Source organism: Lepisosteus platostomus, chromosome 7 (genome assembly GCF_059453375.1).
Source record: "Lepisosteus platostomus isolate fLepPlt1 chromosome 7, fLepPlt1.hap1, whole genome shotgun sequence".
Lineage (NCBI taxonomy): Eukaryota > Metazoa > Chordata > Actinopteri > Semionotiformes > Lepisosteidae > Lepisosteus > Lepisosteus platostomus.
Genome location: NC_142617.1, coordinates 53376830 through 54479667, shown reverse-complemented (window position 1 = coordinate 54479667; position 1102838 = coordinate 53376830). Strand labels below are relative to the sequence as shown.

Sequence of the window (1102838 nt, the reverse complement as noted above, 5' to 3'; positions counted from 1 at the left end):
CTGTGGGATATGCAGTCATTTGCTTAATTGTGGTAGACAGCAAATTTCTTTATTGAAAAAATAAATAAATCAGCGGTCACAAACATTTGGAAGATATGGTCACCTCAAAACTCCCTTTAGAACCATATAAAGTCCTGTCTCCAAGATCATTTCCTTAGTTCATTCAGTCTCACTGGGAGAAAAGGGTAAGTAAAATGTGAAACACAGGAGGCTAATTCTCAAACCTCTGAAAAGGGGTTAACGCATTGGTGCTGACAAACAATACTCACCGTACACTTGCTGCAGAACAGCCATCCTTTTATGTTCTAGAGATGAAGGTCATTTCAAAATAGTAATTCCTCCTAAATCAATTTTTAATTTACTTTGCACGATCCTGCAGAAATCTGACGCCCATAATAAAACTGAAAGCTCCCATGAAGTAATCACAAACAATATTGAGGAAGTATGCATGACATTTGACTTGCATACACTAGATACTGTATGGCCTGTCCCAGCCTTTATTCATGGTTCACATTAACAATATGAGCATCACCCTCAAAGAAACCCAGATTGATCAGTTTTCAGTCTGGAACATTCTAGGAGACCTTCTGCTTGGCACACCACCAAAATAACCCACAGTATGACAATACATTTGTACAGTAAGAGGATGTCAGAATTAACACTAAATTCTGATGCTGTGGTTTATACTTCTGATAATGCCTTTGAACTAGTTGTAATCCTACGGCTTTTATTGCCTGTTTTCTTTAACACTGAAAAACTGAAAAGTGTAGGCAGTCGCCAAATGCTTCACAGGGAAACTTCACAGTAGAAAGATTTCATTTTCATGAGCATGTAAACCCAGTGAGGAGACAAATGAAAAGACACAACAAAAGAAAAACTGTGAAATGGTACACAGGACTGAAGAAGGTCATTGAATCTTTCAGAACACATTTTTCCTTTCTTGAAGAAGACTCAGGATTGGTAGACTTGAAGCGAACACTTTCCACTGCTCAATATCTCAGAATGAGTTTGGTGCATTGCTGTTGCAATACCATTCAGTTGCCATGGCAGATAATTTGATGAGGGTGGTTAAATGCTGATTTAATTAACTGCAAGGGCAGCACAGCTATAAATTAACACCACAATTAAAACTCAGTTCTTTTTTCCATTGAATCCCTAAGCAGTAGACCAACAAAGTGTCATACCAAGGAAAGGCAGTCAATTGGTAATTTTACAGACTTTATTGCAGCCAAAGGGTCCCTAAGTGGAAGTTAATACAGTTACAATTTCTCCTGGAACAATATCAGTTTTATTTTCTTGACCGTAAGATGATAATGCAAAAGATGAATTACCATTCAAACACTCCAAATGTAGGGAGAGCAGCATGTTGTTTTGAAGAAGGTTACCTGAAGCATAAATGTACTGCAAATTGTACATTGCAATAAAAGGTGTCTACAGTATCAATAGAATTATTTAAATAATGCTATTAACGATGTGATAGAATAGAAAAAAACGTTTTTATCAATAAGAGGGTAAACAATGAAAAAGAAACATGGAATTTTTGTTACCTGGATTTCAATCATGTACCCTTCAGATTCAATGCATATGCTACTAACTATTATTAATCTGGTCAAATCCTTCAAGCAAAGAAATAATATGATTGCATTATGAAACTTAAATATATATAGGAAATAACAGAAGCATAATGCAATAAGTTACACAGTAATGCACAAATACAGGGAAAGTTAAAAGGGCTCCTATGGTAAAAACGTGAAATTTGTTTAATGATCAAGTATGCCGAGTAACTATTTGTTCAATAAAAGATGCTTATGAATTGATATTTGATAAAGTAATTTATCCCAATAATGCAATGTTGGTAACAACTGTACTACATGTAAGACACAGAAATAAATCCCCTGTCTTGATGACATATAAGCCCATCTATTATTGGGCAGTCTGTAGATAAAAAATAGTGATTGAACTAAATTACTAATTTTGCCCATCAAACACATGTCCTATTTTGAAATTGCTGGATTGATTCATGGTAGGAAAACCGTACCCAGTGACTACCACAGTACTGTACTTTTAAGGAACCAGTACAAAAACTGAGGAAAGTAACTATAATGAAATGAATAATTAACCTGATTTGTTACTAAGGAACAATAAATACAGAATAAATCAAATGGACATAAGGGAATGACTAAAACAAATGGCATTACACAGTCTAGCATTTGTTACAGTAATTCAGGATAAAAGAAATGGATATTTTTTGTGAAATTAATCTGTGTAACATATCAGAAGTAATTCTGCATTCATTATTACTATGGAAACATTGTGAAAACATAAATTCCTTGTGGCAGCTTCATCGTTCCTTTACCAAGCCAACCCATGTGAAACATGACTGCTGCTTTCTGCTTAGAAACTCTCATTTTTACTGATCAAACAAATTTCTTTGGCTTCACACATTTCATACTTATAGTTTCAGTTTATTGCATAAATGAACAGTGAATGAAAATGACAATTTAGACTAGTAAACCAGTCCATAATTAGTCATTGTAATTAAACAAAGTGTGGATATGAAATATGTCCAATGTATTTTTTGAATTTTATTTATTAAATACACAGTACTGTACACTATAGGAAAGCAAAACAATCACAAAAACTGAAATGGAAGGTTGAACTCTTACAAATGTGGATACATTTAATTTGTTTTAGCATATATTTTTTTCAAAATCCCTATATTTATTCCAGACATGCTATGCACCTACTGTGAAACCAAAACCATAGGTATGTCAAGAAAACATCCCATGCTGAAATCCACCCAAAAGAGCACAATGGCAGGGCGATGTATGCACAGTAGGTTGGGAGGAAAAATGTACAGTATGTGGTGAAGTCTCACCAAAAGCAGACAAGCACAGTTTACAAAAGTTAAAAACAAAATTGAAAAGTAAGAAGAAACTCAGATTTGTAAAAGGAAGTTAAAGGAAATTAATTATTACAGACTCAATTATTTCTTTATTTTGTAACAGCAAAAGATTTATTACCAACAGCTCTGTTCTTTTATTGGAATTAAAGCTTGTAATTAGGACATGTCTCCCCCCTGAAATTAAGTATTTTATCTGCACCTCAAGATACAGAGCAATGCATTCAGACCATGGAAGTACATTCAGCCAACACAACTCATATACATCTCCTAAGGCTATCCTGCCATAAAGCAAACTGGTGCTTCTTTTGCCTTATGAGAGGCATATATTGGCCAATGTGGGAATCAGCAGGCACTCCGCGCAATGAACAGAAGAAGGAAGAGAGTGGATACCTGGGGAGGAAGCAGCAAATTCAAAAGCACAGAGAACACAGATTGGAAAGACAGCTCTCCATACATCCCATCCTTCACATTCATTGGACATGTGGTCTTTTTAACTAACTCATGCTCAGATTAAGAATGAATGCATTGGAAGAGTGAGAATTAACTAGCTGGTACATGTTTCCTGCCTGAAACATTGCTTTGCTTTATTCTTGCCTGAGAGCACAAAGCAACTGAAAAGCTCATTTATCCATCTCCAAAACTAACCTGTCTGCTTCCGTGCCCTCTCAGCTCTTTATGTCTAATGACCAGGAAGAGCAGTCCCTAAGCTGCAATCAGCAGACTTTACTGTCTCTCAGTCCTCTCTTACCCACGAGGCCACACTGCCTAGTCCCAAAAATGGGCAAGAGAGAAGAAAAACAATTTCATCTCAGTGCCTCTCATCTTGGTAAAAGAGCTTCAGGGGTGGCAACATGAAAGTGAATGCATCACATATAAGTCATAATACATTTCAGAAACTGAGATACTTGAGGAGGGAGAAAGTAAATGGCAAAAAACAGAACCACTGCTCACAGTACAGTGTAACGAAAACAGCAAAGAGCAGCTGAAAAGATCAAATGATCTAAAAACAGATCCACTCAAATTCTTTAGAAGAAAACTGCAACTGTGAGCTGCCCAGAACTGGAGAAAGGTCTAATGTGTGCTGTGCAAAACCTGACACAATTTCGCCTACTGGTATAGATTACACTAATCAATACTCTGATGGAAAGAAAGCCTCTGAATTCCCAAAAATTAAATAAACCTTTGAGAAATTAAGTTTCTGTAAACACATCTGCCTAAATAGTCAGAAGAATAATCCTTAAAATCTAGAAATAATTTGAAAATGCACACAAATGAACCAAAACTCACAGTCACATTTACTGGATTTCCTTTGACATCACAATGTTAATTTTCACTTTGGGTACTGTATTTAATGTCTTTCATTCACAAGAAAGATTATAAATGAGAAGGGGTCATTTGGCCCATCTGCTCGTTTCATTGTATTGGTTTTTATTGAAGTGTAGTAAAGCTGTGAGTCTGGAGGGAGATATTATCACTGTGAAGTATCAACAGTTTATGTTGACCTGAGAAAGGGTTAGATTTGTTCAGCTAAGCAAATAATTGGTTAACTTAAAACACATGTGAAATGAAACATGATGGTTCTCAAAGAGAGGGGTTGTGCTACTGGTTATTCATTGCTGACAAAGGAAAACTAAATCACATTTTGTAGTTAGATGGTTTTGATAGATATAAGTGACACTGCGACATTTAACAAAATTATGCAAAATGTAATAAATGAGCACTTCTGTCACTTCCAAGATATCTTAAACAAAAATCTGGGTGAAATTAACATTGAAAACATACCGAAAATATTCATAATTGTTGATGAGTGTTATAACATACTGGAACAGTATATCAATTGGCTTCTGGGAAAACTGGCCTGGTGTGAGTGAACTAGTGTCTCCAGGGCATATCCAGTCTTGCACCCATTCCTTGCTGGGAGAGGCTCTAGCTCCCCCATGAGCCTTTATTGGATAAAGTGGTTAGAAAATGAATAGATGGAGTATTATAACACATCTCTAAGTTTTTTATATTTGAAAAGGAGTTAATGGAAATGGATGCGAGCCCCATTTTAAAGGTGTTATGTCAAGAAAACAAAATAATTACTCTGATTCAAATACAGATTTGCTGTAGTTTGTTTTCAAAAGTACAGAGAATACTAAGAAAAAAACAATAATCTTACTAGTCTCCTTGTAATTGAACAATTTCACAGCAGAAGCAATTTCGATAGAGTAATAAAACCAGTTATATCTTGATTTGCTTAGTTTTTTTTCCTCCAGTAAGGTACAGAAAGAAATTTACATTTCTGTCAGAAGAATATTTTTCTTTCATTCCCAATATAAACTGATAGATTTTCAATTGAATTAAGAATAGATAGGATGTCATATTTAAATGAAGAGCGATGCAAGATGGATTAGGAGTGAATCTGAATAAATTGAGGGCACTTGAAAATTTATCAGAAAAGAACAAAATAATTTGTCTGAGATAGGATTGCCTGGTACTTAGTATATATTTTAATTACATGTAAGGTAAGACATACATATGCTGTTTTAGTGGTGGCCCCTGACTGATTATCCAAGCCTTTTCATACTGAGAAGTTGGTTCTAAATTATTAAAAAGATGTACTACTACCAGGCTTATTGAAAGTACAACTGAAGTTGTATTAAAACAAAAAAGTAAAGTAAAAAAAAATAAAGTAATCAAAACATTTAGAAAAATGTATTGTAAAAGCCTGTTAAATTGGAACAATATAACAATGAGTAGAAAAAAGGAAGCATGCACGCTACCCAGTGTGTCTTTTATTAAAATAAACTTAAAGGAACGGAGAGACTCTAACAGGGCCTTTCTAACAATGACATGAAGATCCCTAAAGCAAAGGCATAATGCAGTATCTCCCAATGCCTGGTTTATCTTGTTTAAAGTCCATATGCACATACAGAAGAAATACATTCAGTATAATGTTTCCAGTTACCTTTAAGGCCATGCGAAAGTCTAATTCTTTTGTAATGAAAATCACTTAAATAATACGCATGACACTCATCTGTGAAACAATTTTAGATGCTGTGCCTGCTGTTTCACAATAGGGGTCACAATTTTAACAGTTGACAAGAAAGATTAATTCAGTTTGCCCAGTGGCAATGCTTCAATTCAGCTTAATGGGCCACTCTGCCCTGATGACAGTGAAGAATGTCATGAGAATCCTCTTACTTGGGGCTTGCATAATGAAACTCTATTGGTATTACACCCACAAAAGGTTGGAAAAATAGGGGTGGTCTTTGTAAGGACCAAGTTACAGAAACAGCAAGAAGCAAGACAAAATGCAATTCAGCTTTAAAGACTTTCCTGTGTAAATAATATATCTATGATAGAAAAAGTTCATCTGATTGCTCATTTTCATATTCTTTAAAGCTGATTGTGCAGTGCGGCTGAAATAATCAGGGTAATTATTTAAAAAATAAAACAACTGAGTGAAAGTAAAGTACAAACAACATACAAATTTAATACTAGCAATTAAGATGCTGTTTATGAACTTTCTTAAAATCAGACAAAAATCAGTATAAATGTATACATTTAAATAATCCTTAGGGCTCATCTTAAATGATTGCATAACTGCACAATGAATGGAGCACAAAAGAACTAATTATCATTCTTTCATTCCAGCAATCTCTTTAACATTCCACTGTGCCTCAACATTATTGCTCAAGCATTACTCACAACACTTTCCTCACAGCATTAGAAAAATCAGGTCATTTCAATTGTATGATTTGCCATGTAGGTCTCAGAATAAACCAAGGAGAAATATAAACATTTCAAGCATGGACAATATATAAGACAGTTCTCATAATATCAGTTTTCAATTTCAAGATTTATGAAACAAAGATTCATTTACAATACCTGCTTGATTCTTTGTTTTTTCTTCTAAATGACATCAGCCTTGATATTCTGGGTATCAAGCTCAAAGGGAACTTCAACTAAGAATGCTGATTCACAGCCCTCCAATTTAGCAAAGTATTTTCTAGCTTTGTTGGAATACTTTAGTCTCACACATTTTGCACTCAGCAAAACTCACAACAGAGGTCACACCTTGGACTTAGTAATTGCAAATGACTACTTTGTTATCTTATCTTAAACTAGGCCTTTCTGATCACCTAGCTGTTCTCTTTGATTTAGAATTTCCTGTGTCACACTCTATACCATCACAGTCTGTAAGTTTTGACAACTGGAGATCAGTTGACGAAACTAGGCTTGTGAATTCTGCTCTGTTCTCATTGTCTTGCTTTTCTAACTCTGTAACTCTGAAATACAAGACACAAGTGTTTAATAGCTTTCTTTTAACTACTCTTGACAACCTAGCTCCTCTTAAAACTAGAACCATCTCCTTTATTTGCTCTGCCCCATGGCATACTGACAAGTTGTGCTCAATGACAGAAAGTCTAAGGCAAACTAAAATGTTGGTAGTGTATTTCTGGCTTGAATATACATCAACAGTCATCATCAGGAAGGAGCAGTTGCTTGAAAACAAGGATGCAATTGAGTCTGCTAGATCCATCTACTTCTCCCTTAGCATTGAGAACAAACATAACAATCTAGATCCTAATCTACTGACTGATTAAGTCAAACTGCCCTACTACATTACCTGCTTCCTCCCAGTTTTGCAACACTTTTTTCCTTAGTCAGAGTTCTTGATTTCTAACAACGTTGACAACATCAGGCACAACACCCTTTCTGAGTTATATTTACTACAACTACAACAACGTTGTGTTTCTTTTCTTCTCTTTTCAGCATGGAATAAAGCTTTACTTGCTCATTTGCAGCCTACTACAGCTCCTATCTGCCTTGTTTTGATGGTTCCCTAAATTTGTATTGCGCATGAAATCCACCTTAATCATTAGGTTGGCTTTGACATCAAGTAGTCTTCACTGTCTTGAAATATTATTGTGAGGCAATCTAAGAATCTAATATTCAACATTCATATTTTATTTCATTTATTTTATAGCTAAAAATAAATATGATTCATGAACACTTTGTGACATGAATATACAAATAATGTGTGACAGTGTTTGATATGGTTTTCCTATTGCCTAGCATGAAATCATTAATGAATTCTCACTAATCAAGCTCATGTTAGAAAAACATTTGGCTTCTGTTCAGTTTTTTTCAGTGCTGGGGTATCAGCTTCACCAACATAGCTGGGTAACCTGTTCTAGATTCCCCCCATGTTTTGAATAAAAAAAGTGCCTCTGGTTCTCCATGTAGATTCTGAAGAACACTTTGTCAGTGTCTGGGAATTTTAAATACTTTAATCAGGTATAATAAAAATGTTATGCGTGTTTTCTTTACATACATGCACCACTCTGTATTTGTCTACATTAAATGCCATTATAATAATAATAATAATAATAAGGTTGCCCTGATATGAATTTTGTCTAAGTCACTAAGATGCTGTCACGGACGTCCAAAGGGACTAACCGTGGAGAGGCAGGAGAGCGGAAAAAGACCCATATGCGTAGCAGCGATACGGGAAAAAGGCTCGGGCTCGTTAGTGCAAAGAGTTCAGGAGTGCCGTATAGAAACCTATGCCCTCAGGTAGCGGACGTGGGGCGACCTGGTGCTAGGTGGGTCTCAGGACATCCGAACATCAATGCTGAGCGCGGGCAGAGTGCAAGACCCGGAAATATATAGCCCAAGGGAAAGAGAGGGACCGGAAGGACAGCAGACAGGAAACTAGGGACCGGACCGGGAAGGAGCGCCCTCTGGCTGCAGAGGGCGTGACAGATGCTTTAGCTACTAATTTTTTTGTTTTCTTTCTTTATTTAAAATCTGTATTTAAAAAGAAAAGGAAAAAAGTAGATAAAAATTGAAATTTTTAAACAGATAATTTTTACTATATTAAACTTTCCTTGTACTCAAGAGTTGTTATGTTGCATTTAAATGTCAAATTTAAAATGGCTATTTTAGGGAAAAAATGAACACTCTAAAAATAAAGCTTTAACTGTTTTGACTGTAAAATGTCTTAAGATTTATTGGTTATCATTATAAGTAAATGATTTGGAAAAGGATAACTGGTCAGTCAGTGATGACTGATTTGACTAAAAAAATCAAATAATAAGGATTATAAAACAAAAAGGATAATAAAAAAACAATTCCCTTTATACCATGGTGTCAGAGTTAAACACTTAATCTGGCTCATAAAACTAAACTGGAGATACACCTCCCTAAGATACACACCTCACACATCAATGGCTCCCATATCCATGGCTATAAATTTGTGAGAAAAAAAATGAAACAAGTTGAGTGTTGAAATAGGTTAGCATTGCTAACTCTAAAATTGTATAATTCTAAGTGTTATTTTTATTGCCATTTTACATCCTTTAAGGCACTCAGCTGTCAGAAAACACCTATTTTAATGTGTTGTTAAAGTATAATAGGCAATAACCAGTTCAATACCTTTTTCTCCACTATAGTTTGAGGAAGTCTTCTGAAAAGTTGTATTTGCTTTCTAGAATATAATGTCAGCAATAGTGACACATTAAAATTAATTAAAATGAACAAACTTATAACAAAAATGACACAAATATGATATTTCATTGCAATACAAAGAACACTAATTTCTGACCACCTGCAAAATGATAGGCTGCCGCAACCTACACTTCACTGTCTAAGTCACAGAACGTTTTATAACCTTATTACTAAAAAGTAGCACACCATGAAGTAAGGTTTTTGGCTTGTGGCATGGAATGGAGTGGGACTGAAGATCTAAGAAGTTAAAAAGTCAGAGGAGTGAAAGCAATCTGCTGTAGAGTGTGAAAATTGGTGTGTTTGGCTGACTAACTGGAGCTTTGGGCTGGAGTGTGATGTGGAATGGATTCAAGATGCTTGTTAGCAATAAGAATGTCAGCAGGACAGTAACAAAGGGTCTAGAATTATAAAACCTTCATGGTAACACTGACAAATTCTGCATGGTGGCAGATGTGTTGAAGTATCTAAAATCTAACAGGCATACATAATTCTTCTGACCAGAGGCAGTGTGGAAAATGGTTGTTTTGGTAGGTATTTCTACATGATCTTGCTACTGCTTTAGTTCCATACCCCATGCTGTTTTCCACTACATGTAGCAGGTTTACGTCAATTTGTTGTCCTACATCGACACACACTTTCAATGTTAGTTCTCCCCCCTTCTGCTCTTTTCCTGTAGCATCATAGTGGGCTACATACATAGATGTGTGTTGATTTAAGCTTCACTTCTCTACCTAGGTTCATATGAATAGCTTTGTGCCACATCTCTAATTAATTAAGAATTTTTAATCACAAAGACATTTTTCACAAACCTTAATATTATAACATTATTTTATTGACAGGATTATGAACAGAATTGAGGATATATTCATTTTGTCAATGTCTTGCTAATGTTGGATGTAATACTTGACGTGGTTTTGAAATACATTTCTGAAAGTTTTATCTGAGCTTTGTAAAATGTGTAAATTATTATCATAAAAAGCTTAATAAAAGATCACTTATGCATTTTATAGTCACATGTTCCCCTAGAGCTGAGCCAGTGATGGGTTGCTGATTCCTGGCAAACAACCTTAAAATCATTCTGAATTACAGTGTGCAATTTAGTAAAGCACACTTGAGGAATTACTTATCAACTATGTAATGCATAAAAGTAATAATATCCAATGTTGCATTGTATGGGTATTAACATTATAATCACATTCATAGTCATTGGAATTACTTTGGGTAAGCAAAAACTGCTATAATTTAGTTAAGGGTACACCTTTTATTTTACTATCCCCGTCTGATCGAGAACACATAAAAAAAAGAAAATAATAAAAAATCAATTAGAAAAAAGTTTATTGCACTTTGTAGCACTAATATATAGAGTTTGTGAGGATGTATGCAAGACAAAACTGATATTTGACATTTTTGTTCATGACCCTTGATAAAGTCAGAACCTTGATAAATTCATATTAACCTATAACCACAATGAATTCAAATTAACCTATAACCATGATGAATTCATATGAACTTATAACTCTGTAAGAAAAGCTTTTGATCATCGCTTTTTAGTCTTTTTCAGGTGTCACCTTGTATTGAATCACTTTCCTTCTACCTCTATTGTGGGTGCAATGTAGTTTGTGATTTACAGTTTATTTTTTATTCAATATTTAAAAAAGACAAATGAGTACAGAAATGAGAGTGCTCTTTAAAATTTGTAACACACTAATGTTATTTTAACATGTGCTAAAATGGATATTCACATGCACTTACCAAGTCAGTTTTCTGCACCTCAGTTTCTATTGTGCACAAAGAAAATATTCCAGACAAAGTCCACAGAATACACCTAAGATGACATCTATAGTAACCTGCTAACATGGTGGATCTTAAAACTACTGCAAGCAGGCCTCAGGTGAATATGGCAGTGTTGTTTAAACTCTAAATGGGGGTTAACTAGAAATACTTCTGAAGGACCACAGAGACAGAAGCTGCAAGAGAGTCAAGAGAGATAAAGGACTTGAAGAAAAATAACTAGGTCACTGCAATAACATTTACATTTTCTGTATTGCTTTTATAGTTCTCAAAAAGAGCAAGACAAAGAACAACTAAATTGACTAACTGTGAAAAAACCCAACCTGTACAGACATATTTATCAAAGTATCCAGTGTCTGCCTCTTTCATATCTCAAATGACACATCACGTAATTGATTAAATAATACACTGTTAAATTAGTCATGGTTTTATTATGTGAACAATGCTACGACAAGATGTTATTACTTCTTTATTATTCACAGTTTGCAGCCAGATTCTTCACTTTAAATGCAACGCAGACGTCTCTGTCTTATGCAGACATTAAAGACACACATACACATCTACTCATGCATTGTTGGAATGCATCCTTTCACAGAGATATTACATACAGATGTACGCAGCTCCTCTCAACACCCATATGGTTCAATTCTCAAGCACATATGGACCAAAGCCGGCACAGAAATGTGCACAAGCAAGGAGCTGTACACCAGAGACTAAGAGCCCAAAGATAATGCATAATTAGTGCAACAGATGTGATCATAATGTCTAATAATATATGCACATTTCTCCTTCATCCTGGCTCCCATGCTCACTGATAATGAAAGAAGACCAGTTCCAACTGAAAGCACTTAAGGAAGACAAGACAGCCCCATCATTTATGGACTATGAATTAATAGTTCAGAGATGGAAAACAAAATTCTTTAAAAATACAGTAATTAACCCCTTCCATCTCACCTCTGGATATGCTGTATTAAGTACAAAATTGCCTACTTCAATGTTTAAATAAATACAAAAGAACTGATACTGCTAATTCCATACAAAAGTGATTAAAGCACATACTGTTTTGAATGTTCATTAATGTACATATTGCAACTCTAGACAAATAATTTAATAGAAGTGAATTTAAGCCTGTGTTATTTTGATAAGAATGGATGCAATAAGACATTAGACAAATTATGAACTAAGACATCATAGACATCCATTTGTATGATTATGGATTCCTCTGCCTAATCCGGTATTCACTGAACAGTCATAGGACAGCCCTCTGAACACTCTTTTATGAATGCGTGATACTTTTGTCCAAGGTACTGAAAAAAAGGATTGGCATTTGTAATGACTATGGCTGTAGAAATGTATACACCAAACTATAATAATTAACTATAAGCACTCAAAAATAGAAGTCAACAATAGTGTACATCACAGGGGGATTTATCATTAATATTAACTGAACTCTGATCACCTCAATGTGCTATTTTTAACTAAAGGAATTAAAGTATTACATTTTCACATTTAATTTCCATAATATGTCTACCACCATGAAAGCACTTTTTTTCATATTATATAGAGAATTTTTTTGAGCCTTTGAGGTTTTTTTTATTTTCAAGATCAAGATGTATTATTTTAACTAAATACAATTTCTATGGATACATATTTGAGATCAAATATTTATTAGATATGGGTGTTAGTGACATGTTACCACAAAATACAAAAAGACAACTTAAATATACAGATCCAGCCATTCAGAACGTGCAGGGGATACTGTAGTAGTTCGCAGTTCAGGGGCTGCTGGGTACCGCAGGTTTTTAGAAATACTCAGTTGTGGGACTGCACCACTTTGTAAAACCGCTGGGTGGAGGAGTAAAAGCTTATCGTGACGTATGGAGCATTTGGACTGTTGCCTAAAACGCCTGTTTCGAATCCTGGTCAATGCTGAGGTACAATCTTTTTCCAATTATAGAATTTAAGTTGTATACTGTTTAGGCTTTTATTTAATAAATTACAGCATGATAAACATTAAACTAATTAAAAAGTAGGTATATTTTATAAAACAAGCTTGCTCAATTGGATATATAAAAAGAGTCTATTATTATACTGTAGCTTGTGAAAGTGATGTGCCTCTTTCAGGTTTACATCCATATACAGAAAATCTAAAGGTAAATTTTGGTAGCTGAAAATAAAAACAGTAGTATAACGTAATACATAACTAATGTACACACAGTAGATGGCAGTGGTAGCTTAATATAAAAAAACACACAACAGTATTCCACCTTCTTCATAAATATTTTCTGCATCAAAGCCTTCAACTTAAAGTGACTTACAGTGGATTAAGGTTTTAACATGCTTGTTCAAACATTAGAAAGTTTATGTACTGTACTTCATAATAAGTTATAACGTTTTATCTGTTTCTAAGAATACGTATTAAGAACACCACTTGCTATTACTGTAAAAAAAAGTTGTACTGATTTAATACCACCTGTATTAGTACTATTACTATGGAATTGTGTAACTAAGCACCTAAAATATCACAAGTGGATGTTTTTGAAACATTTTGACATTTGTTTTATTTTTAACTTTTTTTGTCCTTATAGTGGTAATGGGCAATGGAACGCTCATAGACTGTAATGTAGAGCGCTGCACCCAGGTGGTTTAAAGCCCAATCAGAGAATTACTTTTGGTTTGTTAAATAGTCAACTATCATAGCTTGTTGTGAACGCGACATGGCTCTTTCAGGTTTACATCTAAATTCAAAATATCTATATTTTGTCTTAATCCAAATTTCAGCAGCCAGTAATCAGCCAACAATTTAACTTTAAATTTAAAACTTTAAACCATAAATTGTACTGTACAGTACTGTACAGTCCAAAGACTTACTGTGAGGTTGTTTCTGGCAAAATTGGCTCCAACGTGAGTGTGTGTATCTGGATGAAATATTATAAGTGATGGTTTCGTGATTAAGGATTTCTTCATCGAATTCTTTAAGTTAAACAAAGGAGGGAAGAATTGTTATTTTTAGAATCCCCAGTAACCGGAGAACAGCTTATCAATATGTTGAATCCATACCATAGCAGTGAAGACGTGTTACACATTTACGTGAGCCAGCGACTGTTGTTTACTATGTTGTGACAACTGAAAAGTTATAGAGGAGACAAGTTGTTTTTTGCCTCTTTTTATATATGTAAAAACATTCCAATTTAAATCTAATACGGAATAATATGAATAATAAATGACAATGGACGAGCTGTAAATTGAAGAGTTACAGAGAAGACATGTTGAGTCTTGTCTTTTCAGCTTGGAATTAACCTTTAGAGAGATCCTTTTATATTTTTTACATAACCAGATGTGTAAAAATAGTTTGTTATTATAGCTTGTTGCGAATGCGATGTGCCTTTTTCGGGTTTACATCTACATTAAGAAAATCTATATTTTGTCTTAATACAAATTTCAGCAACGAGAAATGTAACTTTAAATTTCAATTAAGAAAAATATTTGGACTGATAGTATACCATGGACTATGGTAATACTATCAGCTATATAAATATATTATATTTAGATCCTTAAATTAATATTTCACAAGTACTGTACTGTAGTGACTTTGAAACCATACAGTATCATACTGTATATACAGTACACTTAAACAGTATACGAACTCACTGCCGTTCATCACTGTGTGCGCTACTGTTTCAGTATACAGTATCTGTGGATCTGACTTTATGGGATTCATGTGTGTGGAACAGAGGGAGGCAAGACCCGGAGGTGGGGTTATTTTGATTACAATATGAATGAGTCCCTGAGGCATATCTGTTAGAGTTTGTGTTAACACACTACACCCTTTTGAATGGATTTTTATCAACTTTATCACCTTTGTCTGTCTGGGGCATGCTGGTTGTATCCCTTGCTCAGTTTAACATCTGATACAGTACTGTACGTCCCCAGTAAACCCAGAGACTAAAACCTGCTATCGATAAAACATCTGCCTTGCGAAATTTCTCAGACTGCTCCAAAGTCGGGTGCAGAGTATAATCCTCTTAACTGAAAGCCACAATGGACACCACAATTACCCTTAATACAACCTGTAGTACCAGAATACCTGTAATACAAAGGACCACTACAAACTAAAACAACCCCAAGTGCAGCACGCGTGAGCCAGGGAAAAAATATTGGCTCCACAAAACAGATCAAAGATACACAAAAAAATCACATTCTTCTGTTAAAACCAGGAGTTTAAACCAGGAATTACTTGGCTAAAGCTGCATCAGTGACTATTGGGAACGTGTATTGATGGAGAGTGAAATTACAGCTCACCTCCCTTCCCATGCTGCGAGGTGATAATGTACTTGCTGGCTAGCATGAAGCAATCTCACTTTTCCGAGTATCCTGGAGATGGTCTGGAGATTCATTCATAATCTTATTACTGAAAGACCTTTGATCTGCTTCACATCGCAGGGTGATGGGAGAATGTGATTTTTTTGTGTACGAAAAGCGTGCTGCGTTTAGAAAATTAAAGTGTTTTAAATGTTTAATTAAAAAGTAACCAAAAAACGTACAAAAAACATGTTTACAAAGAAAGTGGACTACGGTAATACCACCAGCTATATACATATATTATATTTAGATCCTTAAGTTAATATTGTTATTAATTTCTTTAGTCATGCAATTGTGACCATTGTGGTTCTGTGCGGGCTCGTGCCCTTGCTGCTCTACCCAACTGGTTTGTCACGCAATACCTGGGCGCGTACCTGGATCTCCTCCGTAACGCAACAGGGAACCAGCCGAGTGAGCTAAAGGAGACCTCTCTCATCCCAGCCGGCTGAGGTTCCTGTTACGTGATCATAGGGAGATGATGTCACAATGCCCAAACTAGCTCCACTACACAATTCCATATTATAATGTTATTGATAATAATCTAATATTGTTAATAAAGATCAAATGCATTAATATAGTTGGGTTTCAGTGGTGTTTTTTAATAACGCTTTGTTATTCTCTATTATAATTGTAGTATACAGTATTTCATTTTAAGACTTGTCTTGAATTACCCCATTGGGAGGTAGTATTTTGAATTGAATTAAATTTAATTGGTTGAACTGTTTTTTACTCCCACTGTTGACAGTATTCACATTTGCTCATACATATTTTCAATGTATTTATTGAACACGTTGTGATGTATAAAAATAAAATGTCAAAACCATATACATAATATTTACTATTTTTTTAATGAGTCTTTATTTGTTATATTTATATCCCTAAATTAATATAGTTTATGAGGATATGACATTCAGAGATCTTATGCTCCTGTTATTTTTATGCTCATCTACCAAAATTTCCCTTTAGTTGTAAAATTCCATTTTAGTATTCCATATTTAGCGGATTTAAACATGCACAGTCGAGAGATTAAATGAAACAATCATTTCATTAATAACCAACCTGTCTGTCATTTTGGCCAGCCGATCACGTACTGCGGCCGCCTGTAGCTTAAATCCTGCGGTACGGGGTTTTACCGTGCATTTTGAATGGCTACATCTGTAATTCAGTAGATCAAGAGCATAATATGAAATGAAAACCATCACCCTACTATAAACATATATGATTTCATGTTGTAGCTACTTTTTACTTAAGTCTTCAAATATAACAAGGAATTGCATTTCCCAGGCTTCTTAATGCATGACTTCCACGGGTCTGCATTAATGATACAGAAGCAAGACTGAAGTGGGGAAATTGCTTCAGTAAGATTGCCCTGTCCTTTCATCATGTAAAAGCCTGAGTGCCACCTTGCCTCCACTCTTCATTCAAGTCCACAATAACAAAGAACTAATTCTGATGCACACTATGACACTACGCATTGATAAATTATTTTCCCAATTCAATAAAATATATAGTAAAAGGGCATTAAGCATTCATATGAAATGTGTGATCATTCAGAACAGACAAAGTAATTAATAAATAAGTATTGATTAAAGGCATCAAAGAAAGGTGAACATGATACACGTGGTTTAAGTGAAATATCAAAGCAAGCAGGTACAGGATATGGCTCCATTGCAACAGCATAGCTTTTTCTAATGAATACTTTGGTACATAAATATGAAATGCTAATTCAGTCAACATCTTTTAGCAAAAAAGGAAATTATTGTCTTTTTTGTAAATATATGATTAAGAAGAAAGGTTATACATTATATACAGTAATACAGACACAATGCTATGTCAACTTATTAGTGATAGAAACAGGCAATTTGAATGTGCATCAGTTTAAGAAGCATTTACATCAATCAAGAATGTCATGATGTTCTCAACTGATCTGATACATTTCTAAAATTTGTGCAATGGAAGTATGTCCTACCTTTTGATTGAAAAAAAAAAACTCTCCCACAACTTCTGATCTTTAATGAATTAGTTTATATTCTCTGTTTACTACTACACTATACTTTCTGAATACTTACTCTACTTACTGCTGTTGAAAAAAATCATACCTACTGCTAAATATGGTTTTGTATAATAGGTATCGAACAAATGATGGAATTAACTTTGGAAAGAAAGTGAAACAATGAAAAACAGAGAAAAAAGGTGTTAATGCAAATATGGTACATTCTTATGTGAGAAAGTGGTTATTTTTAAGGGTTATGCTATATTTTTAAGGGTTATGCTATATTTTTCTTTTCTTTCACATAAGATCAAAACAATTTTAAATTGTATCATTTTAAAGAATTAATGATATATGGAGCAAGCAAGAAATGAAAAAGAATATTCAGATTAAATTGAAGTATATGAATCCAGTTATTTTAGTTTCCTTATTAAGCTGTAAGGAAGTACTGTATGCTGCACATAGAAATGCAGTCTTGAAATCAACAGATACAGTAAGTACAATTACAAATCAAGTATTGACTATCATAAGAAACAGGTAATGGCATTTTCTATAATTAGAACATTTTTATAAACATTTTGCTTGACTCACATCATCTCGCATTCTGGGCAAACTGTAGGCGTTTGTAAACACAGAGTCTAATTGAATTTCACATATAATATCAGTTTTCCTGATTTTCAAAAAAAAATAATTTGACATTGTCACTGAATAATCTATTACTATAATCACCGTTTTCACTGAAATGATTGGGAATGTGGTGAATCTTGTTTTGCAATTAACGTGTTGTTTCTTATGTATGTGTTTTAATGATTTTTTTATAGGGTTGATATGTGGCAATCTTTTGGGACCTGAATTGGCAACTCTATGCCACTGATGCATATACCTTGTTTTTATATTTGATAATTCTCTTTGCAACAACCTTCACATTCTATTCAGCATTAATACATTATTTCTATTTGTGTTATCATTTAGCAAGTATCACAAAACTCAAACACAAAAAATGCTTAGCCCAAAGGGGCATTTATAATTTTAGAAGGAGGGAGTGTTAAAGTTCTTTTGATATTCTTGCTCAGAAGATGCTCATAAACTAGACCACATTTGCACAATGAAGAACCTAGTAACGTCCAAATAAAAAGCAAAATATCTAGAACAGTCTCGAGAAAATACAGTTGTTTTCAATACCCCTGTATTCCAGTGTATTCACAGTACTCTGCTATGTAGACAAATTTAGAACATTTTATGCAATCTCATGATTTTTGCTTCATTCCCTGAAGATAAGAAGGCAATGAGGGAGCAAGGCAGGCAGAATGAAAGAGTGAGAATGAGTCTGTAGCTGTGATAAAATTAACTTTCCATAAAATATACTGTACATTCAATCTGAAACTACTATCAGGGATTTGAAGGACAATATGTCTCTATTTTTTGTATTCAGTTTTAAGCCCTTGAGTCACCCAAACTTCTTTTAAAAATATTCATCCATAAATCTACTTATTTTCATTCAATTCCTTATATCTATTTTCCCCTTTTGCTGCTCTTTGTAAGTGGATTGGGGAGAAATATCAACTATTTCTGCAAAACGAAACTTCAGCAGAATATTGAAATCTCATTAACCTGCTTGTTTTGCTTAACTGGTGCACTTTTTATTACTTTCATCTGCTTTAAAGGAGCTGAAATGGCAGCATTTTAGAATATTCATGTTTTTTCCTTCAACAGATTTGAAATACATAACAATATTTTATATATATATATTCAACTTATTGTGAGCACATAAACAACATACAAAACACAAAAAAGTAAAAACAAGAATTTTGTTGTTTTAGGTTTACAAGATAAGGACTGTAAGTATCCCTCCCCTTCTGTATACTGTATGCTTATAAGAAGAAATACTTTTTTCATACTGGTATTCCATTTTGACTAGGTCTCACAGTTTAATGTGACTGTGTAGGAAAACAAAAGCTACAAAGTATACCATTTAAAAAGCACAAATAAAAAAAAAATTCTAGCCTGAATTAAGTACACAAAACAATGACTATACAGTGTAACAAAGGTGCAATCAACATTTTTAGATTGTCATAAAAAGGACCACACCTTGAATTAATGCCCAAACTAAAATATTAAGCATGCTATCTATCCCTTTTCATTTTGTCATCTTATATTGTTGTATTGAGAATTAGACCCAGCTACTGAACTATTTGTTTTGTAATCCAAATTTGTAATCCAGAATCTTGAGAAAAAGTTCAAGTTCCCCCTTTATTCCGAGAATACACGATAAAACCAAAAGTTTCTAATGATGTTCTGATGATTTCTGTAAGGATGTTTCAGAGAAATGCACAAGATGCAGCCACAGTGGTGTTCAGGTTGGAATCCATGTGCTAGGGATTGGAGAGTTTTGGAGGCTTCCAGCGATGTTCAAAAACAGAAGAGTTGAAGGTGATGAGGAAAAGTAGCAATAAGCAGTGGAGACTGGCAGAGATCTGGATGGTAACAGCCACAACAGATCAAGCTGCCAACTAGCAATAGACCAGTATTGCTGTATTAGTAGAAGGCTGATGTGGTGATCAGCTGCCAACTTGTAGAGGACCAGTGAGGCTGTAGAAGTCGCAGCAGGCTGATGAAGCTGAAGGACCACAGCAGGGTGGTTCGGAGAAAGGCCGCCAACTTGTAGCGTACAGTAGCGTACAGAAGAAGATGTCATAGTCGCATGGTGCAAGTAGAAGCCGCAGCGGAGAGCAGGTGCCCGAGCAGTCGCAGGAGAGGTAGGTTGCCGATGGAGAAGTGGCTGTTATGGTCGCAGTAGAGGCTGACTTCCGACTGGGCGGTCTAATCGATTGCAGTAAAGGCTGGCTGCCAACAGGGGGAACAGCAGTTGCAGTTGCAGCAGAGGTTGGCTGTTGAGGGAGGTAAAGGCTAGTGCTTTCACAGTGGAGGCTGGCTTTTGGCTGGGGAAGTGCCTGGCACAGCCACTGTCGTAGCTCGCTTCTGACTGGGGGTGACGACACTGGGCAAGCGATCGATGTCCGAGGCTTAGACTGGTTCTGAGATCCACTACTCAAAAAGGGGTGTTCTAACATGTCTGAGTAGGAGTGTTGTCAGAGAAGAACTGCAGTTGAAAGATCAGTGACAGAGTGTCCCTTCAGCGGTGCTCTTGGAATAAACAGAAGAGTGTAATAGAATAGTGGGGGAAAAGGATGGACAGAAAGGCGACTCTACTGAGTTTTTGAGCCACGGGACAACTGTGTCCTTGTGGGAATGTTCTCGGTCTCCCAGAGCAACAGTGCACTGTTAGCCTCCACTGGCCCGTAGAAAGTTTTATGGAAGAAACAATTATGCAAGTTTGCAATATGCAAAATATTTAATGAAACAAGTTTATTTTTTATAAAATAAAGAAATCATAAAATTAATTAAACACATATATACACATGTACAGTACCCTACTACAACATTAGAGAAAGTTATTTTCATAGGAGTTACACATGACACAAAATTGTTAGAACTACCCTTAGGAATTTCAGATTTCTTTTCCTCTTTTTTTTAAATTGATATAAAAGACAGCAAGAGGCATTATTGTTGGTGTATGTGCCCTGATGCATTGCTGAAGTCAACAGCAGACCTGGCTAATGTGCCAATTTAGACAAAAGTTAATAAGAAAAAGTTGATGGATAAAAACAAAACATCAAGAGAAATTCAAGCTCTTGTTGCATTGAAGACGGTGATTGCAGTCATGACAGCAACTCAAATTAAAAACAAAGTAACACTGTTGCTCACCAACACATCGTCCACAGTTTAAAGATTATGTGCATTTACAAGCTGTAAGTAACGTATTGTAAAAAGCTGGCAAACACTTAAATCATTGCAATGTTAGCTTTTGCTTATGTGTTTTCTTGTTTTCCTCAGTTTAATTAGATTCAAGGTAATGTGGGCCAAGTAAAACTATAGTGAAAATCCTACAGAGTTCATGATGTCATGTTGCAAAATCTTTATTTCTTTGTTAATTGTTATTGCTGTAATTTATTACACAGGCAAAGTTTTTCTTATATATAACATAATATGTACAAGGCTTAAATAATGTACACCCATCTCATTGGGAGAACAAAATAAGCCTGGTAATAATGTGGGTTGTGGTCAGTTCTAATTTAGACCAAATCATTTATATATTTTGTAATGCAGACTGAAGGATCCATGAACCAGTAGCCAAAGGAAGATACAATATGATTTTTTAATGTTACATGAAGACTACAAAATAGAAAGAAATAGCATTCACAAGCCCCTCTTCAATGCTCCAGGCTCTGTGGCTGAGAGCTTTTGCATTATTTTGAGAGAGTAATATCAGATTTTGATTTCTGGAGACTGTTTATAAGATGTCAGAGGAGAGTTTTTTTTTAACTTTGAGGTGGCAGTGCCTATTGAGTTGCATCCCTTGTAAAGAAGATTTGGTTTTAAATTAATGAACAATAAAATCAATTAACTAGATCAGAACATCAAATCAATGGCCTAATTACAGGTAATTTAACGCCTCAGCTGGAATTGATTCTATTTATTATGCAGCTGAAAATTAATCAAATCCAAACAGGGGGAAGCAGAATCATTCTGGGATGTGTTCTGAGTGAGAATAACAAAACTGCCTGCAAAATATTTAAACCATTAATTTGAAAGATGATTTTTACATTCTTGAATGAAAGATGAAAAATAATGAACAGCGTTTTTTTGGTAGTGGTGGGGTGGTCTATTGGCAGTTGCAGCATCTAAGAAGATAAGTTTTCAAAACTGCTCCTTCTTCTGCTAAGTGGTTTTTAACATTCAGATGTGCACACTAAGTCCACACAGTAAAATACTGAAAGTACATTTGAAATTAAGAATTTAAAGCTAAATCACACAAATGATTGTTGTTCTTAGAACACTTCTGACACATTAAGTGCTGCAGGAATTAAGAGAATGGACTAAAATGTTAAATGAAAGAAGCTTAGTTAATAATTTATCTTTATTTCATGTACCTCCTTAAATGTTAGGGGCAATACACTGTGCCTTTTCTAGAAAATTACCTAAAACCACAACTTGACTCTGGTTGCTTCAGAAACTTGCTTCAGAAACTTGCAAGAAAATTGAATAAGAAAATGCAAACAGAAAAGGCAAATCAACACAAAACAGACATATACTGTATAACAACCTTACATTACAGGCTACACATTGTAGAGGGAAGCTGTTAGTCTTTGAAAATAAAAGACAAGACTCTCCAATTAAATGCAAATACCCATCTGTGACAGAACTGCTCTTGTGCATAATACAGTGTAAGAGATTTTTGGTCGGGTCAGCTAATCACTGTCTAAACACTTCTCTCAACCCAATATTTCTCTCTGTGATAATTAATATTCTGTATTCTGTTCTGGACTACGCTTCCGAAATGTTTTCAAACTGCTTCTTTCCAATGTATTGTAAACCTACTTTTAAACATTTACAGTTTCACTTTTTGAAAACAAAAAAGTAAAGGAAAAGTCTGCAAAGAAAAAGCTCACATAACCATTTTAATCAGAAGTATGGTTGCAAAATTCTGTTCCTGGTTTCAAAGTATTCTCGTAATCTTGTGAAGTCAGTTTCCTTACTGCAGTGAACTTCAATGACAGGCCATACCTACTACTGTTATATGATTTGTGTGATTCAAACCCTGTTGGTATCAGTACGATGCCTGCAGGGCATCATTAGCTCTGATGATATGAGGAATGAGTGTTTTCAATGTTTTTTTAGATACCTTCAAATAAATCTTATACCACATCAGAATTTCATAAAGAATAAACTGAACATGATGTCACTCATTACGTCACTAGGCTAGGATGCTCAAAGCATGACTTTCTACAGCGTCTATGTGACTTCAGGATTTAATTGACTTAAGCAAAAGAAAATGTAGTACCAAATGTAGGCCAATTTGAGATAATCAATACCTAATGCATTCTCCAGGTGGCAGCAGTGGGTTATTCTGGAAAGCTGTGCAATGCCAGGTGAGTCTGAGTAGTCGATTACCCTTCATTACTCAGCAGTCTCTGAGACTCATGCCATGGCAAACCTAATGAAGACGTATAGGTTTAAGAAAGAATTAAAATGACAGTTCTGACAAAATTAGGACAACGTGAGAAATAAAAAAATGGTCTTCTCTCTGTGAGGGTCTGCAAACAATAATGAATCTGAAGCCTAGATTTGGATAGACAGACATCCCAAATGTGCTGTGCTTGAGCAATGTAAGAAGGATTCGTGAAGGACACAATTTGTGTGAGCGGGCTCTAGCAGATGGAACAGATGGCTTATTTTGTTAAAATACACACACTCAAGTTGAGGGCAAAAGATTTGATCCTGACAGCGAGAGAAATCACAATGCTGTGAGAAAAGTAAATATTTGTGGGTTATATCTAAATATCTTTACCTTGTTTAAACATAAATTAGACTGACTGAATGTGTTATTCTAATATCTGCATTAAGCAGACTAACACAATGTTACTATTCCTCTTAATAAAAATTCAAACACGTATAATATTTTTTGCTACCACTTGATGCCAGGTTATGCAAATCACACTTTCTTCAATAGAAAAGGAATCAGTTTTTGTGACTCAGAATTATCAACTGCTTTGTGATAATATCATAAAAAATTTACCTTGCTCTGAGTTTCAAACTATATGACTCTTAAAGTCTGTGAATAAAATAAAGAACAATAATATAGAACCACCAAACTGCTATTGTGAATCTTCTTATAATAGGATATTTTATTAATTATCAGAAATTCACTTATTCTAGATAAAGGCATGGCAATCCTACACCAGGAGTCAGACGCACATGGCACAATGTGTGACCAGGAACAGATGACTGCTTTCCCCCTGGGCAGGGCTCCAGTCCATCACAGTACTAGAGTAAATCAATTATTCACTTTTCCAAAGTGAGCATAGTAAATTAATGTGCCAAGACTTACTTCATTATGAAATATTAACAAGCCGTTTTTGGATTAAAACTGATATGAACTACAACCAGCTCAGGAGACAATTTTTGCTCTTTTAAATGAAATGTAGATTACAGTTGGCTTGGATTGGACACTGAGGTTATTATTGGCTGAAGTATATCATCTTAATAATCTCATCAGATCTCAAAACTCAGATCTCAGAACTGAAGCTTGACCTGGTCAGTACCTGGGTGGGTGACCTCTAAGGAAAAAACAGATAGCTGCTGCAAGAGATATTAGTGAACAATTAAGTGGTACTCTTTCCTTTTTCCAAACTAAAGCCCTAGTATGGTGACTGTTCTGTATGAGGTGCCATTGTTCGTATGAGATGTTGAACCTAGGTTAGGACTACGTGGTCATTCAAGATCCCATGGCACTGTTTGCAAGAGTAGGGGAGTTAACGGCTGTATCATGGTTGGATTCTACTTTAAATTTTATACAATATGGCCTCTCTCAAGTTCATTCTTAATTGGATTTGTGAAGTAATGTCTCAGTTCTCCCAATCTGCAGTACACTGGGGCTGATGCAGCATAGTGGTTGTCATGTGTCACCCAGGTAGGTTGCTGCATTTCAGTGATGATTGAAGTCATTCCTTTTTGAAAAGTGCTATGTAAATGCAAATAATTATATTTGTTTATCATTAAATTAACAATTTTAGTCCTTGAACAGACTATGTTCTCTACAGTTCACCAGTTCTCTACAGATTTTCTGAGGCTTTCCAAAACAACAAGAATGGTAAATGGTAGTATTTTAAACTTAAGCATTACAAAACTCAAATAAAATATGTGATTACAGCTAAAAGTCAATCAAAATTCCACAAAATTGAAATAATTTGAGCCTTTCTTAAAAGTTGAAACTTTATTGGTGATGTCATGTTTATTGGATACTTTAAAACCAATGAGTGGTGACCCAAGTTTGTATTTTAAAACAATTTAAAAAATAACCTGAAGAAGTACTGGTGGTTTTCTTAATGAAGAAACTCAATATTTATTGCATAGAAACACACAAATACTGTCTTTGAAATATGCACTTTAATTTTGGGGAATCATGTTACTGATTTTTTGGAATGTGTTCATGTTTAAGATGCCAAGTGTTTCCCCATGACCAGAATGTCATTCTGTTCCAGTTCGGCAATAATACAATAAGCACGTACAATAATCATTATATATCACATTGTGTGCATGTCAAACAGTACCAACTCAATAAGCAAACAAAGTGAACTCCTTTGGGAATGCTCCAAACTGGCTATGATATAAGCAAATAAGGCCAGAACCATATATAAGGTGTTGGTTATATACAGATACAGCATAGATACAGTATAGAGGCAGTTGTGTTAATTACACTTATATAGCGCTTTTCTGGACACTCCACTATAAGCGCTTTACAGGTAATCCAGAAGCCATATCACCCTGCAACTCACAACTGGCAACCCACTGAAGCTAAGCAGGTGTGAGCCTGGTCAGTACCTGGATGGGAGACCTCCTGGGAAAAACTAAGGTTGCTGCTGGAAGAGGTGTTAGTGGGGCCAGCAGGGGGCGCTCACCCTGCGGTCCATGTGGGTCCTTATGCCCCAGTATAGTGACGGGGACACTATACTGTAAAACGGGCGCCGTCCTTCGGATGAGATGTAAAACCGAGGTCCTGACGCTCTGTGGTCATTAAAAATACCAGGGCGCTTCTCGAAAAGAGAAGGGGTGTAACCCCGGTGTCCTGCCCTTACCAATCATGGCCTCCTAATAATCCCCCTCTATGAATTACTCTGCTCTCCTCCCCACTGATAGCTGATGTGTGGTGAGCGTTCTGGCGCACTATGGCTGCTGTCGCATCATCCAGGTGGGGCTGCACATTGGTGGTGGAGGGGAGTCCCCATTACCTGTAAAGCGCTTTGAGTGGAGTGTCCAGAAAAGTGCTATATAAGTGTAAGCAATTATTATTATTATTATAATTAATTGGTATCTGAGCATTTAGAGTGAAAAAGAAGTACAGTATTTCTAGACAGTTAGTATGGGAATTAGGGGTATCGCATGTTCTTCCCAAAGTTCTTTTTGGCAGTGTTGTGGAGGCATTTCTTATAAACAGCTAAGCTTCTTGGTTTCATTACATTATATAAATTACTTACTCTATATGTGAGGGGTGGCACAGTGGTTAACATTGCTGCCTGGAAGTGCTAAACTGGGTTCAAGTCCTGGGGTGCTAGTGCATCTTCCTTGGCCTTGTGATATTGGCCTTGGCGTGAGAGTGTGTGTTTGTGTCTATGTGCTCCCTGTGATGGACTGGTGCCTTGTCCAGGGTGTATCATGCCTTGCACTCAAAGCTTCCTGTGATAGGCTCTGGGCCACTGTGACCCTCAATTAGATAAGCGGTTAGTGAAACTGATGTAACCTAAAGCATGACCTAAAGCAGTGGTTCTCAAACTTTTTGGACCAAGTACCACCCCTGATCAAACTAAAGCATCCAAGTACCACCTAAAAGTCATCCCCTCATAGGAACCCCAGAAAATCTCAATGATTAACATGAGTGTACATGCACGCACACTCTCACATCCACATATAATAAATATTATAATAATAAACTTTATTTGATATAGCGCCTTTAAAGGTGGCTTCTCAAAGTGCTTTACAGAAAGAAAACGGGAACAACAACAATTAAAAATAAACAATAAAAAAGCACCAATTCAGTGAGAGGGGTGAGCCTGTTTAATCAAGCAAAGCAGATGTGAATTCATTTTTCGAGCCTTTATACAATTCACAACAGAGTCTAACAGATTTAAAATCGTCAGGCATTTTCTTGACAGCAAAGGTCTCACGGTGGATGTTGCAATGCGTCCATTCATTTCTGGAGCAACCTCTCTAATTCATGTAAAGACAACATTGTCGGCTTGTGATTGCTCTAGCACCGTCTTTACAAACTCCAACGCATTTTTTCCAGTCAATGCCATTCTCTTCAATAAATTCATCCAGAAGCTGAAATATGTGTTCTACTGTAGTTCTTGTTGGTAGCGGCTTACAGAACAGAAAGTCCTCATGGGACGTACCCTCAAACTCGTAACTAATATAAACGAGCAAATTGGCCAAATCAACGGCATCTACAGACTCGTCTAATTGCAGTGAAAAAGCATCTGCTCATCTTAATGCGCTCTATCAGCATACTTTTGATACCATCCGCCATATCAATAATTCTGTGAGTGGCTGTGTCTTTCAGAGGGGGCAGCTGGTTGAGCTGTTTATGAGGCTTTTTCTCCACACATAATACGTGTCAGCTCTTTTCCCAGCGGTAAATAAGGTTCTTCAAACATAGTGTGGGGCTTACCTGCTTTAGCAATCTGCAAGCTTGCGTTTTTCCCTGTTTCCGTTTCAGGAGTCCGTCTCAGAAGTTGCGCATGGGAGCGAAACACAAAGACGCTCGTATTTTTCTCAAATTAACCTAGAACAGTTCTTGAATATTTTTCTGTTATCTATCAAGCTTTCCTGTGCTCACAAGATTGGCGGTGTTCCAAAATCACATTCTCCTACTTCCCTATTTGCTGGAGATAACATTTTTGAAATACAATTGGTCACAAGTAGTAGTGCATGTTGTATCGTAGTACGTAGGCTGCATATTCGACACGTATTAAAATAGAAAATATGAAAACCCGTCCCAATTTCTCAGTGCACACAACAAAGTTCCAGGGTCATATGGCGTACCAGCTGGCGGTGTACCATAGTTTGAGAACCACTGACCTAAAGTATACTGTACGTGAGGGGCAAGCTTTGAGGCTGTTTCAGATGATCAGTGTATTGTTGTTGCTTATCAGGTGTTGCATATTTTTTTAAGAACCCAAGAGAAAAACACCAAATTGAAAGTACATCAGTCTTAAACTGTAGAGTAGTAAAAGCTTTACGAAATGTGTTTGAATTGAACAGCTCTGTGGCCTTCACCACAATTTCTGTGTTGCCTTACTGTTGATTTTCCTAATGAACAGTTTTTTTAAATGAAATTCTGAAGCAGGGCGACACTTGTGGGACTTATGTGGTGTATGATGAGTTGGACTGCGATGTCAGGATTCTCAAGGCTGTAACAAATTATTATTTTTCCCATTAGCATAGCGTGATTATCTGTTATCACTGTTTTGTTTTGTGTTTAAGTACCAGTCCCTGATCTCCTTTACTTATTCATGTGGGAGTCTCTTAGTTTTGGAAATGTGGCACCTCACTAAAAGTATGGCAGATGTTACAATGAGTAGTTCACGCTTTTAATGGATGGAAGATGGTGATGGCGCTCTGATGCAGTGACAAAACTCTCTAGTTTCATAACTATAAAGGGTGTCAGTGTGTAGCTAAGCATGTATTAATCAGGGAATAGTATAGTTTTATTATGAAAATAACTAAGATTGAGATGTACTATTTCATAACAGGCCAAATTATATTAAATGTTGTGAAATATTAAGATCACTTTATTGGCCATATACATTTTCTTGTATTAGGGATTTGTCTTTTCGCATACCCCAGCTTGCTCTCCATGAAACATACAGACAGGGAAAGAAGCTTGGGATCAGAGTGCAGGGTCAGCCATTTTTACGGCACCCCTGGAGCAGTTGGGGTTAAGGGCCTTGCTCAGGGGCCCAACAAAGTAGGATTCCTTTGCAGGGCGTGGGATACGAACTGGCAACCTTCTAGGCACAGATCCTTAGCTACAGAGCCACCACACCACCCCTAAATATGACATATACTGTATGATATAATTTACATTTAAAAACCATATCTAGACATATATGTGCTAATCAACAATAATATTATGTCTCACACAAAAAGAACACTTTACATATTTTTGTAAAGAATAATTCTTTTATTATTCTTAAAAATAATACAAACTGTAACTCTAGGAAAATAATTAATATATCAGTCCATTAATTACAAAATCTGATTTTAGAACATTACCTGCTCATTCAATAATCCATCTCAGACTGTTTAATTTCAATAAAGATATTTTCTGACAGACTCATTTTAGTGACATAAAGGGATTTCTATAGTGCATGGCAACTACTTTTATCCAAAGAGAAGTAAGAATTCAAACATGATGAGCTCAACATGTTCTGTGCTTTTTTTATCTATGATGTGGAAGTACTCTGCTGCCCCTACAAAAAAACTAAAACATTATACTGTATATACTGGTACATGAGCTGTGTAATGGAAGTACAACACAAAACAAAGTTGAAGTAGCATTCAACATCAAAGGTGAGATATGAATAAATGCAATTCACTATGTGTTTTTAAAGGCGTGCTTCTGTAATCCACATGAAACAAAATGAAAAAAGTTTAAAAACTTGTAATTTATGTTAAATGTTCTTTTTCAATACTAAATATTCTTTAACTACAGCGCTTCATTTATGGCTAAAGAGTTTAGCAATGGATCACATTGTCAATGAGTCTTTACTCTTCTGAGAATATGGTGAACCTGGTTTTGAATATTGTCATTATGGTAATCACATCTAGTAGCCAGCTAAAGAGCGGATTAACTAATTAGCAGTTCTATTGTACTGGATTGACTGTTTTCATGGTATTATGAAAAAACCATAATGCATAACACTTATAGAGTATATAGCATTTACTGTAAATATAGCAGTGAAATGGGTAGTTTTAGTGAGCACTCAGGAGGATTTAGGCAGACTGTGTCTAGGAGTGTTCCTTAGCTTTCATGCTGAGAATACCTCAGAGAAAATAAAGAATTTAACAAAGCAACAGGTGATTGAACAGAGATGAACAGTGACAAAGGTCATATTAACAATATTTCTGCTCTAACAATGAACCCGTGCAGGAGGTGCCATTTTTCTAGACCTCCTTGGGGGGTAATGAAAGATCACCAGAAACACATTATTACTTGTACAAATAGCCCAGCCACAGCATCTCTGTGTCCCAGGTTTTCAGGTCTGTGCATGCAACATCTACAATTTATTTACTACTTTCAGCAGCACAAGTATTTTATGTACTATTCAAATTACACAATTGAAAGAAGTAGTGATATTATTTTTGTATAAGAGGCCTAATACCTGGGGTCTTTGCATACCAGGTGTTGTTTTGATGTGAATGCTTAATGATCCGGATGTAAATTTGAACTTTTGGCGCCATCAATGTGTTGCCTTGCTGGACTACGTACAGATGCAGCCATTCAAAGTGCGCGGTACAGACACCGCAGTACAGATACCGCAGGTATGATGACACGCGATACCGCGGTGCGTGATTGGTTGACCGACAGGGGCACTCGTGGTCCGTTGGTCTGTCGTAGAAAGACTTACTGTACTGTAAACGTCTTTACTGTGCCCGTTGTAGATATTGAATTTTACCACTGAAGGGAAATCTTAGTAGCTGAGCATAAAAAGAATAGGAGCATACTGTAACGCGTGTGAAGGCCATAAACGATATTAATTTTGGAACGTAAACATACAGTATATGGCTGGTCTTGGTACTTTAAAGAAAAAAATACACACCAGTATTCCATTTCTCCCTAAACATTGTAAGCTTCGAAGTCTTTAACTAATGTGATACCGGAGTCAACAAGCATACTTTTAGAATTTGATTAAAAGGGAATATAATATGGAATCGCGTATCTAAAGAATTTAATAACGATATAATTATATTCATGTTGCAAAAGAACTGCAACGGACATAAAAACTCCCTTGCATGGTTTCATTACGACCAGAATCGGTCTTGAGATATTTTTAACTTGATTTACAGTATTTGAGAGGTATGTCTTAACACCGATACTACAGTGCTTAAGTACTGCTCACGTATATGTTTCTAGGTTTATATTATGCATTTCATACGGTCAAATTACTTTTGAGCAATAAGAAGCGAGAAACGGTATGCGTTTTACTTTCGTTTTGTGCTGGGACCCGTGGATTGATTAGAGATATCAAGTACATACAAGTCATTTTTTAAATGTTGTAGTTCGTCTTGAAAAAATGTTACGAGTACATCATCTATCAACAATTACACAGGTTCTGTTTCCATATTGCGGATTTTGGTTACGTAATATTATTTTCTAGATTTCACGTTGTGAATATGATGGGATGTCTGATGGGATGTTTCTAAAAATCCACCCTCTGTAAAACGTCTTCTCTAGTTGTCCTGCATATGTATTCGCTAATGAAGCTGTGTGTTCTGAGCCTAGATCTCTACATTTCTGTATGAACCAGCTTAGAGGGCTAAAGACAGCTTGTGTTTAAATTGAGTGTAAGGCAATTTATGCTTCTAAAGTCATGGTCAGCATTTATCTTTGTACTGTGTTGTAAACTTGTTCTGTGCCAAGTCACATTATTTTATAGCGTTTTTAAAGCGTTATCAAATACGGTGTTACTGTAGTTTACTGAGTCCCATGTCACATGGTCTGTGATTGAAACCTGTAAAACCGGTTTAATTCGTCACAGCCAGCACTCTTCAGGTGTGAGGGTCTTCTGCTCAGAATGAAACGCTAAAATGTTTGTGTATATTCTAATGGTAGTGGGGGCGGGGTGTGTGGGAACAAGTTTGGTTGAAACATTTTCTCTGAAAGCATTTTCTTCTTGTAACCGATCTTGTTACAGCATGTTACAGTTTACTATTATTAACCATATTAATTTTAAGTGCTTAATGTAAAATCTTGTAAAAATATATTTTCATTGTTCAAATATACATTAAGTCTGACTATCATATAATAAGTTAAATACAAAACTAAAGAAAAAATAGGGTTAAATATAATTCAAAATATTTTGCTAACAATGTTAACTGTTTATGAATAATAAAATGTATTAACTAAGGAGTAGGATGGCACAGTTGTTAGTATGTTTTTTGTTTTTTTTTAACCCAATCTCCGGGAAACCATTAGTACGATGGTGAATCGGAGATTCTCAACCCTTGCTGCGTACGACTGGAAAAGAATTCGTGATCGGATCAACGAAATGCTTCGTAGGAGGAGGCAGTCTTTTCCTCTTGTCTAACAGTCTGTCCACAAACAAAACATTCCTGTTAGACAAGAGGAATTGAAAAAAAAACAATGTTGTCAATGAAAACCGGTGTGTGTGTCTCTCCCTGCTGGATGTCCCTCTCACAAACTGCTGAATGAATAAAATAATTTTATTGAAAACGAGTTTGCGATTGTCTGGTCTTTAAATTCTGTAGATACGCGATTCCATATTATATTCCCTTTTAATCAAATTCTAAAAGTATGCTTGTTGACTCCGGTATCGCGTTAGTTAAAGACTTCGATGCTTAAAATGTTTAGGGAGAAATGGAATACTGGTGTGTATGTTTTCTTTAAAGTACCGAGACCAGCCATATACTGTATGTTTAAGTTCCAAAATTAATATCGTTTATGGGCTTCACACGCGTTGCAGTATGCTCAGGCACTAAGTAAAAGGTGATGCTTCGTATTGCTTGACTAATTTTAAAAACTAAGTTATAAATATAAAAATTGCAGGCGCTGCTCTGGTGCGTCGGCTCCTACACAGTGCCTGTCTGCCGTAAGCGTTACAATATACATACAGTACCCAACACTGCTTGTACCCATCTGTCATGTAAATAAAACACCTTGAATTGAATTGAATTGAGGGGAGAAGGGGGGGATACTAAAGCCAATACTGGCTCAATGGGCTTTGACGTGCTAATGCGTTAACGGTCCGGGTGTGGCAGGCTTCCAATGTCAACTCGACTCGATTAGAAGACAATGAACGTATTTTAGCCCTAAATGAATTAATAGCAAACATGGTTTACATAAAATACATTTTTCCAAGAAAGTTTATAATAATACGATCTATAGTTGAAATCTGAGCCTACTTTAAAAATAAAGGAAAAGCATTTTCAGAGAGCAATCACGCTGTGTTTATGTAGAAAAAGTGATTAGGTTTATGAGCAATCTAATTACCTATTCGCTTAAAATGCTATATAAAATAAAGTTTATTTAGAGATGAATGATCAGTGTCGCAGTTTAAATAATGTGAGTCAGGAAACTAACACAGCGCCACCGGATTTAATAACGCAATAAAAACGCTATAAAATAATGTGACACAGTACAGCACAGTACAACAATACTGACCATGACTTTAGAAGCATAAATTACCTTACACTCAATTTAAACACAAGCTGTCTTTCTGTATGAACCTCTAAGCTGGTTCATACAGAAAATGTAGAAATGCATTAGCCTGATCATGATTAAAAAACACATAATTAAACACGCGTTTGCGATTTAAATCAGAACACGATTTAAATCAATGTAAATGTTTATATTGTAACGCATACTGTCCCGCCTCCATTTCTCTATAAAAATTTACTGTTGCACACACACACACAATAGAAGCAGGAACCACTGTCAGAAGGGAAGATATATTCAAAATATCGCAAATATCGATCATGTTGCGATATTTTGAAATATAAAAGCCAATTGATTGTCCATAATATCGCTTACCTATTTTTTCGAAGAAATGTTTGTTATAATAAAAGTCCAGCACCAGCTGGATTCGAACACACAACCTACCAGTTGGAAGTCACGCACCTAGACCAGTAGGCTACAAGACAGCTCGCATGTTCAGGTAGGCGAAACAGCCTTACACAGTCCTGCCGCAGTACACGGATATAATCATACCGTTATTAAATTCTTTAGATACGCGATTCCATATTATATTCCCTTTTAATCAAATTCTAAAAGTATGCTTGTTGACTCCGGTATCACGTTAGTTAAAGACTTCGAAGCTTACAATGTTTAGGGAGAAATGGAATACCGGTGTGTATTTTTCCTTGTGATATTTTAAGCTCTAGTTGAATGATAGGTGTCGCATTTTAAATCATTTTCGTAGCTAGAAATTATGAAACGCCCTGTTAAAAGCAAGGAAGTTTTTATGCCCCGTTGAAGTAAAACAAAATGCCTGACAAAGTATGGCTTGGACAGATTCCAAGTGCTTGTACAAATGTGCTAAAGAAATTATACTTTGAGTATACAGCTTGTCCAAAGTCATCCATTATTAATACTATTAGTAATATCTTCAGTAAAGGCTTTGATGCATAAATATTTCTGATAAAGGTAGGTTGTGTACTTCTGTCCAACTGAGCAATCTTGCTTTCATAATATATACCAACATTTTAATGACTGATGATTAACATGCTGTAATACACAGTTCAAAATTAAAGGCTCAAATGCTGTACATGAGAGGTTTAGCTCCCCCTGGCGGTTTTACAAGGCGACGCCGGATAGTTAGTCACGTGACACACGTGAAATGCGTGATACCGCGTGATACTGTGACACGCCCACCGGGGTATGCCGCGAAATACCTCACCCATTTTGAATGGCTGCATCTGTATGACGGGTATAGAAGCTGGTATACAAGATGGGCTGCATGGAAATATGTCTTTATTATTTCAGTGACAGAATATAAGAAATACATGTGTATTTAAATATGATTTTTAGAATAATTAATACCGAGCCTGGTTAAGTGTATCAGTTAGCTTTCAAATGTGGTTGTTTAACTGTGGATGTGAACATTTACAGTTTTAGAATCAAAAGATTTTCTTCTCAATATTGAATGGAATTATAATTATGTTTTACTATAATTCTGAAGCGTTCTTTAGGAAATTAAAGATTACATTTGACCCTTTCATTCGGTTTTGTAATACTTGGTTCCTTAAGAACAGAATTTACTAGGACTGTATATTTCTACACTTGAATCAGGAAGACATAGCGAAATATATGGTGCATGGATCCTAGTATGTGTAATCTGCAAGATTATACTGTATATTCCATTTACAGGATGAATTCTGGTGATCTGCTGGACTCAAACCAGTCTCAGGACCAATTAACCATCTTGTCTCTTACTTGATATATGTCAGAGCCTCATATAGTTTCTTTTATTGATACCTTTACAGGATTAGCCACACAGGAATCTGTGGAATTATACAAATTCTAGCTCTTACCTTTTACACTGCTGTCCATGTGATTCTATTCATGTGATGGTTTTAGTAACATGCAATAATTTCTTACATCAGATCATGTTCATATAGACTTAACACAAACATCTCAAGAAAAGTAGTCCACATATATTTATAGAATGTATTTTGGAAAAATATATTATATTTTATTTCAATTTAATATGTTGGACTGATTTAATTTCATATAAGATATGCAGTATGTTCAACTTAAATCATGTATATTTTTACAGAAAATGGAGTGGTAATATTAATATTTTGTGGTAAATGTTACATTTGACAAAAGATTTTCTCTTTCTTTGAACCTGATAATGGTTCAAATTGGCAGCCAGTCTGCATAAGCTATTTAAAAGCAGCTGCTCATGCAGGGCATCCTATTGCTCATGAAATGATTTGTCTGATATCTCCAGGAGGACAATTTACCTTCTCTTTGGTATTTCTTCAATACCCCACTGTTCCACGCCTTGTAGTTAATTCCAGTGCTAATTAACTGTAATCAAATAGAAAAATCTATAAGCAATTAAGAGTAATCTCAGTATTGAATGTGTTAATTAATTAAAGAAAAAGGAAAGTATTCTGAAACTAAAATGACTAAATATCACAAATGATATCACATAGATTACATTCCTTATCTTGTTGTTAGAAAGTGCTTTCCTGAAAAGGATCATAGAAATCTTAAGGCAGCTGTGGAAACAAAGAGTGCATGGTGGGACTACACTCTGAATTAGATCCTAGTCCATCTCAGGACACACACAATTACGGAGGGGAAATTTAGAGATGCCAATGAACCTATTGGGTAGGTCTTTGGAAGATGGGAAGAAACCAGAGCACCACGAGAAAACCCACATGAGTATAAAGGTCCTCTTGTAAACTCCACACAGACAATGACCTAATACCAAATACAATCCAGGACCCAAGGTGTGCTAGGTAGCCGTCCTAACTGCTTTGTTACTTTTCTGCCTATATCTGTTCAGCATTTCATAATAATTAATTTATTGTTTATAATAGCATTTTGTTTCACTTTGCAGTGAATTTGTCTACACTGCGATAATATCCAAAATTCATCCTAAATGCTTTCAAGACATTAGTTCCTTTTTAGTAGAAGCTGGAGGTAAATGAGCTTCTACAGGCAACAATAAGGTGATGTGAAAATCCAATCTCTTTGATGAAAATTGAATATGGATACTTGCATAAGCAGCGTTAATATTGTCAGGGATATTATGTCTTATTGCACTTTTGGGATATTATGTGATATTATGAGAACAGTTTGGTGTCTTCCTAGAGTTAAGATAATTGATAAATTAGACAGGCTCCAAATTATGGCAGGTGATGACCCAGTTGTTGTCCAAGTGGGCACAAATGACATTGGAATAAATAGCACATTTTCCATCCAGAACAAATTCTAAGAAACCTAAGAATGGGACTAAATCAGTTGTGTTCTCAGGAATTCTACCAACACTGGGCTAAAGTGAACAACTACAAATGTTAATGCATCACCAGAACACATGGATGAGGACTGGATGTGACACATTACTCCTAAGTAAGATTGACACTATTTATCATGGCACAAATCCAGAAACATTTAAACTAGAAAAGAAGGGGGGACAAACCAAAAACAATAAAAAAGAGCAAAGAACAAAAGACAACCAAATGTAAAAACAAGACAAAATGATCAGGTAATTAAGTGCTTATGCCTAAATGCTAGACATATTAGAAATAAATTACAGTAGACAAGTGTTACGCAGGGAGCCATAGCTTAGTTTAAAGAATGGACCCTATGCGGGAACTTGAGAGGCGAGAAACAGTAAACAAGTGTACCAAGAGATACACAGAGTCTGTAACAGTGAGGTATCCAAAGGAAGTTCCAAGCAAAAAGCCAGAGACGAATTCTAGCAATTGCGGTCAGAAGGGATAGCCTTGTTCAGAAACCAGGAACAAACGTAGGAAGAAACTCCAAGAAAACAGAAACTGTAGCTCACCAGGTAAAACCCAACACTAAGCAAAGAAGCTACGGTGAACGGGACTAAAGTATGCCAGGGAGGGGAGGTGTGGTGACCAATGAGTACCATGATTGGCTAGCTGGGTCTAGATGATCTACGCCTTCCCCTCTTGACTCTTGATTGCTGTTTAGGTGCCCTCTGGTGGCAGGAGGTTGGTACTGTAACATTAAGAATTAAACTTATCTATTAAAAAGGTGAACAAAATTTTAGGATATACAGTATAGTTAGATATGTGAAATTAGAAATGAGAAATTTAAATCAAGGTATATATGTTACAATTATGAAACACACTAGTGTAGGGGTTTTGTGCATTTACTGGGACAATTATTAATTGTATCAGTAAGTCACAAAATGACTATTTGATGGCTATTAGAAAACCGACCTTGCAGAATAAATCAGCAACGCACACACACGGATACTAATACACGACAATAAGTTTATTAATACATAAAATGTACATATAAACATAACATATCTTATAGTGAGGGTTAGCAGAATACATAAGGTATATATTCAATCACGAAGAGTTACAAACCAATAGAGACATACATTCAGTTTACCATTCATTTATACCGTTTCGTTAATGAGCTTTGATTACAACTTCTACACTAGATACTCAAAAGCAAGTACGTCACTCATAGGAATTAAATTGATATCAGCTGGGGTTGAGGTAACAATTGAATTCTCGAGCTGTAATGCAGAATGTTGAACACTCATCCAATCTATGTGGATTCAGATCTCCCGCGGACACAAAGGAACAGCAACAAGCTGTTGCTGCGTCCAATGGGTGTCCTCTGGCCCAGTGCCAGGCAGTCCTGGTGAGGCTGGAGTTGAAGGAGAGATTCCTGCTTTGGCACGCTGGCAGTGGCTCTCTGAAGACTGGCTAGTGTCCTGGCTGTACTAGCAGCTTGTGCACATGAAAAGTGACTGCAGGTCCAAGCAAGTCACACACTTTAGACGGGAAGAAGACCGGTTCTTTCCCGATGTAGCGCTATTCCTGAATACTGAGTTTCAGCTGTCGACAGTTCCACTTATCCCTGCAAAGCACAACATGGTCTCAATGGGAGTGTAGCTGCACAGACACCTTTTCTGAGGATAGGTATAACAACAAACAAGATATCGTAAATATTTTCTAGTAGCTACAGTGAGACAGTTTTTCATTAATATGCAACTTTCTGTTGTTGAAGAAACATTTACACCTGTTAACCAGGTCACCACAATATTGTGGAGAAGGTGAATGTACAATGTCATATATTTGACAATAATCTTAAATACAAATTGTTCATGCATTCCTAATTATTGGTTGATAAGATTTAGGTACTCTTTTTTATTGAATTTCTTGTATCCTTAAATATCGTCTATAGAGAAAACAGAATTGTAATAAAAAGTGTTTTTAAATATTCCTCTTGATGCAAACTTATTTTTTTTCTTATTGTAATTAATGTTGTTTTTCTTTCTTGAACTTTCAGACCTGAGAATAATTTCTTTTCATAAATAAATCAGATAAAAGTGATAGTGAAAGATACAAAACATGTTTTGCCATGCAAATATCACATTTGTTTGTGCATAGTGCAAAACATTCAGAGGTGCAAATGGTATTGAGGGACTGCCAGTGATTAAAATAATTCATTTAAATATCATTATCACTTCACAGAATGAAATATAAGAGAAAAGAGACGTGTTTAAAGTGTCATTTTTTACCAACCAGTAGTATTTAATGATACAAATATAAACTGCTGTAAATCAGCTCAGAATGTATATTGTGCGGCCAATACATGTAGTGGTTGTTGCACTGTATAGTATACGTGGTTTAAAATAAGTTAAAACTGGTGTTTTAGTTGGTTCTTTGAAATCTGTGTAATTCTTGTTCTATCACTGCAATTAGTTCCATATTTTAGAACTAATTGAGGATCAAAGATTTCTCCAGGCCCGTAGTTTCTCATTTGACCTCTAATGGCCATGATCACACTGACTTCTCCATCTGCATTCTCAAAGAAGGGTTTCTTAACTCCTATTCTAGAAAGACATTCGAAACCGAAATTATCCTGAAACTAGGATCACACCTTCCCCCAAACTTGTTTCCTTCTAATCCTCTCTATTCATTTGCAGGTTTTGACTTCACACATTTCTTCACCTCTCTCAACTTCACACCACCTGAGTGCCTACTCTGCCTCTCTCCTGCTCCTGCCACTCCCTTTTGTTTTCCTCCCATGCTTTATCAACTGCTTACTTTCCTCTCTTTCTCACACCCGAAGAAGGCTCCACAGCCGAAATGTTGTGTTTCTTTTCTTCTCTTTTCATTATGGAATAAACCTTTACTTGTTCCTTTGCAGCCTGCGCATGCTGACGCAGCTACCCACATGAACTACTTTAATCTAAAATAATATCACAAGGAGCAAAACTATCAAAGCCTGTTTAAAGTTTCCTTTTACTGTATGATCCCTTTGACCAGATGTAATTATAAGTCACTTTGGCATCAAAATTTATAAATGTAAAAAAAAAAACAGACATCCCAAACAATTAACTTAACTATAACAGAGACTAAGTTATACTGGCACACTTTTCATCCAGTTTTTCAGTTTTGATCCAGAAATTTTTCTTGTAGTTATTCTAAAGCATTTATTCTAGGTCCAAAGGTATAACGCACATTTGCATAGTTATATTCCTTAGTTACTTTCCTCTCCTTCAAAGTACAGTTGGGCAAGGATAAGTATTTGAAGGAGAGTTAAAACTTAGGCATGTGTAATGAATGGAAAATAATTAACAACACTGACAGAAACAAAACAGGGCTACTTTGTTTCAAAACAAGTAAGTGAAGGAGCAGTTTGCTATACAGTAGGTTTTAATTAATTTTAGAATGAATAATTCATCTCATATCCATTAGGGTTTAGAATTAAGCTTCAGCTTTATTAATTAATTATCCACATGGCAATGATGTTATGATTAGATGTAGAAAGCTGTTAATGTGAATGAAATAAGAGTGTCATCAATTATTTTTATTTGTATAAAATAATAATACTGTATAATGCAACATTCAAAACTGAATCATGCCGAATCACCAAAACATTGTCCCAAATGTTAACATGAGTACTTGTCATGAAGTTGTAATTTGTTTTGATCAAAGGTCAACTGGTTGCCCACCCCCTTTGGGCATGCTAACATTATACAATTCAGAAAAAGGAAATTATGAGGGTATCAATCCATCCATCCATCATGTCTTCTGTGTGTTAGTACTCCATGCAGATCTCTGTAGACCAGTAAATTCCTCCTAAACGATAGCAATAAATAAAGAATGCAAAGCTTTAAAATAACAATCTGAGGCTTTATATTGCACTACTTTGTTTAGGCACAGGACTTCCAAATTCTTGATGCTATTATATTAAAATGCTTTAACTTATTTTACTTTCAAGGGAGCTGTTCCACTTTAAAATGTGGTGCACACACTAATAAAAGAACAATGCGATGTGCTATGCAATTAGTGCCTTGGTATCATTCATATCCCGATAGATTTGGAGGCAATATCCTGACTATTGTTTGCAGGAGACATGTCATCTCATGACACGCAGTCCTCGGTGATGACATTTGGCGTTTGCACTGCTCAACTGCATCCCTGTGAAACCTTTAAAGTCAAATAAAAGCTTTTTAATCATATGCCCCTTTTTAAATATCATATGCTTTTGGTTCCCTGCAAAATCCCCCTTTGCTAATCTTCAAGCATGTTGTTTTATTTCCCCAGATAAAAGTAAAGCGAACTGGAGGTCCTCTTTCTGCTCTCCCCACTGAAATAGTCTGATAACAAGCTGCTCTTTATCTGTTTGCTAATAAAGACTGGAGTTGTTCTTGTTAACTGTAAAAACCAAAGCGAAAGAGTGATAGACTTACTGTACATGCTTCAAGTGTTGTTTATACCTTTGTTTGAAATACATGAAAAGAAAGTTAGAGATAAAACTGTCTTAAGCATGAATCATTATTTTTTTCTAACTGGATGCTGTGTACAGTATATATATATTTTTCACAAACCAATTTCTGTGTTCATCACAATTAAGCTGGCTTGCTGGCAGCCTTCATTAGCTGCTTTTTGACAGTTAGGGCATGTTCGCCTCTGAAGTAAACAATCGAAAGGATGATTCATAAATTCTGTTATGTTGTTTCAACAAAAACCAGAGCATTATAAACTGTAGATGATGTCCCGGTTACACCAGATATATATTACACCCTTTGGACACTAGAAAAGTATAGATTCTAGTTAGATTTAAAGAAAATTCAGAAGAAGACAGTGCTGAAAAGATGATAGAAATTCAAAAAGACTCCATTATAACATCTATATATATAAATTTATGTTTTAGAATGTTCATAATAATCTAATTTACAAATGATTACCCAAGAACAGGTATACATTAATAAATCAATGGCCTCTCTAGAGTGTGGGAGTTTATAAATATGAATTTGCCTGAAATTGTTTACACATTGCTTTAAGGATTATGCATACTGAGATTACCAATGCTTAAACCCTCAGAAATTATATAAAGTCAGAAACTTGTTGTTGTCAGAAACAGCATGTAGCCAATTAGGAATTACCTTTACTCTTTTCATCTTAGAAATATGTGTTGAAATGTTCTAGGCTCTACCTGTATGCGACACCTGGTTATTTGAGATGAACCACACTAGACTGACACATTTCATAACCAAGGTATTTGCATTAAGAAAGTAACAAAGCCTATTTCCTTTATTATCTTTCACAAAGGTATTTTTAGAAGCACCCAGAAAGAGAAACAACTGGTGCTACATTAGTTTGTTGTGAGAGTAAGCTTCTTTAAAATATTTTAGCATACTGTACAGTACAGAACACATTTGAAGAGACCTGAGGTTAAGAGATGATTTAATAAGACCTGTACTTTTCAGTATCATGAAAAAAAAATTAAAATAGACATTGACTGAAGTTTTTTTGTTTTTGCCTTATGACTAACTAATTGATAGTTACTAATCGATATTTCACTTGCCTTACCAGTAGCAAACCCTTGATGGGAGACAGATGGCTACTGCAAGTGTCATAACTTGAAGGCAAAAATGGTGGCAGGAAAGAGGAAGAGAGGGCAAAGGCAAAAGACACAATCAGTAGTGTCTCTTCTTTGCTTCTCATTTACAGTATATAGTTTTTTGTTAATTATCATACTGTATATTAGGCACTACACAGATAATGTGATCATGCAACAATGTGTCATGAATATGCTTCTTGTAAATGTTCTTGTATTGAAAGTGATGGGTTTTAAGTGAATTATTTCTAAAATCTTTGATTTCTTTTCAAATATAGTAATGTGTGTGGCGTATGTCTGTATGTGTGTATGGCTAGAGTGGAGCAGTTGTCTGGATACTGTATACCTGTCTTTCAAAATCTTCTATTAAATGTAAAATAAAGTAATGAGGATATAAATTGCTTAGTAAATTGCTTAGATTTCCTCCTATCTGATAAGTAATCATGTATGAATGACTGGATGAAGCGTACACCAGTGCACATCAGAGTCTAACTTTCTCACATTTTATTTCTACAGATTTTTTTTATTTTTAGATGATATCTTATGAATCAAAATATCAGTTCTAGTTTTTTTTAATTGATAAAACAATCAATAATTTGTAGTTATTAATACTCTCCATTCCCAATGTGTGCAATAGAATCAATGTGAAATTCATGTTGAAAAGTTCCATGCAATCAGACAATAGCAGTGAAGTACAATTGTTATTTTTAAGATTCCAATATTCAGATTTGCTGCAGTTTTGTTAAGGTGGATATACAGTACTGAAATCAGATTTTAATGAGACAATGGTTGATGTAGGAACCAGTGCTGAATTACTGAGTCAATTGTTAAAGCTTCGATGTGGTTTATACAGCTGTGCTCTTCAAGGTTTGTGGCACTGTAGGGTATTTGGAAAATAGGAGGCACTTTTCTTCTTATTAAAGATGATGATCGATCTGCAATGATATATTGTATATAGATTTGACAAAGTATTCTCAATATATGTTAAAAACATTTTGTGAAGTAAGCCATAAAAATATCAACCAAGTTTTTAGCCAAATTGGTTAATATGAGTTTTTGTTTTTCGCATGAGTGGGTATACTGTATATTAAAAAGTCAAAGTATTGAGAAATAGCTTTTTAACTTTAAGGAATTTAATTCACCCAATTTTATTATGACACCAGAATATATTTTGACAACTTTATAAATAAAATTAAAACATATTAATTGCATTCTATTTCTGTTTCATGAAAGTCCTATGGCCTGGAGGCTACCCATTAACCAAGCAGGGTAAGCCAAATGTGTTTTCATCAAGTATTTCAAACATTCACAAAGCCTTCATTTCTTGGATGTTGTTGTTATTTCTGGGCTGGCATCAGCTTGTAGCCCTCAGTTGCCCTGGGAGACCATGACATTCCCATGAAGGATCGCAGTCCACTCCTGGGCCCGAAGATCCATCCCTCATCTACCAATCAGGCACCCAATCTTACACTTCATCAGTCCATTTCAGATCCTTTATTTTTTTCCAAGACGCAACCAAAGAAGCACTCCATCATCGAGCTACCTATGGGAGCACAGCTCACTGCACAGCTCCACAATGTCTGTACTCAAACCTGACTCTTGCCTGTAAGTTTCTACTCTCCTTTAAACCTAATAGGAATCTGCTCCCAAATCTACTTCAATTCCAGAGTGCTTTTTATGATTCCAGTCTCATCCTGGCCAGACTGCATCCGCCTTCCAGTAGTCTTATGTGACAGTTCCCTAGTCAGCCAGCGCTATCCTCGCTGCGCCTTTGGCTGCTCTTGGTTGGCCTTAGTTTACCAGTCTCTGATCCACACCAGAATCCTATGAAAACCCTTGTGTCCAAACACCTCGGTTCCAGCATGTAATCCTCTGCAGCTGCCTGCAGTGCACAGCTGCATCACCACTTCATCACCTGGGCTTCAGCTTGGTATTCTTCCCCCATTGCCTGCAGTGTCCCGCTGCATAGTAACAGTTTTCTCTAGTGAATTTTATTTTAAGTTTGTGTTTTTGTGTACAGTACTTTTCATTTACTTTTCACTGGCTTTGGATGATGTATACACATACATACCTATGTGTCTCTAAAGATAAAGGCCTAGTCTGTGTCTGATACTCATCTCAGCAAGAGCTCTTAAAATGGCTAAGGTAAATAGTAAATAACTGTAAGAAAAAAGGGCCAAGAAGAAAAGATGTTTTAAGTTTTCAGGTTTGGGATAAACAACTTACTTTTACCTGAACGCTATTGAAAACATAACCTCAAAGAATCCAAAATAAGAGAAGCATACTGAGGGGACATTGTATTGAGATCCATTTCTATTGGATAAAAATGTCTAGGTAGCTAATTTTACGTAGCTGCTCATAATCTAACAATACCAGAGCACAATCAGTTATTGTTACTTTGTGAGTTGTCACCACATACAATATTAGTCATAGTATTCATTTCAATTCAAAGTGAATAAAACAGTTTTATTTTTCAGACTTCAGCTGTCTAGAACAGAACCATAGCACACAATCTGGTTCTTCCACAAGACAAGCTTTCAGAAATAATTGCTTATTTTTGGTTGCCTTGTGTGTGGGCTGTTAACCCGATTACTAACCATAATGCTCGATTCCCAAAGTATTTGAATAGAAAATGTTCAAAATAATAACAAGGTATGTCAGTCATAAAAAATCCCAAGCATGGATATAAATAAAAACAAGTGTCAGCACTGTGGCATCGCAGGTCACAATGTCATACACTGGAAAACACAAACAAATCTTATTGATTGAATCCTCATACAGATCTAATCAACTCAGAAAACTTCAATGCCACATCCTCTATTATATTGGTAAGTACATTTTGAACAATGTGAAAACTAAGGCTTGCTATATACATTTATTAATTCAGTTTGATATCAAAATACATTTGTAATCTGGTGATTATCTTTTTGAGAGACATTACTATACTTCACACCTTAACAGGATCTTGAAAACATCATTTCTCAAATCCAGCTGTGTCATCTTCTAAACCATGAATATACTGTATATCCATCTACTTGACAGCATGGGTCAAGGTTCCTGCTTACTTTTCTGCTTTCAGTCCAAGGTTTAACCACTGGATCAGGTGACTCGTAGGGAGGGAGACCCATAGCCTGACAATGTACTGGTGGCCAATCTGGTCCTGCAGCACCTGACAGAGGTTGCAGAAGAAGATAGAGCTGAGTTTCAGAGCAAAATGCAGCACGTCCCTGCCCACTAATCTGACCACCTAGCACATCTAGTTTCTTGTGACATTCCCCTACCTGCCCCTCCAGATGAACTTGAAGACTATTCCTTGCAGAACTAGTCTGAGTCTGGCTGGTAGTGGGTATACTGTTGCCGGGTAAACTAAATCTGACAGGATGTCTGCTTTCAACACCATAATTTTTCCCGAGAGGGTTAGAGACCACGTTATCCATAGACCCAGCTTCACATTCACCTTGGTAATCCTTGCAGTCCTGATTATGGTCTAATTGTCCTGGCTCTGGAATGAAACACCTAGTATCTTGACATCCACACAGAGCAAGATCTTGACAAGATCTTGACATCCACACAGAGCATTTTTACAATCCTCCAGTTTCTGAGGTCGGCCACATCCCCCTCACAAGAAGAACATTGAGATGACGCCTCTCCTCTTCATGCATCTGGGTTTTCCGTAGTGGAAGATTTCTTGTGCTATCTCCACCAGGTCTGCCACTGAGGTGTCCCAGAAACAAGTATAAAATTCCTTAGGAATTCTGTCCTGCCCCGGAATTCTTCATCGACCAAAGTGCTGCCACTCTTAACTCCTCCACCATTACGAGTCCTAAAACATTGTGATCCTCTCTGAGGGACATTAACAATTTGACTGGTATTATGGCTTTTTAAACACCACTTCTTAACCAAAAACAAGAAGCAGCAGTAAACAGATCTAATACTATAAGAAAATAAATGCTCAGATTCTGTTTAATTTTGCTGCATAACTTGTCCTTGAGAACCACTTTTTGTATTGCTAATATCTCTACTTTGTAAGTCAACAAATGAGGGAATATGGTGGCTTGTTAAGTTTTAGATTTGCCTGCACTGGCCACAAAATGTTTTCAATTTAACATGGAACCAATGTGTGAAATAAATGTGGTGAATTTTGGGCTGTTCAGGTTGCAAAAAGGTATTGATTCTGAATGCAGTCTTGCTATTCTGTCGCGATATCTTGGCTCCTAGATTAATATTTCCTCTGTGTTCCTTTATTTAGACAAAGTTTGAGATATAAGCATCAGTTTGGGAATATATATATGTCTTATTAGATACCATTTTTAAACTGATGTCTTCCATTTCTAGAAAACATTATCTGCTTGCAAGAAAGCTAGCTAGATTTCATTAATTTAAATGTATTACATCCTTAATTTTTCAACGAATTACCATAAAATAAAATGCAGTATTCCAGAAATATCATTAATATTTTTATGACAAAAAAGTTAAAAAAAATATGTTTCTGTTGAAATATAATTAAAGAGCTGCTTTTAATTAAACTAGGAATGTGTAGCCAGTCCCATTGGGGTGACCTTCAATTGATCTTATTCTGTTTATTTTTAATTAAAATGGGTTATATTTCATTTCAATGCATTGCTAGACTGTGTGTTTGTGTTAAATTACGTGTATTTTAAGGCAATTTGGGCAACTTATTATCATTGCTATGTTTTACGTACACTGTAGCAAGGCAGTACAAAGAAATCTAGAGAATCCTCAGATATATGTATCCTGTATATCAATTTTATCTTGGAGTTTCATATTTATGGATAGTGTGATTTCTCATTTGTCTCATTGTGACATGATTTGTGAAGAATGTTGTTGATGATACCATGCATTCAGTTTTGATAAGAAGCAATCCCTTGAATGAATCCCATACTGTAGATATTCTATTTTAGTTCTGCCTTATATTAGCAACAAATTTTACAAGACATCATAAAGAAGAGCTGCCTAGTCCTGAATTCTAGGCATTATAAGAAATCTCAATACTAATGAAAACCACAAATAACTAATCAAAATTATTTTACATAATAATTGCTTTTACTTAATCTTTGCAAAAACAGCCCACATAGACAATGGCACATCTTGGTCTTACAGTGTATTACATACTGTAGTGTGATGCCACCTAGGGATGTGCCTCTCTTTCTTTTTTGATGCTTTCCCTTACCCAAGATGCAGATCACATGCTGTTTGACAGGATACCAACAATCACTGGAGCTGCTGAGTATCCTGCTTCAGGCAGGATAAATGGAGTGCCAGGCAGGGAAAAAGACTGTGCCGACCAGGAGGAGAGTTTAGACAAACTCTGCTGGATCACCCCAGCCTCTGCTCCAGACAGGCTGAATCCATCATCTGGCTGAAGCTGGAAAACCACTTTATTGTGCTACAGCAACGGCAGTTTATTTCCTGCATAGGCAGCTGGAAGAACCTTATACCTTCATAGTAAAAGGCTACTATTTTCCCCAGCTCAGTTTGTTTGATTCCCTGCTAGAAGCTAGAAAGGTCTTTTCTGCAACAGTTCAGGGCTATTTATGTTCTCCACAGTTGCAGATGGAAGAGACCCTATTCTGCCATAGTGCAGGGTTGTTTTTATCGCCAACATCCTGATGGTAGAGCTCCATTTTTCTGAATTCTGAATTCTGAAAATTCTAAGAAATCTCAATACATTTGAAAACCACAAACAAACTGATATAAAATTGGCTACTGTAAACTAACATTTAATAAAAAAACTGATTTTTGCACATTTTTGCTTGTTTTAAAAAATATTACTCTTACATTTTTCTTGTTAGAAAAAAAATGTTTAAATTATTCTTTAAATTATTTTTGATGCCCAATTTGACATAACTTCTAATTAAGACCATCAAAAGATCAACAATCTGTTTAGAAAGTGGCGAATAATCATTTAAAATCTAAAGAGATGTGATGATATAGAACCCATTCCAGTAATGTCATGGAGACAAATAATAACTTCTCCATAAAGACCCTGTTACGAGTCTGATACATTTAGCTGAGAGCTTAAATTTTAGGTGGAGAGCAAATAAAGTTTGAACTAGTACAGAGCCACAAGCAGTGGACACTGTATCTTTGAATATCAATGACTCTTAGCCAACTATACCCGTTTGAATTCCATAATCTCTTAGAGAATTTAGTCATGGTCTCCAGGACTTCCCACCATTATATTAAAATAACATTTACTGGATTCAGATCTGGAATTTCTAGGCACTAGCACTCACCCTGCAATTTGGATCAGAGTTTACTTCTTCAAGAAGAGGAGTCTTACAGAAACATCATAAAATGAAGGACACATTGTGCATAAATTCATTTACTTGACTTTCTGTAGTTCTGGATTCTGTTCTTTATATCTAAGTATAAGAGAAAAAGGCATGTGATAAAACAAACACATACAGGAACATTTATGCTCAACTAATCAAAATGTGCCAAATTGAACATAAAAAGTAACATTCTTTCAGGTGGGCAGAAGAAATGATTTCGAAAACATCTTGAAATGAGAAAATAGAGAATAGCATAATTAAAGTATAAGGAAGGATATAGGAAGATCTTATGTAGAACCGTTTTGAACTCAGAATGTATTCTTTACTATCCTGTTTCCGGGCTTTTTTCACCTTTGACATGTATTGTAAACTCATGTTTCCACTTGAATGACACAATTGAGAGATTTTTACCAAATAGAATAGGTTTTCTTAAAACTTTTAATTTGACTCAGTTTTGGAATACCATTCTTGAGACATGTAGTGCAGTACAAGCAGCCAAATATTACTGAACAAAAAACCTAAAGATGGGAGAATTGTATCACTCTACCTAAAGTTCACTTAGGCCCCAAAACACAACAATGACGCTAAATAGCATCAAAGTACTATTGGAATTCTAACCCTGTCCCTAGCTGGGGTTTCAACTGAGCAATTCTCTAAAATGGATCCTCTTTTTGCCAGCATTTTTCACTTGAGAGAAGATAGACTATTGCAAATAACACATTTCCAGGTGCTTTTATTAGTGGTTTTGATTATTTCAGATTCATAGTTGTTGGTTAGGGGAACATTTCAAAATTTTATGACTGGAGGGTTTAAGAGACCGATTCCTGCTATTCCACGGTTCGTCCTTTCCGACATCTGTGACAATAGGTCAGTGGAAAAATGCAACTCATGTCTTAAATGCAGTAAAAGGGCAGTCGAATGTACTGTTCTGCGAATGTAAGCAATACCAAAAATCCTGATAAGGAGTTGTTTTTCTCTACCTTAGCTTGCATGAGAACTGATAGTTCGTTTTAAGGATTTGGTAATCTGTGTCAAAGGTAAGAAACATGTTTGTCACTGTGTATAAAAAGCACTGAGCAACATCTTTCGGCGAGACTAGCTTCTGCAAGCTGTTCTCCCGTATGCATGTGAAATAAACAACTCCTAATAAGCATCCATTGTAATTGAAGTAAGAGGTACAGTACATATTCAAAACAGCAATTTGAAGATTGTAAACACATGCAGGTTTTCCCTAATTAATTCTAGAAATGTAAATTTTGGAATGCTAGTAAACTGAACTTAATTTCTATAACTTAATAGTCTATAAATAGACTAAATATTAAAAATATATTTGATCTTGAAGCACAGTTCTCAATAATCTTCAATAGTAACATGTCTACATAGTGAGGTGCTGCTATATTTTGTTTTTGCAATTTGCAATAATTGTAAGAACAACAAAGGCAAAACCAATGTGGATGTTTTAAAAATGGATTTCAGGAGCATTGCATTTTAGAACATTTATATTCATTATTTTCTTACTGGATGAGACCAGACAAGATAAAATGGAAGAGAAAAACTGCCAAAATCTGATTAAAAAAGAGCATCTCCCTACACTGACATACATAAGCATTTTACAAGCAGAGTCTGTGCTTTGGATTCAAAGACATCTGCTCTATAAGTACACATATCTGGTTTAATAAGTAATTGTACTTTGGAGCCACTGTGCTAGGTAGAAAAATGAAAAGGCACAGATTTGACTTGGGGAAAAATTCTTAATTTTCTATTTTCATGATAAATTCTGGACCGAAGAATTCATTTCTCCTCGGTTTATCAACAGAAAGACATTCAGTTTGGTCTCCGGCAAAAAAGCCAGCAGCACACCCATCAGCGGACATCACAATTTATTCTCCCAATTCTGTATTTGCATAAAAGGATGCCATCTGCTCTGATCTATAACAATTGATACTTGATAAAGAAGGACAGGCAGTATCAAATTTAAAGTGACTATGGTATGCATTACAATTCCCTTATGTATATTCACTGTGAATAGTCATGTCATTTTATTGCATGCTTGGTGGTGAGAGCACGGAACGCCCCTGTGGACTCAAGGGGGATTCAATAGGTTAGCAAAGATAGGGCCCGGCCACAGTTAGAAGCAAATAAGCTTCAGAATCTAGAGCGTTGGCTGGCTGTTTGGAAGGCAGTCTAATGATTAACATCCAAAGATAAAATGCCAAACCATAATTTTAATGAAATCAGGATTTAGTATCTCAATATATATCGATGGAAAAATTAAAAGCAACATTTTCAAATGAATGAGAATACTATAGTTATAGCTTATGTACTTTCACAAAAAGTTGTGAATAGTCACAATGCCGGATCATGTCACCTTTATAAAGGCCTTAATTCAAAGCTTAGGTCACTGCAAGAAAAAGGCCAGACTTAGTCAGTTTTCTGTGCATTCCATAATGCCTTGAATGTCACCAGAAACAAGGGAGAGGGCCATTGGCATGCTGCAGGAAGGCATTTCATGTGCCAGCGTTGCCAGACACTATGGAATAAGCCCCTCCACTGTGGCCCAACTGCAGAGAAGGTTTCAGCAAACCAGCAGGACAGATGACTGTCCAAGATCCAGTTGCCCTTGAGTGACCACACCAGAACAGGACTGACACATCAGACTGATCCATCTGAGAGATCGTTTCAGACCTGCCACCTGTACTGCTGCTGAAACTGCCGGCAGACACAATGTCCACATCAGTGACAGGACAGGCTCGATGCCGCTGGGCTTAGAGCAGAGTGATCTGTCAGAGGCCCTCTGTTCACACCTCCTAGACGTCACACCCAACTGGCTTGGGCCACACAGAGGCTGCGATGGACTCGTCAGCAGTGGCATCAGGTCCTCTTCACGTATGGGTCACTCTTCAGGCTGTTCCACCCAGACAGGAGGGCCAGAGTGTGGAGGAGGAGGTGTTGCATTTTTTTTCCATCAGTATATAAAGTCTAAATGCATAAAGACTGAAGTGTCTAAAATCAGTGGTATGTATTATTTACTCAATGTGCAAGAGATAATATGTATTAACTGGAAATGTTAATAATATATATATATATAATTTTAGAAAGTCATTTCAACTCTTTGCTTTTTAGATAGATGGCTGGTTAAGCTTTAGCAAGGAAAGGTTTAGACTGCTGTGCAGGAAGTTATAGAAGGCATGAGTGAATGTAGTAGTTCAAGTAGGTAGCTGCGTCAGCATGTGTAGGTTGCAAAGGAACAAGTAAAGGTTTATTCCATGCTGGAAAATGAAGAAAAGAAACACAACGCTTCAGCTGTTGGGTATTCTCCTGGTGTCAATATTTGTCAATGTACAGTATATTGTACATTGTCAATGAACAGTCAATAAGTGACTGTACATTGGTATAGCATGAATGGATTGTGAATGGATATAGGTTTAGCAGCTGAGTTTCCAGTTTTTTGTGCACATGTTCCTACAGAAGGTGATGTCTTGGGTCAAACATTTCGAGTTTAATCTAACTACCAACCTGCAGGGAACACTGTTCATGAGATTCCAAAGGGAACACTTTACATTAAGTTATACAATATATATGTAGTGTAGCATATATGAAACAGGGAAAAAAATGTAGGTATTCAATCACAAAAATAAATTTCCCTTGAACATTCATGAAGAGATGAATAAGAGCAACATTTATCTTTGTATGCAGATATATTTTAAAAGCTATATACCGTATTTAGACATTGCTTTATATAAAACAATATTAAGGGTGGTATTCATTTTTTTTCTCCAGAAAATAATCTTCTCCCAATTGGCTCATATCAATACAGAGATGCTAATCCAAGTGAAGAAATTATAGTCTTAATAATAAAGTGTTTTTCACTTAAGAATAGTTTTGGGACTTTGAATTTGGCTCTTTTGGGGGGAAAAAAGTTGAGTGAATTTGCACTAAAGAAAAACTTTGAAATTGCTGTAAATATTTAGTAAGGATGTGTAATGCCACGTTAAATTTGACATGCTCTCCGACTAGAAGTCATGTCGAGTCATGTAGTGTGACACCGGCTTAAACTGAACAAGGAGCAAGATAATCTTGATGAGATTGGTACTGTTTCATTTTTGCAATGATTTACAATTTACATAATCAGGTTTTAGCACATAAAAAGAGTTTTAGTTGACCACAACAGTTGAAATGATTCAATAAAAACTACCCTGGACAAATTGTAAAATCATTTGCCATTGACCTAAACATTGCTTTGCTAACATTGCTAACTGAGAGTATTTAGTAGAGTTATTCGCAGTAACTGAACCTAGTGGTCCAGAAACACAAAGCAAAATAACAAACGAGTTCTCAGGCATAGAGAGTTGTATACATTGAAGTGAAAACTATCTAGGTTTTATTGTGGGAAAAATTAACAAAATAGCTTGAGGAATAGTGAATGCAGCCTACTCCCAATCAGAGCTGAACTGGTGTCAAAATCCAGCATTTTAAATGTTTCATAGTCAATTTAAAGACAGAGTACTTGATATATTTTTCAACAACCTATAAATGAAGCAATTAGAAAATAATTTAAAAAATCTGTCAGACACTGGTAAAACAAATTCAAAATCAAGAAGCTAAAATTAATTAATTTTTAGATATTTGATCTAATTAATAAACATATAAACAGTAAGAAGATACAGATTTTAATCCTTTAAGAGGAATACAAACTGTATTTCACAAGTACACAATTCAAGGAGAATTTACATATTTCAAATAATTTTCTTTTTTATTGAGCTGAATATTAATTCAAATGGATCATACTATATATTGTGGAGTTTGTTAAAACCACATATAAAACAGGAATTCAGTCTTGTTTTATTGATGTGAGGGAATCTACATTATCGACTGGAGGGTTCAGACGATGTGTCACTGGGAGGCTTCTGTAGGGAGAAGCCATTCCAGTGCTTGAATAGAATCAGGTGTAGTCACTCAGTGAAATTGAGATTGAGAGGCCTCAATTAAGCACACCTGTTGGCAAAGCTGATGAGAGGCAGCTGTGATAAACCAGGAGGGACAGAGGAGGTAAGAAGCTCTTTGAGAGTCTGAGACTAGAGAAAAAAAAGTTTGAGAGAGAGAGAGAGAGAGAGAGAGAGAGAGAGAGCGGTGATTAACAGAATACTATTCTTGTTCTTTAGAGGTTCAGAATTGGATCAGTCTCTAGGACAATAGTTAGGAAAAAATCTCCTATAGTTCAGGGCAAATGCTTCTATAATAGTACTGTTAGGACTTAGGTTTTTGCTTTGGCTTAGATAATTGAATTACTGAGAAATTAAACCTTCTAAAGAAACTTGAATAAAAAAAGCTGTTTATGCATTAACCATTTGACACTTGATATTTTTAAAAGAAAAATTCATCACTTTAAACTTTGGGGGGAAAAACATTCACACCCACATTTCCATATTGTATAGCTATATTCAAGAGTACATAAAATCCTTGCTTTTAATGTACAGTTCTAAGATATTTACAATATGTGTGGTCATATGGAAGCTGTAATCTTTTACATCCTAGGATCCTTGGTACCAATAAGAGACATTTGGTGATAGATTTCATAGCTAGCGTAGTGTAAATCAGTAAGGTTGTTTTATATACTGTGATAGAAAGGTATTGGCAAAAAAAAGTGTTAGTTGTACCAACTTGCCTGACATGGTTGCACCGATTTCTCGTTATGAGAATATATAGTCAGTGCAGGGATAAAAACTAAAAATGAATGTGCCTCTTGACCTCACAACAAAGTACCATCTTGAAATTAGAATTATAAAGTAACATCATGAACACAAAATCTTAATTCCTTCTGCAAAAAAATCTACTTTCACACCTACAACAAAGACTGCTCATTTTAGTAGGGACAAATAAAGGAAAATATCTACCTAGTCCACTGGATTTAATTTAGTATGTTTTCACCTTAAACATATTAATATAAGACAGTCAAAGTTGTCAAGGTACACGCAGAAATTGGATTAAAAACACTGAGAAGGGTATTGAAGATGGTCTTGTCTGTTTCTAAGGAAGAGATAATACATTCATCATCAGTCTGCAGTGCATAGCTTTGGGAAGAGTGGACTTTTATTGCCTTCATGCATGAAACTTCAACCTAATGCTGGACATGATGCAAAATTAGTTCTTTATTTTTTTGGTAATTGCAGTGGCCTCTAGGTAGGCAGGTAGATATTTCTTGGATCATGTTACTTTTCTCTAACTCATGGTTTTCAATTATAGACATATAATATAGACAATATGAACTAGGGAGCAAGGAAACTATTGTAAGGGATTTTAAATATAAGTACTACTGTATGTAAAGTAGTACCTGTGATTTGATAATATTTTAAGGATTTAGAACAGGTTATCAATTGCTTCTTTTTCTGGATTCTTATCAAATAGATGTCTACACTCAAAGCTACTTTTCAGTAAAATGAGTCTGAGTTAGCAGTGTCAGATATTTAGCTAAAGGCTGGAGTACAAAAAATAAAATGCTTCAGAAGGCACTGTACATTTTGGTGAAAAAAGGTATAACACGAAGAAACCCATCTATCCATTTTCTGTCTACTTGTGGATTGTGGTGCTTAAAATGGTTTAATTTTTAAATTCAAATGCTTGAAAGTTAAAAATAAATTCCTTAAAAAAAATAGAAATCAATGGACAATATACTCTCAATGACTAGAAGTGACATTACAAGAAATGGATGAATTGGTAATTAAAGAAACGTTATACTGTATAGTTAATCCCGTACATTTTAGAGGTAATCTGTTACACATAGAGATTTTTGCATAAGGGGTCACTATTTTAAAAGCCACAACATGACTGGAATAAGTAGTCTGCTGCAGTTCTACATACAGAATGAGTACAGACAATATCAATATCACTCTCTCTATATAGAATTTTATATTTGTAAATGATTACATTTTCCTCAACATTGATTACTAATTGTTGTTACGACCCCAGTGTTACGGTGTAACATTTAGAATGATTTGAATGCAGGTGCGTTTCTCGTGAGGGACTTGGGAAGCGTGACAATAAGTTTGATGCAAAAGTGATTTATTGTAAAGTGAATAAGTGACTGGTATGTATACAGGGCAAAATAACACACAGGAAAAGGGAACTAGAGAGGTGCCACAGAAAAGAAAATAACAAACAAAATGGAGTTGGCTAATAAAGTGAGGGAAAGCTACCAAAACAAAACCTGAAACACTCAGTCTTCGGCGTCTTCTAACACCCTAGCTTATCTTCACTAACTATCCGAAACCACACAAGACAAAAGGCACTCACCCATCCTAAACTAGTGTTACTAACTCACCCTTTACACAAAAGTTCACACAAATACACAAGTGAACTATGAATACAAATAAGGGAAAACGAGTGTAGACAAGGAATAGGACACAAAAGAGCACAGAGGTTGATATAACACGTTAGGGCAAGGTAATGGCGAAATAAAGGATAAACACAAACAAACGAAAATGCGAGGAGACGAACACAAGCCAACAAAGCTGACGCTATACTGAAACGCACATGAAGAGAAACGAACAAAAACGGAGAGAAACAAAGCCGTAGCGAAGCGAAACAAAGCTCAGCCGAGCAGCACCGAAGTCAAGCAAAAGGCCCTTCATTCTGATAACCTCCAAGTTATATACTGAATAAGCTGAGTTCTGTTTGGCTTGTTAAGAGTTAATTGAAGGGAACATAATACGGAAACAATGGAGGGAGGACAATCAAAGTCCGGAAGTGTGGAACGTAACAATTGAGTATATAATGATCTGCGTTTGACATCCACCCATTTTTCTAACCCCTTTATTCAACACGGGATCATGGGGGAACACGAGCCTATCCCAGCAAACAACAGGCACGAGGAGGGTAACACCACGGATGGACGTCAGTCCATCACAGGGGATATGCAGACGCATGCATACATTTGCACCAGGGTCAATTTTCCTAAAAACTGGAATCCAGTGTGTCAGTGGATTGGGGGAGGAAGCCAAAGCACCTGGTGAAAGCCCATGTGAACTCAGGAGAACATGCAAGTTCCATGCCAATAACACCCCAGGAATTGAGCACAGGACACATTGTAAGGCAGCAATGCTTACCCCTGCACCCCTGTTCTGCCCTACTTTTGAAATATCGAAATCAAATTCAATAAGGGACAAGAATAACAAGGACTAAGTTTATCTTTGGTAGGACATTCCACCTAATTCATAGTGTACATTTTTATATGCTTATTCTAGTCGGAATGAGGATAATATGTGGGAGTAATTTATTTATAATACATGTATTTAAATAATGCAAAGATAGCAGGAAATAAGTGAGCATAAATGCCTAAGCAATCAAAAAGAAAAAAAAATACCAAGGTTTAAAGTATTGATTGAAAGGAGATATTATGTTCTTGATGCTGTGGCTCAATTTGGGTTATTGGCTGGAAAAGTCAATAATGTTATTGCTCTGTGAAGCAGAGAGCATCTATGAGTGCTGGCTGAGAGATCAGCCTTAATTTCAGAGTAAATCAACTGGTTTCTTTTTCTCTTACAGATTGAAAGGATTAATGCTTTGGAAGAGTAAAACAGCTAAACATAAAATAAGGATGGAATAAGAAGAAATGATCTTAACTTAATGCTCTGCACCTATTGATTTATTAGAAGGGGATGCTTGCTGCAGGAACTGTTTTCTTTCTTAAATCCTCTCATGCAATGTAAAGGTTTGTAGTTGGCAAAAAGTAGACTTTAAAGTAGGTGGTTAATAGCAGGCATTAAATACTGTTTTCAAGAAGGAGTTAAGAAATTGGAGCAGTTAACAGAAAGAAACAAAAAGTTTTACCTTGGAAGAACCTGTATTTTGTTAATTATTCTACTCTGTCCTGGCAACACAACATTTTTGTGACTAACTAATTAATACTATTAATACTCTCAATACTATTAATTAATTAATTAATTAATTAATTAATTAATTAATCCTAGCCTAAAATTGCTTTAGGTCTAGTGTCCTCTGGCAGCCGTGTCTGGAATCCTTATATTTTTCAGCCCAATATTCACTACTACTGCTATTTCGTATATTGTTTACAGCTTCCCCATTTCCTTTCCCCCAGAGAAAGAGGAAAACAAATCACTTTGTTTTGGTCTGTGTTAATAATATACAGCAACACAAGGCAATTTCACATATACCAGATCTCCGATATGACTTTTTAATTTCCATATGCAGCAGCATTCCGAATTATTACAACTCTTGGTAAGTTTATACCATTGTTATTTATACCAATAATTTTAAATAGTTCTGTAAATGTCTTTTGACACAAGATTCATTGATGAATTATTGCCTCAATTAGACTCAATGAGAGAGACATTACACTCCCATTGAAATGAACGACAGACAATACCTGCTGGGGTAGAGCTGAGCATTATTTAAAAGGCCCACTCACTCCATCCATAAAAGAGGACATTAGAAAACAACAGGCATTTGTCAAAATTATTTAAGATTTCTGAGAACATATCTTTATAACAGCTACTCTTGTCAAAACAACTCAAATTATGAAATTGATTTGGTATATGGAAGATTAAAAAATGTTATATTGTACATTCTGGCCAGACGTCCTATTTGCTCTTCAGCGTCACTCGACAAATACGTTGCCTTTCATTAAGTTATCAATTAAAATTTCCTGAAGCAAATTATTCAGCAAATCAAAACAAAAGGTACTGATTCTACTGCCTTGGTTTCCATGAACTAAGAAAAGGAGATACATTTCACAATTCTATTTGTGTATCTCCTGATGTGATTTGAAACATGCTATTGAATGTAATTGTGGAAAAACAGTGTACAAGCATCGAAAAATATAATTTTTGTCAATGCAGATTTAAAAATTTTTAAGAACCTTTTTTCAAAAAGTGCTTTCCCTCTTCAGAGGTACAAAAATAGCCCTGTATCTTTAAAAGAAGCCCTATTTTTTCCCCCAAGTTAGCAGAAAAAGTAAAAGGCAAAAAAGTAAAGAATGAAACAAAAAATCTCAATTTTTTAATGACAACAGGCATTTAACATTTAACAAAACCCTAGCATAATTATTATAATAACTGCTTGATAAAAACATTTGAGCTTAGTGTTAAATTGGCATATACCACATAAAGTCGCATAATAGTGTGATTTTTTTAAGGGGATCTCTGTAAAGTACAGTAAATATGTAGTGTTTTTTTTCTCTTTGTTGAATGTCTTAAATTACTTGTACTTCAGTTTTCTCACACAGTATTACATTTGAAACAGTTTCTGGCAGTTTCATTTTTTTATACAGCTGGTGTCAAGAATGTTGGAAACTTTTTAAGGTATGCTTTTACCAACTTCAAACTAACAATCAAATTAATCAAAAATCAAATCAATCAGACTACAGTATATGAACAAACTTGGCATCCATAGTTTTACATGCTGTCTTCATTGAGTTTAGCGATCTTGGCTTACTTTGGCATTCTAAATCAAATTATCTTGATGCTGAACAAAAATACAAATCTATTTAAAATCTCAATTTTAGTATTCTTATGCTTACATTCTTAAATTTCATTAATAATAGTACAATTCTTCTCAGAAATATCACATAATTCCATACATTACCATTTGCATCTGAAAAAAAAATCTATGTGTATTGTATGCCCCTTTGTGACCCATAAATGACCTTATGGACAAAATTACAGGTTTATAGTTTAGTGAATTATCTCTAGAACAAGGGTCTTTGTTTTGGTCTGAGTTGGTTACATAAATTTTGCAGCATTGATTCACTATGGTCTTTTTATTGCTCTACCGTAAATGAATGTCCCACTTCCCTGTACAACGTCTTCAGAATTCAGCTTCCATGCATCATCCACAGGAACATTTTCATGTCAATCACATGAATGAGTTCACACGTGAGATTCTAAGGAAGATGTCAAAGCCAAGTAATGTTCTGGGTGCTTTTCTCATCTCCCCACAAATGATGCTCATTTCAAAGGCATTACAAAAGATCATTATATACATGAACAGTCAACTCAACAATGCATGGCCACCACATAATTCAGGAAACATTTCAATGAACTGCTGGCTGTTGTCAAAGTCATTCAACAGTGGATTCTGTCTACAAAAATGTTGACATTCTCTTCCACGTATGACCATGACATGGGCTACAACAGATACATACTGTATTTGTAACATCATATAAGTGTAGAAAGCAGAAAAAAGTGTTACTTGTCTTTTGATAAAGACAGAGCTTGACGTTACTTCATTAAACCAATTATACTACATTACAAGCCCCTATTTTAAAGGACGTTAATATGGTGTTGCTAAAGAATATGGGACGATGAATGCTGTTTTTCCATTGCAAATACATTTTTGCAATTATGAGATCAAGCAATGATTAAGATACATCTTCGTTTTCAACTAATTTTGCATTACATCTAGTTTTTGAGCCTTTTATACTTACACATTGATCTTTTTGAAACGTACTAAGTTAAAAATTTTGAAAGATACTAAGTTACGATTGGGAAAATTGCAAGAAAAGAAGCAATGCTGAATAATTGCATTAAAAATGGTTTGATTATTTTAAAAACATTTTTAGAACATCAGTTCCTGGCTCATTTGTCTCCTATGAGAAATGTTAAATGAAAGCATTATATCCAACACATGATATGACAAAGTCTCAAATATCTAGTTATAAAGTGTAAAAATATACAAATTATGAACACAGTTTTCCTAAAAGAGTTACATACAAAAGCTATACAACACTGACAAAAATCTTGAATTAACAGAAAATGTGTTAACAACTTGAAATTACGTCTTTCAGTTTCTTAGTAATGCTTTGCCACTAGGTTAGTATATCAATTGGTATATCCAGGATAAATACAGTTTGCAAACCAAATACTAGGATGATTTTAAGATATTTTCAATAGAAATTGCATTTCTTTCAAGAAAACAGAGAAATGTTTTTTCCAAACAAATTGCAATGGAAAAGCTAAAATATTCTTGTATACTGGTTAAGACTGGGGTAATACAAAGATCAGTGACAGTCAATCAAATCTGTACACATCTGTAATCAATACTCCCCTTACTCACAAAGGAAAAATGCAAGAGAACACCATGAACAATAACATTTAACAATATAAATAATGCATAGATAGTGACACACCTGAAGAAGGCTCCATGGCCAAAATGTTGTGTTTTCTTTCTTTTCTTTTGAGCATGGAATAAACCTATTACTTGTTCCTATTAACATAATGTTGTACTAGTTTCAAGGGATGTCCTATTTGTTCTGTAATTACTCTATGTTGTTGCTATACTCTGCGAAGGTCACATAAGAAAGAACTGAACAAATCTAGAATGCGTATCTCGGCAATCTGAAAGAAGAATCACCAAAGAGTTTAAAGAACTGATTATCACACTAATTCCACAGAAACACTCACAGTTGCCTCAGCAGATACAACATATGGTGTAAGAGTGATTCACTTCTAAGAGTAAACCAAGTGGAAAGATAAATCACCTCACAACTGCTTACATTTATAAAAGAAATTCCCATCATTAAAAGAGTAAAACATTACATAGTTTTACAGTACAGCATTCACATATCTTGATAGGAACAAATTGCCACGATAAAGAAGTGTAGGGCTTAGTCCATTGATTTATCTTTTGTACTGAATGATATTTTATATAAAAAAGACATTTTGTTTATCCATTATGAGAAAGCCACTAATTCCTGGTTAGGGTTCTGATAACCTGAAGTTTGTCCTGGAGGCAGAGTTCTCAGGGCAGAGCTACATCACATCTCCAAGGGGATCCTAGTACATCACAGGTCATAGACAAATAACCACAGGAACAGTTTAAAGACATCAATTAATCTTGCCTTGCCTGCTTGTCTTTGGAAGATGGGAGAAAACTAGAACACCTGGAGAAATCCCTGTTTGGAACTGATGCCAGGATCACAGAGGACCATCATGCTGCCCCATTTATTTCAACTGCTAGAATTGTTTTTTCCAAATATCACTCTGGTGGCATTCATGTTACAGTATGTGTTTTGGCAGTATAGTTTATCATATTATACACTTACATTTAAGCCATATTGTTTCCTGCTTCAAATATTTTCCCTTACTATTGATGAAGCAAAACAGACAATACAATATGTCCATATTTTCCGTCAGGTGTAGGATATACAGTAGGTGTCTTTGTCATGTATGGTCTCAGGGGTACCTTCATTAAAAAGTATCAGTTTTGCCAGTTTTAGAATTAAATTAAAACTAAACAAATATCACTCTCTTTGGTTGACAACTTCAGAAAATACCAACATCAATTTTAGTAGCACTTCTTCAAAAGATGGGACAGAAAAGTCCAAGGGGATTCATTTATTTTTTCATTTGAGTCTACATACTGCTTACTGAGATAATGATTTACACAGAAAAGTGCTTGGAGCTGAATGCTAAGGAGTAAAATACCATAGTGTATTCCCCTTTACTATTCTGGGTAAAGTGTTTTTTTGTTGTTGACATTTTGGAGATACCTCACAAACAGGAGAGGCAATCTGTTAAACACTCAACAGACCTACAATAATAATGTTATAAATGGGGGTTACAAAAATTGATGAAAATCAGGGAAAAACCGAGCAGATTAGTCAATAAGTACCAATGTATTCTGTAATATATTCTGCCAAGAATATATCTGAGCAGTTGGTTAGTTAGAGGTACGTGAATTCTTAGTACTCAGGTACAGCTTTGATGAAAAGAGTAATAATTCAGACATACTGGTTAAACAAATATTAACAATGATAGTGACACACACTAGCCTACATACAACATAAACATACAACACACAAATCAATGTATTTACAGGTTTACAGACAAGGTGTTTCAAAGACGTATGTCAGAGACCAGAAACACCAGGCTTCTACCAAATCTTCCACTCTTAAATAATGCCTACAGAGGCCAAAGAAGAGACAAGCTGCCTTCTAAACTAAATAGAATACAACACACAATTAAACTCCTGTCTCTAACCCCAATGGCACAAAATAAATGGGAGCCTATCTCCTCATTCTATAATGCACATAATGCACATGTCTTTTTTAGTGTTTTACAAAAAGCAGAGGTAAGTTTAAACTGAGGGATTCTTCATTCAGGAGCTACACGTTCCCTGAAAGCTACAGAATAGCAAGCCAGGTTGAAATAATTACCTCCAATGGGGTTTTTCAAATGATCATGAAGAAGGGACTTTCATCTGGTACCAGCTTCAAGTTTTTTCTGTCTTGTGTGGTCTCACCTTCTTCTTTTTCCTATTCACAACCTATTCACAACCACCACTATAAAATAAAATATTTTTATTAAATGCATTACTATTGAAATGTTTGTTTTATAATACTTAGAAAATATACAATACTCATTTAAGTGATGTTTATTTTTGCTGCATGTTAACAGAAGATTGTCATAAAAACAAAACTAAAGTTAGATTTTCAGCACCCTTTTTTAGCTGGATTTGAGAAAAATGTTTTTTTACGTGCTTTTTGCACTTATTCAATTATTTTTTTGTACAATAGAATATATACAACAATGAATGCTTACATTTCTGATCTGTATTCTGTTTTAGTAATAACTGTTTTATTTTGCATTGTATTGCCTTAGTGTACCTGCATAATTTGTCTTAGTCTTTTAATTTAATATATAATTTCTAACATACATTGTAATATACATTTACTATGCCCTCTACAAGGACATAAGCTAAATAAAAAACCAAGAAAAATATATATATTTAAAATGTATAGATTTCATAATCCATACATTATTAAACCATGAGGCATGACACCAAAGGCTTTTTTGAAAAGCTTATCTAAATCGTAATTTACAGTATGTCCAAAACTACCTCTTAATCTCACATGACTTGTATTAAACCATAAATATAATTTACACTTCAATACTTTAAGCAACGACTTGAGAATCATAAACTTTTGATATAGAACATAGATCAAACAAACATCAACACTATTTAAAATACATTATGATTTTCAAAGGGCAGCATGGTGGCACATTATTCATCATTGCTGGAGACCTGGGTTCAATTCCTGCAGTACAATCTGTGTGGAGTTTGTGTGTTTGTGTGGTTTTCCATTCCAGTCCAATGACATATTGGTGGGTTAGTTAGCTTGTATAAAAGTGGACCTGGTGCCCTGGGATGGTCCGGCATCCTGTCCAGGGTATATCCTGACTTGCACTTAATGCTTCCCAGGATAGGCTCTAGCTCAAAGTGATCCTGAATAGGATAAGTGGTTATTAAAAAAGAGGTGATGTGATGATATTCAAGGATTTTGAATTGATTTCTTTCTACCTCCAAAACTATTTTCCTTCAAAAAGCAGCCTGGTTCTTATTGTTGGATCAATAAGCTTTAAGCAAAGATTGGATAGATGCTCTTCTCAGATTTGTTAGCTGTTTTATCTTGAGATGAAGTATTGGGACAATCGTGAAAATAATTTTAGCCTCCAGACAAAAAACAAAATGTATTGCACTCCTATCTATGGAACCTATTAGCAGCTAAATTAAGTGAGCAGAAAAGGAGGGCTACATCTAATTACAAAAACAATCGCACAGTGTTTTCTGTAGAAGAAAAAGCACGTTCATAAGGGACACAAAGATTTCTCCCAAATAGATTATTCTTCTAAAAATAAAACATTCTAAATTTTGGATGGATTCTTTGAGTGGGTTATAAAACAAATTTCTGTGTTAAGTAAATAACTTTTGAAGGAAATAAACATCCGAGGCTTTTTGTTATCCACAGCAACTGACCTAGAGTGAAATATATTACTTGAGGTTTGTATTGGCAATGTGACTGTAAAACATACAGAAAGCCAGAAGAAGCCCAAAATGTTTGCTAGTGGCTTCACTAAAAGATGCCACTTACTGGCATGTACTGTATGTGTGATACATTTTCTTCAGGGACAAAGAATTACAAGCAGATGAGAGACACCCTTCCATCTTCACAAGTAACCACACTGATTGCAAATTCCTGTAAGACATCAAAAAAACATTGCACTAACCAAAGGAATGGCCAAAAAGCATTCAGTGTAGAAACCAGCACCATTAGTTCTTCAATAGGTGGTGAGATATTGGTGTAGCAGAGTGGAAATGGGCAAAATGGTCACCTTTCCAAACATCTATTTAAAAATACCTTTTACAGAAATATAGTTGTATTACACTTATATATAGAATATAATATTTAAATCTGAGATTGTCTATTAATATAGCAAGGTTATGTATTTGTTCCTTTTTTTTCTTTTGAAGACAACTTCTACTTATCAGCATATCTCAGTTTTTAAGACTAGATAACATTGTTGAATTCACAATGGTCTCAAGTCCCTTTTCATTATTGTGGGTGTATAAACACTGGTTCTTATTTATTCACCATAAACACCATACATACAGTGCCTTTAGAAAGTCTACACACCCTTTCCAAGTAACTGTTTGTGGCCTAACAGCCTGATATCAAGACACATTAGTTCATAATTTATTTTACCTTTATTTATAAATTGTATTTAACAACTTCTGAAAAAACAAATGCTCAAGTATTCTGGAAAAGTATAAATGAAATATACAGTGTAAGTTTATAAACTGTAATTCAAAATGTATTTAATGCCAGTAGAATTAGTTGAAATAAGTGTAGAAATCTGTGTTTGAGATACATACAGTACATTTTCTGATAAAAGCAAATGATTTCATAAAAGCAGAAATAAAAGAATTCACTGCATGTTGGGATTTCATAGTCTAAATGAAGATTTTTTTCTGGATGACTGAAACATTAGAAATAAACAGGACAATGAATTTTTGATACTTTTGAGAAACTTTTGGGGAAAAGAAAAAAAAACAAATGAATGCAAAGTGTCTGATAAGAAGAGGTAAGCAAGGAGATGTCATAGTGCTTAGTTGAAGAGGCACCATTCAGCTGCAATGTGCTGACAGTATGAGAGAAGTGGGGTGAATATGAATAGTGTGCTATGATTCAAAAAGCCTTTAATGCATCTCTAATCCCTTTTCACTCAGAAGTACTGTGAATGGAATACTTAGAGTGAACTAAACACACCTAGCAGCTGCGTAAATAGCAAACATCACATTATTATGTACACAGTGTAATTTTATTGCATAATGTGTTCTTGAAGGAATTTAACTGTTTTTTTTTCTTTTTCCTGCTTGGAGCATTAGAAGAAAGCATGCTCAGAATACTATAATTTCAAGACGCATAAAAACAGCATCTTATATTTTCCGACTGCTTTTGTGTGTTATTTTTGTTACATGACATTTTGAATAGCAAAAATGTCTTACACTCATAGGTTTGTAACTCAATAGTTTTTAGTTAATCCACTTAACTAGAAGGAAATTGTAAAAATTCCAATGTGGCTCATAAGAAGCATCATGTAATGGGCAGGAAACACCAAGAATGGGGCATTGTTAATTCTTGAAATTATGTTTAATGTGTGGAATAATAGATGAATCTTAAAAGTGTATGTACTTTACATAAATACTTAACACATATTAAATATTAAAAGTAACCATAGTGTATTAATAGTGTCTATTGACATAAAATTAGGATGTTACTGTACATTCACATGCAATTGCAAAACATTGCTCTCCAAATAGAAGTCAGTTGCAATTTACTTTTTAGTTAATGGGAATCTAGTACATGTTAATTAAAATGAAGTGATTGTAGTATGAAGCACCGTCAGATCTAGGGGGACAATCTTTAATAACAATTGAACTTCATATAGTATTTGAGTATTTGGATTCAACCTTAAACTAGGTCCAATGTGGATCCAGTATTAAACTGTGCCAATGTCTTTTTACGCTGTACAGTACGTCATGTATGTACTAATTTGGATTACTTCTGTTTCATATACAACATCATTTTTAATGATGAAATCAATCTTTCATCAAAAATATATGTAGCAATTCAAGGGGCACCCTAACAGTACCTGAAAGTGTTATTGAATTCTAAACATCAAATATCAAAAGATATTTATTATTTACTGTATAATGTGAATGGTATCCATACTTTATTAATAGTCTATTAACCTTTCATTAAAAGGTAAATGCAATTAAAGAGATGTGACCACACTTGTATATTCCCATGATATTAAATGATTTATAGCATCTCAACAGAAGATTAATAGCACTGCATCTACCACTCAAAATAAAGTGAGCACTATTCATGTTTATTAATAATTTATTAACCTTTGTTGAAAAGAAAAAAAGATTTGAGAGAAACTGACACTATAACAGTACACCTGTGTGCTAATTAAAGGATGCATATAATCTCAACAGACCTTTAGACTTTTAACTGCACCGTATTTGTCACTTTAAGTTAATTCTAGTCATACTTTATTATTAATCTTTTAACCTTTCAAAACTGGGGGAACTAGCACTTCACTACTAGATCTTTGTGCTATTAAAGAGTAAATAGACTTTAGAAAACTAACCACTATGACTATCTTTGGGTTTCCTTTAAAAGGTAAATGTAGTTATTAACATTTAATACACAGAAAGTAAATAAAAGTATATCAGCTATAATTCTTTAGGCACACATGTACTTTCAGCCTTTTGTCTCTTACTGCAAACATGATTTTATAACATATTATATGGTTTGGTGGCCCTTCTGGAAATACATCAAGAAGGCACAGCTGCAGGTATTACTGTAATACTGTATGTAGCTGCAGCTGACATACAGTATTTTAGGAAACATCACACACAACAGTGCACAAGTGTTATCTTGCTCCATGTGGCATAGTATGATACTTAATACAAATATTTTACATATATATTTGAAAATATACTGATGGAAAAAAGAAACGTAACATTTTCTGAAATGAAAATACTAGTTATAGCTTATGTGTCACAGACGTCCCAAGGGGACTAACCATTGAGAGCAGGAGAGCAGAAAAAGACCCATATGTGTAGCAGCGAGACGGCAAAAAGGCCCGGGCTCGTTAGTGCAAAGAGTTCAGGAATGCCGTATAGAAACCTATGCCCTCAGGTAGCGGACGTGGGGCGACCTGGTGCTAGGCGGGTCTCAGGACATCCGAACGTCAATGCTGAGCGAGGGCAGAGTGCAAGACCCGGAAATATATAGCCCAAGGGAAAGAGAGGGACCGGAAGGACAGCAGGCAGGAAACTAGGGACAGGACAGAGTAGGAGCACCCTCTGGCTGCAGCACACGAAAGCTTGTTAGGTGCACTTTTAACCAACAAGGTCCAGGTGGAACAATGCCTGATCAGGTCACCTTTAAAAAGGCCTTAATTCAAAGCTTAGGTCACTGCAAGAAAAAGGCCACACTTTTCTGTGCATTCCATAATGCCTTGAATGTCACCAGAAACAAGGGAGAGGGCCATTGGCATGCTGCAGGCAGGTATTTCATGTGCCAGCTTTGCCAGACACTATGGAGTAAGCCGCTCCACTGTGTCCCAACTGCAGAGAAGGTTTCAGCAGACTGGCAGGACAGATGACCGTCCAAGATCCAGACACCCTCAAGTGACCACACCAGAGCAGGACCGACACGTCAGACTGGTCCATCTGAGAGATTGTATCAGATCTGCCACCCGTACTGCTGCTGAAACTGCCGGCAGACACAATGCCCACATCAGTGACAGGACAGTGAGGCTCCAAGCTGCTGGCCTTGGAGCAAGGCGACATGACAGAGGCCCTCTGCTCACACCTCCCAGATGTCGCACCTGACTGACTTGGGCCAGACAGAGGCTGCGATGGACTCGTCAGTAGTGGTATCAGGTCTTCTTCACGGATAAGTCACTCTTCAGCCTACTCCACACAGATGGTAGGGACAGACAGTGGAGGAGGAGGTGTTGCGTTTCTTTTTTCCATCAGTATATACTGTATATATAATATATTTTACCCATATATTGAATTATATTTGAATATATAATTATATAGTATATTTGAACTATATCTTACAAATTCTGTAACAAAAATAAAAATACAGTTATTCATCATTTATAATCTAGTGTTATAGTTGTAAAATTAAAACTAATGGAATTTACAATTATTGGAGAACTCATGTACAGTGTCATGTATACTGTCACCAGGCTAAAAATGTGTTTGGACTAAATTGCATTTCTAGTGAAATGTACATTGAGTGATAATTTCTGTATAAATGCTAAAATAGAAATGGAAGTAATTTAATACTGATCTCCACCTATCCTGTACTATAGAGCAAGATAGGCCCAATCCCCCAAGCATACCAACATGCATGCTGTAGCAGACATCACACACACTCAGAAAGACACCACACAAGCACAGTATTTTAATGATTTTCCCATTAGTTCTGCTAGAGAGAGGCATATTTTTCATCCATAAACTCAGATTGATTTACTTAAGGGAGACAAACCAATTAAATTAATGGATTAATTAAGAGCCAGAAGGTACTCCGGGCTTTAGTTTTCTGGTTTATTAACAATGATAAGTGCAGTAGATCAAGAGCAGTGAATGACACCCACGCTGCCATTGACTCATTGGTTTATATAAGCACAGATAACAACATGGGACTTTTTTTCTTTAATTCATAAAATATATCTTTGATTGAAATGCTTATGATGGCTTCCTGCTTAGTAGTTTATTTTTTATTTTTTTATTTTGATTGCCTTGAAAGAAACTACATCTTCCTACTCAGGAAACATGGTAATACTGGCCCAGTATTCATCTGATATCAGTCTTTACATTGGCCCAACAGCATTCACCAGCATTACTTACTTGTCAACCTAAGGTTGGTCCAACTTAATACACCCACCATCATATTATAGGCAAATGTACTAATACCTAATGTGCTTGAGAATATATTGTAAAGTTTGAAAGTCATAGATCCCCCAATCAATTTGAAAGCATTTGAAAACTCAGCACCTACTGTATGCATACAGTACATACATAGGCCTTAAGTGTTAAATATTAAATATTAGAATGTCAAGTAGGTAGCTGTGTCAGCTTACATAGGCTGTAATGGAACAGGAAAACAGATACAATGAGCGTTTCAGCTGTAGAGTCTTCTTCAGGTGTCAAAGAGCCAAAACGTTCATTTTGTCTCTTAAATTTTCCTTTCAGCATGTTCCTAAATATTAGAATACTAAGTAGATATTAAAATAGTGGAATAAATGCATCAAACTGAATTTTAATCAAGTAAGAGGGAACATTTGTTTATAGATATGAACAAATAGGTAAAGAGACTTGTGATACAGAATTATTATGTTTTTAATTATATCCTACTTAGAAACATATCATGCCATGCTCTGTATGGTCTCCTCAATGAAATATACTAATGTCTGTAATCTTTATTATTTGTAGCATGACATATTCTACTGTATGTTGTTTTCTAAAGAGACACATTATAATTATATTTCTTAAAAACATTTGCGTAGCTTTTTTAATAGAAAATTTAGAATCAGCAGTTATTTTTATTATATACTAACTCCATTCGGAACTGATTGGAGGTTTTAAAAGAAAGTCTAAATTACAGAACTGCATTTTAAATATACACTTTTACAGGTTTAGATACTTGAGAATACTAGGATTGTTTTCTGCTTCAAGGAAAAATAAATCTTTAGAAGAAGATCATTGAAGATTGAAAAGGCAGTTCATTAGTCAATAGTACAGTGCTGATCACTCCCAACTGTACATCAACAGCTCCCCTGTGGAGACAGTTAGAAGCACCAAGTTTCATGGAGTGCACATTACAGATGACCTCACGGTCCCTCAATAACACCTCCCTAGCCAAGAAAGCACAGCAGAGTCTCTATTTCCTGCGGCGACTGAGGAGGGCAAACCTTCCCTTGCCCATTCTTACCACTCTCTACAGAAACACCATTGAGAGCACCTTGACCAGCTGGATCACTGTTTGGTTTGGGAATTGCAACGCTTCAGACCGCAAGACCCTGCAATGAATTGTGGAAACAGCTGACAAGATCATTGGAGCCTCCCTCCCCTCCATTTCTGTCACCTATCACAAACGCTGCATACACAGGGCCTCCAGTATAGTAGATGACCCCTCCCACCCCTCCCATAAACTCTTAGCCCTCCTACCATCTAGGAAAAGATATTGCAGTGTACGGGCCAGCTCCACCAGACTCCGTACCAGCTTTTTCCCACAGGCTGTCAGGCTCCTCAACACCCTGGAATCCACTTGCACCCACTCCGATTCCAGAAACAAGGTTTAAATCCCCCCAGTGTGTTGTGTACATTGTACTATGTATTGTACTATGTATCTGCACTTTGCAATATATGCATCCTGTCTACAATGTCTACGTCAGTGTCCTGTCTGTATTTGCGCCGTGGACCAGGAGGAACGATATTTTGTTCCACTGTAAACTTGTACTGTATACAGAAGAGAAGAGAAGAAGAGCCTCCAGAGTTGTACATATAAATTGGTAGCTCATAATTTTAATATGACTTTTTTATTTTACAAAGATGACTGTTTAAAACAGTATTCTCTTGCTCTCTGGAGCTACATGTCTGCAACATCTGCTTCCTCTTCTGAAATTGCTTTTTACTTCCTAGTCTATAATCAGTTCTTAATATTGCAAATATTGTCACCCAATGTCACAGACTCCTATATAACCACTTATTTCAGAATCAAATGCTGCCTTTCCTATGATGTTCAATACATTTTTCTCATGTCCACTTTCACATATTATGCTATTTTATCTTTTTGATCAGATTCTATTATTTCTAACTCAATGTATTCACGTGTGTAATAGATTATCATCCTTTTGAAAAATTAATTTACATGACATAATATTTTCAACCTGCTCTTTTATCTATTTTAAAATTCCTTTAATGCTCCCTTGAGCTTACCCAAAGTCTCCCTGACCTTACGGTTTCAGGTCAAGATAAGACAACTATTCCTGACAACACAACTCAAGCTTAAACCTAGATATTCTATACCTTACCTCTTGACATGCCCTCTGTATCTCCCATGACAGCCTTTCTTCCTTTTTCCCAAAAATCGACCCGTTCTTGTTGAAAAGTTCAGTGCTTCTCCAATAAAAAGGACAAAAGCGTTGTAGGCATCAATCTTTCTTCTTGTCTGCCTTGACAATTCCATTGCAAAAGGGGATTTAGAAGCAGAAGGCAAATGTGAGAAATTTACATCTTTACATTGAATATAATGTGAGTTTATTTACATTGTTTGACTTTCCTGGGACACTGATTTGATACTAAGTTGAAACCATTCATTCACTCATTTGACTAATGTTTTATTTAACATAATTCTGCACAAAGAGAATTTGTAATAGCAGTATTTGTCATCCAAGCTCACCTCAAACATTTTATTTAGATTCTAAAACTGCTCTAAGTGACTCTAGTATAAAGGCATCTAGTGAATGTTGTAAGACCTTTGCTTTTTCTAACATATTTTAAAAACTTAAAGATTCCGAATGGGAACAAGCCATTCAGTCCATTTAGCTAATTTTGTTGTTAGTAACTAATTGTTCTAAGGATCTCATCTAACTATCTCTTGAAACATGCCAAGGTATCAAAAACTTCAAAAACATGTTTGTATATAGACAGAAAGTGAGATATAGACAGAGTGCTATACAGTATAGCTGTATAAACGCCTACAACCCTTTGCATACAAAAGTGCCTCTTCTCAGTTTTTATGCACTTTCTCTGTTTGCCAATCATGATTCTTTTTCACTGTGGATTCTAAAGAAGTCAATTATGTTGACTTTTTTGCCACTTTTGTCACAGTTTGTGTACACAGATTTCAAAGGTGGATAACAGTCTTCAGCATTTTAGCAAGCCAGTTATCTCTATATTCAGATCTACAAAAAAAGAAAATTAGAATACAACATAACTGTAGATTAAAAGACATTTTCCCATCATAAAAATAAAAAAACATTGATGCAGTCACTAATCCCTTAAGTCTCCTAAAAAAGATCTAATTAAATACCTGGTTGTACAATATTAAGCAGATTCATAAGTAAGGCATCAATGTGACTGGTGTATTAGAGTTCCATGAATACACTGTGTGCCAATGTTTTATGAAGAATTATGAGAACACTTAAAGTGGTCTTTTCATTGTGTTGCCACACTTTGTACATAGTGTAATGACAGGAAGTAAATATTTCCACATTTACGCACTTATATACACTTAAGGTATCCATTCTTGCACACATTAACATTCTTATATGTAGATTTGTGCTGTGCCTACATGTCCTTCACTCCTGGTCTATAGTCTGTAATTGGAAAGACAATTACTTTTTGCTTTGAGCATTGCCTGAAATGTTTTTCTATTGATATGTTTTTAAAATGCATATTCATTAACAATATTCCAAGTCATCATATAATATCACTGGATTTTACAAGTAGTATCCATTCAGATTTGCCTCCTCTATTCATATTTTAATGCATTACAGAATTTGTGTGTGATTTCAATCACAATTGAGCTGACATTTTCAAATACAAACCTCAAATTCATTTTTTTTTATTGTACTTCACTACAATGTATATAGTCAGAACTGGAAATATTTTTTACTGTATTTAGTTTTGTACCACATATTGCAAGTTTATACCACATTTTCATCTTGAGCAGTTACATCATTCATCAAGTTTTTTTTAACCTTATTGTCACGGACGTCCAAAAGGACTAACCGTGGGGAGTAGGAAAGCGGAAAAAGACCCATATGCGTAGCGGCGAGACGGGAAAAAGGTCTGGGCTCATTAGTGCAAAGAGTTCAGGAATGCCGTATAGAAACCTTTGCCCTCAGGGAGCGGACGTGGGGCGCCCTGGTGCTAGGCAGGTCTCAGGACATCTGAACGTCAATGCTGAGCGAGGACAGAGTGCAAGACCCGGAAATATATAGCCCAAGGGAAAGAGAGGGACAGGAAGGACAGCAGATCGGAAACTAGGGGCAGGACAGAGAAGGAGCGCCCTCTGGCTGCAGAGGGCGTGACACTTATCAGTAAACTGCACTGTTTGGTATAAAAGGGCAGTTCCCTGTTTTGAGGCCCTTCCTTCCATCACGTGGCAAACAGTTTGGCTATTGTTTATTCTCTGTTGGATTGCTGTGGGCAAGAAGCACATATGCTGTCAGAGAACAAAATAAATACCTACTCTGTATATAAAAATACCCTTGATAAATCTCCATTTAGTACTGCTACCTCTAAATGCTTTGGCCCTGGGTTCAATTCCCAGAGTGCTATCTACAATGTATAATTGTATATTATGTTCATGTGGGTTTCCTCCCATTGTCCCATTCAGACTTGTATATATAGCGCTTTTCTGGACACTCCACTCAAAGTGCTTTACAGGTAATGGGGCCTCCCCTCCACCACCACCAATGTGCAGCCCCCACCTGGATGATGCGACTGCAGCCATAGTGCGCCAGAACGCTCACCACACATCAGCTATCAGTGGAGAGGAGAGGAGCAGAGTAATGAAGCCAATTCATGGGTTACACACCTACTCTTTTCGAGAAACACCCTGGGATTTCTAATGAGCACAGAGAGTCAGGTTTTACATCTCATCCGCCTGTTTACAGTATAGAGTCCCTGTCGCTATACTGGGGCATTAGGACCCACGTGGACCGCAGGGTGAGCACCCCCTGCTGGCCCCACTAATACCTCTTCCAGCAGCAACCTTAGTTTTCCTAGAAGGTCTCCCATCCAGGTACTGACCAGGCTCACACCTGCTTAGCTTCAGTGGGTTGCCAGTTGTGAGTTGCAGGGTGATATGGCTTCTGGCCATACTGGTTAGAAAATGGATAGCTAAAAAACCACTCCTTTTAAAATGTTTCTTTGTTTTTATTTGTTCTTCAGGAAAACTATTACTTTCTTATAATACTGTATCATTAAAATAGCACTAAACTTTTGTTGTGAGCAGGATTGTATGATAATTGTAAATGACTCCCCCAAGTCCCTCTCCCCTCTGTTTTCAGCACCAGTGCCTTATTTCCCAATTATCTGAAGGTTATGCTCGTTGTTACAGCTGAACAATTTAAAGTAACCCTCCAGCAACCTAGAAGATTCAATGTTGAGAAAATATGGTTTTGACAATATCTCGCTTCACAAAAATTAATAGAATAATTTCACAGAGAATTTATCTTAAAACAAAGACTGAAATAAATGTCGTATATACTGTATATGCATCGTAACTCTAAGCTTAAGTCCAAAACAACACGTGACTTTTGTTATTTTTCATATATTTTACATTTTGTAAATTTCGATGTAAATTTTCAGCCCCTGAAGTATTATCAAGTGATGTTTGATCATTATACAATACTTGTGATGCTGGTTCAAAGTTTACATTCTGCAACCCATTTGTTCTGCAGCTTCCATCTCCATACTAATGCAGTATCTCCCAAACTTCACTTCTGAGACAAAATAATGTTTTAAAGTCAGATAGTGCTAGAGCTCAACTTCAGTGGTAACACTGAGGCCAGCTTTAATGAGCAATCTTGGGAGTAACCGTTCTTTAATGTAGAATAAATAAGCTCTATTTGTGGCACATATGAATGTTACAGAAAGTAAGGGTAGACAGTAAAAGTGATTACTGTTGACATTTCTGGACTTCATTAGTAAACCACCTCAAGGACAGTCCCTTGAGAAATAATGTAATCTATAAGAAATTCAATGACATGTTCCTTATACTTCTCCAATACTTTATATTCACTGTTCTATTGACAAAGTCTGTAATTAAACAATAAACTCGTTAAAGAAAGCTTGATTGCTTTAGATTGCAAAGCAGAGGTAATTAAATCCAGAAATTGGTCCTCCGCCACTCTTCTCAGAGTTCTGGTGAAAAAAAAGTCAAGGGGTCATCCATGTCTCCTTGAGAAAAACACAAAACAGTATTTCTCCCTCAGTATTATAGTAAGAACTTTATGCAAACTTCAAACTTAAATATTATGAAATACTTTACGATTTCCAAACTAATGAAGCTTTCCTAGCACAAGTAAGAAAAATAAATTAAAATAGGCAAAAATCTAACACAAAGTGACTTTTTGAACAGTAGGGGCTCTCGGCACCACACAATTGCACCCCATCTTAATGATCTATTCACCTGATAATAAAGTTTAAAAAAGTGAAGATTTATTGAAATTTAAATAAAACATATAAATGGGTTATACAGTATGACACAAAAATTCAAAGTCAAGACTCTTTCCCATAACTATATTTAGATATTTTAATTTATTTTTTTATAGTTTATTTTTTGTGGTGCCTATTAACCCACAGAAGAAATGATAAGGAATTATTTGATCTTTTTATAATTGAATTCAATTTATTTTTATAAAGCGCCTTTCACAACAAGGTTGCCCTGAGGCGCACAACAAAGCAAGTGACCATACATGTTGTGAATACAGAACAGAAAAGACCAGAAGACAATGGAAGAGAGGAACCAAAAAACTCCTTAGTAAGGAGAAAAAAAATCCATCCATTATGTCTTCTGTATATCAGTACTCCATGCAGATCTCTGTAGACCAGGAAAATCCTCCTAAACAATAGCTATATCCCCAATGTCCCTCTTGGATCCATTGCAGTGATGCAGCATCCAATTCAGATGGTGCCCAGCCCAGGCATCGTCCGGACATGTGGGGAGGAGAATAGGATTGTTTGGTCAGAACAGATGTATCTACCTGGTGGGACAACACAGAGACACACCATGGCATTTACAGCAGCACCAGCAACCATGTTTGCAGCAGGCTATGATGTTAGGTGTGAGTAGCCTAGGCTGAAGTAATAGGTCTTCAGTCTGGATTTGAATACTGAGATTGACTCGGCATCCTGAACATGGAGTGGGAGACTGTTCCATAAGCTAAGGGCCCTGTAACTAAAGTCTTTATTGCCAACTGTTTTCTAATGAATGTGTGGAATATGATGAAGACCTGTATTCTGTGATCTAAGCAGGCGACTTGGGAAGGTAAACATTAATAAGTTCCATTAGATAGACAGATGCCTGACCTCTGAGAGCCTTATAAGTAAGTAGGAGGATTTTGAAGTCCACCCTATAACTGACAGGTAGCCAATGAAGAGAGCTAGGTATATGTGTTATATGGTCATACATTCTTCTCCTAGTAACAATTCTAGCTTCTGTATTCTGAATTTTCTGTAAGATGTTGAAAGAGTGATGGGTGCTCCCTGTTAGTAGGGCATTGCAATAGTCTAACCTCCTGTATACAAGAGCAGGATTCATTTTCTCTGTGTCTTGAGTGGAGAGAAACTGCCTTAGTTTTGCAATATTTCTTAACTGTAGGAAGCATGTTTTCGATACTGTTTTAAAATGAGAGTAGTAAATGAGAGCTTTGTGTCTTATATAACACCTAGGTTACATGCTGAGTCTTTGAGGCAAATATTTAAATCCTCTGAGTTAAGGGCTGAAATTATAGTACTCCTATCTGTATTGCTGCCTCCAAACAACAGAACCTCAGTTTTATCAGAGTTCAGTAACAAAACGTTTTCAGACATCCAAGTCTTTACTTCATTAATGCAATTAACTAATGTTAATTAGACTAGTTTTCATTAGGTGTAAACGAAATGTATATTTGAGTGTTATCAACATATGGATGAAAGTTAATATTATGCTTTCGTATTATCCTACCTAGTGGCACCACGTACAGAAAGAACTATAGTGGTCCCAGCACCAATCCCTGTGGTACCCCAACTTGAACTGGTGACATTTGACAAAGCAGTACAATTATTAGATATTTGAACATAATTAAAATGATCAGTTAAATATGAAGTAAACCACTTAAGGATGGTTCCACAAGAGCCAACCTCAAACTCAAGCCTATGTAACAAAACAGAGTGGTCAACCATGTCAAAGGCAGCACTAAGATCTAGAAGCACAAGCAGTGTTGCATTTCCCTTGTCAGTAGCTAAGAGAATATCATTTACGACTCTTGTTAATGCAGTTTCAGTGCTGTGGCCTGGGCAGAAACCAGACTGGAATTTCTCAAGCATATTATTTGAGTCTAGATATGATTAAACTGGGTCACAACTATTCTCTCATGAATTTTAGATAGAAATAGGACGTTTGAGACAGGCCTGTAGTTGTTACGAACTTGTGGATCCAAATTTGTCTTCTAAGGAGTGGTCTAACAACCGCTACCTTAAATCGATCAGGTACAATGCCTAGTATTGTTAGTAATACAATACTACAAACTACAATACAATAGTAGTTAGTAATTATACTAACCTTTGTCATGAAGTACGTAGTCCTGTCTGTACAGTTTTTCTTTCTAAAATATTTTTCAGTTAATCATGCTTATTATATATTTTTAGTGCTTTTCTGCTTCTAATAAGCTGGAATTTTACACTATATTTATCAAAATTCATATGTAGGTAGTAAATGTATTAGTATAACACAGTTTAATTAAGGACTTATTTAAATAACTGTGAAATGAGTGAGAATGTAAGTCAGCACCCATAGTGGTTTCAGTACTCAAGCAGAAAAATATAAAATAATTTATTTCTCTGACAAATCACTTCATTTAAGAAAGTGTCACATAGCCCAAATCTTTTAACATTTGTTTAAAATGTAACATTTTAAAATACTTTGTAAATGATATAAATGCGAAACAATATTACATGTATTTTCATCTAGTAGAATAAAATAATTTATAATATAATATAAAAAGGTTTGTTTGCTGCACACTCTTTGAATTTTAGTACTGAAGAGCCATTATATAAAAGACTTTGCTTTGGACTTTCTAAAGGAAAAACAATCTCTGGTAAGGAGCTTCTTATGTAACAGAAGTAATCTGTTTGATCAAGAGGACAATACCGCATATACTTTTGTTTTTCATTATTATTTGATGCTGGTAACAGTCTTTTTCAGTAGTCTTTTAATGGAGTATCTGTACAGTCACTTTAGAAAAAATGCTTAAGACTGATGTAAGTGTAGACGTGAAAAAAACTATATTTTTGTAGACTGGACATGAAGTCTAATTGTTGTCTGACAGCACATCAATTTGTTCAAATAAATTTCAAAGTAGAGATCTTCTCTTCTTGAAGATATATTGAATGATATATTAATATAAAACCATGTTAAAAACACTAAACAGAATCACCTGCTATTTAACTTTATTTATTCCCCTACTGTTTTAATTATCTCTGGTTGGGTGTTAAACATAATGACATGAATAAGATAAGTCCTCTTTCAAGTTCCGAGAAAGAGGACATAGCTATGGTGTGTCTGTAAGATTTATAGGGCATCAAATATAAAAGGTTAGTAGATATTGGTGAAATATGTTAATGCAATGTCAGCAATTACATGTGAAAATGTTACCTCCATTGTTCTTTATGCCAACCTGATAACTACATTTTATTGTCTTAGAGAAACAAACCATGGTTTCAGATTCCTGGCTCAAAAATTAAATAACACCGATGACAAAATACATAGTCAAGGAACTGGACAGAAATAAAAAGCAAAATACTCAGCCCCTTAGATCTTAAAATAACTAGTTTGTCGGAGGCAGGGGTATTCTCTTTTGTTTAACCTTAACTTGTCACCTAGGTAAAGCTATACTTACTTTTTATAAAAGTTTCAAGCAAGTTTACAGTATTTCCTAACACCAAAGTAAGAATTATTTTCCTGAATTATTTCTGTCACTGTAATTTGGAAACCCTTTATACAGGTGTGCACTTCTCTTCTGAATATATACGTTAACACACAAAAGTAAATTTTCTGTATGACAAGAATAATTATGGCAAGAATTTTGATTGAAAAAAATAATCAATACTTTATGATCATCTCTGGGAACGTGGCTGCTCTCTAGGATTTAAGTTTTTCTATATGCTGTATGAATATACTTAAAAAATGAAGAACATATTATAAATAATAACAATAATAATAAATAACATAATAAATTAATATAATAAAACAATAATATACAAACTGTGCAAATCAGAGCGTGTAATCTCAGGTTACTGAGCTAAGAATGAAAACATGCAAGTAGTTGACCCTTTACAGGCAGAAGACATTTTCAAAAGCATGGTTTGTTCTGTATGATTATTAATAAATGCTGATTTAATTACCACTTCACTTATTCTGTCCTGAGGATTTCCCTAAAGCTAACTGAATTCACAATTGTAAAATGAAGATTGGGGGCTTAATGCTCCAGTTATTCTATTGCTATTGCCCTATTCCCCTTTGGTTTCTGACTATTACTAAGCTGAAGTTGTAGCTTGTGGGGTGTATCAGAGAGTATGACTCATCCTTTAAAACCAGGCCATTAAGAAGCTCTTATATAACACTGGAAATATTCCAGAGCTGTCTGTTAAAGTTTGTGCATCTTGTTGAAATTTTACAGTCTAGCCATTATGCCACTTTACCTCTGAATGAAGCAAAGAGATAATTAATAATTTTGCCTAGGGAATCTCAGGGTCCTAGACTCAATTGGTTGCTGGATGGAATTTGCAACCATGCTAGGCAATAAAACCTGCTTGTAGCTCACCACCTGTGACTATAAATGAAGCTGTTGGAGCTATTGTTCCTGAGGAGCATTAAGAGACAGTGGCTCTATAATTTTTAGGTATTGAATCTCATTCACTAAAGATCTTGGCAATCTTATCAAAGACTAAGACACACTATTAAACCACAAATTAATAATATAACTAATACAGATTAATATTAATGCCTTAAAATAAGACAATGTGCTCATTAGCAGATTCTTAATGCAAAAAGATAATGCTCTTTCACTTTCATAACATGTTTCTAACATTCAATATGTTAATCATAAGGCACACCTTAAGTTGTGTGGAAAAAATGATGAGAAAATGGTGTTATAAGCTGGGATCCTTTGTACAAAGACCTACATTTCAACATGTTTTTTACTCATTATAGGGGCACTCATTGTTAAAAGAGAAAGGTAAAATTATCCAAAGAGAGAGGAAGTTTCAGAGCCTGAAGGATAGCAATATAAAGATAATTCTGTGGACAGCAAACCTTAGATAGATTGTCATAGGGAAAAAATGCTTACTAGTTGGGGATTAAGTACAAATACAAACTCCTGAATATTTCATTTTCAAGCTTCTTTGTGTGTTTCAAGAATGTGAAGATTTAATGGTACATATTCTGACAATTCAACTAATGACTACTTACACCTAAGGTACAGTTTGACATCTTTAAAGTATAGTATAAATATATACATTATATTTCACAACACATTTGTTTTCTAGGTTTTTAGCAAACTCAAAATCACAAAAAGTTATTGCTTATAAAATCTTGTTTTACAGTATTGTTTTTTATTCTCCAAAAAATAGTTGCCTTGTAATTGACTTTCCTTGTGCACCACCTTTCAATAAATTCATTTGTCCCAAAGCATAGCAGGACGTTCCTAAGAAAGCCTTATTTTCAAATATATCTTATGATTAAACACACCTTATCATACGAACTGTGTTTATTTTTGACTCGTTCCTAAGATGAGGCATTTCTTGCTGTGTTAATTGTAATCTAATGATCTTTAGATTTTTGTATCTGGATAAGAGGCATTCATCTTAGTGAATATTACCATACTTACCTATAGGACATGTTACAGGATAATGTTAGGTGTCTTATGACTACTTTTCAATAAGAACATAAGAACAAGTGAAAACCGAGAGGAGACTGTTTGATCCGTCTGACCTGTTTGGTAGTTAGTAGCCAATTGATCTAATAATCTTTGTTACATCCCAGTGTGTGGTCTATGTGTGTTAGTGTTGTTATGTTCCACACTGCTGACCTTGATTGTTCTCCCTCCCTCATTGGTCCATCATTACACTATTGTTTCAGTATGATGTCATCATCAATCAGTGTCTCAGCCAATCAGAGTGCATTTTATTCAGTATATAACATGGAGGTTTTCAGAAGAAAGAGGCCTTTTGTTTGACTTTTGTCCTGCTCGGCTTTGCTTCTGGTTTTCGCTTTGCTTCTGGTTTTCGCTTCGCTTCGCTTCGCTTCGCTTCTGGTTTTCGCTTCGCTTCTGGTTTTCGCTTCGCTTCGCTTCTGGTTTTCGCTTCGCTTCGCTTCGCTTCGCTTCTGGTTTTCGCTTCGCTTCGCTTCTGGTTTTCGCTTCGCTTCGCTTCTGGTTTTCGCTTCGCTTCAGCTTAGCTGGTTTGTTGTTTTGCTTTGTGTGTGTGTTTTCGTATAGCTTTGGCTTTGTTGTTTTGTTGGTTTCTGTTCGTCTCTTTGTACTTTCATTTCTGTGTGTGTTATCCTTATTTTGCCATAACCTTGCCCAAACTTGTTATTGTATCAACCGGTGTGTTCTTTTGTACCCTGTTACTTGTCTACTCTCGTTTGTATTCGTACTTCACTTGTGTATTTGTGTGAACTTTTGTGTATAGAGTTAGTTCAGGTTGTTGGGTACATTTTGCACACACGCAGTTGATTCTTGTATTAGTCACACTAGTTTAGTACGGGTGAGTGCCGTTTGTCTTGTATGGTTTTGGGTAGTCAGTGGAAATAAGCTAGGGTGTTGAAGACGCTGAAGACCGTGTTTTTCAGGTTTTCTTTTGTAGTCAGGTCAGCTTCCCTCTCTTTCTTAGCCAGTCCTATTTTGTTTGTTTTTTTCTTTTCTTTGGCACTGCTCTAGTTTCCTACCCTGTGTGTTATTGTGTCTTATTACGTACCAGTCTCTCATTCACCTTAAAATCATCACTTTTTGCACCGACCCTTGTTATCACGCTTCCTAAGTCCCTCACCAGAACCCACCTGCATCCAAAAATTATCCTAAATGTTACACCCCTTTACCCCTAGACAATTGGGGTCGTAACAATCTTATCCAGGTGTTTCTTGAAAGATGCCAGGATATGAGCTTCAACAACATGTCTGGGTTCCGTCCCCCTAAAGCTTTTGCATCGAGAACACTTGACCTCTTATCCTACCTCGCATATTGTACTCAGTAGGATTGAATGCAAAAATTGATTGATCTCCAGTTGTTTGCACAGCTCCTTATGGCCTAACCAGCTGCTCTTTATTTCAAAAGGCCACAATCTTTGTTTTATAGCTTTAAGTAGCTATTGCATGTTGAGAAGTGATTTGCTACTTTGATAGTAGAGTAGATTTCCAACTACATTTCTCTTTTGTTCCTCCATGTTTAAATACTGCATTTCATTTCCCCAATACTTCCCTTTCAGCTACTTTGCTCCTACATGTGATAGCTTCACTGTGTCCCCTCTCTGATTATACTAAAAACAATATATTATATCACTATAAGTTTCAAATCTAAGATAATTTGACCTTACTAGTTAAGTACTAGGCTAGAAACTGAAGAGTTCTGCAATATTCTTAAATTGTCTGCCAGTGACAGCCAGTGGCATAATTAATGCATTACATTTGCAACTAATAAGCATTTTAGAGCTGCACATATTTTTTTCCCTCTTAAGAAAAATATTATTTTCACAGACTCATCATATACTGTATTGTCATAACTTTCAGTTTTCCTTAGATCTAGAATGCATGCCTGCATGCGTATACAGTATGTACAGATCTATATAAGACAGCAATAAAATGGCACAGCATCATTGTATGTGGCATAAATGATTGCCCTCTGTATTGCATACTATTGAAATCATCAATGTCTTACAATTTTACATTGATAACAGTGTTAAAGAACCTGAATGAAATATGCTTCTATATCCACTACAAAGTGTAATCCTTTGACAAATAAATAAAATTCTCACACCAAAATTTTAAATCTGCATTGGTAAAGATACATTTTATCTGCCACTTACATACATCACACCCCACTCCAAAACTACATCATAAATAAATCATATCATGTAGCCTCCAATGTTAGCTGACTATCAAACACTGAATAACTTATCATGTAAAATGATCTAATTACTTATTTCAATGCCTGTGTTGTTTAGGAGGGGACATTACTTTTGCTTCCCAACTCTCTTTTCTTTTTTCTAATTTATCAGAAAATATGAATAATTTATAATTCCTTACACTTATATAGCACTTTTCTGAACACTTCACTGAAAGCGCTTTACAGGTAATTGGGACTTCCCTCCACCACCACCAATGTACAGTCCCACCTGGATGATGCAACAGCAGCCATAGTGTGTGCAATACACTCACCACACACCAGCTATTAGTGAAGGGGAGAACAGAGTGATGAAGCCAATTCATAGATGGGGATTATTAGGAGGCCATGACTGGTAAAGGCCAATGTGAAATTTGACAAGGACACTGAGGTAACACCCCTACTCTTTTCAATAAGTGCCCTGGTTTTTTTATTTGGCCACAGAGAGTCAGGACCTCTATTTTACGTCTCATCCAAAGGATGGCGCCTTTTTACAGTATAGTGTCCAAGTCACTATACTGGGGCATTAGAACCCACACAGATCACAGGGTGAGTGCTCCCTGCTGGCCCCACTAACACCTCTTCCAGCAACAAACTCCTCTTCCAGGAGGTCTCCCTTACAGTTTCTGATCAGGCTCACACCTGCTTAGCAAATTAGAAAAACATTTTATAAAGAAAGCTCTAGTTAAGCAAAAAGACAAAATTCAGGTGAAGCCTTCCAAAAAGCATTCGAGTAGCTTCATTTATTGTAATACTATCACTTTACAATATTGTAATTTCAGTACCACCCAAGGCAATTTTATGAAGTGTTTAAAGGAAGTGATAAAACTATTATAGAAATGCTAGAAAAAATCACAAGTTACCTGAACTTCATCATAATATAGAATTTTTAGAATTTCCTTAAACATTTCTGTGAATGCTTTATCCCCATTTCACATTTCAGAACCCATAGTTCACCTATGTTAACTATCCCCATCTTCTGATGTAGTAGAAGACGATGAGAAGAAAGGTTTGCATTATTGGAGCACATGTAGAAAGGAATTTGCTATTTAATATTCTGTATTGAAAGAGAAAACTCTCCAACCTCTATAACAAATTAATTAATCAAAACAACAAATTAATTGATTTCCAGCCATGTCATAAAACCATCTAGATTTGGTTCAATCAATAATTTTTACATTGTTTTCATTCATTTAGAGCCATGTAGATTTGAAAGTTATTAAAAGAGTTGTCTAAAATATTTATTATACAAACATATAGAAAATATGGAATATCAGATTGGTAGCGGTTGGTAAAATCTTTAATAAAGTAAAATGCAAAATTAAACAATATTGACATTTAGTTTAACATATGCTTGTGCGCACAATTTTTGTCATCTGCTAGAACCTCTTAAAGAATAGCGGAGGCCATGCTGTTAGATTTTCCCCTGACTGACAATCAAGCATAAATAAATCTAAGCCTGCAGATTATTTCCGTGAGCAGAATCAAATAACACAAAAGTCCATGCAGAAGCAAAGTGCGTTCGTGACAATAAAATTACTTGACACCCTAGAGTTTAAAACCATGTAAAAAGAGAAGGAAAATAGTTTGGATATATATGAAATTCTAACGAAAAGCAATCTAAATTTTAATCAAGACAAAATTAGTAGAGCAGGAAAAATAATTGGAGTTCGCACTTTGAAAGGATTCGTGGTTTAGCACATCAAACTCCTTTGCACTTGCAAAAAAAACTCATGCTTGCTTCCTGAGGAAAGATGTAAACATATTTGTCATTTGACTGCAAACAGATTTGCAATCCATATTAAAAAAAATAGTTTCTTAAGGTGCACATAACGAAGGTAAAAATTTTAATAAATGTTTCCACACAGAAAGTAGAAGCATTAAAATAAAAAAGTTGAAATATGAATCTGCTTTTTGCTATATATACATGTTAAATATAGATGCAGCCATTCAAAATGCCAATCAAAACTCAGTGCCATGCACTGTACCACATTTTGATTCAGCATGCCAAATTACACTGTCCAAAGAGTCTTAACTGCCCAAAGAATATCAATAGGCAGTGGTGCATTAGATGCATTAGGTGCATTAGTGGTGCATTAGTGAAACAGTAGCTTCATTTAATCTGTTTCACTACTTCTTTAATACACTTAAAATGGAATATTAATATGGAATCACGTAATTAAAGGTAAACTTTGGTAGCTAAAAATAAATGTAACAGAAGTATAATAAAATTTGGTTACTATGTTAAGGTACACAACACTATTTTACCTTTTTCATTTTCTGCTTTAAATTCTTTAACTCTTCACTTTCTCTGGCTATTTTGGGAAAGATTTAACAAGCTTATTTTAGCTATGTTTCCTATGAACATTTGCTGTCGTAATTGTTGTAAAGGAAAATGAAAAACTAATAATAATAATTGTAATAAAATATAAAGAGTAGCTTTAAAAATAGTATTTAAAAGCAAGTATACCTGTGATCCTTTGATTTCTGTTAAAGGGCATCTTTAAATTCTTACTTTCTCCAAGCATCCTGGAGATTGTTGGTCAGGTGGTCAAAATGAACTGGAGAACTATTTTTCTTAACACCCCTTCTGGCAATACCTTCTATCTACACTATGTAGGTTCATCCTTTATTTGCTGGTTTTATTATTAATATTAAATTTATATTTAGAATGTTGTAATATATAAAAAATGAATATAAAATGTTTATATAGTATACATATTATTTATTGTATTTCATTATTAGAGAAAGAGTCTTTATTATCCCCAAGGGGCAATTTGTTTATAGTACAATGGCTGGGAACTAGCCTTTTGGGGTGTGCCAATGCATTAAGTTAATTATAAATTACAAGCATTTCATTTTCCATTACACTGCAAAGAAGCATTACATTTAATATATACTGTATAAAAACAAGAAATATTTTAAATCCCTAATGTTTCAATTGCTTGTAGAGCAAAGTGAAACCAAACAGACCTAAAGTGTTTTGAAATGAAACAATATGGATAAAAAATGCAGAACGAAAACTAAATGAAAAACAACATTAAACAAAAACATGTTGTCAAAATTATCAGAGCATTGTTGTGGAAAAAGTGTGGTTTTCTTAAAGAAAAACCCTTTATATAATGCATAGTTATATAGTATGGACTTTTATCAGTTCCAATGCAACTTACAGTCCCAGACCTTCAAAGTCATTCTTTGAAAGTCATTCAAGTCATCTGTTTTCTGATTAGTGTGACAGCCACATGCAGCTGCTGTACATTAAGGATTCTGTGCACTACCTAATCCTTAATGAATCCTTTTACAAACTACTGCAGTCCTGTATCAGATTATTTTAAAAAAAACACATCATTATAGTACAGTAGTGTTGCAGTATACTGCTTGACACCTCATACAGTATACAACTGTATTTAACCTGAAATGTGTGCATTAATATTAATCCTATATATCAATTTGTCTCTAAATACACCCTTTTGCATTTGACTGACATGATTGCTATGTAGAATGTTTTCATAGAAGTATATTAGATAATTCACTAGGTTTCTTAGTTATTTCTTGCCAACTCATTGTACAATGATGTCACACAATGGCCTGAGCAAGGCCAAAGTAGGTCCATTTAATCTCAGACTGGCTCCGCCGCAAAAGCACCCAAGCAAAACAAGTGCAGTCTATTTACAGTGCTCCCAGTCCTCCACTCCAGAAAACAATCCCCCCGCCCCAGAAAGAGAAACAAAACTAATTATTCAAATAAGGAGGTAAATTCTCCTTATCTACCTGTTCTCTCTTTCTCTCTCTCTCTCAATTCAATTTCAATTCAAGGTGCTTTATTAGCATGACCGATGGGTACAATCAGTGTTGCCAAAGCAAATAAAAAAAATAAAATTAACATGGAACAAAACATAAAATAAAAGTAAAATAAAATCTACAGACATATTACAGACATTTAAAACAGAGACATGTCATAAAATATTTACATATACTGTAAACATATTGAGCATTATTGGGAGACAGGCTCACTGTTCCTCAGGCTGTGACAGGAGATCACATACTGGGCTGCCAGTTCAACTGAGTTCCCTCCTCCCTCTCCCAGTAGGATTGGGACCCGTTGTGATTCTGGCAGGTGTGGGAACTCTGGGACTAGATTTCTGAATTTAGGGAAGAATGTTTCTCTAATCCCAGAGTATCTGTCACAGTGTAGTAGGAAGTGCGCCTCTGTCTCTATTTCTCCCCGCTGGCAGTGGGAGCACAGCCTGTCCTCTCTTGGCAGCCAGGTCTGCCTGTGTCACCCAGTTTCTATGGCCAGGCTGTGGTCACTCTCTCTGTCTCGAGGTATGACACTACCTAACCACCAACAACCACCTCTTAGGCTGAGGAGCCATCTTAAAAATCTTGTAAGCCCCTCCCCCTCTGGAACAAACTATTTCTCTAATTCAAAGTGGTTATTCCCATTTCCTTAAATATCCCTTGAGAAATGGGGCTAGGTTTGGCCTTCTTAGGCCACCATAGGCTGACTCACCCTGGAAGTACCGACAACAAACAAACAGTGAGTAACATCCATTTTGAGATCGCTTTCCATTCACACCACAGTACTCACTCATACCTGTGTTTAAGAATATGAATGTATATGAAATTAAGTATGTGTTTATGTACATGAATGGATATAAAATTAAGTAATAGCAGTTACTAGTCAAGCCCTGAGTGTGCACCTTCAGGAACTTATCTAGCAACCGGTCAACAGAAGGTGTATGAATGTTGTATTTTCCGTGTTATCTGTACCTCGTGACAGGCTCCTCTGTCACAAATGACAATAGAAAATATATCTATATATCTTTGAAGCCTCTAGACAACTAACTGACACTTCTGCCTACCTCCCTCTCCAACAGGACCCTACCACTGACTACCAAAAGGAAGTGGTATCCACCATTTCCATTCTTATCAGCAGTAACGAGCTCCCCCAGGAGGCGAACCGGCTCATCATGGAACACCCACAGGTATCTCAATTTTACCTCCTCCCCAAAATCCACAAACCGGACACCCCTGGACGCCCCATCGTATCAGCATGTAACTGTCCAACTACTTACATCTCAGCCTTTCTCGACAGCCTCGACATACCGCTGGTTGAAGATCTTCCCTCATACATCAAAGACACCAACCACACGCTCCAACTTTTTAATGATTTCCAATTTCAGGGTACCGAATGCCACATTTTTACCATGGACATCACATCTCTGTACACCGTCATTCCCCATAATGACGGCCTTACAGCCCTCAAGCACACGCTGGACAAACGCACAGTGCTTGATCCACCCACCCACACCCTGGTACGCCTTGCAGAATTGGTCCTCACACTGAACGCATTCTCTTTCAATAATCTTTTTTACCAACAGGTCAGTGGAGTTGCCATGGGCACCAAAATGGGACCCAGCTATGCCAACATTTTTGTCGGCTGGGTAGAAGAACGCTTCTTCGCTTCCTACACTGGCTATGTCCCTGACCTCTACAAACGATATATTGATGACTGCGTCGGTGCCGCCACATGCTCCAACGATCAGCTTGAATTCTTCCTGCACCATTTCACCAACTTCCACCCGTCCCTCAAATATACGGTTAACATATCTTCCACCACTCTTCCGTTTCTAGACATCCACTTGTCTATCAACTACCCCCGACTGTCCACTTCAGTTTATTACAAACCCACGGATTCACACAGCTACCTCCTGTACAGCTCATTTCACCCCAACCACACTAAAAACTCTCTTCCTTTTTCACAGTTCCTTAGGTTACGACGATTATGCAGCGACGACATCGACTTCGAAAACCAAGCCCTCGAAATGTACTCATTTTTCATCAACAGAGGATACCCCAGCAGTGTGATTGACAGGGCCCTTGCCCGAGCCAAAAACACCCCCCGGACCATCAACCCGATCAGGAACTCCCGCCATAACAACTGCATTCCTTTGGTGCTTCCTTACCACCCTAACACACTTACTATCCCCAGGACCATTAACCAGAACTTTTCCATCCTACAGGATGATCCCTCCATTGGGGCCCTCTTTTCTGATCGCCCTATCATCTCATATCGCCGACCACCTAATCTGCGTAACCTCCTTGTTCACAGCTCCCTTGACCGCCCTCAGCAACCATCCACACCAGGCACTTTCCCTTGCAACAGAGCTCGCTGTATCACCTGCAAGTACACAGCCACCACCACACTCATTCAAGGCCCCTCAGGACAATTCCGGATCACCCAGACAGCATCTTGTACCTCCAGCAACCTTATTTACTTTATCTCTTGCAGTAAATGCCCAGCCATCTACATTGGGGAAACAGGAAGGAGACTCGGAGACCGCTTCAGAGAACACGTCAGGGCTGTGAAGATTAAAGATCTCTCCAAGCCCATTGTTTCTCATTTCACCTCTGACGGCCACGACCACTCTAATCTCTCCGTCTGTGTTCTCAAAGACGGTTTTCCGAACTCATACATCAGAAAGACCACCGAAACTAAAATTATTCTGCAGCTAGGATCACACATTCTCCCTTCCCTTAACGACAGATTACTGTTCTTTTAAATTTTCTCCATTCATTGGAAGTTTCATTTCACACCTCTCTGCACCCATTCTGACGTCACACCTCTTGATTGGCCTCTCTTTCTGTCCCCTGCTCCCGCTTCTCACTCCTCCTCCCTCTCAACCTTTGTTCTCCCGCTACTTTACCTTTGCCTACTGCCCTGTCTCTCTCACACCTGAAGAAGGCTCCACGGCCGAAACGTTGTGTTCTCTTTCTTCTTTTTTTTTCAGCATGGAATAAACCTATTACTTGTTCCTTTGCAGCCTACGCATGCTGACGCAGCTACCCACCTGAACTACTATAGAAAATATATGATTGTCCATGAAGTAAGTTAGTTTAAAAAACAATACTCATTACACTAAACAAAATAGCAGCAAACCATGTTGTAGATGCAGTATGCTAGGATTTATGTTTGCATATCTAAACTACTGCACTACTGTAACTTCTGTTACAGTGCGACATTTGTCCTTTGGGTTACATTTAGTATTTCCAGACCACCAAAAAGAACAAAAGCCTCTCCTCACAAAGCATTATTATTTAAAAAGGTCCTTCACTAACATCATAAAAGTAGAAAATTATACATAACTGACTAATACAGCACATTTCAAATAAGTTTTCTTTCAGTATATCCACTTCTAGTCTAGTACAGACTAGAATGCTGAAATTGTTTCCTGTGTTAGGTCAGTTAAGATTAATTGTTTAAATGAAAATCTAAATAGAAGGTAATCCACATACGTAATGTACATTGAGAACTGGTTAACTAACAGGAAACAAAATGGCATCAATTGTTCTCTAGTGTTGTTTTGTGTGGGAAGTTTATTTCCTTCCATGCACTATGTATGTGAAGTGTGGAGAGGGGTATTAAGGAAAATTAGAAGTGGTCAAAACATTTCAAATGGGATTTTAAGTGGTTATTGTCATGTTTGAAATGCCCAGTCATACCTTTTCCAGTTGAAAATAATAGGAGAATCTGAAGGATTGATTGCAATAGTGCAATACAGCCTTATTTAACAAAACTAAATAAAATAGCAAATCAAACAAAAAAGTTCTATAAAATAATTAACACATTTATAATATAAATATGGTCCAGTTTTATGCTTGTATGAATCTTCTATTTTGTATCTGAAATACCTAGGAAAACCTTGTAATAAAGTTACTGTTCTAGAAAACTAAACAAAGTAGAAAATAAATTATAATAAAAGAAACAACATTTCTAAATAGTTCATGAATAAATGATGGAATTGCCTGTGGGTGGTCAATAGCTGCTACTAAATCGCACCTCTGCAATCTAACTTACATAAACAAACATACAATTACAGGGTTGATAAATTCCCTACCTGCAGCCCCCTGGTATTCCAAAGTTGCATTTCTTCTAGTTAGATTAAAATCAGTCTGATTAACCTTTTCTGAAAAATAAAAACTTTATCATGAATAATTTTAGGCAACAAAAGAAACATGCATGATGGAGACCCGCTGTTAAAGATAAGTAATATGACCAACATACAGTATGCAAAAAACAGATGTTACAGTGACAAACTGGATTCTCTATTGCATTAGTATGATTAAGATTCTCATGTGTGGAGGAATGTAAGATTCTCGGTGTAGAACAATTTGAAATTTTAATGTTTGTATCGTCAACCTTTATTCAAATTTGCTTCAGACCTAAAACTATCACTGGAATTCAATTTTAAGCAGGAAAATTATGCAAAGCACAAAGCCGAAGCTGCAATGAATTGACTTAAAAATAAGAAAGTTAATGTCTCTGAGTCAACCAGTCAAATTCCTGACTCGATTCGTATTCAAAATCTAAGGAAATACTTGAAAGCTGCTTTCCAGAAGTGACCCTCATACAACTTGAGAGAATTTGAGCAAATCTGTGAAGAATAATGGGCAAAAATGTGTGCAGTATTGTTACAGACTCAATGAAAGACAATAACTGCTTCCAAACTCATTTAAGTTTTTCTCTTTATTTTTGATGATATTTATGGTATAAGGCTTTGAATAAAATATTAAATGTTAAAAATTTGTATACATTTTTTTGTAATTTTATAGTCAAAGGGTGTGATAGGAATATTTTTAGGAATAGTTATGTGAATAGTTTAGCTCGGTACTATATATAACCATCGCTAAATCCATTTTGTGTACCACTCTAAAGTAAACAGTAACATTAAAATATAAATCAAATAAACTGACTATTAAAATGTGCCAGGGAAACAATACTGCAATTGCAGGTAGGTCGACTTTATAATATTGTATTTCTGAAAAGCTGTTCCCACAGGTGGAGAAATGAAAAAAAAAAACCTTGTGAATCTGTCATTCAGGCACTGAAAAGAATCTACCTGTAAGTTTTATATGAACTCAAAATTTTCACGAGGATATTCTTAATCTAAATGGTACATGGATTTGTTAAAAAGAGATCTATTTCAGTGCCCCAGGAGATTGCTTACATCACAAAGAAGAATCAGCTGATCCTGTCCTTGCTGAACTGTGGTATTAGCTTGAAACATCTCAAAAGATATTCTTAACTTGAGCTAAAGGTGATAATTCCTGTAATAGTAATATGAAATATTTTTGGAGAGTTATTAAAAATATAAACACATATAGGTTACATATCAATACAAGGTATATTGTGTATCGTAAGACATTAATCACTTCTAAATGTTAATATCACTATAAGTTTATGTTATTAGATACTTCAACATTCTGAATTAAATTTCTGTTTAGTTTTAGAAAGAGTTCAGCATTAGATAGATAGATACTTTATTGATCCCGTGAGGGAAATTGCAGTGCAACAGCAGCTTAACACACACAACACAGCCACAGTGTAACAAATTATATAATAATAGTACAATACATACAATACAATACAAGAGTTACTCACAGTCCGGACACACAAGAACAAACTAGAACAGAACAGTACACAGAAAAATCGTATCACACATATGAATATAAATATAGATGTAACTATAGATAGAAATATAAATGTATTGCACAGGTCCCTGGCATATATTGCACAAAAAATGTTTGTAAACGGGAAAAAGAAAGAGAACAGATGTAGCAGTAGATGTGTAGATACGTTTAGTCCAGAAACAGGTCACTGTCGATGTTGCCTCTGCCAAGACGCAAGGTGGATGCGTTGTACAGTCTTATGGCTGATGGTAAATTAGTAAAGATTTACTATGGAATAAAGAATTGTTTCTTAACTATACATTGATTCTTCCATTAGGTGTTTGTAGAGCACACTAGAAAGAAGATATTAAATTGGGAACCTGAAAAGAAACTCCAATGCAACATAAATATGAGACCAACTACCATTGAAAATGATGCACTTTGACTGCAGTGGAAGACCCTCAGTGATTTTTTGTGACCAAAGTATTTGCATGTTCTAGATATGCATTCAGGTTGAATCATTTTCTAGAAAGATGTGACAGTTTTTCTTGCTTCTTAACTTTTTCAAAGACAATGGTTCTGAAAAGCAATAATTAATGTGAGAAGCATTTGGTCAGTTGTAAACAATTGTCTTTTCAGCAATCTCCTCATTGACACTGCTGTACAGTGTTGCTATTGTTTTTGTCACACTTGTTTGCTTATATTCCGAATAGTTTTTTGTGACTTCAATAGCTCCTTTACATCCATTATAAATGTGCCTTGAGCCTTAAAGAAAATATATGAGGGTCATTGAAGTAATTCAATGTGCCCTACAACTACATGTGAAAGTCTTCATAAATAAACTGTTCCCAACAGGCATGAATAATAATTCAAGTATTCATACATGACACATTGAAGACTTATTTGAGTATATTATACTAATGCAAACAGAATAAAGGGTAAGTTCCTTGGGGTCTAGTCAATCGATCACAGCAGTGACAGATCTGATTGCAACATCTACACATATTAATAAAACTGCTAGCATTACAACCCGGTTACAGGAATCATTTCAATGAACTACTGTATATGTACAAATGGAACCCCCCCACACACATAATATAACATAGTATAATGAACTAAGCAGTACAGTAGATTAATTCATCAGCCTATTAAGGGATTCTGCCTTAGATGGGCTTGGTCCTTTCTGCCTATGTTCTCAAAATTGAAGTAACTTCAGTGTTCCTAATTTCATGATTGATTTGAACAGATACTGTATTTCACCTTTTACTTAATAACAACTGAGGAACAGAAAGGGAAGATACTGAAAACCTGTGTATTGAATTGAGATGTTCTTAGATGTTGTTTGATTGGGTTATCAAACCCGGAATTTAACAAATTCTTAAAGTATTTTATAAGTTAGTATAATCATACATATCTTATTTGGTACTTTATATTAGTCTTTGCTCAGCTAGAGTGGGTCATTTGGAACTTCAAAACATAGTCTGAATCCTTAAGGTGGCTGGGCTTTCAGTTGCATAATAGACATAAAGGTACTTCACAGCAAATAATTTTCGGTGCTCTAAGTGCAACATTTACATAAAAATAATTAGTAAAACAAGTTTAAGTATTGTTCATATGAGTATTTGATAGCATGTATCCCAGAAATAATTATTATAATTAAATCAGAAACTGGTGCTCAACAATGTCGTTGAGGTGCTGCAGGGATGAATTTTACCTCTCAAAATGATAATAATGAAGATGTGTGCCATTCTTTTCAGTTATCATCTGTACTAATTTTGCAGATATTATTTTAATTGACAGGAAATGGTACAGTATATGTTCTAGATGACTCTCATTTATGGACCTTACCAGATATTTCAATTTGATAAAACCTACAGTTAGAATTAGACTACTTTGGGAAACTTTTTAATGAAATCTTCTTTATTAATCACCATGTTATTGTATTCCATCGCACATATTGCTTCATTCTGACATTCTTTTTTCCAAAGAACCAACACACTTAATCTGTAAAGGTATGAGGCTTGTAAAATAACACAGGACTGGCATTTGATGATATGCTTTTTAGAGATAATAAAAACCAGTTTAAAATACAATTGTGCAAGCTTTGGCTGTCAATACATGTTTCTTTGTCCTTTGACATTTAAAAGCCATTTCATTTCCAGTTTACAACAGGCATGCTGTCCGAGCTGGCCGCAGAACTATAAAACTGACAGGACACTGAAATTAGTGGCTGAACCGTCCAGGATCCAACAGCCTGTGAAATTAACATGATGGGGACCGTCAATATTTATTTACTCTATATATAATTATGTGCATATATTTGTGTGTTATAGACGAAAGAATGTCTTTTCTTCATTCAAAAGCAAACATTTGCAATATTCAAATTAGATATTTTGAGTGCCTGTGGTGTCAGATTTATTAGTTTTGAAACAGGCTTTATGGTGAAGTTTTAATCTATAAATGCTTAACCGACATTTTGGATAATAACATACGGTAACATAAAACTATTAATAGATCTTCTATATTATCATTAAAATGCCTTTTTGAACATCCGGCATGCTAGATGGCAGTGCTTAATAGAACATAAGAATGATTGCAAATGAGAGGAGGCTGATTGGCCCATTCAACTTATTTGGATCATTTAAATAGCAGCAAATTCGTGTGTTGGTGAATGGAATTTCTTTCTAGTCAAAACTTATTCAAGTTAAACGTTTTATACAGTTTTGACTTAGAATTCATAGAAAACATCTATACAGAGCAGTATAATAAGCAGAAAATCTTTTGGCAATATTGACGATTTATTGATTTACACTGAGACTGTCAATAAAATGTGGTGAACTGTGTCTTATTGATATATAAAGAAAAAAAAGAGCAGCACTTACAACGCAGTCTTAGATATAATTAGATTTGGTGTTTTTTTCTGATCTAACATGCAGTTCTTGATGGAGTTTGATCTATGGTGCTGGACCTCAATTAAAAGAATTCAGAAAAAATAATGGATGACTGACGGTTTGCAAATGCTGAATGCAAACTTCAGGCTCCTCACTGAAGTGGCTTTTAGCTATAGTAACAAGACACTTACATTTTTGGAAGATAACCATAAACTCTTTGCCCTCCTACTATCTGGGAAAAGATATCACAGTGTACGGGCTAGCTCCACCAGCTTCTTCCCACAGGCTGTCAGGCTCCTCAACACCCTGGAATCTACTTGCACCCAGTCCGATTCCAGAAACAGGGTTTAAATCCCCCCAGTGTCTTTTGTATATTGTACTACATATTGCCATGTAATTTGAACTATCTGCACTACACTATGTGTATCCTGTCTGCAATATCTATGTCAGTGTACTGTCTATCCTGTCTGTATTTTGCACCTTGGACCAGGAGGATTGATATTTCGCTCCACTGTATACTTGTACAGTAAATGGCTGGAATGACAAATAAACGTGAACTTGAACTTGAACGTTATTGTGTCCTATCAAGGCAGCTATATTCCATTCTATTCAATCTCCTGCACAGTTTTATGTTGGTGTCTTAATGAGGTACTTATTCACTGCATTTCAGGTGGTTAATACGATCAGACAGTTATTAAGTTAGCAGTTGTCACAAAACAGTGCTGCACTGTGAATGTGTTTAACAGCTGTGAACAGAATGTTCCTATGTGAGAATCGCTTCTTCTACCTGCTCAGCTGGAGAGCTATGTATTTCTGGAAAAACAATCATTTTCTAATATACACTTCTCAATGTTCCCTGAGGAACAGAAGCTTGCCAGGTAGGTATACAGTAAGTGAGGGTTTTACACTGTTTAAGATTGTTGCATTTATGTTGCAATCCTCTGGTACTGATCCATCAAGGAAAAATATATACAGTACACAATATAAAATATATACAAAATATAACAATATAGTGTTAAGATTCTTAAGGCCCAAAATACAAGTAATTGCATTTCTGAAATCTCTAGATGAATGTCGAAAGTACAATTATGTAGATTTTAAACTGTGATTAAATTAGGACGTCTTCATGCACAAACCACACCTATTTGTGACCATGCATCTATCCATGTGAAAGACAATTGAGTGTATTTGCTTAGTCTTGGGGTGGCACGGCAGCACAATGATTAGCCGTGCTGCCTCGCAGCCCCAGGTTCAGTTCTAGACCTGGGAAGAAGTTCGTGTGGAGGTTGTTGTCTCTCTGTGTTCACATGGTTTCTCATGCTACATTTCCCCTGCGTTGTCCAAAGTTGTCCTTACTTGCTTGGATAAGCTCCGGCTCCCCCGTGACCCTGTATTAGATGAAGAAGAAATGTGTGGATGCTTAGTTTTGAACAGTTCCTCTATAGCGTCATGACCCCCCATTTCTTTCCTTCATACCTTTAAAAATACATACAGATGCAGCCATTCAAAATGCACGGTACAAACACGTACCGCGGGTAATTGACTACGTCCTTGCGCATCGTGACGCACGATGACGCAAAATACTGCGGTACGTGATTGGTTGACACTTGTTGGTCGGTCGTAGAAAGATTTAAATGTCTTTACTGTGCCCGTTTTAGTATTGAATATTTATATGGAATTTTACCACTGAAGGGAAATCTTAGTAGCTGAGCATAAAAAGATTAGGAGCATACTGTAACGTATGTGAAGGTCATAAACGATATTAATTTTGGAACATAAACATACGGTATATGGCTGGTCTCGGTACTTTAAAGAAAAAATACACACCAGTATTCCATTTCTCCCTAAACATTTTAAGCATCGAAGTCTTTAACTAACATGCGAAATAGCATGTAAAAAAGCGGTAGTTTTTTCTGCTAATATAATATGGAATATGGAAGTACCGATTCCTGGAATCTGACTTGCTGACACCCTTCTGAAGTGGTACCATAATATCTGGTATATGGAAAAGAAAGCGTAGATAAAAAAGCTTGGATTCTCATGTATCTGATACAAGTATCTTTTAATACAGTCTTTGCTGTGCTCTTGAGGATCCTTTAGATTTTTTAGCTCTGGTTGAATGATAAGTGTCGCAGTTTAAATAATTTTTGTAGTTAGAAATAATTAAACTCTCTGTTAAAAGCAAGGGAGTTTTTATGTCCGTTACAGTAAAAGAAAATGCCTGACAAAGTAGGGCTTGGACAGATTCCAAGTGCTTGTACAAATGTGCTAAAGAAATGAGCAAAAAAAGTAATTCCTTTATCGTATTGGCTAGCTAATGTCCTGTCCTCGTTAGTTAGATCAACGAAATGCTGTGGTGTTTGTCAAAGAAAAAAATTAAAGTATTTTCGTTTAAAATGACGGTTAGAAAGAATGTTGACCAGCGTAATACTTTGAGTTTACAGGTTGTCCAAAGTCATTCATTATTAATACTATTAGTAATATCTTCGGTAAAGGCTTTGATGCATAAAATATTTCTGCATAATTAAAATATTTATGATAAAGGTTGTGTACTTTTGTCCAACTGAGCAATCTTGCTTTCATAAAATATACCAACTTTTTAATGACTGATGATTAACATGCTGTAATGCACAGTTTAAATTTAAAAGCTAAAATGATGTACATGAGAGGTTAAGCTTTATTGCAGGTGATTACAAGGTGATTCCGGATACTTTCTGGCATGACGTCTAATGACGGGATACATCGTGTGATACTGCATTTTTATGCGACACGCCCACCTCGGTATACTGCGAAATACCCCACCCGTTTTGAATGGCTGCATCTGTAAAGATTAAGGGACATTATCTGCATGATCAATTGGCATGAAACAAGTTTCAAAGCACTATGCATTTAGTTACCTAAGAGACAACTGTCATTTCCAGACGTTTTCACATTAGATCCATTTGTTCAAGTACTTGAGAAGTTTTTTTATTCTTTACAGAAAGTCATGGAGAGCCATAGAGAGAGAAACATTGTAATTTAAACATTAAAGCAGCAGGAGAAGAGTGGAAAAAAAGTGCAATTGATATAATTACAAACTAAGGATAGTTCTGAAATCTTTTTTTCACATTTTGGCAACATAGCCAACATATGCTGCTTTAAATATAATAAGTAGAACTTATTAGCCCTATGAAGCTTTTTTTGGTCTAAAAATTGAATAAGCTTATAAAAATGAAAAACAAATGTGGTACAAAATCTGGAATGTTATTTTATTGGAACCAGAGCAATTGTTTTTTGGAATAAGTACTGTCTTACTCTTTCTTCTAGGTGTTTCTTTTACAAAGACCTCTTAAATTAAATGTGAGCTAGAATTTCAGAGGAAATAACTTTTTGCATATCGTCTCCCATAATGAAAGTAACTGAACAATAAGAATTAAAGATAAAGTTGGATTTTTACATTTTATAATAAGAGTACCACACCTTTTCATATCAGTCACTTTGTAAATAGATGTCTTTTTTAGTGTTTTACAAAAAGCTGCTCACTTTTTGACTTCCAGACTCTATATGTTGCCTGTATTTTATATACCTAATTACATTATACACTGTTCTCTGCATCATTAAATAATATTGTGCTCTTTCAGTTGATAACCTCATTAAACTGGGGTTAGTGCTCATGACATTACATACACAAGGGTTAGATAGAAGGCACCTGCCACACAATGTTAAAGAGAAACATTATATAATATGTCGTTTGAGCCATATCTTCTCCATTACAAGTTTTAGTCGTGGCTGGCCTGATGTCTGCAGAGACCTCAGATACATACAAAATAAATTTGTGTTCCATGAGTTAGGAATAGTAAGATCTGGAAGGGATTATATCCTCTGCCACTATAAAACCCTGATCTGAGCTGCAAATAACTATTGATAGTGGAGTGATATTTGAATGGTGTATCCTAAAATTGCAGCCATTACTAAATTAAAATGAAGCAATTTATTATCACATTGTGGGAGACGTGCTTCTGTTCTACTTTCCAGTTAATACCGCCATGCTGTCTCCCAGATGCTATAGCCCCTGGCCAAAGTCCAATCAGGTGTCAGCCTAATTTCCAATGTCCCAGTTTTTATTAAGGATAGCTAGTGAATCCCAGGGCTTTCACAATATTTCCAATGTGGTTCCACCTCACTGCTTAAGTAGCGCAGATTCGGAAAAGGCTAGTTAATCCCAGAGTCGCTGTGTGAACTGGTATGTTTGTTGAACATATTTAGAGGTGCTTCAGTCTGTGAATCCACACAATTAATTTGCAGAAGATACCCTACAGGCAAACTGAAAACGGAGCATGAAAGCAGTGATTATATCAATGGAAAAATTAGGCAGTGTGGTGTGAAACAGGTGATGCATATTACTTATAGGAAAAGAAGAAAAATATTAGTTAGGGATGTTTGGATTCATTTACCTTTGGACAGTTTTTGAATTTTACCTCAGGTTGTCTTGAAAAACAAATACAGTATAAGGAAGATATAAATGGGTGCTTCAAAAATATTCATAAATAGTTTAAAGGTTATCTTTTGAAAAACATTTGTACTGAGTAACAGTTTTAAATGTGGACAGAACCATAATCTTTTAGCCAAAAGCCATATCACCCTGCAACTCACAATTGGCAACCCACTGAAGCTATGTGGGTGTGAGCCTGGTCAGTACCTGGATGGGAGACCTCCTGGTAAAAACCAAGGTTGCTGCTGGAAGATGTGTTAGTGGGGCCAGCAGTGGGTGCTCACCCTACAGTCTATGGGGGTCCTAATGCCCCAGTATAGTGACGGGGACACTATACTGTAAAAGGTGCTGTCCTTTTGATGAGATGTAAAACTGAGGTCCTGACTCTCTGTGGTCACTAAAAATTCCAGGATGCTTCTCGAAAAGAGTAGGGGTGTAACCCCAGTGTCCTGGCCAAATTTCCCATTGGCCTTTACCAGTCATGGCCTTCTAATAATCCCCATCTATGAATTGGCTTCATTACTTTGTTCTCCTCCCCACTAATAGCTTAATATTAAGTCTGGTTTGGTGAATGTTATGACATCATGCATTTCAATCATCTTAAGATTCTCAGAATAAGTCTGAGGGAAATGTTAAAACAAACAAAACAAACAAAATTTACAATTAACATTAACAACAGATTACAAGGACAGGTGTTTGCAAACACTGTTACAATGAATATCTTGTAGACAAAAAGAGATAAAAAGTGTCATATATGTGAAGATTTTGTTCATATTTTTAAGAAGTAATTATATCGAAGAACTAAATCACTTTAAAGGATACCATTGTCTTTGCATTCCTTGCAAAGAAATTGTCCTTACTACCCCAAAGGTCGGATGTCTAAAGCTTTTGTTTTTCAAAACTAACCTGAACAGGAAGTACTGTACATTGTATTCATTGGTATATGGTGTACATTGTTTCCTCAGAAGTGATGTAGAGATTTTCGTCCATCTTTGAGCTGCACTTCAGGGTTGAAGAAAATGAAACCCCCAGCTAGACATTCTGAATGAACAGCAGGGTTGACCTACCTGACAGACAGACACTGCTGTCAAGTCACTGTCACAGGCACATCTCTGTCTGCCCACATCTAGCCAAGTCTGATTTCTGGGTACAATGAAAGTGAGCACTCTTGACCAACTCTAAAATTGACAACATTTGAACAGTTTCACCATTGCACTATTAGAGTTTCATATTGTATCCACTTTCTAAATGAAAAATCTTTTAAAGAGAATGTCATAGTTTTTCTGTTTAATTATTGCACAGATTGTCTATTACTAATAATAACTGGATGCCAATTTCCCATAAGCATCAGGATTATATATTAATAATAATAATAATTACTTACACTTATATTGCACTTTTCTGGATACTCCACTCAAAGCACTTTACAGGTAATGGGGACTCCCCTTCACCACCACCAATATGCAGCATCCACCTGGATGATGCGCCGAAGCAATAGTGCGCCAGAAAGCTCACCACACATCAACTGTCAGTGAGGAGGAGAGCAGAGAAGATATTAGGAAAACGTGGCAAGATTAGAGTGTTTAGGATGTCCCTGTAAACTGAAATCCCCCTGTGCCCTGAACAAAAAAATCAAATGGGCATTGGGAATGCTTTAAAGACTATTTTCCCTTTCTGACAGCTTATGAAACCAATACATATAGTACACAGATGGACTGTGAGACATGATCTAACGTCTTATTATTATCTGTGACCACCATAAGAACCATACATATTTCTCACATTCCCTCACATGGTAAGACTTAATGTATTTATATTCTATCTTTTCTCTTTCAAGGCTCTCTTTCCTTGACAGCCCCTCTCTCCTCACAGAGTTGAAGGAGTCCCCTTTCTGTCTTACAGGACTCCTTCCTTCTGTGAACCATGCTTGCTGAATGGTGTTACCTCATGCTGCAGTTATTTATTTGTACAGAGTGTTATTCATGATTTAAGATATGACACCTACACTCGATTCACTTTCTCTGTGTCTGTACTGTAAATTACCCTCTCTTTGAGCTGTCCAGTAGCTAGAGGACCATAATTGGAGTATCTTTTACTTGCTTTATTCTTCCATGGCCACCAGGTCTCTCAGAGATTCCACTGCTCTTCTTATTTTTCTTAGTTTGTGTGGTTTTCTGGCCCAGTCACAGAACGTCCTTTCATCTGTCTGTCAACCAATTGATGCCTCTCTTTACAGGATCCTTTGACATTTCTATTCGAACTACTATGCAGCCCAGAACTACTCAGATCTGATAACCAGCCTTAGCTAGTTATTCAGCTGGGGAGCTGTGTAGGCTGCAAAGGAACAAGTGATAGGTTTATTCCAACCTACCCTTACACCCTTACACCAAAAGAAGGCTCCACAGGCGAAATGTTGTGTTTTCTTTCTTTCTTTTCAGCATGGAACAAACCTATCACTTGTTCCTAAACTAGTTATGTTTTTCAAGGGAAATCCAATTGAATCAGCATCCACAATGTAAGGGATTTAGTGTGTTTCAAGGTATTTGTAATCGTTTTAAAAATGGTGTGGCATTTTCCTATTTCTTGATTCTTACAATAGCATTAAATAACAGTACCAAGAATGAGGAAACAGGCTGCATTTGTGGGATGTATTGTTTAGAATATTTCCCATGCTTGACATTTCATTTCTAATAAATACATTTCTTTACTATGTCCTGCAGTAATACTTTTCGTAGGAGAATCCTTTCAAGAGCTTTTCCTAACTATGAAAAGATTGATTCTCATTACCATGATTTTCAAATGCCCTTGATGTGTAACCAAGGTGTTCAAGGGCACTGGAAGGAAAGGAGCTTTCACCTTGATTGAAAAACAAGCAATTCACCTTTCCTTACATGTTATACAAGCTCTGAATCCAGCCAAAAAGAAGTGCTACACAACAGGTGCTACACAACAAGTGATAAGATAAGAGAACAAATGATGATTTACTCCACCTGGCTAAAACTCAGTTTTACAGTCTAATTAAGGGATGACCTGAGAAATGGGGTTTGCAAAGGGATTAAACAAAATAAAGTTAACAATACAATAATTTTCTTCTCTGTCCTCAAGAAACTAGTCCAAAGTACTAATATGCAGATTAATTTGTCTGTTCTCATCCTAGCATCTGATCTTTACTCTGAAAAAACATTCTGTGTTTTTAGGCCAAGTTGCTATTGTCAAAATGTTAGTTTTGCAAAGTCCTTATTTCCCTTAGTTATGAAGATCTGTGTACACACTTTAAATTACTTTTTGTTGTTCAAAGACTAATTCTTGTCAGTAGGATTTCTGAGCCTAAACAAGTTACTACAGATAAATGCAAAATATAAAAGAAGCAATCCCAGCAATACAAAGTACAAAATAAATTTCAGTAAATATCAGTTGAATCAATAGAGCAAGGGTATTTGCTTAAAATGTATGAAGAACTACAACAGTAAAACCTCATTAAGGGAGGAAAGCTCAAATAAACCGTACAATCCTATTAGAAAATTAGACTTCATTACACTGAGTTCTGTCAGGAAGAAAAGGTCACAAATAAGATTCTCAGCCTTGACTCAGCCATTTATATTGGGCTTTTTGCTCAATAAGAGATGACCTAATAATCACAAAATTGTTCATTTACAGATATGAAATGTTAGAAGTATTTGACATACTTCATACATTCATGTCATACAGACAAGAGAAACAATATTTGTATTACCATACTTAAGTAACAACAGAAACTGCAAGAAAGAAATTGAATGAAGCAAAGAAAAATAAATATATAAATTAACTGAACTTCATTCAATCAGTCAGTCAATCAATTTAAAGACATGCACTACAGTATATCTTAAAAATTGGTAAGATTTTAAATATTTCTGAGAAGCAGATGACAGTTGTCTGTTACATTGAGTTTTGATAGTTTGTGACAAACTGACACATGTATTCAATAGATTTTAACTTATACTTACAGGTATAGTGAGACTTGACTTACCTACTGTACTTGGCTTAGGGCCATTGGACAAGGCTAGGATGCCAATTTGGAGTGAGCAGGTAACCAAAGGGTAGCTACAAAAGTAGAGATGGGGTGGTAGGATGGGAATTCATAAGACAAAGCTATGGGAAAACACTTCTAGCTGCAAATGTGAGATGTGGGGGTCCACTGATGATCAAAAACAATTGTAAAGTTTAACCTTGGTATACATACTGTAGATAATTAAGTTGTGGGTTAATAAATTACAATATAATGTAAAAAAAGCATGAGATAAAACTTTGAGCACATACAATATCTGAATAAATTAAATGAAAGGATTCCTCAACTGCAGTACCTATCACAGTAGAACACTCTATAACTGACAAGCATAGTCATGCTTGATGTTGCCATGTTATTAACTTTGTAGATAACACTTACTATTCATATTTATTTTCCCTGAAAGTAGTATTTTTGCATCAGTTGCCATATTTTGAACTCAAACTTATTTAAAAAATAGTTTGAGCATATTTGGGATAAGGCATTTTTGAACCACTGTGGAAAAGAGAATTCAACGATAGCACTTTGGAGAACTCAACAGCATAGCATTTCCAGTAACTACCATTTTTTTGCTCTTTTTTAAAGAGAACCCTTTTTCTTTCAGTCTTAGACAAAATATGAGAATTTAAAAATATACATATAAACTAGCTCTTTCATTGAATCTCTAACTTCCTTTGACTTAAACATTCCCTTATTAGGAAGGTGCCAATCTGACTCAAATATGCTCCATTTGAAAAGAGAAATCTAACATATACAGTATATAATTTGCACTCACGTACTGTTACTCCTGTTATAGAGGGATTGTATTGTTGGAAATAGAGTGAGTTCTGAACTGCACCGCTGTAACATGTAATAAAAACAGTACTCAGTGAAGCAATGTTCCTAGTGGCATTTTCTGTTTTGATTGACAATCATAGGAGCAGAACTTGTGATTTAAAAAAAAATAGAGCAAGCCTGTTGATACTGAATGAACTTGTCTTTCCTGCTGGCAGATCCTTTCTTAAAAAGGTTTGGACAGCTGTATGATACATACAAAGGTCTGCATAAATACCCCGTTTTCTACATTTCTGTGAAATGACATGTCTTTTATTTGAGTTGAGGTATTGAGAGATATAAATCTTAATGAGACTTGACAACACGTGGAGCAAGCAAACTTTTGTTACAGTTAAACAGAATACAAATATATAAAAAAATATACAGATACACAATGATATCACCTACAGTTATTCTTTATATAATTTACATTTGACATCAATAGCACATTGGGCATTTATACAATTTTTATTATTTGAGCATTATAGTTAAAAAATCCCAAAATCTGAGTTCACGTCATGTGACTCCATAATCCAAAATATTGATTTGGATTAGTGATTTCAAATACAAAATAATGGTATTTGAGTTAAAATAAAACAGTTGATTATTAATCTATATAACCAGCCATTCAAAAGGCAAATGATACAAGCATGCACTGCTTGAGAAAGGTGGGATAACTGTGAGGAAAGATGTCTGGTGAATGAGCTGTTCTGTCCAGTAGAAATGGCCAGAGAAACCAGATCAGTATAAATCCTTGAAGACAGAGAATCAGACTTAGTCGTCACATTTCTTTCTGATCAAGCTGCATATTTGTCGTCATACTAGAGCGACTGCAGCATGAAACATTTTAAGATAAAGTAACCCACATATCTGCATAATGATGATCTACGAGAAAATACCAACTAGATGAAAATGATCTGTATTGTCAGAAGTTATTCAGGTGTAACAAATTAACATCTGAGAGATTAAATCTTCATCTTCTCTGGGGCCAGAAAATATCCGAGTTGGAAATGGTGTGGCTGAGAGTTTTATTCAGGAATGAATGCTGTTTCGTCCTTGACAAATATGATGGAAAACAATGTGTATGCAGACTTAGTTGTAAGTGCTGTATTGTCTGTTACCTTGTTTAAGTTAACCCCAAATAAGGTGGTGGAAGTGTGAAGATGTGGGCAATAATCTTCTTTAGCTCAAAAACGCAATTTGAGCCATTGAAGATTGAGGGCAACCTAACTGTTCAGTGATACATTGACAAAATCCTTGAGCCAGCAGTTTTTCTGTTCTTCCAAAGCCAGTCTGGAAATATTGATTTTAAAGAAGGATTACAATAGCACAACCTTAATAAAGCAATGTCCAGGTCTTGCAGTAGCCAGCATTTATTTCTTGTTATCAGAGTCCCAGAGAACATCTCTGAGACAAACTCACCCGTGCCATTAGCAAAAAACAGCTTTGACCAGCCCTCCTTTCTCAGTTGGCTGCAGAAAATGGCAGAATGTTCAATGGTCTTTCCAGAGGCTGATCAAATGTGTGTGTCAATGCTGCTGAGATTGTGTTGATGTTCACAGAGGTCATGAATGATCCTAACTGTGTAATGTTTGAACTGTGACAGAGTGTCAGATTTCATTCTGAAAATTGAAGATTGCTCAATATTTTTCTTAGCATTTTTTGTGATTTTCTTGTCAACTATGTTTAGATTTTGATTAAATCCGTTAGACCTGAGCAATGTGCTTGTTTTCTCCATCAGTAAATCAATTCCTCTAGTGAAATCAGCATGGTAGATAATCAATCATTATGAGTAAGATTTCATAAATCTTAGTACTTGTTTTATTGAAAAAGAAAAGCAAAAGTGTTTATTCAATATTTATTTTTATCTTACACAATTTGTTTCTCTCTGCTTCTATATTTTAGATCCCACATTAAATTACAAGGTCTTTTAAAATCCAAGACCATTTTTTAAATCATGTTATGTGTTGAAATAATTAAATTTTTAAGTGCAAGTGCAAGAGGTAAAATCCTTTTACAGGTTAATTCATACAAATAAACCATTTTTTGATGACAGTAAATTGCACTATTTAATATGACCTGAACTTCATTGCTACAGTGCATCATCAATATGTTTGAAGTTCTACTGACACAAAATAACTGTACTCATGAAACACCAACATGTGGTCTGTGGATTTAATTACAGCTGAGGGAACGGATTCCTCATTTTTGTGTAATTGCAAAGAGCCCACACTGTACGTGGCTATTAGTGGGACAATTATGCAAATTAATATGGTTTCACAGTGATTGTGGGTTGCAAAAGAGACAACTTAACTAATCTTGTGGGATGAAAAACTGGTGAGATGTAGTTATAGATCCCATGAATTGTGATCAAATGACTTCATTCTGTGACAATCACAACAACAGTATTGGTGGTAGTAATTGGTGGTAGAAATGGTGGTAATAAACAAGAACAACAGCAAACAACGACAACAACAATAATAACAACAAACAAACAAACAAACAAACAAACAAACAAACAAACATTAACACTAACATTTAAAAAAGCGGTGAGAACACAAAGCAAGTAGGCTTGTTAGAATATCAAAGATTGAATTATTAACATTTACACAGTAAAAAGGGGGTGGACAACAAAAACAAAAAATCTTAAAGACCTTTTGCTTCTTATTTTTGTACTTTTACCAGGAAAGACTCATATATTATTGCTATGTTCCTGTGCCAGACCAGAGGTAAGCATGTAATGGCTGGTCCACTTCAAGTTAGTATAAAGCTATTAACTTCCAACAGACTGAGAGACAATGAAGTAGTGTGCAGTCAATCAAAATCATACATTTTATATCCTGGAGTCTGTCATTAAATATATGACATGAGGAAAAAGCTATTTTAAATTGAAAACATTAAAGATGTGCAATTGAATAACTATAATAAAAATTCTTCTCTGTGGTCTTTCAGATGAAAATTACATTTTTAACAAAAAGAATACCTTTTTCAATTTTGTATTACGTGAATGCAATAGTAATGGCCTAATTTGCAAAGCTTAGTCATATGTTCTGAATACATCTCTCAACAATAAGCACTTCTACTAAATTCTTGGTGTAAAAATAATTTATTTCTGTATGGTTAGAACATCAGTACAGTTGGAAGAGAAAAGTGAATTTTGTACAGTAATTGCTTTACTATATAGTACATACTTTTCATATTCTAAATAAGGACTGTGGTTTCTGAGCTGCTGGGAACTTATACCAATGCTAGGTAATCCTCAAGGAAATAAATACAGCTCAAAGACTTGAAAGAATGAGGTTGTGTTTAAATAGGTGAAAAAGCTGTCACTCCTTACAGAATTGATGCACACTTCCCATACTCAACACTCCAGAAAAGCCCTTGTGAAAGACTGAGGTGTGGCTTTTTTAGAAAGTCACCTGTTAAATGCAAAAACTTGCAGAATGAGGCACAGTTTATCTGATTTGGAAATAAGACCTCAGAAGGAGTAAAAGTCCATGTGCATACTGAGTTTAAAATAGTATCAGATTAGGCTGGCTTTCAGGCCTGTGGCACTCAGTGAGCTAGGGATTCTTGAGAAAATGCATTTGATATACTAAATACAATTTAGCTTAGGCTGTACTGAGGAGCATTGCAGGTTCTGAACATAAAGACTGTGTTGGAGTTTCTTTGGCAGGCTCAATGCGGTTGAAATGTGAACCACCCAGCTGAACCAGGGCTGACAAGAGGTGTTAGTACCTGGAGGAGTAGAGCAAGGTAGCAGTGTGCCTTCTTCCCATAGCTGTGAGAAGAGTCTGAATGGCACAGCAAACTGGCTGCTAGTGTGTCAGGAATACAGGTTACAGAAAGGCATCATTGGCCAACAGAAGCAACTAGGACAGTGCTGAGAGAAGTTATGCGTTATTAGTTATGATATGCTGCTTAGTGAAGAGTTGAAGTGATTTTAGTCAACCTGCTATCGGACAACAGTATTGGAGTGAGTATAGATAGATGATAGATAGATACTTTATTGATCCCGTGAGGGAAATTGCAGTGGAACAGCAGCTTAACACAGACAACACAGACACAGTGTAACAAATGATACAATAATAATAATACAATACATACAATACAATCAGTACAGTGAGAAGTGCACTAAGAAGAGTTACTCACAGTCCAGAACACACAAAGAACAAACCAGAACAGAATAGTACACAAAAAAGTCGTATTGCACAATATGACTTTAAATGTATTGCATTATTATTGTATTGCATTTTTTTATAATGAAACACCCCAGTCCCTGTTGATGAAAGAAGGGTTAGTGAGACGTTCTAGTGACTTGTGGGAGCTGAACCAAGTGAAGAGCAATCAGGGAGGAAGAGAACAGTACAGTCGTCCTTGAAAGAACTATGATCCTGGAGGTTGTCCAAAAGAAGACAGCTATAAACATGAAACATTAAGGTGGTGCATGTGTGCCATTGATTGATTGCCTTCTAGTGCCACATATACTGTCAACTACATTTCAATATAAAGCATTTGTAAGATGCTATTGAGGTAATAGGAAGGAAATTAAGAACACTGTTCTTTATTATAAGCATTATATCAGTGGTTCTTAACCTTTTTGTAACGTGACCCCCTTTGGGTCTTTGATAAACTGTGTCACCCCTCACAAAAAAAAACATATTGCCAGATCAAATGAAACATAAAACCATATTGTAAAAAAAAACTACTCACTGAATGAGATGGTGGAGCCCATGGGCTCTGTGTTTGTTCTTTGTGTAAGCTAGCAATGAATAACCCAACTCACAAAGATAGGTTGATACAAATGGAAGAATTTTTTTCAAGGCCATACTACCCAGGCCTTGTTATTCACTTTGCAGAGATCCAAAAGTCAGCCAATGGGCTCTCTGCAAACATCTGCTTCAGAGCCAAGTCAGATGTGAGATCAATCAATGATTCTTCAAATTCAAAGATAATCCTGTATTAGTAGATTTCGGATCCATCCATCTGCTGTAGAGACACCACATTTTCAGGAAAATACTCACAAAGCTGGTTTTTGAGTGCATCCAGATGAGCACCAATAACTGACTTTAAATCAGCTTTTGGCTCTCTGTCCTGACATAAAAACTCCTCCAGTAACATGAAAGCCTCAAAGTTGTCATTGACGATGTGTGTTTGCCATAACATTAGTTTTTTGATCCGCCCCAGAATGTTGTTGGAAAGATTGAAGAACATAGTGTTTTTCCCCTGAAGTGCTGGTCAATCAGCTAGCCAAAAACGTATATTGAGTAGGCTAAAAAGACAAGCCATTTTGAATGCGAAAGGTTATTAGCCAGCTGAGAATTTTTCTTTGACAAAATAAATCCTCACCTCATCTCTGAGCTCCTAAATTGGACTCAGCAACCTATCTCTGGACAGCCAAGCACTTTGGTATGATACAACAGTTGGTCCATCTCTTGAAACAAATTTGTGAAGAGCTGAGTGCCTATTGTATATTGGTACACATATCCATACATTTCTGCCATTCTTCTGTATATCATACAAATGAGTTCAGCACAATGAAAAGCTTTTTACCAGTCGCATGTTTGGAAAGAGGATGGCAAAACAAAAAATGTTCATTAATTTGTTCTTCATTTGCAAATTTTACATGAGCCAGTATTTTTGCCTCTCCAGTCATATCAGTGTTATCATCCAGTTGAAGAGAAAAAAATTGATTTAACTTTGACTTTTGTGAAACCATACATTCAATGTGTTTTGCCACAGTATTGTTTGACAATGGTATCAAAGCAAGTTGGTCTGCTGTGCTCTTTCACACATAATGAAAACAAATTATTTCACACTTATATGAAGTTTTACCTATTGTGTGTACTTTCTCAGTTCTGGCAATCCAATGTGAGATAATGAATGAGGCCTGAAGTGCCTTCTCATTTACTGTGGCAGCTTTACAGTATGTACAGTATGTACAGTATGGTAGACTTCTAACCTCATAGGTCCCATAGCTTTCTCACAAACAATTCCAGTAGGTTTATAGAGATCCGTGCCCGGTCTGCAAATGTTGTAGGATTTTTTATGGCATGGGACTCTTCTTTTCCAAAACTTAATCATGTACTATAAGTCCCATGAATAAAAAAGTCTAAACAAGGTACATTATTGAAGAGGATAAACTTGCAAAAGGTTTTGTGATTGTATTTGAATGTTTAAGGCTCATATTTGTGGTTTGAGGGATATTTTCAAACCTCATAAAAGGAGGACTTTCAGACATAGATTACAGAATTGCTTAGTTTGAAACCAGGCTGGGGTTAGGGTTAGGACTTCCACATTTCTTAATCTCATGTTATATTTGAAGCACAAGTGATACGTTTCCCATCTTTTAAATCATTGTTTAAACTCTCTCAATTTTGTTATATCAAATGGAACCAGGAGCATGAATGGAGCCAAAATTTAATGGTTCATGTACTAACCCTAGACTATCCTGAAAATCATGATCATGTAAATACCATTTTAACAGTGTTTTTCAAGTGAGTGAAAATCTGTCTAGAGAAGATACAATATTGAAGAAGATAAATTAATAGCACTCTTTATGAATGGATTTGATTGTTTTATGCTCATATTTTCAAATTACGTAAATGGAGATTTTCAGAGACAGATAACAGAATGGTTTAAACCCCAGCTATTTCATATGTTTTCCTTTTTTTCTTTTGTCTGTCTCTTCAGCTGTGTTTAGGTTTTATCCTTTCTCCATTTAGAAACCACTCCATGTGTTTTTTTAGCTCTTTATGCGGTAACGGTTAATTTACTGCAATATTTGGGTGACTTTTGAAAATATAAATGTCTATTGCAATAAAATAGCCATTGCGTGGTGTGATGTGACCCCCAGGAATCGCTAAGACCAATAAAAACTGCTGCATCATATGATATACTGGAAGTCTTTAAAATTAAGCATCCATGCTGGTAATCATCACTTAAATAATGGATGCAAAGCTTAGTTTACTGAGGAATTGTTAATTTGCATTTCTGTTGCCAAACTTTCAGTCTGGGATACTGCTATTGATAAGGTAGCACTGTTATGTAATATTTTGTAAAGCTTTGATATAGTGTCCTTCAGTGCACTTAATTGTCAGTACTGTATTGATTCTTAATGTTTTTTTTGCTCTTTGTCTTGTAACATGTTTTGAATGAATTATAAACTATTATTTGTTTCTCCTCTCTTTTGTTTTATAAAATAAAAAACACTAGTTCACAAAAAATGTGCATTTCAGTTAGTAAAAAAAATCAATGCATACATTTTTCAAACTGTCATTGTCACTGAATATTAAATATTCTTTCAATTACAATAACTATCATAACACACACAATAAAGTCTTAATTAGAAATTACACTGTTTTGAAACTAATGATTCTGAATATTTAAATTTTAAGTAATCTCACAGTTGTTTCATACGGTGCTAATAAAGGTTTCTATTTGTGAACTGGATAATTTTGAAAATTGATGCAGGGATTCAGATCATTACAATTGTTTCGTTTATAAGCTGAATACAAATTTATAGACATGAATTCAAATGGTTAGGATTTGCAATGAGTATGAATATTTCTAATGATATACTGTATGACATTTTATTTGAGATATTTATTTCAGGTAAGAGGGAGGTGTGCTGTCCATACTGTAGTTGTACCCAGAAATCATTTAGAATGGTATTGCGACAGTGAATGTTTTTCTGTTTGAAGAACATGGACAAGGCATAGATGCTTTTCAGACGAAATCAAAGTTTGCTTTCCAAAGGGAAAAGTTCTCATGTAAGCAGGAAGAAGACTAGAGTGGTGTTAAAAAGTGATTTAAAATGATCTTGCCTTGATTATGCAGTTGCGTGCGAATTCACCAGCAGCCATATCACCCTGCAGCTCACATCTGGAAGCCCACTGAAGCTAAGCAGGTATGAGCCTGGTCAGTACCTGGATGTGAGATCTCCTGGGAAAAACTAAGGTTGCTGCTGGAAGTAGTGTTGGTAGGGCAAGCATGGGGTGCTCACTCTGCAGTCTATGTGGGTCCTAATGCCCCAGTTTAGTGACGGGGATACTATACTGTAAAATAGACACCGTCCTTCAGATGAGAGTTAAAACCGAGTTCCCGACTCTCTGTGGTCATTAAAAATCTCCAGCTGTTTCTTGAAAAGAGTAGGGGTGTTACCCCGGTGTTCTGGCAAAAATCCCCATTGGCCTTTACCAGTCATAGCCTCCTAATAACCCTCATCTATGAATTGGCTTCAGCGGTCTGTTCTCCTCCCCAGCGATAGCTGATATGTGGTGGGTGTACTGCGTGCTTTATGGCTGCCTTCGCATCATCCGTGTTGGGGCTGCACATTGGTGGTGGTGGACAGCAGTCCCCATTACCTGTAAAGCGCTTTGAGTGGAATATCCAGAAAAGCACTATGTAAGTGTAAGCAATTTATAATTATTAAATATCTGCTAGTCTCAGAGTATTTTCCTTTATTTTTTTAGACTGTATTTAAAAATAATAGTGGCCTGGTGTTTTTGTTTTACATTGTCTTTAATGTAACTTAAATACCTTTTTGCTTCAAGAGCATCACAAATACATTTGCCCTTTTCACATTTCCTAAAACACATTTTAAAGAGATTCACCATTATTCTGCTACTGTTTTATATGTAAGGAACATCACTGTTTATGTGTTGTATAATTTTACTGTTAGGTGGTTTTTAATTAAAGGATGACTTTAATTCATATGGCTCCAGCGGTGCTTTTAATGGTTTTGTCATTCTAGTAAATCTTTTCTTCTATGCATTGATTTTGAGTAAATTTAAAAGGGAATGCATCATCCAACAAGCTTAATGTAAGAGAAAAGCATTTTGAATATGAGATCAAAAGAAATGGAACCTTTTAAGAACAATTATCTTGGATTCTTTATAGACCCACCAGGACAATACAAAAGTTTACTTTTAGGTAAAAAATTTTAAAGCACATTACAATTTTCTAAACTTCATTAATAACATTGCTTGCCAAAATAAAGCAATAGCAATAACAATAAGAAATGCATTGTGGTAAAAAATCTGCTAAGTGCCCAAGAGTATGGTAAAAGCTTAACTGGAAACAATTTGATAGTTTCAAAACACCTGTAAACAAGTTCCATGTTGCTCAAAGTACCGTTCATGAAAGCAATGTTGACTTGTTCAGTCACATATCCCGCAGTCCAGTCCTGGTACTGAATGATTACTATCCATTTCATAATACAAAGGTTAACCTTTGTGAAGTCTGAGACTTGCAGATGAAGTCCTGAAGGCATCCTCAGAGGCCTGGCCAGAGGGGGAAATGAAAGAGTTTGCATTGCACAAAATGACTGATACAAGAGAAGTATACTGTACATGTATTGAAGTCAATTGGAACTATATTTAAAATTGATGTAGAAACCATATTATTACATTCAGTTTAAATACTCTTTTCTATGGTTGATCATTGCTAAAATTTCCACAAATCTTTTGCATAATGAGCTTTAAAAGTACATTGCAAGCAAATATGACCAATTGCTGAAGAAGTAAGTAAATTAATTGTTCCATAGACATAACGTGCTCATAAGAGGAAGACTGAAGGATTTTCAGCAAACTGAAGGCTTATCACAATCACAGTGTCAGAATTGGAGAAACTGGAGTCATTGATTTTTCAATTTAACATCAGTTCCCACAGGGCAAGGATCTGCTCTTTATTGACCAGCTACTAGAAACAGAGCTGAATACTTCACAGTGTCACTGCAATATGTCAATATGGTGCTTAATCTATATTGTCAGAGCTTTGGCCCAGGGGTCTTCCTACAGGTCCTCAAATCGAAGAGTTCAGTGCTGATGGCAGAGCACTCTCAAGTGTGGTCAAGCACAGAAAGAAGTTGTTAGAGAAACCAAGCCAAAGGGAACACACAAAAATAAATTGATATTTATCAAATTTTAGCGTCCAAAATTGCACACTCTTTCACTGCCAAACACATTCCATTTTTGAATTCACATTATTATCAAACAACAGTCTAGGCTTCTTTTATATGACTGACTTCATTGACAGTGTTTCCCTTTTTAGTATTCATAGACCAACTTGAGAGGCCAGACATGTACTGAATAAACAAATGGAACATCTGTTACTAGTACAATACACCTGTAAAGTACCCAAAGAAATATATCATAGTAGTAACTTGGAACAGAGCAACTATCCACATGTGGCTACCTCTGAAAAAATCCAGCACCGATAGTTTATAAATATGCCTTACCATGAAAATAAAATTTCTAAAATTTTGAAGGACAAAATAGTGATAAATCAAATACGTGAATAAACAACAATGTAATTTACTATAAGAACTCTTTTATATTTTCTTTTAAATGGAAGGAATAAAATAAAGCACTGTAGGTTCCTATTGCTTATGTTTTTTTCATCCTGAACTGAATTCTCAGCCCTTTCCAAAGGACAGGGTATAAACAAGATATTGCAGTGTCTCTAGAGTTTAACAACAACAATATATTTTGATGTGTACTTGTAGATAAATCCTACTGTTAAGTAATAATGGTAAAGTGACAACCAGTGGAAAACACGTCATCTCCAAGAGATACAAAGCAAAGAAGTCAGTTTAGTAAAAAAATAAGAAAAAGCTGAAGCACCCTGAATGCAAAATAATACCACTGGGAACAATCGCACTGTAAAAAATCCAAGGGAATAACACATTGTTTACATCTTTGAACACTGAAAGTGTTATATTTATTATATTTGCAAAGAGGTCTTCTTTTTGCCTTATACAGTATATATGACTTTTTGTCAAAGTTAGTTCCTACAATAAAAACCCTAATTATAGCAAGGTTGGGCAGTGCTTACATTACAGGAATCTGGTTGTGTGAGGGTTGTGTACACTGAGACCATACGTGTTGCTGTAGCAGGCTGGGGAAACAGAGCAAACACATTCCATGATTAAAATCTGAAACAAGCAAAATCTGAGGAGGCACTGTGGCAAAGCACAAGGGTGAACCCAGGAGTCGTGATCACGTTTCAGTCCAAATTCAAAACAAGAGAGACACTAAGTTAACAAAGCAGAGGGGGTGATCCAGGAACACAGTCAGGAACAAAGGAGTTAGAGTGCAAGAGAAGTCAAACATGGAAACAAACACAGATATGACACTCAAGGGGCTCAGTGTCCAAACTCAATGACAGAGTTCCAAACTCTATCAGGTCCAAGTATTTATTCTGTGAATGGGTGTTGTCGTAAACTGACTCCAGGTACTCCAAGTCTCCAGGTAATTAGTTTTCTGCAGCAGCCAGAGTAGGGAAACAGGTTGATGATAACATCACCAACTGCCACGCCACAGCTAGCTTGACTCGTAGTTCAACAGCCAGGGTGAGCATGACACAGACATTATTATTTATTTTCCAGATTTTCGCTCTTCTTTTGTCCTTCAATTTGTGTTATGTTGGAAGAATTATAAAGCACAATGGTGAAAATACATGAGTTTTAAGTGGTGATGACAAGTGGTTAGAGTAGGAGTAGGATTACTTACATAAAAAAGCTCTGGCTAGAGGATTCTTGTTTAGAAGCATGGATTTAGATAAAATAAATAACAAAAATTTTATCATTCCATTTTCCCCTCAACTAGTGTCATGTACGAGAAACTGATCAGCTGCAGGGAGGACATCTGAACAGAAATGCTTCAGCGCAACAAATGTTTTCCAAAAGCACGGCTGGTGGTAGCAATGGGATCATTTATAACTGTACAGTTTACTGCTAGGAAAGCAGAAGCTATGAGAATTTTCCATCTATCCATCCATTTTCTAACCGTTTAATCCGATAGAGGGTCACAGGGGAGCTGGAGCCTATACCAGTAAGCAATGGGTGTGTGGCAGGATACATCCTGCACAGGATGCCAGCCCATCACAGGGAACACATACAGACATTAACACCCACACCACACTCACAGTAAGGCCATATTTTCCAGAAGCCAATTAACCTAACATAATTTCTTTGGACTATATGAGGAAACTGGAGAACCCAGCAGAAACCCACGTGAACACAGGGAGAACAGAAAACCTCCATGCTGATAGCACCCCATGTCTGGAGTTGGATCCAGGGCCCTGTACGGTAGAATACAGGGTTCATCATTGACTTTCTGGCCTTATTAAATTATTCATCACAAAGACTTGCTTGGCTTCAGAAAAGAAGAATAAAGTGGAATATTTCCTAGTTTGTCAGAGAACACTTGTTACACACTATTATACAGTCATGCACAATAGATTTTGAACCAGTATGTGTCTTGCACATCAGTTATAGTATTTTGTGATATAGATTTTGACATTTTGCAGTAAATTTGATATACTCTTTAAATGTAAGCCTTAAAGCTCTAGACAAAATACAGTATGATCAATGATCATACTATGGTGAAACATTCTTAATTTGAGAAAATCATCAAATGTAACATTTAAGTGATTGTTTTCAGTTCATCACAATTTGAAGGCAAACACACCCTTAAGAACATTGGTGACATTGATAGCTTAGCGGGAGAAAATAACTGAATAACTAAATTTATGAGATGAAGAAAGCACAAAACAACCATAGCCCAAATAGCCTGTGTGTTCATTACAAAAGAGGGATTTGGGACTACTTGGGAATTCAGTGCACAAAGGGAAATAACCCCTTTGTCCTTTTGGCTGTTTCCCCAGTATCTTGATCAGCTCCGGCACTGATAGAGACTCCTGTTTGTGTTCAAATATCCTTAGGCCCAGAGGTTAAGTCCAGTCACCTTCAGCTGTTGTTTAGCATGCTTGGTTCAAAGCTGATTTCTGGGACAGGGTCAGAGTTTTCCCTTGTGCTTTGATTTTGAATTAGCATGACAAAATATGAGAAAATTAAAATGGATTTCAGGCAGTGATTTGTTATTATTGATTAAAACGTATTTAAATAGGAGAACATGCAGAGATGTTCAATGAACAGTGCCAGATGGAAGTAGTGTTAATTCCCGGACCAGCTATAAAGCATCCTAGAAACTCCTTTTTACCAACATCAGTTAGGTTTTTTGACAGCCATATTTTCAAATTAGATGCTATGAAAAACTTAAAGTATACAAAAATTGTACTTTAAAGATTTTGCTTCTATCAATCTTCTCACCAGCATTATTTTTTAATATTTCAAAGGAAACCCTTTTTATTTGCAGTTCATTTTAGCTTATGGACTACAATCCCTTAATCGTACCATCTATTAACTAATCTGGTAAATTGTTCATAAGTGCAGTACAAATTATACATGACAGGTAGCATTTATCCATCATTCACGCTACAGAAAGATTTTGTATTTGAGAAGAGAAATACTTTGCACTCTATTGCATTTTTCCTAGACTTTTTTACCTACGGTATATTCTCAGACTAACTAAAAAAATAATATAGCTCTGTCGTTCACAGAAATATAATTTCAGATAGTTTTCTTGCTCTCAGCTAATGGCACCCATGAAACCTCAATTAAGAACCAGTGTTGACTCAAGGAAAATAAAAATTCACTACTTTAAAATAAAATTGATTTATTGTGGTTCAAAAATTTTCAGATGAAAGTACTATAAATGATTGATGACTTTGCCTAGATATTTCTTAAAATGAAAATGAGTAAAAATTACATTCTCTTCTACTTAAGAAGTGACTAAAATAACCTTGACTTACAGTCACATGGTATGATATGGGAATAACCCTATTTATATATTTAATGCACTAATAAAGATTTTAATTTGCTTTGATAAAGGTTCTGCTTCTATCTTAAACACACTGTCCATTGTTTTCCATTATGTTTATGATAAGTATTGTTACAAATGGAGGGTTACAAAAATGGAGAATAAGCAGGAACTGACCAAGCAGGTTACTCAACAATAAAATAGATTATCATACCCTTAACTGGTAAGTGATTTCTGTCAAAATATAGCTGAGTGGTTGGTACAGTTAGAGGCACACAATTTTCTTTCTTGCACAGCTTTTGTGAAAAGAGTAATAATCCAGGCACACTTCTTTACACAAATATGTATTAAAAATGGCAATACAAACACCACACACAACATAAACATTCAACATACAGGTTTTTGTTATTACAAGTTTATAGACAAGACTTTCCAGAGGTCTAACGCCCTAATCAGTTTAAAAACCCCAGACTGCTATGAAGCTTTTGACTCTTAAATAAAGCCTACACAGGTAAAAAAAGTGATAAACTGCTTTCTAAAATAAATGCAATACAACGTACAGTACAGTTACTTTAAATCTCCTTCTCTGTAGACCCAGATGCCACAAAAGAAATTGGAGCCTATCTCTCTATTCTAAAAATGCACCCCCAAGCAGTAAAGTCCATTTTAACTGAGGTATTCTTTACTCAGGAAATCCTAGTTCCTAACAAACACAGAATAGCAAGGTTCAATTAGCTCAGGTTCTTCAGATGATCATGAAGAGGGGACTATCGCCTGGCACAAGCTTCAAGCCCCGTCTCCTCTTCTCCTCTCTTGTGGTCTCCCCTTGTTTTCCACTGTCTGTCTCTTCTCCTGATCTGATATCATGGGGTGTGTTTCTGGGCTGTTGATTGACACTTAATCATTACAACTTAATTGACTAAGATAAACCAAGGCAAACTTGGTTCACAGACTCTGGACCCCCTTACATCTCAGCATCCCCTCTGCTTTGAAGCTGGAAATGATTATACTGCCAGGTGTTACACACTTTACCTATTGTTTTAGACACCTGCATTGTCACCTACCTCAGCCAGTAACAGTATAAACCCCAACAAACAAGACAATTTTACTGTTATTAATTATAATAATTTGAACATACAGAGGACAAGAAAATCTAATTTTCTTACAGAATTTTCTCATATTGAGGAGCAGGTGAGAGCAGAAAGGTTTGTCTATGAGTTGCTAATATCTGTTGAAATAGTCTTCACATTGTGCCTTGGTCAGGTGTGGAGCATTTCTGCCTTCTCCCCTATCTGGGAATTTGCAAATAAATTGGAATTAAAAATAATAGCAACAGGACAGAGTGTACAAATAGCCCATTAAGCAAATGATGCAGTTGCTCTATAATTGATCTGTCTGATTTAATTTACTGCTCACAGTGCAGTTTCAGATATATACATAAAAATAACAGATGTGACTGTACTTAAATAATATAATTTGATATGTTTACACGTCTTTTCTCTTTTCAGTTTCCCATTAAGCGTGCAAGCTGATTTGCTATGCAATGAAAATTGCAATACACCTCCACAAGAAATTCTGGGGATGTGAAGTAAAATACATTTACAATAGATAAAAGCATAAGAAAGGTAACAAATGAAAGAAGACTAGTCATGCACATTCTTCATTGGTAGCAGATTTAATCTAAAATGTTGTTCTATTGTCCCAGAGACACTTTACATTAGCCCTTACAATATTGTTTGATGTATTATTGCAGAAAAAATACCTTCATTGTTGATTTAAGCATCAATCAAAGTATTCCTTTTTAGCACTCCCTTGGTCTTTCTAATATCCCTTTTTAGCTGTGCTTGCTAAAAAAAAAAAAGTCTGGTAAAAGAAAAAAGGAAAAGAAGTATCTTTAGACATTTCCATAACTTTACCATCCTCACAAATGTGATGTGTGAAATTTGATAAATTAACTCAACAAAATCCAGTCCCTTGTAAACCTGAAACAAATTTACATCTGAAACTCATTCCATTCTCACCATTTAATTATATGAAAGTACATCTATTTTGTTTAATATTTGTGTAATTTGAAATTTCATATGAATTAAAAGAATAATTCAGTTTTATCTACATCTCACCATACTATACAGACTTGATCATCAAAAAAGGACAACAGCGTCTTTTTTTCTTAAGTAAACTTAAGTATTTTAAGGTTGACGATTCATTGTTGATTTTGTTCTATCGGTCCTTGAATCTGTTGTAACTTTAACCCTGATCTGCTGGTTTGGAAACCTGAATCTGAGAGGCAAGAACAAGCTGGGCTGTCTTGTGAAAATATGTCAGGTCATTGATATTCCTACACATCCTTCACACCCCTCGTTTAATAATTTCCAGTTACTCCCATCAGAACGCAGATATCGACTCCCTATCTTCAAAACCAAGAGATTTAAGTTCTCATTCATACTTGTAGCCATATCATTACTTAACACTTGCCGTCTATGCAAATATGTATTTTGTTGTTTCTGTCATTTTCTTTCTTCTGTCCGCCTGTGCACTGACACTGCTGCTTTAAAACAACTTGCACCCCTGGGGATAATGAAGACTCTCTATCTCTCTAGTAGATTGATGCCTGAAAGTAGTCTTTGTTAGTAGGCCAAGGGTTGCAGGGAAATAAATTCATAAAAAGCTTCTAAAAAGTATTACATATTGGTCCTGCAGAACTCCTGTACCTTATGGCTTTCATTCTAGCTAAGATTAATGAAGTGCAGGAGGAAGGTTATGCCGGCATCATACTACATGACTCAACATGACTTCTAGTTGGAGAGCATGTCAAATTTAACTACTGCAGTTGCTGAATCTCACTGCCTTTTCTGTCCTAGAGGGTGTCAAATTATACTGTACGACTAGAAATCGCAGGATGTGACTAATTACATGATTCCGTCACGACTTTTCATCACGGTCCCAAATCTCGTATTGCGCCATGAAAGTATCGCGAAGTCACCTCATTTTGGCAGCCAATCAATAATAAAAAATCAATAATATTACTTAAAAAAACTAACATTCAATTATTTTAAGTTCTAGAATAGTAAGACTGCGTCAGAATGCAGCATTGATCCTGTACCAGAAGCTGAGTTTCAGAAAGTCTCCCGATTAGGTTTATTGTTTTCATGTAGAATTTAACTTTTGGGTTGAAACAACATTGCAAAAGGTGGTAATTGGAGTATTTGACAATGTCACTCTTTCCTTTGTCTGTCATAATGTACAATTCACTGATAACAAATCAGGAGTTGCTTAAAAACCTATGGGAAAGTGACTGTTTAAAACAAATAATTTAAATATTAAAGCGTTTTTTTTTTCTGAAACTGAGTCCAGAGAAGAGTTACAAATTAAAGTTCAATGAAAGGTTTGATAAACCTAGTCAATCAGGAGCTCGTTTGAAATACAAGACAGAAGACATGAGAGTACCTCAGAAAAATGATTGAGAAACAATGGAATAGGCAAGCAATCCCTATACTAATGAAGAGAGATCCGTGGACATAATTGCTTTTGGCCTAAATCATTATCTCTTGTTGAAAGTGGGGATCTATGAACCCCCGAGGCTTCCTATTAAATGGTAGCAGAAGTAAAATGTTTGCAAATCATCTGGCAGCCCAGAAATAAAAACAGACAGCATGCATCAGTTATTGCTGTCAAAGAATCTGTTAACAGCATGAAATATTTCTTCAGAGGAATCAAACAGGAAAAAGCTGATAATGACTGTACTGGGGTATGGTTGCAGATCACTATTTCTTGACTGTTATGAAAGTGCCAAACATTGTAGCACACGGCAAACTATAGGGATACAAGCTTAGAACATGGATGAATATCTCTTGTGCTACTTTTATGTGCAAAAGGGTATCACTATGTCAACAACTAACTCTAAAGTGGCATATTTTGATAATGTTTCTTTTATATTTGGACACTTTTTTATTTTTTAAAACTGACTTCATTTTTTCAAATTGAAGTATGAGATGAACTACCCAGGGTGAGGAAAAACATATTAACAGAATTGCTAATCTCCCACATGAACAGTTCACCACCTTTTTAAGAAGAAAACAAAGTAGCCTCAAACCATTCTGCTCATATCACTAATTGGTTCCTAGTTGCCATTCATAAGAGTGCCCTTGACAGCAAACAGCCTGACTGTTTTGTCACTTTTATGGTGACTGGTTGAGCTTAAGGGTCTGAAAAGCAAAGTGTTGCAAAAAACTGCCAACTGTGAGTGTTGATCTACAGGCGTCGCTGACAGCATGGTAATTCATGTCATCTTAATTCTTCTCAATTTCCTTAAAAGCTCTCCTTCTGGTGTCAATTCTAGGTTATGTTCCAAACTGAATGTCAAAATAAAATAAGAGAAGGACAAAAAGCATAATGCACACCACTTGGTACTTTGATCTAGAAGGACATTGTGTGACCTTAATAATTTCTAGGAGTGAAAACACTTTTACTTAGGAATGAATATGTAGAATCCAGGTTTACATCAATATTACTTTCTGTAAAAGGTATGGTTGACAAATACTTCAGTGCAACCAGGGAAACATTAAAAAATATGATACATAAGATATGTATAAAAGATATTAAGATATTTTAGATCCTGAATTGCTATATTGATGTATTTGTTCAACATCTCTGGCATATTTGAAATGAAATGTATTACAAAAATGATGACATTGTATTGTATTAAAGTGTCTCTCAAAATCTGCTGCAATGCTATACAGTATTTTTGCTTCAAGTTCAGAATTTTGACAGTTCTTCTGCTCAACATTTCTTTCCTCCTCTGGTCTATAATAAATTGAATCCCGTTTTGAGAAAATCTTTTTTTTTTTAGGAAACAAAGAACTGTTAAAACTTAAACAATTTGTTTCCAGGCATAGAAACTAAATTATATCTCCAAAGAAAGAAACAAAACTCCATGATTATTGCTTTTAGTTTCTCTGAGACAGAAGATTAAGGTAATAATTAGTGGCAGATTTTCATGACAATATGCCATGACTGGATTATTGTAAATTGATTTACTGCATTACACTGTACATTTAAGCAAATTTTCATTCTCAGAAAAAGAAAATGTTACTTTTTCTGAAGCTATAAGGAAAAAAAACTATTTCTGAGCACAGAGAGACCTTTTCAAATGACAGTTCCTTTAGCAACTTATAATATGTATCCAGTTTTGCAAATATGGCATCTGTAGAAAGACATAATTTTACACTTTTACATAAATGTTGTGAAGTATCCCTGGCACAGGAGGTTTTTAGTCTGGATTCCAACGAAGGACAATTAAGAATCAAGCAGTTACAAAAATCACTTGGCAAACAACCTGCATCAAACGTCTGTGTGTATTTTACATTGAATTTAATATGGGAAACTTGAGTAACTGAATGTTATTAATGCCATTATACAGATTTTCTAGTTAAGGTACAGATTAATAGTGTGGCATCCCACACACTGAATTATTACACAGATTCACATATAAACTCAGCAGTAGACTGGCTGTAAAAAAGGTATTAAAATGCCTTTTGGCATTAAGACACTGAAGAGAAAAGGACATGTGTCTCACCTGTCATAGTGGGTAAAACCTGTAAAGAAGAGTGAAGATTGATTATAACAAGTTTTTATAATTTGCTAGTCTCTTAGGTGCTATCACAGCACTAGGGTATAATGTACATTTATATTCTGATGCAGTGTAGACTAGAGCTTTTAGAACTTGTAAGACAAAACACGTTGCAAATATTTCAAGTAAAATTTCATGTAAGATCCAATGCTTTTTTGGTGAGTTAAACAAAATGCTTTGTTTCCTAAATACTTATAACTTATGAGAAAAGAAAACCATTATATACAATAGGTGGAAAAAACTATGAACAAATCTGAAGTTCAGATGGTACTGCTATGATATACAGTACAGTATGTAAGTTATATGGCAATAATGCTGTATAAAGACATTAAATGGAGGAAGAAAGTTATCTATGTTCTAATTCTTACACAGAAGAGGTCAAAAGCTAAATAACCAGTAGCAAGTAGCTAACAAAATAATAGGACTGGTAAACTGCAAAATAACTTAAACAAACAAGGCATTAAGACAACCCAAAATCGCCTTAATAATTACATTGTTTTTCTTTTATATATTGTAAAATGTTATGTATAAACACAAAGGCAGAAAGAGACACAGTAAAGAAACTAAAAAATGCAGACATGTTCATCACTTGCTGTTGGGAATGACTTAGCCCCTTCTTGTATCTGAGTGTCTAGAGCAGTTTAATTGCATTTGTTTAAACTTTAATTACAGTGATGAAACGTGTATATAGAATTGCTCTTCTTTTGGTGATGTGTTAACAAATTGTGCTGTATATTTCAGAAATGCATAATGTACTGTAATAAACTATTAAAAGTAATACATTAATGGAAGTCCAATTTCAACTACTTATTAATTATGGCCATGTATTTAATTGTTTGTGTATTTAAACTGTTTCAGCATTAGAAAAGGTGTAATACGGTCTCGGGGGATACATCTTTTAAAAATCATTGTTGAAAGCTGTTGATGAACTGGATTTGGAGAAAAAGCAGCAGTATACAGGTTTAATTGGTTCTCATTCTTTCTCTTGGAAATCCGAAGGAGAGCTAATTAGGATAAATTAATGAACAGCTTCTTCTCCATACAGGACTGCATTATTAGGAATGTTTGATCTAGAAATAAAACAAAAGGGTAAAAGGTAACAGTGTCCTTTAATTGATTATCCTTGATTGTGCAATCCATTGGTCTAAAAGAAAAATTAGGCTTAGTAACAAAGAAAACAGGATCAAGCAAGTCACGTCCATTGAATAAAAAAAAGGTTTTGAACAAGACATATATTTTTAATAGAACTTTTTATTATAGTTTTCTATTGTCAGAAATACATTACAAAATAATAATTTTCTAGTTATTGAGATTTTTTAGCTTGTGTATTTTAATTATGGATTATCGGGATAAGATAAGATTTCTTTATTGGCCATATACAACTTCTTGTATTGGGAATTTGTCTTTTCACATACCCCATCTTGCTCTCCATGAGACACACAGACAGGGAGAGAAGCTTGGGGTCAGAGCAGAGGGTCAGCCATTTATATGGTACCTCTGAGCAGTTGGGGTTAAGAGCCTCGCTCAGGGGCCCAACAGAGTAGATTCCTTTGCCAGCCAGGGGATACGAAACAGCAACCTTCCAGCCACAGGTGCCAATCTGTAGCCACAGAGCCTCCCTTGCTGGCATATACCCCAGGGCACATACCTGGTTTTCAATGTAGTTAACTGCATCAGCGTGCACAGGCTGCAACGGAACAAGTAAGGTTTATTACATGCTGAAAAGAGAAGAAAAGAAACACAACATTTCGGGTGTGGAGCCTTCTTCAGGTGTAACATGAAGCATGGAATAAACCTTAACTTGTTCCATTTTTTAATGTTTCTTTCTTTACCCTGAAGGAATATGGAACACAAAACAACTAGATGAGATCCTTTGATCCATTAGGTTCTAAATACCAATACTAAATAAATAGGCTAGATGGGCTACATGGCTTTCTTTCATTTGTAATCATTTTTTATGTTTGTCATTTAATGATCCCGCCATTTTTTACTAGGTATTTCAGATTATTAAATAATGCTATTTGAACTGGAGCTGTTACTATGTACTGTACAGTACAACTTACATTACATAACCGTTTTACAGAAACTGGCTTTACAAATTGTAAGGGCCCAAACTCAAGCAAAGAGGGAATTATACTTGCCTTAAAGCAAAATGTGCGATGTTATAGAGAGTGCTACCAGATATGGGATTTTTTGGAAATCATATTGTAAGGAGAAATAATACCAAGTAACTCTTTATTATTATCAATGAGCCCCTTGATCTAGTTATCAACAACACTGAAGAAGAATCTAAGGTTCAATTCATTTAAGAGAAAATGTTCGTGTAAATGTGTTACTTGTTACTGCGCAGTGTACTAACATGTGTCTCATAAATTACATGGTGTGTAATTTAGCTTGTGTGTGTAGCTTCTGTTATATGAATTTGCCTGCCTTTACTTTTCACTATGAGTAGCAGGACAGATAAAGGTACTGTGGGTTAGATATTAGGATTTTTTTAATGGAAAGATAGAGTAAAAGTGGTTACTTCTAGGATGACTACAGCCAGTAAAATTGAAAACATTTCCATTATTTGCTTTATACTGGTAAAAAAAAAACTCCTGCTGAGATAAAACTGTTATTTTCTTGTATTTAAGTGGGATTTGAACCTGTGACCTGGTTGTCTTAGCAAAAACATAGAGGCTATCCACAAGGCCGTTTCAAAACCATGTGTGTTAAAAAATAAATAAGCAGGAAAAAGAAATCACTTGCCTCCAGCTAATTTGCAACACACAAAATGTGTTATAAATAGCTGTTTCTACCCTTGAACATCCCCTGAAGCAGCTCATAATGAGATCTACCCTTTATTACACATCTGAATGAATAACACTGCCCAATTATTAGCTGCTCTGGCTGAGGGATATCAGGTAATGAGTACTAGGTTACTAATATACATATGATTTTGGAAAGAAATCTGTTTGAAAACAACAGAAAATTCCACAGAGATGTTAGCACACAGACCAGGCGATAGAGACCCTATTTCTTGTGTGGCTGTGTGGCGCAGTGCTGTACTGTTTCCATGGAAACAGTTCAGGAGCAGAGTAGGAAATTTTATTAACAATTATTATATATACATATGAATGTACAATATACAGAGTGCTTAATAATTGGCCAGAAATGTGTATGTGTCCTGTATGGTGTTAATTTTAAAGGTCTAGTAGGCAGTTACAGAAACAGAAGCTCTCCAAAAGGACTTTAAAGCTAAACACATTTATTCTTACTATCCTAGCTGCACATGAATCCCTAACTGAAATGATTGTGTTTTATACAACTCATATACAGTACATGCACCTTTATAGCTTTTATAGAAACTACCACAGGCATTCAATTTTTATTTGTTACTTTGAAAATGAATCTATAGTTACACATAGACCTTTATACATGCACAACAGTTAAGTTGTTTTTAATAAACTATATATGCCAACAATATTGTTATATCTTGTATATATATTATTATGTACAATATTTGTTAGTAAGCATGTAAGTTATCATTAGTAGGGATTCATTTCTCCCTGGTTAACAAGTTCTAAAAAATATAAATATGATCAGATCCTAAACTGAAGTGTTACTATGGCAGACTTGTAAAGGAAGGGACTGCAGTAGCGGCCAACCTGACACTAGAGGCCTCCAAAAGACATTGACAATTATTATAGTGACCCCTATAGTCCCCAGAGGTGCAGGAGGAGTTGCAGCCTGTAACCCACATGTCCCCAGAGGTGAGGGAGGAGGGTGACAATATGTCTTGGTCCACTGCTCCAGAGGAGGAGAGACAAGACAGGTTGCCATTGCCTCTAACTATTGCAGATAGCTTTACTAGCTGTTAACTAGATTATTGGTTAAATACTACAGGAAATTGTGGATCAGTGGTTAGCATAGCTGCCTTGCAGTGCTAGGGCCCTGGGTTCAGTTTCTGGGGTGGTATCTGCATGGAGTTTGTATATTCTCCCTGTGTTCACTGGGTTCTGCAGGTTCTTTGCACAGTCCAAAGACATACAGTACTGGCAGATTAATTGGATTCTGGAAATATTGGCCCTTGTTTTTTGTTTGTGGGTGCGCTGTGATGGTTGGGTGTCCCATCCAGGGTATATTCTGCCTTGTGCCTGTTGCTTGCCGGGATATGCTTTGGCCCCCCCATGACCCTATTTTGGATAAAGTGGTTAGAAAATGGATGGATGGATAGTGCAGAGTATATTCTCAAATGGAGTTAATTAAAGGAACTGCTTTTAGTTTCTTGTGTGCTTTATAGTGCCTCCCTCTGAATAAGTTTTATATTGATTAAAACTTTGAATATAAACTATTGCAAATTTACAGGTAGTTCTCAATTTCTGAACGTCCAACGGCCAACGTCTTTCTGAATGTCCTGACCTATTTAACTCTAAACTCAAGTAGTTCTGTATTTAAGCAATACATAAAATCTTTTCCTTTAATCAAGCTCCACACACTTCATACTCTTCCCTTCATTCTTCCCAAGGTGATGAAAGGTCATCTTAATGAAGAGAGAAAGGAGGGGCAAAGGAGCTACATTGTTTTCTTTTGCTTGTGCCTTCTGCTACTGACTCCCTCTTTATTAAATCAAGGAACGCATGAACGCTTTATTAAATATAAAATATTGAAATCCCTAAATTTCTGTTTGCACTCAACTCCACCACTGCTAAATTGATTTTACGCTCCACAGCTATTTGCATGTGAAATAATGCACTGAATTATTAACAGGGGGTGAGAGGTGGGGGGTGATAGAACTCTACTGTTGAATGCTTTCTGTCTATCAGGCAAAACTAAAGTGGTAATAACATTAGAGTATTATTTTACATCATAAAGGATGGTGCTTTTTAAAGCTAAATGTATCTAAAGGACCTAAGACAGGCTTAAAATATTTTTTGAAGCCAATACTTAAATATTAACTATTATAGTATTAAATTAATAATATGATAGTGAATATACAATATGATAGTCTATTAATATTAAGAGATAATTCTGCATATATAGACTATAGACTTTTTACAGGGCATGAACAAGTTTGAGAACCTTGATTTTGTCAAAAGCAAAATTAAGATAAAATGTTTTTATACAATTTCAAATGAGTTATGTACCTTTAGTCTTAAAGGTGAAAGTATCATGCTTGAAAGTAAAAGCAAAACTTTCATTGTTAGATATCTGTATTTCTTACTTCTCACATTGACAGAGTATTGTCAGTAACATTCATAAATGAAAGGTTTTGTTAAAAATGCAATAAAAAGACATTTCAATGTTAAGAAACCTAAAACCACACATGAAAGATATGCTATTCTCAGCTTCACAACATTGCACTTTTTGAAATCAGTGCAAGTGTACTGTAGGTGTTATTTTTTGCTAAGTGAGATCACAGTATGGGAGTCAAACACACCCATGCTCTCACACTGTGAACCTAGAAGTTAGATTTATTCAAAGTATACAATATATATTTAATGCTATAAACACAAATATTCCTGTACCCACTTGAATGTTAAATAATGACATTATCAATGTGTTTCAATACTTAATACACAAATTAATTAAGAGACTAAGACCCCAGAGTGAGGAAATGAGCAAGAAATTTACTGAAAGCCTGCAACAGGTGGAAACAGGCACTTAATACCACATAATAACTTACCAAAGTGATTATTCTGGATAAGAAGCATAATTGAAGATATATAGTTGTTCCTCTTGTTTACATAATCAGTCAAATAAATCTTTCTTGTAGACAGGGTTGCTTCATCTCAGCTCCAGTGCAATTTTCTACACCATAAATAACCAAAAAGACTGGAAAAAGTAATTAGCCAAAATTAATTCAATGGACATATGGGATAGTGTTTTCATGGTAAGGTTAGGTTAATACCTTGTCAGTCTTAACATTGAAGTGGCTATGGGTAATTTAATGTAAGTAGCTGTGTCGACTACTTAAAGGTCTTTAAAACTAAGATCTATAGGTTTCGTCTTCTGATGATGTCTCTTCATTTTTATAATATATTTGCTTGATTTATAAATGTCTTGATTTATAAATGGCTTTCTTTATTCAGACATATACAATTATATATAAAATATATTTAACATTAAGTAAACATTTGACTATATTTATTTAATTTTTTTTTGATATATCAAAGCATTATTCAAAAGTCTTTACATATGTATTGAGAATCCAGGTATCGGGTAATCTACCATAGCTTTTCCCACATATATAAAATCATTGATAAAACTTTGTTACGATGTTAAAAATACTGTATATTGCTGTAAAAATGATGCAAGGTTCATTGCAACTCCTTATATTTGTATTCCAACATGTATGTTGCATGGATATGAAATCATTAGAAGTACAATGTATAAAAACAATAAATTTTTAATGCATGTTTTTAACTTTGTGTTTGTTCATATCCATAACACAAATTCCAAAAAAGATATAACTTTTAATTTATGCTCAAACCCAAGCTGCAACACCTGTTTCTTCCCTCTTTATTTGCTAAAAATCAAATTTGATATGAATATATTTGACAGCTACTTCAAGCTGGCTTAACATTAAAACTACAGAAAATAACTGTAATAACTCCATAATGTACATTCCATGTTTGTGCTGTTAGTCTAGACCAGATAATCTTGTAGTATATGTTAATTTCATCCTGTGAAATGTTTCATTATTGGGTTATTTGACTTTGAGAGAGACTGCACGTACACTGGCATTAACTCCATAATATTTGAAGATATTTAATGCCCTTTTACAATTTTACGGTTCATCTATGAAAATACAGGATAACATTTTAAAACCAGATGAAACAATACACCTTCAAAGGCAATGTGCTGTCTTTATCACTACCGGTGGTGATGGAACACCGTAATAATCATTGTCATCATTTTGTTATGTGATATGTAAATGTAGGTAAATGGTGAGGGAATCAGTCTTTCTGACATATTAACAAATGAATGGCAGTGATCAAAATGAAACAGCATGAGGCAGCTTCCAGGCACAGATGTGATATAGAAGAGAGTGTGAAAATGATGTTGTTAGAGAAGTGAGAAAAATGAGGATAAATGACCAAAGAGGTTAAGAAACTCTTAAAAAGAAATGCGAATGGTTAGTGAAGGTGATCTTTAAAAAGCATAAACAAAATTCTTGAACAGTACAGCACAGTGCTGCTGCCTCCTAACTCTTGGTCCTGTGATCAATTCATAGCTAGGATGCCTTCTTTGTGGAGTCTGTATGTTCTTCTTGTATCCATGTGGGTTATTTGGTTTGCTTCCATCTTCCAAAGACATAAGGGACAGGTTAAAGAGTGTCTCTAAATTGCTCCTGTACAGTATGCGTGCTTACAGTATATGTGCCCTGCAATGGAATGACATCCCATCTGGTGTGAATTCTCACCTTGCACCTTATGTTTACCAGGAAAAGCTCTGATTCACTGTAATTGACTCAGATTTCACAACACATTCTTAGATTTCTTAAGTTCTAAGATTGACAACATCCGGCATCACATTCTCTCCACTACGCATATCATTTCCATACCTCCTCCCGCCTCATCCAACGTCTCTGGTTCCCTTCTCTCCAGCTTCTCTCTTCATGACTCAGCATCCCTCAATAAACTAGTTACACGCATGAAACCCACCACATCTATTTTGGATCCCATTCCACCCACTTTATTTCAGTCCTGTTTCTCTTCTCTCTGTCCTATTGTCGACAATATTATAAATGAATCCATGAGCACTGGCATTGTACCAATGGTCCTCAAAACTGCTGCCATTACCCCAGTGCCAAAAAAGCTTAACATGCCTCTCGACAATCTTAACAATTTTCGCCCCATCTCCAACTTACCCTTTCTTGCAAAAATTCTAGAATGCGCTGTCACACTTCAGTTACATAACCACCTCATAACAAACAACCTTTTCTAACCCCTCCAATCTGGCTTCCGTCCACTTCACAGCACAGAAACTGCCCTGGTCAAAGTCACTAACGATCTTCTAATAATTTCTGTATCTGGTTCTCTTTCTATACTCATCCTTCTTGATCTCAGTGCTGCTTTTGACACTGTTAACCATAACATTCTACTTTCTCGTCTTGAGACTGTGTTTGGAGTTTCTGACACTGCTCTCAAATGGCTCAAATCTTATCTCACTGATCACTGTCACTTTGTCTCTCTTAATAGGTACAGGTCTAAAATTGGTCTTATTAAGTCTGGTGTTCCTCAGGGCCCAATACTGGGCCCCTTGCTCTTCAGCATTTACATGTTTCCACTTGGTCAGCTTTGAAGATCACATGGCCTCAGCTTTCATTTTTATGCTGATGATATTCAAATATACATCCATACCAAACCTGACACTGATGTGGCGGTCTCTATTCTATCTAATTGCATCTCTGACATAAAAATTTGGATGACTCAAAACTTCCTTCATCTTAACTGCGACAAAACTGAAGTCATGCTTATTGGCACCCCCTATCAACTTCGTAAAGCCAGTCCTATAACCCTATTTGTAGATGGTTCTGTACTTGAGCTTCAATCAAAATTGAAAAACCTTGGGGTTATATTCAATTCTGGCTTAACATTCGACCCACATGTGCAGCATACTGTCAAAACATATTTTTTTCACCTCAGAAATATTGCTAGACTACACCCTATGCTATCACTAACTGTGGCTGAAAAGCTGATCAACACATTTGTGTTCTCTTGAATTGACTACTGTAATGCTCTACTCGCTGGGGTATCTAAATCTACTTGAACAAACTGCAGTATGTCCAAAATTCAGCAGCCCGAATCCTGACCAGGTCTAGTGCAAGTGTTCACATTACTCCTGTCTTGGAGTCCTTGCACTGGCTTCCGGTCAAATTCCATGTGGACTTTAAAATCCTCATGCTCACCTATAAGGCTCTGCATGGCTTGGCACCTCAGTACCTGTCTGAACTATTATCGCCCTACTCCCCACCTCACAACCTTCACTCTTCTAATTCTGCTCTCCTTACTGTCCCCCAAGTCCGTCTACATTGTATGGGTGACAGGGCCTTCTCCTGTTATGCCCCCAACCTCTGGAACTCTCTCCCCAAGGATATCATAGAGTCACCTTCTCTAAACTCCTTCTAATCCAGACTCAAAACCCTCTTCTTTAGAAAAGCCTTTCCTTAACTGGTTCCATTCTTCACCCCTCTGCTTTTCTTAGTACCACCATCCACGACCTCCTCTATATATTGTAATTGTGTTTTATCTTGTGTATTCTTTTTATTTATTGTTGTTGTCATTCTGTAAAGCGCTTTGAGAAGCCACCTTTAAAGGCACTATATAAAATAAAGTTTATTATTATTATTATTATTATTATATTCTATAAGACGAAATGCTATGGATAACACATGGATAGATCTGGTATTTTCAAGGGTCTCTATGATTCAGGTCAGGACTTTGACCATGTTGCTCAAGAACATTAACTCTTTTACACTTCGGTATTTAGACCAAATAAAGTTATTTTTAAGAAACTTTTGCTGTATGTTCATATCTCAGATGAGATGTAAGATTCACAAGTAATGGTTTGCCACTTGTCTATGTATTTCAGTCTATTTTATATGGACTGGGGTATTTTTTATATTTGATCAGGGACTCCCATTTCACACTTGCCGATCTGTCAAAGTCACTGTTGGGTTCACACTGGTATCTCTAACCTGTTTACTGCTTGTCCTGCTGCTCTCTTTGAAAGAGCAGATCAGTGTAGAGAGTGTCTGGGTTGCATTACATGATTTCCATTTTTAATAATTTACATCACCACACTTTCTCTTGATTCTCTTGGGTTAAATAGCCTTCTCCTGATCTGTGACTCTCTAGCACTTTATCCCTGACTTGTTTTTAAAGCTTTGTGGTCATCATAGTGAATTTGTCATTTTGTTATGAGATACAGTATATGGCTTAAAGAAATATTTGTGTTACATAATTCTGTAATTTCCTTTTGATGGGGAAACAGGTACAATTTCTCTAAGACAGTTAAGACAACAAAACTACTTTTAATCCACACAGACTATTACACAAAGTTTGTTTGACAGGATCCCTTTCTTTATATTTCTATAAAGAAATTGTGATTTTTTATAGAAAGGTTTTTCCTGTTGCTATCCTATAAGTTTGTGTGTACTGGATATACAGTATATGAGGCTTGAGTATAGACTGCTTTCACCTTTCTTCTGCAGATCACTGCAGTGTTCCTTTATTCGTTAAATTTTGGATTGTGTTGGAGCCTATTGTTTGGGCTCCAAGCGTAAGACCAGTTGGGGATATCAAAGATGGCTGCCAATAACTCTTCAGAGTTTTAAAGGGGAACTCCAGTCCCAATTTCTCAGATTGGTTATTTAATCTCGGTAACAAAATAAACAAATTGATGGTATTGCAAAATTGTACACATTCTGGATTAAACTCAAAATCATAAACTTTGTGAACTTACTGTATGATTGCCATGTTGTCAACAGTTGTGTTGTGAAGTGGCCCTTCCTGTTCACTAGTCACTGTAATGATAAGCGTTATGTGGTTTATTAGGGAATAAGTAAAGGTTTTGCAGCAGACGTTTCACTGTAGAAATGTTCCAACTTCATCTGCATGCAGAGTTAACAAGTAAGTAGTATTTGTCAGCAAAACCATATCAAAGTTGAGAGCAATATTTCTATTGGATTGAAAGACATATATTTTCACAAGCCTGCTTGTTTACACTGTACTAGGTCCAGTTCACCTCACTGAAATGTCATTGCCTCATTCTGAATCGCAGAATATGGCACTGTGTTTACAAGCAAATTGTATTTATTTTGTGATGTCAATTGGGAGACTTGCATGGTACTGTGTACATTTTACTTTCAATGTGATTTGAAATGCATTCATCAAATATATAAATAGCATTGTAATTATCCTTTAAATATGACTGAAATTGCCACATTAGGAACAAAATTATTGCTGATCTTAAGGGGAAAGGTTCCTGGAAGTACCTGCATGAAATATATAAATTAGAACATAATCTTTGTATCTGCATTTATGTTTTATATGTAGTTTCAGTAATGATGCTGGAAATTTAAATGGGTTCTAATGTTATCTGTATTAATATTTTGACCATGTTTATTGTTATGGTATAATGGAAGTTGTTTCTTTAAGGGAGAACAAACTACTGGAAGAGGGTTGTGCTGTTTAAGAGGCTAGAGAAGCTCACTATGTTTTTATATCTCTAGGAGGAAGGATGCATAGTGGAAGTGCTCCTGTGAATTAGTTTCAAACTATATTAGTTTTTAATAATACGGTTTCAGACTAATAACAATTATTATTCTTTGTGCATTTCAATATGTGATTTAGAGTACAGAACTTCTATGGATTAAGCCAGAGCTCAGTCACCTAGTTGGTGACATTCAGAGAACTTACAAATTATTCTTTTGCACCTGAACTGATTAAGGGATGAATATTTATGTAATTGAGTACTTTATTATATTTTTATATATAATATATTATTATATTTTTTCATTAAATATCTTATATACTTACATACTTTCAGCATGTAAGAAAATTAATTCCGACTGAAGTCATTTCTTATGATTCTAAAGATAAAGTTCCATTTGTAAATCATAAATCATGATGCAATCAGCATCGCCCTGCACTCCAGCCTTAGCTTCTACCCTGCTCTCCTTACACATCTATCTCTTGTTCTATTCCATCCTTTTCACTGCTCACCGCGTCGACCCTCGAATTTGCCGACCTCCACCCTGGCCACTTCTGAGGGCTGCCCTTCCAAGCCCGTCTGTTCGTTCAGAGGTCTCGTTGTTCAGGTTCCTTCTGTACCCTAGACTCCCTTTTCTGCCAGGCTGTGTTTGGCTTTCTTTCCGCCAGGGATGCAGTTGGTCCGGCTTCTCCTGGGAGCATTGTTCCTCCCTATTACTGTCCAGCCTGGGCTGATTAAGCCCTGCTGGACAGTAATTCATTATCTCATTTTCACCTTTCACTTTTCACTCTCCAGTTTCTTGCTGTTTGTTTTTTGTCTATTCACCACGCATGCGGCTATATCCAGCCATGGCATAACAAAAAGGAAATAAAATATGGACCTTTTCTGGAGGTTTTCAAGTTTGTACATATTTTACATATAGATATTGAATACTGTATGTTTCCGTATACTGTATGTTTGTTGGATTGATGGGGATACCCTTCATGCTGTATTGACAGAGTCCTCAACAGAGCCAAAAACAGCCAAGAAGATCAACTACATTATGTAATCCCAGAACTGTATTCCACCAGTACTTACCTCTCACCCCAACACCCCGTCTATTCCCAGGATCATTAAAAAAAAACTTCTCGATTTTACCTTTCAACTGAAACCTTTTTCCTAGACCCACCTATTATCTCACACCACCAAAAACCTTACCTGCACTACTGTTTTGTCCATAGTTCCGTTTACTGCCCACAGCTACCTTCTAAACTAGGTACCTTTCGCTGTAACAGAAGATGCTGCATCTCCAGTATTGTACTGTATGTGTCGAGTGCCACACATATGCATGGTCCCAAGGGTCATTTCAAAATCACCTAGAGAACATCATGTGTATTAAATAATCTTATTTCCTGCACCAATAAGACTGGCGGACTTTGTCAGGAAACATCTTAGAGCAGTGAGGATCAAAGATTTCTGCAGGTCAGCAATTTCCCATTTCACCTTTCTCGGTCATGATTTCACTGACCTTTCTGTCTTCATCATTTTACAAGGTTTTCAGGACTCATGCTCTTGGATAACATGAAACAAGATTATGCTTAAATGTGGCTCATATCTTCCCACTTCTCTCAATGATAATTTCATTTCTTAGAACCTCTGCTTTCATTTACAGGTTTCAGCTTTTAACACCACTCCCCCAGACCTCTCTTCATTCAGACTCTCTAAATTGCTCTGTGTCAATTCTCACCTGTTCTACCTTTTGATTTCCTACGCTTTATACCCCTATCTCCCTCTCTCACACACACATTTGAAGAAGATTCAGCATATGAAATGTTGTTTCTTCTTTCTACTTTTCTGCATGGAATTAACTTTTACTTGTTCCTTTGCAGCCAAAGCATACTAACTCAGCTACTCACTCAAAGTTGTTTCTTGCTGTTGTAGTTTAAATGAAAAAAAAGAAAATGATTAAATGTAATCCCCCAAATGATTAATTAAATGTTGCTTCTTAAATTAAAGCTTAAATTAAAGCTATGGACACTGATACTGTCTGATTCCAGTATGGTAACCAGACAAACAGAAGAAGGTAATAATAATAATAATTGCTTACACTTATATAGCGCTTTTCTGGACACTCCACTCAAAGCGCTTTACAGGTAATGGGGACTCCCCTCCACCACCACCAATGTGTAGCATCCACCTGGATGATGCGACGGCAGCCATAGTGCGCCAGAACGCTCACCACACATCAGCTATTAGTGGGGAGGAGAGCAGAGAGTAATGAAGCCAATTCATAGATGGGGATTATTAGGAGGCCATGATTGGTTAAGGCCAATGGGAAATTTGGCCAGGACGCCGGGGTTACACCCCTACTCTTTTCGAGAAACGCCCTGGGATTTTTAATGACCACAGAGAGTCAGGACCTCGGTTTTACGTCTCATCCGAAGGACGGCGCCTGTTTACAGTATAGTGTCCCCATCACTATACTGGGGCATTAGGACCCACATGGACCACAGGGTGAGCGCCCCCTGCTGGCCCCACTAACACCTCTTCCAGCAGCAACCTTAGTTTTTCCCAGGAGGTCTCCCATCCAGGTACTGACCAGGCTCACACCTGCTTAGCTTCAGTGGGTTGCCAGTTGTGAGTTGCAGGGTGATATGGCTGCTGGCCATATGGCCATAGGTGTATGCAATTTAACCATGTTCTTCTTCAGATGCCCCTAGGGGTGTAGAAGGACACATTCACAGAGGGTCATGAAATTGTTTGATATTTTGTGACCACACTATGATGGCTGTAAACAGAAACTATGATATAAGATGGCGGTGTGACATGTCTGGAACTAGGTACAGGTGCGTGTCTAGTTCCACACAGTATTAAACAACAGCAGAGCTGATGAACAAGAGTGAACGGGACAAATATGTTGCATACCAAAATAGAAAGCTGAACAAACACCACACCAGTTCACGAGTAAAAAAAATATATTTTGTTTCAACCCACAAATATACTTTATTGTCCACTGCTGTGGAAATTTGTCTTTGGCTTATCCCACAGAAGTACAAAATGCACAAGCAAAACATAAGACACATAAAATCACATGAAATCACAACAATAGTTTGTGATACAGTACATAAATAAATGGATAAATAATCCTTCAGTAAGTACTTTTATTGCAAAGGGGACAAAAGACTTCTTATAAATGTTTTTGTTTCAATTTGGTACCCTATACCATCTTCCTAATGGGAAAATTATGATTTGAGAATGGAGTGGGTGTGTGGAGTCAGCTGTAATGTTCCTTGCCATTCTGAGAACTGCATTATGATATAAATCGCAGTCCTGGGGCTGCTGTTTCCCATTTATTTTCCTGACATTTTCACAATTCTGGACAGTTTGGTTTTGTTTTTCAACCCCAGGTTCCCATACCAAACTGTCATGTTAAATGCCAGGATGCTCTCAACACGGCTTTTATATGCTGTCTCTAGGACATTTTGACTATCATTTAAGTTCTTGAGTCATTGAATTAAAAATAGCCTCTGATTTGCTTTCTTAAAAATGTTTTCATGTATTTTCAGTGTAACTAAGCTTCTGCTCAATATGTGTTCCCAGATATTTTAAACTCTCCACAATCTCTACAGAGTGAACATTGAGTACAATTGTCTGCAATTGTCCCTCCATAGGTTTTTGGCATTGAAAAGAAGCTATTTTGTCTTGGTCACATTTATTTTCAATGCACCGGTTACTTATATTTCTAAAGTAAGTTTGCTCACCCAGAGATTGGTTCTTTAAACCATGAGAACCATAACGTCTGTGTATTTAAGCAGACTGGCTGTGCTTCTCATTGGTATATATTGAGAACAGAAGAGGTGACAATATACAATCCTGGGGAGCACCTGTTTTTAAAACCACTTTGTCTGAGAATACACCGTTCATGTGGACTCTCAGAGGTTGATCTGTAAGGAAATGATGAACTGAATGATAATCACTGGAAGCTCATGAGCTGAAAAGTTCTGCAAGTTATCTATAATACAGAAAGGATACACCAATCGCTTATGTTTAGTCTGTAGTCTGTGCTGCTGTAGAGAGAGAAGAACAGGGAAAACGAAAGAAGTGGAACACTATATTTAAACAAAATCCTGGAGAGTGAGAAGGAATAGAAAATGAAGAAAACAAAACTGGGGCAGATGAAAAAGAGCACAGAGAAAAATTAAAGATAACATACCGAAGGAAAGCAGATGCAGAAGGAAATAAAAGGAAAACCAGGCATAAATAAAAGTCGAAGTATGATGAAGATTTTTTTTCAACAATGTGCTGCAATATTTTATTTTTGCATATTGAGGGCAGAATAGCTACCCCTAATATTTAGTTAGTGAGGCAGAAACTCCATCCTTGAGCTAGGTTTTCATTTTCTTATATAGCTTTGTTGCATTTCTCTAATTTAATTGTGTACTTAAATAAAAGCACCATTAATTTTAAACCTTGCTTTAGGGAGTGTTCTGTTTTAAGACCCACATACTAAATGTCCCAAATGATGACCATACCGCCGAGAGGCATCACACTTTATACATGCCATTAATTTTCATTTAGCCTTCATCTTTGAATTCTTTCTGTTCCTATTCTAATGTTAACAGTGCCTAGATTGTTTCTGCAGTGGTCGGGAATCTCACTAGCCAACATTGTTAATCCTTTTGCCAAACTGTGCCTTCCAGGGAATGAGATTCTACATAAAAGATTAATGAAAGACCTTTCAAGATCTTCTAAATATCTGTGAATTCTTTCTTCTCTGATTCCAGTCTTAACTGCTTTTGTGAAGAATCTTAATACACTCATAAGCATGTATTTAAGAAAATGTCATGTTTCTTTTTGTAGAACTATATATTGTGAAAATAAAATTCCTTCACCATAAAATCAGTACTTGTTAAGTCAGTCCTGAAACTAGTGAAGTTGTTTAACAACCCCCTGCAGCTCTGGGCATTACACTAATCTATTAAAGTAGCAGTGGGTTATCTAGTCTGAGAATAGCAGGTTTTGATATTTTTTATCTGATTCTAACTATACTGTATGTGTTTAGAATGGTACATCAATTGTCTTGGTTATGTTAATTATGAGGAGAATGAAAAAGAAAATCAGAATAGGGAAACAAAGGAATAAATCTGTCACCACAATATCCTCTACTGATCTGTTGGTTGATGAGACCCGAAGTCACCACTAACCCTCATTCCTTCGCATCACTCTCAAAACATTGATTCTGATAATCTTAGCAGGCCATAGAAGTCACTTGCTGTCCATGTTGTTTCTCAGAAACCTTTGAAGTATGACATGGTCATATACAGAACATTATTGCTTTCAACTACAGAAAAAAGACTTGATGATAGTCATTATAATGTTGACTGTTATTTCAGCTGACTATTATTTCTGATGTTACTTATAATACCACGGGGATCAGAAGAAAGTCTGTAATACCCTTGAGGAAGGCCCATGCTTACAGAACCCACATGCAAACTAACCTTCAACTTTTAGTATTTGAAGGATATTTTGTTCTTGCATACAGTAAACAAGATAAAAATCTCATCATCCATCTTCAGGGCTACACAGATATTTGAATTTCTGCTAATTAGAGGAAGCATTTTTTTGCTTAATACAGTATACTATACCCTTATAGTTTTGTCTAAGTGGTTTAGAATTACCTTAATGTGTGAAGCCCTAGTGTTGTTCTTTTTTTTCTAAAAGATATCTGGTAAGGTATGTTATTCTTTACACTTTTGTATGTTTTTTTAACTTTATTTAAAAGAACAGTGCAGGACTGAATTAACTATGTTTTCTAGCAGTCACAAAATTTAGAACCACTATGTGTGTGAGTTCTAGTGTCAATAATCATATGTTGGTCTTCATGTTAAATGGAAGAAACTGCAAAGATGAAAAAGTGCTTGTAACCTTGGGTTTAATTTCACATCTCACTGTGACTATAGAGCACACTGCTATTTCTAGAATTTACTTCAGATTTGACCTCTTGTATTGGTCGCAGGAAATATTGTAGAAAGCTATTGTAGAGAACTGCCTCTGACTTCTGGAGATGAGTAACAGAGAAGGCCACAAAAAAGTCAATGCTTTCACAGAATGTTGTCCTTGGAATCTTTTGATAATAATCTTTTGATAATTAGAAACATCCTCATTTCTGTTTTCTTTAAGATACACTTTGAAGACAGAAACACTCTATTCTAAACAGGGTATAGCTGTGTGCCCTTAACCCTCTGTTCTAAACAAACCTTAAAGTTCTGTGTAAAGGTAAAAGTATCCACTCAGATTTGCCTCAATTCTTTGCAAAAAATAGTTGACATCAGAACGAGGCTGTCACTTATTATCTTGGTATGTATAGAAGCTGAAAGCCATTCATATACTTTTTCTGTGTAGTGTTAATAATGTTTACCAAACGGTTAAAACTTTCAGCCTCTTTAATTTAACTTCTCATGTAATTTAATGGGATGACAAACGGACCATTTCTACAGTATTTCTTCACACTCACCATCTTCAAATTTCAAATCGAGGAGTCTTATGATTGCCAGAGGCTTGTTGCATCCACCAAGTGTAAAGTTTCCATTGAGTACTAGGTTTGATATTCATGACCGGTGAATAACGACTTGGAGTCTAACCAAAGACTAAATTAATACCACTCAAATGAAAATTTTGAAAGTTATTAATTATTAATACTAATTAACTAAATGAATTTTGCAGTGTGAAGAAAGGTTGAGTAAACCATGACAGACAATATGAACATTGATAATGTGTTGCTAACCATATACTGTATAAACTGGGACCCTTAACTTTCTGATCTTTTGGATCAGAATCTTTTTGGATCTTATGGAAACTTCCACCTTCTGTACAGAAAATACAACAACTTTATAAGATTTTTAAAGAGAATAAAAAAGGGATTGCACAATACCTTGCAAATGTCTGAATTTTGCTTAATTAAAATGAATGCATTTATATTTTTTAAGTGAACATATTAATTTAAAACATGAATGTTCAATTTAACATTTTCATTAGTGAAAGAAGTTGTCAGCAAAACCTGCAAAAACAAGTATTCATGTCCCTTGAATCATTACACATCATTTAAAATTGGAAATGCGACAGTGAATGTTTTTCTGTTTTAAGAACAGGGACAAGGCATAGGTGCTTGTCAGACTGAATCAATGTTCCCTTTTCAAAGGGAAACATTGTTATGTAAGCAGGAAGAAGACCAGAATGGTGTAAGGAAATGAGTGATTTAAAATGATCGGCTTGCCTTGATTATGCAGTTGCATAAGAAATCGCCAGCAGCCATAACACCCTGCAGCTTACAACTGGCAGCCCACTGAAGCTGAGGAGGTGTGAGCCTGATCAGTACCTGGAAGGGAGACCTCCCAGGAAAAACTAAGGTTGCTGCTGGAAATGGTGTTAGTAGGGCCAGTAGGAAGAACTCACCCCACAGTATGTGTGGGTCCTAATGCCCCAATGTAGTGATGGGGACACTATACTGTAAAAAGGCACCATCCTTTGGATGGAAAGGAACAAGTAAAGGTTTATTCCATGCTGAAAAGAGAAGAAAAAAAACACAACGTTTCAGCTGTGGAGCCTTCTTTGGGTGTGAAGAAGAAAAGAAGGCTCCCAAAGACCACCAATGAGGTGAAAGGCCTTGAAGGCCTCCTGTCTCCTATCTGAATGCCTAAATTATAAAGTGAAATAGCCTGGTGGTCATAGCACACAATGAACAGAATTTGCCTGTTTTAAGTTATAAAATGCAACATTAAGTCCTTTACTTCTTATCTGACACCTAAAGTACATCTAGTAGAACACTTGTGACATCCAAAGAAGGCTCCACATCTGAAACATTGTGTTTTCTTTCTTCTCTTTTCAGCATGGAATAAACCCTTTCTTGTTCATAGGGCGTTTCTCGAAAAGAGTAGGGGTGTAACCCCAGCGTCCTGGCCAAATTTCCCATTGGTCTTTACCAGTCACGGCCTCCTAATAATCCCCTTCTTTTAATTGGCTTCATCACCCTGTTCGCCCCCCCAGTGATAGCAGATGTGTGATGAGCATTCTGCTGCACTACGGCTGGCTGCCGTCACATCATCCACGTGGATGCTGTTGGTGGTGGAGGACAGTCCCAATTACCTGTAAAGCGCTTTGAGTGGCATATCCAGAACAGCACAATATAAGTATAAGGAATCATTATTATTATTATTATTATTATTATTATTATTATTATTATTATTATTATTATTATTATTAAACAAAGTTGTTGGTATCTGATACACTGGCTTTGTGTATATTAAGGGGACTATCAGTCATAAAACCTATGGCTTTGCAGATTCAGTAGTATACTGGTATCCTGTATTTTAAAGTACATAAGTGACTTGAGTTATGTCAATTTAAATATTGTCAGATAACAAGTATAGGACTTAATTATACACTTAAAACAGGCAAATTCTGTTCAGCTTGTGTTATTACCACCAGGCTATTTCACTTTATAATCTAGGCATTCAGATAGGAGACTGGAGGACTTCAAGGCCTTTCACCTCATTGGTGGTCTGTAGATTCAGTGCATACTGCCCAAAGAACTCTAGAGCAATATATCATGTCTAACTCAGACCATGAATCTGTCAGAAATGTTTATTGTCCACAAACTGGATAGTCAATCTGTTTGAAAAATGGGTTTTCGTTTTCAATTTAAAAATTCATTATAAAATATAGCATTTGTCTGCTGTCTCGTTGTGTATTGAAAACCGCAGTAAAGCTCAGTATGTAAAAAATATATAATGGTTTGGCTAAACAATGTTGGATATGAGACTAACAGAGCGTATTAATTAGAAATTCCTCATGGAAACTGAAGGGTGCAATAAATGAAGTACTATGAAAAGAAACTGATTAGCAGTTTGTGTTACATCATTTTGTTCATCATAATTAAAAGACCCATGTAAAAGGTTTATATACAGTATCATTACACAAATAAATTAGGAATATACTACAATTTTTGTATGATTCTATTTACATTCAGCTGTAATTTGTTTTAAGTGAAACTAGATCTGTAGCAGTAAATAAGATGAATTGAATGAAGTACTCTATATTTTTATCCAGTTTTCTTATTGGAGGACATAATGAAATTACAGAAATAGGATGAAGCCAAGTCTCTTCCAATCACAATACTGGGATTTGTCTGCTTTTTTTGTGCCCACATGATATTTGCTTTTTGCAGAGCGAGGTGTTAAAGAGATGTTTTTATTTTTCATTATGTTGATGCTGAACAGCTTTTCTATGTTGCTTTGAAGGAATTTCACAAAATTTATTACAGAGGAAAGTTCACTCAAACAACTCTAAGCTGAAAAAAAAACTAATAGCACATTTACAGAATTTTTAAAAAATATCATCAGTGTAATACATTTAGTTTACAATTTAATTCAAACTATTCTTACTCTAGTGGAAAACCCCCCAAAAACGTTAGATTTATTTACTGTGCAGTAATGCACGTTCATCAAATATTTCCAAACTCAATATGAAGATATAAGGCCTGTGAACATTTGCTTCATTATTTTTAAAGATTTGCTTTATTAAAAATGGGGCAAACCGAAGTATATAAATCTTGTGAAACAGGGCATACTGCTGGGCGGGACAAAATTACTGTGAAAAATGAGCCTATGGAACCTGTGTTGGCTGTGACAGAGATTACATAATCAGTTAAGAATTCTGTCAGTAATGTTCACATATTTCCGTTGACACTAATTGCCTTCTGTCTTTGAAAAATATCACTAATTGCCATCTGCAGTTCTTCCAGCGTCCTGTACAGTATAATGATGAGGTAGGTGTTTTAAAATTGCTATGCCATAACATTTGGTTTTATCACATGTTTAAAAAAAAAACATGAATGCTTTATAATGTGCCCATATTTGAATGTAATATGGACATCTAAAGTAATACATCATGTCTTATGGAGTTAATTTTAAATACATTAATGATTCTTTACACAATGTCCCATGTTCCTCAAGAATTATCATGTACAACCACTTATTGTAAAGTGGTACCAAAAATAAATCTCAACTTATCACCTCACATCTAGAATGAAAATGATATGAATACAGAATTACAACAAGCAAGGAAGAATCTTCAGTAGGATTTTAGCAGGAATGTCAAAATACAGATGTTCAATTATATAAGGATGCAAAGAAAAGAAATACCAAAAAATGATACTTTGCTGAAAATCCTGATAACTTGTGAAGCAAATGGTCGGTCTAATGACTTTACATGTTTTTTTTTGCCTCTGAAATCAAAACTAGTATTTTCCTGAATGTCATTCAGCAAGAAAAATGATACCTGATTCTAGGGAAAACAAAAATTAAGGATATTGGACAGGCTTACAAAGCAAATTGTACTTTTTGGTTTACATGTGAAAAAATGCTCTAAATGTGATATTGTAGTTGTTACATTTCTGTTAACCAATCAGTCCTCCATTGCGTCTTCTCTCTTAAGAGGGGTAATCAATTAATATTTTCTTAATGGTTGGCTCCTCATTTTTTTAATTTCCTGCAACCTCAACTTTTATGCAAAGATACACTACATAACTGCCTTGACATTTACAAATCTAACCTCATTAGAGAGAGTGTATAAATCCCTTCTCAGAAATCTGCTTATCCTGTTTGGGATTGTAGGACATCCCAAAGACTATCCCAAATGCACCAGGTGGGGCTGAGAAGGGACCTGTGCTGAGCACCTGGATGGGACACCAGTTCCTGACAAGATCACGCAGAAAAGGACAATATAGAATAAACAATCAATTTGAGCCAATTGGGAGGTGACAGGAAATTAGAGCAACCTGAGGAAATCCTCAAAAACACAGAAAATACACTGCAAACAGACAGATCCAGAAGTAAGGATTCAAAAGGAATTTGGGATATTGATGCAAAACACCCAGGCCCTCCCCACCTGCTTTGAGAATGAAGTGCTCCTTGTATATTTGTACAGCAAAGTCACCGTGATGTTTGGTTTAAACTTAGTTCTTTTCATGTTAAAGGGGACAAACACATGTTGAATGGAATCTTTCTTTTTTTAATTTAAGTCTTTGCATCTTACATTTTGTTTGAGCAATTAAAAAATGTTCATGCCATGTACAGTATGTTGTTTCATCTGTGTATCAATATAAGTTCATATGCTTAATGAGTCATTTTCCTAATGCAACAGTTATGGTGTTATGGTGTTTGGTTTATAAAATACACTTGGAAGCTTCTGAGTAGAGTAGGAGAAGATACGCTGATATCTCTCCACTCAGCTCTCTGGGGAATTTTTTTAATGAACATATTTCAAACCTGCACTGAACTTCACTGTGACTTCTTGAAGATCCTACATAAGCTGAGCAAAAACAATTAAATACACATTTTCCTTACATTTTTTATAGCTTCAGGAAGAATTGGTATGGAACAAGTTGAGGCTGTATTTTCTCAACATGAATTAATTATGAATTTCAATGTGTGTTCATAAGCATTTTTGAATTATTGACACTTGCAGGAACATTATAACAATCGTGTGTAAACCTCAAACTGTAGGCAGTTGCCCGATAAAGAATGTTAAAAGAATTTGGCCAGAGAAGTCTAAACCATGCATGCTTGTGAAGACTCTATCTACAAACCTTTAATTGCAGAAATGTAGCATAATACCTAACAAATAAGGATGTTGTGAGATAAATTCTGCAATCTTCATATTGAACCAATGTGAATCTTTAAAATTGTATTGGACCATTTTCATTAAATCCAAAAGTAATTACTTGCTGTTTGAATTCTTTAAATTCTAAATTCTACTTTCTCCACCAGCTTAAATAAACAATTCATAAATCAATTCAATACACTCAGTTAAATAAACAAGTAAGAACAAATATTAGAGTTGAACAACACAATTGTGTTACATTGCATGAAAATTAAGATAACCATTTAAGAATTTACATTTTTATTTTTGCTGAATAAGAACACGGACAGGGTCATGTGCATTTAATGCTGTAAAGTACATGCTATTTTATAAATAATGACCTTGGCTCCACTGCAATAAAGTCCTATATGCCCACACACCAACCTGGAGTCACATTATCACTTGTATAAATTATTTTCTCAGTCAATGTTGAATATGCTTTCCTGCCTGTAGTAAAAGCAGCCTATTTTTCCTGATAGCATAGTCCTAATAAATTTAATTTTTAGATTATGATTGACTTCTCTTGTAGTGCAATCTCTTAAAAGGAAAATACCAGGGAGGTTATTTTTCAAGTTAAATTATGATTATAATGGGGTCTGTCAGTGGCCAGCTGTTTGAAGTTTCACAAGTTGAATTCAAAGCTGTAATTATGCTGCTATTGAAAACAGCTAGGGTGTTAAAATAATTTCAAACCAGAGAATAAAAAGCAAAATTGGTTTTATGTGTAAAATCGTATCCAAATAGTTTCGGGGAAAAACATGGCTGACTGGAGAACCTCTTTTCAAGTGTAAACTGTGGATTACTGAAATGTGTTATGAATAGTGTGACAGGGCTAATAGAACTCTTTTTCAGGCTCTTATTCTAGCAGATATAAAAACATGCTTCACGTCTTGCCTCATGCTACAGTCTATCTCAAGACTGTAGCATGAGGCAAGGCTCAAGGCTCATATCTCAAGGCTTTTTGAAATGGGATTTAGTTAGATGTGTACAATTTTCACAAACATTGAAACACAAGGTAATAATTCCAAAAACAGTGATGCAGCACCCCACTTTACCATAGCGTTAAGGTTCTGACCAACTAATATGGAACACTTAGGACTCTGAGGGGCTCGGAAATTATTTAGATCAAACAAAATGTGGACGCTGCAGTGACTTTTGTATCAGGTTAAACTGATTCAGAAATCAAAATATGTAATTACTACTTTATAGGGAAATAACTGCAGTTAAATATATAAAACAGCAATAATTTCTGACTTTATTTATAGAAGACAGCATATGGTGAAAGAGAAAATAAATATACCTTATAAAAATGATCTCCAGTTAAGGTGCCTAACAAACACATTTTTGGTAAATATGTAATGTAAAGGTGTCATACAATGATAACCAATTTACCCAGTTGCAACGGAGCTTACAGCCCAGTACAAACAGAGCATCAGATGGAATTTTTTGGTTTATCTTGTTAATCAACCTCTTGGTAAATGATTAAGAGTCTTCATCAGAACACAGTATAAAAAAAGACAAAGGAGGGAATGAATAGAAAGAAGACAGAGAGAGAAAGACTGATGAAAAGCTATAGGCAGTCTCTTGTCCTAAGTTCCTGAGAGAGTCAGACTGATCAATCTGGGAGATCAGTCAGTTGAACCTTTTTTAAGAGAGCTTGCCATCCTTTAAATTAAGAAATTCTGATTACCTTTATTGTGGTATTAGCTAATTTGCTGATGCATCTTTAGAATGGGGAGACAGTTTCTGCCACACACTGGCAAGGATGGATGTCGATGGCACCAGGCATTAAGGGCTGTATGTATGTTAATTGCATTAATGGGACAGCCAGTAACACACTAGTGTTGAAGCAGTTTCATGCCCTTTCGTCTCCGTTTCCTGCCCTGATCAAAGGCCCTTTTAACTCCGATGCTGGTCAATTACCACACCACTCAGGGGTAATGTATTGTGTTGCAAAACAGCTTTGACTGTGATGGAGAGGGGACTTCTAAGAAAGGACAGGGTGCAATTGAACAATGCATCATTACCCTTGGCCATCTATCTACAGCCATTTCCTGAACAAGCCCTGGGCAGTTAGTCCTGGCCACACCCCAGTCATCACAAGGACACTTTCGCTCCCCTGGGGTAGTCAGGAGCCCTAGTCAAAAAGACTGGCAAAAAAACCCCAAGTGAATAGAGACAGGTGGACTTTTTTAGAAGCAATTGCTGCAGGTGGACCAAGGAGAGTACTTACTTGGAAACCAGGGACAGAAAACAGCAGAGGAAAGGCTCAGCATCGTCTTTCTACTCCGTTTACCCAAACTGGGCTCAAAAGACAAATGGGGTAGAAGTGGGAACCCCGGGGACACATTGTTCAGGAAGCCTGAACAGAGGAGAATGCCTGGAATTTCACTGTCTCTTCTCTGTGGTGTAAGGAGGCACACCAGGCAATACCAGACTTTTTGTGTGGGAAATGTGATTCTGGTTACTATGGTTCTTGAACTGCTCTGGAAGTAAATCAGTACTTTTATGTGACGGGAAGACTGATTACTGTAAATAAGTGGGATATTACATATAATAAATGTCCTGTTTGGTCTGTGGGTGCATTGGTGATGCTGGGAGATAAATAGAGCCTGTGGCAAGGAAGAAGGGGCTTAGCACCCTTTATAATTGTTAGGTGGCCTAGTAATGCACAAAGCAAGATGTATTCTTGTTTGAAGGGTCACTTTACCATGACAATTCTCATTCACTTTGGGGCATCCAGGTTACACGAAGGGAGAATTAGATGTGGGTCGTATTTTTTTTATTTAGGACACAGAAGGTTTAATCTCTGTTGTTGGCCTGTCAAGTTGTTGTATAGTCTTTCAGGTTCCAGGGTTAGCAGTCTGGGTTTTCTGTAACTGGCATATGTGCTCTTTAGTATTATAATACTAAATAACGTGTTTAACATTTTGTATGTTGTTTAGGTTAATATTTGTTTGTCCTAGCTGGACTCTGATTCATTGTAATGTACTTGTGCTAGAGAATAAAGACCTCAAGTGCTTTATATTAAACCTACCTCTCAGGCTGTTTTTAAATATTTATTATGATTATTCTATAACCGGAAGGTTGCCAGTTCTGGTCCCAAAGCCGGCAGAGGAATCCTACTCCGTTGGCCCCTGAGCGAGGCCCTTAACCCCAGTTGCTCTAGGGGCACTGTATAAATGGTTGACCCTGCTCTGACCCCAAGCTTCTCTCTCCCTGCCTGTGTGCCTGTGTGTCTCATGGAGAGCAAGCTGGGGTATGCGAAAAGAAAAATTCCTAATGCAAGAAATTGTATTGGGCTAATGATGTAGAAAAGGTTCATTAAATAATTCATTGAGGTCATTTTTAACTTTTACTTTAGCTTTAACCTGCCTGGCTAGTGGGGAATACGGATTAAGTGCTTGTGACCCCCCCAAGCTGTATGAACCAAAAGAGAGCTGCAAGGGCGGCAGAGATGGGGCAGATAAAGAGGACAACTCAGAAGAGGATGTCTGGAAGGATAATCAGAGCTGACTTTTTTACAGTCCATGGAGGCTGGCATGGGTCATTGGTTGAATTGTAGGCTTGTCCAGTGATTAGTTTCTTCTCTTGTGCTACATCTGCCTACATGATTCAAGGGTTTATTATTATTATCCGTGACACTATATGACGTTTCACATGACTGTAGGGGGAATTCTTTAAACAAATAGGTTTTCACCTACAGAGAATAGAAGCTGTAAACTCCTGGTTAATTGTAATAAAGAGTATAATTCCAAATCCTGCAGCTGTTTCTGCGTGTGAATCCATTACCCTAGCAACAGGATTATTACTGTTACAACAATAAATAATATAGTAAACATTTTTTCAAGTGGCACAAGCAATGAACTTTGAACCAACTACAGCGTTAATGAAATTTCCATGAATACACACAATATTTATAATGTAATATGTTTAAGTTCAAAAGGAAATAAACAATGACCATTCTTAAATGTGGAAACTCTCTCTCCTCTCTTCCTTTCTTTTATTAAAGCCTAATGTGCTAGGAATACAAATTGTATGCTACTACTTAAGATGAACATTTTTCCATCCATTAGCAGTGGGTAGATACCTAACTAAGGCTGACAGAATGTTCCAAAAAGGCATTTGTCACTTCTGAGAATGAATACCGAACATTTCTTTCATGCTTTTGGCTGTGTATTGAGTGATGACATTGGTGTCTATTTAAATTACTGAAACAGCCACAAATCTAATTGCCACTGCCTTTCAGTTGCAAATTGATCCTCAGAAAAATATATTAACCCTTTATTTACTACTTTCATTTATTATAATTTTGAAAAGAAATGCCATTTCCAAAAACAAACCACTTGCAAAAGCTTTGCCTTATTTATCAGTGCATTTTGTGGGAGTATGACAGAGGATACCTAGCCATGTTGTTAAAGCCAAAACCCTGGCTTCTTTTAAAAACCAGCTGAAGAAGGTCCTTGGTTAAATTAGGTACTACTGTAGGTACCAAATGAGTTAGATGGGCCTTATACTGTCCTGTTATTTTTAAAACTATTTTTTATTTCCATATGTACAATCAAATGTAGTCAGTCTATGATAAATCTCTATGAAGTGTGTATTAGCTCACTGCTAAGTATCTCTCAATCAAAAGCACTAATTTCATCAGATGTTTTGAAAGATGTTTAGTAAGAAAGACAGGATGACAGAAAAACTTTTTTGTAATAATGTAGAGATTTCTTACATAATTTTATCTAAATTATTTGTAGTCCAAATTGACAGCAGGTATCTATATAAATATAAGTAGGTATAAATATAAATTAATTAAAATATTGGATATTGACAGTGGGGTTATCAAATTGGAACTATGTTGTGACTACTACATGAAATTACTGACTGACACGCAGGTCTCTTCATGTGTTCAAGTTGTCACATCATTACATTACGAGCCACATCATGACATCACACATCATCTCAATAATATTCTAAAAAAGGTTTACTGGGAAACTGCTTCAATCCCTCCCCCACCCTGAGCTTTCTCTATTGCCATATTTTATGTTTTTTTGTGTGCAAAAGATGTAAAGCTTTACAGAAGAAGAAAAATGTCATATAGCAAATGGAATTTTCTTCCACACCAGCTGCATATCCTGAAAATGCAATAGAATTTCTGCAGCTGAATGCATATTGTGTTATGAAATATTGTAAAATTACAAAGGGTTCCATTGTGAATGTCTTCTGTGGAGAAAACAGATCACTGTGTACCACACTTCTGCTCATTCACCAGTGAGATGCATGCTCTGAAAAGCATCATTAGCTCCAGTGAATAAATGCAGCATTCATTCTTTTTTGATGTGGAGTAACTTTCATTTAAAGGGTAATAGAAAAAAATGTAGCATAGATGAAAGGCAGGGAAACAAAAATACATTATGAACAAATCTAACTCAGAAATCAAGATGGTCTAAAAATTGTCTGAATATCAAAGACTATCATGTAATCTGTCAAATACCAAATACCTTTGACTTAACAGCATAAGATACGAAAAATGTACCTCTGAAAATATGCTTGACAAAATTAAACCTTAGATTCAAGACCATTTTCTCCGAACATATAAGGGTACTTTTTCAAATTTATCTGTAATATCCAGCCTACGTGGGTTGTTCATAATATCTGCCATTATTCCATCATGGCAATAAGAGCTGTTACTGTCACATTGTGCCTTTTTCTGATTCTTAAATAGGATTTACTAGCACAGTACTTGAATTACTGTGATGGAAGGCTATGCTGTCAAATCTCTGATTTGCATTTTGTTTTCCTAATTTGCATGTTAATCATGAAAAACACCACCAACGACAAACATGGAAAACAGCACATGCTCTCCTGCTGGGTAGTACTGGCTCATCTAGGGGAAAAGTTTTAAACTATTTTATAGTATTTTTCCATTTGCTTTCCAGTGTATGTCATGATAATATTTTTATTACTGCTAATTTACATTTGCCCGTTTCATATTTTTGATCACTCCGACAGTAATGTTTCCTATAATCGTAACAGTAAGAATAGCAGCCCTATATATTGAAGCTTAATGCAGATAAACTAAGAAGCAAACATATTTTTTCTGCGAGTAAAGAAATTATTTTTTTCAAGCCTTGGAATTCTGCTGTCTGAGTCTTCTACCATACTAATGTGAAGAATAATTATTTGAGTAAAAGTACACAAACAAGAATAACAGTGACTTTAAAAATTCAAAAGAGTAATACTTGCTCATTGTCATGAGAAGTGTACACTTTATACTGATTTGATTTAAGAAAGATTACAATAGTACCCCCGTGGTTAAAAAAAATGACTGTTCAGTACGATTTCAGTCTCATGGACATATTTAAAGAACACATTAAATATCACTATTAAACACAAATTAAATTAAATTATTCAATCCAAGTGGATGATTTATCAGATAAGTAATGCAAGATCTTATTACATTTTTTAGATTGTTGTCAGGTAACTCCTAATTACTTACCACATTGCACATTCTTACCTTTTTATGAGGAAGCAGATATCAGTCTGTAGCTTTAGACACATTTGTGTTTTGGGATCCTGTCATGCTGAATGAGTAAGGATTTCTGTGTCTTTCTCATCTTCAGAACTTATTTCTAGCAGTCAGATGGCAGCATGTTGATAGCTCATTTTTGTCACAGAAGAACACTAGTCTTATACCTAGAGCCTTATATCTTAAATAATGTATGACCAACTGCTTTCAGTGCTCTTGACTTCCTATATTTGAGAAAAGAGAAAGTGTGATGAAGTGAAATACTCCAGACCTCGCCTGCTGGATTATAGTATAAAATCCAAATGTGAAAAATATAATGGATACCTTACTAAATTTTCTTACTGCATTTTACCACCACATTCTCACAGCTATTATTCAAAGGTAGTCAACTAACCCCGGATAACACCTGATTTATCAAGCAACACTCTAGCTCATAATATTAAACTAATCCAACATCTGCATTTATTGCTGTCTTTTCCATTATGTTGCCTTGTACATCAAATTAGATCATTAATAATTAATAATAATTCCATATACTTATATAGCATTTTTCTGGACACTCCAGTCAAAGCACTTTACAGGTAAACTCCCCTCTACCACCACTATCAATGTGCAACACCTACCTGGATGATGTGACAGCAGCCATAGTGCACACAGTACGCTCACCACACATCAGCTCTCAGTGGGGAGGAGTGGAGAGTAATGAAGCCAGTTCATTAAGGGGAATTAGTAGGAAGCCACTTGATATTTGTGGCCACAAGATACTTGTTTAATTAAAATGTTTATTGATTCATTGATCAAGTGATTGATTGTCTGCATCAATTAAGTAACCTACTGATTTATTTGGTATTTAATTGATTGTTTAATTTAATTGGCTCTGGACATTTGCAGTGGTAATTGATGGTTTTATTTTTAGTGGATCAAGCAGACTTAAAATTGACATTGACAGTGACATTGAAAAGAAAAAAATTCAAAGGGCTTTTTTAATTTGATCCATTTCATCCATCCATCATCCTGGTAGTGGATGGTTAATTTGTGGTAGTGATTACAGCAATCCAGTGCATATTTTGAAAGCTCAGAGATGGACTTGTTGCTGGTCCTTGTCAGTCCATTGCAAAACTCTCAGGCTGCTAAACTGATTGACAGGTCACTTTGTCAACCTCTTTAATCATATTTTTATTTTATTATTTTTTGCTTGGACACTGAGTGATATCATGCCTGGCCAAATGACCTGCTCTCATTTGTAACCTTTCTTACTATGCTATTTGAAGAATATTAATTAAAATTAATATTAACAATTGAAATGTATTTTTTAAAGCTAAAATCTTATGCAAATAGAATTATATGATGAAGGATGAACTAGTATCCTAAATTTAATTCTAGTTCAAGAAAATAAAAAAAATGCAAAAACACATGTAAGCTGGGCTTTAGAAAAAGTGAAAGAGCAGGTTGCAGGATTTTGTTATTAACAGACCATGAATAGGTAGGCTAAATAAATTACCAGGAATTATGTTATATATAATGTATGCTGCTTGAGTGTTTCCCATTAATTGGTTACCCCTTAACCAGTTACCCCTTAACCAGAGAAGAGTAATGTTTAAGATATTTAGCAAACAAAGCTCTACTATGTCTGCCTACAACTTATTAAGCTGTTTCTCTCCCATACCTATCTAAACCATCCTTGTTTCCGACTGTTGCCAACTATGGCACAGACACAAATGGTAGCATTATGTCAAACAGGCCTCTTCAATTCTGTATGGGTTCAATTACTTAAATTCCTGACCAGATTCCTGGTCATTGACACAGTTTACATAAGTAAGAGTTGGTCTGAAACCCATATAAACCCAACTATACTGATCTATAATTTGGTCTACAAGGCCAAACAGTGAAAATCTTTTGCACATACACCTTCTACACCAGATACTACTACAAGGGACCACACAAGTCAATTTGTGTAGCACCTTATTTGCTTATTTGACACATCTCAGTAATCCCTGCACCAGTAAAACCACAATCAATTGGAAGACTGCTTAGATAGGACAGGTAGACTTTTAAGGCCTCAGAAAAACCTTAAATGTATGTTATGTAATCAGTGGGAAAATGATCTTATCAGTTTATTAATCTAAATTAATATAAAATTCAATGAGAAAAATATTTTGTATGAACATACCAGGTTATGGCTCATGCTATGTGAAATATTCCATTATTAAAGGGAAAAAAGTTAATCTTATAGTTCTTCTAACATAATTTTAATTGTAATTGTATCCAAATTATCATTTTAAGGAAAAATATAGTTGACATTTTACAATGTGTACCTAGGGGAAGGAGACAGCAACATCTGTGGGATTTTCAGCACAGGGTTCTTACTTCCAAACTCACCTTTTCATTAGGAGCTTAAATTTCTTGCAGTTATGGCTGATCTAGTTACTTACAGTATGTTTATGAAAATCATGTGTATTGTTTTTTGCTATTTACCAGTAAATGTTCAAAATCAAGGCTCACTATGTTTCAGTTTCACAATCTTCACGTGATGACAAAACTAAAACTAAGAATCCTGTCACATAAAAGTCTGAATGAGGCAATAGATCATCACAAGCAAGGAAAAATTAAGACTCACTCCTTGCTATATTCATGCAAATCACAGTCAACTGATTATAGTCTTATATTGCATATAGTGTAAGTTAGAGTAGTATATTTAAATTCAGCATTAATTATTTGTAGAAAAAAAGTATTTAGAATATTATTAACTAAAAATAGAAGTAGGTTACTACTTCACACCTGCATTTGAATTTATGTGGGTTTGAGGTCCAGGGGTTAATAATTACCACTGTTGAAGAAGTGAATGTGTCAGCACAGATTTATAATTCTGCCATCTTGGTCTTACCTAATGGTTTGTGAGAAATAATATAAGTCAAAAAGTGTTTAGTAATAAGGGAAAATATGTTTAATTTCTGCACTTACCTTAAGCACGGTTTTTTCGAGTGGATTTTCTAGCCTGGCTTTCAGTTCTTCAAAGAATATCTCCCTTCATATGGTTTTACTTTTCACTATGTAAAATCTGTATGCTCAAATTGGTGATTTTAATTTAACTTGGAATAAATATTAAAAAGAACATGCTACAGATATGATGCTATGAATTTCATTCTGAACTAAACCTAAAGTATTATAAACCATAGAGGTGCCACTCAGACAGTCCTGCAAGTGACAGAACTAATCTCAATGATGTATTTGTTTCTAGCAAAAATGAAAATGAAATTAATTTGTTAACAACTAATAAACTACGTGTTGTTTATTTCCCTTTATGTTTTCTTATGAAAATTTATAATAATAATAATAATAATAATTGCTTACACTTATATAGCGCTTTTCTGGACACTCCACTCAAAGCGCTTTACAGGTAATGGGGACTCCCCTCCACCACCACCAATGTGCAGCATCCACCTGGATGATGCGACGGCAGCCATAGTGCAACAGAACGCTCACCACACATCAGCTATTAGTGGGGAGGAGAGCAGAGTAATGAAGCCAATTCATAGATGGGGATTATTAGGAGGCCATGATTGGTAAGGGTCAATGGGAAATTTGGCCAGGACGCCGGGGTTACACTCCTACTCTTTTCGAGAAACACCCTGGGATTTTTAATGACCACAAAGAGTCAGGACCTCAGTTTTACGTCTCATCCGAAGGATGGCGCCTGTTTACAGTATACTATACCGTCACTATACTGGGGCATTAGGACCCACATGGACCACAGGGTGAGCACCCCCTGCTGGCCCCACTAACACCTCTTCCAGCAGCAACCTTAGTTTTTCCCAGGAGGTCTCCTATCCAGGTACTGACCAGGCTCACACCTGCTTAGCTGCAGTGGGTTGCCAGTTGTGAGTTGCAGCGTGATATGGCTGCTGGATTATTATTATGATGAATAATTATTATTATGAATAATAATAAATGAATTTCTCCTTCCGACAAGTCCGGGTGGTGCCCAGGCTGGTGACAGTGATGCTGCATCACTGCCATGGATCCAAGAGGGACATCGTGGATATAGCTATTGTTTAGGAGGATTTTCCTGGTCTACAGAGATCTGCATGGAGTACTGATATACAGAAGACATGATGGATGGATTAATACCTTTATTCATTTTTTCCTTTTCTTTAATGTTAGCATGCCCAAAGGGGTTGGGCAGCCAGTTGATCTTGGACCCTTATAGGTTTTTTTTTCTCCTTACTAAGGAGTTTTTTGGTTCCTCTCCTCCATTGTCTTCTGGTCTTTTCTGTTCTGTATTCACAACATGTATGGTCACTTGCTTTGTTAAGCGCCTTGGGGCAACCATGTCGTGAAAGGCACTTGAATTGAAAATTGAAAATAAATTGAATTGAATAATTGTAAAATCACAGTATAAACCAAAGACACAAATAGAAGAAACGACTGCTTTCTGGAAGAAGCAAGATTTATCCCCAGCCACCTCCAGTAGTAGAACTAATGAGTCAAACTCAAATAAATCACAAATTATGTGTTGCCTTATTTACTGTTCTTGAACCCTGGTTATACTGAGGTTATTTTTAATGTTTGCTAGTGGCTTAATACCATAGATGCTTCAAGATTCAATTCTCTTCCCTATTTATTCCTCATGAGCCAGAACAAAGTAGCGTAATGATACTATACGTGCTTGCTCCTTTGTTCCATAATAGGATATGACTGTATTTATACTCATGAAAGCTAAATTCGAATAAATATAAAGATAAGCAAATTGAACACAGACTGTGATTTGAATAATAGGTTGGAACTTATGCATGCTTGTGCTGGAGTGGAGATATTAGGGTGAAATGAAATATAAGTATTTTCAATTACTACCAATGCCAGGTAAGATAAAGGTCTCCAATGTTGCACAGCATTTCACAGCTATTTCCCACAAGGGCACAGTGCACTCTTAAAAGCTATTTTATTGTTTCATTTAAGCATAAAAGCTGATATGAGTTCATGTGTTTTATTGTAACAAGATTAAAATCTGCATGTATTTCCACACAGAAAATTAAGACTGAAATATCCTAGCTAATCTCCTGAGATTCACATCATGATATTGTATTGTCCATTAAAAAAATTCCCCCCAAAACAGTCTATGAATATTATATTCCCATACAGACCTTCGAAAGGTGTTTAAATATCATAAAGAGTGATGATGATAATATAGCGTTTTCGTCAAATAATCTATATTATGAACACTGTGTACAACTGTGCAATGACATGTAATATACAAATGGGACCATAGAGAACAATAACAGCAAATGGCAGACTGTCCTGCAACAGCTTAATGGTATTATAATATAACAATAATGCAATATCCACTTGTAGGCATTGGTGTGTTCTCCATGGTTATAATGGCATAATTGATATAATTGTTTGCATTGGGCAATTAAATTTACAAGCACTCTATAATATTGAACCAGTCTTTGGTAAGTTATGAAACACAATAGATGTTAACCTAAATGTTTTTACTCTGTGGGGCATTACAACACAAATAAAATCAATGTATGATTCACTAACTATAATTATCATTACAGTATTTTGTAATGGTATTAGGACTGTGGTTGGGCTGCTTATGTTCTTACAATGATAACCATCCCCTGAGGCTTGAATTAATGATTGGACCATTTATGTAAAAAAACTCCATAGATTGTTTAATACAACATACCATAATTTCATCAAACAATTTAACATCAATAAAATTGTGTCAATTAAAAAAAAATCTGCATATTACCTTTATTGCACAGAACAAGTTGAACGTTTTTGTCAATTATTTTGTTTTGTTTTTTAATAAAAAGTTCTTTGTTTATGACTACATATTCAATGCAGTCCTGGAGATAAGAAAAGAAAATACAAAGACCATTTCAATGTACCTGTTAATAAGTGGAGCTGGAAGGCTGAGTAAAGTATACACATCTTTAACAAACTGAGTCTTATTCACCAAATTCGACCTTAGACCAGCACAGTACAAGCCTTTTTCAGATTTTGTCAGCTGTTTGTAAATTGCATTTGAATGAATACTTTCAACCTCTTAACTTCTTAACTACTTAAATATTTTATTATATATAACCCCACCCTTCATCCAGCTGTTGGCCCAGCTGTCTATAGTGTGCACTTTATAGGATTAGGGCTTGGTACATATAACCAAGTAGATCAAATGAAACACGTTGTGTAGTTCTTTCAAAATCAGAATGAAGAACCTTACAATTGACTGATGATATATTTGACAAAATGACATTTTTTTTTTTTAGAATAAGGATTTAAAATAATAAATCTTTTGAACTTTTTTTTCCTTTAAAAACATTTCCGGCTTGCAAAATGTGAAACTGAAAGCTAGTGTTTTAACGGCTTGGTGGGTTGCTGAACACATGAACTTCAGATTAGCACAGAATTTGAAGGTTTTAGTTAGTGGATGAGCATCCAACTCTAGACATACAGTTCAACCATGCTCTCTAGTAAGACTTTGATTCTTCAAGAAATGGCTGGGTGAAAACCGGGAATCAATAAGTAGCCAAATTACCTAATTTGCAGCCTTTTAAATTTTTTATTTAATGACTTTGTTTCCTAGTATACAACATATGTTGCAAAGGAACAAATAAAGGTTTATTCCATGCTGAAAAGAAACAGAACATTTCGGCTGTGGAGCCTTCTTCGGGTGTTCAGGAGTCAAGGCTCCACAGCCAAAAAGTTGTGTTTCTTTTCTTCTCTTTTCAGCATGGAATAAACCTGTAACTTGTTCCTTTGCAGCCTACGCATGCTGATGCTGCTACCTACTTGAACTGCTACAACATGTGTTGTTAACCTGCAAATGCAAAGTTGAAAGTATTATTTATTTTGATTGATGAGAAGATTTGTGTTATTGTTGGTACCTAACATTTCAATATATTGACAATGTATAGATATGAATCTTCAGTCAAGAACCATATTACTTTCTATAATTATCATAAAATGCCTATTAAAAACCTACACACCCTTTCCAAAGCAACACATTTTGTGGCCTGAGAGTCTTAAATCAAGATATATTAAATCAGTACTTATTTTACCATTATTTAAACATTGTAAAACACAACCTTTATGTATAAAACAAATGCTCAGTTACAAGTGATTACAAATGAAAGCCTAGAAAATGGGTTTGATAAGTATACACACCTCTCAGTAAGTGCAACTGTAAATTAGCTCTGGTGTAACCAATTGTCTTCCAAATCAAACAACAATCTAATTATTTCCCAGTTGTGTTCAACTTCAGTGATTCTGATGATTAAAATCAGCTGCTCCAATAGGCAGTGCATCTCAAAGTAAAGAGTCAAATATGTGCAACAGGAAGCTACCAAAAGACTTCCAAGATTAAATTGTTGAAAGTCACAGAACAGGAGATAAATAGAAAAACATTTAAAAGCCCATAATATCCCTTGGAAAATAGTCAAGACCATCATTAAGCAGTGAAAGGCATATGGCACCCCCAAGACCATGCCAATATCAGGTCACCCCTCTAAAATGGATAACCAAGCGAAAAGGAGACTGATCAGAGAGACCACCATGAAACCAATGAGAATTTTGAAGGACTTGCAAAGACTGGTCAGTGTGTACATGTCACAATAATATCCCAAGCTGTCCATGTCACAGTAGACATTCCACCTCCAGGGGGCACTCCGACTCCCGATCTATCTCAGTTTCCTCATTTAAGGCGTAAATCAGGCTGACACAGCTCATCTGGGTGTGTCTATTTGGATTAACCCCTTGTGTCACATTGTCACGCCTGCACGGAAAATCACTTGTCACCTGGTTTGTGTTAATAAACCCTTGCGTGTCTTTCCTGACATCTGCCTCCAGCGTCTGTAATTCTTTCCTGCCGTCACGCATAGGGTCCGAAAATGGTCAGTCAAAGACCACTATATGAAATAGTCCACATGACTGGGTTGTATGGGAGGAGGCAAGAATAAAATCACTTCTTAAAACAGCTCATACTGAGTCGCGTTTAAGATATGGAAAACAACACTGATTACGAAGCCATCTGGAAAAAATGATGATGATGAAATCAGGATAGAACCTTTTTGCCTGAATGCAAACAATACAGCACACCAAAAACAAAACATGATCCTTACTTTGAAGTACGGTGGAGGCAACATTCTGTTATGGGTGTGATTCTCTGCAACAGGGACTGGGGCACCGGTCAGGATCAAAGCGAAAAAGGATTAAGCAAAATACAGATTCTTAAAGAAAAACTTCTGAAACTGAAATTGGGAAGGAAGCCCATAGCCAAGGCAACAACGGACTGGCCAAAGAACAAAAAGGTAAATGTCCTTTAGTGTCCCACTCAGGGCCCCGACATCAAACTAAATAAAATTGTTTTCAATTTGACTGAGCTTGAACGGTTCTGTAAGAACAAATGGGTCAACCTTTTCAAATCTGGGTGTGCTACATTGATATAGACCTATTTAATCAGAATTATGTCTGTAATTTAAGTAAAAGGTGCCATTTTATGTTTTCATTTGTGCTTTTCAGAAAGGTTGAACATTTGTTTTTCACTTGGAGGCTGTGTGTTACATTGTGTAAATAAAGTTAAAATAAATTTGGATTTAATGTGTCTTGATTTCAGGCTGTTAGGCCACAATATGTGTTACTTTGCAAAGGCTGTGTTGACTTTCTGTAGATACTGTATGTAAAATAGGAAAATAGGCCTTTGGTTATTAAATAATTATTTTATTATGTTAAATCTTATATTTAGTCACTGACTGATCTCAGCTGTATGATTTCTGCTTCAGTTTTATAAGCCGAACGTACTGTATATTACATTAGTGATTTTAATTTTTACAGTTGGAAGACAGGACAGTATAGAGTTAAAATTCTCTGTAGCTCCCATATAGTAATATGCACATTAAGCCTAATTCTTTTCTTCTACACAAAAAAAGTCATTAAAATACAAGTCCAAAGGCTGCTTTCATTTTAAACACAATGCTTTGAATTACTATGTCTCTTTTTCCTCATGAAACTCCTCAAAATTTCAAGACTTGGTCAAGACTGGAGAGGTGGGAGTATTTGAATCACATTTACTGGCATTTACTTGAAATTGTAGCTGGGATGTGAGGTTTGATAGGTTGAGGTTTGTGAGGCTGTCCTGTCAAAAGAGTAGACAATAGTCCCCAATACAATTCATTTTTATACAGCGTTCCTTTAAAGTTAATGAAAGGGCGTACACAGACAATGTTTCACTTGGAAGGTATAGGAAATGCTTTTCTGATTAGTTTTATTTTAGGAACTAAAACATCACAAGTAAATACAAATTACCCAATGAATATAAATATGAGAGGGAGCATTTAAATGTCCATATATTATATTAAGAACAGCTGTTTATAATGTGAGACGTGCTTCATGTTTTAGTATCATGACCACTTAGTAGTTTGCTTACATTCCTAATTAGCACTCATTTTCTTTTTACACAATCATCTTGTTGTGTAACATGCTGTATACTGTATAGCCAAATAAAAAAAAATTAAGATTATTGAATGAGTGTGTTCCCCTAACTCTTGTGAAGAATAATAAGGGTTCATATTAGATTAAATGGGATCTGAAGTGCAGAAATCTTTCTCTCCATTTTAGATGACAGACAATAGGAATGCATAAGATGCATGTGTACCATGTCACAAAGTTACTGTGGAGGTGATTTTGAAGTTTGTGTAAACCCCAGGAGTGATTATTTGGAATTAATTTGGACTGCTTTTTAACATGCAAGACTAATTACCACAATAGAGGGTGACACTCCTACCATTCCCATACCTGTTTCTATCACAAAGGTTGTAGCTCTACCTCACTGGCTTCTTACTATAAAACATACACAGTATAATGACACAACATTTCCTGAGCAAGACTGACCCTTTAGCTGAGTGTTCTCACAGTTATTCTGATCCCTTTCCTAATGTACTTAATTTTAGCAAAAAAATTCAGTACCAATAAACATATTATTTACATTTTTCACTTTGGCTTGAAAAGCAGATCAAATACATTTAATGCTAAAACTGTATAAGGGCCACACTAGAAAAAAATTATAAGGATTTTGTTGTTTGTTAAGGGTGTAGTACAGGGTATGAGCAAAGACTTTTTTGGACGGTAGTGAAATAACTTTTTTATTGTATTATTTAAAGAATATTTTAATATTGCCATGAGTGAGGACATAATTTTCCCTCTGGTAATTTGCACATCTGATTTGTTTCCCATAAAGTGAGTAGTTTGTCCACAAATTGCCCATGGAAAATATACAGGAGGCCTAAAGCTCTAAAAGGAAATACGTTTTTTTTACATCTAGTGAAATTTATTATGGCTGAAAAGCTGTGAAAAAATGGAATCCTCTCTTTTTGTATGGCTGAAGGTCAATGTGTTCACCAACCCGTTTTTCAGTGCTCTGCCTAGTTGTATCCTTCCATAAAATCTGTTAATATTTTCATAAAAAAGAAGCAAAAATGAAAGGCAAAGGACTGCATGGAGAAAACTGATCTGCCTTTTGCATTCTGGTGGATGATAAGAAATTTTAAAAGGATTAATTTATTTTATTTTAATCAACTTTTTTCCCATAAAAATCCACAAGAATCCCGTACAATGAAGTTCGGTTTCAAAGAAGTGGTCCCTGAAGGCCCTTCAGAATTCAGTCTTGATCAAACATCCAGGAAGGACATGAGCTATGTTAGTTTCTTTCATAATTTCAGCAAAAAATGAAAGCAAAGAACATCCCCTTCTGGTGTTTAAAGTCAGGAAAATTCTGTAAATCTAGAATAAAATCCCAGGATCCTGGGACTGTTAGGGAGAACTTTTTTTAAAATTGATTTATCTTTATGTTGGTTCTCTGGGCCATCAAACTATCAGATCATTTTCATGTTGAATTTGCGGGGTGCTTCTGCAGCACTGCTGCTCATGCCAGCGTCTGACTTGCGGGGCACATATTCAATTTCTATGTTGTGCTTGGTGTTACCTTTACCTCTGCTCCAGAGGAAGAGAAGCACCAAACAAAATAGAACAACACCAAGAAAAGAGATGAATCCCATTGTTGTAGCAATGATCAATGTCTTGATGTCAAAGGGGAAGGGAACAGTAGCACGGGTTCCATTGGCACCGTTGTCAGTAGGCTGGTTTGAAATGAAGGCCAGAGTCTTATTTGGCTGATGGGGCCAGTCTGGTGAATAGCTACGGACATGCAAATGGGCCAAAACAGTATCATTTCCACCTGCGTTGCTGGCAATGCACATATATGTGCCATTGTCCTGGATTTGTGCATATCGCACTTCTAAGGTGCCATCTGGAAACACCGTCAGTCTGCCGATGGTCTTCGTTGTAATGAGGTGCTTACGAGGCGACAACCACATTATTACAGGGGCTGGATCTCCATCTGCCTGGCACACAAAGTGAATTGTAGTCCCCTCATCCACAAACTTTTGCTGAGGCTTGCGGTCCTGAATTCGTGATTTACGGCAGGTGAAATAGTTAGGCTGAAGAACATCTGGAAAGTCCTTAAACTCTTTTCCTTGGACAAACTCAGGCATACTGCATGTGGGCTGCTGACGGTTGAAATTGAGTCTCCAGCGGCGGCGAAAGATCCAAAGCAGACGACAGTCACAAGCCAGAGGGTTATCGTGAAGATTTAGAGTTTCCAGGTTTCCCACTGAGTGAAAGGCAGATTCCTCTAGGGTGGTTAAAGAATTGCTTGAGACATTGAGGATCTTCAGGTAGTTCAATCCTCTGAAGGAATATGGCTCTATTGTTACCAGTCGGCCCCCAACAAGATGAAATTCCTGGAGTCGAAGCAAATCGTGAAGCTTGCCTCCTTCTATGGTATGTATAGGGTTAAATGACAAGTTCAGGAAGCGCAGGTAGACAAGGTGGCGGATAGCCACATATGGAATAGTGGTCAGGTTGCAGTGAGTAATGGTCAAAGAGGTCAGGTTGAGTCCATAGAGGCAGTTGGAGGTCATAGTATCCAGAAAGGGCCAGTGTGAGATCTCCAGAACCTTTAGCCGGTGTAGCCGTTTGAAAGAATAATCCCTAATAATGTTAATGTTAAGGTGCCGCAGCCGGAGCACAATTAGACTGTGGAGGTGAGTGAAAGCCTCAGTGGGGATGGACGTCAGATTGCACTTCTCCAAGGTGAGCTGCTCCAAGCTGTTGAGTCCATGAAATGCACGGTGTGAGATGAAAACCAGATCATTGTCTCCCACTTCCAGAGCTTTGAGGTTATAAAGGTCCTGAAACATGTAGTCCAGAAGGATAACTATCTTGTTCTCACTTATGTCCAGGTGGGTGAGGTTACTCAGTCCTGTGAAGACCCCTATCTGAATGAGTTTCAGCTTGTTGCTCCGCAGCCCCAGTGTCCTCAAGCCATAGAGGTTGTTGAAGGCGCCTGGCTCAATTGTGGAGATCACATTCTCATTCAGTTCCAGCTCCTCAAGATGGGGGTAGGGGGCAAATTCATCTGGGTTGATGGTCTTGATCTTGTTCTTACTAAGGTCCAGGAGCCGTGTCTCTGTGGGAATGCCCTCTGGTACAGCTGGTAGCCTCTTGCGGTGGCAGAGTACTGAGCGCTCCTGGGCATTGCACTCACAGCGAGCGGGACAACCTGTGGCTGAACCTGACAGGACAGTACCCAACATCAATAGCAGGATGGGCTGCCAGCAAGCCACCAGGGAGCTGTGAACGCTAGCCTCCCCGGCCACCATCCTACCTGTTACCTGCAGAGACACAAGGAGGAGAAAGGAATGTTTAGAAAAGGGAAAAAAATCTCAAGTGGCACTGTAATTACTAGTAAATAGTAAAATATAACTTTTTTACCATAAACAAATTTCTAACTTAAAACTTTGGATGAGGTAACCTATTAAACAACACCAGAAAGTCAGCATAGTAAAGGAGATACAGCATTTCAGAATACAAACATTATAAAATGATATTTACTCACTTCCTGAATGTAATTCAGTGTTACCTTCAATGTCATCTATAATTCATGTTTCTGCATTGTTAGTGGGTAAAGAAAACACTGTTTTAAAAATGTCAGTGCAGAAAGCGAACACTGATACACTGTTATGCTACATCAACATTGTAGCATAGCTCAACATTTCTCACAGATTTCAATTTGGAATCAAGCATACATAATAAGCTGCCATCCAGTTTAGCTTTCCAGGGCACTTTTTTTTTCAGTTCAGCAACTGACAGTGGTTTATAGTATTTTTTTCAATGACTACTGTGGACAGAAGCATTCTTCATATCTTTTGTCAAAAAGATGAGGTGATTAAAATAATTAGTATTTCAGTCAGCAGTGCATAAAGCATATGAAGAATCCACAGTTTCTACAATGGCAAAAAACATATGTAAAGGCCATTACCATACATACATACAGTTATTCACTATATATATATATTAACAACAGGGGTTCCTGAGCTGGTCGGAATGAAAAAAACATGTTTTAACAACAGATTAAAACAACAAAACATTTGCTTCTGTAATGGACCCGTCTGAAATTTTGTAAATCTCCTCTCTTTTCCTCTATTAAGCAGGTTGCAGAGCACTCCCTGTTCACACAGTGGGTATAGCTTAGCGAAGACAGTAGCAGTGTTATATCTGCTAGGTTTCATTTTATTGGTTTTTGTTTTATAAGCTTTAAGCATGCAGACCAGGACCAATTCTAACCACCAGAGTATTTCTATGGACAATGTTCCCCCCTCTCCTCCAACTGACTAAATAAGTTTATATAAAGAAACAATGCACACTGGGTGGCAAATAAAATTGCCATATGCTGATAAAAGAAACTGTGAACCTATGTAAATTATTTAAATACTTGACTATAAGATAATATACCAGTGGGCCTGTTATCTCCAAAACAACAATTATCTTAATTGCATTGCTCTGTTGTGTTATGAACTATGAATGACACAATTTCCTAAAACTATGAATGTTATGACTAAATTAATCCATACCTTCACATGGCATGACACTTAAATAGCAAAAAATACATAATGAATGTATTCGCTTTTTTATTTCAATGAGTGGCTTTTGGATGTCTTTTCACTCTGGAAAGTTTGTTAAAAAATAGCTTGATTTAAATTAAAAATAGGAATTTGTATAAAAATATTAGTTTTTATGCATTTTTATTTTTTAAGCATTTATTTAATCTCTTGTCACAATATTTGTTTACTTGTACAAAATAAAAGGAAAGTGCATTACAGTATGTTATTTGTATTTCAGATAATGAAACCCACTTGCAAGTAAATGACTAGAGCTTGCTGGATCACCAAAACTATGTAGTTATTAAAATTGCCCAATAATTATCAATGCTAAATGAACAGAACACAAACACCTTGTCATACAAAAAACATCAAGTTTTTTTTTTTTACTTTTGAGGAATACTTATGTCCTGGGGAGAACTGATTGGTAAAATGCTTGGAATACACAATCATTATTTTATTTATTTGATCTCCATCAGATTAATGAAAAATAATAAAACAAAGTTTGTTAATCAGAATCTAGCAATTAAATCGCACAGTCTGTTTTTGTTATGGGCATGCTTTAAGAATTTTAGTTCCACCTCCTTTAACTGTGTGAATTAAAAAAAAAGAGAAATTCTTCTTTATAATTCAACAGTTCAATGGAAAAGGATAATTGGTAATCAAGCATAAAAACATTCTGAATTTGCTTATCACAAGGACAGAGGAAAAAGGAAAAAGTGCATCATCATACGTAGCACTAAAATGTCTTGTCAGTGACAAAAATAAATCTCTGCCGTTTCAAAAAGTGCTTCCAAAAATTTCATTAAGCACTGAGAACACAGTACTGATGGTAAATAAAACTGATGATGTGAAGAAACCAAACAGGCGTTAATTATCAAAACACTATAGCCTAAAGCAACCTGGGGACAAAACATAGTGTTGAACAAAAATCTATTTTGACAGCACAAAGTCTTGTCTATACTCAACCTTTGCTTTTGCATTTATAGTGAATGCAGAAAACACTATTGAGCAAATACTTTGGCAGACAAATAAGAAATAAAACATCAGCATCATATTTACAATTTCTGAATCAAAAGAAAGAATTCTGAATTTTCCCATTTCCTGCCTAATGAGAATGAAACAGTTAATGGAAAAAATATTCCAGAATTAAAATAGTACCATTGTGTTCTCTGGGAGCTTAAGTGCTCTACTGTACTAAATGGAGACTAAGACTATTGTACACCAACTGATGATATGATCATTTATACCACTTAACAAATGCTCTTGCTTTATTTTTGAATTAATATAAGTGTTTTTGTTTAATGTGTTTTCAAAAATAAACTATACTAAAATTTCTACACTGATAACTATAATTCTGATGCAAGAAAATAACCATCTAAAGCTAATAATGCACTGAGTTGGTTTTACTCGTACAAAGGAAACGTTTTATGTTTTCTTTTATATGTACATATTAACTATGATATACATAAGTATTTTATACCGAGAAACATTAAAAACAAATGATTATTACAATTAAGAGCATCTGTTGTATTTGAATGATTCTAGGTATATTTAATTATGTGCACTTTGTGGACACTCACAGAAGTAAGGGTCAATACCTCCTATTGAGGATTGTAGCCATTAGCCGTACCTTGTCTCTTAAACATGTTAACAATGTGCACAAAATTAACATTTTAATCCATATATGCTTATTTTTCGATGCAGACTATTCCTTACCCAGGGATGTTCATCTATTGTAAAGTTAAATTATGGTGTTTTATAAAGGGCCAAGTGCTGTTAGATTCAGCGATAGTTCAAAATGTAATCAACTACATGGTTTGTCATAAAACCTCATATATTCCCACTATTTTAGCAGCCTCACCTTGGGGGATGGTTATCTAGCAAGATAGCAGTCACAGAAAAATAATTTCATTTGTGACATTTATCTCCAAAGATATTATTTATCACTTGCTATCTTTGTAATACAATATGGTCTAAGCAGAGAAATGGTTTTATTACTATACTACACAAAGATGCTACATTTACATGGCATGGTTAAGTATGGAAAATAAAATATTATTGTTGGTTGAATAATATATTCTTTACAAAACAGGTAATAATATTTATTTGTTATTATTACTTATTTTTCAATTTATTTTTGCCTTGAGTGGTCCTTAGCACAACTGAAGTATAAGGATGAGGTTTCTTTTAACACCATTAATTACTAAATGTTCAATCCAATGATGGTAAAACATATTCAATCATTTTACTTATTGCTATAGGTGCAATACGATTAGTAAACTGTGATAAAGGGGTGTCTTAAAATTCAATACAGATATTATAGCTCACATGCACTTCAAATGAACTTTACAGGTTGCAATTAGAGCAGTTGACAGCTGTAATCATTTTTGTTATCTGTATGATAAAAACTCTCAAAATAAAAAAGCAGAACTTTAATCCCTGTACTTTTGTTTTAGACTGTCTGGTGGTGCAATCTTAGGATTCTTCTGTTTCTCAGTTTTTATTGTTGTTTTTTAGAGATCAGTGTCTAAAGGGGCAGTCATTTTTTTTTTCTTGAAAGATATCCTTATAAAACTGGCTGGTTAAATTGAATTCAGTCTTAAACATTTTAAAGTCAGTTATCATTTTTGAAAAAAAACAGCAGCTTCAGGTATATTTTCAATTGTTGATTTGCTATGCTTTGATTGGTTAAGCTGTAAGCAGTCCAATGAACAATTAACGTTAATTTGATTGGGGGTTTGGTGATTAGTTCATTAATACAACTCAGCAGTGTAACAGTAATTTAATAAAAGAAAAGGTTTTGATTAAAACTACCAGAAATCTTGTAGAAAATAGTTGCAGATGTTTTTCTTTTTGAAGTACCTGTTGAAAGAGCTTAAGACATTAATAAGTATGTACTTGTAATTGATTTAACTCTAATTGACTGTATTTCAGTTACATTTAACAATGCTTTGAATGTAGTTTTGTTTTACATGGTATTGCAAAAAGAACCTGTTTTTTTTTTGTTCTAAATTTTGTATTCTTAAAATTGCATTTTTAAATGTGGTCTATTGGGACAAATAGGAAGAGATCACTGATTACATGTATTCTTTTAAATTTAAATTAGGGCAACACCTTGAGGAATTTGCAGGCTTAAATTTGCTTCTGTCTTTTATATCTGCATAGGAAAACCCTCCTTTTGCAAAATCCAAACTCTCCAGGAGTAAATCAAAATATTCTCCAAAAGCAACAGCAAAGAGTAAAAGGGATTTCAACTCCTGAAACTCCAGTGTGTTTTATCCTTTACTACTGTATGTACTGTATATAACTTTAAGATGATATATATATTTTTAAAAACAATGTTAAATATAATTTTAAAGCAAGGAAGATCAAATTTTCCACATAGTGCTATACCTCAGTTCTGTCTGTTCCATAAGTGTAGAGAATTTAGGAAAATAAATACACAAGCAGTGAATCCTTTATATCGCCTACATGATTGACAAACCCTCTCAACTGTGTTTATTTATGAAGTTTTCCCATAAATACACTACCAACTACAAAGCCATGTTGTTGAAGTTGATACCCTGGTTTCTTTCAAGAAACAACTGGAAGAAATCCTTGGATAAATCAACTACCAACTACTGCACCAAATGGACAGAATCTTCTTCTGTTGTTTTTACCACTGCATTTTTCCACTATACCAGTTTAAAACCTTTAAATATGGTGTGGTAATTAAATAACCGTACTGTTCTAAAATAATTCTATTTCATCAGTATTATAATTAAGTGTGTACTGCATCTGAGCACTGCTGGCCTTGGAATTCCTTTACATCAATTCTCACATTTCAGGATATTCCCCAAGGACCCCAAGAGGCAATCTATGATTGCTGCAGCCTACTTAAATAAAACCTCTCAAGTCTTCAGCATATCACAGTCTTCTCTTCAAACTTTCTCTTAGAATACAAGAAAATATATGTAAAAACAAACATTTATCAGAATTAAAAAACATGACAAAGATGTAAGAAAAGAAAGCAAACACAAAATAATACAATCTCAAAATGTGATTAGAAATGATAATTCTGACCATTTTAGTATGGGACCAAGAAGAAATATACAAATTCTAAACAGGAAAGAACCTGGTGGAAGTTGCCAAGTTTAATCAATGAAATCTCAGAACAAAACCCACCAAAAAATAAAATGTTCAGGACCTCAGCAAGGTAAGATTTAAAGAATTTAAGGGCAGTTCCAGTGATGCCAAACAAACTCTGTAAGCAAATGGAAGGTTATGATTTACAAGTGCAACACAAATATGTAACAGAATTATAATATGTGTACCCAAATCAGCTTCCTAGATTTCTAGCAATGTTACGAAAAGCATTGCCAGCGCTACACCACAGTTAAAAGGTTCAAGCTGTAATTTTACTTACAGTTAGATACAGTTAGGTGGTTCAACAGCACTTTTTTGTTTTCAAGGCACTGGCATAACTGTGACAGTTTGAAGAGCTGTCCTTACCTTGCCTGAGTACTGGGTCATACATTATATGAAATACCAAGTAGCAAAGGAAGAAAAACAGGAATGAAATAAAGCAAAAGAAATGGGGTCAACAAACAGGGATTTCTAAAATGTAATGCTGTATAAATTAAGAAAGAAGAGAAACAGCAAAGGCTTACAACCAGGCAGCTGGAGCATTAGAAGAGGTGCAAATGTGATGCTGAATATTATCAACCTTAGTTGTGAAAAAATTCTAGAAAGATATTGAATAAATTATATGGAGTGAGTAATGCGACAGTCTTTAACAACCGATTAATGGTGTAAAATGGGTATCTAGAATTATATAGTACCCAGCAGCTATCGAACAGCTTCACCTTATCCTCTTAAGTATTAAGACAGAAAATCAAGAGAGTGAAGAAAGAACAGAATCAGAAAATCTACCATGGCTGACTGATCAACAGTCAATATAGGGTCTATACGGGCACAAACTTAGAAAGGAAAATCCACATCAAAATGAACAGCCATGTGATCAGAACAAAAATAAAACAAAATCAAGATTAGTTAGAGAACGTGTAATGATTTGTAAAGAGATCAAACATAGAAAACAATCTAAAGTAAGAAATTCCATTGTTGGTGGGTTTGTTAGGAGGATATTAAAATCTTGTTACATTTAAAACTTACTACAGACATCAAATTAGCAAATGTACCTAATAAGGCAACACTGGGTTTAGGATATCTATGAATTGTCATAATAACCATTGTTTGGGTTACAAAAACAGTAGAGGATGAATATCAAAGATGATCATCAATCTATTTAAAAACTTCATGACCCCCAAGCAAAAAAGTCAAAATATACACCTACAGATTGATTTTAAAATATGAAAACTGATTCTCCTAGTTTAAACTCCCTAGTTTTAATCCCTTAGAACACATGAAGGAGAAAGAAGAAAGCTGCCCAAGAGTATATGAATTTGGATGTGACAATTACAGTAACAGCACAATAGAATAAAATTTACTGAACTACTACGCAAAATTTTGGTCATTGTAGGCACTAGCAAATCAACTGACAAGATCCCTTTTTTAGTTTCAAATCAAAATGCTTTCAAAAGGCCTAAAACATATTTAAAACTTTAAATAAAAGGGAACTTAAAGACTTCGTGAAGACAACTCTTCAAGAATGTAATAGATTATTGTTTATAATGTTTATCATTATAAAATGCCTTTACAGTAAGTGCTAGTGTATTCTAGTATTCGATATAAATTGGAATTTGATTACTGTTATGTGCATGTTCAATGAGTTTGTATTTGTTTTAAAGAGCATGATGGATCTTGTTATGTATTACAGATTTAAATTATCTGTTTGTATAATCAATTATTTTCCTAATACTCTGTAGCATCATCGTACTTTACTTTTAAACTTATCACTTATATAGAAGACATCATTAATTGGCACACCATGATATATAAAGACACAGACAAGTGAAATCAGAAATTAAGGGATATGTTACTCTGGAGATAAAGAGACATCACCTTATACTGACAATATATTAAAACATATGCATGTAAAAACTCAAGCAACCCATCTTACTTAGCATATAAAACATAATCATTTTTTAACAACTTGGGAAAAACCCTGATTTTCATTTCCAGAGTTCCATATTAAATGATTGTCATGATAAAAAGGTCAAATAAATATTTTTTCTTTGTCCGGTAGGTATCCATTCTTAACAATAATGAAACTTTTTTTAATTTACAGATCCAGCCATTCAAAATGAGCACTGTAAACGAGCGCTTTAAAACACGCTGGACATTGTGCAACATAGCGCCTCATACCACAACATATCACATATTTTTTTAAATAGGATAATAGTACCTTGGAAAACCACCAGGTGGAGCTAATAAATGTTTTATGTACAGCATTTGAACTGTTGCCAGAAAACGCCTGGCTTCGAATCCTGGTCACTGCTGAGGGACACTTTTTTGCCAATTAAGAATTTAAATTGTATACTGTTTAGACTTTTAATAATTTTAAACTGTGTATTACAGCATGTTAAACATTAAACTTTAAAAAGTCGGTATATTTTATAAAAGCAAGATTGTTCAGTTGGACAAAAGTACACAACCTTCCAACTTCATCATAAATAATTGTATTATGCATAAATATTTTATGCATCAGTCTTTAACTTGGTAACTTACAGTGGGATCTGGTTTTAACATGCTTGTTCTAACATTATTAAGCTTATATTCTGTATTTCATAAAAAGTTATAATGTTTTATCCTTTTGTAAGAATACGTAGTAAGAACAACATTTGTTTCTTTTTAAAAATGAGCACCGTAATGTAGCGACCTGCACCCAGGCAGTTCAAAGCGTGATCGGAGCATTACTTTCGGTTTGTTTCTCACATAGCCGAATGCAAAAAAATAGTCCACTATTATAGTTTATTGTGAACATGACATGTCTCTTTCAGGTTTACATCCAAATTGAGAAAATCTATATTTCGTCGTAATCCAAATGTCAGCAGCCAGTAATGAGCCAACAATTTAACTTGGAATTAAAAAAAAATTAAACTGTACTATATAGTACATCGTTTGGGATTGAACCCAGTCAGTCAGCGTCATTCAACAAGGAACCAGCTGGCTGAGCTAAAGGAGATCTCAGCTTGGGCTCCTGATTTGCTCTGGGAGGTTGTTTCTGGCAAAATTGGCTCCAGTTTGTGTATATATGGATGAATTATTACACGTGATGGTTTTGTGTTTAAAGATTTCTTCACGGAAATCTTAAACAAGGGAGGGGGGAATGGTTATTTTTTTACAATTCCCAGTAATCGGAGAGCAGCCTATCAACATGATGGACAAATGTTTTTTTTTTTATTTTTAAAAACTAAATAAAAAATAAGATACAATGACATGTCCCTGCCTAACATCGCATGGCTTTAAAAGCTGTAAAAACTAGTTTAGATAGTTAAAAACATTTTTTATTCGTGAAAAATGGGTGATTTTTCTTCCCCATGAAATACTGGTGTGTTTTTTTATTTAAACTACCATTACCAGCCATATACAGCTTACATAATATGTTTATATTCCTAAATGAATATCATTTACGATGTTTAGAGACGTTATGCTCCTGTTAATTTTGTGCTCAGCTACCAAAATGTCCCTTTAGTTGTAAAATTCCATATTAATATTCAATAATAAGGGGATTTAAACATGCAAAGTAAAGAGATTAAATTAAGCAATCATTTCACTAACAACCAATGCACCACCAGTGCCGCCTGTCAGTCATTTTGGCCAGCCAATCATGTAGTGCAGTATAACGCGCTAATCTAAAGACAATTTAGCACAGTACGGGGTTTTACCGCGCATTTTGAATGGCTGCATCTGTACAAGTATGTGCTTAGAGAAATACATTAACTGAAGCAAGCTTCTAAAATAAAATGACCTTGATTTATGTATGCAAATACAAGAGAAGGAGCAAATATTAGTTATTAATGCTGTGCAAATGAACCAAAGAATGTTTGACGTAAGAAAAAGTGTTGTGCAGTAGAACACTCTAGTTGCAGAACCTGTGTTATTTTAGGTAAGCAAATGACTTGTGACATGTTCACCTCCTTAAATAATATGGGAATATATTTTAGTACACCACAAATAACATTAACTACATGTATAAAGTCAGAAAATACTTGATTGAGATTTAGAATCATTAAGATGGTTTAAAAGTGGTCTCTTATTTACTCAGGGTCTTTCTGTCCAAAAGTCAATTTATGTGCTAAACATTTTGCTACTCTGTGCTCATAAGACGTGTATTATTTAGTAAATTCTATTTCTAGTGTTCAGTGATATCAGCAGAATTTAAAGTGTGAAAAAGCTGAACTCAAACCAAAGCTAAAACTCTGTGTTTTCCATGGTTTTCAATCTGCATGCATGTAAAACTCTGCTGATAAAACTGTGTTTATCATAATTTAGTGAAATAGTTTACTAAATATGTATTCATCATATTATTTTAAATCTACTAACCTCTTCTATAAACCAGTGTTTAAAATGTTTTCTAAACTGTTTTAAGCTTTCCAAGTTTAATAGATTTCCTTTTATATGTCTGCATAAATAAAACAGCTGAAAGGTTAAAGAATAAAGCAACATGTTATGTTTATAACAAGGTGTGTCTATATACTGTATGTATTATTAGGGTGCTCATCCTCGAGCAAATTCTTTAATCTTCCACTGAATAGTTACAACAAGGAAAAATTACATTTCTAGAGTACTACCCTTCCTTTGTTTGCTTTATTCTATTACAGTATTCTTGTTGGTTAGCAGGCCTTGCTGCCTGTCTGGTGCAGGAATATTACGATATCCATTTTACAGTTTTTCATTTGCCGGCTGAATTACCAAGAAAGGTGACCCTCGTGTCATTGTGATTGAAATCTGGATCAGCGGTGTGGGCTGGCTTAGGCCATGCATGATATGGCAAGGCTTAAATCTGACTTGACACAGGACAGATGGGTTCCAAAGCTCTAATCCTAGAGAGGAGGATGGCTGGTACAAGGTACAGAATTCAGATATGAAGCAGCTGTTAGAATACTCCTCTGCTTCAGTGCTAGACCACCATACCCAAGCTTCTGTGCTGCAATTATGGGCAATAATCTGAAGAGAATCCCTGAAATAGATTTCAAATTAGATTTAAAAGGGATTTTACATAGCTAAGTTTAAGATTATAGGTATTTTGTAATCTTACTGTCTAACAGTGCTGTACTGTATATAACTATACCTTCGAGGGCATGTGTTTGTAGTATCCATTCTTTATACAGAAAGGCAAAAAATATGAAAATCATTTCAAGTAAATCACTGTGAATAAGCCAAGTCTATCACTTCTATTGTGATGAGCTCACTTATACAAAGATTAGAAAATAAATCTGCTTGTGTTTATACATACATGTATAATTAAATTCAGAAAGAACAGCATTTGAAACATAATTTGAATGGCAAGTCTTACAGAAAGCCTGATGTGAATTTCAAATGTCATTAAAAACTCATTACACATGTTTTAGAATTATTTGAAATGATCCAAATGAGTCACAGAAAAAGAAATTGACTTACTTTCATTATGTATTTACACTTTAGATTTAAAACAAAGATTACCTGATGATTCACAAGGGAGACAGACAAACATACATACAGTGTATATACTGTATATGAGCAGCTCTGCACATGTATTAAGAACAGAATAATAAATAAAGGGATATTTCTTAATAAATGACTGCAGATATAATTCATTCAGAAGTGTAGGAATTCAGGAAGAACAATCTGATACCCAAATTAAGAGGATTAAAAAAAGAATCACCATGTAACCGGAAATACTGAAAATATAAGAACCACAATGGTTAAAATGCAAGACTTGCTAAAGGCTAGCTAGTGTATGATAACATAATTGTCCTTAAACACCTGCTAGTTAAAGAGGATGGTTCTTTTTCCCTCTTGTCTAGTTTGAAATATTCAGGCTGCATTTCCTATGCTGTGATCTACCTATTGAAATCATTTTTGTCTCTATCCCCCTAACTCTCCAGAGGCTAGTGACCTTCATCCCTCTTCAGCATGAAGTACTGTTGCTAAAACTGCAAAAATGAAAACTGCATGCCGATGCAATAACTGGGAATAATTGATTTAAAGGTCACCTCACTTAATATTTCAAACAGACTTAATCCACAGGTCGTGATGTTTACATGTTTTTTTTTATTTGTTTTTATTAATGTGAGATTCTAAACTTAGTGCTCAATGGTGAAAAGTGCCAATTGTGTTGTAATCTGCACTGAACTAAAGCACCAGGGGGGTTATATCCTTAACATACTGCGTAATATATCAAGAACAAATTATAAAAATGAACACTATTAATAATCTTTTCAAACTTTACTTAACAGTTAACATTTAACCTTTTAGGTAAAAAAGCCTATTTTAATACATTGTTATTCAGATATAGAATCATTATAAATAGGTCCTTAGGCACAAAAGACTAACAATAAGGCGATAGAGGTTGTGGTACCCATTATCCCCAAAAGACAATTTCATTTTCAGTTAAATTATCTCTAAAAAACAGAAGGCAATCCTCTCTTGATTTTAACTGCAGGATACTGTGCTATAATAAGTGACTTTAGCATCTCAGCCTTTCATTCAATACCAATTCTTAAATTCTAGCAAACCTTATTTTTTCTCTGCCAGAATTTCTCTTTTAAATTAGCATCTTCCTCCTGAGAAAAAAAACAATCTTACGAACCAGATTTCAATGACAGGCATTTCCGTATCATATTTCAAAGGCTTCTCAGAGTGATATTCTCATAAAATAAACATACATTGATTTCAGTTTTTCTTTGAAGTAAATATGATTCATATCAAGCTATTACGCACAGCTGACCCTATCCTTTTTTAAATAAGAATACTTTTCACACTTGCAAGTCCCTTTTTTGAATGACATTAAGATAAAGGCTCAACTAGCAGAATCACAGTTACAAGGTTATAAATTCCGACTAGACAAATGAAACATATTGTCTATGTAACGAAACAACACCTTCGACTGTACTGTATATAACCTTTTCAAAGCCAAAACAAATAGATTTTTTTTGTAAATACTAGGATGGTAAACATCTGAAATATGTACAATATTTAATATTATTTTGGAAAAAAGTAAGTCTCTTAAGCTCTAACTATCCCGTAATAAAGAAACTGAATGTAATTTCATATTGTTTTAATACTAAAAGTGTTTATCTTATTATGTAATGGAAATTTTTAGAGATACTGTTTAAAGAGAAGAAAAAAAGAATTAATGCTTGATATAAATATTTACTTTATGGAATTTAAACATATTTCCAAACACATTTTAGAAAGTTTTGACTTAGAAAGTCCTCTATCCTCATCAATCTTCTAATACGTTTGAAACTGACTGAGCTTTCTTATTACAAATACATTCTGTTCTTTGCCTAATGTATACACTGCATGTTCTGATTTTCAGTTTGCCTATGTTTTAAGAATAATTGATCAGACCAGAAAATTCAAGCATAATCCCACCATTTAAATCAGAAACAGTGATAACTGACAGTTGCTGTACATTCTATTAGCTCAGTTCATTGCAAGGTCATTTATTGGTAATCTTTAGCTTGGATGATGCATTAGTCTAGCCATGATAATGTAAAAAGATTCACTCTATAAAGGAATTTAGCAATAACATGCTTATTAGGACAGACTTATTTCAGGTCAACATTGGAAAGCTGTCACCTATGTAGTTTGTGTAGATCTATGCAATTGGTATTGCATTACACTTGTTATCTTTCTCAAAAGATAAGATAAGATAAGATTTTTATTGTCCCCTGAGGGAATTTTTTTATGGACACCCAGCACTCCTGTACATTTAAATAGAATGCAAAAAACAGAAGAGAAGAAAAAAAAACATTGCACATCATTTATATTATGTATAAAAATAATATTTTCAAATATTTACAAATACAAAACAAAAAAATATTTACATAAAATAAGAAAAACATTGCACATCATTATATTGCACATGTACAGTATCACACATAACAACATGTAACATTTATAACATTTGTTTTATAACATTAATAGAGCATGGCTTTTCTACCACAAAATTTCACTTATATACAGTACATCAGCAGTACTAGTGCAGAGTATTGGAAAATGAAAAGTCCTAAACATGTAGTGCAATTGCATACTCCTTCAAATGGGAGTAATAATTGGACGGACTCATGCTACTTGTAACGAGAAAAATCTAACACATATACAGTACATGTAAGAGAAATTTTAAAATGACTTCAACGGTGACAGGGGCTTTGAATTGCCCCATATTTTAATCAGTTATAAACCTTCATGCTTTTAATCTTTGACACACAGTGTAATTGCCAACATGGTCACACAAATGTTCTATCGACAGAAGGCAGGACTGAAAATAAGATTAATATAAGGAAAGATGACAATAAAACCACTGAGAAATAAAAAGGAGAATAAAGAGGCAGTTTTTAATTGTTCTCTAAATGTGCAAAGATGTGAAGCTTTGTCTTAACATTCATTCAATTATGTCTCTTACTTTATGATGATGAAAACAATTATTTCTATTACTGGAAGCCAAGATGAATGAGTGTAAATGAGTCTGTCCTGTATTCGTAAAACTGTTACTGGATTCATAGTTTCCAGCCAGCTTGCATTTTACAAAACATATCATCTTGTTCAAAAATGATTAATTTAATCATTATGTTGAATTTATAGTAGTAAAGACACATCTCTAATCACAGTTGGCATTTTAGTTTATTCCATTAAAAAATGGATGGGAATTTAAAGAAATGAAACTGTAATTAGTATGTGCTGTAATGTGTAAGTGACCCATTAAAAACAATAAACTGCACTTATTTCAATGCCTGACTCTAGTTCAAAGTGAAAGCCTTAGAACAAGACAGTCCAGAAGTTAGTACAATATTATTGAAGAAAGCATGTCAGACATCATTTGACTTTTTTGAGGCTTGACTGTTAAATGTTGAATACCTTTTTATTGTTCTTTAGAGGGCAATTTCTACAGATTGAAGCAGCTTCATTAAACATCACACTACAATCATTATCACGCTTATAATATGGTTGAAGTAGTTCAAATAGATAACTTTGGGTGTGATGCTTGAAGAAGGCTCCACAGCTGAAACTTTGTTTCTTTTCTTCTCTTTTCTGCATGGAATAAACCTTAACTTGTTCCTTTGCACACTTATAATATGGTAAGGAACTCACAGAAGTTCAATTAGTTGATCTCAGCATCCACACACCCTATGTTATTTAGCACAACCCTTTATAAGAATAATACATTTAATTTTTAATCTAATGCTATCCATGAATTCCATGTCCATCGAGTTATAGCTGCAGTAATAAAACATATGCCGATAGCTTGACTATTTTTCCCCATTTTCTAATATTTCTATGGTCCTACCTGTCTCCCTGGAGTTGAAAAACTATACCTGACTACAGATGCAATTTCATCTGGAGTCATAACAGAAGGAATTGCAAAATGTTGCTTATTTTCTAAAATGGATAAATTTATGGTCATGGATTCATAAGCCGTTAAATGAAATAAAACTGCCCATGTACGCCCAAGCAAAGTCACTTCTGTTTACTCATTTAAATTTATTTTCTCAGGGCAGTGCCTTGAGAGGCAATTTCTCATAAGAGCTTGCAGAAAAGAAGACAGCCGCATTAAAATAACTGCACATAAAACAACACATGCTGCTAGGAACACTGGCAGAGACGGAATCAAAATCAGGTTTAATCCCTGCAAGATGCCTGAGGTAACAAGCCTAGCTGAGACCACCTGGTATTAGTGCATGTCTGTGTGCATTTGTGTAATAGCTGTGATAAGACAAATCCAGCCACCGAATCTACCTGCATTTGAATGCAATGATAGCACTTTAAACAGGCGTCAACTAAATGACTCTTACCTGATATCTGAGGCAACATCTGCTCCTAAATCAATTTGGGATAACAGCATATAAGCCCATTTAAAATTCAATAAGATGCCCCTGTTTCAGTCTGCCCTGAAATTTTAATTTGCCTGTTGAATACTGCATCTCACTGTCCTTTTGGTTTGCTGTAATACCTCATGAAGGTGGAATGTGTGCAAAAAAACAATATTGATCTTTTAAGGATATAACCGCCCAAATTATATCCATTAATTTCCCAAATGAATGCTATATTGTTGTTGTAAATAGTCCATCTGGGGCTTAAAACGTGATAAGGAACAATGTCAGTTGACTCTTATACATACATATATATAACAATGTTTAAGCACTAGAGACCTTGACAATTTCTACATAAGGGTGTTCTCTGTATACTACAGAAAATATGCAGTCAAAATACAAAGTTTGGTTCTCTCATACAGAGCGGCTGTTAGATAATGGCCAGCAGAGAAGATTTAATGAACCGAGTGATGGGTCCGAGTTCAAACAATTAAAGGCATTGTTTAAAGATTTTTTTTTAAACAAAAAGGATTGTGAAAGTGCAATGCAATGCAATTCGAATATCTTTAAGGTCCTTCGACACACTTCATAAATAACAATGAGAAGTGGATCAATTCTATTTCATCACTCCTTGAGTTTTAATTTACAGCGCTTTAACTGGCTGCAGATGTTCTGCGGCTGTCTGTTAATAGTCCAGGCCAGGGAGACTCCATCTCAGAGATAGTGAACTAATCCTAATCCTCAGAGAGATATCCTGGGAAAAGGAGGTCTTAATTAGTCAAATAAGACTGCTCAATGAGGTTATTGATACGAACAATAAACTGAGTACTAAGCAAAATGAAAACAAAGGAGTGGAAAAGGAAGAGGTGTGAACAAGCAGGTCATTATCCATTCTAGTTTTTATCTATCAAAATCCACACCTGCTTTAATATTTAGGTTTAATATTAGATGATTAAGTAATAAAGGGGTTGCTTCCTTAATCACAAACTTCACTTTGTGAAAAAAGTCAGCTCATCACTATGTAAAGTCATTACACTGAGGGAAGTACCAGTAATTAAAGACTTGTTTGTTGCAACCTTTAGTAGGACAAGTACTGTATATTGGAAATGAATAAATAAGGATGTGGTCTTTGACAGAAATTATTTGCTCTTGAAAATAGTCCCAACTGTTATGATAATTCTCAGTGTAACAGACTAATGATATAAATATATATCTGTAAAGATATCAAAACTTAATAATGTAATTCATTTTTAAAACATATTGCATTTTAATATTTGGAGTCTTAGAAAAAGAAAACTTTTACTTCAACAATTTAACACAGACAACACAGACACACAATTCAACACAGACAAGCTGACTACATTTTATTTCATTGTGAAACATTGAACTTTATGCACAAAAGACAGTATGCTACATCACAGTTTAATAAAACTATAAACAGTAGGGGATAAAGGTAATAGAGAACCCAGCTCTTAGGGGAAAATTTATATTTGATCTTCACATTTATAAAAAACAAGACTTCATTATCCCCCACAATGCTTGCTTTACAACCCTAGTCTTCAAATCTTTTTGTTTTGATATTTAATTTAAAAAAAACGTGTAAGGTGTAGTGTGTATATATATTCCAATATGTTTAAAAAAACAATTTGATTGCTCTTTTCAGTCAAGGCTATTATTAGGCCCTAATATCACGCAGCTGAATAACACAGCAGTCTGTTCCACCAAGCAGTGGTATTGCTCCTTTAAAAGCTGTACAGGTCTGCTCTGAGCAAGACTCAGCCTCACCTATCTCCCGAGTCATACAGTGCCCCCTAAGCCCCTGAACTGGAAGCACGCTGTGCAGCCAAGGTGACTGGCATTGACTTCCCTTGCTGTTATCACTGCTTGCTCATTATTAATGGTGTATCTGGAGACAGCTTGGTAAATGTGAAAGTGGAATTATTTATATGATATTTGCATATCTGCCAAGGCTCAGGCTGAAGAAAATTGTATTAGGGAGATTAATTCTGTAGCTTCTGTACACGTAACACAGGCCTTGCCAATTTACAGTGCCCATTACTTGTCGTCTTAAGTAAAATTGTAATGGAAAAAGGAATATGTATTACAGATACACTAGAAATGCACTGAAAAAGTCATTTCTACACCTGAAATGCACTATTGATGTGCCTCCACAACGTTTCCCCTGATCTGATACACCCACAGAGTGAGTAATAGAATTTCTGTGATCTCTAGAGTTTTGTGCTAGAACCCCCCTCCCACACACATGGAAAAAAATCCCATAGGAATCTGATGAAAAATTACAATTTTACTGACATGGGTTTTCCAGCAAGGAGCTTTTTGATTGCTAAATTACCACTCTTGTGGTAATGGACACAACCATGTCTACTGTATGTAAGATGTATTACTTTTAATTTAAATTATTGTAAGTTGTACTGATTTATACATTGCCACTTAAACATTGTTAAACAATAACTAATGTTTTTTAACAATATCTTTTCTTAAACACATCATAAATAGATATCATCAAAGGGCATTAATAAAGTCTTAAGTATGTTAGATATGAATTTAGCATCTGATAAGGGTCAAGAAGCTATAAGTGAAAAACTAAATAAAAACATGACAGCACAAAATATATGTATTGATAGTTATCAAGTTACACAGGAGTTACCTTCCTGAACCTGCTACATGACCCAAATTCTAAGGATGTTTAATTTTCATATTTTTGTAATACTTAATACATAAAGCATTTCTGTATATATATATAGCGCGAACATTGTAAATCCATGTGTTAGTGATACAATTCGGATTATTATATTATCTGTTAGATAAAATACTTCAAATAAAAAGATTCAATTGTTGCATTTTATAGGTGATTGTTACAGTGTGTTTGGTTCGACTCGGGATCTGTTACTGTTGAGCGGGAATAATGATGTGTTTTTCTGATCTCTATCTGTTGTCCATTAGTTGTACAGAAGACTCAGTTCAAGTAAAGAAAAGTTAATTACTGTATATTAAGTGAGTTAGTCATTATTATAGAAATATCACAGCTTGAAACACTGTATGTAACGACCCCATGACCAATCTAAGCATTACAAACATGACTTTATGTGTTCATACTATTGTACATTATACTGTATATAAAAAATTTTAACTAAAGAAAAAACTAGACACAATCAAAATATATGTAATTTTTTTATAACACATAACTCAATTGATGAGAGGCATGTGTCTTTGTTTTTGATCTTCTGTCCACAAAATTAAAAGTTTTTTCCATTACTTCAATTGCTTTTCCTCTCTACTTGGTTATAAAAGTTGATTTCATGGGGGCAGTTCTATAAGAATTTTCTAGTATTTGTTCTTTGTCTTTTGCAATGATTTTCACCGTAGATAACACCAGTACGAGTTCACATACAATTTTTGATAATGAATCACCTTTCTCATACCTATTTTATATACACATTTTATTTCTAGTGTAATCGTTTTGAGCTGCTTCTTCACTGCACCAGTATCACTTTTCGCATCAGATTTGCTGGCCACGGTTAGAGTAAGTTCAGTGCAAAAAATTAAATGTGAGCTTCAAAGAATACACCACAGTACAGGTTTCTTCCACCCCTGCAACTCAAAAGTACGTTTGAGTTCTGAATGCTACATACAGTAAACGAATATATACACATCTGAATTTTTATTTTAAAGGGGTTGCTATGTAAGCATGAGTATACATAAGTTGCATACTACATGACTCGGTGACCACCAGTATTTTGTAATAAATTACATTTGAAGTTTGAGCATATAAAAAGAACTAACCACTTTTCACATACATGTGAACAAATTACATCAAAACTTCCCTAAACCTGGAATAACATTTGAAATATTGATAAGAATGAGGCACATACAGTAGTCCAAGATACACACTTTCCCACTTCCCACTTCCACTTTGATTACTGTTTCAGCATATGTTGCAGGTATATAGAATATACTACTAAAACACACTGTGATTTGGTAGGATCCAGTGAGAAATATAATTATGAGAATAGGTGAACAATCTAAAGACAATTAGATGGCAAAAGTTGATGAGTGGAAACCTTCAGAAGCTTTTCCTACATTCCTTCTCTCTAGTTTAATAAACTGCATAAGAGGAACCTTTTTGAAAAGTATCTTTTTTGAGTTGAAAGAAAAAGTGAAATAAATCATCTATAATTTCCTACCCTCTATCTGGCTTTACAAATAATGCAGGTATACAGGTAGACAATAAACAGATAAAGATAAATAAATGTTATGTGTTAGTTCTTATAATAACATAAGTTATCACGTTAATCAAGTAAAACCCATTATACAATAATACATTCTGTGATTAATTTTCGTTGCGTTTCAACTCAAGTGACTAGTCTGAGTGGAAAGTACTCTATTAGTTATTCATATTCAGCATTTTGGACAACATAGCTAGTGTGCTTTGTGTTATTTTTAAAGGGATGCTGAACGCTATCATAAAACTTTAATGTTAACAACTCAAATGTTAAATGTTCTTATTAGAACTTAGTTTTGCTATTAGAATTCATAGTTGTTTTATTTCACTCTGCTGTATGACTAATACTAATAAAAACAAAAATATTGGAAGCCTAAAGAAGACATATTTCAGTTTTTCCTTCTGATCATTTTTGAAAATATTTTGAATAATTTAGTGTCCAGGTGACAGGGGAGGTCTCCAGGTGAAAGGTAGCAAAGCCTCGGATATATTGCTGTGTGTACAGTGCTCTAAGGATGCCACTTGTATCCCTTGCCATGGGAAAACTAAATATGCCTTCACCAAACCTCCAAAGCTTTCATTCTTGAATAATCAAAATTTGTAAAATAAGGGGAAAAAAATGTCACTGGATGTTACTTCTAATAAGAACATGGAGTAATTAGTGTTACTACTAAAAATTATGTGATGTACAGTATACTGTGTTCCAACTACATTCCATTTTGTACTTATTTTAATTTTAGCAAGCTTATATACTTTAATCTGCGTGTAAGTTTTGTTTTCTAAGGAGGGTGAGAAGGGGAAAATTGCCACACTTCTGTTCTTCATTCAGATGCACTTGAAGCTAATTCTGGAATTTAATGACATTAAAATCTGTTTCCTTCCATTCCCTCTGTGGGGGGGGGGTACTTGATCTTCTGTATTAAACATAACCAGGTTAGTTACTAACAGCAGCTTCCAAACACGGCCTCTGTGATACGAAACACACATCTAACTTTTACGTTTAAGTTTAAGTTTGAAGATGTTTGTTTTGCACTATATAACATGCCAAAAGAGATAGTATTAACTATTACAAAACAGACAGCCTTATCCTATAAACATACACATAAGCACTCTTATGGGCCATATATTAGGATATGCAGCACAAAAAACACAAGCTAAGTTTCCACACAGCCAATTGTTATATATTGCAATTTGTGTATATTTTGTAATATTTTGCATCTTTTTTAACTAACATTGGATTTTGACAGCCAAATCCAACAAACAATAATAAATTGTACAGTATGTTTAAAATTTTATTAATTTTTTTTAGCTAATTTATATTTATTTTCATAACATTTTAGATACATAACAAAAAATGAAGGTCTGTATTGGTTAATTTTTCATTAATGCAAGGAGAAACGTACCCATATTTGATAGTGCTACAACTTAAATTTTAATTCCAGTGTTTATTTTGGACAATTGGCTGAAGTTTACTTTATCTCGATGGTACCTGAAGATTTAATTAATGATATTCATTAGTTTAATCTATGTAAAATCTTTTTATTATACACAAATACACATAATATTAAATATATAATACTTTAAATGCCAAAGGAAGACATTTTTTTTGCACAACAATAAACAATGGTTTACTCTAAATTGTTGTGGGGCTATTTTAACTTCTAGTTCAGTCACAAAGTAAAATAGAAATGTAGCTAGAAGAACCATAACACTAAACATAATAAAATATACACTTTTTGCCAGTAACAGAAAGGTACACTTTGGTTAAAGGCTTAACATCATCATAATATGAAGAAGAAGAGTATAAAAACAAAGACTGATTTTGTGATTCAACTTGAATGTACAGAATACCTGCAAAATAATTCTTTAAAATAAATTCTATAGTGATCTTAAAAGCTCCATATTTTATTTTGTGCATTAAAAGTGATATAATGTCAAAACACGAACAACTTCAGTAGTCTGTAAAGTAGTTTCAAATAATTAAAAATATAAAAGATCCACTAAATTCAGAAGAACTAGAGGCTTGAGGCTCATTCTAAATAATATAGTAATCGGAATAGCAGCAATTCAAACATTGGACCCCATTATCCAGGAGTAGCAGCAGTAGATTTAAACAGTCCACGCCTTTAATGTATTCTAATGTGATAATGGACATTAACACTGGTTGCTTTTTAACACAAGCTAAAACAGTACAAATAGTTTTCCTGGATTAAATGAGTTGTTAAATGTTTCAATGTAGCACTGGGAGTTAAAAATTGAATTTTGTTCTGTGCAAGAGACTGCCTATTATTTTTCATATTGTTTCCTCCATTACTGTTTCTAAGGCTGATAGATGCAGTATGAATCATCTAAAATGTCCACATTCTATTAATCACTCTCCTTTTCACCACGAACAGAACATTTTATTGTTTTACCTTTCAACTGATTATTTTACATGCAGCATTCTGCAATTCTATGTGATTTAATTTCCCTGATACAAATCATGTTTGTTTTGTTTCTTCTTAAGTTGCCCTTTAACACACTGAATACATTTTCAACAATAATTGGCATCTGCAAAGACTGAAACAGAAGCAAAGTTTGTAGTGAACGATGTCAATGTTACATTGTAATTTTCAAGTGTTTCCCAATCCTTTGTTTGAAACTTTTCACCAAATCTAGAAATCCAGATTTGTACAGTGGTGCAAAGCATTCCTGTACTAGTACAATGTTCCTCTTTCCTGTTCAGACAGCATTAAAGAATAGAGGTTATAAGTCTGGAATGCATGTTTTTCAGAGGAGACATGCATAGTTTAGATGTACAGTACTAAAAACCAATTAATGATTCCAAATTTAGGTAAAATACTAAACTCATTCTGACAAGTGAAAAAAAATAAAAATGGGTTATTAGAAATTAGAACCAGAAAAATATGTTTTTTTATTTCTTAAATAGCAGTAGGTACTTTAATTTAAAAGTATAATTAGTGCAAAGCACATGCTTTACAGATATTTCCTTAAAAATAAATTTAAGCTTCCAAAAAGAGCATTGATTATGAATCTTTAATTAATAGGCATGAATGAATGTTTTGTGAAGACTACACTGGGGCTTTAATTTAATCTTTTTTAAAGTTCAGGTAATCTCATGAGCTCTATTTTATGAATAAAATCAAGTTAATAAAGAATGCTATGATGAGCTTTGTTTAAAGAGACATAACAGCTATATACCCAGGATTCTGCTGTCATTTCGTCCTCTTGTAAAGCTGTACAACTGCTATCCCATTATATGCATTCTGAATAGTTTTATTTTTTAAGTAAAAAAATCTTCATTTCAGGAGATTAAATAATAAAAACACTACCTGACCTCTTTGTTTCCTTCAGTGAAATCTATTTTAAAATACTCTAAAACAAGTGCTCATACAGTATAAAGGCTCTTGTTTGTTTTTAGATTGTCTGCACACAAAACAGATTTAACAGAAAAAATCCAATAAATAACCAACCACTGATTTTAACTAAAAGTATGGGAGAAAATGCTGACAGCCTCTAATCAGTAACAGCAACCACATTCACAATTGCAGAATAGTGAAAGCTAAACAAAAGGAGGGACACAGAGTATCCCTTTGTGGGATATCAATAAAATACTTCCTGGAACCTAATTCATGGGTCTTCAACGCTGCTGTGATATACTTGTCAATCATCACTGCTTGCAATGAGGTGTGCTGCCTTTCAGCTCAGCACAGAAAGAGCATTCAAGTTGCAATCTGTCATCCTTAAGGGAGCTGTAGTCAGGAATACAGTTATCAGAAATAGAAGGCCATGGGGTGATTACTCAGCATAACCAAAACTTGCCAACCCTTGAACTCTGACCACAGCAAAACCACAACTCAATTCAGAAAACATTTTCTCTGCCACAGCCTGTATATTGTAGTCAAAGGTCTTAAATCATAAAAGGTCTCAAAGTTTAGTCATCTTTATTTTCTGTAGGTTTCACATAGGAAAATGGGTATTTTCCAAGACCACATTGGTTAGCAGAAATGGGGACACTAAAATCATTGAATGGATGGCACAATACTAAATCCTTTATCATAAATCATGAGCTTAGGAGCAGATGCATATGCTGAAACATATGCACTGAAATTCAACTCTCCAATGGACATAGAACTTCATTGATAAAATAAGTAGGGGTATGGAAGGGGTAAGTAGGGGTACCCTGCGCTCTGACCCCAAGCTTCTCTCCCTGTCTGTGTGTCTGTGTCTCATGGAGAGCCAGCTGGGGTTTGCGAAAAGACGAATTCCTAATGGAAGAAATTGTATAGGGCTAATAAAGTGATGTTATGTTATGATGTTAGTAGTAAAACAAAAGAGATCAAGTTTTTTTACAGTATTACAACCAAAGAACAGGAAAGGATGAAATAGTCTAATGGATAACAATGGTGACGTTTTTAATGACAAATGAAAAATGGCTGATGTATTCAATATTTCATTCAGCAATATGCTTAAGGAAGAATAACACAGTTCTCTATTAAACTATATTAGAATTGAAGAAAGAAGTGTAATAGATACCAGAAGCACTTTAAATAAAAATGTCATGTTAAGTTTTAGATGCAGTTAGCAAAAGTATGAACTATCACTCTAAGATGAGAAACAATGAGTTTGAATACACTGCTTAAGAAATATATGGGCACAATTTACAACTAGAAAATGTGAGGAGGAAATAAAAAGACAAACATTATGTTAGAATTTACAATACAGTTGGAGGCACTTAATGTGAATCAAGGGATTATAATAATAATAATAATAATAATTGCTTACACTTATATAGTGCTTTTCTGGACACTCCACTCAAAGCGCTTTACAGGTAATGGGGACTCCCCTCCACCACCACCAATGTGCAGCATCCACGCCAGAACGCTCACCACACATCAGCTGTCAGTGGGGAGGAGAGCAGAGTAATGAAGCCTATTCATAGAGGAGGATTATTAGGAGGCCATGATTGGTAAGGGCCAATGGGAAATTTGGGTAGGACGCCGGGGTTACACCCCTACTCTTTTCGAGAAACGCCCTGGGATTTTTTTTAATGACCACAGAGAGTCAGGACCTCTGTTTTACTTCTCATCCGAAGGACGGCGCCTGTTTACAGTACAGTGTCCCTGTCACTATACTGGGGCATTAGGACCCACATGGACCGCAGGGTGAGCGCCCCCTGGTGGCCCCACTAACACCTCTTCCAGCAGCAACCTTAGTTTTTCCCAGGAGGTCTACCATCCAGGTACTGACCAGGCTCACACCTGCTTAGCTTCAATGGGTTGCCAGTTGTGAGTTGCAGGGTGATATGGCTGCTGGGATGTTATGTTAAATTTGTACAATGCACGTAGTAAGATCTCTTTTGGAAGATATTGGCTAGAGAAGAACTAAAGTACCAGACATATTCCCAGGATGCATAAAGGAATGTACACTGACAGTCTAGAACAAAGAAGACTACTAAGGGATCCAACTCAAGTATTCAACACTCTACAGGGCTTTAAAACAGTCAATGCACTGGACATCAACAAACTTTGAAACATGAACCGCAATGTTCAAGTGGACACTAAGGAGAAGTGCATTTTGAAATAAGAAAAATGTGTTTTTTTTGCACATAAATTTATGTGAAGCCGGAACAAGCTACCTGGCAATTTTCTCAAAGCTAGTACCCTGGGTTCTTTTAAGAAAAGACTGGATGAGATTTTCAAATCACTTAGCTCCTAGCAACCTAATGAGCTAAATGGACCAAATAGCCTTCTCTTGTATTTAAACATTTTAATGGTATTATGTAGAAGAATATAACTGGTACCATCATCATTTACTTAAGTGATTCTCACTCATTTCATTCTTCCTGTTTCCAGAGTGTCTGGATTCAAACCCTCAAATTCTTGCTTTAAAAAGAACCTCATTATTCACACAAAAAAACACAAAAATATGTATGCACCAATTACTATTGTTACACATCTTTGAACTTTATGTAGGCAAAACACATTTTTTTAATGTTCCAGAAAATCCATATTACAGTTCTGAATTCCAGATCAAACCACGTGACTCTCGTGATATTCTGTGAACTGATAGATAAAACCATTAATATACTGAGTTCAAAGTATCTTTATATTATATTAGGTTATTCGTACTGATCAGAACTATAAGAACCAATCAGAACTGGTCAAGGGAGTTCTGAGAGCTAGAGCAATTCATTCGCTGCCAATTTGAAAAGAAAACTGTGAAAACAAAATGGTTATGGAGAAGATGGGGCTGAGAAGTGTTGGCTTAACCACTGAGTTGAGGGTCAGCCTGGTTGTAGGATGAGAAAATTAATCCCTCCATACAGAGTGAGGAGTAAAGAAAGGGGTACTGTAGTTGCAAATTAGGGATGGGGTAAAGGAAGGATGCATAAAGATGAATGCTGGGAAGAGAGAGGAGATTACTGTGGTATTTATAGCTTTCCTGGAAATGGCATCTTGGAGAATTCTAATTCAGACTAGCAGAGATGAGGGAGACTTGGCTCCTTAAATCCCTCCCTCACTTTCATTAAAAACTCCATTTAGCATTAAGTGATTAAGATGAAGATACTGAATGAATGCTTTAAACAACTGGCTAACTACGAATAGCATAGTTTTATCAATGAGCTACACAGGAGACTTTCAAATCTTTGAGTTGAAAGCACCAGTAACAGCAAAAACTATTTACAGCTAATATTCCAAAAGATATGTACAGTATTACAAATTTGGAAATACAGATACAGCATATGTGGATACTGCTGTATCCATTAGAAATTGAGTTCCGTTGAGAGAAAAACAATATTCCAACACCTGACGATCACCAGCTCATTAGGGTATTGTAATTACAAGATTTCAAGTTTTTCTTACCTGCATTTTGTGTTTCAACAAAACCACCCACATCCAATGCAGGAGCCATTTGGTTCTTATCATATTCATTTTTAAACATTATGTGGTGGACTATTGTCTATATCTCATCAATACAACACAGGAATTAGACTTTCTCTATATATTAAGAACAACAAAAAATAGAACAACTTCCACTGGAGGAAGATAAAGTCTTAACAACAATCACATTCAAAAGCTTTGCATCATATAAAGCAAATATTCTATACATTTTAATTATTTTTATCTCTTTCCACCGATGGTCCTGTGCTGCTCAGAATAGCTCGGTTGGTAATTCAATTGATTGCAAAAGGAAAAAAACTACTGAGTATGGGAAGACTATAGATCCGTTGAAACTCTTGGCAAGCTGAAAGGGTGCTCTTCTCACACACACTTGAGCTTGGAGTCTCCACATGCTCCAGAATGTAAAAATAGATACTGCAGAAAAAAGATGTGCAAATAACTGTACATGAAAAACAGGACTGCTTTACAATTTGGCTGAAAATGATTTTCTCTCTTGACAGATTGCCATTCTTATTTAAGCACCTAAGCAAAACTAATGGAGGGAAATAATAGTTATTCTCTAAGCCCTTACCTCTGGAGCCTGGCAATGCATTTCAATTAAAGATTAATATGGTAAGCTGTTCTATTTTTCTCAAACATGGTGTGACAATATATAACCGATTCGGAATTGGAGTGACATAATCCGTAATAGCTAAATCAATAAATAATTCTAATGTAACCATTTTTGAGAATAAGACCTACATCTTGGTGGACATCTTTTGTTGTAAGCTGGAACACACAGCAGTGAACACAATGTTCCACACTAAAATGTAAACACTTTTTCTTAAATTGCTCTTATACAACAGGAATTCTCTTTCCTTAGGCCTAGGTCACTCATCAGTTGCTGAACAGCTTTCTTTCAAGGTTAGGTAAAGAAATATCTTTGTAGAAGTTCCACTTACAGGCCAACCTCTAGTATATAAGAATTAGCTGAAATTAGAAGCCAGTAGAACTACATTGACTAAGACTATATAAAAAAGCACTCCACATGGAGACATACATAATCCAGCCAACAGAAAAACATAAAACATACAAACCCACTGCTATTTCTGCTTCAAATGAACAAACAATTTAGGACTTAGTAGTTCATGTACATAAGAACCTATTATTGGCAAGCCAAGTGCACTGTTGGATAAAATTTTTACAGACAATAAAATGGTTCTCTAAACAGAAGTAAGAATGTCAGCTTTTTTTGTAAAGGACCAAATCAGGATCATAAAACTGAACTACAAGAACGTCTCAGTTTTTACTGGTCACATCAACACTGCAAAAATTACAAAGGCATCTTCACTTTAGCTCATTATACTGTGCGTATCTCCATGTGTGATGAACTCTAACATATTAAAATTAAGAATTCTTGCTTTTTATATACGTGGATAGGTAACTGCTGGCCATAATAAACAGTATGTCATTGTACCTGTAAAATATTGTCAATCTGAGTGCACTTCTAGTAACTGCTCACCTTGAGCATTTAGTAAGCTTCGGTGCTTTTGAATTTGCATGAAATACCAAAGTACTACACAGCAAAGAAATGTAATTGTAAAGCAAAGAATAATTATTTTTACAACGGCATCACAGTCTACCTTGAAAGACTGCGACTTTTGATTAATGGTCAAAAATAGGCGTGGCTCACTGTCTGCATTACAAAGGAAGCTTTTATAGTGGATTTGTTGTTTGTCGAGAATGTAAGTTGAATACAATCTCATAGGGCCCTATGGAAACATCTAAGACTTCATGAAAAATGTGACAGCGATGCACTTCTTTCACTGGAATGTACCCATAAAAAATAATATCCCTCTTTTTATTACAATGGACTGGGTAGTTACAATGTGACATTCTGCTGTGTTCCACTGTATGATGGAATGTTATCCAGATACAGGGGATATACCTAATTGCATGCACTACTTTCTTCAAAATAATCTTCAGACTTTAAGAAAAATACAATATGCGATATAATAGGTGGGGAGAGACATATACATGTCTCAACTAAAAAACAATCCACCAAAAGATTTGTTTTAATAATAGCGGTACTATTGTTAGATGGATGCATTTAGAGTATATCTCTGCTGTTCTAGCTGCACCCAGCAGAGTATTTTTAGGTTAAGAAAAGGGGCTCAATTAATTTTGTGGAATGGAAAAGGGAATATAATTTTTAGATAAATACAAATTTAAAGACATAATAAAACACAGTAAAAACAATGAGAGTTTAAATTAAACATTGGAAAAAATAGGTCTAGCCTAACATTGTCAATGACAGATGTAATGAGGAGCTTTGAATTCTGATTGGAACAGACAGGAAAAAAGAAACAACAACGTACTGTATAATGTGGTTTTTCTCTATACACATTTCTCATATTATATTTTTACAAAAATGAACATCCAATCACGAATTCTACTTAATAAATCTACACAATCAGTATCAGAATTTATAACTATAGGCTTCAGCTAATAAATAATCACTACCCATCTAGACTAGAGAAAAAAGCAAGATATAAACATTTGTTGAAATACTATAAGTACTGTATATTACTTAATATATTGTAGAGTGGGTTTTTTCTAAAGGATTAATAAAAATCAGTATATTAGCTCAAGGCTACAATTAAGACTACAATAAGAATGGCCCTTGTAGCTGCTGGACAAACAGGTCGGAGGTGTTCAATGATAATTGAATAGATGTTGAATATACATCTGTTGTCACACACTTTATTTCAGTCTACGGCTTACACATGAGCAGTTAAAAGGGAAAAAAAAAACTTCCAGGGCTGTTCTATTTGCTTATCTTATTTTTGCTGCAATGTCAAACTCTTCTTGCAAAATCCCCACCAAATAATTACCTCCAAAGAGGATTTTGTCCCATTTTTATGTCTCCTTTCTTTGACGTTTATCATTTGTGGGTAGTGGCAGGTCTTTTGGGAAAACTGAAAGGATATAAAAATAGACTGGGAATATGATACAATGGTAATTATTGTTGGACTGATGGTATACTGTAATAAGAGGAAAGGAAAAAAAAGATAAAAGAAAAATTGTTTATTAATATAGATTAGTATGGTAAGCTATGATACTGGCTCCAATACATGAAAAACATTGTCCCCATAAAAATAATTAAATCTTATAGACAATATAAAATATTACAAAAGGGCATGCAGCGTAATGTCCAATTATTAATATTTTGAACTAAGATGTACAGATATACAGGGAGACAATAGATCCTGAATACCTATATTTAATTTGGAAGAAAAATAACATGTAATTACCATTTCAGTATTTTTACCTGAAGATGGCGCGCGGATACACGGAAATGCAAACGCATCTACTTGAGCCTGTGTTGTCTATGACTTTCTTTCCAGCACTGTAATAACACGGTCTTCAAATCCATTGCAGCATACGGAATTTCACACGCTTGCCAAACGAACATAATATCGTATCGTTCATACAATATATACAGTGAAAATAAACTTCATTACGACACTCGGCTGGAGTGCAACCGGGTTTCATTTGTTAGTTCTCTGTACAGAAATACTACCGCAGACGTCCAGAAGACGAATCTGAATAGATCCCTTTTCTAGCGTGCTCTACTTCAAAACGCACTCTGCGGCTGTCCTTTTGAAAAGGAAACAATTCCATCATCTTACACAGTTTCATTCCGTGGTTATCCAGTTTGTTTAAGGGAACATTTGAACACACCAGCTGACATAGATGCATTAGGTAAAATGCGCTCTTAAAATCATACTGCTACTGTAATTGAAGCCGCTGGCTTGCCATTAGCACTTACTCACCTACAGCTGCTTCCAATCATCCTCACGCAACTCGCCCAACGGCTACTCCCAGTGCAGAAAGACGAATTGAGACCCACTACTTCAAGTCCATAGCTTTATAGCACAGATTGCTGTTTAGGTGTTCTTCTGTTCTCAAATTCCAGCTGAATACGGTGCCTAAAGCAGCTTACAGCAGACAGCAGGCACCGCCAGTCTGTCCTATCATTCTTCCGTTAGGTAAAGACAGAGCTGCTTGCCAGGTGCCCTGTCAAGACGGACTTCGCTGTACTGGCTGTTGCCTTGGCTTTATTCGGGAGAGAGGGCAGACGCACTCCTACACATTCGCACACATCCACGCAGATCCCTTAGTCTGCCCCAGTCTGTGTTGCACAGAGCCACTCGCAAGGTTATTCTGTCTGCCTGCTCCGGCGGCTTGTTCAACTGAGAGGGTGGAGGGAGGGAGGAGGCAGGAGGAATTGGAAAAAGGGATGTACTTCATGAATTATTATCAACGCCATCATCATTATTATTTCACTTGTGTTCGAGTTTTTACGAGTGTTAAAGATACATAGTATTGAATCAATTGGATTCAAGAAACGCAACAACTCCAATGCGACGGGAACAATTATTCATGTCATGTTCAGCCAAGTGGAAAATGATTTCTCAATTTTTTTTCAATTTAAATACTTTTTTTTTTACATTGAAAGGAACAAAACAGTCTGCAAATCAGAAGAGCAATTGAATATTGTATTATATGTACCTTACATAACTACAGCTGTGATAAAGCATTTTTTAAAAATACATCCCTTAATTACACATGCATTTATTCAATACATACTGTACATTTTCGTTACAAAAGAATATTATTTCTGTCCTTCCCATGTTATACAATTTATCTTCGACCAGATTAAATGTTGAAATGATTATTTATGGGTTTCTTATTTCAACAGTGAGGCGATTCTCAGAACATCTTCTCTTGTGTACCAGTTTCCCTGTCTGAAATTATACCCAAATGAGATATGTAGGACACCATTTGGCTTGTTCAGCCTACTACTTAAAGATTGCACAAAATGATAAGGATTCAAAATGAAATACAAAAGTAATAATCTGTAATCCAGACTACACACTCTAAAAGATCTCAGAAGACAATTCCATTCAGGATTAATTTTAGGGTTTATAAATCCAAAAGCACCCCGTGAAAACACAAATGCCTTTTAATTATTTAGACATATATAATAAGTGTTAGGGATGATTGAAAGGGAAGCAATAGTTCATTTTAAGGGTTTACTGTAAGGATTCAGACGATGTATTCTATCATTTCCTAATGAAAGGGATCACTCAGACCAAGTGGGATAAACACAACACTGAGGTACTGTATATATAGTAGTAGCATGGTGTGTAAAGACAGCCCATATTTAGATGAAGATGAAAGCGCATATTAAAAACCTATGCGTGTATAAAGGGTATTATCATAAATTCAAACAATGTTCTTATGTTTTTTTCTTTCCAGAAAAAAACAAACTAATTTTTGCAATTGAAGAAAATAATAAAAAAAAAAGTGTTTGTGTGTGATGTGAGCCAAATAGGTTAAGTCTACCTTTTTTCTTGCTTACAGTTAAAGTTGCCTGAAGCATTTGCTTATCCCTTGAAGATGATCGCAGTACCTTTCCCTGAAGACCTGGTGGCACTGTGGGATTCAGTATACTATACAAAATGTAACCACTTATGTTAACCCTATTTTTTTTCCTTATTGTTGCCACCACATTTTTTTTCTTTTGTCAATACAAAAAAATTGAAAACATGTAGCTTCTTACAGAAAAGAAGCAACATTTGAATCAGTGCTACAGAATCCCACAATACTTTGCATGCAACCCAATAAATATATAGTGGTTTCTATAATTGTTGTATGATTAATATACAGAGTATATATATATATTATTACAGAAGTCTATCTAGGTGTCTCATTTAGAGCAGTTGATGATTTTTGGAGGATTGCAATGCTTTGAAATGTTAGGTTCAAATTCATTTTTGTTTTCGGCTATTCAGTAACAGCATTATGTAATGCAGTAAGCGTATAGCCTATAACATTTAAGAATATCTTTTAAACCTTTTTCAGGTGGTAAGCACCAGCAGTTTTTTTAATAATAGCTTTAGACCTTCTTGATGTAATAAAATTATATTTGAATTTTCTAAATGTAATATTTGATGCCTAATTAGATACAATGTCCTCTTTTTGCAAGGTAATGGGAATACTAAAGAGTCTCATACAAACCTTGACTATTGTAAAGACAATTTCAATACCTTCTGTCTGTACGTGTACTGCATCTGTTCCACTTAATATATGCACAGGAGGTTCTGGCTCTGAAGTAAGAAATATTAATAGTGATTTGCTAAGTGACTAGAAGTAATCACTAGGGTGTTAAACTACTGTGAATAAATGTCTTGGCTTCCAGTGTACTGTGTTGTATAAACTTAATTGTGCAGTCAAGCCAATAGCTCCCACAGCTACACAGAACCCCAGAAGAGAAAAAGGGACAGAGAGCAACCAATTTACAGATTGAAGACCTCTGGGATGCCAGTGGTCATCATGTACAAGTGTGTTTTACTTTCAAAGCCATTTCTAAACTGTTTAGCCTGTCTCCAATTGTCTTTTTTCTCAGTGACCAATAGCAGTCAAACTACAGGTGTAATTGAATGCCCTCTGATTAGAATGAATAGAGTGGTGATGGGAATGTAATGAAAAAAGCTACAGCTGTAGCAAGAAAAAAAATGTTCCTGTCTCTGTGTTTGATAACAGAAGAGGTCACAGGACTTTAATGAAAGTGGTGGCCGAAGTACTTGGTAAACAAGGTTTATATCTGTCCTTTCAATAGGTACATTTTTTGCATGTGTTTCTATATACTGTATATGCCCGAGAGAGAGAGATTTGAGACCTGTTACAAAACAAGTGTTTTTCAGTAGTATGCAGAATTTAAGTTTTGTCTGAGTGTACTCAGAAAGAAAAAAAAGTCTGTGATTAGCTATTCATATTGTTTTGGATTTCACTGAACATCAAATATGAAACTTAGTATTCTTAGTATTTTCTAAAGCATGACTTACATGTGCCTACTGTATCCTTAGAAAAACAATCATGTAAAAGTTATTTTTGTTGCTGTAATTTTCTTGACATTTGTTAAGTGCGTATAAACCTGCGAACATTACTCCTACGAGGAGTAACCACTAACATAATTAATCTAATCATTTGTTACAATTTTTAATCAGATAAATAATGAACACCCTTATAAAAGAAAATGCACATTTGTACAGAATCATATAAAAAGCAGAGGTTTGTCATGTAAATAATAAGTGATTTTTAAAAGTTTGTAACATCCTTCTATCCAGAAACAAAACATTTGTTAGAACTTGATACAATAAGCAGAATTAATTTACTGTACATTCACTTTTGATACCGTGCATGCAGAAATCCCTATGTAGGCATTTATACAGTACAGTTTACTATATAGAAATATGAAGATTACAGTTTGCAAGGTTTACACTATCTATTCTCCTATATATCAGCTGACCAGGATCACTTTGGGGATAACCTTTTACTGCTAGTGACCTTTAATATCTTTGATACCTCAATCAAATGTCTTTTTTGTCTACCTTTTTTGAACTTCAAAACAAAATCCTTTCTTCAGGAAAGTGGTAAACACAGCAGAGGCAAAAGGCACATAGATTACTAAATGGAAAATTCAGGATGAATAGGTTTTCTTGTGGGAAATTTCCCAGTAGATAATCTTGGAAGGAATGTACGTGTGCGTATCAGATGTATACATACATTTTTGGAAGAGTTTTATCTACCAGCATTCAATTTTCAATCACCTTTCCAGTCCCTGGTTGTGTATTTTTATTGCTGTGTTTAGCTGGCACTGCTTGTTGTCCAAACTGATGCTGCTATTTCATTTTCACTTAAATCTCAACCAACCTGACAACAGCCTCCCAGAACAGGGACTATTAGGAGCACTGCACCAAATGAGACACAAAAATACTTCACTGAAACAATGGCTTTTTGTGCAGCTTTGTGCAGTGAAATTCAATCCTTGATGTAGTCTCCTGAATTATTGTAGAACAAAATAGGTTTGTGACACTAGGTCCCTGTTAAAGATGTTGCTTGCCTGTGTTTTCTGCAGTACAGATCTAATCAAGCCTGAATCAGATCTCATCACTTTTTAGCAGGAAGCTATGCGTACTTGTTCTGAACACTGAAAGAATAACAACTATCCAGAAGGCTTTGGGGGTATCATAAACAGCACAATTGAAGGTCATGGGGATTAAAGTCCTTTGACAGCTGATGATTTTTTGCTGAACTTGCTGATAATAACACTAAGTTACAGTCTTGCAGATAAGTATAAAGGTTGACCTTAAAAACACAAACACAACAATGATAAATACATGTAAAAGAAAAGCAATGACTTTTGTCTCCCTTATTAAACCAATTGTAACACCATCATTTTGGAAACAACTGATGAGACAAAGAATACTTTTAGTTTGCTTTCTTGGTAAATACTGTATGCACTTCTATGACTGCAGAATTCACATGACCAAATTACACTAGTATTAAATGTATGTTTTGGTGCTTTTCTCTTATCACAATTGTATTTTGGCTGCAGTGTATTACAAGAAAGAATTTCACAAAATGGCCAGTGTCATATAATGGACTAGAATCCTAACATGAAACATTTACAGCCTGTTCAGAAGCCTTTTTTTCGAATATATTCCAATGTATAAGGTGTTCATCAACGGCACTCTTCACAACTAAATTTATCATTCAGGGATCATTTACCACTCTCTCTGAAATGCTAGACTAAACTGTATTACCTTTGAGTAATATTGTAGAACATAAATAAAATAAAGAAGGAGATTGTTTCCAGATTTTGTCGTCTAAAAGGCCTTTTTTCTAATTTATTAAATTATTTAATATTACAATAAGATCTACGTTACTCCTACTCTACCATATAGGTATTTATGTTCCATAACTGAATTAAGATCATCACGTAACTAAAATCTATGTTATTCATAGCCTATATTAAAGATCTTAGTAATATAAGAAAGCCCAGAGCAAAGACTTCACATCCAAATCACTCTTGCCTCACTAGTCTGTGGCCATACCACTCCATTTGTCTGCTAAGAACACACCTCGTTGGCTTTTAGAGCTCTTGCTTGACTGATTTATCTAATTAACTGAGTGATTGCTATTTTAACCCCCTATGTAACATGTGTAGGATAATTAAAGTTTCTGAGCAGTGAAGTCCCCTTTTCCTACATAGCTGCATTTATTTGTACTTTCTGGATGCGTACAATTACCTCCCTACCCTGCATGCGTATTCAGACTTTCTCTTGCGCTCAACTTAGTTCATTAGCTATTCCTGCTCAGTGCTATTACTTTACAAAGCACTTACAATACACTGTTTGAGTAAGGTTTATTTTAACATCTCATTACTCTCTTCAAAGACGTAAAGGTTTGGTGTTTATTTTCCTTGGCTTGTTAACGTTGACAATGAATTACATATGATAAATTGAAGATACTGCCATATCTTTTCTACTTCTTAATTGGCAATTTAATTTGAATCATTATTAAATACCAGCATTAATAAAACATACATTCACACTGTCTTGCCCATTTAATTTTTTTTTCACAATGTATTTCTTAAATTGATAATGCTTATATGCCAAGGTCAGGCTAGACAGAGCTCATTTTAATACTCACAGTCATATTGGCTCACAAACAATGATAATCATTTTTTAATCAAATCTTGGATTTTCAACCTAGGGTAAATGCATGCCAGTGGGTAAGCTTCTGGACTTGTAACTGATTCAAGTCCCTATTGAAGATACTGCTATTGTTCCCTGGAGTGAGCTACTGTAGTTGACCAAAGTCATTCCAGTACCCCCAGCTGTATACCTGGGGACAAGCATTGCTCAATCCCTTTGGGGTGGAATGGTATCCAATCTGTGTTGGGGGGTGAGGTCATGGGCTCTTTAATGCATTTACTGGTCATTAAACTAGCACGAGCTCTGGCCCAGTCAGCCATTATATGCATGGTTATGGACTTTATCCTTGGCCTTTTCTACTAACAACTGCAGGCTTTTAATTACTTAATGGGCAAGTGAAATTTATCAAAACATTACTTTTGCTTTTGCTATCATTTTCAAACACTGATCAAGGCAGTTATGAGGTTAGAAGTGTGTAGTGAGTTATTCGAACCCTGAAGAAAAAAGAGCACGGAGGAGGAATATGAGGCTAGCTGGAAGGTGTAATTGCTAACACAACAGTTGCATGGTTTTGAAACTAGAGTGCTACTAAGTACCACAGTACTCTGTAGAATGAATAAGAACATGCTATAATGAACATGGATTTCTGTGGCACTTAAATTTGCCTCTGCACTTCTTTAAAATATGTCCAGAGGCACAAGCAAGGTGAGTTATGTGGTCTGGAAGACACTAGTTAATGTACTGTTTGTGCTGTGTTGCTTATCTTGGGACTCACAGTAAATGCTGTATTGAATCTGCCCTCCAGCTGTCTGGGTGATAGTTTCAATGTGAGTGAGAACCCTGTAACTCTCATATAGCCAGAATAGGACACGGGAGGCTGATGTGCAATAAGGAGATTCTGAGTTTTCCTGAGTTCAATAAACTTCTGTTTCGGATCTGATTAATTAAATTATTCTGGGTCTGATAAATCAAAACTGAGCCATCCCAAAATAGCATATGAAGACAAATCCTGTGAAACCAGCACTTGAAAACAGCATTGCAAAGCCATAAACAAAAAACACTAAAACACACTAAAAATAAAGAAATTATTTGGTTAGCCAGAGAATTAGTTACTTTTATTCATAAAAGCATATTTATCTCAGTTAAAGGAATTTTGGCAGTGCTTTGAAATATGGTTCTATCTTAAAATTCTGTTACGATAAGGAATATAGGGTATTTTGAGATGGAGAAAAAAGAAACAAGTCATCATGCAGATTTTCCTATCCTAGTTTTGAGGACATGCACACTTGCTGGATTATGCTCTTGCCAAGCTCTATACTTAACTGAAAACTTAATTTAATTAACAAATTGCTTGATAAGAAGCTTTGCAAGAAATTGGACGTTTCGCATTCTATATACAGCTATACTTATTGTTAAATGTCAATCTCCAACATGTTTAGAAACTGAAAATAATGAAAGAGTTCAAAGTAAGACTACTGAGTGACTCAACTGGTGAAAGCAATTGCCTATGTTCAAGCTGGGATCTGTGGTCATGGGTTTGAGTCGAGGCTGTTTCCTCTCTCAGCAACACAGAGACTGTAACATATGGTAAGGGATGCACCTCCCCTTCAGTCAGAGCTGAGCCTTGAGCATGGTGCTGAGAGTCCAGTACAGTGCTGTGCATTTCACCATGGAGCTTGTGCCTTGTTAAAAGATGAGTGGCTCAAAGGTGAATGGGTCAGAGAAGTCTACCTACACTTGTCTGCAGTCGTGAAATATGTAAGTTTAAGCCGTGACACCTAATCCAAAATTGAGTGGGTATAAGAAAAATTGGCATTTTGTAAATTAAAAAAGAGCTACATTTAACACTACTATTAGCTCATGAGGGTTTAATTATATAACTGGGAGCATATTCAAAAAAAACAAAACAACAACAGATGTGTTGGTCCCCAAGACTAGGGTTGGGAGTGCCTGCCTAAAGGAACAGCCTGAACAAGACCACTTTCACTGTTTATTAAGTCTGTTTCCCTTTTTTTTTAGATAAAATTGTTCACCAAAAGTCTTTGATAGTAAAAATAAATTACTGCCAGATGTTTGGCAAATACAAATGAGATTATTTAGTTGCATGAAATTGAATGCTTTTGCCTGCACAGTTAACGTTATGTGTGATTCTCTTATGAAGAACATTAAAATATGCTTATTTGAATGTTTTCAATAAAGCTAACAGATGTGGTCTGTCTAATGGTGCACAAGAATGGGCCCAAATAGATAGTGACAATGATATTTTACTGTTGCGTGTCTTCCTGTAGTCTGAACATAGCGCAATGTTAATTGCCTTACAGCCATGCATCTCATTTTAGTACCCCCCCACAAAAAGCCAGGCATTTTACATACCATTAAAGAGTCTTTTGGAAGTTATCTGTCAGCAAAAATGAAAATGAACATGTGTAATAAAAGGAAAATTGATTAGCGGATGAAGTGTTTTAAGAAACACAATATTTCCTATTACAAAATAAAATTTGGGTGGAGGGGGGTGAAATATGTGCTTGGTTTTAAGGATTTTATGAAGAGGAAAATTAAGGTTTCTTACTCCAATTCATCCATTCATGCATTCATTTTTAATAACCTTTTAGTGTAATACAGTGTCACACTGAGTCAGCGCCTGACCTGGATGACACTGGATGTAATGCAGGATACTGTACATCCTGAAATGGACTTCAGTCCACCGCAGAATGCACACACAGAGGAGAACAGACATTCCATCTAATCTGAATACCATGTCTTTGGACTGTGGGAGGAAACTGGAACATCCAATGAAAACCGATGCATCCACAGACAGGCCATGCATTCTCCACATAAAATGATCTGAAGTTATATTGAAGTGTGTGAGCTTTAGGTATACAGATATGTACTGATCTCTTTTGTTTAGTGCATGAAGAAACTGCTGAGTAATGTGTTTCCATGAAACTCCAAGAATTATACTCTAACTGAGGTTGATCTGGGGCCCTTGACATTATACTTACTGATGGTAATAACTTCTCTGCTTCTGTGAAAGATTAATCATGTCTCGTTAAGCAGACTGAGATGTAGTATGTATGACTAGGCAAGTCTAGATGGCAGCTTTGACATTAATGACCAGAGCCATGGCTAGGAGCTGCATAATTAGGCTTTGAAGAGTCCCAGGGACAGTTTCTGATGCTTTTAGGCTGAGGTCTGAGGAGGGCAATTCATTCTGGAATCATTCTTCTCAAAGAAGGCAGAAAGGCCCTTTTGAGTTATGGGGTCAAGTTAGAATTACTGGGCCCTCTTGGATATTGAGAACCTAAAACAATGGCTTCTGAGTTCCTAAAAAAATGCTGAATACACTTCACACTGGAGGTTATGATACACATGAATTATTTCATGTCTTTTCTTTCTTTTCATGGGAATACATCCATAGAAATACTAATTTGGTCACCTAGAACTAGTAAAATAGTCAGCATCATTGATCTTAAAATGTCTTGTTTTATTTGGCCCAGCAATGTCAAGAATTCAGACTTTGTTACATAGAAATCTCCCAAACCAAGAATATACTGTAAGAACATAAGTATAGAGAGGAGCGAGGAAGCCATTCGGCTCATCTTGCATGTTTGATAGTAATTCATTCAAGGATCTCGTCCATTTTCTTCTTGAAAGAATGCTTGCACTGGCTTCATCAACATGTCTGAGTAGCTTGTCCCATACTTCCACAAGCCTCTGGGTAGAGATGTATTGTACCTCTTGTTCTTGGTTTTAAATGCAATTCCACAGTTTCCATTTGTGCCCTCTGTCTTCCAAATATTCAAAATAGAAAGTTTATATAACACGCTTTAGTACTGAAATACATTCATTCATTTTCTAACTACATCTAATTCAGGGTCATGGGGAATCCAGAACCTATCCCAGCAAGCATTGGGTGCATGGCTACAACCTGGACAGGATGCCAGTCTATTGCAGTGTTCATACAGACAAAAACATGCAGACACTCATAACATGGTAAATTAAGCCAATTAACCTCCTAGTATGTTTTTGGAAATGGGAGCACCCGTAGGAAACCCATGTGAACATGGAGAGAACATACAAGGTCCACGCAAATAGCACTCCATGTCCAGAATTGACCACAGAGCCCCAGCACTGCAAGGTAGCAATGCTTACAATTGCACCACTGTAGACCACTGAAATACTTTTAGAGCAGATATAAAAGTGTACTCAATGGCAATGAAATACTGAAATGGCTGTAGTTACTGTGACAGTTGTAGCTTTGAAAAGAAGTAACTTTTTTCAAAGGTGATTTTTACTAGACACTAGAAGTGTCACAGAAATCACGTACATAGATTAAGTATTTCATATATTTTTTAATGTTTGGAAAGGACAATTTGTAAAGTGGGTGCACTTTCTATAGGTTTTATGTTTAGTATAGATAGACAGGGGTTGTGTTTTTGCTTTTTATAGCTACTGTACATCAGTTCTGTGTATATTACTTTTACCATCCAAAAAACATTGAGTAAGGGGCCAAATTAAACGTCTTATAACAGTATCTCATGAAACAGTCAATTGGTTAAGGATAACCAAACACCAGCTCTAACTAAACACTTTACAACTGCTTAACTTATTGATACCTCAATTCCTTACTATACTGAGGCAGGGAGCATATACAGTACAGTATAGCAAGCATATCTGATTATATTTTGATCATTCTTTATTTATTGCATTTGATAGTTGTGAGTGGGGGGGGGGGGTTAAGCGTATGAATTAAAAATTTAAGTGTGTAGATAATGAACAAGTATGGTAATTATTTCTTACAAATAATTATGCATAATCTATTCTATTATTGTTGAATTTCAAATTAATTGAATACTTGTTAATTAACTTCAGTATCTCAATTCTGCATGTACCTCATCCGGATGAAAACAGATGTGTGTGCTGAAACCAGCAGATTCGCTGTTAAAAGAGCTTTTGGGATTGTTTCCCTGAATTTGGATGGTGTACAACATAAAACATTTTTCTTTAAATATGGTAGACCTTGTACAGTATGTATGTATTAAAATGTTTTACTTTAGTTATATTAACATCATGTACATATTTTTCAGTTCATTATCAAGATAAAAAAAACAATTAATCAAGTTTTTTTACTTATTGTTTTTAAGAGAAAAAAAAACTAAAACAAAGAATGTTAAACCTCAGAAGGTTGAATATAGACATTAGGCTTTTATTATTAGTTTTAGAAAGCTATTTATCCCTCAACAGTCCTTTTTATTTCTTTTCTTTCATTTGATATCACCAGTTAACAGTGCTTTGTGAATTGCTTCTTGTTGTACTTTCAGCCTGAAAGGTAAAGATTGCACTTGTTTAAACCCCATTTCATGACATTCATGCATCCACCCGTCCATCTATTTTCTAACCGTTTTGCTTAGTACAGAGTCATAGAGGAGCCAGAGTCAATCCCAGAAAGCAATGGGCACAGGGCAGGAAACATCCTGGATGGGATGCTAGTCCATGTCACATGACACAAACATGTCTGTTCACACGCACACCAATAATGATAATAATAATAATAATAATAATAATAATAATAATAATAATAATAATAATAATTAAATAAAGTTGTATTATTATTATTATTATTATGTTGTGCCTTTAAAGGTGGCTTCTCAAAGCGCTTTACAGAATGACAAGAACAATAAATAAAAAGAATACAGAATTACAATATACAGAGGAGACCGTGGATAGTGGTACTAAGAAAAGCTGAGGGGTGAAGAATGGAACCAGTTAAGTAAAGGGTCTTCTAAAAAAGAAGTTTTTCAGTCTGGATTTGAAGGACTTTAGACAAGACTCTCTGATATCCTTGTGCAGAGAGTTCCAGAACTTGGGAGCATAACAGGAGAAGGCCCTGTCACCCATACAATGTAGACCCACCAGGGTCAATGCAGTGCAGTGCAGTGCCCACCAGAAAAGTGTGCTGCTTCTCCAATAATAAACCCTGGGTCACCAGTGATCTGAAGGCCATCCTAAATAGGAGAAAGAGGGCTTTCCAGGCAGGTGACAAGGAGGAGCTGAAGCGAGCACAGAAAGAGCTGAAGGTGAGAGTTAGGGAGAGCAAGGTGGCTTATGGGAGGAAAATGGAGGACAGGCTGAGGGAGAGCAATGTGAGAGAAGTGTGGAATGGCATGAGGAAGATCTCCGGATACAAGTTGTCTGGCGGCCAACAGAGTGATGGAGGTCTGGAGAGGGCCAATGAGATGAATCTTTTCTTCAACAGATTCGATACAGGGTCCACTGTCCATTCACCTCACAGGCCTTCACCCCAGACACCCTCTTCATGTCCTCAGTCACCCCATCATGTGATCCCTCCTACTCCTACTCCATCTTCCCCTGCCCTCCTTGGCCTATCCATCACAGCTGACCAGGTCAGAAGGGAGTTGAGGAGACTCCATGCAGGGAAGGCAGCGGGTCCTGACGGTGTCAGCTCCAGGGTGCTAAAGATCTGTGTGGACCAACTGGGTTCAGTGCTGCAGTACATCTTCAACCTCACCCTGAGATTAGAAAAATTTCCAATGCTCTGGAAGACATCTTGCCTGGTGCCAGTACCCAAAAAGGGGCACCCTAAAGTCTTGAATGACTACAGACCAGTGGCACTTACATCACACCTAATGAAAACTCTGGAAAGGCTTGTACTGGACAACCTCAGAACCCTGGTGAGTACAGCACTGGACCCCCTGCAGTTTGCCTACCGGTCACACCTGGGAGTGGAGGATGCAGTCATTTATCTGCTACACAGAGCTAACTCTCACCTGGAGAAGACGCGGAGCATTGTGAGAGTTATGTTCTTTGACTTCTCCAGTGCCTTTTACACCATCCATCCACCTTTACTGAGAGATAAGCTAAGGGTGCGCAGGTGGACACTCCCCTGCTGTCCTGGATTATAGACTATCTGACCTGCAGGCCACAGTATGTACGGCTACAGAGCTGTGTGTCTGAACAGATTGTTAGCAGTACTGGGGCTCCACAGGGGACTGTCCTTGCTCCATTCCTGTTCACCTTTTACACCTCTGACTTCAGGTACAACTCTGAGACATGTCATCTGCAGAAGTTTTCGGATGACTCTGCAATTGTGGGGTGTATTAGAGAGGGGAGGGAGGAGGAATATAGGAGCTTAATTACCAATTTTGTGGAGTGGTGTCATCTTAACCATCTCCAGCTTAACACCAGCAAGACCAAAGAAATTATCTTTGACTTTCGAAGGAATAAGTCTCCGCTGAACCCTGTTTCCATCAAGGGTGAGGACATAGAGGGCGTACATTCCTACCTGTACTTAGGGGTACACCTGGATGATAAGCTGGAGTGGTCTGGTAACACTGATGCCCTGTACAAGAAAGGTCAGAGCCAACTCCATTTTCTTAGGAGACTCAGGTCCTTTGGTGTGTGTGGAACACTGCTACACATTTTTTATGAATCAGTGGTGGCGGCGGCCATCTTCTACGCTGTGGTGTGCTGGGGCAGCAGCATCATGACAAAAGATGCAAATAGGCTCAATAAACTCATCAAGAAGGCTGGCACTGTGTTGGGGATGAGCCTTGACCCCATGGAGGTGGTGGCTGAGAGGAGAATGCTGACCAAGATCACAGCCATCATGAAAAATACCTCTCATCCACTTCATGGGACTGTTACTGGGCAGCGGAGCACATTTAGCAACATACTGCTCCAGCTACAGTGTTCAAGGGAACGTTTCCGCAGGTCTTTCCTCCCAGCGGCTGTCAGGGTGTATAATGCTGCCCTAGGCTAGGACTGTTAGCCCTTCATTTGCTCCTCTATGGACAGCATGTTTACTCCATTGTACTTTTTGGACAATCAGTCTGTATAAACCCATGCACATTTTGCACATATTTTATTGTTTTTACAGTGACTATGATCAGCACATTTTGCACACACCTATGTTTTTATTTATTTTTATTTATTTTGTTTGTCTTTTGTTTTAAAACTATTCTAATGTCTGTTTTGCTTGTCTTGGGATGGACTGCTGTAGCACATCAATTTCCCTACGGGATTAATAAAGTATTATCTATCTATCTAGACGGGCTTGGGGGACAGTTAGGAGACCAAAATTAGAAGAGCGAAGGTTGCGATAATAGTGGCTATAATAGTTCAGACAGGTACTGAGGTGCCAAGCCATGCAGAGCCTTATAGGTGAGCATGAGGATCTTAAAGTCCACATGGAATTTGACAGGAAGCCAGTGCAAGGACTCCAGGATAGGAGTAATGTGCTCAATTGCACTAGACCTGGTCAGGATTCGGGCTGCTGAATTTTGGACATACTGCAGTTTGTTCAAAGTAGATTTTGATACCCCAGTGAGTACAGCATTACAGTAGTCAATTCAAGAGAACACAAATGTGTTGATCAGATTTCGGCCACAGTTAGTGATAGAATAGGGCGTAGTCTAGCGATATTTCTGAGGTGAAAAAAAGTTTTTTGACAATGTGCTGCACATGTGGGCCGAATGTTAAGCCAGAATCGAATATAACCCCGAGGTTTTTTTTGTCAGTCTTGTCGCACTTAAGATGAAGGAAATTTTAAGTCATCCAAGTTTTTATGTCAGAAATGCAATTAGATAGAATAGAGACAGCCACATCAGTGTCAGGTTTGGTATGGATGTATTATATATATTTGAGTATCATCAGAGTACAAATGATAGCTGAAGCCATGTGATCTTAAAAGTTGACCAAGTGGAAACATGTAAATGCTGAAGAGCAAGGGGCCCAGTATTGAGGCCTGAGGAACACCAGACTTATCAAGACCAGTTTCAGACCTATACCCATTAAGAGAGACAAAGTGACAGCGATCAGTAAGGTAAGACTTGAACCATTTGAGAGCAGTGTCAGAAACTCCAAACACAGTCTCAAGACGAGAAAGTAGGATGTTATGGTCAACAGTGTCAAAAGCAGCACTGAGATCAAGAAGGATGAATATAGAGAGAGAACCAGAATCAGAAGCTATTAGAAGATCGTTAGTGACTTTGATATGTGCTTTGATGCTGACGGAAGCCAGATTGGAGGGGTTTGAAAAGGTTGTTTGTCATGAGGTGGTTATGTAACTGAAGTGTGACAGCAAGTTCTAGAATTTTTGCAAGAAAGGGTAAGCTGGAGATGGGGCAAAAATTGTTAAGATTGTTGAGAGCCATGTTAGGTTTTTTTGGCGCTGGGGTAATGGCAGCAGTTTTGAGGACCATTGGTACAATGCCAGTGCTCATGGATTCATTTATAATATTGAGGACAACGGGACAGAGAGAAGAGAAACAGGACTGAAATAAAGTGGTGGGAATGGGATCTAAAATAGATGTGGTGGGTTTCATGTGTGTAACTAGTTTATTGAGGGATGCTGAGTCAAGAAGAGAGAGGTTGGAGAGAAGGGGACCAGAAAAGTTGGATAAGGAGGGAGGAGGTGTGGGAATGATATGCGTAGTAGAAAGAATGTGATGCCGGATGTTGTTGATCTTGGAGCTAAAGAAATCTAAGAATGTGTTGCAAAGTTGCGATGAGGCAGGTAATGTGGTGGGGCAGTTGGGCTTTAGCAAGTTGTTGATGGTGGAGAAAAGATCCATCAACAGGGCCAACTTTCCCAGAAGCCAATTAACCAACCTATTAACCACGGCTTTTGTACTGTGGGAGGATACTCCATGTGGTTAGCATCCCAGACACTGAACCCAAGACCCCAGTGTTGCAGGGAACAGTGCTACCTGCACAACCGTACCACTCAGACATTCACATACATTTCAGATTTTTTTTTAATTTATAAAGGATACCTGTGTATACCAGTTATAATCAGTTCAAACAACACATTAAATAATGACCAATTTCAGTGTAATAGTTAAACATATGTAAACAATAACAAAACAGAGATTCATTGCCTGGTCTTCTTGCAAAGGTCTGCCCTCAACTGCTACTATTTGCTCTAAATCTGAGGCATCAGAGGTCTACCATATAGAGTTACTGGAATGTCAATACGGGATCAAAGGGTTTTTGTAAACCTGAAACCATAAAGCTTGTGCTGCATGCTCACATTTCTAAACCCTTACTTGATACGGCAGGGGAAACACAGATTATTGCATCTTAAAAAATCTGTTATTGTGAACTAGATGACCTTTAGCTGTTGGACAGTTTTCCAAGGTTACTATTACAAGGTTATTTCAGAAGCCCTGTGAATTAAATTAGATCCTACCTAAAAATAGATGATTTAATATGAAATATATGCTCAACACAAGTCTCTGTTTTCCTCTATTTTGAATTTTCACTTTTGTACTAATGCTTTTACAAAGCCTTTCGGAAGCATGTAAAATAATTCATTTTCGGAACAGAAAAAAGTACATTATGCTGAAAAACTAGAAATGAAGTATTTATGACCTGGTATGAGAGGTTCTGTTGAAATTTTCTTCATTATATCTATAATTTTTCAATTCTTATTCAATAAAAATGTACTTATGAATAGTTTTATGAACTTCAAAGTACTATTTTAATTATTCATAGAAAACTAATTGCATTGAATTATTTATTGAAATTAATATGTTTTTATTCACTTATTACTTATAATTATGGGGAATATTGTATGGAATTTAACATTGAACGGTAGCCTGTAAAATCCTTCATCACCCCCAATTCAGAGTATCATGCAGAGCAAAAAAGTTTTCAGAGCAAAAAACATTTCTCAATATTCTTCACATTTCTGTAATTACAGACATATAGAACAATCAAAGACTTCACCTCGGTTGATTTCTGTTCCATTTCATTTTTTTCTAGACCAATATCTGTAAATTATGTATCCCATGAAAGGCAGCGTGTCTCCAATTTAATTACAGGACTTAAGGCTGTATTGATAAAGCATTTATGTTCTGCATCTACGTTGCTAGGACTGTATAAATCTATGCCAAATAAAGTCAAACTGTCACATTTTAATATATGCAGTTCCAAAAGGAAACTTTGTCAATGTTGCAGATAGGTGACCCCCCCAAATGAGAATTATTTCTGCCTTGTACACGACTACACCACCTAGCAATTAAAAAGGGTGATAGGCTCCTTCCTTGTTGCAGGTTCTATTTTTCTCCCAGAATCACCAGTGTATCCATAGACCAGAAAAGACAGTTATTATATGTGATATCCCATTTATTTATAGCAATCTATCATTCTAACCATCAGATTAAGGTATCCTCATAAGACAAATTTCTGACTACCCAAATTTAATGACTACCCAGAACACAAAACACATAATACAGTTCATCCACCAGAAGCACTTACTGTAGGAACAGTACAAAGAAACCCCATGGAACCCAGTTACTAGCATTTTCCTCTGAAGCCAGCTCCAGTCAGTGACCTGGTGTGACTCCTTCCCTCCCACTAAGGAAAAACAATGACACTCCGTGTGGTCAACCAGTGGCTTTTAGGCAACTTCTCTGGTCCTGACCGTCCCAAACAACATGCCTCCATCATGCTCCCCCCACCATCTTGATTTCTCTGAGTCCCCTGTCAGGCAGGGGGGGAGGAAGATGATCCTGGAGACCTTCCTCAGCTGCTCACTGTAGAACCCCTGGCACCCTCTCTTTTGTCCCATGCTGTAGCCTGTTTCTCCAACCTTGCTTCCTCCTAAGGGTTGTTTTTGCTCTGTCCTGATTGGGGCTTTGTATGGGCAGAGTCAGCCACCGAGGGCTCCTTTATGAAGTGGCTGTCCAAATATCGCCCTGTGTACGCCACCCTATCAATCACCGGTCCAGTCAAAACTGTTTACAACCCCACGCATTACCCTTGAGTGGAGGGGTAATTGTCTGGTGCTTGTGTTAAGAGGGTCCTTGATCAGGGCAGGAAACTGCATCAACACTGGGGTGTTACTGGTGCATTAATGCAATTAACATGTATATACCCCTTGACACTTGGTGACCCTCCTTTCCACTCTGTTACACTTACACCAAAAGTGAAAAATTCACATGTAGCATTTAATGTTCTAGTTATTTGTATTTTAAATATGACATAATATTTAGCTTCATTTTCATAAATAATGGAGCATACACCTAATTGTAATCAACAACAGACTTTAAAGAAACTTTAAGGAAAAATGACAGCAAGATATGGAGAAACAAATGCAAAGAACGTTTGGCTCAGATAATTTATTCCTATCATTTTCCACTTAGAGGAGAAGAGTGTTGTTGAAAATGAAGTGTTCTAACAGAATAAAATACCCCGATACACTGACAGTATGGATAGACAGCAAGACTTCACACTTACTCAATCAAATCAATGGGAAATGAGTAGTCAGTGAAGTGTACTTCTCTGACATTTCAGATTTAGCTTGTTGGATATGGCTATGATGCCATCTGTAATGTATGGGCTGCAATTGGTGATTGGAGTTACATTTCCATTTGCCACGCTACAAATACATTTTTTAACAATGATTACTTGGTAGTGTAGCACACTGGCAATGCACCATATTTGAAAGGCCAACAAAAATAAGTTTCATTTTTGCACTTTTCAATATTCAAAATAACAGCAAAGAAAGAGAACCAGAGTACAGATGCAGCCATTCAAAATGCGCGGGCGATACCGCATTATTTTCCGGTACGCTGTACGCAGTCTACCGCAAGTTACCGGTAAATACCGCGAGTTACCGGTAAATACCGCTAGTTACCGTAAATTCTCCTATAATACGACAAGCAAAATAATAGTATCCGGAATTTCCGCAAGGTGGAGCTAATAAAGCTCAACCTCTCATGTTTGAGCTGTCGCCATCAAAGTCTTTAACGAAGATTTTACTAATAGTATTAATAATGAATGACCATGGACAAGCTGTAAGTGTAAACTCAAAGTATTGCCCTGGTCAACATTCTTTTTTTCATTGACCGTCTTTGTAAAAGTAACACCACAGCATTTCGCAATCACGCATTTGTTTCCAATCATGCAAAGTACAGTAATTTTTGAGAATCGATTCACCATGCCTTTCACATGCTCATAAAAGAGATTGATTTAGGAACATAAACATATTACCGTATGAAAACTGTACTGTATACAGTATGTATATGTATATTTAATGTCTTAACTGTGCCCGTTTAGGTATTGAATATTCATATGGAATTTTACCACTGAAGGGAAATCTTAGTAGCTGAGCATAAAAAGAATAGGAGCATACTGCAACGCGTGTGAAGGCCATAAACGATATTAAGTTTGGAACATAAACATACAGTATATGGCTGGTCTTGGTACTTTAAAGAAAACATACACGAAACATGGTTTCATTATGACCAGAATCGGTCTTGAGATATTTTTAACTTGATTTACAGTTAATGAGAGGTATGTCTTAACACCGATACTATGTAAATACTGCTCACGTATATGTTTCTAGGTTTATATTATGCATTTCATACGGTCAAATTACTTTTGAGCAACTAATAAGAAGTGCGAAACGGTATGCCCAGGGCGTTTTAGTTTCGTTTTGTGCTGGGACTCTGCTTTAACAATGTCGCCGTGGATTGATTAGAGATATCAAGTACATACAAGTCATTTTTTAAATGTTGTAGTTCATCTTGTAAAAATGTTACGAGTACATCATCTATCAACAATTACAAAGGTTCTGTTTCCATATTGCGGATTTTGGTTACGTAATGTTATTTTCTAAATTTCACGTTGTGAATATATGATTTGGGCAAACAGAGCCGCAAAGAAGTACATTATGGGTTGTTGTTTTTTTTTTTGCAGTTTTATCTAGAACAAGCGATGCTTAAACCTTTGTCTGATTCTTGTGAAACTATCCACACGACAGTTACAGTACCTAGGAGTTGACTTCAGTGATGTCACTGATGGGATGTTTCTAAAAATCCATCCTCTGTAAAACGTCTTCTCTAGTTGTCCTGCATATGTATTCGCTAATGAAGCTGTGTGTTCTGAGCCTGGATCTCTACATTTCTGTATGAACCAGCTTAGAGGGCTAAAGACAGCTTGTGTTTAAATTGAGTGTAAGGTAGGTCATGGTCAGCATTTATTATTGTACTGTGCTGTAAACTTGTTCTGTGCCTAGTCACATTATTTTATAGCGTTTTTATAGCGTTATCAAATCTGGTGGCGCTGTGTGTTAGTTTCCTGACTCCCATGTCACATGGTCTGTGATTGAATCCCATGGAACTATGACTTTATTTTTTAACAAACATTTCTTTGAAAAAATGAAACGTTTCCCTTGGTCAGAGATTAAATAAAACCTCACTCGCACCAAACAAATTTATATTTCTAAATATCACAACATGATCGAATTTAAGTCTTTTTAATAACAATGAATAGTCACCTATGTGTTACAAAATAAACATTTATATTGATTTGAATCGCGTTTTGATTTAAATCGTAAACGCGTGTTTAAATATATGTGTTTAAAGGCGATATACTGTATAAAAGCGCTGATTCTTATGGAGTGTGTTCCGCCGGGGATTCAAAAAATGTATTTTTTTTAATCGCGTATCTAAGGAAAATTGCAGTATAACTTTGTTCATGCACAAACAGTGGCATGTTACATTATAATTTGGGTGTCTCCTCTTGCCAGAAAGCTCTAAATTGCATTTTGAGTGCGGTTTTTGACTTTTTCTCAATTGCAACCCATAAATAAAGCTGATAAAGCTTAGACTAACTGTATTCTTAACTGTATTACAACAGCACATTGGACAATGCAACATAAATTGCAAAAATGCACTTGGAATCTGTCCAAGCCCTCCTACGAAAATTATTTAAACTGCGACACTGATCATTCATCTCTAAATAAACTTTATTTTATATAGCGTTTTAAGCGAATAGGTAATTAGATTGCTCATAAACCTAATCGCTTTTTCTACATAAACACAGCGTGATTGCTCTCTGAAAATGCTTTTCCTTTATATTTAGGCTCAGATTTCAACTATAGATCGTATTATTATAAACTTTCTTGGAAAAATGTATTTTATATAAACCATGTTTGCTATTAATTCATTTAGGGCTAAAATACGTTCATTGTCTTCCAATCGAGTCGAGTTGACATTGGAAGCTTGCCATTCCCGGACTGTTACACCAATGCATTAGCATGTTAAAGCAATTTCATTGAGGAGCCCAGCTACCAGTTAACACTGTACTTCCTACTTTGAAAATACCTGTGAAACCGGTTTAATTCGTCACAGCCAGCACTCTGGCAGAGAGGGGGTTGTACTCGTAAAGTAGAAGCAGGCGAGATTTCCAGCGAAAGACACCTCCCCCCTCCCCCTCAAAAACCCAGTAAGTACAGTACTAGTTAAGAAAGGCGAGGCTCCTCAATGAAATTGCTTTAACATGCTAATACGTTGGTGTAACAGTCCGGGTGTGGCAAGCTTCTAAGTTCAACCCGACCACGGCGAAAGGAACCCTTCTTTCATTTGAAGACAATGAACATACTTGAGCCCTGAATGAATTAATAGCAAACATGGTTTACATAAAAGCCCTTTTAGCCTTTGTCACTAATGAAACAAAGGTCACTAGCCTTTGTCACTAATGAAACCACTAAATAAAGACATAAATATAAAAATCTTAAGATTTTTAAAATACATGACTTTGCTAAAATTTATTTGAAAATAAAAACGATTACAAACGCCAGGGGAGAGAGAGAACAGGGGAAGGATGTTGGTTTTGCATAAGGGGCGGGGCTATGGAAATGAGGTCTGTTTGGGAATTCGGAGTTACATGTTCTGGCTGTTTGAGAATTATCGTTGTTGAGTATGGAGTGTTGAGGTATTGATTTTGTGTAATGCTTTATGTTGAAAATTGAGGTGGATTTTGTTTATGATAAAGAGGATAAACTGGGATGGGAGGAGAGTTTGGTTTTGCATAAGGGGCGGGATTATGATAATTGGAGGAATTTGTGAGAGTATAATGGTTTGATATATTTGATTTTGTATTGTGGTCGTTATCTATGTTTTTGGTTGGTATTATGTTTATATGGTTGTTTTTGTTGGTTGGTTGTTATTATGGTTATTAATAATATGATCTATAGTTGAAATCTGAGCCTAAATAAAAAGAAAAAGCAAGTGATTAGGTTTATGAGCAATCTAATTACTTATTCGTTTAAAACGCTATATAAAATAAAGTTTATTATTAATTTGCTGGACAGAGCGGTGAACATTAGTATGCATAAGACAAAGATAACGATCCTGATCAGTTTAGAAATCTGTGTACGCTGTAAAGTTTTTACTTCTTAAACTTTTAAAATACACGTTTCGAATAGAAAGAAATCCTCTTCCTGGTACAGTCGCATGAAGAGAGAGGCGAAACAGCCCTACACAGCCCTGTCGCAGTACACGAGTATAATCATATCGTTATTAAATTCTTTAGATACGCGATTCCATATTATATTAGCAGAAAAGCTTAAAACTACCACTTTTTCACACGCTATTTCACGTTAGTTAAATTTAATTTATTTATATATTATATATTTATATCTCTGACCAAGGGAAACGTCTCATTTTTTCAAAGAAATGTTTGTTTGATGATTGTTATCAAAAATGACTTAGAATCGATCATGTTGTGATATTTTGAAATATAAAAGTCAATTGATTGTCCATAATATCGCTATTCTATTTTTTCGAAGAAATGTTTGTTAAAAGAAAAGCCCAGCACCAGCTGGATTTGAACACACAACCCGTGAGTTGGTAGTCGGGCACGTAGACCAGTAGGCTACAAGGGAAGTCACATGAAGAGGGAGGCGAAACAGCCCTACACAGCCCTGTAGCAGTACACGAATATAATCATATCATTATTAAATTCTTTAGATATGCGATTCCATATAATATTCCCTATTAATCAAATTCTAAAAGTATTCTTGTTGACTCCAGTATCTCTTTAGTTAAAGACTTCGATGCTTAAAATGTTTAGGGAGAAATGGAATACTGGTGTGTATTTTTTACTTTAAAGTACCAAGACCAGCCATATACTGTATGTTTAAGTTCCAAAATTAATATCGTTTATGGCCTTCACACGCGTTGCAGTATGCTCCTATTCTTTTTATGCTCAGGCACTAAGATTTCCCTTCAGTGGTAAAATTCCATATAAATATTAAATACTACAACGGGCACAGTAAAGACGTTTACTGTAAATCTTTCTACGACAGACCAACGGACCACGAGTGCCCCTGTCGGTCAACCAATCACGTACCGCGGTACCCCGCGTCATCTTGCGTCGTGATGCGCAATGCCATAGCCAATTACCTCCGGTACGTGCCTGTACCGCGCACTTTGAATGGCTGCATCTGTACACATAAAGAATAAAGTAAAGATAAAGTCAGCTGACATAAAACGAGCCTTTTAATATAGCCAACAAATTAATGAAGTGCCATTTCTGTGTTTGATATACTTAACTTATAGAACCCACTCAGTGAGGAACAGTCAATGTTGGGTGGCATAAAAATAATTATTGATCCTCCACCTATGGGTATGCAGACACATAAATCAGAACCACAATAAATAAATGGCTTCAGAGAAAAAAATGTAACCAGGATCCACTGTTACATTTCAGCAAAAAACAAAAACAATCCCTCAGGAATACCTGAAGTCTGAAAAATCACTGATGCAACAGTGATGAAGTGTCCCAATGGGAATAAACCTCTTTCTAAATCCCTGCCACTGTAAAAACCTATGAATAACACATACTGTACAGCCACACTCCTGAAGATAACTTGACTGCAACTGTAGTTGTGTGGTTTTACCTTAGTTTTGGTCTCCAGAGACCCTAAAGGGAATTCATTAAGACTTATGTTAATCCCATCAGTGTTTTCGACTCACCTATTGGGATAACAGCTATATAATGGATAGTAGAAAGTAGAAGATTATTACTCTCTTACAGAATCTGATCAGAATAATATATAAGACCTCCTACCTACTTGACAGTGAGATGCTCCTGTGTGGCTTCTTTGTTTTCCCTTCTCTTCCAGTTTCCCTTTTCCCTGACTTTATGCCACAGTTACCATGAAAGAGGATCAATATCTGAACAGTGGTGTAGATTGCTTGCTGAATCCAGCCACGTCACATTAGTACACAAAGCACGTAGCCAATCTGGGTATGTAATTTGGACTGAATGCAAAATAATTATCAATATCTTAGAATGTTGGTGGAGTCTTGAATTGCTTAGGCCTGCTTTTCCAATGCTGGCTAATTGTCCGCATCATATACTTACATTTTTATGGAACAATTTGCATGCAATTATCCCACAGTGGAAAGCATAGCACAACATATTGTGAATACAGCAAAAAATCTGGTTTTCTTTTGTATTTACCAGCCAGCATGAGTTATTTGTTCTGTAATTTCTTAAAGCATGCCAGCATGTTAACATGTGCTGTGGTATATTACTCAATGCATGCTTTATACTGTAGATGTCTGTAATTGATCACAGTACAAGCATTCACAGTCCTGTTAACACCTCAAGTTTTTTTTTTTGTATTATCATGTATTAAATTCTCAGCTGTTGTCTCAGATTGCTCAGTGTCCTACTTTTGCAGAAAGATTTCCTTTTCTCTAACCGTGTCATTTTTTCTAATATAATTTTAAATTTTCATTCTACCTATTCCCTTTTCCCCCAGAATAGATTTTGATATAGGATGACTGTCCAATAGTTTTCCAGCATTCATACAACTTATCCACTTGTGATTTTATAAATACATTATAAAGAACTAAGTGTTGAACTAAATAGATATGTGATCTTTTGTATTGTAAGGAATGGCAAAGAGAAACTCCAGTGTTTTGTCTGGAGCAAAACAACATGTGACTTAATTTTCTCCAAAAAGCGAAAACAATACTTCTTATTCTAGGGGTTGATTATAGAACAGAAAATATTTTAGACAAACTTTTAAAATCTAAATTACCCTAATGCAAATTTTGTATCATACTCACACCTGTTGTACCTATACACATTACAAAGCTATTCTCACTACCCCTCTTGTTCTGCATTCTTCAAAGCACAGAGGAATTGCTATTTGGGTGAGAGGGTAATTCATTGCCCATAATGTATATAAAAAAACATTCAACTCAGCCTAAGATTTCCTTCACAAAAGATTAATGGCCTTCTCACACCAGCCATCAACATATAAATCAATGACGAAGCCATTAGCAGTGACTCCACACAAGAATGAAGGCTAACAGTTGTTACACATTTGTGTCTCTGTATAATAAATTTCTAATATTCAAAATATTTTAGTAAACATTCACTAACAGTTTCTTACTTTTCCTAGTTACTGAATGCTTATAGCTTTCTTGCACATTCTTTGCAAAACAAAATAACAATGGTTTACAATTACCAGTTTATTTTGGCTTACAATGGCTTTTACTATTTAATATACAGTAACTATAAGTTTAACTATTTAGTCTGACCTTATTAAGACAGATGCCACCAAGTATAAAACAGGGGTCAGCACTTTATGTTCAGAGATGTCATAGTGGATACCTTTAATAGCATTTTTCATCATATTTTTAAATCTGTAGTTTTTAAAATGCAACAGCATATGAGATCCTGGATTTGATACCTAATTAATTGAATTTTGGGTTATATAATTAACCCAGATCCCCAAAAATGTTTACCTCGATAGTACATACAGAAACATCATGCTTTCTGCCTGCAAAAATGGAGCAAAAAGCTGCAACTAAAAATATTCACATGATTGTAATGTGGATCCTCTGGCATGCTATGGCCTGCTTCCCATTTATAAAAATACGCATTTCACAAGCATCCATTTCCAGACTTGAGACCATCCAAGATCAGCTAATGGCTATTGTTTGCCTTCAGGGTACTAAAATTTCTTCATCCTCCTATAGGGGACTTACTGATGTATTAATTTACTTAGTTCATCCCGACATTCCAATTTTCTGATATAAAAACAATAATCAAACAATTCTGAGTTTCTTTTTTCTTTCAGGTCACTGGAATCTATGTGTGTGGAATCTATCATTCAATTTGATCCCTGAAAGCGTTTTTTTTACTAGTTTAATTTTCAGAACAGAAAGCAAATACACAATACAAATCATACTTTCTCCGTCGAGTATCCCCAACCAGGAGTAACCTTCCAAGTGTCCCACCAAATTGTGCTGGCTGTGGAATCACACACCAGACGTTGACCATGTCAGCAACAGTACTCCATGCATCCACTCCAGTATTCAATCCTGAGTTGTGGAAACTCCATTTAAGTAATATGTACAAAAGCCAGGAAGGGAATGAGGAGGCTCCAAATGAAATACCACCATCTTTTAAACAAAGCGAGGAAAGCCAACCAGATTCTGCTTCTGTAACAGATTATAATGGTGGACAAAGAAGAACCTGGCCTTCCAAGCGTAGCTGACGCTAGACACTCCCCAAGCATTTACAAAAAGGTACCTTTGGCACACCATGGACACAGCACACACAAGGGAAAAGGATATGCTTCAAACAGTAGGATAGAGTCTACAATGTGAAGACAACTACAAATAAAAAGAGCACTTGAATTTCCTTAATGGGCTCTTCTGGAAAAGTTTGGAACCTTTGGCTGTGCCAAACATCTAAATATGTTCTTTTGGTTACTGGCAAACTGAATTTATTCTTAAGCACTCAGTTAGCCTAAAGGGATCTGTTATTCTGTAGACATGGGTTGTGTACAATCTCCTTAGCTACAGAGGAAATATACTTTAATCCCACTTGTGTGGGTGTGCTAAAGTGCACTGCATTCTACCTTAATCAATGGATGCCATGTGCCTTGAAAATAACTTTCAAAACAGTCACCCAGGACTATTTCACCTATTTTAATGGGTAAATTGAATCAAGGCATTGAAGTACATGATCTATTGACTTTGCCCCTTGATAGTTAAGGCATTCTTTCATTCTCTCATTTGTCATATTCACATTCTTTTCACGGAAGTCACATGGATTCTTCCTTAACCAGCCTGTAAACCAAAGGAAAATCATGTCAATGCATCTCCTTCATGATTTATTAATTCCACAAACCCTGTCTTACCTTCATTTTACTAGATCTTTTATTCTTTCCTCTCCAGCTGTGACATACTAGGGCTTAGCAGAGACCATTAAAATATTTCTTATACTCTGTTAGGGAGGAACTCTGTATTCATTTATTTTTCTCACCATTGCATAATTTTTGAATTCACAGGTGTTCTGTTAAGAAAGGTTTTGTGTACTCTCCCTCAGATGTTGTAGATTGATAATGTATTTATACTGATTTGGAATGCATGCAAAATCTCACATTTGCTATTACACATTTTCATGCACTATTGTTAGTCTGTTTGCAGTAAATAACATTCTGTTGTTGATAATGCAAAGTGAATTATTAAAAGCATAAGTTACAAATAATGTAAAATATAACAAAGTACCGTGATAGAGATAGCTATTAACAAAAAAATATAGACATATCTTTTAATGGAACTAACAAGAGAAAGCTAGGAGTGCATATACTTGAGCACTGTAGATTTGAATAGATAAATATGTCCCCCTACATTCAATGGACTGTGATCTTAACTTTAGAAACCATTAAAGACATCAGGCATATCCCCCTCACCTTGTTCACCGTAACACATTATGCTTTACAGATACACCATTTTTGTAATTGGATGCATGTGTTTACTGTCACACTGCAGAGCTAATCAGTTAGTGTGCCATTTCCTTCTTGTCTTAAAATGATGAAAGATACTACCTAGATCTAAGCAATCACACAATCTTGTCAGGGTTGGCACTGGAAATGGATTATGTACAGTATTGATTAATATAAAGCAGTGTAGTTGAGAGAAAAAATAAAAACTACTTTAGCAATAATGATAACAGTAATGAGTACATACTGAATTTGTTAGCAAATACACAGTATTCAGTATTTCACAGTAACTTCTGTGTATTCAAATCCCTTCCTAACTGGCATGGTATAGTGCAAAGATTAAACTTCTTTTCATGTGTATGGGAGGGGATTGTCTTTCTGGTACTCTAACCCCACCCCTCCAAAAATAAAAAAGTCAAAACCCAGCAGATTTCTAGATTTTGCTTTCATGTGAAGTTCCAATGCATTCCATGACGTAACGCAATTTTAGTAGTATGGTACTGTATATAAAAATATGGAGACTATATGGAAGTACATTTAAAACCAAAAACAACTGAGTACTTCTTCGGGTATGAAACAAACTACCCAGCCATGTTATTGAAGTCGACCCTGACTTAATTATTTTAATATTTTAATATTTTAATGAATTAGCTACTAAGAAACCAATGGTACAGATGGGCTAATGGCATCCTCTCTTTTGAAACCTTTATGTTCTTATGACTTAAATGGTTTTGTGAAGGCCTAAAGGAAATAGCATAAATGTCATTTAAAATGACCCATGTATGATAAGAGGTTTCAGGTACCATTAGGTACCTTTTAATTAAAACCTCCCCATATAATTTAAGCAAGTCAATATTTGAATATATTCTATTAGGAAGGAATATACATCAGTTCATTTTCATTTGATTTATTATTATTGCTAAAGGAAATAAAAGCAGTACGAAAATGTACTTTTCAAACTCATAAAAACAAATATGCTCCATTATCTGCAATTATTTATTTTGCACTTCCATTATGTGATTTACAAATTCAGTAAAATACAAAATGGTCACAGTTTTCTTTCCATAATATCAGCCTCTGCCCAATCAGCAAGGTAGAACTTTCATTTCTCAAAGTGAGTCAGTAACAATGACAGAAATAGATGTATCTTTTGACGGTTGTACTTCCTAGCATTGTGAAACGGTGAGTTCTAATTAATATTAATATAAGGACACCATGAATGTGATCCTTTCTAGGCCACATGGATAAATGTGAAAATAAATAATTAATGTTAAAAACACAAATTAAAGTTCACAAAATAGAAATCTAAAATACAAATACATGTTATATCACTACTATTATATTTCTATTAAAATACCACAACAACAAAGCATTACTTGAAATCTATAAGTAGAAACAGTAATATTATATTAGGAATAATGAATTTAGTGGAGTATTCAGTGTCCTCAGAGCTAATGAGCCTAAAGCCTGAAATACACAGTATTCACAAATGAATGTAGAAAGGGATACCAGAATGATTAGTGTTTGATATGTTTTTATTCTTTGTTCCTCTGTAAAAGCTCCAGATAGGGTTTCCCAAGGAGAAGATGCAGCTCAGTGAAAGCAGCTGCAATATGATCTAAGGGGTCTTTACCCTTTTGTGAGCAATGACCTTGAGAGGCACAGCACTATACGTCTCACAGCTTCCCCAGTCTTCCCTGCTGTCAGTCACTGTTCCTATGATCCTGCCTGCCAGTAAACTGGTGAAGGTACAGTAAAAATATAGCAGGTACCTGCACGAGCTCTGTCTTATTGCACCTGCAGTGCTTTAGAGACTGAAAATATTTGTATAAAAATGAAATACCATAGCACCACAGCATGATAAAAAAGCATACGTCTGTAGTGATTCATCCAGAAAAGAAGAGTTGTTCATCTGTCTCAGATTTTCAAAGAAAACCTCATCTGGCAAAATATTTTGCTATAATGTATAAAAAAATTAGCATTTCGGGACTCAGAAGGCCCAAAATGCCCTAGAGGGCTTATTCTAGCAAAATCAGAGAAAATTGTGCAACAGCTCTGGCTACGTTAGTATGAAATAGCTCAAAAGTATAATAATGATAGCACAGGAGAGTCATGTTTTGTACGTACTGTATATTAACTAATTCACAGAGATTTTTGTAATGACATTTTTGGCTGAACCTACATCCAATGTGGTGACTGACCAGTCCTAAATCCTATGACAATTCCTACATAATCCTAAATATTAGTATTTAATAATATTCTCCATATATTATTGTACAGGTCAAACATTTTAATCCAGTCAAACTTTCTATAAATAATGTGCATATTGTGCAGGCGTAATGCATTATTTTTCGCCTTCCACAGATAATTTAACAGATTGCATCAGTGATTGAAAAATTGAACAGTGTTGTAATGCTTTATTTAAAATATAAAATTCAGAATTGATTTCTACTTCCAGATCTCTATTTGGAGAGTAGTGGTTAATATTCAATCCCACTTTCCACTGAAATTTGTCTGTAACTTCAATGATTTGAGACATTCATCTTACAAGAAATAACATTACAGACAAGAAACATTCATTCCTCACATCTTGTCTTTTTGGTTGCTAGTTAATTAACTGAACTGGAAACCTCATATGGCTAATTATGCTTAATATCCACATTAATTGTATATATTTGGCTTAAATAGTGGACTTCAGTGTTGGAACCACTTTCTGAGGGACTGACAGAGAAATAATGAGGACTTATATTGAAAGTAAATGAGGAAGCTCCACATTTCAGCTGGAATTCAGGAGGCAGACACCCTTTTCTCTACTCCAGAGGATATTCAACTGTGTGAGAGACAAAATGTGTGAGAGACAATGCTGATGTTTTATAAATGTTTTATAAAAGTAGACATAATGACATACAGCAGATCTGAATACATTTCATCTTCAATCTTGCAGTGGTCATGACCAGATTATTATGCAGTCCAAAATATACAGAAAGGTTTCCTAGGGCCTCATTATAACTTTCACAATAACAACCTTGTGCTCATCTAATTAAAAAAAAAAAACAATGCAAAAATTCAACATGTAGTTCCCTTGTGTGTATTTGCATTTTATGATAATTTAACCATTTTATTTTGAATATAGGATAATAACATTTAATGCTATAAAGTGTGAAAGAAATACCCAAGGTGAGAAAGCTGGGATCTATCCAGCAAGTGGATTTGTGTTGCCCTAATTTTAAAACAGCTACATGCGTAACATTTCAGAAGTAAAATGATTTAAGCATTTCTATCTATAATTAAAACCACACCTGCTACATTTCTTAAAGAATTCCTTAAATGCAGTCCCTTTTAAAAAATGAAATTCACTGTAACAATACAGTATGTTTAAGTAAAAATGGTAATATGATACTGCAGTTTAGCCGAGTACAGTTTTTATTTACTACTTGACGTGAATGAAAATGTAATATATTTCTCACTATTTTCTCATTCACTAAACTATTTTCTTTATCAACTCTAATGTTTCTAATGCTTTAGCTCTCATTTCATGCACATATATGAGCTGTCTCTCATGTCTTAGAGATATGTTAGAGGGGATATTGAGGTTTGTTAGTCAAAAGACAATTAAAACGAGTAATTCTACTTTTATTCTTAAGTTATACATTATATCACTATATAATATTTTCTAAGAAAGCTTACACATAGTGTGTTCCACTGTTTGAGTTATCATTTTTTTCTTGAGATATCTTTAGTCTACTGTTATTCCCTCAGGGGTAGACCATCTACAGTATGTTTAAGTTATTTCAATTCGCTGTCGATAAATAAATTGACAGTTTTGCCAGGGAAAAAAAAGAATGCTTTTGTAAAAAGTCATTGTCTCAGTTACCACATGAAGTGTCCAGCCAACCTTCAAACTACACTGAGAACACAGGGACAATTCTAGTCTGAGCAGAATCTTTGTAAACAGTTTCCATCTCAGAGACCAACAGCAGTGTTAAACTCAGCTGCCTCTGCATGTCTTCTTGCCAAATGACACTCTCAAGGTGAAAAGCGTGCTGCCATAGTTTGTACTACAACAGTGCCTGCTTTGTTAAGGACACCCCAAGGCTTTCCTCAAAATGAGTGATGTGTTTCTGCGTGGGCTTATCTAGTGCTCCTACAGAAATCCTTCACATTCTCCTTCATATGAGGAAGTACTGTATGCAAACACCTACAGACCAATAAGAGAAAGTTCTACGTTTTTGCTGCATTCCTTGTGCTTGGAGCTGAGATTACATTTAATCTTTTTATGCACACATTTTTCTCAGAAAGGATGCAGATCCTTTTTTTGTTTAATCTATATAATTTAAAATATGGCACTACAACTTTTTAACAGCAAACTCCATACAATAAGACCTTGAAGAGGAAAACATGACCAAAACTACTTTTATGGTTTGGCAAATGTAGGTATAACATGCAAATGTTACCTATAGTATGAGCTGTACAGCATGTGTTGAAGTGTGAAATTAACCAGAAATTAATATAGTTTATACAGTATATCAACTGAGAATGTACATGGCTGTGGCAAACTTCATGAACCTAGGTAACCTACTGCAAAAAACAGGGATTTTAACTAATATGTGATTCAAATCTCTTCTGAACACACCAATCATTTTTTTAAAAAGTTCACAATTAAACCAAAATAAGAGGAATCACAAAATGAAACAGAAAAATACATCTCTATATTTATTTAAAAAATACATGAATTTCCCTCCTAGACATGTTTGGAAGGTCAAGTAACCTCAGTCCTCTTTGGGAAATGTGAGCTCTGTTGATCATTTTTTCAAGGGAAAAATGAATATGAAATGTTTCGTAAGGAAAAAAAAAAGTTGAATGGTACCGAGATGAAAAAAAAGTTTGTAACAAAAGTACAAGTGTATGAAAATCTAATATTTTAATTACAGTAACTAAAAGACAAAAAATTTTTCATACAGTAAACTTACTATTTAATTATTTTGACCATTTTTAACCCCATTTTGTTAATCAAAAAATCATTCTGAATCCATAGAAGGCATGACAAAACAAGCTTTGCATTTTTCATAGTGGTTGTCGGCAATGAGACTGAAGAGGATTTATGAATACCTTAAAGGATGCCCTCGTGGCTGCAAATTTTTTTGTGTTTTTTAAACAGAACAATGGTGATCTTTATTCATTGAATCATGGCATCAGCCTCAGTACCTCTGTGTGGTATAAATACATAAATAATGTAGCTAGCTAGTTTGCAATTTATCTAAGCAGGCATGTAATAAGTCTAGATTAAAGACAAATGGATTGCACTGACGCTGCTCTCCCTTCAGTTCAGTGCTGCCTATGAGATGGGGAGCATGCAGTAGTGGAGTCATGATGTCAACACTATAAGGAGCTAGCAAGGAAGACTTGCGACACTTAAGTGTTCTACTAAATGTACTCCATGTAGTAAAGCATGACCAATAAAGAGCTGTAATGAAATAATGAATCAAGTCGTGTAGTTGCACACTTTGACAGCTGGCCTCATGGGTTGAGCTGGAAGCAGTTACTGTAGCTGGCTAGCCTTTGGCATCCCCTTGAAAAGCCTAATGAGGAAAATGTAGGTGAGATTTTCTCCTGTCATAGTCTATTTTCTGAATCTATTTAAAGGCAGAATGATTATCTGATGACCTTCATTAACACTCTGATATTGTGGCTCATTCTTTGCTGATGAACACTGTGACTTAGACTATGTTATCATCACTTAGTCCTGCCAGAACTATCGCAATTAAAGAGCCCTTAAACCACACTGTCCTTAACTTTAAATAACTTGTTTTAGTTTGGTGTAAAATGAATACTAGAAAAATCCATCTGCAGTATGTGCAAACTGGAAGACAAGAGGACATAGGTTACTATTAAGATTAAGCATTTCAGATGATTTCATTTGCTATGACCATCATTTGAAAATGTGTCTGAAATGATTTAATGTTCTTTTTATTAAAGCGTACAATTGTGTCACAACAAACTAGTCTACCACAATGGTAATTACATTTCATGCAATATCCTACAATAATAAAGTGGACAATATTTATGTAGAGTGCCATTGCAGGTACCAATAACATTTTATTTAAGAAATCAACAAGGGCATGACATACTATTTAAAGAACATTCATCATATTTATTAAAATAAAATTCATAGGTATTGATAAGAAAAAAAGAATCTGTAATCTGGAATTCTACATCTATATTTATAACTGAAATTATAAGAGCTTTGAAATTAGAAACTGCCACTGAGCTTTATTTAATTTGAAAGTGTAAATTATGCACCATTTAAAATCATATAGTACTTTGTTTTTATTATCCACCTCACATTTTCTAATACAGTAATTTGGTTTCAGTGCAGCTATTTAGTTAGTCTATTTAAATTAAAATATGCCATCCTCATTTCAGTTCATGCAAAGCAATGCTCCAGAAATGAAATTGCTATTCTGTATTTAAATCCACAATATCAATTTATACATAATTGGGAATATTCTTATCCCAACAGTTATAAGACCACTCTCTCAGTCTATTACTTCTCTGAAAATCAACAACACTTTGATTTCTTGCTTTTGGAAGCTGGAACAATCTTCCCCACACTGATCAGTCTAAGTATACTTGTCCATACGTGCTGAATGATATACTTGTGGTACTACTGCTTATGACAGATTTATGGTCTTCCTGTATCACAAGTATGTACTCTGAAACATTATAAAGAGGACCGCAAGTACGTAATAAGCATGGGCTTCTGTGTCTATTTTGCTTTAAGCACCTAATGCCAGTGATTTATTAACAATTTTTGATGAATGTCAATGCAAGATGTTAAAATTGTTTCATGCTCTTGCACACAGAGGTACTTGTTAGATGTGAAAAGTGGCTTATAGTTGGACACCACAAGCTCAGTGAAAATTCAGCTTCTCTTGCTGAGATAGATTGCCAAATGAAGGAAAAACCTTAATTTGTGTCTGCATATTCCAGTCTAGTCCAATCAGCTATTAAATGTGACCTCCTTTCAGTTCTGATGCTCAGCATCTTCTGACAGGATCAAACTTCATTGAAGCTAATAAAATTGTCATGACTGCTTCATTTTCTGTTTTCTAATTATGCTTTCTTAATCTGATGTTGGACAGAGACATTAAATCTTCATAGTGCTATCCCCAACCTCTCCACAAAGCTCTTGACTGCACATAAACTCCTGATAAACACAAAAATACTATTTAGTTCAAACCTAAAATAGCCTTGCTTTCATAATTGAACATTACATTTTGATTAGCATACAAAGTATTAATTTTTTACACTTTTTTATTGGCACTTGGATATAACCTCCATTTCTGATTCCTTAATGCTTATTCCATGTTCAAAGAAAAAATGTTGATCCAGTCCCTTCAAATTGTCAATTAACATCATGATAACACAGTGATATACATTTCAGTGCATCTGCCTTAAGTACTGCAAAATCAAACTAGGATAGATCAAATAAAAACCATGAAGCACCATGCAATTGTATAAAAACCATGCACAATTTCCAAAATGAATATGAATACTAGATTGCTAGGCTTAGTCATTTTACATAAGAATGTGTCCAAAATCCAAAATTCAAAAATAAAAAAGAATGCTTTAAATAAATGGTTTGTTTACTATTTTCATTTCTATTACCTTACTGTATATTACAATAGCTATAATAACTTCAAATTCATAAACTAAAAACACAATAATAAATGTGTTTTTGTTTTATAAATGACTTTATGACTTTAATCTCTTCCTGCATCTCTTTTCTACCAATACTGTCACTGAATTCTTTTCAAGAATGAAAGCCTGTCTAAGGTACACATATACCTTATTGTTGTATGGTTTCCTCTTGACTAAATATGACCTTCCTTATGACTACAACATTGGCTTTGTACCAGATTACTGCCATTCACTCACAAATATTTTTTGCTAACTTTTGTCAGTAGCTCTCAGATATGTTTTGTAAAATCAACAAACCAGACCTAATCAATCCAACTTGCAAATTTGTAACACAACAGCAGTCCCTCAATATTTGTGTTTGATTTAATATCAGTTACAAGAAACATACTGTAAATATGGTTTGTGAGAGAGAATGCAGGGTAACAGGCAATTCTATGTGACCGTATCAGAGTCCGTTTTAAATGTAACTATGAAATTTAAGTGAAATTAAGTGCAAACACTTGCAAACACTAGAATCATAATTCAAAAGGGCAATTTCTCGAATGGTAAATTCTGATATATATTATATACTCTGAGCACTCAATACGTGTAAAATGTGTTAATAAAAATAATGTAATGTACTATAGCAAAACTGATTTTTAAAAAGGAGAACAATTTACTGTACAGCACTAAGGATTTTGCAAACAGGGTATTGTTCAGTGATTAATGTTTGGATGTTCTGAAGCCTAAAAGTGTCTTAGGCAAGTCTTGACAAGTTCATCCATAAATTACTGCAATGATAACTAGAGAAGAAGATTCAAATTCAAAGTGATCCCAATACGTATCATATCAAATAAGCCTCTTAACTGATATACCTAAGTCTGAACACTCTTGATCCATTACCCACTTAAACATCTGGAAGACTGACCTATTTTAGTTTCTGTTGCTTATATATAGGGTAGATTAATCTTGTGTTTCTTTTATAGCTTAAACAGAGACTGAAGCCAAGCAATTGACTGAGGGAACAATGTGAGCACTGTACTTACATACAATGAAAGCGAACCTGTCAATTTGGAAGCCTTTTACCGCGTGTGTTGCAGATGGTGGGTAACTGGAGGGCCTCCCTTTCCTTAGTCCACATTCCCTCCCTGCTCTGTGCGACCCATGTGCTGTCTGCCTGCAGAATAATTTAAAATGCATTATGAGACTTTGCCATGCTAACATTTTCACAATTAATTCTGGTCAATACTTAGTGGAGAAGGGTTTTCACAACAAGATCAAGTTCAATAACATTGAAGGTCTTCAGTCCATGTTGATAGACTTCCAGGCAGTTCTATGTATACATTCTATGTATAGTATAGACAATTTATTCTACAACAGTACAGTGGTGCAAGCTGCTTAAATTCACAGAGGTGGCATCAGCCAAAAACCTTCTACAGTTGTATATGAAAATCTATTAAAAATATTGTATAGTCAGCACTTTTGGCAATGAATACCAGGTTACAGTGGCAACCAATTATGTGAGTGGAGTCAATGCATGTTTACGTTTTCAAAAGAATATTAATGCACTGCCTGGTGTCTTATGCTGCTATTATAGTTCCAGCTTGCCATGACCCTCACACCAGTACATGCAGCTTCCTTATAATGGGCAAACAGATGTGAATCAAAGGACATCAGACCCCTACAGCTGTACTACCTTGCATGAAAATATAAACTACTGGTAACTGGTAATTAAACTAGTAATTTAAAAGAAGGTTATAAAGAAATATAATCTGTCATGCTATGTGCTTTGTTCACAGAAGAATAAACAATTGTAGAAAATGGTTTGTAAAAATAAAACAACTCCTTTAGAATCAGGGATTGATTTTAAGTGTAAATGCATCATATGATAAAAAGGGATAAACATAAGAAGAGCATAAGAAGAAGAAAAGCATAAAAACAATCAACATTATCCAATGAATACTGTATATACATTATTCCTCGACTAAATATGAATTGAAACCAAAAATATGAAGCGGACAAAGAGTATATATTAAAATTAAATTTGTTTTAGTACCATAGTTGAGATAGCATACAATATATATTATTCAACAACATTCACATACCATACTCATACTATTCATCAAACGTCTTTCCTAACATATCTATTTAACATAACATGTATGTTATCTCAAGGTTACATTATGTTCATGCAGTCCATGAAGTATTTATGTGGGTTTAACAACGCTGTAAGTCAATTCTAGGTGACTACAGTTCGGAGTTGGGAAGTTGCATCCCAACTCTTTATACAATTTAGGTCAGTTATTTGTACTATGGACGTTTTTATAATTTCATAATTTTTGTTCCAACTAAGTGAAGGGACCATGTAATTGTGTTTGGCAATTTGACATAAAAATAAGTCATACAAATACATTCAATACATTCTGCTATTCACACTAAATCATTGTTCTTTTAACTTTTTACTTAATTGTAAACATTAAAATGTCTCTGAACATAGTAATTGTCATACCAATAATTTTCAGGAATGTTCACATATTGTTGTCAGTGCTGTTATTTTACCATGAAACTGCAAGACATATTTGAGGATAACAAATAGACTGGGTTAGAAAATCTGGGTTCTAAAAGATTGTAGACATTAGAAGATGGTGCAGCACTCAAGATTCTTTGATCAATCTTTCAATTTTAACTGTTTTTTCCACAAAGGGTAATTTAAAAACTGACATTAAATTTAAATTCTACATGAGTAATGTATCTGAGGCCTTTTACATTGCCCTCTAAATTTATGCATACCCATGATGAAATAGGAATAAGAAAGATCAAATGACAGAGAAATTTATAGATTGGATAATGTTTCTTGCTCATAAAAGTCTAAACACATTAAACAGTAAAACTAATAACATTGCTATTGAGAAAAGTCAAATTTGTTCTAAATAATTCAAATCCAGAAAACACAAGAGTCACATCAATTCACACCTCTGTAGTTAATATTTGATAAATCCTCCTCTGGCAGGGATTACACTTACTAAATGCCTCTTGAAGGGTGCTATGAGGTTCTGACACATCAGAGGGAAAATGTCTGAACATGCCTCCCTATAGAATTGCCCCAAGTCCTTTAGACCCATCAGTTTCCATTAATTAACTGTCATAGTGAGATAGATTTACAAATGTTCAATTGGATTGAAGTATGCAGATTGAGATAGCCAGTCGAGAACACTTATTTGGATTTAATTTTATTGAAAGAAAAACTTAGAGGTGTGAAAAAATGTGACATTTATAATATCTTTGTAAATGAGGCATTATCCAAACTGTAACTGCTACAGTATACAAAGTCTTTTCATATTTCATTAGTGGTATGAATAAGACTGGAGGGCATTGTATATTGTAAATGGTCAAACATACAGGGAATTTATGCTGCTTACTCTTAGCCTCCCTAATTACCAAAGATAACAAGAAATAGCATTAAACTAGTAACATTATAGCAACAGCCACTGCACCTAATTTCTTACCAATGGGTCTTGCTTTGATCATTCCAGCTGAATCCTGTCATATATAATTATGCCTTATTATAATGAGACACCACAATGTCCACAACAAAAACCTTAACAACAGAGCCTGCGTGCCTAAAACTTTTCAATTGAAAAATGTTCCTTCTTACTAGAATAAAACTCTAGGCAGGGCAGTGTAATGAATACTATAACTAAATAATTGGTAAATAAGAGATTGGCAGTGTCTATCTATATCAAATTGACAACATTTAAAACTTTGATTTCGTACCCTCTAATTTCTAACTAAAGCTGCATATCATGGCTTCCCTGGTGCAGAAAAGACATAACTAATGGGAATTCTAGACTACATAAACAGTGTCTCCTAGCTATTATTACTGTATATCAACATGTATTTCCAGAAGGTAATCATTTCAAAGAACACAAAAGACAAGTACTGTACAAAAAAAATAGATTTTTAACCACATCATAACTAGATAATCACTGATTAAAATTAACTTCAGTGCTAAAAAGCTTTATTTTTTAATTAATAAGTTAATTCTGGCACTGTAGTACAAACTAAGGGATAACAAAGGGAACAAATAAAACAGAAAAACAAGGCTTATGATTACAGTATATTACAGTACACTACAGTATATTACCACCCAGTGATGTCTGATGAAGCTGATGTTTTTTAATTACATCTTCACCTGTCAGTTAAATTGGGTTTTAAAGGCACTTCAAAAAAGCCATATTTTCTCTTGAAGATTTCACTTATTTTGCTTTGGGACAGCCATCAGGACAGCAATGCATTCAGAAATCTTTGAACAGCTACTTCAATTATATTTAATAGTATGAAGCAAAGAGTATTTTGGAGTACAACTTTCTAGTGAACAATTGGTGAAATTGAAAATTCACCCTTGATAAATTGTCCTGAATTTATTTTTTTACTTAGTTTTATCAACCAAGGCTCATCCTATATATCTTTTTTTCTGCCAAGTCAAAATCTTTAAAGATTTAATTGGCAACGTGATTGTTCCGTACAGTGTGACAGATTCTCAAAGATTGACATCTCAGCTCAAGCTCACTGTTATTTTCAGTCGCCTAATTGCATATATCTAACAGTTTGTCAAAAGTAAATATTATCTTAATAGTTATTTATCTTTGATTCCAATTCATCAAAGCCCTCATGATATTTTAAAAGATGATAGGAAAAAAGCTGCTGGGATAGGCTCTGGCTCCTCCACCACTGGATAAAGCAGTTAGAAAATGGATGGACAGGTAGGATAGAAACCACATCTGCACTTTTCCTTTGCATTCCTTAAGTGTTCCATTCTAACATAAACAACTTGAGTCACTGACAAGACATGTATTGGGCATTTTTTTATCATTTATGAACACTGAACACAGCATGTTTCAGTAATAAAGTAGTAATCGATGGATCATACTGTACATATGTCATCCCTAAAAAAACATTTGCCCCTGTACCCTAGGCAATGTTTCCCAAACTGTGATCCCAGTGATATCTAAAACGAAGTCTGGAAATAATTTTACCCAACATTTGAAATCAGCATCAAGCACTCATAGTCATTTTCCCAGATTGCTGAACTTTTTTTTCTGAGGATCCTCTTTCAGTATATGATCTTATTAATTAATTGCTGAAATAATTAAATGTTATAATTTTATATTGCTAGAGGAGATATCATTGTTAGTCATTATTTTGGTGTTTTCTAAGATTACTTGTTGGTGTAGTTGCATATCCATTCCACTGCTATTTTAGTCTCTTTAATTTAATAATGATTGTTTGTGTTCTATATATTATATATGGTATATACTGTACATATAGTTCAGCTGCCAAAAGTGTGAGACAAGGCTAGATTGCTCATGGGCTAGGTTATTCATAAACTCATCTTCACCTAAGATTTTAAAAAAATCTCTGTATAATTAAAAAATATCTTGCTGAGAATCAGCTTGCTCAGCATTCCCTGACACAAAGAGAGGTTTTAATAATAAACCACTTTTGTCTTCAACTTGAGAGCTATGGTAGCTCTCAAAAGTACCTTATGCTACTTATGAGGTACCTTTTCTCTTTCAAATTGTACAAGAATATTTTGAAAAAAATCCAAATACTAGATCTCATTAAACATAGCTATTTTTAAAAGTAATTGACATACTTTCATGTACAGTACTTTATCACCTTAATCTCCTTTTCCACATACAGTACAAGCATTGCTTTCCTTTATTAACAGTAACTTCCACTAACTAACAATGTTATGCAAGTTTTTGCCTTCTTTTAAGAGACAGCTGGACAAGATCCTTGGATCAATTATATACTAGCAACTAACCAAACCAGATGGACTGAATGACCTGCTCTCATCTGCAACCTATCTTGTGTTCTTATTTTCTACAAATAAAAATACAATGTGAAAGTCATTTGGATAATTTTTATAACCTTGCATTAATTATACTCAAAGAAAAACATAATAGCACTAAAAGTTAATTGTTGACTACAAAATCTAAATCTATAGGAATGAGAATACACCACAAATAATACCTTGTATTTTTTACTGCTTGGCTGTTTACCAATGTTTTAGTTCCTTGGCCATTAGAGTTAATTCTCCAGCAGGAGGAAAGTAATAAGCAACCATGCATATATTAAACAATGACTTTATTTTCACCATTTACTGACGAGCTAAAATCTACATAGTAAAATAACAATTAGCAGCATTATATTTGCAGATTTTTGGGAGGTATTTCAATGACATGCTCCAGGTTCTACTAATATATTTTGGTTCACAGAAGTTATTGTATAATTAGTAAGTTTTTGATGTTCTGATTATTTAATAATTCTTAAAATCATTCAAATCTACTTCCCTCCAATATTTAATGCAAAAATATCCGAAAAAAATAAATTACAGTAAATATAATATACCCTGTATACATGAGAAAGAATGTTCCTGTTAGTGTTATACAGTATATATAATATATATGAGATGAATTTGACTGACAATAGATGTCTTTTTGATTGCTTCCCTCATAGTTCTAAACCTTCTCTTTGTTTTTATCTTGGGATATTTCTCCTTTCTTTTCTGAAATACAAAAAATGAAAGTGAGAAGAATCACAACAACAGTTAGAATACACTGTTGTACAGTGGACAAATACCTTGAAATAATAACCAATAATATCTTTGGAACCATCTTTGTTTGAGTTTAAATTCTCAAACTTAGAATTTCTATCTTAGAATAATCTGTGATGGAGCTATGATGGCAATCATACATATATTAAACAATGACTTTATTTTCACTATTTACTGACAAGCTAAAATCTACATAGTAAAATACCAATTGGCAGCATTATATTTGTAGATTTTTGGGAGGTATTTCAATGACATGCTCCAGGTTCTACCAATATATTTTGGTTGAACACTAAACAACAAAAAACTGCAAAAATGTAGTCATATGGAATCTTACTTAAAAAGGAGGGAAAGGAACAACTTGGTTCCTTTTAGACAACATTATAGCATAGTGACTGTGGATCTGGACTCCTAACTGGAAAATTACTGGTTTTAAATAGTCAGCTGTATAAATGAGTAGAATTGTAGGTCACACTTGACTAAACTATTACCCAAATAAACAAATTATTAATGAATTAGTTAAGATCTGAAGTGGGAAATCATTTAATCTGTCAGTCACAGTTTGTTTGCATGAGCAATGAAATCTAATGATATTGTTTTCCATAAGAACAGTTTATGTAAATGGGTGCATGTCATTTAGATTGTCTGATCACATAGTGCTCCTGTACACGAAAGTGATTCTATTACAGTGCAGAGCAATGTATTCATCTCCACAACATAGGTTGGTCATTTATCCGATAAAATGTGCTTCTATTACATTTGTAAAGTATACATCTCAGTTACAATTGACAAACTAATTTAACTGTGTTTCAGGGGGTTGGCTCTGAATTACATATATGTATATTTAGAATTGGTTAATTTATTTTAGCCACTTATATAGAACAGCAACTGTACTGTACATTGCTGCTTTCTCTTGCCCCTTGGACGTGCTAATAGGAATATTTTGCCTATGAAAAGTACAAGTAATACAAGTTTTTCTGTATCAGCATCAAGACTTACTGTATAGTGTTTTCAACACAAATTAGATTGATACATATTAATCATTTTGAAGAACAAAGCATTCTGACATCACGAATGCTTAACACTAGTTTGAAAAACTGGATTCAAAGCTCAATGTAAAAGTAACTATTGTTTGCTTCGAAAAAGATGCCTGTGTTTTGTGTTGGATTTCTTCTTATGCATGTTTGAAACTGGGCCATTAAGAAACCCTTTGGACTTGAGTTCGGAGCAGAAGTACTTATACAAGTTTGCAAAAGCAAATAGCAAGTTTATAAAAGCAGAAGTGAAAAAGAGTTAGTGAAAAAAAATCTTTGTTCTTTTTTTTCATTCGTGAGATCTCAAATGAAAACCTAGCTACGGGTGAAGGGGGAGAACGAACCGTATACACTTTGATTTCTGGGTTATTTCACTCCCAGAAAAAGCAGCAGCAAATGCTGATTTTTCATGGACTGTGATATTGAAAATGAAAGGCATTACAATGGAAATCACTTTCACTGGATGCCGAAAAATGGTAAAGGTTGCAGCTTTATTCACTTACAAAACGGTTACTGTCATTTATTTTTTTTCAGATATTTTTGCATTAAATATTGGAAGGAAGTAGATTTGAATGATTTTAAGAATTATTAAATAATCAGAACATCAAAAACGTACTAATTATACAATAACTTCTGTGAACCAAAATATATTAGTAGAACCTGGAGCATGTCATTGAAATACCTCCCAAAAATCTGCAAATATAATGCTGCTAATTGCTATTTTACTATGTAGATTTTAGCTCGTCAGTAAATGGTGAAAATAAAGTCATTGTTTAATATATGCATGGTTGCTGATTACTTTCCTCCTGCTGGAGAATTAACTCTAATGGCCGAGTAACTAAAACATTGGTAAACAGCCAAGCAGTAAAAAAATACAAGGTATTATTTGTGGTGTATTCTCATTCCTATAGATTTAGATTTTGTAGTCAACAATTAAATTTAGTGCTATTATGTTTTTCTTTGAGTACTTGTTTTGTAAGAAAGTATGGCTCATTACCTTACACATATTGCACCAACAAACTAAAGATAGTGTTATGTTGAATTTGAAAGTCTTCTGAATGTTTATTTTTATACAAGGAGCTAAGCAAGACATCCACCGGAGACATGAAATTGAATATCGATTTCAGGGCCTTTTGAACTGAGAACTTAATGGTGGAAAGTTGTGTATCCCATCACAAATGCCACCCCACCCCTGGCTAAATCCTCTTCGATTTCCTTGCACTCCCTGATTTGAGATGCACCAACTGTCCTGCTGTTATTGATCAAATAATCAGAGATAAAAGTGATTAATTAAATATTGACAGTTCCTTTTGATTCCTTGATGTGAATGTACAAGTCAGCCAAGCAAATAATTCTATGATGTGGGCAGCCATTGAAGTTTGAGAATCTGGTGTGCTGTGATGATAACAGTCTTTCAGTCTATTCAACTTACCAGTTATTAAAAAATATTTACTATATTAAATATTACTATTTTTCTTCTGCTTGATTTTTATGTTTTCTTTGTTTCATTTTCAGCACGGGAAACAAAGGTGGTGGCAATAACTACTTTTTGAAACAATACTTCAATACAGAGATTCAAATCAAGATTCAATGTTCAGACACCTACGATAAGAATTTGTGAAGTATTAATCAAGCTCTGCTGGTGTAGAACTCTGTGATTATTTCTCAAAGTTTTGTTTGAAAAAATGTACCATGGCAGAAAGATGAGCTTGGAATGGTGTCAAGAAACACTGGAGGATGTGGGAAAATTGAGGAAATGATGGAACTCTACTATGGCAAAAGTATTTAAACTATTTACTCACTATTTTAGCTTGTGTGAAATGTATTTTAAAAAAATACTTGTTAATGAATGTATTATTAATTTTAGGAGACTTTTGGATTTTCTTTTCATGTTTGAAGCACCTCTTATTGCATTCCCTACCGTGCATACTATCCAGCCATCAATGTATGATGATAGATATTTGTGTTGGAATCATTAGTGAAAATGAAAAACAATCTGAATTGAACCGAAAAAACAAAAAAACAAATATGACTTCCTTTCAAACATATTTCCTTCTAAAAAAGAGTGTATGATTTTCACTTCTTTCAGATTGTTTGAAAAGTATCAAGAACACTCACACCATTAAAAAGTAAGGAGAACACTTCATGAACATTAATACCTTCAGCATTTTGTTTATCCATCTCAGTTGCTCTGTTGACCTACTTAAGTAATCAATACATGTTTAACAATTCTCTCCAAAAATATCTAAAAAAATAAAAGATTCTTTTTATTTAGTTCGTCTTTTCAATTATCATGTTAGTTTTTTAAATCAATCATTTGCAATATACTGTATATAACTGTTAAATTAATTTGAAGCTTATGTTAGAAAAATAGACATAAAATACATTTATGCAGGAATACTATTCTCTCAAAAACATATGGGCACTAGAGAACAAGTGAAGGATTATTCCTGAAGCACCAATTCAAAACAATAAAATGGTGTAAAAAATTGCCCTTGAACTAAGTGACAAGTAATCTAAATGCAATTTCAGTTTTATTTGCGAATATTTTATTGTCTTTGTCTTGGCATACAAATCTACTTAAATGCCAATGACCAGACCTGCACTGCAACATTTTCTTGTAAGGTATGATCAAACCCAGTGGAATAACCTTTTACCAAAAGCAAGCTATGTTAATAAGTAAGCTATATGAATAACTCTCCATGAGTTTGTGCAATGAAAAGATGCAACTTATTTGCTCCATCGTTCTGCCTGTGGCCATCTATAACTATGGTAAATTTAATCCTAAGGCAGTTTCAGTGCCTCTGTATTTATTATTCCAAACTAATTGCTTCAATAAGATAACTACTCCTTGTATAGTCCCACAGTTTTACTACTGCAACGTGGTAACATTTAAGGGTGTGCTATGATGAAGAAGTAAATGACATGGTGTGCTCCTAGGCAGTTTTCAAAATATTCAAGAATGCTTTGAAGAGATATCTCATACTTCTTACACACTGAGCAAGATGGTATTACAAGATGGAAGTACAAAAACATTGATAAATTCTATTGATGGAAGGGGAAAATACTGTATGTATTTATAAATAAAATGTAAACTTCGTAGTAAGGCCAGAACTCTTCACAGTGATAGATGAAAAAATAATAAAAATAAAAACTTGTGTAGTTCAAACCAGCTGAGGGTAGTTTCAAGGTTAAGGACAGGAAATTGAAAGAACAAAAGCATCTTGTTTGAAAGTGTTTTCTTTGAGCTCCCTGAGCGGCAGATTTGACTGTTTGCTCAGCCCTTGTGGGCAATGTCTTTGCCAGTGCACAGATTATACTATCTTCATGTACACACAGTTGGCTAAATCCTTGGGAGGGTGGAATTTCTCCTGTTGCGCCTGCTTTCAGTCCTGGGGCCTTCTCGGAGTGGAAATATTCCCACTCTCAGCAGCATCAGCTCCAAGCCATCTAGAATGAACACTTTGGCTTCACCATTCTCCACACTCCACAATCCCTAGGGCACTTCACAGTGGAGAATTTCCATTTGCTCAACACAAGCACTGTCAAAGCATTCTATCACTCCCACAAACTCTGAAAACCTAGGTAAGGTTAGAACAGAAACAGTTTTCTTTTCTTTTATCCAGCATACACTCTCTCTCTCCCAGATTCCCCGTAATTAATGTAATTATATTCTTCCAGACTTATTTTGATGTCCTCTCAAAACCCAAATATTTCCACCATTTGTCACATATTTTATCTACCCTAGAATTCAGAGATAACACAGGCAGTCAAGCTGTGACTTGGAAGCCTCACCTGGTTTGTAGTCGGGCAGGTCTGGTTTGTAGTCTGGTTAAGAGATGGCTTATCAATCCATTTACTGAATCTGAATTCATGTCCTGTACGCACCACTGTTAGCATATAATCTAATCTTATCCTGTCACCAAATTTCATATCACAGAAGCCATTCTGCAAATGTAATAAACATTTCCTTTTAAATTGCTCACATTCTGAAAAACATTGATGTAGCATTAACATCGTTTAAGCAGAGCTCAAATATTTATACAGAACAGGTTATACGAACTTTATAAATGCAAAAAGAACATTTCTCAGAGTGCTGCAATGGGGAGAAATAAACTGAAAGCTCAAATTACATCTGTCCAACTCAGCTGCCATAACCCACAACTAATCCTAACATAATTTTTCCAGATTCCCATATATACCACAAGTCACTCTCTTCTCTTCCTCATTCGTTTTGCGTCTCTCCTCCACCCCATCTCCAGCTTTGCAGCCAGCCTTTGGTCTTCTTTTCATGGAGCATGGGGGTACTAATCTTTGCATCAAATGGCCAGGTGATTGGCCATCATCCAGGTGGGTTAAGCCACGTTTTCACAAACTCTATAAATTATTCTACTTTCCACACAATCTTTGACTGTCCTCATTTCTTATGAAATATTATTATTATTAGTTTTGTGGTTTTAAGTCTGGGTTGTCCAAAAATCACTTTTTTCTATTTTAAGAGAGGTTAAAATCTTCTTTGAAACTATACAGCCTAGCTGTTTTAAGTCAGGACAATTCCAATGCACTATAGTCTTCAATAAGAACTTACATTACTTCTGGGTGCTTTTTGAAATAAAAAAATGTCTTTTATTTAAACCAAAATACTGTATGTATCACTAATTTAAAGAGAGAAAAGTAGCACACAGACATCTGAGTTACAGTCAACAAAGTATTTTTACAGTTTAGTTTGTTTTTCAATCACAGACATAAGTGGATATTTTATATTCTCAAGTGAAAACTTTAGGTGTCAAATTGGAATGTTTTGTGTGATAAATAAGAAATCTGCCTGACTCAATAACATTGAATCAAAACCGTGGGGAAGCAGCGTAAGGCACGATGTGAGAATTTGTTTTTTTTAATAGACTAATACAACTTCAATATTTTTCTCTTGGAATAAGCATAAGATTTCTTTGGCATCAGACACTACCAGAAACACTTGATGTGCTCTTCAGCACAGTTCTCTAAGAAAATCAATCAGCAAAACACTTTTCTTTGAACAAGAGACAGCATTTTGAAAATCCAGTTGAACTAATTATGTACAAAATGTTTTAGTAGTTATTTGTTCTCTAACACTACTTAATTTACACTTTTCAATTACCGGGCATTCATAAGGTCATTTTCAATGCCTTCAGTTTGTTTTCAGATGAGGAAAAGGTAGTTATTACTGCAGGATGCTGTTCAATACAAGAAGCAACCAACAAGCAATATCAATAGATCTTTGAAGTTTTGCACAGAATTAATGAAGCATTACATCTGAGTGCTGATTTGTTTTTAAATGGCATGATAAATACTAATGCAAAGGGATATACTTCAATGACCAAAAGTAACTCAGCAATGTGAGAGAATTTTAGATCTTAGATGAGTTTCCATAAATGCATTTCTTGTATAAAAAAACAGCAGTAATTGTCTTATCATATTCATATTCAATATTTTAAAGGATATTCATGAGGTGCATTTAAATTGTAGAATATCTCTAAAACCAGCAACAGAACTATTGTATTGTATCATTTTCAACTACTTAATGTATATTTACCAATTTTAAACTGTATTACAGTTATTGGTATGCGTTATGTGGCTTTTTTATCATTTCTAATTAATGATGTAAAGATACTGTAAATTAATTTATTTGACAGACATGGGTGCCCTCAAAAATATTAAAGATATTATTTTAACCTTGTTGGAAGGTGTACTCCAAGATGGTTTTTAAAATCTGCCACTATGGAGATCTACTGAATTAGAAAATGATGCTGATAAATTTGATTCCAGTCTTCAGAAGCTTGTAAAGTCACCCTTCAGCTCAAGCATTAAGGATGCCATGAGCTCATTAAGAAAGGACTCTGTAAGCTTCCCAGAGTATACTCTGTAATCTTTAATTCCACGCTCCCCGGCCACCACGTGATGTAATTAAGTATCCAAAGCCAGTTTTCATGGTATGAGAGTCTTTTTTCCAAAATAAGGCGGCTTAGAGTTCCTGATAATTACTTCATTTAAGAAAAAAAAAATCCCTGTAATTAAGGGTGCTTCATCAGGCCTAGGAGACTGACAGGCCTAAGTCTCTGGCCTAGTGGCAGCTCAAAGCCTGCCTCTAAATTAGTTACATCTCTAATCAGGAACGAGCACTTTTAATGGAGCTAGAGTAGCACAGCTGGGGACCCGGCAGATCCTCTTTAATTAAGGGAGCAACAATTAATCAATTACTCATTTATAGCTGGTGGGGTAATTAATCAAAATTTGTGGAATTTAATCTCTTTTTTGTTATTCAGTTTATACATGAATGTTGATATGTTTTTTTCTTCCTTAAACCTTATCATATTGTAGGAGTTACCACTTGAGGTTCATTTGACTGCTTAAACAAAAAACTGTAAGCTACCAAAAAAACATGGCAAGTTTATTTAAGCCTTACAGGCTTAATTGATATAACATAAATTTTCAATGATTCTGGAGAACTGCAGTATTGAAGTGTGTCACCTTCATGATTTCGAATAACCGCAATGTCAGAGTGTGGCACTTTAGTGATTCCGTACACTTGCTGTGTTGGACTATGTTACTTTGTTGATTTTAGATAATTATAGTGTTGGAGTCCACAGTGTCCGCAGGACTCCACAGTGCTGGAGTGTGTCATTTTAGGGATTTCTTTTAAGTGCAGTGTTGGGGAGTATTTCACTTTTTAGGACTGCCCCGCACATTATTGTACTAGCAGCATCCAAAGTAGTTGTACTGGAACTAACAGTAGCACTAGTAGCAATAGAACTCCAAGTAACACTCAATTCTATGGTTACATCTACATCTCTCTGCTTACTCAGTGTTTGCAGTTAATTCAATTCAGAGAAAAAATAATATTTCAAATGATTAGAATTAGAAACTACAACTGTTCTGCTTTGGGTCAGCTACCTAACATTTACAAATACTTCTGAATCAGGGGAAGAATCACAAGCAAGCTTAATTAAAGTAGCTTACATAGCAACAAACATAAATCAAGCACATAGCACTCAAATGAATTCAATCAATATCTGTAGTAAATAAAAAATCTAGCTCATGACTTCCTAAATTCATCCAACAAGAATAAACTCCGTAATGTCTTTTTTAAAATATATAAAATATTTCTGAAAAATAGTAAATATATCACTTTAAATGAAAAACTTCAATTCTGCAAGTAATTTTGTGTGATACAACCAATATTGACAGCTAGTCAAGAATATTTTTTCATAACAACAACAGCTCTAAAACAGAAAATATAATTGCGTTTCATTTTTCTATTTTTGTGGACCACACAGTATGACAAACAGATAAAAGAGAAAGGATGTACCATTTAGTTCCAAAATGGCAATTACTTGCAATAACTTACAATTATTAAACTTCGAAAATAACTTTCTACTATTGATTCACAATCCTCTATTGCTGCTTAGGATGCACACACTTCCCTTACATGTCAAAGGGAGTATTTTGCAATACTAGTTTGCAATACATTCATATTGTTCCCTCAGCATAATTTGCACTTACATGGAGATCTTTATTTTCTTTATTAAAATATAAACCATACAGTGCAGTAATAAAGTAAGACATCCCTTGAAAAAATATAAACTGTGAATTCTAAACATGCAACATAGTACAAATAAAAAGGTTATAGCATAGACACCTCTCATGCCATATGCCACTGTTGCTGGTCTCAAAAGCTGGCTGCCAGAGAGATGGACTGGCAGCTGTCTCCTTCCCTAAGGTAAAGGGACACTCGGAGAGGTGAGAAGGGGATGTGATCTGTGTGAGGAAGCAGGCAGCGAGACATGCTTAATTGTGGTAGCACCTCGTTAAGATTCAGGGAGGTGCCTTCTGCACACAGCCGGGTGTTTGTGTCTCATCTAAAGAATGTTAGTGCAGGCTGCTACATCCTCATCAGCTTTGATTTGTCATTGTAATGCTGTTTCCTTGCCCTTGTCTCGTCATCTGTTGAAGGAATTTGTTTTTCTTTTAATTATCTGGGAGGATTATATCCCACATAGAAAAAGGAGTATGAGCAGAATATAACGAAGGGGCCCTCGCTCACTTGCTCAGCCTGCCTCACAATCTTCAGCTGTAACCTTGAGGTCTCAAATGCAGGATCAGTGACAGGAGCTCCAGAGTGGGGTGTCAAAAATGCTCACTAAGAACATTCTTATCAATCTGAATCATGAAAACCCCTTTCAAACAATCCACTTGTTATTGATCCTGTTGTGCTCACTGGGAGCCCTAACACAAAGCATCTCTTGACTGAAATTTTGACAGAGACAAAACAAATCTTTAAGATAGGTGATAAACCTCTAAAACACAAAAAATACAATTATTTTGCTTCAATTAAAAATAAACATATTAAAACACAGTTTTGGACCCCTCTTTTATTACATTTTTTACTATTGATTTTTAATTATGACAACTATTAACTAGGAACATACAGTATTTAACAGGATTATATTATTTGACAAGCAGATATAAAAATATGCCATGCTGTGCCATTTTTAGGTCTGAATGTTTGTGGTTTATGCAAAAAGCATATAGTATGAGCTGTTTGGGCTGCTATGAAGATGTTATATGTCCAAAATACTGAAGAACACAACACTTAAAAAAATAAAGATTTATGTAGAGAAGTTTAAGAAGAATCTCAGTTCTCCTCCTTAATCCCTTTCTTGGTATATACTGTAAAACAGAAAATATGTTTGAAACTGTGCAATACAGTACTGCTGAAATATACTGTAGTTTACTAATGGATTAGTTTTTAAAAGCTAATTTCCAACTGAACACATCTCAAACCACACCTGGTGATTTGTATTAAACAGTTTAAACTGCAAAAAAAACTAATAATAATAAGCCAATGGAAGAGCCCTATTGATATTTGATTGAAATTAAAAATAACTTGATTAAATTGCTTTTAATGTTTGGCAATTCAGAACCAATTTGACAATGCTACCGTTTTGAGCTGTAGGGAGCTAACCACATCAAAGCAAGTAAAAATAACCCTCTACTCATCTTCAGGTTATAATCTTGTTTATTTTAATAAAACCTCTTAAAGTAACATCGCAGGGAGTCTGAATGTTTTACAGAGCAAAAATACTATTCCCAATAAATTGTCTGCTACAGTTACAGTATGAATGTCCCCTTGTTCTCAGTTTGCTAGTGGCTGAAGAAAACATTTCTGAAATGTTAGGCCCTACTCTCTACAAACATACAGATACAACTAAAAGGAATCTCCACTAGTGCTTCCATTCTCAAAAGTATGAAAAGAGCTTAGTATTCTGTGCAAGTATTATTCTCTGTTTTGACGTTGTTACCACCTGTTCTTTTGCTATGATTACTGAGAAAGCTCTCCAGAATCCAGGCTCTTTCAAACTAAACAACACCCTGGTGGCTAAAATGTAGAATGCAGTTTCCCAAGCATATTTCCTTTTTATACTGTATCTCCCAAATGTGTTATGCTCTAGCAATGTCATGTGATGTACTGCATGAACTCATATACTGAAATTACTTATACTACATATACATATATGCATATACATATACTGCAAAAACAAGTCTGAAAATAAGAGTACACCTTTAACAGTTCCCTAATTCTGAGATGGGGCACTGGCTGTTCGCACACACCAGAGCAGATTTGGCTGATGCACGGGTGGCCGTGCCCCCCAGCAGGTGCCAGTCTGCAGCCCAAACCCTAAGGCTTGGCTGGGCATGCCCATCATCCGAGGTTCTGGCAGCCTGACTGTGGCTGCAGTCCCCGGCTACTTCAGGGCCACGGGGATGGCTCGGTCACCCTGTGGATTTCTCCACGCGGAGGCTGTAGAGCCGCCTGTCTGCCTTTGCACAGCTGGTCATGTGCCTTGACTTTAACCAGGGGAAGCTGAGAGGTGTTGTGGGCTCTGCGGAGACCACCATCTGGGCCTGGTCACCTGATGGAGAGCAAACACTCCAGCTGCAGGTCTAAATAGAGATTTCCTATCTGTCTATCCAGGAGGACCAGAGGAACTTGGCTTCAGCATGACCACCAGAGGCCGATGGCCATAGATTCAAAGACCAGGGCATTAGCATGTGGTCGATATATACCAAGAACTACACCCGCTATAGAGCAGTGGTAATGCCTGACAGGGCTGGGCACCGCTGCAGAGCTCAGACACGTAGATCACTGTCTTTGCTCATAGAGAGGACTGGGGACTAGGGCTTGGAGTGTTATTGGTACTGGATTCTGAAACTTCATTGCATAGCAAGATGGCAAAGGAAATCCAGCAATGCCTTGTAAGCAACTTAGTTCTTTCCTTGGATTTGAGGCTGGTAGAACACAGGTAGAACGCAGTCTACGTTATCTTTCAGAAACACACTGTCCTGTCCCAGGTCCTGACAACAATCAAGTGGGACTGAGTAAAAATGTTATTTCTGTTAAAGGAGTGATGTTATTTTAAACAAGAGAGATTTTTGTGTATATGATTATCTGTGCTTATGTGGAAAAAAATGAAGAATCTTTGTTGCTTTGTTTTTTATTGCCATTTAATAAAAATAAACAGTTCCCTAATTCTTAGTTTTTCTTCATACTTGCATTATGAATGCCCAACAATATTTTCATAATTTTGATTTCCAAATTCAAGCACTATGTCTTACTTTTAGTGTTCACTGTCTGTTAACAGATGTTGTGCCTCTACATTTCTTTTTTTATTTAAACCTGGGAGAAAGCAGATAATAATAAGTTAACCAATTTAACCAATTGCACAAGTTTTACCGGCACAAAGATCTTCTTAGTAAATATGAGACCTCTCAGTCAGAATTGCCTTGAGCCATGGCTTATCGGCAATATGTAAGTGACTGATAAACTACTAGTGGCTTCTAGAATTTGCTCTGAGACAGATAAATTGTTTGGAAGGGACTGTAGTCCATTTGTAAATAAAAGCGATTAGGGTTGTCAATTGACCTGACTGGCATACCTTACAAAGAGCAGTGTTTCACTAAGCGTATCAGTCATTAGCCTATACTGGCTAGCTGTTTTTAATTATCCTAACTGGTCTTCTCAAAAAGAAAAAACAACTATGCAAATATATCCCCAGTTAAGTGTTTCTGAGAAACCACTAAAGAAAGGGAATTGAAGAGTAAAAATGTATCCCTAAATTCTTATTCCTCTTTTAACTACAGGTATGTTCCAGTCTTCATTGCATATTGTGTACCACATAATATACTGTATGAAAGTGTCAAAGGAAGGTAACTCCAATTAATTGCTCTGGTGTGACTCTGTACTGTACTATTTCATGTTCCAGTAAATAAAATAGAAAGAAAAAAGTATCGTTGCCCTTATTTCTGCATAGAGTTTAAAGGAGGCTGTGAAAAGAAACTAAAGATATTTGGTGTGGGATGTGGACATGTTAAAGTTTTGAGTGAAGAAGGCGTTTGTCTAGTACATAAAGCCACAACAGCCACTGGCCTAATCAAACATCTTTCCCAGAAAGCAATACATTTTTAGTTGTCACAGCACTTAAAAGACAGACTTCTAAATCATTTTCATGTGCTTTAAGATCATGTGATTATTTGTTCAGGAACAGCTCGAAACTTAAGCAGGGTTTTTCCGAGGGTAATAACTGCAACCTTCAGCTCTGGGTTGAGCAGTAAATCTTCTCAGACTTGGAATTCATTACATCTTTTATACCTACAGTGTATAGCTGATATGTAGCCATAACCAAGGAATTTAGAGAACTGCTGTGAAAGCTTGGGTCTCTAATATGGTACAAAGCATATACAAGAAAGTGCATTAAGAACAAAATCTGATCATTTGAAACATCACCAAGATAAAATCATCTGAGACACCACCTAGATAACTGAACTTTGCACACACCAACTTTTCCTAACTAGTTTTTGCTAATAATTGCTGAATAGTATATCCTGAAACCGAAAAGGAAAGTTGCAGTTAGAAACTTTTTGGATGTTTAAACTCTTAATCACACATTAAATAAATCAAAATAAAATCAAAATACACTGTATGACAAAAATATTTCTAAAACTATTTCATAAACTTCTAATACTAATCATCAAAAGAATGACCTTTAATCACAGTGTTGAATTTAGAAAGTTGTTAGGGAACTTTTTTAAGAGACGCGCTGACATGTTAAACAGGAAAAATAATATAGGTAAAATTATTACGCTGATTTCCATTTGTCATCAACTGGGTTGATTAGTTAAGTGTCTAAGTCATAGGTGGAGTAGTTATTGAAAGCCATACAAACTGTAAACAGGTCATGCATGCTTCTCATCAGGTTGCAAGTGTCTTGTGGGACAGTGAAGTCTACACTATTTTGGAAAGGTGGTGTACAGTACCTCATTGTCCAAATAGTGGCCAATCATTAACAGTTTTTGGTTGTAGCATCTTACCAGGTTAGGAATTGCTGGCTGTGAACACCCTATGACTAAGTCTAGCCTCCAACATACTGATGGCACAAAGACATTGTTCTTTTGTTAAGTGCAGCATTATGGTTACTTTCTATGTCTCTTTCCCTTGCTTTCCACAAGGTTTGATATTCAGCAGGTTATAATGGCTTCATCACCTTTGCCGAATCAACTCTCTCACTAATGATACTAATCATATGATTTAATGCTTATTAAGCATTAATTATAAATTGATGTTTCTTTTGATGCTTGGTTTGCTATTTAATAAGTATATTTAAAACTGATAGTAATTTACAGGAGGAAATAACATTCGAAAGACATTCAAGTAGGTAGCTGCATCAGCCTGCATAGGCTGCAAAGGAATGGGTATAGATTTATTCAGGTGTGACACCTGAAGAAGGCCCCACAGCTGAAACGTTGTTTCTCTTTTCTTTCCCTTTCAGCATCAAATACACCTTTACCTATTCAAAGGCCATTTATTCTGTGGTCAGTCAAATTGTAATAATTGAAAAACAAATAAGCTAATGAACATAAAGAGGTAGTGTGCTTAATACTTTGCATTTAAATCTCACTGAAATAACAGTGCTGGTCGGAGATTAGCATTGTCACATTCCCCTCAAAGAAATTCCCTTAACACAGCTTTGAATACTGAACACTGGAACTAAGCAGGATGTCCATATAGCATGGGATGAATAAAAAGCATGTTTGATGAGGCTTGAGCTTGTTTAAACGAGTTGATCCAAATATGCAGTGGTTGGAAGCAAGTATGATGTGGGTGACAGAATACAATTCAGAAAACAGGTAAAAGCACTAGAGGCTGGCAGCAGAAATGGCTAGCTTCTATCGAAACTTTGTGGTGAAGTGGAAGATGCTGAGGTAACCCAGAAGTGTAGATGGATGTGAAAGCAGAAAGAGAGCTACTGCTTTGCTGCTAGCAGCCAACCAGACCCAACTATTTTGGGATTAAAACACTGTGTTGGCCAGCAGAAAATGTTGCTGTGATTCAGAAGATGTGGAAACATGAAAGAGCTATTGCTTGGTAAGAAGATGAGAATGGATGAGAATGTAGAACCCCAAAGAAGAGGGACTATGAGGCTGGAAGATTTGGGCAGTGGAAGACTAGAAGGCCAGACCGCACCAGCTAGACACCAACCATGGGGTGTGGTAAATGCTGAGGGAGCAGGGAAAATTAAAGCATTATAGCAACCTAGGAATGAGAGTTAGGAAACGTGAGCATTACATCCGATGCAGACTGACAACGTGCGTTTGCGCCAGCTTGGCTGAGTGGGAATCAGCAACTGAGTTCTCCTGCGTGAACAAATAAAAGAAAGACGGGAAAATGGAAAGAGATGAAACAACAGATAAAGGCTCAGGCCATAGGCGTGGGTTGGACCTGCAACCAGAAAAGGGGTGAAGGGAGAGAAAAGGGGTGAAGTGGGAGAACAAAGCAGATTAGATTTGAAATATAAAGAGAGAAGGGGAAGCGGGGGTTAACCTACCACAGTTGTTTGATTTCTGGAAGGCTTATTAACAACAGGAGACCTGAAACAAAAATGCAGAACCACTTGTTTTTGGTGGAGGGTTGAGTTTGAAGAGGCGATAAACCAACTCCGGTCCCGGATGAACACGGTGAAGGTAAGGTAAGAGAAAAAGCCAAATGAGAAACATTTCCATTTGTGATGAAGCAAAAAGCCAAGTTCAGGAAAGATGCATGCAGCATCATGTACATATAGAACACAATCACAAACACATGGAAGCGGAAGTGGGAGATTAGAATCTGACCCCCAGCTGAATGCCTATTCAATAACACCATTTATAATTAAGAAAAATCTTAGTTAATAAATAGAAAAATTCAAACTATGCATAAATATACACCATGGCTTCAATGGTTGCTTTAAATAAGGGCGGTTTTCATCTCGGCTAAACATCGAAGGGAGGATCATCTCTGAAATCCCATCTTGACTCCCTCCTCCCATCACTGGCAGCCTGTTACAGTTTAGAGAATACAAATAACTGAAGATAGTGGGGTCTGAAGCCTAAGATGCTTTGGCCTATTCCCATAATCAAAACCAATTTCTGAGGCGAAGAGCAGTGTAATGCCTGAGCAAGTGAGAGAGGACTTTGGCAGCTGTGCTGTTTATATTTGTTTGATTGATTTTCCCCAATGGTGAATATAGTTTGTTATTAAATTGGAAAGGATGGGCAAATCTTTGAAAAAATTGAATATAAAAACACAAGGAAGGTCAGAACATGGGCCAAGGGTTTTATTTCTAATTTTCTTTCTTTCTCATCTCATTTTTTTCTAATTCATTATGAATTTTGGGCTTCAGAAATACGAGAGATTGAGAGCTCTGAAAATCTTTTTTATAAGACAGGTGCACAGACAGACATGTCTTGCCTATGAATAGTGAAGCTGAATAGAACTCTAGAGCCTGTGGATTTCACTTTTATTGCCTGCTGGCATATCTTTCCGTACAATTTTCTGTGAGATAAAAAAGGCATAACAAAAACCATTCACTGTATACACAATATATATATATACAGTATGTTTAAAATACTTAGTAAGGTGTAAGGTGCACTCATGGAATGTCATATTATGTGTTTCTTCACATTTAAGTGAATTGGTTAATAATGGTAAAAACGAAATTTCTTTAAATATTATGTGTTGATCTGAATTTGCCCCTTTCTAAAAGTATTTATCAGCATCTCTAATCTCGATAAAAAATGTTACAGTAAGCATGTGCTTTGGACAATATTGAGTAAAAAATAAGCTTAAAAAAGGTTCTGTTAACTAAAATTGCTTTCTGACAAAGAAGAATGCTTCCAATTCCTTGTGCGAAGAAATAAAGTGCTCAAATTAATCCCAACAGCCCCTGGATTTGGAGAAATGAGTTTCATTTGAAAAAAGCAATGCCTTAACAGCCTGGATATGGGACAGTGACACAAAAAAATGAGAGCACACAAAAAGAAAGAGTCCAATAAAATTCTGAAAATCCGTCTTCCTTCACAGGAACTACAAAGAGTCTACAAAGCAGAGAGTAACAGTAATAGTGATCCTTCTGTAGGTATGTGGCTAGGTCCAGTCACCCACCATGGATTTCTTTCATATATAAAGTCCTGCTTTGAATACTCTATGTTACCAAGGAAAGATCTGTTCAAGATGTAGTACTGAATGTTGGTGAACTCCGGCTTACGATTCAGCTGAATGGTTTCAGCCCTATGGGCAGACAAGAAGTGTGATCTGAGTAAATTTACAGTATATCATTTGGAAAAAACAAACATGCGCTTTGTTTTTGTAACAGTGGTTCATTTTGGGTCACACAGACCAAATGTCCACTGACAAAACCAATGAGGCATATAAGAAGGACAAGATTGTTTCAGGAAGAAAGCAAATAACAAAAAAATGACTTAATTCAACACAGCAATGTACTTCTATAAGTATTTCATTTTTAAACAATTCTACACACTTACATTTTTCTTGCTGTATCACATTTATTTTATTGTAGGTACTGTAGATGCTACAATTTGAAGAAATGAGGGAGCTCTGAAAAACCGTAAACTTATCCAGTGATTAGGTTTGGAAGTTGTAGAGAAGAAATTAGGCACATTTACTCAAAAAGTTAAAAAAATATTTATTATGTTTACGATTATTATTAAGAAGAAGGGGACAGATTCACAGAAATGCCTACAACAATTCAAAAGAGGACTGTTTGCAAGAAAATGCCAATTTGAGAAAAGGTTAGATGAGTGGGATGTGAGGTTTTATTCAATACTTCGGTGTCTCAGACATGACATGCTCTAATCATCCAGGTGAGACAAGGTTAGACTATACACTGTAAGTTAAGATAGGACTGATCAAAGAGATAAGCCATTTTCTGCTTTGGGAATAGAGATTGAACAGTAAAATAAAAAGTTACAAAATAGGAATACTTCTAACTATAAAATAGGAAGATAAAAGATAAAAGCTGAGTAATAAATAATTAAAGTCTATGCACTGCAACATACCCGCTAAATTTAAATAACAGTTAGATGGATCTTGAGGACAAAAATTTAAACACATTGGTTTATGGATCCTAAAAGCTTACTTGACATGATTTACAGATTGATAATGTAACTGATTTAAGGGCTCTTGACTTCAATGCCTTTAGAATTTATTGTTTCTGGGTAGCACATTGTTTCTGGGTGTTCCAGGGTGTCACATTATTAACATTATGTTATTAAAATTGTAATCTCACAAGGTTCAAATGTGCATGCTTTGTGAGTTTTGAGATATTGATAAATTTGATCACTATTTAACTATTAAAAAAATAAGTTATCATCAAATAGTAAATGTTTCAGAAAGATCTTTTAGATTCCTTTGGTTTGTTCTGAAATATTAAAATAATAAATCACAAAAAAGAATAAGTTCATCTTGCCAACAACAGTTTATTCTTTGTCTGCAGGTAAGTTGATAATTATACTAATTGTTCAGGAACTATTTTGATGCTGCTGCCACAGTCAGAAATATATTAGGATTAAAGAGAGTGATTCCTTTAAAAAAGAACAGAGATGTAATTATAAAGTGATAGAAGGTTACAAGGTCTACAAAGGTTTTTGCAGAAAATAATTCGAAGGATCAACATTTGTTTTATAGATAAAATGTCACATCCGTCTTTTTCATCTACAAAATACAAAGGGCCACAGTTTGGAAAATGTGAAGAATGTCTTTATTTTCACTTGATTGCCATTATTATGGAACAAACATAAAAGTGAATTTTTAATGGAGTCTTTTTTGTTAATTACCTTCATTACCATATAGGGTAAATATGACTGTAAAGCACACAATGTACTATTAGTGCTCTAGCTCCTATTCCAACCAAATGTTTAAAGAAAGTTAATAATTGCCTTCAGAATAATAATAATAATAATAATAATAATAATAATAATTGCTTACACTTTCTGGACACTCCACTCAAAGCGCTTTACAGTTAATGTTAAAGTTAATGTAACACTGCTAACCACAAGCAGTTTTGACAAAGAAAATTGTCACAAAAGATAACAAGGTGTATTGATCCAAATGGATCTTCATCGGGTAGAAAATTGTGTAGAACAAAGGAGAAAGCATAGTTTATGTAATCTTGGATCGAACACTAACCAATCATGCTATCAATCAGCATATTATTGCTGAAGTGTGTAAATGGTTGCCCACACATACAGTAAATTAAAACACTCTGAAAAAGCCAAACAAAATTGCCTATGCTGGATAGCTTTAGCATTATCATTACATATAAATAGACTAGAAGCATGCCTAAGTCTAGTGGAGGTTACCACAATTTTAGGGTCAGTATTCTATAATTTACTTGGTAGTTAACATTATCCTCAAAAAATTATAATCAGGGTTTCAAATCGAAGATACTGCAGAATGTGCCATTTAACAGTAACAAATGACTTACTGATTACAGATTCAAATGCTTTTTCCATTCTTAAAAAATAGTAAATCATAGCATTTAAAAGAAATGCTGATGTGGATTAATCATATCTTGTACTGTAAATAGTTCTTTTTTTTCTTTGGTGTGAATAAGGGTCGGCAAATGTTACTTGTGGTGTTCCACTAGGCTCTATCTTTGGCATGCTTACTGATTAAGTTATAAGTTAAGAGTATATATAATAAAAAAATAAAAGTTGAAATACATCATATACTAATATGTCTTAAAAGCAATAATTCAAATAAATGAAAGCTCATTGTTAGTTTTCTGCAATCCTATGGATATGTTATTTCAGGATAATTTCTGCCTCATGAGCATAACATGTACCTTAACCAACAGGCCTTTCACCTGAATTACCGTTCTGAATTGCTGTAGTAATGTATGTAACTGCAAACATGTCAAGTAAATCAAACAAGAGGTTCAATACAATTTCCAGCTATGACTCCTGTCTGATGTGTCAACTGCAAGGTCTTGAATAGAAGAAAATCTACACAAGAAGAAATCTACACAAATGTGTAACCACATTTAACATTATTCAAACCTCACACTGAATTACCATCATGTGATTAATTTAATTCCAGTTCACTCTGCTCCAGAGATGTCAACTCTAGTTATTATAGGAAATTAAGAAAATGTGTCAAAGACCACATTAAACAAATAGAAAAAAAAACAGAATGAAGGCTGCTTACTACAGGTACTCCTTTTACCACCTGACGAGGTGATTCTTAAAAGATTCGTACATCATTGAAGGTTTTTCTGATTTGTGGGTGAGGTGATGAACATAGATTTATATCAGAAGTAGGGTGAGGCCAGACACAGGGCGCTATGGCTGCCATCAGCAATTACTCAGAACACTTCTTAAACCACTCTTCCAACTGCTTGTCATTTAGAATTCACTGTCCTGCTCGTCCAAAAGCTCTTCCAATCAATGTCATGTTTCTTTTGCCTTGCCAGAGGCCAGCTTGGCAGACTAAATTATACATCATACGTTTAATTTTATATTTAATATTGTCATCAGGGGTTAGCCAGAGCATGCTGAATACTTCTTCTCTGACCAAACCATGGCTTGTTCCTTTTTGTGCAAGTAGGTTCACTTTGCAGAATATCTTACATCATAGAGAAGCAAGGACCGCTAACAATATTATTTAAGACTGATTTATCAAGTTGTCTGGAGCCACTTACATTACAAACCCAAATTGCCAGAAATAGATGTAGATTTTAATACACATAAATGGGTTATTTTGCATTAATGCACTGTATATTTATATAACTGAGAGGTACAAATAAGCAAGGAGTCTATTTTAATCTGCTTAAGGACTGATCAAGATTAAGTTTATATGAAGTCCAGATTTTTATATATGTTTGTGTGTGTGTTTGTGTGTTTTATTTTGAAAGTGTGTGAACTTGCTTGCAATGAGTAGATAGCTGGATTTTAAGAATTTAGGTAGGCCAGATTGTACAATTTCAAAGTAGAATTTAGCCAAATACAGAGTGAGTAATGGGTAATATGAAAGAACAGCCCCAGTAGGGACTGCATTCCCCAGAATCCCATGGGAGAATGAGCTGCTGCTCTATCACCCAACTAGCTGCAGAAAGCCTATTGGACAGATTACTTTAAAAAAGCAGGAGAGGAAGCTTCCAAGGTCAGTCAATGAGTGGAAAGATGTCTGTCTTTAGTGGATAGAAGGACTGACTAGAGATGGATGGAAACTGTGAGTGTTATTATTATTTTGTGAAAGGGTAAAGCCTCTCAAAGCATTTGTTTATTTAAATAAATTGTGTTTATTAGGAAGAGTTTTAGAGAAGAGTTCCAGGAGCTGTTTTTGTCCACTGTTTTGTTTGGAGAGTAGTAGCAGTTTAGTTGCTTAGATACTTTAGTTAGGGACTTGAGGTTTAGGCAGAAGCTCAACAAAGAGCTTAGGTTTTTGTTTTGGTTTTTGGGTGTAGTTTTCTTCATTATCCCAACACTATAAATACAGGCACTATGGTGTTTTTCAAATTTCACAGTTGTGTATTTTGTGTCTTAACCTGGGCCCATTAGTTTAAATATCCCATTGAAAAATGCCCAGGGGTATTGTTACAATAATTAGACTTTTCATTTAATGTCCCTGATCACCATACTGAGGTATTGGTTTGGAAATTCTGCTCCAGAGGAAAAGTGTCACCCACTAGTCTAACAAACCACAGGTATCTATTCCCAGTACTGACCAGGCCCAGCCTTGCTTAGCCTGAGAACAGGCTATGAAGGTAGTAACAGTGCAAACAATATGAAACAATATGAAATAAAATGCATCAATAAAATGAATCTGTTCTTAACCGGAGCAATTCTTAATAAAAAACATTACAAATCAGTGCTATTTCTCTATACAGTACATTATTACTTGATTTATTTTTCCTACAGGTCATTTTAATGATGCACATCACATTTATTTGCTCTTTAAAGTTTTTGTTCACCAAAGATTTATAATGTTATGTCTGAACTTATACAGTAGTTCTAATTTTTTACACAAAGAGAGTAAAATCTATTTTCCTTGTAGCTGTAACTTGTTTATTAATAAAATGTACTGTATTTTGCTATTCTTAAACTTATTTTCCCCAAAAGATCAAATGAATTATAAAATAGGAGCACAGCATTTGAAATATTTTTTATATATTTTTATCTTCCCTTTAACAGTTTTTTTTTCTTCACTACTCTGTCCAACAAACAACACTAAGGAATTTTGCAAAGAACGATGTCCCTGCAATCAGAAGAACTCTCTAAAAGAAAATCTGATGATTTAATGATACGATAATTATTCCTGAAAGTACTGTGGTGATGGGAGGGTTTTTAAATTACTGTAAAATTAGAAATTGGAACAGTAAACTGCAAGAGTGCTTTGACAACTGTAAGGAATCAATCCAGCATAATAATTCACATATTTACAATTAGATTCTAAATACTGTATACAATTTATTGATACAACACCAAAACATTCATAACAAACCAAGAAGAATAATAGAATATATTTGTGAATTGATCTGCTGTGATATGACAGGTTGATCATTCACTCAGTGATTAAGAGAATAAAAGTTTATAACATCATGTCATGCCCTCTGGGTGCTCCCGCTCTGTCTTGTCCCTAGTTTCCTGTGCTTTGCTGTCCTTCCAGTGTCTCTCTTTGGGGCTATATATTTCCGGGTCACTCATTCTCCTTGGCTCAGCATTGACGTTTGGATGTCCTGAGGCCCACCTAGCACCAGGTTGCCCCACGTCCGCTATGCACCTATGAGGGCATAGGTTTCTATATGACTCCTGAACTGCTGAGCCCGGGCTAGCCCCTGTCCCACCGCTACGCATAGGGTCTTTTTCCGCTCTCCTGCCATTCCACAGTTCTTCTCTTCCGACATCCGTGACACATCAGAATTAAAATATGTCGGCAATAATGTATTATGGACTAAGAAGTAGGTTTAATCAATCTTATTTACAGTAGATAAATCAGTTTCATATTCTTAGACACAAGTAAATATGTATCTACTTCATGAACAAAATTTGAATAAGAAAAATGTGAATAAGAAAGCTTTATACTCCAAGATCTGTTGGCCAATGTTGGCCATCTGATGAGTTTTCTACTCAACTTATACTTCTTGCTAAAGATTCAACTGGCCTGGATTGTCCCTGATCCATATTCAGCTATTTGCTTTGGGTGGGAGTGTCCAGGTGCAGAGAGAGATAGGGGAGAGCTTTAGCTAGCAAAGGAAGTCCAAAAAAGTCAGCATCATGCTGAGCTTTGGTCTTTAAAACAGTCTGTGCACAGTTGTCTGCTTGGGTCAGGAAGCAGGAGAAACAGGTGGTGAAACATGGTTCATACTAGCTATAGCTTTTTACTGAATATGTTGCGTATTGTGAAACATTACAAGAAAGATCAAACTTTCTTAATTTTGTTGATCTGGTGAAAACAACAAATGGTTAGCAAAACACAAGATTTCTTCTATTGTTGAATATATTGGGCAGAATTCTTTACTAACTCACAAAAGTTAATTCCTGACATGGACTGCTTGCAGTTCCATTGTTGGGAAATTCATATTTCAAGCTAAGTTGGAGAGAGAATAGGAGCCAGTGAGCTAACCAATGAAATGAGTTAGCTGCTGAATTTTAAATTGAAAATTGACAGTTGATGACTGGTAAGGATATTATCAGGTACAATACTGGTTTCCACCCTGCAGGTCTCTCACTGGCAGATTATCCTTTGTTTGATGGATAGTGACCTCTGACCTATTGTCCTGGCAGAAGGAAAATAACAGACTGACTGGACCCAGGCTGTACCATATATCATTAGGGTGTTTCAGAATGGACACAATGTTCTGTTGTGTGTTTCTGATGAGGAATGGGAAATTTGGCCAGGATGCTAAGGTAACACCCCTACTCTTTTCGAGAAACACCCTGGGACCTCGGACCATCTGGAGGACAGCACCTTTTTACAGCATAGTGTCCCCATCACTATACTGGGGCATTAGGACCCACATAGAGCACAGGGTGAGTGCCCCCTGCTGGCCCAACTAACATCTCTTCTAGCAGCAACCTTCCAGGTTTTCCCAGGAGGTCTCCCATCCAGGTACTGACCAGGGTCACACCTGCTTAGCTTCAGTGGGTTGCCAGTTGTGAGTTGCAAGGTGATATGGCTGCTGCAGATACCCAAGCTCTTCAGTCAAGGCAAGAGAAAGATTAACAGAAATCTTTCATAATACTTAATTCTAAGTGTAATAAAATAATACTTGCCATGGCAGTATCTTAAGGAAAACTATATTTTGTGTCATGTCCTATTAGCTCAGAGGTGACGCAGTCTTGAGATTAGACTTCAGGACATTTAGGCATAATACAACAATCATAGTCATATCTTGCAATTGTATTATTGTTATTGGTCTAGTAAAAGGGAATTCAAAAACAAGGGCAGCTTTGTTTCCAAAGGCCTTGCTGTGCTAACATTTCAATGACCAGGAAGTGTATAGAAGTCATTTTCAATTTGAATACAGTACCTAGGCCTGCTGAGAGAAGAAAACTTAGCATACTACAGCAAGTCTATTTTTTTAATGCGAATTGTTTAATTTTAATAGAGTAGTGCATGAATTATGTATCCAAGTGTATCCGGTATTATAAGGCACAGTGAAGAACTGTTCCCCTTCTTGACTTCATACAGGGAGTTTTGGCACAGATGAAAACAAACTTGCCAACAGCAAGCATGCTTCTGATTGGGCTGTTGACTATTCATAATGTTATACTGTTCTATTCAAATTATAGGTACTGTACATGTGCAAGTGACTATTGTTTAGTGCAGTCCAATAGTAGTAGTGTCACGAATCGCTCTCACGCAGGCAAGCGCTCCCGCATTCCCAGGAGCTCTCCCCGTACCAAACGTGCACGCATCAATCTGTCCTCTATTTAAACCCTCACCAGACCCCCTGTCAGTGCTCACGATTGAGAGCTCCCTGAGCTTAGTTTCGACCAACTCCTTTGCGATTCTACTGTTTCTCTCCTGGACCTTTACCCTGCAGTTCTTCGACTACGCCTTTGCCTTCCGATTTCGTACCTACGCCTCTACAACGCTCTCTTGGATCCTGACCCCAGCCTGTTTCCTCGATTACACCTTCACCTTCTGATTCAAAGCCGATGCCTCTTCTACGCCTTCCCGGATTCTGACCCCTGCCTGTTACCTTGACTACGCCTACGCCTTCTGATTCTACACCGACGCTTCTACACGCCTACCCCTACCCGCCTACCGCTATTGCTCCGACTATGCCTTCGTCTAGCGGTTAGAGCACCGCATAGGATCCCAATCCTCCGCAGTCAGCCCCACCGTGACAAGTAGGTTATGAAGCGCTCAGTGGCTGCAATGAGAGATCTGGATCTGTTGAGCATGATACAGTATGTACTTCAGTGTGATGGTCTTCTGGCCAAGGAGAAATGACTTGCAGTCCCAAGAACACATGCATTTCTTCTTTTTTTTGATAAATTATCTTCCTGTAATTAATTATCTTCCTATGTTGTTCTTCTACTTGCTCTTTTTTCCCCACAAGATAGCAGATACAATATAAATTGTTTTTGGTTCAGAGTATTTTTGTATCATACACCACTATAATAAAACAAAAAAAAATAATGAAAACAGCCTAAGATCAGCTTCTCAATAATGAGAAGGGGTTGGAATACAGCATTATACAGTACTTCTGAGATGAATGTGGCCCATATTACTCTTACTACTATCATTAAAATTCAGATTTTGATTCATTAATGAAGATTTTGTGATGATAATTTGAAAGCTTTTTACTTAACATACAGTGAAATGTTCTAGAAAACTCCAAGTGCCATATAAAGCAATATTTCAAAACGTAGCATGTCAACCTCTCCAAAACTTTCACTAAAACAGTCCCCATAGAGGTCATACTTTAAACGTGTGTATCTATGACTCTTCAGAAAGGTGTCAACAATCCCTGAGGAGAGATATGAAAGATTAATGCCAACCATCTGAGCATACCATAAACTCCTGAAATATTAAATCTGAGTCATAAAAAACAAAGTGTTCTTCAGCATTGAATGAAGATTGTATCATCAGAATCAAGCTCATGTTAATTAATAAAAATGTATTGTTTTTATTTTATTCCTAAGTGATCCACTCTGCTTCTGAGCACTGCAAATCTGGTTCGTTGTAGAACATAAACTGGAAGCACTTAATAGAAAAACGCAAAGCAATAAAAATAGCTGGGTCTTTTAATTCACAGTCTTAGATAACATCATTAAGAATTACTACAGCTTACTATCATACATGTTGATGGTAAATAAGACTTCTTTCTTTAAATGTAAGGTGCACTTATTCACACTTAGAATTAATGTGATACTATAGAGAATTGCTCTGATTATTTTTAATTAATCAAACAGTCAATCCAAAAATTATATATATACTCAATAAATTACAAAAGCAAATACTACACAATCAATGGTAATTGATGTTTCCTTTTTATTATCATTGCGAAGGAAAGCAATTGTTTTAAAGGGGAACTGAGACTCTATTTTTATATTTCAGGGTTAGAAAGAATTGACATTGATGAGTGCATTTCAAAATTCATTGAAAATAAAATGTACATAGTAATGTGTACAACTTCCAATTAACATTACAAACTAGCTTATTTCCAGGTACGGTATGCACAGTGCCATCATTGTCTGTAATTCAGAGCTATGCAACAAAACGTCCGGTGATGTGAATCAGCCCTATTACTCATTATATTGTAACATGTGGTGAAATGCCTGCTGCAAAAACTGTACTTATTCGAGCAGGAAGGGCCGTTTTAAGTCACAATTCTCCCGAAATCTCGCTCTTACAGTACTTTCACAAGGTTCACAATTTTGTGCTTAATTTGGGATTTGTAAAATTTTGCAATACCGTCAGTTAATTATTTTTGTTACTAAGATTTAATAACATGTCTGAGAAATTGAGACTGGAGTTCCCCTTTAAGATTCCAATTAGGTAAGTGTCACGCCCCACACTCTCCCTCGCAAACGACGTTACATTCCCGGAACCTCTGCTTCCCAATCTCATCCCTGATTGAACCCAGCACATTCTCACATGCATCAGATTCCTCAAATTCTCACTCCCTACCCAATCATCCAATCACACCCCTTTCCTTTCAGTATTTAAACCCCCTTCGCACACCTTCCCACGCTCACTATTGAGAAGCCTATCTTAGTATTCTCCAGTGTGTGTTTCCTAACCTTTTGACTGATCTCCTGTTATGAATCTTCTGCTTCCGCCTCTTGACCTCGCCTTCTGGATTTTGCCTTTGAATTGTTTTGACTATCTCTCGTTACCGGACCCTTTGCCTCCCTTATTGACCCTGCCTTTGGATTTTGTCTTTTGGATTGTCCCTTTGCTACTCTGTGTCCTGTGGGATTCCGGTCACGCATAAGGATCCTCCTATTCCACGTATTGGTTCCCTGACAGAATAGTGAGCCAATATTAAAATGGATCCAGCGGACCAGAGTCAACTTTCTATTCTCCTTGAACACTCCCGGAACCTGGACCTGCTAACTACTGCAGTCCAGCAACTAGCTGACCACTTTGCACTTCCACCGTCTCCCCCACCTGCAGCTCCTGCCCCTGCACCCCCGCTTCAAACACAAACTAATCTTCTACCCCCTCCCCTCCCGGAAAAATTTGATGGCGACTCCTCCAGTTGTCAGGGCTTTCTGACTCAATGTCAGATGGCTTTCCACATCCGCCCAGACTGCTTCCCCACCGATGGAGAAAGAATTGCTTTTATGGTATCTTGCCTCTCTGGACGAGCTCTGGAATGGGCTGGACATCTCCTCTCTCGAAACGCTCCTGAGACTGCTAACTTCCACCTTTTTCAGACAGCTCTACAATCTGCCTTTGGGCAGTTGCACTCTCGCCACCTCATTGTTGCACGCCTCACTTCCCTTACTCAAGGATCTCGCTCTTTTCAGGACTACTCTTCTGAATTCCGTTTTCTGGCTGCTCAACTCGCTTGGGATCACAATGCCCTGATTCACTACTTCCGCCTTGGATTATCTGATGAACTCAAGGATCACGTTGTGCACCTGCCCCTGGACTTCCCATCACTTGACTCCTTCATTTCTCGAGTTTTTGAACTAGAGCTCAGGCTGCAACAGCGAAGGTCGGACAATCGGACCCCTCCCACACCCTCCCAACTGCCTTCCTTCCATAGACTGACCTCTGAGGAAAGAGATTGCCGACTTCGTGAGGGGCGTTGCCTTTGCTGCGGTTCCCCTGATCACCTCCGAGCCGCCTGCCCCAGTCGCCCTCCTCACTCCTATCCACCTGCTGTTATGGCCAGTGTCACTTCTTCCTCTCCCAGATCTGGACTCTTTCTCCCAGCCACCCTGTCATGGACTACTGGACAGACCTCTCTCTCTGCTTTTGTTGATTCGGGCTCCGAAGAGAACTTCCTAGACTCTGGACTCGCTTCGTCCTGGAATATTCCCCGGTTGCCAGTCACCCAGCCCATTCGGCTCCTCACTCTTGATGGCTCCCCCCTCTCCCCTGGTCTGGTGAAGTGGCAGACCCCTCCCCTCACTCTTCGCATCGGCGCCACCCACCAGGAAGTCATTCGGTTCTTTCTCATTCAATCCCCTTCTCACCCATTGGTTCTTGGTTTCCCTTGGTTACAGATTCACAACCCACACATCTCCTGGTCACAAAGGGAACTCACAGCCTGGGGTTCCCATTGCCTTTCGCATTGTTGTCAGCTTCCTCAGAAAGTTTCCGTCTCCTGCATATCTCAAGATAATCTCCCCAATATCCCTTCCCAGTACTCGGATCTACACCTAGCCTTCAGTAAACAGAAGGCCCTATCCCTCCCGCCTCATCGCCCATCTGACTGTCCTATAGATCTAATTCCAGGGGTTCTACCCCCTAAGGGCCATGTCTATTCACTCTCCAACGAAGAGACTCAGGCTATGGAAGATTATATCCAGGAGTCCTTGGAATCTGGTTTCATCCGCCCCTCTTCCTCAACTGCCTGCGCCGGTTTCTTCTTTGTTAAAAAGAAAGACGGCTCTCTCAGACCCTGCATTGATTATCGCGGTCTGAATAACATAACTATCAAGAACAGTTATCCCCTTCCTCTGATTTCATCGGCTTTGGAATCACTCCGGGGCGCCACTATTTTTTCTAAACTGGATCTCCGCGGTGCGTATAATTTGATCCGCATTCGGGAGGGTGACGAATGGAAGACGGCATTCATTACTACCCACGGTCATTATGAATACCAAGTAATGCCGTTTGGACTGATTAATGCTCCTGCTGTCTTTCAGGGGTTCATGAATGACATCTTTAGGGATATCTTGCACAAATATGTCCTGGTATACCTGGATGATATTCTAATCTTTTCCCGAAGTCCCCAGGAGCATGTCTCTCATGTGCGTGAGGTTCTTCATCGTTTGATTCAGAACAAACTCTACGCCAAATTGGAAAAGTGTACTTTCCATGTTACCAGAATCCACTTCCTTGGCTACATCCTCTCACCCCTGGGCATTGAAATTGACCCTGCCAAGACTGAATCCATACAAAACTGGCCATACCCCCAGAATTTAAAACAAATTCAACGCTTCCTGGGATTTTCCAATTTTTACCGCTGTTTTATTAGGAATTTCAGCTCTGTCGTCTCCCCCATTACAGCCCTGACCCGAAAAGGTCCTGATCAAGGGAAATGGACTCCTGAGGCAGACCAAGCTTTCCTTCATCTCAAGAGACTGTTCACCACAGCCCCCCTCCTCCGTCACCCAGACCCCAACCTTCCATTCATTCTCGAGGTGGATGCCTCAGCCAACGGAGTCGGTGCCATATTATCTCAACTTCATGGAGAGAAGGGTATCCTCCACCCCTGCGCCTTTTTCTCCAAAAAATTGTCCCGGGCCGAGACTAATTATGATGTTGGAGACCGAGAACTACTGGCTATCAAGCTCGCCCTGGAGGAATGGAGACACTGGTTGGAGGGGGCCCTACACCCTTTTACTATTCTTACGGATCATAAGAATCTCTCTTACCTACAAACTGCCAAACGTTTGAATCCACGCCAGGCCCGCTGGTCACTTTTCTTTTCTAGGTTCCATTTTTTTATTACTTATACACCGGGATCCAAGAACATAAAGGCTGACGCCCTGTCTCGCCTCCATGATCCTCCTGGCTTTTTGGACCCTCCTGAACCTATTATACCCCCTGAGAGAATTGTGGCTGCTATTAGATGGGACCTGGAGAACCAAATCAAACGTGCACTTCACAACCAAACCGTTCCCCCCCAGTGTCCTCCAGACAGACTCTTTGTTCCTGATACCATACGCTCCACTGTTCTTCGCTGGGGTCATGACTCACTATTTGCAGGTCACCCCGGTGTCAAACGTTCCTTGGAATTCATCTCTAGACATTTCTGGTGGCCTTCTATGAGGACTGATGTTACTGGGTTCGTGCAGGCCTGTCCCATCTGTGCCATGTCCAAATCCTCCCGTCTCAAGAAGCCCGGTTTACTCCAACCACTCCCAACCCCTAGAAGACCTTGGTCCCACATCTCAGTGGATTTTCTTACAGATCTTCCTGAGAGTCAAGGCAAAACTACCATTATGGTCGTGGTAGATAGATTCTCGAAGTCGGCTCATTTCATTCCTCTTCCTGCCCTTCCATCTGCTCAAGACATGGCTGACCTCTTCATTCTTCATGTCTTCAGACTTCACGGCATTCCTGAGGATATCGTATCAGATCGAGGACCTCAATTCATTTCAAGATTCTGGAGAACTTTTTGCAAATCTCTCGGGACTTCCACATCTCTCACTTCTGGCTATCATCCTGAATCCAATGGACTGACGGAAAGAACCAACCAGGACCTTCTTACTTACCTTCGATCTTACGTCTCTGCTTCTCAAGATGACTGGGTCTCTCTCCTCCCCTGGGCTGAGTATGCCCATAACTCTCTCTCTTCCTCCACCACTGGGATGTCTCCCTTCTATTGCTCTCTGGGATACCAACCCTCTCTTCTCCCGGACTCTATCCCTGATTCGGATATTCCCTGCCTCCAGACGCGCCTCACTTTCCTCAAGAGGATTTGGAGACAAGCCAGATCCGCCCTCCTGAAGACCTCCTTGCGGCAGAAGACCACCGCTGACCGTCATCGACGACCTGTGCCCAGACTACGACGAGGACAGTTTGTCTGGCTGTCTACTAAAAACTTACCCCTTAGACAGCCTTCACATAAGTTGGGACCCCGTTTTATTGGACCTTTTCGCATCCTCTCCCAGCTCACCCCTGTAACCTATCGTCTTGCTCTTCCTCCAACTCTCAGGGTGCACCCCTCCTTCCACGTCTCTCTCCTGAAACCCTACCACAGATCCCCCCTCTCCCGGCCTCGGCCACCTCCACCGCCACCACGACTCATTGACGGTCTGCCTTCCTACACGGTCAATAAGATCTTGGATGCCCGCTGGCTCCGAGGTCGCCAACAATTTCTAGTCGACTGGGAGGGCTATGGTCCTGAGGAACGTTCCTGGGTCTGGGAGAAAGATATTTTGGATCGCAGCCTCATTGATGACTTTGTTCGTACTCGCTCTCTGAGGTCGTCAGGAGCCGACCCTAAAGGGGGGGGGTACTGTCACGCCCCACACTCTCCCTCGCAAACGACGTTACATTCCCGGAACCTCTGCTTCCCAATCTCATCCCTGATTGAACCCAGCACATTCTCACATGCATCAGATTCCTCAAATTCTCACTCCCTAACCAATCATCCAATCACACCCCTTTCCTTTCAGTATTTAAACCCCCTTCGCACACCTTCCCACGCTCACTATTGAGAAGCCTATCTTAGTATTCTCCAGTGTGTGTTTCCTAACCTTTTGACTGATCTCCTGTTACGAATCTTCTGCTTCCGCCTCTTGACCTGGCCTTCTGGATTTTGCCTTTGAATTGTTTTGACTATCTCTCGTTACCGGACCCTTTGCCTCCCTTATTGACCCTGCCTTTGGATTTGTCTTTTGGATTGTCCCTTTGCTACTCTGTGTCCTGTGGGATTCCGGTCACGCATAAGGATCCTCCTATTCCACGTATTGGTTCCCTGACAGTAAGGAAGACTAGAACATACTCAAACCATATCCAGAAAATAGGTATCCATCGTTCTTACCATAGTCTTATTCATAACAAAGCTCAGAAATGGGACTAACCAACAAGACATCATGACACTGCATCTTGGTCAACTGGGCTGTTCATCTGAACTGACAAGAATTAGGTTATTAACAGAAAGGATTATGATATTGAACCATGAATTAGGCTGAGACTGAGACAGTATATGTATACACACAATACATTGCATTAAAATTCAAGAAAAACAAAATAGAGTTTATTTAATCTTGGATGTAGCACTCACACCTATTGTTATCTAGTGTTCTTTGTTGACTAACCAAAATTTTAAAACCTTTGATTGTGAAAGGATTCAAAAATGGCATACATAAACACCATATCAGTCTTTCTCATAAATTGTCCCCTCTTATATTCAATATTATGTTTTTTTGTTTATATGCTTTTGTTGTACTTGTATTTTTTCCTTAACCTCTTATCTCTATCAATTCCCTGAAACTCACCAGAGCCTAGTGTATTTTGGTATCAATAAATGGAAAAGAAATAGAAAAAACATTAGGATTTATTCTAAATACTCTTAAATAATAAGAAGAAAGGTGAATATTTTACAATTACAAAAATGATAATCTCATGCAAAAAGCATTTTTGTATATTTCCTGCTGTGTGGAACAGGGATGAGGACTCCTGACTGAAGTGTTGTAGATACAGATCATAAGACAAGATATTGCTTCTGTAAGGACCTTTAGCAAGATTGCGACAGCTGTATAAATGAGTACCAAATTTTTTATGGAATAATAGAACTGTATTTTTTTTAGGTTGTTCCGGATAAACATGTCACACAAACAAATCAGTAATAACAAAATACTTTTTTTTATTCTGTATTGTCATTTATGAATTGTTTTACATATGAGTGTAACAACAGTTACAACCAAAAGGGTACCATTTAGCCTAGCTCATTTGTTTTTTCAAACAAATGAATGAAAGACTTTTTTGAAAAAATGCAGAGTATTAACTTTACTGAAAACACAGTGTTTTGTTCAATAAACCTACAAACCTTTGGTGAAAGTGTCTTGGCTTTAAACTTCATCATAGTTTTCACTTGTGTCCTCTGATATGTGTTTCACTGTTGATTGTGAAGATGTCCACAGAATTGACTTTGTCACACAAATCAGTAATAACAAATGTATCTGTTTTTCATGCTGCATTGTTGTTCATGACTTGTTTTAACTAAGAGTGTAGCAACAGTTACAACCAAGAGGGGGCAACTTTGTCAATATCTTTGAGGATTTCAAATACTTAACTTGGATCTCCTTGTAGTCTTCTCTGTTCAATGCTAAAAAGGTTAAATTATTTAGCTCATCTTTGTAGGACATCCATTTGATTCTGGGAATGTATGTAGTTCCTAATCTCTGTACAGACTCCAAAGTAACTACTCTATATATTTCTTGCATCTTGGTGACCAGAACTGTACACAGTATCCTACTGTAGATTAGGTCTTATTAGTGCATTTTACAATTTTACATCCCTTGAGTTTAATTTTCTGTTTTAATTATAAATCCTAGCATTCTGTTTCCCTTTTATACTGTATTGCTTCCCTCATATATTGCTTCAGCCACTGTGTTACGACCCCAAGTGTCTAGGGGTAAAGGAGTGTAACATTTAGGATAATTCTTTTGGAAGCAGGTGGGTTTTGGTGAGGGACTAGGAAGCGTGATAAGGGTAAGGAACTAGAGTGGAGCTGGCTAGGACAGTAAGGGAAAGCTAATCTGACTACAAAAGAAAACCCGAAACACACGGTCTTCGGCGTCTTCAACACCCTAGCTAACCTGCACTGACTACCCAAAACCATACAAGACAAATGGCACTCACCCATACTAAACTAGTGTACTAATACAAAATCAACTACGTGTGTTAGTGTACCCAACAACCTAAACTAACCTCATATACAAAAGTTCACACAAAAACACAAGTGAACCAGGAATACAATAAGGGAAAATAAGAGTAATCAACAGGAGCAGGGTACAAAAGAAAGTTGAACATGTAACACTGGGGCAAGGTAATGACAAAACAAGGATGAACACACAAACAAACGAAAGTACAAAGAAACTAACAGAAAACCAACAACACAACAAAGCCGAAGCTATACAAAAACACACACACACAAAGCAAAACAAACCAACAAACGAAGCCGAAGCAATAACCAGAAGCGAAGCGAAGCGAAGTGATAACCAAAACCAAATGGGACCAAAGTCAAACGAAAGACCTCTTCTTTTTGAAAGCCTCTATGTTAAATAGTGAATAAAATGAGTTCTGATTGGCTGAGAGTTAATTGATGATGATGTCATACTGAAAGTGTGGTGTGATGGTGGGCCAATGGGGAAGGGAGAACAATCAAGGGTCAGCAGTGTGGACATAACAGAAAAAACACACAGAACACACACTGGGACGTAACACACTGTCTAGAAGTGTGGAAAGATGCAAAAATGGTGTAAATAAACACCATAAGAAACACAAGTTATTCTAATAAATTGCCCTTTCAATTTTTGTTTTTAATTTTATATTTTTAGTTTATGTTTCATTGTGCTTGTATTTTAATTATTTTTCGAAGCATAGAATAATCAGTTTGGTATTATTTGTGCATTGAACTATTTTATTCTTACTTATAAAAAAAAACAAACACTGATAATACAATACTCTTGAGAAAAACAGACTGCTAAAATTGGACTTAAAACGTATATGTCTCATGACCATTGAAGAATGAATGATGGAATTATTAAACATACACTGACTAAGTCAACTAACTGGGGATTTGCTTTTTGAAGATGTCTAGACTTCATAAATGGTTAATAAGTTATTAATTAGTTAAGCACTGGTTCATATAAAGGATATGCTCATATTTTATTTCAGTCTCAAAGCTGCGTCTATACCCCAAATCATTTCTGAATAGCACACACAAAGAGCTTCTGACCCGTCTGCTTATTTTGTCCAGATGTTACTCCTTCAGGTCTCTTGTCATAGCTAATTCACCTCTTGAGTAAATACAAATTCCAGATGTCCCTGTGGTAGAAGAGCTATTCTTTTTGCTTTCATTTCTAGCCATGAACAGAATGAATTTTAAACTTTCATGTTCAAGATTACAAACAGATAACATAATGACCAGCTGTCCTTATTAGCTCCCCAGCAGTGAATGTCTCCCCAACTGGAACACAAGATCTACAGATTTGCTACATCTTCTTTCTAGAAGTTAAGTATTTTGCTGGCTTTGTCAGATAATATCTAATAGTCATTTTCATTCTTGTAGCTCCATAATTGTATTCATTACCACTCATTGCTTAAGTATTCATTGCTTAATTTTGAAAAGATTGTTGTTTTGGAGTATGCATTTTAGTAATGTTTCAGTAAGCAAAAACATTGATTGTGTGTCCTTGTTCAAAACAAATACCTCCTTCTTGGTAAAGTATACATTTCCAGAGAAGGTTTAATTACCTTATGTATCATATAATAAATTAGAACAAGTAATAGGTTTATTCCATGCTGAAAAAAAGGAAGAAAGAAAACACAACGTTTCGGCCATGGAGCCTTCTTCAGGTGTGAGAGAGACAAGGCAGTAGGCAAAGGTAATGAAGCGGGAGAACAATGGCTGGGAGGGAGGAGGAGCGACAGGCGGGAGCAGGGGACAGAAAGAGAGGCCAGTCAAGAGGTGTGAAGTCAGAATAGGTGTAGAGAGGTGTGAAATGAAACTTCCAATGAATGGAGAAAATTTAGAAGAAGAGTAGTCTATCGTTAAGAGAAGGGGTAAGGTGTGATCCTAGCTGCAGGATAATTTTGGTTTCGGTAGTCTTTCTGATGTATCTTTCTGAGATCTTTTATCTTCACAGCCCTGACGTTTTCTCTGAAGCGGTCTCCGAGTCTCCTTCCTGTTTCTCCAATGTAGATGGCTGGGCATTAACTGCAAGAGATACAGTAAATAAGGTTGCTTGTGGTAAAGATCTCTCCAAGCCCATTGTTTCTCATTTCACCTCTGACGGTCACGACCACTCTAATCTCTCCATCTGTGTTCTCAAAGACGGTTTTCCGAGCTCATACATCAGAAAGACTACCGAAACCAAAATTATCCTGCAGCTAGGATCATACCTTACCCCTTCTCTTAACGACAGACTACTCTTCTTCTAAATTTTCTCCATTCATTTGAAGTTTCACTTCACACCTCTCTACACCTATTCTGACTTCACACCATTTGATTGGCCTCTCTTTCTGTCCACTGCTCCCGCCTCTCACTCCTCCTCTCTCCCAGCCTTTGTTCTCCTGTTACGTTACCTTTGCATACTGCCTTGTCTCTCTCACACCTGAAGAAGGCTCCACGGCCGAAACGTTGTGTTTTCTTTCTTCCTTTTTTTTCATCATGGAATAAACCTATTACATGTTCCTTTTCAGCCTACATTTGCTGACGCAGCTACCCACCGAACATATAATGAAATATAAAATCAACTAAAACAACAGTAATGCTAATATTATGGTAGACTTTTTATTTATAGAATTTAGGAAAAACAATTCAAATAAATAAGAAAAAAACATTTGCTATCATCAGTGATTTCCCAGCTATCAATTAAAAGCAGCAACCAATTTACAAAAATAAGGTTCTGATGATGAGAATAAAACAAGACTCAATAACTAACAAAAGGTTAGTGATGTAGTTAGTTGTTACAGTATACTGAAGCCATACCTGAAGGAAGTAGAAGTACTTGTTTTCAAAACAAAGTGGTGAGTGCGGTAATGATAATCTTACAGACTTGTATCTTTTCAGCATTGAAACCATCACTATCACACTGAAGAGGCCTTTTTTTACCATTTTTGTTAATTGTCAATATACCAGACTTCAGAAGAAAATGTTTAAAACTAAAGGATGATGTGCATGCCAGCAAAAAAATGAAAGCCATGTGCAGACTTGTGAATAAAATCCAAAGATATGGCAGTACATTTTAGGACATCCACACTCCTCCACTTTTCACTTCCTACACATTTTTCTTCCAAATCATCTTCAACCAATCTGTTTACCTTCATTTGGCTGGCAGAAAATGTTAAAATGGACTAATTTCTGCTTTTAATGCTTTTGCTGTCAGTTTTGTTTCAATATACAATCCTTTTTTTGTTTATTTCTCTCAAAAGCTTTCCTATAGTCTTCAAATGTTCTTCCTTGCCTCAGAGTAGGCAACTATATGCTAGCATTGGGTATTGCTAATTTCTGCTGACAATGAAGTGGGATATATCTGTTCTACTGAAACATACAATATTTCACAGGCAAGTCAGAACTGCATGTGGAATGAGTAATATATGTGTGCTCCTTCCTGTTGTTTATCTGCAATATGTTTAGTGTCATTAATTGAAGTAATTAAAATCCTTGGAGTCCGTTAAGTGTGTTTTGTACTTACTAGTGTAGAACAGCAGCAATAATACTTCTGAGAATGTAAGATAAACAGCAGCACATTTAGTATACTACCCACAAACATTGCATGAAATATATCAGATGTGCTTAAGCATGGCAGATGGAATAGATACTTCATATCATCTGCTTTTTCCTGTTAATGTGCTTCTTATTTGGTTGATATCCTACTTAGTATGATTTAATGATTCTCTTTTTCAATTTTTGGCTGCCATGCTATCCAACTTTACCAGCAAAGTTGCCATTGAGGACCTTCCATAAGAATGAATGTTAGAAAAATAAGATGGCAAAGTAAAGCAGTGTGCTGCTTACTTCCAGAATTAACACTTTAGAATTCAGTTTCAGAGCATTGTGGGAAGCTAATGTGAATCACCACCACACAGCACAGCAACTTGAGATGTCTTGTCAGATGCTATTTTCATTTGAATCATAGTCTGGCATGAAAAATAATCTTCACAGAAACATTAGAGAATGTTGCAATACCAGGGAACTCAATATTCAATACATTGAAGTGAACAGGAAGCGATCATATTACAGGAAAAGAACAGCTGGTTATAATATTTTAATTGCTTTTAGAATCTGGGACTAGGCATGCTTAGGTTCTGAAAACTGAATCCCATTAAGTACATTGCTGTTTTTGTGCATTCTTCATCATGTATAAATTTTCCCATTTTTATTAGTTAAACTCAAAGGCAGATTAAAGGTGAAATTGTATCCAAAAGGCAAAATGCAGATTGCACAAAACTGCAGTCTCAAACACATTATCCAATATATAATAATAGCAACAACAACAACAATAATAATAAAAATAATAATAATAAAAATAATAATAATAATAATAATAATAATAATAATAATAATTATTATTATTATTATTATTATTATTCCTTTGACTTTTCTGGACACTCCACTCATAGAACTTTACAGGTGGTGGGAGCTCCCCTCTTTCATCACTAATGTGTTGTACAGTACCAACCTGAATGAAGTGAACCTCAATGAACCCCATTACCTGTCAAGAAGACTAACATCTCTTCCAGCACACACCTTAGGCTTTCCAAGATGTCTCCCATCCTCTGGCCAGACTCACACCTGCCTAGCTTCAGTGGGTTGCCAGTTGTGAGTTGCAGGTGAATAATAATCATATGCTTTAAAACAACTCTGTAATACCACACTACCAATTTAAAAAATCGGTTATTGATCCAGAAAGGAGGCCCTCTAAAGGTCTGTTACTACAAAAAGGAGATATATATATATATTTTTATTTTCTGATGCATCATATCTATTGGTAGTATGAACAACAAACATCGGTGGGGAAAACAACTAAGGCCTTTCAACACGACAGGCAAAAAGTGGTTTTGTGCGATGTAGAAGCCATGTGTGTCTACCTTCAAGTGTAAAAGTGTGGCTTTATGTGCCCTTGATATCTCAGGGCCTTTAGCTGGTGGTAACATGTACTGTGCAGAATGGTTATAGATGAGTAAATACCAAGTTGCTTAATGGGTGATAATACTGCATTGAGCTGCTTTTATACTTCTTAACAATAAGATGAATAATTATTCCATTAACTGTCATCCTCTGAAAAATAATTAAGCCTGCTCCTGCTTGGGATTCACTGCTAGCACCTGACCTAAGCTGATAATTACACAGACCTTTCTTTTACACTGAACATTCCAGATGCTTTTTTTCCAAGTTGTAAAAAAAAAAGAAAAAGAAGACAACACTCTTGCGAGCAATTCTCCAGAGTGTTGTAATATTTACCATCTCCTCTTAAAATTATGTCTCTTTAACGTCTTTACATTTCACAGTTTTTGAAAAGACCGACAAACACAGATTACAGTCCCAGTCATTTCTTTAATTCTGATGAATATAGAGTATGTTCCCCTATAAATAATGTGTAAAAAGTAGTCTAAAAATCTTCAAAACTATTAGATGTTTTTAGCAAATATGTATTTATAAGTCTTGTGAATTTGGTACTCTACTGTATGTTTGCCATGCCAAAATTCCAAAAGTTGTGACATTCTTTGAGAAGGTGCTGTACACTGATGTCAAAGAAACACCCGTTTTTATTAAATAATTAAGAATGGATTTTTTTATGGTAAACCCAAATTTGTAATCTTCATTTTTTATGAATAGTTTCTCTGGCAATGGCTGCAGAATCAGCTCAGGAGAGAATAAGTTGTATCAACATTATTACAGACATTCACCATTTGATACCTTGCAAGCTCCAAAGTGACTGACAGGAGATTTAATGCTTCTTGGAAGTGGTTTGCATCTTTCACTGATGCAAGGTTCTTCAAGCCATGGGAGTTTGTTTTCTGGAAACTCACTCAAACCCTAGTGTTACTTTAGTAATCCCTTCTCTTAAGGGCGCTCCGGCTCTTTCACATTTTAGTTGATCATGTGAACCTGCCGCTGATCCTGCCCCTCCTTATTTAAGGCAGGCGCTCTTGCTACTCCCGGCTCTGCATTGGAAGACTGACGACCGGAGGTCTGCCTACCACCAAGTCGTCCTACGTCTGAGGCTTGAGGGCATAGGCCTCCTACTGGCGTCCTGACCCAGCTGAGTCCAGGGCTCAGAGAGCCTGGGCTCGTTATCCCATTTTTATTTCCTCTCCCTGCACTGGATCCCATTCCGGTTTTTATCCTTGTCTAGTTTTTGTTTCGTATGGATCTCCTGGCTATGGACTTTTGGACTGCTTCTTGGTTTCCCCTTCTAGATAGTTTTGGACTTGTTTGCCTGTGCCCCGCCATCCGAGCACTAGAACACTGCCGTTACGCCCCCCTGTCAGTCATCCAATCCTGATCCTGTTGTGTTTACCTGTTGTCTTTCTCCAGTCTGTTCCGGATTTAACCGTCTGCATAGGGTCCAAAATATGCACTACACCTTGTTCACTCCTCCTAACTTCACGTCAGCGGTACTTATATTAAGGCTAAAATGGACTTGGCATTTGCTTGAGCTGTATGTACATAAGTAACTCTTGTCCTACGGAAATCATGCTGTTTCTAAAATTTAGAATGGGTTTTATATACATGCAAGGTGACATGTTTTTTAGATAACTTTAAGTATAGCAAAAAAAGACAGCCAACTAAAATACACTCAAAATAACTAATATTGTTAGGCAACTATGTTTCTCATATGCTTACAGCAACTAATGAGCACCCATTCTTACAATGTTTTATGGTAATGTATTTTTCTAATAGAATTGCCTCATCTAAGCTAAGGTAAACACTTCATAGAAAAAAGGAACTCTGAAATACCTTCAGTCTTTAAGGTATAATAATACACTGCCAACTCAACATTCCATGTTCTAATCTGATGGGTGGTTTGATCTGTGATCTCCTGCCCCCATATTTTGTCTTTACAGACAGGCAAATGGTTCCATTTGAGTGCAGAGAAATATTCATTTTTCTCACCTATGGACGATCAATAGCTCAGGTCTGTTTCTGCTTGTGCTTGCCGGCATATTTCATATTTCATTAGTCCATAGTCCCATTAAAACCTTTGAATGTTGTCATCTGTTTATTGAAAGGCTGAATGTTCATATTTTGAGACTGGTCTGTCTAAGTTTGTTGTTTACCTGGAAGTATGCCCAATCTGTGTTAAAAAGAATCATATGGGTATCTATATACTGTATAATTTTGTGTTACAATGCATATTATTGATTTTTTTTGTTTCTGTCATATTATCAAGATTCACTAGAATAACAACCGCCACATTGACACCTTCTGTACTCACTTTTGTGCACAGATAATTATGTAGACTGTCTTCTTAGCAAATTCTTTAGTTAGTAAGAATGAATGGAACAGGTGATAGTTGGCAGGATTCTTTCTGTGGAGTACAAAGTCTGTACAGTATCAGAGAATATTTTCATTTAACAACATTATGCATATTAACATTTCTGCATATCAGAGATCAGTATAACACAGAATTGAATATATACTAGCTAATAAAATAAAATTATGACTAAAATTAATTAATACACTCTGTGCAAGTCATTTCGTGTGTCTTTTGACTGGTGGAATTAGATTTCATTTGACTCTCCCTAAAAATGCATATTCCTTTCCATTAAGAAAGCTGAATTCATTGGCCGTCACATTTCACATTTTTTTTTCCTTACTGTAAGTTATTATTAGGGAATTTATTGGTTTCATACATGAAACTGGCTTCTTGGCTATAAACTGAACATTCTACAGTTGCTAACACCACTGTAAGGTTCTCCAAGAAATAAAAGAAAAAAGAACATCTAAATAACTAGAATTATAAAGCAATTATCTAAAAATGAATAAAATAATTATTTGTATTTAAATAGCTTGGAAGTATTAACTTAAGACATGAGTACAAGACTGCTAATGTTTCTTTCTCAATAATTATAAGTATACATACACATTTGAACATGATTACACTACTATGTTGTATCATCATTAATCTTTCAAAAGTTCAGATTAATTATATACATTTATATACATGTAGTCAGTGAACAGAGTAAAAAAGGAACCTTACATAAGTATATATACTTGTATATATAGAAGAAATAGGTTAAGATGTGTATTTTACTATATATAACATAAATATACATAATATCTTTATCTGAATTTTTTATTAAAATTGGGGACTATCCATATGTCTATAGTATTGCTGGGTTTTCTTTCTATTTCTTCCTGAGGGATTTTACTCTTGGGAAGTGTGGTTCAAGCCTTCAGAGCCCTTAGTCTGTCCTTCATGTCTGCCATGTCACCATGGAAACAAGGTTGGAGCACAAGGAAACAGGAAAAGTCAATTTATATTTTGCAGCAGCTCAAAGAGTTTGGGTATTCAAGGGGGAGGTCTGGGAAAGATCATTCGCCGTACACTGAGTACTCAAAAAAGTCAATGTTCACAGATAATAGGCTGAAAGATAGACTAGATTCTAGGACAGTTACATCTCTAAAAACACCATAGAGACAGAATACATGCTGACTATTTTATGGAATTTACAAACCTCTTAAGTGCACAGAGAATGTTATATCTGCAACCTTTTTGCAATACTGAAACAAAACAAAAAGTTGGGGCAATACAAAAAATCTAGATATTTACGCATTGTATTTTCTTTCATTTTGTGACTTCCAGTATGGAAAAATAAAATTGTGTTATTTCAGGTAACACTAATCTAACTACTGTATGACTGATGTTAGGATCAAATTAAAAAAGTCATTAAAAAATACTTTATATTTAGTCTAATGTGTAATGCTGAATTGCTTTTTTGCTTTCAAATGAACTTGAACTCAATACACAGACTAGCTTCTTAAGCCTCTTCTTAAAACATGTTGACCAAAAAGTGTGCAGGGGGCACACTTGCATTTTTATGCATACCAATAAAGCAAAAATAAAGTAAAATATGATCATGGGACACCACTGATAAACATGAAGGCCCTACAAAGTACATTAGAATGAATGTCGAGTTTATAAGCCTTTGTAGTGTCTAGCCAGTTGTGTGGTACCACGTTTTCTTACTAATACCTACTTACTAGCTTATTTGGAGGAGCGAATTTTAATTAAATAAAAAGTTTTTTTTTTATTTGGATGAAATTACTTTTATTGAAGGCCACTTCCATCCATCTATACAGCAAGTGTACAACCGGAATTGGAACCCACATTCTTCCAGTTATCAAGACCCCCAACCACTGTTCCACTTACTCCCTAGTCTACTGTCAATGCAAATCCACCCCTCAAGAAAATTGCTGCTATGCACTGTCACTATTATTTTAGATCCTTCATGCAGGTCAAAGAATCACAGTGGGATTGTGTTGGAAATGTCTGTCTTCATTCCAGAAGAAAGTGGAAGAGATCTTGTTCCTGTTTTTTTATTGAGTTTTTTTTTTTTATTTAGCTCAGTTAATAGTTTTTGCTGCTGTGCTTTCCATTATTTTGGCAAAAAGTAAACTTCTGAAAGTACCTTCTGGTGTTTCTCAGAAAGCGCACCAGGTAAGCACCCTGGTGATGATAAAATACTGTATGAGAACATATCTGAAAGGCTTGTTTAAAAGTTTTAATTTTTCCTGGTAGCGGGAGTACAGTACATTAATCAAAATTTCAGTAAGTGAAATAGTGGTTCATGTTATGCAATATAGCAATACAGCACTTTTTAATAAATTATTTTTATTGTAATTTCCACATTCATTGTACATTTTTTATAATAAGAAATATTTTTGTCTAGTATAACATACATAATGTTTAAATTGTTGCTGAGTTTAAATCTGCAAACTGTTTAATGTATACTACAACTATCTACCATCAGTTGTGACGAGTCAGCCAGCAAAGACAGGGAATTCCAACTGGGAAGTAACATTGCTACACTAGAGACAATACAAATAAAAAACTGCATGACACCAGGTTACATCTTCACTTACAGCAACACCCACTGCCGTCTTTAACAGAGCACACCAGGATAACATTGAATTATTCACTAGCTCATCATCAGCAAATAAAGAAGCGGGCTAAAGATAGATCAGAAAAAAAGCAATCACTTCTACACAGCTGTTACAAAACACAAAACATTTCACATTAAAAGATATAGAAATATAAATATTGAATCACTTCATCCTCCACAATTTCCTTTTTTATTTAAAGATTCTTGAATTCTGGGTCCTGACCATAACAGAAAATGTACGTAAACACAGCCTTTATTCTGCATCTAACTCTCATGGAAAAAGGCTCACTCTTGTCTGTATTACTATATGAGAGAGAAAAGTTATGGAAAAAGAAACATTTTAACCTTCAACCAATTGATAGTGACATTCTTCTAGGGAATGCAGCCACATCTGGTTTACACTGCTGGACAAGCTGAGAATTCGTATCCTTGCCCATTGTGTCTCAGAGGACAACTGTGGAAGGCTAATCCAGCAATGTGTTTGCCAGAACACAGATGTCACCACACCTGACCTTCCCTTCTCATCCAGATTGGCATTAAAAAAGCTTGGCCAAGTGTGTGGATGGGGTGAGGGCAGGTTAAGGACTACAAAAAGCAATGGTATAGCTTCCAAAGACAGAAAATAAAGCAAATAAACACATATTACTTCAAAGGAACAAAGGAAGCAAGAACTAGTATTAAGCAAGTACCTTTGGAAGCGGGTTTCCAACGAGTCAGCTATTCTAGCAAAGGGTGAAAGGCACTGTCTATTCTCTATGTAGTTATGTCTTTTTGAGGATTTTTAAAAGGTTTCCTAATTTTGCATTGAATTTTCATGTAAGCTTTTGGTAAAGTGTAAAAGCCCTCTTAACCAGAGAAGGATGATTTTAAAAAGTCTGAATATTTTCCTTTTTATCTTTGTAGAGTTTAATTTATAATTAAGTAAAGGCATGTACAATACTGTAAATTGCTGGGTTTTGGTCTTCAACATTTAGGAAAATGTGTCCTTTTTCATAGTTTGGGAATGTACAGGTAAATCTTGCTCCAGGCACGTCTCAAACAATCATAGGACATTCGATTTTTTTTAAATAATGTGAATCTTAACGAATAACATCTAAGTATTACATTACTTTGCACCACTGCTTACATCTGATAACCTCTGTCTCCCACACTAAGCTGAACACTAATATTGTCGAATCTACAACATTGGTTGAATTCTGTCTGAACCAAATATATAATTGATGGCCTGCTCAGCCTCATGCGTGGCTCAGAGTTCCCCTTTGTCTTTAATTAGAAGTCACCAGACCTTCTAATCTTCTTTGTGTGGCCAAGTGAAAGTAGAACATAAAAAGGGGATTTGGAATTGAGCAAGAGAGGATGAAGGAAGACACATATCTAAAAATCCTTTGTTTGCATGATGAAATGGCTCAGGACAGAAACAGCAGAGCGAAGAAAGAAGAAAAAGGAGTATCTGAATGTTGATTGAAATCAATAAGGTAGATGAAAGGGAAAAACATAATTACACGAACTGTCCAGGCATAAGCATAATTATATTGGCGTAGGGAATGCAATATGTTAACCTGTGAAGAGAATGGGATAGACAGTAGGACACATAAGGTACGTCAATGTCAACAATCAATGTCTTGTTTTCAGATTTTCATTTTCTTACTTTTTGGAGCTATTGAGCTGAAAAGTTCTCTAATGGCATTGGTTCAAAATTGTAGTGTAATGAGCTCATTGTGCTTTTTTAGCAGTCACTGCCTTAAAAGTCTTGGTCTGATTTTAAATGAATCTCTCACACTTTCTTTTTCTCATTGATCTTATAGTTCTACCATCTCCAAATACTAGGACCTTTTTAAAAGGTTTGAAATATTTCACATGCTTTCAATTTGCAAACATCCTGTTACACAGTTCCATTCATTTAAAAAATAAGGAAACTAAGTATTGGCAAGAGGAGAATGTAATCTTTAAATTTTGAAGATCACCTCACCTGGGCCAGAAACAGCCCTTGAATCATCAACTCGATCAGGAACTCTTACAACTGCATTACTTTGGTGCTTCCCTACCACCGTAACACACTTTCTACCCCCAGGACCATTATTAACAACTACTCCATTTTACAGGACGATCCCTCCATCGGTACCCTTTTTTCTTACCACCAATCTAACCACCGACTACCCAATCTACGTAAATTTCTTGTTCACAGCTCCCTTGACCACACTCAAAAATCATCCCCACCAGGCATCTTCTCCTGCAACAGAACTCGCTGCATCACCTGCAAATACATATCTATCAACAGGCTCATTTAGGCCCCTGAGGTCAATTCCGGATCACCCAGACAACATCCTGTACCTCCAGCAGCCTCATTTACTCTTTCCCTTGCAAAAAATGCCCAGCTATCTAGGTTGTCATGTCTATGGTTTACCTTTTTCTGACTGCATTGATTTGCATCTTGTAGATACAGAACTATTTGTAAATGAACAGCATCAGGGATTCCATTTGTCCTTGACATTAATTTTAAGGTCATCTATAGTGGTGGGTAAAATACAAATCAATTATTTTGAAATTACTTCAGGTGCACTCTTCTACAAACAAATTAATTTAAGAGAGAAAACTTCCTGTAAAAAGGTTGTCAAACAGTTATAAAAAGATTGAAAGCAGTAGCAGTACTGGAAGCTTCTAAATGTCTTTCACATAAAAGCACTCCAAATGGAATCCAAAAAGTCACCAGACCCATGACATCATGTGCCAGCTACACATCTGAAAGACACAAACTCTATAAGTCAATTTGCAGACATGCTCATGTTTATTTATTACATTTATACAGTAGCTAACTAAAAGAATCTTTGTCTTTACACAGAAACGTGACTTTTCTGTCACTAATCTTGATAGAAGAAGTTCTCAACATCGGGCAGCAACACAATTTGCTGACCACTTCCAAAGAGAGATGACACAGAATTCTTTTTCACAATCTGTCACACTTGTAATAGTCTAACATTCACAGAACATGATAAAGTATAGACAGCTCTTAATGAGCTGGGTTCAGGATTCCTGCCAACAGGCATAAGGAGTTGCAAGAGTACTCTGCATCCTTGACAGTGTCTGCTTTTTATTGGGTAACAAGTCTTGCTCTACTACAAGGAAGAAACCTAAAATATATACAGTAGCAATGTTCTTGCCTATTGGATTAATATTAATGTAGATATGCAGCAACTTTCTCATTTTCTATTGAATTGTGTTACTTTACAAATCATATGATTTTCCTGACAAAAAAGAGAACTTGTTGGCTTTTTTTGTACCTAACTAAAATAATATATTTGGTAGGAAGAGACAGAAAATCACCAACTCTACATTTTTAGAGTAATACTTCTTTCTTCATTACTTGTACAAAATGGTAGTAACCACAGTAGATAATATTGGTAAGTAGAAAACAACACCTTATTGAATACTGAAAATAATCAATTTAGGTTTCGTATTAGCATAATTACCCATACCTGAACTTAATTAGTCATATAACCTTGACTCCTCAGGCAGGCTGTAGTGTGACTAATTTATTCATAACAACCTGAAATAGTGTGTTCTGTGATTTAATAAGACTATTTGCTGGACTGAAAATATGCTAAAGACAAGGAGGCAAGGAGCAGCCAGGCCTATTGGTGACTATAAATTATCACCAAAACTGCACTAATCCACAATGCCAACTGTATTAATAGTAGATCATCTTGGAAAAAGGCATCTACTCAAAGAACAGCCATTTCTTAATCAATATTAACCACTATCGATGGTACTACTATATGTATTATTTATTATTATCATTCCATCAAGCAATAACAAATTTTGGAGGAGACATTGTTACTTGTTACCAAACATAAGACGTTGGCAACAATGTAACACTACTTTTTTCCATGTTTCATGAAACACAATCATTTTGTTTCTCACATCTACTTACAAAACAATGTTTGGCTTTATTCTTATCTGTATGTAGATTTTATAGGGAGGACTAAGGTTTTTTACCTTTATGGAACAAAGTTTTTAAATGTAAGGGAAGAACAAAAATACAGAAACAGTAAATGAAGAGTTACTGTATATTACTCATGTAATATGCACTGAAATAAATGTTTTTACTCATTCTCCAGTTTGATTAATCAGAAATAATGACAATTATAGAAATAATTTCATAGCCAACGCTTTAAAAAAAATAAACTAACAGTATGCAGACTGGCATTTTAAGGTTAAGTTAGGAATCTTAAAATGATTTGTTCTTTTGACACAATCCATGCCTCAGGCGCTAGGATACTGATGAGTAATAATAATAACAATAATAATAATAACAATAATAATAATAATAATAATACATAATAATTTACTTGAACTCATGAAGCATCAAAGAACAAAGGAAAACAAGTTATGATACAATGTATTCTGTACAGTATGCTATTGTTAGTTATTTTAATATCTCAAATATATCAATGTTCTATTTTAATAGTTTATTTCATCTTTCACACTGGAGTTAAGATAATTGGTGTCAAGTATTCTGATTTCAAACACTAACGTAAAATATTTAAGGACATTTCTGCCACATTTCTTTCCACCTCCAGAAAAGACAGTGTGGTTCATACTTGCTGAAGTGTCTTATTCATATTTCTTTTTTTTTCCCAATATTCACTCTGGGTCATTAATATTTAACAAACACCAGGCAAATTAAGAAATGGCTTTAGATTAAGTGGGAGTTTGCTCAGTGATTGATGACTTGAGGTCCAGCTATCATTTAAATGAGGTTAGGATATATAGGGCAAATGTCAAATGATTTTTGTAGCTTGAATATTTGTGTAATTCGTAAATACAAAAAATGCCCCTTTTTCATTACACCATTGAAACACTCATTGAATTCATTAGGAATAATATGTAGCAGTACAAGCTTAATAAATTAAAACTCAATATAATAATCAACACATACTGTAAGTCAAAGAAAAAACAGTAATGTTACCAATCAGATATTACATAAAATCAAATTATACGGTAAAAATTAATTTGTACCATTTTTAAATACCTTGCTACAATAATTCAGTAATCTTTGACACTTAAGTATTTTTGTTTTAATACAAATAAAACAATTGAAAAATTGTTTTATACCTTGTAGTACAATAATAACAGGCATTTCGAATATTATTAATTTCATTTAAAACAAGTTTCCTGATTGCTTAAAAAGTAAATAATGAATTATGTTTTGGGGTGAAACACTGCTCTACATTCACTAAATCAGGTACTGTAGCTTACCTCATTACCTTCTTACCTTCTTAATCTCCATGCCTTAAAGTTTAAATGTTATTTAAAGTTTAATGTTATTTACAGAAAAGTACAATGCAGAACTTAATCATTGCCAAGAGTTTAGCCCTTAAGAAACACATCAGTTTCAAATTCAGTGAATACCATCCATCCATCTTCTAACTGCTTCAAGCAGTGGATGCAAGGCAGGGTGTAGCCTGGACAGACCGCCTGTTCATAGCAGATCACACAGAAACACAGGCAAACACATACTGACACCAGGGTCAAATTTCCCAGAAGTCAATTAAATTACAACCATTTAATCGAACTGTGGGAGGAAATCAGAGCATCTGGAGAAAACCCACTGAACACAGGGAGAACATATAAACTCCACACAAACAGCACCACAGGTTTGGAGTTGAACCCGGGGCCCCTGATCTGCAAGGCAGCAATGCTAACCTCTGTGCCACCATGCTGCCCAGTGAATATAATGAAAAATAGAACTAGTTTCTCAAAATCTGTTCTACAAGTTGAACAGATTCTAAATAAAGTAATTTTCATGTGGACTGTGCAAATACTAGTTCCTGTATGTGACAATTTGCAATTGCACAACAAACCTCCTACAACAAGTGCTGTAGTACTTGCAGTAACCCTGTTTCCAATATCTATGAAAACAGCATTCAACATTTTGCGGCTATTGTAATATCAGGAATGTTATGTCCTTCTCTGTGTCAAGGCTGATTGTAATAGAAAAAATTGTCAAATTATATGCAACAGAGTTTAGCTCACATAAATTGTTTTTAAGACCTAGCAAATAAAATTGAATCATAAGTGTGTGCACTGTGTACTAATTTAGATAAGCCTATAGTCTTGAAATTGCATACTATAAAGGCTGATGTCAGGGTTTAAATACTATGATATAATATAGCTTTGTAAATACCCAAGCAACAGTAATGAATGAAATGAGTTGTACTTTTTAAGCAATTTATGTTCAGTAACATAATATGCTAGCATGTGAGCCTTAGTGTTTTGAAGACTGAATCCAGCTGGGAAGGAAGTTAGCTTGAATAGCTTAATATTTGAAGTACAGCATTTGAGTGCAGAAAATGAAGAAATGTATGGCAGTTTAGAAGTGACAAATCACCCTGCTCTGCTCTTATTTTTATGTATGGTATAAAAGATATAAATTGTGCATGACAGTATTGCAGCTTAGCACGGAAGAAAGCTACAAAAGCAAGTAACATATTTGAGCTGGAATGAGCGGAGCAAAATTTAACAGAAATGTTCACAGGAGCTGGTAGTACAGTTTACTGAAATTCACCTGTTTTCAACTCTTTTTCCTGTAGTAATTACATTAAAGAAATAATTTACACCTGAGAGATGCAATCTGAGTTTTCATATTTCTGCAGTAGGTACAGTAGGTTCCTATTTCAGTCTAGCAGTTGGGCCTATCTTTTTCCTCACTAATGATCTGATCAGGCAAATAAATAAATAAATAAATAAATAAATAAGAAGCTAAAAATCACACTGTCTCATTCTGAGGTATTGTGTATATATTACCTGCTGAAATACAATTGAGAGTTAACCTAATTGCTTAATCTCAGGAGATGAAGGAACCTGACAATACTTTTGTCAACAAAAAAAGAGATTAATTATTCAAAAGTCCAATTCTTCTTTTATTTATGCTGATTGTTTCCCCAAGGAATTGAATCACTGATGTTGTATTTCTAGCTTACGACAGTATTCAGTGCTTACAATAAGACAGGAGGGGAGATGCGCAGTTCATCGTGAAATCCTCATTGGTAGCTCTGCTAGCGGGCCATTTCTTGGGCTTCTAGCCTGCTGTGTTCTTCTCAAAGTCCCATGAGTTCGTGCAGTCCAAGTGAAATGCATATCACAAAAATATGGTGTGTACCCCATCTCTTCAATTTGCTTTGTATGTATACAGTATTTTGAAATTAAAATAGATTCTGAATATTACACTTGGGCATACAGTATGACTGAACAAAAATATAATTAGGTAGTGTGTATCTTATCTTTTAGAGATACAGAGAAGGGATATATGTTTTGTATACTATAGTTCAATATAGTTCTATGTATTCAATGTATAATTTAGTAAATTACTTTTTTTCCATTAAGCAATAGCCTGAAAATGTAAAACATGCAACTTGATTAAATCGGTTAAGAAAAACTCCTCGGTCCTTCCTCTCATTTTGCAGCATGATCTGCTACTTCACAAAAAACTATGAAACTTGATTTGTTGAACAAATGTTAACCGTCCTAAAAGTTTCACAACTGTTATTTTATTCTCCCTTAATCTGAAAATTACTGTACAAAAACAAGATGACAAAAACACATTAAAGTAAATCAATGAGGATGTACTGAACACTTACAATTTTAGTAAGTACCACAGATTCTGCATATGGAAGCATGTATATGGATCATAATTTGCATTTCTGATCTTTAAAGCTGTCCAGATATAAAAAAAATCTAGAATGTTTCATACTGTCACCCAAATCTTTCATCAGGAGGAGAGGAATCTGAAATATGTCAAGAATAATATTTGAGAAGTATTTCATTATTTCAAATATTACAAATCAAACGCCAATAGTAAAAGTCAATTATATTTATATTTATAAACTATCCTGTTAGTATTTCAGATGCATGGCATTCCATCTGATTAAAAAAACCTTTAGGTGACAGTCTGAACTAAAGATTAAAAATGTCTTCTCATAAACTCAAGAAACTCAAGGTACCCAGTAGCTTTCTGTTCAACCAACACAAAGTGGTTTGAAACGAAGAATATATAAACAAGAGAAATGGACAATGTAGACCAGAAACAACAGTTTATGTTTAAAAGACCAAGCAGAATTGATCATCACTAGTACAAGAAAATGCTGATCTGAATATCAAGTGATAAAAAGACTAAGCAGAAAATCTCCTGCAGGGTAACAAAATTAAATAACACAGACAGTAAGAAGCTGGACACCAACAGCCCATGTCAAAATGTGAAACAAACTCAGTGAAGATTGAATTCTGTATTTTATTAAGAAACACTAAAATTGATGATTCTATATATACTCTACAGTATGTACTATATACACCAGAGATCCCCTCCTGGTTAAAATTGGCTATAGCATGTGCACGTTATTTGAAAGATCAAGGATAGGTTAATTTTTATTGAAGAGTAAAAATAAAGATGACAATATTAACATTTCAATTCAGTACTACTAATTATTTATTTACAGCCTGCACACTAAAAAGCTCCATCTATGATCTTACTGTTTCACTATGTACTAAGTAGCCTAACAACAGAGAAACATTCTTTTTACTGGAAGTGTAGCATATCTGACTAACAGGCAACAGCAAAATGGAACCCACAGGCCAGGGAGGAAATCTTACCATTAGCTGCCCCCTTGGGGCTTAACTAAGATTTCGACTTAAGTTTGACCTGCTTTTATATGTACAGCAGTACAATATGACTCCTGACAACACAGAGTCAATGGGATCAGTTTACATCTCCTTGATGAGCTTTTGAAATGGTGGTAACAGAGACCTTAGAGATCCTTACCAGCCAAAAAGACTGCAGCATGTGTTTCAGTATTTAAAGACACTACTAAGCTCCTTACATCCTCTTGTTTATACAAACTCTGTATATGTGCATAATATACCTAAATATACTTCCGAATTTGGTGAATTATTTTGATGGATAAAACTGTATATTTCTGCATGTACAGCCAAAGACAATTGTTTTGTATCCCAGTATTTGAATTTGGGAAATGTATCAAATGAATAAGAATACATACCTTAAACAACTCATGAAAGCATGATTTCATGGCCAGTTAAAGGAGTAGGCTAAAAGTAAAATGTATTCCAGCAGGCAAATATATTAAAGGTATTCTTTGTTCTCTTAACAAAACTAGCCTTTATACTGTATGTAGGGCTCATTTCAACACATCTGCCAATGCTTTATCTAGTACATGTATCACACTATTTTCAAAGCTTTTCCTACTGTATATATCACATGACACTGAGGTCCATCATGAGATATATTTGAGACTTAAAATCCATTTTGCAATGAGCTTTGAATGGAACTTATTATGTATTGATCTGCCAAAGCGGAGACGATAATGTTGAACTACTGTAAATGAATGCAACAGTAGGGCCCTGATTTTATGTTCAGTTATTTCTGTTTAGATTAATTCTCCATAAAATCTTAATCCATCTCACCTCTGGGAGGTCATTTTAAATTCACCCTCCCAACAGGAGAGATCACAGATAAACCGTCACACTATGTGGGCAGGTCTCTAGATATATTACACTGCTTACTTTCTAATTAAATTGTTCAACTGCTCAGAACAGTCACTGACATCCTTGCTGTGCTTCTTTTGTAGTTTGGTATTAATCTTTTAAAATTTTGAATTAACATAACCTATATACAGACACCTTAATCTAAAATAATATATACATAGTGAGAAGAAAACAAAGCAAATGTATATTTGATCAATAATGTAAATTGTGAATGATCATATTTTAATTGCCCCCTCCTAATTCAGAATGGTCTGACAGAGGACTGTAATACACTGTAATTACTCTGTATTATCTGACTTTCATTCATATCATATAGATATGAATCATATCATGGATGTTCATATAGAACACACATGTTGAAGTTTTATTGTAACAGAATACTTAGAAGAAAAACAAACAAAGGTCACTATTTTAAATATAACCAGAAAGAATATAGTCACAAATAAAGGTGCTTCAAACTAAAAATTGTTCTATCAAATTTAATATTTTTGAAATGTAACTCCAGGAAAGATGTCGAAATATAAAAAGTATGCAAATATAAAAAAGCTGCAAAGAAACAAGTAAAGGTTTATTCAATGCAGAAAAGAGAAGAAAGGAAACACAACATTTTGGCTGTGGAGCCTTCTTCAGGTGTCACAAGTGTACTACTAGATGTACTTCCACAATTTCCACTTGTACCCTCTTGTGTATGTTTAAATGTGTTATAGCGGCAATGCTTATTAATAAGACAGAATTAAGTGTTGCTGTGCTTTCCCAGTGAGGCCTCTCTCTTATCTCTGTGGTCCAGCCACAGAGAAGCCATTCAGATCCTCACTGACTTAGGAATTTTGTGCTTCTGATAAGAACAGCACCCAGGATGAGGAGGCAACCAGGGAAGCGACCACCTATCATAATGGATGGCCTGTCTGGTCAGAGCTTCTCGGACCCTACAAACACCTACTTTATGGTCCTAGAGTCAGGGATCACGGTCAGTCATTCCTCAAGTTGACCAACCAATCAGGAACCTGTAGGGCACATGGATCTCAAATGCCCACCAATCACAGCCCGCATGTGTCGTAGTTAAAAGACAGTGTAGGACTCGCAGCTTTGCTCCTCTGTCCAACAATCACGTGACTGCCAGAACTGTTGTCTGAGAATGGGACTTGCAACTTTGTTCCAATCAGCGAGCCAGAGGAAGCCCGTATGTAAAGACAGAATTCTGCCCGTGGTCAAGCCTGCAGCACAGACCTTGTGAACGTTAGCAAACTGCTGTGGACACCCGCCTGATCAACGACATACGGTCAGACTGTGTTGACATCTGAATAATTTTATTCAGAAGTAGCCACTACGCCAGATACTCCGTATTGTATTGCATATTCTTTGTTTTGTATCGTAGTGTTATATGTTCTATATCTTGGTAACCATCACAATAAGATCTGCCATCTGTATCCAGGCAGACTGTTACTGTACATGTTTTCATATGCACAATTTAATGAATTAATAAATGTATTTCGTGTATTTGAACCTGTGTGTGTATTGCTCATTGTTCTGACGATTGATTCCCTAATTGCCATAAAGAACAACCTCGCAATTTACTGTTACAATTAATAATTTGTCCAAGTAAATTTATAGAACTCCTACAGTGTTTAAAAGTCAACAGAATTGACTTAAAATCAAATTTTGATGAAGCTGATAAAGGTTGTTATTCTCTTAAAATGAAAAAACATGACCATTGTCACAATTATGCAAAGTATTTTTCTTATTAAAGGATAATGTTGATTTAATCATCTATAAAGATCAGATTAACGTAATCCACATTACTGTTATTTATTCAACATAACTAAAACTATACAGTATGTCAAGAAATAAACGTTCAGGACTTAAAAAGAACATATTATTTTGTATATACATGTACTGTAGGTAATGAGAACAATTAAAATATGAATCTTCCTCTTTAAAATAATTAATTATGACTGCCTGGGTGTTTTTTTTATGTCTTTGAGCAATTGTTTTTTTTTTTACATTTTTATTTGACTTATGTCATGTACATACTCTTATGACTGCACGTATCCTTCTAACGGGCTCACTCAGGCTAGATGGTCCAAATGGCTTCCGTTTGCTTGTATTTCATTCCAGCTCCGATTTCAAGTCATTGATTTAAAATGTAAAGTAATAATTTGCTTAATTTTAAAACATGTATTCTATTTGCATGATAGTAGCAGCTGCAGTTTGTTCAGAAAAACAGAACAAGATGAAAGTTGTTTTATAATTCTGTTGCACTTTCTTACATTTGACATGTGTGCAGTATATGATATAACATACAGTACCACAATGATATATTATGATTTGATATGCTACTACAGATACTTGAGACCTTAAGCTGAAATTTGGATGACCTGACAAAAGTGACTTGAATACAACTCTGCTGTATGTAACAACATTCCCAAATGACAAGTACAGCAGTGACGAAGCATCAGATTTCCTGCTATGACATATGAGTTGATGTTATAACACAAATTGTTGAATACATCTATATATAACATCCATGTAACTTAAGAAAAGTTACAAATTACAGAGAGCCTTTTGACCTACCTCGCCCCGTATGAGAGTTAGTGAATTAATTGATAAAGAAGGATCTCATCCAGCCATTTCTTGACAGAAGCTAGGCTATTGGCTTAAACTAAGTGGCTGGGTAGATCCATTTGACCATACTCTTTTGCCTAAAGAAGCACCTTCTGTTCTTGGTTTTAAATGTCATTCCACAATTTCCGCTTGTGCTCTTCTGTGTATGTTCAAAAGTGTTTAAAAGGCAACAGAATTACCTTTGTCACTGTCTTTAAGGATTTTGAATATTTGTATTAGTCCCCTTGTAGTTTTTGCTGTTTTGTTAAAAACGTCCAGCTCCATTAGCCTGTGAGTATAAAACATTCCCTTAAGCCCTGGCATGTAACTGGATGCTCTTCTCCAGAGCAGCAATATCTGTTTTATTTTTAGGTATCCAAAATTGTACGCAATATTCTAAATGAGGTCTTACTAGTGCATTGTACGATTTGAATTTATAGCATTTAAAAAAAAAAAAGTATTCCTGAGGAATAGCTCCAAATATCTCCTTAAACTACCATATGTTTAGAACACTTGTTGGTTCAGGAACAATTTCTTATTTTTATCCAGAGTGACTAACATTATTATCTCTTTGAACAGTAGGCCATTGTACTGAAGCAATGGTAATTATTTTGCCAAGGTTACAACAGTAGCTCTCCACCTGGGATTGGTGCCTACTGTACAGTATAACCTTCCACTTACAGTATAAAAAAATGAGCATAATTGTTTCTTCTTAAGACAAATCTTAAAAAGTATCACTTAATTTCTACAAATATTAGATTTACAAATTAAATTTTAAAAGCATTAAGTACAACTACAGAGATTATCTTTTTTGCAGTTCATTCCTGCAACCTTTTAAGAAAGTCATCATTATTTTATTTATATAATTCTTTCTGCATTTTTTGTACTTTTTCCACTCATTCTTATTGTTAACTACTGTATGCCTCTAGTGAAAAACAGTGCATCTAAAGCATATATTTTACATTTCCAACCATTACCGGAATTGCTACAATACATTCACCATCAAAAATTAAGAGAGCTGCAGTTTAGCTGATTGGTTCATATCCTCTTGCAGCTCCCTTGGGGTACATAGCTTCTGTAATGGAATGAAATGGTAAGCACATTATGTAGGAAGCTATTTTTTAAAGCACAGATTATGATAACTGTTGCTCTTTTTGCATTTCATCTATTTGCATTGCCTTATCATACTCAAGCAGAGGTTTCATATAAAATTTGCTGTATATAAAATCATACTGTTCATAAGACCAGTATATAATAAAAGAATCTAGTAATCATGAGATACTGCTGCGCATGCAAAAGAGTGATCAAGCTGGTCAAGAATGCAAAATGAATTTTTGCAAATAAATTCAAACAAATTCAAATAGGTTTGACTGCAAATGAAATGCTGACACTCATTTACAAAGCAGCACAGGTCTGAAGCATCCACCTAATCTGAATTCAATATGAACTGAAGTTATCTCCTCTCTTTATATACTGTATCTGTGGTAAACCTAAAGTGCAAAGGGCTCACAGCAATCCATTTCTGCAAAGCCCAATGAAGAACAAACTTAAAACAAAAAACACATTTATACTGTAATTCATTTAACTTATTTCTAGAAACATAAGAAATACAGTACAATTACGTGAAGGCATTCCATTAACATGCAACCTTGACATTATGGGAATTACTAAAACCTGCGGTTAACACCCTGCATCTGTTTACTGCGATGTCATCTTCGAGCTGTTTTCACACTGCAGAATTTGGTATTGAATTTCTTCTGCAGCTTCTACAGTATTTGCTAATCATGGAAGGTTAGTATCATTTACAAGCCTGAGTAATTTGCTAACTCTACCAGAATCTAGACTGGAGGAGGAATGTTTAAAAATATATTTAGATTGTATCCTGACCTACCTTACCTACTGTAGCTGTCATTTCTAAGTCCATGTTGACTATCGAATACAAGTATTCAAATATTCTTTTTCCTGTTGGGTCAGTAATCCAGCCCAATCAGCACATACAAACTGCTCTTGAAGGATCTTCACCATTATACTAAGAGCTAGTATCTGCATCAGCTTATTCTGTACACTTTTGTATTGCTTTAACACTTTTGACCATTACTGTAGTCACACAGTCACAGATTGCACTGCTGCAACTGTTTTGTTTATGGTTAATAATATTGTTCGGTTAAGTTTTCACCTCCTTACTGTCAAGAATAAGTGGCTTCAACTTAAAATAAATACTTTTTTTTTTACCACTGAGTGATTGTTCCATTTAGGAAACCAAGCAGAAAAAAATTCCCACTTACCCTATATGAACAGCAATGAAGGGGTTTCTAAGGTCATTTTTTATTTTTTCTTCACAATTTAGAGACAGCCCTCAGGCATGCATGCAAATGTGCTACTGCCTTTTGCATCAACAACTTACTGCAAAGGCCCAGGGCCCTTAGACAATTACTCTTTCAAGTTTTGTTTTGCTTAAAGATATTGAGATTTATTAGAAGAGATTAAGTGCTTATAATCATAATATTTCTAGTCTAAATGTGCTTTAGGACAGTCTACGTTTTAATAATTAACATTCTAAACGTAATGGGAAATATATTGGTATGCTGTTTGATTTTAGCAGTACCATCATGTTGAGTCAAAAAAAATTCAAAAATGTTTGTTAGAATTGTTTACAAACTGTAACACTAAACTAGGCCAAAATTTGTTTGCTCTCTCGTGTTCTTCCTTGATGGCATTTTTATAAATACAATTTGAGTACAGATGTAAAATTAGAATTCCATCTGGATCTGACTTTTGGCTCCATAGTTGCTGAGATTTTGTTTTTTACACACAGAAGCACAGAGCTGTTTCTAAATGGAAAGATGCATAAATCAGATTGATTTCATTAAGAAATGGAAGTGTTAAGGCATGGGTAGAAATTTATTGATCTTGCCCAACCATTCAGGTACATTTAAAGCAAGTGATGGGTCAATTTTTTCAATGTATGAGGTACTGTACAGCTCTATTGTACCTTATGCAATGCTCAATGTGGCACACACTGCATTTTATACATCTTACCAATAGTACTTAATTGACAAAATAAAATAGTTGGGGTTGCAAACAATTTTGTAGAAAATCTTACAATGTCAAACTGGACATTTTTTTTATTTCTGAATTAATTTTAAAATACATACGGCTTACAACCCTGTCACTCAGGTTTTCACCTGGTGCTCCAGTTCCTTCACATCTCAAAGATATGCAGGGTAGGTTTAATTGGCTTCTTTAGCCATCCCTTTGGTTCAATCTCATGTGGGAAATGGTTTGTGTGCCTCTCTGGTAATAACTCTGGTAATGTGACTATAAGGATATAAGAACTATCAGTACTGTTTTCTTCATTATGTTTATTCAGCTCAATGTTGGCATGACTTTTGAGATGTAATTTCTTAATGCATTCTGACATCTGGAGTTACTGTGAATGTCCACATCTAATAAAACCAGTGCTTTTTGAATGAGTGGTTTTCTTTACTAAGTATAGGGTAACTAAAGTGAAAATAGCTTTTTAGTCTTTTAAACCCATCTAAAAATTAAAATGAAATGAAATGAAAATGTGTTTACAAGAAAGACAACTGTGAAATGACCTACATAGACCACTTTCATACGATGCTCACTGTGTAAAAGCAGCCTGTAATACATAGAGTATATGGATTGATCAACTTAAATGACAAATATGTTCCTCTAATGTTACACAAAAACACCATAATGTTAACTTGTCTACCATGGATTTGTCTAATGGACTGTATTTTTAAAATACTGTCATACTAAGGTTAGACTTTTTTCCAAACTGTCACATTAATTTACAAATATGTAAATAATGCATTATTGTCATTTGTTATTTTTGTGAAATATGAAAATAAAATTAACAAACCTACATTGTTTTAAATAATTGCTACTAAAACTGACATGACAGCAAATGCTCTATGCATATACTGTAGATACGTATCTGTTTGCACACACACACAAAAAAATAAAATGGCATTTTTACTTCCACAACATAAAAACATTATGTCAGGATGATTAACTATTATTATCATTTGCATGAAATTATGGCAAATTGCTTTCAATTTACTTTCATTTAGCATTCCTTCTTTGATTTAATTAATAAACAAGTATTACAAAGAGCAGATTGAAATCCACAACTATTTAAATTGTCATATATTTTAAAAAAGCAATGCAAAAAGTGTTGAAAACTTAAATCAAGTACACTGGATGGAAAACAAATTATAAAATAAAAATAACCAAGTGCTTCAGTTCTATCTTAAAGTCAAGTAGGAAAATCTGTTTTGCGTTTAGACAGAATTTCAAATTTGTGAACAATTATAAAGTCCATTATAAACTTTTGGGACAATTATTGTCTTCCTTCATTTCATTCAAGTCACTAAATCAACACAATAATTATTCGGTGATGAATGTTATCAAAATGGTAACATGGACTAGACTGAAAGAAATGTTGATTAGCCATGTTAAAGTGCATATTTGTATTTGCTTTCTATAGTATTGTGGCCTTTCTTTATATAATTTGTAATAATAAATAGAATATTATTTGAATGAAAGGCAATGTTTCTTGTTAGACTTTGAGAAAACACTTCCATGTTGCTTCCACTCCCAGATCTTTCAATACTGGGTTTTCAGAAACCTCTACAGTGATAGCACACACACATTTTTTAGAATTCCATGCACCTTTTTCTAACTTTTTTCTAATTTTGTCTAATACAGGGTCACAGAAGAGCCAGAGCCTATCCCTGCAAGCCACAGATGCAAGAAAGGATACATTTGTTTCCCCTTTGATTGGCACCCCATTGTGTGACCTTTCAGTTACATTAACATCACTCTTTCCCAGGCAGCGGACTCAAAACATGAGGTTCAGTTTTCTTATTTCAGTACATTTCATTTACATTCCAAATGACAACCTGGGTACAAATAGTAACGCAATCACATAATAATGTGACTGTTATGAGAGAGGAATTTCTGAGTAAGGAATTTCCGAAAAATAAATTACATTGTAAAACAAAAATGTTTCTAAATTGCAATTCATTGTGGAAGATTTGTCTTTATCTATGTAGAGTTAAATTCAGATCAGTATTATTAATCTTGATTTAATAAAGATTCTGATTCAAGCTATCCATTGACTGGCAGAAGGCCAGGAGGAAAACAATTATTCATGCAGGTCTTCTCATACTGCATAATGCAACAACATTGAAAGGAATCATCCAAAATGCTGGACAAAGTTGATATGCTTTTACCAAAGTCAATGAATGCTCCTTATTTGATATGAATGAAAAAAAAAAGTTATTTTTGCTATTACACATACAGGGATATACACTAATGTAAAAAGTATAAGAATAAAATGAAAATTCCTGGGTCAAAATAAAATTATCCCAAAGGGTAAGAAAGCTTGGCATATTAATAGTAACTGATTGGTCTACTGGACTATTATTCACTATTTTCTTACATGTACATTTACAGTATAGTTCTACTGATGTGTACTGTACATGGAAGTGAAAAAAGAAACCCCCTCTTAGTGCATGGAAGGTTAGATTATCTGCACCTTCAGTACTACATTTTGGAGGATTACATACAACATTAAGTGTCTAAATGTGTCAACTATAGATTTATTGAATTTGTTATGCCATTTAGAACTACTGTAAGAGAGATGGAAAAAACATGTTCCACAAGTTAAAGGTTTCCCCTAAAAAGAGAAGCTATATGCAAAACAACCTATCTATTGAGGAAATAAACATTACAGAAAAACAAGTACTGTATATAGTGAAATAACAACTTTTCTTGACCTTATCACAAGATCTTGAATGCTGAATGAATATTCACTTAACTGAGTTAAAAAGTAATTGTGGGAGGATGTGATGTTTTACTTTATTTGTGTGAAATGCAGTGGAACACAGACCCTTTGCTACCATTTTTAACTATGTTTATAGCAAGCAGAAAACAATACTTTGTACTTCATTTTGCTGGAGGCTAAAAAAAGAGGATATTTAGATTTATTGTCCAATAAATTATTGCTCATTGCTGTAGACAACACTAACATCTGTAGAAAGTGGTGTGAATGCACCAAAGCATATTTCAAATGAAAGCACCTCAATATGCTTTGATATCCCCAAGGTCGCGTTTCATGTGTTTAAGGAGTAATGAGTTTAGTTCATTCTGATGTTATGCATACTGACCTCAAACAGGAAATAGAAGGAATCTATCTAAAAAAGACTAGGTGTGAAAGCATTACTTCTTAACATTTTCACTGTTATTTATAATAATGTATAATACAATAATATATTTGTGAAAGTGATAACACTATTTTTTTAATTTCTGAATTAATTTTCATAATACTAAATACTGTATACAAAGTTGTGACTGATAGTAGAAGGTTATACTGTATATACTGTACTGTGTAATGCCAAGAAATTATCTTTGCATGCAAAAACAGTTAGAATTTTATGTTTTGGAGGTTGGTTTAAGTATTGGTCATATTACATGTCTGAACTGCAAAGTAGGTATACCAAGGCACCACAGGTTGAGCCCCATATTTCAAACTATTCAGATATTTCAGAGCATTCATTTGACCACGTGCTTACAGGACTGTGTCAAAGACTTTTAATATTGAAACAACTTGGTCAGCTTGGAAAGTTGTCCTTGAGATTCACATTTACCTAATTGATGAGAACACTGCGATAATCAGTTTGCGACCTGCAGTCTGTTTAAAGGGGAAATTTGCTTAGTCCTTATTATTGACATGTAGGTAGTGCCAGAGCAAACAAGGTTAGCAAATGGCAATTTTGAACTGAGGGTTGTAATAAATAATTGGTGATGGCAATTGGACATCAAGCCATTAATTAACTAGTAGATGCTTTTTCTTTAAAACTTTCACTGATGTTAAATTATTTATCTTGAAGTAAGCAAAATGATAGTGAAAGAGTCTAAAACTCTTCTGAGTTTTCAAGCCTAACCTTTCATTAGCACTAACAGTTTTTTCTTGTGCCATACCTACACTGTAGACAGATGAAGCACTTCTCTACCAGTATCAGTCTATCAGATTTTTTCACGCACTGATTCTTCCATTAAGAAAAGTTGCTTGTCTAAGTAAGCTCTGCATTGGTCCCTGGAGAATAATCACATGTATCAGATTTTGTGTGTATGTACTGTATGTAGGACTCCTGTACAGTACATGGTTATTTGCTCTCCCAATAGTCATTTTAATTTAATCTGGGTAATTTGCATTTTCATTGAATGTAACAGAATTCTTTCATCTTTATTTAAAAGGATCGCGCAACACAAAAAAATCGATTAGCTACTCAAACATTTTTCATGACAAATGCAAGAAAATAAATAATAAAAATATTATTATTTTTATATAATAATAAAAATACTACTCAGAAATCACATTAAATTTCACTATTAAAATTGTAATAGTTGGGATTATAATAGTTGTAGATTAGTTTTTGATGTAACATTTTAAATAAGAGACTTAATTAAAGCGTTGAGTGTTTGGTCACAGCACACATAGGTACAATAGGCTTCAATAAATGTGTCATTAAATATAAAGACAAAATCAAAAACAGCAACATGCTTAATGTAGCTGAAAACAGAAATATAAATATTGTCCACAGAGCTATGTTAGTGGTGTGTCTGAAGATATTTAGATGAAGAGCTGTGTATAAATTCACTTGTGTTTTTATGTTTCGTGTCCACATTATTTTTCTTGAATATCTCCACGGCTTAGGGCGGTTAGACTGATCAGCTTATTCTTCAGTTTTGAACTATCTAAGTATCTCTATTGTATTTTGTTATCCTATCCATGCCTTTAAGATTCAAACATGTTTATACAGTAAAGCTCTGTAATGATCAGTGCAAAATAAGAAGCGCCTGTAGGAGGGATGTAGGAGGTATGATAATTGGTTGAAGAGTTATAACTGTTCCCTTTCTAGAGAGAATGAGCATTCTTAACTGTTCAAGTCTGTTTCACGTTATTACTCTAACAATATATTACATTATAAGCCCCTCCTGCCACTCACTGAAACAACACAAAGGAGCATGCAGCTGGCTGGCAATATCATAACATTGAAATTATTACCTTATCTCCCTATTCAGGCACTACTCAAAGTGATGTGGAATGATATGGGCTCTGGCCTTGCTTCTTCTTTCATATAACAGAGACCATATTTGCAGTCAATAATATCTTTACGTTTGTGCAAAAGTTTATAAACAAGTTCTCTAACCATAACTCATTTTTGTATTCCAATAAATCCGAGGTTTGGAGCACTTTCACCAGTGGCAAAGAATCTTAACCAGGAGATTATGGAAATGTCCTTTTCATTTTGGTTCTTTGAGAAAACGTTATTTTTCACGGCATCCCCTGTTGCTATAAAGAATTTCTATGGTATAACAACATCTAACTACCTCTGAATAAATCTACTAATGCACAGTTTTCAGATCAAATGAAAAGGAATTGCTGGTCCTTATCTCTAGGAAGGCTCCACAGTGAATGTATGTTATGGTAAAGAACATGCAATATTTATAAATAGTATCATTTCAGCAATTGTAATTATTGCTCACTTTCTCAAACCCTTGATGTAAATTATATTATGTTGACTAGTTTTTTTTAATATGAGAGAATATTGCATGCCTGATCTGTCAGTTTTCTATTTTCACTCACTCCTTACTGCACCACATTCAGCCTTTCACTGTGTGTAAGCCATTTTTTGATACTCACTCCTTTTATGTGACATAAATGAGCTACTAAGCTGATGTGCTCTGATTTCTGCATCTGTTTGGAGAGCTACATGCATTACCAGCTGTCCATCTTTAATCAATGAGGCCAGTGCAATCTCCGCCTAGCCCTTTATCTACATTACTATTCAGAAATCAGTTTCTGTTGGATATTTCATGAAATAATATTTATATATATTAATTCAAAATGAAATATTAAAACTTAGCAGTCAAGTAATATTTTGACTAAGGTTATTGTATGCACATGATTCTCTATATGCTATGAATGCTGATGCATTATTTTGCATTAAATAAATCCTGTTCGATCATGGGTTATTGTAAAAGACAGATGGATGGAGGGATTTAGGAAATCACAACAACCCAAGAAAGATATCTACAGATAAAACTTGTAAACATTTATAAATGCATTAATACTGAAGTCTGTTTTGTCAAGCTGTGGTCAGCTTATTGAATTGAGATTTCTACAGGTCAAAGTTTGAGAATGATGGTTAATTAAATATATTCATATGAAAAATTCCTACCTAATGTGTTTTAAAGTGCAAGAAATCTACAAAATACTGTATACAGTACCTGACAGGGATTAATATTTCACTTCGCATTCTTCTTAATTGCTTTAGTATACATTTCTGTCAGATTTGATTGTCTATTCCCTTCTTGATGAAAAAAATCAGATCTAGATTAAATATAAAAACTTTTAGTACTACTGTATGTCTGCTCAAAGTTGAGGACCATTATGTGTTGCTTTCCAGCTCAATTAAATACTCAGATTAATTTTATGGTTTAAGAATTTGCATTCAAAAGAAAAACTGGTGACAGTTGTTAACTAAAACTGTACTTTGTTACAGCCAGGCTAGTGAAATGAAAGATGGATTAATTAAAGATTCACACGTTCTCTGTTGAACATTTGCTTGCAACCTGAGCTCCAAACATTTATTCCAGTAGTTTCTATCTGCATATGCACAAGTATTTGTGAATATTTGAGAATATTAACTGAGACATCCTTATAATGAAATCAGAATATTTTAAAAAAAGTTTGATAAGTAAAAAACGCTTTTATTGCAAAGCACAAATTAACATTAATTACAATTGTACATTAGCCACCACCTATGATAGAATTTATATATATAGTATATAGTATTTTGAGTTTCTTTAATTATTTTTCAGTGCTGCCCTATGAATCATGTAATTTGCAAGTAATAAGACACATTTTAATGAACATTTAATATAGAATTGTACATCAACTTAAAATTAATTAATGCAAGGCAAAATAAAAGTATTTTCAATTCAAACATTTCATATAGGAAAATTACAATAGTTAGAGAGTAGAACGAATAAAAGAATGCACCTTTTTAGTCCTCCTCCAGAGTTACAGCTCTGTGAATAGGTCGTAATGAAACAAACTATAGTGTGAGGCACAAACCGAAATCATAAATGCAATATATCTAGGTCTGATCACTTTTGGGTTCATTGTAAGTACCACTAACATCTTAAAGAGTGTGTCAAATGATATTTAAGAACTAGTTAAGATGTGTATTTTATTACAGCACCAAGGCTGATTTCAATCAGTTAAATAAGATAGAATCTGGTTACCGCCATCCTTAACTGTAAACCTACTATTGTACAATCATTACTACATTGTTCTTTGCATTGAAGTTAAATAGGGAGGCAATTAATTCCCTGTGGGGAGAAGCAACTAAGAAATTGATATTCACTTGAAGGGTTACTGTGTTCAATAATGTAAAATAAAGGGGCAATTAATTCCCCACTGTGATAAAGACCCAAGAGATTGACTGGCTGTGCACTTAGATACAATCTTCTTCTTACATCATTAAAATTGACCTCATCACAGCTTTACACGAACAATATGATTTGAAAAACTTGTACCCCAGCTAGAAAACTAATCTGAAATGTTCACATGTTGACTTCAAACATAAAAAGTGGGAGTCATGTGTCAAAAGCACACATATGTACTGTATAAAGAAAAAGCATACTTTGATTTGTTAATAATCCATATCAACTGAGATCCTCATATCAATTATCTCTGAACACCCATGCAAGTGTGACAGACGCAACAGCCTCCTCCTTGGAAGTTTAAACGAGGAAAAAAAAAGTTTGTTCAAATATTCTCCCAAAAATCCTTGCATTGAATCCATTCTAAAAACAGCACTTGAAAGGTTACAGATATTATGTTTCTATTTTGAATTATGTGAACAAAAGCAGCAAGGCTTAAAAATTCATTCATGGATTACTTACAGCTGCAAAAGGTTCTTAGCACTCTTAGAAACATGTGCACTCTTGTAATACCATTTCTAATTTAAAGATTAGGCACATTTGATTTTCTTGGAACAGAGCTCACCTTACACTGACATTGTCTTTAGCTGGGAAAGCAAATAGGAGAGGCATTTTCATAGCTCTTCTCCCGAAATAAACTATTACAGCATTGCTGCATTGCCAGAGATGATGAAAAATTATCAATCACAAATTACATCTCACTGAAATTGAACAAAAGGGTTTTTTTTAAGTCAGCATTATCCTCTTTTAAAACTGATACAAATCAGTAAAAGATGAAAGACTGAAATGGAAAAAAAACACATTTTAATGGCCCTATAAAATCTCATCAGAAGTGTCATCAGAGCTGCAAAAGATGAAAGTAATCACTCCTTGACTTTTTGCAGAGATACTCAACTTCCCGTCATCATCCCTAAAGAAGTGTTGTTGGGCAGACCTTGCAAATTTTGTCAGGTGCCAACCACTCTATAAACATAAATTTGGCTATGGAATCCGCTCCAGTAATTTTCAAACACTTTACTGGTGGATCAAACATTTTTGAAGCAGTCTGTTATCACAGTGCGCATTGACAAATCCTATGAGAGTTCATTTGTTTTTCCAATTTACCGCAACGATCAGCACTGATGATTTAAAATAAATTCCATTAAAAAGCATCTTTGAAAAAAGGACCTCAGAACATTTCCCACTGTGGTCTAAATTCAGTTAACCATAATGAAATGTATGTTAGGATAGGAGTCCTTAAAGAGAACTGTTTCATACAATACTGAGTAGCAAATTCTACACCAATACAGTATTACAATGCATTTTATATTTTAAGCAAGCACTTGAATTGTTCTCAAAGTTTGTTAAATGTTATTTTTTTCCTTGCATTGGTCAATATCACACATTAAGTTGCCTAAATGGGGCCTAGCTCTGAATCATGAAATACTGAGAATTTTTAATTAAATAATAACAATACAAACTTGGACATGTTAATTGTTAGAAGGCCTGTGCTAGTCCTTGACATTGGCTATTTGTAAATGCAGTTCTGCATCTAGATGGCTGTCCAGGTCGTTTTGCGTCAGTTTGCCATACAATAAGCCAAACACTGAAGACAAACCCATTCTAATTTCTCAGGGGTGCCACCATGGGCAGTGCAGCAGCACGTGCCATAGCAGCTGTGTGAATGCAGTACATACTATGGCAAAGACAAATATCAAAACAGATTCATCTTGCAAAACAGTTATTACATTCACACATTCATTTAAAAAGCTAGTGTTTTTTTTTTATTTTAAGCACTTTCTCTTGAAAATACACAGCTGAAAAACAGAATTAAGCTGCCTAGTATTGAGAACCTCATTATTCTTAAGATCTAAGAGATGGTAGCACTGCACCTACTACTGAAACCAATTGTCAACCACTTTGGAGCCAAAGGTAATACCATGAAATTCATACTTGCCACCTTCCAGACAACTAGCTCTCATCACTACTGAGCTTTAAAGACCAGTTGCAACCCACTTCTGAAGCCCAACCACTAAGAATCAAGAATTAGTACAAGATTGTAACTGTTGTTCAGTTCAGAACTCAGATCACTGCTTTTCACACCAAACCTTAGTCTGCACTGTGTGTGCTGAGTTGCTAAAGTGCAATATTTTCAATCCACTATACCTCTCTGATTTATTATTTAAATTCCATAGCTTAAAGCCTACAGAGACACAAATTGGGCATTTTAATCTCTCCTAATACCAATTTATTATAAACACTTGGCAGAAATGGGTTAATGCATGTATGGTTTAACTTCATTTGATATTACCCATATCTAGCCAGTAAATGTAAAAAATAAGACAGTAATTTGATTCTACCTTTATTATTTTTGTTCCATGTTATTGTAATTCTTCTTTGAAACAGAAAATGCAATAAATATTGATGTTTGGTGGAAGAAAGGCAGGATGGCAGTCTGCAGTATTTTCCCTAATCAATCTGCTTTGGCTTTTTCATTTTTTTCCCCCTCTGAAGATGTGAATGTGCCAACAGCCATTCAGGCAATTTCTCTGCCTGCTCTCTCTTCATTATGCCTCCAGCTACTGTGCTTCCCAGCTGGTGGTTAAAAAATGCTGCCTTCAGTGCATCCAGTACATCGTGATTGCTGACAAGTGATGGAAAAGTCAGGGCTTTAAATCCCAAAGTGCACTTTGTTAAGAAACCATGGATTCAGTTAAATAAAATAATTAAAATGCATGGAAATATTTTTTTAAAAAAAACATTCATCATAGAACAGCATTTCTTTCCATTCAATTCAGTGCTATCTGAAGATTTTTTTAACCTGAACTTTCTTTTAATGCAATGACACTGGGACTTTAAAAGAGTTGTTTGTGTACTCCCACCCCACCCCCCAACACACAGATACAAGACCGCAAGTAAACATTTCTAGAGCATTCTGGCAAAAGTCTCTATCACACCAGTGTGTGATACAGCATCCTCAGAACCTTTAGGGTGTTTATGTTAATTGGGACATTGAAAGCAAAAGCACACCATCACTCACCTGTCTCAAATGCAACTTGGATTGCATTAGATAGGTCAGAGTGAACATCAAATGTTAGAAGTTGTCTCTGGAAAACAGAGTAGCAATCCTTGTGGTCATCATGTTCCTGCTTTATCAGCAAGAGCAGGTAAAGCTTGAAAGGTTCAGAGTGTCTAATAACCTGAATGTCAATTATAGAAAATTACAATTACTGCATATACTGTACTCCCCACGCACCTCAATGGCGAAGCAGCACCAATACAGTTCACCTACAGCACCAGTGCCCTAAAAAGGGTTAAGTGAAGAATGAAAGAGGTGCTGTAATTAATTAGTGGATCAATATCAGGTAGCAACACAGGGAGTGCTTTCCTTCATGCCCTAACAATCTAGGTATTCACACTGAATACAAACACAGATACTGCATTCTGGCTCAGTAAGCTCTCTTTCTCTTTTCCCCACATCCCAGTATAACAAACATTGTCTCCTCTCTAAATTTCAGCTCTCATACCCTCCCTTTTCTGCCACCCCTCCTTACAAGGAATGTGTAAAAAAAAGAGACCTTACCAGCGTTACTTGGAGATTTCCAAATTTTAATTCATGCTGCCACACTAAACATTTAATCCAAATGCCTCTGAGTGGTGAAGAGAGACTGAAGATTCCATTGAAGAGAACAGATTTGGAGGGAAAAAAAGCTAGAAGATTTTAAAAAGGGGTGGGGGCTGAGCAAGGTATGTGACTAAGTCATCCAAACCCCCCGTTCTGATTTAGTGCTGAATACTCAGTAGTGCTGAGTGTTGCCCTCTACCTCCAAAAATGTGCTCACATGTCAATGCAAGCACACACACTGGCTATACCTATAGATCAGTGCGGATGAGACGAGAGAGAAGAGATGGGGGGTGAGGACAGTGCAAGGTGGAGGGAGGAGCTGCACTGCATTCAGAATAGAGATGGAAAGAGGGAGGGAGGAAGAGGGAGTGTGTGTGAGAGTGAGAGAGAGAGAGACTGGCTGTATATAGTGGATCTCATACAAAATGGGAGCCTGCACTAATGAAATTCAATTCCCACGTTCCATCATAGCTGCAATAGGGAATGGAAGGGGGGGGTGAGAGGGCCTGGAGGGAGATGACAAGCCTGTCACTGAAACCAAGAGGATTGAATCCATGGGGGGGGGGGGCAGGAGTTGAGCTTATTTTTGTTTTATTAACCCCCCCCCCCTCACTACCAGCAGCAGCATTACCATCTCCCCCCCCCTCTTCTGTCTTTCAGAGCACAGATGATTTATGCTCCCCTTGTGCAAAACCCGTTTATTGTCAAAGTAAAGCACGCACTTGCAATATGATGAATAGGTGGGGATGAAGGTAAATGGGCAGGAGGGAGGATAAACAGGCCAAGAGAGAAAGGTAAAGCCAAACAGAGGGGAGGTGTGGCGATGCCAGCGGAAAGCTCAACAGACAGACAACCTCTGCAAATGGGCCACTGACGTTCTCCTCATGCATTTAGCCAGTAAAGACAGTCTTAGATTCTGATGGAAAAAAGGATAATAAAAGGCAGGGAAGCATAAACATTCAGCGATTTAGACATTCAGAGAGTGATGCTCATGCTTACCAACCATAAAATGTCAAGACCAATAACTATACTGTGCATCACAGTAAAATAACATGGTTACAAAAAAAAGTGGACAGCACCTGTAGCCATGCAAGCAGGTAGATCAGCTGATAGTCAGGCAGAAATAAGCATTAAATAAACAGACAAGCAGTGAAAGACAAATAATACCTGAAAGTTACAGTAGTTTCAGATGCTTTGTTTTCATAACAAATTGGATTACAAAACACTGGGATTCATTTCAGTAAGGTCTCAAAAATGTACATTTACACATTAGTAACATAAATAATTGGAATGATTAATAGTATATCTTTACGAATAACATCCCTGTAAACATTTTCTTAAAATAATTATTTTGATGTGGTTTACATCTTTATGAAGTTAATGATAACAGCTGATTTGAAAAGCCTTTCTGCACACTAACGGTTTACATTACTATGTGCAGATGTCATATACTGTTTATCAGTGTAATCTAAGAATATTAACTCTAGTTTCCTTACAAAAACGTTGGGCATGCCTTTTAAACTGTCTGTGATATCGAGAGGGGCAGGTGGCCAGTATGACAGTTACACTCACAAATGAAATTTAAGTGGAGCTCGAATTATGTTAATCAGATTGGTGGTATACTTTAACGCATTCAAGGTAAAACTTATTTGAAACTTTAATTGATTTCCTGGGTTGCTTTTCATGGGGGATGGGGAGGTTGGATGTTAAACTACATCTAAACTAATACAGTTCCTAAATTGTGATAGACTTGCAGCAACATACAATGGAGAGGCTGACAAATCAAAGCACAGGGAACCAACACATAGAAACTAACTGGCGACTGGCCCAGTTTGTCAATGAAACAAAGACTGCCACATCCTTCCTGATACTGCCATCTACTATTATATTACAAATCCACTTCACTCCAGGTCCTGGAACTAGTCAAAATTTGGAAACTCTAGAAAAAATCATAGATACATAATCATAGCCAATCCAGTGCACTTCGTCAGAGTCAATAGTGAAAAACAAACCAGAGGACACACTTACAATAAGTAGAAAGTACAGTGTAGTACAGAAGTACAGAAAGTGCAATTAAAACTGAGTAGAGAGTGCATTTTTTTACACCAGGGTTGTGGAAGTCTAGAAAACGTTAGTCAATATCCTAAATTCTTTAAAAAAGACAACTAGATGAGAGCCTTGGATCGGTTACTTTCTAGCTTCCAATCTACCTGGATGAGCCAAACATCTGTTTCTCATTTGTAATCTTTTTTTACATTCTTGTAACAATTAGAAAAGCTCCCCACATCCAAAAGGACACCCCTTACCCTAACTCCTATGTTACCTTGTTATAATTTACAACTCAAGCACTGCAAAAGATTAAGACAAAAATAAAACTGAGGGTAAAAGCTCTGACTACAGGAAATTGGATTTAATTTGGCCAACACAGTGAATGGCTCATAATTTCTGTGGTTCATTTGTTGCTCAAATGTTGTTTAACAAAGAATTACTTGTGATTATATAGTCCAACTGACTTTTTGAATTTCCCTTTGGGGGGAATTCTGCAACTCAAAATAGTTATATTTAAACAAAAAAAGTGTATTAAACAATGTAGGTCTGACTTAAATACATGGATAAATTACCTCAGTCTCACTGTAAATGTTGGGAGAGATGGTCAGTTCTGGCACTAGTACCTCAGTTGTACCCAGTATCTGGTCCAGCCCATATTTCCCAAACTGATAAATGTTCACCATGGGGTTTTTATATTAGTTTTTTCTATAAATGTCTGAATTTCACCATCATGCCAATGTTGTATTCTTTTTTGACTGTAGACTGTAGGCAGCTAGACCACTTAAAAAAGCAGCTGGGGGAAGTGAACCAACCTAATTTCTATGGTCTTGTGACCATAATGGCTCTATAATGAGATGAATAAAGAAAGTATCTTCCAGGAAGCATGCTGCTAAATGCACCTGTCATTCAGCTACAAGATGCAATCACAACAGAGGCTCTCTTAGTCTAATACAGTTATACAGCCTTCTATCTGTCTCTTATTTCCGTGAATTAGTAAACAGCGTTTGAAGTAACCAGAACTTTTGTCTATGCTTCAGAAGTTAGTAAATAAAATTGCATAGGCATTGGAGTTTTGTGTGTTTGGCCAATTCTGGTTGTACTCGCTACGAGAATAAAGTGGCAAATGTAAATCATACTGGTCTTCAGCTATGTCTGTCATTAGCTAAAAGCACCATGACCCTCTGAGCAAACATTCATTTCCTTCTCCCCTTGCAGACATTATTATCCTAACAACATATGTGCTGCAGTTTGCTTAGAGTTGCTCTTTGGATCAGTGAGTTGACAAACCCAAAGCACTTCTGATACAAATTGCTACATATGGTGAAATTATGTAATTTTCACATTGGAAGTGGAATGACCTACTCATCATTCACCTTTGACTACCCTTGGAAAAGGTTTTGCTTGTATGAGATGGGTTGGTGATAAGCCTGCAATAATATCCTTTTGTACATTTGCTCTGAAGTGTATAAGGAGAAATTCAATGTGCTTTCTAGAAGTTGCATTCACCATGCACATCACCGCATAATCACAACATACTGTAACTGCTGCAATATTTTGTTAACACACCTTGAATTAAATATAATTTTGGGAATTGTTCTCTTCTTTTACTGATCTTTATTGGAATACAGAGCACATTACACTGCTCTTCAACCAAACAAACTGCAAAGGGACTGTAAGGAGGTTGCAAATAATGCATGTGAACAGCAAGTATATTTTTTCTAAATAGGAGTACATGCAAAATACAGTTCAGACATAGTTTGCTGATTTACAATGTATAACATCAATTGAATCAATTAACAAATCAGGGCCTTTTGAAAAGAACACACACCATATACTGTAGGAAATGTTTCAATTAAGTGTATATTTTGTAATGTTGTTTTGTACTTCTTAGCACACTGTTTTGTTTTATGGCTTCCATCTTTAGAAACGTATTTTACAAATGCGTAAACAGCCCACGGGCATAAATAAGCCCAGAGGGGTCACTCTCAGGAATGAAACTTACTTTAAAAAGTTCACATGAAATTGAAAATCCAGCACAGGCCAGTCTCAAAGCATTCAACCTCTGTGTGGCACTAAAGCTCTACAATTTCTGGTCTGTATCTACAATGTGAACAGAAGAAACTGGTGTGACAGTACATCTATTTTGATGTATAGACACTATGCATCTCCATCCCTTCACTTTCAGTGTGGAAGTGCTGTCAAGCTGAATAGCAGAATTCTAAATATGGGCACACAATTTTCAGACATCCATTTTATTTCAGTAGTAATTTGTGTCTCTCTGAAAAAAATAACTCTTGCTCTGATGTTATTGTGTAATCCTACCACCATAAAAAATGTTTTTATTTCAAAACCAATAGAAAATATTTAGGGTTTTAGTTTTTAGGAGTTAAAATGCCCATGGCTTTCAATAGTATATAGTAATGTTTTTAGAGTAATGTAGCAGATTAGCAGCAGAATGGATTAGAGGTACACTATGTACTGTATACCATAATAATGTAATGAATCATGCCTTTCGAGACTGTTTAGTTCTTTTTAACCTACAGAAAATCATTTGTCTGGGCCATTTAAGATCATGCATACTGTATGGTTCTAACAGTTTACAATCCAAGCAAAACTAAGTAGTCTCCCTCCTGCATAAAATATGCAAACTCTGAAGCTAGCTACAGTAATAAAGATCAGTAATGACAACTTTATACTCATAGAAAATAATGTTGCAGCAATTTGATTAATAAAACATTCTACAGCCAGTAGCGTCAAAATGCAAGAAAACATATTCATGTTTGGATTATGTAATAATTCATACAAATCAAGAAATTACTGATATAATATATTATACATAGAGGAGATCAAAACACAAAGAAGCCACAAAAGAGTTCAAGAATTATATGCTAGAATCATGCATTATGGAATGCCAAGTACACTCATCCCTTTCTATATGAACATAATTGTTTCCAAAATGTCTGCATGTAGGTGAAAACTTATAAAACTGACACTAAGTGATCATTAAAATACATGTTAAAAGTCTCAGATTCTTTCCCAGTGCTCATAACTAATGTATTCCTGTTTGGCTTAGGTACTTATCTGATGCATTTGAATAGTTTGGCAGTATACTGTACATTGCAAAGTACAATTTGTTACAAGAAGAAGAATTTACCAATACATCTTTCCTATGAAAGATGTTATGTTTAAATATATTATGAAGCAGTTATGTTAAAAATAAAATTTGCACAAAATTTTTACCACATGAACAAGAAATATGATGAACTTACAGTGTATTATATGAAAACTGTGCATTTATAGTGTACATAATCAAAGTAGAATATCTCATTGTATGAAGTTTTAACATTAGTGAAACAATTTTTTTAATAAATTATGTATCGAAAATATTGTTACAAATGGAGGATTACAAAAATGGTGAAAATCAGGATTTGACAGAGCGGTTTAGTCAATAAGTAAAATACATTTTCACTTCAAATCACTTCAAATTGTAAGTGATTTTCTACAATATACTCTATATATATACAATATATTCCCTACAGATATAGGGTCTGTTATGAAGCTGCATTATTTCAATAGGGTCTGAAAAACTTTACTCCAGGAAATACAGGACATTTATATTTAATTTAAAACTGATAAAATGCTTCTGCACAACTCAAATATTCAAAATCATCCTGCAGAAAATTACTGTACATCATGTTCAAAATGCTAAGTCTGCTACCACACAATACAGAAGTATCTGATCAAGGTAGTTGTAATAAGGAATCCCATTTCTTTGCAAAGACCCAGTCAGATATGTTTATCATTATTAATAATTAATTATAATTCCTTACACTTATATAGGGCTTTTCTGGACAGTCCACTCAAAGCACTTCACAGGTAATGGGGACTCCCCACCACCACCACCAATGTGCAGATCCAGCTGGATGCAACGGTAGCCATAGTGTACCAGTATGCTCAACAAACATCACCTATCAGTGTGGAGGAGAACAGTAAAAGCCAATTCATAGATGAGGATTATTAGGCAGCCATGATTGGTAAAAGGCAATGGGAATATTTTCATGAAATGCCCTGGGAGTAAGGAAGTTTTACATTTCATCCAAAGAACACTGCCTTTTTACAGTATAGTGCCCCCTTCAATTATACTGGGGCACTAGGACCCACACAGACCACAGAGTTGGCACCCCATACTGGCCCACTAATACCTTTTCCAGCAGCAACCTTACTTTTTCCCAGGTACTGACCAGGTTCACACCTGCTTAGCATCTGTGGACTGCCAGTGGTGAGTTGCAGGGTGATATGACTGCTGGCTTTAAATTATTCAAATAACTTCACTGTATACTCTGAATACATCACTATGAAATAAAAATATATAATGAAATATTTTTTCAATAACACACTGTTATGCAATGTGCCCAACATACTCAACATGAAAAAAAAACACTGCAGTATGTTAAAACATGTTTTTACTTTAATTTTACTTTATGTTTTTTATCCCTCATGTAATTCTCTTACAATGTGTAATTACTCAATAATTCTTAAATCAGTGATGATTTTCTTCTCATAAAATCCTCTCAAAGTGCAGTTTTCATGAATAGAACCATCAAAAATGAACTAAAACCAATGGGGTTGTATTTTAAAATTTTGGAAAACATTAAAAAATAGACATACAGAGATCTAAGTGGTTGTGTAGAAGATAAATAGAACTGAATTATAATCAATTCTGAGACTCTCCTAAATGACAAAACTAATTTATTCAAACTTTGCCACAAAATGTAGAATTTAATTTCACAGTTTGTTTTTAATTTAGCAGCTTTTATGCTACTCTACACCTTACAGTTCTAATTCAAAAACAAAACATACTTATGGGTAATTTGGACTTACATATAGTATATACTGTATACTTAAAAGACAAAAAAATAACAATTTTAATTGCTCATATTCAGACGGTACATGCTTTAAAAGGCTTTATTAAGCCATCTTTAATACAGTTTATTAAATTACTTGGGCTAGACTTTACCATATGCTCATAAAAAGTAAATTTTATTTGCAATAAACATGTTAGTGTGCATGTACTGTACATATACAATACAGTATATTTATGTTGACATGTAAAAGAAACTTAGTATACTGACAGAGAAATACTATCCTACATTATGGGAAGTGTTGTCAATTAACAGTTGTCTGTGTTTCCTAAATGCATTCAGAAAGGCAAGAAGCTGGTTTCCTGGAAATGGGATCTTGATTGCAACCTTAAGTCTGAACTCCACTATGCCTAATGTATTGAAAGTTATGATTTGAGATCTCTTAAAAACATTCCTGCACTTACATCTACATCATGTCATGCAATAAATTATTTCTTTTAATTGCTGCATATGAACCTATTGATATTTGTTGTTACACCCATTCATGCATATACTGTATATCTGGCACCCATATGCCAAATGCCAATCAATCCATATCGCAGAGCTGTAAAATACTGAATTAACTGAAACCAGAAAGTGTGTGGCAGGGAAACATGCATTTGTCCAGTGATAGCCTAAATATTATCTATATATCCATCCATTTTCTAATCACTTTTTCCAATTCAAGGCCACATGGGATCTACAGTAGGTAAGTAACGGGCTGTGGTGCAATGCAGGGAGTGTCGGGTGTGGGGGGCAGAGCCCCGGATTAAGGGAGACGTGTTGCCATGGAAACCACACCTGACATGAATAAGTGAATGAATGGCAGGTGTAGGAGAGGTTTAAAACTAGCCTGAATACTTCCTGGAAAAGGAAGAAAGATTTAGCAGGACTTCAGCCTTGCTGTGGCTGTAGTGGTGAGAGGACAAATGCACAGGCTCTACTGTGAGAGAGCTGGGCTGAAGCATGACAGTAGCGGGTGTGAGACGCTATTAGTCAGGGCGATGTTAGAAGAGCGTGCCGCTGTGTATGAGTGAACAAAGGCTTGATTAGTTGCTGCAGAAACCCAGTGAGGGAGTGGAGAAGAATGACAATTCCGGTGTGGCTGGGCACGATGTGAGCTGCGCTGGCAGACGTGAGTTTACAACTTAAGGGTGTGAGAGTGAGGCGCCAGAGAGGTTGTGAGTGTGTTAGAGAGGGACAGTGTGTTGGGTCTTGGCATGGTGTGTAGTGCGGAAGAGACTCGGTGATGTAGGTAGTGTGTGTTTGTGTAACCCAACCTGGTGGCGTTGGGAAGAGGATATCAAGGTTGGAGATGGACCTGGGAGGTACTGGTTGAGAGTGAAACGGTGACCTAATGGAGTAGGAGCAGGAGGCTCCGAGTTGGTGTCTGGGAGCAGGAGGTTCCTAGCAGTGAGGACAATGGGATGAATGCGATGAGCTTGAGACTCTTGAAGGCAAAGGGCCCATAAGTAATGGAATGTTGATAAGGGGGTCAGTGTGATCACCACTCTTGGAGGAGAGTGTGTGTAAGATAAAGAAAAGGAATCTAAAAGCACTTATAAAGGTGTGTGACAGGGGAGAATGGGAGCCTGACCATGCCCAATGTGGTGTCAACTACCCCAATGGCAGCACAGGGTGCAAAGCAAGGTAAGATAGATACTTTATTGATCCCGTAAGGGAAATTGCAGTATTCCCTGGATGGAACACCAGATCACAGCAGGGCACACTTAGACACAAACACAGACATGCACTCATGCCTAGGGCTGATTTTCCTGGAAACCAGTTAACCTACTATTGTGTTTATGGACTGTGGGAGGAAACCAAGGCACCTGGAGGAAACCCATGTGAACATGGAGAGAACATACACAATCCACACAGATGGCATGCTGGATTAGGAATTGAACACAGGCCCCAGTGCTGCGAGGTAGCAGAGATCACCGCTGTGCCAACATGCTGCCTTTGGTCTATTCATATATGTGTAATAACGAATTCATTTTATATCATAAAAGTAATATTTTTTACCCTTATCCATAAAATATGGGTAGAAATATCCTCTTATCTTAGAAGCACTAAAATGGAAGCCTGCTAAGGAAAAACCAGGCTGCTGCCATAATTGGTGTTAGCTGACAAGTAGGTGAAATTCTTTCTTCTGTACCAGAATTTCCGAACCAATGCCTCTGAATGGTGACAGTGGACACTGCGCTGTAGATGGTTCCATCCTTTGGATCAATTATTAAATTGAAATCCTCAGCACAAGGCCCTATATATAAATTTCATGTTCAGGTCCAGCCCTGGGCATAAGCCAACTAATTGACTGCCTAGGGCCCCGACATCACCAGGGCACCCCCTTAATGTGCAGCAAAATATATTTTTAATCAGATCATTTAATATGTGAGTGAAGAACTCCATATAGAGGCTCTTTCTGTTGCTGCTGTGGATGTTTCTAATGGAAGCCTAGTCAAAAACTAACCATTCATAATTGAGTAGGCACTGTAATATGTTTCTGAAGCGCATAAAAGAAGAGTGGAATAAGCTTTCTCAAAACAGAGGTACACCCAATGTACTCATTGCAATAATGCACTTGTACTGTATTTTATTTTGTTTTAAGTCTATAAGATCCATGGAACTAGTGAATGGTAGACACGCCACATTTTCAAGCTAAACATGTAGACTACTTGAGATGTTTTTACTAGAAGTTAACAGATCCGCATTTTCCCACTTGTACACAAGCTGCGTGGATCACCTGGCTAAATATTGTTGCTGCCTGCCTATAGCCCTTTGGATTGCAGTCACTCTCCCAGTGACAGTAGCAGGAGTGGAGAGTTTTTCAGAGTTCAAGTTGATTAAAACATACCTGAGGTCAGTGGACTGGCCATCATGAACATCAATCATGCAGTGGGTTGACTATTGTCACATGAAGCGCAACGAAATTGGTAATTTTGCCTTGAACAATGTAGGCAAATTGATTATATAGAATGTTTTTTATAAAACTTTCCCTTTTGCTCAGCCTTACTGATCTCACCTCCCTTGTGTTTGAACACACATTTCTTACTTAATTACGTATTTATTTCTATAGTTTATTTCTACAAAGGAATTATGATTCTATGCTTTGCTATAATTTTGAAGTAACGAAGATCCTTTTTATCTTCGTTATTAATGATCTTATTACTTTCAATTATATTATCCTTGTTAAATTTGTGCTGCTTTTTCTTGTTTATAAGTTTTTTTATTATGTAGTAACCAAAGCTGGTTAACAAGTTCTTTCACACACTTTGCTTTGGTCAACAATGTGCTGTTGAAGATCAAAACGCTTTATTCCTTAGTATAACTCTGAACATATTAACCTGTGCACACCCTATCCTGTGATGTTTAACTTGCATGCATCCCTTCCCTACACCTACCAGTCTATGTAGAGTATCATTTGGTCAGTGCCCTCAGCCAATATGGTTAGCTATATTCACTACTGTAAGTGGTCACATGTGAATATTAGTTATATAATTTATGTAATTGTTCTTAATAGTAAAATGAGGCTGTGATGGGAGATAATCATAGTAGTGTATACACCAATCAAGATCAGGTCATATTCTGTACTGTATCACTGTTCATAATATTGAGAGCTCAACTTAACCTGAACCTAAAAAAGTAACAGCAATGAAAATAAATTGCTTGTTACAGTACATCTCTACATATAAAAAAGAACATTAAGAATTTGACGGAGTGGTGGCTCTATGTCTAAGGATCTGCACCTGTGGCTGGAAGGTTGCCAGTTTAAATCCTGTGGCTGGCAGAGGAATCCTACTCCATTGGGCCCCTGAGCAAGGCCCTTAACCCCAGCTGCTCCAGGGGCGCTGTACAATGGCTGACTCTGTGCTCTGACTCCAAGCTTCTCTCCCTGTCTGTGTCTCATGGAGAGCAAGCTGGGGTATGTAAAAAGATGAATTCCTAATACAAATAATTGTATATGGCTAATAAAGTGATCTTATCTCCCTTACATACAATAATGCATATATACCTATACATGCATACACAGAAATACATGTTCACATTATTCACAAATCATTTTGCTGCTGGCTCTTCATTCATGATACTATTCTGCATTGGTCTTTGCATGTGCCACAGAGAAGGGGTTCCTAAATTCAGTTCTGGTAGATCATAATAAAAGCAAGTTTTTATTCCTGGACCACCCTTGATTATGTAATTTAATTAATTTTTAGCTTAACTGGAACAATTTAACAGACATTCCCAGCTCTTCACGTGCATCTGATTTAAAGAAAGATATAAAAAAAATGAATATTGCCGGGCTTGGAAACCTCTCCAGCAGAGAAATAATCATGAAAATCTGCAGATGACTGAATGAATGGCTGATTCTTGGTTGTGCAGAGCTCACAATATCAAAGCTGTGGCTTTTCTGATTTAAACATTTACAATACAATGCACTGTTGGAAAAACAGATTTCAAATAGAACAGTCCTTTCCTCCTGAATTTCCAAATTGCACAAATAAAACTGATTTTCCCAGGAACGTTGGGTTTCTAGTCTTATAACTCTCTGCACTTACCATTATTTGTCTAACATAATATTCCACAAATTATGTTGAAATTACCTGCCTTCCTTATTGTTGTTTTAATATAGAAATGATAACATTTATTGTTCATAGCAGGGAGAATACCTTCTGTTATGACAGCTGGGTTGAATGTAAAATGTTTATTTTACATATTATTGCTCCAAGAGTCGTTGTCATTAAATTGCAGTTAATCTGTCTTTTCCATCTTATCATGCATTCTTTGTTTAAAAAATCATTGACGCATGTACAATTTGGAGAAGTATCGAGTATGTGATATACTGAAAATTATTTCTCAACTTGGATAGTGGGTCCCTGGTTAGGTGTTTATACAATGGGGGAATAGATAATGTAGAACCTGATCTATCTGTATTCTGGAAAGGCAAGTCAAAAAAATCCTCTGAGACAGATCTGTTTGAATTTTAAGAACTTGGAATTCCTCCCCAGGCTGTGAAAAAGTTGAAGAGCTGATGAGGATCAGAAAACAAATGAGGAAACGGAGACACATGTAATTCTAATTATAAATGTAGTTATTCACACTCTCAGATAACATGATTAGTATTGTGTGAGGGGTTGTACAAAACGTAATTGTTCATTTCCAAAGATCTTTGTGTGTATTTACAGTATACACATACTGTACATATACAATACCTTTAAAAGTTATTGTAAGAAGGTGAACTCAGGGTTTTCATGAAATCCCTAAATATTTAACTGGGATATATTTATCTTGGATATATTAGGACTTTTTAGTAATTTCATGTAAACTCTGATGTGAACATTTGGTGATATAATGACTAATTTCTTAAATTAATATTTTCTTATCTAAACAAATTACTCAGAGCAGAAGTCTGCCATTGTTCAATTAAAATCTCCTGCTTAACTGTTTTCTTCTTAAATTCTGTATGTTGATCTCAAAGTTAGAAATGGCAAAAAACTTCATTTCTGACCAGTTGTACTTTATTCCACATATACCTCTAGCAAATGGCTTTTTAAAAGATATTTTCAAACAAATACACAGTTTAGAGTCAGGAAACATCACCACAGTCTTAATTGAGTGTAGTGTCAGATATAGGGGATCCATGTTGTAATCAAAAGATGTCAATATGGTTTCCTTCTCCACTCCTCAATACATACCAAAGCATTTCCTAATCAAGTAACATCTATTGGAAGTAGAATCTACAGTATGTTCCATCGTTTTTTCACTCTGATTGCATATGGTGATTTAGATCTACAGTGAAAAGGTTAAAAAGTGAAGATTAATCAGAAATGATAACAATAAACTGTAGAATGATATTAGTTCTGCCAACCAGAATCATTTAACATTTCTGTAGATTTTACAGATACTATCCAAAAGGAATTAATTATACTAGTACAAAAATACAGATGTAAAACAATATTTTTTTCTAGTAAGCAAGAAAAACATCAATTGAAGTTTGCAGATTTAATTTTGTTTACATGCGTAGTGCAATTTGTGTAAATAAATATTAGTGGAAAGATATTACTGAATATTTTAAATTATTTTAAATTATTTAAATTATTAATTATTTTAAAGTATTTTAAATTAAAAATGTTCTTAAAATAGAAAATTATGCCACATGGGCCTGTTTTGTAATAAATCAACAAGCTTCACTTGTACATAAGAGTCACAAAATGCAAAACTGATAAAACATGTTCCAGAGATGGGAAAATGTATCTGACCATGCTGGCATTAGGAAAGCATAATTTAGCTCTATTTTTTTCCATATGAACCTAATGAAAATCCACACAAACATGGGGAGAATGTAGCTATTCCACATAGAAGGCACCCCTGGTCAGAATGATGACATAAGACCTGTGAAACAGCAGCATTAATATCTACAGTATATCATTATGCTGCACTTTCTTTGTATTAGGCTAATCATTAGCAAAATAGCCTTTACAATTAGAAGATATAGTAGATATTTTTTTAACCACACTAGTACTGCAATTATAACATCAAATAAACAAACTAAAACATTGATAAAAATAAATGTCCCAATTTAGCTAATGGCTTTGTCTGAAATGACTATAATACTACAATGTATTTTGTATGTGGGTTTACTATTCTAACATTTAAGTTTGATTAACTTTTCATTAAGAAATCCCAGACTAGTGCATACAAAAGTTCTGAACCGCATTAGAATTGCTGTAATGACAATGTATTGAATAACATAAGTAATCATGTAAAGGGATGTAAAAATTCATCAGTGAATATCAAACTGCTTCATGGAAAATGACAACCAAAAAACATTGGCTTCCATGGTTTCAATCCAAGACTTTAGTTGGGCAACCCCACAGAAATCACTACATTAGAATGGTGTTTAAAAATACAATGCAAAAATGGCACCCCAGGAGTCACAGTAAAATATAACAGAACAACACTCTATTCACTCCAAAATGCTAGAATAAATCACAAAGCTTCAATTCACTGAATTAAATTATCTACTTGATGTACTTTATATAAAAATGCAATACACTTAAACAAAAGGATTATCTACAAAAGAAGGAAATTAGAGAATAAAAGATCCAATTCAGGATAAACTAGACATTGTTTTTCTGCAGCTGTAAGATGCTTCATGTGCCATGTGAGACAGACAGGACTGGCTGCAGTGGATGATCCTCATTGTGACTGGGTGAAACAGACACCTCTGCACTCCAAGCTGGTGATGGATCTCTGTTACAGGGCTAAACATTTTCGGCACTGGGGAGTGGATTAATCTGGGAAGAAAGGAGGCACATAATCTTTTGGCAGGCTAGAGGATGAGCTGTTGATGACATCAAACAACAGTAATATTCATTCCTGTTCTTGAAAGTTAGCAGTCCACTAGATGTATTTAAAGCCTGTAAAAGGTGGCAATATACTGTACAGTAGACCAATTAAATGTATAACTGAAGCTAATTCTCATTAAGAGTTCAAGGTGAAATGAATACCAAATGACATGGCAGCATTTCAGGACCAGGAGTGAATATTAGTGCTATAGAGAACGTTTAAGTTGAAGGCATGAGGCTTGTCTTTTTGTGCTTACGGCATAAGTTACTTAAATATGTTACTACAACTGGTTGGTGACCAGTAAGGCTAAGTGACTTGGTAGATTTTTTGGAAACAAGAGGATCATATTGCTTTCCTCACTCCAGCAGACTTAAAATTTAGAAGTAAGATTAAGGGCTAAATTAATTTCCAAATTGATTAGATCTACGGACTATGCAGTGATTGCATCTTCTCCTACTCTCTGATGCTGTCACAAGCTCTGTTCCAATACTGTTTTTAGACTATCCACCCACCACCTTTCTTCGTTGGCAGATGACAGAACAGTTGCAATCCTCTACTCCTTCTGTTGAAGGCTTGAGACTGTATAGCTCCTTGTGTAATGCAGATAGCTTTAACATTTGTAAAGAGATTGGTTTTCAGAGTGTACATGATGCAACTCAGAGTAAAATCCCTAAGTGAGTGGAACTATACATCAGAGAGTTTCTTCACTTAGTCATCACAGGAAACTACAGTGTCAGTTGCTGTGGCATACAAGGTAAAAAGATGCTTCCTGACTTTCTTAACCTTAGTTTTAGGGGAATAGGGAACCAAGTATCTGTGGGATCTGCCTAACAGGGTTTAGCTGCAAAAACTGCCCTAAGCTGAAAAAAGGGTTGAGATTTATTTAACCACTGTCTTGGCTGGGAGTAATTGAACATCTTAAAAAAGCCATTTGAGAATTACCAACAACACTGCATCAACTTTTGCTTCATATACTGTATAGAAAAATGTTAACTAGAAATAACTTATTTTTGTTTTAAAAAGTGACAGACTGGATGACTCTCTGTGTGTGAAATACATAAAATATAGAAAACAATGTATACCAGTTCTCAAAAGGAAAAACATATGCTCATCAAAACCAGTTAAAATCAAAACCAATCTTTAAATGGTCTTGTGATACAGTATATGTCTATGCCCCCTTGGGTACATAAAGGGAGTACTTAACGTTTCTTACTATTTGTTAGCATGACCTGAAATACAGTCTATGGAGCATTGCTGAGCTGGAGTTATAGAGCAGAAACTTAATCAATAAAAATACATGGAAAGCCTAGTTAAGCATTGGGGGACTGGATTAAAATAGACAAAGCCAATCATCTACTTAACAAGGAAACAAATCATAACTCGGAGCTGACTTAGTGCACAATAACAATGATTTCAGGTGACATGTGGCTAGACCTGATCTTGTATCCTGAACATCCTCTTCTGCATTTTTAACAGTATAGCACCCAGGGGAGGGTGTGGAGTGAGACAGATAAAAAAATAAGGAAGCCCTGGCTGACGTGCTGGACCCAGAGGTCATTTACTATCTGCATGGATGATATGGACATAAACAGCAGTTTAGTATTTCAAAACTGAGCCAAGGCATATTGGTAATCGCATAAGCCCATCCTCAAAATCCCACCACTCCCTCTTAATAAATATAAATACACCCCCTGGAAGTGTATTAAATATTCACAAACACCTCTCCCAAGATTCAAAAAGATGAAAAACTGTACCACTAAATAACATACAACATATATGCTTCAAAACAGCAGGAAAAGTAGGAAAATAAAAAGGCTTAACAACAAATTGCCCTTTCAAAAGAAAGAAGAATTTGTCTTAAATGACTATACAGGGAGTTTTTGTTTATTTAACCTTTACAAATGATCATTCAGAATTTCAAATGTCAGGCTTGCATTTGATAAATATGTCAGGCTATCTAGGGATAGTTACAGTACATTTGGCTTTTTCAGCTTTAATGTAAATGGAAATGTTTCATTGAAAAACAAACCAACCTAATTTTGATTCTTTGCTCCACAGCATCCATCCATCATCAGAAAGCCTCTTTTTCCTGATTCTGGATTCACGAAATGAGATGAAGGTAATTTCCAACAGGCCAAAAAGAACAGCCCCAACAAACTACAGAAAGAAATACTGATGATGTCTGTTTAGCAGCAAACTTTTCAGTGTGCCAAATTAAATGAAGTAGAAGATCTTCCCAATCAAGATGCAAGAATTAGGAATTAGTGTAAAATATTTGAAAATCATTATTATTGTTACAGTATACTGTATTGATTTTTTTCTGCAATGAATTTACAAAATTTAAGTCACTCCAAAATAAATCTAGGATATATCCAGTGAATGCATGCAAGAACAATGCTTAAACATTTAAATAAAATCTCTTACAAAAATAATTTTACCACATTCTTTCGCTTTTATGAACATTGTGCGTTTATGCACTGCATTCAAGAGCAAGGATCTCCACAAGGGGTCTAATCTCTTCCCCATAGGACTTTCTTCTCTAATCTAAAATCAGTCAACACTGAGATCCTTTTATATGAGATAGAAAACTGGACACGTTGGATGTTAGTGCTAATTGAAATAGTCTGGGACAATACTTTTTCTTCCTTGAAAAATCAAATGCACCAGACAATCCATTTTAAATTTGCAAACATAACTTCTGCAAAACTAGCATTACCAATAAATATTTCACTAAATACTCTGTCACAGAAGCATTCATGAAGAATCTGGTACAATACAATATTTCTTGTGTGTACAAATATGTGAATGATGTAATTTCAGAATTGACACATGTACATGTGACTATACTACTGAGCCATTGCCACTGAGTGTTCATGCTCAATGATGATTCCTAGTGTACTACCAACTGTAGACAAAAATCATATTTTATGAGTTTAAATAAAGACCCAGATATCCTTAAATCACAATTAATTGCATTCATTTGTAGACATTGTTCTTAGGAACAAGTAAGGTTTATTCAATGCTGAAAAAAGGGAGAAAGAAAACGCAACGTTTCGGCCGAGAATCCTTCTTCAGGTGTGTGGGTGAGATGTGCAAGAAACTTGGTTTGCTTCTAAAAAAAAGCATGGTAAGATGTTTTTCCACCATCTCCTGAATATATTTTATTTATCCTCCATTTTCCAATTATTTGTCTTTATTTGCCTGTGAGCTCACATTTATTAATATTTTTGTCAACTGTAATTTGTTCTTTAAATTCTGCTGCTTCATTTTAAAGCTTCATAAAATCTATGGAAAAAAGCAAGAGGTGGATGGATTGCACCAAAAGAAAAATCAAGGCTTTTTGACATTTTTTAGATTAATTAAAATTTGGCTAAAGCAACAGGTAGACATCATTATGTGCCCTATTGTCACATTTCAGCATTACTCCATCTAAGAGTGAAACAAAAACCATAAAACGTGAGTACCTAAGGAGCAGGATGAAAAATCACGAACTGATAAGGAGCTGACAGAGCTGGGAGAGAAAGTTGCTGCAAATGTAGTTGACCACTGCACTTAAAACTACAGATGAGCAAAAATCCATGAAATAACATAGCCCAGAAGGTGAAGGAGAACTCTATTTTCTCCAACTGCTGAGCTAAGGTCTCCTGTGTTAGTTCTTATCTGAGCTATTAAACATTTACCCACATTTGTATTCACTGGTCACTCTGAGACATCTGTTTTTAATTGTACTCTCACCTACAGAGATGAGACTGTGCTCCCAGCCATGTGGAACACTGAATCACAATGGATGATACCAGAAGGTGAGAATTGAAGCAGGTTAAAATGGCAGGAAAAACTTTATTTCAGGGATTTATTTAAAGTAATAAACAACCCATAAAAAAGTTTTTGATTAAGTATGCTACTGATAAAGAATATTAGAAATAACGCGCATTATATAACATTTTTTAACTATATTTTAAAAATACATCATAACTACTACTGTATATCAATTGTGTGATGCTCATTTACGGTAAATGTTACAGTGGTGTGAAAAAGTGTTTGCCCCCTTCCTGATTTCTTATTTTTTTGCATGTTTAGCCAACAGAGATATTTCAGATCATCAAACAAATTAAAATATTAGACAAAGATAAAACAAGTAAACAGAAAATGCAGTTTTTAAATGAAGGTTTTTATTATTAAGGGAAAAAAAATCCAAACCTACATGGCCCTGTGTGAAAAAGTGATTGCCTTTGGAAAGCTGAGTTCAATTTCTCTAGCCACACCCAGGCCTGATTACTGCCACACCTGTTCTCAATAAAGAAATCACTTAAATAGGACCTGCCTGACAAAGTGAAGAAGACCAAAAGATCCTCAAAAGCTAGACATCATGCTGCGATCCAAAGAAATTCAGGAACAAATGAGAAACAGAGTAAATGAGATTTATCAGTCTGAAAAAAGGTTATAAAGCCATTTCTAAAGCTTTGGGACCAGCGAACCACAGTGAGAGCCATTATCCACAAATGGCGAAAACATGGAACAGTGGTGAACCTTCCCAGGAGTGGCCGGCCGACCAAAATTACCCCAAGAGCGCAGCGACGACTGATCCAAGAGGTCAGAAAAAAACCCACAACAACATCCAAAGAACTGCAGGCTTCACTTGCCTCAGTTAAGGTCAGTGTTCATGACTCCACCATAAGAAAGAGACTGGGCAAAAATGGCCTGCATGGCAGAGTTCCAAGACGAAAACCACTGCTGAGCAAAAAGAACATAAAGGCTCATCTCAGTTTTGCCAGAAAACATCTTGATGATCCCCAAGACTTTTGGGAAAATACTCTGTGGACTGACGAGACAAAAGTTGAACATTTTGGAAGGTGTGTGTCCCATTACATCTGGCAAAAAGTAACACAGCATTTCAGAAAAGGAACATCATACCAACAGTAAAATATGGTGGTGGTAGTGTGATGGTCTGGGGCTGTTTTGCTGCTTCAGGACCTGGAAGACTTGCTGTGGTCAATGGAACCATGAATTCTGCTGTCTACCAAAAAATCCTGAAGGAGAATGTCCGACCATCTGTTTGTGACTTCAAGCTGAAGCGCACTTGGGTTCTGCAGCAGGACAATGATCCAAAACACACCAGCAAGTCCATCTATGAATGGCTTAAGAAAAACAAAATGAAGACTTTGGAGTGGCCTAGTCAAAGTCCTGACCTGAATCCGATTGAGGTGTTGTGGCATGACTTTAAAAAAGTGGTTAAGGCTCAAAAACCCTCCAATGTGGCTGAATTATAACAATTCTGCAAAGATAAGTGGGCCAAAATTCCTCCACAGCGCTGTAAAAGACTCATTGCCAGTTATCGCAAACGCTTGATTGCAGTTGTTGCTGCTAAGGGTGGCCCAACCAGTTATTAGGTTTAGGGGGCAATCACTTTTTCACACAGGGCCATATAGGTTTGGATTTTTTTTTCCCTTAATAATAAAAACCTACATTTAAAAACTGCATTTTGTGTTGACTTGTGTTATCTTTGTCTAATATTTCAATTTGTTTGATGATCTGAAACATTTCAGTGTGACAAACATGCAAAAAAATAAGAAATCAGGAAGGGGGCAGACACTTTTTCACACCACTGTAAGTGTTATTCTAGAGCTAAAAACGTTTTGAAGTTCATGTAACACATGCAAGACAAGAAATCAGGTATAAATGAAGTGATATATGTCATCAACCCAGACAATTCAGGATACCATGTAGGACATATTACAGCAGCTTGCAAGCAGCTATATCACCCAGCAACTCACAACAGGCAACCCCCTAAAACTAAGCAGGTATGAGCCTGGCCGGTACCTGGATGGGAGTCCTCCTGGGAAGGAGGTTGCCTCTGGAAAAAGTTTTAGTGGGGCCAGTAGGGGGTGCTCATCCTTTGGTCTTTGTGGGTCCTAATAACGAGGACACTATACTGTAAAAAGATGACATTCTTTGGATGAGACATAAAAATAAGGTCCCGACTCTCTGTGGTCATTAAAAATCCCAAGATATCTCTCAAAAAGAGTAGGGGTGTTACCCCAGCGTCCTGGTCTGCATTTTCCCCCTGTCGTTTACCAATCATGGTCTCCTAATAACCCCTATCTATGAATTGGCTTCATCACTGTTTTCCTCCCCACTGATAGCTGATGTGTGGTGATGTGCGAACTGGTACAGCTTGCAGCCCTCGCATCTTCCAGATGGGGCTGCACATTGATGGTGGTGGAGGGGTCCCTATAACCTCTAAAGCTCTTTGAGTGGACTGTCCAGAAAAGAACATATTTTACTAAGATTTTATAATGACAAATACAAAAGCATGCTTTTTGCAGGACATTGGAGAGCAAAAGTCTTAGACACAATCATGGGTTACAAATGACAAAACTGCATTATACTGTAAGTATCAACAGTTTACTGATTTACTCCACTTCTCTTTTCTACTATTATAACTATTATTAATGCAGCTTAGGGAAAAAAGAAACTCTAACCAACCTAATCACCTTAGGGTGATTAACACAGTCTTTAATTTACACTGATCAGGATCTTCAAAAGTATAATCCCAAGTGATGATAAACTATATCATGATTACATCACTTGCCAGCACCTGGCAGAAAACAGAAGATGTGCCAGTCCGTAATGGAACCAAAAATCTTAGAGCTGTGAGGCAGTAAAACGATAATTTATAATAATTTAAATAATTTCCTGAATGGCCTTTAAGTACGCAAATATTACATTTATCTTTTTTTTTAACTTCCCCTCTCCCAGTGGGACCCGATTGCCCTCTGGATCTTTAAAAAAAAAAGATTCTACAAATCTATGGTTGATATAAAGAGTTGCTTTGAACCTCCTCCTGGTGCTCTGCTGCTTAAGAAGATGAGGTATGACAAATGACAGAGAGGAGAACAAGACAGACCCAGATTTAGGCAGAGTTTTTGCAACACAGTGTGAAAATGGCTCTTAGGACCCAAGATAGAACTCATCATACATCTATGTTAAAGAGAATGCCTAGTGAAACTCCCCACAGTCTCTGCGTCAACCTCCAACTCTCTCTCATTAGCCTGACCTTTCACCCAGCGGTATAAATAATCCACATTATGGGTAGCCTTCCGACCTATGCATATTTATAAAGCATTCATTATGCCATCGCTCAAAGTAATCACCATCTAGGGGCCTATTATAGCTAAGATTTGGCACAGAGCACTGCTGGCCTGTTTTTACTTATACACAGCACAACTGCAAAATCCTGGCAGAGTTCCTTGCACAGTCGGAGACACATCTATATCTCTTTTTTTTTAAATCCATAAACGTTAATTCTGAAAAGCAGAGCATGCTGGCTGAATGGTCACAAGCAGCGTTGTAATGGTTTGTTGAAGGAGGGGCTGTCATTTAGTGGATTTGTTAGCAGCTGGTCTCGCATGGAGACACAGAAAATCCATTGTTTTAAAACAAGAGAGAGAGTTAGCCCAAATCCAGCAAAACTTCCTGAGTCTGGTCAATTTCACTTTCAAACACAATTGTTATCGGAAAAGCTGTATTTTCACAAATGGATACAATCATTAATGTTCTTAACAGTGACTGCACTATTTTGCTTTATGTTTGTTGATACATGATTTGTGGGATTCACTTTCAATTGTTCCTAGTCTTCACATCATACAGTGTGTCAGTGACTACTGTTAGGATTATGATACATTGAAAAGTTACATTCTCAGTACCTTTTAGCTTTCTTTTCTGAGAACCTACAGTACAGCATGTAGGTTCAACATATTATTCACACACATTAGTACATTGCCACATTACTACTATAGTACCTGTAACTTTGAAAGACGTAAAGTAAGATTTTCAAGTTTACTGCCCAGGTAGGGGCAAACTGACAGACTGTACTGTAGGTTCCATCCTTGCTGAACATATTGCTATTGTACCCTTGAGGGAGGTACTACATCCCTGTTGCTCTAGTCACCCAGTTTTATAAATGGGGACCAACATTGCTGAGCAGTAATCCCTGTAATGGACACGTGTCCCATCCAGGGGGGTGGTTGTGTGCTCCTTAGTCTGCTTTTTCCTAGGGGCTCTAGGATGAGCCCATGTGGCTCTGTCATGGACAAATCATTAGCATTGAATTTGTTATTTTCAGGTGACATTACGCACATTTCAGGAATGATAAATTGTGCTAATCTGATTTACAAATTAATGTTGTTTTATGAATTGTTCCGTTATATACTGTATGTATTATTGTCATTTACAAAAACATCATAATTACTTGAGCAATTTTTACCATATTACCAGATGATGATCTAAATATTTGAGCAGATACAACTTTCTTCAGTGGTGCTTGTTTTATCATCAGAAATGTAGTATTCAAAAAGGGGAAAAAGTTGTCTGTAATTATTTAGTTTTATTTTATTTTTTGGACTATAGAACATAAATACTGTTTGAAACTGCCAGCCAGTTCACATTAATGTTTTATATGGCTTAGTAAAGGAAAAAAGACTATTCCATCTCTTATAAAGACACAGGTATAATCCATCATAGCCATGCTTCAGCTGAAACAGTACATTATTTTATATTGATCGAATACCCCAGTATTAATATTCAATATTTGTAATCGGAATCAAAATTAGAATCAGAAACTTTTATTCAAAAAAACGATATTAGCGTACCCACATTTGATTTGAATATACAGATTTATCAGTCTGCTATACCAATGGAAGCTGTCTCTTCTGACCATTTACACAACAGTAGGTATTTACCTTTGATACCAATTAACGGTGGTTCAGTATCTGGTTTCCACAACAGAATGAGTGCTTACCTTTCCAGCACTTCAGCAAAATATACATTCATAATGTTTAAATGCATAAATATATATCCATATATACAAATATATGGATCCATATCCATATATCCATGCTACTTCAAATGGAATATAAACATCATATAAGGAAGTTCAGCTCTAAAACAATGTATGCATCGCAGATTTGTATGCCATACACATTTCAGTGACGTAATTATTATTTCATAGTTTTTTTTAATTTATTTATTGTTCCAGAAGGGTAAAGTTGAAATATTATTGAGTAAGAATATACATAGAGAGCTTAATGGCACACTTGAGCTATAATTTAAGCGGCAAAGTAAACTGGTAGACATACAAAAGTAGGCATTTTCTATTTACTTGACAACATAGTGCCATAACAACAGTCCTACACAAAATTAAAAACTGTAACATTTAATTTCAATGTAATTGAACCTCTGTTTTAAAAAGGAAGAAATCTCATTTTAGAAAGTTGGTATTGAAACGGGCCATTCCTTGGCATGTGGACGTTTTGTTGAAGACGCATACTTGCTCCCTTTTTGCGCCACTTAATGCTGAATATGCTACTTCAACAACAGATGTTGTGCTGTAAACAACTAACCCATATCCAGTTGGCAAGCAATTGCATTGCTTTTTTTAAACCAATAGAATGTTAGGTAGAAAAACTGTGACAAACAGCAGTGTCAGGTACATATTGTAAGTATTCCCAAAGGAATTTAAAAAATAAAATTAATAATTTTTGGAAATAAGATTGTTGTTTCATTTGACAAATATCAACTCAGAGTTCCCAAAAGAATTGGGCACATAGCTATGGCCTGGATAAGGTGCCGGTCCATTGCCGGGCACACACACACAGATGTCTGTAGAAAATGGGAAAAAGTATTAGTTTTAATTCAAGTCATATATCTTGAATTAAAAGAAATTAAATTAAAATTCTTAGATAATCCTTAGGATTGGTTTTGCCCTGCAAGGGATGCTGTGTGCATCTTGGTGGATCCTTCTGCCAAATATGTTCAGGAATGACCTGTTCTAGAAACATCACAAGCTCTAATGATAGGTCAGAGAAAGCTGTGGGGCAAAAGCTGCTGAAGCACACAAAATGTTTATTGTTGAGTGCACTGAAAAAAAAAGTAAATAAAGTTTTTTTTTTTAAAAAAAAGCTTCCACGATTGACAGGGGATCTGAGAAGGGATGAAAACTGCCAAAACTAGGCTTAGCAACAGCGTCCACAACCCCTAGGCAGCTCCTTAGATCTGAACTGTGCTGCAGGGCCAGTCATTGAGATAAGCAGGTACAGCCTTTGCAGGCAGTATCAAAGCATTTCAAGACTGTAGAGAAGCAGTGATAAAGCTTTAGCTATGCAGAAGGAAAAACAATCTGACCTCTTTTTCTAGTTGTGGATAGAGCATATTTCTGCAGTGTTAAACAAAAACCCTAGGATATATTTCCTGCTTTTGTTCTACGATTTCCTCTGCTAAACACTTGAACCATCCATAATGGTGTTGCAGTATGTAGACTTGCTGTAAAGAGAAACTGGTATTGTTGATTATACTGTAGATTAGTTATTTTGAAAACTTTTAAATCTTTTGCAATGTAAATGGCAAGAAGTGTGAGGAAATTCTTGTGTACGTGTAGCAGCAGTTTATAAATGTATTAATTTGTTTCTTGATCTGTTGTTTTATTAGCAATTAAAAATGTTCGTTTCAATCCAACATCTGTATTGATGTTCGCTGTCAAAACAAACATTATTTAGTTCACTTTTTGTGAAAATCCACTAATAGAACTAGTGTACAAAGAATAAGTAAACATAATTTTAAGGTATACGACTGCCTGATAAAATTAATATGTATATGAAGCTGTTACTTCCCAGTGTGGTCCGTGTGTTTGTTTTTGATGTTATGAACTTGAACTTGAACTTAATTGCCATATGTAACCGGTACTGGTACAATGGAATTCTTACTTACAGAAAGTCTCTCGATTGTAAAACAAGTGTAAAAAACAAAACAAAGTGCAAACAGTGCATCAAGACAATGTACAAACAAACAATAGACAATGTGCAAGTAAACATGTAGACAGTTTGAATGTAAACAATACAGACGTGTAAACAATGACTGGAGATGTGCAATAGATAAGAAATCATAAAGAGGTAGATGGTGATGGTGTAGGTGTGGTCCGAGGGGGATGGCTAAATGTGTTCGCCAGTCTCACTGCTTGTGGATAGAATGTTCCACACTTCCTGACTTTGGTTGTTCTCCCTCCCCATTGGTTCATTATTTCATCCATCTTTGTGTTACGATCCCCGCTTCCCGGCAACGGAGTTCGGTCAGCACAAGAAGACGTAGTCCACGATGAATTAGACAACCTATCAGATCACGTATTCATCACCACACCTCCTTCTCATTTTATACTTAAGTACAGTTTTTCCCCAACCTCCTCGCTCAGTATTGGTTTTCCGTGTGAGCTACCTTGTTGCGCTGCGCCTCATTCCCCTTTGCTACTTTTTTGGTTTGGAACTGCTTTTCTCTGTTTTGACTACGGTTTTCTGAATCCGGCTTGGCTTTAGAAAATACTCTCCCTGGTTAAGGACTCTTGGCTTTCTACTTTGAACTACAGCTTTCGGTTTACGGCTTGGCTTTGGAAAACTCTCTCCCTGGTTTCAGACTTCTGAAACCGTAGTTCTCTTGAACTACGTTTTTGGTATTGTGGCTTTGACTCCTCATTCGTGCTCTCTGGATTTAGGATTACTGGCTTCCCCTTTTGACTTGGGTTTTGGATAGAGGAAAAGATCTTTTGCAGGGTTATTTTTCAGCTCCCGCAAGCGGGTTCATTTCTTACTTTCGGTTTTACTGGCCGAATTCGTAATACTTTGCTGTTGTGACATTATCTTCAATCAACTCTAGGGTTGTTACGACCCCAAGTGCCTAGGTATAAAGGGGTGTAACATTTAGGATGGTTCTGGATGCAGGTGGGTTTCTGGTGAGGGACTTAGGAAGCGTGACAACATGTTTAGTGCAAAAGTGACTTATTTTAAATGTATACATGACAAAATAACATAGGGAAAGGGAACTAGAGCAGTGCGAAAGAAAAGAAACAAAATGGAGCTGGCTAATATAGTGAGGGAAACCTGACCTATCTACCAAAACACTCAGTCTTTGGCATCTATTAAAGCCCTGGCTAACCTTCACTAACTACCCAAAACCATACAAGACAAAAGGCACTCACCAGTCTTAAACTAGTACGCAACAACTTTAACTAACCCTATACACAAAAGTTCACACAAATACACAAGTGAGCTACGAATACAAATAAGGAAAAAAGAGAGCAGACACAAGGAACAGGCTACAAAAGAACACAGAGGTTGATATGACGCGTTTGGGCAAGGTAATGGTGAAATAAGGATAATACAAAGAAATGAAAGTACAAGGAGACAAACAAACCAACAAAGCCGAAGCTATACGAAGACACGCACAAGAAGCGAAACGAACGAAAACCAAGAGAAGCAGAAACAAAGCCAAAGCTGAGCTGAGCAGAACTGAAGTCAAGTGAAAGGCCCTTCGTTCTGAAAACCTCCAAGTTAAATACTGAATAAGCTGAGTTCTGATTGGTCGAGAGTTGATTGAAGATAATGTCACAACATCAAAGATGGATGAATTAATGAACCAATGGGGAGGGAGAACAAGCAAAGTCAGGAAGTGTGGAACATATTAAAAACAAACACATGGACCACACTGGGACTTAACAGCAGCCTATCATTAACAAAGAAAAAAAATTCTATATACAGTATTGTATGTTTATTTTTAAAGATCATAAGTCTCTGAAGTCATTAGAAGCAAGTGTTTGCTGTAAATTAATAATATTGTGTGACAGTGTTAACACTTATAGGGGCAGACTTACTACATTATATCAAATGTGTTACACCAAATAATAACTAGTTCAATAATTAATTATGTTATACCAATATTACAGTAAATGTTAACAAATGTTTTTTTTAACTATCCTTGAATACTACTAGTGGCTTGCCTTGTTGCAACCCATTTTCCCCCAAAATAATTATAAACATTAATACAAATTACTGAGGTTCATCACCTCAGTACTGTTTTTTTTTACTTTGTTCTGTTTTAAAAACATTTGCCTGGCAGCATGCAGACTGAGCATGCAAAAAAAAACAGAGTTTACACAGGCAGAACCTGGTTTTGGTGCTTATGGAATCAATGAAGGGCACAGAGTCCATTTTGGATTTGATTTCTGGCTGTACAGGGCAAGATTTTGATATAATCATGCCAGTGTTTTGTAGAAGACAACTTCAAGCTTCATTTCCCATGAGATGGGAATGACAACACCTGAGCTGACAATAACACTCTTCATTGATTCACTGGTGACTCATGAGAAAAGTACAACAAACAAACCCAATCTGCAAGAATAATGTTGTCCTAATCACTTTGTTCCTCTGATGATCAAAATGCAGTCACGTTTATCTATTTACAATTGTTTTAGCATCCGCAATTTAAGATAATTTGTGAAGAATTAAGTTATATATATAATATAAAAGAAGAATACAAGAGTGAATCTAAAACATTTAAATTAGTAAATTATATATGTATTTTCTGAAGGGAAAGAAAACAAGTTGTAATGAAGTACAGTGAAAGAAACATTCTAAGACTTTCATTTAGAATATTCTCTCTAAAGTTTAACGTTAAAGATTTTCGACATAAGTTTCTGTAGCTTTAATTGCCTATTTGCAAATAACGTGGAGCACTGAATGAGCAAAGGTTTTATAAAAATAGCTAGGACAATAGACTATTTTAGACACCTTATCACCTCTAAATAGGATCACAGCATGCTGAAGTCTGAGATAACTTTTAACTGACATCCCTACAAAAGTGAATTGGTAAATGTGTGTGGGACTGCATAAAAGGTGAATATGTAATATAAAAAGTGCCTGCTTCAGGGATTAATGTCATAACCAGTTTTTTTGGAACATGTGATGGAAGATGTGCCTATTGCTTAATAACCATGCCTTGAAGAGTTTTAGGTATTTCTAAGATTCTTATTTCCTGTGCTCAAATGTAAATTGAAATGAACTTTTCAATTTCTGAAAAAACAATGAATCAAAATCCTACAACCTGTAAATGATTTTTTTTCAATATTTTAAAGATGTTCTAATTATAAATATTTTAAAGATATCATACTAGTAATTGAATTAAATAAATCATGCTTCTACAATGAATGGAGTATTTTTGCAGCTTTAAAGTATAATTTTAGTATAATATAGTTTTGCATACAATAGTCACTCAATATTGGAGCAATATCTCATCTTTAAGTTCTTCCCAGATTTCTGAGCTCCTCACCCTGTCTCACCATGAGCACTACAGAAAATCAAAATTTGTGCATCTTGTACCAGCTATCTCATTTTTTCAGTAATTACCCAAAGCTCATGACCATATGTAAAGATGGGGACACCGATCAATAGCTTTGTCCAAAGACTCAGTTCCCACTTCACCACCACAGTTTGACACAATATCAAATAACAAATAAATATCTCTGCTCTGTCAATCAGAGAGACCATAAGCAGTGCATTTCTAGACTCAAAGGAATGTCCTACTATCAAACTAAACTAATAGGCAGATTAATGTTAACCCTATGAACATAGAGTTTACAGTGAAACATCAATCAGGGGACACAAATGGAAAATAAGGGAAAAATGAATTTATCAAGGAGTACAATAAATAGTTCTTTACATAAAGGTCTCTGGGGGGGCTGGAGCAAGCAAATAGCCATGTTGATCAAGCCAGTACCTTGGCTTCTTTCAAGAAGTGAAGTGAATTGAGAATCAAAAAGAAAGATGTTAGAACCCAAAAGAGATACAGTAGATGGGTCTACTTGTCTCCTTGTCTCGTTTCAAGTTATTTATGTTCTTAAATACCTTTAGTGGCACTCAGTTTAAAATATATTAGTTATGTCACGCCCCTGGAGAACTCACCGCCCTCAATCAGCTCGTTGACATTCCAGTGCAGTTTCCAATTAACTAATCAAACACACCTTTTCCCACCTGCCTACTTAAACCAGCCTGACACACCACTCCCTGCTAAGCATTGTGTTTTTACAGTACCTGCATTGTTTCAGGTTTCCTATCTGCAGGATTTCTAGGTTTTCAGTTCTGACCCTGGGCTTGTTTCTGACTTCATCTTCTGGCTCTCAACTTGGTTATTGTGGATCTCTCTGTTTAGACTCTGTTTTCTTTGTTTCTTTCTTTGGGGATTTACTGGTTTTTGACCCTGGCCTGAACTCCTGACTCGTGTTTCTGGATAAACTTCTATTTGTACTACCAAGTTCTGAGGATTCTGCATAGGGTCTTTCTTCCGGAATGTAACAGTATTGAGATTTCTTCTTGGATTCAGAAAGGGACAGTGTATCGGATATATATTCCCCACCAGAAGAACAGCCGAAATGTTTATTTTTTTCTCTTTTCACCGTGGAATAAACCTTTGCAGCCTACACGTGCTGATGCAGCTACCTTATTGAACTACTTCATAATGTGTATATACTGTATATATTCACCTACTCTAGTAGCATTGGTATCATAATATAGAAATACTGAACATCCAAAGAAATTAATCATTTATGCCTGCAGAAAATTTACAAAGCTACCATTATGAAATTAAAAAATATATATATATACAATAAGTAGGAGTGGCATTTGGCATCAACAGGGTTGATGTAATGAGCAGGGAGTCTACTGTGAAAGTCTCTGGTTAGTATAGTGTGTGGACACTCTTGCAAGCAATACAAGCGGCATCATACAGTATATGGTACATCTGTTGCAGATGCATTGCGTAAGATGCTACCATGTGAGACTGTATCTTGTGGCATAATTTTCTCATTGTCATCTCAAAAGAAAGCTATCATTGCGCAAACAGGATGAGGAAGTATGTTTGCTGGAATGTTATCACCTCAGGAGCACACAGGAAGGCATCAAGTGAGGTCCCAGGACATGATCAATGCACTGCTGTGAAATCATGTTTACATCAATCACTGCAAGTAGAGTTCTGTACTGACAAGAAACTCCTGCCCAGACCATCACACTTGAAATTCCTCATTAATCTTGACCAGGTGTCATTATCTCCCAGATCTTGGCCTATCACTGACAAACCGTGTTTGAATGTAATGTCTTGCCAGGATAGAAATTGCTGGCTCTGAACACACCAGATGGAAAGCAACATTCCAATGACTTAATCTACCCACCACCATACCAATGACACAAAATGATGTTTGCTCATTGAGGTGAGGAAGTTTGGTTCTTTTCTGAATTTGTCTTTCTTGATTTTCACCAGTCTTGACAGTCAATAGGTTAATCACCTTATCACATATGCCCAATCAGCTCTTTTACTAATAAGGTTGTTGAGTGCTTATACAACTTTAAAATTCACTTAAATGTATTTTAATTAGTCAGGAATGATCAATTAATCTAAATGGAATCAAAGTATTTAATATAAAAAATCAGAATAGTATTCATAGTGTTAAGCATGCATAGTGTTAAGCATCTGATGCTCAAATAATAGATATACTGTACATATTTTATAGACGTTTCTTCTGATGCTCAGCATTTCTTTATAGAACATTAAGTGGAATAACACTTTCCAACAACTGTATTTTATAAACATTTCCAGTTCTTTGTATAATCATCACAGGAGTACATCACAGTAACAGTTTTATGTGTGCTGTTAGAGAATGACAGGATTGCAAAGTATACAATATGACCAAATATCTACCAACACATCACCAGCCACACAGTACATGTCCTGGTCTTATCACTCACCTTAGGATTTGTGGAAGACAATTATCCAGGAATAACCAGTAAATGAGAACGTTCAACAGGGTTCAAGACTTCAAATTTCATCAGGGCTCTGTGCAACAATGCTGAACTGTATGGGATTTGTACTTACTAGAACAAATACTGTAGAAGAGAAATTTAATGTTTCTTTGTGGTAGTGTTTAAAATGTTCCAAATTAGAAATTCGATTTTTTTTAAAAATGATAATTACATTACATGAAGGAATGAAAAGTGGTATGTATTTACTGTAGACAGTATACAAAAGCTAATATGTGTACAATATGCATTTAGTACATAATCTGAGTTTATAAATTAAGACAAAATACAAACTGTAATAGCACACAACAAATTCAGGAAATATGATATATTAACAAGTTTAATTTCATACATAACGTAATGCATTATGAATGCACTTCTTAATGAGGTGTGTGAAATTTCAAAATGCAGACTGTCCTGGTTAAATGAACAAACATCATTATCCTGACATTCTGCTGTCTGTGATTTAATATGACTTTTGAAGCTTGTGTTATAAAAAGGCAATTTAATCCTGCATTTTGATTTTATTTGAAAATCAATAATCTTATTTCCCTACTTCACAAATATTTTATTTACTCTGTACTCAGAGTAACATTGTCAAAAAACTATCCTTTAAAAATACCACAGTTATTGCATGAGAATACAACTGATATTTATGTGTCAAATTTACTACCATCGGATCCTCCTGCAGCATGTCCTGTGAAGATGAAAGTATAAACTAAATTTGCTGCTTCTACCTCATTCTAAATTTGATTAGATCCCACAAGACTTAAGACTGAAAGAAATCTCCAAAAGGCATTTCTTACAAAGGACTGATTACATGAATTTTCCTTCATTCTTGGCTCAGCTTACTCCCTTCTGGTCTTGATCAAATGGAGCAGACATTTAGAAGTAGTCAATAAAGACAGTAAAATGGTGGAAATAACAGTTAATGTAGGGGCAGTGGGCTATAGTAAGGGCAGCAGCAATTGTCTTAATGGAAACCATTAGGTGGAGTTCTAGGGGAGAAGCTGGGGGTGCTCCACCCCTTCCCCTTTTATTTAATTTTCTCTTCTCTATTTAAACCCTAACCACACTAACGCACACGTCTAAAGTTTTGAATTCAAGTCTCTTGAGTTCAGAGCACTAGAACTGTAATGGATCGGATGCCTATTCTCTACCGTCCTCAGACCACCTTTCTTTCCTCCAGCACCTTGAAGATTCTCCAGTTGTTCGTTTTCTCATTAGTCTGTCGACCTCCTTGGATCCAAATTAATTCACCTCGCCGACAATTCTCCCATCCAGCCTCCCACATTATACCGCTCCACCACCACGGAATCGCCATCTCATCTTTTAAAGGACTGGCCTCTTTCAAAGCTCGTCAAGTTGCTCTTCAACAGATCTATTCCTATTTCACCCGAGTCCGACCATTTTTATATTTTTCCCTAGTCTTATACCATTCCATCTTGGATGAAACAGTTCTTCCTTCTCCATCCACTGTTGTTTCTTCAGATCTGCCTACTGCAAAATGGGCAGCTTCTCCTCCTTCTCTTGGCTCTCCAATTCCGCCTTCTCCTCCTGGACAGCCATTGGGCTCTCTAGTAGATATATTTCTCTTCAAATTTCCCAGCAGGTTTCTCAGATCCCCGAATACCCTTCTCGCTTTGTAGCTGGCATTAAGTTCTATCTGCTTAAATTTCAACTTCCCTCCTTTCAGCTCCGCCTCCTGCTTCAGCCCCGCCCATCTCTCCCTCTACACGACCCCATGTCAGATTTCACCCTCAGCACAGCTACCGCCTTAGATTTTAGGCTGCTCAGGCTATCCTTATTTTTCCTTCCTCTTTTCCGCCACCAAATCCTTGATGGTGAAGATCTCTAATAGGAGATAAATGAAATCGACAGCTCTGAATGCAATTACTCATTAGTGGAATCTGTAGATCTTGTAGATGCTCTAAATCCAGGGATCCACGTCTTCTCAAGTTTAACTCTGGGCGCATTTATTCTAAATTTCTCTATTTTCAGGAATGTCATCTGTTCTTTCCACCATCTCAAGTGCCAGGTACTGCTGATCTTTGTTTGTTAAGGTGGTTCTTTGTTTTATGCCCAATTGAATTTTCAGTCTGAATGAATTGAACCACTCTCTGTCCTAAGGCAAACCCCTGTTTGCATATTCATGTCTGGCCGACTCTAGAATTAGCTGTCCCACTGCTCCAAAATGATTCTAATCCCTCTTTTAAGTTCATACATCCATTTGTATTCCCACTCTTGAACGCGCCCTTCAGGATCTTCCCTCCCCTCTTGTTAACTACCTTCTAGATGGTCTTCGAAATGTTTCTACTGGCTTGTTTTTAATTCCATCTTATTCTTGTCCCAATCTTCCTCTACTACTAAGCCTAAGATGATTGCCATCTTGATTCCAGCTGAGCTTCAAAAGGTTTTCTCATTGGCTCCTTCCTAGAGCCTCCTCTTAGTCATACTGGATTACCCCCTTTTGGTATTGTTTCTCATAAGTTTTCCAGCAGAAAGCCTTATCACTTTAGATATGGTTAGATTTGCAGCTCATCTTCCTCCTGATGTTGTCTCTATTTGTTCCCTCCTCTCTCACTTTCAGATTTCGAAATAATTACTAAATGCGACTTCTATCCTAGTTGCAGCAATAAAATTTTCAATTAAATTATCAATTATTAAATAGTAATACATTACTATTTGCATTATACCTCAAGGAAAATCTTTCTCCCATCTTCTCGCTTTCTACAACTGTCTCAATGCCCAAGTTATTTTATCATCTGATGTCGGAAGGATATCAGAATGCAGGTCTTTTACTCTGCCACTGGAACGACCTCTCTGTTGGTGTTCTACTCTGCATGACCTGCCTCTTTTCTGCTGTCAGTCTTGCAGTAATATTAAGTGCTCAATAGTTTTTTGTAACTTTTGGCCCTCTCAGATTCAGGATCTCCCTCCCCTTGTGTGATTGTCAGCCCTTCTGGAACTGTACCCTATTCTTGCTGTAATCCATGTCTGGGGACACCAGAGGATGGGTAATCAATTTTATTTTTTATATCAAATCCACCACTTCCATTACCGATAAAGGAAGATCTTCTTGCCCCAATTTCATGCCTCCTTTGCCATCTCACATCTCACTCTGGCAAGGAACACCTCCCTGGATTTTCCAATGCTGCAGCCAACGCTCTTTACGGTTGGCAGTTACCCAAATCCCGCATCCTGATGCCCATCACAGCTTTTCCTCTTCAACTTCCGGAGTTCCAACTTCTTTAGTCTAGAATCAAATCTCCACCCAGCCTCAATGGGCACGTTACTACATGATTTAGCTCCATCTACCTTTGCAACTTACTCTTCTGCCAGGACTACATGCAGTACCTTCTACCCATCCACCCATTCCAATGGCCACCTTCATCACCATTTTAACCCCGCTATCCTCACTGTTTTCCAGGTGCTACAGGATTTTACCTCTGGGATTCAGTTCTGCCTCATGCTTCAGTCTCTTTAATTTCCCCACTGCTTTCTATTCCAGCACTTCATCTCACACTTCGAGGAATCCAGACTGCATCTTCAATAGTTTCTTCAAGGAAGCCTATCTCTTCCAACATCCTTTGCATTTTATCTTCCATTCTGAGACAAGGCCATTTTACCTTGCTCTTCTGCTCTTATGGATGCAATGTGTCTGGCTGCCACAGATTCTAAGAGCCGCAATTCACCAATTTCTCTGTATTCCATTTTCCAGAATTGAGTGTTTGACTCTCATATTCCAGCCTCTCAGTTTCTTTTCTATGCTTCTAACCCAATCCACTTCTTTGTGAATACTTCAGTAACCAGGCACATGTTTTCTCTTCAGCTGTGAGTTTCGATCTCCAGCACCTCAAAAGTGACTCAAAGAGAGTCAGGTGTCTTCTTTTGCTTCCTTCTCGAGCAGCTTTCTATTCATTCTCAACCCCTCGAGCAGTGTCTATCCAGTCAGGGGTTCTTTCTCTTTCCCCTTGAGGGATTCGTTCCTAGTTGTGAGGCAGCGCCTCTCATCCGACTCTCAGGGAGTCAAGAGGCTACATGCATTTTCTATCCTCTGAGGGCATAGCCTGCTTGTGAGGCAGCGCCTCTCAAACCAACTCTCAAGGAGTCAGGGGGGTCTTTCTCTTCCTTCCCTACCCCTGAGGGCCTAGATCCCAGTCATGAGGCAGCGCCTCTCAAGAGACTCTCCGCGAGTCAGGGGTGTTTATGTTTTCACACCCCAGAGGCTTCTGAGTCAGCCAACCCAATCACCACTTGGGCTCCATGTGCAGTCCCGGTGCTACTTTCTTCTACTTTACTAACCCCTGCTTTTCCCCTTGAAATAACAGAATATCCCAGCTGAAAATCACAAGTCAAGTGATTGTTCCATGATATTTTAAATGTACAAAATGATGCAGCTGTTAACTGCTAAATGTATTTCTTGCTTAAGCATTGAATGGATTAAAAATGTATCATAGTGACTTATTTTGCATGAACTAGGTTATACTTGTTATGTTGCTGAAATGATTCTCTAAAATGTAATGGCAAAAATGATTGAGCATCATTTTATAATAGATTGAGGGTCTAAAAATGAAACCTACTTTGTTATTTTTTTCTTTTTCCCCCAAGGAGAAATGATTATACAAGAGAGTGTTGGTAAAATAGAGAAAGTTAGAAGTCAAAAGGGCAATGGTGCATTTACTTGAGGCACAAAAATGTAAATGGTTGCTTCTGTTTTGGCTCTTTAAAAAGAGGTCACTGAACACAGTAAAGACTGTTCCTGAAGCCTGAACTCATTTTCCACTGTCTGAACTTGAGAGTTTACTTAAATCATATTTGTTTTCTACTATGGCAATAGCTCATTAATGTTTGAATATGCCAGAGAAATTTAACCTGTGAATGCAGTCTTTCATCCCTCTGAGTGTCTATGTCCATCAAACACTCCAGTGAATTGATTTAGTGAGTTGAGATGATGAAGTTGAGAATTCCTTCAGACTTGTAGCCCTTCACATCCATTATAAGTTGCTTTGGTGATCAGAGATGTAATCTCAACTTGTATTTACTTTTTTCTTGTTGACATCCTTTGGGATATAAGTAGGAAATATATGCTCACAGTGCAAACAGTAAGAAATGTTTTTTTGCATTAATGTAATTTAACTAGACAGATCAAAGAATTTTCTTTGGCCCATATTGAATCAAACATACAAATCACTTTATACTTTATAAAAGTAACACCACAGCATTTTGCAATCACGCATTTGTTTCCAATCATGCAAAGTACAGTAATTTTTGAGAATCTCCGATTCACCATGCCTTTCACATGATCATAAAAGATATTGATTTAGGAACATAAACATATTACTGTATGCAAACTGTACTGTATACAGTATGTATATGTAAATTTAACGTCTTTACTGTGCCCGTTTAAGTATTGAATATTTATATGGAATTTTACCACTGAAGGGAAATCTTAGTAGCTGAGCATAAAAAGAATAGGAGCATACTGTAACGCGTGTGAAGGCCATACACGATATTAAATTTGGAACATAAACATACAGTATATGGCTGGTCTCGGTACTTTAAAGAATAAATACACACCAGTATTACATTTCTCCCTAAACATTTTAAGCATTGAAGTCTTTAACTAACATGTGAAATAGTGTGTATAAAAAGTGGTAGTTTTAAGCTTTTCTGCTAATATAATATTGAATCGTGTATCTAAAGAAATTAATAATGATATAATTAGATTTGTGTACTGCGACACAGTAATACACGCTGTACAATGTCTGTTGATTCTGTATGTGTAGGGCTGTTTTACCTCTGCTCATGTGACTTTCTTGGTAGCCTGCTGGTCTACGTGCTGGACTAATAACTCACAGGTTGTGTTCAAATCCAGCTGGCACTGTGACTTTTCTTTTAACAAACATTTCTTTGAAAAAATAGAATAGCAATATTATGGACAATTAATTGACTTTTTATATTTCTAAATATCACAACATGATCAAATTTAAGTCATTTTTTCATTTTTAATAACAACGAATAGTCACCTTTTTTCCTTCTGAAAACTGTCCCTGCTTCTGCTTCCTGCTTCTATCGTGTGTGTGTGTGTGGGGGGGATCCCTTTAGATCTCCCTTCAGATTTAAAATGTTATTACTCATATCTTCCCAGTGTAGCTGATCTTTTGCTGCCTGGGTAAACTATCACAAAGCTTTAGAGAATTTAGAATAAATTAAGGGCAAACTTCAGATTGGAAGATTACACAAGCCCAGAGTGGATCTAGGACACTGAAGTTAACACCTGTACTCTGAACAGTACATTAAACATTTTAAATATTTTTAAGGAAAAGGTAGACAGATCCTAATCATTAAGTCATGGAAAAATATTTGCTATCCAACCTGACATCAAAGAATTGCTCCATTTCACATCCTCATCCTGTAAGAAAGCTTTTTTTGTGAGATGAAAAAATGACAATTTTGCTTTGAATGCCACTCACCAGCCCTTTTGAACAGCTCTGATGATGTTTGGCAGAAAAGTGAACAGGCATGTGGTTACTGAAGGAGGAATAGGATAAGAGGAAAGGGACAGAATCCCAAAAGATAACATTTGCAACCTCATGCTTCACTTCCATTTCATCCAGTGGTGGCCATGCATGGTATTAATTGTAGACCCATGTTTATTACATCTGCTGAAAACAACAAAATAATTTTATCTATGTCTCCTCTGTTTAACAAAATGTCAATGCACCTCCTCCAATATATTTGCCAATTCATAATGATAACTTTGTAAATTAGTTTCAGTTATAAATACTAAGTTTATTTTAATGTTTTGTATATCTATACTGATGGAAAAATGAGAATACTATAGTTATAGCTTATGTGCTTTTACAAAAAGTTGTCAATTTGTTTTAAGCCCTCTGGCCAGCAATTCAGCTTGTGCAGTGAGGCATTGCAACTTGCCAATCACACGAAAGCTCGTTAGGTGCACTTTTACCCAGCAAGGTCCAGGTGGAACAATGCCTGATCAGATCACCTTTAAAAAGGCATTAATTCAAAGCTTAGGTCACTACAAGAAAAAGGCCACACTTAGTCAGTTTTCTGCGCATTCCATAATGGCTCGAATATCACCAGAAGCAAGGGAGAGGGCCATTGGCATGCTGCAGGCAGGCATGTCATGTGCCAGCGTTGCCATACACTATGGAGCTAACCTCTCCACTGTGTCCCGACTGCAGAGAAGGTTTCAGCAGACCAGCAGAACATATGACAGTCCAAGATCTGGTCGCCCTCAAGTGAGCACATCAAAGCAAGACCGACGCATCATACTGGTCCATGTGAGAGATCGTTTCAGATCTGCCACCCATACTGCTGCTGAAACTGCTGGCAGACACAATGCCCGCATCAGTGACAGAACAGTGAGGCTCCATGCTGTTGGACACCCAACTGGCTTGGGCCAGACAGAGGCTAGGATGGACTCATCAGCAGTGGCATCAGGTCCTCTTCTTGATGAGTCACTCTTCAGCCTGTTCCACGCAGACTGGAGGGCTGGAGTGTGGAGGAAGAGGTGTTGCATTTCTTTTTTCCATCAGTATATATTGTGACACCTAGGCTACTAGAATTGGTTTTTCTGCTTGGCTGATTTTGAAAGTGTGGTTAAATATATTGGCCTGAGAGGATGTGAAGTAGTGTATCTATAGCTGTGGCTATTGCATTTTGCTTCTATCAGACAGTATGTTGAGTAAAATGTAGACAGTGGTATGAAATGTTAAAGAAATGTCAAAGGGCTCTATTTTAACCTGTCATTTCACAGGACTATGAAACTCCTATCGGAGTGGCTTTTAAAGCATAGTTAATGGAACACCGCTGTAAATTTTATACATACATACATATACAGTATATATATAGTATATATATAGTGTGTATACAAATTACACATGTGCATGTTTAAGCTGAAACTGACATTCCTTGTATAGGGTTATTACTAACTTTAACTTTTACTTTTTTGTAATTCACCATAATTTTCTGTCAGACAAATTTAGAAATATGATGATATTTCTATAAAATAGCAAAAACCTTAAGACAGTTGCTTCAACAATGTCCGGTTTATATTTACATACAAAAGTTTAATATTAGTAAAGTGTACATATAGTTTCATTTCTTATCACAATTCAAGTATTCCTAATGCTCTGGATGTTTTTTTAAAGAAAATGTACAGCCTAATTTGAATTTACTGAGGAAATGAAAATAACAAACTAAGGAAGACAGTTTTACACTCATTAATATGTGGCATAAATCATTCCTTGACACATTTCAAAATGTAAGGTGATGAGAAGGTACTTTTTATGTATTTATTGTGATATTGTGCAATAACAATAACATGCAGAGAGCTTCCATTAGCAACAAAGTCTAACAAAGATATTGGCTTCCCTTCTTTGTTTTAAATACTTCATCTGAACATTTAGCAGCTGCGATTGTTTGGAATATAAATTTGAATGTGAAGAAAGATGTGAAGACGGGGGTTTGAATTTAATCCTTTCTGTAGGGGGTTTAGACTTCTAAGTCACAAGCTGGGGTTTATGGCAGGAAAGGGGGTTAACTGATAAGGATTGCAGATGCAAGCCAGGAACCCCCCTGGGTGTAATGTTAAACTGACCATTTGTCCAGAACATCGTAAACTGGCCAAATACCATGAACCCCCCTCTTTACCATCAGACCGAGTGACGTCAGAAACGGAGAAGAAAACACTATATAACCCAAAAGTTTGTAACAGTTTTGTTGTTTCTTGCGGGAAACAAGACTTCGGCTTTATTGTTCCTTGCATGCAATAAACTCATCTGTTTTACTTCATCTCGGGATCAAGAACCTTATTTCTTCTGTTACAACAAATGTTACAGGTAAATATTATAAGCACCGAATTTGGGACTAAGTTTGGATTCCAAAAATACTGTTACAACTATTGTGACTATTGAAGCGTCTTTAAGAATATAAATACAATGGTTAACACTTGGCAAGGGTAAAGATTTGAAGTTCTTCAAATCTGAGCTTCACAACAAGGAAAGAACTATGGCATTAACTTAGTTGTGCTGGGTGTGAGACACTCTGATCAAAGCAATCTCTGCTTTACCTGCTTAATTAAGTTTGAGGTAAATCTTTAAGTGTTATCAACAGTCTAGGAACACTGCATAACAACAAGCAGGTACAGGAGAGAAAGACAGAAGGTGGAAGGTCCTTATCCAGATAATCCGTAAAGACCAACCAGAGTGGATTTACTGTAAATATTTGAACTTTGTTAAGGGAGCTTGCCATTCTTAACATGTTGTTTTTCAGAACTCTGATTTCCAGTTTAGAGAATGCCTCCTGTTAAGTGGATGTGTTTTTAAAATAGGGAGATGGGTTTTCCATTCATTTTGTTGCATCCATGTTTGCAGAGAGAGATTTAACTGTACATTGTGTTCTGTTTGCTTTAGAGGGCAGATTTATCTCTTCTTAAGGCATGTATGGATATTATAGTAGAGAATATGAATACTTACTGTGGTTTTCTGGGTGATGAGGACAGTGGGTCCTAGTCGGGGTGGTAGGCCTGTGGAACACCTTGTTTGTAAGTTTATAAATAGTGTAACTTGTATGTTTATGTCATGTGTTGTTTGATGTTTCATTGTTACTGTTAATAAATATTTGTTTAACCCAGTGTGCCTGAATTATTACTCTTTTCATCAAAGCTGTGCCAGTGAACAAAGGTGCCTCTAATTTTACCAAACACTCAGATATATTCTTGGCAAAATATTTATAAGTTGGGGGTCATGATCATTTATTTAATTTACTAACCCACTCAGCCTTTTTCTGATATTCACCATTTTTGTAACCCCTAATTTGTAACAGTATGAATAATCAAATTATTCATTTTTTTACATTTCTGTACATACATAACAACTCACATACTGTACATTATAATATTATCATATCAAGCTAGTCCCAAGCTCCTCGAGGGAGGACAAAATGTTTCTTCTTTGCACACTATGCTATACAATGATACAGTATGCCTGTTTTTTTTAACTAGCACTCTTGTTAAATAAATCTAATCCTGTCCTTGTCAGTTGAAACAGATCTGGGTGACTGGTCTCACTGCAACTAAAAAGATGTAGATGCTGCATTGGAAACCACTACATTCTCTCCTCTGGATCATTGGATTCTATCCTATCTTTCTTGACCTTATTTATATGGAGTTCTCTACTTCTCGTGACATTGTTGCTGAGTGGGGGAGTGGGGGAGGTGGCACCTGGCGTGCCGCTGCTGACATTGCTGTTATAGTGTACCCTGCAGTGAGGATTCGACAGTCTGACTTAATTTTAAAGGATATTTCATATCAAATATCTAACTTGGAAATACTGACAATGAGGAGCTAGGGGTAAGAGGAAAATGTCATTTTTGGTACTTATGTTTCAAAAACTTTCAAAAATGCAATCTTGACCAAATATGTCTTTCTACCAACCTACATCTTATATTGTGGAGTGAAACAATTCTGATGAACATTCACTCTGCAAGGGATTAAACAGGCTTATATTAAATGCTGCCTTATTTTATACAGATATAACTGGAGGTCGCCTACTTACAGGCATCTTCACAATAATTGACATTTAGAAATGAAATGCATCATGTGCAGTGTGTAAAACCTGGAGCTAATTGCTTGCTGCTCATAACCAGCAGCACCATCTACTTTGCTTTAAATGTCAGCTTTACATTGAAATTTTGAAAACAAAGCTTAAAGCCCTATGTTGTCACACACAGTTCTACTGTTCAAATGAAGTTAAGCCTTGGTAAACCTTGTGTTGCATACTAAAATAAAGTTTAAAAAAAGACTGGCATTAGACTGCCTTTAGTGCTGGAAGCGATATTAATTATGCATGGTAATATTTTTGTGATCAGTTATAATACACACTGTATAGTGCACTGTTCAATTAGCAGTAACTTCTTTTCACTAAAGGTAAGCAGCTCTTGTTCTTGTTGTCTTTTATTTCTATATTTGTATGTTATTAGCTCTAGTATTTAGACATTTTAGAAAATAAAGTAAATAAAGTCAAAAATTAAAATAACAGCAACAAATTCACAATGAATACCTCTCTTAAGTTGTACTGTACATCCAAAGCTGAATCTGATGTTGGAACCACCCCAGCATTGCTTTAAAGAACTTGCTCAGCTGCTGTATCAAGGTAGGTCAATTGTGTTCGATCTCAAAGTTGATCATAATTACTGATTAAAAATCGTCCATCCATTTTCTTAAAGCTACTTATTCCCATTTAAGTGTCATGGCAACCAGAACATATCTCGGATGAATGTTATAAGACAAGATAACATCCTGGAATGGATGCCGGTCCATTGTATAGCATGCATGTTTAAATTGTCCATGTGTGCCCGGAATGCCACTGCTGACACTGCTCAGACAGCATATCCTGCAATAAGGACTTGACTGGATTTGACAGTCTGACTTAATTTTAAGGGAATGTTTCATATTGAATATTAAACTTGGAGAGGTAAATCAGTAATGACAAGGAAGAGTTGGGGGTAAGAAGAAAATGCAATTTTTGCACACACATGGACAATTTAGAGACATCAATCAACATGGCCAGTGCATCTTTTAAAGGAGCATGGTGACTGAGGTAGCCAGAAAACACAAACAAGGACACAAGGAGAACAAAAAAAACCTCATGAACCCAACAGATAAGAACATAAAACATTGTGCCACCCTACTGGGCTAAATGACAAACCCATTAGCATCTATATGAATGCATGCAAGCTCCATCCTGCCAGCTTCTCTGGACTAAAAATAGGAAGTGTCTGATTATTTTCTGACTTCATGTCTATGGTTTCCAGTGATTTGAGTTACAAAGTAAGCTGTTACATGTTTTTTGCATGTGCATTCACAAAACATAACAGACAAGATCAACTGAGGAAGAGGGAAAAGAAAAAGGGCAAATGTGAGAAAGTGAGTGATGGGGAGATGTAATAGGCTGTGTAATAAGTGTGAAACAGCAAAGACAGAACCTGGTTTGAGCTGTACAGCACTTGGTTACGTGGTGACTGGTATTTTCTTGGATTCTTCAGATATGTGCCCATATGAAACTTGGACAATAATAACTATGCTCGACATGAAATTCAATTCCTTCATTTTAGCTCTACTACTAATAGCTTGAGAACTAGGAATGAAAAATTAATTTCCCTTTGTTAAAATAATGTTGATTTACAATTTTTTAAGCTAATATCCTATTGCAATTCCATCCATTGTGACATCAAAGTCAACTAAATATAACATAAATGTGTGCTTGTGCTGAACTTGTCAAAACATATTCCAAAGAGTGAAGTTCCTTTTAGATTTAAATGAGTGTTTTACATCAAGTCTTTAAGTCAAGTAACTTTTAATGAAACTACTGCTAGCCAAAACCTTTTCAGAATCAGCTGTATTTTGGGCTGAAATACTTGTTTACAAACGTTCATTACCATAGTTTTCGATTGATTCGATTGATGCAGGATGGAGCTTGCATGCATTCATATAGATACTAATGGGTTTGTCATTTAGCCCAGTAGGGTGGCACAATGTTTTATGTTCTTATCTGTTGGGTTCATGAGTTTTTTTTTTTTTGTTCAATTACAGACACACATGAAAGTAATTATTTATCTATGGTTATATAAATTAGATAAATAGTCAGATTCACTGTTTTTGCAATTGTTCTGAATTTTCACATGTAGCATGTTGTCACATGAATGATTCATAAAGATTATAGAATAAATTAAAGTTTATAGATGGTGTATTCTAATACATTTGAACAATACTGTATAGGATATAGGCATGGAATTGCATTAAATTGCTGAGCACTCTTCACTGATTTTATAGGATAAATATGAGGGTAATAGAATAATGAATCTTTGATTTCAAGAATGTAATGTAATGTTTTCTTTCACATTCACATTCATTTGACCCCTTTATCTCAAGAGAACATGAAATCAGATGACAACATTTTTTATACTACTTTCATCATTTTAGTGCTTCATAATTTTCTATTCCTGTACAATATACACTTAGCATGTATTTAAACCAACCATTTAAACCAACTTTAAATGTTTGTTCTTCTGAAGTAACAGACAAAGGTTAAATACTCTACTTGATCTTCTATTAAATCACCATTATGGAAAGGAAAACCTAAAATATCTTTCAAATAATGGCAAAAAGTGAAAAGGTTTGGAAATTCTATTGTTTTATCCAATGTGCTCCAACCAATTTAGCTTAAAGCCATGAGTGGAAAAAAAAAAAGAAATTGCAGCATGGCTTCATCAAAACTTCTTTTTTTCCAAATGAACCCCAGGAAATACAACAAAACAATAATCTCCACATATTTTGCAAGAAGCTGGAAAAAGACTGAAATAGGTCACAGCTAGAGGAAGGAAACTCCCCCAGAGCCAAATACTATCCTTATATTCTGATAGATCCAGCTAGCTCAGCAACATCAGTGGCAAGATGTACTGTATATACTGTATGCTTAATCAAGAAGCAGTGAAAAAGCCGGTGCTTGTTGTTAATGCATTTTGGTCAATGTACAGTAACCCAAGATCCACCTTTGGCAAGTAAAGTCCTGTTCCACATTTATGAACTTTGCTATGGCGAAACATTCTATTTTTACACAAGACACTTAAATTCAGCACAGAGACTCCATTTTGATAGTTGTATGGCTGGGTTCTACAAACACCATCATTTTCTTTGTATTTGCAATAAAACTACTGCATCTATCTAGCTATACTCTGCAAACATGTTTTTGTTTAGTCAGGGAGAAAAATGCCTTTGATATATTGTACTTCAGACTACTTGCTTTTCATAGAAACTGAATTCATCAGACTATCACATTTGAAAGTATCTTAAAATATCTCCTTCTTAAATTACACAGATTATTGATTAACAGGCAGATAAGATGGATAAGTCTTTGAACAGACCATTCCGTTTTCTATATCTTTTTCTACATATGCCATTGCACTGTATGAGTACTGTACATTATCCAAACAGTAGTTACAGAGTAGCAATATTGTAAAGCTTACTGTATATTGGATACAGCCATAACAAAATATAATGAGAGTAAGAAGAGGGAAATCAAACTGAAATATTATTACAATAAAGGGAGATTTCTTTATACTGCCTTATTTAATAGAAATATTTTGTCAATTCTCATTTTAATGTTAGTACATGAAAAATAGTTAATAAAAAGCCTTGAGTATGATTAAAGCATTCTTTAAAATAATTAATATATGCTGTTTATATTTAATAGAGATACTAATGTGCCAATAAATGACAATTTATGTAAGCTTGAGAAACAAACTATTCTATAATAACTGAAAATTTAACCTTTCTTTGCATGTTTAAAGAACATTTTACCTAGAATGGACTACAGCATGAGAGAGAGAGATTGAGGGATTAAACATGCATTTCTGTTTTTACATGCTTTTTACATACAGACTTGCCATATTTTTTCAATTCCCAGAACCTAGCACTGACTGAATAGTTTTTTTTAATTTCATATCTCGGGCACCTAAAATATGTTCTTTGGAATTTCAAAATCAAATACAAATGATTTCTGGAAGAAAACTGTTGTATAATATACGGTGCATCTATGAATTCTGAGCATTCTTTCTGAAAGTTAAACTAGGAATAATAATAAAAACATCTCCGCATCCGGTTTTGTTCATCTGCCTTTTTGTTTATACCAGAAAGCACATCTTCTTTTATGCCTGCCTTGCTGTATGTTTCAAAATGCCCTTACATTTCTCTCTCAAGGGTCACTTTGTGGCAGTTTAAGCAAGCAGTCAAGCATGCTATCTACTGTAGGAATTTGACAATAAAAAAATACATACTTATGGTAGCATCTGCCAAGCCAAAGATGGGCTTTTTAGCCAACAATTCAAAAGAATTTCAGACACTGACAATGGAATTTGGTCCTAGTTCTGATGGTTGTGAGTCTCTACACATGAAACAAATTAAAACAGAGTGAACAATTACATTTAAAACTTTCACTTTATGATGCCTATAAAGAATCTTAGGCTGGGAAACAAACTAATTTTTCTTATTTTAATCTTTCACCTCATGGTCTGCTGCTGGACAATGATAATTTATCCTTCCAGTGCTGAGTATTTTTCCCTTGGCCTTTTTCATTGTTAGTTATACTGTATCAATTCCTCCATCCTTCTATCGCAAACACAACATGCTGTACATTGATAAATGACAGTACATATGATGTTTTCTTCTTTATGGTACATGGTGATGGTTAGTAGCTTATGATCTGGTGAAACCTCCCTAACACTGTAAAAAGATTTACTATCATATGGAGCCTTGAACAAAAAAGCTACATGGACCAAAGTCTTCCACGGTACTGAGACTTCTTCATCAAGTGAGCATTGCATGAACTAAAATATAAAGATAATAAAGCAGTATACAAAAGAATATAATTTGATTAGGTTATCTCATTTCTGTTTAGTTTATAAGAGCTAGAATAATCTTTTCAGTGTTCAAAATTACTTAAAGTTGTGTTTTTCCTGCTATTATACTAGAAGTGAATACTGCAGTTCATAGTTAATATGTGACATTATATATTGATATATATATTTATATATACCACAAATAATTTGCATCTGATAATTGCAAGTGCTTTGTTATTTACATTTGAGGTAAGCTGAATTCTGGCATGTGTTTCTTCCATCTTTCTTTTAAGAAAGGAAAACAATACCAAATGCTTTGTTTTATTTAAAAAACTCTGCTCACCACATCTCCAGTTTGTCTTTTTCTGTGTTTTTTTTTCCAGAACTTCCAAGCGTGCAAAAGTACCACAAATACCACTCTCAATACAGGGATTATACATGAAAAGACACTTAGAAACCCAAGCGGCCATGAAAACAAGTACAGGTATATAAGGAGTTGCAGGAACCTTCATCGATAAAACAACTCAAAGAGCACACAGATCTTAAGTGAGATATGTCAATACAATGGAGGAGGAGGGGTGTTGCTTTCTGATTTTTTTTTTAACTAGAAAAGTTGTAACCACTTGCTTTGTATCATTGTACTTTAGGCATTGTTCGTTCTAACTTACTTCATTACAGTACATACAGTATAGTAATAACCTATTATAACCTTCTTTGGAAGTGTCAATTATAATTTGCTTTTAAAACCAAGTTTGTTTACTTCTTTTTTCTTTTGTATCAGGTGTGACATTTCAAAATAATGACCATACAAAGAAATCTGGAAGTTATTAAAAATTATGTAAAAAGCAAGGTTTTCTTCATCTGCTCATTGTTGAACTACAATTGATATAGTTTGTGGCTACTCTGAAACAAGGAATGTTTCCTCATGCTAACCATACTGTTTATTAATTTCAGATTCCTGGTCCCACTTTATAAAACATGTTTAGGCAGTCAACTCTTTAAGATAGCCTTTGCAATAAAGATGTAATGTAAAGTATACCATGACTGCATATTACACAGTATTGATGATTTTCACATACTGTATATAGCATTTTATTTCTATATGTATGCTCAGAAGATCTGTAAAAACCAAGAATATGAAGCTTAGTAATACACAGACATATGCCAATCAACTGCATTGATTCATATGACCTAATGACCTCCAGAATTTCTTGATGGGAACATACTTCACTTTCTCAAATCACCTGAAATATTCCTCCTAATTTTTAAGAAAACATAAAGTCATAAGAAAAAAGACATATTGTAGTGTACCTCTAGGATTCAGAGCAAGACTGGACATCAGTGAGAGAGAGAAAAAGTGACAACCTTTTCTTTTGAAACGGCTCATTTAGTCTGTTAATAGCACATTTACAAAGACCTGGAAAATGATTATTTCAAGGTCAATTACAGACACACATGAAACAATCTTGTTTCATTGTGCTCCACATAATGTGTTGCTTGGGGAAGCTTGTGATTTCCAACATTAAGCAGACAGTGCTAGATGAATAAAACAGACCCTCTCTCAAAAGCATATTGTTACAAGCATGGACTATAATTACATACACTGTAGCATCCAATATACTTTAAGTCTGCAGTTTCATAAAAGTGTTTATAAATAATTGTATTTCATACAAAACTGTTTTCAGAGAAGAGTGTGAAATGCCTGTAATTGTCAATGTCAGATACCTGTAGCAAGTCTCCTATAGAAATCTGAATACATTTTAATCAATAGTTCTCAGGGAAAACAAAAGAACAATTGATCTCCATAAGGAGAAAAAAGATGCCCAGAAATCTTTGGAATATTGTACCTAAAACATCATCTAACTATTTGAAACAAACATACATTTTTGTCATATCTATTATGCAAGATGCAAAATACTGTTACTGTTAAGTATTATAAATACCATACCATGCTATACTATTGACATTTTTAAATAACCTTTTAATATAGGAAACAGAAAATTATTCTACGCTTAAAGTCTCTTTGAGATCTTTGTCATTAAAAATTATGGATATTACTTCATTCTGCATCTCTCTGTAACATATTTTTTAACAAGGTGCCAGAGGAATGAGTCATGAACTGTGCAGCAATAAAAAAACTACAAAGCAGTTGTCTTAAGTATTAAGCTTATAAAAAAGAATGCCGCAATGTTCCTTAAGATGAAACATTTCTACCTTCATATCACACCTTGTCACTGCTTCAGATAATCTCATTATGTTCAGAGTGGGAGGTCAGTCTAATTTGCTTGAGCGAAGTTTAAAAAAAGAAGAACTTAAATGGGGAAAGGCATGTTTACAAGTCAATAAGAAACTATAGATGATTAAGAGAGAATGAAAGTTACAGAATTGGAAATCTCCCTCAAGTCAATGCAGATCAAACAACGGTAATGTTTAAAAAAATTGCTCATCATGCAAAATTATATTGAATCACACACCTGATCTGTTTATGATCACACCATAGAATGGGGGAGGGTGGTACCTAAGAACCAAATGTTGATGCACATTCAGTAATACTTTCACCCTGAAGGTTTTCTAGAAAATAATATTTGAAATGATCAGTGGCATACAATTATTTTTGGTATGTTTTCTTTTCTAAACAAAAATCTAATCAATCTGTCATTGATGAGTGCCTTGACTAACGGTGACGGAAATAATCCACAATTTAAGCAGTTTTGCTAAACAGAGCACAGCTCCCTGTAGGAATGTACAGTGTTTTCAATGTAATGTTGTTACTGCTTTCAAGATGAATGCATGAAAGAGTCTTCGTTTTGAAGCACATCCTTGGGATTTACAAGACAGCAATATCTCTTCCAATTTTATTTCTGAACCAGAAAAGGTCTGAACACAGAAGAGTATTAGTTAGAACTGAGGGCATAGAGCTTATGACTAGCAATGTAAAGTAGCCTGGCTTGCTTCCTGTACTGCAGATGCACATTAAAGACATAAATCCCCAAAATGTTCCTTAACACTAATATGTAAACAAATGCATTCACGCAGATCCAGAAACATTGAAAAGTCAGAATTGATTGGCTTTTCAAAATTTAATTTTGAAGAAATTATACATTTGCACAAGCATAATAATGTGGCACTGCAAATATTATTTTTGTATCTAGAATGATGTAAAATATTCTAAACAGAATGCATCCCAGTGCCACGCTATGACCCCTGCAGGCAATGAATGAAGATTGCAAGAAAACAAATTTCAAACAAATCAATGAAAAGTCTTCCTACCAGAATCAAATGGTGGATAAAAACAGAAGACCTGACAGGGTTCCTCCTATCACCGGATTTGGATATTATCCTTCTCTAGTCATGCACTGAAAAAAAAAAACATATTTTAATTCTACATAATTAACTTCCATATTGATCATGAGAAAAGGAAATAAAACAATTTGTTAACATTTATCCTAGATAGATGTTTCTATCTACTGTAATTGTATGATGTACAATTATTTGCATATACCCCCCCAAAAAAGAGACTGCAACAATAATTGACTGCAAGAATATTTGAACTTGGCGCAAATATTCTATCAACATATAAACACAATTCTGATAGTTTCACGCCAGAATAGTGACTGATTAGAAGAAAGAGTGATTTAGTCATTAACATACTAAAGGAATGAAACTTTTCCTTTCTAAAAATAAGATCTAAAATATTTTCTGAAATACCTACATGGTAATGAAATACCTACTGTATAATTTGCCTGCATGGTAACCAAAAAAATCTTAAGTGACTTTACCATCCATGTATTCTATTATTGTCTAGATATAGAGGTATCCTTCTTTGACCCATGGTATACAGTATAACCAGCAGAAATGCACTCCTTGACAATGTGATATCTGCAGACCAGGTAATTTTTACACAGAAAACTTATTTGCTTTACATAACACTCCTTTACTCTTTTATTAGATTTGAATAACATAACAATATGCAGTACTAAGTTATTTGCTTCGGTCCTAAATTGTAGTCACTGAAAAAAAGCAAACTGTTACATAAAAATCTTCTTTCTCTGTTATTAACAGCTGCTATGTACTGTAATTGAATTGTTTTTATATATATATAATTGAATCAGAGCAATGAAAACCAAAATGCTGTAACTCTGCTTTCACACAAACTGTCAGAGTTAAAATAATTAAGAATTAAAGAATAAATCTGTAGACACTTCAAACAACCACTGCTAGTGGCTAGGTTTAAAAGAAAGGATTCAAGGCTTACATTTCTGCCCCAGAGGGGCATATTTTAGCTTTGAGAAATCACCCAAAGGTATCACATCAATATCTTTGACCATTGCCATCCATAAAACAAACATTTTTTCTGTCTAAATACTGACAGAGAGGGAAAAAGAAAAAAAAAGGTTGCAATTCTGTAAAAGTATATACTGTACATAAAATACAACTGTTAAAAATAGTCAGGAAAATAAAAACACTGGCTCCAAACATAAGCAGTCTCTTTCTGTTCTGACTGCTAGAACTGTATATGCAATATCAGATTAATTATAGAAACATTCTGCTATCATAAAATATCATGATATTATTTAACTTATGTTTAAATTGAAAGTCTGAGTAAGCACCTTGCTCTTTTAGGACTGCCATTGAATGTATTTAAATATTGCTTTGTCAAGCAACTTTTTTAATGTTGTCTTCTTGCTTCAGTTTTAAATTAAGATATTTTAAATTCCCCAGAGGTGACAAAAAGCTTTTGTAGGACATTTGACAGATATCTGTCATTTCTAAAATATTCTCTATGTTGCAGTTTTCTCCTGACTACAATGTCCAGTGCAAGCTTAATTCCTCCTGCTACATGCAACATATACTGTATTATACAATATATGCTACATACAATATAAATGAAGAATACTAAAAAGCAAAAGGAGGGAGGATAAGGAAAAAATCAGTGAAAATCTACAGCAGGAAGAAAAATTAACCTTAAAAAATATCCAAAACATTAATATTTTTCCTAACACCATCTTCTGTACCATGTAACTGGCATATACAATAAGCAATAATCTGTACTACATATTTCCTCTTTTTTAATGCAATAATCATTCTCTCCCTTTCCGTTACTTAATGTAAAGGTCAGCAGTATTGTCACTCTGTAGTCTTATCTAGTCAGATCCCAGAAGCTAAACAACTGTGGGATGGGTCAATATTGAGATGGTAGACCTCTAAGGAAAACAAGGTTGCTAGTGGAGATGGTGATGGCTGGTGGAAGAGTACCTGGCCCTCTTCCTTCTGGATGAGAATTTTCAAGCTGAAGACCCGATATAGTGACCAGTATGTAATACTGTGCCATGCGAAGTGCAATCCTTTGGATGAGATGTTAATTTGTGGTCTCAACTACTTGATCATGTAAGATCCCAAGACAAGTTAAAAAGAGTACAGATGGTGTCCTGGCTAAGACTCATGTCAAAATATCTAAAAAACTTTGAGCATGTTTTAAAATGTTTCATTGTTCAGAAAACATTTGACATTTTACCTAGAACTTGAAACTGCGGACAATGCAGTTACCATGTCAGCCTAGATGAGAAGGCCTGCCAGAAAAAACACACCTTTTCCAAGCTTATCATCTAACCTCTCTGTAGTGTTTAAAGCATATTTCAGTACTAAAATTAAAATTAATCTAAAATGAACTGTCTCAAAGTGAAACCGTCACCAAAAACAGTTACCAAAGCACTGAAAATATTTAGCAAACAACTGTTTCAAATTGAGCGTCATAATATTTCTTAATTACAGAGCTACAAAAATCTTGTAAAAATAGAACTAAAATAGATTAATAATAGAAGGCTGGGTTTTAAGACCATACGAATAATTATTAATGAAAGAAAGCCATCCAGCTCATCTACATCATTTTGTGTTTCTGCAGCCAATTTAACCAAGCAGTCATTTCTCGAAGCCAGGATATCTGCTTCTGCAACTGGCTGGGCAGCTTGTTCCTTATTCCCAAAACCTTCCTGTAATCCTTCTGTTATCCATCTTTATTAGTCTAGGATCCCTTACTCATGCACTCTAGCTTTATCACTACCCAGGTTTACATACAGTATGCTCCTTCTAGTAAAGCAGAACTGTTATAAACACACTGTAAGAACAGATGGTGATATAAGCTTGCTTCATACTGCTAATGATCACACTAAAAAATACCATAATGACTCTCATCCTCCATCTCCTCCAAAAGACCACTTGTCCAGCAATCATACTATTGACCTTCTGGCATTTTTCCTCAATGATGGAGAGAGTGGACTGCCATTCTTTAGTGCGAAACTCATTAACTGTAGCAAGGTTCACTGCTGTTTAAAGCTTTGTGAAACAGGCCAGGGCTAACCAGAACAGCAGTGCAATCACTGTACAAGTGGCAAATGTCAACTTTCATTAAAGGAATGTTTGAAGGTATTGGTTATCACACCTCACTCACCTACCTAACACATATCCATGCAGGGCATCATTCTGCCTTATGTTCCCAAATAAGGAATTTCCATTAGATAAATTTATACAGTACATGTCTTGATTCTGAATGACCGTGATTGCATACTAAGACTCGTCTATATGTATTAGTTGAACTGTAACATTGTAAAGCTCTAACTCTCCCTAACTCTGTTATTTCATACAAAGGATAACTTGGGTAGAGATTACTTTCTATGTTTTATTACTATTTCCTCTGCTGGGAAATCAATACCCACAGAGTTTGTATATTTCTATATTATTTTGTTGGTTCCACGCAAATGTTGGAATAATATTAAAAGGATGCGGATGAATAAAAAGCCAATTTATTTTAACTTAAAATTTAAGACATTATCTTCTAAAACATATACCCTAACCTTAATGAATGAGACAATGAAACAGCCTTGAATGTAAACAACACACTCAACTACTTGTACAATATCCAGAGTTAAGCATTTGCCACTTGCTTTTCTGTGCCCTGCTCTGTCAAGCTCTGAGCATAAGCAAAACAAAAGAAAGGCCACCAAGGAACAAGTTACTATTAGAAACCTCTCTCGTTTTTAAAGAAATGATAATTTTACCGAAACCAGAATTTGGACAAAGGTCTTCAGCCAGCCAAAGAGTAATTGTATTGCATTGTAAAGCAGATTAGTTCATTGCACATACAGTACTGTATCATAATAAATATCTGGCTTGTGTACATAATGTTCTTCCAGTAATCTGCAAGTCACGTGCTTTCAGTGTGACTTGCTTTCCAGCCAAAAAAGCAAACAGATACCCTTCCATCCATTCATTTTCTAAGAATTTTATCTAATATAGGGTAGCAGGGGAGTCAGAGCCCATTCTGACAAGCAATGGGTGCAAGGCAGGATACAACCTAGATGGGACGTCAGTCAGTTGCAGAGTAGACGGACACAAACATGCACATACTCACACCAGGCTCAGTTGTCCGAGAAACAAATTAACCTTCCAGGTGACCTCCTTTGCAGCCTAAGCATGCTGACGCAGCTACTGTACCTTCTCAAACCTCTTTGACCTACCAGTATGTCTTTGGGCTATGAGAAAAAATCTGAAGCTACTGGAGGAAACCCATGCAAACACAGGGAGAACATCCATTCTTTTTCTAACAGCTTCTTTCAAATCAGGGACACGGAGGAGCTACAGCCTATCCTTGCAAGCAATGGGCAAAAGGCAGCATAGACCCAAATTGGACAATACCGAAAGGCCTTCAATCACTCAGCACCTCTATTATAATACTTACTATTATTAAAACCCTAAAAAATGTCTAAAGATTCTCATACAAAAGTGATTTTCTTATAACCTTTTTCATTCCTGACTGTGATGATACATTCTATTGAAAACTTCTCCTGAAAAAGAACAGCACTCTTGTACTCTTGTCATTGATTAACAAAAATAAATGAGTTAGACAGAAGGGTGTCAGAGCAATTTGAAATTAGTAATACTCAAGGCTGGGTAAGTGCTGTTTTCAACTCCCATACCACCACAGCTGGTTGTAAATCATCCAATTTGCCCCTTCCCATATCAACATGGTCAGGCAGGTTGTTAATACCACCGGCACATAATTAAAGCTTACCCTGTTCCCACCAGGATATTTATTCTAATAGTAACACAGTGTTCAGTCTTAGCTTCTGTGACCAGGCACTTGTGTCTCTCGCTGTTTCTCCCATGTTTTGAATGTTTCCCTGGCTTGAGTCCTTGCTTGTTCTCTTGACCATGCTTCCTGCATATCACTTTGTTTGTTGTTGATCTCCCATATTTGACCCAGATCATCTGATGTTGTGAACCCTCTCCTGTGCTTGAACCTCTTGCCTGCTTGACCATCACACTTAGATTTCCCCTTTGTGCTTCTGCCTTCTTCTATCTCAGCGGTTCGCCTACAGCTCTATGACCACTGCTTGGCAGCATGGCAGCCTGACTGCAATGCTGTGTCTATCCTGCCTGTCTGCCTGCCTGCTTGCCCTGTCTGGTTGATTGTGGCTTGCTCACACACCACTGTTGCCTGCCATTGGCTCTCCCTGGTTGTATGACTGTCTTTTCCTGCATCTAAATACTTCTCCTAAGCTGGACCTCTGCCTCCTGCAGGTTCATTAAGCAGTCAATTACAGTAATTAACATATGATGCCTAGTGAAGAGGAAAAAGAAAAGTGGGGTAAAAGATTCACGAGCAACACAGTATTCCTTTCATGTTACTCTGTGATGTCTGATCCTTCCTGCTACTGCTGTTTGTCAGCAACATGTTTCTTTATCTTTGGGCCTGGCAAATGAGCTAATATATAACCCACCTGTCCAGAACCTACAAGGTACTTTGGTACAGCATTCAGTACATCTTCTCAAGATGTCTCATACTTCAACAAGTCCATCAAGCCCGTTAGTTTTTCCATTCTCCTGCTGGGCTGATTCCATTTAGTAAGCGACAATCAGTGAAACAGTGGCATTCTTGCCACAGCAGCAGCGTGGATGTTTCATCAGGATGTTGCTTTCAGAACTCTTCAGAAAATTTCAGAAATGCTTTGATTGCTGGAGGCGTGGCTAATTCCGTTGAGAGCCTATGTCAACAGCTCTCTTCCTTTATGAGGAATTTGAATCATTCAGGGTGCTATACACTCACTGGGCCCAGGTGTGTTCAAGTTATGCAGCTCTTTCCCATTGCTCTATGATCAATCATAGTTCAAGGCCACCACTGGGCCAAATACAAGCTAAGGAGTTGGCTTCCCAAAGGAGCCACATCTCACTCCAACATATATGGATTTGGTCCATACACTTACTTCACATCATCACCATGCATTGCATAATATACAGTACCAACTGACTCTTGGTAAAAAAGCCATGCACATCTCTGTCAGTGTCTGTTGCTGTTATTGATAGCAAAAACAAGTATCTATCTTTTTTTGTATTTTTATACTATTTTTGTATTATTATGAATAACTGCGAGAAAATGATATTTTAATGGAGACATAGAGGAACATAGTATAAAAAACCATAAAACCTAAATTCCAAAAAATAATTCATACTTCTGTGACACAATATCACAAGACAACATTCTTTACCTGGACAGAAGAAGGCACAGGCAGAAGAACCTGTGACATGTATCAGCCTTCCTCCTGCCCCTCCCAATAATTTATGTGATGTAACATTTTGTAGGACCACTAAGGGCGCTTTAGCAATGCACACGCAAGTCGGGCTGAGAACAGCGCCTGGGGGCGGGACTGCGGGACTGTAAATAGTAGGGCGGAGGCTGGGAGACAGTCTCTTCCCTTCATTTGTGTGTGTTAGTGAAGGTCCAGCGCTGTAACCCCTGTCCCTGTGTGTGTACCTTTCCCCAGTTCGAGTTAATACGTGTGTTGTTCAACCCCATTCCTGAGTCCCATGCCTGCTCCATTCCGTACCGAAACCCGCGGTCATTACAATATGAACGGATAGGGTGTTTTCAGGATTATATGTTTGTCACTAATGAAATGTTTGCCTTTGCATGTTGTAAAATTTAGACAAGAAAAGTAATTGTGTTATAATTACAAACAACAAATACTATAAAAGTTCTTTGTGCCGTAGCCTTGCAAACAAAAAGCAGCGTAGCAAGTCTTTCATAGTCTCGGATGAGTGTACCTCTACACTGGATTTTTGGGGACTTTTTAGAAAATAAAAATTTGGAGAGCTGCTGTATTTATAGTATTTTTATTAACTTTTATTTTTTTATTATTTTATTAGCTAATTATTAACAGCAGCATTCTTTATATACTGTACAGTACCTTCTAAACTGCACATTTTTGATTGGTCCACTTCAGAATTCTACAAGAGCATGCACAGCAGTAGTATTTTCAATGAGGCACCTGATTCATCTATTAATCTAATCTATTTTGATTGTGTAATATCTTGGCATTTTTATACTTCTTGAAGTAGGTAAGGTGTTTAATAAAATAACCAGTCCTTAAAAATCTAAGAGCCACTTACAATTCTAAGTAGGTTTTAAAAATAGACTCCCTGCTTCTCAAACTCTCATTTTTAAAATATAGGAAACATATTTTAAATTATAGTATGTCGCTTCAGTTTTAGAATTTCAAATAATAGTTTTCTATCAAGGAGCCTCCAGGCAAAATTAATTTAAGTTTGAGTTAAACACAAATCCTAAAAATGAGTCTAGAGTAGATAATTGGTACCTCGATAGAGAACAGCAGAAACAAACACTTCATTATTCAAAACTCAAACAATTATTCAGAATTACTAAACAATGCTGATACGTTATTTGGACTGCACAATACATTTTTGTCCTTGAAAATACATCCCTTATAAAGAATAACATTAAACATTGACTTCTGTATGTTGTGCATATTGATTTGATCTCTTCTGTTTAAACATTTATTATACTTTGGAATGGAAACTTTTTGCACCAGAATGTTCTCATGATTTAATGTTTAGATCAGAATGCATACACAATCCACTAAATGCACTGCATGTCCCTTGTAAGCTTCTAAGTCAGAAAATGCATGTATCGTGTCTATCGAAGGTCAGGTTAGCCACAACAAGACTTGTGCATTTCATTTCATCATCTTAAGAGACTGCCTGTGCCTGTAAACAGACACATTGATCCACAGTTCTATGCCTCTCACATGGACTGTTCTAATTTGCTATTAGCTGAGTTCCCTGACCTAGCTTTCAATAAAGTGCTTGGTAGGCAGCTTGGCTGCATAGGAACTCCACAAGGGAAAAAAGAACACCAATTAGCCAACCATACCTTTCGCATACACAGCTTTACAAGCTCAGGTCCACACTACTTCCTTGGCACTCACACAGACTTTTAATCCACTGTGAGTTTTGCAGTGTGAAACAGAAGCAACCTGGAGTATGAAGTCTTTAAAACAAGAAGAATCAGAAAGAATCAAGAGCTAGTTTTCAAAAATCTGTTTGCAAGAATCAAAAGAGTGCTTATTACTTCCATTATCTTTCAAAAGTCTTCAAAAATGTGAAAAAAACCTGCTTGTTTGTAAAGTAGGAGGTGCTGTCAGAATTTTCCAAGCTTAATCACCATTGCGCCTTCCCTAGTATTATGAAACTGTGTGCCAACAGACAGAAGGTAGTATAACTTAATCTGCTATATCAGCAGATTTTGTTTCTGTCACAGCAAGAATGCATAAATGATAAACCTCAAACATTCTGCAGTAAATTTAAAGCATGTTGTTTATTTTCCTATCACTTGACCAAGGAATATTTTAATGAAGTGTTAAGGTTTGCAGGCCTGCTGATTTTATGAGCTCTCACAAGCAGCAAATTTAGGGTATTATTTTTCAGAGTGCTTTTTTTCTTTAAAGAGATTACATTGTCTATATATTTTTTTTTAATCTCTGTTTTATTTATTGCTGATTATGTACATACATACATTATTCAAAAAAATTAACTTACATCCTACATTGCACTTACCTACATGTTGAAACAATAACTCCCAAGCTACATAAAGTACATACAGTACAGAGAATTGGCACACATCATAAGACCACTATCTTATTGTTGTAAATTGTTATCCGGAGACAAGGTACAACTGATGAATCACAAATGAAGCTAATACATTATGTTTCAGCCATTATAATGTACAGTACATTGTGCAGACACAATGAGCCATCCAAAAACTGATTAATCTAACCCATTTCTAACATCGAATATGGGTATTCATTAAGATCCACACATTTTAAAAGGTATCCTCCCTTCTAGAGAATATAAGTGTATGGAGTAGAAGACCCAGTTCACAAAGACATTTTCTTATGATTTGTAGAGAATTAAATAAGTTTTGTGAAATGGCCATGTACTGTACAGTATATCTACATAACACTTTGAATGTGAAAAGTTGAACTAATCAGAGAAAAAACAATCTAATTATCCAAGAGAAAAGAGGGTGTGGAAACATTTGTGTTGTGTTGGGGGTGAGAAGTGGTATTCTCTTTGCTTTTCATTTTGATCAAACCTGTGATGGTTGCGGATTTCATCAAGTTCTACAATACTGGGGATGAAATCCAATTTCCACACTCAACATTAGACTACTAAAGCAAGTTTTATCTCTACTGAGTTCAGATGCCCAGGGCATAGATGAACTGTGGTGTCTTGTCTTCTTTCACACAGAAAATGTGTCATTTTAAAAGTCAGAAATCTTGTACCTTACAGATTACCCAACAATTCTTACAATTCTGCTTGGACTCATGCAAACAAATTCATTCATGTACGGTATACAGAAATGTATAGCATTGTAAAAAGAGATTATTCCTCTGAACTATTCTTACTAAAAATGAGAACCAATCACCATTTTCATGTGCTGTGAAAAAAACACAAATTGTAAAAATAATCAGGGCAGAAAATAATTATACAGTACTATCTTCATCACATGATTTGGTAAGATACATTCCTGTTTTAGTTGGTGTCTCTCTCTTATTTTGGTGCTACTGCAAACCTTTTCTTATTTTAATGTTCTTATTGTTTTTACTGCTCAAGTATAGATATTAGGGACAATGCCTTAAAGAATATATGAGATAATCCACCATAAAATAATTCTTTTTTTCTAAATCCCAGATTTTTTTTTTGTATTAATTCCATCCACCAAGCACATGTATTATAGTATATTTTTTAGCTAGAGATGTTGCAATAGTTTCCTCAGCCATTGAGCATATGCAGTATGTGTGGATCAGCTAGTTTCCAAGTTAACAGAACCAAGCAGCAAGCTATAGAGTATATAGGTCCAAAGAACGCGACTGAAGAAGAAATTTAAGAAATGGTTATATCAAAATATGCAATTTGAGAGTCAGGATTAATATGCTACTCTACAATTTGGGAGCTGGTCTTGATAATAGACAGAAGTCAGTAAGCTCAAGACATCTGTACCCAAACAGCTTTTTCAAGTAAGATGAGCAAAAAGGAGGGTGTGCCAATTTGCATTGCAATTCTACTGTAGCATCCTTAATTACCGATAACAGCCATGATCATTAAATTAAACTCCTCATTACTCTATTTATATCTGGTGCAAACAAAATTCAATTACCCTTTAAGAGTACCAATGTGAGGGCAAGTTAGTATTTATCAAAGGCGGATAGTAGCTGAAGCGAAAATTAATTTCAGTACGAAAGGACAGATGTAAAATGAGATTGGGCGGAGGGGGGGGGACAGAATTTTAAAAATGCTAACGACTTTTTAATTCCTTTGTGTAAATTGGAACATTTCAGTTTCTGCTTAGAAAAAGTAATGAAAGTATATTAAGGAACAAAAAAGTGTGTTAATGCTCCTTATCAGTGTACTAGGAGACAATATGAGAGATCTTATTTCAGCATTCTTGGATGTTCTTTTTAATCAAATACAATTTAATTTATAGAGGAAGAGATATTTCAGTGTTCATTATTATTCCATTTCAAAGATTGATTGTCATTGTTTTTCAGATTAGAATTGCAGCTACTGTAATTGTGTATCAATTAATAAACAGCATGTTTTTTCTGCAGTTTTGCATACACTAAAATATAATTTGGCATAGGAAGAAAATAAAGAAAGAACTATGCACCATTATTTCATTCAGGTATATGGATAATTAATTTGACTTTCAATAAAGGTAGTCAGTTTGAATAGAATTTCTTTAAATCTAAACGTTTGTGTGTTCTTGTTTTCAGCTCTAACTTTAAGCATAAACATTTTTAATTTACATTCAGTTACATGTATATTTGAGACCTTGAAAGCGGCAGGGATGAATACACCTAAAAACATCAATTTGAGAAAAAAATAATCTGAATACTGCACGATAATAATAAACATCCAAATCATTATTTCTTATTAAAAACACAGGAAAATCTGCAGTATACAAATTTAAAAGTTAAAATGAACTGTTTTATGTTTGGCTTAGGATAACTGACTGGCTTTTATGTAATAATAATAATAATAATAATAATAATAATAATAATAATAATAATTGACACTCCACTCAAAGCGCTTTACAGGTAATGGGGACTCCCTTCCACCACCACCAATGTAGTGAATGTAAAGAAAATACACAAAATAAAAGGTTTTTCACACAAGGCCTCTCTGACCTACATCTATAATCCAAATTTTGGTAAACCCTGCCAGTGTGAAACCATGGACCTGGATTGAAAGCTGACACTGGTAAACAATCCAACCTAGAATGTAGGTCAACCTACGATGTGGGTCAGACTGCTTTGACCTGAGTTGAGTCATACAAAAATAAAATCTGCAAAATATCATGCAAAAGAAATTGTGCATGTGTCACAGCCACGCCACAATGAAAATTTTAATGTCCGTAAAGGACAATGAAATAATTTTGAACATCAAAGTCTTTCAAAAATCTTTTTTCCAATAAGGTGGCTGAAGCAGCATATGAAAAGAACGCTCATTGATCATAGTGACTTTTTTTTTACGTGATATAACACAGGTTCCAATCAATGATATCTGGATCAAGCAGGTTAGCCTGCACTCCAAGTCAGCTCCATTGCTACTGTAGCTTAGCCAGGCAGGAGCCACAGATGCTTAATTTTAAGGAGAATTTCAGAAAATGTGTTAACACCACAGGGTAGGTGTATATTTTATATGAATTATAACTTCTGAGTATTTTATGACTGTAAGATAAGTTCACTTTATTAGCCATATACAATTTCTTGCATTAGGAATTCGTCTTTTCGCATATGAGACACAGACACACAGACGGGTAGAGAAGCTTGGGGTCAGAGAGCAGGGTCAGCCTGGAGCAGCTGGGGTTAAGGGCCTTGCTCAGGGGTCCAACAGAGTAGGATTCCTCTGCCGGTTGCGGGATTTGAACCGGCAACCTTCCAGCCACAGGCGCAGATCCTTAGCCACAGTGTACTTTGTGTACTTGTGTCCGTGCCCTGCTTGTAGCATGAATGGCTCATGTCGTAGATGTGACACCAATTCTGAAATTCTGTTACATTATCTATAGAAGTGGAGAAAAAAATAAGATGAATTCAATAAGCCAAATGGCTTCCTCTCATTCGACACAGGTATTTTATTAAATTGTGCATTTGCCATTACAGTATTAGGACTTCTATACCACTATAAAATACAGTATATTAATCTTTCTGCACACAAAAAAATCACTGTCTGGGCCAAACAGCCACTAACAACAGATTTTGTTTTAATTCTGCTGTTGAAATTAAAATGTTAAGAGTTCATTAATTTGGGACAGTTGTTTGAAAATTATTAGATATGTCATTTAAGATTATTATTTTGAAAATTATTAACAACAGTCAAGCTGCAAGCAAAAAGCTGTAAAAGTTAAGATAAATAGAATGGCACAGAAGTTAAGTTAGGGAAGAAGAAGGTTTTTGCGATGCAGAATAAAGCAACGTGTGTTGCAAGAATCTTTGTTGAGTGAAGTAAAAACATTTTGTTATTAAGACACCAAATATAATTCTTGTTCAACCAGTTGATATTAGTATTTTTATTAATTTGTTCTCCAAAGCCAATTACAGCACATTTGCACACATTCATACTGCTGGGATGCAATGGATAACTAATTGCTGATTTTTAAAGAAATATAGCAGATATATACCTCAAAAAGTTGCAGAAATAGGAAAAAGCAACAAAAAGTTGAGAAAAGGAATGTCTTGGCATAGATAAAAGAAATTGATTATTTTATTGCAAATATTTCCCTATAAAATTTCAAGATTCTCTCTCAGTTCGTTTTCAATATATTGTTTTTTTGTTTTATTTTACTTACGGTTGTTTATAAAATGCAAACAGCAAAACAAGAGTTTGAAAAAGAGCTCTGAAAGTTGCACGTCAACATTGCACACTGCTGGTGAAAAATTACATCTTAACTTATTTTTTCCTGACATTTGACTTCGGAGGATAGGGGGAAAAATACAACTATTCCTCCAATCTCAATTCCCTGTAATGCTCAACAAAACAAAGGTAATAATATATGCTTCTAAGAATAATATAAAAAACAGTCCTATTAATAAATCCTAAAAAGTATAAGATGGGAGGCCAATGAAAAAACAAGGGTAATGTTGGACAATTCTAAGAACATGAAGAACAGGGACAATATAAGAAAGCAGATGAAAAGAACATGGGGGGAGATAACCAAATACTGTTTTAATAAGACACAGCCAGCTATTCACAATAGACAACAATACAATTTGCAGGTTAATCAACAGAACCTTTGAAATGTTATTGGTTAATTATATAATTATGAATTAACGTTTAAGTATTCCTCAATTGTCCAAATATCTTATGTCAAACACTAGTGTTGGAATATTTTGGTTAACTTATTAAAAGTCTTTTGAAGACAACAAAATCAAAACTTTTCCTTGTGCATGTTTTATCATCTGTAAAGTAACCAAAAATCCCAAAGAATTATAGATCCATTCTTTTTCCAATATTAATAGAGCATCTCAAGCGGCTCGTACATTTTCAGCTAATCACATGTTTGCTAAAGCACAGTGTTTTAACTTCTTCCCTGTCAGGGTCTTGTTCACAACAGTCTATGAATGACAGCATGACTTAAGTTCATTAGGGCAGGTGGTGAATCATAACAATCTGCTCAAAACTATATTTGAGTATGTCATGCCTGGTTACCTGCTTTTTACAAAACTGCCACTGCCTCTTATACAGTGCCCACCTGTAAGACACCTGTAAATTAAGTGTTCCTGGCAAATCACAGTATATCTTCAAAATGCAAATAACACAAATATTGATGTATTTGACCTGTTATGTTTTTTTCTAGGCCTTTGAAGAGAGCCCTTAAAAAGAACCAGTTATTCCAGTTATGATCATGTTATACATACCACAGCAAAAAAAAAGATACTATTGTGCTGGTAAATGATGTACACAACAGTACATATATGTAAATACAAATGACTCAGCACAATCTGTTAAACAGCATTGATTTATGTGCATTTACAGTATCTGTGGATGGAGAGTAATATGAAAAGGAAAATAAAAAGCATGCATCTGGATTTGATTAACAATTTCTGCCAAACTTACTTCATTAACCGCAACAGTGACTCCTTGAACACCAGCAAGAATTTGGTGTTAACATTCTGAATTTGAAAATGTTATTGTTACTGTACAAACAGCTTGAGAACAAAATCACTTAATCAAACACAGAAAAAATCAGGATGGGGTAGTTCAGCAATATTTCAGTCATTTAACTCCTGTAGTTCTTTCCTGTAGTACCTTTTTCTCTGCAAACCTTCAATGTCACTTTGATCCCTTAAGAAAGGTGACATCAAGTTTTGCAGGTGACTACTTGGTCAATGAGATAAAATCTTAACTGCAAGTAAGGAGACGTTTGAACTAACCTGCACTGAGCAAGTTAGGAATAGAGAATGTGTCACTATTGTAATTAGATCTAGCTTCAAGAAAACAAAAAGCCAGGCTTTTGTTAACATATTTACTAAAGTTATCCTTCTAAGTGAGTTTGTGAAATACCCTCCAGGAATACTCTGCTCTGCTTCCTACTGACAAACAAGGTTAACAATAATTAGAAATCAAAGAAGATACAAGTGTGAGATAAATATTACCAACAGAAATTCACATCTACTGTAGGTCCACTAGTTATTCCATCCTTCCAGTTTTGATCTGAGGGGCCAAGAACACTGGAATAGGAATCATGTATGGTTGTATAACAAACAGTTCTCTCTTTTGGCATTACTCTACCATAATAAGTATATCATGATTTAATTTGCTCAGCCTCCTGTGTGGCCCTCAAGTAATGCAGTTTTATAGGTAATATGATAAAACAGTTCTGTTTCCCAAGGATGCTGTAAATCTATGACAGAAATGGAAATCATTCCATAGGAATCAGCTACTGAAGTAATTTACTGTTCTGTGTCATTGATGTACAAGATTGATTGTTTTATACAAGTCAGCCTGACAGATATATTTTCTTGTGAATATGCACACCTACTGTACTTGAGAACATGTAAAGGAACTTTTGTTAATAAACCCTCTTTGTCAATCACTCCAGCACCCTATTATAATAAAAAAGGGATTAATAGCAACAAAGCAAGAAGAAAAAAGTTTAAATTCCAAATTTGCATTGCAATGACTGCCCTTTCTATGACATTTGCAGTAGCTTGTGAATCCCTTATCAATATAGGACAAATGCTCAAGTGTGTATTAAATGCTCAAATGTATTGCAAGGTACAACACTTGATTGGGAGGTTTCAGTCCATTGCAAATGTATTCACCCCCTTCTAATTAGGTCCTATTTTGTTGAGTTACAATTTATGCATAAAGATTTTCAATTAAAATCCTGAATAGCTGAACTGAACACATTCATGGGCAAAAGAACTTAAATGTCATCATTAATTGAAATGACAAATCAAAAATGATAATAGGCTGAGATGGTGCACCATCCCAGTCTGCAAAGTTGGTGGAGACTAATTCAAAACATCTCCCAACTTTAATTGCTCCGACAGGTGCTTCAACCAAGTATGGACTCCTTATGCAATCAATATGTTTTTATTTTTTCCTGATATTTAACATCTTTTACCCATAAAAGTGTTCATTTTGAGCATTAATTATGCAAGGCACTATACAGTATGTTAACTAACACAAATTTCATCATGTGTAATTAAGACAAAATATGCTACCCCCGATTCATGTTCAAACGTAATTAAGCGTATTTTTTTTTACTTCAATTAGTCAAGGGCAAGTTCCGTAAAAGATCCAGAAGCTTCCGATCCAAGAGAGGGCTAGGCGAGAGACGTGGTCAAGGGCAAGCAACGTAGTTCTTATCCAAAAGGGCTTAGAAGACTTTGAAAGGACAGCGTGGTAGGGGCTCTGAAGGGGCAATCAAAACCAGGCAAAGAACAAAAGGGTTTACAGGGTTTAAATATTGTGAGAGGATGAAGGTGTGCTGACAGGTAGAGTGTCGTGGTTGGTAGATTGACAGGAACGGTATCATTTGGAAGAAGTGCTCAGGGCTGGAGTGTAATTAGCATGAGAGTGCTTCTATGTGGGAATCTGGTTGGAGGGCGTGAATATAATGCTTTCACGAACATGCTTGTCATTAAGGATGGTGGTGACCGAGTGAGGCATAATGGTTTTGAATCAGATGTAACACTTTTCCATCAAATTCAAACAAATTCCAATTTCGTCTTGTCTCACCACAAACCTTTTACCACATGTTTGCAATACTCTTAGGCACCTTGTTGCAAACCTTATACTGAGTTTGAATTTTTTCAGTCCCATACAAGCCATTATTGTGGATTGAGAGTGATATGGTCTTTTTTTCTCATCTCAGCCACTGAACTCTGTACATTCAGTCTTTCAAAGTCACCGCTGGCTTCCCTAACTAGTTTCCTCCTTGCCTAAAAGCACATTTGGAAAAAACAGCCTGATCTAGATAGTGCCTGAGTGTATTCCACTTCTAAATGAAGACTCTTCCATGCTCAAAAATATATTAAAGGTCTTTGAACAAAAATGTAGCCCTTTTTCTGATCTGTGCCTTCATTAAACCTTTTTTCTAAGTTGTTTTGAAAGGTCATTGATGTTCATTGTTTGAAATTCACTATCTTACAGAGATTGGTGTATTTATTCTTAGATCATGAATCACTTTTGCTGCACACAGACAGGGGCCAATCAACTAATTGTGTGGCTCATTTAGGTAATTTTGATCACCTAATTAATATACAGAAAAGGTTTTGAATACTTATACAATCATGTCTTTTCCATTTTTTTCATTTTATCTATCTATTGATTTCTTTTTTTGCTTTGAATGTGTTGGGTAGGTTGTGTACATTTCATCTATTAATTGCTATTTAAAAAAGTGTCATGACTTTACAAGGACAAAATGAGAAAACTACAAAGGTCTGAAATTTTGCAAGACTTTTAATATCTGGCTAATTCTCTAGTTTTCCTTTCTTTCCCAGTTGTATGTTGCAAAAGTACATTTCTTAACACCATGAGAATCAACACATGAAAATGAACACCATGACACTTATCATGGAGTACTGTATATCTACGTTGCTCAGTGACAAAAAGTGTTATTTTAATAACTTTATTGAATTTATTGAACATGTCATTTGTATGCAATGGTTCTAACCTATGATGTCATCTACTTCACAAATATTTGGGGAAAAAAACTTAGATTCCTTACATATTACATATGCTAATAATATGTGGAAAACAAAACAGATTTTTTTTCCATAATACTATTCCTCAGTGTTGTTTTTTACTTGTATTGAAAAATAACATTCACTCGCATTTGCAATCTATAGTTTCTGAATTTTTTTTTAAATCTTGTTTTTCCTAGTCTTCGAAGAACTCTGTGCTGTGAATTTTGTCGTCATTTTAAAATATATTAAAATCCAGCATGCTCAAAAATTAAGGGTGGTTTACTTGGAGACACTTACTCTTTCGAAAGAAGAGGCCTATGAGCATCACTTGCATTAGGCAAACTTACAAGGTACATACCTGTATTCCTTGTTTAATAGGGCAAGTAAATTGTAAAATACAGATGCAGCCATTCAAAATGCGCAGTAAAAACCCGCGGTACGGTAACCTACCCACAAGCCACCGCAGGGCACCGGAGGGTACCGCAGGGCAAGTGATTGGCTGGCCAAAATGACTGAAAGGGGCACTCGTGGTGCATTGGTTGGTAGTGCAAAGATTTAATCATTTAATGTCTTTACTGTGCACATTTTAATCCGTTTAGTTTTGAATATTTATATGGATTTTACCACTAAAGGGAAATTTTAGTAGCTGAGCATAAAAAGAAGAGGAGCATAACGCATCTGAAGGTCATAAACGATATTAATTTAAAACATTACTGTATGTATGTAAACTGTACTGTGTATGGCTGGTCTTGGTAGTTTAAAGAAAAAATACACACCAGTCTTCCATTTCTCCCTAAACATTTTAAGCATGAAAGTTTTATGAAACGGTACCCAAATATGCGATTGCTGTATAGAATGAATTTTAATTAAAAAAAAATATTTAACACGAACATTAAGCTGTTTACATCTTCCGCCTGAGAACAGTCACCCGTTGCTACCCAACGCAGAATGGTGATTGGCTGACACCATCTGACACCCCTCTGATTGGAGAAAAAAGACGTGCTGGTTTGCTATACCAGGAAGAGGATTTCTTTCAATTCTAAACGTGTATTTTAAAAGTTTAAGAAGTAAAAACCTTACAGCGTACACAGATTTCTAAACTGATCAGGATCGTTATCTTTGTCTTATGCATAATAATGTTCACCGCTCTGTCCAGCAAATTAATAATAAACTTTATTTTATATAGCTTTTTAAACGAATAAGTAATTAGATTGCTCATAAACCTAATCACTTGCTTTTTCTTTTTATTTAGGCTCAGATTTCAACTATAGATCGTATTATGAATAACCATAATAACAACCAACCAACAAAAACAACCATATAAACATAATACCAACCAAAAACATAGATAACAACCACAATACAAAATCAAATAATCAAACCATTTTACACTCGCAAAGTCCTCCAATTATCATAATCCCGCCCCTTATGCAAAACCAAACCTTCCTCCCATCCCAGTTTATCCTGTTTATCATAAACAAAATCCACCTCAATTTTCAACATAAAGCATTACACAAAATCAATACCTCAACACTCCATACTCAACAACGATAATTCACAAACAGCCAGAACATGTAACTACACATTCCCAAACATACCCAAACATATCCCCGCCCCTTATGCAAAACCAACATCCCTCCCCTGTTCTCTCTCTCCCCTGGCGGTTGTAATTGTTTTTATTTTCAAATAAATTTTAGCAAAGTCATGTATTTTAAAAATCTTAAGATTTTTCTATTTATGTCTTTATTTAGTGGTTTCATTAGTGACAAAGGCTAAACTTTCTTGGAAAAATGTCTTTTATGTAAACCATGTTTGCTATTAATTCATTCAGGGCTAAAATATGTTCATTGTCTTCTAATGAAAGAAGGGTTCCTTTCGCCGTAGTCGGGAGCCTAGCCTTTAACTAGTAAGTACTGTATTTACTGGGTTTTTGAGGGGGGGGGGGGGGTGTCTTTCGCTGGAAATCTCGCCTTCTTCTTTGAAAATACCCGTGAAACCGGTTCAATGCGTCACAGCCAGCACTCCTGCAGAGAGTTGGGTTGTACTTGCAGTGCATACAGTACACGCGTTATGCTCTTCGTTAATGTCTGTGAAGTTTTATTTAATCTCTGAGCCATACTGATTCTTCTGGAAGCCAGTTTCCGCCAGGGAGTAAAAAAAAAAACACACTATGGTATTCTCTCCAATGCAGTGCAGTTAAAAACATACCTCTGATGCTGCTCCTAAATGAATATCGTTTATGACCATCAGAAGCTTTATGCTCCTTTTCTTTTTTCCAGTGGATTGAACAGGGGGAGGCATTTCATGATGTACTTTTCACTGATGAAACAACAGTGGCTCTGGAACAGTTTTCAACCAAGTCGTTTTATAAAAAGGGGAGATATGTACACGTTACTGAAGCTAAAAGTTTAGCCTTTGTCACTAATGTAAACACTAAATAAAGACATATAGAAATCCCATTTTTAGGATCAGAGTCTTACATGTGGTTATTTCGAAAACGTTTGTACGTGCTCCTTCTTACCATGTTACTGTTTACCGTTACTGACCATATTAAGTTTAAGTGCCTGTGGGCACTTTTCCTGTCCGTGGGGGGTGGACCGTCTTTCATTAGAAGGTTAGTCTGTTCTACTCTGAGAATGTAGAGGCGGTGGGAAGTGCCCGCGGTCATTTAATTAGTATTAAAATCTTAGTTATCTTTCTAGTTCACAGGTTTGCATGCATAATTTAATTTCGAAAGCCACTGAGACATCAGGTACTACTGTTGTATTTATGAAAAAGAAACAAAACAAAAAACATACTAACAACTGTGCCATCCTACTCCTTAGTTAATACATTTTATTCATAAACAGTTAACATTGTTAGCAAAATATTTTGAATTATATTTAACCCTATTTTTTCTTTAGTTTTGTATTTAACTTATTATATGATAGTCAGACTTAATGTATATTAATGTATATTTGAACAATGAAAATATATTTTTACAAGATTTTACATTAAGCACTTAAAATTAATATGGTTAATAATAGTAAACTGTAACATGCTGTTACAAGATCGGTTAACTGCGAAGAAAATCCTTTCAGAGAAAATGTTTCAGGTGTGAAGAACAAACCTGTTCCCACACACCCTGCCCCCACTACCATTAGAATATACACAAACATTTTAGCGTTTCATTCTGAGCAGAAGACCCTCACACCTGAAGAGTGCTGGCTGTGACGAATTAAACCGGTTTTACAGGTTTCAATCACAGATTGGGACTCAGTAAAGTAACACACAGCGCCACTGGATTTGATAATACTGTACCTAACCAAAATCCGCAATATGGAAACAGAACCTAATTGTTGATAGATGATGTACTCGTAACATTTTTTCAAGACGAACTACAACATTTAAAAAATGACTTGTATGTACTTGATATCTCTAATCAATCCACGGGTTCCAGCACAAAACGAAACTAAAACGCATACCGTTTAGCGCTTCTTATTAGTTGCTCAAAAGTAATTTGACCGTATGAAATGCATAATATAAACCTAGAAACATATACGTGAGCAGTACTTAAGCACTGTTGTATCGGTGTTAAGACATACCTCTCAAATACTGTAAATCAAGTTAAAAATATCTCAAGACCGATTCTGGTCGTAATGAAACCATGTTTCGTGTATGTTTTCTTTTTCATCTTGAAATAACTCATTTCTAAATACCTTTTTCACTGTTAACATCTTGTAGCAACTTTGCGACAAAATATACACTCTGACAGTTCATCCTGCTACCAACATTAAATAAAACAAATCTTAAGATTTCTATATTTATGTCTTTATTTAGTGGTTTCATTCGAAGCTTACAATGTTTAGGGAGAAATGGAATACTGGTGTGTATTTTTTTCTTTAAAGTACCGAGACCAGCCATATACTGTATGTTTATGTTAAGATTTCCCTTCAGTGGTAAAATTAGATATGAATATTCAATACTTAAACGGGCACAGTTAAGACATTAAATATACATATACATATTGTATTCAGTACAGTTTGCATACGGTAATATGTTTATGTTACGCGATTAAAAAATAAATAAATAAAACTGAAAGGTCCAGCACCAGCTGGATTCGAACACACAACCTGCCAGTTGGTAGTCACCCACGTAGACCAGTAGGCTACAAGACAGCTCGCATAAGCAGGCAGGCGAAACAGCCCTGCCGCAGTACACGGATATAATCATACCGTTATTAAATTCTTGAGATACGCGATTCCATATTATATTCCCTTTTAATCAAATTCTAAAAGTATGCTTGTTGACTCCGGTATCACGTTAGTTAAAGACTTCAAAGCTTACAATGTTTAGGGAGAAATGGAATACCGGTGTGTATTTTTTTCTTTTCATGATAGGTGTCGCATTTTAAATCATTTTCGTAGTTAGAAATTATGAAACGCCCTGTTAAAAGCAAGGAAGTTTTTATGCCCGTTGAAGTAAATCAAAATGCCTGACAAAGTATGGCTTGGACAGATTCCAAGTGCTTGTACAAATGTGCTAAAGAAATTATACTTTGAGTATACAGCTTGTCCAAAGTCATCCATTATTAATACTATTAGTAATATCTTCAGTAAAGGCTTTGATGCATAAATATTTCTGATAAAGGTAGGTTGTGTACTTTTGTCCAACTGAGCAATCTTGCTTTCATAAAATATACCAACATTTGAATGACTGATGATTAACATGCTGTAATACACAGTTCAAAATTAAAGGCTCGAATGCTGTACATGAGAGGTTAAGCTCCCCCTGGCGGTTTTACAAGGCGACGCCGGATAGCTAGTCACGTGACACACGTGATACCGCGTGATACCCCGGTGGGCGTGTCGCGGTATGCCGGGAAATACCTCACCCATTTTGAATGGCTGCATCTGTAGGTTGTCACAATCAGCAGAAACTCCACAAAAAAGAACATATACATAAATTTAGAACATACATTTATACATTTTCTCTGCTCCTAGCAATGCCGATTTTTTAATTAACAAGGGAGTTTATTGTCATGAATTTGTGGTTTAAAATCAAGATGACACATCTTATGTGTCAAAATGCCCCTGGGTCAATGCAAGCTCTCAGATTTTTATTTTGAAATATTAGAAAGTCCCAGCATAGATACAATCACTTACACTTAAATGTGCCATTACATTATTTAAAGCAAAAGTGTCAAATGTACTTATACATTCCTAGAAAGATACTGTAGCTTATCAGTTGAATTTGTAGTCAACTGATGACTAAGAGGGGATTCAGATAGGCTTAGATGTGCAAAATTCACATTCTGTAGTGCTGCACTTGACAAAGCATATTAAGAAATGTAATTGTTAATGCTGTGAACTCTTGTTAATGTAACTATTACCGCTTTGAATGCACAAAAGGACTATGCATTATTGGTGGTAATATATTCTATAATGTAAAACCATAAGCAGAAGCCTTCTGCTTCAGTAACATGGCCCTTGAGGCTGGTGGAAAAGGAGATAATGTCTATTTTTATCCTTTATCCGATGGGTGACAGGCAGAAAACATGGCCAATTTTCCTTCTTGTGCAATGTAAAGGGTGCTAAGAAATGGAAGAGTTATGTGCATATCAAATATGTCCCCAGTAGAAGAATGTCCACACACATACATATTGAACATCATATATTTAGCCAAAATAATAAATAATCTTAGTTATACTATATTACCCAAATAAATATGACTTCCTAAATAATAGAATTATGACGATTTTCTTTTTTTATTTGTAGAATATGTCGTTTTCAGTAATTACAGTGCCTTGCAAAAGTATTCAGACCCTTCCTACAATGTCCCATTTTGAATTTTGTGATAATATGTATTTTCACATGCAATTTTCTCATTTTATTTAATTGAAATTATTAACTGAAGATACATGATCATCATCAATACACAATTAGATAAATATACTGAACTCAAATGCTTACCTTCGCGTGCATCTCAAGTATTCCTCCTCCGCCCTATCTCCTATTTTCCTATTTTCGTTTCCTAGTTTCATATTTTTCTTCCAGCTATGCTTTGGTACCCTTTGTCTGAATGGGATTCGAGCCTCTCCATCCTATGGACAGCTATTTATTTACCAAAGAGTTTTATAATAATTCCTTACACTTACTGTATATTGTAGTGCTTTTCTGGATACTCTACTCAAAGCACTTTACAGGTAATTAGGACTCCTCCACCAACACCAATGTGCAGCACCAACCTGAATGAGCAACAGCAGCTATAGTGCACCAGTACACTCACCACATATCAGCTATCAGTGGTGAGGACAACACACTGATTAAGCCAATTTAGAGATATAAATTATTAGGAGCCCATGATTTTTAAAGCCCAATGGGAAATTTGGCCATGACACCGGGGTAACATATATATTCTTTTTGAGAAACCCCCTGGGATTTTTAATGACCACAAAGATCAGGACCTCAGTATTACTTCTCATCAAAAGATTGTGGCTTTTAACAGTATAGTGTCCCCATCACATTAGGATCCACACAGACTGCAGGGTGAGTGCCCTCTACGGGCCCCACTAACACCTCTTCCAGCAGAAAGCTTTCTCAGGAAGTCTCCCATCCAGGTACCAACAAAACTCACGCTTGCTTAGCTTCAGTGGGTTGTCAGTTTTAAGTTGCAGGGTTATATACAGTAGCTGCAGACTAAGCCAAATGTATCTCACCAAGTATTCCAAACATTCACAAAATAAAGAATTATTGGATGTTGTTGTCATTAGTGAATTAATTTAAATAAAAATATAAAGGTGTCCTATCCATTTCTGAAAGGTAGTTATTCTGTACATTACAAATTGAAGCCACTGAAAGTATTGTAACAGCAACAATATAATATCAAAGGCATATGCATCATTCAAGTTCAAGAAACAGCACAGGTTCAAGAGAAAGGGTAATTCTATCTCAGCTATTTCATATTGGCTATCTCAAGTAGGTTCTTTCAAAAGGAAAAAAGAGAAATGGTGTTACTCCAAGAAAACAAATAATTTCAGACTAAATGCTTAGTCTGTCCATATTTGACTTTATTATCAAAACAGAAGTATCTAATGCTGTGGGAGTACAAAATGGGAATGCTTAAGTTGCTAACTGTAAAACAGTTTATGAACATTTTAATAAATTACTAATTTTATGAAAGTATACATTCTTTGTAGACATCAGCATTCTAGAGAGAAACTTGTGAGTAAAAACCAAACAACAAAAACAAACACAAAAAACTCTGAACATCCATTCCCACTTCCAGAGAAGGTCGCAGTGGACGAAGCTCCAAATTGAAAAAGTAATGATTTATGACACTCAGAGCTATGCGACTCTTATTGCTGTGAGTCACCTAAAATGAAAGCAATAGAAAAAAAGTCTAAAGCCAAGAGGAGTTCATTTTCCAGGAGACTGCTTTGGATGACTCATTGATTGTCAGTTTATGTACCAATCCTGGTACTAGTAAATCTTGTGCAATAACTGCTCTGGCTAAAGTGTTTTTCCTTAACTTATTTATATATACATTTAGTGGCTACTTCAGCCTCTCCCCAAACACAAACACAACTAGCATTTCGTAAAATCACATCACCAAATGGGCTACCTATGTGAAAGCTGTACAACTGTATAATTTTTCTCGAGATATGTATAGTCTAATTTAAATACTGTACAAATACATTATTTGTATTATTTTTTAGAATTTTAATTCTAATAATTTAATAAGAAAATGTGCTGCTGAGTCCCAGTGTTTTAAAGCTTTACTAACAAAATATTATTTTGACCTTGATTAAATTTCTAAAACAAGGTGGAATGTGTATATACTGTAAAATATATACTATATTATATAATATACAATATATTTTCTATGTATATAGAAATATATTCTTGAGAAATATATCTACCATGCTTATAGAATATACTCATTTTTATACAGTTTTTGAGTTATTTCTTTCCCTTTTTTACATATCAAAATTAGTGCACTTGATCCTATTTTTTTTCTGCAATACGTCATAGTCCTGCAAAATTCTTCATTTCAAATTGACTGTTAGCTGACATAATCATTCTCAGATATATTCTGTATTGCCATTTTAGATAAGCACAGTATTAAAAAGATACTGTACAATGTATCTGACTGATTGCTGTATAAAAACATTTACTGTATAACCGATTATGCAATGGAAAAATGTTTTTTTATGATTTTAGAAAGGAAATACTGTTCAGGCTCATGAAAAAACAGCTTAATCTGTTAATCTGTGCTGTTACACTGCCAAATAAAAGACTCCACTTGAGCTTTATTTGAATCCATTTAACATTTCTTCTAGGCGTAGAGCTCTTTTTAACTTAAAGAAGACAGAAAACATGTTGGATTCCTAAGTACATGGGCCTGGAGTTTGGAACCACTGCTTTAATTAAATACCACAGAATTGATCTTATGCAGACACATTTCACAAACTTCAGACCAAGACCTAGTTTCCACACGTTTTATGCTACATCTAACAGTTGATGATAAATACATCCTACATAAAAATGGAAATTTTTGACTATTTGGTAGTGACAATTTGTCTTAGGTTTCATGTCACATACAGTAATAATCATAACCTAATACTAGAGGTTTATCAGAACATCAACAGCTGAACAACAGTGGTGTTATATTAACTTAAATTTCTTTTCCAGTCTTCAAAAGATGCATCTGTGAAAAACATTAACTTACAACATATAAAATGCTATGGATTTAACCATGTGTCCAAAGTGTCCAAAACAATTCCAGTAGTGTTACTGAGTTATATAAGTGTGTTGTATATTTGGTCACAATATTTGAATTCAAGCAAGTACAACCTAGGACTCAGCAAATTTCACCCAATCCAAAAAATGTTCTTTTGTGCCAACTTTTGTGCCAACATTGCTGAGGGAGGCTGGCCACCAGCCTTTCCTGTTCCATACTGCATTTCTCAAAGACCTCCATGCTGGTGGGGAAATTCATTAGATCAAAAGGGCCTTCCACATCTGATTGAGAAGCATTACGTTGTTCTGGGATACTTGATGAGGCAGTACAGATGAAGCCATCTAGAATGCAAGTCAAAATGTGTTTCATTGGAAAGCAAACTGCTGTATACCACAGTCCTGTCCAGCATACCAAATACAGCCTTTTATTGCTCAAATATTGATAGATAACACTTGTTTTACATTAGATCTTATAAAAAATGGTAACCTCGTTTAATCTGTTTTTTCTAAGTCTAATAATCACATTGAAAGCTCTTGCATTAGACCCATAGTGATGTGACTATGCGATTAAAAAACAAAAATTTTAATAGAATATATATTTAAAACCATCTGCTGTGATACAAAAGGCTGTCGTTCATTTATATAATGTGCTATAGTCTTTGTTTATCTGTTTCATATAATTAATATAATTACATTACATTCATATTCTCAGATACAAGTAAATACATAATTAGTATCATGAACTAAACATCAAACATTGGTTGGAATAATAGTTAAACTCTCAAGAATTATATTGTGAATAAAGACGTTTAATACTCAAAGATCTGTTGACCAAATATCCTCGATGAGTTCAAACTTCCCGCTGATAAGATGAAGCTGTCTGGATTGGTCCATGGTCCAATTGGCAGCTGCTTGCTCTGTGCAGGAAGTGTCCCGGGTGCAGAGAGAAGAGAGGGTTGTTCCTAGCATTAAATCTCAGGCAGCTCTTCCAAAAGTTAGGATCTCTGAACTTCTGTCTTGAAGTAATAGTGTCTTCACAATTGTCTTCTTGGGTCTGACCACTAGGTACGCAGGTGGGAGAAGTTGGTTTGTCCTGGCTGTAACTTGATATTGAATATGTTTGGATATTCAGAATGTCGACAAAAAGAGTCCAACTGTCTTATTTCATTGATGAGGTGAAAATAAAAGTGAGTTCACAAGCACAATGTTTAATCTGTTTCAGAAAGAATATATTGGGCAGAATTTTGTACTTTACTGACTCACTCCTTCAGCACGGCATATTGGAGAAAAGCTTAAGTCCTGACTTGGACTAATTGTAGTAATATGGTTGGAAAAGTCTAATTGCAAGTCTAGTTGGAGAGAGAAAAGGAGATAGTAAGTTAATCAATAAAAATGAGTTGGGTTCTTCCTTTTAAGGTAAAGGATCACAAGCTGGTGATTTGCTGAGATTCTATCAGGTTTTGTCCTGGTTCCCACCCTGTAGATCCCTTAATAGTGGATCTTTCATTGGAAGATGAACAGTGACCTTGGACACATGGTCTTGGTTAAGAAACAGACTACAGACATTATGGAACCCATCTGTGCTACACATTCCTCTGCATTTTGAGAGAGGCACCAAGCTGCCTGGTCAAGGCAGCACAAAGATTATTAGAAATCTGTAATAAAACTTAATTCTAATTAAAAATAATAGGCCTTGCCACTACAGACAACTACATATGGTACCTTGAAATGCAGTACAGTCATATTCATGTACTGAAAGCCTGCTTCTTTATTAATCCACTTAATATGGAATTATGTAAAAAAAAGGAATTTTTCATTTAAAACTTTTAAAGGCTAAAAATAAAAATAACCAGTATATTATTAACAAAACTAACAATATAATGTATTAATATAATTTAATATTTATATTGTTATGACATGGCTGGTGATTATTCAGAACCCAAGTGCAAGAGACCTGAGAGTGGTGGAACACCCAAGGAGACCCTACTGACTGAGGGCTTGAGCACTACAGGACGGAGTGAAAGTAAAAGAAAACCGGAAACCGAGGAAGTTATAATATGATAAATTGATTACTGGTAGACAGAGCTAAATCAGTTCAGGTTGGTCAGTAATGGAAAAGAAAAACTCAAAACTAAGCCGAAGCAAGAATTGCCCCAGCTGGTGAGGTGTGACAGTCTGGGAGATGCCAGCTCTCTGCATCCCTGGTGACTAAAGAGACAGGCTGGCAAGGCAAAGCGCCATCCCCAAACTGCTCATCCCAGCCCACCGACCAGTATCTGGGACCCTCAGCTCCAGGATGGAACTGACCACCAAGGCCCCAGAAGAAAAGGGTCCGCATGGTTCTAGGAGACAGCTCTCCAAGCAGCCAGGGATGCAGGCAGGCCAGCCCACAGGCCAACAAACTGGGAAAAAAGGAGTCTCTTCAGAGCACAGCTGTCCTTTGCACCATAGGCTTCACTGAGAGGAAGGATTTCACAGAAACTGGCAAGGCAGGAAAACCGCACTCAGTAGTCCATTGATTGTCCAGTGACTCAAGCGACATGTCCTTATGGGGGTCTCCTCTGAGACCAGGCCAGGAGTGCACTTTCAGCTCGGTCTCCCAAGTTCAACTCTCTGATGGAAGCACCCGGGTGTGAACAGAATCGGATACACAAGCTCCCTTTGCACTAACTGGGGGAGACATATGCGATGGATGGGGGTACTGTAACAGGCCCACCCTCAGTTTCCTCTCAATGCTCAGAGCCCAAGGTCAGCACAGCTACAGGGAGCATTCCCTGTCATGCGTGCAAACTAGAAATTCTCAGGGAGCTCAGGCTAAAGGAGTGATGCTTTCCAGGCATCAGAGCAGAAACAGGATGCCTGGCTCTCTAAGAAGAAACAGAAGGGTTCGCTGGGATGTTGGAAGGAGACTGGGATAAAAGAAAGAAATGTAAAATTACCTGGACAAACAAACAGGAAAACAAAAGACCCCTGAGTCAGGAAAAGAAGCTGCCTCAAAGAGAAGCCAAAAAAGAAAGAGGACAATGAAAAACGAAATTACTAGTGCAGAACTCTACAGAACTAAAATGGGGCTGCTAGGCAGAGGTAAAAATGGCTGCACAGGGAGAATCCTGGGGTCCTGGATGACAGAAGCGGCCTACTGAATGTGGGACAGAACCACAGGAGAAGGAGGTCTGCGAAAAAGAGTCCAGGGTTCCAGGGTAGAGGCCAGGAGCCTCTGTGCAGACAGATAAAGAAGCTGGAACGGAGAGTTGCAGTGCAGAGTGACGTGACGTTCTGTACTGGAGTCAAGGCAGACTGGAACTGAGTGCTGCAGTGCAGAATGACATGAAATCCTGAACTGGAGTCAGAGCAGACTGCTTCAGCAGCAACAGGCGAAAGTGGTCTTCATAGAGCCCGAGGATCTCAACCCTGTTGAGTCTTTTGACAGCCTTTTGACAGGAATTGGGCAGCATCAGCTTGCCTCAGCATTAGAGTGGAATCCTGTTGCCGATCCCTGAGGGAGGACGGGTATTTGACATCGGGGCAGAATCCTGTTGTGAAGAACAAAGGAAAGGGGGGCAAATGGGCTTCGCATTACAGGGTGACATGACCACCCAGAAAAGCCACTGAGGCATCTGCAAGACGAACAGGTGATGAGGAAAACATAGTGCAACCGGATCAAAGTGGAAAAAAACCAACAACAAAGCACCATTGATTATCTGTTTATAAACATTTTAATTTTAATTGTGACTTTTGTGAGTAAAAGGTAGTGGCATAATGTTTTTGTGATATTATATTTTATATATGTTTAATCTTAGTTCCTTTTAAATAAAAAATAAAGTTAAAATAGAAATTGGTAAAGGGACTTAGGAAGTTTCGTATATCCACAAATTGGTATATGCTGTAATAATCCAAACACATTTCTAAATTATGTGCTGCGTAGTATGTCTGTAATGGAGGTGACAACAAATACTGTAATCAGTCATGATAATAGCAAATAATACAACTTGGTTTTCCTGTTAAGATGCACGAACTGGCTTTTTTCTGTACATTTGAAACCATGTTATGATAAGACAAAAAGCATTTTGAATAAATATTGTCAACTGTTACAAAATGTACTTCAATTGTAGAAACACCCAGCAGCCTGAAGAGAAAGTATTTGCATTAATTTCCCTGCTCCCACTCAAAATGATGCCAGCAATTGGCAGAAAGCTGTTTGGTGTTCAATTGCATAAAAGGTGTCTTTATCATGTAAATCAACCTAGAAACTGGTTATTCTAATGGTCCATTGTTATTTTTTATCAATGGGAAAACAGGAACAAATGTTATGGTACCACTTGTAAAAAAAGCTTCTTTAAGATACTCAAAACTATTCTAACACTTATTTAATTTATATAAACACTTATTTTAAAATACTTCCTTACGTGTCTGTTTGGCAAAATCAGTATCATTAATTGTAATAGGTTGGGAAAGTTAAATTAAGATAAGCAGAAAGATCATTAAGCAAAACAAATAAACCTAAAGGCCCTCTACAACAAGAGTTCTATATAAGGCCAAGAACATTACGGACACCCACTCCAGTGTGAATTTACACTACTCCCGTCTGGGAAACGCCTCTGTGACATTGTACATCCTTACAATTCTGATTCTGATTCAGGCAATCATTTTCTGAATTGTAAACATTGTTAACCTTTTTGAAATTAAAAAGTAAATGAAAACTGGTCAATTAGTCATGTTTGAAGATATTACAAAATTAGGAGGCTTAGCAAACACTCTAGAAACAGAAAATAAAATTCAGAAAGATTTAGATAAAATTTGTATCGGGGCAAACAGCTGGCAGGTGGTGTTTAATGTACTGTAGATAAAGAGCAGGGTTTTGCATACAAGTAGTAAAATTGTGAACTGTACAGTAAATACAAAATAGGAGATGCAGAGCCAGAAGAGGATACTTATGAAAAAGATTGATTTTTTTTATTGACTCATTATTTACATCTTCAACACAGTTTAGAGAATCGGATAAAAGGCAAACAAAATGCTAGGATATATATTTAATAGCACAAGATTTATGTCAAAGGCTGTTTTTTGATCACCAGGTTATAGACATTAAAGACATTGTTGTTCTGGAATCAGTCCAATGAAGGACAATCAGATACATTCCAGGATTTGGGGAATTTCCTGTCAGGTCAGGTCCTAATAGTGGTATAGATGGAAATATTTTAATCTTTTTGCCTATGAAAATACTGTATATTCTCCTTGGCTCACTCAGTCTGAATGGGGTTTGAGCCTCCTCGTCCTATGACCATTAACCAAGTAGGCTAAGCCAAACTTTTCCCGCTGAGTATTCCAAACATTTACAAAGCATTCAATCCTTGGATATTGTTGTTCCTAGTGAAATCAGAAAACAGTCAAATTATTTTGGGGCAGTGATTTTAAATGCTGGTGCAAAATTCTTGGAGTTGTTTTTAAGTAAACAATACTGAAATACAGTACATAAATGTATAAAACTACAGTATACCAGTTTAAAAGAATACTTAAGTATGTTTAGTCACAGTATGCATACTCACGTTCCACCAATCTATATTTTTTCCAGTTCCGTAAAGATTCAATGTGTAACAGAGATTCTCTTTAAGAAGCAGAGATTTCTTTTTTGAAATGTTTTTTGATTTATTATATGATTTTTGTGTGTTTTGTCTAAGTTTTTGGTCAGCATTATTATTCATATCATTTTTATTTTGAAACACTTCTGGTTCGTTTGGTTTCACTTCCTCTGCAAACTACTGTAACATGTAACTGTAATTATTTGTTGTTTATGTATAATGTTTATATCCTGTATATATTATAGTATATATACACTGTACACAGTGTATAGTGTTTCTTTGCATTGAATGGAAAATGAAACTTATAGTTTTTAATTTAGCTCGTGGCACTAAGTACATGAACTAAGAAACTACATATCCCACTGTCCTACACATTCAGTCATCCAAAGGCACACACCACTGTAATAATGTGTAATGTATGTGGGAAGAAAAGCTGTCATTGTAAAAACATTAAAACTGTACCTGTTTAGTAATACTTTAAACTCAACAACATTACTGATACAACACACATGTAGGACTCATACAATTAGGTGATAAACAGTACAATCACAATTATATTTGTCATTGCATTAACAAATAAGGTTTATTTCGCCACTGACATACAGATAATACAGTAATTAATTCATAAAACAAAATTGCGGGTTTTGTTAATTAATTTTGGGTTTATTATTGCACACTGTATATAAAACCAGTAATTTTAGAAATACTGTTACCAATACAATTGAATAACCCCATTCATGATGTGATCTTGACAAGTGAACATTCTAGAGACTATTTACTTAATTGAGTCATCTGGATTATAACAATAATTTTTGTGTGGCATTTCTTAGTTTTACATATTTAAAATAATTTATTATTATATATGTATAATAATAAATTAAATAATTATGTTTAAGTTTTTTTTTTACATGTATACTCAATCTCTTCTGACAGCACACCAGTTTGCAGCAGTGGTTTGGAAATTGAAGTCTTTACTGCATCACTGGGCAGTGTTACAGGGTAAAGCAGTCCTACATTTGACAATTGGGGATAAATAACAAGGTGCTGCACGTCACCTTTGTACACTGCCATATCTACCGCTGCATAACTACAGACACCTCATGCATTCCAGATGGCAGCATCTACACTTACAAGTGAAATTTCTTTTTGGGTGTGATAGACATTATTAACATACATCTAAACTGGAGGTACATGGAATGCAATTAACTCACCAGTCAAGGAACTTACTATTTCTATCTAGACATAAATGAGCTCTGCAATTGATTATACTTTTTGACTCCAAAGCTGTTTTTTTCCAGTGGTACACAATGCTGAGATAGTGATAGAAGTGATTAGATAGTGATTAGATCACCTTGGCAATTTTTAGAGTTTTGCACTAATTGATAAATCGTCACACACCCTTTACTTTTTTTATCACATTTTAAGAAAATTAGATGTAGTTTCAAGCTACATAACAACTGCTCTGATCAACGGCACGTGCATTCCTCAGGCACAGTTAAAGGCAGTTAAAGATTTTACTGCACTTACAGCCAAAACATCATAAATCTGAAATGGAAACCAACATACTGTAGCTGTCCAAGAACTTCAACAGTTCCCTCATTTTAATCTCCTTCCCATGATTATGCTGACCTTATTGTCCTTTTAGAGAACTTCCAGGGCTCTTAAACCCAGAAACACACAAGAAGCCAAGATTATCCTCAAACTAAGATCCCACATTCTAACAGCTTTCAAAGATAGTATAATGTCTTTTTAAAACCTCTCAATTCATTTACAGATTTAAACTTTTCAGGCTTTTTCTGGAAGCTATCCTGCACATTTCCATTTTTTTAAACATTCTTTGTCACCTGCTGTGCCAATTCTCACATTTCCTTTTTTCATTCTGTTCTGCTTCATATCCCACCAACTTTCTCTTTGCTTCAGCATGGTCCTTTACTTGTTCTTTTTCTAGGATATGCACAACAACTCACTTTTTTTCTGAGGCTTCTGCATAAGAAAATACACCTGGTAGTTGGCCACATTATAAAATGCAGATAAACTCTACATTTATACAGTGCAGGCTTTCAGTGTCGTCAGGGAAAATGTACTGTATGGTGTCTCTGTAATGACCTTCATTTACTTTGTCTTTGTCCTGAAGAGGTGTGAAATAAAAACAATGGTTCAGGATACGAACCTTTGGCACTGATGGCATCCCTTTCTGAATTGTATTGAGCTTTTTGGCCCCTGTTGCGCCCCCTACTGCTCAAAATGATACATACTTCAATAGAAAGATACATTAACATGTAATACCGTATATGAATATAATAGTTATATCAATTTTATTGTACAACATCAATCCTATACTTAGTTTCCACTATTATCCTATTTGTTTGCTTTGCTGTGATTCCAAGTTGAATACTAAGGTACTTAGTCTTGGCTGGAGGCCTGTATGACCAAATTAATTCACCACAATCATTAGGCTGAATTAAAAAGCATTATGTGCTTATTATATTATTTAGAATATTCACAGTCTCCTCATGCTGTGCTTTTTTGTTGTTGGAGACCAAGAAAGATTTTGACGAGCGTGAGGATATCTGTAGTCAGTTTTAGAATGTATGGGTTTTAGATCAGATGCCATTGATATTGTTACAAAGATTTAGTATATACCTACCCTTAACCACCATTCTTGTGTTAACATGTATGAGTATTATTATCATTTTGAAATTTCAAAGTTAGGGAACCCCACTTTTACTTCTTCTGGTTACCTGGTTTTTGGAACTACTAGCTCAAGCTAGTATCAGTTTTCTATTTCTAACCCTTTTTACATTACCAATAATCAATATTGCAATTCACCCTGGCAATGGTATTTTGCCATATGCAGATAATGTTGCCCAAACCTTACTTTATCTGCTAGCTATTTTTATAAATAGTAACTGTGTTCTATCAGGGCATTAAACCATTTTAATCAAATAAGCATTATTGTCTTTACATTTTGCAATAAAAAACAATGGCATACCTAAAATTGGGCGAATGGTCAAACATAAGATACCTTAGTATTGGCATTTACTGTTGGTACACACTATCACAAAAAACAGTTACATTTAAAAAAAAAGTAGATTTACAGGTTGCTGCATGCTCAAATCACAGCAGAAAAAATGTATATCCTTCCTTACTCATATTTTTTTCTAGGATTCCTCTTTTCTACTTTACTGTATTGGTATAGATTGCATACTAGAATTTCCTAATTCATCTGGAAAGAGAAGCAACCATGTATTAAATTCTGCAGCATGAAAGATCTGTTGGAAGCCTAGCTCTGCCAGACTTCAAATTTTATTTTTAAGCTGTTTTTTCATAATCATTGTCTGTTTGGTTCAGTCCTGAAATTCATGCATCTTGGTGTCTACTTCCAGAAAGTTCAATATTCAAAATTGAATGTATTCTGTCCTTTCTCTTACACAATATACTGTTGATAGAGTTTTCACTTCATAATTGAGCAATATATTATGACTTGGTATTTGACATTATTTGGTTGTTCTAGTTTTGCTCTGTTTTGAGAATTTATAAATAATAGTTCGCAAAAAACAATTACTTCATAAACAGTGTGTAACTGCTGAATTACTGGCACTTTCAACATACTGTAGCGGTTTGCAGGCCCAGGTCAGGACTCACAGGACACTGAGACTATGAGAGGAGGGGAATTGGATGATCTGTAATACTTGTATGTATGAGATTGCACAAAGGACACTTCTTTGAGGAAGTTAAGACACTGCTTCTGGGGGCAGGAATTGTGGCATTTGGCTTCTGCTAGAAAACACCCCTCATTATATCTTTTGCCAACTCCCACTGAAAGGGTCCATAAACACGAGGAACCACTCTTGGGGTCTTAGGAGAATTGTTAGGGTGACCTGGTCACTGATGTACATTCTGTTTCTGTGGTGTCAAGAGCAAGTAAAGCACTGCTAACTTTACTGTATGTTGCCTGAAACATTCTGAAAACTCATTGAAAAAAAAATAGTGTGTTTATTTAACTTGTCTTAAAATGAATTATTTCTAATGAAGGTAGCTTTTAAATGACATCATGTGTGATACTACTCCAGGGAGGCATAGTGACGCAGTGCTTATCTGGGTGTTGTTTGTATGTTCTCCCAGTGTTCTTGTGTGTATTCCTCTGGGTATTCTGGTTTCCTACCACAGTCCAAAGACATACTGGTAGGTTAATTGGCTTCTGGGAAAACTGGCCCTAGTGTGAGTATGTGTGTGTCACTACCCTGTGAAGGCCTGGTGTCCTCTCCCGGGTTTATCCTGCCTTGCACCCATTGCTTGCTGGGATGAGCTGGATGGATGATACTACTCCAAACACAAAATTCTGTTTCACATGCAAGTTACTGTAACAACATAAGGATGCAGCTAGATTAGCAAACATTGCTGCTCTTTTTAAGATATAAACTATAAAAAGAATGCCCAATGAATGGAAAGGGCTTCAGCTCCCAATGAGGAGGGAGAAAACAAAGTTAGCGAATAGATTAATATTCAACTTTTAATTCAAGACTGGTGCCTTGGGTGTTTTATTTTTCCTGTTCTGTTTGACTTATTCCCAGTGATCCACTGCTAAAGGAACTCTCTGTACTGTGAGGATTGCTTAACATAAACTGTACTGTTTTTTGTGGTATCATAGGTCTTTTAACTGTTCTGCTCAATAGTATATACAACATCTGATTCTGCTAAATAAAGATTACTTCAGAGGAACCCAGAATCTCTTAATTATTCTAATGCTAAAGTGCTCTGAAACATACTGTAATCCTTGTTTTAACATACAGTATATTACATGCTTTTAACAACAGCAATACCACCCTGCAGCTTGATCTACCCAGAAGTCAGTTAAGTTAAGAAATACTGGGTCTTGTTAGTACTGCGCCAAGGACCAGTAAGCATTGCTCTTCCCTTTAGACCTGAATTTCCAAATCAACACTCCAATCTGGTGATGAGGGCACTGTATTGGAGGGCGTACTGTCCTTTGGTTTTCTATAAAACAGAGTCCTAACCTGTTTGTCATTAAAGATTATGGCACTTGTAAGAGTAGGGAATGAGGTGAATCCTTCCCGTATATAATGTACATTGGGATTCTTTGCTGTACAGAAAAAACATTGTTTTATTGAATTTACTGTATGCATGTTTCTTTATTTTGTAACATTAAATATGGATCTAGATATTGCTATATAAACATTTTTGAAGGGTTTATTAGCCAATGGCTAGATGTAGAGACATTGATTTAAAAACTCTCTCATTAACAACTAAGGGGAGATTAATGAGTCAGCATAGCTCACTAATGAGATTCATATCAAGGAGTTTGAAAGGTGCAGCAAAATTTGCTTTCAAAAGATTTTTTCCTAAAGCAGCTTCTAATAATTTGATAAAGGAAAACGTTCTGGGAATTATATTTTGTTTTTGCTTGACCTAACTTTGTTTGGTATTCAAGGCAATGATTCACTAGACCCATTGAGCATTATCCGGTACAATTATACTCACAAATACTTTCAATAAGTCAATAATAACAAATTTTGTAGGGTGTTGTATCTAAGATTACACATTAGAATAAGCTTGCTGTATGGTTCTATTTGATCTTTAATTGACATGGCTTGGTCAGGTATTTTACTTACAAATAAACAGCAAATATTAAATTCTGCTGTTTCAGTAAGCTGAAATCTACTGTAATCACAGAATTTATCTTAATTTGACAGACCTTGATGAAGGACAGTCATACTCTATATGACTAAGCCAACACAAAGGCAAAAAGGTCTGCTTTGTGAACTGGAAATATATATATTTTTAATTAAATAATTTGCATTGTACAAGGTCCAAAGATTTCTATTTTGTAAATGTTTCAAGCAATTCCAAATAATATTTTGATTTTGTTTGTCAACAATATACAAAATATTCAATATTCTTGTACAGAACACACAAATATTGGTAGATGAAGTTTAGGAATCAATGCTTTACAAAAAACCAAAACAGAACAACAAAAAAGGCAAAAACTATCACAAAATAATTGCTTAAGATGCCTTCTATTTGTTCAGTTCCAGGAGTGGCAGATTTTTTTAATGTATGGCTTTTTGATTTTTGTCTGAAATGTTTTAAATGTTGTTTGAATGGAAAGATACGGAAAGCAATGCCATCTGAGGCTGACAGAATCTTTAGCTGTTAATTGATTAATTGAATTGATTGTACTGTAATAGTGAAATGTTGTGTTTTATTTCTTCTCTTTTCAGCATGGAATAAACCTATTACTTGTTCCTTTGCAGCCTATGCATGCAGCTACCCACCCGAACTATTATATTCTAAGAGTACAACTCTTCTGATTACCAATGTCAAAATATGTAAAACAACTATTTTTATTTTCCTGGCATTTAGTCAAATGGAAACATCTGACAAATTTCACAAAGGGTACATTATCACCTATACTGCCAAGTTACACATAGATAATGTGTCTTGGACAGAATTAAATTTTTGTGAATATCGTTCTTATCGCTTCTTACCTCTTTTGCAATGTATTCAGATGATCTTACTATTTTTGCTTCATGGGTCTCTGCAGATAAAGAAAAATAAAATTTACGGCTGAGCTACTGACCTCAATATCTCTTATCTAATAATATGTAATAATAACTAGAAGGTCAGATCTACTGTATGTACTTAAAGCTAAAAAGTCACATTACACAAACTCTTCTAAACTGAAAACGCTGTCGCGTTGAATTCTAAGCTATTGTAACATGTTAGTCACCATTGATAAAGCATGTGGAGACATACTGTGCTGTAATATCTGCTAAATGTAGCCTTGATTTGTTGCTGGGTTGGGGCAGTTGAAAACAATACAGTTTTTCTATCCAAGCTTTATAGGATATAACAAAGTACAGTAGCTTGTCTTAAAACGAACACAGAGACTGGACCTACATTAAATGTAGAATGTGGTTTTGATGACCTTGTGTACAAAAGAAAAAAAACTTCATAAAGTCAGTGAAAGTTTTTAATGTATGTTTTTTGTGAATTTGTCATAATTAAAATGCAATACAAGACAATTAATAAGAAAAAATAATTTACTGACTAGAAGATGCAACAATGAGATATTATTTCCATTTAGAAATGGTTAGAATTTCTCTGCCTGTGAAAGGACAGTGACTCAATATTGTTACTTCTGATTCAGACTAAAAATTGAATGTGATACAATAAATAAAGATATGTAAAAATTACATGAATTGTATCCCAATCCAAAAAGTTTTTTGTATCGCTTCTAAAGCTGTGCGTAATTGGGTTTCAGACCAGTAGACTTCATTGACACTTTATGATAGAAAAATGTGCACTCTGAAAAAAACAAAGAGGTTGTGAACATGTTAACTTCTGTTGAGAAAAAGGGTTAAGGTGCCTTAAAATTAAGGATGCATGAATCGTTCACTCTAGGCCCCTGAAGTTTATAAAGTAACACTATACTCTCTAACCTCTAACCACCTTTGACACAAGTGTCTACCTGAACCCTGACACTAATAATAACCGCTGTTTTATGTATCTGAAAAGCACCCTGGAGATACATACAGAGGTTATAAACCTTCACAAATGGTTTCATAAATGAAAACACTAGAAATCATAATTTTTCATGCTATTCAACAGCATTTACCCCATTGACCCACTGTATGTGTGTGATCCCTATATTCCTGTGCTTTCTCATTGATATGTACTGGCAAATTCATTAAGGGATAGTCAACTTGTTTCAAACAACAAGGGCAAAGAAAAATATAACAGTGAACCCATAAACATGTTCTTAAAATTGAATCACAAGTTATTTTTTAATAATGCTCAAACAATTTGGAATCATTGATTGTTCATGTTAATTTGTTATTCAGCTATGATTCCTGTACTTCATGGGAAGAATAAGAACCTGTGGACATGTTCCTCTATATACTAGCTCATGTTCTGAAAGCAGCAGATTTCTGCCGAATGCAGGAACAAGCCTGGAGACACCTACAGCAGGTCCCAGGAGTAGCTGTTGCACCAATAACGAAGAAAACCTAGGCTAACTAACACTCAATCTATTTACGTTAGAAGCTCCTTCAGTGGTACATTTTGAGAACAGACATACTGTACAAAGCAGCTGACAGTTTTGCAGACCTCAATGAACTGCAGTAAATCCTTAATAATACTTTAATTAGTATCACTATAGAGAGACTAGGTGTCACTCAATATGCACTGTCTGCATTTCATATAGACCATTTCTTAAAATAAAAATATAGTATATATTTTGTTAAATAATATAAAATAAGAACCATAGTAAATCCAAAATCACTTATAAGGAGATCTAAACAAAAATATACAAATGTTTATTATTTCTCCATACTCTAGGTTTAATAAATATGAAATAACAAAGATACAGTACATCTCTCTGCATTCATTTAATTGAACTTGATCACTATTTGCTGAAACTCATATAACTCACACATCATGTTCTTTCCTTGTGATATACCAGAGAATATACAGTAGCTGCTGATAAAATATTACAGTAGATATAATGACAACATATTGGAAATTATGGCTGAGGAATGAAAGTCACAAAAGGAAAAAAAAAACTGCAGTGCTTGTGCTATTATTTATTAAATGGTGCTGTGAAATATTGGCATCTGCATGCATTCAAAAGGACTTTTTGTCCTCAAACAAAATTTGCTATCCATTTTGTGGAAGCTGTTTGAATTTTTTTTTAATATTTCTAAGACACAGGTTATAATATAATGTATTGCTCTTATAAGTAACATATAAGTTCCTATTATAAAGAACTTTTATTTAGAATGAAGCAGACTAAAATTAACAGAGTAAAATTAGTAGAGTAAGAAAACATAGAGCAGATTTTTCACAAGACAACATTTGACTGTGTTTTCACTGGGATACTGTAATTATGTCGTAGTTCAAACACTCAGTCATAAAATCTATAGAATATTGTAAAAATGATTAATGGACTGTCTCTACAAGTTATTATGAAATCCTCCCAATATTTTATATTGTTCCAATATTTCAAAGTCAAGTCTTAAATTTACCTTCATAGCACTGTCCCATAGCAAAAGTAAATTGTTTAATTCTACAGCAATGATTTATATTTCTGTTCCATTTTAATTTGTGATTTTGATAGTTCTTTTCTTAGGGAAAAGCCTGCAGAAATAATAGAAGACATCCTGAAAACCGAGGATGCAAAAATGAATGGAACTAAATAAAACTTACCAAAAGGCCTAACATTTTACTGACTGTGACTCCAGTCTCAGCTGGTAATTTATTCTGAAGAGTTATTAATGTGTGGAAAACAGAATTCTACCTTCTGGACCAAACTTACATTAATTAATCGTCTTCTTTTTTTACTCTAACGTCCCTGTCTGCATTTTGAATGCAAAACAGAGACATGGGAGCAAGTGATAAAATGTTATTCTTTAAACTCTTCCTGTGGCTCATTCCATTGTGCCATGGGATTAGCCTTGTTGGCTTCTTTGTACTTTTTGAATAAGAAAATGGCTTTCTTTATTATTTTTATACAACCTAATTCCTAAAACAATAGGGAAAAAAGTTGCAAGGAATAGTATGATATCAAATTGTAAAGTAAGGAATCTAGAATGACTCACGATTGCTTTTGAAGAAACATTCTTATTACAAGAAAGGAGGTTTCATCTGTCATTTTGCATGTGGATTATGTAAACATTCTTTATGTTTATACAGTATATTCATTTAGAGTACTCATTGCCAGGATGGAGAGTGGTTTATTTTAAAATTTGTTGCAACATTTGTTGAAAACTGAATTTAAAGATGAAACATTATTCCCATGTACTGATTCACTTTGCCAGGTATGTAAGGCTTATCTCTGCACATCAGATCAGACACATTTAAACACCTTCATCAATACCAAACTAAAACAGTATTTTACCCAGCAGCTATATCACCCTGCAACTCACAACTGCAAATCTAGTGAAGATAAGCAGGTAGGAGTGTGGATAGTACCTGGATAAGAAACCTCCTGGGAAAAACTAAGGCTGCTGCTGAAAGGTGTTAGTGGCTATCAGCATGGAGTGCTCACTTTCTGGTCTGTATAAATCCTAATGGCCCAGTATAGTGATAAGGACACTATATTGTAAAAAGGCACCATCCTCTGGATGAGATGTAAAACCGAGGTCCTGACTCTCTATGGTGATTCAAAATCCCAGAGCATTTCTCAAAAAGAGTAGGGGTGTTACACCGGTGTTTTGGATAAATTTCCCCCTGGCCTTTACCAATCATGGCCCACCAAATAACCCCCATCTATGAAGTGGCTTCATTTCTCTGTTCTCCTCTGTGTGCTGCCGTCACATCATCCATGTGGGTGCTACACATTGCTTTCAGTGGAGCTTCCAGAAAAGAGCTATATGAGTTTTTTAAATTTATTATTTACTTGGTAATTACACAGATACAATTTCATGCAATTTTATTATTAATAAAATATGCTAACAATTTATTAAAGATGAATAGTACTACAGTATATACAGTATCTAACATTAAAAGCACACAGAAGAACTACAGTAAATATTCATTAAAAACTGAATTTAATGTGTTTTGGTTGCTATTATTTTTCATACACTTTTGTCTTATGTACTGTATGTAACTCAGGATCAGTTTCAGAGAATTTTATTTTAAAAAAAGGTTAAATTCCTATTGTAATTTCTGTATAAAGACACTTTACAGTTTGTGTAAGCCTATTGAACAGCCATCATATGGAAACTAATTTCCAACTTGGTATACAGTATGTGTCCTTGCTTTCTGAAACCTTCAAAAGTTTCATATGTGCATCGGTACTTTAGACTAAAAACATTTCCATAGGCAATACATCATCTCCTTTTTCAGGCAGAATTATGAAAACAAGAGTGTGTTGCTTAGGAGAGTGGAAGAGAAGAGTAATATTTTTGTGGGCATTGCACTGCTTTCTGTTTTATTGTGTTTTTCATTGCAGATACAGAAGCAGTTTCCTGAATAAAACCATAAACCCACTTTTAATAAAAAAAAAACAGAATAAGAAAACAATAAAAATTGGTTCAGAACATTTTACTGCAGAAATTCAGTTTTTTTTAAAAAGTAAACTCTGAAACTTGTTAATTACAGTATATATGTTTTGCATAAACAGAAGGAGACAATAATCTGAATGTTTATAAGCTGAGAAGTAAACTGTCCAGTTTTTGTTATTTGAACTCTAATGTTTAGTTAGAAATGCTACTGAGTTTTAATACTAGAAAGATGAATACAGTAACTCACCCATAGTCTGTAATATACTGCAATTTACTGCAAAGGGTGTAACATTATGCACCCTTTGCTTGACGGGATAGGCTCCGGCTCCACTGCAACCATGAATGGGATGAAGTGCTTAGAAAATGGATGGATGGATGGATTATTATACTGGTTGATGCAGCTCTTGTACTTTTTTATTATTCTGTTATCATGATCAGACTAGCTGAACCTTTTATGTGTCTGAAAGCTCCCAATGTAAAACAAATCGGTTTTTAACGCTACAATAAAGTTTATGGTTTCAACAACAAATTTCATGCTTGTCAAGATAAAATATCCTATATACTATTGTAATATATTACTGTTTATTAGGGTAAATATTGTAATGCTGCTAAAATCAATAAAATATAATTTATACTTATTAAAAATAATATATAATTATTGAAAATATTATATATATACACATTTATTTGATGCCCTATCCTCCAACACCCACCCCCCATCCAAGGGGATACATTAGGGAAATTATGACCCATTTATTCAGTGTAATACCTATGTAATACAGCAAGCATGCAAAAAATGAGATTTGCTTTTACCAGCACAATAACACAAAGCAAAAAAAAACTGTAAGCAGTTGCCAAGAAACCTCCATGAAAAGTTCCAAATGCGAAGCCTCCAGACAAAATCTATATATATATACAAAGAGATGTGAGGAAACCCAATGAAAAAAGATGTAGAAAATCTTGAGAAAAGTTCTCCTAACACATAGCACTACTGTATATTGTACAGTATACAGTACATTACCCTACTTGAAAATCAGATATCAAAATTATTGCATTATTCCAGATGTAATTTACTACATAAAACTATAAACTAAATTTTAAAATATACAATATAGAACAAAAAGTCACGGATATCAATTAAAATGGTTTGTAGTTCAACACCTTTTCAATTTTTAAGGTCTTAGTTCAGTAAGCCATCTGTTGGACACACTGTCCAATGCATCATGTGTTCTCCACTTATAGTAACAATGTAGACGGAATGATTACTTTAGGCTGTCTTTATGTAAAGTTGCCTAGCCTGTCATTTTGCAATGTCATCCAGAGACCCATGGAAAAGAATTTTAACAAAACCATTGGTACTAAAAACAAGTAATCTACTGACTTTAATTCTATTGAATTAAAAACTATAAATGACTTACACACATTTGAGGCAATACTTCTTAAAATAGAATCCAAATCATCCACATACAGATGCAGCCATTTAAAATGGGTGGGGTATTTCGCGGTATACCCCGGTGGGCGTGTCGCAGTGTCACACAGTATCATCGCGTCATTTGACGTCATGCCGGAAAGTATCCGGCATCACCTTGTAAAACCACCAGGAGGAGCCAATAAAGCTTAACCTCTCATGTACAGCATTTGAGCTTTTAAATTCAAACTGTGTATTACAGCATGTTAATCATCAGTCATTAAAAAGTTGGTATATTTTATGAAAGCAAGATTGCTCAGTTGGACAAAAGTACACAACCTACCTTTATCAGAAATATTTATGCATCAAAGCCTTTACCGAAGATATTACTAATAGTATTAATAATGACTTTGGACAAGCTGTAAACTCAAAGTATAATTTCTTTAGCACATTTGTACAAGCACTTGGAATCTGTCCAAGCCCTACTTTGTCAGGCATTTTCTTTTACTGCAACGGACATAAAAACTCCCTTGCTTTTAACAGAGCATTTCATAATTTCTAACTACGAAAATTATTTAAACTGCGACACTTATCATTCAACCAGAGCTTGAAATATCACAAGGATCCTTAAGAGCATAATAAGATATAATTATATTTGTGTACTGCGACAGGGCTGTGTAGGGCTGTTTCACCTCTCTCTTCATGTGACTCTATTCAAAAGCCATTTAGCAAAGAGGGGATGAGAAGAGTGACAAACTAGTATACTTTAGATCTTTTTTTCTGAACCGGGGAAAATCTGATCATGTTTCTCTATAACAATAATAAAAAACATTATTTTACATATCACCTTTATGTGATATCACCTTAAGGACAGCACATACAAGGGTTAATTGCACAATGGACTGCGCAAAGAAATTTAAAATAGTCAGAGCGTTTCATAATTTCTAACTACGAAAATTATTTAAACTGCGACACTTATCATTCAACCAGAGCTCAAAATATCACAAGGATCCTCAAGAGCACAGCAAAGACTGTATTAAAAGATACTTGTATCAGACACATGAGAATCCAGGCTTTTTTATCAACGCTTTCTTTTCCGTATACCAGATATTATGGAACCACTTCAGAAGGGTGTCAACCAGTCAGATTCCAGGAATCGGTACTTTAAAGAAAAAATACACACTGGTATTCCATTTCTCCCTAAACATTTTAAGCATCGAAGTCTTTAACTAACGTGAAATAGCGTGTAAAAAAGTGGTAGTTTTAAGCTTTTCTGCTAATACAATATGGAATCACGTATCTAAAGAAATTAATAACGGTATGATTATATTCGTGTACTGCGACATTTCTTTGAAAAAATAGAATAGCAATATTATGGACAATTAATTGACTTTTATATTTCTAAATATTTATATTTATATTTATATTTTCTAAATATCACAACATGATCGAATTTTAATAACAATGAATAGTCACCTATGCGTTACAATATAAACATTTAGATTGATGTAAATCATGTTTTGATTTAAATTGCAAACGCGTGTTTAAATATATGTGTTTTTTTATTCACAATCAGACAAATGCTACATAAATTGATATCTTTATCTTCTAAGTATCTTAATAAACTTTCAGCATAGCTTTCTCCCCGTTTAGATTTATTTTTCTTGGGATCTTGGGATCAAACGTGGAAAGATTAGATTGTAATTTTATTGTGTTTTTAGTGTTTTTATTTTTTAAATACATTTTAGAAAAGTGTAATCTATACTAAAAAGCTGTACACCACCTGCTATAAAGATACATATTGTAATACTTTTCGGGCTCGGATAGGACGGACACAAGAACTCAGACTTGTGGAGTTAAATCTCTCCGCTGGCGTTTGTGATCGTTTTTATTTTTAAATAAATTTTAGCAAAGTCATGTATTTTAAAAATCTTAAGATTTCTATATTTATGTCTTTATTTAGTGGTTTCATTAGTGAAAAAGGCTAAACTTTCTTGGAAAAATGGATTTTATGTAAACCATGTTTGCTATTAATTCATTTAGGGCTAGAATATGTTCATTGTCTTCCAATGAAAGAAGGGTTCCTTTCGCCGTAGTCGAGTTGACATTAGAAGCTTGCCACGCCCGGACTGTTACACCAATGCATTAGCATGTTAAAGCGATTTCATTGAGGAGCCTAGCTTTCTTAACTAGTAAGTACTGTACTTTTGGAGGGGGGAGGTGTCTTTCGCTGGAAATCTTGCCCCCTTCTACTTTGAAAATACCTGTGAAACTGGTTTAATTTGTCACAGCCAGCACTCCCGCAGAGAGGGGGGTTGTACTCGTCTTGTTGTATGTCTTAGCCAGAACACATCATTATATCTCATTATATACATTTTCTTTGTATAAAAAAATCGTTTGCCCAGCCTAACACTATTGTTGTTATTGTTTTTATCCTGTAAAGCGCTTTGAGGAGCACAGCTTTCTCACCACTTAGATTACTTTTTGATACCATCCTTACACAAAGCAGAAACTTCTTGTATTTTCCAATGACATACAAGTGGAAATATTACAGATTTTAATTGTCTTTTTTCTGAACCAGGGAAAATCTGATCATGTTTCTCTATAACAATAATAAAAAACTTTATTTTACATATCACCTTTAAAAGTGGCATCTCAAAGCAATACAGTAGATGTAAACCACAGATTACAAAGTAAATGCCCAGACAAACGCAAACACGTTTTTAATAAAATGCTTTTATTCATTCAGCAGAGAGAGAGCATAAAACCTGGACGTAACAGCTGTTCCTTTTTCTGATCACTCGCTCTCTGGATACACGTCTCACCTGTCCTGTTCTTTGTTTTCCTAATTTGCTGATTATGCCTTCTGCGATCCACTCCTGCCCTCACACCTAAAGAAGACTATTTTAAATTTCTTTGCGCAGTCCATTGTGCAATTAACCCGAGTATGTGCTCTCCTTAAGGTGATATGTAAAATAATGTTTTTTATTATTGTTATAGAGAAACATGATCAGATTTTCCCCGGTTCAGAAAAAAAGATCTAAAGTATACTAGTTTGTCACTAGTATACTTTTAATACAGTCTTTGCTGTGCTCTTGAGGATCCTTGTGATATTTTGAGCTCTGGTTGGATGATAAGTGTCGCAGTTTAAATAATTTTCGTAGTTGGGAATTATGAAATGCTCTACTGTATTGCTTTGAGATGCCACTTTTAAAGGTGATATGTAAAATAATGTTTTTTATTATTGTTATAGAGAAACATGATCAGATTTTCCCCGGTTCAGAAAAAAAGATCTAAAGTATACTAGTTTGTCACTCTTCTCATCCCCTCTTTGCTAAATGGCTTTTGAATAGAGTCACATGAAGAGAGAGGTGAAACAGCCCTACACAGCCCTGTCGCAGTACACAAATATAATTATATCTTATTAATTTCTTTAGATACGCGATTCTTTTAATACAGTCTTTGCTGTGCTCTTAAGGATCCTTGTGATATTTCGAGCTCTGGTTGAATGATAAGTGTCGCAGTTTAAATAATTTTCGTAGTTAGAAATTATGAAATGCTCTGTTAAAAGCAAGGGAGTTTTTATGTCCGTTGCAGTAAAAGAAAATGCCTGACAAAGTAGGGCTTGGACAGATTCCAAGTGCATTTTTGCAATTTACGTTGCCTTGTGCATTGTGCTGCTGTAATACAGTTTAAAATAATTAAAAGTCTAAACGGTATCAGCTTTATTTATGGGTTGCAATTTTAAAAAAGTCAAAAACTCAAAATGCAATTCAAAAGAGGAGACACCCAAATTAATAATATAACATGCCACTGTTTGTGCATGAACAAGGTTATACTGCTATTTCCTTAGATACGCGATTAAAAAAAAATTGAATCCCCGGCGGAACCGGGCATCCATAAGAATCAAGTAATAGGTTTATTCCATGCTGAAAAAAAGAAGAAAGAAAACACATTCCATAAGAATCAACGCTTTTATATATCGCCTTTAAAGGTGGCTTCTCAAAACGCTTTACAGGATAAAAACAACAATAACAACAACAACAACAATATTGTATTTCATTGCACTTTGACAGATTGTCCTTAAATCAATTGTTGACTTTTCTCTCTTTACTACTGTACTTGTTTGGATTGACTGAGCTCTGCTCTGTACCACACAATGATCCCCCCAGAGTCTCTGCCCCGGGTGATTTGTTTTTTTTTTGACAGAGGGTAAAAAACTCTCTCTCGCTTGCCCTCCCCCCTGTGTATTGTCTGTTTTTTTTTGTGCTGTCCTTGGACAAAACAAAGCTCGCCAGATAATATGAATCAAAACCTGTTTTTCTAGCTTTTAAAGTCGTGCGATGTGTAAGCGGGAACACATCATTATATCTTACATATGAAAAATACATAATATAGCTCCCAAACAAACGCAAACGTGTTTTTAATAAGATGCTTTTATTCACTCATAATCCGACAATTTCAGGAAGACTAAGGAAGGACTAAGGGAATTGTCATCTGTTGTTGAAGCTCTGTGAGCTCGGTGACTTTGAGACCACTTGTTATCCCAGGTTGTTTGAATCGCCACAATTCAAATAGAGAAAAAAGAGCTGACTGACAAGATTTAAGATGTGGCTGTCAATGTTGGATTAAAAAAAAACACATTGCCCGACGTTTGTTGCATTGCTTGAAAAATAACTTTATTTTGAGAGACTGGATAAGTAATTCAAGTGTTTTTTTTTAACTTCCTGAAAAACAGCTAATAATTTAACTATATTTGCAAACGTTTTATGATATGTCGCTGTTGTGAATGTCTGTGGAGTGTATCTTATTTGCCTGTCTGTCCTGGCTGTGCTCTCTCGCTCGCTCGCTCGCCCTCGCCCTCCCCCTCTCTCTCTCTCTCAATTCAATTCAAGGTGCTTTATTAGCATGACAGATGGGTACAATCAGTGTTGGGTATTTACTTTGCTTTGAGATGCCACTTTTAAAGGTGATATATAAAATCAAGGCTTTAACTTGCTTTAACTCCGCAAGTCTGAGTTCTTGTGTCTGTCCTATTCGAACCCGAAAGTATTACAATATGTATCTTTAAAGCAGGTGGTGTACAGCTTTTTAGTATAGATGAACAAGTAATAGGTTTATTCCATGCTGAAAAAAAGAAGAAAGAGAACACAACGTTTCGGCCGTGGAGCCTTCTTCAGTTGTGAGAGAGAAAGGGCAGTAGGCAAAGGTAAAGTAGCGGGAGAACAAAGGTTGGGAGGGAGGAGGAGTGAGAGGCGGGAGCAGGGGACAGAAAGAGAGGCCAATCAAGAGGTGTGAAGTCAGAATTGGTGCAGAGAGGTGTGAAATGAAACTTCCAATGAATGGAGAAAATTTAAAAGAACAGTAGTCTGTCTTTGAGAACACAGACGGAGAGATTAGAAATCTAATCTTCTAATCTCTCCGTCTGTGTTCTCAAAGACGGTTTTCTGAACTCATACATCAGAAAGACCACCGAAACTAAAATTATTCTGCAGCTAGGATCACACATTCTCCCTTCCCTTAACGACAGACTCCCCGCCTCTCACTCCTCCTCCCTACAGAAACATTATCAACAGACAACGTACAGCGTGTACTATTCTTGTGTTGCGGTACATGAATATAATTATATCGTTATTAATTTCTTTAGATACGCGATTCCATATTATATTCCCTTTTAATCAAATTCTAAAAGTATGCTTGTTGACTACAGTATCACATTACTTAAAGACTTCAAAGCTTAAAATGTTTAGGGAGAAATAGAATACTGGTGTGTATTTTTTTATTTAAAGTACCGAGACCAGCCATATACTGTATGTTTATGTTCCAAAATTAATATCATTTATGGCCTTCACACGCATTACAGTATGCTCCTATTCTTTTAATGCTCAGGTACTAAGATTTTTCTTCAGTGATAAAATTCAATATGAATATTCAATGCTAAAACGTCCGACCAACGGACCACGAGTGCCCCTGTTGGTCAACCAATCACGTACCGCGGTACCGCGCGTCACGATGCGCGACGCCGTAGCCAATTACCTCCGGTACGTGTCTGTACCGCGCACTTTGAATGGCTGCATCTGTATATTCTTTTAGTATACAGACCCCCAGGACTAATGCATCGTTTCTAGCTGAATTTGGTGAACTTATCTCTGAGTAAGTTATTAATTTAGACAAAGTTGAAATATTAGGCGACTTTAACATACATATGCTTTCAGTAAAAACTTCTTGTCCCTCCTTGACTCCGTAGGTTGTAGTCAGCATATAACAGGACCAACACATGTGTACAATCATACACTAGACTTAATTATCAATCATAGAGCTGATATTTGTCATATATTATTCCATCCCATGGATAACTCTTTTTCTGACCACTTTTTAATTACTTTTGAGATTCGACTACCCTCTGTAGTTACCAAGGAGAAGTTATTATGACACGACACATCAGTAGGGGTACTTCTTTAAAATTTATTAACATGACATTAACATATGCCAGCAGCCATATCACCCTGCAACTCACAACTGGCAACCCACTGAAGCTAAGCAGGTGTGAGCCTGGTCAGTATCTGGATGGGAGACCTCCTGGGAAAAACTAAGGTTGCTGCTGGAAGAGGTGTTAGTGGGGCCAGCAGAGCGCTCATCCTGTGGTCTGTGTGGGTCCTAATGCCCCAGTATAGTGACGGGGACACTATACTGTAAACAGGTGCCGTCCTTCGGATGAGACGTAAAACCGAGGTCCTGACTCTCTGTGGTCATTAAAAATCCCAGGCATTTCTCGTAAAGAGTAGGGGTGTAACCCCGGCGTCCTGGCCAAATTTCCCATTGGCCTTTACCTATCATGGCCTCCTAATAATCCCCATCTATGAATTGGCTTCATTACTCTGCTCTCCTCCCCACTAATAGCTGATGTGTGGTGAGCGTTCTGGCGCACTATGGCTGCCGTCGCATCATCCAGGTGGATGCTGCACATTGGTGGTGGTGAAGGGGAGTCCCCATTACCTGTAAAGCGCTTTAAGTGGAGTGCCCAGAAAAGCGCTATATAAATGTAAGCAATTATTATTATAATTATTATTATGATGATGATGATGAATAACTTCTTCTCCGGTACTAATGTTGATGAAATCACACACAACTATAATACCGTGGTCAGACAGGCCCTCAATTAAATAGCCCCATTGAAGACTAAGGTAGTCAAAACCACTAGACACACTCCATGGTTAAATGATCACACACGATCCCTTAAACAGGAGTGCCACAAACTAGAGCACAAATGGAGGTCCACTGGTTTGCGGCGGTTTTCCGGTAGGCATGGACTGATACCCTGCAACAATATAAGAAAGCACTACCTGTATATATAGGCTCGTTCAGCCTACTAACTTATAGAAAGCAATAAAAATATCCCTCGCTGCCTATTTAGGACAATAGCTAATCTAAAAATCAAGGCCGATTCAACAGTACCAGCTAACTTAAGTAGTTAACCTCCTATTTAACTAACCGTTTTCAGTATGATCAAACATCTAATATTTGTACTGCTTCGTCACTGCCACCACTCAAATTTGGGGTACCACAGGAATCAGTCCTCGGACCAGTATTGTTCTCTCTGTACATGTTGCCGCTAGGTAGGATAATACAAAAACATAATATTAACTTTCATTCCTATGCTGATGACACTCAGATATACAATTTATTTACACTTAACGACAACTTGTCAATTTTCACATTAGCTAATTGCATTAATGAAGTAAAGTCTGGGATGTGTGAAAACGTTTTGTCACTCAACTCTGATAAAACTGAGGTTCTGTTGTTTGGAGGCAACAGTGCGAATAGTACTGCTATAACCTCGGCACTCAACTCTAAGGGTTTAAAACTTTGCCTCAAAGATTCAGCACATAACAGGCATCACCTTAGACACAAGGCTCTCATTTAACTCTCATGTTAATGCAGTATCAAAGGCATGCTTCCTACAGTTGAGAAACATTGCAAAACTAAGGTATTTTCTTTCCACTCAAGACACAGAGAAACTAATACACGCTTTTGTATACAGCAGATTAAATTACTGTAATACCCTACTATCAGGGAGCACCTATCACACCTTCAACACTTTACAGAGAATTCAGAACATGGCAGCTAGAATTGTTACCAGGAGTAGAAAGTACAACCACATAACACCTATACTTAGCTCTCTCCATTGGCTTCCTGTTCACACAGCTTTGTTAAAACTATCAATTCAACTGCTATGTAAACTACAAGGTAAAAATAACATAAAAAGAATAGTTTTAATTAATGCATTGTATCACTATGTAAAATTGTCTCTTAAAACATTTTTAATATATACATCTCAGTTTACAGAATTATATTAAGTGAGGTCAATATACTGTAAATATCAAAGATCAGACTTGATCTTCTTGGTTCTCAATTTCCTTGCATTTTCCTTGCATTTTTCAATCCAATGCAGCTGAAGGGAAGCTGGGAAAGATTGTATTCAGAGGGTAATGGAAAGTGTGATTAGGGTTTCTGGTCTGACTATCTAGAGTAACTCTGGGTATTAAAGAGGTTTCAATGTGCCCATCAGCCTCCCTTGGAGTACAGCTAAGATTAAAGTGAGTACTGAAGTTGTTTCTGTTCAGCCAGAGTGGCAATAAATCAGACTGTGAGAGGAGCATATTATGAACTAACATCTTTGTAGTGTCATCAGTTTAAGCAGCATCCAAATAGGAATATTTGACTGATGAGCAGTAGCATGTCCCAAAGAGAGACTAGATGAATGTCATTGCCATACCAGATTCATTTGGTTTTTGTTTAATTGATTAATTGGTTTTATGTTAGGTATGATGCCTATCTTCGTCACCTAAGGTGATAAAAGTGAAAAACATGCCCATGTTGGGAAGTGGGACACCATACACTAATTAAATGAATAATAAAGTAATGTATTCTTCTATACATTTTCAGATTAACATTACATACAGATGCAGCCATTCAAAATGGGTGAGGTATTTCGCGGCATACCCCGGTGGGCGTGTCACAGTATCACGCGGTATCACGCATTTCACGTGTGTCACGTGACTAACTATCCGGCGTCGCCTTGTAAAACCGCCAGGGGGAGCTTAACCTCTCATGTACAGCATTTGAGCCTTTAATTTTGAACTGTGTATTACAGCATGTTAATCATCAGTCATTAAAATGTTGGTATATATTATGAAAGCAAGATTGCTCAGTTGGACAGAAGTACACAACCTACCTTTATCAGAAATATTTATGCATCAAAGCCTTTACTGAAGATATTACTAATAGTATTAATAATGGATGACTTTGGACAAGCTGTATACTCAAAGTATAATTTCTTTAGCACATTTGTACAAGCACTTGGAATCTGTCCAAGCCATACTTTGTCAGGCATTTTGTTTTACTTCAACGGGGCATAAAAACTTCCTTGCTTTTAACAGGGCGTTTCATAATTTCTAGCTACGAAAATGATTTAAAATGCGACACCTATCATTCAACTAGAGCTTAAAATATCACAAGGAAAAATACACACCGGTATTCCATTTCTCCCTAAACATTGTAAGCTTCGAAGTCTTTAACTAACGTGATACCGGAGTCAACAAGCATACTTTTAGAATTTGATTAAAAGGGAATATAATATGGAATCGCGTATCTAAAGAATTTAATAACGGTATGATTATATCCGTGTACTGCGGCAGGACTGTGTAAGGCTGTTTCGCCTACCTGAACATGCGAGCTGTCTTGTAGCCTACTGGTCTAGGTGCGTGACTTCCAACTGGCAGGTTGTGTGTTCGAATCCAGCTGGTGCTGGACTTTTATTTTAACAAACATTTCTTCGAAAAAATAGGTAAGTGATATTATGGACAATCAATTGACTTTTATATTTCAAAATATCGCAACATGATCGATATTTGCGATATTTTGAATATATCTTCCCTTCTGACAGTGGTTCCTGCTTCTATTGTGTGTGTGTGTGCAACAGTAAATTTTTATAGAGAAATGGAGGCGGGACAGTATGCGTTACAATATAAACATTTATATTGATTTAAATCGTGTTCTGATTTAAATCGCAAACACGTGTTTAATTATGTGTTTTTTAATCATGATCAGGCTAATGCATTTCTACATTTTCTGTATGAACCAGCTTAGAGGTTCATACAGAAAGACAGCTTGTGTTTAAATTGAGTGTAAGGTAATTTATGCTTCTAAAGTCATGGTCAGTATTGTTGTACTGTGCTGTACTGTGTCACATTATTTTATAGCGTTTTTATTGCGTTATTAAATCCGGTGGCGCTGTGTTAGTTTCCTGACTCACATTATTTAAACTGCGACACTGATCATTCATCTCTAAATAAACTTTATTTTATATAGCATTTTAAGCGAATAGGTAATTAGATTGCTCATAAACCTAATCACTTTTTCTACATAAACACAGCGTGATTGCTCTCTGAAAATGCTTTTCCTTTATTTTTAAAGTAGGCTCAGATTTCAACTATAGATCGTATTATTATAAACTTTCTTGGAAAAATGTATTTTATGTAAACCATGTTTGCTATTAATTCATTTAGGGCTAAAATATGTTCATTGTCTTCTAATCGAGTCGAGTTGACATTGGAAGCCTGCCACACCCGGACCGTTAAACCAACGCATTAGCACGTCAAAGCCCATTGAGCCAGTATTGGCTTTAGTATCCCCCCCTTCTCCCCTCAATTCAATTCAATTCAAGGTGTTTTATTTACATGACAGATGGGTACAAGCAGTGTTGGGTACTGTATGTATATTGTAACGCTTACGGCAGACAGGCACTGTGTAGGAGCCGACGCACCAGAGCAGCGCCTGCAATTTTTATATTTATAACTTAGTTTTTAAAATTAGTCAAGCAATACGAAGCATCTCCTTTTACTTAGTGCCTGAGCATACTGCAACGCGTGTGAAGCCCATAAACGATATTAATTTTGGAACTTAAACATACAGTATATGGCTGGTCTCGGTACTTTAAAGAAAACATACACACCAGTATTCCATTTCTCCCTAAACATTTTAAGCATCGAAGTCTTTAACTAACGCGATACCGGAGTCAACAAGCATACTTTTAGAATTTGATTAAAAGGGAATATAATATGGAATCGCGTATCTACAGAATTTAAAGACCAGACAATCGCAAACTCGTTTTCAATAAAATTATTTTATTCATTCAGCAGTTTGTGAGAGGGACATCCAGCAGGGAGAGACACACACACCGGTTTTCATTGACAACATTGTTTTTTTTTCAATTCCTCTTGTCTAACAGGAATGTTTTGTTTGTGGACAGACTGTTAGACAAGAGGAAAAGACTGCCTCCTCCTACGAAGCATTTCGTTGATCCGATCACGAATTCTTTTCCAGTCGTACGCAGCAAGGGTTGAGAATCTCCGATTCACCATCGTACTAATGGTTTCCCGGAGATTGGGTTAAAAAAAAACAAAAAACATACTAACAACTGTGCCATCCTACTCCTTAGTTAATACATTTTATTATTCATAAACAGTTAACATTGTTAGCAAAATATTTTGAATTATATTTAACCCTATTTTTTCTTTAGTTTTGTATTTAACTTATTATATGATAGTCAGACTTAATGTATATTTGAACAATGAAAATATATTTTTACAAGATTTTACATTAAGCACTTAAAATTAATATGGTTAATAATAGTAAACTGTAACATGCTGTAACAAGATCGGTTACAAGAAGAAAATGCTTTCAGAGAAAATGTTTCAACCAAACCTGTTCCCACACACCCCGCCCCCACTACCATTAGAATATACACAAACATTTTAGCGTTTCATTCTGAGCAGAAGACCCTCACACCTGAAGAGTGCTGGCTGTGACGAATTAAACCGGTTTTACAGGTTTCAATCACAGACCATGTGACATGGGACTCAGTAAACTACAGTAACACCGTATTTGATAACGCTTTAAAAACGCTATAAAATAATGTGACTTGGCACAGAACAAGTTTACAACACAGTACAAAGATAAATGCTGACCATGACTTTAGAAGCATAAATTGCCTTACACTCAATTTAAACACAAGCTGTCTTTAGCCCTCTAAGCTGGTTCATACAGAAATGTAGAGATCTAGGCTCAGAACACACAGCTTCATTAGCGAATACATATGCAGGACAACTAGAGAAGACGTTTTACAGAGGGTGGATTTTTAGAAACATCCCATCAGACATCCCATCATATTCACAACGTGAAATCTAGAAAATAATATTACGTAACCAAAATCCGCAATATGGAAACAGAACCTGTGTAATTGTTGATAGATGATGTACTCGTAACATTTTTTCAAGACGAACTACAACATTTAAAAAATGACTTGTATGTACTTGATATCTCTAATCAATCCACGGGTCCCAGCACAAAACGAAAGTAAAACGCATACCGTTTCTCGCTTCTTATTGCTCAAAAGTAATTTGACCGTATGAAATGCATAATATAAACCTAGAAACATATACGTGAGCAGTACTTAAGCACTGTAGTATTGGTGTTAAGACATACCTCTCAAATACTGTAAATCAAGTTAAAAATATCTCAAGACCGATTCTGGTCGTAATGAAACCATGCAAGGGAGTTTTTATGTCCGTTGCAGTTCTTTTGCAACATGAATATAATTATATTGTTATTAATTTCTTGAGATACGCGATTCCATATTATATTCCCTTTTAATCAAATTCTAAAAGTATGCTTGTTGACTCCGGTATCACGTTAGTTAAAGACTTCGAAGCTTACAATGTTTAGGGAGAAATGGAATACCGGTGTGTATTTTTTTCTTTAAAGTACCGAGACCAGCCATATACTGTATGTTTATGTTAAGATTTCCCTTCAGTGGTAAAATTAGATATGAATATTCAATACTTAAACGGGCACAGTTAAGACATTAAATATACATGTACATATTGTATACAGTACAGTTTGCATACGGTAATATGTTTATGTTACGCGATTAAAAAATAAATAAATAAAACTGGAAGGTCCAGCACCACCATTATGTTTATATGGTTGTTTTTGTTGGTTGGTTGTTATTATGGTTATTAATAATTCGATCTATAGTTGTAATCTGAGCCTAAATAAAAAGAAAAAGCAAGTGATTAGGTTTATGAGCAATCTAATTACTTATTCGTTTAAAACGCTATATAAAATAAAGTTTATTATTAATTTGCTGGACAGAGCGGTGAACATTATTATGCATAAGACAAAGATAACGATCCTGATCAGTTTAGAAATCTGTGTACGCTGTAAGGTTTTTACTTCTTAAACTTTTAAAATACACGTTTTGAATAGAAAGAAATCCTCTTCCTGGTAGTGTGTATAGCACGCCAGCACGTCTTTTTTCTCCAATCAGAGGGGTGTCAGATAGTGTCAGCCAATCACCATTCTGCGTTGGGTAGCAACGGGTGACTGTTCTCAGGCGGACGATGTAAACAGCTTAATGTTCGTGTTAAATAATTTTTTTTTAATTCAATTAAACGGGCACAGTTAAGACATCAAATATATATATACATACTGTATACAGTACAGTTTGCATACGGTAATATGTTTATGTTACGCGATTAAAAAATAAAGACGTTTACAGTACAGTAAGTCTTTCTACGACAGACCAACGGACCACGAGTGCCCCTGTCGGTCAACCAATCACGCACCGCGGTATCGCGTGTCATCATACCTGCGGTATCTGTACTGCGGTGTCTGTACCGCGCACTTTGAATGGCTGCATCTGTACATACCATAACCTTAAACATTCCTTGCTTGTATCAGGAATGTTTATGACCTTTATTTATATATAACAAATCATACACATATACTTTGTCACTGTACATTAGTATTCCTCTAACCATACATTTTATTTGAAATTTCAAATCAAACAGAGCCTCACCTCTTTAGATATAGTGTAATCTCCAAGAGAAATAAGTAAAGCAACTTTTTTGGCTTCAAACCAAGATGGAGTGGGGAATTCTTCCATTTTCGTTAATTTCTTTTTGTTTCTTTTGATTTTCATGTATTTTTTCCCAGTTACTTCTTTCATCATGGTTCCAAAACTTGGTTTCTGGTGTTTCAGACTTGTATTATAACTTGGAGGAAGAGTTTTCATTCTTAAAAAATATATAGGACTGAATTCTGGACAAATTATGAAGAAAACATTTTATTCTGTTTTTTAACAGTTATACAAACTGTTTTGTACTGTACAGTATATCCATTACATTATACAAACTGATTTGAAAAAGAACCAGATTCAACCATATTTTTATGCTTCCAAACAGTTTTTGTCCAAATTCCCACTTTCCAACTTGTTAAATTGTAGGCTGCTGCTTGCACAGGAAGATCTCAGTGCTGGGCTTATAATACTGATTCTGCTACTGTATATAATATAAATTATAATATTCTAAAGCAGTTTTTATTGTGAATGAACTTTCATGTCCCTTACCTGCAGGGACAAATGGTATCCCCACAGTGCCTCAAAAGGGTCTTTCTTAATTGTGATGTTATCACCAAGCAAGCCTTATCATAATGTTGAATTAGAGTGGAAGAAAACATAGATAATACCCAGTATCTTTGGGCTATCTTGCAAAGAGAAAATTATCAACAAATCATCATCTACAGTCACTTCAGGAGAAGCTTAATAGTGTCAGAGATTGTAGTAAATGATCCATCTTTACTCATTGAGACCATCTTTATTCAGCTGCTACATAGAGTACAGACCTTGGGTAATATAACGAATTCAAACTCATATAATACCTACAAAGGGCAAAATAAGAGAGAAAATTGCTTTCTAAACCAAACAAAATATAACCTATGGTTAAATCTTTCTTTCTGTAAACCTTGATTCTACAAAATGAATGGGAAACCTATCTCCCTATTCTAAAAATATGCCTACTAATCAGTAGAGGCCATAACTGAAAAATTCTCTATATAAGAAACACAAGTGTCTAAAAATAACAGAATAGCAATTTCTCTTAACAAAGTTCAACTACTGTACTTAGCTCGTATCTGAACTTTATGAATGATCAGGACAAATAGCTCTTACCTTTTGCCTTTCTGTCCCTTGTCATTCCTCCTGTCTCTTTCTCCTCCTTCTGTCTGCCTGTTTTACACTCTCCTGGATTGTTGATTGACACTTCATCATTTACCCAGAACTTAATTAACTAAGGTAAATGTTACGATTGTTTTGATAACTAAATCTAGGATGTCAACAAATACCTGCTTTGAAATCCCTGAGAATTGGAAATGTTGACAAAACCTGGGTTTTACCCTTTATATTTATAAATCATTTAAGATACTTATTAATGACAATAGTTATAACAATACTCCTAAAAGTGAATAGTATACTTCTACATATTTTGTGTGAATTTCTACCAGCAAGTTAGTGGAGTCGCCATGGGCACCAGAATGGGGACCAGCTATGCCAGTATTTTTGTCGCCTGGATAGAAACATGCTTCTTCGCTTCCTAACTGGCTTTGCCCCGGACCTCTAGAAGCGATACATTGATGACTGTGGGTGCCACCACATTCCCTAATGACCAGCTAGAGCACTTTCTGCATCACTTCTTCAACAACCACTCGTCCCTCAAATATACAGTTTACATATCCTCCGCTATTCTTCCGTTTCTAGACATATACTTATCCATCAATCTTCCCCGACTCTCTACTCCTGTCTATTATAAACCCAAAGATTCACACAGCTATCTTCTGTAAAGCTCATTTCACCCCAAACACACTAAAATCTCTCTCCCTTTTTCACAGTTTCTTCGGCTATAAGGACTCTGCCGCGACGACATTCATTTCCAGAATCAAACACTCAAAATGCACTCTTTTTTCATCAACAGAGGATACCCCACCCGTGTTATTGACAGAGCCCTCTCCTGAGCCAAAAACAGCCCTCTGACCATCAACTTGATCAGGAACCCCCGGCCTAACATCTGCATTCCTCTGTTGCTTCCCTACCATCCTAACACACTCTCTATCCCAAGGACCGTTAACGACAACTATCCTATCCTACAAGATGATCCCTCCATTGGGGCTGCCTCCGTTGTGGACTGCACTATCATCTCATATCGCCGACCACCTAATCTGCGTAACTTTCTTGTTCACAACTCCCTTGACTGCCCTCAACAACCATCCACACCGGGTACTTTCCCCTGCAACAGAGCTCAATGTATCTCCTGCAAGTACACATCTAAAACCACGCTCATTCAAGGCACCTCAGGATGATTCCTGATCACTCAGGTGACATCCTGTACCTCCAGCAACCTTATTTACTATTTCTCTTGCAGTAAATGCCCAGCCATCTACATTGAGGAAAGAGGAAGGAGACTCGGAGACCGCTTCAGAGAACATGTTAGGACTGTGAAGATTAAAGATTTCTTCAAACCCAGTTTCTCATTTCACCTCTAACGGCCATGATCACACTGATCTCTCCGTCTGTGTTCTCAAAGTAGGATTTTTAACTCTGATAGCAGAAAGACATCAGAAACTAAAATTGTCCTGAAACTTGGTTCACACCTTCCCCCTTCTCTCAACGACAGACTTATTTTCTTCTAGTTCTCTCTACTCATTTGTACAGTAGGTTTCGTTTAACTCCTCTCCTCATCTCTCTTGACCTCGCACCACTCTGGCCACTCTGTCTCTCACCTGCTGCTGCCTCCTCCTCTCTCCTGGCTTTTGTTGTCTCATGCTATATTATCTTTGCTGTCATGAACCCACTTACTGTACCACCCTATACCTATGTACCTGTACCCCAAATGACCCTAGAGTGTTGTATCCTACTTTCTTAGGTTTCTACTTCCTTTGTTGTTGTTGCTGTGCCGGACACACGTCCGACAAATAAAGCGCTGGGTTCCTAATTAAAAGTTCCTGTTTCCATCCTCACAGACCCTGTCGCGTTACAATATGTAATATAGTACATATGTCATTTTAACAAATGTGTTCATATGTTACCCTCACAGCTCTAAAGGCCACAATTCAGTTCCAATCCTCAGGGTCTGTCTGTGTGGAATTTGCATATTATCCCTTTGTATGTCTGGGTTTTTGTAGGGTGAACCGGTTCCTTCCTACCTCTCAAAGTCAGCTTTCATTACATTGCTTCTTAATTGACTGAGAAACATAAATCAATGAAAAAAGACAGTCTTTTAGTATTATTTTACTGGTATGTAGCTATCTGTAAAATGGCCTAAATATTCACAGTAGAACTGAAGTGTGTTCTTTTCAAGTGATTCAAGTTGTTGTCAGTTTTAAAAAAGAAATAAAAAAACACTGGGCTTCTTCCACTTTAACTCGTAACAAATGTTGTAACAATAAAATGCATAACAAGCTCATCTTATTATGCCTAGACAGCAGTAAAAAGTTGAATGGCATCAAAAATGGTAAACAGTCGACAGATGTTAACATATATTTTTTTCTCTTGGTAAAATAAAGAAAATAAAATGCCAAACAACTTATGATCAATAATAGAATGGCTTTTTCAAAAACCCAAAGATTCAGTTTAGCTGTGAAAGCTAAGCTAATTGAGACAACCACTTAAAACAGCAACTGAACCAGAGCAGAAATAGTACAATCCACCTTTCCACAGAGAAACAAAGCCCAAGGCTATGATAAACCCCCTAGTGACTATCTGTCATTGACAGAGAAACACTCAAATCATATTATACAGCAGACATTAAAGAAAACATTGTTTCACAACAGCTTTTGCGATGGTGATAGAATGGTTTTGATTTTTCTTAAGGCTTTGAATTATGCGGCAAGGTTTTCTTTTCTAGCCCCTCTTATCTTACTGGAAGAACTGAAACAGAACAACTGAATAAAGCAAGGCTGCTGCATAGATGCAACCAAAATGTCATTATTATACTGCTCCTTCACTGTAAACTTTGTGTAGACAGAAGAATAGTGAAAGGTGTGTGTGCTGCCTTTGAAAGGATAACAGGGAGCTTTGCTTTTTGAAAAGCAAACAGGCGGAAATGAAAGGCAGGTATTTTCAGATCACTGAGACTGCTGCTCTTGCTCTGGGCCCGTCTGCTTCGTCAGTAGAATAATGTACACCTACAGGATGTGCCAATTTAGAGCTCTCTTCCAATGCTGGCCTACATACAAAATACACCACTAACTCAGCACTGATTCGCATTTGTCTTTGCCTTGTCTGAATCTGTAACTGCAGTTTTTACTTAATTGATGAAGAAATCTTGAAGGCAAAAGCAAGTTATACAAAAGCACAGCTCACCACCCTGAAGTAAGAAACTACTGGTGGGTCTGGGGTGGGCATGAAAGAAACAAAGGATTATGTCTTGGGGGAGGGCAACCTGTCTCCCTGCCTGTTTCCTCTTTAAAGGGGATCCACCTTCCCATTATTATTGTTTTTCTAGAGTATGTATATGTGAGAATGGAGAGGGCTATAGAACCTATATAAGAATAGATATTTTATTGAATGCTTGACCCCAGCTAATGTACCAGAATTGCATGACAGCTCCCAGAAGGTAATGGTTAGTGTTTAAAGGTTGAATTAATAAACCTAAAAAAGAAATTAAACGTCTATTCAGACTGTTCTTTTTCTTCAGTTAGCACTCCAATGCAGTGAAATAGACATAGATAATTATCATTCATACTGTATACGGTATGCCACAATCAGTAGAAAATTCTGCTATCTTTGAAACACCCTGACCCAGAATAGTGTTTTTTAGAGTTACATTAAGAATAATATAGACTTATTTGTCACAGTTTATCATGAATATCACTGGAAAGCTTTCCCAGAACACAAACACAGTGACTAAAGGCTAAGCCTCCAGTTATGACACATCTAGTCAAAGGAAAGGGACCAGTAAAGCCCCTTTCAAACTGTCTGTTTCTTCTGGATCTCAGGTTCCTTTCCATAGTATAAAAAGAACAAACCTGGAGCTTGTAAGCAGCTTATGACTCACCTCAGCAAGCTTAGGCTTGGATAAAATGAGAAGAAATTTTTTGACAGTAATATACAGTATAAATTAAGTAGTTCAAGTAGGTAGCTGCGTCAGCATGCGTAGGCTGCAAAGGAACAGGTACAGTAGTGGGTTTATTCCAGGCTGAAAAGAAAAGAAAGGAAACAAAACGTTTCGGCTGTGGAGCCTTTGCCGAAACATTCTTTTTCTTTTCTTTGCTTTTCAGCATGGAATAAACTCGCTACCTGTTCCTTTCCATATACAGATGAAGTTTGCACTAAAGTTTTAATAAGCTTTTGCTTGTGTGAATCAGAAGCCACAATCTACAGAACAGACAGCAAGTGATCAGTGCAATTACAAGAAGCTATCATATACAGTACTGTACTTTGTGGTTACTACTTTATTAAATTATGTATTTTCTGGTGAAGAGCTTAATAGTTTGTTTTGAATATTTATTTAAAAGATTTTAAAAGTTGGCATGGAGTATTTTCCCGAGATTTTTATTTTTTTATTTGATTGTTTTTATTAGTTTGATTCTCTTTAATTTCAGTTTTTTTTACTAGTTTTTTTGTACACTTACTGTAGTTTAAATATTGTGTGAAGCATCACCATATGACACAATCAAGCTCAAGCTATCTTGATGTCCAGGTTTGAAGAGCTTTTTAGATATATAGTTGAAAACCTTTGTTACAGCCTTTTATAAAATGCTTTGCAGTTGTTGAGTTTAGAAGAAACAGGAAGAATTCTACAATTATAACAGTCTTTCTGTATATGCCAGGACTTTTCCTAAACGTTTGACAATGCTATTCTTATCAGCTGAACCAAATTGCATCTATTTTTTTCACTATTTCTCTGACATGTTTTGTTTTCCTTTTATCAATATAAAGTTAACCCAGTTGCAGGACAAACAAACAATCCTGGTTTTCTATAATGTTCTACAGCTTTTCCCTCAATAATCTCAATAATAGTCAACAGGACCCTCATTCTAACATAAAATCAAAATGTTCTACTTGGCCTCTTGGTCAATCTATGAATCAATAAATCAATGTGTCATTCACAACACATATCTCAAAGGCTTATGTACAAAGCTATGTGCAATTTACATAAGCAACAAAAATCAAATCTCAAACTACTAATACACATATGGTTAGAGTGTGTATACAAATATACACACTTTATGTGAATAGGTCAACTTGATTGAAAATATTTCAAATCTTAACAATTTATCAGTTCTTAAATATTACAATATCATTCTGTGTACTGACGTTTATTGTGCTCAAGAAGGACCTGAATTCAATGGCTTTAACTCAGAGAAAGTTAAAGCCTTTATAGAGAAACAGAGAAAGCCATTATACACTGAGCATAAAAATAATCTTATCACTGTTTACACACATTTTAAAACAGACTTTAGATATTAATTAATGATTTAGCCATAATACATCTATAATAGAGTTACATGACTCCAAAGGGTAACCTAACTGGATAACAGTAAAGACTTGGGACCTTATATATTCTGCTTACTGTGGCATCATCTTGATGTGACAACAGCCCACAATGACAACACATTTATTCATGTATTACATGTTTCCATGTAATAATGGGTTTGTTTTTAAAACATGAGACTGTGACAGTCATACTCTAGAGGCCCTATTTACTGGTTGAGCTGTGTGGTATCCTGGGCTCAAAGACCAGTGAACCTGCACAGGATTGGGAAAAAATCCCACAAGACAGTATTGGCATTGCAAAGCTTGCATGATGGATGTAGAGCTTATATTGCTTCCAACACTGACAATATATGCTGCAAGTCTGTGACTCTCACAATTTAACATCTGATGCATCACCCTTGTTGTTGACAATGTTAATCACCATAATGTATTCACATATGTCATGTCCGTTCAATAAAATGTTACAAAACCTGTAACAAAAAAATATTATTTTGCCTGATAACTTTTAGATTTTTTTTCAGTTTGAAATGATATGTTTCTGATGAGGCTCAGTGTATCAATTTAGATTAAAAAATGCATTTTAATAATGTAATACAGTATTTAGTCATCAATTAAAATTGTAAGTCAATTATGAATATGTGCAAGAAAGTGTATTTCCCAGCGGGGTCAAGGACTAAGGGCTGGGGATTAAACTGTTCTCATGATGAATATTGCCAGTAAATTCTTTTCTTAAAAAGAGACTTCTGTTGGAAATTAGCTCTTGCGGGCATCTTCCATTAAAAAATTATAGTATAGATTTTACCACATTAAAGATTTATAATATGGGATTTGCTTAAAAAATTACTATTTATGCCATATACTGTATAGAGTTATGTTGAACCACTCTAAAATATTTGTCAAAATCTATCGACTACTTTAAATTGAAAAGAACATTACACAGACACTGTATGACTGTCTATGCTATATTTTTGATAAAATACTATTCTCAAAAGTTATGTTTCTGGAACATTTGGGATATTTAAAACTGGTCAGGGCATCATCCTTTTTTGAAAAAAAATCTAACTACTATTGGGAGTTAATTCTGATGACACTTTAATAGGATATTTTATTCTCGACTGGTATTTAGGTCCATGTTTTCTATATATACTTGATATAGATGCATCATTGCTTTAAATTATATTATTACAGATGCAGTTCTGTTTAAGAAACCTACAGTTTCTAGCCTTTTGATGTCTAGTAGACTTTCCTGTCTAATCTCAATTGCTGCTTCTATTTTCCATAAAGGTTTGTGCTAGTGTAAGCAGTTTAGATTAGATGTAATGACACTTCAAGACAAGATACCTATCTGGACCACTTTTTTTGTATCCTCAGTTGTTCATTGTAAAAAAAATGGTGTATTTTTAAAGAAGTTGGCTTTAGTTTCATATTGTAATTTTTTTTTTAATTACAGCACATTTCTGCAGTACATACTGTACTTCTATAACAAAAGGTTGTCTTTTATAAAAACCTTTGGTATATTTAGAATTCTGCAGCTCTTGTACTGATTGAGGCTTAGTGTTTCTTCTGGTCACTCTATTGCATTGTCAACTGTCAAGTGGATCTTAAGATTTTGGTAATGAAATGCAATTAACGATCATTCCATTCCATAGGACTTAATATTATTCATATTCACACAATACGTGTAAGCTACCTTATTGGGACATCCTAAAACTAGACAGTAACTTGGGTAATATGTTCTCCCTTCTTTTGCTTCAGAGCTGCTAAATGCACTCTGAATCACTGTTTTTTTTTTTATTTTAAACACTTCATGTAGATCCAAAACAGTTGATTTTGTGATGCACATTTAAATGTTTCTTATCTTGTCACTACATGCAGATTATGTTTGAAATGTAAGGTTCCATGATAGATTATTTTTATTATTAATAATAATAGCTTATACTTATATAATACTTTTCTGGACACTCAAAACACTTTACATGTAATTGGGACTGTCCTCCACTACCATCATGTGCAGCCCCACCTGGATGATGCGATGGCAGCCATAGTACACCAGAACACTCCCCACACATCAGCTATCAGTGGGGAGGAGAACAGAGTGATGAAGCCAGTTCAGAGATGGGGGTTATTAAGAGGCCATGATTGGTAAGTGCCAATGGGAAATTTGGCCAGGATCCCCCCTCCTTTCAAATGCCCTGGGATTTTTAATGACCACAGAGAGTCAGGACTTCAGTTTTACACCTCTTCCAGCAGTAACCTTTTTTTCCAGGAGGTCTCCCATCCAGGTACTGACCTGGCTCACACCTGCTTAACTTCAGTGGGTTGCCAGTTGTGAGTTGCAGAGTGATATGGCTGCTGGCGATTTCAGAGAGATATCTTTGGAAAATCCTTCTAAAGGGTGAACGAGAGGAAAAGACAATATAGATACATACCATATATATTTCACATTTTCATTCTCCCCCCTTTGCACTTGTGACCTATTAGCTGTCATATACTGGATATTAAGTTAGTTTGTTTTTGTACCAACTTTGTCAATATACCCAAAAATATAACCAAGAACAGCTAGAGAATTAGAGGAAACATCAAAAATAACAATCTAACTATAAGTCAATTTGCCTAATACATATGTCTTTAAGAACAGAGAATATCTAGAACTAAATTAACAGAAGTAAAATATAATCAGGAAATCATGTATAAACTAAAATGTTTAAGAGAATGAAGGAATAGAGGCAACCACCCCAAAATATAACTAAACCCAAACAATGTATTTTCACACAGTAGACAGTTTTAAATTATGGAAGGCCAAAAGAGACAAAGCTATGATACATAAGAAAACCGTACAGCATCATGCAATTTTTAAATGCATTTAAAAAGAGAAATCTACTATATATGCTTGCAGAATTTGTCTTGCAAATGGTATATAATGATTATCTTCCAACATTTATAGCAAATACAGGCCTAACCACTTCCTGTTAGTGACAAACACAAACACCTTTGAAGCACTAATAGCTATCAACAGCTAATACAAGCTCCTGCAGCTTACTTCTGTCAGTCAGTCAGTGACTAATAAAAGGGCAACTCATAATGCTTCCAAATGCCAGCAGTAGGCTTATGCACAAGATCACAATGTCATTTGCTTCACAGTAGTGCAAGTTGGGAAGGTGAGCTAGAATATTACTCAATTAGACAAAACATCTTATTCACCAGGTTACTCCAAAATTGAAATTACATCTCTTGAAATACCTACTGTGAAATGAAAAGCACAATTCTAAAAGCAAATTTCTGCAAGTAGTACAATGATTTAAACAACTGCCAAGTTATAATCCTAATTGCAAAGTTTATGTTTTTCATTCTAGCTTTTTGCTGGAATATATTCAAAGAAGATTTCACAAATTCTATCTCGTAATACAGGGCAAGCAACAATGCAGCTCTCCATTTCTGATTGGACACTCTCCAAATTACACTGGTATCTTGCTAATCACACACTGCATGAAAGTTGTACAATTTCCAACTGTTGGACATGGTTGTCCTAGGTTAGAAACACAGGTCATCAGAGAGAATAAATTGCAAACATTGTCAACCTCCATGGTATTCATATCTTGACAATAAATTGACAGGATATTTCAGAATTGGCAAAGACCTTTCTTTAATTTATTTAATAATACATAAAATTAAAGTACAGGTACATTGAACCAGGAGGATATTAACCTTTTTAAGGCCTAAGAGGTCAGTGGTCATCAATAATTTTAAAAATCACAGAAAAATCCAATACAGAACACAACATTAACCAATCTGACCAAGCTCAGTGAAACTCATGTTCCTCTTTCAATGCATGGGCATTTATCTTGAGTGTGATTTCGTTCATTGATTAACATTGATGTCTTTGAAATGAATGACCCCTGACATTGAATGCCTCACAGGTTACAAGCTCATCTTTTAGTTTCCATTCCTGATCTAGAGATTTAAAGCAGGAGAAGTGTGACCGTATGGATCTTCCAAGTGTATTCCAAGTGTATGGGAGGATATGTAGAGTACTGTATGTTACAATCAGAAAGCTTAGACAAACCTAAAACCTAAAGTATTTTGGTTTATTGTTTCTTAGTATGCACAAAGTAAGTTGTAGTCAGTCTAGGACTACTTAGTTGCCCGAGTTTGTCTATGTCAGACGTGTTTGACCTTCTACTTTTTCGTTGGAACTTTTTCTAAATCCATTGATGACTTATAATTTTTATCAGAAACTATCATATAGTGATGTTACATCATACCAGGGTTGAGTAAGATTTGCCTTTGTGTTCTGGGTTCATGCAGGTTCCTAAGGCACCTTTCAATTAGAAACTTTGAAAACATTTAATCTGACTTCTTACCCACTTAACTATGTCATTAATATCTGAATTGGAATGAAACCCAGTAAGCAATACTGATGACTGAGGTTGGAGGTTGCCTACACCTTCATTATACCACATTGAAAGTAAGAGACATTGCTTTTCCTTTAATATACAGGTACATTGAAATCCTAACACTTCCCACAAACGTAGGTGCAGAGAAACCCAATATCATGACAATGATCATGATAGCTGCAAACTTTATTGCATTTGCTCAATAGCAAAGAATATCATTGAAAGACATTCCAGTTTTCCCAAACTATTTGTAAGATCAAGAACTTAAGTAAAGGAATAAATATGCATTAATATCTAATACAAAATGTGATACTAGACATAATATTGAGAAAAATGTATAGTGTACTCTTGTTTCCTTCAGTTCCTATGGTTATTAAAACCCATTCGTGGCTGATAACACATGAGCAAGAACCAGTGACAGTGTTATTCTATTACTAATTTAGCACTGTCCCTTATTAAACAAGTGTCCATCTGAAAAACATGTTAAACAGTAGCAATTCATTAATCGCCTAAGGAGTTCTGTAACTAACTTTAAGTGATGGTGCCATTAGAGGCAGTCTTTATGCAGAACATAGGACCTGGCAAATACAGTATAATTCAGGCAGCCTGACACATTTGCTTGTGTAGACACTAGCAGAGAACTGTTCGGAGCTGCAACTTTTTCTTTGCAACTGCAGTTGTAGATCTTCCTACTGTGTAGTAAATCTCCATTAACACAATCAATTTTTCTCAACTTCAAGAACAATGGCTGTCAAAGATCATTCTTGTAAAACTGCCTCTCACATTGCCTACTTCTTTTCTTTCTTTTAATATCTGGCAGATTTGTTTTATAAGATAAGATCACTTTATTGGCCATATACAATGTCTTGTGTTTGGAACTTGTCTTTTCACATACCCTAACGTGCTCCCCATGAGACACACAGACAGGGAGAGACGCTGGGGGTCAGAGAGCGCAGGGTCAGCCATTTCACGGCATCCCTGGAGCAGTTGGGGTTAAGGGCCTTGCTTAGGGTCCAAATGCAGTAGGATTTCTCTGCTGGCCGTGGGATATGAACTGGCACCCTTCCAGCCACAGGCACAGTGGAGCAAAGTGGTGGCTCTGTGGCTAAGGATCAGCACCTGTGGCTGAAAGGTTGCTGGTTCAAATCCCTCGGCTGGCAGTGGAATCCTACTCTGTGGGGCCCCTGAGCAAGGCCCTTAACCCCAACTGCTCCAGGGGTGCCGTAGAAATGGCTGACCCTACACTTTGACCCCAAGCTTCTCTCCCTGTCTGCGTGTCTCATGGAGAGCAAGCTGGGGTATGCAAAAACACAAATTCCTAATGCAAGAAATTGTATATAGCTAATAATGTGATCTTATCTTAGCCACAGAGCCACCACACCACAATATGGCAATTGGAATTATTGGCAATATGGAATTTGAAGGTGGAATAAAGACTTACAGCAACACAAAAGTGGACTGAAAATAGTGAAATAACATTGCAGTGGAATAAAAGATAAATGCTTAAATAAATTCTGTAAATTTCTTTTCATGTGTACATGTTTGTATCACTATGGTAATTTGCCTTTTTCATCTTTTTCTCTTGAACTTGCTCATAAGCTTCTTTCCTCAAAATTTAGGTTATGAAGAATGTTCTCAAATTAATAGTGCTAATCTTTTCTGGGAAGCTGTGAAGTACTATAAAATATTTAATTGCATGGTTCTGGAATAGGAACTTTTTATATTAGGTTAATTTGACATACTGTATAAAAGAAGATGCTGGCCCTCCCACTGTTTCTACAGTCAACATTTGTTTAACAATGTCTGGAAACAGAAATGTACTAAAGATTATTTATTTTTGGACTTGCTATAGAATTTTACCCAAGCACATTTTCTTGGCATTGGAGTATGTACTGACAAAGCAACTGAAAATATTAACTTTTAAACTTCAAATCCCCACATTATGAAAAACATAACAAAACAAAGAAAGATCTTTCAGTGTCTTACTTGAATAAGTTTATGATATTGCAAAAAAATCAGTAAAAAATATGTATTTGTACATTAAAAAGTGCAATAGAGAGTTAAATAATACAGTGCAATGCTTAAAGGTAAAAAAAATACATCTCTATAAAAAACATTTAGAGAGCATTTAGATTAGGATTTTGGTAACTTTAAACTGTTAAAAACATGGTACCTTTATGACAAAGGTGCTTCTTCATAACCTCAACAAAATGTATCATGTCAAACATACAGTACAATATTATGACTGCATATTTCCTTTCCCTATCTCTTCTCAGTGGAGCACTCTGCAGCAAAGGTCTAGCTGGTAGAACACCTTATAATGAAATGAAGTTTCTATGAATGAAGCTCCTTAATTGCATCTTGCACCACTTCAAAATGTTGAGAAAAGGTACAAATTACGTGAGAGAAGATGCTACACTCCCACAGCCATCAAGCTGCTTCAGCCAATTGTTCCCAGCCTCTCATTGGAAAAGGCAGCTAACAAGACTGCGCTTGACAGAGAATCTAAAACAGAGAGGCCTGCCAGAACCATGGAATCATTAAAAAAGAGAGGTGGATAAATCCTGAAAACTAAAGCCAATATGGTCGGGTCAAGTCAAGTCGGATGAAACAGAGAGAGCAAGTCACGTTTTACAATTTACAGTAGCTACTGCAGGGCAAAACTGAGGATGCACTCATTAAGAAAGAAAACAAATCACAAAAATAAATCTGTAACCCATTTAGTTTTAAGGAACCATTCTTGTTCCTTTGAGTAGAGAAAGCTTACAGCTTTCCTTTTTCATATCATTGGGCTTTAGATTTCAAAATAAGCCATATGCTTTTGTATTCATTTGAAATAACCCTTTTAATAATTGGTTGTAAAAAATATAAATAAGGAACAAGTAATAAGTTTATTCCATGCTGAAAAGAGAAGAAAGAAAACACAACGTTTACACCTGAAGGCTCCACAGCTGAAATGTTGTGTTTTCTTTCTTCTCTTTTCAGCATGGAATAAACCAATTACTTGTTCCTTTGCATGTATAAGCTTAATACTAGTTATGTCACATTTTTGTCTTTTTAATGCTACAGTATGTTGTTACAGTGTTGGTGATTTCAGATTCCATCATGATTAGAATGAGGGCATTAGAGAAGAGACAACATAACTCTTAAAATAAAAACTTTATAAATACAAAAGTATCTTAGCAGCTGAAAACAAAACTTTAATATTCTCTATAGGATCTAATTTCAGGTCACATGCAATTCTTTGCCAGAACAGAGATTGTGAGTTTGGCCTTGGCTTTTTTGCAAATGTTGCAAGAGCTACACCAATCACAAATTCTCTCAGCATTACATGCACAATATCCAGCATTTCTTCTATTTATAAGCCTGAGCTAGCTTCTGGACTACTCTATGATCTCCCTTCAGTTTGGTCTTATTTCTAAATAAGGTGGGTTCTACAGTGGTTCTTTCTACATGGAAGTCTATAGAAGGTACATAATCTTACATATATGGGGGCGGAGAGGTGGCTCTGTGACTAAGAATCTGCGCCTGTGGCTGGAAGACTGCCAGTTCAAATCCTGTGGCTGGCAGAGGAATGCTACTCTGTTGGGCCCCTGAGCAAGGCCCTTCACCCCAACTGCTCCAGGGGCGCTGTACAATGGCTGATCCTGCGCTCTGACCCCAAGCTTTTCTCTGTCTGTGTGTCTCATGGAGAGCAAGCTGGGGTACAGGTATGTGAAAAAGACAAATTCCTAATACAAAAAATTGTATAAGGCCAATAAAGTGATCTTATCTTATATTACTGGAATGCTGTCAATACAGAAATGAATATGTTGCAAAGTAGTGCTTGATCAAACAATGTACAAATCCTAAAGGTTTTACAAAAAGACACAAACTGTTTCCTATTAATCGATTATATACCCTGCAGTATGTTCCTAAATATAAGTTTCAGATCACTGTTTGCTAATATGCCATAATCTATACTATTATATTAACAGGTACAGTAACTTACTTTCTGTGCTGAATCAGAAGGATGGCAAACACTAGTACACGCCATCTCGTCTGCCATATCAGTGTTTTTACACCACACTTTTAAAACACAGTAGCACAAACTGTAAGTGTCATTTGAAGAAAAGACATACAGTATCTTCCACTTATCTAGTCAAAGTCTTTCAAGCTCCTGACCACTGGCAAGAAGTGCATAACAGACGGAGAATCCTCCAGCTGTACTAACCCCCATGTCTGCCAATTTTACATAGTCACAGATGATACGTCACTGCTGACAAGTGCTACAGCTTGGGTTAAAATATGCAGTCTTCTAACTATAAGACTCATCTACAGTAGCATTCACTAGACCCTTTTACACTAGTATATTTATTGATTAATTTATTTAATAGCTTAAAGGATGGGCAATTATTGTGACACGGTATGGAAAAAGGCTAAAAATAATAAGACCATCTTTTCTGCATACTGTTATGTTTAAACGATTTAGGACTTAATGAAACAATCAGAAATCAAATAATTTGAATGAAAACCTTTACAAATACAAACATAAAGATTGATATAATGTGAGAATTTCCTTAGTGGTATGTTTCCTTTGTGATCTTGTATTTCTATTATTAAAGCTCATCCCACCACTAAGGTATGCAGTGTATGAGACTAAATGTAATACAGGAGGAAACAACCTGGATATGATAAGAGCTTACAATTTCCTTTAGTCTAAATTAAGTGCTGTGTCTGTATAGACTTGCTGAGCTGGCTAAGTTACACTTCTAATTGGATTTTTATTTCTCTGGTGCCTGTTCAGCTCTCACAGTCAGAGAAGTACAGTACCTCCACGGCCTTGTGGAATAGGTGTTAGCAATTCTTTAAAAGTTTGAATTAACAATTGCATATGGTATAACAGGTTCTTCACAAAAGTAGGCTGTGCATACAGTCCAAAGGAGAGGTAAGGCTAAACTCTAGCATGGGCCAATAGTAACACTGGGCAAAGTTGAAAAGAAAGTGAATACAACAGAATTATAGTGCATGCAACCATACTATAATTAACTCTAAAACTGTTTCTGGGTAACTAAAAATTAAGACAAAGAAACTTACAGCTATCACTTATTATAATGAATTGCTTCACAATGGGTCCTTTATCTGTTCTTATAACAATAAGTATAGTTAGAACACTACATCTGTGTAAATGATTTGATAAAGTAAGCATTGTACAATACATAGGGCCCTATTGTCATATGTATAGTTATTTATATAAACCAACTTTTTAATTATTCCTCCAGTTGGGATAATAATAAAAATGTAACAGAAAATGATAGAAATAAAAATAACACAGTAAAGAAATAAAATAGAATTAATGCACTGGAATGAAATTCTACTTGGATACCCTAAATCATAGCACAATCTCCAAGTACTATAAGTCAGCCTGAAAAGAAATAAAAAATTGTTTCAGTTTAAGACCTGTTCCATTTGTATGGATGTTCATAGGAAATTCTCTCTCTGTGTTAAACCAGTGGTATCACATAAACAAAAATGCAGTGTATGAGCGGTGTTTGACTAACCTATGCATTTGTTAAAGCTGAAGGCTTCAACAGACTTTTCTGTACTGATGCCATCCTACTATGGATGCAAAAAGCATGGCTCATGTAAATGTTATTAAAAAATGAAGTGAATCAACAGGCAGAACTTTTTGTATGTACTGTATAAAATACACAAAGTAAGTAATTCCATCTATTACACATAGATGGAATGTAATTCCACTGATGATAAAAATGTTCTAAAGTCCTTAGTCACTGTAATAATTGCACAATTGTGCGGACAGAGAATTAGTGTTAAAATTAAAAATATGTTAACTTTAATTAAAATTAACTTTGATCTACATAAAAACAGCTTTGAAGAGAGAGTCAAATTAGGGGAAGGTTTCAAACAAAATAGCTTAGTGTCAGTGAGGATTAAAATTTAGCTCTTGGATGTCTTGAATTAAGTTTGTTTTTGGGAATTAATGTTGTTTTATTAATAAAGATCCTTACTACAGTATAACACTTTAACAATAATATTTTAATAACTATGATATATATGCAAGTTTTAATACACTTTCTTTTATAATAGGAAATCTTATTAAGCAAACAGAAGCACTAAGAGGTAAAAGGTAAAAAGCATAAAAGTAATCACTAAAGAAATATAAAATAACTTTTACTTATAAATCACTTTTCCAAACCAAGGAATGTGATACATAGTGAAGGAAAAGAGAAAATAAATACAGGAAAAAATAAATATAATGAAACAAAATTATACAAGATAAATGGTAAGACAATCAGACATAGGCCCTCGTAAAAAGGTGAGTTTTGAGTTTAGATTTGGATAGAGTATAAAAATTTTCCTCTCAAAGAGTCAGAGGAAGGGAATTACATAACAATGGAGCAGTGACAAAAAAAGCACAGTCACCAACACTGCAACATTTAGTCTTAGAGCTTAGAGCTTGAAAAGCTCTCTAAATGAATATACTACAGTATATTAACCATGTAGGAAGTCTCCAATTGTTCTTTAGAAAGAACTATTAAGATTCAGTACATTTATTGATGAGAAAATGATCATTTATAAATACGGTTTATACCAGCCTCATTCTTTTGAATAATCATCTCTGAGAAAGTGAATGGATGCAATACAGTTTTGACAGATTTACATTGACTTTAAGATTTCTATTTTTCATAAATTCAATTAATTGCATGACAAATATCTAACTTGATTTAAAATTACTACTAGATCCTACTCTGATGGATATAACTATTCCCACATTTGTAATATTTATTGCTCATTTCAACTCAGTGCTAAAACCTCTATGCCACCAACCAAGAGCACAAGAAGCAAGACCTTTACACTGAAGTGACATACAGTAGCCATTCACAGTAATGCTGAAACCCTTGAGGTATGACCAGCAACAGAGCAGATGCATGATAAGCCAAGGACTCTGGAGCTGACACCCACCCCGTCAATGCCCTGTCTGAACTCTGCTCCTCCTGGGATTTTCTGAACATGGCTGTCTTTTGTCTGGGGTTTTTGTGGCTTTTGATTATATCCTGCATTCAAAGGAAGATATCATCACTGTATGAACCTTCCAGAAATCACTTTGATGTTTACTAATCTCTGGACTAGATGTGTTAATCCCAATACAGCATGTTTACCACAAAAACCTTAAAGAATAAATTCCATTGTGAACACCATCATTGACTGATAAACGAATGTATTTACCTTCCGAGGCTATAAAAATATTCTTGTATTGTACAATTTAGTTATTTGGTAGCTTTTAGCAGTCCAAAAGTTATCCACCAGATGTTTACTGTCTCATTAGCAAATATTTATTTGGATTCTAAAGAGTTAAAAATGAAAAAGGAAAAAAATACATTTACAGTAGAAAGTAGGTAAGAATTTTGTCTTTGCAGTTATTTCTGAAGTACTGAAGCTCAATGTGTTGCTGTTTGACGTGATATAGTACATCAGGGTTCGGTTCTCATTCCTGGAGCACTCTCCTGAAAAGTATTAGTCACACAAATATGTAGATTAATATGGAACAGAGCCTTTTCACCCTAGGGCAGTGCCTATGGTTTAGAGCAAAGTCTTTGAAATATGAATGACTCTGTACTCTGCTTCAACACTGGAGATGCAGAGAAACAAAAACATGCAGCGGACTAGAAACACCCTCATGTCGCTGGAAAAACACATTAGTTATGTTCAATAATTCATTCATTTTTATTATTTATTGTTATGATAGGATTGAGGTTGTTTTAAATTAACATAGCCATAGATTTTTTTAATGTGGGAGAGGTAGAAACAGATTGTTGGCAGAAAGAAATGGGTAGATATTAATTGCCGACAAATGCACTTCCTGTTCTGCCATAGAAGTCCCAAAGTGAATGAGACAGACATTTTTTAGGGTGAATTTGTACATTTTTATTAGGTTTCAGAGGAGGTATTACATAATTTCCAAAGGTATTCATTGATATGTGTCACAATCTCGTATTCTCGTAATAGTTTAGACATGCAGATGGGACGGAGCAATAACGTGGCACAGTCTGAATTGCATAGGTGCAAGGTTAATACTGTGAGGAGATTTTTCCACACACAAAAAAACATTGAAAAATAGCAATTGACCAAAGTGAAAAAAAACAAAACTATTGCGACAAAAATATGTACTGTACATTAATTACTTTCAAAAAATAAATTGCTGTAGGCAGCTCCTACTCAGCACTACTCCACTTCCTACTTTTTCTCTTTTTTTTAATTTCCAGAGGAGCTCCTTTTCTAGCTAAAACTCCTTCTCCTAGGAGGTTCCACTATAAAGCAAAAAGCAATTATACAAACTAATGATCAGATTTCTGATATACCCCTTTCCCCATTAAATATACAATTAATAATTCACATTATTTACAAAAGTAAAATGCCATTAATCAAATTAGTACATGATTGTTTTTGAGAATACTAACCTCAAATAATGGTATCTTCTCATGTAGTGAACAACACATGCCCAGGCACAATTCAACTATGCTCTCTTTACATAGTTTGGGTCCTACAGGTTACGGAAGAAACTATTTTGCCGGTGAGAAACGAAACAAGGCTGTTATTAGAAGCACATGGGTTAACAAAATGTATGTGTCTAAATTGGTGTTTCATTTGATTTAATATTAATATTTAGTTTTGACTGTACTTGAATTACATTGCTTAGCTTGTTTGCTCCAGACTAGTTAAAGATTGGGTTTGAAACCAGTCTTATGGCCTTTGTTTAGACAGCATGGAGTTTGCATATGTGTGTGTACGTGAGGATACTTAACTAGTGTGGATACCTAACGCGCTGGATTTCGGGGTCCAAGTCAAGTCAGGTGATCACAAATACTGTATACAAATACTGTACCATATTCTTTTCTCTTATTATTCTCTTATTATTCTGCAGGATACTTTTGAGGTGAAGGGCTTAAAATTTAGAATTAAAATATTAAACAAAAGTCTCCTTGGAGAGCACAAAAGCAGTTGATATGGGTGGGTCAGGGAGATGTTTAAGATGTTTTGTTGTACTCGTACTTTGCTGGCCTACTGTCATGTCCAGGCTATGTCCTGCCATTGCTAGGGACAACCAATATATTTGCAATAGGATTCAGCCTTCTACCAGCCCCATGTGAACGTGATTGGGTCTCAATTAGAAGAATTACGTATCAATCAGGCTGTTAACAACTGGTCAATTATCCTATTAAGTGGGGTATTTTATTTATATCGTCGCTCGAACTTTTTAACTTTAGCTGCATTTAGGCAACTGCTTACACACCTCTTCAAACAGTGTCTTTTTCCTTTAACATTCAGCAAGCACCGGTCTAGAGAAAACTCTCCATACTCTTGAAATCCTTTTGTCAGCTTTTGAAATCTCAACCCTCTATTAGTCCTTGTTGCAAATTCTGCTGTCTGTATATTCCTAGCGGACTTTCCCCAGCAATCCTGCTGCCGACTTTCCAGACAGCTCCCTTCTCACTGGTTTCCCCATCTTCTTCTCCACATACAGTTCTCAATCTACAAACAGAAGCCTTCACTCACTCATAGACCCAGTCTGCCTGTTCATCTCTCTCTCCACTCCTTGTCTCTGCTTCTCCTCCATATTGCCTCTTCAGGATCTCCCAAAGATCCCTGAATCTTGCACTTGAGCCTCAACCTGTCAACTCACTGCAGTACTGCTCAACAGTAGCTGCAGCACAACACCCACAACACTTTTTGAATATCAGTCATTCTCAGACATCACTCTTTAATTTTTATTACTGAATTTCAATAACTGAGTCACACAATCAGACTCAATTTCCTGTTGAAACTTGACACTTTCTCTTTGCTAAAACATTTTGTTTTTTACTAAAGTTCCTCTATTATTTGTAAATTTTGAAGCTCCTAATCTGTTGGGCAGGCTTTCTAACAGCAATGGATTCAAGAGACATTCATTCCTCACTGTTAGAGAATTGTGAAACCGGCTCCATGCTCGTCTCCTATTAAATCCCACTCCATACTTCTAGAAGCTGTAAGAAGGTCAGAGTTGTGTACAATGCCACCATTTTAAATATTGATTTTCAAATCTAAAAATATAATTAAAGTAAAATTGCTAATCACTAATGAAATTATTTTAAGCAAATACTAAGGGCTTTGTAAAAATCAGCATTTATTCTTGCTGTTTATCTAAATGATTTAAAAACAAAAATAAGGTTGAAACCACTGCTGGAAGCCATGTAAAACCCATTTAAAAACACTTTATCAAAAACAACAATTGCTCATTATGCAATTCACACTAACAGGTCATTTATCAAATGGTTATTCAGCATGGTTTGGGGAACATGAGAAGTATGTCAATGACATAATGAAGATGTTTCATCTTAGCATGAATATTTTTTTTCAGAAATGACTTGAGACTAATTATGGTTAGGTGTTGGACCATTCTCAGTTTTGAGTATATCAAAATTAAAATTAAGTTCAGCGACCTCCATCTTAGAGTAAACTTCAAATTTTTCTCCATTCTGCAAAGTTGAGACTAGAAGAATACAAGTTAAATTTAAACTACAACAAATCTTTAATTCACAACTCAAAGTGTCTTATTGAACAAATAAAGCCTGAAAAAAGGTTGAAGGAAATTATATTTTGCATTCTTATTTATTTTCTTGCTGGTTATTTTCAGTACTATAAATTGCAAAATTATGAAATGACAGTAATTAAAGAAGAATCACACTTTTGTATGAAAAAGCACAACAGGATTAGTAATTACCAGATTCCTCCTGGAGAACTACATCTGTGTAATTATGTGTTTTCTTTTCTTTCCTCTTCCTCCATTCTTTCTTTTATGTAGAGTAGCACACACTACATAAAAGAAAACAACCCATTTATCCTATGTTAAAAGGTTTGTACTAGATCTTTTTTATTTCATCTTGTGACACACAGTTTCTTAAAATGGACTTAATTAATACCAGCACTTTATTTTTTTAAACATGCCTTAAACATGATTTATAGAACAGTCTCCCATTTCATTATACATGTATGATGCCCGCAAGTATTTTAACATTGTAATGCAGGCAAGTTGCCCCTGGTGAAATACAGTAGGTGTTAATAAATTACATATGAAAAATGAAACTTTTAATGGCTCTGAAAAAGTCAGATGCGCATTACAATAAATCAGATCCAATTCTTTTGCTGAATAAGATCCCTACGTGTCCATGTAATAAAAAAAAATATATTTTTAATTATGAAAATATATGGCAAGAGAAAAAATCTGAAATGGAGCACTTCCCTAGTATGTAAAAGTAGGAAGCTTGGGATACCTTATTGCAGCTAAGCTTGCCTATGCAAACAATATTGTTATACATTTGTTTTTTAAATTTTACTAATGTTTTTGTGGTTTCAAAGTTTTATTACACATTTCTTACACTGAAAATCTAAAAGATCACTGTGCAAAGACAAGTATTATTGTCTGTGTCAAGAGTGTTTCTTAATTTATTCCCACCTTTGAACAGCTTCAAGCTTTTTCAGTTTAACAATTTCAACTATTGTACAGACATCCTAAAATAAAACTGACATTTCTGTATTCTGTATTAAGTCAAAGTAACAGATTTTCAGTGAGATTGCTGTTTTTGATCACTGATGATGAATTCTAGTACAGTAACTGTAAAATAATGTCTTACACCTCTGTATTATTATAATGTTAATGTTTCCTACCAACAGTAAAAATTAAATCTTTTTAGACTAGATTTAGAACACATTTACCAAAAAAGACAAAATAACTCCAGAGTTAACATATAAAGTAAATCCCAGGATGTCTCTATGTTTACAAATGTCCCAAGACAACAAATGAAATCAGCATCTTTCTGTCAGTAAAGACCTAGCAAATATGCATTTCGTAACAATTTATCATAATCTACAGCATTGTTCCTAAGAGAGCTCCTAGTCAATTGCTAAGAACTGCAAGGAAATTAATAATTTAGTCCCCAGACTTTTCCTTGACTACATTTCTTTGCTGACCTGCCTACACAAGGTCACAAAGTAGTTGTGGAAGGAAGTATGGGGGGGGGGGGTTTGGTCTGTGGGGAGTCTAGGTGGTGACTGGACATGATTTAAGTCTGGCACAGACCTTGATAGTTGTTACAGAACAAGGTCACCAGGGCACAGACAGCTCTAGCAGTTGACACTGACTCAACACATGACTGCAGTGAAGAGCTAATGACCTGCCATTTGCATAGAAACTGGGAATAAATAATAAGCCTGCCTGGTCCTCTTCTCTCTTGCATTGCAGACTCAACTAACACAGCAGTCACCTGGAAAGGCATTTTAAAGGCAGAAATTTGAATAAGGTTGCTAAATATTGTAAAGTTTTCTCATACACACAATATTAGAAATCCAGATATGACCCTTTTGAAATGAAAGGTGCAAAGCACTTAGTAAATCATTTCGTTAAATATAAAAAAAAATGCTGTCCTTACATTATCTTCTGGGCTGAGCAAAACCTGAAATCACAAGTAGAAAGCATAGTTTTTATATCACTATGACATTAATAAACAATTTTCTTTTGCAAAAAAACATGACCCTGTATTGATCGCCAATAAAATTAGACCACAATGACTCTTGAGGTTAAATGTCTCTTGTCCCCCAACCTTATTAGAAAGAAATGAACTTGTCTGTGTGAGAACTTATATACTAGCTCAGTATCAGCTAGAAGAAAATGACCAAAGTACCTAGGCCTGAAGGAAAAAGCTTTACCTAATTTTGTTTGCAACAGGGGAAATATACAATGTACAGCTTTTGTAAGCACTACTAAACACCATCATTTAAGAGAGTAATAAGACACTGAAATTAAGGAAAATGACCTGAAGGGAAGGATCAGATGGAGCTTGGCTTCAGTGCTACTTAGTCCTCTGACTACAGCATTGTGAATTAATCAGTTTGTCTTCTTGGGAGCAAAACTCCCTACCACTGATGACAAGTCTCTTTCTCTTTATCCATAAGGATCAAAGTATACTTCAAAGAACCACCAGGGGTTTCAGAATCTCTGCCAGTGCCTTTCTAATCTTAATGCATGTAATCCCTACACCACAACCCACTCTGATCTTTTGACAAGCCAATAAAAATACACAAGTGCAATAATATGTAGCAAACAGCTACATACTGTGTATGCTGATGTCTTGTAGATGCCAATGCAACACAAAATTAAAATTTCTAAGTTACTGTACATATTCCAAACCCTTTGCATTATTTTTTAAGATACTGTTTGTATCATAACCTGAGAATTATGTCTTTGAAGGCCTTCAAACAGTTCTTAACCTCCCATTCTAACATTGCGTTGTAAACATTGGTTAAATTAGAACTGTACAAGAGGCAGAATATTTCCTTATAATGGACAAACTTAATTTTGCTTATCTTAAAGATAACTGCACAATACAGGACCCAGACAGAAGTTAAATGAACATTCATATACTCAGCAAAAAACAAAACAACATTTGCAGGGCTTTTTAAAAATAATTTGGAGCTGTAACACTGGGTCACATGTGCCTGGTGCTTTGGTGAATACGTACTGTATGGCCTGGTTGGTAGAAACTATTTTAAAACACTGGGATTGCAAAGTGCCTCCCTTCAGGTTTGAAAAGAATAAATAGATTTATTATTACAATTCAAAGAGTAACACATTGTGTGTAACCAGGAAGTTTTGGATGTTTTATCTTACTTGTGATAACTGATAACTTAGTGAATGTATATTCTTAGCAGAATCCTCTTATTTACTGTTGTAATTATCTTAGTAAAACAGACTAAATAAAATTTATTTTGCCGTAAAGTGTACAGAGTATTACACAATGCTGCAATATATAAACCAAGCTAAAAAACATGTTTTGAGCACCAAAAACAAGAGCACGTGAAGTGGAACAGCATGTTAGATCTTCATTTTCTGCAAGGGAGTTTGTGAGACTTGTGCAGCTTTAATTAGGTCCCCATTACATTTTCTACCTGTGAGTTCTTTTCGTGTATTTTAATTTAATAATTAAAATTAAAATGATATTCTTGGTAACAAGTAAAGAATCATACAAAAAATGCTAAAATAATATTTAATGGTATCTATTAAAATTGAAATGCAGTTACTCATTACTTTAAAATAATACACTCTATTAGAAAGAAGGCTGAATAGTACAAGATCTAAGCATTGGAATCAACTTATTATGATTTGTATTCTTATTTGTGATTAACTGTTTTAAGAGGTTACAAATTCAGATCATAATGTAATTTCTGCTGTACAGCAATATATTCAAATCATGGAATTAATAAGATCCAGCAAATAATTTCACATAGACTAAAAATATTTTAATAGCTAACCAAAGCTTATAATAAATGTATACAAAAAATCATCACATAGCCAGAATGATTACTGAAATCCTAATTGGATCCAAAAGACAATACTGTTAAAACACAAACAGATCAGGCTTACTGTATGCAATCTAATAATAATTTATCATCTTTTTATATGTGTCAATTATAAATACAAAATAAACATAAAATTGTATTTGCCCAAATTAATTAACTGGAACTGTTTTTATTTTTCCTGTTCCAGATCTTAGACTACAATTAATCTGACTGCTCTGAAGGTCTCATTGGTCATTGGGACCATATGCAGCTGATAAAACTTCACTAATTTAGTATCCTTTGACCATTTCAGCCAAAGACCACATTCTTCAATAATCAGTATCTGTGAGTGTGAAATCTGGAATCAAAGAATGAACGTCATTGCTTTTAATAAACTATGTGATGTACACATTTATGCCTAGAGGCTATGTAATAGACTGTGCTGCCTCATATTAGCAGAGTTTGTTATTTTCCACTCTGATCACATGGAGATTATATGTTGATCACTGTCTACAGAAAACATCTCCAGACAAGAAAAAAATATTTTTCTAATGCATTTAAAGGCACAAAGTACAGTACCTGCATGAATCTTCTTTTTTATTTTTTAATAAAAAGAGGGTTCAGAAATATTTAATCTCTTTTGAAGTATTTTGTTATACAATGTCAGATGACTCAACAAATATGAAGTCTTTGGAAATCCTTCAGTCTTTCTAAATACAGTTTTTCAAAAAATACAGAGACTGACCAAAGAAAAAAATATTCTGCAGATCAATTCTCTCCATCGGAAAGGGTTATGGGAATTCTTATTTTTCTATGCTAAGAGCAAGATGGGAAATCTTCAGATCTGATTTAAGATTCAGGACTGAGCAAAAATTAATTAAAAATTAATTATGAACTGTTTCAAGGTTTTACTCTACCAGTGTATTTGGGGAATACAACTGTATATAACATGATGATCTGTTACAAGATAGCACAAGTACCATTTTACTACTTCTAAGCAGCACAACAGATCATGCTGCTTAGCAAAAGGCACTATTTGGAATGTCTTTCTGATGCTAGATCTTACTCATGATCCACAGACAGACAACTGTACAGAAATATAACACCTCCAATAAATAGTCTTAAGTCCCTATCTAAACTCAGAATAAAAGCATATTTCCTACCCTAATTTCAACTGTTCCTGTTGTGTAAGTATGATTTGATTCAACAAATAGGCTCCATGTTCTATGCTAACTGTAGTTGCATATTATAGATTGTATGATTTTTTAACTCAGCTGGGACTTTACTGTGGAATATTTGTTAGAAAACGTACCATATAAATGTAAATTGCTTTAGTTGTTGAATTACTGAATGAGTACCTGTCTACTTCATTCAACTTCTGAAATGGATCAGAAAATAAATAATATACTTGCTCTTTTATAATATATAGACCTAGAGACATTACAATGCTCTCACTGCTGCAGTTCTATTAGACTGCCTAGCATTATACTGAAGAGTATTACTCAATCTCATTCCAATAAGATTAAAAAGAGCAATAAGCAAATATAAAGGAAAAATAAATTCAGTGTACAATCCTGAACTGTATATTAAACCACATAGTGTAATAAATTAATTCCTTTGCTTTTTGTTCTTAATTGATAGGGACTTACAATAAATTCACTTGGTCAGGTACTTTAAATCCTAAAAAGAAATGGAACATTTGACAGCCATACTGATTAAACCAAGCATCGAAAACTGAAGTAGATGAAGGGGCTGATGCATTTGAATCCATTTTCAGAACAAGATCAGCATCTGTCCCAGTCGGGCAAGCTCTTGGGGGGAGTAGAGGAATCTATATTTAGAGAAAGATGCATTATATATTCAAGAATGATTCATGAGCCAAACTCCTCTGGAAGATGTGGGACTCCAATAGTTCATGTTCTCTTCCATAAACAAAAAAATATCAGCCCATCAAAGTTATTCTTTGGATTAACACTATACACTGAAATAATAACGGTGCCCTGCCAAACATGCTTAAGGAGCAGTCCTATAAAAACTTAACTGTCATAGGGAAAATAAGCATACTTATATAGACAATAGATGTATTTTTCAGTCAATGTCCTAATGGATAATCAGAATAGCCCTGAAATTCTTTGTTTGACAGAAATGTAGTTGGGTCTTCATGGACCACATTCAAATGTACTAGACTCGCAAAATTGATAACTTAGAAGGTACAGGTTTAAAACTTTGTGTTATCAAGGAATTCCAAACCACTGATTCAAGGATTTTCCAGATGAGTTTAACCTGAAATGAGAGCATCAAAGTTTCTTTCAACTAATCCCTTACTCTAGGTAGGAATGCAACACTCAGACCTTATATATAATCTTGCTTTTCAATCTATATTGAATAGTACAAACAGCAAACCCTTTGATGATATAGATTAGCATAACATTTTAAAGTTATGACTGCTCCCTATAGTATTCAAAACCTACAATGAAGAGAAAAAAGTCTGGTGCTAAAGTGCATCTAAAAATGAACACTTGTAACACTGTTTAATTCTCATATGGAGGTAGAGAATATCAGAAAGGAGCATAAAATGAATAAATTGAGGGATTCGGTTTGATACACTTTCAATCTTTCAGCATAATGCATTGCTACATGCCATTGGCCCTAAAGTTATTTTCTTTTCATTTATTAAGAGTGCTGTACCTTTTTTAAATGTACAATATACATGTTGAAAATGAAATAATATTTTCCCAGTGATTAGATTGTCAAACAAAAAAAAAGCCATGATTTCCAAGTCAAACTTAATATGTGGTAGATGAACTCTTTGCTATACTATATAGCTGTGCTGACATGGAATTCACTGGACTATGAAATTAAAATGGATGCTGCTCTAGGATTCCAAAGGGGCACTAAATAAAAACAATCATAAATATGTCTGAGGGGATGAGAGAAAATGATTGTGTATCCAATGTATTATTTATTATCCAAGATAATCAATCGTTGCCATCATTATGACATTATAACATCTGATTCTGCCACCGGAAGATTTAGTGACAGGCGATCATTCCAGCTGATCATTTCTCCAATGCTGTTTTATTGATTGCTTGTTTCACTGGATTTTTGTAGTAGATGTTTAGTACCTTGTCGGTGTGCAAGATGAAAGTACTGCATCTTAAGAAAAAAAAACACCTGTTCCTGCATATATATATATCAAAGTAAGCCCATAACTCCACACACATGTAGCATTTCATTTAATTATTTTATTTGTTTGACAATTCTTAGAGACTGAAAATAATGCCTGAATCACTCAGGTAATATTGACATATCTGTATGTGGCAGATGTCACAGAGATTATCATTTCCTGCTATTAGTTTCAGTATTACATCCTACAAATTAGACATAAGCAGACATGCACACGTTGAGGACAGATCTAAACAAACTGAATTTCATTTCAAAACAAACATTTGCAGGAAACTATAACCTACAATAAAATTAAAAAAATAATAAAATATGAAAGTAAAGCTCTGAAATATTCAGTGATTGCTACAGTATAACCTCAATTTCATGTTTGGGAAAACAACCAATACAGATTTGCTATTCTTTCATAAAATATGTACAGTATATTACAAAGTTCATTGGTTTCAATATACAGATACTGGTTTGATGTTTATTTCCAAATGATAAACATTTCTATTTATTAAAGTCTGCCTATATTGGTGTATCTTATCTTATTAAAGGCTTGAGGGAAAATGTATTTGATTCCATGTAGGACTGTACAGAGCATTTTTAAAAGTAATGTATACATAAAGAACTTAGCTATATTTATTATTATTATTGCTTTGTCCCTTTCAAACCTTAAGACCACAACATTTACAAAAATAATGTGGTCATTTTCTCTTACTGCTCATCTCAATCCCATTATGTTAAAAGAAGCTCACCAAGCCATTTTAATGAAAGATCTCTAAATATTTGTTTCTTTTAACTGCGATGTGCATGTTGAAACTTGACAGTAGAGAGTTTTAAGAAGGAAATCCAGACTTCAAGTTTTGAGTATTCCAAGGGAAAAAAAAATATTTCTGTGCCACCGAATGCATTTATGTAACAATTTGAAAAATGCAAATAGCCCACAGCAAAGTGTGACTATATAGCCTGTGTTGCTTCCAGGATGCTTGCAGAGAAAGGCATGATTCATGGTATCTGGCTTTCTAAATGGTTGGTGCTAAGGGCATTTCCATAGTACTGTTCACAGAACAGGAAGTCTATCTATTCTTCTGTGCTCAATGGATAGGGATGATATTGTTTCCAATTCTCAGGCCTTGAGTAGAAAACAAAGGATACCTGAATTGTATCCACCAATGAACTGCCAATTATTGTGAATATAATTTAATACATTTTCCCAAATATTCAAAGTTTTTTTCAACTATCCATCTTCTAATACTAATGACTGACCACATAGAGAGATTCAGTACATACTTGTTATGTAGCACGTTTATCTTTTATAAGACATCTTCTGTAAAAAACATTACAGTTTCTTTATCAGAAACTCAGACAATGCCTGTATCTTGAAGTTTGCATGGGAAACAACCTTGAAAGCAATTGGAACTACTATGACTTCCTTTTTTCTTAGCCATAACACAAAACACTTCAGGCTTAATATGACAAAACATCTCCATTCTTCTACACACATACACAAGGGTCAGTCAATATGTAATCTGAGGCTGTGAATTATCACCCAATTAACAGTACTTCATAGTTGGGAATGGCCACTTTATTTTCATCAAGTTACACATTTAGGCACTTCTGTCACCTTTCCACATGTTTATGTACAGTATGGCCCCAGAAAAAAGCTCAACATTGAGCCTTTGTTGTCAAATGCACAACATTTTGATAAACATACAATGAAAACATTATATTAACTTGTATTCACTTTGAAGGAGATACTAATAAACATGCATTATCTGAATAGAGATGGCAAGCTCCTTTGAAGAAATGCATAGCTTCAATGACTGAGAAGTCGTATTGGTGAAAATCTCTGAGGTTTCCAATAAATCTTTACATGCATAAAGTTCTTAATATCTGTAGGAATAAAACCATAACTATCAGCATCACCAAGCCAGAGTTTTATGTAATTCTGCTTTCTGAAGGCTAATTTCTGACGAAGGTTATTTGATGAGTACAAACAAGATGAGGTTATTTCCATTTAGCCTTTGAAATTGTATTATTTTCCAAAGAGATAATGTGGCTAATTTTTTTCTCCCTTTCAGAAACAATTGCTTTGAAAAGATAATGCTTGTAGCACAACCATATGACCCATTTCTCCAATGACCCATGAGGCTACTGTAACACAAGGCATTTCATTTTCATATGTGGAACTTTGTGAATTTAAGCTATAGTCCTTAATAGGGTCACTGTAAAAAACAAACTTCTATAATGAAAAATCCAACAACTGCTCATTAAATGCATCATATAAAATCAAAAAGGACTTGTTTGACAGTCAGCACTTGTGCTAAAGGGCTTTCTTCAATGGATCCTGTATACAAATCAGTTAACAACCAAAGACATTTTCAAGATGTGTACCTTTCTGAGGTTTATTAATTCTTTCTCATTTAATGTACTGTATGACCATAATGACTAATGGTCTAAGTGAGAAGGCCTCCAAGGATTCAGAACAATTTGGGCTCAATTCTAGCCCAGACAGGTAAAAGTCCTATAATGAGTAATAACAAATAATGAAAAACTAGCAGCCTCCAAGTAAAGGCTTCCAAGATGATCATAATCTACCTTAGGGAATCATGTCCAAGACCACACAATAGGGGAATCAAAATATATTTTCAAAACCATTATTTTTGTTTCTGCTATTAGTGATATTTCCCATGTAATACAACAAACTATTTTACAGAAATAATGTAAAAATGATTTTGTTTAACATACAGTATAATCCAGGACTCTGGGTTTGAATGATCACATTTTCATATTAGATGCATAGCATACTTCTCATCTGTAGCCATGACAACCTCGGCAACTGGCAATATGGCTATTATTTTTTGTTGTTGTTCCTGAAAGGAGCAGGAGGAGAAGTGGGAGAATTAGAGACGACAACACTTTGACCAAATTCCAAGTATGCTTGTACTGTACGAATATCTTTACTCCTGCACTGCCAATGTGACAAATTATGATTTCATTGGTAAGATTAACAGACAGGCATGCATACCATCTGTTCTATTTCACAATTATTATAAAGGAAGTCCTGTGATGGTTAAATAAATCTTAAGATGCATCTTTTCCACTGAAATTGAATTTAACCTGTCTCTACTAAGGAAAACATACAACTACTGTATTCTGCCAGCCCAAATACCTGTTGGTGGCTTTCTGGATGTTGTCTCCAACAATGTGGTCACTGGATGAGTTCTCAAATATTTGTTGAGGAAATTCTGCCCATTTACAGAACTTTGTAATCAATTTGAGATGTCAGTAAGCTAATGTGTTACTCACCTGTATAACTATATTTTCATAAAGGCACCACTTGGGAAATAGCAGTTCTGTATGTAGAATCAACACAATCAACATATGAAATTAAATCATGACTAACAGCTTCATGTGTTTTGTGCCAGACAAAAATCACTTTGTAAAACTATATGTATTTTGGAAGAAATGTTCTATTATATATGGTATATGTTATATATATATATCTTGAGTTTGAAATATTGAAGTGTTGAGCGACATCTTCATTTGTTTCTTATTTTGTGTCATGGTGTTGGCATGAAATGGGAAACAAAGGAGTAGCTGCATTCAAGAGAATAGATTTGTTTCCCACATGAGAAGAATCTGCCAGAACAAAGTAAACACCACCACAACAGTAACTGATAGACAGCTCAATCCACAGGAGACGAGGACATTATTCTGCTAGCATGTCTCCTCAGGTGATATTGTTTTGGATTTTTTCTTCTGCTCCACCTGGTGTCAATGTAAAAGAAACGAAAGGAGTGTACTGCACAAATATTGACTGACGCAGAGGGTTGCATGACAAAACATTTCCCCATGGGCACAATTATCCACACTTGGATAGTCTTTCTGTCTTGGGCTTTAAACATTACCACAAAATCAGAGAGAAAAACAGCTTGGTCTGATTTGCATATTTAATATATACCATACTTTGTATTTTTATTAAATTAAAAAAAAACTTAAACTGGCTTCGAATTCAGTGAAAAATGTTTAAAATATGTTTAACAATTATCTTTACTTGAAAAGAAATTAGATTGAGTGAGAGATTCTTTCAAAACGTTTCCTGTTCGTTTAGACTCCTTTCATTTTAGGCTTTGTTTGTGTCTGCTGTTTAAAAAAGGTTTTAAAATGCATTTTATAATACATCCAGCACATTTTCAGTATTCTAAAATTCATTTTAAGATCTATAGATATCTGGAATGTGCTTTAATTTGCTGTGCAAGATGTAAATGATATTTTGGCTTGCTTACTGTTGCACAGTCTGCCCACTGATGCAGATTTGGTCTCAGGCTGCATCAGTCTTTATCATTCTGCAGATTTAGAAAAAAATATTGACATCTAAAAGAAACATCCTGTTTATTATACAGCACTGTTTATTCTACTTTTCATCTAATCAATTAAAAAAAAATAAGCAAAACTACCTGCTGATATATTTTTTAGTAACTTTTAAGTAAACCTCACAAATCAATTCAGGAAATATACAGTATAATATTCATTTCAGCTGTACTGTAGGCAATCTTGAGGACTATCCACTAGGGGTGAAATGTGGATCCACATTATTTTGTATGGTAGTTTTTAGTTACTGCATTATTATATTGCTGCTGATTAATAATCTGAAAAATACACTGTAATCTCATTCGCCAAGTAAGTTTCCTTTCATGTTAATTGCTGGATATGGAACATTATACAGTGTATCAATCAAGTATAGTTTCAACAGTTAAATGTGAATAATAAAGCACAGGCACAGCAAGTATTTTTAACAAACTTGTTATTATAATTGTTATTATAAAATGTGGTATAGTATAATAAAGTTACACTTTTCTATTTTTAAAATCAATATTTTCACAGACAAAACATAAATCCCAACTAAAACTAAGAACAATTTATCCTGATATGAAAGTTTAAACTAAATTCTCTGTGATGAAGAAATGTGATTTCAGATCAACTAATGTTGAAACATATATTTTGACAGTAAAAACATTAGGCATGAAACACAACTTTTAAATCCTCCTCTGAAAGTTTAGGTTATCAAGATCAACAAACATCTTGCCACTGAATTCGTTTGAGTTTCAGGAAGAAAATTGGGACAGAACTGCAGGATTCTCCATGGGGAAGAAGTCATTATTTTGGGAAATATGTTTAAAGTAAGGAATGAAATCTGGCACACTGATAAATGTAATTAAAAAGGATGATTTCTGATATTACATTTTAAAGAAAGTGTTAAGATAAGGGGATGCAGAGTTTAATCTTGGATGCCAGTAATTGCAGTTAGGTAACATGAACTATTATTAGAGTGTGAATGTGAAAAATATGAAATGTTGTGAATCTTGTGAAATGTAAAAATTTCACACAAAAAAAGTTCATACTCGTCTTCCATCCCCCTCCATCAGTTTTCATTTATATCAAGTATCATTTTGCGTTTTCACTCATTCATAATGTATTGTAGCATAAGGAGCTTCTTATAAGAAGCATTGGGTATCAGGAAACAGCACAGACACACATCAGTCAAGTACAAGTTACAATAAAATGCATTACTTGCATTCACCGAGCCAAAAGTCAATAAATGCAATGTTAAAATATTAACACTAAAGCTAAGATCTTTTGAACAATTCCATACATGTAATAAAAAGGAAAATGTACAACAAAAGCATTTTAGATGACAAGAATGCACAATCTGAGTATAAACTGCACACAAGGAGTTGACTGTGCAGAAAATAGTTTAAAAAGGAAATTAAAAAACTGAATAATATGTCTAGGTGAAAAATATCACTGGAGAAGTAGAAATGCTTTTATCAAAATATTACGTGAAAAATTTTTAAAACTAGTTGAATGACTCTCTGTCACGTCTGCCCCATGGCGAAGAGGCGGGTTGTGTTGCAGATGTACTGTAGTGTCCTTGGGCCACACCTCCACCCTCCTGCCTGCCCTGCGCCTCTTGCACAGGAGCCAGCAGGATACTCCGAGCACCTGAATGCATTAGTAAGCCGCACAGGTGGTCCAGGTTATTTAAGTTCTGCTTAGTTTCTCCAAGGCAATCCAGTATCTCATCACATAGAGTACAAAAACCACCACTCAGCATTTTCCAGTGGAGTCCTCCCTGCTTTCTTCTTGTTCCCTGCTTGCCTGAATTTGTCCTGTAGCTGGTCTGTTCCTGCCTGCGTTTTCTTCCCTGCTTCCTGACCTGCCTAATGCTGTGTTTCCCTGATCCTTCCTGCTGTGAGTGGCTGTGCTGCCAGATCTCTGATGGCAGCACCGCATTTCACTGTGGGTTCAGTGAGATGGCTGCCTGTTGTCTGCACACATACTTCTGTTCCCCTGCTGCTCATGTCAAGCTGGATTTTCCCCGCAGTGGGTATGGTACTTCTTTTGCCCTGGTGTACATGCTAATGGCAGTTTCTGCTGCTACGCCAGACTTACAACCCCGGTAGCTCAGCCCTTCATCCCTGCACCCTAGATTACAGCACAGCTTTCTGCCCTGATAGTTCTTCACTCCCTTACTTCAACACTTCTGCACTCTAGCCCTGTTACCTGCCTGTACTGCCAGCCAGCCTTTCCACTTGTCTTCTGTCCTGATCCGTCCCCAGGACCTTGACCCTGCTCCAAACCTGTTCTGAGGGACCCTGCACTGGATCCAGTTTTCAGTGTGCACACAGTTCAGCCTAGTCACTGGCATGTCCTCTGCAGATCTGCCCTGAAGTAGGCCACTCTAACAGCAGGCCCCCAGCCGGCCATACAAACAGTGCATTCCCAGTTCAGCCTGGTTCCTTCTGCTCTCCTTGAAGACTGCCCTGACAACACGTGCCCTGTCCTGACTGGCTCCAGATACTGTACAGACGGTCCAGCTCAGTCCTCTCCCCGAGTTTCCTCCCTACACTCCATCCAGTGACACAAAGTCCATACTGGAGCACACTGGCCACTTCCCCTGGATGATGCCCATGTTTTTTTAGACATTGTCCAACTTTACTTTTTCATGTAATTGTCTGCAAACCCAGAATTAAATTTTCTGTTGAGTACTTTTAATCCTCCAGTAAGAGCAGCAATTCCTTCACCTGAAGAGAACAACCCATTGAAAACCATGCCCTTAGATTTACAAATTCTGATTCTTATCCTAACTACTTCAAGCTTGGCAGCAAAACATTTGATTGCATTTTGGAGACCACTGTAAAATGCGCCAAGAAGGACAAAAATCTGCAAACAATTGAATACTACCTTTAAACCCCAAATAAATGTTCTCCATACCCCCTATCCATGAACATGGATTAAACACCCTTAGACAGAGTCTATCGCTCAGCTTGAATAAACTCTACATAATGCTACAACTACAGTAGAAACAGAGTTCTCACTCCAAGAACAGACGCATCAGATCGCACACAGAAGTGACAAGGGCACTTTATACTGCTGCAGCACCTACAGTACCACAAGACACCTCAATGAATGCAGTTAGATGCTTTCACCATGTCTAGTAAACAAAGGTACTATAGATTGGAATGGCATATCACAGACCCAACAACTATCTGAGAGAAAGCAAAAAACTAATAACTGACATGGAAAAGATACTGCCATATAAAGGTTTATCTGACCTTGTGTGATCCCCAGGAAGTTTGAATACGCCCTCTGGTCCCCTATCTTAAAGTGCCATCATCCCACTTTGTCAATCAAGAGATACTGTACCTACCTTCCACATTTAGGTGGAAGGATATAATTCTACAATTATACTTCAACTGTGCAATGTTGTATAATTATATCCTTTCACATGTGTTAGTAGTAGACTGTCAATAGTGAGCACAGTTTGATCACAAGTTTGCTTACTATGTGCAACTGGTACCAGAGCACCATGGGCTCAAAATTAATGAACATATTCATAATCATATTAGCATACTGAAGGTCATATGTTTTAGATATTCCAGTAAAGAGAGCTGGAAAGTGTTCACAATTTGGCAGTCTGGTGGATCAAAATCAAAGGAAACCAGCTAGATACTGTAGATGCAAGGCTCAGAAAGTCACTGTAGGTTGTCTGGGACTGTCTGGCAGAGGACTGTGTGTGAAAACAAATCAACTCCCACCTCAAGAAGAACTTCTCTTACAGCTGAAAGACATTTGACACCTGTCATGGTATCAGTTGGTTCCCTCTCTGCTGGTGAATTCTAGTGGAGAGAGAAGATATTAAGTAAAAGAAGGATTTTTTCCGAATAATGTTCCCAGATTGGTATAGCGTCTGTGGCTGGTGTGAACACTAAAGTAAAAACTCAAGTTTGGGAGACGTTTGGAAAGAGAATAGAGAATGACTATTAGTCTCAAAAGTGTTCTGGCAAACCATTCGACACCTTGGTACATATTCTTTAAAATAACACTTATTTAGAGTTTAAATAAAATGTAACTGTTTTCAGTCCTTCTATAAACAAACATCTTCATCTTTGCGCATATTGTAACTGCAGGGTGCTGTGGGGTGCAGGAGGTTAACCCAGCTGAGAAGCAGCCACGGAAGACCTTGGGATGTGGGAGAGGGGAGCAGGATCATGGCCCATGTGTTGTCACCTGGCTCACGGCTCATTCGGGGTGGAGCGGTGGCTCTGTGGCTAAGGATCTGCGCCTGTGGTTGGAAGGTTGCCGGTTCAAAGCCCGTAGCCGGCAGAAGAATCCTACTCTGTTGGGCCCCTGAGTAAGGCCCTTAAGCCCAGCTGCTCCAGGGGTGCTGTACAATGACTGACCCTGCGCTCTGACCCTTTGCTCTCTCCCTATCTGTGTATCTCATGGAGAGCAAGCTGGGGTATGCGAAAAGACAAATTCCTAATGCAAGAAATTGTAAAGGGTTAAGAAAGTGATATTCCAGGAGTGCAGGGTGAAACTGCTGCTGTGCCTCAGACTGTTAAGTCACTGTGATTAAGGGTGTTTGTAATAATTAATAATTGCTTACACTTATATAGTGTTTTTCTGGACACTCCACTCAAAGCGCTTTACAGGTAATGGGGACTCCCCTCCACCACCAGCGATGTGCACCATCCACCTGGATGATGAGACAGCAGCCATAGTGCGCTAGTACACTCGCCACACACCAGCTATCAGTGGGGAGGAGAACAGAGCGATGAAGCCAATTCAAGATGGGGATTATTAGGAGGCCATGATTAGCTTCAGTGGGTTGCAGAGTGATATGGCTGCTGGCAAGCAAACAAAAATTAAAATGTAGAACATGTAGCAACTTACATTTCCACAATGGTAATATTTGCTGACCTAATTTCTTGTGGTTAGTGCAAAACTTTGTAACACGACAATTTTATAATTTTGATGTGGCAGACTTCAACAACTGCCTCTGACCCAATCCTAAAAAAATATATTTCGATTTCCAAATGTTTTCCATTAATGATGAAAAGACGTGTATAATCAGCAATGATTTTTTTTCTCTGTCACTCACAGCTAATCATCAAGAAGCACTTTACAAATAGTAATGACTATGCAAAACAATCACTAGTAAACTAAAGAGTACCCTCACAGTGACTTTATGGTATACAATTATATTTTATATATAATAATAGTGAACAAGGGCATTGGTGTCATGTGGTGGAAATGCCTCAATGTTTGAAAATGGAAATGAAAGCAGGAACCATTGTAAACTAAATGACTGAGAGTGAAAATCCAGTTCCTTCAATTAGATCAACTGGTATAATTTCCGATTATCATTTCAAACTTTGAGACTTTGATAAAACAATAATTATGACTAGATTCTGATTCTTCAGAATATTATTACTGCAAACATAATTATTTTAATTGGTACTTCAACAAATAAACTTAGTATAAGAGGAATATTGTTAAAGCCTGATATTTGCAAGAATGTCCTGAATACTGTATATTGTACAGAACAGAGGAGGGCTTTGTAATTCTCTGGGGCTCACTGGCCTAGACCATCAATTTATATGTGACATTATGGATGTAGGAAACTACCACAGAAACTTAATCAAGCATTTCCACATTGAAAATTCATCTTATTAAATATCTTATTTTCAATATCTTATTTTCATAAAAACCTTTAAGTGGACACAGAGTTGAGTGAAAGAACCAAACAATTTGGCTGTGAAATACCACATTTAATTCACTGTTTAGGTAAAAGTATTTAGAAATCAAGGTAAGCCTGTAAGCCTTTGTAAGGCTGGATATCAGTCACATTATAACAAGACTACTCATTTACTTATCCTTGGTTATTATATTTTAGGGAATATTGAAACATTAAGTTATAACTGTCCTTATTATCAGCAGCTTATTTTCAAACAACTAATTTTAATGACTAAAATACACAGTAAAAATACAATGAATGTTCACCTCCCATGTGGCAATACATGAATTATAAAATTCAGGCGACATTTCCAGGTTGAAAATGCCATTCCTCAATCACTGTAGCATTCACCTGCCATAAAAATCTCATTATAAATCGATGCTTCTTCAGTAGACACTGGATGTAAAAGGGTATCTGTTGAATCATTAGCATTGCTGGAGAGGGTGTTTGTTAAACAGTGTATGAAGTGAATGTTTGTTAGATTAAATAAAATGCAGGGATTGTGAGAAAGCAAGTATTGAAAGATAGAGATCATATTCTTTTAGATCTAGTGATGATAAAGGTTCCTTACCATCAAAACACTGTTTTACAAATAATGTGAATACATAATACATAGCTATAATCATTGTTACAGCCTAGTTTATTTTATTTTCACAGAGTAAAATGCTAGACATTGCAGACAACAAAACACATGCTTGTATAAAAATGGTCCAATATGAAAAATACATACATGTATGAGCTATAAGCTATACTGCCATGAGGTAGGCATGTAATCAGTCACTGATAATAGAGGAAGTGAAATGTTTAAAGGTTGGAAAAATAAATGTCATCATGTTTTGTATGCAGTAAGAATGACTCCATCATAATCAGCAAAGCCTGAAGCCTTCTAAACACCAAGGCAGTAATGTGGATGAGGATGTCACAGAGCACTGCTCAAATCCATTTCCCAGAGAGAATACAGAGTCATGTTGTAGGTCTCATTGTCAAACAAGCATTTTAAAGTTTTTTAATGCTCCTCAATAGCTCACATTAGGAATTAGCTTCCCTTGTTAATTTTTCTTCAATTCAAAGCACTGGGGTGAAGCGAGTGATAGCTGCCCAATTGAAGTCAGGAGGCATCTTTTCACCAGGAAAATCGGCTTAACCTAATGAGGGAATTAGCCAGCTTTTCAAAAAAAACATCCAGTAAGCCAGGGAACAAAGGGATAGCCTCTGTTAGAAATGGCAAAAAGAATCCACACAGCACACACACACTCAAGAAACAAACTGGCTGCAACCTGAGAAACTTTTCCTTTAATCTTGTTACTTGTGATGTGTACCGTGTATATACTGTATACACCCACATGATGACATGTTGTATCTAAAACCAAGGAATCTTTTACATTACATTTAACTGCTAATGTTAATCCAGCAAAGCACAGGCCTGCATTATGAAGTATCAAAAATTAAACTCATCATATGTCATTGTATATTGTAAATAGTTGTCCTATGCATGACTGCACAACTGAAATTAAGGGAAGTCCTATACATGTATCAGACAAAAATGGCTTTCTAAATTGAACACAGACTAAGAAGTTAATCTTTTAACTATGGAGAATGGAAAGAATTAAGGATGTATTGTATTTTGTACTAAAGAATAATCAGTGGAAACAAGAAAACAATATTGTCAAATGTCAGGCTATCCATAAAATGGAATGCAGTTTTCACATAAATCAAGTATTTTGTATACATCCATTGATTTTCTAACCACTTTATTTAATACAGGGTTGCGGGAGAGCAGGAGCCTATTCTGGCAAACAATGGGCGCAAGTCAGGGTACACCCCAACTGGACACCATTCCATCACAGGACACACACAGACATAAACACATACATACCAGGGCCAGTTTTCTCACAAATCAATTAACCTACCAGTTTATCTTTGGACGGTGGGAGAAAATCAGAAAACCGGTCCAGAATTGAACCCAGAGCCCCAGCCCTGTGAGGCAGCAATACTAACCAATGCACCATCATGCTACCCTAAACATATTTTTAAAACAAGATAATTGTTTTGAATCCATACTACATGAGAACAGTGAAATCAAAGTAAATGGAGTGTTAGGTTGCTTGAAAGAACTGTATTGAACAAAACTATACTGTACATAAAATATGTACTGGAATACTGTATCAGCAGAACTGTTGCAAATAAAACAACACAGGATTTCCATACAAAATCTATTTTTTGTACTCGGAGATCTCAACAATGTTATTTTACAAAATAAGAATGACAAAGAAACTACAGTATATTTGTATTTATTCAAACTCCTAAAGTTTAGATGCTTATTAAAATGCAAGCACTGATTTGACACGTTCCTTCAAAACATGATGTGTATTGACGTATCTTTTTTGCTAGGATGTCAACTGTGCATTGTTTGAAAATGTCAAACATGAGCTTTCAGAGACTGACTGAGCTTTTCATAAATTATTCAGGTGAGATAGTGAAGAGAACACAGCTGAGGCTGGGTACAGGTACCCCTCATATGGAAATCTGAACAATGGACTTCAGCTAGCAATCAGCTGTAATTATAGGTATTCTATTGATATGTTAAAGATTTTTAAAGATCTGCTTACCGAACAAATGTGCTGATTGATCAAAGGATTTTCCCTATAAGGGAATGTTTTTGAATTCTACTGGGAGAAAATGAATACATTTTAAATTGTTGTTGGGCATCAATGGAAGTGAATGCATGTTAGTACTGAATTCAATGTTGGTACCGAGAGCTGTGTAATAACAGGACACTAGTTTCCAGGATGCAATTAAAAAAAAGTGAAGGAAGTTTTTTTTGTTTGTTGTCATTTTTCTTCCACGAAGAATGTGCACTTTTTCTTACAATACTGTAGTTAGTTCACAGAGAAAATGCAATTCTAAGCAGGGAAAATAAATGTATTCAGGTATGGTTAATACATACTGTAGCTCAGTGTTTGGGTTCAGAATTGAAGTATTGGCAATGTTTAGGTTTGCTTTCTCCTTCACAGGAAACAACACTTTCAAGCTTGTTATGTGTCCAGGTTAAACATACTGTATGCAATAGGTTACAACACATAATATTGTAATATGTACAATTTATATTTTCATACAAAATGCACAAATATTAGTTGCAAGAACTATAGGTCCGCTGTTTTTGTACAGCTTAGAGGCTCCCAAACCTAACTTTAATATCCAGTCTGCAAAAACATTTTAAAATCTTTGAGAATGCAAGCATTTAAAAAAACAAATAACAGTTAATTGCAAAAACCTAAAACACAAATTCCATTTTATATTTGTAGAAATCTATAATGTTGAAACTAACATTTTCTGTAAGTTATTGCATAGTTAGTACATGAGATCACCTCTGCTATAGTCGTCTTTTACAACTCTCGTTGAACTAGTTTATGTAGTGTGCTGTTGACTTGTTTTCTGTATAATCGGTTTCATTTTTTCATGTACTAGCGCATACAATCCCTTAGGACATTTGCCACATGAGAAATACTGTGGTCTACTGGGTTTTTTTCCAGTCTAATGGATGGAAATAAATATAGACTGAAATGAACTAAGTGGGTCAAGCCAATCCTAACTGCTAAACATCAGAAGGTAAGAGGGCAAAAGAAACAAATAGAAACCTAAAGAAAAACTAATTAAATGATAAAATTCACCCTTTATGCATTACTAGGAATTCTCACTGCAGTGATACCAACAATAGTTGTACAGTATCTATGTACTCTATATTGTTGTGTTGCTGTATGTGTATGTTTATACTGTATATTGTATATATAATTAAAAATGGAGAGTTTCCTGGCTGTCCTTCAAGTAAAAAAGTATGTACTGAAAATAATCAGCAACAAAAAGACTTGACTATTTGTGTTTTATGCAAATAAATTATACGCAGAAATATTAAACATTGTTTTGTTAGATACAGTGCCTTGCGAAAGTATTCGGCCCCCTTGAACTTTTCAACCTTTTGCCACATTTCAGGCTTCAAACATAAAGATATAAATTTTTTATTTTATGTGAAGAATCACCAACAAGTGGGACACAATTGTGAAGTGGAACGAAATCTATTGGATTTTTGAAACTTTTTTAACTAATAAAAAAATGAAAAGTGGGGCGTGCAAAATTATTCGGCCCCTTTACTTTCAGTGCAGCAAACTCACTCCAGAAGTTCAGCGAGGATCTCTGAATGATCCAATGTTGTCCTAAATGACTGATGGTGATAAATAGAATCCACCTGTGTGTAATCAAGTCTCTGTATAAATGCACCTGCTCTGTGATAGTCTCAAGGTTCTGTTGAAAGCGCAGAGAGCATCATGAAGACCAAGGAACACACCAGGCAGGTCCGTAATACTGTTGTGGAGAAGTTTAAAGCCGGATTTGGATACAAAAAGATTTCCCAAGCTTCAAACATCCCAAGGAGCACTGTGCAAGCGATCATCTTGAAATGGAAGGAGTATCAGACCACTGCAAATCTACCAAGACCTGGCCGTCCCTCTAAACTTTCAGCTCAGACAAGGAGAAGACTGATCAGAGATGCAGCCAAGAGGCCCATGATCACTCTGGATGAACTGCAGAGAACTACAGCTGAGGTGGGAGAGTCTGTCCATAGGACAACAATCAGTCTTACACTGCACAAATCTGGCCTTTATGGAAGAGTGGCAAGAAGAAAGCCATTTCTCAAAGATATCCATAAAAAGTCTCGTCTAAAGTTTGCCACAAGCCACCTGGGAGACACCCCAAACATGTGGAAGAAGGTGCTCTGGTCAGATGAAACCAAAATCGAACTTTTTGGCCACAATGCAAAACGATATGTTTGGCGTAAAAGCAACACAGCTCATCACCCTCAACACACCATCCCCACTGTCAAACATGGTGGTGGCAGCATCATGGTTTGGGCCTGCTTTTCTTCAGCAGGGACAGGGAAGATGGTTAAAATTGAGGGGAAGATGGATGCAGCCAAATACAGGACCATTCTGGATGAAAACCTGTTGGAGTCTGCAAAAGACCTGAAACTGGGACGGAGATTTATCTTCCAACAAGACAATGATCCCAAACATACAGCAAAATCTACAAAGGAATGGTTCACAAATAAACGTAAAGGTGTTTGAATGGCCAAGTCAAAGTCCAGACCTGAATCCAATCGAGAATCTGTGGAAAGAGCTGAAAACTGCTGTTCACAAACGCTCTCCATCCAACCTCACTGAGCTCGAGCTGTTTTGCAAGGAAGAATGGGCAAGAATTTCAGTCTCTCGATGTGCAAAACTGATAGAGACATACCCCAAGCGACTTGCAGCTGTAATCGCAGCAAAAGGTGGCTCTACAAAGTATTAATGCAAGGGGGCCGAATAATTTTGCACGCCCCACTTTTCATTTTTTTTATTAGTTAAAAAAGTTTCAAAAATCCAATAGATTTCGTTCCACTTCACAATTGTGTCCCACTTGTTGGTGATTCTTCACATAAAATAAAAAAATTATATCTTTATGTTTGAAGCCTGAAATGTGGCAAAAGGTTTAAAAGTTCAAGGGGGCCGAATACTTTCGCAAGGCACTGTAATACAGTACAAATTCTAGTGCCATCGGCATGCTGTCCAGCAAATATATAGTTTAATTCCAATGTACAGTATACAGTACTGTATATAAAGAACATACAGATAGTATAATGCAATTCACTTGCATGCATGCCTGCAACTCTACAGTAAAACTACAGTATATTGGGAATGTTTATATTAAGATTTTTCAGAATTTTTGTGTACATTTAGTTAATAAGGCTCAATCTTACACAAAATGACAACTGTCTTTTGAGTCCAAGACAAAGCCACAAATTTAGACAGAGACTTTCTCCTATGATAAAAGACAGGCTAGAGGCCAGCTTATATAAAAATTATGATAACTTGTTCAAACTGTCTTCGTATACAAAAACAAGCAAAAAGCAATCGTAAGCTCCTTTGGCTGCTTGACAGTTCCAATTTTCCTTATGGTTTTTAAGTGTGAGGAGATTTTTAAGATTTGAAGGAGAAAGTCTGGATTTCAAATAATGAAAAAAAAATCATTTTCTTTGAACAGACATTATTCAACATGTCCTTGGCAATGTTTGGTTTACAAATAAGTAATGTGGAAACTACTGGCAACTGATTCACCAGGAGTCTAGATGTATGGGAGAATGAGAGCCTATCCTTCAACAATGATAAGTGCCTGAGACACCTATTCAAATATATTATCTTTCCTTTGCCTTCAGATGAGAAAATTGAGTGTGGAGTCCCCTTCTGATTGCAATCAGCTTTTGGAAATTAAAAAGATTTACCTTTGGCCCCCTTTTTCATTTCTATAGCATTCAAAAACTGCTCTTTTACAGCCCCTTTAGGCCCATAGACTTTTACATCAAGATTTCTTTTCTCTTTTCCTCTGGGAAAGGTTTAAACTGCCAGCTCACTCAAAAACACCCATTAGCCTTTAATGCTACCTGACGGTTTTATCTGTGTTCGTTTCTAACATTTCATAAGTATCCTGCCTGCAGCCTTGTTTCCTGATGCCTTATGTCACGCAATTGCAGGACTTTTTTCATTCCTGAAAAAACCAAAGCCATTTGCCATTGTTTCACCCACAATTACAAAAAACTCAGAAAACCAGAGATATTTCAGTTTATTTTACAAGGCTGCTGTGGCTATAAAATAATGTATTGGTTGAAATCACAGATGTTTATTTTTTAAGCATATAATGGACAAACCTGCTTTAGACCACCTCTGTAATGCTTGCGATGCAGATCAAGAGAGGAAAAGCAATACTAGGCATTGCTTAATCGTGCCACTGGTGTTTAATGAACAGTTGAACATCAAGCTGTCTGTGAGTGGCAAGGCTGATGCCTGATTGGTTGAATCGGATGTCATGTAAAGTGTGGCATTGTTCCATTTTATTGCTGAACATTTAGATCATCCTGAAATACCCAGTGATAATAAACACTAAATACCCACTACAAAAGTAATTTATTTTGATATTCAAAACTATTGGAAAGTAAGCACTAATTAAAAGCTTCTTTTACAACAACAAACCTCAATATGCATCAAAACAAAATTGCCGCACTTAATTCCCTTTAGCAATGTTTAAATGCAGTATTCCTCTGAAGACATACAATTAACAAAGATAGACTAATTAAAGCACTAAATTAATTTCTGTAAACATTTGTCCATGCTCTGAAGAAATTACCCCTGGATAGGTTTTTACACATTTAACTTGGGTTTGCTTATAGAAGTCAGAACAGAGAAGTTTCTGGCCACATGTGAATTGTTAAAATATTCACACAGCTTTTAAGAACAAATAGTAAAGCAGTGAAAATGCCTTCATATTAAGATGTATTCACCCAGCTTAGCCAGGCACTGACATATTTGTGAAACCCATTTCCAGAAAAACAAGCGGAGGGTATAATAAATGTTTATAAAGGGCTTACAAGATTTATACAATCTGCACTATTGACCTTGTCTCTGATGGGGTGCAGTTCTCTTATAAAGGACATAAACTACAGTGGAGTGTTTATCATACAGTAAAACATAAGGCTAGCTGCAGAGATTTTTGCCCATATTTTTCATTAAAATAATGAGGCATACTGTGTGCTGCACTGGGGTTGAACAACCACACAAAAAATAGTAAGAGGAACATTAAATTTAATCACCTCTAAAAACAGGCAGGTTCAAAAATTGTTAATAAAAGAGCAGTGCAGTTTTCTAGTTACTAAAACTTGTCATGATTATCATTTCACACAATGAACCAGAAATTAAATTGAATAATATTTAAATTAAATCAAATTAAATATTTTGTAGCATTCTTTTAAGTACAAATGGGTATTAAGGGGTATTAATTCTGTATTATTTTGGATGATATATCTTAAACTTACAATTACTATTAAATTATATTTACTATATATCGGTAATATACAAATATTTCCAATTCATGAAATTGTGTAGATGTATATTGGCAAATTCTAGTGTGACATAATGAGGCAAAACTCCTAAAGCTTAATTGAAGAAACGCTGAAGAAAATACTGTTAGATACTGTACAATACAACACTTTGGCTGTTGTCAATTCAGACAAGCCTTCTCAATTTACAGGTTTTTATTGCTATATACTGTAACACTTCGGGGTTCACATGGGTGCCCTCGCTGCTGATGCATCAGGTTGGCCCCCCACCATCGGGGACTCAAACCCGGGCCTCCGGCATCACTCAACAGGGACCCAGCCTCTTGAGCCAAAGAGAAATCTCCCATCAGCCCAGCGGCTGCGGTCCCTGCTATTCACAGGGAAGGGCGGTGACGTCACCGCTCTGGTAAGCCAGCTCTCGCAAGCAATGGAGGCCATATGTGTTACAATACTGTAAGATAAACAGTAACAAGAAGGCAATTTCTTCAGTTTGTGAGTTTTCCTATAATGTTTGAAAGTACTTTTTTTAAAAACACGTTTAAAAACTTAGATCATTCTGTGGAATCACAAAACCAAAAAAGACAAAATATGAGTAGGTGTTCTATGACTAAAATCCAATAAATCTATTTATATTTTTCTAATACTTCCTCTTTAAATAGGCACAAAAAGAATATATATTTAAATCCTGTTACTTTCTTTAGCTTCCTCCCTATATGTGCAGTACCTGGTGCTGATGACTAAGGCCTAAAGTGGTTCTTAGCCTACTGAACAGTAAGATCTAAATCCAAAATCTCGAACTTGATCAACATCCTAGCAAGACTCTAGCATGCTTTCAGTGTGAGAGTATATACAGAATGTCAGATTTTGCTATGACTTTGTAATGAAAAGTACTCACATTCTGATTGTTTAGAGCATTTTTATACTGTAACTACTGTTAGAATCATCACCTGATAGTCAAGCCACCATAACTCAATTTCTCTGGACAGCAGTTTGTCCAGGGTGGCACAGTGGCATGGTGGCAACGGGGTTCAACTGCAGACCTGAGGTGATACCTACGCAGAGTTTGTATTTTCTTCTCATATTCACATGGGTTTCCTCTGGGTACTCTGGTTTCACATTCCAAAGCTGGTAGGTTAATTGGCTTCTGGAAAAATTGAACCTGGTATGAACACGTGTCTGTGTGTGCCCTGCAATGCACTGGCATCCAGTGTACAGTGTACAGTATCCCGCCTTGTGCCTGTTTCTTGCCAGGATAGGCTCTGGCCCTCCGTGATCCTATATTGGATAAAGTGGTTAGAAAATGGATAGATGCTGTTTGTCTTTTATGTTTGTTATATTATGATGAATTTGGCAGAGAGCCTACATTTTCAAAAGATACGAAAGATGAAGGGTGTTGCAAAAGTCGAAACAACCATGTTGTCATACAACTAAAATGCGTTAACAAAACTCAAGGAACTGTACATTATGCATGATGCTTAGGTTGTCTTACAAAATAATATTTTGTTCCAGACTCCTGCATATTTAAAATTCAACCAAGGGCAGAAAGTGATGTTTGTAAAAAAATATATGCACTGAGCAGAGGATGTTATTCTAACATTACTAAAAAAAAAAAATTATTCCTGTGGACTTTCGGAGACACAGGCCACACACTCACAGCCCACTCAGTATTGATGGAACGGAAGTGGAAACAGTAACCAGCTTTAGGTTTTTGGGAATTCACATCTCTAAAGATCTAACCTGGACTGTGAACACTGACTCTATCATGAAGAAGGCTCAACAGCGCCTTTATTTCTTGAGGTGCCTCAAGCGATGGGGGATGCCAATACATGTGTTGGTGAACTTCTACCACTGCACCATCGAGAGCATCCTCACCAACGGGATCACCGTGTGGTATGGCAACACCTCTTCAATATGGCCCAGAAGATCATCGGCTGCAGTCTCACCGAGATTAAACAGCTCTATGAGGACCGCTGCCATGGTAGAATTCTGGCCATCACAGAGGACAGCCACCACCCGGGGAATGAGCTCTTCACCCCACTGCCCTCAGGCAAGAGATATAAGAGCATATGGACACTTACCACTAGATTCTTCAATAGCTTCTATCCACAAGCAGTGAGATTGGTGAACACATTTAGCCATCCCCCTAGGACCACACCTACACCATCACCATCTACCTCTTTATGATTTCTTATCTATTGCACATATCCAGTCATTGTTTATACGTCTGTATTGTTTACATTCAAACTGTCTACATGTTTACTAGCACATTGTCTACTGTTTGTTTGTATATTGTCTTGATGCACTGTTTGCACTTTGTTTTGTTTTTTACACTTGTTTTACAATCGAGAGACTTTCTGTAAGTGAGAATTCCATTGTACCAGTACCGGTTACATATGGCAATAAAGTTCAAGTTCAAGTTCAGTGATTCCATTATGATTACTATAAATTCTTTGATTATTTCCCCATGCTTCTTTTCATACTTCATTCCAACCAGAACTTTGAAAGTTTCCAACTAATCTCTTTACAGTTTAATTTTATGTCTGACCGAAATGTTGTCAAAATTTCAAGTATATTAAAATATAGATTTTTAAAATGATTCCTAATCACGTTTCTGCTCTCATCTGGTACAGTATGTTCTTCATGGTAGGTCATACTTCAGCATTTGAAAACTGCCTTCAGTTTATTTACCTAGGACATTACTCTGATCAAAACAGGTTTCAAACACATTTTACTGCAAAATATTTATCTTTTATTATGTTCTAGTTTTATATTCTGTATTTCTGATTATTTTGTAAGAAAATGTGTTTGAAAATAAACTGTTCAAAATAAACTGACCTTTCTGACATTAATCTAAAAGGCATACACATAAAAAAGAACACCCCGAAAGCAATTTAGACAAGGAAAACTTGTCTCATTATGCCAACATCTAAATTGTGTTCCTACTTGACATTTAAGTGCTCTAAGTTTTCTGCCATTGTGCATTTTCTTGAATTAAAAACCACAGGGCATGAACATGACATATTAATGATTTTAGCCTTCAACAGTGCTCTGAACTTGATATCCAATGCTTAGTGTTTATTCTGATATTTCAATGCACTCACATACACAGACTTCCAATTGACCCTTATTCTATTTTAATTTACAGTTCTATACTTCACTACAAGTAAACCCCAAACAGGGTGATTGCAGACATTTAATAATTTTAGCTCTTTATATATAAAAGAAGATGTAATGTTGTTGATATACATTTTGGACATTTCCTTATATCACATTTGTCAGGAGTGAATGTTCTCAGATTTTGTCCTGACAATTATAAGTAATATAAAGTCCACCACCCCACCATATACAGTACACACATACAAATGTATGAATGGAAATATTCATGTACAGTATTAGAGGAAAGCTTTCAGTATGTAGGTTATATGCTGATATTTTATTATATTTTCAGGGGAATCCTAAAGTGACTTGTGTTACAAGAAAGAAAGTAAAGATTAGAAATGCATGCTTGCATTAAAAGTAATTAGATTAGTACAGTATATAAGACTGTTTATATGCATGGTTAAAATAATCACTTCAATTTATAATATCAATAACTGCACTTGCATTTATGTTCCAGCTAAACAAAATCAGTATTTTAAAATGGGTGAACTAAATTGTTTAAGAACAAAAACTTTAGTTAGGTCTTCTGAGTTTTAAGTTGCAATATGCTGTCACAGCTTAGAGATGAAGTCTGCCAGAACAATGTCAAACTGTATCTATCTACAGTCTTCTCAGTACTGGGTGTCAAAGATATGACCTGCAGGCAATGGATGCCCTCAATAGATTTTTCTTCAGTGAAGTTAAGCAATGCATGGAAATGCATACATATATGAGAAAGCATTTAAAAATACATCCACTGAAATACTCTAAGCAGTATTTCCAAACTCTAGCACTCATCTCGGGTTATTAAGGAAACCAAGTGTAGAACTTGTGTTAATTATGGTCTGTGAAACCTGAATTCCCAATTATATATAAACATAATAATTGGCTTGAGGTTAAAGAATATTCATAGAAGGCAGTTTTAGTAAATCAAATTAAAGCTCAGTGTCAAGGGTAACAATTTGTAATACAAGGAAATAATCCAATAGAGCTGCCATCAAAAGTTACCTTTAAGATGAGTAAAATTATATCCCTATACTGTCTTAAAAAAGCTCACAGCACAACAAAATTTGAACTGTATTAATTTTCTAATGTTCAGGTTTCCCAAATAAAGTTGCTCCATTAAAATGTGCCTATCTGTGTCAACATAGATAGCGCATATCTTTCGAGGGAACCCACTTTTCTTATGTGCTTGCAGTTGAATTTATTTTCCCCATCTCTAGAACAATTCTTTGAATTCCCAGTGCTCAAAGAGAATACATTTTGGTTGTCATAACTTTTTTTCATTTTTTGAGTTTTTCCCTAAAATATCAATAATAAAAATGGAAGATAATACAGCTCTTCCTTTTAACTTTAAATCACCTGAACTTTATCAAAGTTCATTTTCCTCAGCAGCACGGAGAAATTTCTGCCACTGAAAGTTTAATTAAAACCAGAGTTTGTTTGTGGAGTAGAAACAGGGCGGCCGTGGAATTCCTGTGAGTCTTCTAGCATTTTCTGATATAAGAGACTGTTCCGGTTTTCTCAGAAAATGCAGTGAATACCAATCAGTAGAAATGGGGAGACAATGTGCATTTCAGTCTTCTTCTTGTGCTTGCCTATAGCAAGAGCCAAGACCTAGAGATCAGACCTGCAAGTCCTCCATGAATAAATGATAATACCTTGGGGCATCTCAGTACATGCAGAATGACTATGCAGGAAAAGTGAATAAAAGCAGGAAAACAGTAAGCCACTCAATCCTTCAACGTTTTACACCCACTCACCAGCAAACAATATTATGGGTCTAATCATACAAAGACCACAATATCCAGCTCTTTTGTTTGCTCAGATCTTGAAGCATTCTAGAACTAAAAGAACAACTGCATAGTTGTTAGGTAAACTACAGTACACTGTTTCATATGTACTAGATGTTTCTCAATGATTTACAATGCTTTCAAAAGTATTCACCGCCTTCCAGTGATATCTCATTTTGATTACAAATCATCAATACATTCTTTCAAAGTGAGAATTTTATAGACAAAACCTGAATACTTAACTGAATGTGTTTATGTGTGAAAGAAGATAAATATCAGCAAAAACTACAAAGAAAAGTTCAAAATTAAAAATACTAATTGCACAAGAATTCACCACTCTTAATATTTGGTCAAAGCACCTTCAGAAGCAAAATGGCAGGTCTTGCCACATGTTTTCTATTGGATTCAGACCAGGACTTTCAATGGACCATTCAAGGACATTCAGTTCAATTTTAATCCACGTTTTACTGTAGGTCTCTAGCAGACTGAAGTAGATTTCTCTTTAAGATTTACCTGCGCTTTGCTCCAGACAACCTCTCATCAATCTTTAAAAGCTTCACAGATCCTGCTGATGAGAAGCAGACTTATGACATAATGCTGCCATCCAAAAGCTTGACAGTAAGAAGCTGGTGTTGCACTTTTTTGTGTTTTTCACTAGATGTGATATCTTGCTTTTAGTCCAAAACGTTCCAAATTGTCTTACTTGTCCATCTTTTGCCACATCAAATGCCACACGTCTGCACTATTATAAAATTTCTGGATTTAAAATGGATTTCCCACTTTACCATACAGGCAGGCTTTGTGGAATGATTGGGACAGTGGTTGTCCATTGTTGATTCATAGACATTTTCTCCCATCTTAGGCACTGAACTGTCTTTGAAAGTTGCCCTTGGTCTCATGGTGACATCCCTAACCACTTTCTTTCCTTAGGCAGTTGCTCAGTTTGGAGGGATAGCCTGATTTAGACAGATGATGTTGAATATGATCAACTTTCCAGATCATAACAATCAAATTCACCAAGCTCAAAAGGACATTCAGTGTCTTTATTTTTTTTATAACCTTCTCCTCATCTGTGCCTTTCTACAATGTTATCCATGAGTTGTTTTGAACTCTATTTGGTCCTTCAATGAGGTTGAATGAGGGTACAGATAAAGATATATTAGTTCAAATTATGGGAAGCACTTGTATCAAATACAGAAAGATATAAATCAACTGTGCAATGTGTCAAAGTAGTTTTGTGTCCCTGAACTAATTAAGGATTTCCATAGAGATAGGGGTGAATATTTAGTTTATTCATATGCAATCAACATATTTTAGACTGATATTTTTTGTAGTTGTTACTGAGCTGCCCTTTAAATTTTCACCCCCAAAGGTGTTCAGTTTGAGTATTCATGTTTACTTCAAAAAAGAGCATACCTCATTTGTGATTTCCCATTTTGTTGAAAGAAGAGAATCAAATAAACAATACAATGGAAAATAAAAATAGATAAGAACAGTGTGATGGCTATGATGGATGCAAATGAGTTAGTGTTGAGTATTATTTAACTTTGTTGTTGGTGGTGCTGTTTTTCTGTGTTTAAGTTTAGTGTTACCTTAATGTCTTTGTATTGGATCATATATGCAAATAAGTATTTCATTGCACTTGTGCATATTACAAATAAAACTGAGCAGCCAGTATTTCAGCTTTCTTAAAACATCTTTCTTTTAACAGTGTCGATTTCTCTATTAAAGACTTATCTTAATATCCTTGTAACGCAATGTTGAAATAACTCATACACTGAAATACATTTTCTAGTACAGTGATTAATATTTTTTACTTGGGATTGTAAAAAATGTGCTTCTGCCTACGTTTACAGCTTGAACTAGTGTATCTGGGCTATGTTCAGCTTTAAGCTCTAAAGCACTTCTGCATTTTTCAGGGAGTTTATTTTGTGGTTGCACCTTATCTGGTCCCATGTGAATGTATACCAGGGGAAATCAAGGAGAATGCTTACATATAATTGTAAAATCCCAGTTCTTTATAGTAGAGCACTTGATGTGCTAGAGATTTAATTAAAGATTTCATTACTTTTAATCATTTTGGGATTCTTATTATTTGAGATTGACTGTAGTATCACATCTGAGAGAAATTAAATGTCTTAGTTTTATTCAGTACTGCATCTTCGTTTTCTGGAAAACATAAGTGAAGACAACTTACTTGCTTTCAGTTATTTTGTTGTATTTCATTCAGCTGGCAAAAGCCTAATTCTTTTCCACAAATATTCATATGACTGGAATGGGGATGCATTTCTCATTCCCACAAATGAGTTTAAAGAAATGCAAAGTCTATAAGAAATAAGTCACTAATCATAATACAAAAATATCATGGGGTAAAAATGTGATGAGACAAAATGAATTTGTGCTGCTAGAGCAATAATTATATTTCTACCGGGATTTGAGTTCCAGTCACCTGTGCACCACATACTGTAAGGTGTAAATGTGAAATGTACTCTCAAAAAGACCTTTGAAATAATTGGATATCCTTGGAGAAGCACACTGGTGGTAACCAAAACCATACCAATATTATACTAAAAGGGGAATCTTAACATTAGCATTGGAATGAAGGTCATACAAGTGCTTATCATCCATCCAATATCAAAAGTGGTTTATTCTAGGTAAGGGAATTCTGTGAATACAGGGTGCAAGGCAGGACTACCCCTGGCTTTGATGCAATGCTGTAACAGGGTACACACACAGGAACAATTGACAGGGCCAAACATCCATGTGGACATATGGGACCACATGTACACTACACACAAGACACCTCACACAATTCAGTCTAACCCAGAACCCTAGAGCTGTGCAACAGCATTGCAAGCAAGTCACAGAGTGCTCTCATAATAAGAAGATGTAAAACAGCCATTTAAAAAATACAATTATTCTGTTGAGATAGGCAAGTGTTATAAAATTTTCTTTTCCTCTTTAATCCTAAGTAAATACTTTGTAAATGACAAAGTCATAATTAAAATGCTCTAGGATGTGCTCTAATTGTAACATGGCTTTAAAGTGTTATTGCTACTCTATCTGATAATCCTTTAACAAGGTCAGCTATTCTGTTTTGCTTTTTATTGAAGTGAAATTATTGACTTCACTAGAACAAAATCAAAATACACAGTATGATAATCATGAATCTAATTAAACTGTGCTTCAATTAAATTACATTTTCTGGTGTTGCCAAATGAAAAAAAAAAATGCAAAACACACATTCCATTTTATTTCAATATACAGTATTCATTATTATCTAAAGCAGAGGCCATCAGTGGTATTTATGTATTTAAAATACATTAAATTTATTTTTCACTCTGCCTTTTCAAATTATTTCAAATCAATGCCAGAATAATAACAGAAAAGCCAGAACAATAATCAAAATGTGATTGTACTCTAAAGAAACATTGAACATACTGTATTAATCAAATACTTGAACACAAACTGTAGCAAATCCAACTAGATTTTGAGCAACAACATCAGTTTACACTATTGGGTTTGGAGAATTACTTGAAATACAAGACTAAAGGCAAAAAGCACAAAAACCCATAAGACTTGAAAGAAAAGTCTGTAGAAATTAAAGTTGTTATCTTAAGTCATAACTGGCACATTTAACATGAACTTCTAGTCTCATTATTTGCCAAGCAATGGGTACAGTCTGTCCTGAAAGGAAAGTAAATGGAAAAATCTAAAAGAACAACACTCTAACATTGCTCTAAATAAAGAGGAAAGCCTCAGCGACAGCTGTGTACAGTAAGTGCATTTGCTAGAGGTACACCAGATATGCAGCCAAGCACACTAAATCAATCTGCTTCAGTGCACCAGCTCTCTGCACTGCAGTGAAGCCTATCTAAACCTTGGTGGGGGACTATCAATATGGAAGAAAGGATTAAACTGTCTTAGTGCACTAATACCAGGTAGTGCTATTTGGATGGGAATCTTAGCATAACAGATGTTCTATAGTTTAGCTTAAGCAAACACAGCAATTTGTCTGTCGTGTTAAACAGCGCCTGTGGTGCAATGTTTTTTTTTGCAGGGTAGCCTACTCCTTAATCTGAATCATTTGACTAATGAGGTTTCCTAAGTTTTTGAAACCCACATCATGAAAAGTATCCAAAGCTGGACATATTTTAGATCGGAAATTGAATCAGACTTGCTCAAGGAAATCACAGTTATTAGTAACTTTCTTTACAATTGAGTCCGTTCGATTCTGAATTCTTAATAGTACATTAGATGCATTGCTTCAGTGGTACCTAAAGCCCATGAAAGCGACATGTTAGTACTGATGCAATTTGCATTTGTTAAATTTTAAAATACATGGCATTTTCTTATTCTGATTTACAAATTCCAAGAACCCGATCATAAAAGAAGCAGATGAACTAACAGTCTTTCCCTGGACTTCAAAGTGGACAATGTCTAGTGACCAAGATAAATTTAAAGATAGAAAAAGGGCATAAAATACTAAGGAGCAGATTTATTCATCTTGAGACCTGCAGGTATTTGTTTTCTAGAGGGATTTTAAGCCAGCCAGTGTTACCTTTTTGTCAAAGTATCGTACATATACAGTATGCAAGAAGGTTCACTTAATATTTTAAGATGTTTGTATCAAGTTCTGGAAATTCAGCATGTTCAAATTTCCCCAGTGTAAAGCTTGTTAAACTGAGTCCTAAGGCCATTTTGACTCTATGTCTTCATTTCTCCACCTCGTATCAAATTTACACAAACCAATACTAAAGGCTGCAATTTATAATATTGTAGCGCCATGCGCACGCAAAGCAGGCTGGGAACAGCACCTGGGGGTGGGACTACTGCGCTGTATATAGTGGGACGGAGGCCGGGAGACAGCCTCTTCCCTTCCATGTCTGTGTTAGCATACAGTAGGTGCAGTGTTGTAATCCCTGTCCCTGTGTGTGTACCTTTCCCCGGTTCTGGTTAATAAATGTGTTGGTTAACCCCTTTTCCTGAGTCCTATGCCTTCTCCATTCTGTACTGTACCCCACAGTCGTTACAATATATTGAAATAACAAGTTACTTTAGCATACCTAGTCATTAAAGTATAGTACAATAAGCATTCACACTTTAGCAATAGTTAAATTAATATTACCTTTATTAATTTGGATGGAAATCCATCATCTACAATTAATGTCAGACTGACGTCCTCTTTCCAGCTCTAACCACTATCATCTTCATACAGTATAAACTCTACTTCAGTCACAGTTTCCATTTCCCTGTTACAAATAAGACAAGAAAGCAGCATTGTCCTTAACCCCAACACCTAGACCATACTAGCTTATGAATTACTAATGTATTTTTTCCTCTCAGTGGAGTTTGTTGATTATAGTCTTTAGATTTCCACATCAAAGTAATACTTTCTAGTTTCTCTGAACACTTATCTGTAATGTTTCAGTAAGATAAGATTTGCTAGTCTCATTTACACTCACTTTCTGTTGCATTGATATCCTGTTTGGCTGTCTCAAAGGGAGATCTCAGTGATGACCTGGACTTCCTTACTCAGAGGAGTTATGCTCGAGTGTCTCAGCTGTCAAAAACAAATAGCTCTCGGCTCATGTCTTTTGCACAGTTTTATGTTACTAGTATCCAGAGTATTCTTTTAATAAGATTACTTTTTAACTAGTTTTACTACTTTGGTTATTACTCTGCTAGATTATATTTTGTGAGAAAAGTATTGTAGTACCTCCAAGATGATCAATACTTCAAGATCAAGAATGACTGAAAGACAGTTTTTATACTGTAGTTTTCTGCAACATGACTATATGTCTGATGATATATTTCTTAGTAACCGAATTGTGTATTTGCCTCTCTTTTATACCAAGACTTTGAGACAGCAAAATATTTTTTTCTTATAGAACTAACCAATAATATTAGTCTGAATGCTATCCCATTCAGTTCTAGAACTTTATTAAAATGGTTACAGTATCTCATGTTAAACTGAGAGTGTACAGAAATCTGATTTTAAGAGATATCCTGTAACAAAATATATTATGGTGGTATCTGTGTTGTTCTTATATGTTGGCTTACAGGTTTTAACACTGTGCACACCATATGTTAAACAGAATATGTAATTTTCTCCTGAAATCATGCTTGTCACCACTAATTTATCTTGAAAGCACTATAATATTGTAGCCATCCTGTACCCTGTACAATGTTTGGGATACAGTGACATTGCTGATGAACTGGATAAATAAAGTCTTGATTGAGGGTTATATTAGTTTTGGCACCACTTACTTCTTTTGCACAGGCCTGAAAAGAAGGCAGCCCTGAGAGAGCTGGTTGTTGTAGCAGGAGTATTGCTGTGGGGCTCCTTACTGTACATCTTTTCTTCAGTTTCCATCTACTGTAATTATTTGCTGCATCTACTGTAGAGCGAAAGACCACTACGAGCCTTAGCTGCCTGAAAACTTCTTGAGAGCCCACTGAAACTATTAGTTTTATTACAAACATCTTCCAAAGACTTCACATTTTGTTACAATTTTCTGACATAAGGATAAAACTTCAGAAAGTGTAATTAAAGGTGGACAAAATCAGTCAGCCTTTTGGTTTTTGAAGAGATTAAACACAATCTGTGCATCATCCACATAGGATGATGTGCCCATTTAAATTTAAATTCTCAAACCTCTTATGAGAGCTCTAAAGTGTTTTCTGCTCGAGGACCAAAGAGTGAGGCAGACATGATACTGAAAACACAGTGCAGAAAACAAGATACTGCTAAGCATATTTCATTAATTCCAATCCCAGGCTTTTTAGATACACCCAGGGTCATAGATTCATTAACATTAAATCTGCTCAAACCAGGTCAGGGGGAAAAAGCTGAAATTTACTTCACTGAAACTGATATAAATCTTGGACTAAAGTAGTAATGACAATTGATTCCTCTGATTAATTTAGTTTAAGTTGATTTAAAACTACAAATAAAGCCAGGAAAAAAGTTTTATATAATGATTGAAAAAAATCTTTCAATGTATTTTTGATTCAAATTTCCAAGAATTCTTCTTTGCCAGTTAATATGTCAGTATCAATAGTCTAAACTATTCCTTTCTCAATGAATTTAGATTAGGGTCAAAAGACTGGGAATTTTCATGATTTGAAAACACCATCTCTATAAATTTAAATGAGCAATGCAAATAACCACGGAAAATGATCTGGTCTCTATCCCCCTCCCTCCATCCGCTCAACAGATGACCACACTTCATTAACCTCCGTACTTCTAACATCTTTGGTGTGTTACTGCTCATCTTTTATTGCTTTGAACTTCTGAAAATGTGCTGCTTCGTAAGAGAATACATAATTAATTAAAGTATTTTTCCATTCTCCCAGTGGCTCCAAAAGAGATGCAAGTTTCCTATTCACCTTCAAATGCCTGAATGGATTTTTTTTGCGTCAAAAGAATCATAAATATTCCTGGGTGTTATGCAGTAGAAAAGATGCCGTTTTGCAGCTCAAGCAGTGACTCAGCCTTTCACTGTCACTTAAGTGCTGCATCACACCACTGTGCTGTGGGCTTTGTTCCCACCCCTGGGTGTTAGAAGACAGGCATACATGCCAAATTGTCATAGCTTTCAAACCACTCATTTTATCAGAACTATAAATCCAAGTATGTCATAATCACTGCCATTATACTAAATTAATAGAAATTGTGTGTTTGGGAGTGTGCTCAGCGTTCTACAGTTATTCTACTGGTGTGGATGCTGAGACCCCAAATTTGAGTGTGAGTGAACAAACAGGATCCCATGCAGTGAAACCAACACAAACACTTGGCACAGTAAAAGCTTGATGCAGGAGATATGCCATTTAAGCATAATTAATACATACACTGCAGGCCAAAAAGCCGTGACCCTTAAGCCCTACAAGTTCCATCTCTTGAGATACCAGTTCATCTAGTCAAGTTCACTATTTGTTTTTTAACAAGAAAATGCAGAAAATGAAAATTGATCAAATAAAAAGCTGCATTGGGCTAGCAGGTGTTATAAGCTATTTTACAACAATATGAAGTATAGGTACAAGTTTAGGATCAAGACGTAGTAAGAAATGCAAAGATCTTAGATGGGTAAGTGATGAAACAGAAGAGAAATAACCTCTGATGATATGGAGCAAAAGGTGCTACTACAACTGATAACTTATACTCAGGAGAGCTATAGTAATAACATGAAAAGCCATAAATTAGATATATTGCTATTGCTACAGTATATTGCTTGAATCCTTCACCTTTTCAATGAAAAAAAGTACAAATCACAAGGTTGAAGGCAATAGCGCACAATTAAAAAAGCATGATTCCATTAAGCTTATTTGCAACTATTAAAACTGTAACTGAAAACCACAGTACAAACAATACACTTTCAAAGCCATGCCTTCTTGACTAATACACTATTTTAAACTTAAATCTAATACAAGAACATAGATATGTACCATCATGATCTCTGTTTATAGAAAACAGATTTTGTGGGATACAGTATACAGTATCTAAGATGAATTGGTCAACTCATTTAATCAAAGAAAATAAGTTGTAATTACTTTATAATTATAAAGGAAATATATAATGTAAATAGGATAAACAGCCTAAGTGCTGAATTTGCAAATTATTCTGTTTTTATCGTGAATATTTACAATTAATTAATTTAATCTGAAGGCGCTTGGTGGTGGCTTATTGGTTTTGTTAGCTTTTATATTTATATTTAATGTATACATTAACAAATCGAATACTGTTCATTCTGTATAGGAAATAAATATTAAAGTTTTCACAAGGCTCTTTGCTTCTGGCAATTTCTACTGTATAACAAAAATTTTACCTTATGAACGTTTGATCATGGAAGCTTTGAAGGATAATGGAACTGAAATTGCTACACTGCTTTAGACTACTGATTAAGATGCCCTTAGTCTTAAAATGTAGCTGTGACAATGCATTATATTATAAGTTCAAACTGAAATGAGTCAAGTTAGACTTATTCTTGTCAATATTTGCCAAGTTTTTCAAAGGTCCACTGTGTCACCCCTAAAAGCTTTCACAGAGAGCCTACTGGATAATATTACAAAACAAAAATTAATATGCCAAACACAGTTATGATCAGAACAAATACCAGGGTTAGATTGTAGAGTGAGAACTTCAGATACTTTCCCTATAACGTTCAACCGTTAAATAGTTTCATTTTGGTATAAGCTGACTTTCTAATGTTTGACATTAATTTGGGAAAAAGTAAGGTTAATGAAAACTAAAGCCATTTAGCTATATCTGTACAACTACAGTACAGTAGGAATTAATAGCTGATTATTCCAAACATATCGGTACATGTTTCTTTTAAAAGTCTAGAAAATATCCACCCTTAACATAGCCAAAGACTCAAATTAAAAGTAAAATAAAACTATTCAACTTTAAGGTTGGTCGGTTTTGTCAACTCAGCACAGATTAAATTGTTATTGTTTTCCTTTTTTTTTACTGTTATGGTCAAATGCAGCAGTAGTAGTCCATGCAAACAACTGATTTATGAACCGGTAAAAAAAAACAATAAATATCTATATTGAGAATTAAAATATATTGCAGGTCTCTGGATACTGCTAACTATCCCTAACACTGACCTATGTATTTTTTATTTATCTTTTAGCAAATGTTTAAAGAAATAACAAAATGTCCGAAAAGCACTGCTGACTAAAGATGATAAAATCAGCAGTAGAATGGATGGAATATGGTGAAAAATGTTAGGCCCCAGCTGTAATGTTTGGTAGATGTGCTATATATTAGTTAAGATTATGCACTTTATAACTTTTAGCACTCATAATAATGCAAAACATGGGAAACCACAGAGAATACAGGATGTTATGCAAAAAAACATGGATTTACACAGTTTGTTTAGGTACCGAGTCTGTCATGCTATGATGATTGTTGACATTTGTTCATTTTTGTATATGGTATCATGTAACATTCTTTCTTTTGTCATATAAAAACACGGAAATAAGCTCCATGAAAAAAAAAAAAACATTTTTCCCATAATTACCTGGTTGTGAACCACTAAATATAGGAGATCTATATGACCTTATTTCAATAAGAATAAAACTTACTGTATACAAGAAAGACAAGAGAATTGAGAAAATACAAAATAGCACTGGAAAATTTCAGATTTCAGCTTCTTTTAAACAATGGAAGTAAACAATTAAGTAAAATGTCATGAATAAAGATATAATTCAAAGAAAATGTATGTAATTTGCACATGGAATCTAGTTCTGTTTTATTATTAAACTTTTCTGAATCTAGTAGTTCCAATCAATGAGCTTTCTTTTTCCCCCAACTCATACATCCATTAACAGAACTGTACGATGTGTTATGATAACAGTGTAGAGAAGAGCACAAAAAAATCAATTAAGTTTCCCTAAAGATACTACTGTCCTTACACATTCAACCCCTCCCTCCCCGACAGACTTGACCGCATAACCTGTGTCCATATGCTTATTAAATCTGCGCATGTCCTTTCAAAAATATCACAAGGTTGTGGGATGCCAGGGAAAGGGTTATTAGGGGCTCATGAGGTATCCTGAGAAGAGAATGAGCCTTGTGAATGTAACCAGGCAAAGCCAGCACAAATGTGAGTTGAGGGTGAGGGAGATGGGCATAGCAATCTGTTAGGCAGAGCTCAGGCAGATGGAGCAGAAGCCCGAAGTAAGGAGCACTCTGCTGGAGATTGCTTATGCTGGTGTTGGCTGAGGGCAGACAGTCAGCCTTCCGTCTTCAATGGAAAATAAGGTGGTCCAACAGTCTGAACAAGAAGAACCTCTCCCAAGATCTAGTTAAAAGACCAGCGCAAGGCACACAGGTTGTGACCAGCCTTAGATTTTTTTCATTAAATATCTATACCACACATTCACATTTGTCAGCTGAACTAAATGGGAGGTAGATGGCTCAAGGGAAGCTGTATTATATATAGGAACAAGTAATACGTTTATTCCATGCTGAAAAGAAAAGAAAGAAAACACAATGTTTGGGCTGTGGAGCCTTCTTCAGGTGTACGCTTACACCCGAAGAAGGCTCCACAGCCGAAATGTTGCATTTTCTTTCGTCTTTCTTTCAGCATGGAATAAAATGCTTGTTCCTATTGCTTGTTCCTTTGCAGCCTACACACACTGATGCAGCTACCCACCCATATTATACGTATACTGTATATACATTTAAAAATGAATTTCACAGTTCAAATAAATAATCACTACTTTAAAAGTCTGTTTTGCTTTATTTAATTACAGTAAGAAGCAGCAAAGCCTTTATAGCACCGGTAATAGCAAACACTGCTTGAATATAATCAAAACAGACTAGCATATCCAATTCTGGTCGCTTTTACAGTATATAAGCAAAGATAACAAGACAGCTCTTAGCACGTATGCCAGTTATGTTGGATTTGTTTAAATAATTAAACATGAAAAACAATTGCTGTATATTAACAATTAATAATAATTGCTTACACTTATATATTAGTCAAACCCCAGTTTAAACTACTGTATTTTATAACTAATTTCACTTGTATCAGTTTCCATCAAGCAAATAACTGTACATCCACATGCATTAAAAAAAAATCATCATCACAGCTTATAGTGATTAGGAGACAAATAGGATTACTGTATATGTTTAAATTATTCAAAATATTACTGCATTTACTGGTAACCGGTACAGTTCTATAGAACAATTCAGTTAATGTACTTTACAATTGCTCCCTGCATTATTCCTAAAAAAGAATATAGATGTTCATGAAAGTATTAGATCTTTGAGATAACCTTTTTGTATATTTGTAAATTTAATCTGTGAAATTTATATCTCCATAGATCCCTCCATCCATTGGGTTGCACAGTTAGCATTGGTGCCTCCCAGCACCAGGGCCCTGGATTCAACTCCTGTAGTGCTATCTGCGTGGACTTTCTATGCTCTTCCCTTGTTCCTGTGGGTTTCCCACCACAGTCCAAAGAAATACTGGTCAGTGGATTGGCTGCTGTAAAAGTGACACTTATGTGAGTGTTTGCTGGCGTATCCTGCCTTCCTCCTGTTGCCTATGAGGTTAGGATCCGGCATCCTCCGTGATCCCATATTGAAAAAAAATGTTTGGAAAGTGTATGGATATATACCTGTAAAGAGAACATTTCTAAACTGATGGTTTTGTATTATAACTAGGGCCTGCTTGTTTTTAGCTTTTTAAAGGCAGCCACATTATGAACAAATATGGATACAGTAAATAGGACAGCAGAAGTGGGCAAGATCAGACATTGACTAAACTTACAATGATTTTTAACAAACGCAATCAACTGCAGTTCAGAACATCTTCCATATAACATAAATCAAAATGAATTATGAATGCAATATAATTATTCAGATCATTTTAAAATGTTTTTGTTGACTAACATTTTCAAAATAAGGGGTTCATTCTTTCACTCCATCCAGAAAACTGGATGACAATATGGCAATGTGACGCATTTAAAAACAGAGTGAAATAAAAGTGAGCTCATCACTTAATGTATCTTATGTTTTTTGGTGTATCTACAAAATTTAAATTTATTGCAGTACCAGTGTATGTATTAAGAAAACAGATTGAATGAGTACTCACTATGCAGTTTGAGGTTCAGGTTACCTAAATGGCCATTCAAACTAAAACAGCAAATAAAATTACAGATGGGTAACAAAAAGGTGATAAAAGGATTTAACCGTTTTAGGAATAGAGTCAAATTCTAGTTTGTAGTTGTAACTTCCCATTTTGAATTACTATGACATTGGAAGTAACACAGATGAAATGAATGATCTGTCCTGTGGATATTCAAGTCTATTAATACATACTCTTGAAAAAAAAAAGTATACTGAAGAAATTATAAGCAGACAAAGCAATGTTTTACCACCTAATTTGTCTTATGTAGTAAATAATCTGACTTGTTCTAAATGAGTTACGACCTTGTTATGAGCTATTTTCTATTATTTTTGCAGTGGTAGAAGAAAATACGTTTTAATAAGCCTCAAGACTCTTCAGTATTTTGTGGAAATCCAGGTGTGATTCTTACACAACTTGATGATTCTGAAGTGTAGAGGCGTCTGAAAGAAAATTGTCTTTTAAAAGATTGATCAATTCTAACTACAATCCGGAGGACTCAAAAACTTACAACATTTTTCTTTGCAGGCAAAAGCACTGTGCCAAAAGTACTTACAGTATATTCTGCATTCACAAAGTGCAGTTTATCAATGAAAAGATTTACTGTTGTGCTCCAATATCTGTGTAGTCCACCAAAATGAAAATATCTACACAAATACACTCACTGAATCTATCATTATTTAAAGCATATCTTTGAGGGAAAGGAAATACAAAAGGCAAATCCAGCCAGCCAGATATAAAGAAATACATCCAATTAGCACTTCAGGGCTGAAGAAACAGAGACAGATATTATTTTATGAGAAATAAAGAAAAAAATGTAATGAATCAACACAGCAGGAACCAATTTAGCATATATCGGGGTTAGAACTAAAAACGGCCTCAATCAAACCTCATGACAAAGGTCTCAGAACAGAGTAATTGCCTTGAAAAACTCTTACTGTAACCCTGGCAACCTGAGTGATGCTGCCTATAGTATTAATAAAACATAGAGCAAATGGGTAAAGAAGGACAAAACATGTTTTACTATTTGGCATGGGGAGATTGCAAAAGCTGATGCAACAACAAAAAGCTGGTGGGATAGATACAAACTGCTTTGAATTTAAATTAAGCCAGAATTAATAGAAAATCCTCTAACTTTGAAGATAAGCTAATGAATGCATAATAGCTGTGTTTCATTGAAATTAACACCTGGAAAATATTTTTAAGAAGTGCACAAGGATGTGTGTTTGTTGACTTAGGAAACAACAAATGGTTCCAACACTGCCTTTGAATTTAATAGGGTTGACCTAGAATGACCTACTTGTTAAACCTGTTAAAAGGTTTAAGACACTAATTACTCATAAATACTCTGACTGCCCACTCTGTTATAACCTACACTTCCACTGGCATATAGATATGAAGCTTGATTAAAGTATCTTGTATAAACACCACACAGGTCCAATTAAAAGCAATTATGGTTAACCTGAAATGTGTACTGCATATATAATTAGTTACTAAAAATATACTAGTCTAATAAAAGCAAAATCAAAAGCAAAATTCAAAAAGAATCAGAAATGCATCCAAATTGTTTTCCAAGGGTTTGTTTTAAGGTGCAACTCAAGTGAGAATGAGAAAAGGCCATTCAGTGTGAGTAAAACTGTAATGTTGTAAAGCTCATCTGTTTTTAAGTGGGATTTTCTCCTGAGCAATGTTTTTTTTTGCAACTTCAAAATGCAGTTTAAAGACTGCATTTTGCAATGACGGGAAAAGATCTTTACACTATATATTTGATAAAATACATTAAAATGATTTACATGTATGTTTTTTTACTACTCAAGTTATTAACAGAGAATGAAAGACATTGTTGACTTAAATACTTGGAGGTGCAACTAATGCTAATAATAACTTTCAGCTCCTTTTGATATATTGTTGATAACAGATTCATATGTATTACAATCAATCTGTTTCCAGGTAGCACAGTGAAAAGAAAATATAGTTTACAATGTTGCTGTCTTTTCCTGCATAATTTTCATACTGTATACAGTAAGTGCACATTTTACTACTGTAAAACAGTAAAATAATTTACCAACAGTAAATAATACACTTAATACGATTTTTAGGCCCTAAGTTACTTCACATTACACGGTATTACTGTCACGATCGTAAGCCCCTCCTCTTAAAGGCACTCCAGCTCTTTCTTGTTTGTCTCGATTTTTAGCACCTGCCTCCTGTTCCAGCCCCTCCCTACAAACGCCAGATGCTCCCACCATTCCAGGCTCAACTTTGGAAGATGGATGCTAGGAAGCCTGCCTACCAGCGAGTCCAGGAGTGGCTCGACGGCACAGGCTTCACAACAGCATCCTGACCATCTGGGTCCAGGGCTTAGAGCGCCTGGCCCCGTTACCCCTTTTTATTCCCCCGACCCTTCGCCAGAATCCGCTCAGGTTTTTGACTCCTGTCTTGGATGGATTACCCAAGGATGGATTACCTGGCTCTGGACTTTTGATCACCCATGGATTTTCCTACGGACTCCCTTCAGATGTCTTTGCCTTGGCCACGCCCCCCCCGAGCACCACTGCACCATCGACACACCCCCCTGTTCGTCTGCATAGGGTCCTGAAAAACGCTTTGTGACAACTATAAGACCATTATACAGTATGACTGTATAATACTGATAAAATTATGGGGTGGTGCGGTGGCTCTGTGGCTAAGGATCTGTGCCTGTGGCTGGAAGGTTGCCGGTTCGTATCCCATAGCCGGAAGAGGAATCCTACTCTGTTGGGCCCCTGAACAAGGCCCCAACTGCTCCAAGGTGCTGTATAAATGCTTGACCCTGCGCACTGACCCCAAGTTTTTCTCCCTGTCTGTGTGTCTCATGGAGAGCAAGTTGGGGTATGCGAAAAGACAAATTCCTGATACAAGAAACTGTATATGGCCAATAACGTGATCTTTTCTTATTAAAATATATCTACTAATGAACTTGATGATCTGCTTATTTGAATTAATGAATTCATCCATAGCATAGGTATAAATTGCAGAACTGCTAAAATTTAGTTAATTATCTGTCCATCCAAAGGGAGAACATCCATCCATTTTCTAACTGTTTTAACTAATACAGTGTATGCAGGTTAGCTGGAGCCTGTTCCAGCAAGCAACAGGTGCAAGGCAGGATACACACTGGAAAGAATGCTAGTACATCACGGGGCACACATACTGTATAGACACAAACATGCATGCTCACTCCAAGAGCATTTTTCTCCACATGCCAATTAACCTACCCATACGTCTGTGAACTGTAGGAGGAAATTAGAGCACCTAGAGGAAACACATGCAAACACAGCAAGAACACACAAACTCCACATAGATTATACCGCAGTCCAGAATTGAACCTATGGGTCTACTGCTACAAAGCAGCAATGCTAACCACTGTGCCACCATTAGGGAGAACCCAAGGGAGAACATTTTGCACTAATTTGAAGTGATTAAGGACTAACATTCTTAAAATCTGGAGTCTTCCCTTGAATGGGTGAGTCTGTACTTAGAGCACAAAAACTGTCTTCCTTCTAAAAACTGAAATGTGTGTGTCATGACATGGAAAACCAAGACCTGTTGAAAAGCAATTTTAAAAACATGTCAACTAAATAACTTTCTTACAAGAGGAGAAAACAAAATAGTATAACAGATGCATGTTCATTACAATAAATCTTGCCACGACATGACTCATTCAGAGACAGCTCCATTTTTCAGACAGTCCTCTATAAATCTTAAATTTACATAAAGCAGAACTTCTTTTCCCTCTATCCTCTTAAATCACCAATAACACATTTTGACAATGCACAACATTATAGTATGCAGAGTACATACAATTAACTGTGTCACATAGGTAAGAAGAAACAATAAATGTTAGCAAATATTTGTCTAGAAATGTAAGAACTGATTAGATGTATTGAGCATGGAGTGGGGGGAATGAGGCACATGAAGTTGTGAATGTCAAATGAACATAGAAGTTTTTGCAGAGTGACCCATTAATAAATATTCCTAGTGCTACAGAGCTGAAATGCTCAGCGGGGATTTTTACCCTGAGGTTAACAGTACGCATCAATGGCTTTAATGATCACTACTTTGTTCATTTACTTCAGGGTCCAAATTTCCCTGTGGCAGACTTTATTCCTACGGCAATTGTTCTGGATAAATGTATTGAAATAAATGTTCAGTTCTTATCCACCATTAAATAAAGCACAATATACTGAGAATACTTAATTCCAGATTAATTTTTCATCCATCCATTTTCAGTCATATTGAAATAGTTTCAATAGTGAGGACTGAGGCCAGACTAATTGTGATTATAAAAAGCTATTTAAAAGAAACTAGAAAATGTTTAAAAAAATAAGTGTCAAACATTGAGTGACCCCTAAATTCAGGAACTATTGCTTTGTGCACGACTACGCAATCTAGGAATTATCAGGGGTTTTACTCATTTCCCAGAATCATCAGTGCATGCACAGACCAGCAACAGACACTAGTATTATTCAAGTTATCTTTTAATTTTCTATTGGTTAACAACATTCAACACAGTCTACTCAACACCCAGAACACATTAGAAATAATCCAACTCCAAAGGACACACATTCCAAACAAGGACATACTGTAGTACTCAGTTACCAAACAAATGTCAGCAAATTAATGCTTCTATTCTCTGTACAGTTCCTTTGGTGGTGCTTAGGCATCTTCTCCAGTCCTGGCTGTTCCAAACAACATGATTCGCTTATGCTTTATACTGTATGAAATAATCTCCCTGAGTCCAATGTCAGGTCGGGGGGGAAGAAAGATTATGCTGGAGCCCTTCTCAGCTGCACCCTACAAAGTCCCTGGTGTCTGAGTCCTCTCTTGGGTTCAATGCTGTAATCTGTCATTCTTTCAAAAGTCCAGCAATCTCTCTTGACTGGGGCTTTCAAAATCTTCTCAGCAAGGGCTCTTGACTGATCCTTCAGAAGACAGAAGCACCCCGGCGAACCTGTGGGTGTGGCAGATCCACCTGCCCAGGGCTCGTTCAGGAAATGGCTCTATACAGATGGCCAGGTAAGGATTAATTGTTCATTCTTATCCTGTTTTTAGGGCCCATCCTCTTGATCACAGTCACAATTAAACTTCTTCAGCAACCCCAACATGTAACCTCTGAATGATGTAGTATTTGCCTGATGTCGGTGTTAAGAAGGCCTTTGATCAGGGCAGTAAATTCAGAAATTAAGGTGCAAAATCACATCAACACTAGGACGCCACTAGCTCACCAGTGCAACTTAACCTTAATACAGTCCTTCACACTTGGTGTTCCTCCACCTATTCTTTCACCCTGTGACACAAATTTTGCATGAACAAGTATAGATACAAAGGTTAGACAGATTGTTAGACTTCTCTACAAAACCTTCAAAATGAAGGTAAAAATATGGATGGACTGGACAATTTGCAAATAATAAAATCATAGTCAAATATACTGTAACTAGATTAATAATGTACATTGTTTTATATATTCTGTAAATTAGAATCTTGAAACCTAGAAGCAGATTCTAATTTTAGAAAGACTGTGAATTTTCTAGTATTCAACCATAACAATAAACGACTTCCTGATTCTGTCTTTCTTAATGTAAAAACAGCACCAAATATTTTGCAAGCTATTCAATTCATTGCTGCAAAATATATTAAAGAGGTCTGTACATCAATCCTCTCGATTACACTGCCACCACGAAGAGTCCCACAGTGCCTTTAAACTTTAGACAGTAATGAGGCCACTGTACAGACATTCACAGCTCAGGTTTAGAGGTCAATGAAAGTGAAATCTCTAATAATAAAACTGAATCTCCTCACTGGTTTTATCTAGGCTTGGAAATGACTTCTATAGTCTTGACATAGTAGAAGCTGGAGTTTGTGTTACTTTATTAAAATTATTTCTTAAATAAACATTTCTGTTTCAACTGAGCATAATATCAATTAAATGATTTCACCCCCAAATAATAAAAGACAGTATATTCAAAATGCATACAACACACATCAACTTCAGAAGCTATTAGTAGCATCACATATCAGAACATTTAAACAAGATTTTGAAAATTAAATATTGTTTTATCCTCTTTAATGGCACTGCTTCATTTATGTTTATATTTTAATCATCTAAACTTCTATTATTTTTTATATTATAAAATATTATATATCTATAAATTAAGGAGAGCTATTGCTTGCTCTCAAAACATACCATAATTCTAAAGGTGTTCCTTGTTATATAAGTGTATATCCTCATGTAAATGGTCAAAATTAAATATAATCTTCTGATGAACCCTAATTAGGTCTCAACACTTGGAGGCTGCTAACATTAAATATATATATTCAAATTATACTTGGAAATCTACTTAAACTGTCCAGATTTTCAGCATTCTGAAACAATTAGAGAGAGAGAGAGAAAAGGAGAGAACATGGTTGAGAAACATCACTGTAAAAAAGGGTAAATTATCCCCCCCCCAGGTCTGTTTCCAGGTTCATAATATCCACTATTACCAAAGCACAGTCCCTGACATTTAATTACTCACCTAGGGTAGTGGCACTACCATGAAAAACTGGTTACATACACAACCTAGCTGTGTATGATGTATAATGTAACGATCTGTGCTGAGATTGAAAAAAAGGTTCTATCACTATTGACAATCCCCCAGACAAGTCCCCAGATACTATCATCTAGTATCCCAACAGCATTAAAGACCAAGATTTAACATCTATTCCCAGGAGTGGTACCTACTGTAAAACAATCCAGTTTTATTATGATTCTAACTGTAGTTTGCAAACTCTGGTCCTCCAACACTGTTGACAGCAGCAATATGATTTTCCTTAGAGGTCTCCCATAACACTACTACAGTACATTACTGACTACTGAAGTTCCAGCCTTATAAACAGTATCTGACAATTATTAGGCTACAAGATAGTTATACTGCTGACAGTATTCTATTTGTAAACAAAACTGGAGTCAATGACCAGCACTAAAAAAGACAAGAAGGGAGTATTTGCTAATTTTTCTGATTCTATTACCTAGTATGATTTATGGTTACTTTTAAGCATTCAAGTCCCTGAAAACTGTCAGAACAATAAGTGGGAATTCAAGACTTAAAGCATCAATTATTGACAAAAACACAACATGATGTAAAGCTAATAGTCTCATGCTTCTTAGAACATGCACCAGGTATTTGAAGTATAGTATGCAATGTTAACAAGCCTCTGACTGCAAGAGAGGAAGACTGAAATAAGAGTTTTACCAGTATGAAATGAATTAATCAGTATGCTGAAGAGGATGTACATGGCCATCATATTTAAATCCCACTGTGGAAAAAAGAAAGATGAAGAGAAATATCTTGAAGGGTCTTAGCTTGTGTTCTGTATCTAGGTTTGTATTATATATGCCAATAATAAAGTACTAAGGTTTGTTTCAATGTACTAAAATTAATTTTTAAAGCTATAATATACAAAAAGAAATGTTTGACCTAATCCATAGTTACAAGTCAATATGACCAATTGTTCGTATCATAATTGATTTTGTTCTGTTGAAATAAAACCATTTCAAGTCTTGTGTCCAAAAACAAAATGTCCAATTTTAATGTACAGTACTATGTTCTCTATTAAGGTCCAACCCCCTTTTTTCAGTAGTCCTCTGTTGCAGTGCAGTTCACACTAAAGATGTCTTTGTTTTGTGATTTGTAAAGATTCAGAAGGCAAGATTGTAATGCTGGAGTGAGTCCAGCATGGTATTGCCCAGAGTTTAAAAGGGCTGAGACAGTGACAGATTAATGAGCTGAACCATCTCTTTCCAAGAGTGAAACTGCCACTGGGAAATCATGATCTACCGTCTCCTACTATGCATTTTTAAATAATGGTGAAGAATGCAAGCAATCTATCCATGTTTGTGGAATGATGAATGTGTGACAAAGGTAACACCTAGAAAAAAGACCAAAACCAATCAATATATTTATTTTCCATGATGTTGACAATCACTTTAAAATTTTCTGCATTCAATTCCTGTTAGATGATCATATTGGGAAGTACTGTAAGATTGTTCACTGCTTCAATATTAAAACATGTTTTTCTCTTTGAGGCCCATCACCTTGGTCTTAGTCTTCAGACAGAGCAGGGAAGGAAATTTACACTTAACCATCTCAATGCTACAATTCACCAGAACTTTGGAGCAATGACATCATGCAAAAATAAAACTGAAAATGTAATCAGTTACTTAAAAAAAAACCTCTATACTATAGAACTTTTAACTAAAAAGGTGCATGGTAAATATTTAGAAACATCCGCAGTGCCAAAGATGTGGTACATTAATTTAATTCAGGGGTTCACTGAGTTTCCTTTCGAAGTCGGCACTGATATTAATATTATAGTTGTCAAATTGGAGGCTCATAGACAAAAACATTAGCACAGTTCAATTATATTCATGGATGAGGAAGATACATGATTGTGCATGTGAAATGTTCTTGTGATTATAAATGCTAGCATGAGTGAATGAAGGGACATTTTTGAAGTTTGTCATGGATAATGCTCAATTAATCATCTGTTCACTCTGTGGCCTGCATGTGTTTAGACATTTAATATTACACTGCGATTTGTGATTTTCTGGAGTTCATGTAAAAATGCAAAAGTTAAAACATTTTGCATAAAACCAGATTAGGATATGGCACTATAACTTCATGGTTTGATAATGTTTATAAAGTTTAACTCTCATTAAAAGAAGCTAAGTGTTTTCTATAACATCGCAACAAGCTTCAATTTACTTTAGAAGGAAAACCTGTTTTCTAGACAGAGATGAGAGCCACAAATGGTTAATAAAAAGAAACTAAGGCATATTTTAAATATCTAACTTATCATAGTGTGATGTGATGTAGTAAGCTCTCTGCAATTCCTAGCAAATTTTAATGAATCAATAAGACCAGAAGCTTAATGTCCTTACTCAGAAACACTTCTGTCAATCAGACACACTGAGCAACATCTGTAATGGACTGACAGGTAATTACTTTTTTCTGTATTTTTTCCAATATTGCAGGAACTGGATTTTAATTTACTAGCTAATTTGAGCATTAGAAGGGGAAAGAAATTAAGAAAAATAGGAGACTCCAGCCATATGTTTCACTAACTATAAGATTGTCAATTGATAGCCTGGAGGGAGGACAGAGGAGTTATAGAACTTGCTGGCTCAGCAATGCTGAGTGCCTGCCTTACATTATCTCACACTGCAAGACGTCAGAGTGTTAGGCAATGAATTAAATTATATTGCAGGTGTAATTTCTATTTCTGCATTGTATCCCTTTGATTTAACAAGCATGCATACCAATTGTAATGAAGTTATTAGAAAAGATGCAAAAAAATTCTGTAACCAGTGAGGAGTTGCAACAAAGAATTTTCATAATGGTCACAATGTTAAAAATAGTTTTCAGAATTCTTTCAACTCCTATGACAGATCGGAGATGAGCTGGTACCATGTAAAACAATGAGCAAAGTAACTATGGACTATGTAAAACAGTGAGCTATGTACAAGTCTCAGAATGACAAGACAACACAGAAGAAATTGTCAAATTAATGAAGACTGGTATATGAGGCAGTTTGCTTTAGGGTATACTAAGTCACATTACTCATATAGGTAATAATAGCATAGCTATTATGTTGTGGGTTCAAGTCCCTGCTGCAAACACTACTGGAACAAGGTATTTTAGCCCAATTACTGCAGTCCATCCATCTGTATACAGTAAATGGGAAACAGCACTGCTTGGGACAGGCTTTGTGATGGACTGGCATCCCATCCAGGATGGAAATCAAAGTGCTCTTGTACAGAACCAGAATACACTATGACCTGATGAGCAATTGTGTGGCTTGAAAGGAAATATCTGCAGTACCTACTGACATAGTTAATCAATTTTGTATCTCCAATGATTGTGGTGAGCTACACAATGTTATTACTATAATAATCAATATATGCGACATGCTACCTTCATTTTACAACCATATTTACAGTATTTTCCAGATTCATTCATTCCCATGATCAAATAGGATCATCAAACATCAAATGACAGAAAAGAGTGGTACAGGCAGGATAATGTTTCTTGTTTTAAAATGATACAAATGTTGTACAGTAATCTTAATATAGCATTGCACAGAGCAAGAGAAAACAGAAGAGGAATGGAAGGAGGGGAGAATCAAAGAAAATGTAAAAGGAAGTTAGATGGGGAGCAGAGACCAAGGGAGAACCAAAGTGAAAAACATAATTAAGTGATTGTACCTACTGTACGTATTGTAAATGCTAGTATTATCACATTAGATTAACTAGAAGCTATCACATTAACAGGCAATCATGAGGGGAATCACAGAGGCGGCACGGTGGTGCAGTGGTTTGTAGAAGTCAGTGGTTAGCATTGCTGCCTCAGTTCAAATCCAGACCAGGGGTGCTATCTGCGTGGAGCTTGTATGTTTTTCCCAGGTTTGCGTGGGTTTCCTCTGGGTGCTCTGGTTTTCTCACACAGTCCAAAAACATACTGGTAGGTTTATTGACTTCTGGCAAAATTGATCCTATTGTGAGTATATGGGTGTTTGTGTCTGTTGGTGTCTGCCTGCACAGTGATAGACTGGCGTCCCATCCAGGGTGTACCCCACCTTGTGCCCGTTGTGTATTGAGATAGACTCCCACTCCCCCGCGACTATGAATCGGAAGAAATGGCTAAAATGAATCGAATCACAGAAACATCGCTAAGTGAAAAAGATTAAGATAAATATAACATTAACAGATACGCACTGTTCTGGACAGACAAAGATGGAAGAGGTGGAGGTGTCGGACAATATACTGTAGTATATCAAGAAGAATATTCTGGATCAGGAATGTGTCCTACGGGAATTTGCAAGTTTCTGGATCTACAGTATGTGGGTCAGAGTGTAGAGTTACCTATACATTGATTATAAATCAAATCAGTATTATGAAATTAAGGATTTAAGGAAAAAGAAGAATTATTTTTTTGAGACTTCAACTCTCCCAGCATATATTGGGAAAGACCTATAGAAATATCAAAAACAGAAAGTTAAATGGTGGACGTGGTTACTGACTGCTTTCTTACTCTGTTTGCCAGAGAACTTACGAGAAGAAATGCTAGTATAGATCCAGTCTTTTCCAACACTCAAGATAGAGCGAGACAAGCAGAAGTGAGAGAAGCATCAGAGTACAGTGTTAAAAGAGTACAAAGAATTGCAAGTACAGGTTAAAAAAGATATTAGAAAGGTCAAGTGTGAAATTGAAAGGAATATTGCATTGGAGGCTAAAATAAATAATACAATGTTTTTTTTCAGTGCATGCAACAATAAAAGAACGATCAATGTTGAAAAAATATAACTGCGACAAAAATGGGAAACTTACAGTCAATGAAAGAGAAATGGGTGATACACTACATGAGTCTTTCACTCAGGTGTCCACTAAGGTAGAAGTCAACAACATGCTCAGGCAGTGGAAGGTTGCAGATCTAAATCAAAAAGCGTTAGCATAGGAAAGGCAGACATTTTGGGGGGTATAGAAGTACACAGGATTATTAAATACCCAGGGCCTGATTATAACTTATTAATTGTACTCAAAGAAACGAGAGATTATTCAGGTGACTGACACCCTGTAATTCTTATACAATACAGGGGTTGGAGAGTCTCTAATGTTACAACCATCCATCAAATGGGTAGGAAAAGTGAATCAAGCCCAATCTTTTACTTGTAAGGTCATGGAAACAATTATTAGAACTATACTAGAGGATCATCTACTGTATAGGGAGCAACCAACATGGATGTAGAAAAAGTAGGTCTTGCCTAACCAAATTACTAGATTTCTTTTACAAGCAACATCAGTAATGGACAAGGCATTTGGTATGGTGTATTTACATTTTGAGAAGGCTTGTGATAAAGTTCCTCATAAACAATTCTCAAATTGCAGGCATTTCAGGGAAATACGTGTTTGGATTGAGAATTGGTATAGAAACCAGAAGGTACAGATAAGGGGAGAATACTCAATGTGGGATGATATAATTAGTGGAGTACTACAGGGACCAGTACTAGGACTACTGCTCTTTTTTAATTTGTATCAGTCCTCTAGATTGTGGTAGTTAAAAAAAATGCAGTCAAGTTTGATACCAAGTTAGAAGGACTGGAAAACACAGTGGAAGCAACAAATTAAATTAAAAAAGATTTAGATCAAATTTACGAAGCACAAACACCTGGCAAATGCAAATGCAGGACTCTCATATAGGTAGTAAAAACATTATCATAAATAAAAAATGGAAATGCTGGGATAGAGGATATTATTTACAAAAATGACTTATGTCGACATCATTTACATCTTACATGACAAGATATATAGTTAAAATAGTATAACACACTAGTAAGGCCTCATTTAGATTATGGTACACAATACTGGTCACGTTATAGAAAAGATATTGCTACTCTGGAATTAGTCCAGAGAAATATAACCCAATAGATTCCAGGGTTTAAGATAATGTCCAACATTGACCCGCTAAATGAACTGAACGTCTTTAGTCTACAATTATTCAAAATCCTTAAAGACATTTAAAAAGTCAATTCAACAGATTTCTTTAGAATAAACAGTGAAACACAAATCAGAAAGTGCAGTTGGGAACTACGTGGAGGTGCATTTAAAACTGAGAACAGAATTCACCTATTTACCCAAAAGCCATTACTCCTATAAAATCCAGACGCTAAATGAAAATAGTCCTGTGTGTTGCAAATATTTTCCATCAGTTTTTGTAATATACATTTAAAATGCATGTTGCTGTTACCTTACAATTTTTAAAATAAAAAAAAATATTTAAAGTCTACATTTATCAAATCATTGGGTAAAATAAAATAGTTTAGTTAATTGTCCTCATAAATACAACACCTTGCAGGTACTATTCAATAATATTGTACACATGATCATTATGATTACACTGGTATTACAATGGCCGTGTCCCAATTCTCGCACTGCGCCTTAAGCCTTTTCTTCAACTCCACACTTCTGTGACGCGCGCAAGTGTTTGAAGGCACACCGTTATAATGGGACACCCTCACGTGACATCACTTGCTCATGGTCAAAATGCTGTCTGTTGATGACGCTTCTTTTCCAGTGGCTAAGTGCATGTCGACAGATATTTAAAAATCCACTCACAGTTTGATGAATTTGAATGTCATCTTGTCTATCCCTGCACAAAACAAGTGATGCATCGTGTTCATTCATGTTGAACAGGCTCAACTCAAAACAAGCAAAGTAAACTATGGAAATCTTGGCAATATAACTTTGTTTATTCAAAGCTTTGCACTACTAAAGACATTTAATCTAGCCTGTCCCAGTGCAAAAATGGCAGTACGAGTAACGTAAAGTGTTCGTTCACGTTCCTTCAAAGTAAGCTAAATGAGATAAACTTGACAATACCTCAAAGTTTTGCACTATTTACCTCAGAAAGCCTCATTATTTTCAACAGTTCAAAAAGCCATTAACTGATTGTCCCTGGGGGCAGATTTAACTCATTCAGGATTTTCTCCTTATCCAGATAGAATTAACCCAATTACCGACTCCAGGATAACTCTGGTATCAAGAAGGCAAAATCTGGTTTAAATTATCTGGATTAAGAAATTTGGGTTTAAACAATCTAACTAATTGCACCACCCTTTAAAAGGGTTGAGCATGGAGTGCTTCATCCACGCCAGCAAAATTAATAGTAAAAGGACATGCATCATATTCCAGTAATCATGAACTATAGCTCCTAAAATATTATCTGGTGGAAAACTCTATTCTGATAGCATGCAAGTACAGTAGCTGCTGCAAAAAAAATAATCTTGTAGCAAAGAATTACAGATGCATTGAAAGCAATTATAATGCAAATAAACATCTATCAATATGTGAGCATTGAAGTGTACAGTAGTTGTACAATATTGTTTTAATGCTGCACTAATTTATGAATTTACAGTAGCAATACTTTAAAACAGTGTAGTGCAATTTAAATGTTTCTTAATTTAAGCCATCATAAAAGAATCATGAGCAGATTAAGACTGAAGGAGGAATCATCATCACAATAAAACACAATATAGAATGCAAAAGGAACAAGTAATAGGTTTATTCCATGCTGAAAAAAAGAAGAAAGAGAACAACGTTTCGACCGTGGAGCCTTCTTCAGGTGTGAGCTCCACGGCCGAAACATTGTGTTCTTCTTTTTTTCAGCATGGAATAAACCTATTACTTGTTCCTTTGCAGCCTACGCATGCTGACGCAGCTACCCACCTGAACTACAATATAGAATGTACTCCTTTATTGGGATATCTTTTTTCCCCCCCAACATTCTTGTGGTGCGATTTAAGTAGTATAGACGAGCCACTCCCCAAGTTGCAAAAGTGATAAAACAAGTTAAAATGTCTACATTTAAGTGTAGAATTTTAAACTGTACATTGATGCTATGAATTGATTTTCTGTTACAAAAAAAATCAGCCTTGCTTGGCCCTGTAATAACTTTTTAATACCTCTGGAAACCCTGTCATGTTTCCCCCCCCCCCCCCCAATACCTTAGGAAATACCAGTAAACCTGAAGTGATAACATTTTAAAATGTCTGTAGTTTTAGGTTTGGTAATTTGACTGTTTCATTAAGTGTTTTTATTTCTTTTAAGCATATAAAAAATGTATTTGGGGCAGCATTGGTGACAAATACTGCAAGCTAAATGTGTTAAACTAGGTTTCTTGAGAGTTAAGTGTACTGTAATTGTAAGGTTAGAATTTATATGATGTTGTTTAAATGAGTTGTAGTATAAATGTATGTAAATGTTTTTAATAACATTGTAGCATTCCTTGAACTTGAACTTTATTGCCATATGTAACCCATACATGTACTGCTACAATTGAATTCTTACAGGAAGTCTCTCAATTGTTAAAAAAAAGTGTAAAAACAAAGTGCAGACAATACACAAACAAACAACGTCAATGTAAACAATGCAGACATGCAATAAATAAAAAATATAATGAGGTAAATGGTGTAGGTGTGGTCTGAGGGGCATGGCCAAATGCGTTTACCAATCTAACTGCTTGTGGGTAGAAGCTATTGAGGAATCCTGGGGCTCCTGCCCCAGTTCGCCCCCCACCTCAGGATCAAACCCAGGTCTCCGGTGTCACTCCACAAGGACATTGCAGGCTAAGCTAAAGGCCTTCAGCAGCCCACAGAGCCAATCCGTAACAACCGGTCTGTCTGGGGTGTTACGTTAGACCCTGTGTGAAGCGATAAGGAAAAACACACATGGGTTTAATAGTGCAACAAAGTAACTGTGACAGATCGTGAAACAGTGAACAGGGAAACAAAGACTGGCGTCCAAATCCGAGCAGGTCTGAAGAAAGGTCAGGGCATAGCCCATGAGTCCAATACCATCAGATCCATCCTGAGACAAGGTTAAAATCCCCAGGAAGAGGAAAACAAGAACACAAGGAGATCCTGGGATCACGGGGCGAGGTCCTCCAGGCCCCCGGCTCAGAAGTCAGGCGATGTCGGGGATGAGGCCTATGCCCTCAGACATCCACCAGCCTAGTGATGGGCAGGCCTTGCAACATCCAAACCCTAATGCTGAGCCCTGGGCACTGGAGGCACTGTGAATAAATAGAGGGAGACAAAACAAGGAACACCTGGACAACATACCAGCAATCATGCAGAACTAATGATGGGAGTAGTGCAGCGCCCTCAGGGATGTTGACTGTGACACCGGGCAGCCAACATCCCTGTTATGCACATCACAGTGCTGCGACCGGCTAATACAACCTATACATCGGCCATTCACTACAATATGCAAGAGGTCGGGTGTTAAATCTTTGCTACCAGTTTGCAGGACTCCGGACTACCTCCATGTTTTTTTTTTTTTCAGTTTTTTTTAAATAAACTTTCAAAAAGGTATCCTATGCGTGTTAATTCTCTGCACACTGGTGACAGCAGACGACCAATAGAGAAGCGTCCAAGCAGGGCGGAACCTGTAAGACATCAGCACGGCCAGGCAGGTTAGGGACGGGCGAAGTGAATCGCTCCCTGGGTTTTATGGCAATTGCAGTTCTCAACCCAATATAGCATCTGTGCATGATTATAGCCAATTTTTATACCCGGTCCACCCTGTGATTGATGTTAATCTGTGCATCCTGGCAGGCAGCATAAAGTACTAGGTACTACCTGGCATCCAAAATAATTAAGATAGGGTTGCGCTCGCAAAAACTGTTTTAGTGCAAACACCACTTTTCTTATTGCACTATGCACTGTCGCTTTACTAAAGCATTCCGAGTCGCCAACACAGTGAAAAACTGCACCAGTCACAAGGAATCTCAGTTCTACAAACAGAGTTTAAGTCTGGGAGAAAATTGAAAATGGAGGGTATGCCTTTATAGTTTAACCAGAAGCAATTCAATTTTGCTTTGTTAAATAAAAAAAAACAGACTTTTGTCAACATGGTAAAAAAAAAAAAGTTATCTGGTCATCCGAGTAATCGCATTTCATGAAACACCACCCTGACCATTATTTCTTTAAACCTGGATGTTGACCACAAATAGTTACTTTAAATCAACCACCGTCTTTGTTAGGGAATACAAAACATAAAAGATACAAATTGCATTTTCTCCTGCTTCAAGGAGGCAAACAAAAAGACCTGATAATTTCAAATATGTCTAAAAACAAGATAATATGCATTATCTGTAATCTTCTACAGATAGATTAAAGGCTGACTGCACACCTTCCTCCATGAAAAAGCATTATCTTGAGGAACTGTAATTAAAGTAAAGATTTTTCCATCTTAAAAATAACCTTGTCAATCAAATTCAAATACACTGTTCATTAATTAATATTCCAATGCTAAATGCAATCACACCAAAAGACTGTAGAGTGTACAGAATTTCTACTAAATGGACATCTCTCTAATTGTCACACTTTTGTTTTAGTAGAATCCATGTATTGTAACTAGATTGATAAGGTATTGTACTATCTACGTCTACAGCTCCACAACTCTCATTTATTATTTTTAAATGTAAATAGTGGGAACTAATAATGCTGTTAAAGTATATTAAACGTTAAGTTTATAAGAGCAGTTTTCACTACTGCTGGTATGTTTTAAAATTATAAGACGACACAGAATGAGTATTACTGGTCAGACATTTACCATATGTATCCGTTTATCTAGTACTAGATATTTAAACATAACATCATATTGCAAAAACTGCAAAAGAATGCATAGTTCCCTAAATTTTAAAATGTACTAAAACTATGATATTTACAGATGAGATCAATTGCATTAATAAACGGAATGTTTATGTGGTACAGATTGTATTTCTGAAATGCTGCTGTTTTACATAATTTCATAGCAGTGTTGGCAGAAGTCCTCAAATGCAGAAGCCCATATTCAAGGAGGAATGGGGCACAACTTTCAATTACATCCCAGCATGGTTTTATGTAGCATTAGCAGTCTAATTTTTAATTTAATATTGATATGCTTTTTTCCTTAGTAATCTCATACAAGATGTTCAAACTTTTTTTCCGTTACAGGGGACAAATTGTGTTCCCAGAATGTTGACTCTGCAGGCCCTCTATTTTATCAAAACTGGCCACACATTTCATCTTGGCAACAGCAGGAATCATAGGGACAGCATGCCATAAACAATTAAATATGATTCATTATTCTGGTTATGTTTCTCCAGTAATTCAAAATAGTTTCCCTCTGTAATAAATTATTTTTAGTAAAAACTGGTTTAGACAACAATACATGTTTTCCTTTAAATTTAAAATGATAACCCTAAATTTGATCAATTCCACTGTATCTACTAGAATACAGTATACAGTACATATTTCATGCCTAGTATAATAAGTACCCACTTTGGATCTCAATAAACTAGAAATACCCATTGAGGGGAACAATTTGAAAACTTAATTTACCATAAATTCAGAGAATGTATAATTGAAAATAAATTTATTAAGTTTCTGTCTAAATGTATTGTTGCATATGTACAGTATATACAAATGTGTGAGGAAAGACTTACAGGCTGTGAATCAATATTAGTGCAGTTATAGCGATCTCGACTTTATAAAAATAAAAAAAGCAAGGATTTTCCTATTGCAAATGCAGGCAAGGTAAAATCCCTATACATTCCTCTCAATTCAATTGACTAAAGTTGGTCTTTTATTTTTATGCTTTTGGAACAAGATCGAAACAGCTGGTGTAGCAGAGTTCCAGTCTGTATTGTAAACAACCACTCAATTATTCAACGAATTGCTGCATTTTTTTTCCAGAAAGACACCTCACAGCATTTTTCTCGATGAAAATAAAGTGGCATTTATGAATACTAATAATGCCGCTCTTAAAGAGAAAAATGTGATTGAGATAAATTTTATAAAAAAATATATATTTTTCAATTAGTTTGTGATGTGGTTCTAATAGTCAAGCAGACGTTTAGACTTTTTTGACTTGTCCACTCTGCGCTGTGTAGAACACAATGAGATACAAACTCATGTTGTGACTTTTCTTTAGTCATACTCATCTTCTATATTCCAGATTATGGAGATTACTGGAAAACATTTGAATAATCCCTTTTAAAAGGCAATACATACATTGACAAAAGCCTACGAAGGTGTACCAACAATGGCATAATGGAAGAAGTATGGTAAAATATTTTGGCAAGTATGATAAGGCATGGTATCAATCCAAGGACTCTGTCATGACAAAGTCAAATACTTTAAGTACATGGTAGAAGAATGTCAAAACTGATTAAAATATTATGAAAATACACAATAGTATTAGTGTCATTGGCCATTGGTTATAATTAGTAATTAATTTGTTGACAAATATCCTGAAACACATTTCACGTTGTTATGCCTAGAGGTCATATTTTATAAGGCGACTGGTACAGTAGTACTATTTGGTGAGATGTAACAAAAGATGTTCTCAATGTTTTATTAGATATTTGTGGAAAACACTTTTGCAAACACTTCTGAAGTCACTTCACAATCTCAATAAGTTCAACTAATTTCAAAGTACAATTTTCTGCTGCAATTGGTCTCTCTGGTTTGGGGCCTGTGTAATTGCTGGTATCAGATGTTAAATTGTTCCCCCCCCCCCCCACTTAAAATCAAGTAATTTGCACCCAAAGCTTAAAATACTGGATACAATTTGTAGTACTAGCTACATTTTCGAAATCTAATTTGATGATATAGTTATTTTGATTGAAAATTCCTAATGCAAAGAGAGCCAAAAAAACTGTCTTTGAGTAGTGATTTACATTACAAAAAACTGCCTATTAACTCTCGTCTCAGCAAAAAAAGTGAAATATTCAATCACATACTTTCTTCAGTCTCATCAATCTTCCGAACTGAAGACAAGTTGAAATGTTTGTTACTGGCTAAGTATCCTGAAGTATCCAATGCATGACAATGTTTGGAGGCAGTATTTGCCTTTTGCCACTCCAAAAAGAAAAAAAAAAAAGAATCATCCCAACTTGTCTCTGCCTGACAGCTTTTTTTACTGCTTGTTTTTAAATAACAATCCTCAGAAACAACAAAGCACTGCCAAAATCCAGCACAGTCGGCTCCACCTGACAAGCATACTCAGTCTACCGTGTCAAGTGACTACAAACAAGACTTGGCACTCATGCCCAATTCCAGTGCATCATTTTGCCACGATGGCTGCTGCTGTGCTGTTGTTGTGTGGGAGGATGGCTTAGAGACTAAATGTGCCATTTCTTACAGAATTCCACTTAACAGCAAAGACAGAAGCTAAGTGTGACAGCCCATAGATAGAATCCAAATTTACAGAAAGCCACAGAGATCCATTGGAAGACAATTGGAGTAAAATATATGACAGCATACTGTATATTCATCTGCTACCTACTGTATTTTAACTTGTTCCTTTCTTTTTAATTTTGCACTAGGCATCCTATTTGTTGTAGTCCAAAAAGGAAATCACATGTAATTAAAGGCCAGGGTAATTTGTTCTGAAGTGATCCACTGACTGCCTTTAAATCAGGATTGAAATTGTGTTTTTCTGTCCTTGCATTTATAAAAGAGAGCAAAGATAACAGGTTTTAATATGCAAGCAGAAAAATGCCACTTCCTGTATATTGCTTAATTTTCCTTACGGGATCCTTAAGGAAAGCATACACTTAAAATGACATAACTTGACAAAATGGAATCAATAAATTAATTATATTTAGTAAGACAGGTTTGTTTGAGACATCACTGCTGTAAGTGTTTTAGTAAAAATACACAGCACCAATAAAATATTTTTTACATAAGTTTTTCTAATAAATAGCTTGTATGTAGTCGTCTGTGTTCAGTAGAAAATCAAATGATAATTCTATGCAAAATCATGTAACCTATGAGAGGGCTGATACTCTGAGATGCTGCTCTTTGCCTCATTCAAGACAGAAACATATCTACACATTGTGATCATCAGTCTTAGTATGTGGGAGCTGAGCCCAATACTGACTAAGAATCTTTATGAGGAAGACACAGGAAGAGCTTTTGCTCAGATTCTTGCAAGCATAGATCAGACAGCATTTGATCTGTGTCCAGGTTTCTGACAGTCTTCCCATCTTTTCACTACAAGGGTTCTCATGACCTGGGACTGCATTTCCCCACAAATCTTTAAGATATTATCATAGAATATTTCTTTTTCTAGAGTAGAGTTTTCCAAACAGCTCATGAACATCTAGTGGCCCAGATTACAATGCTGAGCAAAAACCTTGGGGTAACTTGGTTTTCCATTACTGTTAAAACCTTTCTGAATCTCAGGAGGCGTGTTTATTTAAATATAAAACTATGTCAGACCCTGAAGTGTAAATGTTTACGCACAAAAGTACAGTATAAGGAGAAAATTATGACTGAATTGTTTTTCATTGATTGTTAAATTAACTCACTCTGCAAAGCTTTGTTTTTTATTGAAATATAAAAATTCTCCTATGTTTTTGTGTGTAATAACACCTCCAACTATACAGTATTAACCTAGTTTTATTAACAACTTCCTTGAAATCAGAAAATGAAATGTTGATGTTTATTATTAATATAGTAGAGCTGTTGTTTTTCAACTTCTTTTTGTCAGTAGTATTTCAATTAACTAATGTGTATTTAGTTAGATTCAGCAGAATTTTCAAAATCATTCAAACTGCAACACAAACCGATATTTTATAAATATTGGGAACACTTTCACACACAGGGCAGTCATTTCAGACTCCAGATACTGGAGCCCAAATACATACTGTACAGTGTCCTCCAGATTTATTCATTGTTTTCACCCCAATTAAATGACAACAAAAAACATTATATAACAAAAAGATGTACAGGTTGGACAATGCATCTTGTTCTGCTGCAATCTTAGTATAGAATTGCACAGAGCAGTGTCATATTTGTCGTACAGTAAAGTCAGAAAAACACCAGCGTATATTTATATTAAGGACCCCTGTAGGTATTATCTTGTAAATTGTCCCATTGCATGGATTACATACTGACAAAATGTTTCCTGTTATGCACTAAGGGGCTCTGGAACGTCTGATCAGGTAACTTTCAACATTTAATCTGGGCAGGATTAATCTAGATCATTCTTGACACTTTGATTTCCTTTTCCGAGCAGCCTTCTTGAGTTTTTATTACAAATATTCAGCTGGATTTAGGTCTGGTGATTGAGATGGCCAGTCAAGAAATTTATTTTGTATGCAGTTAATTTCTTTGTTGATTTGGATGTGTGCTTTGGAAGATTGTCATGTTGATTCAAAAACTCTTAAGAGAAGCTTTAGGACCCATTGAAACTAAACAAGATCAGAACATAAGCTTTTTTTATAGTAAGCCTGAGTTCTTTCTCAACATAATCTTCACCTTCTTTCAACAAATCAAAAGCTGATGAGCATAGCCAAAAGTTTCACTGGACAATGAGACAGGTTCTAATTGTTATTCATATGTTGTTAGGGAAATTCAAATTGCCTCTTTTTGTGGTTTGACCTCAGAAGAGGCTCCTTCCTTGCAACCCTGTGATGAATGTCACATTTATCCAGGTAAATGTTAAAATTGTAGTTTTATACGTCATTGAATTGTATAAGCTTTAAGATTCCAGATTGCATTGGAGTTCTTCAATCTTAATAATGTATTCTTAATCTGGATTCTTATCCTTAATCTCTACGTCAGTACCCTGGATGTTAAATCCATTACACGTTCCTAAGGACAACTTAACATCTGTAAAACTTACTCCAAACCACAAAGTTGTGAGTCATCAGAAAAGTTTTGAAAGTGACAGAAAGGGCTGTTGTACTTGAAATCATTGATATATAAAGTTAGAAGGAAAGGAGCAAGGAGAGTACTCTGAGGTGACCCTGTACAACAATGAAGCACATCAGAGAAATCTCACTAATTGTGGTCTTGTCTGTGGGTAGTCCAATATCCATTTGATAAGAGCATGGTGAACCTGCAATTCTCTTAGTTTCCTTCCAACTAAATGGAGCTTTATATTATTGAATGAGCTTGAGAAGTCAAGACACATAATTCTCACTGAGCTCCTGGCCTTCTCCATAAAGAAGTATACCCTATGTAGCATAGCGAATATTGCATCTTCCAAACAAACACTAGCCCGGAATGTAAAAAGCAGAGGATCCAGATTCTGTCCGCTGTTATTTTAGAAGTACTCCGATAAACTGTTCGCAAAACCTCATGATGTGTAAGGCAAGGGCCACTGGTCTAAATTCATTCAGGGGCAAGATTTCTTAGGTAAATTGAAGAACAGCGGACTAGAACACAGTTGATTTGCATAACATCTCAATACTTGGGAACTAATTCTGTCAGGCCCACCTGTTTTATTCCTCACCTTTTCAGACCTGTTGTATGACAAATACAAGCATTTGTCAAGCGCAAAAGCAGACCATACAACTTCCTTAGCAGCTACAGTATAAAAGTCATGTGGGTAGAAACAACAGCATCCTGTGAATCAAATCTGGTAAAAAATAAGTATTTAGTTCATTTGTCGGCTCTGTTACCTTCCTTCCACTCACTGCCCCATAGCCAGTAATAAGATTCATTCCATTCCAGAATTCTTTAACATTGTTATTCCACAGCTTACTCTCATGTTCCTCCTATAATCATTTTTACCCTGCTTAATTTGTATTTTTAGCTCCTTCTGCACTCGTTTAATTTCTTCCTTGTTTTCCTCAGAAAACGTATTTTCTTTTTAATTGAGCATAACCTTCAAGGCCTTACTTACCCCGTGGCTCATTATTTGGATTACAGTGCACTTGTTTCAAAAGCATAGGCTTATCAACACAGAAGTGTATGTATTATATTATGTATAATGACATGTAATATCTTTACAGTAATATTAAATTGAAATTTATGTTGTATACATATAGTCTGTTATATGTTCAGGCAGTCGATCAATATTCAATTCCTGATCATTAATGGAAACATTTATTTAAAGCAGTCCTCCAATCTTTCACATGCTTCTGTGTCCACTCACAAACAGAGACTATAATGATGAAATGTCTACGCAATATCGACTCATATTTAGTAAGTAAGTGAATCATACGGAGATCAGAACAACCCAGAGGAGTCAAAGCTTTTGAGACATGTTCTCCTTTCGCATTGACATACATTGAACAACTGTCATGTTGTTTTAAAAGGTGGAATTATAATTGCCAGTGAACAGTGATTAAAGTCACCAGAAACTAACACTATGGTGTCTGGTGCTTGCATTTCTAAATTACTGTTTTGTTATGGTCTTACAGTCACCTTTAGCATCTACAGAGGGAGGGATGTACAGTATACAGCGACCATAATTACATTAGAAAATTCTCTGGGAAGATAGGGTCCCATGCCTACCACTAAAAGCTCAACCGTCCTCATACACAGGCCCTGCTTAAGCAAAATATGCTGTGGGTGACATCATTTCTGATTGACATACAGACATAGACCACTATTTCTAGTCTTCCCAGAATGGTGGACTCCCTGTCTGCACAAATGATTGAGAAACTGTCCAATAGAATCAGAGTATCTGGGGTGCCCTCATTCAACCAGGTTTCCATAAAACAGATTAGACTATTTAATCTTATTGTCCTTTAGCGATCATACCATTAAAGTCAGCTCATCCATTTTATTTAACACAGATCTCACATTTCCCATAACATTGGATCACAACCTCATCAGCCACTGTCTCTCCCCTACATTGCAACCCCATCTCCTCGATCTCATTTCTAAAGGTATGCAACCTTTGCAAACCAACTGCAGAAAACTGGTGCTCATAGAGTGAAACTTACAGTATACAGTTTTTTTAAACGCTGTATGCAATTATTTCCAGGTCTGCAAGTTTGTTCAGTTACCGAACAACAGACAACAGGCATACAGTAAAACACACTATAAGATACACAGCAAGCTTAACTTGCATGTCACTATAGGAGTAGTGCCATCTTGAAATAAGTATTTACAGTTGCTTCTCAAACTATTGGTCTCACAGTCCATGGTGACAATTATCCAACTGCTGGCGGGAGTGTCACTATACCGATATTGGTAAAAAATTAACACTGCAGTGGAGCCTACAGCTAACAATCTTTTTGTGGATTCTTTTATAGCTACCACTAAATGTCTTCTGCTTTTTGCGTTTTATTACCTAGGGAAACAAGAAAACAATTTGTGGAGACTTCCATAACACTTACAAAGAGGGGAATATACTGAATATGCAATTTGTTTTTAGAGATTTTATTTAGAGGGGTCTATAAATGTGACCCATATTTTTTTCTGGAATTTAATAAGGCACTTATTAAATTATAAGGTATAATCCCTATTCTGAGAAAATGGGAATGGCAGCTGAAAGTTGTTGAAGGCAACTTTTTGAGTAAAAGTGCTAAGAAGCTGGTTTCGTTACACGTTATGACAATCTGTTCTTTGCTATTTTACATGATTCAGAATTGTTTGACAGTTATTGGTTTTCTCTCTTTGTATCTGCTCATTTCTTACTATTGCCTTTAATCTGTTCAAAGGCAGTGCCCATTTCAGAAATCTGAGATCAGAAAAACCTGTAGCACATCTTAATCTGATAGAGTGTAAGAGAAAGGGAAGTGAACTAATTAAATTCTACAACAATATGCAGATCAGTAATCTCCCATGGGTCTGAAAGCAGTCAACAGCACAAGTAATTTATTTTAATTACTTGCCGTTTAATTACTCACACCTCAGTAACCTTAAAACAACAAGCTATGCAGTGACTTTATCTGCGTAAATTACTTTGTCACACACCTTTTTTCCTTATTTTACACAGAGGACCTTTATACTCCAGCAATTTAAAATGAACATTTTGGTTAGCCCCAGAAATTCTTAGAGGATCATTGATCAATATTAGGAGTCTCTAGGTCTCTCTAAATTAAATAATGTACTATAATAAAACACACTTCAGAATGAATTATTCAGAAGATATAATTTCCCCTGCATGAAAATTGATTTAAATAAGCATTAAGTAATGCATTTGTTGCTATTAAAGGAAATATAAAGTCTTCAAGTGACAAATTTCATGACAAAAAAAGGCAGTTCTGGGACAAAAGAAATTTGCCCACCATCTTCCCAACTTCATACTTATATATATTAAAATCCCCATTTTGATTGAAGAGTATTTGTATTAATATGTAGAGACAGCTACAGTCACAAAGCAATTAGCTCTATGGTTTAAGCAAGGCAAACAAAACGTACACGTAGAGATTATTTCCTTACTGATAAGTAGAAAGAATTTGGCTGTTGAGAATTCTTCAGGTGTGATGTATTTTTCCTTTCTGCTTTTCTATGTGGAATTGACCTTTACAGTACTTATTCCCTTGCAGCCCACACACTGACACAGTTCCCTAATCTCCCCTCCAAATGAAATATACTTTACATACCTATATTAAGATTTAATTAGGTAAAGCTCAAAGATCTTTCAAATCTTTGTAACTACAGTATAATGCACAGTATGTAAATCTTTGAAAGGTTTTAATAATGACAGACATCTGCCTGTTAGCACCCATGCACAGAAATGGAGACAATCAGACAATACCAAAGTGTGCATATTGCATCTAAGTGTTTGGTTTTGGCTCAGTGCACCTAGGATGGGTTTCTTTCACTGAGAAAAAAACTTGCAAAAACATGCTTTAAGAAAATGTATTTCTACATAAAGCAATGCTATGAAGGTGACATCACAGTCTCAAATTCTCTTCGACTGCAAAATGTGTCTTTTACTAATGGAACAAATAATTAAAGTGTATGGGAAAAGCCTTTCTCTGTCTTTATCGATTACAAAAACATCTTTGAGCCTACAATCATGTTGGTGCAACACATGCTATTTAGTTCCATGTAATGACTTGAAGAATATCAATAGATATAGAAAGAATGTACTGTATATGCACTTCTCCACTTTTCTCCAGTCTTTTGTTACTTCAACAAAATGGAAAAAACAATCCAGTACAGCATATAAACACCAAATGAAGGTATTTAGATTATTTCTGATTGCCGTCAAAACCAGCGACACTACATGATAAATCTAAAACCACTAAGAGGAAAGGGCTACTAACAGGATGGAGATTTAATAACATGAAGCACTGAACAAACATCTGTTTCCAAATGCAGTATGAAATCCTTCAATCTCCACATACTGTACCCACAATACTATTATGTTTTTGATCTTCGCAGTTTTTCCTGAAGTTCCCAGTTTAAATTTTCCTGTTCTCTCTTTGATCTAACATTATCCTTTATCATAAATGTTGAAAGAGTGAAGAAGATTTTTACTGTATGTTTGATACATTAATCCATTTATGTTTTATATTGTCCAGTACCTCTTTATTTTGTTTTTTAATTAACCTTAAAATTATCAAAGCCCTTCTAAATGAAAAGGGTCTTACTTTCAAGAACAAGTTTTGTTTTGACCATTAACTTTCTTGCTTTTCTTTTGCTTTATGAGGTACTGTAGTAGCAGTAGTTATAAAGGTTGGACCTTTTTACTTCACTGCTTTTTGTGTGAAGTTCCTGAAGGGCTATCCTGCTACAGTATGTGGATTTTCCACTGACATCTTTAATGATGGCAGGCAATGCAATGGCAGCAGGTGACATTACCACAGTGTAAGCCTGATCCCACCAGATTTAAGATGTTAAGCAAGGCTGGGCTTGATCAGTACTGGGTTGATAGACCTCCAGGGAAAACCAGGTTGCTACTGTAAGTGAGTGGCACTTTTTCCCACTGGACCACAATTTCTAATCCAATCTCCCCCCTATCAAAGTGCTTTGGTATCCTCCAGAATGCAAAACCCTATATACATTAAATAAATACAAATAACAGCATAATTATCCACCCCTCCATTTTCTTACCACTTCATCCAATGCAGAGCCACAGGCTATTCTGGCAAGCAACAGGTGCAAGTCTGGATACACCCTAGCGGCATACCTGTCCATCACAGAGCATTATTTTTACTACTATGTAGAAATTGTGGCACAAATGCATCTGTGATCACAGTTTAAGACCCACCATTGGGCATTGTGGGGGGTTACTGCATGCAATTGCCCTCATTTTTCCACTGGAACTGAGGGGGACTTCCAGTATTGGGGTCAGCCACTCTAGCCTCAGGGTGTCTCCTTGCCAAATGACTACTGTACCCATTATATTATTAAGATTAGCATCAACAGATGTCCTTTATTCTAAAAAATATAATTTTACCAACTTCTCAAACTTACTTTGAAGCCACTGGTAAGAAATTTTCCCATCTGGCTTCCTTGCTATATTTCCTTTTCTCCCAGAGGTCTTTTTTTTTTGACCGAGTAGAGCCATTTCTGCAGGAAACCTTCATACTGACAGGCATTACAAACCCAACATGTTACTGGTTTCAGCTTCTTTGTTGCATTTTTAATGCTTTCGTTTGTAATCCTGTATTATGTTTTGAACCAATGTAAATGTGGTAAAACACAAATCCCAACCCAAAATGGAAACAAAAATCCACTCCTGAACCTTTATATAAAACTGCCATACTTGTTTTGAAAGGACCCCGTAAAAGCTGGGCCTGAGAGAAACACATGAAAGAGGGTCATCACCTTGGTTTGACCCTATGATTTTTTTTACAATTAAACTTGTTTCAGTCCAACATTTGCACCCTGCTTCAAGCCTCAAAGGTTTTTTTCCCCCCGATTTCACAGACTCACTGTAATTAGTCTCACATGAGAAAGGCAGTGAGAAAAATCTGATTTAGATCTGGTTAATTCCTCTTTGTCATGAATAGTCCAATAATCTTATGAGCAGTGTGAGAGAGGAAGACACAGCAGGAAGGGTAGCGCAGAAGAGACCTTATTTGAGTACTTTCCCTTCAATCCATCTGTCCACCTCAGCTGCCAGGATATTGACAATGAGGGCTGAAGACCAATATCTACATATTCTTAGACATTTCATTTCTCAAGACAAAGCAGAACTCTGTCAGCTTTGCTACACACAGACATAAACCAATGCCAAGCAGATATTGCACTCTGAGCTTGAAAATACAGTGCCTCTGCGTTGCTTTGTGGGGAGTATATAAACAAATACTGATTTTACATCTGCTTGAGGATTAGCAGAGGGTTTCTATTAAATTGAGAGAAGCATTAATGAAGTCTATTTATCTCGTTATAAAGTGCTTAATCAGCTGTACTAGATTTAAGTGTATGTCTGGATAGTCTTTGAATTATAATGCTTTTTAGCTCTTTTTACAAAGCATGCATATACAAATATAATTAAGATTCACACAGCTGTAATCATAAAGCTATTAACGGATGCCTTTTAGAAAAGATTCTGTAAAAGTTTATTTTCCTTTAAAATATCTAGAGGTAAAAGAAATGTACAATACATACATTTAGAACATTGAAAATATAATTCTACTTATGCATTTGATTTTAGAATAAGGCATATTATTCAATAGTTGTTATTTATATTAGCAGTAAGTCACTTTATTAGCAAAAGTTCCGTGAAAAATCAAGAAACAAACACAGAAAAGAATTAATACAGTATGTATTACTAATCCACTGAACATTTAAGGGATGAGCTGGAATGACTTTAGACATCTACTGTAGGTCTCAGAGAATAGCAAATAGGCATATGCTTATCCATGTTCTCTGAGAAAAATGGGACAGAATCCCACAAGACAGTATCTGCAACCTGGTGCAAAGCATACATTGCAGATGTACAGCTTGTATTGCTTCCAATGGTGACAATAAACCGCTAGCCTGAGACTTTCACAGTAGATTCCCTGTTGATGACATATGTTAATTTGCATAATGAATTTACCTGTGTTATGTCTGTTCAATAAAATGAACACCTGCTACAAGAAAGATTTGGATGTTTTATGAATTTGTTGTAGTTAGAAGTTAAAAGTTTCTTTTTAGACCCTGCATGTACAGCATTATTTTACTGAAAAGTGACCAAGTCCATGAGGAGCTTTCCATTCCTTCTCCATATTTCCATGTTGTATATAATTCTTATTTCATATTAAACACCACCTATTTTACTGTATTTCTTCAGGGTTGCATAAAAACAGCAGTTTAACATAAAACAAGAAAACCAAGTATTTCTGCACCACACAAGTTGATATAGAAACACTATTACAACTGATAAATATTTACAATTATGAATATTAATAAAATTAAACAGGTTTTAATATGATCAATTCACTAAAGCATTCTAGAATTCCTTTAGACAATATTTGCTGACTGAAATTCAAGTTATTAGGTACTAAAAACTTTCTTTCTTTGGTGCCAATCATGTAGACACTTACTCACTGTACTGTAAGTAACATTCTCACTCAGTAAAGGTACTGTGGATACTGTAGGTAATTCAGCAGAATATCTATCTGGAGGAAATAAGATATTCTCATAAAAAAACAATGTCTTAAAGAAATATTTCCATAGTTGGTTCTCTAGAAGGAAATGTCAGGGAAGGAGTTAATGAAGAGAAGAAAAAAATCTGTTTTGCCTGGCTCAGCTCTTGCATTGCTCTTTCAACTGGTGCCGTCTTGTTTTCCTTTTGTTAGCTGATTGTATACGCCTTACCTTTATTGTATTATTATTGTTATGAATGTGCATTTTTTAAAATCTTGTCTTGCTTAAATAAGTCATTGATTTACCTTGTTCTGGTCCGCTGTACATGGTATTATAGCATTTGTCTTTGATTACCCATGCTTGATTCAATGTACTGAATTTATTTGTTTCCTTCTATCTGGGAACAAAGGTCGATGTAGGTATTATTTAAGATGCCTCTAAAACAAGGATGTTTTCCCAAGTTGTTGCTCATATTTTTTCATTGGTTTCTGGGCAGGTAATTATAATCCCAAAGCATCTGTTTCCATCTTTTTTTAATAAATGATACTTTGCAAAACTGTTATTTTTCCCACATGCTGTGTCCTGCAAGCCTAATAATTCCAGAATAGATAAGCATTCTATCCATCTGTTAGTCTAGCTTCAAATAAGAAATGTGGGCACCTGGCATCTCCATAAGAAGTTTCAGTATATTTTGTCCCATTTTTCCTTAATATGAGTTCCTGAAACAGTCTCTGCTGTATGCTGTGACATGAGACTGCCAGCAAGAAGAATTACAAAAAAAAACACTAATAAGCACTGAAGATGTTCTGCCAGAGATGGTAAAAAAGCTTTTCCATGGTAAACCAGGACTAATAAGGAAGTTATATATTAGCAACAGTGGAAAAACATGGCTAAATTGTCAAATTTGTCATACTATTATTGAACTGTAATTAAAATTAGGAATAAATAATAAGTGTATACAAGGTGATCACCATATGAATTTGTATTTTATCTGTGGGTGGATGAACTATGAATCTAGTAGTTAAATCAATTAGGGAACAACAAAACATTAAGTTTTGAAGTGTATGAAGTGGCATAAAATTACTAAAATGATAAATGTTTTATTGGAATAGTGCACTGCTTTACTCTGAATACAAAAAAAAATCACAATTATTTAGAAGTACTTTTAAGATAACACAATATGCAACTAAGCATTCATTACTTCTAAAGCTTGCATTTGCCAAAGCATCATAACAACCAATAATAAACTATGAATTGTTGTTAATAATGTTTCAGATTATTTTTGGGAAAAACAGCTGTAAAGAATTATGAATGCTGTTTTACTGGGTTATGTAAGCTTCCTAGATGTATTATTTAGGCTGTACAGTGCATCAAGGTGACCAAGTCGACTCATTGAACTCGAGAATCAACAAAGAAACACAAACCAGAGGAAACCAAGGGGAACTGCATATACAGTAAAAGTGAGAAAAGTAGGCACTGTTTTACACAGTTGATTGTGGAAGTCTGGAAAAAGATATACTTCTAAGTTTCAAAGCTTTTGATAACTTACTGTACCTATAGCAATCACATGAGCTAGACAGGCTGAATGAACTACTCTTGTTAATAACCTGTCTCATGCTTGTATGCTATACATATAGAATTTCCAATATTGTTTTATATCCTGACTAACTTTACAGAAACATTGGTAGCAAATACTGGAAGGCTGATAAGGTCTTCCAATTTTTGGTTTATTTCCAATTATTCTTAAAATGCAAAACAAACTGCAAATTACACATTTTACAAAAACATTCTTCAAACCTGGAAATGATCAATTATTATTGGGCTGTACTATGATTTACAGATTTACTATCAAGTAAGGCTGGACTAAATAGCTTCCTTGAAAAACATCTGGAATACACATGGTACATCAGCACAAACAATGCCATTGCCCAATTCAAACAAAGCAAAAACAACATTGGTTAGATGGTCAAAGACGAATAGCCTGTTTAAATAAGTAACCTTCTTATCAAGACAATGCAATTGACTGTTCAATGTTTCCCAACTCTGAATTCAAGATTAAGATTGCAGCCTCATGTGCTGGTTATCTGCATGTAGATAAAGGGTCACAAAGTTGAAATGAAGTAATTTTAATAAAGAAAATAAAGCACAATATCTAATAAATTATAAGTTCCTAATTATAACATGATGCTTCAGTATCTCTAAAAATCACAAGGTTAAAGACAGTTACATAAGTGCAAAGCATCTGTAGAATACTTGTGTTGGTGCTCAGCTGGGAGACTGGAGAAAGGAATGGGGGCAAACTACTTGTGGTTATTGTCTTATGTTAAAACTTTCCTTGGGATAAGATTATAATATCACACATATTGCCATTTGCTGTGATGAGACAATGAGGGTTTAATATGACAGCTTATGCATTTTAAAAACATGTTTTACTTGCTGTCACACAGGTGTCTTTTGTGAATTATGATCCAAGGAGGCACAATACATTTTTTTTTAATACTATTTGTTAACAAAAGAAAAGGTTTTGCAAATTGTTTTGGAAATTGAATAAAATGTTGAAACTTGTACTGCAGCCTACGTTGATGGTAGTGATTTTCCATTACATTGTGCTCATCTGTTAACCCTCCAAAACAATCTATAAAAGCATTGCTTTGATTTAGCTTACAGCTGTAGCTGGCAACATGTACTGTACATTCAATCATGCAAGATCAAAAAAACGAGACTTTGGTCAAAGCTTCATCTCGACTTCTTTCAAAAAAGAAGACAGGTGCCCATAAAGATCAAGGAGCATAGACATGATATTTTGATGCCAATTTCACAGCAGCTTTACCATTTTACATTTTCCAGTATCTATGTAGTGGAAATTCAAACATTTTTAAAACCTTTCTTTTGTATCAGCTGCCTCACAGTACTCTTTAAATTCATAGATTTTCTCACAGATCACAGATTTGCACCAGAAAAGGCTTAATCATTCTAAACAATTATGTTATGGATAAAGGAAAATAATACTACAGTGCAATAACATCACAATTTACAGGATAGGCAGCCCATCAAATTCATCTTCAGTTTCCAGGCTCAACAACCAAATTCTTTTACCAGACACAAATCCTTTCCTGAGTGAAATGAGTTGTGATGGCATTGCTTTCCACTGACTAGTGTATCAACAAACAATAAGAAATTCATCCCAAAAGAAATAATTGTCAAATCATTAAGATGAAATAACATCTTATCTGTTTCAGGTAAGTGATTTACTTTTTCCAACTAAGACCTGAGTGAAAGCACAAAGGTAACCTTTGCACTACTGCTACCTCTGAGAACCAGTCTTTATAACAACAACAACAACAACAACAACAACAACAACAACAACAACAACAACAACAACAACAACAACCTGACTCACCACTGTAACTGTAGTGATAGACTTACTTTCACTGAGGAAAAAAAGGTAGGTTTTTGCTGTTAGTTTTGGGCAAATAAAGGAAAATGCATAAAAAAGTCATCCTTGCAATATGTTGTATTCAGACATTAATGCATAAAAGTCAACAATGATTAAAGAAACTATCATGCAAGATATTTCATTTCTTAATGAACTCTGGAATAAAAAAAACAGCTAAAAGAAATTACATTGAACAATAAAAATGAGGTACAGTACTGCAAGGAATAACCATTATTCTGGAAAAGAAAGCAAAAGACAAAATGTAGTATGGAGAAAACATCACCAAAATCATCTTAAAATGGTCATCCTCATTAAATAAACCAAGGACCTTGTTAAAAACTATTTTTATAGTGACTTCTACAGAAACCGCAATGACTCCACTTTGGCAAGACGTACTCTTTTTTTTTTTTTACTTGAACAGTTCAGGAATCTTTCTTACCTTCATAACTATTGCATTGATAATGCACATAACACAGTTGTGTGACAAGTGAAGGGCTCTTAAATATACCCGAGACGCGCGAAAGAAAAAAAAATGACCGTGCTCTAAGAGCGGAAAATGAGAGAGAAGAAAACTATTTAAAAATGCTCTTTGGAGAACGCAGGAAGCCACCTGGACTATAAAGCGATTATAGTCCAGACTATTATAGACTATAGATTATAGACTATAAAGCGATTGGCGTAGCCCTGCTTAAACACCCGTGCAGCCGTGTAAGTAACTCTTACAGCCGACCCGAATAAATCAGATTCAGCTGCAGCCGCTAATGAAAGCGACGCATTAAAAGGATTAAAAAAATAACGGCGCCCGCACAGCGGCGTTTTTAGAGGAGGTGAGGGAAAGAGAAATATGTTTAACTGTATTATAGCTGTTTTTTCCCCCTAAAAACCATACGTCATTTTTCCATCACCAAAAAAAAAGGTTCTGTAGGGTGAGTTACAGAACCAAAAGGGATAGCATCTCAGCTCGTCACCAACTTTTGATGTCGTACTACGGTATAAAACTGTAACCCAAGTAGTTTTTCACCGGTTAACCACCGGCTTCTAGTCTCTCCAACTGAACTGGCAAATGGATGGATAGAGGCTAAGGTTCTGGAAGTCTATAATAGATTTCCTATATGAAATACTGCAATAAAGCAAACGGTGACGTGTTGCAAATTTAATTTTTCTACCAGGTCATTTCTCTACAGAACTCATCTAACAGTCGTTTCAGAAAATGCATAACATATTCAAGCAAATTTCTGTGAGAAATAAAGATGTCTTTGAGACATGGTTTGATCCTTGGATATAAAATGAGATGTTTTCTCCTTATTTACATGGAACAGAAGAACAGCAGGTATGAAGTCAAGCTTTTGATTCTAGCCTCCATGGCCCCAACTTACAAATGATCAACACAGACACACAAAATGCAATCTGTGTGAATAGCTTCTGGACTGGTTCATTGCACAAATGGATGCAAGGCATAAGATTATCCAGTAGGTAGCTCTGGGGTATTCCACAATAATTGTGTACACTAACGCCTTTTTCTACATAATTGAGCCCAGCATGCGCTATTTAACCCAATGTGGTAGAAGTCTTTGATTTCCCTCCAGGGGCTGTGAGTCTACACCTTCTAATGTGGCATCCTTTAGAAAGAGGAAAAGAAGAGTACTTAAAATTGGGCCTTTTTCTTTCTTTCACAAAATGTCAAAGGGAATATTTTACAACATTACTGTATGTATGGCTCTTTCCCTGTATTAGATGCACAGAACTTGTTAGCACAACATTTGGGCATAATATTTTATTAATCACAAATGAATCTTTTATTAGAAATAAAAGCAAGTGCACTTAATTGTTTAGAAAATATTATTAAACATGATCAAGTTAGGTTTAGGGATCCAGCTCAATTTTCAACAACATTGTCAACAACAAGCCCAAAGGAAATGTATCTGAAATAAACACGTCTTTCACATATTTTAAAGAAATCAAACAAAATCACAGAAAATGTGAACTAAAAGTAGAGATCAAAGAGCGACAATATAATTGCAATTTGCAGGATGGCTCACAGTTAAAATGGAAACATTACAAGTTGGTATCAGGTATGAGCTCCCTGAGCATGGATACAGTGCTGATGCAAAAGCCTGATAAGTCTTGGGAAAGACTGTTGTGGGATGTTACCTCTAACACCACTTCCTGTACACATGCCGCTGATGAAGATTGGCCGGTTGTGGCTGTCTCCAGTTAAGGGCATCAGTAAGTTAGCCCATCCTATCGGACATGGGTCAGGAGAAATAGGTAGCCATAACAAGCCTTAACAGATTTTCTTCAATCTGTGCAATTGCGGTTCCAGCACTGCGGTCTTGTATTGCTACAGTATACGAGAAAACCAACACTTTCAGACTGGCTTGCAGCAACAGAAAAAATATTTTCTAATCCTTACAATACATGTACTGTACAGATGGATTGTTATTGAACACAACCCATGAAAATGCAGCAAAATTAATTTTATGGAATCATCATAACTATGATTACTTGTGTAGCTACTACTAATACTTTAGAGGAAAAACAAGTACTAAAGGCCATGATCCTTAAACATTGCGAGTTTGTGTTATGAAGGAATTCTACAATCCAGCAGTAGATATAACAATCACAATTTTATAAACTGTTGAGAATATACAGCCTGTAATAGCTGCGTGTCTGCTCTTTTTCTTTAGGTATATCACTATATCTGAGAGACAATTCAATTAAGTCCTTGGCACTGACTCTTTTTGTATAATGAGCAATATAACTTGCCAAAAGAATGATCTAAAGCACAATAAATATTAAATGAGTTACTCTTGCTGTTGGTTACCAATTATTTATCAAGAACTAGAACAGGAGCCATCATTATTAAGAACACAAGAAATGTTCTAAATAATAGGAAGCCATGCTGCCCATCAAGCTCTTTTGGCTGCTGATAGATAATTGCCTAAGTGTCTCTTCCAGCCGTTTCTAGAAATCTGCCAAGTAGTTAGGGTTTTCTTTTAACATCTCATCTGAAGGATTGCACTTCCAGTCACCATACTGTAATGGGGGAAATTATTGTCCAGAAGGAAATGTCACAGTATACCTACTGGTCTGGCAACTCCACTTAAAGCAGCAGCCTGAGTTTCCTCAGTACTGCCAGCTGACAGCCTTGCTTTGCTTCTGAGGTCTGACAATATTAGGCTACAAGGTGGTCGTGCTCCTAACAATATTCTAACCATAAGTAAAGATAGGGTAAATTTTCGTTACTGAAAACAAAAGAAGAAAGAACTGTTCGCTAATTTACCTGATTGTTTTACCCCATATGATTTATGGTTATGTTTAACCAGGCATTATTGCATGGTTATGTATTCAGGTTTCCCTGGGGCTTGTCAGAAAAGGAAGTAGGAATGCAAGCTTTAAAGCATTAATAATTAATAAGCACACAACATGTTATTGAGCTAAAAAGTTCCAAGCTTGAAGGAAGAGTGCCACATACAGTACTCGTCCATTTATAGTGGTAAACGTTTTTCTACTGTAGATCTCCTACCTCAGCTCTTACTAGCCCCAATCTTACAGTACATAACGTTTAAGTTACATGAGATCAATTTAGAAGTGAGGCTACTGTTTCAGTGTTAATCCAGTGACAAATTCCATTTAATTGATTTTGTCAGTATCTTTGAGAATCCAATCATAGATCTCCTTATAGCCCTATGTATGAAAGACTAAAAATACTCACTTCCTTAATCCATTCAAAACAGGTTGTTCATACAGTATAAGCTAGGGAATACATCTGTTTTAACTCCTCTAGACCAGCAATTTATTTTTGGAACATGGTGACCACAATTTGTGCACACTATTTTAAATGGTGTGCATTGCGCAATATTAACTAACATGGCCATTACATTTTACACTTTTAATTCAGCAGCTTAATACTGCTTTCCTTTATCCTTATTTCCCCGTATGGTAAAATAGAAAAATAATATTTCCAAATAAACATTTGAGTTTTTTTCTGAAGATAAAACTTTGAAGATAATTTATTCTAATTCAGTGTTTCCCATTTAATATTTAGTCTAGTTTTGTCTGTAATGTTCTGCATTTGTCCGCTTCTCTACATCTACAATACCACTTTTGAATTTGGTCTAAATCTTTTTGAATTTGCCTTGTAGTTACAAAAATGTTTTATAATCTTAAAATCTGCCAAAATCTGTGATACTCCACTAATTACATGACCACAATTTGAGCACTTACTCCTTACCAGTCCTGTCCATTAATTAGTTATCAGTTCAAAATCACACATTACTTCAATATCTACTGTCCTTGCAACATAAATAATTTTTATAAATACATTTACCATAATGTATGAACCTTCAATGTGAGTTAGATGTTGACTCTAAAGCTAACCTAATAAAGGACTTGCTTTACCACAAAACTAACCAAAAGGACTGGTCTCCTGAGACTAGACTGGTCTAGACGAAGCTAGACACGTTCCCAACTTGTTTCTTTATAAAGAAAACCTAATGAAAACTCTTTCAATCATCTCTTACAACCTTGTGAATGTATGCACTTATTGTCTGTCTAGAGCATCCCTAAATCCTCTCTCTGGTGGCCTAAACGGCTGCTCTGTTATACATAAATTTAACATGAAGGACCCAAGTTATCAATTAGAAGATCATTTTTATTCCTTCTGCTCTCAGTGTGCCTGCTTATCTCAAAGATGTCTCTGGCAACCTGTTGAATGAACGCCAAATGGACAACATATTATAATCTGTGGGCTTGATTGATCTTTTCAAAATACACTATGGGAAATTATTATGTGCAATGTAGAGACCATGCAAAGCACTGAATAGAATCATTGTTATCTTGGGACAAGAAAGAAACTCTTATAAAAATAAGCCATAGAAAAAGTGATCTATTATTGACTATTCCAAAGGAAATGGTATCTTGTATATACAGTAGCATATTAAATGGCTTTGTCTAAGAAGTCAGAGCAATAAAAACTGACTGTTACAGTTAAATAAGTTATACTGTATATTGTGGCTTGACTGAGAGTTTTATCTGCTGCTCCCTACGATAAGATTGCCTTACTAATGATCCTTTAATTTTATTTGTTTATTTTGCCCCATGAGCAAAACTGAGCCTTGAAAAAAAAAAATGGGCCTCTTACATTTAGACTTCTGTACTACACTGGCAATGCAACCATGCTATAAAAAATCCCATTTGTCTTTCATTTATTTAAAGTGAGTATTGGTACAAGCTGTTAATATACCCACACATTTACTCATGTATGAAATTACATGATTTGATATTGTATTTAATGGACTTGAAAGGCAAGGAAACATCCTGATCCAACATGTGGTGCAGTCACTATTAGTTTACTAGAATTACTTACAAACTTAGTATTAGACTATTGCTATAGGCATTCTGAAAAAGAAGACCAACTGATCCATACCCTGAGAAGTGTTCAGATAGTGAAAAAAGGATTACACATTAAAGCAGAATGCAATGATGTGAATTAAACAACTATAGAAGGGGCTCTGAAAAATGTAACTTTGCTGCTCTCGCTAGTACAACTGTTTATGCAAAAGTCCTGTCATACATATTTTATGTTGTTCATATCTTCATACCATTAAATATACAGTAAGAATGAAATGCACACATTTCTCCAAGCCCATAGTTTCTCATTTCAACTCTAACGGCCATGATCACACTGACCTCTGCGTTCTCAAAGAAGGGTTTCTTAACTCCTATTGTAGAAAGACGTTCGAAACCAAAATCATCCAGAAACTATTGTAGGTTCACACCTTCCCCCTTCTTTCAATGACAGACTTGTTTCCTTCTAATCCTCTCTATTCTTTTGCAAGTTTTGACTTCACTCCTCTCTTCTCCTCTCTCGACTTTGCACCACCTGAGTGCCCACTCTGCCTCCCCCCCTGCCTCCTCTACACTCCCGGCTTTGGTTCTCCTATGCTATATAATCTCTACTGACTTCCCTGTCTTTCTCACACCTGAAGAAGGCTCCACAGCTGAAACATTGTGTTTCCTTTATTCACTTTTCAGCATGGAATAAACCTTTACTTGTTCTCTTGAATGAAATGTATACCTACAAATGAAAACATATTCCTATATTACAGTATAAAGATGAAAAATGTTTTTATTTTGTGACAACTATATCCTTATCTCTTCAACAATAAATTTGCTGTATTACAATCTGAAAATATAGTTTTACTAACATGAATAAAACACAAAATCATATATTTTGTATGGAAGTGAAGAACCTACCACTTATACAGAAGTACAATTTTGAATGTCAGTACATCTGTTTTTGTTGAAAACAAATTAGTTAAAAACAAATACTTAAACACAAATACACACAGGAGTTACAAAGTTGCAATGTTAATTTGTAAAAACAAACAAAACTCATTAATTAATTTACAAATCCAGAAACAAAATGTATATTATCATGGATTTATTATTCTTGTTTTCTCCCTTCCATAAAACACTTAACTCAATCAGATAGTCAATACACTGCTAATAAAAGATCTCTCTGCACCATTTCAAGAATGACTTGCAGACTACCTGGGGTTCATGATGAGTACAGCAGTAATAATAAGAGTCTCTGAAAGTCTTTTTTTCACATTTTCAAATTCAGTGCTAATCAATGGTCATTCTACTAAGTCAATTCTTTCCAATCTATTCAGTTGTAGAAATGGCCAATACTTTGACAGCAACAAAGTGCTGATGGTATTGTAAATCCAATCTACCTTTTCCAAGGTTTGGAAAGCAAATATGGAGTAAATTACAATTCTGCATTTTTCAAATCTAAAAGCAACAAAAAACAGCTTGATTTCTGCAGAGTGCACAATACAGAAACACGGTGACAATGACAATTTATAATTCCACCTGGTGTAGTTGACACATTTTCACAGACAAGAAGCCAAAAATATCTTAACATACTGTATTACAATGCCAATATTCATTTATCCATTTGCAACATTCTGCAATGTTTAATAAGTCTAAGATAACCAAAATGTATCCTTACAGTAACTTTTGTAAGAACTTTTCAAAAATATTTTATCTAATATTATTGAGCTGCTGCTCTTTTAAGTTTCTTTTGCTTTATCTAGTGGCATATCAAATTGTAGGATGCTAATATTAACTCTTTATCAACTTACTTCCTAAAGCAAGTGGAAACAAATGTTTAGAACTCAATGTACTGTAAGGGTACTACTTGAGGTCTCCCTGGCATTTCCTCATGATGGAAAATGTACATTTCCTCTCCATTCCCACCTGCTTGATGCTTATTAACAAAAACCTTTTAAAAACAACCATTTTCCCTTATAAAAGAAAAATGGAAGCTTCTTACAATTTGTTTCTCTTGTTAAATACCACAAATCAATGACAATGTAAATCTGCCAAAAATGTGAGAAGCTACAGTATATGAAAGACTTTACATGAGACTGCAAGAGGATCAGCTCATGGAGATTATTGTTGTTTTTCTCACAGCACAATTTACTGGAGTTGGCATTTATATCTGTGAATTACTGCACATTCAAAAGCAAACATTATTATTGTCTGGGAATCTTGTGGAAGGCACAGCACCCATTTGTTATTGACCTTCAGTACCGGGCATTAATGATTATGCATTCTAGCAAATAACCTAATGTAAGAGATCATATTTTAAATTCAAGTATCACTAAGTGAACAGGAGAATAAAACCTTTTAACTGAAAGCACATAGAAATATGTCGTATTCAATAAAATACTTTTACCCTTTAAATAATACCCCATTAGTCATAAATAATGTAAAATACGAAAATACTTATTTAATAAAATGTATCTTGATTAAACACAAATCAGTAGTTACAGATTTGAGAGATACTGTATAATAAGTAATAAACGTTTGCTAAAGAAAGTTAAATTTTGTTCAAGAACGGATGACAAGAGACACTTTAACCAAACAAGTGAACACATACTACTTTACTTTAAGAAAGAAGTTATATAATAACACAAGCAGAATTAAATTATTTAAAAATACACTACATGTTGAACCACAAGTAAATATCATCTTAATTAAAGGAGATGCTTTTTGTAAGTTGTGGGTAATCAATATCAGTGTTTATATTTTGCTGTGTATCAAGATTCATACTAGAGATTAACATGCATACAGTTCTCCTCTACTGTAGCTGTACCAAAACAGATATAGTATTACAAAATAAATCAGAGGGCTGATAATAAGCAACTAAAGATCTATGGTTTGATTCTGTTAGCAGAGATAAACAGGTAAGTCAAATCAAAATAGTAATTCACAACTGCCTAATATTTAGGCTTTGAAGCAGAAGTTTCAGTTATTTTAAGAATTTTTCCCTTCCACTTTTGAAACAGCTTGTGTGTATAAACTGAGCACCCTAGCACCTTTATTTTAAGTACATTTGCTGGGACAGATAAAAAATAAGTTTGTGACAAACATATGACTTCTGCACCAATCAAGATGGCTGACTAATATTCAGGACCTTTTTAAAAAAAACAAATCTTTTTTCAAATGTGTACCTGAAAATGTTAGAATAATATTTACACTTTCACCAGGTTATAAACCATATAAACCACACGTGTGATATATCGCTCAGACTGCTCCTGCTCATAAACTGTCTGACCAATTAGCTCCAAATTATCTAGCTACAAATCTATCTATTACAAGCAGAATAAATATTTGTGAAAAATGTATTCCTGTATAAACAAAGTATGCTGCTTGGTTGACATTTCGTTCTTCATTGTCAATAGGTGCCCTGTAACACAATCTCTTACTGTTTAAAAACAGTTGACCAATTAATTCCAAACATGTTATTTATCTTTCTAGTGAGTTTACCATTAACATATGAGACAGTGTCATTCTTAGATACTGTATATCAACCTAGCCACAGGACCACAATCTTATTTTGACAATTTAAATTGTCTGTTTTAAGAAACAGTTCATTGAAAATTTTCCCCACCAACATACTATAGAGAGTCTATGATTTGCTTGGTCAACTGCTTAGCAAAACATGAGCTCTTATACAAACTACAGATACTTTATCATTCAGTATAGCATACAGCTAAAAAAAGGGAAAGCCAGATTTCTGCATAACCCACAATGGTTGGCTAGCTACTATTTTATTCACAAAATTTCAACCATTATTATCTTGGTAATCTCAACATTGACTGATTTGAAATGTGGTAGGTGTCTTCATGCACGCTTCATCCATGGTGGATCATCAACAGCTTAGTGAAATGCACTCCTTAATGCTAGCTGCTCTTCTTCAACAACTGTTTGGCAAATTAATTTAAGCCTTGGTATGCAATATTCTAGAGACAATGCAATTAGAATGTGATGAAACATTATTCTTGTTTGACCCAGGAATGGGGTTCTGGACTAAACCAAGAAAGCTTATTAAAATGTGAATTGCCAAACATTCCATTCAGGACTGATATTATCAGCTTCAACCTGAACAAAGACACGTTTTTTAAAAGCTTTGCATCTGTGACAATTTCACAGGTCCAAATTACTTTTTAAAGAGAACTAGAAAGAAAATATATTGCTTTTAACAGCAAAGTATCCATATTTCTAGATATTCATTTATACATATTAACTGATGTCAACTATTAAATTAAGATGGTTATTTTAACTCTTCAATTGTTATTAATGCTGACGTCTTCTAATAATCTTGCGTATTCAAATTTGAATAGACAGCCATATAAAAATGCTCTGACTCCCTACAAATTATGCTATTACACTAATGAAGAATTATTCAAATTCTGATCTTAATCAATGATTCATAGTACTGGAACAATTATCATGTTTCCATTTAAACTAAAATCAACTAAAACCTGAATGGTACATATTATTTTCTAGAAAAAGAAACTTTGCCTATAAAATACAGATATTTTTTATTGTTTTGTTGGCTTGCCTCCTATTCTAAATTCTATATCATGGTGATTTCGTACAGATAGGAGATTAAGTGAGTAGGTTATTAAATATACAGGTTAAATGACTCAACAGCAAAGCCTATATTGTTTAACAGCACACTTAATATCATACTTCTAAGAGATACAGGGGTCAAGTTAGAAACGCCCTTATGCCTAGACTTTTATAAATACTGTACTCTGCTCACAGCTGGCATTATAACTAGGGGAGGGCAGCTTGTGTTTAAAAGAGGGGTTGGGGAAGGTTAAGGCAGAACTCTCTGGTGTTTGATGAATGAGCCAGTGTGACTATAGCTGTACTAAACTGCTTTCCTCCTCAGCTGTGGTGACAATGTGATTAATATTCGCCTGGCATTAAGCTAATTTATCATGGCCACGTGGTGGGCCCAGGGGAGAAATGGCTTTCACGTGGAGAATGAGTATGAGAAAAATCTGAGACCACAATTCAGAGCAGTCTGTACCTGTTGACATATACCCACATCTGCCCCTCAGCACACCCCCCCCCCACACAGACACACACTCACCTCCTGTCACATTTCTTCTTCTGTCTAGCTTTCTCTCATTGTTCAGGATATCCTTGTGTTTAGGAATAAGGCTACTAATTTCATTCAGAAAGGAATGGAAATCAGAGATCACAATAACCATCCAAAAGTAGCTCTTGAATGCACGGTTTTGTTGATTTTAACTTAATACAGTATAACAGGAGAATTGTATTCCATTCAAAGGATAATGTTTGGAAAGGGCATATTTCCAGGCCTAAGGGATTAGATGTTTAAACCAATTTATCTAAATATCATACAGCAACAGCCCCTAGGTCTTAATTAGCATATAAAATTTTTAATTTACAAAGAAAACATTAGAGTCCTATAATTTCATTTGAAGGAGGATAGTGTGCAAAAAAAATACTTAAAATTAATCTGCCTGTCAAAAAATCATCACACTGACAGAGTAGTCTATTAACCTGCATTGTTCAGCAGTAGAAATTGAAAGCAGTGTAGACTGTGAGTTAGAGATGACGACAATGAGAAAGATGTTTATAGCTGCTGCAGGTTGAAGTGCTGGAATGTTTTGAAATAAAACTGCATTGAGATACATTGATAGTTAATCTCTTGGTTTCCATGTTTCTCAAGAAATGCAATGCAAATAAAATACAGTAACATAAAAAATGTGTCCTTCCATGCTTTACAGACATACAACAACTACTGTATAAAAACACAATTCTTCCATTAGCAGTGCAACAGAATTGTAAACTGTGGCTCAAATGATATATTTGAATTTCTCAAACCAAATTCACAATAGTTATGTCTCTTTGGGAACAATAGAATCCCAATTATCCATCTATTTAACTATAAACAAAATGATACACACCTCTGAATTGAATTGCAAAAGTAACTTCTGTAAATGTAATCCCCACAAACTGTACCTATGAACAAGAGATTTCTGAACCTTCTCTCAGGGTGCTTTACACAGTATAACAAACTGTATTAAAGCAGCGAAGTCCATACTTGAGCCTAGAGGTTTATGAGGCCATAGATTCACCTAGCTTTTGAAGCATTATTTAAGTGAGATGTTAGTCCATTGCAAGGTTACTTCCAGTAATGTTCATGGCCCTTGTTCATGTAACATAAAGTGCCTTGGCTCATCTCCCCAGTACACATGTTGCTATTTTTCCCCTGACCAAGGTTCTTAACTCCAATTGCTCTAGTTTACTTTGTTGTTTAAAAGGGAACCAGCACTGAACTACTAAAACCTGAACACCCTTTTCATTTTTTTGGATTTTATGTAAATCACCCATCCTGGAAGAATCAGCTCTTTCTTAAGACCTACCTGGATATTTTACTCATAACTTATTACCGGCATTGATCCTAAATATATACTGTAGCACCACATCCTGATGCTACAAGAATCCACCCCAGCCTCTCTCTTTCCTGTTTTGCACGTTTCTATGACCTTTAAAAAATCTGGAATGTGATTGCAAGTTTGAAGGGGGAAGGGGGAGGGGTCAATTTGAATTTCAGCCATTAAGCTGTAAGCCCAGAAAAATGATCCTCTTGTGTAATCATTTTCTCAGCTCCTCTTCAAGTGGGTTTGCTTTGCTACAGTCACTGATTGGTGCTAGTGCAGAATTAATGCAGTGTGTGTGTGTCTTTTTCAATAGGACAATCCTTTTCTGTGGAAGGACCGTGAAGATTTTCCACACGTACCTACTGAGCCCCCTGTGTTCTGCTGATAAGAATGCCGAAAGAGTTTAGCAAATGAAGCCAGGATGCCATTTGTTTGGGGAGCTAAATTGCAGGATCATCATCATTAGGAATCGTGAGAAATATATGAAGAAAAAAACTGAACATAACAAAAACACACTAAGGATTATTTTACATGCAGGAAAAAGGGACAACACAATTCCATGCATATTTTATTCATGCCATGGTTTCAAATACTGTCCTGGCACTTTTTTTTCTAATTTTCGTGTTGAATAGTTGGAATAGGTACTGTAAATGTTCATGTTTCCCAATGGCAAAAAGAAACACGTTTTAAATAACTTTTAGCAGTATCATAATCCCTTCGAGATTTGCTTGAAAAACTTAATTTGTTCTTTACCCCAAGGTTATTCTTACTGTCCCTCAAATACTAAATATTACCCATATCTCTCTTTTGTAATCTGCATTTATTAGACATACAGTAAAGTATGATAGATAGACCTAATTCTGTTGTAGAGTCTTCTCCTGGTGGCTTAGCCCTCATCACAAAAACTAACTCTGTTAATGTGTTACATGCATGAAATTAATGTGGATGCAATTTCAGTGGAAACAGCAGATGGTGTTAGTTCTATTTTGTAAAAAAAAACGTATGTGGAAATTAACAAGGAAAATAAGATGTTTTAAATCTTATGTATGTAAGATGTATACAAGTAAAGCTAGTCTTGATCTGTAGCACCAAGGCTTTTATGCTTGCTTCATGTCCAAGTAAATATCATACAGTAAGTGTGTATTTACCTGTACATATAAACATGTATATATCAAAAAAGTTTTTATTTTCATAATACACTGTAGCTCATGTAATGAAGCTTAGAGGATCTCGGTGAGTGAACGTGTTTTGAAATATCTTTTATTGCTACACAAAATCTCCACCGCTGCTAGGAATGAGCTCAGGAGAAATGAGTTGACAAGAATCACACAAAGTCCATACATTTCATTACAGGTATGTTGCTTCTCTCCATTTTTTTGTAAACAGCCTGCAACTTCTATAACTTTATATACATGTAAAAATGTCCCTTAACTAAGTTATTTTCTGTCATTAAGAAAGAAATGTTTAAATTAATCTAAAAAAACTGAAATAACATTTGAGTACTTGTCTAAAAATATTTAAAGGCCACAAAAGGGAATAAATCAAGGGTCTCAAACTTAATTTCTGGAATATCTAGCTTCTTCTGGTTGTTGTTTCAACCTGATTTTTAACTAATTAATGTAATTATTTTCTTAGAAATACATATAGGATTTAAGTTACTGTTCTTTATACAAAACTTTTACTTTATCAAAGGTGCAGTTCTCTGCAAAACACCTTGGATACGATGTTAGAAGTTACTATTGTGCAGTCAGTTAAATAATTAGCTACACTATGTTCAAAGTAAGCTTTATATCTGGTCTAATTATTTTTGGATTGATGGATATCTCAAAGAAGTGAGATCAGTTAACTATGCAAATATGACAAACCACTTTAGTATAACTGGAGGTAGGTTGCTTTTTATGGTACTGTAAATAACAATTTGCTTTTAAAAAACAGACCAGATTAAATTAAATACAAATGTTTAGGATCTAACACTAAATGCTTTGACAGCAGCAATTGTTTTCTTTAAAAAATTGGTTGGAATATGTACAATTTATTGTAGTATAATGACTAATTATGTAATGTAATAATGTATTACATAAACCGTAAAATAAAGCCTATTCCATTAGCAAAAATGCAAGACCTTCAAGAGGAGATCAGATAAGAAACATTTTCTAAAGTAGCAAAAATGATTAAATCAAGCCTTGTGGGAATCAAAGTATGATGGAAATACTACAAAAATACACATAGTATTGCATATATTCTGCCAAAATCTATGAAGTAAACTTTTTAATATTTAATTTAGTGGCAGTAATATACAGAGGATACTTAATTTGAAGATTTCTTATTTGCAATCGTACAATAACTAATACTTGAATGAAACCCCATTTTAAGAGTTTTTGGACATAAAAAGTGAAATATTAAATATGCAATAATAAAGAAAAATAAATCTGATTGTTTTTATAAAAAATAAACCACTGAGATCCAGTTTAGCCTGAAGAGTTATATCCATAGATGAACTGACATACCTCTTCAATAACCATTACTGCTAAACGTTCTATTTAACAAATAAGATGTTAATTAGGCATTTGATAGAAACATGAAACTGGGTCTTCTTTTATGTACATCCAATTTTAAAAAGCTGCTAGATGCATTACATTTTTGCTACCATAATAATGCCCTTTATGTGTTTCTCCTTTTTAGGTTTCATAACTACCTCAGAAACTACTGTATATCTTTGGGGGAGGAATCAAAGAATGAAACAAGAAAGTGACAGTAATTGGTGTGTGTCTCTGAAGATATATTTTATATCAGTTTTTCTTATAGCTTATTTCCTTACATGCCAACAGTACTTTGCAATAGAGCTAACTAGGGAAAGACATTTCTTTAACATAAAAAGAATGTAATTAAACACACAATTAAAAAAATCAAGGTAGGGAGGGTACTGTAATGGTTCAATCTATAACATTCAATTTAAAATAGGGATACTGAACATTGAGTAACATAAGGGCTAGGAATAAATATTGTAAGTTCTATACAGAATAATCTATTAATAGATTTTTTTTTTCTTGCATGCAATTTCAAACAGATGGATCATAACCTACAATTCAAACTGAAGTATGTTGTAAACAGTATGTTGTATTAGACATGCAATGTTGAACAATGACATCAGGAATAGTGTTTCCTTCCATGGGCATCATACACCACATGATGAACATTAAAATGAAGACACCTTTTATAAACTTCTTAAAGCTTGTAGATTACATATTTGCATTTTCCTTTCTTCTATGCTCTTAGATATATGTCTGTGGAGGGATATTATTTACATAATCGCTCAGTTTGTAATTGTTTTATTCCCAAACAAATCCATCCATCTTCTAAATACTTTATCCAACTGAGGGTTGTGGGGAAGCTGGAGCCTATTCTAGCAAGTGATGGACAATGGGCGAGATACATCCTGTACAGGATGCCAATCCATTGCAGGCACACATTGACACAGAAACAGTCACGCACACGCTCAAATCAGAGCCACTTTCCCCTGATGCATGTCACGTTCCACATCCCTCCTCTAGAGGGCGCTCCTATTCTTTTCTGTTATCGATTAGGTTCTATTATTTCCCGGTGTGTCTCGCTTGTATTTTGGTTTTAAAGCTTAGCGTCATCACAGTTCCTGGCTCAGCTTTGGAAGACGGCCCGCCTACCACCAGGCTTGGAGGAAGCCTGAGGGCATAGGCCTTCATCCCTTTTCGTGGATTTTATTTGTCTTCGTCTTGGACGGATCTCCTGGCTCTTGGATAACGGACTGCGCCCTGACTACCACTTTTGGACTTCCCTGGATTTGGTTGCCTTGGCATTTTTCCCGTGCATCAGATCGCTACAGTCACTGTCCCCTGTCTGCCAACCCATCCTAACCCTGCTGTTTCTTCCCCTGATGTCCTTCTCCAGACAATTCCGGATTATACGGTCACGCATAGTGTCTTTATTATACCCTTCACGGGAGTCTGACCCGGCTCCCGCGACAATTCCAATTCCCATACCTACTTATGTACAGTATAGAATATCAGTGCTGAATGTCTTTGGACTATGAGAGGAAACAGGAGTGCTTGACAAAAACACACACAGACATGGGCAGAGTATACAAACTCAACGCAGATAGCACCCCAGGTCCAGTGCTGAGCCCAGAGCTCCAGCACTGCGAGGTAACAATGCTAACCACTGTACCAACGTGCCACCCCCTATCTGACCCAACAGGGCCAAAATTGTGATTTAATTTTGCTAAGTTTTTAATCCACAATAAAGACTACTTAAAGACTACTTTAAATATGCAGATGGTTTATTTGTGATTAGCTCCCTTAAGTAGTGTTCCTGAACTTTTCTCACCACACTTTTTTCTGTCTTTTTGCATTTGATCCCTTTTTTGTTTTCTATCCAAAACTATTTGAGAGCATAACATTTTTTAATTCTTTTATATAGGAAATACCTCAGGCCTGTTTGAGAAGACATTGTATTACACCAGCCATACAGATACATGTTCCACAAAGAAAGACAAAAATACAATCATCTAAAACCAAAGTTAATTTGATGCCTTGATTCAACAGAGTGTGCAATATCCGTTGAGTTTCATATGTTTCCTATAGAAATCAATATGAAAACATTTCAAACAACTGGCCTCGCTTCATATTTTTTTCTTCACCTCCAAGTCAAATAGCGATATTGCTTTTCTGACGAAGAACAAGAAGCTTCTTGAGTTTAGTTCATTCCACTGTATTTCACTCCCTAATGCTATTCAGAAGCTTTTGACCAAAATCAGCCTTTTTATAACTTCAAATACGCGTTTAACATGGCAACCACTACAATTATTTTATGTTTAGTTCAGTTTTCTTGAATTATTGTATACTGTATAACTATAAAACAATTTGTTTGAATATGTACAGTATAGCAGTTACAAATGATATATTTTACTTACTTTCTGCATTATGTCTTGCAAAGTTTATTTTGTTTACAGGTGTATACATAGATCTTTATAATGTAGAAACATAATTGTATTTAAAGAGATTTTTATTAAGTAAGCTGACATAGATAATGCCTTGGTAAAAAAAAACCAAATAAAATACAGTGCCTTCTTATTGTGTTTGTATTGCAAGTGTACATGTGCAGCCAAAGTGTGGCCATTCATTTTTTTATTTCGTGTTAATAACATTCACGCAAAAACTACAATAGAATGTTACTCTTCTAGGAAATCCGGGGCGCAGGACAAAATTTAAAAAACAGGGAATTCATCCAAGACAGAATGATTAAAAACAGGAACAGTAACATGGAACAAGGAGATTAAAAACGGAGTGACGAGGCCAGGCACTCAGAGCCCTGGACTCTGCTTAGTCAGGACGCCATTAGGAAGCCTACTGTATGCCTTCAAGCCGCGGACGTACAGTAGGGCAACTTGATGCTAGGCAGGCCTCTGGGCGTCCGTCTTCCAATGCAGAATGCAGGGATGACAATCGTGACAATATCATTTCCTTCTTAAAGCTTCACAGTTGTCTGTCACTCTCATGGGGACTTGACACTGGTTAATGTTATAAGCTGATAAATTGAACACTGATATAACGCCACACAAGTTTATGATTCCCACTTCACTTCTTTATACACACAACAGTAGTGTAACCTTGAAATGATATTATGCTATTGTCATTTGGCATAATATCTTTTCTGGCATTTTGCTTCTGATAGGAAATCTGATTTTGTATAAGCAGAGTTATCCCCCAGTGAAATATACTTGATTGGTGTTGTTTTCTAATTTATTCTATTTAAATCAAGACTTTTGTTAACTCACCAGGAAATTATTTTTGAAGGCAGAAAACAGTCATCTTCCAGTTGGGATCAGCTGTTACCTATTTAGAATTACTTCTGTAATTGCAATGGAAATGTGTTAACTTATTAGTTAAAACTAAATTGAAAATCATCTTCAGCACTGAAGACACCACCTGTCTTGTGACTCAAGGGACAATAAGAAAATGTAACAGCCAACTGAAATTCATTAAGAACGTCCAGAATGTTTCTCCTTGACTTAAATGATATACAGTACTGCCTATTGTTTAATGCCTGAGACTGACTTAATATCCATGAAACAACTGTATCAAAAGCATCACTATTTGAAGACCGCATAGAATGTAGTGATTTCTGGGGTGGAAAAGCAGGTGGGGAGGCTCTTATCAAAAAGCTGGACAGGAAAACAGATTCATAGCAGATAGTATGCTGCTTGGTCTATAAGGCAGTTATGCTTGCACAGAAATAATTATTAACGACAACGCAGAAAACAAAATCAAAATCCTTACTCTCAGATAGTTGACACTCTTTTTTATTTTTAGGTTTGCCAGCTGTCATGATTGCAATATGTACAGTAATTTATTGATTAGATTTGCACCCCGATGCCCCACATAACCAATATAATTTGTTTAAGAGATGTTAATACATAAAAACTAGATATTAAAATCTGACATATCATATCATGAATACATTACCTTATAATGTACCTGAATTAAATATTTTCTATGACTTCTTTAATGTTCTACACTGACAACACAAGCCATTTTGAACCAGCAATTTAATGAATATTCTAGCTTCTTTAATTTGAAAAACAGAATTTTAAAAAATGTTTCAGAAATGGTGACACAGGGTTAACTTATATCATGAGTGTCTGAGTCAGTACTGGTAATCAATGTTTGGTAATCAATGTTTGGTTAACTGTTCTGCTTTTTTGTAAAACAATATACTTAACCTACCTCTCTGAGTTCAGTGCCAGTGATAAAAAGAAACAGCAACAGTATCCAGGATATTAATTTTTTCTGTAGCTGTAAAGAAATCAGAAGACAAGCAATTACTTATCATTCGGTGATGAAAACTTCTTCAGGGGTTTATTTTACTTACATTACAGAGGAATTACATAGAGGTACATATTTTTATCAAAGCAGTCACTGGGTCAGCAATTATTAGAAAAAAGGGGATCATTAACCTTGCCTTAGTGCTACCTTGAACAAGCAAGGGAAAATATACAGCAAATCCATAGTGAACAGATGTTCTGTGGCTCTTAAAAGACTATTCAAGCTGTGTTTCAGCTTCTAGGGTAGGTCTACTTGTATTTTCCCCAATGTATAACATCCCAAGACATCTTCTTATATAGCAATCATCTACAGGTATAACAAAGTCTATACACTTAGTGTTTCAGGATTATTTTTGTTTTCGGCTGTAGAGTTTCCTTTAACTATGTGTCTTTTTTATTTTTCACAGCGGAATTAACCTCTATTTGTTCTTTTGCAGCTTGTACATTGATGCGGCTCCCCCATTCTATCCTCATAAAGATTAATAGACTCTTTTAAAAATCCTCCCACCTCCCACAATCACTGCTGCAAGAGGGTGATACTTCTGCCTTAGCTACATTTATGAAAAGCTTTGATTGAAAATACTATGATCAGGTTTAACACTTCTTTAGCTATTTCCATTAGGAAATGCCCCCTGTTACATGCAGAGCTGCATTCACTGCTGTTGTCTGAGTAATCCTGTATTGATTCTGCTAGATGTTCACAGATGCCCATGGTGATCATGGGCATCCGTGTACATCTAGAAGAATCAATGCTGGAACATTTTGCACCTGTATTTGCTGTAAGAGATGGACTGGACTCCTATAAGTGTATTGTGTAATATTTGTGAAAGGGTGGTATATACAGTAGCCATTCATTTCCAGTAACTCCTTAGTCCAATCACAGGCACATGGTGAGCCAGAGTCTAACATGGTGGACAATAGGCACAGGGCAACATACAGAATGGAAGGGAGACAGTCCATCAAATGCACATCCATCCATTTTCTAACCACTTCACGCAATTCACAGTCACAGGAGAGCACCCAAAAGAAACTCATGTGAACATGAGGGGAACATAAAATCCCCAAGCAGACAGCACCCTAGGTCCGGAAATGGACCCAGGACCCTTGTGCTGCAGCAATGCTACCCACTGTGCCACTATGCCACTCTCAAATACAGGTATGGGGAATAACTTAAGGGTGCTAATTAATTAAAATTGTCTTTGATCATTGCTACAGTAGGAATCCATATCATTTGGAGAAAAACACTAAGGCACAAGAAAAATATATAAGTGTTTCTTTGACTGTTAATATTGTCATATGTGCTTTTTGAGAACCTTTGATCAACAGACCTCTTTGTGTACAGATGTTTACATTTTGACCAACAAAACTTATTAGTATGAGATCTTTGTGCATGATATATAGATTAATGCAGTCTGGGGGGAAGAAAGGGAGGTACTGGCTGCATGAATGTAAGAATGGAAGTACAGTATATGCCTGCAAAATGTGCATACATTTGGGAGATGACTTGCCAGAGAGCTCCAATTCATTGCTATGTTTCACTATGTGTCAGTCTGCGCCTGTATCACTCTGAGTGAAGCTCTGGGATTAAAGGCAGATATTGTTGTTAAATAATGTGTTGTCCCCTCTGTGGAATACTGTTTTCTTACATCACACTTAATTGAAGTGCAAATTATTTTTGTAACAATGGTCTCCATAGGTTTTCTCATCATGTTAATAAAAAATGGGGCTAAAATGTTTTTGTCCTTGTTTCAGTAGCTCCACGTATTTTAAGGTGAGGAGAAATAAGCAGTAATGAGACATGAAATAAAAAAATAACGCAAGGAAAACGTTTGAGGTGTTCTGGAGATAGATGGCTGACGATTATAATGTCTTCCACAGGATTTTGTATTAAGTTGCTACTGTTCTACTGGCATGGGCCTTGAGTTTGAGTGCAGCAGCTCACTGCAGCAGAAAGTTATCCTTAGTTATTGTGGGGCTATAGAGAATAACCAGCCACTGTGTTAATCATTGCATGTATGATACTTCATTGAAAGAGACTGGCTTCTGGGGGGTGCTGTTACAAATAAACCACACTGCCTATGACTGAGACACTAGATCAAACATAGTGAAGCTTTAATGCTATTCTCAAATTATTAGGTTTGTAATCCTGCCAGGGGCCCAGTCATAACAAGGGATATCTCACCCAACAGAACATATATATTGTACCAACATTTGCAAGGAGCTACATTTGCAGCAACTCTCAAAGGAGCACTGTGAAGCCTACAATACTAGTGTCACTCCCAAACTGGCAGCGGTTTGCAGCCCACTGTTTTCCGGGAGACCGTGGTATTCTCACAAGTGATCTTGGTCACCATGTGGCTCTGGAGCCAGTCAGGATTCCTTTCAGTCTGCCCTTCCCCTGCCAATAAGGCACCTAATCATCCAATTAATACATATCTAATTCTCTATTTAATCCCAAAAGGCCACTGAGTAAGTGCTCTGTTATTGAGCTACCAGAGGAAGTACAGTACAGCTCTCTGCACATATCCCACTGGATGTATTAGCAACTAGACTAGGATTGTTAATCCCAGATCCTGCTGTCCTGAACTTCAGTCCACATCAGTCTGTTACCAGTCAGCCTCCCATCTTCTCATCATGCTCTCATTTGCCTCCAGCGAGCTCCCACCCCTCCTCCTTCGGGTTCTCCCAGAAACCCCTGAAGCTCCCCAAGCCCTAGCACTTGGGTTGTAACCTGCAACAACTGCTGCTCTCTCCTGTGCACAGCTTTGCCATAACAACTAGTTTTTACATGCTTTCAGTGACAAACCTACACTCACAAATACAGTAACTTCCATCTTTATGTCCCCAATACAAAATTCTGTAGCAATGGCACAGTTTATTTCAAGCAATCTAGTGTAAATCATGTGTTGTCAAAACATATAATTAGCAATGGTCATTATCTCAAGACTCTGGTGTGCCTGGAAAATGAAAGCTGAGCCCCATCCGGTAATCTTTAAAATGCAGGCATTGCTTCATCTGCACCAGGAGCAGGCAGATTGGCGCACACCTGCTAATGCAGAACTGCCATGTCCTACAACAGGAGCTTTTTCATTTCCTTCAAAACCCGGTAGCTCTTAACAAAGAAAATGTCACTACATTTGATTGCATTGTGACCTTCTTCACATAGACTGACCTTGTCTTTTCTCTTTCTCAAAGGTGAGGAATTAACAGTGCAATGGAATTGCAAAGCACCATATCTATACTTAAAGGTGAAGGACAGGGTGCTGAAAAAAGTTTTAAAAAAACCTTCAACGCCTTCAGCGTGCCAATCCGCAGGGCTAAGTGCACACAAGACACCAGAAGCTGATGAATTCATTTTCTTTTTTTCTGCCTCTCAGCATTTAGGAAATCTTTTCCTATTTTGCACAAATCCCAATTCTCACTACATGTTAATTAAAAAGGAAAAGAGAAAAAACATTTAAATCAAAGTCATAGGAGTAATATAATCATATTCTGAACACTTCTCCTTCAATCCTGATATATCAGATAAATCTACAACCTTTTGCTGATGATGCTGACCTTTTAAAAATGAAAAAGCCTTGTTTTATTAGTCATGTTATCACCATATCCCTGGATGGAAAAAGTGGGCTCTATGCAGAAGTGGAGTGCTGTAACTCCTTTTTACTAAACAGTATATTTGTCTTTTTCTTCGTCTGAATTTTCTTTTTTGAATTAGTTTATTATTGTACTCAGGTGGATAATGAGGGAAAGCCTCTCTCTATACAGTATATGTCATTGATGCTTTATCAAGTGCACACTTTCAAGACAGTGACAGATTCACTTCTCCTCATTCCTTTAGTCTTTAATTTCCCTGAACATATTAACTCCCTCTCCTATCTCATATGAAATTGTTAAAACAGATTTTCCCAAAGAACTGAATAAACAATGACAGATCTATAGAATGGCTAGACCAGTACTTTCATGCAAGTTAGATTAATGTGCTATACAATATGAATAATGTACAATACACATGTACAATAAAAATAAATACAATACAACTGTAATGTTCTCCTAACATAAAAAGCTTTTAATTTTTAAATTACATACATACAATAAAATAGACTGTATAAAAGTTAAAGAATTCAGGACCATTTTCAATACTTTTGCTTTATAATAATTTTATTATAAAGCAAAATAATTTTCCTTTATGTGATTATTGTGTACTTTATTTGTGATGTCCTCTCCTTAAGTATATCAGGTAGCTTGCTTTTGTAGGGAAAAAATCTAAATATTTTCTATTGTATTTTTTGCCTGGCAGTAGAGGCCACGTCAGATGATGAGAGTACACAGAACAAAGCTAAAATTTCAAGTTTACAAGTATACTTAAATAAATAATAATATATAATGGAATCTAGAGAAAATGTCCTAATTGCAAAATAAACGCTTCCTTCTTTTGGTTTATTTTCAAATTACTATTCTTTTAGGCATCATTAAACAGTAACTATCTTCACTCAAACATAACTAAGAACATTAGTTCAAATTTTGCATTACGTAATTTCCTTATCGATTTTAAAGTATTTGCTGGTTCTATAATAGAAGGTGAGACAAATAGATGGAATGAAAAACATTAAATATATTCACTGTATAATCATACAGATGTTTAAAATGACCAAACTAGTTAACCAAAGGTGCAGATGTAACAGTCTTTAATCTTTACTCTGAACCTTGTTTTTGTTCTTTAGTGTAAGCTTTACTCCTGTCAGAATGTACAAAGCAGTTGCAACATAGCAAAGAAACTCTCCCAAATAAAATGTGCAAAGGTGTTCCTTTTATCATAATCAATGTATATCAAAAATCATTGTAATTGTCAAGTAAAAATATGTAAAATATTGACTTAAAAATCTACACACCTTTACAACCATCACAAGATGCCATTTAGCATTTGGCTAACAATTTAAATTCCAAAACTGCAATTTAAAGAAGTATTCTAGGTATTTTCTTGTCTCCTATTTCAAAGAAAGCTTCTCAAAATAAAGTCATGGAAGGGATTTTTGCTTAGGCTGCTAAACTGAAGTTTACATTATAAATTAAATCTGAGGCATTAATTCTGGTCTTGTTTTGCATACAGTAAGCAAATAAAATTATTTCATCAGTCTTTATTTTTATTTTACCTGTATGAATACTGAAATTCATGGTGTTTGCATAAAAATTCATTTCAGAAAAGAGCTTAAGGTTATCACTGATAATTTTTCTAGCAAGCAACAGCCACTCTCTGAAGACAGTATTACTACAGTGACAGTTAAAAAAATCTATCCTTTTCATAGTGGTTCTTTTGAAGCACTTGGAGCACAGTCAAAGCAGGGTGCATATCAATTTCCAATGAGGCCACAAACAGTTGCAAATCCAACCTTTCCATGTATTCACAGTGCAAGTCCATCTTTCAGTCTTTGGACAGGCAACATAACAAAAATTGCAATACTTAGTCTAGAGGGTAAAAGAATGGTGTTTGCTGGAGACTATTTTCTTGAAACACTGCAAATGAAAGATGCCACCACAACACATTGTCATCATCAGTAAAAAAGAAAAGGACAAAAGCCCCTAGAATAAACAGTACACATTCCCTACAAGACTAATTTTAAGACCTTAGAAACAAAATGGAGAAAGCTCAATCATTTGTGTTTCCTGGAATCCTGTCTGCACCATGCAAAGGTGAACATCAGAACAGGTCTGTTGGACTGGCATACACGGTTCTTGTAAAGCAACTCCACATCCCGAATTAAATGGAAACTGTAACGTTGGCATTTCAGATCTATTGAATCTCCCAGCTTGTTCTCTTCCCTTTGTCTGTTGCAAGCCATCTAATGTAAACTGCACAATGATTAAGCCTGGCTTTCACTAGATATGGGCAGTCATTTGGGAGCAAAAGAACAATAGAGAAAGCTGAGGTCTTGAACAGTATATACGTATCTCTTTCCTTCAGCAGTTGACTAATGATTCAACTTACAAGTAAAACATCAGTTGGCACAAAAACAGATAGACAGGGTTGGGGAGTATTCGTTGGAGTTCTGTGTAAGGGTGGGGGCTGAAATCCCATGTGGTACACTTCTTTCACACTCTTGAGCAAGATGTACAAATTCTACAGTTATATTCTAAAATCCTTATATTGCTGCTGTTTTCTAAGGTTACCTAAACCATTTTCCTAACTGGCCTGGTTTGTATGCAGAGGACATTTAATCCTCTTGTAGCACCATGGGCTTTTTAATGTGTGTATCTCTAACTGCGTCAGTACAGTTGGTATAAAGGATCTGTCACACACTGACCTATTCATTCCAAAAACAAATGCACAGCTAAGCGCCCTTTTTTTCCCCCTGAAAACTGCCAACTTAGCAACACACATTAATCAATGTTGGGGGAAGTTTCTGGGTCTAAAATAACAAAAAAGCATTTTACTTGCCATCTTGCCCCTTTCAAAGACAGACTAAGGTACTGGCAATGCAAGCAATAAAATTTAATGGTGTGATGAGTCCAGACATAAGTTTATAATTATCTGTAGCGATGCACAGCAACAAAAGACTTTGTAGGGGATGTAGCAGTAACAGTAGCAATAGTACTATCTGCAGCAAAATCAGAAATAGTACTGTTAATTCAGTAACCACTGTCAAAACACTGCCTACATTTTCTGGGATTATTTAAAAAACTGGATTTGGTTGAATATTACGTTTTTGAGACTAAAAAAAACTGATCGCTTGAGAACATTTCTGGAATATAAAACAATAAAACAATGGACAAACTATTTTCTCCAGTCTGTGTGCATTCTGAAACAGATTGCATGTCTTTCTTTTGGAAGACTGGTAGTGCAGTTCAGTGTAGGGTTAGAGCATTAATTACAGTATGTTGACCGTGATTCAAATAAGAAAAGATAGCTGCTTTAGGTTATATGATCGCCCATTAGGGGACCTCTGCATGTAAATGTGCTCTGCAAAGATAATTGCCATCTGTATTCTGTAAGTGCACAACACAGCTGGCTTAGAAATGAAGGTCTGTATTTCTGTGTCAGGAGTGTCATTTTTATTTCATGCTCTGACAGAAAAAAAAAGAGTATGTTCATTTTCAAAGTAGAATGGTATCTAAAACAGGACAGCAGGAAGATGGAAAGGACAAAAATATGCCCTGCAGTTTATGAAACTCTGTAAATTAGTAGATCTCTATGACAGCACTGAAACTATACAGGAAATGTCTAACTCAAATATATGAAAATAAAACTTGAGAATTAAGAGTTCCTGCAAATTCAAGGATGTTATTATATTTCCATTTGATTCTTAAATCTAGAGCTACTGAAACATAAATATGTTGTTCACACACTACAGTACATAAACGACTCTTACTGACTCTTAAAGGTAAAATAACAAGCAATCCTAAACATACTGGACTTTAACAAGTACTGTATGTTACTGAATAGACTTTTTTCTATTTGTGCAATGTGTTGGAGACAACTTTGCAAATTATACACTATGTAGTGTCAGAAAACAGAATACTACTTTAGGTATAATCAATCTAGCTCTAGGTATAACAATGTTTGTATTTAAAATGGAATAATGCCTCTTAATCTTCAGCTATAATGGCAATAGTGTAAAACAATAGGTTTGCTACCAGGAGCATTGTTAGTTAAAATGAAGAATGCCACTTCTAATAATTTCTCTACAACTGAATGACACAACAGTGAACTAGCAGTTAAGTCCTTTCATACACATTTGAATTTGAAATTCGTTGGAAATTTTAAGGTTCAGAATTAACTGACAAAACACTGTACACAGTTGTGCCACAGTTTTAATCTGGATATGCTGTCCTATTATGTGGCAAAGATCAGAACATCAGGCTGGGAAAGAGTCTCAGGGCATTTTGGAACATGTGTCTATATGAATTTTCGTTAAATTGAAACTTACATTTACTGTGAATTAAACCAGATTTGTGAAACCGACTATTAAAAACACTTATTGAATTTATTTTATTCTTTTATCAAAAGTAACCTTTTTGAAAAAAATAATTGAAAAGCTTTTTCCTCTTTTCCACATAATAAAAACAGAAAGTTAGTGAATGTGTATAAAAATAGGTGATATTAGCTACAAGTATACCTTATTTTGTATACTATGTTTTGTTAACTCAGCTTAACTGTTAACTTGTTAAATTTATACTGTATATGCAATATTCTGCATTAATCAATTTAACTTTTAACATTTGATTCCTTGTTCTGAATGGTATTCTTAAAGGATAACAGTATCAGCAAAATAAATCAATAACCATAAAGATTATTTAAGCCTAACAAATTAGGTTTACTTCTCGTGAAATCAAAAACATCATACCCCTACAGTACATTGTAAAGAACCAGACCTTCTGCAGGTAACAAATAAAAATATACAGTATATTTTTTGCAGATTATATTATTATATTGCAGTCTTATATATATTGTAGTACATGTATGTTTGTTCTGTAGTAATTAGAAAATTGCTACTTTTCGACAATCACCTATGCATATATTTTTTTACTTTTACTTCCACTTTTTTTTTGGCTTACACCTGCAGTTTTTCTTGAATCAGGAACATTTATATTTCAGATAGAGTTAGACTTCAGGGTTCCTATATTTACTATAGATTTGCTTTTCTGAAGCTGCAAAGCCGGCATCACAAAGAATGTGGTCCCTCTAGGGCAGCTTGAGGCATATGTGCAGGAATTTTCCCCTTGCCATTGGCCTGCAATTAAATATTAAATTACGTTATCCAGCTACAGTTAAAGTACTTTTCATGTGCAACAATTCTCAATGGTACTCACCAAAAATAAAACACAACAAACAGCAAAAATTGAAAAGAGGTCAGTGTTGTATGTGCCTGTGCCTTCATGGGCTTATCCCAGAATGCTGTGCACAGCAGCTCTGGAGTAGCCTAGGCTGTCTGTGATTACTTCAGGAGAGGTTTCCATGGAAACAGCCTTGCCTGGCTCTAGTAGTTTTCTGGGATATCCTGTGGGAGGCAAGGCCATTTTTCTGTGTTCAACTTTTCTCACCTTAAAGCCCAGAAGAGAATATTTTGCTAATGTGCACACAACATCAGGCTCTTGCTGCTCAGTTCATCAATTCTGACTCAGACTTATAGCCTGCTTCATGTTCACCCTTCTCTCTATTTTAAGACAGACCTAATTTTATATACTTTTCACCAACCACCATTCATGTTTGTTGTCTACTACGTTGTCTGACGTTGAATGTCAGTCTTCCTGCATGTATTAATTTTCTCTACATTTCTTTCAGTTTCAATAAAGATTTTCTTTATAGAAACAATTACTATGCATGTGCATATGTGGTATATACGTACTTTTCATTGAATGAAGTAAAATGAAATGCAAGTACAGTATATTCAATGATGATAAAGACATCATCTAATTTAAACAAGAATATGAATTGAAATATACATTTTAAGATACAATGAAGTTACAGCCATCATTCATCAGTTATGGTGAGCTTTTTTAGGAGATTATGAGGAAAAGGTTATTTGTTAACAAGAAAGGTCAAGGCTTTTAACAGAAAAGAACCATAATAAACATGAAAAAATCCATAATACAAAAATAAAGCTATTTTCAGTGGAAAAAAGCACCACAAATAAACTAAAATATAATACTATTATAAAATACAATAAAATAATAATATATATAATACTATGAAATATAATTCTATTATATAATGTTCACTTTTATCCCTATGGATAGTAGGGTATCATGCACAAGCATTCTTTCATATCAAAAATGGTTCTGAATAGGTCTTCTAATCAAATTTCCAACAAAACCAATCAAGAAAACAAAGGTTTAATAGACGTGTCTATTTCCATCAGTGTCATATTCTTATTCACTTTACTCGGTCTGCTGTCTTCTAAAATATGCAACTGTTGTGTGCTGTGCTGTCCATTAATCGTTTCTCATTAAATTATAGGTTTAGACATTAGTGCTTAAAAGCTGACATTTGACAAACTTATAATACACAGTACCTGGTGAATGGAAAGACCAAGCTTCAGAACCATTAAACATCTTTAATTGTCTTTAAGAATTTGACATAATTCACTCCATCTTTATGTTACATCAAATGTATTATAATTGAAGAAGGCAGGAAATCAGTAGCTTACAAGCAAAATACCAGGTCAAATTTAGCCAACTGTAAAAAAAAAACAGGGTGATCAATTAAATAGATCATTTTTATTGAAGATTCAAGAGAATTAATCACTTAAGTGTCATTAAATTGCAAAGGCATTTAGTTCTTGACAATTAAAGATGGACTATGTATGTTGTACATTATACTATTGTAGAAACATATTATTTAATGAGAAACACTTAATGGACAGCATAGCAGACAAGAGTTGTATTATTCTGGAAAACAGGAGACTGAATAAAATCATACCTTACCATTTCCTGATCTGAATTCACATAATCAAAAATGTTCAATATAAAAGCGGAATTTGTCAAGTCATTAACGATGACACACAATCGCAAATCCCTTATCAAAACAAAAAGGCACATTCCTCATGTGTGAAAACAAAGGGCCATCTGCACTCCCCAAGAATACTACTCTGCATCTACTGTACATTACAGACCTGCACCTTGCTAGGTTTGTAAATGATTGAAAAAGTAAGACATTGTTTTGCAATATAACTATGTACAAACAAGTCCACCAGCAGTTTATCTATATTCAGGAGAATGTCGTGCTGTCCTTTGACAAGGAAATGGTCTCTGGGGTGACCTATTTCTTATCTTAATTGGCAAATACCCTGTCTGAGATCTCAGTTGTTCTTCTGTAAGCTAGGGGAGCTGTGGAAAAACCTGAGGGCATAATTACGTACCAGCCTATCTCAACAAAATGTGTTATCATGGAATAGGTATTTTTAAGACTGGTATTTTTTAACAACTCCACGCTGGAGTCTAATTAGCACCTTCCACCACTTAGCAAGGAAAATTTACATTTGCAAACAGTAGTTAAGTATACTAAACCAATCATGTGTTGTCATTTACATTTACCAAGGAATGAGTGAAAACACCTCCATCTTCACCTACTTTAAATTTGATAAGGTTATAAGTCATTAAAAATTGTTAGGCATTATAATTACTTAAGGATATCTATCATTCACTAGTACTAGTACTAGTCACTAGTACAGTCATGGTTTAACTGTATTCTTTGACAATGATGTGTGCCTGTTTTTGTTGTATTGTTGTGTAGGACTTAATAAAGCTTAAGCTGAGTTGAATCATTTGCATTTGAATCACTGTTTGCAATATTCTGAATTCTGGTATCGTTTTCCCTGTATGTTATAATTGACTTTACTACAGATAACTTTGCTAACAACTTAAAACATTTATTTTAGTTTTTTCTCTTGTGAGAAATCTTTTGAACTACTGAAAGAAACTCTTACACAGTAATAATACTAGTAAGAGTTAGGCCACTACTATCCACTACTTAAACACCAAAATTACAACATCAGAAACACAAACTTTAAAAATGCTGGACATCTTGAAGAGCAACCTCCCTAAAATTCATCTTAAAAAATCTCTAGATATTATAGCTTCAGTTTAATCATAATGTATTAATAAATGCACATAATTTTGCCGGTACAGTTTTAGAACATCAACCCATTGATGGTATTATAAAGCTGCACATTTCTTGCAAGAGTTCCAACAACCTGAAGGCTATCTCAGAAACAGAATACAACGTAGAGGAATAACATCCTGCATGGAGGCCTAGAGCTGGGGAGTAAAATCACAGAAAAGATGCAAACTAAACCTAGAGCAAGCTCTGGTTTGAAATCAAGACCAGGACCCGAGCTGTGAGGCAGCAGTACCTTATTGATGAGATAATTTCTTTTAGATAAATTCAAGATAACCATGGGTAAATGAATACATATATAGAAGCAGGATACTTTTCAAAATGAAACACACAGTATAACAACTCAGAAGAATATTGTGATATTTGGTGCGATTTATGTGTTAGGTACTCTGTCACAATTCACCAGGAACTTTCAGTACCTGTTTTAAATAGTGTAAGATATATATATATAATCTAATCTTTTACTCCTTACATATTCCTTAATATTTTTAGAAGATATTACCAGAGTTAAATATAAACCTAGAAATTACTCAAAGCACTGTTTAGCTTAACCTGAGAGGAATATAACATTATTTTTAGTACTGTGTATACAGTATAAAACACATAAATCCAGTACAGTTAGGTAATTAATTAACATGTACAGTATAGTGTAATATTTCCAGCAATTCTATTGACAGCAACAGACTACTGACAGTACAAACGCTGAACAATTAGAACACAAAAATAAAAAAGACAGAGCTGTAGGATAAACTTAAAAAGCAACCTTTATAAGTGATGGTAGTCAATTTTGTTTTCAGTTATTTGCTTTTCACGCTCATTTGCACTTTTATTAAATTCTTGTCCAATTTAAGAACAACATTTACTGTTTCATTGTTGATAAGAGTTAGGTTGCAGTGTGTAAAGTTTGTGTCAATCAATCGCTACACATGGATAATATGTTTATTCATTAGGTTCCTTATTGTGACATTATTGAAAATAGGTTTATAATCCTATCTAAATGTAACTCTTTAATTACTCTGTACTTTCAGTTTGTGAAAAGACCCACTTAAGTCAAAATTAAAGCAGTGATCTGAGGGTGACCAGGACCCTATAAAATACACATGTAATATTATTCTTTATTATTATTCCTAATTATGAATAATGTATGTTCATTGACATTCTGAGGAATAGAACTAATGTTATATATACATGTACAGTATAACATGTTCACAAAGAGTAGAAGAATTGTCAGAGAGTATAAGCCATTAGTACAATTTTTTAGTAATGCTTTGGCATAAACCGTGACCATGGAAATATATTCTCTTCTAATTCATTTGATATTATTAATTTGACTTGGAACTTATTAATTTGATAGTATTTCAAAGGGTAGTTCTTCCCTTAAGTCCACACAATAATGTATGTCTTTAGCAGCTGTCTGTTATTTCTGTCATGGAAATACATGAGGCACTTATTTCATTTAATCAAAAGATAACAGATACTGATAATAAATACTGGAATAGAAAGAGTTTGGAATAATATTATTAAATGCAAGCTTTTGTAAATTCCCTCTGTAAATTCATTCACTTCAGGATTAACTGTATTGAGATGTTTGTCAAAACTACTGTCTAGAAGTAATTGTGCCTTTCAAAGTGTGATGCAGGAGTTCACAAAAATGTTTTATAGAAATTTTAAACTGCTACTGTGTACTAATTTGACTTGATGCTCAACACCACAATTTCTGTAGTCAGTGCCAGTTCACACACATGCAAAGGGCAATTTAGACATGTCAATTAACAAAGACAGGTACTGTATTGTTGTTTTGTCAGGGATAGCCAGATCACATTGAGAAGATCGACATGGTCACAAGGAGAAAATACTGTATAAACTCCATAAAGGTAACACTTCAGACTGGAATCATACACAGGACCCAAAAGTTGTGAGACAGCGGTGCTAACAGCCACACCTCTGTGCTGCCCTTTATAACAAAAATAAATGATATACTAAAATGTTATCAAATAAAAAATAGAAAGCTTATTTCTACCAATTACTGTTTCAATTACAATTACAGTACAAACCTTGAAACTGTTGTATCTGAATAGCTGCATGACACTGTGATAATGTCTGGAGACACTCAAATATTGGTTACATTCTTGCCATTTAACAATATTTTACTCTCATTCCTAAATATCTTAGGTTTCAGAAGTCTAGTAATCCTAAAATGTCAGGAAATTACTGGGTGACTAGACAATGTTATGAATAAACAGGCATATGAATGTAAAGGAGTTAAGCAATTATTCCCACACAGCACTCTACGGAAATGGGATACCTGACAGCTGTAGGTCCATTGATAGCAATTAGTGTTGCACAACTGTACATTTCCCATCAATTTCTAATACAGTATATCCTGAAAGAGCAACAATATTGTATTGCTTAGATATTTATCTGCTCGTAAAATGTCTAATAGAGGAAAAAATAATCTTTGTAATTTTTTTAAATTAAAACGAAAATGTAATGCACATATACAGTAAGTGATAAGGGTTACGTATAATAATTCTAATTATATATATGTATTTTTTTATTTGGGGTGACTATATGATTTAACACAATATACACATTCATTATCAGTAATAGTGCAAATGTAACATTTTAAATTGGCAAACTGCATGATGCACGCTAGTCTGTTCTCAAAGAAAAAGTCATTCACAACTTCTGACTCCTGAAATACTGCAGGATTTTCTAGGATCTTTTGTAGCTGTGGAAATATATTTTCCTAATACATAAAGTTATGCCATGTGATGGACTGGCTTCCCATCCATGATTTACCCTGCCTTGTGCACGTTTCCTTCTGGGATAGGCTCTGGCTTCCCTGTAACCCTGAATTGGAAGAAAATGGTTAGAAAAAAGTGATAGATCAAATACGTAAGCTTTTTAAAGTAGCATAAGGAAGAGTACCACAACTCCAACTGATGTCAGTACATATCCACAAGAAAGTGTTAAGAGTCAATACTTGGCCTAGAGCTAAGAGAACTGACTAATCTCAGTACTATACGAGCAATAGTAGTACATTTACTGTATGTAGTTCAGGTGGGTAGCTGTGTCAGCATGCGTAGTCTGCAAAGGAACAAGTAATAGGTTTATTCCATGCTGAAAAGAGAAGAGAGAAAACACAACGTTTCGGCTGTGAAGCCTTCTTCAGGTGTGAAGGAAGGCATTTCTCTCTTCTCTTTTCAGCATGGAATAAACAGTTTCTTTTGTTTCTAATTGGTAATTGATCATAGAATCTCCTTTTTAAATTTAAAATTAAAATTTTTTAGGTTTTAAACCCTACCCTTCTCTTCAAAATCACATGGAATACCGACAATGCTAGTACACAAACATTTCTGAACAAGTATAAAGAATTTAGTTTATAATCTAGAATATAATCATTTTTAGTGTTTACAATGTAATACAAGAAACAGTTTAATAGTCAGTCTATGAATGTAAGAAATATCACAAATGAGTGAAGGCCACGGAGCCAATCTAACCTATTTGGTAGTTTGTAATTAATTGATCCAAAGTACTTATCCAACCATTTCTTGAAAGGAGCATGGGGATATTTCCTCAACCATTTGGGTAAAGAAGTGACTGCTGTTCTGTATTTTTAAATGCACTTCCACATAGTTTCCACTTGTATAATCTTGTTTGTGTTTCTGTGTTAATTCTGAAAATGTACACTAGGCTGACTTTGTCAGTGTTTTTGAAGATGTTATATTGTAACACCTCCTGGGTTACTTTGTACAGGGAGTGTGAAAAGACAGACAGGAAAATCCAATCCTGGGCTTACTCACAGGTTTATTGCCCTGTTGTTTACAGAGGGGTGGGATTGTCCTAATCGCACAGCATTTCCATACAGGTGAAAGGAAGTCTTGCTGAGACAAATTTAATTGGACACACAGGAGCTCTTGGAGATGAGTATTTCTATAGTTTTTATCAATGCTAGAGATGTACTGTACAGTAAGTCAGTAAGAACATGGTAGTTATCAAGCAGAGTAGAAGTCATAAATAAAAATAATAATTACAGTAAAGTTCATTACCCTCATGGAGTATGTCAAAATGCAAATGTGCCATTTACTGCAGATGACCACTTTGTAAGAAGCCTGTGTGAAGCTCTTGCCTAGAGGATCTAATTGAGTGTCAAGCTTGTCTCCTTTTGCACACCAAACCAGGAGAATGCTCTCCTGTTTTGAGAGGAAATGACAGATTCACACAGCTGATTACAGAGCATTGTTTGTTTTTGGACATATATATACAACTACTTCCATCACTGTCAGACTCACTTGATTACTTTTGGATGTGTAACACTTTCAAAATAAATACGAACAGGAGTACTGAGAGGAGCTCACGAGGAGAGACAATATCTATCGCTTCACAGTGAAGATGACAAGGGAGGAAAAATATACCCAGAATCTATGTGGATTACACAATGAAGAATACATTAAAAATGAATTGTAAAACAAATCCTCTAGCATGTCAAGTAGTTGCATTACTGGTGCCTCAGCGGTGCATTCAATGGATTCAATAAAAGGTCATAGGCTGCAGAGGGCAGTAACACTTTTTTGTGATATATTTATTTTCCATGGCTTGAAAAGTTTACATTGAAATCATCCCAGGGTAGGTACCAGGGTAAGATTGCTGGTTTGTATCCTGCGGCTGGCAGAGGAATCCTACTCTGTTGGGCCTCTGACCGAGGCCCCTAAACCCAACTGCTCCAGGGGCGCTGTATAAATGGCTGACCCTGTGTTCTGACCCCAAGCTTTTCTCCCTGTCTGTGTGTCTCATGGAGAGCAAGTTGGGGTATGCAAAAAGACAAATTCCTAATACAAGAAATTATATATGGCCAATAAAGTGATCTTCCCATGACAAGAATTGAATGGTAAGTCTATAACTGTCCACATATATGCAGGTATTTGTTCTTGATTATAATTGCAATTATTAGGTAAGACATCTTAGAACTTTCCTAATTATAGCATAACTCTAGGTTGACTTACCTGCATGATTCATATTACTTTTGATAACTTTTTATGTGTGCTTTTATAGTTCCAAGTTTTAAAATAAATTGATCATATTTAATCAAATACAGTATACTTTATAAAGCCTTATAAAAGAGCTCTTATAAATATGGGATCTTTGTTTAAAGGACAATTTCTTTCTCGCATCATGAGCATCATAGTGCTGTCAGAATTGAGGTTTTATTCAACAGGTTTTGAATAATGATTTGAAAACATGTTTTGTGTGATGAAGGGCTAATGAAACACTAGGAGTGACAATGTTATTTCTAATGGATAATATATGTATAATGTACTGTAGTCCACATTTCTCTTGAGTATTTTAAGCAATTAAAACTGCATGCTATATAGCAATAATTAACCATGGATTTGAACTAATTTATTTTTTGTTCCCAGTTTTAGGAATTTAATCAATGTATAAATACTGAGTATTATACTTTAACTCCTCAGACAAAAAAAAACAGTGAGGAGGTGCAGGACATGTTTAAACTAAAAGGGGAATTTTAATACAGTATATTTATAGTTTTAAAAACTGTCTTGTATACTTTATATACTTGATCAGTTTTTCCATGTCTTGTGCCTCCATCTGCAATTTTCTTTAGGACACAAAAACTTCTGTTTAAACAGAACACCAGCTGAGAGTGATTTAATGTTTTCTATTGTTGTTTATTGCACTTTCTTAAAAGAAAAGCTTTTAAAGCTTTTAAAGCTTTTCTTTTCCCTCAATTTCCTCAACTGTAGATTAAAAACCTGGTTGGGATGATGTTGTTGTACTTTTGAACATAGTACTTTACTTAGTTTCATAACAAGCTCCATACCCAGCTGTATAATACTACTACTACTACTACTACTAATAATAATTGCTTACACTTATAAAGCGCTTTTCTGGACTATCCACTCAAAGTGTTTTACAGGTAATGGGGATCCCCTCCACCACCATCAATGGTGTGATATACTGTACTTAGGTGCAAACTTAAGTTGTGTTAGATAAAAGTTTGAGTCAAATACATTAATAACAACATTTCTGTCCAAAACAAAGCAAGTCAGGAACAGGTACTCAGAACTGCAACAAGCAAACATAAACTCTGATTGTTCATTTGCAGTCCTTTGTTGGGTCAGCGATCAATTTAAAAAGAATATTCAAGAACTCAAGCTGAAAAATGTTAGAAAAAAGTTTTAAACTACAAAATCTAGAACTACAATGCTTTTCAAATTAAAGCAGTGCATTATTTAATTTAAGGGCAACAAAAAGCTCAGAAAAGCTCAGATACAAGACAATGGACAGAGATTAAAATTGAACTTAGCAAGATAAGGGATGTGCAGGGTTCTAATTAAGCACATTCCACTTAACTTATGGCCAGCAGCCATATCACTCTGCAACTCACAACTGGCAGCCCACTGAAACTAAGCAGGTGTGAGCCTGGTCAATACCTGGATGGGAGACCTCTTGGGAAAAACTAAAGGTTGCTGCTGGAAGAGGTGTTAGTGGGGCCAGCAGGGAGCTCTCTCCCTGCAATCCATGAGGGTCCCAATGCCCCAGTATAGTGACGGGGACACTATACTGTAAACAGGCGTCGTTCTACAGATGAGATGTAAAACTGAGGTCCTGACTCTCTGTGGTCATTAAAAATCCGAAAAAACGCCCTGGTGTCCTGGCCAAATTTCCCATTGACCCTTACCAATCATCCCATCATTGGCCTCCTAATAATCCCCATCTATGAACTGGCTTCATTACTCTGCTCTGCTCCCCACTGATGGCTGATGTGTGGTGAGTGTTCTGGTACACTATGGCTCCCGTCGCATCATCCAGGTGGATGCTGCACATTGGTGGTGGTGGAGAGGAGTCCCCATTACCTGTAAAGCACTTTGAGTGGAGTGTCCAGAAAAGCACTATATAAGTGTAAGCAATTATTATTATTATTAACAGAAAATAAAATATTAATGCTCTCAATTCAAATGGATGTAGAAGCATGTAGTTATATCATGATTTAATGTTTATTTTTATATTTACTTTTTTCTGTAAGTAAATGAAGTAGAACATTAAATTAGATTTACAATAACATGGAACATGCACAATTTAATTACCATATCTTGTTTTCAAAAAAGAATTTGCTGTTGCTATAGTCACAGTGTGTTGATGCTGAATGTACATGACAGTCTGAACTCTTTTTTTTTTTGCGATTATCCAGAGAAACTGGATTAATGGTAAACAAAACAGTCCAGAAACCATATGAATGCAAAGTTTACTTATACATTATAAAAATACCTATAGAAAATTAAGAACACAATTAAATCTTTCATGTCACAGGTGTAATAATACCATTGAAAACACTTTCTAAAAGCATAAAGGGTCAGTGAAAAAATTGTATAAAGAGAAACTATTATACAGGCTAATGAACAATAACCTGAGAAAGCTATTTACCACATTATTTGTTTCCTTTTCTGAACAATGCAAGACATTAGCAATGAACTTTTCCCCACACCGAGTTGGCAACTACAATATCTATTTGAAATTTGTTTATTGGGTCCCATGACAATATACAGTAAGTATGAATGTATAGGTTCTGAAACCACTAATATCCAAATGAAGTCAGCTACTAAGGTAATGATTACTTTTTGTAAGAGGGGACCATAGTGGGACCTTATCTATCCATAGGAACTAGAACTACAAACAGGGACCAGTGGTGCCCAATATCCAAGCTGGAGCAAGACCTGCTTAGCAATCACAGATAAAATCTAAATTTAAAAAAACACAGCTGTAAAGGATCTAGAGGCAGTCTTTCCCTCATAGACTAATGCATTGCAGTCAGACAGAATGAGGATGAAAAACCCAAAGAAAGTGATTGGTAGACACTATGCTGAAGTAGACAGCACATTTGAACTTCCATGTAAAGAAGTGAAACTAAAATGACAGTCCTTTTGCAGTGACCGTTGACTTGTTAAGGCATATGACAAGCTGCTGCCATGTATAGCCGATCTTAAAGATCTGCATGGAGAACCTTAATTATACAAGACATTCTATTTTCTTCAGAACCACAAGCAAGGAGCAGCAGTTTATCCTCACAACTATGTTAGTCTGATTGCTACAGAACACTCTCCTAACACTGCATGCTGTGTGTAGAACTGGGTTTTTTGTTGTTGTTTTTTTTATCAGCACAATCTCATGCATATCAATTAAAGTACAGTATCTTCAAAAGAACTGGATTTTTTTTTCTGTATTAAAAAAAGATTAGTACAGTATTCACTGGAAAACAGATACTGTAGGTAAAATATTGTTCTTGCAATGTAAGAATGTCTGGAAATGAAAATAGCAGCTCACACCTTTGAAAAGCTTTGCACAAAGCCCATGTTATGCTCAGTTTCAACTATTTAATGTTTAAATCAGTTTACAAAGCATGGGAAGAAAGTCATGAAGATTATTGTGTAAAGAATATAATATGAGAATTCCAAGAATTCCACTTTTTGCTATTCTTGCACTGAATGTCAGCTAAGAAAATAATGTCTGCTAAAAAGTTAATAAGAAATAATCATTTATTAGAGCCACAATATACGGTATCTAATAGAGTGCTTTACACTGGGAGTGACAGTAAACCTATCTCATGTAAGTGTTTTTGCATTTTGTGTACTGTAACAGGAAATTACTTTTATTTAAAGGGAGGGCAAAGTTTCTGACGTAATATTGTTCTCTTCAAGAGGTTCAACTGGATTTTCTTCCTGACACTTTACATTTATTAAAAGAGATGTGAATTCAAATTTCTCTTCTCAATGATGTGTGAAATTGTCTCTCCAAGTAAAGGCTTAAGGCATGCAACAAAATGCAGTTAGAACATGGCTGACTGAAAGAGGCTGACATACTGTTTGTACTCATGTCCACTCAAGATGCTGCTAGACATGTTCACTGTTCGCTGGTTTCTGGCTTACCAAGGTTTCAGACTTGACTGTTTTTCACTAATTTCTTCCCAGCTTGAATGAGGAATTACCTCTCGTATTATATGTTGATAATATATCTATTTATTAGGGAAATGGCATAAAGCAGTTTGTCTTAACTTATTAATAGTCTATCTTATATATTATTTCTAATAAGTCTATGATTACTTTTTATTTCATATGGGGGAAAAATGCTTTAGGTCTTATCCTTGCACAATCACTGCAGGTAACCATATTCATGTCACTTTATGGTTAATCACAAAGGCAATGTCGTATACAATACTTAGTCTACAACAGATTACTTGCTCCAAATAACATCATTTTGTAATCACTATTTTGAAAGACTGTAGCTAATAACTGGAAAATGTTTCATCAAAACATTTAAAAATAGGAGTCATGTTATTTAGGGGTAAAATATTATTCTTCATACTGTAGGTCTTTCGATATCTAAGTTATACTTAAATAGCTAAGACTCACCTTGTGAGTGTTATATTAATGTACTGCATTCTCAAACTATTAGCTAAAATGAGGTAAGAAGAACAGTTTCAAAATGATATAAAGGTAAGCAAATGCATTATGTAATTGAAACAAATGTCTATTACTGAAGTATCTTTATTAGCTATATTCCATAGTTTATTAGTTTTATTCCATAATTTCTATTTATTAAATGTTAAGAAAATAATATGTGACACAAACTGAAAAACAGGGTGTATAAAGTAAATAGTAACTGAGCTACATTCTCTATTTGAAGTACATCATTAACCAGACTTCGAACAGGTTTCAGAAATCATACAGTATATTGAGTAACAGAATAACTGCAATTATAATTATGTGGACTACAGTTTGTGTTACAGATATTATCAACATTTAACATTACACCATGTGTTTTCCTGAAACCTAATTTAAAACAATGCTTTTTTAGTTACAAAAATGTTTATTGACTAATATTAATGATATTAGTGTTTTTTTCTCTTAGTAACTTCCTTACTGGAAAGACTTGCAAAGACCACAGTCACTCACTACAAAATATTGGGTTGCTACTCTTAATGACAGAGCTCTCAAATTAGTGTGGCAGCAAGAAATAAATAACATTTAAATAGGCTGCCATACATTACATTAAAACACTGCACATCATCTTAAGTGCATTCATTTTTACTGTGGTATACAACATATTTTTAACACGTTAAGTCTGTTCCAACTCAATTTTGAGATTCAACCATAAGAAAAAAAAAGTTAGTAATTGTTGAAAGTATCTTTTTTCATTTGCTAAAGTAAATGGAAGTACTGTGTTTTATTCTTTCCTTGAATAATATTCACACATTGAATCAAGAAAGAGGAAGCCAATTTTAACTTACCACCTCTTTCTGTTTTACCAGCAAACTACACAAAATGCAGGGGAACAAATGATTGAATATTTTTCTCTGGCATCAGTTTTTTTTTTATTTCACATTAAAGCAACCAGTGGAAAATGCAAGACGATGTGATACAAACAGCTGAATATAAAAATTTTTTTTAATATGGATGTTAACACTCTAAATCACTTTGTAACGAACAGTTCTTTCCGGACCCTATGCGGACGACACAATCCGACTAAGTGGGGAAACACTGGGGAAACGTCATGCAGGAATACGGGGCTGAAGACAGGGGGGCGTGTCCAAGGTGCGCTGGTGCACGGGGGAGGTGTGGCCGAGGCGAACAATCCAAAAGAGTAGTCCTTAGGGAATATCCAAAACACAAGGGTAAGTCCAAAACCAGGAGATCCATCAGAACAAGGAATTAAAACCACGAAGCCCGGGTCGGAACCGGCAGACAGGGAACAGGAACGGGAACCGAGATTAAAACCTTAACGGGACCAGGCGCTTCCAGGTCCCGGACTCGCACAATATGGAAATCAGATGCAGAGCCCGGATGAGCGTCAGCGCCTGGCTTTTAAGGTGGGCTGGGAATAGGGAACAGGTGCACAGAATAAAGTCTCACGTGAAAGGGCTGGAGCACCCTTAAGGAGGGGGGACTATAATCGTGACACACTTTTCATTTTAAGTCTTACAACTGAAGTAGCACAATCATTTCAGAATGTGTACAAGTGACAAGATAGTGCAGGAAGTTATGAGTAAAAGTAAATTTAAGGTGTGGGGGAATTGTACCAGAAGACTGCATTTGTTCACACCCTTTCCTGGCTGTAAATGCTTTTGCTGACAGAGAAAGGTTTTGAAATGATTATTATATTTTTGAAAATACAGGTGTTGAAAAAGTTAAAAAAGGTAACTTTATTTTGGTTTGGTTAACTTAAATATTACAGGCCTTTGTGTTTGGAATTCAATTTTTGTTTGGATGTAATTTCCCAAGCATTTGGATTAACATTATGATATTGTGTGATTATACTGAGTTCGCGTGTCAGGGAACCTGAAGGCTCCAGAAGATCGATTGTTTTCCTCCTGAAGATGTAGACCAAACTTGACAGTCTGTCAGAAACTGCCAGGTCTGACTGGTGCCACTTACTAGTCTGAGCGACCTTCTACTGACACCATTTCTTTGGTATTAAAATCCTTCTTGTAAAATCAGCTGAATAACACAATTTTAGGCCTTAGAATGCAATCAATTTAACGTTAGTATAATGAAATTGTAACCTGAGCTTGTCACATTATGTGTATGATTGCTGTATGAGCTGGGATCCCTTGAGGAAGCAAGCCAGTGCGTTTCAGTTTCTGATCACATTTAACAGATTAACCAACGTGGACTCACTAGGCAAAATCACTGATGTCAAAGACCTCTGTGTTACTTTCTGTTTTCTTATTTATGTATATTCATTCCCAGGGTTAACCCTAATGTTTTCTTAAAAAAATTGTGAAAGGTTGAATTTCTTCACTGTTGAATTTCTGTAAATTAATGTATTATTTCATATTTATGAAGAGGGAATGTCTTTCCCATTCATTCAGAATAATATATTTTTAACAAAAATCTGACCCCAAGCTTCTCTCCCTGTCTGTGTGTCTCTTGGAGTGCAAGTTGGGGAATGCAGAAAGACAAATTCCTAATACAAGAAATTGTATATGACCAATAAAATGATCTTATGTTAATATTACTTTAGAGATATAAGGTATACCTCTTTTGGTGTATTCTCTTTCTTTTCTCTAACTCTGTAATTCTTATCTGTCTCTCACTCTGAGTTTCAGTTTTATTAATGAAACTCAATTTAAAGACTTCCACAGTCTTTTTAAATGCCATGTCACATTTGAAGCCTACCTGTTTTTTTAACCTGACAAAAGAAGAAAAAATAGAACTGCACACTGTGAAAGACTTTACTTTTTAGGCATTGCCTGAGTGAAGATGTCAGCTCCCTCCATGAGATGATAAACCATTATACAGCAGAAACATCTTCTTAGTCTGGAAATATAATTTCAAAAGTACAGCAGAAAAAAAATGTCAACCCAGCTTCGTAGACACCTTGCTTGCCTTGATTTAAATTTAGAATGTCTGTAACAGAAAATGTAGTGAATATTTGTGCAATGGAGTTAAGATCAAATAGATTCAGTTATAAGTTTATTTCCTATATATATATATTTCCTTTTTAGCTTTGTAAATATAATGAGAAAACACAGCAACAAAATATTGTTCTGAGAAATGTTACTGATCCTACAGATGCAGCCATTCAAAGTGCACAGTACAAACCCGTACTGCATACAACTACCTACGTCATACCATGGTACGTGATTGGCTGGTCAAAATGACCGACAGGGGCACTCGTGGTGCATTGGTCAGTAGTGAAAAGATTTAATCATTTAATCTCTTTACTGTGCAAGTTTTAATCTGCTTAGTATTGAATATTTATATGTAATTTTACAACTAAAGGGAAATTTTAGGAGCTGAGCATAAAAAGAAGAGGAGCATAACGCATCTGATAATCATAAACGATATTAATTTAGGAACTTAAAAATATCATGTAAACTGTATATGGCTGGTATTGGTAGTTTAAAGAAAAAATACACACCAGTATTCCACTTTCTCCCTAAACATTTTAAGCATCAAAGTCTTACATGTGGTTATTTCGGAAAATGTTTTACGTGCTCCTTCTAACCATATTAAGTTTATATACTTTGTGAAAAGTGATCATGTTTTAACCTTTTCTGCTAATGAGCTCGTTATCAGAGTAAACAAAAGAATACTTTTAGAATTTGATTAATAGGGAATATAATATGGAATCACGTATCTAAAGAAATTAATAACGATATAATAATTACATTCATATACTGTAGCTCAAACAGTAGTAAAAGACTTTCTATCGATATGTGTACGGCTGTTTCACTGCTCTCCACGTGACTGCGTTTGTGGTGTGATGGCTTGAACTTGTGCCTTTTAAGCCTGAGGTCCGGCGTTCGACCCCAGCTGTTGCCATTAGTTTTCTTTTAACAAATAAACATTACTTTGAAAAACTAAAATAGCAAATATTATAGACACTATATTGACATTTTTTATATTTCTAAATATCACAACATGTTCGAAGCGAGGTCATTTATTAAAAACAACGAATAATTTCAAACTGTTGCTGATATTATTACTGACAATAAATATTATCGACACAATTGAATTTGTTGGTTTTTCTAAATATTACAAAACATTCAAAGTTAAATGATTACCATTTTCTATGAATACTTGCGCTCGTTATCACAGTAAAAGAAACTCATACTTTTCAGAATGTAATTATTTAAGCAATAAGTCATGAGAGGCCATGCTATATCGTGGATATAGTCACAGTTAAAAGGTATTGTTAGGCCTGATGCGATGCGGAGGGCCAGAAACCTTTTAACTTTGACTATATCCACGATATAGCACAGGCTTCGAGTGCCTTATTGCTTTTATAAAGGGGTCCCCAAATATGCGAGTGCTGTATAGAATGAAATTTCATTTAAAAAAATGATTTAACACGAAAATTAAGATGTTTACGTTCCTCCACCTGAGAATATAGTCCCTCATTGCTATGCAACGTAGAAACACAGCCACAAGTACCATTAGCTAGCAATACGTTGTACCGCAGCATACCTTGATCGTTTTGAATGACTGCATCTGTAGATCTGACATGAGGCATGCACACAGGTACATAGTAATTGATTAATAATTAATTGTCAAAGCAGAAATGAAATGTATGTACTGTAATTGCTGAAGTCAGAAGTACAACTGTCAAATAATGCTGACATCCTATACAAATTACATTGCAGTCTCCTGCAAGACGTTATGACTAAAAAAACACAACTGGAGTTTTTTTCTCCACTGTGTCTTGTTTGATCTCAATAATATTATGCTACACAACATTGGAATATCTTATATTTATCTGCATAAGAGAAACCAGATGTTGAATTGCTCAAATGCAGCCATGTCACTGTAAATTGTAAATTCCTATCAGTAGGAATAGCAGAGCCATTTTGTGTACAACCACACACTTTCGATAGTTTATTTAGTTTTTGTATCTGGACACAACAATAATATTTTCTTGTTTTTAGATAAGCATACTGATTGATTTTCACACTAAGTAAAAATTCCGTGTTAGTTTTATAAAAGCCCTTTCATTCCTGTTAGAGCTACCTACCTTTGAAGTGAACAAGATATCTCTGTTCATGAAATAAAGTGAAGTGATCTATTCATCGTGAAAATGAATGGTTTTCCTTCTGTATTTTAAATAGACTAGATTTGATCTTGACACAAGACAGTTTAGCACCTATCTGATGAACCATTTGGAAATCAGTGTCAAAAACCATCAAATAAAAAGTTGAAATATATGTAGAGGCAAATTAGGCAAATGTGTGTTATAAAATTAGATCAGATTGCACTGTTCATGCCGGCTATACAAGATCACCATATAAAGAAAACAGCTGGACTTAACTTGAAAGAAACTAAAAGAAAGTCTTATTATGTAATAATTTAAAATGTATGTTGATAAAATATGGTAATTTCACATGGAAGGCCCTGTATTTGTTAGACTAAAGCTCCAGAAATGTCATGGACATTTACATTCTAGAACATTTTTAGGCACACACAAACAAAACCTGCATGCAACAGGAGCCAAAGAGTGATTAAAAAATGTCACATTCCCCTCCTAGCTGTAAAAACTAAAAACACATTACTTTTGTTTCAGTTGCTTGATTTGATTTAAGACACTGTATAACTTGCTGACTTACTAACGTTACAGAGATTTTTTTTTCTAATTTATGAATACTGTATGTAGATTAGTCAGCATATCAAGACATCAGAGTCTTTTCATGGTACTGTACCTCAAGCAAGGCACATTAATAAGGACATTGCCAATTCTGTTGATGCTATGCATATATGGTTCATTCCAGTTGGAAACTGACTTCCTGAGAATCAAAATTTAAATGCTTTTGGAACAGTTAGCATTAGGTTCTTCAAATATCAAAACATTTATTTAAGCTTCTGTGAAAAAAAAGAATTACAAAGATCTTCATGTGCTCACAAAAAATAAACTTATTTTAATTTGTGAAGGAAATAGGCCAGTGTTAGTAACAAATTAAATAAAGAAAAGTCACTTTGAAATATTATTTAGTGAAGATAAGGGGAATTAATATTAGGTAGTTCTCTAACAGTAATGACCATATTATTAATTTCTTAGTATTGTTCATGGTGAAATAAAATACAAGTATTATGTAAAGTTAAAAAGTAAAACAAAAAAAAGTTTTTAAAAATGAATAAAGCAGTTTCTCCTTGTTTCTTGCAAATGTTTACAATTGAATTGTTTTAGAAGCAGAATTAACATTTTATCAGTACAGGTGGGGAGCTGTGTCAGCAAGCGTAGACTGCAAAGGAACAATAGGTTTATTCAATGCTGAAAAGAGAAGAAAGAAAATTCTTTTCAGCATGGAATAAGCCTATTACTTGTTCCATTGTATCAGTACTACTTGTTCATATACTGTACAGTTTTCTTTCAAACACTTCACTAGCAGTATCACTCCGAGACACTAGATGGCAGTGTGAGAAATTAGGAGACTTCTCTAGGGATGAGCTCTGTACTCTAAATTTATATGTATTTCTCCAATATGACAAAGACCCTGAGTTCAGATGTGAATATGTGAACATGACACTGATATATGAGGCTTTTCCTGCAATCTATTTAGGGGGATTTTTTTTCAGTTTATGTTATGTCCTTTGGACTGCAGTAACACAATATCATACTAGAGTAGCTTTCATTAACACCCTGGGAAGTGTATTAAAATGTAGTGCAACATCGTTAATGGGACTTAAATCACAATTTATTTGTTTTATCCAAAGTGATAGACCCCATGTAAGCCAGGTACTGCAGACTGATTATCAACTGTTCATAACCTTGATAGCTGCTTTTTTTTCCCACACAACTATCCACAACACATGCAACTGTGTGGATCTGGCTGCAAGAAATGTTTATCAAACAATATTTTGTAACTTTAAAACCAGAACTATTAGGCTTACTGTTCAGAAAGTTTTTTTAAGTGTGTCTCAACACAAAGGGCCTGACAGTCTGATTTAAAATGTGGTCTTTACATGTTGGCATGATGTTATATTTTAATGTTTTAAAAAACAATGCATTTTGGCAGTCTTTGCTACAGTATGTTCCATATTTTTTTCATAGTGTTTTACAGCATACAGTACATTAACAGCAGAACCAGAACAAATAAAAAATTTGCGACCATTAGGGAAAAATAGAAAAACACATACCAAACTGAGACACTTTTATACAGTAAGCATCAATTCTGTTAATCACACTCCAGAATCATACAATTGTACCAGAGCACCAGGCAATTTACAAGGCATGAGACACACTTTATCACAGCCGAAACAGATTTTGTTTGCAATTTCCTGTGTACAGAATCCCCTGAAAGGCAACTTATTTATGGTGCCAAACAGCATGGCATCTCAAACTGATTCACCACTAAAAAATAAAAACTAATAATTATGCCTGCAACTGTAGGCGAATCACACACTTGAGGCTGCGGCACTGTAGTCACAACAGTAATTACTTCCTCATTACCATTCTCCTAATTATGCATTTTATTAAATACTGCAGTGTTTGTCCAATGCTTTAGATTAATTAGCCAGCTCAGTAATTTATATTTTTAAAGAGATTCAGCAGTTTCTCCATTGTTTTGAATGTTTCTTAACGGGGAGGTATGGTGGCACAGTGGTTAGCCTCGCAGCGCTGGGGCCCTGGGTGCTATCTGTGTAGAGTATGTACAGTATGTCCTCCCAGTATCTGTGTGAGTTTCCTTCAAATTCTCTGGTTCCCTCCCACAAGGGTTTGCGTGTTTGTGTCTGTGTGTATCCTGCAATAGACTGGTGTCCTATCCAGGGTGTATCCTGCCTTGCGCCCGTTATTTGCCAGGATAGGCTCAAGCTCCCTTGCAACCATTATTAGTTAGAAGATTAGAAAATGGATGGATGAATGGATATTTATTAACAGAAGTAATCAAGTTTTTTATTTATCTGTGTTATACTCCTTTTATTTCCTTTAAGAAATAATTTCCTTTAGAATTTAACGATATCCTTTAGGATACAGAATTGATGACAATTGAAGTAATGTAACTTTAACCTCTGATAAGACCTATTTATAAATATACTGATGGAAAAAAGAAGCGCAACATTTTCTGGAATGAGAATACTATAGTTATAGCTTACTGTATATACTTTCACAAAAAGTTGTCAATTTGTTTTAAGCTCTCTGACCAACAACACAGCTTGTGCAGTGAGGCGTTGCAACTTGCTAATCACATGCAAGCTTGTTAGGTGCACTTTTACCCAATGAGGTCCAGGTGGAACAATGCCTGATCACCTTTATAAAAGCCTTAATTCAAAGCTTAGGTCACTGCAAGAAAAAGGCCACTTAGTCAGTTTTCTGTGCATTCCATTATGCCTCGAATGTCACCAGAAGCAAGGGAGAGGGCCATTGGCATGCTGCCGGGAGACATGTGATGTGACAGCATTGCCAGAAACTATGGAGTAAGCCGCTCCACTGTGTCCCAACTGCAGGGAAGGTTTCAGCAGACCGCCAGGACAGAGACCATCCAAGATCCAGTCGCCCTCGAGTGACCACACCAGAGCAGGACTGATACATCAGACTGGTCCATCTGAAAGATCATTTCAGATTTGCCACCCGTACTGCTGCTGAAACTGCCGGCAGACACAATGCCCACATCAGTGACAGGACAGTGAGGCTCCATGCTGCTGGCCTTAGAGCAAGGCAACCTGTCAGAGGCCTTCTGCTCACACCTCCTAGATGTCACACCCGACTGGCTTGGGCCACACAGAGGCTGCGATGGACTTGTCAGCAGTGGCATTGGGTCCTCTTCATAGATGAGTCACTCTTCAGCCTGTTCCACACAGACGGGAGGTCCAGGTGTTGCGTTCAGTGGGTTGCCAGTTGTGAGTTGTAGGGTGATATGGCTGCTTAACTTCTGTAGGTTGCCAGTTTGAGTTGTAGGGTGATGTAGCTGATGGCTAAAAGCTGAAATGCTTCCTGTTCTTCTCTTTAAATGTATTTAAAGTACTAGTTTGTAGTTCACTGCTTATTTTGAAGAAATCCAAAATGTCTCATCATGCATGTCTTAACTGGTTTGGTTTCTGGTTGACCTTGTAGCTACAAAATGCTACAAAATATGTTCTGAATGAATATTGTCCCTTGAAAAGATGTACAGTATCTCTTTCACTGGCCAAAACAATTTTTCCTTTCATAACAGACATGGCCAACTGATTTAAGGAATTTCAAAGAAATGATCCACATATTCCTTTCCTGAGCAGTTCTCATTAAAAAGGATTCCTCCTGTTTGTCTCTCTATGATGTATACATGCCATTAGTCAAACATCACTAACTGCCTTAATGTGGAGAATGTTAATTGCAGGTAGTAAATAGAGGGAAAACAGCAATTATCAGCAGGGTGTCAGGGGCAAAAAGCACGTCCGAGTAAAGAGTTAACGACCCATGAACCAATAACAACTGTTTACAGAACTCAATTACCTCACTTAATGGGGGATAAATCACAGAACCTGAGAAGATGCACACCAGAAGCACAATAGCAGGACACAGAAGCAATAACAGGTTGTGTGCCCCATCTTGTCTCACTGCTTTTGACTGTGTTTCTTCCTGTTCTCTTTCTAAGTTCCAATGGGTTCAGCAACAAGTGAGATGGAATAAATTCAACACATTTTAAATTGAAATAAAAAATAACCTGGTTGTTATAAATACGGCAGGAACAATTAGATACTGGAATTGTATTCCTTCATTTTATTTCATTTTTCAAGGTGTTGGTGTCAGATGTTAATGTATTGGTGTTTGAAGAAAAAAAGGGGATACTCTGAACTTTTAAATCTAAAAAATCCTTATAATCTTACAATGAACCACAGTGTTTATCCTGACATGTGGAAATAATGTCTCTGTATTTCTGAAATACACTATTGTTTTACACACATTTGCTCTAAATTAAAATATGCCCATTTCCCCGAGCTTAAATGAAGCATTCATCAGTAAACATAGTATAATTGAAGTGGAAATTAAAAATGGGAGTCAGTCTAATTATTCAATATGCATTTTAATTGCTTCTGGCAAAGACTGTAAACAAATTCTATGTTTCTGAAAATGTAATGTTCTTGTAATTTAATGCTGATCACTGCAAAGCTCCCTTCACTTTTATCTTAGATACTCTGAATGGTTTAGTGTCATGGGGTACAATGTGTTTTATAAGAGTTTACGTTAATTGATTTGATTCCAATCTCTTTTTTTGCAATATAACAATTGTCAGTAAATCATTGCACGACTTTGTTTTTTTGTCTTTTTAACTGCTGGCATGATAAAAACACAGCAAATGACTTGTGTTTTGTTTTCTAAAATGCTTTTATGCAAGTAACAAACTAAAAATTGTGCAGGTGAAACATAATTTAGTAAACAATGGTGGTTAATACACCACAAAAACTAGAATAAAGAAAAAAAAGAAAAGCTTTGACTTATTTTCTTTGCCTTGTAGGCTGCACTGTAGGGATTGAAATGGCTGGCCTTCATTAGATGAAGTAACTGCAAGGCATTCAATAAGCACATTTATACTGGTGAATTAAAATGAATGATACCCTTTGGCATGCCAGGGAGGTGTATGATGGCAAATACTAGGCTTAGAAACACAAGAGAATGCAGAGCACACACAGAGAGTCAGTTTTAAAGTCAAAAGGAACAGAAGTGGAATCATTTTATTTCAGAGGCTGAGAATCCCATTAAACTGCAGTGCTCAATTCAGTTTTAGTTGGTTTAATCACTAAACAAATCCCCTAGAGCTGTTTAGCCTCTATTATTAATACCACCTCATAAAAACCCTTTTTGAAATCTGAGATTACTACTGCAGCTGTGCAGAGTTCAACGGTGAAAACTGTAGGATTGTCAATGATGGAAGTACAATAAACAAGAATCTCCAGGTAAAGAATCTGTCATTTTAATCCAGTTTGAAGGCCTGTCAGTTGTTCCTTTTTGCTAAATATGGCGACTTCTTTTGAAGTTTTGTAGTTCGCTGTATTCACAGAGTATAGTTCATTGTGTCTCAGATACACTTTTTTTTTTCTACTCAAGCATGAAAGTGCTACATGGAGTACTACAGGAAAGAGTAGAGAATACAATAAGAAGGCAGCCTGCAATTTGTACTGGTCATAGCACATAGACTGTACACTCTTAACTACTAAAATGCAAACTTAAGAAGAAAACTCATAAGTAAATCAGTGGGTAATTAAAATTTAATGTTATGGTTTATTGACTATATTTATTAGGACAGGTGTTAATGGTTTTAACTCTACAGTATATTCCTTTCGTTTTGCTTTTAGTCAAACTATCACAATACCAGAGATATAGCAAACGTTTTAACACAATGCTGTTTTCTTATGTTTAAAAATTTAGCAACAGGATATTGTCAGAGTCACCACGCAACCGCGCACTCGCTGCCACATTCCAACGTGCACCGTTCACCGCAATTAATCTATTATCCAGCCACTTTCCACATTCCTCTCTACTTTAACCTTTCATCCACTACTCTCCATGCTCACTATTGAGGATTACTCACAGAGCTCATCTCGTCTCTTCGTTAGTTCTCTCAGCGTTAATTGACCTTTAGGATAACGGATCTTTGCCCTCCATCTGACATCTGGTTACTGGATCCTCCCTCTCTCTTCAACCCCTTGCTCCAGTCCCGAACAGGGTCATAGTTTCTATCTACTGGCGGACCTGACAGATATCCTCACCAAAGCAGGAGGCTCAACAAAATGTAGAATTTCTGGAAGTTTCAATTTAACATCTCGTCTTTCCAGGTGAACATACAATATGTTAAAATACACCCTGATTAAATTCTTCTACAACAAAATAGTATGTAAGAAACATACTGTATCTGGCATCTAAACCTTGGTATAGTCATAAAAGGACAAAAAAGAACAGAAAAGCACATCACTATGCCTTTTCTGTTATCTTTGTGATTTAATACTGGAGATAATATGAATTGCCATTTGAAGGAGGAACTCTCATTGTCATGCCCGTGTTACAGATTAAACTCTCTAAAGTACAGTCCTTCCTGTGCAATGCTTTAAGGCATAGATGGTTCTCAATAAAGAAAGTCTCATGACGGCTTATTAGAAAAGACAAACAGCTGCCAGCCAGTGTGAAACAAACTTCTCACATGATTGAGTGCCTGTTGCTGAAAACCTAAGAACTATTCAGAACAGTAAGTTACTAAATAAAATAAGCCTAAAAAATGCATTTTACAGTTCTGTAATGTGCTCTTAAGTAAACAACCTGACCTGTATAACAAGTTAACCTCAATAAGTAAAATGCCAATTTGAAAAGTGGTCAGAGGAAAATGGATTTTCTACTCTTCATTGTTTCTTCCTCATAACTTGTCAAATAAGAAAACTACAAAAAGCTTCAAGTGACAACAAATGTTTCCCTCTACTGCTGGGTGATGTAAATAAAAACCTCACAGATGTAATCCTATGGTCACCATGGACTTGGTAGTGTAACTATCATTCATTTATATTTCATTTGACAGTACTGGTCATGAATACTGCAATACCTTGCTTGTCTTGGCACTTTGTTTGAAGGATTCACATGTCAACATGCCTGAGCAATTATTGTTCTTGTTTTCCTTGATACATACTGATGTATTAAACAAAAGCAAAATTCTAAAAATGTCATTGTTCTACATTGCTTATAATCTGCCAGTCCACACTAGCATTAGATATTACTTGGTAAACGTCTATAAACTTTCAAATCACTTGTCTAATTCACAAAACACTAACAAGTTACTCATGCAGTAAAACTGCAGATTACTTAGGTTTTCAGATTGTTCTATTATTACTTTGTAAATAGAGCAGTTTACAGATTAATGACAAAATTAGATTAAATACTGTATGTTAAAATGACATTGGATGGAGTTATAATATGGTTAAGATTCTATGGTTAAGTTTTTTTAACTGTATCAATTTGATCAAATGTTGAGATAAAAGCTCAAGCAAAAAAAACTTTGCTCACACACTCAAAACAGCTCCCCATAGTTTTATGTATTAAACTCATAGGCTGTAAAGGAACAGGTAAATTCATGGTTTATTTCATACTGAAAGGACAAAAAAAAGAAAAACAACATTTTGGCTGTGGAGCTTTCTTCTGGTGCCCTGAGGAACTACCAGAAGAAGGCTCTACAGCCAAAACATTGTATTTCATTTTTCTTTTCAGCATGGAATAAAACTTTACTGTTCCTTTGCAGCCTACGCATGCCGACACAGCTACATACTACATCATAGTATATCTCTAAGTAAATGCAAGGACAGTAAGGGATAATACATTTTAGATTAAGTAGAGCAGTCTTTACAAGCCTATAAGATGGGATCAACAAGCCATGTCTCTAGGCAAAGCAAGCCAGAGAATATCTTTCAGCATTTGAAACCCATTACATTCCGAAAGTCTGTCATTACTTGCTTTGGCTTCTCAAATCCTAGCATTTTGGCCATTATGATTTTTGCTGTCTGAGATTCCTGTAATAAAACTCTTCAATTCCATCAAACCTCTTTCAAAGTAGCCTCTATAACATATTTCTGATGATGTAGTGATATCACAGTGCTCCCTATGGCAACACTTTGTTAACAGTATGTTAGCACTTCTACTGCAAATCACCAAAATAAAATCATTGCCATATAATGAACAGAACTTGTGTTGCAATATATATGCTTGACAATAGTTTCAGTGCTGGATGATTATCATTGGGAAGGAATTTTTGAAAAATCTGTAAATGAAAACCAAAAAATCGATGTACCTACTGTACTCTTCCGATGTTTAATGCCACCAGAAAAATTGTTCTTAAAAATAAAAAATAACTAAAAGGCTATAATAAAACTGATGGTTTTTTGTTGGCTTTAAAAATGTAATTTATTAGAATTATCATTGTCACACTTTCTCAGCAAATACAACATATTCATGATATTTTTTTAAAAATCACAGATTTTCACAGATATTTTTTTTACCTTAACCAGACTCTTGATATAAATTAATCAATCTACATAAAACATTTTCTAAACCAGTTAATACTTAATATCAGTACTTTATTTGAAATTTAAGATAATTGTCCCAAACAATTTTCCTTTTGTTCTGACAAAAAACTGACATGAAGTTTATTTGATTATCTATTATACCCACTTTACAGTTGGGCCTGCTGTTAAGGGCATGTAACAGAGAGAACTGCTAAACATGGAAGCAACATGATTTAGGGTCATCAAGGCTGCAGAAGTCATGTACTTGAACACTGCCCCAGAGGGAAGAATTTTCCTGACTCAGCTGGTACTCTGCTTCAAAGCTTGAAGCATCTGGTCTTCTTGTAGGTTTATGAGATTTTTTTAATATAAGTGTCTATATACAACATACTGTCCAGTCAGCAATTGTGTTAAGTTTTTTCATGTTAGCTACCAACTTCTATCACTTATTTTACACTAAACTGAAATCTTTAGGTTGAGATGAAAAGAATATCCCATTCTTCTCAGAAACATTTTTTTCTGAGATTCTAAATTTCAGGAACAAAACATTCAGATAAATACTGGGGTATTGAAGGGTAATTAAAAAAAAATTAATCTCACTGAATCCAATGATGGGGGCCACTAAAAATTCTAACATTAAATTTAATCCTGAGATCTTGTTTACTGCATACTCAACACTGCAGAGAGGATTACGACACTGGTGATTTGGAGATTGCAAATACCATATACTATAGATAATTTATTAGTGTAATCACATAGCCAGCCACTTTACAACAGGAGCTTGCTCATCTCTGTAATGATGGGGTGGATAGGCTATGAACAAGCCCCAGCAGGACTGGAAGACCAGTCTGAAATGAAGAATGGAAGCCCAAACATACAGAAAGGTCTTTCCATTTCCATTCATGTCCTTGATGAGAGGAATTATCAGGGAATGTTGTTTAATTAGGGCTTCTGATAAAACAGAAGACAATGAGGGTAACACTCATGATATTTACAAGTCACCACGATGAAAGCAGCCTGCAAGCCAATTATATTTAAGATTGATAAGCAGACAGTGTACTTAAGTGTATTATATGGTAAATATAGAATTATCACTATTCTTTTTATCAGTATGGATAGGCAGATTGGTATTCCAATATAAAAGACCAATGGCTAATTAAGGCAAGAAAGGTGATAAACTGAGCTTATGCACAAAGACATCTGATTTAGATAGTTCATCTGTGTAATTACATGTTGATGGAATTATTTAATTGCAAAACTTTGTAGATCTCTTTGTAATTATCTTTCCTAATCTCAAAGCCAAGCTAATATTTTATCTCCCCTTTCTGCTGTGACTACAGCCTTTTTAATACCTTGTCTCACATGTCTCATTCACAGTCACCTTTCACCAGGTAAAAAGCACACTCTTAGCTCTAAAGGACCATTGGTATTCATGATTAGAGGTCATATTAATGTTGTGTTTGTTTTCTGCTTTTATTAATGCTTTTATTAATGTCTGCTTTCTCTGAATTAACGTTTTAGAATGGTTGTTTAACAAAATCAAGAGATTGAAGGAATTATCTTTTCACAGATTTCTGTTTTGATGTGCAATAACTTTTTCAGAATTCAGAGAACATTTTGTGACCATTATCTTTCATCAAGTTAGCAGCTGTTTTTGAAATGTGAATGACAAATTTACATTGCTTACATTTCAATCATTTTACATTCATAATAAAAAATAAAATCTAAGTACTTCAGAATCATGGATAAGACATAAATCAGGTGACACAAATGGTAACTAAGGGATGAGACTTTTATAGACACTTCTTTGAATTAGGGTTGTTAGAAACATTTTTGTTACATGTTTTAGTCATTAGTCATTAGTAAAAACAATATATTTTGCTTCATTCACCAAATGGCCAGATAAGACCATTGTGTCAACGAAAGTGGCTAGTTGGCCAATTGGCCTCTTTTTCATTAATAAACTTTTTTATGATCTAAACCTCTCTTCTTAAGAGAGGAAAGACAATGTACATTTTTTTTAGTTTGAAATGGCTGAAGTGGAATCCACCACCTGCCAACACTTAGCACATACAATATGAAGGATTCTTTGAAATATAGACACTAGCAGTCCACCAATATACTGTATTATATGGATGGTGGGATTGAGCCCTTAAGCATTTAGAAAATTTGAGACTGTTTGAATATTTTGCGTTGTTTTAAAATATTGTTAGTTCCCTAAGAATATGCCAGGGGCAAGTAGAGAGGCTTTGTCAAAAGACAACAAGCTTGGACTGCCTTTCCAGCAGCAAAATGAGTACTAAAGAATCCAATAGCTGATGCCATAAGCAGTGTGTAAGACAAAAAGGTGACGTGACAGCAAAGGTACTGCCATTAGACCCCAGGAAGGTTGAATTACAAATAGGCATAGTCTGTTGTCCAGAGAGGTGGTGTTCACCTTGATTATTCCTTCTCAACAGCCATATACTGTAGCTTAAGTAAATGATAAAACAATAATATTTTCTTCTCCAATATTAAAGTTGTGTTAAATTTTCATTGCTACAGAAATTAAAGGGCAAGCCTTGAAAGGGATTTCTTTGCTGCCGAAGAGTCAGATTAGATGAGAATTAACATATTAACCCTTGCACTTCTGTGTGCTGTTCCTCGCCAAATGTTTCTGGATAAAATGGTTATAGATTAACCTCTCTTATATCTCACTTGGAAAACGATATTTTACATATTTACAATGTTTCTTTTAATAGTATATCTCTGAAACATCTCATCTCATTTGATATTAAACTCTCCTTTTAGCCAGTTATTAAAGATTATACATGTATTTCAACTACTTACTTATGCTTATGTTAAAATGCATTTAACATTTTCATTAAACAAATCAATATGACACTTTAATCTTTCATCTTTGTGTTGATATTATTGGATTTAGTAATCCAGTGTGGTCAGACCAAACATTTTATCACCTGTGGTGTTGTGTGGGTAGTACAAATACAGTACTAGAAAGCAGAATAAGATATAAATGAGATAAGAGATAATAATATATGTACACAAAGGAAAAAAAACAATATTACTCTTTAAGGGATGTGTTTCTACATTGAAACTAATTTTACGCTAAAGGACACCTCTTAAAAAAATTCGAAAATAAATGTTTCTATGGAGCTCTATTTTCTTTTTTTCTATTAAGAACTACTGATACTCCAATAAACTGTTGCAATTTTACACTCTAGCTTTTACTCTCTTCATTTTTGTCTTTTTTTTAAACCGATGAAGTATACACTAGGGCTCTCAATAAGCACATCATGCATGATCTTAACTGTCTTTCTTTATTTCGTTTTTAACGCTATCCGTCCTAGCCTACTAATTGACAAATTGATGTGCCATAGAGAAACTTCATTTGGTACATTTTAAAGCTAATCAATCAGGCTCTCATCAAAGGAATTAAATACAGATGGAGAATTTTAAATCAATACAGACAATTGGCGATTTAATCTGAATTTCTAAGTAATTTTGTTCTTAGAAAACAAATATGGAGAAACTGCAGCTTTTATATAGTACACATGCAATCCTTAAAACAAAAGAATCATTGCTCCCTATTCACAGATCCCCTCGCTAATATCAGTTCCCACAAAAAACAGCCCCCCTTACTGTTTACTATATTATACTATTTTTCTATTCAAGTGGCCAACAATTTGCAGCTTTCTGCAGTGCCCACACTGCCTCAGGAAAAAGAACACTGATAACTGTTGCTCTGTTTTACAATATGTAATTAGGTGTCTCTGCTGGCTGTGAATTTATGACCAGCTACCAGAATATGTATCACAAATAAAAAAGTTATCAGCAAGATTTAGGGTGCCTATTTGCAATGGAAATAATTCAGTGCCTTCAAATTCAAAAACCTTCCTCCCTCCTGCCAACTAGCTTTGAGTTTAATATATTCATATCTTTTACTTTCCCCACAGAAAGGAGAAAAATACTACATTAATAAAAGCCTCTTCAGACAGGACAGCCTAACTCATTTTCCTCTTGACTTAAAAAAACTTCAAAATTATCTGATAAGAGGCAAACACAGATTTTCTCAAAAGAAATGTATGTATATTCAAATCAAAGATACACCAAAGTAAACACACTTTGCAATGTGTCTGGGACACAGATTATAGTGATTCTTGTCTTATCTGCAAGCATTTCTTCAAAAAACAAATATCACGTATATATAATATTGTAAAATTATTTCTACTTTTCAAACTATTCATTGTGATAAGAATTCTCTTTTCATACAGGATTTTGATTGATAATTGGGATTATTTTATTGATTTATTAAATCAAAAAGCTAAAGAAATGAGAATTACACCACCAAGTTTACAGCAATACTTCATCCTTCTCTGTTTTACATGAGTAAAAGTTAAAAAAAGTACAAAAAATGTAATAACAGTACTGTAACTACCACTTTGGACTGTTACACTAGTTCTCTAACTATGCATACTGTATTGTATATAAACTGGTAGACAACATTGCAAAGAAAATTCAATTCTCCCTATATATATTTGCAAATATATGGTAACACATTTACAACTAAAAAATATGTTGCATACACTTAGTCAAGAGCATCAAAAGACTTTTATCATTTATCAAGACATTAGAATGCTGATGTTTAATCTGTGATTACTTAGAAAGTTGCAGAGTGTACCTCCCAAGATTTCCCTGCCTGAAAGCAAAAGGACAGGACGGCGAACCCTGGTTTGATGCCCTTGTCAGTCTAGGAAATTTTAGGATTTGTCTGTTTTTTTATTTAAGAAATTTAGACATTTTTAAACATACTAACAGAAACTAAGAAACCTAAAAAACTAAGAAAACACCTAAAAAACAAAAACAAAGAAAAACTAACAGTCAGACAAAGAACAAAGCGCAGACATGATTATGCTTTTTTTTTGCTTGTTGAGTTAAGAATAGAGTCAACATCTATGAAAAAAGTAATCCCAGAATGACTGGATGTCTAAAACAATCAGGGATATGTCAGTCTTTTTCAAAACACTCAAGAAAGTGTCCCCATATCCTAAGGAATCGCTCCAGAGTGTCTGTCCTATGGAACAAATTTTCTGCATTGTAATTGTAATTGTCTACAATGAGATACATTGAGCCAGCTCTTAAACAGGGTACAACGGCAGATTCCCACTCTTTAAGAATAATTTTCTTGGCAACAACCATTCTGAACATCAGTGATGATTGTTCTTCGTCTCTTAGCCTGAGATTTACCTCTGAATAATTTTTCTCAGGTGAGGCACAAATACTGTATATTGAACGTTGATAAAAATGCTACATTTTGGTTAATATTATATTATTTAAAATTGTGGATTTAAGAACAGATGCATTTGTTAATATTTAAAAGTTGATGAAGTGTACCCACTCAGTGAAACTCATTGAAAGAGTATGTGTCCTCATACAAAAATGTAAAAAAGGATTAATTAATATCCAAGTTAGTGTTTAATATATTTAAACTTCAATTTTATTGGTATTGTTTTCTTTGAAGTGAGGGTTCAAGAATAAATTCCTCTTTTGAATCATATTAGTAAATATGGATGGTTTTTCATGTTTCATTTATGAAACTTTGTGTAATCGTTGGCTAGGAAATAAATTGTTTTTCAGTATGACTGCTTAAAATATTTCTTTGGGTCTTGCAGTGAAGGAAAAAATCAAGGTGTTGATGTAGAAATGGACTTAACGGAATTAATCTTAGGTTAGGAACTGTAATTGACTTGACTTTTTCCTTTTTCTTTAGTCTCTTGGGATTGACAGATTTGGGGCATAGCTGTCAATATATCAAGAAAAGGGAAAAACAGTGACATGAAGCACAGAAACACCAGAAGCTGTGAAATGCTGATTTAATGCTATAATGCCTACTGATTTAAATACATCTTGGAAACAAGCAAGATGTCAGTACCAATGTAGTTCAGCTCCATTTTGAAAAGGACCTTAAAAATCACAATAATCATTTGCACTACATATTGAACAACCATGAATAAGCGATGTAAAGATACATTTCCAAATGCAATAGAAGTCTGCTTCAGATTCTATGAATAAACTAAATTCTACAGTTGTGTTCTACAGCGTGAGATGACTACATAAATGTTCATGATACTGTAGTGCCCATGAATGTTAATGCATTCTCTAAACTTAGTTACATAAAAATATTTGACAGAATCCCAGATGTAATGAACTTGGCAGGTTCAGAGGTGTTTGTTAAAGCCCAGTACCAGAAGATCAACAGAATGAGAGTCACTCTGGAGAATTACTGGTCTCTGGAATGGAATAAACCCTAACGGGCAACTTTCAGGCACGGACGGTAGGCTAAAAACACTTCTTCCATCTGGCATGTGCTCAGTTAAGCACATGACTGATCTGTGAATCCTCTGAAACTGGCAGTTTTGTTTTTTGTTCCATCAGCATTACTAATGTGTGCTAAAAATACTGTCTTGCTAACTGTAAGAAGCCAGAAACAAGATGAGAGCAGAAAAGTTTTGTATTGAAATGGAAATAATTCTTATATGTTGTGTTCAATGTACCATACTATGTTACAGACATATGATGGCCATTATTGACCTTATCCTTGAATATCTCACAGATTGTATGAAAGATACTCTGCCAACCAGAGCTCATGCATGTACTTTCCCTATCACAGAAATGACCTAGCATTCTTCTCAGATTGGCTGAGAATGGATGTGCATAGATCTTGAACTGAAATAAAATATCCTCATCTGGCATTTCAGGATCAGGTTTCTGCTGCTAGGAAATTCAAAACAAAGCCTTTTCTCTAGTGCTCCAATATAACAATTAATTACCTGCAGCACTCAAAGCTGTATTCAGAACCAAACAAAAGAGAAATGTACAATACGGTTGATCATCATTATCCATTTTTAAACAATGTAATGTGATTCTCAAAGTACTGACTGAAAGAAAATCCATCAATATGCTGGTCTACTGAGCTTCAATTCAGTTTTGCAGATATACAGTATAGCCCTTCAGTGGTAAACATGGGCTGGAATAATAATTAATTCATTTCTTGGTGTTGTCTTACTATTTATCCATCCATTTTCTAAGTGCCTCATTGAGTTCAGGGCCAAGGGGGAGCCGGAGACTATCTTGGCAAGCAACAGGCAGAAGGCGGGTACACTCTGGGCAGGATGCCAGTCCATGGCATGGCATACACAGATACAGACACACACACCAGGGCCAATTTTCCCAGAAGCCAATTAACCTACCAGTATGTCTTTAGACTGTGGGAGGAAACCAGAGCACCCAGAAGAAACCCATGTGAATATGGGGTTAAGGGGGGGTGAACGTTGGGAGATCATACAAACTCCATGCAGATATCACCCCAGGTACGGAATTGAATCAGGGCCCCAGTGCTGCAATGTGGCAATACTAACCACTGTGCCGTGCCACCCCATGGTCTTACTATTTGTGAAATTCCACTACAATTAGAAATATACTGTACCACTTTGAACTGTGGATAGAGCCAATAAACAGAAGAATGTTCATCTTTTTTATTGAGGATTAAATTATTTTAACCCATTAATTATGTACTTAATGGTGGATTGCATTGGAACAGAAAGAGTAACCTTTAATCAAACATCTGTCAGTGTTTATAAATTGTAAGTTAGCAGAAGAGTTTTCATTTTACCCAGACCTACAGTATATACTGGAAACTGTAGATCCAGCCAGAATGCATTGGTTGGCAATAATTAGAATTCATGCAATTTCTTCCTTAACTGTATTTTCTCATGCATATGACCTATAATTGTTCCTTTAAATAGCACTCATATTATGCTTATCTTGTGTTTACTAAAGCTCTGCCTTGACCTTGCCAGCTTTTGTGCTGTGATTAACAAACAGTTGTTCATTTGTTAAGTTTGCTTGCAAAGCTGGATGTCACTTGCTTTAATGTTTCAGACAAAGAGGGATAGCATATTACAAACAGACCCAGAACCACAACAGAGATGAAATAATAAAATCTGTGCATCAAGCCAAATGTAGGCTAATCATATTATGTTGAATTATTTCATATAATAGTGAAAACACACAATTAAATATTGTAAAGAACAGCTTTCTTTTCTAAATCTAAGCTTATAGTGATTGATGTAAAATGAATATCAGTACAAAAACGTCAATAAAAACTTCAATGTCTGCTGCATAGAGATTGTTGCAATAAAGGATTTTCTCACCTACACCTACTTTGTCTCAAGGCTTTTTTCCACTAAATTATTGATTTCATTGTGGAATTTACCTTTGAAGTATTTATACAATCAAAGTCTTAAGATTCTTTGAAAACATCATAACCATATTTTTAAAACACGTAAACACAGTTGTGTTCAGTTATCCTTTTTGCATCTGCTTGCAAGGTTGTTCCAGTATTAAGGTTAGTTAAAATTTCTTTAACAGCATTTAACTTTTATTTCTTTGAATTAATGTATGAAAATACCACTGACCGACCATTCAGATTAAGAATACCTCAGGGCTCATGGAGTTTCCCATACTTCCCTTAACCTTTATTTACAGTAGTTCAAGTACTGTAGGTACAATAGCTGCGTCAGCATGTGTAGGCTGAAAAGGAACAGGTAGCGGGTTTATTCCATGCTGAAGAGAAAAGAAAGGAAACACAACGTTTCAGCTGGGTAAAACATTGTGTTTCCTTTCTTTTCTATTCAGCATGGGATAAGCGTGGAACATTTTAAGCATGTTCCTTTTTTATTTATCCACTCTTTGTTTTCTGCTCCACCAATGACCTCACATTGAAGTATATGAATTTTGGATATCTGTGATAACACAAATACAAACAATGTATAAAAGACTAACAGAAACACTAGATAGGCAGTTGATCCTAGAGAATGCAAGTTACAATAGCAAAATACATCTTTGGTGAGCAGGTTTTGAAGCAACTTATATTTCTATTTACCTTTCTAGCTATCTATTCAAGTGATCATAAACAAAATAGTTTAATATGTGATGTAATATAACAGGATATACAAGAAGCAAGAAATTAAATGGCATAAATATGCAGAGGACAAAGTACACCTTATCAGTTCTTTTTGCACATAATCTGCCATGGTATGAATTTCAGCCATTCAATATACAGTAGATACAACTACAATTGTCCGCTTTCCACTGAGAAAGAAATAGGTTGCACCTGAAAATAAAGTAAAACTACGGGGAGCACCACTGCCACAGAGCACTTGTCACTGTGCTAATTATGTACCTTTCCCTTTTTGTATAACAAAAAAACAGAGCATATGAAAGCTCTTTAATTAAGCCTTGCAGCATGTATCTGAAGCTCTGGGATTTTAATTATATTAAGAAAAACAAGCACTATTACAACTTTATGAAAATCTGGGGGAAAATAAAAATATTTAAAGCACTTTGAATGTCACCATCTATATACAGAACATGAATAAGGGTGTTTCAGATGGAACCTGGAAAAGTTCTCTATTTATTAAATGGTATACCAAGTTTCATGTGTTACAGCACCCTCATAAGATTTGAAGATTTGAAATTGCAGTGCAAAAGCAGCTCAACACAGACAACACAGACACAGTGTAACAAATGATACAATAATAATAATACAATACATACAGTACAATCAGTAGAAGAGTTACTCGCAGTCCAGAGCACACAAAGAACAGAACAAAACCAGAACAGAGCAGTACACACAAAAGTCGTATTGCACAATATGACTATAAATAAATATAAATGTATTGCAAATACATTTGCAAATATATCATCCCAATTATATTTTATAATGTATATAATATATTATTTATTATACAGTGTATAATACTGTATATTATGGTTTTGCTGTAGGTGTATGAAACTGGTTAATTAGCATTAGAGATATATTTTAAAGACATACTATATGATGACAGGTCAGGAAAACGAGTATACTACCACTAGAAATATACCTTGTATTAACTTAGTTGGTTTATAGAGCTAGTCATCAGTAAATAAAACTGGGAACACAAAGCAGTCTTAAGTAGTGGCAGTCAAGTGTTCATTAAGGATGCTCTTTCTCTTGATCATTGGTATTTCCTAATCTTTTAACTGATGACTGTTTGTTTTTTCCAAGTACCACTTTACAAGAGCACAAGTGCCACTGAGGTGCTGTACACCTCGACAAAAAGAAGGTTTAATTATGTGCTTAAATATTCAATAACAGCTTTCATTACTTAACCAAAAGGCTCTCTAATTTTTTGAAAGGAAGCCAGAGTAAGTGGAGCAGGGCTGGCTTTCCAAGATAGAGCGTACAGTCAATGCCTTTTCTATTTCTTCACACATTTGTTTCTCCTGAAACAAATGAAAACAGAAAGCCAAAAAGAGGCCTTTGTTAACTAATTCCAGACTTACTTACTCTAGTACAATTGGTTTTTTTTTGCTTTAGCAAATTTGAATACTCAACTAAAACTTACCACAAGGATGAGACCAAGACTGATTGGACTATGCGTTCTGTATGTGCCCAGGAAAACGTATTTGCTCATACAAGAAGTCTTTACTTCTTTACTTGAGGTTAAGAGAGAGCAAGATTAAAGAATCAAGAGTTTACTAAAGTTCACAAAACAAACCGATTGTACTAAAGAATTCATATGGAATTAATCAGTGGTTAGTTTAAATAATTCTGAGATAGCGTGTGATAATGTGTGAGAACTATACTGTACATGTAACTCATATTTTTGTATTTTGTTGTCTTCCAAATTTGTCTTCAAGGTAAATTGGATGCATGCTTGCTGAATGGCTTTTTCATGGATTGTCTATAGAGCAGTGTCCTAAGGTTCACATGCAGGAACTCCTTTAGGGACTATACACAGGAGGAACAACACCATCTGGGGCCTAGAACCATTTATAGCACAGATAGTGGCAAATGAAATGAAAGCAGGCTCTACCTCTACAAACCAAAGAGCAACAATCAAAACAACATGTGTAAACTATTAGTGTGAAAAGTACTTCTGTTGAATTTTTGATCTTTTGGCTTTGATAGTAATGAAGTTGTGCAGGAATCCATACTATTGTGGTTGGTATTAACCTAATATAAAATTGCTAATGCAATCACAGTAGGATATAATAAATGTGTTTCTGTACAGGGGGAGTATGCTGTAAAAAAGATGTAATGTTGCTGTAATGACATAAAAACCACCAGAGCTGCAGACCTTTTGACTTCATTAACCAAAACTGACCCAGAATGAAATGCTTAATTTTATAAAGTAATACTATTAGCTACTGTAAACAGGGGGTATGAATAAGGATCCAATTTACTTACTGTTCACTTATTCACTGAAAAGCCACTTCAGTAAAAGTACTATGCTCAAAAGGAAATACAGTATTTCAGATTTATTTCAGAAATTAATTTCAGGTTTCTCAACAGCCAAGAGCGAAATGCTGATGCAACAAATATAACATTTACAATTACTGTATTATACGGACATCCCAAAATAATTTAATCTGTCTTTTCATTTGCAATGAAATACATAATATGAATGCAATGAAATTAATATGCAATGAAATATATAATACTATATATTTCAACACAGAGAAATAAAGACAGACATCAAATTAAATATTGTTCCTTTGCTGATGGGCGAGGATCAGAATTCAGCTTTGTGCTGTAATGAAAGATTAGCTTGGCTCTTTAAATTTAACATCATCTTGAAAATAAAATCTTCACCACATAAATTGCCTTCTTCAGGCAATGTTATGGTGTTGAAGAGTTAGGTAATGCTGAGAGTTTGACATATTTTGATGTGTTTATTGTTGATTCATGTTTTTTTGTTACATTGTTACATTTCAGGGGCATTCAATTCTGAATGTGGGGTGTTATCTGCAATGTGTATGTTCTCATCGTGTTTGTATGGGTTTCCTCCAGGTGCTCCTGTTTTCTCCCACAGTCCAAAAATTAGTAGGTTTGTTGGCTTCTGGGAAAATTGGACCTGGTGAGAGTATGTACTGTATGTGTTAATGTCTTTGTGTGCGTTGTGACCATGTTGTTTAAATATCCCATATCCCATACCAGTTTAAATGAAAAGTTAAAAGTTAATTTTTATAAAACAATATTTAAAAAGAGAGTATAAATTACCACAGATTTAAAAATGGAATTTTAAGATGTAAAAGATGATTCTTTCATTATGTACAATTACAAAACCTATCCCATTTAGCAACTTTTCTCAAAGGAACCTTTGCAATTTGAGGCAAGGAAAGAATGATTACCAACTGGAGACACTTTAATTAAAAGTTAGGGCACATGAGCAGAAGAACAACTGGTTTGTCTCTCAGAATGGCAATTGGTAGGATTTTGCAATTAATGGTTTGTTTGTAGAGCATTATAAGCAATGATTTCACTCTTTAAATCCCCACTTCACTAGATTTTTCAAATTTACACCATATGTAGAATTGTTAATTACAACCTTTTTCAGCTACATTGAAAAGTAGTGGTTTCTCATCGCATTTATAGTGCTTAAAAAGAACAAAACATCTCTAATCGGTGGCTGTAGCTGAAAAGCATCTACATTTTCTAGAAGTAGGTCAATTTCATGGATCATATAACTCTGTGTAATCAGTGTTCACAGCCAAACCTTTGTAAGCATCTTCAACCAGGAAAACACTTAGGGCCACTACACATCAAAAAGATTAAAATGTAAGAGGATGATTTAGATTATTTTAGATGTGCTTTTACTCTGAGTTGGGAAATCTCCGTTTAAAGTTTCCTAGCACTAGGTGACAAAAACAACACTGCAAGCACTACACAATTGCTATTTCTGTTTTTGGTTCACAATAGAAATATTGCTTCAGATAAATTCAGACTCTTTATGAAATTATTTAATATTACATTCATAGTTTACCCTTTCAGTGTACATAATTAGTGGAGTACTGCAGGGTGCTGTATAAAGACAATGTCTGCTCTTAATTGTTCGCATGATTTAGATTCTAGTATAGTTAACAAATTGCTCATTTTGACAGATAATACAAAAATAAGACGATTATCTAACATTGTACAACAAGTAAAGGAAAAAAAATGGGGCTTGCCATACACCTAGCAGTTTAAACTTGTCTGCATCACACAGTGTTACATACAAGTACCAAAAAAAAACCCATATACTGTACAATGGGAACACACGGACATGAAAAAACAACACAGGCATTAATGTACTGATCATTTGCAGAAGCAAATCAAAATCAAAAATCTTTTTTTTCTTGGAGAATTACAAAAAGTTTTTCTCCAAAATAGTCTCAATAAGTTTGTAGTTAATCAAAATGTATTTTAATAAACCTGACCATTCATTTTAGAAATAAGAAAATGATGCTTAGACAGAGTGTCTCTATTATCCAAGTAGTGCAAGTTGTTTTACAGCAGTGGTGTTGGTGTACAGATGGACAGAGGAAAAAAACGACAGGAACAACAATATACATACATACTTGCATAGAAGGTCAAGTGTTAAGTAATGATATGGCTACAGGTATGAATGAGAGCTTACATTTGTTGTTTTTGGAGCTGGGGAGTTGGTATCTGTGTTATGATGGGGGCAACTGGAAGTTATTAAATATGAGGTGTGTTACGTCCCAGTGTGTGTTCTGTGTGTGTTTTTTTCTATGTTCCACACTGCTGACCCTTGATTGTTCTCCCTTCCCCACTGGCCAACCATCACACCACTGTTTCAATATGATGTCATCATCAATCAGCCCTCAGCCAATCAGAACTCATTTTATTCACTATATAACATGGAGGCTTTCAGGAAGAAGAGGCCTTTCGTTTGACTTTGGTCCTGTTTGGTTTTAGTTATTGCTTCAGCTTCAGCTTCAGCTTCAGCTTCAGCTTCAGCTTCAGCTTCAGCTTCAGCTTCAGCTTCAGCTTCAGCTTCAGCTTCAGCTTCGTTTGTTTTACTTTGTGTGTTTGTGTATTTTCGTATAGCTTCGGCTTTGTTGTTTTGTTGGTTTTACGTTAGTTTCTTTGTGCTTTCATTTGTTTGTGGGTTCATCCTTGTTTTGTCATTACCTTGCCCCAGTGTTACATGTTCAACTTTTGTGTTCTTTTGTACCCTGCTCCTGTTGATTACTCTTATTTTCCCTTATTTGTATTCCTGGTTCACTCGTGTTTTTGTGTGAACTTTTTGTATATAAGGTTAGTTTAGGTTGTTGGGTACACTTTACACACTTAGTTGATTTTGTATTAGTACACTAGTTTAGTACGGGTGAGTGCCATTTGTCTTGTATGGTTTTGGGTAGTCAGTGCAGGTTAGCTAGGGTGTTGAAGACGCCGAAGACCGTGTGTTTTGGGTTTTCTTTTGTAGTCAGATTAGCTTTCCCTCACTGTCCTAGCCAGCTCCATTTTGTTTATTTTCTTTCCTTTGGCACCACTCTAGTTCCTTACCCTTATCACGCTTCCTAGTCCCTCACCAAAACCACCTGCTTCCAAAAGAATTATCCTAAATGTTACACTCCTTTACCCCTAGACACTTGGGGTTGTAACAAGGTGTGAAGGATCATGAACATGTGAATGATAGATGGAAGAGAGGGCTGGAAGATCAGCTCCAATGACCTTCTGACATACAGTATTTTCACAATACTGCCCAGTTTGTTCTTGCTTCTCATATTTAGGTTGCCAAACCAGCAGATAAGGGTAATCTAGATTACTTAATATCTATATCTAGATAGATTAAAATCTATACCTTGGTTATGGACATTTTATAGATGTTGTAGGCTGAGGTGAAAATGGAGGTGTCTCTAACAATATAGACACAATAGATAACACTTAACTAGGGCCAAGATTTCCAATTCATAGAGCTTCAAACCAAGGGATGTTTACTTAGTTGTGTTGGGTATGAGACTCACTACTCAAAATAATCTTCTGGTTTACCTAAGTTAATACATTTCTGGTTAAATGATTAAGAGTGTCAAAAGTGTAAAATAAAAGACAGGACAGAACAAGAGACAGGAGGACAGAAACAGGAGAGGGAGACTGGAGGACAGAACCTAAAGCATGTATCAGGTGAGAGGTACCTGTCCATGTCATTTGAAAAGACCAGATTGGAGCTAAGCACTTGAACTTTGCTAAGAGATTCTTTTCTGTAGTTTAGGGAACCCTGATTTCCTGCAGGAAGAATCCCTCAGTTACAAATGGCCTCTCCTGATAATTGGTTGTATTTTAAAATAGGAAAATAGGTTCCCATTTATTTTGTGGTATCAGGATTTGCAGAGAGAGATTTAACTGCAGGTAATATTCCATTTATTTTAGAAGACAGCTTGTTTCTTTTTTTGGCACTTGTAGGCATTATATATGAGTTTAAATATTTAGTAACAGTCTTCTGGTTTTCTGGGCAGTTAGAAAGTTAGGTCTCTGAAATGTAAATTTGTTCATAGAGAAACTTGTGTGTAGTATTTTTAAATTGTGTGTAGAGTAGTGTGGGTATTGTCTTTGTTGATAAATATTTGTTTAACTGTGTGCCTGAATTATTGCTCCTTTCACCAAAGCTGTGCCAGAGAGCAAAGAAATCACGTGCGTCTAACTATGCCAACAGCTTTGTGTCACATAGCAGTTCCTTCCAGGCCCTATGCGGACGACGCGATCCAGAATAGTGAAGATACACTGGGGAAAAAGTCATGCGGGAGAGGGTCTGGAGACAGGGGGGCGTGTCCAGGGGGAGTGAATCCGGGGCGAACAAACAAGGTGAAATCCAAAAGAGTAATCCGAGACAAAGGGTAGAGTCCAAGGCCAGGGGATCCATCCAGGGAGTTAAAACACGAACCGGGTCAGGACCGGCGAAGGGAGGGGAATCAGGAACAGAAGATTAAAATCATAACGGAGCCAGACGCAGCAGGACCCCAGGCTCTCATGATGCGGAAATCAATGAGGAACCAGGAGTGAGGTCCATGTCTGGCTTTTAAGGGGGAGGGAATAGGGAACAGGTGTAGACAGTGGGAGGGAACAAGGAAGGGCTGGAGCGCCCTTAAGAGGAGGGGTCAGCGATCGTGACACTCTGGTTCTTTCCTGGCAAAATCCTTACAAGTTGGGGGTTACCATTATTTATTTTACTTATCGATCTATTTGCTTGGTAATTGATTTTCTGTGGATTTTGTAACCTTTCATTTGTCACAATATCATTCCCGAATTAATGGGTGTGTCTGAAAGTAAAAAGACCAGAAATAAATCCTATATGGTACAGGTAGATGTACAGTAGGTCTAAAGTAATAATGGTGCACGTAAAAAAAAAATCAAATGATTCCAATGGACCTAAAAAGGAGAGCACATGTGCATCATTAAATGTAAGACTGAAGAAAATTCTTGCATCCTTTTATCTGCATTTAATGCTAAATAAACTAAAACCAGTTACAGAAAATAAATTAGGTACACAAATTTTAAAATTAGCTAATGAACAATTAAACTCCAATTGTTTGCATTAATGACAAAGTAGGATGACTTTTTAATTAACAATAAAGAAATAATACTTTTTAAAGACAAGTGACCTAATTTCATAAAGAGATAAACAATGTTCTAAATATCTATTCAGTCATGCTGGCAGTGATGCAAACCTCACAGGACTTTCTTCACAATAAAATACTCTTTCATCTCCATTTCTGATGTTACAATAGCTATATAAATTGTGTGTGTGTTTGCTCATCAACTTTCAGTAATTTGAGAACAAAAGTTAACACTTTGGGTCATTAGATATGCAGTAATTATGCGATACACTGCTTTAAAAGATTTTGTAATGCAAAAAATACAGAAGTATGCAATGTATAGAATACTAAGGGTGCTACACACAAAATATTGCCAACTTGACAATTTAAAAAATATGTATAAATATAATTTAAACTACTGTATATTAAAATAACCATCCGAATATTAACAGTGAGTAAGGAACTCAGTGAAGCTGTTTAATCATAAAACTATATAGAATATATAATAATTATAAAAATTCCTCAATTTTAGACAACACTTTACATTCCAAAGGATCCAAAAGGGTTTTACATATAGAAGAGAACCCACTTCACCTCTAAAGTGTGGCATATGGCAGCCCGACTATACATGTATGCCAGCAGCCCGACTAGACAACAAATTGCCCAGAGAAGTGAGAAATTACTTCACCACTTAAATTAAGGGGGAACTTTATAAAGGCCAGATTACATAAACCCAAGTATTTAGCCAGGACATAGTGGTTAACATTCCTACTCTTTTGAAAAGTGCCACTTAACCTTTAGTAAAGACTTTTGTTTAACTTCATCTGAAAGAAGACACTGCCTATAGCACAGTGTTAACTGGTCACCATATTAGGACACGTTGGTCCAGAGAGAAGAGTACCACCTAGTGGTCTTCCAACTCTTCTTGCAGCAGCAACCTCGTTTTCTTTAGTGGTCTTTGAAGCAGATTAAAAATAGAAAAAAAAAGTTATCACATAACTGCCGCTGTTTGGTACAGTACCTTAAAAAGAAATACCTTTCCAATATACTGAAGCAACCAAACTAGTCTTAATGCTGAGACAAATACATGTAGCACCTCTCAAACATCTTAGTGGAATGTAACATTATTAGTGTTATTTAATTAGTGCTGTTTGTTATTAAGAGAGTATACACCTATTTCAATATCTACTGTACAAGTATCCCATCATATTGATAAAATAGAAGTGTTGTTGACATCTTAAATACAGTGCTTCTATCTAGTAGGTAAACAAGCCCCGTTTAAGAGTAAACATGGTGTAAACCTGAGACAAGAAAGCTGATATCAGCAAGGAAAATCAAAAAGATTTGGATGAAATATTACACACACAGATACTTGCATACATGTGTACAGTATGTTTATGTTTATATTGCTATAATATTATGTACACACATGACCAACCAAAATATCAAAGAATGGTGTGTTCCAAAGATGTGACCTACACCAGTAAGATTTTAACACAGTATGAAGAAAATGCTTTTATTGATGTATACTACAATATTATGAACTAGATTTTACCAGTCTAATGTTTTACTTGGGAAATCTATTTTCCTATATTCTTTAAATTCTTTCTTTCAGAACAGGCTTTTGAGTATTGATTGGTCTTATTCCCTTATTTTTCTTGTTTTATTAAGAAATAGTTGTAATTTGGTAGAATCGAGAATAAACTGAAAAATAGATATAAAAATTGAAAGGAAGAGTCTACCTTGAATAAAATGTGTTCAAATGTAAATGGTTACACACAAATTCAAATACAGCAAAAACCTTTCATTATAAAAATCTCTCATATAACATCTGTGCTAAAATAGATGAAGGCAAGTGTTATTGATGTTTTTATGTAAAAAGATAAAAAAACAAAGTTAGAGTCAGTTTTCCTTGTTAAGATGAAAAGGTTTTTCTATAGACTCCTGCCTGCAGTTAAGTTCCCACGCAACAGTGAAGTGGCAAGACCTTTTCAAAGGTTGTTAGCATTTGGAAAAAGTGTCTATTAGGCAATGTGTTTGTGCTTAGAATGCATTTTCACTTGTCCTGGGAGTTTTCATTAGCTTTGAGTCTGTCATAAAGAGAAGAATGAGGAAGCCAGGAAACAGCTGCTTTTCATGGTATGCTGTAGTTTTTTCTTGGCCCTGAGGAACTCAGATGATGCAGCAGAAAAAGACCCATACAACATTTTATGAAGCATTGATGGTATTCATGTGACAAAATACAGCTGAGAATCAGTAACTATACAGTCTGAATATTACCACGATCTTCAGCTTTGTGTAAACAATCACATCTGCTCTTTTATTACCTTCAGTCAGCCAAAGGTGGCAGCATTCTCAAACATGACAATGCAATTTTGATCTACTGTATAGTAATTCACAATCGCAGCACTTCTCTCTAGAAATTAAATTCTAGTGTATTCTAGTGTTACTTGTTCCCCCTTTTAGAAGTATTGTTTCATTAAGAGTTCTACAAATTTGGGCAATGATGAGCAACAGGAAATGTAAAAGTTCATGCAAACAGTGTACATCTGTGGCATTTGCTGGATTTCTTATACAAATCAAAGGCAATCAATGCTTTTTGAGAAAAAACGTTTTAAAATTACTGTTCAACCTATCACACTTTAAAGAAGTCTTTCATAAGCTATTCTCACTGGAATAGTTAGCATGGTAAATTACTATACATCGTAAACTAAAACTGCTACAGAAAATTTAAAAAAATGATGATAAAGTGAACTTAAACTGCAGATAACTACCTGAAACAGAGAACAGGAGGCAGGGTTATTGAAATATGAGACAAGCTACCCAAATACAATCTTAAAGACCTGTTTTGTTTTTCAAAAAGATACTTGGGTCAATGGCATACTGTACTACCAAATGGGCCTCCTGTTGTTTGTCATTTTTCTTATACTGTGTTACTTTACTTCTTTACTTCTGAACTGTTACAGTACATGTACTTCTGGCCTCATTTGAATTGACAATGGTGTGCATAGTAGTCTAATCAAACTCCATTTTCTCCTCACGGCACCTTATGAAATGAGCTAGAGTATACGGGTAAATGTATTGTCTCTTTCAGGTTTTAAAGATTGACAGTGTTCTGAAACTACAGTAGCTACTTTATTTACATTCCAGGTGCTGTACGGGCAACAGTGGTGAAAAATTTCACAAAGAGACTTTTTTCACATAAAATGTGAACAATAAGAACTGCCAAACTGCTGTGATCGCTTTTCCCAGGAATCATGCTACATAGTGGGAATGTACTGAGTTATTTTATTAAAAGGGTTATGGAATACTAGCTGTGCAGACTACCCACGGCCTGTTTCTCCCATTGAATTGTCCTTTTGTAGGCTCAATTGATAAACTGAGTGCTTCAATTTGTGTACTTGACATGTCCACTCAAGGCAATCCAAAAATGTAGCAAAAGATTTTTCTCATATTTGGCTTCTGGGTAAGCTAGCCTACTCCGCCTTGTGCCCGATGCTTGCCGATATAGGCTCCTGTTCTGGCTTCTTTGTAACCCTGAATTGGATTAAGTGTTTAGAAAATGGATGGACTTCCCAATTTCTCTTTCTTGAATGCTTTTTATCAAACACTGTTCTCAAAGTCTATATTAGTATTTCAATAGTTATTTGAAATCCATGTCAGATTATAATTGATCATTTAAGAGTGGTTTGCAACTGCTATACTGAATGTCCTAAAAATGTTCACATGCTGTAAATCAGTACTGCACAGTATGTGACCTTGAAATTAACGTGTTGTGGTTACTTTAATGTCTGAAGAATTCCTTTTCAGCTGTCCATGAGAAAAAACATTTTTATTATACATCTCTAAAAGCATTATATAATAAGTGTACATCTTCATCACTATAGAAAGTGTGTCAATAAATAATTATATGTACTGTAAACTTCTAAATTAAATGTAAAATTCTAGATTAAATGTGTATCATAGCCAAAAGATGTTGCTATATAAATCTTATACCAAAAATTAAAATGTAGTAATCTGAAAGACTGCTTTTGGGGCCCGACAGAACAGTGAAAAAATACTGCTTTGTCCCGTACATAATGTCTGGTGTACTGTAACCTTAATTCTTTTAAGCCTCTTTATAGCACATAAAGGCCTATTCTATTGTTGCCTACCTCAGACTAAAAGAACTCAATGCCATGGATATTGTTCTGTTAAGCTTCTGACTGAGTCTAGATCACCCATTCTATTATCGTTTCCCAATCCTCATTAATATGTCAGAGGAAGGACTTAATGCTCAAATCTTGTGACAAGTGTTTTCTTTTCTTTACCGGACTTCATAATCCAGAGTATACATCACAGAGTGCTTAAACATATTATACTCAGTGTTCACCTAGCAATTTATCCAAGGTACTGCATTTACAAAAGATGAGCCACAGATAAGTGCTCTCACTTTGAGGTAAAATGGTGTCTACTACACACTCACTGCAGGTATTTCTCTTCAGTTTCTAACTTGATGCAATGTACACATACATTATGCACCTTGAAATGCAATAGTAGACAGCTGTAATGAGCATAACCTTTCTCCACATTCTCACCTGCTCTCAGTTGTCCAATTTTCCTAAATTCTCCTTGATTTATTGATCCAAATAACAGAAATATGTTTTCAGTTCCTTTTATATGGTTAAGTGAAGACTCCCAAAAGCAGAGCCTTCCACTGTCTACTAGGCACACCACTCATGTATGAGATTCTGCAGTCCATAAGAACGAATAATTTTAGATCCTGTATGTCTCAGGCTTCATGGTTTCTGCAGACAGGCTTAAAATTGCTTGAGATATGTTCAAGCAGTTTCACCTGAATGAGGTTATACCCGTGGGAATTTGCAGTTTGGACTTCAGCTTAGGTTTGCTGAATTTCTTTGCTGCCTTATTCAGATGATGTGCTCTGCCTGCTAAATCGGGTGAATAATGAAATCAGTTTGTCCAGCAAACTTCATCTATGCACACACATTCACTGCTGCTCAGTCATAAAAAAGCTAGAGATGTAAGGTTGTAGAAACTCCAGAAACCAGATTACCTGGACAGAACTTGCCCGACCAGAGTTAAGGTTCATTGGTGCCTCTAAATTATCTCCATGTGTCTCTATACATCTTATACTTCTGGTTGCTACAACCTTACTGGTTATAGGTAATGTTCTTGTGATAAATAGATCAATCAAGTCGTACCAGATTACTGTATTAATACAGCCCCTTTGTCCTAAAATCAGTGTTTTAACTTGAAAAGCAATTGTACAATTCCTCAAAGTAAACCCATCTGAGATTTGCTCCCTTAAACCTTGTGTTTTAAAGGCCTCTTATTAAATTGCAAGGAGTTAGATGTCATCAGTGAAGTGTCAAGACAATTTTTCCTTATTTTCTTTTTGGGGTATTAGGTTTCCACAACTGCCTCTTGCAGTTATCCAGGGATAACCTATCAATTCTGCAAAACAAAAGACAAATGAAAAAATAATGATCTTCTATAAATTGTAATAAATGCTTATAAGGTGTATCAAAAGGAAATCTACATTCTCAGTTAAATAGGAAGGCATACTAAAGCTGTGAAGTGTGCTCTGCATCTTGTATTTAAAAAACAGAAAACACTAGCTTCCTCTGGGATCATGAACAGTAGGGAGTTTATTACTGTCCCTATTCTTTAATAAGCCTTATGGCAATATTTATCAACTTATACAATCATGCTGAGGAATACGATGTATGTTTTATTTTTTTTAAATGAAGCATGTGTGATTGTAGGTTCTGTAATATAATCCTTTGTAATTTGTCACTTGTCTGTATGCATCCATTTAATGTATGTTATATCTCATAGTTTTATGTGAAGCAATTTTTTTAATCTTAAAGAAATTTGTATTGATGTGAAAAATAAAATGCACAGAAATATTTTACACAATTTACCACCTATTGATATTCCTGTGAGAAAATTTAAAGACTGCAGCAAATGAATCTGTAATCTAACAAGTGGTTTCTGCTTTTTATAGCTAAAACACTTTTTTATTGTCAGTCTTCATTAACATGCTTCAATGTTGTTAAAACTTAATCTAAAAAAAATACAATTAATTAACAGTGATTTTTGCTACGTTTTCAGAATCCACAAGGACACACTGTAAATGTGGTTATATTGTACCACATTGTTTATATACTGATGGGAAAAAACGCAACTTTTTTCTTGAATGAGAATACTGTAGTTATAGTTTATGTACTTTCACAAATAGTCAATTTGTTTTAAGCCCTCTGACCAGCAACACAGCTTGTGCAGTGAGGCATTGCAACTTGCCAATCACACGAAAGCTTGTTAGGTGCACTTTTAACCAACAAGGTCCAGGTGGAACAATGCCTGATCAGGTCACCTTTAAAAAGCCTTAATTCAAACCTTAGGTCACTGCAAGAAAAAGGCCACACCTAGTCATTTTTTTGTGCATTCCATAATGCCTTGAATGTCACCAGAAGCAAGGGAGAGGGCCATTGGCATGCTGCAGGCAAGCATGTCATGTGCCAGTGTTGCCAGATACTATGGAGTAAGCCACTCCACTGTGTCCAGACTGCAGGGAAGGTTTCAGCAGACTGGCAGGACAGATGATCGTGCAAGATCTGGTCATCCTTGAGTGACCACACCAGAGCAGGACCGACACATTTGTTTGGTCCATCTGAAAGATTGTTTCAGACCTGCCACCAGTACTGCTGCTGAAACTGCCGGCAGACACAATGCCCGCAACAGTGACAGGACAGTGAGGCTCTATGTTGCTAGTCTTAGAGCAAGGCAACCTGTCAGAGGCCCTCTGCTTACACCTCCTGGATGTCACACCCGACTGGCTTGGGCCACACAGAGGCTGCAATGGACTTGTCAGCAATGGCATCAGGTCCTCTTCACGGATGAGTCACTCTTCAGCCTGTTCCACACAGACGGGAGGGCCAGAGTGTGGAGTATATATTCCATCAGTATATACAGTATACTGTACAAATCCAGAGACATGCAGGGTTGATAAAAAATACAAGTAAAGAAATAAATTGTACTTTACTACAAGGTTCTAATCAAGAACTTTAATCTGGAAACATACTGTATATAATTAGTCTGAAAAGACCTGATAAGTTCCAAAAACGTCTAGGTGCTATTTATTGAAATATTTTAGTTTTATTATAGAATATATTTAGATTATATTGACATTTTGCATTAAACTGCATTTAGAGAAAGGATCACTTTCTTAGAGAAGAGCATGTCTCATTTAGTATTGTATAATGCTATATACTGTACGTTAAGGAAAAATGCCCTTTCAAACATGTTTCTCTCCTTCTCAAGTGAGCTTCTAGTAGTCCACCATAGGAGAAAATTGACTGCACATATTAACTGAAAGTCAATTCCACACCATCAATCACTGTAAGTTCGATCTATTCATTTTATTTTTATGAATATCTGGAAATTTATTCTCCCCCAGAGTGACTGGAGTTCCCTGTTGACCTAATAAATAATTACATCTTATTTAATACATTACTTTTAACAAGGTCTGTGCAGAATCACATAATATATGTTATTATCAGAAAGAGAAACAACACACTTCTACGATGGCAGCAGGAGATTCCCATTGGCTTGAAAGAACGTTTAAATCATCGCTTAATTAAGAAAGTTTTTAAATTTATGTTAAATAAGTATTTATAATCTTGCAGTTTTTTTTAATAATATGTAACATCTTCATCATATTCAGGAAAAGGACAAATAAAACTAAGGGTTTATTATGAATGTGCTATGCCCCCTTTTGGTGAATTTTATCATAAGTGAGATCAAATGTGAACCAAAGTTAGCATTTGCTCCTGAAATATGTTTAAGTAAATGCTATATAAATCGCCGATGAGACCATACACATTGGTCCTTAACCATAGCAATGGAACTGGCACCAGGTAAAGGAAAGAATATTCCTAAGCAATGGTACAACAGGTGTGTAAATTTAGGGAAGTACAGGAGATAAAAAGGTTTGTGCTTTGTAGCAGCAGTGCAAAGCAAAGTTCAAAGCTTAACATCAGTAGGAAGTAAAAAAAGATTAAACAATATATGATTTAAATTTTGATTTTCTATTTAGTCACTTAAGTGTTGATAGTGGGAAAGTAACATAAAGTTATCAAGTATACAGTATCATTCACTACATTAAAAAATGTGATACTTATGGCTCAGTTTTTCAATGAAAATGAAATCAGTATTGATTTTATGATGTTTGAGCAGAATTATGATGGTTGCTAACCGAGAAACCTTGTCTCCCACAGCATTACTTTTCTGTACTCTTTTGCTGTGTGTATCCTTTGTGTAACGCTCTACTCTTGACCTTAGTAACAAATATAAGGCCTTAGGCTACACCAAATTGCCATTGACAGAGGGTCCCAGTGAGCTTCAACTGAAACTTTTTGCTATTGCTTCAAGGTTATCAGTTTAATTAGAAGACACAAAAACAGTGCAGTAGTGTCTTAGGATAAATTAATAAAGAACTGGAGACTTGTGCATTCGATGTCCCACTAATAATTTATGAATCTTGCCTGGTACACATTGGCACTATAATTAATGATGGAAATTCTTGTTGGGTTCACTCCGCACTAATTTATATGAACTGCCACTTATTTCAAAGGCCATGGGAATGTGCTATTTATATGATATTGCTCCGCACAGCTTATTTACTTGCAAGCAATGAATTGTTACCCTTTTGCACATTTGAAAAAATATAATCTCATAAAAATATCATCTCATAAAATACTGTACATATCTTTTCCCTGCAAGGTATAATTACATTCCCTTTCGTTCCTCTCCTATTTTAAATTATACACTTTGACTGCAGCTCATACGGTGGCTTTAATCAGATAAGCCAAAACTTTCATCAACATGCTTATTGTGCTTTGCCTGTTAAGAGAAGCCTGAGGGCTTTAAGCCTAGTAGTCTGAAGTACATATGAGAGTGAGGGTCAATGAAAAAAAACTTATGCAGCTAATAGGTATTCTAAACCAGCAGATTAATTTTTCTGTGAGTTATTAATATTTTAAAACCCTAAGTCACAGGGTTTACTTTTGCATTTAGGGTTTTGCATAACCTTTTTCATAAAGTTAGGTTTCTTGACTTTCCAGAACATACAGTAACAGTAAAGTGTTGAAGCAGATCCTGAAATGAGATTTGCTACAGTAAATACAGTAACTCCTTCCAGAAAAGTAAAAATAAAATGTTTAAATGAAACTATTTCCAAGAGAACAAATGATCTGCTGAAAAACATGAAAAAGGGAACAATGAAAGTGTGGACATCATAATATAAAGTTAATATACAGGTAGTACAAATATTAATCAAATAAGACTGAGGAATGTAAAAATGACAACAGTCACTGAACAAATCATTCAAAGTATTATGGTTGGAAACTATGATCTACTGACAGCCAAAGTCTGTGTAGGTTTGGATAAAGTTATGATGTTTTCTTAGAAAGTGAAAATAAATAAAATATATCTTCTGATGCCAATATCCTAAATCCATACAAAAATATGCTGACCACAAGAAAAAGGTTTAGATATACTTTAGAGGGGATATCTTGTGCTGCATTTTACATCCAAGGAAATGTTAAGGGCTTCTCTTTAGAAATTAAAGCCATACTTATTGGATTCTGTCTGAAGTCTTCGACAATGCTACTTTTAACTTGGAACCAAAACCAAATTATTTTCTCTAGACACGTGAAACTAAACTTGGAACCAAGGAACCATGATAACAGTGTCATTGTGAAGCAAGATACTAAATGATAAGCCTAGAAACTCTTATAACAGCATCATGATCAATAGTCATTATGGCTATTGTTTCTTAAAATGTGAAATTAAAAAGTCAGCTAAAAACCAACAGTAGTTTGTAGGTGCATACAGTAGGACCATTATTAAAACATGATAAACTCTCAACCACTCATCACCCAATGACTACAAATATTAAAAAATCAAGGTAAACTTTCTATATTTAAATAGCAAAAAAAAAACATCTGAATAGTTATGGTATATAATTTAAAACCATAACTTGTAAAACCTTTTCTTCATCTGAGGCCTTGGGTTTTAAAAGTCTAAAGAGTATAAAATCCACTAAGCTTCCGTTTTTTTTTTTCAAAAGTGTATCAAAACTAGCATCCCGTAATGAAGTAAAAACTTCACATCACATAAAATCCTAATGAAAAAATATCATGGTTGATCACTAATATGTACAATCACTCTTTCTTCTACAAATGATACTTTTGTGTCAAGTTGTAGTTCATACATTATCACCTCTATTAGAGTATTTCTTCTTGTGGACTTAATGATGTTTGATTAGAAGCACACTTCCTTTAAGGTTGCAGGAATCAATTTATCACATGCATTAGAATCATTATGCATTAGAATTAGAATCTGAAAATAACAAGAAGAATCCCATGTTGAACTTTCACCAAAATTGAATCAATGTTTATTAATTGTGTTTTTTTTAATATGTCCCCCACTGACAGGATAAAAGAACTTAATCTTTTTATTTAATTTTGAACAGATAAGACTATATGGGGACCTCATTCAAGTACCTAAAATCTTCAAAGTCAATAATAAAGTTAACGTAATGGACTTCTTTCAAAATCAAAAGTGAAACGTGAACCAGAGGACAGAAACGAAAATTGAGAACAAGAGGCAATTTGTTACACGAAAGCTTGTTGGAATGGGGAATAAGCTATCCCAACCATACAACTTCCAGCAACCAAAGCTTCATAGGATGAATACTTTATTCTCATCTGTATCCTGTGTAACCTTATGTTCTTTAAAAAGGAAAACTTTAAAATGGAAAAAATAAACATCTATGATGCACAAAGGACAATTCATACTTGATAAAGCACTTCTGATGAAATACTGATCTTTCCAGCCATTCTAGTAAAGATCTGTGTGCAGCTTTTTAATGTATAATTAATTCAATTATATAACCCAACAGTTGGCTGTATCAAATATTTTCAATGGAGTGGATTAGAAGGTCTGATATATGATTAACCGTACCTTAAAAACACTTTAAAAGATAAAATCAGAAATCAAAATATTCAGACACTACTGCAGAAAACTAATTCCAGTATTTTAACTGTGAAGCTGAGGATAATTATTTTAGATAACTGGAGATAATGTGCCAAGTTTTAAACCTCTCATAATGTTAATCACAATTTTCTTTAAAAAAAAACTGTAAATATCAGCATTAACATTATGAAGGAGTTAAGAGATAAGACTGAAGTATTCAGAAGGCTAAGTTGCATTAGTGTGATTTTGTTGGTTAAGCAAAGGCTATTTTTTTTTCTTAAACATTACAGATTTCTGTTCAGGCCTCCTTACAATGATGACGATGATCAAGCTGAACCTGAAGTGCCTTATATCAAATAGCACTGGGAATGGTGCCCATTTGTATTTCTAGAGTGTGGTGCTGGCCGATGTGCCACTATTTATCATGTCCAAAGCACAGTTTTCCATCTCTTAACACTAACAAGAGTGAAATAAAGCACATCTTTTGGCTAGATGTCTTTGTTTCACCCATCAAGTAATGCTTGCCTCCTTTTTTGTTTGAACAGTTGTATAGACAAGCTTGCACAATGTAATTAATAAGTAAGATCTTTTTTCAGACCTTACAAAAGATTTATATTTCACAACGTGTGCATTCTGTACTTTTTTCAGTATCCTCCGATACTTGTTTTTCATCTTTTTATATTATTTTGTTTACAAGAAAAATCACAGGAATCATGGTTTATTAAAAAAAATTTCATTATATGAAGTTGACAATACACCAGCTTTTCTTCTTGTCTGGTAAATTGATCTCTGAAAATATTTTAAAATCCGTCAACCATTATTATTGTGTGAAAAGAATGAAATCATTCCAAAACAATAAAATACTCAGAAAACCAATTAAAGATTTAGTTTACCAGCCACCTGTAAAATATGTATATAAATTGTATTTGATTATTTATTAAAACTATTAAAGCAACACAATACATTGACTTAAAATACAAAAAAATCATTTTTAATGTTACTGTTAATATATTATTTAGCCTTAGAGTGGTTTGTAATAGGGTTACCAGATTTGCCACTGATTGAATTAATATTTTTTTCTGTCGTATTATATTATTAGTTTCTCTGAAGCTGTTACGACCCCAAGTGTCTAGGGGTAAAGGGGTGTAACATTTAGGATAATTTTTGGAAGCAGGTGGGTTTCTGGTGAGGGACTAGGAATCCTGAGAACAAGGGTCGGTGCAAAAGTGATGATTTTAAGTTGAATAAGTGACTGGTTCAAAATAGGACAATAACACATAGGGGTAGGGAACTAGAGTGGTGCCAAAGAATAGAAAAGAAACAAAATGGAACTGGCTAAGAAAGTGAGGTAAAGCTAACCTGACTACAAAAGAAAACCTGAAACACACTGTCTTCGGCATCTTCAACACCCTGGCTAACCTCCACTGACTACCCTAAACCATACAAGACAAACAGCACTCACCCATACTAAACTAGTGTGACTAATACAAGAATCAACTATGTGTGTGCAAAATGCACCCAACAACCTGAACTAACTCTATACACAAAAGTTCACACAAATACACAAGTGAACTACAAATACAAACAAGAGTAGACAAGTAACAGGGTACAAAAGAACACAGAGGTTGATACAATAACAAATTTTGGCAAGGTTATGGCAAAATAAGGATAACATAAACAAACGAAAGTACAATAAGACAAACAGAAACCAACAAAACAACAAAGCCGAAGCTATACGAAAACACACAAAAAAAGCCCAAAGCCCAAAGCCCAAAGCCCAAAGCCCAAAGCCCAAAGCCCAAAGCCCAAAGCCCAAAGCCCAAAGCCCAAAGCCCAAAGCCCAAAGCCCAAAGCCCAAAGCCCAAAGAAAGGCCTCTTCCTTCTGACAACCTCCATGTTATATACTGAATAAGATTCACTCTGATTGGCTGAGAAGCTGATTGATGATGACATCATACTGAAACAATAGTGTAATGATGGACCAATGAGGGAGGGAGAATAATCAAGGTCAGCAGTGTGGAACATAACAACAAAAACACACATAGACCACACACTGGGACGTAACAGAAGCATATATTGTACTTAGCACAAAATATCTGAAGGAACAGTTGAAGCGCAACCATAACGTAATTAATAAGATTAGTACATGAGTTTGGTAGCCTGTTTGGTAAGGTCAAAATGATACAGAGATATCATCCAGCTGATACTTCAAAGAAGCCAGGGGTTTTACTTTGACAAGCAACATAGCTAGTTTGTTCCATACTCCCCAAACCATTTTAATTAAGAAGTTCCTACTGATTGTGGTTTTGAAAGCACTTCCATGTAGATTGAATTTGTGTCTTCTGGTTTGTGTCTATGCTTTTCATTATGTATTTTAATAGAAAAGGCAATGTTTTTCCCCCATATTGTCTATAATATTTAAATGCTGTGTCAGCATAAACGTGTCTTCTTCATAAGCGGCCTCTTCAAGCTCAATGTTTACCATGTCGTCAATTCCCAGGTTTGTTTTCCAGTCTTGAATGTTTTTTCTAAATCATTTGCTGTTTTCATTCAGCTGTTGCTAATCTTCCTAATTTGGTGTTGTCTGCAAGCTTCACTAGTTGACAGTTTTGTCCCATTGTACTTCTCTAAAGCTCCAATTATTTGTACATAACATTCAAAAGCCTTCTAAAAAGAACAACTCTTTAAGCATATGGAAAAGGTCATTGTCCTTCTGGATTTAGTTTTAAATAAAGCAGAGAAAGTGAGTAAGGAAGACTGTATGTGCTATGTCTATTGAGTTGTATATCACCAAATGTTTTGCAAATTATTTTCAAACATGGATGAGAAACCACACAAATGAGAAACAGCCGTGTACTACTCTGTGAAAGGTGAAAACCTCAGGAAATCATTCCTTTTTAAACTTCTGAAAATGCTCAACTATCTACACATAACCATTTTTCATGAGACGAAAGTATTCAGGAACCTAAAAATTATGGAAAACAGTATCTTCTTTTTCTGTCATATTCACATACTGTATTTAGGAACATTTTTCAGACAAGATTAACATTTTGGGTCTTCTCATAAAATCTAGACCACCCCCTAGTTTTCAATTAAAAAAAGATTGTTATTTAACTATCACATCCTTTGCCTATAGTAGCAGAACTATATAAAACTAATTAAATATATCAGATTCTTAGCCTCAAAGCTTAATGGATTTCTAACAGATTATTAACCTGGTCTGGAATGATACTGTCTCTTATGGTTTCAAGCAATGGAAGTCTCTGAGCTAAGTAATTAATCCTATCCCACCATCCAATTGTTACTTCTTTTGTCAGACAAAAATCATAGATTGATTTTGTCATTTGTTAAAAAAATAATGTGCCTCTTTTGAAATTATATCACTTGATGAAAGGGCATTGCTGCAGTGACTGTACAGGTTCAAAATCTCTAGTCTTCCCACCTTCAATCGGCTTAGCAATTATAAAGACAACCTGAAAATGGGTTTTCCACAAACCAACGGTCAGGTAAACCTGAACTGGTCTGAAAAATAGGTTTTAAATACCATTTTAATAATACATATTCATTCATGTCAATACCTATGAATGAGGTCATTTATTAGAGGATGGTCTGTTTATATTCTTTCTCAAGTGAGTTGTAACTGTGAGGGCACCAATTTGTAACAAACTAAGGAATAATTAACATCCTGTGAAAAGGGACCCACAGCTACAAGAGATGTACTGTCTTGTACAAATCAAGTGCTCTCGTTTTAATTGGTTTGACACTGACCATTATAAAGACACCTGAAATAAGCTTTCGTGATTTACAGTACTGAGATTACATTCATAAACTGATCATAAATTAAAGAATAACAAGAATAAGTCAGCTGTGGTAAAGAGCAGCACATGCAAACATTGCTAACTCAGTTCCACTTAGATATGTGAAATTTCCAATGTTTTTTTCTGTTTTGTATTAGACTTACACATTATTTTAAACAAATCTTTCAAAGCACAATACTTCATTTAATAACAGTCATTAATGCATTCTGCAAGAAAACAATTAAATATGCTGTCAGTTTACATTGGCATTCTTTGCAAAGCTGAAAAATAATATCAATGAGTAACCTAACAGGAAAAGAATATCAGTAAAGGAAAGATTGCAGCTGACTTGCTGCAGATTAGAGATTAGATGGAAATAATGACAAAATAATGAAATCATTATAAATTGATGCACAGTCTCTTGTAAGTATGAATGTGGAGAACTGAATCTTTTTAAAGCAAGTAATCGATTTATACAATGAATAACTGTTATATTGCTGTTATGTGGGGTTTTCAAAACTAACATGTCTCATGGATAGACATCATAATTGTGGATTCATTTTGTATTGACCTCTTTGGTAAAGCTATTCATACTTGTGTATATTGTGTAAGTTTCTTTTGTTTTTTTTGCCAGTAACTTGTTTTTATTTATGTTTTAAATTGTTATCTCTATAATCAAAATGAATCCATCCACAGCAAGTACATCCCTGGATTATGTTTAGTTTTTGAGCTTTCTTTATATGTGCCTGCATTAGAACATCTACTGTACCACTGGCAACCGTAGTCATAAGTAACCCAAGTCTTACTTTTAGTTACTTTCTTGTGGTCATGCAGTATTGAGTTATTGATGTAAGCTTCAAGAACCAAAATAAATCATTAGGTAAAAAGTTGCAAATACTGCAAATGAAGCCTTTTGCACTGTTATAAAATTATTGATTGATTGACTGATTGATTGCATACAAACCCTTGGGTGAACTCTGTTCAGCATATGCTGAAGTAAGATTAATTTCACAGAGAAACTCAAATTAACATCCAGGCAGATAATACTGGCATTATGTTAATGGAATTTCAGCACCCTGTGCTGAATGTAATAGGAGGTGCAATAGGAGGTAGATTTAACAGAATGAGCAACTGAAGAATGGTAGCACAGAAATTATCAGCAAAACTAATTAGATCTGCACTCCAGCTATTCTGCAGTACTGTGGTAGATAGACTGGTACTCCTTTATTGATTTCAATACTTGTACCAAATTGATGTTTGCGTGGAAGACTCAATCTTGTGTGTACTATATACCAGCTTTCAAAAATAAGAGTAAAAGTGTTTGAATTGATTTGTAAAATTCTTAGTAATTAAAAAAATACTATTATTTTAACTCCAGTTTGTCAAATACAGATATAAATAAAGAGAACAAATCAAAAGTATTTGGGACCATTTATAGGCATGTGGTTTCTTTATTGACTATACAGTATGTTTTATATAAACCCTAAAAACAGTCTTATGCATGTTTTTTCTGGCTTTCTGTCATGTTTTTTTCTGGTTTTTAATGTATTTGCTGAAAACAACAGTCCAAATGTTAGCATCAGTTCACATTACAAAATATAAAAACGAACTGCCTTCCTCTTGACAGAGGACGAAGTCCTACGACAGTGTGTCAGACAATATCAAGTATCAGCATCTCACAAATTGATAGCACTATGAGTGAAAACATTAATTTACTTAACAATTCTTTTTGCTTTACAATGCCACAGTCAATCCTTAATGTTTTTTTTCTGAAAATCAGAAAATTTCTAAACATCTCTTAATACGGTTGCTAGAAATGGAAACCGATAGGTGGAGTTCTAGGGGAGAAGAGGGGGTGCTCCACCCCTTCCTCTATCATTTAATCATCTCTTTCCTATTTAATCCCTAACTCTGCTAATACGCATGTCTAGAGTTTTTTAATTTAACTTGAATTCTGAGCTGTTATGTCATCATGTGTGTCCGTATGTTTTGTTTTGTTGTTTTTTTCACTTCCTGTATTCAGCTACCCCCCCCCCCCCCTCCCCCCCCATTGGTCCATCATTAAATCCACTTTGCCGTATACGTCATTGGTAATCCTCTTCTCAATCTATCAGAACTCAGCTTTATCAGTATTTAACTAGGAGGTTTTCAGAACGAAGGGGCCTTTGCTTGACTTTGGTTCTGCTCGGCTCAGCTTTGTTTCGCTTTCATTTTCCTACGGCTTCGTTGCTGTTCATTTTGCTTCGGTTTCGCTTTGTGTGTGTGTGTGTTTTCATATAGCTTCGTCTTTGTTGGTTTGTGTTCGTCTCCTTGTACTTTTGTTTGTTTGTATTATCCTGTATTTCGCCATTACCTTACCCAGACATATTCTATCAACCTCTGTGTTCTTTTGTACCCTGTTCCTTGTGTCTACTCTCGTTTTCCCTTATTTGTGTTCGTAGTTCACTTTTATTTTATGTATTATTACGTATTTGTGTGAACTTTTGTGTTAAGGGTTAGTTAAGGTTTTCGGGTTCATTCTACACACGTAGTTGATCTTTGTATTAGAAACACTAGTTTAAGATGGGTGAGTGCCTTTTGTCTTGTATGGTTTTGGGTAGTTAGTGAAGGTTAGCCAGGGCGTTAGAAAACGCAGAAGTTTGTTTTGGTAGATAGATCAGCTTTTCCTCACTTTATTAGCCAGGTCCATTTTGTTATTTTTTTTTCTTTGGCACTTCTCTAGTTCCCTTTCCTTGTGTGTTATTGTGTCCTATTATGTACCAGTCACTTATTCACTTTAAAATAAATCCCTTTTGCCCCAAACTTGTTGTCACACTTCCCAAGTCCCTCACCAGAAACCCACCTGCATCCAGAAGCATCCTAAATGTTACACCCCTTTACCCCTACACACTTGGGGTCGTAACATGAGCGCTAGACCTATAATGGCTCGCAGGCCTAATTCTCTGGCATCTCCAGACTGTCTTTCACTCCTCCAGCACCTTGAAGATTCTCCACACCTTTTGTTTAGCCATCTCGACCTTCTTTCAACCTAATCCTTCTCTCCCCGTCGCCTATGCTTCTACTTCTCCCATCCAGCCTCCCACATTAAGCCATTCAAATGCCACTGCACCACCTCGGATACGTCAACGCGTCTCTTTTACAAGGACTGGCTTCTTCCAAGGCTCCTCAAATCACTGTTCGACAGATGTATTCCTATATCGCCTCACTCTAACCATTTAGCCCCTTTTTCTACTTTAATGCGATTCCGTTTCAGTTCAACTAGTCCTCCATTCTTCTCTCTCTACAGCAGTACCTGCAGCTCCACCTTCTTCAAATCAGACAGCCCTTCTCAACTCTCCAGTTCCACCTTCTCCTCCTCTACAGCTACCCAGCTCTCTAGCGGGTTCTCTTTCTGGCAAGATTTCCCAGCAGCTTTCTCAAACTCTCGACCCACTTTCGCTATGTAGCCGATATTAACTCCCGTCTGCCCAAGCTTGAAAATTCCCTTCATTCAGCTCCTCCCTCCTTCTTCAGCCCTGCCCATCTTCAGTCTTTTTTTTTCCACCCTCAGTACAGCCAAAGTCTCACACTCTATGCTGCTCTCAGGCCACCCTCAATTTTGCTGCCAGGTCCTTGAAGGTAAAGATGTCAATTCCGTTTCTCTCGTATTAGACGGCTCTGATTGCAGTTACTGAGCAGTGGAATCTGGAGATCTCCAGTTGCTCTAAATCGTAGGATCCACATCTTCTTAAGTTTCACTCTCTGCAAATTTATTCTAAATTTCTCTATTTTCAGGGATGCCATCTTTTCTTTCCACTCTCTGCAGCTCTAGGAGTGGACTACTACTGCTTGTCTTTGTTTGTTAAGGTGGTTCTGTATTTTGTCCAGTTACATTTTCAATTTGAACCAATTTGTAATTTATCCACGCTTTCTGTTCTAAGGCATGCCTGTATTTGAATATTCATAACCTAGCGGTCTCGCCCTCTCTAGACAGATCCATCCCACTGCTCCAAAATGATTCTCTTCATTCTTCTAACAGCTGAGCTCTGAAAGGTTTTCTTGTTGGATCTTTCCTAGAGTCTCCTCTTTGTCATTCTGGATCACCCCCTTTTGATATTGCCTTTTGTAAGCTTTCCAGTAGAAAAGCACTATTACTTGAGACAGCTGTCTCTATTTTCATTTCAGATTTTGAAATTATCACTAATGTGACTTGCTATCCTAGTTGGCACATTAAAATGATGATATCTGCATTATACCTCAAGCCAAATCTTTCTCCCATCTTCTCGCTTTCTGCAACCGTCTTCTCTCAATGTCCATGTTCCTATATCAGCTGACGCTCGAAACGATATCAGACTGTGAATTTCTACTCCATCTTCAGAAATGCCTCTCTCTTCTACAAGAATTGGAGTACTACTCTGCATAGCTTCCCCCTTTTCTCTAATGCAACTGTTAGCTTTTCAGTAATATTCAATGCTCAGTGGTTTTCTCTCTCTCTCCTTGTATAATCATCAGCCCTTCTAGAACTCTTGTTGCTGCCATCCGTGTCTGAGACACCTCAGGACCAGTGATCAATCTTATTTCTGATATCAAATCAACTACTTCCATTATAGATAAAGGAATATGCTCTTCCCCTAATTTCAAGTTTCCTTCACCATCTTACCTGGCTTTCCTTCAGCTCTAGCGAGGATCACCTCCCTGGCCTTTCCAATGCTGCAATCAATGCTTTTTACCGTTTGCAGTTACCCAAATCCCACATCCTCATGCCCATCTCAGCTCTTCTCCCCTTCAAGTTCCAAGTTCCACATTCTTTGGTCGTCTAGAATCAAATCTCCACCCAGCTTCAATGGACATGTTCCTACATGCTTTAGCCCCCGCTGCCCACACAACCTACTCTTCTGCCAGGACTGCATGCTCTACCTTTCCCCCATTCCACTGGCTGCCTTTATTTCCATTTTAACCGGAAACATAACTTCTGCAATAACCAAGAAGATAACCTTATAAGTAAGTAAGATAACTATAACTTTACCTTGTGATACTTACAACCAAGTATAACCTTATATTTATACCTTGTTATACTTATTCATGGTTATCTGCAATAAAGTTTTGCAGAACTCTTCTCACTGTTTTCACTGCAACAGGATCTTACCTCTGGTATTCAGTTCTGCCTCATGTTTCAGTCTCACTACTGTCCTCACTACTTTCTTTTCCAGCACTCCATCTTGCATTTCATGGAATCCAGAGACAGCACCTCTAAGAGTTCCTTCCACTCCTACACTTTTTTTTTCTTGAGACAAGGCCATTTTACCCCTTCAAGGTCTAACCCGACTTTATTGTGGATACTTCAGTACCCAGATACATGTTTTTTCCTCAGCTGTGAGTTTCAATCTCCAACGTTGGTCTCAACCCTCAGTTTACTCTCCTCGTTTCTTCAGAATTGGAGCTGCCATCTCCACTGCCTGAACTATCCTGGATATTCAACTTATTTAAACAATGGGCCAGTCGTCCTCTTCTGTAGTCCACCTTTACATCAACACCAGTCTCTCAGGCATTTCAGCTACTCATTATCTGTTGCTAGGTGTTAGTGGGGCCAGCATGGGGTGCTCAGCCAGCAGTCCATGTGGGTCCTAATGCCCCATTATAGGTACAGGGACACTATACTGTAAAAAGGCACCGTCCTTCGGATGAGACGTAAAACCGAGGTCCTGACTCTCTGTGGTCATTAAAAATCCCTGGGCGTTTCTCGAAAAGGGTAGGGGTGTAACCCTGGCATCCTGACCAAATTTCCCTTTGCCCTTACCAATCATGGCCTCTTAATAATCCCTATCTAAAAGTTGGCTTCATCACTCTGTTCTCCTCCCCACTAATAGTTGATGTGCGGTGAGCGTTCTGGCCATTGCGTCATTCAGGTGGGGCTGCTTATTAGTGGTTGTAAAGGGGAGTCCCCATTACCTGTAAAGCGCTTTGAGTGGAGTGTCCAGAAAAGTGCTATATAAGTGTAAGCAATGAATTAATTGTGCTTTGAAATACTGTATTTATAATACCCCCTGTTTCTTTAGATTTAGAAAAAGAGAAATATAGAATACAATAAATCTAAACAGGAAATTGATCATAAAAATGTTGTATTCACAGCAATTTTAATAACTAGAAATAAAATAGTTGTAGAAGGATAGAGAATGAAAATCTTATTAACACATCCACTGAAGAATACTCTTTGTTTATTAATGAGAATAGAAACAGTTTCAAGTCTAGTGAAGAAAAATACTCAAGTATTGAAGATTTTTAATTGAAAAGGGAAGAATTACATAAAGAGAGCATATATTAAATCAAATCAGAATCCTTTGCCTCTCTTGTCTTAGTAATCAATAGGAGAAGAATATACTACAATCTAATAATAATTTTATATTTATAGGGCCTCTCATGTAAAGACATCTTAAAAGACTTCATATTGGAGGTAAGAAATCACCAGTACCTGGGCAGAATGCACATGCTGAGAGAGAAAAAATGTGTTTATTAAAAGTTCAGAAACACTGACCTGAAGAAATGTTTTTAAACAATGATGTATTCCTTTAGTGTGAATTTAATTTAAGACCTGACGTTATATACAGTGCCTTGCGAAAGTATTCGGCCCCCTTGAACTTTTCAACCTTTTGCCACATTTCAGGCTTCAAACATAAAGATATAATTTTTTTATTTTATGTGAAGAATCACCAACAAGTGGGACACAATTGTGAAGTGGAACGAAATCTATTGGATTTTTGAAACTTTTTTAACTAATAAAAAAATGAAAAGTGGGGCGTGCAAAATTATTCAGCCCCTTTACTTTCAGTGCAGCAAACTCACTCCAGAAGTTCAGCGAGGATCTCTGAATGATCCAATGTTGTCCTAAATGACTGATGGTGATAAATAGAATCCACCTGTGTGTAATCAAGTCTCTGTATAAATGCACCTGCTCTGTGATAGTCTCAAGGTTCTGTTGAAAGCGCAGAGAGCATCATGAAGACCAAGGAACACACCAGGCAGGTCCGTAATACTGTTGTGGAGAAGTTTAAAGCCGGATTTGGATACAAAAAGATTTCCCAAGCTTCAAACATCCCAAGGAGCACTGTGCAAGCGATCATCTTGAAATGGAAGGAGTATCAGACCACTGCAAATCTACCAAGACCTGGCCGTCCCTCTAAACTTTCAGCTCAGACAAGGAGAAGACTGATCAGAGATGCAGCCAAGAGGCCCATGATCACTCTGGATGAACTGCAGAGAACTACAGCTGAGGTGAGAGAGTCTGTCCATAGGACAACAATCAGTCTTACACTGCACAAATCTGGCCTTTATGGAAGAGTGGCAAGAAGAAAGCCATTTCTCAAAGATATCCATAAAAAGTCTCATCTAAAGTTTGCCACAAGCCACCTGGGAGACACCCCAAACATGTGGAAGAAGGTGCTCTGGTCAGATGAAACCAAAATCGAACTTTTTGGCCACAATGCAAAACGATATGTTTGGCGTAAAAGCAACACAGCTCATCACCCTCAACACACCATCCCCACTGTCAAACATGGTGGTGGCAGCATCATGGTTTGGGCCTGCTTTTCTTCAGCAGGGACAGGGAAGATGGTTAAAATTGAGGGGAAGATGGATGCAGCCAAATACAGGACCATTCTGGATGAAAACCTGTTGGAGTCTGCAAAAGACCTGAAACTGGGACGGAGATTTATCTTCCAACAAGACAATGATCCCAAACATACAGCAAAATCTACAAAGGAATGGTTCACAAATAAACGTATCCAGGTGTTTGAATGGCCAAGTCAAAGTCCAGACCTGAATCCAATCGAGAATCTGTGGAAAGAGCTGAAAACTGCTGTTCACAAACGCTCTCCATCCAACCTCACTGAGCTCGAGCTGTTTTGCAAGGAAGAATGGGCAAGAATTTCAGTCTCTCGATGTGCAAAACTGATAGAGACATACCCCAAGCGACTTGCAGCTGTAATCGCAGCAAAAGGTGGCTCTACAAAGTATTAACGCAAGGGGGCCGAATAATTTTGCACGCCCCACTTTTCATTTTTTTATTAGTTAAAAAAGTTTCAAAAATCCAATAGATTTCGTTCCACTTCACAATTGTGTCCCACTTGTTGGTGATTCTTCACATAAAATAAAAAAATTATATCTTTATGTTTGAAGCCTGAAATGTGGCAAAAGGTTGAAAAGTTCAAGGGGGCCGAATACTTTCGCAAGGCACTGTATGCATCAGAATAGTTATTTTGGGGATGACCTATTTCATGATTGGTAACCTGCAGTTTTATTTATATTTTTGTAATTAACTGAATGCATGACATACAGTACAACTGAATTTTGGGATTTTCTGAAAGGCTGTTCTACCTTTCTATTTTTGAGAGAAAAATACTAAAGGCATTGGACTGCACGCAATTAATTCATAACTACAACAGTTTCATGGTTGAATCACCATATCTAAACCCTTATTATTCAGACAAATCTCACATGAGAGCTTTATAAAGTTTTGTTTTTATGAAGTCATTACAGTATATATGTATGTACAGTACAGTGCAACCTCAACAAAACATGCCTTTTTATATACCATGGTTGAGGAAGTATTGCAGGCATGATCATATCTCTCAAGAAGAATCTTATTTATTTTTTTAGGAATATAATCATTTTATTTATTTCTTTGCAATTTACAGGGCAAGGTCATACCATTATATGTGGGTACAGTTTATGTGTCAGGCTCTCTAGCTTTGAAAGTTTCTTTAAATTCTCCTATTGAATGGTGGCACTGTCCACAGAAGTAATTTACAGCAACATTTCTAACTGACACAAGAGAAATGCGCATCTATTAGAATGACATCTATTAGCCACTGCATAACACGAGTAGAGTCAGTAAAATAATAATAATAATAATTGCTTACACTTATATAGCGCTTTTCTGGGCACTCCACTCAAAGCTCTTTACAGGTAATGGGGACTCCCCTCAACCATGACCATGAAAATCCATGTCCATAAAACAACAAAGCCATTGACTTTAATGTAATTTTGCTTGCTATTTTTTCTTAGACGTTTAACTCAGAGAATCAAGCAAATACAACCCCCCCCCCCCCCACACACACACACACGACATTTCTCCCCAACTGTTTTTCCAGATAACCTAAGATACAGTATGAAACTCCAAAAGTGTTAGAATTGTGAAATTAAAGTGTGACATAGGAGGAAGCAAGGTGTGTACCCACAAGTCTAGGAGGAGGTGACAAAAATGTTCAGATGCAACATGCCTTCACAGTGTAATGATTTGTCACATAGGTTTGAAACCAGTGTGATAACACCTTTGCATAGTGTCAGAGCAAATTGGAAAGTTGGGATTATAGCTCACACAGAGTGTGGGATTTTTGTCCTGTTTTAATAATAGTAATATAACGACAGCATTAACATCAGTCTGAAATGAACCCTTCTCCATAGCAGTATGCATCATTTCAAGTAGAAGGGGACCTAATTTGGACCAAAAATCAGATAACATTTGTAAGGAATTCCACCAATGTCTGATTTATTCTTTTTCAAGGCCTGAACTACCTCCTTTAGCTCAGATATACAGCCACATATTTTCCAAAGTAACACCACATCTTGTTGCCTAATAATCTGAAATCAAGATGCATTAATCAGAATGTATCTTACCTCTATTTACACATGGTATCTCAGGCTTGATATCTTGGATTGCACACCAACATAAACATAATACGGAAAACAGATGGGGAGGACAGCAAAATAGCAAACAGTGTGGGAGGAATCTGAACCCTAGATTACCAGTTGTGTGGTTCCATTGTCTGTAATATATGATTAAACATGAGATTCACCAAATCAGGCATAGCATCTCACTAACCTTTCTGTATATTAAAAATAAAAACATTACACCTTTAATGTGTATTAAAGTAAAGGAATATAAGGTGTGACAAATTATAGAGTAGGAGGTTGTTTTCAGCAATTCATAATTCACTGCTATTGAAATCAGGTATAGACTAATTGTTTTTGCAACACTGTTTAGACACATCTTATGTAATTGTATAATTATGTAATTGTACCAAACAAAATAACAACTTCATGCTACAACTTTCTAACAGCTTTACTTGAAATGAGAACCTATGCCTTGGATGAAACTGTCCTGAAAGGAGCACAGTTCTTCATTCTAGTAGGAAGCTTTAGGGTTCCAGAAGGAACCTGTTTCCATTTCTTGCTACTGAAACAATTTAACTTGCAAAGGATGACAATACTGTTGTGATCAATCACAATTTAAAATGTAAAAAGGCATCACACATACTGTACTGTATCAGTTGAATAATAAATTAGATTTATAAAAATAATTTCCTGTCAGTATTCCTCAGATTGTATTTATTACAAATGTATTTATGATAAATAAGTGAGCTGTGGTGTTGAATACCATTGTTTAAGGTTTGTAAAAAGGTCTTCATGGTTCATACATTCAGTAAAATAATCATTCCATCTTGATTAGCAAAAAAAAACAGCTTAATCATTTATTTAAAACAAATACAAAGCAGCCAAAATTAAATTACTTTCTGTTATATGATTACTCAATGTAATGCAAAGTATTCTTCATTGTAGATATGAAACTGTAAACTAAACTGAATACCTCAAGTTTGTAAAGTACGTGTCTAATGTTGGCCTAGTATTGAAAGAACTGCTTGCCTTAACCTGGAAAAAATATAAACATTAGCAAGATTTCCTTTGCAACCTATTGCCTAAAGTAATACCATGTTTTCATGTTTTTTTTAGATTTTAGTTTCTAAAAAAAGGGATCTTGTTATTTGATGAAACGTTCTATGTCAGCTGGAGTACTGTTCCTTGTACTGTTTAAAGAATCAACACCAATCAACAAGATATCTCAGACTAAACAGACTGAAATTAAACTGCAAACAAGTTTAATTTTGTAGTTATTTGGAATGGAAACAGCAGTTTGCCAAAATGCACAGGGGACAAAAACCTGTGTACAACATACTGTATTCAATAGAAACAAGTCAGCCAAGTGCAAAAGAGAGGAGTAGTGAATTTGGGGGAATGGCTCATTAGTGACCTGGATGACCCTGACCATGCAGATATCCTGAAAATCATACTGTTATAACCTACTTCGCCTTGAGCACCATAGCAAATACAGAATCTACCGTATAATACTGAGAAACTGTTCACAAGAAGGAAAGGTCTGTTCATGGACAGCCAAGTGCACTAAAGAATTACTGGAATCTGTTTCAGCCCAAGGATGCAAGAAATTGGTTAGGTATCTTTTTTAAAGATACTAAATACATCTCTGTGTGAATATGCATTACTTCTGCTAAGGAATCAGGGTTGTCTGCAGAGAAGGGTTTAAGTCCATACAATGTAATTCATTCCTTATTATCTTAATTGTTGTGCATGGTATTCATACAGTAAATATGTGTTTTGGTCAATTGCTAGTTTTAGATAATTATCCCAGTTAATACAATGAACCCCCTTATTGAGAAGCATTTGAGTTGAGAGGAGGGAACATAAAGATTATCCACAAGGAAGTAGTTAACCAAAAAGCTGCAATCATACCTGACAACACAGTTGTATTTTTGGAATCACTGATTATCTGTCACTTAATCTGAACAGCAATCTGGACAGTAAGAAAGGTCAAACCTGACCAAATTACAGTCTTCCAATAAGATGTGGTGGTGTTTACCTAGTTGATACTAGTAAGAACAGTAATACAAATGTAAAAGAAAAGTACTCATAAAGTCAAATGAATAGCCTTACCCGAATTTGTGAGGAATGTATATCACCATAAGAATATTTTTTAGATCTTCTTCTTATATCTTTCTCCAGCATACTCCCCCTTGAAGCAGAATCCCAGAAATGAAAACTGACCTATCTGTATGCAAACATAATCCCTAATGCATTAATAAAGTGTAAATTAATGTAGCATAATAAATATATTTTATATTATTTTGTCCCCACAATCATGATGTATTATATTGTTGCTTCACATTGAAAATCAATTCAATATTTGGCCTGCAAATGTGTAAATGAAAGTGATTTTGATTCTGATTATTTGATTTGCTTCTGAGATGTAATTCTTTCCCACTAGGCCAAGAAATATTGATGATTATGTACATGCAAAGCTGCTTTGCATTTTAAAAGAACTAATGCTAAATACTTTTTTTCTAAAGATGTTAGCAATAGATAAGTGAAGAGTCTGATACATCCTCAACACATTAACGTGCCTAGTCTTCTGGCTGGGTTAAGTGAGTATTCCATAGGTCTTAATTATTTTATTATCAAAACAAATATTGCAGTTCACAATAACCATATACCTTAATATAGCATAGAAAACAAAATTAAATTAGAGTCACAGGGAGGTTGTAGAAGATGCAAAAATGAGACCACCAAACACAAAATGATGGCACAACCACAATAGCACGTGTATGCAAAAATGTTGATTTTATTTTACTATGGTCCCTCAAACTAAAAATAAAAACCCTCCCCTCAAAAAAATTAGGAACAGAAAAATGCAAAGACACTGCAAAAATACACAGATGTGTAAAGTAAAGCCAGCTATCTTCAATGAGATGGAAGGTCAGGAGTTCCACAACATTAAAGTCCTGCAACAACTCCTGTCACGGAAAGGTGACCCCACAAACAAGAATTATTCTTGCTTTGTGCACCACTATACCACCTACAGTAGCAATTAAAGAGGGCCCTGTGGCAAAGAAAAGAAGAAAGGAAGGTTTCTTGCAGTTCCTTAGCTGGTTCTTAGGTATCTTCTCCAGTCCTAGTTGTCCTCAATAACTTGGTGCCCTCATGCACCCTTCCATGCCTTGATTTCTCCAAGTCCAATGTCAGTAGGGGGGCAGGAAGATGATGCTGCTCCCTGTAGAGTCCCTGGTGTCAGCGTTCTTTCCTGGGTCTGATCTGTTCCACAAACCTCTTTTCTTCCAAAGGGTCCGAGCTGTGTCTTGACAGGGTACAGTATGATTGGACACAGATGGTCATGATGTAATGATGCATAGTTCCATCTCATTCTATTCTTAGCCCCCCCTCTCAATCACAGGGCCAGTCACAGTCACACCTGTTTGCAGCTCCACACATTTCCTACTGAAAGGTTTGGTAACTGCCCGGCATTTATGTTGAGAGGGCTTTTGATCATGGCAGGAAACGCCAAGAATAAGATGCCAATCTGCACTAGGTTGCCATTGGTTTATCAACATCAATACAGTCCTGGACACCTGTAGCCCAAATACCCATTGTTTCCACTCTGTGACACCCTCACCCCCTAATCAGCAAGAAACGCAGACAGAGAGCTCTTCACGCACCAAAGATATACTTTACATAAACAGAGAAACAGTATGGTAATGATTGCGTGTGTGTTTAATTACTTTTCTGAATGGCAGGTATATTTAACCAGAAAGTGGTTGCATATTTGTATTTGTATGAAATGGGAGGTCTCTAGCAGAGCTCTAGCAAGCTAACCAGCTTGGAGTACATGCAAATAAACGTGTTAAAACACGAATGGATCAAGCAGGTTATTGTATTAAGTTGATGCGGTTAGAGTTAGAGTGCCATCCGTGTCCAGTGACAAAGCCCTCTGTCACAGAGAGAGACTGCCCTGCCTTAATTTCAGGCATATAAGATGTCCTACTATTTGCAGGTTTCAAGACTCAGCCAGTGGACCTTTGCTTTTGGTTGTGGCATGAACAGAACTCAAAAGGCTCACACATGCAATCTTGAGAGAACCAAAACAAAAGCAACCGCACTCAAACACATAACAATGCGCAATTAAATCGAAATGGATTCTGGAGTTGAGCATCCATAGAGCACGCTACTTTTTCAGATTCGTTTCTAGGTTTTTGGATAATAACAATGAACTTTTATGTATCACTTTTAAAAGCAATACATAAAGAATCCCTCAATTTAATTCAATATTTTGTTCAGTATTCTGCCCAGGCCATAGGCATTATCATTAATACTGTACATAACCTTTCAGCTTGAAGATGGAGGTGGAAACAAACAGTTGTAGCAGAAGTTAGGAGATAGATAAGATTACATCAAAGATAACCATCTAAAAAATAATAAAAACTGTTTATAATATTACTAAATACAAAGCTTTTGTGACTTCTGTGGTTTTCACATGAATATGTACATGTATAGCTGTGAGTTGTCTGAGCAATTTATTATTGTCCCAATAGTTTTCCCCTTCTAGAGCAGTTTTGAGTGATCATATAGCAAAATGTATTTAATCTCAATCACATGCAATATATTGTTTTTTATTTCTCTAATACATTACTTTCGCTTAGTCAGTTGCAACAAAGCTGATGAATTATTAAAGACAGCCAGGAATATTAATTTTGTACATAAAGTGGTGGTGATTGCTATTCAGTATTGTCCAAAATTTCCTCCAAGCCCACCATTTTATTTTCAATAAAATTCCACAGCACAAAAACATACTTACTGTATCTGAGTAAAATTTGGACACATATATATATATATGTAGCTACACACTTATCTGATTAAAAGTAGGACACATTTATATGTGCAGCATATGAGTGAATATATAAAGTTATATTTAAACACTAATTTTGCAGTTGCTGCTTTATGATTTGTTGCCTAATTTACAGTATGTACCTTTCTGTTGTTCCATTCCTGAGTTTAATGTCATCAATTACTTAACGTATTTCTCTGTTAAGATTTCCTTCAATAGCCGAGGGATAAAAAAGAACTAAAAAGACCCGAAGACTACCCCTCCCATTTCTGATTCCTAATATTCCTGGCTTAAGACTGTATCAAGAGGAAAACTGTTTGCAGGGGTGAAGGTATTAGCAACTCATAGTAACAGTCTAAGAAAAAATTTAAATCTACAGTACAGTATGTGTTAAAGAAATCTAGTGCTCATGATAGTACTGTAATTCATTGAATGTCTGAAATCAGTTCATTTACACCCTGTCTGTATCTAAGTTCTGTGTATTACTTGAAGGTGCAATGAAATGCAAAAAACATTTTGAAAAAGTTAAGTTGTTTTAACTACTCTTAGCAACTGTAACTTCCAAACCATTTTTAAATGATCTTGATGTACAATATTATGCATTCCTACCGTAAATCTCTCTGTCAATGCAGTGTACATTTGTGCTGCATTCTTCTGTATACAACCCTACACAGCAGAATTTCTCAAACAGGTCTATTAAGTACTCAGGTTCAAAAATCAAATCATCAATACATGATTTAGAAAACTGTCAGATAGATGTATTGTACTTACTGCCAATTTGGTGTTAATAGGAAGTGTAGAGCACATCACTGTTTTCTACAGCAGACATTCATTTACTCCTCTACCAAGTTTCCTTTAGCAATTTCTATTACTTCTTAGAATGTCTATAGAGGTTAAAAAAACTCTCTCTTTGAATTTTCTTCTGTGGAAATCTAAAATTCACAAAACCACTTCAGCAACTTCAAACCTTGGGAATAGAATATTTCTCTCAGAAAATTATAATTTCACAACATCCTCAAACTACAGCTGGATGTATACCTTTGACCCAGATAAGAATAAACTTAAGGAGTTATGTTGCCAAATTACAATTATTATAATGAACATAATTGTTTCTTTTTTTATTTTTTTGAAAGTTGAGAGTCAACAAAAGTATGCCATTTTAATCAACCTGTCTTAAATATTCCTTCTAACTCTAATATACAATACTGCATAATAGAAAAAAAAGCTATACACAATATTTAAAGATTTTGAACAATCTTGGATAATAGGTTGTCAGTCAGCCATTGTGTGAAGTTAATACATGTTGTTAAAAACATCTCAAAATTCATTGTAACGCATGTTGGTTTGTTGGTAAAGTAACAAATGTTTCAACTTCTACCACAAAACAATTCCATCAGCACAGGTCACACACATATTTAAACTCACTTGTTTATTTCTAGGAAATTAAAGTTTCACTTGCTATTTAATCCTGAAGGGAAGATTTGTAATGCCAACAACCACACACTCCTGATCAGCACATCGCAGGTGAAGACAGGTGCAATATTTAAACTTACAATGTCCTTTTAACTGTATTTACACTGGATAGATATTTAAGATTACTTTACTGGCCATATTAAATTTCTTGCATTAGGAATTTGTCTTTTCACATACCCCAGCTTGCTCTCCATAACACACACAGGCACACAGATGGGGAGAAAGAAGCTTGGGGTCAGATCGCAGGGTCAGCCATTTATAAGGCGCCCCTGGAGCAATTGGGGTTAAGGGCCTTGCTCAGGGACCCAAAAGAGTAGGATTCTTCTGCCGGCCACAGGATTTGAAGTGGCAACCTTCAAGCCACAGGCGCAGACTCTTAGCCACAGTGCCACCACAGTACCCAAGTTATACACCATAAAATGAAGTAAAATAAATTAAATTTTAATATGCTTAAATAATATGATCCTATTGAGTAGTATCCTTTAACTCTAAAAGCTATGGCTAAGTATCAAAGCAATACTGGTTTGCATAAACATAAGAATTGTGGCTGCATTCTCAAGTTAAAAATCAGAACATCTCAAACACAATGGAAACCTCTGAATACAGCTTGTATATTTGCCATAGAAAATAATCGTAGGCCGAAACATGCATAAATCCCTTTGAAGAAACACACAAACTGTAATAACTATGAAACATTATTAGATTTTGCCAACATATCACAGAAAATATTTAATTCATGTGTCAGGAATGTGTCAGGAAGCAAGTCAGGAAGCCAACATTTTATGAAAACCTTATGATTATTTATTGGAGCAAACTTAGACTATACTGTCATGATGAATCAAGTTTTTTTATGGGCTGAATATTCCATCATATTTGCACTGTTTTTTAATGTTTGTTTTAGGTTCTTATTTTCTGGCTTGCATTCTTAAAATGACTGCAGCTGTAAAATAACAGAAAGCTACAGTAAGTGGTCAATACTAACAATATACATTTCAACCTTACTGAGCTTGTCTGTAGTTCAAAGACAAAAGAAACCTGTGTCTATGGCTCGATGGGGAAAATACAGTGAGATCGGACTCCCTTGTGAATTTCTTACCATGGAAAAAACAGAAAAAATTAAAGATACATCTGTCACATTGTCAAGCAAGACCTGGATAAAGTATAAGCGACATTGCAGTTTTAACTCTCAGTGGGTTAACAGCCATTAAGGGCCTGCCTGGGTGGCATGTTATAAATGACATGAGGTTTTCGCTGAGCATCTGACAACAAATCCTCAAATCGAGCACCTCCTTTGATGATGAAGAGTCAGGCCCTAGGGCAGGGAACCTGTTTTCCAGGAGTGTATTGCAGGCAGAAGAATTACATTTTCAAGCTGTGCTGGATTTCCTTGGAGAAAGTATCTTGGACAGTGAAAAACACACAGGAACTGAAAGAAAGAGATGGGGAGTATTTCATCTGCTGGTATGAATAATAATAACCTGATCAGGTTACCCGGAGCTGCTGAGACTGGTAGAACATGTTTAGAAATCGCCTCTTTGCCACATTACTCACAATATTATTTATTGATGTCTGGGTAAGGCCTAAGCAAAAAAAACATCTCTGTTTCTGAGAGAGACAAAACATTGTCAAACCTTGCTACTTTCTGACCTGAACCAGTAGCATTGTTATAGATAAAACAGTAGGATATGATGGTATTCTATCAATTGAACTTAAGGAAACAAGATACAGTATATTATTCATTGGCCATTAACAAATCTCTTCCAGCAGTATCTCAGGGGTTAATTTTTTTTAATCTAGTGATTGTAGATAAAACATTCTTGCTTCTGTACCATGAAACTAAATGACTAAACTGGATAATCTGAAAAGATTCTACAGGATAGTTAACATACTGTACATTTAGAAAAGAATGTCTTGCTTAAATAACCTGCTAACTTTGAGCAGACAACAGCATGATTCACACAGTTTATATGCTGTGTAATACTTACAGTCTTGCCGGAAGGTGTCTAACATTGCAGGTGATAGGCATTCAAGGTGATGCATGTGCCTGCTTTAAAAATTGGTTATTGGACAAGAAACAAAGGGGTGAACACTTAAATACCTTGTACTTAATTAGGTGATGTAATTACTGGACAACCTAAGGGATATGTATTAGGATCCCTGCTCTTTCTAATGTATATACTGTAAATGACTTAGATACACCAAACTAGTAAACTGTGCAAATAATACCAAAATAAAAGACAGCTAACATTGTAGATGCCACAAAATCAATTTAGAAAAAAAATATTCTGGACTAGGCAAAAAACCTGGCAGATGGCATTTAATATAAACAACTGCAGAGTGTGGCATCCAGGTAGCAAAAATAAATCTAAAACTCAAATGCCAAGAAAAAGAGAGCCTGAGTAAGCTAATTGTGCTAAAGATTTAGGTGTTAATGCAGATGTAGCACTTTCATTTTATAGATACTGTGGAGAAGCAATAAATACAGCAGATTGTTGGGCTACAAAGTTAAAAGTTTTAAATTTTGCTACTCACTAGGTAAGTCTAATTTAGAATAAAAGTATATTGCTGTTCTTCAATGTTAAATGCACAAAATAATAAGAAGAACAATTATCTATCCAGAAAGCGGTGACCAGATACTTTAAAGGGCACAAAGAAATGACAGCATTGTATACTGATAGGCTAAAAGAATTAAATATCTTGAACAGAAAAGACTATTGGGAGACCCATAATAAGTGCTCAAAATCCTCAATGGCATTCATAAAGCCTGCCCAAAAGGCTCAAGCATGCCATTTTGTTTAAAAAGTGAAACAAGAACCAGATTTTAAGAAGTAAATTGCTCAGATCATCAGATCAATTAGCTGCCAAACACCAAATGAGAAGGATGTGCTGTATGGCCTGTTTTAATTTGTAAATATTCATATCTTCCTGTATTACAGTACTGTATGTTCTCAGTTCAAAGGAAGTCTATTTTTGTGTCACTGTTTGTCTGTTTGACTGTCAATAAAAACAAAATAATAATTTCTACAGTAGATGGCATATGAGTGGTTCAGGAATCCAGAACACACATTGAGTTTTTGTATGAAATTTCAGTAAAATAAATTTCTAAACTAAAAAATTATTTCTTACAAAATCTCAAGGTGCGAAATCAGCAGCAGTTTAATCCCACGCCAAAGAGTGCTCAGAGATGTCATTTTCCTTATTCACAGCAATATTTAATTCAGAGTCAGAAAACTCCTTAATGAAGGACATTGAAAGTGTCTCTCTGAACTTCAGTATGACCAATAAGACAAAATCCAAGGCTTGTGAACCCTAAATATGTAATAAAAATGCTATTTCATCCCAGGAACACACCTTGATATGTATTTTACATGGGAATCCTGGATGCCATAGAAGTCTTGGAACTTATTTTTATACATTTACATGAAAATGAAGTTGATGAAAAAGAACAGTGACACTTAGAATTCCCCTCATACCATAACTGGCTTCATTACATTTGAAATTAATATTTGTAACATTATTTCCAGCAAACCATACCTTTGCTTTTTTCGAAATAACCATAACCTATTTATAACCAAAAGCCATGCAACTGTTTGTTGATTAGAAAGATTTCTGTTTCTTCATCAATATTACCCCTCAGGATTATATAGCCAAAGCCATGCCTTATTGTGCATTATAAAAACACAAGAGTTAATCTTTAGTTCATACCTGGAAATTACAGGACAGGTAACCACTTTTCATCACTTCCAGAGAGGTAAGTCCTCTTTAAATATGTTGACTATTCATTATGAAGTGTGAATTTAGTTTCGCTAGGAAATTACAAACAAACTTTGAATATTGGTTGTAACATATCAACATCAACATATCACTGCAGCACTATTCAGAATCTTCTATTCAACATTATTTTGCATTAGAAATTCATATGTCTATTATAAAGATGTTTTGTGACTTTCATTACATTGCAGAGAATATGACACATACTGTATTATAATCCTTGGAAGAAAGAATCACTAAAGAATCACTTACCTTGAAAATTGTTATTTCAGAGATTTCCGATAACCAAGACATAGAGTTGCTTTAAGAAAAGTAGAAAGGACTGTTCTCAGTAGTGCTTAGCCTACCTAATGCAAGAAGCTAATCCACTGCCAAGTTCTCTCGTGGAGAAGTTATCAATTTAGACAAGAGCAGGACTGTGCTGTGTTTGGATTATATTTATCTCTGCTATCAACTTTTTTTTTCTATGAAGAGTAATTACTTGAGAGAAAGGGACTGACGTGTGAAATCACCGAGCTGAAATACAATGACAGGCAAAAATATCCCCAGCATCCAATATTTCCAAATCTTCACAATTCTATCATCAAACAAAAACATCATAACATGACAGTCCCCAGATGTGTAAACCTTCCATGTTGTAAGGTTGGTAATTTTTTTTACAGTGCTTCTGCTAGGACGAAACAGTGGTGCAGCTAGTTTGAACAATCAGAAGACCACCACCTGATGTCCAGATCCCACCTGTGTTGAAGAAAATAGGAAAAGGTCCCTTAAACTGAATTACTTTTTTCAAACAAATTAATGTCTTAATTTTTTACATTGTCTTCATTCCTGTGATGCACAGGTAGAACTACAGTTTACTTTAAAATCATATTGCATTATTGTAAATGGGAACAAACAGTTAGTACAGCTACAGTAACCTTGTTATAATAACACAATAGTCTTCATATTACTATCTGTGTTACTTCCAGGCGGGCAGAGGCTCTCTGTCCTCAGTTGCCCTGGGAAACCATCACATTCCCACGGGGGATTGTGGATTTCCAGTGGATCTGAGGATTTGGGCCCGACACCTCTTGGTTTGGCCCACCTCCTATTATGCAGCTACACAATTGTCTCACTGATCAGGTCCGTATTTATTCTCAAATTGCCACTCTGGAAGCAGTCCAACATTGAGCCACATCTTTGAGGATCAGTTCGATGTGTGTCCACTTGATGAGAGTCTTACGAAAGTCTGCATCCTGACCAGGTTACTTTGTTTCTAGCACAGCAGAGAGCTTCCAGACACTCAGTGACTTTCTCACCAGCCTTTGCTCCGCTCTTCTGGGTGTTTGGCTGCCTCCGGCAAGCTCTGGCTGAGCCTACCCTTTAATTCTTGGAACAACCTGAAGACACAGAAGCTCATACCCCTGGGTTCTGGCTAATAACCATCCTCACACAGCCGCATTACAGCCCCTGACCCCATGTTCAGCCTGTACTCCTCCGCTGCTGTCTGCAGTGCTTTGCTGCATCTTAACAGAATGTCAAAGGCTGAAAAAAAGGAATCTAGCTGGGCTCAGGGAGATCCTGCAAATTCTGGCTCACCATGAGATCAAGAACACAGCGCAGTAAAGCCAAGGCTAACTCTGCAGGAAATGCAAGCTCTGCTCAGTCAAGATAATCATTGCAACCTCTCATTAGTCTCATACACAGGATTTTGCAGCTTCAGCTCCAGCAAGCTCAGTCTCCTCCTGTCCCGTCCTCCACAGTAGCTCCCCATACAGAAACACATAATAGTCCCCTGCTTCTGTATTTCTGGAATCGTGAGGGCTGCAAAGGATTTCTCACTGTGGGATAGTGTTTGCTATGCACTTGTCTTCTTTCCCTACTGAGCAAGCAGATATACAGTATGTGATATCTTTACTGACTGGAGAAACACTGGTGTGCACATCTGCCATCTGGGGGAGATTGGACACCATCTACAGCAACTATGCAACTATGCAACTATGCACAATTTTCTCAAGCTTTTCACTTGGAATTTGACTCTTTTGTACAGCTTGCCAATTCAACTCACTAATTATACCATCTTTGACAGATATCTTCACCTGCACACCCATATGCCCTCTGTTTTCACACACTGGCAGCTGAGAGCATCTGGAGACAGGAAGTTTTATGCACCCTATTCAGAGCAGGGTTGAAAAGAGTTGAAACTAGCATGCTGTGATCTTCCAAGCACCCTTGATGCACTGGCCATGCTGACCATCCATTTGGATACCCGTTTTGCGTGAATAATGCCAGAAAATTCACTGGCATCCAGGACAAAGCAGGCCACATACTTCGTCTCCAATCACTCCTCGGACTCTCACTCAATTCAAGTGCAACATACCTGGATGGGCAGAAGAAGAGCTCATGCAGCTGGGACAAGCCCAACTTACCCCCTACAATTGTCCCTTAAATCACTTCCCTGGCTCCACACCACCTAGGGGTCTGTTCATTCTCTCAGAACCAGAGAACAAAACAATGATGAAGTACTGTACATTGAAGAAAACGTGAAGACTGGCTTCATCTGCCCCTCCTCGTTAAGGGGCTAGGGCCGGATATTCTTCTTTGTCCCAAAAAACAGTCCCTATGCCCCTGCATTGATTGTACTTGGACTAAACAGAATCACACAAAAAACAACACCCATTGCCTCTCATCCCAATGCTCTTAGAAAAAGGCAGTAAGGCTTCTGTTTTTCCTAAAATTGACCTGGGAGGAGCTTATAATTTTATCCAGATCTTAGAGGGTGTGAATGGAAGTTGGCTTTCAACAAGACCAAAGGACACTATGTATACCTTGTCATGCCCTTTCTTCTGTGAAATGCCCTAGCTGGTTTCCAAAATTTATTGAAAGACAAGGCTGCCTGAATAATTTTCTGGTAATGTGCCTCAATGACATTCTCCTTTGCTCCTGCAGTCTCCAACATCACATCAAGCATGTCCGGCAAGTTCTTCAATGCCTTAGGGAAAACTGTGTATATGGAAAGTTTGAAAAATGTGAATTCCACCTCTCCGAGGTAGTCTTCCTAGGTCACATTGTTTCCTTATCATACAGACCCTGGAAAGATAGCAGCCAAGTGGGACTATATCAACCCCCTCAATGCTGATGGAAATCTAACAGTTTGTTGGCTTTACAAATCTCTACCACAGGTTTATTCAGAACTACAGCACCATCGTCAAACCAATTTCGCCCAGATGCTAGGCTTTTTTCAAGGAGCTGAAATGTCTTTTTACGATGGCACCAGTTCCGCAACACATGGATTCTTTGAGACCCTTTGAAGTGCAGATTGATGCATTAGATATGGGAGTAGACGCCATCCTGTTCCAACAATTCAGGTCACCACCCCTGATTGTCCTTCGTCTCTGGCAGAATGAAATTATGACTTTGGGGATTGGGAGCGACTGGCTGGTAACCTTGGAAAAATTGAGTCATTTACTAGAAGAAGCTCAACAGCCTTGTTGTATACTGACCATAAAAACCTTGAGTATGTCCAGTAGGCCAGAAGATCGAACACTCAACAGGTCTGCTGGGCTTTTGTTTCTTTTCTTTGGATTTTCTCACATTGATAGGGAGATAAAACAGCAAAACTGACACATTGTTGCACATCCACAGCCCCAGCAATGAACCTGCAGAGCCTACTATCCTCATTCCACAGCACTGAGTCATTGGGGCCACATTACTCCAGGTGGAATCTGCAATCCAGGTTTCTGATGCTGCCCCTTCTAACAGTCTGCCTGATAAATTGTATGCCTCACTGCAAGCCAGACAAGAGGTCTTATAGTGGGGTCATTCCTCCAGGGAAGTGGGACTTCCTAGAAGCCAGAGGTCTCTTGAGCTAATATGACGCCAATTCTAGTGGTCATCCATGAGGCGAGACGTGGATGCTTATGTTTCACAGCGTCCAATGTGCTGCAGGGTAAAGGACTCCCGCACAGCCACCACAGTATTCCATCCGTCTCTCCCTTTTTTTGGATAGACCCTGGCAACATATCACTACTGACTTCGTCGTGTACAGTATCTAAAGCTGTCCATTTCATTCTGCTTCCAGAACTGCTGTCTTCCCCTCAAATGGCAGACATTTTGTTTTGGAATTCTTCTTGCTTCATGGATTCATAGCATCCATCATCTCTGACCATGGCCTGTGATTTGAATTTCAGAATTCTGGTGGGCCCTCTTCCGTAGACTGGAAATCAGAATTGATCTTTCCTCAGGGTACCAACCAGAGACAAATGGCCAGCCAGAGAGAGACACAATGTCTCTGCCTTTTAGGCCTCCCATCTTACATGGGCGACTTCCATTGGTCTCAGGAAATCCTGATCAACTCGTCCAGGTTTGTCTCCACTTCCATGCTAGTATGAGTTTCAACTTCCTCTCCTAAAACTTTCCTCAGACACCACAAATTTCCCTTTGGCCAACCTAAGCAGCCTAAGATTTAGAGGGGTTCTGGCCAATCTATAAAGGATAGCGCAGCACCAGGAGAAAACCACAAACAGACGTCAGAGAGACATGCTGAATCTGTGACACAGGCAACAAGTCTGGTTCTCTACCTGGTATCTCCGACCCTGTATACTATCTCTGAAACTGGATCCCCACTACATTGGCCCATACTAAATTCTGATAAGGGTAAAAGCTGTCAACTACCACTTGTACATGCTTCAGTCTTTGGGATGGTGAATTTCCCCAATATTTCATGTCTCTCTCTTATAATGATAATTATTACATAAATATATAATCTGTAGTGCATGTTTGATTTGAGTCAGTTCTACTTTGTATTTGTCAGATGAGAATCATATTAATAAAACTGACAACAAAAATCTGTCTGAAATTGCAAAATCAATTATTTGTGTATCACAGTTTAACTCATTGGACAGCAGATCAAGTGGAGAATTGAGAGGCTACACCATTTTAAGAGACTCTGAGAAGGGCTTAGTATTTTCATGTGCCAACTCTGATACAGCTGTCGGGGGGTTATGGTCCCATTACATATTGTTAAATGTTCTAATACTCAAAAGGCTTCAGGCAACATTTGAAAATCTCTGGTTCCATTTTTAATTTGAGTGTTTGGTCGTGTGGTCATGGGGACGCGTCTAAGCACGTCATGTCTTGTCATATACTTTAATTTAAAAACTCATCTTACCCCCACCAAAGTAAAGCATGTTCTGAAGTAGGCCTTTCTTTCATTTAAAATTGTCCTGAGTTTTGTAGTGTCTTTTACTTTCTTGCTTACCCGTTGCAAAGACAAAACACATTATGAGCAGCTTCTGTATATTTAACAATATGGACATTTGTAACAGCATGAGACAAGTTTAACTTTGACTTACATTAAATTAAATAATTTGAATGCTATTTATCAGCAAATGCAACTCATGATAGGTGATTCGTTTTTTTGAAAAACGGGTTTTCTAAGACTAGTCATTTTAACCTTTTGTATTCTTTTAAAAGTGATTTAACATCCTGTGTTATCTTTGATATATATATAAAATAAAAGAAACCCTATCATTTTTGCTCTTACACATACATTTTTTCTTCTTATTGTATATGAAAACATATTTAAATGACTCTTCTTGTTTATCACCACCCATCTCATATCTCAAATTAATGCTCTAAACTTTGTATTTTGTGTTTAACATTTTGTTTGCCCTGTCTTTCTACCACTGTACAGTATATACAGTAGCTGAATAGTTTTTGATATCAATATCTTTCTAAGCTACAATTCTAGCTTTTTTTGTCAGCTACAAAGTTAACACATTTTCTAATTATAGAGATAAGATAGCTGCAGTCATCAAAACTAAACGTTTGATTTTTTCTTCCTACTATTTCACAAATTAGAACATGAAAACTGATTTTAGCTTAATCTGAAATCTAAGAGACATGTTACATTTCTTTTGGTTTTGCTTCAGAACCACTAAGTAGTAAACGATAGATATCAATGGACTTGTAATCTATTCCTCTATAGATCTTGAAAAGAAAAAATAAATATACAGTACCAAATACAGGTGGCATGATGCTACAGTCACAGCTCTATCTCATAGTTCTAGAGTCCTAGGTTCAATTCCAGACATGGAGTTTGTATATTCTCTTTGTGTTAATGTGAGTTTACTCTGGGTGCTCTGGTTTCCTCCCACTGACCAAAAACATACAGATGGAGCCATCTGTAATGCATTCCAAATCTCATATTAATGATAAGCATTCCACAGTTTTGGCTGGAGGGCTGCAACCAACCTTTCATTTCCCAAAATAAATCGATAGGTGTCACTTGTGTTACATTAGATGTTACTGAAATGGTAGCCTCATTTAATTTGTGTTTTTCTTAATTTAATAATATCTTTAAAATACTAAATATGTTATATGTTTTATTTACATATGCAGTTGTATAATATGTTTTTCTGAAAAGGGGATTTACATGCTACTTTGTGAACTGATCTTGGATTGGATTTTTAATGTGTCTGGAAATTCTCAGAAAACAGGGAATTTCATCAAAGGACTATAAACGAATTAAAACAAGTGAAATTGATAATATTGTAATTTGCCATTATGCTGTTGAGGCATATACCATTGAAACATTTTAATTTTATTTTAATGATCACTGCAAAACAAGGGGGACTGCGTGAGATCTCAGAAGCCATATCCACAGATAACTAAACAGTACCATACAGTATAGTACCTCACCTGTATATGCCATGACTAGCATAATATCCACCCCCCCCCCCCCCCCCCCCCACCCAGAAACACTAAGAAATCAAAATATAGGCATGGTTATCCTCACATACAGTAATTAGGTACAAACTATCCAGAGTGTTTTACAAATTGCAAAGTCCTTTGTACAGAGTCACATGATTACTCAAAATAAAATTAGGTTATATCTTGGGAACAAAAGCAGCTCAGATGCTACTTTCAATGGCACAAACCGGCACTAACGTAGCACTAACTAATGAGACGTGTATGGTTCTCCTGCACGACTCCTGCACCACTCTTGGGGGCCTGAGTGAGGTCTCGACTAAAAAAGCATCATATCTCATGAACAAAAGCAACACTAACGCTACTTGCACAAATGAAGCACAATGTTTGTTCGATTGAAAATCATGATTAAAAATAGTCCAATTTGAAACTATTTCAAATTAAACAGGAAGTATTTCCTTCAAAGCACGTACTGTACTGTATTTTTAAAACATCAGCCACATGAGCTGAATACATCAGCAAAAGACTACATTTTTTGACATGCCACACACATTAAAGAATCATATAAAGTCATATTCACAGATATCCGTATACCACTTCAACTACTTTAGTACTGATTAGAGTTGTTCTTGCAGACTACCTTCATCTATTGTAGATGCCATTACTAGCGCCACTGTTTTGTAAGCAACCATTAAAATTGTATTGTTTTCGAGCATACTGTACAGTACCTCAACAGCAAATTTCAATTTAAACAATTTAAATATACAGTACTAAGCTAAATATAGTGCAGGCTTGTATTAGCTGTAATGCAACTTAATGATCTACAAAGTCATTCAAACTAAAACGTATTTTAATCTGGCATTTGTTTTATTTTACTGTATGTGTTTATTTGCTTTTAAATACAGTATGATACAGTAAGGTTTTAAAGTTACACTATGTATATAGTATATTTTTGTAATCAAAAGCTAAACAAATTCAGTTTTCTAATTACTATTTCTACACAGATACTTAGTGTGACTATATTATCACTAACTGTGGCTGAAAAGCTGATCAACAAATTTGTGTTCTCTCAAATTGACTACTGTAATGCTCTACTCGCTGGGGTATCTAAATCTACTTTGAACAAACTGCAGTATGTCAAAAATTCAACAGCCAGAATCCTGACAAGGTCTAGTACAAGTGATCATATTACTCCTACCCTGGAGTCCTTGCACTGGCTTCCTGTCAAATTCCGTGTGGACAAGGCTCTGCATGGCTTCGCACCTCAGTACCTGTCTGAATTATTATCACCCTGCTCCCCACCTCGCAACCTTGGTCTTCTAATTCTGGTCTCATAACTGTCCCCCAAGACTGTCTACACTGTATGGGTGACAGGGCCTTCTCCTGTTATGCCCCCAAGCTTTGGAACTCTCTGCCCAAGGATATCAAAGAGTCACCTTCTCTAAACTCCTTCAAGTTCAGACTCAAAACCTTCTTCTTTAGAAGAGCCTTTACTTAACTGGTTCCATTCTTTACCCCTCTGCTACTACTTTTCTTAGTACGACCATCCGAGGTCTCCTCTGTATACTGTAATTATGTTTTATCTTGTGTATTCCTTTTATTTATTGTTGTTGTCATTCTGTAAAGCGCTTTGAGAAGCCAACTTTAAAGGTGCTATATAAAATAAAGTTTATTATTATTATTATTATTATTATTATTATTATTATTACATTATTATTTTGTGGTTATGTACTGCACAGTAGAGCTGTGGTGGCAGCTTGTTAACAATATTTTGTCTAAACAATGTCATCATTGTATTTGATTAAATTGTTTGCCGCAATAGGAAAGGAAAGCACTAATTTATGGGAGATCCCATGGTACTTTAAGGATTTACAGTACCACCTGGCAGTTTTACAGAGTTGTGCAGTCAAGCATCAGATTCCTGTATCTGAAATTATAAAAACAGCAAGATGCGATGCTGTCATAACATGGCTCTTACTGCAATATTTCGCCTGACACCTTGTGCATTCTGGATGGCTGCATCTGTACTGTTAGGTTAATTGGCTTCTGGGAAAATTGGCCTTAGGTGTGAGTGTGTGTTGTGTGTTACAACTTACTGGTAACCTATTCGGGGTATACCCATTGCTGAGATAGGCCCTGGCTCCCACAAGAACCAGAATTGGAAGAAACGGTTAGAAAGTGGATGGATACATTACAACACTTTAATATAGGGCAGAACATTTCCTTTATGTTGAATAGATATTTAAAGTTGATCATTTTCTATACTTGTGTTCAAGTATGGGTGTGGGTTTCATTCTCCAAATAGTGAGGGAATAACCAGCTGGTAGAGAAACCTAGGGAGAATCTGTTTTATACATCAGCAGTATCACTGTTACTAACCTCGATCATGTCCTGTGTGTAAAACTGTGGGAGTTTCATTTGTGAATGTGTGAAGGAAAAAAAAATCAGTAGGCTTTCCTGTTTAACCAGTTTCATTTACAATTATTCTCAACAGGGCATGCCTTGAAGGCTTTCTTCATGAAGGCTTTATGGTGGTTTGATTATTTATACATCAATTTCTTTTTCTTTTACACATGGCATTCACCTGCTCAAGATCTTGTAGCCACTGTACTTTGAAAAAGCAACTGAATTTTTTTCCTGTCAAACACCCTTTATTTTCTGGATAAAGCTTCTTTTTCTGTAGGGACGTGCAATTACTTAAAACTAAAGGGAGTATTTACAACCTTTTAACTATGGAAAATGAACTTTTTTTTTCTTGGACCCTGATGCATTTATTCAGTGCTGCCTTAAAAGTTTTACGGATAAAAGAATAATGCATAACTTTTGGCTAACAAATTGCTTTCTGAGTGCTTTCATTTGTTTGAAATCGGTATGCCCAGACTAATGGGATAACTTTAAGTACAGATGGAGTTACCCCCATATCCATTCCAAACCCAAACACGTACTGTACATCAACATGTAAAAATGTATGCATATATGTGTAATTAGTGCTGCCAAGAAATCATTTACAGTCAGGTTGGCAATGACTTGATAAGGTGAATGTTTAAATTGATATCTTGGATATGAAAAGGAACCACTCCCTTATTTCAAACAGAACTTTAAAATAAATATATCAGACTTCTGTAAATACTTAAATAATGACAGTATGCAGTATCATTTTAAGTGAGTGCTTCATTTCCCTTTCAGGTATCACAGCTCCCCAATTACTGAAGAAATTATTGCACTGAAAAAGTTATGTCCCATTAAGTCTGAATATTTATATATGACTTGGTAGTGGTAATCATTAAACTCCAATTTTACAAACACTATAAAGACTATATTTCATTGCTAATGGGTTAGATTGGAGTCAACACAATGAAGTGGGCAACAAACATCAATAAATACCAAAGCTATTTAGTCATTGACTAAACTAGAGTGATTATACTCTTCATAGAGGGATTAAGTTACAAAATAGTTGCTTGTACTCCAGTTTTTATATCAATTGTGATGCTGGACAGAAGGAGATTTTTCATATAATGGGAAATGAAAGGTTTTTTATGGCATATAAACTGGTAATGCTCTGTGCCTACTGTTTTCCCAAACAATTAAATGCTTTATCATATTACTGTAGTTTTATTACTACCAATTTATAACATGAGAAGAATAATGTCTGTTATTAATTTTTCTATTTACAATACACAAATGAAAACAAAGGAAAAGCAAGATTTAAATACTATTACTACTACTAATAATAGTAATCTTTATTTTATATAGTGCCTTTAAATATATCCTCTTAAAGTGATTTATGGGAAAAGTAAAAGAAAAACTAGTTATATTAAATAGAAAAAAGCTGAGAGAGAACAGAATTAGCACAAAGAAACACAAGGGATTAGAAATGTAGTAGATGATCCAAGGAGCAGACACAGACAACAATTACATAAAATTATTTTTTAGAAAGAATGTTTTGAGTCTGGATTTGAATGTGGTTAAGGTGAGTAATTTTCTGATATTCTTGGGGATTTCCAGACCTTTGGGGCATAAAAAGAGAAGATGCTGTTACCCCTAGAGTGTAAGGAACTTGGGGAACAAACAGACCAGAATCACATAAATGAAGATTGCGAGGTGGGGAATAGGAAGATAATAAGTCAGGTAGGTATTATGGTGCCAAGCCATCTAGAGCCTTAAATGTGAACATGAGGATTTTGAAGTCGATATGAAACCTGACATGAGGCCAGTGCAAGGACTCCAGGATAGGAGTAATGTGATCACTTGCATGCAACCTGATCAGGAATCTGGCTGCTGAATTCTGGAGATACTGAAGTTTGTTTTGTGTGGATTTATATACCACTGTGACTAGGGTATTGCTGTAATAAATTCTGGAAAAGACAAATGTGTTCACCAGCTTCTATGTTACAGTCAGAGACAATAAAGAACATAGTCTGGCAATATTTCTGAGATGGAAGAATGATATTTATTACAATATTTTGCACATGTGGGTCAAAGGTCATGCCAGGATCAAATATCACCCCAGATTCTTCAGTTTAGATTGAAATTCAAGTACAGTGCAATCCACAGTTAGGGTTACTGCATTGGCTTTAGATAGTGGGAGATGCCTACAGTAGATACATAAATTCAGTTCAATGAAGGCAATTTTGAGGCATTCAGGATTTTATGCTGCAAGAGATGTGAATGGAATGTGCAGAAACAGCTATTTCAGTGTTAGGTTTAATATGGATGTAGATTTGAGTATCATCAGCATAGAAATGATAATTGAGACCATGTGATTTTATTAACTGAGCAAGTAGGAAATGCTGAATAGTAGGGGTTTCAGTACTGAGCCCTGAAGAACACCAGACTTAACAACACCAATGTCAGAAATAAAACCCCCAAATGAGACAAAGTGTCACTAAAGTATGAGTTGAACCACATAAAGGCAATATCAGAAACTCCAAACAAAATTTCAGTTTCAGGAAGAAAGTAAGATGTCATGATTATGACAAAGTAATATGTTCCAAGTACTGTATATGTCTTTCAAAAAGAATTTTAACAATTCCTGTAATAATGAAAAATAATAATTATAATTCCCATTAATTATATATTAATTCCCATATAATTATTGAATCTCCAGATTTTAGATGACTTATTATTATGTTTCCTATCTCTTAATGTAGTTCATTTGTACTGGTAACCTCAGAGTTTTTAAAAAACCCATTCTACCCTTTGCAGATGCAATGGTGGCATTTTTACCAAGCCTTTTAAATGCATTCTGTGCTTAAGATAAATTGTCCTGTCACTCTTCAAACACCTTGTTTTCATGAAAGCAAACCGAGTGAACAAATTTTCCACAGCTTGCAGGTCTAAAGGCTAAAGACAGAAAATTTTGTAGGGATATTTCACTAAAGTGCAGCTCTGCAGGGAAAGACCATTCCATCCAATTTGACTCCTCTGAAGTGTGTGAGGGTCAGAAAAAAAACACTTAAATCACTCATCTCAGGGGACCAGCTTTGATTCAGGCTAAGGTCACAAGCAGGTCTTAATAATCCACTACAGCACTATGAACAAATTTGCTTCACTTTTAAAGTCCTTACTTCTTCTGTTAAAGAGCACCCCACTGCCTTCATTCTGGTTATTTGAGAGTGGTAATGTCCTTTGTAAAAGCCTTTTAAAGTTTTACTCAGGATGCAATTAGACTGGAATCATTTTCAAGCAACTTGCACAGGATGCAGGCAGTCAATTTATCTTTTAACACTATTACCGTATGAGATTTCTTTAAAGTAGGAAAGCCACTTCAAGTCCATTCACTGCTGTTTTCAACATTCAGTATAACACTGATTTACAGGTGGCCAGAAAATGTTTCAGTGCTGTATCTGGGAAACTGCAAACGTCATGATATGGGAAACAGGTGAAACTGATTATAAAAACAAAGTTTTCAAAAAAAGACACCATTTGACCCATTTAGCTCATCTGACATTTAGAAGTTAATTGATCCAAGAATCTGATCCAGACATTTCTTGAAAGATGCTAGGTGTTTGGCTTCAACAACATGGCTGGGTAGCTTCTTCCATACTTTCAACAAACCTTACTGTCATATTGGAGACAAGGGCCTGACACATTTTCACTAAATGGACTTTTAAAGTAGCCTTTTAAGTATTTGATTAACTAAAAATGTTGAAATAGAATGAAACATTGAATGTGTACAAAGACATTTAGTATACAAAATTATCAACCAGAATTGTATAAAAAACAATGATGCAGTCATTTGAGAACTTAATAACCTCATAAAACACACAGAAAATTATTTAATTCGCAGGTATATATATTATAGCTAGTTATATTTAAAAGTAAATATTATAATACAAGTTGTAATCCTTTACACACTACAATGATATACCATTCTGTAGATGTTTCAGTTGTACAAAACATCCCTAGTTCCCATTTTTAATTTTAATACAACTTGCTATCCACAATGTAACAATGTGGATTTAAATAAATTTGAAGATAAATGTAAATACTAGTTATACACCATTAAATACTTTTTTAGCAAAGAAAAAATTAATAAGCTGACAAAGCAGACTTTTTGCAGTCACTACCCTGAATTACAAATCTATTTTTATGTACTGTAGATTAGCTGTTAATATTCTCAAATTAAAGTCCTCAGATGAAATTGAGTATTCAATGCAGTAAGTGATGAAGCCAAGAAAAGGAGCTGTAAAGTTGAAGCTTTAACTTTACAATATCAACAAAATATTCATTACATTTCTCTTCCAGATATTTTGAATGTTTCAGTATAATGAAGGAGAATACACAGTATAATGCTATGTAAGCATGCATACAAAGGGTACTACCAGGAATGCTGATACACAAAAATTAAAAACCAGGAGCACACGACTGATGTGTTGAAGTGATGAAACACAAATGTTAGCCCACTGGGCTGCTTGTATTTTCCTTTTAGTTCTATTCAGCATACTGCTTCTGTGTTCAAAATTCAACACAATTAAAAAAAATCTACAGAGCCTTGATTATTTTTTATTAAATTACAAGTGTTAACATAAATTTCGAACTCATGGTCCTAATGCAGTTAGACAATATCAATTTGCAATTTATACCTGAGAATAAATCACGAATTATGGGTAGGGGTAGAAGCATAGAAGGCAAAGGACCTGAAATAGAAGTATTTTATGTCAAACATGTTAAAGGGAATTATGCATGGTTGGTGAATAGATATTCATAGCAGGGAGCAAAGGTGTATCTAAATAAGTAATTCAAGATTACTAAGTAATTGTATCAGTAGAAGTGCACAAAAAGAGTGAACTTTAAATATAAAGCAGTATTATTTTTTTAAACTGTCTGAAGTGGAGCTATGATAAAGCTGAGAATCAAATGTTCCAATGGTCAGCAGAAGCTGGCTGCATTTGGGAAATCTTTGATGAATCCTTTTCAAGGTAGGATATCAGTTCTGGTGAGCTGAGATATAGGACAAACAGATGAGTCAGTTTAATGATATAAATGCTGATAAAATGCATTTCAGATAAGGCTACTTGGGATTAATACATACTGACAAAAAGCGATAGAGCCAGTCACTCCATCAATAAATGAGACACTAAAATTTCATCTTAACAGACACCTTCTGAGCATTCTGTCTTGTAAACATTCTTTTGGCCTTGGCCAGCCATGGCTTACTGTCTGGAGCTGAAAAGAAACAATAAGCTTGCCTCCTAGCATGAAACTTTTCATCTTCTTAAAACTAATGAGATGATTCACCACATTTTATAAAGTATATATACTAACCATAGGTTTTGTAACCACATCAGCCTTCTGTATGTGCGCTCCTGAAAAGTTTCTAAAACCAGTTATGGCCAGACATTTCCTTGTGTTGAAATCTTATTTAATACACAATACTCAGAGTCTTATTTAAATTTCAGGTTTAAAATGAACTTCCTGAATTCCTAAATCGACGTACTGTACAGGTTTTCCTTTAAACACGTTTAGAAAGGCCACCAGATACCCCAAGGGCTAGAGTTCAAATGTTTGAGTGTGATGAACAAAAATCTGAGTTACAATTGTGGGCCTTTGTTACACAGCAAGTGTCCAAACAAAAAAAAGGAAAAACAGAAAAAGCTTAAATTAAGTTTTCTTTTAAAAATAACTTATATGTACAGTTTCTACTACATTTTAAGGTTATAAACATTTCCCTCTGTTTCCTGAAAGTCCAACAATGGTAAAAGTTCCAGATAACATGGTAATCAATTTGCTATCTTGGCCCAAGTGAACATCTGTGGAATATATAAAACACATAATTTTGTAGTCTAGTTTATATTAGATGAAAAACTGCATTTGTACTTATAAATTTTCTTATAGTATGTTTTACTGCACACCCTCGTGTCTGATCTAAAATCCCTCCTTGCTATCTGCCCAACCACAGAATAGTACCAAATTAAACTAAACTACATATTTGATCATGTGCACTAATTTGTACCTAAGACTTATTTGGGACCACCAAACTATGAGTTAGATAAAAATCCGGACTTCCAAAGGTGTGGCTTAAAATCCTCATAATGCATGCTTTATGGTGAAAATGTTTTTACATGTGCTTTACAAAAAAAAGTATAACAAATTATAAATAAATTACACTTACATGTAGATGAGCATTCATATTGTAGGGCAGTGTAGAATGGTTTAACTTCTCACAGGTTGCTTTAAGACAGACCCTGGTGTTTATATTACTTGTCCCCGAGTATGTGTCAGGCTATGGCTTGTGTTAATTGGTTGTGTTTGTATTCTCACCTTTTATTGTTTGGGTGAACACCTAACCCTCTGGCAGTTGATGTTTAGAGGGGATGCAGAAGGTTAAAAACAGACCTATTTCGGCTTTGCTTTTGCTGTTCTTGTTTTTTATCTGAAGTATTGATTTTTTTCCCTTTCTTTGTCTGACCTATTTTATATTATAGCTCTATTTTTGCGGCTATCCTTTTTTTAACGTGCTCCTACACAAACAGTACAGTACTTTTGAAAAGAAGCTGCTAGTAAATAATGGGGAATTCAAATAAGAACTTGATATGGAGAAATATAAATAAAGAAGTTCTTATTTTGTTGCTTTGCAATTTTATATTCCAACAAAACTATAGATGATCAGAATGAGTTCTTAAAACAAAAAATAGAACATCCATTTTATCACATCACATCCATTTTTTTATATGGTGGTGATTGATGAATTTAATTGAGAAGAATGGTCAGCAACCGCATGGTTATCTTTTTAACTTTTTAACCTAAAAACAACACCTCTGACATGTCTCTTCCTGCTATTCAATACATTTTATATGTGACTGTCCAGTCACTGTACTAATTGTATTGGTTAGAATTGATATACAGTATTTTGCTTGATCATGGCTGTATGCAGTGCTTGGCTTATGATAAACATCAGGTTTTCATTAAAACAGGTAAAATTAAAATGCATCTGTGCCATTATGACAGGCCACTGAAGTGCTAGTATGGAGTTGGAGGACCTACATACTGTAAATGAACTTCTAGGTAAGAGGATCCTTATGCCCTGTTTGCTGTAAGCTGATAGTAATCTGTGAGAAACTGTAAAACCAGGGATGATGCCCTAACTTCCCACCCTAACTTGGTTCATGACCTTTTCTTAAGTCTAGTCTTACTCTATGACTTGCTGATTATACAAGTACTCAAGAGTTATGAACCTTTTTATAGGGAAATCTAATCAAAATCAATCAGTGCAGATATCTCTGTCATGACTTGTGCAAAATCTTACAACCATTCCCTCTCAAAATGTCCTCTGAGTGGCACACTCACAGCTCCAACTGATGTAGACAGCTCTGGGAAATAGTTACAGTAGCTGCTACACTCAAATCAAAATGATGATATAATCTTCACCTACCACACACAGAAATGATTAAAGATGACAGAACTCAGTTAATCTTTTCCAGGTTAAAGTTCAGCTTTTAACCTGAAAAACCAATGAGTTTACTGAGACTCTTTTCCCATTAATTCTAAAATATGAATTTCTATGTCTTTAGAGCTATGCGTAAACACAACAACAGTTTAGAGAATGGTGCACAGTGCTGCTAAGTGTATACCTAACAGATGTTTACCTAACATTTATTCTGTGTCCTACTTCTCTCTGAAATGACCAATTATACCACTGTATAGTTCCACCATTTTATTTTACTAAAAGAAGCAAACCATACACATCATAAGTCAATTACGGTCCGCTCCTTTCCTTTTAATTGCTATTTAGAACCAAAAACATGTTACCAAGGAGTAATGTGGTACACAGTTTTATTGTTGTCTGGCATACCTTGTGTTATTTCAATAGAATGAAATCCAGAAAGAGGAGCTCCCTGATTGTGTAGGTCTGCAGACAGTGGAACATGTCATCTGCATACAGCTTCCCTGCCTGCACACCCCACAGAGGGCAATGATCTATTCAGAACCATGGACAGCTGCCTGGTTTATTTCAGAGACTGGTTTGTACTCATTATCCCACTGTTTGCTTCACAGGAATTGGTTTCTAAACCTGAAATGAGTTTTTTTTTCCTGCTGTAGCTTGCTCATTGCAAGGTTGACTGAACATTTATCATTATTACAATATATCTCCATTTCATGGCTCCATCTTTCAGTGACTTCCACATGAGGTAGTAAAAAACTGATATAAGATAGATACTTTATTGATCCCGTAAGGGAAAAAAAAATAAAAAGCTAGTTGAAGGGATGAGAGAAGGGGATTTGCAACAAACTTTTTCTGCAATTCACAGTAAGAATTTATATCGCTCAAAATTGTTTTGCAGCTTTCCATATAACAACTTTATCTTGACAGGTAAAACTATAGATTTGGTGTTCTTTCAGGCACCTATTGTCTCTGTATTATTCAGAATAGCATTTTAGACTGTATATACAAACCATTTGATCATGCAATAAAAAGTTGGACTAAAAAGTGCTGAAAAAGTTAAGTGCTAAAAACGTATATTTAAAAGCAAGAGCATAAATTATAGATGTAATGTTTGAGCACAAAGACATTACTAAAATGGTACTAGTGTTCATGATTCAGGCATTTTGTGTATCAAATAAGACTGGTTATCAGCAGATCAATCAACAAAATATTTCCAATCATATGCACCAAATCAAGTCACTTTGACAAACAGAAAGAAAAACTTGTTAAAGCATAAGATTATGAAATGTATATATAGAGATTACTTTTATATTTATTAAACAAAACTGCCTCAAATAAAAGAAAAAAAATATGAGACTTAAATGGTTTAAACACAACTAGCAGAAATTTTCTATACTCCATATTTTGATCAATTTTCTGATGAAGAATTGCACAATCTCTGACATCTGTTAACTTTTTATCATCTTTCTGTCAGACAGATTAAATCAAATTCTCCTATAGACTCTATTCTAAAGCCACAAAACATTCCAAGGGGTTGTATTCAAAAGGATTATATCTAGGCAGACAGCTTTTTATACAGGTATACTCAGACATAATCTGTACAAAAAATAAATCCCTTAATACGTAATGCTAACTGGTTTCTTAATGTCAAGGTTTTAAGAACCAAAACTGAGACAGAAAGATGCTTATTTTTCATGGTAGAGTGTCTTCTTAATTGTACTTTGTTAAATAAGAGAAACTTTGTTGATACTTGACTTTTTAAATATTATTTTAATTATCAAAATGGTGTCAACATTTTCACATTTGTGGCAGTTACTTCTCCATATACACATTATTTGTCATGAACTCTCTTGTGATACAGAACATAGAATAAACATGCTTAACACACAGAGAGAAATGTAAATAATAAATATTTGTTACATTAAAACACATAATAGTGTTATACTCTATCATTATACTCCAAACCTGAAGAAGGCTCCACAGGCGAAATGTTGTGACTTTTTCTTTTCAGCATGGAGTAAATTTGTACTTGTTCCTTTGCAGACTATACTATACTGTATATGCTGACACTGCTACCTACTTGAACTTGCTGAACTCTTCGTCATTCCTTCTCTTCCTCCCTGGGCAACTTGCTCCCCTCTCTCACTAAACAGGCATTCCGTTTCTTCACCGCGATCTGTTCCAAAACCAGGCTTTTTAACCACTCCCTGTTCTTTTACAGATGGCATCGTTATAATAAAGGATTTCATGTGAAATTTAACAACTTTTCCTTTTACTAAGATACCACCCATAGTAACACTCGGAAAATTCTTCAACAATTTCTGAGGAATCTAATGATACCTGAAGAAGGCTCCACAGCTGAAATGTTGTTCTCTTCAGCATGGAATAAATCTTTACTTGTTCATCAACATCAATGTTGATTGCTTTGGTTAACAACTTTTCAGTTCTGGCCTTTACCAGAGCTTACTTCTCATTTTATGTTCTTACAGTAGTATTATCTGAGACCCTACTCTCCTTTTATTCAATTCAAGAAAATAAAAAAGCAAAACAAAATCAAAGATAGGATATTTATGCATTTTCTATTTCTAAACACGTACCATATAATATCATGGAAAATATTCAATAAATGTGAAAATACAACATTTGCAACAAGTCTTACATATATATTTCTAATTACAAGACTTAGATTTTCAACACATTATGAAGGCTATTCTTAAGCCTTTAATTCCAAAATAAACTATTCTGCTTTGTAAGATATGTTTTGTTTCCTTTTGCATTTAATTGAAGACTTCACTGCATAGTTCCAAATCCTTTCTAAGCAAAAGCACATTGTTGCAGCATGAGCTCTGTGTTTTGGGAGGAAATTAACTGTATTAAAGCATCAGGGAAAACAGCTGATATAATGTATTTGATTTGGAGGATTGTTTCAGCAACAAAGGCGAGCATTGTCTGGCTTAGGAGGTCATAGGGTCACAGAGCTGGTTATTCCTCTGATGCCAAAAAGCATATTACCGGGATTAGAGGAGCACGGAAATACATTTTTGCTGTAAATTGAAGGAACTCTCCAGCTGTTTTAGCAGAACCCAAATGTGCTTCTGTATGCCACAACAGAGAGTCAATTACTAGGATAAGCACAATAACATGCTTTACTACAACTTTAATGGAACACATCACCTGGATTAATACAGAGATTCTATTTAATCTATTATTAAAGCGATAAAGCAGTTCTACAAGAATGTGCTACAGTACCCATCACATCCATCTTCTCTTGACCATTGTGCCAGGTGGAATGTCTACAACTCTGCTTTTATAAAACAAAGGCTTTATAAGGAAAACATTCTACATGTCAATTGTTTTATTTCTGAAAGTATTTGTTTTGCAGAGTGAAGTGCCACTTCCTCTGATTTTACTACACAAATCTAATGCCTTGCTGGTGACCTACTTTTCTGCAGAAGGTATCATTTTTCCCCAGAATAGCACCTTTTTTTCTACGTGACTAATGTAAACATGATGCAGATTCAGCAAAGGACTGTTATACCCATCTTCAAGAGGTAACATTGCTCCGAGTTCTTTACAATTGCAATACAGTATCTTTATTAAACACCTCTATTTGACTTTGTCAATGGAAACATACAGTGTTACCAGCAATGTATTAAACAGAAGCATGTCTTTCAAAATAAAAGGGGATCATCTGTTAATATCTTTATTGTAATAAGGAATATTGAAAACTACATAATTTCTTAGAAATTTGAATTGAGTTTGAAAAAATGCTGTGATTTAAAATAAATCAAGTCAGCAGATAGAGTGGTCAGCCTTGTGACTGACAGGAAAGTTTTTTCTTTTTATAAAGTGTAACATGGATCAGGCTCAGCAAAATTGGTGTATGAATTACAAAACACCTGATTCATTTGGAAACCAGTCATGAACTTAAATGGACCCATCTAGCCTTTTCAGCTATACAGCATTGATTTAATAAATAAATTATTAACACACTTGCAACAGGCTAACTGTAAAATACCCAGCATTATTGAGGGGTTCATATCAATGTTTTTGTAAATGCTGATGTATTAAAATAATTTCAAAACTACACATTTAGAAATAAACTTAGATAGGAATTTTGTAAATATTTTATAAAGAGATGTGTTACAAGAGATGAATGTTTTATTTTAAAAAGTACTTTTTTATAGACATTTTAATCTGAAAAATATTTTATGTTGTTAAACATACATTCTTATATTGTATTTTTCTGTAAAAAAACAAACCATATAGCAGACAAAACCACTAATTTGGCAAACCCAATTGAAAGACTCCTAGACAAGAATCAAGAACTATACAAGGATTTAAACATATATATAGCTAAACTTGTGTAAAATACCTTTCAGGAAATTACTATTTTCTGCATTATTATACATAAATGACTGCATCATATTTTTTAATAAGTGGTGTATGTGCATTATTTAATAGGTGACTTTAGAAACATTGTTGAAATCACACCCAATGCATTTCAATATTTTCTGTTAGTCAGGCAATTTGTTTAAATGATACAATAGCAAACACCCTCTTGAGCCAGTGTAATGCCTTTCTCTAATGCCATCTGAACTGAGGAGTTCACATTTTAATCCATCATGCTGGTTCAATGCACTGCTAGCCAAAAGCACAGCAGTTTTTCTTCAAGGGAACAACAACAGGTCATAAGTGTGATGAAAGACAGGACTGTGCAGTTCACTAGACGCAATGGAAAATAAGTATTCTATGTTTCATCACAGCTTGTGTACAACAAATGTCTATGTGCTTGAGCAGCTACTCCACAAAATGCTTTTTAATGTTTTTTTCTCCCGATAAACCTCAAGCTCTGACTAAGAAATAGCCACCACCTGCTTTGACAGCAGCTTTCTGAGATAGACTGGTGAACTAATAAGGATATGCCTATGATGCCATTTTTGTGGTGCTATTATGGAAATGAAGTGTATTGTTCCTCCACATTTTATGATTTATTTAAGCAGCACATTAGAAATTGTTCAGACTATGAATTTTATACTGAAATAGACTAATTTCAGTTCTGGTGAGCAATGTAAATTCCACATTTTAAATATGTTGTCATGTAATTAATAATTTCCTTTAAACACCATGACTGATCATAAAGTGAAAAGGTCATTCACTCTTGTGGAGTATAAGTCCATGAAATTGGAAGTAATTTAGTAAAGCACATCCATAAGCTACACAACCCAGGGCACTTGATTTCTTATCAGAAACCCTGTATCCACTTACTAGAGTATGAGTTTGGCACCACTCATGATCATACTTGTTAAAACTAGCAATTAAATATAAAATCCCTGTTCCAAAGGATGGGATCTTTTCAATCTAAAAAGTTCTTGATATGATAAAACCTGATTGTAAATTCTCTTTATTTCAGAATTTCATATTTTTTTACTTTGCCATAACCTGTATTATAAAATTATTTTGTCTAGTTTGACAGCTTATCGCATTATATTGTGGTTTAGGCTTAAAACATACAGTACCTTCAGTTCCTATTCATGTCACTATACACTGCTGTGCAAAATTCTTAAAGAGCATCTTCACACAAGTGAACACAAGTGAAGGAATCCAATTATTTAGAATTGACTGTAATGCAATGGGAGAGAATGAACCAGCAACAAGCAAGGAAACCTTGAGAAATATTTGCTTTTCTAATAGATAGCTGTCATTACTTCCTTTTTCATTGCACAACTGTAAAGAAACCAAAAAGAAAATCCAAAAGCAAGGCTAAAATCGTTAACATACTGTACATCAACATTAAACACATCTATCTACAACCAGAATCTCTTACACCCTATAAAATAACTTTTTATGCATATCTGGGTCAAAATAATTTAATGTTAATGTAATAATAAGTTAATGTTAGAGACTGTATTTATTAAAGGTGATTTCTAAAATAAAGCTTTCAAGAAGTCAAGAAACTGCCCATAACATCCAAGCCTGCAGATGAAAATTGGTAGAATCACAAAGGCTTTTGGGAAGTTGCAGTGGCTAACATTATGCATTAAGGTCACATAATTTAACCAAGACATTAAATTTGACAACAGTTATTTGCCATTTGGAATTAGAGGAACTTAGAAAATAAATTGTTTGTCTCTCAACCTGAACGCACTGAGATTTCTAACCAGGTGGGTCGTAAACATTTATGATACTGTATGATAATTGGTGATGATTTATGATAATTCTGGATTTGTCCTGAAACACAAAAAATGTCTCCAAAACTATTAAGATGAACAATTTTAAAAATTGGCATACATAAAGCATATTGTGTGGTCAGTCAAGACTGTTCATGACAAGACACAAAATAAAAAAAACAATATCTCTACAAGTCAATCAATCTGAAGTTATGGAGAATTCGCTTACACAAGATCACATTTTGATACATTATGACAGACTGTTATGTAATCGCATGACCATGAATCTACAGCAAAGGCAGAAATTAAACTTTATTGGTCATATGATCTGGTCATATGGTGTGACTGTGTTTTACCATAATATTATATCGCAGTTTTTGAAACATATTATAATACAGGTCTGAATCACAACATTACCTCATATCCAAGATTTACACTTGTTGAGGACAGGTCAATTTGGCAGCCATTTTGAATTTTTAGGACCGATTAAACAATAACTTAACTGAGAGCACCTGGCAAACGGGAACTGAACCAGTATATGACAACTGTGACATGTTACAGAACATGATTTCTACATGCCAGTCAAATTGACATTCAAATCAAACTTGACATTTAGCAGTCCATGATGACAATATTCAAAAACCTGACCACAAAAACTCAAGGTAAACATAACACAAGCAACCAATGTTAAGTATTGTAGCAGCTAAACTATCCTACTTTACAATACAATTTAACAAACAACTGTCATCTTAAAAATGACAAAAAAAATAAAAAATAATTTGTAAAATACCACCATTTTGAAATTGTTGAATGAAATTGTTTCTGCATAAAGGGGGCAAAACACTGTGTGAAAAGAGTAGAGCCTATTTCCCCACCCCTTAAAAAAGGATAGGGCCAGATATGTACTGTATTTTATGTATTCATAACAATTACTTTTAAAAGCTAAACTAAATAATGAACAAAATTTCAAATTCAACAGGAATCTGTGGTAACATTTGAAATATTCTGCTGAAATATTTACTGAAATATTAAGTTCTAGACAGCTGACAGAAGCTAACTTCACTGTACTGTACTTCAGTTGTACTGTACTGTATGTGAAAAACATCAGAGCAATCAATTATTGACAAATAAATAAATTTGTTCACCAAAGGAATCAGCCCATTGCAGATTATAAATAGAATTATTTACACTCGTTACAAAGGGTTTTTAGTTTTTCTATACAGTGCATGTAATTTGTAAAATAACAGCTTATTAAACACCATGGTAAAGCAATAAAGATTATTTAAATATTACTGGAGTAAATGTATTTATTGTCCCTGTCATAAGAGCTTTTACATTAAAGTATAAATGTGGAGGTAATGTGGAGACTGAGGATTAAAATGAGTTTATTTCATAATACTGATAGAATAACTGTTTTGTTCCTAGTTCATTTTTCTAATATAAAAAACATTGGTAGTGTTTTCATTTTTCAGTTTGAGACATTTATTACAAATTATTACTTATTACAAAGACAGACATTTTGAAATCAGATTATTTACTTGCTGTGGTGCCCTGTACTTTATTGTACTGCTGTTCATCAAGAATGTATGAAGCTTGCATCAGGTCAAAAGTACTACAGACTGACTATTTTGTTAACAAAAAATAACTACCCTGCATGATGCATACCTGCCAACTTCTTTTTATCTACCCTTTATTTCAAAACCATCAAATCTGTATCCCATGGTCTTTAACCATGCTAATGTTAGATTATTCTGGTGGGGCACAATATTCAGTAACATTTAATTGAAAAACGTGAAGAATTTCCTATTTTTTAAATTGCAATGTGTTTTAAGCGGTGCTTGACAGGAATATTACTTCAACATAATTAATAATCAGATTCAAAGTTCATGAATGTTCTATGAACTTGTAAGCACAATGAATATTTTGTGTTCTGTATGATTCTATGTTTCTCAAAATTGGGCACAATTCAAAAAGGTTCTGTCAATAATATGTACATTGAAACTTAAAACAGGTTTTTAAGCTTAATGAAGTGTGAGCATAATATTCAGACTGACATACAGTATATTCTAGATAGCAAAGATTGATACGAACAGTACTGACCTAACACAGCCTTGTTTAAGTTTGGAGATCCAACATGCCCAGGCTACAAGATGGCAACACTGTCTAGTCTGATTTTATTAAACAATTCTCACATCTGCTTTCTGAAGATATTTAACTGATATTTAAATGAAAAGATAATAGTCCACAACAACCATGTTATCTGAATAATAAGCAAAGTAAAATCCCAAATGCAAAAATCAAATACACAATTAATATTTTTAAAATATGATGAAAGATAAAGTAAATTATAAAAGCTGTAATAAATTGAAATCTTCCATCTATCATGTTCAGATGTGCTTTTAGCACATTAAAATACAACATAACACAGCTTATTAAAAAATAAAAATAGTAAGTACTTAACACTTCTTTAGTTTGGGAAAGCGTAGTGTGACTTGAAAGCAATGTAATAGAATTGGAAGGCAATGTGGGAGGTTTTGCTCTACAGCTGTTATTCTTGGTTTTTGTGTTTATTTTACTTTATTTTCACCAGGCATGACATTCAACAAGTTAAATTTACCTCATGACCTGTGCCAAATAAATTCTCTCACTAATGAGGTAATTTAGTGCTTAAGAAACAATATCACTCAAGTGTATCAGTGTTACGGATGTTGGAAAGGATGAACCATGGAATGGGAATGGCAGGAGAGCGTAAAAGACCCTATGCGTAGCGGCGAGACGGGGGTTAGCCCGGGCTCAGCTGTTCAGGAAATGCCGTATAGAAACCTATGCCCTCAGGTAGCGGACGTGGGGCAACCTGGTGCTAGGCAGGTTTCAGGACATCCAAACGTCAATGCTGAGGCAAATGAAAGACCCAGAAATATACTGTATAGCCCCAGAGAGAGAGAGACACTGGAAGGACAGCAAAGCACCGGAAACAAGAGACAGGACAGAGAAGGAGCGTCCTCTGGCTAATCAATATCCAAAATCCATTTTTTATTTTTTCTTAAAACATATTGTAGTCTTACAGAGAGAGAAATATATTTATATTTATATTTAAGAGAGAAATATGCAGCTGTTTTAATACTGATTGCTTTTCTGATTTTAAATATCTCAAGTCTGTGGTTTGGTTTGTTTGAAAGCCATTTAAGAAAGTGGACATTGAACTTAAATCGCAACAGATCATTATTCAGCTGTAATGAGCCAGAACATGAAAATGAAATAATCAAATTTCAAAGTGACTTTAATATTAAAGCAACTTTTGGCAAAATTGAATTCTGGCATTAGAGAGAAGCGAGAAGTATCCTATCATGATTAAATACATTTGATTTACATATAATCTAATGTCAAAACAGCATTCTACATATGGTTACTTTTTGTATCGACACAAAATTCCAGTACGAGAACTTTCTAATGGATTGCTACTGTATCTAGATGACATGAGAGTCACACAGGTCAAATACACACCAAACTACAGTACATTAATAATGCTTCATCTCACTGGTTATTTCTATACCAGTTACAGCATTATTCATTTTATGACTTGATTTTAACAAAGTAAGCATTGTAATTTTAATTTAACTAAGAAAGAAAAATGCAGACAGGGTTATGCACACATTCAGTAATTAGGTACTGTACATAAACTATCCAGAGTATTTACAAATGGCAAAGATCTTTGTCCAGAGTCACATGATTACCCAAAATATTCAAAAAAATACACAATCACCAATAATTTTGTACTGTATACTGTATGTAATTAAAAAACAATAATTATTTCAAACAGTGTGACAATATTAGTGTAATATGATATTGTGACATACTCTACAGTATTTAATTTTTTTTTATTTAGAGTTGTGGTGGCAACATGGTAACAACATCCTGTCTCAATAATGTAATTATTGTATTTGGTGAAATTGTTTCTCACTGAGTACACATACAGTATGTTTAATGCTGGAAAGCACTAATAGGTTAATAAACATTTAATATTGTAACATTTTGTGTGACAGCCACATGGAGCTGTGGTACTTTAGGAATTCATCTCGCCACCTGGCAGTTTTACAGAGTAGTGCAGTTCTGCATCAGATTACCTAAAAAAATAATGACTGCATTTGTACACTATTTGCTCATGCTTTGATTGCCGAAGAAATAGATTTGTGTATGTTGCTTGCTGTCCTGTATGCTGCTGTGACCAGAAACAAAAACTCAAAAGTCAAGGTTCCAGGATAAACAAAGGGTAGATTTATTAAGGTTGTGTGCCAGTCAGGACCACCAGCAACCTCAGGGTGTCTCTAGGGAACACAATACAGGCAGAAAAAGAAAAACAAAAACTTACTTCCTCCTGCCCAGTGCACTGACTTGACTTGACTTGACTTGAACTTTATTGCCATATGTAACCGGTGCTGGTACAATGGAATTCTTACTTACAGAAAGTCTCTCGATTGTAAAACAAGTGTAAAAAAAACAAAACAAAGTGCAAACAGTGCATCAAGACAATGTACAAACAAACAATAGACAATGTGCAAGTAAACATGCAGACAGTTTGAATGTAAACAATACAGACGTGTAAACAATAACTGGAGACGTACAATAAATAAATTACAATGAGGTAGATGGTGATGATGTAGGTGTGGTCCGAGGGGGATGGCTAAATGTGTTCGCCAGTCTCACTGCTTGTGGATAGAAGCTATTGAAGAATCTAGTGGTAAGTGTCCGTATGCTCTTATATCTCTTGCCTGAGGGCAGTGGGGTGAAGAGCTCATGCCCGGGGTGGTGACTGTCCTCTGTGATGGCCAGAATTCTACCACGGCAGCGGTCCTCATAGAGCTGTTTAATCTCGGTGAGACCGCAGCCGATGATCTTCTGGGCCATATTGACCATTCTCTGCAGTGCCTTTCTTTCTCGCGAAGAGGTGTTGCCATACCACACGGTGATCCCGTTGGTGAGGACGCTCTCGATAGTGCAGCGGTAGAAGTTCACCAACACATGTATTGGCATCCCCCATCGCTTGAGGCACCTCAAGAAATAAAGGCGCTGCTGAGCCTTCTTCATGATAGAGTCAGTGTTCACAGTCCAGGTTAGATCTTTAGAGATGTGAATTCCCAAAAACCTAAAGCTTTTGACTGTTTCCACTTCCGTTCCATCAATACTGAGTGGGCTGTGAGTGTGTGCCCTGTGTCTCCGAAAGTCAACTATTAGCTCTTTCGTTTTCTTTATGTTCAAGTCCAGGTTATTGCTATGACACCACCTAAGCAGCTGTACAACTTCATCCCTGTAAGTGGACTCGTCATCATCACTGATCAGTCCTATTATAGTGGTGTCATCGGCAAATTTAATGATGCGGTTGTTGCTGTGTCTTGCTGTGCAGTCGTGAGTAAATAGGGAGTACAACCTTGGACTCAGACAGCAGTGAATTACTGACCCAACTACTCTTCTCTCAAGAAACCTCAACCCTGCTCTTCCAGCATTCCATTAATATGCTATCTCATTGTCTTTAAGCAGTCTCTCTAAGTACAGTAGGGTGTAGGACACGATACCCGTTGTCGTCACCTTCTCCTCTTTCCAGCTCTTTTTCAGGATCTCTAGAGGACCTGGCACTTGCCTCCCATACAGGAGTTCAAGAGGGCAGAATCCAGTACATGCTTGTGGGACTTCTCTATCTGAAAACAGTTAGAAAAACAGCCTCTTATCCCAGTCTCTGATACAAATGTGCATAAGATATTGTGTTAACCCTCTCAACTAAACCATATTTTCAGTGTAATAAGGACTACTTCTGATCTCTTTCACACCTTATTCTTGGTTTAACTGCCTCATTAGTTTAGACATGAAATTGGTACCCTGATCTGTAAGAAATCCTTCTGGAACCCCCACTCTTGAGAATAACTGCACTAGACACCCTGTGATTTGTAATGTCCTAATGTTTCTCAGTGAGAAAGCTTCTGGGAACCTACTAGCATAATCTTAAATGGCTAGTTGGTAGTAGTAGTACTCAGAGCTACTGGTTTCCAGAGGTTCTACAGTGTCCGTACCAATATTCCAGAAAAGAACATCTGATGGTTATCTAATGGTAGAACAGGTAATGGATTAAGGTTAGCCATATCAGCTTTTCTGGTTGGCTTTTTTTCAGGTATATATCACAAGCCTCACAATACGTTTTAACATCGGTGTACATGGTGGGCAAATGAAAATGGCTACAAGGTCGTAAATATAACATTCTCTGAAACAAATCAACTGCTCACGGTATAGTACTGTATGTACTTGTGCAAAATTATAATTCTACAAATTTTAGGCACAACCAGGTGATGCATTGACCTTTTTGACATAGTGATGCATTGGTTTTACACCATAAACAAAATGAAAATCTAAGAAATAAGTACATTACAGTATATAGGTAGAGTATATTTCTGTCATGACTGATGATTATCAATGTAATTGAAATGTAAGAATAACACAAAAAGTTTGCACAAAATTTAATCAATGATTACAAGAAACAACCCGAAAATGGCATGCAAGTACACATACTGTAATACAAATTAGAATGTATTTGCCAATATCAGCATTGAATAACTGCAAGTTGTTCTGGTGATAAATAAACATTCATAGCATTTTTTTAAAAAAATGAATTCCTTTTTTTAAGCATCAAGTATGATTAGTTAAACTAAACATGGTTCCCACAGTTAGTAGCACTTCATACTTTAAAAAAGCTTGTGGCCCTATTCAGTCTTGTGCACCTAGTAGATGAAGACTATCCTAGCTACCAATGAATGCTAAAGAAAGAGCCCTCTGTTCAGAATGGTGTCCAGTATGGACAACAGACCATTTCCCAGTTATCCTATAATGGATGCCGACAGCAGAATAGCACTCCATTCTGAAACAAGATGATAATCTCTGTATATCCAAAATATCACCATTAGATGTGCACTCTAATAGTAGGAATGCCAATTTACATGTCACTAAAAGAGGTCCTGACATCAATATACCTCCTCTATAAATTGCTTGACAACAGAAGCATCAACTTCTGATGCAATCGTGTAATCTTTGTAGCTCAAAGACATCTGAGGTATTATTCTGCTTACATGAAAAAAAGTGATGTGGTGAGGGGGGTGGAATCAAGGGAGCCAGTAGAAAACATCTTTGATAGATTTAATCAGTTCCCCTGAGGTTTACCCTATCTGATGCAGCTGCTTATCCTTGCATGGAAAATAAGTCTGTGCATAAAAATTGTGGCTTTTTCTTGCTAACTCTAGAAAAATTATCTAACCTTTGTCGCCTTTTTCTTTTTCTGCTGCACTGAAAACTTTCTGCCTAATCCATATCATAAATGTAGCATCCAACCCATATTTCTTAAATAAAACAGTTAAAAATGGGAACATACGGGACTACAAATCCTTCTTAAGGATATGAGCATGAATCCTTTACAAATAAAATACATGTGTTTTATGATTCTTTGATTTCCTACTGTTCTAATATATTTGTACAGTAAATAGCTTAACTATTGCAGTGCTGTAATACTGTAACTTTTCTAAGAATCTACAAACTAGCATACTACACAAAATGAAAGCATATTAAGTCAGGAAAGCCATGTCTTTTGGACTTCACTTGGACTGTTCGGACTCCATTCTTAGCAGGCATCTTTGCAAATTTAAAACTGCAAAAGCACCTGACACACTAGATCACACTTGAAGATAATTTAAAAAATTAGAAATGATGGCTATATACAAACCATTTATTTGTATGTAATACCAGTTTACAAGAAAATGTGGGCACCCAAAAATCCCATTATTATCCCTCTATAACCAAGAAAACCAGACAAACCATTTATTTTTCAGAGCAAGAAATGGAGGTAAAAGGAAGAATTGTCTTGTGATACAGAAAGAGATCACCACTGTTTCCAGACCAGAGATGAGAGTTGCAGAAAAGTGTTACAGGCAAAACTCACAGTGCAAAACACTAATCTCAGATGGGAATCATATTAATCAAAATAACAGGAATATTAAAGTTCTACCTCCCCCAGTAGTAAAGGAAATATGATATATGATACCCAAATCTGTGCTCCCAACATGTAATAAACACAGGGAAATTAAATTGATAGTACCTGTTCAAACAATATGATATTAGAGAGAATTTTTTGTCTTCCAAAAAAGATCTCCAAGTGGATTGCTTGGGAATACTCCTCTTCATTGTACCTGCATTGAAGTGCCAGGTCTCTTGTAGATTTATTTAAAAGCATTCAAGGATCAACAGAACGTTTTTGTTTTTCGCTGATCCTGGCAGACCTGATGCATAGACACTTCAGACAACTGAAGCTTTTTTAATCAGCTTTAGTACCAATCACACAGATACAGACGACAAAGACAGAGGAGTAACTAGGACAACAGACAAAATAATGTTATTTACATTCTTCTTTAAGTCACATATAATCAAATACTTTACAGAATTCTGTAATTCTACTCTAGCAACAGATATTTTGCCATTCATTGTCATGACTTAATTGTTATGGGGAAAGATAAAATTCTGTTTACCATATACAGAAATAAGGATACTGTACTTAATAATAAAACTGTCAGTTTTTTCCACTATTAATTAGCTTTATTCAAGTCAGGTTTACACTTTGCAGTACATTTCAATAATGCCTGCAATATATACTGTACATTTGCTTAGGTAAATGCTGACTATTCAGAGGTGGCTAGGATCTTCACAGCCAGAAATGTATAATCTAACAAGAGGTTACAGCTGATCAATCAGTCCATCAATGATCAGTCATGCATGGTTTTGGGAGACCACAAGTCATGACAGTTTGTAAGACTCAAATCATGAGATCAATGGGGAAGTCCAGGTGTGACATTCTGAATGAGACAAAAATGTCCAGTTACTCCACTTGTACTGATTGAAGATAACCTGACTGTATGACACTACATCAATTATATACAGTACTGAAACATCAGTAACTCCCTTCCTGTGGGTTCATCCTGATGTGATAACTTTACACAGTGTCCTTGTACTGATTACATAACAACAGTATTCTTGTGAATGAAGATTAAGATTAAGTTTAAGATTGAGGCAGTTATGCCACAGACTGACCAGATTTGAATCCTGTCAATTCCATTGAACATTTATGGAATGAGCAGCAATGTGGCATCTACAACAAAGGCATGAGTGAATAGGCATATTGTTGCTGAGGTTGTACAAGAGGAAAGTAAATAGGATTCTAAAAGACAGCATCTGTAACCTAGTGCAAAGTATGAGTCACCAAAATAACAGCTTGTATTGCTCCCAACGGTGACCGCAAATGCTGCTAATGTGCAACTTCTACAGTAGACTCCATTTTGATGAGAAATGTTAATCAGGATATTTAATTTACTTATGTCAGTGTTCCTGATACAATCTACACAAAGCTGTCATTTTTCAGTATAAGCTTTTTTGGGGGGATTATGTGTTGAAGAAAAAAGATTTGTTATTGAAGGAGGAGAAAGATACAACATGTTTATAGCATGAAAACACAGAACTCTTCGCACTGTGAACCAAGTGTTTTCATGTCTGCTCGGCCTTGTTAATAGGAACAATAAAAAAATACAACAGAGACTAATGTCTTTTTGTAACACCCTGATCAACGTTTATAGGTAAATATTATTTTAACACAAATACTTTACCTAAAGTACATGTATTCATCCATACAAACCAAACCCATTCCACAGTTTAAAATGAAAACATGAACCAATTCCCCAGATACTGAATGCTGTCATTATACTATAATAAAGAAAAACCATTATGTACAACGTAATGTACATTAGTGGAGATTTTAAAAGAAGCTGTTTAGTACTGAACTTCTATCCATTTACTCACTAAGGCAGTTCTCCAGCAATTCCAGATAATGCACAAAGCTGGAGAGCTGTCAGTTTACATCTCAGTCCTGACTTCTCAGGTCTTAAATTATACTTACACCCTTCTACTCAGATTGTCTGCCACACAAGCTCCACACCTGCTCTTTGCCATAATGTGATGTGTTATTTTCTATGAATTCATTCAGGAAATTCTAATTCCCAACAAAATAATACATTATTTATTCCAGATTATTCAACTCTGTGGACCTTCTGTTACTCTCTCTTTCTGTTTTCTCCTTGTTCTCTGTAGATATCTGGCTCTGGCCTGGGGACATTGACCCGGTCTCTTGACCTGGCTTTAGAGAATTTTAGAATGGACACCTGCTGTTGTATGTGACACCACAGAAATAGCTGAAAGACGGGACAATATCTTCAAGAATAGCCAGTGGGCCATAAGTAGAATGTGTACTCTTAAGCCCCCCTTCCAGCCCAACAACATGGTTGGACTTAGACTATAGAAACCTCTGTAAAACTTGCAATTCGGGGCACTGTTGGAAATATACCTCATGTGCATCTCCTTCAGTGTTCTCCGGAAGTGGCCATTTTCATTATAATTAAACTTATCTCAAACCTTCACTGGACTGTGCAGTGTTCCTTGTATCCCTACATTTCCATGTCATATACTGAAGGAAAAAAGAAACGCAACATTTTCTGGAATGTGAATACTATAGTTATTTATAGCTTTGCACTTTCACAAAAAAGTTTCCAATTTCTTTTAAGCCCTCTGAACAGCAATGCAGCTTGTGCAGTGAGGCATTGCAACTTGCCAATCACACGAAAGCTTGTTAGGTGCACTTTTACCCAATGAGGTCCAGGTGGAACAATGCCTGATTTAAAAAAGCCTTAATTCAAAGCTTAGGTTACTGCAAGAAGAAGGCCACACTTAGTCAGTTTTCTGTGCATTACATAATGCCTCGAATGTCACTAGAAACAAGGGAGAGGGCCATTGGCATGCTGCAGGCAGGCATGTCATGTGCCGACATTGCCAGACACTATGGAGTAAGCCGCTCCACTGTGTCCAGACTGCAGGGAAGGTTTCAGCAGACCGGCAGGACAGATGACCGTCCAAGATCCAGTTGCCCTTGAGTGACCACACCAGAGCAGGACCGACACATCAGACTGATCCATCTGAGACATCATTTCAGATCTGCCACCCGTACTGCTGCTGAAACTGCCGGCTAAAAAAATGCCCGCATCAGTGACAGGACAGTGAGGCTCCATGCTGCTGGCCTTGGAGCAAGGAGACCTGTCAGAGGCCCTCTGCTCACACCTCCTAGACCTCACACCCGACTGGCTTGGGCCAGACAGAGGCTGCGGTAGACTCGTCAGCAGTGGCATCAGGTCCTCTTCACGGATGAGTCACTCTTCAGCCTTTTCCATGCAGACAGGTGGGCCAGAGCGCGGGGAGGAGGTGTTGCATTTCTTTTTTCCATCAGTATATATTTTCAAGATAAATCAGTCTTCTTTGAATTGGTTTTCTAAACTGGCATCTGCAACTTAGTTTTTGAAAAAAAAACAGATTTTCTTAGGATTTGCAGAGTGTTTGCTTCAATATTAATTTTGAGGTGAATTTTAAAAATTAATACGTTGCTCGTGCAGAGAAATTACCTTAACACAATCTTTCTTTAATCTCTGAAAATATGAAAATATGACTACAGAATACTGTTTGATGAGAATTCTGTAGTCATGTTTCAGTAGATATTGAGTTTTCCTAATTGAATTCTTCTGTAAATCAACTTATACATAAATTTCTTCTCAATCATTATCTCAATTCCTGTGATTGCTCCACTGCTCAGACAATCTAGATCCCTTTGCAGTTTGTCTCATGTTCTGATTCTGTAACAATTGAAAGGGATACCAGCCTACAAGTTTCAGAAACCAAACAGAGAACAAAGATCCCATCAATTGATGACAAAGTGCTGAATCTCAGCTAACACAATTTTAAAATCTTACTTGAAGCTACTGTATATCAGAAAAGGAGAGCTTTAAAGATCTTATTGAGTGCAGATGTGATATCGCTTCTATGCAGGCATCCTTTCCTAGACTGCTAGAGTTAGTTTTAAGCTGTAATGGAAAAAAATACATCGGTTTATATTTGCAGTAACATGGCCATAATATTACTGAAATTCGATATAATCACTGAACAGGTGGTTTCTTTTTGATTGTAAATCTGACTCACCGTTATGTGTCGTGTGTAAGTCTGGATTGCTGTTTGGCATTAGTAGAGGAACCTATTTCATTACCTGTTATCAAGGAAAAGATTTTTCAAAAACCCATGCTTTAGAGATTACATTTGTAATGGATTTTTTAGTATACTGTAAGTGGTTTGATAATCTTAGGATTTTTTTGACTAATGCACCTTTAAGAACAATTTATCATAAAGTGCATTATTAACTAAAACAATATTTTCAGTTTGGATAATGCTTATTTTATCCTGTTAGAATGTATGATATTGTTATGAAGTGAATCTATATACAATGGGGAGCACTTGGCTAGTGCAGACATTTCCAGCTTCAAAGCAAAGCAAGTTGATTTTTGCAGAGATGTAAGGGTCTAAAACAAAGCAATCTAAAGTTTAAGTTAGTTAATTGAGCCCTGGGTAAATGATTAAATGTCGATCTGCAGTCCAGGAAGACAGCATATAACAGGCAGGTACAGAAAAGGAAGAGGAGACAGTATTGCAGGAAAGGAAAAGAAAGGGAGGAGGTGAGAGCTCCTTGTCTTGATCATCCACAAAGATCAGATAGGAATTAAGTATTTGAGCCTTATTAAGAGAGCCTGCTATTTTGTTGTTGATTTCCTGTGAAAAGAATCCCTCAGGTAAAAAATGGCCTCTCGTAGTTAGTGTGTGCATTTTTAAAATAGGTACTGTAGATAGGTTCCCTTTCATTTTATAGCATCCAGGTGTGCAGAAAAAGATTTAACCACAGGTTGTATTCTATTTAGTTTAGATGGCAGCGTATCTCTTCTTTTAACCTTTGACGACATTAAATCAGAATCTGAGTACTTGGTAGCAGTTCTGGGGTTTTTCAGGTAGTCAAGACATACTGTAGGACTCTGGGACACCTGATAGTAAGTTTGTACTGTACACACTGTAACTTGTGTGTTGTATGTTTATGTTATGTGTAGTTTAGTGTGTGTGTTTAGTGTGTGCCATTGTTAATAAATGTCTGTTTAACCCCGAGTACCTGAATTATTACTCTTTTCACATAAGCTGTGCCAGAAAATAAATACTGTTTTTCATGTGCCAACCACTATACCAACTGCTTGTGTATATTCTTGGCATATTCATTTAAGTTATGAGTATTGATAAATCTGCTTGGCCGTTTACTGATATTTCTCTATTTTCTTAACCTCTATTTGTAAAAATATTAATATTCATTTTACTCTCATTGAAAAAATATTCATACTTCACATTTATACCTATGCAAAAAGTGCCCTTTGGTAAAAGTGCCCTTCCAGCTAAGGAAGCTAACAAAACATTGAAAGGTTACAGAAAAAGATAAGATAAGATCACTTTATTTGCCACAAACAATTTCTTGTATTAGGAATTTGTCTTTTTGCATACCCCAACTTACTCTCCATGAGACACACAGACACACAGACAGGGAGAAAATGTTGGGGTCAGACTGCAGGGTCAGCCATTTATACGGAGTCCCTGGAGCAGTTGGGGTTAAGGGCCTTGCTCAGGGGCCCAACGGAGTAAGATTCCTCTGCCGAACAGGCAACCTTCATCCTCCATTAGCACCAGCACAGTGCAATGAGCTCCATTCCCTCAGGCCAGGCTAACCATCACAGTCGAACAGGTGAAGAGGGAGCTGAAGAGGCTCCACAAGGGTAAGGTTCCAGGACCAGATGGCGTCTGTCCCAGTCTTGAGGGCTTGCGCTGATCAGGTGAGTGGAGTTCTCCAGCACCTGTTCAACCTAAGTCTGTGCCTGGAGGGGAGTCCCCATTACCTTTAAAGCATTTTGAGTGGAAAGTCCAGAAATAGAAGTGCAATATGTGAGAGTGGAATGGGCAATTTATTGATTATTCACAACTGTGCAATAGTTGCAATAGTTACCTACTCTGTCTAATATACTTTGGAGTGCACAATATCTATACTATCTATATACAGTGTCTAAGGAGTGTATTACATCTTCCTTGATTTTGGTACATGCATACTTTTTTGTGTGTGTGCTTTTTCTGTTTTGTTTGAAATTCTTTAGTCCATTTTCTACATTTATGTATTGTACTGTATTACTACATTTGTACTGTACTGTGTTGATTGTGCCTGGCTGCTGTAGCACTTGAATTTCTCGCATGGGATTACTAAAGTACCTACCTACCTCCCTCATAAAAAGATCTCGTTACCACAATGCCCCTCAACACAGCATCAACCTGACATGTTAGGAAATGCAATAGTGCAAACAAAAACCATAATAATCTAGTTTGTTATTATGGATGTGGATTCTCTGCAGAAATTATTACTCAACTTTGGCAGTATTCCTAGGTTGATTTATTGTTCAGGATATGGTATTTTGTTTACTATAATAACTGGAAATTATGCCGGGCATGGTATTTTCAAACAGGTACAACACACTCAAAAACAAGATTCAGAAGAATGCTTTCAATGAAAGCTGCATAACCCTTTCAAATAAATGTAATAGTACTTTAGTCCCAAGTTAATTGGTCTCTTACATTTCTTTGTTGTTACTCTTTACACAAGTCTTACTTCACCAGTGAGACTGTCTTCTTCATGCTCTTTACACGAGACAGACAGCTTTTGCATTAACAATACATGATTTATACTTTTAAAACCATAGACAGCCTTTTATGCTGAGTTCCTATGCCTTTGCATCCATTCCCAGAGTACATTTGTAACACTGCAACACAGACTCTGGAAAAAGGTATGGACTGTAATGTTATATTTAGAGAGAGCATATTTTCTTTGCTTTACTTTAGTGGTGCTATTTTTACTGAAAACCTAGTTTGTTTTTGTCCTACATACTGATTGCCTTCTATTTCCCAGCTTCTGTTGTTCTTTGCCCTCATCTTTTTAATGAAAGGAATTTCTCCCACAAAAGCACAAAATGTGCCTCTAATGCAGTATTTTCTTGTGAGATCACAATGTGATGATGTGACACTCCTCCACAACCATTTCTTACTCATTTTTCACTCAGATTTCTTTTACAAACCATGCAAATGGCAATTAAATTAAAAGGCAATCTGTTGTAAAGAGAAAAATGCCAGGAGGGACCTCAAAACAGGAGCCAAGGGTGTCATCACCATCTGTGCCAATCTTCACTCAACGCTGGCATCCTCTGCTGTGTAGCTGTGAAGGGGAAGTGACAAGGGCTGGCCGCAAAGAAAGTAAAGCTTGGAATGTACTGTAGCTAAACCAACGCCCTGTGTCCATTTTTTTTACATGTGTATGAGTCCTTGCAGCACTCTGCTCTAACACATAGCTTAAAACATCTACAGTATTATTTGACTTCACAAAATGCAAACAATTCCAAGTAAAACAACCTTCTCCATATTGTCTTGTCAATTTGATTCTACTTGCCCTGCTGGGACTGCAATTCAGAGGAGTTAAATAAAGGTCTCTTTGAATACGGTTTGCTCCAAATTGCATACATTTGGAGATTTAAGGAACTGAGTTTCACTGCGGCTAATATAAACTTTAAAATAGAACCATGCAAAATGATTTGCTTTCTGAAATTCATATGCTTCTCACAAGTAGTGTGCCAGCCACAAGACAGCCCTTTTGTCTCTAGAGTAACAAGGTTATTAGGAATTATTGAGAAATATCCCATTACCTTATGTTCACCATTTAATGAAATTACATCTTGTTAATTTGATCTTGCACCAATGTTAAATGTTTATTGTTCTCATCATTGATGTGGCAATCCAGAGACCAAGGACTGCAGCTACAGTACAACTAACGTGCCACTAGTAGCCGTTAAAGGCCTCTAATAACTGTAAATTTAAACTGGGTGATGATTAGTTACTTAATTGGATAGATGGTGAAGTGACATTTTCACATGAGTGTGATTAGTTATGTTTGGTATCTAAAGGGCCTCATGCTGTTAGTTGGTAATTGGGCTTTAGAATTGCAAGGCTTTGTGTGTATCTGGGGAGATTTGTGTACAATAAAGTTTCCTGTGCTGAGCAGTATAGTCCTTGTGATTTTTTTCCTGTTTTGAGACCCCTTCAGCAACCTTTTGTAGAAAATGAACAATTATGGACTATTGCTTTTAATATCACCTGGGAATCTGGGAAAACAAATTAGTCCATAAATATTTTGTATCCGGAGTTTATAGACACTTATTTCAATTCACCAATGTGTGGAAACAGAATACTTTTTAATATAATGCATTTCATTATTGGATAGAGAAATCCCATTGTTTATAAGCTGCAAAGTATTGTAGGTCAAAGTAGTTACTTCTACTTCTTATTTTGGGTTTTTGTTTCTTAAATGGAGCAAATCAACAATATAAAACTACTTGTAACCTGAGAAAACCATTTATCCAAGATCCTTAAAGGCTATTACAGACTGAAGTTTTTTTAAAAAATAATAGAGGGCTTGTGTTTATTCTGCATCTATTATTTGCAAGTCTTATACCAGCCTTCAGTATAAATTTGTCTATTCAGCCTTTGGATCTTTTGATGACCTATTCAAACCACAATGTCATTCACAAGTCCCCTATACACACAGTTCAGTTTACACAGAGCAGAACTTTAAAACTCTAAGTATTCTGCTTTAAATAGCAAAGGCAAATATATTTGTATTACACATCAAGTGTGTTGCTTTTAGTGAAGAATTTGTAAGACTCGCTAATGTACAGAAAGCTCTATGCTATTTTTAAAATAATACATCAATAATATAATGATCTGACAATATAAAATGTTGAAAGTATTTCTAACTATTTCTAAGTGAGTTATGATCGTGTTCTGCTATTGTTCTCATGACTAGAAATTCATAAATATAAAGTACACCTAAAAAAATAAATAATAGTATAGGATTGGCAGTTATTCCATACTGGGATTATATTTTTGTTAAGTGTGATAAGGACACCCATACTAAGAACAAAATGATGCCTTAGCCTTTTTCTTTCTTTTTATAACAGAATTACAACTAACCATTTCTATTAAAACCATCTCTACATGTAATGTTTTGATGTTTCCCATTGGAAAGCCACCACTGAAGCTCTGCCTTTATATGTCTAATAGATGTTGAGCTAGCTTGACTTTATTTAAAATGCACAAACTGCTGTGATAAAACACCTTGTTAAAACTACATGAAGCAACCATAGCGCTGAGCTAATACGAAATTACTTTTTAAAGTTTAAATTTGTCTTTGAGCCCAGACTCAGTAGTCCCCTGTTCTGCTTAGAGAAAAAAAAATGATTTCCTTATGAAAAGCAGAAATATATTTGAGAAAAGAACTATTTTCCTGCTCTAAAAAGGCAGCAACAAGTTAGATTATCACTTATGTTACAGATATGCCTACTTTGAATAAATCTACATTTGAATACCAAAAAGACTGAATATTTGTAAGTAAGCTTATATTATTTTCTCTTTAAGCCACTGTTATAATTGCAATATTCTCCATTACAATGTCATTTCATTATGCAAACATCATTCCAAAGCATGAATAGAACACCATTGTATTGTTGTTACTGTACTTAAATCAGTAACATTTCAATGTCAAAACTGCATTTCTATGCAGTTTTTCAATTTCAAGAACCAGTTGCAATCTCATAAAAGACTTTCTCAAAAGCTGATGCCATTTATACCTATACTTAAACATGAATCCCCTTTAGAGCAGTCCCATTTGTTCTGATTGTTTTGCTTTTGTAAAAGCCATCTGATTGTTTCTAACAATGTCACAGATGTTCTGGAACTTGAATCGACCCATTGCAAAAACATATTCATTGTTTTCTGTTTGCAGTCATCGGTGATTCTGTTTAAGTTGGCATTCTTTATTCTTCAATAGCAGACACTGAAGCTAATAGGGTTTTCTAGAAATGTTGTACCATCAAAACAGATCTTCCACAAATATCAAAAGTCAAACAAAAGTTAAGAAAAACAAGTCCTAAAATATACATCCAGAAAGCTCTTCACTTGATTATAGCTTTGTTTCATTATCACTAAAGGCGAAAATATTTTCATCATTTAGTAATTATACCAAATGTTTTATTACCATATTCTATTACATTTGATCCATCTTATTCCTATTATACTGAATTATTTCTGAATTTCTTTATAAAAATTTTATTCCAATTGACTTCAGTCAACCATAAGCACTTATTTCTTTAATTACTGTAACATTCTGTGTATCATTTTCAAAGATCTTGTCCTTTAATTCAAATAAGGTAAAATCATAATATTTTCCAGCAATAAAAGATAAAATATTTAATTTAAATTTTCAATAATTTCGAGTTCTTTTGGTATATAGAATAATCAAACAGTACTAATTTTTAGGTTTTTGAAAAGATTACTTTGTTACCCTGGTAATTTAAGACACACATTTGAGCAGAACAAAAGACCAAAACTAAATTAACCAAATGATTGTAACTACCAGAACAAAGCAGTTTAATTTATTATATTTAAAGACATATTCCATTAACATGACAAGGAATCAACATCAAAAGAGCAATTTCTATTGCAGTAGTACTTGGGTTAAAGTGATATAAAAATTAAGAAGCATATCTAACTAGAAACTACAATCTTTAGTTAAAGTACTGTATGCTAATTATTTAGAATCTGCACAAAAAAAAGTAAATGTTTTTTGTGGCCACTGTACACAGCTGGCTCTTTGGGTCATTAACTCTCATCTCAGTTATGCAGTCAAATGTCATTGCAAACTGAAAATCTTATTTTCCTCCTCTGTAAGGGCCAAATTCATAGACTTCAAATTCAATGACCAAGTTCATAGACTTTCTTCTGGTGGGACTTTCAAACACATCACAATGATGGCGGAGCGGTGGCTCCATTTGGGAAAGTTGCTGGTTCAAATCCCATGGCTAGCAGAGGAATCCTACTCCATTGGTCCCATGAGCAGGGCCCTTAACCCCAGCTGCTCCAGGTGCACTGTATAAATGGCTGACCCTGCACTCTGGCCCCAAGCTTCTCTCTGCCCCCGTGTGTCTCATGGAGAGCAAGTTTGGGTATGCGAACAGATCTAATGCAAGAAGTTGTATATGGCCAATAAAGTCAAAATCTTATAGACCATAAAGGATTCTTTTAATTACTCTATTTACATACTCTTTTTATGCATATTCACTTTCAGGAATATAATGCATACTTAATAGTGTCTAACACTAATCTTCATAGACCATTCTGTCAGAAAGCATTAAATAACCTCATTAGAGAGACAGTTGACTGGGTACCAGAGATGATTTAACCTGTTGAATGCTAAGTTTTGTCAAAATCAAGAAAGGACACAGAAAGGATGCAGGTATACCCTGATTGAATTATATAATTGTCAGTATGTAAAGGGCTGGACTAAAATCCAGGTTCCACTGGTGGACTTGCCTGCAATTGACTCCAACCATCTTAAGTTATCTTTAGCTTGGGCAGAACACCTTGATAGTCATTCGTCAGTGTGATAGAAATCTGTGGAGTTTTGTTGTAACAAGCCCAATCAATAAAAAGGGCCAAATGTGATGGTTTAGGAATGAGGAACCAGTCCTCACAGAACGTCACTTCTGGTGTTTTTTGGCCAACTGACTGCACAACATTACATTACATTGATCAACTCTTAGGAACTCACTCGCTGCCCTTTCTGCAAACTTATCCTGAGGTGACAAAGAAAGTGACGAGCATATTCTTATACTGCTCATGTAACAATGGCTTTCTTGCAAAAGTGTGAGTTATTCTGTGGATGCTCTACTCACCAGTCTTTACAGGAGAAATGGGACTGTAGTCAGCAAGTTAGCATCTGCAACCTGATATGAAGCATGCATCATGAATGCGCAGTACCTGTGTATTGACTGTTCAATATAATGTCAGTGCACACACTACAAGAGAGACAAATTTTCCTGATAATTGTAAAAATGTATTGTAGTTATAAAAAACGATGTTCCTTTTGATGTTTGGTATATGTTAAATGATCGTGTACAGATTACAGTTTTACTCTTTTTTATAGACCTCAGTCTCCAGAGTACAAACATTTATCATCATATAATATGTGATCTCAAGTGGAAAAAAACATTCCAAGGTACTTATCCATAAGAAGATAAGTCCATAAATGTTACAAATGGGAGTAGGCAATTCATCCCATCTACCAGCTTTGACAGCATGAATAGATACTTTTTCTAGACTCCCACAACCCTTCGTGTATAAAGAGCTTACTATTCATAGGTTTAAATGTACTTGTGGTTTCTGTTTCCTCTGGTTTGTGTTTCACTGTAGATTCCTAAATCAGGCTCCCCTGTAAGTCTTCACTGGTCAAAATTGAAATAGATACCCAGACCAAGTAGGATATATTACTTTAAGCCCAGGAATGTACCTGGTCACTTTTTTATGTATTGGTTCCAAGAACAGCAAATTATTTTTTTATAAATATACTACATTGTGTGCTCTATTCATAACCATTACTGCCATTTTGTTTTCAAATAATTTAAAAAAGTTATTTGAGCTAGACCTAACATTTTTAAATCCATGCTGGCTATCACTCAGAATCCTATTGCCATAAAGGTGATCCTCTAGTTTAGCAATAATTATCATTTCAATACTTTTACATGTAACATACGTAAAACTTATCAGCCTATTATTACTTCTGGTTTCTGTTTTATATGGATGTGTGTTACATTAGCAATTTTCCAGTCAATGGGTTTTACCCCTGTCCAATTAAAGCTAATCCTATTAAGGCTTATAAATAATTAAATTGGTCTTCTGATATCATCTTAGAGTCAAGGATATCCTGATGAGTTCACAGTAAAGAAGGTAAAGAACAAAGACTCAAAACTCAAAGTAATTTGTGAATTTATCAAATCAAAATGACAAAATAAAGTTCCCTTGATAAGATTTCCTTGATTAAGAGTAAGAAAATATCTAACTACGCATGGTGCAATAAGGTACTAGTACAGAAAGATTCGCAAAAACAGACAATGTACTCTTAATAGGTCAAACCAATCATTTTCTGACTTCTGTAAGTGGAGAGACTTAACAAAATAGCATGTGTCTGAGTTTCTGTTTATCTTTTAACATTTCATAAGAATTCAGCATTGTTTTGAGAGCAAAATCTAAACATACAGCAGACATAAACCTATTCATTAAGCAACTACTGCACCATCCAACCAGATGGTTGATGAATCTGGTAATCAGAGCAGCTGACAGAAACCTTCTGCATTATCTAAGGACATGTCACTCTGATGGATTCACTGCCCTGGAGATGTGATAGATTGACAATGCCTGACATACTGAAACCCTCCCCTGCTTTTCAACTCAGAAATATATATATATCTATTTTCCCTAGTCAAAACCCATTTCCCAGTGTAATGCTGAGTCATGCATTACACTGGGAAATGAAGTCAATTTTGATTCTAAAGAAGTACTGTATTGCCGCTTCAACAACAAACCAAAAATGAAGAAAAACAAAAAAATGATTCCAGTCTGTTGTGCCGGAGGATAATTTTATGTTAAATCATTTTCACTAATTTTTTAACACATCTTACTTTAAAACCTTTACAATAATAAGTTAAATAATTAATTTAACTATGATCAGAAAACAAAACATACTTTTAAGATGCGTGTATCCTAAACTCCTGAACTGATTTATTAGGCAACATTTACAGCTTTCTCAGTTGTGCACTTCCTTCCTAAAGACACATACTGTAGCATCATACTAATGCAGCTTCCTTATAAATCTCTGTAGTATATCAAGAGCATTTATCAAGAACTTCTCTCTTCACATACAGTATTAGTGAAAATGTGGTTTACAGTGAAGAATTAAACATATTATTCTCATTCTTTTGTACATCATTTAAAACAATGAATAGCCCTTCATGTACAGTATATACAGTATGTTACATTAATTAAGTAGCAGAGCTACTGCCTATATTAAAAATACTCCTATACTTAATACTAAATATAACCCCCTTGGATCCTGATTTCACTTGCTCTCAGCATCTATGCAAGGGAGGGCCTGGTCAGTACTGGAGTGCAAGACCTCTATGAAAAAAGAGGATGATGCTTAAGTTGTGTTAGTGAACTAATAGGTGACTCTATTCTCACTGGGCCAGAATTTCTAAACAACCTGTTATGCTGTCTGGGTAAAGTGAGGTCCTGCCTACTTAATATTGAAAGATCCCCCTTTTGAAGGTGTTTGGTGTTGTCCATGATCTCCTGTCTAAAGTCCACTCTGAGTTTGTACAGTTTGACTTTCCTAATGTTCCCTCTGAATTGAATTGGTGAAGCAGTTACTCACTTTTTAATATGATCTCTTGTGTGGTGTGCCTGCTGACACATGTCTGCCAATCATCGTGTTCTGGTGCTGAACCTGAGTGAGAGATGATGTGGGTCCCTTCCTATACAGTACCTAAATCTCTTTTAGACCCTTAAGGACGAAACGTGAGAAGATAAATAAGAAATTATAATAGTTAAAACCTTGAGAAAATGGGTCAGAGAGATGATGCAACCAGAAATTTTAACTGTTTGCATGATCACTCTTGGACTTTCACTCCAGACACATTTCTACTGGACACTGGTATGCTTTACGCACTTTCCACGCTTTATCCTGCAAAGTTGTGGCATTACAACTCTGTAGAACTCTGTTACGACAATAACTTGTGGGTGTTGAGAGATAAATGGACTGCTCAATCAAGCTCACCACAGGTTACTGGGCACATTATTGTGTCACTAAGGTTATGCTCACAAAAGGATTTTGCTTTTCCTGTTATTTTACATAAATTATACATCACACATAAATTGTCATTGATCAGAAAACTTTGAGGGCTTTGATTTTTCTCGTTTGTTTTTCTTCTAATTCTTTTGCAAGTGACACCAAACCATTCCCGGTGAGAAGCAGGGGGAGTGTGATATGTTTTATTCCACCTTTGTCTTGACATCTTATCTTTGTGATACAGAAAACAGCTGAGGAAAATAATGAGATGCATATAGATTTTGTTGATTATTTATATTCCAGTCCTATTGCTTGAATTTCTGTCATCCCATGGATATGGCATTAGCTTAGCAAATATTAGGAAGGAGAAAATAATGAGGGCATTTTAGATGTCACCATAGCTATATTATGTATGAACATATATTGATCCATTTAACAATATTGAATAGACTGAATACTGTAGTGTTACAGAAACATTAGTGCTGGGCTAAACAGTTTTTAAGATAATTCATTTTCAAGAGAAACACCCTGAAAAACAATAAATATTACAGGTAATTCAGGAGCTATGTCAAAACTGCATTGCTAGGTGCCTTGCATTCGTAATAAATCGGCTTAACTGATGCAACTATGCAAAAATAAGAATACAACATTTCCTGCATACTGTGGAATACTCCTTAGGCTGTATTGATCTGAAAGTCGCGAATGCTTATAATTGATATTTTACTTTAAGGATAGTAAAGGCTAAATGCAAGACTATTCTACACCTTTAACAGCAGTCTGATCCAGTATAATAACACTGGGTGTGTGTAGAGAGGTGTAGTTGAATAAAAGGTGAGGTAATGTTTTTTAAGAACGCCCCAGCCATATTGTAATTTGCACAGAATATAATTACCATCAACCTCCTGCTACATCTTCTAACCTGCTGTGTTTTGGCTGGCTGCACACACTATAATGAGTACCACCTTTCAAGCATAGCTGATACCATCATGCATTTTCCGAATGCCAGCTGAAAATCCATCTAAAATTTCAATAGTATCTTCACTGCTGTTGGATGCTCTTCACTTCATTGAATTGAATCTTGTAAATTGTAAGATTTTATAAACAATACGACAGCTGTAAAGCAACAGCATGGTAGCAGGGCACTTCATTTATATATGACCACATTTTATGGAACCGTTGTTTGTTATTTATGAGGTAAGAGCTTTGTGATGGCATGGCATGCACAGCTATACAAGAGAAAAAAAGGCATTGTATTCAGGACACTTGAATCCAGACTGTTTTTATTGTTTTGTTTGCAATTGCATTGCAAAACTCATCCCTGCTATCCATCTACTGAATGACTTACATTTGCCCATCTAAAATGAAATCAAAACAACCCTGGCTTTAGAAGAAAGAATAAAATCTAATCATGCTTAGATTAAGTGATATTATTCACTGTGAAGTCTATCATTTTAGCTAAATAATAGCAGTGGAATCAAATGCCAACATGCATCCTTTTATTATCCCCCACTTCCCTTTGCAGACATCAGCTTGCCTTTGAAGTACTCCATAGCTCTGGCGATTATGCAATGGTCTATTACTCTGGCAGGGCTTCTTATACACTGCAGTGCTAGAACTCCTATTTCAGCCTCAGTAATTACCTTTTAGTAATTACCAATCAATAGATCCAAGTTATAGACTTCAAAGGTGTGACACAAACCAGTATTTAAGTGTTACTCTGGAGGGAAAGCAGCGTTGCACTATGGTTTATGAAGCTTTCCTAGCTAAACTATAGAATTTATATTGCAAAAAATAGGAGATTAGCTCCCTGCAGTAGAGGGTTGCACAATACCATCCTAAAACGTTTAAAAATAATACTTTCTGCATACTTTAAACAAATTTCTTCAAGAACTATCAGATTCTGTAACAGTTGTGTGATATCTTCTTTGTTGTTGTGACTCAAAATCCATTGACCTCTATAATTTGGTTTTATATTTTAGACTCATTAGTTTGGAATTTTTAATTGTTTTCTTTAGCTCACACCAATGGCCCTTATAATGAGGGATAACGAGGAAGACGAGACCTGCTTCCTGCACCAATAGACATACCAACTCATCTGTCTTGAGATAGGCTGCCAGCTCCATAGAGTTTGACAGAAAAGATAGTCTCAAATGCATCTCCTACAAAATGTCATTATAAACCTCAGACTCCTAAGACTATGTGGGAGTTACTTTTTACCGAACAAACTACACATCACAGTTAACGGTGTACACGCTCCAGATAATTAAAAATATCATGCAATTGAGCAATTTGTTTTAGAAGCCCATCTATGCATTTTAATTAAACCCATTTATCTATATTTTACAAATGCAGTGCAGTATGAACTATATTTCAATGTTCAATTCCTCTTTGAACACATATGAGTACTTCAATTCTATGGCAGGTCTATTTGCAGGCAAAATGATCTTAGAGCCTCCCCTTCTTAGTCAGTAATAAAGCATCCCACGGTCTGCTTGCTGAATAAAATTAATACTTTTATTTATCTCCGACTTTAGATTCTAAACCTTTTTTAAAGGTTGTGTAGCTGGATTTGTCCTACTAGTGGATTCCAGTGGATCAGTCAACATATATATTTCTTCAAAGAAACATTTCCAGACTGTCAAGTTCTACCTCATCAATATAGATCAATAAGTGCTTATAAACATTTGGTTGTGGTAAAAATATTCTTAAACAAGCAGTTATATTTCTTCAAACATTAAGCATATACAGAATAACTAACATGGACTGTGAGACTTGAAAATGGACATTAAATGTTACATCTGAAGAAAATTGATAAATAAGAGAAGAAACACTATTATATAAGCAAAAGAAAAGCATCTCAGATTTAGTTAGTTCATATTAACAATATACTTCTTATAATAACGCAAAGGAACAAGTAATAGGTTTATTCCATGCTGAAAAGAGAAGAGAGAAAACACAACGTTTCAGCTGTGAAGCCTTCTATGCTTCTATGAGAAGCAGACTATGCATGCTGATGCAGCCACCAACCTGTTCTTATAATAATGTTTAATGTATATCTTATTAGCAGAAGCAAAGTTAGATACGTTTTTGAAAATCTTAGTTGTATTTTTCTTTTTTTTTTCAGAGTGAGTAAACACTCAAGCACATCATTATTTTTTGTTGGAATACATACAGTACGTAAATCTTTGCATCTACGAGGATGCATTCTGAAGTCAACTTTATTCTTTCACCCATATACTGTACACATCATGCTGGAGTGCATGCGTACAGTATATATACACTGTGCAGTATATGCTGAGCATCAAAAAGAACATCACTTTTAATGCACATGCAGTATTTTCAGAAAAATAAAGTGGATACTGGATATGTATTAAATGTTTATGTGTCATTTTGGCTAATGTATCATTTATGTTTGACCATGATATGATCATGATTATGACTATGATTTAAGAAGTAATGTAACCTGTCAAGTCTATTAAAAAACTCTTTTTAATCAAATAAAAACCTAAAAGGATCAATATGCCACACTTATCAGGAGAACAGGACCAGTTCAGTATCTTGTCAGTATCCTGTCACTTACAGTATATACAGTAAGTCTAATATACAGGAAGTCATGACTCCTTTTCCAAAACATATAGTTGCTAGAGAATTACTCTTGTTGTGATCAATGGCAACCTGACTTCTCAGCACTACACTGATCAAGTTCCAGGGCCTCAGATGTTGCCCTTCCTGTGAGTTCATCCTAATGTTACAAGATTAGCAGGGCAATATTGCTGCTCATGAAATAATGGGAGACTAACCTGTGACTTTTATAGTAAACCCCAAGATGATTGACCTTGTTGATGGCAAATTTCATTGTGCCACTTAAATGTACCTGAAGAGTCACATGTCATATTTGTTCCCCAAAATGTCAGTGTACTTTTTGTGTACATACAACAACTAAAACAAACGGTCATTTTCCTGATGTGACCATGTGAATTTGTTGTAGTTTTTTAAGTGATACTATTAGTTTCATATCGAAAAAAAATTTTTTTACAAGGTTGTGATATCTCAGATTATCTTTGGCTTTAAACTCCATTTTTGAGTTGCAGATTCTACTGGAGCATTATGAAGTTTCTGCTGACCTGATTATATACAGTGACTGTGACCTAAATTCAAAATTAGACTTTATAAATGTTGTCAATTTTAAGGAATGTCCATTAAAAAGAATTAGCCTGATAATTTACTGGAATACTTCAGATGTAATTAAAAAAAATTAAAAATACACTTCCAAAAGTGAATCAAAATAAAAGGCACAATACTTTAAAATGTATTTTCTATAGAGTTATAAAAAATTCAAAACCTTCGTTACTTGATTTTCCAGAAATAAAACAGATTAAAAGAAACATTTAAAGCACTTACTCTGACTTAAAAGTAACAGTAAAGTAAAAAAAACAAAACAATTAAAAAAGCACTACACCCGATCAGATTACTTTCCATATAAGGCTATTTTTATGTACATACTGTATGATGCTCATTTATGAGAAAGACTGAGAAAAAATATGCCCATTGTCTCATTCTTAATTTGGTATGTAACAATGTGTTATACATTGCAATAGAGCAAATATTTTAAAGCATCATATGCAAGACTGACCATTCCCTCATCACAGATAAATTGAAACGAGGCAAAGAAGGCTTAACAGCCAAAACATGTTTCTTTTCTTCTCTTATCAGCATTGAATAAACCTTCACTTGTAGCTTTAGGAGCACTGTCTGTACCTATAAACAACCACGATCAACCAGGATACTTGCCTACTAATATAGAAACCAGGTATAATATGCATTAAACCTGGTTTCCAAAGTTTTTAATAAATACAATGTAAATATTTAAAATTTGGAATTTCCAGCTTCTTCAAGACAACTCTTTTTAATGTTTGAGAGATCTAATTTGAAAAGAGTCCAGACTTAATTTTTCAACTTGTTGATACATTGCAAAGAATATAGAAATATTAAATATTTCACAATAACAATAACTTTTGTATGATCACTTAACTTAGCAATTCCTTTGATATGATCAGGGGATAAAATAGATAATGTTTCAGACAGCTGTTATAGTTAAATTTTCATCTTCACAAAAATAATCAATTCATTTACTCATCTCTTGTATTTATGTTATTGCTTATTATTTTGATCTTCCTTAAACAGTCTATAGTTTTAAGTTTTAAATTTAGAACGTTTTAAGTTTTAAATACAGAACATTATACTAATTTGTATAATTACAAACAGTTTTATTATTTATAGCATTTCTTGTAATAAAACTTGAATAAAATGATGTAAATCAATTCAAAAGGTGTCCTATCCGTGGTCTCCAGGGAAACCCTGTGTTCTGTGTCCTTGTAAGGCAGCCACAGTTCATGAATTTTCTCTTCTGAAGCTTCTTTTTCCTCTGGAGAACAGAGACCTAAAAGAAAGCACCACAGAACACAGTACTGTCCCCAGGTGCTGAGGTATACGACTTTCATATTATATGTTCTGCTGTTCTGTTGCAAGGAAATAGTTAATGTGTGAAAGACTAAATAAACTCTTGCTTGTTTCAGCTGTGCTGTGTTTACAATAGAGGAAAATAATGATCTTTAAATATAAGATAATCATTTGCATAATCATAACATCTGTCTTCATAAGCCCATTGTTATTTTTGTAGATTGATTGACACTAATGCCTTGTAAGGGGAAACATGGTCATGTACAGTAGCAGTGTCCATGAGCTCAAAAAACATTTGGAATAAAGTCAATAGAGCTAAATATTTTAAGGAAGATCAGAATTAAATACTATAGTGAAAGAAATATCAATAGTTGAATTGATATTTAATTTCCTGAGAGAAAATTCAATTCAGGCTTGTATAATTAGTTTTAAAACTGCATGTCTACCAATATTTCAATGAAAATCTACATCAATAACTGCAAAAATGAAAGCAATCAATGAACTTCTGCCTGCAGGAATTTGTGTTGATGATGTACTGATCTCAGATAATTTGATATGATTATAAGCCTTTTGTCCTTGATAATGAAATAAACAGTCCCCTTAAACATTTACCAAAACATGTTCATATTACCTAAATAAATGAGTTGCATATCCCAAACATGACAAAGAAAAATGCAGATCTACAAAGAGATTCATGTTACCTTGCTTCTTGCTGATCATTCTTGCTAACAAAGTCGGAAATAAACTCAAATCCCTTCTTTTAAAGGAAGTGCAAAACGACTTCTAATAGCCCAATAACCAAAGCAAATGATAGAATTTTCCTCTAGCTTTCATTCTGAAAGAAAAGATAACTTAAAAAAACTCCTAGGGAGCCAGATGATTTTGCAATGCAAAAATGTAATTAGTAGCGAACAGCTAAGCTGCACCACATGATTTTCAATGCTGTGGAATGGCACAACAATGCCATCCTATTGTAATTAGATGGTAACATAATATTATATGACACAGCTATGCAATTACACAATTATTCTGCTAGGACAAATTTCACAATAGAATAAACCACTGGTGCTTTAGAGTTTACAGCTGTGTAATTATTTTATTACACTTGATTTTATATAATAATCTGAAAAACCTCCAAATGATATACAGTATCAGTTGTTCTGAAAACAATATCTGCATAGTGTTGTTTCGCCCTCTATTAGAAATAATTAATACCCAGAACATTAAAAATACTGTAGCTTGACCAATTTTATATACTGTATACTGTAGAATTTATTAAATACTCTCAAATGTATTATCCAAGATACAAGACTTGATATAGTTTCTGGGCTAATAATATTAAAAATAATATTATTTGTCCTTTATAAAAGTGTCCTTTTATTATTTCTAATCACACGGAGAGATAGACAAAGAGACAAGTACTGCAGTACATAAACATATGAACAGAAGCTGAATCAGATATATTAAGCATACTTTTGGGGCTCATTGATAAGACTGGACCAAATGATTATATACAGACTCTCCTTGGTCACACAGTTAAAAGTTTTGCAGAACTATATTAAGTTATAAATGATTAAATTATAATGGTCAAACAAAGACAAACAAATATGACCATAGAGATTGCCAGGTGATATCAACATGCACACACCAACACACCAATACTGTAGATCCTTTTACACAGACTGCCTTCTCTAAAGCACTGTCTTATGATACAGTTAGCATGGAGACCAGAAGTGAAAGAGACTGACCTCTTCTCATCTGCTCAAGTGTAATTTCTATCAACTATAGTTTTAATTGAGTTTAGGCTGCTGTTTTTCTTCATGATTATGAACATCTCAGCAGTACAATACACAGATGATGAGTATACTAGATCACATAAAAATAAAACAGACACTACATATCAACATCACAATTAAATGCCTCACACAAGTGGTGCTACAGATACAAACAGCTCATTTGTTTTTTTCACCTTTATGAAGCACTATTTGTAAGATAATTCATTTTTTTAAAATATTTCATTCTTCAAGTGATTAATAACCATTTTGACTTTTCATTCCTAATACTGTAGCTCCCAAAAGACAAAATATATGAGCAAGATATATGGGTTTAATTTAAAAAAAATGACATACATATTATTTCAGCTGTAGAGCCTTGTTCTGGAGTGTGTGGGCAAAGGAATTGGCCTCTGCATTTTCCTGTATGCACACACAATCAGTACAAGCTTTGGCAATGCTGTCAAATTGCATTTTTAGGGATATTTTACATGACCTAATATGTACTGTATATAGTAAATCCTACATTCACTACTTCAGAGTGAAACCTACTGTAGATTGTTGCTTGACATATTTGAACATATTTGAACATATTGATAGAATAAAGCTAAAAAGAATTAAATCTAGGTACAGTATTATACAACTGAAGGAGCAGGCCTGTGACTGTGTCTACAGGCTGGCTCTCATCTTTAGCCTTCAACAACTTAGCGGCTGCTTATTTTGAATGGCTAGAGCCATATTCTATAAGAGCCTAGTGAGTCACGTGCTGAAATCAATAAATCAATCCTTCCTGTGTTAAATAGGATCCCCAGTTTCAAATCCTCATTTTCCCTAAAGATTTCCCTACAGTTCTTCTTTATGTTTAAATGCAAATCAGCAGCCTATTTAATGTGTTGTGTCAACCTCTGACATGCAGGGAAGGGAAAGTGAAATTTATCCTAGTTTTTTTTTAGTGTTTTTATTTTGTAAAACACATTCATTGGGTTCTAGGGTAATTGCTGGGAAATGGAAGAAGGATATAAATCAGCAATGTCAAATATCTTTCAGATTAAGTTAACACCAAATCCCAGTGGTATTCATGCAATAGATCACTAGTTAATGGCTGCCAGGCAGCATCAGCTAAAACTACAGTGTAACCAAGTCAACCAGATAGTTCTGAGTAGCTTGAATATGTGATTATAAGATTTCCCCCACAGAGACTTCTATTCCTAAAACATACATTTCTGATTCCAATCTATTTACAACAAATAAATTTGGCAGCAATATCAATGATTTGCAATTTTTGAAGTCTCTTTTCTTATAATACTAATGTCTTAGATGAAGGAATTTCTGAGACTTTAGTTAATCTGTATAAACATCCATCTTAATTTGTAATCCAATTTTTAACAAATGAAAATGTTTTTTATATATCAGAAAAAACAATAACAGTTAAGGGGCTGGACATCTTGACAAATGATTAAAGAAACTGTCAGAGTGAAAGACTCTACACTTACTGTGAATGCTTATCAAGATGTATTTCATGGCAATTTTCCAAAGTACCATGCTTTTGTGTCTTCAATAATATGCATTTGTCATGCTCCCACATGCTTCGATAATTCTTATAGCTGGATGACTGAGCAAAACCATCTGAGATTTCAAGACATAATTTTAAGATTATCACCAATTAAAATGGCTTTAAATAAAAAAAAAACGTTACCACTGATAAAACTGACAAGGTCTTCATTTTAAAGCTATATGATAGCTAAGCCTAACTAATTTGCAAAATACAAGACACATAAACCCAGAGTTAAGTCAACAATGTTTATTTGTGAACACTGTCCTTAACATCAAATAGTTTGTTACAGGAGACAAAGGGTTTTATGATTTAAATAGTCTGTATTATACCAATACCTCAAAAACACAAAAAAAGTCCTTAAAAACTTCCAAACAATAGTACTACTATCTTTAACAATAATAAAACTAATGTAATATTCAGAAATGCACACACTAAAAACTTATTTTTATTATACAAGTTTAAATCTGATGTTGTAGATTATTTTATTAGAAGAAGAAAATAGAATCCAGTACTGTTTCCTTTCATTGGGACTTTTGCAAATTAACACAGTGTTGCTGTTTTTTCATCATAATAATCCCCTATGTAACCAGATAAGTCAGTTGAGAACAAAGTCTGGTTTACAATGAAGACCCATCTATGAGGCTTACACACTTACACTCCTGCTATACATGTATAAATTCATTAAAAAAAAAATCTGCTTTAAAAGTTTATCACATGTGATCTCCAGTGCTTTTGACAATAAAATCCAGCTCACAGATTTGCAACCCACTTAGCATCTGGTACCTAAGACTGTTGACTTATAATCTTCCATTTCCACTAAAATGCTTTCAGGCATGCAAAACTACAATAAATAATAACACAATGAAATCACTTTACATTAGGAATGAGCTTGGATTTCACACTCCACAAGTCCCAGATATCAAACCATTATGTAAACACATGCATCTCCACATATCAATATCTGAGCAAGAATTTTACAGGACAGACTTTAACTCCTGTAGAAGCTAATAACTCCAGTCATGAAAATTGAATAATGCTTGGTGACATACAGAAAAAGGAATCTGAAATGTGTCTAATGGAGTTTTACTTGGAAGACCCAGACAATTTACTTCTTTGAGGAGCATTCAGATGATGAACATTTTTCCAATTTATGAGTGACAGATGTTTTATGCAAGAGTGTTATTTTAAGTATATGTGTAAGCTATTAAGTGACCATCCCAGTATAAAGCGGTGTGCCCTGTTTAAGACAACATGATAAACTACTAACATTGTTCACACTGAAACTTGCTACAGATTCTCCATTTTGAAACTATCACTACTTTGTCACATTTTTCACTTAGAACATCACATAGAATAGACTGGAATTTTAATATATACTTAGCTCCAGCTGCTCATATTTACATTATTGTTAACCAAACACTTATCAACAAAGATATTGCAACATCACAATTTTTATTTGCGCCAAACAGGAAGAAATGTGAAAAATGGTGTAACATCATGACACAGAACAGTCTATTCCATAATTTATGAATAGCAGCCTACACTGCTTAATATGACTATATTAAGTTTAATATGACCTTAAAAGAAAATGCAATCAATTTACAAAACATCCGATACTGCACTATATACTCAATTAACCACATACTGTGACATAATGTGAGGAAATATATACTAAAATACATTCCAGTATCATGATGATATACATTAATGGAAAATGGAAAAATAGCAAATAATCAATGAATATTGTGCAATAAATATAAATGACCATGTTTAATTTGCATTTATAATTAACCATTACTGGGTTAATGAGGACACCATGCTGTATGTAGTGCCATCTTTTGGATGAGATGTTAGACCTAGATGCTTGGTCATTAAGGATCCCATGACACTATTTAAAAGAACCCAGATGAACCCAGTATCCTGGCTAAATTCCACTTTGGGTTTGTAGAATCCTTAAATTTACCCTTGAATTCAATTGGTGAGGCAATCTTTGATTTACGAACCTCATCTGTTGTGTACTGAGAACGACTTTGAGATCCTTTGGAAAAAAAAGCATTTGACAAAAATGCAAGTAATGATCGCAAAACTTCCTAACCCTGTACAGCCAGAATGTTTGAGTATGGTAGATTTATTTCGTACAACAATTTAAAAAAAAAAAAGCTGAACCTTACCTACTGCTGCAAACACCTGAAAAATATAATCTATAGCAATACTTCAGTGTCAATTACAAGGACAAAGAAAATATCTAAGTGGCTTTAACAGCCCTGGATTTTGAAGTGGAGTCAAAATAAGCCACTGTGAAAAATGAATGTACTGACTCGGTTATCCCTCACAGCATATCGTTATTCTTTAGAGACCTGAAAAATCTTCCATAAAAGTATGTGACACTTGCATCACAAATGCTGTCATTTTTAAACCTATCTTTTCTCACTACAGACAGCAATCCACCTTCCAGTCACAGAAGTGCTATGTAGAAAAGTCCAGTGTTCTTACATTTATCAACACAAAACACAGCCTCTTTCAAATTTAACAGTTTTTTCTCTCTGTCTGATATTTGCAGTTTTGGATACTCTTCAAGATAAGCTCTATTAAATAATAAAAACCCACAGATTCTCTTTTGACAATGTAACTATTAGACTCTTAAAAGACTCATAGAAGAACCTGTTATAATGTTTTCACAAAAGTCATTGTTATATTCTACAAAGGATTTTTCCAAATCTTGATCTGAAATGGACAAACAGTGCCAACATATGGCAGTTCCTGAAAGAGGCTACAGTTTTTTACACTACACTTTTTTATAAAACTGGAAGAGATAACTTAAATATTAAATCTTGCTCCAGCAGAGATATTGAGAATATACAGTATATGTATATTATATTGGTATTACACATTAAACAAGAAAGCCAGAAATGTAAAACAAAAGTTGAACAAAAATGGGCTCTTTGCTGCCCGAAGTGTCTTCTGCTGTATTTCTCACTAAAATACTGACTAATGGGCCAAAAGCTAAAATTAAAGTACAACAGATTTTCTTTCAATGATTTCGTTTCCCCTGCCTGCATCTATAGAGTTACTAACAACAAAATATTTCCAACAGACAACAGGAGCTCCAAGTCTCTTATTTGTTTTTCAACTTTACTATTCTTCCCTTCCAAATATAATATGATATCCCATCCTTAATTTTCTTTAAGTGCATAACACTGTATATATTTTCAAACATAATAAATCAACTTCACTATATACCAGCAGAATGTGTTTATGAAAATTATTTCATATAACCAGAACAAAAGGACTACGAAGACATTGAATGATTTCCCTTAGTGATTAGCCATTATTATTAATGATTGCACTGTAGTGAAAAATGTTTAGTCATCCTTGCTTAAATGGAAAACAAAAACATTCTTATTACTACACACAAAGACTGTTAGTAATGAAGCTGAAGACAATCAACCAGTCCATATTTACACACTTCATCCTTAGTGCAAACCTTGCTGTAATGATAATATGATGGATATACTGTATGTCATAATCAGATTAAGTTAGCTTTACAGATGGTGAAAGCTGATTGTGTAGGTGCTGTATATGTGTGCATGCCTGGGTGACTAGAAAAGACTGTGTACACAGTCTGACATATCCACATCTAGCTTTCTATTGAATGATACAGGACACCAATGTTGAGAAGCATGGAGATAAAAACTAAACAATAGTCCAAAACAATAAAAGGGCATCAATGAATCAAGGACTTACCAGATCCCACGGCAGCACGTCACACAGCAGGGAAACGAAACAGGAAAAAAGATGTTATTCTTTCCTGTTGAAATCAAAGGAGGCCACAGATGATAGCTAGTCTCCTGTCTCCCTGTCTTTTCTCCCTCTCGCTTTCAGTGCCTTCAAATGAACAGCTCTGAAACTGCACTGCAGCCAGAGATGCTGAACTTGGGAGTGCGCTCCAGATAATAGCTTTCCAGACGAAAAAAGGCAGCAGCTAAGCATCCACTCTTAAAAATCCCAAGTAATTCTCCTGCTTTCGTGCAATATTGAGTTAATCTCCCTTTTTTTAAAGTGACAGTCTCTCCTCAGCTCCTCTCAATCTCTTTTCCTCCTCAAGTGCAAACAACAACAGCAACAAAATAAAATTCCTTAAGAAGAGGTATTTTTGTTCCAAGCTCTTCCTAAGTCAGACACCAAAAGTAGTAGTAAAGGGCAATAAAGTCTTGTGAAAATGTTTGGCTCGCTTTCTCCGTCCTCTCTCTCCCTCTCTCTAATGCAGTCGTAAGCAAAAAAATGAACAACCCACAGCTTATAAATAAACAACCTTCTCCCTCCTCGCTCTCTCAGTCTCTCTCAGTCTCCGTGCCTCCTCAGGGAGAGAATCACTCAGCAGTACTCTTCTTAATTTCAGGACAGCCTCAACCTTCTTTAAGCAGACAACAGAGCCGCATACCTGGGGAACATCTACTGTATCTCCCTCCTACTATTCTCCTATCCTGTTTATCAACCTCTGGCAGTGCTGCCACCCCACAAAATGTTTCTGAACCTTCTAAGGTTAATTACTTAGAAACCTAACTGCCACCATAGCTGAAAGCCCCTGTGGAGTTTGTAGAAAATATCCCTGCTCTGGTTTATCCCTGGGTTACAGTGGACAATTCAGTCACTGGGGTCAGGTAAACTATGTGGGAGATCTTTTTCCTCAAATAACATGTCAAGTGAATAACAGACCTTAAAACATAAAGTAATGAAGCATTGCTCTATGCATAGAGATTTTTATTTCTCTAAATTTACAGGAGATGGAAGCATCACTTGATTTTAACCACCATAAAGATCTGACTTAATTGCACAATTATTATGCATTTCATTGTTCATATGTATTTTGGTGTGCTAAAATTAAAAGCAAACATGTTGATTATTTTAAACGTTTTTTAATTATTTTGCAATACAACTAATTACTGGTTGCATCAACACTTTAGATCTCAGAAAAAGTTCTGTAGTTAAAATAAATATTTGAAGTAATTTCATAGGATTTTTACAAATATGACCATCAAGAATAATTTTCAGATTCTAGAAAATAAAGAAATAAATCAATTTTAAGAAGTGCTACAGTATCTCTCACTCTACATGTTGATTACAATCAAAGTAACTGAAGGCTTTGATGTTTCATGTAATTAGATACCAGGTGGCAACTTCACTTGTCCCATCACAAATCAGTGATTGAAAAGAAAGCAAGTCTCAATTAGCCATTTCCACTGTTGATTAACAGTTGTTAGTCTAAAAGTTGCTAAGGAATAAAATTTGGAAATATGAGCACAGATAAACCTCAAAAGGAACAAAGCTATCTTTTTTTTACAAAGATATCCTAACAGCACACTTACAAAATTACATTTAGTGGGTGGTTCTGGATATTTGGATTTATAATAAAATATCTAACATACCTTCGGAGTAATTCTACTCTTTTAAAGTAGAAGACAAGTTAAGACAAAGTTTCTTAAACATACTTTAATATATTGTTTATAATATACACAGCTATATGTGTATACATGCATGCTAAGGGTTTAATCTCATGAATAACAAGAAGACAGATTGTAAGTAAAAACTCGACACTGAGGGCAGGGATAAATGTACACAGCAGTTGAACAACCTGAAATCAGTGCAACCACTTACAGCTTCATGTAAACTAAGCAAGGGGATAAGCCACTGGTGCAATGCAATCAGTCCCAGTAAATAGTAGCACAACTCAAATCAGGCTAGGGCCAAGAGTGTAGGAATGGATCTATTGCCAAAACTTAAGCAAAAAAATGTTTTCCTTTCCTTCAATCTAAAATGGTATACTTTGGCAGTTGCTAGATGTGCCATCAGACCAGCTATCCAGTGATAAAAGTATTCTAAAATGCAATAAGTGCTTTATGTTAAGGTTATTTTTATTTGAAAATGCAAATGCTCCTATACATTTGTCTTTATCAAGAGCTATGGTTTCTTCCACTCCACCAAATTGAAATACAGCAGAAACAATGCTGTACCTACTTTCAGCTACATACTAGACACTTTCAGCTACGTTTATTTGCATGAAAATTACAGCTCCTTAATGCTTAGTTAACAATGAGCATGTGTGTTTACATATTAAACAGCACAATGTATAGTTACAGACCCCAAGCCTGCGTTGACATTTCATACAAGTGTTTCTGAAACTGTATATCCTACCGGGGGGGGCGTTTTAGAAAATAAAACATTTCCAACAGGATTAAAAGCACATAACTCATTGATCTGTATATATTCTAAATCTTAAACTCAAAATCCTTGCAAGTTCAGTATCCTTGGTCTATTGTACATTCAATTCAACTTTGTCATTATACTTACACAGGTGCATAGTATAATTAAAAGTGTTTATACGGTACATTGTACAAAAAATGGATAGATTATAAACTAGATTTTAAAATAAAGGCTAATACAAATGCTCGTACTACTTTTAGAAAGAGAATGCTCTTGCCTGACAAGGTAATGCAGGAACAATTTTTGCGCAGTGGTTTTAGATGACATATTTTCTATAAAATCATTGAATCAAATGGGTTTTCAGCAAGTTTGCAAAAATCCACAATTCACATTGTTTTATTGTTATGCTAAGTCCAGTTACAAGTCGGTATTGTGCCCATTAAAAACAGATTTCAACCAAGAACCCATTACTATTTATCCAAAAAAAGACATCAGGACCAAAGATGCCAAGATCAATTTGGACAGGTGCCGGAATAGATACTCTTATCTACTGTGCACTTGAAAAAAATAATTTTCTCAATTGCATGTGTGACAGTGTAAAACCTGCCCAGGGACACACAGACTGCTTAGTCATCTACACAGATGGGAATTTGCTTGATCCATTTATTATTTATGGAAAGCCAGAGTTACTAAAACTTTAAGATGAATTTCTCCATCTAGGACTAAGAGACCAAGACAAAAATGTTACTATAAAAATGGTAAGTGTTTAATTGTATTTTGATGCAGATATATTAAATGGCAATACGGACGATACACTCTTTAAGAGCTATGTTAGGAAATAAACCATCTTGCCTACCTCTTCACAAAAAAATTAAGAAGCCTGCGTGCTGACGTCAAATCCACTACGTATCTAAGTATTGCACCACAGATTTGCTCAATTACAACTTAATGTGTTTATTTAACTAAACAAAGCAATTAAGATAAAGATGCCCAGAAAGATATTGGGTGAACCACAAAGTATTGTGTCATAGAAGCAAGGTTATTGCAGAAGGTTAAATCAAATATATGATTATACAATATATAAAATCCAATATATGATAAGAACATATCTCTGGGCAGAAAATATATGAATAAATGGGAAGGAGATTCCTAACGTGAGAGACAAAAATCTAATTGTGCAATGGTTACTGGCACTGATGTCATAAAATGGCAAACTTCACAAACAATGATGCTTGTTAGCCACCGTGACTTAAGTGAGATTTAAAAAAATGGAAAGCCTGTTAATTGGCTTTACTTTTCAATCAGCACCTTTCATGTGGAAGCACTTGTGTAAAAGCATTTGCATAAACAACCTATAGAGGACATAAGCCAACTCCCTCTTCTTGGTTAAATTCCAGAACTGATTCTGCAGCTCATGAAGGAAATCTGCCAGCCACAGACAGCATCTCTTACAGCAGCCTCTAATCCCTATCCCTGAAAGCTGTTTATATAATTATACTTTCCTCCCTAAGAAGGGATCAGGAAGAGCACCATGTGGCCTGTGTATGAAAGTGGGTGTTTAAGTGAGAATCCACACACAGACAGCAAAATATTTTGGTTTATTGGGTGACCTATTCAGCTGTAGACAAAATATTACATAGTAAGTACTTATAAAATGATTTGTTGCACTATGTAATTCTGGAAATCTACTGTATCATCTCTAATATATAACATCTGGTAGGCATTTTGTTCTGCAGCACCGCTAAAAACATCTAAGCCAAAGCATGTTGCATACAGTAGCTTAAATAGAAAAAATTATTATAAAAGAAAACATTTAACCGCTTGTCCCTTTTAATTCAGACAATAGATTTCAATATAAAAAAAAACTGTTACAAATCTATCAAATATTTTGACTTATACTGTATGAAGCACCGTAGATGTTGACAGACTTTACACTGAGCAAAACAGTGATACAGTGCCCCCTGTAATAGAATTACTGTAGATCAGTGTAATCAATAAGTGGAATATTACATATTATATTGCTTTTGTATATACTGTATCACATTTATATAATTTATAATATATGATCTTGTATTTGAATTTCAATGTCCTCTAATTTCTTTAAGTGAAAATGTTAACAAATATGCCAACAGTTACTGTAATAAGAATCATACAAGTATTTAAGTAGCCTAGAACCCTAGTAACCTAGCAGCATTTATTTTCAAATATTATGGCATTGAAAATCTTTATGCTTAAAACTTGTATTCCCATGAAATACCAATACACCATTTTTAACTTAAAGGTGATTATGATTTTGTATATTTCAATTTTTACTATGGCATTTCATTTCAAAAACACTTTTTCCCAATATAAAATTTGAAACACTTACACACCTTGTACTCCATTTCTAATATTAATACTTAATATATTTCATTGGATCTAACAAATTCTTTGATGTAAAGTCTGTAATTAATATTTTCCTTTTTTTAAGTGCTGGTATCACAAAAAGTGTTAATAGCATATAATCATATGCCAGCAATTTAATTGAATTCCTGGCATTTCTAAGCACATCAAAGCTAAATGAATAGCTACCAAAAGGGCTTCATTTTAATAACAAGGGCAATTTGAAAACATTTCTTCACAATATAAAACTGGGACCACTTAGGGACACAAAAGTGCTTGATTCTTTTGCTGTTATTTTCTATCTTCCATTACTGTATTTTTAAAATGCGTGCCAGTTGATCATTCAAGAAGGACAATAGTTAAGACGTGTAAATTTATTAGACTTTATTTGTAATAACGTTTATTATGTGCATGCCCAATAAAAAATACAAAAGTTTATACAGCATGCAATTGAAACTACTGTTCTTGCCCTAATAATGACTTGTATTCTGCACTTGAAAGTTGCACATGCTTTCATATTGAAAGGATTTTCACATGGAGACAGCATGATAGTAGGATTTGCACATATTCCAATGAGCAGGCTGGGTGTTATTGATCTGCTAAGAAACTTAAAACAAGGGGAAGACTTTTCAGAACCAAGATTAAGATGCTATAAATAACTCCCACAGAAAGCAGATGAGCTGAAGGGTTTACTGGAAGGCAGGGATGGTACAATGTATATTATTTCAGTGACTGGACATTTCTGTGCTCATAAAGGCTGAATATTTTCCAGGAAAATTTATTTTATAGGTTTATATCCTTGTACACTTTTGACCTGCTATACGCATTAATATTTCTGCAGGAGAAGATTGTTGGTCTAAAATCATGTACAGTACGTACAGCACTTTTCTGTTTTCAACCATGATCACTATACAGTAGATCAAGATCACAATAGTGCCAAATTACAGAGCTGAACATTTTGCAGCGAATTAGGTTATGTACGCCACTAACTGTAATAATTAAAATAAATAAAATAGAAAAAAGGATAGAATTCTATTAATTCTAAACAGTTTATGGCAGAGATAAATTCTCTGGTAATTTAACCATCATTGCAGTCTCATAACAAATCATGTCAACATGTTTTTTATATAAATCCTTTTAAGTGACAGCATTAACACAAATATGAAATAATACAGAGTAAACAGTATATACATTAAAAAAAAAACTTACCTGAACCTCCTCCCATGAAGAATATCTATTATCTGTTAATAACTGCCAAGAAGGCTAGGAGCATCCAGCACTTCATCATGTCACAGTATAGCATCAGTGTTTTCCCCCTTAAAACAAAAGAGTCCTTGATAGCTGTGAAAACAACTTTGTACTGTTTTATGAAGGATACACCACTTAACATCACTTTACTGTGAATCTCTTGGTTATAACATCCCAGCTTCACAACATACAAGCATGGGTAGTCATAGGGAGTGTGCAAAACACATCTTATTAAAAAGCACAATTACTGTATGTAATGCACATAAAAAACCCTTTCCTTTTAATTAAAGAAAATCTACTGGACCCCAGATCCAGTTTACATCATGTGCTTTGACGAGAAAATCCCAAACAGTTTTAAGGAATAAAAGCTTTTGTAGTGGGGGTTGAGCATTAGTTGAAAGGGCCTTTGTTTTTTTTATTGTTTTTAAATCCTAGGAGGAAATAAACAGTGAATGAAATAACCAAAAATATGAAATACTAAGATTAAAAGGACGATAGGAACAACAAGGAATAATTAGTGATTTATATGTACTTCATCTCAAGTAAGTATGATACCTACAGTATCTTTGTAAACTCAACATACTTCCAATTAATTCTTGTTTTACATACTGTAAAGTCAGATTATGGAGATTTATAGAACATGGTACTCTTTATGAGCATGAGATTTACATTTAGAAGAAACTCTTACTCCCATCAAAACCATTTAGTTATTGCAGTTATCCAAAACATTACTCTTGGTAAGAAAGTCTTACCTTAATGGAAAATAATGTATCAACAATTACCATTACCATAAGGGTTTGGGATACTTTAAAAAACACACCAGAAAGCAACTCAGGAGATGATTTTTTTTTATTTTTTTTAGCATGGAATCAAAGATTGGTTGTGATTGGTCAAGGGCTATTTAATCCACAGTCAACAGAACACATAACACAATTCCTTTTTGAATCGTTCAGTTTATGAGACTAAGAATTCTTTGGGGGCATTTCTACATATTTTACTCCTCTACTAAGTATAGACAATAACTGTTCACTAAACATCCTGTGTATTTGCAACGTTCATCTGAAAATTAAATTTAATCATCTTAAACTGTTTAATAATAATCATTTAAATATAACAATGCCTTACCAGGAGTTGCTAAGACAACTATATTCAGAATACTTCACTTCAAGGGATTAAAAAATAATTGCAAGTACTGTAGTTAAAACACTAGCCCTCACATTAGTGATGGTGTCTACTGTTGAGTATCCAAAACTTTAAGAGTCCTACTGTATATGCATCCACATTTGAACAATTGTTGCTCTTGAGCATCTCTTTAGTAAAACCTTTACCAAAAGACTAGCCCTAGCTGCACAAAGAATGTATCTTACTGGAGTATTATTGATCTTTCTAATTTCTACAGTATAAAAAGTCTAACATTCAAGAAGCTGAACAGAAGAGAAAACACAAGGGTGTTTTTATTCATTGTTACGCCAAATGCAGCGTCATTGTAATGGGGAAAAATGTCTTCATTGCTTTCCTGTATTATATAGTTGTGCTTTATACTACTTACTGCACCTGACAACTTTGGCCAAACTAATCTTATTGAAATAGAACAGTGGAGGCAGCTGCACAGAGGAAGTGTGAATGGGAGAGGAATAGCATGAAGGACAGAAATTGCATTTGTATGACCTCATTCTACCATTCATCTGAACAATTTATCCTATATACAGCGTATGTATTTCATTCCATAACCGTTTCATCCTTCCCTGTCATTTTTCTGTATGTGCATTGCAATTGCCATTTGATTTTGATGGAGCAATGTCCATGTGGTAAAAGCAAATCTCTCCTTCCTACAAACAACACTTGATTCATATTAGCATCAATATGTGTCAGCCTTGAGAGATACTTCAGTTTTTTTAATAGCACCCCTTGCATTAAGTACATATATAATCTTGCATTCAGTACCACCGAGAAGAGGAAGTGACTGGAACATTAAGGCATAAAAAAAAATAGAATTTAGCCTTTGTATTGCAGTGCAGCATTTGGGTGCTGCAGGTTTAAAGAATACTTTGCAAGAATAAAACAATGCTCGTGTTAATTAATGTAAAGGAGTAATCTATTATCACTACACACACAGTAATAAATAAGACCTTCTGTTATACTATGTGTTAATAAAGTAAATAGTTGGTCTGCATGAGAATATAAGAAAGTGCAACAAAATAATAGGAAATTTAACCCATTTTGTTTGTTGGGTTAAATGTCAGTCAAGTTTAGGTACTGTATCTCTGCTCAGCCCACTTATATCCTGCAAAGGAACAAGTAAAGGTTTATTCCATGCTGAAAAGAGAAGAAAGGAAACACAATGTTTCGGCTGCGGAGCCTTCTATATCCTACTGTGCATCCTAGAAATATTTATAATTTAATCGTAATATAAAAAAGCCATATAACGAACTTCTAAGTAATAGAACATATTTACTGTAATCACATACTTTAAGAGAAAATGTCCAAAAAACATTTGAATGTAAAGATATGAAGAAAACACAGGCCTTCATATTTAAATACTTCTTTCACAATGTCACAATTTGATTTCTGAGTTGTCAGCTGTTCCTTTTGTATTTTATGCCTAGATGTTCTGTGGGGGGTAAAGATTACAATGTAAAATTTCATACTGTTTTAGGAGGACTTCAGATTATAATCTAAGGAATGTAAAATAATACAAAAATTGCATCGTTACCATATGGAGTTTAGAGTGAGCCTTGATGTTCCTGCTGTGCTTTACACGTTTGCACTAAGTAGCTCTTATATTTTTACTAAAATTACTTGCCTTATTTCAAACCTTACTAACAGAAAATAAGTTAACACTCTGTGGACATAAAGCAGCCACTGGTGACCTGAAACACTGTATCATTACAATATTGCACAATATGTTTTAATGCTGTTTACAGAGAGAACTCTTACTGTGAATAAATTAGGGAGGTTAATCACAGGTTGAGCTACTTCAGGTTCCTTAGTTCCTTAGCATGAGATGCACCTGGGGGAAAGGTCGTGCCACCTCAGAGCCATTGAAGTGGATGTGTGTTTGTGGTTTTGTAGATATTTCCAAAATATACACCTTACATCATGACTATTTTAATATGTTCTGTCTTTTTAGATAAATCAAATGCCTCCTTTGGTAGTTACAAAACAAATATTCCAAATGGCGGCCAGATTACTTTTACCAGATCACCCCATCTTCATTAGCAAGAAACATAATTTTATGGGTGTTGAGCAAAACTGTGATTGTATTTCCACAACATAAATTAAAAAACATGATTTAAAAGAGGGAGTGATATTAAGCTGTGAAAAAAAAAACATCAAAGACATATATTACAACTACTTCACCTTGTCTGCTATGTACAGTAGGTATAATCTTTCAACTACATTTCAGGTAAAAGAAGAGAAGGCAAGCACTACTGAAGCTATTTTTTCACCATTTCAAAGCAGAATAATAAATCTGGTTTTGCATTATTATGACTATTGCCCTGTTTTTAATCCTATGAAATGCTTTTGGATGTTTAAAACATGAAGACAGCTAAGGATAAATTAATTAAAATAATTGCTACAAATGTGTACTGATAATTAGTATTATACAGACTTTTCACATTCATTCAGAGGAGTTTACAGTATGAGTACATTCCACAACTTCAAAAACACAGACTGTATTTCTGTGCAAGGTAACATTGCAATTTTAATTTAATTAATCCACTACATTTTCAGAAATAACCATTTTGAACATTGTCTAATATGGAGAGACTGTTTACTTGTTACGATCTGGAAACCCCACTGTGAAAGTGTGTTTAGCTTGATTATCATTCAAGAAGTCTAGAGGAGACTTTCTGGGTTCTCATCATAGTAACAGAAATCAGGGGATCAAAACATGTTAAAGTACATTCCTGTAAATTAGGCTGGATTATCTCACCGTCAGAGATATTTAGAATTTATTAATTATATACTGAAGACAGTATAGATGGTATACAGTGCCTTGCGAAAGTATTCGGCCCCCTTGAACTTTTCAACCTTTTGCCACATTTCAGGCTTCAAACATAAAGATATAAATTTTTTATTTTATGTGAAGAATCACCAACAAGTGGGACACAATTGTGAAGTGGAACGAAATCTATTGGATTTTTGAAACTTTTTTAACTAATAAAAAAATGAAAAGTGGGGCGTGCAAAATTATTCGGCCCCCTTGCGTTAATACTTTGTAGAGCCACCTTTTGCTGCGATTACAGCTGCAAGTCGCTTGGGGTATGTCTCTATCAGTTTTGCACATCGAGAGACTGAAATTCTTGCCCATTCTTCCTTGCAAAACAGCTCGAGCTCAGTGAGGTTGGATGGAGAGCGTTTGTGAACAGCAGTTTTCAGCTCTTTCCACAGATTCTCGATTGGATTCAGGTCTGGACTTTGACTTGGCCATTCAAACACCTGGATACGTTTATTTGTGAACCATTCCTTTGTAGATTTTGCTGTATGTTTGGGATCATTGTCTTGTTGGAAGATAAATCTCCGTCCCAGTTTCAGGTCTTTTGCAGACTCCAACAGGTTTTCATCCAGAATGGTCCTGTATTTGGCTGCATCCATCTTCCCCTCAATTTTAACCATCTTCCCTGTCCCTGCTGAAGAAAAGCAGGCCCAAACCATGATGCTGCCACCACCATGTTTGACAGTGGGGATGGTGTGTTGAGGGTGATGAGCTGTGTTGCTTTTACGCCAAACATATCGTTTTGCATTGTGGCCAAAAAGTTCGATTTTGGTTTCATCTGACCAGAGCACCTTCTTCCACATGTTTGGGGTGTCTCCCAGGTGGCTTGTGGCAAACTTTAGACGAGACTTTTTATGGATATCTTTGAGAAATGGCTTTCTTCTTGCCACTCTTCCATAAAGGCCAGATTTGTGCAGTGTAAGACTGATTGTTGTCCTATGGACAGACTCTCCCACCTCAGCTGTAGTTCTCTGCAGTTCATCCAGAGTGATCATGGGCCTCTTGGCTGCATCTCTGATCGTCTTCTCCTTGTCTGAGCTGAAAGTTTAGAGGGACGGCCAGGTCTTGGTAGATTTGCAGTGGTCTGATACTCCTTCCATTTCAAGATGATCGCTTGCACAGTGCTCCTTGGGATGTTTGAAGCTTGGGAAATCTTTTTGTATCCAAATCCGGCTTTAAACTTCTCCACAACAGTATTACGGACCTGCCTGGTGTGTTCCTTGGTCTTCATGATGCTCTCTGCGCTTTCAACAGAACCTTGAGACTATCACAGAGCAGGTGCATTTATACAGAGACTTGATTACACACAGGTGGATTCTATTTATCACCATCAGTCATTTAGGACAACATTGGATCATTCAGAGATCCTCGCTGAACTTCTGGAGTGAGTTTGCTGCACTGAAAGTAAAGGGGCCGAATAATTTTGCACGCCCCACTTTTCATTTTTTTATTAGTTAAAAAAGTTTAAAAAATCCAATAGATTTCGTTCCACTTCACAATTGTGTCCCACTTGTTGGTGATTCTTCACATAAAATAAAAAAAATTATATCTTTATGTTTGAAGCCTGAAATGTGGCAAAAGGTTGAAAAGTTCAAGGGGGCCGAATACTTTCGCAAGGCACTGTAGATACAGTTGATGGTATCCTCTTTTCCAATATTTCCAATGATGATTCTCAGTCTGAGAAGTATAAAAATTATGTAGTATAAACTGTATTGATTCATTGTTTGAACTTAAAACAATGTTTTTAGATCATATGTCACTCCTATTTTCTTGGCAAGAGCCAAATCACCTACTGTATTTGGAGAGGGATATCTTGGAATAATATCCATAATAATCAGTGTAATAAATATCAATACATTACAACTCATGAAGAGGGTATCAGAGCCGATCTAATCTTACTGTGGGAACCTCAAATACAGATCACAGCTACAGACTGAATTTATTTATTTGTTCATATCTCTCTGTCTGAGCAATGCTATTTTACTTATTGTTTTTGAAACCTGTATAGAACACAATAAAATAAAACGTTGCAAATTCAAAAATGAATTTTTAGAAAAGTGAACTGCCACAACTGTATGCTAAATGAAGCACATGTCCTACATGTACTGTATAATGTACAGTATGTGCATAGCATCTTAAAAACGAATGCAAATGACTAAAGTCATTGCGACTATGTATTTTGACAAAACAAGCTTTGTTAAAAAAGGGTTAATGTTTTCTCTCTTAATATATCTGCTTTAATTATAAAACCTTGAGGAAATTACTAAGCCGATCAAATAGAGTTTATAACACTCTTTAGGCAGGTATGTAAATATGGTGTCATTATCTGGAAGGAAATTTGTAACATATCTCTCCACCACAGCTTTCACCAGTTGCTTTGAATTCCTTTGGTGGTAGCGGTGTGCAATGGATGTTTGAAAATGAGATCAAAAGGCCAAACAGGCTTTATTTTTCCCCTTGATGTAGATTGATGAGTGTTATTTAATTTTTTTTTTATCCTCCACCATCCACCCCCTGCCTCTCGCACTCTCTATTGCTCGTTTTAGGAATTGAATACCATGTTACAGAGAAATAATTGCTTCTGAATTGTGCCATGTGGAGGCAAGGGATTTTGTACCCATGTGTATGTATCTTTGAAAAGAAGCACTTTCTGCAACTTCACTCTTTTGTCTGTTTTGACTCTGAAATTAATCAGAGCTAAAGTAATCTTATTTCTCAGGTGCTGATGATTACCTTAATAAGGTATTATTATTACATGCTGATAGGGCCTAAATACAAACACTAGCTAATGATTTTTTTTTACTAATATATTACAGTGACTAATATAGCAATATAGTATGTTTTTCTGAACATATTAAATGCATAAGAGCAGCAGGGAACTTCATTATTTTTGCAATATAAAGCTCCCAAAGGTAAATTAGAAAACAGGTTTATAACAGCTACCATTTAATGTGATCAACACCACGAGTGTGCTTCACAGATCCACACCATACACAACACATCTGTATTAAGCATGCAACAATCTTTAAACATCTTGAGTAGTTTTCATTTCTATTGATATCTAATAAACATTTTACTCATATACTACAATTCATATATTTATCAGATATATTACAATGATACTGTAACTAAAGTTGTGCATTCTCTAATGCTGTTATACAAAATTACAAGTCACTGCAATTTGGTACAGTAGCTTGTTCCAGCCACTTGTCATCTAGTGTGTAAAAAGATATCTCTCGTTCGCCGTTCTAAAAGTTTCTCCTTAGAACTACTGAGAATTGTGCACAGTATCCTTAGTGAAACTTAACTACTTCATTGTTTATCATTAACATTACGTACAGAATTTTATTCTTTCCACAATATATGCTAACATTCATAGACTTTTTACTACAAACCTACTGAACATTGTCTAGGAGAGTCTTAGGTGATGTTTCTTTTGTGAAATCAAAATGTTTACGTTTTGGACTCTTCTGGGCATTCTTATGGTTTGTAAGGGTTCCGAATGTTAAAATATCATATGTTTAACTAGCCATTTCTGTGATCTTGCTAATGCTTAATATTAAAGCAGACTTGTGGACATTCCTTTCAGAGGAATGTGGAACAACCATAGTTTATATCATTATTTTATTCAGCCAAATAGTCTTGCAATGAGAAAAAAACAGACCTTAAAAATCTTTCTATATCAAATCATATAGGAGTACCCATTTCTTTTTCTTGGTGTAAAGGGATTAGTGCACTGTGGCTCATTTTTTCTACCTACTTTATGCTTGGTTATACAGTTTAAATAGTAAATCAAACTATAGTGAAATAATGCTTGATGACATTGACTTATTGAAAATGATACATAAAGAAACTTTATTGACCTGTCTGGAAGCGCAGAACTAAATAGAATCATTCTGTTATAATGTTCCATTTTTTCCCAAAAGGTAGAAATCATTTTTATTTATTCATTTTATTCACCAGCTTTTGTCACATTGAATTTGATAGGAAAGGTGTCAGCTCTTTGCAGTGTTATACACACCATCAAAGAGTTTCATAAGCTTGTATAAAACATAATGATCACTAAACATTAAAAATGCTCAGAATAAATAGACACGAAAAAAATATGTATATATATTAGGTCCTATGAAACTTATGACCAGTTTTTCTTGTTGTTCCCAATAATTTAAAGAAGTTACAGGGTCCATATTTCCTGCACAATATTGCAAAATAGTCTATATCCTTTGCAAATGTAGCATCTCTATGGTGACTGACATGACCTTCGTTCTCCCTTTGTGTCTTTTTATTCAAACTGTCTTTTTTGGGATAACAATGCTGTTGTTATTCTTTCTAATTTGAGAAATTGGTGCAAAACAAACAAGCAATTAAGCCTAAAATGAAATATTAACTGCAATCCATGCAAGAGTAAAAGTGGGAGTGATTTGAAGCGATGTGGTTCAAAAGAAATGACTGAAAACAATGTCCACCTGTAAATATTGGAACTGTCAAGCAGTTTGTGTCTGAAAAGACACAACCAAAATACAAAAATACTTAATGGCTTGGAACTTTGCAGCTGTTTAAGATCTTAATGAGAGGGTAAAAAAATTATTGCACTTTCACCTCCAGAAATATCTATTTCTTGTTTACAAGAGGTCTTGGATCAAGAAATATTAAAATATGTCAAAAATTAAATATTTCGTCTTTTAAAGCAAGCATTGGACTGATTAAAGGATAAGTTAGAAAATGGTAAAATGAAATGGAGTTTCAGGTAATGAAGGGTCACTGGTATAAGGGTCATCATTTTCTCTGAAGGCTTTTTTCCAAAATACAGAAAGTAGGTCATCAACATGTTGCAGGTAAGACATGTCCTAGAAAAAAAAAATGACAAGCCTATATATTAAAACAATATATTTGATAACATGCGCTTCAAATATATTTTGCAAAACACATTTTAATCATGCTATTTAATTAAATCCAAATTCTGATAAAACAAATAAGCTCCTGTGTATTGTGAAGATTTCCAGAGTATTATGATCTCTAACCAGTGCATATTGTAGTTTACTCTATTAGGAACATAGGAATCTCCAAAAAATACGGACTCCCTTAAGATTTCAGAAAAAAATATTCAAAGCATTGTCTGTTTACAACCTTCATTCTTATGCATTCAGAAATTCCTACATAGGTTTTTACATGACCTAGATATTGCCTATTGCTCTCTGAGTTTGTTGTTTTTCTCTTTTTCCTCTTGCTCCCAGTGTTCCCTGCCTCTGTAGCTGCAAATCCTGCATTGCTTTCCTCATGTATTTTCATTTCAGAACTCTGGAGTCAAAAGACTGCTCACGAGAGCATGTCTACCTGTGAAAAATAATTGGTTGGATATATCAACAGTGCAGTGCCACCTGCTGCTAGCAGAGACAGACGCTGGGATAGTGGTGTGTGGTGTGCTACCATGTGAGTGAATAACTGCAGCTGATCTGTTCTGAAAGCCATTCAACAGGGACTATTCAGAGCAGAGTGTACCTAGACATAGGATAATGTGTTGCAAATTCACCTGGGTGTTGGCTGAGTAGCCTGTACAAAATCCAGCTGAGTATGTGCACTAGTCAATGAGCCTTTGAAAGAACCAAAAACACAGTTTAATTAGAACTATCTCCTACAGATTATCGTAACTGGATGTCTTATGCTTTAAAAATAATACCACTTGGTGAAAAGAAATGACTTGCCCAACTAATTTTCAAATGATCTTTTATTAATCACCATCTCAGCCCATCTACTTTCAGCAAATGTGATTTTTACGTATATCAAGCTTATTATTGGAGACAAGATTTGTTCTTGTCAGTTTATCTTCATAACTGAACAAAAAACACACTGAATTCTATTTTTCAAAAACTGTTTCATATTCTGCTTGGCTTAGCTACCTTATTAAATACAAGATCTGAATGTTTCTTGAATATGTTTCCTGAATGTACTTTAGTGTTTTTTTTCTAAGTGTGACTGTTTGAGTGACTATTCTTAATTTGATACCAGTGTAATCCAAAAATGACCTTAACAGAGAATAACTGTGCTCGTTTACATTCAAATTTCCTCTTATTGTTCAGGCTCCTCATTTGTAAGTCTTCCTACTGATTTACATACAAAGCTCAGAGGCATTTTATTCAAAATTGCTTGCATTTCTTGCAGAGATGATGTCTGAGATTTTGTGATTTTTTTTTCTGTCTAAACTAATGAACCGTTCGCAAAAAGCCGCTGGGCTAACAAAATGATAGAATGAATCTTGTGCTTATCTCCAAAGCAGGTACAGAGCTATGCTGAGGAAGGGTTTAAAAAGGGAATAAAACAATTTTATACTCCCTGCTGCTTTTCTGTAATAAACTTAGGATGGGTTGAGAACCCCTTCGGGATATTTTGTTAGCAAAATAAAAGGACACAGAATGCAAATACATCCTCAAATCGTTAAGATGCATTAGCTTTAATCCTACAATTAAACTTCACAAAATTATGTATTGAACTGTGAAAACCACTGGTAGATATATTACAGAACTTCCTTTAATCTTCAGCAGTGTTTATTAACAATACTGTATGTGCTTGTAACACCAGTTCTTGAAGAAAGGCATGTAGTTGCTCTATAAAGAGTCTATCCATAAGATTACAACATAGTGTGGATGAAATCATTAACAATTTTTAATATATAATACCTACCATACAGTATATACACTAATAGTTCATCTATTCACAGTCTATTTATAAGAATATAATAATATGTTTTGAAGAAATCATAATACGGTACATGTAATGCAAAATGATACAGCAACATAGTATGAAAACACAATAATCACTGTGTCGATAATCTTCTGATGTCTTTAATTCATGTGTCATTTGCTTTTCCATAGTAATGACCCATTCCAAAAATAAATACATACATTTTCATGAAAAAGAAATTTTAAAGCTATCGGAGACCCTTTGACAGGATCAGTTGTGTCTGAATTTCTGAGTTTTGTTCACGGCCGTCGTATAAAATGAAACCAGGAAATAGTGTGAACTATAAAACTGAGGATAGAACAATGGGAACAGCATTAAAATATGCTTTTAGTAATCTTGACTCTCTTTTTTTCTCCAGTTATAAGAATGTCATGAGACGGCAAAGAAATTCTCTCTTGCAGTTAAGATATCATCTTTCAATAAACAGGATGTCATTCTGCTCTCCCCAATTCATCAGCAGCTATGTCAATGGATAATCCACCATTATGACCACCATTTAGGTCCTGATAACTTGTCAGAAGCAATTCCCTCGCTGGATATAAGAGAGACCTAAAAGGACAATTTGATAGGCCGACAACAAGCACACGAAGGGTGAGTGATCAGTGGCACAGCAGAGAGGGAAAATAATGGAATCAGTTAAAACAAGGCCCACAAGATGACGGATATGATTTCTATTCAACTGTACTTAGCCAGCTCTCGATTAAATTGTCAACCATCATCTCAGTGTGGTAGATGGCGCAAGACAGAAGGAACAGCTAAACTCTGTGAATGAGGCCAACAAGCCACCATCACTATGTTTCAAGTTGTCAAACCTCCAAACCACCCTGCATCACCGAAAGACACTAAGAGCCATTCACAGTTTTGTTTTCAAACTACCTCTATCATCTTCTTTTAAAATATTTTTTGTTATTAAACACAGCTGAACAAAGAACAAGACCATATTTTATAGCAACTGAAGTTAAGGAAAATGGTAAGCAATCCATTTTCTTATATTGTATTAAACAAAATATTTCTAATATCACTAATTTTAATCAAGACCTATAAAAAATACAAGCAGTAGCTGGTAGAATATTTCCAAAATTTCTGAACATATTGCAAAAGACCATCTTTAGGAACACTTACAGTATATTTTACTTACAGTGGAAATACAAAATCTACACACCCTTATTGAAATTGCAGGTTTTTGTGATGTAAACCAGAAATTAAGATAAATCACGTCAGACATTTTTCCATCTTTAATGTGACCTTGCAACCAACAAAATTCAAGAGAAAAACAAACAGATAAGGATTAGGAAAAATAATTGAAATTAAAAAACATACAACACCCTGGTTACAAAATGTGTACACCCTTTTATAATGGGGGCTATAACCGTGTTCAGAGTTAACCAATCACATTCAAAATCATGTCCAAAGTTAAGTAGCATACAGTACACCTGCCATCAATGAAAGTGATTCTGATAAACCCTAAATAAAAATCAGCTGTTCCTGTAGGATTTCCTTGAAACTTTCATACCCAAAGAGCAAGCAAAGCTATCCCCAGAATTCTAGACTAGGTCAAGTTTGTTTACGTTCGAAACCAGATTTGTCGGATCTTTGTTTGGATAGTGAAATGTTTGTGTGTGTGTGTGCATGTGGATACCTCACGAGTGCCAGGTGATCTGGACTATATTGTAACCTCATATGTTCTGTTACACAACATTAATGGCCAGGTACAATATACACTGAAATATTAATAGACTTTAGAATCCATGTAGTGACCTCGATAAAAACACCTGCTAAATAAATACTGCATAACTTTTACATTTGAATATATTTTCAATGTGATTCTAATGTTGTAAAGAATGGGGGCATGTAAAAGCTGCCATTGTATGGCAGATTTTCCTGTCACACCACACATGGACATAAGCCAAACATACTGTAGGAAGCAAATTGTGTATAGCTCCTCCTTGCTCACATTGGTATCATGCAGGTCTCTGTTCTAGGTCCCATTCTTCTTAGTATGTATGTTACCACTGTGCCACATTTTACAAAGGTATGTTATCAGTTTTCATTTATATGCTGATGACATCCACATTTATGTTCACACAAAACCTGACATTAATCAAGCTCTATCTGCCTTGTCACAGTGCTTAGATAATGTTGAAAAATGGGTGCAACAAAATGTTTTACATCTGAACTCTGACAAGTCTGAAGTTAAACTGATTGGTTCTCCTTATGATCTCTGCAACTGCGTCAACTATAGTTTGACTACTGATGGCTTTGGAAACAGCCCAGATACACAGGTCAGGAATGCTGTTGTCTTCTTTGATCTGAGTCTTGTTCGCTCATGTTCACAAAGTTGCAAAGCTGTCTTTTATCAAGTTTATAGCATTGTTTGTATCTGTACAATATAATACAGAGATTCTAATCCATGAATTAGTTTTTTTCCAGGCTTGAATATTGTACTGCAGTAATTGCTGGTGGATCTAAACATGTTCTTAATAAATGACAATACAGTACACTATGTTCTGTAATCAGGAGCTTGGATCTTAACTTAATTCACTCAATTGTAGTGACTTTCTTGCACTAACTCCTTGTGTATTTCTAAATAAGATTCTCATTTAAGAGTTTGAACACTTTGGTTCCAGATGACATCAATGGATTATCTCCTTATACAGTTATATGTTTTTTGTATATTTTGGACTAGGGTCTTCTTTTAGATGCCAAAGCTAGGCTCCAAACCTTAGAAAACAATACATTTTGTTCTGCTGTTCCAAGATTATGTAATGATTTCCCATCACGCATGAGATCATAGCACTTGTAAATGCCTAAATCTTAATTTTATAATAAACTAAATTTTATTTCTACTCACAACTGCAATCATACCTATTAAAATCACAATGAGACATGGTCTTCTCTGCTTTCTACTAAGAAGTTGTGGTAAATGGGAGGCGGCAGCAATTTAAGTCAAAAGTGATATTATGCTAAATCAAGATACAGTATAATTAGGTGCAAAATAGTGAGATGTACAGTGTCTTGTTATATCTACACAAGTGCTTTTATTGTTTTTAAACCAACAAAAATTCATGGTGCATCATTTACATACTGAAGTCATTTTACAGAACATTTAAATTGTTAACAGAAGAACTAAGGCATGTGTGTTTGAGGGTGTTAATGCTGATGGTTGCCCTAAGTGCATGATTGACCTAATAACATTGATAAGTTGAATAATTTATCTTTACTTTCAGGTCTTTTTTATCAAACACACCTACAAATGCTTTTAAGAATGTAACTTACATTTTTAATTAAACTTCATTCTTTGATAGCTGACATGTTAATGATCTATAATGCGATTTCTGATGTAAAAAATAAATTGGACAGCTTAAGGACACCACAGTGAATAAGTCTATAAAAACAAGTACAATGCTTTCAGCATACAATAGGAGAGAGGGCCAATCCCAAGATGAAAACATTCCTCTTTGTAAAACTAAAGCATACTAAGCACACTTGTCCATCTTTTTTCATGAAGCCTGAAATAATCCACACCTTATTAATCGATAGGGCCAGATAAGGAAGTGAACAACACTTCAGGGCTAAGACTGGCACATATTCCGTCTAAAAGACGTCATGTTTATTTCCCAACCCCTTTGGGAATTCTATTAAGGCGATACCAAATCGCACTTATACTTACTTTGGTTTAAACTGTTCACTGTTATTATTACACTCACGCTCTTTTCTCTAAACAGGTTTCTATTGTATCACAAAGATTCTTCTGTTACAAGATTACTTGTTTCATGTAATGTGTCTTATAGGTGAAAGCTAGTCCCAACAAAGGAAATATCACCACATCTGTGCTGCAAGCTAAATATGTCTGTATGTTGCAGTTTGGAATAAGCTGGTGTGAAGGGAACTGGGAGTAGATTGTTGTGGAAGAAAAGGCATTCCTGTTTAACATAAACCAATGTGTAGCTAATGCTGGTTCGGAATTCCCAATCATAAGGTCATGAATATTAATGAAATCTTAATTCCTGTGATCCAGTTTTATTAAACAATTGTTTATCAGTTCATTAATGCTTTCTAGTGAAACAAAAAGGAAACAAAATTTGTAAACGTTATAAAAGTAAAGTCAATCATGGCTGTTACCATTTAACCCAATAGCAACCCAGTAATCAGAATGGACCAAATAACCTATTTTGTTTGTAACTTGTAATGTTTGTAACTTGAATGTTTATGTTTTTAATGACCTATTAAAAGGTTACAATCTCAGCTTTAATTAATACAGAAATGGTGAAACTTGCACAATACTTGTATTCCACTGAAAAAAATGTTTTGAAACTCATGTATGCATTTGGAGAAATTAGGAGATTTTAGATAAATACTTTAATAATTATTTTGTTTAATTGATAGTTTATGAATGAGTGTGACAGGCTTGAGCAACTTCATTCCACAACCACTAAATCACTTTATTAGTGAAAGAGTTGATTGGGCACAGGTGATGAGAGGTTTAACACATTGAATGTCAGGCCTAAAATCAAGAAAGATAAAACACGGGAAGGGTTAAATAGGCTCTGCTTATCAAGGCGACAGTGCCTTTGTGACATATGTGACCTCAGCAACATCTCAGATGAACTTACCAACTGAGGAAGTCCTGCTTAGCAATAAATCAAGACTTTTGGTAGACCATGGAGGTCAGCAAGTGTGTAGATGTGCAGAATAAAATAGTACTTTTTCTGCACAACAGACCAAACGATGAGGAGGTCCAAATGTGATGTTCTGGGCAGGAGGATCTAGTTACCACAGTGCTCTACCTATTATTATTGGTGGCATACAGACGGTATGGAGCTACTGTACATTGATGAAGTCCTCTCACCTCACTAACTGCCTTTCCTGAAGACTCTTATTGATGTTATAACATTTCAGCAGCATAATACACATACTCGTTCTGCTCATGTAACAGGAGCTTTCTTAAAAGATGAGAGTGAGATGACAGGTAAGCCATGGGTTCACTGCTCAACGGACTCCAGTGCCACATGTGGCACCTAGGGCTCAGAGACCAATAAATCAGCACATGCTAGAGAAGGCTCTAATTAAGTAGATGTGACAGAATCCCGCAATACGGCGCCTGCAAACTGGTGCAAAACACTTTTCATAGATGTACAGTTTGTCCATCCAACCATTTTCTAACCTTTTATCCAATACATGGTTGTGGTGGAGCCAAAGCTTATCATAGCAAGCAATTGGCGTAAAGCAGGATACACGCTGGTTGAGACACCAGTACATCGTAGGGCACATGCAGACACAAACACACACACTCACACCAAGGCCAATTTTTCCAGAAGCTAGTTAGCATTACAGTATGTCTTTGGACCATGGGAGAAACCCAGAGCACCCAGAGGAAACCCACACAAACACAGGGAGAAAATACAAAATCCACACAAATAGCACCCTAGGAATTGAACCCAGGGCACCAGCACTGCAAGGCAGCAACGCTAACCAGTGCATCATGCTGCCTATGTACATTATTTATGGCTTCCAGTGGTTGCCTTCACAGTAGACCCCAGTTAGAACTAACATTATCAATGACAAACATTAATAAGCATAATTGTATCTATGTAGTTCAGCTGGGTAGCTGCTTCAGCATGCGTAGGCTGCAAAGGAACAAGTAATAGGTTTATTCCATGCTGAAAGGAGAAGAAAGAAAACAAAACGTTTCGGCCAAAACGTTGTGTTTTCTTTCTTCTCCTTTCAGCATGGAATAAACCTATAACTTGTAATTATATCTGTCATGTTTGCTACAAAAAGATTAAATATGTTTCTGAATTTTCTGTAGATATGAGTGATAAGTTCCTTTTGGCAGTAGCAGATTAAATAATGTAAGAATAGACCTGTAAAAACCAAACCTAAAGGAAATTGGGAAGGAAGGAAATCTCTTTGTCCTGATAAATCTGTAGACGAGGGAAAAATTCAGGTTAATTTAATTGTATACAGTAAATTTCTATCGGTATACCCATTAAGCAAGAAATTACAACAGTATCATATACTGTAACATAAGGTTTACAAAGACAACCTTAAAAGGATCAATTAAAATATAAGATAAAAGATGGATAGGAGTCTATTACAAATAAACAATAAGCCAGACATTGTTAACTGCAAGACTGATGAGCCTCCAGTTTGTAGTCATGAGAATGTTATCTTTTTTATTATTTTCTCAATGACAAATTTTGCAAGTCATCGACTGCAATTTATAATATGCACCATTTTAAAATCTTAGTCTGTTTGATCTATTTTATTCACAGGCTAACAATGCATTTTAAAACTCCCTCATGGGATTCAAATCACAAAGATGCGATATGAACTGAGAGACATCAAGATGGGCATTTCTGAAACAAAATTATTTCTTACAAAAAAAGACATGCAATGCACTTTATTATTCTGAAGTATATTCACAGAGTTAATTTTTTATTCTACTTTTTTCAAGGTACTTTCAAATCAGGCCTAGTATATAAATACTGTTAGAAATATTAATTCTATTGAAAATATCGCACATATTTAAAAACACTTCAAACCATAACAGCTTGATTGCATTTATAGGTACCCTCATGCAGAATTTAAACACATCTATTAAGCCTTTAAGACAGGGTGCAGGCACCTGTCATTGCTTAAGTCTGTGTCCTAGCCACAAGGGGTCACATACCTAGACTGCTGCAAGCTTCCTCTGTTTTGATTTCTATGCAGCTTGAGAATAGAAGCCTGGGGCCTCAATTTAAATCCTTGACATCTGTGCAGATTGTCAGCTCATGGACTGAGGACACTGGCTTTTCTTCTTGTAAGTAGACAGACCTTGTTTACTTTGAGGAGGTGGGCTGCTGGATTTGAGTCATTCATTAAAGGAATCTTTTCAATGGGTTGATTGGCCTCTTCTCATTTGTAAACTTTCTTATAGGAAGAACTTAGAGAGTAATATGAAATGGTGATTTATAAAGAAAATCAAACTATTATCGATATAATCAAACCTTAAAACTAAGGTTTTACCTACCATAAAGACCACAGATGCTGATAATCCTCAAAATGTCTTATTTGTTAGCCAGCCATCATAAACTAAGGTTTATAGGCAGTAAAGAGTCAGCATGAGTAGAGTATAATTTGCACCTTACATTAGTAATGAAAAGAGTAACATTAACACTTGAGAATTAAGCAATTATTTCAAACAATAAGTAATTACATAAAGATTAATTCAGTAATTTACGTGAACATTTACTGGACTTTTGAGCTTTTATGAATGTTGATGTTTTTATAAGACTGATTATTACAAGATTAACTACACTAATTATTGTCAATGGATTTTAACCCTGTATTATCAGTATGTGTTATGATTAATTAATAATAATAAACTTTATTTTACATAGCACCTTTAAAGGTGGCTTCGCAAAGCGCTTTACATTGATTTACATTAATTGATTAACCTCTACAACCAGCAGTCATATCACCCAGCAGCTCTCAACTGGCAACCCACTGAAGCTAAGCAGGGTTGAGCATGGTCAGTACCTGGATGAGAGACCTCCTGGGAAGCTATGGTTGCTGCTGGAAGTGGTATTAATGGGACCAGTGGGGGGGCGCCCACCCTGCGGTCTGTGTGGGTCCTAATTCCCCGGTATAGAGGCAGGTACACTATACTGTATTGGGCGCTGTCTTTCGGTTGAGACGTTAAACCGAGGTCCTGACTCTCAGTGGTCATTAAAGAGCCCTGGGCATTTCTCAATAAGAGTAGGGAGTTCTCCAGGTGTCCAGGCCAAATTCCCCCCCTCGGCCTTTACAGTGTCCACATGTACTGTATGATTGGCTTGCACTTGCCCTGCGATGGACTGGGGCCCCGTCCTGGGTGAACCCTGCCTTGCGCTCATTGCTTGCTGGGTAGGCTCCGACACTGTATTGTTGCAAGCACAGCCGGCACCAATTAACTCCAAATGATTACATTTTCATTCCACACCTTTCTCCCGCAACTATTTAAACCCTCTGCTCACTGCTACCGGCGCTCAGTATTAAGATTTCATCCGCCTCCTGAGCTCGCCTCGCCCTCCTTTCCTGAAACCCTCTCTACCTCGTCTGGATCCCCTCACCTATGACTTTGGCTTTGGATTTCTGGCTACCTCTCTCTCATCTTGCCCCTCTCGGATTTGTTTGCCTGACTCGGCTCTGACTACCTGGATTTGACCTCGCTTGGAATTACCGACCACTCTCCAGTCTTAAAAACCGTAGCTTTCGGACCGCGTTTCAAGACCTGCACAGGGTTTGTTAATAACTCGTCACTAACACGTATGGTATAAAACAGTGTGGTAAATGACATGACATTAATGTATTAACGAAAATCTGTATTTTGTTCTTTGACTTTATGTGTATGTATTGCTAATTGTTCTGATTGATTAATTTCTCATAGCCATAAGGTACTCTCTAAATTTCTAATTATGTAAGTAAATTCAAACCATCAATTCACTTTACCTTCAGGTTTTCTTTTTCTTTGGCATTTCCCTTTTATAAGCTGAACAACTGCCTCTGTAAATTAGCTACCTGTTACTAACTTAGAGGGTCACTTATTCAGCCATCAGTCACAATCAAATTGAGGGCCACTGCATTATCTATACATCTTTTTTATTAGACTTTAAAAGTAATGAATGAACCTTGAATTTAAATATAAATACCTGCTTAAACATCTCAGTTTCACAACAAATCACTGGATTATACTGAGAAAAGTAAAAAAAGAAAATGATACATCATACATCTATTTTAGAGAAGTGCAGAATGAACCAAGTTGAAAAGAAGATTTTGCTGGACATCTAATTTTCCCCACTTCTTTTCTCTGTTCCTCACTATAGATTGTTCTTTCTAATTTTTTTGTGATTCTCATTACATGCATATGTTCTTCTCTTTCTGTCAGCAGTCTCTCCAGTCCCTGTCTCTCTGTCAATTAACACAGTGAAGAAAGCCAGGGGGAAATGAAAGGTTAATGGATGGTGCAGTGGAGTTTTTGCCTCAGTTGATTGACTTACCAAACTTCAGGCGATAAATATATTGACTGTGCTGCTGGGAAAGACAGAGAATAAAGGACTGATGGGAGAGTGAGGGTAAAGCATTCTGACAACCTATGTAGAAATTGTCCATTTCTGTTCAGATCAAATAAGCTTAAATTCTGGAGAAAGCAAGGTCCCTCTAACTGTACCCCATCTAGTGAAAGAGATTTTTTATCATCTTTTAATGAATGTGCTGTCAAAAACATTCACCAGGGATAAGAATTTCTGACCATGGTGAGCCACACGCCTTGAAACCAAAGCTATATTACAGCCTTGAATCTTAAACACTAACTAGTTGAGTTACTATGGCTCTCATTGGCACCACTACAGCAAAACTTTTGCTGTGATCCCTTCAACTTTACATATACAGTTAGTAATTTTCATTCAATTCTTTAACTCTGTAAGTCAATGGAGAATAAATTATCCTTTACAATGGTGACCTGCTGCATAGTAAAGTAAACAATGAAATAAATGAACATTCAAACGTTTAAAGAACATAACAGGAAATGACCAAATTCAAGTGTAAAATACAAAAGTACAAAATAATTTAACATTAAAGCTGAAAATACCTCATACAATATGCAGCTTAATTCAGCAAAGAAGTTATGGTTGAAATATGATTTGTGAACATTATATTTAGTTACAGGAATAACTATAAGGTATATTTTCAATATACATACATATATATTGCAAAGGAACAAGTAATAGGTTTATTCCATGCTGAAAAGAGAAGAGAGAAAACAACGTTTCAGCTGTGAAGCCTTTTTCAGGTGTGAGAAAGACAGGGCAGACAGCAAAGATTAAATAGCACAGAAGAACAAAAACTGAGAGAGGGAAGGAGGTAGGAGGGGCAGAGAGACCAGGTGTGAATGAGAATAGAGAATAGAGAATAGAGAATAGAGAACATGCCACGAAAAATAAGTCGGTCATTGAGAGAAGAAGAAAGATGTGAACCTAGTCTCAGGATATTGTCTTTCTGCTATGGAAGTTGAGAACCCCTTCTTTGAGAACAGAGACAGAGAGATCAGTGTGATCATGGCCATCTGAGGTGAAATTAGAAACTATGGGCTCGGAGAAATCTTTAATCTTTACAGCCCTAACATATTCTCTGAAGCGGTCTTCTAGTCTCCTTCTGGTTTTCCCAACGTAGATAGCTGGGCATTTTTTTGCAGGAGATACATTAAATAAGGTTGCTGGAGGTACAGGATGTGGTCTGGGTGATCCGAAATTGATCTGAGGGGACCTGAACGAGCCTGTTGTTAGATATGTATTTGCAGGTGATGCAGCAAGTTCTGTTGCAGGAGAAGGTGCCTGGTGGGGATGATTGCCGAGTGCGGTCAAGGGAGCTGTGAACAAGAAGTTTACGTAGATTGGGTGGTCAGCGGTATGAGATGATTGGGCACTCAGAAAAAAGGGTACCAATGGAGGGATCACCCTGTAAAATGGAGTAGTTGTTAATAATGATCCTGGGGATAGAAAGTGTGTTAGAGTGGTAGGGAAGCACCAAAGGAAGCACCAGTTGTGAGACAGGGAGTTCCTGGTCGAGATGATGATCCAAGGGCTGTTTTTGGCCCAGGTGAGGGCCCTATCGATAACATGGGTGGGGTATCCTCTGTTGATGAAAAAATAATACATTTTGAGTGCTTGGTTCTGGAAATCCATATCATCACTGCAGAGTCGACGTAGCCTGAGGAACTGTGAAAAGGGGAGAGTTTTTGGTCTGAGTGCGGTGAAAAGAGATGTACAGGAGATAGCTGTGTGAATCCGTGTTTTTGTAATAGACCGAGGTGGAGAGTCATGGATGGTTAATAGATACATTTATGTCTAGAAACGGAAGAGTGGTGGAAGATATCTGAACTGTTTGAGGGACAGGTGAGAGTGAATTGTTGCAGGAAGTGCTCTAGCTGGTCAGTAGAGCATGTAGCAGCACCGATGCAGTCATCAATGTATCGCTTGTAGAGGTCAGGGACAAAGCCAGTATAGGAAGGAAGCAATGAAGCATTCTTCCACACAGCCGACAAAAATATTGGCATAGCTAGGTCCCATCCTAGTGCCCATGGCGACTCCACTAACCTGTTGATAAAAAAGGTTATTAAATGAGAAGGCATGGAGTGTGAGAACCAATTCCGCAAGACGCACTAGAGTGTGAGTGGGTGGATCAAGCACTGTGCATTTGTCCAACATGTGCTTGAGGGCTGTAAGACCGTCATTGTGGGTAATGATGGTGTAAAGAGACATGATGTTCATGGTAAAAATGTAGCATTCTGGACCCTGAAATTGGAAATCATTGAAAAGGTGGAGGGCATGGTTAGTATTCTTGAAATATGAGGGAAGCATTTCAACCAGGGGTCTCATAAGGTTGTCGAGAAAAGCAGAAATGAGCGTGGACTGCAATATATATTCAATTAATATTGAATTAATGAGAAGCAAAGTTCAGGAACTACAAAGCCTGATCCTCTTCAATCAAATACGAAAAGCAGATGGACCAGGCTAAATTCAGAAATGAGCAAATACATTGCAGAATGTTGCATATTGTGTTTTTTTTTTTTCGTTTCATTGCATTTAGGTAGAAAGATGCCCTAAATAGTTACTGTAATATGAAAGATAAGGACTGTTTGACACCTAGTATGTTGTCAAGATAAATATTTCTCTTTATTGTAAAATTGTAATTTTCATGTGTTATATTAGGCACATTTACTGTATGCAACATTATGAACTTTCATAGCTGCAACAAAGTGGCCAGTCAGGGGACTGTTTGAACTATGGAAGCATAGACTTAACTAGATTTTGTTTGTACCTCAATGGGTAAAAGAGAATATCTAATGGAATTCATGCAAAGAAAGGTGCCGCATAGCAAACAGCATAAATAGCACAAACACATAGAGAAAGTCACAAAGGAGAGAAGACTATCTAGCATGTTTAGTATTTAGTTGGTAATTGATGTGAGGATTTCATCCTGTTGTTTCTTCAAAGAAGCTCTCACCATGTTGTTGAATCGCTGTGTTTTTTCTACAAAATGGTGATTGTTGCTGTATCATTGTCAAAGGTATTCCTTGACTTGCTGATGAAAAAACTAACTGGAAAACCAAAATTCCTATAACATTATGTTATGCAGTATATTGAAAAGAAGGTCAACATGATATCTTAGTACTCATTTAGACTGGACAACAAGTGAATTTCATTTTTATGTAAGGAAATATTAGAAAATAAGCAATCCATTGTTTAAATACTGTATATACATATTTTAGATTAGTATCATTTTTCTAATTCTTATTCTGATTTAATTTCCATGTTCACTAAGATCATGAGCAAAATAAGTGATATACATTAAAACCTGCTTCATCTTCATTCTTTGTTTATTTATCAGACTCATCAAATATCCTCACATTTTGTGGCCTGGTTCCATTGTGACAATTGCAAACAATACACTGTATCTGTATGGTGGGGTGCTGAACATCCACTGTGCCAATGATTTTGTGAAGGGAGTTCCAGCTTGCTAAAAGTGTTCTCCTAGACCTCGATAAAATCAAAAGACGCTTTCTTCTTGGGATGAAAGCTATGGCAAATCTGGATAAGACATTAAAGTGCAAAGATATTACATTGTCAACAAAGATCCGCATAGTGAAAGCTATGGTCTTCCCTGTAGTAACATATGGATGTGAGAGTTGGACTATAAGTAAGGCTGTGCATCAGAAACTCGATGCTTTTGAACTGTGGTGTTGGGGAAAATTGTTGAACTTTGCTTGGACTGCAGGAAGATCAAATTAGTCAATACTCAAGGAAATAAACACAGATTGCTCATTGGAAGGATTGATAGTAAAAATAAAACTTGCATACTTTGGCCATATAATGCAAAGACAGGATTCACTGGATAACACTCTAATGTTGGGAAAGATTGAAGGGAAAAGAAGAAGGGGGCGGCAGAGGTTAAGATGGATAGATAGTATTACTGAAGTAATGAATATGAGTTTGCAAGAGCTCAGAGAAGCAGTTGTTGACAGACAGGTCTGGCATGCTAAAGTCCATGAGGTCATGAAGAGTAGGACTCGACTAAACACACAGACCCCAATAAATTAAGTCTAGCCAAGGATCCTTTAAATAAAAATCACAGGTGGGACCATTTTACAAGGGGAACCAATGAATAAAAGTAACAAAAATAGCATAGCAAATAAGAAGAAAATAACTTAATAAAACTAAGGAAATTGTTAATGTAGCTTGCATCTAAACAATACAAAAGAATCACATGCCTTACATTAGACATCCAATCATACTTTTATTTTAAAATTTCAATCTATTTAATGTTCATTTGTTTTTGTTTTTAAAGTAGCTTTTAATATCTTACAGGCTGCAACTTTTCAAAGAAGGTTTCATATGCAATGTTCATAGACTAATCTGAGGGAACATTAATATCCTTGCAATAGAAATGTTTATAGAATAGAAAGAGGGATGACTGATTTCGTTAACAACCTGAAGCAGGATTTTAATAAATTACCAGAGTGGTTAACTGGAAATAAGCCTCACTTAAATCAAATGGTAGCAAATGAGATGCTTTTTTTGGCAGCAAAAAGGAGCTGCCTCTACAAAGTGCTGCATATAATGAAATGCCTGTGACAACAGACAGCTGAGCCAAGTTCAGCTAATCCTTCTCAGCACCTGGCTTTTCATCTAGAGTCTCCTGCAAAGTCAACATAGGAAGAGAGTATTAAAATACAAATATTACCTACAAAGTTTTTCATTAGCTGAGCACCTCAGATGATATTAATTAAATATTGAAAGTGGGATGTGTAAGGCATTAGCAATCAATAATTACCTAATACCTCTCTCCCCATGAGCTGTTGTATCAAATAACCATATTAATTTAACACTGTTCAGGTCAGGTATAATCCTTGGAACAACTTGAAAATGTTCATTGCATACAGTTAAAGTAATAGAGGTTCCACAAAATTTACTTGCAGTATATAGTATAAATAAAGGGTAAATACTGAGACAAAACTGCATTACACATGCAGTCCATTACCTTTGTTAGACCAAATATTGTTAATAATAATAATAATAATAAAAAATAAGTAGAACTGTAGTAGTAGTAGTAGTAGTAGTAGTAGTAGTAGTAAGACAACACAATTGGCTTATTAACACTAGGGAAAGTTCTGGCATTAGTTAGTCAGGGCCTTCTCTGTTTCCTGTGAAACACCACAGCTGTGAGTCCTCAAGAATCTGCAGGACCTTGGAGCCATGAGTGAGGAGTGAGCTAGTATTCCAGTTGACTCTGGTCCACCTATAGGTCTCAGGAGGGATTGATCAATAACTCAATGGGTGGGTACATAAGAGAAACCTGTCTGGACTTCCTCAGTACAGGCGTCGTCAAATGGCGATTTCACATTGGGTGGATGAACAACAGGAAAATACTTGGTGGTTATAAATTAAGAAAAAAAAGCCAGGAACACAATATTTTATAGGAACTTAGCAGACCAAGAACAGATATTTCCATACATTTTGCTATATTACCTTTATCTCTGGAATACATCCAATGACTCACCATCACTGAATAAGCTATTTTATCTTTATGTACTCACTGCTGGAGGAAAAGATTGTATTACTGCTAATGCTTATTTTATTAAATTGGAGATATGGTATTGCCTAGTTATTTAAAGTGGACATTTTTTTCTGTCAATTAGAGAAGCACATATATTATTGCATTTCAAAATCAATGGTGGAGAAACATGAAAGTCAATGTGACTGCTTTCAGTTTCTGTACTTCTTTCAGTAGGTTTTAGCTAGAAATGTATCAAATTTAAAGATACTGTGTTATCATATCTCACAATGAATTCCCTCTTCTGTCATTTTTTTATGAAATAACTCCAGTTTTACTATTATGGTAATTTTAAGACATAAGACAGGGGTTAGACCATAAAGCTTATTATTAGTACTGTTGGGTGGTACAGTGGCACAGTCATTAGCAATGCTGGGGCCCTGGGTTCAATTCCGGATTTGAAGTGCTATCTGCTATCTGCATGATGTTTGTATGAGTTTCCCATGTCTGTGTGGGTTTCCTTTAGGTGCTCCAGTGTCCTCCCACAGTCCAAAATGTCTGGAAAAATTGGCCCTGGCAAGAGTGCATGTCTGTGTTTGTGTCTGTCTACCCTGTGATGGCCTGGCATCCCATCTATGGTGTAACCAACCTCATGCCCGTTTGTTGCTGGGATAGGTTCCAGCTCTCCTGTGACCTTGAATTAAAAGCAGTAAGAAAATGGATGGATGAGTACAGTAGGTATTAAAAGAAAGCGGATCTTCTATCAGATGGAAATGTGTCATCTACAGTACATTATGCAACAGTTAACTGATGATAGAAATACGCCAGCACACATACTGTACTACTACTGGTATTACACCTAAGTTATAAAATACTGCAAAAGCATAAAATACTCACTTTCACAAGTATGATGCTTTTGAAATTCTAAACAAAAATGCCATTACAGTTGCCAGTATAATTACAGTGTAGCTCCATTTACTTCTCTTGGTATTGAATATAAAGAGTCTTTATTAAAATGCTCAGAATACAAAATGGTATTTTTGTCCATCAAAAGCTTTTTTTCAGGGCAGTCCCAAAAGCATTTGTATTTGCATTGAATCATTAGAAACAAAGACTAAGGTGATTTAGTGGAAGCATATCCTGTTGTTTTAATCATTCTTGATCCAATTTTTATAAATCCATTGGCTTTAAATTTCCTATATTCCTCAGGCATGCAGGTAATTTGAGTTCCATTCTGATTTTCTTGACTTATCTGGGCATAGTCCAATAACACTGGACCCTGTAGCATATGGGAATTACATTTACAACATTTGTAATGAACGGAATGAAGGAGTGACAAAGGCAAAGACATTCAACATAAACTATTTCTTAATTCTCTACTACCTGCACAATATTGCTTCAGGTGAACACAGAAAGCTGTGATAACAAAATTGTAGCTCTAAAGTGTTGTCAATAAATGACAAGGGGACATATTTGCTGTTCACATTGATTGTTTATGTTTCAATAAATCCCGATTGATTAACTGAAGTATTCTGAAGTTTCCAAGACTTGCAATATTGTGACTTTTTTGTTTGTTCTCCTTTACAGAGAATTTTATTTATAGCAATGATAAATTAGTTTACCTTGCAGTCTGGTTGTAACAGAGGACTTGTGTTACTGTCTTAATGGTGCTATGAAACCTGAATCAATCAATCTGCTAAGACATTAACATTAGCTATTATCAGCAATAAACCTAAAAATGAGAATTTGAAGAAGCCTTCTTCACACCTGAAGAAGGCTCCACGGCCGAAATGTTGTGTTTTCTTTCTTCTTTTTTTCAGCATGGAATAAACCTATTACTTGTTCCTTTGCAGTATCTTTCATTTTCTTAGTCATTGATGTTTAATATCACATTGACAGATTGATTCATTTGTTTATTTGGAATACATCCATAATTACATATACAAAATGATTCCTTATACTTATGTACACTAGGTTATACATTGTAAGAGAATATATTGTCTGAGATGTTACCTTTTTTAAGGAGTAGAAATTCAAATATATCAAAATTAACCAGTGATGATAATTACATATATGTAAATGACATTATAGTTTTGTGTTAACACCAAATTGTCTCTTTAGCCACAGATGGACACAATATTTAATTCAAAAGATACAAGGAAGTTAGTAAGCTACAGAGCTTCAGTGAATTACAGCATAAAGAATTTGGACTGCAGTTGATATTCATGTTTTATAGGCTATAACATACCAAATAAATTTGGATGAATGAATACCAAAGAGCTGCTACAGTACATGTAGTGCCACTTGTTTGTAATCAACAGATGACAAAGTCATTCTTCCATGAATAATGCTTTATGACACCTGCCAACACAAAAATGAAGTTCTGATCAGGATAAACTGGGCATGATAACAAAGGAGCATATCACAAAAAGAAAACAAGACAAGTACAATCCATTAAAAAATGCAGCCTTCCAGCATTAAATTAATCATGCAAATCATAGGTTAGATAAAAGAGCATCATAATGAAAAAGATGCTACCCCGCTGTAAAGGTCAATGGGGCCATGTTTCAAAGCTGTGTTTTTGAAGTTTTGTAGTGCAGAAATTGTTACTCATCTTGTGCAAATATGTTATGAGGGTCCAATTAAACTCACTATTATCATCTATCTCTTGTCCATATGAATGATCCATCACCATTTATCATCCCTGTTGACTGAGATCTGGAATACTTATTTTGCATTAAATTTAATTTTTGTTTTACTTTTGTTGTACATTACATATGTTTGGTAATCTTGGGGATATTCAAATGTTTAAATTTTACACCACAGGTCATAAGGAGTAACCACAGGAACCCCGATCTTTAAAGGTAATTGGACATATTTGCACAGCTTTCCCCTTATTATGAGGCAGTCACAATGGCAAAGATATGGTGGCAAAGCACATGCACAAATTTTAAGTAAGACTAAACCAAATGTATTGAAATCATCAAGTCAGCTTAATTAGAAAAACAATAGAGAAAACTACACAGAAAAAGAGATATTGTGGAAAAGAAGAAGAGAAGGAAGAAGAGCATAGAGAAGAAGCAATTAGCACCCTGAGACAGTTTCTTTCTTCACACACTAGGACTAGAGGAAATTGGGGTAATCTGAGCACTGAAGAGACTGACTTCCGAATTTTGGTAAGGGACGCTTTTATATTTATGAAAGAGCTGATTTGTTATTAGTGCCATTGACTATGCTAGAATTATTATCCAATCTTTTGTTCATGATGCATTATTTTGATTAGAGAAATACTGTATATTTCCAATTGTTTAGCATTCATTGTAAAAAACATATTGACTTCTGAGTAGGATTTCTTATTTGATAAAACCAGGGTACTTTTTCTCCTTATACACTATTTGTGCCGCAATTCCTGGGGAGAGTTCTATTTTCCCATGTCCAAAGAAAACAGGACTCTGATGTTCACAGTCTTTTGAAAATATCACCACAAATTAGTTGAACTGTGTGTGTGGTTCTAAATAAATATTTGTCATTTTAAGTTTTGCCACTTTGTTATTACTTTGTTACCATGCTGTGCCACACAACTAAGAAAATGTAATGTTTTACTGCATATATTGTCTATTTTGTAACAATATTAAGTCTCAGTATAACAATAACAATATTAAGTTTTCTTAAATTCAAAGTAATTAATTATCCTATTAAAAAGTCGCACAAAGTTTCCACTGGTTAAAACACTGTGCTGTAAAACAGATTTTCAAAAGACATGAAGATGTTTTCTCAGAAGGTCAAACTTTATTTAACATTTAATTTGAGTAAATATTATTAGGCTATACGCCACATTGAATTTTCTAACTGACAATTATTATGAAGAATTCAGAAAGGGAGTCTAAAAATATAGCTTTCAAATACAAGACATGGTAATTGGATAGCAACAAGCAGAGCAGAGGACTTAGTAAAATAAACAGTATCAACACTGTTCCACAAATTGGATATATTTGTTGACTAATTCTTCCACGGCCTCAAAGCATTTCTGGATACTTTGACACCTTTCTAAATCATAATTAAAGGTCTATCAACACTTTAACAAGGTTAATTTTCTCAGCATTCTAATGTTGCTGGAGGTACTTTCACTGCAAAGAATCTACATGTAATGTGGCTCTGGTTTCTGCAATATCAAGGTCAGTTCACTGACAACTGGGACATTGGTGGTGTTGCAGCAGAGAGGAGTGAAAGCCTGCAAGCACAGCAGGAGAGCAAAGTCAGCTGTGAGGGACTTGAAGAAAATGGCTCATTTTACAAATTGTACAGTAATTGCTGACAGTTTAGTAGTCTCCTGCAGCTTTTCATTAGGCAAGGCTTGTTACATTGAGCAAAGGATTTTCTGACCCTGTGCACACAACCCACAGCTTGGGCTGAGAAAAGTTACAGAATCATCTAAAATGCACATTTTAAGGTGAGTATACAAATAACATAAATCCAAGCTTTACATATACAGTAGTTCAGGTGGGTCGTTGTATCAGCATGCGTAGGCTGCAAAGGAACAAGTAATAGGTTTATTCCATGCTGAAAAAAGAAGAAAGAAAACACAACATTTCGGCCGTGGAGCCTTCTTCAGGTGTAAGAAAGACAGGGCTTCCTTTGCAAGCTTTACATAAATGTGCACAAGTGAAATATTTTAATACCAGGTCAGATACAATGAATTCTGGGGGAAGAGTAAAATTGATAAATACACCGATCCCTCAATTTATTAGCTTAATGCGGTCCTAAAAATGTCTTGTGTATATTGTAAATCGATGACTAAATTACCATGAATTTATATGGGGAAAATTAAAATATGTTCTCGAGCCCAAAACTTCCACTCACATTCACCCACATACACCTAAAATCATTTACAAGTACAAATTCAATTCAGTATTTAGTAGTATTTATTTAAAAAAATAACCTTCTAATGTATTTGTACTGTAAGAGATGACAACTTTCTTTACTAAATCAGTTGGTGATACTATAATTATATCTGCACTGTTTTATTTAGCTATTAATAATTTAAGAAAAAAAAGTCTTCAAACATTTGAAAATTAGGAAATGAACTTTTAACATTTGTTATGGCAATAAACGGTAGGTGCTGTTAATAATAACACTTACATATACAAAGACAAAAAGGACAAAGATGTTATTTTCTTTAGGAGCTATGTTCACAAAAAAAGCACTGTGAAACAACACTAGCATATTTAGGTATCGATTGTTTTCACACACTCCCATTGCTACTTAGGAACTGATACTGTATACGTAAAGTAGCAAAGTTCAACCTTGCTCATAATGTTGTGTGTTCCTTATTCAAAATTTGGGTATTCATTGTAATTGCTCGTATAAGTGAATTCTTGTAAATTGAGGACTCATAAATAGAGGGATAGGTGTAGCTTAAAAGGCTCATCATCAATCTGTGACCTTTTTCCTGTTCTATTGGTGGCAATGTACCTGTGGCATTTCCCGCTAAAATGGTAGAGTGGAGCTGGGGTACCTACTCACCTAAACTACCTGTAACATTGTGGGATCGGGACGAGCAAGGGCGAACACTGATAAAAGTTGATGCCACATTTGAGGAGGCAGACGCATCAGTGTGAAGCTAGCAAAAAAAATGAAAAAAAAACAAAAAGGGAAAAATCAAAAGGAAAAAGAAAAAAAATGCACCAATTTTTACAGTGGCATCCGTCCTTGGGGAAAAAGAACAGCGGTATTCAGTCTGGGTTATCCCTATTTAGCAGAATCTCAAAATGTCCCGGTGGAGATGCATGGCAGGACAGGAGAAAAAAAATAAAGAAAAAACACGGCCTCAACACTCTCATAACAATCCATTCCAGGACGGTCGCTGGAAGGTTCTCCCCCTTGCAGGGCTGTTTGCTCGTCCCTCTGAAGAGGTGCTCCGTCAGTCCTTAGAGGGCCCTCCACAACTGCAGCTTGCCATTAATTAGCCAGGGTAGCTGTGGTAGCTCAGGTAGGGTACCTATACATCCGGATTTTCCCGTACATGTCCTCTATTTTGATCCTTATATCTCCATCCAGGGAACATCCAAAAATGACCAGGATTTTGACCCCATTATTTTCACCATGAAGAATAATGAACAAAAGCGTTAAAGGTAGTAGATAAGGAGGTTAGAAAGAGAGAGAGAGGATTTCTCAACTTCTCTAGTTCGCTTTGCGACCTACATTGTTGTTCAGTTTTCGTCCTGTACGTGTACGATTATGTCATGAAATGGGGCGCCAATATCAGTGTCTTTGCAGTGCAGAAGCATTCCCTCAAAGACACCCTATTTTGTTTCTTGTTTTCCTACCATCAAAGACAATGCCAAAGCGAAAGTGTAAATTCACAGCAGAACTTAAAAATAAATGCCGTGTTTTCGAAGTGGCAGAGAAGACTGGGAAGCTGAATGTTTGGTGTATAAGCCCAGTACTTCCGTCTCCGTGGGAAATAAAGGTGTACTTGACCTGCAAGCTCATGTTGACTCAGACAAACACAAAAAGGCAATTCAAGGAGAGAGTTTGTCAACCAATATTTTGTCAAATCTGGCAGCAAAACAGACGATACTGTTACTGCAGCAGAGGGGACTTATGTGTTTCACACATCCTCTTGAAGTGCGCGTATACGCCTCTTTTTAAGAAAAAAGTTCCATCTCACTTCATTTTATTATATCACCAAAACCACAAAACCCTTTATCAATCGAAAAGTGTTCAACTAGGACTTCACAAAACCGTTTTTAGAAATTGTAGAAAAACATTCATATGGTCACACGTGTGCTATCCTCAGCGTGGTCGTAAACGTCCACGGTGTAAATCAATATTTACCTTTGATTCCTTCGTAATTTTTAATCATTTTTACCAACAAAACCATGTTATCAATTGAAAAAGGACAAATGGAGCTTTAAAAAAACCAAGACGAGCAATCACAAAGTCACTTTTTATCTGATGATGCACTTCCAAACTTCCAATATGCATCGATAAAGTAATCGATAAGCCAGAAAAACAAGACTGCAAAAGCAAAAACCAGCAAAAAATATATATATATCCCATGTTTTTACCTTATTCTGAAGCATGATATATATCCACAGTAACCCAGAGTAGCTTATTTCCAGACCTGGAGGCTACTGAACATTATTGACTTTGTAGTAAATGTTTGAAGCAGGACCGCCAGAAATAAGGCGATCTGATTGGTAAAAGTGTTGTCATTCATTGTATTTTCAGCCATTCAGAGCCCTTGGGGGGCAAGTCTTCCTCTAGAAGCCTCAGGCTGCATTCCGCCTGCCTTTTAGCTGTCAGTCATTGACAAAGAAGGGGTAATCAATCGTTTTTTTATCAGTTTCTTATCAGTGCTCCTTTTTTTCACACCAGAAGGCAACTATCCAAGCTAGCAGTCACCTAGAACAAGGTTTTCAAATCATTCCCAGGACATTCCCAGGTCTAGAATTGAAAATTCTGACCTCTGAAGACCAAAACAACATTTCCGCCTGCTGTTTTTTTTTCATATGTTTGTCTGCTGAGTGGACACATTAAGAAATATAAGAAATGTGACTGTTCACACTCAAAGCCAAGGGGGTTAGCTTCAAATTAAGACCTGAACCAGGCTCTTGCTATGTTCTGCTGCAGAGATATAACAAAATGTTTAAGGGGTGGAAATTCCAGGCAGACATTGGCTAAATGGGTCTCTGCCACTAAGAGAACACCATCAGGGTAATCAACTATTACAGAGACAAATCCAATCTGCAGAGAAATATGCTTGGGCACATCAAGGCGAAGAAAAGTAAAGTTCTACACAACTAAGGAGGCGTAAGCCAGAGAAACATCTTAGTAAATATTAGATGATATTATTATTATTATTATTATTATTATTATTATTATTATTATTATTATTATTATTATTTACAGGCACAGACGTTTTTTGGACTAATACCTGATATGCAGGTAGATTTACCAATGAACATAAAACGTGGGATATTTTGAAAACCCTCTCCATCACCACCCCCTTCCCACATAAGGGAATAGGAAAGTTAGGATAGGAAAGGTGTCCTCTTTTTCTGATGTTCAAATATGGTAACCCTAGTTTAGGCAACGCATTGCCGTTAATCCAGGGTTGGGTCTCCGCAGTGATCATGCTCCTGTGTTATTCCACACCACCATTTTTATGGGGAAAGGAAGAATATTTAAAGAATAAACCTTCCCAACCATAATTTGGCCCATAACCTGATTTGCTTAATTGGTTTTTCCTTTAGTTTAGAACTACTAAACTAACTTGTAAGTTAGTAAGAAAGTAACTTGCTAGGTAGTTCAAACATTTGAATTAACACTAACTTTGTCTCACCATGAGACTTTAACTGTCTATTCTCTTTTCCAAAGTAGGCCTTGGAATAATTATATACTGTACATTAGATGAATGTGACAACCATCACCAGGATTTGATTCCTCTAATCTTCTCAAGCTAATGTGTCCCTAAGCCCCCCTTTAATGGCTTAAACCAGTAGCGACATTACAGTCACATACAAATTTAACATATAATTATGTATTCACTTCATATTTGATCTTGAAAAATATGCAGATTTGCTGAAAATATGCAGATGTACACTGCTGTGTTTTTGCAGTTGTTTTTTTATTTTACTTGTTTATGCAGTTATTTCTAATATGTTGGTATTTTGCAGTAATTTCACATTTTAGATTCTCATACAGTATATTTTAACTGCTGATTGTTTCTAAGATCTCAATTGTTTTTAATCAGGTACATTAAATGTGCAGTGGTGCAGTTCTTAGCATGGTTATCTCACAATTCTGAGGGTTCAATTACTGGGGGGCAATTTGTATGGAGTTTGTAAGTTCTTCCCATGTTTGTATGGGTTGCCTCCAGGTTCTTTGGTTTTCTACCAAAGACTTACTGACTTAAAGACTTACTGGTAGGTTAATTGGCATTGGTGAAAATTGGCCCTGGTGTGAGTGTTTGTGTCTGTGTGGGCCCTGTGATGGACTGGTATCCAGTCCAGGGTGTATCCTACTTGTGCATTGCTTGCTGGGTAGGGAACAGCCTACAGGTTTACAGTATCACAACTTTGTTCGATCAATGCTTTCCTGGCTCGATGCTTATCCAGTCCTGGTGTTACGTACAGTATTAGGAAGAGAGAGAAGTCTGCTGTAGCCTCACACTGACAGTAAGTTCACTTCAGTGGGACGTCCAGGTTAGCGTTGAGCTGAACTGAGACAAAGTCTGTGCGCAGGTGATACTGCTTGGTCAGTGTGAATCACACAGAAAGGGAAGAAACTTGGTTTGCTCCTGGCATAGCGGCTTCTGCTAAATGATGAGATATTCAGGTGTGTCAACAAAGTTTAACCATATTGCTCCGGTGATCAATCGGATGCACTGTGGTTGCTAGATGGTCATGAGGTCCGTGCTGCAGGCTAGGCATTGAGCAGAATTCTGTCTTTATGTATGGTCTCGCTCTCAGTCCAAAAGGCTAAGTCCCAAAATTCAGACAAAAGTGGTGGCAGTGACATGGTTCTGTTGTCAGCCAGGCAAGTTGGTACATTGGAGAGAAGAGGTGTTCACCAGATAATGACTATGACTGTCTGACAGTCTTCCAGGCACAAGGGGCCAAAAAAGGGGCACAATGGGGAGTACTAGTTCTAGTTGGTGTAACTGTTCTGGGAGATGCTGCTCATCAAAAGGCTACCTCATCTCCAAGTGAGGCAACCTTTGCATTCCAGCATGCAAAGATCATTAGGCTATACTGTTGCTGGGACTACAGAGACGGGTCTCATTGAAAAACCTAGAGCAACACTTGATTGAGTAGATAATTAATAAACATTGCTACTACACATTGAAGAGTTATGAGATCAAAATGGTACACTTTCCTGTAGCATAAGTTTTAAGAAACAGAATGGAGTATCTTCTGTGAACTGCTTGCCTCTACTTAACACAGGAACTCCATCATGATTATCTTGGCTTTATTCAATCAATGCACTCTCTATTCTTGGCGCTGACTATGTTGGACTAAAAAGACCTTTAAAAACATATTGCTAGCTGCAATCTGTGATAAAAATTATCAACATTTCCTCCGTATATTAAGTTACCTTAACAAATTTCCTGCACTAAAAGCACTGAATGATACTAATGTCCTTGTTTATGTTGAACTGTTAATATTGATTACTTGCATTATACATGTGGTTATATTGCAAATTTTGCTGATGTACAGAGGTTTGTACTGAACCTCAATACATGCCTCTGTAAAGTATTTAACAGGTAACATTTCTGTTCTGGTCAAGTGGATACAGCTTTTGTGTTTCTTTCTTTTTATCTCAGTGTAATCTTAATTGGTCATGCTGTAGCTAATTCTATTAGATAGGAAATTTTCCTGCTAGGTCAACAATACAAATCCTAATCTTGAGACAAATCTATTTTATTCTACTTGTCTTGGAAGGCTAATGTGGTGACATTTGATAACTCTCATAAGAACATAAAGAATAGTTATAAACAAGAGGTGGGCATTTAGCCCATCTAGTCCATTTGGTAGTGAGTGGCTAATTGATCTAAGGATCTCATCCATCTGTTTCTTGAAGGAAGCCAGGGTATCAACTTCAAAAACATGGCTGGGTAGCATATTCCATACTCCCACAACCCTTTGCAGCAAGAGTTTACGTGTAGCTTAACATGATTTCTTATTTCCTACTTCTGTAACTCTGAAAAATTTAATTCTGAACATCCAAGGGCCTGAACAACACCAGATGTTGTTCCAGATGAGTTCCCAGATAATTTTTTGTATTGATTGTTTTATTTTGATATTATACAGAATGTTTACAATGAATAAGGAAATCTTTTCAACAAGAGAAAAAAGACATTGGGCATTCATTGCAAAAAAAAAAAACAACAATTGCTGACAATCTCAACAGATAATAGGAACTGTCCAGTGAAATAAAGCTTTCTTTCATCAAACACACCATTAGCCTTACTGTGGGAAAATAGCAGACATACTTTCCATGTAATCTCCCAGTGCTCTGAATGGTTTCCTTCCACCTTCCAAAGAAATGCTGACATTAATTGGTGTGTCTAATTTGTGCTTCTTTGTATTTGTCCCCTGTGATGTCATGCCCAGGGCGTATGCTCCAGTTTGCCATAACCATAGCCAGGAATATACAGCTTTCTGGAGGTTGGTGGATGGATGTAAATTCTTCACACATTGGTTTCGTCTGTCCACACAAGCTTGACATCACACAATGTAGGAGAAAGACACATAGTTGTGCTACCTATTATTACTATTTATATCAGACACTAGATGCTTTCTGCTGTGTGCAGAAAAGCACAAGATACAGTACCCTCCATAACTCTTGTCTGAATCAGTTTTGGTGGATCATTTACTACAGGGATAAATGTCACCTCTAAATGTCTTTGTGTAGATCAAACATTTGAAACAATCAGGAAGCATGGCATCCAATGAAAAAAAGTATATTTTCGATTGTTAAAAAGGAATGTGCTTTGCCTTTTTACATTTTGATTTCTTAATCAAACAAATAGGATTTTTTTTTTCAAACATAAAAGAGGATGCATGATCAAGAAATTTTGTTAAGAACTTGTGTTATGATCAAGAAATACAAATATTGAAATACTTCATATTTTAAAAACAATTGATGCACTTGTTAGGAAAGACAAAAACCTTTTATATGCCATATTACCTGCATCAACATAATCATTACAGACTATGGAAGGTCTCAAATAAATAAAAAAATGTCTCAAATAATCTAGAGGCAATGGGTGATGCCTATCTAGTTTCAACATTTCCACTCCTTAGAGCTTCAAACCAAGGGATGTTTACTTAGTTGTTCAGGGTGTGAGAAACATTGATCAAAAGAATCTTCCGGTTTACCTTAATTAAGGAGGAGATAGGAGGACATAGGAGGACATAGAACATAAAGCATGTACCAGCCAAGACATCTTTGTCCAGATCCAGATCCATAAAGACCAGGTTTGAGCTATGTATTTGAAGCTTACTAAGAGAGCTTGTTATTCTGTGTTTGTTAGGGAACTCTGATTTCTTAAATGAAGAATCCCTGGTTAGTCAGTGTATTTTAATATAGGGAGATAGAATCCCATGCATTTGGTGGCATCCACATTTGCAGAAAGAGAGGTTCTATTTAATTTAGAAGCCAGCTTTATCTCGTTCCTGCCTTTGTAGACATTAGAAGTTTGAATACTTGGTAAGAGTCTGTTTTTTTTCTCAGTGGTCTAGGAATAGATCTCTGAAACGCCTTGTCTGTAAAATATAACAAGAGTAACTTGCGTGCTGTATGTCTACATTGTGTGAAGTGTGTGTATTGTCACTATTCATAAATATTTGTTTAACCAAGTGTGTCTGAATCATTGCTCTTTTCACGTAAGCTGTACCAGAGAACAAAGAATGTGTGTGCCTCTAACTATACCAACTTCTAAGGTATAGTCTTGGCAAAAAATTACAAGTAAGGGGTTATGATTATTTATTTGACTTATTGACTAATCTGCTTGGTCATTTCTTGATTTTTTCCATTTGCGTAACTCCCACATAGATAATAAAAAATAATTTTTTTTGTGTGTGTTTTACCTGATAAACATCAATCTATTTCCTTGTAAATTGATTAGAAAGAGCAGAATTGTGGGCTCACTCTTTTTATCTGTACTGGCACAGTAGCACTTCCTCATCAGCCCTCAGGTCTCTGTTGGCATTCCAGATTAAACTGACAAATAAAATAGATTCCTTACTAAAGGCACCTGTCATTTCCCATTAGATCATACTCCAAAATCGTGTTCCCACTCTCCTCTCATCTTTCATGTCTGCCTTTTAACCCTGGGGACCATGGACAGGGCAATCTGTCTATCCAGGTCTAACGCTACCCCCCTCCAGTAGAAATGGCATGAAAGCATTGCCAGTAGGAGACTAAAGCATTTCCCAAAGTGTAAATCAATTAGAGGCTTTTCCCAGTATAAACTTACAAGAACATACAGCTTGGTTAACACTCACAGCTTTTGTGCTGTTTTCTCCTGTTTTTTGTTTCTCCCAGTCACTGATTTAATGTGAATGTATAAATGTCAGGTACAAGTGTTGTGAATTGTACAACTGAAGGAAAGGCAAATCAACCAAAATAAATTTTCCTCCCTTGACTGTACAGTTCTCTTTCTAAAAATAAAAAGCCAATATTCTCTCATAGGTGCTTAGAAAGGTATTTGAAATTTAAATTCTGTGGTCCTCATTTTCTCTGTAGACTGTGGAAGAATTCCTAACCCCTTTGCACATACTGTATGTATAATGAGCAATTTGCCCACAGAAAGAAAGAGCCAGCTTCCAAAATAAGGAGTAAGATAATTGGGCTCAAATGGGTCCATAACATTTTATCTTTTTGAATGCAGAACCCCAGCCACCATAGGGGGGAAAAAAGCTAAAATTCACTTCAAGGAAGTCAATTGATAAGATAAGGAATTTATCAGTTCTAAAATTACAAATTAATTAATTAATTAATTAATTAAAAATGAATTGAGTGAATTTGATCTTCGCTCAAAACAACACATTTCAGGAAATGTCTGGAATTATAAATCTGTTGTTACAGTACCTATTCCTTTGCTACTAGAGTTTTGTCTAAGCTCTATGAATTGCTTTTATACCAGGTATTAATATCTAATACCTAGTATCTAATACGTTGAAATGAACTATAAGCATTCTTATTAAAGAAAAAAAATCTTTAAGAAAAGAGCATCTTTACTGTAAAACATAGAGATGGATGACTAGTTGATATTACATTCAAGAATACTTTCCTACATTAAGTCATGTTGTACAATAAATTAAAGACCCCAATCTTCAGTCTTAGTGAATTCTAAGTAAATAACACAAGTTCTTAACAAAATACTATAGAATTAATTATATTGGTGTAGTGTTTTGTAAAAGCAAATATTATTATATTTTCTTAAATGTACCACAATTTTATTCCCACATTCCTTGCATGCCTGCATTCTTGCAGCCTGGCCGCTGCCTAAGGTTGCTATCTGAGTCATTTTTAGGAACATAAAAGATTCAGCTAATTATACAATTTCATGAAACAATGCCCATGGCTGATGCAAGGGAATGACTTCTTGAAAGCAGCTGTGTTGAATATCTTTCAGTGATTTTTTGCAGTCTTGGCAAACAAAGGGATAGTCTACCAATTTCTAAACTGCATATTTTTGTATCTATGAAGTGGTATGTACAGTATGGTTATGTTATGTAAACTGTATGATGTGTAGAGGGATTAACCCCAGTCCTGAACAAATGTTACCCTGGACCTGTAAAATTTTACTTTTAATTAAAGTTACCCCTTAATTCAATAGGTGAAGCAATTTATGAGGTCTGATCTGCTCTGTAGTGTAATTGGATAATTGGTTTAGTTTTGTGGTGTATGAAATTGTTCCTTTATGTGGAGTGCTTTGAGATCCTTTGGATGAAAAGCACAAAACATCAAGGAATAAATACCTAAAACTAAAATGGATTTAACCAACTTTCGTTTTTCACCAAGAATATTGCAAACATTAACATTGAACATCACTCTTATACAGTAGGTCTAGCAGCTCAAGCAGTTTCTACTTCCTGACCAACTACAATGTACACAGAATGATGTCCACCAGTAAAATATAGTACAGGGTAAATTATTACTGTTACTACAGTATGCTGTTGAGGAATTCACTAATCTACTATGAAGTTTGCACCGTAAAATACCAGAATTAACATTTGTGTAAAATGAGCAAAAAGTTAAATGCATTTTTACATTGTTAGATAATTCAGATTATTAGGCAGACAGATTTTATTTTCTAGAACAAGAGTGTTATTTTGAAAAGGGGACTAAAGTGCTTCTTTTTTATACTTGTTATTCTATCATACTTCTATTAGTTTAGCTTTCCTAATTAGTATGCAATATGCACAACCAAATTATTTGTTAATTATTCTAAGTAGGATCTTTAAAAAATAGCACATGGAAAACCAATATTTTGGGGCTATTTACTCTTATACACTTGTTTTAAAAAACTGGTGTGAGGAAAACAGGAGCAACTCAAATATAAATTTATGTTTAATTAGTTTGCATTAATTGTTTTCTGGAGACCTAAATGGAATTTCTGAGAGTTTGAAAATGAAGTTATACCATTGCAATTATATATTCAAGATTACTCAATAGGTGTTTTAGAAATATAAAATAATTATTGCTTCCTCAAAGTTATAATAACAGATATAATGTTTTTACAAACAGTAGGATAGGTGCCAAAAAGTAAGTCTATTTAAATCATGGCTGTACTAAATATGAACAACTTGTCTGTAATTAATACAAAAGCAGGTGTCTTTGCAATTCAATGTATTTTAAATGAACCAAGTAAATTTACTTTGTATCCTTAGCTTAGTGGTGGTCAGTCCTGGTCCCAGAGAGCCACAGTAAAGGTGATACTACGTCATCAATAACACATCAATTTGTAAATCAATTGTACAGAACTGGAACACATCTGAGTTTTGATCAGTCTGACCTTATTTGGTTTAGTTAAGATAGAATTGGCCAACACTGAACATTTGAGAGCTACAGGGTGTTGGGATTTTCATTTCAAATGTCTCTGCACTATTTGACTACAGATGAAGAAATCACCTGCTTTAGTGGTCATTTAGTTTCTTCAAAAATTCGTATCATTCTATGCATGATTCTATGCAATGGATTTGGTTTTTGATTTTAAAATTCCTGACATTGAATGTCGCACAAGAACTAAATCACTTGTATAGCACCAATATGTGGTGTTAACACTGATAAAGTCAAAGCACCTCTCTTGCTTCCTGCAGGTTCAACCCAACGTGATAACATTCCAGAAGGACAACCAATACATATCATATAAATCAAATCACACAAAACTCAAAGAAATGAATTGTTTGACTTTTATGAAAGCTATTTGCTTGAGTAATTCATTATTACAGTATATCAAATTACATGTTACTTAATCTACTGATGACCTTGTAGTTGAAATGTTTTCTTTTAGGATAAAACCATCACTTAGGGGCCATCTAGGTTTTGCAGTTATGTTTTTGCTTTATTCAATTATTTTTAGGTGTGTGCCACTGAACCAGCAGTTGAGGGCAGCATTTTTTTATTGTATTTTTTCTCTCTCAAAAAGAAAAGTACATATACAATGAGAACAGTTTAGGGGTTTTCTCAAGGTATTCAGTCACATGGGCATTTCACAATAACAAAAAGTGTAGAGTTATTTGCTATGAGGAAAATCTAAGAATAAAGAATAAAAAGAAAAAAAACATTGATTGATTTGTCCATAGAATTCAGTTATAAAGTAACAAAAAGCTCTTCTATTGACTGTTTTAAGGGTGTTATTAGGTTAGAACAGTCATCTGTGAGGTTATCACAGACCTATTGTCCAAACACAAAACCACTGATTGGTATACAGCTGCCCTGTACTTAGTCATACAGTACTCTTTCAGTCTGGACTTTAAAAAGAGATCTTTGTGTTTTGATTGAAATTCATTAATGGTTTCTTTTTCTTTTATAGGAACAATACAATCATAGTGTGCATTTTCAGCCATGTACAGTATATAATAATGTGTCTTTTCATATAATGCTTAGTGTGAAAACTAAGTGTTAGATAAAGCTTCTGGTTATCAGAAATTATTATATATACAGGTGTACATATATACTGTATTTTTCTTCCACTTCAGATATCCATGTTGTAATTAAAGTACACATTTCAATGGGTTTTCAGGATGACTTAAACTACCATCATTATCAGTGCCGTTCCGTGAATTTAGACAGGTTGTGAAACAGAGGGAAAAAAAGAAACTCAGATAACAGAGCATAGTAATGCAGGTCACTGTTGAAGACTTCTACACCTACAAGAGAACCCTTTCAAGAGAGCTTCTGGGGACAATGGGAAAATATGATGTTACGGGTGTCTTCTGAAAAGAACCAAAGTCTTTGCTTTTAGTTTTCTGTAAGGAAAAACTACACAGTTCTGGTACCCATATAACCTGCACACCTCAATTTTCATGTCAGTGCCTGAAAGGAAGAAACTATTAAAGACTTGACTCTATTGAACTAGAAAAATATTGAAAGTGTAGAAAGTATGTTTAAAAAAGCTTATGTACTAGGAAAGCATTTTAAGTTGCTCAGTCAAATGTATCTTGAATCTTTATACAGATATAGCAGTCTCATGAAGCATTTAATTGTGCACAGTATAGTAGAATTTCTATACACAATTTGTTCCAATTTTCAGAAAATGAAGTTTAAAGAAAATTTCAGAGGCCGAAAAACCTAATGCGTCAGGTGATCACTAACAGAGCTTATTCAGTGATCTGTTAGTGATGCCTAATTAGGGCATCATTATTGATACATAATGTGTAGTTCATGCATTAATTTTTATAACTGACTAAAGGGAATGTGATCCTACAGTAATCAGCCTTTAGAAAAGGGTTTTCTGTCATACAGTATGTTAAGTGATAGAGACACATTCATACACAAACAAGACATGCTTTACAGGTTTCTCTGAAAGCATATTTTACTACAATCATGTCTTACTGTGGATCTTTTTAATTTCTTCTTTCAGCATTCTTAAATCAGCACTGCCCTCAGGCAAGAGATACAAGAGCATACGGACACTTACCACCAGATTCCTCAATAACTTCTACCCACAAGCAGTGCGATTGGCGAACACATTTGGCCATGCTCCTTGGACCACACCTAAACCTACTACCTCATTATAATTTTATTTATTGCACATCTGCAGTCATTGTTTCATGTCTGCTATGTTTAGATTCAAACTGTTTACTTGTTTACTTTACATTGTCTACTGTTTGTATATTGTCTTAATGCACTGCCTGCACTGTTTTGACACTTTTTTTTAACAATCAAGAGACTTTCTGTAAGTAAGAATTCCATTGTACCAGTACATGTACCGGTTACATATAACAATAAAGTTCAAGCTCAACATTTAATGGAGTAAGCAATCTAAGACACATGGCCCTGCATCTGACCTGGGTAAATTCTCTAGAGGATATACTGTACTATAGTAATTGCTTGTTGAATGAGGGTTCATTTTCAGGCTAAATATATAAACTGGAGTTACTGATTTTATAACAGACAGGCTGTAAATAAAAGGGCTTCAGATGGAAGCCACTTTACAAAGCTGATACAATTAAACTGTGAAATGTGCTATAGTTCAATGAAAGCAGAGTGAAGAATACAAGTGGGTTTAGACAGTAAACGTGAGAGAAGAACCGTATGAAGAGAGCAAGTCTGCTCTGTAAAGGTCTTTTTATCTCTCAGCACTCTGATTAAAGAGAAACTAATTGTTAACCCTTTGATAGTGACTTGACTCTGACCTCTCACCTGTCTTCTAATTATGAGACCATGCATTGCAGACCATTAATCACCATTGTAACAGTATTCGAGGTGGAAATTTTTACCTGTTGAATGTCAGGCCTGGTGAAAAATCAAGGAGACTAGATAAGATATAACATTATTGCCCAGGGTGGAAATTTGTCTTTGGCATCAACATAAAAAATACAAAGAAACAACACTGAAAATAAGTACACATTAAAACAAACAATAGTCCAAGACATGCAAGAATACATATACAGACACATCTCACTCAGCTCATATTACACTACTATTACACATAATCCAATAGCTCCATACAGAAAAAAGTAATTTCGCTGTGTTTAATATACCCACTCAAACAGGGAACAAAGGATTTCTTGTTTGTATTTCTCTTGGCCACAGGCAGTCTAAACTGCCTCCCTAAAGGTAGCAGTTGGAAATGGAAATAAAGAGGGTGGGAGGGATCTTCAGTGATAAGATGAGCGTTCTTTTGAACTGCAGTATAATACAGATCTTTAAGCTGTTTCTGTGGTCGACCCATTATTTAACTAGCAACATTAACCACTCTAGCCAATTTCCCTTTACTCTTAATACTCAGGATACCACACCACACTGCAATACCAAAAGTAAGGATACTTTCTAGTAATATTCAATAAACCCTCTCTAAAGCACAACAGAAAACACAGGAAGGAACCAGTATGCCCCACTTTTCCAGAGAACATAGCTTTTCTGTTATCATTATGTTGAAGGTTGAACTAAGTCAGCACACTGTCACTCAATGTCTAGGGTGTTCACAGCCAGCAATTTCTAACCTGACAAGATGTTATAGCCAAACACAGCTTGTTAATGATAGGCCACAATAGGAGAGATCAGAAGTCACTACATCTTGTCAGGATCGATGGGGAGGTCCAAGAGTGAAGGTCTGGGCAGTAGTATCTAGTCATTATAGAACTCTATTTGTAATGATTGAAAGAAATGTGATTATACAGTGCTTTATTGATTAAGTCATGGGAGTTCACGTGCTACCCTTCCTGTGGGCTTGTCCTGATTTGACAACATTTCAACAGGACAGTGTTACAAAGTGTCTTTCAGGACCCCATGCAGACGACACAATCCAGAAGGAAGTGAACACACACAGGGGGGACGAGGAACTGGGTTGGTAGAGGAACTGGGTGGGGCGAGACGAAGGTGGTCCGGGGGGTGTGATCCAGGTGAACAGTCCAAAAGGGAGTCCAAAGGGAAGTCCAGTGCAGGCGAAGGTCCAGAGCCGGGTGATAAATCCAAGACGAACAAAACAAAGTTAAAAGCCAGAGTGGAATCCGGCGAGGGGTTGTAGACAGACATGACAAAGTTAAACAAGGAGCGGGATCCTGCGAAGGGTTGGGGGGAAGAAAGGGGGAACGGAACCAGGCGCTCCAGGTCCCGGACTTGGCTGGTTCAGGACACCTAGGAGGCGAATGCCACCTGAGCCGCGGATGCAGGGCGACTTGGTGAAAGGTGAGCCTCCGGGCGTCTGTGTTCCAATGCAGAGCCTGGAACAGAGTGAGCATCTGGCTTTTAAAGGTGGGCTGGAACAGGGAGCAGGTGCACAAAATTAACTAAAAAGTGAACAAGCCGGAGCGCCCTTAAGGGGGAGGGACTACAATCATGACAGACAGAACATATCCTCATGCTTGTCATGTTACCAGCCTCCATGTGAAGTGAGAATGGGAATGGGAATGGGAATCTTTTTAGTATAGATTACACTTTTCTAAAATGTATTTTAAAAACGATTACTAATCTAATCTTTCCACGTTTGATCCCAAAATCCCAAGAAAAATAAATCTAAACGGGGAGAAAGCTATGCTGAAAGTTTATTAATATATTTAGAAGACAAAGTAAAAAAACAAAATAAACATAATACCCATAATAACAACCAACCAACAAAAACAACCATATAAATATAATACCAACCAAAAACAAAGATAACAACCACAATACAAAATCAAATATATCAAACCATTAAAGCAAAACCGTCCTCCAATTATCAATAAATCTCAATATCTTGTACGAATTATTCGTAATACAAACCAAAAATAGCCCGCAAACTCACTCACATTCCAATTAGCATAATCCCGCCCCTTATGCAAAACCAAACCATCCTCCCATCCCAGTTTATCCTCTTTATCATAAACAAAATCCACCTCAATTTTCAACATAAAGCATAACACAAAATCAATACCTCAACACTCCATACTCAACAATGATAATTCACAAACAGCCAGAACATGTAACTCCACGTTCCCAAATAGACCTCATTTCCATAGCCCCTTATGCAAAACCAAAATCCCTCCCCTGTTCTCTCTCTCCGCTGGCGTTTGTAATCATTTTTATTTTTAAATAAATTTTAGCAAAGTCATGTATTTTACAAATCTTAAGATTTCTATATTTATGTCTTTATTTAGTGGTTTCATTAGTGACAAAGGCTAAACTTTCTTGTCTTTTATGTCAACCATGTTTGCTATTAATTCATTTAGGGCTAGAATATGTTCATTGTCTTCCAATGAAAGAAAGGTTCCTTTTGCCGTAGTCGGGTTGACATTAGAAGCTTGCCACGCCCGGACTGTTACACCAACGCATTAGCATGTTAAAGCGATTTCATTGAGGAGCCTAGCTTTCTTAACTAGTAAGTACTGTACTTCCTTGGTTTTGGAGGGGGGGAGGTGTCTTTCGCTGGAAATCCCCCTTCTACTTTGAAAATACCTTTGAAACTGGTTTAATTTGTCACAGCCAGCACTCCCGCAGAGAGGGGGGTTGCACTTGCAGTGCATCGGTATAGATGGGAAAGCCAGAGCCGACCGCTACGCCGCCCACGTGTTATGCTCTTCGTTAATGTCTAAACCGGAACACATCATTATATCTCATTTTGTATTTCTTTTGAAAAAAAATCGTTTGCCCAGCCTAACAGTATTGTTGTTATTGTTTTTATCCTGTAAAGTGCTTTGAGGAGCCACCTTTAAAGGCGCCATATACAATAAAGTTCATTATTATTACTATTGTTAATTTGCTGGACAGAGAGGTGAACATTATTACACAGAAGACAAAGATAGCGATTTACGTTGCATTGTGCATTGTGCTGCTGTAATACAGTTTTAAATAATTAAAAGTCTAAACAGTATCAGCTTTGTTTATGGTTTTTAAATAAAGACGATTTAAATGCGATTTAAATCAATATAAATGTTTATATTGTAATGCATAGGTGACTATTTATTGTTATTAAAATGACTTAAATTCGATCATGTTGTGATATTTAGAAATATAAATTTGTTTGGTGCAAGTGAAGTTTTATTTAATCTCTGAGCCAGGGAAACGTTTTATTTCTTCAAAGAAATGTTTGTTAAAAAAAGTCATGGCTTCAGTGGGATTCAAACACCCAGCATGTGACATGGTAGTTAGGAACCTAACCCACAGCGCCACCAGCAAGCTCACATGAGGAGTGTTGAAAAAGCCCTACAAAACATTATCAACAGACATCATACAGCGTGTACAATTTTTGTGTTGCGGTACATGAATATAATTATATCGTTATTAATTTCTTTAGATACGCGATTCCATATTATATTCCCTTTTAATCAAATTCCAAAAGTATGCTTGTTGACTCCGGTATCACGTTAGTTAAAGACTTCGATGCTTAAAATGTTTAGGGAGAAATGGAATACTGGTGTGTATGTTTTCTTTAAAGTACCGAGACCAGCCATATACTGTATGTTTATGTTCCAAAATTAATATCGTTTATGGCCTTCACACGCGTTACAGTATGCTCCTATTCTTTTTATGCTCAGCTACTAAGATTTCCCTTCAGTGGTAAAATTCCATATAAATATTCAATACTTAAATGGGCACAGTAAAGACATTAAATATACATATACATACTGTATACAGTACAGTTTGCATACAATAATATGTTTATGTTCCTAAATCAATCTCTTTTATGAGCATGTGAAAGGCATGGTGAATCGGAGATTCTCCAAAATTACTGTACTTTGCATGATTGGAAACAAATGCGTGATTGCGAAATGCTGTGGTGTTACTTTTACAAAGACGGTCAATGAAAAAAAGAATGTGGACCAGGGCAATACTTTGAGTTTACAGCTTGTCCAAGGTCACTCATTTTTAATACTATTAGTAATATCTTCGTTAAAGACTTTGATGGCGACAGCAAAAACATGAGAGGTTGAGCTTTATTAGCTCCACCTTGCGGAAAGTCCGGATACTATTCTTTTACTTGCGGTGCTATAGGAGAATTTGTGGTAACTCGCGGTAGACTGCGTAAAGCACACCGCAAAATAATGCAAAATATCGCCCGCTTGTTTTGAATGGCTGCATCAGTAACATTAGAGAGGCAATCTAAGAGGACTCAGACAGAAAAAGAGGAACATGCTTATGCAGGCTCTAAAAGGAGAATGGGAAAGAATCTAAAATTTGGTGCAGAGCGTACATTGCTTGCTTAGGCGGAGCGGTGGCTCTGTGGCTAAGGATCTGTGCCTGTGACTGGAAGGTTGCCAGTTCAAATCCTGTGGCTGGCAGAGGAATCCCTGAGCAAGGCCCTTAACCCTAACTGCCCCAGGGGATCTGTACAATGGCAGACCATGTGCTCTGACCCCAAGCTTCTCTCCCTGTCTGTGTCTCTATGGAGAAAAGCTGGGGCATGTGAAAAGATGAATTCCTAATGCAAGAAATTGTATAGGGCTAATAAAGAAACATTATTGCAGCAGTAGTCACACATCCTAGTATCAGTGCTGTCCTGTGATTTTCACAGTAATCCCCTTGCTGACTAACCCTGTTGGTAACAAATGATAATCAGAATAATGAATGCAGTAAATCCATATATTTACAAAAAATAACAATGCAACTTCTACAAAAATAGATTTTGTTTTTTCAACAATTTTTTTATTTTTTTTTTTATGTTGCAAGTATACTTCAATTCTCAGTTTATGTATGAAAAGCTTTGCAGAAACAATTGCAATCAACAATAGCAGCTAGCACCACAGATTATGAACTCATACTTTAATTATTGATTAAAAGTATTCAAGAACCATTAAATCAGTAACTGAAAAAAGTTCAGTTTTCTTTCAAGAATCAGAGCATCTTCGTAGATATTTTAGTAAGTTCATTCAAACTTTTAAAAACATCGAACAACAAAATTAAGTTCAGTGCCTTAGCCTCTTCATAAGCGTGCTTACCATTTGCTGTTACTGATAGCCCTCACTGTGAGGTCAGTATGCTCTGCCTTGTCTTGTCTCTTATATTTGGTGGTAGCACATCTGGTATCCATACACTAATTAGGGGCAAAGACCAATCCAAGGTTCCACAAATGCATCATTAGCACAGCTCCCACACATTCCAAGTATAACAGAACATTGAGTATTGTTATAAAACACGCATTTTATCTGCACCTTAATGTTTGGAATCTATTGCAGGGTTAAAGATTTCCTTTAATACATTTTAACTGTTTATTTTCATATATATCTGATACTATCAATGAATGAAAATAATGACCACAAAAAGAACAGTCTATAGTGTACAAGTAAGGTTTCTCTTACAACTGAAATGACTTCTGGTATAATTTCAAGGGCTGCTACAGCTGAATTAGAGTAGTTTTGTTTTGTATTGTAATACACTATTAGTTTTTATTTAGATTACATTATGGCATTTCAACTCGTATTCTCCTGTATATAGGGAATATATTCTTCATATCCTAAAGAATACTATTATGCAATGAAAAACAGTATTTTATTATTGGTTTATCATGATAAATACAGGTATCCAAGAGATTGGCGGTATTTGAAGTTGACTATCGATGATCTATAGATATTAATACTGTAGAAGTATTGCTTTTAAAATGCTAACCAGTGTCTAAGAAATTCCAGAGAGGAAGGAGATTGAGAACTACAAAAAAGATAGAAAAATCCCAAGTAAGAAAACCAAATTAGACTTAAATATTTATCATTTTGTTTGAGTAGGTGAAATATTTTCAATATTTTTGTATCCTACTGTAAGGATATAGTTTCATGACCTTGAAATTCCAGTTGCCTCATTTTGCAAGAAAATCAGATGTACACATAAACTGATGAACTATAAAAAGGTTAGGCAGGTAGAATGGACAGATTTGATAGATGCAATGCATGAAGTCAGCCACAGCCTCACAGACATGGCACAAATGTCAGAAGTCCCAAATGTTGATACATTGGACAGATGATCCTTGCCATTGTGTATGATGCACAATGATGAGTGATGGAGATTTGAATTTGCTAGTTCCTCTTGCTCTTACAGCTATGAAGACAATGCCTGGGGACAACTGACAAATGTGATTTGATAGAATGAAGGATGGGATATTGCAGTAGTAATGCTAGGGGCAGAACAGCAACATGCCTGACTTAGCTCTTCCTAACAGAGACCTGGCTGCTGGCAAGATGCAGCTACTGCAGTGGCAATAATGTAACAGTTGCTCTTCAGTACAAGAAAACAGAATGCTGGTTTTCAAATCTGTTACCTTTCTAATAATCTGATATTGCCATGGAACTCTGTTAAAAGAATATGATGTTCTTCAGTCACTGGGTAGTGACAAGAATTTGGAAGCAAAGGGATCATTATAGCAGCTCTGCCTGTGGTAATGGCATTATTTTGGAAAAGTAACTTAGTGGCACTGATAGGAAATAGATGATATTAAGAAGAAACAAGATTGAATCTTTCCAGTATATTTCTATAGGGATATTAGTACAAATTCATTTTTGTGTGGAATTTCCAAAAAAGCAGTTGTTAAGGAAAGGCTGTCATTATTTAATCACATACTGTATAACAGAAACTATAAACTCAGAGCCTGTTATTATAATATAAGGACCTGCAATCTTTGATAAAGAGGTCATAGTATATGGATTCACTCATTTACTCTGATGCTGCATGTACAATATTATACCATAGGTACAACTTAAAGTGTAAATGCAAAAACAGTTTTTCTTAATATTTCAAATGTACCCAATAAATTTCAGTATATTTAATAATAAATAATGTTCATTTAGTGTTTTATATTGTACCTGAGTCCTTTTTCATGCACAACAGTTACAACAGCTCATTCAATGCTTATACAAAAGAGGTGCTTCCTATTGTTTGGATTGCCACTGTTGTACCAAAATTGTAGAATATTCAGTCTTTGTTAGTATTGTGAAAAGAAATGATATGAGGATTAATATTCTGGATAAACAGCTTGAAATGTGCATTGCCACAAATGTAACAATGATTCCTCACACTAAAGTATTGTTTTTTGTTATTCGAATTTTTAAAAAAACAACCATTAAAATGGAACAGAGCACAGCTCCTGGATAATGATGAAATTGTAGAATGGATTTTTTCTGTCTGTTGCAAATGAATGAAATGGAGCATCAAGACAACAGTTTGTGTATGCATTATCAGGACAATAATGGGTTCAAATCATTTTATTGAAGTTTTACAAGGTGAACAATACATAGCCGAATAATGTTTCCAAGTTATAAATCCCCTAAATTACTGACCCTCAGGGTAATAATAGACCAAACAGATCTCTCACCAGATGATTTTTAAACGTTTCCAAAAAACTGAAGGACTTCCTAGAGCTCTATTACATCATCATTCTGTAATGGTACTATTAATCTTACTGCATGGGTGTGTAAAATCTACCTCCTCGAAGAAATGGCTCCGCAGCCGAAACGTTATGTTTTCTTTCTTCTCTTTTCAACATGGAATAAACCTATTACTTGCACACATTTACTGTGCAGGCAACAGTGCTGGAGAATTCCTCAATTGAGTATTTCTACAATTTCATGGTTTATGCTCTTTATTAAAATGCAACTTAAATTAACTCCTATTGATTTGTGGAATGTTATTCACAAGTCTGCAAATCTTCAAACACTGCACTTGCTCCCAATGTAATGCTTCATTAACATAAATTTAAACACAATTTTTCTTCTCAATTTACAGTGACAGCCACACTGTCAAAATGTCAATAATATATAATATTCAGATGTAGCTTCCACAGTGGAGTTAGTATACTATTTTGCCATTGGTAGCAAGCTGCTTCCATTTTTGTTACAGACCTGTTCAGAATATAATGAAGATGGACTTTTAACAGTATTTGATGTAGTTATTATGAGTTTGTTATAAGTTAAACAAAAATTTGTAAATGGACAATATAAACTACTATTTTGACAAAATATAGTAAATTCATTAGGGAAACAATAACTGAAAGCCTTATAAAGATGTTGAGATAACTATGTTATGGAGTGCAATAATCATTTTTGTTTTATTATATACCTGAAAAATTAAAAATGTACCATTTTAGAAGAAACATTTCACTTACTCATTAGTACTTTATGTACCTTTAATGAAACTACATTTGTAATGCCAGAACATAGCTCAAAGTCTGTAGAAAATAGAACTCAGTTAGGCAAAGATCCAAGCATAACAGAATTAATTTAATTGGTGACCATTAGTGAAAATAAAAATTTAATTAAGATAATGTCCTATTCGATAGTGTCCTGGAACAGGTTAACAGGTAATCTTCTTGACCTGTTTCACAAGCAGTGAGACAGAAATACAGTATGCAACCACTCAATAATGACAGACAATAACAAAATACAGTATTTATAAAACATTGCCATTAGTGTCCACAATTAGACTTTGAGAGCTACAGGGTATTTGGATTTGTTATGTTCTCTCACTTAAACCAATTACTCCCCGAATTAGGCAAAATGAAAACTGTTTCAGTAGATCATGAACCTGCAGGATTGAGACCATTAAGGACCAGAGCTGGTTGGAGTGATTCTGTGATTGGTGTGTGTAATTGTTCAAGCTTGGCAATTCCATAAGTGTTTACAGTATATTCAGCATGGCATACAGTGTATGAGAAAGACCAGCTTGATATAATGTTTAGTAGGGGGCATCATACAGTAATGGAATGCCACACTGTAGCTTTTGAAAATAAATCTATGTTGACTCATAAAACCAGAAACTTGTTTATGTCCATTTTAATGTAACTCTACATTTTGTGCACATCTGTAAGAAGAGGTCTGGACCTTGGCCTGCTGTGTGCTTGTCAGTCTTTGCCTGTTTATGAATTAATGTTCTTCTGTCTTATGAAATATTGAAATCCTATCAAAAAATAGGATTTCAACTAAACTATGCTTGGATGAATCCTACTGTATATTCTGCCTCCACTGTATAACTATCACTTTGTATTAAATACAATTATTTTGCTCATCTATCCCATCAATCCATTTTCTTACTGTCTCACCCAATTCAGTGTCGTGGTGGAGCTGGAGCCTATCCTGGCATGCAACGGTCACAAAGTAGGATGCTCCATGGATGGGACACTTCAGGACACACACAGATACAGGCAGAAGCACAATCAGAAGCATCAATGAATGTTATGAACATTAACATTTTACTCAGAGCTTTTCCATTGGTGTTTGACAATCATTAATAAAACTTACTTTGGATGATAAAAAAGCTTTTCATTAAGCAATCTTTACGTCAGATTAACATTGACCAGATTATTTAAAAATGTGGTCACAGCAACATAAGGTAAACTCTTCATCAGCCAAGCATACAGTATGAAGTGTAGTAGTTAATAATACATCACATTTACTAATCCAGTTGATCTTCAGATGCTCCTCGTGATTACCATCACTTTTTCCTCTCTGCATCTTTGCATACAAGTAAAAAGGATGCATTTTATAAGTAGATTATCAGGATTAGCTGTTAGGTCTAAATAAAATGATAAAGAAAACAAAAGATCACAACAGAATTGCTTCTGCATGAAGAAGAAACAATTTCCTTCTTAAATGAAGGTAAAAAGAGATCATCGATGGGAAGTTCAAAAGAAGATGACTCAGTGATGAATTTAAAGCTGCCAAAGAAGATGGAATTCTGTATACCACAAAAGACAAGACTGAGGTGAGAGAAGAGCACCTACAGTGGGATGAGTTGTGTTAAAGATGTGTGAAAATTCTTTGGGTTTAGTCTTGTCTTTGGTGGTACACAGAGTTTCATTTTCTATGGCATAAGATAGTAACCATCCATTCACAGAAATTCAGTCATTCTTAGCAAGGGTTGTGGCAAACCAGAGTTTATCTTGGAAGAACACTGAGATGCCAGTGTTTTGACGGGTATGCACAGACAAGGACAATTCACAGACATTATTCAATAAAGTCAGTATACATTGGGAAGTTGAGATGAAATCAGAGTACCTGGCGAAAAACCAACATTTAACTTCTAAATAGAATGTGCCGCAGTCCAGAAATAAACACAGGACTCAAGAGATGTGAAGCAGGACTGAACCACCCAGAGCTGTGTACTGTATGTGCTCTGACAATAACTTAAAAGCCTAACTATAGTTGATCGAGTGAAGTGATGCTGACTTAACAAAAGTTTGAAAAATTTGAGTGTGTGTAATTTTACAATCTCTTCCCACATTGGATTCTGGGAGCAGACAGAAATAAAGGAAAAGAACGAAACGGGAATAATTAAGTTAGTGTGTGTGTGAATGTATTTGTTTTTCTACCCACAGGTCAACAGCAACTTGATTTCAGCAGGGAAACAGAAAACAAATTGAATAAAAACTCCATTAACCAAGGGGCTTATTGTAAAAGAAACATGGTTTAGCTGCACTGTTTGGAAATGCCATTTTTATGATGGCAGGCACAGCTAGCGAGCTAATCTCAAAGGGCCTCAAAACCACACAGTCTTAAGCCAGGAACAATTAACTTTCAGAGCACAAAGTATCAAAACCCAAAAAGACCTGTTTACAAGCTGTCAACAGAAAATTGCTAGGATTTTAACAAGACGTAGCTATGCAGCTCAATGATGTTTCAGCAATCGCAGCTGTAATTTTTCAAAATATTGAGGAATTCCCTCAACATTTCATTAACTTTAGACTGCAAACAATGCAAGTAGTTATTCAGACGACTGTTAAAGATATTCACTCCAGGTCTGAGAGGACGAAAATGTCTTCTGTTTTTTGTTCCACCCATTAAGATCTTAATGACTTTAATTGAATTTAGTTGTTCATTTAATTAGTCTGAAATTGTCTGAAAATGTGTATCATCTCTCTAGACTTTATAAACCTGCTAGTGTCATTAGCTCTTCAAGCAAACAAAACTAATGAAAAATCATGAAAAGACAGGTCATAACTTAGAAATTCTAGATTTCAGCTTATGAAAACCACAAAACTTCCAGTTGTGGTGTAAATAACATTACAGACAACATGTTCATCCTTTACCTGAGTGGCCTCTTTATTAGGTACATCTATTTAATAGTGAATTGGTAGCCCATTTGCCTTCAGAATAGCCTGAACTGTCACGATCGCTACTCCTCCTCTTAAGGGCGCTCCAGCCCTTCCTCGTTCTCTCCCATTACCCACACCTGTTCCCTATTTCAGTTCCTCCTTAAAAGCCAGACACAGACGTCACTTGAGGTTCTTCATTGAATTCCACTTCGTGAGAGCCTGGGTCCTGGTGTGTCTGGCTCCATTATGGTTTTAACCTTCTGTTCCAGATTCCCCCCCGCCGGTCCCGATCCGGTTCATGGTTTTAATCCCCTGGATGGATCTCCTGGCCTTGGACTTTAGCTTCTTTCTTGGATTACCTGTTTGGATTTTCTCATGGATTGTTTGCCCCGGACTCACTTCCCCTGGACACCTGCACCCCTTGGACACCCCCCCTGTCTCCATACCCGTCTCCCACATGACTTTTTCCCAAGTGATTCCTCTGCTGGATGCGGAATACAAACCGGCAACCTTCCAGCCACAGACACAGATCCTTAGCCACAGAGCCACCGCACCACTGCAAATTAGCTGTTGGCGGATCTCTACTCCAAATACCTTGTTCCATCTCATCCCACAGATGCTCGATTGGATTGAGATCTGGTGACTGGGGAGACCAGTGCATTAAGTTGAATTCACTGTCATGTCCCTGGAACCATTCCAGAACTCTCCTAGCCTTGCTGAATGGAGAATTATCCTACTTGAAAAAGCTCATTCGCAGATGGGTACACTGCTGCCATGAAGGAATGCACCTGATCAGCAAAGATGTTCTGATATCCTGTGGCATTCGAATGTTGCCCTAGCCATATCAAGGGACCTATTGTGTGCCATGAACATACACCATACATATTTACACCACAACCACCCTGCACTGTTGACACCAGGCAGGAAGGATCCATGGATTCATGCAGTTTTTACAATATCCTGGTGGTCCCATCAGTCTAAAATAACAGCTACCAGGATCATTAGACCAGGCAATGCTTTTCTAATCCTCCAGTGCCCATCATTTGTGTTCCTTCGCCCATAGCAAACTAACCTTCTGGATTTTCACTGACAAGAGTGGAACTCGGTTGGCTTATTAAATTAGATTACTTGGAATATTGTGTAACTCGTTTTAGTCACAAACTTGTAAGACTGTTTTTGATTGAGAGCTTGATAAGAACGGAGATAAATGATTTAATTTTCTAACACTAAGATTAAAAATGACGTCTATTCAAATGATGCTACAGTACATTGTATCCTCTCAAGATATTCCTTAAATAAAGCAATTTAAAATTGTCGAACAAACTTGAATAGATACCCTGGTTATTTGTGGATCTTATTGCATTCATTACAAATACTCAAGAGCCTTACTCACGATGTCAGTTGTGACCCACAACTGTTCAATCTAACAGTTCTGGCAAAATATTTACACACAGATAAACATGTGCTCTTCAGTGAGAAGAAATGTAAATGCATGCAAAAAGTGCTCTTTGCACAGCATTAAGCTTAAATCTGACTAGAGAATACCTTTGACATTTGCTTAAAGTCCATGACAAGGAACACAAATAAAAATTTCTATGATGTTTGGAAATGCTCACAGCACATACAGTATCAAGAGAGCATGATACAATTCTTAGTTTCTCATTACAGCAATAGCATTTTATGGTTCTAAAATAATTATTAACCTTTTTGCTAAATATTGTGCTACATTTACAGTAAATGTGAAACACCACATTCAAAGCAGTTCCACCACAGTATCTGAGTCATTTGCAACATTCTAAAAATAATTAATAATGATTTCTTGCATTTGTATAACACTTTTCATCCCAAAGGATCCCAAAGTGCATCTAGGCATCCAAATCACATTTCTTGAGCAGTCCCAGCTGTCAGCTAACTCACCCAGTCTGCAGTAGTGAGAATGCCTACACACATATTTGCTGAAGAGGGCCGCATATGTCTAACTTCTGTTCCCCATGGACTCCCGTGAAGACTATAGAACACAAAAATGAAACTTTTTATTCCATTTCACCAAAGTGAATAATTTATATGTAATGATAATGGTTAGATCAGTGATTTGATATAGACTGAAGACTGGAGAAAGTGACAAATTCTTTTCTAATAATAAAAATACAAAATGTATAATTATTCCTCACATGTACTGATTTCTTGGTTGTGTTATTATGTTCATGCACCATGGCAACGCACATTATACAGTATGTCAAAACAAACCACTTAAACCCCTAAATCTAAGAAGGCATCCTTATTGAATAGATTGTCTTTGTAAAATGAAGTTATAACATTGACAAAAATAAACTTTTAAGCTTTTTATGTGTAGTGCTTGTTAATATTGAAACAGAGTAAAAAGCTATTTGTGTGTTAACATTTTCTGTTACCTTTTCAATTGCAATGTGATCTACAGTAACAGGACATTTCAGAAAGGACACTGAGATGCTGTGTTAGTCTTTATCATTCACGTACACTAGGCCCTTTTCATTTAGAATTGTTTTTTTTCTGCTAGTGATATTTGTTCTGGGTGATCCTTAATAATGGTACTGTCGTTAACTTGGAATACATGCCCTGTAAATGCATGTAATTTCTTAAAAAGTGAATTTAAAGAAGAAAGGACACAGGAGGTTCTTAGCCCCTTGTGCATCCAACCACAGCAATGCCAAAACCTAAAAAACTGAAAATCATCCAATTTTGAGTTGACAGACCTGGCAGTGTCCTGCTAAGCTTTCCTAACAGTCATAATTACACTGTTAAAGACAGAGATGAATGCTCACCCAAGGGGGTGCCTACCTTGCCTGTCAAAGTTGGTTTCCTGCTACCCACACTGCATGTAGGCATCCTATCCCAGCAGTATCCTTCCGGCTGAATGCCGACATAAAATGCCTCTCCTTCAGAGAAGGGAGCTTTGGGAGTTTGAAGGGAAGTGTGAATGCAGAAAACCAAAATCATATCAAGTCAAAAATATGAGGGGGATTATTTAGAACATACTAAAAGCTATTCTATCTTCTGCAGTGCCTCAAGGCATTTTGGTAAAAGAAACAAACGCTATCAAACGCCACACCAGAGCATTGTGCTGTGGATTAAACTGCCTGTTCTGCTTCAGAGGCAAGGTAGCAGACAATATTCAGAGCGGATGAGACAGGCAAATGCTCTGCAATGAGACAGAAGGAGGGAGGAAGCCAGCAGGGCACTTAGCTGAAAAAACATTTTCCTAGCAAAAAGACAGGTACCCTCAATTGTGCAGTGATTTGATCAGTTAGATCAACATGCCTTCACAGGAATATAAACACATATTTTTAAAAGAGAGGTCTTCAACTACAAGAGTTATTAGCCACCCTCAAACTACAGTGCTACTTAAATTTCGGCTCCCTGAATAGTGGTTTCCATGGTTTTTCATGTTAACATAAAGACTTGATAGCTGAAGAGGATGAAACTGCCTTTTGAAAGAACCAGCTTTGAGAGTGCTACACAGCTGTGCTTGACAATTTTCTTTAGTACTATTAAAATTGGGAGTACAAGCTTAAGTCATGCAGTGCCAATGATGTTGTAGCGATCACACTCTGGTTACCTAAATTCTATTTCCACACACCGTTTTTGATAGCTTTTTAAACTTGGACAGAATCAGTTTATAATTAAAATAAAGTCTAAAACAGAACATCCATTTTCCCTACTATTTCAATTGCATTTCAAATCCAAAGCTTGGACAGTCATATCCCTTTAAAATGCTGTTCAAACCAAAGGGTAAATAAGGGAAATTCTAATTTCTTTACAGCTAAAATTAAAAATTGACTTCTTTCTGTCTTAAGTAAAACCAAAAAATAACATATGCACAGACCTGCTAAGTTGTTGAAACAAAGAGCGAGAAAAAAAGACATCATTGCCCTCTGATGGTACAAAGCATGACATGCACTTGAATTTAAAAGCAAAAAAAAATTAAATGGAACACAGCCGAACGCAGTGAGTCAGCAGTGTGTATATCAAACTGTACCAGATGAATGAAATTTAAAGGGTTACTGCTATACAGTATTGCAATCATTGGCTATGTCTAGTCACACAAAATAGTATTTGATAACCCTGATAATAACACAATAATAAATTACAGTAATCTAAATTACACTTAAGCACAAAGAATACCGAAACTGATGTTGCTGCTACCAAAAACAAATTATTTTAAGCCATTATGAGGAAGCACAGATAAGGCATACCCGAACATGTAACTAAATACAAGCTGTCATTAGATTCCATATGAAAAACATGTTCTCTTGCCCAATTAGTGGTAGCAGGCTCATTTTGTTAAATCACGGCTTCATTCAACTTTCTCATACAGCTTTTCTTATTCTTGAAAAATTTTAATTACATAAAGGATTTTGGGGTGCACTCATTTCCCTCACTTTCATTTCTTACACAGATAATGGAACATAAATTGATGGGCAGTGTCTGAGTGAGATGCGGATCATAGTAGGAGGAGCCACATGTTAGCCACTTGACTCCATTACTGGATCCATTAGATCCGCTGGATCTTTAATCCATTAAACCTTACTATTGCATTTACATGATAATAAAACTTCCTATGAATGACATCATTTGGATATTTATCATTCTGAATTATATTAACTTTTATAGTTCAATTTTAATTCCATAATATATTGGGACTACAAGGTATCTATTAGGTGATTTCTTCTTGGTTTGGGCATTCTGTGTTTCCTACAGAACTATCATCATTTTGGAGAAAGCCTTTTACCAGCAGTATGACTGAAACTGAAAAAGGGAAAGATCTCACAGCATGGCAAGTATGTCTGAGAGTAAAATTTAGATGCATATTACCATTTGAAGGAATATACTATTGCTCTAGTCATAGTTTTCTAGTCATCAAAAACAGTCCATTTCATAACTAAATCAACAACAATTTTAATAGAATACTGTTATATATTCATCTTCAGTGTAAAATACTCCTAAAAATATTTTATATATGATAATGATATGTTTTCAAAGATTGTGTTACATCATTGTGCTTAAATGCTGTTTCCTTAAAAAAAGAAAAAAAAAGTAGTGCAGAATACTCCATCCAGAAGATGGATAGAAGACCTTAAACAATAATACAGTGTCATTCACAGCTCAGTGAATAGCACTTTCCCCTTTTGGTTACTGTAGATCCTAAGACATGTTGAAGTGTCACCAAGGAGCTGCATGACATAAATCACCGATTAAAAGGCACTGTGACTGATTGTGAAAAGGGAGAGTGGCTCTTTTGTATACAGTTAGTGTCCTCTGCTGGAATGCAATAGATTGTGTATTTCTGTTAAGTTTCTTCTCTTCATATTCACACTCAGACATGGAAACTCCTGGTGTACAAAAATGCTAATTTGTCAGTAATGGAAGGTACAAAGACCACTCTCTGTGTTTTGAGCTTTGTGCAGTCAATGTAAGCCATGTAATAATGATTGTGAACATGGATGGACTTTTGCCATTCAACTAGGCTTCATTCTACACATAACCCTAAAAGTGAAAACATAAAATGTATATTTACAATCCTACTTTATAACTGTTGTTTAGGCACAGTTTTAATTAAAATTCCAAAGGAAGCAACCTTTAATATAATATTCCTATAATTATATACAGGAACAAGTAATAGGTTTATTCCAAGCTGAAAAAAAAAGAAGAAAGAAAACACAACGTTTCGGACGTGGAGCCTTCTTCAGGTGTGAGAAACGTTGTGTTTTTTTCAGCTTGGAATAAACCTATTACTTGTTCCTTTGCAGCCTTAGCATGTTGACACAGCTACCCACCTTTAATGTATACCGTATTTTGTGGACAGTATATACTGTAAATTCTGGTCATTTGTGTTCTCAAATGTATTAATTTGTGCAGATACCCAGGGCAGAAACCATTTATAACTATGGTTTTTTGACATTTTACAGACACTTTTACAAGGACTTCAAACCATAAAATATAGTGAAGCTCTTTTTAAGAGTTTATCATCTTCCAAAGAAAAATATCAGAGAGCAATCTACCAACCTGCAAAATTGTGTCATTCATTTGGGATACTGTAATTTTCTAGCACAAAAATAAAGTGGATGATACATTGTTAAAATGGTATATCTTTCTAAGCCACTTTCTGAAAGAAAAATAAAACATCTACAAGTTAAAAGTGCTTTGGTACTCTAGATGATGCAAGGTTAAAAATTTACAAGAAAGAGGAACTCAGAAGAGTCAGCATCTTGTTGACAAGATAGGCAAGTCATCTGGAAGCCTGTGAATCACTTTTATTACAAATACAGTGTGCAAATATATACATGTAGCGATTTAAATTCCATAGCAGTAGTCCCTGTTAAAATTCCCACGAAGATTACACTGAAACTCATTAATGCAAGTTAAAGTGCTGAAAATGGTGTAAAAGAAAAAAAAAACATACTGTATTTATGCTTTAATGCCAATCTATTTATTTTCACATTTATTATTGTCAAGTGCTGTAGATATGCTTCCATTTAACATAAACCTCTTGTAGACATCATTGTGTCAATTACTAATGTTGAAAGGGAGACAAGCTTTTTGTTTGTAAGGCTCAGCTGGGTTCAGCATTAGTCATTTCTACCTACTGTATAAATCTAAAGTAGTACAAATTCTGTATACATAACATCAGATGTCAATCTCAAAAGAAATTCCTTAGAAATAAAATGATGGGTGCATTAGCATCTTCTGAATATGCAAAATACACACTAATGCATTCAAATATGAGAAGTTAGCACTAACAAGAGCAATGATATGCACATAGTATTCAGAGGACCTGCTTAACCATAAGGCAAGCCTTTAAATAGCACAGATGGAACACAAATGTTTTGAGTTGAAAATCTTCTTAGAAAATGCTGCATTTCAACACAAGATAAGCATGAAGTCATGTCATGTCATTTACCAAACCGCTTTATACCATACAGTGTCGCGGGATACCATATGTGGCAAGTAACAAGCACAAAGGGTGCCAGTCCATCGCAGGGGAAGTGCAAGTCAATCATACATGGGGACAATTTGGAGGCCATGAGAAAGGCTGAGGGGGGAAATTGGGCCTAGACACTGGGATAACTCCCTACTTTTATTGAGAAATGCCCGAGGATCTTTAATGACCACTGAAAATGAGGACCTCGGTTTAATGTCTCATCTGAAAGACAGCGCCCACTAAAGTATAGTGTTGCTGCCACTAAACCAGGACATTAGGACCCACACAGACCGCAGGATGGGTTCCCCCTGCTGGTCCCACCAACACCACTTCCAGCAGCAACCATAGCTTCCCAGGAGGTCTCCCATTCAGGTACTGACCATGCTCAATGCTGCTTAGCTTCAGTGGGTAGCCAGTTGAGAGCTGCAGGGTGATATTGTTGCTGCCTAGCATGAAGTCACTTACTAGTATCACCATCATCAAAACAGAGATAAAAAATTAAGAGTTCAGAGTTTGGTGGACAGCAATATTCAAATTACTACTATTGCAGAGTCCTTAATCAGAAACTAATTGATTTCAGTTTCCTATTAGAGGCATATCCTTAATTTTGCTTTCAACAAATGAGATTTGTCATTGGTATCATCAATGTACCATTTTTTTTTAGTTTTAGAACTGTACTTATTCACTAATATTGCCTGGAATGTAATCATTTAGAAGCAAAAAAAGCTCAGTGTGGGAGTGTTTGTCCTTAGACATTCTGCTGTGTCTGTTCATCTAAAATTTAAAACCAATAAGTCAGAAATAAGAATAAGTTGAGGAGAGGCTGTTTAAGGTTCTGTATGTTGAATTAATTTGAAATAGTACCCTTGAATTTGGGTATTTGTGAAACTTAGGTCTGAGTGAAATCATGGTTCCTCAGCACCAGGGCTGGGAACCACTGTTGCATAGGATGAAGTGACAATGGATGAAGGACAAATAACCCAGTGGTTCAGTGTGAAATGAGACTGTTCAACCTAGCTCTTACCAATGGTCCTGACTGAAAACTGGCAGGCCTAGGACTATAGAGATCTGAGTCAGATCCCTTCCCTACATGGGATTACATACCTTTTCACATGAACATCAGATTTCCATTTGAAAATGTATGTTAACTTCACTGGAGATAGCTTGTGACTGTGACATTCACAACAGACCCTTTGTTGATCCAACCTGTTGATGACCAACATGAATCAGCATAATGAATCTACTGTACAGTACCTATGTCTGTTCAACATAAGTCTGTACACCTCCTACAGTACATATTAGCAAACTAACCACTTTTTTTGCACTTACAAGTGATAATTTTCACTTTTGCTCAGTAATATACATTCTATGTACATTATATTATGATATTAAATTATATTCTTATTGAAATAATTATAATAAATTTGAATGCATAGATACTAGGTACAGTATAAGTAAATAGATTAAATTCTTAATCTTAATATTATTATGAATATAATCTTAAAATAATATTTGGAAATATATTAGAAACATGCGGATTTGGAAAGAAGACATGTTTATTCTGGAATATGGGTTTAGTACCTTGTAGTGTCTCCCCTTGCTTTGTGGATGTACAGAGAAGACAGCCTCAACAATCTGGGTCTAGGACACCGTAACCCATTCCCAGCATGAAATCTAAGTGAAAGGGTCAAATAAAGTAAATTTATAGTGACTCTTTCACAGGAACCATAACCTACAGGGGTTCATTTCCAGTAACAGGAGGCAAGCTGTGAGATATTTTCCAGCTGGGACTGTTTCGTTGTCAGAAAAAGTTTCTAATAGGTTGACTAAAATGTCCTTTCATTCCTTAGAAAAGAATATGAAGAGGTATCTCATTGTGAACACTTAAAACAGTAGTTGAAATAGGAAGATTTTTTATATAGTTCACAGGTTTTCCCTTACTCCTGTTGCAATGTAAATTTTATTCATTCATTTTTTTCATTCATTGTTTTATTATACAAAATTGACCTTATGACAACTACTGTACGTCTGTGATAATCTAAAGCCAAAAGTTCTTTCCAAACCCTGAAATCAGATTTTTCATAAAAGAATCATCTTGACTATGTTAAATTAACAAGTTATAGGTTTATGTTGTAAAGAGAAGAAAGAAAACAACGTTTTGGCACAATGAAATGTTGTGTTTTCTTTCTTCTGTTTTCAGCATGGAATAAACCTTTTACTTTTTCCTTTGCAGCCTACACATGCTGACACAGCTACCCACCTGAATTATTTTAAATTAAGGTACAATGTACACAAAACTATATTATTTCTCTAGGCACTTTGATTATTTTCTGTCACCTAAAGTTTTTTTATAAAAAAAAAACGTGAACAATGTGACTAGGTTAAGAGTTTTTTTATTATTATTTGAGCTTTCTTTTACTGCTCAACAGATTATTCGGTTGAGTTTTTGAAGTTATGGATGGTTATTTTTATTCAATTGGGATTTATCTGCAGCATGAAACGTCTTTCTATGAAACTTCATTTTTTACTTCAAAGCTAGCCTTAACAAATTTAAATAAGTTTTTAACTTAAGAACTGAGAGGTTCTTTATTCTTTTTCTTTCTTTCAAATGATCACAGTGTCAATATTTTGGGATCTTAGGTTACTGGCCTGGCTAGAAGACCAACATTCAAACAATTTTGCAGCAATTTAGTAATTTATATATACAGTATACTGCAACTAGAGCTATTTTTGAGAGCTTTGTTATTCTGTCTTCCTTTTGAAACGAAATGTTTCCACTGATCAGTCCCATGTTAGATTTGCACTGCTAAGACTAAGGTAAAGAGTTTTCAGCAGCAGTTTCCTGGATCAAAGAAGCAAACCAGTCATGGCTCAATCTTTTTTTTTTCAAAGACTGTTACATGCAAATTTCAGAAGGTAAGATGCATCTCTTTTCATGTATCCTATTGACTTTAGAATGGAATTTAGCTTTATATAGCTTTCCCTGTCAATAAGCCTGTAGCTTCATGTTATAAAGTAGGAATTTTAATTTTATGTCTCACACATACATTAGCTCTATAGATTCAAAATGACTTTAAATATTGAATGTTAATAACTTTTCACATTATTATTCTTGTATGCTTGTATTAAGTTTCTAGAGATAACGTTGAAACATAATTTAGTTTATTTTCATTTTGATATTTCCAACTACTGATATTTGCCGTTTCACTCATTCACACCAAAATAAATTTTAATCTTAGAAATGTGAAAGTGTAGTTTCATAAGTCATACAAAGATTATTACATTGGGAGAAATCCTTTAAGGTATTCTCCCTCACAAAGAGATGTAAATCAAGCTGACAAGTGGTGCTAAGAATCAGTTTAAAAAAATGTAATCAAAGACCCCTTGATGATCAAAGAGTTAAAAGCAATTAAGTAAATCTGACCAAGAGGCCACTGATGCAGCCTGCAGAAATAAAATAGAGAGAGGAGACAGGCACTGCCAAGCTCTCGTGAATCACAGTATTGTGAATTACAGAGCAGCAGCAAAAAGCAAATTAGAAATGTTTCCTGAAACGAGGCAGACAGACTTGGCCATAGATCATCCTCTGCTGTCCTTTATTTACTGAGCCAGGGGCAACCTAGAGTAACCAAACAGTCTGCACCCCACTTCCATGAAATACTGCCGCCCAGGGAGTCATTCACCACATGGAATATATTACTGCTGATTTGAACGAATGGAACTCTGATTACTGTAAGAGTGCAAACTAAGAAAAGCAGAGCTCATGCAATTGAAGAGCTTTTTAAGGGACTTGTGTAAAAGCTGCAATAGATGAGGTTTTTATGTATAGGAAAAATACAGTATGTGTATGGACAGGCAAAACTACTTTCAAAGGATAGACTCTAGATGGCAAAGGAAAAATACTGAATCTTCTTCTGAAACAGAGAAAATGGAATTGCATTACAGAAGTAGGAAGCATTCTGAATTCAGGGAACAAGTTTTGGAGTTTGTTTCTGATGGTTTAGAATTACAGAAAACCCTAGGTTTAGAGATAATACAATGTTTTTGTAAGCACAAAAGTTGTTTTGGACAACTCACAGGAACAAAGAATATCTGTGAGTAGGTAGAAAGCACTGCATATCACATGAGAGTGAGCAAAGGGTACAGGTCAAAGAACATTTATCAAGAAGCTGCTTCCCTTAAAAGACAAGGAGGATGTTTTAATTAACAAAGCACACCTTTGTATAGAAAATACAATGTGTATCCAAACCCATCTGTAAGTAAAAAGAATACTGATCAGGTGTCCTTGACTTTAGATAGGTAACGGGTTCGTCACCCTGGGAGAGCACCTTCATTGGAAATAAGTGAAGAAAAGACAACTACAAGATCAGTCAACACTAATTTCACAGGACTAGAATATACAGTATACCATGGACCTGATGAATTTCTTATTTACACTATTTAGTATAAATGTATTGATACTGTCCCCACTCAGAGATCTGCAAGCAATTACCTCTCACAGAGGAAAGACTATAGGGGCATAAGTAGTACTGTATTAAAGGCAAAATTGATCCATCCTTAAGCTACCTCTCCAATGAAAATCTTACTTTAGAGCTTTCAGTCCTGATAAAAGCTGAATCCATTTGCTTGTATGCCTGCACTCCAGCTGTTCTCAAGACAGTTAGACAGAAGGTCCCAGGCTCCCAGTCAGCTTGCTCATCCTTCATAGACACTGAACACAGTTCTCCATTCTGTTGCATCCCTCTTTATAAAGGAGACAAGGTGTGAGGGCTGTCAGCCCTCTCCGCCTTTCACCAAGAAAAAAAATTCAGCATCTAAATTTTGCATTTTCATTGTCCATAAAAAGTACATGACAGTTGAGGGCAAGTCAAAAGTACCTTGCTGTTCCTTTAAGCTTGTCTTGTGTATTTTTAAATTACATTTTCAAAATGTAAGTGACAAGTTTAGTGGTGCAAACTGAAAAATCGAGATGAGCAGAGTTTCTTATGAAATAGCAGAATTGAAGGGTTCTACTTCAGAGTGCATTGCCCTAAATAACAAATTTGCATTTAAATATTTACATTAATATGACTGAATTCATTTCAAACAGCTGTTTTACATTAAAATCTATTGAACAGATCTCTTCAGAGACCAAAAATCAAAGCAAAAAAGTTTTGTTTCATTTTTACCAACAGGGATATAAACTTTCTGCCACCAAAACAAGTTTTCTTTTGAAAGCATTTTGAACAATGTGCAAAGCTAAGTTACAGTAGCAAGAAACCGCAGCTTAATGTTATATTCTGCTTTGCTCAGCTGCCTTTGATCTGACTTACAGATTTCAATCATGCATTTTGCTGCCAGCATGCATTTACCCTTCATTCTGAATTCACAATGTATCACATTGCTGAGCAACTGTGAAGCATGCGAGTCGTGGCCATCATATAGCACATCATTTCCACATATAGTAATAGAATTGCTGACAATGAAAGTACAGCAGATCTTTCCCAGAAGCAGAGACCTAAAGTTCACACAAATATAATTCACACGGTTTACTAGGCTGTAAAACCATGTATTACGTGCAGGGCCTGGGGTGCCTTTTGTATAGAAGCTTGATCACCACTGAGTTCAGCAGGGCTTCTCATTGACAGATAACCACACACCCCATGCTATAAAGAGGACTCAAGACAAATAAATCCCTGTTTTTTAACATAGCTAACCCAATCCAAAGTTGAATGGAGCTCCATTCGTTATCCATTTTAGATCAGACTAGAGCACAGAAACCCAAAATATCTCACTGACATCTTCCCAAGAAATATACTGTAAATACTGTAAACAGTATGTATATTTATGATACCTATATTTCTTATTGTTATGAAATAGAATTTTATTTAACTATTTTCAGTTCTGTAACTGTTTATTTCTTCTTCTTAAATGTTGCATATAACAAATATGCAAATACTTTTTGAACAATCTCAGAATTTGATACTCCGAGTTATTAGATACCAATGCATCAAACTTAGCAGATGGCAGTGATAAACTACTCCTCTCTCACCAACTGACTGGGATTGTTCAAGCCTTTGGGCTTCTGCTACCATCCATGGAAAGGCCTACCTACTGCATGGTGCCCCACCCAGGCAGGGAAGGCTAGAAGGACTGAAGAGCAGAAATTCAGAAAAGGGGGCTCCAGGATTAATCTAGTACAGTAAGTCCTCTATTATTGTGCACTCACAATGTGGCCAAACACATACTGTACTTTCACCATGACTGTTTAGGTTTCCCTTCGTTTCTGTTGATTTTTATACATTTTTGTTATTTGCTTTCTAGAACATGCTATTAAATGGAATTATGCTAATGAAATGATACATTTCTCACGATTTGTGCCACCACCTTTTTTTTGCCTTGATTTTATTCTTACTCATTTTAACGGGCTTTTGTTATCTTTGGTTTGTAATTCTTAACTTCACTGTTTAATGATGGTTCTAGGAGGCATTTAAATATTCCCTCTAAATCCACGGGTTTTCAGATGGAGGTCCCAGACGTGATATGAAAGTCTAAAAACATCTTGTAATGCTCTATAAATTACTTAAGTTCATATTATGTCTCCTACAAAACCTTAAATAAGTAATTTGGAAAACAAAGTTTTACATTTTGAATGAAACAGGATTTAATTTTGATTCCTTGGGGTGCTGTTAGAAAAATATTGGAAATAGGTCCATGGTTCACAGTACTGTATATAGCTGAATTGTCATTTTCTGCGATATTGGTCATATTTACTGAATACATTCACAAAACATTTTACATGGCATTTCCAAAGCACAAACTGACATTTTATTTTCAATCTTACACTTTGTTAACACCTTCATATATTGAATCTTCTCTGAGTTTTTACCACTTCTTTCCGTTCTAAGTCTCTATTTATTTCATGTGTTTAAATAAAAAAACACTGCTTCCACTTATAGGTGAATTATTCATTTCTAAGGTGAAAAATAGTTTTTGTCATCAGTTTCAATGCTGCCATTGCATGTTTTAGCATAAGTCTAGTGTGTTCATACTGCTTGATGACAAAGATATTTGTCAAGAGGTGTGGATAGATGCATTACCTTTGAGAGCAAAGTATAAAGCAGCAGACAAAAAATGCACTATACAAGAAATGTGAGTGAGTTCCTCCTATTGCACAATACTTTCTTATTTGTATATTTTCTCTCTTCTTTTGTCCTAACTCTGCAGGTTCATAGGTGGCTAGATTAAATTCCAAGGGTGTTATAAAGAGAAGAATTCTCTTGAATAACAATGTCCTGTGTAATGGATTTATTTGAGAGTTTAGCACACCACATTAAGGAAATAGCAGAAGATTTAACAAGCTGTGAAGGTAGATAATCAACAAAACTGTCCTTGGGTGATTGAGGTTTGGATAGGAAGCTTACATCAGAGACATAGTTGGCCTACAAGACAAGCGAATGAAGCTAGATCCTTCTTTAATGCCTGAGATGTGTTAAATTCCAAAGCAAGAATGAATTAAAAATACTTTTTACAATTGTTTTCTAAATGAAATGAATCATGAAAAATATGAATATGTAAATAATGTAGGTGTTGAATCAACTTCTTGTGACATAATTGAATCAATTCTTGCATGTACTGTATACAACAAATTAGATACAGTATGCATATTCATACTATTGGTCTATGGCCACACGGTTTAGCTAACAAAACTACCATTATATCAATATCTCATAAAACCACCACATAACAGTTATTTTCATAATAGAGGTATTATTGCAAAAAATGAACATTGATCATGCTATTGAGGTTGTGTGGTAATGAAGAAGACATCTAATCTATGATTTGGTGATGTTATTCTAGTTCACTTATGCCTGTGTAGTACTACCACTGATTTTTAGAATAAATGCTTTGGCATTTGCTATTTAGAGGCACTTTCTGTATACATAATTCTTTTGGATTTGTTTAATTTAGTAACATTATAATGTGAACCAAGCAGATAAAAGGTTGTGTCAGAAAATACCCTTGAAAGTGGGCATAATAATAGAGCACTTTATTTCTTTACTAGCCAGGAAATTAATCCTTAGCCATGGCATGTTAGTTTTCAGGTAACTGATTCTTTGCGTGTTTTAATATTGCTCTGTTCAAAAAGCAAGTCTACCATGTGTATCTGTGAACCCATGAACCACAGTAACAATATGAGTCTGCAATACCTTCTTATTTCTGGAAAGCTCTTGCTGGAACATAAATCTTTGTGTTCCTGAAGAAAAAAAACTACATCAAATTAGTATTGAAAGACCCTGGTACTTGGAGAAACTGCGTCATGGACCTGTCAACACAATTCCGTAATACAGTGTGAGGATGTCTTCAGAACTCTTGAAAAGAAATATAAAGGAACAATGTACATTAGTCTTTGTAGCTTAGATGTAGGCAACTGAAAGGACATTTTTAATTTAGTAAGACAGAGTCATAGATTATGTAAACAGAATCTTTTTAAGACTTTCATATTCTAGAAGTAGTGAAAAAGTAACACTTTTTGTTTTAAAAACTTAGAATGTCATCCATTTGGACCTAGATGTGAAGGCTAGATTAAGTATGTGCTACCAATTTATCGAAAATTGAGCTACGTACTATTAAATACAAACCATATTAAATTGCATATACATTGGTGACCACATTAATCAAGAGTATCTGTTTTAAGCTGCTGTCAGATGTCCAGACTACAAAGAAATGAAAGGTTTCATATAGGTTACAAACTGCATGCTAAATTAGATTCCTTGTGTTTGAAGTGAATATAGTTGTTCATATCCCTCAAACTGTCAGGAAGAGCTCCCTTTTGGAATAAATGTATTCTAAAACTATTAGGATGTATTTATTTACCAGTAATACTATATGTATACTCTTATGTTCTGCTTATTTATGAGAACAGAAAGGTCAAAAAACATTTTTAAAATTAAATGGTATTTACTATATTATTGTACTATAGCATATCATTGGCCAGATAGGCTAAAAATGTTTATACACAGTATACAAAGTATGAAGACGATTTCAAAAAAGTTTAATTTTTTCTTCTATGGAAAAATGAATAGAGCTCTCTGAATGGAGATCGATATAAAATAGTATCGCAATACCATAATTTTATCAGTAGATTTACGAAATGGCTACTTTGAGCTTGGCTTGCATGATTCTTCCAATTTTTATATGATATCGCAAATAAGTTTGATATTAACTGGTCTTATAATAAGAAAATTTCAAATTGCAACTGTACATTCTGGTGACTTCTGGAGTTGTATTATTTAAAAATGTCATAAATCTCAGATTTTTTTTCTTTGGTTACGACTGGAGGCACTTCCAGATACTGGGACACCTCAAATTCCCTATTTAGTTAATTTGGCGCTGTTTCATAATAACATTAAGTAAATCAGCTTAATGAAAATAACTTACATTTTATGACTAACACTACAATACAAAAAGCAACAGAATTAAAGCAGAACTTAAAAAATAAAAATAAGTAAAGTTTCTGAACCGTGTTATTTTTTGCAGTAAAGTTAAATGCCACTGAAATCAAATCTAAGATTATAAGTATAGTATTTGGCCAGGATTCTCCAAAGACATTTGAGTCTTAATGCCCAGTGTTTAAATTGTGATAATCTGAGAAGTGCCATTAATAATGTTTTCACACCTTATCTACTGGATTAAACCTATTCACAGCTGATTGGTTTAAAATTGTATCTTCAGAATTTTTTATGATTTTGTTCAATATTTAAGACCAGACAGTAAGGTAACTAAAGTAGGAAAGTGAACTGTTTAGAAGTTCCCCAGCATTGTCAAAGGTTAAATTAGTCAAAGTTCCTGCCTGTCGAAGGCACTCCTGCTTCTTTTTTCTGCTTCCACGAGTAGAATGTGCATTTAGGACCAAATACAGAGGTACATATTGACTCAAAGAGTTGTAGTTGTCTAAAAAAATAACCAGGCATGTAGTATCCTTTCTTTCATCCTTGATCCTTGCTATAAGATATCTTAGTGAAGCTTATCTACAAGCAACCACATTACTACTATACCTAATTAATACAAAATGGGCCAAATGACCACTTTTCATTTGTAAAGTCCCTGTTTTGTATTTTGGTATTAAAATGTCAATATTTTCTGTTGTTTGTTTTGGCTAGGAGTAATCCTTAGTTTTCGTGCTAATAGTTTTCTTTCCTGTCGACCTGTCTTTGTGTTCCTTTATGTGCATATGTTTGCACATACAGTGCAACACTTTAACACATATTAATGAAGGTGGATGATTTCAGATAGCAGAGCCCTTTGAAAGCATGGAGACAAGCATATTGCTCTTACATTCTTCTCAAATGTTCTCTTAAAGCTGAAATATCAAATGGCGTTTTAAGACAATTTGTATTGTTGGCCTGAGCAATGATACCGAACAACTAGCAGAAAGCTTAAAGCAACCAATATAAATCCAGTGACCTCACAAAAAGGGAAGCATTTCACCAGAACTAGCTCATCCTTTTTTTTTCTTGATTCCTGACATTTTCCAAATTGCATGGAAGGCCAGAAAAGATGGGAGATGAACAGATAGATCTCCCTGTCTCCTGTGGCAAACAAACAGCTCTCTTCCTATCTTGAACCATCAAGGTTTTGACATTTTCTTGCAGACACGGTAAAACCTTACCAGGTCTGGTTGCTGCCTCTTCCACCATCTTCAGATTCTAAGCTTCTGTCTCTCTATCACATCTCTGATTACTTCCCAGAGCTATCTTTATGGTCTGGAGGCAATGTCACTGGCCCACTCAACCCCCCACCAATTCTTGACATTTTCACTAGCCACAAGGGATCAGCAGGGTCTCAGAGAGAAAAGGTACAGCTACAAGGGCAGACCTTTATGTGTAATTTACCTTATTAAAACTGAGTTCACAAAGTCACAGGGGCAATAAAAGTTCATTGTCAAGATGAAAATGTGAACTATGCATTGATCTCAGGTGGCATACTGTTATTATCCAGGCATGTTGATAATAGAAAGATACACAAGAAATATTGTACCCAACAATAAACACTTTGGCTTTTAATTCATCTGAAAGTTTTAAGTTTATTTCTTGCTTAAAGGAAATTGCTCAGTAAAAATGTTTCAAGTTTAGAAATTGTTGTGTGGAAAAAAAATATGAGAAACATTCAATTAATAAATAAAATTTTTGGGGAATCCAGAATCAACCATCTCTGAAAGTTACTGCAAAAAATGAAAAGCTTTTTTAGAAGATGTTTGGGTATTTAAAATGGATTCTGTTTAATAATAATAATAATAATAATAATAATAATAATAATAATAATGCACTTTATTTTATATAGCGCCTTTAAAGGTGGCTTCTCAAAGCCCTTTACAGAACGACAACAGCAACAACAACAATTAAAAATAAACAATAAAAAATACACAAGATAAACATGATGAGAATACGCAGAGGAGACAGTAGATGGTGGTACTAAATATAGTAGGAGCAGAGGGGTAAAGAATGTAACCAGTTAAGTAAAGGCTCTTCTAAAGAAGAAGGTTTTGAGTCTGGATTTGAAGGAGTTTAGAGAAGGTGACTCACTCATATCCTTGGAGAGAGTTCCAGAGCTTGGGGGCATAACAGGAGAAGGCCCTGTCACCCATAGAGTGTAGATAGGCTTGGGGGACAGTAAGGAGACCAGAATTAGAGGAGTGAAGGTTGTGAGACGGAGAGTAGAGCGATAATAGATCAGACAGGTACTGAGGTGCCAAGCCATAAAGAGCCTTATATGTGACTATGAGAATTTTTAAGTTGACATGGAATTTGACAGGAAGCCATTATTATAATGGCAATAATCAAATGTCTTTTACTAGGAAATAATTCTGTTTTAGTTTCAGCACTTGCAGTGAGGTGTACCTTAGAAGCATATTTGAAGAATCCAGGACAATGCAACAAGACGGGAAGGAACGTCCGAAACAAGGTAGTAGAAGGTGGTTAAATGTCCTCAGTTGAACATTTTCATCAGGGAGTAGTCAACAGTATAAGCATCAGTCACAATGCAAGTGGAAGTCGCGTTTGTAAATTGCAACATGAAGTGGAGAAAAACAAATAATTAGAAACCTGGGCGGCAGAGAAAGAAAAAAGAATAAAAGGTAGATACTAAATTTAAAAAAAAGGAAAAATAATAAAAATCTGGTAAGGCCGATGGGTGGTAGTATGGGCTATCTTTCTTGATTTAATACCTTGATTTTGCTACATTTAGTTAACAGAGAACACAAAGATGACAAATTACAAATACACTTGCATGCAGCAGGCAATATTTATGAAAGTCGCATTAATCAATACATTTTATGTTTACAACCGTGCTTAGCATAGAGAAAGTTTTTTATGTGTGTTACTAACTGACTGGCCCAGACACAACAGAATAATATTGCTAGAGAAAAACAATAAGCACTACTTCTGAACACAACATCCTTTCAGAATATTAAATATCTATAATTGCCAAGAACTATAGAATAAAAAGCTTAAGTGCTTCAAATATACAATATGTTGTTGATTAATGGCAAAATTTACAAGCATACTCAACATAAAGCTTGCAGAAAAAAAGCCTTCTCCTAAAGGCTAAAACTAGAAAGAAAAACCTGTAATACAGCAATGGACATTCTGAAGAATTCTCCAATATGAAATCAAAAAAGAGGAAAAAAAACATTAAAAGGATCAGAAAAGGCAATATGTTTTAGCACACCTTTAGCCCAGGATATAGAATTGGCTTATATAATCACTAAATCTAGAGAATTTTGCAGTTGGTCCACTATGTAACTAGCATACAGGTTTATGAATGAATGAATAGGCTCAACCAAGTTGATGGCTAACCGCCTGTGTCTAAAACACAGACAGAATGAAAAAAAATACAGATAATATTTTTGACAGTACTGTTTCTTCAACCAGTATCATTGTGCTGTGTTGTCCTAAACAGTGACTGGGTCAGAGTTCAATATGGTTGTGCTGGATTTGAATTTTGAGAATCTTTGTCTTTAGTGCTGTGATTCCACAGTCTAAAACTGAACTATCCACAGTTTACACGGCACTTAGAGTTAGCTCTAATTTTTTTCTTTAATCTGCTGAGACAATATTTTGACCTCATTTTCTCTTTATTTTTCAGTACTTGTAATTATCGTAATTACGGTAAGCTATTCAAGGTCTCCAAACACCCCTGTGATTAATTTCCTTTTATTATTACTTGTAATCCCACAGGAAAACACTAGATGAGAAGGTTTCCAAATATGGACAATTAGTTACAGGTTACTAGTGTTGTTAGTAAAACTCAGCCATTTTAATGTCAGTTTATGTGTTTTTGAATATACACATGCTTATCTCTGTATCACCTATTCATTCATTCAAAGTTCTATTTAGCTATACACGTACAGCAGTAAGTATTTTATTACTGTTCTCTCTGTTCCACCTTTAGTCAGTAAACACCTTTAGTGTTTACTGCTTCTGACTGGTGGAGTTGATAGGAAATTGTGTTGTAAAAAGATACTGAATTTGCCCATCTGCCACTTCAGAAAACATTTGGTCTTTTATGGTGATATATAAGGAGATGCACATTGTCTCACAACACATGAAACGGCCTATATTGTCATAAACAGAGATCAAAGTTCTCAACCATCCAGACTAAAACAACTTCTATGAATGCTAATATATAAATGAAAAAAACTGGATTGCAGAAATGGAGTGGTCTCAGGTGTTGCATTAGTTAATCAAAACAGGAATAAAGAGGCAAAATCAAAAGAAAAGGTAAAGGTTCATTCTATGCTTAAATGTAAAGAAATACTATGGTACATTTCAGCTGTGGAAACTTCTAAAGGCGTCCTTTGCATGCTAACACAGCTGCACCCACTCGAAAATCAAAAGCAAGTTGCTTTAAACTGTTGAGCAAATATTTAGTGCTAAAATATAAAAAGGGAAATGCACTATATGGTAATAAACTGAATGTGTTATTTTTTAACATGTTCTACACAAATACAGCTTGTGATTTGCATTGTTTATTGCTTTGTATTTCCCATCGGCTCTTTCAGAGCTAAAAAGTTCATTTTAATGTCGCTTATAATTAACCGCCGAAGGTTTAACATCATTTTGCGCATGGAAGAAATGTCAGCTGGCTTTAGGACTTCCCAAGGGAGTCATGCTGTAATCATAAGTAGCCTAGATGTAAAAATTTGGCACCTCAGCTGTGTCCTCATGTGCTAAAGAAGAATGAGGTCTGTTTTGTTTTTGTCTCTCTATTTATCTATTTATCTCTGCATTTTATGTCAGGGAAGATTTTAGGGAAGTCTTCAAATTGGTTATGTGGGGACCATAAATAATAGAGCACAGCCTGTATCACACAGATGACAGGTTCCTTATAAATATTCACATTAAAGCACTTTAGAGATGTAAATTGTGTTGAGTGTGAACAAAATCCTTTGTGATGAGACTAGACACCTCTGCTGCCTAATTGAATAATCTTGTAATTTATTTTCAGAGCTAGAGAACAGTATGCATGAATTGCTCTGCCATATTTTACATATTTCTTAAAACAGCTATAAACTGTGATACAGTTAAAACTTTAAGAGATGAAAACATGAGTTGTTCAGAGCAAGTGGCTTCCTTGAGGAGATGCCTTCACTTCAAAATAATGTGGACTACTTGGAATTTAATCTGAAAGCAGCCCTTCAAGTTCACAAAAGGCATTCGTTAGGTTTGCCAATTTCCATATATATCATATATAATGTAATTGCTTTGCCTACATCTAATAAGATAAATATGAACATTTCCTTGCATTAAACCTAACCTGCCATCACAAAAACTGATTATCTGAATTAAATAAAGCTAGTACAGTATGAAAACTACCAAAACCCAATAAACAACACAAATATTATCTGAACAATTAAAAAAAATCAGACCTTGTTTCAAGTTAAAATGACAGATGTCCAAAGTCTAAACATTTGTATATTTTAGTTATATAAGAAAATTTTGTTACAACTAATTACAGTATTTATTGGATTTGCATACAGTATGAGCAGTTCCATGGGACCTTTAGGAGCCAGGTAGTCAGGGCCTTAATATTTCACTTAAAAGACAGCATCTCCTATAGCACTGCATCCCCAATCGCCATACTGGACTATTAGTTTGGAAATTCTGGTCCAGAGAGAATAGGATTACCTTCTCATCCAACAAATTTTACGGTTAGCAACATTTATTTTCCTGGAAGTTTCCCACTCAGAGTTGACTGGCCCAACCTTGCTTACCTTCTGAGAGTTGACAAGGTCAGGCTAGAAGGTCATAATGCTGATGTCACCTACTGTATGAATATGGCTGCCATGGAAAACACTGCATAACAGCTGATATTTCCAGTATGTATAGAGTAAGTGAGATAGCCCTTTTTTCTGGTTTTACTTCATTTGTGTGTTGATATGTTACATGATGTACTACCTGCCACTTTTCATACTGTGTAAATGCTTTACTGGTATAATTTTGTTCTAATAAAGCTGTGACATTTTATCTGTTGGGTTGTCCTTTTCAAAACAATCATACCAAACGGGTATCTGGGTTGTTTTGATTCAAAACCCCAGTCATCGCACCCATAAAATGAGTTTAATAATAACTAATAACAAGTTTAATAATAATAATAATTCCTTCCACTTATATAGCACTTTATTGGACACTCCACTCAAAGCTATTCACAGGTAATGGTGACTCCCCTCCACCACCACCAATGCGCAGCCCCACCTGGATGATGCAACGGCAGCCATAGTGCACCATAAAGCTCACCACACATCAGCTGTCATGGGGAGGAGAACAGAGTAAAGAAGCCAATTCATAGAAGGAGATTATTAGGTGGCCACAATTGGTTAAGGCCAATGGGAAATTTGGCCCCTAATTACACCCCTAATTATTTCAAGAAATGCCTTGGGATTTTTAATGACCACAGAGAGTCAGGACCTCAGTTTTATATCTCATTCGAAGGATGGCACCTGTTTACAGTATAGTGACTCCATCACTATACTTGTGCATTAGGACCGACACAGACTGCAGGGTGAGCACCCCCTGCTGGCTCCTCTAACACCTCTTCCAGCAGCAACCTTAGCTTTTCCCAGGAGGTCTCCCATCTAGGTACTGACCAGGCTCACACCTGCTTAGCTTCAGTGGGCTGCCACTTGTGAGTTGGAGGTGGATTTGGCTGCTGGCAAATGTTTGATGTTTTACCTCAGATTTTTCTCTTACCATATGGTAAGGTTACAACTAGAGGTCAACACAATCTTGCTTGTTGGGTCAACAGTTCCCAAGAATGGCATAAATCCTTAAAAGATGCCACAAAGGTTTGACAGTTTACTAGGTTACTGATTTCATGCTCTGACAATCCTTTTTGTAAGTGTCTCTGATACTCTGTCCTTAATGTTTTTAAGATAACTGGCCAGTTGTATCTCCAGGTCTGTATTTTTCAGCTTATCTCGAAAAGGTATCTGACTTGGTTCAGTTTTGAAATACCAAAATTGAATTTTATACATATTCTTCTCCATTTCAGGCCAAAAGGATTCATTTCTCCTTTGCACTGCCTTTAAAACATTCATGTCTTTTTTATATCACAATGACTAACATCAACAAAATATTCCAACAAAGGCCTACTTATGGTAATGTAGAATTTTAACAGTATCTCTAGAGTATCTCAAATGGGGGTTGTATACTTCCAGCTATACAGTATAACCATACTGTATATTATATTGTATTAGTTCACTCTACTGTCTAGGTAAGGAAACTGATGAGTCAATAGAATTCCCTAGAAAAAGGGTTTCACGATCATTGCAACATCACCCATTTGATATTTAAAATGTACACTTTTGTTACCGCACGTAATACCTTTAATTTATCTGCATTATATTTCCAGAATGAGATATAAATGGCCCAGTTACACATGCCATCCTTTTCGTTCAGTGTTGTGCCATATTCAACAGAAACTGAAGACACTAATTAAGAAAAAGTGACACACTCAGGTTACTTTTTGGTTACAACACATGCACTCCTGTCTCAGTTTGTCAACAGCCACTATCTGCAGGTATCTCCAGAGCCCGATGTTTTTGTCTACAAGCTAAGACTATTTAAATTTTAATTTGAGTGAACTGAAAGGGATACCAGGAATTCATAAAAGCAAGAAATGCTAGAGGACGTGTTTTAGAAATTTTGCAACGATCAGACCTGCAACTTTTGTCAGTGCTTGTGCTAAAATGGAAAAAAGGATTATCATTAACAGGGTCTATAACAAAGGTTTGAACAGAAATGGTAAATGAACAGAAGAAAGAACAAATAATCAATAACAAAGGACTAGGGACAAAGGACTGTTGCAATGTCACTACGGACTATATGTTTTAAGTCTAAAGCTTTCCTAGGTGTAAACCTTCGAATTTCAGCAATCCCCATTGAATAAATAAACAACATCCTTAATGGAAAGATTAATTTTGTAATCCAATGATTTATAGAGTAAAGAATAATTAAAAACGATTTCTTCTTGCATAATCCTCCTATTTGGCCTTAAGAATCTAAATACAAAAATATCATAATTTCAAGTGCTGACTCCCCTTTTTTGCAACAAATAAAACATAGGTGTCATAACACATATTGTCTAGAGAATCCTGAGGAACAAAGGAGAAGCACTTTTATAGCTACATCACCTACCAAGTGATCTGATTAAGCAACGACACATTTTAGAACTTGAGATAATTGAAACATTGAACACCTGGGCAGACTAACGACTGCCCGTTCTCACAGTGCTCATTATGGAACTATTGTTACAAGCTTCCGCATAAATGCAAGGCATTATTGTTGTGTCAATATTAATTATCCCTTTCTTTGTGTTTGTGATTTACACACATCAATTTTGAATTTTGAATTACATTTTGAAAATTTTTCACATCACAGAAGAGGTTTTGATGAGTTTCTGTAGAGGTAAAAAAATAAGACATTTATATCTCAGAAAGTTATTTTTCAGACTTGAAGAGATAATACAGCACTAACCTTGGAAATTAGTTTTTTTGGTGAAAGGTATTTTTGGATAAGGCTTTTGCTCAAGCATTTTCTGCGCAGATATGTTGCTCACTTTTAAAGTATTTCTTTTTACTTTGTGAGTGTGTTTATAATGCATTATATATTGGAAAAACAGTCTTCCACCAGATGTAATATTATTTATGGAATGTGTGGAATATTCGCTCTGGACTCACCAGAGAGATTCTGAACTGAGGATAAGAACAAGAGTGGTTGCATTATATATTCTTGGGGTTGCAAAATATTCTTTTAGTAAGTTGTTTTAAAATGCTTTTTAATGTTATCTTACTTTATTCTTTGCTTTTCTTCCAGGATCACAATCAAAACCCTTTCCCCTTGGGTATAATTACTATATGCAATGTGTTTAATGAATGAAGCGTCATCAGTTCAGGAGGAAACTACATATATCCTGTTCTTTTGTATCATCATGACATAAATGTTTGGAAAAATTCTGTTTAATTTTGGATGCTAATTGATAGGAATAATGGTTCCATATGAATATTTGACAAATGTTTATGGTATATATGAAAAGGAGGCAAGCTTTTACTGATTGAAGGGATTACAGTGAAGAAGAATGAAGAATAATGTTCTCTCTGTCTGCACAGTTTCCAAAACTTAAAGTAGAACAGAGCATATACGTATACATTTAAAAAACGTGCCAAAAGTAAGACTCTTGTAGAAGCAATATTGATGCTGAAAGCTGAAGTCTAAAGTCGAAGATAAGGATCTGCAGAGGGACCATCATTCAGCAGTGGATTGAAAAGGTTGATAATGATGAAATATGTAATGTTGTAGCTTGAAGTATTGTATTATGAACCCTCTCTCTTCTCCCATCCAGACATAATGGTGTGTTTGCTCACTTTAATTGAAAGACTGCCATTGTAGTGAACTCATGTATACGAAACTTGCATCTCATTTTGGAAATTAGGCAAGCGATTATAAACAGGTATAAATCTTTTTGTTGCAAGGCAGCTTCAGAGCTAAAGAAACAATCACTTCCATTAAATCAGTATATTTCCTCTGAGATAATGTGCCAGATGCTACACAGCCATTCTGAGGCGTCACCACATCCATGCTTGCAGTGGAAAATCAGGAGCATTCTCACAAGGACTCATTGTTTTTAGCGGCTCTCTGTCGTGACCAGATCTCCTTTTGGCCCATTTTCCTCCATTGCTAATCAGGCCTTCAGTTTTTAAATCATCTCTTTTGCCTGTTTGATTCAAAAGCTCCTGTGTTGCGGCACTACATCATTAATTTTTCATTGCCTTCTCTCCATGCGGTCCCATCCTGCCTGGAACCCCGAACCTCTCACTGATAGTCTCATCCTCGCTGCTGCCTGGCTCCATTCCTGAGCAGTTCCAATGCTCACAGTGGACTGCCTCTATCCAACCGCTGACTCAGTCTTCCTTCCACACAGTCTCATTCCCCTGGACATCTAGTGCTCACCTCAAACTGTATCCGTTCGACTGCTGTTACCACCTTCACTGCGTGCAGTCTCTTTTGACTCCTGAGCTCAGCCGCCACTGACCAGCCTCCTATCTTGTTTCCCAGTGCTCATCTCTGGCTGCCGCTGCCAAATCACTAATTGGCATCTCTTCCAAACCACTTCATTTCTGTCTCCCTTTTCCACTCCACCTCCAGAGCCACTTCCAGCTTCCCAGCAGAGCCCTTCCAGTTCCTGGTTCACAGTTCAGTGTTTTGCCTGGGCTCTGCCTAGGAGCTATGCTGGTGGCTGTACTGTTCAGCAGCTGCAGGTTGCGGAAGGGAGTCCAAAACTCTGTTTCGGACCGCAACCTCAGCAGATGCCTCCTTTGGCACGGTCTGAGGTGCTCCTGTGGTATTCCGTTCAGGCAGGTTCCACTGCCGGACAACCCCCCTGAATATGAGTGTCCTGCCCAGCCCAATGGGTTGGAGTCCTCAACCCTAGTCGATGCCCCGAAGTGATTCAGTGCCCTGGTTCCAGATGGTTGTTCTCTTTTTTTCACCTGTCTTTCCCTCTGAGGCCTGCACTGGACCTGACTGTTCAGAGACTCACCCTTTGGCCCAGTCTCAGGGGCGTCTGTTGTAAATCCGCTTAATCTGGTTCCAGGTGCACTTCCTGTCTGTCCTTTGTCTTAACCCTAGCTCTTTATGCAATACTAATAATGCGTTTAATACTGGAGACAAGGCTAAAATGGAGAAGAGGCTGAATGCAATAGAGTGAACTACAGTATACTGAATTATAATGTGGTTGGTGCAAGAAGGATCATAAAGATTTCATTTTACTGTGTACATGGCACAGTACAATGCCATGTTTGAACACTGCATGAATTTTGCTTTTACTGTTTTATTTTGTCTATTAGCCTTGCAAAAATTTTGTCTTTACCTATCTTTGGTTATTGTTTGTTTTGTTTTTTACAAAGTGGTCTAGCTAAATAATCTGAGAATGACATGAAGTTCATGCCATTTCACTTGACCTGAGCTTCAGAATTGACCCATACATAATAACATCTCGTTGACAATAGACCTTGGTATTTTATACCATGTATGACTACATTGATACGTTAATTATTACAGAATTATTTCCTTGTATTGAATTTTTAAATCTTTCTTTATGTTCCATTTTAGGTGTCATTATAGGTGTCACGAACTGCACGTGAGCACTTAGACATCACCACATACCCACGAGCACCTCTCACCATAGACATTCACGCACACATAATTAATCAATTATCATTCCACACAATCTTCCCAATTTATACCCTCTCATTCCACTTAGTCTCCGCTCACTATCAAGGTTCCCTCTCCCGAGCTCAACCTTCGTCCAACCTTCGTCCAACCTTTTTTGGAAAGACACTTTCATCTTGTCGACTTTCTGGCTCTCGAAACTCTAGCGCTATCCCTGGATTATGGCTTTGCTTTACGTTTTTGGACTTGGATACTTTTGGTACAAAATGCAACCTTTCCAGAAAAGACCTGCAACCGCCTCACACAGGGGCCAAACCAGCCACTGATAACTCCTGACAATAGGTTTACTTAAAATACTTATTATTTTATATCTTTTTTTATTATTGGGCTATTTTATTACACCTCTGACAGAGAGTGGTGTTAGTGGTTAGTGTTGCCTAGGTTTGATCCCTGGGTTGCTATCTGCATGGCGTTTGCATGTTCCTCTTTTATTAGGCAATTATAGACAATTTCCGCCTGGAATTTCCTCCCCCTTAAACATTTGTTATATCTCTGCAGCAGAACACAGCAGGAGCCTGGTTCAGGTCTTAAATTGAAGCTAACCCCCTAAGAAAAATTTCTTATATTTCTTAATGTGTCCACTCAGCAGACAAACATATACAAAACCCCCCCAAAAAAAACAGCTGGCAAACATGTTTTTTTGGTCTTCAGAGGTCAGATTTGTCATTTATATGCATGTCAAGGGCCTGGGAATGATTTGAAAACCTTGTTCTAGGTGACTACTAGCTTGGATAAAAATCTGGGACAAATTGATCTATTAGAAAAAATTATACATCATGTTTTATGAAGACTGGACCTGGAATGAAATTAATAAATTAATAAAAAATCATGAAAATATTGAAAATAAGAATAATAACCATTGCAATTGCTATAATAACCTTTAGACACTGCTAGAGAGCCTTTATCTGCTTATATGCAATGAAAAAAACCTCAGAGTTGCCTTCTGGAAAAAAAGGAGCACTGATAAGAAACTGATAAAAAACGGATTGATTACCCCTTCTGAGTCAATGACTGACAGCTAAAAATGCAGCCTGAAGCTTCTAGAGGAAGTCCCACCCCCTAAGGGCTCTGAATGGCTGAAAATACAATGAATGACAGCGGTTTTTACCAATCAAATCGCCTTATTTCTAGCGGTCGTTCTTCAAACATTTACTACGTAATCGATAACGTTTACTAGTCTCTAGCTCTTGAGACAAACTAGTCTGGGTTATTTTGGATATATATCATGCTCCAGAACAAGGTAAAAACTTGGGATATATATATTTGCTGGTTTTTGCTTTTGCTGTTTTGTTGGTAAAAATGTATGATATTGATATGCTGTGCTGGCCGGGTGGGCGGGTGTTTTTATTGGGATTCTGCTAGTTCATTAATTTATTGGTTTATTGCATAATAGTGTCATGTCTGTGGAAACAAACTTTATGGTTTTGTTGTGGTGATATTGGAGAATACGTGCATGTGAGAAAATTTGTGGAGCGGTTTCAAACAAACGTTGTTTATCTCGCGTTTATCTTAAAAATAAAAAGTGTCATCTGGGGAGACAAGAGTACCCCTCGGTGACCGCGATACGGAATAACAGGATATACTGGTAAGTTAATTCACTTTTGGGAAAATCGGTCCTAGTGCGAGTATGTCTTTGTGTCTAAGCGGGCCCTGTGAGGTGTATCTTATCTTGTGCCCATTGCTTGCCAGGATAGGCTCTAGCTCCCCATGACTCTGTCAAACACAGGGTTACAAAATGGATAGGTGGGTGATTTTTATTATGTTCTGTTTATGTGCTGTGCAGTATTTAAGTAAACTCAACAGTTTACATCTTTTCGTCTTACTTTGAACAACTTATTACTTGTGTAATCTATACCCCTCATTATTTCATTCATCTATAAAGCACTATGCCTTGGGATAATAAGTGGCATCTGGGAATGTATGATAAATGTCATTCTTTCTTTTCTTTTTTTATTTACCCATTCCTACCCTAATTTTTTCTACAGTTCATCTTTGTTGCTTATTTAATAGGACTCTTTTTCACTTCTTCCCTGGGGACAGTAAGAGAGGAGGAGAAGACAGGCAGATTCCCTCAATTATACATATCAATGGTACTTTAAAAAATAACTTGACATCTGAGGGGGTATTTCAGCTTTATATGCACAGAGTCATTTACACACTCTGTAGTTTTTCCCTGGGTATAAAAATGACTTTGTGCTTTTTGTGATAGAAATAATATGCCAGATTTAAAATTCAAGGCAGGTTTGAAGTACAACTGAATTGAATCCGTAGTGCTCCAGAACGTAATTCTAACCATTTTTTTGTTGGGAGAAAACAGAGGAAGTGGCAACGAATTACCATAGGAATGGATTTGACAGTTTTCAGATTCTTATTCTTTGTTCAAAAGTAAAAAAAAACTCTTTTTTTTGGTCTTTGGAGAAGACCCTAAGGATATCGTTTAATTTCTGGCCCTTTGCTTTTTAAAAAAAATCCAGTACTACTTTAAAGAGTGCATTCGGAGAAATGAACCTTTGCAATGTTCCATATTGATATTGGGTTTTGTGCTAGGTTCATGTCTGTGTGAAACACAAAAACAGGAAGCTAAAAATTAATGAGACCTCTGCATAAAAAGCAACAAATACAGTATATTTATATGAGTGAGATGTCTTTTTAATCCTACTTTACGGGTACAGACGTAGCATTGCATTTTTGTTTAATAATGGTTATGCCAAAAGAAGAGAGAAGAGTAAAAACCAAATAAGTGCAAAAATTAAAGAAAATCTTCAACAACACAGATGATCAAATGGGAACAAAATAAGAAACTTTATCAATATGTTTAAAATTGCAATTGCTTTCCTAGGAAAATAGCCTTTGTAGTTTTAATGTAAGAGAGATAGCACTGTAAACTTATTTAGTTAACGCTTTTATCAAAAGTGACTTACATTTGAAGAACAAGGTAGTATACTGAAGTACTTTTGCCAATACATAATACATCATTCATGAATCTAGTGATAATACTGTATGTGGCATATGAAGCAGACCACAGACATAAAACCATGCACACAGTTCTTTGGTTTGTACAAATGTAACACAAAGTGATCTTTGGAATGTTAGCTGTACTGGCAGATTCGGTCGTTTCCAAAAATGTGTCCTGTTGTTACAAAAACAACATTTTTTTTAAACATAAAGACAAAAGGAGACATGACCAAAGCAGATTTTTTTAACAGAATGTGCTCAGGACTAGCAGCTTCTCACAGTGATAATTATCACTTCTCCTGGTCTGCACACAGAGTGCACCTCAAGAGATAAATGTGCGTGACTGGGAATTAAATGATTCTCAGATGGCAGCACTACACAACTTCCAAAAGTCCCTCTTGAGCCCAAGAGCTTAGTGATATTTTTAGACATATTTGTAATATATGTCAAGAAACAAAGTCAGATGTATTCTTAATCTTTGCTAAAGTTATTGTATTGAAAATTAGATGAAACGGAGAAGAGAATACAAAGAAAGCATTTTTATTATTTATCGATGATATGATCTGTCATGCTATTTTTTATTCTAAGACGTTTTTCTCCATTACTTTAAAATTAACAGAGTAGATTATATTTTCTTGCAGCATTTTTTATCATGTGCTTTCTCTTTTTTTTGCTGTATTTTAAATTTGACATTAAAATGAATTTTCCATGCAAAAAGCAGAAAACCAACATAGAAATGAAATTGGGATTATTGCACTCAGCAGCTAACCCATTAAAACCTGTCTCTTTACTCCATGCATCAGTAACTTGGTGAATATATCAATCTAAAATTCTTTCTGATGCATGTAATACAGACTCAATGCATCAGAAAGAGACTAATACCCTGAGTTAATTCCTATATTTTAACAATTGATTAATTTGTTTCATTAAGATGGAACTTGTAGTAAATTCATGATACCCCCTACAAAATCTTTTTAAATATTTTCTTTATTGCAATGCCAAAAAAGTCTTATCATAGCTCGGTTTTCTGGGCCCAAGAACTTTAGAAACTTGATTTATATTGCACATTATTATGCAAACAGATAAATAGTACTACTTTCATCTAAGGCATAACTAGTTTAACAGAGCAGTTGAATCTCTGAAGAAATGTGTGTACATCAAAACCTGCAGCCCAGAACACAAGACACAGCAGGGAACCTCTGAACATACTGTTCTCTCTTTAATGAATCTGAGGTGTTAAATGTCTCACCTCACTTTATCCCATCAGTGACTTCTTGTGAATGGGTAGCAACTCGCAATCGGTAACCTCCCTTGTGGATTCCAGTGAAGATGCAAGAAGACTGAAATGGATTCACTGTGGATTCTAACTGAGCTGACATTCTTACAAAGCTTTTATTCTTCATTCAAACGAGGGCAAAGCTGTTGAGGCCTTTGTGGTGCTCTGATTCTCAAGGTACTTCTTCCACCTATAAAAATATTCACTTCAAATAATAACCTTCACCTACACAACCAGAATAATAAATATGGACTCAGTCATGTTTGGCAACAAGTATGTTCTCATATTTCCTTTTTCTTTAATTTTTTATTACTGATATTAAAACCTTGATTTTGTGAATTTATCATTCATGTTTCAGGAACTTAACCTTCCATGATTTCTTCAACAGGTGTTTTTTTAATGCTGTATTTCAGTTCTGAAATTTATATGTAGTTTTTAAATGATTAAAAAAAAGAAATAAGCCTTTTTTCTACTATTCTGATTTTTACTGATAGAGGGGCTTGGTTCCTCTTATTTTCTGTTGGTGAAAGCTATGAAAGGCTTTTCATTTTGGAAACTGGGATCAAATATCCATTATTTGAATCATCAAAGGAATACCTTCTGAAGACAGAAGATTTAATTTTATAACAATGGCTATAAGGTGCTCATCAATTATGTTTACCATTCCTTGACATTTGCTTTAAAAGTCACCAGATCTGATGTATGATTTGAATTATCTTTTGGTGTAATAGTTTTCATTACTAGTTAAAAAAACTATTGATCTTTATATTGGAGAGTTTGCATACTACATAATTAGATGAAGTCTGCATTTGAGATGCGTTCCACAAAGCAATTAAGGAACAAAAGGAAATAAAATGTGATTATTTGGACAATTATTGAATGATATACAGAATGCACAAAGGTTTTAAGCACAGTCGTTTGTGAAATGCTTCATTAAGCTATCTTCACTAACACTGAAAATCCAGCTTCCATTTATCATATGAGAAAGGATCCCATGTCCAGAGAGAATATCCATTTGTTGCTGTCCATTATCCTTTATCTACATTAACATCTGTGTATGAGTTGCAGCACTCTGCCTTTTTGTAATGAATTTTGTATCTACTTCATCAAAGTCTGACTGACTTTAATTGCCTATTTAAGAAACTTGATAAAGTAAACTAAGTTAATTAATTTACTCCAGGAAAAAAAAAAGATTTGATCCCTTTTTGCCCTTTTAATTTCATTTTCATAGTTTCATATTTTGATCTCATAAGACATTGAATTCACATAATGTCTCTGAGATAAAAATGTATTGTCTGAATATTTAGCTATCATTAAGGATAACGAGGACATTAAGATTTATTACATGATGGAAACAGATAAGACAAAATGGAAAAAGAGAATGAGTTGGCAAAGAAAAACATTACCTTAGAATACTGAGATATCCTGACATGTACAGTAGGTAACAATACATTTTTATGCTCATATGAGGCAATTTTAAATACTGTGCTTCTTTATGGCAACAAAAACGATTTTTTCTTTGACACTGTATTATTCCTGTAATACTGGGTTCCAGAAAGAGTAGCAACCAACCCTTAGGATATAATTCCCCACTGGTCTCATTGGACTAGACAATGAAAAGGATTGACTCTTTATACTAATACTGTTGATCACCCTCACTTAGTTTACCCTTCTGTGTAGATAAAGGGTCACCACAAATCTATTCCCTTTTCTTTGGGTGATTATGTAGACCCAGGGGCTGCCAAACGACCCAAAGATCTTGATGGTATTTCACTTCATTCAGAAAACCAGGGATACGTGCTTAGGTTTCCTTTTCAACAGTATCCACCAACTAATAGGACAGCCACAAACAAGTCATCACATGGGAGGCTCAGCATTATGTAGGAGTAAGTGTGGGAAAGAACAGTATTTCTCTGTGTTGTGAACAGAATTACATGCTGTCTCTAAGACAGTAGTTGGAACACAGGAAACCATATATGTTTAGAGCACACAAAGGCTTTAAATTCCATTAAGTTATTTCAGTTTAAAGTTTTATTTCCTGCCCTACCTTACCTTTTCAAGAGGTTTCATGTAGAGGTGAGAGCAATGCAAAGACAAAAAAAAACATTTAGTTAGAAGAGTTTGATTAAAAGCAGCCAAACAAAAAAATTCATTTGGGAAAGTGACTGGCTATTAACTGGATGCTTTCTTCACTCAAAAACAAATAACATGAATGAAAGAGTGAATGAGTACTAATATTACTTGGTATAATTTAATTATTTAAACTGGTAGCCATGAGCTAGCAATTTATTTATATTTGGTTATTAAGCAAATAGAAAAATTACATATTACTACTGAGAAATGTTAGGGACTAAAGCTGACTAAACTGAGCATAATACTTGGGGTCAAAGCAGATAGGCTGCTATTTAGCCACCCTTTACATTGACTTTCCCATGCCAAGACAGCATTCTGGGTTTCCAAATGAGAAAATAAAGCATTACACCTTTAAGTATATTTAACACATCAAAACAATGCATCCAACCAAATCCATAACCTGGAAGAAAAACTTTGGTATAATAAAATAATAAAAAAAAATGTTTTATCAAGTTAAGGACTCCACTTTACAGATCACTCCCTTTGTAACCATTACATTATTTTTCTCCGTGTGTTAGTCAAAATCCATCAGGATTAAAGAAATGCTCGCTTTCCTTTGCTTGCCTGCACCACATTATGCAACCTCCTCTCCTTAGAAGCTGTGATCCCTTCTGCTTTGAAAGAAAGTGCCATGGAGAGCCTCAAACAATCAGACAAGATATTGATTTAAAGTAATAGAAACAAAATCTGCAAGGAAAAGTTTTTGATGTGTGTTTTCCACCTAGATAGTTTATGAAACTAGACTGATAAAAAAACAAAATATATATAAATAGAAATTTCAGACTGCATTTCTTAAAGGAGAAAACCCTGCATATTACCTTTTTATTTTCTGCTACTTAGATTAGCTTTGTTAGTAATTGTTTTTTTTTTTCTAACTGGCAGATTTCCTGTATTCCCAGCCTGCTGCCTAGTGATAAGCCTGGTCAGTGAAACATTTTTTTACAAAACATCTCCAAATCCCTACATTATTTTTGGCATTTGCCTAATGCCTTCTGTTCATATTACTTTAACTTCAATGCACCCTGTGCTTCATTTGAATAAAGCATGTTTATCTCTCAGATCAATTCCTATGTAATATACAGTGCAAGAAAATAAAATAAAGCAAACAACATTGGAAAAATAAAAAATAAACCAAGGACATCCTATTTTTTTTTCCTGGCAAAAGGATTGACACTTTCCATTATGAGTGCTGGACAGAGCTAAATATATTGTATTTCTTTTGTTAATTGCTGCTCTTGAGTTCTTTATTGTTCAAAGTATTTGTGAAAAAATTGTTTACTGTAGCTTTTGTTTACAAACTAACTACCCTAATTGTGGGCTGCTCAGTTAAACAGCTACTGTATGTGCTTGTGTATCACCTGCAAAGCCTACTGATTCTGTTATTCTTTTTTATTAGAATTAGTAAAACTGAGGATTCAGGGGTGTTCATCTCTCTCAGCTAGCTGATGCATTTAGGTGACGGTAGAAATTCGGACCTGAGGGCATGTTAAAAACATCGATGCAGTACATATAAGACTTAGTCTCACCTGAAGAAGAAAGCTTGTGTATAACTGATAGCTTTTCCCATTTTTAGATTTGATCTCTTATACTCTTATTTTCTACAGTGACTGATTCACCCTAAACACGCTCTGTAAATGTCACCAAAACACATCTAAACTGTGCCTTAATAAAGCCCTGAAATGCAATGGAGTTAAAAGTCCAGGTTATTTATAAAGTGATATTAATATGAAACCAAACCACAGGTTCAAAACCTACTCAAACACTTTGTGTCAAACTGTTAGAGTTAATCTTTGGTATAAAATCTTTAAACTGCAGCCAGAAGAAACAATTGCTCTAATTTTCATTTGATCTGTATTTGTAATTTTATTTAAACATGGAAGTTATAAATTTACAGAGCTAAGCAGACCACTTGATCATTAAATCCAACCCAGATCATAGGAACTCATCCTTCCTGCACTGTATAATATTTGAACTGATCTAATAAATCAGTACTAACAACATTGTGTGGCAATACAAAGTGGATCCTGAAGCCATCCTGCATCTGCGTTTTTAGAGTAATTAGAGGAAAAATGTCATACATACAGTATATACCACAAGGACACTTGGCAAATACAGAGATTTGCATTGTGGGCTTCTCTGCCAATTTCAATGATTACAAAGAAACTACAGAAAATTTAAAAGAAGAAAAAAATATCAACAGCAGTAATAATACTGGCATTCTACAGAAACAAACATGCTCTACCAAGGGCCAAGATGAATTCATTTGTATTCATATTATGTAAATTGCAAAAGGCTGCATTTGCTATGCTTCAGGGCAACTGTGGAGAAAATGAATACAATTTATAATTCAGTGAGATCTGGGAGAAAAGGTGAAAGGTTATTAGCCATTTAAGTTCATTGGGGGAGTGCATATCTAACAACTCAGATTTGCATAGAACAGGCATATGTACCAGAGAGAGGTCTACACAGGGTTATGACCAGACCACGATACCCATGGTTTCACGTAACTGTCACAATGAATTGCATGCTGATAACAATTATCTTGTCTTGTTTTTGGTAAAGCAAATAAATCTTATAAAAACATAAGCAGAGAAGATTGGGAAAACCTGGGTTATAACATTAATAGTGGAATTATTATGCAATAGATTTTCTTGTATTGCGGACACTGTGGGTTTAGAGCAATTGGTTTAACTTGGTAGGTTTACAAAATGTCACGCTACCAAGGAGAACATCCAATGTATTCCATTCAGCTCTTACTTGGCCTAGACTATTCTGGTCTTGTTTTTAACCCATCCAACAGGTCTCTTAATATTGTTTACAATTATATATTTTAATTTGATAATGTTTCTTGGTTTTTGATAATGTGTATCAAATAATATAATGTTTCCCACTGATTTTTGAAAATTCACCTCAAGAGCCTATGAAACTTAAAAGGATTCTTTCTAATTCTAATTTAAAATGAATCTTAATTCTTTTTGTTTCAGTGGTAGAAAAAGTCAATTGTGGGTGAGGTGACATTACATATTTTTCTAACCAATTCCTACTCAAATTTCAAAGAACGCCCAAGCAAAAGACTGCAGAATTGAATTTCACTTTACACCCATTTTCTTCAATGAATCAGACATGACAGTGTCATGTATACGTGTGTCAGAACTCCTTGCTTCTGAAGATGCCTGAGTTAGTGCTGACATTTATCACACAGTGGTTGAAACCTAAGGGCCATTGAAACAGGAATTTTAAAAGCCCCAGAGGCCAGCTCCAGAGCCTGCTGTCACTTTACAGATGCATAGCCTGGCTAATTTACACCTAATTGGACCTTTCTAACATAATTGTGTTGTCTATAAACTGCCAAATTATTCCTTCAGAAGACGTGCTCCTAATCCTGTTTTAGAGTTTCCATTAGTCTACTGATCTTGTGCTGGTGACTTGAACTGGGGTAAAAAAAAAAAAGATGGACCTTTTTACTTTCATTGATTCATTCTTTCCCCTGTTTGCCACATTGATATTTTTTAAATCAATTGCATTTCATATCTGAGAAAAGGACAAGATTATTATAAGGAGGCTCTGATTATATGTCTATTTAAGGAATGTAGAGAAGCATGTACTATATCTTCATCAGATTTTCATCAGGACAGGTTTGTGTCCTTGTGCAGATGGATAACTGGTTCATATCTCATGTATGCCTAATTAAAAGAAGTAAAGTTAATCTTTTAGACCCTTGATGTTCTCCAGGATATTTGTCTGTGACCTGGTGTAGCTGTATGTGATTGGACTAAATAAAACTTAAAGTTACAGTCAAGAATATTTTACAACTCCACTGTTAAACATTAATTAAAGTTTTGATGAAAAAATGTTTTTTTCTCCAGTCAGATTTGCTATTTGCAGACAACGTAGCCTAATATGCAATTTCAGAAAAAATGCACCCCTTCTATGTTGATACATTTGGTATGTTATCGGCTCCAACTCACAGATGGAACTGCAAGAAACAATAAATACCAAGCTTATCTGAGTGATGAATATATAAAAAAAAACTACATGTAGAAAAAGTAAGTCTGTAATACTGTATTTTTATTGAGCTAGACATCAATCATTTTAATTTCACTATTATTATTAATATAAATGGTTATAAAGGGTTATATTTAGCATTAATATTGTTAGGGATTTTCACCTGGGTCCTTTCAATTTAATTCAAATAATTTGTGCCCACAGTCAGGAATGATCAAATGAGACCTGCACATGCAAAGGATGGGCACATTAACACCTGTGTATGCAGATGGTGTCAGATAGACTTTCAGGCTAGATATATGTTCTTCACAGCAATCTGTGACAGTTTGAAACTCGAAAACAAATTTGAGGGAGCAATAGAAAATCACATCCTCTACTGATATGGATTGTTTCTCCATATCGGGGGATGCATCTGCCAACTGCTATAAGAAAGTGTAAAATAAAATCTTAAATTCTCAAAGCTTTATTCAGAATATTGTAATACTATACAAATAAAATCATTACATTTGGTTTGCTGTCACTGATTAGCTCATATTCAGTTTTTTAGAGTAATTATGCAATGGAGTTGCCATAACTCACTAAGCATTCTTAGAGTTTTTAAATTCTGAACATTTTAAGGCTTGTGTATAGATTTGTCAGATTAAGCTGATTTAATCTGTATTTCTGCTTTTTTTGGCAAATGGGAAGTTAACTGTTCTCAGCAAAATAAGCAATCATGTCTCACAGGCATTCTATATATTTTGAACAGTGAAGTGAGACCAATTATCAATCAATAATTGGGGGCTTCTCATGACCAAGTCATGCACGTTTCAATTTTCTAACCCTAGTTTCCTATTGTATTATATGCAGCAGCAACAATTTTAGCAATCTGTGATCACAGACCCGAAAACCTAACACTAACTTCATCCTAAATTCTAAGTCTCTGATGAGGCATCCAAACAAATTGGAGCTGCTCTAAAACCTATAATGGGAAGCTGTGGTTAGAAGGTTAAAATACCTGTACATTGGCTACCATCAGAAAAGACGTGACAAACTGCATAGATACTGTATGGCCACTACATTGCTGCTTCAATTCATGTGCAATCGCAAGGATCAGGTGAAATAACAGAGCCCCTGGCATTGCATCAATCCCAGATTATTTCACTCAGCATGCAGCAATACACAAATCCCAGAGGGTGAATGTGAATCCTGACAATGTTATTTTTTGGACTTTGCTGAGTATTGTCTAGCCTATAATGTCAGGTCCCAATCTTGACTGACAGCTGTAACCCTGGAACAGGCTTTGGGCGGATGCTCAGCCCTGTTACCAGTAAGATTGAATCCATTCCTTATTCCACGATAACTCTCCGAGACACATGAAATACTGCTGCCACGTCTTGTTAATCAAAGCAAGTTAATCATAAAGCCTGGGCAGATGGGATTTAGATTTCCATTATGGAATTGGTTTGGGATTACTGAGAAGCCCAACAACAGTTCATTGTAATGCTATCTAATATCCTGTCTTCTTAGTATTCTTATTTACTGTGTATTTCTCATTGTTTTATCTTTGCTCAAGATGTATAATCTTTGGAATAATGCTGAGAAAGCTTAAATGTGATTTTTGTTTTTGTACTTGATTTTATTTCATTTTTAACATATATATCCAGAAGGGAATCAAGTTATTTTAAAGCTATAAATTTAGTCATTTGGTAAAATAATTTGATCCTTTTTTCAAGTTACAGCACTTTTAACAAGTACAGGTTAATTCCATACTGGAAAAAGAAAAAATGCTTTGGTGGAGCACGTTTCAGATATAGTAATGCTTTCTTTGTTTTCTTGCACCATGAAAAACAAGTTATTTTTAGGTCAATCACATTTGGTTTATTTTATCAAGGTCATTGGTCCAAAAGATGATTTCTGTCACCATGACATATTTTGGATTTGTCTTATATCCCAAAAATATTTTAAAACTTCAAACACTGAAAAATTGTTTTGGTGTCCCATCTGTCACTTCCAGACAAAGCTTTTGTAACACATCATTGGCTTTGCTAAACTCAGTTACATCACTGTCTCCTATGTGAAAAGCAATGTGGGCTATTTAGCATGGGGGGGGGGGGTGCTTTATAAAGCCTTTTCTAGCCCTTAGATGGCAATTCACCTAATACGATTCAATTTTGGGATTGTGTTTAATATTCTCTTTGTCATTCTGTCAGTTTTAATGCAGCATCTTCTTAAAACATAGCAAGTGATTTAAAAAAAATCTATAAATTATTGCTGCTGTTGAAGAGTTACTATATTTATACAGGCAAAAGTCTTTGCTATGACTTTCAGATACATAAGGGGTGATTATAATACCAGTTTCTTTTTATTTCCATAAGCATGAGTGACTTACGCACTGCACAAGAGTAATAGTTGATGAATATCATCTGTGGAAGATAGGTTATTGAATAAGATGAGCTTAACCCAACAGCCTGCCACATCAATTTAGTCATGCAACAATATAATTTGACTAACATTATCTTCCATACTTGCCCTGATGGCAAGGAATAACATTTCAAACGTCTGCAGGAAGAGTATTATGAGAAATACCTCAGAGAGGAGCTTTCCATAACCTTGCCAGTGAAAATGGAGTGTTTTCACACAGCATTTTTCTTGATGAATAGGAATAAAGGATTAAAAATGGCAAAGTTTATAATTAGCAGTTTTAACTTAAGCAACTTTTACCTGAAGAAAAACATTAAAGAGATACCTAGCGTTTTATGTCTTTGTTTTATTTATTTTCACAGGCCTTGTATACCCAATGGTAAAAAAGGTGTACCACAATGGGTGAAATTCTTGTTTAGGAACTCTTGACTCATGTAAATAAACAGAATCTAGAAATTTTGCTTTTAGTATTGATAATAGCAAATATACAGTAAATAAAAGAAAAGTCTTAGAGTAAAACTAAAGAAAAACTAGTAAGACATTAAAATAATTTTGCTTCTCTGTCATTGCAATGTCTCTAAAATTGGCATTTAATTAACACAAACTAATGTGTGACTGTAGTGTCCTATTTTCCACATGTCACAGACCATACTTCATGGTTTTTAATCTGTAAGGAAATGCATTTCTCTTTATGTCGTTCCTGGACATATTTGTAACTGTATTTGCATAGGAAACCACAAGCTATTTTGGTTATTGAATGAAAAAGCATCTTATCACTTCTCACAGGCATGTCATGATGTGGACAAACACTCATGCTTATGGATTTTTCCTTGGCCTCAAGGAGAAGAGAATCCTGTCTTGCACATGAAAGGGAAACAATTTGATTGCTATTTGTCGTCTGCACCAATTCCATATGCTCTGTGCTTTGACAGGATAATGAAAGCAAATGAGCCTGTCACATTATACCAGCTCTTCTTTCTGTAAAGATTTAGTCCCCTACAGCACCTCACCTTTTCCTTTACAACATTAGAGTCTCCCATAGGTAGTAGCTCCTTCCTTGAGAGTAATTTGCAGCAGTGTCAGGTGTTGTTGAACCAAACAAGCACACCAGCGGCCAATAATATACTTAGGTATGACACAACAGAGCATTACATAGTCACATACTGTAGGTTTCTAGAAGCTTCAGAAATGCTGTCATACTATTGTGGCCTAATTATTTAATAGTACCCGGCTTCAGGGTTTTAGCAAGTGCTGATCTTAATTTATTAAGATGTCAACCCTTTTAATGTCGTTTCAATCAATGCTGGACAAATGTAGTGCACTGCTTTCATTTGAGCTATAATATTTAATCTCCATGTTTGGGTACTGTAGGAGTAGCTGGTCACCAACACTTTACTCAGTAATAAATAGTGAAAAACAAATTCCTTCTCTTAAAGAACAAGATTTTCACGACAATTTATCAAGTGTCTTTGTGCAGTCTACCCTTTGTACAGTATAAAGAATATTTTAAACAAATTCAGTGTATTGCATGATGTGACAACATATCCTGCTATGAGTTACAATGGAGTGATTTTGAATCCAACAGATTTGATTCATGCTTATTTTTAGCATTATCTGTTTTAAGAATTCCAAATTTAATTGTTAGAGAAACCTCTAAGCGTGAGACCAGATTCACTCCCAAAGCAGAAAAAGATTGCACAATTGATTTAGTAATTGATAATAATAAATTACATCAATTACATAATTTGCTAAATTTAGGGTTTAATTATTCAGAATTGACACAGGTAAATGTACTTAGTTTTTGAAGAATGTACAAAACACATCCCCTCTATTCCTTAAGAAAGCTCTTTCCTATTAAAATTCTCAAATAAACTAGCTTCATCAGGTTTTCATTCCTTTTCAGATGTTACTTAACTCAACTTATTATTTTGGCTGGTAAGTCATGTGATCTGTGTTATTTGATCTTAATGAGATGCTAACTGAAAAAAAAAACAACTTTAAAGCTAATATGTCACCACCCTTGTGAACTGCAGTTACCCATCTCTGCACTGCACCTTTGATACTTGAATGCACTCAATTTGTAGTTTGCTGTGGTCGATTTGGATTTTTCAGAAGAACTGCATACTCCACAAAGATGCTTTTAAAGTGGAAATAGAGGGAGGAGAACACACCGTAGTTTATCTTAGCATGAAACGTAGTCCCCAGGTGAAAAGATATGCCACTATAGGGGAGTGTTTGGTCACTAAATGGGCTTTTGAATGACTTAAATACTACTTGTTGATGCAGGAAAAGTGTACCAGTAACAGATTATGCCCTATTTCATGGATGCAGAATCATGAGGAAAGTAATGCTAGGATAACACAATGATTCCTCAGCCTACAGCCATATAATTTTATAGTTTATAAAATTGTATGTCTGAGCTGGGGGCAAGGACGCACATTGTATGCCAAGCACAACACTTTCATTGTCTTTTGTTGGACGGACCTGTGAGACCTGCTTATTTTAAAGATGCCATTACAGAACACCACCTGCCAGTGTGTCTATTTCTAATTAATGAATCATTAATATACAGTAGTCAGACTTGTCAAACAAAATAGAACAAATGGTTTAGCTAAAACAAAAGTAACATTTTGCTATATGTACTCTTATGCGGCTATGAACTTTCCATTCTAGTAAAACTTGCAATGTGTTTGTCTTTAGAATGTAATTATCTATGAAATAATACATTATTTCCCATAAGTTATTATGAACTGCACTTAACAGTAAGTCACAGTCTGCTATGCATACAACTCATCATATTTTCCATGATTTAAACAAAGAATCTCTTATTGTAAAGTTCTAGGTTTATATCTCAGCGATAACAGGAGTAGTGCTCACTAGTGTATTTTTTAATTCAATAAAGAGACAAAGTAACAAACCGACATTGACAATCCTGTAAAATAATCTACGATTTAACAAGCTCTGACAAATATTTATGGTTTGTAATTTAAATTGGTGAGACTATGCATTACATTTAAAGTTGAATTATTTATATTAATGTTAAACAGTAGCAACAAATATCTGTTACTGTTGCAAAATGATATAAATGTCTTTGCCTGGAAATTAGATCTGTATGAAGCTGTAGAAGGGCTTTCAGTTCAACATGGCAGGTTGCATAATAGAAAAATGTATTAATGCAGGTCAGTTTGTCTTTTAATTCAAAATATCAATGAATTCAATCGAAAGTTGTTATTTGTAGAAGAAGTTAATTTTGCATGTCAGTATTTACAACATTCTAAATTTAGAATTGAGGAGCATATACATACTATTACAAGGAAAATCATATGGCGCTGTATTAATAATTTTCCAGTGTTCCTTGTCCATAGATATAAATAGTACATAAATGTATTTTCAGTGCAACACTGCTGGATTTGTTTTCTGGCCATAATATTTTGACATTTAGCAAAGCCTTACCCTTTAGTACATAACTGGAGGTCCAGCAAAGCAGTTGTGTAAAGAAGTCTGTGGATGACTTATAAACAGTACAAAATCTATTACAAGGCCACTAACCTTATGTTGAATGGTTAGTACTATCATTGTGGTCTTTCTGTTGTTTCTAATCATTTAATTCTTATTGTGGCATTTCCATTGAGATATTACGTTTTTCAGCGGTCAAACTTCAAACCATGGAGAAGGAATAAAACTATAGAAGCGGTTTGACCTGTCATATTCATCTAGATACATGTACTGTCAATCCAAGAGACTCATCAGTCTATGTCTTTGAAGGACCGTAGTGGGTCGGAATTGAAAACATTTTTGTTTATACAATTTTGTTCCATTCACCCTCAGACCTCTGTGAGGACTCATTTCTGTCCATTCTGGTTATCTGTGTTGTGCATGATGGGCTAAACAAAAATGTGTTACAGAGGACAGAGATCACTAACAAACCCCATTGTTTTGATTAAGTCAGTCTTTGAAACATACTGAATTGTGTTTTCTGGGAAAATAACGCATTTTTTACACATTTAATGTACTCTAATATGACTTTTACTATTTGAAAATGGTACTTTTGTACATTTTATGTGTTTACTGGGCCCGCATCAATAATTTTACCTGCCTTTCTAAATCCCCAGTATGTGTCATGATTTACCATACACATATATATATATATTTATATTTTACCATGCTTGCATCAAAATCTGACTGGTCATTACTGAACTATACAATGATATACCACAGCTAATTTTTATAAGGTTATGCATATAATGCCATGCTTCTATGAGTCAAATGTTTTATTTGCAAGAAAACATAACTAATATGCTTTCTTCTATATTTTATATACTGTACATTTATGTGAAAACCAAGCCTTCAACTAACACTCACACAAATTATTACATGTTTCAGGATGTAGGAAGCAGAAGAATCTTGAGAATATCGGTGAATCGTTGATTAACATATTTTTTACCCAAATTTCAGTTACCTGTAAGTAAATGTAAAAAATATGGTCAAGTTTCTGTTCAATTCACAAAAAGTATACAAAAAATACCTTCTACATCCAGGGCTTGCTATGCTGGCTAATATTTGTTACACTGAAATAGATTAGTCTTGCAAACCTGCAAGATTTTGTAAATTCCAAACTAGCTAGAGTGCCTAGATCAAAGAAAACTAATTCCTATCTCGGTATTATCAGTACTAATAACCATTAAGAACAAATATGGATGTGCAATGAAGAATATACTATATATTGTTGGGATTAGGGTTAATGTTCATTCAAAAACTATTTAATTTGAAAGATCTAATTTAACAAATAGATAATGCATTATAGGTATTATTTAAAATATTTATTTCTTATGCAGTAAACTTGTCCAAAAGAATAAAAGCATTTTCTTCTAAATTGGTAGACACAAGTTTCTGTAATTTCAGAACTCATTCTGCTGCAGCCACCATTACAGTATAAGTATATAATGTATCTATATTATATTATATAATGTATGATGTAATTGTATATTATCAATAATTGTGCAGCACCACTTGCAGTCTGTCTATGTTCTAAACTGGTTTTGAGACATCTGTGTTGTACACTTGCTAAATGAGGTAAATTCAGCAAATTCTTTTCATTCATTTTGTGTGGTTATATTGATCTTTAATGAGAGGAAGTCCTCTGGAATTATACAATTTTCAAAAATAATCTTTGTCTCAGTAGGAAAGCAGCAAGTTCTTGGATTTAATTTAGCATATTTTTAATAAACATGTTTTCACTATTAAATGAACAACTAAATAGCACAATTTTACTTGAGGCAAGGCTAGCAAAGGCTTTCCAATCCACTAAGATGATATTACAATACTATGGCATAAGGAAAGTAACCCTGGGGGTAAAGTAGACACTTTAATATGATACAAAATGGCTTTGTTCCAGCACATACTGTACAGTACAAGTTAAATAATGATACTTTCAGCTGTAGTTAATTATGAATTTTAAATGACAACTTTGTTAAATGAATATGGCTGTAAGTACAGTAGCATGAAGTCAAAATAAAAACAGTTCATATTACATTGACCTGATGAGTGTATTTTCTTGATTTAAATACCTGTTACAGTTAAAATAAAAGTTATGTGGCAAGTAGTAGTTCATCTTGACCTGCAGGATAAGAAGTGGAGTTTGGCTTTTATAGGCATTATTAATATCCCTATTATTCATCTTATTACTGCATTGGCTTTGCATATAAAGAATTATTCCAACTTTCTGGGGTTATAAATTGGCTTCAAAAGGGGTCAAATTCACTCACATAAAGGATATCCAATTACCATCTTATGTTTTTGTACAAATTGCATTAATCAAAAACATTTAAGACCATCCAAAGATAAAGAACGACAATGATATATAACACAATGAAGTGTTAAAATTGTTTAATTAGTGTTAAAACTGTTTGATTATGACAGTGAAAACTAAAAAAGACTGGAGTCAGGATTTCCATTGTAGATTGTGTAACCTGAGGCTTGAATGTTCTTATTCTATGAAGGTACGCTTATTTTTTTTTGGATTGATTGATTCAATAATAAACATAAAAGAACTCTCTACTTTGTTACTCTATGATTGTCCATCATTTTCCCTATTATAATTATAACTGTTGTTAATAGATTTAATTGAACCATAGCATGTTTTGCATAAGTGCATTTTAATGTGTTTTTTTATTTACTAGATAAGATTTATAATGTAACTAGTACCAGTTGCTCATTGTAAGAAAAGAAGTATGGGGAATTTGCATTTCATAAAGAACTGGAATACATTAACATATAAAAATACAAATCATAAACATTGTATAATGTGCTGTAAACAAGGGGTTGTACAAACTCTAAGCCAAAGCCTGAAGCAAAAAAAATAAAAGTGTACTAGTCAGTTTTAAATCCAGATTACTTTACATGTCCTAGTTCCTATGGCACCTGTACAGGGAAAATCAATTCTGTTCAGTTTCATCCCATGTTACTGACATCTAATTGGTGCCCTGATAGTTAAATTAGACAGAAGATAGAACACAGCAACATCTGAGGAAGCAATTACCCATAAAATGCAAATTGTTTTAAATCTTTTCTCAGTTTTTGTGCAATTGCAAATGTAATCAACTGACTATTATTTTGAAACTATTGTTTAAAAGCACTTTGAGTAAATATAGCTTGGGACTTTGATTTTAACCAAAATAGGCATTTGAAAATTCTGTTTCATTTGAGAGTTTGAAGGCATAGATGAGAATAAATACAAAATTCCATTAATATTTACCTGAATTTCACAATATTTCAAATCAATCTTTTCGCAAATCGTACTCTCTGATCTCTCACTTCTTATTGATTTAAGTGTATCGATTGTACATGTTCATAGAATGACTTTCACCAACCTTGTGCTTCCCACTGAGTGTATTTACAGTAACTCTAGTGTGGGAGCAATTATACCTACTGATTGCTGCTGGCGTGGCCAGGCTTTCAGAAGTGAAAAGGGTGCTGTTCTTTTGGTAGAAGGAATTTTAATCTTTTGAATCTGCAATGTGGGGTGTATACTGCATCTTACTAATGATAAGGTTTTTTTTTTAAGTAATGGTTTTCTGAGTAACATCTCACTTCACAGCATTTGCTGACACCACAATTTTCATATTTATATATAGGGAAACACTGGCCTAAACATTCATGTAGCTATTTTTGTATAAAGCCAAAAAGAAAGGCAGTGCCCAAGTATGTCTGAGAATTATTTCCGGCACATTGCTTAAGTGCTGGCTTGTTTCCTCTTTTGTAATCTACTAATTGTTTTCATAGCAGTGTTTCAAGAAACATCATTTTATTGGATAAAAAAATACAATTTTAATACCAAATCAGAACAGAACAATAGATTTTCATTCTCAGTATAAAACGATTCAATTGTGTATGGACAAATTAAAACAAAGGCTCCCATTTTCCCTGACACTCCAATCCAATGAAAAATTACTCATTCTGTTAATACATGTCTAGATGCAATCACTCAAACTGTCTTCAAACAAACAAGTTAAACTTTTAATAGGTTTATTCCATGCTGAAAAAAAGAAGAAAGAAAACACGACGTTTTGGCCATGGAGCCTTCTTCAGGTGTGAGCTCACAGCAGCCTACGCATGCTGACCCAACTACCCACCTGAACTACTACAGCCTACACATGCTGCAACCCACTATGCCTTCCTCCAAATCTTTTTCTAGATCTCTTCGTCATACCTTTTCTTCCTCCCTGGGCCACTTGCCCGCTTCTCTCACTAAACCAGCATTCCGTCTCTTCACATCGATCTGTTCCAAGACCAGGCTTTCTAACCACCTTCTATTTCTTTACAGATGTCATCGACATAATATCATCCCTAAAGGATTTCGCCTGAAATTTAATACCTTTCCCCTCACACCCGAAGAAGGCTCCACGGCTGAAAAGTTGTTTTCTTTCTTCTTTTTTTCAGCATGGAATAAACCTATTACTTGTTCCTTTGCAGCCTAAGCATGCTGACGCAGCTACCCACCTGAAATTCAACTTTTGTCAACAGGAGGGATCTGTGTCTCCATCCCACCTGTACACAAAGTTTTGAATTATTTTTCAGAATTTTAAAATAGAAAAAATAGTGATATAAACAATGTTCTGAAATGAAATTTCCCAATGAAAGAATGATGGAGGTACACACTGTTCTTTCAGGTACTGTATGTAATGTATCAAATTCACCAGGACTAGGACATCACAGTTATTTCTTCACTGATACTGTAGTGTGCAAAGACAGCAAAACACAATACAGTAAATATTCCAAACACTTTTTTACTTTGCTTTCTTGTGACCATTTATGTTAAAAATCTCTTGAGCTCTCTGCTTATGTTTGTACAGTTTCCTTGCCGAATCAATACTTAAAATCTAGATTTTCCTTTTCTAAGGACGTACGTTTCCCACTTTTTTTTATAAAAGCTTGAAGAGCTTGGATAATGCCATCTAAGATAAAAAGGAAGACAAAAATTATTTTAACTGTTGTTTGGCTTAATATGTTTAGCTGTAGTTTTTTGGAGAGGTTTTTGTCATTATTAGTGTATAAATGCAAAAGTAAGCTACAGTACAATGTTGCAGAAACCTGTACAATCACTTCTTTCAAGAAATGGCTGGAAGGAACCCTCTGATCACTTACTGAAGCTTTTAAAAGGTTAAAAATCAAATATGCAAACTTTCTTATGTGAATATATGTCACAAATAGATATTTCTCAATATTATCAAAACAGGTGCAATCTTTGTTCACTTACGAATAAATTTGGTATTGAAAACAAATACCAAGGAAAGTGTGAGAAGAATCTGTGTTTGTCACAATAAAAGCACTGTAGAGAAGAAATTTAGTTTAATAGCTTTAAATAGTCTCTAAACAATGCTGCCTGTCAGATTTTAAATTGATAAAGCCCCCCCACACACACTCAGATTCAAGACTTTTAACATCTGTTTGATAGCAGCCTTGGGCTGTTGTGGCTGTTTAACTTTCTATTAATAAAATTTAGCCTGGTTTAGAGAGTACAATCTCTGAAACTCTTGGAATAAATAGCTATATTGTCGTCATGATTATCATTGCCCCCTCTCACATGTTTAGTTCCTTAAATCTCACGGGTATGACTCATAATCATACAGACATTCCCTGTACAAAAGGTAACATATTTATGAGGCAAACTGGAAAAAGAAAATGTTGTGAGGACCCCCCTAAGGAAAAAGTGATATTTTGCCTACCCCAGTTTATGTTATAATTGGTACAATGTCAATAAGAATAGAGATGACCCTGCTAAAGGTTAATCATAAGATTAGGTTGCCCAGCATAGCATTCATGTGCATTCCATATATTGTTCTTTGTAGCAATAATGAGAAAAAAGTATCTTCTGATGGAAAATGAACTCAACACAAACGTGTTTGGCGTTCTTCTGCTATGTAGGCATATTCCAACTGTAGCGACTGAGTCTCTGTATTTAATCTTAGAAATATGTATTCACAGTGCTTCACAGAAAGGTATGCTGAATAAAATACATAATGTAAACAATAGGCAAAGATATTAACCTGTTGTCTCATTCAGACTCACAACAAATGCCTTTCCTTTACCCATAGGAAAAGTAAGGAATGTAACATTTTTGCTGCTTTGTGACTTATCATGGTAATATGTGTTTAAAGAGCATCTCTACCTTTTCTAATGGTAATGATCAGTCAAAAACTGATCTGGATGGGTGTCAAGAAAGACCTGGGTGCCATTACATGCAGATTGAGTGTGGAATAAAAGACCTTTACATTTTACAAGGTGTATAACACTGTCTAAAGCTCAGCTCTGATACCTGGACTTGCCCTGGATGATGATAATACCTACATACCAGAATAAACTGCCTACAGTATGTGTCTGCCAAGTGAGACATCTGGAAAATCTGTGATATGCAGAGAAATAAAGGAACTTTATTAACAATATCTGTATGAATGGGAACCCCAAAGAAGAGTGGCAATGATGATAGGGTACATTATATGCTACAGAAGAACCACAGAACATTCATGAGTCCAGGGGGCACAAACTATATTTTTCTATAAAGACATAAAGCCTATGGACAATGCAGCACTGGTGAAAAATTGGTCTTCAGGAAACAGAATGTGATTATTATACAGTTCCATTGCTCTGGGTGAAGAAGCCTTAATTCACATTGCAAATGGTATCTGGGTTAACATGGTCTTACAGAGACGTTCCAGAGGAAGCAAGGTTGAGAAGATAAGAGACTGTGAGCCCTGAGGGACGATGCGCATAACATAGTCTAAGTGACTGAGATGCAGCTACACTTCTCATGTGGCAAGAAGGCATGAAAGGTTAGAAATAAGGATGATCTCTGGGGACTCAAAGGAGGGAAATTGCCTGTTTTCTCTAGGCTGAAGGGAGCTTGTATATCTGAAAAAAGCTTAGTCAAGATTGAAGCGAGTGGACCATAAATGATAAAAAAGTTATCCAAGAAATGACAGATGGAGGGAAACTTGTAAATAAAGGAAGATCCAGCAGAAGAAACAATGTGGTGCACCACCAAACCTATTACAATGGCCTGGTTATCTCTGGAACTGGTTACTAAGAGTCACTCAAATATGCATGCCTGAATCATTCCTCCTACTCATCTGCAGCTGGCGTAAGAGGAAATTGTCATCCACGTTAAAGCTGCTCTGAAAAAACTGTCCATTTCAATTTTTCTGTTTCTGATACACTTTTGTGAAGGTTCTTAATGAGCTGCCACACAAAAGTCTTGCATTTTGTGATCTTACAAGTAATTAAGAATAAAATTGTCAGGGCATGTTTGCAAAGGATAACTAGAAAATTAACAAAAAAATTCTGGTCTATTGTTTTAGAGCCTTGGAAAAGACACATTTCAGAGTGTTTGATACACAAATCTGTTTTCTACAACTAAAATGCTCTACTTTAATTCTGTAGCATCTTTCAAGAAATATTGAGATGGATTAGCAGAGCTGTACCCAGAGGGCACAGGGTTGTCACATGTCAGAATAGACTTCCAGAACGTTGCCGAGGTTGGCCATGGCCCACAAGAAGAAATCCGTTCAAGTTATGGAAAATCTCCAAAATATTAATCAAGCATAAATATCAGAAACATTTTAGTGGCATGAATTTCAGCATGTATTTCAGTCATATGGGTCTAACTGTATTAAATCATGTTGAGAAGCCAGGATCTGAGAGAAGGTGGGGGTGTGCTTTTGTGAGACTTATTACTGATGGAGAATGTCAGATGACTGAGAGTACAGGGTTAATACCTCTATCATGCCTACCCTCTTTTGCCTGATGTAGATGCCTAAAAGTGTTACAAGGCCATCTGGTGGTGGATAAACGTCCTGTACATTGAAAACAATAATACTGAGGATATAATAACACTGAGATGTTTAAAATTGATAATTGTAATAAAAAATAACTGACAAAATAAAACATTTATATGGGCGTTCATCTTCGTATTCTAGGTTTTCTCACTCTACTGTTATGAACTTCCACACTTTTTCATGTTCTATGTGCTATGTGTAATTAGAATATCATCAGAAAATCTTGACAGCGGTTCAGGTTAAATTGATATATGAAAAGCCTACTCAAAGATGATTCCTTGGAAGGACAGAGGAGAAATTAGAATGCTACATAAAGCTCCAAGTCTATAGGAGAACTAACATTTCCCTAAGGTATGGTTTTTAATCCATTTGTACTTTTTTCATAATTTCCTATCCAGCCTCCTCTTAGTTGTCTTTTCAGAAGGTGTTTTAATGAACTTGTTATTTACCACATGGCATAATAATCTAAAACCAAAAACATAAACAATTCAAGAATAGACTGTGTAATGACAGATGACATGGAAGATAAGGGATGATGTCAGTTTGGGTTATTCTTTTCTTAGGAAAGAAATTAGGCTTAAAAGGGTCTGCAAAACACCACAAACTATTTTTTTAGAATTTGTATCTACTACAGATATATGTTTGTAAAACTACTGTTTTCTAACACAGCAGTAGAAATGCCACTGTATCTTCAATAAAGATCAAAACATGATCATAGTTCTGAAGTTAACAGTTTCACAGAAATGTGCATTTACTGATAGACATTTCTGTATTACTTTTACCCTTAGAAATCTCAGATGAAAACATTTCAAAGCACAAAATCCCTTTATGAAGTGTTTTTCAGAGTCTGTGACTGCTGCTATTTAAGATCTAAAACATTACTAAATTTAGTCAGTAAATTCAGACAATTTAATGCACTATAGCCTCCTCAAAACTCTTATTTCTTATCATGCAAACATCTTAATGTTTTATCATCATGTCTTTATGTTGCCTGTTATTGATCAACAATAAGCCATGTAAAAGTAAATCTGTCATCAAGCTCTGCTGTTTTTCACAGCAGTGTTATAACCTTGTAGGCTGATCTTTTCAGAAGACAAGCAAGGCTGGACCTGGTCAGTACTGAGATGGGACTTACTGCATCCTGTAAGCAGTCAGGAATTACCAATAAACCCTCATCACATTCTGTACAGACTGTAAATGTTACTTGGTCCATATTGGCTCAAGGGATCAGATATTACCTCTAAGGGAAAATAAGAAATTCACATATCTAGACCTTTACATCTGATTTACATCTTTTATTCTCTTCATGACACATTTTCCTTTTTTAAACTAAAAACTGGTTGAATGCAGACAGGGCCGACCCTAGCATTTTGAGGGCCCTAGGCGAGACCTTTGAAAGGTCACGATTTGCAAAGACACTACTATTATCAGCTCCCAACACAACTTATTTTACTATCTAGAACAATAAAATAAAATAATCATATAACTAGAAAGATTTTATTAACCAGCTTTGAAGAAAACATAATAACTTACAAACGAGAACACAAGGCACACATTTTATAAAGATGAAGTATTATAACATTGAAAGTAATAAAAAGAAGCATTGATGTAACAGAGGAATTGCTGTCACCGCCCGCAGACAGGACAGTACACCACACACGTTATCCCACCTAAATTACACGCGTTCATACATCCATTTTCGTGCCAGCTAGCTCATGAGGGTGCACAGTTTTAGTTTCACATTTCATATCCGCAAAAACATAACTACATTTTTCTTCGAAATCAGTTCCAGTTATTCATAGAGCATCAAACACACACACTCAAGGATAATGTTATATTTTCTGTTTATTTGTACCTTTCTGTGCAAGAAAGTGCTCCATCTGTTTTGTCTGTCTTCTTCTTTCCGTGTTGTGGTCACTGTGAGTCCTGGCCAACCTGACTTCCAGGTAGGGTGGCCTCAAGGGTCTGAACCCTGTTCTCAATTTGGCTTTGTGGTGTCAATGCTGAGTGGTACGTGCGCACATTTTCCGGTATAGGATGTAATAATAATAATAATAATAATAATAATAATAATAATAATAATTGCTTACACTTATATAGCGCCTTTCTGGACACTCCACTCAAAGCGCTTTACAGGTAATGGGGACTCCCCTCCACCACCACCAATGTGTGGCATCCACCTGGATGATGCGACTGCAGCCATAGTGCACCAGAACGCTCACCACACATCAACTATCAGTGGGGAGGAGAGCAGAGTAATGAAGTCTATTCATAGATGGGGATTATTAGGAGGCCGTGATTGATAAGGACCAATGGGAAATTTGGCCACAGAGAGTCAGGACCTCGGTTTTACATCTCATCTGAAGGATGGCATCTGTTTACAGTATAGTGTCCCCGACACTATACTGGGACATTAGGACCAACATGGACCGCAGGGTGAGCGCGGTCACCTCTTCCAGCAGCAACCTTAGTTTTTCCCAGGAGGTCTTCCATCCAGGTACTGACCAGGCTCACACCTGCTTAGCTTCAGTGGGTTGCCAGTTGTGAGTTGCAGAGTGATATACAGTAGCTGCTGGCTGTACCAGTTTTACAGATAAAAATTAGAAGAGGTGAAATGTTTTGTTCATGTTTCTTTGTTTTTATTGCACATTCTGTATATTATTTTATTAAAATATGAATGGATTGTTATGCGGGGAAATGATGTTTATTGTGAGATATGAGGCTCTATAATATTAATGTGACTTTGGTAGGGTCTGAGGGGGTTGGGCCATACTGTACCTATTTAGGAGGCGCCTTCGCTAGGCCAAGAGTTAGCTGATAGGACGTAAGTGTGGTGGGACTCCTGGTTTATAATTCTCGGAGGAATTATTTGTGGATATTTGTTCCGTTTTGTTATTTTTTTGTACTATATATAATTCTTTTGTTGGTTTGTGTGAAGCACTGTCCAAATAAACCACCACTTTTGCACCAAAGTGCTATTGTGAATGAGCCATCATTCTATTTTAAAACAACTCACTTGGGCACCCCTCCAGCCCTCCCCGTGACAATTAATAACAATAATGATAAACAGGATCTCTGTTACTTCCGAATTGTAGCAAATCATAACTTGATGACAAGTGCAGTCAAAAACAACGGAGGTGAGATCCGTAAGGCTGGTCAAATGGAAAGGTTTTGTAAAAAAAAACTTTCTATAAATCATTTTGCGTATATTTTCAACCTCAGGTATGTTTTAATTAACGTGAGCTCTGAAAAGCTCCTCTGCTCCTACCTCTGTCACTGGGAGAGCGACTACAATCTGAAGGCCTACGTGTTGAGTTCACAATGCTCCCATTTCATAAAATACAGGAGACACAGCAAGGAAAACAATGCGTTTGAATGCTGATTACGTATAATTGCTGAACAGTCTTTTTCATTGTACATTTGTATTCGCGTTTGGGTTCGGCTGGGCGGTGCCAATTTTAGCCAGGCGACCCACACGGCCCATGTAGAATTGGGAAAACGTGAATCTGTTAGCTTCTAGAAACACCTCAAGTAATGTACGTGTCTAGCTTGAAAATGTGACACGTCTACCGTTGGCTAGTTATGTAGTTCTGACAGACTCTAAACCAAATGAAATAGAAATGATCACATCGCTATTAAAATTTTGATTTGATTTGGTGTACCTCTGTTTTGAGAACGCTTATCCCGCTCTTTTTTTCTGCGCTTTAGAAACATTATGTACTTGATTATGATTGATCTTTTTTTTTTGTGGAATTTCATTAGGATGATCCAGAGCAGCAACAGAAAGAGCCTCTATAGCGAATTTTTCAATCACCTTTGAATGTGCTGATTAAAAGTGTTGTGTTGAACATTGAAGGTGCCCCCTGGCTGCCTCCTTGCCCTATGCAGTCGCCTAGTTCGCCTGTGCCCAGTGCCTACCCTGGATGGAGCTCTCATAACAGTGTTTTAAAAGTTTTTTTTTTCCTAAGACATTTCTATTTGTCTGACTTTTATCTTAACTGCTCTGTCATTATTTTGATAGCTGTCTCTGACAGCTTGAAAGAGGATTGATTGCTGAGGATGTGGCCATGTGGTCATTTGGGAGCTTTTTCTTTGCTATAGTTTCTGCCAGGGAGGTCTGCATTAATAACTTCTCTCTCGAATAGCAATGCCAAGAACAGAAGGATGTAATTTTATTTTATGCTTTCATCATCATCTGTTCACCTAATCCATTTTTGTCCACACTCTTAGAAAAAAAAAGCTGGTGTTGACTAATTTTCACCTTACCATTGCTTCCATAAAATTATAAAAACAGCATGAGTGACCTGTTGCACCCAGTCTAATAATGCAGGCAGCTTAGGGACCTATGCACAGCACCTGTTCCTGAAGAGCTGATTTGATTTCAGGAATGGCTTTTATGAGCTGTTCTGTTAATGTGTTGGTGGGATGTCTTTTATTCTCATAGTGTCAAGGAGGCAGCCAGGTCTGTGGGCCTGGTGTGGCCAATGTTCTTCCATTCCACATTTGGGCTTATAAAAATACCTACAAGTATATCCATAAAATATTAATTCCTTCAACACAAAACAATTATATCCTTATTTTATGTATCTGGAATAGCCTTATTTTACCTCAAGGGAAAATAGTCTAGTGGTCAATTTCCATTCTTTGGTGAGAACAACATGTTACATCAATAGAACTAATAATAATAATGAATTCAAGTAGTTCAAGTAGGTAGCTGCGACCGGATGCGTAGGCTGCAAAGGAACAGGTAATGGGTTTATTCCATGCTGAAAAGAAAATAAACAATAATAATTAATTGCTAAATGAATTACATTCTCAAAGTTCAGTGGTGACTGCCTACCAATATTGGTTCAAATATTGATCAGTAAACCTTTCCTGAGACTAGAGAAAATCAGCAATCAGAATTAAGGCATCTCTATTATTCTGGGTGTGGTCTAGAAAGAGCACAGTTCTATTTTCAGTGTACCATCTACAGGACTCTAGTTGTAATCCAGTATTAGTCAGATTACCTTGCTTGCAATATGTGCATGTGTGAAAAACCAGCCCTGATAGGTGTCATTAAGACAGAGAATTTAGAGAATAAATAGAAAGCCTACTCTTAAATAAAATTGAATCCACTGCCTCTTTAAATACAACAATCCTTACAGGCATAAGCAAAAAAGAGCAACAACAGGTAAACAGAAAAAAACAGGTTTTTGGACATACAATATTTACAGACATTCTAGTTCCCTGTAGCACATTTCTGTCCCTAAGAAATTAAGTTTGCCATTCTTTTGTTTTTTAAAGAAAACTTTAGGTATCATTGACCTAGCAATGAAAGCAAGACATATAAGTACATTCTCATGGTGGTCAATCAGTGCAATTTTTAAAAAGAATTCTGGTTAAAAATAAAAGAAAAATCCTAAAACTGAGTGCTATGAATAATATTGACTAAGATGGTTTTAGTAACTGCTAATTACCATTTAAAGGTAGAATTGTAGTAGGAAAATAAACAGTTAAAATCAGGAGTCCTGTTTTTCATGTACTGAATATGAAGGGAGTGCCAGGACATAAGAGATCCTCAAAATGTATATGAATCTTTTATGTACACATATTACAATGTTAGTTTCTCTCTTCCCATGTCTGTGGATTAGAAGGTGGTAAAATGTACATTTTATATGCTGACATATAATAGTTAAAATAATTTTAATATGTGTTTCAATTATGTGTTTATAAGGCATTAAGAATTAAAAATATATTGTTGCTTCTAAATTTCTTGTTTTTAGGAGGTTATTTTACTTTTTGTACAGTGCCTTTATTGTGTTTATTGATTGGAAATAAAAGGTAATGTACTGCCAGATGTTCATATCCTGTGAAGTGTAACAATACCAGATTTTTAAATTTTAAAAAGACAATGATGATATTAAGGCTAAGCTACAAAGTAACTATATGACACTATTGAGTGTGGTCAAGCTGTTGTATGGTGTGGTGTTCTAGTACAGAATGATTTGTTCCATATTTTTAGCCTAAAAATACACAAGCAGCTTTTAATGGATGATTAATTTTAAGCACATTTTCAGATCTGCAAAATATTAATAATGGTTTACTGCATTATATATAGTGTAAGCTTGATTTACAGCTCAGACTAGTACCTTGTCACTTTAATGTGCATTGCCATTTCATGCCATCAATTCTATTCAGCACAATGGGCAATACGCAAGCAGGTGTTGTAGATAATTGCAGTCTCTGGTTATGTCTGCAGCCTAGTTGAAATACATACTAAGGTTATTATTCATTCCTCCCACCTTAGCTCTCTCTTGATCAAAGAATAAAAGAAAAGAAAACTTAAATGACATTCTGTGTTAGTTTTTTGTGGCAGATGCCGAATAAAACAATTGTATTATTTCTTTTTAAGAGTTACAATGAAAATATAAATATGGAGGGCAATTGGTTGACTTAGGGTTTTGTATCAGTGACAGGTGTAGAAATAGGTTTTTCTTCTGCTTGAATTTGATATCACATGGACTTCAACATATATTATAATGATAGAGAATTGTTGTTCAGTGAGAAGTTTTTTTTTGGTGCTACTTCTGCAAAATTCTCTGCTACTCAAGGTTTAAAAAGAAATTAAACTCATCCTTCTTCTAAAGCAAACTACATCAATATTTTGAATTTAACATGACATCAGTGTTTATTGTTGTGACCCTCACCAGGATAGAACAGGACGAAGAGAACAGGACAGAAGAGAGGAGAAGACAGGAGGACACAAAACATAACCATGTGCCAGATGAGAGATCCTTGGCTAGATCATCTATGTTATAAAGACCAGGTTTAAGCTACACCCTGGGATTTGAATCCTGCTAAGAGATAATGCTATTCTGTGTTTGTTAGAGATCAAGGTTAAAAATGGCCTTTCCTGGTTGATTGGTGCATTTTAGAATAGTGAGATAGGTTCCCATTTATTTTGTGGCATCTGGGTTTGCAGAGAGAGATTTAACTGCAGGGTGCAATCTATTTAGTTTAGAAGGTAGCTTATCTCTTCTTTTGACCTCTGTAGGCATTATTTAAAAGTTGAATATTTGGTAAGAGACCGGGGTTTTTCTGGGTGGTTAGATGTTAGGCCTTTGGAACGCCTTGTTTGTAAACGTGTAATGTACATAGGGTAACTTGTGTGTCGTATGTTTATGTTGTGTGTAGTGTAATGTGTATCACTGTCATTGTTGAAAATATTTGTTAACCATGTGGGCCTGAATAATTACTCTTCTCACAAAAACTGTTCCAGTGAACAAGGAATTCATGGCCCTCTAACTCAACCTCTCTGGTATATTCTTGACAAAATCCATACAAGTTGAGGGTTATGATTATTTTATTTATTGGTCAGTTGCTGATTTTCTCCATTTTCATAACCCCCCGCTTGTAACAATATGGCTGTATGGATTGTCATCACTTTCTGAGATACGAATATGAATATGTTAAATATGAATTTTATAAGACATCGGTAGTTTTCATTTTCCTTAAGAACTGAATAATAAAATATTTAATTTGAAATGCTAAAGTGAAGATATAGTCAAGTATTAAAGCTTAATCATTTTAAAGTACATTAATTTAGCAGGCTGGCATAGTGTGCTGATTCCAGCCTGGAGCTCCTACTGTGTATATTTGTCTTTATCCAGTCTAAATACATGCTATTTAGGTTACTTGGCATTTCTAAATTGGTCTATGAATGTATGTAGGTACCATGCAATGGACAGACTTCTCATTCAGTGTAATGCCCTGTCTTGCTCCCTGTGGTTCTAGCATAGGCTCTGGGTTGTCCATAAACCCTACTAGGAAGAAGCTGTTTTCTGTTGGTGGACGAATGTCTACTGGGTAGGCTCTGCCACACTGTTACCTTTTAAAACAGTTGCTGTATATGGATGGATATTTATACCCTGTTTCAGTTCATTGATTGGTTAAATTATTAGAATGAAGGATCCTCTATTTTATGTTTTGCAAAAGGGCTTCAAACTGAGGTATATACTGTAAGGAATGTATAGTACCTTATTATTTGATACTCCTTTGTTCCTAATTTTTAATGCCATTATTTTATGTAGAAGTTAATTTTATATTTGAGAATTGCAAACATAGAAAAAGGATATTCTTGCTTTGCGCATTCCTATCCAACATTCCTAAGAGGGTGTGCATTGTTTCTAAACTGTAGTACTGTAGATTACTGGGCAAATCTCATTTTTCAAATTCAGTGTGTAACACAAAATGTACTAATCACAGTATATGAAACATCTTGGGGCACTGAACCTCTCTTAGCAGTTAATAGATCTGATTATAATCTGCGGGTTTATAAAACTATTTTGCAACTATTGCATCTGGACAGCCATCAGAAAAGAATAAAACAACAAAGCTAAAATCTACAATCTAATCAATAATTGAAAAGAATCCTGAATAGTGTTGGTCATGTTGTGCTTAGAACTAGATTTTGCTAGAAGTATTACCATTTGTGGCTAAAAGCTGTAAATCAATATCAATTTAATAAATTCTGTTTCCTAAAATGAGATTAATTGCTTACCCTCCAGAATTAACAAAAGCCCAATAGCTGAAAATAGTACCATGGCATTTTATATATAAAAGATAATGCTTCACAGGTCTTCTGAAATGTGCCTTTTAAAGTTGTAAGGTTCCATTTTTGCTCATTATTGAAATTCAATATTAATTTGTGTTGTAAACATTGTAATAAAAAACAAAAACTGAACCATCTTTTTACTATGTTAGGTAAATATGAAATTGTTTCTGAAAAATAAGCAAAAAATTATTTAATATCACCAATATACGGTACAAGTGTAATATCTCATATGAATCCTTGTCCTCATGCCCATAATGCATTATTTGGTATTACAAGTTGTTGGTTATTGTCGTGAGTAACCTATTGTGGGGCAACAAATTGAAAAAGCAATCATTTCTGTCCATGCTGGAATGTGTTTGCTCTGTTATTGTCTTTCTTCGCATGATGGTGGGAGATGAAATTGTGTTGCTGAGGATCACTAAAAGAGAGGTGGAACAAACCTTAGCATTCTTCAGAATTGGAAACCTTCAAAAGATCAACAGGGCAACTAGATTTTATCTCTAGGGACCTTACTGGCGATAATAAGGTTATCAGGGTCTGATCTCCAAGTGCTGATTGAGAACTGAGTATGGTCTACTCTTTCCTAGATTTTACAAACATGGTTGTTGTCTGAATGTATACAGGTGTGAGGATGAGCCCTCTTTAAAAAGGTCACTCCCTGGTGTATCAAGTGTATAACACTAATATTATATCTTTATTACTGTGTCTCATGGGGTACATGGATCACTGGTCAGGTCTTCTGGTTTTTATCTGAGATAAAGTGAATTTTATTTTGATCATTATCTTTCCAAGACTTACATATTCATAATCTGTGACATATTTATATCTCAGTAACCATACTATTACTATGATTGCTATCATAAAACATATTATTAACTAAATTATTGCTATTTTAAATACCATGTATAGGATACACTTAAAATATACAGAACAGTAAAGTAAGCATTGGAGTGAAGTACATTTTAATGAATGTATAAATACTGTACTGTACATTTTATTACCCTGCCCTGTATTCTTTCTCCTGAGGATATTCTGATGAGAATGAATTGGAGTTTAGTTGAAGGTTGCTGTTCTTGAAGGTTATGTTACACCTAAACTTGCAAGCTTTTAAAAACAAGTTGCTTGAAAGGGTACTGAACTCTCCCTTAAGTTGTTAAAAAATTTAAGGATATAAATACACATAAATTACCCATTCTTCTTATTCTCTTTCTTTTCCAGCTTCTAACATAGATCAGCTAAAAGTTAAGTTTAAAATCAAGACTGCCCCCATAGCACACAGAAGAAACAAAGCAATTAACACCCATGTATTTGTTCACTACTGCCCAAGTTACCAATGTGTTAGAAATATAGAATTGTTTATCAACAAAGGAAAATTTATTGAATCACAAATTGAAAGATTAAATGGAAGCTGCTCAGTTTAGATTCATTTCACAGCTAGTCAGAAGAGATACGGTGAACTCAATCAAAATATGTCCTAGTTTGCACGTCCCACATATAATATTTAATATTTGGCAGGGATAAGCCACCACACTCACAGGGAAGTTGAATGGTGCTATTTATGATCTTGGACTTCTACCCATCCCAAATATACTTTGACATAGCTTTATTAAATGTTCTTATAGAAGTTTTAAAACATTTTTTCATTCACTGTTATTTCATTTCTCTTCCCGCACATAAAAGCGGGAGTTTCCTTTCTCTCTTTCTCTACTTCATGGACTGCTACATTCTCTCTTTCTCATGCTCTCTACCACCTTCTGTAATTACCATACTTACCTAATCATTAAAGGGCAATAAACCCTCATGATCCTGCAGTTGTACCCTGCTGTTCCTCCTTCCTCACTCAAAGACACAATGAGGGAAAAAAGGGGGGATAGCTACAATATTGTGTATAGTTGTTCTCTATACAGTATGTATTTACACAAAGGCTAAAAAAGGATCATTTCTAAGTTTTGTAAAATGTATGTATTTAAATTGTTGTAATTTATGTATGACTGGAAATACTTGTAGATTGCAAGTCTTACATAACCTGGGATGAGGGTGTATTCATTCCAACATTCATACACCTGATTGTTTCGTCATCCTTAAGGGTTATAATGTGAAAAACAAATGTATATTCATCAGACCTAAACACTGTCCAGACTTAAATGCAGATGAGGTGGGTGGAGCGGTGGCTCTGTGGCTAAGGATCTGCACCTGTGGTTGAAAGGCTGCCAGTTCAAATCCCGTAGGTGGCAGAGGAGTCCTATTCTGTTGGGCCCCTGAGCAAGGCCCTTAACCCCAACTGCTCCAGTGGGGTTGTACAATGGCTTACCCTGCACTCTGACCATAAGCTTCGCTCCCTGTTTGTGTATCTCATGGAGAGCAAGCTGGGGTATGTGAAAAGACAAATTCCTAATGCAAGAAATTGTAAAGGGTTAATAAAGTGATTGTTACGTCCCAGTGTGTGTTTTTTCTGTTATGTCCACACTGCTGACCCTTGATTGTTCTCCCTTTCCCATTGGCCAACCATCACACCACTGTTTCAATATGATGTCATCATCAATCAGCCCTCAGCCAATCAGAACACATCTTATTCACTATATAACATGGAGGCTTTCAGAAAGAAAAGGCCTTTCGTTTGACTTTGGTCCTGTTTGGTTTTGGTTATTGCTTTGCTTTGCTTTGCTTTGCTTTGCTTTGCTTTGCTTTGCTTTGCTTTGCTTTGCTTTGCTTTGCTTTGCTTTGCTTTGCTTTGCTTCTGGTTATTGCTTTGGCTTCGTTTGTTGGTTTGTTTTGCTTTGTATGTGTGTGTATTTTCGTATAGCTTCGGCTTTGTTGTTTTGTTGGTTTATGTTAGTTTCTTTGTACTTTCGTTTGTTTGTGTGTTCATCCTTGTTTTGCCATTACCTTGCCCCAGTGTTACATGTTCAACTTTTGTGTTCTTTTGTACCCTGCTCCTGTTGATTACTCTTGTTTTCCCTTATTTGTCTTCCTGGTTCACTTGTGTTTTTGTGTGAACTTTTGTATACAAGGTTAGTTTAGGTTGTTGGGTACACTTACACACTTAGTTGATTTTGTATTAGTACACTAGTTTAGTACGGGTGAGTGCCATTTGTCTTGTATGGTTTTGGGTAGTCAGTGCAGGTTAGCTAGGGTGTTGAAGACGCCGAAGACCATGTGTTTAGGGTTTTCTTTTGTAGTCAGATTAGCTTTCCCTCACTGTCCTAGCTAGTTCCATTTTGTTTGTTATTTTCTTTTCTTTGGTACCACTCTAGTTCCTTACCCTTATCACGCTTCCTAGTCCCTCACCAAAACCCCCCTGCTTCCAAAAGAATTATCCTAAATGTTACACCCCTTTTCCCCTAGACACTTGGGGTCGTAACAGTGATGTTTAAAAAAATGTCCTGTGGAAAGAATGAAAAATTGGATCCAGTTGCAGCTCTTTGTTTCCTTGTCCATTGGCTCTGTGCCAAAGATTATCATCTTCGTGAAGGAAAAAAAGATTCTGCTTAACCTTGTGAAAGGCCCCTTCCAGTCTCACGATGGAAAGGGTACCATGCTTAAGCTTTCCTGGCCCATACACAAAATCTCAAAACTTAGCAATGTTTGCAAGTAGACATTTACTGTAAATGGTGAGAAACCAAAAAAGTCTGCTCACCTGTGTTCTGTAACTCAATGATATTCAGTGGTGTTGTCAAAAGTCCAGCTGTATTATTTGTTGATTGGGTAATATTACATTTGGAGAGCTCATCTCATAGCTTCTCTTGTTTCAGAAGAAATCCTGGGCAAAATCCTTTTTACATTTGGTCTCCCAGTCTGACAGTCACATTGTTCTGTATATTTGTTCCAGTTGCAGGCTGGGTAGCATTGGTTGCAGCTATGTGATAAGCTCCTAGCAAGAACATGAGAGCATTGCAAATTGCTGTACAGAGGTTTTTGAGTCACACTGTTGCAGATGGTGATTGGTCATGATGTCATGAGGTCTAGTGTTCTTCCCATATAGCTGGTTGCTTACTGAGGTTCCCTCTGGCACTGTCAGTGGATTAATGACAGGTGACCTCCATCTGGGGATCAAGTGCAGGTGTGTTTCCCTCTTGGAAGTTGCAGACTAAGTAGACAGTTAATTACTGGAGTGTCAAAAATGGATTTGATTTATGATGACCTGGTTTATGACAGACAATCTGCATCTCCTACTGTAATTGTCAGTCTCCCATCTCCCCAGCCTTCCTAAGAAACTGACTAAAAGGAGTTAAGCAGTGCCAGGGTGATTTTCCGTTCAAGGAAGAAAACTATTATTACACTCTTTCTGAACACTTAATTTGAAGCATAATAACAATAGCCTTTCTGCTGCACTTCAAAGAAGCTAATTAGCACCATACAGATATGTTTAATTAAAATGAGATGCAGCCCACCATCAAATATGCAAAAAGCATGTTGGCTAAGATACAATATGGGAATATTCATAAGTTATGAATTTCATGGACTTGATCTATAAAAATGTCTTCAGTATTCTGCATAAATCTATACAAAAATAATTTTCATATTAGGAGACTCACATTGAAAGTTATACCCATAATTCTATAAAAAAGTGTTGTAGTCTCAGTCCTACCTGTACATAAGTGGCAAGAGTTTCATGTTGATTAATTTAGTATGTTATACAACAGAAATGATACACTGCAATACATGTTGAAAATTAAATTATGACCTTATAAGAGGCATTTTTGTGCACTCTACCAATCTTTAGAATACTACTGTGTTGGAATCTATTTAAACTAGACCTGAACAACTGCTATTAATTGTCATATGTAAGACAGGTGTCTTTTAGTTTTTCTTCCAACGAGAGTAATCAATTAAATTAATATTTTCTTAATTTGACATTTTATTGTTGATTACTCAAAATATTTCCTCCTGTACAACTACCTTTAAATATGTCAGACCTGCTTAGAATTATTACAGTTATGAAGTTAACTAAAAAAATTAGACCATGTTATATTTGTTATATATTTTTTCACTTTTCGTTTGTTTTCTATGTACACTGCAACTATAATTTTTCTGCATAGTCTGCTTCTGAAAATTAGTAAACAATGAAATGATTTTAGCAAAAGGCAAATTTTCACCTGTATACAACACACTTTTCTACCTTTATTCACAACCTTTCTAATGTGGGCAAGCTTGTCAAGAAAATTAGGTTACAACAAGATACAGTACGTACAACATTTATTCATGATTGGAATAAAGGAAGTATTCATGGTTGGAGTGAGGCCAAAAATAAAGTTTGAACAATAATAATGATTATTTTATAATGGTATAGATAGTCATATATTTGGCTGTTCACTTTTTAAATTCTTCTGTACAGTCCAGAGAAAAAGACACTTGAAATTTCCATGTGGCATTATATCTGTCTCCCTGTCTGAGCTGGTTCAACGCACTACATTCTAATGTATTCCACTAATCCTGATGTTATTAGTGTTACTCCTGTCCATACTGGTGCTCTGATGCTCGTTACTTCAGTTGTCATGCCCATAAAACCCTGGAGATATCGGATATAGCACCTCTCTTTTACAATTCTCTATAATTCTTCAGACGTTTTATTTTTTATTTGATCAAGACTGTGCTGCTTGATTTTTCATTTCTGTAAATCGCCTTCAGACATTTTATGTATAGGAAGTACTGAAGAAATATAGCATTCTTTGACAGATTGATTATAGTAGAAGGCCAAGAAGAGAGACAGATTTCTAATGATAGAGCTGGGGAATCTGATTTTCTAAAGGCAGGGTCAAAGTGAAAGGGATCCAGATAAGCAAAAGAGATTGGAAGATTACTTAGACCTGTTCATTAAATCACAAACTGAGGTAAAAATAGCAAACAATTCTGTAAATTTCAAAGTCAAGAGATTAGGGGATCAAGTAAGACCCAAAGAGACATCATACAGTAAGTTACCAAAAACTTTTAGTGATTATACAAAGAGCTTGTGAATAATAGCTGTGCTGCTTCATAAACAGGCACAGAGTAAGGATACTACTTCTAGGTGTGTATTGTTAACAATATGCTGGGGCCAGTGTTCTGGAGACAGCACTGAAATACACTGGCGGCATCATTCGTAAGCACAGCACCATCCTGGCTGCTTCACGGCTGGCTGACCTTTTTCGGCTCCCTTCTGTAAGATAATGAATAATAAAGAATTGATTTCTCTGAGGAGGCAGGCCTGCTGTGCACCTACCCACGTCTAAAGTCAGCCATTATCTGCAGCCTTCAATAGTTCATATCACAGACCCGAGCACAATGGGGAGGGATTTTGCAGCACAACCCCAGAGTTACCAGGACTAGAAACGTTTTTTAATACACTGAAGAAGCCGCATCTTGATCACTGCAACATGTGGAGTTCCTAAGCTGTTAAACCAGAGCTCCATTTTTTGTTTACCAATTTTTTTCTCAGACTGTATGTATTTGTAAGTTAGCACAGAAGAACATTTTTTTAATTTCTCTGTGGTTATGGATGGTATTAGACTGACACAGCAGTGGAGATAAAACTTCCCTTTGCTTTTGGTTAGAGTAGGGGTATTTCCCTGTAAACGTCACCTTCAGGTTGTCAAATTAATGTTAATTGAGGCAATCTGAATCTTTTCAGCAGATTGAGACATGATATCAAAATGACTACAGACTATGGAAGAAACTCACTGATACTCCAGCGTAGCATGCATGCAGCTCTCAAATAAAAAAAAATGCTGTATTAAAAAAAGAGGGGAGAAATATGAGTCTAGATATTGTATTTTAATATATTTTATTTAGATTATATACAGTATAGAATAATACAGTGCTGACCATAATAACATAACAGTAAAATGCCTTCACAGTGATTCAATATTATTCATTGGTGTGGTGAATGATTGTGCTAACTTTTAAAATATACTGGAACACACTCCACCTACCAGCAATCTACCAAGTTTTGTTTTCTGCCTGATACTCTACTATTAAATGCATATCTTGCTTTTCACTACATAATATCATAATATCTAAGTGCATGGAAATATGCTTCAGAGAGGAAAGGTTATGAAAATTAAAACATGCACATCACATTTTCATATCAAGAGATTCCCAACAGGCCTGTGTAATACACCAGAGTTCTCGTTTTCTCTCTGAAGTATCCACACTCACCCAATCCCCTGAGGCTATTCTTTCAATTCATCTCAGTGGTGGTTTATCGTCATATCTTCTAAACAGGAATTGACAGAGCTGTTGGAAGCTTCTTTTTAACAGGAAATTACAAAGATAAAATAGCCATGCACTAATGTTCCCTTAACATCCTCATGGTACTATAAATGTCCAGTATCTCGTAAGATGTTTTATACATTGACAGAGGCTGCTGATCAATTCTTACATCTTCAATGTGTGAAACTGCACAAAAAATGTTTATGTGCTGCAGAACCATATCTGTTGAATTTCTATGAAGGAGATCTGAAAAAAATGAAAAACCTTGTTTATATCCTTCCCTGTTTGGTTTATGTCACTGTGTGCACAATCTCTTTTCTTTATGTTTCTGCCTCTGTCAGTGGCTGCCTACTACAATTTTAAACTCCCCATCAGCAAGCCTGTTTTTGATCACAGCCTGCCTGTGTTTTATGCTTTATTGTAGTTATAAGTTAATATAGATAGACTGTGTTATGCAGCCTTTCAAAATGAATTTAAATGGAGCCTTTCAATGTCTTTCCTGTGTTAGTGTCAAGATATTATTACTCACATGTCACACTCATTTCTTTACTATTCTTTGTTGTCTGCTTAGATGTATACTCCCATCTTTGTCTTGCTTATCTGTCTTTCCACAGCAGAGGAAATACAGTAGCCCTTAGCTAGTCCCTCAGTCTGTGCATCTTCAAAATTATGAACATGGCACCTGTTCAGAGGCCCTGATATCTTATTTATTTAAGATCCCAATTGCACTGTTGTCTGTTGTAGCGTCTGTCATATTGTAATTATATGTCTTTCAGTTATTTCATTTTACCTATTCTCTCTTATTTTCTAATATATTTTTATTTTCCTAATATATTCGTTATATATATTCTTTGTATTTTTAGGTTTTTAAAAATCACTTAATGATTTGTAGCAACTTATCAAAGAAAACAGCAGGATGTTGGTAAAAGACCATCAACAATGTGCTTTAGGGGAGACTCTCGCATTTTACAGGGAAAAATGGCAATATTCCATTCCATAAGCACCCATTCTAATAACATTTTTGGTGTAATAGTAATAATTGTAGTCTGCAGCAACAGAAAATCTTATTAATTGTGATTCAGACCCCTGTCCTCTCTCTTTTTTTAATTTTCACAAAGACTAAAATATCCTAATGTTGCTTATAATTGTAATCTCCAATTTTCCTACAACTGCTACTGTATATAATCAAGTTTCAGTGCTCTGAAATAAACACATCTAATGCAGTCAGCTGTCCTTGAGGCTGGACTGCAGTTATATATCACCTCAGAAAGCACATTAACCGGAAAACACAAAATCGGAGGAAACAGGCTTTCAATAACAAGAAGAAAGAATAATTTATCTGGCAGTATGATTAAGGATCATAAAAACCTAATGATAGTAGAGAACTGATAAGTAATATTTCTGGAAAACATTTGTCTATAATACTCACAAGAGACAGATTATTTTTTAAAGTGGATTCTCAGATCAGTTAGCAATGACTGCTGTAAGGGCAGGGACCAGTATTGTAGTCTCAATGGAAGAGATACCATAGATTATAAAAATTGTCTATGCAGTTACTGGCAGTGCACAAATAATAAATGCACATTCTTATCTTAGGGTCCTTAATCAAAATGGATTTAGAGTTGGAACCCCATCACTTTCCTGGCCAAATAAGATAGCTGAGACTAAAAAAATGTCTACACTATTACAAAAAAACACTGTTATCTGTTGTTCAGCCTGTGAGATGATAAGATTGCAGCGTTTCTTTTTCATATGATCTTTGACAAGAATAAAAATACAAAATACAGTTGGTCCCATCTCAAAAGCGGATAAATAATTTGACTGTGCCATATTAAGAAAAAGAGCTTTTCCCAATTCCATATGCAGAGCAGGAAATGAAGGCAGTGAGTAGAGCTTTTGTGGTATCAGATCAGTAAAATTATAAATCTGGAAATCTTACACAGTACATATATTTCAGCTATATAGTCTCTCCATGCTTGTTTGATTGGGTAACAAAAATGCATTAAAAGAAAAGTAAATACCTGCTGTAAATCCTCTACATTAGAGAAAACATTTTAACAACAGAAAACAATATCATATTTGTCATGAATTAAATTAAATTATAAACCTCCTTTAAAAGCTAAAAACTAGGACACAGATTCACCTTTCTGCATTATAATTACCCACAGCACAATACCAAATCAGCACTGGAGTGTCTTAAGAATAAGAAAAAGCATGTCCCAGTTAAAGTCCTGACTTGAACCCTATTGAAATGCTTGGAGTTTTCCCAAGAAATTACTTGAGAACTGAGAGAGCTTGAGCCTAAAAGACTTACCTGAAAAGGCTAGTGGCCATATTTGCTACCAAAGATGCTTCCCACAAAAACCAGAGTTCCTGGGTCCGAATACTTACTCAAGCAGCATAGTTCAGTTTTTTTTCTCTTTAATCTTTTGCTGATATTTTATGTAAACTACCATTAGAGTTCCTTAGTCTGAACATTCAAATTTTGTATAAAATATTAAGTTTAAAAATAATAATAATAATAATAATAATAATAATAATTGCTTACACTTATATAGAGCTTTTCTGGACATTCCACTCAAAGCGCTTTACAGGTAATAGGGATCCCCTCCACCACCACCAATGTGCAGCATCTACCTGGATGATGCGACGGCAGCCATAGTGCGCCAGAACGCTCACCACACATCAGCTATCAGTGGGGAGGAGAGCAGAGTAATGTAGCCAATTCATAGATGGGGATTATTAGGAGGCCATGATTGGCAAGGGCCAATGGGAAATTTGGCCAGGACGCCGGGGTTACACCCCTACTCTTTTCAAGAAACGCCCTGGGATTTTTAATGATCACAGAGAGTCAGGACCTCGGTTTTACGTCTCATCTGAAGGACGGCGCCTATTTACAGTATAGTGTCCCCGTCACTATACTGGGGCATTAGGACCCACATGGACCGCAGGGTGAGCACCCCCTGCTGGCCCCACTAACACCTCTTCAAGCAGCAACCTTAGTTTTTCCCAGGAGGTCTCCCATCCAGGTACTGACCAGGCTCACACCCGCTTAGCTTCAGTGGGTTGCCAGTTGTGAGTTGCAGGGTGATATGGCTGCAAAAAGTGTCATTGTGCAAAAGGGAACATGATAGGAAGGGTCTGAATGCTTTTGCTATCACTGTATTACAACATGTCAAAGCAATAATTTCATTTTTATATTGTATGCTTGTGCATCTTTTACGTAGTTAAGTATCACTAACTGCAACTGTTTTATCAGATCACATTGAGCTTGTTGCAGCCTGTATTTGTTAGTTTTAGCTTGAAGAGCCACTCCTTAATCTGTAAATCTCAGATTGATTAGCCATGTATTATAGGAGACAGGGTACAATAAAACCAAGAACATTCCCTCTTCTCTTTTCTTAATGATGAGAGAAATGAAACATTTATTTCCTGAGGGATACTCATTCTACAAAATAAAGATAGGAAGAAATCATAGAGAATGAAAACAACTGTGTCATTAGTGTAAATTACAATAGGTGCCTGCTCTAAAAAAATAATACTATGTAAAAAAATCCTAATTGATTTTTATTAAATGCAGTTCTTATCAGAATCTCTGGGACATTGTTATAGCCTTACTTGTTGTGTGTTGATGTCCCTCTTCCTCTCATTCAGGATTTGTTTTTTTATTACTTACCAGGTTTCACTTCGTTTTAATGTTATGGAAACTGGATTTGTCATATCAAGAATTACATTTCAAAATGTCTGCATCTTCTCTTTCACTTGGCAGTGGGTTCTGGGAAGAGCAATTCACATAGTGACACTGAAGGCAAAGACTGCATTAATTCTCATAAAAGGGTAGCATCTGATTACACTGGAAAGTGCTCAGTATTCATTTCTTTTGTTTATAGTTTCATCTGAAGTTCATGACAAAAGTAATCTTCTCTTATATAGTGGCCATGAAAGAAATGTTCCATCATGTAATGCACCTTAATCTCTTTTTTTAAGAAGTAATTTACAGATCACACAGCTTGGTGCAAGAAATGTGTCCAGAAATTGTACCGTATCATCCCTTTAGAACAGGCAGGACATACAGTTTTATTACATTGCTAAATGTTTTTGATCCTTGCAAAGCTTAAGTTTCTCAAATATCATGTTTGTCATCTCTTTGGATGATCACAAGAGGGCTCTTTGATTCTCTTGTCTATTATTCTATCTTATTCATTCTTTAAAAGAGCAATGATGCCACATACAGTAAAACAACACTATATTGCTAACAGAGCAAATATGCTTAAAGTGATTGAGAATCATTTCCCTGCACCCCTCACTAATATTGAGGCAAACCTATATTTTAGAATAAATGACTTATATATAGTATGTGATTAATTCATACAACCTCCTGATGTGAACAAGTGGTTGACATTAGTCTAGTCTTTGATATTGCACACAAAAATAATTTTTGATATGTCAAATGCTGGCAAATACCATGTTGATAGTACATTTGACAGCATTTTTCTGTTGTGAGCAATTTATGAAAACAATGGCTTACAGGTGTCCTGTAGCCATTATTGCAAACATACAGCTGTAATCATCTGCCTCCTAAACAGGACTAATGTCAGCAAAAAAGTGGAAGCTGACAAACTTGAATTTGAATTGTTGAACCTAAAACGATTGCAGCTGTATAATCATTTAAATGTCTGTTAGTCAGTACTTGCTTTACAGGGTTTATAATTTATGGCAATGATTCTGCCAAAAACCGCAGATTTTGTCCCCTTCTAAGTCCCACTCTACAATTCAAGAAAAAAATAATTAACTGACAATCATACCTTTCAAATACAATTCCACTGGCTTTAGGATAGGTGTCATTTGACACTTCTCTCTTGATATTCATGTCACTCATTTTAGGAGTAAGTAATAACAGTGTAATTGCAGGCTTCAGTGTCACTTTATAAAATCCTACATGGGTTTCACATAAATAAAAATATTTTTTAAACCTTAAACCAATCTGGATCATGGAATAAAAGAGAACAAGTTCATATGAAGTAGTGCTATTTCATGGCAGCTAGTGTATAGATATCAAGCAATTAAATGAGTAGAAACTGATATTCATTCATTGTAACGGAAACAGGAAAATAGACTTCTACATAAGCAACCACTGAAATGCGATACAGTTAATAAATTACTAAAATACTATGAGCCTGAGTTTCAACTTGTGTTATAGTAAAGAAACTTGAGTGAAACTGACAAATGAAGTACCAGAGGCTACAGATTCATTCTGACTTGAGACAGCTGTAGAGTTGGATTATTATGTAATTCTCTCACAGAATGTTCTCAGAGGTTTATATCTTTTAACACACTTTGGGATTACATTTCAGTATTGGGGAAAAACACATGTCTGTAGGCTTCTTTTTCAATGTGTGATATTATAGGCCTTGTACATTTACAACTCCAGAGAGTATTTTAAAGGATCAAAGAGTGAGACAAAATAAAAATAACAATTTTTGGAACTCTGTGAACTTCTCTGAGCATTTCTATTTTCCCTACTATTTCTTTCAGTTTCAGCCAAATTGAAAGAGATGATTATTCCATCTGACCATCCTGCTCACACTTACTGTGATTGTATTTGCACATTCCAGTTTAAAAAAATATTACTGCAGACATCATCATGATTCTCATTCATAGTCCTCTAGGACCCCTCAGATTTTATAAGGGAATCAGACCCAAACCTTGGTAATGAATTTGTCCATTATTCACTCAATGGGTCTTAAGACAATAGAAACCCAAATTGAAATTAAAATGAAAAACCTGGATCAGTAACAAAAATATGCAAATCCTCATGGAGAATATATGCAAGAAGCTCGCAATAGAAACAATATGGGAGGAGATGGAAAAGGGTGAATTAAACCCATGTTGGGAAACGCTGTGATCAAATCTAATTACAGTACTGTTACAATCCAGACAGCCTGGTCAAGTAAAACGCTAACCACCCAACCTATCGCTTTGCTCTCAGGGTGGAATGGTGGCTCTGTGGCTAAGGATCTGCACCTGTAGCTGGAAGGTTGCTGGTTCAAATCCCACAGCTGTTAGAGGAATCCTACTCTGTTGGGCTCCTGACCAAGGCCCTTAACCCCAACTGCTCTAGGGGTGCTGTACAATGGCTGACCCTGCACTCTGACCACAGGCTCTCTCCCTGTCTGTGTGTCTCATGGAGAGCAAGTTGGGTTATGTGAAAAAATGAATTCCTAGTGCAAGAAGTAGTATAGGACTAATAAATTGATGTTATGTTATGTCTTGCCAACACACCCTCTCCTCTCAATGTACTTAAGCACCACTCACCCTGTTCTCATCGCTCAGTATTACGTAAGCCTTTTGAGCTACCCTTACCTTTGGTGTTTCATTTAGAGTGTATTTTTTGTTCCAGACCCCTTTTTGGGTATTTTGACTTCATTTCTCGGGTTGCGGCTTTGTGTGTGACTTTCGGACTTTCTTGGCTTCAGACCTCTGGCTCCCAGTTTTGACCTAGGCTTTCAGATTGTGAATCACTTTTGAGGAACTTCCTGGATACCGTCCCGTCTACAGAACCCGCACAGGATCCATCCGTCTTTCGGTTTAGGATGACTGTCCGTAACAAGTACATCCTCTAAAGCTCTTACTCACCATCATTTGAATTAATTCCTTGAACGTATGCCACACACTACAAACAGTTCAGAGTGGGCCTAATTACAAGTCCAGTTTCCACATGATGTCAGACTAACTCTGTAGGTACAGTGTTACACATGTTTAGGGAATGCCCAGTTATCCACAACCTCTGGACTCATGTCTGTAAAATGTTAGGGAAACTAATTGGTATATAATTAAAACCAGATCCTTCCCTTACTTGTTAAATTATGATTATTCATTTAAGTTTACTTTAATTTTGCTTTTACTTTAAGACTGCTTTTTGCTGGCTTCACACCAACGAAAAAAAAAAACCCAACCAATACCACTACTCTGGATAAACCTAGGCATTGTGTCAGATAAAAACTGGATGTTCACATTTTAAATATATTGAGGATTTAGAATGTAGAGCAAAACTAATTAATAAGGTGAAGTCCTAGACAGAACCAGTCTTGGGGAGGAATTTCCACTGCTATTAGAAACATGCGTGTTTCCTAAACTGGTAAATACCTGTACATACAGTATATAGTGTAGTCAATATCTATGCACATTAAACTAGTATTTCATTATTTTTGGATGACATTTATGACTGTGTTGGTACTGTAATGTTAATTGTAGTGTTAGAGATTGTTCTCATTTGTTTTATGATTATTAGTCTATGTTGGAAAATTCAATGAAAAAGTTGATTACAAAAAATCAACTTCTTTCCAGGGCCAAGAATGTGGATCATTATGTCTGAACTGGAGGATAAGACCAGTAATTTTATATATATATAATGTACATTAAACTTGGAGAAAACAAACTGCCTCTTCTTTATTGATCATCTAGATCCTGGGTAAGAATGTAAGAAAGGTTACAAAGAAGAGACCACTTGGTCAATTCAGCTCATTGGTTTCTAGTAAATAATCTAGTAATAAATTGGATTCATTTGAGGGTTTTAAGCCAGGGTACGTGCTTAAAGTACTGTACGTAAAATTTGATTTTGCCCATGTGGAACTTACAAATCTATGTTATTCTTTATTAGGATTCTTTTATTTTAAAAATAAAAGAATATGTGTAAATAGTCTTATTTTAGAGACCCTGCAATAAAATACAGAGAACAGTTTAAAAGAAGTATAAGCATGAATGCCACGAACGAAAAAAATTGTCAGTACAGGCAATTTTTGTTGCAGCAAACAGTGATTTCCTGGAAAGCAAGTGCCAGCTGTCTTAAGTCACTTACCACGCAAGTAATGACAAACAAAGGGGGAATAAGCGCCTATTGCTTTATCAGGCATGGTTGGCAACTTGTGGCATAATAACTGTTATCCCACGGGCATCATGTTGCTGGTCTATTACACTCAAATCATATTTGATACTGATCCTATTCTGAAGAGGCTGTATCCATTGTGATGTTCAGTGCTTGAATGCAATATGTTTTAATGGTTCATAAAATGGAATTTGACCTTGTACTTAGACCTTATATATTCACTGTTTGCTGACTGTAGTGCCTTTAAGGTGAGGCATTGTACTATACATGGTTTATAGTGAAAAATAATAGTTTAGACTAGTGCAATTTTTTAACAGTATATGAAATTACATAGAGAAAAGTTTTGTGAGTGTGTAAAAACAAATGTCCTAGGTTTTTCAGCTGATTAGTTTCTCTCATGCAATAAATTGTTGTTTATAATGATATTGTTAACGAGCAGATCTAGGACAACACTATTAAAGCAGAGAAAAAGTAAGAAATTCAAAGTGAAAATATATAATGAAAATTTTAAAATGTAAAGAAACATTGAGGTAAGGAAATATTGGTGGCCTAAAGAGAGAAGGAATGTAATATATACTGTATATATATATATCTTGTTTAAGTTTTAGTAATGTTTTAAGTTTTCATGTGTAGAGCTTAATCTCCATATGGAGAAGAGATGTTAAAGGATTCCTGAAGTATAACCCTAATAAAATGCATTCAGTAATGTTAATTCATCATATTTCATAAGTAAAAGCTAACTTTTAGCTAGCTAAGACAGACATTCATCATGAAAAATGTCTCAATCAAGTACAAAAGTAAAAGTCAAAGTACAAGATGTAGATATTTAAAAGATTTTTAATATCAATGTGTGTAAAATGTGTAAGAACCAACATCTTTAAGCGTTAGAACAGTGAATGTTTAGCTCATCACTAGCTGGAGGAATGATTAGAATCTACCGTGATGTTCCTCTACATCAGAACACAAACAGAATGCAGAATACTGCAGATAGCAAAGACAGTAAATTGCTCAGTTGCTTACAGAGTCCAAACAACAAAAATATGATCTGTTGTTAATTAACATGAGCTGTCATCCATCCTTAGCAGATAAAATCCACCTGAGACAGGGACATCTCTCTCCTTATTTACATCCCATACCTTATTACGGCAAAATAGTGCCTGGGTGATGTAAGGTAATTGATTGATTGATAAATTGAGAAGAAAGAATGCTTTTACAGACCTTCAACAATTTGTTTACAAAACGTGTCCCAGGTGGCATGCTCTTACTACCCTTTCCTGTGTCAGGCTGACAGTGACGGATGAGAGCTGTCACCCTTCTGTCCACTCCGCCATACAGACAGCCCACAAACCAGATCTGATCTCTGGAGGCCATGACATGGAGATCTGTATTGGAGCAGACACTACAACAGTGATAGTGCTGTAATGTCGCAGCAGAACAAAATGGCCAGCCCAGAACACTTCACTGAAGTAGAATAAGATGAGAAGGAGCTTGTTGTAATTTGTTTTGTGCACCAATTTGGCTCATTAACAAAATCAGACAATGTACCGGTGCATCAAATCTGCACTGGAGTGGCTAATGAGGACAAGGGTGTAAGAAATGAACTGGACCTGTTCATTAGGAGCAAGATAAAAAATACACTGACATCTCACACATTACTGCATTATACTGTGGTTTCAAACTGTGGTTTGAGAGATCAGCATGGATCTGTCACATGCAAGTGATGAACAGGAGAGATTATCTCCTGTGTGCTTCAGACTATTGCAATCATGTTGCTGAGTAATTGCACTTTCAGCATTAAGTCCTATTTGCTCAATTGTGTAGGCACTGTATTTTAGAATGGACTATTCTCATTATTAGGTTGAATTATACCATAAGTCAACTCCTGGGATTAAGTTACAAGAAGTTTAATTAATCTCCATAAGATCACACATATGAACAAGGTCAGCTCAAAGAAATTAAATTTACATTTGTCGTATAAGGAAAATTTGAGTGTACATGTAAATGTCAAGTGTATATTTCATTTTTTCTTTTTCTTGGTTAATGATCTGTCTGAATGTTTCAGTGTGAAATAATGAAGGCTTTTTCTGGTGATATAAAATAATGGCAAAGAAACTCTTAATTGGGTGATGTGCTGTACTGTATTATTGTACTTTACATCTGGTTTTGAATGTTTGGATTGGCATGCACGATTTATTGCACACATTGCACATGTTGCACAACCTCTACAAACAATCAAAGTGTAATAATTGTATTGGATTTCACCTTGCACAAAACAATAGTGAATATGTTACAATTAAAACCAGCATAGAGATTAAACATGCTATACACACAGAGCTCGGTTTTGTTTTAAAAGCAATTCAACATTGGATGTCCTGTAATAGGTCAATATTATAAAAACATTTGATCACCACAATAATTGAATCTAATTAAATTAGAAATTTCCTAGTTTTAATAATCTTGACAACAATTTAAAAAAATGTTCAAAATGGATTTAAATATAACTGAAAATCACATTTTAAAGTTAAACTATGATTTTAACCTGGTACATGTATATGATTTCATTGTATAGGCATCAAGTCATACAGGAAAACGGTGCCAAACCACGAAAGCACTCCTTGAGTCTCATAAAGCTGACATGTCTAGCAAAATTCATTTCTACTGAGAGATTTCACTTTTATTCAAAGCATGGAATGGACTTTCAACTAACCTGTTAACTGGTGATAAAAATATTTCATCCCTCAGTGATTGCATTTCTCTCCATTATCAGTTTTGAGTAAAGTGTATTTTTATCAAAATAACACATATATGAGCTAGAGCTTATTTACAAAAGGTGGCAAACTAATGTTAATAAAGTAAGATACGTAAGCATTTTAAAAGGTCTGCAGCAGTTGGATCAAAAGAAAAAATATAACTCAGATGGCGCGTTGTGATGGGTATGTTAATGTACTGGGAAAGGGGAAAATTTGCATCTTGGAGTCCAAAACACCTTTGCATGAAAATCTAGGCATCAGAATAAATGTATAAAAGGCAGGACTAATTAAATGATTGTCTGTATAGAACATAAAATCTTAAAACTTTCAAATGATTAGTAAGTGGATACTTTACACCTTCAGGTGTTTTTTTTTGTTACACCTAAGTGATTAGTCATAATCAATGATAATTAAGAAGTCTTTGCAAAGCATGGTGCTCCTTATAAATTAATCTGCATTAATCATGGGACTAATGACAGGATGCTTTGCTACACTAACAGATCAATGGAGAAGCAGGAAGCAGCTGCACAAACAGAATTTAGAGGTATAAACTTGGTTATCTCTTAATAATTAAAATATTAAGATTAAGATTAAAATATAGAACAAATCAGAATAGCTGTCGATCTTGGAGCTAATCTGAAATATCCCCTGTTTGAATGAGCCTTTGCTATTGTATGGGGTTGTTCAGGCATTTAGAGAACTGTCTCTTTGTACCCCCGATAAATCATAATCCTTCTTAGATTTCATACTGGATATGGTTACTTCTAAAATCAATTAAAATTTTAATGTTTGGAATAGCCATAAAAATGCTTTGTCACTTGGAACGGCAAGCACTGATTTTGCTTATTGCTCCATGTGTTGGAGAAACACAGCAACGTAATGCTCTTGTCTTGACCCCTGATTTACAGAAAATAAGGCACCACTCACATGTGCATACCTTAACAAATCTGCCTCATCATTCTTAATTGAGGATTCATCATTCATTTCAATCACTTTAATCGCATCTCACTGCCAATTAGAAAGCAGACCCTATCCACTATTGTTTTCACATCAGTGTGCTGAGTGCTTTATAGGGCTTCTTGTTCCACTAGCTTAGTGTCTACTCCAAATCAAGGCCAGTTTGCAGGAGGATGTTCCAGCTTCATTAATTCCACAATGCCTGTGATTACCGCTGCGCCACAATTTTTCCATTAATCAAGATTTTGTTTCTTCCCTCTAATGGAGCAAAAGGACATTTGTTGCATTTATTTAAAAAAAATATTGTGCACTGGTACGTCAGTATGTTGTGCATATCCAATAATTGAAATCAAACAGTAAGCACAGGAGCAGTACAAACATACTTCAGATTTCTACTATATTTCATTTCACCTAGGTGTCTTAGAGCATACAGAGTAAAATGGTCTTTGTCTTTGAAAACTTCAAGTTAAATACTTGAAATTCATAGTCTGGAGTTTGAAGACCTAAGGTTGATAGCTCTCTTCTTCAATGACCACATGCATTAACAGAACAATTTGACCCTGAAAAAGATCTGTGTGGAATAAAATAGTCCTTTACTGCATTTTGTATTTTTTTTTACCTTGTGTTTATTAAAAAGGTATGCAAACCAGTGTTTGAAATAATAATTTAGTTCAAGTCATTTAAAGTCATGTGTGAAATAACTGATAAACCTTAGTATACTTTATTGTTGTGTCACAGATCCATTGCCTGCCATAATTCAGTACCCGCTTTAAAGTGAAGGTGATGTTTTTCACAGAGGTGAATAATAATATATGATTATTAAAACGGAGAGAGCTTTAATCACCTGATTTACAGATCACATATTTCTCATTAACAGAAAAATTGTAACCTTACAAGAACTAAAATAATATATGCAGAGCTCAAATATCGGAATCTTTATTTCTAGGTAACGCAATGCAATACCATAGATGAACAATAAAAATATAATATAAGGTGACATTTATATTAAAACACATTTATAATAAATATCATATGAAATCAAAGGATTTAAAAATGTATTTTATATCATATGTATTTCTCACTATATTAAAGCCTTTTTTACTTTACTTTACTGTCTGATTGACTTGCACTTGCCCTGAGATAGACAGGTGCCCCGTCCAGGGTGAACCCTGCCTTGCGCTCGTTGCTTGCCAGGTAGGTTCCGGCTTCCCGTGACACTGTATGGTATAAAGTGGTTTGTCAAATGACATGACATTTGTTGTTAAGCAGCTTATTAGAAAATGTCACACCCTCTGTATTTGGTTGTACCTTTCAAGACTTTTAATTATGCAGTGAACACTATGGTTATTGGGAAAGAAATCCTACATGAAAAGAATATAGAAATCAAAGGATTAGCTAGGAAAGGCGACTCCTGTCACCAGATTCCAACTCAACTTCACACGGTGCTGTATTTACAACATGACTCTGAGGGGGGTGAAAAAAATTGGAGCTGCTAACAATAGAAGCAGTTTCAACAAAGACCAAAAACTACCCAAAAGAGCTGTTAAGGTCTACAGATAAATTCTCTGTGATAGTCAACGATTTTTTCCAGTAGAAATTTTGTGAATTGTTTTGTGAATTGTTGCAAGTACAGGTGTTAATGTTTCTTCAAGGACAGTAAGATGCACATTACTGCAAAATGGTCTCAGTGGGCTTGTAGCTGCCTAGAAACAGGCAGAAACAGAAACAAACAGGGTGAAGTAAAGATTTCCGAATAGATATTTTTCTTTTGGGAGGCGGTGTTGTTCAATCATGAATTTAGATGTCTTTTCTTTCACTCATAAAACATTCTTATTAATAAAAGAATATTGTATTTTTATTATTATTATTATTATTTAAATAATGTTGTCTCCTTAATATTTGTTGAGTGTTTTCATATTGAGTTGGCATGATAGTACAGTGTCTAACATTGCTTCCTTGTAACACTGGGGCCCTGGGTGCTACCTGCATGGAGCTTGTGTATTCTTCTTCTATTCCTGGTGCTTTGGTTTCTTCCAATAGGTCAAAATCAATTGGCTGCTGGGAAAATTGGCCCTTGGTCTGAATATGGGTGTATCTGTGTTTATCTGTGTGTTAGCCCTACGATGGACTGGCATAGACTGCCAGCAGCCATATCACCCTGCAACTCACAACTGGCAACCCACTGAAGCTAAGCAGGTGTGAGCCTGGTCAGTACCTGGATGAGAGACCTCTTGGGAAAAACTAAGGTTGCTGCTGGAAGAGGTGCTAGAGGGGCCAGCAGGGGGTGCTCTATGTGGGTCCTAATGCCCCAGTATAGTGATGGGAATACTATACTATAAAAGGCGCTGTCCTTTGGATGAGACATAAAACATTAAAAATCCCAGGGCTTTCCTTGAAAAGTAGAGGGGTGTAACCACGGCGTCCTGGCCAAATTTCCCATTGGCCCTTACGAACCATAGCCTCCTAATAATCCCCATCTATGAATTGGCTTCATCACTCTGTTCTCCTCCCAACTGATATCTTGTGTGTGGTGAATGTTCTGATGCACTATGTCTGCCATCGCCTCATCCAGGTGGATGCTGCACATTGGTGGTGTTGGAGGGGAGTCCCCATTACCTGTAAAGTGCTTTGAGTGGAGTGTCCAGAAAAGTGCTATATACTGTAAGTGTAAGCAATTAATTAATCCCTTCCAGAATAAACTCTGCCTTATGTCTGTTGCTTACAGGGGTAGGCTTCCCTGCAACCCTGAATTGGAAGTAGCAGTCAGAAAATGAATAGATGGATGTCTTCATGTGAACACAATTTGTTATGTGCAATAATGTAGGGAATGTGCTGTAAAAATACTTTTTTGTCTATTGTACTTCAAAGTGAGGTAACTCTCTATATGATTGTCAGTGCCACAGTAATTAGACAAGTCTAGCCTCTAATTACATGCTGTGCACTGAGTCACAGCAATTTGAAGATTCTTTCAAAAGATTATGCATAGATATTTCATGTTCATTTTCATTTATAGTGTGCTTGGAAAGTGTAAGACGGTTTAAAATGGTAATCGACAGACTATGATTGATTCTATAACACCATTTGTCCATTGGTTCCAGTTCAATTACTTCCTTTCAGAGGTCAGACGTGAGTAGGAGTGGAGGGTGAGGTGACCTGGGAGATTATTAGTGCCAGCCACTTGTAGAACTCAGCATTAACCAGGAGAACTGTTCGCACTGTAGGTTCTCCAGCTCAAAGGCCCTGGGGTATAATTATTTTTGTCACTTCTGAGAGGTTGCAGGGGCAAGCTGGACTGAATGAAACTTCTCCATGTCAAACTGGTGTTTAACTTATTTTGTTTTCTGTGTAATGTATGAATCAGTAAATTTACAGTATATATGCACACATGTATGTACTGCAGATATACAATATGTCAAATTCTTATGTACACAGATATTAATTTAACGGCTGAGGCCTAAAAAAGACACCAATTTGAGTCCAAAACTGAAGGCCAAGAAGCTAGAAAAGTGAAAAAAAATTAAAATGATACGCTGTATATACTGTATGCAGAAATGTTATGGAAGTAATTACAAAAAATAAAAAGTGATTTTGTGTGTTAACAAAATCTGAGAAAAAAGTAGAGATGCTTCACTTTGAGTGTACAGTATGCTGTACTGGTGATTTCTTTGAAGGCAGTGAAACAATATTTGTGATTCCTTCCTCTGTCTCAGCACAGATGTATTCAGTACACATCTAAAAGCTCACCATTACTGCTACTGTCAGAGTACCTATTAAAAGGCAAAAACACACAGCAATAAGGCTACGATATGATCCCCAGATTATGGAAACATAATTTTGTAATTACTATGCATTAAAGGAATACATTGAAGTGTATAGTTTGATGTGATTTCCATCTCTAATATACATGATATATATTTATTATATGTCTTCACATTATGTTTGTATACATTAAGATTTCAGTATGAGGCAGAATGTATGTGCTGTAGTCAAACATTGCAGGAATGACACATTGTGCACACAGCTCTCATTTGTATTGGAAACAGATGCCTTTTAGAAGTCATATCACTCCAATATGAACACAATCACGCTTTAATCAACTATACTGTGTGACAGATTATGGCAGTGTAGAGAAATGCATAGCTTTATAGTATGCAAATGAAAAAAAAGAGAAGCAATAGACTGCTAAGAGACTAAAACAATTATTGTCATTATCGTAAGCAGAATATATATGATTGGCAATTGTATCATTCAGAAAGAGAAATGGCTGATGTTAAGCAGGCCAGATGAGCTGTCTGCATAAGGCAAGTGTTTAAACTGCTCATAATATGATTGTGAATGAGAGCTATACATTCAGACTGCCTGGCTGTGACTGTCATTTACAGCAGTCATGGGATTACAAGACGAAGCAACACCTCCACCTACTGGCCTTCCTGAACACTACAGCATTAACTTAGTCACTTCTTGATCTGCATTAGTTAATGGTTAAAGTGGGCCATCTCTGCTCTATTATAATATTTCAGACCTCCTGAACCCTAGCTCTCTTACATTGCTCCTTTTAGGGAAGACTGAATGGACTCTTTCTGTCTGCAGGTCTGCACTGGTCTCTTCTTATAGTTTTCTTGCTGCTCATCGCACTCAGTCTTTACAAGACTCAGGTAGTCTCAAGCTACAGGTACGTTGTAAGTCACTAGGTTACAGGCAAGTAAAAAAGCTCAATCCGGCTCCAGCAAGAGCTCTCCACTGGAGCTCTGCCTCTCTCTCCAAATCATTCAGTCTCTTGCAGAATGAAACCCTTTCTTCTTAACTTGCCTTTAAAGTCTCTGAAAAATTCCCAGAGAAGTGGCATGTTCCATGCAGAGCCTGTCCTGACAGCTCCTTTCACTCACAAGCAATCTCACTCTCCCCAAGTATGGAAGATTAACTTAAACCAGCTGTGCCTAAGTCTGCAGCTTCTCTCATGTAACAAGTGGCCAACTTATTGAATCTAGAGCGGTGTGCTGGGCCTGAATTTTGGGTCAAGATTGTAGTTTTCTCACAGAGCCACTAGAATCTACTTTCATGTCTATTCAAGTGTAATAGAAAATTAGTGCTTTCAGGGCAGTGGGTGCAATGAAAAGGTTTCCTGGAAACTCTTTTACAACTTAAAAAAGGATTCATATTCTGAAAAACTGCAAATATAGAATATCAGATTTAAAAATATCAATATGGAATATGAATTCATATTTGATTCCTTGTAGTTGCCACAGGTGTAGAACATTTATTTTAGATCTGGTTTCTGGTGAAGGAATACAATATGTCACTCATTATTGAAGGAGTATTAAAATAGAAAAAACTGTTTGATGAAATGGCTTGGTCTGGATGCCATGTGCTTTATCTGGGTCAGACAATTACTGACTGATACTAGAACAGATATTAGATAGGATGTTTTTTTTTTTTATTTCTACAGTTAGGGTCTTTCAGAGAACACATTTAAATCAGTGTGTACAAATAAAGCCATTCTGTATCATGTTGAAGACATGGCCTGCTTTCTGCTTCAGAGTGTGTTTTACCCCGTGGGTTGATGCTTAATGAACCAACCAGTGAAAGGATCAGACTGTGCAGACAGTTATATAACTAAAACATGACTGCATGGAATTTTGAAACTGTGTTATTTCCAACTTGAGCTTTACAAAATGTGGCTGAAAGGAGAAGTCCAACAGAATTTAATTTATTTTATAAATAAGCCGTAAATTGCCTCTTCTGTTCTTAAATTGTATACGGATGACCTATGTATAGTGATGATGTGTGTTTTTTTAATCCACAGAAGATATGTAACCTGACATTTTAAAACATATCTCATGTCCATTTTTCTATTATCATGTGCTTCTCCTGGTGTGGATCAGGTCAAGCCAGAACCTATCCAGAAAGTGTAATACCAATGTGAATGCAAGCTCGAGTCCCAACGTTGCTACGGCAACCAGAGATGTCTCCACGCAGGCTGAAATCTACTGGTGCAGTAAGAACACACTATGAGAGTTTATGTGTACCACCTGCTCCTAATGAACAGGTACTTACCTTAACATCAAGTATTTTAGTGCTACCTCAGAGCCAGTCTGTGGTTCAGTCTTCAGGTTTCTTCCCTCAAGTCTCTCGCTTATTTTTGTATTATTGGCTTTTTCGCTTTTTTGTTCTCTTAGTCTCTAGCTTTCTTCCTAGCTTCTTGTACACAGACCCCCTGTATACAAGAAGCTTTCTTCCTAGCTTCTTGTACACAGACTGGTGCTCACGACCTTTGATCTTGGACTCAGCTCGTTTACTTCCCGTGTCTACTCAGTTTCAGACCCTGCCTGCTGTTTTCACCACGTCTCCTGGATTTACCCAATGTCACAGACTGAGTTCCACCTTGGCTCCACTCTCAGTGCAGTACTTTGAGTTTTACTTTTGTGAGTCCGCTTGCTGACTTACCTGAGCCCAGCAAGTGGATTTATGCGACTGCGGCACTCTTCAGGTCAGTGCTGTGTCATTACAGGAAGTAGATGGAAAAATGACACTAGGACATTGCAGAGTGCATGGAAAAATAGAATTTAGAATAGCCAATGTAATCTAGCTTGCATATCTTTGGTAGATGAAAACAAACCGAAACACACAACAAAAATAACCCATAAGAAATGCCTAAGGCCATAGTTTAACTCAGGACCCTGGATTTGTGGATCAACATTGCTCACCACTAAACCACTGTACTGATACATCTTTCTTGTTTTCTCTACATAAACACATCTCCAAGCTTTTTTACACTCAGGCGGTTTAGCAAAAGGCTTACATAAATATTAAAACAAAGTTATGCAGAGCATAAAATTTAAATGAGCATATGATAAATCATCTATCTCATTTAAAAAGTTTGTTTTCATTATTGTTTCAGGCATATGCCAGGTGCTTCTGCATATACAAACACCACTGCAACAAAAGCATCTCTTATTACTTTTTCTGCAGATACTTTTTTTTCTTTTTTTCAGCAGGTCTGCAATTTCAGAACATTGCAAACTGTAAAGTGTTTTTCATATTGCACAATGGTGCAGTAAATTCTAAAAAGATGAAAACCAATATCTAAAACTGGCTGTGTTTATTTCACTGAAAAATAATCATTTATGGTCACAGTTTGAAATAATTTTCACAATCTGATCCTCAAATATGAGTCAGCAGAGCAGTTTGGATTCCTTTTTCTGTTTGTTAAAAAGTATTGATGTTCAGCAGTATTTTTAGAAATGTTCTGACCAGTATTTCTAAGTGCCACTTAAATAAAGCCTATTTTCCATGTCTTACTGCTGTCTTCTTTGAGAGATACTCTGGTGTTTTTATATTCATGATACAGCTAATAAATTATTTTCCCCCCAAGTTTAAGGTAAATTTACCTTGGAAGGGGAAAATTGTTTACCCGACAATATTTCCGATAACTGAAACAAATGTATTTTGTTAAGCAATAAGATTTTTAAAAATGTAGGAATGCTTGATCCAAAGCCTTCCTGAATAATTTCTTCCCATTCAGCAATTAATATTGATTTTGTATCCTGCACCAGTAGAATAAAAGTGAAATGCTTTAGATACGGTAAAAGGGAAATGAGCAATAACTGCAGTATCTAAATGCAGTACTGTGAGTGAAATATCAATTTTAGTACATTTTCAGCCATGTTCCTTTGCCTTGATCCTAAACAGTTGTTAAGGATGCTAACTTAAATTCTTTTAAAGTACTTTTAGCCTCTATGGTGCTATTTCTTTCCATTTCTTTTGAAATATCCTTTTTTAACAGTGTGTGTAATTTATTATACATCTTTTCTTTAACTGGATCGTATTGCTTTATAATAATTTTATTTTGTGTTCTTCTATTCTCTTATATATTTTTTCTAAATGATTTGTTGAGCATGTTGAATTGTTGTTCTCATATTTACCTTCAGTCTGTTTATACATGTATTTTCTGCAAACATTTTCTGCTGGTTTCTGCTGTTGACATTCCTATAGAGACCTATAAAGACCTATTCCTATATAAACCCAGGCTTTTTCCCAGTCTGTGTGAGGAAAATTGAAGTCTTCCATAAAAAAGACTGATTTTCTTGCACAAATGTTCTTGGTCATGTTTGATCCTTTCAAAATCATAAACATTACAAAATCCTGTGCCTTTGAAGCTGTAGAGGTTTATTTCTCACTCTGTTGTACATTATTGTCATTCAACAAATAGGCCAGAGTTTTCCCCACAAAACTTAATTTTGAAATTTGCTTTTTTTAATTCATTTACTGCACCTCATAACGTGTCAATGCATGTCTGAATACGTAGGGCATACCTTTAGAGCATAAGAGTCCTGAGATGAGGGCTATTATTCTTAGTTTTAGCAATTGATGACCTTTACAAAACATTTATTTACATTTGTTTAGATGACCAGGAGTTATTTTGAAAACAAGTAAGAAAACTAAATATGTTTCAATGGTAAAGCTGAGCCCATTAATTACATTTTACAGTAAGGATTTCTTCTTACATTCATACCATTCACAGTAATACGAATAAACAAGTGATGGAGTGACAGCAAGTGAACAAATGATAGCTGTAAAATGTAATTAGATGTCTTCTGGGCTGAACTGCAAGCAATACCAATGAAGTAAAATGTTTACTTTTTGTGGTTGAATGCCTATATGCCCTGCATCTGGATCAGTGGAAGGAAACATTACTTTTTAAAAGTAATGCATTTAGTTACAACTTACAGTACTTGTGTAAGGTTCGCTTTTTAAAATTAACAGGTTGTTAGGAAATGATTTAAATTAAATTGAACTATCTAGTGTGTTCTTAGTTGCTTTTTAAAGCAATGTGTTGTATTTAAAATTTTCTACTAATTAATTAAGAGTAATCCTTGATATATGTAATATGCAGCTGCGATACATTGCTTTTTAAAAAAATAAAATTAGGTAAAAGTAACCAGCACAGAATCAGTGTTACCTGCAATTAGAAACCATTGTTAATATTTATTTTTGTCTCATACTGGTATACAATTAAGTCAGAAGTAAGAGTGTCATAATTTAAATCTCAAAAGTCAAATCTTTGTCTCTGTATAAGAACTAAAGTAGTTTGTTTTATTCATGGAAATTAGATTTTTTTAAGAAAGCACGAGTCCATCTGATATTTTTTATTTCTAGGAGCTGGGATTGCTACAACATCAGGATGAAATAAATTATTTGTGCTTTTAACAAAAGAGGCAATGACATGTTGAATACAAAACTGTTTCAATATAGCAGCCTGGGACTGTGTTTTTATCTTGGCCCAGGAGAAATTAAGATTTCTTTTGCCCATGCATTGTGTCTTTTAAGTGCTATTTTAGAAATATTTTAGAGAACAATTAGGAGTGTAATTATTGGCTGATTTTGTCTGAGTTAACACAGCTCTACCTGTCAGTTGAGTGTAGAGTGCAGAAAGCCAATGATCACTTTTCTGTGCTCTTGGGGATCACAAAGTACATTATATAATCTTGCTATGGTGAAGTAAGTTACATTATACAATTCACCTGCAATGACTCAAAGAACATTATGGAACTAGTACAGCATGTAATCAATCTTCCATCAGGTACAATACCTTTTAAAGAGCATGATTCAATCTTCTTGCTTAAAAGCCATCAACAACACATTATCCTGTTTGAGAGTTGTATGCTAAATTACATTATGCAATCTGTAATGATTTTGCTATACATTAATAACACAGGTTTTGGAGTGCGAATACAGTATGTATGAGTGTAGGTTATTCAATTTTTTTTTAACACAATAGATCTAACATTTTATCAATAACAATATTTGTTGCAATGGATGCAAGTTAATGATATTGATATGCAACAGGGATATGATAACTGCTAGCATTAATGGCACAGTTAAAACCTTGTGCTTTATTTCTGATCCCCATTTGAAGACTTTTAATTTTCTTTTAGACATCCTTAGTAACTCATATTATGATTTTAAATAATTAGTGCTGTGTAACATTTGTATTAAGGTTTTAGGAAATTATTATTGCAAATTTCAAAATAATAAATTAGTTCTAGTAGTGGTTACATTCAGTGAAAACTAAAATGTGTTTTAAACTTTAAATCAATAAATCTAGTGGGCTGAAATAAATATTTATTATTGAAATAGAACTACAAGTGATAACTTACATAAGCAGGATCTTTAAAAGTCATACAGTAGTAACAGAAAGTGTAAAAACTCAAATATTATAATAAATATTAAAAGCCTTACCTTTAGCAAACCACTGAAGAGTAATCTTGTGATAAACTTAATATCATTTAGCCTTATGAATCAGTGTGGACCATTATTTAAATTTAATAAGTAGTTTGGGTTTCTGTAAAATAACAAACAATTCAGAAAACAAATTATGTTTGTTGCTGTTATAACAAATAAATTCAGATAGACAATTAAAGAGATATGCTGGAGTGTATGCTCAAAATAATATTTTCAATCATCCAATTTCTAACCACTTTATTCTATGTAGCGTTGCAGGGGAGCAGCCATCCCTCTGTCCCAGAAAGCAACAGGTGCAAGGCAGGATACACCCTGGATGGGACACCAGTCCATTGCAGGTCATACACCAACACAAACATGCGCACACTCACACCAGGGCCAATTCCCAGAAGCCAAATAACCTTCTAGTAAGTCTGTAAACTGTGGGAGAAAACTGGAGCATCCAGAGGAAACCTACTGTATGTGAACACATACACATACTGTATGTTGTAGCGGCAATGCTTATTAATAAGCCAGAATTAAGTGTTGCTGTGCTTTCCCAGGAAGGTCTCTCTCGCTCATCTCTGTGGTGCAGGACACCCCATGTGGTATTCTCCAGCTATATAAATGGATGGGCTACTCCTGGCACCGGGGTGTCTGCTCAGGTCCACTCGGACCTTACAACACCAGTAGTTCAGGTGGGTAGCTGCGTCAGCATGCGTAGCCTGCAAAGGAACAATAGGCTGTAAAGCCTTCTTCAGGCCCTCCTAAAGAAGGCTTCACAGCCAAAACATTGTGTTTTCTCTCTTCTCTTTTCAGCATGGAATAAACCTATTGCTTGTTCCCTTACAACACATTGTTTATGGCCCTAGGGTCAAGAAGTCAGTGTTACTCTTTCTTAGAGTTGACCGGACAATCAGGAACCTGTAGGGCGTGGTAACCCCACCAAACTTTCGACCACTCAATACGGGTGTTTCGACCAACACCCATATTGTTTCCCGTTAAAAGGTAATGCACAGGCTCAGAACCTTGCTCCTCCTGCCACTGGCGTCTGAGTGTGGGACTTGCAAAATTGTTTCAAGCCAAGCCAGGGGGACAGATCTGTCTGAGGTCGAGCCTGCAGCAAAAGACCTCATGAATTCGCTTGTGCCACTGTGAATGCCTGTGTGGTCACCGGAGCGACATATGGTTGGACTCTTGTCGACAATCTGAATAGGTTTTATTCAACAGTAGTGCTACACCGGGAACGAACTGGTGTTTTTACTGGTTTCCTAGCCTAGCTGCTAGCTAGAGAGAGGTCATTGAAGAGAACGCTGTCTAACGCGCTGCAGAAGCAGAAATCTGCCGACTGGATGCTGCTGCCGCAGAGCCTGCCAGTTGGTCTTTCGTGTCCATTCCCCGGGAAATCCAAATCAATATCTGGATAGGTAACTCAATATTCTACATTGCTTCTAGAGAATTCAATTGTTACCTCAACACAAGTTGTATTTACTTTTGAGTATCTGATGAAGAAGTTGTATTCATGATTAACAATATAGTATAGCCGAATGGTATACTGAAGCGTATTCCTTGTTTGTATCTCTTCGTGGATATATATATATATCTTTTGTATTCTGATAACCCTCACAGTATAATCTGTCATCTGTATCCAGGCAGACTGTTATATATATATACAGTATTTAGATGCACAGTTTTATGTATTAATAAATGTATTCATATATTTGAATCCATGTGTGTGCGTTGCTGGTTGTTCTGACAATTGATAGTCTAATAGCCATAAAAGAATCACCTCGTGATCTACCGTTACAATTAATACATTTTTTCAGTAAATTCACAAAACCCCTACAATGTGAACACAGAGAGAAAATATGCAAACTCTAAACCGAGAGCACCGCAAGGATTGAACCCAGGGTTTTAGCGCTGAAAGGCAGAAAGTCCAACCACTGTGCCACTGTGTCACCTCGAATGAATATTTTTTAATCACACAATTAACATTTACCGCTCTGGTATCCTTCCTGCAACATCCCAATATCACCTCCAGAAGATATGAGCGGCTTGTTGGCATAATGGCTTCAGTGCGTGACTCACATTCTGGAAGCTGGGGTTCGAGTCCTGCTCACGGCATGAGTTCTTCTTTAACAAATAAGCATTTATTTGCGGCGCAGTGGCTCTGTGGCTAAGGATCTGCGCCTGTGGCTGAAAGGTTGCCGATTTGTATCCCGCGGCCGGCAGAGGAATCCTACTCCATTGGGCCCCTGAGCAAGGCCCTTAACCCCAGCTGCTCCAGGGGTGCCGTATAAATGGCTTCTCTCCCTGTCTGTGTGTCTTATGGAGAGCAAGCTGGGGTATGTGAAAAGACAAATATGAATACAAGAAATTGTATAATTGTATATTGCCGATCAAGTGATCTTATCTAATATAAATGAAAATGGTATCCGAAAATGCACATCAAAGCATCACCTGCAACTTTCAGAATATCTGTGATCTTTTGGCTTCTGTGTAACTGGCATTCAAAACCTGAACTAAGTTTGGACCTTGTCAGTTTTAAGACAGGCAAACTAAGTGCCATGAAAATAGCTCCAGTAGGTGATAGCTCAGTGAGGAGTCTTCAAGTGACACATTGTGTATTACAGATGACAGCTCCATCAACTACTAAAACTAGGCTTCAATGACTGCACAGAATTTGAAAATAAATTTAAAGATGCTTTACTCTGTCCTGTCAGAATATACTACTTAAGGTCCTAGCAGGTAAAATGAAAAATCAATTTTGGTGATGGTTTATTTTAGGTCATTATTAATTTTTCATACTTAAGAACTGACTAATCTCCTATTTTTATCTTATAATTCAGCAGTATTCCTTTACCAGCTTTATCAGGACCCCTTTCAAACTCACAATTTAAACGTTAAGTCACGACAGTGAGGTTTTTAACTCTTTGGTGTATAATGGTGTTTCCAAATAACCTTGCCTTTCTAAATCTCTTAGTGCAAATATTCTCAGAGGGGATTGTTATATTCAGGAAAGCAATTTTCTACACAGGTGTGAGTAGCATAAGGCCTCAGTCAATAAAAAGACAGTAACAAACTATAAGTCGATGTGTTGTAAATTGATAGTATTTGTTCTTTAATTCATATTTAATTTTCTTTCAAAAAAAAAACAATACAATAATAATTGGAAAAACAAGTTTATTGTCTGTTAAATTAAGGTGAAATACATATTTCAAAGAAAGACTCGTACAGGAATTCTGGAGTCTTAATCCATTATCCTTAAAATCCATCATAGGCCAAAAAAAGCAATATACCATACCTATTCATACATGAGATACAAATATTTAGATCCATTGTTTTTGCCGTGGCTGGTTTAAATAACAAAATGGTTTTCAAATCTCTGTGTAATTCTTTCATCATGTTGACTCAGGTCACTCTGCACTTAGAGAGATATTAAATAATGACAGTTCTGTTCTTCTATAACTGAATAAGTAATTTGCATTTTACTAGGATACTGACAAAAAATGGATGTTCGGTGTTTTGGGAAGGAAAGAATGACCAAGAAGCATCATTACAGCTGAAATAAACTAATGGAATAATTTGGTTCATATACCTTTGAGCTGTGTGTCTGCAGGAGGTGGAATCACATTAAAAAAGTTTGGTGTATACCAAAAAGACCGCATGGCCACTATTGTTCTTTCTACTCAAAGGACTTGTTCTTTCTACTTTGTATTGGGAGCTACAAAAAAGATTTCATCTCCACTATGGATTTGCACCTCACAAATTGCTATTATACGTTTCCCACTCAGAGCACATCTTCAACTACTTGGTAAAAAACTACCTTTTATGCAACTTCTAGTTTTAAAGACTGCTTGGGCAATTAACTCCAGACATAGCAAGTATCATTGTAGTGGCAGTACAGTTTATATATGATGAATTGAGATCCAGCATAAAACAGCAATGATAGCCAGATCGCTATTTTGTTTGCAAAATTAAAGCCACCATTGTTTTCGAAACTGCTGCTCTGATTGATTTAAAACCTGGAAGACTTCATATACATACAGAATTGCACATCAGAGGTTCCAGCCATGCTTAATATACAAACTGCATGGTAAAATGCACCCTGTAATGCTAGCTACTCTTCTTCAGTTGGACGGTGAACTCCAGACATGTTACAGTAGGTATCATTCTTTTAACAATGCAATTGCAATACAGAAAATAGGTTTCCTTATTAAACAAGTATGGTGGCATGAACTTCATTTTATCAATGTGCATCCCATACCACAGATTTCCCCTGAGCAAAGATGGTTTCGCCAATTAATTCCAAATTTGGTAGGTGTCATTCCAGTGACTATATGATTAACATAATGACTGACCACCATTTTATTCTCAAATATCAAACTACAGCTGTCTTATGAACAACTACACTGATTGTCTTGAAACTTGGCAGGTTTCATCACACTAAAACCTTGTACTTCACATGTTGCAGTGACACTTTTTACACCCACACCAGATAATAACCCTCTTGGTGAAACATGCCTCATACCACTAACTGCACTTCTTCAAAAACTGTTTGGCTAATGAGCTCCAAACCTGACAGGAATCATTCCTGGTTTCCCGTTAGATTGCTTTATATTCACTCAAACTGGGAAAGTATCAGGAGTAAAAGGACTTCCTTGGAAGACTTCAGAACTACTTGCAGTTTCTAGTTCTAATTACTTTGTAGATTGTGAGTAAACCTTTTTAATCAAACACATATTGTACATGACTTTAGTGGAAATATTTCTTCTGATACTAAAATATTTTAATCTTATTGTTTGGTTCAAAGACTATATATCGTACGATTATCTCTACAGTATTAAGTATATTATTATTAAACAGAGTAGAGAGGCCTATTAATTCCTTTTGTTAGTAACATTAGATAGAGGAGCACTACATAAATAGTAGTTGTATCAAACTGCACTTTTTAAAATTCAGTCGAACATATTTGGGTTAAAACAGTACTTGAAAAGTACTAAAAGAGTATTAAAATTATGAAAAGGTTATAAGTATTTCATACATAAAAATTACCTGCTGTCATTTTTACCTGCCTTTTAATGATTGAAATAAGTTTTTTTTCACTTTTCAGTCAAAGGTGCTCTTAGAAATCAAAATGATGAACATAACACTCATCATTTTAAATTTCTAATTGTGATAGTTTTGTTCCCCAGGATTTAACATTAGTTTTGCTTTGATTTTAAATACTTTTACTTTAAAAGCTGTACTTCTCCCTCACCTAGGTCACATCAGGAGTCCTTGGAAGGCTGGTTGAGTAGGGGGTATCTTGTGGGTGTCTCAGCTTGTTGCAGAAAATGCCAGCCTTTACAGACAGGCAAAAGACTGTATGTGCTGTATGTTTGAACTTCTATTGTTTACTTGAATGGAAAGTGTACTGTGAAAAGGAATGACAATGTCTATCTAATCAATGTCTTAATTATTGCCATATATGTGCAATGGTTCTGTAGTTAGCCTGGGTAAAGTGCAGCTGTTAATTCCTGTGTGAGGCCTGAAACAAAAAAATGATTTCAGGTTCTAAGGTAAAATAAATTAAATGCATACTGTTGCTTGACAGAAAATGCTATTTGTGTGAAATATCTAGACGGTTATAAAAAACCAAATCATCAGTCCATTGTGCCTGCAGTATTCTGAGTAAAAGAACAAAGCTTTTTCAGTCTCTAGGGTCTTCTTTTATTTTTAATTTTCACTCTGACTTAGAAAGGTTCGCCACAGACATTTGTGTAAATAACAGCTGTTAGGTTTGGCTTATTACAAATTCCTCTAAAAATGTCTGGAATGATACTGGATCAGAAAAGAAAAACTGCTCTAAAAATGTAACTACATGACATTAAACTATTTTTCTATAGTTGCATTAGAGTAGTACAGAAGTAGCATTTGTTTGCCATGAAAGTTAAATTTAAACCATCTAAACACATGTAGGACTGTAAAATAAGGTAACCTGCTTTAATCAGCCTACTGTAGGCAGGCAGCATTAGCTTTAAAGAGGAAAAAGGGCCAGAGGCCTTAGATTATGGCAGGTCATCAATACATTGTGCTTATTTCGCTAATATTAGCAAAAGTAAAACATTTATTTCAAATCGTCAATTAATATTTTGTTTTCATTGGTTCTTCAATTGCTTTGCATAGTTCACAAAAACAGAGATGGAAAATTCCAAAATGTATCGCAAAAAAATCTAAATCAGGCCTGAAACTGGTATCCTATTATATTATAGCATAGAGTGAAGACTGGACTACAGTACTTAGATTAGTCATATCCACTTATTTTATTACCACAATTTTTGTTGTCAAATGAAACAGGTTCTCTTTTTGTCTAGGGATAGATTTTTTTGTTTTTACAATGGTACAGGCTTCTCTCATTTCATTTTTATTTACAATGACACAGGCACTGACCTGGGGAATGCAACGTCTGTCAGACAGACTGAGGAATCCAGTCACTTGGGCCGGGTGAAGGCAAGCGGACAGGTGAGGCGGAGAACGCACCAGGCAGACAGGATAAGCTGGGCATGCGCTGGGCTGACTGGCAGAACAAGGGATGTGCTTGGTAGGCAGACATAAGGCAGACAAAACAGGGGATGGCCTTGGCAGCCAGGAAGAACAGGGGGGAAGCTATGCAGCAGGGGAGAACAGATCAGGCCACTCATCGTCATGTAGCAACCAGGAAACGGATGGGGATCCGACTGGTCGTCAGGTCCTGGCTCAGTCTCAGAACAGACCATTCAGATAGATTGAGATGGAGTGCAGGGTGAGTAGCTGACAGACTGGGTTTCTGCAAGGAATGCTTCCATACACAAGGAGAATGCTCAATGACAGAGCGTCTGACAATGGATAGGACAGGGCTTAAGTATCCAATGCTGATGATGTAATTACACTTTAAGTGGCGGCAGGTGGTACGGACAGCCACCCCAATCATGTTTTCATGGCACTGGGAGGTATTTGACTCCATGTGTGAACTTGGCTGCTTGTGGTAGAGACCGGGGCTTCTGAGCTCTCGCTCACTAATATTTTATACAGAAAATGTCTGAATGAAGGAAATGCAACAGTTTCACACTGTTAAAGTGTTTTTCAAATAAGGTATTCAAATTAAAAATAACATTGGAGTCACATTCTTCTCATTTGTAAAAGAAAATGCTAGTTAGGTTTATAAAATAGGTTATTGTATTTAATATATAAAATAATGCAGTTAAATTTAATATATATATATATATCATGTCCAAACATTGTGGTGGAACTTCTTGTGAAAACAATATTTGAGACGCTGATTCAAATGTAGGTAGCTGTTTGACTCTATCTACTGTACAGATTTATGAGAAACTTGTCATGAATTGTAAGAACATCTTTCAATCTGAATCTTAATAAGCAAATCTTCTTAGTACAATTATTCTTCGTGCCTTTTAAATATTGAACACCTGTCTGTCACAAATGCTGCTGATAGGAGCAGGCCATATTGCTTGATGGTGACAAACATTAGCTAGTGATGATGCCTAAAGGTTCCTCCTCTGATGACTCACTGAGTTGTACAAGGCCTTTTGATCCATTGGGGTCTTTTGACAGATTTGTTTATTTGTGTTCCTTTATTGTATGATACATCCTGCTGAGCCCTGCTTAAATGTACAATTTACTGAGCATGCAAGCCTTTTGTGGTTCATTGCTCAGTGAGAAAGGCGTAGGAAGAAGTACTTTGATTTTTGTTTACACTTCAGTTGTATTTTGCTTCCTGTTTATTACATTTCCACAGTTGCTCAGCCTGTTTACACTGCTTGTGATTAGTTAGAAACTTGTGCTAATTTGAAAAGCTTTAGCTATAGCAGAGGCTCAAGAAAAGAAATGATCCTTGAGAACAGAGATCACTGAAATGCAATAGCAACAGTTCAGATAAATACAATAGCATCACACACTGTGCAGGAAGCATGAAAGTAATTTAGTATGAATGACCAGTCTTTAATTTTAGACAATTCAGATCTAGAGAAGATGTGAACAAAAAATATGGTCTGTGGCCAAGTTTAGACTGGAGCTTTGTGAAGAATGAAGAGTATTTCAGCCTTCTTTATCCTTCCAAACTACAAGAGAACATACTCTCAATGTTACCTTGTAGAAATATTTTCAGTGGAGCACTACCCTGATTAAGATACTTGCAAGAAATGCATATAATATCCACATATCGTATATAATCATTGTACATTCGAAGGATAGATAACAACGTATATTTAGGCATTATTTCTGCCTTTCCTATTAAAACTGAATTGTTCTAAAGCATTTCCTTTGTAATGATACAGTAGCAATTTATTTCACCATCACAGAAGAATCTGTATAGTTAAAGTTAGAAAAGCTAAAAAAGATAATCTGTATAAATTCCAGTTGTGTTAATGAAAGATATAAATTGGAGACTCAGTTTTAGGTTGTTGTATAAGTAACAAAATATTACATATGATATATAAAATAAAAGAATAATATGCAAGAATTCATTTCTATTTTGTTCAATTTATATAGCTTATATGAATGAAGTTTATGATAAATCGCTCCCTCTAATGCATAACTTTCAATAGAATAATTACAGATTCTAAATAATAATGAGTTTTTCACCATTTCTTTGCTGGTCTGATTTTTCTGTGACTCTATAATTTATATTAAAACACAGGCTTTATCAAGTTTTAAAAATAGGCCTTAAATTGTATTTGACAATAACCTTGTGCAATGAAAGGCACTGCAGTGGTAAATTTATTTGCACTTGCTACCACATGTGGGCAGTAAAGAGATTAATACTTTCATGATGCAGTCACACACAATGTTGTTCCCTTCTTTGCCTTTTTTAGCATGCAGAACAGTTGGCTGTGTTTCTGTGAGGTGCTTTGTCTGTACATTCTGAGAGACCTGTCAGCATGAGTTTATCCAATACTGCTCTTAAATAGGAAAGTACATGTGGACTGTTCGTATCTGAATAGTTGTTTTTTTAATATTGTGTTTCTAAACTAACATATTTTAGTTTTTGTTATATTGTTATATCAGTTTTTAATATTTTGGTTATTATTCCTAAATGCAGTTCTCCAGTGTTTTGTCTTTGTTCTTTGTCTTTAGATTAGAAGGCACATGTACATACTGTAACTGTATATAGGTACTAAGGATGGATTCATTTATAGAGGTTTTCTAAGCTCTAAATATAGGGTTTTGTGGTCAGATCTAACATTAATTTATAAATCATATAAATGAAATGAAGTACTATTATGTATTATTTGGACCAAGTACATGTCTTCTGTATTATTTCACTGATAAGCTTTAGTAGATCTTAATTTTTAGAACATTTTCTAATGCCATGAATATTTGAAATACCTTTAACTGAATTTTAAAAGCACAATAGTCCTGAGAGAAAATAATTTGAATTTAATTGTGAATAAATTAATAGCTATTAAGATAAGTTTTTTACAGATCACAGGTATGTAGTATGATTTTTTTGTTTTTTAGCTATCCATGATGATAAAATCAATTTTATATTTAATAACTTACATCCAGGGAACCACTGAAGGTCTTTGGCATTTATTGCAAAAGGCTCATTTGTAAATGAACTAGAAAAGCTTAGAATCAACTTGTAATACAAATTGTATTTAAAAAAAGCCATGCCTTAATGAGTACACTATGAGAAAAACATCAGGAAAAATTAAAATACAGCACAGCTACTGTAAAATAACTCTTGACCTGACAGCCTTCCAATGAAAAGACAGACAGTGCCTCAATGCTTGCAGTTAATTTAATTACCAGAGGCAATTTAAAAAGAAAAAATCAATCCATTTCTATGCAGAGGTAATTTCCTGTGAAACAAAGAAATCCCTGAGAATGTTTTTTTACGAACCAAAACATTTCAGTAAATTCTTTGTGTTATCACTTGATGTCATTTAGTCTGCAATAATGTTCACAGAATACACTATTCCATAATTAAAACAAGAAACAAATGCTTGAAATCTCTGCAATCTCTTAACTTTCAATAAAACCATTTTGAAATTTGTAAATCTGAATAATAAAACAATATCATTCTTTGTTAAAACACCCTCCAGATGATTTAAAGTTTATACATATTTTGTCAGGGGTGACAATAATATATAACAAAAGGTTTTCTCTCTAGTGACATCAAAGAAGGTCGGTTTTCTTGGTTTATGATCCTGTAGGAATCATACAGTCGGCCTCACCATTTGTTCAAAATGGGGAATGATCTACTTGACTTTCAAATTGGCCTCAACTAAGCCTTAACTAAAAAGTCATTTAGCAAGGCAACGTATTTTGGCAACATTATGATAAAGTTCATCAGGTCAAAGAAGGTCTGAAATTATCATTAGTTTAATAACTTGTATGTGCCTTTTCAAGAAAGAAAAAAGAACCAAAAACTTAGTAGTTGTACAGTATATTCAGGTAGGAGTATTAGCACCCTACTAGTCTCATCAATTCTGGGATGTGAGATCTCCAAGGAAAACCAGATTGCTGTTGTAAGTGGGTCAGTGGACAATTAGGTAGCACTATTTCCTCCGCACAAGTATTAAAAAACCAATGTCCCAGTATGATGACCAGGGAGGAGTAATGGTTTATTTCTCTGTGGTACCTGCTGTGGAGTGGGGCTGCTAGCACATAATGGTGGCCATGTCTAGGTAGGTGATGCTTTTCATTGGTGTATGGAGTGCATCCTCTCCTACAGTATGTGTAAGGTGTTTTGAGATTCTTTAGGACGCAAAACCATTACACAAATGCAAAGAATGATTATTAATGTTATAGATATACATGTCAAGGTGTTCCATATATACTATAGCTATTGTTCATTATGTTTCAGTGCTGCATTCTGTGACAGTTTTTCCTTGATTCATCAGTTTATGCGAGGAATTGCAGATGAGGTCTCTGAAATCCTCACCCATAACTCAGCAAACAGCAGTCACTGTGCCAAAATTTGATTATGGCAGGAGTCCATAATACTGGTCCTGGAAAGGCATAATATCTTCTGGATTTCAATCCACCAGAGCTCCAAATGACTTAATTGGGTCAAGTGGTTGCCTAATTCATTCAAGGCTCCCTATGAAAACTGCAGGGCTGTGTCTCTCCGGGACCAGATCTCTGGAACATGGCATTTCAGAGTTACTGTCCTGCAGTGCTCAGATTTATTAATGCATGCCACTGGTCTGCTTTGACTGAAAAGACAGTACTGAAATCCAAGTTAGCATTTAGTGTTTTGTCCACTGAAAAAAATTGCTTCATGTAAAGAATTTGTTTAATCTTTGAGGGAAAAAGTTGGTGTAAAGAATATTCATGTACACTGCTAAAAATTCAGAGAATATAATCTGCATTTTTTTTCAGATCGCTTCCCCTCTGAGAGCCTAATCCAATGAGATCATTGTGGGTCCCTCAAAACATTGTAATTCCATTCTTTCTCTCATTACAGGTTATTTTTTCAGTCTTTTCCATTTGTAGACAGCTGCAAAACCCCAAACATTCTTTTGAGCTTCTGCCCCCTAATTACATTGTTTCTCTGAAATGGTAGTGTTAGAGAAACAATGGAGTTGAAAGTGTTTTCCTCTCCATCTTTGGAACCGCTGAGTGGATTAATGCAAAACAATGCATAGGAATGGTAACACTGCATGACACAAAAATCTCTTTCTATAGAGTATTTTGTTTTGTTTTGTTTTGTTTTGTTTGACTCTGTTTGCATAGAAACTATGATTCAGAAGGCATAAATAACTGATAAAATATTTGAGCATGACATTAAGTAGAAACATATTTTTTTACTTTTAATTTTTTTTTACACTAAAAGCTCGAAATTACTCGACAGACCCTAAGCAGGGATGTCCCAAGGTTCTGCGCACAAACTCCTGACAGCCACTAAGCAAACTCCAGAATTTTATATTTGTAGGCCTTTCAGGCTCTGACAAAAAAAAGATAACCTCAATAAACCCCACCACTAGCCTCAAACACACCCTTAATATACCAAACAAGTCTAACTACACCCACATAAGAATGTGAAATGATCAACCTTTTGCCAACTATCCAATAATTAAGCAATTAACACCCACCATAACAATTTCCATCATGGTCAAGAAAGCTTGCCTGAGGCTGTTCTTTCCGAGATGGTTAAAGAAGTTTGGAGTGTCACACTCTTCTACAGATCTGTCATTGAGTGTTTTGACCTTCTCCATCACTATGGACTGTTGACACTGTGGACAAGGACAGGAAGCAGCTAGAGAGAGTACTGTATATCATCTCCAAAATCTTCACACTGTAGACTCACTCTACCACCCTAGACTGAAACATAAAACTCTAAAGACCCTCTTGATCCTGCCCATCCTACCCTGCTCCTGTTTACTTTCCTCTCCTCTGGTAGGCGGTTTAATTCTACTGAGACAAGGACTCCTGGGTTCTGTAACAGTTCCTACCTGTGAGATGCATAAACTCGGCACTTTAATTCTGAAATTTATGCACAGCTCAATGTTATTCTACCTCTCACTGTTATTTATTTTATTACTGATGTACGTTGAGACTGGTACAGTATGTGAAGATGAGTTGGGTGGATGCCGTCTGTATTTGTCTTCATGTTGTATATTTCTTGTATGAGACCACCAAATGAAATTCCATGTGACTATTTGTTATGGCAATTGAGCATTGAACTACAAAGATTAGAGGCAGCTGAAGATATAGCGGCCTCTAATGGCAGGTCATCTGTAACTGTAGCCCTTTTTCTCTTAAACTGGCCAGCCACACCCACTCTACAGTCAGTCATTCCAAATGTGTCTAAGCACAGATGAAGGGATGCTTCAGAAAGGAAAAGACATACTGTAAAAGCAAAGAGAAAAAAAATCACATCACTAAAACTTTGGGGTAGAAGAAAAAATAAGTAATGTACTGTTTTGTTGAGCAGGAAGGCTTCAAACAATGTGCTGACTACGATAGCCCTATGGATTCATATGAGCTTTAAACAGCTAAAAATACTCAAACATATACTCTACTAGCAACAAAATCTGGAGGTAAATTCAATTAACTTTTGAGGGTGCATTTAGTATGTATTTGATCCATCATTGCTTTTTCTGTAAAGATTTATGCTATCCTTGTACTGCTACGTGTTCTAGAACCTCCTATTTTGTTCTTGGCAGTACATGTTTTGTAAACTATTTGAACTCTTCACCTAAGAAGTCCTCTTTTTAAGTCTTTTTATCCCTTTTATAAGCAGCTAAATTATGCCTGAATGTAAATTTTGGATACTTTACATAAATGTACTGTAAGCTGGCATAACAGTTTGTGGAAGGACAGTGCCGAGAAGGCATGGAGGTTAAGAAAGGACTCTTGTAACAATAAAAGCTATCAATTGTCAGCCTTAAATTATAGGCTTGACTGACTTTAAAGTTACATCGAACCACTGAAATGAGATTTGGATTTTTTGGATCTGTATGTATTCAACAAAATAATAATAATTTATTCACTAAATGAAGATTAAGTTTAAATTTGAACAAAATAACTTTAATGAACATATAACAGTGCCATAGTGCAATAAAAAATCCACTATCTATATTTCTAAAGAATGGAATAAGAAGCTAATATTCAATATAATGTATAATGCATTTTAATATTGTTTGAATTAAAAGGTGGGTCATCATAAAGGAAATTTACTTAGACCATAAGTATATTGTGTTTGACCCAGAGCATTTTAAACGCTGCCACTTCAAGATCATCTTGGCCCCACGTAGTCCTGTTGTAGAAGAACCACTAACATGCCTTGGAGCTACTTTGAAATAGTTGCCTTATAAAACGCTCAGAAAAAAAACGTCTGGAAAATATTTGTTGAGTATCATTTGACAGAAAGTTGTAAGTTGCACAGTCATATTCTTTGATGGTTTGGTACTCTTTCTCCTAAACTTGTTTGCAAGTGCAGTTTCATTTCAGGTGGACGATTTCAGTTTTAAACCAACTTTCTAAAGCCAAATCTTATTCCCCTGCAGGAGTAAAAGGGGTCCCTTCTGCTTTAAGAGCAGACAGCCCATGTAATATGAGAGACAGTTGTTTCTGGCATGTTTCTCTAGAAGTCATTACTTCGTGGGTGTCTGAGGAGGGGAGGGTGGTAAAGGGACTGGGATGGGGTGGGGTGGGGAGGAGAGTCTGGAGGCGTCACTTCAGCACACTCATATCCAGCCCTTTTCAAGAGACGTTGTCGTAGCGGCGCTCTAACCTCAACTGGAAACAAGTTCTCTGAATGGAAAATGATAGCTGGAGTTACATGCTAACATGAAGTCCCCGTGTTTTGCTCTGTGCTCTCTGTTGCCACTGCTTTTTCTGGCAGGGCCCAGCTTTGGAGGTAAGTGCACGAAACTAGCAAGACCATTAAGATTTATTAACATACTCTTGTGACAGAGGAGTGCAGCTGTTGCAGAGAGCTTTGTTCCATATATATCTTAAGGACATCTGCATACTTTAATAACAGTTCCCATCAGTGAGCTAAAATCCGAAATTGAGTTTGGTTGTCTCATAATATTTGTAAATTACAAATACATGAAGTCAGGTGATATATCTTGAGATGACGGTTATAAAATTGACTTAAGTATTTCAATTTTTTATAGATAAAAAGGGCACATATAAAAAAAAAGTTTAAAGCAGGTTAGAGCATTTGGAAGTATGTATTCTCGCAGGGCATCTTTGGCACAGGAAATTATGTTCAGCTGGAGCGGCTGATTTAGACAGTGGAGAAGTGTTAAAGAGAGAACTGAAGTGCTCACAACCTGGCTATCAAAGGTTCATTCATTACAGCAGCCAGGCTTTGCTTCTGCAGCTACAGCAGTGGGTAAATGGAAAAATTTAGTCTGTATCTTAAAGTACAACTATTCTCTCTTTGTGAGTAGGTTACAATGAGATGCAGTGTTAGGTGATTCAAGTGATGTTTCACTTAATTATCAAATTATCCTTTTGTGCTTTTCAAAGTACACAGAGCATTCCTGTACTACAGTAGCAACATTATTATTGGTGGATAGAATGAAATGAGCAACTTGCTGAAAAATGATTTCACAGCCTTGTTGAAGCCACTTAAACTGGTGAAATGTAGAACTCAGAAAAATCTTATAAAAGCTTGCCATTCCACTGATAATAAACTGCAATGTAACAGTTAATCAGGTTATATTATTATTTAGCCGGTGTGCTGTCAAAGGCCTCTGGTCATAAAAAGTCTGTGAAGCACAACAGTCTTTCTGTTTAATCATGGACAAATACTTGTGAGGCTGCTCTTATTGTCAATTAGGTGGAGAGGAATGGTACTTGAGTTGTTCTGTAACCTGTTTATGGGGCTATTTAAATGTTACTTTCATTCTCTCCCACTATGTTTTCTATTCTAATTAATTCCCTTTGGAGGTTCACAGGTTTTATTGTTAGGCAGTAACAACATTAATATTAGAGCATTTTATAACATAATCAGTTTTAATGGATATAATGTTGTCAAGAGAATTCTAAAGATCATGCCTCTCTGAATTATGAATAGGTTTCTGAAATGTTATGGCTCACATGGAAGAACTGACTGTATTTTAATTATTTAATTAATAATAACCATAACTAATAAAAGTAACCTTTCTCCTGTTTTTCGCCTAGTTTACATGTGAACATTTTTCAATGTTTACCAGAGCACACTTTGATATTGGCCATGCAATTTTAACACCTAACATAGAAAACTATTGCCTACATTATTGTGAGTTGTTTGGCATATGCAGTATATTTTTAATGACAGCACTCATTTATTATGAAAGTCTCACTTAAAATGTGAAGAAAGCTGACTAAATGATAAGCTATCGGCTCCTGTCTATTCATCACAGCCACCTGAAAATATTCATCTAGTTATTTGTGGAAAGATTTCAAACTGTAAGAGTAAGAGTTCTGATAATAGTTCTGAAACTCTGCAGCACAGACTAAGGAAATGATCTACCATGCTGGCTAAAATTAGCAGTAGAAAATCATTGTGCGTCTTCTTTCTTCTGCAGACTTGCTTAATATTTGAGCTTTAATCCTCATGAAGAAATCATGAGTACTTCACAAATGTTCTGGCAATTGTGACAGACACTATAGCAGAACCACATTATATTCTCCCAGAGAAAACCTGTTTTTATGTAAAAGCATGATCTTGGATTTTTACATTGCATTCCAGACCACTCCTCTTTGGAAATATATTCAGTCCCTTTCTCCTTCTGTTTCCTAAGTGGATGTGGTAGCTTGGTCATGTTTTCTCCGGGAGTATGAATGAATGAGATTGAGGCAATGCTGCCATTCCTTCAATGAATTACAAACTTTTTAGGTGTATACTAAACTTTCAAAAACATCTGACACTAGGTTTCATTTACGACTTTCAAGTACAGCCTGATTCACTGCATTTGAGTGATATTCATATCGTTAAGTACAGGATTTTGCCCAATTTACCCTGAACTGTAGCACTTCAGAACAACAACAGATACTTTGTACTGCTTAGGAAGGGAATCTTTTTTATCAATTCCAACACTGGTGTAACAGTCAAGATTATGTTTATTTAGTCTGTAATACTGAATAAAATGTACAGTATTACAGACTAAATAAACATAATCTGCAGAATATAGCCACAGCACTCTGAAACTATCCTGTGAAAGCCTTAGCAATGTAATGTCCTTTCCAGCTGTTGCAATGGTTTACTTGATTCATAACCTTATAGGGCTTTTTTTGTGCATTTGAATTACAAGTATAGCCATAAGTGTTTTTTTTTATGTTTTTGAATCATGGGACTTTATGACAGTCAGCTGCTACCTCCTTAAATACATTGTGTTGCCTAAGTAATATGATAAACAAATGTTATTTACGTAAGTTGGTCTATTAAAAGTTAGCAAATGGGTGGAGCTGCAAAAGACTTACAGTACACCAAGAAATCTTGTGTTCCAGAACAGATACCGAAATACCCACACTGTCCTTCAGTGCCCTGTAGATTGATGCTGATTTGCTCTCTTAATTGTAATGGTGATTCCTTACAGGTAGCAACTTAACTCATCTTATTTACTGAACCCTCTCATAAATTAGAACAGCACTCGGCTCAAAATGACTTACATAGCCCTCTGCTGGTTCTTAATGGTACAGTATACAAACTACTATAATGTATCCACTGCTCTGTGCTTCTTCTGTAGTTTTTTTTTCAAACTAATGGCATTATTTGTTTTCATTAGTGCTCTACAGAAGGATAAATATTTTGGTAGCAATGGAAGAAACCGTTGCTGTGTATTCACTATATTATTGCTGTTGTCGAGTTTCCTTGAATCAGATGAGGTTTTGGAGAACAGGAGAGCAGTTCCTAATAAGACACCATTTATAACAAGAATTTTATATAGAAATATTCATGAACAGACGTTCATGTCATGTTTCATCAAATTACAACTGAAACCACAATACACCCACTGATTGACAAAATAGCCCTGGCACTTCTTCTACAAAAAGGAAATATTTTATCAAACAGCAGGTTTGCATTTTCTAAAAAGAATACATAGATTTAAATTTCTGTTTTGGTTCAGGCTTTAGGTCCTGCTGAATAATTTACAGAATGATTTACAGAATAAAACAGAATGAACATACAATATAAATGCATAAATGGTCTTAAACATTTAAAAGCAATAATAAGTGTGAATTCCAAATGTTTTTACATACCAATGTAATGCAGATTTATAAGACCTTTATTAATTTAGACTGATTGAATGGACCTCTTTTTATCTATCAGTCCTTTTATAAGTAGGATTTTTGCTCTGTCAGATGCAACAACATTTAAATTTACAAGAATTGTCAGACAGACACTGGCAAACTGGAGCAAAGAAAAAAATGGTTATATTTTTGAACATTCTTAAAGTTGACAGAACAAATCACTATATAGCAAAACTTGCAGAACTAAATCAGTTTTTCAGAACCTCCATTAGATTAAAAAGGTCACAAAACTCTTGGCAAACATAAAAAAATTATCTGTGTTAGAGAGATACAGTACTGTAGGTACAGTATATTTTCTGTTTCTGTTACAACAAAACCATGTCTTGCCTCCATAAAACAACTGTTTTTAAGTGTTTAAAGAACCATGAAAAGAACACTTCCTAATACTTCAGTTGCAAATGTATATTTAAAAAAAACATCAAACACACATCTTCATTTTGTTTCTTTTCTCATATATACAGTAGTGTCCACAGACACCCTATCCTTGAGAGCCATATATATTCTACTTACCAGACTTAGCCATTACCATAATGATACCTTTACACTTCCTATGAAGGAATGTTTCTCTGTATTTTTCATGTACGGGTGGAATCTCTAAGACTGCATTGGAAACATGAGGTTGAGTCATGATGTGGCAAAACTGAGTGCATGCTGGGTAGATCAGTGGTGTTCTTAGTGAAGGATCTTCCTTGTGCTTCACATTTTATGACCTATTCAAATACTGACGACTTAGGGGCTTTTTGTCCTCATTACTAAATGAGCAATTTGAGTTTTTATCATAAATAATAATCAAATGGAAGACCCTTTACCCTTTCTTCTTTAGAAGAAGAAACAAAGAAACATTTTCATACGCAATTATTCAGCACACATAAAATTGGATTGGATATAAATGAGTAACAAAAACAAAGGTTAACTAGTAAAAGTGTGCAGATATTATACAGAAGAATATATTTTTTTCAATTATTAAAGTTCTGCTATGTTACTATTTTGTTATTACTGCTGTCTTAGCCCTGTAGTTCACAGGGTTAAAATTCCCATGGACCTACCTATACTCAGTCACTACACTTGAAAGGAGCAGGGAAGGGGCTGGAGGAATTTCCTTGCACAAAAAGTTAGCTGACCAGTTAAATATCAAAACAAACTTTTCTTCCTTTTGATGCTTTGATCAAGTTTTGAAAGTTATGGCTAATTTGCGACTTCTTCATTAATGTCTGATCCTTTGAGACTGAAGGGGGGTTGGGAAAGCTCTCAGTTTTGGCAGCTGTGAGGCTTTTATTAGGTTTTGTGGATAAAAATAGTTGTGACATACAAAAACCTTGCAACTCTTCACATACTGTACAGCAAAGAGAGGTACAGAGAAAGGTAATTGATCACATAGACGTTAATGACTAATATATTGAGATCTTACAACTATGAGGGCTTTAAAAAACAAGCAATGTATTACAGTATATCTCTTTTGCCTGTTATATTATGACATTCTAGCTTGTCAGGAGAAATAAATCATAATTGTTTCGAACATTACTGTGCATCTGTTCTGCAGGTTCATTACATAGCTAGCAGAGCTGCTGTAAGGGATTTATAGTAGTAGTCGACTCTCCCAGATAGTGTATTTTGTCTATTTAATCGAAGTTTTTACAGGGTTAGGCTAATATCAGGTTTTAAATGAGCATGTTTGACCAATTATTAGTATTAAATACACACATATTGTATCTCAATATCATACACCTGTACACTCATATTATTTAGATAATTAACAAAAATTAGTATTCTCTCAGGAAATATGTTACAGTGAGTAAATGATGCATAGGAAGGAGACTAATGGTAAAAGCTATCAATAAGCATCATGTCTTCCTGTTCCAGCAAACTGAAAACTCAAATTTACACATCCAATTAAGTAACAGCAATGCAGTCTGCCATTAATCATAATCTGTTCATCACAAATGCAGTGGCTTGAAAGACAGTCATCAAGTATCTTTCCTTTGATGTCATGGTGAGTAAGGCTTTCTAAAAAAAAGATAAATTCCTTCACTTTTCCTTAACATACAGTAATCCAAGGTCTTAAAATATATTTTTTTTATATAAAGAATCCCAGTAGAATAACCATAACAAAATTACAGTAGATTCAGACTTCATTTGTGAGGTATTATACATAAAATCTTCTGCTATTTAAAATAGCCTAGCAAATAATCTATCAAACCAATTAAAAGGAAATCCATTTGCAAACTACATTAGTACCAAGGGTTCTCACAAATGAGATGTAAACAAACGTACAGGTTCAGTTCACCCATTGTACTGTTAAAGCTTTTGGAAATTGAATGCATGAACTAGATCCAATTCTCTTTATTATACCATATCAGAAACATCTGCAGTGTCTGGACTGAATTGTTAATCTTAGATCTGAACATTGACACATTTTGCTATGTATTCAATCTTGTTCAGCTGTGCTTTCTGAGTAACAAATTACAAGATACTGTATGTCATACCAGTATGTGTCCATTTAATGTCAGTAGGGGATATACTGTATAAGAAAGTATTACTGATCACACATTTAATGCATATATTTAGCAGTAAGACTCTCAGAAATCTGTTTCCATTGCCCTTGAGGAGTGCCTAAAAAATGGAATAAACAGTATGTGACTATTAATTGACAAAAGTAAACAAAACATTTCCCATCCAACCCCAAAATGTAAGTGCGTTTTATTCTCTAGTATGACTAATTTTGGGATGGGATCATTATTATCATAAACTGAAGCTTCCAGGGCTGACCAAGACATGAATATAAAAGTACATCATTGTGTAAATAGGAAAAGAATCCTGAAAATAAAACATTAAACCATATGTGTGTCAACCTAGTCATATCAAAGTTGAAAAAGACTGTTCAATGAAACACCTAACAGTGTAACTATGAGCCTGCATTTTAAAATGTTGCACAACTGTATGTTTTAAATTGTTCTGATTTATGAAAAACCTTGTTCCGGTGCATTTATTTGAAATCAGAACCTTATCAGAACATTTCTTAGTAAGAAATGTTAACTCATGAACATTTGTGTTTCTACAAAGTTTGAATACAATTCATATCTGGACTTCTGAAAGCTTTGGAAATGAATTGCAAGAATATAAATTTGTGTAAAAAGCGGAATAGAGAGATGATAGCTGCTGCCACTAAAACATAAAGGACAAGTGATGAACTCCTTCACCAGTAGGCTTGTGCATACACTGTCCCATAAATGAAACTACTTCATTTCCTCTTCAGAGAGGAACTAAAGCACCAGGTTGTGAAATGTGCGCTGCCTGTTAAATTTGCTTTTACTCAGTATTTTGACTTCTGACATCACCTCATAAGGATTTACCTTATAAGTAGTATTTGTTCTTAATTGATTTATATAACTACTATAACTATAACACCTCCTATAACACTCAAGCTGCATGATAGTAACTGTTTTCTACCTGTATATTTACTATGGATTTTAGTTTGTTTGCATTGATAAAACAATGATCAATCTTATACAATCAGTTAAAAACCTAGGTATTTTTTAATCTCTTATTTTTGCATCTTTTTTTTCTTAAACATTGCCTTAAGCTGCTGAAGGTTTTGCTGGATGTCTTTCATATCATATAACTAAGTTGTAAAAAACATAGCCCTTGTGCATTTTTAAAGGCAGTGCATTAAGACATGACTCAAGCTACTTGAACAACGCCCCTGTAAAAAAGCCAGACTGGGATTGAGAAACTGGGCAAACTGACTTCTGGAAATATTTCTTGCTCAGTACAGGCCTACATCTAATTTTATAACGGTTTTGGCAACAATTTCTTTTTTTTCTTTCCTTCTTTTTTCAAGCTGTTGACTCCATCTTTCCACTGGATGAACTCATTCAGCTTTGGCAGAACACCACACAGCTGAATTTCAAAAACTCAAATATTAATAGCACAAAAGCTCTTTTTGGAAACACTCAAAAATTAGTTTTGCTGTTTGTTTGTTTTTTTCAGTTTTCCTCTACACCCTGTTTCTCTGGTTGCTCCTGTCTAACCACAAAAGTGTACTGTTGCTCATTTGCCCTCTTCCGTACAAAATTACAAATGGAACTATAGTATGGTTGCCTAGAAACCACTTTGTAGCTTTTCACGTGAAGTCTGACAGAAGGAAAATTGTAAAATTATGAGTAACTGAACTCATCCCATGCTATCTAGTATGCCACTACAAGGAACCAGGCAAAACACATTTGCTTTACTCACTTAAACTGGTTTACTGTCAGTGCTTAAACTTTAAAGGCACTGGCAATATTTGTGTGGTGTAGCAGAGACCTCATAGATGCAGAGGCAGAGAAGACTTGGGGTTACAAAATGATAACTGATAATTAACTGGTTTTAGCTGAGACAGTTTGAGGAAATGTGGCCCACAGCATGTCATTTAAAAACTTGGAAACTGCAGTGCTTTGAGATAAAATATCAGACACTGCTGGACAGGTAAGCTTAGTTGTCGGATATGCAGTCTGATATGAACTAAGATTAAGTCTGGCCAAATTTTTAAAGGGTTCATATACGTTGAAAAAATAATAATAAAGACTTTTACTTACTTACTTTACTTACTGGCAATTCTGCAGTCAAGCAGAGAAATATAAAAAAGTCTGTTAAAGTCTATGTATCTGTGTGTGCTGTTGTTGTTGCTCATTTGCTTTACTGAGGATGTATTTCTATATTACAATTGCTGTATCTGCTTAAAAGGTAACAAAGGCACAATTTTATGGAGCTTTTTGGTTCTTTCAGGAAGTGTTTAACCTCCAAAATGACAAAGCCCTGATCACTTATATATAAAGTTTGAAGATGCCTTCATAATGCATATTTTAGAGAAAAACAAATCATATTAATTGGGGATACTTACAATTAAGAAAAACTATTTAATATTAAATAGATGTATGTATAATCACTTTGAAAAGTAGAAAAATATCTATTTGTAGATCAGCTCTGCTTTGAGGTAATACCTTAACTTTCAAAAAGCAATATGATGTATGCAGGGGTACAACAGAGCAACAGTAGAATTAGGGATGAATGACAAGCTTTTGACTTGATTAGAGATTCTTTTGACTTGTCAAACAATTGCTAAATATCTTCTAGTTAAGACCTCTACCAGACCAATTCAAAATGTAATACTGAGTGTTAATATTCATTTTAAAAAGTAGCAATCATGGAGAGCTATTGTATACTGTACTGCAGTTCTAATTCAATGTTGCAAGTGGTATTAATTATCCTGTGCTGCAGTTACAATTCGGTGGTAATCACAAAGTATAATCCTCTTTGTCATAGTGGTCTTTCAGTTATGATGGTGCTCTCAACACCTGAGTCAAGGATCACTTTTCAGGTGATCCTCCTTAAAACAATAAAAATATAGACTTACAATTATGATACTAATGTAATGCAATACTTCAAACAGCTTTTTCATTTTGAACCAGTGACCTACTGTAGTGAACTGATTTGGGTCAAGAAGATAATGTCATACAGTTCTAGAATTAGATTTGAGGTCTATGTGTCAGGGAGGCATTGTAACCTAAGATTAGGAATTGTGGGTTAATGGTTGAATGATGTAATGCAAAATGGTCTTTAATCGTTCAAGTCACCTTATTCAAGAGCCTATCTTAATCATTCAAGTTAAGGTAAAGCTGCAGTAAAGCTACTTGTAGTCTATAATCACATAAGATTACACTTACACAATCTTGAATATTGCATTTTACACAATCTTGAATAATGTTTTCTGGTCTTAAAGATGTCCTCTTTTTTTTTACCACACATAATGAGCTCTTTTCAAGCAAATGACATTCATTTCCCATCTATTACAATACGATGTTACTTTCAGACCAGGAGTTAATCTTGTTCCTCTCCTTTATACTGCAGCGAGAGCACCAATATTCAATAGCTTAGTGACCAACACAGTATCTCTAACACCTAGTGAGATTATTTTATTTTATGATGCTTTTTATTGGTTTAAATGATATACTTTAACTTATCCAGGCATTTCTTGGCCTCTTTGGGACATCCTTGTAATGACCAGTTCAGGAAAAATGTTTTACTAAATTTAATAAGCTTGACTACTTCTTATTGCTGTCTAAATCCTCATTTCCTGCAGAATCACTAGATCAATAACATAACAGTAGTTTTTAGAACTTATCACTTCAGGTTTTTTTTTACCCATATGTTACCTCAGCGTCCAGTAGCTTTCTCTTTAAGGATTATGGTTTTTGGTGGTACTTTATCACCTTATCATAATCCAAATATGTCTGCCACTGTGCTGCCATGGGGGTAGTTGACACCACATTGGCCGTGGACAGGTTCTCAATCTCCCCTGTCACACCCCTTTATAAGCTTTTGTGTTCCTTTACTTTCTTACACACACTCTCCTCCAGTGGTGATCAAACTGACGCCCTCATCGGGATCACGACTCCACTCCTCCGCTTCTGGGCCCTTTATCTTCGGAGTCTCAAGTTCGCCACATTCATCTCGTTGTCCTCACTACTAGGAGCCTCCTGCTCCCCAACACCAACACGGAGCCTCCTGCTCCTACTCCATTAGGTCACCGTTTCACTCTCAACCAGTACCTCAGACTCCCAGGTCCGCCTCCAGCCCTGACGTCCTCTTCCTAACGCCACCAGGTTGGGTTACACAAACACACACTACGTACATCACCGAGTCTCTTCCGCACTACACACTGTGCCAAGACCCAACACACTGCCCCTCTCTAACACACTCACAACCTCTCTGGTGCATCACTCTCACACCCTTAGGTTGTAAACTCACAGCTACTAGTGCACTTCACTCTGCCCAGCCACCACTGCACTATCTACCAGAGGGTGCAGCTAGATAGACCCCACTCACGTCCCCGATCACAATGTATTGCCAGGAGGAGGGTCCCTCTACCACACAACCCACTCTGGTCCACACACGCACTAATTCACAAGTCACTCATACAGCGGACACCAACAGTCCTGCTCTCACAACCTAGCAGGATGCTGTCCCTTTAAATCTTTCAAAGACATCATAAAGCTCCGTGTCTTGTCAGTCTCCTCAGACTGACGTTTTCACTCTTTTCCTCGCAGGCTATTCCTCTCACAATCCTCTCCGGGATTGTCGTTCTTCTCCACCCCCTCGCGGGGCTACTGCAGCTAATCAAGTCTTTGCTCACTCATTCTGTCCATGGCGGCACACACTTCTAACATCGCCCCGACTAGTAGCGTCTCACACCCGCTACTGTCATGCTTCAGACCGGCTCTCTCGACAGCAGAGTCTCCGTATTTGTTCTCTCACCACTGCAGCACAGCAAGGCCGAGGTCCTGCTCCATATTTTCCCCTTTAAACCTCTTCTACAGGTGTAGTTTCCACGGCAACGCGTCTTTCTTAATCCGGGGCTCCGCCCCCCACACCAGACACTCCCTGCATTGTACCACACCACATACTGTAGAACCATTCAAGATTGTGTAAAATGAAGTGTAATCCCGGACATGTAATTACAGAGTACAAACAAGTTTACTGCGTTGCCTTAAATATGTCATATACTAAAAGAAAACAACTGCCATAGCTGTTTGCACAAAAAAACATCATAGGTCAGTAAGGTAGGATCTAACTTTTTTAAACCCATGCCGACTATCTCCAAGAAAGCAATTTTCATTTAGATTCTCTTCTAATTCAATTCTTGTTTCTTCGATACGTTTAGGTGTAAATGGTTCATAATTCCATGGCTGTTTTGTTCCCATTTGTATGCATGGGTATTACATTTGCAAATTTCCAATCATTCTCTGCCCAGGAGTCTTCGGAATATCACAGTAAGTGGTCTGTGAATTCATTCCCTGATTTCTTTGAGCACAAACAAGTACATGGCATCTGGTTATCTGCCTGAAATTCTTTTTATCCCTTTGGCACTCCATTTAGAATTGAGTGACACTGTATTTTAACCTATAGCTATTATTTTTTGTGATCCAATTTTGATGAGGTTTTTAAGAACAAAAACATACCACACCACTATTATTACAGGTGTTTATCATCAATTTTATAAAAAATCACACCAGACCTGCACCATGGTCATCCCCAGCATCACAGATCCAGCACTAGAGCGATTTCTAGAAATAATGTCTATACAGGACAGCATCCATTCATGCACTGGGAGAGGATGAGAAGACTAACCTGTCGCCTGTTATTATTTGCTTCTTGTGTGAACACCATTGTGAAATACTCATTGCTAACACCTGCCATGACCAGAAGGGTCTTCCACAATAGACTCATTTGTATCTCTTAAGACTCCTGACTTCCCTCTGTGAACTTTTGTTGTTGTATTATTGGAAAAAAACCCTGCAGCATTATTGTTTCGCTCCCATAGCTATTTTTCTTTCTGTCTCTGTCTTGTCTCCTTTGGTGATTCTTGACTTGCATTTGTTAACTTAGCTTATTCTGTTTTTGTGCTTTATCGTGGTCCCTTTTTGTGTTCTTTTGTGTTAAAAAAATGTTTCTCTGCGTTTTTCTTCAATGATCTCTTAAACTATACAGGCAAGCCTTTTTTAGAATTATAACTCACTGACTTTTGGGATGATTTTTTTATGTGCCTCTTTACCACATTTTTGAAGTTTCGCCAGATTTTCTCTGAATCTGATTCCCTATGTGATTTTTAATATACGTGTGGCAGCTTTCTGTTCATCATGCTTATGATATTTGAGTTGACTAATTGGTGTGGCTAAGCTTTGGCAAATGGTTTCAAAATTTCAGTTGTTTGGCTTTTTTAACAAATCCATTTTCTTCTTCTTGAAAAAAATGTCTTCATCAAAATCTACTTTGATTTCATTCTTAAATACAGTTTTCAGCTCATAATCTTCAGGTTCAATTAAAAAATAGACACAAATATTTTTGCTAGTTTTGAAATAAGAATAAATTAGGTCAATCACATTTTCTGAGAAGTTTTGCATTTCTGTTCTCTGTCAAAATGTTTAGAGATACAGGTACATCTACAATTTTCTGTGTATTATGTTTACTAAGGGTACTGTTTTATATGTGTAGATTTATAAACACCCCTGAAAACTGTTAATGGAAATGTTTGTGTGATTATTTGACAAGTAAGTGAGGAACAGTAACATCTATCTATGTAATGTAGCACTTTTGGGTTCACGTGGGTATGCTCCCTCGCCACTGCCGGCTCAGGTCAGCCCCCACCACTGGGGACTCAAACCCAGGCCTTCGGCGTCACTCAACAGGGACCCAGCCTTTTGGGCCAAAGGGAAATCTCCCATCAGCCCAGCGGCTGCGGTCCCTGCTATTCACAGGGAAGGGCGGTGACGTCACCGCTTTGGTAAGCCGGTTCACACAACCTCTAGTGTTTGTGATAGTGTTGACGTTGAATGAAGTATTTATTTTTCAGAATAAACTTTATAAGGGGCTGTCTGAATACTTAAATGCAATCAGTTAAAAAAAGTGTTTTTTTAAGACCATTTCTAATTAAATGCAAAGTTTCTATGAAAAAAGGAAATTTCACCAAATTTCTGTAGTTACACATGAAATATTGTGAATTCTGAATTGATGTCACAAATGTGCCTTTGTCTTTAGCCTACCTTTGGAAATGTAAAAACTGATTAGTTATAACAGAACAGTTTTTCCACTTCAAAATGGATTTGGGGCCCATGATGAAAAGCATTTTTATTTACACCGCTGCTAATAATATGCCATGTGTCCTTTTTAATGTTTTCCACACTGGAAAATAAAATAAGGGTTGTATTAATCACAGCGCAGTTTTTGTGGGACTGCATTTGACCTTCCTCGGAATTAAACAACGGTGCAATTTATCCACTGTTCAAGCAAGACAGTTTAATTTTAAAAGCTCATAAAAAGTAATTACAACAGCAGTCTGCAATCTTCTGGATGACATGTTCTGAATGAATAAGCAAGGAAAATCACAAAACCTAGAATTTCAATATGAATTAAGAAGGCAAAAGATTCAATATAAATAAAGGTGGAATTTTGGTTTCCTGACTGATATACTGTACTACTGTATATTTGTTAAATGGGATTAGAACAGTAAGAAGAAAAACTCAACCAGATTTAATTATCTCACCTCACACAGGGTGTACATGTGGACTGTTAATCAGGAAATAACGTTACATAGAAATCTGGTGACTAGTATCATTAATTTATTTGTCATTAGTACAATCTGTTGGTGTTTATTTGTTTTTTTCTAAAGTATGCACTTGCAGTGTCCTCAAAATCTAAGGGAAACAGAAGTGTAATATTGTATTGGTTTCCTGAGTCTTTTCTGTTTGGACAAGTGGAGAGATGGATAGGTGAGCAGGAAGATGTGGACATGGGGCATTAGAAACGATGGCTTACTGTGTCATTTTAATTCCCTTTCTTTCAACCCCTTAATGGTTTCATCTGCCAAAGTATATTTAATTTATGTTCTGGACCCCCCAACAATTTAAAAAAACAAATGGAGATGGATGGCACCACCGTTTGAAACCATTAACAGAAAAATGACTATATAGATTTAGTATCATCATCATCAGTTACATTCTATTTTAGTGGATTCATTCAAATACACTACCTTCACTTGTGTTGCTAGTGTACCTGTTAGAGACTAATGTTAACTAAACCTATTTTTTTATTTAATAGGTCAATTTAGGTGTCCAGAGCATATAGAAATATAGGGATATAAAGTATGTCTCATTCCCCAATATTGGGGTATATTTAGACATTAAATGTGAATGCCTGGCTTGCCCCTCTAGAAATCCTTTTCCAAAAGTAAATGTTCTGGTTATTGAATAGATTCCTGGTGATTTATTCTGCATACCTAAACCGATCCCTCAACATGAAAATGCACTAGATTTAAAAAACATGTTATTTTTTTATTTTTATTTTGAGAAGATCAAATAAACACCCTTTATGTTTCTCAAAACAATAGTGTTTTGAGTTGTGTGAAACTACTGTTTCAATGTTGTAGTCAATTCTGTATTTTCTGCTAATAATAAGGAATCATCGACAGCACAGGATGTGCTGGCTCAGGAAAAAAAGGAAGCCTTATAAAGCCAAGACACAAGGCTGGAATGTCACAGCCACTGATATTTACAAATGATTATTACATTTAAGGGAAAGTAAATGAAGGCTTAGACATTTCAGCCTCTTTCTGGTTTCCCCAGTGTAAACACTGGATTACTGCACGTGATGAAATTAATAGAGGAAAACCATTCAGTTTAAGACACAGAACAATGTTTTATACTACACTACAAAATATTTGATTAACCTAATTTATATGTGCTATGTATACATATTAGATATTTCTGAGAATAAACATACCGAATAACCTAATTACAATTTAAATATAGATATTTCATTTTTTTTTCACCTTCATGTATAGCTCAAAGGACAATTGTAATGTACAGTATGCAAAATGTCATTTTAATGAGAAAGGAAAGTCATTTCTGAACAGTATCTCCAAATGCAGATATATTTACAGAATTATTTAATATACAGTATATCAAGGAATTCTTGTCTCATTTATTCTCCCATTAAGAAGAAGCTTGTGGTCACCATTTGGACCAAATAGACCATGAAGAAAGTGACTAAATATTTTTAGATGGGATATTTTTACCAGAATTTTTCATCTCTGTGCATGTAACAATATGTTTTTAGGAATCCATTTATTATGTTTTACTGTTGCTGTGGAAAATGAGAAAATGAGCTGCTGCCATGATTACTGAATAACAATGCTTGCTATATCAATAGGATCTGTGGTTTACCACATCCTACTGTTTGTGTTCTTAAACCTCCGTAAGTGTAGCATCAGCTATAGTTGATCCAACAAAGTTGAGAAAAAAAGAGGAAGTCAGTAGAACCAGTAAGAGAGTTTCAAGATTTTCACAAGAATACACAAACACGTAAGAAATGTAACAGATAATTTCTTATCTAAGAAAGCTTCAGTGATATTGTTCGGAGACTGTTCCCAGAATGTACAGTATGAAACCTTAGGCAGTACAGGAATGAAGAGTAAACAAACAGGAGAAAAATTGCTCTCTCAAGTGGTCTGTCTGAATTAGAAACATTCTCACAGTGGAGATTAATTACCATCTATCAGTTGCATCAAGTCTGCAGAAAGACTTTCCAGACACCAAGAAATGCAAACCATATGGATTTAACTTGTCAAAAGGCGTGTGAAGAGTATGTATGGCTTAGAAGTTTCTATGTAGCGGATTTGTGCACATGGCATTTTCCAAAGCTATGCAGAGCAGAGATAAAGCATTGTTTAGTTTTGCTGCTGTTGTTTTGTTTAATAGGTCAGTTATATGGGTTAATTTAATAGCTCCTCAATACATCTATTCTTATAATACAAGCTGTTAAATCACTAAGACCTGACACATGAAACATGTGTCATTTGATTTTAACTTTACTGCTAGAATAACTATATTTACTTACAATTCCCAAATTCTAGAATGGGATATCAAGTTTTAACTTACACGTATCTTCAGTCTTTAGTTTAGTACAGTTTGGAATGAAAAACTTTTATGTGTATTGATGTTTAAATCAATGCTCAATGTTACCTTTTGATATGATTTTACAACATGCACAGAAATAAAGCTCTTTACCATCTCAGTTAGAGTTAGAAAATCATCAAAAACATGAGAAATGGAGTTTATAACAAAAGTTCGGGAGGGAGGACAACAACCAAGCTCAATCAGACTCAGCTGTGAGTAATTAGCAATCACTCCTGACAATCCATTACTCTCCCAAACACTATAAATACCTACGAGATCCCTATCTCTCTCTCTTGCACATCTCTTGCATCCCTCCTCCACCTCTGCAGCTACCCCTTGGTCCCCCTGCATGGGGGTCCTGGTCTCCTTGTCCTCTGGCTGGGAGGTCAGCCCTCAGCCAAGCGGGTTAAGCCACAATTTCACTCCATGACACTTTCATCTTGGGTGTTTGTCATTCCTTGTGAAAATTTAATCATATTTTTACAGATTAACTCCTGTTGATTAACAGTGACAGTATTTATTTAAAAACTTGCTTATGAACACAATTCTACAACAGTATTCATGGTGCTCATCTAAAGGCCGACAAAGATAACATTTTAAAACAGCAAATGAACATTTTAATTCAGGGCATTTCAGACATTTGTTTAACTGCAGTGAAGGCAAATAAAAACAAATGGGCCTTATAAGGCTGTATAGACAACATTTAGTGTCCTCAAACAACGTGAATTTACAAAGCTCTAAGCATTTGAGACCAGGGCCATGCATACGATGTATTAAATATATGAATGTCTTCATTGCTTTCTAAAAATAAGGCATATTCATCATTGTTTTAGGTGAATGTCAGTGTCTTTTTGTAGAAGTGTGAAAAAATCTGAATTACACTCTGGTGATTCAAAAAGAAAAGATATGTAAATAGAAACATGTCAATAAATGCCTGGATTTATTCTAAATATTTTATTGATGCCCATGTCACAGTGAGAAACACACACAAGTTTTATGTAGAACTGTGTATTTTTGTGTGATTAGGAAGTATATTTTCAATAAAATCCATTAAAATCCATTACATGGATAAGAGTAAGGATTTTATCACAGTAATGGATGATCAATATAATAAGATGTGGACAGAAATTATGTTAACAATATAGAGAAAATAGATTAGCTAAAAAGTTAAGGTACATCTTTAATCAGACTAAGACTCTTCTATGAGATTTTCCAGGCTCAGAGGTACTGTCCATCTGGAGAGGAATTGAATATACCATTAGAGAATACTGTTTAGAAATGAATGATGACAGCATTAGGAAAGTTAACCTTTAGTTCGCACCAGATTCTTTCAGCTGATTTAATAACTGAAAGTTCAGCACTGCTGTCAGTAGAATATCTATTCCACTACAATGGAGATTTCTTACCACTATGAATTTAGAGTAAATGAATACTGTATAGTGCTTTAAGATTTGTATTTAAATTTGGATGCTGAAAGGTCCAGCACAAAACTACATCCTAACCTATATTTGAGGCTTGGTCGGGGGTTGATGACATAAGACTTTCTCCATCTTGATAATAAGGTACAAATGACAGGGTTTTCAGTTCCTTTAGAGATACTTCTAATTGTGATCAGAAACGATTACTGGTACAATAATGACAGACAGTTGATTTTGATTACAGCTAGGCTCTATAGTTAGTTCAGTTACAACTACACTAAATTCACTTTGATCCTTACCCAGGGAAGAGAACATACAAGGAGATGATTTTGGATTTAAGCATACTGGGAACTAATATTAGACCATTAAAGCGAATTAAAAAAACTGGTTGACATTTTAGATCCTCCATAAATTGAAAGAAAATAAATGCTTGCAAAGTTTTAGTGCTAATTCTACTTTTGTACAGTCTAGTGCATGAAAACGTGGAAGGATACAAAGAACAAACATGTGGCTTGATTTATGGGTTGTGAACACTGTTCTGAGGCTGGCATGTTAAAGTAAAAACACAGCTTTTGGCTAAGTGCAATATAGCAGTTAATAATACATAATAATGTTGAGGACTATAGAGTATCTTGTCACTGATGAGCTGTTCAGGAAACACATACTTGAAAGCACACAATTCTACAATTAAGAAACTAATTTTATATTAGCGGTATCCAAAAAATACTTCATAGAGAAAACATTTGCTTTACACACTTGACTATGATAATATTATTTCAATAAACATTACTAAATCTCTGTTTTCTCTAGATTGATATGATAATTCACAGTGATTCATGTATTTTTGTCTGAATAGCACAGATGATTTTAGAGATTCTTGTCGGCTTAACTGTGATTCTTAATTTGAATGATTACACCCCTGTTCTTGAGAGCTCAAATTGCCTGCATAAAGTGATCTTTTTATGTGCTGTGAAGAAGAGATCAAGTGAAAGAGAAACATAAGGAAATGTAAGTTAGCTCTAATGTGCTGACAAGAATGATAATGTAGGAACTAGTAATGAAAGGCTACCCTCACCTCAAAGGCTATTGGTGGAACCCTCACCAATAAAAGCTCCTTTTGATCTCCTTTTGTCCACAACTGCTTCCCAAACAGCATAGAATGCATGTTCACACAGGTTCAACAAATGTTATGTCATTATTATATAAGTATAGTACAGTATATAAGAAAAAACACTTAAATACGAAATATCAATAAGGTTTCATCCAATGCATGTTTTGTATATTCTATCAAAAAATCTCAAAATGGAAAATTCAATTTATATTTGATAGATATTTTGTCTTATACTGTATGGTATAACTGTATATTTATGAATATTACTTTGCAACATAATGTTTAAGAGAATAGACAAAAAGTTGACTGAAAAAAATATATGTCCCAACAGAGAAGAGAATTTGAAAAACAAAATAATTTACAGCATGTTCGCTTCACTAACAAAAGTTGTTTACAGCAACATTCTGTAAGAAATGACAGGAATGCATCTGAGGCATGCAGAGTGCAAAAGGCTCTCAATAAAAGAATAAAACTCAAGTGATACAGTGAGTGTGATACTAGGAACAGGATATTGAGGTGTAGCCCAACAACATAAACATAAAGTATGCTGTACAGTAGAACTGGAGGCCAGAATTACATTTGAAAAGGAACAAGTAAAGGTTTATTCCATGCTGAAAAGAGAAGAAAAGAAACCCAATGTTCAGCTGTGGTTCTTCTTCAGGTGACCCACCGACTTCTCAGCATGGAATAAACTTTTAATTGTTCCTTTGCAGCCAATGCATGCTGACGCAGTAGCTACTTGAACTACATTAGAAAAGGCATTGGAGGTAAGTGACTTAGAGTTAATTGGGGGAGTACATACAGACCTCAACCATTTATATTTCACCTGTCTTCCACTTAGTTCAGTGCATACTGTACAAGCTACTAATATTCTTAAAGAGAGAATACTGGTCTGCTTAACAACTCTATAAATTGGTTCCCTTATAAATGTTTCTACACCTTCTTCATCTACCACAGTAAACATGGAGCAAAGTGTATAACAGCACTGGAAACCATAATAAATGACAATTCTCAGAAAGGTATAGTAAACCCGGGATCCCACAACACACACAACACATAAATGCATGGTACAAGTGTGGTAAAACCATATTATAATTGCAAAAATAGTGTAAATGTACCACAGTAAACATTCTTAAGAGTTACACTAGCTTTATCATGGAGTAAAATGGATTAGATCCTACTGCTGCAAGAACTTGGTATGGATATCATAGATGCTCATTCAAGGGAGGGAGTCTTTCCACTATAATACTTAAGGTAAGGTTTAAGAATAAGGTTTTCATTAACATGATTGTACACTTTGCAATGCTTAGAAATGGTACTCACTTTAAAAGTCATTTCTGTATCACAAGCAATCTTTCAAGAGGAGTTCAAGAACATACAGTTCTATGCAGGGCTTGACAGCCTTGTTGCACCAAGCTTGAGAAGGTGCTGGTTGCATTTATGTTCTTTTGCACTTGAATGAGTTTCAATGTCCCAAATAAAAAAAAAGGCAGTTAAAGCAGGGAGTGACCATGTACAGTAGTGTAAACAGTGGCAGGGGCGGCAGCTGTATTAAGGGTGTGGAGGGTTTCTGCTGGTCTGCTGCTGCTGTGACGACTACAGTACAGCTCTGATTGCAAGCTCTTGGAAACCTAGCAAATGCTGAAAAAATAAGCACAATTTTTCAGCTTGAAAATTATTCATCAGAAGCCAAGGAGAGGGGGGTGAGGGGGGAGATATATCAAACACACTGTAGCCAACCTAAGCTGTTGGAGAGAAGTCTAGTACAGTTCATTGTCATCTGCTATAGATTAGGCTCTCTAATAAAGAAAGCTTGCCATATAAATATTCAAGATGGCAGTGAACTCTTTATGCACCCCTTGTACTCCAAACTGTACTCTCAGTTGTCTTTTGTAAAAGTCTTGATTTTTCTAAAGGTACTTTTTTTTAAGGTACTGTCTGGATCTTAAAGAAAGGATGCTTGTTCCACCTACTTACAACTGTGAGTTGCTTTCAGAAGAACAAGATCTCCTATCTAGTACTTTCTAGACTGTATCATTTTATGTATTACGGAGATCTCCGTGACAGATATCTCTGTCTGAAAATATTTTGCATTCACAATAAAAGCATCCAGTCAGAAAATATCAAAAGGTCATGCCAGCCTACTGTGCTTCAGGCCTAACCTACAGCTTTACATTGAAGGAAAACTGCTGCTGTAAAACTTGAAACTTGGTACTCCAATTGAATTGAATACAATGTATGTAATAGAATCTATTGTGGAGTCTTTCCAATATGCTGTTCATTCCAGAAAGTGCCATCTTTTCTCTACACTACAAGCTATTGCAAAGCAATAAGACCTGCTCTTAAAGTGTTGAAAATCTACTTTGTGCTCTTTAGAATACCTCAAAGAAATATAACAAACAATGAACTGGGAAGACAAGAAATACTCAGTCAATGTTCATAGTCATCCATTAACAGTGTTTTTATTCAACCGCTGGAATTGAACCTCAGAGCCTGGTATACCTATGCATTTATCCCCACTATTTTCAGTTTTTCCTCCATACATCCTGGACACAACTATTAATTTACCACCTTCATTGAGAGGAATGAAAAGGAAAGGTCAAGTCTGCTGACGTATGGCAAGGAAAAGGCAAAGTACACACTGCCTCCCTAGGAAACAGCCAAGGCCTTTCTCTCCACACTGAGTGAGTCAAATGTTCCAGCCTGCAGAGAAAGGGGACTTCAAAGGAATTCTGTAACGACGTCCTCAGGAGCCTTTTATTGCTGTATAAAGTTACTGATCTGTGACTTAATTTACCTTACAGAAACATAGAGCTCACACATATGTCCACAATCCACACAATGTATGTGCTTTAAAAAGTTTGTGCTTGTTTCAGACAGGGTGGGGGACCCTGGTGTCATGGGGATAATTAAGTAGAATTGCCCCGAGGGACCCTGGGGCTGATGGCTTCCGTTCCTTGCCAGGGCAACAGAGGCACCCTTTGTTCGGGCTCACATAAACTCCCCTTTCTTTTGCTACTATCACAATGTGCTTCATGAAAAGTCTGTTTTGTTTAGTCTGTTACAAAATGAAATCACCAGGCACACACAGATTTTGGTATTGTGCTTAATTTTCTTATTATTTTTTTTAATTTTAAGCATTGAGAATGAATAGAAAGTTAATTTGCCCCCATACCAACCAAAACGTAACCTGATTAGCTTTTGCCCCTCACAGAAGACTCAGATCTGCTAGAGTCACATGGTGCTGTGCTTTTGTTCTCTCAGGTGCTCTTATTTGGTTTAATAAAGTTTATGTAGATACAGTATGCATATACAGTATACAGTATCCTTTGTGACCTTGATATTGGCAAATTTGTAACTTTACTAATTACACTGAGCCTGTTTAGCTTAGCGTGGTTATCACACATTAGAACCACAGGCTGGGTCCTTCACTTTACGAATAAACTAAAAGTGTTTCCCTCCATCATCCTAAAATGCTTTTAGTTCCCTTTAGTGATCCACGAAACACAACCTTGAATGCCTACTGTATATGGTTATGCAGAATAGTGGTCACTTAACCAATTGGACACCTTTCCATGAGAAGTTTGCAAAATAATCCTTATTCATCTAGTTAAAAACATTAATCTGTATATGAGGGGCATTAAAAAAATCAGTCAGAAACTACAAAAAAATTATAATAACCGTCCAAGAAAAAATATATATAATGCTCCTGAGAACATCTGGTTTCCCTACTGGAATTCATTAAACAAAATGCTGTGGTAAACCATGAGCATTAACATGGTTCAGTCACAGTGCAGCTTTGAATAGTGTCCCATCTCTCTGATCCAGCTCATCTCTCTTTCCTCCTAAGAAAGGAACTGCAGTTTGGGTATGATGATATAATTCCCAGGAGGGCACAGCGGTGCAGTGGTTAGCATTGCTGCCTTGCAGTTCTAGGGCCCTCGATTAAATTCCTGGGGTGCTATCTGTGGAGTTTGTTTGTTCCCCTGATGTTTGTGTGGGTTTTCTCTTGGTGCTCTGGTTTCCTTCCACAGTCCTAAGACGTACTGGTAGGTTGTCTTCTGGAAAAATTGCCTCTGGTGTTAATGTGTGTTAGTCTATGCCTGTGTGTGGCCTGCAATGGCATGGTGTCCCATCCAGGGTGTATCCTGCCCTGCACCCATTGTTTGCCTGGAAAGGCTATGGCTCCCCCAATACCTTGCATTGAATAAAGTGTTTTGAAAATTGATGGATAGATATGGTTCACAAATGGCTGTGTATGTGTTGGAAATTCAAGTGAACTCCCATCTGTTCTAGTACTGTATGTCTTATACTGTATATATGCCTATATGTATTATTACAAGCCATTGACCTGATACAGTAAATAATATGTAAGCATCAGTTAAAAGATTATGTAAATGTTTAAGAACAATTTATCATAGAAAACTGGTAATAAGGCAAATTAAGGGTTCTATATCTTTTCTGTAATTTTTGTCTGAATTCTTCATTAAAGTTACTTAGCAAGGATACCCTATATTTTAATTCCTCACCATATTTATGTCATTTTACAATTTTCTCTTCCGAAAAATGAAAAAATGTTTTGCTCAGATATGTTTTTTGAGAGAGAAAAAAAATGTGTACATTGCAAAAATAGATAAAAATTTGCTTGCAACTGAAATCTGTTTCTTGCAAAGTCTTTAAAGCATGTCAGAGACAGTATATTAATGATAGAGACAACCAATAAAACAACTGTGAGATTTTCTTTATTTTATTTTGTTCTAAATAAACATAAGGCTTGGAGAAGGTTGGAATGCTCTCTACTTGTTCTTGTTCAAGGACAATAATTCATTTTACATGTCTCAGTAGCTGAGTGCATCACATACTTTAAAGAATATTGTCTATGTTAGAGTTTTTATTCAATTAGTGTCCTTTTATTTTTCAGTTCGTTTTAGACATTACGTTTCCAATTATTTATTTTCAATTAGTAGTCTAATTAGTTATTTCTCTAAATATTTGCTTTATTTCACAGATTTTCCTAACCACAGATACTAAGCAGCAGAAGAGTAAAAACACTTCAGTAGATGGTGAAGGTTGTAATATCCCAATAAATTTTACTTTATATTTAAAGGCTACAGTGAGGTACTTATGGTGTCCATAAAAATACTTCTCTTGCTTTTATGAGAGACTCTGACTAAGTCTTTCCAGTCATGGTCAGTGTCCATCCAGCAACAACAGAAGAAAATCTTACTAGTACTATATAGATCTTTTTCAAAATAACTAATGTTCACTAATAGCATGAAAGTTAAAGTTTTAAATATGGTCTTTTCAAAACTCAAGACAATAAAGTGTTTTTTTATATCTTTGAAGCATGTTTGGAGGTTCTGTTTTTCAACATCTATTCCAGCAGGCTGAGCTGTATCTCAAATGGAACATTTTTGTTTCAAAACCCTACAGTATGACTGAAAAGGTTACACAAAATTAATCTTTAATTTAATACAAGAAAGTACTGAAACATATTGTACAGTATCTCTGACCACTGTTCTTTACATGTTTGGACAGTTTTATTAGTGGGATCCTAAGGCAAAAATGGATTTGGATATGTATTTCACCAATTGCTTGTGTGGAGAATATTAACTGTATTTCTAATTACAAGAGTAAAATTTCAGAGTGAGGCAGCTGCATTAATACAGTATATGAGTTGCAAAGGAACAAGTAAAGGTTTGTGCTGAAAAGTAAAAACAAAACGCACAATGTTTAAGTGAAGGAGCATACATGACATCTGACAATTTGCAGAGTGGAATTAACCTCTATTTGCTCCTAAATAAAACATGGCTCTTTTTCATTACCATAGGGCCTCCATTATTGCCAATCTAAATCTATCAGAGATGGAAAAACCAGTGTATATCACAGCTTTCTTGCCGCCAATTTCCTCCTCTATATGTTACAGAACACATGAGTCTTACGCTGATTAATATAAGGCAAAGGAGGGAATAAAAAGAAACCAGTGAAACATGAATTGGGAAAAAATTGCTGTCAGTTTCCTTTGAGTGCTATAAATAAAACTATAGCCAGTCATCAAATTATAGCCATCTGCATTGGCCAGGACTCAGCCTGATGTACTCACACAATAACACACTGTTTCCTGGGGTGGGTCAAACAGTCTGCGTACAGGGAACAGCTTTGCAGTGGTGGTGGAGAGGAGTGTTTTTTCTGAGGTTTTAAGGGGAACTAGCTCCTAGATTAATAAAAAGGAATTTCTCTGCTGGCCAAACATTTTGGCGGGAAGTGGGTAAAAATGTAGTACTAGGAGCTGCATACCATAAATGTAAAACTGGACCGGGCTTAATTCTATGACAGAATTGCATAAGAAAGAGCCTACAACAAGCTGATGTCATTTTACAGCAGACGTTTCTGATAAGCTGAAAAATGTGCTCTAGGTGTTTGAATTCAGTTTTGTATTTCATTGAAACGAACTGCCCAAAGATTAGCCTAGAATCACTCAGAAGCTTTACATCATTATTCACAAGAGTACACCATTATAAAGTATAAGTACTGTATAACTGACTATGTAACATTTCTTCCAAGGGAATATTTATCATACCAAAGCTTCCTTTCTATTTATCTTAGACACAAAAAAACAAGAGCAACAGCATAAATTGGCATTAAACACAGATATCAAATTTGTTTGCCATTGATTCCACTTAACTACTTTGGTCCATGAAAGCTTTTTGGAATTTCATCACTTAATTTAGCTTTTACTGGATTTTTAATACAGGCAGATGTTATTATTACAGATATAGAGGTTACAAAAATAGAGAATACAAGAGGTGACTGAGTGGGTTAGTCAATAAAAAAATATCATAACCCCCAAATTGTAAAGATTTTGCCAAAAATATACCCTGTTTAGTTGTTTTCAGTAGAGGCACCTGTTCTTTGTTCTCTGGCACAGCTTTGGTGAAAAAAGTAATAAAACTGGCATGCTGTCTTAAATAAAAAATATTAAAAATGACACAACACAGACTAAACAACACAAACCATAAACTTAAAATCTGAAGTAGTTCAAGTAGGTAGCTGTGTCAGCATGTGTAGGCTGCAAAGGAACAAGTAAATTCCATGCTGAAAAGAGAAGAAAGGAAACAACGTTTTGGCTTCTTCTTCTGTGAAGAAGGTTCACACCCGAAGAAGGTTTCACAGCCAAAACGTTGTGTTTCTTTTCTTCTCTTTTCAGTATGGAATAAATCTTTACTTGTTCCATAAACATATGTTATATAACCTATGTGCATATTCTGTAAATGCATCCACAAACCAGGAAAGACCATTTTCTCTATACAGGCAATCACATTTTTCTAAAAACAACAGATTTTTTAAATACTTAACTCATTTTGGTCTTAAAGGCTGATGAGAACGGAGACCTCCCAATCCACTGTCTCTTCTCCTCTCTCCTGTTCTTCTCTCTCTCTCTCTCTCTCTCTCTCTCTCTCTCTCTCTCTGTGTCTTCTTTTCTTTTCTCTTCTGTCCTGTCTTCTCTGTTGGCTACCTCCTGTTTTTATCCTCTGTTCCTCAAACGATGATGACTCTTAATCTTTTACCCAGAACTTAATTAACCGAGTTAAACTGGAGGATTACTTTGAACACTGTGTTTCAGACCCTCTTCCACTCAGCAAACTCCCAGTTCCTTTCTTGCTTTGAAGATCCTGAGAACAACAAATGTTGATACTAGCCAGATGTTAATTATTGTAACATTATACATGCAGATGTTCTAACCTGGGAGAAGGGTAGATCTTAAAACACTGTCAGACTGTATTATATTCATTAATTTGATTAAAAAGTAAAATATATACAGGATCCAGATTTGGTTGATTCAAATATAATTTTCTTCACAAAATTTCAGCTGATGGTGATTTCCAAAGTATTTGTAACTTTAGACCAGTTTTCAAGATTTAGTATAAAATAGTAATGCAAACTATTTTGTATCACATGATTTGGAAATTTGGGAATGTGTTTGAAAACATTCAAATATGGAACCTAAAGATGCATGTGAAGTGTTAAAGATGGGTAGTGGTACATTAGAAGAAATAAACAAAATAGTGTTGTTCATCTTATAGCTGTTCTTATTAGTCTTATAGCTGCTTTTACAAGCAGTGGTTCTAGATTTCTTCTTCTGTGGATCATATTTGCCAATATTGCCAATATTTCTCTAGTTTGACAACGGAAACCCTTGTCACATGGCCTCTGCTAGAGTCTCTCGTAAGCTTTCAGATTCATTATCTTTGTATTTGCATTGTGGTTATTATAAATAAGCATTGTGTTCATTTAATATATGTGTATGTTTGTTCTAGTTGCTATGGATCCACACTGTTGTCTTTGTTTATTCCACCATTCTGTGAGGTTACAGACGCTGAATCGCCTGTGATGAAAATAGAGGATTATCTGTCCATCAATAGGAGCCAGGGATGGTGCTTAGGGTATTTAACCTGACACTTACAGTATGATGTAGCAAACTAGCCATCTTTGTGGTATTAAACAGCTTAGGTAATTGTAGGCCTGATAATTGAAACTACTAGAAGGGAATTCCTTGCAGAAACTATGTTCAATTTTTGTTTTTCTAAAACATTTTGTGTATCAAAGAATTTTTAGTAAATTACACTTTTTGTACTATTCTTTGTCTGGCTGATATTTGTTATGCATTCTGTGAAAACCCTTGGATTTACATAAATATAATTCTGCAAACAACATTTTTTTTTTTATAAAATCACTATGAATCACACCTATATTACCCTTTAAAAAGCACAGCAAATTCTTGGAAGTATACTTAAACTCTTAATGTTCACAAAACACATAAAGAATGCAAAGGTTTGTATTGGTAATATACGGCTTAAATAACATTCATAATGCATTATTTTTTCTTTTTACAAACAAGGATTGTAATTTGGATAAGAAATTTAAAAACACCCTCTAATATTTCTTCTCTGAGGCAGACAATTACAACATTTGCATTTGATTTTTTTTTTATTTGGCTGTTATAGAATACATTCAGGCTTTAGTCAGTAGTAGATATTCAAAAGCTTTCCTGATATTTCCTGTTCAATTGTGATTAAGTCTTTGAGGTTTATGTTTCATTGGCTTAAGTCAACTGGCAAGATTATGTCACCAAATTAATTTCACTTTTGCAGGCATTTTTAACTTAAACATAAAGAGGTGATATTCTACAATTCATCTAAACTGAAATTTACTTAAATTTACTTAAAATCAATGAGGAAATAAGACCCATTATTTGATATCTGTAACCTCCAAAGAATGTTCAGAACAGTTCTAAATACAGTATAATCCTCGTCCCCCTCTTTTCTCTTCAAGCCACAGTATTGTCTGGTCTTGGACAAGTATCAGAACAGTTCCCCTCTGGAGCTTTTCAGATAGTCTTTCAATGTGACCTCTAGTTCTGCTGCCTGTTTGAGAGTGAGTGGGTGGTTGTGAAAGCCCCTTCTTGGCTTCAGCTGCGGAAAACACTGACCTGGATGGTACCTCAGAGAGCTCAGTTCTTATTTAGGAGAACAAGGAATGAGAAACAATTGACTTTCTGAGTACTCTGCAATCACAGAATTCTAAAAAGGGCAGGTGGCTATGTTTGTTTAGTATCCCAAGGGAGAAAGGAAGAAAGACACTTAGGCCTGGGAAGACTGCACAAGATTCTGGGATGCCCTACCAAATGGTCAGGGGATGTCTACTGACGTCATGATATAAGAGGGAATCCGTGAGAGATCCTGAAGAGGAAATCTAAACCTTGAGAGATTATACTGTATATGTGGTGTATAAACAATTTTAGCACAGAAAATATGTACTTTTGGCAAAGATTCTCTTTTAAAAAGGAATTCTAGAGCCCTAGTCCCTTACATAAATTTGAAAAGGCTGAATATCAACATTTTCAAGTGTATGTTTTGTTTAATTTATCTGAAATGCAGTCAGATATAAGCTAATGAGAAGGTTCTGAGATTCTTCATCACAATATTTGACATGTATGTTCTTCAGCCTTACGTTCGTTCGTCATTCGGTCAGCTTTTTTTTAAGCATCTAATATAAGTGCTTGTAGTGCATCTAATAAGTTCATTAACACCAAAGCAGAGATAGGAGGCTGTGTAGCACAGAGAGGATGTGTATGAAAGAATGTATGTCCAGCTTCATGGAATGCTTTCATGAGTAGGAGTCTTAAAGTCTGTTAACTATTTTCTATTACAGTATCGTACTTTGGAGCAAGTTTCTGCAAGATCCAGGCTGTCCAGGATGTCACATCATTCCATCTCTCACTGCAGTTTCAAACGGGAAAGCGCAGTGGCCTCCTCTTTCTGGCTGGAGGAATCTCAGACTACCTTGTACTAGAGCTCCGGAATGGCAGGTTACAGGTGAATGCAACAAGGGTTTCCAGGAGCCCTCTAAAAAATTAGATTGAAAGCATCCCATTCAATTTCCCTGGTACAGAACCTCAAAATTCCTAACATTTCCGAAAATGTGTCAATGTTGTACCACTATAGTAAAATTACAGTTGTTACCGGTCATGCACTTTGGGCAAAATAGACAAATGAATGTCTTTCCTCGAGACAGCTCATTCTCTTTGAATTACAAATCTTAGCACTTAACAAAATAACAAATAACTGAACAACAGCATCTTATTTAGAACATGTTTTGCCCATAGGTTCCAAAGGTATGTGCTTGAATAATTGTCTTTAAAACAACTTGAAAATCAGAAATTATTATTTAAAGGAGCTTATAATAAAATTTATTATAATAAAATCATATCCTAGATGATTTAATAAGTTATTTATTTACATAGTACTATAAATGCTGTAGTCATCAAATGCATTAGTCATCAAATGTGGGTGTTATTTTATTATTATACACAATGTACCTACTACTCTCCTGTTTAAGTATACTGTACATATCATCCTGTTATCCTTTGAGCTTTGTATCTTTTCAGTCACAATACTGTCCCCAATATGAACCATTATATGATTAGTATAAATCATTTATGGGCTCATTTCACTTAATGTCTGATATTTATATAATAAATATATAAAATTTATATAAAAAGTGAAATTGACAGTGAAATTGACAATTACCATCAAAACAAATGTTTAATAAGCATGCATGGATGATACACAAGAGTTTTTAGTTGAGATGCAGAAAATAGTCTGCATTATTTTATATAATTGCAAACATTCTAATTTATATTGTGTACAGTATACTCTATGTATACTGTATAGTATGGTATCTCAAATGGGCAATACTTTCATTAGGAATTTAGTGGTTATAATACAAGCAAATCCTTGATAGAATGAACAAAAACAGTAAACAAATCCTCCTTCTTTCCATATTATAATAATTATAATAATAATTGCTTACACATACATTCTGTACACTCCACTCAAAGCGCTTTACATTTAATGGGGATCCCCTCCACCACGACCAATGTGCAGCCCCACATGGATGATGCAACGGCAGCCATAGTGTGCCAGAATGCTCACCACACATCAGCTATCAGTGGGGAGGGGAGCAGAGTAATGAAGCCAATTCATATTACACATCAGCAGAACTGATTAAAGATTGCAAATACTGAACATTTTTAAAATTAAGAAATAAATACACAAGTTTTGTTTTGCAGGCACGTCTGGACATGGGATCTGGTGAAGTGGTTGTTTCATCTGCTCTTGGTCTACAGCTAAATAACTTAATGGACCACCACGTGACACTAACTTTACAAGAGACCAATTTAACTATGGTGATTGATGAAATTTTCCCCAGCGTTGTTATGCTGCCCGGTATCAAACAGGATCTCAACATTGATCTGGGATTTTACTTAGGTGGCAAAGGGAATCTTGAGCGACCTTACCTGGAAGAATCTGTCCCTCAGTTCCGGGGCTGCATGGGGAATGTACGCTTTGAGTCCAATGACTTTGACCTTTTATCAGCAGAGCAGCCTACATGCCATGAGACTAAAGAGGGCTGTAGCAGTGAATTTCAGGGTGGCAAAGGGGAAGCTATCAGTTTTATTAGTGCGAATTCATATTATTCCTTGCCAATATGGAACATGGTGGATGGCCTGACTCTTGAGCTACTAATGAAGACCACTATTGAAAATTCACTTTGTTTTTTTCATCTTGATCACCAGTCAAGATTTATAGGTTTGTGGTCCGTAGGAGGCTACCTCAAGGGTATTGCAGACCTGGGAAATGGAGTGGTTGTTTTGGACAACCCCAATGTACAGATGGATGATAATCAGTGGCACAGAGTTAAAGTACAAATACATTCTAGTATGTTTGAAATCACTGTGGACAGTCAGAGCATCATGGTTCCTCTGAGTGGTTCAGAAAGCCTGCATCTTACTGGAAATGTATATATGGGAGGTTTGGACGAGAATGTAAAAGATGTCCTTAGAAGCACTGGGATGTTATCTTCTTTCCAAGATCATTTGACACTAGAGTCTTTCATTGGTTGTATGGGTGAAATAAAACTTAACCAACAAGATATAAGCCTGCAAGACATTTCAGTTAGCAAAGATATTCATGTAAGTTGTGAAGGCGACGAATACGGTTATGAATATGAATATGATTTTACTACAACTGCACCCCCTGTTAAATTTCAATATGTTGAAGAACAGCATTGTCACCCTACAGCTGATATGCCAGAAATCTTCCGCAACATCACTAGGCTCCTTGATATCAGGCCTCTGACTGTTCCTGAAGGTGGGCAAGCCTTTGTGAACCTGAACAATATAAAACCTACTCTAGATCTAACAGCATTAGGCATCAGGCAATCCCAAATAGTCTTCACTCTTCAGAGCGAGCCATTGAATGGTCAAATGGATTTAAACGTTATTAACCGAAGAACAAAGAAGTTTACTCTACTGGATGTGGTCAATGGAAAAGTCAAGTATATCCATAATGGTATGGAAAGATATTCAGACCACATACCATTTGATGTTGTGGCCCATAGCTATAGCTACCTTCCAGAATGTTTGAAAACTCCTCAAAACTATATACTTCCTGTAGAGATAATACCCATCAATGATATACCTCAGTTAAGTGGAGGAGACATCTTCATCTCAGAGTATGCACGGACACTCTTAACTGCAAATCTTATCAAAGTTGTGGATACAGACACCATTTGTGATGAACTGAAGTTTACAATTGTCTCGGGACCCAGCACTGAGGAAGGTATTCTAGAAAAAGCACAGCAACCTGGTCATAATATTTTGGAGTTTACATGTAAGGAACTTAAAGATGAAAACATTTACTACGTCCACAAAACCGGCACTATGGCTGAGCTGAAAATACAGGTTTCTGATGGAAGCTCATTGAGCCAGTCAGCCACCCTCAGACTTTCAGCAAGACAACCTCAGATCACACTTGTAACAAATACTGGCCTCATTCTTTCTCAGGGTGGGGCTTCATTGATTGGAATCCATAATTTAGCAGTGTCTTCAACACCACAGAATGGGGACATTATGTACAATGTGATTGAGGATCTCCATTTTGGAGAACTGCAGATTCATACAATTAATGGGGAATGGAAGCAAACAAACACCTTTCGGCAATCTGATTTACAAAAAGGACATTTGAAGTATGTCAGTACAGATACTCACAATTATGAAGACATTATGGTAGAACGGGTCAAGTTTGATGTACAGCTAGGTCGAATAATTCTTAGCAACAACACTATGTTGATCAAGATCAAGCCATCTGAAGTAACAATGACTAAGCTGATCCCATTACAAATAGAAAGAGGAGAACAAAAGGCTATAAAACAAACAGAACTTGAGGCTGCTCTAAAGGGAAGAAGTGTGGATTACAACTCTTTGAAATATAGGCTTTTGGAAGCTCCATCTAAAGGTACTTTGTCACTATTTGGTCGAGACCTTTCAAAAGGAGATTCATTCAGTCAACAAGACCTATGGAATGGTCATCTCATCTACAAAGTAAGGATCCGCAGAACAGTAGATACAGAGGATAAGTTTCAGTTTCAAGTGTTTGTTGAAAACCAGTATTCACCTGTGTATACCTACCCAATTAAGATCCTAGCTGATCCAAATGTACCTGTCCTAACAAATGAAAGACTGACTGTTTTGGAGGGTGGAGAGAATTACCTGACTAAGGAGTACCTCTGGGTTCAGACTAGAAATGTGACAGATTATGTATATAAGGTTATCCATGGTCCTAACCATGGTAAGCTTATCAGAGATTCCCCACCTGGAATGCCTAGATTTGAAGGGGCAATTAAGGTGTTCAGTAATGAAGACTTACTGTTACAGAGACTTATATACAAGCATGATGGATCAGAGAGCAATGAGGATAAGTTTACATTCCTTATTCTTGAACAAACCACAGACAGCTCAACAATTAATGCCATGTTGCAAGAAACATTAAGTGGAATGTTCAGTATATCTATACAATCCCGCAATGACCATGTACCACTCCGAGTAGTCAACAGGACTTTCAATGTGGTGAGAAATGGACAGCGTTTGTTAACCACCGATGACATCCTATTCAAGGACGATGATTCGGACTTCAATGACACCCAGCTGGTCTACGTGCGCATGGGCATTCTTTCTGGGAATATTGTGTCGGCTGAAGATGTCTCCCAGCCACTTTACCGCTTTACCCAAGCTGATCTTAGGGATAAAAAGGTACTCTTTGTGCACCATGGAGCTGATCGTGAGAGGTTTCAGTTGCAGGTGTCTGATGGTTTGCACAAAACAACAGCTTTGCTGGAAGTTCAGGCTAGCGAACCATACCTCCATGTCGTTAGTAATACCATGATTGTAATTGACCACGGTGGGTTTAAGACCATTGACAACACTGTCTTAAGTGCAGAGTCCAACATGGATATTAGAGATACAAGTGAGATAAGGTATGAAGTGACAACACCCCCAAAAGATGGAAAGATTACTGTTAGGGGAGAAGAGGCCACTACATTCACTCAAGGAGATCTAAACAAAGGAGAAGTGTCATATCAGCACAGTGACATAAGCCTCAGGTCAAAGGACTCCTTTGGCTTCACAGTAAAATCTTATAATTTGTCTGAGGATGGTGTTTTCAAAATCAAGATCTTTAAGCAAGGCTACATGTCTCAACCACAAATAATCAACAATGAGAAGATCTACTCTTTTGAAGAAGAAACGACTGAGATAAACCAAGACAATCTTAAGGTAGTTCAATAGTTTTTATCTTTATCTTTATCTTTATCTTTGGTTAGTGAGAAAATTCAGCTTCTTAACAATAAATATGCTTATACGTATTAAACATTGTATTTGTTTTTAAGAGATTTAATTTGAAAAAAATGTGTGTTTATTCTGTTTTTGATGTTTCACGTAATTGCGAATTGCTTTAAAATACATGTGATGTCATAGAAGAAAAGGCACATTTAAGCAATCCCACTCTTCATGAATTTCTTTTACAAAAAGCTAGCAGGTGGCATGGCTTATCTTTTATCATGCTTGCATGTGATATGTTATGGGGGAGAAACAGTAATTTTCAGTATTCTGAGAGATTTCATTAAATTGATTTCATTTATTCATTAAACTCCTTTGGTTTGGTGTAAATAATGCAATAGCTGTTCAGCAGCACATTTTTCTGTGCTGTTCTAGTGCATATTACACTGTGACTGACTACACTATGCAGCCTGATCTATGCTCCAATTGTCACATGTTGCACAAGATTACCAGCTGTTATTGCATTTGGGGTTACCTCCAAAGAGAGCAGGATCCATACAGTATAACTTGCCATTTGAAACAGCTATAAGCCAAAAACATTGTAAAACTACCTTGGCCTTATTTCCCACTCAACATGCATTTTATTAATACATATGAGTAAACACATCCATTGGGATGACTAAATAAGTTATTTATATGAATTATATTCCAAAACATTATGACCTTTCTTTTAAAAAACAACTGTATATAAACAATATATAACTATATTAATAGCCAAATTTTTTTTTTTTGCTTCTTAGCAACTTGTTGAATAACAATAGTCAGATGTTTATGGTAAGCTGTCACTTACAAAGCAATGTTTCTTACTCACTTCATTCAGTATTTCTTTTATAGTAAGAGAAACACATTATTCATTTGTACATTTGGTTTCATATTAAAAAAGTAAAGGGTTTGAACAGTACTTGGATAGGATCTAAGCAATATAACATAAAATGTATAAAGAGCTGCATAAAAAGGTTTTAATAGAAAACACATATTCTGAACCATACCACAGTCTTCATCTGAAACTCTATACGTCTGGTCACAATTAACTTTTGCCTACTGATACATTTTGCACAGCACAGCATTTATTTCTTTTCGTATTTCCCTTCAACAATAATTGCAATGGCTCTCAACAAAACCGTAACTTTCAGTAATGTCATTGTTCATATTTAGTGAGAAAGATCGTCAAGTTCACATACTTAAAACTATACTTTGTAGCAAGTTTTCACTAAATATGGTTTTGTATATTCAAAACTATTGGCAATTTCTAAAACATGACCATAAAGCCTTATTTCTCCAAATAACCCTTCACTTCAACTCTCAAAATGGAGAAATCAGTTCTTAGAATTGATGTAGCACATACAGTTTGCTACAGGACACAGTATTTTAGCAATGGCATACTGTATATTTACCTATACATTTGATCCCTTTTCCATTGCTAATTTGTTTTTCTTAAAATTATTTTTAAAATGTAATCAATTTTTTCAATGGTGATGCACAACTTTTATTCCAAGGTGTGACACACCAATATTACATATATTTTACAGGTAGAACAAGATGACATCCTGCCCTCCGAAATTATGTACACTATTAAAGAGCCTCCCCGCCTGGGCCACATCGTGATGTTGATCAATGACTCAGAGAGCACAGCCACGCCCAGCCTTCACTATATCCACACCTTCTCCCAGGAGGACATCAACAATGGACGCATCCTCTATGTCTCCACACCCATCCAAGGCAGCGATTGGTTCACTGTGGATGTCAGCAACAGCTTCACCGCTGTGGAGGATCTCCAGATCAACATTGAGATCCTCCCCAGAATGGTTCCCTTCCATGCCAGAAATATCACTCTTAGGGAAGGTGGGTCAGCAGCTTTGAACCAGGACATCCTCAATATTTCCCATCCTTTCTACAGCACTACCAATATTGACTTCATTGTGGAAGAGCCTCCTCAACATGGTGCCATAAAGTACTGGGAGGAACATGAGGACATAGGGTTTTTCACTTTGGATGAGGTAAGGACATTTTCTCAGCTGAAAAATCATAATTTTACAGTATTCAAACAAGTAAAGGTCTAAAGCATACTGCTTAGTCATCAATTTTGTTATGTCATGTGTAGTGCATGGTTCTTTTGACATATGTCAATACTGTAGAAGTTTATTTGAAGGTACTATGAGTTCCAAGCATGGTTAAACATTATGCTTGGACAGTTTTTGTCTATGTCTTTGATCATAAACATACAAACGTTTTAAGGATCAGGTCTGCTTTGTGCTGTATGTTTCATTATCCTTCAGCCACAACCCCTCTGGTTATTTCTTGGCTCGCCTTTGTGTGCTGCTTGTGACTATGCTGTGGTTTGTAAAAGAATATAATGAAGATCTTTTTTAATTGGTGTAGAATTATTCACTGTGGTACAACGCAGTCTATTCATGGGATAACCTTCCAAATTTGTGGTTATTCACGGAAACCCATCATTTTGTTAGGATGTATCACAAAACTGTGGAGTTTTTTAGTCACTCCACCAAAGCAACACAAAAGACTTTAATATGTAGTTTGCTAAGTGCCATTCTTTTTTATGCTCTTCTAACGCTGTGGAAAAACTGATGCTAACACTACAGTCACTGGAGCCAAACTAAACTGGCCCATTTCCTACAATTCCTATAATAATGAATCGTATGTGCATACATCCTTCAAGCCTCTTGGCAAACTCAGTTCTCAGAGATTACAGCATATGGTTTTATTAATAGAAATGCATATTATTTCTTTCATCCAAAATTTAAATATAATACTTCTTATCATATTTTAATTGTACTAATCTTATGAAGACTTGACCCATTCTTTATATTTCACTGTAGTTTATGTTTTAGAGCAAAGAAGTACAGTGCTGCTCTCTAAATTAGTATCGCATTGACAAAAATACCATACACAGTAGTAGAAGGTAATTGGTGTTTCATGCATGAAAGTTTAATGTATTTAGATAAAATCTATGTCTACAATAATTATGGAACAAGTGGTTCCTGTTGTGTATTCAGTTGCCCGTCACGCACCATGTTGCATGCTAATTACTCCTTAGACTTCAGTATGCAGTAAGTCTTATTTTACATTATCTTGGCCTCACAATATACAGTACCTACTATGTGAGATGTTCAAAAATAACTGAACCATTTCCTTATTGTTGTGGAGGACCATATTTGAAACTAAGACTACACATTTCTTTCCCACTCCGCAAGAAGAATCACACTTGGAACAAAAGAATCTTTTCCTGAATTGAAACAATGTGCTTATCTGTTACTGAACAGTAAAGCTATTCTATTTACAGACAATTATAGTTGAATGAGGTACAAATCAGAGTGAATCTCAATAACATCATAAGCAGAAATCATGAAGTTCTTAAGAAATCACTTATACAGTATTTGTAGCTGAGCAAATGCAGTGGCTAACTCTTAGAATTCTGATCTACAGTAAAGTATTATTTTTCTGTGATTGGCGAACTACTAAGTGCAGATTTTAATTCAGCCAAATCTAAATATGTGAAGCATTATCATTGCCTACGAAAATGAGCCTCTTCAGCAATCAGACAGTACAGTATATACACTCTCCAAAAAGTCTCAGAAATGAGGGATAAAGGCTGAGGAAAATAACAAGAGTGATTTTATGAAAAGAAAAAACATTGTGAAAACAAAGGTTATCCTTTCATTTAGCTATTCCTCTGAAAAAAGTCTCCTTGAAAACATAAATACTGAAAAATGAGGTAGTTCATTCTTCATCTGCTAGGTGCATAAAGTGTTTTTTTAAAAGCACCATCGAACAAATTGCCTCATGTTTGGTTGCCTTAATTTATTGTGCTCATTTTAAATATTTCACTAAATCAACACTGACAAAATAAATACTGTAGCTAACCGCCCACTGTGGTTTTTTGTCCTAGGTGAAAAAAGGAAAGATCTACTACCTGCATGATGGCACTGAAACTACATCAGATAGTTTCAATCTCACTGCCACAGCATTAGAAATTCAGAGGCAGAGTCTACCAGTGACCATCACCATTACTGTGCTCCCAGTCAATGATGAACCCCCAGTAGTGACAGTCAATGCTGGTTTGGAGGTAAGAAGACTTTTTCATTTCCTTAGGTGAAGTCAGCTCTGCAAATACTTTAAATGCACCCGATCAGAAGTCACACAAAAAATTAAATCCTGTGTAATCTTAAAATAATAAACTTGCAATAAATAATGTTAGAAAAATATGAATGCAAAGAAGTACTTTATTTCTGATGGCATTTGAGTTTGCTTGGAATTGTTAAACACTTTAACATGCAGTCGATAAGGTGAGGTGGTAATGGAGGTGCCCATTAATAAACAACTCCTTGAGTGTAACTTTGCAACATGTGAGTTGTAATTTGTACACTGCAGACTCTTGGATCTACGAGAACAATTTGACGTTATTTTTATTTGCTGTACTTTGGCAAATTACATTTTCTGGGTTATGTTTTATAATTAACTAAATCTCTCATGCAGTGATGTGCAGCCTGGAAGGCAAAACTTTAAATGTTCTTTATTACTTAATAAAGCGCACTAAGAGAAACTATTGATGAATGGGATTTAAATTGCCTATTTATAGCAACAGATTGAGGAATTTAGGAGCTGTAGAGAATAATTTTAAGTACCACTTTTTATTCACATGGAAGCAGGAATCAATACATTAATTAATCCCTTCCTGTTTATCTATCACCAGTGAGCATTGTACATTCGTACATGTGGCTTCAATACATTTCAAGGGTATAGTCTGAAATAGGAAAACAGTAAGGACTGGAAGCCTGTGGACAATGTGAACAAGCCTGGCATGGCTGTAGTCTGTATTAAATAAAACTATTCAAGACACTTAACTCTTTTAACCAATGCAAGCAAGACATCCGAATATTTCAGTATTATGTCAAATTTTGGTTACATTTCAATCAGTAAACCTGGGTGAGATCCTAGACCTGACCTTAATTTAAGGCATGAGACTTGACTCTGATCACACTTGATGAGTTACATGACTTAAATAATGTGCATGGATTGCCCCAGATCCTGTCAGGATACACTGCAGCTGTATTTCATTATGTACAGTAAGTTAGAAACCCAGTGGAATGTTCTCACAAGCTCTAGTATGTGTTTGGACTTTAAAACAACATGCTGTGTAGCGCCTGAGGGGTTTTGTCAGTCCAATAGTCTATAGAGCTCCCCTAAGATTACTGCAGATCTCCCATAAAAGCTGTAACATTAACCAAAAGCAAGAAATCTCTATGAAAGAGTTGACTATCATTTTGATTATAATTTTGATTTTGACATGTGAGGTAGATTTAATTTAATGTAGTAGTTTATTCAGTGTAGCTTTAATCTCAATATTATATTCTAAATGCCACACCCTTTGCAGTTCAAGGCTTTTTCAAAACCTTCAACTGACTTAATGACTTTTTTAGAAAAAGCCCACTACTCCATCTAGTGGAATGTCAACGCACCAGAGTTCTATACCAACAGTGTGCACTAGAGGGCATTACATACTTGCGACAGATATTCCAAGATACTGATGGCTAAATGCAAGTGTGCAGTGTACTTATCTTTATGATGATAAAACGTTTTGAATAAATTGTCAGTCTTCCTATAAATCAATTAAAACACACTTTTAAGAAATTATTTTATTTTTAGGACAAAAGAGAGATGTGCAAAATAAATGTTCTTAGGAATAGATGATGCTTAGAATTTGAAAAATGTCCTTTATATCAGGGAATGAAGATTACATTAAAAGAACACTGGAAGCAAATGAAGAAAATTTGCTTACTCATCAAGGTGTAGGACAGAGAAGTGATTAGAGTTTATACTCCTGATCAGAGGATTGTTGGTTTAAAGGATTGTTGCAACTGGTCTTTCTAGTCCACCCAGCTGTATTAATAGGTACCAGCCTGGCTGAGTTCCACTACTATTGTTGGAAAACCCTGCAATGGTCTGGTGTTCCCTCTCTTTATTCTTCACACTGTGGAAACCAGCAGAATATCTGGCCTGAAGAGCCACTAAGTTCATTGCTTGTCTTTATAATGGTCCATGTATGAATGCTCTTATGAATTAGGCTTGTGCAGTGATACTTCTGATGTGGGACTAAATTTGCTACTCCCTGAATTGTAATATTTTGTTGTCTTCTTTGGAACGTGAGGCATATTCAAATAGAAATAGAACAAATTAATACCAATCACACAATAAGGCCTCCATTTTCCCTCCCGCTACTGACTAAATAAGAAGCTCTGTCATTACATCTGTCTCATTCATACCACAAATGTTCATCGCATCAACAAAAGAAGCCATTCGAAGTCCATTAAACCAGTGTTCTTGCAAGTAAAGCCCCAAAAAATGTTCTCTTATCTTAAGATAACTGACCAACCATGCATCACATTGAGGCAAAGTTAGAGCCAGACACATTTTGCAGGTTTTCTGAATACAACAGGGCATTTATCATTGTCTTAAAACACCATGAAACAAAACAGACTTTCTAAAAACAGACATTGACACCAAAAATAACCAACAAGTTATTTTCTGTTAAGACTGCCCTGATGGAGGTTATGTGCATATAGTCCCAATAAAAAATAAATGTCTGTCTGCTTTATGAGTTTCCTGCTTTTTCTGTTTCAGCTTCGAGCACATACATCAGCTAAAATTACTGCCAGTGAGTTAAATACAGAAGATCTGGATACCCCTCCTGAAGATCTGGTGTATTCCATTGAACCACCTACCAATGGGTACATGGCACTGGAATCGTCACTCAACAACAGCATCCGAGGCTTCACACAGGCACAGATTAATAACGGCCAAGTCGTTTTTGTTCACAAAGGTGAGTCTATCAAAGTACACAAATTTCAAATGATAATTGCAGTTGATAATTTTCGCAAGTGGAGCATTCACACTGTGCCCTGGAGGCCTGCTTCTGGGCTTTTTCCACCTTCAACCAAGTTGATCATGTTAAAAATGCAATACACGTCCACATTTCTTCCAAGCAATAATTCCTTACATTTCTAAACATTTCTAAATAGGCCACAGTTTGCTGAACAGGTATACAACAGCTATGTTATAAGTTGTCCCTTTATTTAGATAAGACCTGTGACCAAGGTCCTGACTACATAGTCATTAAAGAGCCCATGATGTTGTTTTTGCCAAATTCCACCTGGTGCTTAAACAATCTATCCAACCTAAAGTTCTCCCCTATGTCAATTGTTGAAGCAACTTCTCACTTCTCCACTTGGTCTGGTGTGTGGTTTGGTTGTTGAAGCATTAAGGGTGCCCAGGGCATTTCTTGAAAAGAGTAGGGCTGTTACCCCAGCATCCTGGCCAAATTTCCTATTGGCCTTTCCCATTCATGGCCTCCTAATAATCCCCATCTATGAATTGGCTTCATCGCTCTGTTCTGCTCCCCACTGTTAGCTGATGTGTGATGAGCGGCTGCCGTCGCATCATCCAGGTGGGGCTACACATTGGTGGTGGTGGAGGGGAGTCCCCATCACCTGTAAAGCACTTTCAGTGGAGTGTCCAGAAAAGCGCTATATAAGTGTAAGCAATTATTATTATTATTATTATTATTATTATTATTATTATTATTATTATTATTATTATTAACCACTAAAAGTCCGAAAGATTAAAATTGACTGAAGAGCTTCTTCTTGTTTGTACTCTCTTTTATGCTCTTGCCACACTGAATCCTGCATATAAGTCTAACACTCTGTACATAAAGCTTAACTGAATGTCTTATTTCCGAAGGCTGATCTTCATGCCCCAAATCTCTTTTATATATTTCAGAATGTTGTCTAGAATTGGCAATTTCGCTGGACGTGCTTATTTCAGACATTTCCCTTGCATTAGGTTCCAAGCCTCTTTTATTAGTTAATTCATTTAAATTTAGATTTTAAAAATACATGTGTTAGACTGTCACCAGTCTTAGTGTACTTATTATAGTTTACTAAAAGGAGTAATTTACTGCTTTATACCTTTTTATTGGAAACATAATTATTTTATATATATTGGAAACATTAATTATATCCACTGAGCTACACAGCCCCTTTTTCCAGGCTAATTCTGAGGATGGGTGGAGTTGTATGAGCCAACCTATTTACAAGATTTCTGGTCTAAAGTCTTTCACTTTAAGTAAGGTATTATTTGGGCTTGCATGAATAACTGTTTTATCACATTATCCTTTCTATAGGAACAGTACCCAGTGTAATCCACCCTTTGCTTTCCAGTTCCACATATCATCTGACATCATATTTTTTTCCCAACAATTTACCTCACTATACCACTTACTAAAACTCATATATTTATTTTTTATTTCTAAGTAAAAGGTATTTTTTAATCAAGCATTGTTTTTTGTTAAAACTGATAGATCACGTGACTGAAATGATGGTCTGTTTTCCTCAGGTGCTCTCTCTGGGAGTTTCAGTTTCATAGTGACCGACACAGAGCACACCTCTCCTAAGCATCTCTTCTCCATTACTGTAAGGCAGATCACCATCACTATGGAAGCAAACAACGAGCTCATTGTGTATCCAGGTGAGTGCTTCTAACGTGATGTCCCTGAACATTTGCATCGATGTAATAAAAAGCCACCTTCCTTTGTCTCATAAATAAAAGAGTGCCGTTTTTAATTTTAAAACATGTGGCTTATTTCAGGAATTTTAAAATGGATAATTTAAATGTAGGTTATCCTATTAAGAAAGATGTGCAGGTACTCAAAATTATTTTTCATTTTACAAGGAATGAGGCAACCAATCACAAGCCAGATACTGAAAGGAGTGACAACTGATGAAGCAGAGGTGATAACTTATAATGTAACAAGAGCACCAAGGCTGGGCAGGCTTATCACAACCACTCAAAGCAACGAATTCAAGGAAGTCTCCAGTTTCACCCAAGCAGAGGTGAGGATGAATTTTCTGCCAGTTTGGAGAAACATCATAAGTGTTAAACATAACAAGCTGCAGAACCAGACAAGCCATCTGTGAAATAATGCATGAACCATGTTTTGTACCATTTAGACTTCTAAATGCTGTTTTTCGTGCAGAGAAAATTATATTTTTGTTCTTAATGTCACACACCCTTCAGCTGCTCCTCTTGCTCTAATTTATTTAACTCAGTTGTGAGTCTCGTGTGGTCTTGCAAACCACAGAGCTGCTGCATTTTGGTTTGAACCCTGCAGTTATACAGTACACCCCCCACATTCACCTGCATAAACATAGTAAGCAGTGTAATGTTACACTGACTCCTATCGCAGTGGGGACCTTGTTTAACATTTAATGCTCTGCAACCTTGTCATGGTGCTGTAGAAGGGTATACTGAAGAAAAGTGATTCCTGCATTGGGTGCAAGTGTGTAAGGTATCACCTCATTGTCAGATTTGATCGCTCTGCAAAATCCCTTCCAGAGATGCAACTGATCAGTATCTAGGTGGAATGAAAATAACAGTGAAGGCAGATGAGACTAAGGGACTTGTTCCCTTAGGCACCAACTCCATCAGATGCCTACAGTATGTCTAAAAATAATTTTACATTAATGGCAGCATGTTATGCTGAAAAAGGATTGAAACACAAAAAGTAAACCTCTATTCATTTGGAATATTTGCCATGAAAATTCCAATTTTTAAAGATTGAAGTATTCTTTGGCAGTACAGTACAAGGGCTCCACTGTAAAGCATATTACTTGTAAAGTTCCATTGGAATACATTTAAATACTTTTTTGAATTCCTGAATTAATTACTGTTTATGATCCAGAAGGTCTGTGCCCATGTCAAACCCACAGATTGACAACACAGTGATAGTTGTGTTCTAACCAAATTTCTTTTTATTTTATGTAAAAAACATTTGTTAAAACAATATCTAAAAGAAAAGGCTTATGAGACTAACATTTCTAAGCTCCAAAGTTTATTCCTTTGCTTAAAAATATTTCCGCCCATTGTTGTATAGATTTATCTTGAATATAAGCCTAATCATGATACTGGAAATAGCCAAAGTTAACACTTTCTGTCTCTATTACAGTTGCAGAATGGATCTATCCTCTACCAGCATGAGATGCCCAGTGAGCCATTTTGGGTCATGCAGGATTCAGTTGACTTCCTTCTATCCTCACATACTGCAGAAGAATTAGAGCACATCCTCCATATTACAATCACCTTCCAGGCACCAAACCTCTCCCAGGCATCACAGCTTTGGAAGAATGCGGGTATGACTTTTTAGTAATTCATCAGTTCACACACAGGGATAGCGGTAAAACATGCTATGCATACATGTTACAACCTTAAATTTGTCATTAAATAGATTGTATACAGTAGTTACACATTCACTGATAGTTGCTTTTATCCTGATGTCATGTAAGATAATAATTTAAAGATTTTTTTGTTTCTTTTCTAGGTCTAGATGTCCTGCAAGGTGCAGCTACAACTATTGAAAGTTCCAGACTAGATGCTTCTAATCTCTTAGCCAGTCTTCCGGTATCCCAGAGAGATTCTAATGATGTTGTGTTTGAGGTGAGGAAATTCCCTGAGCATGGGATCCTTTTTCTTGATGACCTAGCCTTGCCATCGGAATCACCATATTTCCTACAGGAGGATGTGGATAAAAAAGAGCTTAAATATACCCATGATGGTTCAGAATTTTGGGACGATGGCTTCTCCTTCCGAGTATGGCTAAAGCCTCGAGAGAAGGGGCTAGTGGGGTTGTCGCAAACAAGTGGTAGCATTATCATCGAGGAGTCCTTCAACTTCTCAATCAAGCCCAAAGATTATAGACCACCACAGCTGGTGATCTCAAATACTTTTTTAGAGGTAGTACAAGGTTCTACTCTAGTTCTTACAGGGGAACACCTTAACACCATCGATGAAGACAATAAGCCTGAGGAGATCATCTTTACTGTTACCAAACACCCTTCCAATGGACTGATTGTTGGCACACACACTAAAAGCCAAATCACCAGGTTCACTCAAGCAGATATCAACACAGGCCAGGTAGCATTTGTCAGTGATGGGAGCCTGTCTGGTGGATTCCTGGAATTTACTATATCTGATGGCAAGCACATTACATCTTCCTACAGACTAAACATTGATGTGTTGGCCAGGAGCCTAACTCTCGCCCAAGCGGAAGAGATGCAGGTTAAGCAAGGGGATGATGAAACATTAATTACAAGTCGTGTTCTCAAAACAACAACTGGAGGGCCAAGGGAAGAGGAAGTAATCTATGCTATAACTGATGGTCCAAAATTTGCAACTGTAACAGTTGATCACCAGTCTTCATCTCGATTCACTCAACAACAGGTTGAGGAGGGAAGGGTCAGGTTCCGCTTTGTGCAGTTCACTTCCCCAAAGGATAGTTTTGCATTTGTGGCAAAAACTAAAGCAGCCAATGTCTCAGGAATACTGAATGTGACTGTAAAACCTTTAATAACCCTACCAGAAGGTCCTTTTCTGCCTAGAGCATCAACTGTTCTTGTAGACAAAAAAATACTTGATGCATCAGAATTAGCCAACAAAACCAAGAGTGTTCCATTTTTCAGTATAACCCAGCAACCACAATCAGCTAGGTTCATGAAACTGGATGGAAGAGGGGAGAGTCATCCATTACAGGCATTTACTCACAAGGATGTGGAGGATGGAAGAGTAGCACTGGAGCTATTCAACCAAACAGAAGCAGGGGATCAACCTCACACTGATAGATTCCATTTCCTTCTGAAAGCCAATGGTGTCCCTCCTGCATTGGGTTCCCTGTCCTTCAGAACTGGCCCTTACAATTCCTCTGTTACTTATGATGCAAATTTACTCAAGATTCCCCCAAGTCTCATGGACCCTCTTACCACACCAGAATGGAAAGAAGGGGACCTAACAAATTCACGAAAGAGGCCTCTGGTCTCCACAGAGAACAACATCTGGGCCATCATCATTCCTATCTGCATTATCATCTTGCTCCTTATTATGGCAGCTGTGTTAGCATACTACCTTGTTCGGCGTAACAAAACAGGAAAACATGAGGTCCAGGTGCTCTCATCCAAACCAAAAAATGGGGAGCTCAACCAAGAGACATTTCGTCAAACTGATCCTGCCCATAGTATACCAATGTCAAATATGGGTCCAACAGACTCGAAAGACGGGCTTCAGAGCACAAAAGGGTCAGACCCCGACCCAGAGTTATTGCAGTACTGTAGGACAACTAACCCTGCTTTAAAAAAGAATCAGTACTGGGTTTAAAGTCATTCCTGGCCTACATGAAGGATGTAAAAATTTGACCTTCTCTGTGTCATTCCTAACAGTGTTACAGATCTTTATCAGTCTTTACAGTTGGAGCAATCTATTTATATATTAGCATTTGGTGCTGTTTTGAACAATTTCAGTACCCTTACTCAGGTTATCAAATTCTGTCGGTTTCAATGAGTACGCAACTGAATTGACTAATGCATTTAGTGACTTAGATACTTTATGAAATTAATTTTTCTTTTGTGAATGAAAGACTCCAATAGAAATTTATTAAAAATAAACTTATTTTAGACAAATGTTCATTATGCATGAGTATAAATCCCTTCATTTGCAAACAGAAAACATCTTTTGAAGGAATCTATTCAGTTTGTAAATGCATTTTTTGAAAATATTATTTCTAGAATGCTTACAAGGCACTATTGCATTTCAGATACTGATCTGCTTTGACTAGAAAAACTTTAAAAGGGCAAATGCGCACATAGTAAATCATTCATATCACTGTATGGGACAACTATAAATGTTATTTTGAAAAGCTACTAAAAGTTGCCTTAGTTCTCAGTCTATATGCATTTATCTCACTCAGACATTTTGCTTTTATTTGTTAACCTGTTCACTAACGCTGTGGTTCATGCTTTCAGTTTCATCGCTTGTTTCATAAGACACAAGACGCAAATCTTTAATTTATATCTTATATTTAACTCAGAGAACTCAGTCCTGTACTTCAGTCGATCTTTTTCTTCTGAAGTCTTTCTGAAACCCACTGGACTGACTGCACTGAAAAGCTCAACATTTGTAAATACTAATAAAAGGTTACTCACTGGAATCTAAATTAAATACATTCCCCTTGTTGGTGCAAACTAACTAATGTAATTTAATGCCATTACAAGGCTTTTCTAGAATACTGTTCAATTACTATGTTCTATTGAACATCTCCAGTTTTTTTCTTACACTCACAATACATTTATCAGGATATTGTGTTTTATGTGCTAGTTGGTCAGTTTAATCTCTTTGTGTTTTAAAACAGCCAAGTTTCAAGTGTTACATCTCCAGACTTTAAAAAGGAAAGTGTATGATCACATTTTTTGTTTGTTTTTATATCAGGTTAAATGTACACTATTTAAGTTTAAAAAAACTACATCAATACAAGCAACAAATATTGGAATAGGCATAAATAAAATCTCTTTTAAAGCATGTTTCCACTTTGTTTTGAGGAATTCAGTTAAGAGTAATGTTTATAAATTGTGGAATTCTGAAATGCTTCAAAACATCAGAGAATCATGAAATTAACCTTGACCTATTGACGTCTGTCCTTGTTTTTGATGGTTTTGTTGACTGGTGAATGCTGAAGGATCCACATTTCCACTTGTCCTATGTGGTCACATCAGCTAGACATGCAAAATTATGCTTGTCTGGACAATTGAATGAAGGTACTATACTGACTGTCTTTTTATCTGGCTGGTTAAATTTTTACTGTATTTTATTCTTCATACCATTGTATGCATTAAGCAGTTTACATTAAAATTGCTAATATTTCTATTCCTTCTTCTAAAGAACAGCTGTCTTTATCACGATTCCTTACTCCTGGTGTGGAATTTGAATTCCATGTTTTATGCAATATCATAAATACATTCAATCCAAAAATAAATATGAAGTTAATCAGTTTACATTGCTCTACATGGAGATGCAAAGTCCACAAGTTATGGCTTTTGGGTAAGGGGGGTTGATTTTTTTTCTTCTGTTTTGCTGTGCTTTGAAGGATCTAAGCCATAAGATGTATAGTATAGCTCCAATACACATGGAATCTTACTTACAATTGCTTTACAATTGGAGAATATATTTGTATTTTAGGTCATTTGGAAATCTATGTTTTTAAGTTAAGGAGATGTTTAAGCTTTTAATTCAAATTAGGCAAACTCTAGCTCACAAGTTTAACTTGACATGTTTTCAAATTTTATGAATGCATCATAATTTATGTATAATAATATAATAAATTGGAAAACAGTTACCAGCATTAATTAAGTATGCAAATGTTAAATGATAAGCAACAATTGTCAATGATTGTGCTGCTCTGCAGGCTTTTTTTGTTTAACATACATCTTCATAAACAGCAGTATCATTTAAGCATGTGGGCCCTATGTCACAATAGTAAAGTGCTCTTTAGTAAGTCCTAACAAAAATAGGATTTGGTTGAAGTTTTGGGGAAGATGATCTTAAAGCCATTGAGTAATGTACTAATTAACTATGTAATGAACAGAATGGAGACTTTGGTGATTTTTTTCCTTCAAAGAGAGGAGCATAAACCCCTGTTCAACTCCACTTCATCTGCTCTGTCTCATGGGAATGATGAGTAAATGTATCAGTTGCTATATATAATTTGTATATTTAGATCAAGACCTTTAATGGTACTTTCTATATAGAGTACAGTAACTATTGTATCTAAAAATATAAAAAATGTACTTGTTTTGTACTCCTATAAACAACTTTGATGATACAAGCCCTTTTGTCTGATGCTTGGCATTGGTCCACTTGGGTGCATTTATACTGTATTCTGAATTGTTTTATATGTTTTGTAAAGGGGATCTGGCTCTTGGGGTAGCTGGCATATCTTAAATATTGTGTTATATTTTTATTCTAAATAACCCTTGGAGAAAATAGAAGTTTCAATTGAGATATTTGATTGGCAGTTGTAAATTTCAGGTCATGTAAATATATATTTATATCTATTGTCAGTGTCAATGCTTGGTTATACTATGTAAACCCCAACTTAAATAATGCCATTGCTTTTCAGTTTTAAACAAATTACAGTTTTCCAAACAAACTTAAATTACAATAGCAGGAGTTCAAGAGATGTCTAAGTATTTTTAATATTGTCTCTTGTTCTAGAATTACTGTTTTTAGTTGGGGGTTACAGTCTCTTATGATTGATCCTTTTTATGAGGAGGACTAAAACAAACTCCAATAAGAAAATATGCTCTTGAACAGTTTAATACACAAGCTTTGAAGCTGAATATTTAATGGGTCACACCTTTGCATCATTAAATTATTAAACGATTTAAAGGATACACCACAATGTATTCTACATATTTTGGATAGAAGTAATTGATCATTTTCAAAATACATCTTTACATCAGAAACATTGCTTTTGTTTTGTTAAAAAGCTAAATAAATCTTACAACTCAAAATGTTTTCCTACAATGCTGGGATATAAAAAGGTTTTTTGTAAAAGACAAATGCAAAAAATAAAGAACCAATTCACAGATTTCCTGTGTGTATTTATTTACAGAAAAATAATTATCCATTTAAAGAAACATTCACTTTCTCAATATTAGAAAAACAACAGGAATAACTAGCAGGTGAGGCTAGATGTAACTTCTGTCTGAATGCTTACAAATGTGACTGGAAATGAGTTTCAAATTTGGTGTGGTATTCAGGACAGCTGACTCGGATTATCAACAGTTGACAACTTATTGTAATTATCTTCAAAAGGAATTAAATTTAAAGTAAAGTAAATTCATGCTATCATATATCTTTTGGGATTATGCTAATACCACAATATTTATTTTTATTTGACATGTATACCTCAATATGGCGATCTATGCTTTGGATTCTTGGATTTTACTAATTAAATAATAATTACAAAGTTGAATTTAATTTTATTTCATCTTTATCAGAAATATTTCTCTTTTTTTTTAATCTACAAATTGACATTTAATCATCCTCAGCAATTATATAATCTAATCTGAGGCAAACAGCTAAAGAATCACTCAGATACTGTATATACAATAATGCATCTTTTGTAGGTGTCTATATGTGGAAAGAATAAATTATATTTTGTATCAAAATTAGTTATTTTACTCTATTTGTCAAAATTATATTACTGAATAAATATTCCTATAATTAACATATGGGAATATGGGATAAATGTACAGATTTAGTTTTGGAAATCTAAACTCTAGAAATTTTGTATAAGGTATAAATCTACTGCATTATTTTAATAGAAACAATTGTAAAATTAGACTTTGATAGTGTATCCGTGTAATTAGGTTGTTTAATTTATTGTAGATGAAAAAAACAGTAATATTAAATGAACATAAAAGGATTATTTGGGTTTGCCAAAATTTCTCATGTTCTGTTAAATTAAGCAAGTAAAAATAATAGGAAATGTTGTCTTTAACTTTTAGAACAGATTTTTCTCTACAATTATTGCTTTACCTAGTTGTAACTTTAAAAAGAGGTAATTTCCATCAAGATCAGCCTGTGTATCTGACACCAGAGAAATAGCTTTTATTTCAACAGAAGATGGCGCAAATTTGCAGGACAGAATTATAGACAGGAAATAGATCAGAGAAACCCTCAGCATTATTAGAAACGCCTTTTTCATGCTAACCCTTAATCTTTCCTGTATAATATGTCTGTCTCCATATCATCAGATATTTCTAACAGCAAAATATCTTCTTTGACTGACTGAAAAATAGTTTTCTGTTTTCAGTATTTAATTTCATTTTTGAAGCTTTCTGAAGCATTTGGATGCATTCTGTTGCAAAACCAGATTCTATACTAATGTACAATTCATATGTTAAAGTTTCCCAGCTAGCATGAAATAACAATAGTGTAGGCATGAGGAGGAGCAACTTCTCCAATGTTTTTCTTGAAGTAGATTCTGACATTAATAAGGCTGTTAGACTGTGTTCCAACGACAAACTGGACAAGTGCTTTGAGTATTTGAACCCTTCTTGCTTCCTTGAATCCTTTCAGGATTCTTATCGCCACCTTAACAAGTTGAGTATTTATTACATACTGACATCATGAGATTATTTATGTCTGCAATTTGTTATTTGTTATAATTCTGTAGCTTAGTTTATGGCACTTTCTGAAAGGGTAAGAGTTAACTATTCAGACAACAGCTAAAGAAACAAAGTTTTAAACAATTTCAGGAGGAAGTTAAAACAATCTCGCTCACTTCCACCTATCTTCGCGGAACTACTGTATCATGATATTTGTTTGTGTGTTTCACTTCCAAGTCCCTCCCTCTAACCAATCTTCTTCCCTGTCACCTCCTTCTTTTCTGTATATTCAGGGGTTCCTGAAAGCCTGTTTTTGTTCTCCTCAACCAGGTGAGATAAATAAAAAAACCTCACTGTTCAAACCACGCCTCTCCTCTGCCTTAACTAGGTTTTGACTATACAAATTAAACGACCTCTGTTCTACTTCAGCAGTGAAATACAGTTTTGCTAGGATGCCTGACCCCTACTCTTCAGAACATGCTGCAGCTAGTTTGTTTTGTACAATAGTATGATTGTCATACAGATCATTTTCTGCTAAATGATCCAGACAAGCAGACTCAAGCCAGCTAAAGACCTGAAAAGTGTGTTCATCAGTCTTTTATCTTCTGCCTTGTCACAGGCTTTATGGGAAAGGTCATTAAAAAGTTATACATTAGGAGGAATACTAGTGGAGGAATACTAGTCATGTTTCAGTGGTCTTGTTGTCATTAATCTTGAATGCAACACAACTGGTTCTTTTATGCATTCCGTGAAGTGCCACTGCAGCAGAGGGTGGAGTTGTGGATCAGGAGTTCACGTTTGAGGTTTTTTTTAAAGAAATGAATGTTTGCATATCTAATTAGGAAGGTTATTTTAACAGCCCTTAAAAAACAGGTTTGTGCCCACAGGGTAGCCTCTCTTTTTTCATTAACTTCAAATAGCTAACAGGATTCAGTATTTTATGGTGAAACAAACTCTGCAAGGCATCAATCTTATGTTTTCCTATTTAGCTATTGTGTAGAAACCACTTTATTTGCAGAAAAACTACTGTACCGTTTTGGTATGGTAAATTTTATTTTTGCTGGTTTGCAAGACAGACGTTGCTGCTCACTGTTTATTTAAGGGACAAAGGGTCCAGTACATGCATGCTAGAAAGAGTTTCAGTTCTTTTCTGACAGGAATATATACAAGCAGTTTCTTCAGACACAGAAGTAATTAAGTATTTATCACCATGAAGTAAATAAACCAAGAATTTCATTTCCAGCAACTGAACACTGTAAATTTCTTTTGAACCCAAATTTAGAATGACAAACCAACATAGAAAACCATCTTGAATGTGAAGCAACATTAAACCTTAAGGTGAAACTGTGTGCGTGTGAAGGCACTATTTCAGATGTGAGTGGTAGATGTTGAGTATGTTGAAATCATTACATGTGGCTTTCATAAAAAGAACCTTAATAGCAAAGGAGTGTTACAAACAAGAGGTCATTTATGCCTATCTTGATCATATGGAAATCATTTTGGGACATGAGGAATAAAATACTCTTTATTTTAAAATAATTGAAAATGTGATAATTAAAATATATACAGTAGCTCATTTTCAAAATGTGATAATTAAAGGAGAGCTATCACTTCAAAGATCCACATAGTAGAAGAGCAAGAAGTAGAATAAAAGCCCTGTACACAAGATTGTGCACCAGGCAGCACACAAGCCTGAAGTATGGACAGCCTAGCCTGCAGTTTAGACTGAATTTCCTGCTGCAGCCAAAAGTACCTCAGTTAAGTGCTATCACACATGAAGCAGCAAATACAGTACATACAATGTACATGCCCTGTATGCAATTTACCTAAACCAGCAGTACATTACAAAAATGTCTCCCTCACCCCATCTCCCTGGTACATCCTCCTGTAAGGAAGGATGCTCGTCTGTGTGGGGAGTTACCAAAAGGCTTCACCTTATGGGTGGGTTGTCATTCTCTGTGTCCAGGTGAGTTTTCCAGTAAAGTTGGCAATTTTTCACCATTCCATTCATGCTTTTCAGCTGCTTTAATTAGGTTTCGACCAGACCAAACTACTGAAAATTATACCTTGCACTACTATTCTCAGCTGTATATGGAAGGACACAAAATTCAATAAACAATCTTGCAGGCTGTGAAAAAATGTACAAGCTTTATAGCTTTTTTTGGGGGGGAGGTGGAAAAAATATTCAAAGAAACCAGCCTCTCTTGGTTGTTCTGGTTCCACTTAGGACTTACATCAGAATTTTACCTTAAAAGGAATTCGGCTTTCATTTTGTAGGTGTGTTGCAGCTGCTGAGAATTAATCAAAATTGAGTTCATGCCATGCTTAACTGTAAATTTATAAATGGTTGGTTGAAGACCACGTTTGTCAAAGCAGAACTGTCTTGATAAACATGGTGATAAAATAAGGAAGGGCACTATGGATTTTGGGACTTCTTTAAAAAATATATGATGTAGTTATGTTTTAAACATTCCTCAAACTGATTTCCTAGAAGTGCCTGCCAGTTGTGTAAAAATTCAGGAGGTGAATCTTTTGGCTAAAAAATCACCAGAAAGCTGACAGCTCTCATACCAAGGCTATAATTTCAAAGCAGATTTATGAACCTTCCATTAGAAAAATGAAAATCCTGGAACCAACAATGCCAAGTTGAAATTTTCCATTTTCTAAAATGTTGCTTTAAAATGAAATTGTTTAGTTAACGTTTTTTTTTTTCTACATGAGCCTTTAAAATTTAAATCAGGCTATGGCCTTTCCATGTGTGACAAGTGAATTTTACAATAACAGAAGGAGAGGCACGTATCAGAAAAGCAGTCACATCTAAGGACACACTTGATGTAGGCAGAATAGTTGCTAGCTAGGCCTTAGCCTTGATTTGTAGTTCTGATGGCTCCCTTGGCAACAGCACTTTTGTAGACTGGAATGAGGTGTCGCGCTGCCAGAAGCTCTGGCTTCACACTGCAGGGTGTGTGCTGTCAGAAACCGGATCTTACCCAGTCCCAGACTTGGATGGCATTCAGATGCTTTGTGAGTTAGATTACACAAACACTGAGAAAAATATTGCTGCAAAATCATATTCAGAATGGAGGTTTAGGTTACAAAGCATGAGGCAGAGGAGTAAAAAAAATGACAAGCAAATTTACAACAATTTTAGGCAGGCATAGTTCCAGACATAATTAAAGGGACCTCCGCCTGCAAGGAGTGGATCTGTGGTGAATATTTGGGTTTAATACTGTTTGCTTTTTTAAGAGTGATGTCAGTCTCTGCTAATGTAGATCATCCTGCATAAGGGTCTCTGAACTGTTTTACAAGAAAGAGCTTTGATTAATGCAGATTTTCACAGTATCCAGTCAATGAAGTGGATTTTTTGAGATGTGGTGGCTTAAGCACTCCCAAACCTAATGGTCTGTCACAACCCCTGATTGTAGGATGGGCATTTCCTTAATGTAAGGCTATCTGAAGCTAGTGGTTCAGTAGTTTGTAATTTATTTTTTTTAAATGTTCCTAACTGGTAAAAGTGAAACAAAAAAACGTTTTAGTTGTACTTAATGTGCTTCAATTACATGGTTTAGATTTCCATATTGCTGGGAATCAAAGATCATATTAAGCCATGCATTTGACAGTTCTGTCATCTACTACACTTACTGCAAGGGCAGCAAAATATGAGTAAAACTAGTTATCTTTTCTATCCATGGTGTTCTGATTTATTACAGACAAATGAATGGGGTCAGGGCATTTTGTGTTAAATGTATTGTGTTATGTTTTTTACCTACCTGCAAACCAAATTTCCCATCTGGGACAATAAATTAAAGGAAGTAAGGGTAACAACTTCAGCAACATAGCTGTGTAGCTCGTTCCACACTCTCACAACTGTATTTAAAAAGAATTGCCTCTTTTTTTTAACTGCACTTCCCTATGATATCCACTTTTGTTCTCTGGTTAGTGTTTCACTGTTAGTTCATGAGCTGTTTAAGGTATGAAGTGGTGGTCAAATTGTGCCCTGTGTTTTTGTGTATGAGAGGAAGGCCAACCTCAGAAACTAGCACTTTAGCTCTGTTGTTAGGATGTGCAATCGTGTTCCACATTGTTCATATCTGTGCCCTAGACTGAAGTTTGAATAGTAGCACAGTCATTTAAACTGGACTGCACACGGCAAACTGCAAGAACCCAGGCTTGTCACATAAAACCACAAATAACTATATTTGTTATATATATAATAAATAATAATTGCAACAGGAGTTAACTTTGACTGCTTCTTAATTACCAGTTTACTATCCAAGAGAACAAACTGGCCTTGCTGTAGCAAACTCTACATATTCTGTTTGTTTTCATTTCAAAAAGCCTTTAACTCAATTATAGTTTTTCAGAATCTACAAACACTTAGAGCAGAAAACAGATGACTAACAGAAACAAGAAAATCACCAATGGGCTGCCACGTAAGTGTTAAATTAATCCTTGGAAAGCGTAAAACCTTGATGGCACAACTAATGCATCTGACTTAAATTACAGTTACTAACCTTTCATAGACTACCCTCTTGCAGTGTTGTGCTTTTCAGATGGATTATCGCAGCACATTCTGCAAAATGTTACTAACGCTTGAATAAAACTTGCTGGCGTAATCCTCTTTCTCAAACAAACCTTACTGTTCCATTTTTAAAAGGATAATTCCTTAAAAATGGAGCAGAGCTGGGTGCTTGATTAATCAGAAGTACAAGATTGTGTTCTGGGCTGGCTGGATTGTGGCAGTCAGTCTATAGTCTTGTTCAAGCATGCCTATGCATGCATCAGCAAAGAGATGTTAGCTTGTGGGTATGCACTGTGTCTCAATTAATCTAAAGCAAATCACTGCTCAGCCATTATAATAGCCCATTTCCATGCTATTAGAGATATAAGGTTGAAGATTTGTTTTGCTTTCAAAGCCTTGCTTCCCCAATGGGGTTTTTGGATTTAAGAGTGAAGGTGGAACATTGCCACCTGACAAGAATTGTGTGTTTGTTCATCTTTTGTTATCAAGCTAGGGGTGAAACAGCCTTATGAAATACATTTCTTCAAACTGTTTTGCAATTTCTTCAGCTACCATATCCAAGGTCACCTCTCATTAAACAAGGTGTTCACTGTATTGTTTGTACAAGCTTGAGATAAAGCAAGAAGGCAGGCTGTTTCTGGAATAGTGGCTCATGAACAAAAAATCAGCTGACTTTGTAGGGACTCCAGGTATAACATTTGGAAATCAGTGCCTTTAAAGTTATAATGCCATGCGGATTTTTTTTTGGTGATGTTGCTAAGAAATAGAATATTATAATAAGATTTGTGAGTAAATCATTTTTACAGTTGAAACCAGGAATGAAGTCCAAAAACAAAGTATATATGAAAGAATGTGCGATGTTTACAGAACATTAAATGTTGGAATGTGTAACATTCAGCAGTAGTGTAAAGAGAAAATTGTTTTATTTCCTTTTTTGTTTAAGCTTACTGTTCTGTACTGTCAAATTGTTTAAATGTCTCATTCTTTATAGGTCAATCACTAATCCGTTTTAAGTTGACCACATAATAGTAATCGCCTATGGCTGTGCCATATTGTCACTGCTGGGAATCACATTTTATAACGTCCTGCTGGCAGACTAGAAATTCTGGGGCAGTGAAACTAGGTCTTTATTATCAGCGCTGACCTGTTTTAGAACCAATGATTGCTGAAAGCAATTTGGCCACATGTCATCTCTTTTGATAAAATCAGCATTTTACTACAATAATAATAAAACATTTGACATTTCACAAACAACTGAGGTCCTCAACAATGCCTGTCAGCAGTTGAATTCATTAACCAGTTAGATAACAATTGCTGAAATAGGATATTCTATGCTACCTGAAAAATTAGATTAAATTAGTGATAATTTGGATGAAAGAAATATTTAGATGCACCTTGTTTCTCAAGTTACTACACATATTTAACCGGTATGAAAGCCTTGTTCACAGTTCATGAAATTATACAACTTCAGCTGTTAATGTTCATACCACAGTACCTGTGTGCTTCAGCATTGAAAGACTTTATAATTTGCACAAATTTATAGGCATAGATTTCGCACCATCAAGTGCATTTTAAAATGTTTAAATAGTACAGTACTCCATGCACATTTTCAAAAATCAAATACTGTTAAATAAATAATTCACAGCAAACTTCAAACATGAAATATTTCTGCGTGAATGTACTCCACCACCAAATATAAAATCACTATAATAACTTGTATACAGAAATACTGGTATACAGATAAAATACTAGACTTTCTAATAAACCAGATTTATTTAAACCCCATAATTTATCAACATTACCTTTAATAGGACACACATTTATTTACTGTAATGTGGATTTTTTTAGATTTACAGCTGCAATGTCAGTGTTTTTATTCTGTAGTTGGGACTGTAATTTAACTGTACTGTTTTCATGTGTGGATCTCACAATCAATTCTCATTACTGCAAATTCTTCAGAGTGAGATAACATTCACTAAGTTAGAAATCATGTTCCAGTTTGCTGCTGGCTTGCTGGAGAGGAAAGAGGAGCCAAATACAGCACACAAGATTATGGTCAATCCATTAACAACCGGGTCTAGATGTCTGGTGCTCTAAAAAAAGCAAAAAGTGTGGAGGTCCAAAACCCAGCTGCATCCAAATAAGATCCTGCCGGCACTGATTTAATTGAGTTCTGGATAACAGCTTCCATAAAAACCAAGCTGAAACTTCAACGATATAAAATGACTACATTTGTGCTTATTTTAAGAAATAATCCTGCAAATGCACTCTGTCAACTAGCTCCTGTCAGGAACAGACCTTAAGTCTAGAAAATATAGGATACAGAAAATAGAAAATCATTTGTTCATTCATCTCCAGTTTAAGGAAGCTTGTTAAACACTGGGACTATTATTCCTAAATATGGCACTAGTTAAATTTTGCTACACACACTGATAAATCAGATTTAATATTATATTATCAAGACTTGATAACTGTTACACTTTCTTGCTTTTCATTTTGGGATACATTTAAACTGGATTTTTTTTTTCATTTGAAATGTATCAGTTAAGATGATTAGTAGCTGGAATTCCTGATGCGATTATTTTGCAGTATCATTGAACACTTTTCTCTTGTTCTGCTGCTTGCTTTCAAGTAAATGGCTTTCACTGCTTTTCAAGCAGCTGACTCAAAAATCAGAGGTTCAGAGATAAAGTTTCCAGTAATTCACTTTCCAAAATAAATAAAATGAATAATAAAATAAACTGCATAGTGAAGAAGAACAAGAGATAGTATTCTGCCATGCATTAGCTACGTGCTTTCATGGAGTCAAAATGCATTGAAAGGTCTTGATTTCCACAACCCTCCTGATTGCAGGTGACAAATTTAGGGAGTACTACAAAAAAAAGCCTATTCCTTGCGGGATTAGCTGACAATCAAATACCTATCAAAAACTTTGATAACACAAGAAAGGTCTTCCTGTTAGCCTTGAAAAACAATGTGCAAACACTTGAAACAGTAAAGCATTTTTATAGTGAGTGCATCTAAAGCCTCACTTTTGCATCTGTCAAGAACTGGGAGAAAAAAGGATCTGGTTGAAAAGAAGTCCAGTTCCTTGCGTGATTTGAGACCTTGCTTCAAACCTTATCTAGATACATTTTGCACTGTTTCCCATAAACTGAAAAAACATGAAAATTTCTGCCTAAAATAGGAGCTATAGCCAACTTCATGGTGCTGTAGCTGTAATAGGGTATTTAGCTAACAAGATATGCTGAAGCTCATGATCTCAGGACTGGTCTGGACATTGATGAAGGCAGGAGAGTATGGATACTGGGCATCACTGGAAATACTTTCTTTTAAAGCTTCAGGTGTCCATTAATTCCTTAGCCACCAAACTACCTGAATCTAAATGTGCTTCTGCCTTGGTGCTTTCTGTTGCTACAGAACACAATTGCTTAACAGTCAACAACATCATAGGACAATTTACCTCTAAATTTTGCCCCCAGGTTGCATTGTACAGCACATGTTCAACAGACAGGAGACAGTCATTAGCCTTATGGTGTAACTTCTGACATTGAAAGCTACATTCTATGAGGACCTCTCCTGTTACCTATGTAAAGCCTCACTTTCACTTTTTATTACAAATGTTCTCATTGTGTTCTTCAAGATATGTTATGATCTCTGCCTTCAGTTTCTTATAATGCCTAGTCTGCTCTGGCTCTAAGTCATGGTAGGTCGTTTGAGCTTCCCCGCTCAAGAAGAGCAAGCAGCCCAGCCCAGTGCTCAGGTGGGCTTAAGGAAATAAACATTTCCTTTATGCTATTCCCTCTAAATTGAGCAGATAGGCCTCCACTTCCTCGTAGTCATCCAGGAGGTAGCCCAGACCAGTTAAGAATTGCCAACTACTTCTCAGGAATTTAATCATTTAATCTCTTCCTTCATTTTCTGGGTTGCTATTTTTTGCACTTCACTGGTCTGACAATTCATATTCTGTACAGCAGCTAACTCCTGTAGTTCTGAAGTTCATGCACCAATGCTTTCAAATATTCTTTCATGATTAAATTCTCCAGACTAGCCCTGTTCAAACACAGACCTCGAAGCTGGCCACCATCTGCCATTCTTTCACTTTCCCTCTAGTGTGAAAGAGTTCAGATGCAGGCCTCTGAGGTTTCTTCACATACCTTCTTCTTTCCTCCAAAAATCCTGATTATTGTAATAAACAGTAAAACAACAGAAGAAGTCAAACAAATGCCTAATTACCAAGTTTCAAAAGAAACTCCACTGGAATTTTACTCACTGGTAGTTAGAATTTGTGAAACCATTCACTGACTAACCAAACATTTTACTTTAATTGAGGGCTTTATTGTTTTCGCCCTTTATGTCAACAAATCTCACCTTCACAATTCTTTTAACACTTTACTTTTACCAAATCTTCTCCTACCACACCAGATCTGGTCTCCATCAAAATATCTGGAGCTGTGTGCTGTGCCCATTTGTGCAGAAGTCTTCAGAGGTAATTGATGACAGCTGCTCTCAATCAGCCCTGGGAAACCGTCAGTTGGCCCACAGTTTCTTAACAATTTCCTGGTGCTTGTAGTTTCAGCCTGAAGGCTGGTAGCAGAGAACTACAAACATTGTTCCAGAAAAGCTGTAAGAGGTAAAACTTTTCCATACCTTGAGAACATAGTACAGCACCTTCTATTATCTTGTCCCTTATACTGCTTTAATGTGCTTTTGTAAAACCAGGGGGTGCCCCATAAACATTTGAGAGTTCTTTAGAATGAATAATTACCCTTTTGAAGTCACTTCAAATCAGAAATTGAGAAGTGGAGAAAATAGACATGCTATTTAAAGCATTTTTTTAAGAACTTACACATAACATAGCCCTTCTCAAAAGAGTCCTGATTTCCCTTTACAAATGTTTCACTTCCTCTTGGTAGTTGATCATCTTTTTCATTTTTGTTGTTTTTTTTTTTGTGGGAAGGATGCAATAACTTATTTTTTAAATTCAAGTTCCAAATTCAAGCTCAAGTTTATTGTTATTATACTCATATACAGGTATATGTTATAATGAAATGCTATTTAGCTAGCTTTCAGACGATAAGTAGTACAAAAAACAACAATACAATTGTATAAGAAAAGAAAGACAGAGACAACAGGCAGTGTGCAAAACAACAACAGGTAACGTGCAAAACAACAGGTAACCCGTAAAGTGCAAAACAACATCAGATGTGCAAAATCATACATCAACAGAATGAAATAAAGGATAGAAAATTATGGGGACTGAGCTTCTTGACATGTGAGGTAGAGGTAGATTTCAATGTGTGTTTGAGTTTTTGGTAAGAGAGAAGCCACTGTGAGGTTCAGATTGTAGGTGAGAGAGGCTGGGAGTTTAATAGTTTGATAGTGCAGGGGTAAAAACTGTCTCTGAGTCTGGTAGTCTGGGCCCGAATGCTCCGGTACCGTTTTCCAGATGGTAGAGGGTCAAACAGTCTGTAGCTGGGGTGTGTGGGGTCTTTGATGATGCTTAGAGCTTTCCTCAAGCACTGTCTGTCATAAATGTCCTGGATAGATGGGAGGGCAACCCCAGTGATGGACTGGGCAATTTTCACCACCCGCTTTAGGGCTTTGCAGACAGCAGTACTACAGTTGCCATACCACACTGTGATGCAACCTGTCAGTGTGCTTTCTGTAGTGCATCTGTAAAAGTTAGTGAGGATCTGGGGAGATATCTTTGTCTTCTTTAACTGTCTTAGGAAGTACAGGCGCTGTTGCTCGATGATATGGACGCCAAGGAATTTGAAGTTACTGACCCTTTCCACTTCAGTCCCGTTAATGTGGATAGGGGCATGTCCGTTTTGCAGTTTTCTGAAATCCACTATCAGCTCCTTGGTTTTGCTGACATTGAGGGTGAGGTTGTTGTTTTCACACCACATTGTAAGGAGATTGACCTCCTCCCTGTAGGCCCTATCATCATTGTCTGTGATCAGACCTACAACTGTGGCAAACTTGACGATGGAGTTGGTGTTGTGTTTGGCCTTACAGTCGTGGGTGTAGAGGGAGTAGAGCAATGGACTCTACTTAAATAAGTAGTAACAACTTAAATAAGCATTAAGTTGCATTTTCTTTCAATTTTGGGCAATATTTATGGTCGAACTGGCCCTGTTCACAGTCAAACATTGTTGGCAAGGATTTAGAAAAGTCAGCATCTACTCAATTACATTTGGGGATGTTTATGTTTATAATGGCAATGGCCTTGATGTTATTTTCTTAAAAGACAATTAAAATCAATTATATCGACTTCATAAGGTAGCATGGTGGAAAAAAACCCTGTGCAAAAATACTTTACTAAATACTAGATTTTCATTTTTCCAAGCTTCAGCTAAATCAGAAATAGTATTTAAGTCAAGTATTTAAGTTCTTAAAACAGCATGACTTTCAGAAATATATTTAGATTTTTTTCAGCTCTAGAAATTGAAAGTGGACAGCTTGTGTCTCTTGTCACATTTAGTTCAGTTTCCACAATAGTCATTGTACAAAACCTCTTAGGTTCCACTGCAAAATAAATAATATGTGGAAAAACACTGTAAATCTAGAAATTTCACACTTCAAGTGAGTAATTTCAGAAAATGTTTTTAGCCATAATGCGAAGAAGATGATAAAATACACAAAAAAATAAAGATAAAATCAAATTTAGTCAGAGATTTCAATTTTTTGCATTGAAGGGCATGTGATAGGAGTGCACAGCTTTATGGGATAAATGTAAGAAAACAACTTGAGGAAATATTTCAGAATACACTGTAATAAATGTTTTTACTATGAGACCAGGTTACATTTAGGATTTATCTACTTCCAATTCTTGGAAACAACACAGCACTCAAACTCTATCTTCCTAAGAAGCTAATATTGCTTACACTGATGCTTAAGTCTAAACAGTGAAAATTCTTTACTGAAAGTCATCTGCCCGACTCTGTATGCCATTAACTTTCTGGCAGTTTGTTTTTAAGTCTAATTTCTGTTTCTTTATTAGTTTATTAGAATTGATGCCACTGTCATAAGCAGAGCAGGCAGTAATGAGATTCTTTTCAAACAAAGACAGCAGGTTCAAAACAGTCTGAAATCCAAAGTCTTCCTTTCACATGTAGAAATGTGTTTATAAGTGGCACTTGGAATCTCAGGAATGTGCTCTCAGAGTTCAGAGGAAATAGCTGTGTATGTCTCTTGAGGGATCTTGGCTTTGAACCCAGATGGAGCAAGGGGGATGAGGAGGTGGTGGTGAAGAGTGGGGGCATCCACTATCCTCCAAAAAAAAGGCTTACCCAAAAGACTCTCTTCCTTTCTTAATCAGGTCTCTGAGAAGTGTACACTGAGGAATCCACAACTTGGAGAGCAACTGGCAGCTTAAATCTCATAGAGTGAGTAGTCTACCACAAAGACATGTCTTTTTGTTTAAACAGGAAATGCTTTCTTATTACAGGCTGTACTTTGAAATCGCCATTTTCAGTCTCCTAAAATGACCTTTTCCTCTTAGAGCATCATTCTCTTTTACCAGTTACACGTTTTCCGTGCTTGGGACTGGAATGAGCTCTGGATATCAATGACACTCTTTCACACACAGAGAGACACAGTACGGGCTAAGAAAGTAATTAGTACGTCTGTGTTTAACCACATTTGTTTTGAAATTCTAGTTTACAGCCATGTATGATTCATTGGTACAACTTCATCTCCTTAAAGCATTTTTATTATACAGCTAATCAGTGCATTATATTGACTTAGAGGACTTGTAAACATGTCCCTTTAAATTAAATTAATCTTAAAATTAGACTTGTAATGTCTTATGTTTGCTTTCTGCTTTTTTTTTAAATCACTTGTTATGCCTTCTGTTACTTGTAACACACATAATAAATATCCTAAGGCACACAAGTTTATTTTTGCATCTATTCATAAATTCTGCTCAGGAATTATAGCATAAGCATTAACTAGTTTGTATATTCAATGAGCCATTATAGATGTTCCTCGATCACTTCTGACCATAGAGTGCTCAACATGATTACTTCATAAATGAACAGAGATGACAGCATATGATTTTATTTTTCTTGGGAGTAGATTGTCTAAATCAGTGTTGTAAACCACTCACAATCAGATGCAACAAAAGTAACAGTACAAAAGGAGGCTATGGAAAAGGATGGCATAAAAACAAATCATTTCAATGCCTGTGTACCAAAAACAGTAATGCAAACAATGTTCAGAAAAGAACAGAACCATTCCCGTCCCACAACTTGAAACTGAGTAAATTTCAATTATTCTTGCACCCTCCCTGAAAGGCATCATCTAAACAATCTGTACGGTTAGATGGCCTAAAGAAGAACAATACCCTACGTAATGTTTTAGAAAAAACTTTAATATGTATGATATCATTTTTCCTGTGAAACTCAATTCTGTTGCTCTGCAGGTATTACTGGTTTATTTCAAAATTTAAGAACACACAGTCTTACTCTTTCTACTCTTCTAGTCTTACTCTTATCTTATCTAACAAGCTATAACTGCATTTTCTTCATTCAGGACATTCTCAAACAAAAAAAAATCTTTCCAAAACATCTATTCTGGTCCATGAGAATTTAAGCAGAGGGGTGTTGGGATGTTTGAGTTGTGTGTGGTTTCTACTTTAAAGAAAATTCTAAAAGGAAAACTTATAGCGGTGTGTCCTCACTTCAGATGGCTGTGTGGTGTTACATCAGTCCTTAACTATGCCGTCTGACACAGAGCTACACAATGGCTCACACAATAAGAGGAGATTTGCATGTGAACAGGCCTGCTGGAGCATGGATACAGGGCAGAGCAGAGCCCTGTTGACGTGGCTGGAGGACAGCCAGTGTGTGTGGCTCACCGCATGCAAGAGGCGCTGGTACTCCGACTGCTGACTGTGAGACTCCTCATGAGCTGTTGCCACATTTCATAATGCAGACTAAACCTAATATGGTTTAACCTTATGAACCTTTACTGTCAGGTCCCATTCTTTGGAATTATTTCATTCGATTAGAATCATGAGGTTTTTTTTCTTAAAAGATAGTGTCCAATCAGTACTCAAAAACAGAAATTAAAATATTATCATCAGCGTCAGGCTGTGCCAGAATCTGACATTCCCCATTCTTCACCAATTTAAAAACAATATGTTTGTGCTTACAAATAGCATTTCCCATCTTTTATTTGAAATGATACAAATAAGATTCTAGAGGACCCGATAGTTTCTCTTCCTTGTCATTTCATCTTGAGCCCTAGGAGTGACTGCAACTTCAAATGTCTTCTACCTCGTGACTGTGGGGGGCCTTTTGGTTGGGCCTGTAGTGATTTATGCCAGTTCTACTCTAACAATTTGCAGCATCTAACTTATAAGTAGAAATTTGACTTCCAGATGTGATACAATTAAAATTTGAATTGTTTCATTATTTTTTCATTATTAGTTCATTATTAGTTTCATTATTTTCAGTATTAAATAGGATCTGAAATTGTATTATCTTAAAGTTTTCTCATATCACAAGAGAACATACTTCTTTAAAGGCATCTGGTGCTGTTGTTTCGTTAAACTGAGCTATTACAAGCTTATGTTGCCCTTGTCTTTGTGAGCTGCACACCCATGAATGACAGTGTACAAAAGAGGTGGAACTGCAAATATTTATCCAAGTTTTAGATCAAATGGAAATCAACAGAAACATAACCCATTAGCCAATGTACTTGTTAGAAATGGCAAATAAACTTAGCACTCCAACTTGGTCATTCTAACATGCAAGTCTGTTACCTCATATGCCTTGATCCTTTATCACTTTTATATTGACTTACATTCTATATGATGTAATTTGGAGAAAGTATTATCTGACAAAAGCTTAAAATACAAAGCTAAATACTTTGTTTTGAAATTTAACTTAAAATGAAAAGTTTTGATTCACAGCATTATTTTTAGAAATAATAGTAATATTTGTTACTGCAGTAATGAACTCCAATTCATCTGTAACACTCTTTTTCATTCATTCATAATTTCATTACAAGAAGATGTACCTGATATAATAAGAAATGAGTGAGACCCTACTTAGGATGCCTTAATAGACATTTGGATTTCTTGCCAAATGCTTTTGAAAACATATCAGATTTGTTAAATATGAAACTCTTCCCAATCACTGAAACAAAATTGTGTCTTTTGATATACATTCACAAATTGGACAGTTGTGATATTCATTTGACTATGACGGCTGCAGGAGCTTTTACTCATACAAATAATCTAAATATAGGATACAATATAAACCACCGGAATGTCTCTGAATTTTATTTAGACATCTGAAATAACTTGTGTGAAGATGGATAGGTGGCAATTTTAACTAAATTTGGCAGAACTGTCTGCAATAGTGGGCTGCATGACTGAGCTGCCCCACCTACTGGGTATTACCCGTTTATCATTAGAATTGTTCTCTTTGCAAGGCTCTGCCAAAATGAATGAACCACATCTGGAGTTGGTCTGGGATATTTTCCTTTCAAATGTGAGATATCATTACATACAGCTCCCCAGTGTCCTAAAAGAGAACCAGGAATTTTCAGTTTGCCAGAGTGGTAACCACAGTAATGTTCATGAACTATCCATCCAATTTACAAGCTGCTGCTCTTTATTCATCCAAAGCCTGTTGAACTGTGACAATTTTGACTCTGTGCGGGAGTCCAACTTTTTTTTCTTATAGAACTCTTGAAGATTCATCAGTAGAGAAATCGTGTAAAGTCTGTTTTTGCATTTCATATCACTTTTGTATTTAAAAATCAAATATTGGGGCATTACTTGGTCTGTTTAATATCTTTTTTTACTTGTGCTTCCAATTTGCTGTACTCCTTTACTTCAACAGGATACTGGTGTTTTTTGGTCATGTGCTTTATTTTCTCTGAAGAACTGATTTGTTAACATTTAGTTTTTGATTTGCACACTCATTATTTCACGATACTTCATCAAATTAAATATGTTTTCACCGACAGAGGAGTTCCTCTGTCTGTACATTCAAGGCCCCTCTGGACAACTGTATCTCCCAGATGACATCATGTATTTCCAGCCACCTCATTCACTGCATGTCAGGCAGAACATGTCCAGCCATTTACATTGGTGAGACAGGAAAAAGACTGGCAGACTGTTTCAGGGAACACGTCAGAGCTGTAAGAACCAAAGAGCTCTCCAAACCAATATTTCCCTATTTGCCTCTAATGGTGCTTCAGAACTCTTATTGCAGAAAAACATCTGAAACCAAAATTATCCTGACAGACTCATCTCCTTCTAAATGCTCTCTATTCATTTTGACTTTCCACATCTATCCTCCTGTTCTCCCTGAGTTTGTACACTCATTCTCACCTGTTTCATGCCCGTTTCTCCCTGCCCCTTCTTATCTTTTCTGTCTTTTGTTCTCCTTTGCCATGTTTATCTAGCTACTGTACCTCCCTCTCTCCCTCACACCTAAAGAAGACTCCACAGCCAAACGGTGTTTCTTTCCTTTACCTTTCAACATGGACTGACCCTTTACCTGTTCCATTATGTAAACTGAATCTGTTTTTTGCACCAATAACTGAGAACAGGACTGACATTGATAAAGTGTGGAATTTCCCTGTTTCCAATTTGAACTGCTAGTTCTGCATTTCTAAACCCTCAGATTTTCCTGTTTCACTGACAGCTATGTTTGGTTCTAATATACTCTTTTGAGCACCACAGTCTTTACTGATGTTGGCCGCCCCTCCTGCCTTCAGTGATTGAAGTTCTTCTGCCATCAAACCAAACAGAAGGAGCTGCATTTTCACTGGTAAAGTGATCAGACCTCTTCTGGAAGGCAAGTCCCTATTTACCATCTGCTGACAAGATGGCCATGAGCAAGTCATACATATTGGGAATTCCAGTGTTATATGACACTGTCTCTTGGCTCCTCTATCTCCTTTTAAAACTTTCCTTTTTCTTGCAAAAAAAGGCTGTTACCTCATTCAACCCTGGGCTATAACCACAAAAAAAGAAGCGAGTCTGCCTCTTTTAATATGTTCCTTCGTTGTATAAAAACTCGTAAGAAAAAACAAACACTTCTGTAGCTATTCCTCTGGCAATGCCCTCATCTCTAAAGCAATTCTAATGTATTAATCATGTGACAATTTCCACTGTTCTTATGTTACAGGCTTTTCTTATTTAATGATTTGACACTTTTCATTTTAAGCCAACTAGCCATCCAGTAGTCCAACAGGCAAAAGTTTAAATAAACTGCATGGCGGATATCAGGTCAGGATTTAAAAAGTGTAAGAAGCTACAAGTGTTCAGCTCATTTAGGGATGAAGCAACGGAATATGAATTTCCAAGGGTAATATACACATTTCCCTAAAAATATTTTTAGAGCAAACATTCAAAACCTATTTGAATGAAGGCCAATGAACTCCAGCTGTTTTGATACTGTTGAAAAAGGGGGTTTAACATCACTGGGCCGATGTGTAAGATTAATTTGATTGAGAAAAAATATTTGCCTAGCAAAACTTTAAAATTATAACCAGGAAAAGAAAACATTAAAAATTGACAGTCTCTTCCAATGTTTTTTTTTTCTTTTGCGTTTCATTTTTCTCAACAGTCTAATGGCTGAATTTACACCGGGACTTTTCATTTATATACTGTACAGTATGGGCTTCAGCTTTGAACCTCGCTCTGCAGTAGATGGAATAAGATGGACTTTTTCTGGCAAATCCATCTTAGTTGACATCATTGCTGAACTCCTTCAGTGCATTGCAAAAGTATGAGAAACACAGACGGGGAAAGCAAGCTGGTCTTAATTGTGGACTTAATTAAGAGCCCACAATGTTTAAGACTGTTTAATGTAAAAAACAAAATGTCAATAAAAAATACACACCCAAGAAAATGTATTGGAATTGAGGTATTGGTAGCACATTTTGTTTCCTTTACATCCAGATATGAAATATCAGACAGGCAATAAAAAACTGCAGTATATTTACCTTAGTTAAAATGAAGTTTTCCTGTGCATGTTGCATTAGTATGATATACATAGAGGTGAAAGGTACGAAACTGCGGATCATTTACTGTTTCAGCTATGGTTTGATGTAGCAAAATTCAGTTAATCTATGATTTAGGTATTTGAACATGAAGGTGATATTGGGTAATGCTTTTTGATAATCATTGAAATGTACTTAAGGGCCACAATAAAATAGGATTTTGCTCTAAACCATTTAAAGTTCTTCCAGTTCAAAAATGCCCGATCTGATTACTACAACAAAAACTGTCTAGTAGTCTTTTCTCCAGTATCCCTTAGTAGGAATTATAACATTAGATTTTACTTGCTTTGGAACGTATTTCAGTCTTTTCCATGCCTTATTGATTACTTTTCATAGCACTTTGGTTGTAGTTTTGGAGTCAAACTGATTTCAGGAGATGCTGGAAATGGCTTGCCAACAGCTAAAATAATCCAAGTGCCCTTCAAATAAACAAATGTTGATTCTTTTGACTGACCCACAAGAAGAGCTAATATCATTTCAGGTTTTCTTCTGATGTAGAATTACTGTAACTTTCCCAAAGTCCAACAGCATTACTACTTTAATAGTGATATACAATGAATCAATGTAAGAAATATAATTCTATATTATTATTTTAAAAGAAAAAGCTTACATTAAAATTAACATGTTCTGATGACAACAAACCTGCAGCTGTTCTATTGGAATTAGAGGCAAAAATACAGTGATGAATAAGTGACGTGTTTGTATAATGATGTGGCATTATATAGTACAGTTTGTGATTATGCTGCATATAAGAAACCACATGCCAACTTTTGGTGAATAAATTATCTATTTTGGGCTCCAGAATAACAAGGCATCAATACTTTTAACGTCATTTTTAACTTTGGCAAGTGAGATTCGACATATTGGGCTGACACACCTTATTTTACTGGTGCTGACAACCAGAAATATCCAACATGAAACTAGATTAGGAAGAACTATAAACTTTGCAAATCGTCTATATAATATTTTAACTCAAATACATTGACTTTTACTCGCACATTCTGCACAAAAGAACAAAAAATAACAGAAAACAACGATATTATATAATAAAACATTTCTCCTGCAAAATGTCATTTATTACCATGTTTGTACAATTGATTTTAAAATGCAGTAAATTCTTCATCAAAAGGTACTTTTCATATTTCATGAATGAATCCTTTAATGTGACTGCTAAACTGAGCTCATCATGTGACCTGATAACCAAGGGCTTTTTATTGAAATGTTTTGGAGCACAGTAGTCTATACACAGAATTTTAGCTGATTTCTTATTCTGGAGATAAAGTACAAATGTTTTTGTTGGCTTGTTTGTGTTTTAAGAAAATACACTATATTGCCTAATCGGTATTTATCAGAAAAGGATAATTGTGCAGACAGGAACGTAAACTCTGTGAAAATTACTGCTCTTTTGGTTCACCTAATTTGTTTGCAGAGCTGTGAATCATGGGGTGCCGAGGGGCACACTAGAGAGGTGAAGTACACTAAAGAAATGTACAGTGGAATCCTCAGCTGGGGACAGATCACATATGCTGCACTGGAACAGCAATCTGATCACTGAGACTGATGGCTATAAATCACTGTTCCCGCTGTAGAAATGGGATAACAATGTGATATAACAATGGTCATTTTGTACGGGCCAGTTAAAGCGATATAATCATCCAGAACTTGAAAGGTGTGACCAAGGTTTCACCACACAGACAATCTCATGGCTCAGTAGATTGTATTCTTGAAATAGCTCCTCTGGCGAGGAAGAGCATGCTGCATTTAATTGTTTTCAGCTGCTAAAAAAAGACAGCATGCAGTAATGTGCAATAAGAAATTAAATGCAGCAATATAAAAACAGAAGAATGAGCTCTTGTTTCATGTAAATGGCTATGTTAACTACTAATCATTATGCCAACTTTTAAAATCAGCTGTTGTAACTGCAGTTTCTCTACCAAACCCTATCAGTTACACCACCAAGCCCTAAACTACAGTAACTATAAAATGGAAACCCCTGCTCCTTCAGCTGCATCTTAAGATACCATGTGTGGAATGATGATATTAAACAACAAAACAAAGCATACTTTTTATGTACCCATTTCTAAATAAACTCTTGTAACACCATGTAACATTCAATTACTCAAGCAGCAACTGATCAATTATCATTTTTATTAAGACTTTCAACGATTTCCCTCTCTGTAAAACCATGCTTCATTTGAAAACTTTAACAGTTATTTTTCATACATTTTTTCCTGCTGCTTCTCTAAGAAATAAAATACAACAAAAATCCTTGGTCTGTTTTGTAGTTGGTCCATCCACATTAAACCCACTCTTTTGCATGCCTGGTAGTCTTCACAAAAACACATTGCTGCGTTTAGACCACATCATGACTGAGGCTTCACGTGTGTCTGAAGAAAATCACTTTCAAGTCTCTCTTGTCATCTTCATCCTCTCGCTTCATCATCTCTCAAAGGAATCCAATATATTATCAAGGAATGTTCCTAGTTGTGGTAGAGGTTTCAATATGCAATTTCAAAATTAGCACAGCTAAAACCACCAAAGCAAAATACAATTGCTTAAGGAAAAGCAAGAATTTTCAAGAAATTAAAACAACTTCAGTGTTTTTAGTTCATAAATTAATCTCTTGGGCGGCATTGTTGCACTGCAGAGCAAAGTCCAAAGACATGCTGGTAGGTTAATTTGCTTCAGGAAAATCTTGGCTCTGTCGTGTGAGTGAGGATGTCTGTGTGTGCCCTGAGACAGACTGGCATCCCATCCAGTGTGTACCCTGCTTTGAATATTTTGCTTGCTGGGATAAGCTCCAGCTTCTCTGCAACAATGAAGCAGTTAGAAAATGGATGTAAACCCATCTACTATCAGAAAGCCACATATTCCTAGTAAGGAACAGGAGCTTTAGAAACACGGGGGGCAAGGAGAGCTATACACTAGATGTGACCACAGTCCATCACACAGTGCACCTGCACAGGAACAATTTAGAGACTCCAATTAACCTGGATAATATGGCATTGGACGTTGGGAGACACCCCAAGCTACCACAGGGGGATCACATTTTCCACACAATAGATGTATTATTCTATAACTAGACCCACCATGCCGCCCTATTATGTAAACTACAAAGGTCAAAATCCAAGATCAGAAAACACTTATAAATCTTTCTTTTCCTTAAACTATGAAGTTCTGCAATGGCATTAATTACTTGTAATGACATGGAACAATTAAGATAATACACTTATAATATATAACCATAACTTTCTGTTGTATACAATATGACAAAAGATTTCTTTTGACTAACAAGAACCCTGTGTGACAAAGAGCAGTCCTCATATTTTGGTTTTACAACACACCAAGTTCACATTCTAACTGTGCACTTGAAATGTATTTCAAGTCACTCCATTTTAATAACAACAAGAAAACCTTATGTGGTTCTGAAGGATATATTTTTAAAAGAAATAGATTACCCCATAATATTTGAACAAACCAAAGGGTTTGTCTAAGATGAACCAACTGAGGAAGAGAATCCTTGCAGTGACAAGACTTCAGTTGCCCTTGAGCATAAATAAAAACAGCTCAAGATCTTAACACAGGTTTTAAAAAAGTAATCCACCTAACTTGCTTCCCACTTTCCTACTTTACCTAGAGTCTATGGATTCCTTCAGGCACAGCTTCAAAATGATCAGAAGAAAGATGTTTTCTTTTATTTGAGTACTTTAGTAGTGACTTTCAAAGATATCGGCATGACCCTGATATAGTCTAATTACCCAGGAAGGCATAATATCATAACATAGGCAACATTTACATTTTGCATCGCAATTCCACTCTCATAAAGATTTTGGTATCGAATGCAGTGCACACCTGAGCATCTGGCCCACTATTTCCTTATACGTTCTAGAGGAACACAAGATGACTGGGTTTCACAGACCAGCCCTCTTCTCTGACTGCAAATTCGGTTTTAGCCACAAAATATGGTCATTTGTGGAACACGTATAGTCAGATGTCCTGTGCCAATTTATTGCCATCCAAAAACTGCCAAAAACGGGCAGGTCACTTTTTCCCCCGGAGCATACATAATTCATAAATAAGAGGCATGTATATTAAGTGTCAACTGGAATTTGATCAAAGCCTCGTGCTGATATTTAGGTATTGTCTCATAGGAAAATAATCTAAATGTCAACATTACACAGTTCATTGTAAAATGGTAGATATCCCTCATTGCAAGACTTGGAAGTGTTCAGGTCTAGCCCCAGAATTGAAAACAATGAAGTGTCAGTTCAAATATATATACAGTTCAAACATATATACAGCATATATGCAGGACAATCAAAAGTACAATCTGCTTGAGCGAACCTTTTACAAAACCCAGAACAAAAATAATTAAGTAAAGTGATTATCCAAAAGTGCATCAACAGGCACAGCAGTGAAGATGAATCCTTTTGTGCTTTCCCCATTTTTTGTTTCTTTCTGGGATACCATTTACTGTAATCCTAGGAGCAAATCTTAAGACATCTATTAAAAGAGGCACGTGTAAAGCATGACCATATAAGCCTTTTTCATGGCATGGAAGCTTTTGTTGTTTTCAGCAGCCCTATGGCCAGGATTCCACAGGATTTCAGAGAGCTCCCTAAACTGGAGACAGAGATGGAGTGGAGAGCGCAGGAGCAGGTGAGCTTTCACAGGTGTCCGGGTTTAGATGTTGTCGTACATGTGCAGGGTTCGCTCCAGCTGCTGCCCCACACGCTGGTAGAAGGCGATCTGCTGCCTCAGATAGGCCTGCATCATCTCCTTGAAGTCAACGGCCCGCCTGTCATGAAAGTGGTTCATTTCAGCCTGCAGGGCAAAGCCCACCACACGGCAGCGTTTCCGGATCCCATCCGCTTCCTCCTGGTCCATCTTGCCCTCATCGCTCATCCGCTGGCTCTCTTTCACCTTTGCAAAAGCACCTGGGGACACACAAGACAGGGGAGGTCAGGGTGGTTCACTATTCTTTTGCGAAAAAGTACCATATGGTAATTGTCAAATCATAAGCCTCCAGTGAACTGACACAGTTTTTTTCTACTTATCAGCACTTTGTGTACAGGGCTCTGGCCCAGAGTAAGTCAAAATAGATTCTCTGTCTCTGAGGCACTCTCTCATAATCTTGAAACAGTTTCTGCTTTTGGTGAAATTATTACAAGAGTTCTCACCTAGATTGAAGGGACAAAACGATGGAAAACCTTGCACATGAGCAACTAAGTGCAGTACACTGTGCATGCAAATCAACGTTTTTCGCTAGCAGGGGCTCAGTTAAATTAAGTAAAGAAACTCAATTCACAAGCAATTATCTTCTCCAGAGGCTAATTCTGTTAGACAGGGCAGATACTGAGTTTTGTCCTGAAAACCTGACAGGTGACAGTTGTGTTCTTGATAAAAATGTTCAACTGGAGAACAGCCAGAAGGCAAATGTTCATTTTTTTCTACCCCCTTTTTTTATGGAGAGATGCATCATGTTATCATATGATCACCTGCAAATTCTCTCTTGGGTACACTGAACAGATTAGTGCAGGGTGGTGGTGAAGTAATTCTAATTGTTTATAGCAGTATAAGTCAGGAAAAAATTCTGGATAAAAATTGCTTGACTTAATAAACACACCTAAGCATATGTGGCCAAGATTTGTGGAACTAGCAGCTAAGATTTGGCAAAAGGTAATGAAATGGGAGAAAACATTTTTCCTTAACCAGCATTAAAACAGTTAGCTCCTGTCCATCCCTACAAATAGTAGCTGTAGCTTCTGTTCAAGACCTGACATTTTTATTGTAATAGCTTTATGGAAATAATTTCAGATTTTTTTTTAAAGAATGACTCAAATTGACAGTTTTTTTCACCAATTCTTGGATTCAGGACCACAGAACTACAGATTTGTTTATTTTGCCCGAATCACGAGTAAGAGGTGAATGGTGTATTATGTATGGAAAATCTGTTGCATTGGTTTCATTCTGAAAATTATTTAGAAACAAAATAAGTTATAGCTTAGTGGTCCCTGAGCACTCCTCATTTTATCCAATGGCAACAAAGAAGAGAGACCTTTCAAGTCTTAGAGAAGCCAGGGCACCCAAGTGACAAAAACAAATGTTGCTTTGACTGAACAATAAACCCAGCTAATTACAAATAGAAAGATGTTATCTGTACCCATTTATTGTGTTGTTCTTTAAAACCCTCAGATTTACATCTGATAGCAGGTCAGGAATCTACTTATTTCCGTACAACTGGACATGTGTTATGAAAACAAGAACCAGTTGTCTAGAAGATCTGCTTCTCATGTTCAGCTTGAAGTGGGAGCTGAGGGGGAGCTGAAGAACATGCATTGGTATGTGGTTTCATTTGCATCCCTATGCAAACAGCTGACTCCAATATGGAGAGAGTCTGTGTGGAGACGGTTAACCCTTCCAGAGCTGAACACATTTATCACTATGAACAGAGAGATGAAAATTTAAATGATCACAAAAACAGTATGATGGAAAAAGAGTCTCGCGTCCGGAATGTTTCCAAACTGATTTTTTTTTAAATAGGCAGGGCTCAATGTGAAAGCAATACCAAGACTACTCAATTACCCAGAAATGTTTTAGCACAATGCAATTTTTTTCCTCATTCAACAGATCAAAATGTCCAAAAAGGGTCACCTTTTCACTATGATGTAACATTTATCAAAACAAAGCTAGTGTATCAAGGTCAAATGGTTCTGTTGGATTTTAATGCAGTGAGTGCAGAGTAACCTTCCTGTTTGTAGCAAAGCAAGGCTCTGCAAAGCACTAAATAATATAGCACAGTGTAGGCAATTTCAATAAATGTACTCTGTGCAACTCCATGAAACAATTTTTTCAGATGTTTCTTACTAAAGAATGGACAGTTGTATACGTCATTTTTCCCCATAATGTTCATTGTTAATAATTGAAGGCTCCCATATTACAGGAATTATGCAGCATTTTTTCACTGTTTTACACATTTTTACCACCAAGCACCACTTCACTCCCTAAATCAGTAAATGAAATGTGTAGTTTTTCATAGCACAAGTAATTGGTTACTGTTAGTTACTCTTTCCTGCTTCCTAAAGCACCTAATATAAAAATGATTTTATAGCCAATGAACTGTAGTAGCCCAGTATTACAGTAGGTATTAATACAATGCTGTAATAATGTTTAAATACATTCAATGGATTTGACCTAGATTAATGTATTGCTTTCACATGCGGAGACTGTGCTTAAACAGACAGCATGCAGAAAAAAGGAAAAAATATATATTTTCAATCTCTCACTGTCCCATGGGTCACATTTCAGGAGGTATGTGAGTATTGCACAACTGTTCTACTGTCCAAACCAGTGTAGATGTAAGAACAAAATCTAATCTAAAACCTTTGGTTAATACTGGACACAGTTTCTATTATAACAACGATAAAGTGCTGTCAGTTTATGATGGGAGGATTTTGAAAAGTGCTGAAATAGCAAACTTAGCTCTGGCAAGCTCAGTTTAATTTCAGCTTAGGTCAGATTTTAATAATTTTACAATCGCTTATATTTCTATAATACTTTTTTTTTTATTTTACAGGATTCCAAAGCACTTTATACAAAGCAGGAGATGCACTTCATCCAATAGTGAGGTGTAGCAGACACCTGGGTTACATACGACAGTCACTATGGCACTACACAACAGATAAGATGGAAAAGTGAAACATTAGTTTGACAATTGACTTAAAGGGGAAAATACAAATCAAACGATAGATGCTGATACCCTGACTGAAACCATCAAACCATTTATAAAGTATTTTATAAGTTTGAAAGGAGTCTTTAGAAGCATTTCTGAACGAATATATGACCTGAAAATAAAATGAATGTGAAGTGAAGTGAATTAAAAATATGTTATGTAACCTGGAAACACAATATCGGATATCAAAGAAAGTTCTTCAAAAACTTCAGACATTCACAGTGTGCAAGTACCGTTTCCCCCATGGGACTCCAGCAGATCAGATCAGTTCAAAGAAAAGAATTAATGAATATGTGAATATGAAAATGTTTTTTAACAGTAATGTAAGAGATTATAGAGTTAGCGTGTATAGCATTCTGTTTTCATGTTAATGCTGCAATGTCAATCTTTGAACTGTATCCATGAACACATTACCAGTGCAACTATAAAAACAAAGATAACCTGTCTTCTAAATAAAAACTGTCAACGTAAAACAACCTTTGTGAACTAGTATGAGTACCAAGTGCATTCTTTACAAAAGAGTATTTTCCAGTTGAAGTCTAATTCTCTTCAATCATGCAGCGTTTATTTTTTCTGAATTTACAGAACCTTAACATCTATTTTAAAGAAGCACCACTTTCCAAAGCACACAAACCTCATAAGACTGAAAAAGAGTTGCTACTGTGTTTTGTACAACATTAGACCTCATTACGAAAGATAGTCATACATGTACTTTCAGTTAAGTTACCACAAAGGACTGTTTTGAATTAAAGTCCATTTGTTAAAATGTTAAAACTCTTTTTGTTTCACTAGACACTTGTCACAGTTCTTATTTTTTCTATCTTGTATTGTCAAGTGGCTTTGTTTGAAATGGCTACCACAACAACCACAATTCAAGTAATTTAAGCCAGCGCAGCAGACAGATTTCCCTAATGAACCAAAGAACAGGACCTTTGTCATGTCCGAGCATTAGACATAATGTTTTTATGAGAGACCCTCTTTCCAACTGTTTTTTTCCACTTGCTCTCCAGACACCAATCTGTACTATTAGCAGTATTCAGAAGTGTAAACGTTCACAGCTACTATTTGAACACAAAATTCCACAGTTCAAATTGATTTCCCCTGGGTAAAAGGGCTAGACATTAGCCGTTTGCTTACAAACAATTCTAGACATTTCTGTGCAGTATTGAAGTGAATTTTATCCCTGAGGAGCTGCCCAGTACATGTGGCAAATGAAGCAGGCCAAGCTTCTGAGGCAAGAGGTCTACAACAAAGAATCTGGCAACACTCGGGGATCATAAAGCTGTGAAGTCAGACACAGCGCTAAAAGAAAGACCATGGAACAAAAAGGTCATCTTCTGTCAGAAGACAAACGAGGCTTGTGATCTCAACGCCAATGACAGACAGCAGGGAAGTGGGAACGGACATCCGCACCAAGCACTGCGAAGAGCTCAGAATCGAGTGAAAATCACACCCGCTGCCTTCTCAGACTTTTAATACAAGAACATTGTTACTGAAGCAACCCATCCATGCCCCTTTTAGTTCAGTTGCCTGTGACAGATTTCTGACTCTCTGACTAAGCTGCTTTAGATTGTAAAAGGGGAAAGGTAACCTCATATTAATTAGCAAATATTACTTTCAGTTTCTTACACCTGGTGCCCGGACATTGAATGAACTAACTTTTAATTAATTTTCTGGTACCACATTTTTTAAATATTCATATTACTCACGGATTTTATTTGACCTTACACTGGCTGCCGTCACATCATCCAGGTGGGGCCACACTTTGGTGGTGGTGGTGGAGGGGAGTCCCTGTTGTCTGCAAAGCGTTTTGAGTGGAGTGTCCAGAAAAGTGCTACTGTATACAAGTGTCACGATTATTTGTTGTTTCTGTTGATAGTGCAGGAGGTGTTGAGCAATAAACATGTTGTATGTGAAAGCTGTAAAGGGGTTTTATAATCAATCTTTCTTGATCTGGCAGCTTCATTAACTTTTTTTTTCTCATTGAGAAAATTAGAATGAGAATTATTTACTAAAGAGACGATATACAGAATTATAATACAGTATAACTAAATACCCAGGTTAGAACACTTACTGAATGTTAGAGGCATTCCAAAAAGTATTTTGTATTGCTTAAGTGTTGTAAACAAATAATTAATTATACTGCTAACTAGGAAGACCAGACGTAAAGGGAGGTGTACACCATATGTCAAATCCTTTAATATGAAAAAGCAATTATATCCCACACAAGATAACCCTTCCTCATGTTTTTTTTAATTTTACAGGTAAACAGTGGATTTAGCAAAAGTTCCCAATTGCAGCACTGCAGTTAGCACCAACTTTTATCCCACATTTCATTTTTATAACATCAGATGCTTGTATTTTGGTCACTGTCATTGAATGAAGCCTGACACAATTACAATACTCTTCAGCTATCTAGCTTTAAATGTTTCAACAACGAATCCTGACGAACAGAATCATAACAAAGTTAAACTTATGCATGTAAGAAAATTTAATGGTAATGTCCACTTCCATCAAGTGTTTTTAATGTTTTTTTTTTAAAATACAGATATAACTGAAAAAGGTAAAGGCCATGTGATCATTCTGTACACAGCCTGGTTGGAATTCCTAAGTCTGCAGAGTTTAAAATTGAGCTCATTAGTAGGAATCACAGCTGTATGGAGTAATGGAAACCACCCTAAAGACCTGACAATCTTTCTTGTCAAATATTAAAAGACATAAATCACCCGATTAAAGATATGGGACTGGTCTCTTGGGATTATGTCAGAATACACAAGTCTTATTAATGGGTTTCTTAGACCAACTGAACTATATGTTATTATAGCATCAGGAAATTAAAAAGGATTTGATGCCTATTAACAGCAGAGCAAGACATCTTAAAACCCAGATCCATGTGTCCAGTGGGCAAAATTATAGGTAATTGAGATCCATACTTGATGACTCTAAAATGCTTTGGCTTTCAGAGTTTTATTGCATGAACACAAATGTTAAAAAATTACATTATTTCCTGGAAAATGGACACATTCATCGCTCAAGTATTTGGAGGATTACTGCATCATCAAAAAGAGACACTCCTTCCTGACACTGGATGCTTTTGTTAATAATGATTTAAATGTGTACTTTTGTATTCTAGCACAGACTGAAAGAATAGCATTCCACTCTACTTACAAAACAGCAATCTAATATTTTAGAAGCCAAAACATGATCTGTAGAAAACTGCAAATCAATCTCTGATATTTGCAATATTCTGATTTTGTATGTACTCCTCTCAAGTACGACGTGTATATAATATTATTCTTTCAGTACAATTTGTAACTGGTTGCTCATGTAGAAAATGATTAAATCCTGAATTTTTGTAATGCCTCTTTTAGGGTAATTGTGTATAAAATAGTTGTATTATAAATTTTGAATATAAATATTAGAATCTCTGCCAGGTAGCAGAGAACTGTGGCAAAGGAATGGCTGGGAGAAGCTGAAGTGGCATCCTTGCAGACTAAGAGATCAAAGCCAGGGAGTCTGTGAATGTTATACAAGCCAAGGCAAGAAAAGAGCTAAACATAAACTGACAAAAGTAAAACACTAAAGATAAACTTTCTTGTTTTTGGGACACTTTGTGTATAAAACGTTTAGCCTCAAAGAAAAGGTTTCATCTTTGGCATCGAGAGATGAGAAAACATTTTTATTTGACAGAATTGCACCTGCTAAATATTTTAAAATCAGAAAACTGAATTATTGAATTCTGTTTTACTGCTCAGAATTAAAACCTACAAATGTCTTCTTCAAGGCCCCTTTATAATATCCTACAATCATGGCAATAATTTCACCCCTTCCATCTTTAAAAAACAACAACTTGAAAGCAGGCTGCCTTTAAAAATAAATTCTGTCTGAGCTATGTACTGTACCGTATAAGTCACCTTGGATGCGAGCTAAAACAGAAGAGTGTGTTAAAGGCTGATATCCCTGCTTTTTGATTTCATCTTGATGTACTGTGATAATGTTTGTGCAACATGTATCTGCTTCTGGGAAAGCAATCCTGGGTTATTTATAACCAAAGGGAAAAGAAAGAAACCCCCTGCTACTATACTAATATCCCCATAGGAGGATTTACAGATGGAAAATTTGTTAGACAGACGTTTCCTTTACTAGTGAGTCTTGTTTTTCCTTTTTAACTCAGAGATGGAAATACTTGTCTTTTTGTGCCAAGAATTTCTCACACATCAAAGTACTAATTAATTTTAGAAAGCATCAGGAAACAATTACCAAAATATCAGGTGATTTGTAAAGTAGGCCCCCTTGTATCGCTATACTTCACAACAGGAGAGCCTGCTAAAGAGTAACTGCAATACTATTTCTATATTTCATGGTTAGAAAGAATCAGCACTGATGAGTGTATTTGAAATCACAATAAAAGTAAAATGTACACAGAAACTTGTAAAACCATTTTAAATCACAAAATAGATAACATTTCCAGGTATGCACAGCACCATGTTCTGCAATTCAGAACGAGGCAAAAAAAAATCGTCATTACTGTGACTAGTGAGCAGGAATGGCTGTATCATGTTGCAAATCATGTGCAACTAAAATTTGAGTTTGCCACAACATGGCACCTTACAGTACTTTCACAAAGTTCCTGATTTTGTTCTTAATTCTAAATTTGATTTTTTTTTATTTTGTTACTGAGATTTAATAACCGGTCCGAGAAATTGGGACTGCAGTTCCCCTTTAAAAGCTTTCTTGATTTTCAAAAATACAGGATACACCTATATAGATAATCTGATTGTATTGAAGATATTAAGGTCTAATTTGGTACTCTGTAAAATATTATTTAGTGTCACACATCATATAGTTGTAAACATAGGCAGGTCTGTTTATTAGAGAAGAGACATTTTTGCTTAATTCATTTGCCTTTGCATTCCCTTAAATCCCCTATGTACTAACCAAAATATGGAGAGTCTGACATGCAGAGTATCCAAGTATAGTGCACAAAAATGTAACCAGCATAACTAATGGGCCAGTAAAGGATATTTCTAAACTAACCTCATTTACTGTACAAAAGCCCTGTGAGTTTTTATGAAATTTAATTTAGATCTAGTAATCTTAAATTGTACTGTGTCTCTTTCATGGTATCAGATTTTCTGCAGATGAGTTTAGCTGAAAAGGCACTAAAATATTTGTATTTTCAAATCGGATAAATTAAAGACGTGCTAACTACTGTGTGATGACATGTTGTCCTGTTAAGGATGTATCTGCCTTGAGACCTATATGTTCAGTATTTGTTCTGGGCTGCTGTGACCCCTGTTGGGAATAAGTAGCTTTCTGAAAATGGATGAATGGATGTTCCTGAACATACAGGTGATACAGAACATTTTCAATAAGGAACACCTACTTTCTGGCCTTTTTTGAGATTATTCACAATATTATTATTGGCTTACTCCATGATACTGGGGTGGGGATGACAATGAAAGCTTAAGGATAGTACTGATGATGCAGTAAAAGCCTTATTACATGGTGCTTCTAGCATTGCTGTCTCATTTTATCTTTGGGATCCCTGGACCACTTACTTGGAGAGGGGAGCTGCCAACTGCAAAGATTGCAGTCAAAAGACTTTAAAAGTAACCGGTACTGTTAATGTACTGTGGCATGAACTTGTTCTGATGATTTTGTAGTATATTCTCATTTAATTAATATACTGTTTCTGGAGTTTATGTGTTAGATCCCATAAATGCTAAGGGCAGCAATTATTTAGGCATGCCTTTTTTCTTCAGAACAGTTCCCTTCCTCAGTGATGACGTACAATCTGACACTGAGCACGTCAGTCTGTGGGTGTATGCAGATGGGTAAGAAGGGCAACGCCCCAGACAAAATTTCTCTTCAGAGGTACAGTACACAGTCACAGCCAACAAGGAAACTAGAAGGGCAGCTATTGAAATAAGAGTGCAAACAATACATGCTGCCTTGTATTCATAAGGGTGAAGTCAGAAAATTCTGTTAATCAAAGCACCAAGTTAAAATTTTAGATTTTTTTTTCTTTTTGATCAATGACAACAGCCAGCAAATTAAAACTTGCAAAAATATTAATGTCATAAGAGGTAGAATCAATCTAAAACAGGGTTATTCACCATGTATTGTCAGACCTAAAAGGATCAAACATGCTATCCATGTCTGAGCCACTTGGACAACCATTTAGGACGCTGAACACTATGATCATGAGTTTGGGCCTGGGTCATGTTACTAGCCGACTGGGACTATGAGAAGGATTCCCCATGCCGCAGCACACAATTGATGACCCAGTAAAGGTAGAGTGGCTTTAGTCAGCCAGGGCTCTTGCAACACTACTCCCACTGAATCCTGCCCAACTTTAGTTGCGATCGTAATCCTGACCTGTAAACGGCACAAAACGTTAAATTTATGTGCCATTTCAGCAGCAGGTTGCAAAAAAGAAATACTGGAAAATTAAAACAGATTCACAGCAGATACAGGGTGTGGATTGTGCCTCTCCTCCAATTGGTATTGAAGCCGAGGTACAAGCATGTGTCACCTGTGACGTGTTCAAAGACAAGACAAGACAAGTGATGGTTCAAAGGTGGGTGGGTCAGAGGAGTCTGCCTACACTTACTTATCTCCTGGTTGCAGGATTTGAAGCTGCAAGTTAAGACATGAAAAACACACAAATAGCTACTCCAAATCAGGACGGAATAGGAAAAATAATCAGCTATTCTAAATTTAAAAAAAAATACCTTATTAGAGCATAGCATAAAATATTAAAGAATAGAAGATTAACATCCTACCAGTAGAAATGTGTAAAAACACATAACTGTTTTGCCATGTTCTAGAAAAGACACTGCCTTTCAGCACAACACAACACTGCAGGAAAAAAAAACTATTACTTAAGATCACAACCCTTCTCCTAATAGTATTCAGCAAGTTAAGTCTATAATTACATTGATGTTTGTTCCAAGAAACAACAGCATATGAAAGGTATCTAATGAGACACAAACATTAAGCTGATTTTGCTTTTCTTGGTCCAAATGAAACAATGATTAAGAACATCTGCCAGCTGTTTTTTCCCCACTTATCTTAGTGAATCATCATTTTTGTTTAGTACTTTGCTCAATATCTGCAGTATTTCTTAGTAAATAAGCCACATCCTCTCGCACACAAAATATTTTAAACGTGAACCGGCAGTACTGGCATACACTTGGTCTAGGCCAGTTCTACAAAACTGTTTGTATACTTTAGAAAACAATTAAGATGTGGAAATCACGATGTGGAAATTTCCCACGAAAGCCAGATAATTGTAAAAGAAACATTTTAACTTCAAATTGTGATACAGTCTATTAAGTATGACTAAATTTCTTTTTTAAATGTATTTCTTAAAACACTGAATTAATACAACTGTATTGGAACTATTTATATCAAGAAAGAATAAAAGAACCATGGAATTAATAATTTTAATGATTAGAAAGAAAGCAACTGTCCTTTGTCTTTGTGACCTGTCTGTTAGATGACATGTAACACAGGACTCTCCTATGACAGGGCCTCTGGCCGATTATCAGTCTCTTTTTGGTTAATGTTTTACAGTTAAATAATGAATCATTAACTTGTTTTTCACTCTTCCTGTGGAAATACATCCATATATTATTTAAAACACTTTATCCAATACAAGTTCATGGGGGAACCGGAGCCTATCAAAGATGGCAATGGGCGCAAGGCAATGTAATATGTATAATCAGACTACTTTTGAATTAAAACTTGCTGTCTTTCAAACTATAGACTCTTAACCCATATAAGTTAACTGCAGATATTAATTGTATAAATACTTACAGTATATATGTCACTCATATAGGTTAATTGTAGAACAAATTATTCATTTTATTTGCTTACTGTAAACAGAAAAAAAGCCACAAAAAATGCAACAATTTTCACCCTACAGCAAAAATATTGGATCTCAACATCCAATATTGGAAAACAGTTCTGGTTAAAGACATTATCTTGTCTTATACTCATCAAATCTTTTTCTAACCAATTCTTCCAATTGAGCCTATCCCAGCAAGCAATGGGCACAAGGTACACCAGGGACAGGGCACCAGTCCATCTCAGGGAAGACAGACACAGACATGTACACACTCACACTAGGGAGAATTTTCCCAGAATCCAATTAACCCCCCAGTATGTCTTTAGACCAGGGGTGCCCAACATTTTCACTTGCCAGTCCAGCGCGATCTACCAGTGTGAATTTGAAGCTCTGATATAGGAAAAACACCTATAAGGCTCTGCATGGCTTGGCACCTCAGTACCTGTCTGAGCTATTATCGCCCTACTCCCCATCTCGCTCTTCTAATTCTGCTCTCCTTACTGTCTCCCAAGCCCGTCTACATTGTATGGGTGACAAGGCCTTCTCCTCTTATGCGCCCAAGTTCTGGAACTCTCTCCCCAAGGAAATCAGTGAGTCACCTTCCCTAAACTCCTTCAAATCCAGACTCAAAACCCTCTTCTTCGGAAAAGCCTTTACTTAACTGGTTCCATTCTTCACCCCTCTGCTTTTCTTAGTACCACCATCCACGGTCTCCTCTGTATATTGTAATTGTATTTTATCTTGTGTATTCTTCTTTTTATTGTTTGTTGTCATCCTGTAAAGTGCTTTGAGAAGCCACCTTTAAAGGCGCTATATAAAATAAAGTTTATTATTGTTATTATTATCTTTTGCCAAACATTCTTGCGATCGATCAACTGGTTGGGCACCTCTGCCTTAGCCTGTAGGAAGAAACTGGAGCACTCCACGCAAACACAGGGAGAACATACCAAATCCAAGTACTTTAGCTCACAGCCAGGTTTGTTATTGAACCCAGGGCCCCAACGCTGTGAGGTAGGAATGCAAATCACTGTGCCACCATAATGCCCCTGATCAAGACCATTAAAATGTTATTTTTGTAGAAATGATTAGCAAAGGATTTGTGGCATGGTGGCACAGTTTTTCCATTCTGCGTGGAGTTTTAATGGATGGATGGTATGGTCAGGTCATTCCATTGCTATTAATACCACAAGACAGTAGTGAAAAAGTGATTTGTTTATTTATGATTATGGCAGTACTGTAAGATTTTCAGAACTTTTGCAAGAATTAAGGATGATTGTTTTTTTTTTTACCAATTCTGGAGGTTTTATTGTTATTTTACCTTCATTTTCATAGATTGTAATTGCTAATTTGTGTGTCATTCTCTTAACATATTATGATCAAATGTTCAAAAGTATGGATAATTAATGGACAGATCTACAACTACTTAAAATTGTTGGAAGCCTTACAGTCCAGATCTGTAGAAATCACATTTTTAAAATAGGAATTATGCATTTGCATTAGCTGTTAAGAAAATGAAAATTAGGCTATATATATAAATTTCTGCTTCCAGTGTGCATGGGACAGGTCAACAATTCATTAAGTGTATAACAAAAAGATGCAGAATTACTTGCTTGGCCTCTCACTGCTTCTATCTTTCTATCTATATAGAGCTCAGACAATGAGAAATGGAACCTGAGACTGCAGAGTCTCACCTTAAGGGTCTAAAACAATAGTGAGCCAGTAAACATCTCCATGGTAACATTAACAAACACCTGTAGACAGCTATGTGGAGGTGGACGAACACGAAAAGTAGGTTAACTGTGACTTAATAAACGAGGTCTATGGCATATACATTTAAAAGGCAGCAGCTTCTGGCAATAACTTTTTCGGAGACTGGCTTTTTTATCATTTCTGTAACTGGGAGGAAGGTAATGTGGACTCCCCTCCAACACCACCAATCTGCAGTATCCACCTGGATGATGCAACAGCAGCCACAGTGCGCCAGAACGCTCACCACACACCAGCTATCAGTGGGGAGAAGAGCAGAGTAATGAAGCCAATTCATAGATATATCTATTATACAGTTTCATCTATCACTTAAGTTTGAACATTTGTACAGCTCCACCGTACATGTTAAAACATTTGAATTGTTCCCATATACTGTAGTTTATTCAGCAGGATTCCCAGCAAAAGCCATCTCAGGTCACAACAAAGACATTTCTTAAATGCATGTGAACCCAGTTTCACAAGCCAAGCTTAATTGGTGCTGTGTCAAGGCTGGAAAGCTGCCACTACCCCTTGGAGCTTTCAAGACAGGGATTGAAAAATTAATCTTAGCAAAGGCCTCAATAAATTGTGATGAAGTGCTCCTGCGATGACATAAAGTTTGAACTTGCCATAAGTTTATTAATCATTTAAAAAGTGCACATGAAGCTTCCTTATATAAAGCACTGGTGTTTATCTTCTATACATTGGATAAAGAGTGGTTTCTAAACCATTTGTTATCGTAACTACAGTACTCTCCACTCCAAAACTAGTAGAATTCTAAGATTCACCCAGTCTCATTGCAATAAAGGTAAGAAGGACACATTGCTTGGAATGCATTTTTGTACGTTTTAAATCAACTTCAACCATTAAATATAGCCAGAAACCTCTTTGTATTCCTGGCTTGCCATTTTACAAACAAACCATGATAAAAGAGCCTTCACAAGCAGTTTCAATGTTATATTTAGTTGCATCTGCTAGCTTTTAGCACTATGCACAGAGAGAAACAAGTCAAAATAAGTGGCATGAGGCTAGAACAGGGAGCTGTATCAGCTCACACTGGCTGCAAAGTTCCAGTTTGATTTAATTTAAAATTTAATTCCACACAAAGATGCAGAATTATTACAGTTTCAGATGTTAAACCTTTTGTGTGTAAGACACCTGACACCTTCTTCAGGTGAGTTACAACAGTGTGACAGTGTAACTGCCCAAATGTTGCATATTGTTCTTTGTTTCTACTTTTCAGCATGGAAGTACTGTAGCTTTTACATTTTCCTTTGTAACTATGTACCATTGAACATAGCTGACACTTGACACTTCAAAGTAACATTAGAAACTTTAAGCCATTCTTAGGAGCTTAAATTAATTTAGTAAATACCCAGCAAACCTATTAGGTAGGTGTGAGAGAAAATCTCAAATTAAACCATAAAGTTCAAGATTTAAAAATCATTTATGGTATAATATAATTTTTAAATAATTTTGTTCATGACCAGACATCTAGTTTAATCAGTAGATGCCCTTTAATTTCAAAAGCTTTGGCTCACATAATAATGCCTAATTGCCTCTCAAGCAGTTCTAACAGAACATGCTGATCACTTCAGTTTTTAAGTAGAGAATGTATTGCATTATGTATCATCCATTTTTCACTTGAGTACAACTTATTTTGCAAGGAACATTATTATTCACTCATTAAAGTTCAAAAAGCACTTCTAATATTGTTTTTTTCTTAAGTAGAAGATTGTTAAGTTGGTATCAAAGATTTTCATCACCCTTACTCCTCTGATCTTTTCATTAAACAGTGTGGTCCATGACCAGTAACTGCAAGAGCAAGGTATGTGGTTTATGCTAAGAAGATCACAAAACAAAGATGAATATCTTCTATAAAATGTATTATACAACTAAGTTTCATAACTTTCTGCCTCTTGAATATTTACAACATGGATTACAATTTTCAAAATATTCTCTCAGCCTCAAAATTTAATTATTTTACTGCTGTTATCAGTACTGAAACTAAACAAGACTGGGCCCGATCTATTTTAAGATGGAAGACATCCAAGGAAAACTTACATGCCATTGTAAGTGCTGTTAGTGGACCAATACGTGGCACTCTTTCTCTGTACCACAATTTCCAAGCAATTGTCCTAGTTGTGATGACTGGATACACTAAGCTGTAGCGGAGCCATCTATTTGATGAAACTTTAATGAATATGTGGTCATTTAAATGGTTAATAAGAGGGGTGGGGTGTTAACCCTTGTGTCCTGTGCCACTCTAGGCTTTCACAATCTGGCCTTTTTGAAGTTTCCCCTCAATTTAATTAGTAATCCAATTTCTCACTCTGAATCTGATTTTCTGTGTAGTGGAGCTGCTGGGTCATAATAGCTACCATGTGTCAACCAGGTGGGTGATGCACTAGTGTTGGATGAAGCGATTCCCTTCCTATATATAAAGCACTCTGGGACCATTTTTGATGAAAGCACTATATAAATGCAGTGAACTATATTAATAGTGTTTACAACAAATGTTCAGGAGGGATTACAACAGCTAAATTCAATCAGACTGGGCTATCAGTAATTTGCAAATCAATCCTGGCATTATTTCCTCACCTAAACATTTTAAATATTATCCCTTTCTCACCCTAGCATGCATTGTTTGCATACCACTTCCAATCCATCTCCACCTTTACAGCTGCCCCTTGGTCATTCCTCACTCTGCATGGGGGTCCTAGCCTCCTCATCCTATGACCAGGAGGTTAGCCCTCAACTAAACAGGTTAAGCCACATTTTGAATAAACCACTCCATAATCCTTTCAGTACACTTAATTATTGGTTGCTGTTATTCCTCGTAAATTGTTTGAAGAACTCACATTTGATAAGGCACGGTTGAGAACACTCTCAGTGGTGCTGGAATAACAAAAGGTGAGGTCTTACCTTTCTGGAGGTGAATAATGTCTGGGAAATTGGAGAGCAGTCCCTGGTACAGCGAGAGCTTGTCCAGCATGTGGAAGAGGTCATTTTTGGGCTGCTCTGCAAACATCTCCCCAATGGTTTCATATGTGCGGCCCGTGTGGGAAATAGCATTGTTGAGGGCATCGGAGCTGTAGGGAGGATCAAGGGTGAAGGCCTGGCTGACAGACTGGAAGGCATTGCCCAGTTTCTGGAACTCCTTCCTGAAGCCGCCCACATGTTTGCGCACCAACTCGGAGGCCACATGGGTGAGCTGCATTACACTATCGTCCATTTTCTTCGTGAATGTCTTGAAGGAGTCCACCCTCTCTTCCACATCCTGCAAGTCCTGGTGCTCACTGGGGATCTGAAAGGTGAGCAGGAAGGTGGCACCCACCATCTCATCCTTCTCGGCCCGTCGCTTGCCCAACTTCCACTGCTTGTCATCCGCACACATAAGGAAGTGCTCAAAGCCCTCATACTGGGAGAGAACTGGGTGACTGGTCATGTGATCCATCCACAGAATCAGCCTCCTTTTGCGTTTCTCAATAAAATCCTCTTCAAACCGTCCTGTGGCCTGCTTTTCCGGCAGGTGGGGCACAGATATTACTGTGAATTTGTGTAGAAGCCGGTTGTAGAGCCAGTCAAAGTGTTTGTAGCGGCGGTAGACAGGCCTTCCTGTGTGGCTTGGTGTCACCCTATAGGAGATGTAGGTCTTGATGCCCTTGAACTTTGTCTGCTTTGTGGGGTCCTCAATAGAACAAGAAAAGGGCCTGGGATTAGCTTTCCACTGGGGGCCTTTCGAGCCCATCTCAATGCAGTACGTCTCCGCAATCTTGGACATCATGGGCACATCTCCAAGCACAAAGGCCTCAACACCAGAGCGGACAAAACTGGAGAACCGGTTGAGATTCCTGCCCACCACACTTCCCTTCCTGGAGCTGGAAATGCTGTCCTGTCTCTCCATGGGGGGTTTGGGTCGATAGTGGACATTAGGATTTGAATGGGGCGTTTGGTGAGCATGTCCATTAGCGCCATATCCTCGCCGAGTCTCCTCGTCCTCCACTACTGTGGAAGTATCGTCCCAATCATCCCAGTCATCGTCATCATCTTCCTCATAGCTCCCCAGATGGTAGGAGGTATGATGAGCAGAATCAAAGTAGGAAGAGTTATTGCTGGGTGAGCTTGCAGGGCTGACTGAGTAATCTGTTAGATTGGAATTGGTCCGGGGTCTTACGATTTCAACATAAGAGGCTGGGAAGAGACCTCGTTCCCCTCTACTGTTTTGGCCTTGAAGCCAGCCGTCTAAGGAGTTCTCATCAAAAATAATCAGTTCTTCATTCTCCTGGATGCTGATCTCTTCCTTATTTTCACTCTGGAAGGTGTAAAGTGCCTTAGCTTTCAAGGACATTTTGGTTGATGCTTATGTCTCCTGATAATCTGAAAAGTCAATTTGATTTTAAAGTTACTTTTTCCTCATGCAACAGATCGCCATTTTAGTCTACTTTCACTTACCAACTCAACATTCCTTTTCAACCCAAATCCTTTTTTAAATCAATGGAAGTCTTCGGTCACTGTCAAACAACAGCTGTTGCTCTGTATTAGATAAAAAAGACGTTCCCTAGCCCTCAGCTGAAATGTACCGATTTCAGCATTACAAAGGACAGGATATCTATTTTTAAGGTAGCTGAAATGGCTACAAAACTAGCGAGTGACTCGTGTAGCTAACAATTAGTAAAAATACGGAGCGATTGTTCCGCTATTTGTTTACAAGAGACAACAGTGTATTTAAGACTGAAACCATGCAACTACCTAACGTCTCCGCCTCTGTACAAAACCATGCAGCCTATTATAAATACCTGTCGGTTTAAATGTGTCATTAACACTTTTTCAATATCACAAGAAGTAAAAAGTGATATTTCTAGCAGATCAATCTCTGCCTCTTTGACCAGTGCTCATTGAATTTCTGAAGCTAAAATTTAACAATCAGAATTAACATACAATAATCACAACAGTAATCCAAATCATACAAGGTGTTCCGATATTAACGTAGTTAACATTTTAACAATAATCGTGCGAAGTTTCTTCCTTTTTTGCCACCTGCAATGACACCACGTAAACTATTTTTTATACTGCGGTAAAAAAACTTGATTGACCTCATAACCACACAACAATCCTTGAAATAAGTGCATGCTAAAACTTTTTCCCACCAACGTCTCTATGGAATCTTTCGACGAGTACACAAATCACACAAAATCATTTGGTTACCACATCCCTGCGAAGATTATTTTTTTAAAACGTAAAAGAATCCGAATGAAGACCTCATTTTAACTGATATCATATTAGAAAACTAAATTAAGATCACTAAATGACATGCTAGAAATTTCATAACCCTGAAATATTACTACACTGCACTATTCCCATGTTACTGTAAACCTGACCTCTCTTGAAACCCAGCTTCCGCTTCAAATATTTATTAATCTTCAACCTTTACTTCAAGCAGATTAACAGCAGTTGTCAGGACATCCAGTTATTTGACTTCCAATTGGGGAAAAAGATATCCCTAAAATTTTCAAAAAGTTCCAGTTTCATCTATGAAATAATGAGCCGATATAGGAAAATTGTTGCTAAAACGTTTTTTTTTCTTCACATATTATCAGTGCATAGGCTTTAGTCTTAGAAACAGGTTTTAAAATAAAGTTGTAGTCCGGCTGAAAACGTCCAACGCACTCTTCAAAAGCAGTTTAAATCCCAGCTGTGTGAAGAAAAACAACAGGTCAAAACACTACCTCAACATTTCGTTCCAGCACGAAAACAAAGTGTCTTGGCAGGAAAACATTTTTTTTCTAAAGGGAGAAAGATGAGTAATGAATACGACCTAGTGCATTGTGGGCTCGATCCACATTCCTTTGTAATCTTGATCCCTTTTCGAAGGAGAAAACACTTCTTTAATACCGGTTTCTTCAATTATGAATTTAAGTCCGTTCGTATTCCCTCTGTATTCTTCAGTATTGTGCACGCATGTGGAGAATGTATCAAGGAATCATATTTCTTAGAAGCGATTCTTCGGCTGTCTAACAATGTAACTCTTTCCATGACGTATGGGCTCGGACAATCGGGAAAGTTTTCATCTGCGATTTGTTTTCTTCGGAATATAGAAATTAAGATCGTCAATGCCCTCTACCGGCCAAAGTATACACATGTCGCTATTTTAATTTTAGAATGAGTTTTTGGCCGCAAATTCACTTTTTAAAATCATAATACACGTTTCGCTATGCAAAAAAAATAAACGTAGCTTTAACTTAAGTCAATACTCAAGAGAATATATTTGATATTAATCAAATATCCAAACTGCAGACATTTTTTAAACAAAACGTACAGTCACAGGGTTTTGAAAGTGAAGAGAAACAGCATCTACAATCGACAGATCTGTTATTGTATTTACATCATGGAGGACTACTTTGTAAATAGAGCTGGTATAAATGTCTGGTTAATATAAATCTATTTTGTTTGTGGGCCAATCAAGAACCGCTCTTAAAGTTGGACTGTGGAATAAAGAGCCACGACATTACAAGCATTAGTTATTAATTATCCTACTGGTCTTTAATTAAAAAAAAACATTTTACCGTGGATAGTTGCTCCGTTGTGAATTTACCCAATGTTATTTTCTATTACACGTTTCAATATGAAAACCAAGCGATACTTTGCATATGATAAAATACTCATAACTAAACAAGTTAACCATATATGGTATATTCTACAACAATGCTGTGCACGGTTAGAAAATGGTTCATGTTGTACTAAGTGTATTATATATTGTATTATGTTTTGCACCTGCCTGCAAAGTAAATTTCCCATCTCGACCAATAAAGGAAGTGCTTTTGCCACATGACCGTGTTTCAACGTAGGTGTAGTACTTGGTCGTCCAGCAATGGCATGACGATGCTCCCGATACGCGGATTTACGTATATCTGCGCAGTTTCTGCACAGATTTCTCAGCAGATCTGACCACAGTCGAAGTCTGCGTTAACACAGGCAGAAGGACGTCATCAGGTCAAGCATCTGAAGTTTGCCCAGCTAAATACAAAGGCAAAAAGCACTACTGATGTCTCTGTAAAAATCCTAACTTGTGCTGAGTAATTATCTATGGCAACATATTATGTGTTTTTTTGTGTTCACTCTTCGTTTTGGGATACCTTTTCTTGTATTATTTTAATTTTCAATAAAACCTGAAAAAACAGCCTGCTCGACCGCACCGTTTCTCCACAGACCCTGCTCTGCGGCAGCCGCTGACGATGAGGTGAGCAGGTAACTGGGTGGAATCTGCTTTCCATCTGCTAGCGCCACCTAGGCGGGGGGTGTGAACATTCCCTTCAATTCCGAACTGCGCATTGCTCTCTGAAATACTGTCAGAAATTGTACGTATATGTATACCCATGCACTGTTTCAATGTGTATTTAGCAATATATGCAAAATATAAAACACATTGTAAATGGTTCTACGTAGTTTAATAGTATCAATTGCACGTCAGTCTTACCCTTACGTGGCGTGACAGTAATGGCCACTAAATTTTTAAAAATCCTGTTAAGAAGGAACAGTTACGCTGTGGTTAAACCAGGTAATCAAGTTAGCTTAATGGAATATTCACAGATGTGTTAAATGGTCTATTGAAACATTGGTGCTATGCACCACTACAAGCGACAAATGCAACTTTTATGAGTAAATAAAACCGCTATATACTGCATAGTAGTGCATATCTGTTGTGAACAAACAACTTGTCGCTGGCATTCCAAGGTAGGTAAGGGGGAAAGGTCAAATGGGTCTCATTTTAGGTTTTGACAGTAACGCTTCTGTCAAAGGAGAGAAAACAAGACCTTGTTTTGGAGAACTATAATATTTTATTTAGCTTGTGTGCTGACGGTGAGCCTCAGTAAAGTGTCTGTTCATATTGTAAGGCATATGGCCGACAGGTACTGTGTAATAGCCGGTTTACCAGAGCGGGGACGTCGCCGCCCTTCCCTGTAATACTATGGACCACAGCCCTGGCCTGTAGAGAGATCTCTCTTTAGCTCAATTGCGTTACATTGGTGTCAGAAGCGGGGTGGGGTAGCCCTTCGCCGGGGACGGCGAGTTAAGCGGGGGAGAGTGTAACGCATACGGCCATCAGGGTGTGTAAGAGCCGGTTTACCAGAGCGGTGACGTCGCCGCCCTTCCCTGTGATAGCAGGATTACAGCTACTGGGCAGTAGCGAGATCTCTTTCACCGGGCTGGATCCCTGTTGAGTGACGCGGGAATCCCGGGTTCGAGCCCCCGACGGTGGGGGGCCGACCTAATGCGGCAAGGGCACCCGCCTGAGCCCCCGTTGCGTTACATTATCACAGTGAAGTCAGAGAAAACTAACTTACAAGTCTGTTCTCTAAAATTTCCTTTATTTGCCGTTTTGGACACGGCTGTAATACCACTGTTCAACTGCTGTATTACAAGACCCTTTTTTTGCGTACGATTTGTGAATAAGACTAAAACGACTCCGTTTTATTTATTTCGAGGGAAGACAATTTGTACTATACTGTCAGGTTACCGTGTATTATGAAGCTTGTCTAACACGCCTGCTGTCCACTTTAAGTTCGCAAAGACCATAAAATCTTGCAATTTAGCCGGTGGGAAGTTGTACTGAACGGAGTATCTGTTTCAACAGCTATGGTTCGTCAGTCAGGGTTGTATTGCAGGTTAGGTGCGTGTTTCGGGTACCGCTGTTATGATTTTATCGTTTACAGTATCATATCGGGATCTTCTGGGTAACATTTTCATGTGTTCAAACGCATCGCAACTTCAGTTGTGCCCATATTTTTTATATTTCATTATCATGTCGAGTGTACTGTAATTGGAATGCCAAAGGTAAAACTAGATGTACTTTCCCGTCAGTACTTGCTTACTGACTCTGCATGAATCACTGCTTGATTATATTTAGTCACATGGGACGCAGTCAGGTGCTATGACAAGCTAAGAACAAGCATGCTCTCTCTACTGCACCACTGTCTCCTCAGTCTTGACAGAGCACTCTTCGCCTCGCAAGTACAGTTCGCAGGCTGGGGCAATCAGTCTAGAAATGGGTCTAACGAGATGAAGACTCGGAGTAGCCACTTCAGAAAGACAAGTGGACTATTAATAATACGAATTCATAATAATGATATAACCTCGCGGTAGTGTTTGTAGTGGGGAGGAAAGTAGATATGAAAAGTGGCTGTAGAATGATTTGAAATAGCTGCTTTTTAAAATAGATATTTTATTTAAGAAGTGTATCGATAAATGACAGTTCGTGGTTTTCAATCAAGGTTTTATTCATATAAAATAATTCGGTATTTTTTAAGGTTTCGGAGTTTAAAGTGAGCTCGTAATAGTTTGTGTTAACTATTCATTGCGGCGTTTCGAAATGGAGTACCTGTTGCAAGTGAAGGTGGGTTCCCTGGTGGGTTTGCTGCTGCTGACGATGCTGATCGGCTTCATTCCCGCTCGTTTGCAGTGGTTCCGAGACACCAGTGGGACAGGTAAGCTCTGATCCTGGCCGTATTCTCAAGACACTCTCAATTCCCGAGGCTCACCCCAGAAGTGGGCCTGAGCAAATTCCAGATAATCTGAAAAGCAACAGACGACCCATCGTCTGTTTATCACTTGGTTAAAGCTTAACATTTCTAAAAAACATCGATTTTTGTCAATTGTCAATATTTCGGTGGAGGTACAAAAGGTCAAGAGGACTTTAAGGAGCGAATGATTGAAAATAGGAGCTGCACGTTTTAACGAATTGATGTCGTTCGACTTGTAATAACCATTGAGAAGGTACTATAAAGGGGGTAGTATGTTTCAGATTTGAGTGTTTCACGGCTGCAATAGAAGCGACTTCTCAGCTTTGTAAAACCACCGAGTGTCAGTTTCAAAACCTCTAGACAAGACAAGATGATATAGCATTATACAAGCTGAACTAGCACAACTGATAAACATTACATTCACTTTGGTAAGCGCAGTGGTGACCAGTTTTATTTTTTAATATGAAACTACGCTTCAGAATTTAAGGTTGGAGGAAGTTCATTTTCTATATTGGATTATAAATATCACCAAACAGCTATTTACATTTTGATCTATAGTGAATAATTGCCCCTGCTTTACAAAAATGAATGCAAAGGTAGCATGATATTGTTTTAGAGCTGGAGCACGAGTCCTGGATTTGACTCTGAGCAAGGTACATTCTGTATGGAATTTGCATGTTCCCCTCGTGTCTGCCTAAGAACATCTGACAGTGCTGTGGATTAGTTGATTAAAGTACCTGCCCTGTAAACGGGAGATCTTCTCCTGCAGACTTTGGTTCTTAAATTGCCCCCTTGGGGATGAATAAAGTTTTTTTAATTGAATTCTTGCTAGGATTAATTTTAATTTCTAAATTGTCCCCGTGTGCTTGTTTGTGTGTCTTTGCCTTGTGATGGTTTGGCATTCACTGCTCCTCAACAGCTGCTTGACACTGCTTACATATTCTTAATCTTTTACCTTCTTCATCGTAGAAGGTGATACATTTATTGATGTAATGAGAATGTGCATGGTGCCCATTAGAACAGTATCCCCACGTTTTATGAAAACTTTTTATTTTCCAATGACATTGAAAAATATCACAAAAGAGGACTCGACCAGTGGCACAGTGGTTATCATTGCTACCTCGCAGCGCTGGGGCCCTGGGTTCAGTTCCTGGGGTGTTGTCTGCATGGAGTTTATTGTTCTCCTTGTGTTTGTGTTTCCTCCTATAGTCCAAAGACATACTGGTACTGTAGGTGAATTGGCACCTGGGAAAATTGGCCCTGGTGTGAGTTTGTAGTGTGTCTGTGTGTGTGTATCCTGCCTTGCACCTGTGTCTTGCCAGGATAGGCTTTGGTGTCCCTGTGACCCTGTATTGGATAAAGTGGTAAGAGAATGGATGAATAGAATAACACGAAATGAAAAACAAGACAATCATGGTGTTTCTTTCCCAGTTTAATTTTTCGTGGCAAGCATAGAGGAACTGTTGAACACCACAAAAACTACTTAAAGTGTAAAATTTGAGGCCATTTGGTGCAGCAGTGTAAGCTTTTAAAGTCCTATGTATTTTGTGTACTGTATGTGAGCTCTAAATGAGGGAGTCACTGTGTTGCTAGAGAGGGGACCGGAAAAACAACTGAAATGACTTTGAGAGGATTACGTAATTAGGCAAAGTAACATCTGATGGGTGTTCTTACATGAAATTTCCATCTGTATTCTTCTGTATTCTCTGTGAACACAGGTTTCAGTTCTGTATTTCCTTCTTGTCACAATTCTTTATAATTCCCCCAGGTCTTTATATTCTTGGCATTATGGTCTTCATACTAGAATTTGTAATTCATAATGGCTAAATTCCTAAACATCAGCCTCACACTCACACAGCCGATTTCTATGCATTTTCATGCTTCTTCCATGACATATTCCAATATGCAGGTACTGTATGTTTGTGAGTGAACTTTAATGGCAGCATAGGCATAGCTGCAGGCTAAAGCAGCACTGAGAAAGTTTAGTTGTGATTCTAACGTGCACTATAAAAGGGAATCAAGGTCAAATTAGATTCAATTTCTTGAATAATGGCAAGCACACCTCCTCTGTTTGGCTTTGTGTTGTAATCTGTTTTTAAACTGTTGTAAGCTACTTTAAGATCAGTTTGTATAGAGCAGTTTTGAAACCGAAACTCAGGTTTTACAGGGCTGAGAAGTAGCTCTTATTACAGTCGCAAGATACAAATCTGAAACGGATACTCCCCCTTATTGTACTTTCTCAAAGGTTATTACAGTTTGGATGATTTAAATGTTATATACCGTGTTTTGGGTCTCAGTGGTATTGTATTCCAGTTAGTAACTATATTAGTTTGGTGAATCTCTCTGCTCTACTCTGCTGTACAGCTGGTATTACTATAGTTCTTCAGTGTGCTTCTGAGAGCAGAGGGCAACCATGCACACCAAAGTCAAGTGATCAGCCCCAAGGGTCTATTGTCTATGGCTTACAGTAGTTGAATTCAGTGCAGGGTCTGCAGGACTATCCATTTTGGAAAAACAGAAGAAAATGTTTTTTTTTTTTCCGTACTGCTTTTTTATTGCTTGAAAAAATACATTGAAAGCTGATGCAAAATATATGTGACTAATTATTCTGCAGTAGGTTTTAAATGTTCATCTCATTTTGTGAAGAATCCTGTTACACTTTTGCATTAATTTTGGAACCATGAAAACAAGATCCCACCTACTATATTTGCTATGTTTTTCTGTTCAGTGAAATAGGAAACTCACTTAACTGGATTTATTTTTTCTGCTTGATAATGAGATGGGAAAAAGGAAAACCAAAAATGAATGCTTCTCATCAGAATACTTTTTTTTCATTTACTGAATGTTATAGAATGTGGGTCTGCATTCTGATTGCTGATGCTGACTTTTTAGACCTCTCATTCTATCCTTTTGATTTTTAGCATTCTTTTTAATAATTATCAGCATCATATTTCCAGCCACATGAGTATATTTATCACTAGAAACAAATTAAAAGATTAGCAGAAAACAGTTTCATGGTTGATCGTTTTGATAGCGCTTTCACGATTCACAAATAAAACATTGTGGGTGGAAAGTAGGATGTGAAGTCATATTTAGCTGGGGAATACTATCTGGTGTAATTCTAATGTGATAAAGGGTTTCTCTCTTCTTGTCCAGTAACACATCGCATGGTTCTGAGCTTTATCAGCTGTTTTGCTGGAGGTGTCTTCCTGTCTGCATGTCTGTTGGACATCATCCCTGACTACCTCTCAGATATTGGAAAGGAGCTGCAGGCGCGCAAATTGGAAGTGAGTGATGCTAATTAATTTCTCACAACCTCAGAATCTGTGTACTTGCGTTTTTTAATAATTTGCTTGTTTTGTGAAAAATATAACACATTGTATTGTGGTTACTGACCCAAATACTTTCAAAATGGTTAAGATCAATCTTTTCTTGCAGAAAAATAAGTATATTATTCCATGTTTGTAAGGGTCATGCCAAACTGCGAAGATTTCCACACCTCTAATACTGTATTTTCTTTCATGAAGTGTGAACATCAACGTAATTCTTAAGGCAATTGTGTTTTTAATGTTTGACAAATGACATTTATTGTAATCAGGTGGGTAGCTGTGTCAGCATGTGTAGGCTGCATAGGAATAAGTAATAGGTTTATTCCATGCTGAAAAGAGAAGAAAGAAAACGCAACATTTCGGCCGTGGAGCCTTCTTCAGGTGTGAGCATCTTGATCTCACACCTGAAGAAGACTCCAAGGCCGAAAATTGTGTTTTCTTTCTTCTCTTTTCAGCATGGAATTAACCTATTACTAGTTCCTTTATTGTAATCAGATTATATTTCTTCCCACAGTCTAACATTCTACCTATTGTTTCATGAAAATGTTTTATTTTCAGACAACCTTTCCTCTGGAAGAGTTCATCATCGCTTTGGGCTTCTTCCTCGTGTTGATTCTGGAGAGGCTGGTTTTGAACTTCAGTAGGTGGAGACATGAAGAGACCACACCCCTGATCCCCCCTACAGGGCATGTCCATGGGCACCATCCAAATGGGGACCTGGAGAGCAGTGGCCATCACGTGCATGTTGACTTAAATGCACACTCCTCATTCCGTTCCTTCATGCTCTTCCTCTCCCTTTCCCTCCACTCTGTGTTTGAGGGCTTGGCCATCGGGCTGCAGACTACTGAGTCCAAAGTAAGATGAACTAAAGGGCTCCTCCCATTCTTTCCTTCCAGCTTCTCATAGAGTAGCTAGCTTGAAGCATTTCCTGCCTTGCTTTGTAAAACCAAATCAGCTTATGGCAGGTGGTAAGGTGTTTATTTCCACATTTGGAGTTTGATCAGTGCTTTACAGGTTCCAAAGTTAATTTGTTAGTCAGGTGCTCTTAGGTGTAGGTGGTGTCAAAATCATGGGCACACACCGTGTGACGTCATCCATATTAAGATGCAAATAGGAAATGGCAGAAGAGGCTAGCTTTGTGATTTCTGCAGTATAATAAACAAAGAATAATTGGCAAAAAATATGCAATAATTAAATGTTGGGGAAAAAATCTGAAAGGAAAGCATTGAGAATAATAAGTGAGCAACAAACAGTACCTCACAAGTAGAGGTAAATGTATGGAAATGTGTTAAATTTTTGCAAAAGTAATCTCTAATTTTTGTGTTGAATTGAATTCATCCATTCTCTTTTCTGCATGCCCCCTGTCCAGGTTCTCGAGATCTGTGTTGCCATCCTGATTCACAAAAGCATCATCGTCTTCAGCCTGTCAGTGAAATTGGTGCAGAGTGCTGTCAGGCCCTTGTGGGTGGTGGCCTATGTGGTGGTGTTTGCACTGATGTCCCCCTTGGGCATTGCTGTGGGGATCATTGTGATAGAGGCACAGCTGGTGGGCGGCGCTCTGATCCAGGCTGTGTTGGAAGGGCTGGCTGCAGGAACTTTTGTCTACATCACCTTTTTGGAGATCCTGCCACATGAGCTCAACTCGCCTGATTGGCAGCTCCTCAAGGTGTTGTTCATACTGCTGGGGTTCACAACCATGGCTTTGCTCTGCTTCCTGGGCTGAGGCAACATCCCCAGCACGAGGTACAGCCTCCTCCACAAACAGTAAGTCCTGCACTACAACGTGCAGTGCACATCTATTTGTATGCCAGACTCAATTAAATCACCGCTTGGAAACTCAACATTACACCAATTCCTCAAGTCAGTAATGGTGGAAACTTACAAGTCTTTTTAACATCAGTTTTTTTAACAAGGAACATTTATTTTTATACCTTTTAAATGCAAAGATTAAGATTAGTTATGTTTACTGAACCCTGATGGGTGTATTCCACTTGAAATGACTCCATTTCAGTACACAGGGAGCAAATAAATACAGTAGATCAGCTAGTACTGGACTGAGCATGTACTAGCTGTCTTCATTCACTGAAGGTCTCTAATGTTTCAATTTTTTTTTTAAACCTGTGATTTTATGTATTCTTGAATTATTTACCATACACAAGAAGGAAATAATTTGATGTCATTTGAAATAATAGGAATGCAGGCCAACTCATGGTGCACTCTCCAATGGGAAACTCCACTGGCAAAAATTTCCCCAGGCAGGTCCAGGGAATACTTTTTAATTGAGATAGTCTTCTTTGATGTGACTAACACTAACTCCATGTTCTTTGTAAGGTTCTAATTAGGCACTGTCATTGCAAATAACCCCTGGAGCCATTACTAGAGAGAAAGGGCTGCATAACACAACTGAAAGGAAGAGTGAAATCAAAATTGTGATATGTGGACTAAACCTTTAAACATTTGTGTTTGTTGGCAACTCGGATCATTATTGTAAAATTTCATTTACCAGTGTTGGTCACCTGTGATTATTGTCTTTCCTGTGCAATTTATGTTTATTTGAATGTCTTGAGCTTGATGTTTATTTTTTGAACAAGTCTTTACAGTACACCTGTATTTTTAAATAAATTTGTGGCAACATAATGTTGCCCAGAGAGTAATTAATTTGCTAATTTCTGAGTATGAAGTTCTTTCAAGAACAACAAATATACCTAACTACTGAGTAATCTGTCATTGTCCATGTACAAATTATATACCAGCTAATCTCTGAAACATCTCTTAAGTGTTAATCTGTAAACAGACCACTGCCAGATATTGGAATGTAGTGTTTTTTATTTGTCCTTCACCTGTCATGAAGGAAAGATGTTGTAATCTTCAGGGAGAGGAGAACGAATCGGGGGCATTCCTCAGCAGATACATTTTAGGAGTCATGGAAATTCAGCAAAGCCTGAACTGCAACACAGCAAATTTAAGAACAGAGGAAGTGAAACACTTGACGTGAACGATTGGAGCTGGGCCACAGATCCTATTTGCACTGCCGAAAACGTGCATAGCTTCAAGAATGTTGATTTCACTTTCAGTCAATGTCTGAACAGTCTTAGTTCTCGCTGCTTCTTTGAGTGGATCTGCCTGAAAAGTGGTCCCTTTGAGTTGCGGAATTTACTTTATATTATATTAGAGACTAAGGTGAGGGAAAAGTAGCTACAAAAGACCAAGAGGAGTGAAATTCTAAGCACAGTTTTTCAGCGTGTCTCCTGACTTCGTATTTACATTTCTGTGGTTTGTGGGTGAGGGTAGGGGGAGCTGCCAGGTTCCAGATCCTGAACCTTACCTGCCACATTCTGTAGCCTCTTGCGCTCATCCAGGTTGTGCTGTAGCTGTTCAAGTAGCTCAAAGTATCTGAAAAGTAGGGCCCGGGGCCACGTCACCTTCTCATCCTCTTCCTGCTCCCGCATCACTGCTATATTCTCCTCCACATAAGTCTCCCAGTCTGCAAGGTGACGGAGGAACTCATTAGTGAACACACGTGAGCACACTGCGGCGTGAACTGCACCTGTAGCAGCACCGCATGTGCAGAACATATCTGAATGAATATTACTTTGCTTGTGCACAGGGAAATACACTTTGTGCCTCTGGCTCTAACTGCATGTTTCAATACTCTGTGCAGTTAACCTGTTAGGCAGCTTTCCTGGTACCTGTCTTCCGTTCAATGTCAAAACTCACCCTTTTCTGCCACCATATTTTGTTCAGTCACCCTGCCTTTCTTGTAAATCAGACCTGAGTTTAGTTGCTCTTTGCTGTCTTCTACTGGTAATTCTTTAGCAATGCTGTCAGACCAATGGGGGAAAAACATCAGAATGGACTAAACGTACTGCAAAATATACACATTTTCTTCACAATTATCAATTAAAACAATTCTTAATAATAGACTGAAAATTGTATTTTATTGGTACTCAGGTGATATACCTGCATTTATCATATAATTCAGTCAACATTTTACCTAATATTGTACCCATCTGTGCCTTTTGACTGGCTCATCCTCCTGTAGATAAAATAAGGCATATTATTGTTAGTGGTATATTGCTTATACTTCTTAATTGGTACAGTATATAGCAAACTGTATAGAAATGATAAAGTTAAGGTCATAAATACCAAGACAGATGTGGGTGTTGTACTGTTACAATCCGAGCTCTGTATGAAACTGGTCTGCTTGCATGCTCAGCAGCATACCTCTCTAAACAGATGTGTCTCTGAATACACCTACTTCTGATCTTACCTATTGATGATTTGTGCTTTGAAGAGGTCTGCCTTTTGCTGGATTTCAATCTGCTGCACCTCCCGGGAGAGGTCATTCCGAATCACTTGGAAATTGTTCACTTGAAAGGAAAACAGGAAATCTGAATAAATGAGAGCATGAGTTACTTTTCCAGAGCAGGGGAAAAACCTAAAAGACACCTGTGCCTTTTTCTAAGATGTTACCTACCCATAATTCCTACAAATATATTTCTGAAGATGAAGGAGCCAATGAGCAACCAGAGAATGATGTAGAGGCCACTGGTGGCTTGATCCAGCTCCTCCACCTTCCTGGTGTCCTGCAGCAGAGCGTACCAGTGATCCATTGTGAAGAGGATAAAAAGGGTAATGAAGGTATTGGGGATATCCCTGCAATCACAAGGGAGAAGAAACACTTGGTTCTCTGTAGATTTAGCCCCTGAATACCTGCATTATTTTATATACTGCAACCTAGTAATCTGACTACTTCTTAGTTCTGACATGCTTACTTACTGTAAATAGAATAAAGGCTACAAAAAATGCAACATCCTTTTTACCCTACAGCAAAAGTATCTCAACAACCATTACTGGAAAGGAGTTTGGATCCTGTATTACAAAGGTAAATGCTTCAGTCATTTATGTCCGTGAATACTATACATGTAGTTACCTATTTTATTTTTAAGCTACTCATCAGAACCACTGCAATAAACTTTTAGCTGAAGAAATTTTATCCTGGAGTGTGTGTGTATGAGGAGACAGGAGCCCAATTGACACAGGCCAGTATTTTCGTCTGGCAGCCCGGGACACTCACTTGAAGTTCTGATTATATACCAGGTCGGGTCTGTCAGAGCGAGTGTAGCTCTGGAAGAAGATGACCCCTGCCACAGCGAAGATATAAGCAAACACCAGAAGGAGCAGGAAGATGAAAGTCATTGCCTAGAAGAAACATGAGCGAGGGTTTGATATCACTCAGAAAGAGGACATGACTATTGAAATACTATATGGGAATATTTAGAGCAAAATATGTTATATAAATAAATGCACATTTTTTCCAGCTAATGATGCTGATTAAGTCCATAAGTATAGGTAAGAGCTGACTAAAAAGCTAAGCTAAGACTATTGTGTAGTCTATGACATTTAGAAGACTTCTGTAACACTTACATTATTTATAATAATGATAACTAATTCCTAATAATTTATTTTGTAAAAATGCTGTAGATGGAATGCTGTAGATGGTCTTCACAACCACCTTCATGATTCTAAGCAGTTTTGCTCCAGTCATGAATAGTACAAATTGCATTATTGCATAATTCAAACAGTTTGGCAAATTGGAAGGACAACAGTTTTGACAAGAGACATGTAACAGATGTACTGTATGGTGGTGAAGTTGTGATATTACAAGTGCTATCTGGCAACATTAAAAGGTTTCATTCTTTGAAGACTTTGCAAGTACCTGCACATGGAAAATTAGTTTACACAGTCATTTTAACACAGGAACTGTGCGCATAAGAGAGTATTTTACATCTGTATGATACGATTATACCTGTATTAGATCTCCTTGGCACATGTAAGATTTTCAGTACATAATGCTAAGCCCTACCTTAAATGCTTTGGAGATGGCCAGAACAATGAGCCTGACTTGCCGGAATTTGGAAACCATTTTCAGTGAGCGGAGGATCCGGAATATCCGGATCAGCTTCACAAAACCCAAGTCAGAGGAATCATCTCCTTGGTGTGCCTTTATAAGCTCAGGAAGAATTGACTAAGATAGAAAATGAATCCTATAAACATAGCACTCAAGAGTCCAAGGGAATATTGTACCTAACTTAGGGAAGTTATTTTTGTTAGAAACTGCTAACCCTGTCTACACAGCTGAACAGAACTCCTTCTGAGATTCAATACTTGTACACACACAATACTGCAGCAAATGATTGACACAGAGTCAGCACAAACCTATTGACTTAGAGTATGCTTTATGTCTTTAATATTGATATCACCCCCACGTCATTCAATTGGAAGGGTGATTGCAATATTTGATTAGTATTAATAGCAATGTATCCTTGTCAAATTACAAATGATTTAATTAATGTTTTAGTTTCTCACCAATGTTGTAACAACAAAATCAAAGATGTTCCATGTGCTTTTCCAGAACCGGAAAAAATCATCAATCCACTTGAGCAGGATCTCAAGCAAGAAGATGGTCAGGATACTCCAGTCCAGCATGTCCAGGATTAGCTTCAGAATCTCCATTTTTGGGTCCATGTTGTCAAAAACCTCTGGAAGGAGGAGAGTAAGGATCGAACAATTTAAGGTACTGCAAACTGATCGATATTTTATAAATGTTTAACACTGCAATGGCCTTGAGATATACTGTACATTAGCAACACATAAATATCTCCTGGTTTGATTTGTCTTGCTTTGTGGCAACAACCTCTGTGTGGATTGAATAGCTTGAATAACAGACTATTAGCTGAGTGACTTTGAGGGGCTTAAAATAATGTTCTGCTCTCCTCTGTGTGTTGCAGGAGTGGACTTGGTATACCGGACATTTCTTATTGAAGTGCAGAATGGAAAGAGATTAACCTGTGTAAAACAGATCATACCTGCCTGAATGCCCAATACAATGGTGTTCAGAATGATCAAAAAAAGAACAGCATTTGCAAACATATCACCTAGAAAAATTCCCATGAAGGAAAACAGAGGATATCTTCAATAATTGCACAGATGCAATTAGCTTTATAATCATAAGCTTCATTTAAAGCAATGACTTAAACATAACATACTGTATATAATTAATGTAGAAATTATGCTGGCATTTACTTATTAAAAAAGGAATCCAAACTTGAAGCTTACATGGAAACAAGGACCAGAGTAAGCAATGCTTAATGTTCTTCTATCTTTTGTCCTTACTTTAGAAAGAGCAGAAAAGGGAGAGTAAAAGGAAAATGGGTTGTCATTTGGTAATAATGGCCAGAAAAGCCTTACAGCATTTGAAAAGTAATTAAACACAGTCTATTAAAGGCAAGGTTGCACACTGGCATCTATAGAGTTGAGGACAAAGGATACTCTCCAGGACCCAGTGAGCCCACATGTTCAAAGGGGGGTAGCGAGCACAGCGATTCTTCAGTCGGCTGCGCCGGCGGTGCTCCTCAGTGATGATGTCGTTCCTTAGGGGAGAGACCTCGAAACGCACCAGCTGATGAGACTCCTTCACCATCAACATGTTGAACACTGTGTTATCTGCAAATTAGAAAAAAGCTGGAGACATTCGCCATTGTTTTAGCCCATTACAGTCCAATTGCAGAACCAGTGGGTAAATATGTCCCACTATTGAAAAGCTTGTCTTGCAAGACACTGAAAAGTCATCTTTCCCAGCTTTTTGCTGTAGTGTGAAACTTCCTATTTCCTTCTTTAGATTTTGATGGGAGTCTACAATGAACAAACATGAAACTTCCACTTTAAGTACTGGTGGAACACATGTATCACCGTCATTGGCTCATCTGTGTTTACCTAAAAGTTGAAAGTCCTACAGATTAGGGACTTCCTACAAAGTAGTAGCTTTATAACAGCCAGATTGAGAAATCTAAAGAGGCACAAGGATGTAGGCTATGTGACAGTTGATTTCTGATTTTTTTATTCTATTCTAAAATACATCTGTATCTCTGAAGATAGTCACCTAATTTTATACTCAGATTTAAAGAAGACATGATTTTGGCTGAATAAAAAATATTAGCTAATTAGTAACATGTTTCCTCAGTTTATTATATTTTGCAATGTTGAGGAACTGCTAAAAATGAAAATCACAAAATACATACCAGATAAACCTGATTACCAACAAATAGTTCCTGTTACAGTATCAGGTTTGGCAAGAAAACAGAGCAACAGTGCTCTGTACCTCCTTCAGGTGTGAGCTCACACCTGACACCTCACCACACACCTGAAGAAGGCTCCACAGCCGAAATGTTGTGTTTTCTTTCTTCTCTTTTCAGCTTGGAATAAACCTATTACTTGTTCCTTTGCAGACTACGCATGCTAACACAGCTACCCACCTGAACTACTTATAAGTATCTATGCGTAGGGCTAATATGATCAGACACGGGATGAATGGGTGGCAGACTGTACCTTGTACATCCTTGGTGCTATATTTGGGGGTCCCGCGTACCTCCCCCTGTAAGTGGTCTAGCAGGTAGAAGCTCTGGATGAGTTTGGCACGAACTATCTCAGCCCGGGGCAGGACCTTTTCCTGGGCTGGCCGGCTCTTCTGTTCAGGGAGACTGTGAACTAAGGGGGGCTCCTGCAAAGATGACAGTCACACTACTGATTCAAAGAATTATTTCTTCTGTTTAGTCAAGGGGCTCCACAAAATACTGTTCTTAAACGCAGTTTTAAACACAATATTACTTTTTACACAACATATGATAAAAAATGGACGTATTTGTAAATCAATTTCTCCTTCAGATATTTTATATCAACACCGCATTTCAACCGCTTTTGACATTTTTATCTATACGTATTTTACATATATTGTATATCAATGCTGTTGTTAACATATACATATATAAAATGATTTAATAATTTAAAATATAATTTTACCGGCGTCCCCATTTCCTTTACTGGTCAGGGGTCAGGGGTCAGGGCTGGTTTTCCTTACTAGACTGAAGCATCCATCACCTGAAGTGCATCTCCATCGCGCGAAACTGGAGATTTATAGAAGCTGAAAATCCTCGTCACAATGGGGAGTTCACCAACATTATGTGATATCACAATCAATGAAGTCCCTACATATATTGTGTAATCAAACTGGGCTCTGTTTAAAAGACCGGTTAAAAACACGCTAGAAATAAAATCACCTTAATTCCGCCATTCCAATACAACACTTTCTAAGAGGAAGATGCCTGGCGTTAACGTTTCAGCGTTTCCCTACGAGCCCTCTCCTATCACAGACAGCCCTTCAGCGCGGAAATAGTTAAATCTTGCAACTCGCGTGTGCTCTGCGCTGATTGGGTTTTTGGGCGGAGTGACGCTATTAAAAATCCAATGGTGAGGTGCCACACTTTGGTTGCTTTGGGAAGCCCCGGTATCGAACATCCTTTTCAGTGCAAAATCCTTCCTTTTCTTATTTGGGCATTGTTAGCAGCGTTGGGCCTGAGCTCGGTTTCGGTGTTGCACGGTTTAAAACACACTAGCTGCACAGAGCGGAGGCGATAAGGTTTTTCTTTTTGTTGTAGTATTATTTGGAGAAAAAAAAACCAACGTCTGTGAGACTCCTCCTAGGATAAAACCGAGCAATGCTGAAATTGTTTTTGTTAGGTTTTCTCGCCGTGGCTGTAAGTGCCAGTGATGTGCTAGAGTTCACCGATGACGATTTTGAGAGCAGAATTGCAGACCATGACTTGGTTCTGGTGGAGTTCTTTGCGCCTTGGTGAGTTTTTTTATTTATTTTATTCTCAGAATAGCTTGGGAATCAAATTTGCGGTCCCATGGGAATTCGTATTTGCATAGATCAGATGTTTCTTTTGCTGATGAGTGGATACGCATTGCTCGATTGATTTACCTATGGGTGCGCGACGTATTCTGTACAACTTAATTTGAGTATACGAAACTAACGTTGACATGTTGAATCTTACGTTAACGGTTTCAGTTTTGAAAGACGCCTACTTTAAATGTGCAAGAAATCACTTTCGATTTTCACACCCCAGAGCAGACGGTTAATTAATAAAACTGGTAAAAGGCCTCGTTTTATTTTTAAGTAACTGTAGCCATTTACTTCATTGTGCACAAGCTATCGTAACATGCGGATATATTGGCAGATCTAAAAACGGTTCATTCACTAAAACCAGTTAATGTTCATACACGGAAGCGCATATATGTAAGAAACTTACATCCGGTTCTCTTCAACTCCTGGGTAAGAAATAAGGTTTCCAGAAGATACGCCTTCCATCTGGGGAATTTGGAGTAGACTTTGCACCTTGAATCGGGCGATGCATGAATAATGTCAGAGTAAAAATCCCCCGGGACACTGCATGACGCTGGAATTGGCTAAATTACATGGTGTAATGCATAGTGTAAAATTAAAAGACGCTTTCGTGAAAGTCTTTAAAGACTAGTGCTCATCACGTTACTCAACGCCTCGTCTGCTTTCAGGAAGTAAACTAATCGAGTTCAGATTGCCTAGGACCGGTATATTTTTACTACCACAGTAAAGAGGGGGTGAATTAAATAAAGAAATCCTAAAATCATCTGAATTATAACAGACGCGATGAGTCCAAGAGTGAAGACTTCCGTATTTAAAATTTCAACATGCAGCTTCAAAGCAACTTGTCAGTTTTCACAAGTTTTGATGAAACAAATAGCACTTACGGATTGCAAACTGGCTGAGCACAATTTACACTTCTTCCAAGTAAGTGTGTAACCCTCTATGAGGGAGATTTAAAAAAAAAAATTCGCACAGTCTCAAAATAAAATATCGTCCTTGTGATCTTGGTGGGGGGAAACTGGTCTAAGGTGCCGCTGCCGGCTAACTAATGTATCGAACAGTACGTATTTCGTGGTTGCCTTAACTTGAAAATGATAGCTTGCTCTACTGTCAGGAAAAAAACGCTGTTACGCTGAACTTAAAACTTTGAAATGAATGGTCGCGCTTTTTTTCTGTCTAAGCGTCACTAAACGGAGACCTTGAGAACTACAGCTCCCATGGTTGCCGTGGGTTCAGGTTAAGGTTGCTAGGAAAGCGGAGATTTCCGCCTTACTGTTGTCAGGTCATGATAGGCTTGCAGAGTTTGGGTGTCGTCTTGTGATTGGCTGATGAGATGAGGTGGACAGTTAAGCATGCGGTTTTCTGCTGCGGGGTTTGGTAGGATAAAAGGCACCGGACCCTGACACTTCAGCTTCGTGAGCTCTTTAGTGTCTTGTACTGATAGGGCGTTAACAGCATTGTCATGTCTTAATCTAAAGGCAGTGTCCACATTCCCATTTGTTCTCCAGTGTAACTTTTTCTTAGTCAGCACACTTCATCCACAGACTTCACCCATAACTTGCACATCTCTATGGAACTTTACATCCCAAAGGTTGTTACAGTGCCTTATGTAAGAAGTAAACTTCAATAGCCCATTAGCTTTTCTTTTAAATTAAATTGAGGCTGTTTGCTGTCTCTTGGTGTGGCAGAGAAAGACCATTTAAATATAAACTGTTGCAGAAGCCCCTGTCCTTCTCCTCTTTCGCGGACCTGGTTAAAAGATCTTTGCTTTGCAGGTGTGGTCACTGTAAACGCCTGGCCCCTGAATATGAATCTGCTGCGACGCGTCTCAAAGGCATCGTCCCTCTGGCAAAGGTACAGCTGCTTCCAATATAGGCTGCATTGTGGGTCTTTTTAAAAACTTTAAATAAGTTTTAATGCATAGGAAGAAAAAGACAATCGTAGGTTGTGATGAACAATTATGTACACGCAAATACGGGTTGTATTGCTCTGAGAGGAAAGACATGTAACTAATTCAGTTAGCGGTCATGATTACAGGTAGGCCCTAATGGCTGAGAAGAATAAGTGAATGAGAGGGCTTTGTTCTGTTTAAAGAAAAGTGGGCTTTACTGTAGGCTCAAATTTCAATACCCACTTTTGATTCTAAACCCAATTCTGTTAGAAGGTGTGACTTCTGAGATTTAAGATCCAGTCTTATTCCCCCCTGACTTTTGTTATTAAAAATCACACAGGATATATAAAATCAGAAAATGAATAATTGCCATTTGTAACCAGTACATGTACTGGTACAATGCATTTTGTGCTTCCATTGTACCAGTACATGTACTGGTTACAAATGGCAATAAAGTTCAAGTTCAAGGAGCTGGTGGTGGTTATTCATTTCTGATAGTTTGGGAATCCATACTCTGACTTTTTTTTTAAGCTCTGAGTGGGTGAGACATTTTGATGCACATTTGGGGGTGACGTGGGATTAGAGGTGCTAAATCTTGTTTTAGCCTGCAGAATTTGTGGATTGGTTTAATGTTTTCCCTCTGGCAATCGCAACTATTAGGGACAGCCAAAGAGTGTTTAGACAGATAGGACGTTGTTTACACTGTTAATAATGCGTGGTGACCTTGGGCCTTCTCCAGTACATGCATCATGTGCTGTTAAACCCTTGTGCAAGGTACTGTTTCAAGCTTGTTTTGGTGAATTGCTCAGCTGTGTAGATTTGATACAAATTAAAATTTCAGATAAGAGTAAGATAGTAAACACATAAATCAGTAATGCCGAGAGGGGCATTTATATCCATAAAATGTAGAACACACTCCTTAATTTCAGATTTTGTTCAGTATGCTGCACCTTTGTGTACAAAATGCTGACTCATTGAGGAAAAAAATGGAAGTGATTAAGTGGTCTTAATTAATCTTTGATTGAAACCGGTGAAAGTGATGGTCACTTCTGTTTCTCTAGGTTGACTGTACCGCAAATTCCAATGTGTGTAACAAGTTTGGGGTGAGTGGATACCCCACACTGAAGATCTTCAGAGGTGGAGAGGAATCTGGTGCATATGATGGGCCTCGCACAGCAGGTATTTTTGTCTGATCTTCTGTTCCATTAGAAGGATCTTGCTAGTCTGCTGGGTGGAAACCAGTAGGCACTGCTGTCCAGCAGAGTTGTGATGGCTTCCTGAGTGAATTTGTATTGACTCCGACTCCTGTGATGCTCTGCTTTTCCAGATGGGATTGTGAGTCACTTGAAAAAGCAGGCTGGCCCAGCTTCAGTGGAGATCAAGACTGTAGAGGAGTTTGAAAAGTTCATTGGAGACCGTGATGCTAGCGTTATAGGTAAGTTTGTCGGTGAGGTGATCAGTGTAGTGATGCATTTTACTACCAAGTGTTTAATTCTAATTGTAAGTGTATTTCTGATTAACTGGTTTTATGAACTTATTTGCACTGATAAGTGAAGCCTTGAATATACGGCCCTGTCTTGATGCATGGGTTTTTTTTATAGGTTAAAGTTAGTGCTTGGGTAAAGGTGACTCAGGACAATGTTTTTCCTACTGACCTCTGTCTGTTTTTTTCAGGTTTCTTTGCTGAGGGTGGCAGCACAACTCAGGCCGAGTTCCTGAAGTCCGCTAGCGCCCTGCGAGAGTCCTATCGCTTTGCACACACTAATTCTGAGGAACTGCTTCAGAAACATGGCATTGATGGAGAGTAGGTATCTCTGAGCTGCATCTTGCACAGCTTCTGTATCTGCTTCTCAGCTTTGTATTACACCTTCAGGAATGTCTCGATTCTTTAATATAGAATGTGACTGAAGCTATTTTCGGAGAGAGAGAAAACCCCAAAATGTGGTAAAATGGCTGATTATATTAAGGACTGGGGCCTTTCTACACTTCTAGAATCCTGCCTGAGACTTTCTTTGATCTTCAACTTGATTTTTTTTCTAAGTTCATGCTGACCATCATAGATGTCATAATGTCTTAAATGGATTGTTAGTAAAAACAAAAGTCAGCCAGATGAGGATTATTCATAGTACACTGATCATTTTAACTCTGGTGGTTGATTCTGATAACATCCTAGTAAAGTTTCAATCCAAGGTAACCTTATAAACAACTTGTTCTTCATCTCTAGTAAATCTACTGTCATCTAACAAAGGCAAGGCCTCCCAGATCTCGGCTAGTAACCACCATAACCCTAGTGTGTGAAAGATCGTTTTCTGCTCTAGTACATAGTGTGACCAAGGTAATGGCCAATTTGAATGTTATTTATATTCCAGGGGAATTGTTCTCTTCCGGCCACCACGCCTGAGCAACAAGTTTGAGGAGAGCAGCGTGAAATACAGCGAAGACAAATACACCAGTGGGAAAATCAAGAAGTTCATTCAGGATAATATGTAATTTTTTTTTGTTTGTTGGAGTACTTTATTCAGACATAGCCGATATTAGCCATTTTTAACAAAGCACTTAAATGTAACGGCTGATTTTCTGATTTCCATGATATATTCCATGAGTGCTACAGCAATTTTGGAGCTTTCTGCTCTTTTGATAGAATTGGCACAGATCAGGCTATTTAACACTTGGATAACTTCTAATGCTTCACAGCAGCATAGAGGACATTGTTTTATAGGCTGCATATTGTCATGTTTGAGGCCTGAGGGTTTTGAACAGCAGGTCACACTCTGCCCATTCTTATAGTTTGGGAATCTGCCCGCACATGACTGAGGATAATAAGGACCAGCTGAAGGGCAAGGACCTCCTGGTGGCTTACTTTGATGTGGATTATGAGAAGAACCCCAAGGGCACCAACTACTGGAGGAACAGGTATGCTATAGGACCTGGCCTTCTTAATTAAGGGGTAGAGGGGAGTTCTTTATGCAGTTGTACAGTGAGACTGGGGCACTCCTCATCCTGACGCCGACATCTCCTTTTTCCTGCAGAGTGATGAAAGTGGCCAAAAGTTTCCTGGATCAAGGAAAGAAGCTGAGCTTTGCTGTAGCCAACAAGAATTCCTTCAGCCATGAAATCTCCGAGTTCGGACTGGACAGCAGCAGTGGCGAGTTGCCGGTTGTTGGCATTCGAACTGCCAAGGGGGATAAATATGTTATGCAGGAGGAATTCTCGTGAGTATCCCTAATGAGGCTTCCTGCAATGTTGTGTGCAGTACTGTTCAGAAGAGAAATAGTCATTAGTTTTACTTTATTTAATATGAGTATAAAATGACTTTTGACTTTGGTTCCTGAGAGGACAGTATTTGGAGTAAAATGAAACTGATGGAATACTAGGCTGATAAGCTACAGTAGTGTCTTGTGCTGACAGTAACATGTTTTGTGTTGCTCTGCAGACGTGATGGCAAAGCACTGGAGCGATTCCTGCAGGATTACTTTGATGGCAAACTGAAACGTTACCTCAAGTCTGAGCCAGTGCCCGAGAGCAATGATGGTCCAGTCAAGGTGAGGTTGCAGCCAGTTTACAGCTGGAATTCTTAGAAAGATTACATTCTTTGTTATATTGCAAGATATTGAAGTCTGTTCTCTACCTTGCCTAAAACACTGGGCTTTCTAACTAGTTCTGAAATCTTGCAACAGACTCCTAATCTCCCTATTCCCTGCTGATTTCAGTATTGTAATTTCCTCGCACGACTTAAATGCTGTTGTGTTCCTCACAGGTGTTGGTAGCTGAGAACTTTGAGGAAATTGTGAATGATGACAGTAAGGATGTTTTGATTGAGTTTTATGCTCCTTGGTGTGGACACTGCAAGAGTCTGGAACCCAAATACAAGGAGCTGGGTGAGAAGGTGAGAGGTTTGCTTACTTTTTGAGGTCCTGCACAGATAGTGTATTATAGGCAGGTTAACCAGCTGTAGAAATGCATCTTATCTGCTACTTGCTGAACTGACCCCCTAGTTTAGGAACTACATTATCAAGCTGGCAATTATGCCGGCATCACACTACACATCTTTTCCTAGGATTTTCAGTTGTAGCCTTTATTTACATAATCGTAAGAAAATCGCTGAGTTATAGAGAGTTGCAGCGTGTGCCTCTTACCATCAGTTGTGTAGTGTGACATCCTTAGCGACTCAGTCATAGCGCTCTTAACAGCCCCATGACCCTCTGCAACTTGCCATAATAAAATCAAACTAGTCATAGGGGTGGGCAGTGAGCCAGATCTGTACTTGTGAGTTAATGTGCCCATTATATTACACGTTATAGTGCAGTACTAATTTGTTTTAAAGTTGTTTTATGTTAACTTTTATGTTTGCACATTTGTTCTATATTTATAAAGAAGAATTATTTTTTAACATGTTTATTTGTGGGGAAAACAGTGCCTGTGTTAGACTTTTTTTTTTTAAGATGTTTACTTTTGTGCGGTGCTCCAAAATGAGGTGACCCCACAGTACTTTCACGGCGCAATACGAGACTTGGAAACATGATGAAAAGTTGTGAGGGAATAGTGTAATTTGTCACCCCCTGCAATTCCTAGCCATATAATTTGACACCCTCTAGGACAGAAAAGGCAGCGAGATTCAGCAACTGCAGTCGTTAAATTTGACATTTTAACTAGAAGTCGTGTCGCGTCCTGTAGTGTGATGCCGGCTTTAGGAGTGTGATTAGACCATAAACCAACAAGAGAATGGAGATACCAAAGGACCGTTCTATAAAGGAGCTTCTTTTGACATTTGAAATGTGAAAGGTAAATAAACTGGCTCAGACTGAAATCACTTCTGCTTTCTTTCCAAATAGATTCCCTTTTAGTTTTGCTTTTGGTTTAGTACATTAACTCAAGAAAACTGATAGCTGGCGTGTGTTGTGCTCTGTTGTAGCTCTGTTTAAGTTAAATATTGACTTGTAAAATAAGGATACACTCTTAAAACTCCTGTTTTTATTGTACACACTAGTGATTTGAATAGATAGTGTGCTTGGTTAAGAGATTCTCATGATATATGGAGAGAAACAGTAGGCGTCACAGACTTAAAATTTAGTTAGATTTATTTTGGTTGGTTTATATCTGTACATAAGCAGTCATATTCATGAACGTGCTTAAAAATAAAGCATCTTCTTAAATACTTTGAATGTGCTGAGAAGCATTACATTTTTTCTTATTCTGCTGCCAAAAAGTAAATTATACTTTGGCAGTAAAGTTTAAAACGTGACTTTTATACACTAAAAAAAAGCAACAAATACATTTGGAGCCAATACTCATTGGGTGTATTTAATACTGATACTGTTTATATTGTTAATGGATATCATGTCTTTCGCATCAAATACTTCACAAATTAAACAACCAATGAAGTGGTTGCAGAAAAGAAGCAAGGAATTTTGCCTGTTAGTGTTTATCCTTTAAAAAATGGGCAGAAAATGTATGGGTATTCCAAAGGGATCTTGGTTGTGTCTAAAGTTATTAAGTGTACTCTACAAAATGCATTCTTCATATCGGAAAAGCTTTTCCTTCAGCTGACATTGAGAATAACTTTTTTTACTGTATGGTGAAGCACCAATAGTAATGCTTAATTTACGAGTTCATTTCTATAACTTAAGGGACAATGTTAAGAGTCATGTCTCTGTTCTGGGTAGTGTGGCTATATCTTAATAGTTTATTACAAAATAAGAATGGCAATAACTTCTGGTCCCATTTTCATAATCTTACTAGAACTACCCTTTAATAGGAACAAACGATACCCCCATGTTATTGCCAAATAACAAGAACTTCCAATTTCTTCCATGCTTGGAAAAAGTTAAATATATTTTTGTGGGATTTGGATGGCTGGGGTAGAGCCAGTCAGTCATGATTAGATTGGGACTGTAGAAAATAAATTCTTAGTCAGGTTTGCCTAGAAAAGTGCAGTGAGTTTATTATGTATGCATCCAGGAATTGCTCAGCCATAGGAGTGGCAATTCAAAGTAACAGCTTGAACTTTTCCCATTTATATAGATAAACAAGCACAAAAACAGTTAACATTTGTGCAGTAAAGCAAAGATATTGCAGGACAAAGACAGCTTATTTACAACTTCAGACATCCACTACTAGTCCTTGAACACAATATGGCACGGAAATTCGCTGGACTTAAACTAATCGTAACTGTTGCTTGGGTTACTCCTCAGGCAGTTTTCTGCCCAGGAAGCCAAGAACTACAATGTGCTCTTAACCCTTTCCTTCATGCCCAAATGAGGCATAAGAATAATGCAAACCTGAAATTAGCTGCTTAAATTGGGAAATTGTTCTCATCCACAGCTGAGCGATGACTCCAACATTGTAATAGCCAAGATGGACGCCACTGCTAATGATGTGCCCTCTCCATATGAAGTCAGGGGGTAAGGATATTTTTCAGATGAGAATTGAATTAATGACTTGGTATCATCATTTAAGCAGCTTGTAAAAGTTAACAGATTAACTGCTTGTGTTCTACAATGAGCATTTGAACGGAATCTTTTCTATTGATAAGCCCCATGTTCCTATGACTTGGATGTGGCATAGAGGCATTAAAAGTTTATACTACTCACTTTCGTCATCAAGCCCCTCTTTTGTTTCAGATTCCCAACCATTTACTTCTCTCCTGCTGGGAAAAAGCAGAGCCCAAAGAAATATGAGGTTTGTGCCAACTGTGTATACTCGGTGTCCATTTAGCTTTTTTTAAATGTACTCGACATAAAGTAAAGTAAACCAGTTTTTAGTTGGGATTTATAGCTGAATGTGCAACAATTACTCAAACCCAAGATTTAAATGGCAGATGAGGACATGAGTCTCATACACACGCACTATTTGAAAGTATAGGCTAAGATCTTGCTCGTTTTGAGTGATGTGGTGATGGGAGGACAATTGGAATGCAAGTCAAATGCGTTTTGCTTTATACCTTCTGATACAGCAGTTCTCACTGTCAATGGTGTTACTTACAGGGAGGCCGTGAGGTCAGCGACTTCATTAGCTACCTGAAGAAAGAGGCATCCAATCCCCTAGTTATCCAAGAGGAAGAGAAGAAATCCAAGAAGAAGAAAAGCGAATTGTAAACCATGACAAGGTTTTCGTGCAAGGAAATGTAATGGGGGAATTGTTTTTAAAATTCAATATTTAGAGTATCAAAGAACGACCTGATCCAAGTGATGTACCTTTCTGGGACAAGCTGCTCTGGGAACACGGAGGAAGGTCGTCTGAGAGAATGTCTCTCCTGAATGGCTCAAAGTGGACACAATTCTCTGCTCCCCACTTTCTTGATCTCGTTCCTTTGCTAGATGCACTTACCGTTTGAGACCCATTCCAAACACGGCTGGCAGTTTTTTTTTTTTGTTGGGGAGGGGAAAAAATAGTTCTGGGGATTTTTTTTTTAATTTTATTTTGTACCACTTTTTTTGTACATCTGGAAGAACTTAAAATAAAGTCCCATAAAACAAACCTCTTTTTGCTTTACTTCAGCAGCATAAACTTCAGATTTGGGGTGAACTGTAGAATTTCCTCTCTATTTTGCTTTATAATTTATCTGAAAATGTAAAGTTCATTTCTATCAATACAATCTACTAATGTCAATGTTTTTCTCTCTTTGGAGGAAGTGTTTGAGTGCTGTATATTGAATGTTTTTCTTTAAACTTTCTGAAAGCAAATTTTAAAAGCAAGCAGTGCCAGGTATACACTGATGCATATATCCAAATCGATAGCACATGTACAGCCAGAGTTGTGACTCCACACATCAGGGAACAAGCTATCCTGGGTAATGGTTAATTGAACGTAGTCTAGAATTGAATGTTATTTACTCAAGGCTCATATCGTTAACCTAAAGGGTTTGTTTTAGATCGTTACTTTCCATTAAATTGAAATTGCAGGTGTATTAAGACTTGTGGAATTGCTGTAACATGAAGTGAAGGCAAATCTGTATGCAAAAATTGTAATGTGCTACACAGCCTTGTTTAGGAATAAAGTTTGGAGTTCTAAAGGTGGTGTTGTAGTAAACAGTTCTTGATCTACAAGATGAGAAAAAACGTTGTCAGTGCTGATGTTTATTTTTAGCCCTAAAGCCTTCATCTTTTCTTACGCTAATTTTAAAATCAAATTCTTGAATTAAAATAGTTTTCGTTGGGTGATAACGTGGTCAGATTGTAGAAGCTTCTTGAAAGCAGTAGTAAAACCCTGCATTCTAAACGATTAATGTGAACTTTGCCCTTAAGTACACAAACTATTTTATGTATTATTACTATTCTTATTTAATAGTATTAATGCAATGCCCCTGTAGTCGAATTTGCCGTACTTTTCGAAACATCGTTATGCGATTGATTTTTTTTTTTTTAAATTTGGGGCACAAAATGCACGGAAAACCATGCATTACCGATCAACTGTACGTAGCTTTACATCTAGGCAGCTATGCCTACAGTAACTGGAGAATTTTCTGGCAAAGGTAGCCTGTAATTTCCTTGACAGGATATGACGATACATTAATATCCGCTACTCCTTTTAACAGTGAAACACTAGAAGCGTCCCGGGGTCCACCAATTTGACAATCCGTAACAAGAAAATCTACCTGGAATTATGGTTCGGGTTTTGGAATAGGGAGAGAGATATTTTGCTTTTCATTAATTATACGATAACCATGCGGCTTCCGAAGTGATATCAGGGAAACCTCGTGGGCCAAGTCGCCTGTGAGTGACGGAGCCTTTAGCCTATTATGTCCTTTTCTAGCAGCCAAGGGGATTTGCTACCTTGTCGTAGGTAGGTGGAGATTAAAATTGAGTGAACCAATCAGGGGGTCACCGACTGAGACAAGTCCGGGCATATGTCACATCTGAGAGAAAGTGCACGTGTAAGCCGGGGTAAGTGTGTTAGCATTTGAATTGATTTTTAATTTAAACCTCAGCATAGATGATTTGGACTTTTTGTTTGCGCTGTTTGTGAATGAGCGGACGTCCGATATAGAGACTGTTATAGATATGAAATACTTACTCCTGTTGAAATGAACTGTGCTCCGACAGTGTTCGGTTTTGTGAAGTCCTAGACCTCGTGATATGATCGCCTGTTCTAAAACGATTTATTAAATGCGCACGCTTTTAATTCATAATCTCTGCTCGATGATGCTTCGGAATGTTCTTAATGCGTCATAATACATTGTTGTCTTCATAATAGAAACAGCTGTTATTAGATCTGAAGACGTGTCGCTTAAGACGATAAGCCGGAGATTGAGACGGAAACGGATCATTTCCTTTCATGAGCGTCTAACAACTAGTTAACTTATTTAAAATTAAATATTGTTTTAACGGTTTGCTTTCCCGGTTTGTTATAATTAGATATTTCATTTCCCTTTCATATTTTCATCTTTCCATGAGTGTATTTCATCAAGTGAGCATGGCTTTTCTCTAAGTCTAGAAAGTTGAGGCATAAATCCATACATTTACAAAGAATCATACCCTATGAACAATAAATCTGTCAGTGAGCTGCAGCAAATTATTTCAAAGCATTGTTCTCCTAATTAATAACTGTGTAAATATACACGTAAAAAGATGACGATGAGTATATTTGATTGTTCTGTGCTTCTCTGCCCCATACAGATCTTGTCTCCTGGAGCGTATGAAGGAGCAATGCCTGGTAGATGTGAATTAGGTGGGTCTTCTAATAGCAGGGACAGAACTCCTGTCTCTTCCCCCGGGGCACCCTTGAACTGTCCCAGACCCACTGCTGTACAAAGTGATGCAGGGTGCCACAGGCTGGCAGAGAGACCGGGTGGCAAGAAGAGCCATCCTCGCAAGAGACAGCGGCTGCTGGCTTGGAGGGCCGCTCTGGAGAATGCTGGGGTTCTGAAGAAGAAGAACAGGCTGAAAGTCCCCTCTGCGCACCACTCCTCGGGCAGTGGAGGAGAGGAGCAGCTGTCTCTGAAGGCGGTGGCAGTGGGAACGGGCCTCTCGAAGGGCACCGTTGCCGAGGAGGACCCAGCCACGCGGAGCCCCGCCATGCCACCCCCAGCCAACGACCACCCGGAGGGCACCCGTGGGAGTTCTTCAGTGGCCAGCCCGCCCTGCCCCTGCCTCAGCCCGGCCAAGCTGGTGGCTCTGGACTGCGAGATGGTGGGCACGGGCCCTGAGGGGCGCAGCAATGAGGTGGCGCGTTGCAGCCTGGTGGGCTACTACGGAGACGTCCTGTACGACAGGTACATCCAGCCCCTGCAGCCCGTCAAGGACTACCGCACCCGCTGGAGCGGCATCCGCCAGCACCACCTGCTCCACGCCGTGCCTTTCCGAGAGGCACAGAGAGAGGTGAGGCCGCAGGTCTGGCACTCATGCCACATGGAAAATATGTGGCCAGAAACGCAAATATCATGCGAAACAAAGTAGCTATACATATTAGGGGTGCACGAAGTATCGGAGGTCGATATATTATTCTCCAATAAATAGGAGAATTTTATTATTATTATCCTTCCTCTATGGGAATTACAGGCAATAAATACAACCGATAATGCGGCACCCTGTTTTTGTTTGCACAACTAGTTTTTTTTAATGTGTGCTGATGCACTAGTACAGTTGCTGCGGAGTGGAAGTGTCGGAGGTCTGGAACCTTTTCACCATTTCAACAGAGGACAACAGAATTACAGTTTGCAACAAATGTTCTGCTGAAGTACAGCAAGGAGGAAACAAAGTAAAGAGTTTCAGTGCCACTAATCTAATGAGTCATTTGAAAAGTCATCATTCCAATTATTTATTTAAAGAATATGAGGCAGCTAGCATAGGCAAGAAAACAAAAACAGTAGCAAGTGCAGCGATGCCTGTACGACAGGCATTTGAAAATTGCAGACAATTTGCCAAGGACAGTCCGAAGGCTAAAGCAATCACAGACAAAACCATGGCGTTTATGGCACTTAATGACCAACCCTCCTCGACTGTGGAGGATCAAGGATTCCATCAACTAATTGAGCATTTGGAACCTAGTTATACTCTCCCAAGCTGCCACTACTTTTCTGATGTCGCCTTGCCAGCTCTGTACGATGTTGTCGCCACACACATACACAACCTGATCAAAACTACCATCAGGCATTCGCTTCGCAACAGACATATGGACTTCTGACGTTAGTCCAATGAGTATGCTAAGCTTTACAGAGCTGTAGCTTTCTTACCCTCATTACACATCAGCTGTGGATTAGAGTGTGAACTTTAAAAATGTAAAAAAGTAATATTATCGGTTATTGGTATCTGTGTTGGCCACAACAAGCTATTAATTATTGGTTATCGTTAGTGACCCAGAAATTCCATATCGGTTAATCCATAATACATATTAATTTAGAAACTGAATGAGGTTATAGTGATTTGTCTCCATTAAGCCTGATAGTTCTGTTGGTTAAAAAAGGGAGAGGTCATACAGTACTAGAAGAGATAAATTTTGGTGATCCCCATTTTCTGTTCATAATTCTGCAGTTGCCTGACAACTTGCACAGTCCTGCTTCAGGATTTGTGATATCTGAAGCAAATGCAGGACCCCATTCCAGATGTTCCCCTGGCATTGTCTGTTTCTTAATTTTCCTGTCATTTCATTTTAGATTCTGCAGATTTTGAAAGGGAAAATAGTAGTCGGGCACGCCTTGCATAATGATTTCCGGGCCCTAGGCTATTTTCACCCTTGTCACATGACCAGGGATACCAGCCGTCAGCCACTGTTGAAAAAGCTGGCCAATTTCCAGGCCAAGGATGGCATCTCACTGAAAAAACTTGCCAGGAGGCTTCTTAAGAGGGACATTCAGGTGAGGATGCTTTTCCACTGCAATGCAATAGAGGGCAGACTTGTATCATCTTTCACAAACCACTCCAGTCTCTACACTAGGTGCTTTATTACAGCTATATAGTTGAAACACATCAAACCTAGTTTTGCAAGTTTATTTGAAAATGTACTTCTTGGTGAACATTAATTTTAAAGAGTTTTTAATTTTTATACTTCTTGCAAGCTGTATTGTGATCAGATTTATTTTTGTAAGGGAAGAGGGCAGCCTTTTTAATTCTTACACTGTTTGGATAGTTGGCAAAATGACACTTGTTTTAGGGGAATGGAAGAAAACATTCTTTTGTAGTGTTTTATTGAAGAAGAAGTAAAATTGCATTTGAACAAGGAACCGGGTCCTTTAAAGAAGAGATTCAAAACGTAAAAAAAAATATTTAAAAGATTAAAAGATAGAGAAAGTTGTTTTTTTTCTAGATTGGAGATTACGCCAGGTTCCTGATGTCACCTCTGTCATTGTGTTGTTCTCCAGGTGGGCAGGGCTGGACACAGCTCAGTGGAAGACGCCACAGCAGCCATGGATCTGTACCGATTGGTGGAAAGGCAGTGGGAGCAGGAAATGCAGGACAAGATGTTAATGGCAGACACAAGCCCTGTGCTGGACCCCATCTCCTCCCCCAGCCACTATATGCAGGACCAGTACTGGCCAGAGGACCTGAATGAGGATTCTAAGTGAGACCAGACAGTCACAGGAGGGTTATTAGTTGCCTCACAGTCTTAGAGCAGTAATGCTCAATCCTGGGACCTCAAGAGGTACATTATCATCAGGTTTTCATTTTCATTCCATCTTAACGAGCTAGCTAAGTGTTTAACTGGACTTATTTATCACTCTTCAGACAGAGCCTTGCAGCTGCTGATTAATTTAAGGGGACCTAGGAAATGTTCTAGGTGTTGAGTTATGCACGTTTCTTGCACACATCTACGGTTGAATTCCACTGTGTGCGTGTCGGTGTCTGTTTCCAGAATAAACATCAGTTTTTTTGTGGGATCATGACCACAGTGGCCTAATGTGTGATGGTGGTGCTACACACGAATACTGTGTGGGAGTCGCTTCCGTTCTTTTCTCATGTGTTTTGAACAGTCGCAGTCTGCTCAAAACACCTTGTGGCACTAGGACATTATTTGTAGGTTGTGAAGCTATATGTCCCTAAATATTACCTCATATGAAATGTTTTGGAGGAAGCAGGATTCATCTCCTGAAGATGTAAAAGTCCTAGCCTTTCTGTAAGTAATGCAGAAAATCCAACTGTGATGTTTGAAACATAAGAGGTGCTCAGATGTTCTTACTGCAGGATGGCGCAGTATTTTGAGAGCAACAAGAGGTGTCCCAGTAACACAAAGTCTGGGTTCCTGCTGGTTTTTTATTTTCGTCGAAGATGCCTTTGATTGAAAGATTTCTGCTTGATGACAAGACGTTCATTAAAAAGCAGTGCTGCTAAATGCCATTTTCAGTGTATCTTGTAAATCAGTGGTCTTAAATGAGGCCAACATATTTGCATACTGTTTCTGAAACATTGAAACTGACCCCTATGGTACAGTATATGTGGGAAAGAAACAGAAAGCCCTTATTCTTTTTGTGTGATTAACAGTTCCTGACTGAAGATTTCAAGGAGACCATTTGTATATTCAATCCATCTGTGGTTGTCAGTTTCTTTAGTTTCAGATACATGGAATGGAAGTTTGTCTTAAGGCATTATAATCTCTAATTTAAAACACCCAATTTAGGTGCCCAGTTTTAACGGATGAAGCACTCATTGACGTTGCAATGCAGTGTGTTTAAAATCTGCTCTTTTCTTTTTTGTGCCTGGATCTGATTTTTTCTGAGATTTATCAGTTTGCTCAGTCAAGGATTAATTAGGCACTGAAATACTGTTTGCACATAACTGGTTTAATACCTTATTGTTTTAAACTTAAATTTGTGGTGAAATAAAAGATTTAAATGAACATGAGTGTTGTTTCTTATATTTTAGACGGATTTTCTTAATCAACGCCAGATTCTGAGTATCCACAGGATACCAGTGTTAAAGTAAGGTTCATACTCCTCCACACCCTTCTGCGTACAGCAGGAAAAATATATTTCTGTGACAGAAAAAATGTCTTTAAATGTCGGTTTGCACTGCAATTTTAAGGGATTGAGAAAAGGAAGTTTGTAGCGGCTTCTCTGGTGTTTCACTCGGGGATAAGACTCTTCTAGTTCTTTGGCTTCAAAGCCCTCCTGTTCTTCAGCCTCCAATGAAAACAAGTGTTAGTCTTTCCCCAATTTCACATTTCCTGAGTTCTTTATTCACAGTCTGGGGGCCTGTATTTGTGTGTGTGTGGGGGGGGTTCTTTGGCAGATTTGTCCCTAGGTGGCAGTAAAAGCCAATGACTGACCCATACTTGCTGTGAAAAAAGGCAGCAGCTGCTGAGATCTCTGGTTTATATTTAGTTGTTTATATCTATGCTAGTTATCACTGCTTTACCAATTATTATTAAATGTCTCTTTAATACATACTTTATATTGAAGTATAAAGTTAAAAAAGGTGTGGTACTTACCATAGTTCTGTCTTGTCACATGTGCAAGAATCTTGTAGATAGTTTCCTCTGAGGGTATCCAGGTTCCCACTGACCTTGGTAGATCAGTAGGTGGCACTTTTTAATCTAGATAAGAACTTCCAAATCAGTGCCGCTGTATGGTGACTGGGAACATCTGTGCTGCAGAAGGAACTATCCTTTACTCCTTTATATGAGATGTTAAAACTTAACTCATAGAGCAAAAAGGCAACTATGGGAGTACACTCTGGGGATTGTCTTTGCTAGGTTTGAGCTCTCTGTTAGACTTCACACTTTTGGGTTTTAATTATACTTATATACTGTATTACAGTGCACATATCAAAAATGGTATTCCAAAACTGAGTGAAATTGAAAATGTCAAGCAAACCCATTCCATTGTGTAAACTCTTTTAATTTTGACGTTTCAAATGGAACCAGAAGTATAAATGGAGTCACAATTGGAGGGTTCTTGTAACCCTAACCGTATCTGGGCCTGAAATGCATGCTCATGTAAATACTATACCATTTTAAGAGCATTTTTCAATTATATGAAAAATAGCCTAAAGAAGGTACAATATTGAAGAGGATACATTTTTAAAATGGTTCTTGCATAGATTTGTATGTTTTAAACCCCATACTTTGTGAATTGAGGGACATTTTCAAATCACGTAATATGGGGGCTCCCAGAGACAGATTACAGAATTGCTCAGTTTAAACCCCCACTAGGGTTAGGGTCAGGATTCCCACAGTACTTGGACACTTTTTAGCTTTGTTGCTGTATTTTGGTTCCTAAGTGAATGATAGGAAGAGTCATACATTTCTCCTCTCTGCAACTTTTATTTGGTTGCCACAACTGAGTGAAATTGAAAATGTCAAGAAAACCCATTCCATTATGTAAACTCTTTCAATTTTGACATTTCAAATGGAACCAGAAGTATAAATGGAGTCACAATTGGATAGTTCTTCTAACCCTAACCCTAGTCTGGCCTGAAATGCATGCTCATGTTAATACTGTACCATTTTAATGTTTTACATCTGATTGAAAAATAGCCTAAAGACAGTACAATATTGAAAAGAATACATTTTCAACAGGTTTTGTTGTTGTTTCAAGGCCTAGATTTTGTTTTTTGAGGTTCATTTTCATAAATCATAAATGGGGCACTTTTGGAGACAAATTACAGAATTGCTTAATGCTTAAAGACAAAGAGGTCAGAAAGGACACTCAGAGACTGCTTCAGAGAACCTGTTAGGGTTGTGAAAATCAAGGATTTCTCCATTCCTATAGTATCTCATTTCAGCTCTAATGGCCATAATCACACTGATCTCTTCGTCTGCATTCTTAAACAAGGGTTTCTTAACTCCTATTGCAGAAAGACATCTGAAACCAAGATTATTCACTCCCCAGCGCATGAAATAAAAACTTCTTTTAACTTGTAAGACGGATTCCTGACTGCCTATAAAGGGGAAACGTGTCACAGTCGTCATCCCTCCTCTAGAGGGTGCTCCTACTTTTTTTGTATTGATTTTAGTTTTAGCACTTTCAGCTGTGTTTCCTCCCTTTTTTGTTATATAAACCCTGGCATCTCTGTGGTTCCGGGCTCAACTTTGGAAGATGGACACCTGAAGGACTGAAGCGCCTAGTCCCGTCATTTTTTTTATCTTCCTAGTTCCCTGGTTTTTATCGTCTTCGTCTTGGATGGATCTCCCGGCTCTTGAATAACGGACTGCGCCCTGACTACCTCTTTTGGACATCCTTGGATTTGGTTGCCTTGGCATTTCCCCCGTACACTGGATCGCTAAAGTCACTCCACCCTGTCTGTCAACGCGTCCTAACCCTGCTGTTTCTTCCCCTGATGTCCTTCTCCAGACTCTTCTGGATTATACCATCACGCATAGGGTCTTTATTACACACTTCACGGGAGTCTGGCCCGGCTTACATGACAATACAGGGAAACATTTCTCTAACGGTGCCACATTCGCCAAAAGAACAATTGATCGAAAATGCATACCTCGTTAAAATCAAGTATTATGTCATGGCTGAAAGGAATAGACACCAAGAGTACTTATGCCAGCTCCGATAGATCACCCTGAGGTCTTGGCAGTCAAGAAAGTGCCTGAGGACTCTGCTGTCAAAGTTGTGAATTGTATCAAGGCTTGACCAATGAATTAACGTCTGTTCAGTGTGTTTTGTAATGAAATGGGCAATGAACATGAGGAGCTTTTGCTACATACTGAAGTGAGATGGTTATCAAGGGGCAAATGCTCACAAGGCTCTTGGAACTGCACTCTGAGGTACAAGTTTTTGCATGACCAGCAATCTCCCTTGGCAAGTCTATTTATGATCCAGTGTGGCTGGTAAAAATAGCCTACCTGGCTGATATATTCTCACATTTGAATGAGCTGAATATGGGACTGCAGGGGCTCTCTTTAACAATGTTTGACGTGTCTGAAAAGCTGCAGCTTTTTGTTATTTAAATCAACGCAAGTGATGTCTCTGCTTTCCCAACTTTGGAGAACCATCTGCACACATATTGTGTGGCACTTGATGATGCTGTTCTGATGTGATTGCAGTGGACCTCTTGTCATTGGAAGAACAGTTCTCAGAGTATTTTCCAGTTGAGGCCACACCAGAGTGGATCAGGAACCCCTTTAATGTTGATGTCATAGGAATACCTAAGGATCTGACCTCTGCCAAACAAGAGAAGTTGCTCGAGTTATCATCTGATGAGACTTTGATGTCAGAATTGAAACGACTGGATTTCTTTGGATTTCTGGATCCAAAGACAGAGTGAATATCTAGCCCTCTCATTAAAGGCTGTGCGGTTTTTGATGCCTTTTGCTACTACCTACCTTTGTGAGAAAGGCTTCTTTGCTCTCACTGCAACCAAGACAAAGTATCGCCACAAAATGGATGCTGAGCCAGATCTGCGTTTGAAGCTCACTGCCCTTGTCTCTGACATGCAAGGCTTTGCTCGACTAAACAGGCTCACCCCTCTCACTGAAATGGTAAGTGCTCAGTGGTATTTTTATTATGTGTGTGTCAGTATTTGCACACACGCTCATGTTGGTTATTGAGATTTCTGGAGTTCCTATGAGAAGATAGCACAGCAGAAACGTTGTCTTTCGTTTCTTCTCATTTCAGTATGAAATAAACCTTCACTTGTTCCTTTGCAGCCTATGCATGCTGACGCAGCTACCTACTTGAACTACTGTACATAAGTCTAGAGTAGTTTGGCTTTGGTCATAACATGAAGACTCACATACAGGCAATTGTTTATCTTTTTATATATTTTATTGTAAATATTGCTTTTTTCCTTCTTATTTCATGAGGTATTCAACTACATAAAATATGTTAATATCTCTTTTTCAATCATCAAATACAATTTGACATCTGGTAGCCTTTGAAATGTTTCATTTTGTGGTCTTCTAGGTAGCTGACTAAAGCTGTGGCTGCTTTCCCAATTTAGCACGAGAAAGCAAAGCACTTCAGGCCAGGTCAAAAGCTAGGGCCAGCCAGATCTTCATCAGCCTGAGCGATCAGCACAGAGGTATTAATTCGCACACAAAGCAAACCACACCATGAAAAACACCAACCCACACTAAACAGCTTACCACTGAACTAGAGGAACAACATTAGTATACAACACCATTTCCTGGTACAATTCCACTGTGCACTGCAGCAGTTTCTTAAAATTGTAGCTAATTGCAAGAAAAAAGATTCTGCTTTTGTGACTCCTTGCAAGACATTTGATTTAACACTTCCTTGTACTGTAATGTTGTGTGGATGATCTGTTTGTGGCCTCCTAGCTATTCCCTAACAATAAAATACACTTTGCTGGTATTCTTGTTCTTGAAATTCTGTCACCAGCTTCTGAACCAGTGACCAGACTTATTTGGCCCCGACTAGTGCTCTGCCAGTGCTCCACAGCTCTTTGCCATTATCTGGGTTTAAGGCTCAGTGAGATGTTCCACAATCATTGATTACAATTAAGGCAATCACAGACAGAAAAAAATGCGGCTTAAAAGGTCTATTAAGATCTTTGCCCTGTACCTGTCCCTGGTAGATAATACATTAGAGCAATATATCTGTAACAAGGAAGAGGTGTTGTGTCAAGCTGGAAATCTGTACTAAGGTTTTTATTAAGGTTGTTTTGGTGCGGTTTGTGTTGTTTTGCTTTGTCTGGTGCATGGTTTCAATTAACTACCCAATTAAAAAGAACTTTGTAATATAAACTCTAAAACAAACAAAAAATGTTTTCCAAATTTCTGTGTCCTAGCCTAAGATCAGCGTGGGTAGCAGGTTAAAGGGCCGTGTCTTCTGACTCGCTCCGTGGCCCAAACAGTTTCTCTGCTGTAGCCTTGCCGTCATACTTAGGGCACTTCCCATCAAAGTCAGAGGGCAGGATATCCTCGTCAATCTCCTTGAAGAAGTTTTCCAACTCATCTCCGTGTACGAAAACCTAGGGACAAAAAGATAGAGGGACAGAAAGTTAGTATAAATGAATCAGAACTGAAAGATAAGAGCAATCTAGTAATCTGTTCTCTAAAATAGATGCACCAAAGGCTTCATGAGCATTGTGTGGAGTTTTGGAAACATTTCTTAATGAATGTCTCCTATAACCATTATTGAAAGAGCTTTGAGCTCACTATGAAGAATACATACTGTATTTGTGTTGTTTTTCTTAAAGTCAGTTCATATACAGATGGAACATCCAAGTCAAAGATTCTAATGCCCAGAGCCCTCCTCCTCCTCACCCTTTCAAGCAGCTTGCTCTTCATCAGGGGCTTGACCACATTGTAAGTGGTGGTGAAATACCAAGGCTGGTGGATAAAGTGGACAGCCTTGAACCGGGCAGGAAAGGAGTCCTGAACACACAGGAGAGAGATAAGTATCAGGATGTGTTATTATGGGAGAATAACATTCAGTAAAACTACAGTGCTCAAAACAGGTCTTTGGTACATAGTTTAAGAATAATTATGAATATTGATGGGCACATCATTTGGAAATATGTATTCTAGCCAAATGTTATTCATTAATTTACTCTTGGAATATTGTATTCAATATAACAACACTTTCACAGCCAATTGTTGTACAGTTACTCACTAAATTGCTTTGACTCTATTTTAAAAATCATCCATAGCCTTATACAAACCAAAATCAATTCAATTAATCAGTTTTTTCTTACTTCAGATCACCTCTGTATATGTTCTGTCAGTATGTACACATTTTGTACTTTTAATAACATATGCTTCTTAGACAAAACATTACACACTACAAAGTTAAAACATTATGATCTTCAAAACCAGGAAAGAAATTCACAGAAAACGATCAATATCAATTTCAGGCTTATGCATTACAGGCTCAGAGATGTGTTAGGAATTAATAAATAGTATTAATCAGGATAACTGTCACCTGCAGCATGTCCACCATCTTCTTCAGCTCAGTGGGTTTGATCCCAGATGCTTGCTGCATGGTGAAGCCCTTGAAGTTCTCAATGATGCAGAAGCCATTGATCTGTGTCTCCTCATTCTCTAGCAGATTCTCCAGGATCACACAGTATGCACGCAGGATCTGTACAACATACACATGGTCACTTGTTCAGGGCCTTTAAAACAACACCACATTGAGGAGGCCGTCTTTTGTAGAAGTCTGAGGTGTGTTATACAAAAGCACGTTTTATTTTTGGAATCACATAACACTATTATCTTAAAATGGGAAGCATGATATTTCTCTCTTACAGCTGTGTAGCTAATTGATGCTAATAGATGATTTTTGCATCTGTAAAGTAAGACCACTAAGACCTCACAAGGAAATAATTCATTAAACACAAAAAGAGAGGCATATAGCCCCCAGTTGTTTCTGAAGCATACATATCAATGCCTAAGGTAAAAATCAAAGTGTGTTGTGCTGGAATGGGCTTGTGTGAAACTGTGCTGAACAAACTTTAACATGACAGACAGCATGTCATCTTACAGCCTGAATACAAAGCTTCATTGTAATGCAGATTATAGACAAGCTTAATAAACCAAAAGCAGGTATAGCACCTCTCTCGAGAGGGGGTAATGTCAGCTTGCTTCTGGGTGCTATTTCTTGGTGCCCCCTATGACCCTATGATGCTGGTTAGTGTAATTCTTGCCATCAACAAAGAGAATGTCTCAGTACAGTGGCCAAGGGGTTGTGCTGTACCTCATCAAAGGTGATCTCCTCATAGTCCCAGTTCTCAATGTTAAAAAGCAGCACCACGCGGCCGTACTTGTCCCTGCTGGACAGGATGCCAGGGTAGCCAGCCTCAATGGTACTGCGCACAGCATCGGGGGTCAGGTTCTCAAACAGCTCGGGGTACTGCTCCCGGAAACGCACGTAACCTACCAATGACACACCAGAACACGCAGTCATCCAAAATGTTAAGTAAAGTTAAATTTTGGCTTCTTTGTGTTATTATGTTGGGAGTATGCTGTAAAACTAATTTTTTATGGGTCAATGGGTCAATAAAGCTTGAACGAGTTGAATTGGATCAAATTGAATCAAATCAAATCAAATTCTTGTATATACTGTAAGTAAAAAAGTCTACTTACTTACTATTAGTGTCAACCTAATGGGACAGTATTTTACATTTAGTCTGAAGCTTACAGTATTTAATAGTTTTGCTATTGCTGTCAGGTCCACATGTACATTAATGTTGCGGTTCCTTCCCATGACCAAATGCTTTATTTTCTTGTTTTTGAAGTTACAGTACTCTTAGCTTCTGTCTCTTTAAGCCAGAGGAGCAATTAGCCATCCCTCTTTATCCTTGTGTAATCACAAATTACACACACTTCCTCCTCTCCTCATACAATGAGGTCATGTGAGTTGTCTAGGGGGTATGTTCACTGATATGTTCAGTAAAACCTGCTTGTGTTTTTTCACAAAGTAAGTGTTATGTGTGGAATCTGCTCCTGTACGCAGTGTGTGAAAAAAAGGACACAACAAAGCTAAGAACGATGCATCTTATTTATTATCATCATTCCTCTTCTTGCCCTCAGATCTGGGATATGTACAGTGACCCTGTTTCTCGTCCTTGTGATCACAAACCTGCCCCATATGTAGACAAAGAGTCCTTTTGTCACTAGAAGCCTCAGCGCTCTGAGTTTTAAATAATGCCTAATTAATGGAGGTACTGTTTTTGTTTCCCCCCAAAGTAGACAGAGATAGATGCAAAACAGAAGACAAAAGAAATGTTTTTGACCAATTAGTTGGACTGCTCTGGAATTCCACAAAGGCCTAATAATGACAAGTCATGCAGTAAACCTATTGCATGGTTGAATCTGCGCTTGATTGTTTTTGCATAGAGAAGCAGTTGTGTAAAAACAGCGGCTTTGTGTTTCAGTCTGGTTTAAAAGCAGTCAATCCAATCTGATAAGAGTGGATTTCACCATGTAATATTTGTAAGTGGAAGTACAAAGCTTCGAAATTATAACTTCAATTTCTCACGGAAAACACCCTGCTTTTATCCAAAATATGCTAATCATTTTACAATATTTTTAAGATTAATGTATATTCATATGTTCATTTTTATAATTCTATTGTTTTAGAATAAGGAATAAGGAAAACCCACCTTTCATAAGCTCGTAGGCACGGTTAATGTCGTATTTGCGAGCACGAATGAATCTCAGCAGAAGTGAATCGGGCTTGTCCAGCATGCGCTCAGCAACAGACTTGGCCACATCTTCACCCAAGTCCTGCTTCTCCTGGATCAAAGCCCGCAGTTCCTTCACCGCTGACACCCTGTTCTCATCTGTCTCATTCATCTCATCCTTAGCCTGCAAAGAGTAGTCACATGTCACACAGCAGAACAGAGATGGAGGGCACTTGATTATATCTCTTTACTAAAGAAAAACTGAAGGATCCACCACAATGATATTTCTCCCATACGTACAAGGCACTTAGCTTTTCCAACCCTCACAGTCTCACTTTTTAACCTATAAACTGTTTCAATTCAGTTGTATTACCCTGTGGTTCTGTCATATGGTTGTGTCCACTGGGAGTTAGACTGACATCAGTAGCATTCTACCCATTGTGTCAAGATGTTCTGGCCATCCCAGAGATATTAACTGAGCATAGGCATAACCTGTAACTTTAACCTGTATTGCTACCTACAGTACCACTCACAGCACTTTGGGTAGTAGGTATAGGCTTAACATTTACCCTGAGGAGTCCAGCAAGGTAAAACATATGAATATATTATTATAATAGTAGTTAAAAAAAGCACTTAATTTACATTAAACCTGCAATACACCATTGGTATAAAAATATTTTTTAAAGCTGTTCCATTTCTAGTGGTTTTGAAACACCCCTGGGAGTAAGACTTTAATGAATGGAGATCATTATACAGCTACATTACACAACTTGAAGGACCCACATGACACATCACCTGATGGAGTACTGTAACTAAGGCTCAGGCACAATAATGATATTTTTTTACAAACTGCAACACATACAGTAACAATTCACTAATTCAATGAACCCAGACAAATTAGACATTGAGATTAAATTTAAATTATTAAAACACTCACAAACGAAACCCTTTGTGATATACCCTATGAAAAAATTACTATGTTGTGAGGAAAACATTTTCACTAATTGTACAGGAGAAAATATTCTTGTCCTTTTTAGGCCTCATGAGGTTGCCTTCTCTCTCTTGAGAGAGCACCTGTGCATAAAGTGGAACTAACAGGGCACCAAAACAAATGTGTGTGAAATTCCAGCCGTACCAAAGTGAGGGGCATACCTTTTGTACAGTGTGAGGGGGTAACTTCTCACAGGACCCAAACACAGGCCCATGGTCCTTCACAGTGAGACGCTCCAGTTTGGCACGAAGGGCCTGCTCCTCCTCAGACACCATGCGGAATGTTCCGGTCTTCACAAATAAAAGGAGATGGTAAGATTTACAAAGCAGTTTAATCCCATAACTGACTTAGTAGAAGACTAACAAACTAGAAATTTGCAATTTAGAAATGTGAAGCAAAGTGTAAAATTATGGTCCTTCTATTTTAAGATAGATCTAGATAGATCTATCTATCTAGACAGATCTATCTATCTTTTACTAAATAAAAGTTATTTTGCCAGCCATAAAATTCAGTAACAGTTACTATTAACACTTATTACAACATAAATCTTTTAAGGATTTTAATTTCAAATGGCCAGCATTTTGAATCACAGTACTGAACAGACAGGAGGCTTGTTATTCAAATTCAACTAGTATTAAAACTACTAATATACAGTATAATGAAATACTGACAATGTATTGTTTTCATAATGCAGATAACCTACAGTGAGACAGTCAGACATTAGTACAACAAGAGTGTCATGTGAAAGAAAAATGGCAACTAACTTGAGTTTCTCCCAAGATCAGAAAACGTTTATTTTTTTGCTGATGACTTTTGTTTTGATGTTCTGTGCATAAGTTCCTCCCCTTTTCCTTTATGTATAATCTCATATTCTTCCCCTCAGAAGCTCACTTCTACTGTTGCCGGGCAATGAGTCCACATATGGCAAAGTGATATAATGGGCTTCAGTTCAGGAGTAAAGCAGCCTCTGTTCATATATCGACAAATGGCAGCACCTCTGAACAAGGTAATCTTGCACAGCAACACTTTCTGCAGTCAAAGTCTTCGTTGCTCTGTGTACATTGTGGATTTTTTGTTCATCCTCAAAAATCTTGTTCAGGACAGATGACCCCATCTTCATTTTTAACAGATATTCCCTTTTTCTGTTTCTTTGATTTAGGGGGCATAGAATAAGGTCTTCTTTTTCGCACTCATTTTGTGTTAAGGAGATAGATGTGCTTGAAGTTTTTCTGTTAAGTTCATTGGGTATTGCCTCAGTGAAATTGTAAATCTTGCAGTACTTGTGATGATGTGTAATTTGCAACAACAACAGTTGAAAGCAAGCTAATCCTGAGCTTTTGCCAAGGAAGGAGAATGGAGATCAATGCATACTGCTGCATGACCAATAAGCTTTCTCACATGACTACCAAAAGCCTGGTAAACCTTCCTCTGAAACAAGAGATTAGGTGCTAATTCCAGTGACTGCATCTTCAGCTAACAGTAACCACCTTTGGGCTGGCAGAACATCTGATATTAAGGAGAAAGAGCTCCAGGATTTTTGGAAAACTCAAAATGTTTAAACTTCTGTTTCCATGGAATAGTTTGAAATACTGATAATATTCAGCATGAGCCCTGGTCTAAGTAAGAGTGTGGTGTTAATTAACTGTGAGGACTCTCAGCAGTGCCTCAACTCACTCAGTATTTAATGTTGAACCCTGGCACTTAACAGTCCCACAAAGTCCTTCCATCTAATTAAATAATTCCATTAATCTTTTCCGGCATGCTTCATTATTTTGTATACGCAACTCACTTGTTCATTTATAAAAGGGTAAAATACAAGGACATTCAATCAAGGTCATTGTGTAAATCTTTAGAGCATTCATAAATGCGATTGTGTAAAGAAAAACTGAATCTACAGCACTTTTTAACTCTGTATACTGCAGTCATGTCTTTGACATTTCCCAAACTCTTGCACAGCTTTCTGAGTTTTTTTTAACAATATCTGACTTTCCTCCCTTTTAGACAGGTCTTTTGGTTTGTTTGTTGCTTTTCTTTCTCTAAGGAAAAAAAATGTTATCAACAATCGCTTTTCCTCGCGATTCCTGTTTTAGTGTTTGAAGTCACTGGCAGGTTGTCAGAAGAGTTATTCAGGCTTCTCCCTCATCTTCCATGAAAAGAAAATGTCCTCTTCGTAAAACTAACCAGTCACCCATATTGACATAAAATCTTTGAGCAAACTGATATAATGTCAGATCCTGCACAAATAATGTATCCTATCCACACAAATGTCCAAGCACAGTGTCTCTCTCATGCCCTGGCCAGCCAGTAGATATAAGTTCAATGGATCATAGGAAGCTCATCCTCCATATGAAATCAGTTGAATGACCTCCTGTCCTGGGGCTCTTTGAAACAATTCCTACAATAGGATTTGCCTCTCATTGCTTTATAAGGCTGAGTTCATTTCCAGCCTCTGAAATATGGATGGTTTAAAAACTGTCATGTATGTTATTGATGGATTATTCTTGCATTGATCTATAAAGAATGAATAATACAATAAGTAATGAAAACATGAATGAGTACTCACAATAACTGCCATGGCTCCAGACTCTTATTTCAACTTCCGACATATTGGGAAATAGAGAAAGAGTCCACAATAAGAAGCAAATAACAATCCTGTAGGAGTGACACATCCTAGTTGTAGATTTCAGCTACAGTTTTCTGTTAAATCTAGGAAAACAGCAGTTAGAAAGCAGCTTGTTCTGTTCTGGAGTAGTATTTCAGGGAAATGAAGAGGAGCTGCTTGTGAAGTAAATGGCATCATTCACAGAATTAATACAGAGTTTCACAGTTTAACTTTTTCTGTACAAGCAAACCATAAAATGAGCTGTACTAAGTGCTATAGGGCCTTAAGTGGTCTGGAGTAAACCCTGTGATAATCCCGTTAGACATACAGACCCCAATGGTATAAATAACTAGGAATGAGAACAAAGGATGGGGTAGGGTCATTAATTTAACTCTATGATGACTGATTTCAAATGACTGAAGTCAAATTCAATTAATTTTGATTTTTTTTTTACTTTCAAATAACATGTTAATGACACACCTGAAAGACTCCAAATTTAACATTGACCATAACAGATAAGACGGCACCATATAAAGTGGAATATTTAAAGACACATACAATAAAAATGGGCAACATTAAAATGTACAAAATACCTATCATATGTTTGTTTTTCAAATAACTACAGTTGCATCCCAATGGTATTATTGAGTGATTCGTAATATTCTATTCAATTATATAGTTTCTCTTAGAAGAGAACAATAGTCAGGAATACGAGTCTTGTTTTAAAAAAAATGAGAATTCCACTGCTAGCTGCAATAGCTTAAGAACAATGAATTGACAGATGTCTTAAATGTCATATTCAAGCAGCACTGTTAAACTCCTTAGGTTGTTAGAATGAAAGTCCCCATCTGTTATTTATCTTACCATTATTTCCTGCCATAACACAAGCATGCTTTACATGTTTTGTAGAGTTTTTTTGCAACAAAAAACCTACCAACTCAGCTTATAGAATTTTAAAAATTTTGTGCACTGTCCAATCAGAAAGTATAATGGCAACTGTGCAGAACACCTACTGTAATGGTCTCTGAACAAAGAAACAACAGAAAACATTTTGAATCCAATTGAAGGGACAGATAACAGATCTACCGAATGAGAATAGTTTTGAAAAAGAGTGCTGTCCTGTCGGAAAGTAATTCTAGCTGTTTTTTTATTTTATTTATATATTTTGTAAAGAAAAACCTCATGACAGTTCAACAAAAGACTTCATTGTGTGAACCTTGGTAATCCCATCAATCCATTATGATGGCATTTTTCTCAAGGATGATTTGTTACGCTATACCAGCCAGGTCCACAATTAATCAGACACTTGTTATCCTGACATGGGTTAAAATGTTAACTCATTCAACACTGCATAGGCCAGCATTGTTCCAATCATGCATTTGCTATTTTAAGTATTACCTTTATTAAAATACATTACAGAATGTTTGAAATTGATTATTTTGGGTTCATTAATCTATTTGCTCTTTTTTCTTGTTTTATATGTTCTTCCCTGTTTTTTCATGAAATTAGCAGTTTGCATTCCATTCCATGTTCTCCAACAGGTTTACATAATATACAGTATACGCCGCAATTATAACACATTTCTCGTTTAACAGATGTTCTGTTATGAAATCTGTATTGAAACTAACATTCATTGGTGTTAAATTTTACTTTTTCTCAAAACATTTCAGACAGCTTAGGTTTGTTTCTCAGTCCTGGAGTATCTCCTTTATTTCTGGTTTCATTCCAGTTGAACACTAATTTAGATTAACTGACCCCCCAATTCAATCAGTTAATTGATTTTTGTTTCCTCTTCTCAGGTTCTAGTTTCAGAAATAATAGTATTAATTTCTAACAAATGTGTCACACAAAATCAATTTCAACTTGGTTTAAACTTGTTGCTCCTCCTTCATTTCCTAAAAAGCTTCTAACTTGTTACCCATTAGTGAAGGTACAGACACAAGTGAGAATAACTCTGTGTTAATAAGACACAATAAGGCATTTTCAGTGCTGCAAAGGCCTGCGATTTAAATTCTACCAAGTCATAAGAAGAATAAACTTAAGAGAGAAGAGTACTGAAATCCAGCACTTGGCACTGGGCTAATTACCAACCTGTCCTACTGTTTAAGAGGAGTTTTAAAAACACACACAAGCATTCAATAAGCCTAATTAATGAAGTTCATCGAGAAAGAAACACAGAAAACACAGGGGTACCAAGGGTATACCAAGACACAAAATTAATGTAATTCTTTGTGGCATTGAATATTGTGAAATTAACAGCCTGAGCCCCTTAAACCTGTTCGAATTTGATGCAAGAATGCTACAGCTGTTAATCAAAGAGTGTAGAAGAGCTTTTTAATTAATGTACATTTGCATCGCTGCTTTTGTTTCCCTCACAGAAGAGCTGATTTTTTTTTTTACAAAGCAACAAGCTGAATCAGCATGTACTAAAACTAAAATTCACCTTCACACAAATTGCTCACAAAAATATATTGTTAACTATCTCGGTAACACGCACTCATCAAATACGATGAAACTTGAAAATACTGATAATGAACTGCAATACACTGGCGAATTAAGATAAACAGTTATGTATAGCTGTGAATTATCCAGCAGACAATTTTTAAATAACTGTTTATAAGTCAAACACTGTGCCTGCAGAACAAATCAGGAATGCAACAATGTAATGATATATCCTACTCCGAGCTGTTGTACTTGTATGAATAAAAAGCATTATGTGATGGAAGAGAAGTTCGTCTTCCATTGCCTACACTTCAGCCCTGCCAAGTGAATGTCTGGAGCTTACCTGGGTGGAAGGGATGTGTCTGCTGTGAGGGAAGTATGTCTCCGAGATGAGCGCAGACTAGCACTGCGCAGAACGGCGCAAGAGAGCGACAGTAAACAAGGCACTGAAGAAGTGTCCGAGGAGGAGAGACAAGCTGTGAGGAGCGGAGGAGCTGAGCAGTATGATTTGTAGCATCACCGAGTGCAGGATTAGCCTGTCACACGGTATTAATCACAGCAGATTTTTGAATTAATCAGCACAAAAATGGCAATGGGAGCAGAAAAGGGGAGGAGGGTGATAGAAACTCAATTAACAGTGTGCACTAGGGAAGGAGCTGCGTGCGCTGGGGGGTTAGTTAAAGAGTTTGTGGACAGAGGGGGGAAGGTGGGGGTAGGGGGGTGTCTTCATTTAGCAAGAGGGAATTGAGCAGATTCCAGTGCTTATTAGAGCACATAAAGTGTTACCATTGTTGCACTCTCAGTGTTTTGCAACGTGAACCATTGAGGAAAATGCCTTTGGGGCCATATTTCTTCTTCTATCACATGTAACAGGCATGCTTATTTAATTTAGTTCCTTGCAATGCCAGATTTTTTTAAATAAAATTAAAGGCCTCTTCCAAACCATATAGGTTTTAATCTGTACACTTAAGGTTTATCATTGTCTTCTAATATATATATATAAATTTCATAGTTATGTACATAAATTTACTTGAAAGTGAAATCTACATTATTAAAAATTAAAACAAATACTAAGGACTGAACATTATTGATCTTTTGAAGATAAAGTTCAAGTTTTTCTATCGGACCCACAGGGCTAAACCCGAGTGAAAAGGGTCTTCATACAGTGAGGCTGGAAACTAAAATAATACAAAACAATAATAGCTAGATTTGGAAAAGAGATTAGATTTTTTAAACATTTTTATTTTTAGCTTTCTTAAGAAATACACTGATGAACATGAAATATGTTTTACTATTTGTTTTGGGTCCACTTTAAACCTAATAAATTAAATGAAGAATTCTTGACTGAGTGCTCCTCTGCCCCAGTTTGTTTTTAGTCTAAATTGATGAGCTTCATTGGGTATCTGAACTTTTGTGCTGTGCTCTATCAGGCTAGGAACAAAGAAACAGCACATTTAGAAGTGTGGGATAAAAGAGAGAATATTGTATGAGTTCAGTTTAGCATTACTACAGCAAGCATGCAGAAGACAGGTGAGGAACAGTAAGAACAGTTTACACATTTTCTCACCTTCAAACCCTATGAGACCTGTGGGATATAATGGGTGTTTAAAATGGTGGATTGCCTGTTTCAGTTTATTAATGTAACACTTAGCAAAACTAAACTAGACTAATTATATTAGAAGAGCTCAGTATGAATTCACTTGCTTCCTTAACTCAGACTAAACTCCAGTCTTCTCTAGTTCTGAAGAGCTGGAAGCCCCCTCACGTTTATAAATGTTCTTGTGTTGCAACCAACAAAACAAACTGCCTTGCAGTGCCTCTGCTCTAGGGTCGGATTACTTTACCTCCAAATCCCACAGCTCAGAGCATTTCTGGTCCCTCAGCTGTAGCTGCCAGATCACACAACAAAGAATTAGAATAAAGTTCATTTTTCTCAGTTAATCAGAAGCTGCTGTAACAGTCATACTTAATTCTGAAGTTGATAAAGACTTTTAATATGTTCTATGTAATATGTTCTTCTTTCTGCTTGAAATTTTTCTAAATCCAACTATCCATTTATTTTTTAACTGCTTTTTTCTGTTGAGGGCCCGCCGAGCCTGTCCCAGCAATCAAACGGCACAAAGCAGGATTCATCTTGCTAAAAGTTTGGTGCTTTAGAATTTCGAAAATGTACAGGTCTTTTTCTTCTGGAAAGTATAATCTGCCTATAGTGTTCTAAGTGTTCATGTGCATCTATCTACCTATCCATTTTGTCTTTTCTCAAAGTATTATGTATGTACTGTATATTTCAGGTCCTGCCTACAGAAAACTGAGTAGATATGTATATCATCTCTGCTAATAGGAGGAAAAATGCAGCACCTCATGAATCAGTAAATGCATTTCAACCAATAGGTCTTCATTAGACCTATTGGTTCAGATGCATGCAGGTGTGCTCTGTTCTCCTGTTATGAAGAAGACCCATTTGCCAAAACACATGTGATGCTTGGTGTGGTTTTGTTTAATGAAATTCAGTTTATTATTTTTGTGACAAAAAGGATAATAACTTAATTTGGACAGGAATAGCTGTACCTGTTTCCCCCTCATCGAATGAAACTTTTTGTATCCTGTTTTCCCAGGATAAGACACCCCATATAGAGGAAGATTTCTTCAAGTATGCCAGCACTTGGATTGGTAGAGAACATACATTAGCCTAAAAAGAAATTCAGCCTTGCACCCTGTGCTCTCCGGGTTATGTTCCATCTTGCTCTGACTATGTGGTTACCACCAGTCCAGTTTAGGAGTGCCTAGGTGTGGCCAATTAAAATAATTGTGGCATCATTGTGATTGCAGACCCCAGAGTCAATGTTCAGAATTCATGATATTTCTTTCAATTTTACAGATTGTTCTCTTTTCTTTTTGTTGGATATTTTTCTTTGGTGAAAGGAGTGAATGAATCACAGCACTAAAAAACAAGAGTTTCTTACTTATTTCTCTCTTTCATGAGAAGTACAGTATGTGCATGTTGATTGAAAGTAGCTGATGCTGCCTAAACTTCACTCATTGTACAAAATAAAAAAATAATCTTTAACTTGATTTATTGTAGACTTCAGAAATGGCTCCAGAATATTGTATTGTGTTTCATTTTGACAAGGATGTACGTTTTTGCTGGTCAGTGTCCCAGCCAGCCGGCCACGTCTGCTCACATCAGGATATTTATTTCCAGGCAGCTCAGGAGCGAGTACAGTGGCTGAACCCAAAAGTACACAGCCAGGTATTGTGCTGTCGATCTCCTTTAGTCTAACAGAGCTTTCCATTGAGTGGATAAAACCCATGTTTAAGAGATTACATTTTCTCTGGGTTAAAAAATAAAGCATATTGTGGAGGTGAAGGTAGTGCATTGGCACACTGCAATGACAAGATGATTACATCAGGACAGACACAATAAATGATTATAAAATATCAACTTAAACAATGGGACATATCCTGTAGCTGCAGTGCGGGTGTGACTTCAATGCACCTTCAGTAATCTTTTGTAAGATCTTGCCTTTTTATGCAGACTTAATAAACGCTATTGCTGATGGATTTAACAGTGTCTGCAGTTGGTGCGCTGGCCTTGTTTTGCTACAACTTACCTAACGTGACTGGTACAAAGGCCAATTGATCTAAACCCCTGCTAACTCTGTTAAATAATAATAGAGGAGTTACAGAGCGCTTGAAATCCCTGATGACGTCTTTCCATAGCAAGGTTTTACTACAAGGATTAACAAGGTGGAAGCACGTAATATTCTCATTAAATTCTGTCTTTATTAGGGATAGATTATTAAAATGCAACAGACATCTTTCAGACAGCATTAACACAGCTGGTGTCACGGATGTTGGAAAGGCATGCCACGGAATGGCGAGGAGAGCAAAAAAAACCCTGTGCGTAGCGGGAAAACGGGGGTTAGCCCGGGCTCAGGAAGTCAGACGATGTCGGGTAACAACCTATGCCCTCAGGTCGCGGGGGAGACGACCTGGTGCTAAGCGGGTCTCAAGATATCTGAACCCTCATGTTGAGCCATGAGGGCTGGAAGAGCTACAGTAGACTTTACAAAGCGGTAGACATAACAGGCTACACCTGGGGAACATAACAACAATCACGGAACAAATGACAGGAGTAGTGGGGCGCCCTCTAGGGAGGAATGTTGGCCGTGACAGCTGGATTGCTTTTTAAGGTACAGTACATGTGGTTCAGCCATGACTCAAACTACCAACTTAATGGTTTTTGGTCTTTGGACCTCTAAATACAACTGGTGCAGAACAAAGAACTGGCAAGGATCAAAAGACAAAATACATAGAGCAATGGAAACACATTAAAGGATACCATATTTTAAGTCACTGCCACAGTTCTTAGAAGATAGAAGTTCCTGAGTCCTCTCTTTACTGATGGTTAATTACAGTACATGCAGCCAGACATAACCAAAAATAAAAGTTAAAGATAGGAGAAAAGTAATACTCTTATCAGCGGTCGTTTGGGTCTTAAAAGACAGCAATGAAGCTAAAAAGTGTCTAATTACTGTGAGAATCCTAACCCTAACCCTAGCGGGGGTTTAAACTGAACAATTATGAAATCTGTCTCTGGGATCCCCCCATAACGTGATTTGAAAATGTCCCTCAAGTCACAAAGTATGGGCTTTATAACATTTAAATTCATGCACAACCCATTTTAAAAATATATTCTTATATATTGTACCTTCTATAGGCTATATTTCATATAGTTGAAAAAAGCTCTTAAAATGGTAAGGTATTAACATGAGCATGCATTTCAGGCCCAGCTAGAGTTAGGGTTACAAGAACCATCCAATTGTGACTCCATTTATACTTCTGGTTCCATTTGAAACATCAAACTTTAGAGATTTTACACAATGGAATGGGTTTGCTTGACATTTTTAATATCTGCCAATTTTGGAATACCATTGTTAAAATGTGCAGTGTATAACAAGCAGGATTCCCACAGTACTTTGACAATTTTTAGCTTCGTTGCTGAATTTTGGTTCCCAAGTGAATGTTAGGAAGAGTCATACATTTCTCCTATCTGCAACTTTTGTTTTTTGGATATGTCTGGCTGCTTGTATAACTGCACATTTGAAGAAGGGTATGCCAAAATCTTTGAATTTTTATTTTCAGGGATGGATTTTTAGCCCAATTCAAGTTGAAGAAAAGTGGTTTCGTGAAACTAGCTGAAAATTTTTTTTCAAAAACTCCGGGGTGCCTGGACGTCAAGGTGCAGCACCCGACAATTGATTTCTAAAACTGAATCACTCGGATTACTCGAGTACCAAAGCATGCTTGAAACTCATTCAAATGCAAGTGCTTCTATCCGTTGTCTTGATTGTTTCCCACTCATTCCTTTTGGTTTGGGTAACCTGTCAAAATCCCATGCCCAGAGAACTTCAACTAGAGATCTCGGAAATGCTCAGTGGACACCCCAGGAAGGGTAAGGATCAGCATTTACAAACCACTCAGAGAATTTTTATTTTCAGGGATGGATTTTTAGCCCAATTCAACTTGAAGAAAAGTGGTTTCGTGAAAATCGCTGAAAATTTTTTTTCAGAAACTCCGGGGTGCCTGGATGTCGCGGTGCACCACGCGACAGTTGTATTCCAAAACTGAGTCACTCAGATCACACGAGTACCCAAGCATGCTTGGAACTCATTCAAATGCAAGTGCTTCTATCCGTTGTCTTGATTGTTTCCCACTTATTCCTTTTGGTTTGGGTAACATCTCAAAATCCCATGAACAGAGAACTTCAACTAGAGTTCGCGGAAATGCTCAGTGGACACCACAGGTAGGCTAAGGATCAGCATTTACACCCCACTCAGAGAATTTTTATTTTCAGGGATGGATTTTTAGTCCAATTCAATTTGAAGAAAAGTGGTTCCGTGAAAATCGCTGAAATTTTTTTTCAGAAACTCCGGGGTGCCTGGATGTCGCGGTGCACCACGCGACAGTTGTATCCTAAAACTGAGTCACTCAGATCACACGAGTACCCAAGCATGCTTGAAACTCCTTCAAATGCAAGTGCTTCTATCCGTTGTCTTGATTGTTTCCCACTCATTCCTTTTGGTGTGGGTAACATGTCAAAATCCCATGCCCAGAGAACTTCAACTAGAGTTCGCGGAAATGCTCAGTGGACACCCCAGGTAGGGTAAGGATCAGCATTTACAAACCACTCTGAGAATTTTTATTTTCAGGGATGGATTTTTAGCCCAATTCAACTTGAAGAAAAGTGGTTTCGTGAAAATCGCTGAAAATATTTTTTCAGAAACTCCGGGGTGCCTGGATGTCGCGGTGCACAACACGACAGTTGTATTCCAAAACTGAATCACTCAGATCACACGATTACCCAAGCATGCTTGAAACCCCTTCAAATGCAAGTGCTTCTATCCGTTGTCTTGATTGTTTCCCACTCATTCCTTTTGGTTTGGGTAACATGTCAAAATCCCATGCCCAGAGAACTTCAACTAGAGTTCGCGGAAATGCTCAGTGGACACCCCAGGTAGGGTAAGGATCAGCATTTACAAACCACTCAGAGAATTTTTATTTTCAGGGATGGATTTTTAGCCCAATTCAACTTGAAGAAAAGTGGTTTCGTGAAAATCGCTGAAAATTTTTTTTCAGAAACTCCGGGGTGCCTGGATGTCGCGGTGCACAACACGACAGTTGTATTCCAAAACTGAATCACTCAGATCACACGATTACCCAAGCATGCTTGAAACTCATTCAAATGCAAGTGCTTCTATCCGTTGTCTTGATTGTTTCCCACTCATTCCTTTTGGTTTGGGTAACATGTCAAAATCCCATGCCCAGAGAACTTCAACTAGAGTTCGCGGAAATGCTCAGTGGACACCCCAGGAAGGGTAAGGATCAGCATTTACAAACCACTCAGAGAATTTTTATTTTCAGGGATGGATTTTTAGCCCAATTCAACTTGAAGAAAAGTGGTTTCGTGAAAATCGCTGAAAATTTATTTTCAGAAACTCCGGGGTGCCTGGATGTCGCGGTGGGCCACGCGACAGTTGTATTCCAAAACTGAGTTACTCAGATCACACGAGTACCCAAGCATGCTTGAAACTCATTCAAATGCAAGTGCTTCTATCCGTTGTCTTGATTGTTTCCCACTCATTCCTTTTGGTTTGGGTAACATGTCAAAATCCCATGCCCAGAGAACTTCAACTAGAGTTCGCGGAAATGCTCAGTGGACACCCCAGGTAGGGTAAGGATCAGCATTTACAAACCACTCAGAGACTTTTTATTTTCAGGGATGGATTTTTAGCCCAATTCAAGTTGAAGAAAAGTGGTTTCGTGAAAATCGCTGAAAATTTTTTTTCAGAAACTCCGGGGTGCCTGGATGTCGCGGTGCACCACGCGACAGTTGTATTCCAAAACTGAGTCACTCAGATCACACGAGTACCCAAGCATGCTTGAAACTCCTTCAAATGCAAGTGCTTCTATCCGTTTTTTTGATTGTTTCCCACTCATTCCATTTGGTTTGGGTAACGTGTCAAAATCCCATGCCCAGAGAACTTCAACTAGAGTTCGCGGAAATGCTCAGTGGACACCCCAGGTAGGGTAAGGATCAGCATTTACACACCACTCAGAGAATTTTTATTTTCAGGGATGGATTTTTAGCCCAATTCAAGTTGAAGAAAAGTGGTTTCGTGAAAATCACTGAAATTTTTTTTTCAAAAACTCCGGGGTGCCTGGATGTCGCGGTGCACCACGCGACAGTTGTATTCCAAAACTGAGTCACTCAGATTCCAGGAGTACCCAAGCATGCTTGAAACCCCTTCAAATGCAAGTGCTTCTGTCCGTTGTCTTGATTGTTTCCCACTCATTCCTTTTGGTTTGGGTAACATCTCAAAATCCCATGAACAGAGAACTTCAACTAGAGTTCGCGGAAATGCTCAGTGGACACCACAGGTAGGCTAAGGATCAGCATTTACACCCCACTCAGAGAATTTTTATTTTCAGGGATGGATTTTTAGTCCAATTCAATTTGAAGAAAAGTGGTTCCGTGAAAATCGCTGAAATTTTTTTTCAGAAACTCCGGGGTGCCTGGATGTCGCGGTGCACCACGCGACAGTTGTATCCCAAAACTGAGTCACTCAGATCACACGAGTACCCAAGCATGCTTGAAACTCCTTCAAATGCAAGTGCTTCTATCCGTTGTCTTGATTGTTTCCCACTCATTCCTTTTGGTGTGGGTAACATGTCAAAATCCCATGCCCAGAGAACTTCAACTAGAGTTCGCGGAAATGCTCAGTGGACACCCCAGGTAGGGTAAGGATCAGCATTTACAAACCACTCAGAGAATTTTTATTTTCAGGGATGGATTTTTAGCCCAATTCAACTTGAAGAAAAGTGGTTTCGTGAAAATCGCTGAAAATTTTTTTTCAGAAACTCCGGGGTGCCTGGATGTCGCGGTGCACAACACGACAGTTGTATTCCAAAACTGAATCACTCAGATCACACGATTACCCAAGCATGCTTGAAACCCCTTCAAATGCAAGTGCTTCTATCCGTTGTCTTGATTGTTTCCCACTCATTCCTTTTGGTTTGGGTAACATGTCAAAATCCCATGCCCAGAGAACTTCAACTAGAGTTCGCGGAAATGCTCAGTGGACACCCCAGGTAGGGTAAGGATCAGCATTTACACACCACTCAGAGAATTTTTATTTTCAGGGATGGATTTTTAGCCCAATTCAAGTTGAAGAAAAGTGGTTTCGTGAAAATCGCTGAAAATTTTTTTTCAGAAACTCCGGGGTGCCTGGATGTCGCGGTGCACCACGCGACAGTTGTATTCCAAAACTGAGTCACTCAGATCACACGAGTACCCAAGCATGCTTGAAACTCCTTCAAATGAAAGTGCTTCTATCCGTTGTCTTGATTGTTTCCCACTCATTCCTTTTGGTTTGGGTAACATGTCAAAATCCCATGCCCAGAGAACTTCAACTAGAGTTCGCGAAAATGCTCAGTGGACACCCCAGGTAGGGTAAGGATCAGCATTTACACACCACTCAGAGAATTTTTATTTTCAGGGATGGATTTTTAGCCCAATTCAAGTTGAACAAAAGTGGTTTCGTGAAAATCGCTGAAAATTTTTTTTCAGAAACTCCGGGGTGCCTGGATGTCGCGGTGCACCACGCGAGAGTTGTATTCCAAAACTGAGTCACTCAGATCACACGAGTACCCAAGCATGCTTGAAACTCCTTCAAATGCAAGTGGTTCTATCCGTTGTCTTGATTGTTTCCCACTCATTCCTTTTGGTTTAGGTAACATGTCAAAATCCCATGCCCAGAGAACTTCAACTAGACTTCGCGGAAATGCTCAGTGGACACCCCAGGTAGGGTAAGGATCAGCATTTACACACCACTCAGAGAATTTTTATTTTCAGGGATGGATTTTTAGCCCAATTCAAGTTGAAGAAAAGTGGTTTCGTGAAAATCGCTGAAAATATTTTTTCAGAAACTCCGGGGTGCCTGGATGTTGCGGTGGGCCACGCGACAGTTGTATTCCAAAACTGAGTCACTCAGATCACACGAGTACCCAAGCATGCTTGAAACTCCTTCAAATGCAAGTGCTTCTATCCGTTGTCTTGATTGTTTCCCACTCATTCCTTTTGGTTTGGGTAACATGTCAAAATCCCATGCCCAGAGAACTTCAACTAGAGTTCGCGGAAATGCTCAGTGGACACCCCAGGTAGGGTAAGGATCAGCATTTACACACCACTCAGAGAATTTTTATTTTCAGGGATGGATTTTTAGCCCAATTCAAGTTGAAGAAAAGTGGTTTCGTGAAAATCGCTGAAATTTTTTTTTCAGAAACTCCGGGGTGCCTGGATGTCGCGGTGCACCACGGGACAGTTGTATTCCAAAACTGAGTCACTCAGATCACAGGAGTACCCAAGCATGCTTGAAACCCCTTCAAATGCAAGTGCTTCTATCCGTTGTCTTGATTGTTTCCCACTCATTCCTTTTGGTTTGGGTAACATCTCAAAATCCCATGAACAGAGAACTTCAACTAGAGTTCGCGGAAATGCTCAGTGGACACCACAGGTAGGCTAAGGATCAGCATTTACACCCCACTCAGAGAATTTTTATTTTCAGGGATGGATTTTTAGTCCAATTCAATTTGAAGAAAAGTGGTTTCGTGAAAAACACTGAAAATTTTTTTTCAGAAACTCCGGGGTGCCTGGATGTCGCGGTGCACCACGCGACAGTTGTATCCCAAAACTGAGTCACTCAGATCACACGAGTACCCAAGCATGCTTGAAACCCCTTCAAATGCAAGTGCTTCTATCCGTTGTCTTGATTGTTTCCCACTCATTCCCTTTGGTTTGGGTAACATGTCAAAATCCCATGCCCAGAGAACTTCAACTAGAGTTCGCGGAAATGCTCAGTGGACAACCCAGGTAGGGTAAGGATCAGCATTTACACACCACTCAGAGAATTTTTATTTTCAGGGATGGATTTTTAGCCCAATTCAAGTTGAAGAAAAGTGGTTTCGTGAAAATCGCAAAAAAAAATTTTTCAGAAACTCCGGGGTGCCTGGATGTCGCGGTGCACCACGCGACAGTTGTATTCCAAAACTGAGTCACTCAGATCACACGAGTACCCAAGCATGCTTGAAACTCCTTCAAATGCAAGTGCTTCTATCCGTTGTCTTGATTGTTTCCCACTCATTCCTTTTGGTTTGGGTAACATGTCAAAATCCCATGCCCAGAGAACTTCAACTAGAGTTCGCGGAAATGCTTAGTGGACCCCCCAGGTAGGGTAAGGATCAGCATTTACACACCACTCAGAGAATTTTTATTTTCAGGGATGGATTTTTAGCCCAATTCAACTCGAAGAAAAGTGGTTTCGTGAAAATCGCTGAAAATTTTTTTTCAGAAACTCCGGGGTGCCTGGATGTCGCGGTGCACCACGAGACAGTTGTATTCCAAAACTAAGTCACTCAGATCACATGAGTACCCAAGCATGCTTGAAACCCCTTCAAATGCAAGTGCTTCTATCCGTTGTCTTGATTGTTTCCCACTCATTCCTTTTGGTTTGGGTAACATGTCAAAATCCCATGCCCAGAGAACTTCAACTAGAGTTCGCGGAAATGCTCTGTGGACACCCCAGGTAGGGTAAGGATCAGCATTTACACACCACTCAGAGAATTTTTATTTTCAGGGATGGATTTTTAGCCCAATTCAAGTTGAAGAAAAGTGGTTTCGTGAAAATCGCTGAAAATTTTTTTTCAGAAACTCTGGGGTGCCTGGATGTCGCGGTGCACCACGCGAGAGTTGTATTCCAAAACTGAGTCACTCAGATCACACGAGTACCCAAGCATGCTTGAAACTCCTTCAAATGAAAGTGCTTCTACCGTTGTCTTGATTGTTTCCCACTCATTCCTTTTGGTTTAGGTAACATGTCAAAATCCCATGCCCAGAGAACTTCAACTAGACTTCGCAGAAATGCTCAGTGGACACCCCAGGTAGGGTAAGGATCAGCATTTACACACCACTCAGAGAATTTTTATTTTCAGGGATGGATTTTTAGCCCAATTCAAGTTGAAGAAAAGTGGTTTCGTGAAAATCGCTGAAAATTTTTTTTCAGAAACTCCGGGGTGCCTGGATGTTGCGGTGGGCCACGCGACAGTTGTATTCCAAAACTGAGTCACTCAGATCACACGAGTACCCAAGCATGCTTGAAACTCATTCAAATGCAAGTGCTTCTATCCGTTGTCTTGATTGTTTCCCACTCATTCCTTTTGGTTTGGGTAACATGTCAAAATCCCATGCCCAGAGAACTTCAACTAGAGTTCACGGAAATGCTCAGTGGACACCCCAGGTAGGGTAAGGATCAGCATTTACAAACCACTCAGAGACTTTTTATTTTCAGGGATGGATTTTTAGCCCAATTCAACTTGAAGAAAAGTGGTTTCGTGAAAATCGCTGAAAATTTTTTTTCAGAAACTCCGGGGTGCCTGGATGTCGCGGTGCACCACGCGACAGTTGTATTCCAAAACTGAGTCACTCAGATCACACGAGTACCCAAGCATGCTTGAAACTCCTTCAAATGCAAGTGCTTCTATCCGTTTTTTTGATTGTTTCCCACTCATTCCATTTGGTTTGGGTAACGTGTCAAAATCCCATGCCCAGAGAACTTCAACTAGAGTTCGCGGAAATGCTCAGTGGACACCCCAGGTAGGGTAAGGATCAGCATTTACACAGCACTCAGAGAATTTTTATTTTCAGGGATGGATTTTTAGCCCAATTCAAGTTGAAGAAAAGTGGTTTCTTGAAAATCACTGAAATTTTTTTTTCAAAAACTCCGGGGTGCCTGGATGTCGCGGTGCACCACGCGACAGTTGTATTCCAAAACTGAGTCACTCAGATTCCAGGAGTACCCAAGCATGCTTGAAACCTCTTCAAATGCAAGTGCTTCTGTCCGTTGTCTTGATTGTTTCCCACTCATTCCTTTTGGTTTGGGTAACATCTCAAAATCCCATGAACAGAGAACTTCAACTAGAGTTCGCGGAAATGCTCAGTGGACACCACAGGTAGGCTAAGGATCAGCATTTACACCCCACTCAGAGAATTTTTATTTTCAGGGATGGATTTTTAGTCCAATTCAATTTGAAGAAAAGTGGTTCCGTGAAAATCGCTGAAATTTTTTTTCAGAAACTCCGGGGTGCCTGGATGTCGCGGTGCACCACGCGACAGTTGTATCCCAAAACTGAGTCACTCAGATCACACGAGTACCCAAGCATGCTTGAAACTCCTTCAAATGCAAGTGCTTCTATCCGTTGTCTTGATTGTTTCCCACTCATTCCTTTTGGTTTGGGTAACATGTCAAAATCCCATGCCCAGAGAACTTCAACTAGAGTTCGCGGAAATGCTCAGTGGACACCCCAGGTAGGGTAAGGATCAGCATTTACAAACCACTCAGAGAATTTTTATTTTCAGGGATGGATTTTAGCCCAATTCAACTTGAAGAAAAGTGGTTTCGTGAAAATCGCTGAAAATTTTTTTTCAGAAACTCCGGGGTGCCTGGATGTCGCGGTGCACAACACGACAGTTGTATTCCAAAACTGAATCACTCAGATCACACGATTACCCAAGCATGCTTGAAACCCCTTCAAATGCAAGTGCTTCTATCCGTTGTCTTGATTGTTTCCCACTCATTCCTTTTGGTTTGGGTAACATGTCAAAATCCCATGCCCAGAGAACTTCAACTAGAGTTCGCGGAAATGCTCAGTGGACACCCCAGGTAGGGTAAGGATCAGCATTTACACACCACTCAGAGAATTTTTATTTTCAGGGATGGATTTTTAGCCCAATTCAAGTTGAAGAAAAGTGGTTTCGTGAAAATCGCTGAAAATTTTTTTTCAGAAACTCCGGGGTGCCTGGATGTCGCGGTGCACCACGCGAGAGTTGTATTCCAAAACTGAGTCACTCAGATCACACGAGTACCCAAGCATGCTTGAAACTCCTTCAAATGAAAGTGCTTCTATCCGTTGTCTTGATTGTTTCCCACTCATTCCTTTTGGTTTGGGTAACATGTCAAAATCCCATGCCCAGAGAACTTCAACTAGAGTTCGCGAAAATGCTCAGTGGACACCCCAGGTAGGGTAAGGATCAGCATTTACAAACCACTCAGAGAATTTTTATTTTCAGGGATGGATTTTTAGCCCAATTCAAGTTGAACAAAAGTGGTTTCGTGAAAATCGCTGAAAATTTTTTTTCAGAAACTCCGGGGTGCCTGGATGTCGCGGTGCACCACGCGAGAGTTGTATTCCAAAACTGAGTCACTCAGATCACACGAGTACCCAAGCATGCTTGAAACTCCTTCAAATGCAAGTGGTTCTATCCGTTGTCTTGATTGTTTCCCACTCATTCCTTTTGGTTTAGGTAACATGTCAAAATCCCATGCCCAGAGAACTTCAACTAGACTTCGCGGAAATGCTCAGTGGACACCCCAGGTAGGGTAAGGATCAGCATTTACACAGCACTCAGAGAATTTTTATTTTCAGGGATGGATTATTAGCCCAATTCAAGTTGAAGAAAAGTGGTTTCGTGAAAATCGCTGAAAATATTTTTTCAGAAACTCCGGGGTGCCTGGATGTTGCGGTGGGCCACGCGACAGTTGTATTCCAAAACTGAGTCACTCAGATCACACGAGTACCCAAGCATGCTTGAAACCCCTTCAAATGCAAGTGCTTCTATCCGTTGTCTTGATTGTTTCCCACTCTTTCCTTTTGGTTTGGGTAACATGTCAAAATCCCATGCCCAGAGAACTTCAACTAGAGTTCGCGGAAATGCTCAGTGGACACCCCAGGTAGGGTAAGGATCAGCATTTACACACCACTCAGAGAATTTTTATTTTCAGGGATGGATTTTTAGCCCAATTCAAGTTGAAGAAAAGTGGTTTCGTGAAAATCGCTGAAAATTTTTTTTCAGAAACTCCGGGGTGCCTGGATGTCGCGGTGCACCACGCGACAGTTGTATTCCAAAACTGAGTCACTCAGATCACACGAGTACCCAAGCATGCTTGAAACTCCTTCAAATGCAAGTGCTTCTATCCATTGTCTTGATTGTTTCCCACTCATTCCTTTTGGTTTGGGTAACATGTCAAAATCCCATGCCCAGAGAACTTCAACTAGAGTTCGCGGAAATGCTCAGTGGACACCCCAGGTAGGGTAAGGATCAGCATTTACACACCACTCAGAGAATTTTTATTTTCAGGGATGGATTTTTAGCCCAATTCAAGTTGAAGAAAAGTGGTTTCATGAAAATCGCTGAAAATTTTTTTTCAGAAACTCCGGGGTGCCTGGATGTTGCGGTGCACCACGAGACAGTTGTATTCCAAAACTGAGTCACTCAGATCACACGAGTACCCAAGCATGCTTGAAACTCCTTCAAATGCAAGTGCTTCTATCCGTTGTCTTGATTGTTTCCCACTCATTCCTTTTGGTTTGGGTAACATGTCAAAATCCCATGCCCAGACAACTTCAACTAGAGTTCGCGGAAATGCTCAGTGGACACCCCAGGTAGGGTAAGGATCAGCATTTACACAGCACTCAGAGAATTTTTATTTTCAGGGATGGATTTTTAGCCCAATTCAAGTTGAAGAAAAGTGGTTTCGTGAAAATCGCTGAAATTTTTTTTTCAGAAACTCCGGGGTGCCTGGATGTCGCGGTGCACCACGCGACAGTTGTATTCCAAAACTGAGTCACTCAGATCACAGGAGTACCCAAGCATGCTTGAAACCCCTTCAAATGCAAGTGCTTCTATCCGTTGTCTTGATTGTTTCCCACTCATTCCTTTTGGTTTGGGTAACATCTCAAAATCCCATGAACAGAGAACTTCAACTAGAGTTCGCGGAAATGCTCAGTGGACACCACAGGTAGGCTAAGGATCAGCATTTACACCCCACTCAGAGAATTTTTATTTTCAGGGATGGATTTTTAGTCCAATTCAATTTGAAGAAAAGTGGTTTCGTGAAAAACACTGAAAATTTTTTTTCAGAAACTCCGGGGTGCCTGGATGTCGCGGTGCACCACGCGACAGTTGTATCCCAAAACTGAGTCACTCAGATCACACGAGTACCCAAGCATGCTTGAAACCCCTTCAAATGCAAGTGCTTCTATCCGTTGTCTTGATTGTTTCCCACTCATTCCCTTTGGTTTGGGTAACATGTCAAAATCCCATGCCCAGAGAACTTCAACTAGAGTTCGCGGAAATGCTCAGTGGACAACCCAGGTAGGGTAAGGATCAGCATTTACACACCACTTAGAGAATTTTTATTTTCAGGGATGGATTTTTAGCCCAATTCAAGTTGAAGAAAAGTGGTTTTGTGAAAATCGCAAAAAAAAATTTTTCAGAAACTCCGGGGTGCCTGGATGTCGCGGTGCACCACGCGACAGTTGTATTCCAAAACTGAGTCACTCAGATCACACGAGTACCCAAGCATGCTTGAAACTCCTTCAAATGCAAGTGCTTCTATCCGTTGTCTTGATTGTTTCCCACTCATTCCTTTTGGTTTGGGTAACATGTCAAAATCCCATGCCCAGAGAACTTCAACTAGAGTTCGCGGAAATGCTTAGTGGACCCCCCAGGTAGGGTAAGGATCAGCATTTACACACCACTCAGAGAATTTTTATTTTCAGGGATGGATTTTTAGTCCAATTCAACTCGAAGAAAAGTGGTTTCGTGAAAATCGCTGAAAATTTTTTTTCAGAAACTCCGGGGTGCCTGGATGTCGCGGTGCACCACGAGACAGTTGTATTCCAAATCTGAGTCACTCAGATCACATGAGTACCCAAGCATGCTTGAAACCCCTTCAAATGCAAGTGCTTCTATCCGTTGTCTTGATTGTTTCCCACTCATTCCTTTTGGTTTGGGTAACATGTCAAAATCCCATGCCCAGAGAACTTCAACTAGAGTTCGCGGAAATGCTCTGTGGACACCCCAGGTAGGGTAAGGATCAGCATTTACACACCACTCAGAGAATTTTTATTTTCAGGGATGGATTTTTAGCCCAATTCAAGTTGAAGAAAAGTGGTTTCGTGAAAATCGCTGAAAATTTTTTTTCAGAAACTCCGGGGTGCCTGGATGTCGCGGTGCACCACGCGAGAGTTGTATTCCAAAACTGAGTCACTCAGATCACACGAGTACCCAAGCATGCTTGAAACTCCTTCAAATGCAAGTGCTTCTACCGTTGTCTTGATTGTTTCCCACTCATTCCTTTTGGTTTAGGTAACATGTCAAAATCCCATGCCCAGAGAACTTCAACTAGACTTCGCAGAAATGCTCAGTGGACACCCCAGGTAGGGTAAGGATCAGCATTTACACACCACTCAGAGAATTTTTATTTTCAGGGATGGATTTTTAGCCCAATTCAAGTTGAAGAAAAGTGGTTTCGTGAAAATCGCTGAAAATATTTTTTCAGAAACTCCGGGGTGCCTGGATGTTGCGGTGGGCCACGCGACAGTTGTATTCCAAAACTGAGTCACTCAGATCACACGAGTACCCAAGCATGCTTGAAACTCCTTCAAATGCAAGTGCTTCTATCCGTTGTCTTGATTGTTTCCCACTCATTCCTTTTGGTTTGGGTAACATGTCAAAATCCCATGCCCAGAGAACTTCAACTAGAGTTCGCGGAAATGCTCAGTGGACACCCCAGGTAGGGTAAGGATCAGCATTTACACACCACTCAGAGAATTTTTATTTTCAGGGATGGATTTTTAGCCCAATTCAAGTTGAAGAAAAGTGGTTTCGTGAAAATCGCTGAAATTTTTTTTTCAGAAACTCCGGGGTGCCTGGATGTCGCGGTGCACCACGCGACAGTTGTATTCCAAAACTGAGTCACTCAGATCACAGGAGTACCCAAGCATGCTTGAAACCCCTTCAAATGCAAGTGCTTCTATCCGTTGTCTTGATTGTTTCCCACTCATTCCTTTTGGTTTGGGTAACATCTCAAAATCCCATGAACAGAGAACTTCAACTAGAGTTCGCGGAAATGCTCAGTGGACACCACAGGTAGGCTAAGGATCAGCATTTACACCCCACTCAGAGAATTTTTATTTTCAGGGATGGATTTTTAGTCCAATTCAATTTGAAGAAAAGTGGTTTCGTGAAAAACACTGAAAATTTTTTTTCAGAAACTCCGGGGTGCCTGGATGTCGCGGTGCACCACGCGACAGTTGTATCCCAAAACTGAGTCACTCAGATCACACGAGTACCCAAGCATGCTTGAAACCCCTTCAAATGCAAGTGCTTCTATCCGTTGTCTTGATTGTTTCCCACTCATTCCCTTTGGTTTGGGTAACATGTCAAAATCCCATGCCCAGAGAACTTCAACTAGAGTTCGCGGAAATGCTCAGTGGACAACCCAGGTAGGGTAAGGATCAGCATTTACACACCACTCAGAGAATTTTTATTTTCAGGGATGGATTTTTAGCCCAATTCAAGTTGAAGAAAAGTGGTTTCGTGAAAATCGCAAAAAAAAATTTTTCAGAAACTCCGGGGTGCCTGGATGTCGCGGTGCACCACGCGACAGTTGTATTCCAAAACTGAGTCACTCAGATCACACGAGTACCCAAGCATGCTTGAAACTCCTTCAAATGCAAGTGCTTCTATCCGTTGTCTTGATTGTTTCCCACTCATTCCTTTTGGTTTGGGTAACATGTCAAAATCCCATGCCCAGAGAACTTCAACTAGAGTTCGCGGAAATGCTTAGTGGACCCCCCAGGTAGGGTAAGGATCAGCATTTACACACCACTCAGAGAATTTTTATTTTCAGGGATGGATTTTTAGCCCAATTCAACTCGAAGAAAAGTGGTTTCGTGAAAATCGCTGAAAATTTTTTTTCAGAAACTCCGGGGTGCCTGGATGTCGCGGTGCACCACGAGACAGTTGTATTCCAAAACTAAGTCACTCAGATCACATGAGTACCCAAGCATGCTTGAAACCCCTTCAAATGCAAGTGCTTCTATCCGTTGTCTTGATTGTTTCCCACTCATTCCTTTTGGTTTGGGTAACATGTCAAAATCCCATGCCCAGAGAACTTCAACTAGAGTTCGCGGAAATGCTCTGTGGACACCCCAGGTAGGGTAAGGATCAGCATTTACACACCACTCAGAGAATTTTTATTTTCAGGGATGGATTTTTAGCCCAATTCAAGTTGAAGAAAAGTGGTTTCGTGAAAATCGCTGAAAATTTTTTTTCAGAAACTCTGGGGTGCCTGGATGTCGCGGTGCACCACGCGAGAGTTGTATTCCAAAACTGAGTCACTCAGATCACACGAGTACCCAAGCATGCTTGAAACTCCTTCAAATGAAAGTGCTTCTACCGTTGTCTTGATTGTTTCCCACTCATTCCTTTTGGTTTAGGTAACATGTCAAAATCCCATGCCCAGAGAACTTCAACTAGACTTCGCAGAAATGCTCAGTGGACACCCCAGGTAGGGTAAGGATCAGCATTTACACACCACTCAGAGAATTTTTATTTTCAGGGATGGATTTTTAGCCCAATTCAAGTTGAAGAAAAGTGGTTTCGTGAAAATCGCTGAAAATTTTTTTTCAGAAACTCCGGGGTGCCTGGATGTTGCGGTGGGCCACGCGACAGTTGTATTCCAAAACTGAGTCACTCAGATCACACGAGTACCCAAGCATGCTTGAAACTCATTCAAATGCAAGTGCTTCTATCCGTTGTCTTGATTGTTTCCCACTCATTCCTTTTGGTTTGGGTAACATGTCAAAATCCCATGCCCAGAGAACTTCAACTAGAGTTCACGGAAATGCTCAGTGGACACCCCAGGTAGGGTAAGGATCAGCATTTACAAACCACTCAGAGACTTTTTATTTTCAGGGATGGATTTTTAGCCCAATTCAACTTGAAGAAAAGTGGTTTCGTGAAAATCGCTGAAAATTTTTTTTCAGAAACTCCGGGGTGCCTGGATGTCGCGGTGCACCACGCGACAGTTGTATTCCAAAACTGAGTCACTCAGATCACACGAGTACCCAAGCATGCTTGAAACTCCTTCAAATGCAAGTGCTTCTATCCGTTTTTTTGATTGTTTCCCACTCATTCCATTTGGTTTGGGTAACGTGTCAAAATCCCATGCCCAGAGAACTTCAACTAGAGTTCGCGGAAATGCTCAGTGGACACCCCAGGTAGGGTAAGGATCAGCATTTACACAGCACTCAGAGAATTTTTATTTTCAGGGATGGATTTTTAGCCCAATTCAAGTTGAAGAAAAGTGGTTTCTTGAAAATCACTGAAATTTTTTTTTCAAAAACTCCGGGGTGCCTGGATGTCGCGGTGCACCACGCGACAGTTGTATTCCAAAACTGAGTCACTCAGATTCCAGGAGTACCCAAGCATGCTTGAAACCCCTTCAAATGCAAGTGCTTCTGTCCGTTGTCTTGATTGTTTCCCACTCATTCCTTTTGGTTTGGGTAACATCTCAAAATCCCATGAACAGAGAACTTCAACTAGAGTTCGCGGAAATGCTCAGTGGACACCACAGGTAGGCTAAGGATCAGCATTTACACCCCACTCAGAGAATTTTTATTTTCAGGGATGGATTTTTAGTCCAATTCAATTTGAAGAAAAGTGGTTCCGTGAAAATCGCTGAAATTTTTTTTCAGAAACTCCGGGGTGCCTGGATGTCGCGGTGCACCACGCGACAGTTGTATCCCAAAACTGAGTCACTCAGATCACACGAGTACCCAAGCATGCTTGAAACTCCTTCAAATGCAAGTGCTTCTATCCGTTGTCTTGATTGTTTCCCACTCATTCCTTTTGGTTTGGGTAACATGTCAAAATCCCATGCCCAGAGAACTTCAACTAGAGTTCGCGGAAATGCTCAGTGGACACCCCAGGTAGGGTAAGGATCAGCATTTACAAACCACTCAGAGAATTTTTATTTTCAGGGATGGATTTTAGCCCAATTCAACTTGAAGAAAAGTGGTTTCGTGAAAATCGCTGAAAATTTTTTTTCAGAAACTCCGGGGTGCCTGGATGTCGCGGTGCACAACACGACAGTTGTATTCCAAAACTGAATCACTCAGATCACACGATTACCCAAGCATGCTTGAAACCCCTTCAAATGCAAGTGCTTCTATCCGTTGTCTTGATTGTTTCCCACTCATTCCTTTTGGTTTGGGTAACATGTCAAAATCCCATGCCCAGAGAACTTCAACTAGAGTTCGCGGAAATGCTCAGTGGACACCCCAGGTAGGGTAAGGATCAGCATTTACACACCACTCAGAGAATTTTTATTTTCAGGGATGGATTTTTAGCCCAATTCAAGTTGAAGAAAAGTGGTTTCGTGAAAATCGCTGAAAATTTTTTTTCAGAAACTCCGGGGTGCCTGGATGTCGCGGTGCACCACGCGAGAGTTGTATTCCAAAACTGAGTCACTCAGATCACACGAGTACCCAAGCATGCTTGAAACTCCTTCAAATGAAAGTGCTTCTATCCGTTGTCTTGATTGTTTCCCACTCATTCCTTTTGGTTTGGGTAACATGTCAAAATCCCATGCCCAGAGAACTTCAACTAGAGTTCGCGAAAATGCTCAGTGGACACCCCAGGTAGGGTAAGGATCAGCATTTACAAACCACTCAGAGAATTTTTATTTTCAGGGATGGATTTTTAGCCCAATTCAAGTTGAACAAAAGTGGTTTCGTGAAAATCGCTGAAAATTTTTTTTCAGAAACTCCGGGGTGCCTGGATGTCGCGGTGCACCACGCGAGAGTTGTATTCCAAAACTGAGTCACTCAGATCACACGAGTACCCAAGCATGCTTGAAACTCCTTCAAATGCAAGTGGTTCTATCCGTTGTCTTGATTGTTTCCCACTCATTCCTTTTGGTTTAGGTAACATGTCAAAATCCCATGCCCAGAGAACTTCAACTAGACTTCGCGGAAATGCTCAGTGGACACCCCAGGTAGGGTAAGGATCAGCATTTACACAGCACTCAGAGAATTTTTATTTTCAGGGATGGATTATTAGCCCAATTCAAGTTGAAGAAAAGTGGTTTCGTGAAAATCGCTGAAAATATTTTTTCAGAAACTCCGGGGTGCCTGGATGTTGCGGTGGGCCACGCGACAGTTGTATTCCAAAACTGAGTCACTCAGATCACACGAGTACCCAAGCATGCTTGAAACCCCTTCAAATGCAAGTGCTTCTATCCGTTGTCTTGATTGTTTCCCACTCATTCCTTTTGGTTTGGGTAACATGTCAAAATCCCATGCCCAGAGAACTTCAACTAGAGTTCGCGGAAATGCTCAGTGGACACCCCAGGTAGGGTAAGGATCAGCATTTACACACCACTCAGAGAATTTTTATTTTCAGGGATGGATTTTTAGCCCAATTCAAGTTGAAGAAAAGTGGTTTCGTGAAAATCGCTGAAAATTTTTTTTCAGAAACTCCGGGGTGCCTGGATGTCGCGGTGCACCACGCGACAGTTGTATTCCAAAACTGAGTCACTCAGATCACACGAGTACCCAAGCATGCTTGAAACTCCTTCAAATGCAAGTGCTTCTATCCATTGTCTTGATTGTTTCCCACTCATTCCTTTTGGTTTGGGTAACATGTCAAAATCCCATGCCCAGAGAACTTCAACTAGAGTTCGCGGAAATGCTCAGTGGACACCCCAGGTAGGGTAAGGATCAGCATTTACACACCACTCAGAGAATTTTTATTTTCAGGGATGGATTTTTAGCCCAATTCAAGTTGAAGAAAAGTGGTTTCGTGAAAATCGCTGAAAATTTTTTTTCAGAAACTCCGGGGTGCCTGGATGTTGCGGTGCACCACGAGACAGTTGTATTCCAAAACTGAGTCACTCAGATCACACGAGTACCCAAGCATGCTTGAAACTCCTTCAAATGCAAGTGCTTCTATCCGTTGTCTTGATTGTTTCCCACTCATTCCTTTTGGTTTGGGTAACATGTCAAAATCCCATGCCCAGACAACTTCAACTAGAGTTCGCGGAAATGCTCAGTGGACACCCCAGGTAGGGTAAGGATCAGCATTTACACCCCACTCAGAGAATTTTTATTTTCAGGGATGGATTTTTAGTCCAATTCAATTTGAAGAAAAGTGGTTTCGTGAAAAACACTGAAAATTTTTTTTCAGAAACTCCGGGGTGCCTGGATGTCGCGGTGCACCACGCGACAGTTGTATCCCAAAACTGAGTCACTCAGATCACACGAGTACCCAAGCATGCTTGAAACCCCTTCAAATGCAAGTGCTTCTATCCGTTGTCTTGATTGTTTCCCACTCATTCCCTTTGGTTTGGGTAACATGTCAAAATCCCATGCCCAGAGAACTTCAACTAGAGTTCGCGGAAATGCTCAGTGGACAACCCAGGTAGGGTAAGGATCAGCATTTACACACCACTTAGAGAATTTTTATTTTCAGGGATGGATTTTTAGCCCAATTCAAGTTGAAGAAAAGTGGTTTTGTGAAAATCGCAAAAAAAAATTTTTCAGAAACTCCGGGGTGCCTGGATGTCGCGGTGCACCACGCGACAGTTGTATTCCAAAACTGAGTCACTCAGATCACACGAGTACCCAAGCATGCTTGAAACTCCTTCAAATGCAAGTGCTTCTATCCGTTGTCTTGATTGTTTCCCACTCATTCCTTTTGGTTTGGGTAACATGTCAAAATCCCATGCCCAGAGAACTTCAACTAGAGTTCGCGGAAATGCTTAGTGGACCCCCCAGGTAGGGTAAGGATCAGCATTTACACACCACTCAGAGAATTTTTATTTTCAGGGATGGATTTTTAGCCCAATTCAACTCGAAGAAAAGTGGTTTCGTGAAAATCGCTGAAAATTTTTTTTCAGAAACTCCGGGGTGCCTGGATGTCGCGGTGCACCACGAGACAGTTGTATTCCAAATCTGAGTCACTCAGATCACATGAGTACCCAAGCATGCTTGAAACCCCTTCAAATGCAAGTGCTTCTATCCGTTGTCTTGATTGTTTCCCACTCATTCCTTTTGGTTTGGGTAACATGTCAAAATCCCATGCCCAGAGAACTTCAACTAGAGTTCGCGGAAATGCTCTGTGGACACCCCAGGTAGGGTAAGGATCAGCATTTACACACCACTCAGAGAATTTTTATTTTCAGGGATGGATTTTTAGCCCAATTCAAGTTGAAGAAAAGTGGTTTCGTGAAAATCGCTGAAAATTTTTTTTCAGAAACTCCGGGGTGCCTGGATGTCGCGGTGCACCACGCGAGAGTTGTATTCCAAAACTGAGTCACTCAGATCACACGAGTACCCAAGCATGCTTGAAACCCCTTCAAATGCAAGTGCTTCTATCCGTTGTCTTGATTGTTTCCCACTCATTCCTTTTGGTTTGGGTAACATGTCAAAATCCCATGCCCAGAGAACTTCAACTAGACTTCGCAGAAATGCTCAGTGGACACCCCAGGTAGGGTAAGGATCAGCATTTACACACCACTCAGAGAATTTTTATTTTCAGGGATGGATTTTTAGCCCAATTCAAGTTGAAGAAAAGTGGTTTTGTGAAAATCGCTGAAAATTTTTTTTCAGAAACTCCGGGGTGCCTGGATGTTGCGGTGGGCCACGCGACAGTTGTATTCCAAAACTGAGTCACTCAGATCACACGAGTACCCAAGCATGCTTGAAACTCCTTCAAATGCAAGTGCTTCTATCCGTTGTCTTGATTGTTTCCCACTCATTCCTTTTGGTTTGGGTAACATGTCAAAATCCCACGCCCAGAGAACTTCAACTAGAGTTCGCGGAAATGCTCAGTGGACACCCCAGGTAGGGTAAGGATCAGCATTTACACACCACTCAGAGAATTTTTATTTTCAGGGATGGATTTTTAGTCCAATTCAATTTGAAGAAAAGTGGTTTCGTGAAAAACACTGAAAATTTTTTTTCAGAAACTCCGGGGTGCCTGGATGTCGCGGTGCACCACGCGACAGTTGTATCCCAAAACTGAGTCACTCAGATCACACGAGTACCCAAGCATGCTTGAAACCCCTTCAAATGCAAGTGCTTCTATCCGTTGTCTTGATTGTTTCCCACTCATTCCCTTTGGTTTGGGTAACATGTCAAAATCCCATGCCCAGAGAACTTCAACTAGAGTTCGCGGAAATGCTCAGTGGACACCCCAGGTAGGGTAAGGATCAGCATTTACACACCACTCAGAGAATTTTTATTTTCAGGGATGGATTTTTAGCCCAATTCAAGTTGAAGAAAAGTGGTTTCGTGAAAATCGCAAAAAAAAATTTTTCAGAAACTCCGGGGTGCCTGGATGTCGCGGTGCACCACGCGACAGTTGTATTCCAAAACTGAGTCACTCAGATCACACGAGTACCCAAGCATGCTTGAAACTCCTTCAAATGCAAGTGCTTCTATCCGTTGTCTTGATTGTTTCCCACTCATTCCTTTTGGTTTGGGTAACATGTCAAAATCCCATGCCCAGAGAACTTCAACTAGAGTTCGCGGAAATGCTTAGTGGACCCCCCAGGTAGGGTAAGGATCAGCATTTACACACCACTCAGAGAATTTTTATTTTCAGGGATGGATTTTTAGCCCAATTCAACTCGAAGAAAAGTGGTTTCGTGAAAATCGCTGAAAATTTTTTTTCAGAAACTCCGGGGTGCCTGGATGTCGCGGTGCACCACGAGACAGTTGTATTCCAAAACTGAGTCACTCAGATCACATGAGTACCCAAGCATGCTTGAAACCCCTTCAAATGCAAGTGCTTCTACCGTTGTCTTGATTGTTTCCCACTCATTCCTTTTGGTTTAGGTAACATGTCAAAATCCCATGCCCAGAGAACTTCAACTAGAGTTCGCGGAAATGCTCAGTGGACACCCCAGGTAGGGTAAGGATCAGCATTTACACACCACTCAGAGAATTTTTATTTTCAGGGATGGATTTTTAGCCCAATTCAAGTTGAAGAAAAGTGGTTTCGTGAAAATCGCTGAAAATTTTTTTTCAGAAACTCCGGGGTGCCTGGATGTCGCGGTGCACCACGCGACAGTTGTATTCCAAAACTGAGTCACTCAGATCACACGAGTACCCAAGCATGCTTGAAACTCCTTCAAATGCAAGTGCTTCTATCCGTTGTCTTGGTTGTTTCCCACTCATTCCTTTTGGTTTGGGTAACATGTCAAAATCCCATGCCCAGAGAACTTCAACTAGAGTTCGCGGAAATGCTCAGTGGACACCCCAGGTAGGGTAAGGATCAGCATTTACACACCACTCAGAGAATTTTTATTTTCAGGGATGGATTTTTAGTCCAATTCAATTTGAAGAAAAGTGGTTTCGTGAAAATCGCTGAAAATTTTTTTTCAGAAACTCCGGGGTGCCTGGATGTCGCGGTGCACCACGCGACAGTTGTATTCCAAAACTGAGTCACTCAGATCACACGAGTACCCAAGCATGCTTGAAACTCCTTCAAATGCAAGTGCTTCTATCCATTGTCTTGATTGTTTCCCACTCATTCCTTTTGGTTTGGGTAACATGTCAAAATCCCATGCCCAGAGAACTTCAACTAGAGTTCGCGGAAATGCTCAGTGGACACCCCAGGTAGGGTAAGGATCAGCATTTACACACCACTCAGAGAATTTTTATTTTCAGGGATGGATTTTTAGCCCAATTCAAGTTGAAGAAAAGTGGTTTCATGAAAATCGCTGAAAATTTTTTTTCAGAAACTCCGGGGTGCCTGGATGTTGCGGTGCACCACGAGACAGTTGTATTCCAAAACTGAGTCACTCAGATCACACGAGTACCCAAGCATGCTTGAAACTCCTTCAAATGCAAGTGCTTCTATCCGTTGTCTTGATTGTTTCCCACTCATTCCTTTTGGTTTGGGTAACATGTCAAAATCCCATGCCCAGACAACTTCAACTAGAGTTCGCGGAAATGCTCAGTGGACACCCCAGGTAGGGTAAGGATCAGCATTTACACAGCACTCAGAGAATTTTTATTTTCAGGGATGGATTTTTAGCCCAATTCAAGTTGAAGAAAAGTGGTTTCGTGAAAATCGCTGAAATTTTTTTTTCAGAAACTCCGGGGTGCCTGGATGTCGCGGTGCACCACGCGACAGTTGTATTCCAAAACTGAGTCACTCAGATCACAGGAGTACCCAAGCATGCTTGAAACCCCTTCAAATGCAAGTGCTTCTATCCGTTGTCTTGATTGTTTCCCACTCATTCCTTTTGGTTTGGGTAACATCTCAAAATCCCATGAACAGAGAACTTCAACTAGAGTTCGCGGAAATGCTCAGTGGACACCACAGGTAGGCTAAGGATCAGCATTTACACCCCACTCAGAGAATTTTTATTTTCAGGGATGGATTTTTAGTCCAATTCAATTTGAAGAAAAGTGGTTTCGTGAAAAACACTGAAAATTTTTTTTCAGAAACTCCGGGGTGCCTGGATGTCGCGGTGCACCACGCGACAGTTGTATCCCAAAACTGAGTCACTCAGATCACACGAGTACCCAAGCATGCTTGAAACCCCTTCAAATGCAAGTGCTTCTATCCGTTGTCTTGATTGTTTCCCACTCATTCCCTTTGGTTTGGGTAACATGTCAAAATCCCATGCCCAGAGAACTTCAACTAGAGTTCGCGGAAATGCTCAGTGGACAACCCAGGTAGGGTAAGGATCAGCATTTACACACCACTTAGAGAATTTTTATTTTCAGGGATGGATTTTTAGCCCAATTCAAGTTGAAGAAAAGTGGTTTTGTGAAAATCGCAAAAAAAAATTTTTCAGAAACTCCGGGGTGCCTGGATGTCGCGGTGCACCACGCGACAGTTGTATTCCAAAACTGAGTCACTCAGATCACACGAGTACCCAAGCATGCTTGAAACTCCTTCAAATGCAAGTGCTTCTATCCGTTGTCTTGATTGTTTCCCACTCATTCCTTTTGGTTTGGGTAACATGTCAAAATCCCATGCCCAGAGAACTTCAACTAGAGTTCGCGGAAATGCTTAGTGGACCCCCCAGGTAGGGTAAGGATCAGCATTTACACACCACTCAGAGAATTTTTATTTTCAGGGATGGATTTTTAGTCCAATTCAACTCGAAGAAAAGTGGTTTCGTGAAAATCGCTGAAAATTTTTTTTCAGAAACTCCGGGGTGCCTGGATGTCGCGGTGCACCACGAGACAGTTGTATTCCAAATCTGAGTCACTCAGATCACATGAGTACCCAAGCATGCTTGAAACCCCTTCAAATGCAAGTGCTTCTATCCGTTGTCTTGATTGTTTCCCACTCATTCCTTTTGGTTTGGGTAACATGTCAAAATCCCATGCCCAGAGAACTTCAACTAGAGTTCGCGGAAATGCTCTGTGGACACCCCAGGTAGGGTAAGGATCAGCATTTACACACCACTCAGAGAATTTTTATTTTCAGGGATGGATTTTTAGCCCAATTCAAGTTGAAGAAAAGTGGTTTCGTGAAAATCGCTGAAAATTTTTTTTCAGAAACTCCGGGGTGCCTGGATGTCGCGGTGCACCACGCGAGAGTTGTATTCCAAAACTGAGTCACTCAGATCACACGAGTACCCAAGCATGCTTGAAACTCCTTCAAATGCAAGTGCTTCTACCGTTGTCTTGATTGTTTCCCACTCATTCCTTTTGGTTTAGGTAACATGTCAAAATCCCATGCCCAGAGAACTTCAACTAGACTTCGCAGAAATGCTCAGTGGACACCCCAGGTAGGGTAAGGATCAGCATTTACACACCACTCAGAGAATTTTTATTTTCAGGGATGGATTTTTAGCCCAATTCAAGTTGAAGAAAAGTGGTTTCGTGAAAATCGCTGAAAATATTTTTTCAGAAACTCCGGGGTGCCTGGATGTTGCGGTGGGCCACGCGACAGTTGTATTCCAAAACTGAGTCACTCAGATCACACGAGTACCCAAGCATGCTTGAAACTCCTTCAAATGCAAGTGCTTCTATCCGTTGTCTTGATTGTTTCCCACTCATTCCTTTTGGTTTGGGTAACATGTCAAAATCCCATGCCCAGAGAACTTCAACTAGAGTTCGCGGAAATGCTCAGTGGACACCCCAGGTAGGGTAAGGATCAGCATTTACACACCACTCAGAGAATTTTTATTTTCAGGGATGGATTTTTAGCCCAATTCAAGTTGAAGAAAAGTGGTTTCGTGAAAATCGCTGAAATTTTTTTTTCAGAAACTCCGGGGTGCCTGGATGTCGCGGTGCACCACGCGACAGTTGTATTCCAAAACTGAGTCACTCAGATCACAGGAGTACCCAAGCATGCTTGAAACCCCTTCAAATGCAAGTGCTTCTATCCGTTGTCTTGATTGTTTCCCACTCATTCCTTTTGGTTTGGGTAACATCTCAAAATCCCATGAACAGAGAACTTCAACTAGAGTTCGCGGAAATGCTCAGTGGACACCACAGGTAGGCTAAGGATCAGCATTTACACCCCACTCAGAGAATTTTTATTTTCAGGGATGGATTTTTAGTCCAATTCAATTTGAAGAAAAGTGGTTTCGTGAAAAACACTGAAAATTTTTTTTCAGAAACTCCGGGGTGCCTGGATGTCGCGGTGCACCACGCGACAGTTGTATCCCAAAACTGAGTCACTCAGATCACACGAGTACCCAAGCATGCTTGAAACCCCTTCAAATGCAAGTGCTTCTATCCGTTGTCTTGATTGTTTCCCACTCATTCCCTTTGGTTTGGGTAACATGTCAAAATCCCATGCCCAGAGAACTTCAACTAGAGTTCGCGGAAATGCTCAGTGGACAACCCAGGTAGGGTAAGGATCAGCATTTACACACCACTCAGAGAATTTTTATTTTCAGGGATGGATTTTTAGCCCAATTCAAGTTGAAGAAAAGTGGTTTCGTGAAAATCGCAAAAAAAAATTTTTCAGAAACTCCGGGGTGCCTGGATGTCGCGGTGCACCACGCGACAGTTGTATTCCAAAACTGAGTCACTCAGATCACACGAGTACCCAAGCATGCTTGAAACTCCTTCAAATGCAAGTGCTTCTATCCGTTGTCTTGATTGTTTCCCACTCATTCCTTTTGGTTTGGGTAACATGTCAAAATCCCATGCCCAGAGAACTTCAACTAGAGTTCGCGGAAATGCTTAGTGGACCCCCCAGGTAGGGTAAGGATCAGCATTTACACACCACTCAGAGAATTTTTATTTTCAGGGATGGATTTTTAGCCCAATTCAACTCGAAGAAAAGTGGTTTCGTGAAAATCGCTGAAAATTTTTTTTCAGAAACTCCGGGGTGCCTGGATGTCGCGGTGCACCACGAGACAGTTGTATTCCAAAACTAAGTCACTCAGATCACATGAGTACCCAAGCATGCTTGAAACCCCTTCAAATGCAAGTGCTTCTATCCGTTGTCTTGATTGTTTCCCACTCATTCCTTTTGGTTTGGGTAACATGTCAAAATCCCATGCCCAGAGAACTTCAACTAGAGTTCGCGGAAATGCTCTGTGGACACCCCAGGTAGGGTAAGGATCAGCATTTACACACCACTCAGAGAATTTTTATTTTCAGGGATGGATTTTTAGCCCAATTCAAGTTGAAGAAAAGTGGTTTCGTGAAAATCGCTGAAAATTTTTTTTCAGAAACTCTGGGGTGCCTGGATGTCGCGGTGCACCACGCGAGAGTTGTATTCCAAAACTGAGTCACTCAGATCACACGAGTACCCAAGCATGCTTGAAACTCCTTCAAATGAAAGTGCTTCTACCGTTGTCTTGATTGTTTCCCACTCATTCCTTTTGGTTTAGGTAACATGTCAAAATCCCATGCCCAGAGAACTTCAACTAGACTTCGCAGAAATGCTCAGTGGACACCCCAGGTAGGGTAAGGATCAGCATTTACACACCACTCAGAGAATTTTTATTTTCAGGGATGGATTTTTAGCCCAATTCAAGTTGAAGAAAAGTGGTTTCGTGAAAATCGCTGAAAATTTTTTTTCAGAAACTCCGGGGTGCCTGGATGTTGCGGTGGGCCACGCGACAGTTGTATTCCAAAACTGAGTCACTCAGATCACACGAGTACCCAAGCATGCTTGAAACTCATTCAAATGCAAGTGCTTCTATCCGTTGTCTTGATTGTTTCCCACTCATTCCTTTTGGTTTGGGTAACATGTCAAAATCCCATGCCCAGAGAACTTCAACTAGAGTTCACGGAAATGCTCAGTGGACACCCCAGGTAGGGTAAGGATCAGCATTTACAAACCACTCAGAGACTTTTTATTTTCAGGGATGGATTTTTAGCCCAATTCAACTTGAAGAAAAGTGGTTTCGTGAAAATCGCTGAAAATTTTTTTTCAGAAACTCCGGGGTGCCTGGATGTCGCGGTGCACCACGCGACAGTTGTATTCCAAAACTGAGTCACTCAGATCACACGAGTACCCAAGCATGCTTGAAACTCCTTCAAATGCAAGTGCTTCTATCCGTTTTTTTGATTGTTTCCCACTCATTCCATTTGGTTTGGGTAACGTGTCAAAATCCCATGCCCAGAGAACTTCAACTAGAGTTCGCGGAAATGCTCAGTGGACACCCCAGGTAGGGTAAGGATCAGCATTTACACAGCACTCAGAGAATTTTTATTTTCAGGGATGGATTTTTAGCCCAATTCAAGTTGAAGAAAAGTGGTTTCTTGAAAATCACTGAAATTTTTTTTTCAAAAACTCCGGGGTGCCTGGATGTCGCGGTGCACCACGCGACAGTTGTATTCCAAAACTGAGTCACTCAGATTCCAGGAGTACCCAAGCATGCTTGAAACCCCTTCAAATGCAAGTGCTTCTGTCCGTTGTCTTGATTGTTTCCCACTCATTCCTTTTGGTTTGGGTAACATCTCAAAATCCCATGAACAGAGAACTTCAACTAGAGTTCGCGGAAATGCTCAGTGGACACCACAGGTAGGCTAAGGATCAGCATTTACACCCCACTCAGAGAATTTTTATTTTCAGGGATGGATTTTTAGTCCAATTCAATTTGAAGAAAAGTGGTTCCGTGAAAATCGCTGAAATTTTTTTTCAGAAACTCCGGGGTGCCTGGATGTCGCGGTGCACCACGCGACAGTTGTATCCCAAAACTGAGTCACTCAGATCACACGAGTACCCAAGCATGCTTGAAACTCCTTCAAATGCAAGTGCTTCTATCCGTTGTCTTGATTGTTTCCCACTCATTCCTTTTGGTTTGGGTAACATGTCAAAATCCCATGCCCAGAGAACTTCAACTAGAGTTCGCGGAAATGCTCAGTGGACACCCCAGGTAGGGTAAGGATCAGCATTTACAAACCACTCAGAGAATTTTTATTTTCAGGGATGGATTTTAGCCCAATTCAACTTGAAGAAAAGTGGTTTCGTGAAAATCGCTGAAAATTTTTTTTCAGAAACTCCGGGGTGCCTGGATGTCGCGGTGCACAACACGACAGTTGTATTCCAAAACTGAATCACTCAGATCACACGATTACCCAAGCATGCTTGAAACCCCTTCAAATGCAAGTGCTTCTATCCGTTGTCTTGATTGTTTCCCACTCATTCCTTTTGGTTTGGGTAACATGTCAAAATCCCATGCCCAGAGAACTTCAACTAGAGTTCGCGGAAATGCTCAGTGGACACCCCAGGTAGGGTAAGGATCAGCATTTACACACCACTCAGAGAATTTTTATTTTCAGGGATGGATTTTTAGCCCAATTCAAGTTGAAGAAAAGTGGTTTCGTGAAAATCGCTGAAAATTTTTTTTCAGAAACTCCGGGGTGCCTGGATGTCGCGGTGCACCACGCGAGAGTTGTATTCCAAAACTGAGTCACTCAGATCACACGAGTACCCAAGCATGCTTGAAACTCCTTCAAATGAAAGTGCTTCTATCCGTTGTCTTGATTGTTTCCCACTCATTCCTTTTGGTTTGGGTAACATGTCAAAATCCCATGCCCAGAGAACTTCAACTAGAGTTCGCGAAAATGCTCAGTGGACACCCCAGGTAGGGTAAGGATCAGCATTTACAAACCACTCAGAGAATTTTTATTTTCAGGGATGGATTTTTAGCCCAATTCAAGTTGAACAAAAGTGGTTTCGTGAAAATCGCTGAAAATTTTTTTTCAGAAACTCCGGGGTGCCTGGATGTCGCGGTGCACCACGCGAGAGTTGTATTCCAAAACTGAGTCACTCAGATCACACGAGTACCCAAGCATGCTTGAAACTCCTTCAAATGCAAGTGGTTCTATCCGTTGTCTTGATTGTTTCCCACTCATTCCTTTTGGTTTAGGTAACATGTCAAAATCCCATGCCCAGAGAACTTCAACTAGACTTCGCGGAAATGCTCAGTGGACACCCCAGGTAGGGTAAGGATCAGCATTTACACAGCACTCAGAGAATTTTTATTTTCAGGGATGGATTATTAGCCCAATTCAAGTTGAAGAAAAGTGGTTTCGTGAAAATCGCTGAAAATATTTTTTCAGAAACTCCGGGGTGCCTGGATGTTGCGGTGGGCCACGCGACAGTTGTATTCCAAAACTGAGTCACTCAGATCACACGAGTACCCAAGCATGCTTGAAACCCCTTCAAATGCAAGTGCTTCTATCCGTTGTCTTGATTGTTTCCCACTCATTCCTTTTGGTTTGGGTAACATGTCAAAATCCCATGCCCAGAGAACTTCAACTAGAGTTCGCGGAAATGCTCAGTGGACACCCCAGGTAGGGTAAGGATCAGCATTTACACACCACTCAGAGAATTTTTATTTTCAGGGATGGATTTTTAGCCCAATTCAAGTTGAAGAAAAGTGGTTTCGTGAAAATCGCTGAAAATTTTTTTTCAGAAACTCCGGGGTGCCTGGATGTCGCGGTGCACCACGCGACAGTTGTATTCCAAAACTGAGTCACTCAGATCACACGAGTACCCAAGCATGCTTGAAACTCCTTCAAATGCAAGTGCTTCTATCCATTGTCTTGATTGTTTCCCACTCATTCCTTTTGGTTTGGGTAACATGTCAAAATCCCATGCCCAGAGAACTTCAACTAGAGTTCGCGGAAATGCTCAGTGGACACCCCAGGTAGGGTAAGGATCAGCATTTACACACCACTCAGAGAATTTTTATTTTCAGGGATGGATTTTTAGCCCAATTCAAGTTGAAGAAAAGTGGTTTCGTGAAAATCGCTGAAAATTTTTTTTCAGAAACTCCGGGGTGCCTGGATGTTGCGGTGCACCACGAGACAGTTGTATTCCAAAACTGAGTCACTCAGATCACACGAGTACCCAAGCATGCTTGAAACTCCTTCAAATGCAAGTGCTTCTATCCGTTGTCTTGATTGTTTCCCACTCATTCCTTTTGGTTTGGGTAACATGTCAAAATCCCATGCCCAGACAACTTCAACTAGAGTTCGCGGAAATGCTCAGTGGACACCCCAGGTAGGGTAAGGATCAGCATTTACACCCCACTCAGAGAATTTTTATTTTCAGGGATGGATTTTTAGTCCAATTCAATTTGAAGAAAAGTGGTTTCGTGAAAAACACTGAAAATTTTTTTTCAGAAACTCCGGGGTGCCTGGATGTCGCGGTGCACCACGCGACAGTTGTATCCCAAAACTGAGTCACTCAGATCACACGAGTACCCAAGCATGCTTGAAACCCCTTCAAATGCAAGTGCTTCTATCCGTTGTCTTGATTGTTTCCCACTCATTCCCTTTGGTTTGGGTAACATGTCAAAATCCCATGCCCAGAGAACTTCAACTAGAGTTCGCGGAAATGCTCAGTGGACAACCCAGGTAGGGTAAGGATCAGCATTTACACACCACTTAGAGAATTTTTATTTTCAGGGATGGATTTTTAGCCCAATTCAAGTTGAAGAAAAGTGGTTTTGTGAAAATCGCAAAAAAAAATTTTTCAGAAACTCCGGGGTGCCTGGATGTCGCGGTGCACCACGCGACAGTTGTATTCCAAAACTGAGTCACTCAGATCACACGAGTACCCAAGCATGCTTGAAACTCCTTCAAATGCAAGTGCTTCTATCCGTTGTCTTGATTGTTTCCCACTCATTCCTTTTGGTTTGGGTAACATGTCAAAATCCCATGCCCAGAGAACTTCAACTAGAGTTCGCGGAAATGCTTAGTGGACCCCCCAGGTAGGGTAAGGATCAGCATTTACACACCACTCAGAGAATTTTTATTTTCAGGGATGGATTTTTAGCCCAATTCAACTCGAAGAAAAGTGGTTTCGTGAAAATCGCTGAAAATTTTTTTTCAGAAACTCCGGGGTGCCTGGATGTCGCGGTGCACCACGAGACAGTTGTATTCCAAATCTGAGTCACTCAGATCACATGAGTACCCAAGCATGCTTGAAACCCCTTCAAATGCAAGTGCTTCTATCCGTTGTCTTGATTGTTTCCCACTCATTCCTTTTGGTTTGGGTAACATGTCAAAATCCCATGCCCAGAGAACTTCAACTAGAGTTCGCGGAAATGCTCTGTGGACACCCCAGGTAGGGTAAGGATCAGCATTTACACACCACTCAGAGAATTTTTATTTTCAGGGATGGATTTTTAGCCCAATTCAAGTTGAAGAAAAGTGGTTTCGTGAAAATCGCTGAAAATTTTTTTTCAGAAACTCCGGGGTGCCTGGATGTCGCGGTGCACCACGCGAGAGTTGTATTCCAAAACTGAGTCACTCAGATCACACGAGTACCCAAGCATGCTTGAAACCCCTTCAAATGCAAGTGCTTCTATCCGTTGTCTTGATTGTTTCCCACTCATTCCTTTTGGTTTGGGTAACATGTCAAAATCCCATGCCCAGAGAACTTCAACTAGACTTCGCAGAAATGCTCAGTGGACACCCCAGGTAGGGTAAGGATCAGCATTTACACACCACTCAGAGAATTTTTATTTTCAGGGATGGATTTTTAGCCCAATTCAAGTTGAAGAAAAGTGGTTTTGTGAAAATCGCTGAAAATTTTTTTTCAGAAACTCCGGGGTGCCTGGATGTTGCGGTGGGCCACGCGACAGTTGTATTCCAAAACTGAGTCACTCAGATCACACGAGTACCCAAGCATGCTTGAAACTCCTTCAAATGCAAGTGCTTCTATCCGTTGTCTTGATTGTTTCCCACTCATTCCTTTTGGTTTGGGTAACATGTCAAAATCCCACGCCCAGAGAACTTCAACTAGAGTTCGCGGAAATGCTCAGTGGACACCCCAGGTAGGGTAAGGATCAGCATTTACACACCACTCAGAGAATTTTTATTTTCAGGGATGGATTTTTAGTCCAATTCAATTTGAAGAAAAGTGGTTTCGTGAAAAACACTGAAAATTTTTTTTCAGAAACTCCGGGGTGCCTGGATGTCGCGGTGCACCACGCGACAGTTGTATCCCAAAACTGAGTCACTCAGATCACACGAGTACCCAAGCATGCTTGAAACCCCTTCAAATGCAAGTGCTTCTATCCGTTGTCTTGATTGTTTCCCACTCATTCCCTTTGGTTTGGGTAACATGTCAAAATCCCATGCCCAGAGAACTTCAACTAGAGTTCGCGGAAATGCTCAGTGGACACCCCAGGTAGGGTAAGGATCAGCATTTACACACCACTCAGAGAATTTTTATTTTCAGGGATGGATTTTTAGCCCAATTCAAGTTGAAGAAAAGTGGTTTCGTGAAAATCGCAAAAAAAAATTTTTCAGAAACTCCGGGGTGCCTGGATGTCGCGGTGCACCACGCGACAGTTGTATTCCAAAACTGAGTCACTCAGATCACACGAGTACCCAAGCATGCTTGAAACTCCTTCAAATGCAAGTGCTTCTATCCGTTGTCTTGATTGTTTCCCACTCATTCCTTTTGGTTTGGGTAACATGTCAAAATCCCATGCCCAGAGAACTTCAACTAGAGTTCGCGGAAATGCTTAGTGGACCCCCCAGGTAGGGTAAGGATCAGCATTTACACACCACTCAGAGAATTTTTATTTTCAGGGATGGATTTTTAGCCCAATTCAACTCGAAGAAAAGTGGTTTCGTGAAAATCGCTGAAAATTTTTTTTCAGAAACTCCGGGGTGCCTGGATGTCGCGGTGCACCACGAGACAGTTGTATTCCAAAACTGAGTCACTCAGATCACATGAGTACCCAAGCATGCTTGAAACCCCTTCAAATGCAAGTGCTTCTACCGTTGTCTTGATTGTTTCCCACTCATTCCTTTTGGTTTAGGTAACATGTCAAAATCCCATGCCCAGAGAACTTCAACTAGAGTTCGCGGAAATGCTCAGTGGACACCCCAGGTAGGGTAAGGATCAGCATTTACACACCACTCAGAGAATTTTTATTTTCAGGGATGGATTTTTAGCCCAATTCAAGTTGAAGAAAAGTGGTTTCGTGAAAATCGCTGAAAATTTTTTTTCAGAAACTCCGGGGTGCCTGGATGTCGCGGTGCACCACGCGACAGTTGTATTCCAAAACTGAGTCACTCAGATCACACGAGTACCCAAGCATGCTTGAAACTCCTTCAAATGCAAGTGCTTCTATCCGTTGTCTTGGTTGTTTCCCACTCATTCCTTTTGGTTTGGGTAACATGTCAAAATCCCATGCCCAGAGAACTTCAACTAGAGTTCGCGGAAATGCTCAGTGGACACCCCAGGTAGGGTAAGGATCAGCATTTACACACCACTCAGAGAATTTGTATTTTCAGGGATGGATTTTTATCCCAATTCAAGTTGAAGAAAAGTGGTTTCGTGAAAATCGCTGAAAATTTTTTTTCAGAAACTCCGGGGTGCCTGGATGTCGCGGTGCACCACGCGACAGTTGTATTCCAAAACTGAGTCACTCAGATCACACGAGTACCCAAGCATGCTTGAAACTCCTTCAAATGCAAGTGCTTCTATCCGTTGTCTTGATTGTTTCCCACTCATTCCTTTTGGTTTGGGTAACATGTCAAAATCCCATGCCCAGAGAACTTCAACTAGAGTTCGCGGAAATGCTCAGTGGACACCCCAGGTAGGGTAAGGATAAGCATTTACACACCACTCAGAGAATTTTTATTTTCAGGGATGGATTTTTAGCCCAATTCAAGTTGAAGAAAAGTGGTTTCGTGAAAATCGCTGATTTTTTTTTTTCAGAAACTCCGGGGTGCCTGGATGTCGCGGTGCACCACGCGACAGTTGTATTCCAAAACTGAGTCACTCAGATCACACGAGTACCTAAGCATACTTGAAACTCATTCAAATGCAAGTGCTTCTATCCATTGTCTTGATTGTTTCCCACTCATTCCTTTTGGTTTGGGTAACATGTCAAAATCCCATGCCCAGAGAACTTCAACTAGAGTTCGCGGAAATGCTCAGTGGACACCCCAGGTAGGGTAAGTATCAGCATTTACACACCACTTAGAGAATTTTTATTTTCAGGGATGGATTTTTAGCCCAATTCAAGTTGAAGAAAAGTGGTTTCGTGAAAATCGCTGAAAATTTTTTTTCAGAAACTCCGGGGTGCCTGGATGTCGCGGTGCACCACGCGACAGTTGTATTCCAAAACTGAGTCACTCAGATCACACGAGTACCCAAGCATGCTTGAAACCCCTTCAAATGCAAGTGCTTCTATCCGTTGTCTTGATTGTTTCCCACTCATTCCCTTTGGTTTGGGTAACATGTCAAAATCCCATGCCCAGAGAACTTCAACTAGAGTTCGCGGAAATGCTCAGTGGACACCCCAGGTAGGGTAAGGATAAGCATTTACACACCACTCAGAGAATTTTTATTTTCAGGGATGGATTTTTAGCCCAATTCAAGTTGAAGAAAAGTGGTTTCGTGAAAATCGCAAAAAAAAATTTTTCAGAAACTCCGGGGTGCCTGGATGTCGCGGTGCACCACGCGACAGTTGTATTCCAAAACTGAGTCACTCAGATCACACGAGTACCCAAGCATGCTTGAAACTCCTTCAAATGCAAGTGCTTCTATCCGTTGTCTTGATTGTTTCCCACTCATTCCTTTTGGTTTGGGTCACATGTCAAAATCCCATGCCCAGAGAACTTCAACTAGAGTTCGCGGAAATGCTCAGTGGACACCCCAGGTAGGGTAAGGATCAGCATTTACACACCACTCAGAGAATTTGTATTTTCAGGGATGGATTTTTATCCCAATTCAAGTTGAAGAAAAGTGGTTTCGTGAAAATCGCTGAAAATTTTTTTTCAGAAACTCCGGGGTGCCTGGATGGCGCGGTGCACCACGCGACAGTTGTATTCCAAAACTGAGTCACTCAGATCACACGAGTACCCAAGCATGCTTGAAACTCCTTCAAATGCAAGTGCTTCTATCCGTTGTCTTGATTGTTTCCCACTCATTCCTTTTGGTTTGGGTAACATGTCAAAATCCCATGCCCAGAGAACTTCAACTAGAGTTCGCGGAAATGCTCAGTGGACACCCCAGGTAGGGTAAGGATCAGCATTTACACACCACTCAGAGAATTTGTATTTTCAGGGATGGATTTTTATCCCAATTCAAGTTGAAGAAAAGTGGTTTCGTGAAAATCGCTGAAAATTTTTTTTCAGAAACTCCGGGGTGCCTGGATGTCGCGGTGCACCACGCGACAGTTGTATTCCAAAACTGAGTCACTCAGATCACACGAGTACCCAAGCATGCTTGAAACTCCTTCAAATGCAAGTGCTTCTATCCGTTGTCTTGATTGTTTCCCACTCATTCCTTTTGGTTTGGGTAACATGTCAAAATCCCATGCCCAGAGAACTTCAACTAGAGTTCGCGGAAATGCTCAGTGGACACCCCAGGTAGGGTAAGGATCAGCATTTACACACCACTCAGAGAATTTTTATTTTCAGGGATGGATTTTTAGCCCAATTCAACTCGAAGAAAAGTGGTTTCGTGAAAATCGCTGAAAATTTTTTTTCAGAAACTCCGGGGTGCCTGGATGTCGCGGTGCACCACGAGACAGTTGTATTCCAAAACTGAGTCACTCAGATCACATGAGTACCCAAGCATGCTTGAAACCCCTTCAAATGCAAGTGCTTCTATCCGTTGTCTTGATTGTTTCCCACTCATTCCTTTTGGTTTGGGTAACATGTCAAAATCCCATGCCCAGAGAACTTCAACTAGAGTTCGCGGAAATGCTCTGTGGACACCCCAGGTAGGGTAAGGATCAGCATTTACACACCACTCAGAGAATTTTTATTTTCAGGGATGGATTTTTAGCCCAATTCAAGTTGAAGAAAAGTGGTTTCGTGAAAATCGCTGAAAATTTTTTTTAGAAACTCCGGGGTGCCTGGATGTCGCGGTGCACCACGCGAGAGTTGTATTCCAAAACTGAGTCACTCAGATCACACGAGTACCCAAGCATGCTTGAAACTCCTTCAAATGCAAGTGCTTCTACCGTTGTCTTGATTGTTTCCCACTCATTCCTTTTGGTTTAGGTAACATGTCAAAATCCCATGCCCAGAGAACTTCAACTAGACTTCGCAGAAATGCTCAGTGGACACCCCAGGTACGGTAAGGATCAGCATTTACACACCACTCAGAGAATTTTTATTTTCAGGGATGGATTTTTAGCCCAATTCAAGTTGAAGAAAAGTGGTTTCGTGAAAATCGCTGAAATTTTTTTTTCAGAAACTCCGGGGTGCCTGGATGTCGCGGTGCACCACGCGACAGTGGTATTCCAAAACTGAGTCACTCAGATCACACAAGTACCCAAGCATGCTTGAAACTCATTCAAATGCAAGTGCTTCTATCCGTTGTCTTGATTGTTTCCCACTCATTCCTTTTGGTTTGGGTAACATGTCAAAATCCCATGCCCAGAGAACTTCAACTAGAGTTCGCGGAAATGCTCAGTGGACACCCCAGGTAGGGTAAGGATCAGAATTTACACACCACTCAGAGAATTTTTATTTTCAGGGATGGATTTTTAGCCCAATTCAAGTTGAAGAAAAGTGGTTTCGTGAAAATCGCTGAAAATTTTTTTTCAGAAACTCCGGGGTGCCTGGATGTCGCGGTGCACCACGCGACAGTTGTATTCCAAAACTGAGTCACTCAGATCACACGAGTACCCAAGCATGCTTGAAACTCCTTCAAATGCAAGTGCTTCTATCCGTTGTCTTGATTGTTTCCCACTCATTCCTTTTGGTTTGGGTAACATGTCAAAATCCCATGCCCAGAGAACTTCAACTAGAGTTCGCGGAAATGCTCAGTGGACACCCCAGGTAGGGTAAGGATCAGCATTTACACACCACTCAGAGAATTTTTATTTTCAGGGATGGATTTTTAGCCCAATTCAAGTTGAAGAAAAGTGGTTTCGTGAAAATCGCTGAAAATTTTTTTTCAGAAACTCCGGGGTGCCTGGATGTCGCGGTGCACCACGCGACAGTTGTATTCCAAAACTGAGTCACTCAGATCACACGAGTACCTAAGCATACTTGAAACTCCTTCAAATGCAAGTGCTTCTATCCATTGTCTTGATTGTTTCCCACTCATTCCTTTTGGTTTGGGTAACATGTCAAAATCCCATGCCCAGAGAACTTCAACTAGAGTTCGCGGAAATGCTCAGTGGACACCCCAGGTAGGGTAAGTATCAGCATTTACACACCACTTAGAGAATTTTTATTTTCAGGGATGGATTTTTAGCCCAATTCAAGTTGAAGAAAAGTGGTTCGTGAAAATCGCTGAAAATTTTTTTTCAGAAACTCCGGGGTGCCTGGATGTCGCGGTGCACCACGCGACAGTTGTATTCCAAAACTGAGTCACTCAGATCACACGAGTACCCAAGCATGCTTGAAACCCCTTCAAATGCAAGTGCTTCTATCCGTTGTCTTGATTGTTTCCCACTCATTCCCTTTGGTTTGGGTAACATGTCAAAATCCCATGCCCAGAGAACTTCAACTAGAGTTCGCGGAAATGCTCAGTGGACACCCCAGGTAGGGTAAGGATCAGCATTTACACACCACTCAGAGAATTTTTATTTTCAGGGATGGATTTTTAGCCCAATTCAAGTTGAAGAAAAGTGGTTTCGTGAAAATCGCAAAAAAAATTTTTTCAGAAACTCCGGGGTGCCTGGATGTCGCGGTGCACCACGCGACAGTTGAATTCCAAAACTGAGTCACTCAGATCACATGAGTACCCAAGCATGCTTGAAACTCCTTCAAATGCAAGTGCTTCTATCCGTTGTCTTGATTGTTTCCCACTCATTCCTTTTGGTTTGGGTAACATGTCAAAATCCCATGCCCAGAGAACTTCAACTAGAGTTCGCGGAAATGCTTAGTGGACCCCCCAGGTAGGGTAAGGATCAGCATTTACACACCACTCAGAGAATTTTTATTTTCAGGGATGGATTTTTAGCCCAATTCAACTCGAAGAAAAGTGGTTTCGTGAAAATCGCTGAAAATTTTTTTTCAGAAACTCCGGGGTGCCTGGATGTCGCGGTGCACCACGAGACAGTTGTATTCCAAAACTGAGTCACTCAGATCACATGAGTACCCAAGCATGCTTGAAACTCCTTCAAATGCAAGTGCTTCTATCCGTTGTCTTGATTGTTTCCCACTCATTCCTTTTGGTTTGGGTAACATGTCAAAATCCCATGCCCAGAGAACTTCAACTAGAGTTCGCGGAAATGCTCTGTGGACACCCCAGGTAGGGTAAGGATCAGCATTTACACACCACTCAGAGAATTTTTATTTTCAGGGATGGATTTTTAGCCCAATTCAAGTTGAAGAAAAGTGGTTCTTGAAAATCGCTGAAATTTTTTTTTCAGAAACTCCGGGGTGCCTGGATGTCGCGGTGCACCACGCGAGAGTTGTATTCCAAAACTGAGTCACTCAGATCACACGAGTACCCAAGCATGCTTGAAACTCCTTCAAATGCAAGTGCTTCTACCGTTGTCTTGATTGTTTCCCACTCATTCCTTTTGGTTTAGGTAACATGTCAAAATCCCATGCCCAGAGAACTTCAACTAGACTTCGCAGAAATGCTCAGTGGACACCCCAGGTAGGGTAAGGATCAGCATTTACACACCACTCAGAGAATTTTTATTTTCAGGGATGGATTTTTAGCCCAATTCAAGTTGAAGAAAAGTGGTTTCGTGAAAATCGCTGAAAATTTTTTTTCAGAAACTCCGGGGTGCCTGGATGTTGCGGTGGGCCACGCGACAGTTGTATTCCAAAACTGAGTCACTCAGATCACATGAGTACCCAAGCATGCTTGAAACCCCTTCAAATGCAAGTGCTTCTATCCGTTGTCTTGATTGTTTCCCACTCATTCCTTTTGGTTTGGGTAACATGTCAAAATCCCATGCCCAGAGAACTTCAACTAGAGTTCGCGGAAATGCTCAGTGGACACCCCAGGTAGGGTAAGGATCAGCATTTACACACCACTCAGAGAATTTGTATTTTCAGGGATGGATTTTTATCCCAATTCAAGTTGAAGAAAAGTGGTTTCGTGAAAATCGCTGAAAATTTTTTTTCAGAAACTCCGGGGTGCCTGGATGTCACGGTGCACCACGCGACAGTTGTATTCCAAAACTGAGTCACTCAGATCACACGAGTACCCAAGCATGCTTGAAACTCCTTCAAATGCAAGTGCTTCTATCCGTTGTCTTGATTGTTTCCCACTCATTCCTTTTGGTTTGGGTAACATGTCAAAATCCCATGCCCAGAGAACTTCAACTAGAGTTCGCGGAAATGCTCAGTGGACACCCCAGGTAGGGTAAGGATCAGCATTTACACACCACTCAGAGAATTTTTATTTTCAGGGATGGATTTTTAGCCCAATTCAAGTTGAAGAAAAGTGGTTTCGTGAAAATCGCTGAAAATTTTTTTTCAGAAACTCCGGGGTGCCTGGATGTTGCGGTGCACCACGAGACAGTTGTATTCCAAAACTGAGTCACTCAGATCACACGAGTACCCAAGCATGCTTGAAACTCCTTCAAATGCAAGTGCTTCTATCCGTTGTCTTGATTGTTTCCCACTCATTCCTTTTGGTTTGGTTAACATGTCAAAATCCCATGCCCAGAGAACTTCAACTAGAGTTCGCGGAAATGCTCAGTGGACACCCCAGGTAGGGTAAGGATCAGCATTTACACACCACTCAGAGAATTTTTATTTTCAGGGATGGATTTTTAGCCCAATTCAAGTTGAAGAAAAGTGGTTTCGTGAAAATCGCTGAAATTTTTTTTTCAGAAACTCCGGGGTGCCTGGATGTCGCGGTGCACCACGCGACAGTTGTATTCCAAAACTGAGTCACTCAGATCACAGGAGTACCCAAGCATGCTTGAAACCCCTTCAAATGCAAGTGCTTCTATCCGTTGTCTTGATTGTTTCCCACTCATTCCTTTTGGTTTGGGTAACATCTCAAAATCCCATGAACAGAGAACTTCAACTAGAGTTCGCGGAAATGCTCAGTGGACACCACAGGTAGGCTAAGGATCAGCATTTACACCCCACTCAGAGAATTTTTATTTTCAGGGATGGATTTTTAGTCCAATTCAATTTGAAGAAAAGTGGTTTCGTGAAAAACACTGAAAATTTTTTTTCAGAAACTCCGGGGTGCCTGGATGTCGCGGTGCACCACGCGACAGTTGTATCCCAAAACTGAGTCACTCAGATCACACGAGTACCCAAGCATGCTTGAAACTCCTTCAAATGCAAGTGCTTCTACCGTTGTCTTGATTGTTTCCCACTCATTCCTTTTGGTTTAGGTAACATGTCAAAATCCCATGCCCAGAGAACTTCAACTAGACTTCGCAGAAATGCTCAGTGGACACCCCAGGTAGGGTAAGGATCAGCATTTACACACCACTCAGAGAATTTTTATTTTCAGGGATGGATTTTTAGCCCAATTCAAGTTGAAGAAAAGTGGTTTCGTGAAAATCGCTGAAAATTTTTTTTCAGAAACTCCGGGGTGCCTGGATGTTGCGGTGGGCCACGCGACAGTTGTATTCCAAAACTGAGTCACTCAGATCACACGAGTACCCAAGCATGCTTGAAACTCCTTCAAATGCAAGTGCTTCTATCCGTTGTCTTGATTGTTTCCCACTCATTCCTTTTGGTTTGGGTAACATGTCAAAATCCCATGCCCAGAGAACTTCAACTAGAGTTCGCGGAAATGCTCAGTGGACACCCCAGGTAGGGTAAGGATCAGCATTTACACACCACTCAGAGAATTATTATTTTCAGGGATGGATTTTTAGCCCAATTCAAGTTGAAGAAAAGTGGTTTCGTGAAAATCGCTGAAAATTTTTTTTCAGAAACTCCGGGGTGCCTGGATGTTGCGGTGCACCACGAGACAGTTGTATTCCAAAACTGAGTCACTCAGATCACACGAGTACCCAAGCATGCTTGAAACTCCTTCAAATGCAAGTGCTTCTATCCGTTGTCTTGATTGTTTCCCACTCATTCCTTTTGGTTTGGGTAACATGTCAAAATCCCATGCCCAGAGAACTTCAACTAGACTTCGCAGAAATGCTCAGTGGACACCCCAGGTAGGGTAAGGATCAGCATTTACACACCACTCAGAGAATTTTTATTTTCAGGGATGGATTTTTAGCCCAATTCAAGTTGAAGAAAAGTGGTTTCGTGAAAATCGCTGAAAATTTTTTTTCAGAAACTCTGGGGTGCCTGGATGTTGCGGTGGGCCACGCGACAGTTGTATTCCAAAACTGAGTCACTCAGATCACACGAGTACCCAAGCATGCTTGAAACTCCTTCAAATGCAAGTGCTTCTATCCGTTGTCTTGATTGTTTCCCACTCATTCCTTTTGGTTTGGGTAACATGTCAAAATCCCATGCCCAGAGAACTTCAACTAGAGTTCGCGGAAATGCTCAGTGGACACCCCAGGTAGGGTAAGGATCAGCATTTACACACCACTCAGAGAATTATTATTTTCAGGGATGGATTTTTAGCCCAATTCAAGTTGAAGAAAAGTGGTTTCGTGAAAATCGCTGAAAATTTTTTTTCAGAAACTCCGGGGTGCCTGGATGTTGCGGTGCACCACGAGACAGTTGTATTCCAAAACTGAGTCACTCAGATCACACGAGTACCCAAGCATGCTTGAAACTCCTTCAAATGCAAGTGCTTCTATCCGTTGTCTTGATTGTTTCCCACTCATTCCTTTTGGTTTGGGTAACATGTCAAAATCCCATGCCCAGAGAACTTCAACTAGAGTTCGCGGAAATGCTCAGTGGACACCCCAGGTAGGGTAAGGATCAGCATTTACACACCACTCAGAGAATTTTTATTTTCAGGGATGGATTTTTAGCCCAATTCAAGTTGAAGAAAAGTGGTTTCGTGAAAATCGCTGAAAATTTTTTTTCAGAAACTCCGGGGTGTCTGGATGTCGCGGTGCACCACGCGACAGTTGTATTCCAAAACTGAGTCACTCAGATCACAGGAGTACCCAAGCATGCTTGAAACCCCTTCAAATGCAAGTGCTTCTATCCGTTGTCTTGATTGTTTCCCACTCATTCCTTTTGGTTTGGGTAACATCTCAAAATCCCATGAACAGAGAACTTCAACTAGAGTTCGCGGAAATGCTCAGTGGACACCACAGGTAGGCTAAGGATCAGCATTTACACCCCACTCAGAGAATTTTTATTTTCAGGGATGGATTTTTAGTCCAATTCAATTTGAAGAAAAGTGGTTTCGTGAAAAACACTGAAAATTTTTTTTCAGAAACTCCGGGGTGCCTGGATGTCGCGGTGCACCACGCGACAGTTGTATCCCAAAACTGAGTCACTCAGATCACACGAGTACCCAAGCATGCTTGAAACCCCTTCAAATGCAAGTGCTTCTATCCGTTGTCTTGATTGTTTCCCACTCATTCCCTTTGGTTTGGGTAACATGTCAAAATCCCATGCCCAGAGAACTTCAACTAGAGTTCGCGGAAATGCTCAGTGGACACCCCAGGTAGGGTAAGGATCAGCATTTACACACCACTCAGAGAATTTTTATTTTCAGGGATGGATTTTTAGCCCAATTCAAGTTGAAGAAAAGTGGTTTCGTGAAAATCGCAAAAAAAATTTTTTCAGAAACTCCGGGGTGCCTGGATGTCGCGGTGCACCACGCGACAGTTGTATTCCAAAACTGAGTCACTCAGATCACACGAGTACCCAAGCATGCTTGAAACTCCTTCAAATGCAAGTGCTTCTATCCGTTGTCTTGATTGTTTCCCACTCATTCCTTTTGGTTTGGGTAACATGTCAAAATCCCATGCCCAGAGAACTTCAACTAGAGTTCGCGGAAATGCTTAGTGGACCCCCCAGGTAGGGTAAGGATCAGCATTTACACACCACTCAGAGAATTTTTATTTTCAGGGATGGATTTTTAGCCCAATTCAACTCGAAGAAAAGTGGTTTCGTGAAAATCGCTGAAAATTTTTTTTCAGAAACTCCGGGGTGCCTGGATGTCGCGGTGCACCACGAGACAGTTGTATTCCAAAACTGAGTCACTCAGATCACATGAGTACCCAAGCATGCTTGAAACCCCTTCAAATGCAAGTGCTTCTATCCGTTGTCTTGATTGTTTCCCACTCATTCCTTTTGGTTTAGGTAACATGTCAAAATCCCATGCCCAGAGAACTTCAACTAGACTTCGCAGAAATGCTCAGTGGACACCCCAGGTAGGGTAAGGATCAGCATTTACACACCACTCAGAGAATTTTTATTTTCAGGGATGGATTTTTAGCCCAATTCAAGTTGAAGAAAAGTGGTTTCGTGAAAATCGCTGAAAATTTTTTTTCAGAAACTCCGGGGTGCCTGGATGTTGCGGTGGGCCACGCGACAGTTGTATTCAAAAACTGAGTCACTCAGATCACATGAGTACCCAAGCATGCTTGAAACCCCTTCAAATGCAAGTGCTTCTATCCGTTGTCTTGATTGTTTCCCACTCATTCCTTTTGGTTTGGGTAACATGTCAAAATCCCATGCCCAGAGAACTTCAACTAGAGTTCGCGGAAATGCTCAGTGGACACCCCAGGTAGGGTAAGGATCAGCATTTACACACCACTCAGAGAATTTTTATTTTCAGGGATGGATTTTTAGCCCAATTCAAGTTGAAGAAAAGTGGTTTCGTGAAAATCGCTGAAATTTTTTTTTCAGAAACTCCGGGGTGCCTGGATGTCGCGGTGCACCACGCGACAGTGGTATTCCAAAACTGAGTCACTCAGATCACACAAGTACCCAAGCATGCTTGAAACTCATTCAAATGCAAGTGCTTCTATCCGTTGTCTTGATTGTTTCCCACTCATTCCTTTTGGTTTGGGTAACATGTCAAAATCCCATGCCCAGAGAACTTCAACTAGAGTTCGCGGAAATGCTCAGTGGACACCCCAGGTAGGGTAAGGATCAGAATTTACACACCACTCAGAGAATTTTTATTTTCAGGGATGGATTTTTAGCCCAATTCAAGTTGAAGAAAAGTGGTTTCGTGAAAATCGCTGAAAATTTTTTTTCAGAAACTCCGGGGTGCCTGGATGTCGCGGTGCACCACGCGACAGTTGTATTCCAAAACTGAGTCACTCAGATCACACGAGTACCCAAGCATGCTTGAAACTCCTTCAAATGCAAGTGCTTCTATCCGTTGTCTTGATTGTTTCCCACTCATTCCTTTTGGTTTGGGTAACATGTCAAAATCCCATGCCCAGAGAACTTCAACTAGAGTTCGCGGAAATGCTCAGTGGACACCCCAGGTAGGGTAAGGATCAGCATTTACACACCACTCAGAGAATTTTTATTTTCAGGGATGGATTTTTAGCCCAATTCAAGTTGAAGAAAAGTGGTTTCGTGAAAATCGCTGAAAATTTTTTTTCAGAAACTCCGGGGTGCCTGGATGTGGCGGTGCACCACGCGACAGTTGTATTCCAAAACTGAGTCACTCAGATCACACGAGTACCCAAGCATGCTTGAAACTCCTTCAAATGCAAGTGCTTCTATCCGTTGTCTTGATTGTTTCCCACTCATTCCTTTTGGTTTGGGTAACATGTCAAAATCCCATGCCCAGAGAACTTCAACTAGAGTTCGCGGAAATGCTCAGTGGACACCCCAGGTAGGGTAAGGATCAGCATTTACACACCACTCAGAGAATTTGTATTTTCAGGGATGGATTTTTATCCCAATTCAAGTTGAAGAAAAGTGGTTTCGTGAAAATCGCTGAAAATTTTTTTTCAGAAACTCCGGGGTGCCTGGATGTCGCGGTGCACCACGCGACAGTTGTATTCCAAAACTGAGTCACTCAGATCACACGAGTACCCAAGCATGCTTGAAACTCCTTCAAATGCAAGTGCTTCTATCCGTTGTCTTGATTGTTTCCCACTCATTCCTTTTGGTTTGGGTAACATGTCAAAATCCCATGCCCAGAGAACTTCAACTAGAGTTCGGGGAAATGCTCAGTGGACACCCCAGGTAGGGTAAGGATCAGCATTTACACACCACTCAGAGAATTTTTATTTTCAGGGATGGATTTTTAGCCCAATTCAAGTTGAAGAAAAGTTGTTTCGTGAAAATCGCTGAAATTTTTTTTTCAGAAACTCCGGGGTGCCTGGATGTCGCGGTGCACCACGCGACAGTTGTATTCCAAAACTGAGTCACTCAGATCACAGGAGTACCCAAGCATGCTTGAAACCCCTTCAAATGCAAGTGCTTCTATCCGTTGTCTTGATTGTTTCCCACTCATTCCTTTTGGTTTGGGTAACATCTCAAAATCCCATGAACAGAGAACTTCAACTAGAGTTCGCGGAAATGCTCAGTGGACACCACAGGTAGGCTAAGGATCAGCATTTACACCCCACTCAGAGAATTTGTATTTTCAGGGATGGATTTTTAGTCCAATTCAATTTGAAGAAAAGTGGTTTCGTGAAAAACACTGTAAATTTTTTTTCAGAAACTCCGGGGTGCCTGGATGTCGCGGTGCACCACGCGACAGTTGTATCCCAAAACTGAGTCACTCAGATCACACGAGTACCCAAGCATGCTTGAAACCCCTTCAAATGCAAGTGCTTCTATCCGTTGTCTTGATTGTTTCCCACTCATTCCCTTTGGTTTGGGTAACATGTCAAAATCCCATGCCCAGAGAACTTCAACTAGAGTTCGCGGAAATGCTCAGTGGACACCCCAGGTAGGGTAAGGATCAGCATTTACACACCACTCAGAGAATTTTTATTTTCAGGGATGGATTTTTAGCCCAATTCAAGTTGAAGAAAAGTGGTTTCGTGAAAATCGCAAAAAAAATTTTTTCAGAAACTCCGGGGTGCCTGGATGTCGCGGTGCACCACGCGACAGTTGTATTCCAAAACTGAGTCACTCAGATCACACGAGTACCCAAGCATGCTTGAAACTCCTTCAAATGCAAGTGCTTCTATCCGTTGTCTTGATTGTTTCCCACTCATTCCTTTTGGTTTGGGTAACATGTCAAAATCCCATGCCCAGAGAACTTCAACTAGAGTTCGCGGAAATGCTTAGTGGACCCCCCAGGTAGGGTAAGGATCAGCATTTACACACCACTCAGAGAATTTTTATTTTCAGGGATGGATTTTTAGCCCAATTCAACTCGAAGAAAAGTGGTTTCGTGAAAATCGCTGAAAATTTTTTTTCAGAAACTCCGGGGTGCCTGGATGTCGCGGTGCACCACGAGACAGTTGTATTCCAAAACTGAGTCACTCAGATCACATGAGTACCCAAGCATGCTTGAAACCCCTTCAAATGCAAGTGCTTCTATCCGTTGTCTTGATTGTTTCCCACTCATTCCTTTTGGTTTGGGTAACATGTCAAAATCCCATGCCCAGAGAACTTCAACTAGAGTTCGCGGAAATGCTCTGTGGACACCCCAGGTAGGGTAAGGATCAGCATTTACACACCACTCAGAGAATTTTTATTTTCAGGGATGGATTTTTAGCCCAATTCAAGTTGAAGAAAAGTGGTTTCGTGAAAATCGCTGAAAATTTTTTTTCAGAAACTCCGGGGTGCCTGGATGTCGCGGTGCACCACGCGAGAGTTGTATTCCAAAACTGAGTCACTCAGATCACACGAGTACCCAAGCATGCTTGAAACTCCTTCAAATGCAAGTGCTTCTACCGTTGTCTTGATTGTTTCCCACTCATTCCTTTTGGTTTAGGTAACATGTCAAAATCCCATGCCCAGAGAACTTCAACTAGACTTCGCAGAAATGCTCAGTGGACACCCCAGGTAGGGTAAGGATCAGGATTTACACGCCATTCAGAGAATTTTTATTTTCAGGGATGGATTTTTAGCCCAATTCAAGTTGAAGAAAAGTGGTTTCGTGAAAATCGCTGAAAATTTTTTTTCAGAAACTCCGGGGTGCCTGGAAGTCGCGGTGGGCCACGCGACAGTTGTATTCCAAAACTGAGTCACTCAGATCACACGAGTACCCAAGCATGCTTGAAACTCCTTCAAATGCAAGTGCTTCTATCCATTGTCTTGATTGTTTCCCACTCATTCCTTTTGGTTTGGGTAACATGTCAAAATCCCATGCCCAGAGAACTTCAACTAGAGTTCGCGGAAATGCTCAGTGGACACCCCAGGTAGGGTAAGGATAAGCATTTACACACCACTCAGAGAATTTTTATTTTCAGGGATGGATTTTTAGCCCAATTCAAGTTGAAGAAAAGTGGTTTCGTGAAAATCGCTGAATTTTTTTTTTCAGAAACTCCGGGGTGCCTGGATGTCGCGGTGCACCACGCGACAGTTGTATTCCAAAACTGAGTCACTCAGATCACACGAGTACCTAAGCATACTTGAAACTCATTCAAATGCAAGTGCTTCTATCCATTGTCTTTATTGTTTCCCACTCATTCCTTTTGGTTTGGGTAACATGTCAAAATCCCATGCCCAGAGAACTTCAACTAGAGTTCGCGGAAATGCTCAGTGGACACCCCAGGTAGGGTAAGTATCAGCATTTACACACCACTTAGAGAATTTTTATTTTCAGGGATGGATTTTTAGCCCAATTCAAGTTGAAGAAAAGTGGTTTCGTGAAAATCGCAAAAAAAATTTTTTCAGAAACTCCGGGGTGCCTGGATGTCGCGGTGCACCACGCGAGAGTTGTATTCCAAAACTGAGTCACTCAGATCACACGAGTACCCAAGCATGCTTGAAACTCCTTCAAATGCAAGTGCTTCTATCCGTTGTCTTGATTGTTTCCCACTCATTCCCTTTGGTTTGGGTAACATGTCAAAATCCCATGCCCAGAGAACTTCAACTAGAGTTCGCGGAAATGCTCAGTGGACACCCCAGGTAGGGTAAGGATCAGCATTTACACACCACTCAGAAAATTTTTATTTTCAGGGATGGATTTTTAGCCCAATTCAAGTTGAAGAAAAGTGGTTTCGTGAAAATTGCAAAAAAAATTTTTTCAGAAACTCCGGGGTGCCTGGATGTCGCGGTGCACCACGCGAGAGTTGTATTCCAAAACTGAGTCACTCAGATCACACGAGTACCCAAGCATGCTTGAAACTCCTTCAAATGCAAGTGCTTCTACCGTTGTCTTGATTGTTTCCCACTCATTCCTTTTGGTTTAGGTAACATGTCAAAATCCCATGCCCAGAGAACTTCAACTAGACTTCGCAGAAATGCTCAGTGGACACCCCAGGTAGGGTAAGGATCAGCATTTACACACCACTCAGAGAATTTTTATTTTCAGGGATGGATTTTTAGCCCAATTCAAGTTGAAGAAAAGTGGTTTCGTGAAAATCGCTGAAAATTTTTTTTCAGAAACTCCGGGGTGCCTGGATGTTGCGGTGGGCCACGCGACAGTTGTATTCCAAAACTGAGTCACTCAGATCACATGAGTACCCAAGCATGCTTGAAACCCCTTCAAATGCAAGTGCTTCTATCCGTTGTCTTGATTGTTTCCCACTCATTCCTTTTGGTTTGGGTAACATGTCAAAATCCCATGCCCAGAGAACTTCAACTAGAGTTCGCGGAAATGCTCTGTGGACACCCCAGGTAGGGTAAGGATCAGCAATTACACACCACTCAGAGAATTTTTATTTTCAGGGATGGATTTTTAGCCCAATTCAAGTTGAAGAAAAGTGGTTTCGTGAAAATCGCTGAAAATTTATTTTCAGAAACTCCGGGGTGCCTGGATGTCGCGGTGCACCACGCGACAGTTGTATTCCAAAACTGAGTCACTCAGATCACACGAGTACCCCAGCATGCTTGAAACTCCTTCAAATGCAAGTGCTTCTATCCGTTGTCTTGATTGTTTCCCACTCATTCCTTTTGGTTTGGGTAACATGTCAAAATCCCATGCCCAGAGAACTTCAACTAGAGTTCGCGGAAATGCTCAGTGGACACCCCAGGTAGGGTAAGGATCAGCATTTACACACCACTCAGAGAATTTTTATTTTCAGGGATGGATTTTTAGCCCAATTCAAGTTGAAGAAAAGTGGTTTCGTGAAAATCGCTGAAAATTTTTTTTCAGAAACTCCGGGGTGCCTGGATGTCGCGGTGCACCACGCGACAGTTGTATTCCAAAACTGAGTCACTCAGATCACACGAGTACCCAAGCATGCTTGAAACTCCTTCAAATGCAAGTGCTTCTATCCGTTGTCTTGATTGTTTCCCACTCATTCCTTTTGGTTTGGGTAACATGTCAAAATCCCATGCCCAGAGAACTTCAACTAGAGTTCGCGGAAATGCTCAGTGGACACCCCAGGTAGGGTAAGGATCAGCATTTACACACCACTCAGAGAATTTGTATTTTCAGGGATGGATTTTTAGCCCAATTCAAGTTGAAGAAAAGTGGTTTCGTGAAAATCGCTGAAAATTTTTTTTCAGAAACTCCGGGGTGCCTGGATGTCGCGGTGCACCACGCGACAGTGGTATTCCAAAACTGAGTCATTCAGATCACACAAGTACCCAAGCATGCTTGAAACTCATTCAAATGCAAGTGCTTCTATCCGTTGTCTTGATTGTTTCCCACTCATTCCTTTTGGTTTGGGTAACATGTCAAAATCCCATGCCCAGAGAACTTCAACTAGAGTTCGCGGAAATGCTCAGTGGACACCCCAGGTAGGGTAAGGATCAGCATTTACACACCACTCAGAGAATTTTTATTTTCAGGGATGGATTTTTAGCCCAATTCAAGTTGAAGAAAAGTGGTTTCGTGAAAATCGCTGAAAATTTTTTTTCAGAAACTCCGGGGTGCCTGGATGTCGCGGTGCACCACGCGACAGTTGTATTCCAAAACTGAGTCACTCAGATCACACGAGTACCCAAGCATGCTTGAAACTCCTTCAAATGCAAGTGCTTCTATCCGTTGTCTTGATTGTTTCCCACTCATTCCTTTTGGTTTGGGTAACATGTCAAAATCCCATGCCCAGAGAACTTCAACTAGAGTTCGCGGAAATGCTCAGTGGACACCCCAGGTAGGGTAAGGATCAGCATTTACACACCACTCAGAGAATTATTATTTTCAGGGATGGATTTTTAGCCCAATTCAAGTTGAAGAAAAGTGGTTTCGTGAAAATCGCTGAAAATTTTTTTTCAGAAACTCCGGGGTGCCTGGATGTTGCGGTGCACCACGAGACAGTTGTATTCCAAAACTGAGTCACTCAGATCACACGAGTACCCAAGCATGCTTGAAACTCCTTCAAATGCAAGTGCTTCTATCCGTTGTCTTGATTGTTTCCCACTCATTCCTTTTGGTTTGGGTAACATGTCAAAATCCCATGCCCAGAGAACTTCAACTAGAGTTCGCGGAAATGCTCAGTGGACACCCCAGGTAGGGTAAGGATCAGCATTTACACACCACTCAGAGAATTTTTATTTTCAGGGATGGATTTTTAGCCCAATTCAAGTTGAAGAAAAGTGGTTTCGTGAAAATCGCTGAAAATTTTTTTTCAGAAACTCCGGGGTGTCTGGATGTCGCGGTGCACCACGCGACAGTTGTATTCCAAAACTGAGTCACTCAGATCACAGGAGTACCCAAGCATGCTTGAAACCCCTTCAAATGCAAGTGCTTCTATCCGTTGTCTTGATTGTTTCCCACTCATTCCTTTTGGTTTGGGTAACATCTCAAAATCCCATGAACAGAGAACTTCAACTAGAGTTCGCGGAAATGCTCAGTGGACACCACAGGTAGGCTAAGGATCAGCATTTACACCCCACTCAGAGAATTTTTATTTTCAGGGATGGATTTTTAGTCCAATTCAATTTGAAGAAAAGTGGTTTCGTGAAAAACACTGAAAATTTTTTTTCAGAAACTCCGGGGTGCCTGGATGTCGCGGTGCACCACGCGACAGTTGTATCCCAAAACTGAGTCACTCAGATCACACGAGTACCCAAGCATGCTTGAAACCCCTTCAAATGCAAGTGCTTCTATCCGTTGTCTTGATTGTTTCCCACTCATTCCCTTTGGTTTGGGTAACATGTCAAAATCCCATGCCCAGAGAACTTCAACTAGAGTTCGCGGAAATGCTCAGTGGACACCCCAGGTAGGGTAAGGATCAGCATTTACACACCACTCAGAGAATTTTTATTTTCAGGGATGGATTTTTAGCCCAATTCAAGTTGAAGAAAAGTGGTTTCGTGAAAATCGCAAAAAAAATTTTTTCAGAAACTCCGGGGTGCCTGGATGTCGCGGTGCACCACGCGACAGTTGTATTCCAAAACTGAGTCACTCAGATCACACGAGTACCCAAGCATGCTTGAAACTCCTTCAAATGCAAGTGCTTCTATCCGTTGTCTTGATTGTTTCCCACTCATTCCTTTTGGTTTGGGTAACATGTCAAAATCCCATGCCCAGAGAACTTCAACTAGAGTTCGCGGAAATGCTTAGTGGACCCCCCAGGTAGGGTAAGGATCAGCATTTACACACCACTCAGAGAATTTTTATTTTCAGGGATGGATTTTTAGCCCAATTCAACTCGAAGAAAAGTGGTTTCGTGAAAATCGCTGAAAATTTTTTTTCAGAAACTCCGGGGTGCCTGGATGTCGCGGTGCACCACGAGACAGTTGTATTCCAAAACTGAGTCACTCAGATCACATGAGTACCCAAGCATGCTTGAAACCCCTTCAAATGCAAGTGCTTCTATCCGTTGTCTTGATTGTTTCCCACTCATTCCTTTTGGTTTAGGTAACATGTCAAAATCCCATGCCCAGAGAACTTCAACTAGACTTCGCAGAAATGCTCAGTGGACACCCCAGGTAGGGTAAGGATCAGCATTTACACACCACTCAGAGAATTTTTATTTTCAGGGATGGATTTTTAGCCCAATTCAAGTTGAAGAAAAGTGGTTTCGTGAAAATCGCTGAAAATTTTTTTTCAGAAACTCCGGGGTGCCTGGATGTTGCGGTGGGCCACGCGACAGTTGTATTCAAAAACTGAGTCACTCAGATCACATGAGTACCCAAGCATGCTTGAAACCCCTTCAAATGCAAGTGCTTCTATCCGTTGTCTTGATTGTTTCCCACTCATTCCTTTTGGTTTGGGTAACATGTCAAAATCCCATGCCCAGAGAACTTCAACTAGAGTTCGCGGAAATGCTCAGTGGACACCCCAGGTAGGGTAAGGATCAGCATTTACACACCACTCAGAGAATTTTTATTTTCAGGGATGGATTTTTAGCCCAATTCAAGTTGAAGAAAAGTGGTTTCGTGAAAATCGCTGAAATTTTTTTTTCAGAAACTCCGGGGTGCCTGGATGTCGCGGTGCACCACGCGACAGTGGTATTCCAAAACTGAGTCACTCAGATCACACAAGTACCCAAGCATGCTTGAAACTCATTCAAATGCAAGTGCTTCTATCCGTTGTCTTGATTGTTTCCCACTCATTCCTTTTGGTTTGGGTAACATGTCAAAATCCCATGCCCAGAGAACTTCAACTAGAGTTCGCGGAAATGCTCAGTGGACACCCCAGGTAGGGTAAGGATCAGAATTTACACACCACTCAGAGAATTTTTATTTTCAGGGATGGATTTTTAGCCCAATTCAAGTTGAAGAAAAGTGGTTTCGTGAAAATCGCTGAAAATTTTTTTTCAGAAACTCCGGGGTGCCTGGATGTCGCGGTGCACCACGCGACAGTTGTATTCCAAAACTGAGTCACTCAGATCACACGAGTACCCAAGCATGCTTGAAACTCCTTCAAATGCAAGTGCTTCTATCCGTTGTCTTGATTGTTTCCCACTCATTCCTTTTGGTTTGGGTAACATGTCAAAATCCCATGCCCAGAGAACTTCAACTAGAGTTCGCGGAAATGCTCAGTGGACACCCCAGGTAGGGTAAGGATCAGCATTTACACACCACTCAGAGAATTTTTATTTTCAGGGATGGATTTTTAGCCCAATTCAAGTTGAAGAAAAGTGGTTTCGTGAAAATCGCTGAAAATTTTTTTTCAGAAACTCCGGGGTGCCTGGATGTGGCGGTGCACCACGCGACAGTTGTATTCCAAAACTGAGTCACTCAGATCACACGAGTACCCAAGCATGCTTGAAACTCCTTCAAATGCAAGTGCTTCTATCCGTTGTCTTGATTGTTTCCCACTCATTCCTTTTGGTTTGGGTAACATGTCAAAATCCCATGCCCAGAGAACTTCAACTAGAGTTCGCGGAAATGCTCAGTGGACACCCCAGGTAGGGTAAGGATCAGCATTTACACACCACTCAGAGAATTTGTATTTTCAGGGATGGATTTTTATCCCAATTCAAGTTGAAGAAAAGTGGTTTCGTGAAAATCGCTGAAAATTTTTTTTCAGAAACTCCGGGGTGCCTGGATGTCGCGGTGCACCACGCGACAGTTGTATTCCAAAACTGAGTCACTCAGATCACACGAGTACCCAAGCATGCTTGAAACTCCTTCAAATGCAAGTGCTTCTATCCGTTGTCTTGATTGTTTCCCACTCATTCCTTTTGGTTTGGGTAACATGTCAAAATCCCATGCCCAGAGAACTTCAACTAGAGTTCGGGGAAATGCTCAGTGGACACCCCAGGTAGGGTAAGGATCAGCATTTACACACCACTCAGAGAATTTTTATTTTCAGGGATGGATTTTTAGCCCAATTCAAGTTGAAGAAAAGTTGTTTCGTGAAAATCGCTGAAATTTTTTTTTCAGAAACTCCGGGGTGCCTGGATGTCGCGGTGCACCACGCGACAGTTGTATTCCAAAACTGAGTCACTCAGATCACAGGAGTACCCAAGCATGCTTGAAACCCCTTCAAATGCAAGTGCTTCTATCCGTTGTCTTGATTGTTTCCCACTCATTCCTTTTGGTTTGGGTAACATCTCAAAATCCCATGAACAGAGAACTTCAACTAGAGTTCGCGGAAATGCTCAGTGGACACCACAGGTAGGCTAAGGATCAGCATTTACACCCCACTCAGAGAATTTGTATTTTCAGGGATGGATTTTTAGTCCAATTCAATTTGAAGAAAAGTGGTTTCGTGAAAAACACTGTAAATTTTTTTTCAGAAACTCCGGGGTGCCTGGATGTCGCGGTGCACCACGCGACAGTTGTATCCCAAAACTGAGTCACTCAGATCACACGAGTACCCAAGCATGCTTGAAACCCCTTCAAATGCAAGTGCTTCTATCCGTTGTCTTGATTGTTTCCCACTCATTCCCTTTGGTTTGGGTAACATGTCAAAATCCCATGCCCAGAGAACTTCAACTAGAGTTCGCGGAAATGCTCAGTGGACACCCCAGGTAGGGTAAGGATCAGCATTTACACACCACTCAGAGAATTTTTATTTTCAGGGATGGATTTTTAGCCCAATTCAAGTTGAAGAAAAGTGGTTTCGTGAAAATCGCAAAAAAAATTTTTTCAGAAACTCCGGGGTGCCTGGATGTCGCGGTGCACCACGCGACAGTTGTATTCCAAAACTGAGTCACTCAGATCACACGAGTACCCAAGCATGCTTGAAACTCCTTCAAATGCAAGTGCTTCTATCCGTTGTCTTGATTGTTTCCCACTCATTCCTTTTGGTTTGGGTAACATGTCAAAATCCCATGCCCAGAGAACTTCAACTAGAGTTCGCGGAAATGCTTAGTGGACCCCCCAGGTAGGGTAAGGATCAGCATTTACACACCACTCAGAGAATTTTTATTTTCAGGGATGGATTTTTAGCCCAATTCAACTCGAAGAAAAGTGGTTTCGTGAAAATCGCTGAAAATTTTTTTTCAGAAACTCCGGGGTGCCTGGATGTCGCGGTGCACCACGAGACAGTTGTATTCCAAAACTGAGTCACTCAGATCACATGAGTACCCAAGCATGCTTGAAACCCCTTCAAATGCAAGTGCTTCTATCCGTTGTCTTGATTGTTTCCCACTCATTCCTTTTGGTTTGGGTAACATGTCAAAATCCCATGCCCAGAGAACTTCAACTAGAGTTCGCGGAAATGCTCTGTGGACACCCCAGGTAGGGTAAGGATCAGCATTTACACACCACTCAGAGAATTTTTATTTTCAGGGATGGATTTTTAGCCCAATTCAAGTTGAAGAAAAGTGGTTTCGTGAAAATCGCTGAAAATTTTTTTTCAGAAACTCCGGGGTGCCTGGATGTCGCGGTGCACCACGCGAGAGTTGTATTCCAAAACTGAGTCACTCAGATCACACGAGTACCCAAGCATGCTTGAAACTCCTTCAAATGCAAGTGCTTCTACCGTTGTCTTGATTGTTTCCCACTCATTCCTTTTGGTTTAGGTAACATGTCAAAATCCCATGCCCAGAGAACTTCAACTAGACTTCGCAGAAATGCTCAGTGGACACCCCAGGTAGGGTAAGGATCAGGATTTACACGCCATTCAGAGAATTTTTATTTTCAGGGATGGATTTTTAGCCCAATTCAAGTTGAAGAAAAGTGGTTTCGTGAAAATCGCTGAAAATTTTTTTTCAGAAACTCCGGGGTGCCTGGAAGTCGCGGTGGGCCACGCGACAGTTGTATTCCAAAACTGAGTCACTCAGATCACACGAGTACCCAAGCATGCTTGAAACTCCTTCAAATGCAAGTGCTTCTATCCATTGTCTTGATTGTTTCCCACTCATTCCTTTTGGTTTGGGTAACATGTCAAAATCCCATGCCCAGAGAACTTCAACTAGAGTTCGCGGAAATGCTCAGTGGACACCCCAGGTAGGGTAAGGATAAGCATTTACACACCACTCAGAGAATTTTTATTTTCAGGGATGGATTTTTAGCCCAATTCAAGTTGAAGAAAAGTGGTTTCGTGAAAATCGCTGAATTTTTTTTTTCAGAAACTCCGGGGTGCCTGGATGTCGCGGTGCACCACGCGACAGTTGTATTCCAAAACTGAGTCACTCAGATCACACGAGTACCTAAGCATACTTGAAACTCATTCAAATGCAAGTGCTTCTATCCATTGTCTTGATTGTTTCCCACTCATTCCTTTTGGTTTGGGTAACATGTCAAAATCCCATGCCCAGAGAACTTCAACTAGAGTTCGCGGAAATGCTCAGTGGACACCCCAGGTAGGGTAAGTATCAGCATTTACACACCACTTAGAGAATTTTTATTTTCAGGGATGGATTTTTAGCCCAATTCAAGTTGAAGAAAAGTGGTTTCGTGAAAATCGCAAAAAAAATTTTTTCAGAAACTCCGGGGTGCCTGGATGTCGCGGTGCACCACGCGAGAGTTGTATTCCAAAACTGAGTCACTCAGATCACACGAGTACCCAAGCATGCTTGAAACTCCTTCAAATGCAAGTGCTTCTATCCGTTGTCTTGATTGTTTCCCACTCATTCCCTTTGGTTTGGGTAACATGTCAAAATCCCATGCCCAGAGAACTTCAACTAGAGTTCGCGGAAATGCTCAGTGGACACCCCAGGTAGGGTAAGGATCAGCATTTACACACCACTCAGAAAATTTTTATTTTCAGGGATGGATTTTTAGCCCAATTCAAGTTGAAGAAAAGTGGTTTCGTGAAAATTGCAAAAAAAATTTTTTCAGAAACTCCGGGGTGCCTGGATGTCGCGGTGCACCACGCGAGAGTTGTATTCCAAAACTGAGTCACTCAGATCACACGAGTACCCAAGCATGCTTGAAACTCCTTCAAATGCAAGTGCTTCTACCGTTGTCTTGATTGTTTCCCACTCATTCCTTTTGGTTTAGGTAACATGTCAAAATCCCATGCCCAGAGAACTTCAACTAGACTTCGCAGAAATGCTCAGTGGACACCCCAGGTAGGGTAAGGATCAGCATTTACACACCACTCAGAGAATTTTTATTTTCAGGGATGGATTTTTAGCCCAATTCAAGTTGAAGAAAAGTGGTTTCGTGAAAATCGCTGAAAATTTTTTTTCAGAAACTCCGGGGTGCCTGGATGTTGCGGTGGGCCACGCGACAGTTGTATTCCAAAACTGAGTCACTCAGATCACATGAGTACCCAAGCATGCTTGAAACCCCTTCAAATGCAAGTGCTTCTATCCGTTGTCTTGATTGTTTCCCACTCATTCCTTTTGGTTTGGGTAACATGTCAAAATCCCATGCCCAGAGAACTTCAACTAGAGTTCGCGGAAATGCTCTGTGGACACCCCAGGTAGGGTAAGGATCAGCAATTACACACCACTCAGAGAATTTTTATTTTCAGGGATGGATTTTTAGCCCAATTCAAGTTGAAGAAAAGTGGTTTCGTGAAAATCGCTGAAAATTTATTTTCAGAAACTCCGGGGTGCCTGGATGTCGCGGTGCACCACGCGACAGTTGTATTCCAAAACTGAGTCACTCAGATCACACGAGTACCCCAGCATGCTTGAAACTCCTTCAAATGCAAGTGCTTCTATCCGTTGTCTTGATTGTTTCCCACTCATTCCTTTTGGTTTGGGTAACATGTCAAAATCCCATGCCCAGAGAACTTCAACTAGAGTTCGCGGAAATGCTCAGTGGACACCCCAGGTAGGGTAAGGATCAGCATTTACACACCACTCAGAGAATTTTTATTTTCAGGGATGGATTTTTAGCCCAATTCAAGTTGAAGAAAAGTGGTTTCGTGAAAATCGCTGAAAATTTTTTTTCAGAAACTCCGGGGTGCCTGGATGTCGCGGTGCACCACGCGACAGTTGTATTCCAAAACTGAGTCACTCAGATCACACGAGTACCCAAGCATGCTTGAAACTCCTTCAAATGCAAGTGCTTCTATCCGTTGTCTTGATTGTTTCCCACTCATTCCTTTTGGTTTGGGTAACATGTCAAAATCCCATGCCCAGAGAACTTCAACTAGAGTTCGCGGAAATGCTCAGTGGACACCCCAGGTAGGGTAAGGATCAGCATTTACACACCACTCAGAGAATTTGTATTTTCAGGGATGGATTTTTAGCCCAATTCAAGTTGAAGAAAAGTGGTTTCGTGAAAATCGCTGAAAATTTTTTTTCAGAAACTCCGGGGTGCCTGGATGTCGCGGTGCACCACGCGACAGTGGTATTCCAAAACTGAGTCATTCAGATCACACAAGTACCCAAGCATGCTTGAAACTCATTCAAATGCAAGTGCTTCTATCCGTTGTCTTGATTGTTTCCCACTCATTCCTTTTGGTTTGGGTAACATGTCAAAATCCCATGCCCAGAGAACTTCAACTAGAGTTCGCGGAAATGCTCAGTGGACACCCCAGGTAGGGTAAGGATCAGCATTTACACACCACTCAGAGAATTTTTATTTTCAGGGATGGATTTTTAGCCCAATTCAAGTTGAAGAAAAGTGGTTTCGTGAAAATCGCTGAAAATTTTTTTTCAGAAACTCCGGGGTGCCTGGATGTCGCGGTGCACCACGCGACAGTTGTATTCCAAAACTGAGTCACTCAGATCACACGAGTACCCAAGCATGCTTGAAACTCCTTCAAATGCAAGTGCTTCTATCCGTTGTCTTGATTGTTTCCCACTCATTCCTTTTGGTTTGGGTAACATGTCAAAATCCCATGCCCAGAGAACTTCAACTAGAGTTCGCGGAAATGCTCAGTGGACACCCCAGGTAGGGTAAGGATCAGCATTTACACACCACTCAGAGAATTTGTATTTTCAGGGATGGATTTTTATCCCAATTCAAGTTGAAGAAAAGTGGTTTCGTGAAAATCGCTGAAAATTTTTTTTCAGAAACTCCGGGGTGCCTGGATGTCGCGGTGCACCACGCGACAGTTGTATTCCAAAACTGAGTCACTCAGATCACACGAGTACCCAAGCATGCTTGAAACTCCTTCAAATGCAAGTGCTTCTATCCGTCGTCTTGATTGTTTCCCACTCATTCCTTTTGGTTTGGGTAACATGTCAAAATCCCATGCCCAGAGAACTTCAACTAGAGTTCGCGGAAATGCTCAGTGGACACCCCAGGTAGGGTAAGGATCAGCATTTACACACCACTCAGAGAATTTTTATTTTCAGGGATGGATTTTTAGCCCAATTCAAGTTGAAGAAAAGTGGTTTCGTGAAAATCGCTGAAAAATTTTTTTCAGAAACTCCGGGGTGCCTGGATGTCGCGGTGCACCACGCGACAGTTGTATTCCAAAACTGAGTCACTCAGATCACACGAGTACCCAAGCATGCTTGAAACTCCTTCAAATGCAAGTGCTTCTATCCGTTGTCTTGATTGTTTCCCACTCATTCGTTTTGGTTTGGGTAACATGTCAAAATCCCATGCCCAGAGAACTTCAACTAGAGTTCGCGGAAATGCTCAGTGGACACCCCAGGTAGGGTAAGGATAAGCATTTACACACCACTCAGAGAATTTTTATTTTCAGGGATGGATTTTTAGCCCAATTCAAGTTGAAGAAAAGTGGATCCGTGAAAATCGCTGAATTTTTTTTTTTCAGAAACTCCGGGGTGCCTGGATGTCGCGGTGCACCACGCGACAGTTGTATTCCAAAACTGAGTCACTCAGATCACACGAGTACACAAGCATGCTTGAAACTCCTTCAAATGCAAGTGCTTCTATCCGTTGTCTTGATTGTTTCCCACTCATTCCTTTTGGTTTGGGTAACATGTCAAAATCCCATGCCCAGAGAACTTCAACTAGAGTTCGCGGAAATGCTCAGTGGACACCCCAGGTAGGGTAAGGATCAGCATTTACACACTACTCAGAGAATTTGTATTTTCAGGGATGGATTTTTAGCCCAATTCAAGTTGAAGAAAAGTGGTTTCGTGAAAATCGCTGAAAATTTTTTTTCAGAAACTCCGGGGTGCCTGGATGTCGCGGTGCACCACGCGACAGTTGTATTCCAAAACTGAGTCACTCAGATCACACGAGTACCCAAGCATGCTTGAAACTCCTTCAAATGCAAGTGCTTCTATCCGTTGTCTTGATTGTTTCCCACTCATTCCTTTTGGTTTGGGTAACATGTCAAAATCCCATGCCCAGAGAACTTCAACTAGAGTTCGCGGAAATGCTCAGTGGACACCCCAGGTAGGGTAAGGATCAGCATTTACACACCACTCAGAGAATTTTTATTTTCAGGGATGGATTTTTAGCCCAATTCAAGTTGAAGAAAAGTGGTTTCGTGAAAATCGCTGAAAATATTTTTTCAGAAACTCCGGGGTGCCTGGATGTCGCGGTGCACCACGCGACAGTTGTATTCCAAAACTGAGTCACTCAGATCATACGAGTACCCAAACATGCTTGAAACTCATTCAAATGCAAGTGCTTCTATCCGTTGTCTTGATTGTTTCCCACTCATTCCTTTTGGTTTGGGTAACATGTCAAAATCCCATGCCCAGAGAACTTCAACTAGAGTTCGCGGAAATGCTCAGTGGACACCCCAGGTAGGGTAAGGATCAGCATTTACACACCACTCAGAGAATTTTTATTTTCAGGGATGGATTTTTAGCCCAATTCAAGTTGAAGAAAAGTGGTTTCGTGAAAATCGCTGAAAATTTTTTTTCAGAAACTCCGGGGTGCCTGGATGTCGCGGTGCACCACGCGACAGTTGTATTCCAAAACTGAGTCACTCAGATCACACGAGTACCCCAGCATGCTTGAAACTCCTTCAAATGCAAGTGCTTCTATCCGTTGTCTTGATTGTTTCCCACTCATTCCTTTTGGTTTGGGTAACATGTCAAAATCCCATGCCCAGAGAACTTCAACTAGAGTTCGCGGAAATGCTCTGTGGACACCCCAGGTAGGGTAAGGATCAGGATTTACACGCCATTCAGAGAATTTTTATTTTCAGGGATGGATTTTTAGCCCAATTCAAGTTGAAGAAAAGTGGTTTCGTGAAAATCGCTGAAATTTTTTTTTCAGAAACTCCGGGGTGCCTGGATGTCGCGGTGCACCACGCGACAGTGGTATTCCAAAACTGAGTCATTCAGATCACACAAGTACCCAAGCATGCTTGAAACTCATTCAAATGCAAGTGCTTCTATCCGTTGTCTTGATTGTTTCCCACTCATTCCTTTTGGTTTAGGTAACATGTCAAAATCCCATGCCCAGAGAACTTCAACTAGACTTCGCAGAAATGCTCAGTGGACACCCCAGGTAGGGTAAGGATCAGCATTTAAACACCACTCAGAGAATTTTTATTTTCAGGGATGGATTTTTAGCCCAATTCAAGTTGAAGAAAAGTGGTTTCGTGAAAATCGCTGAAAATTTTTTTTCAGAAACTCCGGGGTGCCTGGATGTTGCGGTGCACCACGCGACAGTTGTATTCCAAAACTGAGTCACTCAGATCACACGAGTACCCAAGCATGCTTGAAACTCCTTCAAATGCAAGTGCTTCTATCCGTTGTCTTGATTGTTTCCCACTCATTCCTTTTGGTTTGGGTAACATGTCAAAATCCCATGCCCAGAGAACTTCAACTAGAGTTCGCGGAAATGCTCAGTGGACACCCCAGGTAGGGTAAGGATCAGCATTTACACACCACTCAGAGAATTTTTATTTTCAGGGATGGATTTTTAGCCCAATTCAAGTTGAAGAAAAGTGGTTTCGTGAAAATCGCTGAAAATTTTTTTTCAGAAACTCCGGGGTGCCTGGATGTCGCGGTGCACCACGCGACAGTTGTATTCCAAAACTGAGTCACTCAGATCACACGAGTACCCAAGCATGCTTGAAACTCCTTCAAATGCAAGTGCTTCTATCCGTTGTCTTGATTGTTTCCCACTCATTCGTTTTGGTTTGGGTAACATGTCAAAATCCCATGCCCAGAGAACTTCAACTAGAGTTCGCGGAAATGCTCAGTGGACACCCCAGGTAGGGTAAGGATAAGCATTTACACACCACTCAGAGAATTTTTATTTTCAGGGATGGATTTTTAGCCCAATTCAAGTTGAAGAAAAGTGGTTTCGTGAAAAAAGCTGAATTTTTTTTTTCAGAAACTCCGGGGTGCCTGGATGTCGCGGTGCACCACGCGACAGTGGTATTCCAAAACTGAGTCATTCAGATCACACAAGTACCCAAGCATGCTTGAAACTCATTCAAATGCAAGTGCTTCTATCCGTTGTCTTGATTGTTTCCCACTCATTCCTTTTGGTTTAGGTAACATGTCAAAATCCCATGCCCAGAGAACTTCAACTAGACTTCGCAGAAATGCTCAGTGGACACCCCAGGTAGGGTAAGGATCAGCATTTAAACACCACTCAGAGAATTTTTATTTTCAGGGATGGATTTTTAGCCCAATTCAAGTTGAAGAAAAGTGGTTTCGTGAAAATCGCTGAAAATTTTTTTTCAGAAACTCCGGGGTGCCTGGATGTTGCGGTGCACCACGCGACAGTTGTATTCCAAAACTGAGTCACTCAGATCACACGAGTACCCAAGCATGCTTGAAACTCCTTCAAATGCAAGTGCTTCTATCCGTTGTCTTGATTGTTTCCCACTCATTCCTTTTGGTTTGGGTAACATGTCAAAATCCCATGCCCAGAGAACTTCAACTAGAGTTCGCGGAAATGCTCAGTGGACACCCCAGGTAGGGTAAGGATCAGCATTTACACACCACTCAGAGAATTTTTATTTTCAGGGATGGATTTTTAGCCCAATTCAAGTTGAAGAAAAGTGGTTTCGTGAAAATCGCTGAAAATTTTTTTTCAGAAACTCCGGGGTGCCTGGATGTCGCGGTGCACCACGCGACAGTTGTATTCCAAAACTGAGTCACTCAGATCACACGAGTACCCAAGCATGCTTGAAACTCCTTCAAATGCAAGTGCTTCTATCCGTTGTCTTGATTGTTTCCCACTCATTCGTTTTGGTTTGGGTAACATGTCAAAATCCCATGCCCAGAGAACTTCAACTAGAGTTCGCGGAAATGCTCAGTGGACACCCCAGGTAGGGTAAGGATAAGCATTTACACACCACTCAGAGAATTTTTATTTTCAGGGATGGATTTTTAGCCCAATTCAAGTTGAAGAAAAGTGGTTTCGTGAAAAAAGCTGAATTTTTTTTTTCAGAAACTCCGGGGTGCCTGGATGTCGCGGTGCACCACGCGACAGTTGTATTCCAAAACTGAGTCACTCAGATCACACGAGTACACAAGCATGCTTGAAACTCCTTCAAATGCAAGTGCTTCTATCCGTTGTCTTGATTGTTTCCCACTCATTCCTTTTGGTTTGGGTAACATGTCAAAATCCCATGCCCAGAGAACTTCAACTAGAGTTCGCGGAAATGCTCAGTGGACACCCCAGGTAGGGTAAGGATCAGCATTTACACACCACTCAGAGAATTTGTATTTTCAGGGATGGATTTTTATCCCAATTCAAGTTGAAGAAAAGTGGTTTCGTGAAAATCGCTGAAAATATTTTTTCAGAAACTCCGGGGTGCCTGGATGTCGCGGTGCACCACGCGACAGTTGTATTCCAAAACTGAGTCACTCAGATCATACGAGTACCCAAGCATGCTTGAAACTCATTCAAATGCAAGTGCTTCTATCCGTTGTCTTGATTGTTTCCCACTCATTCCTTTTGGTTTGGGTAACATGTCAAAATCCCATGCCCAGAGAACTTCAACTAGAGTTCGCGGAAATGCTCAGTGGACACCCCAGGTAGGGTAAGGATCAGCATTTACACACCACTCAGAGAATTTTTATTTTCAGGGATGGATTTTTAGCCCAATTCAAGTTGAAGAAAAGTGGTTTCGTGAAAATCGCTGAAAATTTGTTTTCAGAAACTCCGGGGTGCCTGGATGTCGCGGTGCACCACGCGACAGTTGCATTCCAAAACTGAGTCACTCAGATCACACGAGTACCCCAGCATGCTTGAAACTCCTTCAAATGCAAGTGCTTCTATCCGTTGTCTTGATTGTTTCCCACTCATTCCTTTTGGTTTGGGTAACATGTCAAAATCCCATGCCCAGAGAACTTCAACTAGAGTTCGCGGAAACGCTCAGTGGACACCCCAGGTAGGGTAAGGATCAGGATTTACACGCCATTCAGAGAATTTTTATTTTCAGGGATGGATTTTTAGCCCAATTCAAGTTGAAGAAAAGTGGTTTCGTGAAAATCGCTGAAATTTTTTTTTCAGAAACTCCGGGGTGCCTGGATGTCGCGGTGCACCACGCGACAGTGGTATTCCAAAACTGAGTCATTCAGATCACACAAGTACCCAAGCATGCTTGAAACTCATTCAAATGCAAGTGCTTCTATCCGTTGTCTTGATTGTTTCCCACTCATTCCTTTTGGTTTAGGTAACATGTCAAAATCCCATGCCAAGAGAACTTCAACTAGACTTCGCAGAAATGCTCAGTGGACACCCCAGGTAGGGTAAGGATCAGCATTTACACACCACTCAGAGAATTTTTATTTTCAGGGATGGATTTTTAGCCCAATTCAAGTTGAAGAAAAGTGGTTTCGTGAAAATCGCTGAAAATTTTTTTTCAGAAACTCCGGGGTGCCTGGATGTTGCGGTGGGCCACGCGACAGTTGTATTCCAAAACTGAGTCACTCAGATCACATGAGTACCCAAGCATGCTTGAAAACCCTTCAAATGCAAGTGCTTCTATCAGTTGTCTTGATTGTTTCCCACTCATTCCTTTTGGTTTGGGTAACATGTCAAAATCCCATGCCCAGAGAACTTCAACTAGAGTTCGCGGAAATGCTCTGTGGACACTCCAGGTAGGGTAAGGATCAGCAATTACACACCACTCAGAGAATTTTTATTTTCAGGGATGGATTTTTAGCCCAATTCAAGTTGAAGAAAAGTGGTTTCGTGAAAATCGCTGAAAATTTTTTTTCAGAAAATCCGGGGTGCCTGGATGTCGCGGTGCACCACGCGACAGTTGTATTCCAAAACTGAGTCACTCAGATCACACGAGTACCCCAGCATGCTTGAAACTCCTTCAAATGCAAGTGCTTCTATCCGTTGTCTTGATTGTTTCCCACTCATTCCTTTTGGTTTGGGTAACATGTCAAAATCCCATGCCCAGAGAACTTCAACTAGAGTTCGCGGAAATGCTCAGTGGACACCCCAGGTAGGGTAAGGATCAGGATTTACACGCCATTCAGAGAATTTTTATTTTCAGGGATGGATTTTTAGCCCAATTCAAGTTGAAGAAAAGTGGTTTCGTGAAAATCGCTGAAATTTTTTTTTCAGAAACTCCGGGGTGCCTGGATGTCGCGGTGCACCACGCGACAGTGGTATTCCAAAACTGAGTCATTCAGATCACACAAGTACCCAAGCATGCTTGAAACTCCTTCAAATGCAAGTGCTTCTATCCGTTGTCTTGATTGTTTCCCACTCATTCCTTTTGGTTTGGGTAACATGTCAAAATCCCATGCCCAGAGAACTTCAACTAGAGTTCGCGGAAATGCTCAGTGGACACCCCAGGTAGGGTAAGGATCAGCATTTACACACCACTCAGAGAATTTGTATTTTCAGGGATGGATTTTTAGCCCAATTCAAGTTGAAGAAAAGTGGTTTCGTGAAAATCGCTGAAAATTTTTTTTCAGAAACTCCGGGGTGCCTGGATGTCGCGGTGCACCACGCGACAGTTGTATTCCAAAACTGAGTCACTCAGATCACACGAGTACCCAAGCATGCTTGAAACTCCTTCAAATGCAAGTGCTTCTATCCGTTGTCTTGATTGTTTCCCACTCATTCCTTTTGGTTTGGGTAACATGTCAAAATCCCATGCCCAGAGAACTTCAACTAGAGTTCGCGGAAATGCTCAGTGGACACCCCAGGTAGGGTAAGGATAAGCATTTACACACCACTCAGAGAATTTTTATTTTCAGGGATGGTTTTTTAGCCCAATTCAAGTTGAAGAAAAGTGGTTTCGTGAAAATCGCTGAAAAATGTTTTTCAGAAACTCCGGCCTGCCTGGATGTCGCGGTGCACCACGCGACAGTTGTATTCCAAAACTGAGTCACTCAGATCACACGAGTACCTAAGCATACTTGAAACTCATTCAAATGCAAGTGCTTCTATCCATTGTCTTGATTGTTTCCCACTCATTCCTTTTGGTTTGGGTAACATGTCAAAATCCCATGCCCAGAGAACTTCAACTAGAGTTCGCGGAAATGCTCAGTGGACACCCCAGGTAGGGTAAGGATCAGCATTTACACACCACTTAGAGAATTTTTATTTTCAGGGATGGATTTTTAGCCCAATTCAAGTTGAAGAAAAGTGGTTTCGTGAAAATCGCTGAAAATTTTTTTTCAGAAACTCCGGGGTGCCTGGATGTCGCGGTGCACCACGCGACAGTTGTATTCCAAAACTGAGTCACTCAGATCACACGAGTACCCAAGCATGCTTGAAACTCATTCAAATGCAAGTGCTTCTATACATTGTCTTGATTGTTTCCCACTCATTCCTTTTGGTTTGGGTAACATTTCAAAATCCCATGCCCAGACAATTTCAACTAGAGTTAGCAGAAATGCTCAGTGGACACCCCAGGTAGGGTTAGGATCAGCATTTACACACCACTCAGAGAATTTTTATTTTCAGGGATGGATTTTTAGCCCAATTCAAGTTGAAGAAAAGTGGTTTCGTGAAAATCGCTGAAAATTTTTTTTCAGAAACTCCGGGGTGCCTGGATGTCGCGGTGCACCACGCGACAGTTGTATTCCAAAACTGAGTCACTCAGATCACACGAGTACCCAAGCATGCTTGAAACTCCTTCAAATGCAAGTGCTTCTATCCGTTGTCTTGATTGTTTCCCACTCATTCCTTTTGGTTTGGGTAACATGTCAAAATCCCATGCCCAGAGAACTTCAACTAGAGTTCGCGGAAATGCTCAGTGGACACCCCAGGTAGGGTAAGGATCAGCATTTACACACCACTCAGAGAATTTGTATTTTCAGGGATGGATTTTTAGCCCAATTCAAGTTGAAGAAAAGTGGTTTCGTGAAAATCGCTGAAATTTTTTTTTCAGAAACTCCGGGGTGCCTGGATGTCGCGGTGCACCTCGCGACAGTTGTATTCCAAAACTGAGTCACTCAGATCACACGAGTACCCAAACATGCTTGAAACTCCTTCAAATGCAAGTGCTTCTATCCGTTGTCTTGATTGTTTCCCACTCATTCCTTTTGGTTTGGGTAACATGTCAAAATCCCATGCCCAGAGAACTTCAACTAGAGTTCGCGGAAATGCTCAGTGGACACCCCAGGTAGGGTAAGGATCAGCATTTACACACCACTCAGAGAATTTTTATTTTCAGGGATGGATTTTTAGCCCAATTCAAGTTGAAGAAAAGTGGTTTCGTGAAAATCGCTGAAAATTTTTTTTCAGAAACTCCGGGGTGCCTGGATGTCGCGGTGCACCACGCGACAGTTGTATTCCAAAACTGAGTCACTCAGATCACACGAGTACCCAAGCATGCTTGAAACTCCTTCAAATGCAAGTGCTTCTATCCGTTGTCTTGATTGTTTCCCACTCATTCCTTTTGGTTTGGGTAACATGTCAAAATCCCATGCCCAGAGAACTTCAACTAGAGTTCGCGGAAATGCTCAGTGGACACCCCAGGTAGGGTAAGGATCAGCATTTACACACCACTCAGAGAATTTGTATTTTCAGGGATGGATTTTTATCCCAATTCAAGTTGAAGAAAAGTGGTTTCGTGAAAATCGCTGAAAATTTTTTTTCAGAAACTCCGGGGTGCCTGGATGTCGCGGTGCACCTCGCGACAGTTGTATTCCAAAACTGAGTCACTCAGATCACACGAGTACCCAAACATGCTTGAAACTCCTTCAAATGCAAGTGCTTCTATCCGTTGTCTTGATTGTTTCCCACTCATTCCTTTTGGTTTGGGTAACATGTCAAAATCCCATGCCCAGAGAACTTCAACTAGAGTTCGCGGAAATGCTCAGTGGACACCCCAGGTAGGGTAAGGATCAGCATTTACACACCACTCAGAGAATTTTTATTTTCAGGGATGGATTTTTAGCCCAATTCAAGTTGAAGAAAAGTGGTTTCGTGAAAATCGCTGAAAATTTTTTTTCAGAAACTCCGGGGTGCCTGGATGTCGCGGTGCACCACGCGACAGTTGTATTCCAAAACTGAGTCACTCAGATCACACGAGTACCCAAGCATGCTTGAAACTCATTCAAATGCAAGTGCTTCTATCCGTTGTCTTGATTGTTTCCCACTCATTCCTTTTGGTTTGGGTAACATTTCAAAATCCCATGCCCAGACAACTTCAACTAGAGTTAGCAGAAATGCTCAGTGGACACCCCAGGTAGGGTTAGGATCAGCATTTACACACCACTCAGAGAATTTTTATTTTCAGGGATGGATTTTTAGCCCAATTCAAGTTGAAGAAAAGTGGTTTCGTGAAAATCGCTGAAAATTTTTTTTCAGAAACTCCGGGGTGCCTGGATGTCGCGGTGCACCACGCGACAGTTGTATTCCAAAACTGAGTCACTCAGATCACACGAGTACCCAAGCATACTTGAAACTCATTCAAATGCAAGTGCTTCTATCCATTGTCTTGATTGTTTCCCACTCATTCCATTTGGTTTGGGTAACATGTCAAAATCCCATGCCCAGAGAACTTCAACTAGAGTTCGCGGAAATGCTCAGTGGACACCCCAGGTAGGGTAAGGATCAGCATTTACACACCACTTAGAGAATTTTTATTTTCAGGGATGGATTTTTAGCCCAATTCAAGTTGAAGAAAAGTGGTTTCGTGAAAATCGCTGAAAATTTTTTTTCAGAAACTCCGGGTTGCCTGGATGTCGCGGTGCACCACGCGACAGTTGTATTCCAAAACTGAGTCACTCAGATCACACGAGTACCCAAGCATGCTTGAAACTCCTTCAAATGCAAGTGCTTCTCTCCGTTGTCTTGATTGTTTCCCACTCATTCCTTTTGGTTTGGGTAACATGTCAAAATCCCATGCCCAGAGAACTTCAACTAGAGTTCGCGGAAATGCTCAGTGGACACCCCAGGTAGGGTTAGGATCAGCATTTACACACCACTCAGAGAATTTTTATTTTCAGGGATGGATTTTTAGCCCAATTCAAGTTGAAGAAAAGTGGTTTCGTGAAAATCGCTGAAAATTTTTTTTCAGAAACTCCGGGGTGCCTGGATGTCGCGGTGCACCACGCGACAGTTGTATTCCAAAACTGAGTCACTCAGATCACACGAGTACCCAAGCATGCTTGAAACTCCTTCAAATGCAAGTGCTTCTATCCGTTGTCTTGATTGTTTCCCACTCATTCCTTTTGGTTTGGGTAACATGTCAAAATCCCATGCCCAGAGAACTTCAACTAGAGTTCGCGGAAATGCTCAGTGGACACCCCAGGTAGGGTAAGGATCAGCATTTACACACCACTCAGAGAATTTGTATTTTCAGGGATGGATTTTTAGCCCAATTCAAGTTGAAGAAAAGTGGTTTCGTGAAAATCGCTGAAATTTTTTTTTCAGAAACTCCGGGGTGCCTGGATGTCGCGGTGCACCACGCGACAGTTGTATTCCAAAACTGAGTCACTCAGATCACACGAGTACCCAAACATGCTTGAAACTCCTTCAAATGCAAGTGCTTCTATCCGTTGTCTTGATTGTTTCCCACTCATTCCTTTTGGTTTGGGTAACATGTCAAAATCCCATGCCCAGAGAACTTCAACTAGAGTTCGCGGAAATGCTCAGTGGACACCCCAGGTAGGGTAAGGATCAGCATTTACACACCACTCAGAGAATTTTTATTTTCAGGGATGGATTTTTAGCCCAATTCAAGTTGAAGAAAAGTGGTTTCGTGAAAATCGCTGAAAATTTTTTTTCAGAAACTCCGGGGTGCCTGGATGTCGCGGTGCACTACGCGACAGTTGTATTCCAAAACTGAGTCACTCAGATCACACGAGTACCCAAGCATGCTTGAAACTCCTTCAAATGCAAGTGCTTCTATCCGTTGTCTTGATTGTTTCCCACTCATTCCTTTTGGTTTGGGTAACATATCAAAATCCCATGCCCAGAGAACTTCAACTAGAGTTCGCGGAAATGCTCAGTGGACACCCCAGGTAGGGTAAGGATCAGCATTTACACACCACTCAGAGAATTTGTATTTTCAGGGATGGATTTTTATCCCAATTCAAGTTGAAGAAAAGTGGTTTCGTGAAAATCGCTGAAAATTTTTTTTCAGAAACTCCGGGGTGCCTGGATGTCGCGGTGCACCTCGCGACAGTTGTATTCCAAAACTGAGTCACTCAGATCACACGAGTACCCAAACATGCTTGAAACTCCTTCAAATGCAAGTGCTTCTATCCGTTGTCTTGATTGTTTCCCACTCATTCCTTTTGGTTTGGGTAACATGTCAAAATCCCATGCCCAGAGAACTTCAACTAGAGTTCGCGGAAATGCTCAGTGGACACCCCAGGTAGGGTAAGGATCAGCATTTACACACCACTCAGAGAATTTTTATTTTCAGGGATGGATTTTTAGCCCAATTCAAGTTGAAGAAAAGTGGTTTCGTGAAAATCGCTGAAAATTTTTTTTCAGAAACTCCGGGGTGCCTGGATGTCGCGGTGCACCACGCGACAGTTGTATTCCAAAACTGAGTCACTCAGATCACACGAGTACCCAAGCATGCTTGAAACTCATTCAAATGCAAGTGCTTCTATCCGTTGTCTTGATTGTTTCCCACTCATTCCTTTTGGTTTGGGTAACATTTCAAAATCCCATGCCCAGACAACTTCAACTAGAGTTAGCAGAAATGCTCAGTGGACACCCCAGGTAGGGTTAGGATCAGCATTTACACACCACTCAGAGAATTTTTATTTTCAGGGATGGATTTTTAGCCCAATTCAAGTTGAAGAAAAGTGGTTTCGTGAAAATCGCTGAAAATTTTTTTTCAGAAACTCCGGGGTGCCTGGATGTCGCGGTGCACCACGCGACAGTTGTATTCCAAAACTGAGTCACTCAGATCACACGAGTACCCAAGCATACTTGAAACTCATTCAAATGCAAGTGCTTCTATCCATTGTCTTGATTGTTTCCCACTCATTCCATTTGGTTTGGGTAACATGTCAAAATCCCATGCCCAGAGAACTTCAACTAGAGTTCGCGGAAATGCTCAGTGGACACCCCAGGTAGGGTAAGGATCAGCATTTACACACCACTTAGAGAATTTTTATTTTCAGGGATGGATTTTTAGCCCAATTCAAGTTGAAGAAAAGTGGTTTCGTGAAAATCGCTGAAAATTTTTTTTCAGAAACTCCGGGTTGCCTGGATGTCGCGGTGCACCACGCGACAGTTGTATTCCAAAACTGAGTCACTCAGATCACACGAGTACCCAAGCATGCTTGAAACTCCTTCAAATGCAAGTGCTTCTCTCCGTTGTCTTGATTGTTTCCCACTCATTCCTTTTGGTTTGGGTAACATGTCAAAATCCCATGCCCAGAGAACTTCAACTAGAGTTCGCGGAAATGCTCAGTGGACACCCCAGGTAGGGTTAGGATCAGCATTTACACACCACTCAGAGAATTTTTATTTTCAGGGATGGATTTTTAGCCCAATTCAAGTTGAAGAAAAGTGGTTTCGTGAAAATCGCTGAAAATTTTTTTTCAGAAACTCCGGGGTGCCTGGATGTCGCGGTGCACCACGCGACAGTTGGATTCCAAAACTGACTCACTCAGATCACACGAGTACCCAAGCATGCTTGAAACTCCTTCAAATGCAAGTGCTTCTCTCCGTTGTCTTGATTGTTTCCCACTCATTCCTTTTGGTTTGGGTAACATGTCAAAATCCCATGCCCAGAGAACTTCAACTAGAGTTCGCGGAAATGCTCAGTGGACACCCCAGGTAGGGTAAGGATCAGCATTTACACACCACTCAGAGAATTTGTATTTTCAGGGATGGATTTTTATCCCAATTCAAGTTGAAGAAAAGTGGTTTCGTGAAAATCGCTGAAAATTTTTTTTCAGAAACTCCGGGGTGCCTGGATGTCGCGGTGCACCACGCGACAGTTGTATTCCAAAACTGAGTCACTCAGATCACACGAGTACCCAAGCATGCTTGAAACTCCTTCAAATGCAAGTGCTTCTATCCGTTGTCTTGATTGTTTCCCACTCATTCCTTTTGGTTTGGGTAACATGTCAAAATCCCATGCCCAGAGAACTTCAACTAGAGTTCGCGGAAATGCTCAGTGGACACCCCAGGTAGGGTAAGGATCAGGATTTACACGCCATTCAGAGAATTTTTATTTTCAGGGATGGATTTTTAGCCCAATTCAAGTTGAAGAAAAGTGGTTTCGTGAAAATCGCTGAAATTTTTTTTTCAGAAACTCCGGGGTGCCTGGATGTCGCGGTGCACCACGCGACAGTGGTATTCCAAAACTGAGTCATTCAGATCACACAAGTACCCAAGCATGCTTGAAACTCCTTCAAATGCAAGTGCTTCTATCCGTTGTCTTGATTGTTTCCCACTCATTCCTTTTGGTTTGGGTAACATGTCAAAATCCCATGCCCAGAGAACTTCAACTAGAGTTCGCGGAAATGCTCAGTGGACACCCCAGGTAGGGTAAGGATCAGCATTTACACACCACTCAGAGAATTTGTATTTTCAGGGATGGATTTTTAGCCCAATTCAAGTTGAAGAAAAGTGGTTTCGTGAAAATCGCTGAAAATTTTTTTTCAGAAACTCCGGGGTGCCTGGATGTCGCGGTGCACCACGCGACAGTTGTATTCCAAAACTGAGTCACTCAGATCACACGAGTACCCAAGCATGCTTGAAACTCCTTCAAATGCAAGTGCTTCTATCCGTTGTCTTGATTGTTTCCCACTCATTCCTTTTGGTTTGGGTAACATGTCAAAATCCCATGCCCAGAGAACTTCAACTAGAGTTCGCGGAAATGCTCAGTGGACACCCCAGGTAGGGTAAGGATAAGCATTTACACACCACTCAGAGAATTTTTATTTTCAGGGATGGTTTTTTAGCCCAATTCAAGTTGAAGAAAAGTGGTTTCGTGAAAATCGCTGAAAAATGTTTTTCAGAAACTCCGGCCTGCCTGGATGTCGCGGTGCACCACGCGACAGTTGTATTCCAAAACTGAGTCACTCAGATCACACGAGTACCTAAGCATACTTGAAACTCATTCAAATGCAAGTGCTTCTATCCATTGTCTTGATTGTTTCCCACTCATTCCTTTTGGTTTGGGTAACATGTCAAAATCCCATGCCCAGAGAACTTCAACTAGAGTTCGCGGAAATGCTCAGTGGACACCCCAGGTAGGGTAAGGATCAGCATTTACACACCACTTAGAGAATTTTTATTTTCAGGGATGGATTTTTAGCCCAATTCAAGTTGAAGAAAAGTGGTTTCGTGAAAATCGCTGAAAATTTTTTTTCAGAAACTCCGGGGTGCCTGGATGTCGCGGTGCACCACGCGACAGTTGTATTCCAAAACTGAGTCACTCAGATCACTCGAGTACCCAAGCATGCTTGAAACTCATTCAAATGCAAGTGCTTCTATCCATTGTCTTGATTGTTTCCCACTCATTCCTTTTGGTTTGGGTAACATTTCAAAATCCCATGCCCAGACAATTTCAACTAGAGTTAGCAGAAATGCTCAGTGGACACCCCAGGTAGGGTTAGGATCAGCATTTACACACCACTCAGAGAATTTTTATTTTCAGGGATGGATTTTTAGCCCAATTCAAGTTGAAGAAAAGTGGTTTCGTGAAAATCGCTGAAAATTTTTTTTCAGAAACTCCGGGGTGCCTGGATGTCGCGGTGCACCACGCGACAGTTGTATTCCAAAACTGAGTCACTCAGATCACACGAGTACCCAAGCATGCTTGAAACTCCTTCAAATGCAAGTGCTTCTATCCGTTGTCTTGATTGTTTCCCACTCATTCCTTTTGGTTTGGGTAACATGTCAAAATCCCATGCCCAGAGAACTTCAACTAGAGTTCGCGGAAATGCTCAGTGGACACCCCAGGTAGGGTAAGGATCAGCATTTACACACCACTCAGAGAATTTGTATTTTCAGGGATGGATTTTTAGCCCAATTCAAGTTGAAGAAAAGTGGTTTCGTGAAAATCGCTGAAATTTTTTTTTCAGAAACTCCGGGGTGCCTGGATGTCGCGGTGCACCTCGCGACAGTTGTATTCCAAAACTGAGTCACTCAGATCACACGAGTACCCAAACATGCTTGAAACTCCTTCAAATGCAAGTGCTTCTATCCGTTGTCTTGATTGTTTCCCACTCATTCCTTTTGGTTTGGGTAACATGTCAAAATCCCATGCCCAGAGAACTTCAACTAGAGTTCGCGGAAATGCTCAGTGGACACCCCAGGTAGGGTAAGGATCAGCATTTACACACCACTCAGAGAATTTTTATTTTCAGGGATGGATTTTTAGCCCAATTCAAGTTGAAGAAAAGTGGTTTCGTGAAAATCGCTGAAAATTTTTTTTCAGAAACTCCGGGGTGCCTGGATGTCGCGGTGCACCACGCGACAGTTGTATTCCAAAACTGAGTCACTCAGATCACACGAGTACCCAAGCATGCTTGAAACTCCTTCAAATGCAAGTGCTTCTATCCGTTGTCTTGATTGTTTCCCACTCATTCCTTTTGGTTTGGGTAACATGTCAAAATCCCATGCCCAGAGAACTTCAACTAGAGTTCGCGGAAATGCTCAGTGGACACCCCAGGTAGGGTAAGGATCAGCATTTACACACCACTCAGAGAATTTGTATTTTCAGGGATGGATTTTTATCCCAATTCAAGTTGAAGAAAAGTGGTTTCGTGAAAATCGCTGAAAATTTTTTTTCAGAAACTCCGGGGTGCCTGGATGTCGCGGTGCACCTCGCGACAGTTGTATTCCAAAACTGAGTCACTCAGATCACACGAGTACCCAAACATGCTTGAAACTCCTTCAAATGCAAGTGCTTCTATCCGTTGTCTTGATTGTTTCCCACTCATTCCTTTTGGTTTGGGTAACATGTCAAAATCCCATGCCCAGAGAACTTCAACTAGAGTTCGCGGAAATGCTCAGTGGACACCCCAGGTAGGGTAAGGATCAGCATTTACACACCACTCAGAGAATTTTTATTTTCAGGGATGGATTTTTAGCCCAATTCAAGTTGAAGAAAAGTGGTTTCGTGAAAATCGCTGAAAATTTTTTTTCAGAAACTCCGGGGTGCCTGGATGTCGCGGTGCACCACGCGACAGTTGTATTCCAAAACTGAGTCACTCAGATCACACGAGTACCCAAGCATGCTTGAAACTCATTCAAATGCAAGTGCTTCTATCCGTTGTCTTGATTGTTTCCCACTCATTCCTTTTGGTTTGGGTAACATTTCAAAATCCCATGCCCAGACAACTTCAACTAGAGTTAGCAGAAATGCTCAGTGGACACCCCAGGTAGGGTTAGGATCAGCATTTACACACCACTCAGAGAATTTTTATTTTCAGGGATGGATTTTTAGCCCAATTCAAGTTGAAGAAAAGTGGTTTCGTGAAAATCGCTGAAAATTTTTTTTCAGAAACTCCGGGGTGCCTGGATGTCGCGGTGCACCACGCGACAGTTGTATTCCAAAACTGAGTCACTCAGATCACACGAGTACCCAAGCATACTTGAAACTCATTCAAATGCAAGTGCTTCTATCCATTGTCTTGATTGTTTCCCACTCATTCCATTTGGTTTGGGTAACATGTCAAAATCCCATGCCCAGAGAACTTCAACTAGAGTTCGCGGAAATGCTCAGTGGACACCCCAGGTAGGGTAAGGATCAGCATTTACACACCACTTAGAGAATTTTTATTTTCAGGGATGGATTTTTAGCCCAATTCAAGTTGAAGAAAAGTGGTTTCGTGAAAATCGCTGAAAATTTTTTTTCAGAAACTCCGGGTTGCCTGGATGTCGCGGTGCACCACGCGACAGTTGTATTCCAAAACTGAGTCACTCAGATCACACGAGTACCCAAGCATGCTTGAAACTCCTTCAAATGCAAGTGCTTCTCTCCGTTGTCTTGATTGTTTCCCACTCATTCCTTTTGGTTTGGGTAACATGTCAAAATCCCATGCCCAGAGAACTTCAACTAGAGTTCGCGGAAATGCTCAGTGGACACCCCAGGTAGGGTTAGGATCAGCATTTACACACCACTCAGAGAATTTTTATTTTCAGGGATGGATTTTTAGCCCAATTCAAGTTGAAGAAAAGTGGTTTCGTGAAAATCGCTGAAAATTTTTTTTCAGAAACTCCGGGGTGCCTGGATGTCGCGGTGCACCACGCGACAGTTGTATTCCAAAACTGAGTCACTCAGATCACACGAGTACCCAAGCATGCTTGAAACTCCTTCAAATGCAAGTGCTTCTATCCGTTGTCTTGATTGTTTCCCACTCATTCCTTTTGGTTTGGGTAACATGTCAAAATCCCATGCCCAGAGAACTTCAACTAGAGTTCGCGGAAATGCTCAGTGGACACCCCAGGTAGGGTAAGGATCAGCATTTACACACCACTCAGAGAATTTGTATTTTCAGGGATGGATTTTTAGCCCAATTCAAGTTGAAGAAAAGTGGTTTCGTGAAAATCGCTGAAATTTTTTTTTCAGAAACTCCGGGGTGCCTGGATGTCGCGGTGCACCACGCGACAGTTGTATTCCAAAACTGAGTCACTCAGATCACACGAGTACCCAAACATGCTTGAAACTCCTTCAAATGCAAGTGCTTCTATCCGTTGTCTTGATTGTTTCCCACTCATTCCTTTTGGTTTGGGTAACATGTCAAAATCCCATGCCCAGAGAACTTCAACTAGAGTTCGCGGAAATGCTCAGTGGACACCCCAGGTAGGGTAAGGATCAGCATTTACACACCACTCAGAGAATTTTTATTTTCAGGGATGGATTTTTAGCCCAATTCAAGTTGAAGAAAAGTGGTTTCGTGAAAATCGCTGAAAATTTTTTTTCAGAAACTCCGGGGTGCCTGGATGTCGCGGTGCACCACGCGACAGTTGTATTCCAAAACTGAGTCACTCAGATCACACGAGTACCCAAGCATGCTTGAAACTCCTTCAAATGCAAGTGCTTCTATCCGTTGTCTTGATTGTTTCCCACTCATTCCTTTTGGTTTGGGTAACATATCAAAATCCCATGCCCAGAGAACTTCAACTAGAGTTCGCGGAAATGCTCAGTGGACACCCCAGGTAGGGTAAGGATCAGCATTTACACACCACTCAGAGAATTTGTATTTTCAGGGATGGATTTTTATCCCAATTCAAGTTGAAGAAAAGTGGTTTCGTGAAAATCGCTGAAAATTTTTTTTCAGAAACTCCGGGGTGCCTGGATGTCGCGGTGCACCTCGCGACAGTTGTATTCCAAAACTGAGTCACTCAGATCACACGAGTACCCAAACATGCTTGAAACTCCTTCAAATGCAAGTGCTTCTATCCGTTGTCTTGATTGTTTCCCACTCATTCCTTTTGGTTTGGGTAACATGTCAAAATCCCATGCCCAGAGAACTTCAACTAGAGTTCGCGGAAATGCTCAGTGGACACCCCAGGTAGGGTAAGGATCAGCATTTACACACCACTCAGAGAATTTTTATTTTCAGGGATGGATTTTTAGCCCAATTCAAGTTGAAGAAAAGTGGTTTCGTGAAAATCGCTGAAAATTTTTTTTCAGAAACTCCGGGGTGCCTGGATGTCGCGGTGCACCACGCGACAGTTGTATTCCAAAACTGAGTCACTCAGATCACACGAGTACCCAAGCATGCTTGAAACTCATTCAAATGCAAGTGCTTCTATCCGTTGTCTTGATTGTTTCCCACTCATTCCTTTTGGTTTGGGTAACATTTCAAAATCCCATGCCCAGACAACTTCAACTAGAGTTAGCAGAAATGCTCAGTGGACACCCCAGGTAGGGTTAGGATCAGCATTTACACACCACTCAGAGAATTTTTATTTTCAGGGATGGATTTTTAGCCCAATTCAAGTTGAAGAAAAGTGGTTTCGTGAAAATCGCTGAAAATTTTTTTTCAGAAACTCCGGGGTGCCTGGATGTCGCGGTGCACCACGCGACAGTTGTATTCCAAAACTGAGTCACTCAGATCACACGAGTACCCAAGCATACTTGAAACTCATTCAAATGCAAGTGCTTCTATCCATTGTCTTGATTGTTTCCCACTCATTCCATTTGGTTTGGGTAACATGTCAAAATCCCATGCCCAGAGAACTTCAACTAGAGTTCGCGGAAATGCTCAGTGGACACCCCAGGTAGGGTAAGGATCAGCATTTACACACCACTTAGAGAATTTTTATTTTCAGGGATGGATTTTTAGCCCAATTCAAGTTGAAGAAAAGTGGTTTCGTGAAAATCGCTGAAAATTTTTTTTCAGAAACTCCGGGTTGCCTGGATGTCGCGGTGCACCACGCGACAGTTGTATTCCAAAACTGAGTCACTCAGATCACACGAGTACCCAAGCATGCTTGAAACTCCTTCAAATGCAAGTGCTTCTCTCCGTTGTCTTGATTGTTTCCCACTCATTCCTTTTGGTTTGGGTAACATGTCAAAATCCCATGCCCAGAGAACTTCAACTAGAGTTCGCGGAAATGCTCAGTGGACACCCCAGGTAGGGTTAGGATCAGCATTTACACACCACTCAGAGAATTTTTATTTTCAGGGATGGATTTTTAGCCCAATTCAAGTTGAAGAAAAGTGGTTTTGTGAAAATCGCTGAAAATTTTTTTTCAGAAACTCCGGGGTGCCTGGATGTCGCGGTGCACCACGCGACAGTTGGATTCCAAAACTGACTCACTCAGATCACACGAGTACCCAAGCATGCTTGAAACTCCTTCAAATGCAAGTGCTTCTCTCCGTTGTCTTGATTGTTTCCCACTCATTCCTTTTGGTTTGGGTAACATGTCAAAATCCCATGCCCAGAGAACTTCAACTAGAGTTCGCGGAAATGCTCAGTGGACACCCCAGGTAGGGTAAGGATCAGCATTTACACACCACTCAGAGAATTTGTATTTTCAGGGATGGATTTTTATCCCAATTCAAGTTGAAGAAAAGTGGTTTCGTGAAAATCGCTGAAAATTTTTTTTCAGAAACTCCTGGGTGCCTGGATGTCGCGGTGCACCACGCGACAGTTGTATTCCAAAACTGAGTCACTCAGATCACACGAGTACCCAAGCATGCTTGAAACTCCTTCAAATGCAAGTGCTTCTATCCGTTGTCTTGATTGTTTCCCACTCATTCCTTTTGGTTTGGGTAACATGTCAAAATCCCATGCCCAGAGAACTTCAACTAGAGTTCGCGGAAATGCTCAGTGGACACCCCAGGTAGGGTAAGGATCAGCATTTACACGCCATTCAGAGAATTTTTATTTTCAGGGATGGATTTTTAGCCCAATTCAAGTTGAAGAAAAGTGGTTTCGTGAAAATCGCTGAAATTTTTTTTTCAGAAACTCCGGGGTGCCTGGATGTCGCGGTGCACCACGCGACAGTGGTATTCCAAAACTGAGTCACTCAGATCACACGAGTACCCAAGCATGCTTGAAACTCCTTCAAATGCAAGTGCTTCTCTCCGTTGTCTTGATTGTTTCCCACTCATTCCTTTTGGTTTGGGTAACATGTCAAAATCCCATGCCCAGAGAACTTCAATTAGAGTTCGCGGAAATGCTCAGTGGACACCCCAGGTAGGGTAAGGATCAGCATTTATACACCACTCAGAGAATTTTTATTTTCAGGGATGGATTTTTAGCCCAATTCAAGTTGAAGAGAAGTGGTTTCGTGAAAATCGCTGAAAAATTTTTTTCAGAAACTCCGGGGTGCCTGGATGTCGCGGTGCACAACGCGACAGTTGTATTCCAAAACTGAGTCACTCAGATCACACGAGTACCCAAGCATGCTTGAAACTCCTTCAAATGCAAGTGCTTCTATCCGTTGTCTTGATTGTTTCCCACTCATTCCTTTTGGTTTGGGTAACATGTCAAAATCCCATGCCCAGAGAACTTCAACTAGAGTTCGCGGAAATGCTCAGTGGACACCCCAGGTAGGGTAAGGATCAGCATTTACACACCACTCAGAGAATTTTTATTTTCAGGGATGGATTTTTAGCCCAATTCAAGTTGAAGAAAAGTGGTTTCGTGAAAATCGCTGAAAATTTTTTTTCAGAAACTCCGGGGTGCCTGGATGTCGCGGTGCACCACGCGACAGTTGTATTCCAAAACTGAGTCACTCAGATCACACGAGTACCCAAGCATACTTGAAACTCATTCAAATGCAAGTGCTTCTATCCATTGTCTTGATTGTTTCCCACTCATTCCTTTTGTTTTGGGTAACGTCAAAATCCCATGCCCAGAGAACTTCAACTAGAGTTCGCGGAAATGCTCAGTGGACACCCCAGGTAGGGTAAGGATCAGCATTTACACACCACTTAGAGAATTTTTATTTTCAGGGATGGATTTTTAGCCCAATTCAAGTTGAAGAAAAGTGGTTTCGTGAAAATCGCTGAAAATTTTTTTTCAGAAACTCCGGGGTGCCTGGATGTCGCGGTGCACCACGCGACAGTTGTATTCCAAAACTGAGTCACTCAGATCACACGAGTACCCAAGCATGCTTGAAACTCATTCAAATGCAAGTGCTTCTATCCATTGTCTTGATTGTTTCCCACTCATTCCTTTTGGTTTGGGTAACATGTCAAAATCCCATGCCCAGACAACTTCAACTAGAGTTAGCAGAAATGCTCAGTGGACACCCCAGGTAGGGTTAGGATCAGCATTTACACACCACTCAGAGAATTTTTATTTTCAGGGATGGATTTTTAGCCCAATTCAAGTTGAAGAAAAGTGGTTTCGTGAAAATCGCTGAAAATTTTTTTTCAGAAACTCCGGGGTGCCTGGATGTCGCGGTGCACCACGCGACAGTTGTATTCCAAAACTGAGTCACTCAGATCACACGAGTACCCAAGCATACTTGAAACTCATTCAAATGCAAGTGCTTCTATCCATTGTCTTGATTGTTTCCCACTCATTCCTTTTGGTTTGGGTAACATGTCAAAATCCCATGCCCAGAGAACTTCAACTAGAGTTCGCGGAAATGCTCAGTGGACACCCCAGGTAGGGTAAGGATCAGCATTTACACACCACTTAGAGAATTTTTATTTTCAGGGATGGATTTTTAGCCCAATTCAAGTTGAAGAAAAGTGGTTTCGTGAAAATCGCTGAAAATTTTTTTTCAGAAACTCCGGGGTGCCTGGATGTCGCGGTGCACCACGCGACAGTTGTATTCCAAAACTGAGTCACTCAGATCACACGAGTACCCAAGCATGCTTGAAACTCCTTCAAATGCAAGTGCTTCTCTCCGTTGTCTTGATTGTTTCCCACTCATTCCTTTTGGTTTGGGTAACATGTCAAAATCCCATGCCCAGAGAACTTCAACTAGAGTTCGCGGAAATGCTCAGTGGACACCCCAGGTAGGGTAAGGATCAGCATTTACACTCTCCTAAGTGAATTTTTATTTTCAGGGATGGATTTTTAGCCCAATTCAAGTTGAAGAAAAGTGGTTTCGTGAAAATCGCTGAAAATTTTTTTTCAGAAACTCCGGGGTGCCTGGATGTCGCGGTGCACCACGCGACAGTTGTATTCCAAAACTGAGTCACTCAGATCACACGAGTACCCAAGCATGCTTGAAACTCCTTCAAATGCAAGTGCTTCTATCCATTGTCTTGATTGTTTCCCACTCATTCCTTTTGGTTTGGGTAACATGTCAAAATCCCATGCCCAGAGAACTTCAACTAGAGTTCGCGGAAATGCTCAGTGGACACCCCAGGTAGGGTAAGGATCAGCATTTACACACCACTCAGAGAATTTTTATTTTCAGGGATGGATTTTTAGCCCAATTCAAGTTGAAGAAAAGTGGTTTCGTGAAAATCGCTGAAAATTTTTTTTCAGAAACTCCGGGGTGCCTGGATGTCGCGGTGCACCACGCGACAGTTGTATTCCAAAACTGAGTCACTCAGATCACACGAGTACCCAAGCATGCTTGAAACCCCTTCAAATGCAAGTGCTTCTATCCGTTGTCTTGATTGTTTCCCACTCATTCCTTTTGGTTTGGGTAACATGTCAAAATCCCATGCCCAGAGAACTTCAACAAGAGTTCGCGGAAATGCTCAGTGGACACCCCAGGTAGGGTAAGGATCAGCATTTACACACCACTCAGAGAATTTTTATTTTCTGGGATGGATTTTTAGCCCAATTCAAGTTGAAGAAAAGTGGTTTCGTGAAAATCGCTGAAAATTTTTTTTCAGAAACTCCGGGGTGCCTGGATGTCGCGGTGCACCACGCGACAGTTGTATTCCACAACTGAGTCACTCAGATCACACGAGTACCCAAGCATGCTTGAAAGTCCTTCAAATGCAAGTGCTTCTATCTGTTGTCTTGATTTTTTCCCACTCATTCCTTTTGGTTTGGGTAACATGTCAAAATCCCAAGCCCAGAGAACTTCAACTAGAGTTCGCGGAAATGCTCAGTGGACACCCCAGGTAGGGTAAGGATCAGCATTTACACACCACTCAGAGAATTTTTATTTTCAGGGATGGATTTTTAGCCCAATTCAAGTTGAAGAAAAGTGGTTTCGTGAAAATCGCTGAAAATTTTTTTTCAGAAACTCCGGGGTGCCTGGATGTCGCGGTGCACAACGCGACAGTTGTATTCCAAAACTGAGTCACTCAGATCACACGAGTACCCAAGCATGCTTGAAACTCCTTCAAATGCAAGTGCTTCTATCCGTTGTCTTGATTGTTTCCCACTCATTCCTTTTGGTTTGGGTAACATGTCAAAATCCCATGCCCAGAGAACTTCAACTAGAGTTCGCGGAAATGCTCAGTGGACACCCCAGGTAGGGTAAGGATCAGCATTTACACACCACTCAGAGAATTTTTATTTTCAGGGATGGATTTTTAGCCCAATTCAAGTTGAAGAAAAGTGGTTTCGTGAAAATCGCTGAAAATTTTTTTTCAGAAACTCCGGGGTGCCTGGATGTCGCGGTGCACCACGCGACAGTTGTATTCCAAAACTGAGTCACTCAGATCACACGAGTACCCAAGCATGCTTGAAACTCATTCAAATGCAAGTGCTTCTATACATTGTCTTGATTGTTTCCCACTCATTCCTTTTGGTTTGGGTAACATTTCAAAATCCCATGCCCAGACAATTTCAACTAGAGTTAGCAGAAATGCTCAGTGGACACCCCAGGTAGGGTTAGGATCAGCATTTACACACCACTCAGAGAATTTTTATTTTCAGGGATGGATTTTTAGCCCAATTCAAGTTGAAGAAAAGTGGTTTCGTGAAAATCGCTGAAAATTTTTTTTCAGAAACTCCGGGGTGCCTGGATGTCGCGGTGCACCACGCGACAGTTGTATTCCAAAACTGAGTCACTCAGATCACACGAGTACCCAAGCATGCTTGAAACTCCTTCAAATGCAAGTGCTTCTATCCGTTGTCTTGATTGTTTCCCACTCATTCCTTTTGGTTTGGGTAACATGTCAAAATCCCATGCCCAGAGAACTTCAACTAGAGTTCGCGGAAATGCTCAGTGGACACCCCAGGTAGGGTAAGGATCAGCATTTACACACCACTCAGAGAATTTGTATTTTCAGGGATGGATTTTTAGCCCAATTCAAGTTGAAGAAAAGTGGTTTCGTGAAAATCGCTGAAATTTTTTTTTCAGAAACTCCGGGGTGCCTGGATGTCGCGGTGCACCTCGCGACAGTTGTATTCCAAAACTGAGTCACTCAGATCACACGAGTACCCAAACATGCTTGAAACTCCTTCAAATGCAAGTGCTTCTATCCGTTGTCTTGATTGTTTCCCACTCATTCCTTTTGGTTTGGGTAACATGTCAAAATCCCATGCCCAGAGAACTTCAACTAGAGTTCGCGGAAATGCTCAGTGGACACCCCAGGTAGGGTAAGGATCAGCATTTACACACCACTCAGAGAATTTTTATTTTCAGGGATGGATTTTTAGCCCAATTCAAGTTGAAGAAAAGTGGTTTCGTGAAAATCGCTGAAAATTTTTTTTCAGAAACTCCGGGGTGCCTGGATGTCGCGGTGCACCACGCGACAGTTGTATTCCAAAACTGAGTCACTCAGATCACACGAGTACCCAAGCATGCTTGAAACTCCTTCAAATGCAAGTGCTTCTATCCGTTGTCTTGATTGTTTCCCACTCATTCCTTTTGGTTTGGGTAACATGTCAAAATCCCATGCCCAGAGAACTTCAACTAGAGTTCGCGGAAATGCTCAGTGGACACCCCAGGTAGGGTAAGGATCAGCATTTACACACCACTCAGAGAATTTGTATTTTCAGGGATGGATTTTTATCCCAATTCAAGTTGAAGAAAAGTGGTTTCGTGAAAATCGCTGAAAATTTTTTTTCAGAAACTCCGGGGTGCCTGGATGTCGCGGTGCACCTCGCGACAGTTGTATTCCAAAACTGAGTCACTCAGATCACACGAGTACCCAAACATGCTTGAAACTCCTTCAAATGCAAGTGCTTCTATCCGTTGTCTTGATTGTTTCCCACTCATTCCTTTTGGTTTGGGTAACATGTCAAAATCCCATGCCCAGAGAACTTCAACTAGAGTTCGCGGAAATGCTCAGTGGACACCCCAGGTAGGGTAAGGATCAGCATTTACACACCACTCAGAGAATTTTTATTTTCAGGGATGGATTTTTAGCCCAATTCAAGTTGAAGAAAAGTGGTTTCGTGAAAATCGCTGAAAATTTTTTTTCAGAAACTCCGGGGTGCCTGGATGTCGCGGTGCACCACGCGACAGTTGTATTCCAAAACTGAGTCACTCAGATCACACGAGTACCCAAGCATGCTTGAAACTCATTCAAATGCAAGTGCTTCTATCCGTTGTCTTGATTGTTTCCCACTCATTCCTTTTGGTTTGGGTAACATTTCAAAATCCCATGCCCAGACAACTTCAACTAGAGTTAGCAGAAATGCTCAGTGGACACCCCAGGTAGGGTTAGGATCAGCATTTACACACCACTCAGAGAATTTTTATTTTCAGGGATGGATTTTTAGCCCAATTCAAGTTGAAGAAAAGTGGTTTCGTGAAAATCGCTGAAAATTTTTTTTCAGAAACTCCGGGGTGCCTGGATGTCGCGGTGCACCACGCGACAGTTGTATTCCAAAACTGAGTCACTCAGATCACACGAGTACCCAAGCATACTTGAAACTCATTCAAATGCAAGTGCTTCTCTCCGTTGTCTTGATTGTTTCCCACTCATTCCTTTTGGTTTGGGTAACATGTCAAAATCCCATGCCCAGAGAACTTCAACTAGAGTTCGCGGAAATGCTCAGTGGACACCCCAGGTAGGGTAAGGATCAGCATTTACACACCACTCAGAGAATTTGTATTTTCAGGGATGGATTTTTATCCCAATTCAAGTTGAAGAAAAGTGGTTTCGTGAAAATCGCTGAAAATTTTTTTTCAGAAACTCCGGGGTGCCTGGATGTCGCGGTGCACCACGCGACAGTTGTATTCCAAAACTGAGTCACTCAGATCACACGAGTACCCAAGCATGCTTGAAACTCCTTCAAATGCAAGTGCTTCTATCCGTTGTCTTGATTGTTTCCCACTCATTCCTTTTGGTTTGGGTAACATGTCAAAATCCCATGCCCAGAGAACTTCAACTAGAGTTCGCGGAAATGCTCAGTGGACACCCCAGGTAGGGTAAGGATCAGGATTTACACGCCATTCAGAGAATTTTTATTTTCAGGGATGGATTTTTAGCCCAATTCAAGTTGAAGAAAAGTGGTTTCGTGAAAATCGCTGAAATTTTTTTTTCAGAAACTCCGGGGTGCCTGGATGTCGCGGTGCACCACGCGACAGTGGTATTCCAAAACTGAGTCATTCAGATCACACAAGTACCCAAGCATGCTTGAAACTCCTTCAAATGCAAGTGCTTCTATCCGTTGTCTTGATTGTTTCCCACTCATTCCTTTTGGTTTGGGTAACATGTCAAAATCCCATGCCCAGAGAACTTCAACTAGAGTTCGCGGAAATGCTCAGTGGACACCCCAGGTAGGGTAAGGATCAGCATTTACACACCACTCAGAGAATTTGTATTTTCAGGGATGGATTTTTAGCCCAATTCAAGTTGAAGAAAAGTGGTTTCGTGAAAATCGCTGAAAATTTTTTTTCAGAAACTCCGGGGTGCCTGGATGTCGCGGTGCACCACGCGACAGTTGTATTCCAAAACTGAGTCACTCAGATCACACGAGTACCCAAGCATGCTTGAAACTCCTTCAAATGCAAGTGCTTCTATCCGTTGTCTTGATTGTTTCCCACTCATTCCTTTTGGTTTGGGTAACATGTCAAAATCCCATGCCCAGAGAACTTCAACTAGAGTTCGCGGAAATGCTCAGTGGACACCCCAGGTAGGGTAAGGATAAGCATTTACACACCACTCAGAGAATTTTTATTTTCAGGGATGGTTTTTTAGCCCAATTCAAGTTGAAGAAAAGTGGTTTCGTGAAAATCGCTGAAAAATGTTTTTCAGAAACTCCGGCCTGCCTGGATGTCGCGGTGCACCACGCGACAGTTGTATTCCAAAACTGAGTCACTCAGATCACACGAGTACCTAAGCATACTTGAAACTCATTCAAATGCAAGTGCTTCTATCCATTGTCTTGATTGTTTCCCACTCATTCCTTTTGGTTTGGGTAACATGTCAAAATCCCATGCCCAGAGAACTTCAACTAGAGTTCGCGGAAATGCTCAGTGGACACCCCAGGTAGGGTAAGGATCAGCATTTACACACCACTTAGAGAATTTTTATTTTCAGGGATGGATTTTTAGCCCAATTCAAGTTGAAGAAAAGTGGTTTCGTGAAAATCGCTGAAAATTTTTTTTCAGAAACTCCGGGGTGCCTGGATGTCGCGGTGCACCACGCGACAGTTGTATTCCAAAACTGAGTCACTCAGATCACACGAGTACCCAAGCATGCTTGAAACTCATTCAAATGCAAGTGCTTCTATCCATTGTCTTGATTGTTTCCCACTCATTCCTTTTGGTTTGGGTAACATTTCAAAATCCCATGCCCAGACAATTTCAACTAGAGTTAGCAGAAATGCTCAGTGGACACCCCAGGTAGGGTTAGGATCAGCATTTACACACCACTCAGAGAATTTTTATTTTCAGGGATGGATTTTTAGCCCAATTCAAGTTGAAGAAAAGTGGTTTCGTGAAAATCGCTGAAAATTTTTTTTCAGAAACTCCGGGGTGCCTGGATGTCGCGGTGCACCACGCGACAGTTGTATTCCAAAACTGAGTCACTCAGATCACACGAGTACCCAAGCATGCTTGAAACTCCTTCAAATGCAAGTGCTTCTATCCGTTGTCTTGATTGTTTCCCACTCATTCCTTTTGGTTTGGGTAACATGTCAAAATCCCATGCCCAGAGAACTTCAACTAGAGTTCGCGGAAATGCTCAGTGGACACCCCAGGTAGGGTAAGGATCAGCATTTACACACCACTCAGAGAATTTGTATTTTCAGGGATGGATTTTTAGCCCAATTCAAGTTGAAGAAAAGTGGTTTCGTGAAAATCGCTGAAATTTTTTTTTCAGAAACTCCGGGGTGCCTGGATGTCGCGGTGCACCTCGCGACAGTTGTATTCCAAAACTGAGTCACTCAGATCACACGAGTACCCAAACATGCTTGAAACTCCTTCAAATGCAAGTGCTTCTATCCGTTGTCTTGATTGTTTCCCACTCATTCCTTTTGGTTTGGGTAACATGTCAAAATCCCATGCCCAGAGAACTTCAACTAGAGTTCGCGGAAATGCTCAGTGGACACCCCAGGTAGGGTAAGGATCAGCATTTACACACCACTCAGAGAATTTTTATTTTCAGGGATGGATTTTTAGCCCAATTCAAGTTGAAGAAAAGTGGTTTCGTGAAAATCGCTGAAAATTTTTTTTCAGAAACTCCGGGGTGCCTGGATGTCGCGGTGCACCACGCGACAGTTGTATTCCAAAACTGAGTCACTCAGATCACACGAGTACCCAAGCATGCTTGAAACTCCTTCAAATGCAAGTGCTTCTATCCGTTGTCTTGATTGTTTCCCACTCATTCCTTTTGGTTTGGGTAACATGTCAAAATCCCATGCCCAGAGAACTTCAACTAGAGTTCGCGGAAATGCTCAGTGGACACCCCAGGTAGGGTAAGGATCAGCATTTACACACCACTCAGAGAATTTGTATTTTCAGGGATGGATTTTTATCCCAATTCAAGTTGAAGAAAAGTGGTTTCGTGAAAATCGCTGAAAATTTTTTTTCAGAAACTCCGGGGTGCCTGGATGTCGCGGTGCACCTCGCGACAGTTGTATTCCAAAACTGAGTCACTCAGATCACACGAGTACCCAAACATGCTTGAAACTCCTTCAAATGCAAGTGCTTCTATCCGTTGTCTTGATTGTTTCCCACTCATTCCTTTTGGTTTGGGTAACATGTCAAAATCCCATGCCCAGAGAACTTCAACTAGAGTTCGCGGAAATGCTCAGTGGACACCCCAGGTAGGGTAAGGATCAGCATTTACACACCACTCAGAGAATTTTTATTTTCAGGGATGGATTTTTAGCCCAATTCAAGTTGAAGAAAAGTGGTTTCGTGAAAATCGCTGAAAATTTTTTTTCAGAAACTCCGGGGTGCCTGGATGTCGCGGTGCACCACGCGACAGTTGTATTCCAAAACTGAGTCACTCAGATCACACGAGTACCCAAGCATACTTGAAACTCATTCAAATGCAAGTGCTTCTATCCGTTGTCTTGATTGTTTCCCACTCATTCCTTTTGGTTTGGGTAACATTTCAAAATCCCATGCCCAGAGAACTTCAACTAGAGTTCGCGGAAATGCTCAGTGGACACCCCAGGTAGGGTAAGGATCAGCATTTACACACCACTTAGAGAATTTTTATTTTCAGGGATGGATTTTTAGCCCAATTCAAGTTGAAGAAAAGTGGTTTCGTGAAAATCGCTGAAAATTTTTTTTCAGAAACTCCGGGTTGCCTGGATGTCGCGGTGCACCACGCGACAGTTGTATTCCAAAACTGAGTCACTCAGATCACACGAGTACCCAAGCATGCTTGAAACTCCTTCAAATGCAAGTGCTTCTCTCCGTTGTCTTGATTGTTTCCCACTCATTCCTTTTGGTTTGGGTAACATGTCAAAATCCCATGCCCAGAGAACTTCAACTAGAGTTCGCGGAAATGCTCAGTGGACACCCCAGGTAGGGTTAGGATCAGCATTTACACACCACTCAGAGAATTTTTATTTTCAGGGATGGATTTTTAGCCCAATTCAAGTTGAAGAAAAGTGGTTTCGTGAAAATCGCTGAAAATTTTTTTTCAGAAACTCCGGGGTGCCTGGATGTCGCGGTGCTCCACGCGACAGTTGTATTCCAAAACTGAGTCACTCAGATCACACGAGTACCCAAGCATGCTTGAAACTCCTTCAAATGCAAGTGCTTCTATCCGTTGTCTTGATTGTTTCCCACTCATTCCTTTTGGTTTGGGTAACATGTCAAAATCCCATGCCCAGAGAACTTCAACTAGAGTTCGCGGAAATGCTCAGTGGACACCCCAGGTAGGGTAAGGATCAGCATTTACACACCACTCAGAGAATTTGTATTTTCAGGGATGGATTTTTAGCCCAATTCAAGTTGAAGAAAAGTGGTTTCGTGAAAATCGCTGAAATTTTTTTTTCAGAAACTCCGGGGTGCCTGGATGTCGCGGTGCACCACGCGACAGTTGTATTCCAAAACTGAGTCACTCAGATCACACGAGTACCCAAACATGCTTGAAACTCCTTCAAATGCAAGTGCTTCTATCCGTTGTCTTGATTGTTTCCCACTCATTCCTTTTGGTTTGGGTAACATGTCAAAATCCCATGCCCAGAGAACTTCAACTAGAGTTCGCGGAAATGCTCAGTGGACACCCCAGGAAGGGTAAGGATCAGCATTTACACACCACTCAGAGAATTTTTATTTTCAGGGATGGATTTTTAGCCCAATTCAAGTTGAAGAAAAGTGGTTTCGTGAAAATCGCTGAAAATTTTTTTTCAGAAACTCCGGGGTGCCTGGATGTCGCGGTGCACCACGCGACAGTTGTATTCCAAAACTGAGTCACTCAGATCACACGAGTACCCAAGCATGCTTGAAACTCCTTCAAATGCAAGTGCTTCTATCCGTTGTCTTGATTGTTTCCCACTCATTCCTTTTGGTTTGGGTAACATATCAAAATCCCATGCCCAGAGAACTTCAACTAGAGTTCGCGGAAATGCTCAGTGGACACCCCAGGTAGGGTAAGGATCAGCATTTACACACCACTCAGAGAATTTGTATTTTCAGGGATGGATTTTTATCCCAATTCAAGTTGAAGAAAAGTGGTTTCGTGAAAATCGCTGAAAATTTTTTTTCAGAAACTCCGGGGTGCCTGGATGTCGCGGTGCACCTCGCGACAGTTGTATTCCAAAACTGAGTCACTCAGATCACACGAGTACCCAAACATGCTTGAAACTCCTTCAAATGCAAGTGCTTCTATCCGTTGTCTTGATTGTTTCCCACTCATTCCTTTTGGTTTGGGTAACATGTCAAAATCCCATGCCCAGAGAACTTCAACTAGAGTTCGCGGAAATGCTCAGTGGACACCCCAGGTAGGGTAAGGATCAGCATTTACACACCACTCAGAGAATTTTTATTTTCAGGGATGGATTTTTAGCCCAATTCAAGTTGAAGAAAAGTGGTTTCGTGAAAATCGCTGAAAATTTTTTTTCAGAAACTCCGGGGTGCCTGGATGTCGCGGTGCACCACGCGACAGTTGTATTCCAAAACTGAGTCACTCAGATCACACGAGTACCCAAGCATGCTTGAAACTCATTCAAATGCAAGTGCTTCTATCCGTTGTCTTGATTGTTTCCCACTCATTCCTTTTGGTTTGGGTAACATTTCAAAATCCCATGCCCAGACAACTTCAACTAGAGTTAGCAGAAATGCTCAGTGGACACCCCAGGTAGGGTTAGGATCAGCATTTACACACCACTCAGAGAATTTTTATTTTCAGGGATGGATTTTTAGCCCAATTCAAGTTGAAGAAAAGTGGTTTCGTGAAAATCGCTGAAAATTTTTTTTCAGAAACTCCGGGGTGCCTGGATGTCGCGGTGCACCACGCGACAGTTGTATTCCAAAACTGAGTCACTCAGATCACACGAGTACCCAAGCATACTTGAAACTCATTCAAATGCAAGTGCTTCTATCCATTGTCTTGATTGTTTCCCACTCATTCCATTTGGTTTGGGTAACATGTCAAAATCCCATGCCCAGAGAACTTCAACTAGAGTTCGCGGAAATGCTCAGTGGACACCCCAGGTAGGGTAAGGATCAGCATTTACACACCACTTAGAGAATTTTTATTTTCAGGGATGGATTTTTAGCCCAATTCAAGTTGAAGAAAAGTGGTTTCGTGAAAATCGCTGAAAATTTTTTTTCAGAAACTCCGGGTTGCCTGGATGTCGCGGTGCACCACGCGACAGTTGTATTCCAAAACTGAGTCACTCAGATCACACGAGTACCCAAGCATGCTTGAAACTCCTTCAAATGCAAGTGCTTCTCTCCGTTGTCTTGATTGTTTCCCACTCATTCCTTTTGGTTTGGGTAACATGTCAAAATCCACTGCCCAGAGAACTTCAACTAGAGTTCGCGGAAATGCTCAGTGGACACCCCAGGTAGGGTTAGGATCAGCATTTACACACCACTCAGAGAATTTTTATTTTCAGGGATGGATTTTTAGCCCAATTCAAGTTGAAGAAAAGTGGTTTTGTGAAAATCGCTGAAAATTTTTTTTCAGAAACTCCGGGGTGCCTGGATGTCGCGGTGCACCACGCGACAGTTGGATTCCAAAACTGACTCACTCAGATCACACGAGTACCCAAGCATGCTTGAAACTCCTTCAAATGCAAGTGCTTCTCTCCGTTGTCTTGATTGTTTCCCACTCATTCCTTTTGGTTTGGGTAACATGTCAAAATCCCATGCCCAGAGAACTTCAACTAGAGTTCGCGGAAATGCTCAGTGGACACCCCAGGTAGGGTAAGGATCAGCATTTACACACCACTCAGAGAATTTGTATTTTCAGGGATGGATTTTTATCCCAATTCAAGTTGAAGAAAAGTGGTTTCGTGAAAATCGCTGAAAATTTTTTTTCAGAAACTCCGGGGTGCCTGGATGTCGCGGTGCACCACGCGACAGTTGTATTCCAAAACTGAGTCACTCAGATCACACGAGTACCCAAGCATGCTTGAAACTCCTTCAAATGCAAGTGCTTCTATCCGTTGTCTTGATTGTTTCCCACTCATTCCTTTTGGTTTGGGTAACATGTCAAAATCCCATGCCCAGAGAACTTCAACTAGAGTTCGCGGAAATGCTCAGTGGACACCCCAGGTAGGGTAAGGATCAGCATTTACACGCCATTCAGAGAATTTTTATTTTCAGGGATGGATTTTTAGCCCAATTCAAGTTGAAGAAAAGTGGTTTCGTGAAAATCGCTGAAATTTTTTTTTCAGAAACTCCGGGGTGCCTGGATGTCGCGGTGCACCACGCGACAGTGGTATTCCAAAACTGAGTCACTCAGATCACACGAGTACCCAAGCATGCTTGAAACTCCTTCAAATGCAAGTGCTTCTCTCCGTTGTCTTGATTGTTTCCCACTCATTCCTTTTGGTTTGGGTAACATGTCAAAATCCCATGCCCAGAGAACTTCAATTAGAGTTGGCGGAAATGCTCAGTGGACACCCCAGGTAGGGTAAGGATCAGCATTTATACACCACTCAGAGAATTTTTATTTTCAGGGATGGATTTTTAGCCCAATTCAAGTTGAAGAGAAGTGGTTTCGTGAAAATCGCTGAAAAATTTTTTTCAGAAACTCCGGGGTGCCTGGATGTCGCGGTGCACAACGCGACAGTTGTATTCCAAAACTGAGTCACTCAGATCACACGAGTACCCAAGCATGCTTGAAACTCCTTCAAATGCAAGTGCTTCTATCCGTTGTCTTGATTGTTTCCCACTCATTCCTTTTGGTTTGGGTAACATGTCAAAATCCCATGCCCAGAGAACTTCAACTAGAGTTCGCGGAAATGCTCAGTGGACACCCCAGGTAGGGTAAGGATCAGCATTTACACACCACTCAGAGAATTTTTATTTTCAGGGATGGATTTTTAGCCCAATTCAAGTTGAAGAAAAGTGGTTTCGTGAAAATCGCTGAAAATTTTTTTTCAGAAACTCCGGGGTGCCTGGATGTCGCGGTGCACCACGCGACAGTTGTATTCCAAAACTGAGTCACTCAGATCACACGAGTACCCAAGCATACTTGAAACTCATTCAAATGCAAGTGCTTCTATCCATTGTCTTGATTGTTTCCCACTCATTCCTTTTGTTTTGGGTAACGTCAAAATCCCATGCCCAGAGAACTTCAACTAGAGTTCGCGGAAATGCTCAGTGGACACCCCAGGTAGGGTAAGGATCAGCATTTACACACCACTTAGAGAATTTTTATTTTCAGGGATGGATTTTTAGCCCAATTCAAGTTGAAGAAAAGTGGTTTCGTGAAAATCGCTGAAAATTTTTTTTCAGAAACTCCGGGGTGCCTGGATGTCGCGGTGCACCACGCGACAGTTGTATTCCAAAACTGAGTCACTCAGATCACACGAGTACCCAAGCATGCTTGAAACTCATTCAAATGCAAGTGCTTCTATCCATTGTCTTGATTGTTTCCCACTCATTCCTTTTGGTTTGGGTAACATGTCAAAATCCCATGCCCAGACAACTTCAACTAGAGTTAGCAGAAATGCTCAGTGGACACCCCAGGTAGGGTTAGGATCAGCATTTACACACCACTCAGAGAATTTTTATTTTCAGGGATGGATTTTTAGCCCAATTCAAGTTGAAGAAAAGTGGTTTCGTGAAAATCGCTGAAAATTTTTTTTCAGAAACTCCGGGGTGCCTGGATGTCGCGGTGCACCACGCGACAGTTGTATTCCAAAACTGAGTCACTCAGATCACACGAGTACCCAAGCATACTTGAAACTCATTCAAATGCAAGTGCTTCTATCCATTGTCTTGATTGTTTCCCACTCATTCCTTTTGGTTTGGGTAACATGTCAAAATCCCATGCCCAGAGAACTTCAACTAGAGTTCGCGGAAATGCTCAGTGGACACCCCAGGTAGGGTAAGGATCAGCATTTACACACCACTTAGAGAATTTTTATTTTCAGGGATGGATTTTTAGCCCAATTCAAGTTGAAGAAAAGTGGTTTCGTGAAAATCGCTGAAAATTTTTTTTCAGAAACTCCGGGGTGCCTGGATGTCGCGGTGCACCACGCGACAGTTGTATTCCAAAACTGAGTCACTCAGATCACACGAGTACCCAAGCATGCTTGAAACTCCTTCAAATGCAAGTGCTTCTCTCCGTTGTCTTGATTGTTTCCCACTCATTCCTTTTGGTTTGGGTAACATGTCAAAATCCCATGCCCAGAGAACTTCAACTAGAGTTCGCGGAAATGCTCAGTGGACACCCCAGGTAGGGTAAGGATCAGCATTTACACACTCCTAAGTGAATTTTTATTTTCAGGGATGGATTTTTAGCCCAATTCAAGTTGAAGAAAAGTGGTTTCGTGAAAATCGCTGAAAATTTTTTTTCAGAAACTCCGGGGTGCCTGGATGTCGCGGTGCACCACGCGACAGTTGTATTCCAAAACTGAGTCACTCAGATCACACGAGTACCCAAGCATGCTTGAAACTCCTTCAAATGCAAGTGCTTCTATCCATTGTCTTGATTGTTTCCCACTCATTCCTTTTGGTTTGGGTAACATGTCAAAATCCCATGCCCAGAGAACTTCAACTAGAGTTCGCGGAAATGCTCAGTGGACACCCCAGGTAGGGTAAGGATCAGCATTTACACACCACTCAGAGAATTTTTATTTTCAGGGATGGATTTTTAGCCCAATTCAAGTTGAAGAAAAGTGGTTTCGTGAAAATCGCTGAAAATTTTTTTTCAGAAACTCCGGGGTGCCTGGATGTCGCGGTGCACCACGCGACAGTTGTATTCCAAAACTGAGTCACTCAGATCACACGAGTACCCAAGCATGCTTGAAACCCCTTCAAATGCAAGTGCTTCTATCCGTTGTCTTGATTGTTTCCCACTCATTCCTTTTGGTTTGGGTAACATGTCAAAATCCCATGCCCAGAGAACTTCAACAAGAGTTCGCGGAAATGCTCAGTGGACACCCCAGGTAGGGTAAGGATCAGCATTTACACACCACTCAGAGAATTTTTATTTTCTGGGATGGATTTTTAGCCCAATTCAAGTTGAAGAAAAGTGGTTTCGTGAAAATCGCTGAAAATTTTTTTTCAGAAACTCCGGGGTGCCTGGATGTCGCGGTGCACCACGCGACAGTTGTATTCCACAACTGAGTCACTCAGATCACACGAGTACCCAAGCATGCTTGAAAGTCCTTCAAATGCAAGTGCTTCTATCTGTTGTCTTGATTTTTTCCCACTCATTCCTTTTGGTTTGGGTAACATGTCAAAATCCCAAGCCCAGAGAACTTCAACTAGAGTTCGCGGAAATGCTCAGTGGACACCCCAGGTAGGGTAAGGATCAGCATTTACACACCACTCAGAGAATTTTTATTTTCAGGGATGGATTTTTAGCCCAATTCAAGTTGAAGAAAAGTGGTTTCGTGAAAATCGCTGAAAATTTTTTTTCAGAAACTCCGGGGTGCCTGGATGTCGCGGTGCACAACGCGACAGTTGTATTCCAAAACTGAGTCACTCAGATCACACGAGTACCCAAGCATGCTTGAAACTCCTTCAAATGCAAGTGCTTCTATCCGTTGTCTTGATTGTTTCCCACTCATTCCTTTTGGTTTGGGTAACATGTCAAAATCCCATGCCCAGAGAACTTCAACTAGAGTTCGCGGAAATGCTCAGTGGACACCCCAGGTAGGGTAAGGATCAGCATTTACACACCACTCAGAGAATTTTTATTTTCAGGGATGGATTTTTAGCCCAATTCAAGTTGAAGAAAAGTGGTTTCGTGAAAATCGCTGAAAATTTTTTTTCAGAAACTCCGGGGTGCCTGGATGTCGCGGTGCACCACGCGACAGTTGTATTCCAAAACTGAGTCACTCAGATCACACGAGTACCCAAGCATGCTTGAAACCCCTTCAAATGCAAGTGCTTCTATCTGTTGTCTTGATTTTTTCCCACTCATTCCTTTTGGTTTGGGTAACATGTCAAAATCCCATGCCCAGAGAACTTCAACAAGAGTTCGCGGAAATGCTCAGTGGACACCCCAGGTAGGGTAAGGATCAGCATTTACACACCACTCAGAGAATTTTTATTTTCTGGGATGGATTTTTAGCCCAATTCAAGTTGAAGAAAAGTGGTTTCGTGAAAATCGCTGAAAATTTTTTTTCAGAAACTCCGGGGTGCCTGGATGTCGCGGTGCACCACGCGACAGTTGTATTCCAAAACTGAGTCACTCAGATCACACGAGTACCCAAGCATGCTTGAAAGTCCTTCAAATGCAAGTGCTTCTATCTGTTGTCTTGATTTTTTCCCACTCATTCCTTTTGGTTTGGGTAACATGTCAAAATCCCAAGCCCAGAGAACTTCAACTAGAGTTCGCGGAAATGCTCAGTGGACACCCCAGGTAGGGTAAGGATCAGCATTTACACACCACTCAGAGAATTTTTATTTTCAGGGATGGATTTTTAGCCCAATTCAAGTTGAAGAAAAGTGGTTTCGTGAAAATCGCTGAAAATTTTTTTTCAGAAACTCCGGGGTGCCTGGATGTCGCGGTGCACAACGCGACAGTTGTATTCCAAAACTGAGTCACTCAGATCACACGAGTACCCAAGCATGCTTGAAACTCCTTCAAATGCAAGTGCTTCTATCCATTGTCTTGATTGTTTCCCACTCATTCCTTTTGGTTTGGGTAACATGTCAAAATCCCATGCCCAGAGAACTTCAACTAGAGTTCGCGGAAATGCTCAGTGGACACCCCAGGTAGGGTAAGGATCAGCATTTACACACCACTCAGAGAATTTTTATTTTCAGGGATGGATTTTTAGCCCAATTCAAGTTGAAGAAAAGTGGTTTCGTGAAAATCGCTGAAAATTTTTTTTCAGAAACTCCGGGGTGCCTGGATGTCGCGGTGCACCACGCGACAGTTGTATTCCAAAACTGAGTCACTCAGATCACACGAGTACCCAAGCATACTTGAAACTCATTCAAATGCAAGTGCTTCTATCCATTGTCTTGATTGTTTCCCACTCATTCCTTTTGGTTTGGGTAACATGTCAAAATCCCATGCCCAGAGAACTTCAACTAGAGTTAGCAGAAATGCTCAGTGGACACCCCAGGTAGGGTTAGGATCAGCATTTACACACCACTCAGAGAATTTTTATTTTCAGGGATGGATTTTTAGCCCAATTCAAGTTGAAGAAAAGTGGTTTCGTGAAAATCGCTGAAAATTTTTTTTCAGAAACTCCGGGGTGCCTGGATGTCGCGGTGCACCACGCGACAGTTGTATTCCAAAACTGAGTCACTCAGATCACACGAGTACCCAAGCATACTTGAAACTCATTCAAATGCAAGTGCTTCTATCCATTGTCTTGATTGTTTCCCACTCATTCCTTTTGGTTTGGGTAACATGTCAAAATCCCATGCCCAGAGAACTTCAACTAGAGTTCGCGGAAATGCTCAGTGGACACCCCAGGTAGGGTAAGGATCAGCATTTACACACCACTCAGAGAATTTTTATTTTCAGGGATGGATTTTTAGCCCAATTCAAGTTGAAGAAAAGTGGTTTCGTGAAAATCGCTGAAAATTTTTTTTCAGAAACTCCGGGGTGCCTGGATGTCGCGGTGCACCACGCGACAGTTGTATTCCAAAACTGAGTCACTCAGATCACACGAGTACCCAAGCATGCTTGAAACTCCTTCAAATGCAAGTGCTTCTCTCCGTTGTCTTGATTGTTTCCCACTCATTCCTTTTGGTTTGGGTAACATGTCAAAATCCCATGCCCAGAGAACTTCAACTAGAGTTCGCGGAAATGCTCAGTGGACACCCCAGGTAGGGTAAGGATCAGCATTTACACACTCCTAAGTGAATTTTTATTTTCAGGGATGGATTTTTAGCCCAATTCAAGTTGAAGAAAAGTGGTTTCGTGAAAATCGCTGAAAATTTTTTTTCAGAAACTCCGGGGTGCCTGGATGTCGCGGTGCACCACGCGACAGTTGTATTCCAAAACTGAGTCACTCAGATCACACGAGTACCCAAGCATGCTTGAAACTCCTTCAAATGCAAGTGCTTCTATCCATTGTCTTGATTGTTTCCCACTCATTCCTTTTGGTTTGGGTAACATGTCAAAATCCCAAGCCCAGAGAACTTCAACTAGAGTTCGCGGAAATGCTCAGTGGACACCCCAGGTAGGGTAAGGATCAGCATTTACACACCACTCAGAGAATTTTTATTTTCAGGGATGGATTTTTAGCCCAATTCAAGTTGAAGAAAAGTGGTTTCGTGAAAATCGCTGAAAATTTTTTTTCAGAAACTCCGGGGTGCCTGGATGTCGCGGTGCACAACGCGACAGTTGTATTCCAAAACTGAGTCACTCAGATCACACGAGTACCCAAGCATGCTTGAAACTCCTTCAAATGCAAGTGCTTCTATCCGTTGTCTTGATTGTTTCCCTCTCATTCCTTTTGGTTTGGGTAACATGTCAAAATCCCATGCCCAGAGAACTTCAACTAGAGTTCGCGGAAATGCTCAGTGGACACCCCAGGTAGGGTAAGGATCAGCATTTACACACCACTCAGAGAATTTTTATTTTCAGGGATGGATTTTTAGCCCAATTCAAGTTGAAGAAAAGTGGTTTCGTGAAAATCGCTGAAAATTTTTTTTCAGAAACTCCGGGGTGCCTGGATGTCGCGGTGCACCACGCGACAGTTGTATTCCAAAACTGAGTCACTCAGATCACACGAGTACCCAAGCATACTTGAAACTCATTCAAATGCAAGTGCTTCTATCCATTGTCTTGATTGTTTCCCACTCATTCCTTTTGTTTTGGGTAACGTCAAAATCCCATGCCCAGAGAACTTCAACTAGAGTTCGCGGAAATGCTCAGTGGACACCCCAGGTAGGGTAAGGATCAGCATTTACACACCACTTAGAGAATTTTTATTTTCAGGGATGGATTTTTAGCCCAATTCAAGTTGAAGAAAAGTGGTTTCGTGAAAATCGCTGAAAATATTTTTTCAGAAACTCCGGGGTGCCTGGATGTCGTGGTGCACCACGCGACAGTTGTATTCCAAAACTGAGTCACTCAGATCACACGAGTACCCAAGCATGCTTGAAACTCATTCAAATGCAAGTGCTTCTATCCATTGTCTTGATTGTTTCCCACTCATTCCTTTTGGTTTGGGTAACATGTCAAAATCCCATGCCCAGACAACTTCAACTAGAGTTAGCAGAAATGCTCAGTGGACACCCCAGGTAGGGTTAGGATCAGCATTTACACACCACTCAGAGAATTTTTATTTTCAGGGATGGATTTTTAGCCCAATTCAAGTTGAAGAAAAGTGGTTTCGTGAAAATCGCTGAAAATTTTTTTTCAGAAACTCCGGGGTGCCTGGATGTCGCGGTGCACCACGCGACAGTTGTATTCCAAAACTGAGTCACTCAGATCACACGAGTACCCAAGCATACTTGAAACTCATTCAAATGCAAGTGCTTCTATCCATTGTCTTGATTGTTTCCCACTCATTCCTTTTGGTTTGGGTAACATGTCAAAATCCCATGCCCAGAGAACTTCAACTAGAGTTCGCGGAAATGCTCAGTGGACACCCCAGGTAGGGTAAGGATCAGCATTTACACACCACTTAGAGAATTTTTATTTTCAGGGATGGATTTTTAGCCCAATTCAAGTTGAAGAAAAGTGGTTTCGTGAAAATCGCTGAAAATTTTTTTTCAGAAACTCCGGGGTGCCTGGATGTCGCGGTGCACCACGCGACAGTTGTATTCCAAAACTGAGTCACTCAGATCACACGAGTACCCAAGCATGCTTGAAACTCCTTCAAATGCAAGTGCTTCTATCCATTGTCTTGATTGTTTCCCACTCATTCCTTTTGGTTTGGGTAACATGTCAAAATCCCATGCCCAGAGAACTTCAACTAGAGTTAGCAGAAATGCTCAGTGGACACCCCAGGTAGGGTTAGGATCAGCATTTACACACCACTCAGAGAATTTTTATTTTCAGGGATGGATTTTTAGCCCAATTCAAGTTGAAGAAAAGTGGTTTCGTGAAAATCGCTGAAAATTTTTTTTCAGAAACTCCGGGGTGCCTGGATGTCGCGGTGCACCACGCGACAGTTGTATTCCAAAACTGAGTCACTCAGATCACACGAGTACCCAAGCATACTTGAAACTCATTCAAATGCAAGTGCTTCTATCCATTGTCTTGATTGTTTCCCACTCATTCCTTTTGGTTTGGGTAACATGTCAAAATCCCATGCCCAGAGAACTTCAACTAGAGTTCGCGGAAATGCTCAGTGGACACCCCAGGTAGGGTAAGGATCAGCATTTACACACCACTTAGAGAATTTTTATTTTCAGGGATGGATTTTTAGCCCAATTCAAGTTGAAGAAAAGTGGTTTCGTGAAAATCGCTGAAAATTTTTTTTCAGAAACTCCGGGGTGCCTGGATGTCGCGGTGCACCACGCGACAGTTGTATTCCAAAACTGAGTCACTCAGATCACACGAGTACCCAAGCATGCTTGAAACTCCTTCAAATGCAAGTGCTTCTCTCCGTTGTCTTGATTGTTTCCCACTCATTCCTTTTGGTTTGGGTAACATGTCAAAATCCCATGCCCAGAGAACTTCAACTAGAGTTCGCGGAAATGCTCAGTGGACACCCCAGGTAGGGTAAGGATCAGCATTTACACACTCCTAAGTGAATTTTTATTTTCAGGGATGGATTTTTAGCCCAATTCAAGTTGAAGAAAAGTGGTTTCGTGAAAATCGCTGAAAATTTTTTTTCAGAAACTCCGGGGTGCCTGGATGTCGCGGTGCACCACGCGACAGTTGTATTCCAAAACTGAGTCACTCAGATCACACGAGTACCCAAGCATGCTTGAAACTCCTTCAAATGCAAGTGCTTCTATCCATTGTCTTGATTGTTTCCCACTCATTCCTTTTGGTTTGGGTAACATGTCAAAATCCCATGCCCAGAGAACTTCAACTAGAGTTCGCGGAAATGCTCAGTGGACACCCCAGGTAGGGTAAGGATCAGCATTTACACACCACTCAGAGAATTTTTATTTTCAGGGATGGATTTTTAGCCCAATTCAAGTTGAAGAAAAGTGGTTTCGTGAAAATCGCTGAAAATTTTTTTTCAGAAACTCCGGGGTGCCTGGATGTCGCGGTGCACCACGCGACAGTTGTATTCCAAAACTGAGTCACTCAGATCACACGAGTACCCAAGCATGCTTGAAACCCCTTCAAATGCAAGTGCTTCTATCCGTTGTCTTGATTGTTTCCCACTCATTCCTTTTGGTTTGGGTAACATGTCAAAATCCCATGCCCAGAGAACTTCAACAAGAGTTCGCGGAAATGCTCAGTGGACACCCCAGGTAGGGTAAGGATCAGCATTTACACACCACTCAGAGAATTTTTATTTTCTGGGATGGATTTTTAGCCCAATTCAAGTTGAAGAAAAGTGGTTTCGTGAAAATCGCTGAAAATTTTTTTTCAGAAACTCCGGGGTGCCTGGATGTCGCGGTGCACCACGCGACAGTTGTATTCCAAAACTGAGTCACTCAGATCACACGAGTACCCAAGCATGCTTGAAAGTCCTTCAAATGCAAGTGCTTCTATCTGTTGTCTTGATTTTTTCCCACTCATTCCTTTTGGTTTGGGTAACATGTCAAAATCCCAAGCCCAGAGAACTTCAACTAGAGTTCGCGGAAATGCTCAGTGGACACCCCAGGTAGGGTAAGGATCAGCATTTACACACCACTCAGAGAATTTTTATTTTCAAGGATGGATTTTTAGCCCAATTCAAGTTGAAGAAAAGTGGTTTCGTGAAAATCGCTGAAAATTTTTTTTCAGAAACTCCGGGGTGCCTGGATGTCGCGGTGCACAACGCGACAGTTGTATTCCAAAACTGAGTCACTCAGATCACACGTGTACCCAAGCATGCTTGAAACTCCTTCAAATGCAAGTGCTTCTATCCGTTGTCTTGATTGTTTCCCACTCATTCCTTTTGGTTTGGGTAACATGTCAAAATCCCATGCCCAGAGAACTTCAACTAGAGTTCGCGGAAATGCTCAGTGGACACCCCAGGTAGGGTAAGGATCAGCATTTACACACCACTCAGAGAATTTTTATTTTCAGGGATGGATTTTTAGCCCAATTCAAGTTGAAGAAAAGTGGTTTCGTGAAAATCGCTGAAAATTTTTTTTCAGAAACTCCGGGGTGCCTGGATGTCGCGGTGCACCACGCGACAGTTGTATTCCAAAACTGAGTCACTCAGATCACACGAGTACCCAAGCATGCTTGAAACCCCTTCAAATGCAAGTGCTTCTATCCGTTGTCTTGATTGTTTCCCACTCATTCCTTTTGGTTTGGGTAACATGTCAAAATCCCATGCCCAGAGAACTTCAACAAGAGTTCGCGGAAATGCTCAGTGGACACCCCAGGTAGGGTAAGGATCAGCATTTACACACCACTCAGAGAATTTTTATTTTCTGGGATGGATTTTTAGCCCAATTCAAGTTGAAGAAAAGTAGTTTCGTGAAAATCGCTGAAAATTTTTTTTCAGAAACTCCGGGGTGCCTGGATGTCGCGGTGCACCACGCGACAGTTGTATTCCAAAACTGAGTCACTCAGATCACACGAGTACCCAAGCATGCTTGAAAGTCCTTCAAATGCAAGTGCTTCTATCTGTTGTCTTGATTTTTTCCCACTCATTCCTTTTGGTTTGGGTAACATGTCAAAATCCCAAGCCCAGAGAACTTCAACTAGAGTTCGCGGAAATGCTCAGTGGACACCCCAGGTAGGGTAAGGATCAGCATTTACACACCACTCAGAGAATTTTTATTTTCAGGGATGGATTTTTAGCCCAATTCAAGTTGAAGAAAAGTGGTTTCGTGAAAATCGCTGAAAATTTTTTTTCAGAAACTCCGGGGTGCCTGGATGTCGCGGTGCACAACGCGACAGTTGTATTCCAAAACTGAGTCACTCAGATCACACGAGTACCCAAGCATGCTTGAAACTCCTTCAAATGCAAGTGCTTCTATCCGTTGTCTTGATTGTTTCCCACTCATTCCTTTTGGTTTGGGTAACATGTCAAAATCCCATGCCCAGAGAACTTCAACTAGAGTTCGCGGAAATGCTCAGTGGACACCCCAGGTAGGGTAAGGATCAGCATTTACACACCACTCAGAGAATTTTTATTTTCAGGGATGGATTTTTAGCCCAATTCAAGTTGAAGAAAAGTGGTTTCGTGAAAATCGCTGAAAATTTTTTTTCAGAAACTCCGGGGTGCCTGGATGTCGCGGTGCACCACGCGACAGTTGTATTCCAAAACTGAGTCACTCAGATCACACGAGTACCCAAGCATGCTTGAAAGTCCTTCAAATACAAGTGCTTCTATCCGTTGTCTTGATTGTTTCCCACTCATTCCTTTTGGTTTGGGTAACATGTCAAAATCCCATGCCCAGAGAACTTCAACTAGAGTTCGCGGAAATGCTCAGTGGACACCCCAGGTAGGGTAAGGATCAGCATTTACACACCACTCAGAGAATTTTTATTTTCAGGGATGGATTTTTAGCCCAATTCAAGTTGAAGAAAAGTGGTTTCGTGAAAATCGCTGAAAATTTTTTTTCAGAAACTCCGGGGTGCCTGGATGTCGCGGTGCACCACGCGACAGTTGTATTTCAAAACTGAGTCACTCAGATCACACGAGTACCCAAGCATGCTTGAAACCCCTTCAAATCCAAGTGCTTCTATCCGTTGTCTTGATTGTTTCCCACTCATTCCTTTTGGTTTGGGTAACATGTCAAAATCCCATGCCCAGAGAACTTCAACAAGAGTTCGCGGAAATGCTCAGTGGACACCCCAGGTAGGGTAAGGATCAGCATTTACACACCACTCAGAGAATTTTTATTTTCTGGGATGGATTTTTAGCCCAATTCAAGTTGAAGAAAAGTGGTTTCGTGAAAATCGCTGAAAATATTTTTTCAGAAACTCCGGGGTGCCTGGATGTCGCGGTGCACCACGCGACAGTTGTATTCCAAAACTGAGTCACTCAGATCACACGAGTACCCAAGCATGCTTGAAAGTCCTTCAAATGCAAGTGCTTCTATCTGTTGTCTTGATTTTTTCCCACTCATTCCTTTTGGTTTGGGTAACATGTCAAAATCCCAAGCCCAGAGAACTTCAACTAGAGTTCGCGGAAATGCTCAGTGGACACCCCAGGTAGGGTAAGGATCAGCATTTACACACCACTCAGAGAATTTTTATTTTCAGGGATGGATTTTTAGCCCAATTCAAGTTGAAGAAAAGTGGTTTCGTGAAAATCGCTGAAAATTTTTTTTCAGAAACTCCGGGGTGCCTGGATGTCGCGGTGCACCACGCGACAGTTGTATTCCAAAACTGAGTCACTCAGATCACACGAGTACCCAAGCATGCTTGAAACTCCTTCAAATGCAAGTGCTTCTCTCCGTTGTCTTGATTGTTTCCCACTCATTCCTTTTGGTTTGGGTAACATGTCAAAATCCCATGCCCAGAGAACTTCAACTAGAGTTCGCGGAAATGCTCAGTGGACACCCCAGGTAGGGTAAGGATCAGCATTTACACACCACTCAGAGAATTTTTATTTTCAAGGATGGATTTTTAGCCCAATTCAAGTTGAAGAAAAGTGGTTTCGTGAAAATCGCTGAATTTTTTTTTTCAGAAACTCCGGGGTGCCTGGATGTCGCGGTGCACCACGCGACAGTTGTATTCCAAAACTGAGTCACTCAGATCACACGAGTACCCAAGCATGCTTGAAACTCCTTCAAATGCAAGTGCTTCTATCCGTTGTCTTGATTGTTTCCCACTCATTCCTTTTGGTTTGGGTAACATGTCAAAATCCCATGCCCAGAGAACTTCAACTAGAGTTCGCGGAAATGCTCAGTGGACACCCCAGGTAGGGTAAGGATCAGCATTTACACACCACTCAGAGAATTTTTATTTTCAGGGATGGATTTTTAGCCCAATTCAAGTTGAAGAAAAGTGGTTTCGTGAAAATCGCTGAAAATTTTTTTTCAGAAACTCCGGGGTGCCTGGATGTCGCGGTGCACCACGCGACAGTTGTATTCCAAAACTGAGTCACTCAGATCACACGAGTACCCAAGCATGCTTGAAAGTCCTTCAAATGCAAGTGCTTCTATCTGTTGTCTTGATTTTTTCCCACTCATTCCTTTTGGTTTGGGTAACATGTCAAAATCCCAAGCCCAGAGAACTTCAACTAGAGTTCGCGGAAATGCTCAGTGGACACCCCAGGTAGGGTAAGGATCAGCATTTACACACCACTCAGAGAATTTTTATTTTCAGGGATGGATTTTTAGCCCAATTCAAGTTGAAGAAAAGTGGTTTCGTGAAAATCGCTGAAAATTTTTTTTCAGAAACTCCGGGGTGCCTGGATGTCGCGGTGCACCACGCGACAGTTGTATTCCAAAACTGAGTCACTCAGATCACACGAGTACCCAAGCATGCTTGAAACTCCTTCAAATGCAAGTGCTTCTCTCCGTTGTCTTGATTGTTTCCCACTCATTCCTTTTGGTTTGGGTAACATGTCAAAATCCCATGCCCAGAGAACTTCAACTAGAGTTCGCGGAAATGCTCAGTGGACACCCCAGGTAGGGTAAGGATCAGCATTTACACACCACTCAGAGAATTTTTATTTTCAAGGATGGATTTTTAGCCCAATTCAAGTTGAAGAAAAGTGGTTTCGTGAAAATCGCTGAATTTTTTTTTTCAGAAACTCCGGGGTGCCTGGATGTCGCGGTGCACCACGCGACAGTTGTATTCCAAAACTGAGTCACTCAGATCACACGAGTACCCAAGCATGCTTGAAACTCCTTCAAATGCAAGTGCTTCTATCCGTTGTCTTCATTGTTTCCCACTCATTCCTTTTGGTTTGGGTAACATGTCAAAATCCCATGCCCAGAGAACTTCAACTAGAGTTTGCGGAAATGCTCAGTGGACACCCCAGGTAGGGTAAGGATCAGCATTTACACACCACTCAGAGAATTTTTATTTTCAGGGATGGATTTTTAGCCCAATTCAAGTTGAAGAAAAGTGGTTTCGTGAAAATCGCTGAAAATTTTTTTTCAGAAACTCCGGGGTGCCTGGATGTCGCGGTGCACCACGCGACAGTTGTATTCCAAAACTGAGTCACTCAGATCACACGAGTACCCAAGCATGCTTGAAACCCCTTCAAATGCAAGTGCTTCTATCCGTTGTCTTGATTGTTTCCCACTCATTCCTTTTGGTTTGGGTAACATGTCAAAATCCCATGCCCAGAGAACTTCAACAAGAGTTCGTGGAAATGCTCAGTGGACACCCCAGGTAGGGTAAGGATCAGCATTTACACACCACTCAGAGAATTTTTATTTTCTGGGATGGATTTTTAGCCCAATTCAAGTTGAAGAAAAGTGGTTTCGTGAAAATCGCTGAAAATTTTTTTTCAGAAACTCCGGGGTGCCTGGATGTCGCGGTGCACCACGCGACAGTTGTATTCCAAAACTGAGTCACTCAGATCACACGAGTACCCAAGCATGCTTGAAACTCCTTCAAATGCAAGTGCTTCTATCCATTGTCTTGATTGTTTCCCACTCATTCCTTTTGGTTTGGGTAACATGTCAAAATCCCATGCCCAGAGAACTTCAACTAGAGTTCGCGGAAATGCTCAGTGGACACCCCAGGTAGGGTAAGGATCAGCATTTACACACCACTCAGAGAATTTTTAGTTTCAGGGATGGATTTTTAGCCCAATTCAAGTTGAAGAAAAGTGGTTTCGTGAAAATCGCTGAAAATTTTTTTTCAGAAACTCCGGGGTGCCTGGATGTCGCGGTGCACCACGCGACAGTTGTATTCCAAAACTGAGTCACTCAGATCACACGAGTACCCAAGCATGCTTGAAACCCCTTCAAATGCAAGTGCTTCTATCCGTTGTCTTGATTGTTTCCCACTCATTCCTTTTGGTTTGGGTAACATGTCAAAATCCCATGCCCAGAGAACTTCAACAAGAGTTCGCGGAAATGCTCAGTGGACACCCCAGGTAGGGTAAGGATCAGCATTTACACACCACTCAGAGAATTTTTATTTTCTGGGATGGATTTTTAGCCCAATTCAAGTTGAAGAAAAGTGGTTTCGTGAAAATCGCTGAAAATTTTTTTTCAGAAACTTCGGGGGTGCCTGGATGTCGCGGTGCACCACGCGACAGTTGTATTCCAAAACTGAGTCACTCAGATCACACGAGTACCCAAGCATGCTTGAAAGTCCTTCAAATGCAAGTGCTTCTATCTGTTGTCTTGATTTTTTCCCACTCATTCCTTTTGGTTTGGGTAACATGTCAAAATCCCAAGCCCAGAGAACTTCAACTAGAGTTCGCGGAAATGCTCAGTTGACACCCCAGGTAGGGTAAGGATCAGCATTTACACACCACTCAGAGAATTTTTATTTTCAGGGATGGATTTTTAGCCCAATTCAAGTTGAAGAAAAGTGGTTTCGTGAAAATCGCTGAAAATTTTTTTTCAGAAACTCCGGGGTGCCTGGATGTCGCGGTGCACCACGCGACAGTTGTATTCCAAAACTGAGTCACTCAGATCACACGAGTACCCAAGCATGCTTGAAACTCCTTCAAATGCAAGTGCTTCTATCCGTTGTCTTGATTGTTTCCCACTCATTCCTTTTGGTTTGGGTAACATGTCAAAATCCCATGCCCAGAGAACTTCAACTAGAGTTCGCGGAAATGCTCAGTGGACACCCCAGGTAGGGTAAGGATCAGCATTTACACACCACTCAGAGAATTTTTATTTTCAGGGATGGATTTTTAGCCCAATTCAAGTTGAAGAAAAGTGGTTTCGTGAAAATCGCTGAAAATTTTTTTTCAGAAACTCCGGGGTGCCTGGATGTCGCGGTGCACAACGCGACAGTTGTATTCCAAAACTGAGTCACTCAGATCACACGAGTACCCAAGCATGCTTGAAAGTCCTTCAAATACAAGTGCTTCTATCCGTTGTCTTGATTGTTTCCCACTCATTCCTTTTGGTTTGGGTAACATGTCAAAATCCCATGCCCAGAGAACTTCAACTAGAGTTCGCGGAAATGCTCAGTGGACACCCCAGGTAGGGTAAGAATCAGCATTTACACACCACTCAGAGAATTTTTATTTTCAGGGATGGATTTTTAGCCCAATTCAAGTTGAAGAAAAGTGGTTTCGTGAAAATCGCTGAAAATTTTTTTTCAGAAACTCCGGGGTGCCTGGATGTCGCGGTGCACCACGCGACAGTTGTATTCCAAAACTGAGTCACTCAGATCACACGAGTACCCAAGCATGCTTGAAACCCCTTCAAATGCAAGTGCTTCTATCCGTTGTCTTGATTGTTTCCCACTCATTCCTTTTGGTTTGGGTAACATGTCAAAATCCCATGCCCAGAGAACTTCAACAAGAGTTCGCGGAAATGCTCAGTGGACACCCCAGGTAGGGTAAGGATCAGCATTTACACACCACTCAGAGAATTTTTATTTTCTGGGATGGATTTTTAGCCCAATTCAAGTTGAAGAAAAGTGGTTTCGTGAAAATCGCTGAAATTTTTTTTTCAGAAACTCCGGGGTGCCTGGATGTCGCGGTGCACCACGCGACAGTTGTATTCCAAAACTGAGTCACTCAGATCACACGAGTACCCAAGCATGCTTGAAAGTCCTTCAAATACAAGTGCTTCTATCCGTTGTCTTGATTGTTTCCCACTCATTCCTTTTGGTTTGGGTAACATGTCAAAATCCCATGCCCAGAGAACTTCAACTAGAGTTCGCGGAAATGCTCAGTGGACACCCCAGGTAGGGTAAGGATCAGCATTTACACACCACTCAGAGAATTTTTATTTTCAGGGATGGATTTTTAGCCCAATTCAAGTTGAAGAAAAGTGGTTTCGTGAAAATCGCTGAAAATTTTTTTTCAGAAACTCCGGGGTGCCTGGATGTCGCGGTGCACCACGCGACAGTTGTATTCCAAAACTGAGTCACTCAGATCACACGAGTACCCAAGCATGCTTGAAACCCCTTCAAATGCAAGTGCTTCTATCCGTTGTCTTGATTGTTTCCCACTCATTCCTTTTGGTTTGGGTAACATGTCAAAATCCCATGCCCAGAGAACTTCAACAAGAGTTCGCGGAAATGCTCAGTGGACACCCCAGGTAGGGTAAGGATCAGCATTTACACACCACTCAGAGAATTTTTATTTTCTGGGATGGATTTTTAGCCCAATTCAAGTTGAAGAAAAGTGGTTTCGTGAAAATCGCTGAAAATTTTTTTTCAGAAACTCCGGGGTGCCTGGATGTCGCGGTGCACCACGCGACAGTTGTATTCCAAAACTGAGTCACTCAGATCACACGAGTACCCAAGCATGCTTGAAAGTCCTTCAAATACAAGTGCTTCTATCCGTTGTCTTGATTGTTTCCCACTCATTCCTTTTGGTTTGGGTAACATGTCAAAATCCCATGCCCAGAGAACTTCAACTAGAGTTCGCGGAAATGCTCAGTGGACACCCCAGGTAGGGTAAGGATCAGCATTTACACACCACTCAGAGAATTTTTATTTTCAGGGATGGATTTTTAGCCCAATTCAAGTTGAAGAAAAGTGGTTTCGTGAAAATCGCTGAAAATTTTTTTTCAGAAACTCCGGGGTGCCTGGATGTCGCGGTGCACCACGCGACAGTTGTATTCCAAAACTGAGTCACTCAGATCACACGAGTACCCAAGCATGCTTGAAACCCCTTCAAATGCAAGTGCTTCTATCCGTTGTCTTGATTGTTTCCCACTCATTCCTTTTGGTTTGGGTAACATGTCAAAATCCCATGCCCAGAGAACTTCAACAAGAGTTCGCGGAAATGCTCAGTGGACACCCCAGGTAGGGTAAGGATCAGCATTTACACACCACTCAGAGAATTTTTATTTTCTGGGATGGATTTTTAGCCCAATTCAAGTTGAAGAAAAGTGGTTTCGTGAAAATCGCTGAAAATTTTTTTTCAGAAACTCCGGGGTGCCTGGATGTCGCGGTGCACCACGCGACAGTTGTATTCCAAAACTGAGTCACTCAGATCACACGAGTACCCAAGCATGCTTGAAAGTCCTTCAAATGCAAGTGCTTCTATCTGTTGTCTTGATTTTTTCCCACTCATTCCTTTTGGTTTGGGTAACATGTCAAAATCCCAAGCCCAGAGAACTTCAACTAGAGTTCGCGGAAATGGTCAGTGGACACCCCAGGTAGGGTAAGGATCAGCATTTACACACCACTCAGAGAATTTTTATTTTCAGGGATGGATTTTTAGCCCAATTCAAGTTGAAGAAAAGTGCTTTCGTGAAAATCGCTGAAAATTTTTTTTCAGAAACTCCGGGGTGCCTGGATGTCGCGGTGCACCACGCGACAGTTGTATTCCAAAACTGAGTCACTCAGATCACACGAGTACCCAAGCATGCTTGAAACCCCTTCAAATGCAAGTGCTTCTATCCGTTGTCTTGATTGTTTCCCACTCATTCCTTTTGGTTTGGGTAACATGTCAAAATCCCATGCCCAGAGAACTTCAACAAGAGTTCGCGGAAATGCTCAGTGGACACCCCAGGTAGGGTAAGGATCAGCATTTACACACCACTCAGAGAATTTTTATTTTCTGGGATGGATTTTTAGCCCAATTCAAGTTGAAGAAAAGTGGTTTCGTGAAAATCGCTGAAAATTTTTTTTCAGAAACTCCGGGGTGCCTGGATGTCGCGGTGCACCACGCGACAGTTGTATTCCAAAACTGAGTCACTCAGATCACACGAGTACCCAAGCATGCTTGAAACTCCTTCAAATGCAAGTGCTTCTATCCATTGTCTTGATTGTTTCCCACTCATTCCTTTTGGTTTGGGTAACATGTCAAAATCCCATGCCCAGAGAACTTCAACTAGAGTTCGCGGAAATGCTCAGTGGACACCCCAGGTAGGGTAAGGATCAGCATTTACACACCACTCAGAGAATTTTTATTTTCAGGGATGGATTTTTAGCCCAATTCAAGTTGAAGAAAAGTGGTTTCGTGAAAATCGCTGAAAATTTTTTTTCAGAAACTCCGGGGTGCCTGGATGTCGCGGTGCACCACGCGACAGTTGTATTCCAAAACTGAGTCACTCAGATCACACGAGTACCCAAGCATGCTTGAAAGTCCTTCAAATGCAAGTGCTTCTATCTGTTGTCTTGATTTTTTCCCACTCATTCCTTTTGGTTTGGGTAACATGTCAAAATCCCAAGCCCAGAGAACTTCAACTAGAGTTCGCGGAAATGCTCAGTGGACACCCCAGGTAGGGTAAGGATCAGCATTTACACACCACTCAGAGAATTTTTATTTTCAGGGATGGATTTTTAGCCCAATTCAAGTTGAAGAAAAGTGGTTTCGTGAAAATCGCTGAAAATTTTTTTTCAGAAACTCCGGGGTGCCTGGATGTCGCGGTGCACCACGCGACAGTTGTATTCCAAAACTGAGTCACTCAGATCACACGAGTACCCAAGCATGCTTGAAACTCCTTCAAATGCAAGTGCTTCTCTCCGTTGTCTTGATTGTTTCCCACTCATTCCTTTTGGTTTGGGTAACATGTCAAAATCCCATGCCCAGAGAACTTCAACTAGAGTTCGCGGAAATGCTCAGTGGACACCCCAGGTAGGGTAAGGATCAGCATTTACACACCACTCAGAGAATTTTTATTTTCAAGGATGGATTTTTAGCCCAATTCAAGTTGAAGAAAAGTGGTTTCGTGAAAATCGCTGAATTTTTTTTTTCAGAAACTCCGGGGTGCCTGGATGTCGCGGTGCACCACGCGACAGTTGTATTCCAAAACTGAGTCACTCAGATCACACGAGTACCCAAGCATGCTTGAAACTCCTTCAAATGCAAGTGCTTCTATCCGTTGTCTTCATTGTTTCCCACTCATTCCTTTTGGTTTGGGTAACATGTCAAAATCCCATGCCCAGAGAACTTCAACTAGAGTTTGCGGAAATGCTCAGTGGACACCCCAGGTAGGGTAAGGATCAGCATTTACACACCACTCAGAGAATTTTTATTTTCAGGGATGGATTTTTAGCCCAATTCAAGTTGAAGAAAAGTGGTTTCGTGAAAATCGCTGAAAATTTTTTTTCAGAAACTCCGGGGTGCCTGGATGTCGCGGTGCACCACGCGACAGTTGTATTCCAAAACTGAGTCACTCAGATCACACGAGTACCCAAGCATGCTTGAAACCCCTTCAAATGCAAGTGCTTCTATCCGTTGTCTTGATTGTTTCCCACTCATTCCTTTTGGTTTGGGTAACATGTCAAAATCCCATGCCCAGAGAACTTCAACAAGAGTTCGTGGAAATGCTCAGTGGACACCCCAGGTAGGGTAAGGATCAGCATTTACACACCACTCAGAGAATTTTTATTTTCTGGGATGGATTTTTAGCCCAATTCAAGTTGAAGAAAAGTGGTTTCGTGAAAATCGCTGAAAATTTTTTTTCAGAAACTCCGGGGTGCCTGGATGTCGCGGTGCACCACGCGACAGTTGTATTCCAAAACTGAGTCACTCAGATCACACGAGTACCCAAGCATGCTTGAAACTCCTTCAAATGCAAGTGCTTCTATCCATTGTCTTGATTGTTTCCCACTCATTCCTTTTGGTTTGGGTAACATGTCAAAATCCCATGCCCAGAGAACTTCAACTAGAGTTCGCGGAAATGCTCAGTGGACACCCCAGGTAGGGTAAGGATCAGCATTTACACACCACTCAGAGAATTTTTAGTTTCAGGGATGGATTTTTAGCCCAATTCAAGTTGAAGAAAAGTGGTTTCGTGAAAATCGCTGAAAATTTTTTTTCAGAAACTCCGGGGTGCCTGGATGTCGCGGTGCACCACGCGACAGTTGTATTCCAAAACTGAGTCACTCAGATCACACGAGTACCCAAGCATGCTTGAAACCCCTTCAAATGCAAGTGCTTCTATCCGTTGTCTTGATTGTTTCCCACTCATTCCTTTTGGTTTGGGTAACATGTCAAAATCCCATGCCCAGAGAACTTCAACAAGAGTTCGCGGAAATGCTCAGTGGACACCCCAGGTAGGGTAAGGATCAGCATTTACACACCACTCAGAGAATTTTTATTTTCTGGGATGGATTTTTAGCCCAATTCAAGTTGAAGAAAAGTGGTTTCGTGAAAATCGCTGAAAATTTTTTTTCAGAAACTTCGGGGGTGCCTGGATGTCGCGGTGCACCACGCGACAGTTGTATTCCAAAACTGAGTCACTCAGATCACACGAGTACCCAAGCATGCTTGAAAGTCCTTCAAATGCAAGTGCTTCTATCTGTTGTCTTGATTTTTTCCCACTCATTCCTTTTGGTTTGGGTAACATGTCAAAATCCCAAGCCCAGAGAACTTCAACTAGAGTTCGCGGAAATGCTCAGTTGACACCCCAGGTAGGGTAAGGATCAGCATTTACACACCACTCAGAGAATTTTTATTTTCAGGGATGGATTTTTAGCCCAATTCAAGTTGAAGAAAAGTGGTTTCGTGAAAATCGCTGAAAATTTTTTTTCAGAAACTCCGGGGTGCCTGGATGTCGCGGTGCACCACGCGACAGTTGTATTCCAAAACTGAGTCACTCAGATCACACGAGTACCCAAGCATGCTTGAAACTCCTTCAAATGCAAGTGCTTCTATCCGTTGTCTTGATTGTTTCCCACTCATTCCTTTTGGTTTGGGTAACATGTCAAAATCCCATGCCCAGAGAACTTCAACTAGAGTTCGCGGAAATGCTCAGTGGACACCCCAGGTAGGGTAAGGATCAGCATTTACACACCACTCAGAGAATTTTTATTTTCAGGGATGGATTTTTAGCCCAATTCAAGTTGAAGAAAAGTGGTTTCGTGAAAATCGCTGAAAATTTTTTTTCAGAAACTCCGGGGTGCCTGGATGTCGCGGTGCACAACGCGACAGTTGTATTCCAAAACTGAGTCACTCAGATCACACGAGTACCCAAGCATGCTTGAAAGTCCTTCAAATACAAGTGCTTCTATCCGTTGTCTTGATTGTTTCCCACTCATTCCTTTTGGTTTGGGTAACATGTCAAAATCCCATGCCCAGAGAACTTCAACTAGAGTTCGCGGAAATGCTCAGTGGACACCCCAGGTAGGGTAAGAATCAGCATTTACACACCACTCAGAGAATTTTTATTTTCAGGGATGGATTTTTAGCCCAATTCAAGTTGAAGAAAAGTGGTTTCGTGAAAATCGCTGAAAATTTTTTTTCAGAAACTCCGGGGTGCCTGGATGTCGCGGTGCACCACGCGACAGTTGTATTCCAAAACTGAGTCACTCAGATCACACGAGTACCCAAGCATGCTTGAAACCCCTTCAAATGCAAGTGCTTCTATCCGTTGTCTTGATTGTTTCCCACTCATTCCTTTTGGTTTGGGTAACATGTCAAAATCCCATGCCCAGAGAACTTCAACAAGAGTTCGCGGAAATGCTCAGTGGACACCCCAGGTAGGGTAAGGATCAGCATTTACACACCACTCAGAGAATTTTTATTTTCTGGGATGGATTTTTAGCCCAATTCAAGTTGAAGAAAAGTGGTTTCGTGAAAATCGCTGAAATTTTTTTTTCAGAAACTCCGGGGTGCCTGGATGTCGCGGTGCACCACGCGACAGTTGTATTCCAAAACTGAGTCACTCAGATCACACGAGTACCCAAGCATGCTTGAAAGTCCTTCAAATACAAGTGCTTCTATCCGTTGTCTTGATTGTTTCCCACTCATTCCTTTTGGTTTGGGTAACATGTCAAAATCCCATGCCCAGAGAACTTCAACTAGAGTTCGCGGAAATGCTCAGTGGACACCCCAGGTAGGGTAAGGATCAGCATTTACACACCACTCAGAGAATTTTTATTTTCAGGGATGGATTTTTAGCCCAATTCAAGTTGAAGAAAAGTGGTTTCGTGAAAATCGCTGAAAATTTTTTTTCAGAAACTCCGGGGTGCCTGGATGTCGCGGTGCACCACGCGACAGTTGTATTCCAAAACTGAGTCACTCAGATCACACGAGTACCCAAGCATGCTTGAAACCCCTTCAAATGCAAGTGCTTCTATCCGTTGTCTTGATTGTTTCCCACTCATTCCTTTTGGTTTGGGTAACATGTCAAAATCCCATGCCCAGAGAACTTCAACAAGAGTTCGCGGAAATGCTCAGTGGACACCCCAGGTAGGGTAAGGATCAGCATTTACACACCACTCAGAGAATTTTTATTTTCTGGGATGGATTTTTAGCCCAATTCAAGTTGAAGAAAAGTGGTTTCGTGAAAATCGCTGAAAATTTTTTTTCAGAAACTCCGGGGTGCCTGGATGTCGCGGTGCACCACGCGACAGTTGTATTCCAAAACTGAGTCACTCAGATCACACGAGTACCCAAGCATGCTTGAAAGTCCTTCAAATACAAGTGCTTCTATCCGTTGTCTTGATTGTTTCCCACTCATTCCTTTTGGTTTGGGTAACATGTCAAAATCCCATGCCCAGAGAACTTCAACTAGAGTTCGCGGAAATGCTCAGTGGACACCCCAGGTAGGGTAAGGATCAGCATTTACACACCACTCAGAGAATTTTTATTTTCAGGGATGGATTTTTAGCCCAATTCAAGTTGAAGAAAAGTGGTTTCGTGAAAATCGCTGAAAATTTTTTTTCAGAAACTCCGGGGTGCCTGGATGTCGCGGTGCACCACGCGACAGTTGTATTCCAAAACTGAGTCACTCAGATCACACGAGTACCCAAGCATGCTTGAAACCCCTTCAAATGCAAGTGCTTCTATCCGTTGTCTTGATTGTTTCCCACTCATTCCTTTTGGTTTGGGTAACATGTCAAAATCCCATGCCCAGAGAACTTCAACAAGAGTTCGCGGAAATGCTCAGTGGACACCCCAGGTAGGGTAAGGATCAGCATTTACACACCACTCAGAGAATTTTTATTTTCTGGGATGGATTTTTAGCCCAATTCAAGTTGAAGAAAAGTGGTTTCGTGAAAATCGCTGAAAATTTTTTTTCAGAAACTCCGGGGTGCCTGGATGTCGCGGTGCACCACGCGACAGTTGTATTCCAAAACTGAGTCACTCAGATCACACGAGTACCCAAGCATGCTTGAAAGTCCTTCAAATGCAAGTGCTTCTATCTGTTGTCTTGATTTTTTCCCACTCATTCCTTTTGGTTTGGGTAACATGTCAAAATCCCAAGCCCAGAGAACTTCAACTAGAGTTCGCGGAAATGGTCAGTGGACACCCCAGGTAGGGTAAGGATCAGCATTTACACACCACTCAGAGAATTTTTATTTTCAGGGATGGATTTTTAGCCCAATTCAAGTTGAAGAAAAGTGCTTTCGTGAAAATCGCTGAAAATTTTTTTTCAGAAACTCCGGGGTGCCTGGATGTCGCGGTGCACCACGCGACAGTTGTATTCCAAAACTGAGTCACTCAGATCACACGAGTACCCAAGCATGCTTGAAACCCCTTCAAATGCAAGTGCTTCTATCCGTTGTCTTGATTGTTTCCCACTCATTCCTTTTGGTTTGGGTAACATGTCAAAATCCCATGCCCAGAGAACTTCAACAAGAGTTCGCGGAAATGCTCAGTGGACACCCCAGGTAGGGTAAGGATCAGCATTTACACACCACTCAGAGAATTTTTATTTTCTGGGATGGATTTTTAGCCCAATTCAAGTTGAAGAAAAGTGGTTTCGTGAAAATCGCTGAAAATTTTTTTTCAGAAACTCCGGGGTGCCTGGATGTCGCGGTGCACCACGCGACAGTTGTATTCCAAAACTGAGTCACTCAGATCACACGAGTACCCAAGCATGCTTGAAACTCCTTCAAATGCAAGTGCTTCTATCCATTGTCTTGATTGTTTCCCACTCATTCCTTTTGGTTTGGGTAACATGTCAAAATCCCATGCCCAGAGAACTTCAACTAGAGTTCGCGGAAATGCTCAGTGGACACCCCAGGTAGGGTAAGGATCAGCATTTACACACCACTCAGAGAATTTTTAGTTTCAGGGATGGATTTTTAGCCCAATTCAAGTTGAAGAAAAGTGGTTTCGTGAAAATCGCTGAAAATTTTTTTTCAGAAACTCCGGGGTGCCTGGATGTCGCGGTGCACCACGCGACAGTTGTATTCCAAAATTGAGTCACTCAGATCACACGAGTACCCAAGCATGCTTGAAACTCCTTCAAATGCAAGTGCTTCTCTCCGTTGTCTTGATTGTTTCCCACTCATTCCTTTTGCTTTGGGTAACATGTCAAAATCCCATGCCCAGAGAACTTCAACTAGAGTTCGCGGAAATGCTCAGTGGACACCCCAGGTAGGGTAAGGATCAGCATTTACACACCACTCAGAGAATTTTTATTTTCTGGGATGGATTTTTAGCCCAATTCAAGTTGAAGAAAAGTGGTTTCGTGAAAATCGCTGAAAATTTTTTTTCAGAAACTCCGGGGTGCCTGGATGTCGCGGTGCACCACGCGACAGTTGTATTCCAAAACTGAGTCACTCAGATCACACGAGTACCCAAGCATGCTTGAAACTCCTTCAAATGCAAGTGCTTCTATCCATTGTCTTGATTGTTTCCCACTCATTCCTTTTGGTTTGGGTAACATGTCAAAATCCCATGCCCAGAGAACTTCAACTAGAGTTCGCGGAAATGCTCAGTGGACACCCCAGGTAGGGTAAGGATCAGCATTTACACACCACTCAGAGAATTTTTAGTTTCAGGGATGGATTTTTAGCCCAATTCAAGTTGAAGAAAAGTGGTTTCGTGAAAATCGCTGAAAATTTTTTTTCAGAAACTCCGGGGTGCCTGGATGTCGCGGTGCACCACGCGACAGTTGTATTCCAAAACTGAGTCACTCAGATCACACGAGTACCCAAGCATGCTTGAAACCCCTTCAAATGCAAGTGCTTCTATCCGTTGTCTTGATTGTTTCCCACTCATTCCTTTTGGTTTGGGTAACATGTCAAAATCCCATGCCCAGAGAACTTCAACAAGAGTTCGCGGAAATGCTCAGTGGACACCCCAGGTAGGGTAAGGATCAGCATTTACACACCACTCAGAGAATTTTTATTTTCAGGGATGGATTTTTAGCCCAATTCAAGTTGAAGAAAAGTGGTTTCGTGAAAATCGCTGAAAATTTTTTTTCAGAAACTCCGGGGTGCCTGGATGTCGCGGTGCACCACGCGACAGTTGTATTCCAAAACTGAGTCACTCAGATCACACGAGTACCCAAGCATGCTTGAAAGTCCTTCAAATGCAAGTGCTTCTATCTGTTGTCTTGATTTTTTCCCACTCATTCCTTTTGGTTTGGGTAACATGTCAAAATCCCAAGCCCAGAGAACTTCAACTAGAGTTCGCGGAAATGCTCAGTTGACACCCCAGGTAGGGTAAGGATCAGCATTTACACACCACTCAGAGAATTTTTATTTTCAGGGATGGATTTTTAGCCCAATTCAAGTTGAAGAAAAGTGGTTTCGTGAAAATCGCTGAAACTTTTTTTTCAGAAACTCCGGGGTGCCTGGATGTCGCGGTGCACCACGCGACAGTTGTATTCCAAAACTGAGTCACTCAGATCACACGAGTACCCAAGCATGCTTGAAACTCCTTCAAATGCAAGTGCTTCTATCCGTTGTCTTGATTGTTTCCCACTCATTCCTTTTGGTTTAGGTAACATGTCAAAATCCCATGCCCAGAGAACTTCAACTAGAGTTCGCGGAAATGCTCAGTGGACACCCCAGGTAGGGTAAGGATCAGCATTTACACACCACTCAGAGAATTTTTATTTTCAGGGATGGATTTTTAGCCCAATTCAAGTTGAAGAAAAGTGGTTTCGTGAAAATCGCTGAAAATTTTTTTTCAGAAACTCCGGGGTGCCTGGATGTCGCGGTGCACAACGCGACAGTTGTATTCCAAAACTGAGTCACTCAGATCACACGAGTACCCAAGCATGCTTGAAACTCCTTCAAATGCAAGTGCTTCTATCCATTGTCTTGATTGTTTCCCACTCATTCCTTTTGGTTTGGGTAACATGTCAAAATCCCATGCCCAGAGAACTTCAACTAGAGTTCGCGGAAATGCTCAGTGGACACCCCAGGTAGGGTAAGGATCAGCATTTACACACCACTCAGAGAATTTTTATTTTCAGGGATGGATTTTTAGCCCAATTCAAGTTGAAGAAAAGTGGTTTCGTGAAAATCGCTGAAAATTTTTTTTCAGAAACTCCGGGGTGCCTGGATGTCGCGGTGCACCACGCGACAGTTGTATTCCAAAACTGAGTCACTCAGATCACACGAGTACCCAAGCATGCTTGAAAGTCCTTCAAATGCAAGTGCTTCTATCTGTTGTCTTGATTTTTTCCCACTCATTCCTTTTGGTTTGGGTAACATGTCAAAATCCCAAGCCCAGAGAACTTCAACTAGAGTTCGCGGAAATGCTCAGTGGACACCCCAGGTAGGGTAAGGATCAGCATTTACACACCACTCAGAGAATTTTTATTTTCAGGGATGGATTTTTAGCCCAATTCAAGTTGAAGAAAAGTGGTTTCGTGAAAATCGCTGAAAATTTTTTTTCAGAAACTCCGGGGTGCCTGGATGTCGCGGTGCACAACGCGACAGTTGTATTCCAAAACTGAGTCACTCAGATCACACGAGTACCCAAGCATGCTTGAAACTCCTTCAAATGCAAGTGCTTCTATCCGTTGTCTTGATTGTTTCCCACTCATTCCTTTTGGTTTGGGTAACATGTCAAAATCCCATGCCCAGAGAACTTCAACTAGAGTTCGCGGAAATGCTCAGTGGACACCCCAGGTAGGGTAAGGATCAGCATTTACACACCACTCAGAGAATTTTTATTTTCAGGGATGGATTTTTAGCCCAATTCAAGTTGAAGAAAAGTGGTTTCGTGAAAATCGCTGAAAATTTTTTTTAAGAAACTCCGGGGTGCCTGGATGTCGCGGTGCACCACGCGACAGTTGTATTCCAAAACTGAGTCACTCAGATCACACGAGTACCCAAGCATGCTTGAAAGTCCTTCAAATACAAGTGCTTCTATCCGTTGTCTTGATTGTTTCCCACTCATTCCTTTTGGTTTGGGTAACATGTCAAAATCCCATGCCCAGAGAAC

General features: G+C 36.7%; 8 protein-coding genes across 27 annotated transcripts; 4 read left to right on the top strand and 4 right to left on the bottom strand.

Moving 5' to 3' along the window:
• Window positions 1–159545: 159545 nt before the first annotated feature.
• lingo1a (leucine rich repeat and Ig domain containing 1a) lies at window positions 159546–676383 on the bottom strand. Of its 6 annotated transcripts, XM_088641269.1 has the most exons (7): window positions 675679–676383; window positions 531496–531564; window positions 452206–452286; window positions 395854–395903; window positions 357767–357852; window positions 232843–232973; window positions 159546–166628 (listed from the first exon to the last, which is right to left on the bottom strand). In XM_088641269.1, the coding sequence occupies exon 7, from the start codon at window positions 166614–166616 to the stop codon at window positions 164769–164771; it is 1848 nt and encodes a 615-aa protein (XP_088497395.1). In that variant the 5' UTR covers window positions 166617–166628; window positions 232843–232973; window positions 357767–357852; window positions 395854–395903; window positions 452206–452286; window positions 531496–531564; window positions 675679–676383; the 3' UTR covers window positions 159546–164768. The 6 variants fall into 6 exon arrangements, with proteins under 6 accessions (XP_088497395.1, XP_088497394.1, XP_088497398.1 ...); XM_088641268.1 differs by lacking the exon at window positions 452206–452286; XM_088641272.1 differs by lacking the exon at window positions 452206–452286 and having other exon boundaries at window positions 232860–232973.
• Window positions 676384–840363: 163980 nt separating this feature from the next.
• cspg4 (chondroitin sulfate proteoglycan 4) lies at window positions 840364–889652 on the top strand. The gene is made up of 10 exons (XM_088641267.1): window positions 840364–840523; window positions 869142–869305; window positions 870562–874104; window positions 875697–876164; window positions 878075–878251; window positions 880807–881005; window positions 882580–882711; window positions 882916–883076; window positions 884189–884372; window positions 884561–889652. Exons 1-10 carry the CDS (start codon window positions 840454–840456, stop codon window positions 886384–886386), a joined length of 6924 nt encoding a protein of 2307 aa, XP_088497393.1. The 5' UTR covers window positions 840364–840453; the 3' UTR covers window positions 886387–889652.
• Window positions 889653–910858: 21206 nt separating this feature from the next.
• On the bottom strand, window positions 910859–935566 carry snx33 (sorting nexin 33). 4 transcript variants are annotated; one of them, XM_088641252.1, is made up of 3 exons: window positions 935443–935566; window positions 928989–930443; window positions 910859–913667 (listed from the first exon to the last, which is right to left on the bottom strand). In XM_088641252.1, the coding sequence occupies exons 2-3, from the start codon at window positions 930412–930414 to the stop codon at window positions 913414–913416; spliced, it is 1680 nt and encodes a 559-aa protein (XP_088497378.1). In that variant the 5' UTR covers window positions 930415–930443; window positions 935443–935566; the 3' UTR covers window positions 910859–913413. The 4 variants fall into 4 exon arrangements, with proteins under 4 accessions (XP_088497378.1, XP_088497377.1, XP_088497380.1 ...); XM_088641251.1 differs by having other exon boundaries at window positions 928989–931758; window positions 935443–935556; XM_088641254.1 differs by lacking the exon at window positions 935443–935566 and adding an exon at window positions 931882–932212.
• Window positions 935414–943904, top strand: slc39a1 (solute carrier family 39 member 1). 3 transcript variants are annotated; one of them, XM_088641265.1, is made up of 5 exons: window positions 935414–935548; window positions 938741–938871; window positions 939472–939768; window positions 940283–940677; window positions 943744–943904. In XM_088641265.1, exons 1-4 carry the CDS (start codon window positions 935434–935436, stop codon window positions 940634–940636), a joined length of 897 nt encoding a protein of 298 aa, XP_088497391.1. In that variant the 5' UTR covers window positions 935414–935433; the 3' UTR covers window positions 940637–940677; window positions 943744–943904. The 3 variants fall into 3 exon arrangements, with proteins under 3 accessions (XP_088497391.1, XP_088497392.1, XP_088497390.1); XM_088641266.1 differs by lacking the exon at window positions 943744–943904 and adding an exon at window positions 941106–941567; XM_088641264.1 differs by lacking the exon at window positions 943744–943904 and having other exon boundaries at window positions 940283–941567.
• On the bottom strand, window positions 935508–949744 carry LOC148659233 (cation channel sperm-associated protein 2-like). 9 transcript variants are annotated; one of them, XM_088641257.1, is made up of 13 exons: window positions 947773–948113; window positions 947302–947473; window positions 946246–946419; window positions 945783–945851; window positions 945283–945455; window positions 944780–944941; window positions 943991–944115; window positions 943391–943569; window positions 943184–943304; window positions 942908–942949; window positions 942631–942734; window positions 942239–942397; window positions 935508–935635 (listed from the first exon to the last, which is right to left on the bottom strand). In XM_088641257.1, exons 1-13 carry the CDS (start codon window positions 947782–947784, stop codon window positions 935574–935576), a joined length of 1554 nt encoding a protein of 517 aa, XP_088497383.1. In that variant the 5' UTR covers window positions 947785–948113; the 3' UTR covers window positions 935508–935573. The 9 variants fall into 9 exon arrangements, 8 of the variants coding, with proteins under 8 accessions (XP_088497383.1, XP_088497382.1, XP_088497385.1 ...); XM_088641256.1 differs by lacking the exon at window positions 935508–935635 and adding an exon at window positions 949062–949744 and having other exon boundaries at window positions 941722–942397; window positions 947773–947876; XM_088641259.1 differs by lacking the exon at window positions 935508–935635 and adding an exon at window positions 941722–941859.
• On the top strand, window positions 948297–958022 carry LOC148659232 (protein disulfide-isomerase A3-like). Its single transcript, XM_088641263.1, has 13 exons — window positions 948297–948601; window positions 950431–950509; window positions 951608–951725; window positions 951874–951981; window positions 952221–952350; window positions 952916–953032; window positions 953334–953459; window positions 953576–953758; window positions 953980–954088; window positions 954304–954432; window positions 956868–956947; window positions 957167–957224; window positions 957530–958022. The coding sequence occupies exons 1-13, from the start codon at window positions 948468–948470 to the stop codon at window positions 957638–957640; spliced, it is 1482 nt and encodes a 493-aa protein (XP_088497389.1). The 5' UTR covers window positions 948297–948467; the 3' UTR covers window positions 957641–958022.
• Window positions 958023–959075: 1053 nt separating this feature from the next.
• LOC148659231 (apoptosis-enhancing nuclease-like) lies at window positions 959076–964313 on the top strand. Of its 2 annotated transcripts, none has more exons than XM_088641249.1 (4): window positions 959076–959428; window positions 960161–960862; window positions 962137–962337; window positions 962842–964313. In XM_088641249.1, the coding sequence occupies exons 2-4, from the start codon at window positions 960191–960193 to the stop codon at window positions 963043–963045; spliced, it is 1077 nt and encodes a 358-aa protein (XP_088497375.1). In that variant the 5' UTR covers window positions 959076–959428; window positions 960161–960190; the 3' UTR covers window positions 963046–964313. The 2 variants fall into 2 exon arrangements, with proteins under 2 accessions (XP_088497375.1, XP_088497374.1); XM_088641248.1 differs by lacking the exon at window positions 959076–959428 and adding an exon at window positions 959768–959951.
• A 3858-nt stretch (window positions 964314–968171) lies between these two features.
• On the bottom strand, window positions 968172–979165 carry LOC148659230 (retinaldehyde-binding protein 1-like). Its single transcript, XM_088641247.1, has 8 exons — window positions 978896–979165; window positions 976072–976104; window positions 973670–973798; window positions 972497–972701; window positions 971089–971267; window positions 970315–970473; window positions 969657–969767; window positions 968172–969361 (listed from the first exon to the last, which is right to left on the bottom strand). Exons 2-8 carry the CDS (start codon window positions 976081–976083, stop codon window positions 969203–969205), a joined length of 954 nt encoding a protein of 317 aa, XP_088497373.1. The 5' UTR covers window positions 976084–976104; window positions 978896–979165; the 3' UTR covers window positions 968172–969202.
• Window positions 979166–1102838: the final 123673 nt, after the last annotated feature.

Coding starts and splice junctions, on each gene's coding strand:
- slc39a1 (XM_088641265.1), top strand. CDS start 935,434: ATGGAGTACCTGTTGCAAGTGAAGGTGGGTTCCCTGGTGGGTTTGCTG. Junction 935,549..938,740: donor CCGAGACACCAGTGGGACAG/GTAAGCTCTGAT, acceptor CTTCTTGTCCAG/TAACACATCGCATGGTTCTG. Junction 939,769..940,282: donor TGCAGACTACTGAGTCCAAA/GTAAGATGAACT, acceptor CCCCCTGTCCAG/GTTCTCGAGATCTGTGTTGC.
- LOC148659233 (XM_088641256.1), bottom strand. Junction 946,420..947,301: donor TAGCACCAAGGATGTACAAG/GTACAGTCTGCC, acceptor TCTAATTTGCAG/ATAACACAGTGTTCAACATG. Junction 944,942..945,282: donor ATTTTGTTGTTACAACATTG/GTGAGAAACTAA, acceptor TTTCTATCTTAG/TCAATTCTTCCTGAGCTTAT.
- snx33 (XM_088641252.1), bottom strand. CDS start 930,414: ATGTCCTTGAAAGCTAAGGCACTTTACACCTTCCAGAGTGAAAATAAG. Junction 913,668..928,988: donor CATTATTCACCTCCAGAAAG/GTAAGACCTCAC, acceptor GTGTGTCCCCAG/GTGCTTTTGCAAAGGTGAAA.
- LOC148659231 (XM_088641248.1), top strand. Junction 960,863..962,136: donor TCCGAGAGGCACAGAGAGAG/GTGAGGCCGCAG, acceptor ATTTCATTTTAG/ATTCTGCAGATTTTGAAAGG. Junction 962,338..962,841: donor TTCTTAAGAGGGACATTCAG/GTGAGGATGCTT, acceptor GTTGTTCTCCAG/GTGGGCAGGGCTGGACACAG.
- cspg4 (XM_088641267.1), top strand. CDS start 840,454: ATGAAGTCCCCGTGTTTTGCTCTGTGCTCTCTGTTGCCACTGCTTTTT. Junction 876,165..878,074: donor GGTTTTTCACTTTGGATGAG/GTAAGGACATTT, acceptor TTTTTGTCCTAG/GTGAAAAAAGGAAAGATCTA. Junction 882,712..882,915: donor CGAGCTCATTGTGTATCCAG/GTGAGTGCTTCT, acceptor TCATTTTACAAG/GAATGAGGCAACCAATCACA.
- lingo1a (XM_088641269.1), bottom strand. CDS start 166,616: ATGGTGGCCGGGGAGGCTAGCGTTCACAGCTCCCTGGTGGCTTGCTGG.
- LOC148659232 (XM_088641263.1), top strand. CDS start 948,468: ATGCTGAAATTGTTTTTGTTAGGTTTTCTCGCCGTGGCTGTAAGTGCC. Junction 953,759..953,979: donor GTTATGCAGGAGGAATTCTC/GTGAGTATCCCT, acceptor GTTGCTCTGCAG/ACGTGATGGCAAAGCACTGG. Junction 956,948..957,166: donor TCTCCATATGAAGTCAGGGG/GTAAGGATATTT, acceptor CTTTTGTTTCAG/ATTCCCAACCATTTACTTCT.
- LOC148659230 (XM_088641247.1), bottom strand. Junction 972,702..973,669: donor CCCCTCACACTGTACAAAAG/GTATGCCCCTCA, acceptor TACTCTTTGCAG/GCTAAGGATGAGATGAATGA. Junction 971,268..972,496: donor TGCCTACGAGCTTATGAAAG/GTGGGTTTTCCT, acceptor TGTCATTGGTAG/GTTACGTGCGTTTCCGGGAG.